The sequence below is a fragment of the Maniola hyperantus genome, chromosome Z, assembly GCF_902806685.2.
Source record: "Maniola hyperantus chromosome Z, iAphHyp1.2, whole genome shotgun sequence".
Lineage (NCBI taxonomy): Eukaryota > Metazoa > Arthropoda > Insecta > Lepidoptera > Nymphalidae > Maniola > Maniola hyperantus.
The window spans coordinates 4233213-5191779 of NC_048564.1; the positions used below are offsets into that span (position 1 = coordinate 4233213).

Genomic DNA, 958567 nt, shown 5'->3' on the forward strand with positions numbered 1-958567 from the left:
GGAATTTGATAGATACGGGTGTTTGACGGTTTTTAGGCCAGTCTCGCACTGACTCGAGACTTCTATGAATACAATATAGAAGTCATTGCCTGCAACCGAAATAATGTAAAGGAGTCATTAAAATAATCTGGTACCTTTGAAAAATGGCACGGCCCGCCATATTCCCACAGCGTCTTGTTGGCTGAGCTGGCCTACAGAGAGCTGGAGTAACGCCGTAGGGAGCGCTACTAGTACCGCGGCGACAGTAGTTACAACAGCGCTGGTTAGTCCGCCATAGCGAAACGCATCTCGAGGCGCGCGCCAGCTACTGCCGAAACTTAGAGCAACGGCCAACGTGCATAGGTGAGGCTGGATTGATCTCCAACTTAACACGTTCTGTAATCGTATTTTTTTAACTTATTTTTTATTCGGTGACATCAATGGTATTCCTAATACTGATAAGATACCTATCACCCAGTGGCGTGCAGCTCATAGAAGCATAAACGCACTGCTTACCCTCATTGTAAGAAATCAATGCTTACTTTTTCATTATAACCTGCCGTAAAATTATTAATTTGTGTTTTTGTGTTTTCTTTGGTTATTTATTAGTAAGTTGTTAGTATACTCAATTGTGTTAGTTTATCTTTTAGTGAAGTAGGTCGATTTAAATTAGTATGTAGTACAGTTTTTATTATAAGAATAGATATAGGTGTATGAATTGCGTTAAGGAAATATAGTAGTAAGTTATGTACATAGTATTAAGAGCGCCACCTCGCCAATAAACTAGCCCACCAGTTTGGCGAGATAGATATGTAGGAAACTCTGTATAATTAATATGAATAAATAAATAAATAAATAAATAAAAACAAGTTCATACCTAAATGCATACCCTGGCTTGAACTCCTGTGCACGCCAATGCTATCACCATCATAATTATCAACCGATAGACATGCATTTCTGGACATGGGTATCTTGTAGAATAGAATATATTTTATACGAGTAAATTTTTACAAGTGCTTTTGAATTGTCAAATAATCTAATTTAATTTACCACTGGTTCGGGATGCCTACACACGGCATTCTGAACCAAAGAACCTTCACCTGAAGCTTCAGTGACCTTGAGTCTGATAAACTCTAAAAATTTGGTGCAGAAGGGCAACAGGAAACCACTGCACTACGGAAAAGTGGTTTCGAAAGAAATCATCATGATCAACCCATCGCCGGCTCACTGCAAAGCACGGGTCTCCTCTCAAAGTGAAGAAGGGCTTGGCCATAGACTACCACGCTGGCCATGTGCGGATTGGTAGACTTCACACACCTTTGAGAACATTATGGAGAACTCTCAGGCATGCAGGTTTTCTCACGATGTTTCTATTCACCGTTAAAGCAAGTGATATTTAATTACTTAAAACGCACATAACTCCGAAAAGTTAGAGGTGCGTGCCCGGGATCGAACCCCCGACTTACGATTAGAATGCGGACGTCCTAACCACTAGGCTATCACAGCTATGATAAGAGACAAATGGTAATAATAAATGGGAATGTTTATATTACGAAATACTCGTATGAAATTTTCGTAGGTAGGCAGTTGTCTATATAAAAATATTTTAAAAAAGCTTACTAACCTTAAAACTGTTAAAAGTAAAACTGCTCATCCTTCCTTAAAACTTAGCCACACACGAATGTCACATAGCACTAAATCACAACTCGCATAGATTGATAAAGATGTGCATGGGACGTATGATCCGAACTCCGTGGCCGGCCCAGATATTTCAGAGATAACAAGATATCGGATGTATTGACGAGTCGATCTCTTAGATGGACTTACTTATCACGAACTAGCTGATGCCCGCGACTTCGTTCGCGTGAGTTTCGGTTTTTAAAAATCCCACGAGAACTCTTTGATTTTCCGGGATAAAAAGTAGCCTATGTCCTTCTCCGGGATGCATGCTATCTCTGTACCAAATTTTGACAAAATCGGTAAAAACGGATGGGCCGTGAAAAGTTAGCAGACAGACAGACACACACACTTTCGCATTTATAATAATATTAGTATGGATTATTTTGAGAATTACCAAATTCTTAGTTAGCTTGCCGAGATACGTACAAACACAATCACAATAGAATCTCACAATTATTGTCCAATCTCAAACAATAGCATGTACTAGTAAATAAAATATCATTAATTGGGCCCATTGAAAATATTCGCGCAAATTGTTTACTAACATACCTATCAAAACATCGTGAAGAAACCTGCATGCCTGAGAATTCTCCATAATGTTTTCAAAAGTGTGTCAATTCGCACTTGACCAGCGTGGTAGACTATAGTCAAAACCTACTCCATGAAAATTAAAGTGTTATTTCTTGTACCATGCTACCGAACATTTCGTGTGCGAGTCCGACTCCATCCCATCCCATTATTTCCATTAACAACAATAAGTCGCAACTGGAAAAAATCTGAAATATTTCACTGACTCTACACTAATTTTGAACTTCGACTAATTCGAGCCCGGGACCTGCCACTAACAAGATAGCGCTTACCACTGCGCCAAGGAGGTCGTCAATAGTATAGGAAATCACATAATAGTATAAGAAATAAAACAAAGGTTTTTTTGTTTTTGTAAGCTTTATTGAAAAATTTCTTACCTAGTTCGTAACCTACAATTTGTTTCATAGTATAGAAGACTAAAGTGCACCCAATATCATAGTAGCCAGGACATATAATTTCGTGTGAAATACGTTAAAATATTTTCATCATGTACGTCCATATTCGACACATAGATAGTTATCAGGAAAATACGCCAAATTAGTGTTTCAAATAATAATTGTACATTTTTCGATATCAATTTAATTGATTGTGTGAAAGTGAGTATGGACCATTATTGAGAAGGGAACGAGGAGAAATTTCTCAACAGTTACAATTATTTATTGAATACAACATCGATATTCTAATAAACCTGGTAACCTATTACCGTTTCAATAATTTCTCCAAATCATTCCGTCGTTAAAGGTATATTATTGCGTTACTGTTTTATTCAATCCTGTTTGCGAATGAATATGCAAAGCTGAATTTTTTCAATACTATATTTATTATAAATATAAATATATAACGGCTAAACTCGAATAATTTCGAACCCGTCCAGGGTTCTTTTTCAAGAAGTCGTGAGCCACGGGGCCTCGACACTCGGCACGTTGTAAAGGGGGCTGTCGGCTGAGTTTGGGGGATAGGTAGCTCCAGATCATTTACCGCCGGTTCCTGAAATCTCTTACGGTAGATCCATACATGCCGCCAGGTTCAACCCGCTCGCTGGCCGAACCCGGGGGTATGTGTGGATCCACCATTAACATAGTCTACGATGCCTGGCCTACGGTAATGGTGCTAGTGACGAAGATCTGCACGAGAGATGACCTGGACCCACCTTCAGCTCAACCTCAGGACTCCTTACTGCCGCTCCTTTGGTGCCGCGTCGTGAGGAAAGGCCGATTAAAAACCCCGGACGGATTCGAGTGAGTGAGTTTAGCCATCAAACATGTAATAGGTATATTTATAATGAATATCACTCTCGATAGTTTAAACACTCAAATTCCACATTTTCAGTGGAGACATTATTGATACACTTCGTGCGTATTTATTACTGAATGTAGTAACTGGCACGATATTAGACTATGCAGTCCATAGCTACAGGACACAACACCAATTTAAACTGTTCATGAAAAGCTGCACAAAAGCTTACAAAATCATAATAATCAAAATAAAGTAAATGTGTTTATTATTGTAAAACTAAATTCAATACTTTTACAAAATGAGTTTCCAAGACAAAAACCAGCACAAGTGCAAGTTTTTCATGAAAACATAAACAATCATAATAAACAAATATAGTAAACGTGTTTATCATCGTTAAACTAAATTTAATACTTTAACAAAAAGCAGGAAAAGTGTGAGTTCTGTATGAAAGTTTAAACAAATATAGCAAACATGATTTTCACTGTAAAACCAAATTTGATACTTTTACAAAATTAGTTTTAAAGACGAAAAAGCAGGACAAGTATAAGTTCTGTATGAAAGTTTAAACAATCAAAATAATCAAATATAGTAAACGTGTTTATCATCGTAAAACTAAATTTGATAATTTTACAAAATCAGTTCTCAAGACAAAAAATCAGGACAAGTGTGAGTTCTGTACGAAAGTTTAAACAATCATCATAATCAACTAGGTATAGTAAACGTGTTTATAATTGTAAAACTAACAATCTTTTACAAAATTAGTTCCCAAGACTATAAAAGCAGGACAAGTGCGAGTTTCTCTTAAGTTCAGATTTCCTAGGATAGCAGTGATGACGCATAACAATCACATGACAACGCTAGAGATAGAATACCTTTAGACACTGATGTACCTAATGGTGTCAAAATTGTTCCCTAAGATGCCATGCCATCATGTTTCATTGGACAACGTTTTAGGACATCATCTGACCCTTTAGAGCGGACTCTATGTCTATCCTAGGAAACTAATACTGACTAGTTACAACTAACAGTGTTCCGTTTTCCTAAACTCATAAGTTATAATACTTTTTGACTAGACCTTTTCAGAAGGTACAATAAGAACTAAAAAAAACGTTATCACTTATAACCATATAATAAATACTTAACTCAATAACTTATACTTAACTCAATAAGGTACGTAGTATTCTCTTAAACGATATATTAAATCATAAACACCTTTATATATTACAATGAAACAATAATAATTAAATTATAAATTATGACTGGGACCGATCTCACAACATCGACTATACGTTCTATTACTACTACATTAAATATGATATATGGTAATAATATGAAAACATTTACACATATAGTCGGATTAATTTGAATCCGCTTTGATGAATATTTGAATATTCGTATGAGATTTGTATATTGCACAACGTAATATAACATAAATATCAAAACTAGAAAACGAGTAGGAACATAATTCGGTAAAATATCTCCCAAGCGGGAGGAAGGAAAGAAATATACTTCTTTTACCGAACTGATAATAAGTACATTTACTATCAGTAAATTATATATGATATTATCAAGAATATAACCAATGTTTTAATAATGCGGTAGATGAAATCGGAATGTTCACTTTTCATATAATATATTGAAATAGTGGGAATGTAGCCTTAATATAATTTCAATATTTAAATAAAAACATTGATAATAATGATATAAATAATATATGGCATAAATTATATGGCATTTCGACAACGAACGCGGGGCTGAGCCAGGCAACCGCTTTCCACAGCGTTAGTGAAGAGAGCCGTAGTTTTTCCTATCACAAGACCTGCGTCCGATCCCGCGTCCGCCTTGCCAGCCGGTGAGAAAGCGGCCGACACGCGGACGCCCAGCGATATTAAATGTTCCACTAGATGCAGCGCTTCATACTAACAACACGTTCTGACGTACGTCGGCGCTCGCACTCCTGTCAATCGTATTCCGCTTTACGCAGCAGTCCATTCGAACAAATGAAACTTGCACGATAACTCTAAATTATCATTCACGTTATAATATTTGAGTAGGTATAGCTTTAGTACCAATAGTCTGGTCTAACTTATCGAAGAAACAGACTGCATCGAAAGCGAATTAGGTTCGATTAACAGGAGAGAGGTCAACGATGTTCGTTGGAGCATGTTGTTATTATGAAGCGCCACATCTAATGGAACATTAATATTGCTGCGGACGCCAAAGCCGCCCGCGACGTAACTCAAGCTTCGCTACCTTGCGGTTCCTGACCCGCGTCGCCTACTTCTCGTTCTCAGGTGACACGTCAATAGCGGAGCAGTATCTTATACATCGAGTTTATCTTAGGAGCACCTATGCACAAACTCGTCGAGTATCACCAATCTTTATTCTAAAAAAAATAATCTAATTTCACTTAAATCACTTATGCCAAACGTTTTAAACGTTTGTTTAATGCCAACCTATACTCTGAGACAGGCAAGTATTTTCCAAAATGTTTGAAAGCTCAAAGTTGCGACAAGATTCCGAAAGTAAAACAAAAAGCAAAACCGCTTACAAGTCAATAACAATGAGTGTCATTTTCAGGTAAATCTGAGTATTTTTTTAAAATCTGTTACGAGTATTGTTTTTAAAGATGCACGTATAATAATTATACTGTGGTATATCAAATATCGATCGATTAGAGCTCGTCTCAAGTGTAAGTGCACCCGAGCGCCACGACAAAACGTGCACGTCTATAAACAAAGGTTAATTGAAAATATAAATCACCCCCTGACAAGTGAATGAATGTGCATATTTGGCAGGCGCGCTTCACTTTAGGCTGCATCATCACCTATTCGGTGAGATTACAGCAAACGCATGTCTATTTAGTTAATAAAATGTACAATATATGGTTCACAATCCTGTGATCCGATAACTCACCGTGCCGCGTCACTATAAACCTCAACACCTCAGTATGTTTTTTTAAACTAAGGACCTAGCATCTCCCTCCTAATCATTTGCTTTTGGTTTCTCCAATTCAAAATACCGAATAACGGTTTAAATTTACTATATAATATAATAGATATTTATTAAAATGTAGACTTATATTACGGCGCAATTACGCCTACTTACATTTTTACTTAATTATTTTTAACAACGTATTTTTTTTGGTATATTGCGAGTGCACAGCTGTATGATCATTTAAAAATTGTATAAAGCATCAATTGACTCTACAGTACACTTAGTATACATTCATTTAAAAATATAATCACTGTAAAAAAATCTTTAAATATAAACGAAACAGCCAATGGATGGTTCGTAAATTTGTGATTCACCTTGCTATAATGGAACGGCTCTACGATACGATTGACAGCGGCCACCACAATTCGTGATATTACGAATCAATTACCGGATCCCGCTGGTGGGGCCAAACCATTATGGTTTGACAATTGTTGTGATTAGCTGAATTTAACGTATTTTTGGTGTAATTGTGCATTTTAGCCAGCAGTGCAAGAGTTTGGACCAACCAGTAATTGCGTTCATCAAACCACAGTGTGACAATTGATAGTAGAATAGCTGTTGCTATGAAGTATTTATAGTGTTTTGTCAATTCCGAGTAAATTCTTAAATTCGAGCATTTTAAAATGGATGTTTTGTGGAGTTCTGTTTAGAATTGTTATTTTTATGGTCGTCTATTCCAGACTATGAACTTTACGTTACGGTCATAACCACATTTATATACATCAACAACCGTTTAGATGTTAGAAATATTCAATTTACATAGTTGGTTCGTAAAAATTAAAAAAACAATAACAAAACGATTAAATTTTAACTACATTTATAGTTTTATAATCCTTTCTCCACGGACACTTCAAGAAAAGGTGGCGAGAACTATCTCGCCCTAATCAAACTTATCAAGTTAGCATACTAGAGTTCACCTAATACGGGAACAGTTCTTGCAATTCACGAAGGCGAGTGAACTTTACTTGTAGTTACGTCGTATACATGGACATTGCGTAAGTGTGCGTGCATATCGGACCGATCAGTCGCGAGATTTATTTTACCACTTACACCGATACGACTTAAACACAAGCATGAGCCACTCGCCCTCGTGAAATGCAAGAACTATACAAGTCGTCGCCGTGAGTAGTTGAACGCACACTTAAATTACAAATGGAAGGAGATTGGCAAGTTAGGGCTACGAAATCTCGGTTAGAGCGAACAATTATAAATATATCACACGAAAAAAGGACAAAATGAGCTAAAAAAATACTGATTATTCATTTTCATAAAATTTTGAAATAACGGACCCATCAATGAGGATGAAAGTTACGATTAAACGAAATTGGCTTGGTAGCGCATACTGTTGTCCATATTATGAGTGAGAAAGACAACGTACAAGATTTAATATACAATGCATAAGACGTCGGATGTTTTAAGAAAGGTGACAACTTTTCATTTTACTTGTTCGCTTTGACTGGGGCCCGTGGTTCTGATGGATTCGTCATTTTGTCCCAACCCCTGAAACTTGCCAATCTACTTTCCTAGCGATGTATGGGCCATGTCAAAACAGTAGCCATGCAAAACTTTGGAACTTAGTTGGATTAGACGGAAGAAAGAAGGTCGGTCGATTAAAAGGCGTGCGCGTGGCGACATACGCCGCAGCCGAGCGCAAACTCCTCGCCCGTTGGCGGATGCTGCACGTGCAATGGACACTCGTCCGAGGTGCCGGGCAGTTGTTCGCCCTTCGGACCTGTCCGACAAACAAGACAAACTTCAACACCTACCAATACTACTCTAGGTGCCGATTTCACCAACGTTGAGTGACGTTTAATCGATGAATAAATTGGGCGTAATAAATGTATTGTGCTGAAAACGTGCCAAAATATCAAATTTAATCTCGGATAAGATTTATTTTACGTTGGTGAAATCGGTCGTGTAATGCGTTTAAATAAGAATAGGAATAAATTTCCGCCATGTTGTAAATGACATTTTTCGTGATGAGATGTAGCACAAAACAACCACAAAACACTATGGTTTGTTAGTTTTGAGGGAACGGATAAGTTTACTCTACTATGTCAACTAAGACATACTGCTGAAATTGTTATCCATACCGGAGTCGAGTTATTCTTGTATAATGATTGTTTGGAAAGTAAATAGAATAGTTATCTAGTAGCGATTCTAAACAACTTAATAAAATAATAAATACCGGCAGGACATTGCGGCAGAAGATGTCTGGGTATGTTGGTGACGCGTTGGAAATCATCGTGGCAAGAGTTGCAGAAGTGTGACGTGCCGAAGCAGAAGAATACCGCTACCTGTCGACACGAAAACCATATTTTAGTGACAGGGACAGTAGGGCCGATTCTCTTGTACACAATCTCTAAACTAAACTAAATTAACAGGTCTAAATCAAGTGCTATCCTTTTCCGCAAGCAACATTATGAACGGGATAGCAATAGATTTAGACGTGCCATTTTAGTTTAGTTTAGAGATTGTGTACAACGGAATTAGCCACATTGTTGAATTTATAAATAAAGGTTCTTCTCTCTTTAAAAATTTATTTAATGTTGCAATTTTTCTATTTACAAAAAAACACTAGGCTTAAAATTTTTAACGAATCGACACCCAGTGTCATCATCATGATCAACCCATCGCCGGCTAACTACAGAGCACGGGTCTCCTCTCAGAGAGACAGGTTTTGGAAATAGTCTACCACGCTGGCCAAGTGCGGATTGGTAGACTTCATACACCTTTGAGAACATTATGGAGAACTCTCAGGCATGCAGGTTTCCTCACGATGTTTTCCTTCACCGTTAAAGCAAGTGATATTTAATTACTTAAAACCACATAAGTAACTCCGAAAAGTTAGAGGTGCGTATCCGGGATCGAACCCCCGACCTCCGATTAGAAGGCGAACGTCCTAACCACTAGGCTATCCGCTATCACAGCTTTTTACACCCAGTGTAGACATGAAAAATTATATTTTAAAACTAGCTTATGCTCGCGACTTCAACCGCGTGGACTACACAAATTTTAAACCCCTATTTCACCCCCTAGGGGTTGAATTTTCAAAAATCCTTTCTCAGCAGATGCCGACGTCATAATAGCTATCTGCATGCCAAATTTCAGCCTGATCGGTCCAGTAGTTTGAGCTGTGCGTTGATAGATCAGTCAGTCAATCCTTTTTAACCGACTTCAAAAAAAGGAGGAAGTTCTCAATTCGTCGGAATCTTTTTTTTTTATATATATTTAGATACTCACAGAGCAGCAGTATCGACACTTGTACTCCAAGAAGTCTGCTGCGTGCTTGGGGCAGACGCGCGCGCCCGCTACGTCGCTGCAGGCTCCACAAACTAGTTCTGTGGGCTCCCACCAACCGCTATTCTCCACTTCGCAACGCGCAAGCCCGCCGAAATACGCCTGCATTTATACGTCAAAAACATTATACATCAAAACTAAAGCAAATTAAAACGCGCAGTGAAATAAATGATCAGCGCCGTATCGTTTCAATTAGTTTCTTTAGGCCCTTCATACATTGCAATACTCGCAAGACGCTACCGCAGTCGCATGCCGGTAGAATACATGTTTGCTACTCGAGTTTCGTACAATATGCTTCTAAAAACAAAGAATTCTTCTTGAACTGTAATTTCAAACTGCTGATCCGCCGCTATTTTGCCGAGATTCGTAGGAAACACGACGTGGGGTGACGACAGGGTGGGTATCGCGACACTAGTAGCAGACGGGTAGGATACCGGTAGCGAAGTGTATGTGAGATACTCCGAGACTCACGTAGGATTCTAGTCGTCTGTTAGTATCGTAATGTAAGAAGGGCCTTATTGTCACGCTTTATACCTTTCCGCATTTATGGCAGACGTAATACGCATATCGCTCCATGGCATAGGCGGCGGGGTCCGCGAGCGAGCGTCCGCGCGTGCCGCCGGCCCCGAGCCCCTCGTACTCCAGCCGCATCAACGCCTTTCGTCGCACCTCATCGGACAGGCGCCGTATGGGAGCCAATAGCTCCTCTAGGGTCCAGTGTGTCATATCCTCCTGTGCCACCAATTTAATCCGTTACAATTTTCAATACTAATAAACACGACTAAAATGGTATAAAACTTATTTTATTCGGTCATATAGGTATGAGTGACAGAGACAACGCTCTACAAAGCCGAAAAATCATTTTAATGACTGATGTACATTACTTTCTGTACGTCGCGTCGTTTACATCAGCTTTGCGTAAGTGTGCGTGCGTGTCGGACTAATCAGAGTCGCCAGCAAGAGCTCGCAAAAACACACATTTAGTGTACCTTACTTATACCGATACGACTTAAACAGCTACAATACATAATACCCATAACCTTGCGTCACTGACCTTACAAATGGGACACTGTGCGAAGGAAAATGTTATTCGTGGTCCCACCCACTTGTTTGCCAAGACTTTCTTGCAGCAGTGTAGATGGAAGACATGCCCGCAACTTAGCTGAAAATAAGAATTCAAACTGACGAACTAAGGAATACCAATCCTATATTTAGATAAATATACTTTTAGCTGACGCCAATGTGTGATGGCATGGATGGATTAGTGTTATTAGGGTACCTACTTACCTACCAGTACGAGGCAGAAGATAATGTACATCAACCTTTAGAGTGAGATTTCAGCTTTGTAGAGCGTTGTCTCTGTCACTCATACCTGTGACGGTTTGTCGGTCTCAACGACAGAGACAATGCTCTACAAAACCGCTATCTCTTTCTAAAGGTCGATGTACATTATCTTCTGTAGCGTATTGTACAAAAATTGTATACAACCATTTACTTATTTACCAACTTCCTATCCTGTTGCTGCCCCGATATTTTTCTTTCGATACAAAGAAATGATCCTTACATAAAACTGAGTCAATCGACATTATTTTTTTTAAGTTAATTTCATTTATTGACAAAAAATTGACTATGCCAAATTGTTTTCACAAAAAAAGACCTAAAGTTTTGTTGTTTGTACAGTTAATTAAAAACTATTATAAAAATTATAAGCATTATATTATATTATTGGTTTGGTACCTGTATAGCGGGCGCCGCCTGCAGCGGGTCGGTGAAGCAGATCATGCACATATCGTCGGCATCCTGGCGCAGAGACTCGGCGCCCGCGCAGCCGAACAGGCACGGCAGGCACGAGCGCTCGCCGCGCACGCCGCCGCACGCGTGCCCGCACCCGAGCACGCGGCTGCACGCTTCTCTCCCGTGCTCCTGCGGGAAAATCACATTTGTTAACATCATTCCACCAGCAGGTATTAAAGAAAGATCGAAGAAAGAAACACAGATATAAATAGTATAGACTAATAATATTAATTAAAACATGCCTCCTGCGAACGTGTCATTACTCATTAGACGCCTGATATTGCTGATCGGCTCACACATTGTTTATGGCAAGTGACTGTACTCGCAGGCCCACTCACACCTCCTTGCCTATCCCCCCGCACAAGAATTTCTCGCCCTCTCGATCCCGCTGAACTCCGCCAGCACCTTCACATTATGTCTTCAAACTCTCATTACATACCTGACACTGCACATCGGCGTACACGTTCTATGGCGAGCAAGCCGGAGCTGAGCTTTGTCCTGAGCGCCGCAGAAGCAACACGTGCCCGCAAGCCCCGCCCGCTCCCCATTCCCCGCGCTGCCGACTCGCCAATACCTGCAGCTTCCGCGCCCTCGTTCCCAAGGAATTCCACCCGCGCCTTCACTTTATTAAAACCTCCACATGTCTCCTCGAACTCTCATTACATACCTGGCATTGTTGGTCAGCGCAGACATTGCCAATGGCGAGAAGGCCGGAGTTTCCACGGGCGCCGCAGAAGCGGCACGTGCCCGCCAGCCCCGCCCGCTCCCCGGCCCCCGCGCCCCCCGCGCTCCCCGTCGCGCCCGCACTAGCGGATGCCGCGCCCTCGATGCCGCGGAACTCCACTAGCGCCTTCAGTGTGCGCCGATCCACTAACAGCAATAACCAGAATAGTTTCGCTCGCCCGCATCCCTCGTGGATGTCGATTCGGATGGCGCTTTCTTCCTCTTTACATATCTGGACAAATCAAAAGTATTATTAGAGATTGCGTTTTTGACGTTTCGTTGTCAGATATAAAAGTAATGCGAGAGGGCATACAATTTTATTTTGTATATGACTAACAGATGTCAAAAACGCAATCTTTAGAAAACCATCGAATCAATCACGGATTTTTAGAAAACCTCGCCGATTTTCGAAAATTCCACTCGAGTGAAGCAGGGGAGGAACAGCTCATAATATTATGAAATCCTGTCATAAAATCTTATTATAGATGTTCTATTTCACGATGACTGCTCTGCCTTGGTTGTAGTAGTGAGTGCAGCGAATAATCGTTAACGCATTGTGTGCGTTACGTAAACCACGTTGCACTCGAAACTAAACGTCACGCACAGACAATGTGTACGTGTGCACTCACTCTCACAAAGATAGCCGGGTTTCGTGAAGTATCACGATCTGTACCTGTCGTTGATGGTTGCGGGCTGCTCTATTAAGATGCAGGATTGAGTCGCACGCGGAGCAGAGGGCCCCGCAAGAGCGACACTCGATGACCGCCAGCGTGGAGCCGTCGTCGTGGTTGGTGCAGTGTGGCCGCGCCTCCGCTGCTGAATCACGCCCGCGCGATTCGCGACCTTCATTTGACCGGTTCATACTGACAATAATACAAATTATCATTATTTTGCAATACTTGTTTCGCTGTAGCATGCTGCGGTCTACACCATCATGATCAACACATGACCAGCTCACCACTGAACATGGATCTCCTCTCAGAATAGCACTCTTCGCACGGTCTACCACGCTGCCAAAATGTAGATTGGCATACTTCACACACCTTTGAAAATACTTTCGAGAACTCTAAGTGCATGGAGGTTTCCACACGATGTTTTGCCTCACCGTTTAAGCAAGTGATAAGCACATTATGTCCGGGATTCAACTCCAGATCCCCCACTAGGACGCCGACGACTTAACCACTTTGGGTACTCTCCTATTTACCACATACAAAAAATATCTACCGTGGTCCTGATACTTAAATAGCTAAACAAAATTAACAATTGGCAGGCTTTACAGTATACTCACAGTTCAATATGATGGTGATCGCAGACGCAAAGCGAGGCCAGCGCGAGCCAAACAGTGGGCGAAGCGATGCAGCGCGCCGGGTGACGCTCGGCTTCTTCTATCTGCGCCACCGCACGCACGTATTGCGCTAACGCCGTCCGTGTGTCCAAGCCCCATGAGTCGGACACCTTATCCTGTATTTGCAAACAATGGTGTAAATTAGTTACGGAAACTATTCACGCATCACAGTAGTGTTATCCTTCTTCGCAGGGAACAATATGAACAGGATAGCCTACATTTAGATCTGTCAATTTAGTTGAGTTGAATTTTTTTGACGTAAGCCGTACCGCCAAGCAATTTAGCATTTCGCATGCTGCGTAGAAACTGGCCTGGGGTACGGGCCTTAATGAATCTGGTTACTTGGTTGGTACTGGTTAGATCGCAGTCAAGGGCTAACTTGTATAGAAATTAAAAAAAAACCAGAATCTTACCTCCGCCATATCAGTCAAAAGCCTGGCTACAAGGTGCGCATGTTTCTGAGTGGTCTCCCCGCGCATGAACCAGGCGGCGGGCGGCGCGGGCGTCACGCTGCCTCCCAGAGACACCGTGCCCGGGCTTGTGGCGCCCACTCCCTTCACCTTCACTTGCACGGTCATCGCCTTACCCACGTAACACACGAGGTGATCCAGCAACGTCACTCTAAAAAAATTCAATAGACCACATGCGGAGCGAACAACTAATATTAAATTATAAGTAATCTTCAAAAACATTATTATAAAGAGCTTCCGAGACGGTAAAGTGGCTTGACGTCAAGCACGTAGATTTGTTTGGCTTGATCAAGCTGCTTAACGACATCTTGATGCGCCCGTCAAACGGCTTGATCAAGCAAACGGCACTTTTCTCACATCGCGTCAAGCAAAAACATAAAATTGCATCAATGACGCACCAAGCACGTAAATGCTTGTCTCAAGCATCAAGCAAACTTTGTAAACGGTCAAAATGTTTGACTCGAGCAAAAATCTTCGTGCTTGACGTCAAGCCGCTTGACCGTATCGGCAGCTCTTTAGCCTTTTAAGAAAGTTGTGTCTTCTTACCGTGCTGTCATATCGCCGCCGTAGTTAAGAGCGGATAGCATTTTTTGCGGAGGCACCTCCGCAATCATTCGTCGAAGTAAGGAGATCACCTTCAAAAATAATGCAAATTATGTAAAGTAATGTGTGCGAGAGGGCACATAATATTATTTTGTATGTAACAGACAATGACAAAAGCCCAATCTCTAGTTGGCTCTATAATAGGTATCCGTCAATAATATTATAGTTTTAGAGCATGAATTTAGACCTAACGAATACCTAAATAATTATAATCAAAAATTGCGGACCGGCAGGAATCGAACCCGCGTCTCCTGGGATTGCGCCCGAATACCATTCCATTGAAATGAATACGATTGAAAGGCCGAAAGTGTCAAGTGGATTGGAATCTCATTGTTCGAGATTTTGTGACAGCGCTTACCGCTGTCGGTAAATGTTAGAGCGCCTGCAGTTTCTAATTATTTTTTGCTTTTAATCCTACTAATATTACAAATGTGTAAGTGTGGATATTTGGATGTTTATAACTCAATCACGCAAAAACGGCTGAACGGATTTGGATGAAATTTGGAATGGAGATAGATTATACCCTGGATTCACATAGGCTACTTTTATCCGAGAAATTCAAAGAGTTCCAGAGGGATTTTGAAAAATGTAAATCCACGCGGACGAAGTCGCGGGCATCCGCTAGTATCTACATAACTAGTTTATTTGTTTTGAGACACGTAAAGAGTATAAGAGCGTGATATAGCAGCGCATCAGGGATTCAGACAAAAACTTCGGACGAAAATGCGCGCTTTAAGACTAATACAGAGTCGAAGCGAATCGAAGAAGTTTAATAAACCTTTATGGTATACCTGTCTTTGAACTCGTTCACTGCCGGTGTGCAGCAACGCGAGCAAGTCAACCAGCAGCTCTGTTCGCTGCGCGAGATGTGCGCGTCCTACCGCGCTGCCGCTCAGCGCCAACAACTGTCGGAATAGAGTATTTCACACTAATGCGAGAAAATATTCATTTTCGGGTTTCTTCATTTACATTGTGCTTATAAGACCTACAAACATACTTGCCAAATTTCAGGAATCTAGGTCAACAGGAAGTACTCTATAGGTTTTCTTGATAGACACGACAGATAGGCGGAAAGACAAACAGGCAGACAGGATCCTATAAAGGTACCTTTATCCTTTTGAGGTACAGACCCCTAAAAATAAAATAAAACAAATTTAACTCACAAGCGAGAGCATCTCGAAGCAGTAGTTGTCCTGTAAGTGGTGAGTGAGCGGCGGGCGCGGCGGCTCGCCTTCGCATTCGTTCACCTCCGCGCACAACAACGTGGTCTCCCAGTCGTCACGCACGCGCGTCGCCTCGCAGCCAATCGCGCACACTATGTGAGACATCACCTGGACACATCGTTTCACAATGATAAAGTTTCACGATGTTAACATCATATTTCATCATCATGATCAAAATCTGCTCAATTCAAAGTCAACGTCAACAAGCAATGGTCTGAAAAGAAACCCACAATAACTCAGCCCGGTATCCTTTTTAGTATCACCATTTCACATTGACCAAACCAAAGCTAGTAAAGCAACTCATTCCTAAGCGTTCTCTTCATTCGTTTCTTTAATGAATAATAATGAATATTTATTGATAACAAAAATTGCTTTCATATGATCAACCCATCGAAGGCTCACTGCAGAGCACGGGTCTCCTCTGAGAGTGAGAAGGGTTTGGCCATAGTCTACACATAGGCCACACTGGCCATGTGCGGATTGGTAGACTTCACACACCTTTGAGAACATTATGAAGAACTCTCAAGCATGCATGTTTCCTCACGATGTTTTCCTTCACCGTTAAAGCAAGTGATATTTAATTATTTGAAATGCACATAACCCCAATAAGTTACAGGTACTGAACCCCGACCTCCGATTAGAAGGCGGACGTCCTAACCACTAGGCTATCACAGCTGTATATCATATTTAAAACAATGGAATTATTAAAATATAGATCAGAACTAATAAATGACGGAGAACTTAATTATTTAACTTTAAGTATTTTAACGCACAACGATTGCGGTCACACGAGTGTTACGTCACTTTACCAAGCCGAAACCGTTGCAATAGGTAAACGCGTCCCATCTTAGGCTGCATCATCACTTCCTATCAGGTGTGATTGTGGTCAAGCGTTTGCCTATAATGAATTAAAAAAAACACAAATCTTTCAATCGCTTAGGCTGCATTATCTTCTATCTGGTGTGATTGCGGCCAAGCGCAAGCTAATATATAATAGTTTAAATAAAAACCTGTTGCTGCAGCGAGGTAAGCTTGTGGCCGGCGAACAGAATGCCGACCACGTGTTCGCGCAGGTCGCTGTCGTCGCCAGCCGCCTCCTCCGCGGCCGCACCTTCGCCCGACTCGGTGCTGGAGTTGAGGTCCCACTCCAGCAGTTTTCCAAACACCTAACAACACAAGATCGTAAAGGTTGAGTGACGTCACACGCTGGAGTTCCACATGATACGTTATTGTTCTTGCAAGCGAACATTAAAAGTTCCATAACTTTTTCATTTGTTGAGATATTTTAATGATTCTTTCATATTTTTGTTATATTTATTCTTTAGGTCCCATTCCAGAAGTTTTCTAAATACCTAATAAGATAAAAGTCGTGTGACGTCACAAGCTGAAGCGCCGCGTGAAACATATTAATTATTCTTGCAAGCGCAACTTACGAGTTCCACAATTTTTTGTTTGTTGAGATATTTTGATGATTCTTTCATATTTTTGTTACATTTACTCAATGGTATTCAGATCCTATTCCAGCAGTTTGCCAAACACTTTTCAACTTCAGATAACAAGGCGCACGCGTGCGCCAAGTAATTCGTCAAAATATGCTCAATTCACAGTCAACGTCGACAAGCACTGGTCCGGAAAGAAACCCACACCAAACTCAGCCGGGTATCTTTTTTAGTATCAACATTTCACATTTACCATACCAAAGCTATTAAAGCAAACTCATTCCTAAGCGTTTTCTTTATCCGTTTCTTTAATGAATAATGAATGTTTTATTGATCACAAACATTGCTTACATATACATGGAATCCTGGCCCCTAAATAAGGAGACCCGTATCTTAGGGGCAACATCCCGTATATTAGACACCATATTATTAAAGAAAGAAAGAAAAGAAAGAAAACTTTTATTTGATCACAATACCTACTACAATAAACCTTAAAAGCTAATTAAGTTAATCTACATAATTAAACTAATAACAAAAAAATATAATAATAAAAAATAATACCTATATATATACAAGTACGTGTGACCAAATATAGGTCTCCCACTCAGCATCATGCTGCAGCAAGCTGCAGCGCTGGTTTTCAGTGGGAGCCTTAACAAGTGAAGTCACGGACGATTTACCTAGTACAGTATATTATAAAAATAAAATACGCAAACAACTAAACTAAGGTTTGAACAAGTAACTAAAAAAAAAAAAAGACAAACAATATAAGAAAACTAAGACCGTACATAAAAAAATAAAAAAATAAATAAAATAAATATGAGAAGAGGTATAACGGAATTATTATAAATGATGATTGTAAAAACAATAAGTGCAATATAATATGTGACATAAGTGCTGAAACGATAGGTGCTGATCCGAATAGTATGAAATGATTAAGTAATTAATTTTAACTTGTAATTTTTTGTTGTATAAGAAGATAAGTTTTTAATTTAGTTTTAAAAGTTCCAAGAGATATTGACGATTTTAACGGCGGTGGTAGATCGTTCCAGCACTTAGTAGCTGCAAATTTAAAGCTTCCCTTAAATGCCGCTGTTCTATGCCTTGGTGTAGATAGAAAGAGGTGGGAATTTCGTGTAACGCGTGCTGACTTATCACCAAACCACATTAGTTTCTTACGCAGGTATTCTGGAATTCCGTGTTTAAGTACCCCAAAAAGTAGCGTGGCAAGATGTAGCTTTCTACGTGCTTCCATCTTCAAGAGATTTACTTCGTTAATGTAAGGAGTGACATGTGAGCGTGGTGGAATATTGAAGCAAAACCTAGCACAGGCGTTTTGAACACGCTGAATAATCTTTTTAGTCCTACTAAGGAGACGAGGTCCATACACCGTGTCAGCATAATTTAACCTTGACAGAACAAGTGATTCGCACAAACGTATTCTTAGCTTTACACTAATATAGGGCCTCATTTTATAAAGCAACTTTAGGCGATATAAGCTATTACGGACAGCGTTAAGGATGTGAGTCTCGAAATGTAGTGTGGTGTCAAAAACTACTCCCAAATTTCGAGCTTCTCGTACCTTTTCAATTATATTATTATTAATTTTTATTATAGGATTGAGCGAGTTTATTTTAGCAACAACACTTTTGGAACCCAATACCATACATTGAGACTTACCAGGATTTAGTACTAAACAGTTCCTTTTTGACCACATATGTATTTGCTCTAAGTCGGAATTAAGTTTGGATTCAGCTGCCGCTGTGTCTATGTCACCAAAAGAGATGTACAGTTGTGTATCATCAGCATAAAGATGGTACAAGCAATGATTAATGCAATTTGTAATGTCAGCTGTATAAATTGCAAACAACAGGGGGCCAAGAATGGATCCTTGAGGAACTCCTCTGATCACAGGAGATAAATTTGAGACTGAGAGTGTGCTATCATTTTTAATTACTTCAACAAACTGCACTCTATCGCTTAGGTAGCTATCAAACCATTTTACAGTTGGGTTGTCGAATCCGTAATATGATAGCTTGGAAAGAAGAAGAGTTGTATTCAAAGAGTCAAAAGCTCTTGAGAAATCTAAAAGAACAAGCAACGTACCCATACCCTGATCTTGTGCCGTCAGGATGTCATCTACCACGGTTGCAAGAGCGGTAGTGGTGCTGTGTCCTTTTCTAAAGCCTGACTGGAAAGTTGGTATTATCTTATTTTCTTCCGCGTATTCTGTTAACTGCAGAGCCACGACCTTTTCTAAAATTTTTGAGATGCAGGGCAGGATACTGATTGGCCTCAAGTCTTTAAAACTAAGGGGATTATTACATTTTGGCAATGGTTTTATTCTAGCTACTTTCCACACATCAGGAAATGTAGACGTAGATAAGGATTTATTAACTATTGCAGTGATAACATGTAATGTCTGTGGTAAGGTTAGTAAGAGCATCTGAAGAGATATGTCATCTACACCCTGTGCATTTGACTTCAGATTCCGAATAATCTTGGCAACGGTAATCTCATCCACTGGTTTCAGCGTAAACTGACCATGTCCATACCGGTGATATTCAAAATAGGAAAGGTCCGACAACGCTACCGCCTTTTCGCCTGGTACATCGAGAAAGTGTTTATTAATCATATTGGGGTCATTTAACATGGCTGGCAGTTCTTTCGATTTTTTCTTGTCCGTTATCAAAGATGATTTTTTTAAATTTCGCCATAATAAAGTTGGAGAATCAATATAAGCATTGATGTAAGTTTCATGAAAGGCTTTCTTTTCAGATTCCAATGCGTGTTTAACTAGAAGCTTCATGTCTTTATAATATTTTTTATGAGATTCAATCCCAGTGGCCTTTGCCCGTTCGTGACTTTTATTCCTGAGTTTTATCATTAATTTTACAACGTCAGTAATCCATGGATGTTGTTCCTTCAGCATCAGTTTTTGTAAAGGTGCATGCAAATTAAATAAATCTAAAATTATTCTATTAAATTCTAGCACAATATCATTTACATTATTATTACTATTTACAAAATTCCACGATATGCTATTTAAGTCTTTGTTAAAATTATCGATATTTATATTTTTTAAGGGTCTAATAGTAATCCAGCGCGGTGAGACCTTATCCTTTTTTAAACTGAGGGTGGATGAAACTATCGCATGATTTCCAAGTTCTGGTATGTGAGTAACTTTAACATCATGTATACGAGAGTCCGTACAGATCACATCAATAAGTGTGCTGCTTTGATCTGTGAAGTGCGTTGGCTCAGTTACTAGCTGTGTTAGATTTGTACAGTGTAGGAATTCGTGAAACAATTTTGTCTTATTGTCATCTTTTTTTAATAAATTAATATTGAAATCGCCTAATAATATCACACAATCAGCGTTACTAAACGAAGTAACTGATTGTGTAATAGCGTCAAAGAATTCATTAACGTCAAGCCACGGGGGCCTGTAGGCAGTTCCAATAATTAAACGACGTTTATTGACGGTTGTTCCTAGCCACATTTGTTCAACGTTGCTTGAAATAGGATGCTGATAAGCTCGCACACTCACACCTTGTCGAATATAAAAGCCCACTCCACCGCCTCTACCTCCGCGTACACTTTCAGGTCGTGGTATATGCCGTAATCTGTAACCAGGTACGACAGGTGCCCGGTCGTCCTGCCCCTTCCGAAGCCATGTTTCATTTATAGCTAAAATATCTATATCTAGACTGTCCAGAGCCGCCACAAACTCGTCATGTCGTGTTCCTAACGATCCAGCATTAAAAAGTCCAACCTTAAAGTATTTTTTATTGTCTTTGCCTGTGCTGGTAAAGAGTTATCTCTACGTTAAAATTCAATAAGTAATCTTTTAACATAAAAATTAGATAGGCTGCATCTGCTGGAACACTACACAATTGAAGAAAACAACTGTTACGGCTCGTTATGATAATTATTATGGAGCAACTTAATACTATGTTCGATATTTTTATAAAACAACGAACTAAAGTGCAACATGGCATGGCATAAAATATGTAAATTATCATTAAACATTCTCTAGTAAACAACTTAGTCAGGGTTAACAAACAAATTAGCAGGTATATTTTTTTAAATAAATTTGCTCTATGTTGTAGAGTATCAACATTAATTTTTTGCTGCCCTCTTAGCTTTTCAGAAAATATTATTATCAAACAAGACAAAACACAATAACTAAACCTAACTTGAATGCGGCAAAATAGTAGGATGCAATTAAACTCTATGCTCACTAGCATTTCCAACGCTGCTAGAGCCAAAAACACGTGCCAGGTCGTCGACAGATCGGATAGTATGGACTGGTTTACCTTCTCCTTGTCGAGTATATATTCGACCTCTTTTTGTCCAGGTAAATTTCCATTGTAAGCTTCTAGCTGCTTCACGTGCGGAATAGAAGAGTTTCCTATTTGTAGAGGTTAGGCGTTCGTTGACGTAGAATCGCCGTGGCGTGGCGTCAGCGCCAATGTCGGCTGAGGTAGCTCCCCGCCGCACTCTAGCGCTCTGTAGAAACTCGTCCCGCAACTGGCGTCTTGACAATCGCACTACAAGACGACGACTCCTTTTGGTCTCGCCTTTGTTTAACTCGAAGTTTTTGCCAACTCTTTCAGCGAATACAACATCTTCCTGTTTAAGTGCGAGGCCTAACTTTGTCGCCAAAACCATGACAGTCTGTGTAGAGTTTTCGCCTGCCACCTCTGGCAGATTGGAGATCTCTATATCCGACTGTAAAATGTCCTGTTCCCGGTCGTTATTATCTAGTTTTAGCTGGGCGATAGTCTGCTCCAACAAGCTTATTTTAGAGGAGGAGTCCGATTCCTTTAGGCCCTCGAGCGCACCTATTCTTTTTTCCAGGCCGTCGATTCTTTCATTCGATCCGGAAAGTAGACAGCGCAACTCAGAAATTTCTTGACGAAGGCCTTTAAATTCATGTCTGACTTCACGCAGTTCATCTCGAAATAAACGAATTTCTAGTCCCAATTCCACGCTGAATGATTGGGTTGTGTCGTGTGCCGAGTCGTTTAGATTCTGGTTGCCAGGGCTCATGGAGGCCGTAGGCTCTGGATCTTGGCTACCAACATTGCCCGCAGTCATAGTGGTCGTTTCTAACTGAGAGGGCATATTATAACTGGTGGCTATACCCTTCACAGGTGTAGCCGTATTACCCATTTTTGGCAACTTGCATTTGCACTCTGGACACATCCAATCTAATGGCGTTTCCGCGTCTTCTGAAATAGCGACGCATCCTTTATGGTAGATTGCAGAGCAGCCGCAAGCAATGGCAGCGACACCTACCGGTGAAAGGAATTTCCCGCAGGCCCGACACTTAGCCATGTTGAACCTTGTATTGATTAGGACAACGTATTGTGAACGTAGTTTAGGCAATCGACGATAGGTGGCTCACTTAGTAGTTTACGGAAATTCTAGTAGATGGGGCTAAAAGCAAAATTGTTTAGTCGACCTGCGCGTACAACTATTTGACGAGTCGATTTAACTACAGTAGTACCTACCCTCTTCTTGTTTTTATTTACACTCGGTGAACAGATTTAATCGAAGATTTAAGCTACTTTTAGGCCATTACCAGTCTTCAAAACACAGTCACTGCTAGACTATGGTCCTAGGTTTGCTAACAACACAGTGACACACTAGAAAACACAAGATTTTATATTACATCGATTAAAACACGTAAGAGATGCAACTGTTGCTGTCACGTCCGTGACGACCACGTATTACATGTATTCATAATGCTTTAGATCCGTACCTGTGAGGTGAGGAGTCTAAAGACCCTCAGAGTGTCTCTCTCAGCGAGCACGTGTAGCGGATGCGCCTCGGTAGAGTCAGGGGCGGCAGCAGGAGCCCCCAGCACGCGCACCTGTCGCACGCGCACCGCTGGCTCCGGCCCGCGCAACTCGCAGCGCACGCGAACCGACGAACCGGAGGATCCTGTACCCACATGTAACTTATCATAAACAATTTCATTAAAAGCGAAATACTCCCCTCACACACACACACTGATTAATCACGTAATCTCAGAAACTATAAAGTATACAAACTTAAAATTTGGAAGATAGGTTATTTCTAAGGCGTAAGTATTACTTGAGAAAATATTTTGTAGCAAATTAAATTAAATTACTTGACGATTCTAAAGCACTTGAAAAGTTTACTTGACTAAAAATATATTCCATTCTTTATAAAAATTCTTAAGCCGCCTAAAAATGGGGGTTGGAAGGTAATAGAAAAGTCCTATGTTTTTGAAACAGTACATTCTAAAACAGATTTTTTTTATTATTTTTTATTCATAATAGTTTTTGATTTATCGTGCAAAATGTCGAAAAAAATACGACAGTAGTACGGAACCCTCGGTGCTCGAGTCCGACTCGCACTTCGCCGTTTTTTTTCACTCGCGGAATTTCATCTTTGAAAACAAGTCGGCAAAATGATTCAGAATTAAAACGAACTTACTTGGTAGAGTGTAGCAGACCCATGCAGCCACCTTAGAATCCACTTCAATATCTTGCATATGAGACATGTCGCTTGTTCCTCCGCTATACAAAAACGACATCAGCAGCGTCTTATTCTGAAAAAGAATACCAGATACATTGGCATAGGCAGTAAAGATTAAGATTATTTAGATCATATTTAATATATTTCTACGGTTTTACTCACGTATCCAGTCAACGTTAGCCCGACTAGTTTCGAACCCATCCGGGGTCCTTCATCAGGGTCAGTTCAGGCTAACGTCGACTGGATACGTAAGTGTAGCCGTGGAAATATATTATATATAATGGAAATCAATCACGATAGTTTGAACGCTAAAATTATTTAGATCAATTTAAGTATTGGGTTTACAACTAAAACTAAAATAAAATAAAATAAAAAACTAATGCCTCCCTTCAAGCAGTTCGATCTAATACGCACCCATCAATGATCGACTAAATGATAAATAGACTTTAAACAAGATGGATTTTTATTGCACTTATCGATCGAATACAATTATTATAATTTTTTAGTAGTTTATCATCATTTTAGGATCAAATTAAGACAATTTTCAAAAAAGAGTAAAGTATCGATCCATTTAGTGGTTGGTACAAACTGAGGCAGCGGGAGTGTGAATGCTCAAGACCGTTTTTTCAAATTAGAGAAGGAAGAATAATTAGTTTTTGATCGCGCAAAACTAATCGTTGCATATTCATATACTGACCCCAGTGTCTCTCGTGTTATCGACATGTATGCACAGGACATGTGGCTTGTCACGATGAGAGGGTCCTGCGTATGATAGTTGAATCCATTTGGCGCGGTTGCGGTCTTCGTCGCCCGACTCCCAGAACGTCTCCGTGCTGCCGTCCGTCAATGCGCCGGCCATGCCCGGTCGCGATGACACGCTCACCTCACACCACCCGGTCACGTCCGGACAACTCCAGACAAAATTTTGTTGCTGGAAGCCCAAAATTTTCTGTTAGGCCCTAGGGCTCACCGGCAGAGCCGAGAGGCAGTGACTTTTTTAAATTTTTCGATAAGAATTGTAACGTGGCCTAATTATGTCAAATAGTACATTATCGTACGCGGCAGATATTAATGTATAATGCATCGATCTTTAGAAAGAGATAGCGATTTTGTAGAGCATTGTCTCTGTCGTTGAGACCGACAAAACGTCACATACTACTGTACTATTCAGGTCGTAAATAAAGCAATAGGGATGATGCCTAACTAGTCAAATCAGCAACTTTTTATCAAACGTGAAAAAGCTCGCATAAGGGAGCTGTATGAAATACATAGATGTGTCATCAAACATTTTGATGTACTTTTAGTGAAATTGATAAAAACTTAAACTAACATCGAATGTGGATTTTACGAATATTGGACGACCCTCTATATAATAATTACTAATAAATAATTTATTTTTGACATAGGCATCATTCCAAATTCTATTATTGTCCTGTTGGAATGTACTGGCGTTTGTACAGAAAAGAGCCGATTGAAGTTTTGGTCTTTTAATAATGAAGCATTTTCCGAGAAAGCGGGAGACAAAGACATTATGTCTTAGGGACTTCCAAAAGTACATAAAATCGGTGGTGTTACCTACCTTGTTGATGTAACTGTGATAGCTCTCATGAAGAGCACCAAGCACACCCTCGTCATAGGCGCCGTCCTCAGCGTGCGACAGGATTTTGCTTATTACGCTGAATACTTGCGATCTGAAAATACATAGTGTGATTGAATCGTTGTACACGGATCTTTAAACTAAAATGAGGGCCTAAATTTGCTATCTCTTTCAAATTCAAATTTAATATGTGTATTTCGTTTTATCATATTTCCTGGCACACTGGTAATTATCAATTACCACTGTGTATCCACACATGGCTAGCGTGATAGACTATGGCCAAACCCTTCTCACTCTGAGAGGAGACCCGTGTTCTGTAGCGAGCCGGCGATGGGTTGATCTTAGATGATCATGTGTATATTCCAACCTGTGTAGGAACGCCCGATCATGTGGTGAATAATGCAGCGCCCAACATCGTACAGCCTGAAGCGCTGCAGCGCTGGCGGGCGGCAACGACGGGGCCAGTGCGCTGACCGAGCCGAGGAAGGCGTGGAAGGCGGCCCGTGAGCCCCGCGCCGCGCGCCCCCCGGGGCAAATCGCGGCCGCTGACGCCGTCGGAATCACCGCACCGCGGTTCCATTCGACGACTGCATTCTATTACAATATACATATTTGTACAGTACTACTCAAATCTAGACTATTTCAAATATTTTTAGCTGACGCCCGCAACTTCATTCAGGTTTTTAAATATTGTCATGCAAAAATCACATCGATCCGTTGCTCCTTGAAGGACAACAAATGCCATTCCCATTTATAATATGGGTAAGTGACTCAAATAAAATTTTACAAGTAAGTATTTTGGAATAATCAAATGCGTGTCTAACACTGGTTCAAACTGCCTTTCCTACCGAGAAGAACCTACAAGAAACTTGGCAACTTTTCAAAGATTCGATTTAGAATACCATAAAAGTAATGGCAGTCCCGCGTATTGCTGGAGCGAGCTGCGATCGAATCGACTCGACGTTCGAATCGTCAAATCGACGTTCTTTTATCATTTTAAATGATCTTCGGTTGTGTTGTGTAATATAATTTCTTGAGGAGCATACTTTTAATAGATTTTTAAACTTATGTAAAGGCAAGCCTTGATTGCAGAATTTAGTTATAAAAGATTACACTCGTACCATCCCAAATGTAACTAAGAATATTTAGTCTGACAAAAATGATGTCATTCTAAATATATCGGGAGGCATCTGTCTACGTCTAAAGAAAAGGCAGCCAGTATACTAATTTGCCAGTTAGCTAAATAAACTTATGTATTAGAAAATAACTCTAGTTTCCGTTCCCGTACATTCGTGGTTTATTTTATTTAAAGTATTTTTGAACCACATCCAACTCAGAATAGCTCGAACTTGTAGATATATGCAATTGGCGATCTCATATAGAAATCGTACCTTGTAGTACATAAGTAGGTACTCTTTAGTAAGTAAACAGTAATGAATTACCTCTTTATTATCTTCTATGACTAAAGGCGGTGGTACGATCCGCGCATACTTGTCAAGAGCATTGCAGAACCACCACATGACGTCATGAACACTCGTCGGTTGAGTGGTCGAACGAAGCATCCAGTTTAACGACTGAAAGGAACTTTGCTATATAGACAAGGCCACTTAAAAAAAAAACTTGTTAATTTCAACTAGCTCTTAAATATAATAATTTTAGGTAAATATAATATTCAAGGATCTATTGGAACAGACTAAATTATTAAGAGATACATTGGAGATATCTAAAATTCTTATGGGTTTCTTTTCAGACCAGTTAAGTCAAATTATTGCATGTACAAAACTCTACACATACTGAACTCTTAGTTACATTAACTTAGTTAAGTGCCTTATCTCACTAGGACACCAGTGGTATAGGTAGGACACCAGAACAAAATCGCTCTATGGAGGGTATCTCACCTTGCGCCATCACTTGTGTCCTAGTGAGATAGTGCGTTAAGAAGTTTACCTCGAAAGCGTACTGTCTGACGGTATTAATTCTAACAGCCGCGTCGATTTTCTGTCTGCAGGCGGGTAGATCTCTCTTTCCGAGGATGAAGGTAAAGACAGTGCTCTGCATGAGCGATTGAGGGTCCACATGAGGCGCTTCAAACGCCGACACCGAGCACCCTTCGTTCTCAAACACACCCACCAGTTTTTGAAGAGCTGCGCTTGGTTGAACTAGTAATGACGATCCAGCTCCTATTGCAATGGACAAATAAGCTTTTACAAATCACTTATGAAATTTTCCACCGGCTCGGCCTGGCTTTCCTACCGAGTAGAACCACTTGCCTGTTGCATAGACACGGGGATGACGGAGCATTTATTTTTTTATTCAGATACAAGTTAGCCATTGACTGCAATCTCACCTGATGGTAAGTGACGATGCAGTCTAAAGTGGGAGCGGGCTAACCTGGAAGGAGTATGGCAATTTTTATTAATCCCATACACCTTTGGTTTCTACACGGCATCGTACCGGAACGCTAAACCGCTTGGCGGCACGGCTTTGCCGGTAGGGTGGTAACTAGCCACGGCCGAGGCCTCCCAGCAGACCATAACGCTTAATTAACCCGCCCATTGATATTCGGGGATATTCAAAGAATGAACTCAACGTCACCACGATCAACCTATCGCGGGCTCACTACTGAGAACGGCAGGCCGATTGCCGTAAACTGACATGTGACATCGCAATAGAAATATCCTTAAGAATCGTGATCGTTACAGTTGATAAATTTGCTATCGCGGACGACTAATGCACTATATCGCATTTGGTCATTATCGACATTTTGATGACGTATTGGTAGCACCATAGGGGTGCAACTCTAGAACATTAAAAAATCGCAAATTGAAAATCGCTTGTGGTGCCATCTAAGCGCGAGCACGGCTAAACAAATAGAGAACAGTTTACAAAAGACGTCAATAGATGGCGGGCACATTGGTGTAATTTTAATGACATTAATAAATTATAACCAAATTTTCATGTTTTCGTGTGCTGTAGTAAATATTTATATTTCTGTTAAATTTATCTGACCCTGCTTTAATAACAGGACTCTGTAGTCTGTATTTCCTTTCACCACCTCGATAACTATATTCTAAGGATTGATTTAGTGACTCGATTCATGCCTGAACGATTGACCACGGCTACGGATTACGGACTTGTTCTTGCTTTGTGAAATGATTTTTCTGTGAATATATTTGTGCAGAAAAATGCCACGGAGATCTCGATGTGTGTCTGGATGTGACTAATTCGGTAAGTATAAAATCAGCTTACTCGTAATCTAACTCAAAATTACTTCAATGAGTCAAACTCTATGCACCATTAAGGCACCATTAGCACATTAGGTATTTTATCATGATACTAGGTATATAGTTCCTGCGATTTCGTCCGCTCGAAAAAACTATTTTAGAAATCCCGTGAGAAGTCCAATTTTCCGGGATAAATGTGGCCTACAAGTTACAACCGTCTGATGCAAGCTATCTCTGTACCAAACAGATGATGATCACCACTTTGTCTACGTGGATTTAGGGTTTTTGGGAATCCCATGGGAACTGTTTGAGTTTTTCGTGACAAAAGAAGCCTATGTCCTTACCTGGATGCAAGTTATCTCTGTACTAACTTTCATCATAAACGGTTACACAAATTTACTGTAAAAAGCTAGCATACAGACAGGTTGACACACTTTTGCATTTATCATATTGCTATGGATTATTAACTACTAATTCTGTAAATTTTTTGTTTTGTAATTAAGTGTACTTACAACATTTGTTTTGAACTTTATTGACTAAGTTATTTTTATATTATAGGTATCAGCTATCAACTAATTAAGTACAATAAGTAAGTATAGACTAATGCATATTTTATGTTATTACTTTTTCAGACGTTTGCATGGCTTTCCAAAACCTGGCTACTCCTCTCTTTGAAACCATTTAAACAATGAAAAGAGATAGTAGGACAACATTTAGAAAGCAAGACTGATAATGAAATAATATATGAAGATCGTTGAAATACACCAGTTGTGGTAGTAATATAAGTTATGAAAAGTAAATAACCAAAAATTTTGGATTTGAGCGTTACCTATTTCACAATCTCGTGGGTCTTGAATTTGGGTATGTATTTTATGTACCTAGTTACGAATTTATGAAAATAAAATATTTTACAAACCCTTAAAACCTTTTTATTTCTATAGTGTTTTATAATTTAGTATCTTAAAGAGTCAGTCTTGTAATATATATTTTTAAACATGTTTTAAACAAACGTTAATGGAATTATTGATGTTTTTTTAAAACATGTTCAAAAATATAAAATATTCTAGTAAAGTACATTTAAATAGCATTTAAATTTTCGCGCTCTCGCACGCCTAGCGCGCTTTTAGTGCCCTCTAGATGTGAGCACACGCGTAACTTTGAAAAAGAAATCTAGAGTCGCACATCTATCTCTAGTATATAGTAGATAATCTATGGGTAGCACGGACCTATTTATAACCCGACTAAATCGAATATCTATGGTAATCACTTGGTAATCTAGCAATTTACATGGACATAACAGTCTCCTAAATTTGGCTACGTTACTTATTACAAATAAGTAGTTAGTCTGTGGTAACTATTTAGAACCCCAGACCACAAAGTACAATTTTTTGTTGTTTTTCCTTAGTTTACGCGTTTGTTTTTTGTGATTAATTCTGCAACTTTGCTTGCTCCTCGGACTCCGGAGACTTAGTTTTTCTCACTGAACTTATACGCAAATGCCTGGGCACTGATTTGCCTAAGTATTGGGACCCTTATTGACGGACTGTGGCTGCTTGGAAGTTAGAACTCGTAAGTTAACAAACGTTATCATTCAATACAAGTAAAGGCTCTCATGCGGGTTTCCTCACGATCTTCCTTTTCCTTCACAGCTAAGCAAGTGATATTTAGTTGTTACAATGGTATTAAACTCTGACAAGTTAGAGGAGTTTTAACAGCGTTTCATAAAGTACCTATTATACAAATTGAGTCCATTGCTACTGGTGGTTATGACTTCATAGTAAGTACCTCCACACTACAAGTGCTTTCTCGAGTATGTTTCCTTATGTATCTAGAGCTGCCTAAAACGTTGCTCTTCATATGAAAGTTTGGATGTTTCTTACTCCTTCGCACCACAAATATTTAAAGAAACAATTTGGATTAGCTAAATTAGTAACAAAGATACCATATACACTGATTCTAAAGTCTTCGCAGACAACGTCATACCTAAACAGAAGCTGGTAGTGCCTAGTGGTATAGATTAAGCAACACAGTCAGTGGTCACTTACTCAGTTATCATAATTTTTTTTCAGGCAATGGTGATACAGTGCTGCATTCATTTCTTCATCCTGACAAAGATATGGATTGGGATATGTTGTGAACTCGAGCTCTTGGACCCCGTGCAGAGACAAATAAAATAATGAACGGTGCCAGATTAGATTTATAAGAAGCAGATGGTGATATAATTAAAATGTCTGAATCTAATCTACTTTAACAAAAGAATACATAAAAAATCATCAAACTGTTGTTTTATTATAAGAAGCAGATGGTGATATAATTAAAATGTCTGAATCTAATCTACTTTAATAAAAGAATACATAAAAAAATCATCAAACTGTTGTTTTATTTGCCTAAATAATTTAAATTCCAAAGTAATTTCCAAAGCTAAATCAATTAAATCAGAAAATGATTTGACTTTTGGACATTACTTTGGGGAATAATTTTAGAAGTTCCCCGAAGAGCCTAGTGGTTAGGATGTCCACCTCTGAATAATTGAAGGTTGGGGGTTCAATTCTAGGTACGCATCTCTAAGAGTTATGTGCGTTTTAAACAATTAATTATACTTAACTTGATTTAGCGGTGAAGGAAACATCATGAGGAAATCTGCATGCCTGAGAGTTCTCCATATTGTTCTCAAAGGAGTCAAAGGTATACTATTATGTTCAGCTTGTCGCTGGCTCACTATAGAGTATGGTTCTCTTGAGTGTGAGAAGAGTTTTGGCCATAGTCTACCATGCTGGCCAAATGCGGATTGGTAGACTTCACTTCACACACCTTTGATAACATTTTGGAGAACTCTCAGGCATGCAGGTTTCCACACAATGTTTTCCATCACCGTTAAAGCAATGATATTTAATTATTTAGTTAAAATGCACATAACTGTTCTCCAAGAAGTTATAGGTGCGTGTAAAAAGTACTCTGTGATTCTCGTTTCTCAGTGTTAGTATACCTCTATATTTAATGTACTCTGTGCATCAAACCTACTAATGAAAGAGTCATCACATATTCTTTTAAAAGTACTTATGAGACTTACATTAATCTAAAAATACTTTTATAATGGGGCCGATTCTCTTGTACACAATCTCTAAACTAAACTAAATTAACAGGTCTAAATCTAGTGCCATCCTTTTCCGCAAGCAACATTATGAAAGGGATAGCAATAGATTTAGGCGTGACATTTTAGTTTAGTTTAGAGATTGTGTACAATGGAATTAGCCACACTATTATACTAGCTTCTAAAATTAATAATTGATTTCTTATCTAGCAGAAGAATTACTATAGCCTTTTTTAATCCCTTTCATAACTTTATTTTAATTAATATGAGTAGTAAAACGATTTGCGGATAGCTTATGTCACTGATAAAAACACCTCTCGAGTTGTTTCAATGAAAACCTCATTTGACGTAACATTTGTCGAGGTTCTTATATGACATCAAACTTCAAAACGCGTCCGCAATAGCATTTTTCATACAATAAATTTTATCGATAGTGTAAATGAACTGTCAAAACATTTTTTTGTCCACATCTATCCTTTGTGGACTGTCTCACCGCACCGTGATAGGAAAACCATATTTTGACATTGATGCTGTCATTAAATGATAGATGCAGTCGATTCGCAATCGGCCTGCTGGTCTCGGGAGAATCAGAATGGGACGGGTTTTGCCACCGCGACCAGACAAGTGTGAATTGGTAGAGTTTATACACCTTTGATTACATTATAGAAATCTTTCAGGCATGCAGGTTTCCTTACGATGTTTTCCTTCACAATTAAAGCATATAATATTCAAATAATTATAATGTAGCATAAAAATAGTAAAGATGGAACGAGACGGAGTTAAAGTTAAGGGGTATTACCAGATAGAGTGTCCTGTTCGTCGGCTTCGACGCTAGTGGACGGTGGTCTAGCCGCATGGGCCAGGTCTCGAGCACCCGCCTGCCCCATAGACACGGAGCGCGGCACTCGTGACCATTGCCCGCCCATTGTGCCTACTGTTGAAGGCCCTTCGCCCTAAGAAAGTCATAAATTGTAACAATATAGTAAGTGTTAGGCAAATTTAAAAGTTTTAAAACATGTTTGAAAATAAGCCGATAGAAACGAATATTACCAATTGTGCAGCTGGCATCGGACGACCCAAGGAATGATACCTCGCGGTCGCGTCGCTAACAGTCTTGGGCGCGGCGCCCAAAGCCGCCATACATTGAAAGGGTGGTGCCGGCTGCCACACGCTACCCGGCGGCGTGGGCGGACTACGACCACTAAGCTCGTGCCAGCAAGAAGTGCTTGACGGTTCTGTTATAAAACAATAAGCTCATACATTAATTTACAAGAAATAATGTTTTTAATTAATTTGAACTGGCATGGCGGTTATTTTGAAATTTTTATTATTTGTTGGTATAGCGGCTATAGAAATACACACTCCAGCTCTTTACCTATTACGATTCATGAGATACAAGTTGCGCAAAATTATCGAACGGGCGCTCTCCCACGATTCGGCCCATATAACCAAAAGGTTGGTGGGGCTATGGTAGGTGGAAGGTTGTCTCTAGTTCATATGATACAACCCGCTGATAGCCCAACAGACAGACAATTTATTGTGTACAACAGAATTAGCTACATTATATTTTTAAAACATTGAATTGACTATATTGTTGGTCTTCACTGGTATTCGATTGCAAATGATGAAGCCCCAGGATCGATTCCCGGGTCGTGTCAAAAATAATTATGTATCTTGCTTATGACTTGTACGTTGCGCGTAGGCAACAGCAATTGATATTGATGGCTGATTAATCAATCAATTTTCGCGCCATTCAAAAATAAGATTTCTGCGCAAGTATATCAGCGTAGTTTAAAAAATAGTTGTACAATGGTACCGATTCCGTTGTCTTTCTCTAAACTAAATTAAGAGTATCTGCATCCTTTTCTTTTTAACAATGCTAAAAAGCTTTACATTTAAAGACTCTAAATTTTAGTGCACGCTACAAATTTAAACAGTGGGCTTGCGACTGTGCGCTAAAATCACGGGTTTTACCATCTAAAAATTGAATTTAATACTGTCAAACTGGGTCTGTCCTTTTCATATTACATTAGTAAGAAGAGGATGCGAATACTCTAAAATTAGGTTGTTTTCAGAATCAGTACCAGTATCAATATTTTTCTGTGTACTCACCGGAATTAGTCAAAGGCGCGAGGTCAAGCAGAAAGACGGCGTTATCTCGCAAGGACACGTGGTCGACTTCGGTAATAACACGTTCCACGACCGGCGCTCGCTCAGGTTCTACACTAGGCCTCTTCTTCAACCTCGAACTAGCCTTCAGTGCGCGCTCCCGGCACTTCTCGCAGTAAATGTACCACAATTGGTACGCTGATAATGTAGCTCGAATTTTCACACCGATAAGGTCTGCGTTGGTTTGGGGGTCAAAATTGAGACGATATAAATAAAAACACAAAATGCTCAGCGATTTAAACCACTAATATAATATTATACAGATAGTACAAATTAACAACTGCAAAAATTATAGATTTCATAATAAAAATTTAAAAACATGATTTCACACAATAGCTAAAGAACAAAACACACTTAGGATAAACATTGATATATTATAAATATATATTATACTTCTAAATAATTTTAAATACAGATCAAAAATTGCAAACCGGCAGGAATTGAACCCGCGTCTCCTGGGATCCAGGAGAAGTGAAGGTAAAACACTATAAACATTATAAAATATTCAATATATTTTATATATAAACTGGGTGTAATTAGAATGCTAGCAAAAACGAAGACAGATGATGAGGGTTGCTTAGACTGGTAAGTCCGTACGCTTCCAAGGCCTTCGCGTGAGTCCACGTCCGGGTGACGTTAGAAATGGGGGACCTCGTCTTCGCCGGCGAAGACGCTGTGATATGGTTGATTTAGTGTGTTGTCCTACAAAATAGGGTGCATTATTGGCCATGATTTAATCGTCGGGGTCATTAAGGACGTACTTAGGGCGCCTTTTATTAAGGCCTCGCTACCCTCGTTTTACAACAGAACCTTAAAATGTACAGTGTACACGTACCTTGAGCGAGCTGCCCACACTCCGATCCGAGTCCATCACTGGACGGCACGGGGTCTGCCTGCTTGTATAAGCCTCCACGGTCGTAGCCGCGGGTCGTAGTGGTGCGGCAGCCGGGGTGTTTCTTACGCATGTGCAGCGCCAGTGGAGGCATCACTCTTTCGCCGGCACACAGCTCACATTTCACTTTATACCATACAAACAGTGATATGATAGTAGATGATACCCCCAACTGTATCAGCATAGATATAGGTTTTGTAAAAATACCGTGGGATCTCTTTGATTTTCTGGGATCACAGGGATTCAGGCTATCTATGTACAGTACGTGGCAGAAAAAAATGTAGGTACTTCGACCTTTAGAAGGAGATAGCAGATTTGTAGAACATTGTTTCTGTCATTGAGACCTCATATTTTGATGAGTGACAGAGACAACGCTCTACACAGCCGAAATGTCATTCTAAAAGCCTATGTACATTACTTTCTGCCGCGTACTGTACCTTTACTAGATTGCAAACAAAACAACTCGTTTTTACTTACACCTTAATATCCAGTGTCATAGAAAGGGGTTCGAAGATTTAATATATATAACGCGAACTCGCCATCCTCGCATATACTTCTACAGTTTCTAGAGGATGGCGGTCTGTGTATTTTAATGTACTCAACTGAAATTTCTGTAATCAATAAATTTTAAAAAAAATGGAGCGTGGCCTATGGGGATTTCGGAACAATTAAAAATGTCGGTCGGGCCATAGGCCAATAATCTTGGAACCCCTTTGGAAGCTAAAAAGAACACGATTTGTTTTAAATAGCTCTTCTCTCTCTCATACTATTTTATTTACTTCAATGACTATCCTGCGACATGCCATTAGAGTTTCTGTTCTAGCCGTTCATCTAAATCAAACTCTCGTCATCTTGTTTTTTGAAAAGTATTCATGGAAACAAAGCAAAAGAATCCTAATTCGACGGTCACACTGACTATATGCCATTAGAGAGTTCCAGTGTCCACCTCACACTTCCATCATCAGGTTAATAGTACCATAATTTATCTATTGTCATCTAACCACACATCATTGTAAAATTTAAAAATTGAAAAAAAAAAACAAAAAAATGCAGCAGAAAAATCTTACCGGAGTACTTATTAGATGTAATGGCCTTTTTTGTTTCATCATTTTCATTTTTCTCGATTGCACCTTTCTTAAATCTGAAAAACAATTTGATGAATATAAATTATAAAACAACGATATGGAGATTCAAGAGCCATACGATATGGATGGCCCGCCTTATTAAGAGGTTCCGAGACGGTCAAACGGCTTGACGTCGAGCAGGTAGATTTGTTTTGCTTGATCAAGATGCTTGATGCGCCCGTTAAGCAGAAAGAGACACTTTTCTCATTTGGTACGTGATCGCCGTACTTACAGGTAATCCAGAGGTGGTCAAACAAAGTGATTTTTATCAAAATACAAAGGCGATTTTATTTTCCGTAGTTCGGTATAGCGAAATGAGTAATAATAAAAATTCTTTAGCGCTCCATTGTTCGCTACTATAATTTTCACTTTTGCCGCATAACAAAGCGTCGTCGTCCGCCATGTCTGACAGATGACGAGCGAATGATAGGCTTGATCAAGCCGAGGCGAACGTCGTGTCAAGCAAAAATTATAAAACCGCATCAAGCACGCGTCAAGCACGTAAAGCATCAAGCAGACATTGTAAACGGTCAAAATGCTTGCCTCAAGCACACTACGTGCTTGACGTCAAGCCGCTTGATCGTCTCGGAACCTTTTACAAGGCAAAATTTTGTTCCAAAGTCAATAATAGTAGACTTCTGAGTTGAACCCGTTATCCGTAACGTTAACCGTCTGTCATGCAACTCGACCTTAGTAAGTTGTAGGGTAGTTTTTCTATAACGCATTCCGCGTTATAAAGAGAGCCCCTACATGCAAAACCTCAGGTCAATCTCATTCTAGGCATAAAGTAGAATGAGACATCGTTTAAGCGTTGTTTTTTTTAAAGAATATTAGCAAAGTTGAATGTCTACTATTCCCCTTTTCTCTCCAACTAAGCGCCAGGCTTGTGCTAGGAGTAGGTATGACAATAGTGCAACGGGCGGGGTTTGAACCATCGACCTTTCAGTTTTCTGTCCACTCCTTTACCGGTTGAGCTATTGAGGCTTTTTATTTTACTAAGTTTCTCCTTGGAATAGTAATAGGCTATAGATATAATATGTATCGTACTTGTCAGTAGCCGTACTGAGTTGGTCTGCTTCATTAAGGGCATCCCACAGCGCGACAAGAGCCCGCAAAGCGGGTGGAAGCACGTTCACCACTGAAGGAGACGGACCTATGGCAAAGAAATCCATTACTATATTCCTGTTACGAAGAATCATCATACATTCGGTATGGCACAATCAAGTGTCCTATATAATTGAACTTAATCAATGACAGAGTGAACTAGAGTGAGGGAACTCTCGGTTTGAATCTGAATATGACAAAATGAATGGCTATTTTGACGTAAAATTATAGAAAAACTAACTTATGCTCGCGACTTCGTCCGCGTGGACTACAAAAATTTCAAACCCCTATTTCACCCCTTTAGGGGTTGAATTTTCAAAAATCCTTTCTAAGCGGATGTCTACGTCATAATAGCTATCTGCATGCCAAAGTTGTGCGTTTATAGATCAGTCAGTCAGTCACCTTTTCCTTTTATTATAGAAAAAATTTACTACATTAGGGCTACCTGTCAATATATTGTTATCGCAAAGTAAATGAGATACAAACCTGAGTCAGGAGCGTGAGAAGCGTCTTCCTCGCGAATAGGCAGGTTTATATCAGACTTCCGCGCACGACTAGTGCTTGCCTCCATGCCTGATCGCGTTAACGTTTCTAGGGTCGACGGGTGAATGTGATGATATTGGCCTGCAAAAAAAGCCGTTACGTGACCCGATAAAAGCGAATCAGTCAGTACTCCTGCTCACTCATATGGGCAACAATACGCCGGCCAGTCTAATACTCATTAGATAACGACTAGCCGTAGAAGCTTCCGCCGTATTTCGGCACAGAGTTTAAAACTTATTGACTTTGAAATTAGATTTTAGAGTACGAGCCTCGGTGCAGCTTAGATATCGTGGTGTAAAAGTCATTAATTAGTAATGCCCAAATTTTTTAACATTTTTTGTGGGAGTTTTAACTTTATACCCACGATATTATTTGTTAAATATGTGATGTCTTCTATATACCTACTACCTAATACGTACTAGACAAGTCATCTAGAACAAAAAAATTGCGGGCTGCAGCACATTTCTGATTATAACTCGATGGCAATATCATACTTATGCAAAATTATGTGTCAAATTTTGCGAGGAGATGTTAATGCTCCAGAACTTCATAACCAACTGTGTCGCATACGTGTCCCTGAATCCAACAGTAATCTTCGTCCACGAAAAAATAAACTTTTCGTGGTCCCACATCATCGCACTATTGCTAGATCTATGTCACCTATACCCCGTTCATTAGCATCATTCAACGCGCTTTTGGACAATAATGCTCAATGGGACCCATTTAATGATGGGTCTATAATACTGGTTCGGGAGTTACTGAAGTACGCTGAGAGCATTGCATGAATATGTCATTCAATGTTCTCAGCGTACATATTCAAAATTCTTTGATCTTTTATCGTTTTGTATTTTATGTCTTTTTTCTTGTACCTTTATTTGTATTTAAATTTATTATTAATCATCTAGTTAGTGTAAGTGGCACTGCCGTTCTAATTAGATATAAAATAAATAAATAAATAAATAAATAAATACTAATTTAAAAAAAAACATAGACTAGCTCAAGCCCGCGACTATGCCCGCGTGGAGTACACAAATTTAAAACCCCTATTTCACCCCCTTAGGGGTTGAATCTTTAAAAATCCTTTCTTAAACGGATGCCTACGTCATGTTAGCTATCTGCATGCCAAATTTCAGCCCAATCCGTCCACTAGTTTGAGCTGTGCATTGATAGATCAGTCAGTCAGTCAATCATCTTTTCCTTGTATATATTTAAGATTTTAGCTTGGAGAGCGTTGTCTTGTCACTCATACCTATGTGCTGTTTTGTCAGTCTCAACAATAGAGACAATGTTCTACGAAACAAATCTCTTTCTTAACGTCGTTGTACGTTATTTTCTGCCGCGTACTGTACCTCATTCGTCAGGTTATATGGTTTATCAAACACGCTATATATTTTGTTCGCAGTCACTTCGTGATGAACCTTATTTCAGCATTCAAACAAAATATACGTCATGGTGATAACAATATCACATACCCGCATTGGAGACCTCCACCGAATGTCGTAGAGGGCGTGGTGGAGCCACATTGTGAGAGGGTCTGGTAACAACTGGAGCTCCAGCTTTCGGCAACGTCGGGTGGAACTTTAGGAAGGTTGCACATGCGATGGCATCGTGCACAATTCCTGATAAAACAAAACAGTTGTTTAATCCTAGCCTAGTGGATAAGCGGTAATAGCCTAGTGGTTAAGACGTTTGCATTCTTTTCAGAGGTTGGAGATTCAACCCCGGGTACGCGTCTTCATGTTCTCAAAGGTGTGTGAAGTCTGCCGATCCGCATCGGGCCAGCGTGACAGACTATGGCCTCAACCCTCATCACTCTGAGAGGAGGCTACGAGCTCAGTAGTGAGCCGGTAAAGGGTTGATCATGACAATGATAGGATGTTTATAGGAGATAGCCTGGAGCGGTGTCGCACGTATAACAGATCCGAAAAGTTTGGTACGTGCCGGGGTCGAACCCTCTACCTCTCGAACAGGAGGCCGACGTCTTAACCATTAGGCTATCACCGCTCTTTATTTCACTCTATTTAACAATCATCAAGAATCTTTTTTTTGGCACAGCCAAACTCATTATGTGATACAGACCTTCATGCCAAAGTAAGGCCGCGAACACGGCACGCATGCACTCGGCCTGCGCGGGACTCAGGGCGTGCTTGCGCGGCACTGTTGACCGCGCGGGCAAGGCCGGCGGGGAAATACTGCGTCGGCTGCGAGAACGCACTAAGCGCTCTCGAGAACACCGTTTTGGGCTTTCCTTCTCCTCCTATAATAAATAGATTTCATGTCAAATACTTGGTTACCATTAAAATTCATACTACACCCTGTATAACAAAAACTTTGCGTTATTGTCATAGTATCTCAACACAATCCAATATCAATAACCATTTGCCTCATTTTGTAGTTTTAGTGATTTAGTATTTTTCAAACCCGCAATGAATATTGTGCAAAACTCGGGTCAATAACACACCTACAACGCGGCAACGACTCCGAGTGGCCTTACGCAACGGTTGTTTACCTCTAACCTCACTCAGATGTTTTATTTGCAATATATCGTGAGCTTTTACAAAATATAGGTTTTTTATAGTTTTGCGAGTTTTTCTTTTGTGGAATCATATCAGTAATTATCAGCACTGTCACTTGTCTTCGTTTTTGCCAGCGTTCTGATTACACCCTGTATTGTATTGTATAAAACGGGTACACACGCCACGTTTAATTTGGTCGAGTCTGTCAAGAAAACCTATAGGGTACTTCCCGTTGACCTAGAATCATGAAACTTGGTAGGTAGGTATGTCTCATAGCAAAAGTAAAGGAGTAAATCCAAAAACCGCGAATTCTACTCGCAATTGGGTATTTGACTACATCAAAAATAAACTATTTCTTAGTGATTATTAAATAGAGGGTCTTCCAAAATACGTAAAATCCACTTCCTTTGTTGGTTTTAAGTGTGACAACCATTTTAAATTATCAATAAGCTAAGAAAAGCACGTCAAATGATTGTGAAGTCACACACCGGTATTTCATAGAATCTCGCATAGGTACTAAGCGCGCGTTTTGACGTTTGATAAAAAGTTACTGATTTGACTAGTTGTCAAATACCGTATTGGTCAAGTTTTTACTATCTCACGATACATCACACTCAACAGGGGGGGAGGGGGGGGGGGGGGGGGGCTACTCAGTAATGTAACACAGTACCCTATATACACTGTAGTCTGTGACAGTACCTTTGGTGCATCAAAACGTGAATTAGCCGAATTATCCCTGTCCATATTCTCCGGCGATGTTTGCGTGCCCGTTTGCGCCATTCGACTTGGTTTTACGTTTCCATCGCGTATTTCCAAAATTTCAGTCTGAAAACAATCATAACACTTTATTGCATACTTGTTACTGACAAAAGTTACAAAGTAACAATGGTATAGTCCGTACAAAATGACTTTTCATGCGCCATTGTAACTCTATGGGTCAACTGTCATGTCAAAAGTACGGTTCACATTAAAAATGAGGACTGAAATCGTACTTTATCTACTTAATTTAATTCATTTTAAAGATTTCTCTTGTTACCTGTTCTAAATATTCGAAACGTACAGAACTGTAGTACAGTACGCCGCCGAAAGTAATGTACATCGGCCTTTAGAATGGCAATTCGGCTTTGTAGATCGCTGTCTCTATCACTAATTACCTATATGACGTTTTGTCGGTCTCAACGACCGAGACAGTGCTCCACAAATCTGCTATCTGCTTCTAAAGGTCGATGTGCATTACTTTCGGCCGCGTACTGTACGGCATGATGAATTGCTGTGTGTGATATCGTATTTGATGTCACACACCCACTGACCCATTACAATCATAGTGCGTCCCGTTCATCTCCATAAAAATTTGTCGATGAGACTCATATAAGTGGCAGTACTGTGTAGTATTTTTGAAAGACCAATACCTCATGTACATTTTCATCGTCCCGAGCATTGTCACTGGATCTGCGTTTCACTGGAGACCACCAATCATCGCTGTTGCCATTGCTTCGTCGAGGCGCGCGTCTATCAACATAACAGGTACTAAAGTAAATAATATGACAGTATATTACAAAGGATTCAAATACAAGATCAATAGGGTAGATGCCTCAATTTGATTTTACTCATCTAAATATTATATAAAAGGAAAAGGTGACTGACTGACTGACTGACTGACTGATCTATCAACGCACAGCTCAAACTACTGGACGTATCGGGCTGAAATTTGGCATGCAGATAGCTATTATGACGTAGGCTTCCGCTAAGAAAGGATTTTTGAAAATTCAAACCCTAAGGGGGTGAAATAGGGGTTTGAAATTTGTGTAGTCCACGCGTACAAAGTTGCGAGCATAAGCTAGTTATGTTATATACGCCACCACTAACATACATAATACAACATCAAGAGCAGAAGTATATGGCGGGTTAATTATAGCCCGTAATCTTACAGTGAACTACAACAGGCTCTAGACAGCAAGAACAATAAATAAAAAGAATCCCTATGTGGCAGTGAGAAAGTTTTCTTTTTATATATCGGTCAGAAAAGTTTATTTTTGAAGGCAAGAAGAAGCATAGCTACGTAGAAAAACGTTTATTAATTCGAAGTTATTATACGATTTATTCATGAAAAAATTGCGTGGTAGCAATGTTCACAAATATGACTATTGAGTTTTTTGCCTGATTTTCTCAATAGAATCTGCTCTTCAAACCCGTGGTAGTCCTGACAAATCATAAGAGCCACAATTTGGCTTACGTGAAATAATATATTTTGAAAGTAGTGAGAACAGTTCGCTATCTCTTTTGCACTTCCTTAAACGGTGTTGACGTTATGCACGCATCTCTTTTCTGTCATTAGACACTCTTACCACCAGCTTTAAAAGATCTTAGAATAATAAAATTAACTTATATTAAATTAATTAATATTAGATAACTTAGCTATATATTGATCAAAATAATGATCAGAATTGAGTCATCTACTCTATTAGCAGGGTCGGAGAATTTTCAAACCTAGGTGTAGGCACTGAGTTGGATTCATTACGCAACAGACGTCCTCTTTTGCTTGGCTCGCCGAACAGGTATGGACTAGAGCTACTGTCACTCTGAAATATAAATAACCAATTTGTATTTTTTAACCTATATCTGATTTTTGAATACGTGTGAACTCAAATATAACAACATAAATGAATGTTCTATTTTCACAAACAAAGAGCACAATATTTTGCTTCCGGAATCATTAGATATTATGTTCGACGTTAACATTGTTCTATGAAAAGGTAACGATTCATATACATTATACGTATCATAAAAACACGATGCAGACGCGCACAATATAGAGGTATATAAATAAAACGTCAACAGTCGAAAACAATTTAATTTCAGATGAATTACTCCATTTTAATGATTACAAAGGACAATAATAGTTACCTCGTTGGAGAGATCACACTGTATGGAAAAAGGGAATCGCCGATCATCTGAGCTCAAATCTATAAGAAAAGAAATTTTGTGTATCAAACAAACCGACTCTCATAATTTTACTTTTTAGGAGAAGTATATGAGTTATGTTATATTAACCGTTGCTTGCAGCATCAGCCTCATCGTCCGTCCAAGGAGGTAGCTCAGTTAATTGCGCTTCATTGTATCCACTCCATGATGGCGCGAACTCTTCCTGCAGAGGAAACAAGTTGTTGTGCAAACATTATACTTTTGTGATTCCAAAACCACGTCACTCGCGACCAACAAGCATTTCATAAATTATTGTTGGATGCCTTGGTGCTTTCATTAAAAATTATGCTAAGCTTAGCTTCCTCCGTCGCTACTACCTGCGCATCGTCATCGTCCACGGGCACCAGCAGCGTGCGGTCCAGATGTCCGTGAAACTGCAGACACCACGCGACTGCCGCGCTGCCTTCTGTGTAAGTATGTGCCGACTCAGCACTTAACCGCACCCAAGTGCCGTCTTTGTTCACCAGCTGTGATAAATATTAGTTTGTTAATCTTATTGGCCGTAGCCTCACGGTACAGTTAGTTGGTTCCGCTACTGCTTCTTCTAGATGACACCGCTACTGCCTTTTTTCTTTTTTAGTGGGTTAGTTTATTAGTTTTGAAAAAAATACACTTGAATGAATTTTCGTAGTCTTTTTCTACGGCAATGCGATATCGAGGATAACAAATCACAAACGAGAAAACCTGGATTTGATTCAATCAGTATAAGATCGGGTATTTCGCTAGTAGGGAGGAACCATTAGCTGTGATTAAAATATCGTCGAATGGGCAAAGGAAAATCAGTGTCTATTCGGCGATAGCAGGGTCAAGTCAATTAGGGTCTGCTATACAAGCTCTTTCTCTGAAATTTTATGTTCAAGTATCAGACATATGTAATACGGTCAGTAAGAATTTATATTCGTAGTTTAGTGCAAGTCTAATATTTGGGAAGTCTCTTAATGATATCGACATTAGCAAACTTGATGTTATTGTGTTGAAAACGCAGTTGACTCGAGTCCACGTTACTTGACAATTATATTGTTAACATAGTGCCTATTAAAATTTCTCATCAATAATCCAGTTTAGTTTTTATACTTTGCGTCAGTGTAAGTCTGCCTGTAATGTCACATCAAATCCATACTAACCCATATCCAAGACATACACATCAAAACAGACGATGTTGCTCGTGGATTCGCTGTATCTAATTCCGTTGTGTTCTACGTTCATCACGACATGGAGAATACACTGACGGTGATCACAACATAAATTGGAAGCTTTCGTAGCATAATTTTTAAGTGATTGCAGGCATCAAAGCCCTAAAGCACGAAAACATTGGACACTTGGTAATACATAGCCAATCCGTCCTCTGGTTCAGTTCATTCGTTTCTCTGTATTTCTAACGATACAACAAAATGCATCCAACATCAAATTTGAGTTAAAGTCTAATTCAAATTCTGAAAGTTCAGGAGTCGAAATGGCAGTGCCTTTTTGACACATCGGCCAGTGACCAACACAAAACTCAATCTATCGAATGTACTAAACAAATCGAATCACAATCTAAAATATAAACAAAAAGCCAATCAATTACAATGAATTTTTCTACACAACTTTATGGAGTACAAAAATGTTGTTACAGTTCATGATGATTATACATCACATGATGTTACAATTTTGTTGATTCATACTACAAGTACATATCAAATGTGCCATTTAATGTGCTGTTATTTGAAAATTGCGGCTCACCTAATGGATATTATAAGCACGAGGCACACATCTACGGGACAAGCTTTATGGAAGACTAAGACTAAGACAGAACAGTACCTCTTCGACCACAGCAATGTAAGCTCCGGAGGGCACACGTCCTAGTTCCTCGGCTTGCAGGCTGGGACTTGTCCGCAGTCGCAAGCCCGCGCTGTCCTCCATTGCGAAGCGTCGCAATCGGTATGGAGCAGTAGCGCCAATCCACTTTTCTGCTGCCCAATCATCGTTTCCACTCTCCACTACTTCCAATTTCAACTCCTGAAAAAACAATAAGTTTTGTTAAACTTTGTTATTTACATATAGCGGGATGTTTTATAGATTTATACAAAACCTTAGTCATACCCCAGGAGATCTAATGTTCTGGTACACGAGAAGAACTTGATTCAGCGTTTGACTCATTACTATTTCGGGTTTGCATAGTTTTCATCTTAAATCCACTTCACTTTTGCACGAAAGCCCCTCGAATGTGGACTGTTTCGCCGATTTTTTGCGGCTTCGCGCGTTTTTATTATCAATAAGTCCCGTAACAAAGGAGCCACGGATTTTCTTAACTTCAAAATACATATTCATGGAAGTCAAAATATTGGACATTATAATAATAAAATTACCTGTGAAACGAGAACGTCATCCAATGTACATCGGAAAATGTAAGAGCCGGAACCGCGAGGGACCCACACGGCTATGTAAGAACCATCGCGTTGGGCGTCGACTATGATGCGCTCGGCGGGTATTCGACCGCTTCCCATCAAACTTTCTAAAGTCACAAGAGTTTGACCCCAGGCTCTACTTGCAAAACGCAGTTCTTCAAACGAATAGTTTTCAAATTGCTGTTAATAAAAAAAAATGGTTAAAATTTTACAATTTTTGTAATTTTTGTTATTTCGCGATTTTGTTCGCGTGGTAAATCCACTTTGTTTGGGTTTGTAAGTATTCCATTTGAATTTCTAAACATCTTTTCGTATTGGGATCCATGTTGTAGAGAGAGAAAGTGATATATGTATATTGTATAATATACATAATGTCAAATTTCTGGACCAAGAGATTTAAGCTGTAGGTACGTTGATAATACATCAGTCCGTATACAATTATTTATTAAACTGTTCGAAAGGGGCAGTCATCAATAGTTTAAATATTGTATTTCCGTCGAAATTGGCAACATTTTTACACTAAAATAAAATTCGCCCCACTTCGCGGCTCTAGATTCTAGCTATTTGGTGCGGTGGCAAATCCTCGGGTCTCCATCACGTGACATTCATTCTGTCAGACATTCTGTGGCTATTGTCAAAGATTAACATCGCATAGCGCGGCATGCGCATTCGCAACGCGCATTTTATTAATGATTATATAAATTACTGTATTTTTGTTGGTGAAAAATTTTATTGCGACGGAAAATATAAACTCAGTTGGTACCAAACACTGGGAATAATTTTACTTTAAAAAAAATCCTGCAATATTTATCAAGAAAAGCAATAAAAGAGTTATAACAAAATATGTTACCAAGATTTTACGATTTGGAGTTTATCTAAAGTAGAACTCTACATAATTAAATATTATGCAACCGTTTCATAAACTACTATGTATTATGTAGTCGTTATCTTGGGTGCCCCTCATTATAATCAAGATTTAACTTTTCAACTCCATAAAATATGTTATATCGTCCAGAGGCAAACACCTGCAGTAGCGAAATTATTAAGAGAGGAGCTCGATGGCCTCAGTGATGTCATGGCCATAGGGGTCAGTCAATTTAAGTCTATTGTTGATTAGTAACAAACGCACTTAGGGTACGTTAGTCAATGATATTAAAAATATATAGATACGACAGTAAAAACGATGTGAGAAACGCATTGATATAATGGCGTATATGGTTATAAACTTATAATATAACAGAGTCGATATGATTAAATGCGACACCTATATACATATACATATTAATATAGGCCATATGCTTCACGATGGTTTTAATGATGATGGATGAATTTTATGAAAAACAAATAAGTTCCGACTTCTCGTTTTGCAAATATACTCTTATTTTTTATTCCTACTACGAACGCACTCGTACATTCAACAAATTCAAAAAACGGGTGAAAAAGAATGTACCTATAGTACGTGACAGGTCAAAGTCAAATAATTTATTCAAAATAGGTAAAAAAATTACACTTTTTAATGGTCGGTTGTTCTAGTTGGATTTGTAAAATGACATAGTGGTTATAATTTTACGCGAACTTAAAACTAAAGCTACGAAGGTTCCAAACGCGCTCGGGTCTGAGAAGAGCCCACAACAAACTCAGCCGGGTATTTTTTTACTGTCATCACTTTACAAAATCACTTAAACTTATTAGAACTATTTATAGATGTTAAGCAACTCATTCCCAAGCTTTCTTATCATTTAAATAATCCTTTAGGTACATTGTAATAGGATTTTTCAATAAGTTTACGTTTTATGAAAACTTTTAACGTATTGAGAGACATCTCCAATATGTTTTCTGGAAGCAAATTATAAAAACGTATAGAATTACAAACAAATGAATTGCTAACTTTACTTAGCTTAGAGGCGGGCATTACAATTTTATTTTTATTTCTAGTATTTACATTGATCGAGATGGCATACCCCGAATGTCATGTCGACCTGTCGCAAACTATACTTAAATCTTGAAATATTATGAACTCTTATGAATTGAATGTAAAAAGTTACAAAATTATTCTTGTTTATTAAGGAGACCCTTTTTGGCTTTAGGAGTTAACACGTAATAAAGGTGTCACGTCAAAGTATAAGTCATTAAGCTAATAATATTTTGTTTATATATTTTTAAATTTTTCTCGCTTGGTGTAAAATACCCCATTCAGAATCACGATCAAGATGCGCGCGGCTGTACCGCTACAAAAAGTCGCCGTGGGTGATTTTCCTAAGGTAGAATTGCACCAGTTTCTAGTACATGATATTTATCTAACCTGCATCATTGTAATGGCATGGAAGCAATTGTTATCCTCCACGGTGGGCTGATACGAGATATGGGCGAGGCTGTTGAGGCGGTCATCCGACCGTCGATCGCACGCCCGCGAGTTGCTGCCTGGTAATCTCTGTACGACGACCTATGCGACAATAAAAATAAAATCAGTAAACAAAAAAAATGTCCTCATAATATTTTTAATATTTATCTACTCTCATATTTTAAAATTCAAATTGTAAAATCAAAATGTGTCACATATTGACTTACTTTATTCACTACAATACTTTAACTTTACTATAAAAAAACCATTATAACACTATTTTGATTTGAAAAGATTGCAAAATAATGTTATAAAATATTTTTGTTGCATTACGATACAGTTTAGAATTTTCACGGCTCTGGACTGGGCTTTCAAATCATGTCGGGAAATCCGCGCGTTGCCCTTGGCCGTTTACGAGACGTATCTGCGTATGTCATTGTCAGTGGTTATTTTGGTTTTTCGCAATTTGTAAACTAATACGACAAAGTAGGCTTATGGCATTCAAATTGAGCCCCTAGCAGTATCATCTTCACAAGCTTACATAAAAATCTTTACTTGAAAGTGTCCAGTTTACGAAATTAGTCAAAATAATGAGTTTGACGTGAACTACTCACAAATTACTCATGTCACAAATAAGTTGCGTCAGTCACTACGCACGGGGAGCTTACCGATACCTTAGAGTCTAAGGTATCGGTAGAGTCTAAGCTCCCCGTGCGTAGCCGGGGCGGGTCAACTAAAGTGATCAAATAATTTTGGGAAAAGGTGACTTACTTGACTTTGAAAGTTCTAAAAAGTAAGTTAGGTAGGTACTTTTCAGAAGGCTCAAGATCGCATTGCCTGGAAAGCGATAAGAAACCTAACATATTATGTAACAACCTTCAACAAAGAAAGAATATATACAATATACTCCAAATCACTAACGGATGTAATTACTGCGAGCAATCGTGATATTTTTGATTGTTTTAATGATGACATGTTAAATACATTTACACCGAGCTAAGGCCAAAATAGTTCTACAAAATTAATGATATTAACATATTATTCACACTGCCGACTGAGAGCTAATTGTCAGGAATTCTCACTGGGCGAAAATTACATTAACAAGGAAAAATGATGGAATTTTTATACTAGTAATTGGAAGTTCTTAGGCATCAGGAGGCAATTAGTCCATTTTGCCGTTTTGCAGGATAAGCCTCTGAATGTGAGGATGAAGCTAAGCGTCAATATTCAGATGAGGTGGTAGTTGGTACGCAAACAGGGTGACAATAAACTACGTTCAAAAGGCGTATACTGAATATAGAGCCAAAACATATTACCTTAATTTCATCATCATCATCATCATCTCATCTCCGGCTCCCTACTGAGCCCAGGTCTCTCCAAATAGGAGGCTGACACGTCTTGACCGTTATACTATCGCAGTTTCTGTTAAATTAATAAAAAGTAGATTACCTTTACTTTAAGAGCTGGCGAAGTGACCAACTCGCCATATTGATCGCGTACAAGGATCGGTAAACTCAGTCGTGCACCAGGTCTTGCAGGTAGCACCGGGGCTTTAATCTCACAGCGAGCAGGCTCCACCCGGGAAGCTGGCGCCAACCACCTGGCCAGCCGACCTCCAGCTGAACTGCGCTCCGCTCCGGACACAAAGTCAGAGAGGAATTGCCGCTCCGTTGATATGCACCTGTTGTAAGATATTTCTTGGTTTAGTAAAATGATTAGAAATAAATCAGTATAAGTTTTAATAGCCAAACCAGTGGTAGATGCATTTGACGATTTAAAAGTACCTACTTGTAAAAGTTTAATTGAATAAAAAATATTTCTATTTCTATAAGTCATAGGTCATAATAAAATTAAATTGAGATAGTATAACGACCTTTACCGAGCAGGTTAATGGATGAAACGTATTTATATATGCAATTTAATATGTCAATAAATATATTGCATATGGGTTGCCTAAAAAATTTTAGTCCAGGATGATTAATTAATAATAAAAAAAATATTTTTAAATCATTTCACAAATTCCATACTAATCGAAAGTATGAAGCCCATAGAATATGCAAACGTTTGGTTAAGGAAATAATTGTTTATTTTCATTTAACTCTTATTCATTAACGCGGTGTAAGTTACTAGTATCGATTTACCTGTTTATACCTGCCTACCCGGCGAAAAAAATAACGTTTGCATATTCTATGGGCTTCTTACTTTCAATTGACATGGAATTTGTCAATTAAACAAACCGGTGAAATGATTTAAAAAAACATTTTTTTAAAATTATTAATTACTCATATACTGGACTGAAATTTTTTAGGCAACCCATATGCAATATATTTATTGACATATTAAATTGAATATAAAATACGTTTCATCCATTAACCAGCTCGGTGAAGGTCGTTCTATAGCGGGATCTTAGACCAAGAGCTGGGAAACCTCTTTTCTAAATGAATCGCAAGCGAGCGAGCGGTGGACACAAGTGGCACGAGTCTAGTTCTGTGTAAATCTTTGTAAGAGCAGTGGATTTTGAAATGTCGACGACGATATTCTAAAGGGGTGTACAGAATATCTATTTAACTATAAGGTAGATAATATAGCAGATGGGTTTACCATCCAAGTGATTTAAGGTGTACGAAATATTTATCTAGCATATAGCAGGATTACCATCCACGTGATTTTCGCATGACTAAACTATACATAAGTGTTCTATTACGTTACGTTACGTTAACGCGTAGAATACCGATTTTCGGTGTATATGGCAGTGGCTAAAGCTCTTTCAGATTAGCGAGCTTACGTAGTCCCTTCATGCTCCTGCACGCAGGACTTCGCGCCGCCCATTTAGTCGAAGCAGTTGCTTCAAACACGCGGGTCCTGCGTACATAACTGTGAATGGACTGCCGACTGCATCGTCATATACCTTCTATCTGCTACTGATATATTACACCTGATACGTGAGATCGCCGTCAATATACCTAATTAATCTCTATATATAAAAATGTATCGCTGAATGTGTTGCTGATCGCAAACCTCGAGAACAGCTGAACCGATTTCGCTAATTCTTTTTTATAATATTTCTTGAAGTACGAGGATGGTTCTTACGGAGAGAATTTTTTAAAAATCGCCTGAAAAATAATCGACTGTTGTCTAACAGACAGACCAGACCAGAAAATATAAAAAGCTTGTTCGGGGGGCTCCACTACTATATGGTCTATGGTCACTGAGTACATGATCTTGATTATTATATTAGTTCCAAGGGTGATCCGCAATATGGCGAGGTTTTTTATTTTTCTGGACAGGTTTTACATACATTTAATCAGCATGGTAATAAATGAAGTTAAATGGTGGAAGTATGACTAAGTTCGATATGTCTGCGCGAGTCCTTAGAAGAACCTGCAATACTATGTAAAACGATAAGCTAATCCCTTTATCTGTACAAGTTATTACATTAGTGGGGACTGGGGATTGCATTTGCGCAAGTAGAGTAGAGCTGAGAGCAGTAAGGTAGAAGCGCCATGGCCGCCACTACAATTCAAAGTGAGCTTGTTACCTACGACCTTTAAAACTGACGATAGCTTTTACAGCGGGAATGTTGTTAAAATGTTGTTGGGAATTAGATGCATCGATAATTTTGATATATTTCGAAATTTAGGAGATTTTTAAAGTTACACATTTTACAGAGCAACTGCGAGTTTATTAATATTCCACGAATTCAACTATATATCGTTACTTTTAAACAACTATGAAATAAACATATTTGTCATCAGTAATAGTTAGTATTAGCGTGTAGGAGTTAAACTTTGTTGAGTAATTATTTCGGAGAATGGATTATGCGAACTAAGTAGGTAGCTACTGCTGATATTGTATAGGTATTAGGTACTAACAAATAAGTTGAACAAAACACAAAATTATCATCGTCACACACAGCTACACAGAAATACTATTTTTGACTTTCAATGTAATCTTAAGATTTCGGAAATCAAATGGTTGCCCTAAACTTAAAAACCTTAGTCTACAGGGACAAAGTTGCGTGCATCAGCTCAAACCTCTTTCCAAATAATTAAGTTTTCATAACCAACGGGTACAACGGAGCCCTATTAATGCCACACTACTGTCTGTCTGTCTGTCGGTCTCTAGCTCGTAGACGAAATGAGTTACAAACCTGAAGTTTTGGTATTTGGAGTAGAAGAACATTAACACTAAACCAAATATTAAATTAGAAATTCAATGAAATTATTTCTCAACCATTAAAACAATTTTTTACCTAGCATGTAGTATCATTGTCCAGAATTTATTAGTAGAGTACGAATAATTTTTTTATTCTGATTATCTTAAAAAACCGGCCAAGTGGGAATCAGGCTCGCGCAATGAGGTTTCCGTACTACAGTCGTATTTTTTCGACATTTTGCACGATAATTCAAAAACTATGATGCATAAAAATAAATAAAAATCTGTTTTAGAATGTACAGGTGAAGACCTTTCATATGATATAGTCACTCACTTCGAAAGTTGAAAATACTAATTATTAGTTCATGACCACAATTTTTTTTGTGATCTAACCCTAAATTCACGGTTTTCAGATTTTTCCTTAAATGTCAGCTATAAGATCTACCTACCTGCCAAATATCATGATTCTAGGTCAACGGGAAGTACCCTGTAGGTTTCTTGACAGACAGACAGACAGACAGACAGATAGACAGACAGACAGACAGACAGACAGACAGACAGACAGACAGATCCTATAAGGGTTCCGTTTTTCCTTGTGAGGTACGGAACCCTAAAAATAAGGAAATGGTTTTTATTTCTTTAGTAAGTCAGTCAGTTGTTAGGTCTAGACCATTTTTGTGACGGGGTCTATCTCAAAAACTAAACTACTTAGGAATATGAAGTAAAAGTATATTATTTACCATATACTGTATTTATATGACAAATACTTAAAACAACAATTCATGAAGTAGATTGTAAGATATTATCAAAACAAACGAGCATTTTGTAGGGTTTCCTTTCACGTTTTGTTAAGCTGTCTATCTCGGAATCGAAAAATATCTTACACCCAAAATATGTTGTTCATAATTATGTACGGAACCCTAAAATAACAAGGTTCGACTCGCACTTGGCCGGTTTTTATTTATACACATAGTAAGAGTTAACCATAAATTCCCAATTGTGATTTTATTTTAATTATATGATTCAGATAAATAAATAGTCGTTATAAACTTGCAACGCTTATATTTTATTTAATAAGTTATACCTCTACCGAGAATTGCTCATTTTAGCTAAGCACATACCTAAGTCATTTACCAATACAAACAATAATTAGATGAATGATAGGCGCGTGTTGATGGCAATTCGTGCATCGCTGCGAATGATACTAATTGAATCTCATCATCGATATCGATAATTGACGCATGCTTAATAAATTGCATCACTAGTGTGAAAGAGCATTCTGTGGAGGCGGAGGCAGGAGGCAGGAGTCGGTACTCGGTCGTCAGTAGTCAGTCGTCAGTAGTCACACTCGGAACTGGCCTAGCGGAGTGCTACCGACTGCGCGTTTGCATTCCGCTGATACTTACAGCACGCCAGTCAGTGCATGACACTCGTAACTCGCGGTTGTTTGCGCATAAGCGCGGTCATGTCGCGATTTCCAGTCTTTCTCGCGCTTTGCGCAATTTGTGCTTTCGCTACCGCCGAAAATGAAGATGTCTGCGACAAAAGTTATTGTATGTGCATACCGGCTAAACACCCTTCTCAGATCACCGTCAACTGCAGCGTCCCTAAGGACCAGGTAGGTGCCAAGTTCGATTCTGAACAAACTGCATAACTATCACACATTATACCTACTTTATAGGTTCTTTCATTAATTTTTAATCCATATTTCGAATTTGTGTTAAAAGTTTTTATAATGAAACAGAATGATAATTTACTTAAATCATCACCTACTGACTTTTAATGCAACGACGTTGCCGTAACTATTTTCATTATTTTAATTTGGGTTAAATTTCTTTAATGCCTATCTAGTAGAGAAGAGATGTAGAATTTACAGAGTGCTTATTGTACTTATAATGTATATTTATAAGCTGTTCAAATATTTTGGAAAGACCAACAAGATTAGGACCGGTCTTTGTTACACCGACTTAAATTACTTAATACTTAGGTAGGTCTGTACAATATGGTTGGTGCTTATTACTGTTTACAAATAAGACTAAAGCTACTTGATCTCATCAATTTTATCTAATACACATCAACATACAAAAATTTAACCATCTATACATTATATTAAAAAGTTTTGAAAGGAAAGTGATAGTCTACAATAAAGCTCACTAAAAATCATCATCGTCATCACCATCATCATTGCATGCTCTCTTCGAAACAAAGTTTGGCAGTCATCATACGAAAAGCTTCTCTATCTAAATATAATTAAAATATTCTTACATTCTTACCGAACAAAAGTTTAATGTTATACCTATATAATCAAACATACCTAGTTTAGAATTCCAAGCGTTGTTTGATTACATAATAATATAAAGAATAACCGACTATTAGTACGAGTCTATACCTACTTTGAAAAAATAAATAAAAGCTTTTATCCAAGTTATGATTAAAACGTCAGGATCAGTACATAAAAATAAACAAAGCGAAACTACCTGACGTCGATCCCTTATTATGTGTGAGCTCAGCGAAGAAGCTTATAAAGAGGCCGTAATTTCCTCCTGCGAGCGACAGTTCACGAACCCGACACCGAGTCCAACAAGTGGCCGGCCGCCGGCGGGACACAAGCAAGCGTGCACGCCGACATGCGTACGTTGCGTCTCCACACGACTCCTGCCTGTCAACTCCCGGTCCGGCACACATGCATCCGACTACATCTTACGAGAAGTTGAACAGCTGTCTGATGCTCCTAATTCTTACTTGTGGCTTTTAATTAACAACTGCCGAGAGCCGCTGAGTGTGTCTAGAATGTAGATGTTACCTGAGCGAATTTTACAAGTTGGGGACATTAGACATAAGTACATTTAAACGTTTGCGGGACTGGAACAATGTCATCGTTTTCTGTATGAAACTTATCAGAAAGAATGGCAAGATCTATTTTGATATGTACAAAATCTAATTTAGAATCACTGTCTATTGTTATTACAAACTATAATTTTAAGGATTTTTACAATCAATCTCTCCCACTATATCAAATATCGGACGAATTCAAAGTTTAATAACTAAAATCATTGAAGTACCTACAAAATGCTAAAAATGCTTAATTCTGCAGTTAACTTTATTTAAAAAATAATAATTATAAAGCTACTTGAAATGTGTAGATACGAAATCATTAGCTCAAGTTAATGGACTGATTAGAAAATTAACTGTACAAAGTTAAATTACCTAACGAGTTACGCAGATACCTACCTACTTGAAATTAAAATAGGTTTCCAAATAATCATCTTTTTTTTAACTATCTCATTACGAACGTCAATTACCTACTGTGCCATTTAATGAATTGGAATCATTGTCTTTCGCATTAGTGGAAATTTGAAGCCTTTGTAAGAATTTTTTTCGAACTTGAATCAAGCACAGCTTTGTTAACGAATTTATTAATGTACTACATTCACCGGCAGGTCAAAACTATTTGCCCCAAATATTCTATTGCTGTCTGGTACTAGGTTGTCCTGCTCGCACAGTTCGTTAGAAAGGAACAGCACGAGTCGTTATACGGACGGCTTTGAATAGAGCGCAAGCTATTTGCAGCGCCAGCGCACTCGCGAAATTGACTATTTTCTTTGCCTCTCCTTGTATGTTTTAAATATTATAAGGTCGGGGAAAAAGTTTCCTCGTATTCCAATTGCAAATTCACAAAACTATTTTCAAAATTTAATTATGATTATACTATTCAATGACTAAAAAAAGCAATGCGACAAACCAAGCGATGGATAGAGCTTACATGTGAGCGGTGACAACAAACCTTCGGAGTTCAGGTAACGTCGGTCGAGTTGATGTAAAGTACAGTGGTAACAGCAGAATTACAACAAATACAATTATCAGTTTGTTTTGACTATCTTGTGGATAGAGACTGTGCTGTGCATGATTACTTTGGAATTGTGCCCTAAAATCGCAACTAGTTTTGTAAAAGTTTTCTTTTGATGTTAACCTTAAGCTAATGAAGGCGAAACGGGTAGAAATACAAGGCAACAAAAGTCATAAACATGGTTTGATGGATGCATAACATTTCCCAGTAAAACTCTCTCATTTTTAGGGTTTCGTACCTCAAAAGGAAAAACGGAACCCTTATAGGATCACTTTGGTGTCTGTCTGTCTGTCTGTCGGTCTGTCAAGAAATCTACAGGGTACTTCCCGTTGACCTAGAATCATGAAATTTAGCAGGTAGGTAGATCTTATAGCTGACATTCGGGGAAAAATCTGAAAACCGTGAATTTTGTGGTTACAACACACAAAAATAAAATTGTGGTCACGAACTAATAATTAGTATTTTCAATTTTCGAAGTAAGAAGTGGGCTATCATATGAAAGGTCTTCACCTGTGCATTCTAAACCAATTTTTTATTTATTTTTATGCTTTATAGTTTTTGAATGATCGTGCAAAATGTCGAAAAAATACGACTGTAGTACGAAACCCTCGTTGCGCGAGCCTGAATCGCTCTTGGCCGGTTTTTTTAAGGCCCCATCTTTTTTGTTATTAACTCAGACCGAATGCCAACACTCATATTCACGGACTCGAAAACAGGATAAATGTACGGAAATTCATTTCTTTAAATATTTACTAGGCAATTATTTTGAAGAGCATCCTAGCAGATTCACTTGTGAATCGAACGCTTTATGTAAAAGTTTATTAGAATAAAAAAGACTCTTCTATTCCATTGAAAACTTTTTATCATATCAAAAGCAGCCAGATTCAAAAAGCACCTGCAAAAAAAAATATATACGAACAGACTTTTCGGAGTTATAATTATTAAGACTTTACAAAGCATAAATGCGTACTTATTTTGAGAAGATAATAAGCGTGTAAAGGACAATTATTGGCTATTTTATTATTTTAACTAAAAGTTAATTCATAAGAAGTTATATTTACATAATAAAACAAAAATAATATCAAGAAAACAAGTGATTTGTCTCGTACTACAAGATTTAATACAGTGCCTACGGTTCATACTAAACTAATACATACTAGGTAATCTCGAACACATTTTAGTGACAGTATAAGTAGGTACGCGTCAACGACCGTTTCCGAGTGATGCGCACTCAGCGTGTTCATTTGTGCAATCAGCACTACAATACATATATCTGGATACCTATAATTTTATGTAATCATGGTATAATGCATAAAAAATGACTTTTCACACACCATTTTAACTTTTTGTGTCAAATTTCATGTCAAAGATTAAAGGTGAAACATACTTTTGACATGACAGTTGACCCAAAGAGTTAAAATGGCGCATGAAAGTCATTTTGTACGGACTATATGCAGTTTTTATCAGTGACTACAAGCCGACGCTTGACGGCGATCTTACTGATGAAGATGTAATTTTAAATGGGGCCACAGTTGACTCTAACAAGAAACAAACCCAGACCTCCCACTTACAAGGTCACCGACTTAAAACTTTTTCAACGTATACTGGTGTAAAGATTTAGATTTAAATGGTGCCCTTGTAATGAGGAGCTAGTAGGTACATTGTCAAACAGCGCAGCAGTGATAAGTGATAATTTAATCTATAAATAGGTATCGGAATCAGAGGCTCGTTAAATTAATTAGGCTACTTCTACGAAACATAAATGGTATAGGTACGTTGTAATCCATTACGCCCACATCTAAGTTTTAACCCGAAGAACCCAGAGACTCTTACCTGATCCACTATCCACCTACTGGTAATTTTCTCCCATAATAATAATAATCAATTAGTGTAAGGAATATGATATTCACTACTGATCCTGGAGCTATCGATCATACTTATTTATATTATTGTAAAATCCATAGTCGTTGCTAAACTGAAATATAAAACATCCGCATGTGTCAAGTTATCATTGTAATTCGATTGATCGTTTATGGATTATCTTTTATTGATTCAAAATGCGTGAATCGTTCACGAGCGGTCGGTTTGATTTACGCCTCTGTGGCACACAAACAAAGCCGGAAACTAATTGTCTTTGTAATATATCCCTGAGTCCCGGCAGTCTATTGTCTAGCAAATTGCAGAGCATCATCTGTGTACAATGTTCACGGATGCATTGAGTAGTACTGAAGTGACGAGTGTGCAAAGATGAACTTTGTTGGAAACCTGTGTAGTATAACCGATTTGATAATAATTAACTATGGAGATCTGCTTTATATCGATATGAAGCAGACAGCGGGGTCACTATGGACAAGAGAAGCACAAAACAGACTCATATGGAAAAACCTGGAGGAGGCCAGACGCTGATCGGAAAGTAACTAAAGTGCGAGTAAATTATGTAATTGTTAAATGTAAATTCAGCAACAAAGGCTTTATGTATTTATTTAACTAAGGAGATAGAAGTTTCAAGAAGTTAGCCTTTTGGACTCAGCAAGAGTTCGTCACTGGTTTACAAGTTTTACAAATATTCCGTTGAAGCTTAGAGCTCGCTTATATGAAGTTACTAACGGTTGCCCGCAACTTCATCCTGGTACAATTTGTTCCTGAAATGTAGTACTATTATGCATAAAATAAATAAAAATCTGTTTCGGAATGTACAGGTAAAGCCCTTTCATATGATACCACACTTGGTATATTAATCTTACTTTGAAAGTTAAAAATACTTATTACTATTGTTCATGAAACCATTAATTTTTTTGTGACGGTTTTCGGATTTTTCCCCTTACGTGTGCTAAAAGACCTACATACCCGCCAAATGGCATGATTTTAGGTCAACGGGAAGTACCCTACAGGTTTCAGACATACAGACAGCCAACGAAGTGATCCTATAAGGGCTCCTTTTTTCCTTTTGAGGTACGGAACCCTAAAAATATAATAATAAGCATCGTGCATCGCACTCGTATGCAGCGGATTGGCCGTGCGGGCGGGAGCAACGAACAAACCATAAAAAAACCGTAATGAGAGATCACTTCCTGCGGCCGTAGCGAACCAACGCAACTGCGATACCTTAATATACGACCTAAATAACGGTCATAATTTAACGATAACTATGAATTTAGAAAATTTGCTTGAATTTATTATTTAATAGCTGATGCCCGCGACTTCGTTCGCGTGGATTTAGATTTTCGATAATGTAGAAACTCTTTGATTTTCCGGGATAAAAAGTAGCCTATGTCGCTCTTCAGGTCTTGGAGAGTGACATAGGCTACTTTTTATATACCCATGCAAAAATCACGGCGATTCGTTGCTCCGTTGCGACGTGATTGAAAGACAAACCAACAAACCAATAAACAAACAAACTGACACACTTTCGCAATTATACTATGGATAGTGTTATGGGTAGTGATTTTCTTAAATCACAAACTAACTTATGTTCGCGACTTCGTCCGCGTGGACTACACAAATTTCAAACCCCTATTTCACCCCCTTAGGGGTTGAATTTTCAAAAATAATTTCATAGCGGGTGCCTACGTCATAATAGCTATGTGCATGCCAAATTTCAGCCTCATTTGTCCAGTAGTTTGAGCAATGCGTTGATAGCTCAGTCAGTCAGTTAGTAAGTCAGTCAGTCACCGTTTTCTTTTATATATTTTAATATAGATAAGTATTTGTAACAAGCGTGAACCTAAAGTTAGTATTTGTATTATTTTATATTTTGTGCTGAAAGTGAAAAAGCTACTACCAGAAATTATTAGGACTTTAATTAATCTTCCTTCTTCAAGGAAGAGTAAAAAACTTTGGTTAAAATTCAAAACTACGAAAAAGAAGACTTATTTTCTTCTGATTTGCTTAAGGAATGAATGATATTGTAGTTTCACTTTAATTATACAATTTTGATAAAAACCACGACTTTAGACTCAATTCAGCAGAGTTTGGGACAGTTTTGCTTGAAAATGAGTTCAAATTAGCATTCAGTGATCGAAATCATGGACTTTGGACCCAATTTGAGTACAGTTTTAGGCCCTTTTGCTTGGATATTAGTTCAGATGTGTATTCAATGGGTGAAAAATATCCGTATTAAAAACAAGAAGTATTTTGGTCAGAATAATTGTACTTAGACCATTTTGTTTGCCATTTCACTCTTTTATCATAACAATGATTATGATGGTTAATTTTGTTTGTCCGTAATACGATTACGTTATCAGGATTATATAAATCGAAAATCGAAATACTATCAGCATAATACTCGAGAAAGATAATGTGTATCCCTCCCTGTTCAAATGCTCATGTGTCATTCAGTGACAGCTTCTGCAACTTCCTCCACGCCTTCGTAGGTATAATGCCCGGCAAACAACTTGGACCTGAAACAGCGTAGAGGGAGAAAGTTGGCGAATCCTGGAAGCGAAAGGCGACCTATCAACCAATACCGTGCACTTGCGCCGATTGATCAACCAATCGCGTGCACCCGCCATTTGCCAGCCAATCGCGTCAATACTCAAGTTGTTTGCAGGGCATTGTACTAACATTATTATATATTATTAGATTAGATGATGCCTGTTTACACTTACACTTACACGTGTTTATGTTTTTTTTAAACCCCGTAAGAATTTTTATAAAAAAATATCCTATATCTGTCTCCGGGATGCAAGCTTTTATAAAAATCGGGAATTCTACAAGAACTCTTTGATTTTATGGCATATAAGCTAACTCTGTACCCACCCAGATCGGACAAACGAGACGCTAGCATGCAGACACACTTTCGCATTTATAATATTAGTATAGATTTTATGAGTGGAGATAGCAGGAGATATCAAATGGTGCCTGTTAGCATTTAAAAGGGTAAAATGATCAGCTTTTGAGAGTGTGAATGTTAAACGGAGTGTCACATATTGTATGGATCTGATGATTACGTCAGAACTTTCTCCCTCATTTTTGAGACTCGTGTTGCTTTCTTATTGCTGTACTTAGTACAATACGAATATATTTTAATCATATTACTGATGAGGGCAGTAAAATTCTAGTGTTAGGTACGAGTATGCTTAGACGTTGGTTTAGATCGTCAACTGCGCTTTAGAGGATCGTTAACTTTTACCGGAAAATAAAAAGATTTTTCTCATAATATAACTAAAGCTGTTACGTAAGTCACCACGGGGATATATGTCAAAACAAATATAAATTATCGATAGTTATTGATATGGCAATTAAAACTACAGTCCTTACAAAACGAGAACTCACGCGCCCTTTTTGTTCTTTGTTTAACTGTCTATAAGGACTAAATTCGTACTTTTGACATGACAGAAAAAGTTAAAATGGCGCGTGAGAAGTTAAAATTTATGCATTTGTATTTAATTTATTCATGTAGACTGTTGCGATCAATGTTCATTAAACAAGTTTTTTACATCCAATTTATCGTTTTTGCGTACCTATTTGCTTAGCGATTCGAACTCAAAACCTGTTACGAAACATTAATTTAATTTTCAAGTAATTGAATTCATCGCCAGATTATATATGCATGATACTTCTGACACATTTCAATGTCTAATAATACAGCTACAAATTATATAAGATATCACATGGACCATATTTTGTATTCATATGATAGAATCGTAGAAAAGTTTTAGACAAATTGGCCAGTATATTTTGATGATTTAAAAATCTAAATAATAAAATTTTAAATAAAGCGTGCCGTAGCTTAGTGATCAGAGCGTCGATCGCGATCTCAGGAGACGCGGGGTCGATTCCTGCCGGTCCGCAATTATTGATATGTATTTAAATATATTTAGAAATTTACTTGAAGTGTAGGTAAAACAGTATACAAAATTATAAAAATATAAACAACATATCCATACTAATATTACAAATGTAAGTTAGTCTAACATAATTGTAGACTAAATACGTTAGAAGAACGAAGTTTTATGTTGAGCCTGTGTCAAGGCAGGTTATTATAATCAAGCATTGCGAGTGAGACACTTGTCCTCAGCAATTAGCTCACACACGGTGAGCTATTGTCTCGTTACAGACCAGCATCATTTAGAATATGTATGCATGTGGGACGCCGCAATTGCGCTGCCAGCACTCGAGTTACGCGTGCCTCACAACTAGGCGGCAATGGCTCATTTATACCTAATCATTCCAAAACAACCACGATAATAATTCTAAATATAAGCGACATTAACTAGATAAATACAATCATCTGAATTTAATGCATTGAACTCTACTAATACCTACTGGACCTGCGACTGATACAGTATTTGCCTCGGTGGGGCGCTTCGAATTAGCCTAAAAAAATAACTGTCATTATGGAACACCTCCTCCAACGTATTTATTGAAAACAGGATTGCAATAAACTATAAGTTAAATTAATATATGCTATATTAATGCAAAATTTTACTCCATTGGGTGTAATATCTGTATAAATAAATATAAAGTCCTGACTGCCGGACAGCCTAAACTGCTGGTCCAAGATACATGAAATTTGGAAAGTGAAATTTAGTAAAAAGTAGGTATCCACTAAGAAAGGATTTTTCGAAATTCCACCCCTAAGTGGGTTAAATGTGGGTTTGACATTTATGTAGTCCACGCGGACGAAGTCACCAGCATAAACTAGTCAATGTATAGGATTCGATCACGCCCATGTATTGTTTCAATTGAATTATGTCCCAGCTTAAGAAAATCTCCGGGCATTGTATGCGCCGATTCTTCCGTAACCATTTTCAAATGTGGCATTTATGGCAAATCAGATCAAGGTTCTGTAGTACTTAACTGTATTTCAGATGTAGGTTGAAATTGTTGCCAAATGTAAGTCCGAAGATACTACACAGTTATAAAACGGGTTTATAAACAGGTTATATTTCCTAAGAGCATTATAGTTATCCTATAAATGGTAATCACTATAAGCTAACCTGATTCCTAATTTTACATACATTTAATTGAAAATTTTATAAAATTCGTAATGAAAATAAAATTGCGAAATCTTGTACAATCAATGATAAATTGGCTTCGGAATTACAAGAAACAGAGGCGACAAGAGCAGGTAGGTATATCGTGATTATCAGTTGTTCCATAAAAGGCCAACACAGCTCGAACGTTATTGCAAAACGTAACTTCTCAAACCCGATTCTGACTCAGAAAATAATACGCAACTCAATACACATGAACTTAAAACTTCTCATATAAAGAGAACATATTATTTGACTTAAGTTAATTTTCCTTGAGGATTATAATGTTTGCTCGCAGAAAACCTGTTCGGTGAAGATTGCGCAAAGCGGGCATTTGTACATAATAGGTTGAGTACTAGAACATAAAGGATTATAATAGGCGTGCGATAAAATATAATCCTACCTATATTAAAAGAAAGCTCTAAATAGTCGGGTGAACGATTTGGGTCTGCGTGAGTCTATTTTTATTCTGGATCACATACGAAAGCGGACGTGTCAATAGATTCTATTCTTTTTGTAGTTCATATAAGTGTTTCTTTTTCCAAAAATAATCAGAAAATGTTACAGTGAATATATTACATAAGATGTAATCTCGTATTCAAGCATTTTTAACACTAACAAGGTACTTCAAGCTTATTAAATATTAATGAGTCCGTGTATGATATAAATATCTGTGGCAATGCTTATAAATTTGAACGCTTCGATAACAAATATAGAGCGCAAATAAGAAAGGAGTATTTATCAGGAGTAACAAAATAAACTGATAGCACACAAGCTGAAGCGAGTAATTGTGTTTCTTTTGTCACAGTGGCTAGTGGTTTGAATAAACAATAGATGAAAGTGGTTGGAATACACTCTCACTTTTTGGGTTCATGTTTTCAAATATAAAGACAAACCAGTAAGCGAGTAGATGTTCTATTGATATGTTCCACTTTTTCCAGTGCGGGCTTAATTTAATCAATAGCCCGTATGCGATGATCTCCCTTAAGTTTTGTTAGTAACTATGAGAATGCAAATCAATTGAATATTAACACACCAAAATAATTTAAACGCTACTTTCATAAAACTATGTATCTTAAAATTTGTCTTTGATGAATCTATTATGAATAATAATATTTAGCAAAATTGGAAGTATAGCCAAAGTGAACTAATTTTGCACGCAAGTAGGTTAGACATACGATTGCTATATTTGTTTACCTACTCATTTTTAGCAAAATAAAGACAATATTAAACTGTGGTAATAAACAAATAAACGCATTTTACGTTGCTGATAACAAAACATCTAATAATATGCGCTTAGATATAACGTTAGTCATTCCTTTAACAAAAACATTAGCGATAACCGAGCAAACTCAGACACGTACTCATTATGAAGTAGTTTGATGAGTAATAGGTACTTATAACATTACTCAAAGAAAAGCAACATAATTAAGCTTTATACAACAGAGAGCGGAACAAAATATTTAGCCACAGCATCTGTATTATCAGTTGACGATATTAAAGACTAAATACATAAATTACACTTCAGAGTTCAAATATTTAAGATTATACTTAAAAGTAATATTTTAGAGAATTCAATTGATTTGGTGTTTTTGTTTGTTTTAGGAACTTAACCTCTTCGAGGATGACATCCCGACTAACACAGATACTCTGATTATATCTGATGCTCAGGCTGTCACAATAGAAGAGAGCGCGCTAAATAAACTAAGGGACATCCGATATATTCATCTTACTCGCAACGACTTGGTCACAATGAAAAGCTTGGCAGCCGTAAATCTAAACATCGTTAACCTTTACTTGGACATCGATAGGTGTGGGACTGTGGATATTGAACCAAAGGCCTTTAACAAAATTAAAGGTAATTTTTTTAATAATACATACTTATAAGTTCAATGTATTTCCCAGTGGTAGTCAAAAATTAACAGATTTCCGGATTTTTTTTATATAATCAACAAAATTATAGTAATTATTGTCATCGAGAGTTATTTTATGACTACTTCTCGGGAAAAGTCTTTAAAGCTAGCGAATGACCTGTATTATTTGAACGTAATGTAATATCTCACAAAGTGGGCGCTTGTTCCTTTAGTCATTAGTCAGTAGAGCGAGCCAAGCCGCTCGTCGCGAGCTACCATTTAAGCGAAGCGGAGCGGAGATGTGATCAGTCAGTAAGAATCTGATTGGTCTACTAAACACACCTCCACCTTTGCTTTGGTTAATACTTATACTTAGCCAAGTTTTTAGCAAACGTCGTAACGATGAGACGTACCACGATCTTTGTGAATGTAACATTATGATGCATATTTTAGACATTAATATCACATGTTTTTCATTGCGAATTCAATAGAGATTTGAGTGTAAGTTTTTTAGTCAGTATACCTACTCTTTACTGGAAATATGCTTTTGTCTGTATGGTATTTATAAATCACCTGTACATATCGACAGGTTAACTTCGACGGGATTTCGACTGAACTCAACTAATTCACGCTCATATTTCTGACAATATGATTGGTAGGTTTAACAGTTTGACCCTGATATTGTGTTGCTGCCTGTGCGTGATCGCTTTGCGAAGGTAGTCTTTGAAAAAGCTTGTCAATGCAATCATGTTCAAATAACTAATAGCACATAATATGCTTGAATAGAGATATGCACAGTCATAATAAATTAGACCGTATGAGTTTTAAATTAGTATGCTTACTGAGCGCCCTATGGTTTTACCGTGCAATATAATCTATAAGAATCTACAGAAGCTAGTCATTTTCATATTGCCGACTTCCTTACCTACAGGAACTCACGTGACTTGCATGCGTTACGACTTACTAAATAATATTTCGAAAATCATTAATATTGGCAACTAGTCATTAAGCTATGCGAATTACTTCCTATTACATAACAATCATATATTTTGATATTTGAATACATGTATTTTTATTTTACCTATCGGAGTATGTAAAAAGTGTTATGAATTACAAAAAATGCAACAAAATATTGAAAAGTTAGAAAGCTTTATCGTTTAGATTGACGTCGCGCGTCGTATCAAGTATACTTCTGCCTACTTACCTACTAGATAATATTATGTATTTCGAAATCCAGTGATGATTGCAACCAGCCAATAGCCAATGCAAATCACTGTATGTTACATACGGAACATAGTATATTTTAGATGTTTGAACATCTTTATTTTTACCTATTTAAATATGTAAAATGTTGGGTTTTGAATTTTTTTTTTAAAATTCAGACAGTGAACTTGACCATATTAAAATTAAATTATATACATTTTACTAGATTTCTACTAAAATATAAATTAAACTAATAAAATAATAATTCAATTCAATTCAATTCAACATCCTTTATTGCATTTATTTTACCTTTAATTTTACATAAATTATTATTTACAAAGCTTGGAAAGAGTCATATAGCAACAAAATATTGAAAAGTAAGAGGGCTATAGTTTGGATTGACGTCTTGCGTCGTATCAAGTAGTGTTTGACTTTGAAACTTACAACCGCATGGTCTGCGGGGATTACAAGGTATAGAGGGATATATTGAACACTGGTAAAGCGTAGAGCAAGGCAGCAGCAACTGTAGTGCTAACCGGTTTAAAGTTAGTGGCACCGTTCGCGTTGTTACCGGATGAGGACGATTATCGAGTTGTTTCTTTATTTTTACTTTTAATACTGAGATTTCACCTTTGAAATTATAAGCAAAGTGTTAAAATATCTTCATTTTTTATATTAAAGTTGTATTAATATCATGATTTTAAACCAAATAATTAAATCGGGTTATTCCGGGGAAATATATAAAAAAAACCAGTCCTACGTACGTCACCTACATATTTTTATACAAATAAGTGGTCCTGAAATACACAGATCAGTTAATAACGAGTAAATTTAAGGCAAGGCATAAGAGAGATTCAGTCGTCTGAGAGACTGCGGACCAGTCCGAGCGGTTTTATAGTATCTAGCACATAGACTGCCTTGCCGGAAAGAATGACCTATTTAAACACAAGATTCCAAAGACATTTAAATGTTTGTAACCTTGTTGTATGCATGAGTGTACACTGTACAGCTATAAAAAATAAACCTATACAAAATACGTACCTACGATAATAACTGCCATAATGTTGCGTAATAACTTGGTTCCATCTAGCCTTATTGTGTACAAACATATTATATATTATAATCACAAAACATTAGCAGATGCATTTGACGATTCAAAAGTACCTACCTACTTGTAAAAGTTTAATTGAATAAAAAATATTTTGATTTGATTTGATTAGATTTATGATATATTTATGACTAACAAAGCGGTAATAGCCTAGTGGTGATGACGTTGGCCTTATTCGGGGTTCGGTTCCGGGCAAGTACTTCTAACGTGTTAAACAAATATAAATATTATCCCTTACTTTAACGGCGAAGGAAAACATCGTGAGGACATCTGTGTGCCTGACAGTTCTCAAAAGATATGTGAAGATCATCTGCAGTAGGCCAGCCTAAGGGACTGCAGTAAAAACCTTTTTCCGAGACAATCCAAGAGATCTGCGCTCGGTGGTGAGCCGACGATGGGTTGAGAAAATGGTGATAATAACTATTATGTACGCTACTTAAAAATAAATATGAAATAAATCAGAATCTAAACTAATCTTATCATTAAATAATATAGTCATCAATCAAATGTCACTTAACTAGATTTAATCACTGATTAAAAAGTTTTATGTGACAGACATTAACAAATCGTTTCTTAATCCCACGTTAAACCCGAATCATTTAATTTTATTAGTCGTATCATCATATGTAGAAAATTTTAATTTATTATTAGAATAGATCACTTATTTTGAGAAAATAGCCCAAATTCCATGGAAAAAACTCAGCATAGCGTAAATAGAAAGAAGGTTACGAATTCAATTAGATTCTCCAAAATACGAATTTTATTTTGTACTAGCTGTTGCCTGCGGCTTTGTGGGCGTCCCGCGGAAACTGTCTTTTCCAAAAATTCTTTAATGCGAACCATGCCCTGACTATTACAAACACAACAAAAAATTATTGTTAATTCCCGCATTTATATAGCTTATAGTGATCATCAATCGTTTAAAGTTTTATGACAAACGTGATGCATCGTCCTCGCCTTGCCGCGTCTCTCCGAACATGTGGATCGAAGCTGTGCAGTGACGCACAATGAAAATACCATTGTACATTACTAACAAAAAACCTCTCACACATTAAATTACGCTTACTTTTCATTCCCATTCATGAAAAAATAGCTCTTGGACTTTGAGCAGAGCTTCTTTCGGAAATCTCTTAATTTTCGGTAGCGATTATTATTATTTACAAAAAATATTACTCTCTTGTACCTGCCTTGTTCAAAACAAATTTTCTTAACAACATTCCAAAAGCTTAGATAGATTAAAATGTTTTCTTCCCCTATTTTTTTGTATGATCAAACTTTTATACCTTTAACTTTCCCCTTTGTTTAACTTGTTTATAACGTTAATGTCGTGCAAATATGCATATTACATAATATTTACGGGATAGTGATCAAAATGTTTGGAAAACCTACAAATGCCTTATACATAGCTATAACATAGAAAACTTTAATGAAATTTAGCTTCAGCTGTCAATTACTGTTACAAAGCAAAGGCCTTTTATAGCCTCATTGGCACCTCTTAGTCAATTAGTACAATCAATTAGTACCGCTGAAGACGCTCAGTGGGCGGTATCTAAGTGTTGTTACTTGTAAAGTTGAAACTGAAAGAAACAAAAGCCTTAGTAATTGCACTCTCCGAAGCTGCGGAGTTTAATCATTTCATTTCAGACAATCCTTTCATTAACTCTATTCAAGTATTTAGTTTCAATAAAAACAAAAACAGTTAAATCTCGTTGCATTCACAATAATTGAGCGTTCTTTGCCTCAATTCGATTGATATAAACCTGTCTCCATTTATTAAAATAATCAGGAAAAGTACAACTACGTTCTAAAATCTAAATACTACAGAGATGCAGCTAAAAAGCGTCCCCACCTTCTATCAAAAAGAAATAATGGAACTGATGAATATTTCATGTACATTCATATCTTAAAATCCTAATTATTATTTCAAAAAGAGTGACTTAAAGACATATTTCATTCACGTACGTCTTTAATATATAAAAAAAAACAGGTTGGTTATAACTTATAAGGTTATACCTACATTATTAATAATTAATATTTTGTTGACAAAATGCATTATATATTTTTCCATTAAAGTGACACTGCAAATTGCAACCTAGCTTTGCCACTCTGGGTTCTAGCTATTTGATCCTTTACCGTACTGGGGCTGTACATTACCAACGTTATACAATATATTATATTATGTATATTACTAGCTGCCCCGGCTGTCCGCGAGATTTGCAATCAGCAACACATTCAGCGATTTGTTTTTATATATAGAGATTATCTGTCATTTCTGTAGTGACTAGAGCATTTTCTAGCCTGTACGAGGCACATATTATGTACGATGTCTTGCAGGATTTCAATAAATATCAATTTATTATTTTCAGTACTAAATACTGTACAGAATTTGATCCCACCAAATTTAAAACTGCCAATTCTAAAATCAGCATAAAAATTTACGAAAAACCTTTTACCTACAATATTAATAAAAGCTTACGATAAAAATGTTCCTAAGATTTTAGGATTGGATTTTAAGACATGAGTGGACTGATGATTTAGATAAGTAGTGTATGAAACTGCACAGGTCCGCGACAGGTTGAAATGGCAATCGGGGTATGAGGCTGCACACCCACACGTCACGAGTTAACGCGGGGGCTGTGCGGGTGTGCGATGCGTTCCCACCCCGATTGTTATTTCAACCTGTCGCGTACTATAGTTATTAAACACTCATGTCTTATTATTCAGTTCCTCGTCTGCGAATCGTATTTTAAACTCACATTTGTGTTTTAGGGGCTATCCCTATTATGCACAGGTCACACAAAAATACTATTACCTCTTTATACTTGTAACAATACCATGAATGTGGCGTCATTTTCATAACATTGCTATGATATCGATAGCGAAAAGCTGTACACCACTTATGTATGATATTGGCGACTTTATACAGGGTGGCCGGAGATGTGACGTCTAAAAGAAAAAATTGAATACCTTATATTAAGGGGTATCCAATAATATCCAATAGGCGCCATTTTTTAATTTTTTTTCAAGTCTTGAAGTTTTGTAACTAGTGGGCTCGAACAATAATTTTAAACTTTCGATAAAATTTTAGTCATGTTCCCTAATGCCTAGGTAAACCGTTATTTTTTAGGCAATAGGTGAACTTATGGTTACTAATTACCACGAAAAAAAAATGACCAAAAACGTTCTACAGAAAAAGAAAAAAAGAAAAACCACTGACAGATGAAAATTATGAAAAAAATCATTAAAAAATTCATATCTCCTAAACTATTCAAAATCGCTGAACATACATAGGGGTGATTTGGATACCCCTTTATATAAGGTATTCAATTTTTTCTTTTAGACGTCACATCTCCGGTCACCATGTATAAACGTTTTACGGGACATCACTATATTTAGCAGGTATATGGCACCATACGCGGTGAAGGGCGCTTGGTTTTATACCAGTAAGTGGTATCGCTACAGCGGTCACTATCCATTACGCACTTACTCGATTCCACTCATATGCATAGTTATAATTGAATGTCCACTATACCTATTTTATGTTAAAATAGCTTTATGGAGGCATAAAGTTTCATATAGTTAATTTATGTTATATGGTTTACTTTAAAGCCTATAATAATTATAGAGAACGTTCATAAATCTAATTGCGAATTATTTCAATATGAAACAAAAGGATAAAGTACCGTAGCTCAACTAACTAAGCTACTTATTAACTAAAATATTGCATCGCAACCATTAGGTCACCAAATTAAATATAATTAATTAAATATACTAAGTGATGCGCCTGCGACTTCATCCGCATGGATCTAGAGTATAGAAAAATAAATAGCCTATATCCATCCTCGGCAGGCAAGCCATTATCTGTACTGTACCAGTCAAAATCGGTTTAAACGGGAGGACCTTAGATGAATAGAAAAATTCATCTGAGGGGAGCACGGTGAAAAGCTAGTAGACAGACACACTTTCGCATTCGTAGGTATGGACTTATAACTATGAAGCTGAAGGCTGACATCTATTGAGCGTATTTTAATTTTGCTTAGACTGAACTTTCAGTTAAAACGAGACAGATTTATATTAGCGATATAACGCTGTTCGGTTTAATTCCTACATCTATGGGTCTTACAGCTGCACTCAGAGTCGCTTAATCTTTACTTAAGGCGTTTATTAGTATGGATAAGAAAAACCTTAAGTAATAAATACCTTAAGTAACGTTTCAGCGACTCTGAGTGCGGCTGTTAGTCTTAAGTCTGAGCAAAGACAAAACTTGCTCTATAGGTCTCAACCTGAGTCCTTCACCAAAGAGGTTTGAGTTGAGTTGAATCTAATTTTAATTAACTTGTTCCTTCAGAAGATAAATAGTGTCTTCATTTGAAATGATATTTATCTACTACATAATATATACTCAACAGAAACCTTTACAACGCGTTTAAAAATGTATGGTGGAATAGGTAACCGTGACGATTCACTACTATCTCAATGTAGAGAGCCAGTCACAACTTCTGGGCAAATAGTAGCCGTAGCAGGCGTTCAAATACAAATCGCTATCTAAAAATATACGCTTCCCCGACTCGGTATTCGTGTTTTACAGGATAATGACTCATGGTGCAGCCCGACCGTGCGTTGTACAAAAACGTGAATGTGTCGTAGACAATAGAGACGTGTGTATTATGTTAGCAGTACGGTTAAATAACACGTGTTAAGTTTTTAAGTTAAACAATGGTGCTACTTCGGTTAACACAATATCTTCGAATCGGTGTTCTGTCACACTGTTCCTGACTAACTGACTGATCTATCAACGCAAAGCTCAAACTACTGGACGGATCGGGCTAGAACTTGGCATGCAAATAGCTATTATAACGTAGACATCCGCTTAGAAAGGATTTTTGAAAGTTCAACCGCTAAGAAGTATGGAATTAGTGTTTCTTACCTTAGCATGTGGTGTATCATTGTTCACAACTTATTGAGTAAAGTACGAATGCTTTTCATATTTTTATTCTTAAAAAAATTAAGAAATGGATGACCGTCAAATTTGTCAGTATTAGACCATTTTTGTGACGGGTCTGTCTCAAAATCTAAACTAGTTAGGGATATGAAATTTCGGTACATTATGAACCATAATTTGCATTTGAAGAAGAGCAAGAAATACTGAAAACAACAACACATAAAGTAGTTTGTAAGCTTTGACCAAAACAGACAAACATATTTGGGTTTTCTTTCACCGAGCTCGAAAATGAAATATTTTATACATCCAAATATATTATGTTGTTTGTAATTATGTTTGGAATCCACAATCAGCGAGGCCCGACTCGCACTTGGCCGGTTTTTCTAAATGCTAACCATTTTGATTCAATTTTTTTTTAATGATTTCAGGGCCATTATCTGTAGCGATACGAGACGCAAAAATGGTAACTTTGGGAGCGGAAGCGTTCTCGTGGCTCCTATCTGTGGAAATCGAAAACGTTAACAATTTGAGACTGGGAACCGCCGCGTTCAAGCTGGACTCGACCGCAGCTAATGTAGGAGAGCATGGACCAGGGATGTCGGTCAGTAAACTTTATGTCTTACAGTGTTTGTGGTTAGTTGTCTACCAAAAGCGGCGGCGAGCGAATTTATAACGCTAAGCGATTGTAGAGGTCATGAACTCTCATCAAATAATCACTAACTTTTCTCTAATAATCTAATAACTTTTTTTTAAATAGTGACAAAAATACTTTTTTTTTCAGATTCGCCTAAAAAACATTGAAAATACAGAATTTCCGGATCAGGTGTTTGGATCATCGGCAGCTTTGATCTCTTTAGAACAAGTGGCTATTGGAACCGTGCACGCTGGAGCCTTCTCAGCCAATACCTATAATATTGTTATGGCAATCAATTGCACCTTTGTTCGGATTAGAGGCGAATCTTTTGCTTCTAAATCCCTCATAAACAATTTGCACCTTACGGGTTGCCGAGTTAAATATCTCGAATCTAAAGCAATTCAATCCGCTATCGTGAAATTTGATATGACGAAATGCAGGTTAGTTTTACAAAGGCTTGTAACTATTATCATAATCATAATCAACTCCATACGCCGTGATTTCGATCGTGTTGCAAGAATTGGTTTAGTTCGTCGTGATCGTTTTCACCATTTCTAGAATTAAAAGCTTTTGCTAAAGCTTTTTCAAGACTATTTTTTAATTTATGTTTATTATTTTATTTGCAATTATGTTTCTTTTATTTATTCCAGATTCGAAAAAATAGAAAGCGGCGCAATTAATGCCACCGTTGTTGCAGTCGTTATAGTTGACAGTGTTTTTCATATATTTAACGAGAGAGGCTTTGAACTGTCTTCATGGAATAAACTTCAAATGGAACGAAATTCGTTTGACGAGCTGGCGCCCAATGCCATCGTCGCTCCAGGTGGATCTATTCATGAATTACTGTTTGTGGATAATGAAATAGAAAAAATTAATCCAGGTAGCGTTGGATTTATTGGTCAAGCATATTCTACTAACGCATATAACGTAATTTATAAAAGTAATTATTTCGGACAGCCGTGCCATTGTAATTTAACATCTTGGTTAGCTAAAGGACTAAACACTAGTTCAGCAGAAATTTTCGAAAATGAAAGTTACTGTACTGTTGATGAGTTTTTTGCTCGCTGTTTTAATGTTCCTGAACAGAATATGATTTTCAAAAAATTTTACAACAATGTGTGCAAAGACAATTTGAGTATTCAATGTGAAACATATAAAAGCAAAGGACTAGGTGCAACAACTGAAATAAAAAATCCAAGGTTCCCTCATAAGAAAGAAGACGACGAAGGAATAAGTGATAGAGATAAGAAGGTTATTGGTATAGTTATAGTAGCAGTTTTAGGATGCGTAATCATTGTAATGTTCATAAGTTTTATTAGATGGATGAGACACAGAGGTTACTGTGTTAACATAAAGAATTTTATATCTTCACATTCCTCTTGTGGCACCATTTGCGACCGACTGTGTATTTCCAGAGCTAACAACGGACTAGATAATGCTAGGTCTATTTCGCAATTATCTGTCAACGAATACTCAGAACGACATCGCTTGAATGAGCCCCGTGTTCAAGACATTATCCAGGAAACTGCTATACCCAACGCCTATAATGAAGACATCGTAGCGATGGAAAATAAAACAACCCAGACTTTGCCGGAAGAACTTACCAAAGAGTTGTTAGAAAATTTGAAAGAAAAGCTTGAGGACCCAGAAAATTACGTTGAGGCTCGCGAAATGATAGAACATTTGTATGAACTTATTAAAGTAGAAGAAAACTGTAACAATAACTCTCCAACACTGCTTTGCGTTGAAGAAAATATTTATGAGTTGCCTTTTCAAAATACAACTCCAAGAATTGGAAAGAATAAAAAGAAAATGATAAGCGTTGGGACCCGAACTCCATCTCTCGATAAATTGATGCCGTTATCGCCTTATAACAGGCAAACTGCACTAGCTCATGAATACTTTGAACCTAAAGATTTTGCTGTACATCTTTACGCCGAAATAGCCAATTGCGACAAAGAAAAGAGAACGTTTTTAGGTGCCATACCCGATGTAGTTGCAGAGCAAGCAATTCCAAGAGGTCCATATTTACGGGCTGTACGTGAGAAAATTAACTCCAGTGCTAGCTCTTCACCTTCATTTAAATCGTTAAATAGTTCGATCGCTAGTCCCCAGCATATATCTACAATAAATTCGAATAAATCTACAGCCTCAAACAATTCTGGAAAAATGATGAACAGGCCATTACCTGAAAAACCTGCTATTGATCCAGGAGAGGGAACATCATTTCGACATGGATGAATAAAGGCCGAGGACTATCGTACGGCGTTAGCTCGCAAGAAATGCGAAAAGCGCGAACGAGCTGCGGCATCAGCACTTCTGGTCTCCGACGATATGGATCTCGAATTTGATTTCTGTGTTACAGGATAAAGCCCCTCTCACGAAACGGTTACGCGCGACGTTTGCTTGACGTTATTTTGCTGTGATATTTATTTAGTTTGTTTAATTTTAGTTTTATTTAATTTTTTCATACATTTAAAATGTGGCATGCCAGGCACTGATATACCTAAGTTTTTCTTTGTAAACATGAAAAATAAATATTTATTTTTAAGTAAAATCAATGAACTAGATTTACGTTACATGAAAATGTTCGGCTTTATCTGTATGTACTTTAATTAATTGATGTTAAGATTTAAGAAATATCCTATCATTAAGAATCAAAGCCGCTACTCGCACAAATTAGTAGATATGGTAAGGTATGGTAGGTACCTAATTTTCAAAATTAAGGCATTTAGCGAAATTGTAAACATTTACACCACACATAAAATTTGTACCAAATTTTAGTTACCCAAATAATCTTAGTTATCATAAATACTATACCTATCATTAGCAGCAATTAAGCCACTACATTTTCAAATACTATCATACTATCGTCCCAGATCGTCCCCAAAGGTTAGTGAGTGATTATAGGATCGGTTTAGACATATTATAATAAAATATTTTTGTAAAAAAGATGTTTAATAAGTTTACAATAGGAACCGATTTAATAACAAAAAATTATATTGACAAATATTTACAAAACAATTATTATAACAAAATCTCAGAAGTGAAAAATACACTTATTTATTATATTGTGAAGGAGTTAGACTAGAATTCATAGTCAAGACAGGGGCTTCTTTAGAGGACGATTCAGACGCCATTGGGTCATACACAACCTTAATGCATTGAATAAAGGTTTAATATGACACATGCCGTTTGAATCGTCCTCTAAAGAAGCCCCACTTACGTTAATTACACTGGAATTCGTGGTCAAGATAAGGAGCTTGAAAACGTAAAGTGACTGTGGTACTTAAGACCTTTTCAAACTTTCGCCACCCTTCATAGCCTTCATCGATTCATACATGGATAAAATATTTTTTATTAAATATTCACTTAACAAGGCATTATGATAAAATATAGTAAAATATACGTAAGCTTTTAAAAACAATCTATTTGTGTATTCAATTTTAGCAGGAGTAGAAGATTAAAAATAAAGTTGATGAAAAAATAAAAAAAATATTAGATTTCCGATGATATTGTAATCTCAATTTATTAGTACTAATTGAAAAATGAAATAAAACATTACTATAATATTATATCAAACTATATTCAGTCTATAGTCAGTTCAGAATCAGTATAGTAACCAATTCGGGTTTAAAAATAAATGTTTAAACTATTGATGTTTATGAATTAAATGTTGAATGAGCTTTGAATTTTTTTATTTAAGAAATCTCCTCCTGATCCTCGTCTATTAATGCAATCACTAACACCATAAAAAATGGGTTTATCCAGTTTTTACAGATATAAAAAAATAACATGCTTATTCTGTAGGCCAACCCAAGTTGCGATAAACAGAAAAATCACAATGATTTTAAATATTTGTTATCGGCGGAATTTGTGATACTCTTGCTACTCCTGTCTATCTTAACACAACTATTAAATTAATTATTTTATTAATTTGTAATCTGTCGATAATTTATTTTATACTAGATGATGCCCGCGATTTCGTCGCGTGGATTTAGGTTTTTGAAAATCCCATGAAAACTTTTTAATTTTCCGTAATAAAAGTAGTCAATGTCCTTCCCCAGGATTCAAGCTAACTCTGTACCAAATTTCGTCAAATCGGTTGAACGGATGGGCCGTGAGAGGCGAGTAGACAGACAGACAGACAGACACACTTTCGCATTTATAATATTAGTATGGATTGGAGCCAAAACCTAAAGACGAAAGTCTTTAATGAGTGTGTCCTACCTGTGCTGACGTATGGCGCTGAAACGTGGACACTGACAGTTGGCCTTGTCCACAAGTTCAAAGTCGCTCAGCGGGCTATGGAGCGGGCTATGTTGGGTATCTCTGAGGGACAAAATCCGTAACGAGGAAATCTGTAGGAGATCCAGAGTGACCGACATAGCCCAACGAATTAGCCAGCTGAAGTGGCAGTGGGCAGGCCACGTCTGCCGCAGAACCGATGGCCGATGGGGCAGACGTGTTCTAAAGTGGAGACCGCGTATCAGAAAGCGCAGTGTGGGACGACCTCCAACCCGCTGGACTGACGACCTTAAGAAGATAGCGGGAAGTGGGTGGATGAGGAAGGCGGAGGATCGTGTGTGGTGGCGTGCTCTTGGGAAGGCCTATGTCCAGCAGTGGACGCAAACAGGCTGATTGATTGATTGATTGATAGATTGGAGCAACGTTTTTATTTAACTAAAAGACCCATTCAATTTTTGAGAAATAACAAACGTTGATAACTGAGCGAAAGATTAATTTATTGATTTCCGCCAGTAGATAACAGCAAGAGTTTATGTCAATCAATAGTGATTGCAGTCGTTAAATTATTGCTGTAATTTTTTTCTAGCAGTTGCCTCCGACTTCATTTGCGTACAATTTCAAATTTACCATGAGATTAAGAATTTTCCACAATAAAAGGCCTCACTAACCAATTTATTCACTTATCTCACCATAAGAGTTCCTTAATCACTAAATGGTACGAACGGTGGTTTGACCACTATGGCCAAATTCCATTTAGCATTCATATTACGCCTTTCATACAATCTTTCGACCCCCATTATACACTCTTTAGGTGCCTCCAAATTTGCAGTACCTGCAGTGCTGCGGCCGCGCTTAATAATAAAAATAATCTAAATATATAAAAGGAAAAGGTGACTGACTGACTGATCCCGATCCGTCCCGTAGTTTGAGCTGTGCGTTGATACGCACAGCTCAAACTACTGGACCGATCGGGCAGAAATTTGGCATTCAGATAGCTATTATGACGTAGGCAGCCGCTAAGAAAGGATTTTTGAAAATTCACCCCCTAAGGTGGTGAAATAGGGATTTTAAATTTGTGTAATCCACGCAGACGAAGTCGCGAGCATAAGCTAGTTATGAAAAAAAACCATACCGGAGATGAGCACAAAAAAAAACGGTCAAGTGCAAGTTGAACCTCGCTCTTTTAGGGACCCATACATAATTATGAACTCATATTTTGGGTGTATGAAATATTTCTTTTTGGAGCTAGAACATCGCAATAAACCGTGAAAAAGTAAAGTGTTTGCTTGTTTTGGTCGAAGCTTACAAACTATTTTATAAATCGTTGTTTTCAGTATTTGTTGTTTAAATACAGTAGGTATATGGTACATAATATACCCAAATTTCATATTTCTAACTACGTAGTTTAGTTTTTGAGATAGCCCTCGTCACAAAAATGGTCTAAAACTGTCAACTTTGACGACCCCCCTTTTCCTTTTTTTTGATAAAAAAATCCACCTTTTTTAAGTATGGGAGCCTCCCTGAAAAATATTGAATTTCTATTTCAATATTTGGTTTTGGGTTAACGTTCTACACAAAATATTAAAATTTCAGGTTTGTAACTCATTCCGCTAACGAGCTAGAGAGCTTTGACACGCGGACAAACAGACAGCAGAGTGACATTAATATGGCTCCGTTTTTACCCTCGTGTACAGAACCCTAAAATTATTTAATAAATAGACCCAGCCGGGAATCAATTCCCAGTTCTCCTGTTTAAAATACAATAGTACTGTGCTATGTTATCTGTATATATGCTGTGTTATCACTGTGCGTCGTAGAAAAGCTTATATTTAGCGCAGCTCTGCAGAGCATGCGATTTCATTCAAGCTACTGCTGGCTTGAATGCAACGAGGCGGTTGTGAAACGAGATTAAAGTAAACAAACAATTGCCGCCTCGGTCGGTAACATACAGATAGCACTCAGTGTTACTTTAAAGGAAACCTGCAAAGCATCCTTATTTAGTGTGTTGCTTCCTTTATACCTAAATAGCTAATGCCCGCGACTTCGTCCGCGTGGATTTAGGTTATTAAAAATCCCGTGAAAACTCGTTGATTTTCGGGATAAAAAGTAGTTTATGTTAGTCTCCGGCCTTTCGACTATCACTATGCCAAAAATCAAGTCGATTGGGTGCTTAGTTAGGGCTTGAAGGAAGGAAAAACAAACACAATTTTGCATTTATAATATTAGTATTTTAGTTTTTTTATCTATATAGACTATTGCTAGACTGCGATTACACCATCACAACAAGCAGTAGGAGATGATAGGTACAGCTGAAGGCCCGCCTGCCTAGAAGTCTATTTACTCTTCTTTTGAAGGTACCAATATTATAGCTAGCGGAGGAAACGGAAGCCGCAACATGTATGTTAAGACTAATTACAATAAACGTGTTTATTTTTGGTAAGTTTTACTTCAATGAGGGTATTCAATGAACATGAAACATTGTTTAAGGGATTTTAGCCATGTTTGACCGATTTGCGATTTGGCTGAAGAGGGTTTTTCAAGGTTTGGAGAGATTCGTGAATGGCTGCTCCTGTGCCCAACCTCAGTCCGCCAGTATTTTTATGTTTATTTTATTTTATTGAACCACCAACAGAATCATACAAAAAAAATACATTATTCAAATCCTAGTTGCCAAGTCATTATATAATTCAAATAATAGGTGGCTACCTCATGCAAATTCAAGCGGATAAGTCTTAACGTAAGAAACACAGAGGTAAGAAAAAACAAAAAAAGATTAAGGAATTATTTAATAATTCCTTTTAGGGTTCCGTACCTCAAAAGAAAAAACGGAACCCTTCTGTCAAGAAACCTACAGGCTACTTCCCGTTGACCTAGAATCATGTCATCAAATTTGGCAGGTAGGTAGATCTTATAGCTGACATTTGGGGAAAAATCTGAAAACCGTGAATTTAGGGTTAGATCACACAAAAAAAATTAAACTGTGGTCATGAACTAATAATTAGTATTTTCAACTTTCGAAGTGAGTGACTATATCAAGTGGGGAATCATATGAAAGGTCTTCACCTGTACATTCTAAAACAGATTTTTATTTATTTTTATGCATCATAGTTTTTGAATTATCGTGCAAAATGTCGAAAAAATACGACTGTAGTACGGAACCCTCATTGCGCGAGGTTGACCGGTTTTTTATTGTGATGTAACCACAAATTATAAGTTATCCAAGAGTAAATGTAGAGTTATTCTCGGATGACAGCAGCGTTGGTGAAATTTGGCCTAAGAGCGATCACGCACTGATCCGTGAAAATACAGGCAGATATGAAAAATATCTACGACATATTATGTCATAAGCTACCATACAAATAGTTCTATGACTACTTCGGAACGTATTTTCACGGATTCGGATCGTATGCAGTACGTACCGTTCTTACGCGCGTATAAAGAAACGTTCAACATCAACGACACATGTCAGCCAATCAGGATCGTTTCCTTCAGATGTCAACGTGCACGATATGAGAGCGCGCCAAAATAACGGCATTTAAATCGTCCGGATTTGCAGTTTCATACAATTATGTTTTCTAATGTGTATGATGTAAATAATGAATGAAAAATGCATGCATATACCTACTGTAGTTATTCTGAATATTCAAAACCTGGTAAGTAAAACAGATTCTTCGGAAAGTCTTAATCACCACACCTCCGGAGCAACGCAATAGTATAGAATAGATTTTTATTCAAATAAACTTTTACAAGTGCTTCAAAACCGTCAAAGAATTTACCACTGGTTTGGAATGCCATTCCAATTCCAATACCAAGAAGAACGATCAAGAAACCACAAGAATGTCAGCCAATCTTTGCTATTGTGTATAAAACATAGTGGTTTTAACAATTTTGGTGTTAGACCTGACGATTACTACCTGACTCAGTATGTAGATAACAATAAGATAGCCTCACTGCCTCCTCCTCTAAGTTCGCAAGTTTGGCGAGCTATCGGGCTAACACTAGAGGAGTACCTATAGTATTTACCGTAGATAGGTGTAACCGCGAGGCGAAGGTCGCGGGCCCACGCGCTGCGCAGCGATGAAGCGGTCAGCGGGTGAAGTCAGACTCCGATCTCAAAAGTCAAGTCAGACTCAGTCGCTTGCGCGGGAATCGAGGCAACGCATGCGTTCTGTACATAGCGCGTTATAGCAATTGCTCACCGCCGAATGCAATCACTTTATTTTCCGTTGCGTAGATTTTGTTTTTGTAAATAATAATAACTTTTGTTTGACAGGACTCGTACAGTAGTTACTATTTCCAAAGTGTGGTTTATATTGTTTAGATTGTTTTACTCCGGACGATACGTTCTCTTGCGAGGTTGGTACTAATATTTCCTATTTTATGATATTATTACAAATAAACGTAGGTATTGTGCCGGTAGAACTTGGCATGTAATCAAAGATTTGAAGCAGAACACGTGCCACTCGAAAACATTAACTTCCCCAATTCATTATGTTCCGTACACAATATCATATAACAAGTTTTGATGGAGACTGTAGAGTGTGGGGAAAATAGAGTTGTTCTAAAGGATGAATGTATAAACGTGTATTTATTACTATAATATTCTCCATACATGAATACGTTTAATGGCACCAGACAAATGTTTTGATATAGTCTAATCATATTTCATGTATATAATATATAAAAGGAAAAGCTGACTGACTGACTAGATCAGCTCAAACAAGTAGACGAATCGAGCGTTTGGTATGCAATATAATTATTGCTATTATGACGTTGGCATCCGCTAAGAAATGATTTTTCAAAATTCAATCCCCAAGGGGTCAAAAAAGGGGTATGAAATTTGTGTAGTTCACGCGGAAGAATACGCTAGTTTTAAATATAAGTGAACGAATTATATTATCTTTATTAACTGCCTAATTACTGAACAAGTTTGATTACTCAATATAGACAGACGATGCTGTGATTTCGTCCGTGTGGATTCAGGATTATTAAACGTCCCAACAGAACTTTTCAATTGGTCGGGTTAAAAGGTAGCCTATATCCGTATACAGATGCAAGATATCCTAAACTAAATAGATGATGCCCGCGACTTCCTCACCCACTTCCTGCTATTTTTTTAGGGTTCCGTACCGCAAAAGAAACAAAACACCCTAATATAATCACTTTTTTATCTGTCTGTTTGTCTGTCTCTTCATCTGTCCATCTGTCGTGTCAGTCAAGAAAACCTATAGGGTACTTCCCGTTGGCCTAAAATCATGGCCAGGTAGATAGGTCTTATAGCACACGTAAGTGGAAAAATCCGAAAACCGTGAATTTGTGGTTACATGATAAGTATTTTCAACTTTCAAAGTAAGATTACTATACCAAGTGGGATATCATATGAAAGGGCTTTACCTTTACATTCTAAAACAAATTTTTATTTATTTTTACGCATAATAGTCTTTGATGTATCGTGCAAAACTTCGAAAAAATAGACTGTAATACGAAACCCTCGGTGCGCGAGTCTGACCCGCACTTGGCCCGTTTTTTGAGATCATGTGTAGCAAGCTGGAATGTAGATGCAGTTACAAAATCTGCTAAACTGCACTATCACTTATTGTTTATATACCATCACATAGATTCCTTTTCTTTCAATATTCCTTTCAAAAAGAAGTAGCGAATTGTAGCGTAGGTACAATATATGCCGGTGCGACTAGATATTTATTTATGCAAGTCAGGTCAACAGCGCAACAAAAACATTTTCTTTTATAACAACATAAACTATGACCTAGCACATACTCGAAAATAGTTTCTTATCTATTTTAGATGCTACGCGAGACAGTAATTGCAAAAATTGTTTGTTAATATTGTTTTATATGCATGGTTTTTGATAGACATAAATAGATGCTCTCCCGAACGAATTTCAGCCATGGGGTCAACCTCAACGGAGACTATTAGATAGATACATTCAAAAGTCAATTTACCAAATCCATGAACACCGATATTCAAAACAAATCTATTGAGACACATAAAACGTGGAATTTTAGGTTTTCACTGAATATTGGCTGTTAAGATTAGGTTCCATGGTTCCATCGATCATTGAATATCTGTCAAAAGGCTTCTACGTTGGCTCAGTTCTACGAAATTCGAATGATTTTCAATTTCCAAATATCTACTACCTAAATACTGATTAGCCCTTTTGTATTATATCCTTACGTAGGTATACTGCTATGACTACATCATGCGCGCGCCTTCGTTCACGTGGACTGGTTGGTTAATTATTATTTTTTATCTAGGTCGAAAGTTCTTAAAGTTTTTCTTCTTAAAGTTGAAGGTTGTTTAAATTCCGTGGGATTTTGGCATTTTCCTGGATAAAAAGTATTAATAAATAAAAGTATTATGGTGGTCTCCAGGTTGCAAGTTTTTGCGGTGCGAAATCAGTTCTGCAGTTTAGGAACTGATATAAAAATTATTATAACATATTAAAACTAAAAATCGGACGTCTATCTCATTTGTCTCACATCTGCTGGACCACTTTGCAAAAGCGTAGGAACGTTGTGGACAGAAATTTCATTTTACTTTGTAACATATTAAAAATTAGTAATCTAAATATATAAAAGGAAAAGGTGACTGACTGACTGACTGATCTATCAACGCACAGCTCAAACTACTGGACGGATCGGGCTGAAATTTGGCATGCAGATAGCTATTATGACGTAGGCATGCACTAAGAAAGGGTTTTTGAAATATCACCCCCTAAGGGGGGTGAAATAGGGGTTTGAAATTTGTGTGGTCCACGCGGACGAAGTAGCGAGCATAAGCTAGTATGTCATATTAGAAAAGTACACGACACTTCCCATTAATTCTGCTATGCTTTGAGTAAAAGGTAAAGTAAAGTAATAGTGAAATATTCTATAAATTAATTAATATTGAAGAAGGAAGATAGTGTAATTACAGTTAGCTCTACTTCGTACCATCATTCGCGTTATTCATCGACAACAGGAAATATAAAAAGCAAATACCTATGCACTTCAAATGAAATGCGGATTTTTAATAAAATAATAAGACCTATTCATTGAATTTAAAGAATAAAATAAGACTAAATGAAAGCTTTTTACTAATACTGATGTAACATGTTTGCTTTAAAATTTGAATATATAATTTGAGTCTATAGTAAAACGGTAATAAGTTTCAATAACTGTGCTAGCTTTTCTTAATACAATGGCTATCATATACATATATTATAAAAGCCGGCCCGGATGACACTAATGGACTAAGAGCCCGTGAGGCCCAGACCTTCGTTATTTTATAAAAGCTGGTGAAAGTTTCTATGCGCATTGTCCCCAACACAGGGAGGAACGATTAGCGACTATGAAGTTTGGATCATGGTGGCCTTGACAGAATAATAGGTACGGGTAACAAAGACATATAAAACGTCATCGTCAAAGTTAATTTTTTTAATATTTTTTGCCATGCACCCTTAAATTTAATAAGTCACGACGACTACGTGCGTAACTGCGTTTGCACACGATGACTTCAATATAAATTACAGATTCTAGCGGTCGCCGTCGATTAAATCGCCGAGCGACTAGTCGACCGTGTGTAATGGGTCCTGAGTATTTTGTTTTGCCATCATAAAAATGAATCGTTCGTATTAGTTGGTGGTTATAAAGTTTTAAAAATTGGATCATGTTTTATTTTTTTGAACTTTATCTTGCTAGGCTACGGTTACTTATAAGATTTTACCGTATTCGAGACACTCGTTTACACGACGCGACGACAATTTCCATCTGGCTGCAGTTACGTTTCACAAGTACAACTGCATGTACCCTACGTGCACCAAATATGAGAGACAAGATTGTTCGTGTGAACGATACAACATGAACATATGATATTTAAGCGCCAATGCATGTCAAATTCGATAAAATCGAGCCGAGAGGCGTCCTTCTCGGTGTCAACTTCGGACGGTATACGGGCAAAATTACATTTCTCGAACACAGCATTTTCCTGCATAGACTCCATGTGAACAATTTAATATAATTTCTGCTGTCACAGCTCTATTCCATAAAAACTCGTGTACCGTACACGAGAAAAATATTGCCGTGTGAACGTAGCCTTATGTGAAATAAAATAAAATTTGAAATAACCGGGCGTAGATGGAAGGTGAAGTCCAATTCAAACATCATCGCGTCCCGCTGTCCACTGTTGCGAGCTGTAAGTGGCGGAAGCGACCAGTTACATACTAACTCAATTACTCGAAACTTTGTAGCTCAAAGCAACGAATGTTCAATCCTACCACAAATAACGGATAACTTTCAAAAATATGCATACCTACCTATGAATATTTTGGTCGATGGCAAAAAATAAATAAAACCCAATTTCATGCGTTCAGGCTATTCCCAGAATTCGTTTCACTACTAGTAAAAATGGACAGATATTTTTTCTAATTTAACTTCTAGTACATACATTTTTGTACTAGTAGCGAATCCTCATCAGCTGTCAATAAAAAAGTGAAAAATATCTCACCTAAATGTTCCGATTACAGTAAAGCACTTAATGTTTCCAATATGAGGAACTTAATTGGATCGTTTCAAAGTTTCTGAAACTAATGTATTTAATGTACATGAATGAGAAAATTTACCGGAAAATTGGACCGGTACATAGATAATCTTCTTAATATATTATAAATGGAAAAGGTGCCTGACTGACTGATTTATCAATGCACAGCTTAAACTACTGGACGGATAAGGCTGAAATGTGGCATGCAGATAGCTATTGATATGACTTAGACATCCGTTAAGAAGGTTTTTTGAAAATTAGGTTACTACTTACTAGTTTAAATGTTAGGGTTCTGAAAATTCAACCCCTGGGTGTAAAAAGGAAATTGAAATGTGTGGTAGTCTACGCGGACGAAGTCGCGGGCATAAGCCAGTATTATATAGTATGCAAGTAGGTTAACATTTAAATCAAAACTTAAAGTGCATATTTAAACTAATCTGTAAAACTAAGTACTAAGTTATAACCACTTGTATGCTCAGACCAATCAAATTGCTGATCCTGCGAGTTTTGAGTGAATAAACTTGGTTTGCTTTATGAACTTATTTCATTACGTGAGTCAGCAATAAAAGAAACTGGAAAAAGAAATAGCTACGTTTAATTCTGAATACTTTAGTTTTGCTTAATGCAGAATATTTCAGGTGGAACTAATTGCAACAAAAATAGTTCTTACGTAGTAAATGATAAGTAATAAGCTGTAAATCAACATACCTACTAATAAAAATATACATCCGTTGTGTTACGCAAAATGCGTTTTTATGTGCTTATTTGTCTGCCTCTTTAATCTCTTTGCGGATAACGCGGGCCTTAACTTCATTCTCGGGTCGAAACAAAAATAGTTATACTAAGCACGTGACAGATAGAGATGGCAAACGAGGTATGAGGCGGGGGAACGCCCCGCACACCCCCACGTCACCCGCGCTATTCCGCTCCGAGTACAGTGGCGAGTCAGTGTCCTTGGCCGAGTACTCGGTTGGTATAAGCACTTTAACGAGTGAATTTCGGCGCAATTTCTCAGGCATAGCACTGTCTCGGCCGAGTCACATTTTACTGTCTAGCTTCACTACTCGGTAGGTGTAATCTGCCCATTAGCGCGGGGTCTATGCGGGTATGCGGGGTGTCCCACCCCGATTGCCATCTCGACTTGCCGCGCACACTAGGTATTAGGTTTTACGGCCAAGTGACCAAGTCTTCAATCCTAGCCAGGAGTTAAGAAGTTGGCGGTGTTTCATCACTTGAAGGATTTCGTTGTTCCACTATAAGACACGGAACGCTTCTGTATTTGTTTAATTATTAATTACCTACGATTCTGTTAAAATAGAGCAGATACAAATAACGTGTCATCGCCGTAGGCGTAAAGTAAATAATGTCGAAATACGAGTTCGTTTGTGGCACTGGAAATAGATCTATTTACCTGGCTGTTTATATACAAGTTAAGGTTTAATGCAATACTGTTTTAATTGCAAACGTTTGTGGGCTAACTCAAAAGACGAAACGTTCAAATTGAAACCTAAATTGCATACCACTACTACACGAATATAATCACATTTAAAATATGAGTAGGTAAATAATATTTAAATGAAAATTAAGTACTCTCTACATGTTAGTACTAATGCTTTATTTTCAATGCATAAGGCATAATATATACAAGGTTAGTTTTAGTATACGTAAAAACCGAAACACGTGTCGTTTTTACGTAAAGAATATATATCCAAAATCTCAAAAATATTTAATGAAAATTTACGAAGTTATAAGCTTGTTGTGTTGAGTAGTAGTTCTCGCAATACATAGTCACCCTAAGCGTCCAGCTGTGAGCGAACGGGACGGTTGGCGTTGATCGTGCGCGCTCATGCTTGTGCGTCTCGAATCAGCTGATGCATGCGCTCGTTAATAGTAAAAAAAACATAGAATAGTAGAATATTATACGTACTTTTTAGAACCAACTATTTTAGGAAAACTCAATATAATCTAAAAAACCGGTCAAGTGCGAGTCGGATTCAAAGCGAAGGCTTCTGTACCATCTTACAAGAAATCTTAAACCAGTGTAGAAAAAATGTATCGCTCCAACCGCTGTACAACACTACAAGCCAATGACATGTGATTTAAGTAAACTAATTATTTGTTCGTATCAACTTTTTTTTTGTGATGTAACCACAAATTCATGGTTTTCGGATTTTTGTCTTGTCTTGTGCTATAATATTTTGCTACCTGCCGAATTCCATGATTTTAGGTCAAAGGGAAGTACCCTACAGGTTTTGATTCCCTCGAATTGACAAACAGACAGACAACAAAGTGATCCTATAGGGTTCCTTTATCCTTTTGAGGTACGGAACCCTAAAAATCTATAATCTATAATATAAAAATGAATCACTAAATGTGTTGCTCATCGCAAATCTCGAGAACCGCAGAACCGATTTCGCTAATTCTTTTTTTATAATACTCCTTGAAGTACGAGAATGGTTCTTACGGAGAGAAATTTTTAAAAATTTGAATCGACTGTTAGGCGGAACGAAGTTTGCCAGGGCAGCTAGTATCAGATAAAATCTCGATCTCACCTATGTAGATGACGCAATACTCGATAACGTCACTTTTTGATATAACGAAACCTTGAATATAGTGCTAATGGAGAAGCTATAAAATTTTAATACAAACACATTTTTAAACGGAAATTGAAATGTTTGAGGTATCAACTCTCAAGACACTGATTTGTAATACCTAATCTCTACAAATACAAAAAACACATTAATTTATTTTATTCAATGACAAATTAGGCATTGACTGCGACCTCACCTGGTGATAATGACGATGCAGGCAAATGGAAGGCAGCTAACTTGGTAGAAATATTGTAGTTTTAATCATATCCTAATCGATTTCAAAGTGAAACTGTACTGGAACGTTAAATCGCTCAGCGGTACGTATTTAAGACTTTGATGGCAGGGCCTAGCCTCGACTGAAGCCGGACCATAGGCCAGACCAGAAACAATTTAGAAATTATGAATTCCCGAAGAAGGAATCGATCTCAAGACTTTCCACTAATTAAAAGACCACAGCTAGTTCACACAGGTCGTCAAAAAACATTAACGAAAAACACATGAAAAAGAATCGGTTCGATTCTGAAGTCTTTCTCTAAACTTAATTTAGAGTATCTGCATACTTTTTCTTTGAACATTGCTAAATAGAACGGTAAATGAATTTTAAACTAACAATTGCCTTCAGAATCAATATCAATATACCTACATATATCTATGTATTTTACCAGCACTCAGAGTCGGCACACTCTTGATTGGTATAACTATAGATGGTACTTTCATAACTGAAATATACTATTATACAAACATTTCAAAAGCGCATAGACGGTTTTATGTTTCAAGCTCACGGCAACAATACAATCGCTTCAACTTACACTTAGGTTCTCGTAATTCCTACTTATCGGATATCGTCAACTGAGAAATAATGTCGTGATAACTATTTTCTAGAATAATAACAAAGACGTTTTATACTAAGTAGGTATAGGGAAGTAGTACAGTTTATCAAACAATCGTTGCCTGAGTAAATCATAGGCAGTTACGTTATTCCTATTTACACTTATGTTAACCTCAGGTATTATGTATATATGTATATACAAAAAGTGAACCGCTGAATGTGTTGCTGATCGCAAATCACGAGAACAGCTGAACCGATTTCGCTAATTCTTTTTTTATAATATTCCTTGAAGTACGAGGATGGTTCTTACGGAGAGAAAAATTTAAAAAAAATCCTGAAAAATAATCGACTGTTAGACGGTACGAAGTTCGCCGGGGCAGCTAGTTTCTTATATTAATTATTATTCACTTAAAGAATAATTACTTTTGAGAGGAAAATTATGTAGCAAAGGGCTACTGGTTCAACAATTTTATTACAATTAATAATCGAAATGTGTTACTATTAGGGAGGATTTATACCAAAACGTGCCGGGCACGGGCCGTGCCACGTTTGAAGCGCGGATGAGTCACGGATTCAAAACATTACGTACATTTTATATGAAGCAGCTTATTTTTCACCGTGCCGTGTCCGTGATGCCTCCGTATCTCGGACGTGGCTCGGACGTGCACGTTCATATTAAACTCGGTGTAATTTGAACGTGAGGCATGTACGGGGCTCAGAAAACTCGTACACAGCTCGTGCCCGGCACGGTCAAACATAAATCATCCTTTACTAATAGTTGTAGGTAGTAGAAATAGAAACATTCTTTTTTATTCAAATAAATTTTAAGTTTTGAGCGTTTTAATTAATTAAAATCACTTGCTTTTACGGTAAAGGAAAACATCATAAGGAAACCTGCATGTCTGAGAGTTTTCCGTAAGGTCTCAAAAGTGTGTGAAATCTTCCAATCCGTACTTGGCCGACGTGGTAGACTATACGTGGTAGACCAAAACCGAGAAGGGTTTTGGTGATTCTGGGTGAGCTCTGTAGTGAGCCGGCGATGGGTTAATCATGATGATGATGATTCTGCGTATTAATTTAATTAACCCTTGGCTCCGATTTATTTGTTTATGTTAATAAAAGCATGCCCCAATTGATATATTTTTCTCAATTAGTCAATTTCAAAGTGAAGCAATTATATTTCATAAAAGCTTTTTAATTGTGAGTCTGGTCAATTTTTATTACAGTCAAAATAAGATCTTAGTTATAAGTTATTTACAGGTTAATTAACCGCAATTAATTAAAAGTTACACAGAAAACTGATGATAATAAATAATCGGTTACTTTGATTTAGCGTTTGTGGACTACGAGAAATCCTTCGATTCTGTGGAAACTTGGGCTGTATTAAGGTCTTTACAGAGATACCGGCTGACCGACTACTAACATATCCAAGTACTGAAGTGCTTTTACGAAAGCGCTACCATGTTAGTCCAGAATCCAGATACAGGACCAGACTACCGAGCCAATCCAATTGCAGCGAGGAGAGAGGGGAACGTGATCTTCGTAGAGCCTAAATAAAACTGACTAGATTCCGAAACGGCGGTTCAAACCCCAACCTTTGTACTATTGTCGTACCTTCTTCTAGCGCAAGCTTCACGCTTAATTGGAGGGGAAAGAAAAACATTCGTCATAATTAACATGACTAGTATTCTTTATAAAATTAAAACTTTTAAAAAATCCTCAAAATTCTTTGCCGATGACATAGTCATTATTCCAGACACTCTGAAGACGTAAATGCAATGCTCAATAATCTTAGCAGAATTTCTGAACAAGTGTAAGAAGAAAATGCTTATGAGGCGGCTCAACAGAGAGGCGAAACAAGCGCCTTAGCACAGACAACTCAGGAGCGCACTATCGTAGGACAGAATTACTGTCTGTCTGTTTGAATGGACAACGATACTTTTTATCCCAGAAAATCAAAGAGTTCCCACGGGATTTTTAAAATCCAAATCCATGCGGACGAAATCGCTGGCATCATCTAGTTAAAAATATTTTAATAATGTATCATTTTAACATACCGGTGTTCTCCGTTTACACTGACGCTTAATTTATTTTACCGTTATTTTTTTGTGTTTGCTGACTGGAACATTTTAACCCACCTACTTTTTATGAATCCGTTTATAAGGTATCCACAATCCACATTTCAGATTTTCATTCAAACTTTTACTATTTAGAAACGAAATCTACATTGATCTCTCAAAATATATGAGCATTATACTTATATTATGGTAATACATTATGATAGGTATATGGAGCAGCACCTAATATTTCCATATTAACTACGTCTCGCTATAAAAATACGCTCTTAAAATAGAAAAATATATATATTCACACACGCTCCACAAGCTCTTTTGATATGAGCATGATATGAGTCACTTTTTGACACAGCAAAAAAAATATAGGTAGGTACAGCTATGTTCCATTATTCGATGATATGAGTCAAAATTTTTAAGAGTATTTAATTTTCATTCCTTAAAACTTACTTTTGATGTTCTACTTACTTTCACGAGACCGTTCGCCGAAAATAAAGATTAAGTTCGCACAAACGTGTATCCAGAAATATAATTACATCGGAGCGAACCATTCATGTCCAGACAGTAAAAATAAATCATTTACCAATTTCACGGGCAAAGCAATCTGCATTGCAAACATAAATCCAATACTATCTATCTTTAAAACTGAAGTAGCGGCCCGGCAAGTCGTAATTAGCATAGCCAGAAGACGCGTCAAGAGTGTTGTTGTCTTATTAAAACACATTCTTGCGTTATACATAAATATCAAGACCGTAATCTTGAAGGGTGCGGCCGGAGGTGAAGGAATGTCAATGTTAGTTTGGTTTAAAATGTGAAATAAACAATTAAACAAATAGGCTATGGAGCTAATTTTGTAGTTTTTACCTAGCTGTGCGTTATTCACGTGTAGATTGTGAATAGAATTCAATTTATCGAAAATATAATGTTTTTACATAAAAGGAGGCACATAAAAGGCCTCCACTAAAATTTACAGAAACTACCCAAGCAAAGCCGGGGCAACGACAGCTGGTTTGATAATATGAGAGATAACATTCACTGTTGGGCAAAATATAAATAGGCAAAAAGATATAGGGATTTATCAACCAAATCTCTACATAGTATAAAATAAAGTCGCTTCCCGCGTCTGTATGTATGTATGTATGAACGCGTAGATCTTTTAAACTACGCAACGGATTTTAATGCGGTTTTCACCAATAGATAGAGTGATTCAAGAGGAAGGTTTATACCTATAGTTTAATTCTCAAAAAATTAGAGATCCCTAGAGAAATTGAAGTAATGTGAATTAGGTCGGAAAAAAATCCTCTCATTTGAGAGTTTCCGAGGCAATGACACCTCAATGACACCACATTATTATCTACATTGCACCCATGCGAAGCCGGGGTGGGTCGCTAGTGATTGATAAAATTCAGATTCTAATTTCACAAACTCTATCCAGTATCTCTTGACCGCAATGTTAACGAAATATTTTTAACGAAATAGTGTACACCCCAATATCTACTAACTCTAGCCGAAAACTAAAAAAAGGGATATACGTTTAGTACATAAACTTCATCGACTATATCAATAGTCAATTCGGTATCTACGCCGCTAGCCTTGCTAATATCACATACTCGCCTCATTTAAGTCACTCGTGGGCCACCTAGCCTATCTGATAACGCAACCGATAAAGATATACCTATCTGACTCACAAACGTGCATTACTCTTTCAGTGTTACACGTCTCGCAATATTTATTTGTGCTCATCATTATAATTCAGAGAAATACACCTAGCCAAACACACTGTAGGTAAGTGATTTCGTTACGGTTTAAACAATAAAGTGATGTGTAAGTAAATAAAATGTGAGTTACTGAGAATTCATTGCTACACTTCAGTGAAATAAATTAGTAATTAGTACGTATCGTACACGACAGGTCGAAATTGCAATCAGGGAGGGAACAGCCCGCACACCCGCACATCCCCCGCGCTAACCCAGTGCGGGGAGCGCGGATGACGCCCCGATTGCCATCTCAACCTGTCGCCTAGTAAAGAATTTTTTAAGTCTTTGAAAATTTATATGTTGTCGTCGTCAACCCACACATGTCCACTGTTGGACATAGGTATCTTGTAGGCACTTCCACACGCCACGATTTTTCACCGCCTACTGGATACAACTCCAGTCCAGCTAGTGACGGGGTCTGTCAACGCTGCGTTTTTCGGCGACAGGCGTCCCGACCTTGAGGCCCTAACATCAATCAGTTTTTCGAATTATGTGTCGAATATTCCTTTCATTGTCATACACAAAACGGCACGGGGAATTTCTAACACTCTAAAGTTACGCAACCGCTTCGAGTGGTCGTGCAGTTGTCAACTGCTGGAACAGTTTACAACGACTTTTCGAGTCCCGAACGGTCCATGTAGCGCTCTTATTCACGTGCAGTGCAGTTTAGTACGTTCGGCAAGTTTTAATTAATCATTGCATCAAATAAGAGCCATTGGAAAACTAATTAAACGTGTCCCTACAATATATATTACCACAGCCTCGAAATAGTATTTCGTTAAACTGTGATATTACATTCTGATGGTAATATTGCGCTCAAAAGGAAATTCCGCGCTGCGCTCTGTCCTGAAATGTAAATTCATTTATTGCAATGCTAGTTTCAATATAACTGATGAAATGTTTAATACCTGGAACGGAAGTGGACACGTTAGTACGCACGGCGTGTCAAAGCGACGTTACCTTCAAACAGGCGGTATTCAGCATGTAAGCTCTATTGTTTAACTAAGGTTTCATCAGACTAATGGTATTACGGAAGCCTGAATTCAATATGTAACTAAGTAACTTTAAAGCACTAGTTGATGCCCGCTGCTTGAAGCATCAAGAGTACAATCTATTTGATATAAGAGTATTTTATCGACATTTTGCACGATAAATCAAAAACTACTTACTAGATCTCGTTCAAACCAATTTTCGGTGGAAGTTTGCATGGTAATGTACATCATATATTTTTTTTTAGTTTTATCATTCTCTTATTTTAGAAGTTACAGCCCCGCCCCCCTCCTGTAACTTCTTGACTCACATTTTACCACTTTGGAAGTGTCTCTCGCGCAAACTATTCCGTTTACAAAAAAATGATATTAGAAACCTCAATATCATTTTTGAAGACCTATTCATAGATACACCACACGTATGGGTTTGATGAAAAAAAATTTTGAGTTTCAGTTTCAAGTATGGGGAACCCAAAATTTTTTTTTTTTCGTGTAAAAATGTTAATGCGGTTCACAGAATACATCTACTAACCAAGTTTCAACAGTATAGCTCTTATAGTTTCGGAAAAATGTGGCTGTGACATACGGACGGACGGACAGACAGACAGACATGACGAATCTATAAGGGTTCCGTTTCTTCCCATTCGGCTACGGAACCCTAAAAATCACATCGATCCGTTGCGACGTGATAAACCAACACATCAACAAACAAACACACTTTCGCATTTATATATGTAGTAATAGCAATATACATACTTCTATTGACAGTACCTATGTTAGCTTGCTTATGCTCACGCCTAGTCCGCGTGGACTACATAAATTTCAACTCCTTAGGGGATGAATTTTCAAAAATCCTTTCTTAGCGGATACCTACGTCATAATAGCTACCTGCACATGCCTTTCAGCCTGATCCGTCCAGCAGTTTGAGCTGTGCGTTGATAGATCAGTCAGTTAGTCAGTCCGTCAATCAGTCAGTCACCTTTTCCTTTAATGTATTTAGATGATAGGAGAGTTGCTTCTTGACCAGGGAACTCCTCAATGGTTAACAGCACATACACAAAATGTTGTATACGCATTCAAAAATGATAACCTCCTCAAAGTGTCACCATGACATGGCTACTGCCTTAAGGTTGGCTCCTAACGAGGTAACTCCTCAACGGTTAGCAGAGAAGAATTGTTTTCTTCTTTTTAGAGCTTAATATTCTGCGGCGCCATGTAGAGTGCGTGTTCGCGTCTTCGTCATTGAAGCCGAGGCGTTTCATGTCCCTTTGGACATTTGTCATCCAGGTAGTTTGTGGTATTCCCCTACCCCTCTTTCTTGTAGCCATAGAAAGGCACTTCTTCACCACATAATCGTCGGGCCTACGCATTACGTGTCCGTACCATCTGAGCCTTAATTCTGATATTTTGTCGGTTATGGGTGCAATTTTAAAGCTTCCTCTTATATATTCATTTCGTACTTTGTCTTTGAGTGTTACTCCTCCCGCCCATTTCAGCATACGCATTTCAGTGGTGTGTGGTGTTCATGGGTCTTCTTAACTGCCCATTTAAATACATTTAAATAAAAGCTTGTTTTTCAAAATGTTTTTTACTGTAATTTTTTTTTCAGAGTACATCAAGGATTGCGATGGTGACATGAAATGGTGGGAATGCGTTGGGCGTCATGGTGGCACCTGTTGTTGGTGCTGCAGGCGGCTCTAGCGCAGCGCGCGGTGCCCACGGCTTGCGACGAGGACGTGTGCCGCTGCGACTCTTTCACCAGGCTGATATGCCATTGTACAGATACCGTTAAGGTAGGGACTTTAAAAAATCATCAAACTAGAAATTACTGTAACTTACAAAAGTTTACCGTTGAGCTTTTGAGCCTCAATGGGTCAAAGGTTAAGGAGCGGACTGAATTCCGAAAGGTCGGTGGTTCAAACCCCACCCGTTGCACTATTTTCATATCTACTCCTAGCACAAGCTTTACGCTTAGTTGGAGGGGAAAGGAGAATATTAGGCCTGATTAGCATGGCTAATATTCCTTGAAAAAAACCTATACTCTAAATATTAATTCGGTGGCAATTTGACGATGTCATTTTTATACATCAGCGAAGTTATTTGTATGAAAAACAGTGTGACCACCACCTGAAGTTCGATTTCACCCCAAATAAATTAGCTGTCAGAATTCCACGGAATGAAATTCTGTTTCGTAGTTCATTTTCGAGTGCCTTTTGCGCCCACGAAAGTTCGATAGCTTTGAGGATGCAATCTTGACTTAACGTTGAACATTTCTAAGTTTGTTTTTAGTTCATTTCAATTTTATTCATCTTGATGTGTCTAAAAGTACATACTTAATTTTGATTGTGAATTTTTCAAAAAATTCTTTCACAAAAAAGTTGTCCTTAGGAACTCAACAAAAAACCAGCCAAGTGCGAGTCTAGACTCGCGAACCTAGCGTTCCGTACTACAGACTAGTCGTATTTTTTCGACATTTTGCACTAAAAATCACTACAATCTCACCGGGTGGTAAGTGTGGTGATCATGCAGCCTAAGATTGGAGCGGGCCCTCCTGGAAGTATGGCAGTTTTCATTAAACCCTTACATACCCTTTGGTTTCCACACAGCATCGTATCTGAACGCTACATCGCTTGGCGGCACGGCTTTGCCGGTTTGGTGTTATGGCGGCAATAGAAATACACAGCCTGTGAAACTTTCATCTCTCTACTTATTCATACATATATACGGTTCACGAGATACAACGCGCTGACAACCAAATATACGGGACGGACGGACAGTGGAAACTTTTAGCTCCCTTCGGGTAAAAAATATATGTTTAAATCTAGAAATAAATGTTTGTCTTCTTGTCCGTTTGTTCGCGGATCGCGTTCATCCGGTTGTGTCGAACCCTCATACAGTAATTAACACTTGCGTTAAATTTTCCGATATGGTACCTAACCATCAACTTGAGTGGCGCGAGAGTCGTTCAAACAAAAGCGGCATTTTAGTAACGTATGCCGAGCTTTAAGCTAGTCTAAATACTTATATAAAAGGAAAAGGTGACTGACTAACTGACTGGCTGATCTATCAACGCGCAGCTCAAACTACTGGACGGATCGGGCTGAAGTTTGGCATGCAGATAGCTATTATGACGTAGGCATCCACTAAGAAGGGATTTTTGAAAATTCAACCCCTAAGGGAATGAAATAGGGGGTTGAAATTCATGTAGTCCACGCGGACAAAGTCGCGAGCATAAGCTAGTATAGTGTGAAACACGAAATCCGGGTGTTTGACTTTCCTCTTACCGACTTTATTTTATAAAGTCGGTAGTAAAGTAAAAAAATGTCAGCGATAGACATCTGTCGCGTTCTAACTTTAAGATTTACTCTTTAAGAAACGTAGGGAGAAGATGTGACAAGTGATTATTCATCACGTTTTTAATAGCAAATTGTTAACAGCGTGTTAGACAGACTGATTTTACTAATTACTTTACACTTGCATTTATCACCTGCACTTTTTTTTTAATTCATTCTAAGTACAGGTTTAGCCGCAATCATACCTGATAGAAAATGATGATGTGACCTAAGACCGTTTACCTAGAAGATGCCTATTCACTGTTGTTTTAAAGATACCGGGTGATTACGTAAAACGTTGCAGTAGCGACAGCAGTAGCAATTGCGACAGGTCATTTGCTGTCTCTCTTCTTCTTCTTCTTATTTTGCTTTGTGGCTATTGCTGTCTCTCTCTAACCGGACGTTTGACAGCAATGATCGCGAGATTTACGCCTGACGCAAGCCTGTCGCGAGATACGTAATCACCCCGCCGGTAGGTATATAATTGGTAAGAAACACATATGGTAGTATTCCAAACCTTAGTCATACTACTCAACTACTTGCTACTTAACAAAGTGTATTTGCCAATGTCAAATAGCGTATAATCTGAAAATGAATCGCTAAATGTGTTGCTGATCGCAAATCTCGAGAACAGCTGAACCGATTTCACTAACTCTGTTTCTTAATATTCCTTGAAGTATGGAGATGGTTCTTACGGAGAGAAAAATTTAAAAAATTTGAATCGACTGTTAGGCGGTACGAAGTTCCCCGCGGCAGCTAGTTAATTAATAAATGTAATAGAACATTTTTTGCCCACAGGAAATGACGCTAAGGCCTGAAGGATCATATCGCGTACCCTCCACGGCAACAGCTATCATAATTGAAAATTGTGAACGGGTGATATTCCTAACGGAAACAGCACGTAAGCTCACTCAATTGAGATCAGTGCAATTGAGAAACATTAGCAACGTTGTCATTAGCGAACGTGCCCTCGCGTGGTCGCCTTTCTCCACTGACAACGAAATGAATCCAGGATTAAGAATAGAAATTACCAATAGTACAGTGTATGAAATTTCCTCTCATGCGATTCAAGGGCGCGTAAACGATATACTTATAAGTGATAGCCATATATTAAGCCTGAGGCCCTTCGCCTTTTCTAGTCTCACCGGAGTTAAAAACATAGAACTTACCAATAATATATACAACAACGTAGAAATACAAGCATTCAAGAAGTTCACGACATCAAACTTCGTTCTGCGAGGCGGCATCGCCAGGATATTGCCAAGCCGATTCCTATCAGATGTAGAAGTTACTAACTTTTTTCGAATAGAAGGAGTTACGATTGATCAGTTATCAAGTTTAACATTTCTTGTCAGTTTACCAAAGAGAGTATTGATAGAAAATAATATAATTGATACATTAAATGCAGACAGTTTTCGTATAACTTCGAGGGGTCCTGTCACATTTAGAAATAATACTGTTACGACGGTTGGTAAAGGTGCATTTCTCGGCTTCACAGTGGACAAAGATACAATAGCATCAATGGGTCGACAGGAGCTTTTGATAGACAACAATACAATGACCACCGTATCGCCTACGTCGCTCTCCTATAATCAGTCTACGCTATCACTTCGCATCGATGGCTTGAATCTGAACGAGAGATGCACGTGTGAATTTGCAGAAGTTTGGCGTGAAATATTGAACTCGCAGGGAGGTATCATTAATTGCTGGTACGACCTTGAAGAGCACTTCGTGTCGATCCCGACATTTATAGACAGTCGTTGTGGTGCATTTAAGCAAACATTTTGGATTTTTGTGGTTGTGGGTATAGTGCTCGTGTTATTGATAGCTGGAATTGTGATATTTTTTATTGTGAAAAGGGAAAATGAAAAGAAGAAGAAGCTACAAATTGTGATGCCTGATGGGAAAACTTACAGAGAGACAGAATTCCACATAGTTGTAGAAAGAGCAGAGCTCCTGACCACTAATTTATGAGAGTTCAAAGTGAATTGTCTAACCTTCATGGATCTCTATGATCGGATTATCCGGTTGTCAGACTGTTCGAGGAAAATTTTGCGTAGATTGCGAATCGCTACCTCAAGTCGGGAATTATGATGTAAGGAATAAAAAGTGCCAAGTATATCTTAATGTCTATCAGTATTATGCGAAATGTTAAAGTTATAATATGTTATACCATTGTTCGTTTAAAATTGCTGATTAAATTATTTTGATATAATTGGAACATTTTTTTAATATATTGCAAGCGAATTGAATTTAAAATTTATATTTAATGAAATTAATATATATATTATTTATATTAATGAGTTTTAGCTTCGATTAATAATTACACATACAGATACGTAATGACATAAAAGATGTTAACATATTATCATCTAATAATAGTCCGATCGGTCGAAAACACTAGTCCCCGCTCCGCATCGTTTCAGTGGAAACGCACTCTTACTATAGACTTATAGAGCGATACTTACCATAATATTTACTGGTTTATGAAAATAATTGAATAAATAACTGATGATAACATCTGATTTAGCATTGACATTATGAACTTTCCTGCGAACGTGATATCTCAATCAATACTTACTTCTTACATAACAAGCGATCGCGAATGTATGTTTCATTTCTGTTTATTTAATATTCATATCCACTGCTAAAATAACCTGTCTGCCTGCTGCTAAAATAGCTTGCACGATGTCAACTGCTAAAATAACCTGCAAATCATCGAGCTGCATTCATGACCTTTAAAATATATCCCAAATTATTATAACTAAAAGCAAACTGCCTCTGAAAGTCTAAAGGGACTTTTTTCTATTTTGAATGTAAAAATTTAATCACTATACTGCGACTAAATGGCGCGTCATGTTATGAACGTGTGAATCTACTAAATTTGAAGTACTCTCGTAAAATCATTTTAGCATAATGAGTTTTCCTTTCCGAGCATACTAAAAGTTCTGCGCTTAGCGTTCATTTTTATAAATTAGTATTTACTTTTTGATAGGCACAGTTAGATTCTGGAACAGCAGATTTGGCATCAAGCGTCAAGTAATGTAATGTCTAGAGACAGGCTACAAAGAAAATGCGGCGTGGTTGCATACGATTAAAAAAGCGAATTTTCTTACAATGAGGTAAATGTAAGATGACAAAAGTATTGGTATTAAACCCAAACAGGAGATGTTCATTGAGCACGTATCAACGAGTGTTGAGATTACAACACAGTAGTTCCTTTATCCTAAAAAACATATTCTGAACCAAGCCGCACGCAAAGAATTTTTCAGTACCGAATTGGTGCGTATGATTTCATTTTCGTTTCTGTGGCGAATGCGAATTTAATTGACTATGGAAAGTACGCTGCGTGCGCCTCGGTTTGGCTGTAATTGGCAAGTATTATAATCAATCAGACCTAACTTTAAAAAGGCACAGTACAGGTTGGGCCAACGTGTTAGACGAAAGCGCTGGCGGTTTTTAGTCATTGAAGAAGGAACATTCGCAAACATATAAAAGAGTAACTACAAAAAGGTGTTATTACACGAAATTAAATTTTACCGAAGAGCTAAAAAAGTAAATGAAAGCTGTTTTTGTACAATTACTGTAATTGTAACTCTGGAATTGTAATTAATTTACCTTTGTAATGTATTTCCTTCCGTCAAAGGGTGCCTGGAAGAGATCGCTTTAGCGATTAAGATCCTTGTATGTTTTTTTCTAAGCTGTGATATTGTATAACCTGTGATAGCCTAGTGGTTAGGACGACCGCCTTCAAATCGGAGGTAGGAGGTTTGATCCCGGGCACACACCCTGTTGGTGAAATGGAACGCAGCCCATAATGTAAACGTTTTGACACTTCGCTCTGTTCTCTTTGATTTTATGTCTCCGCCGCGTATAATGTGTTTTTTGTAAAATCCTATTTAAATCAGATAATTAAACAAGTTTAACTAGTTCAAAACCCGACTTTAATTCAGACTTTCAGGTTATGGGCCGTCTCATACCTAATAACAACAAAAATGACAACAAATAATCATTTAACTTTGTGTGAAAAACTAAAAGGCCGGGAAAACTACTCCACGTGGAGCTTCTCTGTGAAGGCTTTGTTACAGTTAGAAGATCTCTGGGAATGCATCAATGATGTCAAGCCGGACCCAAAAAGGGACACAAAGGCAAGATCAAAACTCATTTTATTGATTGACCCCACTCTTTACGTGCATATTAGAGAGGCCGATACGGCCAAACAAGTATGGGACAACTTGTCACGGGCATTTGAAGATTCGGGTTTAACTAGGAAAGTAGGACTCCTGAAAGACCTTATTAATACAACTTTAGAAAATAGTTTAAACGTGGAAGACTATGTAAATAAGATCATGACCTCTGCTCATAAATTGAGAAATATTGGTTTTCAAGTTAATGATGAATGGCTCGGGACATTGATGTTGGCAGGGTTACCCGATGTATATAAACCTATGATAATGGGTATTGAAAGTTCCGGTGTAACAATTAGTGCAGATTTGATCAAAACTAAACTTTTACAGGAAATTAAATCATCTGACACTACCGCATTTTACACAAACAGCAAAAGTAACCCTCCGAAGCACCAACAGCAGTCAAAGCCGAAGGGACCTAGGTGTTTCCGGTGTAATAAGCATGGCCATCTGAGCAGAAACTGTTGGTTTAAGAAGAATAACTCTAATAATCATGATTCTAATAATGGATTTATCGCTGCTTTTTCAGCAACAACCCTAAATGATTCGCAGAGCTGGTACGTGGACTCTGGCGCCTCAATGCACATGACAATGCACCGAAGCTGGCTAGAAGATGAGATGCCTCCACCTGTTAAAAGTATAAGGATAGCTGACAATAAAGCATTGTCCGTAGAAAGCTGTGGCAACATCACAATCCCAGTATTCGATGCTGAAGGCCACTCGAGGAACATTCAGGTTAGAAACGTTATTTATGTACCAGAGCTCAAAACTAATTTAATATCAGTCAGTAAAACTATAAAAAATGGATGTAAAGTGGAGTTTGATGCATATGGTTGCAAAATATTAAACACAAAAGGTCAAAAGGTAGCAAACGCCACTTTAACAAATGACATGTATAGACTTAATACTGCTTACAAGGAAGGTCATGCCATGCCGGCTCTTGCAGAAAGTGATACCTATCTGTGGCACCAGCGTATGGGCCACCTAAACTTTACTGACATAAACAAAATACCTAACTGTACTACTGGTGTAAAATTGTCTCCGATAAAAGAAGATATAACTTGTATAAGTTGTTTAGAAGGGAAGCAGAGTAGGCAACCTTTTCCAAGTGAGGGCTCCCGGGCAACTGAGTTGCTAGAGCTCATCCATTCCGATGTATGTGGACCGATGCAAACAGCAACACTTGGAGGTGCGAGGTACTTTGTCACTTTTATAGATGATTTTTCACGTAAAGTATTTGTATATGTAATTAAAAGTAAAGCCGAAGTATTTGAAAAGTTTATTGAATTTAAGAACATGGTAGAAAATCAATTAGAAGGTAAAAGGATTAAAAAATTAAGGAGCGACAATGGCCTTGAATATAAAAATAACAATTTTGAAAATTATCTTAAAAAATATGGTATTTTGCACCAAACTAGCAACCCATACACTCCTCAACAGAATGGTTTGAGCGAAAGAATGAATAGAACTATTATTGAACGCGCCAAATGTATGATATTTAATGCTGAATTACAGAAAAACTATTGGGGTGAAGCTGTGGTTACAGCAGCACACATCATCAACCGTTCGCCAACCAGATCGCTCTCTTACATCACGCCTGAGGAGGTGTGGACTGGCAAGCAGCCAGATTTAAGTCACATGAGGATTTTTGGGTGCAAGGCCATGGTGCACATACCAAAAGAACGTCGCCAAAAGCTTGATGCTAAATCACGTGAGTTAATTTTTGTTGGATACAGCAACTGTGTAAAGGGCTACCGTTTTATAGACCCCCAGAGCAAACAGGCAATAACTAGTAGAGATGTTGTATTCCTGGAGTCCACTGTAAAAGGAAATAAAATTAATAATAAAGTAAATGATTTAGCAATAGAAAACAATACATTACAAAATAAAAATGTTAATTTATCAAAGGAAAAAGTAAATAAAAAGCAAGATACATCAAACTCACCATCAGATACTATTTATGTACCATTATTTGACGAAGATACAGAAGAAGAGAGAAGTCAGCCTGATGATAAAATTGATGAGTCAACGTCCTCACACCAAGATTCAAGTCAATCATCAGACTATACTAATCCTGATGATGAAACGTACATACCTGAAGAAAGTTTCAACACTCCTATACATGTGAACATTCGGTCTCGGCGAAATGTGGTACACAAGGAAGACACTATATCACCTCCTCCTTCTTCTTATATATGCATGAACAGTGAATCAGCAATGAGCATTTTAGACAGTGACCCACAATCCCTCACCGAAGCTCTACAAAGCAGTAATGCAGCGTTGTGGAAAGTAGCGATGAATGAAGAATATCAGTCATTGTTGAATAACAACACATGGATTCTTGTAGATTTACCTAAAAATAAAAAGGCTATACCTTGTAAATGGGTATTCAAGACCAAAACTGATGAGGAGGGCAAGGTATTCAGGTACAAAGCTAGACTTGTTGTGAAAGGCTACTGTCAAAAGAAAGGCATAGACTACCATGAAATCTATGCTCCAGTGGTACGCTACTCTTCAATGAGGTATGTCATTGGCTTGGCAGCTAAATATAGTTTAAAAATTTACCAAATGGACGCTGTCACTGCCTTTCTACAAGGAGACATAGAAGAAGAAATATACATGTCACAACCGCCATGTTTTGTGGAAGGCGACAAAGTCTGTTTATTACAGAAGTCAATATATGGCTTAAAGCAGGCGAGTAGACAATGGAATAAAAAATTAAATACAGCTCTCCTTGAAATAGGTATGTTTCGCTCTAAAGTTGATCCTTGTATATACTATAGAATAATTGATAAAGAAGATATGTTATTTATAACCGTTTATGTTGATGATTTACTTTATATATTTAACAAAGAAGATACAGCCTCTATGATAAAGAAAAAATTAAATGAAAAATTTCATATGAAGGACTTGGGCGTAGCGAAACGGTGCATCGGCTTTAGAATAAATCAAAACAATATTCAAAATGAAATATCATTGGATCAATCTCTATACATAGAAAGAATACTTAGTCGATTTAATATGAGTGATTGTAAATCTGCATACACACCTTGCGATGCCAATGTGCAACTAAAGAAAGCTGATAGTAGTGAAGAAATATTAAGGAATATTCCATATCAAGAAGTGATTGGATGTCTGTTGTATCTATCACAAGGAACCAGACCTGACATTGCTTATACAGTCAATATGTTAAGTAGATACAATAATAGCCCAACATCTCAACACTGGATTGCAGTCAAAAGAGTACTTAGATATTTAAAAGGAACTTTGAATACCAAACTTACCTTCAAAAAAAATGATTGCAACATTGTGGGCTACTGCGACGCAGACTGGGCTACTGATGTAGAAGACAGGAGATCATGTTCTGGATATGTATTTTTGTTTCAGGGTGCTGCAATAAGTTGGTGCTCTAAAAAACAGCCAACTATTGCTTTATCTAGTACAGAAGCTGAGTACATGTCATTGGCCACTGCTATACAGGAAGCTATTTGGTTAAAGCAGCTGGAAACAGATTTTTGGCCTCATCTTTCAGGTACACCTATCTCTGTTTACTGTGACAATCAAAGTGCCATTAGTATTTCAGGGAATGACGCATACCATACAAGAAGCAAGCACATTGATGTCCGCTACCACTTCATAAGAGAGAGGGTGACAAGCAAGCAGGTTTCCGTACTTTACAAGAGCACACAGGACATGGTGGCTGATGTTCTCACAAAGGGTCTGCACCGGCCTAAGCACCTACAATTCACCAAGGCAATGGGTCTGCGTTCAGAGGAGGGTGTTGGTGAAATGGAACGCAGCCCATAATGTAAACGTTTTGACACTTCGCTCTGTTCTCTTTGATTTTATGTCTCCGCCGCGTATAATGTGTTTTTTGTAAAATCCTATTTAAATCAGATAATTAAACAAGTTTAACTAGTTCAAAACCCGACTTTAATTCAGACTTTCACACCCCTAACTTTTTGGAGTTATGTGCGTTTAACTTGCTTTAATGGTGAAGGAAAACATCGTGAGGAAACCTGCATGCCTGAGAGTTCTCCATAATGTTCTCAAAGGTATGTGAAGTCTACCAATCCGGACACGGCCAGCGTGGTAGACTATGGCCAAAACCCTTCTCACTCTGAGAGGAGCCCCGTGTTCTGTAGTAAGCCGGCGATGAGTTGATCATGATGATGATGATGTTGTTGGTGCAATAAAAAATAAATAAAAAATTTAATTTAATTTTGTAATTGTAATTGTATGAAATCACAAACTTTGGACTTAATTTTAGCACAATTTAGGCTGTTTTGCTTGAAGTTCGAATTTATATTCGGTGGGCCCAAAAACTCCGGACATTTTTGAAGCTGCATATAAATTAAAAAAGAAACAAGGATTTTAGACTATAGATTTAAAGATAATCACACCGTTTTGTTTGCCAGCAATCAATTAATACTGTTGTTATTTTTAATGCACTCGGCATTAGCGCAACATGTTGGCTCAGCTTGTTACTAAAACACTAAACTCACCGGAGCAGAGGGTGTCCATCGAGAACGTTGTGGACAGCGGGTGGCGACGCGAGTTCGAGTCCTCGAGACAGTAGTAGTGCCTCTGTCTCATCGGCACAAGCTTCTTCTCCCGAACCCTCTGCGACACCGGAGACGCATCCTCCTCCACTGCCACCGTTTGTCGCCATGGCTTGCATTTGCACCTCCGCAACAGTCGCTATTAAATCAAAAAACAATAAATATCAATTTTTACAGTGATCCATAGTTAATCAGAGCAAGCCCCAAGCGATGTCGCATATAGAAGTCGCAGAGTCTGATGAAAAGAAAAGAGACAGCGAGTTGCAATGTGCTTTAAAATACAAAGATTTATATTATTTTTACACCGTAATAATTTTTTACTTTCGTCTTTTCCCATCTTAAAGTACAATACCTACATACATATTTGTTCGTGTTATTTTCGTGACAAAATTGTATAATTCATGTAATAACATTAAAGTTGTTTAATTCATGTAATAACTCGGAAATGAATATAAAAGGATCGAAAACGGTCTTCATAAGTTTAATTAAATTCAGTGTTACTAAACTGGTGTACAATGGATCAGTGTAACACCTGCGGGAATACATTCTAGTCACGACCCGTACGTATTGCCTGATCGCCGGTCATTATCGATTGATATCGAACCATGATTTATATATTTTATCTATTTAAATCATAGAAATACAAAGCTTAAGAATTGAAATAAGTGCTTCAAATGCGGCCTGAAAAACTGCGACAGTGTGCTTATTTCAAATTGGTCAGGTTGTTAAAATTTATTTTAGAATAAATATATTCGCTCTCATTAAAAAAACTCTTTTGAATCTTATTGTCAATGGCAAGAGGTCTTAAATATAAATATTTTACAATCGTTATTAAATTTTATGTTCGAGTGTTAAGGTTTATCTATATAGCGATTCAGCTAGTTTATTAATAAACATTAGCTTAACAAAGTGGTCATTTAAAATAAACAACTGCATTTAATAATAAAGTGACAGTTCAGGAAGTAATATAGCATCTAATAGACGCAGACTCTATTATGGAATGACGAACGCATAACAAGGTCTTGACATTAACATACTATACTTACATAATTATCATTTACATTGCAGACGACTCAAGAAATATAGTAATATGCTAGGTTCACAGCACGAAAACGCATCGTCAGAGATTTGAATGTCATTGAATGTCAAACTTGATAAGGAGCAGCTGGTCGATTCCGTAAAACATGCTTCAATCATTATTACAATCGCAATTGTTATGATTGGCTGAATTTATGGTATTCTTGTTGCAACAATGAATTGTAGCCAATAGTGGGCGAGCGTCAACCAATCAGAGGTGATTGCGATCGTGACATTGTAGCTGTCATTCTACCGCAATCACGCAGCAGTTTGTAAATTTTGATGTTAAGAAAATCGTTACGCGCAAATTAACATTATGTTATATCTAAAACGGCCCGTATAAATGGAATGAGAGAATTTAAACCAATCACTCAAATGCCACCTAACTACTTGTACACAGGTCATTTAGGTTATTGATAAAGTTGTAAACAAAGTAATTAGTTATTAAATCTTATTTCTATGGAATAATATTTTAATGGATAAACGAAATGACGACCGATTATAAAAATTGGAAAATTTTCCTTATGGTCCTCAGCTACCAAGACTTTTGTGTCAATTCCACAACAGTTTTTTGTGTTTGTAACAAGGGCGATCATTTTAAAAAGGAATCTATGTTATTCCAATTATATCCTTCAAATATAGGAATGGGAAACCTTGCAGTTTACAAACGAATCTATATAATTCAGGATTTTCATTTGAAGATTCATTTTTGCCAAAACATGCCTCAATTGGCCACGTGATTTATCCCTTGTGGGTAAAATTTTTGTGGACTATGTTTTTTTTGTGATGAGTCCAAACAGGACAGATGGGCCGGGTCATACATTTGATATGAAGGTGTGTTCACGTATTGTTTATCGTGTGTCAATTGTACGAGTGTAAATTTCCGCCTTATAATTGGCATACATTGAAGATGTATCTTAGTGATCAAGAGGTGGTATATATATAACTAAGGGAAAGGCACACGAGGCACCAAACAGTGCAAGCTCCATTTCTAGCATAATAAGCGTTTTCGTAACAACAAAAAAGCTGTATGCAATATTTTTGGGCCAAATGTGTTAAAAGTCAGGTATAGCTCGAAGATGTATCTTAAATTTATACCACGAGTGCGAGGCGCTATATGGAAATCGGAAGCTAAGAGGCGAGTGGTGCACGAAGCATCAAAATATATACGAGCTCCATTTACATTGTAGTGAGGATTGTAATTACCAATGCACATATCAGTTTCATGCAATATTTTTGGCCAAAATGTGACTGTACAACAAAGATCTTGAAATCCTGAAAACCATAAAGTGCGGATATTGGAGTACTTTGATCATATTATGTGACAAACACAACCTTTTTTATTCCATAATTGCACGCAAAAGACCACCTGGCCGAAGAAGTTCTTGGCAAAAGAATTTATGCCAATGGTATGGGAAGAATACCCACTCCTTTTTCCGCGCAGCAGCGTCCATGGTGCAGATAGCCCCTTTGGTTGTAAATCAAACGACGACAACACTATCTCACCGTTAGTAAGAGGCGGTATATCCAGGTCGGGAGCCAAGAGGCGAGCTGCGCACGAGGCTCCAAGGTGTACAAGTTCCATTTCCAGTGTAGCGAGTCCTAAACCGCATCCGACTCGTGCGCTCGCGAGCGACGCGTCCTCGTATCCAACGCACAAGCAGCGATATCCGAAGCGGCTTTCTTCGCTACAAAATAAAGTTATAAAAACATGTTCTTAATTATCTGTATAATTGAGGTGGACTTTCGAGTCGAGCGTCTGTCGCATCAGTGGCGCCACTACGTCAAGGACGCCGTGACAGAGCGGCAGATTGATTTACTGTGCAAATGTAGGGAACGCCACAGACAATCGACTTGAAAGTCCACCTTTAGTACGGTCTAGAACATTTCTACAAGATTGATAGATTTCATATATGGAAACACAAAAACTTCTACAACTTTTGGTGCCTCTCATATCGAAAGTTGGGATTGTATCGGCAACTTTAACATTTGACACTGAAGGTCTAAATAGTGATCGGTTGCTTTTATTGAACTATTGGTGCAAGTTTTTTAGACAGAACGACCTGACCTAGGCCAACCATTGCCTTTTATCTTGCTTTGGATAATCCACAGTAAAATCCTTGCTCGAAAATGAATTTTTATTTGCCAAAGATTCAGATTTACTCTGACGTTATTGTATATCGATGCTCGAAATCCATGTAGAGATGTGCAAACTCTGACTTGGTACTGAGCCCTTAGTGTAAGTTTTCAAATTAAAAACGTGATATAGGAGTTATGTTCCTCATAAAATTATGTGTATATATGTGTGTATACTTAACATAATATGATATATTAGTAGGCTAATCCAATTTGTCACGTAATCAAAGGTTCTTGAAAAATTACCCCAAGCCCTTTTACAATAATAATTATTACTATGTACATATATAACTATACATCTAGAGGCAAGATTTAATTGTGTGTTTACGGCTTACGGTTTCTGAGAAAGAAGACAGTGTCAGCTAGAGCCTCGAATGTTACTTTGTTATTTACTGAGAAACGTCAACATTGTTTACATCAATGTCTTTATTTGATAAACCATTTTATAATATTCAAACTTGTCGGGCATACTTCGAAGAAAAACTTGAGTTTTGGACGGCTTATAATAACTTCAATACAAGTCCGTACAAAATGAGCGCCTAGAAACGCCATTTTATCTCAATGTGTCAACTGTCAAGTCAAAAGTACGGTTCACCTTTAAAATAAGGACTGCAACCGTACTTTTGACATGCCAGTTGACACAAAGTTAGAAAGACGAGTGAGAACTTAAAATTCATGCATTATACTTATTACGACTTCGTTCACTTCAGAAAGTCATCGTAAGTAACCTAAGTAACAATGGAGCTTTAAAATACTTACTTATTAGACTTGTTATATTCGTTCAAATAGTCCGACGCGGTTTCCAGTGAGAATATAACCTCATTTCCGGGTATTAATAAGGCTTTTTGCGGCCAGTCCGAAGGGCTAAAAGAAAAATAAGAATTCAAATGATGTTTGATGTAAATTGTGGAAGTTTCTTCGGGTTGTGTTCCTTTATAGCTAAGATATACGATACGATGGTGCTATAAGAGGCAGATAAACGAATTTCGGTGGATTCACTGGGTGGCTATGCTATCATCATTATCATCCTCGACCGGTAGACTTCCACTGCTGGACATAGGTCTCTTGTAGGGACTTCCACACATCACGGTGTTGCGCCGCCTGAATCCAGCGGCTCCCTGCGACTCGTCTGATGTCGTCCGTCCACCTAGTGGGGGGTTTTCCAACACTACGCCTGCCAGTGCGAGGTAGCCACTCCAGCACCTTGGGACCCCAACGTCTATCGGCTATAATTACTCCAACGATAATCACATCAAGTCTATTTGCATGCTTGCTAATTTTTCACGGCTTAGAGTGCGGGGCGTTCCCACCCCCGATTGCACAGTGATAGTGGATTGGGATTTATCTGTAATTAATTTAGAAAATATTATGAATAAAATAGTCTTACTTAAAAAACTAGTAGGGTGCGTGGGTGCGCGGACCACTGAAGTGGTCCGCGAGCATGCAGCGTTGGTTTTTTTAAAATGTGGACTTTATTTGCCATACATTTTCTATGGAAAAATAAATTCCGCCATCTTGAATTTTTTTTCTATTCATCGAGTAGACCTTTGAATCCTGATCATCTTTTGCGAAAAAAGTGCTCTTCTATCTTTTATACTCTCCGAGATAGACACCGACGAAGTTTGTATGGCAGCCATCTTTTTTTCGCCATTTTGAATTTTTTTTCAGCTCATTGGCAATTGGATGACGTTTCGATTGACATTTGCTCGAGCACCTCCCACCTATCTTCAATACCTTAAGCGTGCTCTTCACCCGTCTCCGAAATCCTCAATCATCAGCTCTCTCCTTATTTTTCCTCCGAATGAATTTTTGTATTCTATACGAAACCATCAGTCTAAAAATTTTTTTCATACAAAAATGTTCAGGAGAGGTGATCAATGAGTGATTCAGTCAGTCAATCAGTGAATCAGCACGAACAGCTATTATATTAATTTGATAATTGATTTATTTTCGGAGTATTCATGGGGTGTTATGTATATTACAAAAACAAAAATTACTCACATATTGGACAACCTGGGTGTCACACTCACATACGTGCAGTTATAATGCATGCACGGTGCATCAGAAATTGCCTCGTCCAGATCCTCGGCCTCGGCGGACTCCGAGTTTAGCTGGACTAATCGCTGCAATGGTTCAAATAATTGATATAACTAACTTCTGTTACCTACATACACATCTATAATAATTCGTTTATAATACAATAATTATTGTACATAATACAATAATTATTGTATATGTAAACAATAATTAGTTAGGGATTTTTGGAAGGTTGTAATTGAACAGCTGCCGAACGAATCTGTGTAATTATATTTCTCTAAAAAATACTTTTTTTACTTTAATCCGTACGCTTTTGGTCCACTTGATACAAATCTGAACGCATTCCCAAGCAAAAACTGTGCTAAAACTGAGTCCAAAATTCACAATTTCAATCAAAACAGAACAACAACTTTGATAGAGTTTTGCAGAAGAATGAACTCATCTCTGGGAGTGGCATAAAACTATATTCTGTAGAAATCTTTCAGGGCAGGGAAGACCAGGCGGCCGGGGGTCATGACGACAGATTGAAATCGATTGATTGATTTGATGGTTGAATCGAGAAATCGGTGGACCGTCCTGGACGGGTACAATGTAGTGTTATTATTATAGCAAGCCAATATCTATCACTCCTAAAAAATTCGCTTACCAGCCAATTTTAAACCACGCAAGCTTTTTTACTTTACTACTATCTATCTATGGACGTGAATGACGTCGAAGCCATATCCATATTCACTATTATGAGTGCATCACACGTTGAAAATACTGAATTGAGAAGTGCATGCGTGGTGTGCATTGTATAGCAGTATGATACAAACTTGAATGATGAATACACAGACAATATACTCCCAGATGTGACCTTCCGCTTATAAGTTAACCTATTGTATTTCCAAGCATAATTCTACCCCAAATAAGTTAATTTTCATTGCTAAATGCATTATCATTGTTACAAAAACTGATCAATATTAACATACGTCCGGCGGTTACGAGTACTTACAAATCACTTGTAGATTTTTGTATGGAATAAAAAAATTGATTCCTTTACTACTACTTACTACTACTCCTTACGTAATAATATTAAGCCACGTTTCTTGCCGCCCAACTTTTTGCTCTTACATTATTTAATGGCATCAACATGAGAAAATTGTTTATGTCATAGAGTTCCACCATTTTCGGAAAATATTTTGAGTAAAACTATGTAGCTTCTGGTGCGGCATTTTTATTTATTTAGTAGCGCTTGGCTGCAATCAGACCTGGTGGCAAGTGATGATGCAGCCTAAGATGGAGCGCGTTTGCCTAGAACATGCCTATTCACTCTTCACTTTGAAGGTAAGATTCGCGGTCTTCGATTTAGTGTGCCATGTAAACATCATCCTAGTGTTGAATGAATGAGCAAATGGACGATCTCTACCTTATATACCTTACGGAAGGGCGGATCGGCCATGCGGGTGTCGTTAGGGCAGTGACACCGGTGCTTAGGTGCGCCCGCCACTGCGTAAATAGTTAAAGTATCCTCAGGCTGCGCAGTGATGCTGCGTGGATCCATTTCTAGTACCATCCAGGCCACTTGTGGAGGAAACAACACCCTAAAAGGTACCAAGGTATGCATTAGCAAAATTATGTAGTTTCTGTAGAAAAATAAAATAACCAACGACTTTCTAATACATTCGTACCTTTTATTGCTGACGGTCGCCTGTCTGTATGGGTGCTCGCTCTCTATCCAAGTGTAATAGTGGCTTGTCGTGGTATTGGTGATTTCCTCACTGCTCGGAATCATGAGGTTCATAGCCGCCACGTGGGGAAGGAGTTTGTGGACCAATTCCAGAAGGTAAATGACGCTCTAAAACAGAAGAATTTAGATTACATACTACATCGCATGCATCAACATGTATTTTACACAAGGAACAACAAGCTTTTTGCTATAATCTGCTGAACCGAAAAGATAGAGGTGCGTGCGCGGGATCAACCCCGAGAGCCCTTAATAAGTGGAATAGTCCGCGACAGGTCAAGATGGCAATCGGAAGATGAGGTTCCCGCACGTCACCCGCGTTTGCCCGCACCGGGTTAGCGCGGGGGCTGTGCGGGTGTGCGTGGCGTTCCCTCCCCAATTGCCATTTCAACCTGACGCTACTATATAGTACTACAGACTTATTAACAATTAATTTAGGCTACCACTACCTGCAATAACAATTTAAAATCATGCCTGATGAAGGTTTCCTCACGATGTTCTCATTCACCATTAAAGCAAGTGACGATTAATCGCTCACACGCTAACAAATTACTGTAGCTAATTCTCGTGTACACAATCTCTGAAATAAACTAAAATGACGGATCTAAATATATTGCTATCCCTTTCATAATGCTCCCTGCGGAAAAGGATAGGATGAAGACCTGTCAATTTAGTTTTGGATACTATATGCATCTTTCAGCAGGTCTGATTACAGCCAAGCGCTAGTCTATACATGAAAAAAACCAGGCTAATGACAATGGCGCTGATTCTGTTGTTTTTCGCTAAACTAAATTTAGAGTATCTGCATCCTCTTCTTTTTAATATTGCTAAAAAAGTACAGAACATGAATTTTACATTTAAAGACTTTAAATTTTAGTGCACGCTACAAATTTAAACGATACGTTCGCGACTGGCAGCTAAAGTCACGAGGTTTGACGGCTCTAAATTAAACCTAAAACTGTCAAACTAAGTCTGTCCTTTTCATATTATAGTAGTAAGAAGAGGATGCGAATGCTCTAAAATTTAATTCTGCTCGGAATCAGTACATTGTCTATTTTATTTGCCTCACCTTTGAGTCATGAAGGCCTTCCAAGTTAGCCAATGCAAATGGCAGCAGGGTGTTAAGCGCCGGCGCGGTTGCCAACGTAGGCGCTATGCGTCTCAAATCATCAATGGACAATCCTCTCAACGCCGAAAGCAACATGGCCGCCCGTTCCGCTACCAACGTCGCCACGGCCACGGCAGATTCGCGAATTGTTACGACATCGGTCTCGATGCGATCTTTGTTGTATATGTGCGAGTTGCAAGTACTGGACGCAGCTTCAAGCGACGCCGATGGGCTGTATGTTCTGTGCAGACATTGTAATCATTAAAAAAAAAATGCTGGTTAAAAAATTAACTGCAAAAAGATGTCGCTACTAGATGGCATAAACAGTCGCTTCAGTACTGAGTGAGCATACATATCACAAACTTCGTCACTGGCAGTAAACGGGTTGTAGCTTAGTGGTCAGAGCGTCGGGCGCGAACCCAGGAGACGTGGGTTCGATTCCTGCCGGTTCGCGATTTTTTAAATGTATTTAAAATTATCTTAAGAGTAGTAGATGATTATAATGATACCTGTAGTAAATAATGCACGGCAACTGTCCCCGAGCTAGAGTAGTGCCATTGAAGCTCAGAGAGCAGGACGAGAACTGGAAAGTGGTGCCGTCTGGTCCCGTAACTGCGGGAAGTCCGCATTCGCCACTGGCGGTCCGGGCACCTTCGCAACACACGCGCAGTGCGTACCGAGTGTCTTCCTATTATGAATTACTTACTATAAGCGACACTCAGAAAAAGTAGGTAATATTTAGAATAGAATAGAATAGAAATAGATTTATTGGTTGATCCAACACACGATAAACACAAACATTTACAAAAAAACTTTCCTTAAAAGCTAATCCAACAAACAGTGTGTGTCGTGCCAACGAAAAGGCCCGAACTCAGCTGAATGTTGTGGATACACAATGTAACCACAACGCTGGTATTCTGTTCGAGCCCAAACGAGGGAAGTCCTGGTTATTAGTATTACTTAAAATTAAACTAAAAATAAAATAATAAAAAAAGTGAAAATTCTGTTCTTTAGAATATATTTTTATTCAAGTAAACTTTTACAAGTGCTTTTGAATCGTCAAATAGTTTAATTTACAACTGGTTTGGAATGCAGTTCCTACTAAATATTAGAATGTTTTTAACTGGAATATCCTCCCAAAAAATGCGCGGGGACCACTGGTCACAACGCGTACAGGTTACCAAGAGAAACTAGTGGCAAAATAAATTATTTAAAGAGCGATTGCTATCGCAATAACGTGATTGATTCACAAATGTACTTAAAATGTACTTAAAAGAGTGTTTACATTAGTAAATTTGTCGTAAGTCAACCACGTAAGCTTCTTACGTAAGTAATACTTACATATGTAATCGCGGCCTAACTATCTATGGCTACACAAAATAACTAAATCAAAAGTAGCAAAATAAAGATACCTTGAGTAGGACGGGTCTACTGAACTTGATTTGGACCATATCTTGGTGGGCGTCTGAGTTGGAGAAACAGCCTTCTGCGGTTTCTTCTGACACCCAACATTTACTCGGACTCGCGTCGTCTGTAGTGGTCCGCATCTAACACAGAAACATTGACAACTCTGAACAATGAAAATCTATGTCTAAATATATAAAAGGAAAAGGTGACTGCCTGACTGACTGACAGACTGGTCTATCAACGCACAGCTCAAACTACTGGAGGGATCAGGCTGAAATTTGGCATGCAGATAGCTAATATGACACAGGCATCCTCTAAGAAAGGATTTTTACATAAAAATACATGTTTTTTTTTTTAAATGGAAGCCCGCATGTGTAAATTTTATTTCAACCACGCGTAAGCCCCTTCGCACACAATTTGTGTAGTCGTATCGACCTGCAGTGTTGCACAAACGAATAGTCGCGTAGACGTATCGTTTTGGATATCAGTTGAAATCATGGCGTCAACGGCACCAGACGTTTTGGATGTTGAGGATCTTACTTTCTCTTCAGAGGAAGAGAATTTTGTATTGGGACGCCACGACGCCGTGTGCGAAGGGGGTTAAAGATTACGCGCAGAGATTTTATTTGGTGTGGGTATGGGCGGTATTAACAAGAGCTGACACGTACAACAGTACATTCACAGATTACGTTTGTGTAGTGTCTATGAGCGACGCAAGACATTATGATCGCACTGCATACGCGTCATGAAAGTCTCTCTCGCACGCGGCCAAGCTTATAAGAGTACAGTTCTTGCAATTCACAAAGGAGTGCGAACTTTACTTGTGGTTACGTGGCATACACGGGCATTGCGTGAGTGTGCATGCATGGCGGACCAATCAGTCGCGAGCAAGCGCTTGCAAACGCACACTCACATTTACTGTACCTTACTTATACCGATACGATAATATTTGGCATATCATCGATTCATGTTCATACCGAGGCTTCCCGCACTCTAGTTCATTCTGGTTGTGTCAACTGCTTTGCACAATAACCGCATCCAAACTGCAATTTTGCAGTCTCGCGGGCTTAAAGAGTTATAAATTATATTTGTTACTATGAGGCGAACTTCGTACCGCCTAACAGTCGATTCAAATTTTTAAAAAAATTATCTCCGTAAGAACCATCCTCGTATTTCAAGGAATATTATAAAAAAAGAATTAGCGAAATCGGTTCAGCTGTTCTCGAGATTTGCGATCAGCAACACATTTAGCAATTAATTTTTATAAGTATATAGAGGTCGCGGCTCGCAGCGCGTCGAAAATAGCTTGGGCGCAATCCCGTTAAAATAAGGTAAATCGACTTTTGAACGTGCCAGCTCTTGTTTACCGACCTGTAAGACCAGCCATTTGAAATACATACATCGTACAACAATTCTAAGTTGTAGTCGTAATGTCCCGTGCCGGCGTAGACGCAGGCGCCGACGATCGCGACACCGGGCCGGTCGACAGTGAAGCAGATCGCGTCCGGGCTTCCGTTGCCCGTGCTCCAGGTGCGCGCCGAGTTTATGCGCATGAAGCGAGACGCTGTTACTATGTTTTTGATCGTCTTTGATACCATGTCTTCCTGTTAATGCATAGAAACGTTTTCAATGGGATTCCACAGGCAAAAAAGATCTCAGAGGGCGTCACAAGAGATCCGGCCAATGCAAGCTGTCAACTTCAATTTTTTAAATTATGGTGTTCAAGCTATCAAACGCCATTTAATTAAAAAATACATGTTGTAAAGCCGGTTCGCTTATGGCGCTGTCAGAATAAACTGGTAGTGTGGAAAACGGACAATGTTTTCAAATGTACGTTTTCAATATTCAATCTATCTATGATCTGTAGATAAATTACTCAAAGTTGTTATTAATTGTCAAAAATTGTATAGTCTAAGATATAACGACGTTGCTAAATATCTTAACTACCGATTACAGATAGCTGATTGAATATTGAAAACGGACGTGAACCAATATTTTTTGTTCGAAGCTTAAGCTAATAAGGCTTAAACTACCTTTTAGCGTAAATGCACCGGGCTCAATAGGTGAAGAAATGGCTGAAATCGGAAAGGTTAACGGTGTGAACCTACACTATTACAACTGTTCTATTTCATGAAGCCCACTCAGTGTAGTAATGAGTGATAAGATAAACTTTACCGCATATGACAATGTTAGGTGTGCACTCACACAAGCATAGCTAAACGGTCTTCGTGAAACAGAACATCTGTACCGGTAAGATGTTGTTTTTTTATTGAAAATATTACAATAAAACTTAAAGCTAGCCTTACCTAATTACTATACAAATTATGCCCGCGTGGGATAGTGCCAAAAATACTGGCTGCATTTCCACACTGGACATCCAGACTGATCCTTTGCGCGTTGAACTTGTTGACCGCTGAAAAGTATATTTTACAATTTGGAGTATACATACCCTGAACATTAAGGCACTGAAAGACATCTCGGCAATGATTCGAGCGGCTAACTTGCAGCAATAATCAGCCAGTCTCTCTTGCGTCTGCAATTCACCATGATCGTGCGCCGGCGCACATTGCCTTTGCGACAACTGTTGCTTGATCGGGTTCAGAACCACATCCAAGAGTCGCGGCACTACATCCAGTAAATGCCATTCTAAAAAGCTCAACTGTTCCTCGCTGTCCTGATTCTATTATAACAAAAACGTACACATTATTTTAAAGCTTTTTCGGACACGAAGCACGATAGCAGAAGGCAAACCTACAATCCATACTAATATTATTCCATACTAGATGAAACCTGCGACTTCGTCCACGTGGATTTAGGTGTATAAAAATCCCGTGGGATCTCTTTGATTTTCCGGGATAAATAGTAGCCTATGTTCTTCCCCGGGACGCAAGCTATATCTGTATCAAATTTCGTCAAAATTGGTTGAACGGATGGGCCGTGAAAGGCTAGCTAGACAGACAGACAGACACACTTTCGCATTTATAATATTAGTATGGATTCGAAATTGTTATATGCCTATTTGTACGATATTTGGTACAGAGATGGCTAGCATTCCGCGACGGGGCTATAAATTCTACTAAAGGCTAATCTTTGTTCAGGAAAATCGAGGAGTGACGTGATATTCAAAAAAGCTAAACCCAAGAGTTGCAAGCATGTAGTACGTTTAAGTTTTCTTCATCTTCCAGTTTCCAGACCTAGCGGTGTGAGGTCAAAGTTGCAAAATTAAGCAGTTATGATATTACTAGCTTATGCACACGACTTTGTCCGCGTGGACTACACAAATTTCAAACTCCTATTTTACTCCCTTAGTAGATGAATTTTCAAAATCCTTAACGCATGTCTATGTCATAATAGCCATCTGCATGCCAAATTTCAGCTCGATCCGTTTTAGCTGTGCATTGATAGATCAGTCAATCAGTCAGTCAGTCAGTCACCGTTTTTTTATATATTTATATGTGTAAAAATAGATATACCTTTTGGGAATCTTTTGCTCGTGGCGGAATTGGCGGTGGCTTCTGTACGTGCGACGATCGTGGTACCGTCGCCGATTTGCACGGTACATCTTTCGTCGTCTGCAATATAAATGTGCCCATAGTAAAAAAATCCATACCAATATTATCCATACATACATACAAATGAGAAAGTGTGTCTGTCTGTCTGTCTGTCTGTCCGTCTGTCTGTCTGATCGCCTTTCACGGCCTATCCGTTCAACCGATTTTGACCAAATTTGGCACAGCGATAGCAATTGCATCCCGGGACAGGACATAGGCAACTTTTCATCCCCGAAACTCAAAGAGTTCCCACGGGATTTTAAAAAACCTAAATCCACGCTGACGAAGTCGCGAGTATCATCTAGTTTATTTTTAAAAATATTTTAATATCATGACCGCCTAGAAACTATTCACCCAGAAATCATCAATAACAAATGAACCATTCAAAATCAGCACACAACCCACAACACACACAAATGCCTACACGCGAACACTGACGCACACTCAAACTCACATTCTCACTCACGCACACTTTCACTGACACTCACTGACTCTTACACTCACTCACACTCACACTCACACTCACACTCTCACTAACACTCACTGGCACTCACTGACACACACACTCTCACTAACACTCAATGGCACTCACTGACACTCACTGACTCATACACTCACACTTATCTTAGACATCAGAAGCTCAACTTAATAATTCTACTGTAACTTAATCAGAACACTAAATGATTATGATGGGGTACAATACCTTAGCCTCAGAACGACGGACCTCTTGCAGTGATGCGTGGCTCTGCGTCAGCGGCACTACGTACTGCAAGACGTCACGGAGACTCTGCGACTGACACATCGCCGAACAAGTTGCCGTCAACTCGCGAATCTGATTTGGAGCGACACTCCCATCCTATAAAATTTGTTTTAAAGGTGAACACCGTACTTTTGACATGACAGTTTTTTTTCTGAATAAAAAAAAACTATTTTGACGAAATTTGGTACAGAGATAGATTGCATTTTGGAGACGGACATTGGCTATTTTTGTCCAAATCAAAGAGTTCCAACGGGATTCTCAAAAGGCCTAAATCCACGTGGATAAACTCGCAGACATCATTTATTTTGTACAGAGATAGCTTGCATCTTAGAGGGCACATTTTATCCCGGAAAATCAAACAACTCCCACAAAGAGGTAAAGTTTGACAGTTTAGGTAATCTCCGAAGCTACTCATCTTATTCTGAAAATTCTTTCTCTGATAAAAAATGTGTTATAGGCTATAAATCATATATATGTATCCATACGTATATGTATACATTTCCATATGTACTAATATTATAAATGCGAAAGTGTGCCTCTCTGTCTGTATGTCTGTCTGTTTACCTGTCTGTCTGTCTGCTTGCTTTTCACGACCCAATAATTTAACCTATTTGGATCAAAATTTGTACAGAGTTAGCTTTCATGCCGGAGATGGACATAAGCTCCCTTTTATCCCGAAAAATCAAAGAGTTCCCACAGGATTCTGACAGGCCGATCCGTTTAACCGATTGACATGAAATTTGGTATAAAGGTAGCTTGCGTTTCGGAAATTGACATAGGCTACTCTTGATCCCGGAAAATCAAAGAGTTCAAATGGGATTTTTGAAAAACCTAAATCTACGCGACCGAATTTGCGGGCATCACCTAGTAATAAAATAAATTTAAGTAAGGAGTTTGTTTTCAACATCTTACTTACTTTAACGTTGTGCAGCATATAGCAGATATGATTCCATTTCAGTATCGGTGTCGGGAAAAACGCGTAAAAACAAGCGTTAAATGTTTCATGTGCTTCCTGTAATATAGAATGCGTCATCTCCAGAGCGAACTGTACGTAGCATACTCTATGCGTCTTACTACGCCGCTGCTTCCGGGGCAACATCGCGCACGTTGGAGTCTCCTCGGCCATCACACTTTGGACGAAATTTCGAACATCCGCTATGGACTCAAAGTAAGACATGTAATCAGGAGAGTTCCTCTTTTTTACACTCTGAGGATATACTTCCTTGATGTAGGATTTGACGAGTCTCAGCCCAGCTCTAATAATGTACACCAGTCTCTTCTGATGCTTCAGTATGGTGAGTTTCTGATAGTTTATTGGTATCTGTCCATTCGTGTCTAATATGATCTCTTTGAAGGTCCTCCAACTCCAATGCAACAGGCCGATAAGAGAGCGGAAGCACGACACTGTAACTTTCCTCGACAGATTCTTGCTCAGAACGACGACCGGCTCCGCTGGGTCCAAGTGCTTGATGGGCATCGGATGATCGGGCCCCATAATGTTGTACAATAGACAGGGAATTTGACCCGCATTTACATCAGTGCCGTTGTTCGACTTTTTGGAAGTTTTGAAATGGAAGCCTATATCATCGTTGATAACCATGGCATGTCCTGAAGATCCACAATCGGAGGAGGGCCCGTTGATAGTGGCAGATACAACATACCACTTATTCGTCTGCAAAGGTTTGCATTACTAAATCCACACGGCCAAAAACATTTATACGTCGGTATGGTTATATATCAAGAAAATATTTGTCTGTCTGCCTGTTCGTTACATTTCAATTAACTCACTAACTCTTCTTACAATGGAGTTGAAACTATACAGTTTTGTTGGGACTTGTTGAAAAGTATCGCCATAGTATCATCGACGTACAATAAGGTGACATACCGGACATTAGGAGTGCTACTGACTATAAATTTTTGAAAAAAATTGGCAGCTATATGGCGCTATTTTCACAACTAGAAAATTTAACTTTTCGGTTCGTTTTTTGGCATGGTAGTCGTATGTTTTAATTCACTTAATTACAATTTGTATACTTACCGCTATGGGTACTGGAGATTCAAACATCAGCGGGTATTTGTCTTTCGGGGCGCACTCGTAAAAAGTCTCATCAGTCTCAAAGAGCAACTCCCCATCCCCTTCTTGGTCTCCGCCTTCCAGGCCGATGTCGAATAGACGTATCTTCGCCGTGTAGTCGCCGCGACCTCCGTACAGGCCAACTCCACCTTTATTATTACAACAATATAATTTGTGTAAGACAAAACATTCTTAGCTACAAGGAAATTGGTGATGTAGATAGTCATTTAGTCTGATACATAAAACACAAAATGTTTCTATCTATGTCCGTTATAGAATTTGAAATCATGTGCCCCAAACCGGTTTAATTAGAAAGGCTAAATGATAAAAAGATGGTTTTAGAAAAAAATGCATTAGGCACATTCTTCTTAAGCGTATTAGCACAAGCCGGGTATCCGCAAATTTAGTATAACGCAAAATTTGCGTTGTGCTTTTTCATCAGGACATCTTTGCTTGAAAAAGATTAGAATTTATAACGTAAACATTTACACCACATATAGCATGCATGAGGCATTTTTTGTTTGGTGTGTGGAATGTGGCTTTATCATATACATAATCAGCTTCACAGAATTACTTACCAAGCAAAATATCGCTGTCGCACATAAATCGGATGGCTTCAACCGAATGTCCAGAATAACCCCAACCTCCGCCGTTGTGTTCAAAACGGTTCACGGTTAGGTAGTCTTCAACTACAGATACTATTGGTATAATGGCGTTATCACGCTTACATTCCACCAGCGATGGTCTATAAACAAATGTATCAGTGTAAGAATTAAGATCAATTTGAAAAAAGCAAAATGATTTCTGGTTGGATAAGTTTACAGTGTCAATGAGAAGCCTAGCGAGGTATAGTCCGTATAAAATGAGAACTCACTCGCCATTTTAACTCTATGTATAAACTGTCATGTCAAAAGTACGATTTTAGTCCTTAATTTAAAGATGAAGCGTACTTTTGACATGACAGTTAAATGGCGAGTGAGATCTCAAAACATTTTTTTTCGTATCATATAGCGCAGGTGGCAGGAGGGTGAGTTTGATGTAATTTTCTATTCCATTACAAGTTAACCCTTGGCTGCGTTCTGATCTGGTGGTAAGTGATGATACAGTCTAAGATGAAAGTGGGCTTACGTGGCAGTTTTATTAAACCCACGTCCGTTATCAGTTTATACATATACCGGAACGCCAAATCGCTTGGCGGCGGTTTTTCCGGTAGGGTGGTAACTATGCCCACGGCCCGAGCTTTCACCAGACAAGACCAGAGACAATTCGAAATTTGAAATCCACCAATCGTCCCTGCCGAGAATCGGAGTCGGGTCCTCCCGCTTATAAGACCACAGTGCTCAACACTGCGCCAGAGAGATTGTCAAAAAATCAAGGCTCTCAATGTCGCTGCACTCTTCCGCAACCCGCTACCTAGCGCACGAGCCGTCAAGCGGTAAACCTATAACAAAAACGTCTACTTACTTATGCTCGTGAGCGTACGTAAGTGAATCCAGGCATCCGAGCAGATGCAACGCCGCATGTATTCTCGTAACTTGGCAACCTGTTGTGCAAGGGATGGCTAATTCTTGGTTTAGAACCGACATATTTGACAGCGCTAGATTGTCCGCTGGCTGATCTTCCTTGTTAGAGACCCATTCAAAGTTTTCCAACTGTCTGAAATCCTCCAACCTCTTCATACACCCGTAGTTTGGATATTCGAATTCAACATCCGAGAACGCTTCGGGGTCATTGGAACAGCATCTCTGGAGTTTGTGTGAGTCGAACGCTAATATGTTGAAGCATTTCATGACTCGCATCTGTGGTTGATAACACCATAGTACGTCGTACAAGGGATCGAGACAGGCCAGTGTATTTACAAAGTCGACTTGTTCAGGACCCGTCCATGCGTTACAGGAACCATCGGATTTATTTATAGTAATGCACTTGAAAGTATGTTCTGGTCGATTTGGGAGAATCACTGTTAAACAAAAACATTTATAACGCGTAAAATTTTACTCCTCACGTACCATTTTAAATTTTTGTGTCAAATCTCGTGTCAAAATTTTTATACATACAAGTTCCACAAATTGCTATGTCTCATTAACATCGAAATGACGTCATTTTGACGTCAGCCGAAATAAAAATATATCATCAGGTCGAAACTTCAGTCTTGTGCTGACGTCACTAAAATGGTGGCCACGCGCATTAGCAATTTGCGGGACTTGTATCCATTCTTATATTATTTTCTGCCGCGTACTGTAAGCTCATTTCATACTAACCTATACTGTTAGCATTGGCGGTGATCGTCGAGCTAAAGAGCGTATCAGTGTTAATTAAAGCCTGCGAGACCTGTATAAAGGTCTGATCGCCTGAGGCAGACAACCATACAGCGCGGCATCCGTGCCGAGTACCGATTTTGGGTACGCGACCTGGCGTGGCGTACCACACCGGGCTACGGTCCGACCGCGGTTCCTCTTGACGTGGTCGACCAAGAGATCCTTTCTGTAAGAATAAAACACTTACTTATACTGATATTTTAATGTCTATTTTTAAAACCAAGCGTCTCGACTGACGTTTAAGATGGAGACCTAAAACACAGAATACTTGATAATACCTTAATGGTTACGACGCAATAACGTGCAATTTAGCTCGCACAGCATCATCATCCACCACCCATCATCACCCACCACCAACCCACTACTAAGCACGGGCCTCCTCTCAGACTGACAAGGGTTTTTTGCCATAGACGTTGGCTAAGTGTATAATAGCAGAATTCACACATCTTTGGGAACATTATGTCGAACTCTCAGGCATGTAGGTTCCCTAACAATGGTTTCCTTTAGCGTTAAGGCAACTGATATTAATTGCCTAAAACGCACATAACTCCGAAAAGCTAGAGGTGCGTGCCCAGGATCGAACCCCCAAAACCTCCGTATAGGAGGCCGACGTCTTGACCACTACGCTATCAGCGCTTTTATCAGCTCGCGCTACAGCCTATACTTTAACAAACACCTCTCTTTCTATTGCGTAATTCTTGTTTGTTATCTATCCCTCTCAGAAGAGATAAAAGATACGCGAGTGCCATCGAAGGGGTTTCTCGGATCTTACCTGATAATTCCCGAAAGTGTATATTTCGCCGTCTCTAGTGAGTACAGCGGAGTGGTTGCTGCCGGCGGCAATAGCCGAGGCCCGCGGCACGCGCACTCGCACCACGCGGTGATGAATCACAAGGTCGCCCGCACCCAGCGCGCCCCATTGATTCGACCCGAATGTGAATACCTCACCTACATTACAAACACATCACCAATGAACGACAAATCACAGAAGGCAAGCTTCTAACAATGGAGATCCACACTGCCAATTTATTCCGACAGGGGCGCATAAGCGAATCGGCCATAGGGGTAGTATCAACTGTGGAACCGGCTTTACTGACCTGTCAAACGCCATAATTTTAACATTTGACTGGAAAGACCTACAGTCTAAATACATAAAAGGAAAAGGTGACTGACTGACTGATCTATCAACGCACAGCTCAAACTACTGGACGGATCGGGCTGTTATTTGGCATGCAGATAGCTATTATGACGTGGGCATACGCTAAGAAAGGATTTTTGAAAATTTAACCCCTAAGGGGGTAAAATAGTGGTTTGAAATTTGTATAATCCACGCGGACGAAGTCGCGAGCATAGCTAGTGAACTTATAATAAAAGAAGTTATTAATAATACAACTTGACTAACCGAGTTCAGAGAGCAACATAGTGTGATGTAAGCCACACGCTACGGCGACTATCCGATGTCCTCCAGGCACAACGACGCGGGCTGGAGCCAAGCAGTTAACTTTCACTGCCTCCCGTTCTGAATCCGGTCCTGATCCCGCTGCCCCAGTTGCTCCCGGCCCTGATCCTGTGCCCCCTTCACTCTGACTCGGCTCTTTATTTTCTGGACACACCAAGAGATTTTTGAAATATACATTTTTTTAAATTCCATAATAAGTTAGCCCTTGACTGCGATGTCATCTGTAGTACTTACCTACCTAAGTGATGATGAAGGTAGAAGCGGACTAAATTGAAAAGCATATGAGTCTTTTTTAAATTAAACCCATACATACCCCTTATCAGTCTGTGCACGACATCGTACCGAAACGCTAAATCACACCACACTTTTACCGGTAAAGTGGTAACTAGCCACGGTTGTAGCCTCCCACCAGACCAGACCAGAGACAATTAAGAATTATAAATTCTTAATAAATAATGAAAGCTGGCGAACAGAACAAGATCCTCAGGAATTATTCTTTTTAGCCGGCTTCCAAAAAAGGGGACGCTTCTCAATCAGCTTTTTCTTTATGTATACCAATTTTGCAAGATTTCTGGACCGATTTTCAAAATTTTTATTTCAATTAATAGAGGGAAGTTCACGAGATAAATTCGTACAATAAAAACTTCTGGACCCAACTCTTTGATCTGCACTGCAAGCAGTTATGGAGATTCAGAAACTGTTTATGATGATCGATACAGTAGGTGTCGAGCAACGACTTCATGGTTGAACTCCAAATTCCACCTCCTCAACCTGATAATGAACGATACAGTACTCCTAAACTATAGGGATTCAGGATTTGTTAATCCATACTTCAAACTAATATTATAAATGCAATAGTGTGCCCTGTCTGCTAGCTTTTCAGGCCCAACAGTTTAACCAATGTTGATCAAATTTGATGAGGAGTTAGCTTACGTCCCGGGGACAGACAAAGACTATAGGACACTTTTCACCCCGGAAAATCAAAGAGTTCCCACGGTATTCTTAAAGGCCTATCCATTTAACTGATTTATATGGATACAAAGGTAACTTGCGGCCCATAAATTGACATAGGCAACTTTAATCCCAGAAAATCAGATTTTTCAGATTCAGACCACGGGATTTTTAAAAAAAAAATCCACGCGGACGAAGTCGCGGGCATCATCTAGTAGTGAAATAATATTGTAGATGCCAAACAGCTTTGGGGCGAAACACGCTTTACCATTACTGTACGTGGGTTGGTCGGGACGCGATGTATGAGCACCTGATGTCGAGGCCTCCGCGCATCTCCGGCAAACGCCGCAGATGGTACAGCCCGGGTCGCCTTCACCGCAACCACATCTCCTATTTAACAATCTGTACTATAATACAAGCTTATAAGGCCTGCTGTATATTTATCAGAAATTGTCGGTCAAAAAGAATACACTTCATTCATTTTTATCCGACGGCTGCGAAGCCCAGAAAGGAGGGTTATGTGTTTGACCTGTATTCTAAATGAATAGAAACAAATTCCAGATAGCGGAATTAATTTTTCCGTACAAAATATATAGGTGAAACTATGCAAGTGACACACTGGATACGGTTTCTTTTAAAATTTATTTTTATGGAAAAATTTCATTCTGACAAATGATTCGACGAGATATGGAGTAAGATGATGATTGAGGGTAGATGGATGAGGAGCACGACCATGGTATTAAAGATAGGTGGAGGCTGCTCAAACAAAAAGTACTGAATCCTCATGCAGGCAGTGAGCTGAAAATTGTGGATAAAAATAAAACCAAAATGGCGGATTCAAGAGAAAGTGTAAAAAATGGAAGAGTGGTTTACTGCTAGAAAATGATCAGGACCTGTCAATCTGCTTGGTGAGCAAAAAAATCAGGATAGCGAAACCTATTGTTCAATATAAAATATATGACGACAAAACTTTTAAAAATTATCTAATACTAGCTGTCCTGGCGAACTTCGTTCCGCCTAACAGTCGATTCAAATTTTTAAATTTTTCTCTCTGTAAGAACCATCCTCGTACTTCAAGGAATATTATAAAAAAAGAATTAGCGAAATCGGTTCAACTGTTCTCGATATTTGCGATGACCAATACATTTAGTGATTCATTTTTATATCTTCAGTGGTCCGCGCACCCACGCGCTCTACTAGCTTGTTACTTATTTGTACGTTAACGGTATACATACAAAATAATATAGGTAACGCGCGAGTCGCATTGCAATGCATACCGAGTATTATTTTTTATGGCTAATTTTGTCCTACACAATCTCTTAACTGATATGACAAGTCTGTACGTATTGCTCTACCTTTCATAATGCTCACTGCGGAAAAGTTTAGAACTAGAGTTAGACTTGTAATTAAGTTAGTTTAGAAATAGCGCACAACAGAATTATTTGTTTACAAATATTTTTGCTCACACAAAAACAGCATAACGTTACAAAATACAGAAGAAACTGTACAGTCTAAACTATCTCTTGATATCAACTAAAATTATAAAAAAACGCTATTTATATTAAAACTCACTCGCCAGGCAATCGGTTCGGCACTGTAGCGCAAAGGCAAGCGCCCGCAAAGCCTGTACATTCTCGGCACAGTACGCAAATTCTACAATACTCCATACTCCATGAGTGTACGCTGGCGCAGAGTCGCGCTTCTTCCTTGCCACCACTGTTACTGTTAGCGCTTGAACTTCTATAGTGCTCTGCAAACCAAAATATTATGTGTTGCAGACACCAACAGTTCACGACAGTTAGGGAACTTCGTACATTTGACGCAGGTAGCCCTAAGTAGCTTTAATTTTTCTTTGATTTTACGTTACCATGCCATAGCCTAACATTAAACATATCGTCGATTCTAAATCAAGCCGAGAGTTCCCTCACCATAGTTCACTCTGGCAGACACCCAATTATATTGGTACTAATTCGGTTCAAAAGTAATGCTATTTTTCTCTTATCGAGATCGATTTGAATTAAATTAATCGTAATTAAACTTAATCGCGATTAGTAAAATTAATCATTAATCGTTAAACTCATTGATATTTTTGACATAATATTAAGGCATTTATAAAACACGAAAAAAATTACATGGCTGAGCTAGCGTAATTGCGTGATGCACTATAATACACAGTCGCTATTCGTAGTCACTAACTACCTTCCAAAGCTACTACAAAGTATTAAATAAGTTTTATTTTTACAGGTACACGTCGTCTGTTGAACTCGAGCGAGCATTGCGCGTCTTTTTGGTCTTTCTTTTTATACTCACCCGACTTCAACAGAGCTGTACCTGTACAAACAAAAATTATTTAATACTTTGTAGTGACGTTAAGATCGGGTTTGAAAAGTTTTTTTAATTTTTTTTTATCATGTTTAATTTTTTTACTTTTTAGTGCTTTAGGAGTGCAGTATCAGAATATTAAGAGTTGGGACCTAGAGTCCAAAGATGTAGTATATGCTTAGTACCTACAAAATTTCTTCCCTATATTCCTAATTCCCCACAGTTTAGGTGGGCAGTAGTATCCTGCAGCATAAGGATTGAAGTGTTGGGACCTAAAGTTCAACGATGTAGTCTATGCTTGGCTCTTAAAATATCAATTCACAATCGAAACTTCCAAAATGTCCACAATTTAGGTGGGCAGCATCCCTGTAGCATCAGAGTTGAAGGGTTGGTACCAGATTTTTTATCCATCTAGCAAACTCCCTCTATCGTCTAAAAAAATATTGTTGTACTTTTACAACAATCATATATTTTAATTAACGATTAAAATTAAAAATCGTAATCATGAACACTTCGATTACGATTAATTAATTTTACTTTTTGCCAATATGGGTTCACAGCTAAATATCTTTTACAATAATCGTTATCAACACTCACTCTCTTTTGTGTAACCGAATTCTCTGCCACATTGTCCTTTGTTGTTGATTCCAAAAGTGTAAACTTCGCCGAAGTTTGTGAGCGCTACTGCATGGGCTTTTCCTAGCGCCACCTATGAAAAAACATTCATATAAGCCCCTCTTTCTGCTATAGACTGTGTGAAATATATCTGAACTGTATGGTTCTTCTAACTTCACGAGAGTTTGCGAGATATACCTACTCAGACTACATAGACAATAGTGCGGAGTTTGCGCGTCTTTGGGTTAAAACGAAACCTACACGCAGGCTACAAATCATGGATCATTTCCAGTCGATATAAGTAATGTTCAAGGCATATTTACCTGAATGATTCTCTCGTGCTTCAAATCGGTTACAAGCCCATTCTCATCGCAATGCTGAGTGTCTTTTCCAAACATGAGTAACTCGCCGGCACGAGTAACTAGAGCAGTCGATCCGTAGTTACATGCCGCGTATACAACGTGATGTTTCTCCGCCTACAAGTTACAGAAACCTCAGCTTAACAGCCAGTCAGATTATTTATTGATAGCATAGCTGAAGTAAAAGAAATATCTTGTCATCCAAATCCATACTAATATTATAAATGCGAAAGTGTGCCTGTATGTCTGTCTGCTAGACTTTCACGGCCCATCCGTTCAACCGATTTTGATGAAATTTGGTACAGCAATAGCTTGCATCCCGGGGAAGGACAAATGCTACTTTTTATCACGGAAAATCAAAGAGTTCCGACGGGATTTTCTAAACATAAATCTGCGCGGACAAAGTCGCGGGCATCAGCTAGTATTATATAAAAGCAAAAGTTCTGACTCACTCAATGACTGACTCATCAATATCCAACCCAAACTCTTGGAGCCACAGGCATAACGCATAACTGAGTAGGTTCCTGCGGTAGTGGAGCGGTGCGGGAGGGTTGTGATGACGTGACGCAAGAGCTCAGTGATTCGTCAATTAATTGTGACAACTGTCACCCTCCCGCACCGCTCCACTACCGCAGGAGCCTCCTCAGTTACATAAATAGAAAGCTGAATTTTTGCACAAAGCTTCCCTTTATAATTTAGACAAGGAATTAGGCCGAATTTTTCAAAATTCTCAGTGGAGGGTATCTGCAACCACATAATGATATTGGTCTACTGAACATATCTCCGCTCCACTGGCACTCCCTTAGGACTTATTCAATGCCAAGGTAACAAGATTCAGGAAATAATCTTATGAAAAATCCTTGAAATGTACAGTTTGGAAAAAGAGCCGCTTAACCTGAATTATTTAAATAACACCCATACACGGTGTACTAACGCAATGTCTTCTGCGTCTTTGTTCAGAAAATCGAAGCGAAAATCTAAAATGCTACATAGCAAATCGACTTCCATCTCCACAAATTAAGGCACAAATTCCTACCGAGAAAAAAACACGCTCGTAAGTTATCACTCGATTGTAGAAAATTTTATTTGTTCACTGTCTCACTCATATGGACAAAGTAGTAATCGAGAAAATGTTTCCTCTCATTCTACTCTGTCTCGCTCACACATATCGGCGACAATAAGTAGCAACCCAGCCAATGCGTTGCATTCTATCGCCTCGTCCGATCATTTCACTTATTACGAGGTCTCTATCCAAAACGTCCATTAAAAAGCTTGGTAACAAAACTGCAACAGAAGCTTTTACTACTTTTGACGATATTTACCTTAAGGATTTTCTTCGGTCGCGTAGGCTTTGGTGTCCGTCTATGCTTTATTGCATCACCGTCTTCCCCGCGTCTCGCGATACCAGTGAATAGTGCCGATCCATTTTCTAATACTAGGATAGCGTGAACACCTTCATGCCCTAACGCCACCTTTAACAAACCTCTCGTTCAACATTCAGCAAAAAACTAAATATATATAAGGAAAAGATGAGTGAAAGACTGACTCTCAATCTATCATCAATCTATAATCGCACAGCTCAAGCTACTGGACGGATCTGGCTGAAATTTGGCATGCAGATAGCTATTATGACGTAGACGTCTGCTTAGAAAAGATTTTTTAAATTCAATCCATGGGGGGGTCAAATTCTGAAATTTTAATTCAATCCATATTATTCAAGCCACTACTTATTCAATCCATAGGGGTTTGAAATTTGTGTAGTCCACGCGGACAAAGTACCGGGCAAAAGTTAGTTCATTACAATATGCCAGGGATTTTTCCTACAATTAGTTAAATTATTATTTATAAATTAACAGAAACAATAATAATGACAATGTTACGCAATTATTTGCATATCAAATCAAACACAAAATGATCGACTAATTAATTTAACCCTTCAGCTATTATAGTGAATTACAAAAAAAATAACACATTTTTACCAACCAATTTCCTTTATGCCTCCCTTAATTATTTGAGATTAGCAAAGTGCATTTTGCTGATTTGGCACTGCGAATAGCCATAAAACAAGAGAAGAAAAACTGCATCAGTTCTAAAATTGCTAAAATAAATTAAAATTTCAGTTTCGGAATTATTCTCCAAAAGCTGCCATTTGGTATGATATTGCTGTTCTAAGCAAAATGACAATTGTCCCCGTCGATTTGAGTGCCGCTAAAAGTACCATTCATACCAATTACCAACAAAAAGAAACAAAAGTAGGTATTTCATTTTACGAGCACCGTGAATTAGCACCCTTTATGGGAACAAAATTCGCAACAAACACAACTTCAGAGGGTAATTAATTAAAAAAGAAAATCGACAGATCAATAATACCTGCACAACTTTGCACTTCTTAGTATTGGACGCTTCGTTCTTGTTGAACAGCGTCTCCTTCATAAGAGTCCAGCGGCCGGTATGTGGCGAAGGCGCTTTATAGCCCAGGGTGGTACCTTTGCCAGTGTAATAGACCTAAAGAAGAAACCCTTCTTAAGTACATAAAAACATTTTTTTTAATTTATGGACTAGCGCTTGGCTGCAATCAGACATGCTGGCAAGTGATGATGCAGCCTAAGATGGAGCGCGCTTGCCTAGAACATGCCTTGACTCTTGCCAAGAACTCTTGACTTGATATCACAAAATTGCTGCAGTGATGCTGCATTGCACAAATTCTATTTTGAGTTTTCTCTTTGTTGTGTTTGTTTGATAAAGAGTAAATTAATTACTCTTCATCAAACAAACATCCCGGCACCGTAACATTAATAAAATCCTTTTCACGTAATAATGTCCAATTGGGATAGTGCCTATGTTAAAAATAAATTATTTCTTAGGAATTATTAAATAAAGGGTATTCCAAAATTCGTTAAATCCACGTCCACTGTTAGTTTTAAGCTTGCTAACAATTTTAAATAATTACGGATTTAACTAAAAAAGTACATCAACATTACGTCGAATGTTTGAGAGTGTTTTGACGTTTGATAAAAAGTCACTGATTTGACTAGTAGGAGTCATCGAATCCGTTTACCGTTTTTGATGAATACAGCTTGCATATCCTTCCTCCTTGCTTCTAGGGGTTGTCCTTCCCCAAGATGCAAGCTGTACCTGGCAAAAGGCTATTTTTGCAACGGAAAACGAAGAGTTCCCACGGAAATTTTGTTAAGCTTAAAAAATTCACTCCGAAGAAATCGATGGTATCATCTATTCAGTACAAAGATAGCTTGGCATCGCGGAAAGGAATATAGGCTACTTTTTAAATCAAAGAATTCTATATAAAAATTTCACATACTTTTCCTGATGATGTGATCAAAAGTCCAAAATCTTGTCCAGAGCTTATACCCAGCAGTGGGTCATCATCATTGTCATCAAGTTGCATTGCCACGGGGGCATCAAGGTCCACCATTCGCCTTGACAGACCGTCGTCGAATGGCGGCCGTCCGAGGACCAAGGTCCGGCGCCGAAGCAAATGCACGTGGAACTCTCGACGTGCGGTCAACGTCTGCCGACTGCCTGGCGTCCGTTCTACTGTGCTCGTCTCCACGTCATACATTTTTATTGCGAGATTGTCCTGTATAGTAGTTTTTTTTAAGTATAAAGTAAAAAATGGTTTTAGTTTATTTTTTGTACAGAACTTTGAACTTGTTGAGAGACAACTTGTCTTCTGGAAGCTTATTATAAAAACGTATGCAATTGAACTTACAAAGTTTGATAGCAGGATCGATCCAAGCTGATTGCTATCAGTGAATACGGCAGATTTGGGCTCGGTAGGTCCAGGATGTCCGGTATCCAAATGCAACACACGCTTTACTTCCAAAGTGTCTTTATCGACCTCGAGTACTTCGCTTTTTTTCCTTCCGATCCTTACATATAATTTATTCTGAAAAAAAATTATACTCAAAACTAATTTTTATTTAATTAATAAATATTTAATTTTTTGATTTAAAATATGAATATTATTATATTACTAATTTGCTGTTAGTACATAATAATATGCTATGGCCATCAGTAGGCCCAATAAAGAATTTTTTATCTATTGCAAATTAAAACCATCAATCAGCATACTTGAAATATCAAACTTTAATATGCGATTTTTTTACTGTCCTGCTTATTTTTTGTGTTTTTGTACTTAGGTTTTTTTAAAAATAAAAACAGTGAAAAATATACAGCAAATTTTTTTTTCGCAAATTGTAAATGTTTTTTTTAGCTATAAGATCTACGAAAGACCCTTGCCGATGCACAGTGTTTCATTTGACCAAAAAAAATTCCCTCTTCGGTTTTCAGTATTAATCGATTAAGGGATGCATTTTGAATGCACGAGTAGAACACCCACGTGTCAATTTCAAATACTTTTTTTTATAAAAAATATTGAAATTTGAGTGATATTTTCATGAAAAAAAATTAAAAATATTCCTGTAACTTAACTATCCAAGATATTTATTTCAGATAATTATAGGCTGATGAAACATCTTTGGGCGCATTTTTTTCAATTATTAATTTCGGAAAATTACCTCTGGATACAGAGTAATTTTTTTTTTTCAGATTTTCGTTTTTATTTTTTTTCTCCTTAAAAACTCAAAAGTGGGACTTGTGACTAGCACTGTAAGATAGCTCTTAATAAGGCCTATCACTGATAAAAAAACCACGTTCCACTATTGCGGCCCTTGGGAGGAATATATCATTTTATTCTAAGGTCAAATAATACAACATAGGGTTGTCGCTAAAGGTTAACTTCTTTTTGTATGAATAAATATTGATATGAATAAATAAGTTGTCGAGAAATAACGGGCAGTCTTCATCATCATAGGATGGATCATCATCATCATCATCATTGATAATATAAGTAGGTAAAATTAAATTTTTTCTTCAGATATTCTAGAGGAAACTTATGACGTTTGAAACTTAACATTAATTTGTAGGTTGAAAATGCTATCTCTACCTCAACTGACGTTACTGGACCTCTATATGCACAGTTTAACCGGTGATGTTGTAAATGCGTTCACTTACTTTATTCCTTCAAGACCTGGACCTTTTTATATGGAACAGCATTTAATTTGCCTCGGACCTTTTCTGATATAATATGATACTGAAATATGCACTATCAATGAAAAAGCACTAAAATATGCAATAACGCTATGAAAATAGCTTTTTATGCATTTGCATATGCAAACATGCAAATGCATATATTTCGATGTTTAGTAGTTAGGTTCTAAATGAGATAAAATATTGTAATATGGGAAAAATATAGTCCAAAAATAAAGCGAGTAAAGGTCAAATAGAGTGACAACCCTAACACAATTTTTTGAAGTGTAATTACTCCCAAAGGCCGCAATAGTGGAACGTGGGTTTTTTATCAGTGATAGGCCTTATTAAGAGCTATCTTTTAGTGCTAGTCACAAGTCCCACTTTTGAGTTTTTAAGGAGAAAAAAAATGAAAACGAAAATCTGAAAAAAATTAATTACTCGGTATCCAGAGCTGATATTCCAAAATTAAAAATTGGAAAACATGCGCCCAAAGATGTTTCATAAGCCTAAAATCATCGGAAATAAATATCTTGGATAGTTAAGTTTCAGGAATATTTTTAATTTTTTTTCATGAAAAGGTCACTCAAATTTTAATATTTTTTATAAAAAAAAGTATTTGAAATTGACACGTGGGTGTTCTACTCGTGCATTTAAAATGCATCCCTTAATCGATTTATACTGAAAACAGAAGAGGGAAATTTTTTTGGTCAAATGAAACACTGTGCGATGGCCTTACAATTCAAACGCGTATATGATTAACATTTCACTAATTATTATTGAAGAAAAAAATTTTACTCACTCGACAAAAGCCAAGCCAACCGTGGCGGTCGCTAGCAAAAAAGTCTGGGTTGTACAAGTAGACATGTTGCCTTATGGAACTACCATAACCAGAGCCGATTTTCAAGAGGCCTTTAGACGTATATACGTATAAAAAACAGCCGTCAGACACCAGAGATCGTACTACGAGTTCCCCTGAACCAATCGTTAACTGTGAGGGCAAGTCGACGGGGAAACTTGTTACGAGAGACTTATGTGGCACTCCAAAGTTCAGCCACAAGTTGCGAGATGGTGGACCCAGAATTACAGACTGGACGCTTCGTTGCAAAATGGTTAAATTTGTTGGTATCTAAAACAAAGTTTTCAACATTTAAGAGAAACATTAAAATGAATACAATATTCAAGGTAAGGACAAATTATAGAATGAGCAAAGCAGGAGAGTCTGGTATTTCAGAGAAGACTAACTTCTCCGATCGTGGGCAGTAACTTCCTTCTAGCTTAAATACTGTCATGCTAGCTTAAATACCTTACACCTCCAATCAACAGCATCTAGGTCTTTCTTAGAACCATAAATATGTATGAAATATTATTTATACCTGTACATTTTGTTCAGTCAGCGAGGGTGAGGCCATAATGAGTGATGTTACAGCACCAAGCACCAGTTCAGCTTCCCCACGGGCAACTGCTAATGCTATCAGACAGGAACTGCTAAGAGCCGTAAGCGCCGAAGGCGTTTCCAATCGGGCTGTAGGTCCGGTGCCGCCAGATATTTCCACTAGCATGATGTGTAAGTTTGTTATTATCTGTACAACAAAATAATTTGTGAAATATTAGACACTAGCTGGTCGATTACGGAAAGCTACATGAGTCATTGCTACAATCTCAACAATCGAACCCCAGGTAGAAGCGAAGCTATGTACATAAAATACACTGTCTATTGTACTATTGTTCTGTCTTGTACTCTATCTCGGTCACTCATATGGAAGTCCTTTTAATAGATAGATAATCATAACTTTCGCAATCGACAGTTGATTGCCAAAATTTTGATTATCACATTGCTACAACCTCAATTGGGCAGAATTGATGGTGTTCTTGCTACAATATTTCATTTTAGCCAATAGTGAGACATGAGAGTAACGGCGATTGTGTGTCGGCCATTCAAAGTGGTTGCGTCACATTGTTGCTGTCAAACAAGAGCAATCAACCTCCCTGCGCGATTGCGGGAGAATGACAGCTTGTAATAATGATTGATGCAGGTTTTCCGCAATCGAGGTGCTTATCAACATCCCGGTGATTATAGAGGGGACTCTATAATCACAGATGCCGTGTTTTGTAAATAGTATATGAATATAGGTACCTCACTAGGTTCATGTTCCAGGTCTTCAGGCGCATGCCCTTGTAGAACATCTAATAAGGCTTTAAGTGATTGTTCACAGAACTGGGCATCCGTAAACCTTGCCTGAGATATAAGCGCAAATACTGTGCGCAATCCAATGCCTGTAATCTGTAATTATAAACCAGCCTGTTTATCATATAGATATATAGATAAATACTTTATAACACACAAGATAGAGACATACATAATTACAAATAACTTAAAACTTCACATTAAAGGTGCAACATGAGAGAGACGGAACATGAATGTTATATTTAAAAACTCTAAATTAGTGCACGCCACAAATTTAAACAATAGGCTCGCGACTGGCAGCTAAAGTCACGATGTTTGACGGCTCTAAATTAAAACTGTCAAACTGTGTCTGTCCTATTCATATTATATTAGTAAGAAGAGGATGCAAAAACTCTAAAATTAAGTTGGGCTCAGAATCAGTACCAGTATTTACTATAAATTGGAAATATATAGATAGTGATGTAAGATAGTGGAGGCAAACAATAGATCGGAGACGGTCGCAGTGATTCAGGGATATCAAGGACCTGTATATATATATATAGATTTCTTTTTTAGCATATTATTCAAATTGATTATTTAATCTATTATCTGCTGTGACTAGGCCAGTCATGTTCCAAAGGAATCTTAAGAAAAAAAATACAAGAATTTTCTAGAAAATGAAAGTCATTACTAATTTTCTTTTAATAATGAACTTAATGTTATTCGTATTATACCAGGCGGTTCATTATTTCTGTGTAGTATTATGTGTTAGAGATTCGTAAAAAAAAATGAATGAATTAATTACCTTTGGTACTTTTGTTACAGTTAATTGTTGATTAGTATCTTCACAGTCACTATCATCAGATAAATCGAATGTTTCCGCTTGAAGTTGGCGGCAACGAGCTAAAATAGTTCTACGGACGGTAGCATACACAGCAAACTGTGAAGGATTCCCTAAAAGGGGTGGCGCATAACAAGTTGCCAGAGCGTTAGCTGCCTTCCATCTTTTAAGCCTTTCTTTTGGTTTTAGCTTCTTTGGCGGCTTCTTATCAGTTCTTCTGAAAAGAATAGGATTAGTTAGAATACTAAAATCCAGGATTAAAAAATCTATACTCCCATACACTAATAAAAAGGCAAAACATCCTATTTGTGTGTAATGAAGAAATTCTATCTGAAACGTGTGAAACGTAGAAGTGTTTAGCCATAGTCCACCACGTTAACCAAGATTGTCAGATTTCACACATTCGATTGCTTTGCAATTATTTGCTACCAAAAAAATAATTTTATTTTTGGAAATTTTGAAATTTTTTAGTGGAACCTTGATGAGATATCATTTATAAGATGAGCCAAACTTGTTGAATCAAATTCAGATTTCAATTTTTCTCCTCTCTCCTCCCCACTGACAAATTAGGGAGGGGAGAGTACCTTCCGAACCCTTAAAAATATCATAGTTTAGGGTTAGCTTATAATACTCTTTTTCTCTGGATGGATCCATTATCTTATAATGAGAGTGGTGTCAGGGGTGAGGGGTGAGGGAGCACCTCCGTCCCCCCTACTCATTCCTTCTCCACCCTCTCATGCCAAGGATACTTAATTTTAACTATTATTCTAACTACCTACCTAGTAGTCCCATTCCAACAAAGAGTTCGAAAATATTTTCGATAATTCTCTGGGTCCATACATTTTAACTCAGGAGTTATTATTTTTTCATCCATTGTGACTATATTTTGTTCGGTCGATTTATTCCTGAAAATAAACGGTAGAGCCGCAACTTGAAGTTAAAAAAATAAAATAAATACACTGCTCAAGAGAATTCGCAACTTTGAATATTTAAAAACTTTCGCTGGTGCAGACTAAAACAGTCAAAGATACATTTAATCTTTTAGGCATTTAAGCAGGCGATGAAACCCTAACAGTGACTTACTAGTAATTCTAATAAATATAAGTACCTGCACGAATCACAAAGTGTTATGAGTTCAGTGCCCTAACACTAATAAATCAATAAGTAATCAATAACTGTTGCACACGCATTATAATAGGAAGTATTTTAGCAGTCGCTACAGCAGCTATTTATTTTATTAAATTTATGAGAGTACCTAAAATAGTGAGGTTTGCTCCTACCGTCCAATTTAAATAATACGTTTATAACCAAGGTAGTTTTTTAACATTTGTTTTTATAAATTGAAAAATGAACGAATAACATTGAATACCTTAAACCTCTTCAAGCACATTATGACCTTTAGCTGTCTTTAGTCATTTCCTCGGAATTTTAAAATGTATTGTTATTAGCAGTAAAAGAAGTACTTGAACTAAAAACCGAAAACACCAGTACCGTAGCACTCATTACCTACATTTTTTGTACTTTCATATTGGTAACGTCAAAAAATCAATAACGAATGAGAACGAAATGGGACGAAAACTGCGAAAACCACAGACAATACGTTCTACGACGACAGATAAAGATTAGATTTTTTCTTTAGAAAGCTTCACACATTCCAACTCAAACTCCGGCACAACAATGTGGGCCCTACCACAGCCTCCTGCAAGACCATAAAGAAGCCTGTAGCTGTGGCCCAACTCAATATTTTTAGTGTTCCGTAACTAAAGGGCGCAGACGGACGGACAGCAGTCGCTTAGTAATAGGGTCCAGTCCTATTACTAAGCGTCTGCTGTCCATCCGTCTGTCTGTCAGAGGGCTGTATCTCATGAACCGTAATAACTACAGCTGCTCAAGGCTCTTTTGGCACTTGAATAAGATTGACGTCCAGTCCTATTACTAAGCGACAGCAGTCGCTTAGTAATAGGGTCCAGTCCTATTACTAAGCGTCTGCTGTCCATCCGTCTGTCTGTCAGAGGGCTGTATCTCATGAACCGTAATAACTACAGCTGCTCAAGGCTCTTTTGGCACTTGAATAAGATTGACGGGGGGGTGCTGTTAGAGATCTATGGCTTAGACTATTTTGGACTATTTCAACCAGAACAAAGGGGACAACGTTAGTTGCTATTTTCCCCACGCGCCAAAAGAGCCTTGTCGCACTGTACCTTGTTTTGTATACCAACATGTTTTATTTTTGTAATAATCATTCCATTATTAATATTGTAGGTATGCAGTATAGTAAATTAAATTACACTACCTATTTTAACCAGGCCCTGTCAACTGAGGGCCATAAAAGATGCATCAGTCCATTTCTTTCGCACTTTCTATTCCTCTTTCGAAATCCACAGGACTATCTCGCTCCACTCACACAGTATTAAAGGCACATGTACATACAGCACACTATGATATTTTTTGCTCAAATCTTATTGGTCGGTGATTAGATCCAATCGGCTTTCATTACATAGAATTTCGAAATAAAAACATGTCGGTTTTGAGAGATTTTATAACCTAACCTAAAAAACTCAATTTTTCTCCTTAATCCATTGCGAGAGTTTAAACCTTGAAGTGTGCTGCAGTTATAACAGGATATTCGTTTTATATTTCTATTTTCAGTTTTTTATGTTTTTGTTTTAATTGAGAGATATAGTGGATGTGCTCTTTAAACTTGCCTGCCTAATTTAGGCTTAGTAATAATTGTTAGTGTTTCTAAATACCTAGTATCCTTTTTATCTGATATGAGGCAGTGTAGTGTACCTAAGTGTAAAAGCACCCTACATTTACACGCCGTACTTTTTACCGACACAACTAGATGGAAAGCATGGTTGATTAACTGTACATATTTGCGTAAGTACTCCCTTAGGCAATTCAAAAATGTCAGGATTTGCGAATCCCATTTCTTACCTCGGTATATCGTAAATAATAGATTGACAAAAGATTCAATTCCCACGCTGAATTTGCATATTACACAGTCTTCTAAAAACCCTGGTATAGTACATTTTAAAATTGACAAATTTCTAGAGATATCCCCTTTACAGACTGGTAAACCCCTCGATGTTAACATAGTCGATATCCCATCGACTTCACAAACAGACAAACAAAGTAGGAATGAGCAAGCTTCTGTTATTTCAAGTCCTATAGATTTAGTAAATCCCTTGCCAAATATCCCGATTCCTTACAAACAGAAGTCACCAGATTTAATTCAGCACTCTATTTTAGAGCCAACAACTTCTATTACTCATTACTCTCAACCACTGAGTCATAAATATATCATATATATGATGTCCCACATTTACTCAAATGTTTCCACAATAATTTTCAGAAGAAGGACTTGCTCATCGGGAGTCAGCGTGCTCAGTGGGACTACATCGAGAAGCTGTTTGCTGTTGATGGTGTGGCAGGTGTTGGATGGTCTACCAAATTAACAGACAAGCATGTGAAACCAAATTGATATGACAAGTTGAAGGCAAGTAACTGAACATTTGTTTTGTAACAATAGCTTTGTGATAATGTCCTTGCCATGGAAAAAATCCAATAAAACTATGGTGCGCAGACCTTAGTTATTGGTACTAAAACTTCTTGTTTTCGTGGTGTCTATGTTATCACGTTTTTGAAAGCACTGTCTCTGAAACTATGGGTTGTAGACCTTGTTGTTGGTCAATTTTAAGTTTCAGCGTACAAAAATCTCATCACGTGATCACATAGACACCATAAAAACAAGAAGTACCAATAACCAGGGTCGGCGCCCAATAGTGGCGAAGATAATTATGAGCATACTAGGTGATGCCAGCGACTGCGTGGATTTTCATTTTTCAAAATCCCGCGGGAACTCTTTGATTTTCCGCGATAAAAAGCAGCCTATATGTTAATTCAGGGTATAATCTATCTCCATTCCAAATTTCATCCAAATCCGTTCAGCTGTTTTTGTGTGATTGAGTAACAAACATCCAAACATCCACACTTTCACATCCATACTAATATTATAAATGTGAAAGTGTATCTGTCTGTCTGTCTGCTAGCTTTTCACGGCTCAACCGTTCAACCGATTTGACGAAATTCGGTACAGAGATAGCTTGCATCCCGGGGAAGGACATAGGCTACTTTTTATCCCGGAAAATTGAAGAGTTTCCACAGGATTCTTAAACACCTAAATCCACGCGTACGAAGTCGCGGGCATCGGCTAGTTTATAATATTAACATTAGGATTAGGATAATTAGGTTTAGGATAGTATAATTATGAGCATAAAAGATAATTTTTTGAAAAAAAATTTGAATCCTAATGAATTTCCAAACTACTCATTTAAATTCTTTAATTATATTTTAAACCCAGTGTGGCTAATTCCTTTGTACACAATCTCTAAACTAAACTAAAATATCAAGTCTAAATCTATTGCTATCCCTTTCATAATGTTGCTTGCGGAAAAGGAAAGCACTAGATTTAGACCTGTTAATTTAGTTTAGTTTAGAGATTGTGTACTAGAGAATCGGCCCCAATGTCTACTTTAAATCTAAATTGCATTATCAAATTTAGTTTATTAACATAATTATCTATAAAAAAATAACCATGCATTACAGGTGAAACTTGCTGCGCAAGTCTTCAGCAGAGATGTGGCCCACAGCTTAAGAATACAGATGAACACTTATCGTCAATTACAACTGGAACATGGTTATTGTCTATTCTAAATAAAGTTTTTATATTTTGATAAATTTGATTGATTTTTTTTTGAAAAACTAAATTTCTTAATAAATTATTAGTAGGATTACCGATAAATACTGAAAATCGGTAATTAATAGCAAAACCGTTAAAATCTGTAAAAAGGACATCACTAAAAAGTTACGGTTTTCCTGCTGTCACGCCATCCCTAATTTACGACAATCCGGGCATATAATTGCTATATATTATATAAAGTTAGAAAGAGATGGTCCTGTGGATTCTCATAGTAAAAACCAATAAAATGTGAGACAGACGATCACTACAACAATGACAATTTGTTATATAAATTCCTTGCCTCCCACTTCCCCTTACTACTGAAACAAACATCGTCTATGGAGTTGGTGGTCTGTATCCTATATGTTATTGGTCTGTGATTTTAACTTTACAGTTGTTAACAATGGGTAAAACTGCTGGGAATAGAAAAACTAGCCAAGTGCGAGTCAGACTCGCACACGGCGGGTTCATTTCAAAGAAAAACAGTTAGGAAGAACAATGAAATAAGTAGGTAGCTCTTCTCCCTTAGAGCTACTTGTTTGCTTATATTGGCAGTACTGTCATTCTGTCAGTGTTAGTGAAGGTGTGGTAGTACTTAGAAATTATTTGGGTTAGTGCAAAGAATTTATTTGGATGTACCATTACTACGTTTAGTGTGTTTATGACTTATGAAGTTATGATGTTGGTATTGAATCCATGCATGATGCCTCCATGATGCAATCCCTTTGATCTATCTCTATGCTTTCATCCAATAATTAATAATCTGCAGTAGGTACGCGGAAGAAAGTAATGTACATCGGCAAGACATCGGCCTTTAGAATGACATTTCAGCTTTGTAGAGCGTTGTCTCTGTCACTCATACCTAAATGACGTTTTGTCGGTATCAACCACGTATCAACGACAGAGAGAATGCTCTACAAATCCGTTATCTCTTCTAAAGGTCGATGTACATTACTTTCTGCCGCACATTGTGAGTGCAATCCAGTCATACAATGCATTTTCGGCTTTGTATAAAAGTGCGGTCTCTTAAGGCTGGTAATACACATCAGGTTTTTCATCTGGTCCGGTTCGGCTACCTGAAGGCATTGGAGCCATAACATTTGTTTGATTGGTTAGAACGTAAAATTCACGTCCGGTCCGGTAACCTGATTGCTCATCCAAGCCGGAAGCTGCCGTCAGGCGTTTCAGGTTTATTGCCGATCCGGTTGCCTGAATTCGCAGTCCGCATACTTCACATCAGTGACGAAATAGATATCGAGTTTCTCCTTTCGGCTAGCCAGTTGTTTCTAGCGTTGGCTCTGAACGGACGTATCGTTAATTATCGTTAATCGGGAAATTTTTGATTTTCCGGGATCAAAATGCAAGCTATCTCTGAACCTCGGCATTAAAAAACGACTTTCGGCATTAGTACAGAGTCGTATATTAAAATTCTTCGGACACGTCTCCCGGCGTGAGAGTGACTCCATCGAACGTCTTGTCGTGCAGGGCAAGGTAGAGGGCACCAGAGGGCGAAGAAGGTCACCCATGCGATGGACCGACCAAATTAAGTCTGCTGTGGGTGGTCCTTTGCTCGAGTGTACCAGGCTGTCGGCCAGCAGGGAGAAGTGGCGAATGCTCGTGAGGCATATAACATCTGCCCTCAAAGACGTTGCTTCGTGATGACCACGACCACTCTGCCAAGAGTGATACGACGAAGAAGAAGAATCTCTGTACCTTTTATCAAAATCGGATGAAGGGATGGCCCGTGAAAAGCAAGCAGACAGACAGACACACTTTTGTATTTATAATATTAATATGGATATAGCTACCTACTTAAGTTCACAAATAATTATTAGTAACTAATAACTATAGCAATCTTTCGCAAGTCACGTTAGGTACCTTGAGGTTAAGGTTAAGTTTGGTTTCGATATTTCCCAGAATAGCCATCATTAATAGCTATATTATCATCATGATTCTTGGGTGTCTCAGTAATTTTGGACTTTAATATGGAAATGACTTTCAGTAAGTCTTGTCAAATTGATTGGGTGAATCGAATCCATTGAATCTGAATCCTCATTGAATCTAATAGCGACGTTTGTTCATCTTTTGCGTCAACACAAGTAGATAGATGCAATAAGTAACAATAACAATCACCTTTTCTTTTTGCTTCGTACGCATGCTCTCGGGATAATGCTGCGGAAAGACTGAGTTCAGAAAAAGTCTGACGCAAGAATTAGACTTCTATATCTAGTGTCTTTAGGTAGCCGGACCGGATCGGACCGGATGAAAATAACCTGACGTATATTGTCAGCCTAAAACGTAGTGATTATATACTCTTTGTTTTTAGTGTGGACTGTGGTGTAGTCACAGAGTAGGTACATTGAATATACGGGTGTAAAGCAGTCCGTATGTTTTTATCTTCAGCTGAATATGGGTTTTAACTTTTAACTTAGTTTAAATACTCTAAGGTTTTAACAAATTTTAACATCAATGTGTTTATTTGTAAATGTTTTAGTGAAAATAATAACTGTGACAATAATGTGTGCCGAACCTTTTATACCTGACTGAAATACGCATCTTTGAGTCACCACGGTTAGTTCAAATTGATGGCTGGTCTGAGGTTATTTGTTGTGCCATGTATAAATATATATCTACAACAATTTGTCATCGCAGCCGAAGCGATTATTTTAATTAAAATATCTTGTGTAAATGTACAAGTAAAATTTTATTCATTAACTCGCTCGTAATATGAGCTGTTTCGTTTCATCAATCCTAACCGATGATTTACGTAAACATAATAGGATGTCAGCAGTGCTTACTCCCCTGTTCTTTACTTGGCGTTGGTCTTTCGCTTTGTAAAGAAACGAACACACAATTTCTATTCAATGTTCTGAATAACAATAAAGGTGCATACCTTGCTTTTTTTTGTTATATTCTACTGCTTGCATGCTGCACAGTATTTTTGTTTATATAATAATTTATTATGTGTATAAGTTTATTTATGTTAAAGAAAAGTGTTGCATACTGGTATTGGTAAGCAGATATTTAATTAGTAAAGCATATACATTATATAATACTAATGCTAATATTTTTGATAATGAGTGGTTTTTGTAATTTATATAAGTGTTTCACTACGTTGAAACTGCTAACACATTATTTTCTTGTGTTAAATACACACTTATGTAAATATGTTCTGATTTTTATTGCCTGCCATGTGTTGAAATATATGCCTTGTGCACCACACTGTATATTGATAGTACTTTGTCAGAATCTTCACGCAAGTGTCAAAAACTATTGTACAAAGTTTCAACTCAATTGGATGAATAATGAGTAATTGCATGAGTAACAAACAAACACAACACATAAATTTTAGTGACATGGCATATATATATATATATATATATATAGAATAGAATATATTTTTATTCAAGTAGACTTATTACAAGTGCTTTTGAATTGTTAACTAGTATAGATGAGTGAACTTTCAATAGATGTATAATATTTACTTTACTTTAAAATAAACATTTAGCTATTGTTAAATTAGTTTGGTCATATGTTCATTCTTACAGATTTGACTTTGAAAAGAAGGTTGACTTGAATTAGATAATAATATTTCTTATAAATGTATTATATTATATAAACAGCCATACACTTACTTTTTTGTTGAATTATACCTGACTATACCTTGTTCACTTAGATGAGAATACAGTCCAAGCTAGGTCAATGTAAAATCAAAAATTGAGAACAAAAGTAAGGGACACCAAATACACATACTGCACAAGAGACTTTCTTGTATCGAAACTTTTTTAAGAACAAAGCAACTCAACCAATATAAAAAAATCTCAATAACACACTAGTGAATAATAGCAATGATTATGTGTTTTAGTGTTTAGCGTGTTGACTAGACACATAAATACAGCCGGGATAGATATTATTTATAATGATTATGTGCCTTATTGTGGTGAAATTAGAGCCACCTTATGAGGTGTGAGGGCCACACATATCATAAGGCCCTGTAGTATTAGAGAGAGTCAGCGTGAGTAATTTTCATTTTGCTCCCAATCTTAACGTGCCATATGCCTGTTATCTAAAACCAATAATGTTCGGTTTCTTACTTCCCTATTAGCTTGTTTCCCTAAACAAAGTATAGTTTCAGACCCGTCCATCCCTGGCATACTCAGATTACTCACAATAGCTTCAATTCTTAAATAATATTTGTATTTAATCACCTCCAACACTTTCATAGCCAGGTATAGCTAGCTAAAACTAAATTGAACCATAACAATGTCATGTTGGCTTTAATAGTAACATAATAATTTGAACTTGGAGACTATTCTGAACTCTTAAGTCTGCAGTGAGTCATGGATTGTTTTCCCACAATCTGAGATAGAACATTTTTTTAAACTACTAGCTGACCCGGCGAACTTCATACCGCCTAACAGTCAATTCATTTTTTATTTTTTTAATACTTACAATTTTACAGAATATTATTAAAAAGAATTAGCGAAATCGGTTCAGCTGTTCTCGAGATCTGTGATCAGCAACACATTTAGCAATTCATTTTTATATATAGAGATATACTTAATATAGGCTTGCGCTTAGGTGCAATTAACATTACTTAACGTTTGTGTTATTTTCATGAGTTAGACCTACATTGCTAAATAACAGCCAATTTACGAAAAAAAATTGATTTTACACATCAAATTGTATGTATGGAATACATAATATCTGGCAAAAAGAAACAAGTACTGTGTTGAGTTTATCTAGAAGATGCCTTTTCACTTTAAACAGACCCAGATAATAATTGGTGCCACGTTATTAAAGATCTTGTTAGATTTACTCAAAATTCTTAGTTGAGGTTCTTATACATTATATAGATAATCTCATTGTTCTAGTCCCATCATTTTGAGGGGTACATACAGTTGTATGGAACTCTTTTTTAAATTTTCCTAAATTATCACTCAAAGAATTTAACAGGTCTACTATTTATACAAGAATTCTTTGTTTTCTACATCAGGCTCATCACAAAGCCTCTGTGAAGAGGGCCAGTGATGGAGGTGGGAGCGCGTGCACTGGACGTATTGCCCCTCCTGCAAGAGAGGGTTGCTTCGCTCACTGGTGGCCGGGATCGACGTGGAGGGCCTATAATATGGTTCCCCGCAAACTCGAGACGTGATCGCGTCACGCCAGATGACTATCGTCGCTTGCTTCATTACTTAATTAGCATACCTAGGTAAGCAAATGTTTTTCAGCTAGCATCCCGATGCTAGTTCTTTTTGATGTTTTCCTTTTGGCACATTTGCCATGTTTGTCACCAAAATCCTCAGTGAGCTCCTATTAAACACTTGCTCACTAACATATTTGTACATCTATGGAATTAATTGATCACTGATAAGTCACATCAGGACTATGATTAGCTAGGCTGGTGTGGTCATGATTATACATTCATGATTTTAGAGTTCAAACTATCGTGAGTAAGTGAACTCCCATGATTGACTAAAATGCACAGATATACCAAAAATACCATAAACTTAATCAGTTACATACAACAATTACTTTTGTCAGAAATTTTGACAGATGTCAGAATTCACAACTGTTATCATCATCATCATCATAACACGTCGACCCGTCACCAGCCCATTACTGAGCACAGGATTCCTGCTGGCAAAGTGCAGTTTGGCAGACTTCATACATCTTTGAGAATATTATAAATTCCATAATATAGATAATGCTCCGGCATGCAGGTTATTTTTAATTATTCGTAGGCATATTTTTTATTATTTTTCCCATTCGTTTGTTCTATGTCGCAAGAACAAATGGAAATGTAAAAAATATGGAATTAAACACTTACATATTTTTTCAGTGATACTGTCAGATCCCATGGCTTTATAATTTTAATTGATATGAGAGGATCAGCATGGGCAGCAATAAAACCTATATTAAAAGTATTGCAAGAGCACTTCTCTTCATCCGTCCATCAGGCACTTGTAGTCAAGCCTGACAATTTCTGGCAGAAGCAGCGCACAACGATAGGAGCACATAAATATAAGTTTGAGGTATATAAAATTTATATAAATCCATAATAATATTTTTACATAACATCCTGCCCTAAAGCAACAAAAGCGTTCTAAAATATCTCACCAACAAAACACGTCACAGAAAAAATAGAAGAAAACAGTGAACAATGTTCATATAAACAACTGACCTGGCAGATAAACTGGAGGAAAGCAGTCTACGGTTCTCCACATTGATATGCAAGTTTTCGGATGTGTTCCATAGATTCTTCAGCAAATAGGGAATTCCTGTCTATGGAGGAATACATAGCACAGAGTACATAGTACCAATCTTTCACTCACAGTCGCACAACACAATGTCACTAGATGAATTACCGTGAAACAGAACTAAAAAAATAACAATTCCAAGACAATTGTCTACATAAACCACACAATTTAATAATGTATCATTAAATCAGTATGTATTATTTCAGACTACCATGATCAGCTTAGAAGCACTTCCCAAAGTGATAGATAGTTCTCAGCTGACACCAGATTTAGATGGCACCTTACAATATGATCATGCACAATGGATAGATCTGCGATTGGTTAGTCTCATTTTAAACATTTTAGTGCAGTGGCTAACTATAAAACAATAGGATAAAATTTAATTGTCTGCCCATCTGCTAGCTTTTCACGGGCCATCCATTTAACCGGTTTTGACGAAATTTGGGCATTATCTAGTTTTATGATAAAAAATGTTGACTTGATGATAACTGTGGACTACACAAATTTCAAACCCCTATTTCACCCCCTTAGGGGTTGAATTTCCAAAAATCATTTCTTATCGGATGCCTACGTCTTAATAGATATTTGCATGCCAAATTTCAGTCCGATTCATACAGTAGTTTGAGCTGTGTGTTGATGGATCAGTTAGTCATTCAGTCACCTTTTCCTTTTATATAAATTTAGATGAATGTGAACGAACTACAAAAAGTGGTGTTACTAACTTTTATAACTATTGTTGGTGTCTGTAATTTTTGTTACTATTGCAATAGGCCCTAGAAGAGTTGATGTGGCAAGCAGGGGAGTTGCTGGATCGATTGGACGATTTGCAAGAGGATGTGGCTCGGGCGGATTTTGCCGATGACGTAACGGGCGCGAGAAGGGCTATAGATGCGCATGCGGATATTAATAAGAGGCTTGGCAAAGTACCAGTGGATGAACTAGAAGCCCAGGGTAAGAAAACTCATTTTCATTTTTCCAGCTTCCCCTTTGTTATTTTGTTTTGTTGCTGAACAAAGCCCCTGCTTTTGCGCTTCGGATAGTAAGTATCTGATTCATAATGTCTGATAAGATATTTAAGATACTTCTATTTATACTCAATAAAAGCCTAAGCTGCTAGAAACCAGACGCTGAGTTGTTGAACAGAAGCGATCGCCAGGCGAAAGTAGCTGATGGGCTACTGGTGCAGTCATAATATTACATTTACATATTACTTCAATGTAAATGTTAAGAGCGGTATTAAAGCAACCGTGAAACGCTCCGAGACATCGCATTTTTAATTAATTACGTTTTAAATCTTACTTAACAAAACAGTTTCGCAATGTCATGCCATAAAAATTAACCTCGCCTTTATTAACTGATATAAAATATGATTTCCTTTGCATAGAAAGCCACGCGATGTTCATTAAAAAAATTAGAAAAAATGCCGTATTAAATCGTATGTCAAAAATTTACAAAGTACTCGTATTATATCGTGACTCCTTACGCCTGAGTGACTTGCAACCGGTAGAATGGTAAAAAGAATGGACTGGACCGAAGGCAGTAGCGCCTTGCATAAAATGCAAGAGCTATGTTTATATTTCTTTGATATTCTCAGTCAAGTTTAGCTCTTCTTTAAAATAGTGTATGTGCCTCGATTGCGTGAATAAAATTATCGTGTTTAATGTAGTCTCCGGTCTCCGTTCGCTGAGTGTTCAAATTTCAGTGCAATGTTGCAAACGATTGTTTGTTGGCGAGTCGACATGTGCTTTGATTGTTTGCGAGTTTCCGATTTTGGCCGTACGTTTTTTTTTGTTTTTATATTGGAACATTCATAAATCATAATAAGAAGTGGCGTCATGTTACAAAGTAGACAAAGTGAAAACTATAATTTTTCATGCGTTACGGAAGTGTTTTTTTAAAAATTTGATTGCAAAAATTTTAAGTCAGTATTTCGGAAGCTTTAGCCTCTGACAGACAGCTACTGACAGTAAAAAATTTCCATTTAAAAAAAAATTAACAGCTATCCTACTTTATTATACTTTTGTTATTCATAGTACTAAATATTATAAATGTGTATGTTGGTTTGTCCTTAAATAACGCCGCAATGGACCAACAGATCGAAGTGAAAGTTAAAGATATTTTAATTGCAAACTAAATAAATCTAATTACAATAACACCACAATATAAAGTTCGGGAGATAAGTTTTGGAGGGTATTTTCAATAATCTGGGGCGCCGTCACTCATCGAAGCGAGATAGCAAAAATGAAATAACGCGAGTCAGAGGGAGCGGGAAGTCCCGGCTTCGATTCCTGGCAGGTGGAATTTATAATTTCTAATCTGGTCTGGTGGGAGTATGAGTAGTTACCACCCCCAGCAAAGCAGTGCTGCCAAGCGATGTAACGTTCTGGTACGATGCTGCGTAAACACCGATAAGGGGTATGGGTTTAATAAAAACCGCTATATATATACTGCTAATCTTCCAAGTTTGCCCGCTTTCATCTCTCATTCTCAGTTACCACTAGGTGAGATCGCAGTCAAGGGCTAACTTGTATTGGTAAGAAAAAGGCATTATCGAGTGAGCTGTGTGAACTTATTGATATGTATTTTTATACATTTTATAATGGTGTTATTACCTACACTTCAAGTCAATTACTAAATAATTATAAATACATATCACAAATTTCGTCACTGGCAGTAAGCGAAACCGTGGCCAGGCGGTCAAGGCGTCGGGCGCGAACCCAGAAGATGCAGGTTCGAATCATGCCGGCTACGCAATTTATAATATTATGTATTTAAAATTATTTATTGATATGTCTCAGGTGAACGCGTAGTTCAAAGGCTGGAATCTGCCGCGGCGGCATGCGCGGAGGCAAGCGGCGGGGCAGCCACGGAAGCCGCGTTCCATTGCGGTTCGCCCGCCGCCTTGCGGGCGCAACTCTCGGCCGTCCGCTCGGCGCACGCACATGCCCACAAACTGTGGCAACACAAGAAGATGCAGCTCGACCAGTGCTTCCAGCTCAGGCTATTTGAACAGGATTGCGAAAAGGTATCGTTCAAATACAAATGCAATGAATTAAACCTTTTTTTAAAGAATACGTTTTCCTAGCTTATTCTCGCGTCCGTGTGGACTACAAAAATTTCAAACCCCTCCTGTATCCTCTTAGGGGTTCAATTTTCAAAAATATTTTCTTAGCGAATGTCTACGTCATAATAGCTATCTGCATGATAAATTTCAGCTCGATCCGTCCAGTAGTTTGAGCTGTACGTTGATGGATCAATCAGTCAGTCAGTCAGCTTTTCTTTTTATACATACAGAAGATGTAACGGGCACATACAACGATAGAATATAGGTGTCACTATTTTATTTAGAGTGGTGGTGATAGCCTAGTGGTTAAAAAAGACGTTGGCCTCCTATTCGGGAGGTAGGGGGTTTGATCTCGGGCACGCACCTCTACTTTTCGAAGAAATTAAATATCACTTGCTTTAAAGGCGAAAGAAAATCTTGTGAGGAAATCTTTATGCCTGACAGTTCCTCGTAATGTTCTCAAAGGTGTGTGAAATCTGCCAATACGCAGTTGGTCGGGCGTGGCGAGATTCGGACAGGAGATTCGTGTTTAGTAGTGGGCCGGCGATGGGTTGTTGATGATGATGATCTCCTTCTTCTAGTGCCATCCCCTACCGGAGGTTGGCAATCATTGAGGCTAACTGGCTCTTGTTCACCGCTACCCTAAACAGCGACCTTGTACTCATGTTAAACCACTGGTGAAGGTAAGAACCTTCGAGCCAAGATGTTCGTCTACGTACAGGTCTACGTCTGCCTTTTATCTTGCCTTGTATTATAAGCTGCTGCTGATGATGATAATTTTATTCCAAAAGATGTGTATGAATGTAAAGGTGCGTTCCGGCCAGGAATATTTACGATTCGACTTTGAACATGACATTATAATGGTACAGTAATGACTGGAGTTGCTTCTATAACTGTCGCTCACAATAGCAATGTTCGAAGATGTATCATTACTGATACAAATGTGCGCAATGTATCTAAAGCTCGGCTTGGCATACTCACCGATGTTCTGAGCTGCTACATTATAAGAGAAAGCTCCTGATTAGTACGCACCTGTACATTAGAACTAAAATCCTGTTAATGATTAAGATTACAAATGGGTATTTTAATCTAGATGCTGGAATGGATAGTGAATCATCGTACGGCATTCCTGGCAACTTACGTAGAGATCGGCCGATCATGCGCCGCAGCGAAACGCCTTCAGGAAGAGCATGCTCGGTAAATATACATTTATTTTCATTGTGTAAGAGTCAGTTCCCACTTGTCTGTTGTCGGGCACCGATTTTGATCAGATCGGATCATTTAGTGAGAAATCTCAAACATTGAATGAATTAATATTGAGGAAACTGTAAGGTACAGTAGGTTTATGCATTGAAAAGGAGTCTTTATACATTTTAATAAATACTTACTAGTAATAATATAATATTGGATTAATAAAATATAATTGGTTTTGATTATGAAAGGAAGTGGATGTAGTTGTAGTAGTGAAATCCAGATAGTTAAGAAACTGACAAGGTATACATTTTTTTTGTTAATGCAGAGTCAATTAAATCTTTACTGTTGCTAAAGGTATTTCCTTTTATTAATTTTAATTTACTTCTTCATACATTAGCTGGCAATGTTTCATTGATTGAAAATTTAGTATTAAATATTGTTTCCTACAAGTAGATTATATCTCTGTGTATAAATATGAATGTATCTCTGTCATTTGTTTGTTTGTCCATTATGCCTTCAGCATTCCCATAACATTCATCCGATTGTGATGAAACTATTCACTGACTATTTTTACATAGTAAATTGTCTTTGAATTGACCAGTAGAACTTCGCGATCGCATCACGGGCAATAAACGGTACGATCAAAGTACAATAGGTGGCGCGTTAGTCGTTTTTACAAAAAGATTTGCAACTCATACCAGACATTATAGCTAGTATGAAATAAAATCAAATGTTTTGGTTATTCCGTTCAAGACAATAAAACGAAACAAAGAAGAATTGAAGTTTAAATTCAAACATAAACATGTAGAAATTTTAAATTCGTTAATTGGTTTTCAATAATAAAATTCTTGTTCTTGAAACGTTGCAATACTGTACCAATTCGTAATCAAACGACAAAATTCCAATAAGATTTACCTACACTAATGCGCTTTCAACTGATTTTCAAATTGCATGTCAACGTGCTTTAGACGCATGCTCTATCTACCCAGACGTATGCCCGTGCTTATGCTGCAAGTTCGCTAACAATAGCGCATCCACCGTGTAGTACATGTAATATCGCACCTTTTGTATCTTCTCCCTCGTTTGTGACGCGCACGCAACACGCGAAATTTTAAATAAATAGGTAATTAATACTGTAATTAATGATTAATACGAAGACGCATGCGCCATTGCATGCATTGCTTCGGCAGGTTACATGGCGTATATATCTCCGCAACTTAAAACAAGTGGACAGCGCACCAGTGTAGTTAGGCAAAATACAGAAACTGTGAAAACGTCAAAATTCCTCAATTCACTATAGGTACATACCCCTTAACTGAGCCGGCTCGTGGGGTCGTGGGCTAGGGTACGAATTGCGAACTTAAAAAAGCTGTTGTCAAAAACCTTTAAGTCCTTGATTTTTATGTCAATTTGTACTCTCCCACAAACCGCGCCTTCCTTTTTTTAAATCTTTTCACGAGCCGTCTCAGTGAAACAATATATACGTATAGGTACTTACTGAATTGGATTTCACTGCCCTAATCTAAGAAACACTGAGCGTTTATAAACAATAGCGCTTAGAACTTTCCTGTTTAACACTGACCATCAATCAAAACACCTCTTGACTGACGTCAGCATGAGTCAGTAGACTCTGAACAATTGTTGTTTGCCAATGGTTTATTAAAGCTTATATACGAGTCCTGAATGCAAATATATATTACATAAGCAATTTGTGTACGCTTTGACAAAACCTTAAAAGTTAAAACCCACTCGGACGCCTTTGTTCCTGATATTATTCTATTCATTCAAGTAAATGAGTTAAGTTTTGCAGCCAAATGTCAGGGAGCGTTTGTTTACGAATTTGTCACGTGGAGGTTTATTTTCATGAGAAGCGAGCGAAATAGCATTCGGGTTATGTTACGTAATAGGGCGCCTCTATTTATTCAATAGCATTCCATTGCAACAAGAAATAACATTTCCTTGATAATAATTCATTACGTTAACTTAAAACTAAAGCTACCAGGATTCCAAACGCCCAGGTCTGAGAAAAGCCCACAAGTCACAACAAACTCAGCCGGGTATTGTAATTATTATCACCGTTTCACTCTATCACTTTAAACTTTTGTTAGAACTATCAAAGCTGTTAAAGCAACTCATCCCCAAGCTTTCTTATAATTTAAATAATCCTTTCCAATATAATGTTTCAATAAGCGTGCGTTTACAACTTTGAACTTGTTGAAAGAAATCTCCAATATGCATATGGGAGCTCACTTGTAGGAACGGCAAGCCAGGGCAAGTCAGCTTGTTTTCTATAAGTCGCACATATTAATAGAGACACATTTTATATTTACCAGGTTTGCAGCCGCTTGTACGGGCGGCGGACGACCGAGCGTAGCGCGTGTGACGGCCGCTGCACGTAGACTTGCGGATAAGAGGCACTACGCGGAACCACAGATAACAGCACTTGCGCATCGCCTCGAACGCGCCTACAAACAGCTTTCTGCAGGTTATTATTTTGTTTATTATAGAATTGAAATATTTTAAAGAGAAAACACTTTTTGTCTTTCGAAATATGCGTGCGGAAGTTCATTTTAACCGCTAGCGTGGAAAAGTCTGAAATTTGAACATGACGAACTATGGATGGCGTACCTAACTTTTTTCTTTCTATTAAAATGCCATATATTATTTTAATGAAATTAAATTTGAATCACCCGAAAAAAACTAGGTAATTAAAATTTTGTTGTACTCAATTCTTGTACTTTTGGTTTCTTTTCCTCGCTGTAGTTAGATGAAAAGTTTGCTCCAAAATTATTTACGCTCGTGGCTTTGAATTCCTCGTTACGCTCAAGATGCATGCTCAGTAACTAAAATCATGCAGTGAACGACAGAAAAATTATATGACAATTGTTAAAAAACCGCGTTTCTAACAATTGCTATTCAAAAATAGAGGCCACTAACATGCATTCGTTAAACACCTAACTTCTTGTTTGTACTGTGTGTAATGCCACTGCCATGATTGGCCGACTCAAAGTGACAGTTACGGAGTTCGGTACAATCGAATTGAAAGCACGATGTGCACCGCCCACCGATTAATTTTCCGAATAATTCTATGTTTTGTCGTTCACTATAATGCTTTTGTTCCAACTTTCGCTAATGTACCTGTATTGTTTATTGGTAGGTTTGGAGGAGCGTTCCGCTGTGCTGTCGCTGTCTGTAGTGTTCCACCACAAGGCGGAAGCGTACGCGAGCGCGGTGGGCGGCTGGGGCGCGCAGTGTGCCGTGGCGCTGCAGTTGGCGACGGGCGGGCCGGGCGCGCCGCCCTGCGCTGACCCACGCGCTCTCGAGCAACACGCGCAGAGGCACCGGCAGCTGTACGAACACATGTGCCAGGCGTATACTGAGGTGAGTTGACATTAGCATTAATAAATGGGAGCGAGATGGCAATCGGGGTATGAGATGAGCCGTGAAAGCCGCCCCCCCCCCCCGTTAGATCACTAACTATTTAATAATTATGAGTATGTAGGTAAAATACAATAATATCTCAATATTAGTCCGGATCCATTGGATATTGGTCATGGGTTCCAGACCTTAGAATATTCCTTTTCTTCAAACATGTAAAATTTTGCTATATTACGTATTTTATTTACAGGTCCATTCAACAAGTAAGAAACTGCTGTACCAACTTGACCATTTAGTGCAAGTTTGTCATCAGACAGATCCGGCAGACATGGTGAGTCCATTTTATTATATTAATTTATCTTACCATAAGTTTTTCAGAAGTTATAAGGCTCTGACATGGAGAGTTCGCTTTATCCGTCAATAAATATAATTAATGAGGCTTTATACATTATGTACGTGTGTGTAGACTTCTCGACAAGCTCTGATCCTCGAGCACTTACCTATATTATCACTACCATGGAAGAAATGGCTGAAATCAATACAATAAGGGGGCAGGGAGGTATCTACTAAGAAATTATTCATCTCTGCAGAATGAAGGCTCCGTAAGTTCCGCGGGAGGCAGCGGGGGCGACCCGGCCGCGGACTACAGCTCGGGCGCGAACCACGTGCTGGCTGTCATCCACCAGATCCTCGGCCATCACCGGGCGCTCGAGTCGCGCTATCACCAGGCGCGGCTCAAGCTGCACCAGCGACTCGCGCTGCTACTGTACAAGGAGGACTGTAGGCAGGTTGGTAGTAGATTTGTAACTAGAGCCCGACCACTGGAGGGCTAAAAGATATTTTTCATCTCACTTCAATAAAAAATCAAATCTGATATTGTTATTTCTTTTAAAAGACCATACGATCTTTGACAAATGACAATGTTGGTAAGACCTATCCACAGATTATAGATAGAATGAAATGGGACAAAAGTTGCCATTACTAGCTCCACAATTTTTTATTCTTTTTCAATATAAAAATTAATCCATCGTGTTATTTGTTTTAGGTGTTAGATTGGCTAGGAAACCATGGCGAGAAGTTCTTGATGAAAAACACAGGAATTGGAAAGAATCTCCACAAGGCTAGGACTTACCAGAAATCTCATGAACACTTCGAAAATGTTGCACAGGTATGTTGCGTTAAAATTCATTTGCACTCTCATCAAATATCTTTGTTTAAAGTAAAAGCTGCAATCCATACTAATATTATGAATGAGAAAGTTTGTCTGTCTGTCTGTCTGCTAGCCTTTCACGGCCCATCTGCTTAACCGATTTTGACGAAATTTGGTACAGAGATAGCATGAACACCGTGGAAGGAAATAGGCTACTTTTTATCCCGGAAAACCAAAGAGTTCCCACGGGATTAAAAAAAATCTAAATCCACGCGGATGAAGTCGCGGGCATTATCTAGTCTAGAATATTTATTTATTGATCTGCTCATTTTTTGCGCAATTGTAAAATAAAAACAATAAAAGACAAACCAAGCTTTTTTTTTGTAAATGGAAAAGTTTGATACCTATAGCATAGTATAAAGAGAGACACAGTAGTCTAACGCATTCTTTGATCTCCAGGCCAGTATGTAATATCATGTCCTGCCTCTGTGCCTATTGTGTTACGAATTAACTGCCAATGGCCTTTTCGGATGAAACACATAATACAGTATTATTAACTTTGTTCCCTGTTATCAGAATACATACACAAACGCCGAGAAGCTTCTAGCGGCAGCGGAAGAGTTGGCAAGATCTGGTGAATGCGACGCTGAGGAAGTATTAGGGGTGGCGCGGGAATTAGAAGCACACGTTGCCGCATTCGCAGCTAGGGGCGACCGACGAAGAAGACGACTAGATCTGGCTGTCTTGCTCTACACGCATGAAAAAGAGGTATTAGCTATTTCTTTATATTTTTTCGTAATGTTTCACAATCAAAACGGTAAATTAGACTTTTACCATTTAATTATCGCACTAGCGCGCAAACATTTAAGATGGGTTCCGAACAGAACAGCTGTTTTGAAGTCGTCATTTTTATCGAGATGCTTTATTGTATACAGTGTGTTTTTTCACTGGGACAGTATGGGGAAATCCCAAACCATAGGTGATACAAGGTAACTGTCTTAGGAACCATATTTTAGTCTTTTTTTGTAAAAACAATTTTGGCATAGTCAATTTTTTGTATATTCAGTACATATTCTATGTTTTTTATTATTTTGCTTCCTTTGTACAGTTACTACAATGGCTGGAGACGCTCCGAAGTGGCGGTGGTGGCACGAGCGGCGTGACTGATGAAAGCCCCGAAGCAGCGCGGAGAGCGCTCGAACAATGCGCGCAGCATCGCGTCGCTTCGCTCGACGCTTGTGCTGCTACCATTGCCCACGGCGAAGCGTTGCTGCAGGATCTAAGGTTAGTCAATCCTCTTATACTAGGTTCTTTTGTAAAGTTATTAAAATATCTGGAGATGCGCCGAAATGGCGGCGTTGTGTCTCCGTTGTAACTGATGAAAGCCTTGTAGGAGCACGGCGCTCGCTTGTTTCTGATCAGTGATCACATAACAATTTTGTTTGTAGTAAGTTGGCAATTTTTTGATTTTAAGTAACAGCAATGAGTTACGGAACATGTAAAAATTTTGTTTGTAGTAGGCAATTTTAGATTTTTGATAACGGCAATAAGTTTTGTTTTGTTACGGAACATGTAACAATTTCGTTTGTAGTTGGCAATTTTAGATTTTGGTTTCACGGCATTTTTATGTGTTCTGAAACAAAACAATACTCCTCGTATTGTTTTGTTTCGGAACACATAAAAACATTTTGTGTGTATAAGGTAATTTCATATTTTTGTTAGACTTTGTTTGTTTCTTTCTTTCGTAGTACGATTTCTTTTGTAGTAAGTAATTTTAGATCTTGCTTCACACAAAGGAGACTTTTTATTAAAGAACATTGATTGTGCAAGAACACTTGCAACTAAAACAAGTAAAATTAACCGTCGATACTTCGTAAAATAAATGCGTAGTTTATTAAAATGTATCTAGATTAGCAATGTCCTCTAACATCCGGTCGACGTTTTTTGCTTAAACGGAATGTTAAAATTAACACACTCCTTAAAATGTCAGACTTAATGATAGCCTGTGCAAAAATGTTGCGATTACTTCGGCCCAGTTGCACACCAGACAGTTAAAGTTTCATTACGGTTACCGTTAAACTTTGACCGTTCATAATAACGCAAATTTGTTAACTTTGGACCAACATTATATCTTCAACTTTAATTTACGCAATCCACGAGTCTTGTGCTGGAAGTTAACTAGAACAGTGCACCACTATCATTATATCAATCAACGCTATCAAAGGGAATCTTCTATATTATTATCCACAAAGAACTGCACCCCAGATTTTTGGATCATGTAGTATGAATACTGACTTGAGACACTATTTTGCTTTTTATTGGTGGTTAAAGTTTATCGGCAACTGTAACGTAACTATAACCGTCTGTCATACAACTGAACCTAATTATGCATAAATTTATTAGGTAGTGTATAAAGACTTGGACATTTATTCCGTCTAACGAAGTCGTTATAATATTTTATATTTATGTTTAATTCAACCTCATTTTCATTGGTCAATATTACAAAGGTTTATTTATTAAAGTAGCACAAAGAAGATCTACTTACGCATCGTTTGATTCTCAGCTTCGAATTGTAACCTAAAAATAACATGTCGCCGCAACAGGAAAAACTGTAACTAGTTTTTGCCTGCAGTTCCTTTTACGTGTGTCGTGTATAGCTAACTACAGCTGAATAAGACTGATTGATTTGCGATGTGAGGCAAAAAGTCTGCGGATCCGCACTTGGCCAGCGCTGCAGCGAGCGTGCACGCTCCCGGGCACGCACCTCTATCCTTTCGGAGTTATGTGCGTTTTAATTAATTAAATATCACTTGCTTTAACGGTGAAAGAAAACATCGTGAGGAAACCTGCATGCCTGAGAGTTCTCCATAATGTTCTCAAAGGTGTGTGAAGTCTACTAATCCGCACATGGCCAGCGTGGTAGACTATGGCCAAACCCTTCTCATTATGAGACGAGATCCGTGCTCAGTATTGAGCCAGTGATGGGTCAATTATGTTGATGATGGTGTATTCTTTAAAGGTAACACGAAAAAAGTTTTATCTTAAGGCGCAACGCGCACCGTTGCAACCGCCTTAGAGTTGAAGTGCAACGTTTGTTTTTGATAGGCCAAACCGATATACGACGCGTCCATTATGCACCGTCAGTCTCCTCTGCGTTTTAATTTCAACGTACTTTTGTAAAATCTAATTATATAAAAGGATAAGGTGACTGACTGACTGACTGACTGATCTATCAACGTACAGCTCAAACTACTGGACGGATCGGGCTAAAATTCGGCATGCAGATAGCTATTATGACGTAGGCATCCGCTTAGAAAGGGTTTTAGGAAAATCCAACCCGTAATGGGGTGAAATAGGGATTTGAAATTTGTGTAGTCCACGCGGACCAAGTCGCGAGAATAAGCTAGTTTTCCTATAAGTTGTTATCAAAAAGATGTTGGGCATCGGATCCACTTCACCCCGAAGGTATGCGTTGCGCTAAACTCTTACTAATGGTTTTAAATTTATTTCTCGGTTACTACTAGTAATGTATAGTCATTTGCTTGCGGTGTGCATTCAGCTCCTGTCCGACTTGTTTACCGTAAGAGGATAAGTGGCTCTACCAGTGGCGCCAGACTACAGGATGACTGGGAGTTTCATGCCCTTATCAAGCCATTCACTATGCGGGCTATTCTTCCAAGCTTTATTTTCGTCCTGAGCCCTTAGTATACGTTTTCAAGTTAAAAACTAGACAACCCGAGATAGGATTACGTTATTACTTACTTTATATATGGAGATGTCCAGCACGATGTCCCTTATTATGAGTATAAGACAGATTTACCTCAACGCTTATGTCAAGTTAGCTTACTAAAGGATTGAACTAAATTAGTACCGTAGTAGAGTCGTTAGTAGAGACGTGGTAAAGACGACCGCTTCTTATTCAGGAGGTCGGCGGTTCCGTTCTGGGCAGACGCCTCTAACTTTTCGGAGTTATATGTTTTTTAAGGAATTAAATATCACTTGTTCTAATACCTGAGAATTTACCACAATATTCTCAAAGATATGTGAAGTCTGCAAATTCACACTTGACCAGTGTTGCGGACTACGGCCTAAACCCTTCTTTTTCTGAGAGAAGACTTGTGCTAAGTAGCTGGCTGGCGAAAGGTTACTCATGATGATGATGATGACATTAATACTTGTAAGAAGCGGCAATTTCAAACAGAAATAGTTTTCTATTAGGTTATTAAAATTAGTAGGATACTGGACATCAAGCTAAGCTAATTATTAAAAAAAACTACGCGGGTTTTTTTTTTTGATAAAGTCTATTGCAGTTTTTACCATAGAAGTAAACCGATTTTCTACCAGGTTGCCAAGTTGCATTCGCCGCAATGCACTGCAAGTTGCTATGGCTTGTGAGTCGCGCAGTTTACCATCGGGTAAGACCACGGAGCGACGTACGTTTTCTCGCTCCAGCGCTACTTACGTGGTTACGCGCCAAGTAAATCGAATTGAATACTACGATCGATCTCTTCAAAATAAATAAACGATATGATTTTGTGGTGATTTAATATTTGAAACTGTAAGGTTGTGGTTTTATAGCAAATTCGGTTTAACCCTATTATTTACCTACTCTATGTGCATCCATAATACTAATTAATTAATTACTAAAGTTAGCCTTCAAACAATTAGAATAGTATGCAGGTTCAAGAAATACATTTAAATAAGTTTCTACTCACAGGTCTTTTAACATGAATTAAGTACAAGTCTTCTTTATAAAAACACTAGATGATTCCCGCTACGTCGTCTGCGTATGTTTCGGATTATAAAAATCCTGTGGGAATCTTTGATTTTCTGGGATAAAAGGTAGCCTACCATGGTAGGTCTCATATATTGATGCCCACGATTTCCTCGGCGTGGATTTTTTTTTCGGCAGGATTCTTTGATTTTCTGAAACAATCTCTCTCCTTGCCAAATTTCGTTAATATCGGTTAAACGGATGGGCCGTAAAAAGCTAGCAGAAAGACAGACACACTTTCGCATTTATAATAACATTAATGTGAATAAGTATAGATTAATATGGATGTATATGTACGGTATATGTACCTAGTCGTGTTCAAATATTTAGTTTTCGTATTGAATTGGGGTGAGGTCCCTAACGTTTGTAGGTGGTTTTGTTTCCATTGAAATTCCGTCTAGTACTTGATCACAAATGTTTGCAGCAAGGGTATGTTCTGAGAGCAATCTGGTAGGTTTTATTCTTCTTTTAAATGATATTGGGTTTATTTATTTATATAAAGTTTTCATGCCTTATTTGTTCCTCATATTTTTTGAAAAGAGGAATGAATAATGTTTTATTTTGCGATCCTAAAATGGTATTTTACTAACTCTTCAACATTTATAATACCCATTTTTTGTCAACGTTAGATCGCAATAATTTTGTATACAATCCGTACAAAATGACTCCTCGCGCGCCATTTTTACTATGGGTCAACTGTCATGTCAAAAGTACGGTTTACCCTTAGAGTAAGGACTAAAATCGCACTTTTGACATGAAATTTGACACAAAAAGTCAAAATGGCGCGTGAGGAGTTAAATTTTACGCGTTATACTTGGTACAACTTGAACAATACGAAGTTATATCATGTAAGTAGGCAATAAATTTAAATTTTTAATTATTGCTTCTTCCGTATTACCATTGAACTTAACTATCCTATTTCCTGCCACTATTACTAATGAGAATTATGCTAAATGCGAAAGTTTGAATCTTTGTTATACATACACACCAAATTTTTTTAACAGAATTGCATAAAAATTTATAATAAAATTAAAACTACTCAGACAACGTTTTGTAATCACCATCTCATTACTTTATAATATCCTGTAATAGTAAATAATAACTACGATATTTTTAGGGGAGACAGGATGCGCAGCGCAGCATAGAGCATAGAGTGCACCGAGGGTCTCTCGCGACACCTCCAATAGAGTACGCGTCGCTCGCTTCGCTCTCTATCTCTAAACAATTTTGAATTAATGACAAAGGTGTCCTTTTTTATTCTTGTAAGCTCTTCCTTCTTTAAAAATAATTTTTACTCGTGTATCCCGCGGGTCCACGAATTAAACGGACTATTGCTTACATGTCTACATCATAATAGCTATCTGTATGCCATCCGTCCAGTAGTTTGAGATGTGTGTTGATAGATTAGTCAGCCAGTCAGTCAGCTTTTCCTTTTATATATTTAGATTTTCGATTTTTTCGAAGTTGCGGAACTATCAAATTGCTCATAGCCAGTTCTTGTTAATATTTACACTTGTATTGAGTTTTATGCTCCCCTTCGGGTGCTTGTTAAAAGTTTGTCGACGTTATTCGTTCCATGACAATATGAGTCGAGTATGCTTCGTGTTTGTATTTTGGACAACTACTTTTATCTAATTAGCTTATGGTAGGTAGGTACTAAGGTAAAATGTTGAATGCTTAATCGATTTTAATGCGGCTAGCGTATAAATTGGAACCATTTTAAAATTAATACCGAAGTCTGAAAGGCGTGCATTATTTCCTAAATGGGATTTCATAATTTTTTTGTACTTTGGTTTTAAGCATGTTCCTAAGAACTGTCTTCTTATTGATTGATACAAAAGTGTGTCTGTCTGTCTGATAACTATTCACGGTCCATCCGCCTAACCAATTTTAACTAAATTTCATACGCGACAAGTTGCATCCCGGAAATGGACATAGGCTACGCAAATATCTTGATTAGGTGGTGACCGTATGCTATAAACTAAAAAAAAAACCGGCCAAGTGCAAGTCAGACTCGCCCACTGAGGGTTCCGTACTACAATCGTATTTTATCTACATTTTGTACGATAAATCAAAAACTATTATGTATAAAAAAAAAAAAAAAATCTGTTTTAAAATGTACAGGTAAAGCCCTTTCCCACCCTCCCCAATGATACCCCACTTGATATAGCAATCTTACTTTGGATGTCGAAAATAGCAATATTTGTTGGAAACACGTTTTAATTTTTTTTCTTATGATGTGACCACAAATTCGTGCAAACTGTGGAACCAACTCCCATCGGCGGTGTTCCCACTAGATTATAACATGGGGTTGTTCAAGGGGCGGACCAACAAATTCCTAAAAGGCCGGCAACGCATCGGCGGCTCCTCTGGTGCTGCAAATGTTCATGGGCGGCGGTAATCACTTAACATCAGGTGACCCGCCTGCTCGTTTGCTTGCTATATCTATTAAGATTTTTCCCCTAATGTCTGATATAACCCCTACCTACCTGCCAAATTTCATGATTCTACGTCAACGGGAAGTACCCTGTAGGTTTCTTGACAGACAACAAAGTGATCCTATAAGGGTTCCGTTTTCCTTTTGAGGTACGGAACCCTAAAAACCTACATTATTAATGATCATGCAAAGGCTAGAAATAACAGGGCAATTTTATAGCATACAACTAGATGATGTGAGATGCCAAAGTGGGATCACTTTGCCGGGAAGTCGACAACAATAGTTGATGGGTCTCGCGAGTGATTTAAATTGTCTCACAATCGCTTTTTCCGGTGATCGTCGGTTGGGGCGAGCGGCCTGAGATCTGTACGTCGTCTCCACCCCCACACTTTATTGATATTGTTCCATCGATATCAGTTTTCCACTAGATGCGGCGCTTCATAGTAACATGTTCCAACGAACATTTCCGCAGTCCTATCAAAAGCAATCCGCTTTGAACGCAGCCCGTTTGTAAAAATTAATCTTGCGCATCATGATCACCTATCGCTGGCCCACTACTGAGTACATATTATTATTCACGTTGTCATATGGTACCTTTAGTAGGTACCTATATAGTATAGTCTGTTCCAACTCATACCTAACGAGCTGATGCCCGCGACTTCGTCCGCGTGAATTTAGGAACTCTTTGATTTTCAATCTCCTGCTATTTAACAATACCCATGCAAAAATCACGTCGATCCGTTGCTCCGTCGCGATTTGATTGAAGGACAAACCAATAAACCAACAATAAAATACATTTTCGCATTTATAATGTGAGTAGTGATACCTATATACCTATAGTGTTCGTAGAAATCTAAAGCGGATTACGATTGACAGGAGTGTGGACTGCGGACACCGCTGTTCCGGCAGAATTGCCGCATCTATCGGAACATTTATATCGCTGTATCGTAGGTACCACTCGTCTCGAGCACCCACAAAATAAATATAGCTTGCGAATAAAGTTACATGTACTCTTGGGTACGAGAATTCTGCGTAAGTCAGACGTTATGAGTGCAATTGATTTCGTATTACAATATCCAAAATGCTTACAAACCAATTGAAACCTTCAAACTTCATCGTTATCCACACTAATATTATAAATGCGAAAGTGTGTCTGTCTGTCTGCTAGCCTTTCACGGCCCATCCGTACAACCGATTTTGACGAAATTTAGTACAGAGATAGCTTGCATGTCGAGGAAGGACATACGCTACTTTTTATCCTGGAAAACCTAAAAATACCTACGGGATTAAAAAAAAAACTAAATCCACGCGGACGAAGTCGTGGATATTATCTAGTAGATTATAAGGAAATCTCAACAAATTAATCAAAAGCCGGCAACACTTTGACCGTTCTTTTGATACTGCACATGTTCATAGGCGACGGTAACACTTCAACTACTCGTTCGCTCACTATTTAAATTAATAAAACTACTGTGTGGGTAATATAACTCATAGGGCAATTAATATATTTTGATATTGTGATATTAATAAGACATTCAAAAACCATGCAATTTAATATGCAGTATCAAACGCTTCTTACATTATGAAAGTAATTTTACCCTTTTCAGAATAAAAGTGTTAAAGCCTGTACGCAAGATAAATACGCAACCGTAACTTTCTCACGGTTATTTCGCTTCGGTATGATTGCGATTTTCGGATTATTATGCAAGGAGCTTAAAATCTATCGACTATTTTACGGTGTTTTCTTAAGCCACCCATTAAACCTATTATCCACAGAGAATGTTACCTTGACTTGAATATTCAAGTACCTAAACGGTTTAAGTGTAAAGTTTCTTAGGCCCTGTGACAAGACTAAATTAACGCGTCCACCTTGCTCTGTCATCAGACCTAGTCAATTCTTTATGAGTCCATGTGTCTATCAACTACTAGTCAGGACTTGTCCAAAGAATGGTTGGTCAACTCTCAATAGTTCTGACTTCCTGTCATAATTTAAATGGCAACAACTTTTTAAGACCAAATCAATGAGACTAAATCCGATTCATCTGCTGTAAGTTGTCAAAGAGTCGGCTACTTCACAGACTATCCTAATCCAAACCGACGTCCGTCCGTCCGCCCGTCCGTCCAATACACGTAAAACATGTTTTCGCAACATAAAATAGCAGACAATAAAGGTGCATATGGTAGCCATTCCCCTCCCAGCTCTTAATTGTGGAGAGCCCTTGGCCTACCCTCGCTTACGCCCCCCTGCATCATTCACCTTATTGAAAAGCATATTCGCTCTTTCCAACTTTTAATAACGAGACTATAACGACCGAGTCTGATCCCCTGAACTGCACGTGGATATAAAATTCGTTAGCCGAAATAAAATCAACAATTTGAACGCTAAGCATTATGTGCTTATGCTCTCGTACACTAATGTACTATATGACTATGATACCGTTTCTTGAAAATTTCTACTTTGTAATATTTATACAATAGGCTCTTTATTAAATGTATCAAGATGCAAATTAATGTTCCGATATCTATACTGTGGCGTTGTTAGTGTTGAACGACACAATGATGAGCTTGGATAATGAGTTTAAAAGTCAAGGATAATTTAGATATTTGGTACGTGAAGCGTATCAATAGCAATATGAATTACTTTACATATATGTATATCTGCGGAACAGTCCTGCAGGCCGATTGCGAATCGACTGCATCTATCATTTAATGACAGCATCAATGTCAAAATATGGTTTTCCTATCACGGTTCGGTGAGACAGTCCACAAAGGATAGATGTGGACAAAAAATGTTTTGACAGTTCATTTACACTATCGATAAAATTTATTGTATGAAAAATGCTATTGCGGACGCGTTTTGAAGTTTGATGTCATATAAGAACCTCGACAAATGTTACGTCAAATGAGGTTTTCATTGAAACAACTCGAGAGGTGTTTTTATCAGTGACATAAGCTATCCGCAAATCGTTTTACTACTCATATTAATTAAAATAAAGTTATGAAAGGGATTAAAAAAGGCTATAGTAATTCTTCTGCTAGATAAGAAATCAATTATTAATTTTAGAAGCTAGTATAATAGTATAAAAGTATTTTTAGATTAATGTAAGTCTCATAAGTACTTTTAAAAGAATATGTGATGACTCTTTCATTAGTAGGTTTGATGCACAGAGTACATTAAATATAGAGGTATACTAACACTGAGAAATGAGAATCACAGAGTACTTTTTACACGCACCTATAACTTCTTGGAGAACAGTTATGTGCATTTTAACTAAATAATTAAATATCATTGCTTTAACGGTGATGGAAAACATCGTGTGGAAACCTGCATGCCTGAGAGTTCTCCAAAATGTTATCAAAGGTGTGTGAAGTGAAGTCTACCAATCCGCATTTGGCCAGCATGGTAGACTATGGCCAAAACTCTTCTCACACTCAAGAGAACCGTACTCTATAGTGAGCCAGCGACAAGCTGAACATAATAGTATACCTTTGACTCCTTTGAGAACAATATGGAGAACTCTCAGGCATGCAGATTTCCTCATGATGTTTCCTTCACCGCTAAATCAAGTTAAGTATAATTAATTGTTTAAAACGCACATAACTCTTAGAGATGCGTACCTAGAATTGAACCCCCAACCTTCAATTATTCAGAGGTGGACATCCTAACCACTAGGCTCTTCGGGGAACTTCTAAAATTATTCCCCAAAGTAATGTCCAAAAGTCAAATCATTTCTGATTTAATTGATTTGGCTTTGGAAATTACTTTGGAATTTAAATTATTTAGGCAAATAAAACAACAGTTTGATGATTTTTTATGTATTCTTTATTAAAGTAAATTAGATTCTGACATTTTAATTATATCACCATCTGCTTCTTATAAATCTATTCTCTGGCACCGTTCATTATTTTATTTGTCTCTGCACGGGGTCCAAGAGCTCGAGTTCACAACATATCCCAATCCATATCTTTGTCAGGATGAAGAAATGAATGCAGCACTGTATCACCTTTGCCTGAAAAAAAATTATGATAACTGAGTAAGTGACCACTGACTGTGTTGCTTAATCTATACCACTAGGCACTATCTGTTTAGGTATGACGTTGTCTGCGAAGACTTTAGAATCAGTGTATATGGTATCTTTGTTACTAATTTAGCTAATCCAAATTGTTTCTTTAAATATTTGTGGTGCGAAGGAGTAAGAAACATCCAAACTTTCATATGAAGAGCAACGTTTTAGGCAGCTCTAGATACATAAGGAAACATACTCGAGAAAGCACTTGTAGTGTGGAGGTACTTACTATGAAGTCATAACCACCAGTAGCAATGGACTCAATTTGTATAATAGGTACTTTATGAAACGCTGTTAAAACTCCTCTAACTTTTCGGAGTTTAATACCATTGTAACAACTAAATATCACTTGCTTAGCTGTGAAGGAAAAGGAAGATCGTGAGGAAACCCGCATGAGAGCCTTTACTTGTATTGAATGATAACGTTTGTTAACTTACGAGTTTTAACTTCTACCACACCTCGTCACACAACAACTTCTCGAAGCAGCTACAGTCCGTCAATAAGGGTCCCAATACTTAGGCAAATCAGTGCCCAGGCATTTGCGTATAAGTTCAGTGAGAAAAACTAAGTCTCCGGAGTCCGAGGAGCAAGCAAAGTTGCAGAATTAATCACAAAAAACAAACGGGTAAACTATGGAAAAACAACAAAAAATTGTACTCTGTGGTCTGGGGTTCTAAATAGTTAGGTACCACAGACTAACTACTTATTTGTAATAAGTAACGTAGCCAAATTTAGGAGACTGTTATGTCCATGTAAATTGCTAGATTACCAAGTGATTACCATAGATATTCGATTTAGTCGGGTTATAATAGGTCCGTGCTACCAATACGTCATCAAAATGTCGATAATGACCAAATGCGATATAGTGCATTAGTCGTCCGCGATAGCAAATTTATCAACTGTAACGATCACGATTCTTAAGGATATTTCTATTGCGATGTCACATGTCAGTTTACGGCAATCGGCCTGCTGATCATTAATTAACTTTATCTTAGAATAGGTTTCTGTTTTTTGTTTACGGGGGAAATCTTCTAAAGATTCCCGACGTCCTGGGAAAGAGATCGGGTTTTTTAGGATTTCTAACTAGTAAAATCCCTCGGTGGCCACCCTCAGTGCTCCGAGATCTAGTCCATATTGAGAGGCTCCGAGATATATATCACTAATAAAATGCTATAAATTATTATTCCATTACACAGGGTCCTCTGCATTGCTCATTCACCAATTTCCCGCTAACTTCTTACGATCGTCAGTCACATCTAGTTTGATTAAAGTAAATAATATGCTTCAAGTTTTTAATTTAATTCACATGTTTGACTTATTGCACGCAATTAATTCGCTTTCTTTTCGAGAAAGGTAAAACTAATGTCTTATGTGAACTGTAATATTCTTCAACAATGGGTGCACTCCATGACGATTAGTTATGCGTTTACATGTGTTTCCCAGCCGCTATTGGCAACATATCGTGAATTACATGGAATTACTTCAAATTATTGATGCGGAACCATTGTCTTCAGTTGTATGTTATTGTCGTGCTACTATTAGATATGGAGAAAGCCCTCTTAAGTGCATTGTGATAGCAAAAGGCGTATGGGAATCGGAAGTCAGTCCGTAGATTACACCATCTTTCAAGGTCTCTACCTATTCATATTTATTCGTTCACACATTTTTGCTAGTATCTTTCACGACAATTCGCTTCTTCTCTAAAGCTAAACGGAATCTGTTGAGTTACTCTTCAAATCACTCTTTTTATAATATTATATTATTTAATAATATTGGCTCAGATGCACTATTGCAGCACGAATACAATTTTAGCCAATCACTACAAAATATTAAAATCATGCAGGCAGATATAAATTATTCAAAACTAGATGTTGCCCGCGACTTTGTGCGCGTGGATTTAGGTTTTTTGAAATCCCGTGGGAACTTCCGGGATAAAAAGTAGCATATGTCCTTCTCCGAGATATAAGCTAACTCTGTACCAAATTTCGTTAAAATCGGTTGGGCCGTAAAAGGCTAGCAAACAGACAGACAGACTCACTTTCGCATTTATAATATTAGTATGGATTATGTAAGTACCAAAAAATCATAATATGTATTTAGAACAATATTTTGAAACAGTAGAGTATTAAGGATTAAAATGGGGGAAAATATCAACAAAAGTTGGCGCATTCATCAAATTAATATTTCATGGTGGAGCATAATGTAATCCAATGTCTAGACAGGGCATTTGCAAAACACGACGAGTTTTAAGGACTGCTCATTACGGTAAAATTAAATCGATTAAAATTCGGAAAACACGTAATTATTTCGAAGCTCTATGATAAATACCTGGTTGATAGCTTCCATGAAACACCGTTATCAGGACCGCAATAATATTATGTAACTTTGTGCGTTTACAATTTTATATGAAAATACAAAACAGAGAAGCATTATATCCAACAGAGGAAGTCCACAGCCTGATAATGATGATGATAATTAAAATAAGACTTTTCTTTTATTCGCTGCGTTTAGAATAACTTAGCCGGTAGGCGTCGTTGTATCTCCGGAGTCTTAGAGATGTGTGAAGTAGTTCAGCATACATCTTCGAAAAGTTTGCCTATTTTGACGGAAAAATCTATGTTCTCAATCACGGCTTTTATGCGTAGGTTAGCGTGATTGACATTAAATTGCACATGATATTGTCGCATACTTTATTCTCGGCACGCGAATTCACTGTTCCCCTTAGAAAGTGCTCTGTTAAATAAACATTGTGGCGGTAAAAGATCAAGTTTCATGGAGTTAATACTTGATTGTAGTTTCGTGCTAATCGTAAAAATCTTTTAAAGCACCTCGCATTATTTTCCACGCTTAAATCACTTTTGAGTTGATTGGAATTCTTTGCAGCTGTGTGTATTTTTCCTACAAATTAATTTTTGGGATTAAATTTTAATCTTAAGGTACATTTTATGTTATTTGTTGTTTTAAGATACATATTATAATGGGAAGACACTGCTTCCTGAAACCCAGTTTTCATTACCTCAGGAGGCAGGGCATCACACTATGGCTTGTCAATAACTACGTGTTTGTTAAGATTACAAAGATTTACTGGGATACTAATCCAGTCCTAAATGGCTACATTTTACTAGAAGGAAAATCTTTTTGTGATCAAATTACCTTCGATTCAATCAACTTTAGAACCCGTTTTAACATTTCGCTCTTTATTTGTAGCGGCTCATTAATAACGGTGGACGGTAAAGTGCATGCTCCACCGACCACTGAACCGCACCTGCTAATGAATTGCTAGTCGCAACCGGCATTAATAGTCGCTAATTTGGTTCGTTCATTTGTCGATAATGTTGACTACCGCTATTGTTGTGCTATCGACCTTCGAAGAGGATGTGCTTTTTAAAAGTTTAAGATAATTTCGTTTTTATATGCTTCAACGTCATCATCATAAACTGATAAATGCTCACTGCTGGACATAGGTCTCTTGTAGGGACTTCCACACGCAACGGTCTTGCGCCGTTTGAATCCAGGGGCTCCCTGCGACTCGTTTGATGGCGTCGGTCCACCTAATGGAGGGTCTTCCAGTACTGCGTTTTCCGGTGCGAGGCTGCCATTCCAGCACCTCGGGACCCCAACGTCTATCTATTTTTTGAACTATGTGCCCGGCCCATTCCACGTCCAGCTTCCCAACCCGCTGAGCTACTCGTATATCGGTTACTCTAATTCTCCTAAGGATCTCTTCACAACTAACAAACAATAATTGTGGAATGCAAATAATGGAATCAGCACCCTTCAGCAGTGTTCCCACTAAATTTCAACATTCACTAAATTCCTGGAAAGCCGGCAATGCATTGACGCTTCCTCTGGTGCTGCAAATGTTCATGGGTGGCGGTAATCACTTAACATTAGGGGACTCGCGAGTCCCTCGCTTGCTCGTTTGCTCGCTATTTAAATACATGAAAAAACAATTGGTTTATCATAATCCTTTTTCGGAGTTATGTGCAAAATATCACTTGCTTTAACGGTGAGGAATACATCGTGACGAAACCTGCACACCTGAGAGTTCTCCATAATGTTCTTAAAGATGTATGAAGTCTGCTAATCCGCACTTGGCCAGCGTGGTAGACTATGGCCAAAACTCTTCTCATTCTGAGAGGAGACCCGTTCTCTGTAGTGAGCCGTTTTATTTGTTACAATTTTTTTTTTTAAATTCAGATACAAGTTAGTCCTTGACTGCAATCTCACCTGATGGTAAGTGATGATGCAGTCTAAGATGATAGCGGGCTAACCTGGAAGGGGTATGGCAGTTTTTATTAAACCCGTACCCCTTTGGTTTCTACACGGCATCGTACCGGAACGCTAAATCGCTTGGCGGCACGGCTTTGCCGGTAGGGTGGTAACTAGCCACGGCCGAAGCCTCCCACCAGACCAGACCAGAAATTTAGAAATTATAAAATTCCAAAACCCTGCCAGGAATCGAACCCGGGACCTCCCACTAATGAGACCACAGCGCTCACGACTGCGCTAGGGAGGTCGTCGGTGTCGTCGACGGCATATGGAAAATGCCGTCGCACGCCGAGCACATGTTTGTAGTATAAATTACATGTATAGTTGGATGTATATATGGCGTCCGCTCCAGACAATGCTGTCGCCGGTCGTGCGCTACTTCGATATCATAATATTTAACGTTATGTTTCCACGCGAGAGTGCTCTTTTCTCCCGCTAGAATAAAAAAAAAGAAAAAAACAAAAAGTCAACAAAGCCTCGCCTTGGCTACAGAAATATAACCCATCCCATCTTGTTATCAAACGCGCGTTGTGAACACAAATGCAAGTAAGTTTGTATATATGTAGTAGATAGGTACAATTTACGATACGGTACTGGGTGACTGACTGTCCAACAATCAATTTTAATCCCTTGCACGCCTGGACGCCTATAAAACCGGATATAAAGTATCCACTATGGATGCGTTTTAACGTCCCATAAAACCACAGAGCCCTAATTGTTGGGCAGCTCTTCGAAGACTACTGTTTGTCGCGAGCAACTTTTTATGGGCCGCATGCCATTAAAGTTTTATGCCCTGTTAATATACACTCTGAACTGTCTAACAAGCTTATCTATATTTTAAGCGGCTATTGACGACAAGTACAGTTATTGAAGGGACGTTTACGACATCGTTTACTGAATAAATTGCTTTTGTATTTCAACTATAGCCAGGCAGGCACACTGCTTCAAACAAAATTATTTTCAACGCAATAAGGGCTAAAAACCTTAAAAACGCGAATGAACAATTAAATTCTTACTAATGATGCGAATTATGTGAATAGTGCTGTACCACAATAATGGAGCCGCGGTAATTTTGAAAAATTGGACGTCTTAAGGTATGAATCCGAACCACGCTGCACGCAGCAGTGCTGCCGCAACAGTGCTGTCACCAGCTGTCACAGTGCTGTCGCGGCACTACTGGTCCCCATCCAATCTGTACCTGCATACAATAAATGTATATAAATTACTGAGTAACTGACTGACTTATATCTCAAGACATGAAATACTTAGAGACGTGAAATTTTTAGGGGTGTTCTTTGTAAAGAGTAGGTATCCACTAAGACAGGATTTTTCGAAATTTCACCACTAGGTGGGTTAAATGAGGAATGGAATATTGTATGAAAGTCTGTCATTTTTCAAGTTATTTGCATGAAAATTGGTATTTGGGTTTTCGGTCACATTAGTAAATAATAACGCAATATTTAAGTGCATTCACATTAAGCAAGTGCGTACGCTAAATACTTTACATAGAGAAACTGCGTAATTCCAACATGTTTAGAAACAAACTTTAATGAATCGTTAAGTAATTATTTCTCAAACGCTAACAAGAATCGAAAGATTGTTTGGCATTTTATAAGATGAGCTATTACTTCTTTCCTGTTTTCTCCGATGAATTATCATTTTTTTAAAGAATATTAGCCATGTTAAATAACTTATATTCCCCTTTCCTCTCCAACTAAGCGTCAGGCTTGTGCTAGGAGTAGGTACGACAATAGTGCAACGGGCGGGGTTTGAACCGTCGACCTTTCGGTTTTCAGTCCACTCCTTTACCGTTATTTAGAAAAGTGATGAGCCAAAGAGAATTCACTCATCTAAATATGTATGGTAAATATTAATTTTTTTTAATTTTTTTCTCTTCCATTAATATATTCTACGGCTGGATCCATATCTTGTCATTTGTCAACGACACCAATGGGGTGTCGTTTGCAATAATTATATTTTGGTAAAGTCCAAACTACACCGTGGCCATACACTGTGGCTGTGGTCCAGCATGCAGCAGTCGCGAGAGCGATGCATATCTCCCGGTTCCGATTGGCTGCCGACGCGTGTGGAATGCCGCGCTCCGACGACATTAGAAACCGTCCTCGCACGAAATATTCATCTCCTAATCGCGTTAATATACCAAATCCACCCAAATTCTATGCAACTAATTATGGTCATTCGGTTATTAAAAAAAACTAAACTTCTATAGATCTAAAATAAATTAATATCTACCATTATTTTCACAATGTTCTCTGAAGAAAAGTTTGGCACCGCCTTTTATTTCTTAGTTTAATTCAGTTTATCCGTCGTCCTGTTCACTGCTAGATATAGATATCTTGTAGAGACTTCCATTCGTCACGATCTTGCGGTGCTTGAATCCAGGAGCTCCCTGCGAATCGTTTGATTTTGCCTGCCTATAAGGCTGCCAACCAACGTTGCTTTCCAGTACAAGCACTGGTTACGTCTATTGTGTCCGAGGTTTTAAATTCCGAAGTAAAAATTGACGTTCGCATAGATTAATTATTGGTCTCGCTCCGCTCTACCGTTCGTATACGTAGAAACATGTCTGACGAGACGAGCCCTTTTTTTATTGAATGATTCACAGCGAGCGACACACATTAAAATTCTATACTTTCTGTTTAAACTGTTTCATTTTAATCTAACGAAATATTTATATTTCGTTGTTTTATACTTAACTTGCTAGTGCTGGCATGCGTAGCGATGCTACTTTTGTTTGTGGGACTCGCGCGCTACGTACGTTTTGCTGTATACGTACTATGTTAGAAATTTTCACGCAAGTGCTCAAAAAAAACTTTATGAAGTTTTAATCCACTGTGATGAACAATGCGCGAACGCATAAATACACTATATTATAGTATAAGTACAATATATTTACACTAGTTGACCAGCCCCGTCTTCGCCTGGATGGACTTACCTACTACAATGCGTATAAACCTTCCTCAGAAATGTACTGAATAATGATGAAACCCGTAGGCATTGAATTGCTTTGAGAAATCTAGGTACCATTTTTTTACCGAAATTGAACCTGTTACCAATAGGGAAGAACCCACACCGTCCATTTGATCGTTACTAATGAAGGACTTCCAATTAAAGAAAGTATTTTGTCACAAGTTGCAAGGCTTACCTTACAAATTACAATGGCGGGATATGGCGAATTTGTACCTTCCGTTTACGGCACCAGCGACATCCCTTTCAAAGATTTATTAACCTTTTCTTGGTTTTAATCAATTTTGATTACCTTGGTAAAGATAATTCTTCTTGGTTACCTAATCAAAAGGGTGTTGTATTTTTGCATTCTCTTGTATCCAAACAATAAATATTAGAAAGATGGCTGTAACTAGAGACAAAAGCACGTATTTCTTATATTTACCAACATAACTTTCTGAATAGTCAATTGTGTCTTGGTCGTATGCATAAAACAGTTTTTATTTATTACTCGTTTGCTTGGCCTCCCGGAAGCATCGCGTAAGAGAGCTCTAACCGACCGTAACATAACAGTAGGCGCATCGCAGTCTAGGTCACGGTTGAAGGCTAATTTTTTTATAAGTTATTATCAATAACTTTTTAACAAGCATTAACTTTCGCTAACTTTCCTTATTTTACCCGCTTAGGGGAGTCATTGCAAAAAAAAACGCGGAAAAACTCAATTTTATTTATAAAACACCAATTTCCATATTTGTTACTCTAAAGCTGCATCCCCTATTCAACCTCCTTAGGAAATGTGAATTAAAAAAATATACATTTTTTGCTTATCTACTTATAGAGTTTAACACGGGGTTAAGATGTGCGCAGTCCGACAGTATCAGTGTTAATTTCTTATGTAGATCATTTACAATATACTTTTTATGTTATTTTACGATAAGTGAACGAACTTTTCAACGTCGTACCTGATGAAATGATCATTTTTGTATAAAATGCTCAAGTATCATCGGCGGTCACACAGGCACAAGTCACCGGTGCAGTGTTTGCGATGGAGGTTCGTATATTAAACGTTACGACATCTTACATGTATTTGTGCAAATTGTAAGGAGTATCATGATTTAGTGTGTATTTACCGCAGTTGATGTGGCATGTAATTGAACGTATTGGCAAATAAGGTAACTTAGCAATAATGGCAACACTGTAATTATATACTTGGTTTCTAAACGTATAAATATTTTTGTTACCAAAGTATCGATGACCTGATTTTGAATACACATCTTCATATTCATCATGGACGTGATACGATATGTAGTATATACCTACTCGTACCTTTATTTAGGGCTTAACGAAACCTCTGTGTAAGGGAACTCTCGGTTTGATCCTGAATCGACGATATGTCAAATATTAGGCTATGGTCACATAAAATCAAAGAAAAATAGGGCACTTTAGGGCTACCTGCATCAAATGTACTAACATTGTACGTTTGATGCCTGCCAGTGAAGTCGAAGCCTCGACGTACATTTTGTTAAAAGTTCCCTAACTATCGTGAACTGTGATGAAGCTATAGCATATTTTCTAAACGGGAAAGAACTTACTTAAAACGTAATTAAGAACTGCCGGTGAAGAGATGGGACTATCTTAACCACTTGAATTCTCTGAGATTTCTTCAAATTTTTTGTAAATTTTAAAAGTTTGTTCTACACGCTGCCCGCCCCGCAGGACGCACACTTTTCTACCTAGGCCGTAGACTAAGGCTCGTGCTGAGAAGTGGTGATGCAGACTTGTCCCTAATCAATCTACCAGCCTTTTGCGTCCATTGCTGGGCATAGGCCACTTTTTAAATTTCTATCTCATTTGTATGATAGTTGTACTATCTCCGATAGTTTATTGTGAGTAGCGATTTTAGACCTTGTTTATTGTTATAACAGATCATCCGGAGAAACAGAGGCAGCGAGTACGGCGGCGGTGGAATCGACGCTAGAGCGGTTGCGTGGTACCCGCAGTGCACTCGAGGAGCTTTGGTCGGACCGCGAGCGTCGGCTCGAGCTTACTCTGCAGCTCCGCCATTTTGAAAGAGATGCGCTTGAGGTAAAGATAAACATAACCTTCTTCTTTTAGTACTGTCTCCTATCGGAGGTTAAAACCCCTTAGTGATCTTTGCACTTTGGACTCTGCTGCGTGATATGAGTATCAGGTACTTTTCTCGTACTTCTGGCGTAAGTTCTTCAGCCATGTTCTTAAATTTAAGTCAAAGTCAAAGTCAAATGATTTATTCAAAATAGGTAATAAATTACTCTTATTGATAGTCTGGTATGGTGTTAGATTTGTAAGATATAGTGGTGATAATTATAACGCAAACTTAAAACTAAAGCTACGAGGGTTCCAAACGCGCCCAGGTCTGAGAAGAGCCCACAACAAACTCAGCCGGGTATTCTTTTTATTATCACCACTTTACAAAATTATTGAAACTTATTAGAACTATCACAAAGTCGTTAAGCAACTCATTCCCAAGCTTGCTTATCATTTAAATAATCCTTTACATTGTAATAGGATTTTTCAATTAGTTTACGATATTATTGATAGTATTAACTTAAAATGCTGCAAAAATGACATCCCAAGCATGACTGATGTTTCACATTCGATTTGATTAAAGAGTTCTCATTAGAAAGAACCCGTTTACTCCATTAAAACTCTTCACCCAGCAGCGTAAGCAAGACCGGAGATTTTTGTATCGTTAAATTTTAAATGCAGAGTTTTCAGAATATCGTGCTTGGTACCACCTGTTGTACTTTTGGCGGTATTCTGTATAACATAGTCCGTAAAAGTTGGTAAAGCAGTACCACAGCGGAGTGTTCTCACAGTGGTAATGCTAGACTTGTATACATCGATAGTTATTACTTATTATCATAGAGTACTTTTGGCGGTATTCTGTATAACATAGTCCGTAAAAGTTGGTAAAGCAGTACCACAGCGGAGTGTTCTCATGGTGGTAATGCTAGACTTGTATACATCGATGGTTATTACTTATTATCATAGAGTACTTTTGGCGGTATTCTGTATAACATAGTCCGTAAAAGTTGGTAAAGCAGTACCACAGCGGAGTGTTCTCACGGTGGTAATGCTAGACTTGTATACATCGATGGTTATTACTTATTATCATAGAGTACTTTTGGCGGTATTCTGTATAACATAGTCCGTAAAAGTTGGTAAAGCAGTACCACAGCGGAGTGTTCTCACGGTGGTAATGCTAGACTTGTATACATCGATGGTTATTACTTATTATCATAGAGTACTTTTGGCGGTATTCTGTATAACATAGTCCGTAAACGTTGGTAAAGCAGTACCACAGCGGTGTGTTCTCACGGTGGTAATGCTAGACTTGTATACATCGATGGTTATTACTTATTATTTTAGAATAAAGTTACTATGTGGCAAGAATACTATATAGCAACATTTTTCTACGTGCAACTCCGTTATGTCATTGACACAGCTTGTTCAAGCGATATTTATAAGTTAAAATTGAATACTAATGTTAGTTTATCTTAGCTCAATACAGTTAAAACGACACCCAGGTCAATGTTAGCAAAATGTAACTGAAGTTGCGTATCAATTTTCATTGCACTTTCAAAAGGAGGAACTTGAGAACTGATCTTAGTAGACGTAAATGTTCTAAATGCGTGTTTACCTCAAATGACAGGCAGGGTGGCGGGAAATATCAAACGTATAGAAGTGTATAAGAGTATAATGCGTAAAATTTAACTCCTCATGCGCCATTTTAACTTTTTGTGACAAATTTCATGTCAAAAGTACGATTTTAGTGGTTATTTTAAACATGGCTTTTGGCATGACAGTTGACCCATAGAGTTAAAATGGCGCGTGAGGAGTCATTTTGTGCGGACTATACACGTACAACTCGCTCGCGTTTTTTACATAATTTGACGTGTCCGCTACCACGCTCGCGCTTTTGTTGTGAACACGCGCTTATTTTGTTAGCGTTTTTTACAATAGAAATCAAACAATGATATCGTGAAAATTTCGTGAGCTCCAGTGATATTGAAATGGCAGTTATGTTTACGCTTTACTAGCTTCAAACAATGAAATTCTTAATTTATTACTCTGCGCCTGTTTAAAGCTGATAAGAATTTAACTATTTTTGTGGAAAGCGAATATTTTGTCGAAATTTGCATTTTATTTAGATAGATAATGGTACTGATTCTGAGCACAACCTAATTTTAGAGTATTCGCATCCTCTTCTTACAAATGTAATACGCAAGGACATACGCAGTTTGACAGTTTTAAATTCAATTTTTAGATGGTAAAACCCGTGATTTTAGTGCACAGTCGCGAGCATACTGTTTAAATTTGTAGCGTGCACTAAAATTTAGAGTCTTTAAATGTAAAGTTCATGTTCTGTCCCTTTTTAGCATTGTTAAAAAGAAAAAGATGCAGATACTCTAAATTTAGTTAAGAGAAAGACAACGGATTCGGTGCCAATGAGGACTGTCCTTAAACTAAAACAAGTTTAAAATTGTTTGCCAGTAATTGCGTTCTTCGTAATTGAATGGCTCTTTCAATAATTACTGTGAAATGAAACACAAAGATGTCAATCAAATTACAAATTTTGAATATCAGTTAGTCATTGTTTGAAGTAGGTGTGTATTATTTGTAAATATATGGAATTGTATAAAACAAGTCATTATACGAAGCACGACAACGAGGGAAGAAACGTTACATCCACGCGCGCTTCGTAGTGAAGATGCTATTTTACCATTTCTCGTTTGACGGGATAAAGCCGTTAAATACATTTCAGGCTTTAAAATTAGTGTTTATTTATTATTGGTATAGCATAGCGCATAACAGAGTGGGCCCTGCGGTAGTGGATCGGAGAGGGAGGGTGAAAATCGTCACAAGTTGACGAATCACTGAGCTCTCACGTCACGTCATCACACCTCTCCTGTACCGCTCCACTATCGCAGGAACCTACTCAGTTATGCGTTATGCCTATAATATTGAGTGCGCTAGTTCGCAAGTAGATATCAAGGTAATATGTTATGTTGACAGGTATCATCGCGGCTTGAGCTATGGGGTGACGAACTACAGCGCACAGAACCGCCGCGCGATCCCCAGCAAGCTGAACAAGCGCTCGCTGCCCATAATGAAAGCGTCGCAAGAATGCAGCATGCAACTTTTCAGGTGAGTACCATTCAATAATGTACCTAAATACCCTGTCAACAAAATCCATTTTACATATTTGCAATAATGCCAATAAGTCTTAAATAATTGTCTTCTTTATAGACGTATTCCTCATTGCCCCTATGCCCATACCTAATGATAGGAGTTCTTGAAATAACTATGCGGCGGGTTCCCAGATCCTTCCGATTGTAAACAAATGTATGCCCATAGATATTTCCATCAGAGCCTGGCCATGCTTCTTGAAAAGGACAACTTGTTTGTTAGAGGTATTGTACCTCTTGGCTAATTCAGTAGTACAAAATATCTAAACTAAACTGAAATCATCATTAGATCATAATACTCTCTGTGGAAAAGAGTAGCACTAGATTCTGTACTACGGAATTAGCCACAATACCAGGCTAACAGAATTTTAACTTTTTACTTTGATTGAAGCTAAGGTATCTAACAAGATTATTCTTTGTATTAAAAGGTGGTCCAACAAGGACAGGAATTGGCAGCAGCTATTGCAGAAGCCTCAGATATTATGGCTTCAAGTTCGGACAGTTCGGAAGGTGCACCAACAGACGCGCAGGCTCGCGTGCAGTTACTACTCGAATTCTTACACGATAGACAACTAGATCTGGAGGAATTGGCCGAAGAGAGACGCGCGCGTTTTGAACAGTGCGTCCAACTTGGTAAGGACGGCTGCTCTCTGATCTGATCTCCATATATTATAGAAAGTGATAGGTAAATAGTCAAACAGTTACGAAATCAAATCCATACTTCCATACTAATATTATATATGCGAAAGTGTGTCTGTCTGTCTGTCTGTCTGCTAGCTTTTCACGGCTCAACCGTTCAACTGATTTTGACGAAATTTGGTACAGAGATAACTTGCATCCCGGGGAAGGACATAGGCTACTTTTTATCCCGGAAAATCAAGGAGTTCCCACGGGATTAAGAAAACCTATAAATCCACGCGGATGAAGTCGCGGGAATCATCTAGTTGGATATATTTCTTAAAATATTGTGCATTATATTCTTACAATATACTGGCAAAAGCGCTTTTGAGTTTGCTTATTCCAACATAAGTTTGGATAACAAGTTAAGATAAGTTTGGCGTCACGGTGTTTGACGTCATCTTCATTTTAATATGGGAAAAGTAGCTCTTGATTTAGCTTATTCAGATTATTTTTAAATCACTCTTTCAATAATTTAGCCTGTTTGCGTTAACTACTGAAAATAAATCTTCCCGAAAAGGCCGCTCCTTCCTCCGCTACATTTGAAAAGCGGAGGAAAGTCCTCTGCTTTTCAAATGTAGCGGGGAATAGAAGACTAGTCCCCTCTACATTTTTAATATCATTAGCCCGGCTTTTTAAATAAACGAATTAAACCTTTTCTGTCACCAATCTATTAAATATATAAAAAGAAAAGCTGGCTGACTGATTTATCAATGCACAACTCAAACCTCCGGACGGATTGGGCTGAAGAGCATGCAGATATCTAGTATGACGTACACATCCTTTAAGAAACGGGGTAAAATAGGAGTTTTAGAAATTTGTATAGTCTATTATATATAGTGTATCATATGTTTGTTATAGCGGATTTATATGTCAATAAATTTGTATTTGGATTCAACAGGTCAATTCCAAAAGGATGCGGCTCAAGTGGTGAGCTGGATCAGGAATGGTGAAGCGATGCTGTCCGCCTCATTCTCCATCCCGGGAACATTGCCCGAGGCAGAGCAGCTGAAGCGTGAGCACGACCAGTTCCAAGTGGCGGTGGAAAAGACTCACGCGAGTGCAGTACAGGTCAAATACAGGGCGGACGCTCTTCGTGCCGCTAACCATTATGATCCCCATACCATAAGGTGAGAACAATACTTTATTTGTTAGTAAAACATTTACAGTACGCGGCAGAAAATAATGTACATCGACCTTTAGATGAAGATAGCGGATTTGTAGAGCATTGTCTCTGTCGTTGAGACCGACAAAACGTCATATAGGTGTGAGTGACAGAGACAACGCTCTACAAAACCGAAATGTCATTTTACAAGGTGATTTTCACAAAATATACTATCCGTCTTTTAAGATTGAGCTGTACACAAATCTCCTGATCTTTTTTATGAGAAGAACGCTTTTAAATCTAATTTGATTTTGTGTATATAATTATTGAAATAGAGAATGAATCGTTGTGCAGAAAAAGCTAATTTCGCGCGGATCGTCTCTCTTTTCATATGCGCGTAGGCAATACGTACTTGTTAAACGAAAAAACTGCCTACAGAGTAATCCGCTACTCCTAGACAAGGTTTTGTATTGAAACATTTTGTATCTTACAGAGAAATATCCGAGGAAGTGACCGAAAGGTGGCAACGACTAGTAACATGCGCGGAGGAACGCCACAAACTGGTGACGGCATCCCTCAACTTCTACAAAACGGCAGAGCAGGTGTGCTCCGTCCTGGACTCCCTGGAGCGGGAGTACCGGCGTGATGAGGACTGGTGCGGGTCTACGACTGCGTCCGTCAACGCTGCGCCGGCCTCCGTCGCATCCTCCACTTCCAATATATCTGCTTCTTCTGCTGGCGACTCGGACGAGCATACGCAGAACTTGGATAAGGCGTCTCAGGTACGAGAAAATTTGTTATTAAGTTATCTATTCCTTTCTTTCTTCTATCTGGCCAAGTTACCGCACTTAAAAATTTCCGTCTATTTATTTTAATAAAAATCATCTTTATTGTCTTAACAAACATGTAGTTATTAAGTAGCTATAGTGTGAGGCCCTGCCTCCTGAGGTACGGAAAACTGGGTTTCAGGAAGCAGTATTGCGCGTGCAGTGGTCTGGGGCCTTGCAAATGTTGTGTTCTTGACTCTTTGATGTGGGAAGAATAGTTCTAATATATAACCTTGTTTTTCGACTGAATACAAGAACACCTAGAACTTGGTTAAAGCGTCTTTAAGGTGTGAACAAAAAAGTTCACCAAACATTTCAGCATGCCATAGTTTGAATAGAACTGGAGTGATAGATTTTTTGGGTTAAACTGATTACTTCGTCGATTGTTGAGCTGGGATGGAGTAGCAGCACCAAGATTTGTACTCATCATCATCATCATAATTAACCCATCGCCGGCTCACTACAGAGCACGGGTCTCCTCTCAGAGTGAGGATGGTTTTGGCCATAGTCTACCACACTGGCCAAGTCCGGATTGGCAGACTTCACACACCTTTGAGAACATTATGGAGAACTCTCAGGCATACAGGTTTCCTCACGATGTTTTCGTTCACCGTTAAAGCAAGTGATATTTTAATTACTTAAAAACGCACATAACTCCGAAAAGTTAGAGGTGCGTGCCCGGGATCGAACCCCCGACCTCCGATTGGAAGGCGGACGTCCTAACCACTAGGCTACTACAGATTTGTACTCACTGAAACCATAACATGTGGTGAGGTGGAATAAGCTTTATATCTGACTCGAATGTCTGTATAGTAGACCGGTATAGAATAAAAACCGGTCACGTGTGAGTCGAACTCGCAAACGAAGGGTTCCGCACCGTCGTACAAAAAATCTCAAACCAATATGATGACAAGTTAATGACGGACAGCGCCATCTTGATGTGATTTTGTATTTTTTTGTGATGTAACCACAAATTTATGGTTTTCGGATTTTTCCTTGCTATAAGACTTTACTATCTACCAAGCCTGAAAGGGAGACTCTCAGAAAAGGACCCCGTATGGGTTCGAAACTATTCCGGCTTACTTCGACGAACTACTTGAGTACAGCTGATATGGTATTAGCTGCTAAACAACGGGCGGGAGAAAACTAGCCGGTTTTCTTAACGGCAATGCTCCCATACCGCCCCATGAAAAAAAATCTAAGAAATGAAAAAAGCACAGATATGTCCAGATTTGCAACTAGCGTGGCCCCCTCAGTCCCTCTCGCTCAAGCAGATTTTCTTACTTGTGAAATGTCATTTCCTTCTACACTTCACGTTGTTTGCCAAATACTCACGTACAAATACATTTTGACAAACAATAAAAGTGGCCACAGTGATAAGGACAAAACATAATCATTTTGTCACGTTCTAACAAGAGCTTAAATGCATTTAGCTATCTCGCTCTAACAGTAAGTGTCACAATAGGGCTACTTCTAACAGTCCTTATTCTGAGGAAAAAAGGATGTCGAAAAAACTATTTCTCATTTGTTTGTCAGGTGGCAGCGTTAATAGTGAAGCACGGCGAGCAAAAGGAGGCTTTCCTGAAAGCTTGCACACTAGCACGACGTACGGCGGAGACGTTTCTCAAGTACGCGGCACGCTCGGCTCAAGTCCACGGCCAGACCGCCGCGGCAAGCAAGGCGCATCACGAACAAACGCGCGCCATCCTGGACACGCTGCTCGCGCAAGAGAACAAGGTGGGTTAATACTGAAATATATACTATATCCTACTAATATTATAAATGTGAAAATGTTGATGTTTAGATGTTTGTTACTCAATCACGCAAAAACGGCTGAACGGATTTGGATGAAATTTGGAATGGAGACAGATTATACCCTGGATTAACACATAGGCTACTTTTATCCCGGAAAATTAAAGAGGAAACAGGATTTTAAAAAACGTAAATACATGCGCACAAAGTCGCGGGCATTATCTAGTATAATATAATATTTACCACCGCATCGCAAGACGAGTTTCCATCTTTATGTCGTCGACATTTCATCAACACGCACGAAACGTTTTGCGTCATCATTCTTCATACGCATGGCTAAGGAGAATACTCTTCCACGATCTGTGTTTCCTACCAATTACAACCCGGGATCTTTAAAACAAGAGTGAATAGGCATCTTCTAGGTAAAGGTGTCCCATCTTAGGCGACATCGTCACTTTCCATCAGGTGTGATTGTGGTCGAGCGTTTATCTATAGTGAATAAAAAAATACTATAGTTGGGTCATTATGAACGTGCGCACGGGGTCATAAATATTTTTTATCAGACCTCTTGCTCGCACTTACAGGTTTTATGGAACTGGAACATAACATCCGATTAAAATCCGGGACCGACAGACGACAAGTGGGAACCGGCTGTTAATGTAAAAAATATCTTACTAGATACTGATATCATTAATCATAAGATACTGCTCATCTCTCAGTCATCAATAGAGTTTATTTTGTATATAGAAATAATTATAAAAAACTAATGTCATGGTTTCCAATAGTTATGCGAGAAAATCATTTATATATTAGGTTGAAAAGTGTAGAGCACTATTCCTAGACAATGCCGATAGTACAATAATGATTATATAAATCTATTTATATACTATCTCGTCTTCTATTGTTTTCCGGGTATATAATTTAAGAATAGCCCTGAATTACAATCCATAATAATACATTACACATAATAGTATTCACTGCACGGCAATACATTTACAAACAGCATTGGAATTTGATGTGATTGCAATCGGACATTGTGTGTTTACATCTGTATATACAGTTCGGATTGTCACGCGTAAATGTTTATGATATAAATTCTTTGCAACGTGCTGACTAACGTCCTGTCACAAAATATTGGTGGGAGTAAAACGTTGGGTGGTTGTTTGCTATTTCGGATAAACTCGGTGCTTAACTCGTGCGCTTGAATGAAAGTAGAGACAACGGCGTTGATGTTTTAATAGTAAAGCCGCTGATGATGCCGGTGCCACGGTTCCGCTCTGAGAAACATAAATCACACAGAAACGTGATGCTATCCCGTATAATAATTATTTTGTTTCAACCAGTAAATATGTTTTTTACATTTTTAAATAACTTTACTTTACGTTTACGTTAAAAATGGTGGTAGTTATTGTTAATTTTTTGTCGATACAGGACTGTCGACAAAGTGCAAAATATTTTAGAATTCATGTTTGTTATGATACTTGTGTTCAAAGTTTCGTGTTCAAAAAACCATGACTGACACTTTACTTTATGATGTATGCGTGAATACTAAGCATACAACTCCTGTTGCATCAAAGTTTGACTGCTACGTTGTGACAGTCGCAATCAGTTTCCGTTGACGAACACTCTTACTTGGCCAAAAAGTCCTTAGAAGTCGGCAATTCTGGTGCTGCAAAGTTCATGTGCGGCGGTAATCCTGACTCGCCTGCTCATTTGCTTGCTATTATTATTAAGAAAAATGTATCCAATTAAATCAATTACAATGATCCCAATGTGACTGTCACAACTTCCGTGCCAACCCTCAGGATGTAATATTAAATAGCTTTTGCCTTCCATAGGTCCTAGAACACTGGACAGTACGCAAGAAGCGTTTAGAGCAGTGCCAGCAGTTTGCACTATTCGAGCGGTCGGCTCGCGCTGCTGTCGAGTGGATTCGCGAAACGCAAGAGCGGTGCGGTGCTGCGGCGGCGGCTGCTGCGGGCGGTGTCGCGCGAGAGTCGCGTGAACGCGTGCGTTTGCTCGCGCAACTTGCCGACGGGCTTGTCGAAAAGGGCCATCCACATGCTGTACAGATCAAAGAATGGGTCGCAGCGGTTGACGCAAGGTACGTTGACGTCTTGCTGCCGAAATAAATAATATTCAATCTACCTGTACTCTGTTGATAAGTTACCTTGTTATTTGTCAAAAAAGACCATAGAACTTTTAACAAATAACAACGCTGCTAAGTAACTTATTGACAAATTACAAATAGCATTGGTTATTATTATTCATTTTGGCCGTTAGTTACTAAATGGTACTTTCCTTGATTATGGCTTTTCCTAGTGCCTAGTCAGCACAATGCACTTCACCAGTCTGAACTAACTTGAATGAGGCTCAAAAGAGATTGGTCCGTAAAGATAAGCCAAAGTGTAAAAATAAACTACATAATATATTACAACCTATTACATAACAACTTGTATGACAGAGACAAACACATACCTAGGAAAAATGATAGAAATCTAACATAATATACTAACATAAATTATAGCTTTTAAAAATATCAAGAGCTTGACTCCCTGTCACTTATTCTATATTATATATGTGACTAATTCATATTTCAGTCCGATCCTTGAACTATTGAAGCTGTTGTCGATATTTGACGCAATAGAAAATGAACTGGCCATATACCCATTACATTTTTAGTGGGTGCATATTGTCGGACGATGCCATCGTCTAACGCCCTGTTTCAATTATCAGTCTATCTGTAATCTGTCGATGTGAAATAACAGCGTTGTTCAGTAATTCAAGTTTTTCTTGACAAATATTTTGTTGGTCCAGATATGCGGAATTCAGCGGTTCCATGGAAGGCGGTGAGAGCGAGGCGGAGAGTGACTCAGGTGTCGCCGCTTCTTTAAGTTCCGTGCAAACGAGCGAAGCGGAGACGCGCGTCGAGGCGCCTCCCGCCGCGCACGCCGACGAGAAGCGACGCAGCGCGCGCCGGAAAGAGTGAGTACTATAAACATGCAATAAACTGTGTAAAATATTAACACCCCCCCGATCAAAGACGGCCTAAGCACGTCCTTAACGACCCCGAAGATCACATCATGACATTGTCGGTCATGATTCGGTCACACAACACACAAATTCAGCCTCTTTACAGCCTCGTCGGCTAAGACGAGGTCTGCGATTCTTAACGTCACCCGGATGTGGACTCGTGCCACGGCCTCGAGGGCGTACGGACTAATCAAGTCCAACCAACCCGTCCTATCGTAATCCTTAGCCGTGGTCCGAGCCTCACAGGAGGTGCCCTTAGGAGGATGTTGCCCCTGATCTCTCCAAACATTTCTTCGAGCCGTTTTCGCCGTTTGGACGCGATGACCCTAAAAATGCATTATCTTATATACAGAATAACAATTTAGTATTACTAGATAAAACCAATTGTGCATTGCCGGAATAAAGAGGACAATTTCATTGATACAGGTTCATAATGGCGGAGCTACTGCAGACGGAACGCGCGTACGTCAAAGATCTCGAGACGTGTATCACGTGCTACTTGCGAGAGATGCGTACAGATCCCGCATCGGTACCGCCTGCGCTTCAAGGAAAGGTGTGTTCATAGCTTTGTCACTTGTTCACGGGACACGGGATAAAATAATACTAGAAGGGTCTAATCAAAAACCAAAAAATGCAAAAAGTCTTTCTGAATGCGTTCCATTTTACGCACTATTTCAAATTATATTTTTACTTATTGGTTCAATTATATTGGAAAGGGTATTTGTAGTAGAAATATTAATATGCAAAAAGTATTTATGAATGCGTTCCAGTTTACGCACTATTTCAAATTATATTTTTACTTATTGGTTCAATTATATTGGAAAGGGTATTTGTAGTAGAAATATTAATATGCAAAAAGTATTTATGAATGCGTTCCAGTTTACGCACTATTTCAAATTATATTTTTACTTATTGGTTCAATTATATTGGAGAGGGCTATATGTAGTAGAAATATTAATATGCAAAAAGTATTTATGAATGCGTTCCAGTTTACGCACTATTTCAAATTATATTTTTACTTATTGGTTCCATTATATTGGAGAGGGTTATTTGTAGTAGAAATATTAATATGCAAAAAGTATTTATGAATGCGTTCCAGTTTACGCACTATTTCAAATTATATTTTTACTTATTGGTTCTATTATATTGGAAAGGGCTATTTGTAGTAGAAATATTAATATGCAAAAAGTATTTATGAATTCGTTCCAGTTTACGCACTATTCCAAATTATATTTTTACTTATTGGTTCAATTATATTGGAGAGGGCTATTTGTAGTAGAAATATTAAAATGCAAAAAGTCTTTATGAATGTGTTCCAGTTAACGCACTATTTCAATTATAATGTTGCTTTTTGGTTCAATTCAGATATTGGAAAGGGCTATCTGAAGTAGAAATATTAGCTTTGTAAAAAAAAATAATCATAAACTGATATTTTGTTGGTTATATTACCACAATAAGTCTAAAAGTATTTTAATTGTTTAGGAGGAGCTAATATTCGGCAACATAGAGGAGATACACCGGTTCCACGAGCGCGTGTTTCTACGCGAGCTGGACAAGTACGAGACGATGCCGGAGGATGTCGGCCATTGCTTCGTGACGTGGGCGCGAGAGTTCGACATGTACGTGTCGTACTGCCGCAACAAGCCCGACAGCAACGCTGCCGTCGTGCAACACGCCGGCGATTATTTTGACAGGTACGCCTACTTACACAAAAAAGACCTTCCTGATTTTTGCCTTTTTTATTAATTAACAAGTCTGCTTTGTGACAGCGAAAAATCACGAAGGTTTACATGTGTGTCATTCCGTCTACAGTACGCGGCAGAAAGTTATGTACAGTACGCGGCCGAAAGTAATGTACATCGAACTTTAGAAGGATATAGTATTCTGCAAAAATTGTGTATTTTGCTTATTTCCACAGTATTATGTCTTACGGAGTCTTGCTGTGGGGTAAAGCGGCAAATATTGGGAAAATATTCGTATTACAAAAAAGGGCAATACGTGCAATTTATAATTTAAAACCGCGCCCTACGAGAGATATTTAAGGAAATCGGTATTCTTACAGTAGCTTCCCAATATATTTACAATAATATAATTTTTGTACGACAAAACATTCACAGTTACAAAAAAAACACTGAAAGGTTAAACGGCGCTCTATTAATGTCGCTCTGCTATCTGTGTGTCTGTTCTCGTGTCTCGTGTTTCTAGCTCGTAGACGAAATGAGTTACAAATTTGAAATTTTGGTCGAGCTGTTCTGCGCAAACAAATGTCGCCGATGCAATTTATAAAAATACAAGCTCTAAGTAAGCTAGTTGCTTACAAGCACGAAGAAACTAATTATATTATTAATATGTTATTTTTGACAGGGTGCAACGCAAGAAGAAACTAGAACATCCTCTAGCAGCGTACCTAATAAAACCCGTGCAAAGGATAACAAAATATCAGCTTCTGTTGAAAGACCTACAAGCTTGCTGCGCCGAGGGGCAAGGAGAAATCAAGGTAAGATATGGAATACTATTATTTTAGGGTAGTACCACAGCCTAAAGAGCTGATATTTCAGGCAGTTGGTCGATGGAGACGTCTATTCGGTCGCAATAGCTAGCTAGCTAGATGGCTACTAATCTAATCAGCGATTTTCTATCAAACGTCAAAACGCTCGCTTAATGGAAGTTTGTTGAAATACATACATTTGACGTAAAGCCTGACCAGAAAAATAAAAAAAACCCGCTTTAGGGGCGCCACTTGTGCTTATTTCATTGCAACACTAAGTATAGTCATGTACTTGTAAATTGGTCTTGTAGTGTTAAAGAAAAAATATTTTTATTTATTCATTACTAGATGATGCCCGCGACTTCGTCCGCGTGGATTTCGGTTATTGAAAATCCCGCGAGAACTCTTTGATTTTCCGGGATAAAGAGTATGTCCTTCCCCGGGATGCAAGCTATCTCTGTACCAAATTTCATCAAAATCGGTTGAACGGATAGGCCGTGAAAAGCTAGCAGACAGACAGACAGACACACTTTCGCATTTATAATATTAGTATGGACTTAAAGAATTCATTATTTATCTTTGGAAAGAATAACTGTAATATAAATAATTAAGTATATTGTGAACCACTTTCCTTTCACAACTATGAATAGTTTTCGGCATTTTATAGCACAAATAACTCACAAAAGCAATACAATACAACGCTCATACATCAACACACTTTGACAGCAAACGACACGTCATGTCATTTAATGACATTTTAAAGTTGGTGTTCTCGGTTGAAGAAATTAGTTAAATTGATTTTCCGCAACGTGGCAAAGTTTTTTTATTTACTGGGACCGGCTTTAATTTGACATACTTTTTTGATTCAATCAATAATTAAAAATGTTAACAAACTTAAAAGTGGGCGTTGATTTTACGAATTTTGGAAGACTCTATGTAATAGAATAGAATATATTTTTATTCAAGTAAACTTTTACAAGTGCTTTTGAATCGTCAACTAGTTTAATTTACCACTGGTATTAATAATTACTAAGAAATAATTTATTTTTGATATACGCATCAGACCAATTCTAGGATGTCAGAAGCAGAAGTCAGCAGAACAACTTATTATCATTTTGCTTCGTAGTCGTTCTGATTATGTAGGTGTTAGGACCGTAATATTTGCTCGTCCGCAAGCATTAAGGACGTCGTGTGTTTGTATATATGTTATAGTAGTACGTGTCAGTTTTGTAGTAGTACCTATACGGTAGCTCATCGCCCAAAATTTTCAACATTTAATCTTATATAAGTTTGCATCTATGTCTCATGTCTACGAGTCTACACAGATCAAATTCAAATCAGAATGATGTCTTACAAAACATTGTCTCAGTCCTTTTGGCTGTTGACTTTGTGTTTTCAGGTTATACAATACTAGCTTATGCCCGCTTCTTCGTCCGCGTGGACTATACAAATTTAAAACCCTTATTTTACTCCGTTAGGGGTTGAATTTTCAAAAGTCATTTCTTAGCGGATGTCTACGTTAGCTATCTGCATGCCAAAAAATTCAGCCCGATCCGTCTAGTGGTTTGAGCTGTGCGTTGGTAGATCAGTCAGTCAGTAAGTCATTCAATCAGTCAGTCAGTCAGTCAGTCAGTGAGTCAGTCGGTCAGTCAGTCAGTTAGTCAGTCAGTCAAACAGTCGGTCAGCTTTCCCTTTTTTATATTTAGATAGACTAAATTAGTTGATGTTATTAATTTATCGTTAAAATTGTATCACATTACAACTCACCTTCAGTGATAAGACGTCGCGATTAGATAAAGACGCCGTATTGGAATTCCCCCTGTACGACGTATATCTAAAGCAAGAATGTGTAACATTTTTTCGTTGAAAATCTATTTATCTTGACTGTGTTCATTTGGAAGAATTATCAAAACAGGAGAAAACTCCTGGTAAGTGCCTTGGTAAATGCTATAGCAAAACTTATGTATACATACATGATTTTATGTGGTAGCAAAACTAATTTATTGGATACTATCAACATTTTATGCTTGTCACGAAATTAATCATTTTCGGCAAACAAGGCAGTTCATAAATGTCTATCAAAACAAATCTTAAAACTACAATTTTTTAAATTCATCGCTTTATAGGATCTAGACCTTTTTATGTATCCTCAAATTCGACTGATGAATTTCTATGTATACAGTTTACGTAGTCGATTTCGTGTTCACAAGAACAATAATATATTTGTGTTATTGTTTTATGTCGTATCACCTGTTATTTTAATAGGAACTATAGTAACAGCTTACGGAAACATTATTTTTCCTTTTTTTATTAGACTTACTGCCGTACCTGAGTACGGCAGTAAGTCTAATAAAAAAGTAACGATAAAGCGACTCTGAGTACGGCAGTTAACATTTAATGGTATGCAGTTAATTTACAGACTCAAAGTTATCAAACGAATTTTATCGACCGTTTTCGACGTAGATATTTGTTTAGACCTTAATCATAGTCAAGGATTTACCTGTAACCTTCAAAATGTGTTTTTGTGATAAGATCATAAAAACCAGCCAAGTGCGAGTCAGACTCGCGCACTGAGGGTTCCGTACTACAATCGTATTTTATCGACATTATGGAGATAAATCAAAAAAAAAAAACTGTTTTAGAATGTACAAGTAAAGCCCTTTCATATGATACTTGGTGTAGTAATCTCACTTTGAAAGTTGAAAATAGCAATATTTGTTCATGAACACCTTTTAATTTTTTTCTTATGGTGTTACCACAACTTCACGGTTTTAGATTTTTTCCCCTCATGTCTGCTATAAGACGTACCTCCCTGCCAAATTTCATGATTCTAGATAAACGGGAAGTATCCTATAGGTTTCTTGGCAGACAGGCAGACAGACATACAGATAGACAGGCAGACAGATAGACAACAAAGTGATCCTATAAGGGTTCCGTTTTTCCTTTTGAGGTAGGGAACCCTAAAAATTACGTACAATTGTTTTTTTAATAAAAACCTTCCTAGGTGATACTGCAAATAAGAGTATACATTTAATTGGTCATTTACTTTTATGTCTCCATAGCGTGCTTATGAGAGCTAAGATCCCTTTTCAAGTTTGGCGTCATTCCTTATCTTAAGTTGCACGAGGAACGAGATTCGTTTAAAATTAATCACAAAAATACTCGGAATATTGTGACTGCTACATATTGTATAATGCGTAAATTTTAACTCATCAAGCGCCATTTTAACTTTATGTGTCAAATTTCATGTCAAAAGTACTATTTTAGTCCTTATTTTTGACATGGCAGCTGACTTATAGACTTAAAATAGCGCGTGAGGAGTCATTTTGTACGGACTATAGTACTGAATATATGGGGATTTGAAACTGGACATCTTTTATTATTTGTTGTTATAGCGACAACAGAAATACACTCTGTGACTGACAGACAGACGGATGGGCAGCGGAGGCTTGGTAAGAAGGTTCCCGTTCGGTTACGGAACCTTAAAAACTAGGGAAAAAACTCGGTACACAATTTGGTACATTATTCTAATCAAAAGTCTTTTGTGTAGCGTTAATATATTTGGGCATAATTGCTTCATAAAAAGCAGCTGGTCAGTACAACGTTGTGTAAGCACGACACGCGACATAGGCCTATTAATTTACCTACGCCCACAACGTTGATGGCGCGCTCAATCCCATTTGCTTGCTCACCACAAAATCAATGGCGAAAAATTGACCCAAAGTATACATAAGTTCGTTTTTGTCTGCCGCATTGACTGGTCACTTATCTGCATTCTTAACGAGCTTTGGTGTTTTGTAATGTCACAAAACCATTACGGCATTATCGGCTGCAGAAGTCTGGTTCTCGTATGTACTTGCGTGCGGTAAACGCGATATGTGAAATAAAGTAAACTAGTCCACTGTTTGTTGTAAATTAATTGTAAATTAACGATTAGTGGCGACCAATATTTTCCTCATGAATCATTTTCGTGTATCACAGTCGCTCGGTGTTCATAGTAAGTGTAATATATTCCAGAAGTGTAGATCCATGTATATGTTTCGAGTAAAATTAAAAGTAAAAGACATGTTATGGTTGGTGTAGTCGAAAATTGTGTAATTTTGATAATGTTGAAGTATTTAAATAACTATCGCACAAATAAAATTGGACCTACTTCAAAAGATGGACTTGTATGTATATTATTTTTAGATCGCATTATTTTGTATGTCATTCTTTCATGAGAACAATTATTCACACGGCTATACTTTGGTATAAACATTTATATATATGCAAGATTCAAGAATTAAAATTGATAATAATTTGAGGATATTATATTGAGTAGAGTTGTTCTTAAAAAAATTGTCATCCTATGGCTTGAGTCCACTGATTAACCCGCGTGATAAGTATCCTAGACTAAAAACGATAACTCATGCTTGCATGCAACAAGTGATTCCAATCCAATCCTTCAGCCTGTTTGCGTCCACTGCTGGACATAGGCCTTTCCAAGAGCACGCCACCAAACACGGTCCTCAGCCTTCCTCATCCACCCGCTCCCCACCACCTTACCGTAATCGGGAATAGCAGGGCTGCCGGGAACTGGGGGCCTTTGTCTGTTGGCGCTGCTCATTAGAAGTAATGCCCATACTGACCACGCTGGGCAGGCGGGTTGGTCAGCGCAGGGCTGTAGGCCATTTCGCACCAGTGACGCTGCTGCCTGTCTCTGGTCTGTGTTATTTAAAGCCAAGCCATTTGGAATGGTTATCCCGCCATTCTTCGGTCGTCATATCCTCGTTCGCTGATTCGCAGGGGGCACCGCGTGCAGTTGAGGTTGACATTTGGGGTGTTAAGATGTTAGTGCACCCCCTTACCCTCCTTATCAAGTGATTACAATAAGAAAAACTCTCAAACCGAAACATGTTCTGAACTATTTGAGTTTCAATTAGTCAATCAGACTAAGTATACCTACCTATTTCGAAACTAGTCGGACTTACGCCAATTGAAACATGGAGTTAAGCCGCCTTTAGGTTTTCGTACCTCAAAAAGAAAAAAGGAAACCTTATAGGATCACTTTAAGTCTCTGTCTGTTCGTTGGGGCGTATGTCGTGTCTGTCAAGTAAAACGGGTACTTCCCGTTGCCCTAGAATCATGAAACTTGGCAGGTAGCATTCTTACAGCCCAAGTAAAGGAAAAAATCCGAAAGCCGTGAATTTGAAAAAAAATTGAATTATGTTCTGAATATAATTAGTTTACTAAATCACATAAAAATGGCGCTGTTGTCATTAACTTGCAGTGTTTGACATAAAAATTTTAAAATATCTTGTACAATGGTACGGCACCCTTAGTGTGCGAGTCCGGCTCGCACTTGACCGTTTTTAGGGTTCCGTACCTCAAAAGGAAAAACGGAACCCTTATAGGATCACTTTGTTGTCTGTCTGTCTGTCTGTCTGTCTGTCTTTCTGTCTTTCTGTCTGTCTGTCTGTCTTTCTGTCTGTCTGTCTGTCTGTCTGTCTGTCTGTCTGTCTGTCTGTCTGTCTGTCTGTCTGTCTGTCTGGCTGTCCGTCTGTCTGTCAAGAAACCTACAGGGTACTTCCCGTTGACCTAGAATTAGATCTTATAGCTGACATTGAAAACCGTGAATTAAGGGTTAGATCGCGTGTTGACTGCACGTAAAATTGTGCAAAAGTACTTATGAATACCACTCGCGATAGTTTAGTTTCAACGAGTAATTGATGAAGATTACATCATAATTTATCATTCACAGGACGGTCTGGAAGTTATGCTGTCGGTGCCAAAGAAAGCCAATGACGCAATGCATCTATCAAACTTAGAAGGATGTGATGTTCCTATGGACAGTCTCGGTGAAGTAGTGCTCCAGGATTCATTCCAAGTGTGGGACCTTCGCCAGATAATCAAGAAGTGTCGAGAGAGAAGAGTTTTCCTATTTGACCTGCACCTACTCCTCGCAAAGGAAGTCAAAGACACGCATGGAAAAGCGAAGTACATTTATAAGACCAAATTCATGGTGAGTATTAGAATAATATCCTTCATTAAAATAACCTTTTTGAAAACAAGGTTTTATTTAAGCCATGCACTAGAAGGAATGTATCAGGACATGAACAGATGGATATGGCATCCTCCCGGCTCCATCATGAGACCACCTCCGTGGTACTATGTTCTATAAATCTATACTACCTATTTCATTGTCATCGTTTGTCAAAAAAAATTGTCGCATCAGACATAGAGGCAGTTTTTGATTTGGTGTATACGTTTCAGACCTCCGAGTTGGGTGTGACAGAGCACATAGAAGGCGACGAGTGTAAATTCTCCGTGTGGACGGGCCGTGAGCCGATGGCTAGCGACTGCCGCATCGTGCTGAAAGCACCTTCACTTGACGTCAAACAGACCTGGGTGCGACGCCTCAGGGAAGTCATACAGGTAGGATTTTGTTGATCGCACATCTGCAGACTGGAATGGAGTATTTTTGACGACAACTTAATTTATACTTCAGCATAGCGGCGGCACCCGTCCTTAGAGTCAGGCATCGAGTATTTTGAGTCTCCTGCGTGTTTTGTTTCATCATATAAATTAAAACTGTATTCAATGTTGTATTAGTATTAATACTTACTATCAAAAACACCACTGCACGCTTTACACGCTTTATCTTATCACGGAATTTTTAATAATAGAAGGCTCACTCCGCAAATATGTTTAAATGAATAGCGACTCTAGTCACGACATAATAAAGTGCAATTCAGCTCAAACAGTGCTGCAGCTTAAAACCAAAACCCCTCTTTCTATTCCGCAAACTTCTATAATTTTTATTTTTACTAGCTTATTCCCGCGATTTCGTTCGCGTAGATAACATTAATTTAAAACACTTATTTTACGGCCCCTTTAGGGGTTGAAAAATCCTTTCTTAACGAACGTCTACCTCAACAGCTATCTAGATCCTAAATTTCAGCCCAATCCTTTCAGTATTTTGAGCATAGAGTTGCCTTATTTTGCAAGTGGATACGAAATGAAATACTTTTCGGTTAATAAATACGACGTTATAAAGTCAACAAAACTTTTACTGAGAATGAAACAAAGGAAACTCTTGAAATATTTCCGTACTTAACTTTCCGTTTTACATACATGCATGATCTCGAAGATTGCATTTGCGGAGTCGGTTTGACTTTTGAAGAACTTCTGCGTAAACCTATTGTTACAATGAAATTTCTGAGATTCAACTTTGTTGTTTGTAACGCAGCGGTCTATGAAGCTTTGGAGCTTCAATTTAATATATTTATAAGTTCTATAAAACAGGCTAAAAACGATAAAATATATACGCAAGCGATTATTTATTACTAGACCAGCTGATGCCCACGACTTCGTCCGCGTCTAATTAGGTTTTTAAAAATCCCGTGGGAAATCTTTAATTTTCCGGGATAAAAAGTAGCCTATGTCACTCTCCAGGTCTTTATCAATACCCATGCAAAAAATCATGCCAATCCGTTGCACCGTTGCGACGTGATTGAAGGACAAACCAACAAACAAACACAATTTCGCATTTATAATAAGGGTACTGATTCCACTACAAGCAAGCCCTTGACTGCGATCTTACCTGGTGGTAAGAGATGCAGTCTCAGATGGTAGCGGGCTAACTTGAAAGGGGTGTGGCAGTTTTATTACACCCATATACCCCTTATCGATTTCTATGCGGTATAGTATTTCTTGAGTGGTTTTGTAAACAAACAAATTTGCCGGATTTGGAGCGATGAAAATTCATCGGAGATTCATCACGTACCCTGTTCGGGTTCTACACCCCGAAAAAGACTGTCTGGTGTGTTTTTTTATTGAGCCCCATTTAAATGTGAAAATGTCACCCAAAATTAGGCCACCAGGATAACACCACCTGTAGCAGAGTCTTGGCGGCTATTTCGCTGCTATTATATTTCGTACATAATGTCATTATATGTCCTTTCAAATAAAATAATTATTGTGGCAATATCACTTTTAACAGGTTATTTTATTTCATTTCAAAGTTTAAGCGCTCTTGATGAAAGACCCTTTACAAATGATTGTGAAAACTGTAACAATGAATAATGTAATGATTATTGTTGACAGGAAACATACTTCAGTGGCGCCTTGCAGCAGCCGCCGCGTAGTCCCGCGCGAGCTCGCCCTGCCAGCTCGCAGCGGTCCAGCCGGTAACTATTTATTTTTTAAGTAACACTTCTATTCTCCCACTTGCTCGAAAATTGCTTTATTATTTTTAAAAAAGGCGATTCCTCCGTCCTACCGTCATACAGTTCGTACGTTCGTACGTCTAAAGATCGATGTTAATCACTATTGGCCGCGTACTGTAGTTTGACAGCTACAGTGTGATGATTGCGGTCACATGCGATGCTCTCTATTGGCTGAAATGCATTTTTGTAGCAAGAATATCGTAAATTCAGTTAATCGCAACAATTCAGATTGTAGCCATGATCGATACAGCAACCATTTCAACAACCGACAAGAAGATCATTTTAGATAAGTTACGTTTGCGTTACCTCCGTCCGTATTTAATGTCCGTTTAGTGCAAGATAACACGGTTCCCTGTTGTTATTGTGTTTAATAAAATCTGTATTTCATTGGTATACATCCGATTTTAGTCGCCGTTAGGTTGCACTTTTCTGCGCGAACAAGTTTTGCCAAAGGGACTTATAAAAGTTGTAGTACTTTGCAAAGACCTTGTTAAACTAAACAATAGTTATACAATTAAACAATAGTTATTGTATACAATGAATTCTTATTCATTGTATACAATAACTATTGTTTAATTTATATATAGTTATATATAGTGTATACTGTATATATAGTTTGTATTAGCTTAATTTGCTATAATCCGCTGAAACAGATCAAATGTGTTTGGCGCAACATGCAGCATGCGATATACACCGCCCGCTCTCTCACTGCGAAACATGCAGGAAAAGTCAGCTACCAAGCAAGCAATACGTACCATCACATGATGGTGGTACTTATTGCTTGCTTGGTGCACTACACAAATCTCAAAACACATTCAACGCTCGTTTCTCCTCGACACCGGATCATCCTCAAGATATGTCGGGGCGAAACGTGCGTCGAATGTGTTTTGAGATTATAGCAAACTAGCTTATGCTCGAGACTTCGTCCGCGTAGACTACACAAATTTCAAACCCCTATTTTACCCCCCTTAGGGGTTGAATTTTCAAAAATCCTTTCTTATCGGACGCCTACGTCATAATAGATAAATTGCCAAATTTCAGCCTGATCCGTCCAGTGGTTTGAGCTGTGCGTTGATAGATCAGTCAGTCAGTCAGTCACCTTTTCCTTTTATATATTTAGATTAAGCTTTTGGTTCATTGTATGTCATGGATTTCCGCAAAATAACGCCTGCTTCTATACAATCATTATTGTCTCAGGGACTTTGAAGATACGGATACAGAAAATCTGGATCGCAACTCCCTTGCGTCTTTCGGCAGCGGCAACACAACTGACTCCGATAAGGTGAGTGCTCATCAATATTTCAAGTAGAACTATTTTAATCACCAAAGGAAGGAGGAAACATTTTGTTCAGCATTGCCTAAGTATGAGACTGATTGACGTAAAGAAACGTGAGTGCTATTTTTTTTGTAAGAAGTTGAACAAAGACGTTTCGTGCGAACAGATTTGATTTCGAATTCATAAAGATGACAATGTTCGAGATTTCTCGCTCTTCTGTGCTAGGACGGTGAATGGGAAACAAGATTGTGAAGTTTTTGAGCACATTCTCTAAAGCCTGAAGACCTATAGGCACCTAGGGACCCTAAGGTGACAGGCGGTTAAGGCTACTTTACGGTTATGATGATACTTTTAACGTGAGTAAAAGCAAAATCGGTTTGTTAAATGTGTATAAATAGTGACTTGTGCGACCCACTTTGCTTATGTTTTGGTGATAAAAGGTTAACAGCATAGCATGCAACAGGTAAAGATTTCAAATCAAGAATTTTACCAGTATATAGGGTTGTAAGGTATAGTTTTGCATTTCACGAAGACGAGTGGCTCATGCTTGTGTTTAAGTCGTATCGGTATATGTAAGGTTATATGTGTGCGTTTGCGAGCGCTTGCTCGCGACTGGTTGAACGCAATGCTCATGTGAACGACGTAACCACAAATAAAGTTCACTCGCCTTCGTGAATTGCAAGAACTGTAAAAATTTAATCGAATAAAAGGTTTACTCATTCCTACTAATTAGTAGATTTATGGCAAGGCACGCGTCGTGTTAGTGTACTGACAACCGCAATACTAGACAGATCCAACATAATTTTGAGTAATAAACCAGCAATCTATTTTTTATTTAACTGCTAGTTGATGTCCTTGACTTCGTGGATTTCAAACCCCTATTTCACCCCCTTAGGGGTTGAATTTTCAAAAACCTTTCTTAGCGGATGCCTACGTCATAATCTGCATGCCAAATTTAGCCCGATCCGTCCAGTAGTTCGAGCTGTGCGTTGATAGATCAGTCAGTCAGTCAGTCAGTCACCTTTTCTTTTTATATATTTAGACTAATCCAAAGATCTGAAAAAGTATTAAGGTAGCAGGTGAATATATTGAGAAAGGAAAATGAATTTGTATTTCTATCTTCATTTCTTACTATTCAACGAACTTAAAAACGCTCCCTCGAATATTAAAAAAAGCTTTCAGTATAATCTATGAATGTCTAGGAGTGATTCGCGGATGTCTGCGTGCACCTTTTTTGTAGAGACTTCGTACCTATGATAGAGATTCCTAAAATAAAAATGCGCGTAAAAATAATAAACCGAGGTAACAATGTGATTTATTATGAACGTTGTTAGTGTATCCTAATCCAATTTTATCGTAATGGATAGTATTGCAGCGCAGCTGGGAATATTGCTACACCTAAGCTTATCACACACTAGAGGCGAACTGTGCAGGAGCCAAAGCGGCGCAACCAGCGCTTTATTCAGTTGAGAGTGCAAGTTTTAAGACAAAAACCGGCCAAGTGCGAGTCAGGCTCGCGCAATGAGGGTTCCGTACTACGGTCGTATTTTTTCGACATTTTGCATGATAATTCAAAAACTATGATACATAAAAATAAATAAAAATCTGTTTTAGAATGCACAGGTGAAGACCTTTCACATGATACCCCACTTGATATAGTTATCTTACTTAAAAAATTGAAAATACTGGTTATTAGTTCATGACCACAATTTAATTTTTTTTTGTTTGATGTAACCCACAAATTCACTGTTTTCAGATTTTTCTCCAAATGTCAGCTATAAGATCTACCTGCCTGCCAAATTTCATGATTCTAGGTCAACGGGAAGTACCCTGTAGGTTTCTTGACAAGCAGACGGACAGACGGACAGACAGACAACAAAGTGATCCTATAAGGGTTCCGTTTTTCCTTTTGAGGCACGAAACCCTAAAAAACCACACCGGAGTTGCGAGAATCACAATTTGGCCATTCATACTAAATAACAGATTTATGGCTCCAAGTGAATTGCATTTCTCGGGCGCTTCGGATGCGATCATTTTCAGCACTGCATAAAAAATATTTTCGGCAGTATTAAGATTTAGGAATTGGGGCATCACTACTAATGTTATCATCAGCTAGTCAATTATGACGACCTCCCTGGCGCAGTGGTAAGCGCTGTGGTCTTACTAGTAGGAGGTCCCGGGTTTGATTCCTGGCAGGGATTTGGAATTTCATAATTTCTAAATTTCTGGTCTGGTCTGGTGGGAGGCCTCGGCCGTGGCTAGTTACCACCCTACCAGCAAAGCCGTGCCGCCAAGCGATTTAGCGTTTTTAGCGAATTTCGCAAAAATATAACATTCAAAAAGAAAGTAATCAACCACGGCGAGACGCAGTAATTTTTGCCGACAGTCAACGAATCTTGGTTCCGCTCGAGAAACTAATCAGTCGCGCTATTCTTTGATCAGAACATAGTGCAGTTGGGAATTGTTTCCTTGGAACGTCTTGCTAGAGTTCATTTCATTTTATGAAAACACTAGCTGATGCCCGCGACTTCGTTCGCGTGGATTTAGAGTTTTAAATTCCCGTGGGAACTCTTTGATTTTCCGGGTAAAAAGTAGCCTATGTCACTCTCCAGGCTTTTAACTGTACCCATGCAAAAAATAACGTCGATCCGTTGCTCCGTTGCGACGTGATTGAAGGACAAACCTACAAACTCAATAGCTCTACCGGAAAAGGAGTGGACTGAAAACCTAAAGGTCGACGGTTCAAACCCCGCCCATTGCACTATTGTCGTACCTACTCCTAGTACAAGCCTGACGCTTAGTTGGAGAGGAAAGGGGAATTTAGTCATTTAACATGGCTAATATTCTTTAAAAAACCAACAAACCAATAAACCAACAAACAAACACACTTTCGCATTTATAATAAGGGTACTGATTAGCTTATGCTGCGACTTCCGCGTGGACTACACAAATTTTAAACCCCCATTTACACCCTTAGGGGTTGAATTTTCAAAAAGCCTTTCTTAGCGGATGCCTACGTCATAATAGCTATCTGCATGCCCAATTTCAGCCCTAACCGTCCAGTAGTTTGAGCTGTGCGTTGATAGATCAGTCAGTCAGTCTTTTCCATTTATATATATAGATATAGAAGTCTAGTCAATGACTGTCTAGTCTCCGTCCTGAGGGTTATTAAGTACAGAATTGCTTGCGGTAATCTGCACCGTCGACAGATGAAAATATGTTTAATAAATATTGAAATGTTCCTTTACTCGGTGACTTCGCAGCTTAGGCTTAAGGCACGGTCGAGTCGTTCGGCAGTTGCGATGTTGTTGAGTCACAGTTCACGACTGTTAGGAAACTTCTAACAAAACGTCGAGGCCTCGTCGTCACTGGCAGGCGTCAAATGTTAGTACATTCGACGCAAGTAGCCCTAAAGTAGCCCTATTTTTCGTCACCATAGCCTAATATTTGGCATATTGTCGATTCAGGATCATACCGAGGCTTCCCGCACTCTAGTTCATTCTGGTTGTGTCAACTGCACTGCACAATAACCACATCGAAACTGCAATTTTGCAGTCTCGCGGGCAAATTATATTATCTAAATATATAAAAGCGATATACCACTCACTCACTGACTGACTGACTAATCACGAAATCTCAGGAACTATAAAGCCTACAAACTTGAAATTTGGACGGCAGGTTCTTTCTAGGACGTAGGTGTCAGCTAAGAAACGGTTTTGAAAAAATCCCCCCTTAAGGGCGTGAAAGGGGGGGTCGAAGGTTGTATGAAAGTCCTACGTTTTTGAAGTTAGAGACGTGAAAATCGACATTTAGGATATTAGCTTTAAATAATAAAAATCTGTATTATTTAATTTGGGAAATTCCCCCTTAAGGATAGTAAAATAGGGGGGAAAAGTTTTTATAGAAAAGTTTTAACTATTGTTATTTTTACTTGAAATTTGAAACGTAGGTTATTTCTAGGGGGTAGGTATCAGATAAGAAAGGGTCTAACTAAATTCTCCCCCTAAGGGGTGAAATGGGTGTTGAAAAGTTATATCATGAAAATCCTATGTTTTTGATGTTAGAGATATGAAAATTGGCATTTAGGGATTCTAGTTCCGTGCCTTAAGGTGAGACTGAGTGAGTAGGTAAGTGAGGCCTTTTGCAGCGGGAAAATTTAAGATCTCATGAGAAACCAGAAATTTTACGCGGACGAAGTCGTGGGCAACTGCCAGTTTGTTATAAACAAAAAAAAGTGTAATATTATGAAAATAATAGCAATGCCCGACTTGCGATGCATTACGATTCACGTGTCCCCTATTTTACGTTGAAAGTCATGTCGGTATCATATTACAGAAACCGTCACGAAAGTGTCAACAACAACTGAACAACATTTCAATCAATCGGATGAATGACGTGCGAAGGCATACGTGACGTACAGACACATAGTCAAACATTTACTTTTGTAATATGTAAGATTTATATAATTAAAATATCTTGGTTTTTGTTTACAATGTACATTACTGGACAATTCGCATTGTTAAGTTATAGTTACTCCTTATCATTTTAGCGTTTTCTTGAATGTTCCTTTTGTGTTCTATAAATAATATGAAGTACTTGATACAATACATAATACTCATCGGTAGGAGGAAATCAACTGTATACTAGTATCATGAGGCATGATTTACTTACGCTTTACGTCGTATACGGTCCGAGCCGTGCTGCCCTAGGTAATCCATATAGTGACAAGACGCAACACATTGAGTGAGCTCACAAAAATAGCTAAATAGATTATTTCTTACTAGATGATGCCCGTGACTTAGTTCGCGTGGATTTGGGTTTTTAAAAATCCCGTGGGAACTCTTTGATTTCCCGGGATAAAAAGTAGCCTATGTCCTTCCCCGGGATGCAAGCTATATCTATACCGAGTTTCGTTAAAATCGGTTGAACGGATGGGCCGTGAAAAGCAAGCAGACAGACAGACAGACAGACAAACAGACATTCGCATTTAAAATATTAGTATGATCCAATCTAAATCTAAATCAGCCTGTGCTGTCCCACGTCTGGGCAAAGGCCTTCCTCCGATCCTTCCACAATTTTTTATTTCGTGCCTCTTCAGGCCACGTAACTGTAAATTTGTCTAATTCATCACGCCAACGTAGCCTCGGCCGACCACGCTGGCGTTGATGATTCTGGGGCGTCCAAAAAGAAGCAGATTTTGCCCATAACTCATCTGGCATACGGCACACATGACCTGCCCAGTCCCATTTGAGTAAAGTGTAGTATGGATGAATAATATTAAGATAAGTAGCAGTTTAGCGTTAGTAATAATTATTTAGGATGTATAAGATATTTTAGACTTTACAGTACATTGTCGCATTTGGTCAGGAATCCCTAGAAGGACAGTGTTCATAGTGATAAAAAAAAACCGACCAAGTGCGAGTCAGGCTCGCACAACGAGGGTTCCGTACTACAGTCGTATTTTTTCGATATTTTGCACGATAATTCAAAAACTATGATGGATAAAAATAAACAAAAATCTGTTTTAGAATGCACAGGTGAAGCCCTTTCATATGATACCCCACTTGATATAGTTATCTTACTTTAAAAATTGAAAATACTAGTTATTAGTTTACGACCACAATTTTTTTTTTTTGTGTGATGTTACCACAAACTCACGGTTATCAGATTTTTGGTCGGTCGGTCTGTAGGTTTCTTGACAGACCGACAGACAGACCGACAGACCGACAGACAGACCGACAGACCGACAGACCGACAGACAGATAGAGCTTATAGCTTATAGGATCACTTTGTTGTCTGTCTAGACAGACAACAAAGTGATCCTATAAGGGTTCCGTTTTTACTTTTGAAGGTACGGAACCCTAAAAATGGAAAAGCTCAGGGTGAAAATATGCACTTTATCTCTTTTGATTCTGTCGCAATGTGCCTTGGGCCGTAAGCTGCACTTCATTTAAACAAATTGTATTTTACGTTGTTGCACTGTTAGCTATCGGAATTATTATAGAACAGGTACACCACAGGTTTTCCCCGTAAGTATACGTACCCGTGAGTACATGTCAGTTATTGACGTAACTGGTATAGTCTATAGACTAGGTACATAGTATGTGTATAGGGATAACTATGAGTATTGTGAAATGTCTTCAGGGATATTATATACTTAATTGAATGTTCGACCTTACCCACTTGTGTAAGTCCTTTAATGAACTTAAAAAACGAGACTTTTAAGCGCACGTTTGTTAACATGACATTGGAGTTGACCTGAATCTGTCATTTACCTACTCGTAGTATTTTTATTTTTTTACATTGATACACATATAATATAATTCCTCTCACTCTACCAAGGGTCACTGGTAGAGATCTCTCATAGAGATAAGTGCTTCCCTGTCTACTTTTAATCTCTTTTTTCTCTTGATTGTACATGTTTTTTGATACAAATAAATACAAATAAATGTATAAAAATATTATATATATTACAAGTACGCTAGATTTGCTGCTGACAACGTGTTTTTGAAACGACTTGATTATTTATCGCCATTTCGTCGTTGATATATAGCAGTAGTGCTTGTAAGCGTACTCGGAAGTATATGTTAGTGATGAGACATCTGTCAACACAAAAAAAATTTGACGGTGTCACTTTTAGTACCCAGTACGCTTCGAATCGGCACAATAACATTATGCATCATCATCATCATCATTATCATCATCAACCGATACACATCAACTGATGGGCATAGGTCTCTTGTAGGGACTTCCACACGCCACGGTCTTGCGCCTCCGGAATCCAGCGGCTCCCTGCGACTCGCCTGATGTCGTCCGTCCTCCTAGTGGGGGAGGGGGTCTTCCAACGCTACGCCTTCCGGTGCGACGTCGCCATTCCAACATCTTGGGACCCCAATGTCTATCGGTTTTCCAAACTATGTGCCCTGCCCATTGCCACTTGAGCTTCGCAACCCGTTGAGCTATGTCGGTAACACTAGTTCCGGATCTCCTCATTACTGATTTGATTACGTAGAGAAACGTATCATTATGTTTAGTGGCGGCCAAACATTGATATTTACCAACCCCCTAATTTGAGGGATTTACGCAAGGCTAGTCTATTCAGTTTTGCCAGTCTGTTTCCCCTTTTAATTACTATTGTTAATTATTGTAATTTCCAATAACTGAATGGCTCCTAACCCTATCCAAGCCCCGCGCACACAGCGGTTTTTCCCAAATAACGCTTGCTTGTTATTATTACCCTGATTGCTGTCGGTAAACTAAGGTTTGGGTTAAATAAAACAGTCCTACAATTCGCCGCGTAGTATTGTTTTCAAACGTTAAAATCAAATTCATCATCATCATGATCAACCTATTGCCGCCGGCTCCCGGGTCTCCTCTCAGAGTGAGAAGGGTTTGGTCACACTGACCATGTGCGGATTCTCAGGAATGCAGGTTTCCTCACGATGTTTTCCTTCACCGTTAAAGCAAGTGATATTTAATTACGTAAAACACACATGACTCCGAAAAGTTAGAGGTGCGTGACCGAGATCGAACCCCCGACCTCCGATTAGAAGGCGGACGTCCTAACCACTAGGCTATCACAGCTTTGTAAACTGAAATTGAATGAATTGAATCTCCGAATGAAATCAGCTGTTGCCAGATTTATTTGATTTATGCCAGACTTCGTTGACATGGCAACCAAAAAATGCCATATTTTTGCTTTTTACATAAATTTGAGCCGCAATTTGTATAGTTAAGTTGAAAATGCACCTTAAGCGAAGGATCGATCCATTGACTTGCAAAGGTCAACTAAAGTTATAAACTAGTGTAGAGTTTCAAAAGAAATTAACCCTTGGGAACAAATACTTGAAGTTTATTAGGGAGAGGCATAAAAAGATTACATTTTGGTTGCCAAACTTTAGTACTTACTTGATAGTAATTATAAAAAACCGGCCAAGTGGGAATCAGACTCGGACACTGAGGGTTCCGTAGTACAATTGTATTTTATCGACATTTTGCACGATACATCGAAAACTACTTACTAGATCTCGTCCAAACCTATTTTCGGTGGAAGTTTTTCATGGTAGGTACCTACTGTACATCATATTTTTTTAGTTTTATCATTCCCTTATTTTAGCAGTTACAGACACACACATTTTACCACTTTGGAAGTGTCTCTCGCGCAAACTATTTAGTTTAGAAAAAAATGATATTAGAAACCTCAATATCATTTTTGAAGACCTATCCATAGGTATGCCACACGTATGGGTTTGATGAAAAAAAAATTGAGTTTCCACAAATCTGTTATATTCTTCTAAAGGTCGATGTACATTACTTTCGGCCGCGTTACTGTACGCATTGTGTGTATAACCATAAGTGTACAAAAACCTTGTTAGTAATAGTTACCAAACTCAAAGGTTCACAAAGGTGCCAATCCGCACGAGTGAGCTGACGATGGGTTGATCGTGATGATGATGAATTCCAAACTAATGCAGTGCGAAATTTAGAGTCGAGTGCAAATTGAAATTGAATAGGTAAACTTGAAGTTACGGACATCTATTACAACTATCCCTGTCAGTGGCGACTTAGAAACTTTAATGAAACCTGAACTCACAAGTTTGGACTTAAATTAAACATTAGTTAATTAAGAACAGTATCATGTTTGCTTCGTACGATATTAATAAAACATTTTGATTCAGTATAGATTCCGGAACTGCTACGATAACATAAAATAAACCCACAAAGAGCTCTCTAAACGTTGGGGGTTCAAAAAGCAATGACCGCTACTAAATAAGAGGTCGCATTACGTAACTATGCGGGTAAAAGGCATTTCGGCATAATAGGTAAAAGCACTGCATAGCCTAGGAAAAAGAAAAATTTGTTAAATCTATTACATTAATTTTTAATAACATTTATATTTTCTATCGATTCAAATGAACATTTTGCAATTTTTTTTGGGGTTCCGTACCTCAAAAATAAATAAAGGAAACCTTATATGATCACTTCGTTGTCTGCCTGTCTGTCATGTCTGTCAAGAAACCTATAGGGTACTTCCCGTAGAATTATGAAATTTGTCAAGTATTTGGTCTTACAGCACCAGTAAAGAAAAAATCCAAAAACCATAATTTGTGGTTATACTGGTTTGAGATTTCTTGTACGATAGTGCGGAACCTTTCGTGTGCGAGTCCGACTCTCACTTGACCGGTTTATTAAAGCCGAAATGGGTAGAATTGTCTGGTCTACCTATACTCTTCCTTTAATCATAAAACACCAATATTATAGACGGTCGTTTATTAATTATCTCGAATTTCCAACATTGACCTTGAAGCACGCTGCTTGTTTTGATTTATTGACCGCAACTCGACGTCGTCGCTCGCAGCAAGCCGCCGCGCCGCCCGCTGTAACATCAGTGCAAAAACATTGCAAGGCTAACGGATACAGAACGGATTAGACTTCCTTTCGCAGAGATTTAGAGCTATGTAAATTTGGTAATGTAGTGTAGCTCGATACGGAGGCTGCGTAATGAACAAGTCTTCGTCCGTAAGATAGCGAGCGATATCAGCGGGCGGCGTATTGCGCGGCAGTGGCGACAGCGCCGCGCGCCGCATCGGACGAGGCGGCTCGCGTGTCCGCCGCGACGGTCGCGATCGCGCCCGCGCACTGTCCGCCGCCTGCCGGCCGCAGCGCGGCGCCACGTGCACGTCGCGATGGCTACTACACCACCTCTACATTCCCCCGTGGCCGTATCGACGAAACAACATAAAAGCCGACGCAAAATATCACTGCCATGGTTCAGACAGAGCTCTGTGAGCGCTCCCCATTCCACACTATCACGTCAACACACCATTGACACTCCGGGCTCGTTCCACGCACGTCTCCTCAAGGGCAACCATCAACGCCAGGTGACCTATCGTCAGCCAATATTCTTGATACATCAGCTCCTTGACCTAGAGTCGGTGTTTTCCCGCGCTTGCTCTACGAACGAGCTGTACCTACTTCTGAGCATCTAATATTTTCGTTGCTATGTTAGTGTTTTATCGGGGAAATAAACAGCACCACATTTTGCTACACTTTGAGAGTTATAATTATTACAAAACATTGATGTAACGTACAGTTTTCGTGTATTTTTCGGCCGAACTTGGAATGGCGCATGCCGGTCCGCGCATCTGTTGTCGAGTTTATTGTAAATAAACAATGCGGCATCGTTAATATTGTTATGTATTTTGAAATAATAGGTTTTTCCTTATCATTTAGTTATATTATTACAGAATTATTATAGAATTGGTATTTCAATGTTATTAATTATTATGAACAAAACATTAACTAGGTATTATTTACTTTCCGATCCTCTCCCTTTGTTATTTAGGAATATAAAAATGTTAATGTTTACGCATTAGTGATTACTCCAAACAATGACCTGATGAGAATATGCTGTAAAATACTTTTGATAGAAAATCAATGATACATTGAAGTTTTGCGACATGTTTCTGAAGGATTCTGGAATTGTAATATATGGCTGCTGTAAAGCTCTCCTAATAACCGTTCTACTACTGTTTACTATTTTATAAGCCTCTATACTGCACTACTACTATACTATTTTACTCTACTATTCTAAAGAGGAAATAGTAGGTACCTATAAGTAGTACTATTTCCTCATAGAACTTGTCAAGCATGTAGTGTAACGAACATAGCCTACATACAACATAGGGACCTTAAAAAAAAAAAAAAAAAAAAAAAAAAAAAAAAAAAAAAAAAAAAAAAAAAAAAAAAAAAAAAAAAAAAAAAAAAAAAAAAAAAAATTGAAAAAAAAAAAAAAAAAAAAAAAAAAAAAAAAAAAATTATGTATATAATTTTTTTTTTATCAATGTAAGTCAGTCAGTCTAGTCGGTGCATGAGAAATTCGGTTTTTATTTAGGTTTCCATACGGCCGCCAGTCAATGTAGTCTATCGAGGAAAACTGTCTCTAGTCGGTTGGAGCCTGCGGACCAGACGGTCGCGGGAGTTAGAATCAAAATCAAACACTTGACATTAGTTTTCTCTACTGCGTTGGGCCACAGTTCGAACACTTATGTGAAAGAACAAATTCCCTTATCATTGCAAGGGGTGGTCCGCGAGGGCTGAGCAATTAACTGGTGGTCGACCATATGGCTTCTTGTGTGTGAGTGTAATGGAAGTGCGAGCACTTAACGTTCGTAGACTCTAACACGCTGACGAGGACCATAGTGGTAGACACCTATAATGAGTAGAGGCGAGGCGGGACATGCGCGCACTAAGGTGCGTGCAGCCTAGCGCTCGTGTGGTGGAAATATTTGTGGAAATGGGTGCTTGCATTAAGTGCTCTTATGGAGGAAGACATAGTCTTCAATTAAACAGGTCTGTGAAACTATAATGAGTAGAGGCGAGGCGGGACATGCGCGCACTAAGGTGCGTGCAGTCTAGCGCTCGTGTGGTGGAAATATTTGTGGAAATGGGTGCTTGCATTAAGTGTTCTTATAGAGGACATAGTCTTCATTTAAACAGGTCTGTGGAATTATAAAATAGTTGAATGATATGGAGGTGAGGTTGTCTAAGACGGTAGACGTGCTTGTCGGTGGCACTTTGCACTATGTCTATCGCTATTTTTTCCCTAAGGTGCAACTAGTTGAATGATATGGAGGTGAGGTTGTCTAAGACGGTAGACGTGCTTGTCGGTGACACCTTGCACTATGTCTATCGCTGTTTCACTAAAGGAGAATAATTGGAAGAAAGGAACGACCAAGCGGTCAATGTCCTAATGCCGAATCAGTGTTGCGCGTGTTGGGTCCGCTGCGCCATACATTGAATGCTACCACTAAGTGGAAAAAAGGGGTAAAATACAGGGATTTACTGGCATAGCCAGAGGTTATACACTTATGTAAATACAAAGTCTCAAAGCAGGGTGCTATAAAATGAACGCAAGAGCGGGCAGGCATGCACATGATCGTACGTGCTGTCTATTAGAACACCACTATGGTAGGTGGAAACATGGGAGCATGGCTCTATTGTAAACCAAGTTTGGAATATTATAACTTGAGAGCATAGCTCTTATTACTTACAAGCCAGTTTAAATAGATGGTGCAATTATAAATATTATCCAAATATCAATATTTCGTTGGAAAGCGCGTGCGGCATCGCTTCGACCCCATCGGTCGGAACGGTGTGTGTGCTCGCAAATGGTTACGTAATAACGTCCGGATTGTGGATTGAGTAATAACTCAACCGACGTTATAAAAATAGATAATATAATCTATCTAATTAAACTTATGTGCTGGACGACACATAAGATTTATACTCAAGTAAGAAAATTTGAGAATGGGACCACTTTAAGTACAAGGATACTTTTCTTATGTTATAGGGGCGATATTTCTAAAGTCTAAAAGCGATTCATGATTGATCTGGTAATGTGGCCGCTTAGGCGAGGTGAACCGCGCGTCCTTTAGGATACTCGGTAAATCCTTGCTTGAGCTGGCAGACGGAGTTGTACTCTGTGTTTACTTTCGATCTATTTGCTGGTATACGTTGGAGTGCGTTGGAAGATGATTATGCGAAGGAGAACCCTAGTGCCATTAATGGCGCCACTTGGCGCTTTGTGAATCCTTTGCTGAGCTGATTCTAGCATACTTTAATAACTACCGATCACAGAGGGCAGGTAATACTGCTGTTCTGTTTGTACTCTGACATTCGTTGGAATACTTAACCGCCTTATGGTGGTTAGTGAATACACGCATAATACATAAAGCAACTTTAGCGTTCGAGAGCACTTTAGCGAGAGAGGAACATAGCACTCTGGTGTTTGTGCATCCTACCTAAAGGAGAGCCTAGCGCCCAGTGCTTGTGAATCTTTTACTATAGTGATTTTTAGCGTACACAAATAAGTGATGACTTATCACTTGAGACCGAGCACTCTGAGTGCTAAATTACAAGGGTATGTGTGTAAAGGGACACGTTCCTTACCTATTGGGCTACGCATGTGTCTGAACATTGAATTGAATTGACTAGAGACACCAGATAGGTCTGTTGATCTCTATGTTACCCTAATATTGCTTGGAGCGTTGCATTCTTCTGATGGCTATTTATAAATAATACATAAAGCAACTTTAGCGTTCGAGAGCACTTTAGCGAGAGAGGAACATAGCACTCTGGTGTTTGTGCATCCTACCTAAAGGAGAGCCTAGCGCCCAGTGCTTGTGAATCTTTACTATAGTGATTTCTAGCGTACACAAATAAGTGATGACTTATCACTTGAGACCGAGCACTCTGAGTGCTAAATTACAAGGGTATGTGTGTAAAGGGACACGTTCCTTACCTATTGGGCTACGCATGTGTCTAAACATTGAATTGAATTGACTAGAGACACCAGATAGGTCTGTTGATCTCTATGTTACCCTAATATTGCTTGGAGCGTTGCATTCTTCTGATGGATATTTATAAATAATACATAAGCAACTTTAGCGTTCGAGAGCACTTAAGCGAAAGAGGACCATAGCACTCTGGTGTTTGTGCATCCTGCCTAAAGGAGAGCCTAGCGCCCCAGTGCTTGTGAATCTTTTGCTAGAGAGTGATTTCTAGCGTGAGTACTTTATCACTTACAAGTAAAATACAAAAACCCAACATTAGCGTTTGAAGACACCTATGCGAGAGACGACCATAGCGCTCTGGTGTTTGTGCATCCTGCCTAAAGGAGAGCCTAGCGCCCCAGTGCTTGTGAATCTTTTGCTAGAGTGATTTCTAGCATGGACTACTTTATCACTTACAAGTAAAAATAATAAAATGCAACATACCTTCACACAATGGATTGAGGTCAGGCCTGCGATTATAACTTGCTTCGGCGGTATCGTAGTGCAAGCCGCTCATCCTTGAGATCTCTAAGATCATTACACTCATTCACACACAAAGGATTGAGGTTAGGCCTGCGTTTATAGCTCGCTTCGGCGGTATCGTAGAGTAAGCCACTCATCCTTTAGATCTCTAAGAGATCGATATACCTACACCATACCACACTACACAAACCATTTACAGTGGAACACGCCACTATAAAGTATGCTTGCATGCGCCGTGCTATCTCATGAGAGGAACGCACCTCTCCTAACAGTATGCTTGCATACATTGCGCTATCCCTTGAATGATGACGCGTAGTGGGGGGGGGAGCTCGTGTTCGTTGGTATTTTATGTTCTTAATGTGATAGGATACCAAGGGAAGGCAGAAGCTCACCGTTGAAGGCGCGGCGGAGCTTTCAACCATCATTCACTCCTAACCCCTTTTACACGAACTGGAGTGAATGGTGCCATTACACAGGGCTTCTTCTTCCTACAGTAGGAGGAAGAGCTTACATTTAGGTTTACACACGTTGAGTATGGGTACTAATATTATTACACTTCTTTTAATACGTCTCAATTGCTGAACCCACATCTTAAACCCCAATGGTTTAAATTCTATACCCGAACACGGTAGACATTTGGTATTCAATACGCGAACAACTGAATGATCGACCAGACAACTCCTATACACGAACGCACGTTCCAAAATAATGTGTTAATTTCTATGCGTGAATACATACCTTCAAAGCCCGAACACCTACAGTCATTTGAGCATTCAATACGTGAATGCCCACTTCCTCAGCTCATACCCCGTAAGGTCCGTTAGGTCTGATGAACTCACTATTTCTGATACTCTAAACGTCCTTGGGTTATTGCGTTCACAACATGTTAAAAGGTTTCTACTGTTAGATGATACGCGTGCCACTAAAAGATATGAAATAGGAAGCGTATTCTTTAGGTAGATCAGTATATGAGGTAGGGTAAATTCATTAGGTAGGCCTCGGTAAAGTTACAGTAGGTACTGGGTATATTTTAAGCTTAATTTTATTTTACTACCAGCCGAAACCCCAGACGAGCCGGAAAGCCAAACTAAACGAAATGCCAAACCAACCTAAACGCCAATGCAACTGAAATGCTAAACTAGCCTACCTTCCAAACCACCAGCATAAGCGCAAAACCAGCCTAAACGTTGATCCATCCCAAAAGTTCCACATCAGTCTAAACGCCAATTCAGCCTAAATGCCAACGAAGCGCCAAACTAGCCTACCTTATAAATTACCAATGGTGATTCACCAGCATTAACGCTAAACCGCCTAAACGTCTATCCATCCAAAAACTCCACATCAGCCTAAACGCCAAATCAGTCTAAACGCCTATTCAACCTAAATGCTAAACTAGCCAACCTTCCAAACCACCAGTTTAATGCCAAACTAGTATAAACGTCGATACATCCAAAATCTCCACATTAGCCTAAACGCCAAATCATCCTAAACGTGAATCTAACTGAAATGCTCAGCTAGCCTTCCTTCCAAACCATCAGCATAAACGCCAAACCAGTCTAAACGTTGATCCATCCTAAAACATCCACATCAGCCTAAACGCCAATCCAACCGAAACGCTAAACTAGCTTACCTTCTAAACCACCGACTTACACGCCAAACCAGCCTAAACGTCGATCCATCCAAATCTACACATCAGCCTAATCGCCAATCCAACTGAAATGCTTAACTAGCCTACCTTTCAAAGCACCAGCATAAACGCCAAATCAGCCTAAACGTCCATCCATCCAAAAACCACATCAGCCCAAGCGCTATATCAGTTTCAATGCCTAATAGGCCTAAACGCCAAATAAGCCTAAGCGCCAAATTGGCTGCAAATCCAAACACCTACCTTATCAAACTACACATCATCTTCATTATACTATTAAGAGCATTATTATTATAGATACTAGAACCTAGTTCCCTTCCAAAACACCAGCATAATCGTCAAACCAGCCGTCAAAGGATATGATACCACAAAAATACGCGAAAAAAATAAAAAAAAATATCCTACATTTTGTTAAAGCTCACGATATATTGCAAATAAAACATCTGATTGTCGCTGGAGGTAATCGAACGTTGCGTAAGTATGCCATTCGGAATCAATGGCACGTCTTAGGTGGGGCATTGACACCAGTTTTGAACGCTATAATACATTGCGGGTTTGAAAAATACTAAGCCACTAAAACTACAAAATGAGGCAAATGGTTGTTGGTATTGCTTTGTGTTTAGATAGTATAACAATAACTAGTTTTTGCTAGCGTTCTGGTAACACCCCGTATACACGCGGACGAAGTTGCGAACATCATCTAGTAACTAGTTGATGTCCAACTTCGTCCGCGTGTCTTCGGTTATCAATTCCCGGGAAGCAAGCTGTCTAAAGTAAAACAAAATTGACAACCCAGATACCCTGTGCAGATGTGCATTGGCGGTGAGGGCGCCGGATAGGAATGTCCATTCATGCAGAAGTCTGCCCCTTTTTCATCTGGCAACGACACGAATAAATTTTGCAGAAAATGCGCCAGCCCTAAGAGCACTCACCTTGATCAATGGTCTGACTGCTCAGCACCAACAATTGGATGTTTTTAATATTAGTATACGTGAATTCAATAAACTATGTACATATGTGTAACTTCTGACTTGGTATGCGATTTGGCGTTGCTGTAAGCATACCGTGGATATTCTTTTTCTTTTTCTAAGTATATATAAAAACGAGTCGCTGAATGTGTTGCTAAGCGCAAATTTCGAGAACAGCTGAACCGATTTCGCTGAATCTTTTTTTATAATACTTATTTTATATGTTCTAACGCAGACAAAAATTTAAAAAATTGCGTGAAAAAGTCTACAACACTTTTCTATATTCCCATACAAAAGATTCATAATAATAATTAAAAGTCAATTTGAACTTTAATACCATATCATAAAGTTTAAGTGTTAGTGGAGGGGTTCATGGAAGGCAAAAGTCTAAAATAACACTTTTCTATTAAATAATCGACTGTTAGGCGGTACGAAGTTCGCCGGTTCAGATAGTTGTTTAATAAATCAATAAAATCGATAAATCTCTGTACTTCCCAAATTTCAAAATCGTTTTAACGAATGGGCCGTGAAAAGCTAGCAGACAGAAACGAAAGATTAGGCACACTTTCCCATTTATAAAATTAGTATGGATAAAATTACTAGTAGTTAGATTTAAACTAGCTGATGCCAGCGACTTGATCCGTGTGGATTTATATATTTAAAATTGAATGGGAACTCTTGAATTTTCCAAGTTAAAAAGTAGGCTATCTCACTTTCCAGATCTTTAACTATATCCATGCAATAAAATCTTGCCGATCAGTTGATCCTTTGCGGCTTGATTGAAGGACAAACGATCAAACAAACACACATTCGCATTTATGTATAATAATATTGTCGATCATTTGTGAACATTGTTAAAAGTTATAAATTAAATAATCGACATAACACCTTATCAGTAGGTACTAATTCTATGTCGATGCTTTATTTTAACTTTATCCATAATTGATTTAACTACAAGTTCTCGTAGATATTTTAATGGCGCAGTGGTAAGCGCTGTGGTCTTATTAGTGGGAGGTCCCAGGTTAGATTCCCGGCAGGGGTTTGGAATTTTAAAATTTCTAGTCTTGTCTGGTGGGAGGCCGTGCCGCCAAGTGATTTAGCGTTCCGGTACGATGCCGTGTAGAAACTAAAGTGGTATGGGTTTAATAAAAACTGCCCTACTCCTTCCAGCTTAGTCCGATTCCATCTTATATTGCATCATTACTTACCACCAGGTGAAATTGCAGTCAAGGGCTAGCTTGTATCTGAATTTAAAAAAATATATACAGATTCATCGTTTTCACGAATGAATTGAAATGTATAAAATATAAATTGATCCATATTAAACGGAATGGATATAAAACAATAGGTATAACTACTCGAGTCAAGTGCAATACGCAGTATCGGTATAACAATGTATAGATATGATGTTGCTATTTATGTCAGCAATCACAAGTACCTACTGATCTGCGAGCTTCCAACGTTTTCAACGAATCTTACAAATGGAAATATCTACTCAAGGTTCCTGGTAGTACTTATGATATTGTTGGAATTGATTTTATAGGTAAATCTATATATAAAAGTAAAAGCTGACTGACTGACTGATCTATCAACGCACAGCTCAAACCGGGCTAAAATTGCCATGCAGATAGCTATTATGACGTAGATTTTTTGAAAATACAACCCCTAAGAGCGATCGCGCACTCATCCGATCCGAATCCGTGAAAATACGTATATAAAAAATATCATATGTCATAAGCTTCTATACAAATAGTTTTATGACTACTTCGGAACGCATTTTCAAGGACTCGGATCGGATGAGTGCGTAGCCGCCGTAAGAGGGAAAAATAGGGGTTTGAAATTTGTGTAGTCCACGCGAACGAAGTTGCGAGGATAAGCTAGTTATTATTTAACTTTTTAAATAGCTTAAATGGTTTCAGAGTAGTAGCAAAATATGTCTTAGTAATTCCGATTACACAATAGCACATACTCATATCACAGAATATTAGATAAGTATACCTACGTACCTTTACAAATTATGTGATGCTACGGATTTCATCCTCATTAATTTACCTGCATCTCTGGAACGGTTCGGATTTCGTACGCTCTAGTGAGCATTATGATGCACCGCAGAATAAAGCTGGTTGCATACCTGTCCCAAGAGCCGTAAGAACCGAACGCAAAGCACTTACAATAATGCTTTCCCAACCATCGCGCCAGCCATTGTCAACGGAGACTAGTGAACTACACACGAATAGCACAGAATACTTAATAGTACCTTCTAGGGACAAAAAAATCACTCCGCAAAGACCTTTAAATAAATAGCGACTATTGTTACGACGTAAGAAAATGCATTTCAGATTAAATAGCGCTGTGGTAAATAAAAGCCTCTCTCAAGAGATTTCGCCCCTTCGACGAAATCCGCCGAATGGGCGCGCCCGCTGTTGATATCCCGAGAAACGTCTCGGGATACTTGTCCAAGTGAGTCCGACCTGCATAGTGCTAAAGTGTGTGCGCCAGCACAGGTGCATTCTCTTTTCCTACAATCTGATGGCAATGCAATGCGAGACGATCAGAGGCAGATCAGGCACAAAACCAATGACCTTAGGTGTTCTTCGAGGCACAGGCAGTGAGTGTCACACCGCCAGCTTATCGGGCTGCTTTTGAGAACTTCTTAATAAAAAAATCCAATATCTTTTATTATATTCATAGGTACATAATATATCATATATCATCCGCAGTCCTATAAGCTAGCCACTAAATTAACGAGGCAGTTAAAATGCAAAATACAAATTATGTCATCTGAGGACATCGCTTCAGATACCAACTCGTACTGTTACATAATTCGCATTTTTCAGTACCTACTCAGAATTGCGTTCAGTTCGGTTCTTATCATGTTTATCATGTTTTTTCTGAGTGTGCACTCAGCTTAAGCCAATATGGGTTATATTCGAATCGCTAGAGCCCGGTTACAGTTTTAAGGTGGTGCTTTATGTAAGCTAAAAGTTTGTAATATGATTCCTCTATTCTACGATTCTTCTTAAAATTTAACTACGAAAGTCGGCTTTTGATCTTGGAACTTGAAGTTATTTATCTAAGCAGTATGCACTTAACATACTATTGCACGAGATCATGACGTACTTATTGGAAAATGAACGATTCATTCATTCATTTATGGTATTCGTTTTCCCCGCCAATCACAATATTGAGGCCTTCAAAAGAAGAGTGCATAAGCATATTTTAGGCAAGACCTGAGGATACATCATCTGTCATCCTATCACGTAGCATCTACTATTTGTTATTAAGTTAAATAAGTAAGATGAAAAACGTTATACAATGAACCAAATGCTTAATTTGCTATAATCAGCTGAAACAACGGGTATTATAGTAAATTAAGCTTTTGGTTCATTGTATATCATGGACTTCCGTAAAGTAACGCCTGCTTCTATACAACATTGAAAAACGCAAAACGTGGGGCGCACTTCTTCTTCCTGCGTCGCTCCCTCAATTTTGAGGATCGTGGCTCCCTTTTGATATAATCTTTGCTACGATGTTTTTCTATTTTCCTCTGTTTCGCGCCGCGTGGATTGCATTGCAGAAAGGTGTGTCGACCGCCTCTTTTATTTGGTCTACCCAACGGATTGACGTGATTTTTGCATGGGTATAGATAAAGACCTGGAGAGTGCCATAAGCTACTTTTTATCCCGGAAAATCAAAGAGTTCCGACGGGATTTTTAAAAACCTAATTCCACACGGACGAAGTCTCGGGCATCAGCTAGTGTGTCATAATTAACATAACAAGCGATCCGAAATACCTGGCTTAACCACTTCAAAATTGTGAACCCACCACGCACCAGCTATCAATTCTAGTTTGCCACCGACATTTTATGCAGAAGACTAACTTTCAGCTTTTACAAGCACCTATTTAAAATTCCCCACGGGCTTTCGAGTCAATAGATGTAACCGGCATTCTATAATTTCCTATAATAGGATATATAGGATATGGCTGACATTATACAGTCCCGAGAATACGTGTGTTTAAAAGGGCAGAGTTCAAAATTATTTACAACCTCAAATATAGTAGTAATTATAGTAGATAGTAGAAAACTGTTGTTGCATGGTAGTTGCACTATTTTTTAATCACGGAATTAGGAGTTAGTATCTGAGCGTCATTCGTTGAAATGGCTTGTTATTGCAAAAGAAGGTATCAAATCGTACTCGTATCGTAATGTTATCACTATCAGCATACACGTCTGAATTGATCGATTGCCGTTATCACCTCCTAAATTATCAATATCGCTGGCCATTGTCAATACCAACTGATACAGCAAATATTTTTTGACAGTTTCGTTGGATTAACATATTTGCAAACTAGCTTATGTCCACGACCTTGACGCATGGACCACACAAATTTCAAACCCCCGTTTTACCTCTTTAGGAATTAAATTTTCAAAAAACCTTTCTTAGTGCGTATCTATTTCATAATGGATATCTGCATGTCAAATTTCAGCCGGATCCGTTCAGTAGTTTGAGCTTTGATAGATCAGACAATTAGCTTTTCCTTTTATTTATAAGTTGATGGCCAGGCTATGTACCAGAATTTGTCACCATCTGTTCTGCTCCGACTGACTTCACTCGATTAGAATTTTTAAGAATCGACTTACTAGAAGCATTATAAAATGGTTACGCCGCTAAAGTACAGGAATCCTTTATGGAGGCTTTCATAATGTTATGGGTCCGATTTTTTTTTACAATTTCTGTTTCTGATACGAATCGCTAAGGTTTGGAACGCCCTTCCTCCGTCCATATTTCCTGCCACGTATAACTTGGGTGCCTTCAAGGCATATAAGCATCTTGTAGGCAAGCGCGCTCCAACTTAGACCACATCATTGTCATCAAGCGCAAGCCTATCCTAAAATAAGACATCTAATTATCTGGTTAGAAGCATTACCGAAAAAAATATAAGGAGAATTCCTTTGATGGTTATTAATTCAGTCTTCTAACAGTTTGTGTAGTTACCAAACCAATACCATCACCACATCACTATATTCATAAGTGTAAATCCCCTGCCACGTTTGTAGTAAGCGTCTAATCTCGGAACCTAATTTAGGGACTTTCATTCGGGTTTCTCCAACAGATAGGCTGTTTTATGAGAAAGGTGGGGTATATCGTCCAAGATTAACTCACAATAACAATATAAGGACTGATTTTTGATCCTTACAGATTTTAATACATTTAAAGAATATTGGCAATTGAAAAAATCGACTCACGAGTAATATAATTTTAAGAAACACTCATACATTAGTCCTTAACTTACTCTTAAATTGCTCTTAAAATCCTTGTCCTTATTTATTAAAATGCGGGTCGTTAACATTAAAATACGGTCATTTTCTTATTCATGATTCTACTTATCATATTATAAATGCAAATTGTCCTTTAATCACGTCACATTTAGAAATTGGATAAATTGTTAGAAAATATTTTTAATTGGTTACCAGATAGATACGTGAAGGTCGATATTATTCGAAATTTTTAGACAGAGAAATACTTTCCATCTCTGTAAAAATTTACTCTTTTCTAATTCAGCAATATTGTGTTAAAATTTACAATATTGCATATAGAGTTTAAATAAAAATCGTTTCAATAATCGCCATGAAATATGGACATAGTATTATGCAATCTCTACCAATAGTGGATTATTTTTAAAACATATTTTAGATTTTTTTTAAATGCCACGGAACTTCTTTATTTTTCCGGGAGATATCTAATAAACCACACAGACGATTCGCTGTCAAAGGACGTCCCGTCGGCCGGTCAGCCAAATTTAGTTAAAAATTCGTCAAACATAAAATATTCACCGTATCCCAAATACTGTGGCCAGTTGAAATGCTGAATGAAAATATTAATTTTCACTACTAGTCGCACTAGACATCTGTACCTAAATATATAAAAGCAAAAGCTGACTAACTGACTGATCTTTGAACGCACAGCTCAAACTACTGGACAGATTGGGCTGAAATTTGCATGCAGATAGATATATTATGACGTATTGAAAGGATTTTTGAAAATTCAATCCCTAAAGGGGTAAAACAGGTGTTTGAAATTTGTGTAGCCTACGCGGATGAAGTCGCGGGCATAAGCTAGTCCAAATATTTAAAATAAAATTAATCCTGACTGACTGACTGGTCTATCAACGCACAGCTCAAACTACTGGACGTATCGGGCTGAAATTTGGTATGCAGATAGCTATTATGACTTTCGCTAAGGAAGGTTTTTCGAAAATTCAACTCCTAAGGGGGTAAAACAGTAATTTGAAATTTGTATAGTCCACGAGGAAGTAGTCGCGGGCAGAAGCTAGTTACCTATATTACAAATGCGAAAGTACCTATGTTTATTTGGCGGTTTGTCCTTCAGTCACCCCGCAACGGAACAAGGATTGATTTGCTTATTTGCATGGATAAAGTTCAACACCTGGAAAGTGACATAAGCTTCTTTTTTTCGGAAAATTAAAGAGTTTCCACAAAAATTTATAAATTTAAATTCATGCGGATGAAGTCAAGACGATTGCAAAGTCAACAGTACTGTGATGAAATGAATATGAAACCATAGCAAACATCTATTTAGTAATTTAGGTACAAACAAAACAGATGCATATGAAACTGAAATAAACAAAGAAGTTTTTGCATGTTATTTTAATGGATTGCTTAAGTAGTGGCTACACAGCGTAGCGGAAATAAACTATGCAACCTGGAGTTTTGTCAGTTTTGTTACAAAAATAGAAATAGATGCTAAGTAGGAACAATACTTAATACTGACTGCCGTAGCTAGGACATAGTTTGTTTTATGTTCATTTTATGTTTGGTTTGGTAAATAAACTATACCTACTGTGAATGATATCATCAATCATCAATCAATACTTATAATAAAACTGTAACAGGTCAAATTCTGTACATTGAAGATATTTTGAAAAAAAAATTTCGAGGGCACTCTATAATCGATACTGAACCCAAACCTGTAATTTTTTCATTTTTGTCTGTCTGTCTGTCTGTATCACGGCCGCGCATCACGCTGAAACTACTGAATGGATTCCAATGAAACTTGGTACGATTTGAGGTCATACTATGAGGAAGAATATAGGATACTTTTTATCCCGAAATTCAGCATGGTTCCCGTAGGAGAGGGGATGAAAGTTAAAATGTATACTGAGTTGTAATTCATTAACGCGTAGTCCGATTTCATTCATTCTTTTTTTGTTAGAAAGGGGATATTTTAAAGATTGTTTCGTAAATATGTCAAGGTTATCGGTTTTTAACCGACTGTCAAAAAGGAGGTGGTTCTTTTTTCTACATTGATTTTTTCGAGGTTTCTGGACCGATTTGCTAATTTTTTTTTAAAATCAACAAAGAAAGTTTTCGTGGTGGTCACATAAAAAATTCTGGATTCAACTCCTTAATCCTGATGCTGCAGGGTTACTGCCCGCCTGAGTTATCAAGATTCAGAAAGTGTTCATAGTGAATTCATATTGTAGGTACCAAGCAACGACTTTATTCTCAGACTTCAAGTCCCAACTCCTCAACCCTGATGATGTAGGGTACAGCACTCCTAAACTATAATTTTTCAGTAACTGCGGATGATGCAAAATTAATTTAGGTACCTACCAAGCATAGGCTACATCATTGAACTTCGGATCCTAACTCCTCAATCCTGATGCTGCAAAGTACTAAAGTCCTAAATCGTGGGGATTTTAGAATTACTGATAGTGAATTGATATTTTAGGTATCAAGCAACGGCTTCACGATGACACTCCCAGTCCGAAATACTCCACCCGAGCGAAGCCGGGGCGGGTCAGCTAGTTTTGAATAAATTGATTTATTTGTTTCCACACTAGCTTATTCCCGCGACTTAGTCCGCGTGTACTGCACAAATTTCAAACCCCAATTTTATTACATACACTTTGTCTCATAAGAGTCACCGTTTCTGAGATATTACGATTCAAATAGTTGAAAATGACGTTTTCTTCATAATTTGCAAAAGTACCCCGCATTTAAACATCACTGGAGCTATAATAAAAGAGAAAGTATTTGCATATTGGTCTGTTTATCTAGAACATACAACAAAAAATTTAGGAGAATATAAATAATCACACTAATATTATAAAAGCGAAAATTTGTTAAAACTTACTACTTAAAATTACGGAACGGATTTGGTTGGAATTTAAAATGGTGATAGATTATACCCTGGATTTATACATGGGCTATTTTTTATCGCGGAAAATAAAAGAGTTTCCACGGGATTTCGAAAAACCTATATCCACGAGATCGATGTCTCGGGCATCAGCTAGTAATTGTATAAAGCAAACACGCCCACATATACCTGCTCTTTTTTAAGGTCAGTTAGACGAATATTAGACTCCACCCTGAGCCTAGTATTCGTCTAATAGACCTTAGAAAAAGAGCATATATGTGGGCGTGTTTGCTTTATAAAATTACTAGCTGATGCCCGAGACATCCTTTCTTGGGATATAGGTTTTTTAAAATTCCGTGAGACCGCTTTAATTTTTCCGGGATAATCGTAGCCTATGTATTAATGCAGGGTGTAATCGATAGAACTGTGACGCAGTGTTTACACTAGTGCAGTTCTATCGTTTTTTTTGTTTACACATATTTCGCTGATATTTTATTAATATTGTTTTTGTCAACATTTCTGTATAATTACCTAAGTGATTAATAAATAACTTTCAACTTTAAATGTAACCTTGAATGTCTAACTTGTCTGGACTACTAGTAGAACGTTTTTGTTCTTAGCCTTTCTATCATTTAATTGAACGGCTACGTAGAACTCGCGGAGAGCGGCTCGGCTCGCTTTACTGCACAAATGATCCCACTGTATGTTATTACGTTCAAATGAAACATGTTCGTCGCCAAGTTAAGGTTTCATTTAAAAAGAAATATTGTCCCCTAATCCGGTATTCTCATTGTAGGTGGAATGTTATACCTATTACATTAAACTAGCTTACGCTCGCGACTTCGTCAGCGTGGACTACACAAATTTCAAACCCCTATTTCACCCCCTCTGGGGTTGAATTTTCAAAAATCCTTTCTTAGCGGATACCTACGTCATAGTAGCTATCTGCATGCTAAATTTCAGCCCGATCCGTCCGGTAGTTTGAGCTGTGCGTTGATAGATCAGTCAGTCAGTCAGTCACCTTTTCCTTTTATATATTTAGATGTCTTTGAATTGGAAACAATCATGAATCAACATTCGTATGTAATGTAAATGTAATCTGTTGTCGCAGGCGGGTGCAGACACATGGGTGGTGGCAGAGCACACGGCCAGCGGCGCCGGGGAGATCTCCGTGACCAAGGGGCAGCAGGTGGAAGTGCTGGAGGCTTGGGCCGCGCGGCCGGACTGGTGGCTGGTGCGCGTGCCCGGCGAGCCGCCGCAGGAAGGCGCCGTGCCCGCGACCGTGCTCAAACCGCAGCCCCAGCAGAAAACGTCGCCCTCAAGGCGACCCCTCAGCCAACCGTCCGATGATACTACAGGTATATGAATATTATCCTTCGCCATTACCCAAGAAAACACCTAAGTATAAACAATGGAAGTGTCTAGACGGCCGCAATCGGTCGTCTAATTAAAAAATATTATTCGGCCACAAGAGAAATTATTAGTTTTTAAAATTTGTTTGCTTGGTGTAAGCTGAAAAAGTTCAATTTTCAATAAGTGTCAATATGCTTTCGGTTACCGGAACACTCGTAACTTAGTACCTAGCCCTGAACGAAATCTTATCGCCGTCACTCTTGTCTTGTCGGTCCTACCCTAGAGTATATTTGTAAAGCATGAAGCCAGGAGTTTTCGGAAAAGGTCCTAAATAAAGCGTGCTTACGAGGCTGAGTGGAGCAAGCCGGCGACCTCCGTAGCGTAACGAACCCTAACGTAGTGAAGCGAACAGTATATTTAGTCGTTTCATTCTAATAAAGTGCGCGTTTCTTTAAAGAGGAAACACTAAAATCTTTACACTACTAAATGCTGTCCGCGACTTCGTCCGCGTGTATTTAGATTTCTAAAAAATAAACCTATCTTACATCCTATATCCGTCTCCGGGAGACAAGCTATCTCTTTATCAAATTGATGCTGCAACGTAATCGTCGTGGATTTAGGTATTTTACCAATATTGTGTCAAAATCGGTCAAACGAATGATCCTTTAAAAGCTAGCTGACGAACAGATTGACAACTTCGCATTTATAATAAAATTGGTATGGATTTACGGAACGAAAAAAGATTTATGTAGCTAATAACTTTAGTACAGAAGTAGGTAGGTATGTCTTTTGTAATAAAAAAACAACATAAAAGACAAACAATAATGACTAAATGAGTTTAAAAAAATCTCTTTGTTGACAACCCTGCGTATCGACAAAATGGTGTTCATGACTTAGGAACAGGAAACACTGCAAAGCAATATAGGCTCTCGTGGCCAGTCACAAAGTTCAATTTAGCTGGCGTTTGTGTATTATTTAGTTAATATAATAATTTATGTAACGCAAGTTATAATAATGTTGGCATTTAGTCGACATCAAAGAATTCACTTATTATACAGGGTGGCCGGGGATGTGACGTCTAAAAGAAAAATTTAAATACCTTATATTAAGGGGTATCCAAATCAGACATATGTATGATCAGCGATTTTTAGTAGTTTAGGAGATATGAATTTTTTAATGATTTTTTCATAATTTTCATCCATCTCTTTCTGTAGAACGTTTTTGGACATGTTTTTTTGTGGTAATTAGTAAACATAAACTCAACTATTGCCTCAAAAATTACAGTTTACCTAGGCATTATGAAACATGACTAAAATTTGATCGAAAGTTCAAAATTATTGTTCAAGCAGTAATCACAAAACTTCACGACTTGAAAAAAATGGCGCTAATGTTATCTGGTATTTTCAAAAACTTTTATGAACTTACCTCTTTAAAAATTATTTAAAAAACCCTTACCTCAATAGGGGTTTATTTGATGTAAATGATCTCCAAAGTAAATGAGTGACTTTTTAAATTCAAATATTTCACATAAAATTTTCTTCAAATTATGAAAAATTCACAAATAGTTAAAATGTACTTCACTAATTTAACAGTTTTTAGGGTTCTGTATCAGAAGGGTTCCAATGGGACCCTATTACTAAACCTCCGCTGTCCGTTCGTGCATCCGTCCGTCTGTCAGTCAGCTGGCTGTATATCTTGAACCGTAATAGGTAGAGACTTGAAATTTTCACGTACTATACGAGTTATTAATTAAAAACGTTTGCAAATACCATTGCTGGTACCTACCGATGGGCGTGCCTACTGCTCAGGTCAGCAGGGCGGTCGCTTGTAGTTCTCCCGCCCACTGATTTACCTGCCTTTTCTCTCGTAAACGCATCCTAGTGCACTTAAGGCACGCCTCTCGAGCAGGAACCGTGTTGCCATCGGGCGGATGCACAGTACGCAGCTAGCGTTCAGTGCGTAAGGTTTAAAGACTGATTTTGTATTAACATCTACACTTTTAAACACTTTTTGAAAGTTTTTTGAAATCATTATCAATTAAAAAGTGTTCATTTTTAAAATGTCATTGTCAAAGCATCATAAGTCGACAAATACCGAAAATGGTCATTACGAAGTCGAAGAGACAACGCCGGGTGGCAAAATGCATACAGTTACGACTCTCTTTGTCACTGGAGGTTTTGATGAGACTTGTGCCATAGAACAACGAACAGCATACCTTAAAATGGCAATGAGACTTTCGGCAAGTTTTCGTAAAGCCGGCGCGAAGTCTGGTACGTAAAAGTATTTCTTTTTATTACATTACTAGCTTACGCTCACGACTTCGTCTGGACTACACAAATTTCAAACCCCTATTTCACCCCTTAGGGGTTGAATTTTCAAGAATCCTTTCTCAGCAGATGCCTACGTCATGATAGCTATATCTACATGCCAAATTTCAGCCCGATCCGTCCAGTAGTTTCAACTGTGCGTTGATAGATGAGTCAGTCAGCCACCTTTTCCTTTTATATATTTAGATAATTACATTATTTAATTTTTTTTTAAAAAGCCTTTATTATTCATTATCTTAAACTAAGTGGTTTAAATTTTTTTTTAATTTCATTACTTAGGTAATAATAATAATAGTATAATATTTTTACAAGTGTTTCTTAGTGAATATCTAAAACTTCAATAGATTTATTTAGCGTACACAGTCATTTTCTTATTACAGTCTAGTTTATTATATTTATAAGTTATATTTTATATTAATTATATTATTGTATTTGTTATTTAAATGTGAACTTACCCTTAGTTCAAAATGATAAATAAATAAATGTATTTTGTTCGATAAATTGTGACATGTATGCAGGGTGAGTCAACATAAAGTGAACGTATGAAAAACTAAACACTGGAATATCAGTACAATAAAAAATATATTGAAGTAATAAAAATTAAGGACGGATATGGCCTTATTTTGATGACAAATATATAAAAAATAACACTGAAAAAAATAGTAGATTGTACAACAGATGCATAAAACGAGCCATTTTATTCGAGACGTTTAACTACCCGAGCCGAGGGCGAATGCAGATATTTAAGTCGAGGATAAAATGGGTTTTATGGCTGAGTTATACACGCTGCTTTTCACCTCAATTGCGAGGAAATGAAGCAAAAGTCAAAAATCAAATGATTTATACAAAATAGGTGGTAACATGTTACTCTTATTGATGGTCAAAATTGTTAGCTTTTTTAGATGATATAGTGGTGACAATTAATTACGTAAACTTAACACTAAAACTACGACGGTTCCAAACGCGCCCAAGTCTGGGAAGGGCCCACACCAAACTCAACCGGCACTAATACGCCACCGCGACCTGCATAGCATAAAAAGCAGTTTTAGTCCGCTTACAGCCAGCATAAAGAAGAACTTTACGAGCATGAGAAGTGTGAAAATCTATTTTTCGTAGACTTGTTCATTTTTTAAATTGATAGATTTTTTTGTTGAAATTTTTGCCGTTGCTACATTTTGACATTACCTGTTATTTAGAACTGCATTTTTCAACATACGCCACTGGGTAAAAAAATACGTTTTCACTTCTCATGCTTGTAAAGTTTTTGTCTCCGGTATTTTTAAAAATCGGAAATTTTCGTCGCTTTTAATTTTTTTGTAATTTACAAGTGATGCAGCCTAAGATATAATTATTCTTTCCTTTCACTTGTTTCCAGCATTTTCTTCCGTGATTCCACTAATAGTACCTAATTGTTCAGACTGCTTTTCAATAGCATCAACGGCAAGGTTCGTGAGTTCAGTATCACGACAAGCTCAGTGGATTCCAAAAATCCGTTTAGTACAAAAATATACAATTCAAACTTCTAATCTTTACTTATTAATTGTTCTAAGTTATAACTCACAAATTCTTTACCAAATATTATCAAACAAACTTATTTTGATAGCTAGAAAATCGTTGTCGGGTGCTTGATTTAAAAAGATTTCTTTGCTTTGTATTCTTCAGAAAGTGTCTTCAGATATGACACCAATTTTGTATAGCTTTCAATTTTTATGTTATTACTAGCTGCCCCGGCGAACTTCGTACCGCCTAACAGTCGATTTTTTTTCAGGAAATTTTCTAAATTTTTCTCTCCGTTAAGAACCATCCCCGTACTTCAAGGAATATTATTTTAAAAAAAGAATTAGCGAAATCGGTTCAGCTGTTCTCGAGATTTGCGATGAGCAACACATTTAGCGATTCATTTTTATATATAGAGATTATTTGCATTAAACTGGCGCTTCCAGCATAAAGTAAATAGTGTAGGAAGTTTACTTATTTTAGCCAATTCTTGAAAATATGTTAAAAACACGGCACCTGTAAAAGTCTGTCTGCTAACTTTGCACGACCCAACAGATTAACCGATTTTGATGAAATTAGCTTACATTCAATTTCATATTTTCATTGAATTGTAATAAAATATTTCCAAAATCTTTAATTTTTACCTTTTATACTACAGGATCATTCGTGTCTGTCTGTCTGTCCGTCTTTGCTCCGAATATACTGGACTGGTTAAAATGATATTTCTACACATAATTTCTGTGACAAGGGCAGGGCATGTACGGTAGCTACATAAATAAATTTTGAATATGGGGGTCACCTGTTTAAGAGTGCCTCCCTACCGAAACTGTTCATTAGATCTTCAATCTACACTGATAAATAAAATTGAAGTGTCAGTATGTAATTTCGAAATAACTACTTCAAATTAAGCTCATATGGTTATGTGAACTGTACCATATCTAAGTCACAAGTTTTAAATTTTTTATCTGTCTGTCTGTCTGTCTGTTTGTACGGGCTAATCTTCGGAACTGCTGAATTATTTTGACGGGACTTTCAGAGACAAGGATTAATCAAGGAGTAACGTAGGCAAATTTTTTAAACGCTTTTCAAAAAGGAGGAGTTGTGTTTTTCTACCTATACCTATACACCGAAATCTCCGAGATTTCTGAATCTAAGTATTACTTTATATTTTTTATGGAAATTTGAAGTCGGTTTATTCAAAGGAACTTATCACAGTACGTATCATCACTTAAATATTTGTTATTGATAAAAAAAATATTATTTGTGTTTCTTCATTTATATAGTGTAATAACACAGTACCAGTTTGATTCGCGTTTGTCTCATTCTGTTGCGGGCCACTGGCCAATGAAACGTGTGTGCGTCGGCTACCATATTTGAAATTGAATAGCAACTCGCACGGGTCTTGCACAATAATGTCGAAGCAGAGGGCCTGAGGCCTACACTATTTGTATAGTGTTACGGTTCACGAATCGGATTTTGATGGTGAAATTACTGTTGATGGATAAAAACCATGGTAAGTGTTTACCATCACTTTCAGAACCTATTTAAGAGTTCAATTATTAAAATACAGTAATGTTCATATTATATTAATAATACGGTTAGGTATATCATTAATATTCAATCCGATAGCGCTAATGTATGCGGAAGTTGAGAGATTAAAATTCATATTCGATAAATGATATAGTTCAAAAGCATTTCAAACGTTCTGCGACTAACTAGTGAGTTTTACACATCGACGTTATTGAACCACCAATTATTAACCAACAAACCAACAATCCAACAAAACAAAAAACCAACAAACAAACATACTTTCGCATTTGTAATATACCTACGTAGCAGCAGTCGGGACTAATACTTATAGTTATCGATCAATGAAAGAACTTTAGAAATCGGATGAGTAGTTTTGGAGATTACATCCTTAGTAAGTAACAACTGACAAACTTTACCTCTTTAGAATATTAGTGTAGATGACAAAAAGTTTAGACGCTTTTCCTGAAATTTCCTAATGATACAATCTAGCAACTTGCCTTTTACGCCAGTTTGGTTTGTAAAAGAAGCGTGGAACCTTTTCATCATCATCATCATCATTATCAACCCATCGCCGACTCACTAGAGAGCACGGGTCTCCTCTAAAATTAAGTAATAGTACACGCTAACACTGCTCTATCCCACACATTTTGTTTCTCAGAAAATAAGGAAAGTCTGGCGGCAGGCTCATAAAAAAATTCCGCAATCTATTTTGGACCTGCCTTTACACAAGTTTAAAAAATTTATTAAAAGTATGCTCCTGGAAAAAGCAGATTACACAATCGAAGATTATGTTATTTATAAAAGAGCGTGGGTTTGATCGGCAGCTCGTTCCAGCAAAAGGACTGCAATGACTTTTGTATATAGAAGAATATTAGCCACTAGCTTATGCTCGCGGCTTCGTCCGCGTGGACTGCACAAATTTCAAATCCCTCTTTCACCCCCTTAGGGGTCAAATTTTCGAAAATCCTTTCTTAGCGGATGCCTACGTCATAATAGCTATCTGCATGCCAAATTTCAGCCCGATCCTTCGAGTAGTTTGAGCTGTGCGTTGATAGATCAGTCAGTCAGTCAGTCAGTCACCTTTTCCTTTTATATATTTAAGAAGATGTTAAAATAAATAAATAAATAAATAAGCCTTTTATTAACTGAAAAAAATATAAATAGGTATACAGAATCTAATTTTTCTAGTAGCAAGGTACTCACACTTTTCATACTTAGTTGAAACAAAATTTATGTTCTATGCTTATTTCCTTATTTTTAAACTTTCAGTGATTTTACAACTAATGAAGATAAAGGATACACGATTATAGACAAGTTTTACCTCATTGTTACCTAGGAAGGTACATCAAAACATTAGAGAACTTTTGTAATCAATGAGATAAGTTGAACTTGTAACAATGTATTTAGATGACGTAAATTATTCTATTTTATATAGGAACATTAAATAATATTTGAATCTAGGACGACATATTAACGTTTTTAGAAAACAACTTAAATTATGCGATTATAGAATAATTTACATTTTCAACATAAAATCTTTTATTTACTTATTTCTAACACAATAGATAGGTACCTACCCATTTCATTTAAGCCTACTATATAAAAATTATTACATATCTAAACTATTTTTATACTTTCACAGATATTTTAAAAAGATTTGTACATTTATTTCAGTAAGTAAAGTAAGTAGGTATAACACAAATATTTGTATGATTATAATAACATTTTTCAGTGTAGATTCTATGTTTGGTACAATATTTCTTTTTGACAACTTCTTGATTAAATACTATATTAATTTAACACTTTGCAATATAAACTTAAGTTACTTTTTAAAAATATAAGTCAATTGTTGTTTTTCAGTCCGCCTCTAAGGCGTAAAGGCCTCCACTAGTTTATTGACTATATTGTTATAAAACTTTTAACTTTATTGTTATAAATTTTTCTTTATTCTTAATTGAAACTGGTGGGTTTTGGTCTAGCCCTCCCACGGTGACCAACCGGATTGAAGAAGATGTTAAATGATTAATATTCCCTTTTCCTCTCAAACTAAGCGTTAGGCTTGTGCTAGGAGTAGGTACGACAATAGTACAACGGGCGGGGTTTGAACCGTCGACCTTTCGGTTTTTTAGTCCACTCCTTTACCGGTTGAGCTATTGAGGCTCTATTGGCATAATATTGTATATCAAATTTTTAAAAAGAGATAAATTTAAATACAAACACAATAAGACACAAAATACAAAACTATAAAACGCGGAGAACATTGAATGAGCTGTTCATGCAATGCTCTCTGCGTACTTCAGTAACTCCCGAAACAAAGTTATCCACCCGTCATTAATGGATCCCATTGAGCATAATGATGTTTTGGCAATAATTATCTGACTCGTTTGTAGTGGTCTGACTTTGACAATAGGCCTCTCCATTAAATCTATGTGATAAAGTGATACCAACTTAAGATAAGCTGTACGTTCAAAGGTCCCTGTGCATTCCGGGTTTCAAGTTATTTGGACCTAATACTGAGGGTTGGACTTGATACCCATGAAATATTTACGGGACAATCTTTAAAGTTCCTCCTTCCTCACAAAAAAGAACGAATTAAATCTGACTGCGCGTCAATGAATTATAATTAAGTACACACTTTGACTTTCATCCCCTCTCCCAAGGGAACCATGCTGAATTTCGGGAAGGTATCCCGAAATTCAGCATGTTTAGTTTTAGCTCTTAGTTTGAACTCAAATCATGCTAAGTTTCATTTGAATTAATTAACTAGTTTTGGCGTGACGCGCGGCCAAGATACAGACAGAGAGAAAGACAAAAATGAAAAAAATTACAGTTTTGGCTGCAGTATCGATTATAGAGTTCCGCCAAAAAAAAATGCCAAATTCAATATACAGAAATGGACCAGTTACAGGTTTATTATAAGTGTATGGTTTGTACAATATCGTATTCAAATAAAGTTACCGTACTTATTGTAAATTTTAAATATCTTAAAAGTTTCGACTTCATATTCATTAGATACTTTGATTTCTCTCATTCAAAACTTCCACTTTTCGAAAAGTAGAACCATTGTCCCTTCTTGAGCTCTTAGCTCTTTTACCCTGCACTTTGATCGTACAGGTTTGTATTTCAATCGACCAATACACTGTCCTCCTATAAGATAAGGTCATGGCTTAATCCCGGCACGACTTTATGACGTAAACGTTCCGGAATTCAACCTTAACATTGCTTCAGATGAGCGTAGTATAGACAGTAATTTAAATATAACTTCGGATCTGTGCGAGTGCGGCCAGCGTGTCGCCGCCCTAGTCGAATCGGCCCCTTGTTAGCCAACCATGGGGAGTGGATTATGTGCTTATTCTGTTTAGCAGTCTGGTTGTTTGTGTGTTTGTTGTTTGATTGTCGGTGCCTACGTTCCCTCGTAATTGGAGGCTCCAATGCAAAAAGTGTTTATAATCCAGTCAAATTAGACATTCAAGGTTACATGAATTCGCACAGAGCTGAAAATTCGTAGTCGATCCGACATTTGCAAAAAATATATTCCAGGTCAAGGTTCACAAATATGGGTGTTTTGCGTTTTAAGTTTTATCATGAAAATATGTTAAACCAAAATGTAAATCTTGCAATTATTTATCTATTGGCCCCGTGTCATACCAGGGAGACAGCAATAAAAACCGGGAGCCGCAGCAGAAACTGCTGAAAACGGCAAGCGGCGCAAGTATGCCTCTCTCATCGAGAGTTACATTTTTGTTCCGTTTGCCGTGGAGGCCCTGGGGCCATCCATGGGTCTTAGTGCAAAAAAAATACGAGACATTTCACCGCGATTAATAGTTTCATCTGGTGAAAGAATGGCTGGCTTATTTTTTTTCGCAATCAGCCTGGCTGTCCAGTGCGGAAACGCAGCCAATATTCTTGTTAGATATTAATAATTAGATAAGGCTAGTTTTAAGTTTTATTGTAATACTAGCTTACACTGGACTTCATAAATTCCAACCCCCTACTTTACTCCCTTAGGGTTGAATTTTCAAAAATCCCTTATTAGCGTATGGTAGCGTATCCCATAATAGCTATCTGCATGGCAAATTTCAACTCAACCCGTACAGTAATTTCAGCTGTGCGTTGATAGATCAGTCAGTCAGTCACCTTTTCCCCTTTTATATATTTAGATATAAGGTCTAAGATATTAGGTAGGATATTGATTAATTTAATATAGTTTTCTCCAGCTACTTTTCGCTCATAATATATTTATTGTTGACAGAAGCGGCGTCGGAGCCCGGTGTGAGCGCCGCCAGCCCCGGCAAACATAAGAAGGGAATCATTCCGTAAGTGCACCTCTTTATTATATCCACCAGCAAACTAATACATTCATCAGAGATGACAATCGTTGCCTTTATAGGTTTTTAAGAGCTTACTGCGATTCGGCGTTTACTACGTTGTAAATAGTTTTCATTCAGTATTTGCACGCTGAAATGGCAGAATGATATTATGAATTGTATCTTTTTTTGTACCCATATTCGTGCCATTGAAACTATCTATTTTGCAGAGCTTTGATGGTATAAAAAACCGGCCAAGTGCGAGTCAGGCTCGCACAATGAGGGTTCCGTACTACAGTCGCATTTTTTCGACATTTTGCAGGATAATTAAAAAACTATGATGCATAAAAATAAATAAAAATCTGTTTAAGACTGCACAGGTGAAGACCTTTCATATGATACTCCACTTGATATAGTTATCTTACTTAGAAAATTCTAACTAATTAAGTCAACGGGAAGTACCCTGTAGGTTTCTTGACAGACAGACGGATAGACAGACAGACAGACAACAAAGTGATCCTATAAGGGTTCCGTTTTTCCTTTTGAGGTACGGAACCCTAAAAATAAATGGTATCTACAATTTTTAGGTCAAAATTATACCGCTGGGCGATATCTTATGTAACAGGGATTTTGAAGTACACACAACGCGTATCCATATACGGAGCTTAAATCGAGTAGATGTATAAATAATTAGTGTAAATATCTCGTCTGTGTTAGGCTCGTGTAAATCACCTTACATAATCCTAAATTTGTCTATTGGAGGCCTGAGCCCACTAAGTGGCATGGCCTACCTGACATATTTCCCCCTAACGTATAACGTCCGGCATTAACCATTTACGAATCAGTCGGATGCAAAAGGATTCGAATCGTGGAAGTGGCGGACGGTAGAATTAATTGACACAAAGGAGATATGTGTCGGCACAAATACGGCACGGTCCATAGCTCGATATTCAGTCTGCATGAAATGTTAGGGAAACAAATATTAGTGAAAGGCTCGAATCCGTATCAAACCCCAAAGGGTTTGGATGCGCATAGTGCACTTCTCTCTGCAACCTCTGAAACGTACTTATTCCTTATTGCAGAGATGTGTGACGCTTTTTTATTTATTACATAATGGTAGCGGGTTACAAGCTTTGATATTCTAGTGGCTAAAATGTTGGTCGTCTATTCCGTAGATAGGGGGTTCTATGTTCGATCCCGGGCACGCAGCTCTAACTTTTCGGATTTCTTCTTCTTCCTGCGTCGCGACCTCAATTTTGAGGATCGTGGCTCCCTTTTGATATAATCTTTGCTAAGATGTTTTTCCATTTTCCTCTGTTTCGCGCCGCGTGGATTGCATTGCAGATAGGTGTGTCGACCGCCTCTTTTATTTGGTCTACCCAACGTCTCGGGCTACGTCCGCGGGATTTTCGGATTTATGTGCGATTTAAAGCAGTTAAATATCACTTTAAAGCAAGCAAAGGAAAACATTGTGACGAAACCTGAAAGCCTAAGAGTTTGCCATCATTTTCTCAAAGGTGTGTGAAGTCTGCCATTCCGCACTTTACCGTGTGTGTCCGGAATCGAACCCGTAGCCACCCGAACTGGAGGCCGACGCATTTATCACTAAGCTATCACAACTTTTTCATAATGCAAATGCACCTGTCGTCTGTAAAGTTGGGAACCGATTTCGTTCTAGTTTTCACCAATAGATAGAAGTAACTCAGAGGTTTCTATATTCATAATATTGAGAGTCGGTCTGTGCGAAGCAAACAATAAGTCAGCCAGTTTATAATATAAAACACAGCTAAATTGTTTGTTTGCAAGAATACCCCAATGTCTTATGCTCTAATAAGTAATTGATGGAAAATTGGAGCACTTGAGGACTTGTCATTTTATTGTTTCATCCTGTCGTCGTCAATCAGGTATATCACAGCTCACAACGTATGGTAGGTCAGATGTTTGATAAGTGATAAAAGCGGAAAGGTCGTATTATGGTTCTTCTACGTTGCCAGATTATGACAAACAAGACCTGACGGTATAAAGTAACTTTTAATTTAAACTTTTAACATTTTCTAATGATAAAGAGAGCTAAGTAGGCTTGGAGTTTAATTTTAACACATTTTTTATTTGATCACGTAGATCAAATAAAAAATGTGTTAAAATTAGGAGACCCGAACCCGACAAAGCTCAACGGGTTTTGAAGCTGAAGTGGCAATGGGCGGGGGCACATAGTTCGAAGAACTGATCGACGTTGGGGTCCCAATGTGCTGGAATGAAAACCTCACACTAGAAAGCGCAACGTTGGCATGGTAAACCCTCCATTAGGTCGTCAGATGTCATCAAATAGGGAGGCGCTATACGCATTACGCAAGCGGTGTTCTTGTGGAAGGTCCCATAAGAAAGCTATGTCCAGCTGTGGACGTGTATCGGTTGACGACGACGACGACGACATTTTATAGCATTTTCTTGAAATCATCTTTAAACACGTCTGCCACTTAGTTTATAATTTACTAAAGTTGTAGCTACTCGTACACCAACTAATGCAAAATGTCGTTTCTAAACTCAACAGTTTGAGCTTTAGGTAGGACGTTAATATGTCATCATACATATTATAGTAGGTACGCGACAGGGTGGTAATCGGGAAGGGAACGCCTCGCACACTCGCACAGATCCTTTACCGGATTAGCGCGAGCCTCCTACCCTGATAGTCATCTCGACCTGTCGCTTACTATATGTGCCGATATAGTCAGACCAACAACTGTGTTTTAAATACAATTAGTACGCGACAGGATGGTAATCGAGAAGGGAACGCCTCGCACACTCGCATAGATCCTTTACCGGATTAGCGCGAGCCTTCTACCCTGATTGCTATCTCGACCTGTCGCGTACTATATGTGCCTATATAGTCAGACCAATAACTGTGTTTTAAATACAATTTGTGTGCCTTTTGTTACTAAGTAAATAAGTACGAGCATATTTTTCTATCGTGACTGGCTGAGATAGCTTAATAATTCTGGGTATATCGCTATTATGACGTAAGTACCCTCAACGAAAAGATTTTTGAAAATTCAACCTCTAAAAAGGTCAAATAGAAGTTTGAAATTGTATAGTCTATGCAGATGAAATCGAATTGGCATGCAGATAGCTTATTATGACGTAGACATCTGCCAAAGTAGGATTTTTGAAAATTTAATTCCTAAGGGGGTAAAATAGTGGTTTGGAGTAGTCCACGCGGACGAAGTCGCGGGCATGGTTATAAATGAAAAGAGCTTTAATAATAACATAAGTTGATTTCAGTGTACGTTTGAACGGAGTTTTCAATCGGCGGTTTTAATCCTTCCATTAGCTAAATCCTATTTGTTGTTGTTGTAATGCTTTCCCAGCCCAAGCAATTTTTTACTATTTGGAAATAAACTTTACCTGTATTTCACTTTGCTTAGAGAAAAATAAATAGTTTTGCTCGTCTTGGCGGGGGCACTGCCGAGCCCCCTAATGTGCCAGATTTTTTTTACTATTTCAATTTATAATAGGGTGGTTGGTCTTTGGTGAATTCCATAATGTTTTCTTGACTGAAGAATTTACCTTTATTTCGATTTGCTTAAAGAGAAATTAATATGCCGGAAAAGTTTTACTACTTCAATTTATAATAGGTTGGTTCGTCTTTGTTCAATTCCATAATGTTATAAGTGTTATTTTTTTATCTATATTGACCATTTGATGATACATTTTAAATTAACAAGTCTAAATCTAATGCTATCCTTTTCCACAAGAAGAATTATCGAAAAGGATAGCACTAAATTTACACCTGTCCATTTAATTTCGAGATTGTGTACAACAGATTTTCCACTATGTCCCGTATAAGTATTCAGTGTACAATTCGAACCGTGCCTGTGCCTTGTTTGAAGGGCTTCCGAGTCGCTCAAGCGGCTTGATGGCAAGCACGTAGTTGTGTGTTGTTTGTTTAAGGTGACGCAGTACGCTCGACTGAAACTGTTTGCTTTTCACTTGACATTGTATGAGAAAGGTGAGAGGCACGATGATTTTCACCAAAATCTAGAGTTTAGGAAAAGTATTTTTGAGAAAAAACTACTGAGTTTATGTTTGCAAAGTATAGTTATTTCCACTAATGAATAAATAAACTATGTCTAATGTTAAATTTCTTTAGAATTTTCATACCCCTAATCTTATTTGTTTACGCCCAAAGTTGACATAAATTTAGTGTTAAAATAGGAATCTTTTGAGGCTTGTAACTTTAAAATCAATATTTTTTTCATAGCTTCATATATCAATAAACCTAGATAATAACGAGATTAACCGATATAATATTTAGTTTTGAGCGTACAGTATCAAATAATATAGTAATTACCCTCCTACGTTTGTATGAAGAAAGCACCGCCCTGAGCTCCCTTAAGCAGCTTCATGCATCCGTCAAGCAGCTTTAGCAAGCAATAAGCACTTTCTCATTTCTCGAACACTGTCCGAACTACGTAAAAATGTAAAATCGCATTAATCACGGTCAAGCAATGCTTGACTCAAGCATCAAGCAAACATTGAAACATTGTCTCGGATCTTCACCCTTTTTTAATTATTTATTACTGTAAAAGAATATTAGCCAAGTTTATCGTGATGACTAATATTCCCCTTTCCCCTCCAACTAAGCGTAACGCTTGTACTAGGAAGGAGTGGGTATGACAATAGTGCAACGGATGGGGTTTGAACCGGCGACCTTTTGGATTTCAGTCCGCTCCATTAACCGTTGAGCTATCGAGGCTCTCAACTATGTTGTTGTATGAGTTTTGAATGGACAGGAATTTAATAAGTCTTTTCTTTGTATATAGGTGCCTACTGCCTAGTTACTTGCGAATAATTATTACTTTAGAATATAACATGATCGATTAATTTATCGTTGAATGTGGTTGCTTGTAATGGCCACTACTGATATGTCATCTTTTGTTGTATTTATATCCCTTACAATGATTGGTATTATTAGAACACATTTGAATCGCGTATTTCATTATATTATAGTACTTACTGTATATTTAATATCGCTGATTTACAAACGAAGAAGAAGTGCCTATTATTATGATTTATGCGCACAGAAGAGTTTTTCACTACCTCTCTTGTTTTGTACAAACACGATTGTTTTGTATAAAAATAAAATAAATAATGCTTACTGGCGGGTATGGTTTTATAAGGGCAATTCAGCCCCGAGTTGCAATAGGTTTCATTTTTCCTTTTACTAACTCAACCCGATTTAATAAAAGGAAAAATGTAACCTATTTCAACTCAAAAAAAAGTAGTAAGCTTAGCCTTTAATGTTACTAATACTTACTTATCGTTACAAAATGAGAGCGATTAGTTTTCATTGTCTATGTGTTTACAATAAATGTGTTTTAATGAGACGTAATGTTAAGTGTAATGACGTGAATTATTGTAATGGGATCGTGGTATCCGCTGTTCAGTGGATGCGTCACGTTCGGTTGCACTACGGTTTTGGCGATGGGCCCGACGCGCGGGCGTGCGCCTCGCGCCATGCCAGTGCGGAGCGCGCGCCCGCCGTCTGCGCGCCGCCGCCGGCCGCTCGGCTGCGCTCGCGCCCTCTTCGTTTGTCAATGTTTTGCGACACGTTTCCTGTCACCTACCTACCGAACGATAGATTACAAACTTATCGCCGTAATCTTGCCGATACTGCTAGTCCCTCCTCGTCCCGGTCTCGGTCGTCTACTATTTTACTTTACGGATTCGTGATAACACTGTTTGCTGTGACACTATTTGTATGACAGTTGTTTGTGAATTTAACGCAGTATTTATGCGAGTGTGATTCTGTGTGTGATGTGTCCCATGTTTCATGTGCGTAAGGATGTGGAGCCAAATTATATTCTCGAAGTGAGTTAATTGGTTATTTAACCCCCGTTTGCACTTTAATATTGAAGAGTACTCGGGAAAAGTCTTAAGATTGAATGAATAGTTAACTAATTAGAAAAGGTTAAATAATATAGGAATATAAAATAATTATATAAAACTAGCTTATGCACGCGACTTTGTCCGCATGGACTACAAAAAATCAAACCCCTATTTTACACCCTTAGGGTTGACTTTAAATATGAGATGAGCAAATGTTGCTAACTTTTTTTCGTTTTGTAATATATTGTGAGAACAAACAATTGTACTGATATTTTCTTTAAGTATCTTTAGTCAAACATACACATATGGTAGGTAAGTCCGTATAATCATGATTACATGTATCATAATCGTGATAGTAAGTTTTATATCAGTTTCGTGCCACTCATGTTTGATTTAGCGGGCTCCTCTTCGCACAGTAACAAAACGAATGGAAATTTAGATAAAAGATTTGGGCCTACGGTTGATAAACCTGTCATCCTTTTACCTACCAGCTTTTTGCTCCATCATCGGACCTTAAGAGAAGTTTCCCTGGCGCGCTCCTAAGCGTTCTGCATACAAACATAGTTTAGTTCTCATTTGAATATTATTTAATCAAACTCAATGAAACGGGCTTTCGAATGTATTTTGGTTAGTAATATTACTTTTTTGTCTTGTCTCATCTGCATAATATAGATTAATGTGCAGCATTTAGACGAGACAGACCAGACAAGCTTAAGTAAGTAAGTAAAAGTAAAGTAAAATATGCTTTATTGTACACCAAAAACCAAAACAATAGACATATAACAAAGATAGCATGTACAATAGGCGGCCTTATCGCTAAAATAGCGATCTCTTCCAGGCAACCTTAGGGTTGAGGATATTATAAAAATTAAAGAAAGCGGAAGGGGTGTACTAATTAAATAAAGTAAATATACATAATATACGTATGTATATATATATATATAAATAAAAATACAACAGTAAATAAGAGAGGAATAGACGACAGATAAGTGGAATAAAAAGTAAAAATAAATAAATAAACACATCAAATGGAGGATAAATAAAAGACCTTCAATTTCGTTTTGAAAATTGATAGTGATTGAGACTGTATGATATCCAAGGGGAGAGAATTCCATAGCAGTATAGCGGTAACAGTAAACAATTTAGCATAATAAGAAGAGGAGTGTGTAGGAACTTTCAGACGTAGATTATTTTAAGAACGAAGAGAAAAAGAGTGTATATCACATACGTACTCAAAGCGTTCTTTAAGATAAAAAGGAATGGAGGGATTGAACAGTATACAGGAAAGAAGATGAAGAATATGAGTATTCCTGCGAAGACGAATCGGGAGCCACTTGAGCTTACGGCGGTACTCGGAGACACTTAAGTGTGTTAAATACCTATGTGAATTTGTTTTTTTATTTAAATTTATATAATAAATAATAAAAAGCCACATACAAAACAGTGCCTCCGTTTAAGCGTTACCATACCATATATACAGGGTTACAGGAAAATAGGACACGATCCCGTTAAGGGGTTATAGTACAGGACATTAGCTATCAAACGACCCCTAGAGTGCTTATGCGAAAGTGTATCGTTTTCGAGTTATTCATTTTTTTATTTTTTCTTGGTAATTGCCACCTTAAAAATTAATAAAAAAAAAGGAACAATGTATTTCATCAGATTTTTTTTATTTCTTGCTAGTACATATCCTTGTTAATAATAAACAGTTATAAAACAAGAAAAATCTTCAAGCATTTTAAAATTACAGCCCAAAAACTGTACAAGTTTTCGATTTTTAAATTTAATTCTAAATAACTTTAACTAAGCAAATTTTCTGTAAAAAATACTATGGCACTTATTATAATACTAGCTGATGGTGGATTCACATTTTTCAAAATCCCGCGGGACTCTTTGATTTTCCGGGATAAAAAGTAGCCTATGTGTTAATCCAGGGTATAATCTATCTCCATTCCAAATTTCATCCAAATCCGTTCAGCTGTTTTTGCGTGATTGAGTAACAAACATCAATACTTTCACAGTTATAATATTAGTAGGATTGACTTTTATAGAGGGCTTAGAAGAAGAAGTTTATACACGCGCCGAACTTTCGGTCGCGTAACGCGTCGCGTAATGTGTCGCTTGCTATGCAAAATACATTGAATGTGTTCTAGCCGAAATAATCGCCCAACAGAAGGTCGGCGCTACGCCGAACGCATCAGATATTTAGTAGATGTGTCATAGGTAACTTAAAAAAATTGCGAGCTTATTGAACCTAACTTTCGGCGCCATACTTTCGGCAAGTGTGTCGCTACACTAATACAGAGTAACTGTGACTACTGAAAATATACAATAGTTCATATCGATCGTCGCCCTGAAAAAGTACACAACAGTAGCCTGTAAATAAATATTGTATATGGTTTATATGTGCGTCCGCTCGCTCAAGTTTACCTTCACGTTGGGGCTCGAGGAAATGTGGAAATTTAATGTATATTTAACAAAGGACTCTCCAACACCCGCTCCATACGAATGTAGTTTAATTTATTTGAGCAACCAAAGTCAATTTTTGTGGGCACGATTTAGAAACTAATGTTGATGTCTATATCTGATTTTCGTAAAAATGTTTAGTTTTAAAGAGCCTGTGTAACTTCAAAACAATTAACGGGAATCCAGAAAACCATGGACACAGATATTAGTTCCTAGCATGTATCTACAAAATTTCATTGAATTTTATCGGTTAATATTTAAATGAAAACCAAACTATGTTTATGTTTGTTTGGACTACGAGTCAATCCCTCTCGAACTTCGATAAAACTCGAGTCATTGAAAAGGGAAATCAAAATATTCTAGGTTCTTTGACACGTCAGCTCCCTTTTGCATTTATTCAACGCAATCTAGTGCTAGGTATTTGTAGTTACATATATGCTATTTAGCTTATGCCTGCGACTACGTCTGCGTGGACTACACAAATTTCAAACTCCTATTTTACCCCCTTAGGGGTTGAATTTTCAAAAATCCTTTCTTAGCGGATGCCTACGTCATTATAGCTATCTGCATGCCAAATTTCAGCCCGATCCGTCCAGTAAGTAGTTTGAGCTGTGCGTTGATAGATCAGTCAGTCACTCACAGTACAAGTCAAGTCACCTTTTGCTTTTACATATTTAGATTTTAAACCTAAGTTAACCAAGTTTATGACCGTTATTCTGAAACATACTGATAAGAATAAGCACTTACTAGTTATATTTATGGGGACAAGTATATTATAATACCTGAATAACAAATAGTTTTTGTACACATAATACAAATAAAATATGTACATTTATTTATGCCGGGCGGAAGATTACACCCCTGTCTGTGGCAGGGGAGACTTCATGGTTGTCGGGGCGACAACGTCGCTTTGTGCATTTCTACCAACAGTTGAACTGGTTTCAAAAAACTCCACTAATTAACTATTGTGCTATGGCGGTAACGTCACAGTTCACAACAGAGGAAACTTCTAACAATACATCGAGCCTTGACGTCAAATGTTAGTACATTTTAAACAAGTAGTCCTAAAGTAGCCCTGTTTTTGTTTGATTTTACGGCACCAATAGCCTAATATTTGACATATTATTGATTTAGGATCAAACCGAGATTCCCTCACTCTAGTTCACTCTGGCAACGTTATGTGTCCATTTAAAGAACCTCGCCAGTACCTCATAAGTACCAGTATGAAACTGCCCAGCAATTTATATTATTACCGTGCTTGGAATTGCTGCCGTGCTTACAGAAATGAGCCGATTGACTTTTGTGTTAATAATGAAAGAATTGCCGAGCAATCGAGATTAAATAGTAGATTGTACAACAAGGGCATAAATCGAACCATTTTATTCGAAACTTTGGCTCGGGTGGATATTAAAGTCGAGGATAAAATGGGTTTTTTGGCCGAGTTATACACTCTGCTTTTCACTTCGATGGCAAGGAAATGAAGCAAAAGTCAAAGAGTCAAAAGTCAAATTGATTTATTCAAAATAGGTAATATATTACTCTTATTGATAGTCAAAATTGTTAGATTTGTAAGTTGATATTATAGTGGTGATATTTAATTACATGAACTTAAAACTAAAGCCACGAGGGTTCCAAACGCGCCTAAGTCTGAGAAGAGCCCATAACGAACTCAGCCGGCACTAATACGCGACCGCGACCTGTTGGTGGAACTCCTATGATATTTCACCTCTTCTGGTTATTGTTTATGCCCTAGCCATACATCGATAGATCACCCATTCCGCAGGTACAATGTCCGAGGCCATCTAATAAGACGTCAGATATGTAGATCAATCACTGCGCTAGTTCAAGGTTCGACCCTTTAACGTGACACCAACTGTAGTTTACATGAATAAGGTACCAAGAGAGCATACGAGCATAGGAGGCTAGGCTCAGGCATTATATAAGTTTCCATACGCCACTTTATGCACGAGAGCATAAAAAGCAGTTTTAGTCCGCTCACAGCTAGCATAAAGAAGAAAGAACTTTACGAGCATGAGAAGTGAAAAATATTTTTAAATTGGTTGTATTGTATAGGTATATTATTTTCAAAAATATTATTGCGATATGAATGTATGAATGAGTAAGCTACGAGACCATAAAACCCCTTAAAGTTATATTTTTCACCTTTTTGATTTTCCGGGATGAAAAGAAGCCTAGTATCAAAAACGTCTTTGAAAGTTTTTAATATCGCCGACCGTGGCCTTCGCTTATCGTTAACAAGATAAACCATGCTAATTTTCATTGTTCCACATCACACATTTTAATACCTCTACCTGTAATGTAATGTACCTATATTACTGACAGTACAGTACAGCTGTTATACTCAATATTATTATAGTGGTTTGTTTGAATGTAATTTGTTATAGTCTATTTTTTTAATTCCAGAGACTAAAATGAGAGCTAGAAATGTCAAACTTAAAAATAATGATATTTTAACAAAAGTAGTTGTCCTCACGGTTCCATCCCGACCTGTCGCGGTATAGTACGCGACAGGTCGAGATGGAAATCTGAAATAAAATGCTATTTTATTCGAGTGTATTTCCCATTCGCTAAAATGCAAATCTAGTAGATGTCCACATTGCTTAGCGAATGCGTTTTGTTGAAGCGAAAACTCAATAGGACCAATTAATTTCACTACGCTTCTAGTTTGACCGATGCGAAGCTCTGGCGCTAATGAAGATCGACCCGGCGCAAGATTTAATTAAATCGGCATTCGAAATGTTATATTATTTGAAATGGAATATAGCTTATTTCACACTACGGGATATAAATTTTAATATAGTTTATATAATATAATATAACGGGATATATATTATAATTTATATGCTGTTGTTGTTGTCGTTGGGAACATCAATATTAATCGATGGGGACTTTTCTCAATTCATTGGTGTTCCCAACATTCGTACCAATTTTTAGCCCTATGCGAATTATTGTAACCTTAAATGTCTATTTTGACGTGACTATAATATTATTTATATCCCGTAGTGTGAAAGAGCTTAGGAGCTTTAGGTTTAACGAACCTCAAACAAGGAAGGCCTTCTACTACAGGCGCAGTTTATGCCGTTGGTGTTTCACACCAATTAAGTACTTTCTCTCAACATCTAGGTACATGTGTATATAAAAAATATCTTCGAACGAAGCATGTAGAGTAATTAATGATTAAATGAATTTACCTGTACGTGAAGTTCAATCATAATTACTCGAAGTGCTTCGTTCGAAGATATTAGCAACCCTCCCTCCCTTACATGGACAAGCCAGTCCCTAGTGAAACATATGTGGATAATTTTTCTGAACAGCTCAGCACTCTCCAAACTTAATGATGTAACCGTAGCAGGCCAAGGTAGAGCCGAGGGGTTGATTTTTTTGCCACATTCCTCTCAATCAAGTGCAGACGGCGGGTCCTATATGTGGAACTACATGTGTATATAAAAAATATTTTCGAACGTAACACTTCGAGTAATTATGATTGAACTTCACGTACAGGTAAGTTCATTTAATCATTAATTATATTTTTCTAAAGTCTCAATAGTTCAGCGGTTGAACGAATCGGTTGTATTAGTGGGAATGGGCCCGGTACCTCAGGGTTTTAATTGGTATGTAGAGGAACACAGCGAATCATCGCTATTTAAGCCTACTTATAATAAAACTGAAACTGGAATTTCTGTACGTGAAGTATATTTTGAAGAAGCATTATTATCGATAAAGAGCCCAAAACAGTATTTTTTTATAATCTGTCTGTCTACTCTGCACGCTGAAACTATAGATTGTATTTGATCGCAACGTGACATACTTAAAAATAGTAGCCCGGGTCAATATATAGGATAGTTTTTGATCCCAAAAACAATGTCCACATATTATAGGATAGCTTGTATCCCAAAAAACAATAGGAATCATTCGGAATATCGAATGATAGTTTTTCGATGTCAACAACACTGTCAAATCTTACTCGATTTTGACAATTCTGTCTTACCAGGTACCTATTGTGGCGATCAGTGTTATATCTGGTTATATCGTAGTAAAACGTAGACGTAATACGAAGACAAAATGTAGTATAATAAATACACTTTCTTTCCTGGCCTCTTAATAACTGGTTGATTCCGGTAAAAAAAATAGTGCTTAAATTCTTAGTGTAATTCAATTTTGGTTTCATTAGTCATTGAAAAAATTTCATGGAGAAGGTTATATATATATGAATTTTAATATAACATATTCATATGTATCTATGAAATTGGTACGCTCACCCAGACGGAGCCGTGGCAGATAAACTAGTGATTTAATAAATAAATCTCTTTATTCGCTAAAATATAAGGTTCACACTTCACTGTATTAATTTGGTCTCTAGCTCTTAAAAAAGCGAAAACTCTGTTATGGCAATGAGTGCCTTCTATATTACATTGGAGCTTGTTTGCATTTGCTAAATAGCGGTCCGTTCCTACTTGTCGTGTGTCGGGCCCGGATTTTAATCGGATGTTCCAGTGGCAGATCATTTTATATTATGAAGCTATTCACACTTCTCTGAAACTGATTTTGTATCAAAATGTTCTGCCACTAAAACCTCCGATAAAAATTCTGGTCCCACAGCCGACAAGTGGGAACGGGCTGTTAGATTAAAATAGCTAAGCAATAGACATGCAAAAATAAAGATAATATATTATGTGAGTCTACTTTGGGTACTGTCGCCTTGGTTTGTGCGAAAACTATGTTATGTTATACGTAAAGGTAGCAAAAATTTAGTAATTACTATGCTTGAGGGTTATACTATTTACTGTGACGATAACGAAACCTAGTTATAAAACAACGTAGGATGGCCTCGAAGCTATTAGAACCATGCTAAATAGTACATATATTATTCATTTATCGAATCCTTCAAAAAACTTGGTTTTTCTGACGATCCACACACGATCACTTCCATTAATTACCGGGGCTAGTGAAGCGCAGTACAAACATCCGAAATAGCCCTTTCGGGTGCGTTGGTAGTGTGTTTCAATTTCTTGATATAGGAATACTTGAATATACTCACGCTACATCCTTAAGATATTTGTGTTTCTAACTTTGAACTTTTATTCTGATAATAATTAGAACAGATTTGTATATTAAAAAATTTTCGCGTCCTCTACACCTCTGCTATAAGCAGTACAAACTAAGTTAATTACATGGATATGATATGATTATTCTTTGTTCACGCTTATTAAGGTGTTAAATAATTTTTGAAACTCCCGGCAAGCTGGGACGGTACCATAAAAATAGTTAGCATCGTTATACCATACCATGGGAGATATTGTTTAAAACTCCAATGTATAACAACCCTGCAAACAGCTGATCGCGCAAATGAACTCGTAAAAAACTTATGTGAACTCGAACATTAAGTTATTTATTCTAAACCGGTTTAGAGTTTTCAATAATAAAAAAATTCGAAAACAGGTAAACAATTTAAACATTTGCCTCAAACCTTTTTTTGACTATTTTACAAATCTTGGAGAGAGAATTTAATATTAAGACGGGTTCCTAGAGAGAGGAATTTAAAATTTATACGAGTTATGCAGTTAGTGTATGTCGTTACAGGCGTAATACTCGCGGTAGGCAAGGAGTTTAATGTACCTACTACTAGTAAGTATTGAAAATTACTCATGAAAACAAAATTATATAAGAGTCCAAACTCAACTATCATGCCACATGCCACTTACGCCAGTAGGGAGCTCCAGGGCCCACCTACACAATCAGGCTCATGTCAATGAATTTTATGAAAAATACTCATGAAAACAAAGCAAATGGGTCTAAATTCCACTGTACTGCCACGCCATCAGAGAGTTCGAATGTCTACCTCCCACCTCCTACTGGAAGAGGGTGGTCTGATGTCTGTCTAATGTCTACCGTTTCTATTCAAGCCACATGTTACTGCAAAATTTCAACGAAATATCAGTTACATGTCAGTTACCAATATCGACGGTATGAACAAGTCAATTTAGTAAATAAATCTTTTAAAAAGTTTTATTGACAGTGGACTAAAATTACATGATTTTCACCTATACTAGACCGCCAAAAAATCATTTAAGCAACCTTAAGGCACGGTAATGTTATCTATACTTAAGGCGCCGTCCTATTGTCATCGCACGCGCGATGATGCGATGCGATTTCATCGTGCGATGAAAGACAATATGAACGCATCGCATGATTGCGTGATCTTCAATAGGACATTCAGTAGAACACAGTTTGTTTGAACGCACGGACGCGCGATCATTTTCGTCGGACGCACGCATCATCGCACGAGCGATGACAAGAGGACGGCGCCTTAAGGAGTTCAACTATTATTTTTGGGCAACCTTGTCCTTCAATGCAGCCGCCTGAAAAATAAATCTTGTGCTTGTGCTATTTTATTTAAATATATTATGTTGCCAAAAATTAAACATTTAGGCTCCCTAATAAACATGTTTTGCTTTTACCAGATTAAATCTTTTTTGGTGACAAATTAAGCAAATAGCACTGAAGTGCTCAATCCATTACGTTTCATTCATGGATAGCTCGTTAAAATAAACCGAATAATCTATAAATGGATACTAATCCATAAATGGATTTGGCTACACTCAATTCGGATGTGTGCGTGAAGCTTTTGTTAGCCTTAACCACGATGTGTGAGGCTTAATTAGTATGCTAAAGTGGAGAAGACTGTAATATTTATAGTTCGAAACTCCGAATCTGATTGATTACAATCAATGGATGGAGATATATGATGGTCATGGCACTGTAAGTGTGTGTATATTGTATGTATGTTTGTATTTATGTATGTTCCACCGTAGCGCCTAAACTAATGAGCCGATTTTCATGAATGGGGGTGTCAATTGATTTGTTATTATAGTTCTGGTAGCATAGACCATATTGTATCATCATGATCAACTCATTATCGGCATACTACTGAGCCGGGTCTCCTGTCAGAGTGAGAAGCGCTTAGGCCATAGTCTGCCACGCTGGCCTAATGCGGATTGGCAGACCATATTGTATATCAACAACAAAAAATTCAAAAAAATGAGAGGCTGTGAATTTTTCTGCTATCATATCGAGTGGGATGTCGAATGAAGGAAGAGAAAATTCTTAGTTCATAAATATTATAGTTCCTACATTATTAATGTGTATATACCAACGATAGAACGATAATATCTCAGGATTTATTAAGTAAGAGTAGTCGGGTTTTAGCTTGAACTTTATCTTGTAAAGAAAGATTATATCGTGTGGCTCTTTTCTGTCATTCTACCCTTAGGTACTATCAGATTTTGCACCCTTAGGGGTTGAATTTTCAAAAATTCTTTCTTAGCGGATGTCTACGTCAAAATAGCTATCTGCATGCCAAATTTCAGCCCGATCCGTCCTGTAGTTTGAGCTGTGCGTTGATAGATTAGTCAGTCAGTCACCTTTTCCTTTTATATATTTGGATTAATTTCGAATCCAATATTTTCAGTTTTCACAAAGGATTGGAAATTGGTGACATTTAGATTTTTCTCTTTACTTGTGCCACAAGACTTCCCTTCATTCCAATTTTCAAGATTGTAGTTCAATTAGTATTCGGTAAATACCCCGGTTAAGTTTTGATGATAACACGACAATACGCTTAGCAGTAGTTTTAAGTTAAACTAGAATCATGAAACTCTTATCAAGCCGTTATAGCCTATTGGTTAAGACGTCGGCCTTTTAATCGGGAGGTTGGGGTTCGATCTCGGGCCAATAACTAGAACTTTTCGGAGATATGTGCCCTTTAAGCAATTAAATACATATCACTTGCTTTAACGAAGGAAAAACATAATGTTCTCATAGACTTGTGAAGTCTGCCAATCCGCACTTGACCAGCGTGGTTGACTATAGTCAAAACCCTTCTCATTCTGAGATGTGGCCTGTGCTCTGTAGTCAACCGGTGATGGATTGACCATGATAATGTTGATCACAGAACCTGTTTAGTTTAAACAACTTTAAACGATTCATTCAAGCCATTTTTGAAAAAAAGGGCACACAGAGACAGGCGGCACACAAATGGATATCAAAGTGATCCTAAATCCTTTTTCATTGTGAGGTAAAAACAGTCAAAAACCTAGACCTATATTAACCTTGACAAAGTCCTTTAAGAAATGATTGGTTTCAGAAGGCGGTGGATTCCGCGCCCGAGCAAGTCGCAAGCTAAAGGCGAGAAGTCACCCGCAGCCGCAGGGTCAAAGTCACCCGCAACCTCCGATAAACCATCCTTGAAGAAGGTGCCATCTGAAAAGAAACTTAAGGTTCGTCATCAATACATAGTATAAAAAAGCAAAGTGACTAACTTACTGACTCGTACACGCCCAGCCCAAACCTAGAAAATGAGATTTTACACAGAGGTTCTCTTTATAATGTAGTTAAAGAAAATAATTGATGTACGACGGGTCATCTAGGGTTCTACATACATTTATGTTACACAACGTGCAAATCGTGTTGCTATAGTCGCCGCAATTTCTCGCTGCACGCGGGGCAATACAACGTGTTTGGCGTAGTGCTACATCAATCACGCGCTATCGATATAACTAAAATAGTGAGGTAACGTATGCGCTTCGAAACAATTATAAGACGATCAAGAGATAACGGTTGCTTTTATTATTAATTTGTTAATGAGAGTAATTACGAAACAGTGAGTATGTGGATCGTAAATAGCGAATTATTTAATTACAATAATGTGGTAAAAAATTCCGAGTCATTATTCATTTCCTTTCATTTGTTCTTTGAAGTTTGAATAATCAACATCATGGAGACTTTTTTCCATAATAATATTAAATCTGTTAGTGTAAATATTCATCGATACATACAAAAAAATAAGACATGGACATAATATGTGTAGGTATGATATAATGTTTTTATTTTAATTTTGTAAACATTTACGATAATACATATATCGATACTTGTGTTGTGCGTCACTACGTACAGTGAGAGTGAGCGCCGAGTATGCTTCACTGTGCTCGCTCTGTTTATTGCCTCGCGTGCAGCGACAAATTGCGGCGACTATAATATGTTAAGTGTTCGCTGTCTTAGATATTTGTAAGTATATATATCTACTCTATCTTTGTTACGATGTATTTCAAAATAAATAACAGCTTCTCGATAAAATTGTTAAAAACTATATTAGTTATCATTTCTTCGCCTAAACGAATGGACCAAGTCTCGCAGTACCGGTGCCGAGTCAAACAGGCACAAATACTGGTCCAAGCCGGATAAGAATTACTCCATGAGAATCTGAGATACGGTGTTTTTAAAGACGTGAAGCAAGCTTTCGTTTAAGAAGTTATGTTACTAACCAATCTAACCATACATTGGTACTTGTAGGGAGTTAAATATCGTATATATCTTTTTATATCTTCGTCTAATAATAATAATTTATTTTCTTATCTTTTCTTATATTATCTTTTTCTACGTAAAGACGACCACGCTGACAAAAATTTGTGTTTCAACCAAATATTTTTCGCAAAATATAACGGTCAATGCAAATTTTTATTGCAGTTGACGGAATTTTTATGGACCTAGTGTAATAATGTATATAATATCTTAGCTCCCGTACGTTGAAATCGTGCGCGTGGACGATATCGAGAACAACGCTGTCGCTCTGGATGACGCCGAGGATGATGGGGCTGACGTCGAACTGCCGCCTCCCATGGAGCCTATACAGGTAAACCTTAAACTTCAACTTAATTACAGTCTTGACAAGTTTAGGTATTTTTTTAACACTAACATCTAGCTTTACAGGATTATTCCCAATGCGCTAGTGTAACATAACACGTCTTAAAAATCTTAAATCTAATGTAACATAAAAAATACCTATGAACCTTATCTAATTATTAATGAGTTATACAGCTCCGTGCTACATGTTCTATAGAGCCATACTTCAATGCTTAGTTTAAGTAAATCAATGTTTTTATTATTTTAGTTATGAATCATAAAAGAAATATTAATAAAAGATAAAAGATATTGCAAATAGTGATCTACGATCTAGTATTCCAGGACCTTCCGCAATGAGTCTGAATACCCCTTCTAGATTCTCGAATCGAATCGCGTTGTTTTGCCTTCGAATATTTATCATGAAACTGCGTCCATTTTCTCGAAGAGTCAAGTCACGCCGAGCTAAATCGAATCTATTCTTATTACCTATTTATTCAATGTGACTCGATCTATTTAAGACGACTTAATTATCAAGGATTGATCTGTTAGTTCTGCGCTCATTGCTTATACAGGTATATATTAATTAAAAAAACTGCTAATGTTTAGGACTGCTATAATCTATAGTCCTATTTCATAAGAAACTTTAATAATGGTTAAATTTTCAACTCAATCGCTCGGAAAGGATTTCTTTGATTTTGGAAATCTGCATGGAAATCTGTCCATTTTAACCGTTAACGTGAAAGTACTTTTGTATATCGAACGTCACGAACCACACTACGTTCACTAGATATAACTTGTACCCTGCCGTCATGTTCGCACCATTGCTTTGTTTGCTTTATTTTGCAGAATTTAAGGTTTGTTATTGCGAGATTTGCAATGGTGCCAACGTTACGTCAGGACAGGAGACACACATAAAGTGTGCGGTCGGTACGGTCTAAGGATGGTGATCTAACTTTTTTCTTTCTATAAAAAAATAGTTATCACTCATAGAAACGTTCAGAATTGCGATTATATTCTTCAACCACTCGTTTCGCTCATAGTTCAACCTTAGACTCCTTCGCTGGCTCAGAATTCAATACGCGCCAAAATAACAACTTTGCAGCCTTGCATAATAATTAACTATTACTGTTTTATTTTTTTTCCGTAGCTATAGAGTCATTAGTTATAGCCTTGGTGATATAAATTAGAAAAGGTAAAGTTTAAGCACTTAAAGAGCCTGTTTCACAACCACCAGATAAACATTATCAAACAAATAAATTTGACATTTTGACAGATTCCCAATACGTAAAAACTATCATAACGTCAAATTTATTCGTTAGATAAAGTTTATTATCTGAAGATTAGTATCTGGAGGTCGTGAAACAAGCTCTAACCCCCCGTTCCCACTTGTTATTTGCCGTTTGTCGTTTATTGCTTGATCTTCCAGTGGCAGTACATTTTGACACAAAATCGGTTTCTGACAAGTGAACAGCGTCATATAAAATGTTCAGCCACTGGAATATCCGACAAACGACAAGTCTGTCGTTTGTCGTTTAACGGGGGGTAAGTGCAGGTTTGTATGTAATTTACACTTGATACGCTAGTAACTAAATAATAGGTAACACGATCTTACTACGGCATAATTAATAGGTCCCTGATTACATGCAATACGATGACCGAAAAGGTATTCCGTTCAGTAGATAATAGTGTAACATATTACTGGTTTAGGTATACTCGTATCAGTGATTTAACTCTATAAGAACATCATTTTCTAATTGAATACAAACAGTAGTTATTATTTGCCAATCCTATACAATACAGTATTAGAAACTTTTTCAAACTTCAAAGGTCTTAGTCAAACATAGAGAAAAATATGAAAATTAAGGAATGTAAAAAATTATGCCACTGGTGAACCGATAAACATACAAAAATCAATACCCAAATTACACTAAACAATCATGATTTGTCAAATAAGGGTCCTTGTAGATAATAGTGAAGTGCTGGTGTTTTTCGTGCCATCTCGACGGTTGCCTTAAACTTAGATGTTAAACTTAAGTTTCCATTTTTAGCAAATCTGTTTTTTTTTTTAATTCGGTTCAATAGCAAAGGATATTCAAATGGCGTCCACGTTTCAAAATTTTAGCAACAGTTTATTTTTGTATGATCAAAAGGAACCGCAGATATTGATTTTTTTTAAATTCGGTCCAATAGTAAAAAAATACGTCATTTTTTTTAATTATCGTTTTCTTAATGTGTTATTTTATTATGATTAGCTATGTAAGACTATGGAGACAAGCAGACAATTTGAAACAAAAAACATTAGTCTAAGTCGATGACATCATACCTTTTACAGTTACTTACGTCACATAAGACAACTATTTAGATAAAACCCTCTCCATGATTTTTTACTGGTGATCAGCTGTTGCCAGTTGGTGAATTCTGTCGTCCATCTCGGAAAATCTTCGGCAGATCCTCACCAAAATATGGAATCATGAAATCAAAGACAGGATCTATCTTACGAGCATAGTAAAAAAGAATCTGATTTATTTTAAAGGTTGTCTAATGTTGTATTACTTTTGTGTGTGTGTGTTTCTTTTTTGTACACTGTCCAAAATTATGTCTCTATAGAAAACTAAAGACTAAAAAAAGAATCGATCAATATGGTTCAGCCAAAAAAAAAAAAAATTATCACTTTATTTTGGAAAACGGTTAAAAATAAAAAATGCTGCTCTGGTGTGTAATTAAGGAGAAAACATATACAGCAGTACACCATTTATCTTATCCTTACACAATATCATTCTTACAATGTGAGGAATTTGCGCCATCCAACGAACGGCGGCCGATGGCTTCTGGCTTTTCTAATATAAGATAAGGACAATCCACATATCTGCCAATAATTACTGAAGAACAAGGCATACCTACGTCAGTATACAGTTCACCGATTTTATCTAAATATATAAAAGGAAAAGGTGACCGACTGACTGATCTATCAACGCACAGCTCAAACTACTGCACGGATAGCTATTATAACGTAGGCATCTGCTAAGAAAGGATTTTTGAAAAGTCAACCCCTAAGGGGGTGAAATAGGAGTTTGAAATTTGTGTAGTCTACGCGGATGAAGTCGCGAGCATAAGCTAGTATTTTAAGTATTATTTGGGTTGAAATATCGACAAATAAAAACAAAAATTTATCGTGGTATGTACCAGTTTTATACATTAAAATATATGCTAGTATTATATAAATGCATTTATTTTAATGATGTGATAAGTTTCAGGTTAAGTGTTTATTACTATATTTGTCTTTTAACTGTAAAAATTATTACTTGGGTCAGGGTCGTGTGTAGTAATATAAAGCAGTGATACATTGTTTCATATTATATTCAAAAATTACGGAGAATCGTAAGAACATCTGTGGTTGTTATGAAACAAGTAATTTTTAAAAGTTTTCAACTAAACCGACTGCGGTTTGCACTGCATCACCTTTGTGTTTATGAAATAAGAGACGGGACTTTCATAATAAAATATGATTTACTTAGATATGTTTTAGTGGCACTCGCAAGGCTTAGACAAATATATTAATGCTAGAAACAAATGAAATCAGTCCACGCATGCTCCATGAAGGAATACAATTAAAACCAAACTATGAAAGCTTGAAAATCCTGATTAATCATACTCGGAAAAATTATATAGGCAACCTAAAATGATTTTCAAAGACATTTAATAAAACTCTATTTGCCATATTCCACTGACTTGCATTTTTTACTTTGAAATTCTTTAGTAACATTAGTAAGATTTAGACAAATCTATTGGTGAAAGATTCATTAAAATTGGTCCACGCGTTTAATTTCTACAATGCCAGAAAAAAACATTGACTGATATAATGAACCTTAAGTAGTGACATCAATGAGTTGAGAAATTCAGGGTAAATTGTTTATAAGCATTTTGGAGCGAGGTCGCGGACGTCTGGTAGCTTTCAATATTTGATAATACGAGTAATACGGTAAAACGTGCATAGTAATTAAATAACGGTAAAGGATTACTTTTACTCGCGGTAAATCTTATTTATATTGATTTAAAGACGTCATCATCATCATCATCATTAACCGATAGACGTCCCCTGCTGGACATAGGTCTCTTTTTTTAGGGACTTGTACTTCCACACACCACGGTCTTGCGCCACCTGAATCCAGCGGCTCCCTGCGATTCGTCTGATATTTGTAAGCGCTCCGTTTAAAGACGTGAGCACTTACAAATATTTCGCTTGAAATATCTGCTTGTCTATTTCATTGAGCACTGCAATAGGAGAATAAGTATTTAATATTGTAACAAGAATGTAGCGACTGTTCATATGTGTTGTAGTCACTGGCAATATGCTCCACAAATTGTTCACCCCGAAGGAAGCGTTCCGTTAGGCGAAGAAAAAGTCGCATTGAGCGCCCGATTGAACTCAATTACACACCATTCGTCCCTTGTGACTTTCATCGTTAAATCATGAAACGAAATTGTTTATTTGTCTCAAAATTCTAAAATATTTATTTCTGTAGCACTATTTTACATAGTACCTACATAGAAATTGGGACCATCCCAGTAAGTGACTATTATTAATCTTTAACCTTTAATGTGCGGTGATAAATCTGTCAGTCAGTCAGTCGTGCTTTTACTTTTATATATATCTACGCATACATATCTATATATATAGATATACAGATACGTATGCGTGGTTCAAACACGAACAATATTTGTATTACCACAGCAATACTAAACAAATACAGAATTCCGAACCAGTGGTAAATTGAACTATCCGACGATTCAAAAGCACTTGTAAAAGTTAAATTGAATAAAAATATATTCTATTCTATTCTAAATCTAAAGTAAGTTCTTTTTGAGGACTTTCACAAACATAAACGGAATCACGGGAAGCTCCAGCGATGTACTCTCTGTAGTCTAGTCTGGCGAACTCCTCAAAGCGGGTTCAGATTTAAATGTGTATCTTTAAATAAGCTGAAGGCTTTACGAGGAAGGACGGTTTAATATTGATACATATGCTTATATAAGCATTCATTCATCGTGTATTATTTTACCAAGCCACTCGGCAAATATATGTTATACACATGTTATACAAGATTAAATGACTAACAATAACGAAATTATTAATAAAGCTTTTAAGTACCTACTATACCTACAATTTTTCATTCAAGTTTCACAAGAAATTCTCCCAGATGATGCAGGTGATAAATGTTATAATAAAGTGATCCTAATTTTGTAGTTAAAATTGTCACGTAAATATAATTAAAATCGGCTAAGTGCGAGTTGGACTCGTACACGAAGGGTTCCGTAGGATCGCACAAGAAATAACACTTTTAAATTTCATGCCGGCAATTTTGAAAATTTTTATTTGTTGTTACAGCGACAATAGAAATACACATTCCGTGAAAATTTCAACTCTCTACTTATTTCGGTTCACGATATACAGCCCGCTATTAGACAGACGGACAGCGGAGGCATAGTTAGTAATAGGGTCCAATTGGCACCCTTCGGGCACGGAACCATAAGAACGGACATTTGTAAAGTATGATATGGTGAAATGAGGATATAAACATTAATATTCCTAAACATGCGAGCTAAACTCTAACCCTCTAACAAATAAACCTGGAATAGCGGTGGAATAGTTATACTCTGTTTTGTGTTTCTCTGTCATCAGTAATTTGACATTTGAAGGAAAGAGACAAAACAGAGTATAGCTATTCCACCGCCATTCCAGGTTTATCTGTTAGAGGGTAAGTGTATAATCAAAAGAACAGTGCAAAGTGCTGTAATTACATAGATGGAAGTTGTAGGTATAGGTGTCATGCACGCCTCACCGCAACTGAGCTCAAACACCCCATTCCATTCATTCCATTCATCCCTTGTGGTTGTGACATTTGTCAACTGCATAGCGACGAGAGTCGCGACTGAGGTTAATCGACTTTTGGATGCGCTACATACTCATACTAGAAGCAAATAGATAAGACTAACAGATTCAAAGAGACAAAGCGTGAGAGCAGTGTTGTGCATTCAGGTTTGATTAATTATAAATCTATCAACTGTACCTACTATCGTGCTGGTATAGAATAACATTGACTTTTCTTACCACTCCGACACTTTACATTATTTTTAAAATGAGCCAAGTTACGAAATGTCGTGGTCGGAAAATTTTACAATCCAGTAGAAGTCGCCAAACTCCAGTCACACATGCTCCATTTTTCTGATTACGCAACTTGATAATATACAGTCGTATTTAATGTAAACAAGCTTGCACAATACAGATAAATGGTTTTTCGTAGCTATAAATTACTATGATTTCCTGGCGCCACGTAAAAAAGATTTTCCCACTGAATTACATCTAACACGGACGTCTTGTTATCTGGGGAGTGGAGAATCCTCTCATCGATCGCTTAGACCTGATACACTGGCTTGTCTGTACGTGTCCGCATAAAATGGCCAGACTTCCAGATAGGCCAGCTGAGGTTGTATCCTTTGGCTACTCTCTCCTTCACGCTGATGTTCGGGTTCGGGGTACTTAGCCGTAACATCCACATAGCCAGACGCAGTTGCAGCGGACTGGTTGAGAGGCTGCACTGAGTGTAAGAAGCTATTCCTGGAGCATAACCTAGGACGGGCCGTTTTATCACTGAATAGTGGGTGACGTCTGTTCTGTGTCTGCTTTGTTCTTTCTATCATCATCATGATCACCCCATCTACTGAGCGCGGGTCTCCTCTCAGAATGAAAAGGGCTATAGGCTGCCACGCTGACCCAGTTTGGATTGGTAAACTTCACACACCTTTAAGAACATTATGGAGAATTCGCAAGCATGCAGATTTTCTCACGATGTTTTTGCCCGGGATCAAACCCCGACTTCCCAATAGAAGGCCGACGTCTTAATCACTAGGCTATCACCGCTCTGGTGATTATTACAGGTACTTTCATTATTTTCATGAGTACTTTTATTTTTAATAATGTACTATGTTTGTTTGCCCAAGGACCCGCAGGCGGTGCTCCAACAGACGCCGATCCCGGCAGCGTCGGCTGCCGCTCCAGTCGCGCGGGTAAGTGTACATTTGCCAACTGTCTTCCACCTATCACTCTTCTCGTCTATCATCTGTTACTTAATTCTCATGACTTATAATTCAAATAACTCTCATGCTCTCTTACCATAACTTGTAATTAACCTCGAGGGTGCATGTAGGTTCTTTGAACACCTAGGTGATACGTTGGTGATATTTTCAGAACTCATTGACTTTGGATTCCTTGGAAACTAACGGTGGCCCCGCCGATATCGCCGAAATTGAACAAATTGTGAAAGAAAAAATGGTTCGATTCATGTCAAAGCATGTGTGCACGATTTTCGTTCAGAGCTTACGTTTTTCATTATCTGATTGCTTTCGAAGTAGCACTTCGTTTATTACATTGGTGTTTTTTAATCTATTTCCCTCATTTCTCAACACGACTAAAAATATCGCCCCAGGCGTAAAGTGCAATGGAATGGAGTTAAATAGTAGATTGTACAACAAGGGCATAAAACAAACCATTTCATCTACCCTAGCCGAAGGCGAGGGCAGATATTTAAGTCGAGGATAAAATGGGTTTTATGACTGAGTCTTTTTTTCACTTCAATTGCGAGGAAATGAAACAATAATATTATTATAAGTACAAGTAGGTATGTCTAAATGAAATTCGAGCAATTTTGTAATGAGGTTGTTTATGTCTCCCGACCTATACAACCTCATAAGTGCAAATGGTTACTGGCACTATAGAAATGACTTAATTACAAATTTTTATTTTTGTCATCAGATAGATTCTTGTGTTGTTTATCTATAGACACTTTGTGCACAAGAGCATGAAAAGCAGTTTTAGTCCACTTACAACCAGCATTAAGAAGAATTTAACGTGCATGAAAAGTGAAAATATCATTTTACAACTCGATTCTCTGATTTAATGTTACTTCACATAGTAAATATAAAGCAAAGAACAGAACGAATGACTGGATTTGTAACGGCGGACACATCCATTTGTCTAAATATATAAAAGAAAAGCTGACTGACTGACTGATCAATCAACGCACAGCTCAATCTACTGGACGGATCGGGCTGAAATTTGGCATGCAGATACCTATTATGACGTAGACATCCGCTAAGAAACGATTTTTGAAAATTCAATCCTTAAGGGGTTGAAATTTGTGTAGTCCACGCGGATGAAGTCGCGGGCATAAGCTAGCTACCTATAAATAGACAAAATATTCTCTGAAAACAAAAAAAAGCCTGTCACATCGTCATTCAAAATGATTAAAAAAACTTTTCTGGCTGTTTTACCCGAGTGCCGCACTAAACTATGAGACAAATCACAAATAACATAGCTGTTATTATTGACTACTAGATGATACACGCAACTTACTTTTTCCGCGTGGATATAAGTTTAAAAAAATCAATAATTCGATTAATTGTGGCGTAAAAGAAAAAAAACTTTCACTTTTATTTATTAGGATTAGGATTAAACATAGTTAATACCTTAACGTAGCCTTACTAAGCAACATTTATCAAGATGCGGTTCATAGTTTGGCTTTGGTGCGGTTGAGTTACCGGAATCGATTGAGATCGATATTCGCCAGAGGTTATTAATGTCATGCTTTGTCATGTGTGTCAGTGCCACTTCAATGGTTACTCGACGCCACGTTAGGTATCTCGAATAATATTGCGGTTTCTTCCTGGTAACAATTTACCAGGAACCGCAATATTGTTATTGAATTCAGTTTGGCAACGTTTGTAAATAGGTATCGGTGACATCGTAAGATTTTGTCTTATAGAATACTTGTTTGTATTGATGCCAGCTATTGATTAATACAGGTTTTATGCGTAGCACCTATTTTCAAAAAAAAAAACTCGGACATGTAGAATAGCCAACTACATACTAAAATATTAAAACCCCTTTTGAGGGGTTTATTAGTACCTTTACATTCCCGTCTGACCTATTTTAAAAACAAGTAAAATATCAGGATAACATCGGGAAAATAGTACCTATGGAAATAGAGATAGGAATACCATCATTTTGTCATTAATTTATGAAACTTTACGCATATCCCACTAATTTAAGAGTTTTAATGCCACATCATGAAATTTCCTGCGCCGTAGACAAAAGATAAACTAAGAAAATTATTAAAGCAGAACCTTGCTTGAGGTTCATGAGACGGAAAATAAGTATTTTCCATGAAATATTGTATATATTTTTTATTTGTATTAAGCATTATTGTTAGTTATTTAATTATTTAACGACACGCTTGTATTTTTTTCGTTGTTAGTAATTTAGGAACCCAGCTTGCCATTTTGGTGTGTGTGTGTGTAAGTGGTGCGTGCGTGTGTGTGTGTGTGACTCCGAGTGCATGGAGATTTTGTGCCTTAGGCTCTTTTAGATTGCATGCCTTTTTAAAGATGCTTTTGTAGATTAGAGGTTTGTCGTAGTTTAGGCCATTACATAGACTTTTTTTACATTTAGGAAAAACCTCTGGCCTACAGATGAATTTAAACAAAACTGGAGGATGTTGTTTAATTATAAGTAGTTTTAGTAAATATATGAAATAAGGCGTTTTGAGACAATATTATTAGTCCAAGAAACACTCCACCCATCACAGGACTCCTCAACTCAGACTCGGACTCGGATACCTATTACTAACGTCTGATAGGGACTGCAATGATTGTGGTCACGAAATCCTAATTCACAGGACCCTTATTGTCTTTCGTCCGTTCAATATTCAAACTTCAATGTGTAATCTGTTTAATGTTGTTATATTTGTATGGTCAACAAACAACGCTGCTAAATAATTTACCTACAGTGTAATCCCTAGATTGATAGATTGAATCTTGGAATGATGTTATTTGTAAGTTCAAATAACAACGTTGGCACAGGTTGCTAAACAAAAGCTGGCACGTTCATAGTACTCACGTACAAACGCAATTTTATTATACAGCATGTTCTAGAATATTCATATTATTTTAACGGGGTTGTACCCAAGCTGTTTTCGTCGTGCTGCATGCCGCGACTTTTGAGATAAATATCGTTTCTACACTACAAATAGTATCTCTGTCATCATGATCGTATCATCATGATCAACCCATCGCTGGCCCACTATTGAGCACGGGTCTCTCAGAATGAGAAGGGTTAAGGCCGTAGTCAGCGTCGCTGACCCAGTGAAGACTGGTATACCTCTGAAACCATTATGGAATACTCAGGCGTGCCGGTTTCCTCAAAATATTTTCCTTCACCGTCAGCAAGTGATATTTAATTGCTGATGATCGAACCCCTGACCTCCTGAATGGAAGGCCGACGTCTTAACCACCAGGCTATCACCGCGTCAAAATCGTATATTTGTAAATGTAGATAATTTTATATCCTTCATAAAAAGATTACTTTTATCACTTTTTTTTTATTGTGATGCATAAATAGCAAAAAACATTATTTCACGTGATTCTCCTCTCTTAAGTTTTTGCTAGATCGAATTTTTTCAGAAAACATTTTCCAATTTCAAAATAAACAATTGTTGTTTGACGTATGGGTTTAAAAACAAAAAATCACGCTGTATTTCATAATCGTAGTAAAATCACAGTAAAACAAAACAATAACTTTCTCTCCTATAAGCTTCTCTTTAGTTCATAAGCTGGCTGCGTGCGAGAGAAATAGAGACTTTTCATGACACTTACGCCTATTTGTATATACTACACAAGCGCAGTGTGTGCATGCTTTTGTACGTGTCAGCTCTTGTTAATACGGTTATAAGTAACTTATCTTCAGTTTACAGATAAATAACATGTATATTTTATATTAAAAACGGACGGAAACGTGTCCGTGCATCAGACAGCAATCGTAATGAGTTACATATTAATTGCAAGACAGGATATTGTAATAGGTATGTTTCAAGCTCAGAGAGGTGAATTTGAGTTTTGAGTTATATGCGAAGCGTAAAGGCTCACCTTACTTAGCAAACTTTGACGGCGGACTTCTATGAAACTTAAGGTAAAGCGATCCCAGGCTTTGATATTGCATCTATTTGGAAGAGCTTGTAGAGGTATTGAAATGCAAACATTAGAATATTATAGCGGGGGCACACGATGTGTTGCGGCGGCGGTGCGGCGCCGCAACACATCGTGAACTTAAATGGTGATAGGCTCAAAGATTGTACTCAAAGCCCTGGTTTAACATAGGAGCAGCACGGGGGTGGCGCAGCAGGAGCGGCTCGAGGTGTGGAAGGTGAAGACGAAGAAGCCGCGGCTAGTGCTGATTGCGTCGAGGCCACTCTCAAAAAGCGGGAGTACGTTCTGAGGGAACTCTACGAGACAGAGGAAGTCTACGTTTCAGACTTGCGCCTCGTCTGCGATGGCTACATGAAGCACATGATGGTAGTAAAACTTTTCAATATTTTTTCCTCTCTCCCTCTTTATACCTTCCTCTCTTTCACTATCTGTTTCGCTTGCCGTTACAAAAGTTGCCGAATTTATAAATTTATAAACTTCTGCGATAGATATTACTGTTGATCAGAAAACTTTTTAAATAGGAAATCCAAAGATCTAAAGTCAAAATGTATTTATTTCATATAGGATAACTAGTGTCTCTTACGATACGTCTGTGACTCTAGCGCCTATTCAGAAAGCAGAACCTACTAAGAAGAGCCGGCAAGTAACTCAGCAGTTATTCTTTTCAAATCATATGAAGGAGATAGCCCGTGAACGGGCCCTCTTTTGTGGCGTCGTGTCAAAACTTAAATTAATTTTTAAAAAATGTGTTATTTTTTACGATTATAAGTTTTATTACGACTTTTCTTTCACTCTATTATTGAAAATATCCACAAGTAAAGTCAGAATTAATATATATATATATAATATATATAATATTATTAACGTAACTATTCCCGTCTTATGGGCAACTAATAGCTGAGCCGGATCGATCCCGGCTTAACAATAATTGACTGAAAGTTATTAGTAAAGTGATGCAGCGTTAGAAAGCGATGCGAACTCATCATAGTTGTTGTTTGTTGTTGTAACAATTTATCATTACTTAGTAACTAATAGTAGACTATATTAACTACATAAACCTATTACAGATTGTTAACGAAATGAATTGAATATCGTACCCTAGGGTACTCCTTAAACCAATGGAAAAGCCTTGAGAAATAATCGTATTTTTATAAAACACGTATAAGGGAGTCTTTTGTTTTCGTTTGTTTTGTAGGCTTTTTTTTTTAAGAATCTTAACGAATTTAAACATACTTTAATTCCTCTTTTTAATATACACGAAGATAGCACAGTTCACGACAACATGGAGCTTTGACGAACAAAACTTCGAGGCTTCACGTGTCAAATGTACGCCATGAAACGATTAGGTTGTTGTGTGACATGGGCCCTCGTGACAGCGTGGGAAAAAGTTTAAATTTTATTATTATACTAACTGACCCGGCGAACTTCGTATCGCCTAACAGTCGATTCTTTAATTTTTTTTAAATACTTTAATTTTTTCTCTCAGTACGAACCATCCTCGTACTTCAAGGAATATTATAAAAAATATAGTATATCCAATCCAATCCAATCCATCAGCCTGTTTGCGTCCACTGCTGGACATAGGCCTTTCCAAGAGCGCGCCACCAAACACGGTCCAAAACACTGGCGCTATTACCTCGCTGAACGGCAAGGCTCAACCGTTGAGCGAAATAAACACCAGCTCTTGGGTTACCAGACGCGTGGATCAGCTTTTGGGACACGACGTTTATAAAAACTTTCGTGTCCGATGACCATAAAAAAGAATTAGCGAAATCGGTTTAGTTGTTCTCGAGATTTGCGATCAGCAACACATTCAGCGATTCATTTTTATATATAGAGATTTGGTAATCTTCGATTTCACATCACCTCTAGTACTCAAATACCTAATATTAGATAGATGTCGATTCAGGATCGAACCGAGAGCTCCCTTGCTCTAGTTCACTCTAACGATAGTACAACGGGTGGGGCTGGAAGTTCGACTTGTCGGAATTTAACTTTCCCTATCCGCTCCTCGAGTTGTCTAAGTTTATATAATGAAGATATTGTGAATAATTCTATTGTATACAATCTCTAAGCTAAACTAAATTGATAGATCTAAAATCTAGTGCTATCCTTTTCTGGAGGAAACTTTATGAAAGTTATAGCAATATGTTTAGACTTGTCACTTTAGTAGTCACCTCAGACATCCAGATAGACAGACAGGCAGACAGACAAACAAAACGGTCAAACTTATAACACACTCATTTTGCGTTGGAATAAAATTCACAATAAATTTCCGAAAAAAAATAGCATATCATCTAATGCCACGCCGTATGTGTTCAGGATCTCAATGCTGATCCACCAGTGCCGGAAGGGCTCCGGGATCGACGGCTGAGGATGATATTCGGAAATATCGAGGCGATCTACGAATGGCATCGCGAGTGAGTATACTAACATTACTAAACTTTCTTAAACGATATATATTGCTATGTCGATGCAAAACATTTCAGACAATTTCATCGTTGATTTTAACGCATTGTCCGGTAACGATTAATTTTAAAAACCCAAATTGAATCTACCTCTTCTTGTTCCTTGCACAACGCTTGGCCTAGATACTATCAGAAACCTCGAGATCAGTGTTTCGTCAGACGATATTTATATGGCATAATACAATAAATGAAGATAAAACACCTGCAAAAAACACTTTTTAGCATGTGTGTTATCTTACTTACATACATGTACATAATTTAAACTGAAAATAAATGTTGGTGTTTATTTTTGGCAAATGAATGTAAAATGAAAATGTTTTACTTGTAAAATGAAATGGGATGTTTTACTTTTGCGCCTTTGATCTACGGTGGAATGGTTTATATTATAAAAACAAACATAATATTAATGAGTTATGTTTATCTTATTTGCAAAGCGAATATTTAATTGCATGCTATGCGATGGTAACTGTGGTTCTAGCAATCTCGTGCACTGATTTTGTGAGTGAATATAAAGTTGTGGCCACACAGATAGAGAATAGTGTTTGAAGTCTGTAATTTTAGCAATAGTATTCGCTTTGCATAGCGAACTTACAATCTACTTTCATGATCATACACGAAAGTGCTCGAGTGATCTGTTGAGCTTTTGAACGTTGATCGACGTTCAAATGCACAAACTGCCCGTGCCCGCTCTTATTTGCTGGTGACTTCATTCAAGAAGGGATTGACTGTCAGATGTACGATAAATGAACGTTCTGTGCAGCAAATTCGTACGCGAGGTGGAGTCCTGTATTGAGTCGCCGGAGAAGCTGGGCCCATTGTTCCGCGGCTTCTTGGAGCGCAAAATAAATATGTATGAGATCTACTGCCGCAACAAGCCCGTGTCCGAGTACATCGTATCAGAGCACGAACACTACTTCCAGGAGTTGCGCCAAAAGCTCGGCCACAAGCTGCAGGTACGTCGACTTATCGCTGCGTACTGTTATCTCCCAAAGCCATCGTGATCCAAACAAACATTAAACAAACGTTCCTCCCAGTGTTGGACGCAGAGAAACTTTCAGCTTTTATGAAATAACGAAGGTCTGGCACGCGCTGGCTCTCTCTCTGTAACGTAAACGTATATAGTCCATAGAAAATGACTAATGATGTCAAAAATACCTTCACCTCACCTTCACCTTTAAAATAAGGACTATAATCGTACTTTTGACATACAATTTGACACAAAAAGTTAAAATAGCGCGTGAGGAGTTAAATTTTACGCGTTAAATTTTGAAAAAAAAAATATCATATTCCTTCTAAGCATAAAAAACTTCATGTGTCACTTTTTGACTCACACAAAAATTAAAAGTGGTGTAAGTATACTTTTAAGTGGAATCTCGTTGAATTGGCGCTTAAAAATATAATGAGGATACTTAAACAGTTTTTTGAAAGAAGTTTACGAAATAATGAGCTCTAAAATAAGGATTTACGTGAGTTTTTGACCTTCCTCTCTAACTTTTAAACTACGGAATCAGTTTATCCATATTGTACTGTAGCGTATCACTAAAAATACGTTTCGACTGGTAAACTGGCAACATGTCCTATCTCAAATTTTGACGATTAGTACTCCGTAGTGTCACAATTCAAAACAGTCATCCAGTTTGGAACAAAAGTTTGAAAATTACACGTACACGCGTATCCAATCGCTATTTAACCGATGGAAACAAGTTTTTCGTTCGACCTTCCTTCGTCAAGTAGTCAAAATGGAAATAGCACTGATTGCCAGTTGATAGTCAATATTACAATATTTTTAACCGACTTCCAAAAAGGTGGTGGTTCTCAATTCGGTCCGTTTTGTTTTTACGGCGTTCCGAACCAGTGGTAAATTTAAACTACCTGACTATTCATAAACACTTGTAAAATGTTTACATGAATAAAAAACATTCTATTCTATTCTATTCGACTTTTTTTTTAATGTATGTACAAGTACATCGATTTTTTCCAGGTGTCTGGACCGATTTGCAAAATTTTTTTTAAACAACAGACGATGTTTCGTTGGTGGTCCCATAAAATCTTCTGGATCCAACTTCTCAATCCTGATGCTGCAGGGTTACTGCCCGCTTAAGTCATCAAGATTCACGAAGTGTTCATAGTGAATTGATGTTGTAGGGTACAGCACTCCTAAACTATAGTTACTCAGGAACTGCGGCATTTGTTTTAGCTCGGAGATCTTTTGATCAAGCCAATCCAGCGCATTCAAAAATACCACCTGCTGGTGAAGAAAATACTGACTTACTCCGAGAGTGCTAACGAGCCTGCCCACGTACTCACCGCACTCCGCGACGCCGTCCGGTGCACTTCTACTATTCCTAAGAACGCCAACAATATGATGGAGGTCGGACGTCTGCAGGGATTCACGGTAAGATTTAGTTTGAGACCTGAGTGCTCGCTCTAGACTAGCTTAGACTGGGTGGGGCGTGCAGCGTGCTTCCCTTGGCACATGTTTATATACAAATCCTGTATGTTTAGTATGAAATTTGAGATCGCATCAACGTTAATGGAATTCAAAACACAGTAATGTTAAAGTAAAATGGATCTAAAAATTTAAAGTTAAAAATTCAGAACCACTGATTGCATTTTCGCCAGATTTCCGCTTGCAGCGTAGGCTGAAGATGTACGGACAAATTTGACCTTTAAAGAAGACTATTAAGGTCCATTTTACTTTAACGCCGAAGTGTTCGAGGCATGAATTCTATTAACTTGGTGAGATGAAATATTTATATTATTAACCCTACTGAACGGCAGTGGCGTCCAGAAGACTCTCCTGCTGTATTGACTATACAATATACATTGCACTCCCCACTCAAACTCTAGTTTTACATTACCGCATTTTTTGTCGATTTTATCTGCTATATTAATATAGTTCATCTTTCACCATGTTTTTTATTTGCCCGTGCGAAACATATTTTTAATTGGTTGACAAAATTTATGTGCGATTTTGTAATTCCGGCGAAAGTTTCTTTAAAAATATTTACTGATCGAAAACAAAACATATTATTATTTTTGATTTCGAACTAAATGTTATGACTTTATTATGCTGCGAAATATTACCGGCTCCAGTGTGGGATCATCTTTATCAACTATATCGTAAACACTGCCTTGCGACTCCAAATTAAGCAAATTAGAACTTTGATTGCACTTTGAGTGCTAATCTGCTATTTAAAGTCAGTCTGCTAATCAAAAGATGTAATTATGTACGTATGCGAGTTCCTAACTTCCTTTATGCTTATCTTAGTTCTACTGAAATACCACAGCGGAATGGCGAATACTAACTGCTACAATTCTTTACTAATTATTTTATTTTAGTGATTGTCGAGGATCATAATTTTAAAAAAAGCTGATTTAATCTTTAGGCGATGCTTTTAAGATAACGAACCCTACGCATTTACATCTTTTTCTTTATTCTTCGTTTCCATCCAAAGAATTGGATTAAGTTTTGAAATATATGTATGTGCTATTTCGTGGCATCGTTGCTTCCAAACGGATGATTCTATTTTACTATAGTTTCTCCTAATTCATCACTGTATTCGACAGAACCCTACAGGGTAGCTGTTTTCTGATCAGAGGAACTCCACAATGATTTGTTGTGAGCCCATAGCTCAGCCTAGCTCAGTAGAGTTGACATTCCAAATTTCAAAAATGACCACAGGAATTTTATTGCTATAGCTTTTATTGCTATATAAAGCGGTTACGGGTTTCCTAAATTAAAATGGCGGCTAAATTGCGAAGAGATTTAATTTTTAAATTAAGTTTTGAACGTTTTTGCTCACCAACTCTGTTATTTTCAAACATGGCAAGGATTATGAAATATTTTTGTTACTTAGTCTGTTTGGGTTTAACGACACCCTGTTATTGATTTTAAATGCTTGTTTTCACTCAGTGTCTGTTTGGATACAGTACTGATCCTCAGTACTTCAGAGCAACCGTACTCTTTGTATTTCAGGGCAACATAGCCGCTCAAGGACAGTTCATGTTCCAAGAGCCGCTGGTGGTGTCGGACGCGAACTGCTCCAACGACAAGGGCAAGGAGCTACACGTCTTCTTGTTCCAGCAGTGTGTTATCTTCGCGGAGGCTGTCGGCAAGAAGACGCAGTTCACCAGTCCTACATACAACTATAAGGCCCACGTTCTGGTAAGTCACAATCCATTTTTTAGGGTTAAAATTTTGTAATCCGTTTGCAAGCTGTTAGAATGGCGATCTCTCATCGAAAAGCGCAGCGCTGACAGACTGCCACTAGGTTGATTATAGACTATATCATACGAGTAGCAGGGAGCCGCTGAATTAATTTACAATCACGATGAGTTTATGTCATGTTCACGACGCAGGTCTTCAAGAAGATTACGTAGAACTACCAGGCATGCAGGTTTTCTCGCTATATATTTAAATGTTTAAAACGCACATAACTCCGAAAAGTAGACTGCCGACATAGGAGCCTGAATTCTTAACCGTCACACGGGGATTATTTTTTTCAAATTACAGAATAGGCTTGCGCTTGACGCCAATCATGCTTTAAGGCATTCCGAACCAGTGGAAGATTCATTTGTCGATTCAAATGTACTTGTTAAAGTTTATTTAATAAAAAAATATTTTATTTTATTCTGTTTTATTACGGAAAGCAATGATGAAGTCAAATTTGGAGTGCGCTTGCCTAGAATATGCTTATCCACTCTTATTTTAAAGGTGCTTAATTTTCACGTGGCAAGAAACAAGAACGCCGGAACTATAGCCTAGTTTTTGCAGTTATTGTGCAATAATCTTGCTTCAGATAAATAAGATGGAGCTAGAAGAGGTGGAGGGCACTAATACGTTCATCATCCACACGGTTGATACCACCAAGCCGTCTAAGAGGCAGTCATTCCTGTGCCGCGCGGCCGAAGCTCGGCGCAATTACTGGATCTCGACTTTGTCTACTATTCTTAAGTCGCAGCAAGAATTTGGGGCCTTCCTCGAGAACCCCAGCCTCATCAAGCACCGTGAGGCTAACGCCACTGCGTAAGTACCGGACTTTAACTACTGCCATCGCTTCTATGAGTACTAACGCTGCGTACAAACCGATCCAAGGAGTGCCAATAATGGGTTTCAAATTTGATCCGTTACATAACTAACGAACGCTAAGGCGCGGTATCCACCAAAGCGGAGACAAGACAAAGTACGAAAATAATTTTAAAACAATTTCATGCAGGTCTTCCCTTACCTTCCCTACTTTTATTTTATTACTTTTTCAAAAAGCAAACATCTTTAATCAAAAAATGTGTTTATGATAATAATGAATGTCTACGTATGTAGGTCTACGGGTCTTACGGCCATGATGAATTTTTGTTCTGTGTTGCAATACAAATGCGAAAATTCTTGTTTTTATCAGAGTAATTTGAAAGAAAATGTTATACCTACTTAAACACTGTTTTAAGGTGTCTTGGCTATTTTTGAGTATACTGTACAAGACCTAGCCGAAGGCCCATATATATATTCTTGAAACTTCTCCTTTCCAGAATGTGTATTTCTATTGCCATATAACAACAAATAATGAAAACCAAGACGGCGAATTTAAAAATGGCTGCCATACAATTTTACGATGGTACCGAACCCTTTGTATGCGAATCCGACTGGCACTTGACCGGGTTTTTTCATTTCATCTATCGGTAATCTGATTGGTCCGTTGAACACAATCGTTCCGCTCCGCTTAAGTGGATAAGTCTAGAGAGCTGATGCATATACTTACATATTCGTACAAAACTACCATTAGAGAAAGATGTAGACCCATACATTTCACACACTGCTATCTGACAAATGTTTCAAATTTTTCCAGTTCACAGAAGATTTTTCCGATTTAATATCCGTGATCAGCTGTTTGCAGGGTTGTTACATTGGAATTTTAAACAATTTCATTAAGTACTCATATGATCTTCCACGAGTGTTACGCTATGAGACTCAAATTGTTTTTTAATACGTCTACACATCGGTCCTAACTCCTAAACTCAGTTTGCTCGGATCTTACGACATTAACTATAACACCTTGTTTTATTACATAATCCATTCTAATATTATAAATACGAAAGTGTGTCTGTCTGTCTGTCTGCTAGCCTTTCACGGCCCATCCGTTAAATCGATTTTGCCGTTTGGTACAGCGATAGCTTGTATCCCGGGGAAGACCATCGGCTACTTTTTATCCCGGAAAAATTAAAGAGTTCCCATGGGATTTTAAAAACTTAAATTCACGCAGATGAAGTCGCGGGCATCATCTAGTTTTATATTATTAATTATTTATTTTATTCTTCTCAATCGTTCACTCTTGACAGAGTTGTCGTGGCTATGAATTCTTCACTGCTGCTCGTGCGATCTCCCTCCAGCGACTTCTATTGGTGACATTATGTGCACACACGGAGACAAGTGTGCTTGTTGCAGAGCAGATTAAGTCCGTCCACCTAGTTGGGGAACGCCCACGCGGACGTGTGCCCTCCACTCGACCTTGTACCACGACGTGTTCGATGGTACCACTCTTCCTTGTAATGTGCCCAAAGAACTTGAGGATTCGCAATTGTAGAAGTGACGAAAGCCTCTGATTTATTTTTAGTTCTTTAAGGATGGAGACGTTTGTACGATGTGCGGTCCATTTTATTCTTAAGAGGCGTCTCCAGCACCACATTTCCAGAGCGTCAATCTTCCGCCGGTCAGTTTGTCTTAGGGTCCACGTCTTAGCCGCGTATAGAAAGATCGGAAAGACAAGACATTTCATAAGGCGAACTTTGGTACTTTTTGTAATTCTTTTGTCTCTCCAGATCTTCGATAACTTCTCGACGGCTGCTCTAGTTACGGCACAGCGTCTTTTGATTTCAGTCTCACAATTCCCGTTATTAGTGATAGTGGAACCAAGGTAGATGTAGTTAGGAACCACCTCACAGTTATTGATTTGAGTTATCTCAGGTCGGTTATTAGTTTTCCTATCGACTATCATAAACTTTGTTTTGGCACTATTGATTGCAAGTCCAAAATCAAGGCTAGCATCCTCAAGGCGTTTGAGGAATTCCCCTATATCCTTCTCAGATGATGCGAGAAGAGTTTTATCATCAGCGTTTCGAAGGTTTGTAATAACTTGTCCCCCTATTGAAACACCTTTCGTCCATTCATCGAGCACAATCCGCATTATATATTCAGTATAGATGTTAAAGAGTAGTGGTGATAGAATACAGCCCTGTCGAATTTATTTTATAAAACTATAAAAATTTATATGATTTTTAATTTACACTAGTTTAAGTACATATACTCGTACATGGGTGATAGTCGATTTTTTCATTGGCACTCACTGGACCGGCGGTGTTAAAGCAACGATACGTTGTTTTCGACAACCAAGTTTCATGCGTTTTATTTTAAATATATTATATTGAATAAGTTTTTCTTGTGCGGAGTGCCGGAATATAATATAATTATAAAAATATTTAAACCATTTGCTGACTATAATAGATGAGCAATATGGTTTTAGTCTCATCTCTTATGAAAATAACAAAGTTGTCATTCAATATTGGATGTTTTTCGTCCAAGTAATACATGACTATGATGTGAAACTTGTTTGCCGGGATAACTATTTATATGCTTCGAATTATACTAACTATATATTATTGTTCATATTAACTTTATCAAAACGGAAGCTATTTTTTCTACTAACTCAAAATATTTTGTAAATGCGATAAAGAAAAGACAAGATTCATTTCGGTGCTTTGCTTCTGTTGCTGATCGCAAATCTTGGGAACAGGCTGAACCGATTTCGCTAATTCTTTTTTCATAATATTCCTTGAAGTACGGGGATGGTTCTCACGGAGAGAAAAATTTTAAACATTAGAATCGACTGATAGGCGGTACGAAGTTCGCCGGGTCAGCTAGTTTATATAATATTTACACCATAGTGATAATTCTAATACCGGTATCTTGTGAAAATAATTGGCTTCGGTAAAGTCACCTTTGGTAGTTAATACTTAAACGAAATACATTATGAAAGCCATTATACACACAAAGAGTCATCATCATCATGATCAACCCATCGCCGGCTCACTACAGAGCACAGGTCTCCTCTCAGAGTGAGAAGGGTTTTGGCCATAGTCTGGCCATGTGCGGATTGGTAGACTTCACACGCCTTTGAGAACATTATGGAAAACTCTCAGGCATGCAGGTTTCTTCACGATGTTTTCCTTCACCATTAAAGCAAGTGATATTTAATTACTTGAAACGCACATAACTCGGAAAAGATAGGGGTGCGTGCCCCAGATCGATCCCCCGACCTCCGATTAGAAGGCAGACGTCCAAACCACTAGGCTATCACAGCAGCACACAAAGAGTACCTGAAACTAAATATTTTTTTGTTGTATGCATGCTGTTATAATGCCATATCTTTAATCATATTAAATATTTTTTATAGCAATCAATAAGGAGTTATTCCACAAGCGCACACTTCGACGCGAAACTAACGTTCATTTTACTCACATTATATTAATAAGTAATAATGAATATGTAACCACTAAAACGAAAACTACTATTGCAATAATATACTGCCAATTCGTGTCTCGTATTATCGGAAGTTAGTAAAATTATTATTAATAATCACGTAGTTAATCCCTTAGTGTTCAAGAAATCTTTGGAATTGATTCGTAGTTAGTTATATTATAATTATAATAATCTCGCTTTACATCGGATATTGGATGTAATTTTAGAGCTAATCGCAGCCGTCTTCTGCGATAACATCTGTGTCACACGTCAAGGAAGAGGGGGTTTTAACACGGCTAACACTATATTACATTAAACATATCAATTTTTATTCAAATAATCATATAGGCTACGAATAAAATGAAATCGACTACGCAGACATGACCACGTGGAGTGTCGATAGGGATAGTTTGAGTTTGTATCCCTATCGTAACATAATTGAGGGTATATTAAATTGAACAAACTATTGTAGATCAATGCGACAATGTTGCAGTTGCATGGGGGAATAATTTATTTAATTCTCATAAATAACAAATAAAATTTATTCATTTTTCGCACTTTTAATACATTGATGTAGTGTCGTAATAATACAATACTCAAAGTCTGCATAGTATTTAAATATCGATAGACGTAAGAACAATCGTTATTATTAATACTCATTCGGTTAGTGTTAAGATGAGAGACTGGAAACACGACCTGGGGTAATTGAAAAATGTATGCAAAATGTAAGAGTAATGGTGAGATTGAGTGTAGTTAGAGGACTCGAGCTTTGAGAGTACTCCCTAACATGTTATATAAGTAGTGTTGGCTTCTCATGGGTAACATTGATAAAATACACTTACAATTTCTTAGTATCTATTCAAAAAAAGTGAATAAAGTTCGTTCGTAGTTATATTCTTACATTTATGTAATCTTTAGTAAAGCATGCTAAATTGCAAATCCAGTAGGTGTAACTTATAATCGCGTATCTAGTATTTACTCTAGTATTAAACTAATTAGAGGACACATTTTACCCTACCATTTCACGACAAATAGTGACTAAGCGATCGTCCATTTAGTTACGTGTTGACACTATGATTTAGAGTATTAATTTTTAAATAAGCGGGGCCAATTTAATTTGTACAATTGCTTTTCATTTGCTAAGTATGATAGTTTAAGGTGGAAAGATGTTGGCGAAATGTTTAGGTATAATATGATAATTTTAAAACTAAGACGGTTAACGACTGAGTACACAAATGTGACAAAACTTTATAAGTAAATTACTTTTAAACTTATTAGTGACAGCATTTATTGGAAAAGTATTTGTGTATTCAGTATAAAGCTACGCTTTCGATGTTAGTAATGATGTAATACGTAAGTACTTAATTTAGAAAAGATCATTGCAAGAACTAGTAATTTAATTTACTACTATATCTTCTGAATTAAGAATACACATAAAGATTTTTTTTTAGTGTAGAAAGGAGAATAGCTTCATATATTTAATCAAAAAATAATTGAGAAACTGTCAATGGCACGTTCATCGAAAAATGACTTTCTTATAAAATTGGACAATTGAGACGGTAATAACTCGTAAGTCGTGATGTCTTCCACCAGGCAACAAAATATGTAATTTTTTAGTGCAAAATTAACGTAACTTATATTAATAAAAGCTTTTAAATGAACTGTTTCATATTTGATGATTTTTTATATCATCTAGAATGCCATTATTATAAGTTGTCCCGTGTTTTATTTGTATATATTTTTAAATTCATACGATTTTCAGTCTTTTTATAGCAGTAATTTAATAGAACTATTAATAATAGGTATAATATTATTTTATAATAATTATTATTTTTATACTATTCATTAAAAATAAGTTATTTCCAGTAGAGTTATCAAGTCTTTTTAATCATGAATAACGTTGTATATTATTTTAGTATTAGTATTGTTCCACTAGTGATGTAGAATATCATACATTGTTACAAATTACTGTCGAGGACGATTGTATTTTCAAAAATATATCTTTATCTCTCTGCTTAATAATTATTAATATTATAAAAGCTCTTGTATATATATATTATTATACCATATTTATAAAATGAGAACTTGTAAATAGAAATAATCCCTTTAAACAACACTGTACTACGTGTATGTTACACATATAACCAATAAATGTGAATAAAAATGCTTGTGGTTTCATGCTTTCTAGTCCCGCATGCTTATTTTATTACTTACTTTTAGTTTTATTTCAGTGAGACCAGCTTCGAGCCAAAGTAACACAATATAACGCCAAAACAATGCTAAAAAATAATGCTATTTTGACTTATTACTATTATAATATTTTATCACAGATTACCTTAACATGCCGTTCATTTCATTAAGTCAAGACATATATAGTAAATACTATATTACTGTAATTATTTTATCAGATAATTAATTTTTGCAGTCTTTTGACACTTAAATTATTTACTTATTCCGTGACCATAAAAAGTTAATTGATATACCATCCTTTGTAATTACGATGGATGAATACTATACTTGGTGACTCTTAAGTAGAAACTTGAATTTATGCTAATAAACTCAACATAAGTAAATATATATGAACCAGTTCAAACTCACTTTTTGCCCGAGTATGCCTGACTAGTTTCAGACTCATCTTAGGTCCCTATTCGTGGTCTGCTGGTCTGCTGAGTGCCGTGTCGAGTAGTCGGATATACTCCGGCAAAAAACAGAGTTTGAGCCGGCAAGGTGGATTTTCGAGTCGAGCCTCTGTCGCGTCAGTGACGCCGCCGCAGAGCGGCAGATTAATGTACTATTTAAATGTGGAGAACGATATTCGAGCGCAGCAGCACTAGACGCCGCGTCAGTGTCACTGCGCTGAATGACGTTATCTACATTTGCATAGTACTAATCTACCGCTCTGTCGCAGTTTCCCTGACGTGACAGCCACTCGACTCGAAAGTCTAGCTTTATACATGTATTTATAAAGATTATCACCATGATATTTTTAACGCTAAAACACAACATACCTGATAGGATGCTGGTCTACCTTAGTCCTGTTTAGTTCGTTTTTGTTTTTATTTAAATGTCCTATTCCCGTCCCGGTAGCACGGGTGAGGGGTGGTGCGGGCTCCGCAAGACTGAGAGCGTGCCGCCGTCCGTGGGCGGGCGGCTCGCACCCGAACTGCGCGGGCGCACGCAGCGCGCTCACGCTAAGGCCAACACCATCAACCTGCCCTCGAGCGCGAGGGACGACTCCAAGAAGGCCTCCGACGCGCCCCTCACCCCGACTTCGCCGCAACACCACAATGTGAGTTCCACTACCAACAGCTCTAACACACGCCGCTCGGTTCCACACCATGCGATACGTAAAGTTCACATAGCGTAAGCTTGCCGCTCTGTTATGTACGAATAGTTCTTGCAATTCACGAGCGCTCGTGAACTTATTGTTACGTCATGGACATGCATATTAGGTACGTGCCTGTAATGCGGTCAATCGCGAGCAAGCGCTTGAACACGCATACATACGACTTGAACATAATCATGAGCCAACGCGCACTCGTGAGTTTTATTACATTCAGTGCCACAAAAACTACAGTCGATTTTACTGTGCTCTGTGTTGATAGGTACAATGTAGAACAATAAAAATTAAAAGAATGGTAAGTATGTACAGTAGAAGCTTAAACTAGTGGGTAGGTTTCTTTATGCAAGAACTGTAGGTGGAACTGGAGTCACGACGCATCTGTCTCGTATTTATAGCTAGCGTATACTATACTATTTAAGTGATGCATGAAATATCAAACAGACCGACAGTAGAGTAATATTAATAGGGCTCCGTCTTACTGTTTGGGTACGGAACCCTAAAAACATACACTTTTTTATGAGATTATCCTCTTAAAGTTTTGCGAGAGAGAGTTTTACTCCAAAAGCGCAATGTGTGAATGTGTTGTACTTGCCAGCTTTTGATCAGACCGCTATACGCGTTGTTATTGTATTTAAATCATTGTTCTTAATATTATTCATTCGCATTAAAAGTGTCCCTATAATGTTCAACAAAATTATTTTTAAACTTAAACTAAATGTTTTTTCTTCGTACTCTAAAGCGTGAAGCAGTCGTTTGGGACGCGGCTTGCGAGTATCCCTCCGGTATATGTCCGCGACTTACGTCCGACAGTTCGCACAGTTCAGTATACTATATGTATTATCCAAATTCCCATAGTTTGTTTCCGCCTGAACACTCCATAGCATCATGCGACTGTACATACGTGGCTGTACGGAAATCTTGACGTCAGAGCGGTAGACTTATGTGACACGAACTGTATTCAGTCAATTCTAAACGTAATAGGTATAGCCTGTAGACAGTCCTTAACACAAAAATTGTGATTGCTACAGAAGGTGCAACTGTACAATTTAACTAATAATGGGAAAATAGTGCTCATTCGGTTCTACACAATCTCTCAACTAAATTCATCATCATCATCACCACCGCCACCATCATCTCAAATTGCCATTCCATCTCGTAAATTATCCTCAGAATGAGACAATTTAAGACATAGTCCGCTATCTGGCCAAGTGCGGATTGGCAAATTAAAAAACATTATTATAGAAAACTTGCAGGCATGCAGGTTTTCTTACGATGTTTCCTTCATCGTTGAGCAATTGATATTTAATTGATTAAAAGTCAGACGCCCTGACTGGTGGCCGAAATCGACTATCACCGGTTAAAATAAACTCAACTAAATTGACAGGTCTTCAAATAATGGTATCGTTTTCCGCAGGAGATCATTATGCAAGAGATTGAGCTATTTTTCAGTCTGTTATAGATTAGTTTAAAGATTGTGTACAAAGGAAGTTGCACCAGTCAATCAGAATTGAAATCTTCACGCCAGCTGCAGCTATCAAACTAGGGTGCTGGAGTACCAAATAGATATAATATAAACGACCTGGTGCTTACTACGATTAAATATTTGACTCAGACAAGTGCATGGTGTTGAAACGAGTGGGCTATAAACCTTGAGACGTATAGAGCAGAGCGTACTTTGAATTTGCTCAGATATAAGTTTCAGTAAAAACGAGGCAGATGTCAGCGATATAACGCTGTCTCGTTTTAACAGTGTCTTACGTCTGAGCAAAGTTAAGTTCGCTCTATAGATCTCAGCCTAAGTAGCCTTAAGGGCGCGTCCCCACTGAAGTGGATTGGACCGGAGATATGTTCATTAGATCAATTAGATTGTTGTTAGATATCGTTATATATTTTGCAATTGCCGTGTTTTGTCGAAGACACACGTCTCCACTCTATCCCGCTTCAGTGGAAACGTACTCTAAATTGACTCTATATACATATCTATTATCTATATCTACTCTAATTTGAATGTATGGTAACAGACTGTGGAGTTTACTCGAACACTAGTTAGAAGTTTACGCAAATTTTCCCGGTTTTGGAAGATAAATTCAAGGAAAAAAAGTACTATAACATGAAAGAAGCTCAGGCCCACGAACTACCATCACTGCAGTAGGTCTAAGAGCGACCATACATGGACAGCTTGAAGCAGTCACGATTGCAAAGCAAACTACCTAGTATACAACATTCCTTTTGTTGGTACTGATTATGATGGCAACTAAATTGTAGAGTATCCACATCTTTTTCTTACCAATGTAATCAGAAAAGGACAGACAAACTTATCTTAATTTAAAACTTTCAAACCTAAGGTCACTTTAGGTGCTAGTCTTGATCATAGTGTTTGTTGTTCAGCACCACTAAAATTGTAATTTGTTAATTTAAAATTGATTTCCCTCCTTTTCTAACAATATTAAAAAAATGCAGATACTCTTTTAGTTTAGAAAAAGACATAAGAATCGACTGCCTGTAAGTTGCACTGCTTAACAGCGATCACGTACTCATCCGATACGAATCCGTGAAAATACGGATATAAAAAATATCTACGACGTGTGTAAAAGCTACTATATAAAACAAAAAAGAACGTATTTTCACGGTTTCTGATCGGATGAGTGCGTAACCGCCGTTAGGAGTTGTTAATTCAAATGCAGTCGACTGCTTGAGCATCCGTGTACCAACAATCCGGCTGTCAAAGCTGTCCGTATATGGCCAGTCTAAGCAAATTAATTTAAGCAACTTATTTCGTAATGTATCTATCGACATCCTGCAATAAAAGGGTCTCATCACAAAAACTTAAACAAGGTTTATCACCTTAAATACGTAATGAAAATAAACGCATGCAGTCCTTAGTCCATAGACTGCATGCGTTTAACGCTTGTTTAAACCGCGCCTTAAGTTTTTGTGGTAAGCCAGTAAATATCTAATATCCGCTATCAAGTGCAGAGGATCATGCTCGTACTCACTGACCTCTACTAAAATACTACAAGTACGCTGGACATGCGATTCTCGACCTGTTTTTGAAGTGACTTGATTTCCGCTATTTTAGCGCTAATAGTAACAATAAACGTCACGTGAGCGCACTCAAGTAAGTGTTACTGATAAGACATCTATCGATATAGTATCAACACAGACACCTTTTGACACAAAGTGTCAATTTTAGTTCCCAGTACGCCCAGTGGGGCGCTTCAAATCAACATAAAAAATAACTTTCATTATGTATGGCACACTTTTTCCAGCGTACTTGTGTTTGTCAGTACAGTGGTCATACTTCATAAATGTTATCTGAGTCCAATACATAGGGATCAGTAGTTGAATGGATGGCGACTGTTATGTTGCCTTCAATATAAATCACAATAGACAACTTGAAGCCTATCTGTATAGAGTGCAACACATCTATAGAGTGGACAGTACCTTTATGACAATAACTCAACTCAACTTTGTTTTCATCATACCAATATCAATCGTATATGAAAAATTGTAAAGCTGAGTTTAAGTTGTTATCGAAAAGGCGCTTTTTAGAAAAGGGGATTAACAAACGTACTAACCTTTCTTTGAGACACTAATATAGATTAATCTATAACTCTATGGTACTAATTATTGTACACGGTAACTTACTTCAGGGTTTTTATTTATCTGCTTGCCTTTCTCATTATTTTCTAATTTCTTGCATCTACAAACTACATTGGCTATCTGCAGTTTTATTTAGAAATTGTCAAAAATTTTGAAAATTGATGCGAGAAGAAAAAAATGTTATAAGTACTTATTTAAAAAAAACGAAATATGAATATTGCATCTAATTTTATCACGAATATAGACTTTGCAGGCTTTGTTAATTTTATTTGCAACTTTTTGCTTTGTACATCTATAGACGTCCCATTTATAAAACTAACCAGAATCAAAATATCATATACGAAGTATTTAATGTAAGTACTGTAATTTTCGTAAATTTTGTTTCCCATATTTTCTTTTCTAATGTTAGGAACATAATATTATTGAAATATTTTTGTTGCTCCATTTCTTTTGCATGATTACTATGTTAACGCTTGTATATCTCTTTTGTTGTAGGTATGATATTCACGGGAATTTCTTTTTACTGTGACTCAGAGGTGTTCATTAATTTTAATAATTGTAAATAGTAATAAGGAAATACATAACTGAAACGATCGACGGTCAGATGACACAACTATCAGAGAAAAGACGGGTGAGCTTGCATGAGAGGCTTGTATTGTATCGTATGAGCATAATCTAAGCGTTGTGATCGGTGCGTGCGGCAGGGCTTACCGAAGCGCGCTTGGGGACTGAAGCTGCGGCGCGGCGGCAGCGGCGGCGCGGCTGAGCCCAGCGAGGGCGTGGTGACGGAGCTGCGCGCACCCGAGCTGGCCGAGCCCGCCGCCGACGTGGCGGTGGCGGCTGGCGCCTCGGCCACGCTGGCTTGCCGCGCGCTCGCCACGCGCGCCTCCGCCTCGTGGCGCAAGACGGCGCCCGAGACGCGCGCGCTGCGCCACGGCGGCCGCTTCGCCATAGCCTTCGCGCCCGACGGGCTCGCCACGCTCACCATCCACGCGTGCCGAGCCTCTGACGCCGGCGTCTACTGCTGCCTCGTCAGCAACGAGCTCGGTGGTGTGCAGAGCTCGGCGCGCCTGACAGTGGGCGCGGGCGGCGCGCCGGGCGTGCCCGCCGTGCGCGCGCATCCTGGCGGCGGCCTCGTGGTTCAGTGGGACGAGTCGGAAGCCGTGCACTTGGAGTACTGCCGAGTCGGCGAGGGAGAGTGGAGGCGGGCCACCGAGACGCCGGCTGCGGCGAACACGCTGGCGCTGGAAGAGTTGCCCGCGGGCACGTATAGCTTCCGTGTGGTGAGCGCTCGGAGCGGAGCGGCGGGGGCGGCGTCGGGCCCTGCCACGTGCGGCGGGGGTGGCACCTGGCAACGGGAACAGTTCGCCCGCCGGTACGCACTCGAGGAGGAGATCGGGCGCGGCAGGACCGCCCGTGTCCTGGCGGCTCGCGACACCGGCACGGGGCAGAGGGTTGCGCTGAAGCAGGTAGCGAGCGGGCGCGGCGCGGACGCGGTCCGCGAGTACCGCATCCTATCGGGCGGCGCGCACGGCGCGGTGGTGCGTGCGCTGGCTCTGTTTGCGGAGGTGCCTCGCGCGGGTGCGCACACGCTAGTGCTGGAGCTGGTGGGCGGCGGCGCGCTGCTGGACTGGGCCGCATCCGAGCCTGCGCTCTACACGGAGCGCACGGTCGCCACGCACACGCGCCACCTGCTCTCCGCCCTCGACTGGCTCCACTCCAACAACGTCGCGCATCTCGACGTGCGCGTGAGTACTGCATTATAACTATTGACATAAAGATTGTTCAATTTATGCGCAATGAACGCAAAAACTCTTTCGTATCGCCAGCCGGAAAACATCCTAGTCGAGCTGGGCGGTGCGCAGCCGCAGTTGAAGCTGGTGGACCTGGGCTCCGCCGTGGAGCTGGAGGGCGCGGGTGGGACGGGCGGCGCGCCGGAGGGCGCCACTGTGCTACCGCCTGCGCCCGCGCAGCTCGAGTTTGCGCCGCCCGAATGCGTCCTCGGCCGGCCGCCCGCGCCCGCTTGGGACGCCTGGGCCACTGGTGTCTTCCTTTACGTATTTCTCACCGGGGTAATTATTTTGAAGCTAATTTTGGCAGTTGTTACATTTGCCGAAGACCTAAATAATTATGTTAATACAAAATTCAAGAAGAAATTTTGAATGAACATCATCTAGTGGGGGTCAATATAAAATATGTTTCCAGCTGTCGCCGTTCCTGGACGAATCGATCGAGGAGACGACTGCGAACATCATCAAGTGCGACTACTGCTTCCCGCCGGAGCACTGGACGGGCGTGGACGAGCGCGCACAGAGCCTCATCCGACGCCTGCTGGAGCCCGCGCCCGCGCGCCGCCTCGCGCCCAGCGACGCGCTGCGGGACTCCTGGTTCCAAGAGGTAGGCGTCAGGAGACACTATGAACATCATCAATTAATGCGAGTACAGTGCTAGAGTTGCATGGATTAAAGAAAACGCAACGTAACGCCGACTAAAATCGAATGTACACCAATGAAATACAGACCAAATTGGTTGACGTTAAGATTTTAAACTCAAGAATAAAAGACACTCGTGCTCATAATTCGCGCAAAACATGCTGTGCCAATAGCGGACAGACGCGCGCTATGATTGGCTGAGATATTTTCGCGCCATTCACAAATTAGTTTTCTGGGCTTGTTCGGCGTGACTTATAAGTGTTTATACTGCCACAGAATACACAAAAGTACCTTATAATAATTAATACCTTTACAAAAGGATCCGTCCGCAAGACAAATAAGCAATCCAGCGCTGCGTCCCGCACTTTAATTGACGCCACTCTTTCTATCTTATTATCTTTATGTTTATCTTTTTCTCTCGTCATTCATAACAAAGAGACTTGCGCAAATGCCCTCAAGTGACGGCGCCGCTGTAGGTATATTTCTTGGAGTACGTGACCAGTCTGTTAATGCTTCCCGCTGGGACGCTGAGCGTGCGTGGTCGAGCACGCACAGAGCCTCATTCGCCTATTTGTAATCGTTGTTCGAGCGCTAAATCTGACGGTAAGGTTGTTTCCAGGCGAGTAACACGGCGCTGTCGGCGACTCAGCTGAAAACGTTCCTGGAGCGACGCCGGCCGTCGGGGCTCGGCAACGCGTTGCACTCGCTGCGGTCGCCCAACGACACCTGACGCGCACCCCTCGCCGACCGACCGCAAGGGGCATCTCATATTGCAAGTAACTCTGACTTCTAGACGCTGCCAGGGCAGCACGAGGGATTACCTCTGGAGAACCCATTTGGCTGTAAATCACTAAGTTCGAATCCGCGGCTATCCTTTTTAAGTTAATGCGAACTTGTGACCGTATTGTATTGTGACGAATGCCTCTGATGTATAAACTAAACATCTTCGATTACTAGCATTACTCGTAATGACATTTTATTATTATTTTATAACAATTTGGTTACAATTACACCATTTTTAATTACGTGACTTTAAAGGAGACGATTCAAAAATGTATGGAATTCAGGCCAGGATAGTGTACACTATAATGATATCAAAATATAGCTTTTTATTACATTAATTTTATCTTTATTTTTATTGTTAAATCCTTAGCGAGTATTTTTGTTAGTAAAGTTTGTAACCTGAGGCCCAGATTGGACCGTCTCCTTTCTGATATTTTACGTTTTACGGTTAAAGTGAATTAAATTATAATGGCCATTGCCAATGACAAAATTGTGTACCTAAATTAAACTGTTGATATTGAAAATACAAACGACGAGCAAAGTTCAGTTGTTAATCAATTCCAAGTATAACGTTAGCCGAATTGTAAAAGGGAGAACGTGTAAACTGAATTCTTTAAAGTCAGTGAACAACGGTAGAAGGCAAGCCAAGGAACTGTGACTTCTTCCCGAGCTATTCTTACGCTCATCATAGGGTTATGTTAAGCTTTAGTTTTATTAGCGTTCGTATTATAGTCATATGTGCCCACCTATCTGTTTCGTTAATATATGCGCGTTTTTGGAAATAGCAACTCGTCTTAGTATGCATGCTACTTTGAATTCTGTTTAATATTTTGAAATTTTATATGAGAAACTTAATGTTTTTGTACATGAAATGAAATTTTGAATATATAAAAAATAATACAACCCTAGGTTTTGTAGGTTGAAGGATGAATTGGAAAAAAATATTTGATTAAGGTACACATAAATTAGAAATTAATCGATTGTTTTGGTAAAAAGCGCTAAGTTTCTCTTATTCTTAAGTGTATTGCATAACTGCAGCAGAGTGTTGTTGCTTGCTATGTCTGCAGTTGGTAACTATAGTCTGATTTTTAGTTCCGCGGAACTCTGAGTTGCCATTTTACACATTAGGTGGGTTATTTGTATAAAAAAGGGTTATAGTCTGCACAAAATGAGAACTCACTCGCCATTTTAATTATATGTGTCAACTGTTATATCAAAAGTTCGGATCAACTATAAGCGCTTGATACACATGCCAGTAGCTCGCACTAGTAGCTAGCACAAAAGCATGCCAGCTACTAGCAAGAACGAGTATCATCGAGTATCATATGTATCGAGGTTCTGCCAGTAGCTCGCATGCCAGTATATGGCATACCAGTAGATCGCACGGCGTTTGATTTTTTCCCCTATAGGGGAAGTGGGACGGGGGACTCGCATGCCAGCTACAAGCACGCGAAACACGTCGTAACGTGTTTGCTAGTAACTCGCACATCGTACTACTACTAATCCAATTTCTCTCCATATTGTTTTCTTTTTTGTGTCTATTCATTGTTTTCAAAAGTTTCTTCACTAAGATAATCGCGAGTTATATTGTAACACTATTTATTTCTTCATAAATATTCATTTTGTGATCTTCAACTCGCACGTCACTGGCACGGTACGCAGCCTTTCTAGTAACTGGCATACCAGTTACAAGCATGTGTATCACACACCGACATTCTGCTAGTAGCTGGCATGCCAGCCTGCCAGCTACTAACATGCCATTGACTAGCATGTGTATCATGGGCATTATAATAAGGAGTAAAATCGTACTTTTGACATGACAGTTGACACATAAAGTTAAAATGGCGAGAGACAACTAAAAATTTATGCATTATACCAGCTGAAGTTCGATTTTGCGCCAAATTACCCTAAATCTCTTACAAAATTTTCTCCAAAATTACTTATTGTATCAACCTTGATATTCAATAAACTGTGTCACTTGAAATTAAAATAGTGCTCTATAAATCAACAATTTAAAACAAACTTATTTTTTTTATGAAAATCTTTTCTTTTAATCCTTAGAATCCATAGCATATTTTATTTTTCGTGGGAACAGTCAGATTTCCATGGAGCTAAAAATCAGACTATAGTATACCTCTATCGAAATTCGCTCAAACGTGTGTGATTTTGTGATGAAATCAACAAAACATTCGTACCGAGTTATAAGAGGACATTGCTAATTAAAAATATACAAGTCCATAAGGGGCCGATTGTAAGGAAAGTGTCTGTGATTTTGCTTAAAATAATGTTTCATGCTTATCCCTAATTTGTATCTTTTAAAAATACTATTAAAATGTATATAGACTTAAGTTTTAGCGAGCGTATAGTTATATCTTAATTTGTAACCAAATTGCAAATTTTTATGTGTTAGTGAATGTAACGTGAACTCTCGATATAAGTATCCGATAGCTCATAGCTAGTTATTAGTAAAATAGTTGAGTCAGCATTAGGACGCGACGTGTGCGTGCGTGCGCGAAATTCGTTTTAATTCGCAAGTGTTACTGTTTATACTACCTACAAAGAAAATTATAATCCATTAATGATATCGCATGCTTATTCCAATACTAATGCCATCTGTTTCAAAACGTGAAGCTTATGCAACCGCGCTAACACTGATAATATAGAAGTTAGAGAAAATATCCGCAAAATGGCGGTAGTCTAGATAGTCACCAAACTTATTTCCCTCGTCTCAGAGCTACACTGACCTTAAACAAAAAAGAACGTGTCATTAAGGACTAAACTTACGATTTTGAAGTGCAAATGTTTCATTTTATTAGTGTTCAAAGTCAAAAATTTTCTTTTTTTTCCTTCCTTTAGTGTAGTGTCGGTGTGATTTCGCAAAACAGTCATGACTCACGAAAGACGTCCTTAGAAAGAAATAAAATAGAATTCTCTGTAGGTTGTGTAGATAGTCCGATGGCATATTCACTAATAAACATTATTATCTCGAAAAAATGGCTTACTGAAGGGATTATTTTTATATGATAAAGTAATTTATATATGAATGTAAGTTGTATTGTAACAAACACTTTATTGAAATAATTTGTCTATCTCAGCTACATTATTTTAATTTTTTAACTGTTATCACTGTGATCTTTTAATATAATATCTACCTATATTATTATTCGAATTGAAACATTTTTATGTTTGCCGGTTATTATTAAACATTCAATTGAGTATCATTATTTTAAATAGTAATTTTATTATCGAAATATTTTAATACAATCAATTTATACCAATATCATTTTAAATGGTAATTTTATTATTGATACCAAGTATTTTTTATTAATACCAGTAATGATAAATTTCAAAACTGGACTGCTAATTTTTAAGTGAAAGAAAAAGTAGCGTTGTGAAGTTATTATTTTTATTAATATTTGCAAAAATCATCATAGTTTTTATATTGTATTTTATTCGCTTACAGTTGTACGACAAGGGCAATTTTTGCATGTAAATATGCCTAGTGTAGTTACGAGAACTTCATATTATGTTACTAGCGGCGGCGGGGCCTCGTCTGGAGTATAGTGCGCGCAAAACAAGTAGTCCAATCTAATGTTGCACGACGGCGGTTCGCGCAGTCATACGCCTCGTGTTCAGATTAGTCCACTTGTGTTGAACACAATATATCATTTTACTTTAAAATTTCATTGAGGCCTTAGCATATCTCCGCTGCCAAGCCAAAGCAGCAAAACCGCTTCAGCATGATTTTCCACCGAGTCAAGTGTCGGCATTAGACCAGGCGGTTTCGCTCCTGTTTCGCACGTCGTCGCCTAAAGACAAGTCACGAGTCATGACGAAACTTCAGCTGCTCTGGTTTCCCGGCGATGTGCTATAGGCGTATTAGGGTAGTTTTTTCTATTGTAATTTAACTAAGGAATAAATTTGATATTTATCCATTTTTAGTATTAGTAATCTGTTTACTTGTAAGTTTATTAATCAGTTAAAGTGTCGACATCAGTCCAAAGAAAAAAAGAGTAGTTAGCATTTTAGGTATAGCGCTTGATCAGCTCAGTATTTTAGAAATTTTAGTTTTATTTCTCCAAATTCTCAACGTTGTGATGAAATTATAGTAACTGATTAATAAATGATTGTATTCAAAGAAAAGTTGTTTAGTAATAGCAAAATCTGCATCTTACTTTATTTTGTTTGACTAGCTAGCAAACCGCCCGTCCGCCATCTGCTAGCAATATTCTTACTATAAAATTGTATTAGAACTGATGTAACTTTGAATTATAGTTTAATACATTATGAATAAATTTATGAAACCTTGTTTTATTTGGATACTCCTAACTTGCTTTTTAAAAATATGAGATCTTACATAATTATGTATAACGTGGCACATATACGCATATGCTTATGTGTACCTTTATTGGTAGTACTACGAGTATGTCAGACTCCTTCCCGTAAATTTCAACAACTGTACATTCAACTCTACCGGATAAACCCTGGATAAACGATGCTCGAACTATAACATTACCTATGCCAAACTTTTGGTAAAGGTATAAGATACATTATAGGATAATAGGTTAAACGGATGGGCCATAAACAACTAGATACACTTGAACTAGAAGATCGCATTTATAAAAAATACTAGCTGATGCCTGTGACTTCGTCCGCGTAAAATCAGGGTTTTTAAAAATCTCGTGGGATCTTTTTGATTTTGCGAGACAAAAGTAGCCTATGTCACTCTCCAAGACCATTCATATTTTTATATAAAGAGATAAATAAATAAATAAAATGTTTTATTTCGACCATCGAGGATCATATTATTGGTGTTAGTAATTACACGAAACTTAAACCTATTTGTTAGTAAAATATCTATAACTATTTAAATTAGGACAGGATCGATTTGCCAGCACGTGAATCATACAACAGTTACTCAAGTACTGGCAGTCGATCCTGTCAGAAAATATGCAGAAAATACCTTCAGGAGGCCATTGGAGCTGGACCGGACTCTACGCAACAAGGATGTGCACCGCGCCCGCATAGTAGTATAGAAACAGTCTACATGCGCCTCGGCGAACATCCCTGACGCGCTGCAGAATCTAGGCAGCCCCATCAGTATCCTGAATGCATTATTATATTGTACACGCAGGGCATTGTACTGCTTTTGCGTGTAATCGATCCACAGGCTGCTCGTGTAGAAGGATAAGATAGTAGAAGGAAGGTTTCATTTTTTTCACAGATCTGTCTTTCTTTCTTTTCATTTACTGACTTGACGTTACTCAAAGACACTTTTGTTGACAACCTATGATAATTTTTTTGATCTTCTGTCAAAATAAATGTCTGGATCTGGAAATCTGGAACCACTGGAACTATCAGCTCAAAACAAATAACCAAGTCGAAACAAGAAAACTTGTAAATACCTATACAAATTTCTAGTTTTCTGTTACGTAGGTGTAATTATTTCCACAGTAAGGGCGATAATATAATTAGCTTGTTTTCGCTTTTCGCAATCGACCAATAAGAGACAAGACCAACAAAATGTTTGTGTACAAGTTTATGGCCGGCATTGTCGGCCAAATCACTGGATGTGAGTACCTTCTTCATTATTTTTAACCGACTTCAAAAAAGGAGGAGGTTCTCAATTCGTCGGAATCTTTTTTAGGGTTCCGTACCTCAAAAGGAAAAACGGAACCCGAAAAAAAAAATTGTGGTCATGAACTAATAATTAGTATTTTCAATTTTCTAAGTAGGATAACTATATCAAGTGGCGTATCATATGAAAGGTCTTCACCTGTGCATTCTTAAACAGATTTTTATTTATTTTTATGTATCATAGTTTTTGAATTATCTTGCAAAATGTCGAAAAAATACGACTGTAGTACGGAACCCTCATTGCGCGAGCCTGACACGCACTTAGCCGGTTTTTTATCTATCTCTGTCCTTATTTATCACTAGATGCTTGCGACTTCGTACGTGTGAACTACAGTCTACACAAAACCCCTTTAGGGCTGAATTTTCAAAAAAAATTCTTAGCGGATGTCTACGCCATAACAGCTATCAGCATGCCAAATTGCAGCTTGATCCGTCCAGTAGTTTGAGCTGTGCATTAAATTATAGACCAGTCAGTCAACTTTTCCTTTTTATCTTTATTTAGATTATCATTATTATTAGCCAATATTCGCCACTATTGATGGTTAAAAGTCCCATTGTAAAGCCAAGGAGAGATTGCGTTTTTGACGTCTGTCAGTTACATATAAAACTAGCTGATGCCCGCGACTTCATCCGTGTGGATTTACGTTTTTCAAATCCCGTGGGAATCCTTTGATTTTCCGGGATCAAAAGTAGCCTATGTCTCTCCAGGTCTTTAGTTATAAACATGCAAAAAATCATGTAAATCGGTTGCTCGGTTGCGACGTGATTGAAGGACAAACCAACAAACAAACACACTTACGCATTTATAATATGGGTATTGATAATATTGTGTGCCACGTTGTGTGCACATTAACTTTGATATTTGTTATTGAAACGGCAAAAACGCAATCTCTCGTTGGCTCTGCATTGAAGCAGAACACTGGGAAAAAGTTTCGACTCGTGCTACCTCCATCGAGAGTTGAGGGGAGAGCGTATTAGTTCGTCCTCCCACAAACGCTTTCCGGAGATAGAAGCTTTTTTGTTTTGGAATTGAAACTTCCGAACTTTCTTAATTTCCGTACGGTTTTTTTTTTCACGGTTATCTACGACAGTTTTTGTAATAAGTTTTATATTCTTTCCAGCCCCGTTAAGATAACAAGAGTTACACTATGTATGTTGTTACACTATCCATTAACTACTATAGTACGCGACAGATCAAGATGGCTATCGGGGTGGGGACGCCTCGCACACCCGCACAACCCCTGCGCTAGCCCAGTCGGGATAGCACGGGTGATGTGCGCTTCGTCCCCCACCTCATACCCCGTTTGCCATCCGATCTGCCGCGTACTATAGATATGCCTTTTTTTATTCCGTTACAAGTTATAGCCCTTGACTGCGATCTTACCTGGTGGTGTGATGGAAGAGGGCTAACTTGGAAGGGGTAAGGTAGAGTTTAATTAAACCATACGTCCTTAGTAACTAATGACTACGTAACATTGTAAAGGGCATATATTGTTAAAACTAGCTAATGCTCGCGACTTCGTCCGCGTGGACTATACAAATTTTAAACCCCTATTTCACCGCCTTAGGGGTTGAATTTTCAAAAATCCTTTCTTAGCGGATGCCTACGTCTTAATAGCTATCTGCATGGCGAATTTCAGCCCGATCCGTCCAGTAGTTTGAGCTGTGCGTTGATAGATCAGTCAGTCACCTTTTCCTTTTATATATTTAGATTTAGGATTTTAAATAAATAAATAATATAAATTACTCTTTATTGGTTTTTATGCGGCATCGTACCGGAACGCCGTAGTCCGTGATTACTAGCCACGACTGAAGTCGCACCACACCAGACCAGAGATGATTTAGAAATTATGATATCGCCAAAAAAATCCGGGACATCACACTTATCAGATCACTCACTACGCCAGGGAATTTGTCAAAACATCTAGATATTGTACCTACACCACATATCCGCCGCTAACTTTTAATCAGCAATTTCGCGTCACCATAATATAGATGATATTAACACGCATAAGTACCATCTGGATACTCACTGTACTTTGCATGGCAGTGTGTATTTCCATGAAGCTATGAATCAGCTTGGTTATCCATTACTATCATGTATTTCAGCCGAAAGTGAAGCCCAATCTTTCGACCCTCACGAGCATCGAGTAGTGGAAAAACCTACTACGTTAGTACTATATTTTAATTTCTCATATTGCAAAATTTCAATCGTATTTACTCGTATGTAATATGTTATTTACTTATCTAATGTCAAGTTAAGTTTAAGGATTGTGAGCAGTTTAATGACCCAAATAAAAATAAAATAAAAAAAGCACACACATACCTAGTTTTCGAGCCGTGATGGCTTAAGACGTCCGCCTTCTACTTGGGAGATCTAGGATTCTATAATGGACATGCACCTCTAACTTTTTGGAGTTATGTGCGTTTTAAACTACTTATTAAATATCGCTTGCTTTAACGGTGAAAGAAAACATCGTGAGGCAACTTGCATGCCTGAGAGTTCTCCATAATGTTCTCAAAGGTGTGTGAGGTTTGCTAATCCGCACATGGCCAGAGATGCAGACTATGGCCTAAACCCTTCTCATTTTGGGAGGAGACCCATCCTCAGTAGTCGGCCGGTGACGGGGTGATCATGATGATGACAATTAGTGTCATTATGATGAAAATTATATTCAATACGAAATAGGCAGCCACGATGCAGGATTTCCTGCATAGTGTGGGAGTCATCAAACAATGTATAGTACGTACAAAATGACTTCTCACGCGCCATTTTAACTCTACGGGTCAACTGTCATGTCAAAAGTACGCTTCACCTTTAAAATAAGGACTAAAATCGTACTTTTGACATGAACTTGGATACATAATGTTAAAATGGCGCGTGAAAAGTCATTTTTTACGCATAATACATAAAGTGAAAAAGTTAGTTTTTTAGGTGAAAAAATATTTTTTCAATTAAGTAATTAACAAATCATTATAAGTACTTACCTACTTACTATCCTGTCGTCAGATACTCGGAAACGATGATTCACTTGCTAAAGGGCAGCATCGGAGCGGGTGTGCTAGCGATGTCGGACGCGGTATTACGCGTGGGCATCATATTGGGCATCGCCGGAGTCGCGCTCATCGCCAGCTTCGCCACTTATTGCATACATCTCCTCGTGAGTTCTCTTTACATTTCTTTTAACATCCCGTCGTCACACTCGGAAACGATGATTCACTTGCTAAAGGGCGATGTCGGACGCGATATCATATATATATAATATATATATATATATATATATATATATATATATATATATATATATATATATGTATATAGGTATATTGGCGTTTATTATAATTTAGTCCAAATCACATTTTCGCAGTTAGTCCAGTGTGTGGTTGGTCCAATTCGCAAAAGGTCCAATTCGTGAATGGTCCAATTCGTATATAGTCCAAAATTCATGATTCACGCGCGACTTCGTTCTTTGTCGATTAAAAAGTGTTATTTCTTGTACGATAGTATGGAGACCTCGTGTGCGAGTTCGACTCGCACTCGACTAGTTTTTTTCCTTTATCTTTGTAAATAATTAAAAACACCGGCAAAGTGTGAAATGAAATGAAAATGAAAATTTATTAATGACAACAATGTCGGTTTACAGCTTAGTGTCGGGAACCCTGAAGTAAGTTTGATAAACCTGTGTCTCAGGGTCCCCGCTCCTCCTCCTCAGTCTCAAACATAATAGTTGTGTTAACAAAAACTATAAATAAGTCTAAACAATTAGCATGCAATGTGTGGTGCGTGTATGGGTATGTGTTTGTGTGTGTGTATGAGTGTGTGTTGTGTGTGTTTCTTTACGTTGTTGATTTGATATAGCTTTATTTATTTATTTAAATTTGAAATTTTAGTAGATTTTCCGTATCAATATAGTTTATATTATTTAGAAAACTAGTTACTGTTTGTTTGCATTACGTCATACTCGCGCAGCTATCTGCCTCGCGCACCGAGGGCTTCGCCGTGTCGCGTTGGATTTTATACTTACGTTATCAATAATATCAGATTGCAGCCCAATACGAGTTGTGCAAACGAAATCGGCGTGGCTATATACAGTATCCCGAGTTGATGATGCTGGCAATCCGGGACGGGCCGCCATGCATGCGCTTCTCTGCGAAAGCGTACTACCATTTTGTTGAGACAACTCTTATACTGTGGCAGCTCGGTATCTGTACCATCTACTGTGTATTTGTTGCCGAGAACATTAAACAGGTGATTTTTTTGTAAATATGTAGGTACCTATAGGTAGATATTTTACGATTTGAGTAAGGACCTTATTATTATTGTAGAAGTATATAGCCGTGAAATGCTACGTGAAAAGCTGTGATAGCCTAGTGGTTAGGACGACCGCCTCATAATCGGAGGTCGGGGGTTCGATGATCGATCCCAGGCACACACCTCTAACTGTTCGTGGTTATGTGCGTTTTAAGTAATTAAATATCACTTGCTTTAACTGTGAAGGATAACATCGTGAGGAGACCTCCACGTGGACGAAGTCGCGGGCACAAGTTAGTTAGACCATAATTATTATGGCAGCTAAATCGTCGATGTGGCGTCCCACACAACTGTAAGAAGTCTAGAACGCGTGCCTTATTTGAATGTTCACTATACAGTTCCTTGTTGGGGAAAGTGGGCTAGAAACGGGACACTAAGGCAAATCTATACTTCTATACTAATATTATAAAGAGGTAATGTCGTTAAGTTTGTTTGTAGGGGGTAATCTCTGGAACTACTGAACCGATTTTGAAAATTCTTTCACCAATAGAAAGCTACATTATTCCTGAGTGACATAGGCTGTATTATATACACGCGGGCGAAGCCGCGGGGATCAGCTAGTAATTAATAAAACATAAGGTTGAAAGATTACAAATCATTTGTTTGTTTTATCAACCACATATCTTGTATTCTAGATCACCATTTTCTGACAAATTGGGAATAAGTACTTAGTACTAATAATAGCTGATTTTGCCAGCATTGGAAATCATCACGTTCTTCCAATTCTCAATCCGTACATTCATTGGCCCAATGACATTGCACCCAGAAATCGCTCTGTTTACTTAATACGTGTTAATTATAGTATAGTTGTAGCATGGGGTTATTCAAGGGGCGGACCAACAAATTCCTAAAAGGCCGGCAACGCATCGGCGCGGCGGTTCCTCTGGTGCTGCAAATGTTCATGGGCGGCGGTAATCACTTAACATCAGGTGACCCGCCTGCTCGTTTGCTCGCTATCTCTATTTAAAAAAACCTAGCTATACCATTACAAAACAAATTTAACTTACCGTAATATCCGCGTAAAAAATAATTTACTTGATTAATCTGCAGAAAATTATAGTATAAATACACCATAGAAACTTATTTTTTTGTATTTATTTTTTCTAAGCAGGCTCCATTGAAAATGTTTGTACAAACTACTCAATAAGAATCAAGTGCAGTGGGCAAAAGCAAGCGTAAATTCGAAACATGTCAGAGTGTCATGTCCCGATTATACCCCTATACCCGGTTTTGTAAATCTAGTAGGGGACTACTATAATACCATTGTTGAAAATGCTTTTTTTCTGAAGGTTTGCGATTTCTACGGCCAAGAGCTATCATTGCGATTGCACATCTGCTTCCTACTGGCGCCGCTGACGCTGATGGGTCTCGTCAAAGACCTGAAACTTTTGACGCCGTTCTCGTCCATTTCGAACATCCTCACTCTGCTCGGATTGATCCTTGTCTTTTTCTATTTGGTTGAAGACGACGTGACGTTAGAAGAAGAGAAGTTGAAACCGAAAGGCTTGATCGAAATTCCCGTTTTTGTCGGTATCACATTATTCGCACTGGAAGCAGTGGGAGTGGTTAGTATCCTACAGTATCATTTCCGATTTAATTTTATTTCTTTGCACATCTTCCATCGTTGTGTACCCAACAGACTATACTTAATCTCAGTTCTGTGGTCTGCTAACTCCACTATACATATATTTTTATTTGGATGGTAGGTACTTACTACTTACCTAGTTTTTGTTATGAGAAAAGTGACGCGTATATGCGTCTTCAGAATTGTATACGCCTCTTAATACAAGTGAATAGACGCGGTAATAAGCTCGTATAAGCGCGAGTTAAGTATTTCTTCGTTGGAATCCACATTGTTAGGTACTGACTGATCCATTGGTTTGAGCGAACGCGCCGGACTGAACGCATGAATGGCGTGCATTTTTGAAGCGCGAAATGTAGCGTGCGTGCAAAGTACGCTAAACTCGCTTTATTTCATACAAAATTCATACTTAAGCGCCATTCGTAAGTGAGTTGTGGCTTCTTTACATTTATTTATGAACTTTCTTAATACTTAGCTAGTCTATAATTACTTTGCTCTATTCAGTTTGCTTGTCACTTTTTAGATTTTGGCCTTAGAGTACAATATGGAGAAGCCCAAGCGATTTGTTGGGCTTTTCGGCTTGTTCAACGTAGGCATGGTAGTCATCACATCGCTGTACGTATTGATGGGAGTTGCCGGTTACCTCAAGTACGGGGACGACATCAAAGCTTCGATTACGCTGAACCTTCCTTACGATGAAAAGTGAGTAAACAAAAGATACTTACTAAAATTTGTTCGTTTAATCGAACTCGTATGAACATAGAAGTTACTAGCTGATTGTCCGCGACTTCGTAATACGCGTGGATTTAGGTTTTTATAATCCCGTGGGTACTCCCTGGTACAGGCAGTGATTCTTTTTTAAATGTTCTGAATACTAATGAAAACCATATTGAATTGCACAAAGACATTTAGGTACGTACCAATTTTTTTACCGGAATCAAACCGGTTACTAGGAAAATAGGGAAGAAATGAAAATGGATTGTATGGTATAGGCTATGTATTATGGTTAAGAGTTTACTTTTTACCAAGCTATTATACTGATCGCGATCGATTTGCTGTTACCCGTTGAGGAGTTCCGTCTTCCACTCCCGAAACTATTTGTCAAATCTGCACCAAACTTAGATGGCACTAACATGATAGTATAACGTTTGTATAAAAAAAAGAATTGTGAAAATTGTTACAAATTTGATGGAGTAAAATCGATAAAAAATTTGATCCCGTATCCCGAAGAATCTCTTTTTTTAGGGATAAAGACCCTATACGTTAACCCAGACTATCAACCACCACTGAACAAAATTTCATCAAAAATCCGTTCCGTCTGTTTTCGCGTGATGCGGGCATAGACAGACAGACAGACTAAAATTTAAAAAAAAAATGTTTTAGGGTCTATATCGATAATAATGTTTCCCCCGATTAAAATTTTCAAAATAGGTATATTGTATGTACAGAAATTGTCCTGTTATATTAGGTATACGTATAAATAGATACACAAAGCTTACTAGGATTGATTTCTTGCAGAAAGGCGCAGGCTGCAAAACTCATTATCGGCTTCGCAATCCTTTTATCATTTCCGCTGCAGAATTTTGTTGCATATACCATCATATGGCAAAAGATGAAAGGGTCTTTGGGCGAAAGCAAGAAGGCCCGTTTAGTCGACTACGCGCTGCGAATCTTCTTGGTTGTACTGCCGTGTGAGTTTTGGTGTAGTTATGTATAGTAGGGGAGCCCATAGATGCTAAATAGGGATTTACTCGAGCGTCGTGGGGACCTATTGGATTGTGAAGATTAGGTGCTAAAAAGAAAAAAAGGTTATATGATGTAACCACTTTCACTGGTGAGGAGAGCGCGTACAGGTTTTCAAAATTGTAAAAAAAAAAAATCATAGAGAAATACTCGAGCGCTTTAGATATTAATAGTATATAATGCGCCCCACGTGTTTTTTTATCGCAAAATTATTTATCTGCCGGTTTGCACTGTGGGGGTGATCGTACCAAGGTGTAGAAGGGGCGCTCCACCTTAGGCTGCATTATCACTTCCCGCGAGTCTAAAAATTAAAAAAAAAACAAAGAAGATATACCCAAAAATATTTATCGAGCGCGTCAGATATTGAGAAGGGATGTTAAGTGAATCATCAGTAGCTCCTATTAAAAAAACTGACGATTTGGACGCAACCAAAAGTCATGGCTGATTTTGAAACTTTGTGGCTCTCCCATTTCCTTATGTCACGCTCAAATTATCAGATCGATGAAATGCACACTTTTCTGCATCTAATTAACTTACCTTGTCTTAATCTGAGACTCTCGAGTAAATCCCAAAATCCCCACTTGGGCTCCCCTACCAGTAGATATATTACCTATGTAGGACAGATTTCTAATCTAGAAGTAGGTATATTTGGCGGCACTTTACAAATAACTAGGTATGTAGTTACAAGTTTAATTTCTGACTAGTAAATGTACATAACATAATGAGAGTCCGCCATAATGTGTTAAACCTAATGATAAGTGTCCACTAGCAATAAAACTTGCAGAAGTTGTCATTACAGAACTTGCTGAAGTTGACCTGCTGCAATTAATTGTTTACAGTGCAAAAAACTAACTTCTAAGTACAAGAAATTACGGATGTTACCTACTTGCTTACCTACTTAATTGCTTACGATATTTTGATGTTGAGTATTATTAAGGCGCAACGCACAACTACAGAGTCAAGTGGAGCCGAGACGCAGCATTTTTTTTTGACAGATAATATTTTAAGCCCGCAGAACGTTATAATTGAATAATAACGCCGGCAAAGCACGGAGGTGAATAAAATACGGAGAGGAATGAAGGTCTTTGAGTAGGTGCCCCGCTTTGAGTCCCCGCCACAAAGGCAGAGTAAACAAAGCTGACTTTGAGTTGCTATTAAAATAAAAAAGGCGCTGCACCTCGGGCTCTACTCTGTATAATTTAATTTTGCTTACCTGATTAATAAAAGCGAATGGTAGAAAACTTCTTGGAGAAACGCGTCAGCTACAGCTTTGGCGACGCTTTTGACGTATTGTTTTTTAAAGAATATTAGCTAAGTTTATCATACTGACTAATATTCTCCTTTCCCCTCCAATTAAGCGTAAAGCTTGTGGTAGGAGTAGGTACAACAAAACAACCGTGTATAACATGTCGTTTACGCATTACTGCGAGAATCAACTTGTCAGCTAAAGAAAAATTACTTGTATGCTTTGTGCTTTTAACGAAAACAAGTAATAATTATCATCATCTCAACCCATCGCCATCATTATCTCAACGCACTAGGTCCGCCCACTAATAAGCTCTCGGAATGAGAAGGATTTAGGTTATACACCTAAGTAGTACAGTACGCGGCTGAAAGTAATGTACATCGACTTTTATAAGGCGATTTTTAAAGCACTGTCTCTGTAATTGAGACCGACAAAACGTCATATAGGTATGAGTGACAGAGATAACGCTCTACAAATCTGAAATGTCATTCTAAAGGCCGATGTGCATTACTTTCGGTCGCGTACTGTACTTATATTTTTAACTTTTCAGGGGCGCTCGCGGTGTCAGTGCCGAAACTTGGCCCATTCATCGCTCTCTTCGGTGCGTTGTGTCTCTCGCTCCTGGCTATAATATTCCCTGGCATCATGGACGCATGTGTGTGGTACCCTGACAAATACGGCCTGTGCCGCTATCGACTACTGCGGGATGTGCTCATCGTCATAGCAGGCATAGCCTGCCTCCTCTCCGGCTGTTATACGAGTATTCTAGAAATTACTGCAGCCCACTAATAGTCAATAGTTTACCATAAGTTTACCGTGACTAGTTGCTAGAGCTCGTAATCTTGTCATTGTTTTATTGATTTAATAGGTGTATTTAAAAAATACTATCTGACAGTGCTTAATAAAAACATTGTTTTACTATTGTTTTATTTTTACTATTTATTTTATAATTCTACTCTCGACTAACTTTAAATATCGTTAGGTACTTATCGTAACTATTTACAGCATAAATTAATAATCAATCTATCCTAAGCTGTCGTTAAGTGATGGACTAAAATCCAGTGCGTGCCAGACCTTCGTTATTTTATAAAATCTAAAAGTTTCTCTGCCTATTGTCCTTAACACTGGGAAGAACGTTTGTTTGGATGTTTGTTTGGATCATGGTGGCTTTAGGAGATAACAGGTAATAAAGGTGTAAAAAGTAGTCATCAAAGTATGAAGTCTAATTTTTTTACATTACGTTCTAATTTTATTTCGGAGTATCCTTTATGAAGCCATCTCGCAAACATCTATTATTTATTACAAAAAGAAACGCAAGTTGGTTCAGAAATCTCAGAGAAATCTCAGAGAATTGAGAACTTCCCCCTTTTGAAGGTTCCGTACCTCAAAAGGAAAAAAGCTTAGAAAAAAGGAACCCTTATAGGATCACTTTGTTGTCTTTCTGTCTGTCTGTCTGTCTATCCATCGTGTCTGTAAAGAAAACCTATAGGGTACTTCCCGTTGACCTAGAATTATTATGAAATTTGGCAGGTAAATAGAGAGCAAACGAGCAGGATAATATTATTTTCAATTTTCAGAGTAAGATAACTATACCAAATGAGATATGATATGAAAGGGCTTGACCTGCATATTCATAAACAGCTTTTTATTTAATTTTATGCATAATAGTTTTCGTGCAACTTGTCGAAAAAATAACCGAGTACGGAACCCACGGTGTGCGAGTCTGACTCGCACTTGGCCGGGTGTTTTTGAAGTCGGTTGATTGAATTGTCGGTTGGAGTCGGTCAAGAGTCGGTCGGTTGAAAATAATTGTTGTAATTTTACCTACAACAATATTTTTTTATTAAAATATTACAATAAAACCTGAATAAAACAAAGCTAGCCTTATCTATACAAATCATACCCGCGTTGAATGGTGCCAAGAATACTGGCTACATTTCCGCGCTGGACAGCCAGGCTGATCTGATGCGCAAAAATGAGCCAGCCCTTCAACAATATCATATTTATTTATTCATAGGTATATTTTTAGACCCAATTTCACTAAACAAGGCGTCACTGGCGTCATTTTATAAAAATAACAGGACTACATAGATTACATAAGTAGTACTTAGAAATTCTTTGATAGATTATTAATTATTGGTCTCGCTCTATGCAGGACTATTATGTCAATATGGTAAACATTCCAAAGTAGGCTTAGCGAAAAAATTCTAAGCCTATGAAACATTCTGAGACTTCTGAGACATAGATCACGTTCTATCACGTCTATGAAATATTTTTGACAGACCATAAATCAAGCAAATTATTCATCCAAGCATCCAAGCCAAGCATTTGGGGAGGTTTTCAGATTTATTACAATATTTTGGAGATTTTTATCTCTCGTTAGAGCGTAGTACTATATTCCTCAATTCTCATGTTCTGATCACAAAAATTATTATTGATTTCTAAACCGATGATTGATATAAAATTTAAAATTAAAAGTTCATACTTTCCTATTTTATTAGATTCCTCACGGCTAGCGAACACTGAGCAGCACTAAGTACTTAGCTAGTAAAATGCAAGTTGCGGATCTGTAGTGAGTATCTGCTTACGAGTTGATAACAGTACCTAAAACATAGCGAGACCAATAATTAATCTATGACCTAAAATAATAACCAAGTATTGTGGACTATCGATATACTATATAATCGATGTGTTTAATAGTAAATTTGCATAATTACGGGTAAAACTCCCGTATTTATGCAAATTCACTCGATACCCTCCCAGCAACCGTATATATGACATCTAATGAGTGGAGGCCTACACCCAAAGATGGGTACCCAAAATATAAAAACAACCATATCTAAATAGTAATGTATTTTAATGTATTTTTTTTTGGAAATAAATGGCTTATTTATTTTATTTTAATGAGTGAAATGTCGATTTAATTAAACTATCTTTATAAGATAAATTAATAATTTCATATCATTTCTGACAATTCAAATCAGTTTTTAAAAATAACCTCACAGTTTCAATCAAAGGCTATCCTTTGATTGGGACGCGCGTCGCGCGTCGCGACCCGTGGTGCACTGTCTTAATTAACTGCTAGGCGCCAGCATGAGGTATGCGAAAAGTGCTGACGCCGCACAGGTCAGTGTTCGGTACACTGGTACAGCATGCACCTCTAACTAACCAGAGGTTTGAGTATTATCACTTGCTTTTGAAAATATTATATGCCTGAGGATTCTCTACAATCTTCTCACAGAAGTGTGTTGTTCCCCAATATCTGCACTTGGCCAACGTGGTAGACTCAGACTAAACCCCGTTTCAAACAGAGAAAACCCCTGCTCAGTAGTGGGTCAACGATGTGTTGAAATGTTGATGATGTCAATGATGAATGAAATATCTTAGTATCTTGTTTTTCGCAGCTATTCCCCCAACAGCATCGTTTTTAAGATCGGCATGTGTGAAAAAGCGTGCAGGTCTGGAGAACTTGAAGAAGCAAAACCGGCGACTTTTACTTCAACGCGGTCTCGCTACGTGTTAAGCCAAAATCGTTGCCGTAAGCGTAATAGATACATAAGGAAAACTTTGAGGCGCTCGAAGAATTCGAATTTGGCTGGAATCAAACACTTGTCCTCCTTACACGAGCACTGAGCACTGTTGTACTGTTGTGTTGTGCTTAGTGATGAGCTTTGGCTGTTGCTAAATCTTACCACTAAGGCAGGGAGGTCGCCATCATTTCCTCTATCTCAAGATTTTAATTTTATCATGGCGTGGACTCGATGTCGATTCTACGTACCTTACCTTACGGATTTAAGTTTAGTTTGCTATGAAAAATGTGAGTTAAAACTTATTTTATTTTAGGGATTTCGTATCGATGTTTAAATTATGAGATACCGATTACCTAATTAGGTTAAGGTAGAGATTAATTAATCTTTCGTTTAGATATATAATCAATTCTTCCTTGACTGACTTAAGAGGCGCACTATACGCGACTCATAGGATGTTATTACTGCGAAATGAAAATAAAATCATGATACCAGTATGTGTGTAATAAACAAACTTTTACAAAATTGTGCTTTTGGATCGTCGAAACAATTTACCATTGGTTCGTAATGTCGCGTCGCTTACGTGTTTCTCCGAGGTTTCAGTGATTTGTTTATAGTTAAGTTTTTCTTAATTGACTTTTAAGTCAGTTAAGGAAAACTGAGTACCTACCTATATACCTATTGATTTTGTGTGCTTGTTCAGAAGCCGCTGATAATATGCTGCCGCAGGCGCGCGCCCGGGCACCGCGATCACGATCTTCGCCAGAACGGTAATCATCACGTCACAGTTACTTTGTTAGGCCTTCATCATTATCATCATCAACCGATAGATGTCCACTGCTGGACATAGATCTCTTGTAGGGACTTCAACACGCTACGGTCTTGCGCCAGCTGAATCCAGCGGCTCCCTGCGACTCCAACGCACTTCAGTCTTCCAACAGTGGTATTCCAACGCTGCACTTTCGACTGCGAGTCATATACCTTCAATTATCTATTGAGAAAGTTTTAATTGCAGCGGATTTGCTCTGCAGAACTAAATTCGGCTGTGTTAGTACTTAGTTTAATATATTATATTGGGTATTTACTTCTAGCATATCTGACCCCCAAAGACCACGTCGCACGCGCAGCCCGTCCACTACTGGATTGCCAGCCACCGCCGTTTGTACCCCACCAGCAATCCTTTCACCGCTGCTCTAGTTAGTGATCTTATACAAATTTCTAGACCTAAGCAAATAATATACGGCCACGGACGCGACCGGTAGTATCGCAACAGCCGTTTCTTTCACAAAACCTAAGTGTTCTGTACAATCCAACGACATAAATAATAATCATAATACCTATACAGGTATGTATATTAATGTTGCACCATAACGGCAAATTATAAAGTACTTAGGTAATTATTTTATATGTTACTGAATGTGTCCCACAAATGCAAAAAAATCCCGCGCGAACTCTTTGATTTCCAAAAGTAGCCCAGAATTTAGATCCTTACCTGAAATGCAAGCTATCTCTGTACTAAATATCATAAACATCGGTTAAATGAATCGGCTTTCCCTTCAGAATGCCGTGGGTACTCTTTGATTTTGTGGGATAAAAGTAGCCTAAGTATGTCCATCCCCAGGATGTAAGCTATCGTTGTACTTTTCATCAAAATCATTTAAATGGGTGAGATGTGAAAAGCTAGCAGACAGACAGACAGACATGAGACACACACACTTTGACATATTTTTATAGTAATAAGTCTGTTTTTTATTATTATAATAAACAGGTACATTAGGTATATATTAACAAATATACTTACAAAACTGCAGTAACGCTCCCGGTGCCGTCGCATTGTACTCGCCTCGTCCCCCCTCCGCGCCGATGTACCTGATTCCTCTACCACCCAATCCTAAACTACTTAATGGCACCAAGACCAAGGTAAGTAGCTACCTTCTTATATTACTTACATACCTTCTTATAAGTATTTATACTTACCTATTTAACACCCTCCCTCCTTTGGTCAATAGGATTGGTTTTAGTAAGACAAAACTTTAAAGTCCTCGACCCATCCCCTCCGATTACAAAAGTTTGACTGGTAGAATTAATAAGCAGGGATTCTTTTGGGCAGAACGAAGATTTTGTGTCTACGTTATTAAGAAAGCCTGAAAAAAAATTTAAGTTCTAGACCCAGTTCAAGCCGAGTGTCTCCTTTTAACTTATTAAGAAATAAATAGATAAAGAAATCTATGAGCAATAAATCGAAGAAAGTCGTGCGATACGTGATGCAGACTATTTTGCGAAGAGTTCACAAGGTCGTGGCTATTGCCGCCATGCCTGCTGAAGAAGTCCCAGCCGTTATCTCCGTTAGCGCTGAAGACATTTCACCGCTTCAAGTTAGCGGTCCCGTATTCCACAGCGTTGCTTCCCAAACCAAACCAAAAAGCGATTTCAACAGGTAAGAAGATATTACAGTATAAAAGATACGGCAATTTGACAGAAAAACATAAGTTGCGCCTTATGCCACTGTATACTGAATTAAATAGTGCGTAAAGAGAAAGCTGGAATGACACGTCAAGTCAATATGGCGAGTCTTATCTCCACTTTTCTCATTTTTTTTATATCTAATTAGAACGGCAGTGCCACTTACACTAACTAGATGATTAATAATAAATTTAAATACAAATAAAGGTACAAGAAAAAAGACATAAAATACAAAACGATAAAAGATCAAAGAATTTTGAATATTTAGGTACGCTGAGAACATTGAATGACATATTCATGCAATGCTCTCAGCGTACTTCAGTAACTCCCGAACCAGTATTATAGACCCATCATTAAATGGGTCCCATTGAGCATTGTACAAAAGCGCGTTGAATGATGCTAATGAACGGGGTATAGGTGACATAGATCTAGCAACAGTGCGATGATGTGGGACCACGAAAAGTTTATTTTTTCGTGGACGAAGATTACTGTTGGATTCAGGGACACGTATGCGACACAGTTGGTCATGAAGTTCTGGAGCATTAACATCTCCTCGCAAAATTTGACACATAATTTTCAGTTGGTCGCAAATGCGTCTGACCTCCAGGGAGTTGAAACCTAAGCAACCTAACAGAAATTTGGTTGGGTATAGGAAAGGGTAATATCCATAGCAACGTTTATACAGGTATCTTAGGAAGGCCTTTTGTACTTTTTCTAATATAAGCCCGTACTTTGCCTCGTACGGATGCCAGACACAGGTGCTTGTTTCGAGCTTGCTTCGGACTAAGGCGTAATATAGTAATCGTATTACCAAAGGACTATGGAACTCCCGAGAGTTGCGTAGTACAAATCCTAATCTTCTTTATGCATAACCCCTTTTTGTTTCCGATTAATGTTCCTAGTGTATTAATAGCCACGGTTTTGAATCAGATATACTTAGTGAATCTGTAGATTCTTCAAGTATTTTTCATTTTCATATACTTAGGTTTGATATTTTTCAGGCCACCCGCAGCTGCAGTCACGGTTGATCTTTCAGATTCTAGTGGTATTATATTATTTTATAATTAATCTTTTTATAGACTATATATTTGAGAACATTGGGGAGAATGCTCAGGCATACAGGTTACCTCACGATGTTTTTCTTCACCGTTAAAGCTAAAGATAGGTATAATATATTATTTTAAAACGCACGTAATTCCGAAAAGGTAGAGACGGACGAGATCGCCCTGACCTACCGAATAGGAGTCGAACGTCTTAACCACTAAGTTAACACGGCCTGCCCAATAATTTTTCAAAATTAAATTACTTAGTTACTTATTTTTTAATTCGACTATAAGTTAGCAATATCATTTAGTGTTAAGCTGGTGGTAAGACGTGATGATGCATTTATAAGATACACGGCAGCTTTATTTAACATATTATTCAGATACCCCCAGTCGGTATCCACACGGCATCTTACCAGAATCTACTGAATCGCTTACCGATTTTGCCAGGTAACTATAGGCACGGCCGAAGCCAGACTGGACCAGAGCTAATTTAGAAATTTTCCAGGACTTCCTCTTCCAAGTTCGCCCCCTTAATATCTTAGACTGCATCATCAGTGTAATCGCAGTCAAGGGTTAACTTGTAATCGATATAAAAAACCGGCCAAGTGCGAGTCAGGCTTGCGCAATGAGGGTTCCGTACTACAGTCGTATTTTTTGACATTTTGCAGGATACTAAAACTATGATACATAAAAATAAATAAAAATCTGTTTTAGAATGCACAGGTGAAGACCTTTCATATGATACCCCACTTGATATAGTTGTCTTACTAAGAAAATTGAAAATACTAATTATTAGTTCATGACCACAATTTAATTTTTTTGTGTGATCTAACCCTAAATTCACGGTTTTCAGATTTTTCCCCAAATGTCAGCTATAAGATCTACCTACCTGCCAAATTTCATGATTCTAGGTCAACGAGAAGTACCTACCCTGTAGGTTTCTTGACCGACAGACAGACAGACAACAAAGTGATCCTTATAAGGGTTCCGTTTTTCCTTTTGAGGTACGGAACCCTAAAAAAGGCTGTGCAGTAATATATAAGTCAAAGATTCCGGGCAAGCACCTCTAATTTGCCGGAGTTCTGTGCGTTTCAAGGGTGAAGGAAAACATCGTGAGGAAACCTGCATGCCTGAGAGGTCTCAAAGGTGTGTGAAGTTTGCCTATTCGCACTTGGCCAGCGTGGTACTTAGTAGATTATAGCTAAAACCCTTCTCACTCTGAGAGCAGACCCGGGGGGTGATTACGTATCTCGCGACAGGCCTGCGACAAGCGTAAATCTCGCGATCATTGCTATTAAAGGTCCGGCTGAGAGAGACAGCAATATCCACAAAGCAAAATAAGAAGAGAGACAGCAAATGAACTGTCGGATTGCTAACTGCACCGTTTTACGTAATCAACCTGCCGTGCTTTGTAGTGAGCCGCCGATGCGATGGGTTGATCTTGATAATTTGTTTGTAGACGAATGTAGCGTGGAGTGTGGCGCGACGTGCAAGTGGGCCGGCGACGTGCGCGCGCTGCGGGAGTCGCACGTGCGCCTCGTGCTGCGGCAGCTGCGCCACATCGAGCACCTCGACCGCACTCTCCACCGCGCGCACGCCTCCCCACACGCGCATACTCAGAATGTGCCCCAGACCGCCTCCAGTGTGGCGCAGTCTGTTTGTTTGTAATCCAGTCTTGTTTTCGAATAAAAAATGCCCGTGGGAACTCATTGATTTTTTTATATCCATTGCACCCACAGATAAGGGAATATAATAGAGATATGCCATATGCGTCAAATTGTATTGAAACCTCTGTAGTCTGTCGCCAGTTTTTCCCCACCACTTGCTACAAATACACATGCAGTAATAGATGTGACGTCCCGTACACACCACGCACACCGATAGTACAGTGCAAAGCGGCACGAACAAATATACACTTTATCGCTTGCTACACTGCACTCAATTTCAAACACCGCACAGATGCACACAAACAAATATCAACCGTTGTCGATGTATTGAGCAAAAGCCATTAAATTTTACATATACACTAGTGATTGAATAAAAGTTAAAGTAATCGATTTTTATATTTGGGTTTTGACAATAACTACCTACTATGAAAAGTATTAGTTAACTAACTTTTGTATTAGTTAAAGTGACATTATTATGTACCTACCAAAAATAACACGATATAAAAATGCCTCAAATATAAAAAACGAGGTTCTTAATTCACCACCCTTTTTTTAGGGGAAGCTTCACACTAACTCACGCACACCACGACGTGCCACGGACGCTCCGTGCGCCCAGTTTGGCGGCAAACGGAGCGTCCGTGACACGTCGTGGTGTGCGTGAGCTGCGCTAGAGTGAGTCTTGCTTTTCATTGCGTAGCTGGGGCATAGGCACGTATAACTTTATTCAATTCAAGAAGCAATGTATGATTTATGAAAAAATCAATCGATGTGAGATTTTCAATAGCCTTTAGAGATTGTTTTTCTAAATATCATGATTTAATCATTTAAAACTCAATAATAGCTGTACTTACAGGTGATAAGAAACACCATTTGTCTTCAAGTTTATTGTATTGCTTCTATTTTTGCAGATCAGCACTGAACATCTCGGTATTTTGCTAAAATTTACGAGCACAAGCATGATGTACTCTGTGCATGCGACTAAGGAATATTGACGCCAGTAATCTCTTTTTAATCATACTTCGGCGACATCACACATACGTTCTTGCCACGTCCCCTTACTTCTCTAGTCCGTGATTGCACAAGGACCTAATAAGAATAACGTTATTTTATTTTTTAATTATAAATACTGAACAGTAATTTTTTTTTAATTCTGTTTTACAAACGTTACGCACAAATTCATAGCAACATGTGTAAAAAAAATCACATCTATACGTTTAACCGTTTAAGAGATATAAGAAATGGTTAAACGTCATCCCAGCAAAAAACTGTATATCTTCGAAGTGTTATGACGCACAAATTTAATTTTAGCACGCACATTTACCTCTTAAAACGCACTAATTCATGGTCCATTGGGAAAAAAAATGTGTAGCTGGGATGATGTATTCCCGGCAAAACGCGTTTTTTTCGAATATCTACTTATTGGTTGGACGCACAAATTTAAAACTTTCACGCACAATTACACGACGTTACGCACTAAAAATCTAACCAACTCAAATCCAGAAATTCAACATTATTTTGCTGGGATTACGCACACGTACCCTGCAGCATCAGTATCGAAGAGTTGAAACTTAGAGTTCAATAATGGTGTGAGTTTGGCATCTACAATATTATTTCACAATCAAGTGTCTGAATAGGTACCTATGGCTTAGGAATGTAGTATCCTGCAACATCAGGGTTGAAGGGTTGAATCATGAAGCGTACCGTATCAATTTGCCATCGACAGTTCCTAAATCAGCATCAGCATGTTTCAATTTCAAATCCAAAAGTGCAGTAGTTACCAGTCATCAGCATGGTTAAGTTGGGTTGGGTTGGGTCGACTATCCGAAAGTACTTGTTAAAGTTTATTCGAATAAAAAGATTTTTATTTTATTTATTTATTTATTATCGCCCCGATTGCCATCTCAACCTGTCGCAGACTATACGTTACATTGGAAACCCACTAGAATATACTTTTTTTCCTGAGAAAAAAGAATTCTGATAATATACGAAGTTCCGGGTAAGTGTTTAAAAAAATTGTGCCAAAAATGCTCAGTTTCGAAAACTTCGAGTCTTTTAGAGTAAGATTATAAAAATGGTGATCGCAAAAAAAACGCCAAGAAAGTAGTTCCTAAAAATATTTTTATTTTATACCGAGTTCAATCAACATTCCACGCACGCATGGACTTGAGATAAATAAACGATTGCAATAAGTAGGTATCAAAAAACATCTGGGACAGATGGCTAGGCTTACAGAACAATATATATGTCCTAAGTAACAAAGAAATTTGATTTGAGAAAACTTGTGTATAGTGAAAAACAAAAATAAAGTTTTAAAATAATCACTTACGCTCAGACTTCTTTATGTTAATATTATTTATTACACAATCAACGTTGGGTTATTCCGTTTATCCACTAAGGATATTCGGAAACGCGAGTTCATTTATCCCCCAGACTGGATAATCGGAATTTGTTAATTAATTTTCTTCCGATTTTCTCCCCCCGGTTTTGACTCTACATTTATAGGTAAGACAAAACTCAAATGGTTTCTATTTTATTATTTAAGTACCTTTATTTTGCGTTGTCGGATATCTTAATCATAATATGATGACAGAAATGTATTATTAATGCATTTAATTTCAACTTTATCAAGGGAATTGGTAAAATTTAAAATCAACAAAATTACTTTTATTGGATCCAGCACCGAAACGACATTTTTATTTTAACAAAAATCGTATTTAAGAATAAGTTTCATTTTATTTAGTTTTTTGGGATTATTATTTATTAATAATGTATAAAAATCGTATAACTATTTTTACTGTTAAACTGTACTGAACTGTAAAAAGTCTGAAGAATTGAAGTGAATTCCTACTATCCCCGTCTAGGGGAACAGATGAAATCGCGTTTTTGAGTATCAACCCCAAGAGGTATTTTTTTGGAGGGATAAACAGAATATTCCTCAACTTTTCTATGCATCTTAGTTTTAATGCATTCTATAAAGAAGTACAAACAAATGTAAACAATGTATAATTTAACAAGAATAATATAGACAGAGATCGAACCATGTAATTCATTCAAAGCGAGTTTCGCAAAAAAAACCTAAAGAACATGACGTAAATTATTAATTACTTCATTAGTTAAATAAAGACAATTCATTTTGTCATCTCTATTATAAGTCTATAATATTATAATTTACTATTTTATTATATTAATAATTCAGTTTATCTAAGTGAAATATAAAAATATGTAGACAATGGTGGTAATTAATTATACTCTAAACAAAATTGACAGATCTATAAGTAATGTTGTTCATTGAGACTATTTCTGCTGTACACAGCTAAATTGATAGCTGTCTAAATGTTTTGCTATCCTTTTCATAAGCTGTCAGCGGAAAAGGATAACACTAGATTTAGACCTGACAATTTAGTTAATAGACTGTGTGCTATAAAAGAATTAGTTAAAATGTACCCTCTAGAGAAAAGGATAGCGTCACCTTTAGACCTATAAACTTAGTTAGGTTTAGAGAATAATATCTAGTGGTTCTGTAGAGAAGTACGAAAACAACGGTCTCCGGTTGGCACTCGATCGATACGATTGTCATATTTCGCACCAGAGTTGATATTATTATGCAGTCCGAGTACAATAGGAGTCTAGACCATTTTCTTCTCATATGATCAGCAATCTGAATAGAGTATAAATGCCTTAGTTAGCGAGAAGACATGGAGACTGGAGTTGCCCACCAAATAGGTATTGAAATTTGATTTTGTAGAATCCCTCAATTCCGGGAACTGTGAACACGTAGTATTAGCTGTTTAACAACATTAATGGCTAAAACATTTCTAGATAATTATATTCCGATCACTGTATATAATATAGTATAATATATTATTATGTACATTTACACTGATATTATGCTTTATTAATTTTGTAAAGAAAAGCGTACTTTAGTTTTGGGTAACCAGTCCGAAAACGATGGATTATTTTAGTAGTCCACATTATATTAGTCCACAATGCAAACGATGGGCCTGTGTAAAGTGCATATAACTACACACATAGGTCTACCTTAAGTATTGTTGGGCAAGTCTATCGAAAAACTTCACGTATCATGGAGCATATGATGTATTCTATGTGCGTCTCGGCGCATGTGGCACACGTGAGCGTGTGCGGAGGAATTGCTGTTATATCGTAGAGTGGCGGATACCGCTAGTGGCGCACGCCAAACTCCACGGCGTCGTCGTCTGTGATGTCTCCGTGTCTCCAGAGGTTCAGCCGAGAGTTCTTCGCATGCTCTTGGGCCGAACGATACTCCGCAGCCAGTGCGATGAGCCGGTGGTCGCGGGTGCTCTCCATCAGTACCAAACCCTCCTTCACCAGATTCTGCCAACGGAGATACTGCTGTCAATTGATTTGTTAACAGACGCGCGCGAAGTATGAGAGCTTGTGAGAAACAGTCGAATGTAACGTCATATACATTTCACGTGATTTTTAGGGTTCCGTACCTCAAAAGGAAAAACGGAACCCTTATAGGATCACTTAGTTGTCTGTCTGTCTGTGTGTCAAGAAACCTACAGGGTACTTCCCGTTGACCTAGAATCATGAAATTTGGCAGGTAGGTAGATCTTATTGCTGACATTTGGGGAAAAATCTGAAAACCGTGAATATATGAATGAACCGTAGATCCCAAAAAAAAAATTAAATTGTGGCCATGAACTAATAATTAGTATTTTCAACTTTCGAAGTGAGTGACTATATTAAGTGGGGTATCATATGAAAGGTCTTCACCTGTACATTCTAAAACAGATTTATTTTTATTTTTATGCATCATAGTTTTTGAATTATCGTACAAAATGTCGAAAAAATACGACTGTAGTACGGAACCGTCATTGCGCGAGCCTGACTCGCACTTGGCCGGTTTTTTTAGTTTTATAGATAGTTTAAAATGGTTATTAAACTTAAAATTAAAACTAACAAAAGATGTGGATTTTACGATTATGGAAGACCATTTATTTAATAATAACTAGATGATGCCCGCGACTTCGTTTAATTAGGTTTCTTAAAATACAATGGGAACGCTTTGAATTTCCGGGCCAAAAATTAGTTTGGATATAGATAATTAATTAAAAAAACATTTTATATAAGACTAGCTGCCCCGGCGAACTTCGTACCGCCTAACCATCGATGTGCCTAACAGTCGATTCTTTTTCAGGATTTTTTTAAATTTTTCTGTCCGTAAGAACCATCTTCGTACTTCAAGGAATATTATAAAAAAAGAATTAGCAAAATCGGTTCAGCAACACATTTAACGATTCATTTTTATATACATACACTAGCTGATTCCTGAGACTTCGTCCGCGTGGATTTACGTTTTTTAAAATCCCGCGAAACTCTTTGATTTTTCGGGATTGTTGTCGTTGCTTGGTACCTACAATATGAATTCACTATGAACACTTCCTGAATCTTGATAACTCAGGCGGGCAGTAACCCTGCAGCATCAGGATTAAGGAGTTGAATCCAGAATTTTTTATGTGACCACGACGTAAACTTTTTTTGAAATTGCAAATCGGTCCAGAAACCTCGAAAAAATCAATGTAGAAAAAAGAACCACCTCCTTTTTGACAGTCGGTTAAAAACCGATGACCTTGAAATATTTACGGAACAATATTTAAAATATTCCCTTTCTAACAAAAAAAGAATGAATGAAATCGGACTACGCGTTAATGAATTACAACTCAGTATACATTTTAACTTTCGTCCCCTCTCCTACGGGAACCATGCTGAATTTCGGGATAAAAAGTATCCTATATTCTTCCTCATAGTATGACCTCAAATCGTACCAAGTTTCAATGGAATACATTCAGTAGTTTCAGCGTGATGCGCGGCCGTGATAGACAGACAGACAGACAGACAAAAATGAAAAAAATTACAGTTTTGGGTTCAGTATCGATTATAGAGTGCCCTCGAAAAAAAAATTTCAAAATATCTTCAATGTACAGAATTTGACCTGTTACAGTTTTATTATAAGTATTGATATAGATTTTTATAAGTATAGATTGGTAATGGTCAAAAAGCTGATCACAAAAGAAGAACAGTTGGAAACAGGACTTACCTTTCCGATGTCGGTATTATTGGCGGGATCGACGAGCGTGACCGCTGGCGGCGAGCCGCGGACTTCCACATTGAGCATCAGTTTCTTGTTCAATGTGTCCATAGAGAAGGCCCGCACGGCCTCGAGGCGATCGTCGGGGTCGCTCGCGAACTTGACGCAAACCAACGAGTACTCCGTCGAGTAAGCGGGGTCCACCTCAGTGCCCGCGGGGAGTTGCGCCAGTCGGGTTTGACTCAACACCTAAAACAATGGTGATATTAAAAAGAATAGTAATCGCAAAGTGAATTTGACGTCGGATCTCAGACATGTACCTCCATATTTATGATTTATTATTTATTTCCTGTTTCCTTTGTTAACTTACGTACACTCTTTTGCCCTCTCTCACTAGTTACAACATCCTCTGTAACATGGTTACGTGGCAGAGATCGCTTTAAAGCGATAAGGCCACCAAACTGTACTATTATTGTATTGTTTTATTTTGTTTCTTTTTATGGTGGTGTACAATAAAGCATATTTCATTCATTCATTCGTTTATTCATTCATTTTTTTAGAGTTATATGTGCATTTAAATACAACTTGCTTTAACGGTTAAGTGAAATATCGTTAGGAAACCAGTAGGGCGATTGTCTAAAACCTGCATCAATCATTATTACAATCTCAATTGTTCTGATTGGCTGAATTTGTGTGATTCTTGTTGCAACAATGCATTGTATCCAATAGTGAGCGAGCGTCAACCAATCAGAGGTGATTGCGATCGTGACAGTGTAGCTGTCATTCTCCCGCAATCGCGCAGCTGCATGATGACAGTTCTCAAGGTGTGCAAAGTCTGCCAATCAACACCTATATTTATATAACAAATTTTTCACACCACTCGCTCGACAAAGCCTTATTACAGACCTGTTATCTAAAGGTAAAGTGACACTCCTATGACTAAGACGGGTTGTACTGAAACTAATTACGCCAGGGATGTAATGTAATTCGGTATTTGACCCCAATTTTTTTATTACTTTATTATAAACTAGGATAAAAATAATGACGTAAACTGAAAAAACTAATTAAATCGATCAAATAACAAAAAAGTTATAAGAATTTAAAGAAAGAAGAAAGATTAGACCGAGATAGCGATATAGCATTTTGACGTCACGCCTTACTAATCCGTTCATACAAATTTAAAATGCCTGTAACTTTGTAAATCTTTGTTGGATTTTAATATTTTTTTCAGCGTACGTCATTATTTTTATCCTAGTTTATAATAAAGTAATAATATTTATCAAATTCAATTGTAGGTTTTTTCAGTTTACGTCATTATTTTTATTCTAGTTTATAATAAAGTAATAAAAAAATTGAAGTCAAAACCCAATTTTATAGCTTAATATTACTAACCTCCCGGTTGCCATAATCAATGTAGAATACATGGACCATTTTATTCTCAGCCAGTTTTTCAACTTTTGCTCTGTACCAATTGTCGTCAGCTGTGAAACGAGCAGCGCAAATTTGACCTTTCCTTGGGACATAGGAGCCTGGCAGGGGAGCATTGCTTTGGAATTCTTGGTGTATTTTCTCCATTAGTGTTACTAATTTAGTTCCCAGTTCTACGTTTTGAGCATAGAACGTGCCCTCAGGAGTTATTTCGGTAACTATAACTTTTTCGTATTTAACAATACGATCTTGAACTGGTGTATTTATCGCTGAGTCGACTTCTTTTTCCTTCTCAACAAAATCTTTCCAAATTCCAATACGGTTTTTGATAGCATTTTCTTCAGCGTTTTTTATCGCGCGAGCGAATTCCGATGTTTCGGCTGTATGGTGCATTGAAGCAAAACCATGCTCTATGAGTGCGATAGATAAGTTTTCGTTATCAATCCAAAGCCAGCCGATAAAGTTTCCAGCTTTGTCCATTTCTTCGATGGACACGATCACATCCCGCTGCAAACACTTTTCCTTGGTGAACTGCAGCGCGTCTTCGCCGAATGGTTCAGCTGGCTGCATGCCCCCGCCACCGATGGCCGGGCGAGCTCCTCGCGGACAGTTGATGCCGGCCAGCAGAAACGTGACCAGGGCCGAATCCTTTGGAATGTACAGTCTCATGCGCGATCCACTAGCGACAAACTCCACCACAGCTTCTGACTTTTGAGCTCTTTTCAAGAATGGGAAAAACTTTTTTGCCTTTGCAGCATCCCCACTGGTGTCCTGAATTCGATGTGTCGGTATGTCTTTTTTAGCATGGACTCCGAGGACAGCTTTTTGCGCCTTCAGTTCGGCTTCGAGCAATTTGTCATAGTGCGCACTTCTCTGGTCGTTATCATTCCTATACCTAACCACTGTTGCATAGCCTTTGCTCACTAGAGCTTCAGCCATGTTTCTGTAAAAGAAATAGTATAATCATCACACACTCACTCATTATATTATTTAGCTAGAAATTCAAAATCATATTCCTTAGACCAAACCATCACATTTGTCTGGTGGAAGACTAGGGTTGTGGCTAGTTACCACCCTACCGGTTAAACTGTGCCGCAAAGCAATTTAGTGTTTTAGTATGATGTTGTGTAGAAACCAATATGGGTTTAATACCCCTTCCAAATTAGCCCACTTGCAACTTAGACTGCATCATCACTTACCACCAGGTGAGATTGCTGTCAAGGGCTAATTTATAATTCAATTAAAAAAAAATTGCTTACACTCCAGCAGCCATCACTGTGCAACATATTTTTTCTGGAAAGTTATCCTTTGCAGGTTGGATGTAATCGACTATGACCAACACTTTTTTTCCAATCAGCCTCTTACGCAAGAACTCGCGGGCCTCAAACATCCACGCAATATCGTAGAGGGCTTTGAAGCCTTTGGGTCTTGGAGACTGTTTCACTTCTTCGTCAGGGCTGTTCCTACAAACATTATAAAAATTAGGAAATCATTCACAAAATCTTACCCTCTTAAAATTAATAAGATGATTTTTGTACTTAGGAGTACTTGCATAAGGACAGTTAAATAGATTTAGTTCATTTTAAAATGCTGTCACTTTTTGGCAAGAATTTAATGTTGCAGTAGCCAAAAAATGCCAGCATTAAATAATTAAATTAAATCAGTTTGTGACCTTGTGCAAGTGAGCCTGTGTTTTTACTACTAGCTGAACTGCTCCGGCTTTGCTCGGGTGGAGTTTAGAAAATTGAGGGTGAGGTGGAATTGAATTTTTCTCTCTGTAAGAACCTTCCTCGTACTTCAAAGAATATTATAAAAAAAGAATTAACGAAATCGGTTCAGCGGTTCTCGAGATTTGCGACGACCAACACATTTGGTGATTCATTTTTATATTATAGACCAGCTTATGCTCACAACTTCAGCCGCGTGAACGAGGAAAATCCCAAACACCTATTTTTCACCCTTAGGGCAGTTACGCACTCATCCGATCTGAGTCCATGAAAATACATTCTGAAATAGTCATAGAACTATTTATATGGTAGCTTATGACATATTATGACGAAGATATTTTTTACATCCGTATTTTCAGAGATTCGCATCGGATGAGTACGTGATCGCTCTTAGGGGTTGAATTTTCAAAAATCCTTTCTTAGCGGATGTCTCTACGCCATAATAGATATCTGTAAGTCAAATTTCAGCCCAATCCATCCAGTAGTTTGAGCTGCGCGTTGATAGATCTGTCAGTCATCTAAGACTAATCTATATAGATCATGTTTAAAATCCTCTTTTCACTACTCACTAGGCACAGTTGATACAACATTGTACAACATTGATGTTGTGTCTGAAAATATGTTGCTCAAAAATGTTTCAAATTTCAGTCTGCTCGCCAACATTTGAGCTACTGAGGATTGGACAGAACAACCTGAAGTGCCACAGAGTGAATAAAATTGTCCTCTTATACAAACAACCACTTCTCTAATAACCAGCATTTTGGATTTGAAGCTGCTATTTGTAGATGTAGTATGATTATTCCTTAATATTTCAATTTGTATAAATAGTTAACAGGTAAAATATTCTTACTTTTCCCGGGGTGGCCTGATACTGGCCAGGAATATTTTTTTCGTGGTGTTATTTGGTAGTTTAACAACTAGAGCATCTCCATTGACCACTTCCATAACAGTGGCAGTGAACTCTTTGTCCTTAGCGGCAATGACGGGTGCGTTGCTGACGTAGTTCGTCCATATGCGAAGTTTCGCTTCTTTAGCTGCCTTTTCCGCCGCCCTCAATGCTGATGCTCCTGTAGACACAATGATATAAAAAATTACACAAATCCATCTAGCAATATCAGTTATATAAAAAAAAATTTGCAAGGGATCAGCCTGGCTTTCCAGCGCGCAAATGCAGCCAGTATTCTTGGCACCATTCCACGCGGGCATGATTTGTATTTGTGTGATGATAAGGCTAGCATTACGTTTTAAAATATAAGGTGTCGTATTTAAAACTGCGACAAATAAATTGGGATTTGGGTGCTTCAAAAATAAATATGGGTTCCAACTCCCCCACCTCTCCCACCTTTTTTCAAGTCGGTTGAAAAGAAAGGCATAAATTATTGTGTCATAATGTACAACAAAATTGCAGTTTGGAAGTGGTTTCAATGTAATTGACATAACTGAATAAAAAATGTTGATCCTCTCCGATGACTGTGTCCAGTTTAAAATTTACATTGAACACTAGATCAGCTCACCAACTCCTAAAACCCTAAAGCTTATAAGCTGCTGTAAAAAACTAGGTATCACTATATCAGAGGAAAAAGGAAAGAAAACAATAATTTATATATGTATTATGTATATAGCAAGGATGAATGACAGCAACATACTACTTACCAGATTTCATGACAGCAAGAGACCAATCAACACATCTGGCAAATCCTTGTTTCACCAGTGCTTCAGCAATATTACCCTGGGGGTGGAGAATCGTCCCGACGAAATTATTGTTATTTACGGACTCCAGAATGACTTCAACATCCTTTTGCAATAATTTGGACTCCAGGAAGAAGCGTGCTTCTTCTGCATAGGGCTCTGATTCACCATCTTGTTTTATGGCAGGACACTATGGAAATAATCATTATATTTTCCATTTAGATATTCAAACTTATTAATCAAAACGGGCCAAGTGCGAGTCAGACTGGCACGATAAATCAAAACCTATTATGTATTATGTATAAAAATAAATAAAAATCTGTTTTCGAAGGTACATGTAAAGCCCTTTCATATGATACCCAAGTGTTAGGTATACCACCTAACACTTTTATCTATAAAACTGCAATGACTGCATGGATATGTCATTTAGTAAATTATTTTTTTCGTGATCCATTTTAATGAACTATTTTGTCTGCTATTTTCAAAAGAATAATATCCTAAAATAGAAAAGAAAAATCTCAGATAATATTACAATACTTTACAGTATTATTACCGCAGCACAAAAAAGTATCCGAAAAGATATTTTTTGAAAAGACTTCATGTATGAACTCAAACTGGTTATGCAGTTATTTACTTAGTGTTATTTTCGCCCACTTAGTAATTTTTTCACACCTTTAGTTTTTAATTCAGTCAATTAAGAAATTTTCATTACAAGATTAGATTAATTATTTCTCACTTTTATCAACTCATTTTACTTATTCCTTGTAGCCATAATTATCACCAGATAATATGTTAATTTATCGCAAACATAATTATTTGAACACCGCTCCCTTTTATATTAACCTATCCTATTAGCAGTCACCAACTTATTTGTTTTCCGCACAATTAATTATATCCCTTTATCATATATATACTAATATTATAAATGCGAAAGTGTGTGTCTGTCTGTCTGCTAGCTTTTCACGGCCCAACAGTTTAACCGATTTGGATGGAATTTGGTACAGAGTTAGCTTACATCACGAGGAAGGACATAGACTACTTTTTATCCTGGAAAATCAAAGAGTTCCCTTGGGATTTTTAATAACCTAAATCCACGCGGACGAAGTCGCGGGCATCATGTAGTTATATAATATATTTTATTAATTGCTCGCAATACTTACTCTAATTCCTGAAAGCATTAAAGTAATGGGCGTAAAGTCAGGCAACAAGCATAGTCTGACTGTTGAACCATCTCTCACATATTCAATTATAGCTTTTACTGCCTGTCCATTAAACTTGTTTACAAAGGCTTTTGGATTTTCCACTGTCCATTTGATGTCTCGTATGTGGCTCTAAAAAAAGTCAGTATGTTGGTAAAGACATAAAGAACAAAAATTAGTATGTGGGAAGAATCTATAAACTGACAAATAAATGAGACATTTACATGATCATTGTACATATACTTCACTGATTTACCAGCAACTCAATTTGAAGTATTACCTGAATCTCTGATCCCCAGACACCCTTCCCTTGCGACTTGGCCATTTCCTCAATCTCCACAAGTCTTCTTAGTTGAGGTATGTTCCGTCCGCCTTCTCGAACCTTAACCAAACCTTCCGCCAATAAAGCTTCAGTCATGTTTTCGTCTTTAGTGGGGTCTTTCCCTGCCCAAAGAGATCCATACTCTCTGGTTGCAGAATTGGGTGGTTTATCAGCCGTAAAAATTACTTCCTTGCCGACGAGTTTTTTTCTTAGAAATTCTCGCGCCTCCCAAGCAAATGGCTCATCTTTACTTTCGATATCGCTGCAACAATCAAATATGATTCAATTAATCTTTTATGATCCCATAATTTGTGAAAATTTATAATTTTGCTTTTTAAAATTTATAATTTTAAGTTGTTAATTTTTGTAGTTTATGTAAGTATGTTTATGTTAGTTTGTACTCGTATTTTAATTAGTGTAATTGGCTTTATGGCCGTTCTAATTAAATAATAAATAAATAATAATAATAATAATAATAATAACAAATCAATTTTATCATATATTATTTACACATTTTTCACATTCATTTGGATATTCTAGTAATACATAATTAAGACAAAATAAAAAACATTCGCTAGCCCTTTTCGCTGTTGCCACATTCCAAAACACAATATGATCAAATAGCTACCTAAATGTAATGCTCATCAACCATGATTCAGCTGTCGGTAAACCAGTCTGAGTTATAAAAAGTTAGACAAAAGATATAATTAACTAAAGTAGTATTAAAAATATCACACTCAAATGTAACTGAAGTTTCATAAAAACAAATTATGTATTGTTATGAAACTTCAATTCCCACTTGTCCCGTTCCCACTTGTTGTTTGTCAGGATGTTTCAGTGGCAGAACATTTTATGTGAATCTATTCACACTTGTTGGAAACCAATTTTGTATCAATATGTACTGCCACTAGAACATCAAGCGACAAACGACAAACCACTAGTGGGAACGGGGGGGTTAAGAAAGAACATTATTTACATAATCGTAACGTCAAAATTAAATTTGACACTGACAGTTTTAGCATTGAAAATCTGTAAATAATTTACTAACTATAGCCTGCGACTTCATCGAGGATAAATACATAACTTATAGCCTATGGCACTTTGAAATTGGATGAGTAGTTTCAGGTTTTTCGATTGGTAAACTTCAGAGAATAAATAAAAATCTGTTTTAGAATGTACATGTAAAGCCTTTTCAAATGATACCCCACTTGATATAGTAATCTTACTTTGAAAGTTGAAAATACTAATTATTTGTTCATGAACACATTTTAATTTTTTCTTGTGATTTAACCACAAATTCCGTTTTTTCCTTTACTTGTGCTATAAAACCTCCCTACCTGCCAAATTTCATGATTCTAGGTCAACGGGAAGTACCCTATAGGTTTTCTTGACAGACACGGCAGACGGACAGACTGACAATGAGGTGAGCATTTAAGGGTTCTTTTTTTCTTTTTGAGATTGAAATCATTCAGATAAAAAACTCAATCAGATATTCGCATTTTTTAGGGTGTACAGAACCCTAAAAAATGCGAATATCTAATTGATTTTTTTGCTTTTGTATCGCTACTTTTCTTATTCTACTTTTTTCATTTGTCAAGTGTGTAGACACTTGACAAATGAAAAAAGAGAAAATTTATAACTGGGACATTATGGGGAAATCAAAAATAATAGAAAATACAGGAAAACTGTCTTAGGACCTTTAAATCAATTTTTTGTGAAAACAATTTTGGCAGTCATTGGTAAAGCATAAGTTGTCCATAAAAATCAATGAAATTGATTAATTTTTTTTTAATGCAGTCCGACTCAGTTTCGTGTAAGGATTATTTCATTATATCGAAAGAATAAAGTCGGGACAGCAGAAAATGGTCAAATTTAAGTAAATATTTGCTCATACAATTGGAGGAACCTATGTTCTAAAATATCATAAAACGCTTTCACAAAACATACCTAAAGTTTCCTAAATCCGTTTCCCTGTATCTCCTATGGTTTTGGATGTCCTCATACTGACCCAGTTAAAAAAACACACTGTATAGTATACACACACAATATTAAAATATACCAAGTGACAGAAAAAACAATTTTTATATTTCAGCATTTATTAAGAGATGTAGTCTGGTTTTAGTTTTGAACTATATTTAGATCGGTCAATTTAGTTTAGTTTAGGAGATTGTGTATAAACAAATAAATATATTTTTTTGTTGATGTGCCTTATCATGCAATTAGTCGATGGAATATGAGCAGATTGGTTGGAGGACAGGTTGGCGTGATTGGAGACAACTTCCATGAGTCTCAGCTAATTATCCAGTAATCAAATGTATATTTTTTTTTAGTTTAAATTAAATTAAAGGTAAACCAAACAAAATTAAGTAATGTTTATGTCAAAGAATTTTTGGTTATAGAGGGATACCATCGCAGCTATAAAGAATTGAAATAGAGAAAGTTTGCCAATAAAATTGGCATATTTTTTATGCTTTAGCACTAGTCATACTATATAGTCTTATAGCCACTCCCAAACTCTTGAAAACGACACCCATAATGTAAAAATGTCATATTGAAGCAGCAGCCATCTTGGATTTCAAGAATAATACCATATTGATTCTCAGCCACCCTGATAAACCTTGAAAATGACACCTAGAGTGACGTCACACAGCTAACTATACTTTGTCACCCAAACCAAATGTGTATACAAAATTTCAGCTCAATCGGTTGAAGATATCTGCTTCAATACTGAGTTACAAAATTCCACCCGAACATACATAGGTAGGACAGTTACATATATTGCAAGTTAAATAAAAGTTTTTAAATTAAAAAAATATATCTTCACTACACCTGATTTCCCTATTATTTAAAATAGTATTTCCATCACTAAATATATCTGAAATCAGGTCCTATAGAAGATAAGTTTGGCTGTCTGTTTTCATCACTCATAATTTAACATAATGACTAATGAACCTATTTTCTACAGGACCCCTAAGAAGCAAACTAATGATATAAGTTCTTACCTTTGTATATAACCGAAAAGCCTTAGGAAATGGTGGCATGAAGCAAAACAAGCTAGGTTACAAAAATTGCATTAATAAATAATTCAAAACTAACTAGCTTAGTGGAATATACATGTTTAATTTGTACTACATATTGATTGGTATGGATTGAATTGAATTCCATTATCGTAATAATAATCTTAAAATGAAAGTGCCTAGTCGGGACTGCATTTCAAATAAGGGCCTGTTCCGATGGCAACATCTAGCTCTGTGCAGGACAGGTTATGGGATCCCGTTTAGTGATGGATCTGTTACAACACTGCACAGAATAGGATATTGCCATGCGAATGGGCCACAAGAAGAAAAGAACACACATGTTGGAAACATATCCCAAATAAAATTGTGTCCCACAATGCTATCAAATCAATCATGACACTGGCTATAAAGTTATAAGCACAGGCTATGACTTGCACAAAAAAATTGTCAGTGTAGAGGTCACTGAGGTCCAAAAGTGGCATTTTTTTTATTCATTAATTTAAAAAATGCCATTTTTGGACCTCAGTGACTTTCTACACTGACTCTCTGTATTTTCTGCAAGTTTCTAACTATAATTTTATTGTTTTTGTTTTAGCTAGAAAAAATCATAGTAACATCACTAAACCTTTAAGTTTAGGGAACACATACCTAGAGTTCGCAACAGGTCGAGATGGCCATTTTCTAGAGAGGTGACATCACATACTAATAATTGATAGGTATTGATTTTTGTTTTGGTACAAAACAAAATGAGAACAACTGAAGTCATATTTTTCAATACACAAAACTACAAGCAACAACAAAATTGATAAACATGGTCAATACAGACTTGTGCAACACTAAAACTATGGTGGGAATGTACAGGGCAACCCCACTGCACAAGTCACCTCATAGCCCGATTACCATGTTGATTGTCGACCTATGGCGAACAATAAGTTACTTAAGTAGAGTCAAAATCTGTTGTAATGACATTAAAGGGACCAAGATTATCAGGTCACAAAAGCTACTGGTTGTAATATAACCAGTGTTAAGTCTTTACACTACAAATAGCTGGGATTTATTTTTTTGTAATTATAACCAAAATGTCATTACAAATGATGTTGATTCAAACGGTTTTAACTGTATTTTAACTTGCTAAAAACAGCAAGGTAAGTAGTTTTCTTTTCTATTTCAAAAAGCTTTATCACTCAGCAATCAATATTTCAATAATACCTGCTGTATTATTGAAATATTTTGGATGAAAATTAGATATGTTCTCTCAAATTGAACTTGTGGAAGGGTACTGCACAGAAGCTAGATGTTTGTTGGAGATTTGTTAAACTACGAAATAAGTCTAAAATCATTATTGTATTTACTTTCAAATAGTCAAATAACCTAATATTACTTATAAGAAGTCTAAGTGTACAGCTGAAACTAGCATTAAAACAATTGGTGAGAGGCTATACTATTATATGACCTTACCTTTCACTTAAATTGTATAAAACAATATGAAATTGTAGATATATTGTTTTAGTAAACAAAATTTCGCTATTTTCGCAATATAAATGCGTATGAGTAGGTAAATATTAGGCCTATAAGTTATGTATAAGTGTATAAGTTATAAGACTCACTTGTTGGCAGTTCTTTGCCGAGCTAGTTTCGGCGCTGTGATGCCAGATAGAGCGATGACTTTTTCTGGTGGCGGACCGCCCTGAGGCTGCTTTCTTATCACCACCGTATCTCCTGAAAGCACCTGCAATAATTCAAAGACAACACAAACTTATATAGCAATCTTGTGCTATCAATATGTCGGGTAGGTACCTACCTAAGTTGATTAATCAATCCGACTCGTAATAAAATAAACGTATCTATTTAACTTCATGTAAAATCTATGCAGCATTCAACATTTTGATCACAATTCTGAGATGAAATTAAAATAATACTAATAAAAATCGATCATTGCTAAAAACGTAAACGCGGTGCCAACAGGGCAATGAGATGTACACGAGGTATCAGGCGAAAACCTGTTAAAATGGGTGGAAAAAGAATATTGTTTTACCTGCTTTACGATGCCTATTTTATATATCGGCGAGGAAACGGGTGGACCGCTCATTGTAACAAATTTTTAGGTAAAAGGTCGAGAGCTTATAAATTAATATCGAAAAGAACAATCAGCAAGGTTGGCACTTGACGAAACGTGGCGGACCACTAGCAATAAGTGTTACCAATATTAAAAATATATTAAAAAGCACTGGCCACACCATGGCTACACTATATTAATCTATGCTGTGTACATTCCATAGATAGCACAGGTACCTAATTATTCATCCAAGGTTTGAATATGGAATATTCTAAGCGTAGATAGAGTAATAAAGGTAGATGCAGGAACGTTTGCTTTCTCATTCGCACTAAAAAGAGAGCACAGATAAAGTTACTAATGTGATAAACAGAGACGCAGCTAACCTATTTTTTGTCCCTTATCGTGTAACTGGTTTTTTCAAGAATACATGCAACTTCCATACAAGAAGTTGCAAAACAAACTTTGAGAATTCGTGGCGTAATTGTATTTCTCATGAGTTATTTACTTGTTTTCACATAAAAAACGTTTAATACAAAATAATATTGTTGATCGGTTAATACAAATATTGACTACTAAACAATGGAAATAATTGTCGTATTATTCATCGTTACGTCGTGCTATCGCTATCTCATACGCGGTTACACAGTATTCCATCTACCTATTATTCTATCTACGATTCTAAGCCTTTGTTCTCTGGTGGTTCTCTGAGTTTGTTCTCCAACAGCGCCCCCCTGTCAATGTCATTCAAGTGCCAAGAGCTGAGGCCAAGAGAGCCTTGTTGCACTGTACCAGGTGCATTCTGGTGGTATAGTTTACAAGCATCAAATTTATAATTATTAATAAAACAAACATTGTGAACGACTGCGACATGGAATAACTATGATAGTGCCGCGTCTCCTGCACGTATTTTTTTCGAACATAAAATACTACTAAATATAAAAGTGCCAAGAGAGCCTTGTCGCAATGTGCACGTTATGTACGCACGGACCACGGTCGACTATTCACCCGGCAACTAGTCGACTAGAATCTGTAATTTCTATAGAAGTTGCCGTGTAATGTATCATTATGCGCACGGAGTTGTCGGTCGGCGACTAGTAAGTTGCTGCGTTGCTGCGCAGTGACAACTCGCAGGCAACGGCTATAAATAAACACGGGTCTTTATGGGAGCGTTCACAGAAGAGCAACTTTTTGTATATAGGCACCTGAATGGTAGATACATCCATAGACAAAATAGATAAATGTTACAACGTAGACTGACTAAAAAAGCTAGACCACAGTACTGTGTAACCGCGTCTGAGAAAGCGATAGCACGACGTAACTAACACGACAATTACCATTGTTTAGTAGTCAATATTTGTATTAACCGATCAACAATATTGGTATTAAACGTTTTTATGTGAAAACAAGTAAATAACTAATGAGAAATACAATGATGCTACGAATTCTCAAAGTTTGTTTTGCAATTAAAGTTATATTCCTTGAAAACATCGGTCACACGATAATAAGGGACAAAAATTAGGTTAGCTGCGTCTCTGTTTATCACATTAGTAACTTTATCTGTGCTCTCTTTTTAGTAGGTATGAATGAGAAAGCAAACGTTGCTTTGTTAGATTTTTTACTCTGTCTACGTGTTGCAAGGATACATACATCGATCATAGATTAATATAATATAACTATGTATATCACCGATGTATATGTACTCCATACATCGCACAAAAATGGTCTAGGCTTGTGTGCCAGGTTTATTTCAGGTTGTTACAATTATATCAAAAACAGGAAATCTTTTTCATATATTTTCAATACACATTAAATTCATTACTACTAAAATAAAACGAGTTACGAAACAGATTTTATGTGAGAGTTTGACGTTTTGTTTGACGTCATCAAACACAAGAGCACGGTGCAGTCACGAATCACGATCCACACTTTTACATTTTATAATATTACTAGCTGGGCCCGCGACGTCGTCGGCGTGGATTGACATTTTTTAAAATCCCGCGGTAACTCTTTGATTTTCCGCGATAAAAAGTAGCTTATGAGTTAATCCAGGGTATAATCTCTCTCCATTCCAAATTTTATCCAAATCTGTTCAGCCGTTATTGCGTGATTGAGTAACAAACATCCAAACATCCACACTTGGGTGATGGGATTAGGATATTAGGATTAGGATTATTAGGATACAAGGATTAGGATTAGGCAAATAAAAAATTCACATACTTCATGTGAAAAAAATCATCGTAATTTAGCAAGTAAATCTATCCCATTGTTTTAATTTCTTGTTTGCTTTTGTTATTTTATCAAATTTTGCACGTTTTAGGTCAAATGTTAGCATTAATTCTAACAATTGTGATTGTGTTTTCATTTTTTTCAGTGTAAGTAACACGGGAATATTTTTATTTCCCGTGTTACTACTTTCAACTGCAGTAGTAACACTGGTAATCAAATTACCCGTGTTACTACTGGTAGTACGATTGGTAGTAGGTACCACGGGCAATAAACGGATTTTAAGTGTTTGAATTTTTTGAAGTCGGTTTCTTTAGTTTTTTTTTTGGCGGCAGTCCTCGCTCACGTTGTTCCCCGTGTTCCCCTGGCCATCATTGACTGCTGTGCTAATAATTTATTTGCCACTGGTGAGTAACATTCATCGCTAAGAGAAAATTAAAAAAAAAAATTTAAAATTTAGAATGAAAAAGATATATCAGGTCAAAATCACTAATTGGTGACAAATTATATTTCCTTTAGTTGCCAGCCGTGTCTGTGAAGCATGATTTGTATTATATTATAGTATTTGCCAATGCCAATAGTCGTTATTGTATTTTTGAAACCGTGAAATTAATAGATTTGTACTGAAGACCAACTGAAGAACTTTACAATGGCTAATACGGACTTTAGAAAAGATGTGATGACAGTACGCCCTCGGAGCGTCTATACAGCCCATTCTTATAATCAGGTAGGTTCAACATGAATAAAAAAGGTGTTGTAAGCATTGCCTTATATATATAACTTCGTAAGGACAGGGCCATTGAACAAGCAAAATGGCACCGACTCATTGTTCCTAAAATGTTTATTTAGCACCAATGCAACCTCAGTGGCGTCTGGATTTCAAACGGGTCGTTCATTAGTATCTAAGAGGTGGCGCTGATTTATTTGGTTCCAAAACCGTGAAAAATTTTGTTTGCTTGGGCATACCTATCTTCTCATTTATATATCGATGGTTGTAAGTAATATCAACAAGCTATTTGAAAGTTTTTTATAAATATACCTTTTATAATATATTATACCTATAGGTACTTATATTTTTACATAAAACATTTTAAAAGGTAGATAAATTATAAACGAGGTTTATATATAGGCAGTAAAAACAAATAAGTACTTTGCCTAAGTACCTATATTTAGTTGGATCATAATAAGTACCTAGTTATTTATTTAGTTGCGACAAGATGATAATGACTGTAGGCGTTATTACTTATTAGGTTCCTACCCGAGGGGAATAGGGTCACACAGGGGTATAGAATGAGAGTGAGACCCACTATCTATAGTAGTTAGCACGGTTGTCGATACTTTGACATCCGCGGATGCGGATTCTTAGTTCACATCCGCGGATGCAGATGTCTGGATTAATGCGAATGTTCCACATTTGAGGATGCAGATGCGAATATCCGTAGCACGCTCGTTGGGTAAGCATTGTACACTTTTTGATAGGTCAGTGAGCGAAGGAAGATATCAACTAGAAACTAGGATATATTTCATTTTCAGGAGGAGTCAAGCTTATCCACTTTTCAAGACTACAGCAAGTTTCTTGAAGGCGGTCTAGGGCAAGCTGAACTAGTAGGTGCATCCGGCTGGCAGCCCCCGTGGAGGGCGCCCCTGCAACGTAAGGCCCACTTCTATCCTGGCGATGACATTTTCCATGCCGACACTTGGCGGGATTTGGAGGTTTGTACTTAAAATGATAATAATCAAACAGCACAATCATTTTTTAAATCCCGTGGGAACTCTTTGATTTTCGGGATAAGCTGTCTTTCTACCTTTCAAAATCATACAGACAGACAGACATACATCCATACTTTTGCACTGATAGTATTAGTATATAGGTACACAGAATATAGAGGTATATAGGAACACAGAATCTTCTATGTAAATATAAAAATGAATCGCCGAATTTTATATGTACGCGCATATCTTCCGAACGACTGCATCAAATTGGTTTATCTCTTTTTTGTTGTTTATAATAATTGTCAGGACAAGGTTTGTATGAAATTTTTTTTTTGGAAAATCAGTGGTAAAAGACGTTGCAACAGAGCAACAGATCGACGTGATTTTTTGCATAGGTAGGTATAGTTAGGTTTTTTTTTTAATTTATCTTGTCGCTTTGACAAGTGTCACCGCACCCCTGACAAGATGTCAGAGACTTTTTTAGACTTTTACTTAAATTCAATTTTACAATTTAATTTTTTAATATAATATTACAATTTACTTTATTTATTTTACCTAATTTACTGTTAGAAGTGTCATTTTTTGCAAGGTGAAAGGAACAGAACCATACAATTTCTGTCCATGTTAATTTTAGTATTCTTATAATAGAAAACAACATTGGGCCTTTATTATCTGGTTCTGTTCCTTTCAATGAAAATTCTCGCTATTTTTAAACAAAATGTCAAGAATATTTGCCGGCTTGCAGTGCTTTCTAGTTTTTTTTTTTTTTTTTTTTTTAATTCTGATACAAGTTAGCCCTTGACTGCAATCTCACCTGGTGGTAAGTGATGATGCAGTCTAAGATGATAGCGGGCTAACCTGGAAGGGGTATAGCAGTTTTTATTAAACCCATACCCCTTTGGTTTCTACACGGCATCGTACCGGAACGCTAAATCGCTTGACGGCACGGCTTTGTCGGTAAGGGTGGTAACTAGCCACGGCCGAAGCCTCCCACCAGACCAGACCAGAAATTTAGAAACTATAAAATTCCAAACCCCTGCCAGGAATCGAACCCGGGAACTCCCACTATTAAGACCACAGCGCTCACCACTGCGCCAGGGAGGTCGTCATATGGCGTATGGCGGGGATAGAGCCCCTGCACAGTTCTATTTGGATTTGCTGGTGTAGGTTCTCCCGTATTCGGCTGTGCTGCGGACAGTCGATGAGTAGATGTAAAATCGACTCACCGACACTGTCATCGGTATAGTTAGCTGGAGAGAGACACACTACTTTTTATCTCGGAAAATCAAAGAGTTCGCACGTGATTATTAAAAACCTAAATCCACGCGGATGAAGTCGCGACCATCAGCTAGGATATAATAGTATGCTTAGAAGGAATGGAAACATGCAAGAACTATTCTGAAGGTGTAAACTTAAAAGATACGTCACACCTTAGGAACCGTGGTGCTTACTAGTTTGCTACTTAGGCATGAACACGCTCTCGGTGCGTTTTATACGCAGAGATGACTTGTAAAGTGCTTTCGTCTAGAAATAAGGAGCTGTTTTTAAAATAATATACCTACCCTAGTGTTCTTACGTTTCATAATTTAGGGTTCCTAAAAATTCCACACCAAGGAATCCTAAAAACTGTGGATTCTGAGAAACCTATATTATTTTGTTCTGTCCGTTTTTAGGTACTACGTCACAACCATTTTATTAAGTTTTGCTTCATTTAAAAATTGTTTTTATTTATTTCGTAATCATTTTAATTACTCGTGAGTACTTAGAATGGGTACTATATCATAGCCACAATGATTGAGTAAGACCGTATTATCAACACAGATAGGTAAATGTACAATCATCTCTGATTGGTTAATGCTCGCTCACTATTGGCCACAATGCATTGTTGCAACAAGAATCGCACAAATTCAGCCAATCAGAACAATTGAGATTGTAATAATGATTGATGCAGGTTTTAGACAATCGCCCTACCGGAGAGTCTTGGCTCTCTGAGCAAGATTAAAGGTCACTTTTGCGGCCTATTGGGTTCGATAGGTAATTATAATTTGGTTCCTTTACCTTAGGTAACAGATGGGATTGGAGGCGCGGCCTACAATGTCTCCGTGACTCCCCATGGCACTATCTGCATGCGGCTGAGAGATCAAGTGAAGTTAGTATAGCCAAATATTGTTTACTAGCTGATGCCCGCGACTTCGTCCATCATCGTCATGATCAACCCATCGCGGCCTCACTACAGTGCACGGGTCTCCTTTTATAGTGAGAGGGGTTTTGGCCATAGTCTACCACGCTGGCCAAGTGCGGATTGTTAGACTTCACACACCTTCGAGAACATTATGGAGAATTCTCAGGCATGCCGGTTTCCTCACGATGTTTTCCTTCACCGTTAAAGCAAGTGATATTTTAATTACTTGAAAATGCACGTTGCTCCGAAAAGTTAAAGGTGCGTGCCCGGGATCGAACCCCCGACCTCTGATTGGAAGGCGACGTCCTAACCACTAGGCTACTGCCGCGTGGATATAGGTTTTAAAAATCTCGTAGGAACTCTTTGATTTTCCGGGATAAAAAGTAACATATGTAAATCTCCAGTCTTTAACTATACCTATGCAAAAAATTACGTCGATCCGTTGCTCCGTTGCGATGTGTTTGAAGGACTAACTAACAAACCCATAAACCAACAACACACACTCGCATTTATAATATAGTTAGGAACATAAAGAAGCAGCTCCCTGCGACTCGTTTGATGTCGCATGGAGCTGCTTCTTTATAATAATAAGCCATGCACTTCATTGTAATCACACTAAAATATAGTACTAAGTTAAGATGCAGCCTAACCTGGAGCGCGTCTACCTAGAAACTATGCCTTTTCACTCTTCTTTTGAAGGTGCAAATATTGTTGCTGGTGGGGAAAACGGAAGCTGAAAGGGCATTCCATAATCTAGCAGTGCGTTTTTGAAACAAGAAAGTGAATCTCTTCGTATGAGTAATCGCTTGGTAAATGTAAACTTGTGTCCAGGGTGGACATGACCATCGATGGAGCGGTGCGCCTGACCAACGCCAAGAACAACATAATCCTTGCGCTGTCGCGTTCTGGTGCTTCAGCAGCTCTGATCCATCCGAACGGAAGAGTTTACCAGTACGGCTCGCGCGTTGAGATACAGGCGCGCCATCAGCAGGGGAATAATAAGTAAGTACCTACCTTCCATGGAGCAGTAAAAGCCTAGTGATAAAATTAAAACATCGGCCTATTCTACTCGGAAGGTCGGGGATTCAATCCCGGCGACGTACCTCTAACTATTCAGAGTTATGTGAGTTTTAAGCAATCAAATATCACTTGCTTTAACGCTGAAGGAAAACATCGTTAGGAAACCTGCATGCCTGAGCTTTCTCGTTTTTCCATAATGTTCTCAAAACTGTGTGAAGTTTGCCAATCCGCACTGGGTCAGTGGGGCAGACTATGGCCTAAACCCTTCTCATTCTGGGAGGATCATGGTAATGATGATGACCTATCTATAGTACAGACAGGACGAGACAGCAATCGGGGTATGAGGCGGAGAGATGCCCTGCACACCCGCACGTCACCTGCGTTATCCCGCACCGACCTAGCCGGGGGCTGTGTGGCTATATGTGTTTATTTTCGACTACCGTAAACATATTATTATCGATATATTATATGAGTACATAATGTGACGCGTAAATTTTAATTAAATCGCGCCGAACGGCCGAAACTACGGAATAGGCATAAATTGGAGTGCACAAAGGTGTTGAAAAATTAAAACGTCACATGGTGCGAACATTTTAAATTGGCTATTTTCCGCGACGCAACACCCGATATTGCGTTGCAGTTAAGCGCGGCGGCGCGACGTTTTGTTAGGCTGGATGCCCATTGGTTCATTTTCAGCAACTGAAGCGGCTGATTTCAGCTCAGTTGTCCAAACCCAAACATGGTAGTTTTAAGCTTAACTGTGGAAAAGCTTGATCTTTTATGATGGGCGTAGAGGAGAGGCGAAAGAGCGATGTAGGTAGCAGGCGGAGTTTTTCACCAAAGTGAAGAGGATAAAGCGAAAGAAAAAAAACCGGTCAAGGACGCCGAGGGTTCCGTAGGTACTCGGGTATTTTTTTCGACATTTTGCATGATAAATCATAAACTAATATGCATAAAATAAATAAAAATCTGTTTTAGAATAAACAGGTGAAGACCTTTCATATGATACCCAACTTCGTATAGTTATCTTACATTGAAAATTGAAAATAAGTACTAATAATTTGTTCATAAACACACATATTTTTAATTTTTTTTGTGGTGTAATCTCAAATTTACGGTTTTCGGATTTTTTTCTTTACTTGTGATACCAACCTACCTGCCAAATTTCATGATTCTAGGTCAACGGCAAGTACCCTATAGATTTTCGTTACGGATACGACAGACGGTCAGACTGACAGACGGACAGACGAATGGACAGGCAGACAGACAACGAAGTGATCCTATAAGGGTTCCTTTTTCTTTTCGAGGTACGGAACCCTAAAAACGAGACTCCTCTCTTCTTTGGCCTACCGAGTTGAGCTAAGCGGAGCGGAGATGGCGGGAATAACGATATCCTATTTATAAATTTTGTAATTATTGGTAGTGTTTTTACTTTGAAGGAAATTTCTGGATAATCTATAATATAAAAATGAATCACCAAATGTGTTGCTCATCGCAAATCTCGAGAACCGCTGAACCGATTTCGCTAATTCTTTTTTATAATATTCCTTGAAGTACGAGGATGGTTCTTACAGAGAGAAAAATTTTAAAAATTTGAATTTACTGTTAGGCGGTACGAAGTTCGCCGGGCCAGCTAGTTTTAAATACATATCAAAAATTGCTCCGGGTGCGATACCCAGGGGAAACGCAAATTCGAATCCTGCCGCTACAGCAATATTTGGTTATTATAAATCGTATCGGATATTTACGAAACATCTCGTAACGTTTTGGTGGATACTGCGCCTTACAATTACGTACCTATTGTGTGAGTTCTAGTCGAATACTCTCATTGGTTTTCATTTAATGAAAAGTCAAAGGGATGGCGTGCCCGAGGGTGGCTTTGTGCTCTGGCGCTTTGTAATCATACGATATGAGTTCCTCGTCAGTGAGTTGCATTGTCGTTCGATATATTAACGCAATATACATTATACGTTGAGCTGCAAAGTTTTATTATACCTACCCTAATCAACTCGAATATGCGTAAGTGTCTCTGTCTGTCTGTTACCTTTTCAGAACCCATCTTTTTAACTATTTTAACGAAGGTACAGAGATAACATAAGTTTTCTGAATTGAACAGTTCGGAAGTTATTTTCTGAATAGTTCGGAAAACCTGTACTTACTATTCAACTATATAACCTATAATATGTTTTCAAGAAACATTCGAAATTCAATTCGAAAACTTAGGTTCGTTTGTGATTGGTTGGTCAACCCAAATCGGTTAACGGCCACTGACTTTTTGTCTTTGTAGTTTGTGTGGAACTACATAACAGAGAGAGCCCTATACTAACTTCTCTCCGTGGATAGAGTAATGTAATAAAGCGACTATTTTAAACATGAATTGAGTACTGTAATCAACAACGATGTTAAAAGGTACGCCAAGATGTGGTACAAGGGTGTGTCGTTCACCGCAGAGCAGTGCGCATTGGTGTACTTGGTGGACGCTGCTGGCACGCGCACCACCACGGACACCTTCCTTGACATGAGCCAGGACTTCACGCTCAACGTCTTCTACAAGTGAGTTAGATTGTCTTTTTGTTATACTATAGATCCTCCGACATTTTACTATATACGTCACGTTACGTTCATTATACATGGCGAACATACCTATTTCGTGCGTTCGAAAAAATGATAGGAATCAAATGAGTCGCAGGGAGCCACTGAATTCAGGCGGCGCAAGACTTTGTCGTGTGGAAGTCCCTACAGGAGATTTATGTACAGCAGCGGACGTCTATCGGTTGATAATGATAGTTCGTACTTGGTGATGAGTAAGAAAGAAGATGAGTAGTAGAGATAGCACTCTACAAATGTGACCTAAGTTGAGTTCGAACGGCTAGGTAGAATAAATGTTATGGAATGCTCTTCCTAAGGGTGTAAAACCGGGGTTTGAAATTTGTGTAATCCACGCGGATGAAGTCGCTGGCATAAATTAGTTAGCTGGCATAATAGGGATGTGAATGTTTTGTCTCTGGCTGGCGTCATGTAGATGATAGTCAATATACTTACCGGTTTTATGTAGAAAGCATATAATAAGTAAAGGAAGTCCTATCCTACCTATCTAAAAGTGTTTATTAATTCATATAAAACATGGACGGACAGCAGAGGCTTAGTAATAGAATCCCGTTGGCACACTACGGGTCAAAAGTCTGAATTATATGGAGGCCCTAAGTAAAACTGCCATCGAATGGCTAAACTTTGTACGAAGAATGAAATAATTTCACAATTGCCAGAGCGTTCGGCGCCTGGACGAGGCTACAAAGAGTTTTCATCGCCGCGAGTGTTTGCCCCGACTCTGAGCCATGCTCGCGTTCCAAGTGTTCCAACAGCTATTGTGTTCAACCGCTTCGTTTAAATGCAACATGAATTTGTGATTTTCATTTCCATACAGTTTTTACACCATGTTTAGATTTCAAATTAACATTCTTTCATAGTGGTGGCAGTTTTAAAATGTGGACAGAATTGAACGAATGGGATATACCTACTTAATTTTATTGTTTCTCATATAAGTTAGTATAGTTCTTGCATTTCACGAAGGCCACTGACTCATGTCGGTATACGTAAGGTACACTAAATGTGTGCGTTTGACAGCGCTTGCTCGCGACTGATTGGTCCGACATTCACGCACACTTACGCAATGACCATGTAAACGACGTTACCACAAGTAAAGTTCACTAGTCTTCGTGAATTGCAAGAACTGTCTATCTACCTACTACTTAAGGCTTAGTTGGAGGGGAAATGGAAATTAGTCAGCATAATAAACTTGGCTAATGTTCTTTAAAAAAGATTAAAGAAAGAAAAATATCAATTGTTGTTCTATGGAACAAATTAGGATAAAATTTGTCCATTTTGTCTTTGTTGGCAGACTTCACAGGCCTTTGAGAATATTATGGAAAACTGTCAGGCATGCAGGTTTCCTCACGATGTTTTCCTTCACCGTTAAAGCGGCTGTTTCCTTGTGGTCCTACTAATTTGTGCATCTAGGAGGATCACGAGGAAGCCTAATTCGTCGTGGTCCTACTACGAAGGTATTGACATTCTTTCCACGACTTCGTCCGCAAGGATTTAGGTTTCTAAAAATCCTGTGGGAATTCTTTGATATTTCCGGGATAAAAATAAACCTATGAATAAGCTAACTCCATAGATAAAGGAAGTCTATGGCTAACTCTATACAAAATTTTAAAATTTGGGCCGTGAAAAGCTAGCTGACAGACAGACACCTTTGTGTTCATAATATTAGGTAGTATCTATGGATTAAAAACTTCTCTTAACTATTTATTTAAATAAACACGATGTCATTAATTTTTAAGCGCGAAGGTACTTTTACACATACAAACATCAAGTTAAATCATGACAGTAGGACAACGAGGAACTGGGCTTCCCCGTGCTCCTACTAGTAGAACAAATTAGTAGGACCACAAGAAACAGCCGTTAAAGCAAGTGATATTAATTAATTACTTAATACTCACATAACTCCGAAAAGTTAAAGGTGCCCGGGATCGAACCCCATTCATTTCATTTCATTTCATAAAATTAGCATAATAATGAAGAAACCTACCCATTGTACGCAGTGAATCTCGTCACGGTCCGTCTTACGTGAACGAAGCCCTGACGCTGCTGCAGGCTGTCCAGTACTGGCTCACTGACGACGGCATCGATAACTGGATCATCAACAACGTCCGTGTCAGCCAGACATCTGATGGACTTGTCCGGTACTTTCTTTTTCTTTTTAGGTCCAACGTATAATATGGAAGTCCCTACAAGAGACCTATGTCCAGCAGTGGACGTCTATCGCTTGATTATGATGATGATGATGATAATGATGATGATATGAATATAGAAATTACCTATAACTTATAAGATGTACATAATATACGAAAAGCGAAGACACCTAACACAACTGAACTCTGGACGTTCGTATTAAAGAAGGTACAAAAAATGTCAAATCTGCCATTCAATCATGACGGCAGCTTTGTAGGGTACCTTGTTGGTCCCCTCATTTAGCAAACCGCGATGACGACACTTTGCTATACCTACCTAATAATATTCAAATTGTTCATAAACTGGTTAAATAGATTCAAAGAATTTCGTCAAAATGAATAAAAGTTCTTGGCCTATTTTAAAATAATAACCTCGTGGCCAACATTCAATACAACGCACAACACAATATTGCCGGTCGGTTTGTAGATTGGGGTGAATCTTGGCTATCCCCATTCAGCCCTCCCCACAAATTATCATTAGTCTCAGGGAAATTGCAATTGCTTATAAATATATTGCAAATAAAACATTTGACTGACGCTAGAGGTCAACGATCATTGCGTAAGTAGGCCACTCAGAGTTAATGCCGCGTCGTAGGTGGGGCATTGACCCTAGTTTTACACGATATACATTGCGGATTTGGAAAAAATAATATAAATAAAATGTTGCAAATGATGGCAAAAGGGGCACTGAGCTGCACAAGTTTACAAGTTAAACTAATAGTGCTTTTAATTTTGCACAGGCAATAGCGGATCTCAATTTTTTTAATTCTAGGATCAGTACCCTTATCATAAATGCGAAAGCGTGTTTGTTTGTTGGATTGTTGGTTTGTCTTTCAATCAAGTCGCAACGGTGCAACGCAATGACGTGATTTTTACATGGGTATAGATAAAGACCTGGAGAATGACACTACTTTTTATCCCGGAAAATCAAAGAGTTCCCACGGGATTTTTAAAAACCTAATTCCATGTTTCACCACGTTCCAATTTAACAGGTACTTTGATAGTACGAATAGTAAGTACCCAGGCGAAGGTTTTATAACAATTGTTTGGCAATACAGAATTTAAATTTTATGGCTGTAGGTACTTAGGACTCTTTTTGGTCAAGTGATCACGTTGGTCCTATTTTGGCAGTTAGGACATTAATTGATTCTAATCACATGTGATTGCCTAACTGGATGATGTTGGCTCACAATGACTTTGCTCATGGAAGAGGCCTTCTTTCAAACAAAATTTTCACGATTTACCGTGAGATATTCATCAGACTATTTATAGAAGACGTGATAATAATGTAGGTACCTAGTATTTTAATTTTATTTTATTGTCTAAGCTTGAACACAGCAATTTTTTTAATGTTTAATGTTTTATTTCTTTTGACACATGTTGTGACACCTATTTATAAGTTGTATATCAAATAATGTGTTTGTGTGTAAATCTAAATTTGTATAAATATAACAATTTTTGGTTGTCCTAATCCATACTAATATTATAAATGCGAAAGTGTGTCTGTCTGTCTGTCTGACTGCTAGTTTTTCATGGCTCAACCGTTCAACTGATTTTAACGAAATTTGGTACAGAGATTGCTTGAATCCCGGGGAAGGACATAGGCTACTTTTTATCCCGGAAAATTGAAGAGTTCCCACAGGTTTTTAAAAACCTAAATCCACGCGGACGAAGTCGGCGGGCATCATCTAGTAAAATATAAATATATATTTTTCCACGTTATCTATCAATAATCTATTTGGTCTTGTGAACATATTTCCACTCGGTTCCGCTTAAGTGTATCGGGCCTAATTGTTCGTTGGTGGTAGGGTCCATCGCTGCAGCCACAAGTACCAGCTCCGCACGAGCCCCAGCAATGGCTCGGCGTCTATCACCAGCCCCTTCTTGCACTGCACGGCCTCACTCGGACAGACTCAGCACCTGTTTGTGAGGTGAGTGACAAATATATTAGTAACATGTTAAATTTAAGCATTAAAAAAACGGGCCAAGTGAGAGTCAGACTCGCGCACCCAGTGTTCCGTACTCGGGTATATTTTTGCACCATAAATCAAAAACTGTGTCTGTCTGTCTGCTAGCTTTTCACGGCTCAACCGTTCAACTGATTTTGACGAAATTTGGTACAGAGATAGCTTAGGTACATAATTTTTATCCCGGAAAATTGAAGAGTTCCCACAGGATTTTTAAAAAGCTAAATCCACGCGGACGAAGTCGCGGGCATCATCTAGTAATAAATAAAAATCTGTTTTACAATTTGTACAGGTACCCTTTCATATGATACCCCACTTAGTATAGTTATCTTAGTTTGAAAATTGAAAATACTAATTATTTGTTCATGAACATATTTTTTTTTCCGTGATGTAACCACAAATTCGCGGTTTTCGGATTTAATCTTTTACTTGTGCTAAAAGACCTACCGACTAAGACTGCCAAATTTTATGACTCTCCAGAAGACTAGAAGTAGACCCATGCAGAATGATATAGATTGGATTAGATCGAAGCATCCAAAATAACGTAAATTAAAGGCAATGAAAGAACGAGCTAAAGTCGTAGTACCTCGTGGTAGTTCTCGCTTTGTTAGAACGCTACAATTGCCTTATTACTATCATAATTGGTTTGTTCTGTATCAGAAGTTGTTCCCAGCTTGTATGGATCAATTTATCAGTTTATTCTTGCTCCGAGTGTGTCTTAATTATGTTATTTTCTCCGAGGGAGGTCCCACTGTCTTGGCATTGGCGATCAAGTCATCAGAAATAACTTGTTTTATTCTATTTTGGTAAAAAAAATATCTACTGGTTTTTTTCAAAAGTAAATTTTGCTTTGCTAAAATTTTATGTTACTATAAGGTGCGATTGCGTGACAGGCCCCTGTCACTTTTACGGTTACCGTTAAACTTGGCGAAATCAAAATGGGTTGCACAAACCTCAACGAATTCCTTTTCTTAACATTGGGCTAAATCAAATGGACCTAGGTCTCATACCTACCTGGGTACTTTAGGTATTAGCAAAAACCACTAAATCATTTTTTTTGTCGCGTGCCCTATGTGATGTACATTGTACAGTAATGTGTTGCACCACAGAAATCGCCTTACCTTACTTACTCGTTAAAAAATATTTAAAGTTATGTAGTTTACACCCTTTCAGCTTACGAGTAGCTAAACCACTCGTAAAAGTGAGTATAGTGAACTCGTCACTCGTCAGTACAATGAACTTTGCGATCTCTGAGAGAAAACTTTGAATTCCACTCGCCATACTGCATTATAAATGAGGGTACCCATTGTTGGCAGGCGCGGAGAGAGGCGCATGCATTTTGATGGCAACTCCTTTATAGTCCGCAACGCAGGCCATTCAGCGGGCTTCGACGACAAGAACCAATTAAAGGTGTATTAATACCACAAACTACCTCTCTACGGCTGAGCTTACATTGGCTACTATAGCATCTTGCCCTTCTTGCAACCGTAGCGACTACCTATAGAAGAAGCTCAAACTTCTTCGCGGTGATTATGAAGAGCTTCTGTTTGGACTTCGGACACCCAAGACGCTCCTGAGCTGCTTGACAAGCCTAAGCTGCTAAAAGTGAGGGATCACCCTTGATAAAGTAGCCAATGCACGTTCAGCTTAATACTTTACGTCTAACGCAGAAAACTGACTATTATCGTTTCGATAGTAATTACTTTGACGCAAACGTCCCACGAGAAAACAATTCTTTAATAACGAGTAAAAAAAATTGTGCAAGTATGAGCGCAGAGTCCCACCGATCCGATCCAGCCTTTTTTAACGAATTTTCCTTTGTCATCAACAAATGAGTCAACGTCCGTTTATGTAGGTACCTGATTGTCAAACAACCACTCTGATTGACAATCAGCCACCGACACTCAGTAACAAAAGTGCTCACTGACTTACGACTGGAATCGGTGGTCAGCGTTAGACTTAATTTTTTCCACAATAACGACAATATTCTTGCCTTTGTGAAACTAATGTCGAATGTTGTACAGAACTCTGCAGGCCCTTGTATCTGCCACTTTATCGATTTACTTATTTAATGTTTTCATTTTGAATTTTGAGTAAAACTAATGCATCAAGTTCTTTTAAAGTCTGGGTAAATTGTTTTTTTACTTCAGTCTAAATACTTAAAAGGAAGGGTTAGTTAGTATAATAGTAATCGGTTATATAAAAGTTAACAAATATCATTTTTGATGTTATTAAAAATTTACTAATACAAACTACTTTAAAACTTCCTCCTGTTAAGTTATCTCTTGAAAGTATACTTTATGACTTACAAGAAAGCTTTTCGTATAAAGTTTTATTATTTTTTAATTAATCTATCATCATGTTTCATTATGGAATCTTTCTATAATCTAAGGATAAGTTAACTTTGGAACGTTATATGTCAAAAAAATCTTAAAACTATTAACTAATAACGTTGCTAAGTTACTTACTACCAACGGACATAGATTGATTGAATATTGAGGCAGAACGCATTTGATAATTAAATCAAATCAGGGCATTTCGATTCGATCCAATACGCATTGCAATAAGCTCAAGAAAATTGTTTGTGCAGGTATTCGTGCGTTACCTAATACGTCTATGGTTTCACGCATCGTTCATCCGATTGAGTTGTAACAGTTGTTGTTGATACTTGCGTTAAGGTTCTAACATACAGATACTGTATACACGGAAGAAAGTAATGTACATCAACCTTTAGAAGGAGATAGCAGATTTGTAGAGCATTGTCTCTGTCGTTGAGACCGTCTGCGACCACGTTCACTCTCTTTCAATCCGGTTCGCTCACTCTTTTGCAGTGGAAGCACTTCTATGAAATTCACCAACGCGAGCTCAACGAAGTCCGTACGGAGTTCGCTCCGCTCGCAGTGGAAGGCGGGCATAAACGTCATATAGGTTATGAGTGACAGAGACAACGCTCTGCAAAGCCGAAATGTCATTCTAAAGGCCGATGTACGTTACTTTCTGCCGCGTATTGTAGGTACATATCCTAATTCCTAACGTACAATAGTCACATCAAACGTACAAGTATACCATCCAGCTAGCTGCTGGTGATTTACGACAGAGTTAAAAAAAAATTACAGGTTGGTCTCTACAACAGACCTATGTCCAGCAGTGGACGTCTGCCAGTTGATGATGATGATGATAGGTTGGTAATAAAATAAAATAATTATGACCATTAACTAATTGGCTCAGTTGATAGCAATAATAACCGTTTACTGTTATTATAGACCAGAAAGTTTTTTTACTGCCAAGTTTTATATTTTGATCAACCACGCATAAGAAACATAATACCTACTTATAATAGTAAATAAGACTACAGTTGTATATTAAGTGTTATGTAATCTATGTCCCGTAACGTATCTATTCAATGGCTCATTGTAATTTCTTTCGTTTTTTAATGATTTTACTACTTAACAGTGCAATACCTAATCGTATTTACACTTCTATGTTGATGCCCTTTATATTTTTTATAATTGTACATATTATGAATGGTTGTATATAATATGAAAATTGGATCCATCTTGATGCTGAAAATATATCACATAAATTATTGCAAGGACTGACCACTCTATGGTCCGTGCAATAATAAGCCCGGCGCGGTGATTACGTAAAACGTTGCAGTAGCGACAGCAACGCGACAACAGTAGCAATGCGACAGTTCATTTGCTGCCTCTCTTCTTCTTCTTCTTCTTATTTTGCTTTGTGGCTATTGCTGTCTCTCTCTAGCCGCTGTTACGTTTGACAGCAATGATCGCGAGATTTACGCCTGTCGCGAGATACGTAATCACCCCTCGGATCTCTACTAATATAAGTAAGCTGGACTTGCCATTGCCGACCAGTTTTTGAAGCAATTCACCATTTTGACGCTAACAGCCAACAGTGAGCAGCATGTGAGTGTACTCGGAACTAACGATGAGACATCTATCAACACGTCATTTGACACAAAGTGTCAGTTTTAATTCCCGGTACGCTCGGTGCGGCGCTTCAGCACTAAAAGGCACTAAAAATAACTGTCATTATGTATATGGCACACCTTTTCCAGCCTACTTATGTCCATTTCAGTGAGTACAATAATTCGGAAAAGACCTCAATTTGCTTACGAATCTCTTATTGTTTAACAACACTGAATTAATAAGATTTCTATAGTGCTTAGGACGTTTATACTCATTCTCACTCAGTATAACAAACGGAGATCAATTATTGTGAAAGTTGTAAAAACCAATGAAAATATTTATCGTAAACTTGGCAGAAAATATTGTTACACATATATTTTGGAACCAATTGCTTGTCGCATTAGTTTTAATATTATAAAAAAACTTCAAGTATGAGAAGTATAAAATGTGTTATGAATTAATAAACATATTTTCTCGTATACCTACTTACTAGTTGTTTTTATGAATTCCTCTTCCCTCTATCTTTGATTCTTCTACTATATTCGTCGTGTAAAAATGAAGAACTTATTGATCAAATCATATACAGAAGAATCTACTTGAGCACCTAGCAGCACCTCAACGGGCAAACTGACGTTCACATATAACCTAGTGGTTAAGACGTCCGCCTTCTATTAAGAAGGTCAGGCGTTTGATTCCGGCCATGCACCTCTACCTTTTCGGAGTTATGTGCGTTTTTAGCAATTCATTTATATCACTTGCTTTAACGGTGAAGAAAAGCATCACGAGGAAATGCCTGAAAGTTCTCCATAATGTTCTCTAAGGTATGTGGAGTCTACCAATCTGCAAGTAGCACTACTTATAGCGTGGTGGGTTACGACCTAAGCTATAAACCCTTCTCATTCTGAGATAGGACTTGACTGTGTTCAGAAATGGGCCCGTGATATGTGGATCATGACGATAATGATATCCACTTTGTTCACCTGAGTGATCAAAGTGGAAAAAATATGATAAAAAGTAGTATTAGTAGGTAGTAGTGGTAAATAATATGCTACTGGTAATTTATGTACCTAAACGTCAATGTAAATGCCAGCAATGAAATGCAGGATTTCAATGTGCCGGTTTGTCTGGAAGCGCCTTGGGAGTTGGGGGACTATGCGGTAGCGAGCAGGCAGCGTAGCGGCGACTTGCCGGTTTGACGGTTGTTCACACAGGATAGCAGGCCGGGCATGCGGCGAGCACGGGGCACGCAGCGTTGCTTATCGATCGGCGCTCGGCACAGCGATTGCCGGTGGCGCCGCGGCGCGGGCACCGTATGCGACGCCGCCCGTCCCTCGTGGCTCGTGGTGCGCCAGCCGCCAGCTGTCAAATTCGTGTGACGTAACTGCTAGGGCGGCGCACACACGGTCGCCGCCAGCCGATCGCGTAGTACGTTCTCTGCGCAGAGCCGGCTCTAGCGCCATTGCAATCGTTGCCCGTCGTCCGCGGTCCAGTGCACTGTGAACCCACGCCGTTCTTCCGCGCGGCAGGTGAGGTTGGGGCCGGCGTGGCTCCGGTGGCTCGAGTCCGCCCGGAGCGGTATTGATCGCATCCCGTGCGACTGCTTCAATGTTTATAAACAGCCGGCCGCATCCATTCGTACCCTCCTGTTTTTGATACGTCTGCCCCACTGTCAACGATCCCCACAGCCGATCCTGAATCCACTGACCGCAACAGCATCTCGCGTAGGACTAAGACCACGTATGTATGCAGTTACGGACTTAATTTATTTCAGTACACATCGACTAGTTATCTACGCAGAATTTTCCGACGACTAACTAATGTGATTAAGACTTTACCTGCTACTAGGAAAAAATAGTAATATAGGTACATTACATACCTACCAGTTTCAATTCTAACCGGTAATAAAATAAGTGGTAGGTATTTTTACAATCTCGACTACTTAAAATGACACAGATACCTACCTACTTATTTTCCGATTAAAATGGTTTGACAATTTTATTATTTGCAGGAATTTCCTACAAATATGTATCTTATGAAACTAGTTTCTGTCTGCTTCAATTGTCTAATTAATAAGGTATTTTTGCACATTTCAAATAGGTAACATTTTTTGCTGACTCTACATTATGGTGACCGCACATGAGTCACTCACAAGTACATAGATATGTACCTAGGTACTTCTCCACAGTTGCATCGGTAAACCTGCAACGAATTGCGCAAGTTATCACCTAGTTTCAATCTAGCCATGGATGTAATACCTTTAATTAAATATGGTTTCCTCATAACGACTAGGTAACTAATGTGTGCGAACTAAATAATAAAAATATATATAGCTAAGTACGTGTACATAGTGTACCTATAGGCTATGCCCGTCACCAATGGGCAAGTTAGGTGGGTATCTCTATATATGCCAAGGCCGAGTAAATGATGATCACAACTTCGTTCATGTGGATTTCGATTTATTACGTGAGAACTCTTTGATTTTCTGAAACCAAAAGTAGCCTGTACTTCCTTGGGATATATCTGTAGGTACCAAATTTTATCAAACTCGGTTTAATGGATTAGCCATCCCATAGCCATAAGCTGTCAGACAGACAGACACACTTTCGCATTTAACATAGAAGATGGTTATTGTTTGTAAGAACCTAATGGACTACGAGCCAGCGCGTGCCAGACCTTCGTTATTTTATAAAAGCTGAAAGTTTCTCTGCATTATTATCCCCAACACTGGGAGGAACTTTTGTTTTAATGTGTATTTGGGTCATGGTTTTGGTGGGTCGGGGTTTTGGGAGATAACAAGTAATAAAGGTGTAAAAAACGTAAACGTTGGACGTAAGTCAATGTATACTTACGTGTAAGTCTAATTTTTTTAAATTTTACTTTCATACTTTGACGTAAGATTTTTATACCCTTATTATCTGTCATCTCCCAAAGCCATCATGATCCAAACAAACATCCAAAATGATCCAAACAAACTAACAAAAGTTTCTCCCAGTGTCGGGGTCAATAGGTACGCAGAGAAACTTTCAGCGTTTATAAAAAAACGAAGGTCTGGCACGCGCTGGCTCTCTGTGTTTAAAGATTCATTCCATAAATAAGGTTTGTGAAAATGAAATGTGTCAATGAAATGAAATAAAATAATTAATATTTATTTCACCTATTTATCACGATGGATGTTACAAAGATATCAGTTGTAGCTACCTATAAGGATTACTTAGTAAATTGTTGATGTACTCGTAAGATTACACACAGAAGGTCAACATTGATAAGCGATCGGTTAGATCACAAAACGCATCAAATAAATGTACGTGTACATTGTAATCCATACTAATATTATAAATGCGAAAGTGTGTATGTCTGTCCGTCTGTCTGTCTGTCTGTCTGCTAGCCTTTCTCGACCCATCCGTTCAACCGATTTTGACAAAATTTGGTACAGCGGCAGCTCGCATCCCCGGGAAGGACATAAGCTACTTTTTATTTCGGAAAATCGAAGAGTTTTCTCGGAAAAACCTAAATCCACGAGGATGAAGTCGCGGGCATCATCTAGTCTTATTATATTTTAAAAGCTGATCCGCCCGGCTTCGCTGAAACATAATCTTATATAGTCAATGTTACTTCTGGCAAAAGGAGCTTTATAATGGTGAAAGAATTATTAAAATCGGTTCAGTAGTTTCAGAGATGATCGACCCTGCGTGTGATAGTAAGGTAAGTATTTTTTTTTAAGAATATTAGCCATGTTAAATGACTAATTTCCCTCTTTCCTCTCCAATTAAGCGTTAAGCTTGTGCTAGAAGTAGGTACGACAATAGTGCAACGGGCGGGGTTTGAACTGTCAACCTTTCGGTTTTCAGTCCACTCCTTTACCCGTTAAGCTATTGAGGCTCCAAAACTTAAATCACTAACATCTATAAACTAGTTTTGTGTACTTAGATAGGTGTTTCAATGAGCGTATTAGGAAAGGTCAAGTTCACATCGTTGTAGGTGTGAATCGCGGCAAACAGTTCATTTTCTACGGCACTGCTAGTCACCTTGCTGTTTGAGACACTAGATTAGTTAATAGTTAAGCGTAGTCATCCTGTTTTGTCCAACACAACTCGACGGAAGTCTAAAGCTGGTAACATACTGATAGTACGCCTGACTAGACGCGTGTTAAAGCAAATCTAGTCATAGTGGTTTTGTAGTGTGTTTCTGGCTATGCAGGTCTTGCGTTTCTCAGTGAACATAATCTCATCATCATCATGATCAATCCATCGCCGGTTCATTACCTCTCAGAGTGAGAAGGGTTTTGGCCATAGTCTACCACGCTGGCCATGTGCGGATTGGTAGACTTCACACACCTTTGAGAACATTATGGAGAACTCTCAGACATGCAGGTTTCTTCACGATATTATCCGTCACCGTTAAAGCAAGTGATAAAACCACTAGAGGCTATCACAGCTAGAACATAATAATATAATCATATATAATTACATACATCTCGCTGTCGAGACCCTTGATCCATGGGGTCCTAGCGCTATAAGACTTTTTAAGGGAATAGCAAAAAGGTTAGTCGACATCACAGGAGACCGAAGAGCTGGCAGCTTCGGACAAAGAATTAGCCTAGCTATTCAAAGGGGGAACGTTGCCAGTATCTTCGGAATCTTGCCTAAAGAGACTCCTTTTAATAATATATTTTAGTTATAATATTATATTTTTTAAGGTTTTAGTTTTAGTTTAAATTTTTAAGATGTTCACTTTAAGATTAGTATCTTTTAGTTTGTATTTAACATTAGACATAGTTTATTAATTATTTAAAATTTTCATGCTAAATAAATTCAAATTATATTATAAATTCAATTAGAAATATAAATAATAAAATTACATACATGTTGTATGTACAACTAAAATATAATTTAGTACACTTTATCAAAATGTACCCAGAAAATATAATTTAATTAGAATGGACTCACCCTAAATAAGCCCCTATTTTGACTATAAATTCCAATCATAGTGTGACGCTATATCGGCTGATCGCAAAAGTTACCCAATAACAAATTTACTTATACATTTACCTACTTCTAGTTATTGGACACTTTGGGGAGTGAAGGAATGTATAAGTATAAGTATAAGTGTTCACTGAGATAATAGGCTTGATATATTCGGATAGCCGGGACTTTGCGGACTATGGAGTATGGACTATGACCCATCTCAATTCCGAAATAGTCCTCAGTAGTGGGCCGGTGATGCGGTTGGTCATGATGATGACGAGGATGATTCGGATTGCGAGTGGCATGTTAGAAGTATGCTTCTGGCTTATGTTATGTTTATTTTATAGATGAAAGTATATTAACAAGGTCTTCTATTTTGAGTAGCAAACTTTTTAGATTGGTCACTGTGTATAAAAAGGCACCAACACAAATCTTTCACACACAAGTTCAAGGTCGCTTAGCTTCTAGTGCATGACTATAAATACGCTGAATAAAAATAAGTAGGTAGGTACCTATACATTAATCTGAGATACAGTAGTAACAAAAATATAGGTAAGTATAGTTCGCGACATTTCGAGAGTACGAGGCGGTATGAGGTGGGGGATGCCCCGCACACCCGCACAGCGCGTGCATTCTCCCGCATCGGGTAAGCGCGGGGGCTGTGCGGGTGTGCTGGGCGTCCCAACCCCGATTGTCATCTCGACATGACATCCCGCGCTATCCCGCACCGGGGTGCGTGAAGTGTGGGCGCAATTGCATCTTGACCTGTCGCGAACTATACTTACCTGATGAATAAATTAATTTTTCACATCCAAGGTAGGTAGCCATACGGCTCTACAAGAACGTCGAGCGAGATAATTTTTAAACTGTTTCTTTTCGGATTTCGTTCTCATATAAAAATTACTTACTGAAATTATTTTTTATAGTGGTTTTGCATATTTTAAAGTTACTTATGCAAATTTTAATTAGCTACCTAACTGCAGTCAGAACCAGAGGATGGAGATGTTAAAGTTAAAACACAAACACGACAAACGCTCCGTTAGGCCATCCCAAGTCCCATAGAAATTATTAGTTATATTATTTAGATATGCATATTTATATTATCCGTGATTGCAAATTATATTATTATTGTCTACTTAGTCTGTTTTACGCATTTTTCTAGTAAGTACCACAACAGAAAAATCGATAAAAATGTAAAAACAGTTGCAAACTCGAGCAAATAAGAGCTAAATCTAAAGCTGGCAAGCACAAAGCATAACCAATAGGGCTCCAATGATAAAACATCTCTGTCACGACGAGGTTGCCGGCGTCTGCTCCGTTATGCATAGTTCAACCCAGAGAGGTTTCATTCACTAGAGGTGGTGATCTGCCGTTAAACGCCGCAATCTTTCGAGTCATAATTTTTGCCATTCAGTACGTTTAGTATAAGATTTTACGTCTCACTAAACGTTGCTAGAATTCGAGAGTCAAAGTAAAATGGACCTAAAGAGAAGTCAAAAAGTCAATACCTCTTGCCTTGCTCTTGCTAATCAAAAAGATTTTAATTTTGCCGCTTGGAGCGCTGGCTGTAGATAATTAGACAAACTTGAGCTGTAAAACAAGGTAGTTAAGATCCAGTTTACTATAACGCGGAAGTGTTTCGACACCTGAATACTATCAACGTTGGTGAGACATACAATTTCGTACTAAGCGTACTGATAATATTAAATTAAAACCTGCTGGTTGAATGCAGCGAAGCTTCATCAATCTTTGCTACAATCTAGATTTTTGTGATTGGCATAATTTATTGCTGCAACAATGCATGCCAGCCGATAGCGAGAGGCGGCGTCCTAATTGGGAGCGATCGTACGATGGCGCGATGCGTTTTTCATCTCACGATCAAAGTGGTCGTGCGATGACCTAACAGGTGTCCTAATAGATCGCGCGATGTCCATCGTGTGATGCCGTCGTTCGATGGCTGGCGCTCGCGCCACTTTAACGATGGCTCTTTACAGAGATGCACAGTTTTTGCTGTCGGGCAATATTGCTTTAAAAATTGCAAATGACATTGAAAAAAGGACCCGAATGCTGTGTGTCACTCCAAGTGTTGGCCCTTGCCCCTCTCGTCCCGCGCCCCTCGCGCGTCGACGCATCGCGTAGTAACCGATTAGGACACTCAAAAGAGATCTGTTGCTTTGATTACATGATCGCACGATCAAACGCATCGTACGATCGTTATTAAAGCATTCATGTGCTCGCACGATTACTTGCGAGGTTCAAATAGGACACTCTGATGAAATCTGTATGTTTGAACTCATCGCACGACGAGACCGCATCGTGTCATCGTGCGATCTTCGCCAATTAGGACAACGCCTCAAGTGTCGGTCAATTAGAGGCGATGGTTACAATTTGGCTGTCTGTTACTACGGTATTGGGAATCAGTACGGAGCCTACCGCCGTAGTTTAGACATTGGTCTCCTAGTTGGTGGGTCTGGGATTCGATCCCAGGCACACACTGGGATCGAATCACACACGGTCGATTTTTAACTAACTTTTCCAAATCACTTGCTTTAAAGGCGAAGGAAAACATCGTGTTGAAATCTGCATGCCTATTTAAATATAGTAGTTAAGTAGTAGTCTAAGTGTAGTTATCTAAATGTTCTCAGAGGTGTGTGAAGTCAGCCAAACCGCACTTGACCAGCGGGCAGACGTGGTAGACAGCGTAGCCATCTCATTCTGGGAGGAGAACCGTTCTCAGTAGTAAGCTGGCGATGGACTTATGATGATATGATTAGCTGAAATGACCATAAACTCAGCCAAACACAATACAAATGATTGTAATAATAATAAATAATTGATGCAACTTTTCTGCAATCGACCAGCTGGACTTTTTGTCAATAATAAATCTTCTATTACCTTTATGCTTGCCTTGAAGCAACGTACACCGATAGAGTGGAGTTGAACAGAGGCGTAAAGTAATTCTTGATAACAGCAGAAATTAAGATTTCCAGTCGCATTATGTGACCATGCTTTGTTTTCAGTAAGTATCAATTTTAATCGTAAGTCAAAGCACATAATTAACATAAATAATTAAAGTTGAATTTAAATTGTTATCCAAACAGTCATCTCCAGTTGTAGAAAAATAAATAACTAATATTTATGTTAACTAAAAATGGTTATTAGTTTCAAGTTTACGTCTTTGAGGCACTTTTTTGAATGAAGGCTCATCTATATGGCGCATAACTCAATGGTTCAACCACTGTCAACTGTGAGTCGAGAGCTTTGCGACCCGCTCGAGTGGCTTTCTCTATTTTTACCGTAATAAGGGTTGCAAAGACGTTGCATTTTCAATTCTGCAACATGCACTTCAAACTTTTTTATCTGAATACGGGAGGGAGTTTATGTATGTGTGTATGTTTGGTTGAAGGTTTCCTTAGAATACTGATTAGATTTTAACAAAATGACTTCACTTCACACACCCTTGAGAACATTATGGAGAACTCCCAGGCATGCAGGTTTCCTCACATGTTTTAATTCCTCGCTAAAGCGAGTGAGTAATACATACAATTTAATTTCGCACATAGATCCGATAAATTAGAGGTGCGTGCCCTCTAACTTTTTGGATTTATTGTGCGTTTTACTGTATTCTGAGGGTTTAAGATAGAGATTTAAGTTTCCTACGTTTAAGATGCATGTTTAGATATATGTATGTACTTATTATTATTATAATATCGATTATCCTAAATAAAAAACAAATGCCTAAATAAAAGAGATTTGTTTTTAAGCGATAGATTATTTTAATTTTTAGCAAATAACTACTTGTTTAAATTACTTGTAACTAGTTTGGAAAGAAACATAAATATGTTACTTTCCCAACTAAGAAATTCTCTGTTCAAGTTTGAATCAGCCAGTGTATTTATTCGAAATTTTAAATACGGATCCGAAAATTAAGCTCGCACAGGTAGTAGGTAGGTATCTGTTAATAGTTTTCTAACAAGCCCAATCTAGAATGGATATTTTAGAATTTCGTCTTTGTCCTGTGTAAATAAAATATTTTGGTAGTTTAAGCTGATTCCATGCCGATTCATTAAAAATATATTGCAGGTAACTGCAATTTTTTTACTCACATATTGCTGAATAGCTGAAAAGTAATAGACTTAAAACACATTCAGCCTTGGAAAAGTCGTCTTTGTTAAGTTGGATTATAGCTGTTATTATAAAGGTTTCATTCTCGTAGTAGACAGATATTTACACTTATGCTTTTTGAAAAAGTACCTAAGTGCTGAGTTTCTTACTCGTTCTCAGGTAATTCTGCTTTCCGAAGCGGTGGTATCTAAATGGTGAAATTACTTAAAGGAATATTATAAAAAAAGAATTAGCGAAATCGGTTCAGCTGCTCTCGAGATTTGCGATGAGCAACACATATTTTAGTGATTCATTTTTATATTATAGAAGATAAATAGAGCGCGGGGGGGGGGGGTATCTTTGGAAAGGTGTCTTACATTGTGAGTCGATGGTTCAATGGAATTAATAATATAAAAAAAAAAAAAAATCAATCACCTGCTGTAAATTGTTTAATAACATATAAGACTATACAAAAACTTGTTGTTTAATTCAAAATTCGAGTATACATGATATAGATGAATTATAATATAGTCCGTAAAAAAATACTGCTCACGCGCCATTTTAGCTCTATGGGTCAACTGTCATGAATGAGGACTATGGGTTGATCACATGTTGATCACGATGATGATGATACCAAAGATTACTATATATTATCTTTGTCTATATGAGGTAGCACTGAAGACGGAGATAAGTAGGTACCTCTACCTATATATGCAGCCGTGACACAAAATAAAATATTTAAAGCTAAACAAGGTCAAAGACTCGAAGCCCACTCCAGTAGGTATACTTGCTATTGTCGAAATTAATAATTTATTCAAAACAAATAATGCGTCGTAATGACGTCAGTTTTCTTATAGGTATTTAGTATGTATCTAATATAGGTAGGTATAGTAGGTACTTTAGTTTCCTTAAAAGATAAACAAATAGCAGAAACCGCTGAGAAACGTATACCTAAGCGACGTAATTTGGCCGTCGTCGCTTAGACCTTCTGTAGTTCAGGTTTTCCGTCGTACCTATATGTTTTCATTGTCAGAACGCGGTTTTTTTTTTGTATAATTATATCGGAATATAATATCGGAACAAACAAAATAATTTACGGACAAATGTTAACGTTTTTAGGGTTCCGTACCCGAAGGATGCTAACGGGACCCTATTACTTAAGTCTCCGCTCTCCGTCCGTCTGTCTGTCAGTAGGCTATAATCAATTTGCGGCGCGAATAGGATTTTATCAAATATAGGAACAAACAAAATTCTTTACGGGCAAATATTGATGTTTTTTTTTACCCGAAGCATGCCAACGGGACATCGCTGTTCGTTCGTCTGTCTTTCAGCGGGCTGTTACTCATGAATAGATAGTGATTTGAAATGTTCACTGTGCAGCTATAACAACAAATAATAAAAATCCAAGATGGCGAATGTCAAAATGCCTACCATGCAAAAAAAGATTTTGATGTAAGTAGGTACGTACTAGGTACATAGGTACATAGTGTTATAAACTATAATTATCAGATCTTGTTTTTCTTGTGCGATAGTACGGACCCCTTAGCTTGCGAGTCCGATTCGCACTTGGCCAGTTTTTTGCGAGAGATCCACAGTTCAAAATTTAAAAATACCTACTTGCATTATAAATTCAGCTTAATCGTTGAGACGGATTGGAAAGTCGTTTTATGTTGACCAGAAGAATCCGAGGCTTTGTTACTGTACTGTTGCACATAATAGATTAGCCACGACTTTAAAGTCGTTCTTTGACGTCTCTAGAACAGTTATTCTCGTTGGTTCAAAGAGTTAACTATTAATATTGTTGATAGTTAAAAAAAGGAAACGGTTGTCGAGCTATCTGGGCATTTAAAAGCTATACTTAATGTTTTTATTTTAGTTGGTAGTAGGTATTAGAAAGGTGAATTCCACTTTATATATTGCCAATGGTACTGATTCTGAGCACAACTTAATTTTAGAGTATTCGTATCCTCTTCTTACTAATGTAATATGAAAAGGACAGACGCAGTTTGACAGTTTTAAATTTAATTTTTAGATGGTATAACCCGTGATTTTAGCGCACAGTCGCGAACCTACTGTTTAAATTTGTAGCGTGCTAAAATTTAGAGTCTTTAAAAATGTAAAGTTCATGTTCTGTCCCTTTTTAGCATTGTTAAAAAGAAAAGGATGCAGATACTCTAAATTTAATTTAGAGAAAGACAACGGAATCGGTGCCAGTGTTTGTGTAGAGTTTAGTTAAAATTCCTAATTAACTATCTCTCTCTGCGTCGTATTCCTCACTGCCCTATTACTAAGCCTCTGCTCTTCATTTGTCTCTCAGCGAGCTGTATCTCATAAACCGTTAAACGTAGAGAATTGAAATTTTTCACCGATTGTGTATTTATATAGCCGCTATAACTACAAATAATAAATTTAAAAACCGGCCAAGTGCGAGTGCGATAATCTATTGACATTCACTGTCGCTGCTCGGCCACATGTCTCTAGTCATTGTAGGGAAATACCTACAAAGTGCAATAAGCACTGTAATAGCCTAGCGGTTAGGACGTCCGCCTTCTAATTGAAGGTCGGGGGTTCGATACCGGGCACGCACCTCTGACTTTCGGAGTTATGTGCGTTTTAAGTAATTAAATATCACTTGCTTTAACGGTGAAGGAAAACATCGTGAGGAAACCTGCATGTCTGAGAGTTCTCCATAATGTTCTCAAAGGTGTGTAAAGTCCACCAATCCGCACATGGACAGCGTGGTAGACTATGGCCAAAGACCGCACTCTGAGAGGAGAACCGTGCCCTGTAGTGAGCCGGCGCGGCGATGGGTTGATCTTGATGATGATGACCTACAAAGTACAAATCGAATGAAAATTTTATGCAATGACGATTTTGCGGTGTTGCTTTGACATCACGGCCGTGGTATAATTAGATCGTGCTAGAAATGCACCACTCCGCGTCCTTGTGGATGATGTCACACTACTCTACAACAAACAAAGATCGTATGTCCGACAATAGAGAGCCCTGCCCACGTCATCTGGGTGCGCCAAATCTACCCATCTACATTATACATTGTAACGTGATGAGCCCGATGATCAATATCAAGGGCGAGTTCTTTAATTAGTTCTACGTGGTTATAGTGGCTAAGGTTTCGGCCTCCTATTCAGGGGGTCTGGGTTTCACTTCCAGACACGCCACACCAGAGAAACTTTTGGGAGTAATGTGTGATTTAAGCAATTAAATAAGTTTAGTGCGAAACTTTCTTGTCTGAGAATTCTCAATGAGAACACAATCTCCTTAAAAGTGTTTAAAATCCGCGTATTTAACGCCCTAGGGGTTTGAATTTTACAAAAATTCCTTTCTTAGCGGATGTCTAGATACGTCATAGCTATCTTGCAGCCAAATCCGTCTATTAGTTTGAGCTGTGTACATATTCATAGATCAGTCAATCAGGCAGTCGCCTTTTCCTTTTATATATTTTATTTACATTATGGATTTAAAGTAAATTTTATTTTACACTTTATTATATTTTATTGTTTACTAGAGATTGCCCGCAACTTCGTTCGCGTGGATGTAGGTTTTTAAAAATCCCGTGGGAACTCTTTAATTCTCTATAAAAAGTTGTCTATGTCAATTTCCAGGATGTAAGCTAACTCTGTACCAAATTTCATCAAAATCCGTTAAACTGTTGGGTCGTGAAAAGCTAGCAGATAGACAGACAGATAGACACACTTTCGCATTTATAATATTAGTACTTATGGATCATAGTTTGTTTGAGCATCCATGAGCGTAGCGTAGTTGGGTATAATAAGCCGTTCGTATTCGTGATATTTTGGCACAACACCGTCCGCAGGTAATAACGAACGAGGCAGTAAAACTGAACCAACTGACCGAGGCGGCGGAAGTGACCTTTCAAATTGGGACAATCTTGGTCAAATTGGGTTGCATGCATCATTGTTCATTAAAATATATCACTGGACTCTAAGCTATTGATTTCCTATTCAAAATACGAATTGGCCTATTTTTTAAATATATGCGTACCTAAGTGTGTTTATTTGTCAGTTTGTCCTTCCTTCAATCACGCCGCAACGAAGCAACGGATCGACGTGATTTCCTGAGTAACGTAGGCCACTTTTTACCTCATCAAATTAAGAAAAGCTCCCATACCTAGTTCCATAATATTATAACATAGGTATGTGTCCACGAAAAATATACCTACGCCTAAACATTAAAAAATCCGTCGCTTCTCCGATTTCGAAACGTTATTTAGTCTCTTTTAATGTTTTTTGCAAGATTTAACTATTCAAGACAATGGAATTATTATTGAACTAGCTTATGCTCGCGACTTCGTCCGCGTGGACTAAACCAATTTCAAAACTCCAATTTCACCCCGTTAGGGGTTGAATTTTCAAAATTTCTTAGCAGATGGCTACGTCATAATAGCTATCTGGAACTGTTTGATTTTCTCGGAGAAAAAGTAGCTACTGTCACTCTCCAGATCTTGAATTATATCAATGCAAAAATGACGTTGATCCATTTCTTAGATGCAGTGGTATTGAAGTACAAACCGTTAAACCAACGAACAAACACACACATGTATAATAATAATCGGTGGAAAAAATTATAACGATTCACGAACTCTAAAAAAAATCATAAAATCGCGAATGTTTTGATAATCTACGAGGAAACTAATGCAATTTGGTTTATGTGAATCAAAAATAACATTGACCTTGTATCTACACATTAAAATGGAATGCGAATGCCTTGTACTAGATATGCGTGTTAACTACTTGTAAACAAAATTACCTAAATGATATCACGCCAACCATGTCAATTGTTAACAATCGCCTAATCATTTTAGAAATCCATTCATGGTGTTATTCGCTGTCGTTGTCGTCGCTTTCATTTCAACCGATCCACAGCTAGGTCTCATGTAGGGACTTCCACACGCCACGGTCTTCAGCCGCCTGAATCCAGCGGCTCCCTATGACTCCTTTAATGTCTTCTGTACGCCTTGTCTGCCAACGCTTCGGTTTCCGATGCATATGTCACCATTATAGAAACTTGGGACGCCAATGTCTATCGGTTTTTCGAATTATGTGCCCTGCTGATTGCCACTTCAGCTTCACAACACGTTTAGCTGTATCGCTTAATCAGATTCTCCTGCGGATCGTCTCATTTCAGATTTTATCACGTAGAGAAACTCCAAGTATACGAATCCAAGCGGAATCCAGGGCTGTTTGGAAAACTAATGACAAAATATTACGGTTGGATTTATAGCTGACTAGCCTGTGACTTCTTCTGCGTGCACTATACAAACCCTTAATAATCCCTTAGCAGTTGAATTTTCGAAAATCCTTCTTAGCGGATGTGTACGTCATAATAGCTATCCGCATACCAATTTTCAGCTCGATACATCCAGTAGTTTGAGCTGTGCGTTGATATGTAGATCAGTCAATCAGTCAGTCAGCTTTTTATTTTATATAGGTATGTATAGAAGAAATGTGATGTGGTTAATTATTACATAATATGCGGAATAGAGGTTTAAAAGAACTGCGTACTCCAATGGAAAAACTGACAATAAATAGATAGGAACTAACTCTACTTAACAAAAGCCTTATGCACGTCACTGTCTTTAGTAAATTTATTATAAAGGTACACTGAAATATTTCCAATGAATTACATTTTAAATGTAAGTACAGTTACCTACTTCGGAGATTTTTAGCATCAGATTGCTTCTTTTATAATATTGCAAAATGCAATGTCATGCAAATATTTAAACTGCAGCAACTAAAAGAAAGTTACAACGCCAGTTGGGTTAATAAAAAGCTTGTAAAAAATTCATTTGATATATTAAATTACAAAATATATAGGTAATAAGTACAACAAGATTGAGACAATCAGGCCTAGAATCCATACTAATATTAATATGAATGCGAAATTATGTCGGTCTGTCTATTTATCTGATACCTTTTCACAGTCCCATCCGCTAACCACTTAACCAATTTTGACAAAATTTAATAAAAGGATAGCTTGCTTCCCGGAGATGGACCTAACCCACCTAGGTTACTTTTTATCCCGGAAAACCAAAGAGCTCCCAAGGGATTTATAAATAACCGCGCGGATAAATTCGCGGGTATCATTTAGTAAATTGTAAATTATGTAAGTGAGATTTAAAATTTCAATACAGGAAAAAAAAACATTTTAGGCTAAGCACAGAAATATTTAAAGAAGAGAAGAGAATAGGATACTGTGGAGTGAAAGTAGGCTAAGATCAACTTTAGATTGTTCGGAAAATATAATCGATCTGTTGTTGTTTTGTTAGTTGTTATTTTTTACATTACAGACATGCATTCTATTTCTATTCGATTCTTTTACTCATGTTTACATTTTGAGGTGTACGGCAAGATGTTTTCTTAATTATTATGACTTGCTTCTGCCCGTGACTTCGTTCGTGTGACTACACAAACCTCTATTTTACTGCCTATGCAGTTTTCAAAAATCCTTTCTTAGCGGATGTCTACATCATACCTAATAGCTATCTGCGTGCCCAGCGCGATCCATCCAGTAGTAGTAGTAGTGAGTTGATAGATCAGACAATCAGTCGGGCTGAAATTTGGCATGCAGATAGCTATTATGACGTAGACATCCGCTAAGAAAGGATTTTTGAAAATTCAACCCCTAAAGGGGTGAAATGAGGGTTTGAACTTTGTGTAGTCCAAGCGGACGAAGTCGCGTGCATAAGTTAGTTACAGATAAATTCTTTGAAAATAGTTAATGAGCGACTTTTAAAAAATAAGTAAAAAAATTAAAGCTACTAGGCACTTCTTATACCGGAAAATCAAAGTTCAAAGAATCAATGCGGACGAGGTTGCGGGCATCATCTAGTACCTAGGTATGAAGCAATCAATGAAGCGAGGCTTTTTAATCACTGAATATAATAAAAGCAATAAAGATTTTTTAATACGAGCGAAGCTGTGTAGCACTATGAATTTTTAATAATATTATGTTTCCAATTAAGCCATAAGGTATAACGAAACAAAAAAAGTGCAACACGCTTTCGCCACAGTTCATGACAGTAGAGAATTGGGTATTTTCCTACTTTTGAATTTGATAAATATTAAATAATGACGTACGCTGAAAAAAAAAATTAAAATCCAACAAAGATTTACAAAGTTACAGGCTTTTTAATTTTGGAGTGGGAGGGTATTCTATCCCTTTCTCGCAAAACGAAAATTTGTATGAAACCGCACGAAGCTACTACGGCATAGGATCACTTTGTTGTCTGTCTGTCAAGAAACCTACAGGGTACTTCCCGTTGACTTAGAATCATGAAATTTGGCAGGAAGGTAGATCTTATAGCTGGACATTCGGGGAAAAATCTGAAAACTGTGAATTTGTGGATACATCACACAAAAAAAATTAAATTGTGGTCATGAACTAATAATTAGTATTTTCAATTTTCAAAGTTTTTTTTTTTTTTTTTTTTAATATTTCGTTCTACAATTTTTTTTTTAATTTTCTAAGTTAGATAACAATGTCAAGTGGGGTATCATATCATCACATCATTCACCTGTGCATTCTAAAACAGATTTTTATTTTTTTATGTATCATAGTTTTCGAATTTATCTTGCAAAATGTCGCAAAAAATACGACTGTAGTACGGAACTCTCATTGCGCGAGCCTGACTCGCACTTGGCCGGTTTTTACCTATAGTTCGCGAGTCGCGACAGGTCGAGATGACTATCGGGTCGTGCCCACCCCGTTTGCCATCTCAACCTGTCGCGTACTATACCTCCTAAAAAGTAGGTAGGTACCTTAGCACGTGACCAGGTATTTCACGGTAGGACTTAGGTCTAGTTTTGGGTAAATTCAGTCTACTTTCCGTTATGAGTTATGAAATTTATGTTACCTACTTGTTACTTAATTAGTAATATAAGTATTATTTATCCTAATTATATGGAACTGTTATCATTACCTATACCTACCGACATGCAACAAATAAAGCATTTTATTTCAAACTTTAATTCCGAATCCCAACCTTTCTTTATTTTTATTTACTTAACCATATTATTACAAACTGGGCATAAAAAGCTTATAAAAACTCCGCTACCCGTTTTGAATTTAACTGTTTATCTTCGAGAGGTACCACATAATAGAGCAGGAGGAACAACAGCACGTTTATCAGTTGCCACTAAGAATTTTAAAAGCTATTGTATAATGCATAAATTTTAAGTTTTCACGCGCCATTTTAACTTCTTGTGTCAACTGTCATATCAAAAGTACGATTTTAGCCCTTATTATAAAGGTGAATGGTGGAAAATGGTGCGTGAGTTCTCATTTTGGACGGACTATTAAATTTTCAAGCACTCTCTCTCTCTCTCTCTCTCTCTCTCTCTCTCTTTCTCTCACACACATCTTATATTTAAATTTTGGAAGGTTATTATTATTAATAATCATGACAAGATCGAATTTACGCTTATGAAAGAACAATTTTAAGTGTTCCGTAGCACAAAAGGAAAAAAGGAACTCTTATAGGATCACTTTGTTATCTGTTTGTCTCTGTCTGTCTGTCCGTCCGTCCGTACGCCGTCGGTCCATCTGTCAGCGGACTGTATCCTATAAACCGTAATAGGTGGAGAGTTGAAATTTTCACAATGTGTATTTCTTTTGCTGTTTTAACAACACATAATAAAAAAATCCAAAAGGTCGCCATGCAAATTAAATAAAATTAAAAAGTGCATAGTATTATTTCTCATACGATGTTACAGAATCCTTCATTTGCGAGTCCCACTGTTGACTGGGTGTTTTCACATTGGCGCTACTGCTATGTCTGTCAATAATATTTTAAGTCAGACAGACAAATCCGTAAAAAATATTATAAACTAGCTGACCCGGCGAACTTCGTACCGCCTAGCAGTCGATTTTTTAATTTATTTTAAACTTACTTTAAATTTTTCTCTCCGTAAGAACCATCTTCGTACTTCAAAGAATTTTATAAAAAATGAATTAGCGAAATCGGTTCAGCTGTTTTCGAGATTTGCGAACAGCAACACATTCAGCGATTTTTTAATATATAAAAGATGTGAAACTGTCTGTCTGCCTGTTATCTTTACTGTTTGATCGTTGATCAGATCTTGACGTACATAGAGTAAGAGACTTTTTATCTCGGAAAACAAAGAGTTCTCACGGGGTCTTAAGAACCTTTCTCCACAGGCATAAAGTTGCGGGCATAAGCTGTATGTCTGTCTACTAGCCTTTCACGGCCCATCCATAAAACCGATTTTGACGAAATTTGGTACAGAGATAGCTATCATCCCGGGGAAGAAGGGATTTTAAAAACCTACCCACGCAGACAAAGTCACAGGCATCTTCTAGTAATGAATATGTACACTCAGTAAAGGTAAATCCTGTCAGTACGATCGATCCTAAAATAATGAGATCTGCGTCTCTATTGTCTTCAACTCAATGGTTTACTTACGTAAGTGAATGCAACGCTGCATGGAAGCAAAGCTTATCGAATCGGAACATTTTCTATCTTTCCCACGTTTGTAAGAGCGACGGACTGAAATGGTAACTACGTCGTCCCGGATCAGATTGCAATCTTCACTTGGAGAGTGTGATTTTACCAACTTATGACCTACTAGATGATGCCCGCGACTTCATACGCGTGGATTTAGATTTTTTGAATCCCGTGGGAACTCTTCAACTTTCCGGGATAAAAAGTAGCATATGTCCTTCCCCAGGATATAAGCTAACTTTGTACCATATTTCATCAAAATCGGTTGAACGGATGGGCCGTGAAAAGCTAGCAGACAGACAGACACACTTTCGCATTTATAATATCAGTATGGATGAAATAGGTATAGGCACATACTCTTAGTAGGTAGGTACAGTACTCGGCCGAAAGTGTTGTACATCCACCTTTAGAAGCATATTTGTAGAGCACTGTCTCTGTCGTTGAGACTGACAAAACGTTATATATGTATGAGTGACAGAGACAACGCTCTACAAAGCCGAAATGTCATTCTAACGTATATCCTAGCACAGACTACGGTCTATTTATTACGGTCTCGGTTTTTATCTAGTGCTTTGTGCTTTGGCCTGCTATGCAATGGTTTGTTCATTAAATCGAAAAAAAAGGCCGATGTACATTACTTTCGGCTGCGTATGTACACTTCTTTATATTTGCCTCTATCTCGATACAGAAAGAGAAACATTAATTAAGGTTTCGTACCCGAAGGGTGCCAACGGGACTATAAGAATAAGCCTCCGCTGCTTATCTGTCTGTCCGTCCGTCCATCTGTCTGTCAGTGGCTACATCTCATGAACTGCAATAGGTAGAAAGTTGAAATTTTGACTGTGTATTTCTATTGCCGCTTTAATCCATACTAATATAAAGAGTTCCCACGGGATTACTAAAAACCTAAATCCACCCGGACGAAGTCGCGGGGCATCATCTAGTAAATAATAAAAACCAAGATGGCGGATTTCATCTAAATCTTAATTTAGGGACCAACCAACAAACGCTTACACAAGGAGCAAACGTGATTTGACAAATCGACACGGTCGGTGGTTTACGTTACATTCGTGGCACGTTTTTAACTTGAAAAGTTTCTCAGTAGTCTGCACGCTTTTCGTCAAACGTCAATTTTAATGAATCAACTATCTAAATACCAGATTATGCCCGCGGTTTCACCCGCGTGGTTGAGGTTTTTTAAAAATCCCATGGGAGCTGTTTGATTTTTCGGAAAAAAAAGTAGCCTATGTCCTTCCTCGGGAATCGGGATGCAAGCTATCCCTGTATCAAATTTCGTCAAAATCGGTTGAACCGATGGGCCGTGTAAAGCTAGCAGACAGACAGACAGACACACTTTCACATTTAAAGTATAGATAAATTAATAAAAGGAAAAGCTGACTGACTGACTGATCTATCAACGCACAGCTCAAACCACTAGATGGATCGAGTTGAAATTTGGCATGCAGATAGCTATTATGACGTAGGCGTCCGCTAAGAAAGGAGTTTTGAAAAATCAACCCATATGGGAGTTTGAAATTTGTGTATTCCACGCAGATGAAGGCACGAGTACTCCTACCTAACGAATACCTAAATAGCGTAGCGCTGAACCAGTTATCTCTATAGCGGATTGCGTTCTTGGTTCACGATTGTCATGAATACGTGATCGGGACTTCCTTTCCTCTATTGTCGATCGCCACATCGCTTGTGTCTGGCTGCAGCACAAACAAAACCGAAACTTCATTTCGGTTACCGCCAGGCTCCGACGTGCGACGCCTATTTAGGGTTCCGTACGTCTGAACGAAAAAATCGGCCAAGTGCGAGTCAGACTCGCGCACACGTACTACAATCGTATTTTCTCGACATTTTGTACATAAATCAAAAACTATTATGCCTAAAAATATTATTTATTTTTAGGCATGAGACCCGTGCTTAGTAGTGAGCTGCCGCCAGGCTTGATCATGATGCTGCACGTAACCAATGACTTCTATGTATACCTATGTATACTACCATAGAAGACATTGCACGTAATTACTAAATTGCCATTTAATATTTTTGCAACAGGGCCTTGAAATAGTTAATTTCGATTGTACTTTGTTCTAAATATTATATTATGCTGATGTTAATGTAACATTATATTAAGCGAATTCACTTCCACGTAGGTAAGAAGAATGCAATAATACAGGTCTAATTTCACCTTTTGTGTTTAATCATTTCGTAGAAATACTTACGAATGTTATTTAAATGAGGCAAATTACGTGATTGAGTTTGCATACTCATATTACGAGATTCGACTGAAAACCACGTCCAAAGCGCGCCTGGATTTCAATTTTCAGACACTTCAGTTAAATAGAAAATTCAAGTTCATCCGTATTCATTTTCAATGGGTTACGAAAGAGGCAGGACAGAATTGAGTCACAAAAACACATTTTGAGGGTTTATGTTACAAAGAAGAATCTTTATTTCACGATTGCCCAAAAAAGGAGTGTTTTCAAGGTGTAGCTATAGTACGCGACAGGTTGAGATGGTAATCGGGGTGTAAAGCGGGGGTTAGCGCCGCGCGTCAGCCGCGCTATCCCGCCCTAGACTCGCGCGGTGGCTGTGCGGGTGCGCGGGAAGTTCCCACCCGGATTGCCATCTCGACCTGGCGCATACTATATCTATGTGAGTTACTTTATTCCACCATAACTTTGGATGTATTGTTAGCATCCTTACGTCTCACATATTCATCCTTACATATCACTCACTAATCACTATAAATTTTGTAAAAAAAATTATATGGCGGCTGTATTGCGCAATTTTCAAATGTGAAAAAGTCTGAAAAGAAAAGAAAGAATCGAAAAGGAAGAATTCGTTTTTGGGAGAGCAGTCATGTTGTTTTTTTTTAATTTACGATTTGTTTTAAAGTCAATTATCAATACAGAAATCATTAAATCATTTCTGAAAATTCAGATAAATTTTTAACAATCGTCAATTTGAAATTTATGCCATTATGAAATTTTAATTTTTGATACTTCAATTCACAATCCAAAAAAAATCTTCTATTGGCAGTCCCCACTGACTGCTTATCTTTTGAATTTTATCCTAATTTCATCTTGTCATATTATGTTAAAGAGATTAACAACCTTTGACCTCTATATTAGCACTTAGCAGGCCCGTTGCGATCGTTACATTTTCATTCAGTAGGTCATCGTAGGGGCCTGACCTTTCCCTGCCGAAGGAATGCTATTATATTGCCATTGTATTTCTCACAAGTCCATGCTATATGCGAAAGGTGCCTTGCTCTCGTCCTGAAATTCTCAATCTTTTATACAACTTTAGGGTTCCCTACCCTAATGCTACCCGGGTGCTAATGGGCATCTGTGTCACTACTTACCTAATTGCTATTTGCTACTGTCGCACGTTGCAAATGCAACTAACGCCCAAAAAAATGCAGTAGCGCTACTGAATCGCTGCAAGAACCATGGGCAACCACTCTAAAATTTAAAGTTTATATTGAGCTTTGTTCCAGCAAGCAAATTTTTGATCGAAGGTATTAATGAATCCGTACCTAGTTGTCACTAAAAGACGAATTATATTTAGACTGCCGTCTACTCGGAAAATCCGTGCGAGATTTGTGTTGGCGCCAAATCATTCACGCCCCAACGCACGTCATCTTTTCAAGTCGCTACTCGTTACAAGTTTGCAAGATTCAGTACCTAGACGCCCAATACACGCTCTGCAAAGTGTTTAGTAGAAAATCCGTAAACTAGCTTAATGAGAAACTTTAAATCATGATATAGTGTGCAAATTAATTACTAGTTATTCATAATCACATTAAATTTTATCTATAGTATGTTTGCCGATGGGCGGACTGATGACTTCTTCGCCATAATGCGGAATAATTAATCATCATCACTGCTGACAAGGCGGTGCTCAAGTACCCACCGCATCCTAAAAACATGTTTGCTTGTGAGCCGGCGATGGGTTGACCATGATACGTAGTTGCAAAAGGCTCGAGACTCCTGTGATACGCCTCGAAAAAGTTTAAAAGTCGTTTGTGGAATTTTTTAGCCTTCATACACATAAATAAAATACTACTTATTTAAAAATGCTCGTTACAAAAATCTATTGATGATATGCATTCTGGCATAGTCTGCCAATCCGCACTTGCCCAGCTTGATTGACTATGGCCAAACCCTTCTCATTTTGAGAAGAGACCCATGCTCTGAGTAGTGAGCCGGCGATGGATTGATCATGATGATGATGACTCTTACCTCTGAAAGTATCAGAATATTGTGAAAATGTTGTATCTCAGCTTTAGCTGACTCATATTCATTGATAACTCTGAGTAGAACCAGATCTGCCATTCATCTATTTAAAGACAGTGAGCCTTAAAATAAAAGCACGTTTATTGGTGGGGCTTTGTGGCTACATGTAATATATGGTATGTCATAGCAATAGTTTATTAGCTTTAGTGTAGGTAATCATTCATCTAAGGTGTAGATATAGTCCTTACAAAATGACTCCTCACCCGCCATTTTAACTCTATGGGTCAACTGTCATGTCAAAAGATATAAAAAAACGACTTTATACTTTGATGTAAGATTTTTAAACCTTTATTACAAGGTTCTCCACATTTCAAAGACTAAGAAAATTCATACAGGATTCAAACAAGGAATCGAACCCACACTGTTTCACAAAAAACTACTTACATCATTGAATACAGGTTTTATTGTCGTTGAAATTGATGCCTTGGTTCCTATAACAAATTATTCTGCTTCTTACTGACCACTCCCAAAATAACACTAGGTACTTATGTATAAACTACCCATATTATAAATGCGAAAGTATGTTTGTTTGTTGGTTTGTCCTTCAATCACGTCGCAACGGAGCAACGGATTGATGAGATTTTTGCACAGGTATATTTGAAGACCTGGAGAAGGGTTTGGCCATAGTCAATCAAGCTGGGCAAGGGCGGATTGGCAGACTATGCCAGAATGCATATCATCAATAGATTTTTGTAACGAGCATTTTTAAATAAGTAGTATTTTATTTATGTGTATGAAGGCTAAAAAATTCCACAAACGACTTTCAAACTTTTTCGAGGCGTATCACAGGAGTCTCGAGCCTTTTTTAACTACGTATCATGGTCAACCCATCGCCGGCTCACTACAGAGCACGGGTCTCCTCTCAAAGTGAGAAGGGTTTTGGCCATAGTCTACCACGCTAGCCATGTGCAGATTGGTAGACTTCACACACCTTTGAGAACATTGTGAAGAACTCTCAGGCATGCAGGTTTCCTCACGATGTTTTCCTTCACCGTTAAAGCACGTGATATAATTTAATTACTTAAAACGCACATAACTCCAAAAAGTTAGAGGTGCGTGCCTGGGATCGAACCATCGATCTCCGATTAGAAGGCGGACGTCCTAACCTCTAGGCTATCACAGCTTAACTACGTATACTTATTATAGACTTGCGCTTGACTGCAGTCACACCAAACTGGTGATGATGCAAACAAATTAAGCCTATAAGCCTTAATTTGTTAGCCTGCCGTGCAGATGATTATAGGTACGATCTCCTGTTAGAGTGAGGAAGTAACAAGCATCTAGTTAGTAGGTAGGTGATGGGTAGGTAGCTGTGTATAGTTTGTGGTATAATAATTTATTTCACCTTGACAAAAGCATTGCTGGAACAATCTTTAAATGAATCAATGAAACGCATCCGTTGTATCGAAATAATTAAAAACAATACTTTTTGGTACACACCCGATCCTTTTGTTATTTCAATTATTAATTAATGCGTCTGAGTGTTTATTATAAATACCTACTTACCTACTTATGATTTAGATACTGTTATTCATAGTCAATATAAAGGCTTCTTGAGATTATGATTTAGATACTGTTATTCATAGCCAATAAAGGGGCTTCTTTAGATTATGATTTAGATTTTTTTTAGATTTATGATTTAGATACTGGTATTCATAGTAAATATAGGGGCTTCTTTAGGAGACCATTCAGGTTACGTGTGTCATGTTGCATATTTCATTCATGTTTTAGGTCCATCCATAAACTCAAGCAGAAAATTGAGCCATTAAAATTAATTAGATGTGCAAAGAGGTCAAGAATTCGATTCCTGTCGTCCGCTTCACCAAATTGAGACATAATTATGTATTTAGAACAAGTTAATTGGATCTTGTACCAATAAAAATTGTCCTGATAAAAAGATGAAGGCAAACTTCTAGTCTGACGGGACCAATCTTGAAAATGGCTGAACTAATTTTAAGATAGAGTTACGGCGGTTGCGCACTCATCCGATCCAAGTCCATGAAAATACGTTCCTTTTTGTTTTGTATTATGACATATGTCGTAGATCACCATCATCATGATCATCATCAACCGATAGACGTCCACGGGTGGACATAGGTCTCTTGTACCACACGCCACGGTCTATCGGATCTAAGCTATTGTCTATGACGGCAAACCGAAGGGTAATAACGGCATTTTGTAAACCTAAATCCATGCAAACTAAACCTAGTCCTACATGTTACGTATCTATGTATAGGTAATGGGATACGAACTATAAATTATAGATCTAGACTCTCAAACGCAAATGGCTAATCAACGTGACCCTAATTTTGGGCTGAAAATTGCTTTGTTACAGTTGCCTGTGCGATAGTAGATATACGAGTATAATTGTATTACAATTTAGGTATTTTAAAATTCCATAGGAACTCTTTGCTTTTCCGGGATAAAAAGTAGCCTATATCCTTCCCCGGGATGCAAGCTATCTCTGCATTAAATTTCGTCAAAATCGGTAGAACAGATGGGCCGCGAAAGGCTAACAGACAGACATACAGACTTTCGTATTTATAATACTAGTATGGATAGTCGGATGACATTTGCATTTGAAGTTGGAACTGCATCTAGTTTCTATAACACTAGTTCCTACATTAAGTCGAGACCTTGAGCTTTTAAAATACCTAGGTATCTTAGAATAAATGGTAAGGTCATAAGTGTATGCCATGTCGTATTTAGGCAAATTTCATGTAGTATTACCTCATTTTATATGACGAATGTGATCAATCAATAAGAGTAACCGCCGAGTTTTTTGCTGTGATAGTATCATCTTGTATGATGGTGGGTGCGGAACCCTTCATCTGTCAAGAATGTCGACGTCTGTCGTGTCTGTCAACAAACCTATAGGGTACTTCCCGTGACCCTAGAATTATGAAATTTGGCAGATAGGTAGGTATTATAGCACAAGTAAAGGGAAATATCTGAAAACCGTGAATTTATGGTTACATCACAAAAAAATTTAAAATATGTTCACAAACAATTAATTAGTATTTTCAACTTTCAAACAGATTTTTATTTATTTTTATGCATAAAAGTTTTTGAATTATCGTGGAAAATGTCGAAAAATATGACTATAGTACGGAACCCTCGATGCGTGAGTCTGACTCGCACTTGGCCGATTTTTTTCTCATACTAAACAAGTACAGATCGCTACTGCCACATGTTTACAGATTTACGTAACCGAAATCCATTGATTTTCTTTGCTGTCCATAGCCTCTATAAGATGCTATGTCATCGGCGTTATTTTACTATCTATATTATCATTTTAGGTATCTGAACTAACTTAAAAAATTATCTTTCAGATCTGGATAAAGTACGACAGAGAGATAAATTATCAAGAACATTAAGCGTGACAACAAAGAGGATCCCATGTGATTGGACAATGTAATCACGAGTAAATGTAAAAACCAGTATTGCGTTTAATGGGAGTTAAATAAGGGACGATAAAAGAGGCAGCCATGCTGTCCTACATGGTGCCAGTGGATGAGAAGCCTCCACCAGTGCCGGGGAAAGGCCGCCTCGCTTTGGAACTAGTCGCAAGCCCTGGAAGCCCAGAGTCCGCAGCCAGACGAACACGCACCAACATTTCCAAAGACTCCTCGACGAGCTCGTTCGCTAGTGACCTGACATTCTCCTCTTCAACGCCTACTGGAGCCCACGAGAAACCAAGACACAAGTTACTCAGCAACGGTAGCAAACACACTTCTTTAAAGAGGTACGTGTTGAATATTCACATTCTTATTATTTTGCTTTTCGGCTTTAGCAATCTCAAATCAGCAGCACTTCACCATATTGTCAGGGTAATATTGTCACGTAAATCTTACAGTTGGGACGAATCTCGATATTTTTGAATATTTTTTTAAAATATTTTGCTTATTCATTTTTCCTTTAAGATTGTATACGCCTTTCTTTAATAAGTAAATTAATACTTAATATGCCTACTTACAACACAACAAATAAATAAAATAAGTAAATGCCTATTGTATTGTTTGTAAAAATTGATCCGTAGAGATAATATCAACGTTACAGGAAAATAGTAATAGATACAGTAGTATTTTTCTAAATATATAAAACGAAAACTGTCTGACTGACTGACTGATCTATCAACGCACAGTTCAAACTACTGAACGGATCGGGCTGAAATTTGGCATGCAGATAGCTATTATGACGTAGACATTCGCTAAGAAAGGATTTTTGAAAAATTCAACCCCTATGGGGATAAAATAGGGGTTTGAAATTTGAGTGGTCCACGCGGACGAAGTCGCAGGCATAAGCTAGTTATTTAATAAATCGTTGAAACCCCTTGAGAATATAATGTCATTGCATTGTTAGTCAAACACTGGCAACGTTTTATCCAATGATTGTGCACTGCCTCTGGGGGACTCCTAATAACGCAGCGCAAACCTAACATTTCAACTGAAAATGAAATATTATAGGATGTTCCGCTACCATTGCTGCCGCGACATTGCTGCCTAGCTCGGAATGTAATGTCATATAAGCTTATAGAGATTGTATGGGGGACCAGTCATGGACCAGTAGTGTCACGACAGGATTGTGACAGCTGGTGACAGCACTGTTGCGGCAGCACTGCTGCGTGCAGCGTGGTTCGGAATCATACCTTTAGTCATGACTCATGAGACTCCTGTTAACATAGTGTCAACACAAAGACCATATTTTGGTGAAAATTTTGATTCCCGATACGCACAGTGGGGTGCAGCTTCAAATCGACACGAAAAATAACTGTCATTTTGTATGGCACTGGACACACCTTGTCTAGCGTACTTGTATACGTCCATATCAGCTGTGCCCTGATAGCTCAGGCTCTAATAAATTTTAATTCGTTCAAGTTCTACATACTTCTGTGATGCATGAAATTTAGTTAGAAAATGAGCTTACTAGAAAGAGATTTAAAGCTTGATTTCATTGGCTCCGTGCCAGTGCAGAGCTGCATACCTTACGTGGTTAATATGACGTAATTGGAGTAGGTATGTCAGGGACTCAATTAAGACAGTGGCCCAATTCCGAAAGTTGTTTAGATCTTCTGGTGCATCGCACAAGGCTTGTAGAAAAAGTAGTTTTAAGTTTGCGTAATAATTATCACCACTATATCTTGCAAATCTAACAACTGACAATCAAAAAGAGTGATTTAGTAGGTTCCTATTTTGAATAAATTATTTGGATTTTGAATTTTGAGTATCACGAATAGGGTCTTGGACTGTATTTAGTAATAAAATGACGTGATTTTTTGTATAGCGGCATTTTATGTGGTTAAAACCCATTATCAAAGAGAATAATTAAAAAAAACATAATTTTCATTTATTTTTGAAATAATTAATTACTAACGTCACGCTGTACCAAAAGCGATGAATGACGTCACAAGGCGTAAACGACAAACCTAGTGGAGGGTCTTCCAACGCTGCGTCTAGGTTTATTAAGTTCACGTAGAAAGAGGAAAAAATAACTTTCCTAGGATAAAACGTAACAACGTATCCTAGAATCAAAGAGTGATCTAAGGCCGAGATCTCTTTTTGCAAAGCCCTCCAATGCCTTCGAAAATCAAAATCGCCTGAGTCCAATAAAATGCAAGTTGTACTATTTTGAAATCACAGACAGACACATCAACTTTATTATAATATTATATATTACTAGCTTATGCTCGCGACTTCGTCCGCGTGGACTACACAAATTTCAAACCCCTATTTCACCCCTTTGGGGGTTGAATTTTCAAAAATCTATTCTTAACGGATGCTACGTCATAATAGTAGCTGCATGCCACAGCCCGATCCGTCCAGTAGTTTGAGCTGTGCGTTGATAAATCAGTCAATCAATCAGTCACCTTTCCTTTTATATATTTACATGAATAGAAGATTCCGGTGAATTGTAATCGGTAGATTATACATAAACCATCATTCAATAAGACAAATTTAACGTACCTACCTACCTATGATTCAAAAAATAGTGTCTATCTAGTACCTACCTAACGACTTCATAGTTTGTGAGGGGCTGATTAGAGCCAACAAACTGTAACATGCATTGTGAATGAGAGTTAAGCATTGAGGCTCCAGTGACTTATCTCTGGCCAGTCAAATGCGACTAAATTTTCTCAGTATCTATATACTAGGTCGCTCAAATAAATAGACCATGGAAAAGACATGGCTTTATGTAATTTTCTCCACGAAACTTGTCCCGTTGTCGGTGACAAAATCTAGAGCAGTTCACGCTGACTCAAGTCATCATTTACCGATGTTGTTACATTGTTGTTAGACAATAAACGGTAATGTTTGCTAATTGACGACGTCATTAGTCTATACAATTGGAAGTAGAAAGAATGGCCGTGGTTTGTGTTAACAGGTTTTAATGAATAGGTAGTAAAATAGAGCCATTTGATGCATTTTCCATGCAAGGCCCACAATCGAGCTCTACTTCAATGTGGATTCCAATATGTTTTCACCCTCGTAACTTTTTTACTTTATTTACGAGGAACGTTTTTATAAAACTACTAGCTTATGCTCGCGAGTTCGTCCGTGTGGACTACACAAATTTCAAACCCTTATTTCACCCCTTCAAAAATCCTTTCTTAGCAGATGCCTACGTCATAATAGCTATCAGCATGCATCGTAGCTTTAGCTTTAAGTTTGTAAGTAACACCATACCAGACCATCAATAAGAGTAATTTATTACCTATTTTGAATAAATCATTTGACTTTGACTTGACTTTGACTTTGACTTGCATCAGCCCGATCCGTTAAGTAGTTTGAGCTGTGCGTTGATAGATCAGTCAGTCTTTTCTTTTTATATATTAAGACGAGTGTTTTATTCTATTAGTCTAAAAAATCCTTGCGAAACTGGGATGAATCAGCTAGCTATTTAGATACATGATAAACGAGACTGAACAATCAAAACAAACGTGCGAGATTAAAACGTTTAATTAGCAGGGTGTCAATATCTGATAGCGACAGGTCAAAGCCCCTCTCACACATAGTTCTTGTTGTCCCATGCATTCGGAAGTCGGTGTGGAATCTTCGTAATCCAAGATGTATATATCTCTAGTTGGCAATCTGGCCTGGAAAATAACAACCAACATAAACATGGATGAAATAGGGTTGTAGTCCAAGACTGTAGTAATAAAATGATGTGATATTTTGTATAGCGGTGGTTTATGGGGCCTATAATTCATTAAAGAGAATAATTAAAAAAATTATGATTTTTATTTATTTTTAACATTAACGTCACGCTTACGGAAGGTGAATAATGACGTTATAATGCATAAACGACAAATATTCTCACATTTTTTAACATAAAAATAGAGTAGGTAATTTCTGCGGGAAAATATTTTTTATGTTAAAACATTGAAAAATATTAGTCGTTTACGCCTTGTGACGTCATTAATCACCCTCCGTACGGCGTGATGGTAATATATTATTAATTGTATTAAAAATAGCGAAAAAACAATTTTTTTAAAATTATGCTCTTTAATAATGAATTCTAGCCCCATACAGACCTCCCAAACCAACCTCTTTACAAAACATCACATCATTTTATTACTGCAGTTCAATGCCCAACCCCAAGAAGTTATAACTTATAACCATAAAAACATAACAATAAAAGAAGGTAAGATCATAGATGATGGTTATCTAACACGGAAACCACAAAGTTAGGTTGCTAACCTAACTTTGTGGTTTCGGTAACAGATGCTTCAACATCGCACGCTGTCCTTGGACTAGAACTCGGCTGTCCAAGGAATCGGTGGCCAGGTACAGTATCATAAGCTCCGTTGTGAGAAATGGCCGAATTTGAGTTGGGATACGCCAGAAAGCGAACCACATCTAGTGCCAATGGGAAAACGCTAAGTCGAAGATGCCTTAGCCTTAAAATGCTTTTTGCTTGTTTATGTAGATTAGTACCAACAATGGACAGATTTATTATTTAAAATGCAATAACATACATGCAAATTATAATATATTACAATAGGTAGGTACCTACATGCTACCAACTGAAATACTTGATTGTGATTGTGCAATATGCATTGTGGGCATAAAAGTCCGTAAGTGCTTTTTAATTGAATTAAAGCTTTTATTGCCTACCGCATGTTGCCCGATAACACAATACATAAATTCCAATTTAATAATGTAGGTATCTACTATAAATTAAACAGTCTTTACACAAAAAAGGCCTTTACACAAAAAAAACTTTATCAAGGCTTGAACGCGTGTTTATTTTAAACATGATAGGTATATATCCCTCCAAATCTGACACAACGTCTATCATTAGGTAGACATTTGGTCTAGAGTGAACTAGTGAAAAAAGTTTAACGAAAGTAGGTACCTAATACCTAATAGTATCTTTAAACATGAATGACTTGTGACTTATAGTAAGCGACAGGTCAAGATGACAATCGATGTGGTAACGCCCCGCACACCCGCACGTCACCCGCGCTAACCCGGTGCGGGATAGCGGGGGTGACGTGCAGGTGTGCGAGGCGTCCCGCTTGCCATCTTGACCTATCGCGCACTATACATATTTGAATGCCGTATTTTTTTTTTTCTTACTAGTATTCGAGACTAGGTTTAATTGGCATCTTCTGAACTATGTTCAATGAAAATAGCCATTTAGAGATCATCAGCTGTTTTGTTGTAAGAATTAGAAAGAGCAAGGTCACACATAAAACTAAACAAAGATTTCTATCTATCAAAATGGCGGCTGTCCAGTGATATAAATCGGTAAAGATTTATGGGAAGTAGTTAAACCGAGGCGTCGTAAACAAAGCGATGAATTAATTATTGTGAACTAACGACTGACCAAGGCTTTGCACGCATATTAAACTAGAAGCATACCTACCCAAAGTAACCTTAGGTATTAACAGATTTGATAAGAGCTATTTTACAAAATGTTCGATTTGCTTAGTCCAAAGCCGAAACGCAGACTTACAGGGTATAATTAGAACGCTAGCAAATACAGTGATTAAACATTATTATACTACGTAAACGCAATCCAATGCCAATAACTTATACCTACTTGTAGTTTTAGTGATTTACCTAATATTTTTCAAAACCGCAATGTATAGCGTGCAAAACAAGGGTTCAATGCCCCGCCTACGACGCGGCATTTACTCCGCGGAACTACGCATAACGCAACACTCGTTGACCTCTAGCTTCAGTCAGATATTTTATTTGCAATAAGTACATCGCGAACTTTTGAAAATACAGGTTAAACAGTCAGGGTACAGACAGACAGACGCGACGAAGGGAACTCGGTTTTATGGTATGTAGTGATTGAAATGTTGATAGTAAGTATTCTATTACGATGTCAAAGTCGCGGGCATCTGTTTATCAGTTGTCTTTGATAAAAATGATCACAAACTTGGCGGCGAGCCATCCGATAATGCCTGTTGATGTTACAGGCACCGGCTTCAATGATTTCTGTAATTCCGACTTTCCCATGACATGTGGCAAAATAGCGGCCGTCTCCTGACGAACCGCATCCGCCTCCCTTTGCGCTATTCTGTAAGAAATATAAAAATAACATAAGGTATAGCGTTTATAATTAGAACAATCAATACTCGATAGTATCTACGTCCACGCGTTGAAAAAGTTAACATTACAGGTATTGGCAGTTCTTAATATAGCTACAAGATGTTACGTAATGTCATCTCGGCTGAGGTTATAGGAGGATCGATGAGCCTCGTGGCGTGATACCCGTGGGAGATGTGAGGACTTAAAGAAATTGTTTAAAACTCTTATGTGACAACCCTGCAAAAACTTCTGTAAATTCAAAGGAACGTTTGAACCTTTGTCAAGTAGCAGAGACAACGAAAGAATCTATGACACTACTGCTATTTGATTTATCAAACATCGTCGAGTACATTAGTTCACTGTGACGCTATTAAGTATTGAAATAATTAAATACTTATGGATTGTTAGTTGAACTATCTCAATACTATTCTTTACTAGCTGATGCCCGCGACTTTGTTCGTGTGGATTTAGGTTTTTAAAAATCCCGATGGAACTCTTTCATTTTCCGGGATAAAAAGTAGCCTATGTCACTCTCCAGGTCACTATATCCATGCCAAAAATCACGTCAATCCGTTGCAACGTGATTGAAGGACAAACTAACAAACCAATAAACCAACAAACAAACACACTTTCGCATTTATAATATGGGTATTGATTGTTTAAAGTAACTAACTTTTTTCAAGCTGTTGAATTGGTAAAATATAAATAAGTACCTACAAAAATGTAGTAAGCGTCATAAAATAAAGTAACGTGAATTCAATTCTAGCTCCAGAAAGCTTTTAAGCAAGAATAAATATATACCTACTTAGTGTAGTGTAGTGAACTGAACTCTACCACAGAATATAAAATAGTACTAACGTAACTCTACATTGTAGTTGCTCTTATAATTCGGTAACCTTTGTTATGACTTATGAGTCGTGGTTAGTGATTAATTTAGGTCCCTACTTATTGAATCCACGCGCGAAATTTCGTCCACCAGATACATTCAAGGTTTATTTTGTAAATAAAATCCACTCAATTTTATGTGAATTTTATTAGTCATGGGCGAAGTTGCGTAGGTAGGCGGCTGTTGTAATAATTTGACATTGGTTTCGAGCGAAACTGCCTGCTTTATGTGATTATAATTTCCGCAGCACATTATTTATCTTCTCTGACGTAGCGGTTTTATGGTTTAGACCTATTAATACCCAAATAGGTACCAAAACTATAGGCGCTTTCGCACGCGCAGTCCACGCGTTTTTTATGGACTCACATCGATACTGCATTGCGAGTGTAAGGGTAAGTTAACCGCACTTTGGAAGCGAATTTGTAGGGAGTGAGGGCGGTCTAAAGTTTACAAAGTGGTTTGTTGCTTCTGACACGCTTTAACTTTTACATGAAAATGTCAACGTGTGCTAAGAAAAAAATCTGACTAGGACTTTAGGGCGGTTAAGCAATCACGCACTCATCCGATCCGCATCCGTGAAAATAAAGTTGCATGTGAAATTTACAAGCTATATATTTTTAATAAGCTGGACAGGCCGGACACCGTCTATTTTGGCCGCAAACGAAATCAAAAAGCCTGACGGTGTCCGGCTTTATCCGGATGCCTGGCAACGCTACTCGTAAATATATTACTTATTTCGTCCCCTTTCTCAGTTCGCACCCTACGTTCTACACCCCTACTTCTGACTCCGCAAATTCGCGCACTTTACTTGTATTGCCGCTCTATTAGGACGAATCACACCATTCGGAAACCAAAAAGCTCATGCGGACGTAAAGTAAACGCAAGTATGTAACAGCTAGTTCATGATAACAAGGTAAAGTAAAAGTACTGGCCAAGTGCGAGTTCGAGGCGATTAAAGAGTTCAATACTACTATACAATATAGCTGTGATAGCCTAGTTCGGACGTCCGCCTTCTAATCGGAGGTCGGAGGTTCGATCCCGGGCACGCACCTCTTACTTTTCGAATTTATGTGAGTTTTAATCAATTAAATATCACTTGCTTTAACGGTGAAGAAACACATCATGAGGAAACCTGCATGCCTGAGAGTTTTCCATAATGTTCTCAAAGGGTGTGTGAAGTCTACCAATCCGCAAATGGCCAGCGTGGTAGACTATGGCCAAAACCCTTCTCACTCTGAGAGGAGACCCGTGCTCTGTCGTGAGCCGGCGATGTGTTGATCATGATGGTGATGATGATGCAATATAAATTCAACCAATAAATAACAAGATATTTAGATATTATAGCAACATCAAGACAACAAAAAATAAGGCGCTAAAATATTTAGTAACGCCATAGAATTCGGCATCCAACCACTATACGTGTATTAAAGCTTGAACTTTATGGAACTTTACTTTTTTATTTACCTAATAATAATAAATAATTAAAATACAGAAGGATAAAAGTAAATCTAAGTTGGTATTGTTTTATATTATATTTAATGTCTGATTTAGTAGGTTTATTATTTTTTTTACGTTTAAGCCTTAGGGTCAAAGGTTAGCTTTTGAAAGATTTGTGATTGCATGTATTTTAATTATTGACTAGTGACACAAGATTTTTTTAATTTCCTGTGTTACTGCTTACTACTGGAGTAGTAGCAAAGATATGGATTGGTAGTAGGTACCACGGGCAATAAACGCCGGTGATAGTTTAGTGGTTACGTCAGTCTCTTGTTTGGGAGGTCCGGGATTCAAACTCGGCGTTTAGAACCTCTAACTTTTCATTGTTATATGCGTTTTAAGAAATACATATTACTTGCTTTAATGGTGAAGGAAAACATTGTGAGGAAACCTGTAGGTATGCCGATTGCCGGAGAGTTTTCCATAATGTTCTCAACTATGTGTGAAGTCTGCCAATCTGCACTGAGCTAGCATGACAGACAGGTGCTTTACAACCTTTTTGGAGACGCGACCCCCTTACAAGTTAAAAAATTCTGGCGGGAACGGAATAAAAGAGACTTGCTTTCTTTCATCTAGCAACCAGCTCCAACGCTCGGCCCATTGCATCTTGCAGTTTTCCACCTTCTTCCATTGCGCGCGCATTTGAAACGCCTCCGTGTTTGGATCATATCTTGTCACGGCCAACTCTTTCGCCATTACTAGTGACAACAAAATGAATAAGTCCAATTAACGTTGAGTATTAGGGCGTCTTCAAATCTGCCGCAAAGCGCAGCGTGGCTTTATAAATTTTATAAAATATAATTTCGATCGATGAATTGACGCGCGACCGTCTATAGATTGATAATGATGATGATGACGATGCCAAGAGTTTATAATAATATGACCAATGGAAATTTGTTCCGAGGTATTTCAATGAATAGTATATTTGATTGAATAGATCACCAGGGGATCCAACATCAGTTACGGCCAAGTGGGGCAAACACAACAAAGAATATTAAGCAGCTTCCGACCGATACGGAAATGCAATAAGTACAAAACTTTAGGCGCCGCGTGCACTACCTTATAAAATTAAAGTAGGTTGATTAGAAAGTATGCGATTAATAACAGTTGCACTTCGGATCGAGCTCACCTCTATGTATTTAGAAATCAATGTCTAATTGTTAAGGGTTTGGACGATACCATAAAATTAAAAAAAATCGCTCAAGTGAGAGCTGGACTCGCACAAGAAGGGTTTCGTATCATCGCACAAGATATAGCACTATTTGTACTTTTTTATTTATTTTTTAATCCGCAAGAAGAGTTAAAATGGCACGTGATAAGCACTATGGATTAAACTACCAAAATAAAATTGAAGTCAACAAGAAATACCTTTTATAAACAAGCTACACTTATAAAGTTGGTATATTTCCAAAAAAAACGTAGGTAGTTTAAATACACTTTGTATAATAATTCACTCTGAGCGTCTTTCTTACATGTCCCAAAAATCAAAGAAATAATCTGAAATAATATTCAAAACATGAACTTTTGCCAAAAATGTCACAAAATCTTCGTCATTTTGTGAGGCACTGACCTCTACTTATACAAGACGTAGGCACACTGGACCTGCGATTGCCGACCTGTTTTTTAAAGTGACTAGGTTTTCGCGGTTTTCGCAATTTGGCGCTGATACCAGGCATAGAGCATCATGCGAACGTGCTCGGAACTAAAATATGTTAGTGATGAGATATCTGTCACCAGAATATGTCAACGCGAAGACCATTTGACACAAAGTGACAATTTTAATTCCCGGTACGCTCGGCGCGGCGGGGCGCTTTGAATCGGTACAAAAAATAACTGTAATTTTGTATAGCACTTTAGTACTTAATAACTCTATTGGCACACCTTTTCAAGCGTGAATTATTATGTCCATCTCAGTGATTTGATGTCATTGACTTTGTCGATATTTTTAAGGAAAAAGGTGGTATAGGGTATACAGTGGTCACGTGAGTGGTCATAATATGAAGAGCTTTATTACTACCATAAGGACATATTATATCTACCTCGTCACCACTGCAACTGGTGGACATAGGTTTCAATTATTTCAATCAATGATTTCCACAAAACACAAGGGGGTTTCTCTGAGCTTTCTTATCAGACCCATAAGGTCAATAAGGCCACAAAACATCATTGGCAAAATCCAATACTTATTCGAAGACTTTCGTTGTCAGGCACTTAAGGGGGCTTTGGACGGCAATTAATAACCTACCTCGTCATCGTGATCAACGCATCGCCGGCTTGCTACATAGTACGGGTCTCCTCCTAGAATAAGAAGCGTTTTGGCCATAGTCTACCATGCTGGCTAAGTACGGATTTGCAGACTTCACACATCTTTGAGAACATTATGAAGAACTCTCAGGCATGCAGGTTTCCTCACGACGTTTGTGTAACTTCGAAATGACATCTTTTTGAAAATGAAGGGCATTTTCAAAGCAAGATGCATTTCGAAGTTAATGAGATATGGTTCCAGCGCAATAGCAATTTGCTCGACTTATAACGACAATAATATTTTGATGTCACGGGCTTGTACGTGCTTGTTCACTATAGTACCTATGTAGGAATACAATTTATTTTTACGCCACGCCGCGTCACTTCTTGAATAGTTCTTGTTCCGCCTCAAGTTTCAATACCGCCGCTACAGAAAAATTCTCACGGTGTCAATTCCTAGTAAGGTATCAAATTATTGTGTCTATTAAAATAATTTGGCGGTATCTAAGTAAGTAGAGGTGGGTATTACTTCTAAGTACCTATAGGTATTGGTAGGTATTAGAATTGCCTAATGGAAGTCCGCCTTCTAATCCAAGGTCGGGGGTTCGATCCCGGGCACTCACCAACTTTTCAGAGTTATATGCTTTTTTAGTAATTAAATAAGTATAACTTGCTTTAACGGTGAAAGATAACATCGTGAGGAAACCTGCTTGCCTGAGAGTTCTCCATAATGTTTTCAAAGGCGTGTGAAGTCTACCAATCCACACATGGCCAGACTATGGCCAAAACCCTTCTCACTGAGAGGAGACCCGTGCTCTGTAGTGAGCCGGGCGGCGATGGGTTGGTCATGATGATAGGTAAAGGATTATACGGAACTAGGTTTTCCACCATACAAAGGGAATACATATGACTACAGGCGTTGTATAATAAAAAGTAGCCTATGTATTAATTCTGGTTACCTATAATATTATATCTCCATTCCAAATTTCAGACAAATCTGTCCAGTAGTTTTTGCGTAAAAGAGTATCTAACACATATGTATAAACTTTCGACTTTATAATATTACTGTGATGTGATGTATACCTACTAAAGTGATGAAGGATTTAAAAAAAATCAGTGATTTGACTTACTTATAATTTTGTTCCGTTGCATTAAATAGGTATGATATCAACGACATAGTCAAACTACTCCATTTTTTTTAATGTGAAGCATGGAAATAGCGGAGAGGCGCGAGGGTCTTTTGTTGAGCATGGGGACCAAAACAAGAATAGGAAATATCAAATACCTAACATGAAACGTGAAAGTCGATTATGGCATTTATCAAAGCGTATGTAAGTGCCCTAAACGTGGCATTAAGGATCGATTAAGGTATACCTTTGAACTCTTGGCGTTTCGAACACGAACTTTGCTTTTATTATTATAATATAGGTACCCACCTAGTTGTAGTTTGTAGTTGCAAACCAGCAAACGTTTCTCGGTTAATTGAGTTTACATAATGCCACGTTGTTTGCTTTGGCTGTAGGTATGTATAAAATTAGTAACACAGAGATTTATATAAAAGCTATATTATCGTATATATAGGTAGCGTATTTCACGCGGGCAAGCTTTGTAAAGTAGGTGACATATTAGACAAGTAATACGTTTTATTTCAAACTAGCTGATGCCCGTGACTTCGTCCTTATGGATTTAGGTTTTTAAAGTACTGAGTAGAGAGTTAATTCGAAGTTAGTAATTTATTTGTATGACTAATACATGATTATCTTGCAGGGTATCGTTCGGGAGCTCCAAAGGGTCGATGGTAGAGACCCTCATCTACGAGAGTCCCCTACAGGAGGAGCCCGAGAGCAGCCCGCCTCCGAAGTTCCAAGAAACCGCATTCCCGTATACGCCCGTCGAAGACGAGTACGTTTTGTTCTTTATGAGTATGTTTTATTTATTTTCACTAATGCGAATTGGCGAATTCTCTTATGTTTTTGTGCTTTCATCAGGGGACTGAGATCAGCTTGCAACACGAATCACGAGCACTAATGGTGCGCTTACACGGGCAATGTTTTAAGCAATTGTTGCTCGGCAACGTATGGACCAATCTGGAGCAATTATTTCGCATAACTTTGCTGAAGTTTTCAGGTATTGCTGGGTATTGCAGTCAATTGATTCATGTGCTCGTGACGTCATAACCTGGAATTGCGGAATTTCAATTGCCCGTGTAGCGTACCTCAAGAGTTAGGCTGGGTCCATATTGATATTATTTTCGAGAAGGCATGTGTTACGTAAATTAAGGTCCAGTTCTATGACGAATTATTATTAGCAAAAATGTAAGAAGGATAGATTTATTTATTGTACCGAGAGAGAGATTGCAATGCACAAAAGATCACATTATATCGTTTTAAAAATAAATTATTATGGTACTTACTAATATTAAAAAACAATTCATGACGTTCTTGGAAATTGTAAGTTAATAAAAAAAACGGCCAAGTGCGAGTCAGGCTCGCGCAATGAGGGTTCCGTACTACAGTCGTATTTTTTCGAGATTTTGCACGATAATTCAAAAACTATGATGCATAAAAATAAATAAAAATCGGTTTTAGAATGTACAGGTGAAGACCTTTCATATTATGATACCCCACTTGATATAGTCACTCACTTTGAAAGTTGAAAATACTAATTATTAGTTTATGACCACAATTTAATTATTTTGTGTGATCTAACCCTAAATTCACGGTTTTCAGATTTTTCTAAAGTGATCCTATAAGGGTTCCGTTTTTCCTTTTGAGGTACGGAACCCTAAAAATACAGACAAATAAATTACCGTTTCCGATGAAAGCTATAAAAAAATTCTTGAAAATCTGAATATGTGAAGAATTTTTTTTATAAGCTTAGATTTTTTTTATTTTTTATATTAATAAATTGACTTGAAATCCGGAGCGGGATATCAAGAAATAGTTCTTGATATCCAGCACCGGATTTGCGTAGGGGCTGTGTCTGTGTGATTGTCGACCTGTCGCGAACTATAACCTTATAGCGTTATTATTTTATCAGATTACCTCTAACAATAATATGTTATTATCCGTGGCGACCAGGGGCGTGCAGGTCATAGAGGCATAAATGCACTGCTTACCCCAGTTGTAATAGCTCAATGCATATTTTTCAATATGACCTGCCAATAAACAGGTTCCTAGCTAACCAATGCCTACCCTGGCTTCAAACCTGTGCACGCCACTGGTGGCGACCCAATGTGGACCCAGCCTTAGGTTAGCTGTCTCCTAGTAAGTTCTAGATGTGGCATTCCCGAAAATTACTATTTATACTTTAAATGTTGATGCTTTTTGTTATTTTTTAGTATTCGCTTTTATTTTTAAAAGAATAGAGTAAGGGCCTGTTTCACAACTACCAGATAAACTTTATCTAACGAATAAATTTGACGTTATGACAGTTTTTGTATTGGGAATACATCAATATCTGAATAATTTATCTGGCGGTGGTGAAACATGCCCTTAGATGTATTTTGCAATATTATCTTAGTCTTCTTTTTATTAGGGTTCCGTACCTCAAAAGGAAAAAAGGAACCCTTATCTTATAGGATCACTTCGTTGTCTGTCTGTCTGTATGTCTGTTGCAATCTTCTGCCAGACACCCTTAAACTTGAACAATGTATTAAACTTTAAGGGTGTCTGGCAGGGGGTTGCCACCATACTAAGTGTTTGGCAATGCATGACGTATTCCGAAGAAAATATAAAAAAATTAGACTTTATACTTTACGTAAGATTTTTTACAGCTTTATTACCTGTTTTCTCCCAAAGCCACCATGATCCAAACTTCATAGTCACTGATCGTTCCTCCCTGTGTTGGGGACAATAGGCAGAGAAACTTTCAGCTTTTATAAAATAACGAAGGTCTGGCACGCGCTGGCTCTTAGGCTGAGATCTATAGAGCGTACTTTGACTTTGCTCAAACATTAGATTGAGTTAGAACGAGACAGATTTATGTGAGAGATATGTACCTGTCTAGTTTTAACTCTGTCTTAAGTCTAAGCAAAGTCAGAGTGCGCTCTAAAGATCTCACCCTTAGTCCATTAGTGTAGATTGTGAATATGGGTGTTTTTCTTTTCTATTTTAGTTTTTAATTTCTTTTCTAATGAAAGGGGTGACCTTATCCCCTCCTCTCTTCCTCTAAAATGTAGTCAGGCGATCGGTCACGAGGTCAGGCTTTGTTACGACGGGGAAATTAATCTTTTTTAGGTCTAATACAATGACTAGTTCGTGACTGTCGAGCTTAAATTTCCTTATTTCTCTTTAGACATAGATGAGACCCAGTGGCGTGCAGCTCATAGAAGCATAAACGCACTGCTTACCCTCATTGTAAGAAATCAATGCTTACTTTTTCATTATAACCTGCGGTAAAACAAGTTCATACCTAAATACATACCCTGGCTTGAATTCCTGTGCACGCCACTGATGAGACCACTGACGTAGGAGGAATGTAGTGGATGAGGTCATAGTTGATATTATGAAGCGAAAGACGTGTGTTTTTTTCTTGGTTTATTGGTTTGTTGGTTCATCCTTCAATCAATCAGAGATAGCTTGCGTTCCTCACAGGCAACTTTTTAGGGTTCCGTACCTCGAAAGGAAAATCGAAAACCTTATAGGATCACTTTGTTGTCTGTCTGTCTGTCTGTATGCCTGTCTGTCCTAATATAGTCCCTAATAAGATTAAGATAAGTATGGTAATTAAATGAGTGAGTAAGTTTACAATGGGAAAATTTGAAATCTGAAATTGAAGACGCGGGTAACCGCTAGTACCTATAGTGCGCGACAGGTTGAGATGGCAATTGGGGTATGAGGCGGGGACACCCCGCACACCCGCATGTCACCCGCGCTCGCCCGCACCGGGTTAGCGCGAGGGCTGTGCGGGTGTGCGGGGCGTCCCCATCCCGATTGCCATGTCGACCTGTTGCGTATACTATACTTAGTACCTAATACCTATATAAAGGAAAATTGATTTTCGATCTACTTACCTACTACCTACCCTACCTACCTAATTAATTGTTACACAAACAACGTTGCAAAGCCTTTATTGGGCAAGACTTTTTAAGTGAGGTTAGCGTAGTGCTGGAACACGTTATTGCCGTGTTACCACTTTTACGACTCCACAGTCCGCGATAGTAGAGGTCAGAGAGTGCGATATTACTAGAGGTAGTGGCGCCCCCTGAACAGTTTTAACAGTTATGGCGCCACGGCGGCGCCACGCGGCGTAATGACAATCAAAACTTCTGCAGGTCGATTCCGTAAAACCTGCATCAATCATTATTACAATCGCAATTGTTGTGACTGGCTGAATATATGCTGTTCTTGTTGCAACAATGCATAAATACGTCAATCATCATCATCAATCAATAGACGTCCACTGCTGGACATAGGTCTCTTGTAATACGTCAATGATAGTAGCCAATAGTGAGCGAGCGTCAACCAATCAGAGGTGATTGCAATTGTGACATTGTAGCTGTTATTCTACCCCAATCGAGCCCCCGTAGTTATTTAGGTTTTAGATGATGCCCGTGATACTGACGATGATGATGTAGATTTATTTTTATATAAAATCGCGTGGGAACTTTTTCTAATGTGTGGAAATAAAACCTAGACTGTCCGCCTCTACTATTTTCGTAACAAATAAAGACATCCGCACTCCGCAACCATGAGGATGAATTTTAATCCTATGCGGGAAAGGTAGCTTACCTCTGTACCTGATTTCATGAAAACCCGTTAAACGGATAGTCCGTGAAAAGATGACAGACAGACACACTTTTACATAATAGATAATATTAAGTAGTATTAGTATGGATTCTGATATCATTGGTGTCAAAGTCAAAATTTGCCTATTTAGAAATACGAAAGAAAGAAAATGCATTTATTTATTGTTGGTGTCACAGATAGAAACAAAGTACAAATGTAACATTTTCATCTGTGACACCACCCCAAATGGGTTTACAGCATAGAACAGCTCAGCATAATGTCTTGCATCATATGCGTTACATTTACTTATTGACTCTATGACTATGGCATTTAACTCAATGGTAGAGGTCAATTGTATACGGTCTTTTTCTGAGAGCTGGGCAAATCGTAATACCAGTCATAAAAGTAGCGGGTTTTTAGCGTCGCCGTAACTTTTTTAAAGTATATTACAAATGTCCAAATTTTAGTCATATTTTATTTATCAAACGACGTAACGCAACGGGTTGAACACTTCTGGCAGCTATTATAAACCAAGTTCATGGAACGCGCTGGCTTCCATTTACATTCACGATTTCGTACGAAAATACAAAATAATATAAGGTATATACCTAACTACCCACCAACCTAAGCAAAAAACGATAAATCTACCAATACACTTACCGTTTTACGTTTTCTGAATCAAACAATAGGTTCATTAATTGTGTATAGCAATGACTCTATAAAGGCCCAACATTCTAATAAAAAATTATCACTAATTCTTTATACAAACTTAAGTGCGCCTCTGGCTCTGCTGCAAACACGTTGACCGCAGTTACTTAACTGGTAGGTATTTATGTAATAACTTAACAAGTCATACTGTAACTTCTACTAGGTAGGTATACATAGAATTAGAGAAGATATCTTTTTAATTAATTTTCTAAAATAGCAAGTAGAAAGTAGGCACCAATTAAATAAAAAACAAAATTAAAAATGGCGATGAAGCACAGACAGAAGACGAACAGAATAGACGACACTATAACAGTAGTTCTATACCTTGTTATCCACGGAGCCCTAACAAAACCCACACGGAAAAATTAATGACGTAGGTTCTCTATGTACGTACGTTCTTTTATTTGCACACCAACCAGCGTTGCATTGGAGAATGTAGATAATATTTTAAATATTGAATATAATATTCACAAAGGGTTCGTTTTTAGAGTTCTATATCAAAAAACCGGCCAAGTGCGAATCAGGCTCGCGCAATGAGGGTTCCGTACTGCACCGTCTTATTTTTTTCGTCATTTTGCACGATAATTCAAAAACTATGATGCATAAAAATAAATAAAAATCTGTTTTAGAATGCACAGGTGAAGCCCTTTCATATAATACCCCACTTGATATAGTTATCTTACTACGAAATTGAAAATACTATATATTAGTTTATGACCACAATTTAATTTTTTTGTGTGATGTAACCACAAATTCACGGTTTTCAGATTTTTCCCCTAATACCAGCTATAAGACCCACCTACCTACCAAATTTCATGATTCTAGGTCAACGGGAAGTACCCTGTAGGTTTCTTGACAGACAGACGGACAGACAGACAACAAAGTGATCCTATAAGGGTTCCGTTTTTCCTTTTGAGGTACGGAACCCTAAAAAGGGCCCCGTATGTTGCGACTGCGACAGCTGCTTAGACATTTCAGTACCTATTAATACTGTAAAAAAAGTAAATACCCAGTATTAATTATCTAACTACCTAAATTTTGCCCAACCTTTTTGAAATGATTTCAAAAAACATTATTAACGCGACAGGTCGAAATGGCCGTCCCTTCATCCGTCTGTTAGTCGGTCTGTCTGTTGGTGGGCTGTATCTCGTGAGCCGTAATACCTAGGTAAAGAGTTGAAATTTCACAAAATGTGTATTTCTATTGCCGCTGTAATAACAAATAATAAAAATTTCAATTAGGCATTTAGCTGACATAAAAGTAAAAAAAAATAAGTGTTATTTCTTGTACGATTTTACGGAACCCCTCGAGTGCGAGTCCGACTCGTACTCGATCGATTTTTTTAAACGGCTATTAGGTAAGTAAATGAATATCATTTTGATGACCTCGCTAGCTGCGCGATGCGATTACTCATCGGTGAAGCAATTAGCAAGGTCAGGTTCTTTCCCGCACGCGCGCGCGGAAGATGACGTGAGAGTGCAGACACCTAAAATACAAGCTGGCGGAAATATCTGCGCACCTCGCTGGAATGCGCTTCGCCTCGCGCTTCCCTGCAGCTCGCCCGTTTTCGCCTATCCAGTACCGGTGCCAACGCGAGCGTGTTGCATGACGTCACTAAGCTAGGTTCCAGATATTTCCGCCGGCTTGTACTGCCTTGCGTATTTTGTGTAAGTGCCGTGATAGGGGAGTCGGGGGCTTGATCCCGTTCACTAACTTTTCGGAGTTAGGTAGGTAAGTACCTATTAGTGATGTCACGAATATTCACATTCGCATTCGCGGATAATCGCATATTTTTGCATATTCGCATTCCGCGAAATTACTGCGAATGTTTTGCGAATACAAAATAAATATTGTTGGAATAGTTGGTTGATAAAACAAAATCCATTAATTTCTAATGTTATTTAATGTAATAAAAAGTAATCGTAATCACATTATCAGTTTTCTCTTTATCATTTGGACCTACTTTCGTGGAACATGGAATCAACCATAATTTCGTGGAACGTGGAATGGAATGGAAGTTTTGAGAAAAAGCCATTTACCTAACTGAAAATTCGCGAATATCCATAATGTGACATTCGTTACATCACTAGTACCTACCTATGTGCGTTTTAAAGGTTTTAAGCAATTGAATACCTATGACTTGCTTTCATGGTGAGGCAAAACATCGCCAGAGATCCTACATATGCCTTACGAGTTTTTGCGGCTTTATTTAGGCTATTTTTTAATATAAGTGAGCCTCTGAAAAATAATTTAATTGAATTTATAATTCAATATTCGGTACCTACTGAGTCAACGTTCTACACCAAATAGGTACTTACAATAACAAGCTGGAGACACGTGAGCGTGACACGCGGACAGACAGACAGACAAACAGCAGAGTGGCATTAATAGGGTTCATCTAGTCATGTGTTTTGGGTACGGAACCCTAATTACCTGCCTAAGTAAATCAAAGTGAAAGTTTTTGTGTTATGCCCATGGATGTAAAAACTAGGTAATATTTCTTATTGTAACGACCAAGATTTTAATCAGCGACGAAAGCTCCGGTTCAAGGAACGTCCAAGATAGAGTACAGTGCGACAATGCTCTTTTGGCGCGTGGCGAAAATTGGAACTAGGTAACGTTGTCGTCAAGACGTGTCTCCTAATAGTCTAACATAGAGCGCACTCTGACTTAGCTCAGAGTTAAAACGAGACAGAACTATCTCTCACATAAATCTGTCTCGTTTTAACTCAATCTTAAGTCTGAGCAAAGTCATAGTGCGCTCTATAAATTTCAGCCTAAGCCTTTGTTCTCCAACAGCGCCCCCCTGTCAATGTCATTCAAGTGCCAAAAAAGTCTTGTCGCACTGTAAGAGTAGCATAATAGGTACTCTACTTGCTTTACTCTAACTCTCTATCTAGGTCTACTCTGTGCCTAGGTGATAGGTCTTGGACTCGTCTTGGAAATGCAAGATGTATTTAATTAAAGTGATTGAACACATAGATTCATCCAACCAAAATCAATCATTACGAGTTGTCTCTCAAAATCTAACTAGGTAGGTACCTACCAAACTGGGACTGGGCCGTAAAAAGCTAGCAGACAGACGGAGAGACAGACACTCGTAACACACAGAAAGTAATGTTCATCGATCTTTATAAGGAGATGGCAGATTTGTAGAGCGTTGTCCCTGTCGTTACGACCGACAAAACGTCATAGAAATGAGTGACAGAGACAACGCTCTACAAAGCCAAAATATCATCTAAAGGCCGATGTACATTACTTTTGGCCACGTACTGTACCTATAAGTACCTACTACAAGTAGGTATGGATGGTTAAGACTTTCGCAGGTAGGTACCTACCAAAAATGTACCTAACTAATGTTGGTTATTAGAGTTAAAATAATATATTCTTGTGTCACCAAATACCTACTTAATTCAAGAAAACCTAGTTCAATTCTTAGTACAGTAGGTAGGTAGGTACCTATCTATTAAATCTTTTGAAAACTCGGTAGGTATGTAAATGTAGACCGCATAGACGCGCTTAAAAAAAGAAAAGTAGATTTCGACTTAGTAGTTTGATTACTTGCCCAAATTTATCCAACATTAGGTACTTACAAAACATGGTTTCTTTAACTCTTGATAATATAGAGTAAAGGGTTTTATTATAATTCGTATTTATACAGAAATAGAGCGCTCATCATCGATTTATTCATATCAAAGTTACCCGATTAAAGTTATCGAGATACAGCGAGAATCGAGAATCGTGAATCGTGTTCGTGAATGGCAAGTACGTCACTAGGTTGGCACGAATACACGAAACGAATGTGCTCCGCCCGCTTCCATTCGCCACGGCCGCGCGCGACCGCTACTTCCGAGATCGATGTTGTGAACGCAGTGGAACTGTTCTCTGTTGTGAAGCGCCGAGTGAATCTAGCCCGTAAATTGGGCTTTTTGTTTTTAATTTGTACTGTAATTGCCTGTTACCTTTTTAAAAAGTGATTACCGATTACGTGTTTCAATGTGATCGCGGCGACTCTATATCGTGAATAATTTGTAAGGTATGTTATTTACTAATTCACTGTTCGCGTCATCCTTGTTATGCTGCGCACTGAATTGGCTAGCCGAATAAACATGTTATTTGATGAAAAACATTTATTTTTGGTAATGCCCCACCCATTATCGGCGGTGTAGAGACAATCTCAACGAAGCTGTGGCGACTTAACTTGACATGTTCGCGAAATTTATTGTGTCGAGAATTCGGTCAGGGTGACGTCACGAGGACTGAATTAAAAAACATAAAACTACTTTTATTTCTATCATGCAACTTGCGCCACAAGGTCAGGTCTGACCACGTACCGACTTATTAAAATCGGTAGGTAAATGTGCAACTTCTATTTATTTATATTATTATATCCACTATCACTGATCGTAAGTCGTAACCCAGGAACCGCCCTGTCATCATTGGTACGAAACAGTTGCTGAGCGGCATTTTTACTTATTTTCTGCTATGATTTTTGATTTCCTATTTCTTATCACTATTGAAGAGACGAATATTGTGTCATTCTTAATACCTTATCTTATAAACTCGATAATATGATTGCTTTGAACAATGATAGGTAGGTACTTATTTTCCATTTGAAAATATCGGATCCTACCTGTTTTGCTAAATATTAGAACAAATTCACATTTTTAATCGAGATATAAAATCTGTTTTACTGATTGGGGTATTATTATAGCTTTGTACCTATGTAAGTAATTCAATAAAAAAACATTATAAAAGGAAGAGCTGACTGACTGATTGACTGACTGAAATCATCATGATCATGCTGATAGCTATTATGACATAGACATCAGCTAAGAAAGGATTTTTGAAAATTAAACCCTAAGGGGGTAAAATATTAATAATTATTATACCTAATTGGTGTTTGAAATTTGAGTAGTCCACGCAAATTATATTATGTCGCTAGTTAGATATAATTATGTCATTATAGAAAAAATTTGGTATTTACTTACCTATTTGTTTAAAACAAGAGTTTTAGTACCATTATTATCACAGGTCCTGATCCATGATATGACCTCATTTTTTATAAGCAAGCGCTTATATATTTATTTACATAATATGTATAGACCATGTTCATATGTAGGCAGTCGTATAGAGCTGTAAAACTATCTGTAATTGATGTAGGTACATTAAGTACCTACATCAATTTCAGATCATACAATCAACTCTTTAAAGTTGCCTGATGTCATGAATTCATTATAAGAATGACCTTACATTTGGATATGTGTGGGTGTGATCTCTGCCTCGCAACTACATATGACAACTACAAGTTGTTCTTTCACTGAATAGCATTTTATGCACATATTCTATGCAAGTCAATGTACCTATAATATGTCTATGCATAAGAAGAACAAGTATTTAGAAAAACTCTCGATATTTTACTAGCTGATGCCCCCGACTTCGTCCGCGTAGAATTTGGTTTAATAAAAATCCCGTGGGAACTCTTTGATTTTCCGGGATAAAACGTAGCCTATGTGTTGGTCCAGGGTGTAATCTATCTTCATTCCAAATTTCATCCGAATCCGTTCAGCCGTTTTTGCGTGATTGAGTAACAAACATCCACACTTTCACATTTATTATATTAAATATTAGGATTTAAAAAACAAAAAAGAATTTAAAAGGTGAAGTACAAATAAATCTAGAGTTTGAGTAAGCTCTGGTATAAGTTTAAATGATATTATGTAAGATATTTCCCTCTTCAATTGTTTTGTCATAACCCTTCCTTAACCCCTATATCTCTTAAAAGTTAATTTTGTTGCATCTTGACTGCATTTTATTGTTGATATTTAAACTTTAAAGTCATGTGTCATCTTTGTTGTAAAGTTTTAATTGAAAATCATTGTTTTTTATATCTTTCACACCTACCAACTTATGTACAGTACGTTGCCGAAAGTAATGTACATCGGCCTTTAGAATGACATTTCGTCTTTGTAGAGCGTAGTCTCTGTCACTCATACCTATGTGACGTTTTGTCGGTCTCAATGACAGGGACAACAGTCTACAAATCTGCTATCTCATTCGAAAATATCGATGTACATTACTTTCGGCCGCGTACTGTAATACTTTTTGTTTACACATAAAAAGATTTGAAAGAATAATTAACAACAATTCGATGGACCAACAGACAACCAGCCAAGAAATAACTTGTCGTTGAACAAAATAAAACCACACTAAGTTTGCCTGTATAGTGTAGGTATAGCATTTGATATTAAGGATAATAAGGTGTGGGTGGCAAACAGTCATCTACTATGAAAAGAACAGGAGATGCTAAATTGCCTTCGAGTTAACACATGCATAATATGTGTTTTGCTTGCTAATGCGCCATGAATGCACGGCATGATTGCATAACTACGCAGAGCGATAATTTACTATCAATTGTTTGACAAGTAGTTCTGAATTATAAATTATGAAGATTAGGTTAGATATATGACTAAAATTAACAATCAAACTATCAATATTAATAGTTACCACAGTTACTTAGCAAGTTTTCTTTTTGACAAATACATTATGTTGGTAATGATCGAAATTACTTTAAAAAAACTAATTAATCTATCTGTAATCTTTCGATAAGTTATTCTACATAGTATGTCAAAAATTGTGTAGACTTTCCTGACTAACTTCTTATGGTCAAATTAAAGATATTATGCGTACAAAATAATTTTCACGCACCATTATAATTTTACGTGTCAGTTGTTATGTCAAAAGTAAAATTTTTTGGTTCTTATAGGTGTGTACTTTTGACATGAAATCATTTTGTACGGACTATGAATTCATTATTGAATTAACTTATCGACAGATTACACATTACTAATTATTAGTTTAGGCTATTAGGATATTGTATTGTTTGTTTATGATGCATTTTAACTGAGAAAACCAATGGCTTGGTAACTCACATAATCGTGCCACCAGCAACAAAAAAATACAAATATGGTGGTGCTCTTCTTAGTTGAAATGCATAGTAAGTAATGTTTATTATGAATATTAAAAAAAACTCGTAAATTTAACTCCTCACGCGCTATTTTAACTCTTTGTGTCAATTTTCATGTCAAAATTACGATTTTAGTATTTTATATTACTATTTTAAATTACTTATTTTAAAGGTAAACTGTACTTTTAATATGACAGTTGACTCATACAGTTAAAATGGCGCGTGAGGAGTCATTTTTTACGAACTATATCTCAATTTTGGCAAGCGAAAGTATTTTATTCTTGTTTTTTTTACTGATTGTTTAATATATTAAGTATGTACATTCTTATTTTACTGTTGATTTTTAGGGTTCCATACCTCAAAAGAAAAAACGGAACCCTTGTAGGATCACTTTGTTGTCTGTCTGTCTGCCTGTCTGTCAAGAAACTAGCTGATGCCCGCGGTTTCGTCCGCATGGATTTAGGTTTTTAAAAACCCGTGAGAACTTTTGATTTTCCAGGTCAAAAAGTAGCCTATTCGTAGTTGGCAGTAGCCCGTCCCCGAGATGCAAGATATTTCGGTACCTGTAAAAACATTTAAATGCATGATTCTTTAAAAACCCTGTAGGATAACCACGATTTAAAAATCCAATTCCATACAACATCAGGGCTGAAGAGTTGGGTCCTCGACAGACAGAGAGACTGTTAGACAGACGGACAGACATACAGACAAAAATTTTAAAAACATGTAATTCAGTTATGGCACAGTTCAAATAACCATATGAGCTTAATTTTAGCTAGTTATTTTGAATTTACAGACAGACACTTCAATTTTATTTATTAGTATAGATATGTACATAGATTTAATGGGTATGAGATGAATACAGCAGGAATACGACGCAGAGTGTACAACTTGTCTTTTTGTCGGTTTCAGTTCGGAGCGTTCCAAAGTCCGCGTGTCCTTCTACCAAGGGGTGCGGCCGCAGTGTCTGTCCCCGCCGCCGGTGCAGTCGGAGTCGCACATACTCTACGCAGATTTGCTCTCTGCAGCGGTCAACGTCGACATGGCAGACCACACTATGTATAATAGACAAATCAGGTATGTAAATCTATTAATTATTAGCTAGCTAGCTCTGAGCCATTTGTGCAAATTTTCAAGTTAGCACACATATGTAATTGAGTTGTCAAATCAAGACCGTCCATATCTTAGATGAATGATTAGGTCCATATGCAAATAATATCCAAAATCTATATTATATAAAAAAGGAAAAGGTGACTGACTGACTGACTGATCTATCAACGCACAGCTCAAACTACTGTGAGTAAAACTTACAGGTGAAATTGTAGCCTTATTTATGGCTATTCTGAACAAAAGTCGTGTACCACAAGCAATCAAACTATAGGCATGTTGTCCGTTGTTTTATAGTAATATTGACTTATCAATTCCCATCAACCAATCAACTCATATGTCAACCATCAACTCCATATCAACTCACATTATACTTGTTTGGTCTATTGCATACTACGTAAAGATCGTTGGTCCATATAAATTAACAGTATTACGCCTTGAGGCCTGTTTTCTTACTTGAAGACTTTACGCTCAGGGCTCACATATCAATTAAGCATTAAATATGCTTAATTGATATGTGACGCTGCAGCATAGCATAGCATGTACACAGTGTAATTTAAATCACAGCTAATGGTACTGAGCACAAATAATTTTTAGTGTTCGCATCCTCTTCTTACTAATGTAATCTGAAAAAAAAACAGACAGTTCGACAATGTTAAATTTAATTTAGAGCCAATGACATTCTAAGCAATCAAACCAAGTGATTTTAATTGCCAGTCGCGAGCCTATTGTTTAAATTTGTAATGTATAAGTCTTTAAATGTAAAATTCATATTCCATCCTTTATTGGCAATATTAAAAAGAAAAAATGCAGATACTCTAAATTGAATTTACAGAAAGACAACAGAATTGGTGCCATTGTGGATTTAAATTTGATTTAAAATAGGGCCTTTTGTGCCTCATAGTCATTGCTCATGTATAGGTATTGTTGTATGTACACATATACACAAATTGTGACCTCACTTCAGGCGACACAATAAAAACTGCATTTGTTGATTAAATTGTAAGGCTTTTCATAGAGTTGTAATAATGTAGCTTTATAGGCTAACGTATTGTGATGCAAGCTGGATATACCTAATTTTATATTTATCTAGAACCAACAATATTAATGTACTACATAGTTGAATTATTGGTTTACAATAAAACAAGAATATTTTGAGGCGAATTGTTGTAGCCTTTGCTTATAACATGATGTCCAGTGGCATGATTGGTTTTTTAGCTTGTGGAACGCGATTTTTGTTCGGTATAACCTTACTAAATCAATGCCTAGAACTAACATGGGATTCTGACAATTTTTGCTGATACCTACTCTTTTCCTGAAATTCTCTGAAATTGGCTTCAAAATTTTAAATCTAATCCATATATTGACTGGGGGAACTCTCCTACCGCGGAATGAAGTTAATATAGCGCTTTCTCTACCTAATCCCATACAAAGACAGAGAGCGTTCATTCAAATAAGTTAGTATAGCTATCTCTCTGTAACATACCCATACAAAATGATAGAGCCAAACAGAGAAAGTGCTATATTAACTTCATCCGAATATAGGGTACTTATAGTGGATTAGTCAATCCACTGGCAAAACCATTTTTTTGGCTTTAGAATGGTTTAGATTCAATCAATCGTAACGCGCACGCCTCTAGCCTCCATTATAATGGTAACTGACTTATTACGTATTCTGAAATGTATAATGATGGTCATACTCTATTCTAGTACTGAGAGCGGATGGGATAACCCATTTCGTCCAGACGGCGACCTGAGCCGCGAGGCGGATGAGATTGTTTCCCTGATTAAGGGCGGGAAGCCCATCACGCCGACGCCGCCTATCACAAATCAGATACCGATTTGTGACGAACAGGAGGAAAAAGTGCATGCAAACAATGTTAATGTGAGTATCACATTTTTTTGTTTAAATATTTGCAATTTGAAAATGATTAATCCTGATTAATCAGTACTATAGTCCGTACAAAATGACTCTTCACAGGCCATTTTAAGTCTATTGGTCAACTGTCGTGTCAAAAGTACGGTTCACCTTTAAAATAAGGACTAAAATCGTTACTTTTGATCGAACCTCTGTCCCGGATCGAACCCCCAACGCGCCGACATCTTAACCACTAGGCTATAACCGCTTTTTGCCAGATCTAGATATTGATGGGCTATTTATCATTAGTTTGTATTATCGGCTCCGCAGGCTAGTCCTCCAGCCACGCCACAGACGAAGGTGGTGAGCCCGGTGCAGCAGAAAACCGCCAACGGCACAAAGAACGGCACGGCGGTGCCAGAGGTGCGCGTCGGACCGGTCGAGGTGCAGCGCTCGCCGCCGCAGGAGCCGCTGCAGCCCGAACATGTCACCATCAAGAAGAAGCAGAAGTGCAAGTGCTGTGTCATCCAGTAACGCCCCGGCCCCACCGCTCAGCCAGTACACACTATGCTTTCCATTATCTAGCATACTCCCAATATGGTGTTTACTCGGTGCTATATCATTTCCCAATCGTTTCCATCACAAGAAGTACCTAAAAGTCATGTTCAAATTACTTATATCTCCGGAAAGCCTATGTGTTCAAACGTTTTAAAAATTTTCAAATTATTATCGCATTACAATAAAAATTACTGTTTTCTGGCCTGTACTTTTGCGTACTTCGATATTTATAAGCGTGTTTTTTATTATTCACAGTTGCATTTTTAATGTAACGGTTTTTGTTTTATCTGTTATTACTTTGTTTTATAAGTATTCGTAACAGTTATACTATTTGCGATAGGGTACAAAGTTTTATTATTCAACTAGTCTGGTGAGATGAGACGGTTTTAGATTATGATTGTTCGAGCTGTAAAGATACAAAAGCCCACCACTTAATTTGATTTTATTATTAATTCCTATAATTTTTAAAGAGAATCTCAGCAAGATTACAACAGTATAATATTAAAGAAATCTAAAAATAAAAAGATATAATTTATTGAAAAGATTTAAAACTAATATTGCATTTTATTAATGTGACTAAAATCAGATCACTTTATCATAAAAAAAACAAATGTGAGGTGTTAAAATATCATAATAATTTTGAAGATGATAATTTATTTTAAAACTGTTACTGAGTTAGATAATGTTTAAATACATAATTTTAAATGTATATTTTTATATGTTTATTTATAAAAAAAGTATTATAATCTTTAAAATATAATAATTTACCTAGAACTTAGAAATATATCAGCGACAGTAATAGAATTTTCACTTGTGTGTATGTATGCTTACAGTGTCGTATTTCAAACTTTCTGGATATTGTCAGCTGCTGTGAAGGTTGTACTGAGATATAAGAGCAGTAATGATCTCGTATATTTGATTTTATTATATCATTAAATATAGGACCCTGTGGTGTTGGATTTAAGACTGCTTACTCAATATAATATTTTGTAGCCCCTCTCTATAGTATTTGAAAGTACCCCCTTTCAAAACGAAATTAATTGCTACACTTTTCGAAAGTACATACTATAATAAATTGTATGCCCATTTCTTAGCTGCAAGCTTGCGTCCAATAATATGGTTATGTACATAATATTGCTAAGATTTGGTGTTACTTCACTGGCCAATATATGCTATATATTATGTATAAATCAACTTATACTGTATGTATGATATAATAATATCTTCACATATTTCTGTTATCAAAACTCGGTGGCCAAGTAGGGTGCTTGTAGACTTAACAAGTGGTTAGTGACAAAATTATTTATTACCAAATTATTACTTAGTTGTTCCTGAAGTCACCTCGAAAACTTGCGTGACAGCTACCTTTCCTATTGTTTTTAAGAAATAGACTAAACCAAACTTAATTGGGCTCATACATTTAGTCAACAAATGTAACAATAGTGTTATATTAGAGGATATTATATAGATAGGGAAGTACTTGGAATGGTGTGCTGGAGAAAACCGGGGTCGATTTCGTAAAGATAAAAAAAATATTGTAAAAATTGTAACAAGATTAGGTTGATCCTTTATATCAATGTTTCCTCAGTTAGATAGGTGAATAGAAAGGTAATACATATTTAAGACAGTTTATTATTCAGGTTATTTGTTATATGTGGTTATTTTAAAAATAAATTATTTTCATTCTTTAGATACCATTTTTAGATGTAAGCGTCAGTGAAATTAAGGCAGTCCGTCGGTAATTGAATATTTAAAAAGAAATTGTCTGTAATAGGTATTTAAAGTAATCTTTGTAAGAGTTGTCAGGTGCAAAGACATGCAATAATTTTGTCTGTAGACGGAGCATCGCTTTATAGAACTTTCTTTTTAATAATAATAATCAGCGCTTTGATGCGATGTTACTGAAAGCTGAAAAAGTCAACGCCACAAGTTTGCATTAACAATGTTTAAAATAACTTAGGCAGATATATGAGACAAGCGATGACCTCGAATATTTTTGTGTAATTGTTGCAGTGGGTGATCTTATAATGGTAGTGTAGTTAGTTTTATAATTTATAATGCCTTGTGGTGGCGATTATACATATTTAAGAACAAAAAAGAATCCATATATTGTACACCCTGGCAGTCGACTATAGTAGATAAAATGCACCTAGGGATTAAGTCCTACAAAATAGTGGCTGTCCTTGAAGTTTCATATGTATTCTATTACAAAGTTATTAGTCCGGTGATTTACCAAACATGCTATTTTTTTGCTATACTGAAAACATCACCAGATTTTCGATTGGGGAACTGTTTTAGTTTTGTCTCATTTTGTGTTAAGCATGATTGCAGCTTGTTAGATTGATTGTTATTTTGATTTTATCATTTTACGTTGATATTGTTTTATTTAAGTGCATCTATGTGGGCACAAAAGATTCGGGCATAATAATTTATATATTCAGTGATTATAAAAATATTTATTATTATTATTATTATTGTATATTATGAGACAGTGGGAGCAATGTCATTTTACAGGTGCCATTTCAAAGTGAATATATTATTTTCTTTTAAAACTGGTGCTTTTTTCTGCTTTTAGTACATTAGTTATGAAGGAATGAAGGGCCCAAACATTTTTTTATAATTATTCGCAGCAAGGCTTTTTATTATATTAGTGTTTCCATATCTATTAAGTACCGATAATTTTATAAAGTACTTTTGATTTAAGGATATTATAATGTTATTTTTAAAAATGATTGACTCATATTCACGTAGGTGTAAGTTGAACCGATGGCAGCTATATAACGAGATTCGTCCGGACTGCATAAAGGTGGAAGTTAGTTCAGTGAAACAAGAAATAAAAAGCGGCCATGATTCGATTCGCATTCAAAGCGTGTCTAGTTGAGAATCCGCGGCCATAGAGCGAACAAAGTTGACGTGAAATGCCATAATGCTTCCCTTGGTAACAACAGTTAATGTGCGTACTGAGATTTAACGTATTACTGTCGACTGGCGTTAAATATAATAGGTTCCTTGATAATGTTTTTTATTTTCTAATAAAATACTGTCATTAAGGATCAATATATTATTATTATTATAAAAAAGTGAAAATTCGACGGCTTGCTTCATTGAAAGAATATCTAAGTTAAAGTTTTACTTCACGACATTAGACCTAATGTTAATTATTATATTCTTGTTTCCAATATTTTACAGTGTATTAGATGAATAATAGAAAACTGAATCTAAAATGACATTATATTTGTATAAAATATTTACTTTCTATTATTATTACTGTCAATCAATGAATATGTACAAATCGATTACATTGTAATTATTTATATTAAATCTTTAAATACGAATTGGTTCTTTATTTTCATTTTAATATTTATAACTTTAATATTTAACCAAGCACTGCTTATGCTGTTGTCTTGTCACCACTATATAATGCGTATAAAAGACTTATCCCGTGATAAAAAGTAGCTTATGTCCTTAAGGCCCCGAGATGTAAGCTAACTCTGTAACAAATTTCATCAAAATCGGTTGAACTGTTGGGTCATGAAAAGCTAGCAGAGAGACAGACAGACTTTCGCATTTATAATATTAGTATGGATCATATCCAAGCAGAGTGGAGCTGAAAACATTGAATAGACCAACCTAAAATATTTTAACTTATTAGTCAAAAGTAGTCAAATGAAAATATTACAATAAAACTTAAAGCTAGCCTTATCTAATTACTATATAAATCATGACCGCGTGGAATGGTGCCAAGAATACTGGCTGCATTTCCGCGCTGGACAGCCAGGCTGATCCGTTGCGCAAAAAATGAGCCAGCCCTTCTGTCACCAGATGAGGCTATTAATCACGGTCAAAAGTAAAAAAAACTTGTAGGACAGTAGGACGATGGTACTATCCATGGTCAAATGGTTAATAATCTAATTGGTCTGCTGTTCACATCCGCTGCAGCCACCCTTAATGTGAAATTGGGTATTTGACTCTTGACTTGATTATATAAACTAGGATAAAAATAATGACGTAAACTGAAGAAACTAATTAAATCGATCAAATAACAAAAAAGTTATAAGCATTTAAATATTTCTGATTAGACAGAGATAGCGATACAGCAGTTTGACGTCACACCTACTAATGCCATAGTAGCTTCGTGCGGTTTCATACAAATTTTCGTTTTGCGAGAAAGGGATAGAAGACTCCAAAATTAAAATGTCTGTAACTTTGTAAATCTTTGTTGGATTTTAATATTTTTTTTCAGTGTACGCCATTATATTTATCCTAGTTTATAATAAAGTAATAATATTTATCAAATTCAAAAGTAGGTAAATACCCAATTATGTTTTGAGGTTAGTATCGATTCTATTTTTTCTAATATGTAGGTATATGAAATAAATATAAAAAGATTATTTAAAAATAAAAGTCTCATGTGGAATTAGATGTATTTTTATAAAATTACATTCTGATAGTTTAAATACTAAAGTATAGATAAATACAATAATTTGATATGAATTTATAGCACAATAACTTTACCAGCGAGAATATTAATAATAGAATAGGCCTAGTTTTTACAAAATAAGGGAATTGAAATTTTTATCTACAACCCACGCTCACTTAAGCGCATATTGGTAGACTTCAGGCACCTTTGACAACATTTTAGAGAACTCTCTCAGGCTTGCTGTTTCCTCACGATGTCACCGTTAAAGCAAGCTATATTGAATTATAAGTATGAAAACAGATTGTTACGGCGGCCGTGCGGTTGACACTGCGGGCCGCGACGCGCGCGGCTTGCAGTCCCAACCGTGACGCGTAGCGAGCCGACTCCCTGTGAAAAAGGACCCCGGATGGGTTCGAAACTAGTCTGGCTGACTAAATACGTATAATAGCCGTAACAATTTATATTCATCACTCACGATAGTTTAAACGTAATTACTTAAAACGCACATAATTAAAAAAAGTTAGAACCCTGACTTCCCCAATTTGAGGCCGAAGTCTTAACCACTCACCGCTACAAATTATTCAAGTACGGTGCCGATTCTGAGCGTAAGTAAATTTAAGAGTATTCGCATCCTCCTCTTACTAATGTGATAAGAAAAGGACAGACAAACCTAATTTAATTTAGAGCTGTCAAATCCTATGACTTAAGTTGCCAGTCGCGCCTATTGTTTAATTTTGTAGCATGCACTAAAATTTAGAGTCTTAAAATCTAAAATTCATTTTCTGTCTTTTTTTAGCAGTATAAAAAAGAAAAAAAAGATTCGGACGAATTGAGAACCTCCTCCTTTTTTTGAAGTCGGTTAAAAAGAGGCTGATACTCTAAATTTAGTTTGGAGAAAGACAACAGAATCGACGTCAATATTAATATAACACATAAATTTTAATGTAAAGCAATCTTATTATTACATTTCTAAGGTCTTAAATCTTAATTATATTACGCTATGAAATATGTTGCTTACGATACTAATATAATTTGTAGAAGTAAAAATAAATGAAAAATAGTAAAAATCTTTGTAAAAGAGTCTTAGATAATTCGATAGTTTATTTTATTGGGAAATATAATAATATAGAGTATGTTCTTATTACATTAATGGTCTGATGGCTTAAAATTTGAATGTTCGCATAAATCGTAAAATTAAATGACTCAATGTGAATATCGGTTGTACACAATCTCTAACATAAACTAAATAGTATAAATAAATATGTATGACGTAGTTTTAACAAGATTTATTGTAAAGAGAGTTTTTACTTTACCTACTTTGTCCCATCAGGTCCCATCAGGCCCCTATTACAAAGCCTCCGCCGTCTGTCTGAACCGTAATTGGCAATAGAGAATTGAAATTTTTATAGAATCTGTCTTTTTATTTTTGCTGTAACAACAAATAAAAACCTGAACCAAAAAAATTGACCAATTTTTTTAATTACAAACTTATTAAAACGAAGTTCAAATTACATAACGCACACATACAAATTCACTCTGCCATGACAGTGAACGTCACCGTCGTAAGCTACAGTGTTTAACCAATCAGGGTTGTTCATTCCGTTGTGTGACGTTAGTCTAAATTATATGAAAGCGCGCAGAATGGCGGCGTTTAAATCTTCGGAATCTGTGCAGCTTTAAATAATTATTTTTCAAGTAATTATTATATGACGCGTAAAATTTAACTGCTCACGAGCTATTTTAACTTTTTGTGTCAAATTTCATATCAAAAATACGATTTTGGTCTTTATTTTAAAGATGAATCGTACTTTTGACATGACAGTTGACCCATAGAGTTAAAATGGCGCATGAGGAGTCATTTTGTATGTAGACAATAATTGAATTATAAAATGCATGCACCTGCCCTATTGATAAGGCTAAAGTAATATCATATTTAGTCTTTTCCGCAGGAAACATTATGAATACTGATTTACTTTAGAGTTTGTGTACAATAGAATTAGCACCAACGTCAAAATAAAATCCCAAAATTAAATTACGTCGTCCACCTCTGTTCATTATGAACCGAGGTGGACGACGCGGTGGATTTAAAAATAAAATTGAGAAAAGTAGGTAGGTATGCAGTATAAAAAGTTAGTGTACAGGAATGGCGTACATTTTAGAAAGAGACAGAGAAAATAGATGACGATCGGACGGATAGGTTATGTGTAAGGCCCGATATCCACCATACCTATCATATTAATTAATTAGATATATCATGAAAAAAGTATAACAATTATTTGAATAGTCTGCTGAACACACCTGCAGCCATCTTAATTCTGGTGGATATCGGACCTAATATTGGGATTTGGGGCTACGAAAGTAGAACAGTCTGCATTATAGACGATTTTATGCGTAGATAGACTAGGCGACATTTAAGGGTGCCTTCCACTGTAGCGCAGCGGAGCGGAGATGTGTTCAGTCGACCAATCCGATTTTTGATAGATGACATTATAATTTTTTCTATTAAGAATCTGATTGGTTTGCTAAACACCACATCTGCTCTTGAGGATACCGGCCCTAAGGGTACCTGTCCACAAATGCAATAGAAGTATTGGCGGTACTTTTAAGTCATTTCTAGTAAATTAAAACTACCTGACTATTCATAAGCACTTGTAAAAAGTTTACATGAATAAAAAACATTCTATTCTATTCTATTTACAGTTGTTCTACTTTCGCGTCACAAATCAAAATAAAAGAAAATATTGTTAGTATGAATCACTTATTAGTAGTAAGACTTAAATACAAAAAAAACACAGGAACAAACTAACTGCTTTATAAACTAATGTACATCCATACTAATATAAAATATACTAAACCTAATTTTTTTTAAATTAAACATCGTCAAAACTATGAACTAGATATTTCTACGGCTTTGTTTAGTATTAATGACACATCCATCGGTGGAAAACTTTGCAGCAACTTCACGTTTGACGCGAAATCGCCGCTTAACAGGTTTTTTCTTACTAATCTGCAAGAAAAACGAAATTTTAAGTACAAAGCTTTGGGTGTCGAAAACGCATCCGATTAATTATTTATTATTCTCAAACTGATCCTGTAAGGTTTTTGAGGTTCAGTCACTTCAGCCGCGATGTCGTCTCATATTACAATACTGACATTTCGATAGCATTCCTAATAATAAAATTAATTTTGTATTTTATTTTGTACTTACAATATCATGGCACAGCAAATGTAAATAAGGAAATTGAAGCGTTGCGGGTCTGCGAACAGCGAGTCCCAGATCCTTTCTACATCCGGCAATGAGAACTCTTGCGACAACAATAAGGTCAACCATCTGAAAAATGATTACATGCCAATGGCGTTGATTATGATGTTTTTCCTTAAACTAAATTCTGCATCTTTTTCTTTTTAATATTGCTAAAAAGGACCGAAAATGTATTTAAAATTTATAGACTCAGTGCACTTTACTCGTACTTTACACAATATAGGCTCCACGACTGGCACCTAAAGTCACGAGTTTTGGCGGTTCCAAATTAAATTAAGTTTGTCTGTTCTTACCAATGCAATAAGAAAACTTATTACATTGGTAAGAACGATGCGATAACTTAAACCGACAGACAGACAGATAACAAAGTGATCCTATAAGGGTTCCGTTTTTCCTTTTGAGGTACGGAACCCAAAAAACCATTAGATGTTTGGGTCCCAAGTTGCTGGTGGTACCAAGTCGTTTTATTATTATTATTATTAATTATTAAGCCTTTATTTTCCTTATCAATTAATATTTTTTACAGTTTCTGAATCTATTATAATACCTATTCTAATTATATTTGTTAGTATGTTAAACAGTGATAATATGTTGATGTGTATGTGAGTGTGTGTGTGTGAGCGTGTGTGTGAGCATGTGTGTGCGTGTATAAGCGAAGCGTATTGTATAAATGTGTGCGTGTGTATTTATGATTGTAGGTGTTTGTAGTTGTGTTTATTTGTGTTAGTAAATTAGTAGTTATTTACATATTAATTTAATTTTTTGCACATTTTCGTCTTTGTAAGTATATTTACATGTTTTTGATAAGGATCCCTCATTGGGTATAGGCCTCCTCCAGTTGGTGCCAAGTCGTTATTGCCATGTTATTGGCACTCACCTAAAACTGTAGTACTGTGGCCTCAACTCTTGCTTTTCCAGCTGCTCTGATACTTCGGGACCGTTTTTCTTCACACACTCGCACAACTTCGTCATCATATAGTTAATGCCGCTCTCGGTTTCATCTAATGTGCGTATGAAGAAATCCCGAATTTCGGCCATCAGGTTCGTGAAGCAAAAGAAACAGTCTGCTTCTGCGAATTCTGCAAAATAAAAAGACTTTTTTTAAAGAAAATCTTGCTTAAATAATAAATTCATAGTAACTATAGCTGACTCTCGCGATTTCATCGGCGTGGATTTTAGTGTCTAAAAATCCCGCGGGAACTTGAGCTGAGTTAAATATCTTGTAAAATTAATTATTATAAAAAAGATGTACATCTTAAAACCTAGACAGGATTGAAATTTGCTAAATGGAAAAATTTCAGTTTGAATGTAGTTATTGTGCAGTTGACTGCGCGCCGCAGTTCTCGAGCATCCGCGCTACCTTGACATTTAGTTTCTTACCCCGGTATTCCTTATTGGAGTCAGATGCGAAGGTGTGGTAGATAGGTCCGATGATCTCGTTCATGCCCTGGACATAGCCCTGGCCGGGGTTGAGCTTGGCGTAGAGGAATAACATCCGTTCTACGACTTCCCAGTGCGCTTCACAGCCCTCGTTCAGTGGCGTGTAGTCACCACACGTTAAACTATCAGACCGACGGATTTCATTGCTCAGCTGTAACCAAAAAATCGTCCCCACTTATGGCACTAAAAAGTGGACACTGACAAAGACCTCAGGGAGTTATGAAGAGGGCTGTCTTAGAAGTTTCTCTGAACAATAAGATTCAAAACGAAGAGATCCGTAGGAGAACCAAGGCCACAACAAGGACAGAGCCAGAAAGTTGAGTTGAGTTGAAGTAGAGACAGCGAACAAGTAAACTTAGGGTGAGGCGCTCTCCAGCAAGATGGACGGATGATAAATATATAACCAGTGCAAAATTCCATTGTTCTAGCCTCTAGGTCAAAGAGATGTATCTACCCTATAGATTTTAATTCCATTGACGAGTCTTGACAGGCAGACAGGCAGACGAACAGACAGACCCGTGCTCTGTAGTGAGCCGGCGATGGGTTTATCATAATGATGATGAATAAATAATAATGTCTGCCCCATTAGTCAAGTGACTAGAATATTCCCTAGCAGATCATCAGGTCATGCGTCCTGGGTAGGTCAAGAAAAGATATTGGGTTTTCCTGTCAAGAAATTCGCAGTCGCAATAATATGGAGTTGGAAAATTAGTGGTATTATATAATGCAATAGAAAGTGCACATATACGTTTTTTTAAGTTGATAGAAGAATGTTAAATGATACTTAAGTGGAAGTAAAACGGTTACCTTAGCAACACCAAGGCCTCTTCTCTCCAACGTGGAATATTCTAGAACTGACTGCTCAACCCGCTTATGTAGGCGCTTCACGCCATTGCTGTTCACAATCTGAAAAGAAATTTTTACAGTTATCATTAATAGAAAAAGAATGATTTATTTTTCAAATAAACTTTTTCGACATTGTCAAAACTGTCCCACATTATAGGGCTGCTGAAAGAAATATCTTCAGTAGAGTAAAAAACGCAACAGGTCATAACCCGATTCCCATCTCGACCTGTCGCGTACTATATCGCATACTATCGCGTACTATAAGTTGTCTTTTGTGCACTACTTTTCTTTTTATACAGTTTTAAACTAGCTTAAGCTCGCTACGTCGTCCGCGTGGACTACACAAGTTTCAAACCCCTATTTCACCCCCTTAGGGGTTGAATTCTCAAAAATCCTTTCTTAGTGGATGCCTACGTCATAATAGCTATCTGCATGCCAAATTTCAGCCTGATCCGTTCAGTCGTTTGAGCTGTGCGTTAATAGATCAGCCAACCTTTTCATTTTATATATTTACATTAGTACATTGAATAATTAAAATCACTACTAATATTATAAATGTGTATGTGTGTGTGTTTGTCTCCACTTTTTAAAATACAATTGTAAGAGATTTGCCGATCTGAAGTTTTATAATATCTTTGATTTATTAACATAAAGACTTACTTCAGGACAAGGGAATTCCGTGGCAGATTGAAAGAAAGAGATATCAGGGCACAGTCTCCTTACATCTTTGTCTATTTGTAATAGAACTTCGTTGTCTTTAAAGTATGTGCTCCAAGAACTGTCTGGACTTATGTTTAATGGATGATCAGCCGGCCCACCTGGCGATACTATAATCTCATCTGCAAAAACAACGACAAAAACATAGGGTAATAGCTTGATGTTTCTTAATAAATAAAAACTGTTGTGTGCCGCTCACACACAATAGAAGTGAAACCTTCAACACTATGAGATGTCCCGGGCATCATCTAGTTAATTATGATATTGTTAAGTACCAAGTTTTAAAATTATTTTTCACTTCTCATGCTTGTAAAGTTCTTTTTTATGCGTGGGTGTAGGACGACGCGACGTAGGGAGTGGACCAAAATTGCTTTAAAAGTCTCTTGTGTTACTATGCACTTCGTGTAATTTATTTTTGTAAGCCATAGTTGGTGTCGCGTTAAAAGGTCTCCGACTTTGATCTTGTGCAGTAGATGCATATTTGGCGTGTCGTTAAAAGGTCTCTGATCTTGTACCTACACAGTGGCTGATTTGCAGTGGATGACACTAGAGATTTATGGTAACTAAAGTATAAATTAATATGAAGCACTATATGTATTCTATCTCATTATCCTGCAGACTAAATGTATATAGTCCGCGACTGGTTGAGATGGCAATGGGGGTAAGAGGTATAGGTAGACGCCCAGCCCAGCACACCCGCACGTCACCCGCGCTCACGTCGTGTTGGTCTCTTTTTAGGGTTGCTTTTTTTGGGTTCCGTATCTCAAAAGGAAAAACGGTACACTTATAGGATCACTTTGTTGTCTGTCTGTATGTCTGTCAAGAAACCTACAGGGTACTTCCCGTTGACCTAGAATCATGAAATTTGGCAGGTAGGTAGATCTCATAGCAGACATGCGGGGAAAAATCTCAAAACCGTGAATTTAGGGTACAACTGTACTACGGAACCCTCAGTGCGCGAGCCTGACTCGCACTGGGCCGGTTTTTTAGTTATTGATTCTACTTACTAATAAATTGTCGATAAAGTTGACGTTTCTTAAGTAAGGTGCTCTGCCAAGCATCTTTTTCATGAGGCATGTAATGGAGTAAGATTTTCCACACCAGTGACCGCAATCCTTTTTCTTCCGGCACACCTAATACATAAATTAAAGATTTTGTATTAGAGAACATGTATTATACATTAAACACATAAATTATCATGCATTAAAGATTTAAATTATATATTCGTAATATTATATTAAAACGAGATTGCCCACTTTCTTAGTTCATGTTATGTATGTCATGTTTAGTAGTTCAAAGTTCATGTTTAGAGCATTAATAAAGTCAAGGCTACTTTTGACTGACACTGCAGCATAAAATTTGTCATTTAAATGAACTTTTAGTGTGATCTTTCAAGTTTTCTAAATATATAAAAGTGAATGTATTTATGTTTGTTCCTTATACTTTCCCATATCATTAATCAGCCCCCTGATTGTGTAAGAATAACCATTTCATGGCTATCGCAATCGTCAAGAATTCTGCCCTTTGATTGGCTGTGAAAAAATGTAAACAGCGAATCAACCAATCAAAGGGCAGAATTTCTTGACGATTGCGATAGCCATGAAATGGTTATTCTTACACAATTAGGGGGCTGATTGCAATGAAACTTTGTTTAGTTGATATCGGGATAGCCTAGTGGTTAAGATGTTGGTCTTCTCGGGGTTCAATACCAGGAATGAACCTCCAACTTTTTGGAGACATGTGTGTCTTAAGCAAATAAATACCACTTACTTTAACAATGAAGGGAAACATCGTTAAGAAACCATGCCTGAGAGTTCTCTATAATGTTCTCGAAGGTATGTGAAGTCAACCTGCACTTGAGGAGAACAATTCTTAGTAGTGAATCTGCGATGGGTTATTGATGGTGATGATGACTGTCTATGTGCAATAGGTGGTCTGTGAATAGCATTGCAACGCATGCCAGGCATTAACTAGTACTCTATATTATTCATTCAAGGGCAACAAGACACTAATTTGTACTTATTTAAACATTTTATTGACATCACTACTGCACTGCTGTGCTATAATTACAAAGCTGTTAACTACGAAAAATATTTTTTAAGCTATCTCCAAAAAACATGGGAATTTTCAAAAACTAATGTTCCTAAAAAAGTATGCTACATAGTTTTTTTAGTTAATTTTTGGTTTGGTCGTAGTAGTAAACTTTTTAATATATCAGTTTTTGTTAAATCCCATATTTTTGGCTCATGAACTTTTTTCACAGTTACTTTTTAACCGACTTCAAAAAAAGGAGGAGGTTCTCAATTCGTCGGAATCTTTTTTATTTTTTTTTATTTTTTATGTATGTTCCCCGATAACTCAAAAACGCCTAGATTTGAAATTTTGAAAATTATTTTTTTGTTTGAAAGGGTATACTTCAAAGTTGGTCCCATTTCAATTTGGTGAAGATCTGATGAACATCTTCGAAGATAGATACTGGAACTCCTCAACGGATAAGAGTAAATTGCTCGCGATCAGTGTAATAGCTTAGTAAACAGTAGACTTTTAACCAGTCATAGCATAATTCCATGGGGCCACTAAAAATTGTGAAATAAAAATTTTTTACAAAAAAAATAAAAACCGACTTCGTTACACAAACACTAAAAATTGAAAAATAATTTAATTTATTACCGAATATATTATGTATACAAGAGTTAATATAGTTCCATAATAATATTTTTTGGGGTCGGTGCCAATGAGGTGCCATTGTGGAGTCCCATAAAAATATGAAGTCTAGACGATTCGCGCAGCTAAAGCTAATTGGCACCGGCACCAAAAAGTATTATTATGGAACTATATCAACTCTTGTATACATAATATATTCGGTAATAAATTAAATTATTTTTCAATTTTTAGTGTTTGTGTAACGAAGTCGGTTTTTATTTTTTTGTAATTAGATATAGGTACGCAGTATAGCAGTCTTATAAGTGGGAGGACTGGGGCTTGATTCCTGAGAAGGATTTGGGTATTTATGATTGTCTGGTTTAGTGGGAGGTTATGTTTTTCTAGTCAATGTATTAAAAAAAACATAGAATATTACCATTAAATGCCAACTTCTGTAGTTGTTCTATATTAATTACATCTTTTTCAAGGAGATCTTCGAAAGCTTTGATTCTGCAAAGATTTTAATTTTTATTAGAAAGTATATTAAAAGTAAACAATTTATATTATAACTACATATTATACTGCTATGAAGTGTCATAGCTCATCAGTCTACACTTAGCTGTTTAAAGTTTTGATTAATAACTAGTTGTTAAGAGTTTCTTAAAATATTTCCTGTGACTTATTATTACTTAAGGCCCATCCATAGTCCATTAGAATTATGTAGATAGGGCAAGTAAGCAAAATAACTATTAAATATTTTGATCTACTCTACTATCCATATCAATTAGTTATCCTAAAAATATATGAAACTAGCTGATGCCCGCGACTTCGTACGCGTGGGTTTAGGTTTTTAAAAATCCTGTGGGAATTCTTAAATTTTCCGGGATAAAAAGTAGCCAATGTTCTTCCCCGGGTTGCAAGCTATCTCTGTACCAAATTTCGTCAAAATCGGTAGAACGGTTCAGCCGTGAAAAACTAGCAGACAGACAGACAGTCAGAGAGACAGACACATTTTCGCATTTATAATATTAGTATGGATTGTGGATGTCTCTGCTGCCTTTTCACGAAACGCTAATTAGGTACATATTTACTTTATTTTGACGAGAGGTATTTTGCAACCTGGGGACCAACAAGCTCTTTTTGGCCTAGAAAATCAAAGAGTTCTCAAGGGATTTTTAAAAACTTAATTCAAAACTAAGTCGCGGGCATACAACATCCTAAAAGGAAAACTAACATGTCAACACTCAACTGAAACCACTGGGTTTAGAAGTTTGAGATTTTGAATATAAGATCACTAGAAAGCATTTTAAAAATTGCACCCGAGATGCTGCCCGAGTTAGCTCGTGTCGTTTGTCAGGGGGTGTATTTATTTATCATTCATACCTGGCTTTGTGGAGACTCATTCTTCTACGTTGCTTCGAGAAGTAGATTGGTTTTAAAAACCACTGACGAATAAGAGATAAAAATTTAAGTAAATCCAGTGTTGGGCCTTACCAGGCAAATACATAAGTAAAAAGAAAACAAATTAAATTAAATTATTAGAAAAACAACCGAACCCAACGATCAGAAAAAAGGCCGAATACTATTACGACATGGCTATTTTGGCACTTGACTTGAATGACATTGACAGGGGGGCGTAGTTGTTGAACAAAGTCTGCCAGCAAATAAAATCTCCTCAATTTTACAGAATATTATATTGAAAATACCAATGTTGAAAATCGAGTGCTTTATCTCATTTTAACTGAATAAGAAACTGGGAAAGCCGTCTCTGTTTCCAAATGCGAGATAGAATAATAACAACCATTTATAGGCTATGGACTTGCAACTTATCATGTTTTCCTGCTCAAATAGTTACTATATTTACCATTTAGATGCAAACACATTAATTATGCTGTATATATTATCAGGATATAATAAATTATCGTGATGTTATGTACATATGGAATGGCTCTAATATTTATCAAAAACAGTGAATTTCAGATTTTATACTTAGCAACACCGCATAAAAGGGGACATCGTGACACTTCACAAGATGGCGGCGTTAGTTCCGATTTTGCCCACGCGCCAAAGAGCCTTGTCGCATAGGCCACAGAGTATTTAAACTGACCATGACACTAATCTTACTCTATGGGCCGAACCACTGGACCACAGAAGACAAACCCCGCCTCTATACGTCTTTTTAACTGGTTTTACTGCTCTGGATTTTAGCGTTTTTTCTCTTCTTCTGGCTTTACTTACATAGATTAGCCATGTCATGTTTGTTTTATATTAAAGTTTAAAGTTAAGAAAACTATCATGAAACTATAGATAAAATTGGAATAATCTTTCTTCCCGAATATCTTGTAATAATATTCATATTTTTTATTTATTTAGCTTAAATAGTTTGAATTCGGAACTCTACCGAATTGCGCTTAACAACACAGCACGGCTATCCATATCAGATTTTTACAGCGCTGCGAGCGCTGTAAACGCCATTCGGAGTAAAAGTTTTAAAAGTTAGGTTTTTTGTCTTCATATTATAAGGCGCGAATTGACTGTTCGTTTTACTTACTAGATAAAATGAGTTCAAGTGAGGATAGTTTGGAATTGCACACCTCCTAATTTGAGAGAGGTAAGTATAATTTATACTATTTTAAATAATTTACTAGTTTAATTTTTTTAGAAAAGCACTATACATGCCTCGACCGGGAGTGCCTTTCTGGCCCCGTGTTATAGACGTCCTCGCTAAGGCTCGGCCGTCTAACTCACACTGGACCAGAAAACGCTTACTTCCCGGTCTCGTGCAGTATAATGTTCTATATCCATATATTTATTATTAATAACTAGATGATGCCCGCGATTTCGTCCGCGTGGATTTATGTTTTCAAAAATCCCGTAGAAACTCTTTGATTTTCCGAGATAAAAACTAGCGTATGTCCTTCCCCGGGATGCAAGCTATCTCTGTACCAAGTTTCGTTAAAATCGGTTGAACGGATGAGCCGTGAAAAGCTAGCGGGCAGACAGACATACAGACAGACACATTTTCGCATTTATAAAAGTACTAGAGGATGCCCGTGACTTCGTCCGGGTGGATTTAGGTTTATAAAAATCCCGTGGGAACTCTTTGATTTTTCGGGATAAAAAGTAGCCTATGTCCTTCCCCGGGATGCAAGCTATCGCTGTACCAAGTTTCGTCAAAATCGGTTGAACGGATGGGCTGTGAAAGGCTAGCAGACAGACAGACTGACAGACACACTTTCGCATTTATAATATTAATTAAAGTTATTAAGTATGGATTGGAATGGATGTAAATGCGAAAGTGTGTCTGTTTGTCTACTTAGCTTTTCACGGCCGAACAGTTTAAGCGATTTTGATGAAAGGTTCTGTACATCGGTGGTTCTGACCCAGGGACGGACATAGGCTTCTTTTTATCCCGGAAAAATCAAAGAGGTTACACGGGATTCAAGACGCATCCTTTAGCTGATTTACTTATATATGACATTTGGTTCAGACTAGAGGTAGCTTGCGCGTCCCGGAAATTGAAATGGGCAAGTTTTTACCCCGGAAAATCAATGTTTCCCACGGGTTTTCGAAAAAATTTAAATATCCTCGCGGACGCGGACAAAGGCGCAGGCATCATCTAGTAAAAAATATATATTTTAAATGAAAATTAATGTATATAATATATTAAACAAAAGTAAGTATAATATCTCCGATGTAAAATAATATATTCAGAATTAATATCATACTAGTGTTCATAGATTGCCTTTTCTTAAATCCATAAGTTACATGGAAGTAATCAGTCAAAGCAAGTAGCGCACATAGTAGGCTCAGGATGATACCTCCGATAATAAAGGAAGCCTCCAGGAATTTATCAGAGTCTACTTGTAAGCCAGCTTCTAAGAGAAGGCCTAATGTCACAATGGCATATCCTCCGCATGTTCCTAGTATTATAAAATTATCGATCCGCGTCAAATCTGTGCTCTCAGAATTTAAAAAGCAACCCATAACCCAAATTGACAAAATGATACATCTTATTACCATTTGTGCAATTTTATAAGACATGATTGGACATAATTTAGTACCTAATAAAAATATTTTAAATGAAGTAGTTATAATACGTATCAGGTAGGTACCTATACCACTACACTCGGCTTCAATCAGCTTTAATGGCTTTAAATACTTAATTCAATTATGAATATTATATAAAACGGTATAAAATTACAAAGATATTATTATTATATTATTATTGTAAAAATAACAGCTTAATAACAGTCTCAAAAGCGTCAAAAAGTAGGTACAGTACGCGGCCGAAAGTAATATACATCAACCTTTAGAAGGAGATAGCAGATTTGTAGAGCTTTGTCTTAGTCGTTGAGGCCGACAAAACGTCATATAGATATGAGTGACAGAGACAACGCTCTACAAAGCCGAAATGTCATTCTAAATGCCGATGTACATTACTTTCTGCCGCGTACTGTATAATGCGTACAAAATGAGTTCTCATGCGCCATTTTAACTTTATGTGTCAACTGTCATGTCAAAAAGGTTTTAGTCTTAGATGAATGATTCTGGATGGATACTAAGCTCCAAATGCGTGTCAATCATTTATGTGTGCGTGCGTCATCTTGTCACTGTGTGCACCCATCTACGGTTGGGACGACGAATTTTTTAAGGATATCGATATTACAGCTAAATTAATTCTCTATGTTAAGATGACATATGAATATTTTTAATAAATATTGCATCAAACCCCAATGTTTTGTCTACTTAAGGGGGCACTCTGACAGTAAGTTACAGGCTCGACCTTCACCGATAGAGCGACGTTGCCAGACTTATATGAGCTATTGCTTTTACACGAATGGAGGTTCCCTGAAAAAGACGGAGATAACAATACCTCTTTGACACAGATGTACAAGAGCGGCAACACGTTATGGTTACCTCTATGTATACTATCTCTATGGGTACAGGGGATCACACCCACGCTGTCATACTTATATAGTATATAGTTTTAATGAGCCCGTATCTACTGCGTTTGTCGATTGGAATTTTATGTATTGAAGAACATGGCTTCAGTTGCGTGTTCGTCACGTGTAAAAATAAAATCCATACTTATTATAAATGCGAGTGTGTCTGTCTGTCTTTCTGTCTGATTATTGATGAAATTTGAAACAAAGTTAGCTTACTATCTCTACTACTCTCTCTTTTAGTCCTTACTTTTTAAGTGAATCATACTTTTGACATGACAGTTGACACAGAGTTTTTTTAATGAAAATATTACAATAAAAGTTAAAGCTAGCCTTATCTAATTAGGTACTATACAAATCATGCCCGCGTGGAATGGTGCCAAGAATACTGGCTGCATTTCCGCGCTGGACAGCCAGGCTGATCATTTTAACACAGAGTTAAAATGTCGTGTGAGAACTCATTTTGTACAGACTATACCGATGTACATTGTCCAAAGCAAAGACTATGCAGTGACGTGTTCTAACTCTATGGGATAATATTATGATTGGTTTTTTAATGGTTTTTTAAAAAGCTTTGTTAGAAATGTATTTTGCCCATTTAATTTTCATCGTTTTTAGTAGTTTTACATTTAAATGTATCATCAGCAGCGTGAGTAACAACAGTGAGAAGATCTTCGATTACTGTTCTCACCCAGACTGCTCTTTAAAAAATCAACATACTATGTGTGTAGCTAAGAACAAGCACAGTCCACGACTGTTTGCTTCAGGTATGACTAATTGGATGAAATATCAAATACTTCAGCTACATAATCGACACAGAGACAATATAGCCATGGGGCTAGAAGCAGGTCAGCCACCTGCTGCTAATATGCGTAAGATGTATTGGGATTACGAACTTGAGGAAATGGCTGAAACCTGGGCGCGGCAATGTCAAAAACGGCACGATGAATGCAGAAACACAATACGGTTTAATGTTATACAAAATATGGATGTGCGACCCGTAGTGCCACGAGTCACAGAGGCTCAAATCTTAGCCGATACTGTGGGTGCATGGTTTTCGGGGTCTAGAACCTTGCCACCTGAATATGTTTGGTCTTTCAAGCCGACCAATTGTAGCGCCCCAGGTGGCTGCAATGCACATTGGTACTCGGCAGCAGCGTGGGCTTCGACATGGCGAATAGGATGCTCGCAGGCATTATGTACGGTGAGACAGAGTTCTTGCATCTTATTCCGTAAAAGACGAACTTTGCAAGCTCCTGTTGGAAATTCTACAGATACAATTACGCGAACTACTACGAAGGAAAACATACTGCGCCGAACTAAGTACATGACTACTGCTAGATCAACGCGTCTTGAACACTTTGGGACAACGGTGAAAAGAGGCGATGGCGAATCTCCGTTGTATCGAGGAATGTCGGATTTGGTAGATCGAGAGAAAAAGGCGAAGGGGCCAAATATAATGGCCTACATATTTTGCAACTACGGGCCTGCGGGAAATATTGACGGGTTTCCAATATATGAACCCGGCGTCACTTGCAGCAACTGTCCTTATGGCACCTTGTGCGGAGTTGGAACTCATAGAGCATTATGTTCACTTGTAGGGGATCCTGATAATAAAGAGTAACTGGAAAATTAAATATTTTTTTAATTTTTGATTGTTTAATTCCTTCGTTCACGATTACGACAGCATAACGCCAGAGGCCGTAGCACAGGATCGTGGTGTGGTTCTGTTCTCCAAAAAAACCGACCAAGTGCGAGTCAGGCTCGCGCAACGAGGGTTCCGTACTACAGTCGTATTTTTTCGACATTTTGCACGATAATTCAAAAACTATGATGCATAAAAATAAATAAAAATCTTTTTTGAAATGCACAGGTGAAGCCCTTTCATATGATACCCCACTTGATATGGGCTTACTTACCCCACTTACTTCGAAATGGAAAATACTAATTTTAGTTCATGACCACAATTAAATTTTGTTTTGTGTGATGTAACCACAAATTCACGGTTTTCAGATTTTTTCCCTAATGTCTGCCATAATACCTACCTACCTGCCAAATTTCATGATTCTAGGTCAACGGGAAGTACCCTGTAGGTTTCTTGACAGACCGACAGACAGACAGACAGGCAGACAACAAATTAGTGATCCTATAAGGGTTCTGTTTTTCCTTTTGAGCTACGGAACCCTAAAAAGGCCGATAACACAAGTTCCCTTGTAGGTTGGACGACTCCAGCTTCCATTTTTAGGGTTCCGTACCCAAAGGGTAAAATGTGACCTTATTACTAAGACTCTGGTGTCCGTCCGTCTGTTTGTCCGTGTGTCTATCCGTCTGTCACCAGGCTGTATCTCATAAACCGTGATAGTTAGACAGTTGAAATTTTCACAGTTGTCACAAGTTGCCGCTTTAACAACAAATATGAGCCTCAATAGCTCAACCGGTATAGGAGTGGACTGAAAACCGAAAGGTCGACGACGGTTCAAACCCCGCCCGTTGCACTATTGTCGTAACTACTCCTAGCACAAGCCTGACGCTTAATTGGAGAGGAAAGGGGAATATTAGTCATCTATTATGGCTAATATTCTTTATAAAAAAAATACTAAAAGCAGAATAAAATAAATATTTAAGGGAGCTCCCATACAACAAACGTGATTTTTTTGCTCGTTTTATAGACGGAACCTTTCATGCGCGAGGAGTTAAATTTTACGCGTTATAGGTACTTTGAAAACTACGTGGACAAAGTAGCTGGCCTCAGCTTTTAAAATTATACTTTTGTTGGACCTCATTTGAAATTATAGACTGAATAGACCTCTATGGAATAGACTGTGACCACTGTGACATTAAAAAAAATGTTATCAAGGGATAAGTCATTGTCATAGTTACGTGAACCAAAATCAAAGAAAATTATGGACTATTTTACAGACAACCAAGAAACATTATTTATTTTATGAAAATTATATAATATTTCTATTTTTAATATTTTAAATACTTACCTAAACATGTTATCTGCTGCAAAAGTGCGTATTCATGGCATGCAAGATGAAAATTGGGTGATTAAGGACAAAATCAACCAATACCGTGGATTGATAAAACTTTATGGTAACCAATAATATCTAGATTGTGATAGCCTAGTGGTTAGGACGTCCGCCTTCCAATCGGAGGTCGGGGGCTCGATCGCAGGCACGCACTTCTAACTATATACACGTTTTAAATAATAATTTAATATCACTTGCCTTAACGGTGAAGGAAAACATTGTTAGGAAACCTGCATGCCTGAGAGTCCTCCATAATGTTCTCAAAGGTGTGTGAAGTCTACCAATCCGCACATGGCCAGCTTGGTAGACTATGCTCAAACCCTTCTCACTTTGAGAGGGGACCCGTGCTCTGCAGTGAGCCGGCGATGGGTTGATCACGATGATTAGATTTTGCTCGCATCTTCGTCCGCGATAAATATAATTAGGTAATTTATAGCCTACTAGCTGAAACCCCCGACTTCATCAGTGTGGATTAAGATTATCTAAAAATCACGTGGGAACTCATTGATTTGCCGGAATAAAAACCAAACTAAGAACTAACTAAGACTATGTTCATCCTTGGCGTGTTAACTAACTCTGTAGTCTGTGCGAAATTTCATCAAAATCGGTTAATCAGATGGGGCCTGAAGAGCTAGCAGACAGACAGACACACTTTCGCATTTATAATATTGGTATGGATAGCAATATTAGTATAGATAATGTAGCTGGAGTATTTTTAATCCCAGAGACTAAAATCTGGATAAACGTCTGTGAAAATGACAGAGAAATATCAAACTTAAAATTAATTTTACCAGCTTTATTCATCCAAGTACCAGCTTAACAAAAACAGTGTTGTCCTCATGGTCCCGGTTCAGATTGAAATCAAATATTTTGTGCATAGCAAGTAAAATAAAAATATGAAATGTGTAATTACGAGATTAAAAAGTAGCAATAAGTAATTACGTCATGCCATTTAAAAACTTAAAGAATAATTAGTACCTAAGTAACAAAAAATACAAAAAAAAAACCTAATGAATTTTTCAGTAGTAGTTATGTAAAACTTATAAATTATATTTTGCTGTTTCATACACACCTACAAATATTTATCGCTAAGTATCGATTGCACCACATCACTAATACAACGGTTACAACGACAGCTATTCATATAATATTAATGGAAGCAGGCTTTAGCGGAGGATGCATTAAAAAATCGATATCACTCTGTAACAGCGGTGATAGTCTAGTGGTTAAATACTTTAGGTCTCATTCGGGGGTCCAGGGGTATCCCGGGCAGTGGGCACGCATCTCTAACTCTCGGATGTGTGTTTATAAATAATTAAAGCAATTAAATTTCGGTTCATGGTTAAAGCAAGGTGTATCCCACAAAATTTCTCCAAGGGCACTTGGGTTTCCACTCGCTCAAAACCCGAAGAGACTGCGACCAAATTGGTACAATTTGCAAGATTCTTAGGGGTGTGATTGACTGCTCTGAACTACACAACAAGCTCTGCTGCGTTTATGCACCCTCTAATTACAGCTATCTCCGCCACCGCTCCAAATTTTTCGTAAGTCCGTTTAGTCGCACGGTAGCGCGTTCCAGGTCACCCATACCGCGCACTTTGGCTGCGCTCAACGCACTGCTGAAGGAGTCCCCTCGCTGTGACATATTTGCTGACAAATGGGCTGACCTCATGGGTCAGATCTTGCACTTTTGTGAAAATTTATAATTTTGCTTTTTAAAATTTATAATTTTAAGTTGTTAATTTTTGTAAGTATGTTTATGTTAGTTTGTACTCGTATTTTAATTAGTGTAATTGGCTTTATGGCCGTTCTGATTAAATAATAAATAAATAATAATAATAATAATAATAATAATCACTTGCTTTAACCATGAAGGAAAACATCATACCTGCATACCTGAAGGAGTCCCCTCGCTGTGACATATTTGCTGACAAATGGGCTGACCTCATAGGTCAGATCTTGCACTTTTGTGAAAATTTATAATTTTGCTTTTTAAAATTTATAATTTTATCAATTTTTGTAAGTATGTTTATGTTAGTTTGTACTCGTAGTTTAGTTAGTGTAATTGGCTTTATGGCCCTTCTAATTAAATAATAAATAAATAATAAATAATAATAATAAATGCCTAAAGGTTCTCCATAATATTCCCAAGGTGTGTGAAGTCTGCCAATCCGCACTTTTAGTAGACCGTACTATGACCAAACCCTTCTTATTTTAAAAGGAGACCCATGCTCAGTGAGCTGGGAATGGGTTGGTGTTAGATGATGATAATGGTGATGATTGGTTTAGAAAGGGACCGGAAAATCCATGACGGCGATTTGGCAAAGCAGAAGAAACGTTATTCCCGTGACATTCGCCAATTGCGGAAAGACATAACCAACAAACGCGAAGAATTGGAAGTGGCAGTATATGGCGACAAGCAGTTCCTTCGTAACGCCTTCCAAGAACACAGGCGCCTGCAGCTCACTTACATGAATAGCCAGGCTAATGTAATATAACCTTTTTTCTATTAAAATATGGCAGAAATAGATGACTTTAACAATAAGTTCAAAGTAAAAAAAAAACGTTTTAATGTAAAAGTTATTAATGTCGGCCTACTAGTCAGAGGTCTTCAATAATTAAATATAGGTTTATCACTTGCCTTAACGGTGAAGGAAAACATCGTGAGGAAACCTACACGTCTGACAGTTTTCCGTAATGTTCTCAAAGGTGTTGAAGTCTGCCAATCTGCATTTGGCCAGCGTGGTAGACTATGGTCAAACCCTTCTGATTCTGAGAGGAGACCCGTGCACATTAGTGAGCCAGCGATGGGTTGATGGTGATGATGTGTGCCCATCATGAAGCTCTCATCATTGTATTTTTTGGAAAGCACTCATGAGAACAAAGCAAATAAGTGGAGATTTTACTGGGCCTTAGATTCTATTAGGCCATCAGGGAGTTCCAATGTTTACCTTCCACCTCCATCAGCAAAAACGCTCAATGGTACCCTAATCATCTATTGTAATTCAAACCACACGTGTTTGCAAAATTTTAACTCAATCGGATAATAGTTGGAAGTAGCTGAAAAGTTAGTTATACCATTTCGACAGAAACCACGAACAAGTCCAACTAATAAAAACCTATTTTAGCGTTTAACTTTTAATCATCGTGAAACTAGTCGGGCTTACGTTGACTAAGCTCTTGAAAGTACATCCAGGAACTTCTTTATGTAAGTATTTACAGAGCTTTTGAAAATTTGCTTCTGAAACTTCAAAATTTTCCGACTCCGTATTTTCATAGTTAGTCTGGGTGAGTAAAAGTTCCAATGTCTTGTGTATAAGACTATTCAATTTATACATCTACATCGGACAAAATTTAGGTATGAGCATTGAGCATGCATTTTTAGTCAGAAATATCCTGTGGGAACCATCAACCACCACCACTAGACCGCTGGATCAGATTGGTCCTTACATTAGTAATTTTTATTTTAGAAAGTACTGGAAAGTATTGATCAAGAAAATTTCAATAAAAGAAAGAAGCTGGATAGAATCAGATACACGAAAAAGAAGAAAATGGAACAATTTCGTCAAGTTCAGGTAAAATTAAAGCTACCAATAACCTAATTTAACGGATTAATGGATTTCTGCTATCCAATTTAATTTTAATTGAGAAATTTAGTACATTACATACGTAGATACATATTAATTATTTTTGACACAAAAGTTTATTGAAAACATACACAATACACGTCATACTATCCCTATAGTACGCGACAGGCCGATATAGCAATCGGGGAGGACACGCCCCGCACAGCCCCCGCGCTAACCCGGTGCGGGCAAGCGTGGGTGACGTGCAGTTGTGCGGGGCGTCCCCCCGCCTCATACCCCGATTGCCAACTCAACCTGTCGTGGACTACACGTACTGAAGTATTTTTTAGAAAACTGTGTATAATATTTACAATATTCATAGAAATTGGAAGCATAGCTGAGTGACTCTAAGTTTTCTTATGAAACCTACAGTAATAATTAGCTACTATGTTTTGTTTTTATTAAGTTTACTTTAACATTATTTTGTATCCCTACTTCAACAATAAAAATCAGTTCGATTTTCTTATGGTGGACTAATTTTACTGCTCGCCATAATATCTACGATTTTGCCTCCTATGTCATAATAATTTTCAGTTTTAAGTTGTTAGAATCTAGATAGAAAGTACCTAATTATTTCTATAGCACCTTGTCGAGTTATTTCGCCCACTATACACCTACCACACTGTATAAATAGAGATTTATACAGTGTGGTGACAAGTTATTTTGAGCGTAAATCAATACCTACTGCAATAATATCAGCCATCTTCAGATGCGTCATTTACACCAACTTACCTATACCTACTTACGTCATCGTTCAAATGAGCTTCAAAAAAGGTTAACAAATAATGTTGCTTCATCGTCAAATAAGTATTTGTTTACTCTCTTTTTCAAATAATAGTGTCCCGCACTCATAATTACCCTAATAAATAAGTCGCTCCATTTGAAAAATGCCCTGACTTTTATAGTCGACACATAGGTGCAATCAACAAAATCCTTGACAATTAAGTACATTAAAGTTACGGATAAGTATGTCAAGACTAGACCCATAAGAAAATGTAATACAATATAAACAATAATGCTCAATGGGATCCATTCAATAACGGATGTATAACTTTGATTCACGAGTTACTAAAGTACGCGGAGAGCATTGCAGGAAGTCATTCAATGGTCTCAGTGTACATTCAAAATCCTTGAATGTTTTATCGTTTTGAATTTTTTATCTTTTTGTGTTTGTCTTTAAATTTATCATAGATCATCTAGTTAGTGTAAGTAGCACTGCCGTTCCAATTACATGTAAAATCCATACTAATATTATAAATGCGAAAGTGTGTCTGTCTGTCTGTCTGCTAGCTTTTCACGGCTCAATCGTTCAACTGATTTTGACGAAATTTGGTACAGAGATCGCTAACATCCCGGGGAAGGACATAGGCTACTTTTATCCCGGAAAATTGAAGAGTTCCCACAGGATTTTTAAAAAGCTTAATCCACGCGGACGAAGTCGCGGGCATCATCTAGTTTAATATAATTTCTGCTGTCACTGCTCTATTCCATAAAAACTCGTGAACGGTATACGGGAAAAATATTGCCGTGTGAACGTAGCCTTATGTGAAATATATAAAATGAAAAGGTGACTGGCTGACTGATCTATCAACGCACAGCTCAAACTACTGGACGGATCGGGCTGAAATTTGGAATGCAGATAGCTATTATGACGTAGGCATCCGCTAAGAAAGGATTTTTGAAAATTCAACCCCTAAGGGGTTGAAATAGCGGTTTGAAATTTGTGTAGTCCACGCGAACGAAGTCCCGAGCATACTCTAGTATGAAATAAAATTAAATGTGAAATAACCGGGTGTAGGTGGAATGTGTGGATCGCGTCCCACTGTCCACTGGTGCGAGCTGTAAGTGGCGGAAGCGACCAGTTGCATGTTAACTCAATTACTCGAAACTTTGTAGCTCAAAGCAACGAATGTTCAATCCTACCACAAATAACGGATAACTTTCAAAAATATGCATACCTATAAATTTTTTGGTCGATGGCAAAAAATAAATAAAACCCAAGTTCATGCGTTCAGGCTATTCCCAGAACTACTATACAAGTTTTCACTACTAGTAAAAATGGACAGGTATTTTTTCTAGATTAAATTCTAGTACATAAATTTTTGTACTAGCAGCGAATCCTCATCAGCTGTCAATAAAAAAGTGAAAAATATCTCACCTAAATGTTCCGATTACAGTAAAGCATTTAATGCTAATAACATGATGAGGAACTTAATTGGATCGTTTCAAAGTTTCTGAAACGAATATATTTAACATGAATGAGAAAATTTACTCTTAATCCACTTACCTATTAAACATTTTCCAAGAAATCAAGTTCCATTTTAAAAAGGAATTTTCTTTGTTGCGTTAGTCTTAGCTCTTAAGACGATTGTAGCAGGAATCTTGCATTATAAATTTACAATGTAACTACTTTAACTTTTGCATGGTTCTTGATGAAAGAAACCTTACATTTTCAAGGACTATTTGTAATTGTTACGCAAAACATTTCTTTTGACCGAAAAATTTATAAGCTCCAGCTTCCCACGGGTAGCTTATTACAATTTTCGTACTATAGGACCTAATTCTTTTAAATTAAAATATAGCTTATGTCACTCAGGAATAATGTAGCTTTCTACTGGCCATCGATATAGTAATATATAAGTCTATGCTACTGGCAAAAGAATTTTTAAACTCAGTTCAGTAGTTCCAGAGATTACCCCCTACAAACAAACTTACAATCTTTACCAATTATAATATTAGTATAAATAGTACAGATAAATTAAATTGGACCGGTACATAGATAATCTTCTTAATCATTACCCTTATTATAAATGCGAAAGTGTGTTTGTTTGTTGGTTTGTTGGTTTATTGGTTTGTTGGACTGTTGGTTTGTTGGTTAGTTGGTTTGTCCTTCAATCACGTCGCACGGATTGGTGTGACTTTTCGCATGGATATAGATAAAGACCTGAAGAGTGACATTGGCTACTTTTCATCCCGGAAAATCAAAGAGTTCCCACGAGATTTTTAAAAACCTAATTCCACGCGGATGAAGTCGCGGGCATCAGCTAGTAAATAAATAACATTATATCCATGTAACGTTCATATTGAACGGCAAAATTGGTTCTCAGTTGAATATTTACTTATCAAACTCAATTAAATTTTGTAAACATGCTCTATTTACCTCCGTCGTGATTTTCGAGATTTTTGTAAAAATGTGCAGTTTGAAAGTTACACGGGTTCAAAGTTGTATCTACATACAAAACTTTGAGCCGTTAGTTAGAATTTTAAAACCACAATTTTTTACGGAAATTTAGCAAACTGCAGATTAATACCTATATCCGTTTTAGGACGTATCTACCATTGAGTTTGATTTAGTTAGTTTTCAAACGTGAACTTTTGTGTAGAGAGCGCTAGGGAGAGCATAGTTGGGCAATTTCTCCTAAGCGTCTGATGTTCGACATTTTGACCATACAACCATTGTAAAAAAATTCACATAGCTCGAATGACTTCAATTCTGTTTCAGTATTCGCCTGTAAGAGTTAATCTTTAAAATTATTCTATAGAAAAAATAAATTACAGCTTCAAACAGCAGAACTTCATGATCGTGTTATATATGAAATCGGAGGAAAGCTGCCCGCCGAGAAAAAGGAACAGGCTGTCGCTAATTATGTCCAGCGCGCCAATATTAAAAAGAACGCAGCTTTAGCTATAAAAGTCATGTATAAGAAAATTCTGGATATTTTGAAGAAGGTTAAGTTGCCTCATTATGACATTGAATTTATTGACTACTAGCTGTCCTGGCGAACTTCGTTCCGCCTAACAGTCGATTCAAATTTTTTGAATTTTTCTCTCCGTAAGAACCATCCTCGTACTTCAAGGAATATTATAAAAAAAAGAATTAGCGAAATCGGTTCAGTTGTTCTCGAGATTTGCGATGAGCAACATATTAAGTGATTCATTTTTATATTATAGATTATATTTTACTACATGATGTTTGTGACTTCGTCCGCGTAGATTTAGGTTTTTAAGTAACTCATGGGAACTTTTTGATTTTCCAGGTCAAAATTAGGCTACTTATGTCCCTCCCTAGACTCCCAGGAAGGATCTTGGTATCTGCGTACCGAATTTGGTACAGAGGGAGCTTGCATCGTAGGAGAGGACAAAGGCTACTTTTCATTCCGGAAAATCAAAGAGTTCTCACGGAATTTTTAAAAGCCTAAATAAATCTACGCTGAGAAGTTGCCGGCATCATCTATTTATTACAGAAATAGCTCGAGTATCCCGGAGATGGAGGAAGGCTACTTGGTATCCCGGAAAATCAAGACGTTCCTATTTGATTTAAAAAAATCATAACTTACGCGGATGAACCCGTGGACATCATCTAGTAAACTATCAAAATTCATATCAACAGCTTGAAATCCTAGAATAATTAGGGCTGTCTCTCAACATCAATGCTTGAAATTGAATGAAATGACAACCCTGAACAAGCAATAAGCCCTTTCAAAAGGTTTCTGGGTGCAATATACGAACAAGCTTCTTGTTTTTTAGGACTCTTCCTACTTCACAGTAGTTTTGGAGGCTCTAAAACTAGATTGTCGTGCACAAGGCAAGTGTTTGATGGGGGCGACTGAAATGGGTCAGTTAGCTATGGAGTACTTGGATGATAGGAAATTCGAATTCAACAAATTGGAGAAAGAGATTAAATTGAACATGAAAGAGAGGGAAAGGACTTTAAAGCTCGTTCGAAGAGAAGTAGCTTTTTTGACGGATTCATTTCCAAACCTTATAAGAAAAGAGGTACGTGACGTTTTCTCTCTACACTCATCATCGTCATTATCATCTTCAACTGATACTGATATCAAATGGACGAACAAGAATAATACGGATGAATGGCCATAGGTCCACTTGTAGGCACTGTCACATGCCACGGTCTTGAGCCACCTAAACTTTAATTAGTCTTAGTACTTAGTATTACAAAAATATTTTTTAGTACTTGGTACAAAATTGAACTTCGGGCACGCTTGCTGATACAACCATGCATTACCATGCCAAAACCGAATGTTAAACGCAAGAGGGATTTTTTCCAACTTTTGCCTCGTTTACTAGCCACATTCATAATTATTATTATGGCGATATTTTTCCCTTATACCGCAATATGCATTTTATCGAATTAGAACATTTACAGTGAATATTGTATTGAAAACATCGATATAAACGACAAGATATGGTCAAACGAACAAAATTTTTTACGGTGTTGGAACCAAATGAATCAGCGCGACCTCTTAGATACTAATGAACGAACCGTTTGAAATCCAGAGTCGAGACGTCACTGAGGTTGCATTAGTGCTTATATTTCACCACTGAGTCGGTGCCATTTTGTTTGTTCCATAGCCCTGTCCATACGAAGTAATGTATAAGTCAATGATTAAAAACTTAATTGTTCACACAACCAGTGCGGTAAAATGCCGTGTTTCTAGAATATAATTGTAAAATGAAATTTTACAGGAAGCAACTAATCTGGACGACTTATACGAGGACGAGGACGCTGCCAGTCAACACTCTGTGCATTTTGAACTTGAAGAAGTGATGGAGATTTGCAAACGCCTACAGAAGGCAACGCTTGTGTCTTCCTTTGATAAAATCCTTCCCAGGTTTCCTATTCCCTATTTTATTAATCCTTCTCTCTTCCAGGTTACAATATATAATTATTGTCATAATGTTTCATCATCATCGAGGCCTTCTTCGAAACGAAGTTTGGAGGTCATCATACGAAAAGTTTCTCTATATAAAGCCGCCTCCTTTAACTTTGGGTGACTAGCTCTGTCCACCCTCTTATAATATCCAACCATTTGCGTCTTTGGCGGCCTGGAACGCTTTTGGCTTCAATTCTTCCTTCCAAAACTAATTTTTGAAATGAGAATTGTGTTCCTCTTTGTAAACGACCAAAGAAAGCTTCCTTCGTATGATCGTGGACATGAGTGTGTCTTAGTGGACCATTTCCAATACCTTCGTGTTAAACGATAACCTAATACTACATACTCTAACGTTGATTGAGATCGTTTTAGTAGTCTAGTAGAATTGGGATGGAGCCTATGTCAAAAAGAAATTATATTTCTTAGTAATTATTAAATAGAAGGCTTTCCAAAATTGCTAAAATCCACATCCACTGTGTTTTAAGTTTGTTAACTATTTGAATTATCGATTTAACTAAAAAAGTACGTATTTGACTTAATCATCATCATCATGCTCAACCCATCGCCGGCTCACTACAGAGCACGGGGCTCCTCTCAGAGTGAGAAGGGTTTTGGCCATAGTCTACCACGTTTTCCAAGTGCGAATTGGCAGACTTCACACACCTTTGAGAACATTATGGAAAACTGTCAGGCATGCAGGTTTCCTCACGATGTTATCCTTCACCGTTAAAGCAAGTGATATTTTAATTACTTAAAAACGCACATAGCTCCGAAAAGTTAGAGATGCATGCCCGGGATCGAACCCCCGACCTCCGATTATAAGGCGGACGTCCTAACCACTAGGCTACCACTGTTATTTGACTTAATATCTATACCTAATTACTTTTATTTATGACGTCACATCTAAGTTTCATACAATCTCCGAGCGCTTTGACGTTTGATACAAAGTTGCTCTTTTGACTAGGTACTATGCTGCACCATCGCTATTACACGTGGGCGAAGCGAAGGTTTAGCTATTCATGAATATGTAACAATAGCCTTTGACGAAGCCCTATAGTTATTAATAGCGGTGATAGCCTAGTGTTTATGACTCTAGCCTCCCATTTGGGGGAGTCTAGGGTTCGATACGTTAACGTTTCGGAGATAAGTGCGTGTTAAGCAATTAAATATTAAATGACATAATATTATGCGCTAATAATATATTAATGGCAGTAAAAATAAAAGCATTTTTAGTAGTAATCTATACCAATGAATAAAATTGAAGTGTCTGTCTGTAATATTGAAACAACTACCTCATGTTAGGCTCATATGGTTATTTGAACTGTACCATAACTGAATCAAACGTTTTTAAAAAAATTTGGCTGTCTGTCTATCTGTCTGTTTGAACGGGCTAATCTTCGGAACGGCTGAACCTATTGACGGGACTTTTACGAACAAGTAGAGAATTAACCAAGGAGTAACATAGGCTACTTTTTTAACCAACTTTCAAAAAAGAAGGAGTTGTGTTTTTCTACTTATACACACCGAAATCTCCAAGATTTCTGAACCGATTTGCGTAATTTTTTTTAAATCGTTAGAAAAACTTTGCGACATTGTACCATAAAAAATTTAAATTCCAACTCCTCAATCCTGATGCTGTACGGGACCTGACCACCAAAACTGATGGAATTTAGAAAATGTCTGTTATAAATTGATATTGGAGGTACCTAATACCTACCAAGTAAAGACTATCGTTAAACTCAAGGACCTAATTCCTCAACTCTGATGCTGTAAGGAATGGAATCCTAAATCGTGGTGATTCCACTGGATTTTTCATCATCATTCCAGGGGAAGAATCATCCATTTTTTTTATTATTCAGATACAAGTTAGCCCTTGACTGCAATCTCACCTGGTGGTAAGTGATGATGCAGTCTAAGATGATAGCGGGCTAACCTGGAAGGGGTATGGCAATTTTTATTAAACCCATACCCCTTTGGTTTCTACACGGCATCGTACCGGAACGCTAAATCGCTTGGCGGCACGGCTTTGCCGGTAGGGTGGTAACTAGCCACGACCGAAGCCTCCCACCAGACCAGACCAGAAATTTAGAAATTATAAAATTCCAAACCCCTGCCAGGAATCGAACCCGAGACCTCCCACTATTAAGACCACAGCGCTCACCACTGCGCCAGGGAGGTCGTTTAAATGGTTTTTTCGTAATTTGGTACAGAGATACCTTGCATCCTAGGGACGGGCTACTACGGATAGGCTATTTTTCATCCTGGAAAATAAAAAGTTCCCGCGGAATTTTTAAAAACCTAAATCCACGTGGGTGAAGCCACGGGCATCAGCTAGTAAGCAATATAGATGTTTAAATAAATAAATAAATTATGGTAGGTATTCACTAATATTTTTTTTTACCAGGTTGAAAGAGCAAAGGTATCAGACAGAACGTTTGATGATGCAACTGACTCTCAATAGCATGAAGAGGGATGCCCTTCTGGAGGACCGGAAGCATGCGATATTGATGCTAGATTCGTTGAAGAATGTTGGACAGGAAAGTACTGCACAGTAAGTCATCATCCTCAGCCCATCAATGTCTTGCAGGTGACTTTTCCTACTGCCTACGGTTCAGGCATGCCTTAAGATTAGTGTCCACAGGCAGATCGGGTCGGGCCACATTGCAACGGAAAAATCGCGCGGTGGGACGGGGCGCGACGGATTTCGTTAACGGTTTGCTCGCCGAGCGTATTTTTCCGTCACTGCCCAGCCTTCGTGCTTCAGTGGGCAAAAGGTAACGTCAACGAAAAGGGGACTGACTGACTCACTGATCTATCAACGCACAGCTCAAACTACTGGACAGATCAGGTTGAAATTTTGCATGCAGATAGCTATCATGACGTAGGCATTCCGCTAAGAAAGGATTTTTCTCTAGGAACTCAACCCCTAAGGGGGTGAAGTAGGGGTTATGAGTTTGTGTTGTCCACGCGGACGAAGTCGCGAGCATAAGCTAGTAAATAATAAAATGTGAAAGTTATGATGTTTGTTACTCCTCCACGCCACAATGACTGACCCGATTTATCTTTTTGAAATGGGGATAGGTTTTTACTTTAGTTAACACGGAGGAATTGCGGACGCAGCACGTAAAAATTTTTACAAAAAAAATAAAAACCGACTTCGTTACACAAACACTAAAAATTGAAAAATAATTTAATTTATTACCGAATATATTATGTATACAAGAGTTAATATAGTTCCATAATAATACTTTTTGGTGCCGGTGCCAATTAGCTTTAGCTGCGCGAATCGTCTAGACTTCATATTTTTATGGGACTCCACCATGGCACCTCATTGGCACCGACCCCAAAAAATATTATTATGGAACTATAATATTAACTCTTGTATACATAATATATTCGGTAATAAATTAAATTATTTTTCAATTTTTAGTGTTTGTGTAACGAAGTCGGTTTTTATTTTTTTTGTAAAAATTTTTTATTTCACAATTTTTAGTGGCCCCATGGAATTATGCTATGACTGGTTCTAAAAGTCTACTGTTTACTAAGCTATTACACTGATCGCGAGCAATTTACTCTTATCCGTTGAGGAGTTCCAGTATCTATCTTCGAAGATGTTCATCAGATCTTCACCAAATTGAAATGGGACCAACTTTGAAGTATACCCTTTCAAACAAAAAAAGAATTTTCAAAATCGGTCTAGGCGTTTTCGAGTAATCGGGGAACATACATAAAAAAAAAAAAAAAAAAAGATTCCGACGAATTGAGAACCTCCTCCTTTTTTTGAAGTCGGTTAAAAAAGATCGCCGCACCCTTGCGGCCCGACCCTTCTCTAGTGGGCGCCTCTTTTGAGTATGCTTACTGACGAACGGCAGTTTGTTGACGACATGCTAGTGGCTGTCGTCGCGTATCGGCGGCTGTCGTTGACAAAATGTTACTCTTCTGTAACACTAGTAATTTAGGTGTTTATGGCGTAGGTGCTCATGAAACAATGGAACAAGAACTATTTATTTAACGTGGCAATACGAAATTACAAATCCTTTGACAAAGGGATACCTAGTCAGGATGTTCGCGCCGTGTCCTCCTTCAATACAAATACAAACAGCAAATTTAATTACCCAGTTCAATCTAACTAGACTCATTCACAGTGCATCGGAGCATTTATGAAACTGTTTTAGTCACTCGGAAAGAGGAAATTGCGACCTACCTAGTGTTGCGCGGCATTTGCATGAAGTTGAGTGCTATGCAATCTATTTATACGAGTAAGCTTTTGCCACGTAATATAATTTATAGCTTATCGTACTCAAATATATAATTAGGGTTCCGTACCTTAAAAGGAAAAACGGAACCCTTATAGGATCACTTTGTTGTCTGTCTGTCTGTCTGTCAAGAAACCTACAGGGTACTTCCCGTTGACCTAGAATCATGAAATTTGGCAGGTAGGTACATCTTATAGCTGATATTTGGGGAAAAATCTGAAACCATAGGGTTAGATCACACAAAAAAAATTAAATTGTGGTCATGAACTAATAATTAGTATTTTCAACTTTCGAAGTGAGATAATTTTATCAAGTGGGGTATCATATGAATGGTCTTCACTTGTGTATTCTAAAACAGATTTTTATTTATTTTTACGCATCATAGTTTTGAATTATCGTGCAAAATGACGAAAAAATACGACTGTAGTACGGAACCCTCATTGCAAAAAAAAAATATTAGCCAAGTTAATTGCTCACTAATATTCGCCTTTCCCCTCCAATTAAGCGTAAAGCTTGTGCTAGGAGTAGGTACGACAATAGTGCAAGGGGTGGGATTTGACCTTTCGGTTTTCAGTCCGCCCCTTTAACCGTTCAGCTATCGAGGCTCTAAATATAATCTATCTATAATCTAATCTATAATAATCTAGTAATATGTCTATCAGTGAAAGAATTTTCAGAATCAGATCATTAGTTCCGGTGATTACTCCCTGCATACAATATACCTAAGTAACAAAATGTCTTTACTTATAATAATATCAGCAATAGTAAAGATAAACGGATAAAACACCTGATTCACATACTCGAACTATTGATATACACCTTAAATCGCAGTGTCTTACAACTTGAGATTTTGGTATGTACCTACTTCCGTTTTCTATAAAAATTTACTCCCACTTGAAAGCGTTTTCAACAATTCCACTCCAGCGACGGTGCATAATGTATAAGTTTAAATATTAAATCTAGCTGCGGTCTCGAGCGCTGCCTGGATACCTACGACCTGTAAGTGCGAGCGAAATAGACAGATAACTCGACGACTCAGTTTAAAATGCATCGACTATAGTGGGGGTCTGCCAACGCTGCAATTTCCGGTGCGAGGTCACCATTCCTGCACCTTGGAATCTCAACGCCCATTTGTTCTACAAACTATGACAAATTGCTACTTCAGCTTCGTAACACGTTGAGCTGTTGATCTTTTATTTTGGTTTTTCTACGGATTTTCCCATTTCTGATTTTTGATCTCTTTCTTGATAGAGAAACTATCAATTGACGACGGCAACGATGACACAATATCAATAAATTATAATTATAGTTACTTATACAAACATCAGTCATAGATATCATGATTTTATATTAACCGCCTGAACCTTGTTTTTAAAAGGATTATGTTGGCCTTTATTTCAGCCAATAATATAAGAATAGAATATTTTAATACCGTCTGTTATACGCTGATGACTGCTCCCTTTCTTCCGACTGGTTATATTATTTTGTCACACAAAGCAATATGACCGTCCCGTTCCCATTCACTTTATTGCGAAGATATTTTATCAACATCCCCTTAGTGTATTAGGCAATAAAGGAAAAGTGAACTATACAACAATCTTTATTACGTAAAATACCTGTATAATTTATTACTTTTATTTTTTCACCGCGATTAATAGCCTCATCTGGTGACAGAAGGGCTGGCTCATTTTTTGCGCAACGGATCAGCCTGGCTGTCCAGCGCGGAAATGCAGCCAGTATTCTTGGCACCATTCCACGCGGTCATGATTTATATAGTAATTAGATAAGGCTAGCTTTAAGTTTTATTGTAATATTAAAAAAAAACTTTATCTTTGCAAAAAAAAAAAAAAAAAATTTTACTGAGTGATAATAATTCATACTAATATAGTAAATGCGACGCTATGTCTGTCTGTCTGCACTAGCTTTTTACAGCTCATTTGTTTAATCGATTCTGGTGAGATTTGGTATAGTAGATAGCTTGTATGCCGGAGACTTTTTATCCTAGAAAATCAGAGTATTTATTTTTTACCTATTCTACTCACTCTACAACCTCTCGCACTGTCAAGTATCACTGATATAGAGGTCTCTCTAATAGATAAGTCCACTTTTAATCTATTTTTTCTCTTTAATGTAAATGTTTTTGGTACAAATATAATTTAGTTAAATTTAAGTGTCCACGGGATTTTCAAATATCTATACCCATGCGGATGAAGTTGCGGGCATCAACCTAGTAATCTCATAATTGTTACTATATTGTCTACTTTCTACGGCGTACTACTACTATTAGGAGTAATGAGTGATTCGAACCCAAAGCAGGTAAGTACGACCGCACATAACCTTTATGGTAACTCATTCCTCACATAATACTAAAGTTTTGTAATTGTTTAATGTACACTACAGTCTACAACAATGTAATCTCAAAGTTTTGCAACCAGTGAATTGAATGTCCATTTCAATGCTGATGTTATCGAGCAAATAATCTTTAAATGAAATAAGCTTTGCCCCTGCGTAGTGCTTATGCCCATGTCTTTGTCCTGCACCGTTTCGAAAAGTTGTGCATCAAACATCAAACATCAACAGTCGTCAGTTCGTTCAGTGTCACTCGACCTTCGTTTCGCTAATTTTTTTTTAATTTATCAAAATATGGAATGTTGTACAAGTCTACTTTTGAATAACTGTTATTTATAGAAACACTATATAATAGATAATATTATGAGATTAAGTTCCTTATATTTTATTCAAAAATGGGGATCGTTACAATTTGTTAATAAAATAGTATAAAGTAAAATAGCTACAGTACGCGCGGCGAGAGTTTGGCTTTGACCGTTATTGCGCAGAAATCAGAAATTGGGTATCAACGGGCAATTAGTGGGGTGCGGGGCGGGTGTGTAGGCGCACGCGGTGCTCTGATTGGCGCTCCACTGCTCCAGTCGTTCCCTGCCTCTCGCATCGATACGACGTACCGCGCACTCGTGTTGTACAATCACGTTCACAAGTGAATTGCTATTTTCGTTAATTGTTTATTGTTGTCGATTGTTATTATTTGTTGAGTTTGTTTGTTTAAGTTTGTCAGTTAAGTTTTTTTTGTTAAATATTAAAAAGTGATTTGAAAATGCGTAAAAAAAACATTGTTTTATAAAGGCAAGCACGGAAAATGATATATGACGTGAATTGCTTTTTAAAGAAAGAAGCTGACGAATGTGTCGATTCATTGAAGCAAATTCGAAGTCAGATTGAGGAAGTTGCTTCTTTACTCAGTCAGTCGGAGAATAACCAAACTATACAGACTATGCAGGTAATGAAAACGGAAACTGTTTCTAAATTAAATTGTGTAGTCAGTAAATTAGCTAAAATTCAAAAACGGACATCGGAGGCCACTAAGACTTCAATTGGAACTGTAAAAAATATCGCAAATCAAGCCAAGAGTTCCGATTTGCTAATTACTTTCAGAACACCTGGAAAAAAACGTCCCAGAGCTAAACCAGTTACGAATATTGATAATTTTGACCAAGGTATTATAAAAAGATGTATACACAATTTTCACAAGACGAATAATGAACTTCCCACCATTGGGAAACTAAAAAAGAAACTTGAGGAAGATATAAACTTTAAAGGGTCAGAAACAAGTCTTCGTGTAATTATAAAGGAGTTAGGATTTCGCTGGAAAAAAACAGAAAACAACCGTAAATTACTAATAGAAACATCGAATATCCGATTACAACGCATTGAATATTTAAGTAAAATAAGAAAATATCGACAAGAAGGAAGACCCATTGTTTACACAGATGAATCCTACGTAGATTCATCGCACTCAACAACCAAAGCCTGGAGCGATGGCCCTACGGAAGGACTAAAAAAACCCATTTCTAAAGGACAACGAGTCGTGATAGTCCACGCAGGATCTGAAGCTGGGTTTATACCAAATGCTTTATTAACTTTTAAGTACGTCAAGAGTGACCATGTAGTTGATTTACTTACCGAGCAATTTATAATTCGCGTCGATGATAATTCCGAAGACGATGATTCTGATGATGGTTATGAAGATGATGATGGTGACAACTGCAACCGAGGAAGCCCTGAACCCGGACCCTCAACAAGCAAAAGACGTTGCACAATTTCGTGTCGCGGCAGCACCACTGGACCATGCGGTGATTTCATAGAAGGCGTTAAACCTTTAACTGATTCAGAATCTGAATAGCACTGCTGCTAAGACTTTTTTTTAATGTTAACTTTTGTATTTAATAATTATTTTAAGTTTTCTTTTGTTTGTATGTACCAATTTTACATGTATCTTGGAATAAATAATTTTATTAAAAAACAATTATTTAGAATTTTCATCGCTGTCTCTGTAAACTTTAAAAGGAAATAAACATTTTATATAAGTAAAATAACTATCAATAGTTTTAATAAATGAAGAAGTTTATCTATTTCGTATTATTTTCTAGCATTATTACCACTGTACATGAATTTTGACCCACTCAAATATCCAACCTGGTACATAAAAAAGGAAAAGTATTGTGTGCGTGACAGTACCCATGCGCAGTAATCCCCTCCACCCGAAGGTCAAAGCCAAACTCTCGCCGCGCGATCTGTACCTAGTACCTACAGATGTATAGTACGCGGCCAAAAGTAATGTACAGCGACCTTTAGAAGGAGACAGCAGATTTGTAGAGCGTTGTCCCTGTCGTTGAGTCCGACAAAACGTCATATAGGTATGAGTGACAGCCGAAATGTCATTCTAGAGGGCGATGTATGTCGGTACATTACTTTCGACCGCGTACTGTACCCGTAGTATAAGATTTTACGTCTCACCAAACGTTGCTAGAATTCGAGAGTCGAAACACAATAACATCAAAGTAAAATGGACCTAAAGAGCCTTGAGTTGAAGTCAAATATTCAATGCCACTGATTTTAATTTCGCAATGTTTCCGCTTGGAGCGCTGGCTGTAGAAGTGTAGACAAACTTGAAAACAAGGCTATTAAGATCCAGTTTACTGTAACGCGGAAGTATTTCGACTCTCGAATTTGGTTTGGTTTGGTGAGACGTAAAATCTTATACGGTACTGTAGTCGGTTGGCTACGATCACCACATCCACTCGGCCTCGTAGGCTCGCTTCATTCGTCGTCAGCTTATGGTTTTGCGCTCTACAAAAACAAGCTTTCAAAAAAAATACGACAGACAAGACTACGTGGAGTGGGGGTGATCAGATTTCGTCTTTTTTCTTAGATTTCCGTACGTCCTAGTGAAAAAACTTTGCAAGCAGTGATCACTGCTGTTTTTCACATCAATATACCTACATATTTGTACATTTTTGTCTGGCCAGTTGCAGCTGCTGCTGTTCAAATAATAATAATGTTGCAATATTGCAAAAGTTTGTTAAATTACTTCAATACAATCAAAAGCCCTTTGAATGATAACAAATAACAATGTAGTGTGTGACGGTTGGACGCGCAAAACTTTGTGCAGCATGTTGATTCCACGGAATAATAATTCGATGGAAAAACCAATAATGTAGCCCAGGACCTAGTGGGTCAGACGATTCTGGATGAAACATTGCTGAGGGTTGTAACTTCTTCTATTAATCACATAATGGTGGGAGTTTTTGTAGGATAACAATGCGGTGGGCATCCAGAACTTTCCAAATATTTGAGAATGAGATTTCAACTCTTAACGGTTATTTTGTCATGACAACCTTTAGTAAATAAATTTTTTGTATGCATGCTGTGGCATGCATGTGCCTATAATAGGCTTCTCATTTTGTGAATGTATTTTAAATAGTTAAAATTGTTTTTGTGACTGTTTTTGTGAATGACTAAGCTGTTGGGAAACCCAATAAAGAAAATAAAATAAATAAAAACATAGGTACCTACTTACTTATATTATATTTTACTAGCAGTTGCAGTTGGCTTCGTCCGCGTAAGCTTTTTTGGTTTTTTTATTATTTCATTTTTTTAAAAAGAATATTAGCCATGTTAAATGACTAATATTCCCCTTTCCTCTCCAACTAAGCGTCAGGTTTGTGCTAGGAGTAGGTACGACAATAGTGCAACGGGCGGGGTTTGAACCGTCGTCAACCTTTCGGTTTTCAGTCCACTCCTTTAAGGGTTGAGCTATTGAGGCTCTAATTTTTTTAATGAGATTAGATATTTTACTGCTGCAAAAGGCCTCACTTACCTAAACACTCAGTCTCACCTTAAAGTACGGAACCCAGGATACCTAAATGCCGATTTTCATATCTCTAACTTCAAAAACATAAGACTTTTAAATAACCTTGCAAATTTCAAGTTAGCAATAATTAAAACTTTCCCTTACAAATTTTCTTCCTCTATTTTACCACCCTTAAAGGGGGATTTTCTATAACAAATTATACAGGTTTGTATTATTTAAAGCTTGTAAACCTAACACCGATTTTCATACCTGTAACTTCAGAAAAATAGAACTTTCATATGACCTTTCAACCCCCACGTTACCCTTTAAGTGGTAGATTTTTGTAAAAAATAAAATCGCAGTTGACACCTACAATCTAGAGAGAAACTATCTTCCAAACTTTAAGTTAACAATAACAATCATTAAAATCTTCCCATACAAACTTTACTACTACTACTCAAAATTTCCCACCAGATCCTAATAGTCATTGATCGTATGAAACGCAATAATTTAATTCAATGAAGCAGGAACAATATTGGTTGACAACATTGTTCCATTTCCACCTTTTTTAAATATTATTATTTAGATAACAAGTTAGCCCTTGACTGTAATCTCACGTGGTAGGTAAGTGATGATGCATTCTAAGATGGTTGCGGGTTAACCTGGAAGGGGCAGTGTTTATTAAACCCATACCATTTATTAATTTTTTTTTTAAAATTTTTCTCTCCGTAAGAACCATCCTCGTACTTCAAGGAATATTATAAAAAAAGAATTAGCGAAATAGGTTCAGCTGTTCTCGAGATTTGCGATCAACAACACATTCAGCGATTCATCCATACTCCATACTAATATTATAAATGTGAAAGTGTGTCTGTCTGTCTGCTAGCTTTTCACGGCGCAACCGTTCAACCGATTTTGATGAAATTTGGTACAAAGATAGCTTACATCCTGGGAAAGGACATAAGCTACTTTATATCCCGGGAAATTGAATAGTTCCCACAGGATTTTTAAAAAGCTAAATTCAGGCGGACGTAGTCGCGGGCATCATCTAGTTTTTATATATAGAGAAGATTGAACATTTGAAAAGAGCAATCGCTGAGTTTCTTGCTGGACTTGTAAAAGTTTATGTGAATAAAAATCTATTCAGCTACTTATTCAATGCCGCCTACATTTAGTGTTCCGGTACGATGGCGCGTAGAACTGCCATACGCCTTACAGATTAGCTCGCTTCCATTTTGGATTGCATCATCACTTAGCACCAGCTGAGATCACAATCTTTCTCTTCAATCAAAACAAGTTAACTTTTTAATCAAGAAAAAAAAAGTTTCAGGTATGTTTTGACCTAAACTGATTTTTTTGTTTATGCTAGACACATTCAAGAGAAGAAACAACTCAGGGCAGCACTCGCGGCAGAGAAAAGAGAGGAGCGGGAGTTAACGCAAGCGCTAGATGATAAAGGCCGGCTCATTATCGAGATGAAAACCTCCTTGCAGCAGATAGACCAACTACTGTCTTGTGTTGGTAAGAAATTAAAAAAAAAATTAAACACATAGGTACTAATCCACGCTTATGGTTCTTGCTCGAATGAAAAGAACACAAAGTCATAAATGTAAACAGGCATTTTAGTATGGAAACTATACATATTATGGCAGACACACATGAAACAGCATTCCAATGCGGCTCTGATGTATAATGACATAGGTCGCGTTGTTGTGTATCATAGGAATCACAAAATTGAAAAAGTTTCCGTATATGAAAATGCATAGTAAAATAGTGTCCTGTCTGACTTGTCATTGATGTCGAGTCCTTTCACACGGCGGCGTCCAGATTTTTTCAGGATCCCGAACAGTATGCTATTATATTATATGCTAGCGAGTAAACGCTAGCATACAAACACATTCGCCATCAAACGGGATCCTGCAGAAAACGGGATCCTGCAAAAAACTGAATGCTGTGTGAAAGGGGGGTTACTGATTCTGCCTGCTTCATTTTATTAGTATAATTTACATTGGGTGTGATATAGGGAACATAAAAAAACCTACTTTTTATTTTTTATTTTTTATTGTTCAACATGATCTAAATCAATCGTGAGCTCATGTAAAAAGATAGCAGGCGCGTCTATTATTTCTTGATGTCGACCCCAAGATAAATAATATACCAAACAATATACGCCAACAGTATGGCGGCCGTTTATGCATGAATCTACAATAAGTAATAAATAAAATTTAAGTTTTAACTGTTTCAACGGGCTAATCTTCAGAACGGAACTTATTTCGGACGGACTTACACAGACAAGTAGAGGATTAACCAAGGACTAACATAGACTCCTCCACTACATACTGATCGCAAAGCCCAATGCAAATAGGAATGTTAGCAGGATTTGGAAGCAAGCGGCATCGCGTCAGTTTAGTCGTTACTTTTTCTAACCGACTTAGTAGGCCGGTTTCTAAATCACCACGATTTAGCAGAGAAGATGCTTATTCACTCTTGACTTGATGGTACCGATAATGAAATTGGAGGGGAAAACTGATGCCAGAAGGGCATTCCATATTGCGGTTCGAATTACATACGAAGAAGCAAATCGCTTCTTTCGTGTCCGCGGAATTTCATCTCAGTTTATTGTATTTAAGGTTCATTTCATTTCATTCTATCGAAAAATAACATCGGGATAGCAAAAGTGAATTAAAATTTAAGTACCTACTTACTTAAGTAAATTTGAAGTTTTGGGAATATGCCCGTTTACCTTTTATGTTTTACCTTTATTATAGTGCAATGCATTTTGGTAAATATTCCAACATCGGTTTCAGGAATTCAGCTTTGTTGAGCTTTATGGAAGAGCTTAAAATATGTAGCTTAATGTTTGTAGTTCAAATTCTAAATACCTTTTAAAGGTATTTTGACTTATATTAATTCCATCCATCCATTCCATTTTGTGATTAATGCTTGTTTTGTGGAATTTTGGTGTATTTTGCTACATACGAAATATGAGTTATGATTGACTGCGACTGCGTGCGGCTTCACTTCTATGGAGTTTTAGGAAAATCTGAAAATATTTTCCTTTGTCTTACCTTATGTCCTTACTTTATAAAAGGAACATCTGAGCAATTTCAGCTTTCTAGGTCCAAGGGGTTGTGCTTCAACGTTGTCAAGTCAGTCAGTGAGCGGGTCAAGACTTCATTATAATTTTTTTTATTGTTTATTATTAATCTTATAGATACTTGTCATTATTTTTGGTTATTCAGTGGCATAAAAACCACAGTCGGTTTGACTGCGCTTACTGTACAGAACAAATGAATAATACTTTATAACAAACTAATATTATATATTACTAGCTGATGCCCGCGACTTCGTCCGCGTTGATTTAGGTTTTTAAAAATCCTGTGGAAGCTCTTTGATTTTCCGTGATACAAAATAGGCTTATGTCACTATCCAGGTCTGTAACTATATCCATGCAAAAAATCACGTCGATCTGTTGCTTGTGACTGAAGGACAAACCAACAAACAAAGACATTTGCATTTATAATACGGGCAATATTATGGGTTATGCCTGTTAGAATCTACCTTATTAAACATTCCTCGTGAATTGTTCTGAATACAGTGAAACTAGTAGGTATTGAATTGCACTGAGGAATTTGAAAATCGGTTCAAATTTGATATTGAATTGTGGAGTAAATCGATAAATGCTCTTACCCGTTGAGGAGCTCCATCCTCTATTTCCAAAAGTATTCATCAAATCTTCAACAAATTTACATGGTATCTACTAACCTGACAGTACTTTGTAAAGAAAAAAGAATTGTGGAAATCGGTTCAGATTTCACGAAGTTAAGGTGACGCAGGACGCTCGACCAAAATTGGCAGCGCACGTGGGTAACATGTTTGCTTTTCACTTGACATTGTATGAGAAAGTTGAGAGGCACGATGATTTTCACTGAAATCAAGCGCGCGAAAAGGGTTTAGGAAAAGTATTTTTGAGAAAAAACTGCTGAATTTATGTTTGCAAAGTAAAGTTATTTCAACTAATGAATAAATAAACAACGTCTAATGATAAATTGTTTTAGAATTTTCATATCCCTAATCTTATTTATTTACGCCCAAAGTTGTCATTAATTAAGTGTTAAAATAGGAATCTTTTGAGCCTCGTAACTTTTAAATCAATATTTTTTTCAATATTTTATATATCAATAAACCTAGATAATGACGAGATAAATCGATATAATTCTTAGTTTTGTGCGTACAATATCGAATATTGTTGTATTTTCCCTCCTACGTTTGTATGGAGAAAGCACCGAACTGAGCTACCTTAAGGAGTAAAATCAATAAAAAAATAGATCCCGTATCCCAAAAAAAACCTAACATTTTTCGGGATAAAAACTATCCTATATGTTAATCCGGGGTATTAGCTATCATTGTACCAAATTTCTTTTAAATCTGTTCTGTAGTCTTCGTGATGTGCGCACATACAGACAGACTGACAAACAAAAATTCAAACAAAAAAATTGTTTTGGGGTCTTTATCGATAATAATAATATTGTTTCCTCAGATTAAAATTTTCAGAAATATATTTAATGTACAGAAGAAAAGTTACAGTTTTATTATAAGTATAGAAATATTATAATTAACAAAATCTATATAAATATATAAAATTCAAAGTCCTGACTGACTGACTGACAGACTGACTGACATATAATATATCAACGCACAGCCTAAACCGCTGGTCCTAAAGACATGACATTTTTAGGGTCTATTCTTTGTAAAGAGTAGTACTTAATATAATTATATTATAACAAAACTTATAACATAATATAATTTGAATTTATGTTGCTACTTAAAAAGTGATATTCACTTGTGAGTGGTAATTATGGTATTTTTTTTAATTTGCACTTGTTTGAATTTTAATAATGAATTTTGTATCAGGTGCACCTAATGTGACCAGACCTCTGAAGGATGCCCCATCAGCTATAGAGTATGCGATCGAGGACGTGATCCAACCAGTACCTGAACTTGAAGATGACTGTGAGTATATAATATTGTTATTTTTGTTGTCCCATACCTCAAAAGGAAAAAACCGACCAAGTGCGAGTGAGACTTGCGCACCGAGAGTTCCGTACTACAGGACCCTAAAAAGAAACCCTTATAGGATCACTCCGTTGTCTGTTTGTCAGTCTGTCTGTGTGTCCGTCTGGTGTGTCCATGGACGAGGATAGATGCGTCGCCCACCATGGTAAAGATTTCGTTGCTATAATGGCAATAATCACACTTCACACTTAATATTATTGGCGAAGGTTTGTATGATTTGTAAACTTCACAAATCTTTGAGAAAATTATGGAGAATTCTCAGGCATGCAGGCTTCCTCACGATGTTTTCCTTCACTGTTAAAGCAAGTGATATTTTATTACTTAAAACGCACATAACTCCGAAAAGTTAGAGGTGCGTGCCCGGGATCGAACTCTAGGCTAACTAGGCTATCACAGCACTTCTCAAGTAATCTCCCATTTTGCGCTCACAGTAGATTTACTGGGAAAACATTATTTTCCAGTTGACAAACTACTCTCGACCGCACGTCAAAAGATCACCATGCTCGTACAAGCGGTGTCTAAGATGGAGGTGACTGCAGAAGTTCGCACTGGCGCTCGCCTTTTCTATCACAACATACTGGCGAGGTTCATGCGAGATAACTACAAAGACGAAGTTATAGCGGAAGGAGGTACGAACACTTTTGCTGTTGGCATCACGTAACAAAAACCCTAGGGGCAACAATGAGCGATCTGTTGATGGATCCTACACTTTCCAACATCGCAAAATGTATACAAGCCGCTGAAGTCAAAATAACTTTCCTATGTCCGTGTTTCCTAACACTTAGGTAAAACTTGAGTAACTTCAAGGTAAGAGTAAATAGGTATTTTTTAGGCAAACGCGTTCCTAGACTGTAGTCTAGGAACGTAGAACGAAGTAATGTATTACTGCTTTCCATGAGCCAGTTGTCCGACCGCCTACAATACGGTATTTGACAACTAAGTAGTCAAATCAGTAACTATTTATCAAACGTCAAAACTCGCACTTAGTACGCGATATTCTATGAAATACTAGAATGTGACGTCACATCGTAATGGCGTACTTTTTTAGTTTAATCGATAATTTCAAATGGTTATTACACTTAAAACCAACAAAGGACCTGGTTTTTACGTATTTTGGAAGACCTTCTATTAATTAATGATCACTGAGAAATAATTTATTTTTGATGTGGTCAATTAATACCCAATTAGTCAGAAACGAGTTGAGCTAAAAACTAGAAAAAAGTTGGCCAGCAACGAGAAGTGAGCATCTAGTTATGATAGTTTTGTCGCTAGGCTATAGTGTGCGAGAGTGACGAGCGACTAATTATCCGACACACTTGCATATTAATTAACCCGTGCAACTGCGCGTTTTTAATCCCCAAGAAATAATCGCTGAGCGAGTTTTTTTAATATCTAGTGTCACTGCGACAAATCAGCGTAGAGAGCGTTCTGGCCAACTCTAGATCAACTATAATATAGGCATTTATATCTTTATTGACGCGGAATCACACATCGATTATACGTTTCTTGAGTGAGAAAATAGTCGATAGTTAATCGCTTTCGCATTGGCGGTGGGACAAGGACAAGTGCCTTAAGTGTGAGCATTCAGAGAGCTCTATTATAGATCTCAGGCCTCAGATGGGGATGAGCTAATCTTGATAGAGCAAATAACTGCTGCTGTGAATCAAATCAATCTAAAAATAACTGAGCAATTTCAATATTTTAAAAGATCAGGAAAATATATGGTATTACTCGTACGTAATACGCGTATACACCGTAAGAAAATACTTGTAAAGACTCGGCCAACAATAGAAAATGAAATTGTAAAATGAAAATAAAATCTTATTCAATATTTGCAATACTGTAATAGAAACCGCAGCATTTTAACAATTTTACTGACCTTCCAATATCGGGGTAATGCCAGCGAAACGTACACAAAAATACATAATATGTTATTTTTCTTTAACAGGATTGATAGAATTCGAAATGGAAGATCCCAATGTGCCAAGCCATGCAATCGTCAAGCTAAGAAGCAAACAGCTCGTAGACGCACAAGTTAGTGAATTCGACGTGCCAGACGTGCCTGCCAAGAAGTAACCTGATGAGACAAATGTATCTAAAAGCCCGCCTTCTACTGGAACTGAGACAGTTTACGAGGTATCTACCCCAGTAACAGCAAGGGAGTGACGTAAGGTGCGGGCGGAGTGAAGGTTCACGTATGTAACGGTTAAACGTTCCTTACTCCGTGAAAGCGCAATGCATACTCATTGAGCCCAGTGCACTATCATAATCATCATCGTCAAGCGATAGAGATTCACTACTGGACACAGGTCTCTTGTAGGGACCATACGCCACGGTCTTGCGCTTCCAGCGGCTTCCTATGCCTCGTTTGATGTGGATGGTGTTAGTGGAATAGTCTTCCGACACTGCGCTTTCCGCAATATATTTTAATAGCATCCAACTTCTGCGTTCGTAAGTTGCATGTATGCATTGCGTTCATAATGTACCAAGAAACCTTTACCAGCCGCAGTCTTGCAACGCGCAGCTACCTCACAGACTGTCTGAGTACAGTTGGCCCTCTATCTAGTATCTACTACGTACCAGATACCGCATAAATCTTACCGAATTGAATAAGTAAAGTGATAGAATCATTAATATGTTCTATACTCAGTGTATGTGCCATTAATTATTCGGTAAGATTTTCATCCTGTAAAAAATGTGCACTGTTAATATCGCGTGAACGGGGTCCTATTGTGTTTGCACCTTGAGTTCAAAGGCCATTATAGTCGGTGGCGTTACAAAAATAACTGCGATCTTAAATTTGTGCAGTGGTCGAATTATTATCTATCTATTTGATTGTATAAAGTTAGACGTGACGCGGTGGCGGTGTCTATTCCGCCGCGGAATTCCTTCATCATCCAGCTTTCGCTTTGCATGCTGAAAATTAGTAGATGCTTATACATAGACATGTCTGTGCATAAGCACCTAATATATCCACTCGTCAGCCATCCATAGCATAGGTCTTCTTATCTGACACCAACTGTTAGCATAACCTACTACCTCTATGGCATAACCATATATCGTAGCTCATCCGTAGGCCGTAGCTCCGTAGAAGGAATGCGTAGTCGGGAATGTTATTATTGTTTAGTTGCGTTGAGCGACTGCCTGGGGATCGCAGATATTTTTTTATGATTAGGTACATATTTTGAAATAATAAAATAATTCAAATATAGCTGCTGTTTTATTTTCTTCCTTTTCTTGACGCTATGTCTGGTAGAACGGCTAGACCAAACGGCAAACCAAAAAATTAATCTTAAAAGCCTGTATTTTTTAAAAGGACCAATGTTCTTTAAAAAAAAATAGTACAGTCATTCGGTGCTTGAAAAGGTCCTTTCCAGGTAGCCCTATCTGGAAAGTTTTCCTGGAATTTTGAAAATACACACACTCACAAAGACTCTACACAAAGCTCTGTGTAGAGTTTAATAAACCACCACTTCGACGAATCAATTTATGTAGCAATTATCTCTCAATCGTCATTGTACTGGCAACAGTATGGGAAATCCTGATTCCTGCAATTGTAATAAAGGGAATGTTTGCACTTTATGCACGAACAATTTTCGCAATCATTGCTTTCAATTGTGTAATTCATCATCATCATTGTCAACCGATTCACGTATACGGCTGGACATAGGTCTCATGTAGGGACTTCCACAATCCACATGCCACCGTCTTGCACCACTTTAATCCCTGTGACTCGTATGATGTTGGCTGTCCATCTATGTCCACGTTGGTGGTCTTCCAACGCTGTGCTTTCCGGTGCGAGGTTGCAATTCTAAATATAAAAAATAGACAATAGCAGTACCCGGCATGCGTCGCAATGCTACGTAAAGTAAAACAAGCTGGCCAAGTGTGACGTGGCACGGACTTACAACATCACGTACATTGCAGTTTATGTTTCACCGTGTGACGTCCGTGATGCGTCCGTGCACGTGCGTATGTAGACTAAGTAGTACCTACTTACCTACTGACACTTGTGTTGAACAGACGTTCACCTAAACTGATTCCATGAAATTTTAGGTTCTAAGTGTTCAAAAACGTTTTATTAGACATGCAAAATTATTGTACGTCCACTAGTTTCTGCGTTATCAAGGGGTCAAAAATAGTAAAAAATTCACAAAAAAGGAGAAAACAATTTTCTCCTCTTTTGCGTCCCTTTAACGATTAAAGTTACGAGAAAACTGTCATAAACCAATAGGTTCTTATTAAATTCTCTGCAATACAGTCTTTGGATATATGTTGATAGGACTTATAGTTTACAAAATCTGCTCACATTTATTTTAAACTTTTTTCAAAAAGACGCACGTTTTCGCTCGCTGCCCCGCGCATGAATTTCAGTAGTGAAACTTATGAATATATCATCATCATCAGCCCATCGCCAGCTCACTACTGAGACATTTCTCCTCTCAGAATAAAAAGGGTTTGGCGATAGTCTCCCACGCTGGCCAAGTACGAATTGACAGGTTTTACATACCTTTGAGAACATTATGGGGAACTCTCAGGCATGCAAGTTTCCTCACGATGTTTGCCTTCACCTTAAAAGTTAAAACATACATAGCTCGGAAAAGTTGAGGTGCGTGCCCGATATCGAACCCCCGACTCCCCAACAGAAGACCAACGTCTTTACCACACTGTCACCGCTTTGTGGTGTAAACTGTAAATGTGTAAAGGGATTCAAGAATTTATTAAACCGGTCAGGTCTAGTGATTATATTATTATATTCATATTGCAGAAAACTACTCCGCAGTTACCGAGTTCAATACATGGAAGCCCTGACATCCTACATTCACATCGATCGTTGCTCAATCACGACGTGATTAAACGACAAACACACTTTCGCATTTATAATATGAGTAGTATTTTTTTTTTTAATATTCTTACCGTATCAGGTTTCATCGTACCCGTAGTTTACTCTGGTACCAGAGAATAGATCGCTATTGAATGACCGTGACAATGTAACGATCGGAATCACTTTGATTATTGTCTCTCTCGTTATTGGCTAAAATATTGCTAAAATGATGGTTGAACTAAAATACTCTTGGATGAATCTCTATGAAAATACTATAAATTCAGCCAACCACATATTATAAGACCAAATAAACAATTTCTATCTTATGAATTATGATTGAAAAAGAAATTTCCGCTGCTAAAAAATATCTAAGATTTTGTTGTTTTGTCGGGAAAGCGCGATGTTGGTATTTGAAGAACATTTTACGATTGGAAGAATGGAAACAAATTGTATTGCTTTTTATTATCTAAATATACGTAGGTATAAAAGGAAAAGGTGACTGACTGACTGAATGACTGACTGATTGACTGATCTATCAACGCACAGCTCAAACTATTGGACGTACCGGGCTGAAATTTGTCATGCCGATAACTATTATGACGTAGGCATCCGCTAAGAAAGGATTCTTGAGAATTAAACCCCTAAGAGGGTGAAATAGGGGTTTGAAATTTGTGTAGTCTACGCGGACGAAGTCGCAAGCATAAGCTAGTTTTCGATTAGGGAATTATATTTCACTTCCTATGTTATAATAATTGTAAACAAAATTAAACAAATATACATATACAAATAAACTATTGAATGTTAAATAGATTTGAAATATAATAAAATGTCGTAACTATTCGCATTGTTATCTTCAACAATTTTCTGATAAGGATTGGTATCATACAAATAATAATTATGTATTTATCAGTGTCTCCGACGATAAACACTCGTAATTTATTTATTTAAAATGTAGTAAAATTATAATAACAATTGTGTCGTATGGTAGGAATCTGATGTAATTTTTTTTTAACGCTGGGAATTGCGTTTACGCATCCCCCCTCCTGAGAGCCAGCCAGCTAACCAGCCAGCCAACCAACTGGAGGGAAGGTATGTGGGACTCGCCAGCCGAGAGGCGACCGGAATACCCACTAAAACCCAGCGGCATTTCTGCACGTCGCCTAGCGACTGGGTCACGGGAACGCCGCAGCAAACCACCGCGACCCAGTCAGCGACATCCACCGAGGCGGACCCTCCACCGGGGCCCCCGCTCACGAGGTCCCCCACCACACGTCCGAGGCGCACTAACGATGTGCGCCTCCCCCCCCCCGGGGACCCAACGGGCAACAACGCGATCCCGCGCACGTCGCCCGCGTCCCATCCTCCGCCTCGTCCACTGTGCCCTCTGCTAGTCGGAGAAACCTCTCCCTGCCAGGTCATTAGCCATGGCTAACAATATCCCCGAAGAGAGATTATTAGCCATGTTACCGGAGTGCACCGGCCCGAATACTGCTCTTCCCCTCGGATGCCCGATGCATCCAAAAGGGACCAGCAGCACCCAGGCACACTGGGAGGTTACCTGGCTGGCACCCCAGGAATCTGATGTAATAAATTAACCCTATTATTTTTGTAAGTAGGTACCTACCTACCTACAAGACAGATAACAAAACCTTTAGGCGATAGGAGTTGGTAAACTGTTTTTAATATAGAACAAAATATTTTTACTATCCAATCCAACAAGTAGGTACACTGTACCAAGAAAACCTAATGGAAAAATGTTTTATTACACATTAACGTAACATTTGTGTGAAGATCATCGCCTATGATAGAAGCGATAAAAATACGATATAGATAAGTAGGTATATTATCACTGATTATCTCAAGGAGCTAGATATTGTTTGAACGTTGATAAGTGCTGAAATCATCAAAAGTTATATTGAAGCTATTAATATTGTTTCTGTAAAATATTTTTTTTTAAATAAAGTGTTTGTTGAAGTTCTCATATAGGATGACAAGTACCTAGACTTGCCTAGTATAAAATTATATGGTCTTTAGTCATAAGTTTTCCGATAATAGTGTGTTATCGCCACATATTTTCCTTCACTGTGATTAAACGATTTATTCAGGTGTGACGTCGGAGAGCGCAGCTGATATTTTTGAATAACCATGTGTAATTTATTGATGTGAATTGTGGCCTATATTGTGAAAAGTGATACTGTGAGGTTAATCTAGATATAGGAAAATTATGGAAAGATTTAAGAAATTAAAAAAGGAAAAGCCTGGAAAAAGTTCTCTTAAGGATAAGACACCTTTATTCATTACAGATGTGAAAAGTATTAAAGAAAATATTAAAATAAAAGAAATTCTGAGAACTGTTAAAATGAATAGCAGTATGCGTCTGAAGGCGCCTCCGGGCAGCAAAGTCATAAATAATAAGGACTTTAATGACGATGACTGCTTTGAAGGCTCTTCAAGTAACCCACATTCTTCTGAATTATTGAGTGCTACAAATCCAGATGTTGTAGTTTCTAGTGCACAACAAAAAGAAAATGAAATAGATAGTGATAGTAATACTAGAAAATCTACCCAAGAAAGTGATAACGAAAACGAAATTATTGTAGTTGTTGAAAACAAAGACAGTACTTGCAACGAAATTGAAGAACCGGTTTCTATAGAACAATCAAGTGATTCCTCTCTAAAGAACAGCGATATTAGCCAGAAAGATTTAATTAATGTTAATACTGATAATGTTCTACCTAATGGAAAAACTAATGACAATTCCCGAGACAGAAAGTTATCCTTAGACCATACCATGTTATTGCGACTGGAAGGTCTATCGCAATCAGAATTAGATTTGCATTCAATAGGGAAGTCTCCCCTTGAGCGAAAATCCTCCTTTTTTAGGAAAACAATGGACAGTTTCGTAAGGAATACCACTGAAATGTTCAAAAAGCAGAATAAATCTTTGCAGCGTCGAGTTTCAATGTCTGTTTCTCTGCAATCCTTGAACGATAAGTCTTTGACGTCAAATGATTATCGAGAAATTCCAATCCAACAAGTAAGTTATCTGTTATTTTAGTATTTATTATTTTATTAAATATTTCTAGATGACGCCCGTGACTTAGTGCGCGTGAATTTAGGTTTTTAAAAATCCCGTTGTAGCCATATAATTTCATGAGATCAAAAAAGCGTGTGTCACTTTCCAGGTCTTTAACTACATTCATACAAAAATCACTTCGATCTGTAACTGTTATGTTGAGATTGAAGGACAAACAAACAAACAAAAATATTTATGACATTACTAGTGATTTCCTTAGCATAGAAATCTAATCATCGCAAGTATATAGATACTTTAGATTTTTATTTCTAGATCAAGGCTAATTAAACATAATATGTTTAAGTAGGTACCTAAGTGTTTGGTATAGTATTGATAACACTAATTACCAGGTTAGGTAAGTAGGTATATTTTAAGCCTCTTCTTTTTCTCCAATCATTGGAACCTCTCAAATACTCATCAATTTAGATAAAAACATTAACTAACAAAAAATAAACAATTATCTTTATAGCAGTGATAGCATAGTGATTAAGACGTCAGTCTCTTATTCGGGAGGTCGGGGGTTCGATCCCGGGTACGCACCTCTTACTTTTCGGAGCTATATGCGTTTTTATGAATTTGAACATCACTTAATTACCGTAGGAAAACTAAAAAGGAAAATTAAAAAGCTCCGACGGAATTTAAAAAAAGAACTACGCGGACGAAGACGCGGGCATCATCTACATAGTTTCAAGTACATAAAAGTAGGTTGAGTTTTTTTCAACTTTATTAGTTCTAGATAGTTATAAAGCAGATATGTTTTCTTTGTATGAAACTGGTTATAAAACACTGGTTTCGCTGGCGTCCGAAGCCTTGTATCGCATTGTATTGAAACAGTTTACAAAAATGTGGCCTAAACAAATAGTTTTTCAACTGCTGGTACGTTCAACCTTGACATACACAATAATTATGATGATAATGTCTCATTATAAGTAACTAGCTGACGCCCGCGACTTTGTACGCGTGGATTTAGGTTTTTAAAAATCCTGTGGGAACTCTTTGATTTTCCGGGATAAAAAGTAGCCTATGTCCCTTTCCAGGTCTTAAACTATCCCAATGCAAAAAAACCACGTCAATCCGTTGCTCCGTTGCGACGTGATTGAGAACAAACCAATAAACAAACACTTTCACATTTTTATAATAGGGATTGTGATAATGCAGTCTAAGCTGTTACCTGTAGTCTGTAGTATATAGAAGAAAAAGAACTCAAGATCCATACTTAAGGAAGTTGTTCTTCATAACACAAAGTACATAACCTACGCTAGAAAAGCTTTTGATGTAGGCAAGTAACTAAAAAATCCCCTTCACTCTAGTCTAAGTAAACGTTAAGCTTGCGCTACGAGTAGGTAGAACCATAGTCTAACGTAGCTAAATTAAATTTAAACTACCTGACTTCAGCCCGGCATATTGTGTTGAATTGCTTCGTTATCTAGAAAAAAGAGCACAAAATTGGGCCTTTTTTGATCGAAAAATACAAATCTTTGAGCCCGTGTAACTTTAAACTAAGTAAGTATTTTTAGAGGAATCTAAAAAACCACAGTCACAAATATTAGTTTCTTGAATGTGTCAAAATTCATAGACTTTGGTTGCTAAATATTCAAATGAGAATCAACCTACGATTGTATGGAGTACCTAAGTGACGGAGAGATCCCTGTTGATATTAATGCGAGCCGTGATAGTCTAGTGGTAAATACGACGGCCTTTTCTTCAGGAGGTCGAGGGTTTGACTCCGGGCGGAGTTACATGCGTTAATTATCACTTGCTTTAACAGTGAAAGAAAACACCGTGAAAAAACCTTCATGCCGGAGAGTTCTCCATTATGTTCTCAATGATACATGAAGTCTGACAATCCGCACTTGACCAGCATGGTGATGGTCAAAACCTTCTCATTTCGAGAGGAGACCCGTGCTCAGTAGTAAATGGGACGATGATGATGATGAAAAGTAATAAATGCTGATAACTTTTGATTCATTTATTCAAAGGTCAACGACGCTTCAGACGGCAGCAGAACAGACCTGCTAACACCAACTCCGATTGCTCGAAGCAATTCCAGCCTGTCAAGTATAGCGCCACGTCAGTCCTCAGAGCAGAGCCTCGCTGACAGCTACGCGGGAAGCCAGCCGACTCTTCATCCGTCCAGTTCAACCATGGAGAACCTCCATTCTTGTAGTGTTCATAGTAAGTATAAGACTAATACGACGCTCTGCTATTTGAAGAACGAATCCTACCTTCGTACATGAAACCACCAGGTTATTTATTTATGTATTCAAGTACCTAGATTGTTTGAACTCGAGGACCCAACTCCTCAGCCCTGATTCTGTAAGGAATTGCATTCGTGAATCGTAGTGATCCCACGGGATTTTTAAAGAATCATGCGTTTAAATGTTTTTACGAAATTTGGTACTGCATCCATGCATCATCTACTATGGACACTTGGACAGTCTCCTTTTTGGAAAATCAAAAGATCCACGGGAATTTTAAAAACGAAAATCGACGCGGGCGAAGCCGTGGGGATCAGCTAGTACAAACTATGGATCGCCTCCATAAGCCGAGGCTGTTACCCATGTCCGTCAGTCGCGTCTGATATAATAATTCATTTCCGCCTTAAAGTGAAGGTTAGTTATTTTAAAACTTAAACTCTAGCTACAATATTTGGGAGCAGCATCAAAATCAGATTTCCTGTTTCTGCAAAAGTACTATTGAAAGAATTCAAATACCTAACTATCATAAACCTTTTGAAAAGACCTAATTATTTGAATGCTTCGACTACGGTTTCTGCAAAACTACTATTGAAAGAATTTAAATAGGAATACCTATCATGAACCTTGTGAAAAGAACTTGATAAATGCTTCAATAAAAACTCTATATCGATGGATGAATGAAAAACACCCTGAAGAATCTGCCAATTACGTGTGTAAAAACATCAATCCAAAACTTATCTGCAACTTACCTTTGAATTCATTGAAATAACGTTAGCAAAATGGAAATTTATTTTGCCGGCAACTAAAATTGTAAGCGGCAACTAATAGCTTTTGTCCTATTAAAATAAACTGGTAGCGCAATAAGCTGGTTTTTGCGACTAATTAAATAAATAAGCAGCTTAAATTAAGCTTCATAAAATATAGAAACGTGAAATACGTAAAATATAGAAGATTGGGAAATAACCGAGGTAAGAAGTATAATAAAAAACAAATGGATGTATTAGGTGTGGTCGCATACGTTCTGACTTGGCGACTAATGTTGTTCTTCTATGGCAACTATTTGCACCTAAATTACAATCTATTTAATAATGTTCCGTGTGAAAAAATGTAGCTTAATAGATTTAGACCATCAAAAATATAGTATTTTTATAGTGTTATGTTAAACTATAATTGAGGAGCTGGCGAACAAAACGGTGTAGTTTGATACTAAATAGTGACTAAGATACTTTTTCTTTAATAAGTACTTCTTTTTTTTCACTGAATACAAATCTGAACTTAATTTCAAGCAACTATGCCTAAAACTGTGCTAAAATTGAGAACAAAATTCATGTTTTCAATCAAAACGGTAATAACCAAAGTATAATTGCAGTAAAATTTCAACAGCTTTCATTCAGTGTTTGCTCCTCCCGTAAAACTTTTTTTAATTTAATTTTATTTTATTTTTATTTTCGTTCAAGTACACCGTCTTGCACGCCAGCTATTTTATTATTTTCTTGTTATTTAAACAGGCTTGAATGAAGACTATGTAAAAGAGGCCATGCTGAACTCTCGTGCCATATCCATGAGCTCTGGTTTGGATTCAACGTTTGGCAATCCACGCAAAAAATCATCCCGTTCCAATAGGTAAATCATTCTTTACATTTGGGACGAATTAGGGGAGTAATTTTTATACACCTTTGTTACCTGTTATCTACCAAAGCCACGATGATCCAAACTTCATAGTCGCTGATCGCTCCTACCTGTTGGGCAAAAACACAGAGATTTTTTTTCGCTCTTATAAAATAACGAAGGGTCTGGCCGTCACGGGTCTTGGTTTCTATCCATGAGGGAGCGATGGCAGGCTAGATATAGCATAATATATAAAAATAAATGTATCTTTGATTGTTAAATATACCTACAGTTGTTTTTGAAACTTGGAGAATATTTCTAATATAGTACCTATACCATCAACGTACAAAGGTGGCATGCGAATCGTCTTTACAGAGAGTGATCACAATAGATTGGTGGGTCACGACAATTTTGGTAACCATCACGGATATGGCTTTTGTGGGTTTCAAGGTAGAGGGCAAGTCTCTGAAGCCAAATATGTAACTTTGTCAGCGCTGAGTGGTTGCCATAAAAATTATGATATCAGATATGGATATGGCTGGTGATAGTATAAAAAGTTAGTACTAGTTGTGCTCATGAAAACTATGTAAAGACTGATAAAGATTCGGTCCCGTTTTGGAGCTATTCCAAAGTACATGCAAAAATAAAGATTAGAGTAATGACTGGTGCTTATATAGGAAGTAAGTGCAAGCTTTACCCATGCAAATTATGTAAAAAACTTAAATAAACTCTGGTTGCGTTATGGAGTAATGCCGGTTCAAAAAATATGCTTATATGTATGGAGCCCAAAAAAGTAGTTGAATGGATATGGCTGTTGATGGTGTAATAAGTAAGCACTATCGTATATATTATAAACTACGTAAAGGTTGATCTAAGATTTGGTTGTATTTTGGAGCTATGTTCGTTCAAACATATTGCTAAAATAAAAATAATGAGGAATATGGTTGCTGATGGTATAGATAGTAAGTACTAGCTTCACACAAAATATTGTGGAAAATATAATCAGAAATTCGGTTGCGTTTTGTAAAATGGCAAAAAATATGCTTATATGGAGTAACGAAAAATTTTGATGAATGTAGCTACCGATAGTGTAAAAAATAATCATTAGTTGTATTTATGTCAGTTTTGTAAAAGCTAATCAATTCTAATAATTCAGGTAGCTAATAATTCGGTTGTGTTTTGGAGTAACGCCCATTCATACACATTGTTAAAATAAAAATGATAAAAGAGATAGCTGCTAATGGTAGAGAAAGTAAAAACAAGCTTTACAAATACAAATTGTGTAAAAAGTTAAAAACTGATCAAAAATTCAGTTGCATTTAGGAACAGCGTCGGTTCAAAAAATATTTCCAAAATAAAAACGATAAGCTGTTTATTCATGGTATTGAAAGTGAGTACAAGCTCTACATATTATACGAATTACCTATGTAAAAAAGACCAAAAACTTTGTTGCGTTATGGAGAAATGTCGGTTCAGAAATATGCTTATATGGAGCCCAAATAAGAAGTTGAATTAATGTGACAGTTGATTGTGTAAAAAGAAATCGCGTAAAACGCGACCGAATTGGACCGAATCTTGATCAGTCCTTTCATAGTTCTCAAGAGCACAACTAGTACTTACTTGTTATACTATCACCAGCCATATCCATATCTGATATCATAATACTTATGGCGACCACTCAACGCAGGCAGAGTCACATATTTGACTTCAGAGAGTTGCCCTCTATCATTTTGAATCCAAAAAATGCCATATCCGTGATGGTGAGCAAAATTGTCGGACCCGCCGGTCTATAATAATTGTAACGCACGCCGGGCAATAGCTGCTAGTTCTGTAAATAACTTGATCCCGACTAATATTATAAAGGCGAAAGTTTGTATGTGTGTGTGTGTGTGTGTATGTTTGTTACTCCTTCACGCAAAAACTACTGGACGGATTTGGCTAAAATTTGGAATGGAGATAGATTATACCCTGGATTAACACATAGGCTACTTTTTATCCCGGAAAATAAAAGAGTTCTCGGGGAATTTTGAAAAACGTAAATCCACGCGGACGAATTCGCGGGCATCAGCTAGTTATAACATAACACTTTCATACCATTTGGATTGGACGTAACGTATTCAACTCGAAAAAATTGCATTTATAATTGAAAAGTTAAAATTTTCCCCGATTCTCTACAATATTTTTACGTTATAATCCGCTTGTCTAGAACCATTATTACTTTCAGAAAAAAAAAACTGATTCTGAATAGAGTAGTACTGAATAATGTAGTGCCGCGTGTCTATGTTTATATATAAACAAATACGGTTGTGTATTAATAGGTATCATGTTTCAGGGTAACTTGGGTGGCAAGCGAAGGCTTAACAAACTACTTACGACGCGTCATTCAGGATGAAAAGATTAAAGAGTTGCAGTCTTGCCAATCCAATCAAGATTTCTCGTGTATACCAGAGCACGAACATTATAATCGCAAGCCGAACACGAAGGGCAGAAGGTTGTCTTACCAGCGAGCCGTTTCGGGGGAAGACCCAGTGGTACCAACAAAATATCCTGATTCAACAATGAGGAGAAAACACCCAGAGATGCATGAGGTTAGTTTAATGTTAATTTGATCTCCATACTAATATTATCAATCCGAAAGTGTGTCTGTCTGTCTGTATGTCTGTCTGTCTGCTAGACTTTCACGGCCCAACCGTTTAACCGATTTTGATGAAATTTGGTACAGAGATAGCTTGCATCCCGGGGAAGGACATAGGATGCAAGCTTTCTCTGTACCAAATAGTTGATGCCCGGATGTTAAGGTGGATTTAGGTTTTGATTTTGATTTGATGAACTCCTTGATTTTCCAGGACAAAAAGTAGCCTCTCTCCATCCACGGGATCGAAGCTATCTTTGTACTACATTTCGCCAAAATCAGCCGCGGAAATCTTGCAGACAGACATTCACATCTTCTCAGTTATTATAAATATTAGTATGGATTTCTGTATTATTATTAGTCAAAATCGTTGTATGCTACAAACATGTTCCGAATATTTTGCAGATGAACTTTTACCATGATTTGAAAAAGCTAAAAAGCTCGTAGTCGAGGTCTTGAAACTAATTTTCAGAGTTACGATACCATAATGAGCAGAGATTGTATGAAAATTTCATTGAAACTTTCCCATTACAGAAAGGCTAGGCTACACATGTAACGAAAAAGCCTGTGATGATGGTGATGTGTATGTCATTAATTTACTATCAACCGATAGACGTCCACTGCTGGACATAAGTCTCTTGTATGGAGTTCCATATCACAGTCTTACGCTGCCTGAATCCAGCTGCTCCCTGCGACTCGTTTGATGTCGTCTGTCCACCTTCCGACGCTACGCTTTCCGGTGCAAGGTCGCCATTCTAGCACCTTGGGATCCCAGCGTCGCTCTGCCCATTACCACTTCAGTTTCGCAACCCAATGAGCTATGTCGCTTACCCCGGTGCTCCTACGAATTTCCTCATTTCTGATTTGAGTTGAGCACGTAGAGAAACGCCAAGCATAGCTCTCTCCATCGCCCACTGAGTGGCTCAGAGCTTTCTTATGAGTTCCAAAGTTAGCGACTATGTCTCGAATCCATATGTCAATCGCTGCCAACATGCGCTGGTCAAAGATTTTAGTCTTCAAGCACTGATGAATTTTGGATGAAAAAACATTTAGAAGCTTTCCAAATGCAGTCCAGCCGAATTGTATTCGGGTGTTAATATTTTTGTCGAAATTGGACCTTTTGTTCGCGACAGTTGACCTGGCATGAGGTGAGTCGTGCAGGAGGGATGCGCCGCACATCCGCGCTGTCATAGTTTTAGTGTTGCACGAGTCCGTATCGACCGCGTTTACGCGATTTCACGTTTGCTTGTAGTTTTGTGTATTGAAAAAAAAATAAAAAAATTACTGTTTGTCACGTGTAAAAAACGAACAAGTAATCCATTCTCAAACACGTGAACTACCCAGAAACGTATTAGTATATTGTAGTATTGAATGAAAAAATAATTGTTATAAATACATTGGATAGGTCTGTGTTGTACACTGGAATATCGAAAAGAAGTCTATGTGCAGAATAAAATCCGATTTAAAATTTGTAGGACCACATGAACAATAAAATAACTTTCACAATTCAAATGAAGTGTTTGTACTTATGTTACTGTAAGTTCCTTTGATTTCGATTGTGGTGAATAGAATATTAATTAATAAAAAATGTGGTAGGTACTAATTTTACTCCCATTTTGTTGCGTACCTACCAAGAAAATTATCGATATCGATTACCCGATATGTGATGTCACATCACTAGAAAATTGCCCTCTCGACCTGCCGCGAACAATATCTAGCCGTCTAAAATTTCGATACAGAGCTCTCAACGATTACTGGATGGGATGGCACATTAGAATTGGACGTAATTTTGCTCATATTCATTTGCTTGTGATACGCTTGCTGAATATTGCTCCAACCACTATGATACAAAGAACTTAAGTGTCCAGTGACACTAACATATGAAAGAGGTGGTAGACAGGTTCCTTACTAGACTTATCAATTGAAAAGGAAAATGGTAAAAATAGTATCATAACTCTATGAAAAAAAAAAGTTTGAAAAACCTTTAAAGAAGCATGTTGTTGATAATATATCCGAATAGCATATTCATCTATAGCAGGAAAGTACTAAAGCTAATGTAAAGTTGTAAGTAAAGCTAATGCAAAATGTAAATCTGATATTATCAAAAACATACAAAGAGAATTTAGCATACACAGTAATAGAATCTTCGCAAGTAGGTACTTTTCTAGCTATCTCTCCATGTAGCTCTATGCAACGTACTCTATATTATGCACTACGCAAGACGAATTGAGATGGATCGTTCCGAACAAAAATTTTTGCGGGATGCAACTTGCTTTTTTGTTTTATAAATGGATGACCAGTGTTATGCTAACTTTGATAGCTTTATGGAATACGATTTTCGTCGGCTCGACTTGTATTTTAGTTTTTATAAGATAATCCCTATCCTGATACATTAACCATTTAAAATTGAGACATTTCTTCAGGCTGTACATATGACATGATAACACAGGATTACCGGGTGCTTCTTAAACTTGGGTATTTCAATTTAAAATCTTAAATGGTGACGGTATCATGCGTAAAATCAATTAAATAAATAAATAAATAAATCAATTATTGTTTCACCAAAATTTACAGCAAAGAGTCTAAAATAAGTTGTACACTCGTGTTATAGGCATCAGTGCTCTCCACTTACACACTAGAATATAAAAAACAATAGAGGAAATTTATGAAAAATATTATTCGAAACTAAAACATTTATGACATTAAGTTACAATATGAAGTTTAATATATATCTACATATATACAAACTAGATGACCTCTCTGGGAGTACAATTAGCACCTATATAGGCCACCGCACAGTTTTCTAATACTTAAAATCTTTTTTTCTTTCTTCTTCCTTTCTAATGCAACGCAAAAAGCCTCGTAGTCATAACCTATTGAACCACGAATCTTTGATTTGAAGTCAACTTTGTTTATAGACAAATCGCGTGCCGCACGCAAATGTGCCCCACCGGACTCGCACCCTTTCTTAAATTCATATCAAACCTGTTACAGCGGAAAACCGTGTTCAAGTTGTTTCATACTAGCGTATACTTAAACCATGGTTTACTTCCTTTCTGAACTTTGATTACGTCCCTGGTGTGGTGGTATGCGGCACTTAGGAAATTTATAATTTCTAAATTGGTTTTATAAGACTTGGCTTGGTTTGGTCGTCGCTTGGCGGCAAAGCCGTGGCACCAAGCAGTTTAAAGCGTGTAGAAATCAATTCACGGGACGTTCTTCATTTTTAACCGACTTCAAAAAAGGAGGAGGTTCTCAATTCATCGGAATCTTTTTATTTTTTTTTATTTTTTATTTTTTATGTTTACCCGAATACCCGAAGACGCCTGGACCGATTTTAAAAATTCTTTTTTTGTTTGAAAGGGTATACTTCGAAGATAGATAATGGAACTCCTCAACGGATAAGAGTAAATTGCTCGCGATCAGTGTAATAGCTTAGTAAACAGTAGATTTTTAACCAGGCATAGCATATTTTAATACCATGGGGCCACTAAAAATTGTGAAATAATTTTTTTTGACAAAAAAAATAAAAACTGACTTCGACACACAAACACTAAAAATTGAAAAATAATTTAATTTATTACCGAATATATTATGTATACAAGAGTTGATATAGTTCCATAATAATATTTTGTGGGGTCGGTGCCAATGAGGTGCCATTGTGGAGTCTCATAAAAATTCGAAGTCGATTCGCGCAGCTGAAGCTAATTGGCACCGGCACCAAAAAATATTATTATGGAACTATATCAACTCTTGTATGCATAATATATTCGGTAATAAATTAAATTATTTTTCAATTTTTAGTGTTTGTGTATCGAAGTCGTTTTTTATTTTTTTTGTCAATATTAAGTTAAATAAATTCATACGTGCACGCAATTGGGTATTTGCTTGTGTCAAAATCAATTATTTCTCAGTGATTATTAAATAGAGGGTCTTTCAAAATATGTAAAATCCACGCCCTTTGTTAGTTTTAAGTGTAATAACCGTTTTAAACTATATCGATTAAACTAAAAATGCACGTCAAATGATTGTGACGTCACATTTCAGTATTTCATAATAGCTCGCATAGGTACTAAGCGCGCGTTTTGACGTTTGATAAAAAATTACTGATTTGATTAGTTGCCAAATACCGAATTTTAATCAATATTTAGTCTTTTAAACTATAAATTGTTTGACTTTTTATTCCACTGTTGATCAATAAATATTCATTTTTAGCCCACTTTCATCTTAAACTGCATCTTCATTCACCATCTGATGAGATCGCAGCCAAGAGATAAATTTTATTTGAATTAGAAATAAACTCCATACGAGTAATCCAACATTCAACTATGCCAATAACTGCGGATAAAGTAGAAAATCTCATTTTGTAAAGATGAGATCATAAAGTTACGCGTGTTTATTTCTTATCGCACCAAACCTAATTTGTGTGGTTTACTACAGTGATGGACCAAGGGTGGGGTGGACGGGGCGATCTGCCTCGGGCCTCGGGTCTAGGGGGCTTCCAAACCTTGAAAAGTTCTTGAACGAGATCCCAAATAAGTATGTTCAGTAGGCAAATAAGAGCCAGGCCTCTAACAATGAGGTTTAAATAGTAAAAACTTTATGAATATCGTATGAAAGGAAGGGTCTCTTCTGTAGTAAGAAAAACTTTCACGCTGGTTTATTTAAAAACTTGATATTTTCCAGTAACTACGCTTTCATTTTGAGCGATCATCGTCGTTTTAATAAAATTAAAGAAAAAGTTCTAAGCATGAGCGAAGCGAGTGTGAAAATTTCATGGTTATTAAACTGATTTCTGTTGGTTTTCGAATCGGATTTTGACGACATCTCTGGCGCATGGTCTTATAAGTGGGAGGTCCCCGAGGTCCCGGGTTGAAAAAAATAACATATTTTGAGAAAGAAACCGTCATTCATACAACCAGTAAAATAGAATAAAATAAGCCTGAAAAAAAATAAAGGTACCTTTGTACTTATTTGATTGTGTCGTTGAAAATATTACAATAAAACCTAAAGCTAGCTCAAAGTAAGTTGGTAAAATCATACAAGTAGGTATGTACGTTCATATATACAGCTACTTGCTATTTGATGACAACAAGTTGACTAATTGAAATTATGTTTTATAATCTAAATATATAAAAGGAAAGAGTGACTGACTGATTGACTGACTGACTGACTGATCTATCAACGCACAGGAAGGATTTTTAAAAATTCAGCCCCTAAGGGGGTGAAATAGGGATTTGAAATTCGTATAGTCCACGCGGACGAAGTCGCGAGCACAAGCTCGTTTATAATAAAAAAGATGATGCCCGCGACTTCGTCCGCGTGGATTTAGGTTTTTAAAAATCCCGTGGGACCTCTTTGATTTTCCGGGTTAAAAAGTAAAAAGCCTATGTCCTTCCCCGGGATGCAAGCTATATCCGTACCAAATTTTGTCAAAATTGGTTGAACGGATTGGCCGCGAAAGTCTAGCAGACAGACAGATAGACACACTTGCGCATTTATAATATTAGTATGGATATGCATGCCAAACAGCGCGATCCATCCAGTAGTTTGAGCTTTGCGTTGATTTATCTGTCAGTCAGTCACCTTTTCATCATTTTATATATTTAGATTTCTTAAAACTCGAAAAAGTAAGAGATGCGTGCCCGATTCCCCTAATAGGAGGCCTGAATCTTAACCACTAGGCTATCACCGCTTCTGAGTAGGCACATTACTAGGTACACTTATATTAATTCACCCACTCTATTGAATTAAAAACATTATAAACCACCTGTGTAAATTTAGAACCAAACGATCTTTGAAAAGATTACACATTTATATAATCCACATTTTTCTTTCTTTTCCAATTATAATACGAGGATGAATTGATAATAAAAAAAGCTTCACCAAGCGCACCTGTAACTGACAACCGTACTGTATTTGAATATTTTATAATCTTACTCGTATGGAAGTTGTTGGTGCACTATAAATAAATTTCAAAACTCATTATCGGCTCACTACTTGCCACGGGTCTACTCTCAGAATGCGAAGGGATTAGGTCACAGTCCACCACGCTGGCCGAATGCGTATTGCGAGATTTAACACACCGGTTTCCACACGATTTTAATAATACCTATATATTATAAAGTAGCTGCCCTGGCGAACTTCGTTCCGCCTAACAGTCGATTTAATTTTTTTAAATTTTTTTCTCCGTAAGAACCATCCTCGTACTTCAAGGAATATTATAAAAAAGAATTAGCGAAATCAGTTCAGCTGTTCTCGAGATTTGCGATGAGCAACACATTTAGTGATTCATTTTTATATTATAGAGATATAGTTTACAATATTATGATAAAACGAACTCTGAAAAATTAAAGGTGCATGCCTGGGATCGATGCCCTGACCTCCCAGTGAAGGACGACGTTTTAACCATTAGGTCAGTCGGACTTCGATGAAATATTAAATTCTATATCGATGAGCTCGAACGCAACTCCGATTCAGTCCCTCAAATTGCTATTGCGCTGGAACCATGTCTCATTAACATCGAAATGACGTCATTTTGACGTCAGCTGAAATAAAAATACACAACCAGCTCGAAACTTCAGTCTAGTGCTGACGTCACTAAAATGGCGGCCACGCGCATTAGCAATTTGCGGGACTTCTATCTATTATATGTTTAGATGTGACTTCTAGATTATTATTTAATATTTGAAAACATTATAATAATTTTACAATTTGCTATCGATTTAATTTTTTTCTGTGTTAAAATAAAAAATTGCGCTTGCACCTCTGTTTATTTAGTATTATATCTTTCTCTCAAATTGAAAACTAAAATTCGTCTAACCAGGTATTTACCCTGTCAATTAGTCGAGCAAACCAACTAAAACCCTAACCTAAAACCAATTCTATCAAACCAGTGCTATCAAACTCTTAAAATAAATGTGATTGTCGTAAAGTGATTAAGACCCTGCCCGATGGACGCTGGAATCACCGCACCTAACCCTACAATATGAAATCCTAAAAAGCACTATTCGTAAGTATATATTTACCTATGTTGGATAGTAAGATTTAACAAAGTCTATTATTTCAGTGCATAATTAATTTGCTTTCAGTTCGACAGGCAAATTAATACATAATGATTGTTTTCTGGAATAACGAACAAATTGAAAACATGCAATTAAAATTAATTTTCGACTTTACGCTACCCAGAAATATAAATTGTTAAATGTTCCGGACGCGCGCTTTTATAAAGTGAAATGTATTTCACATGCGTGAAATTCATTTCTCAACTATAACCTCACTTTTATAAAGGTTGTAGATTTTAATAATGGAGCTTTATAAATTTTTGACGGATTTCAGGGTTCTATGTAAATAATTTCGCGATGTCGTGTATATCACGACATGGTAACCATGTGAATTTTGCGTAAACGAATAGAGTGGGTGAATTAATATAAGTGTACCTAGTAATGTGCCTACTCAGAAGCGGTGATAGCCTAGTGGTTAAGATTCAGGCCTCCTATTAGGGGGATCGGGCACGCACCTCATACTTTTTCGAGTTAAATGCGTTTTAAGAAATCTAAATATATAAAGATATAAAGGGAGAAGGTGTCTGATTGACTAAATCAACGCAAAGCTCAAACTAGTGGATGGATAGCGCTGAAATTTTGCATGCATATATCTAATATGACGTAGACTTTTTAAATTACTTATAGTCTAGCGCTTGCCTGCAATCAGATCTGCTGGGAAGAGATGATGCAGCCTAAAAGGGAGCGTGCTTGCCTGGAAGATACCTTTTCACTCTTGACTCCAAGCTACGAAAAATAATATTATGTAAATTATCGATACATATGACTAATTATTTATTGTAAAGTAAATACTGACAACATACTAGGATTGACAGTATATGGCTGGATTTAAAATACAGTTGTCTATAGAAATTATGTGAAATAATATGTAAATCATCAATATATTATGGCATTAATTAATGTAGTAAAAATAGGTAACCCGTCAATACATGTTGCAAATAATATTATTTAAGTAAATTAATAATAATGTCAACAATCTCAATGTTGGTACAATGGTACCTACCATTACCATAATGTCATGTGATGTCGAGGTCCGGCTGTTTTGCGATGGGAAGATATAAAAGTAGTTACCTCGACAGAGGAGCCACAGCAAAGAGTATATAATCACTACGTTTTAAGCCACAGTATTTTATCATAATTCATTCTGGAGTTAGTTCGATTCTTGTGTCAACTACAGTGACAGCTTTATTGTTACAATTGAATGGTGAAGTTCTGCAGCCCAGAGCAAACGAGGCCGGCGGTTTATCTAAAGCTAAGTATTCTTATGTTTTATCGTAATTGTTGTAATGTAATCACTTGCCTATTCTATCTTACTTGTTATAACCATGTACCAAATATGTTTTAGATATTATGTAATGTTGTAATGCTTTTAAAAGATGTGTGTTGTGTAGTTTGTTTGCACACTTCTATACCACAAAACAGCTTTGGAAACGGGTGGTAGATTCATTTTAATATAAATAGACCTATGCTGAGAAATACAACAAAATACAGATAGGTCTATAAAGATTAAAGTATTAAAGATCTTACAATAAATGATTAATTATTATTCGACTTGGTTGGCTTTACTTCTGTTTTTATTAACTACCCTCTTTTGTTATTCATTGAGATAAAAGTAAACATTAGGTGATTAGCTTCTAAATATTATAGAAGCCAGGTTAGATGATTAGGATTCTAACTTTAACATAATACAGCGGATGCTTTGCTTGATTTTTAATTACTTAATATTTTGGCCATACCTGACAAAAATCACAACTACCTACATTTCAAATAATTTTGATAGATGATAACTTTTATTAGTCATCATTAGATTTTATTAATCATCAGTATTAAAGCCCACTGTTTAACTTTTTATAAATCTCACACGGGCATAAGCTAGTTAAACATCACTTGCTTTATCGGTGAAGGAAAACATCGCGAGGAAACCTGCATGCCAGAGAGTTCTCCATAATGATCTCAAAGGTGTGTAAAGTCTGGCTAGTGTAGTGGGCTATGACCTAAACCTGTTCTCATTCTGAGGGAAGCCCCGTCCTCAGTAGTGTACCGGGGATAGATGATGATGATGATGATGATGATGATGATGATGATGATGATGATGATGATGATGATGAATATACCCTAAATGAACATAAACATTAAAACAAATAAAACAAAATATTGTCTATGTCACTGCCAAACAATAGAGTTTGGGTGTAGATCCGCCTATCATCGCATCCATCAGTCTACATGATCGCAATCTATTGCCATGAAGTAGGTACAAATCTCCTCTCTGTACAAGAAGAGTTTATGTCACAATCCGCACCGCTGGCATGTTTTCATAGCTTATTCCCACGAAGCAAAAGAATAACTTGGACATAAAACTTTACTCTATTAAATAAAACGGCAGTCGGGTGGCTTCACAAGTAAAAAACCAAAAGTTGTAACAGCCGATGGCGTAAACAAAGGACAATGGGACGAGTTTAATTTAATTTAATTTATTTATTGGCATCCAAAACAGATTACAATAATAATTTTATTGTAACCTAATTCCATAATACAAAGTTTCGTCCTTATTGTAATCCTAAATAGTTGCACAGCAGTTGCAGCAGTTGGCCGGCATGTCCAATAAAAACCACTAGCTCATGAAATGAAAGCTTAAATCACACGCTTCAATTTTTATTATGGGCGAAACGCTGTAAACCACCGGAGAAAGGAAATATCACCCCTGCAAGTACACAAAAACGTGAAGTTGTTACTAGTATTCGTTGTAATTATAAGTAGTCAAGTTATAGTGCACTTAATAAAAAATGCAGCACAGCTTGAACTTCGCCATTATTGATTAAATCAAACGTACTATTATAAATTTATAATTAATAACTATTTAAGTAATCTGTAAAACAAAATTGTAATCCTATTTGGCCTTATTTTCAGTCTGTTATTATGTAAAATTATTTTGTATGTATCGCTGTTGATTGCAAATAAACGAATAAAAAAAATAAAAAAAAAATCACTAAAAAATCGTCACATAAAATATAACTTTATGATATTATGTCTTCGACTGTATATACCCGGTGGTTTCATGAGATAAACTACTTTATTGTGTTACGGAAACTGTAGGTTAGTTTATTGTTTACAGAAATAAACTAACATGCACATCAAAACTCTATTTTGTTATCAGGCTTGGGTCCATACAAAATGCCCATCGTCCTTTTCTAATGAAGCACTAGAATATACTGATTATATATTAACAAAGGTTTGGTTTGGCAATTTTTATTTTGTGTTTTATGGTAGGTACTAAATAACTTTTAGTTCATTAATCAACCTTCATATTTAGATTTCAAAAGGTTCTGTTTGAACTAGCTTATGCCCGCAACTTCATCTGCGTGGAGTGCACAAATTTCAAACCTCTATTTTTACGGGTTGAATTTTCAAAAACCCTTCCTTAGCGAATGTCTACGTGATATAACTATCTGCATGCCAAAATTCAGCCCGAGCCATCCCGTCCTTTTCCTTTGATATATTTAGATATTAGTCCTTATAAAATGACTCCTCACGCGCCAATTTAACTCTATGGGTCAACTGTCATGAGAGTAACTAAAATCGTACGTTCGACATGAAATTAGACACAAAAAGTTAAAATGACGCGTGATAATTTAAATTTTAATTTTAGATATCCGTGGGAGAAAAAAGATCCGTATTCGTATCCGTTAGTTTTTTGGTGGATCTTTTACCTTATATATTTTCAATACATGGATGAAATTAATTGTATTTGTTACTAATAATACTATTAAACAATTTTTTTTTATTTCTAAAGATCAAAATATTTGGCATGGTTTAGTGAGTTAACATACTAATAATAATAGAGCTAGTGCGTAAACTACCATACAAATACTTCAATGTATTTTCACGGACTTTAATCGGATGCAGTGCGTAATGCCGAACCAGTGGTATATTAAACTAGTTAACGATGCAAAAGAACTTGTAATAAGTCAACTTGAATAAATAAATTCTATTCTATTATATTCTAATCGCCCTAAGATTACAGCTAATTTTGCTAGTATTGTATAAACTCAATGATATTCTAAACTCACAATTCATACTAATATTATAAATGCGAAAGTGTGTCTGTCTGTCTGCTAGCTTTTCACGGCCCCACAGTTTAACCGATTTTGATGAAATTTGGCACATAGTTAGCTTAGATTACGGGGAAGGACATAGGCTACTTTTTATCCCGAAAAATTAAAGAGTTGCCACGGGTTTTCAGAAATCTTAATCCACGCGGACAAAGTCGCGGGCATTATCTAGTAAGAAATTATTTTCTAAACTATGTATGGTAATGTGTATGTGTATATGTCTATCGACATCAGTGTTTTGTGTAGGTATACTCTGTAATCTTTTTACATTAGGCCGCGATTACACTTGTAAGCTTTGCACTATAAAGCAGCTCTATAAGTCTTTTACTTATTAAATGATAATGGAGGGTATACCTACTGCTAAAACAATAAATGTCACTCAACCCAAGAAAGACTTATTGGTTTTTAGCAGTATATCTTTGTTAGGCAGTAGCAATAGCTTATAGAAGTTACCGTTAGCTGGCATTTTGGTAATTAAGTGTAAATGAGCTTATAACTTACGGAAGTTATATCTATAAAATCTTATGTAAGTAGTTTGTACTGTAAGTTCATTTAAGTGTAAATGCACCATAAGTTACGTAAATGTTATAGAAGCAACTTACAGGTGTAACAGCGGCCTTACAATGCAAATATGGCGTCAGTTAGAGGTGGCGGTAGGATGCGCAGATTTTCGGCGCAGGCTTTAGGGTATAAAAGAAGGGGATGTCAACCCTCGGCACTAGTTGAAGTCATATCGCGTGCGCGACTGTAAGCCTTAAGGTAAATAAATGCCCTCCGTGCGGCGTTGTGTTAACTTAAATTTTGATTTTTTTAAAATCTATTACTAATAGGCACTTTAAAATGCAGTTTTATCTTCTGATTTACTTAATAGTAATTTTTATGTATTTGTTAATATTTTTTATTTCGTCACAAATACAGTTTTATTTTTCCGTAATGCGAACAAAGTATCTTCTCCGATACCTACTTGAAACTTTTGTTGTAAAGTGTAAAGTGCTTGAACTTCGACTACGGACGCCAGATAAGTACAATATTTCCTTTAAGGTTGCTTTTGTGTTTTTGCTTAGTCAAGTACTTAATAAGAATGCGATTTGCCCATCTCAGCTTGCGATTTCTAATTTTTTGTCATATTTATAAAGCTATCAGCGAAATGTTTTCAAAAATACTTAGTTAAATATATTTTATAATAATTATTATATTATGTGCTCTAAAGAAGACAAGTAGTGTATTTACTTAAATGCCGTTAAAGAAAATTATTCTGAAACATATCGTTGAGGAGGAAATTAAAGTTATTATTACTTCAAATTCTCTGGACTAGTGATTTAAGTGTGATTGATAAGTAAGTCCTTATTCAGTTTTAATATTAACGATGTGTTTTTAATTAATTAAGAATAATAATATTTATTATCTTATGAAAATATTTACATAGCTTACAATAGTTTAGGTCTAATCATAAATTCGTAAGTTGAATTTTACCGTACACCAGTGTAGCTTATGTCGACGGTGTCGAAATAAGTTACATGCCACATCGGTATAGTAATATTATTATAATCTAGTCTATTTAAAAACTAAGAAAAACAACTAAGTAGCCTATTATAAACTGACAAACATCGGACTAAAAGTAGGGTATTTTAAAATTAATTAATGTTGGTACTAGGTGCCAAATCGCTATGGCTAAAATTATAAATAAATGTAGGTAGGTAAGTTAAAAGTGCGTAGATATAGACGATATGATACGATATGCGAAGAGCGTAAGGCGCAGCTGATTTAAACTAGGTACTGATATTTTAAATTTAGAAACAGGTGATTAGTTTAATTTAAATACAATGTTTGAGTTTAGTAATGTATTTTATTAATTATGCTGCTAGGGTGCGACTTGTTTATTAGTAATTATCATTATAGAGCAAGTTCCTGATAGAGCCAGACCTGCCTTTTTCTGAGTAACAAAATGTTTGGGATAGAATTAATTAATTATATCCCAAACATTTTGTTGATTAATTATAAAAATTAAGTCTCAGACTAAGTAAGATTAAGAGATTTTTTTGCCTGCTTCTGGGTCTAGCGGGAATAACGAACCACGGAACGTGTCTGGTTGTATTAATAATTAACTATTAACTATTAACAGTATACAAACACTACACTATTGCACACATTTTGTTTCTCAGAAAATAAGACACATCTGGCACTATTGGGATCTTGGTCTATTAGCAAGCCATTAGGGTTATTTAGTTTGTATTATTAGTGTTTTTAAGTTTAAATTTATTCTTTAATTAATAAAACGAATCTAAACAATTGAACATAAAAATTACAGATCGAAAATATCATCTAAACCACCGCAACGAGGCAGGGTGCCCAGATTTAAATTAATTTATATTTCTGTGATTTACTACGTCGCGAAGCTGGTTAATATTCATTGCATAAAATTGTATTTAATTAATAATTAAGTATGATATAATATTTTATTTGTATCATTGTTACTTGAGAGAATCTAGTATATTATTGTATAAATGGATGTTAACTATGAAATATAGAATTAGGAATGATTAGTATGTTAAAAAGCTTTTTTTTTTTCTATTCATTATAGGCAAACGCTTGACCGCAATCACACCTGATGGAAAGTGATGATGCGGCCTAAGATGGGACGCGTTTACGTTTTTTTTTTTAATTTTTTTTTTAAGCTATGATAGCTTAGTGGTTACGACATCCACCTCATATTCGGGAGGTTGGGGGTTCGATCCCACTCGGTTTATCGGTAAAGGAAAACAGCGTGAGGAAACCTGCATGCCTTAGAGATCTCTAAGGTGAGTGAACTCTACCAATCCGCTCTTGGCCAGCGTGGTAGACTATAGCCAAACCCTTCACACTTTGAGAGGTGACCCGTGCTCTGCAGTGAGTCGACTATGGATTGAGCATGGTGATTATTTTAAATAAACAACCTTAAAGAGTCAATGTATAGCATTGAATAGTAATTAATTTTATTATTAGTGAGTATCACACGAGTTGTATTTTTATATATCGTAATAAATATTTATTATATTATTAATCGTTTTTTTTCACCTGAAAGATTAAAATAAATTATCTATTATTGTGATATACTCAACCAGTTTTTAAACCGTTTTAACAAATTGTCTGATGTTTTTAATATTTAACGCGGCTGCAAATAAATAGTAATTCGGGTGCTTGAAATATTAACTAAGTATGGCTTACAATAATATTAGTTTGCCGACTAATGCTCGGCGCCTGAAAAATAGAAACATAGTAACTTGTTAAAAATAATTGTGGGTATCTTTTAAATTATATATCTGGCGTCGAAAATTATTTATCAGCAACTGAATTAATTTACGGTGGGGAGAGTTCGGGGGGCATTGGGTAATGTGAGGGGAGATGGGGTAGTTGTGGAGGGAGGTTGGGGATATGGGAGATATGAGACGGAAGGATGGTAGGGGGAGGTGGGGAGTAATGGGGTATATGTGCGGATCTCCAACGTCATCTCTCCTACCTGCGAGGTAGGAGGAAGTGGGGATAGAGGGGTTGATGTGGGGTAAAGTGGAGTAAAGAGAGTGGTAAAGAGGTGGGAGATGGGGAGGTGGGGTCAGATGGGAGGGAAGGTCAGGTGAGTTGGGAGGGAGGTGAGAAATGACAGGGGTAGGTAGGGTAGATAAGGGGGAAGGTTGGTTGAGCGTGGGTGATGGTGTAGATGAGGAGGGAGGTGGAGGGAGATGGGAGAGGCGGGTAGTTAGCGTAAATGCAAGTGGAGGTGTGGGATATGAGGGTGGGGGTGGAGGAAGGTGGGAGTGGAGGAAGGTGGGGGTAATAAAAAGGGAGGTTAGGGGTGGGGGTGAGATAGTGCAGATGAGCGGGGAGGTGGGGGGAATAGGTAACCTGAGAGGGGATGTAAGGGGAGGTGGAGGTGATGGAGGAAGTTAGGTGGAGATGTGGAAGATGGTAAGAGATGCGATAGATGTGAGGGGAGGTGGGGGGGATGGAGGAAGTTAAGGGGAGGGGGGAAGATGGCAAGAGATACGATAGATGTGAGGGGAGGTAGAGGAGATGAGATAAATGAAGGAGCAGGTTGGAGGTAACCCTGGGTGGGAGAGATGGGGTTGATATGGGGGGCAATGGGATAGATGTGGGGGAGATGAAGTGAGGTGGGGGAGAGGGGATAGAGATGTGTGTATGTATGTATGTATGTGTATTCTTTATAGCACCACAAAACACAATGAGATGGTAGAATAAATGAGGGAATAATGGGAAAATACCTCAAAATCACTATGTTTAAATTAAGTTAGATATAGAAGCCAATAGAAGCTAAGTGATATTCAAACAAAAAATCATTATTTTATTTTACATACAATTATCTCTAAATATCTATATACCTTCTTCGGTTTGGAAACTTAAAAATTTACATATATTATTTATTATTAATCAATGACCCATAACTAACTAATGAAGAAAAAGCCTATGAGCTATGGCATAGTTCACCCTTTAACAAAAGGCATCTAATTTAGTACCTACAAGTGAATCGCGAGCTAGTAGCATTCCAGCTATTCATAACTACCTTGGATTGTTTGTTGCATTCTTGGACGAATTAACCACTCGTACAAGATTGCATTCAAAGAAAGACCAAGCCCGACACTGCCGCCTCGTTTACGTCATGACCTCACCACCCTGATTTATTCACTCGTAGGTTATTTACAACATTTACATTGAACTTACTAGGCAAATCTAGATAAGAATTTTAAGTTCGGTTGAATATTGCATATCCTACATAACGAAAATTATTTATAATATTATAATGAATATAATATTATTTTATACATATTTCTTTGGGCAGGTCTAGACAGCCGTACAGCGGTAGTGTACCTACCGACTTTTTAAGAGGTAGTAAAATACCAATGAAATCAACATCAAGACATCAACGGGCTCGCAGTGAGAGTCCGAGCAAGCGCGCTGCTCTTTCGCCACTTGGCAGTCGCGCTGACGTAAGTCAATAGCTGACTTTACACTACATGCTCTATCAGTCTGTCAAAAAATATTTGACACTCACAGACTTGCAGAATGGAAAGCACTAGTGATTGCGTGAGCAGGCACGCTTTCTCGCTTGAAAGAGCATTTATTGTAAGGGCAGCTAATGCATGTGTGTCAATGAGGAGGTTTCTAGGCAACGTTCGAGAAAACTTTCATAGGTAGCACTGAATATATTACCACCACTAAAGACGAAAAATAATACCTATATCTATATCATATATGCTTTAAATTTAAATCGGATGCTAAATTAATTAATGACTTCTATTATAGTTCACAGATTTTGTGGGCAAGAAACGTAAGGAAAATATGCAGTGCACGCTAGCTCTTACTCTTCATCTATGTCATTGATTGACACGACCTAAACATTAAAGCATAGATCATAAAGATATAGGTATTATTTTTCCTCTTTCGTGGCGACCTATGCGAAATATTCAAGAGACATCTATGAAAATTTTATTGAAGCTGTCCCTGAAACTTCCTCATTAGAAAAGGAGTTGCATGAACCTTGTGCACGGCTCTTGCGGGTCGTCCCTTCGTATACAATTACCAAAAGCACTACTTACGTAGTACTTTCCGAAGCATGGTCAGTTTCGTGAATGTCTGTTAAATTTTAATTTTGTCTTTTTAAATTTTAAAAATCCTATACCGACATGTTAGCCCTTTCTGTGATTTCACCTGGTGGTAAATGAAGATGCAGTTTTAGACGGTAGCGGGAGCCACCTGGAAGGCAAGATTAACACAATAGTAAAAATACTTTTCCCTAATGAAGTCTCGAATAAAATGCCTTTGGCATTCTGGAGTTGTGTAAATGCAATTTAGCACTATGCACATAAGTATTAGCAGCACTAATGCTATTAGGCTAGATCGTAGTTCAAGTGAGTAGCTCATTGGTACTCAGAATAAGAATAAAAAAGTCAACTTTCCAAATGTTACTTTCCAAACTTATAAAGTTAAAGTCGGGCGAACGTAACGCTTCTTAACCGACTTCCAAATAGTAGGTGGTTCTCAATTTGGCCGTTCGTTTTTATTATTTTTATGTATGTACATCGATTATTTTGAGTTTTCTGGACCTATTTGCAAATGTATTTTTTAATCAACACGGGATGTTTCTGGATCTGAAGTCCAATGATATAGTCTATGCTTGGTACCTACAATATTAATTCACTATGAAAACATCGTAAATCTTGATAACTTAGGCAGGCAGTACCCTTCCAGCATCAGGATAAAGGAGTTGGAACCAGAAATTTTTATGAGACCACCTCGTAAACTTCTAGTGTTAATTAAAAAGATTTTCAAATTGGTCAAGAAACCTCGTAAAAATCGGTGTAGGTATAGGTATACAATAAAAAACGGCCCGAATTGAGAACCATCTCCTTTTTGGAAGTGGGCTTAAAAAGAACTGATACCATAAGTTTATAAAAAAATCACAGTACTTATCTGGTCAAATATGGAATATCACCATTAGCAATGGGAAATATACTGCGAGTTGCCTGCAAAATATTATTTAAATCTTTTTTTTGGGTAGCAGAAAACAGGAAATTACTGTGATATGGATGGATATCTTGTTCTCACTCTATTATCACTATAACTCTTATAGATATTCGATGTCAAGCTTCTGTGTTTACTTTTGTTATATAATATGTATGTGTTTATGCCTGTTTACGTGAATTGTCTAATTATAAATATGAGTATTATGCGTACAAAATGATTTCTCACGTGCCATTTTGACTTTATGTGTCAATTGTCATGTCAAAAGTATGATTTTAGTGAACCGTACTTTGACATGACAGTTGACCCATAGACTTAAATTGGTGCGTGAGAAGTCACTTAGTACGGACTTTATCTGTTTTCAATTTCTACGGACCGTTCTAGGTTCTCCAAGGTTGTCCGATTGGTATTTGTGACGGCAACTGTGGCTTCCTCGAAACTTTGTTTTTGACACATTCATGCTTAATCCTACCTTATTGCTGCGCTCGTTTACTCTATTAACTATTTCTTGTAGGTCTTGCTAAGTGGAGACTATTAAGACAGTATCGTCAGAATATCCTAAATTATTAATCACTTGCATAATAACAATAACTTCAAATGCAATATCTTCTAGAACATCTTTGACAACGTCTTCCAAGTACAAATTAAATAGTAGGGGTGATAGAATACATCCTTGTCGCACGCTTCTTCAAACTTAACGGAGTCTGTTTCTTCACCGTCTACACTGATTGGTTGTTTAAGTTTGCTCCCAATACACGTTCATGATGATACGTATGCCCTTGGTGATGTCTGTACCCATAAGAAATTTCATATGTATCTCGTGTTGAACACGGTTAAAGGCTTTTTCGTAATCGATAAAGCACAAGAACACGTCTTGTTGCATATCTCTGCATTTCTGAACTAGTACATTGAGCACAAACTGTGCCTCCCTTGTTCCCATATCCGCACGAAATCCAAATTGGTTGTGACTTAGTTCATTCACAATATTTGTTAGCTTGCGGGTGTTGTCACTACACATATCTCGTATGTATCGTTCCCAATGACATTTCTTAGTTGTAGCGTCCAGAATAATGTTTCCCTGATTATCTTCTAAAAGTGAGTGATGGCGCTTTTTATGAATACCTTTAACTTTTTTATGGAGACTAAACAAATTATGCTTCTTCATAAGAGTTTTAATGTTCTCGCAACTCTATTCGTTCCACACATTCCGAGCCCAGCACGATTGACACCGTATTCTCTTATCCAAGGCTGATATTTATCTATACTTGTAGACCTATAGAGTCACCGCTCTTCTATTAGTTCCATAATTTTTTCAGCCATCCAAATTTCTTTTTTGATAATCTTCGTTGCTTGTAATATAGTTTTTTATATCTGAAACTTTCTCTTTGAGACTATCCCAAATTTCTTCCTATTTTCACCAACTTGCTGTCTTTTTTCGATTGCTCATTTGTTAATCTGTGTACGTACTTGTCCTTTGTTCAAATTTTTTAATTTACTTATTGGTGTTGCGTGTTTTATGCCTGTAGTATTTTAATTTACACGCTAAGTTGATGATTACAGGACTGTGGTCAAATCCTATATCTGAACCTGGGTAGGTTTTAGCTATATCAATGCAGTAGTTATGTATGATGGTCTTATGTATGACACTTTCTGATGGTCGCTTGCTGAATTTGCAATACAATAATGCAATTATGCGAGGGTTCAAAACGCGCCCAGGTCTGAGAAGAGCCCACAACAAACTCAGCCGGGTATTCTTTTTTACTATCGCCACTTTACAAAATCACTTATATTTATTAGAACCATCGAACCTATTTGGCAACTCATTCCCAAGCTTTCTTATCATTTAAATAATCCTTTACGTTGTAACAGAATTTTAATTCTGGGAGCTTATTATAAAAACGTACACAATTACCAATAAATAAATTGATAACTTTACTCAGCCTAGAAAATTTTCAACGTTACGTACTATAAGCAGTGTAAGCTGGTGATGTCCAGGTGTACAGCCTTATTGGTGGCATTAACAACCATTACATTGAACTTACTATGCAAATATAGATACGAATTTTAAGTTCGGTTCAGTAGGTAAGTAGATACCTATTGTATATCCTACATCCCAAAGGAAACATATTTGTGTCGTTGCGTATCGTGACGCACCAGAAGCATGGTTTCATACATTAGTATGGTAAGAGACATATTATAGTGGCGTGTCGTAATGCTTTGTGTCGCATCTCTCTCTAACCACACTAAATGCATGAAACTAGCGCGTCACGACACGCAAATGTGTTTCCTGCCCAACGTTATACGATAACAATTTTGCAATAATTCATATGAACATTTTTGTTGAGCAGGTCTAAATCGTAGCGTAGCGTCTACCAGGCTACCAGACCAGCTTTTCTAAGCGGTAAAACTACCAATATGAAAATATCCTTAACTAGGCAACGTGCCCGCAGTGAAAGCCCGAGGAGGCGCACCGCGATTTCACCAATTGTTGTCAGCCGCCCCGATGTAAGTCCATCCCAATGTTTACATCCATCATTGGTGATCGCATTTTGAGAGATGACTCGCAATTTAAGGAGGCGGATATCGCTTTTTCCAATACTGAAAATTCGTGTAGACGCGACCTCTATTGACAACATCAACATTGCGATCGATAAGACCGATTTTGTAAAACGTCTTTTAGTATTTTGCGACCATATATTGCGTCACTGCGGGTCGTCCGTTCGTATGCGATTACCATAAGTACTACTTTATCTTCTGTGAATTATGTCTGTTATCTGTTATATTTTTTTTTAATGTAAAAACATTACGCAATATTAAAAATACATTTTCGTAATGAGTACCAAAAATCTATAAGTAATGACAACATTTGTAAGGGATTACATACTAATTGAATGGACTCGTTTGATTGCCATGAGTATTTTTGATTAACGTGCAAGGGAAAGTCTTGAATAATAGCGTCGTCCCAAACTTTGATACAAATGCAATTTAGTTCTACATAAGTATTTTGTCAGCACTGATAAATATGATAAATAAGCCGGTTTTGTTAATAAAAAATTAGGGTATCTACTTGTATGGTCAAATGTAGAATATTTGTCATGGGCAAATAATACAACTTGCAAAGGGAGGAATTCTCCGATTTGCCTGCAAAATATTAATTAAATTAAGAATTTAGGTATATAAGCAGGACAGGAAACCACTACGATATTGATATTATGTTCTCACTACTACTATAGTTAGTGTAGTATAATGTTGTAGTATCAGCTAATCGTGAACTGTACTAGGTACTATAACCTTTAGATGTTCGATGTCAAGTTTTTTATGTTGACTTATCTTAGGTTATAATTAACGATTTATGTGTATGCCTGTTTATATGTCTAATTATAAAATATAAGCATCTGTTTTCAATTTCTGCAGACTGATGTATAGGTACCTATATATTTTTGGGTCGACCGTCCTTATGGGTTAACTAGGCGACGGCACACGGGCACACTGAGGAGTGATAGGGATGTTTCAATAACGCCATATTCTATCGCTGACCTGTATCTCAATTAGTCTGGGGTAGCCTTCAAAGTTTGAGAAATAGCATAATATGCCCAAATATGTTCAATGAGTAAAGGCCAGCTTGTAGTTGAAGGCTGTAAACCTAAAAAAATTCGCGCTCGCTTCACTTGCGCTTCCACTAGTCCACGATGAATTTTTGTTTTCTTTTCGTTTTGAAATGGTTTATTCTGCAACTTATATAAATAATATCTGACGTTATTCTGTATCCGTATGCTTATTTCTTCTTTGCCTTCAGTAAGCTCTGTTCCTGAAAATTAAACAAAATTGCAATCTCTTAGCTCGCTCTTTTGTTCTGTGATTATGTTTTTATTCGTATCCAAACCAACTACCTAAACTTTAAGTTAGCTTTTAATATAAAAATATAAAATACTAGCAGTTGCCCGCGACTTCGACCCGCGAATTTCTGGTTTCTCATGAGATCTGAAATTTTCCCGCTGCAAAAGGCCTCACTTACCTACTCACTCAGTCTCACCTTAAGGCCCTTAACCCAGAATACCTAAATGCCAATTTTCTACCTACCTGCCAAATTTCATGATTGTAGGTCAACGGGAAGTACCCTGTAGGTTTCTTGACAGACACACGGACATACAGACAGACAGACAGACAGATAGACAGACAACAAAGTGATCCAATAAGTTCCGTTTTTCCTTTTGAGGTACGGAACCCTAAAAAACCTGAACTGCCAACATGCTATCAAAAACAGAGGCAAGCAAAACATAAAACAAGAAGCCCGGTATACAGCCTTTGTTTGTTGAAAACGGGATAGAAAAATTACGAAATTTTTCATCATCATCATGATCAACGCATCACCGGCTCATTATAAAGCACGGGTTTTGGTCATAGTCTACCACACTGGCCAAATGCGGATTTGTAGACTTCAAACACCTTTGAAAACATTATGGAGAACTCTCAGATATGCAGATTTCCTCACGATGTTGTCCTTCGCCGTTAAAGCCAGTGATATTTAATTACTTAAACGCACATAACTGCGAAAAGTTAGAGGTTTTTTATTCTCTTCCAGAGGCTGTTAACTATTGAGTAAACAACGTGTATACAAATATATCAAGCGTGAATTATTGTCATAAACTATATAATATATAATATAATAATATATAATATAATATTATATATATATTTAGTCGTAAAGACACATTATTTTTCTTTCAAAGTATGATACAACACATATTTTATAACAAAACTAGCTGACCTGCCCCGGCTTCGCTCGGGTGGAGTTTAGAAAATTGAGGGGGAGGTTGAATTAAATTTTTCTCTCCGTAAGAACCATCCTCGTACTTCAAGGAATATTATATAAAAAGAATTAGCGAAATTTGTTCAGCTGTTCTCGAGATTTGCGATGAGCAACACATTTAGTGATTCATTTTTATACTTATAGAAGATAGAGTAATTTCTGCTGGAAAATATTTTCTAGGTTAAAAATTTTAAAAATATTTGTCGTTGGACGTCACATTGTGTGTGACGTCATTATCCGTCCAGAATCCTATTCCTAGACTAGGTACCTGTCACAATTTTACACAAACAACATTATCCAAATGTGGTGATATCCTAGTTTGTGGTTAAGACGCCGCGCCGGTCTCATAGTCGGCGGGCCGGGGTTCAATTCTGGGCACGATCTCTAACTTTTCGGTACTATTTTTTTTTCTGTTGTTTAAAAAAGAACATTAGCCATGTTAAATGACTAATATTCCCCTTTTCCCTCTCCAACTAAGCGTGAAGCTTGTGCTAGGAGTAGGTACGACAATAGTGCAACGGGCGGGGTTTGAACCGTCAACCTTTCGGTTTTCAGTCCATTCCTTTACCAGTTGAGCTATTGAGGCTCTAAATGCTCTAAAACTATGTGCGTCTTAAGCAAGTAAGTATCACTTGCTTTAGCAATCAAGGAAAACATCGTGAGGAATAGAATACTTATGTTTTTTTTTCTACTAAACTTTTACAAATGCTTGCCTGAATGCCTGAATACCTGCATGCCTAAGTGTTCTCCACAATATTCTCAAAGGTGTGTGAAGATCTAAACCCTTCTAATTGTGAGGGAAGACCTTTCGCAGCAGTGAGCTGGCTATAGGTTGACGATGATGATTATTATAGTATTCAAATCAAGCAATAGATAGAGTAATTTTTATTTTAAATTAGATGATGCCCGTGACTTCGTCCGTGTAAATTTTGTTTGCAAAAATCCCGTGGGAACACTTCCATTTTCTAGGATAAAAAGTAGCCTATTTTCTTCCCCGGGATGTATACTATCTCTGTACCAAATTTTGACAAAATACGGTATTTGACAGCTAGTCAAATCAGTAACTTTTTATCAAACGTCAAAACGCGCGCTTAGTATGCGAGATTCTATGAAATGTGTGTGACGTCACAATCATTTGACGTGCTTTTTTTAGTTTAATCGATAATTTAAAATGGTTCTTACACTTAAAACCAACAAAGGACGCGGATTTTACGTATTTTGGAAGACCCTCTATTTAATAATCACTGAGAAATAATTTCTTTTTGATGTAGTCAAATACCCAATTGGCTGAACGGATGGGCCGTAAAAGGCTAGCACACAGACAGACAGACACATTGTCACATTTATAATATAAGTATGGATTGATACTTAAAAAACTACACATTTTCATTGTAATGAAGCCAAATATCAGGTACCAAAAGCGTAAGGAAAAGGCCAAGAAAAGGTCAGTCCTGTAAAGCGTTCAAAAGGTTAATGTCTTATGAATGAAGAGGGTTAAAAACAAGCCCAGCTCTACTGTGCAAAACTTGTTTTATATTTATTGTTAATCTACTGTATTAAAGGAAAAACTAACTGACCGACATAGCGCATAGCTCAAGCCGCTGAGTCTAGGAACTTGAAATTATGCATGTAGGTCCTCTTCATAGAGGTAGTTGTATTCAATTATCTAAGGTCCTCTTAGATAATTGAATACAACTGCCTACTATTTCGCTAACTCAATGTCTAACACTGAATGATAGCCTCCGAGCTCATTTGACATTTATTTTTAATTCTTTAAAGGTTTTCTACGAAAAATTATTCTTTTAACATCGCGATGAAGCATGCCATGTAGAATCAACCAATGTCAAATGAGCTCGGTGGCTAGCCATCATTCAGTGTTATCAGTAATAGAATCACCCCACAGACCTCCAATGCTGGTGGCATTGAAAGGAATTTCACTCAAAGGTATTGAAAATAAAATTTTATTTTCTTCTCAATATCATAATAATATTAACTAAAATAAGTAAATACTAGTTGCAGGAAAAAGCTAGTAGGTATTATTTAACAGATTTTTTTAAAAAGAATATTAGCCATGCTAAAGTGCGTTGATAGATCAGCCAGTCAATCAGTCAGTCAGTGAGTCACCTTTCCTTTTATTTATATAGATTACTAGATGATGCCCACGACTTCGTCCGCGTGGATTTAGGTTTTTGAAAATCCCGTGGAAACTCTTTAATTTTCCGGGATAAAAATTATTCTATGTCCTTTCCAGGGATGCAAGCTATCTCTGTACCAAATTTCGTCAAAATCGGCTGAACGGATGGGCTAGAAAGGCTAGCAGACTTATCTATCAACGCACTGCTCATATTACTGGACGGATCGGGCTGTAAGGCATGCAGATAGCTATCATGACGTAAACATCCGCTAAGAAAGGATTTTTGAAAATTCAAACCCTAAGGGGATGAAAAAGGGGTTTAAAATTGTGTAGTCCATGCGGACGAAGTCGCGAGCATAAGCTAGGATAGAATAAACAATTAAATAAACCGAATTCTTAGATTTATAATATTTAAAATAATTTTAAATACATATCAAAAATTATATAGAAATTCCTTGAAGTGTAGGTAAAACACTATAAAAATAATAAAAATATTATAATATTTGTTTCTGATTCGTTTAAATATAATTAGGTAACGTTTAGAAAATTCTGAAAATCATATTACAGATATTTAAATGTGCGCCCACACTACTTGATAAGTCAGGTAACCTTTGGATGCTATCGGCAGTGCCCCTATATTAGCAGCTATAAAGGTAGTAATAAAATATATGGTATGTTCACACGAAACTAAGATTGTAACCCTAAAGCCATTTTATATTTGTGGATGGCTGCGATTACTTAGACACAATATAAGGACAATAAGTATAATAATATTCATTTACACTGGATAACTTTCTCTAGAAAAGATATTATTTTAAAACATGAAACTGGGGTATACTTCTTACTTCAGACAACTGGTCATCATACAACTCATAATTCCTAATCGGTAGACCATGTTTCTTTTAAATTACTTAAAGTATGCAGTTTTGTTCACTGGTGACTTAGTATAGTAGCTGATAAGAAATAGTAGATTACTGCACGAGACCGGGAAGTACGTGTTTTCTAGGTCGAGTGTGAGTTAGATGGCCGAGCCTTGGCGAGGACGTCTATAACACGAGGCCAGAAAGGCGCTCCCATCGAGACATGTATAGTGCTTTTCTAAAAAATGAAACACTTACTTACCTAAATGATTAAAAAAACCTATATATTTTGCTAATTCGGCCTACGCTCTCAAAACAGGTGTGCAATCAAATTCCATACTATCCTTACTTGAATTCATTTTGTCTGGTGGGTAGGTAGTACTTTTTAATAAATAATAATTTAAATCGAACCTGAATCGAACAGTCAATTCGCGCCTTTTAATATGAAGACAAAAATCTAACTTTTTAATTTTTTATTCCGAATGACGCTAAAAGCGCTCGCAGAGCTGTAAAAATTTCGATAAGGATAATTATGGTCCTGTGTTGTGAGTGCTTAAAGCGCTATTCGGTAGAGTTCCACATTCAAACTATTTAAGCTGCGGAAAAAAAATCTATATATAAAAATAAATAGCTGAATGTGTTGCAAATCTCGAGAACAACTGAACCGATTTCGCTAATTTTTTCTTTCTTCGAAAAAAATTTAAAAAATTGCTTGAAAAAGTCTAAAAACAACACTTTTCTATATTCCCATACAAGAGATGCGTAATAATACTTAAGAGTCTTAGTATTAAAAAAATAAAGAATCAACTGGTTACTCGGTACGAAGTTCGCGGGGTCAGCTAGAAATGAATATTAATACAAGATATTCAGGAAGAAAGATTATTCCAAATTCAAACTTATGATATGAATGAAATGAAATTTTATACTTAATTTTCTTGAGAGTTGTAATCCCGGACAGTTCCGAGATGATTAAATTTTATGCAATGTGCACATTTCGTATCACACATCGTAAAACAGCCCATTTTGAGTATGATATTTAAAGCTACTTATAAACAGAATAGGTAACTAGGTAGTACAAAATTAATTCGTTTGGTAGCGGGCAGGGTCAGGTTAAGTTAAAAAAACCGGCCAAGTGCGAGTCAAGCTCGCGCACTGAGGGTTCCGTATACTACAGTGGTATTTTTTGACAATTTGCACGATAATTCAAAAACTATGATGCATAAAAATAAATAAAATCTGTTTTAGAATGCACAGGTAAAGCCCTTTCATATGATACCCCACTTGATATAGTTATCTTACTTCGAAAATTGAAAATACTAATTATTAGTTCATGGCCACAATTTTTTTTGTGTGATCTAACCCTAAATTCACGGTTTTTAGATTTTTCCCCGAATGTCTGCTATAAAACCTACCTACCTGCCAAATTTCATGATTCTAGGTTAACGGGAAGTACCCTGTAACTATCTTGACTGACAGACAGACAGACAGACAACAGAGTGATCCTATGAGGGTTCTATTTTTCCTTTTGAGGTACGGAACCCTAAAAAACCAGTTCATTTGATGAATGTGCTTTTATTTTTTATTGCTATATTTTTCATGAAACTCCCGTTTCAAAATTCCCCCGAAATATTGGAAAATTGCTAGATAGGTTTCCCGCTAGGCGGAGATTTGATTTAAAAAAGTATCGTGAACGGTGAAAGCCTTTTTGTTAACGTCCTTTTTTAACTAAACAAAAAAACTAACATTTTTGGATGAATAGACCAAAGAACTTGCATGTACTACTACGTAGATAGACCTCTACGGGATTTTGTTTAATCATTCATTCAAGGTTTATTTAGTGACTTTTGACGTTTCCTTTCTATTTATTTTGCTATTTTCTAACCATAGATTAATTACATGGTCTCGCTCCGCTCTACTTTCTAACTATAAAAAAGCTGAAGACAACCCGTTTGATGATTAGGTATTTTCATTTCTGTTTCTATTCCTTGAGTATTAAAATAAGTACTACCTACTTTTGCTCGGAATGCTATCTCATTTAAATTTGAACCAATATTAGTTTTCCCGTTGCAATGAGAACGTCAAACGCTCTTTCATTACTCTATTCCTACTTCTCATCTAAATTAATTCCATAAAATCTATTCATAAAATGATTACATTTTACCTTTGCAATTTATACTTTAATGACAATAATTATAACATTAATTTGTACACGAATAATTTTAATAATAATTTAATGGCATTCCAGTTGCATAAAATTATGATCATTAAATGATTGGGCTCGATGAGAAAACAAACAAGCAGACACACTTTTGCATTTAGCTTATGCTTAAATTTTATTATTGGAATGGTACGTAATAGCTTAATAAATTGATAATTTAGTAGCATCGACATTGAATCGAATCAGTAGAAATCAGGGGGCACGGCAGTGCCCCCGCCAAGACGAGTCAAACTAAAGGACGGGGCACTACGTACCTTTTCTCGAAGCGTTTCGTCGTATTTTCGAGCAGTCATAGCTTTGGTCTGGATGACGCTATTATTATTTCTTCTACCTCATTGACTTGTTATAGTAGTAGTAGTATATCATATCACTGTTCTACCTCGTTAATCAGAAGTACTCTGACAAAAGCTGTTTATAACAAAATGTTTTCGAAAACAAAAATAACGATCGTCTTTATTTTAGTTCATTTGATAGGCCGTAGGTATTGTGCGCGACAGGTCGAGGTGGCAATCGGGGTGTGAGGCGAGTCTTGCAGGGGGACGCCCCACACACCTGCACAACTAACCTTGCACCTCTATTGCCATTCTCATTCTTCATTTGTCTATATCGTCTGGGCCTCCCAACAGAAGAACATTGACGAATACTATAATTTTTCAAGTAAGTATTCTTTCAATTACTTATTACTAAATTGAATATGAACCGACTTTCCGCTCACTATGCTACTTGCGAGTTTCCGTGTTGTTCAGCAGGATAGACATTTTAAAATAAATAAATACATTTTTGAAGTACTTTCAGAACAATGCAATTCAGTGTGCTAGTTGATGCCTACGAGTTTTTGCGAAAATATAAAATCCTTAATTTCTCCAAATAAAAGTATCCCTAAATCTCAAGTTATCTCTCTTTGTGGTTAAGCCATGAAAAGGTGATAGACATATTGACTTACTTTTGCATTTATAATAATACTAGCTGATGTCCGCGACTTCGTCCGCGTGGAATTAGGTTTTTTAAAAATCCCGTGGGAACTCTTTGATTTTCCGGGATAAAAAGTAACCTATGTCACTCTCTATACCCATGCAAAAAATCACGTCAATCCGTTGCACCGTTGCGACATGATTGAAGGACAAACCAACAAACCAACAAACCAACAAACCAACAAACAAACACACTTTTGCATTTATAATAAGGGTACTGATTTCTTCGGACTTAGGTCTCATATGTTAGTGAATGCATAGTATTTATGTATCTTCGATATCTCGGTTGTTCTATGAAATGATATTTCCTCGAAGTAAAAGTAAAGTAAGTCCGTTTTCAAAATGCAAAGATACCTTTACATCAAATTACTAACATTAAGTTTATATCAGCCAACGACTGATCTGATTATGATAAAAATTGATTGGGTTCGATGAGAAAATAAACAGTCAGACACACTTTTGCATTAAGCTTATGCTTAAATTTTATTATTGGAATGGTACGTAATAGCTTAATAAATTGACAATTTAGTAGCATCGACATTGAATCGAATCAGTTGAAGAAATTGTAAAGGTATAAGATTAGATTAAGGTAGGTACTCGTAAGAACCTCATCACCAACAACAACCGTTAGACGTCGACTGCTGGACATAGGTCTCTTATAGAGACTTTCACACAAGACGGTCTTGCTCCGCCTGAATCCAGCGGCTTCCTGCGACTCGTCTGGTGTCGTCCGTCCCCCTAGTGGGTGGTCTTCCAACGCTGCGCCTTCCAGTGCGAGGTCGCCATTCCAGCACATTGGGACCCCAACGTCTATCAGTTACGTCTAACAAAATGTTTTCGAAAACAAAAATAACGATCGTCTTTATTTTAGTTCATTTGATAGGCCGTAGGTATTGTTCGCGACAGGTCGACGTGGCAATCGGGGTGTGAGGCGAGTCTTGCAGGGGGGACGCCCCACACACCTGCACGACTAACCTCGTACCCCGATTACCATGTTGACCTGTCGCGAACATAGATGTCAATAGGTAGGCTGACAAAGATGTCAGTAGGTACAGCCAATAGTCATTCAATAGTCATTATAATTTAGACCTGTATTAAAACGGAACCCATTTTCAGACGCACGTCGAGGTAGCGAATTTCTTGGCGAACTACAGCCGCCATGGAGTACCTGCGATCCAAGGGTTCGAAGTGGCCGGAGTCCCTGAAGACGCATTTGTCTATATCCTCTGGGCCTCCCAACAGAAGAACATTGATCAATATTATAATTTTTCAAGTAAGTTCAATTACTTATTACTAAATTGAATATGAACCGACTTTCCGCTCACTATGCTACTTGCGAGTCCGTGTTGTTCAGCGGGATAGACATTTTTAAATAAATACATTTTTTATTTTATTCGTTTATTTGCAATCACCAGCGATACATACAATATAATTTTACATAATAACAGACTTAAAATAAGGCCAAATAAGATTACAATTTTGTTTTACAGATTACTTAAATAGTTAATAATTATAAAATTATAACAGTACGTTTGAGAGACCAAATAATTTAAGCAATTACAATACATTTTTGAACTAGTTTCAGAACAATGCAATTCAGTGTGCTAGCTGATGCCTACGAGTTTTTCCGAAAATACTTTGTAAAATTCTTAACTTCTCCAAATAAAAGTATCCCTAAATCTCAAGTTATGTCTCTTTGTGGTTAAGCCATGAAAAGGTGATAGACATATTGACTTACTTTTGCATTTATAATAATATTTCTACGGACTTAGGTCTCAAATGTTAGTGCATGCATAGTACCTAGTTAGATACTTATTTATATTTTTCTATTTACTTGTACGTGAAATTTATGTATCTTCGATATCTCGGTTGTTCTATGAAGTGATATTTCCTCGAAGTAAAAGTAAAGCAAGTCCGTCTCCAAAATGCAAAGATACCTTTGCATCAAATTACTAACATCAAGTTTATATCAGCCAACGACTGATCTGATTTTGATAAAAATTGATTGGGCTCGATGTGAAAACAAATAGTCAGACACACTTTTGCATTAAGCTTATGCTTAAATTTTATTATTGGAATAGTACGTAATAGCTTAATAAATTGTCAATTTAGTAGCATCGACATTGAATCGAATCAGTTGAAGAAATTGTAAAGGTATAAGATTAGATTAAGGTAGGTACTCGTAAGAACCTCATCACCAACAACAACCGTTAGACGTCGACTGCTGGACATAGGTCTCTTATAGAGACTTTCACACAAGACGGTCTTGCTCCGCCTGAATCCAGCGGCTTCCTGCGACTCGTCTGGTGTCGTCCGTCCCCCTAGTGGGTGGTCTTCCAACGCTGCGCCTTCCAGTGCGAGGTCGCCATTCCAGCACCTTGGGACCCCAACGTCTATCAGTTTCCCGAACTATGTATGGGACTACGTAATAGAGAGAACCCTATACTAACTTTGTCTCCGTGGATAGAATACAGCTATCGACTATTTTGACGATGATGATAATGATGATTATACAAATGGCAAAGACAACAAACTCAGTAAGCGTTAACCATTTTGAGTCAGCAACTAATCACAAACGAAACTGTAGTAAAACAGAAACTCCTTTCATTTTTGGCATAAAGAAAACTAGATGTAATAATTGTCATTAAACTTAAGTGCCTTAGTGTACACGATTTCCAAAGTTACCGTGGGAGCCGCTCTATTCAAATTGCTTGCTCCCTATGATTCACTGAAAAAACTGTCACTGAGTGCCAGGATTTACGAAGAACGTACCTACTTACCGAATGACGTTCGGCCCGTTCCCTAATTGGTTTTTATACATCGCAGTAATACAGTCATCCTCATTAGTATCATTTATGTAATCGCACAGCTCTAATTAGTTATTTAAAGGTATTTTTAAGATCATCATCGTCATCATTCTCAACCGATAAACGTCTCCTGCCGCCTGAATGCAGCGGCCCCCTGCGACTCGTTTGATGTCGTCTGTAGTCTATCCACCCTATGGCCGAAATTATGTGCCCTGCCCATTATGTAAATATTATTAGTATTTACTTCTCTAATCAAGAGCTACATTTCTATTCTGGTTGCTGTGGAGGCCCTGGGGGAACGGACTCAGGGCTAAAAAACTCTTACGAGACGTCTCATCGCGATTTAATAAATAGAAGTGCTGGCACAATTTTTCGCAAACGATCTGCCTGGCTATTCAGCATGGGAATGCAGCCAGTATTCTTGGCACCATTTCACGCCGCGCCGGTGGGATTCCTATTTAGATAAGGCTAGCTTTAGTTTTATTACAACATTTTCGTCAGAAAAAAAGTAAATATTAAATGTAAATATTTTCAACATTTCTTTCGGGTATCGAATTATTATGGCACAGTTCTGATGTAATTTTTGTCTTTGAGATAATAAAAGAAGTCTATTACTAAGTAAAAAGCGATTCTCTTTAATACTTAATAAACATCCAATCTGATGGAAGTTCTTAATTCACGAAGAGCTATATACAAGTATTTATTTTAATCGCGCAGCTATTACAAGTTGAAAACGGGGAATGCCTGAAATATCAATATCGCTAAAGTACTTTAAGTAATTTCAAAATATTAAATTTACATTAAAAAAAAATTGCAGTGAAAAATGATCTTCGAAACAGTACATAGATACCTAGGCTTTGAAAAGCTAGCAGATAGATAGACAGACAGACCAGTTTCGTATTTATAATGTTAAGTATGGACTTGCTTATTTTCATGATTTTGTCCACATGGATTTATATTTGTTAAAAACCCCATTATAATTACTTAATATAGGTTAGTTACTTAAGAAATTTGCGCTCCTAAATCTTTAGGTCGGTCTGAAATCGGTTTAGCATGTGCATTGTGTATCAGTCACGGATTAAGATATTATTTTATGATGAGAATTATTTATAAATTATATAATTAAAATCAATTTTAAAGCACTTCTTACGTCTTCTATTCTAGATTGTACACGGAGAAAACGCTAATTAGTATCGAGTTGTCAATTAGGAAATTTATTTAATCTTGCATTTTCACTTAATAATAATCTTGAACTGACGCCCATAACTTTTGTTTGCTGCAGCATAATATATTACCTATGTCGTACCAAGTCAAGTGTACTTAATGTCTTCTGACGTATAGATAAGAGCACTCTAATTAACATTATCGATTGCGATTTGCGACCTAAGGTGAAACAAGTGGATCATCAAAGCTGATCAAAGGCTTACTTAGTTGCAACCAGAGATAAGTAATTACAAGTATATAGATTGCTAACAATATACGAAGCTCGCGTAATAAATACATTACAGTCCAGGACTAAAAGAAAGCAATCACTTTAACCACCGGCGAAGTAACATTGGAAGGCCGAGGCTAAGCCGGGGACTTCTGCCGGGATTTTAAAAGGACGAGGTGCCAGCCGAGTCCTTTTTAAACTAAACGAGGTCGGCAATTGCTATTTCAGCCGAGACTTATTTAGTACTTTAGTCCCATTTGCGAGGAAACAATAAAAACACACCAATTCGAACGTGATGAACGCTAAAAAAAATTAAAATATTAAAAAAGATAAAAATAAATTAATAAGAAAAAATAAAAAAAACAAATTAAAAACAAAATAACTAGTAAAACAATAATTAATAAAACATAAAATAAAACTTATGTAAAAATAAAATAAAAAAGATAGTTGAAAATACTAATAATTTGCATAAACACATTTTTACTTTTTTTGTGATGTAATCACAAATTCACGGTTTCCGGATTTTTCCCTTTACGTGTGCTATAATACCTAACTACTTGCCAAATTTCATTATTCTAGGTCAACGGGAAGTACCCTGTCACAGACAGGAACTGACCTTACTTGACAGACACGACAGACAGACAGACGGACAGATATACAGACAGACAGACAGACAGACAGACAACAAAGTGATCCTGTTAGGGTTCCTTTTTTTTTGAGGTATGGAACCCTAAAAAGACCGTATTCAGTGGCAATATTTTCAAGAGACTGTAGGCGTCTATTGCTTGAGACGACTAGTTTTAATTATTAGAGGAATTGAGATGTATCAAAGTAATGATTATGAAATAAGTAGTGCTTATACGTGCAAGCAAAGTCTCAAGCAAATAAATTTATCAGTAGGTCTCAATATTTTTCCAATAACGTTCAATATTATAATTTTTAATTTGAAAGGTTGCCTCTCAAGATAAAGCTGTTCTATTTATGAATGCCAAAATAATTTGTGTACACTTGCCGCTCCGCTAAAACACCGGCCAAGTGCGAGTCGAGTTTAGGATCAGTACATTATTAGATTTTAGTCACAGCTTACAAATTACTTCATCAATCGTTGTTTTCAGTATTTGTTGTTTAAATAAAATATATGGTACAAAATATACTGAAACTAGCTTAAGCCCGCGACTTCATCCGCGTAGACTACCCTCTTTACCCCTTCAGGGGTTGAATTTTTTAAAATCATTTCTTAGCGGAGATTTATGTCATAATAACTATCTGCATGCCAAATTTCAGCCCGATCCGTCTAACAGTTTGACCTGTGTTTGTGCTGTGCTGTGATATATCAGTCAGTCAGTCAGTTTTTTCTTTTATATATTATTTAAATTTAATATTTTTAATAAAGTAGTTTAGTTTTGAGATAGACTTTGAAAGATTTTTTCCGGCGTTTTTTTCATGGGAAACCCCCTGAAAAATAATTTAATTGAATTCCTAATTCAATATTCGACTTTGGGTCAACGTTTTAAACCAAATACCTATATTTCCTACCTAGAGACCAGTGACACGCGGACTGACAGACAGACCGACCGCAGAGTGATATTAATATACGGTGAAACGGAGCCCCCGTTTCACCCTTTGGGCACGGAATCCTAAAAATTGATATTTTCTACGCCGCGATAGTAGGCTACCTACTATTTACTTACACCGAGTTTTAAATTAATTGGCTGCAAGCTTTTCACGGCATAAAATGTTGCTTTGCTAATTTACATAAATCACTTAAGTTTTCGTTCGAAACGGTAGAGTTCCTGACATAATTATAGTCTAGTCATTTGGTAGTTTTGCCTGGAAAGTTTTCCGGGTGTTTTGATACGATGTGCTCTTTCCGAATTTTCATTTTGCCACCTTGTATCTTTGCCGTTTGCACCACCTTCTTGGAAAAATTGCGCCCAAAAACAGTTTTTTTGACATAACTTATTTTCGACTCATTTTACGGTTAACTGCGCCACTCACTCTACCTCATGGTGGTGTGGAAATGAGTTATAAGTTGTTTCTAGTTTAATTTAATACAAAACCATTTTCATCGTAAAATGAGTCGGAAAGAAGTTGTCATCAAAAAACTGTTTTTGGGCGCCATTTTTCCAAGATGGCGGTGCGAGCGGCAAAGATATGAGGCGGCAAAATACAAATTCTGAAAGAGTACGTCGAAATCTATGAAATCACCAATTTTAAAAACTCCCGGAAATCTTTCCAGGTACTAATAGGTTAAACTTCTGTTCCGTATCACGACGTTAAAGACAGAACAAACTAAACACTTAGGTACTTGTATAATATATACCAATTTTATTATGAAACTATTAGAGTATATTTAAGCTGTAATTTTGCAGTTTTAGGAACTTATTACTGATGTAGTTGTTAAATAAGTGTATGTACTTACCTACTTAATATTTTCATGGTAGTAGCCCGAAAGAGAACTAAATTTATTTTTGAATCTTTTAGCAGACAGTATAAATAAAAATAAAAATAAAGTTCCTCATAGGAAAGGAGCTGTTCAAGTATAAATGGTTCAAGACTAAAATGTGCATACCTACTTACATATTTTATTATAAGTGTAATTACTTTAATTTTACTTTATGATAAACCTTCATTGATTTCTTAGTGAAAATATTCTGAATTATGATGAAAACACATTGACTTGCTATAACAATCTAAACTATAGCAAGGGTAGGTCAATATGAAACCCACATTAAAATTTACGTAGTTTAAAAGCTATGAGAGAATACAGATAGGTATACAAACAAACACGAACTGCAATTGTTTTTTAACTAGGTATAATGCTTTCGCTTGACTGCAGTCACACCAAACACTAGCTGATGATGTAGGTACCCAAGGTGGAGTGCACTACTTGCCTAGATAGCTGTTTCTTTTGAAAATATATAATATTATGATGATAGGTATTCAAGAAAATAAAATTGCTAGTATGGCAATAATAGTATAGCAATAATAGTATACAACCTATATAAATCAACCTAGATAATATTTTCCTCACGACGCGACGATTTAACGACGCAACAAATAATTGTAGGATCATAAAATTAAAGGAAACCTTAATGAATGGCGGGACAGCATCACCAACATATTTTCAAGTGAGGACTGGAACTGTTTTATTAAACTCATAAAGAAAAATAGTGTTCAGATAGTTACGGTTAATTCTGTTTCCTCTAGGTGCTTAATTTATGAATCCTAGGGCGTAGCATAATATTGTAAACGTGAAAGTTTGGATATTCTTTAGTGAGCATCAGATGGCTGGACCATGAGCGAATTTGGAAGTTTAAGGCATTCCAAGATTTAGTACCTTTTTGCTACTATTTGGTACCTAGCATCAAATAATTGGTACCTCGCAGGGGGTAGTATTACGGTGAAAGTTGCAAGCGATTACTCCTCACGTCACAATGACTGCACTGATTAGACTGAAACAAAGAATTTGCTCCGCGGATGTCCACGGAATTTTTGAAACACCTATGTCCACGCGAACAAAGTCGTAGGTATGATCTAGTAGTCGGTATCTGCAAAGGAGATCCCATAGGCAGTGGCGTGCAGGTCATAGAGGCATAAATGCACTGCTTACCCCAGTTGTAATGGCTCAATGCATATTTTTCATTATGACCTGCCAGTAAATAGGTTCCTACCTAACTAATGCTTACCCTGGCTTCAAACACTGTGCACGCCACTGCCCATAGGGTAGCTAGTTTTGCAAGGTCTGCCGGAGGCGCTAAAGCTGCAAGAATCGCTGGAGGCGCATGTAAGGATACCGAAAATACGAAACCAAATTTTACTGAGACGAACATAGACTTCATTTTACTTTACCTTGGCAAAATAGAAGTTCTGTCAATTTACACGTCGCTCTTCTACTAGTATGCGTCCAAGCCTCAACTATTCATGATCATGGTACAATTAGGCTGTACAAAATATCTATATCTATACTAACAAAATTGAATTGAAGTGTCTGTCAATAATGTCGAAATAACTACCTCAAATTAAGCTCATATGGTTATTTGAACTGTAACATAACTGAATCACACGTTATTAAATTTTTTGTCTGTCTATCTGTTTGAACGGGCTAAACTTCGGAACGGCTGAACCTATTTTGACGGGACTTTCACAAGCAAGTTGAGAATTAACCAGGGAGTAAAAAAAGTAGCCTATGTTAGGCTACTTTTTTAACCGAATTTTAAAAAAGGGGGAAGTATGTTTTTCTACATATGAACACCGAAATCTCCGAGATTTCTGAACCGATTTGAGTAATTTTAATTTTAATCGATAGAGAAACATTGCAACAGTGTCCCATAAAAAATTTGGATTCCAACTTCTGAATCCTGATGCTGTACGGAATTGCTGTACCTGACCACAAAAATTGACGGGATGGATGGATTGGAAACTGTCGGTTATAAATTGATATTGGAGGTACCTTCCAAATAAAGACTTTTTGAATTCGAGGACCTAATTCCTCAGCCCTGATGATGTAAGGAATTGCATTCTTAAATCGTGGTGATCCCACGGGATTTTTATCTAAAATAAATTGATAGGTCTGAACTGAAGTATTGCTGTCCTTTTTCACAGCGAACTTTGTGAAAGGGGCAGTACTACATTATAGATTTCCCATTTTATTTAGAGAATTGGCATTATTGAACAGGCTATGATCGCTTTTTATTGTTACAGCTTTACCACTGCATGAGCGAGCGAGGCAAGCCGTCATCCGGGAACTGATTTACACCGAAGCTGAACATATCAACCATCTCACGGTGATGTTAGAGGTTAGTGCCTTTCTTTTTTGCTCACTCTATCATCTTCATTATCAATCGATAGAGCGGCACCCTGCGAATCGTTTGATGACGTCTGTCCACCTAGTAGGGGGTCTTCTCACTCTGTGCTTTCCGGTGAGGGGTCACCATTCTATTACCTTGGGACACCGACGTCTATCGGTTTTTGGAACTATGTGTCCTGCCCATTGGCCACTTCAGCTTTGCAACCTTTTGAGCTATGTTAATTACTCTGTTTCTCTTTACGGATCTCCTCATTTCTGATTTAGTTATGTAGAGAAACTACAAGCTCACCTTTTTTCATCGCCCGCTGAGTGACTCTAAGCTTTCTTATGAGGCCCATATTTATCGACCATCAAAATCGGCCAAACTGTTGGGCCGTGAAAAGCTAGCAGACAGACAGAAAGACAGGCAGACAGACACACTTTTGGATTTTTATAATATTAGTATGTATAAAATCTCTATATATAAAAATGAATCGCTGAATGTGTTGCTGATCGCAAATCTCAAGATCAGCTGAACTGATTTCGCTAATTCTTTTTTTATAATATTCCTTGAAGTACGAGGATGGTTCTTATGGAGAGAAAAATTTAAAAAATTGGCGGTACGAAGTTCGCCGGGCAGCTAGTTTACAATAAAAAATTTGGCCACGGAGTCTTAGTGGTAAAAAATATTTAAAAAAATGCGACATTTCGCCGAGATTAATAGTCTCATCTGGTGACAGAAGGGCTGGCTCATTTTATGCGCCACGGCTTGGCTGTACCGCGCGGAAATACAGCCAGTATTCTTGGCACCACTACACTCGGGTATGATAATGTATAGTAATTAGATAAAGGCTAACTTTTATTGTAATATTTTTACTTAAAAAAAGATATATTTATTAGAAACAAAAAAATTAGAAATGAATATTTAATACAAGTATCAAAACTTTATTCATAGTCGCACTATATCCAAGAGCGTAAGTTTGCGAATTTGCTCTTAAATAACAAGCAATGATAAATACTAGGTTGCGCTTACCTAGAAGATTCCTATTCACTCTTGCCTTGTAGTTATCTACTATTTAGGTTATAGGTTTCGCCACTTTAGGTTTGCACGTTTGCGGAGTTTCCCGAACAATTTCGGTTTTGCTGTCCCTGTCAAAGGGACTGTGGAAGCTAGATTGAGAAAAGTTTACGAGTGTCAAATTACATATTTCTCGCGCAAATATTCACTTGGCGGTGGCGGTGGCTGTTTAATAAGAAAAGTACCGTCGAAAGTGGGTCAGATTTAACGGAGTTATGGAGTAACACAACGCTAAAACTTGCATCCCCTATCCTACAGGACCTTAATTGTTTTTCGGTATACAAAATATTCTAGCTGTTAATCCAATAAAATCCTTGAAAATGTAATCCATAATATCTATAAAACATGCATGCAGTCACACACTCCCACTTACCTTACACACACGCGCACACACATACACACACACACACAAGCACATACACACAAGCATACATACACACTGTTGTAATTTTATTTATTCTAATTCTATTCTGTTAAAATTGTTTTCATTATAATTTTGAGTAATCTCTTGTGGCCTTCTGTTAAAAACGCTGTTGATTACTTTCAAATAAACAAAATAAAATTGTGTAGGTAACTCTTTTCGAAATCGGTTTTAAAAGGTAGATAATAACACAGTGTGTGACTCAAAACATATAGGAAGTAAATAAATCTATATACTTTGTTACCTCAACAGCTGTAGTAAGATCTCAGCTGATATAACACGCAAAAGGGTGATTCGTAAAAGTTTCGCCGAAGGTTAATCCCACAAAATATCGAGGGCACGAGGTAACCTCAATGATGAATGAAGGGCGGCCAGGCTAACTTGCAATATATCTTCCTGCTTGTTATGCCATTAGCACATTGAACTACTGAATGAATCAAAACTTACTTAGAAACTAATTAGGACGTCGTTTCTTTACGGACCTCTATTCATACCTACGAGTATATATTGTCAATAAGTGGGTATTGCGCGTGTCCAGTGGCCCCACTAAACCCCAGTTCGAGTCAATCGGACATCAGACAGAGGTAGAACTGTGCTCTTATCGGGCGTCGCTTCTTTACGGACCTCTATTCATACCTACGAGTATATACTGTCAATAAGTTTGTATTGCGCGTGTCTAGTGGCCCCACTAAACCCCAGTTCGAGTCAATCGGACATCGGACAGAGGTAGCACTGTGCTCTTATCGGGCGTTGCTTCTTTACGAACCTCTATTCATACCTACAAGTATATACCGTCAATAAGTGGGTATTGCGCGTGTCCAGTGGCCCCACTAAACCCCAGTTCGAGTCAATCGGACATCGGACAGATGCAGTAGTACTATGCTCTTATCGGGCGTTGCTTCTTTACGGACTTCTATTCATACCTACGAGTGTATACTGGCAATAAGCGGGTATTTCCTGCTTCTCAACATTGTGCTGAGAAAGGCAAATCAGTCATACTTTGAAATCGAAATTGTGGAAATTGCAACAACTACAACTTCTAATAATTATTTCACTATGGGACTAACTAATTGGAATTTCTCAACAATCTGTGAAGTGCTAATTTCTCAAGCACGCGTCTAATGTCTACGTTATAGAGGGAACCTACATACATGTAATAGTTTTAAACATTTAGATCATTGATGTCGAAACAACCCTTTTCTATGGTCTAGATCCACCGGCTTAGACTATACGCTACCTCTCAGTCTGTTCCAGAACTGTTTGTACTGTTTTGTACGTAAAACCTTAAAAAAGCTTTATTCACGTTTTTTTCAATATTAAGATACTTAGGTACAATGTTTGTGTCCAATCTTAAAAATGTAATTCTTGTAACTCGTTGTTAATATGCAATTACTAGCCTACATACCAAATTTCAGTATTCTAGTACGTTTTCATGATCATCAGTAAGTCATAAAATCGACGTATTTCAGATATCAATAAATCTGAATCCACGAAAGCTAGATAATTGTTATCGGGCAATAACCAACATTAATTTAGATTAAATTGATCACTCCATTTATATTAATTCTTTTGTCCTACAAACCAAATGAATGAACATGGTTCAACCAATTTTAGCTATCGCACATGAGCATAGCATATCGACATCGTACGCAAAGAAATAGAGTTTGTTTTAATTAGTAGACTGTTTGTAGTTAATCGTTATTAAGTACGAAAGCCCCTGAACGGCGCGACAAGTATTAATGCCTTGCATCGCGCGTTCACAAAGTGTTCACGGATTTTTGCACCGTGATTCGTTCGTAATGGAGAGCGGGCATAACAATCTAATCGGCAAGTTTTATTATTGCTAAAGTTTCCCCAGTCTTTCCAACTACAGCTTGGTAGTTTGAAAGACTAATAGTACGACAGAGATGTGAAACTAAACGTAATTTCTTGATGAGGTACCTATTCTTTGAGTACCTTTTCCCGCGGGTTTTTCCGCGTGGAAAGTAGGTTATTTGAAGATCTTGTTGGATCCTTTCTTGGTAGGGTCTACTTTATAGGGAGGATCTACAAGCAAAATCTCAAAGATTTTAGAATCTAATCCCAGCAGTTTGATCTTTACAAATTTTGACAATGAGCTAGTTTCTCATTTTATAGACTTGTTTGTCTGATTTTCAGACTTTACCTACTTGTGTCTTTCAAACCTAAGATTTACTAAGTGAATTATGTTTAAAGACCAAAATTAACGATTATCACAGAACAGGTTACCCTTTAACCACGAAGACTTGGTAGCTTGTTTGAAATGAAATGAAATGAAATGAGCTTAAAAGTATTTTTTTTCTATTTAGGTAGTCAACGCATTCAAAGATAAAAACAATAGCTGTATTTAGAAATCGGTACCTACAGGTCATAGCTAAAAAATACTGATAAGGTCTAACCTGAATGATAAGCACATCGATAATCATAGACATCATTTTATTCACTGAAATAGACATATTACAAGTACATACGCTAAAAGGGTGCTTGCGCAATAATCCGTGAAATCACGGATTCCGTAAATATACGAATCGAATGAGTATTTGTATGACAGCCACTTCGAAAAATCACGGATACGAACCAAATACGGATGAGTGCACAAAAACCCAAAGGGAAGTGCGTACAAAATGACAATTTAGAGCGGTTACGCACTCATCCGATCCGAGTCCATGAAAATACGGATATACAAAACTCGGATTGAACTCGGATATTGCTTACGCATCAATCCAATCTCTGATCGAAATCCCAGCTATTTAGTGGACATCTTTGACATATTATCTACGTCATATGTCCGATTTGAATCCGAGGCACATCCGAGATATTTTCACGACTGTCAAAGAGAACTCGGATGACTGAAGTCGGAGCTAGTGCGTAAGCTACCATACAAATAGTTCTCTGAATACTTCGCAAAGTATTTGATTCGGATCATATGCAGTGCGTAATCGCCCTTAAAGCGCCCCACCAAGCGTACCTTCTCCTGAAAATAAGAATAAATAAATAGAATGCATAAATAAATACTCATAATAATAAAATTTAACTTTGTGACTAGAACGTCTTCTAAAGTCAATTCCAGCTTACGTTTGATCAAAGAGGGCAACTCGCATCCAACTAACTAAATGCCTTAACTCCTAGAATATAAAATATTTAAACAAGCAGTTTATAAAAGTTCTTTTGACTTGAGCTTAGTCTAATATTTTCCTGCGCTAAAAGGAAAATATAAAAAAGAAATTTTAGCTGGATATATTTAGTTTTCATACCAGAATATAGACTGTTTATCTTCCACCAAAGTGATCACTCCGCGAATTACTTACTGCCTTGAATGGTAAATGTAGTTTTTAAGGTGATTTGATAGACCCAGCCGCGATAATTCAAATTTTAGTTAGTTTTTCGAAAATAGTAGACTACTCATACATCAAAAGCTTATAGTACGTAATGCGTTTTGCGGGCATAACACTTATGCATTTACATGTTTTTCCATAAAAACTTTGGTTAAAAATACTCATTTACTTCATATTTGTTCCTAAAGGATAATTTTCTGAATTTTAACAGATTTGCACAAATATGAAGTAAATGAGTATTTTTAACCAAAGTTCTTATGGAAAAACATGTAAATGCATAAGTTTTATGCCCGCAAAACGCACTACCATACGCTTTCGATGTATGAGTAGTCTACTATTTACGAAAAACTAACTAAAATTTGAATTTTCGCGGCTGGGTCTATCAAATCACCTTAACAAAATAAACTTCGATAGTCAGGCATTTTTTTGGTTTTAACAGGTTGAGGAACATGACAATTGTTCGAAACAGTTGTTTTGTGGTATGTATTCTCTGGTATTGTTAAGTCTTATGCAAACTTAGAAAATTACTTAAATGAAATCGATTTGTTGTTGAGAAGTTCTACCGGTGCTGAATAAAATAGAAAAGTTTTTATTTAGGTACATGATATTTTACAAGTGCTTTCAAATAATCAATCAAGACACGCGGCAGCGTGTCAAAAGCCAAGTTCTTATTCAATTTACCGCTGTAGGCTTGCAATTTAACAATGCCTTCCTGCAGTTTGGACTGAAAAAACACTCCACTCTTCTAAAACCAACCTATGCCTATAATTACGGCGGCAATAATAAAAAAAATTACCATGTAATGGGAGATCGGATGTTATGGTAAATTGGGAGTCGAATTTTTTATGGTTCACACCACCCTCATCATTGAAATTTATGCCTTATAATGTCTTAACAAGGACTTTATATATTTTTTTTTATATAATTATTTTCTTAACAACGGCTTATTGTAAAAATATTAGGTTAGGTCTAGTCTAGTAGTAGAATAGTCGATTATCCACGGAAAAGTATGAAGTGATTTGGCTCCTCGTTTCTAACTCAAACCGCTAGAATGTGGAACGCCCTTAAATAACCTTTTATTTATTACTTATTTGGGACCATAGCGCACAGTACAAAACACAACAACACCAGACAAACGTACATAAACATAACAAATCAAAAAACATAACAAAAAACAAAGCATGAAGACAAAAAAAAAGATTACAAATACTTAACTAATAGGTACGTACGGCTTTCCATGCATTTCAACCGAGAAAACCACCGTACTTACTTAGCTCCGATAGTGTACGACGTACACTATCTATCGTACGTGTTACGAGGCGGCGATTTTCGCAGCCGAATTGCATGGAATTACAGTAAAATTAATCTAAAATAGAATAAAATAAATGTCTGACATAAACCCGAATTCGTGTCTGTGGCGCAAAACTGTCCCAAAAAAGGGGAATTGCCTCAGCGTAATGCTGTAGTAGTGTATAGCCCTTCCAGCATCAATATTCTCCTCCAATTTTAATATGGGTAGCTTCAAGTCAAGAGTGAATAACTGCACTTGCTTAGAATATCCAAGCGCACTCTCTGATTCCAGCCAAGCGCAAGAATGAATTGAAAAAAATCAAAATGTGTAAAATAATTTAGAAAGAGCTTGTCGCCAAATGAAACATCATTGCATACTTTGGTAAAACACGATTTATAGGGCGTAGTTTAAGATTTTAAAAAAAAACATTATTTTAAATAGCGTGCTTAGGGATTTTTTACGGGATGAACACACAGTTATAAATTTATTACTATGCGAGCTACTATAAAAAAGACGGTCACTGAAACAGGTAAAAAGATAAAAGAGAAGAAATGTAAGATAATATTATGCTACAGAAACAGCACGCGACTTCAATATGGTTGTTTTTCAGGGTTCCGTAGTAAACAAGGAACCCTTTTTTTTTCTTATTAGAATAATCAAATCGGTTATTAATTCAACCAATACATACTTATTAATATCCAGACAAAATTAATTAATAAGGCCAAATTCTAATAGGGTGACGCACTGGCATGGTATTGCGTAATGTGTATCAAGGGACACGGTAGTGCCCCCGCCAAGACGAGGCAAACTAAAAGATATATATCACACGAACGATTTTAAGCTATTTTTGACCTCCTGATAACGCAGAAACTATTGAACCTCAACAGTATTGTTTTGCATATGTAATAAAACGTTTTTGAACATTTAGAATCTAAAAGTTTAGGTAAACGGCTGCTCCACACAGGTGTCAACCTACTACCATAACACAACTACTATCTCAGAAGTAAAACAAAAATAATATATGCATAAGCCCTTCAAGCCATCGCGTTGCGTCGGCGAGTCGGAGGACCGTCAGAAAGAAGTAGCTAATGATTTAGGGGTTGCCCAAATCGACGACACTTGGATTACAATAATACTGCAGAGCCTATGCATATTATTATTGTTTCACTTTTTAGAGGGAATAGGTACAAGACGTGACCTGTATCCCGCGCAAGTTTAATTTAAGAGGACATCTCAATAGTTGTATCTACCTATACCAAATCGAAGTTAAATTGTTCACAGGTGTTCATGGCAGCGGCACATGCGTTACAAGACCAGAAAAAAATGTTGAACATCGATACAGAAAAATTGTTTTTAAATCTTCCCGATGTTCTAAACGCCAGCCTCTACTTTTGGTCCATCGCTTTAATGCCTATGATTAAAAATGCCGTCACGAATAAAAAACCGTAAGTAACTGATGATGATTTTATGACAACTTAATTTACCAAAACTTTCTAAAGGAGTATTTCACTTTTCTAATAAAAAGTATTTGTCACGTACCTATAAGTCCGCGACAGGTTGAGATAGCAATCGGGGTATAAGGCTTATGGACACCCCACACACCCACACTCGCCGCGGGAGATGTGAGGATGTGCGGGGCGTTCCTTCCCCGATTGTCATCTCGATCGGTCGCATACTACATAGTTGCCGTGCGTCTACCACGTGGATCATGCCGAGAAAATCAGCATAAATTCTCGGCTATTGCTTTTAAAAACCATAATCTAAATAGCATTTTGGAAATATTTATCTATTTATTAAAAATTCTATTAGTAGTTTGTTTTATTTGTTCTCTCAATCGGACAAGTAGGTATATAAAAATAAATTTATTTTCAGTTTCAATACGGAATTAATGAGAATTGGATTTATGAACTTCCGTGAAATAATGGGTCCGTATGAAAGGTTTATTGTTGAGCAAAACAAACTCCTCGAGTACTACCGTTCCAAGCAAAACGATCCTGAGTTTTCTTTATATCTCTCCTGGTGCTACCACCAAAAAGAAAGCAGAAGGTAAGTGAGGCAATTTTCGGAATGGCTAAACAGCTAAACACATCATCGATAAAATATACCTACCCGTTACCAGTTCACAGTCGAAGTAATATTATTATATGTATCGACTATCGTAACGTGTTCTATCTCAATTTTATGAATTTGTTTCCTGCAGCTAAATAGTTATTGTTTACGTTTGCCAATGTAGGTGAAGTCTCGCTAGTGTGCGTGTTTTTCAAATTTTTACTTCCAAGCCATCTTGAACTGTGACACTGCGGTGTACGAAATATTGCAAAATTAAATCACCCAAAATTTGAGATAGGACATTATGCCATAGACATAGGTTGCACTTTATGCCTGTAACAAAATAACAATTATATAATTTTATATCGCAAATTGATTTGTTATCACTCTAACTGTAATGTTGTAATTTTGCACGAGCAATGCGATCAGAACGCTCCACAATCAACGACCACTGCCACCCGCCAAAGCGTTATAAGCCTTAAGTAGGTATATAATAATCATTAAAGGTACAACTTAGACCGAGACTGCCCTCCTTGAGCAACAACTTTTGATAAACACAGCTGCTTCGCAATGTGATCGCGTGCAAGTAGAGTATGTTACATTGCTCTTTTGTGTTAAATATATTGTCTTCATTTTAACCTGTTTTATCTAAAAACAAGTTGGAATATATTATTACCTAGGATATTCTATGTTGTAATGAGCAAAAAACTATGTAAAATCAAGAAAAGATCGATGAAAAATTTCAACGTTACAGAACTCAGAATTATGTAGGTACTAGGTACTGATTTCTGGTTTGAGTTTTCTTCATTATGCAGTAGGTATGGATCTTACACCCTGTACAGGTACAATATCTATTAGCCTAAAAGCTTGGGAATGAATCACTTCAGTTATGCTATAAATGTACTAGCTGATGCCCGTGACTTCGTCCGCGTGGATTTTGGTTTAATAAATCCTGTGGGAACTCTTTGATTTTCCCGGATCCCAGGTATGTAGGTACCCTATGTCACTCTCCCGATCTTTAACTATATATCCATGCAAAAAATCACGTCAATCCGTTGCTCGTCACTGAAGGACCAACAAACATACTTTTGCATTTATAATATGGGTAGTGATAATGGACAAAATATGAGTATGTTTATACCTATTAGAATCTACCTACTTACAAACATTCCTCGTGAAATGTTCTGAATACAATGGAATCCGTAGGTATTGAATAGCAACAAAAAAATTTAGGCATGAACCATTTTTTTACCATTTTTAAAATGTCGCGTGAGAGCTCACTTTGTACGCATTATAACGTCATAATAATGTGCTGTAGCCTGTACAATGCGTACAAAATGAGATCTCACTCGCCTTTTTAACTTTATGTGTCAACTTTCATGTTAAAAGTATTTAGTCCTTATTTTAAAGACGAACCTAGATGAACCGTACTTTGTACATGACAGTTGATTCATAGAGTTAAAATGGCGCGTGAGAATTTAGAGAAGAGGAAGACAATTTTGTACGGACTATAACTAACTTTGATTTTCATCCTGTATTGAATTTTCAACCTATAAGTCCCGCAAATTGCTATTGCGCTAGAACCTTGTCTCATTAACATCAGCGTGACGTCAGCCAAAATTAAAATATACCGTCGAAAAATATTTTTGAATCCTCCTTCTCTTTTGCAAAATAATTGTCTACTTTAATAATAATCTCACGGGCACGACTATTAATTATTTTCCTACTCATATATATAACCCAAAAAGGAAACAACAACTAGAACAAATAAAACAAAAAACTTAACAACAATAACAAACAAAAACAAAGTAAAATGTGTGAATTTGCAATTTTTCAAAACACGATACTCGTACTCTACCGACAGCTTTGTCAACGGTACTGATTGCTCGACTAAAACGTCACTAAAATGGCGGCTACGCGCATTAGCAATTTGCGGGTCTTATATACTTAAATGTAATTATTACTTTCAGACTCCAACTAACGGACTTTTTGGTGAAGCCAATGCAGAGACTGATGAAGTATACTTTAATTTTACAAAGGATTATAGAACATACTTTGGACAGTCCAGAACGAGCTACACTACAGCTAATGGTAACGTATATTAATAATATAAGCAAATCTTAGTGTAAAGAAACCCGGCTGCACCGAATTTTGTAGAATTAAAAAATAAAATACAAACCCATTTAGGCTGCAAGCGGCGCCAAACAATTTTAGATAGATACCATATACTTAGATAGAGAAAAACATTACCCTCCAAATGATGCAGTTGGCTAAAAAACGGAATATGTATTCGATTGCTCCTTTTCTTTCTGAAGCAACTAATAGGTAAAGGTACAATATAATTTTATCATCTACACTTTACACGCATGCAATCCGTAATGTGATCGTAGGTTTCCTAATATTTATAATCGGGTATTTTTAAATTAAGAGTGAATAGGCATCTTATAGGCAAGCGTATCCCCCATCTTAGGTCACATCATCACTTTCTATCAGATGTGAATGTGTCTAAGATTATACAATTAATTTGAAAAAATAAGCGTAAATGTTTATAATATATAATACCTAAGTGAAAATGCGGAAATCTCACAATAGTGATCTCTTCAAGTTTTATTTACTTTGAAGTAAATAGAAATAAGGTTAAAATTATTGGTATTTAATGTTCAAACAATATGCGCAGGAGCCTCAAAAGGACTCGTAATATTATTAGGGTGGATATTCCAACGTGTAAACCTGAGCACCACTCTACTCCGTAGGTATGCGTCAAACCTAAGATATAGCTATAGTTCATGACAGATTGAGACGACAATCGGGGCATGAGGTGGGGGACGCCCCGCACACCCGCACGTCACCCATGCTCGCCCGCACCGGGCTAGCGCGGGGGCTTTGCGGGTGTGCGGGGCGTTCCCTCCCCGATTGCTATTTCAACCTGCCTCGTACTTATACCTATCGTATCTATCGTAGAAACTAGCAATTTAGCTCGGTCAATTTTTTCGGTGAATATTGCATTTAAGTAATACTAGCTTATGCCCGCGACTTCGTCCGCGTGGACTGTACAAATTTCAAACCCCTATTTTACCCCCTTAGAGGTTGAATTTTCAAAAATCCTTTCTTAGCGGATGTCTACGTCATAACAGCTATCTGCATACCAAATGTCAACCCGCTCTGTCCAGTAGTTTGAGCTATGCGTTGATAGATCAGTCAGTCAGGCAGTCAGTCAGTCACCTTTTCCTTTCAAAGTATACTAGCTCATGCTCGTGACTTCGTCCGCGTGGACTACACAAACTTCAAACCCCTATTTCACCCCCTTAGGGGTTGAATTTTCAAAAATCCTTTCTTAGCGGATGTCTACGTCATAATAGCTATCTGCATGCCAAATTTCAGCCCGATCCATCCAGTAGTTTGAGCTGTGCGTTGATAGATCAGTCAGTCAGTCAGTCAGTCAGTCCAGTCACCTTTTCCTTTTATATATTTAGATTTAGATAAGATTAGATAAGATTTAGATTTTATGTAAGTACGATTATGTTGTTTGTCACCTGATTATCTAAACTTCTTTACCCCAAAAGCTCAGTTTATCCGCGATTATTATTAATATCAAAATAGCCAACACCTTACTCTAAATTTTAGACGAGGCAGCATATAAAATTTAAACCTCTCTTACTTACAAGTCTCCTTGATATCCGAAGATGCGGGTATCAAGTAGCGTATCAAGTGCAGGTACGGCGCGCAGCGGATTGATCAACCTTCATTAACTTATTTCTTATAATAGGGGAGCCCAAGAGGCTAAATAGGGATTTACTCGAGCGTCGTGGGGACCTAATGGATTGTGAAGATTCGGTGCTAAAAAAAAGGTTATATATTATGATGTAAGCCCTTTCACTGTTAGGGAGAACGCGTACAGGTTTTCAAAAATGTAAAAATATATATATTCGCAAAGAAATACTCGAGCACTTTAGATGTAAACAGTATATAATGCGCCCCAGGTGTTTTTCTATCACAAAAATATTAATCTGCATGGTGGGTGGGGGTGGCCGTGCGAAGGTGTAGAAGGGGGCGCTCCATCTTAGGCTGCATTATCACTTCCCACCAGGTCTAATTGCAGCCAAGCGCGAGTCTATCAATTTAAAAAAAAGATAAGAAAAAGATAATAGACCCAAAAATAGTTATTGAGTGCGTCAGATATTGAAAAGGGATGTTAAGTGAATCCTCAAGTAATTCCTATTAAAAAAAACTGACGATTTGGACGCAACCAAAAGTCATGGCCAATTTTTGAAACTTTGTGACTTTCCCATTTCAGATCAATGAAATGCACACTTTTCTGCATCTAATTAACTTACCTTGTCTTAATCCGACGCGCTCGATTAAATCCCAAAATCCCCTCTTGGGCTCCCCTACCATTAAGTATAGTACTTCGACATATTTTACGTCAATTATGTATTTAAGGTTAAGAAGATAATTAATTCATAGGTACTTACTTTGTTACAGGAAAACGCCGCAAAAAACTACGTGAAGAACGTGAATCGCACTGTTCGACAGCGAGAGGAAATTGAAAAACTGAATAAGTTACAATCAACACTGGAATCTTATGAATGTGTAAGTAACCGGTCAAGTGCAAGTTAGACTCGCGCACGAAGGGTTCCGTACCATTATCTATGAGAACGACAAAAAAATCATGTCTATTGTATGGGAGCCCAACTAAAATATTTGTTTTATTTCAATTTAATTATTTATTTTTAAAGTTAATATAATAAATAACTAAATATTCTGTGAATATTTCAAGCGGTCTATATTATGTTGTCGTTATCAATATCGAGCAAAAACGAGCAAAAAACCACGTTTGTTGTATGGGAGCCCCCTTAAGTATTTATTCTATTCTGTTTTTAGTATTTACTTATTGTTATATAGCGGCAGCAGAAATACATCATCTGTGAAATTTCAACTGTATAACTATCACAGTTCATGAGAGACAACCTGGTGACAGACAGACAGATGGACGGTCAGCGCGGAGTCTTAGTAGTAATGTTCCATTTTACCCTTTGGATACGGAACCCTAAAAATGCGCGTTGATGTCTTTTAGTAGGTAATAAGAAGTTTAAAATTTATACTATTACAAAAATCTTTTTTGTTTTAGGATCTCAAGGATGACGAGCTAGAACGGCAGTTCAAATCGTTTTCGTCAATAAACTTAAAAGTCCCCATGCTCTACTGCCGCCCGTACCATAGCCGATGCTTCATTCACGAAGGTAACTTCAGGATACGGGATGGAGCTAAGGAGGCAAGATTAATTAAAAATAGATATTATAGTCTAATTAACTTACACTACACTTCAATACACTTACTATTCTGCTTAGCGTCATGTTTGGATGCATGCACACACTGTCCTTTGTGTTTATTTTTGGGTATTAATATAATATGTATGTTAAAAAATAGGTACGGTACACATGTTGCCATTATAATATTAATTTTGCTGCTAAACTGCTGAAAACCGTAATATACATAAAATCGAAACTTATAATGTGTAAATAACACCTAAGTAAGAGCCTGCGAATTAATTTTTCTCCACAATGGATTTACTAGCATGCTTTTGCGAATGATCTGTTTCTCTTTTTATTTTATTTTAATGACTTGTCTATAATATTATTGTCTCTTTGATATTGAGATAGTTGATGAAAGAACAATATATAATACGTTCTGTATTTGTATTATAAATAAATTATTAAAGACGTTTTCTTTTAGACCGATGCCCGAGTAATTTTGTTAACTGATATGCTTCTGGTGTGCAATAGGGTGACGAAAAATACGCGTCACTCTAAACTCATAAGGTAAATTATTCAGACTTTATACCAACTTCATTAATGTTATTCTTATAACGTAAGTAAAGCGCAGCGCGACGTAATGGTATTTTTTTTAATTATAGGCCTAAATATATGATAGATAAGCTGGTGCAGATTCCTAAATTTGTCGGCAGGAATAATGATCTTTCAGGAATCGGGTATATAGTTATGGACGACCTAGGATCTGCGTCCACAAGTTTTATACTCACAGAGTCGCCAAAGGACCCTGATCCTCAAAAAACATTAAGAGTAAGTATATTTCCTTTAAGTATAAAAATCTGTAGTAATCAAAGACCCAGATAGGGCAAAGTACGGATAGATGCCCCACTTTTTGAAAAGCGTTCTAAGTAATTTAAAAAATATGAATTTAATTTGAATGATTCCTATAGCAAGTTTAATCTTTCATGTAGCGTTACGACTACGTTTTGTTGACCTGACAATTATTACTGGTTTTGAAGAAAATTGGTTTTTGCAGACACATTTTTTGGGGATAGATGCCTTTTTGAAGGTATAGATGTCCTGCCATGGAAATGGAAAGGAGGACAGATGCCCTATCGTATAAAATAAGTAAAATATTTAATATTAAAATGTTCATTTTTATCTAAAATAAACACAAAACAGAGATTAACACCTAGGTGTGTGTCACACGCATAAGCGAAACGCATTTGATCTGCATGATGACCTGCGGGGACAATAATTAATGTGTGTGGTACCTAAGCTACCTATTTGAACTATTACTTCTTTGTTGCGATTTAGATAGGCTTTTTGAAAGTGTGGCGTCTATCCCACTGTGGCATCTATCCCACTGTGGCATCTATCCGTACTTTACCATAACTAATCCAATATTTTATGTACTTATTAGTTGATGGTATTTTAGTACCGAGTTCAAAAACATTTATATCTCTATCTTCACAGATTTGGGAAAATAAAGTAAAAGAAGCTAGATTGACGTATGAAATGATGATATGGTCTGCTCGAAATCACTACAAGGAAATGACTAATGCCGAGTTGCAGCAAATGGTGGAACACCTCCAAATCCGGGTAAGTTTTATATCTACCTGTAGTACCAGTACATGAAAGGTCGACATGGCAATTGGGGTATGAGGCGGGTGGATCCTCCGCACACCCGCACTGGGCTAGTGCGGGGGCTGTGTGGGTATGCGGGGCATCCCCAACCCGATTGCCGTCTCGGCCTGTCGCATACTAAATGTTAACCTATATTTCAACAAGCAGGAAGATTAAAACTCAATAAAGCCTTTATGTTAAGTCTTATCAACTTGGTGGGGATATGCTAACGTTGTGCTTTCTGTTGCGAGTTCACCATTTTAGCACTTAGGGATCCCAACATCTATTAACTATCCAAACTATGTGATATGGCCAGTGCCATTTCAGCTTCCTTTTGAGCTACGTAATTTATTCTACGGTTATGTAATTAATGGAAACAAGCCACGATGCAGCGACTACTCGGCTTTTAGAATCATCATCATGATCAACCCATCACCAGCTCACTACAGAGCACGGGTTTCCTCTCAGAGTGAGAAGGGTTTTGGCCATAGTCTACCACGCTGGCCATGTGCGGATTGGTAGACTTCACACACCTTTCAGAACATTATGGAGAACTCTCAGGCATGCAGGTTTCCTCACGATGTTTTCCTTCACCGTTAAAGCAAGTGATATTTAATTAATGAAAAAGCACATAACTCCGAAAAGTCAGAGGTGCGTGCCCGGGATCGGACCCCCGGCCTCCGATTAGAAGGCGGACGTCCCTTAGAGATTTTAGAATATTAAACGCTAATCAAAATCAAACTGCCGATGTTTGTAAGGATTGTCGTTTTGTGTGTTGTAAGGCACGTTCGAACGCCGACCAAGCGGCTATCGAGCACGAGGCCCGCGAGCGCGTGGCAGCTATGGTCCAAGAGAGCAAGGCCGCGCCAAACTTCAAGCCCGCAGAGTTTGGCTTTGAAGGTACTTTTATCTTTGTTGTACACTGCCTCGTCGAGCTAGTTGCTATTTTTAAGATCATCAGGTCTCGGGTTCGAGTCAAGGATCGCATGTAGTCCCGTTGTCCCCGTTAACGGGGATATCGGGATTTGAATTAAATTTTTAAAAATTTATCCCGTTGTCCCCGTTGTCTCTCCCGTTTAACGGGGAGATCGGTATTTAAATAAAATTATTGAAAATCTATCCCGTTGTCCCCGTTCTCTATTCCCCTTCAACGGGGACTGCGGTAATTTAATAAAATCAAAGGTCAGGCTGCTGGCTAGTGCCGGGCTCAGGCGCCGCGCGACCGGGCGACCAGGAGCTCGTCTCCCCGCCGCGCTCTAATATTGTAAACTGGTCAATTGAAAAGAGCAACCGCCGAGTTTCTTGCTGGTTCTTCTCGGTAGGAATGGTATTCCACCAACCAGTGGTAAATTAAACTAGTTTAAACTATTCAAAAGCACTTGTAATAAGTCTACTTGAATAAAATATATTCTATTCTATTATATTCTAAACATCTGATAATAAGTTAAAGTAAAATAGCTTGTCGAGTTTTATGCGGAACGGTCGCGGGACCCCTTGAATTTTTATTAAGTAAACCTTTATCGGTATATAATGGGAAGGGATCACGGCCCTCAGCAATGAGGAATACGGCAGAGAGCGGAGAGTACATTAATATCTACTTTCTTTCAGTGATTATTGGAGTGAGCGCTCGAGCGCCGGGATCGCGTCAACGCAGTCGTGAATTCCAGCGCAAAATGGAAATATCAAGACCACCTAGTCCTACAACAACAATAAACATAATGGATTTATTGAAAGCAGCAAAGTAAGTTATACCTAAACTTTAGTACTTAGGGACTCGATCCTTTTTTTTGTTGGGCACAGTTGTCACCTGTGCCCAACAAACCTCTGTGATAGTAATTTATTGCGAATATTACGATTTTTTTTTTAGTTTTCTGTTTTAAATTTAGTAGGTATTGAAGGTGTGATTTTCGAAGGCGCAAATTATGAAACATAACCTTTCAGTGTGGTTTTACAGTGGCGCTTTCACTAGCACGGTTGGTAAGCGTCGCGGGCTTTGCGTTTCTTGGATCGTTACATAGTTTAACAAACACGCGCGGATGGCCCGGCCGTTTCGAGCGGGTCATCCGCGCGTTTACCAACACAGACAGTAAAGTGTCACTGCAAAACCACACTCATACGTAAGTATGATTTCTTTTGTTGTTTTGTCCCTGATACGCGTCTGACAAGTCCACCTTGATTCTTTGTCCGAGATAGTAACCCACGACCTAATAGCATGACTACTGGCACTGCCGCGCTGGCTTCACTCAGTTCTCACCTTGTTGTCACGCGTGCGAAAATCACTGATGTTGCTTACGACTACCTTGATTGCCTCGCTCAGACGTCACCTCTACCAGCAGGGTAATTCACAGGTAAGCTCAGTGCTTAACGTTTATTAATGATAGCCACCGAGCTCATATTTTGACACTGGTTGGTTCGAAATAGGTGTTTCACTGAGTAATATTAAAATATTTTTGCGTAGGAAACCATCATTGGATTAAAAATAAATGTCACACGAGCTGGGTGGCTATCATTGAGTGTCAGACACTGTGTTAGACACTGAGTTAGCGAATTAGTAGGCAGACTGGTGTTCCGATAGCAGTATATTAATAGATAATTAAATCAGTTCGCTTATATCGAGTGTCGGGGATATGCTAACGTTCAATGTCTACATCATTACAATGATTTACAGAAATATGTTGGAACCTGAGGAAAAACCAAGACCCATTAGAAGCACACACCACCAAAGAACAGCTGTAAACTTGGCACCTCTAGTGATCCCTCCATCACATGAAAGTACGTACGGATATTGAAATTTAGCCCTTTTATTTTTCGCAGCTAAAATCGTTGCTTATTACCATTAGGGAAAAAGAAGCTTCAAGAAAATGGTTGCTATAAAATGTTTGGCTATTATTAAAGACTACCTTACGCTCGCGACTTCGACCAAGTTGACTACACAAATTTCAAACTACTATTTGACCCCCTTAGGTGTTGAATTTTCAAAAATTCTTTCTTAGCGGATGCCTAAGTTACAATAGCTATTTTCAGCCCGATCCGTTCAGTAGTTTGAGATGTGCGTTGATAGATCAGTCAGTCAGTCCTTTTCCTTTATATTCGTTTGGTTTATAGATCAAAATATCCAGTCTAATTAATGTATGCTACAATAGATAGTGCTACTAAGTCAGGCTTTTGTATTTTAATTTACCTCCTGACAACCCTAAAAAGCCTAGTTCGGACTATATACATTAGTATTTTAGTCAAGTAGCGAGTAATTCAGTAGTCTACCAATCCGCACATGGCCAGCGTGGTAGACTATGGCTAAAACCCTTCTCTCTGAGAGGAGACCCGTGCTCTTTAGTGAGCCGGCGATGGGTTGATCATTATGATGATCTAGTGGGACACTTATTACTGGTTCAGTATGCCCTTCTTCCTCAGCGGGCGATGGAGATAGCTATGCTTGGAGTTTCTCTACGTGATCAAATCAGAAATGAGGAGATCCGTAGGAGAACTAGAGTAACCGACATAGCATGGACATAGCTCAACGGGTTGCGAAGCTGAAGTGGCAATGGGCAGGGCACACAGTTCGTACAACCGATAGACGTTGGGGTCCCAAGGTGCTGGAATGGCGACCTCGCACCTGAAGACGCAGCGTTGGAAGACCCCCCCCCTAGGTGGACGGACGACATCAGACGAGTCGCTGGATTCAGGCGGCGCAAGACTGTGGCGTGTGGAAGTCCCTACAAGAGACCTATGTCCAGCAGTGGACGTCTATTGGTTGATGATGATGGTGATGATGATGATGCCCTTCTTTGCAGCAACGCCGTCAATCACCGTGCACTTGAGCGATAGTGGCGACACTGAAACCAAGTCAGCAACGACTCCACTTACACCGGTGACGGTACGTACCTAAACACCTGAGGTTTTGAACAGTTTAATAATTGTTACCTATTTTAGCGTTTAAACTATCGTGAGTGATTTCCATTGTATATAATATCTGTCACCGGCTGTACTAACGTATTTAGTCGACGTTAGCCCGACTAGTTTCGAACCCATCCGGGGTCCTTTTTCAAAGGAGTCAATTCGCGCACGCGTCGCGGTTGAGACTGCGAGCTGCGCGTGCGGCGTGCCGACTGCCGCTGCCCGTTGTGAGGGTGGCTGTAAGGGGGGGAGGGTTTGTCGACTAAATACGTGACATACAATACAGCCGGTGACAGATATTATTGTTACCTACTTGTTACTAGCAACCCGCTCCGGCTGCGCATGGGTAGCTTGAGAGTATTTCACTATACATTGCTTTCGTGTAACTTTAACAGCTATTTAAGCAGCGCACGCCATGGCAGGTCTCAGATGGGACGATTTTTAGGGTTCCGTACCTCAAAAGGAAAAACTGAACCCTTATAGGATCACTTTGTTGTCTGTTAAGCGGCCAAGTGCGAGTCAGGCTCGCGCAACGAGGGTTCCGTACTTACAGGCGTATTTTTTCGACATTTTGCACGATAATTCAAAAACTATAATGCATAAAAATCTGTTTTAGAATGCACAGGTGAAGCCCTTTCATAATATAATACCCCATTTGATATAGTTATCTTACTTCGAAAATTGAAAATACTAATTTTTATTTCATGACCACAATTTTTTTTTTGTGTGATGTAACCACAAATTCCCGGTTTTCAGATTTTTACCCTAATGTCTGCTATAAGACCTACCTATCTGCCAAATTTCATGATTCTAGGTCAACAGGAAGTACCCTGTAGGTTTCTTGACTGACCGACAGACAGACAGACAGACAGACAGATAGACAGACGGACAGACAGACAGACAACAAAGTGATCTTCTAAGGGTTCCGTTTTTCCTTTTGAGGTACGGAACCCTAAAAAGGAAAAGCTGCCTGATTGACTGACAGAGTGTCTGACTGACTGACTTACTGACTGACTGACTGATCTATCAACGCACAGCTTAAACGGACGGATCGGGCTGAAATTTGGCATGCAGGTAACCTATTACTACGTAGACATCCGCTAAGAAAGGATTTTTGAAAATTCAACCCCTAAGGGGATAAAATAGAGGTTCGAAATATCTGCAGTCCACGCGTTGAAAGAAAGAAAGAAGAAAGAAAGAAAACTAGTTTATTCATCTTATGCCTAAGGTACAAACAAACTTTAAATTAATGGTAAGTAGATAGTAGTTAGTAGATAATAAGAAGTATTTAATAATTAATTTAAAATGAGTTCTTGCACCCACTTGGCACAGGATGAAATGGCCACAGCTCAGCATTAATGCTGCAGGTTTTAGAGCGCTGGTATTTTGCCAGGACCAAAAAGAGTGACATGCACGAGCTTAACAGTCTTCGCCAACATCTGTGATTGATAGGATGAGTTCGATTAAACGGAGCTAAAAAAAACAAAGTTCAAAAAAATATATTGTTGAACAGAAGTTATATTCGTAGCCCCAACCGTCCACGTCGGCATCGCTTTCGCGCGGCATGGATATTCCTCAGCAAGAAACACTACGGGTGCAGACGCGGAACAACGTGGCAACGCAATGCAGCTTACCCGACCTCACTGTCGAGCCTTGTACACCAAAATCTAATTCAAGGTAAGGACATATTTTAAGACTAACCGAAAGTTCCAAAGTACTTTAATAAAGCAAGATCCCAGGACTGCCAGATATGTTTAAATTGGCCGCTCCGCACAAGCTAGCAGATAAGGATAAGTTAAAAGTATCTAATTATATAAAAGGAAAAGGTGACTAACTGACTGACTGACTGATCTATCAACGCACAGCTCAAACTACTAGACGGATCGGTAAATTTGCTATGCAGATAGCTATTATAGGCATCCGCTAAGAAAGGATTTTTGAAAATTCAACACATAAACGGGTGAAATAGGGGTTTGAAATTTGTGTAGTCCACGCGGACGAAGTCGCGAGCATAAGCTAGTACACTATAATATTACTCCATCCGGCACATTTTGTTTCTCAGCAAATAAGGAACGTCTAACGATCCTAGAATCTGGGATCATAACGGAAAAAGGTTACAGCGATCACGCACTCATCCGATCCGAATCCGTGAAAATACGAATGTAAAAAATATCTACGACATAATGCCATAAGGTGCCATAAAAATAGCTCGTAAAACAAAAAGGAACGTATTTTTACAGACTCGCGGACCGGATGAGTGCGTGATCGATCTTAGAGCTCGATTGAAGTGTCATTATTGTACTCACCTTCCTACTCGGAATCCGGAATCAAGTACGTTGGCCGTCCACTTTGGAGTTCGGAAGCTCAGTGGTTCGGACCTTACTCGCATATTAATAGGCTACTTGACTCATATCTAATTTCGTCCAATAAATCATTATTTATTATAGTATTTTGCTTAAGACAACGAAATATATCAATAACAATTATTAAAAACGCAGGATGGATATATAAATCCAATTTTAAAAATACAGTTTTTATTTTTATTTGAAACGCAGAAAACGCTGTCAGCCATGATGTGACGTCCATTAAATATGTAAACAAAGAAATGTCATCCCTATGTCACGCGGGGACTAACGTAGTATCCATATATATAAAATTTAGAGTCCTGACTAACTCATATATCAACGCACAGCCTAAACATCTAAACAGCTGGTCCTAGATACATGAAATTTGGTGGGTGTGTTCTTTGTAGGTAAAGAGAAGGTATCCACTAGGAAAGGATTTTTTGAAATTCCACCCCTGAGTGGGTTAAATGGAGGTTTGAAATTTATGAAGTCCACGCGGGCGAAGTCACGTGCATAAGCTAGTTTTTATATATTTCTAAAAACTCATAGTAAACGTAAAAAAATATCGTTTTCTCTTTATAAATTGAATAAGTTATTAAGTAAGACTTACAACAAAGTGATCTTTGCAAAAATAAATTTGGGTTGAAGTCGTTAGTCATATAGGATCCCTTTAAGCAAGTCTTCGCGTGTTACGTATATTTATTTCACTGGGCACTCTAATCCACAACTTTCCTGTGGTCTTTATCGATGCGTTTTTTACATTCTCGGATGATACAATAACGAAAATTACTATATTTTTCATGTACACTAGTATAGAAGTCATGTTTATTAAACTTTGGGAGGTTATGCTGTTGTTTACAAATGCATGACGTCAGAGCACAGATAATCTATCGGCCAAACATGGCCGACAGTGTTTTCACCTGTCTAAGAAAAATATATTTTTAAATGAAAGTTTTACGGTTTTTAGGGCGCAAAAAAATATAGTGTTAATTTTTTTGATATAATAGCACAAATATTAACCATTTAAGACCAACTTTAAAAAAGTGTCAAGTAGCCTATTTCAATTTGATAGGTACGGAATTTCGGATTAACGCTGACAAACATAATACAGGGTGTAAGGGACATGCTAACGAAAACTTTATGAACAAGTAAATCACAAATACCTACCATTTATCTCGTAAATGATGTGTTAACGATGTAATAAATTGAAATGATGTTACTTTTGAGCATGCAATGTATGCGAACAATGCGTTCATAACGCTCCACCTAGTATTCGACAATTCGAGATGTCAACTACGTAGTCAACTATTTACCAGTACCTAGTAATAGTACTCGTAATAGTTGACTATGTTGTGTGTTGGTTCCGTACCCGTAGAGTGAAGCTGTGATAGCCTAGTCCGCCTTCTAATCGGAGGTTGGAGGTTCCATCCCGGGCACGCACCTCTAACTTTTCGGAGTTATGTGCGTTTTAAATAATTAAATATTACTTGCTTTAACGGTGAAGGAAAACATCGTGAGGAAACCTGCATGCTTGAGAGTTCTCCATGATGTTCTCAAAGGTGTGTGAAGTCTACCAATCCGCACATGGCCAGCGTGGTAGACTATGGCCAAAACCCTTCTCACTCTGAGAGGAAACCCGTGCTCTGTAGTGAGCCGGCGATGGGTTGATCATGATGATCATGATGATGACCCGTAGAGTGCCAACGAGACCCAATTACTACTCGTAATAGTCTTCGATGTCCGTTTGTCCATCCGTTCGCCTGTCTAAGAGAGGGATGTACATTATAGGTAGAGAGTGGAAATTTTCACAGAATGTATATTGCCTATTGCCGCTTTAACAACAAATAATAAAAATATCAAAATGGTCGCCATGCAAATTAAAAAAGACCGGTCAAGTACGAGTCAGACTCGTTCGCATTCCGTAATCCCTACCATTGTATACCTAAGTCCCGCAAATTGCTAAAGTGCGTGGCCGCCATTTTAGTGACGTCGGCACTAGACTGAAGTTTCGAGCTGATGGTATATTTTTACTTAAATATACGTCAAAATGAGGACGAATGATGAGCCCGACTCTCATTTGGCCGGTTTTTTAACTTAGATCTTTTCCCATTTAAAAAGCATCGTAAACTATAATAAATTGAAAATTTATAGCCCGTCGCAATCATCCGCATCACAGAAGTTGTACCAATTACACCAGGAGCAGCTGCTACGTAATCATCTCGAGGCGACGCAGGCGCAACAATACGTGTCGCCTGATCACCGTGGTTCCAGTTATCCACCTCCCAGTCCTACTAGGTGCGTATGACCTATCTATAGGTACTTTAGTTTCCTCCTTCTTCTTCTTTCTTCTTTGTTCTCTTGTTTATCCATTGTTGGATTGGATATAAGCCTTCTGCGCACGTTATTCTTCTCGGTGTTAGGCGAGTCTCCTTCAAGTTTTCCCTGCAAGCTTGGTGATGTCATCAGACCAACGAGATGGTTGTCTTCCAACGTTTCTTCTTCCGGTAGGTGGTCTCCATTTCAGCAGCAAACAAGTCCATCGGTTATCTGTGGTCCTACAGACATGCCCGCCTATCTCCATTTCGACCGGGACTCTTTCAAAACAATATCAGTTATTTTCCTTAGTTTGCTTAAAAGATAAACAAATCGCAAAAACCTCGGAGAAACGCGTTAGCGACAAAATTTTCCTGGCGCTTTAGACCTTCTGGAGTTAGGATTTTTACTCGTATCATAATTTGTATTAGGAACCTACTAGATTATTAATATAAATTGGGGGTGGGGCAAGGGGAGAGCCCTCAGCCCTTTCGAATAGCTAAATAAAGGATGCTGAGTTCACTTATGGAATCATAACCTGTCACCATGAATTTTAAATTTTTTTAACATGCATACATCAGTACCTCAGTACCTTTATTATTAATGCGAAAGTGTGTTTGTTTGTTGGTTTATCGGTTTGTTGGTTTGTCCTTCAATCACGTTAGAACGGTGTAACGGATTAACGTGATTTTTTGCACGGGTATAGATTAATAGTAGTATAATATGGAGAGAGTAATCTTTATCTCAGAAAATCAAAGGCTTCTCACGGGATTTTAAAAAACCTAATTTCATGCGGAAGAAGTACGTAATATTTTAGAAGACAAAAATTTATAGTTCATGCACTACCTATTTGAATAATAAGTAATATGGCTTTTCTTTTGATTTCAGGGGGTCTTTAAAACGTAGCCTTGCGTTTTCCTACTCCGTCAAAGGAAATCCGCCACTCACTAAAATGCATCATGTAGGCAGCCAGTCTCCTATACCAATGGACGATGCACCATCCACTAGCCAGCAAGCATCGGTAAGACATATCTTTACTTAATCCACCGAACACTATATAACCAAGTGATATAAATCACTTAAAACGCATCTACGTGCGTTTTAATTAAAGTTTAAAAAAAAGTTAGAGATCAAGGCTAGTGGTCCACTAGGATACGGCAAATAAGGTTGGTTATACTTAGAAATTACATCTGCAGTCTCAAACACCGAGAATTGAGACAGCGCACAGCGTACCACTGATTTCTAACAAGTTAAAAAAAATATGGATCAGTCTTCAGATTTAAAAGAATATTTATTTATTTATTTAAGTTAATTATGCAACGTAAATAATAACACTATGCGAATACTGCGGCTGATTCGCATAGCGTTATTAGATATGCTAGCTTATGGGCTCTGTCTACTAAGGTACGCTTACACGGGCAATTGAAATTCCGCAATTCCTGGCAATTATGTCGGCACGACCACATGAGACTACAATACCCAGTAATACTTGAAAATTTCAAGTTAAGGGAGATAATTGCTCCAGATTGCTCCACTTATTGCTCCAGAGCCCAGATTAAAAAATTGCTCATGTAAGGGCAATGCGAGTGCGAGTCGCACCTATAAATATTCCTGAGGTGTTAAGTAAAAGCTGTTAACAATGCTTTTAGGCCTGTTTCGTGGTTTGACGACATTATCATAATGAACATATTTTCTTAAAATAAAAATGTTTTTCTAATATACTTATTATATATTTTTAATCAAGTATCCATAATGTACAGGCAGTGGTAGACTAAGAATGAGGTGGAAAGGGTAGGTCATGTACATAAGAGCCTCCAAAGTTTGAGAAATCCCTGATTGTCAATTTGACTAATATCGAATTTTAAATCATGCCAAAATATATAGAGTGCCTAGGATAGAGCCACAACTGACTTATTGGAGGCCCCTAAAATCTTTTTATAAAATTATCCCTATCTGTAAAATTTAAGAAAAATTCGCGCTCTATTCGCTCGCTGTTATATTCATTAATGGGTTGATATTTCCGCTTTTGAACGAACCTACGTAGAATTTATAGAATATACTTATAAGGAACTGTAATTCACTCGCAAAATTCAGTAAGTTTCTGAATAATAATTTCATGTTGGTTTTCATTCTGACTTTATTTATTTTATAAGCTCACTTAGAACTTTGTTCAATGAAAGCAAATTCAAAGAAAAAATTCTCGCTTGCTTCGCTCCCGATATTATTCTGCGTCTGTTCACTTTCCTTATTCTCGCTAGTACAGGAACCCCTGCCCAAGATACATAAAAAGGGCCATAAAAGAAATCGGAGGTCTCATTCAGTGATGCCGGCTCTTCTCAGTAAAACCTGCTTTCCGAACCAGTGGTAGATTCTTGATTTGACTTATTATGTGGCATATTCTAGAATATATCAAACGGTTTTTCAACATCAATGTGACATGAATGTTGTCCTATATGAAATAAAATTAATTCTATTTCATTTGGATGCTGCCCCGAGCCTCCAACGGTCTTAGTTTGCCGCTGCCTAAGTTGGTACACATAATATTTTATAGTTGGCTGTTGGTTGTTAAAGTTACAAATTAAAACAGCAACCTATAAATTAATATTTTCCTGGTTATTTTTTTAGACTGATACAGGCAGCAACCTAAAACCCACATCGAGCTCAGAAAAAAGTGACAAAAAATCAGGATCAACCAGGTAATAATACAGATTATCTCTTTTAAACACGAAATAAAAATTAGTATTACTTAGTAGAATTATTGCACAAGTCACATTTACAAGTGTCTGTATCATCACTCTGTCTGTCCACTGAGAATGTTATTTAGCATTAGAGAGCCATTTCTCACAAAATGTTTTTCTAGCAACAAAGTTAATAGGATTAAGATTCTGTATACAGACGTTAACTGTAGCCACCGGCAAAATAACAGCGACTAAATAATTCTATCTGAAGTATTTTTAAACCACCTGCATCTGATGAAAACTGCATCAAATATTTTTTAGCCTAAATATTTAGTGAATACCTACTAGTACTACCAAAAGCCAAGATCTTAACCAAATGTCTTGGCAAGAGGTTTGTTCACAAAAAGATGTAAATATAATGGCGGGCATGTTAGTTCATAAATTATTACATGGTATTGATGAACACAACGCAAAAAATGACAAACAGAAATCGACCGTTAAAACCTGGATATCATAATATGGTGTAGTGAAATCAATTTAAAAACAGGATATACTTCACAAAAAATCTCTTGATATTATAGATACACATATATAACAAAAATATACAATACAGAAATGTTTATAATAGAATTCTTAAATCTTTAAAGAGAGAATTATTAAATTAAATTCAGTGAAAGTAAAGCTAAGTAATTTAAAAAAATACTTGGCAGGTGATTAAAGAAATATGCAACAAAAAAGCGCTAAATGTAATGAATGATTATTTATTTACCATAGAGAAAATACCAACTATATCATTAGTTGTGGTAAACAGCTTAATTACCTTAGTAAAATTGGGAAGTGCAGCCAGTTGGGATAATATACCAACTAATGTTTTGAAACGTTTCAAGATCTACTATATCTCTCTTTTGTTTGTGTAACCGGAGTTTTGAAACAGGAAAATTTTCAGCGGGATTAATAAAATGATAATTCCCTTACACAAAACAAGTGATAAACCCCAACCAACTAATTATAGGCCGATTTCTTTACGGCCAGTTTTATCTTAAGTCCTTGAGAAGATTAAACAAGTTTAAAAATGGTCAAGGTTAAACTATTTAGGCATAATTTTTTTCAAGTAATCAGTTTGGGTTTAGAGAAGGTCGGTCTACTGAAAACGCAGTGCGTACTGAAGGTGCAGTAATTAGTTAACTTACTTCTAAAACAATAACCGAATAGGACAGTGGTAAAAAATGTATGGGACTGTTTATTGACCTGCAAAAGGCTTTTGACACGGTTTCAGTACCGATTTTGTTATCACGGTTACAAAATATTGGAATATGGGGTGTTGCTCTTGAATGGTTTAAGAATTATTTGTACGTAAGAGTATATGAATATACCATTTCTACTGTCTATTCACCTCACCTAACCTGAGGGACACCTCAAGGGAGCATACTAGGGCCAACCCTATTACTGCTCTACATCGATGAGCTTTGTGAAACAAAATTGTCTGGGACCGAAATAGTTATGTTTGCTGATAACACCGTGCTATTTTTTTGTGGGAAAACATGGGAAAAATAAACAAACAGCTGAAAGTCACAAAAGTCAAAAAAGCTGAAAGTGTACAATAGTTACAACCTGGCCAGAAAACAATTTGTTTACATTAAATGTAGAAAAACATAAATCTTGGTACCTATGTGTTTCAGTAAAACTAAAGTCTCATTTCTCATTATAAAATTTAAAGTAACTATCCACACATATCCATCTAACAGAGAAGCTAACATAAACAATAATGTAGGATTTCCATGTAAGCAGTTGAGTAGAGTTGAAAATATAAAATATACATGTGTCAGAAAGTCATTTACCTGCCGTTGCCTACAAAGATACCGTCTAACAATGATTCCACTAATTCCTACAACTTCTGCAAGACGAAATGTATGTCCCATCCCATTTGTAAGAAGCTATTACTCTCGTAAGCAATATTCATTTCTGGCGCCGCATCTTAGTTACTCAAAACCTACCTACCTATTTTTAAAGTTACTCAAAAATTGAGTAACTTTAAAAATAGGTTAATTTTAGAAGGGATAAACAAGCTTAATTACCAAGCTATAAAACCCTTGGTAATGAGTTCTGTATGCATTCTCTACAAATACACACACAACACACACGCACACACGCATTTTTTCATGCATGTTCTTGTACTTAAGTATTGTTTAATTGGTTTATTTTCATTTTCATGGTTTAGTTTAGTTTCATTTCTTTTCTGTCAATAAGTAACCTAGGTTAACGGAAGACACTGACTCCCAAGACTTAAGTACAACTGTAACTAATTGGCATAAATAGATTTATTCTTTATTCTTTATTGTTTATACCTATTTACTTCTTCAACTTTTTAGTTCATTCTTCAGCTCGGGCGGATGGCATTACAAACGGGATGGATGACGCAAAAAGCGCTGGCGCTTCAGGAATTTGGCAGAGTAAGAATATTAATAGCATCAAGCATACCCAAATCGACTCCTTCATTGTAGGTATAGAGTGACGTAAATTTTACTTTTAATCTTTGTTTTCCAGTTATTACAAAAGGGATACAAGTGAAGATAGACAATCCGAACCTAGCACTAGCTCGGTAGAGAGCCCTGTGCGGAGCCGCAAAGACGAAGCTACCAGTGTGCGCATAGATGAAAGCCGAAGTGCCAGTTCAAGCTATATAGAAAGCCCTGCAACTAGTTTTAGAGACGAAAGCACCGATCTGAGTTTTAGAGATAAAAGTATCAGCCTGAGTCACAGTCCTGGCACTAGCTTTAGAGATGAAAGTTTTGGGCATAGTTACGAAAAGGACAGTCCTACTTCTGGTGGAAAAACTGAAAGCTCTGGAACTGGTCAAAAAGTAGATAGCTTACTGAGGGATCAAAATGACAAAAAACAAGATTCCGTGAATAAAGATAAGCAGATTTATCGAGTCAAGAATCCTGACCCGTTTCTGGAAGACATTGAGCTAATATCAGTTAAACAAACCGACAAACGGGATAAACATTTAACCCATCAAAAATATATTTCACGTTCTAGTCATAATATTGGCCAGCTACAGAAAATAATTAAAGAAGAAAGCGGTACTGTGAGTGATAGAAATGATAGCTCAAAGGTTACATCTGTAGCACCTGGTGAAATTTTCAAAGAAGAAAGTGTTGAATGCAGCTCAAGTTACAAGAAAGTCACGTATAAAAGATTGAGTGCCACCCAAGAAGATACACATCCTGGTTGTCATTATAAAATACAATATGACAGCAGTAGCTCTAGTCTGGCCTCAGAAGAACCAGAACTTATTGAAGAAGACAGCACTTCTTCCACCAGCGTTGAATGACAAATGCGGTGGTACCAGAGATTCAGAAGCCGGACTAGTAAAGTCCGATGGGACTGGGCCTATAAATGGTGCAAGTAAACTACCTACATACGTACGTATTTACTAATAAAGTCAGGAATTTTTAAAAGAAGACTCAGTTGTGATGTAATTCAGTGGAACGACCGAGGAGTAGCTAAGTATATAATACACTCTTGCGATGATTTACGCACATTAATAGATGAACAATCAAAAATATTAACTTAGTAGTATCATTATCAAGAATTCAAATATGAGGAACAGGAAATTCAGGCCGTAGCTGTAAAGGTCAAAACAACAAAATACGAATTTTCAGTAGTAGCTATATATAGTCCCCCAAAGCATTCAATTTCAAAAGAATATTATGTGAACTTCCTCGAGAAAATTGGAACTAGATTTATTATTCATCATTGAAAAGAGAAGGCAAAGAAAAAAGTGGCATCATTCGAGATTTCCACTTGATAAAAGGGTGCTGAATTACTTGACTAAGGCCCTAAGGAAACAAATCAAAAACTTTAATGATATCTCAACCTACAGTTATCTCCAAAGCCTCACGAGTGAAAGGAGCACCGACTATTCACTTTGGAAAGCAACTAGGAATTTAAAAAGACCATGCATGCATACTCCTCCAATCAGAGAAGAAAATGGAATGTGGGCAAGAAATAGTGCGCAAAAAGCTAAAAGATTTGCAGAATATCTCGAAAAAATATTTCAACCAAATGAAGGAGAGTACATTGATTTCACTACGATGGAAACAAATCAAGAAAACTCTCCCATTAAACTAGCAATGCCTAAGGAAATGCTCAATATGATTAATAAACTAAACCTTAAAAAAACTCCAGGATATGATCTTATCACTACAGAAATCCTGCGAAATTTTCCCAAAAAAAGGAATCGTAAAATTAATGACGCTGATTAATGCAGCATTTAGAATAAAGCACGTCCCTGACTTGTGGAAAGTTGCAGAAGTAGTTATTATTACCAAACCAGGCAAACCACCAAATGAGGTTACATCATACAGACCATTTCTCTGCTACCAATTATCTCAAAACTTTTTGAAAAGCTGCTGTTCAGCAGATTTAAACCTATATTAGAAAAATCTGATTCCTGACCATCAGTTCGGATTCAGGAAAAAGCACTCGACAATCGATCAAGTACACAGAATAACAAATGTAATTGAAAGAACACTAGAAGAAAAGAAAATTTGTTCAACCGTATTTCTTGATGTAGCACAAGCCTTTGATAAAGTCTGGCATGAGGGTCTTGTTCACAAACTTAAAGTATTGCTTCCTCAACCATTTGCAAACATACTAGAATCATATATATCTGATAGAGTATTTCGAGTGAGGCAAGAGGAAGCTTACTCCAAACTCAAGGAGATCAAAGCTGGAGTACCTCAAGGAAGCGTTCTAGGACCTGTCTTATATCTTCTGTACACGTGTGATCTTCCACAAACCGATCACAATACTATCGCTACTTTTGCCGATGATACTGCTATCATAGCTGTGGGTAATACTCACCAGGAGGCATCGGGAAAAGTTCAAATAGCTTTAAATGAACTACATAAATGGACGAAAAAATTGAGAATAAGACTTAACGATTCTAAGTCTACCCATATTGATTTTACTAATAAAATACCAAAATATTATCCAATTTATATTGACCAACAAAAGATACCCCATGCTAACACGGCAAAATATCTTGGAATGACTCTTGACAGTAAGCTACGCTGGAAAGCAAGAAGCATGACAAGAAGAAAAAAGAAGGGCTAGAGATACGGTACAAAAAACTGTACTGGCTCATAGGCAGAAACTCATCGCTGTCAACTCAAAATAAGATACTCTTATACAAACAAGTCCTGATGCCAGTGTGGACTTATGGTATCCAGTTGTGGAGCTGTACCAGAAAAAGCAATACACAAATAATTCAGCGATTCCAAAATAAAGTGCTTAGGGGTATCATCAATGCACCCTGGTACGTCAGAAATGAAGATATTCATCGCGATCTTCAAATGGGCTTCGTGGACACAGCTATTAGCAAACACGCTAAATCCCACGAATGCAGGCTCCATCAACATGTTAACGTCGAGGCTATCCAGCTCCTCGACAACACATACCTAATACGTAGACTTAAAAGGACTAAGCCTTTTGAGCTAGTATAGTTATAGTGAAAGTGTAGTGCTAGTGCAATTCAAAGAACACACGAACAAAGTGACATAGTCCTAGTGCATTTTAAAGAACACAAGAACAAAGTGTCTTCTAATAATGACTCATAACTATAAACTAAGATAAGTCAATGGACCGATTCTTAGGTATAAGTATGTTTATAAGTTTAGGTTAATATAATATTACTCATTAGCCTTTCTCATAGGCTAGATTGTAATGACAGTAAAGTAGGTACTGTTCTCAGCACTTTATGATATTATTTAAAAAAAACTTAGTAGTTACCTACTCATTGTAAACACTGTACATACCTACCAGCTTTAAAAATAACATTTCTGATGTAGTATGTAGATAAATAATAAATACCTAGGACCTAGGTAGGTATCTAATAATATAGGTAATAATGTATAAATTTAAAAAAAAGTTAAAAAAATCAAGACACATAGACAAAATACTTTAACAATACTTAAAAAGAAGAAGCAAATACCTAAATAATTATATTTACATCTCTCTGTAGTTACATTAGGTGCTTAACATAATATTGAATGTTTAAATAAAGTGATACTATAAATTTTAGCTTTACAAAGTAGTTTATTAGATTGTTTCGATGGTTTGTTTAATAGTTAGGCTGGCCACCCGGCTTCTATTTAAGCGATCAGATCGTTTTTGAAGTAATTTCATGTCTATGATAGATAAGCTTCTAGTAGGCAATAAGCCAACAACAAAGGCGAACTAGCCAATTTGGCTAGTTCTGTTGCCCACAGTTTCTAAACTAAACTAAAACGACATGTATAGTATAGGATCCCGCTATAGAACGACCTTCACCGAGCTGGTTAATGGATGAACCGTATTTTATATTCAACTAGCTGATGCCCGCGACTTCGTACGCGTGGATTTAGGTTTTTAAAAATCCAGTGGGAACTCTCAAATTTTCCGGGATAAAAAGTATCCTATGTCCTTCCCCGGATTGCAAGCTACCTCTGTACCAAATTTCGTCAAAATCGGTTAAACGGTTGAGCCGTGAAAAGCTAGCAGACAGACAGACAGACAGACACACTTTCGCATTTATAATATTAGTATGGATTTAATATGTTAATAAATCTATTGCATATGGGTTGCCTAAAAAATTTCAGTCAAGGATGATTAATTAATAATAAAAAAATTTTTTTTTTTAATCATTTCGCAAACTCCATACCAGTCGAAAGTATGAAGCCCATAGAATATGCAAACGTTAGGTTAATGAAATAATGTTTATTTTCATTTAACTTTTATTCATTAACGCGGTGCAAGTTACTAATCGATTTACCTGTTTATTCCCTACCCGGGGAAAAAAATAACGTTTGCATATTCTATGGGCTTTTTACTTTCGATTGATGGAATTTGTCTTATTTTACAAATTGTGTTCTTACAACAAAATAAGCCACAACGTGAACTAATTATTACATTAGGCAATTTATTCTTCTAAATGTAGAGGATGTTATAAGTGTGTTTTAATAAAGAAGTACCTACATGAATACTATGTATGTTCAATAACTCCGTAGGTATATTAAAATACATAGTACATTTTTTAATCTAAGTGTATCTACCAATATTAATATCGCTGAAAAAGATTTTTATTTGTAATTTAGTAATTAGTAAATTAATAAAAATAGGAAAATTCTGTCAATGTAATAATAATAATAATAATATATGCCGTGTGGCACCGGCAGAGGAGAATGCTGCCACCCCTTCTCATCCCGTGGGTGTCGTAAGAGGCGACTAAGGGAAACGGGGAAATGATTATCATCATTCAAGTTCCCCTAAATCTGGCGTGCTGGCCATAGAAACAGTCTCCTCGGGGACCTGAGTGGACCCCGAGTGATGTAACCACCACTCACCCCCCCCCTTTTTTAATGGACATATCAACATAAGGAATGAGCGAATAGGGCTGCTACCTGGGGGTCGCCAGGGCGCACCTGGAGCTGGCGCTGGGCGTAGCAGTATACGGGCCGCCAGTATCACCACCAGTCGACCGGCACCGCCACCTAACCGGTCGACAAAGCCATCATCCCCACCAGAGGGCTTGGCTCCGACAGGGCGCACTAGGGTCCAATCTTCGGCGCCCGTCGCTGGTGGTGTACGCCGCATGAGATGGACTTCTCACATGAACGAGAATGTCATGCGTGCGTACTACAGGGCGCTGTCGCCCTGTAGTACGGGGAAGTAGGGGAAACCGGACGGACTGGCTACCGAGCGGCAATGTACCGCGAGTTCCTGCTGCTCGAGCCGAACTTAACTGTCACGGAACAAAACCTGGCAGATCGGACTCGGTACATTCAGCGTTCTAACATCTTCAACGTTCTAACATCTTTAACAGCCATGTTAAATATATTTGCACAAAAGTGCTAAATATATCCAAATTAAACTGGGGACTGAGGTCGGAGATCATCAGAATGATCTACGTCTCGGTAATAGAGCCCATAGTACTCTATGCAGCAAGCGTCTGAGCTACAGCCGCGCAAAAGTTGACCATTCAGAAGCACCTCAATGCCGTGCAAAGAGGGTTTGCTCAAAAAATCATAAAATCATATAGAACAGTGTCACTTCCCGCGGCTCTAGCCCTGGCCAGGCTAATTCCTCTAGATCTAAGGGTGCAAGAAGCAGCAAGACTGTATAGAGCTAAGAGGGGAAAACAACAAGATGTGTTAGGAGACAGATGGGTAGAGACAAAGAATTGTTTTTGGACGCTCTCCACCCTGCGCAAGAGATAGGCATCAACTACACTAAACTAAACGACATAACGGATCCCTCTGTTGGGAGGAGCGACCGGGAAAGGCTGCAAATATTCACGAATGGTAGCAAGATCGGTGGCAAGGTCGGTGCACCTCTGGTGTACTGGAGAGATGGTATAGAAACTGGAAAAAAGAAATTCCTCTTGGAGTCGTACTGCTCAGTATACCAGGCCGAAATGTATGCGCTGTACCGAGCCACAGATGTCGCTATCAAATGTAAAGATAAGCAGATAATGATAACAGACTCAAAATCATCTTTGGAGACTATACAAAATTTAAAATCTTATGATCCATTGGCGTTCGAAATTGGACAAAATCTGAAAAAATTGAAAAATGAACAAAAAATTATTAGACTCTTCTGGATAAGGGCTCACGTCGGAGTGGAGGGCAACGAAAGAGCAGACCAGTTAGTAAAGGAAGCACTAACGAAAAAGACGGCCCTGACTACGACGCGTGTCCTATATCCTTTATCAGAAGACATATTAGACATGAATCCGTGAAGATTTGTCAAAATAGATATAAAACTACTGAAAAGGCTGCAGTCACCAAGTCGTTCTTCCCAGCAGTGGAAGGAGCCAATGCTATCTTGCGCAAGTTAACACTGACACCAGTTCTAGTCCAAGTGTTCAGTGGGCATGGCGGGTTTTCAGAGTACCTGCACAGGTTCAGGTGTAAGGAAGGTCCTGGCTGTGTCTACGATGACAGTGTCGGTGAGTCGATTTTACATCTACTCATCGACTGTCCGCAACACAGCAGAATACGGGAGGACCTACACCAGCAAATCCAAATAGAACTGTGCAGGGGCTCTATCTCCGCCATATTGGAAAGCACTGCAAGCCGGCAAATATTCTTGGCATTTTGCTTGAAAATAGCGAGAATAGTCATTGAAAGGAACAGAACCAGATAATAAAGGCCCAATGTTGTTTACTATTATAAGAATACAAAAATTAACATGGACAAAAATTGTATGGTTCTGTTCCTTTCAACTTGCATAAAATGATACTTCTGACATGGCACTGGAAAAAGCCATATATTAAGAGAAGAAGAAGAAAATGATACTTCTGTCAATAAATTAGCTATAATAAATTATAAGAAATAAAATTAAGTAAATTATAACAAATTATATAAATTAAAATTGTAATTCCGAAATTAAATAAAGTCCGAAAATGTCTCTGACATCTTGTCAGGGGTTTTACTTGTCATAGCGACAATAAAAAAAAAACATCTTCAACGCTACCGAGCTCGAACGATTGCGACGTGAGGCTGTTCCAGAAGTGTCAGCACCAACCACAGAGCAAATCGTCTCCCAGGCGGCGCCCGTCCGCGAGGAGACCATTACCATCTCACAAGATTTGTGGACCTGTGGAGGAAGACACCGAAGAAACCTGAAGAAAGTCTCCCTGGATATAGAGCGAATGAGAAGGATTCTAGAAGAGGCGATTTCTGAAATCCGGAGCGCTCCTCTAGAGAATCGTCCGCGGCTCTCCCGACTCACGTTAAATTTAGCGACGCGGGATGTCATTGAGGCCATAAACAAAATGCTGCCTCAACATCTGGAAAGCAGCACTGGCCTGAGTCATACGGCTTCTATCCTCTTCGGCGCGGCGCTTGCCGTGCATCGATTTATTCCGGTGGTGGACCGGGCACAGTAGGGTGTTTTTGGTGGACATCACCATTCCGTATGACGAGAACCTCGTGAGAGCTGATACGGAGAAAAAGCGCAAGTAAGTATCTCGATCTGGTTCACGAGGTTCCGACATGTGGCATGTGGAGTCCACTGAAATCATCCCAATCGTCATATCTGCGAATGGGTTGATCCCAGTCAGCCTCGCTCACCATCTGAGGCGACTGGGGTTCCGAGGCAGTTCGCTCGCAGCCAGGATGCAAAAAGCTGTCTTGCTGGACTCGACCAGGATAGTCCGCCGATTTCTTCACCTGTCGCCCTGACCCCCGGCCGTTTGGTCTCCCCTGCCGGGGTGTAATCCTCCGCCCGGTACAAATATGTGTGTATGTAATGTTTATGTAGGTTTATTTATTTTTATGTAACTAAGTATATTATATCTCTTTTGGTTTTTATATGTATCTATTTTGTACACGGGCGTGAGAGTAGATGTATATCCATAATAATAATAAATACACTTTATTTGTACAACCACAAGAAGGATTACATTAAAGAATAAAAAACACAGACAGAAGGAAGATACAAAAGGCGGCCTTATCGCTAATTAGCGATCTCTACCAGGCAACCTTAAAGATTGGAAAATATGATGAAAATTAGACTGCAGGTGGTGTGTTATATACTAATATACATACATTCAAATAACTGATACATACTAATACATAAACCACTAATACATGTATTAAATAATATGTATAATACCAATATAATAATAAAATAGACAAATATATACTCTATAATGATACTTAAGGAGAAACTAAAATACAAATACCTAATTGTCGTCTTCAATATGTGAGATAATAATTATTCTTCACTGCATTTTTAAAGATGTCTAGTGACTTAGATTTCCGTATGGTCAATGGTAGTGCATTCCAAAGTTCAACAGCTCGCACAGTAAACGAGTTGCCATAGAACTTCGTTTTGTGACTCGGCGTTTTTAATATTAAGGTTCGGCAGGGTCTTATGTCGGTTTGCACTCCAAGAAAACGAAACTTCTCCTTGAGGTAAGGGGGAGTTTTAACTGATATAGCACACAGTACAGAAGAGAAAGTACATGCAAATCCCGGAGACGGCCAATAGGGAGCCAATCAAGAAGATAGGCAATCCGAACCTAGCACTAGCTCGGTAGAGAGCCCTGTGCGGAGCCGCAGAGATGAAGCTACCAGTGTGCGCATATATGAAAGCCGAAGCGCCAGTTCAAGCTATATAGAAAGCCCTGCAACTAGTTTTAGAGACAAAAGCACCGATCTGAGTTTTAGAGATAAAAGTATCAGCCTGAGTCACAGTTCTGGCACTAGCTTTAGAGATGAAAGTTTTGGGCATAGTTACGAAAAGGATAGTCCTACTTCTGGTGGAAAAACTGAAAGCTCTGGAACTGGTCAAAAAGTAGATAGCTTACTGAGGGATCAAAATGACAAAAAACAAGATTCCGTGAATAAAGATAAGCAGATTTATCGAGTCAAGAGTCCTGACCCGTTTCTGGAAGACATTAAGCTAATATCAGTTAAACAAACCGACAAACGGGATAAACATTTAACCCATCAAAAATATATTTCACGTTCTAGTCATAATATTGGACAGCTACAGAAAATAATTAAAGAAGAAAGCGGTACTGTGAGTGATAGAAATGGTAGCTCAAAGGTTACATCTATAGCACCTGGTGTAATTTTCAGAGAAGAAAGTGTTGAATGCAGCTCAAGTTACAAGAAAGTCACGTATAAAAGATTGAGTGCCACCCAAGAAGATACACATCCTGGTTGTCATTATAAAATACAATATGACAGCACTAGCTCTAGTCTGGCCTCAGAAGAACCAGAACCTATTGAAGAAGACAGCACTTCTTCCACCAGTGTTGAATGACAAATGCGGTGGTACCAGAGATTCAGAAGCCGGACTAGGAAATTCCGATGGGACTGGGCCTATAAATGGTGCAAGTAAACTACCTACCCTACATACGTACGTATTTACTAATAAAGTCAGGAATTTTTAAAAGAAGACTAAGTTGTGATGTAATTCAGTGGAACGACCGAGGAGTAGCTAAGTATATAATACACTCTTGCGATGATTTACGCACATTAATAGATGAACAAACAAAAATATTATCTTAGTAGGTAGTTAAGAAAGTCAAGTAAAGTAAGAATGAGTATACTCACTCATTCTTTTTCCAGTTTTTACAAAAGGGATACAAGTGAATATAGACTATCAAACGAGATAAACATTTGACCCATCGAACATATATTTCACGTTCTAGTCATAATATTGGCCAGCTACAGAAAATAATTAAAGAAGAAAGCGGTACTGTAAGTGATAAAAATGATAGCTCAAAGGATACATCTATAGCACCTGGTGTAATTTTCAGAAAAGAAAGTGTTGAATGCAGCTCAAGTAACAAGAAAGTCAAGTATAAAAGATTGAGTGCCACCCAAGAAGATACACATCCTGGTTGTAGTTATATACAATATGATGACAACACTAGCTCTAGTCTGGCCTCAGAAGAACCAGAACCTATTGAAGAAGACAGCACGTCTTCCACCAGTGTTGAATGACAAATGCGGTGGTACCAGAGATTCAGAAGCCGGACTAGGAAAGTGCGATGGGACTGGGCCTATAAATGGTGCAAGTAAACTACCTACGTACGTACGTATATAGTAATGAAGTCACGAATTTTTAAAAGAAGACTAAGTTGTGATGTAATTCAGTGGAACGACCGGGGAGTAGCTAAGTATACACTCTTGCGATGATTTACGCACATTAATAGATGAACAAACAAAAATATTATCTTAGTAGTTAAGAAAGTCAAGTAAAGTAAGAATGAGTATACTCATTCTTTTTCCAGTTATTACAAAAGGGATACAAGTGAAGATAGACAATCAAACGGGAGAAACATTTGACCCATCGAACATATATTTCACGTTCTAGTTATAATATTGGCCAGCTACAGAAAATAATTAAAGAAGAAAGCGGTACTGTAAGTGATAAAAATGATAGCTCAAAGGTTACATCTATAGCACCTGGTGTAATTTTCAGAGAAGAAAGTGTTGAATGCAGCTCAAGTTACAAGAAAGTCAAGTATAAAAGATTGAGTGCCACCCAAGAAGATACACATCCTGGTTGTAGTTATATACAATATGATGACAACACTAGCTCTAGTCTGGCCTCAGAAGAACCAGAACCTATTGAAGATGACAGCACTTCTTCCACCAGTGTTGAATGACAAATGCGATGGTACCAGAGATTTTAAAGCCGGACTAGGAAAGTACGATGGGACTGGGCCTATAAATGGTGCAAGTAAACTACCTACGTACGTACGTATTTACTAAAGAAGTCACGAGTTTTTAAAAGAAGACTAAGTTGTGATGTAATTCAGTGGAACGACCGGGGAGTAGCTAAGTATATAACACACTCTTGCGATGATTTACGCACATTAATAGATGAACAAACAAAAATATTATCTTAGTAGTTAAGAAAGTCAAGTAAAGTAAGAATGAGTATACTCATTCTTTTTCCAGTTATTACAAAAGGGATACAAGTGAAGATAGACAATCAAACGGGAGAAACATTTGACCCATCGAACATATATTTCACGTTCTAGTTATAATATTGGCCAGCTACAGAAAATAATTAAAGAAGAAAGCGGTACTGTAAGTGATAAAAATGATAGCTCAAAGGTTACATCTATAGCACCTGGTGTAATTTTCAGAGAAGAAAGTGTTGAATGCAGCTCAAGTTACAAGAAAGTCAAGTATAAAAGATTGAGTGCCACCCAAGAAGATACACATCCTGGTTGTAGTTATATACAATATGATGACAACACTAGCTCTAGTCTGGCCTCAGAAGAACCAGAACCTATTGAAGATGACAGCACTTCTTCCACCAGTGTTGAATGACAAATGCGATGGTACCAGAGATTTTAAAGCCGGACTAGGAAAGTACGATGGGACTGGGCCTATAAATGGTGCAAGTAAACTACCTACGTACGTACGTATTTACTAAAGAAGTCACGAGTTTTTAAAAGAAGACTAAGTTGTGATGTAATTCAGTGGAACGACCGGGGAGTAGCTAAGTATATAACACACTCTTGCGATGATTTACGCACATTAATAGATGAGCAAACAAAAATATTATCTTAGTAGTTAAGAAAGTCAAGTAAAGTAAGAATGAGTATACCTACTCATTCTTTTTCCAGTTATTACAAAAGGGATACAAGTGAAGATAGACAATCAAACGGGAGAAACAGAATGACAAATGCGATGGTACCAGAGATTTAACAGCCGGACTAGGAAAGTGCGATGGGACGGCCTATAAATGGTGCAAGTAAACTACCTACGTACTTGTGGATGTTTACCAACTATTTGTCCCTGAACCCATACCTTCCCCTTCTTTAACATACAATTATCATTGATTTCTAATAACACCTTTATCTTTACAATTTCTGTTATAATAATTAGCATAAGTTACTTGTCTTTTTAATAAATTTTCTGTTACATTTGGTACAATTTGTGGTTTTAACAACTCATTACAAATAGGTTACTTAGTCCTAGTTCTTCGATTCATTAATAACTGAGAGGGTGAAGCATCACCCTACAGCATACAGGAAGGGGCGTGTTTCTATACTCTAACAATGCCTCAGATATGTCTTTTTTATCATCAAACATTTTTTAAGCATACCTATTCTTTGCAGTCTGCACACTCTTTTCAGCTAAACCATTTGATTTAGGATATAATGGACTAGGTACCTACTAGTTATTATTTCAAATTTCCATTCTTTTGAAAATTGAATCATTTCTTGTGATGAAAAAGGCATATTATCCGCTATTAAAATTTTTGGAATACCATGAGTTATAAAAATTTTAATGATTGAATTACCTAAAGTGTATGAAGTTTTATTGTTAATCTGACATATTTCTATCCGCTTAGAATAGTAATCCGCCAAAATTAAATATGTTTTATTTCTTAGTTCACACAGATCAACACCTACTTTATTAAAAGGAAGGTTTGATAGGTATCTCATGGCAAATCATTGGCTCTTTTTGTTCATTACCTACTCATATACCTAAGACATATTTAACAGCTTTTTATGTAATTTTCTAAGTCTGCATTAATTCCATACCAATAAAATAATTCTCTAGCTCGAGATTTTGTTTTATTTATTCCTAAATGTTATTCATGTATAAAAGTAAAACTCCAAACAATGAAATTATCATTGTTTGGAGTTTTAGTTCAGACGGTAGGTATAATTTTATTAATCTATTATTGAAAAAGATCAAATCATCTTCTATGAACAGATCAGACCTTATATTAGGTATAGTAAAATTGTAATTCTTTTGATAAGTGCTGTTTATTTGGCCACCCATCGACAGTAATTCTTTTTAAATTAACTAAATTATTATCATTATAAGTGCAGACTTTGTACTTATTCAACAATGCAGTAGGAATTTCCAAGTATTTGGATACACTGTGAACAACTTCATTTATAAAGTAGTCATGTTTATCATTTATTTATTTTATTTCCACACAAAAGGAAAAAACACTTACAATATTGGTTTCTTCGTGCTCGTAAGCGCTTGGAGGCTTGTCTGAACACTGCACATTCCTCTGTAGATAATACTTAGTCTAATATTCTAGGTAGGTATGTGTAACTATTATGAACGTTGAATTTTCAAAAATCCTTTCTTAGCGGATGCCTACGTCATAATAGCTATCTGCATACCAAATTTCAGCCCAATCCGTCCAGTAGTTCGAGCTGTGCGTTGATAGATCAGTCAGTCAGTCAGTCACCTTTTCCTTTTATATATATTTAGATTCATAATCTTTGAAGCATGAACACCAGAACTAGTAAATGATATGGGTCCTCTAGTGGCAGCATTTCGGTTGTTAGTCCGGTTAACCGAACTCATGCAACTTTTTAGTAGCAGTAGGTAGTTCGGTTGGTACGAAGCAAAAACTGTCATTCGTGTCATGTCATTCAAAAACGCCTTCCAGGTTAGTCCTCATGCATCTTAGATTGCACCATCACTTACCACCAGGCGAGATTGCAATCAAGGTCTAACTTGTATCTGAATAAAAAAATAAAAAATGCACCGAACTATTGATACCTTTTAGTGGCAAAAGTTCGGTTACCCGGACTAACAACCGATAATTACCTGCCTGCCACTAAAAGGTATCAATAGTTCGGTGCTCCGTACCTACCGAACTACTGCCACAAAAAAGTTGCATTAGAATAGAATAGAATATGTTTTTATTCATGTAAACTTTTTACAAGTGCTTATGAATATAGTCATAATATAATAGTCAGGTAGTTTTAATTTACCACTGGTTCGGAATTCCGTTCCTACCGAGAAGAACTAGCAAGAAACTCGGCGGTTGCTCTTTTTAATTTTTCAATTTACAATGTTATTGTACCGTACTATACAAGCCATTGCAGCCCCGTGCATTGCTGGAGCGAGTCAAATCCAAGCTTTTTTATCATTTAGGTACATAGTCTGCGACTGTATAATATGTTTTAAACACATTTTTTAAACTTGTGTAAAGGCAAGTCTAAAATTGCTTGTGGAATTTTATTATAAAATATTACACTCATTCCCACAAATGACTTTCCCACCTTCCAGAGGCGGAGCGCAGGAGTAGCGAGCTTATTTCCATTTCTAGTTTGCCTATCGTGAAAATCACAGATTTTTTTGTAACTGTGAATGTTTTGTCGTACAATTACATTAGTTCGGTTAAACCGATTAACAACCAAACTACTGCCACTAGAGGATATTGGTTCACTTTCGCACGTTAGTCATAAGGCAAGGTAGTCGAAATTCTACAGACCCGTACGATGCGATTTGCCTCCTCGTTTCGAATACGAACCGCAAGGATAACATGGAACGCCCTTCCGACGTCAGATTGCTCCTCCAAATTTTTACAATGGCTACTTATCTTCAAGTCAAGAGTGAACAGGTAGGTATCTTCTAGGCAAGCGCGCTCCATCTTAGGCTGCATCATCACTGCCAGTCGCTATAGTCTATAAATTAAATAAACTCTATAGTTAGGTTCTATTAGACGCTTTCGGTTTCGTAAATAAATAAGTATTTACCTAGGTTTAAAATTTAATCATTTTAATAAGTAGTTATCTACTAACTAGGAGTACCTATATATTTTATTGAGATGGCAATCGGAGAGGAAACGCCCCGCACTAACGCACAGCCCCCGCGCTAGCCTGGTGCGGGTGTGCGGGACGTCCCTCCGCCTCACATCCTGATTGCCATCTCGAACTGTCGCGGACTATACATAATAATAATACCTACTAACTAATACGTGAAGAAGCGACACTACTCTCACCGCCAGGACACGGACAGGCCAGTGTTCCAGGAGTGTCGGAGGTGTGATTAATGATTATAATATAGGCAGCTATATTATGAATACAGGCAGTTATATAAATAAGTATATTTATTAAACTACATATTATTTACAGATTTGAAGTTCTTCTACCAGATTTACAACAATAGCCTGTCGGAGAAATACGAAATACTCTATTTTTTCTATCCTTTGCATACACCGCGCCGGGTTCGGCCCACAAACCTCTTTTCAGACAAGGCACCCATAAGATTATAACGAGAGTGGTCAAGATTACTCCATATATCATGATTTAATTTCTCTTTGATCCAATAACCTGCAAATCAATAAAGATACCAATAAATTATACTCGGTTATAGTACGCGATAGGTCGAGATGGCAATCGGAGTATGAGGCGGAAGGACGCCCCGCACAGCTCCCACGCTCTCCCGCACCAGGTTAGCGCGGAGGTTGTGCGGGAGTACGCGGCGTTCCCACCCCGATTGCCATCTCGACCTGTCGCGTACTATACCTACGGTCTAGTACGTTGTCTGTCTGTCAAGGCCCTTTTTCTCAGGAACGCGTAAGGTATCAAGTCAAAATTAATATACTTACTTAAATAGGTATATAGTGATAAAATTGAAGTGTCTATCTGTAATTTCGAAATAACTACCTTATATTGAGCTCATATGGTTATTTGAACTGTACCATAGCTGAAACAAACGTTTTTAAATTTTTTGTCTGTCTGTCTGTTTGAATGGGCAAATCTCCGGAATTGCTGAATCTATTTTGACGGGACTTTCACAGACAGACAATAAGTAACACAGACATCCGTTAAGGATTTTTGAAAATTCAACTCCTAAAGAGGTAAAACAGCTGATCGCCAGGGCAGCTAGTATTACTATAAAATGAAATACCCATCAAACGTATCCTGTCTCAATGGACACCCCTTGTTTCAATCAGGGTCTCTTGCTAACTAAATATTAATGCATGTTTCTTTTAGGGTTTCGTAATTTAAGCCATTGCTACCTATTAATTTATTGCTCCGAAAATTGTTAATTTTGTTTTGGTATTTTGTGTCAGAATCAAGTCAGCTTGTCAACAATAACGTAAAATCAAAGAGTATTGATAGGTATAATGTATAAATTATAATCTATTATATAATATATTAGTAATCACTACTTTTTACGTAAAATGACGGGTGATCTTTATGGTAGGTACCTACTAACCAGTAGGTTAACCCATAATATTATTATGGGTGTAGATAAAGTCTTGTATGCAACTGTTGATAATTAGGTATTAAATAAAACACTCAAGTCATACTGTAAGATAAACCGACTTTCGTGTTTTAATGCCCCTCTTTATACAACTATAAATAACTATTGTTTATAATCATGACATATTGTATCACATAAAAGTTGTGTTTTGAAGGCATGAAATAAAAGAATAATAATAACCAAAAGCACCCAGTTTTATTCTCACTCACTATTAGAAGCATAACACTTAAAATACAATAATTTGGTCCCATTTAGAAACAGGCTAAGTAAAAAAACTTGCATAAACTAATTGTGTACATAATTAATAATTTATTCTGAATCCATACATCCCACTTTATTTAGCAATAAATTAACAATAATTTAAACACACTTTAGAGATCCTATGATATCACATAGAATTTATTATAAATTTATGAAATTAGATTTCAAATTTTAAACATGTATAAACATAACAGTATAAAATAGCATAGTTAGGGCCTGTTTCATAACCTCCAGATAAACTTTATCTAAAGAATTTTGTCGTTATAACAGTTTTAGTATGGAGAATCTGTCAAAATGTCAAAATTATGCGTTAGATAAAGTATATCTGGCGATGGTGAAACAGGCCCTAAGTATAATTGGATGTAAAAAGGGTTCAACCTACATAGAGTTAATAGATAAAATTTAACTTTATTATTAAAAATTAACTTTCAATCGACAGGTTGAATCATGGTTGAATCCTTTTTGCGTAAATACGTCAATTTCAAATAAACGGAAATGGGAATGTATTTTATAAAGTCATGTATCCACTAAGGTACTAAGCGAAGGGTAGCGAAGAAAAATGCTAAAGTTTTATTGTTGCAATAGCCGTAACAAAAAAATAGTATAAAAATATAAAGTAAATTTGATATTTTATATTTTGTACGATATCTTACTCTAAAAGTAGACTTTGAACTACGCGAGCGATACACTTGCACACGGATTTGTATATAAATTTATGTAGAAAATTTGAGGTGGGCACAAAAACAAAATATAGGTATAGCAAAATCCAAACTGGGTTAAAACCACAAAAGATGTTCACACCCTCCATACTGACTCTCATTTTCTTTAAAGAAACGCCCTATAATATTCCATTTTATTCCACCATTTCATTCAACGAGGCAATAGCGCCTAGTGAATTGGGCACTATGCCCATTAATGACCACTTATTTTTAGAAGTAAGTTAGTTAAGCAAATATCTTTTTAATACATATTGTTAAAAGCTGTGTGTAAAAAACTGTAAATAAAAACCTTGAAGAAATCGTTCAGTAGTTAAAATGTTGTAATAACTCTGGAATTCATATTCAAGATATGGGTTTCTTAAGGGGACCATTCAGACGTTTTGTGTCATAGTCACCCTTAATGCATTCATCATCATCATCATCATCATCATCAACCAATAGACGTCCACTGCTGGACATAGGTCTCTTGTAGGGACTTCCACACGCCACGATCTTGTGCCGCCTGGATCCAGCGGCTCCCTGCGACTCGTCTGAAGTCGTCCGTCCACCTAGTGGTGGGTCTTCCGACACCGCGTCTTCCGGTTAATGCATTACATGCATACAAATAATGGTAATATATGACATGAGGAAAGACACCCCGCGGACGTAGCCCGATACGTTGGTGGAGACCAAATAAAAGAAGCGGTCGACACGCCTATCTGCGATGCAATCGTCGCGGCAAGAAACAGATGAAAATGGAAAAACATCGTAGCAAAGATTGGATATAAGGGGATCCACGATTTTCAAACTTGAGGAAGCGTCGCAGGAAGAAGATGACATGTCATCTGGATGGTCGTCTAAAGAAGCCCCTATCTGACTATGTATTCCAGTGTTAAACATAAATTTACGCATTTCTTGACCGGTACTTCTAATTGTTGTACGTGGAAGCGGACACGTTGCCGCCGTGGCCTGTCCAGTTGGTGTGAACGAATTCACCCGGCTTTGACATCAGTTCGTAAGTGTGTGCTCCGAAATAGTCTCTTTGAGCCTGCAAAACAAAAGGTTTGTGGCTAATTCCGTTGTAAAATTCTAAAAAAAAACCGGCCAAGTGCGTGGCGGGCCATACTCAGTGTAGGGTTCCGTAGTCACAAAAACAGATATAACTCTTTAACTTGTGAACCCTACTAAGCCATGATAGTTTTCCTTTCAAATTGATTATATATACTACTGCTGTGAAATATTTCATGTTTTGGAATCTACAGGTGAAGCCCTTTCGTATGATACTTCTTACTTTGAAAATTGAAAATACTAATCATTTGTTCATAAACACATTTTAATTTTTTTTAACGATGTAACAACAAATTCACTGTTTTCGGATTTATTCCTTTACTTGTACTATAAAACCTACCTACCTGATAAATTTCATGATTCTAGGTCCACGGGAAGTTCCCGATAGGTTTTCTTGACAGGCACGACAGAGAGACAGACAACGAAGTGAACCTATAAAGGTTCATTTTTTCTTTTGACGGAACCCTAAAAACATGAAGTGTTTACCTGCACCTCTAACTTTTCGGAATTATGTGCGTTTTAATTAATTAAATATCACTTGCTTTAACGGTGAAGGAAAACATCGTGAGGAAACCTGCGTGCCTGAGAGTTCTCCATAATGTTCTCAAAGGTGTGTGAAGTCTACCAATCCGCACATGGCCAGCATGGAAGACTATAGCCAAAACCCTTCTCACTCTGAGAGGAGCTCTGCTCTGTAGTGAGCCGGTGATGGGTTGATCATGATGATGATGATTTACCTGCAACAAGTTGGCCGGCAGCACATCATTCCTGTATCCGTCGTAGAAGGCCAGCGCGGAGCTGAAGGCCGGCGAAGGCACTCCGAGCAAAGCGGCCTGGGCCACCACTTGTCGCAGCGACATTTGACACTCCTTCATGTGCTCGAAGAAGTACGGGTCCAGAAGGAGGTTAACCAAATCAGGGTTCTTTGTAAACGCGTCCTGGATAAATAAGTTAATAAGCCTTCATTCAGAAATATCTACGTTTAACTTTTACAATTGGGTATTTTCCTACTTTTTAATTTGATAAATATTATTACTTTATTATAAACTAAGATGAAAATAATGACGTACGCTGAAAAAAATATTAAAATCCAACAAAGATTTACAAAGTTACAGGCATTTTAATTTTGGAGTGCGACAGTCTTCTATCCTTTTCTCGCAAAACGAAAATTTGTATGAAATCGCACGAAGCTGCTATGGCATTAGTAAGGTGTGACGTCAAAATGCTATATCGCTATCTCTGCCTAATCAGAAATATTTAAATGCTTATAACTTTTTTGTTATTTGATCGATTTAGTTAGTTTTTTCAGTTAACGTCGTTTCAGTTAATTTTTATCCTAGTTTATAATAAAGAAATAAAAAAATTGGAGTCAAGATCATAATTAGCTGATGCCCACGACTTCATCTGCGTGGATTTAGGTTTTTGAAAATCCCGTGGGAACTCTTTAATTTTCCGGGATGGGACAAAAAGTAGCCTATGTCACTCCCCTGTCTTTGACTATACCCATGCAAAAAATCACATCGATCCGTTGCTTAAAAAATTAAAGAATTCCCACAAGATTTTTGAAAAACCTAAGTCCACGCGGACGAAGTCGCGGGCTTCTCTTTTTATAAAAATGAATCGCTAAATGTGTTGCTGATCGCAAATCTCGAGAACAGCTGAACCGATTTCGCTAATTCTTTTTTTATAATATTCCTTGAAGTACGAGGTTGGTTCTTACGGAGAGAAAAATTGTAAGTATTAAAAAAAAAAAGAATTAGGCGGTACGAAGTTCGCCGGGTCAGCTAGTAGTAAATAAATTACCTTGATGTTCCCGAGAAAAGCACTTCGGATGATGCATCCTCCTCGCCACATTAGCGCAATGCTCCCGTAGTTCAATGTCCAATTGTTAACCTATACAAAAATATAGTCACATGTATAAAATCGGTCAAGTGCGAGTCGGACTCGCGCACGAAGGGCTCCTTATCATTGTACAAGAAATCTAAATATATAAAAGAAAAAGGTGACTGACTGACTGACTGATCTATCAACGCACAGCTCAAACTACTGTTCGGATCGGGCTGAAATTTGGCATGCAGATAGCTATGAGGTAGGCATTCACTAAGAAAGGATTTTTGAAAATTCGACCCCTAAGGTGGTGGAAATAGGGGTTTGAAATTTGTGTAGTCCACGCGGACGAAGTCGCGGGAATAAACTAGTCTAAAACTAATTTAACAAAAAATTATCGCTCCAACAACAGTTGTACAATACTCCAATTCAATGACGGACAGCGCCATCTAGGATGTGATTTAGAAGATTATTTGGTCATGAACAATAACTTTATTTTTTGTGATGTAGCCACTAAATTCACGGTTTTCGGGTTTTTCTTTATTTGTGCTATATGACGTAGCTATATGCAAAATTCCATGATTGTAGGTCGATGGGAAGTACCCTATAGGTTTTAATTCCTCCAAATTGACAGACAGACAAAAAAGTGATCTTATAAGGGTTCCTTTTTCCCTTTTGAGATAAGGAACCCTAAAAAACAAAATCGATTTATTAAATACTAGCGACCCGTCCCGGCTTTGCACCAGAGAGGAACTATTCTACTATACATTGTCTTCTTAAGCGCTGATAGTATAATGGTCAAGATGTTGGCCTTCTATTCGGGAGGTTGCTCGATTCCACGCAAGCGCAATTAAATAGCGCTCGCTTTCACGGTGAAGAAAGAAAGAAAGAAAATGCATTTATTTGTTGTTGGTGTCACAGATAAAAACATAAATGTAACATTTTCATCTGTGACACACATAACATGCAGGCCGCTGATTTTCCGGGTGAAAGGAAAACATCGTGAGGATATGCATGCCTGAGAGTTCTCCATAATGTCCTGAAAGGTGTGAAGTCTGCCAATCCGCACCTGTCCAGTGGACTGGTGGACTATGGCTAAATCCTTCTCATTCTGAGGGAATGTCCGTCCTCAGTAGTGCGCCGCCATTGACCTGATGATGATGAAGTAAAATTGCACAATTACCTTAGCAGCTTCTCTCATCATCATAAACCCTTGAGCGTAGGAGATGAGCTTGCTAGCAAAAAGTGCTTTACGCAAATGTTCGAGGAACTCCTTTTTGTCACCAGCAAACTTGAGCGAAGATCCTGGCAAGACCTTACTGGCGACCAGTCGTTCCTCTATACAAAAAAAATTTGACCTTCAAAACTGCTTCTCTTGGGATATTGACGTGAGTCTACTATGATTACTACTACAATAGCCGGCAGAAAATATTGTACGTCGACCTTTAGAATGGGATTCCAGCGTCGTGAAGCATTGTCTCTGTCACTCATACCTATGTAACGTTTTGTCGGTCTCAACGACAGAGACAACGCTCTACGAAACCGCTATCTCTTTCCAAAGGTCGATGTATAATATTTCCTGCCGGGTACTGTACTACGCCTCAATAGCTCAACAGTTGGGGGAGCGGACTGAAATTCAAAATGTCAGCGGTCCAAATCCCGCCCGTTGCACTATTGCCGTACACACTTGTAGCACAAGCTTTTAGCTTAATTGGAGAAGAAAGGGGAGTTCATGATTAACATGGCTAGTAGTAGTAGTAGATTCCATTAAATTTAACAATGAAGTAAAACATCCAATCTGCACTGAGCCCGTGTAGACTATGCCCTTCTCATTCTGAGAGGACACCTGTTCTCAGGACAAGACTGGCGATAGGTTGATTATCGCCGTGACATAAGCAAAAATGTAATCTAGAGAGTAATAATATAATATAGTGTAGCAAGAGAGATCTATTAGATTATTATTAGACCTGTCAATTTAGTGTAGTACAGAGAATTTAATACAACAGAATTAGCAATAATGGCGTCGATTCTAATTCTTCTAAAACTTAGAGTAGATTCGGCATTTTTTCTTTTTGATATTGCTAAAAATGACGGAAAAGAATTTTAAATTAAAGATTCTAAATTTTAGCACTACTCTACAAATTTAAACACTGTGCCCTACTGGCGCCTAAAGTCACAAGGTTTGACAGTTTTAAATTAAATTGTCTGTCTTTTTCTTTTTACACTGGTAAGAAAAAGATGTGAATAGTTTAAAATTAAGTTGCAATCAGAATCAGTAGCAATGTCTAGATTTTAAGTTACAAGAGCTTGTTACCCTTTAATGCGGACAAGCAGCGAGCAAAGACAGCTTCTCCGATGAGAGTTAGGGGGACTCCGTACTCCAAAGCAGTAATACCAGTCCACTTTCCAGTGCCCTTCTGTCCGGCAGTGTCCCGAATCTTGGGCAGGAGGTATTCACCTATGACAACAATACAAAATGTCAGTGGCCCTTACTAATAGGTTTAAAGTAAACTACGATCTCGCCTAGTGGTAAATGATGATGCAATCTAACAGCCCTTTCACACGGCGTCCAGTTTTTTGCAGGATCCCGTTTTGGCGAATGTGTTTGTATGCTAGCGTTCACACGAGCATCCCGCACGCGAGATGCTCGCTAGCATATAAACACATTCGTCATCAACCAGGATCCTGCAGACAACAGGATCCTGAAAAAACTGAACTGCCGTGTGAAAGGGGCGTAAGTTGGAAGGGGGCTAATTTGGAACAGGTGTTGTAATTTATTAAACCCATACCCATACCACAAAGTAAGGATAGTATATAGAGCAATCGTGTGGTAAGAGAGCGACCCGAAACAGTTCCTTTTATTTCCAGGACCTGTATGGCAGTCGTTGTGGTTGTCATTTACCACGAGATCAAAGGCGTCGGTAGTACGTTTTTCCTATACCTAGCATTCCTATACCATGTAGAAACTAAACTAAATATTTTAACTGTCATGTCAAAAGTACGATTTAGTACGGTAAACCCACTTGATACATAGAGCAAATATGGTGGGTTCTTTCTCATTTACGCATCTAAATATATAAAAGGAAAAGATGACTGACTGACTGACTGATCTATCAACGCATAGCTCAAACTACTGGACGGATCTAAGTATGGATATAGATGTTTAAAACTTCGTAAAAAAGAGTAAAGAGACTTACCATCCGTGTCCTTGAACTTCAAAATGTCACGCGTGATCTCAATTAGGAAGGAATTTAGGATCCCTTTGTTCCACTCATCAAACACCCGAGCAATTTCGTCCTGTTTCATGCCTGAAAACACGCACTTTTTAAAATTCGGGGTTGTCTAACGGGTGGAATTCATAATAAAATCAATCTATCTATTTGTTACTTAGCTACGCTTTAATTTTTTAAAATTTGTATGGCCTTTTATGACAATAACAATGAAGCTAAGTAACTTTCTTCTTCTTTTTATTATTTGGGGCTATGCAGGTTCTTGAGTTGCCTTGAAGTGATACACTTCAACCATTTCCGATCAATAGCCACCATTTTTTATAGTCAACACTTATGGCCGCCACATACAGCAGCACTTTTCTGATTAGAATTAGAGTAGCTTCCTCAGGGTGTACGATGTGTTTCTCTATGTGGATACTATGTTATAGCAGGTTATGTGCTATTGCTGTGCGGAGTTTCGACAAACTTCTGGAGTTCGCTAAGTACTTTACTTTAGTGTTCTCACCGAGTATATCCTTCATTACATGGTAAGCCTCGCATATGACCTGCATGTCACCGTACTCAATACCGTTGTGTACCATCTTGACGAAATGCCCAGCACCACCGTCGCCCACCCAATCGCAGCACGGCTCCCCGTCAACTTTAGCGCTTATGGCCTGAAATGGATATTCATTTTAGAACCAATGCAGACAATTCTCAACCTTTAAGTTACGAGTTTCCATCCTTATGTCGTCGACATTCCATCTACACGCACGAAACGTTTTGCGTCATCATTCCTCATCCAAGGTTTGGAATACTCTTCCGCGATATGTGTTTACCAATTACAACCCGGGTATCTTTAAAACAAGAGTGAATAGGCATCTTCTAGGTAAACGCGTCCCATCTTAGGCCACATCATCCCTTTCCATCAGGTGTGATTGTGGTCAAGCGTATACCTAGAATGAATAAAAAATAAAAATAAAAAGTGTGGACGTGAGAAGCGGTGATAACCTGCTGGAGACTTCGACCTTCTATTTTGGAGTTCAATTCCGGGCACGCACCTCTAACTTTTCAGAGTTATTTGCATTCCAAGCAATTAAATATCACTTGCTTTAACTGTGAAGGAAAACATGGTGAGGAAACCTGCATGCCGCTAAGTAGAACGTAATAATGTCATTCATAAGTTTTTATATTATTTTATTCATAGCCCTTGACTGTAATCAAACTCACTTAATGGTAAGTGATGATGCTGTCTAAGATGGTACCGGGCTAACTTGGAAGGGGTATGGCAGTTTTTATTAAATGCCCTTTTGGTTTCTAAACGACATCGTACCGTAACGCTAAATCGCTTGCGGCTCTGCGGTATGCCGTTAACAAAACAAAAGGAGTAAAGAAAGCATAATTTACGTCTTTGAATGTATTATAAGTCGCAATACTATTATCAACTGTTAATAATACACAATGCATAGTCGACTTAAATATTCATGAAATGTATGAGAATGGTGTGTTTAGCAGCGCGATTTTTTGTTCATTATTATCATCAACATATTGCAGACACCCTACTGAGCACTGGTCATCTCACAAAATGAGAAGGGAGAAATTTACTTCCTTTCTCTTTTGAGAAAATTATGGAGAACTCTCAGGATTCTCAGAGAATTCGCACGATGTTTTCCTTTACTGTTAAAACAAATGATATTTATTTGCTTAAAACCTGCATAACTCTGAAAGTTACAGGTGTTTACTAAAGATCAAACCCTGGACCTTCATAATAGAAGGCATATGTTTTGAACCCTAAACTCTCACTGTCCTTATTTCGTTGATAAAATATAAAGGTCATACTGCGTAAAGTAACACCGACATAAAATGTAATCAATCGTTGAATAAATCACACGCTAGGCCATATGGGCCGACCTCGTCTTAACCTCGCGAGGTCAAGTCAGGCAGTCTAGATAGTAGATAACGTTAATCAAAATAGCACATAAATAAATTATAGACATTGATTTTTTAAACATTGAATTCAAACTATTTATGCATGTATTTGAACACGCATAAACAGTTTGAATTCAAATGCTTATTAATGTAAAGGTGAGCTGTGGATAATATGTCTGCCTTCCATTAGGGTGGTCGGGGGTTCGGAGTTGTTCCGTACTTTTGATGTATTTATAATCATAGCACAAACCAGCGTCTTTTCCAAATTCGTAGACTTATTTTTATTACAAAGCGGGAGCGCGTTCCCGGATCCGGTAAGTGACTGCATTTCACAAACCCTGATCGTCCACTAGCTTTTATTCTTAACAGGAGTTATGCGCGTTTTAAGCAATCAAACAGAAAGCTATAGTAACCATATCATTAGCTATATAGCTTTGTGTTTGAAGTCATAATAATCCATAATTGACACATTTATCTGTACGCTGAAACACTGTAGGTACAAAGTGCAAACCAGTCTTTAAATAGGGCACTAGGCCAGTGGAAATTAATATTCATTTTTACACAAGTGCAAAGCTTTACTTTCAATACAATATTATAAATGTACCTACTTATTCATTCATCTAACTTGGAAGTTGGAACACATGTTTCTAATATTGAATAGAGCACACTAATATACCTATCGTTTAATTGAATATGAAGCCAGACCTTTCCTTTCATAATAATCAACCCATCTCCGGATCACTCAGTAGATCTGTGCTCGGTAGCACAGATCTCCGTGGATGAAGGGTTTGGTCACAATCCACCACACTGGCCAAGTGTGGATTGGCACACTTCATATATTTTTGAGAGAGAACACTCACAAGCATACAGGTTCCCTCAGAAAGTTTCCTTTTATTGTTAAAGTAAGTGATAATCAATTGCTTAAAACTCCGAAAAGTTTGACGTGCTTGCCTGGGATCAAACCCCCTAATAGAAAGCTGATGACTTAATCAATAGGCTATCAATGCTATTAATTTTGTTCAGTGGAGCAAATAGAATAGAATAGAATATGTTTAGAATAGAATATGTTTTTTATTCATGTAAACTTTTTACAAGTGCTTATAGAATAGTCAGGTAGTTTTAATTTACCACTGGTTCGGAATGCCGTTCCTACCGAGAAGAACCAGCAAGAAACTCGGCGGTTACTCTTTTTAATTTTTCAATTTACAATGTTATTATACCGCACTATACAAGCCGTTGCAGCCCCGTGCATTGCTGGAGCAAGTCAAATCCAAGCTTTTTTATCGTTTACATAGTCTGCAACAGTATAATATGCTTTTTTAGGAGCATACTTTTAACACATTTTTTAAATTTGTGTAAAGGCAAGTCTAAAATTGCTTGTGGAATTTTATTATAAAATATTACACTCCTTCCCACAAATGACTTTCCCACCTTCGAGCGCAGGAGTAGCGAGCTTATTTCGGTTTCTAGTTTGCCTATCGTGAAAAAACTTAAAATACCTGGAAAATGGGTTTGACATATGGCCATGCTTTTACATGGCCTCCAGGCATCAGTGAAGGACCATGCCGAGCTCCATCCTCTCCACCACTTACCTGCAAAAAATCAGTTTAGCGGGTAATCAAATCATAAAAAAAAACAGAAACAGGCTGAATTGAAAACCACCTCCTTTTTGGAAGTCTGTTAAAAATATGCAACAGGTGGCATTTGAATCTATGTTTAAGATTTTAATCTGCTACTAAATGGCCGCTAAGCCTGCAGAATTTTTGTAAGTACTTATGTAAAAAATATTTTAGTAGATAAATCTAGTATCCAAACCAGGCGAGGTTATAAAAACAACAAGTGACATTTTCCAGTGTTGCAGGTTTCTAAAAATTCACTATCAGCTTTTGTTCAGACAGTATCAGACAGACTCTATAAATGAATAAACAATGTTAAATGTACTTACACCCATGCCCATATAAAGTACTCCGGTTGGTGCCAGCACTTTACACCAAGTCTCAGTATCAGCGTACTGTGAGTTACCACCATCGATAATTATGTCTCCACTTTCTAACTGTGGCGCCAACTTTTTCACATATTCATCAACTGCTGAACCAGCTGCAAATAAAGTTAAAATACTGAACCAATTGATGCCCGCTACTTTATTCGGACTTACACATTGGGATAAGGACATATTAGGCCAATGTATCGTAGTCACGTTATAATTTCATCACAGTATTCTAGGTGGTTTTATTAGTTTTTGGAGTTTTGGTGATTGAGAAGTACAAAGGGAAAGTAAAAGTAGTGTCATTTATGTAAGTACTGGTAAACTCATAAGCCGCAAACCGCATCGGGAATGCAAATGACATCCTAGACACAGGTTATCTAGTTGGGAGTCAGATCCTCCACCCACGCAAATGGCCAAGTTGTAAAGAGTTTTCTGGTTTAGTTATAGTTTTAAAATATTTGTGCGGGTTTGTCCCTTTATGTTCATGCATACCTACTAATAAAATAAAAATCTTACCTTTAACAAGTAACATAATTTTTCTTGGTTTCTTAAGTTTTGATATCATATCTTCTAACGATTTTGCGCCAATAACTTTCGTCCCCTTTGCTTCATTTGCAAGAAATTGATCTACCTACAAGTATTTAATATGTTCATTTCCTAGTCTTACTGCATTGTATTTCATACAATAACTCTTACCACTCAAGTTTTAAAAATTTACCTTTTCCACTGTTCTATTAAATGCACATACAACAAATCCTTTTGAGTCCATATTAAGGATCAAATTTTGACCCATCACAGCCAAGCCAATCAAGGCAATATCAGCTTTGGATCTAAAAAATTAAGCATTTTCTTATAATTATTTGAAATCTAAGCATATAAAAGGAAAAGGTGACTGACTAATCTATCAAAGCACAGCTCTAACTACTAGACGGATCGGGCTGAAATTTGGCATGCAGTCAGCTATTATGACGAAGGCATCCATCGCAGGCTAAGAAAGGATTTTTTAAAACCCCTAAGGGGGTGAAAGACGGTTTGAAATTTGTGTAGTCCACTCTGACTAAGTCACGAGCATAAGCTAGTTAAGCATGTATAAAATGTGAGTACACTTAGTAAAAGCTGCTATAATGCGTCCTAACTAGAATAGAAATGACTTTATTACTAATATACTATTATTGATTTTGTCATGTAATGAACCAGAATAATTATAATGTTATAAATAGGTATCATTAACTATTTTGAAGAGTGCTAATTTTAAATGAATAATGGGGCCGATTCTCTAGTACACAATCTCTAAACTAAACAAAATTAACAGGTCTAAATCTAATGCTTTCCTTTTCCGCAAGCAACATTATGAAAGGGATAGCAATAGATTTAGACGTGATATTTTAGTTTAGTTTAGAGATTGTGTACAAAGGAATTAGCCACAATAATAACTTTACTAAGTTTTAATAAGTAATTCAAACTGTAATCAATAAGAAATTGGTTCTAATAATTATATGAAGTGTCACTAAATGTACACCCTTTACTATGTTTACACTTAACAGCAAAACTTGTACATTAACCTTCAAGTAACCTTGTAATCAAGTAGCCATTCAATGAAGTTACCTACATTATGGCAATAATTTTTTAATCAGTTTATCACACATATTTTCACAAAAAATTCTACTTCCTCAAAAAAAGGTTGAGTAAAAGTCAAAATTCCACCCAACTTAAAATACAAAATTAAAGTTCATTAAAAAAATATTCTATTGCGTTTTAAACTTTTATAAAGATTGGTTTAAGAGTGTAAAAGAAAGAAATACAATATTTGAATTATCACTAAAACTCAAACTTTGTGCTCATGCTCACTCAGCACATGCATTCATAAAATATCTACACATCACGCGCGGTTTTAAACTAATTTATTAGATAGTAACTTACTCTGCCATATTAGTGAGAACAAAATATAAACGCCGGCGGGGTTGTTATCCTTCCAACCTGTCTCTTTAGCTAAAAGTTTATAATCAAAAAAATATGAAAGTTAGGTATGCACCCAAAGCTAGTTAAATAGAAAGAGCACAGAACACTATTACTCCTACCAAGAGGCGAGAAAGAGTATGTAACTGCACTGCACTCTGCAGCAGCAATCTGCACATAGAGATAGTATTTTTTTTTTTTTTTTTTTTAATTTATTTTACGGCCCTGGATAACAGTCCTTTAAGGCCTTTCAAAAATTTACAAATTCTAAAAATACAAAATTGCTTATAACTAAATATTATTCTAAAAATACAAAATTGCTTATAACTAATTAGTCTAACGTTTTTACACTTTATTTATAGTATTATTTATATAATTAAAAATAGACTTAAAATATGACGTTTTACACAACAAGTCCTTTACATGGCGGGGAAAATCAATTTTTTGTTTTTGTTCCATATTTATAGTGTTTAGATCACTGGCTAATATAAGTCTTTGTATGCCAAAAGCTGGACATTTGAGTATCATATGATTAACATCAGCCTCCTCATAATCACAATAGTTGCATTTTTTACTGTTTAGTATTTTTATTTTATTCAGGTGTGTTGGCACCAGACAGTGACCAAATCTCAGTCTATTCATTAATGATGTAAATTTTCTAGATTCACACTTTGTTTTGAAATACCATGGTTGTATTGGTATTTCCTTTTGAATTTCCGCATACCATTTTCCTTTATTTTTATTAGTCACATCCCACACTTCACTCCACAATTTCTTTTGTCTTATTTTAATTGTATTGCATAAATCCGTAAATGGCACTTTGATGCTACTTGAACAATCTTCATAAAAATTACTTCTTCTTGTAGCAGAATCAACCACTTCATTTCCTGTTATGCCTCTGTGGGAGGGTACCCAAACAAATTCTATATTAATTCCCCTTTGTTTTAAATTAAGTAGTACATTTTTAATTTGGAAAATAATATAAACTAATTTATAATTACTAAAATTAAAATTATTTATAGCTAGAAGAACACTTTTCGAGTCTGTTATTAAAACATAGTTATTAATTTTAAACATTAATTCTTCTTTGATATATTCCAATGCCTTGAACAGGGCAACGCATTCAGCAGTAAACACACTGCAGTCAGAGTTTAATTTATATGATCTACATTTTTTTAACTGTGAATCATAGAAAGCAGAACTTACAAAGTTCTCATTTTTAGAACCATCCGAATATATCCTATAATGATTTTTACAATTTTCTTCAATGAACAAGAGGAAGTCTAAATTGGATTTAATATCAGTGATGTGTATTCTATTTCCGAGGTTTATTACATCATAGTGGCAATCATACATAGGCCAAACGTCATTCACATTTATCTTACTAGCAATACTATGCATATAAGTCATAATCATTGACATAGTAGGTCCTTTACCGGAAAGAAGTGCTTCCGCTGTAGGTTGTAGAGTTTCAATTGATGCTTCAGTAACTTTTAATAAATCCTGTGGAAGTAATAATTTGTTTACCAAGTTGGAGTTAGCGAATAGTTGCTTCAAACAAAACTTTTCAGCCAAATAAACACGTCTCACCGGCAAAGGAGGGATACATGTTTCTACTTCCATTGAATTAATAGGTGTAGACCGCATTGCTCCACTTATTATTCTCAAACCTATATTTTGAATGACATCCAATTTTTTCAACAACGATGGATTAGTTTGCATATACGCAAGACAGCTATAATCAAAATGACTTCTAACCATACTATTGTACAACAAAGTCAGAACTTTGGGATCTGAACCCCAAAATGTACCAGCTAAACATCTAATAAGATTAATGCTTTTTAATGCATTTTTACAAATGTAGTTAATGTGAGCATCGAATTTTAGTTTTGTATCAAAAATTACTCCTAAGAACTTCTTATTTCTTACAATTGGAACATCTAAGTTATTATATTTAATGTTTACATCTACTGGTCCACCAAATACCATGCATGAACTTTTAGAGGTATTAATACTTAATTTTAAAGTGTTTTGGTAATAATTTTGCACCTGAGTCAATGCTGAATTAACATTATTTACAGCTATTTCTACATTTTTATTTACACTATATAATAACAAGTCATCTGCAAATTGTAAAATTTTAACATCCTTTGTTGTTACATATTTCTCAATTTGAGAGGTATATAAATTGTATAAAATTGGAGATAATGATGCACCTTGCATAAGGCCTTTACTTGTTGAGTTAGGTCCATGAAGTATATTATTATACTTAACATAAAACTTTCTGTTATTTAAAAAATTTGATAGCCATTTTAACATTTTTCCAGGAATGCCAATTTCATGAAGAGAAGTAATAATCTGGTTTAAATCAACATTATCATAAGCACCTTCTATATCCAAAAATACACATACTGCAGCATCTTTTGATAACTTACAGCTTCTTAAATCCGATACAAATGATGTCAAACTCTCATTAGCACTTCTCCCTTTTCGGAAACCGTATTGGAATGTTGGTAATAATTTATTTTTTTCTGTAAAATAATCTAATCTCAGTTTTAGCATTTGTTCAAATAATTTTCCTATGCATGATGTTAGTGATATTGGTCTGTATGAATTACAATCAGATGAAGATTTATCAGGTTTTAAAATCGGTACTATACATTGGATCTTCCAACTCTCTGGAACACATTGATTATCCCATAGCCTATTAAATATATCAAGTAAAGCTAATTGACCTAATTTATGCAATTTTTTAATCATTATATATGGAATGTTATCTAAGCCGGGTGTAGAGTTTTTTCTTGATTTAAGTGCTATATTAAATTCTGCAAAAGTGAAAGGCTTTAAAAGTAACATATGCTTGTCAGAATCATTATTAAATTCGAAAACAGAGGTATTTAACGTTGTGTTATTGTTATCATGTTTAAATTTTGAAATAAAATCGGGAATCCATACATCATTTTTATGCTGTGGTGGGTTTTTAATACGTTTAAACATTTTCATATAATTCCATACTCGAGTAATAGGAGTATATCTATTGAATGTTGAACATAACTTGTACCAACTATTTTTCTTAGCATCCTTAATTATTAATTTTTTTTGTGCATCCAATTGTTTATAATTAATGTAATTTTCCATCAACCCATTTCTTTTATATAACTGTAAAGCTTCTCTCGAATTTTTAACAGCAACTTCACAGTTTTCATCCCACCAAGGAGCAGGAGTTTTAAAAAGTCTAGGACCTTCAATTTTTACATAAGGAACGAATTCTTTTCTAAGAGTATTTAAAACTTCACAGAACTTATCATAAGACTGTGAAGGATCTTTTTCATCAAAAGTTATACCTTTAAAGTATTCCTCTGATTTTGCATAATATTTGGTCCAATCTGCTTTATGAAATAGAAATTTCTCTACTTTGTCATTGACAGAATATTTAGATGGAACTAGGCTTAATTTTGTAAATGTTGGATAGTGGTAACTACCCAAAGGATCGTCACCCACTGACCATTCACATAGAGGTGCTAGTACGGGACTCACCCCTGTCACATCAATAGCAGAGCTATTTGCATTAGGTCTTTGTACTGTAGTAGATACACCTGTGTTTAACAGGCATAGGTCATGTTCATCAAAAATTTCAAACAATGTTTTGCCTCTTGAATTTGTACAACTGCACCCAAAAGCAATATGATGCGCGTTAAAATCTCCTGAGACTATACAAGGTTTTGGTAAGCTAGCAATAATATTTTTAAGTTTATTAATTCTACAATAATTGTTATTTTTAGGTGGACAATAAACACATAGAATCGACACGGAACCAATATTAGTTTCTAGAGAAATTGCTATGGACTGGACATCTTGATAAAATTGTGTTGGCAATATTTTATATTTTAATGTATTTTTTAATAAAATGCCTACTCCACCATGTTCATTATTTGCATTTTTTCCTACAAAATTATATCCTGAAAATCTAATAGGATTACTTGTATTTTTTTGCCAGGTCTCATTTAATAGCAAAATATCAATATTATGTTGTTCCAAAAATGTTTTAACCAAGGGTTTCTTATTGTTAATACTTTGGATATTATGCTGCACAATAGTTAGGTGAGAATCCATTATATTTTATTTAAATGTTCTAAAAATGTTTCTTTGATTTGATTAGTAGTCTTAATATTATTAGAGTTCCCTATTGTAACCAAAGTGTTTACTATGGCTCCTAAAAGCTTAGAGTTATTTACAATATCATTGTGTGAAATTTCTGTCTTTGTCTGTGTAGTTTGCTTAGGCTGTGAGTATGTAGTTTGGCTTTTTTGATATGTCTGAGGGCTCTGAGGCTTTGGGAGTGGAGGGAAACTCGCACTACTTATTTGAACTACTTTTGAGTAGGTTTCTTTTTTGTTCCTCTCCATTCTCGCTGCCTTTACAGGACACGTTTTTGATATTGCAAGATGCGCACCCCCACAATTGCTGCACTTCAGTGTATCTGTCGTGCAGTCCTTGTAATGGTGCTCACCAGCGCACCGTGAGCATATTTGCTGATTTTTACAAATTTTCCCATAATGGTTAAATTTCATACATTTAAAACATTGCATTAAAGGAGGAACATAAGTGAAAACTTTGTATCTCCAGTTGTCCAAATAAATGTACTGCGGTAGACTAGTACCGCTGAAAATTACACTGATAGTGGACAGAGGAATTAGCTCCTCTCCCACTTTTTTCAAAAATCTCTTTACACCTATTACTTCACTTTCCGAGGAGAGTTTATTGAATAGTTCCTGATTGCTAGATTCTTTTGGAATGAACCTAACCACCCCTACCCTTTCCACAGAGGACGCCGGGATGAACGCTCGAAGTTTATAAACTGAAAGGCACTCGTGCTTCAAAAAGTCATTAGCCGCTGTCGCTTGTTTGAAGACAAGCATAATTTTAGTAGCGTTTATGCGCCTACTTTCACTTACACCTTTTACTTGTTTAAAATATTTGGATACCACTAGGGGATTTTTGTTTCCTAGTTTGATATCTTCTGTGCTTTCTACGTATACAGGGAATTCTGAATTGGTACTAGTATCGCCGTACGCCCGGCGATACCCTGGTTTTATAAATGGTTTGTATTTTGCACCATCACTTTCAGAGGGTTTCTCCTTTTGCATTTTCTTCCTCTTTTTGCCCGCTGCTGGTTCCAAATCACCGCCGTCACTATCTGACGGCATTGTACCACAGTTTAACGAAAACTATTTACAAAATAATGTACTATTTACACTCAAAAACTATATTTTTAACAATTTTCAATTAAAAAGCGCGCTTCGCGTTTCCCGCCAAAAACGCAAGTCCTATTATCTAGAGATAGTATCTGCATTTGTAACCAAAGAGCACAGACCAATAACATATAGGATACAGACCACTAACTCCATAGACGATGTTTGTTTCAGTAGTAAAAATCTAAGGGGAAGTGGGAGGCAAAGAATTTATATAACAAATTGTCATTGTTATAGTGATCGTCTGTCTCACATTTTATTTTTACTATGAGAATCCACAGGACCATCTCTTTCTAACTTTATATAATAACTAGGTAGTTAACTAAATAAAATAGGTAATTAACTACCTAGAGGTGGGTAACCAGGTTCTTTCTTCAGGGGTTTTGATATATGTTTTACGTAAATATATTTAAAACAGGGGTTTTGGGATATTATGATTTACGTAAATATAGGTATTATATTATTTTATTGAGTAATTAGGTAGTCTTAGATGTTATTAAAGAATTTACAGCAGGGGATTGAGTTTTTTTATACCAATAATTCCATTGAACCATCGACACACAACGTTTGCGTTTGACCCCTTTCTAAAGTAACCTACCCGTAGCTACTGTTTCAATTCAGTTGGTGATTCTTTTTGCCCCCTCTGCACTAGTTAACTAGTTATATACAAATAGGTACATTTTTCATAAAAATCGGTGGCCCAGGAAACGTTAATAAGTTAATAAAGCATCCATGGCATCCATGTAATCCGAGATGTTATCTATAAATTGTGTCAAAAGTTTGTCAAATGCCACATCTCTATGACATATCCTCTTTATCTATTATTATCAATGGACAAAACTCTCGATTCCGGAAAATCTGCATCAATTATTATTTCAATCACAAATATTGCAATAATTGTTGTGATTGGCTGAATTTATGATATTTTTGCTGCAACAACGAGCCATCAGCCAACCAGAGGTGATTGCGATGGACATTGCGTCACAATGCAGTTTTTATTAATCGAGCCCCAAGATTCTAGAAATTTCCTCATTGGTCAGTGTTAGGTTTGTTTTCGTCTGTTATGTTAAAAGTAGTAGTAAAAAAGCAACCTTTTGATTGGCTAATTTGTGGGCAAGTAGAACAATTCAGTAGTTATAGCCAATAGTAAATAGTGTTTTAAAACGTTCTTTAACTATATGAATCAACGAAAACAGATTTTCTTTTGAAGGTCACCTTCAAAGGTGCTGTGCGTGAGACGCGAGTGCTGTTCTGCCATTTGCTCTGCTAAATTTTGGTGCCGGCGTTTGAATTTTAGATTTTCTCCGAAATCCTAACCCAATTGGAACTTGTAAGTATAATTATTTAATTTTAAAACGTATTATATTGCACGTAAACGTATTATAGTGTTTAATACGTGCAATATAATACGTTATGGTGTTACAAGAAGCACGCGGAAGGAAATAGATAGGTTAGGGCCTACGCAACGGTACCTAACTTACCTTCCAAATTACGTTTCTGAGCACCCAATTTCCTTCTGCGTGGATTCTGTGCTGGTTTCACTGAATCAGTGAATCAAAATTCTTATTTAGGTATTGCCTGCGACTTCTTCCATGTAGTTGCAAGTTTAAGAAAATCCGTTAATCGTTTTGTTTTCCTAAGATAGCGTAAGTACCTGGTTAGTGGAATTTCACCTTTCAATTTGACAGTGAGATAGATTATAATAACTTAGACAATTTGGATTACAGTTCTAGCAGCCCAATGATAATACATATGTAACTAGCTTATGCTCGCGACTTCGCGTGACTACACAAATTTCAAACCCCTATTTCACTCCCTTAGGGGTTGAATTTTCAAAAATCCTTTCTTAGCGGATGCCTACGTCATAATAGCTATCTGCATGCCAAATTTCACCCCGATCTGCCAGTAGTTTGAGCTGTGCGTTGAAAGTTCAGTCAATCAGTCACCTTTTCCTTATATTTTCATATTTAGAAAAAGAAATAGAAATGTTACATGTGTATCTAAAAGCTGTATCTAAGTTAAAATGAAGACTTAGAACTATGGTTCACATTTCTATTTCTTTTACTCTCATGCGTTTTTACCATCAGTCCTACTCAAACACCAACTTATATAATATTATAATATAACTTGTTTGTGACATAAATGTGTCATTAAGGGAGCCTGCGTCTTCTGCGAATCTACTTTTATTTTAGACTAGCTTATGCTTGCGACTTCGTCCACGTGGACTACACAAATTTCAAACCCCTATTTCAACTTATTAGTTGAATTTTCAAAAATCCTTTCTTAGCGGATGCCTACGTTATAATAGCTATCTGCATGCCAAATTTCAGCCCAATCCGTCCAGTAGTTTGAGCTGTACGTTGATAGATCAGTCAGTCAGTCACCTTTTCCTTTTATCTACTTTTATTTTAGAATACTTATTTTGTACTAAGACCCAGCATTGGTTGCAATATGTTGTATGTTGCTCATAATATGCCAGAAACCCTATTCAAACGCTAACAATTGCAGTTTTATACCCTACTAAAATGTTTTATGGTTTTTACCCACTCTATTAAAATGTTAAGTATAATGCGTAAAAATTTGTTCTCTCACACCATTTTACCTTTTTGTAAAAGTACTATTTTAGTCTTTATTTTAAAGGTGAACCGTACTTTTGACATGAGAGTTGACCCATAGTGTTAAAATAGCGCATGAGAAGTCATTTTGGACAGACTATAAAGTTTTACACCTCATGCTTGCGTTGTATGTTCAACATAATCCCACAGAATCCTTAAAAAACCTAATCCACATAGATAAAGTTGCAAGCCTCATCGATTTGGTACAAAACTAACTTGTCTCCTGAAAAATGGATAGATATCCTATATCTGTATCCCAGAAAAATTTAAGATTTCCCATAGAAAACAAAATCTAAATCCACGAGGTTAAAGTCTATTATAATCTCTATATATAAAAATGAATTGCTGAATGTGTTGCTGATCGCAAATCTCGAGGACAGCTGAACCGATTTCAATTTTTATTTTTTTTTAAATTAAATAAAAATCCTGAAAAAGAATCGACTGTTAGGCGGTACGAAGTTCGCCGGGCCAGCTAGTTATATATACTTTTGTATTGTGTATAACCTCTTTAATTTAATAACACGTCTTTTTTAGGATTGGCTTGTAAACATGGGCCGTAAATTCATCGTTGGCGGTAACTGGAAGATGAATGGGGATAAGAACCAGATAAACGAAATTGTCAACAATTTGAAGAAGGGACCCCTGGACCCCAATGCAGAGGTGAGTATCAGAGCTTTATAAAGCTAATGTCACGTCACATGCTTATAGAGTGGAGTGAGCTAAGGGACAACCACACAGCTTTCATCATCGTTGTCATTGTCAACCGATAGACATCCAATGGATATAGGTCTCATCTTGGGACTACCACATGCGACAATCCTGCATCTGAATCTAGCGACCTGGACGTTTGATGTTGTCTGTCCGTCTAGTAGGTGTTCTGTTTTCTGGCGTGAGGTCGCTATTCTAGCACTTTGGGATCCCAATGTCTATCTGTTTTTGAATATCCAATTAGTTGGTTTCGAATCCCTGAATCAAAGTCAAATAATTTTAATAGTTCAAATTAAATTACATCGTAATTGTAATCAATAGCAAATTCTGCCCATTGATTGGATGTGAAAAATGCAAAAGCAAAATATGTGAACAGCGAATTCAACCAATCAAGAGGCAGAATTTTTTGTTGATTACGATTACGACGAATACGTTTTTCTTAAACAGTCAAGGGGTCTGCACTAATTTCTAGTGTATGTTGTATAGGTTGTAATTGGAGTGCCTGCCATCTACCTGGCCTATGTGAAAACCATTGTCCCTGATTCCATTGGTGTAGCAGCTCAAAACTGCTGGAAGGCGCCCAAAGGAGCTTTTACAGGTACTATTTTATGCCGCCCTGGAGGGGATACCTATGTCTCATACCATCGTTGCACGTCATCAGAAAACACAATGTAATAAAATAATTATGATTACAAATATAAAATTATAAAGACTAGCTGCCCCGGCGAACTTCGTACCGCCTAGCAGTCGATTCTTTTTCAGGAATTTTTTAAAAATTTTCTCTCCATAAGAACCATCCCCGTACTTCAAGGAATATTATGAAAAAACAATTAGCGAAATCGGTGCAGCTGTTCTCGAGATTTGCGATCAGCAACACATTCAGTGATTCATTTTTATATATTGAGATTAACACATACAATCCCAAATCCCAAATAGAGTCCATCAAATGGAAGGCTACCATCGAAAGATGTCGGCCTTCTATTCGGGAGGTCTTCCTCTACTTTTCGGAGTTGTGTGCTTTTAAGCAATTAAATATCACTTGCTTTAATGGTGAAGGAAAACATCGTGAGGAAACCTGCATCCCTGAGAGTTCTCCATGATGTTCTCAAAGACATGTGAAGTCTGCCAATCGGCACTGCTGATGTAGCGGATTCAAAATGAGTCCACCACGCTGGCAGTAAGTTTAAGGCTATAGCCTAAACCTTTCTCATTTTGTGTGATCTGTGCTCGTCAGTGCGCCGGCGATGGGTTGACCATGGTGATGATTATGAATCTAATTTCAGGTGAAATTTCCCCTGCAATGATCAAAGATGTTGGTGCTGGTTGGGTTATTTTGGGACACTCTGAAAGGAGGACAATCTTTGGTGAAAAAGATGACTTAGTAGCTGAAAAGGTAAGCTGAACATAAACACTGTCATAGATTATTGTCTTATATATTTATCATAAAAGTTGTGATAGCCTGGTGGTTAGGACGTCTGTCCTGGTAGTTAGAGCCTCCGATTAAAAAATCGGAGGTTGGGGAATCGATCCCAGGCATGCACGCAGGTCGAGTTCTCCATAATGTTCTCAAAGGTGTGTGAAGAACAAATCCGCACATGGCCAGCGTGATAGACTATGGCCAAAACCCTTCTCACTCTGAGAGGAGACCCGTTCTCTGTAGTGAGCCGGTAATGGGTTGATCATGATGATGATGATATTTATCATTAAATATAAAAAGTCTCAAATACAATGTATTCTGTTTAGGTTGCACATGCCCTTGAATGCGGATTAAAGGTCATTGCCTGTATCGGAGAGAGTCTTGAAGAGAGGGAAGCCGGGAAAACCGAAGAGGTTGTCTTCAGACAGACTAAGGCTCTTTTGCCAGCCATTGGCAACAACTGGGCCAACGTTGTGTTGGCGTACGAGCCTGTATGGGCCATAGGCACTGGCAAAACTGCCTCACCGCAACAGGTAATTTGTTATTTTATCAACCAGAGTAATCGTAAATATGTTTCAAAGATATGCTAAACTAAATGATGCCCGCGACTTCGTCCGCGTGCATTTAGGTTTTTTAAAATCCAATGGGAACTCTGATTTTCCAGGATCAAAAGTAGCCTATGTCCTTAGGCCCCGGGATGCAAGGTATCTCTACCAAATTTCATCAAAATCGGTCAAACAGATGGGCCGTGAAAAGCTAGCAGACAGACAGACACACTTTCGCATTTATAATATTAGTATGAATGAAAGCTTGAGCAATATTAAAAGATGCGTCTCAGTTTTTTTTAAAATTTATTTATCACTATTTATTTTTATGCTCGCGACGTGTGGACTACAAAAATTTGAACCCCCCTATTTCACTCTCTTAGGGGTTGAATTTTCAAAAATCCTTTCTCAGCGGATGCCTACGTCATAATTCTGATAAATTGGCTTGTTAATTACTTGCATAATATTGTTTTGATATTTGATTTAATCACAATAAAGATTTAATTCAATTTAATTCAATAATTGGGGCCGATTCTCTTGTACACAATCTCTAAACTAAACTAAATTAACAGGTCTAAATCTGGTGCTATCCTTTCCCGCAAGGAACAATATGAAAGGGATAGCAATAGATTTAGACGTGCCATTTTAGTTTAGTTTAGAGATTGTGTACAACGGAATTAGCCACAATAGCTACCTGCTTGCCGAATTTCAGCCCGATCCGTCCAATAGTCTGAACTGTGCGTTGATAGATCAGTCAGTCACCTTTTCCTTTTATATATTTAGATTATTTATTTATACACAGAATAGGAGATCAAAGTCTTTCCACTAGGCTGTCACGAGTTCTTACTTCGTTTTTACTTGAAACCTGTAGCAAAATACTTTGTCCTTTAGGCCCAGGATGTCCACGCGTCCCTCCGAAGCTGGTTATCTTCCCACGCCTCCGCGGACGTCGCACAGTCTGTGCGCATCCAATATGGCGGCTCAGTGACGGCTTCCAATGCAAAGGAGCTCGCCGCTTGTCCGGACATCGACGGCTTTCTGGTCGGTGGAGCTAGTCTTAAACCAGAGTTTATCGATATTGTGAACGCTACTCAATGAATAAAATATCATGTACACAGGTTTAGTTAAAATGTTTAAAATTTGCTGAGTGCTGTAAAAGATGTGGCCTATGTAGCGTTCGCCATATTGTCTTTTGCAGACACTAAGCGTCGATTCTGTTTTTCTACGTTTCTAGGTAAAATATGAACCTCTCTAGTAATAATATAATAGTAATTTTGTCTTGCATGTTCCATCGCTAATAAATATGCAAACACCGTAAGCAACTTTAACTAAATCAACGAAATCACTATTCTCTCTCTATGGAGAGAAGTTTGTATAGGGCTCTGTTACATAATGTCAAAAACAAAAACTCAGTGAGACGTTAACCATTTTATATTGCATTGCATTTTATATCCAAATCCATTCAGCCGTTTTTGCATCATTGAGTAACAATCGCATTACCAATCGATGAAAACATGAAAATCAACTCCGAACTTACATTAGCTACACTTGTTTGATTAGTTTTTAGATTGGTATCAAATGTCTTATCAATTATTTTGTGAACTTGTTATCAAATCATTGCTGTTAATTTTAATCAGTTAGTTACATTTAAAATTCTTTCGACATTTTTAAAACCGGCGTACATGCAAAATAGCTAACATGCAAAATTCCAAAATAATAATAGCGATTAAGTTATTTACGATTAATTTTTTTTTAAGAATATTAGCCAAGGTAATTGCTGACTAATATTCCCCTTTCCCCTCCAATTAAGCGTAAAGCTTGTGCTAGGGGTAGGTACGACAATAGTGCAACGGGTGGGGTTTGAATCGGTGACTTTCGGTTTTCAGTTCGCTCATTTAACCGTTGAGCTATCGAGGCTTCGTATACCTTAAATTAAAATCGGTAAGATTGTATGAAAATTGAAAAATCACTTTAAGTGAAACCTGTGAAATACCTGTGACTTAAAAAATTCACTACATGAAAATAATTTCAAATTAGTTAGACCGTACCTAAAGATGATTTTACTTAGTATTGTGGTAAAAAAAATTGTTAATTCTTCATCTGTGGCATATTTATATTTTGTCTATAGCTAGTATATAGTACATAATCTATGGTCTATAGCCTGGGCTCAAAAAGACTGGAGCTCAGAGCCGTATAGCCAGTTGAAGAAAAAACAAATTGTCCATGGACAAATGTCATTCTTTTTCTTAAAAAAACTTGGTTTTGCTTGTTTTTTCGCTTGTTTATACAAAAATTGCCAAATAAATCAGAAAAATTAGAAAGGATAAAGAAACATTAGTTTCAATAAAGTTAAGTTTTTGAAAAAATTGTGAACAGTGATTGATTTCAAGTCAATAATAAACAAATATTATTTGTTAGTTTGTTATTTTTGCATGTGGGCTGTGATTTAAATAATGTCTTCATCGGATTCTGACGATGGCTTTTATAGCAATGTAAATGTATTTAAAAACATTAGACTCGCTCGAGAGCAATTACGAAAAGACCTGGAATGCGAAGAGGGTTCAACGAATAATACCGGGAAAAGTCATGAATGCAGCGGTACTGTAGAAAATGATGTAACTGTGACAAAAATTGCGGAAAATTTACGAAGTAACACTGCTAATGATTCGCTTGTTGATTCAGTGGAGGATGATTTGATTTTGGACGAAATAATTGCAAAAAATTCGAAGCCCGCTCGAGGAAGAGGCCGAGGTCGGGGCAGGAAAAAGAAAGAAACCACTGTAGAGCCTCCAAAACCCCCTGCAGTTAGTAACACAAGAGGTAGAGGCAGAGGTAGAGGTGAAAAAAGAGGTAGGGCATCGAAAAACAATGTCACAGACACTGAAATAAGTAATGCATTAGACACGATTGAATCATTAAATGGCACAAGTAATAGGCGGAATGGAAGGAACAGTTCAACATCACAAGTAGATAATTCAATGATTGCAAATATACTAAACGGATTAACAGGTAGGAGTAGAGGTAGAAAAAGGAGAGCAACTTATTCACCAAACAGTTCCGTTGAAGAGGTATTAGACGGTTTACAAACTGGTAATGTTACTAAAAGGGGTCGGAGTACTCCATCACGACGATGTAGAGGAAGGGGCAATCAATGGCAATCAATCATGAATATGGTGTTACCAAGTATTATGACTTCGAGTTACCCTATATATAGTGTCGGTAATACCGATGAATATTACGATAAATCTGCTGATGTACCATTATTTAGTAAGCCTACCAGTGATCTTCCAACCAAAGTAACGGACGATGTAGTCATGTTAGATAACGAAGAAACAGATGCAGAGGACAATGAACCGTTATCCGTGAAAGTCATATGGAAAAGTCTGGATATCTTTAAATTCACGATACGAAAGTACCAAAAGTTAACGCAAATATTTGATCATTTTTCGCAAATGGAAAACGTTGGTAAAGACAAGTTACTGTTCACGTACAACAATAAAATTTTAACTTGTAATGATACACCCGCGTCAATAGATTATAATATCGCCAAGTTCATAGATGGAGGAGTCGTTAGTCAAAGTATAAAAAACATAGTTCACGAAAAGACTACAATTAACGGAATCCAGATTAAGTTTCAATGTCAAAATAGTAAAAAGCCTGTAGAAATAACGATTGGAAAAGATGATAAAGTATCGTTAGCAATGACACAATGCGCTGAACGCTTGGAGCTTCCATTGAATAAGCTAAAGTTTGAATTTGATGGTGACATTGTTGTAGGTAAGACTATTCCCCACCCACCCATCGCTGGCTCACTTCAGAGCACGGGTCTCCTCTCAGACTGGCCATGTGCGGATTGGTAGACTATTTTACATATATGTATATATTTTTAAAATCTAAATTTTAATTTTTAAAATCGGTTCAGTAGTTCCAGAGATTACCCCCTACAAACAAACTTAACGACATTACCTCTTTATATAATAAAGTATAAATATGGATATTATTATTAGAATTACATGTTTTAATTTAGTTGTGTATTGTATTTTGTCAATTTATTTGTAATAATTAATTATTATTGATTATAATTATTGTAATCTTATTTAAAACTAGTATTTTGCTCGCTGCTCGAGCTGCTAAAGCAGCTCTCGAAGTCTATAATGGCCATTTTGAACAATTTTAAAAAAGTCATACATTTTCTATGAAAAAATAAATTCCGCCATTTTGAATTTTTTTTCAAGTCATCGAATAGACCTTTGGATCCTGATCATCTCTTGCCAAGAAACCACTCTTCCATCTGTCATACCCTCCGAGATGGACGCCGATGAAATTTGTATGGCGGCCATCTTTTTTTCGGAATTTAAAAAAAAAAAACAAATTTTTGGCAATTGGATGAGGTTTCGAATGACATTTGGTCGAGCACCTCCCACCTATCTTCAATACCTCGAGCGTGCCCTTCACCCGTCTCCGAAATCCTCAATCATCAGCTCCCTCCATATGTTGCCCTAAAGGAATCTTTGTCTTCTATATGAAACCACAAGTGAAAAAAAAAAGTTTCATACAAAATTTTACAGGAGGGAATTTTTTGAAAATCTCGGCCGCCATCTTGTTTTTCAAATTTTTTTCACTTTTTCTAAAAACCGTTTACTAATATCTTCAATTGTTGCAAGTTGTAACAAAATCGGTTGGAAAACAAAAAAGTTACAAAAGTCAGGTCGGCCGCCATCTTGTTTTTCTGAAATGTCATAATTTTTCCCTAGTCGAATCCCACTTCTGAACATATCTCCCATACATTATTATATCATTTTCTGTCTCTTTCTAGGAGAACAATTATGTCAATCAGTGAGTGAGTGAGTGGTAATTGAGCTATATATAGTATAATAACTAGTATTTTGCTCGCTGCTCGAGCTGCTAAAGCAGCTCTCGAGGTCTATAATGGCCATTTTGAACAATTTTAAAAAAGTCATACATTTTGTATTAAAAAAAAAAATCCGCCATTTTGAATTTTTTTTCCACCCATCGAGTAGACCTTCGGATCCTGATAATCTCTTGCCAAGAAACCACTCTTCCATCTTTCATACCCTCCGAGATGGACGCGGATGAAATTTGTATGGCGGCCATCTTTTTTTCGGAATTTTGAATTTTTTTTTAAATTTTTGGCAATTGGATGAGGTTTCGAATGACATTTGGTCGAGCACCTCCCACCTATCTTCAATACCTTGAGCGTGCCCTTCACCCGTCTCCGAAATCCTCAATCATCAGCTCTCTCCATATGTTGCCCTAAAGGAATCTTTGTTTTCTATATGAAACCGTGATTGAAAAAAAAAAGTTTCATACAAAATTTTACAGGAGGAAATTTTTTGAAAATCTCGGCCGCCATCTTGTTTTTCCAATTTTTTTTACATTTTCTAAAAATCGTTTACTAACATCTACAAGAGCTGCAAGTTTAAACAAAATCGGTTGGAAAACAAAAAAAGTTACAAAAGTCACGTCGGCCGCCATCTTGTTTTTCTGAAATGTCATAATTTTTCCCTACTCGAATCCCACTTCTGAACATATCTCCCATACATTATTATATCATTTTCTGTCTCTTTCTAGGAGAACAATTATGTCAATGAGTCAGTCAGTGAGTGAGTGAGTGAGTGGTAATTGAGCTATATATAGTATAATAACTAGTATTTTGCTCGCTGCTCGAGCTGCTAAAGCAGCTCTCGAGGTCTATAATGGCCATTTTGAACAATTTAAAAAAAGTTTTAAATTTTGTATGAAAAAATAAATTCCGCCATTTTGAATTTTTTTTCCACCCATCGAGTAGACCTTGGGATCCTGATCATCTCTTGCCAAGAAACCACTCTTCCATCTTTCATACCCTCCGAGATGGACGCCGATGAAATTTGTATGGCGGCCATCTTTTTTTCACAATTTTGAATTTTTTTTCAAATTTTTGGCAATTGGATGAGGTTTCGAATGACATTTGGTCGAGCACCTCCCACCTATCTTCAATACCTTGAGCGTGCCCTTCACCCGTCTCCGAAATCCTCAATCATCAGCTCCCTCCATGTGTTGCCCTAAAGGAATCTTTGTCTTCTATACGAAAGTATTAGTGAAAAAAAAAAGTTTCATACAAAATTTTACAGGAGGAAATTTTTTGAAAATCTCGGCCGCCATCTTGTTTTTCCAATTTTTTACACTTTTTCTAAAAATCGTTTGCTAATGTCTAAAATAACTGCAAGTTTAAACAAAATCGGTTGGAAAACAAAAAAGATACAAAAGTCAGGTCGGCCGCCATCTTGTTTTTCTGAAATGTCATAATTTTTCCCTACTCGAATCCCACTTCTGAACATATCTCCCATACATTATTATATCATTTTCTATCTCTTTCTAGGAGAACAATTATGTCAATGAGTCAGTCAGTCAGTGGTAATTGAGCTATATATAGTATAACTAGTATTTTGCTCGCTGCTCGAGCTGCTAAAGCAGCTCTCGAGGTCTATAATGGCCATTTTGAACAATTTAAAAAAAGTTTTAAATTTTGTATGAAAAAATAAATTCCGCCATTTTGAATTTTTTTTCCATCCATCGAGTAGACCTTTGGACCCTGATCATCTCTTGCCAAGAAACCACTCTTCCATCTTTCATACCCTCCGAGATGGACGCCGATGAAATTTGTATGGCGGCCATCTTTTTTTCACAATTTTTAATTTTTTTTCAAATTTTTGGCAATTGGATGAGGTTTCGAATGACATTTGGTCGAGCACCTCCCACCTATCTTCAATACCTCAAGCGTGCCCTTCAACCGTCTCCGAAATCCTCAATCATCAGCTCCCTCCATACGTTCCCCTAAAGAAATCTTTGTCTTCTATATGAAACCATTAGTGAAAAAAAAAAGTTTCATACAAAATTTTACAAGGGGAAATTTTTTGAAAATCTCGGCCGCCATCTTGTTTTTTCAATTTTTTTCACTTTTTCTAAAAATTGTTTGCTAATATCTTCAATAGTTGCAAGTTGTAACAAAATCGGTTGGAAAACAAAAAAGATACAAAAGTCAGGTCGGCCGCCATCTTGTTTTTCTGAAATGTCATAATTTTTCCCTAGTCGAATCCCACTTCTGAACATATCTCCCATACATTATTATATCATTTTCTATCTCTTTCTAGGAGAACAATTATGTCAATGAGTCAGTCAGTGAGTGAGTGGTAATTGAGCTATATATAGTATAACTAGTATTTTGCTCGCTGCTCGAGCTGCTAAAGCAGCTCTCGAGGTCTATAATGGCCATTTTGAACAATTTTAAAAAAGTCATACATTTTCTATGAAAAAATAAATTCCGCCATTTTGAATTTTTTTTCAAGTCATCAAATAGACCTTCGGATCCTGATCATCTCTTGCCAAGAAACCACTCTTCCATCTTTCGTACCCTCCGAGATGGACGCCGATGAAATTTGTATGGCGGCCATCTTTTTTTCACAATTTTGAATTTTTTTTCAAATTTTTGGCAATTGGATGAGGTTTCGAATGACATTTGGTCGAGCACCTCCCACCTATCTTCGATACCTCAAGCGTGCCCTTCACCCGTCTCCGAAATCCTCAATCATCAGCTCCCTCCATATGTTGCCCTAAAGGAATCTTTGTCTTCTATATGAAACCACAAGTGAAAAAAAAAAGTTTCATACAAAATTTTACAGGAGGGAATTTTTTGAAAATCTCGGCCGCCATCTTGTTTTTCAAATTTTTTTCACTTTTTCTAAAAACCGTTTACTAATATCTTCAATTGTTGCAAGTTGTAACAAAATCGGTTGGAAAACAAAAAAGTTACAAAAGTCAGGTCGGCCGCCATCTTGTTTTTCTGAAATGTCATAATTTTTCCCTAGTCGAATCCCACTTCTGAACATATCTCCCATACATTATTATATCATTTTCTATCTCTTTCTAGGAGAACAATTATGTCAATCAGTGAGTGAGTGGTAATTGAGCTATATATAGTATAACTAGTATTTTGCTCGCTGCTCGAGCTGCTAAAGCAGCTCTCGAGGTCTATAATGGCCATTTTGAATAATAAAAAATTTTGTATGAAAAAAAAAAATCCGCCATTTTGAATTTTTTTTCAATCCATCGAGTAGACCTTCGGATCCTGATCATGTCTTGCCAAGAAACCACTCTTCCATCTTTCATACCCTCCGAGATGGACGCTGATGAAATTTGTATGGCGGCCATCTTTTTTTCGGAATTTTAAATTTTTTTTCAAATTTTTGGCAATTGGACGAGGTTTCGAATGACATTTGGTCGAGCACCTCCCACCTATCTTCAATACCTTGAGCGTGCCCTTCACCCGTCTCCGAAATCCTCAATCATCAGCTCCGTCCATATGTTGCCCTAAAGAAATCTTTGTCTTCTATATGAAACCATAAGTGAAAAAAAAAAGTTTCATACAAAATTTTACAGGAGGAAATTTTTTGAAAATCTCGGCCGCCATCTTGTTTTTCCAATTTTTTTCACTTTTTCTAAAAATCGTTTACTAACATCTTCAATTGTTGCAAGTTGTAACAAAATCGGTTGGAAAACAAAAAAGTTACAAAAGTCAGGTCGGCCGCCATCTTGTTTTTCTGAAATGTCATAATTTTTCCCTAGTCGAATTCCACTTCTGAACATATCTCCCATACATTATTATATCATTTTCTATCTCTTTCTAGGAGAACAATTATGTCAATCAGTGAGTGAGTGGTAATTGAGCTATATATAGTATAACTAGTATTTTGCTCGCTGCTCGAGCTGCTAAAGCAGCTCTCGAGGTCTATAATCGCCATTTTGAATAATAAAAAAATTTGTATGAAAAAATAAATTCCGCCATTTAGAATTTTTTTTCAAGTCATCGAATAGACCTTTGGATCCTGATCATCTTTTGCCAAGAAACCACTCTTCCATCTTTCATACCCTCCGAGATGGACGCTGATGAAATTTGTATGGCGGCCATCTTTTTTTTGGAATTTTGAATTTTTTTTCAATTTTTTGGCAATTGGATGGGGTTTCGAATGACATTTGCTCGAGCACCTCCCACCTATCTTCAATACCTCGAGCGTGCCCTTCACCCGTCTCCGAAATCCTCAATCATCAGCTCCCTCCATATGTTGCCCTAAAGGAATCTTTGTCTTCTGTACGAAAGTATTGGTGAAAAAAAAAAGTTTCATACAAAATTTTACAGGAGGAAATTTTTTGAAAATCTCGGCCGCCATCTTGTTTTTCCAATTTTTTTCACTTTTTCTAAACATCGTTTGCTAATGTCTAAAATAACTGCAAGTTGTAACAAAGTCGGTTGAAAAACAAAAAAGTTACAAAAGTCACGTCGGCCGCCATCTTGTTTTTCTGAAATGTCATAATTTTTCCCTACTCGAATCCCACTTCTGAACATATCACCCATACATTATTATATCATTTTCTGTCTCTTTCTAGGAGAAGAATTATGTCAATGAGTGAGTCGGCGGAAAAAATAAATTCCGCCATTTTGAATTTTTTTTCAAGTCATCAAATAGACCTTTAGATCTTGATCATCTTTTGCCAAGAAACCACTCTTCCATCTTTCATACCCTCCGAGATGGACTCGGATGAAATTTGTATGGCGGCCATCTTTTTTTCGGAATTTTGAATTTTTTTTTAAATTTTTGGCAATTGGATGAGGTTTCGAATGACATTTGGTCGAGCACCTCCCACCTATCTTCGATACCTTAAGCGTGCCCTTCACCCGTCTCCAAAATCCTCAATCATCAGCTCCCTCCATATGTTGCCCTAAAGGAATCTTTGCCTTCTATACGAAAGTATTAGTGAAAAAAAAAAGTTTCATACAAAATTTTACAGGAGCAAATTTTTTTAATATCTCGGCCGCCATCTTGTTTTTCGTATTTTTTTCACTTTTTCTAAAAATCGTTTGATAACATCTAAAATTACTGCAAGTTTAAACAAAATCGGTTGGAAAACAAAAAAGTTACAAAAGTCAGGTCGGCCGCCATCTTGTTTTTCTGAAATGTCATAATTTTTCCCTACTCGAATCCCACTCCTGAACATATCTCCCATACATTATTATATCATTTTCTGTCTCTTTCTAGGAGAACAATTATGTCAATGAGTCAGTCAGTGAGTCAGTGAGTGGTAATTGAGCTATATATAGTATAACTAGTATTTTGCTCGCTGCTCGAGCTGCTAAAGCAGCTCTCGAGGTCTATAATGGCCATTTTGAATAAAAAAAATTTGTATGAAAAAAAAAATTCCGCCATTTTGAATTTTTTTTCCATCCATCGAGTAGACCTTCGGACCCTGATCATCTCTTGCCAAGAAACCGTTCTTCCATCATTCGTAGCCTCCGAGATGGACGCTGATGAAATTTGTATGGCGGCCATCTTTTTTTCGGAATTTTGAATTTTTTTCCAAATTTTTGGCAATTGGATGAGGTTTCGAATGACATTCGGTCGAGCACCTCCCACCTATCTTCAATACCCTAAGCGTGCCCTTCACCCGTCTCCGAAATCCTCAATCATCAGCTCCCTCCATATGTTGCCCTAAAGGAATCTTTGTCTTCTATATGAAACCGTGATTGAAAAAAAAAAGTTTCATACAAAATTTTACAGGAGGAAATTTTTTGAAAATCTCGGCCGCCATCTTGTTTTTCCAATTTTTTACACTTTTTCTAAAAATCGTTTGCTAATATCTAAAATAACTGCAAGTTTAAACAAAATCGGTTGGAAAACAAAAAAGTTACAAAAGTCAGGTCGGCCGCCATCTTGTTTTTCTGAAATGTCATAATTTTTCCCTACTCGAATCCCACTTCTGAACATATCTCCCATACATTATTATATCATTTTCTATCTCTTTCTAGGAGAACAATTATGTCAATCAGTGAGTGAGTGGTAATTGAGCTATATATAGTATATAACTAGTATTTTGCTCGCTGCTCGAGCTGCTAAAGCAGCTCTCGAGGTCTATAATGGCCATTTTGAATAATAAAAATTTTTGTATGAAAAAATAAATTCCGCCATTTTGAATTTTTTTTCAAATCATCGAATAGACCTTTGGATCCTGATCATCTTTTGCCAAGAAACCACTCTTCCATCTGTCATACCCTCCGAGATGGACGCCGATGAAATTTGTATGGCGGCCATCTTTTTTTTGGAATTTTGAATTTTTTTTCAAATTTTTGGCAATTGGATCGGGTTTCGAATGACATTTGGTCGAGCACCTCCCACCTATCTTCAATACCCTAAGCGTGCCCTTCACCCGTCTCCGAAATCCTCAATCATCAGCTCCCTCCATATGTTGCCCTAAAGGAATCATTGTCTTCTATATGAAACCATAAGTGAAAAAAAAAAGTTTCATACAAAATTTTACAGGAGGAAATTTTTTGAAAATCTCGGCCGCCATCTTGTTTTTCCAATTTTTTTTACTTTTTCTAAAAATCGTTTACTAATATCTTCAATTGTTGCAAGTTTAAACGAAATCGGTTGGAAAACAAAAAAGTTACAAAAGTCAGGTCGGCCGCCATCTTGTTTTTCTGAAATGTCATAATTTTTCCCTACTCGAATCCCACTTCTGAACATATCTCCCATACATTATTATATCATTTTCTATCTCTTTCTAGGAGAACAATTATGTCAATCAGTGAGTGAGTGGTAATTGAGCTATATATAGTATAACTAGTATTTTGCTCGCTGCTCGAGCTGCTAAAGCAGCTCTCGAGGTCTATAATGGCCATTTTGAACAATTTAAAAAAAGTTTTAAATTTTGTATGAAAAAATAAATTCCGCCATTTTGAATTTTTTTTCCATCCATCGAGTAGACCTTCGGACCCTGATCATCTGTTGCTAAGAAACCATTCTTCCATCTTTCATGCCCTCCGAGCTGGACGCGGATGAAATTTGTATGGCGGCCATCTTTTTTTCGGAATTTTGAATTTTTTTTCAAATTTTTGGCAATTGGATGAGGTTTCGAATGACATTTGGTCGAGCACCTCCCACCTATCTTCGATACCTCAAGCGTGCCCTTCACCCGTCTCCGAAATCCTCAATCATCAGCTCCCTCCATATGTTGCCCTAAAGGAATCTTTGTCTTCTATATGAAACCACAAGTGAAAAAAAAAAGTTTCATACAAAATTTTACAGGAGGAAATTTTTTGAAAATCTCGGCCGCCATCTTGTTTTTCCTATTTTTTTCACATTTTCTAAAAATCGTTTACTAATATCTGCAATATCTGCAAGTTTAAACAAAATCGGTTGGAAAACAAAAAAGTTACAAAAGTCAGGTCGGCCGCCATCTTGTTTTTCTGAAATGTCATAATTTTTCCCTAGTCGAATCCCACTTCTGAACATATCTCCCATACATTATTATATCATTTTCTATCTCTTTCTAGGAGAACAATTATGTCAATCAGTGAGTGAGTGGTAATTGAGCTATATATAGTATAATATATAGGTAGGTAGCAATTATATGCCCGGATTGTCGTAAATTAGGGATGGCGTGACAGCAGGAAAACCGTAACTTTTTAGTGATGTCCTTTTTACAGATTTTAACGGTTTTGCTATTAATTACCGATTCTCAGTATTTATCGGTAATAATAATTATCCTACTAATAATTTATTAAGGAATTTAGTTTTTCAAAAAAAATCAATCAAATTTATCAAAATATAAAAACTTTATTTAGAATAGACAATAACCATGTTCCAGTTGTAGTTGACGATAAGTGTTCATCTGTATTCTTAAGCTGTGGGCCACATCCCTGCTGAAGACTTGCGCAGCAAGTTTCACCTGTAATGCATAGTTATTTTTTTTATAGATAATTATGTTAATAAACTAAATTTGATAATGCAATTTAGATTTAAAGTAGACATTGGGCTTAAAGTATAATCAAAGAATTTAAATGAGTAGTTTGGAAATTCATTAGGATTCAAATTTTTGTTCAAAACATTATCTTTTATGCTCATAATTATACTATCCTAAACCTAATTATCCTAATCCTAATCTTAATAATATTATAAACTAGCCGATGGCCGCGACTTCGTACGCGTGGATTTAGGTTTTTAAGAATCCTGTGGAAACTCTTCAATTTTCCGGGATAAAAAGTAGCCTATGTCCTTTCCCGGGATGCAAGCTATCTCTGTACCAAATTTCGTCAAAATCGGTTGAACGGTTGAGCCGTGAAAAGCTAGCAGACAGACAGACAGACAGACAGACAGACACACTTTCACATATATAATATTAGTATGGATGTGAAAGTGTGGATGTTTGGATGTTTGTTACTCAATCACACAAAAACAGCAGAACGGATTTGGATGAAATTTGGAATGGAGATAGATTATACCCTGAATGAACACATAGGCTGCTTTTTATCCTGGAAAATCAAAGAGTTCCCGCGGGATTTTGAAAAATGTAAATCCACGCAGTCGCTGGCATCACCTAGTATTCTCATAATTATCTTCAACACTATTGGGCGCCGACCCTGGTTATTGGTACTTCTTGTTTTTATGGTGTCTATGTGATCACGTGATGAGATTTTTGTAAGCTGAAACTTAAAATAGACCAACAACAGGGTCTACAACCCATAGTTTCAGAGACAGTGCTTTCAAAAACGTGATCACATAGAATCCACGAAAACAAGAAGTTTTAGTACCAATAAAACTAAGGTCTGCGCACCGTAGTTTTATTGGATTTTTTCCATGGCAAGGACATTATCACAAAGCTATTGTTACAAAGCAAATGTTCAGTTACTTGCCTTCAACTTGTCATATCAATTTGGTTTCACATGCTTGTCTGTTAATTTGGTAGACCATCCAACACCTGCCACACCATCAACTACCTATTATTCTATCTACGATTCAACTTTATTGTGATAGATTCCCAGCCAAAGTGTATTTGCGCAATTAAGCCTTACAAGAGTTCGGGGTTAGCTTCGAATTAAATAATATTAGATCTCGAATTAATTTTGGAAATGGGTGCACTACTGAGCACGAGTCTTCTCACAGAGTGAGAAGGATTCACCACACTGGCCAAGTGCGGATTGGGTATGCCATTAGGTTTTGGATTAAAACAACTTATTAAAAATATGCATATTATATTATATTATAAAAGATAAGGTACATGTGCACAGTTATCTATTGAATTTTTTTATAAGTGAAACGACTAACTTTATTTCTAGAAATAAGTAAGTAGGTACATAGATTTAGTTACGAGTATTTTGATGGTTTATAGGCAGTAGGTCAAACTTACAAAAACTGATATCTGGCAGAAATTACTTTGATTTTAAGAAACTAAAGTCACTCAGTGTTCAGATGTTCAGATGCTATCAAATGTACCCAAGGTACCTTATATAATATATATTTGTCATAGTTTTCACAAATATACTTATAGTTATTTATACACAGGTAGGTACTTATAGAAGATGGGATATTAATATTATGGTGAATAAAACTAGGAAAAGACTATTTATACGTTTTAGATTTTTTTTTTTAATTTTCTGCCAGGTATCTACTGTCTAGGAACGCATAATAGTAATAATTCTTAATTGCATAGATAGTAAATCTATGCCATTAGCGATACCTAGTGTTCTTTTGCGTAAACTAATTTTATTGAAAAGGTTCACAATATGAAATATAAATTAAAATATATAAGCTCCCTCACTTAAGACAAGGGGTAAATATTATAATATCATACATAGGTAGGTAGTCATTTTGACTCATTCAGTTTCATCTTATCAAATCGTAGCTTATATTTATTTACAACTTAATTTAACTCTTAAAACTAGTATCATAAAGCTAATTAACGAAAGTTTAATTTATATAGTTATGAATAATAAATTAATGAATTTGGGTCGTGGCACATCGAGATTCGAGAGCGAAATGAATGGATAATAATAATATCGGCTGTTATATACAATACCTACCTACCTTAGAGACTGAGGGAAGATTTCTTATATTAGGTACAATAAATAAACAATAATTCGGTACATTCTTGATGAATAGAGGTAATTAAGAGCCTCAATAGCTCAACGGGTAAAAGAGTGGACTGAAAACCGAAAGGTCGACGGTTCAAACCCCGCCCGTTGCACTATTGTCGTACCTACTCCTAGCACAAGCTGGACGCTTATTTGGAGAGGAAAGGGGAATATTAGTTAACATGGCTAATATTCTTTAAAAAAAAATACTTGAGTATTAGATAAACATACTTATTATATAAATATGTTACTACTGGTAACTGGGTAGGTACCTAGTTAATTTCTTTGACATTGCAGCAAGATTATAGACTCAATGAGTAAACGGATGGTTCCAGATATCCTCTAAAACAGCCCTTTTCAAGGAATTCCTTCAAGGAATTCCTTGAAAAGGGCTGTTCTGTATATGTATTCATACATTGAATTACTGGCCAACCTGTACAACTGTTGAATTTGCAAGTATAACATTAATAATTGCTATTATATCAATGTATTTATGTTTAGCTAACCAACTTAGATGTATTTACTAGTGAAATCTGTCCAACTGTCTCTACGGTTAAAGGAAATTTATTTCGAGAATACGATGCGGTGAAATCGTGGTATGAATGATATTTAAAGGAATTATTTACAAAGACAAGAATAATGCATCCGAATTAACAAAGGGAAAACGTTTCCGCCACGTTGTGACGTCTTAACTAGAAAATATACAGTTTGATTCAATATATTATTTTTAACTAAGACGTCACAACATCGCGGAAATGTTTTCCCATTGTTAATTCGGACGCATTATAAGTACTTAGGTAACTTAGTACGGATTTATATAGCAAATTGAGCGATAAGCTGCAGCTTATGCGATAAGCTGCTATGTTCTGGGTCATTACGTGGATTCGATATAGGTTTATATATAAAGAAATAGTAAAGTTTTAGCGTTTAAACTACCGTGAGTGATTTCCATTCTAAATAATATCTGTCCACGGCTGTACTCACGTGTTTAGTCGACGTTAGCCCGACTAGTTTCGAACCCATACGGGGTCCTTTTTCAAGGGAGTCCGTTCGCGCACGTGCCGCGGTTTTGACTGACTCCCTTGAAAAAGGACCCCGTATGGGTTCGAAACTAGTCGGGCTAACGTCGACTAAACACGTGAGTACAGCCGTGGACAGATATTATTTTGAAATAGTAAAGTCATATAAGGAAACGATGGATGAGCTATAAGACAGTAACAAAACTATTCTTTAGGCTCTTGTGATGAAATTTTCAATTAAATCTCAAACGTTTGCATTTATCCAAATTGATCCCAATAATACTTACATATTTACTTTGAGTAAGTATTACATATAGTACGCGAGAGGTCGAGATGGCAACCGGGGTGGAGACACCCCGCACATCAGCACAGCCCCCGCGCTAACCTGGTGCGGGATCGTACGGGTGACATGCGGGTGTGCGGGTCGTCCCTCCACCTCATACCCCGATGGCCATCTCGACCGGTCGCGTAATTATAACAACAATACCTGCTTAATTACTTTGTAAGTTTAGGTATTAATTGAAAAGCTATCAAAAAGTATCAAACTTTTACTTCTAGCAACTAAAATCTTGGCTTCATTTACCCAAATTTTATAGTTAAAGAAAACCACCATACTTAAATATAAAAATTGGGTAAAAAAGAAATCTCAAAAGTATAAGTTACATAATATTATCACAAAGATCTCTCTTCTCAGTTGAAACCTAGGTTTGACACAATATGTTGTATAGGTACTTACTAATGATAGCAGTAAGTGCAGAATCCACATAACAATTGAACAAAGACTTAAAACTAAATGGATTGAAGATATGCGTTGCGCTCATGTGTTAGGTTGTAAGCCTTTGGGCTTGATCATCATCGAGGCTCGTTTGAGCGTGTAGTCCCAGCCTCGCCAGCGGAACCAGACGATGCCTGTGAAATAACGAATTCTATATTTAAAATACTTCAAGAAGGTACCTATATAACACTATAGATAGTTCAATCCACGAAGACGCGCCCCACTATTTTTCGTGCGGGGAAACCACGGGTGCGGAGAGTGATCTTTACCTAATTTATCGTCTTGTGCGTGTGCCCAAATCACTGATCGGTGCGTTAGGACTTACGATAGAACTCACACTCTAACAGTACACAACACATTTGCATTGTAACCCCTTGGGACAAAGAGTGGGGCGCGTCATCATGGATTGAACTGTCTATAATACCGCACACAAACGGAAACGTCAAGTGCGTAAACCAGCCCAGAGTGAAGAAACATTAATCAAAAAACGCATTTAAAATACATTCGGGATTTATTAATTAACATTTCGTATACCTACTTAATATTTTTTTAAAGTATTTATATATCACTTGCTTTAACGGTGAAGGAAAACATCGTGAGGAAACCTGCATGCCTGAGAGTTCTCCATAATGTTCTCAAATGTGTGTGAAGTGTACCAATCCGCACATGGCCAGACTATGGCCAAAACCCTTCTCACTCTGAGAGGAGACCCGTGTTCTGTAGTGAGACGGCGATAGGTTGATCATGATGATGATTGATGATACTTAATATAAATCTTTGTAAGATTGCATAGGAAATCGCTAAAAATTACCTTGTCTCGCTGTTAGGTCTTGTGGGTCATGCAGGTAGAGACCGTTAAGGCCGCGTCCACACGATTTCCACCACCAGCCGCCTTTCAGCATGGACGCGCAGTTGAGTGAAGATCGGTCATTGTCTCTGCAAATGTAAGAAAGAAAAGTTTATTTCAAACTAGCTGCCCCGCCGAACTTCATACCGCCTAACAGTTGATTCTTTTTAAGGAATATTTTTAAATTTTTCTCTCCGTAAGAACCATCCTCGTACTTCAAGGAATATAATGAAAAAGAATTAGCGAAATCGGTTCAGCTGTTCTCGAGATTTGCGATCAGCAACACATTCAGCGATTCATTTTTATTTAAAGAATAGAAGATAACAAAATATGACTCATACACGTATCATTGAATTGACTCGTATACACTTCGTAAATTAAATTATTATAAGTAGGATATAAAATAAAGTTAGGTATATGAACTACTGCTCTTTGGTTTGGCTTTCAAACCAGTTGAAACCTCTAAGTATCGGTTCACATGGTAAATAACACTACCTACATGTGATTAACACTCAGGATTCTGTGTAGGAACTGGCTCGTACCCGGCGTGGAGAAGCGTAGAGTTGTGCGTCTTATGCGCATGACTTCAAAAAGTCAGTCTATTCTGACGTCAACAAACATCCCAGGGGCTCGATAACGTTAAAATTCCTAGCATTTCGATTCAGACCTAGCACATATAGGTATAATAATAATATAGGTTAGGTCTTCTGGGATAGATAAACCGCAGTCATGCGCGATGCATAACAAGTAACAAGCATAATACGTAACATTGAAAGACATTTAACATCAATAGATAATATTATACAATTCGATATATGGTTATCTGATATTGCATTAGACAACGCCGCCTAGAAATGGTCTAAAGCCTTAGGGGAATTGCACAATCGTCTAGCGGGGCCTTATTGAAAAGGGCATAGAAGGATTAAGCTCATTTCACACTACGAGATACAAATTATATAATAGACCGGTCAATATTGGCGTTCCCAAAATTCGTACCAATTATTACTTTAAGGCCACACGTTGGTACAAACAGCAGCAGAAATAGATTAACAAGTCACACTAATACATCAATGTGTGAGTGTGTAGTATTATCGACGACGTAATTCTAAACACACGCACATATACCTGGATCAAGTTATGTGATATGTAAATCCGTCGCGCTTGCGCACATTGAAGGATGGGATGGCAGAGAATTGTATATAATTATTAATTTAATTTAATATTTATAAGTGTTAAGTGTAATATTTGAAAGTGTAAAGAATTAAGGAATCGAAGTATATTTCAATACTCGGTGCGTGCTCTACAGATAACTGAACTACAATGCTCCAATGTCAATCTCCGCGCGTTGAAATATATACCTTATTTCAATTCAATAAATATTAAATTCAATTGACTCATTCATTATGAACATTAAACTACCCTCTCCTAATCTATAATTAATATTAACGGTTACTTTCTCTTGCACTCTCGCAGGGGTTTTTCATTGTAACTCATGGAAAACCTGCGGCATGTTCTGGTGCCATAGACTGTTTTAATCTACTACCTAGTCAATCTACGGCCAAAACTTCAAATCAACATAAATGATCGAAGAATAAAGGTGCGAGGAGGAGAATCAGAAAGAGTCTAGACACTGCTTTATACCGGATTCTTCAAAAACGGGCCGCCGATGTTCGTCCGGAATTTTTCACGACATTCTACATTTTATTGCATCAATTATACTTTCATTTATCGGAAAATGGGTTGTTACAAGAGATGGGCTAAGTTATTTTGGTTACCTGTTATAAGTGGAGAAGGGACTGTTATTTGACCCGTACCAAGGGTCGTTTAGAGAATCGCCGGCATTTCCTTCATAGCCCTCTATCTCCAGCTTGTAGTATTCCGCTTCCGAGTATATCTTGAAGTGCGAATACTGCGCGTACCTGCAAGTGCATTCCATGAAAATGTTAATATTTTTCTTGTTTAAGGGTGCCTGTCAACTTGAGCTGTGATGTATGTAGTCAACCAATAAGATTTTTGAGAGATGATGGGATTATTTAATCACGTCATATTTTAATAATCTGATTGGTCTGCCGTATCAATTCTGCTCCATCTGACCTACTTAATTTCATATTACATTGGCAAGTTACAATATCAATCTGTAAAAGGGACGTATGCCCTAGTGCATATTAATAGATTGAGCTGGTTAAGCAAGGTTGACCTGAGTCGGTGACTGGAAGACTGACCGACTTTCTAGGTTTTTTCGTTTCCTCCGTGCCTCAGCGAGCACGTTAAGCTTTCAGTCCAATTTATAATAAATAATATTATGATGCCCGCGACTTCGTCCGCGTGGATTTAGGTTTTTAAAAATCCCATGGGAACTTTTTGATTTTCCGGGATAAAAAGTCTATGTCCTTCCCCGGGATGCCTGCTACCTCTGTACCAAATTTTGTCAAAATCCATTGCACGGATGGGCCGTGAAAGGCTAGCAGTCAGACAGACACACTTTCGCATTTTTATAGTATTAGTAGGTATGGATAACACTTATGATATCTAATAGCCGTCTAACTTAAGAGTTTTAATCGAGTCGTGTGCGGAAGGATCTGGAAACCCATCCGCAGTATCGTCCCAAGAAAACCCCTACAGTTAGATAGGTATAATAATCGCAGAAAAAGATAAATCTAAATTTTAATTATTCATTCGAAATTCTCTCCTGAGTTCAGTTTGCTCAAACATGATTTCGTGGAATACATTTTATTATTTATTTGCATGATTTTAAGTACTTAGGTAGTAGGTACATAGTAGGTACGATGTTACGGTCTTAACAGATTGGATCAGGATTCAGGATACGCCCAAAAATATAATAAATAATTTGCCAAGTATCTAATCTATCTAGTAAGTACCTAAGTAAGTAAACCTTTTAATATGGTGAAATAGTTATTTATTTTTGTAATACTTATTTGTAAGTTCTATAAAATAGGTGATCTTTTCTAATACTTAGATTTCAATCTTTTTTGCCACCGTTAAACTTTCTAGGAAAGCACTCCTGGCTTTCCTTTGGAGAAGCCAGGAGTGCTTTCCTAGAAAACTCTTTGGGTAAGAAAACTCACCTTTTGTTACCGTCAAAGTCTTCCAGCTCTACCCTGAGCATGTAATCATCATTGTTTGTCAGCATGTAAATGTTTTCATTGCCCAACCAGAACTCTTTACTGGGATCGCCAAATCCATTTTTATAATCACCCCAATCCCGATTGAAATTTTCTGCTGGGACACCATAATCGTCGCGTCGGTGGATTACCTAAAAATAACGAAATAACCTGTTAAGTAAGGTGACTGGATTGGAAATCTTTTTATTGTTTGCCCTTTGTTATTAAAGATACCCTGAATAATTTATATTAATTATCTACGCTTACTTATCTACCTACTGGTTTAGTAAGCTAATAGGCTGTCGGTCTGTATTATTTAATTCTGAAGTTATATATAAGTATATAATTTAGGCCTATGATTGATTGAAGATTTAAGTATATTAATATTTTTAAAAATTACAAAAGAGTACAAGTTTATTTTGCCGTTTTATTCTTTTCTTTCACCGCTATTTGAATGTCGGTCCGAGTGCAAGACTGACTGACCTCCAGTATCTACGTGTATTATGTAGATATGTTTACCGATTCAGGTAGAATGTAATTATTGGAACATTCACCTTATAAAATATTATAATCATGAGACTTTGATCGTTTATAACCTTGTTTAATTAAGAGCATTTTTTGTTTTTTGTAGCTGTATCGAACTTAAAAATCTGTGAATTTTTTCAAAGAATTCTCATTTTTTTGCTTAGCTTAGAACATTTAATTTGTGCTTTATGCGAAAATTCATCGACGTCATTCGACTATACGCCATTAATGATAATAATATATGTATGTTTTTTTAATTACCGACCATAAAAATTCTACTTGGTCAGACATGTTTACCTATGCAGTTTAAAAAAATTTAAATCGAATGTCCTAAAGTATCCTAATACAGAAAATCGCAATAATGATTGGTCAAAATATTGTATAAATAAGTATAGGTATTTAAATAGTACGCGACAGGTCGAAATAGCAATCGGGGTATGAGGGAAGGGGAGGACCCACACACCCGCACGTCACCCGCACCGAGTTAGCGCGGGGGCTGTGCGCCGTGCGGGTATGCGAGGCGTTCCCACCCCGATTGCCATCGCTACTATATACCACAACTATATAATATAACAATACTTACCCTATCAGTTCTTCGGACTATAAAACTTGTGGCGAAAATTTACCTAATTTCATCAACATCTTCATAATCAACCCATCACCGGCTTTCTACCGAGCACGGTTCTCCTCTCAAAATGAGAAGAGTTTAGGCCATAATAGTACGCCACGCTGCCAAGTGCGGATTAACAGACTTCACACACCTTTGAAAACATTATGGAGAACTCTCAAGTATGCAGGTTTCCTCACGATGTTTTCCTTCATCGTTAAAGCAATTTACCTGATTCAATGAGGGATTTTTCTTGATTATTATCTTTATGTATTAAGAGTAACAGTCTTACCGTCCATCCACCTTCCGAAACAGTCTGTTCACAGTACACCTTTAGGAACCAGTACGTAGTGCCCCGTATTTGCAGGTAGTAGACGCCAGATTCGCGCATACCCGCGTTTAAAAGGTCCACGCACGAGAAACCCTGAAATTATAAAACGATGCGTTGTAGACATTGCTCCACCGACTATAATACGCGACAGGTAAAGATGGCAATCCGGGTGGGGACATCTCGTCTTTTATCCCGGTTGCCATCTGGATCTGTCGCGTACAATACTAATTATTATCGTTCTCTATGGCAGTGCTTCCCAAAGTAAATCATTCCGCGGCGATTAGAAACAAATACTTTACGGGGCTTCATGTAACCATGAAAGCAAATGAATAAATAAATCTAAATCTAATCTAAATGAATCTAAATCTACTTTTAGTATTTTCTATCATTAGAACATTTTTTTGATAATAGAATAAAATGGAATGAATTACTTTTGAAAATCTGCCTTATAATTCGCATACTTAATACATAATATTCATAAGTAGATTCCGCAAGTTTTCGCAAAGTTTTGATATTTAGGCTAAAATCGCAACGCCCTTGCGCCTTGCCTTTATTTATTTGTAACTTATTTACATGCTCGTTGTTACATTGGGAAAAACAAGTGTAAGGAAGTAAAATACATCTTCATCGTTTCACATATAATTTACATAATTTTTCGCATCTTTTCCTACTCATAAATAATTTTGTTCCATCGTAAACCACTCGTATAGTAAGTTTTAGTTGATTTGTTCTTATCATTGACCTACTATTTTGATGATTATGACGATGAGAAAACGACTGTTTTAACCATCATCTTCCGACGTCATTACCATAACCACATGGCAAAATTTCTCAAAGTTATTTATATTAATTTAATGCGGTACCGGGTACGACATCGACACATCATTAATATTTCTATAGTATCTATTGGCAGCGCAGTCACATTAAATAGATAATTTATTTGTCTTTCTATTAAAAATTATCTATTGGGCATTATTTCTTTTTGGTTTTGTCTTTTGTTGCGAGTTGCGCAACATCTCACGCAACTGACGCAAAAAGCTTTTGCACGGAAAAATCTTCATAGCATAACTGTTACGTAGGTGTGTACCGTAATCTTTCTAGTGCGAGCATTGACGTAGTAGGTATGCTAAAGCAACGAAGGTTCCGAATACGCCCAGGTCTGAGAAGCGCCCACAAAACTCAGTTGTGACTGAGGCTCCTACACCTAAGCGAAAGTAAGTACACCACATTTTGGTTTCACCAACAAAATTTATGGCTCGACAAAAGTCTCATGAAGAGGCGTAGGTTAGGTTAAGGCATCAGCCTGAATAATCCCATATTGAAATCTGGGGTTAGTGGAACCGCCGAAGGGAGTTTGTTTCACAGTTTGCATAATATGCGTGACAAAAAAGACCTGGGTTTTGAGTTGAGCATTACAGAAGTAACAAAAAACAGACATACCTACTTTCTAGTTGATGATAGGTATTACTACCTACTTAGGTATTGATGATCATACTTTTAGTCACTCTATTATAGGTCTGTATTTACAGGTTTCAATTTGTACACCCCTAGATGCAGCACTAGGTACAACCTAGTCACGAATTGCCAATTTCTCAACCTACATACCTAAGTATCTATTACCATATTATAGTAGCCCTATTTATTAAAATTGCTATATTTCACATAAGACTGCTATTATTTGCGATGTACCTATATTATTATTTGTTACCGTGTTACGTAAAATGGAAGGTACCTAAGTTCCTAGGTACTGAGATACTTTGTTGCATTACTATAATAATACTAGCTTATGCTCGCGTTTTCTTCCGCGTGGACTACATAAATTTCAAACCCCTATTAACGGCGATTAGGCACTGCACGTCCGCCATCCGAGTTCTATCCGTCATCCGTGAGAATACCAGCGATTATCTACGACATATGTCATAAGCTCCCATACAAAACACAAAAGGAACGTATTTTCACGGACTCGGATCGGATAATTGCATTACCGCCGAGGGATAAAATTTCAAAATTCCTTTCTTAGTGGATACCTACTTTTTAGAAGGAACACACTTTCCTTTCATATATCTAAGACCAGCGGTTTAGGCTGTGCGTTGATATATAAGTAAGTCAGTCAACTCAGGACTTTGAATTTTATATATACAGATTATACCTACTAACTACCTATTTTACTTTATGTTGGGGGAATGCAAAAATTATTCTGGAATAAAATTATTTACTTGCATATCCAAGTAGGTAAATAATTTCGTATCGTGTCTGTCAAGAAAACCTATAGGGTACATCCCGTTGACCTAGAATCATATAATTTGGCCGGTAGGTACTTAGGTCTTATAGCACAAGTAAAGGAATAAATCCGAAAAAACGTAAATTCTTGGTTACCTACATCACAGAAAAAAAATGTGTAGCAAATAATTAGTAATTTCAATATTCAAAGTAAGATAACTATACCAAGTGAGATATCATATGAAAAGGCTTTGCTTGTACATTCTAAAACAGATTTATATTTATTTTTATGCGTAGTAGTATTTGCTTTATCGTCCAAAATGTCAAATGCCCGAGTACGGAACCCTCGGTACGCGAGTCTGACTCGCACTTGGCCGGTTTTTTGTTTTTGAATGTTTTTACTAGAGAGGTAGCTATCCTGAAATTCCGCCGTTTTACTCAGCTTTTATTAAAACGTTTGGGACAGACAATGAGATGGTTTCGTAAGCCTTCAAGCCCTTATTAAGTGACTATAATGTCAGCTTTTTTTTAAAGTACGGAACACTAATAATGTGCTACGGCGCCATGAAATGAAAAACTATTTACCTAAATCAAAGAATTATAATTACTTCTATTTGAATTTTCTCATTCTAACAACTAACAATTGTACTTTTTCAGTATTACCTACGAGTATTTAAATCGACCTTGAAGCTACACATAATGATAATGTTTTGCGATAAAAATTCTTAAAAATGTTAATCTTATGAATAAATAATATGATCATTACTTAGACAGCTTATAGTAATTGTAGATGATGCTTTGGTGTATAATACCGAAAGAAACACGCAATGCTCTTTATTTTTGTTGTTTTTGTTTAGGTTCCAACATATCACGATTAACCTACTTATTGCCAACTAATCCTTATATAGCGTAGAAATATAAATAAGTATATACCTACCATGTACAGCTATTGATTAACACACTTGTTCATAACTGAATTGAAAATTAATATCTACTGAATACTAAATTTATTATATGTTTCGAGGGAAATAATTGGGTTGGTTTGGTTGGTTGTGATTACAGAAAACTTAATTAAATACTACGCTATATGGTGCAAAATTCGATCTCAATCTCTTTTTTTCACGTAAGTAGGCACCTATAGAGTAGGTATACCTAACTAGGTCTTTAGTATCCTACATAAAATATTAAAACAACAGTAAAAGGACCATCCCTACCTACTCTGTGCTAATATTATAAATATTATTTTGATGAAATTTGGTACATCTCTTGCATCTTCTATCTCGGGGAACGACGTAGCTCTACTTTTGATTACAAAAAATTAAGTTCCCAAGTGGTTTTTAAAAAACATAAATAAATAGACATGAATGAAGTAGCCAACATCAATTACTTGAATTTTTAAAAAGGACACTTTTATTCCAGACAATCAAAGAGTTTCTGGGGATTTTTAAAAACCTAAATTCACGCGGATAAAGTCGTGGACATCATCTGGTTTATAATAATTTTCTTTTTCTTTTCCTGCATTGTGCTATACCTACTTGTTTTTTTTTGTTCCGTACCTCAAGTCAATTCGTTGTCTATCTGTCTCTTTTCTGTCTGTTTGTCTGTCATGTCTATCAAGAAAACGGAATCGAAACTTATTGGGTACTTCGCGTTGACCTAAAATCATAAATTTTGGCAAGTAATTAGGGTAGGTCGTATAGCACAAGTGAAAGAAAAAATTCGAAAACCATAAATTTGTGGTTAATAATACATCGCAAAATATTATAAAATGGGTTCATCAACAAATAATCTAATAAATTACTTAAATCGCATGTAGGTATATGGCGCGTGTTGCACATAAAAATGTTATATCTTATACGATGATACGGAACCCTTCATGTGCGAGTCCGAGTCGCACTTGACCGGTTTTCTAAATCTATAAATATATAAAAGGAAAAGGTGACTGACTGACTGATCTATCATCGCACAGCTCAAACTACTGGACCGATTGGGCTGAAATTTGGCATGCAGATAGCTATTTTGACGTAGGCATCCGCTAAGAAAGGATTTTTGAAAACTAATACCATAAAGGAGTGAAATAGGGGTTTGAAATTTGTGTAGTCCACGCGGACGAAGTCGCGAGCATAAGCTAGTTCAAGTATATAAGTAATCCGATACAACCGGTTCGCTGTACCTACCTACCTAAATATTATGTTAAAACAATACAAATTCTGTAATCATTGGTAATTAGGTACTCTGTGGGAGCAGCGGGTTTTTGCGCGCCAACAATGTCGCGGAAAGCGCTGCTAAGGTATACTTATTGAGCATGAACCAGATTTACGTAACGATATCAACTTTCCTTGCGCGGAACGCCTCGAGTCCCATTTTCAATTACTTGTACCTGTACGCTTAGTATAAGATTTTAGGTCTCACCAACGTTGCTAGAATTCGAGAGTCGAAACACTATAACGTCAAAGTAAAATAGACCTGAAGAGCCTGGAATTGAAGTCAAAAATTCAATGCCACTGATTTTAATTTCGCAATGTTTCCGCTTGGAGCGCTGGTTGTAGATGTGTAGACAAACTTGAGCTTTCAAACAAGGTAGTTAAGATCCAGTTTACTATAGCGCGGAAGTGTTTCGACACTCGAATACTATCAACGTTGGTGAGACATAAAATCTCGTACTGAACGTAGGTAGGTACAGAATTGAAATCGCTCTGGCATAGCCAACTCTGCTTGAGCGAATGATGTACCTAACTACTGAACTTCGGGAGTCCAAAATCCAAGTCGGTAAAATAGAAAACTTATTGTTAATTTTTCCCGTCATACTAATTTTGAACAATGCTAGAGAATGTAGAGAAGATCTGTTTTTAATTTGTGGGAACTGTTGATTGAACAGACAAAAACTATGTTTCAAATCTTAACTGATTACTCATTTAAAATAATAATTGTTTTACTAACTTAGATATTTAAAGTCTATTGTAATTATTACATAGGTATTTTGTGTTATTAAAGAGCTATTTTGATCTTACTTTGTGATGTAAGCATATTTAACTTCCCGAGCTGAATATTGAATAATGGTAAAGCTGACTTGAATATTTATTATTCCCAAATAATAAAACTTGAAGGTAGCCTAATGTAATTACCATACAAATCATGCCCATGTGGAATATCGAATATAATATGTAATAGCACTATTTCGACACGTAAATTTTTTATATGGGCCGATTAAAAATATCATTTTTTTATTTATCAATGTGTCAGTTTAATTAAAATAGTGTAATTTTAGGTAATTTGTTCGTCAATATGCGAATTGCGAAATAATGTAAACGACACGAACGCAATCAGCTTTGTATAAGTAGGTACGTTAAGGAGATCAACGCTTGTTCTTAGAGTGCCAAGTAAAATTACGTGAAAACCAGTTATTACTGTAACATTGTCTGCGCCACTTGCCACTTACCCCTTGATTGGAGTGTAATTGTATTCGCTGTTCGACATTTTAACGTTATAAAATATTTCTTGTTTTTACGTAATTTGTTTTTATTTTGTAAAATAACTAAAGCAATATTATCTGGTGGCAGGCTAGGTACCACTCTACCGGCAAATCCAAGCCACCAAGCGTTCCGGCCGTGTAGAAACCAAAGGGGCATGGGTTTAATAAAAACTGACCATACCCCTTCCAGGTTAGTCCGCTTTCATCTTAGACGGCATCATTACTTATCACCAGGTGACATTGCAGTCAAGGGCTAACTTGTAGGTATCTGAATAAAAAAAATATCAGTAAAGTTATTTTTCAAAGGAATTTATTTTATTATTTTTCAACAAAATAAATATTATTGTTTGATCTTATATCCTTGGGTATTATGTTTTAAACTGCAAGTTTGGCAATGATCAGTTTGTGCGAGCATGCTAGCAAGAAATCATCAAATAGACAGCAGCAGTTATGTACGAGTATGAAGCCCGCATAAGTGATAATGTAGTCGATGGAAAGCGCTGTTCAGTAAATAGTTACGTATAGTACGCGACAGGTCGAGATGACAATCATGGAGGGAATGCTCCGCACGCTCACACAGTCCACGCGCTAACCCAGTGCGGTCGAGCGCGGGTGACGTGCGAATGTGCGGAGCGTCTCCCTGCCTCATACCCCGATTGCCATCTCGACCTGTCGCGGACTATAGGTGCAGGTAGATTTTGGTGTCTATGAACTCATACTTTTAAATCCGAAATGAAACTCATGGTTACTTAATTAAGATACAATATTCTGATAAACTGTTCGTAAATAAACCTACTCGTCAATAGTGTCTAAAATACCCGCTCATAAATCTTGATATTTCCAACTGATATGTACCTGTACTGTACCTATGAAGTTATTAATTATAATTGCAACAATTCTCTACGTATGAATATTCAAATGGTAAAATGTGGTCATTTACATGTTCCAATTTGTTAATGGTCTGTTTGAGAGCGAGAATATTTGATAAATCATAAAGTGTAACGAAGTACTTAGGTAATTCTATATTTTGAGTCTAATTATACACTCGTACCTTTTAATACTGGATAGTGGTCGAAGGATGTGGTTAAGTGAATGGATATCTTTGGACAGACTATTGCGTCGAGTTCCTTATTGCTAAACCAGGAGACTTAAATGGCGCTGTTTCGAGTAGATTATGTAGGTACCTATGTACATTTTAGCAGCTATTCGATAAACTGGAAACGGCATTGATTAAAATTCCAATGAACATAACTCTATTTCGTAGAAATCAATTTAAGTTAAAGCTTACATCGAATCAGATTTATCGAAGTTTTACATATTCGTAGGAGGCTTCAAATTCAACCTATTCATGTACCTACATAAGATTAAAGTTATTTGAATTGCACATGTTAAATTTAATGCATAATGTTATTAGTTAGATATAACTTACTATATAAAGCGATCTAGTTGAATACTCAAATGGAATTTTAGAATTTATTCAGTGAACGTGAAGTTTCTAAACATTTCAATCGTAAATATTTATTGATAAATTCCTGTAAAATTCATTATAAATAAACATGCGACATAAATTGATAATATTTAAGTAAAACATATAATTATAATATAAATTACATTAATAAAATTGCATAGCCATTACAGATCACGTAAAACTGTTTTTTATAGTTATAATTTTGTCATTACTATTACTTCGCTCAGCCACACGCAACCTAATATTATAATAGGTAAATAAATAAATACACAAATCGACATTTAAAAAATAGAAATTTTTTGATGGAAAGTTAAGCATAACAATATAGAAAAACTCACTTTAACGTCCTTGTAGTTAGCGACGATTTCTGAAGCGAAGGTGTTGTTACCGATGATGGGCTTGTTCTTGACGCTGGGGAAGATGATGCCACCTTTGCGGCTCGTTGGACGCGGACTTGTGGGACCCGAACTGTTGCCGAGGCTGGCCATACTCGCCGGGGTCACAGTCACAGTTGCACTCGTCGGACTTGCGCTGGAGTTGCTCGGAATGGTCGGGCTGTATGCGATATCACTATTAGATTTCGTAAATGTAGGTATATCACCATAATACTCTATAGACATATTATACTCTATACTAAAACATAATGTAACATTCGCAATGCAAAAATATATGCAGCAAACACGCATAAGAAATATTCGCAAAATGCAATTTGTATACAAAAATATTTCACCTGTTGTTTATTATGTATGATGGAGGAGTTGTCATTGGTACCGTACTAGTAGTCGGGTCAGTGGAGAGCTCATCTACTCTGTATCTATTTGGCGCGTACTCCACCAGCCTGTCGATAGTAGGATCCAGCAGCAGCTCAGCAGGCACAGGCCGCTGGGCTAATGTAGCTACATCATCTTCCTGTTTCTTGAGGCGTTTTTCGACCATATCGAGGTTTTCAATGATAAGATTTGTTTTCAGACGTAGGTCGCTATGGATTTGACCAATAGCACGCTCTTGTCGTTGTGTTTGGGTTAAGAGTTCATCTGATTTTGGAACCAAATCATCAACGGAGCTCTTTGTTCCGACTACCACATCCCACACTTCATCCATTTTCTCCGAAACACTCATCATGGGAATAATTTTATTGACTAAAGTATCAATTTTGCTGGATTTCTGTAGTGGAGAATGTGTACTCGTAACGGTACGGTTTTTAAAAATATTGTTAACATTTATAGAAGCGGCTTCGGGTTCCACAATAGCAGCGTGGACGTCAGCCATCATGTATAGCACTTTTCCCAAATTTTCAGAGACGAGATTTATGTGAAATTGTAATTTGCGGTCTACTGTTGACATAGAAGTACGTAGTTGATCAACTTCCTTCGTGATCTCTGTTATAACTTCTGAGTTAAGGCTTTTAGCTATTTCGATTACGTTGAGATTGATCGGTTTCTTTTCACTTGCTTCTGCATTAATATCATCAATAGGCAAAAAGTTATTATCTATCTGGGTTTTTAATCCTACTAGTTTTGAATCAATATCTGAAACTTTTTGATCCAAAGACTCTAGTTTTTTATCGAGCATTTGAGCATTATTAATTTTGTTATCATTCTTTTTGGTATTCACATTTTCCGTTGCACTCTGTTCATCGCCTTGAGTAATGTGACTGAAAAGTTTAAAATCTAAGTTACCAAGTTTGGATATAATTGCATCAGTTTTATGTATATTGTCATTAACTCTTGAATCTAGTGCCTCTACTCTTCTCATGAGATGCTCTACAGCTTTGTCAAGATTTTCAATTCTTTGCAGTTTAGTTTCCAAGGTACTGACGATGACTTCAAATACATTAAAAATGTATTGTTCTCTGAAACAACAAAAAACGAATTAATTATTAGCTACATACCATCTTAATTCGTTTAAAATACCTATAAGTATTTTATTTAAATATTTTCAAGGGCATGGGTTGTTATTTTGAGAGTGATCAATAAGGCGAAAACTTATTTGGAGGAGTTTTAGAAGTAATTATCCTTACTATCGAAATTAATGCTGCGAATATTTGTATAATTAAGTTAGCTGCACCGAAATAATCTTTGAGCAAGATAAATCTTGATATCATTGATATAAGTTATTTTTAGTCGGACAATGGGGCCGATTCTCTTGTACACAATCTCTAAACTAAACTAAATTAACAGGTCTAAATCTAGTGCCATCCTTTTCCGCAAGCAACATTATGAAAGGGATAGCAATAGATTTAGGCGTGACATTTTAGTTTAGTTTAGAAATTGTGTACAGTGGAATTAGCCACATTGTTTATTTGCAAGTCAACATTTTTGTTCAGGTCATTGGATAACTTCCTTTTTACCTTTTGCAGGGTATTATAAAATTATTTTGTCACCTGTTCTTACTCGTGAACTGTTCGTTTAGTAAACATGTATCTAGAAGGTTCAGCCCGTTCGCTGTTACGCAAATCGCCTTTGAAATTATGGGCACTGTCCGTAAAGTGGAGTGGCTTGAAATCATTTATTTTACTGAACCAACCGCTCACTGCAGCATGCCCATACCTACCAATTATATCTATAGATTATCAACATTTCTTCTCAGCAACGAGATACGTGCACTCTAGTCGCATAGCAGGTGGTAAATAAGTTATTTGACCGTTTTGCAACCGCAAACCTATTTCTGCACAGAATGCGATGAAAATGTATTCAAATACCAGCTATCAGGCTACCTACGGGCTATTACTTCTAAGTTTTAAACATAAGCCAGTTTCGTATATTTTAGCGTTATTAGTAGTGGGTACCTAACTCTTTACTTTGTTTAATTAGCATATTAACATACTGTTACTATTGGTGGTTACTCAAAAGTTACCCTTTGCGTTAAGTCATATCTTATAATGAAAATTACACTGTAGCTATTTCCACGACAAAGTGACTGTAATGATGCCCGAATTTCGGCCACAGCGACTAATCTCCATAGAGATTATTATATTCATATTATTATTATTATATACATATACATACATAGGTACATATAATATATAATCCCGCCAACTGTGCGGGAGATATAATATTATTATAATGCAAAAGTGTGAGACTATACATAATACATAAACAATTCCAAGGCTAGTCATCAATAAAAATTAGTAGTAAATACTTCTGAAATTCAAGTATTGTCTATTAATCTTTTTAGGGTTCCTTACACGAAGGGTGCCAATGGGACCGTATCATTCTGATAGTGGCTGTATGTCACGAACAGTAATAGATAGAGAGTTGAAATTTTCAGTGTGTATTTCTATTCACGCTATAACAACAAATAAAAAAAAATGGTGAATTTCGAAGAGGTCACCATGCAAATTAAAAAAAATGAAAAGCAATTACTTTTCCTTTTTTTTTTGTACTATCGCACGGGACCCTTCGTGTGACCCCTATATGACAAAATATATAGCTCAATTACCACTGACTGACTGACTGACTCATTGACATAATTGTTCTCCTAGAAAGAGACAGAAAACGATACAATGATGTATATGGGAGATATGTTCGGGTGCGGAATACGAGTAGGGAAAAATTATGTCATTTCGGAAAAACAAGATGGCGGCCGTCTATATTTTTTAAACTTGTTTTCAACCGCACGCAATTTACCGGTTTTTAATTTGTTATTATAAGTTCTAAATTTAGTATTTCTCCTAGGCTTATTTGTAAGTTCTCTTTCTTTTTGGTGTTATAAGTAGAATAGTACTTAGATATTATTATTTTGTTATGGAATGTAGCATAATATATCTCCTGGTAAAGAAGATATTAGGTAGCCCATTGTACTATATCGGTTGCAGCGGCGACGGTGCGGGCGCGTGGCAGCGATTCTGTTCGTGCGTTAACGATTCGAATGTGGCTCAGGGTCTCGGTGTTGTATAGCCATCACTGTGATTGCGACCGCGCAATCCAAGCCAGTCTTTGTTATCCATCGTTTGTTAAGATATACTTAAGTATTTCTCCTAAATCATACACCTACTTACTGGATACCACATCTAATGAGCAACAGTTATTAATTAGTATATACATAGTTCTGGGTGCCACGTTCACTGTAATGTAATAACTTGGATTTCAGCTAAGTAGCATTAAAGTAGTTAACAAAGACAATTAAGTAAGCAACCACAGTTGTTCTATAACGAGCAACTTATAATTAATAAGTCATAATTATTGATAATAGAGTCTCTTCTAAGACTTTTTTGTCGACTGTATTCGGTCAGGAAGTACCTATTAGTGAACTTTGATCCAACTTTTTCTGGAACAAATTCTAGAAAAGTTCAGCTTTAACTTTTATCGAATTAAAGATTACCCGTTGGCATGTTCTTAGACTTAGATGCTATCTCGGTTATGAACACGGATAATTGTTACAGGGTTTTATTGAAAGGTGCGGGTGTCCGTACAGAACTTGGAGGATCTTGCGCAAGTAACGAATAGGTAGTTGCCTAATGAAAACTAGAACACAGAAATTATCCTGCCAGTGTATAAATTAATATATTTTAATCATTTTGCGGTAGTAACAAATCTGCAAGAACCGGATGCTGATTGTGCCTCAAACAGAGAAGTTATTTACTCGAAAAATGCAAAATTTATTACCTATCATATCGTAGACTGCATCGTCACTTATCAAAAAGTGAGATTTCATCAAGGGCTAACTTGTAATATAATAAAATAAAAACACCATGCTCAAACAATCGTTGGCCCACTACTGAGGAAGGGTCTCCATCAAAATGATAAGGGTTTAGGTCATAGTCTGCCACGCTGGGCCAGTGCGGATTGGCAGACTTCAAACACCTTTGAGAACATTATTGAGAACTCTCAGGCATGCAGGTTTCCTCTCATTGCAATGAAAAATTCATGATATTGTATAATATTTCGTATACAATATGAATTTTGGATTATATGAAACATATACTTAGTATAATCGTACGTATATATCGCGTATTTTTCAGCAAGCTCTATTTGCACCAAGACCCACCTCAATGTGTGAGAGTTCTAAGAGATTGTTCAAGTTTGATTTAATACAAAAGAAATTTGAAATTTTATATAGGCCATTTACGTATAAATATAGATTTGTTAATTGCATAAATAGAACAGATCTAATGAAATTTATCACTTTACCGGGTGACCCGCCTCTTGGCTCGAGTGAAATTTTATAGATTTTTATTTATCACTAGCTTATGCTCGCGACTTCGTCCGCGTGGACTGAAGGGGTTGAACTTTCTCAAATCCTTTCTTAGCGGGTGCTTACGTCATAATAGCTATCTGCATGCCAAATTTCAGCTCGATCCGTCCAGTAGTTTGAGCTGTGCGTTGATAGATCAGTCAGTCAGTCACCTTTTCCCTTTATATATTTAGAGACTTCTGTAAATTTGAAACATTTTCTTCTCAATCTGTTAATTTGTTGTAGATACCATTCGTTACACGGGCATGATTTATACCAACTGAACTTAGGTACAAATAAGTTTAATGTCAAAAAGTTGTACAATTTACATAATAATAACAATATTGTAGGCTTGTTCATTGTGCAACTCCTTAGTTATTTATTTAATCCAATTAGTTTAACATTCACAAGTTACGTTAATTTTAAAGGGAGTTAATTACATTTTTTTCCATCGGTTCTTTTTTAAACGGCCACCCGGTTACGTAAGATAATTATGTTGTGACTTGTGATATGAATTAAAAAATATATCAATTGAAATTTTTTCTTGAAAGGTTATTCAAAAAATGAGAAGCCCGCTGACATTTTGTGATGACGCAATAAATGTTAATATCACTTTGTGGCTTCAACCATTACCAAGTGAAAATTTCATACGTTTTTCTTTCATCTATATATTTATAAGGAAAATCTGACTGACTGATCTATCGACATGGCATGCAGATAGCTACTTATTACGACAGACATCCGCTAAGAAAATTTTTAAAAATTCAACCTCTAAAGTAGGGATATGCAATTTGTGTAGTCCAAGTCGCGAGCATAAGCTAGTTAATGTTATATTTTATTTTGAGCGTCGTTAGCGTGGACGTACGGCATCAAACGAGTCACAGGGAGCCGCTGAATTCAGGCGGCACAAGATCGTGCCGTGTGGAAGGCCGTACAATAGACCTATGTCCAGCAGTGTAAATCTATTGGTTGATGATGATGACTTATTTAGGAGCTTTTGGATAGTGTATTTTTGTAGTATCGATGATGGTGAAGCCTTATTAAACCATAAATGATTTCTGGAAGGTATGTAAATGTTAATATACAAGTACACATATTATATTTTTATAATACGTATCAATATATTACATCCTTAAAAATTTTAGAAGTAATTTTATTATAGTAAAAATAGAACATAACAACTTAAAATTAGTTTTAGGTAAAATAGGACATAATACTGCACTTAGTTTTGCCATTTGTTTTGATTAATTTCCCAGACTCGTATCTGTTTTATAATCAAGATGGAAAGTTGGACTTGCGTAGGGCTGCCTTAATTAGACACGTAGCCGTTTATCTGTTGATTACATAAATAAACAAATTAATTCAAGGCTTCACATGCGTAACAAAACACCGATTGCCAACCAATTCGACGTTTTCCAAGAAATTTCGATAAATGTCAGTAGAAAAAGACCCGCAATGCGTAGCGATTTCTAACTTTAGAGGTAAATTAAATAGCTAATTACAATTGAATAGTCTTAGGAAACTTTGCGATACGTGTTGTACAATATATTACAACTGACTGGTGCTTGATTGAATTTTAATATAGCTTTTGGAGAAGTACCCATAGGTGCTCCCCAGCGCTATCCATACAAACGTAGTTCGATTCTCAATTCAATTTTAACCCATCAAACTTAATGAAATTTTATAGACACGCTCTATAATCAAATATCAGTTATCTGTGACTTTTAAATAAACTATCATTTTCTTAAAAACGTGTAAGTTTAAAGTTAAACTAGCTGAAAGATTTGTACCTACATGTAAATCTTTGAGTCCGTGCAGCTTTAAAACTGCACACTTTTTTATAAAATCTGGAATCCCACAGACACAGATAGGTAGGTACTTCTTCTTCTTCTTCCTTACCTTATCCCACGCTACGTGGGGTCGGCACAACATGTCTTCTTCTTCCACTCATTCCTGTCATTCGTCAACGTATTATCCACTTCTTTTTCACGCATATCCTCTTTCACGCAATCCATCCACCTCCTCTTTCTCCTTCCTCTCCTCTTTTTTCCTTCCACATGCATACTTAACATTCTTCTAGTGACATGGCTTTCTTCCCTCCGCATTATATGTCCATACCATGCCAGCCTATTACCCCTCATCTTTTCTACCACTGGCGCTACTTTCAAACTACCCCTTATATATTCATTTCTTATCTTATCCATCCTTGTCACACCACACATCCATCTCAACATTCGCATTTCAGTCGCATGTACTCGCCTTTCATCCGTCCCTTTTACCGCCCAACATTCTGAACCATACAAACACAGATAGGTACCTATTTATATTTTTAGAATGTGTCTTTAAAATTTCATAAAGTTTGATTGGTTTTTATTTAAATTAAAAGCAAACTATATTTGTATGGAAAGCGCTGGGGAGGGCGTTAGGGTTACTTTTCTTAACAACAGAATTAAGTTCATTTTGACTTTTAAGAAAAATTAAGAAAGTTGTACACTTAAATTACGTGAATGTGTCTCATATTTCTCAGCTTCATGTCAAGGGTCATTAACCGCGAACGATCTTTGTGTAAAAATAAAAAGATGTAAAACTGTATCTTATGTGATTCATTCAAGTGATAGTATGTAGAGTCGGTGGTAATATTTCTTATGCAACAGATACATAAAAACAATGGGCGTGGAAGTAATATAATGTAGTAGTCTATTTAATATATAAAACCACGTTTTTGTCCTGTTTGCCATGGAGAACTTGGTGCCATGGAGTCTAGAGTTTAAAACTGTTTACGGGACATACTATCACGGTGAAAGGAGAATGACAGATCCTGACCCACCAATTTACACACATTGTAAATTAATGATAATCATCCTGGTATTAAATAACCACTTAAATATTAAAAATTGTGATTTTAAACTTGCGGATGTTTTTATTAGATTCACAATTATAAGTAAATTGCATATAACCTAGAAATCTTTATGTGACTTAATCTTAGATTAAATGAAAAACCGCAAATTCTAGAGGTGTTAAATCCTATGTTTAGCTGTTATCAGTGATAAAACAGCAACAAAATGCTGCATAAAGCATACGTGTAAACGACTTTTATATAATAAAATGGGTTACGGTTCTATAGAAATTCTGGCATTGTCCTTTTTACCACGGTTCATAACTTCATCTAGTGACAGAAGAGCTGCCTCATTCTTAACGGAAAGGCTTTAAAGCTAGCCTTATCTAATTACTTAAGTAAAACTTAGGTTTTACTGTAACATTTTCAATAAAAAAAAGAAAATAATATTATTAATTAAGATTGATATAATTAAGATTAATATATTTAATATCTTTAGTACATTAGAGTTAATTAAGATTGAATATAATATAATATTATAGTAACCAACAGGCTCTTCGACTAAACACTATCAAAGCGAAATGTAAAATATCGGGTCATAGAGATTGCTGTCTCGGTTGTAAACAAATATTGGCTTGTAATACCGGTTTTCTAAATTTTTTCAACAGGTATGTATATTAGGTGGTGGAATGGCGAACAGATAAAATCTGACAGATTTTATAAAAACTATATCCAGTTATAAAGACGAACTATTATTATAAGAGTGCAGTGGTTTGATCCCGGGCACGCACCTCTAACCCTTCGGAGTTATAGTCCGTACAAAATGAGTCCTCACGCGCCATTTTATCTCTACGGGTCAACTATCGTGTCAAAAGTATGAGCCACCTTTTAAATAAGGACTAAAATCGTTAAAATGGCGCGTGAAAAGTTAAATTTTACACGTTTTAAGCAATTAAATAAATTTGATTTAACGGCAGGAAAACATCGTGAGGAAACTTGCCTGCCTGAGAATCTTCTCAAAGATGTATGAAGTCTGTCAATCCGCAGCCAACGTGGTGGATTATGGCTGCAAACCATTTTCTTTCAGAGAAGAGACCTGTGTTCAGTATTTGATGTTGATGATAATTATAGCATTTAAACTCTTTAGAGCTTAATTTTTACCTTTAAAGTACCTACACAAAAATCATTGAAATCACCGCCCGCGCCGTTTAATTTTAACGTGGGTGAGGCTTGAGGTATCGATGTTTGGGTTGCCGCCAGTGGCGTGCACAGTGTTTGAAGCCAGGGTAGGCATTAGTTAGGTAGAAACCTGTTTACTGGCAGGTCATAATGAAAAATATGCATTGAGCTATTACAACTGGGGTAAGCAGTGCATTTATGCCTCTATGACCTGCACGCCACTGGTTGCCGCGTGCCTTTTCGATGGTATCGTATCATTTTGATTGACACCAAGTGCCGGCGCGTCTACCACAGCGCCCGGGGAAAGGCGTTTATGTAACGTATCATTAATGAAAATGATTTAAAACTAAGCTGCAATCAATCTCCATACTTTACCAATATTATAAATGGGAAAGCGTGTCTGCTTGTCTGCTAGCTTTTCACGGCCTATTTGTTTAACCGATTTGATCAAATAGGTATGGTACAGAATTAACTCCTTTTTATCCCAGAAAATCAAAGATGTCCCACGCGTGATTCTTAAAACCCCATCAAATTTTTATGAGAGCTTACATGAAACTAACATAGGCTACTTTTTATTACGGAAAATCAATCCCACGGGGTTTTTATAAACCTAAATCCACACGGACGAAGTCTCGGGCATTATCTAATTAGTTCTATAAAGGTCAGCTACAGGCAGGACATTGAAGAATCAGAATGTGAACAAAACTGTTAAATAAATCGTGAATTTACCACAAGAAAAGAGAACTAGCACCGAAATCCATTGGTAAAAAGTAGACTAGAATGCTGCAATATTACCGGTGTAATGTTTTGGTAACAATTTCAGTACTCAGTTGCCAATGAACGCGATTCTCCTTATCTTAGTTTTGTAAATTGTACAAGACATGTTCACCGAGCGTTGCAGACCCAACGTGTTCTATTAATTTTATTAACGCTGACAATTTCATAAGAGAGGCGACCTTGGCGGAGGCCTCTTTGAAATCAACTTAGGTGTTAAGGTGCATTTCGGATGTATACTTGCGACTGAAGTTAACGTTTTTAATGCATACTTTTAACTTGCATGACAGGCCGTTAAAGTTACGGTTACCGTTAAACGTTGACACCAAAAAAGAGCAAGCACGAGTAAACTAATCATTAAGGTTAAAAAGAGTTTAAACTAAAAATCTCGGTAGGTATATTAGAAAGTTTTTGGTTTTTTTCTATCGAAGAAATTGTGCCGATTGTTTTTGTATATGAATTTAGATTAAAGTCCCAAAAGCACATACTCAAATATCAAAGTTATTGTACGTATATATTTCAAGACTTTAATAGCCTCATCTGGTGGCAGAACGGCCAGCTCAAAGTTTTATTGTAACATTTTCAATTAAAAAAATATAAAAAGTAGGTCTTCCAAAGGTCGTACAATTTTCAATATGGGGCTTTAAGCGACTGGTCTTAGCAATCAACAGGTACCTTAATCCAGTGAGTGGATGTACAAGAGACCACAATGGGGAGTTGAGCGCCTATCATTGGCATCAGCATTATCAATCAGTTACTTAATGTTTATTATCTTCCAGCGGCCTTACAGCCATATCTAAATAGGAGGTAATTTACCATAGAACAAAGAACCTGTGATAGAATGCTTGGCGTGATCGACAATACAGTTATTGCTAGAAACTGCGTGAGAATTGCAAAAGCTTTATGTTTATTATTTTATATTGAGCTTAATTGTGGTATATCTTAAGTAGATTTTTTTATTAACTCCTGTGATATGTCCGAAGATCTTCGCAAATAATCTGCGTTTTTAAGTCATAAAAATCATAATGAGAATAACTGAGAAAGTAATAATAAAACAAAACAACCATATGAAATCGTTAATTTTAATATAAACAGGCCCTTAAGTACACATGGCTTATGTATACATTTTTCATAAATATTTGATGATTTGACAAATTTTACTTTAAGGTCAATAAGATGAAAATCCTACTAATGTTTTTTCCAAAAAAAATTGCAGCATAAGTAAGATTATTACCTTTAATACCTCAGATATTATAATATCTTTAGTACATTAGAGTTAAACGCGCTCGGAGTGAGTGTCTTACCTAGATACGGTTTGTAATTGACTAAGTACCTACCTAGTAATTATATAAAAATCTTCAAATGAACTAATAACAAAATAATTTATGTATAAAATTAAAGATGATACCTACGATTACATCCGCGTTAATTTAAGTTATTTAAAAATCTCGTGGGAATTCTTTGATTTTTCCGGGATAAAAACTACTTAGCTTAGGTCCAAATCGTTATATTATAATAACTAGCTTATGCCCGTGACTTCGTCCGCTTGGACGACACTAATTTTGAAAACCCCTATTTTACCCCCTTAGGGGTTGAATTTTCAAAAATCCTTTCTACGTCGTAATAGCTATCTGCATGCCCAGCCCGATCCATCCAGTAGTTTGAGCTGTGCGTGGATAGATCAGTCAGTCAGTCAGTCAGTCAGCTGCCTTTCCGTTTTCTATATTTAGATAAGCAAGTAATATAGATATATTATTACTACCCATGCAAAGAATCACATCGCTGTCCGCTGCGACATTAAAGGTGAAACAAACAAACAAACTTTAGTATTATCTAAATAATATGCATGTGCATTATTTTGCAATATAAAAGGAAAAGGTGACTGTCTGACTGGTCTATCAACGCACAGCTCAAACTACTGGACGGAACGGGCTGAAAGGCGTGCAGATAGCTATTATGACATAGACAATAGACATCCGCTAAGACTTTTATTAAGACCGAAAATTCTATCCCTGAAGGGGTAGAATAGGCGTTTGAAATTTGTAGCTTTATAAAAATAAACTCATTAGTATTATTATAAGTAACAAGTTCGATTTCATTTAAAAAAATTATACCATTTATCAATGCAATTGACTACGGGTTTCATTTTACGAGGAAGGTTTAAGAGTATTGAAATAAGCACAATTCATATTTCTCTTTGGCCCTCCGAAGCAAAGCCGCGTTGGGTCAACTAGTATTTCACATTTTCAAACTTTGCCTATATCTATTGCAATACTAATTAGTCTCAATTAATTCGAGGACTAGAATTTTGATTACACAATGTGGATTTTAAGTTTAGGTTCTTATTTATACATACCTTGAAGAAATTAGCATTCTGATTTCGGACCCATAGCATAAATAATGTTTTGCAACTGCAATTCCTTTTGAACATATTATACAGATCTATTACATTTTCCGAATAAATATGAATTAAATCAACTAGGTGGGCAATTATTTATAATGTACTTACTTAATCGGTATTCGTTTAGGTGTTATTATTATTGGGTTTTATCCGCTTTCCACTAGATTTCAGCTGTCTTAAAATCAAATTAACCTCACTAAAAACTATAACACGTACAAATATTTTTTGGTTGATATACCTACTTATAAATTATTATTTATATTTATTTTTATTGTTATTAATTTTATGTTTATCTAATCGATTCAACTTCTGTGCAATGAAAATAACACTTTTTTTTAAATTTCTATATTTAATTTTATTAGAATTGTTTTCACTCATAAAAATTTGCTGTAATGTATATTGTCTGGATTTGCAACGTCTTTTTCAATTTTTTTGCACTTGATGCTGCTATGTCAGATAATTTCTGATGATACGTATAAAAAGACTTGCTCTTACGCACAGCTCAAACCACTGGGATAAAACGTTTGTGAATTATATACTTTACATCGATTGTGCGTTTATTGAGCGAGAATATACCTAAAGTACTACTTCCCCGTCAGCGATGGAACAAGTATTAACATTAAAAATATAATAAAACGGAGGTGGTTATTAATAAAAGTTTTTTGTCTTTATCTCGTCTCGTTATTAGTTACATAGCGATAACTAAAACTGATTGCATTGTCTTAGACCGCCTTTGTCTGTTTCTCTACTGATAAGTGATGCTGCTTATCAAGGTTAAATGGCCGTTTTACATGCTTATGCACTGCAGGAAATATTCGTAAATAACAAGTTATATTATATATTAATAGAATCTTACATTTTATAAAATTTTCTCAAGTGAAAAGCATCTAGGTACTTGTCTTAAGATTTACATACATATTTTTCGTAATAAAATCTAAGAGTATGAGTCACTATAGGTGTTATGACTTATAATACACATTTTTTGTTATTTTATAACCTCGAACAATAAAATTTATGTTTCCTCTACTTAACCTACGAATTATTATTTAATTCATTTTATTAATACCATTAAGTATACTTTATTTTTAAGCTAAAAATTTGAACTAGATAATATAATCGATAGCATATTTAAATTGAATCCGTTACCAGCTAACATGTCTAATTTTATTAATCACTACCCTTACTATAAATGCAAAGGTGTGTTTGTTTGTTGGTTTGTAGGTTTTTCCTTCAATCACGTCGCAACGGTGCAACGGATAAATGTGATTTTTTGTATAGGTATACCTAGATAAAAACCTGGAGAGTGACATAGGCTACTTATTATCCCGGAAAACCAAAGAGATATAACAATTTGTGGTTGTCTGTTCCGCACTTGGCCAGCGTGGTAGACTACGGCCAAACCCCTTTTCATTCTGAGAGAAGACCCGTGCGCTGTAGTGAACCGGCGCTGGGTTGATCATGATCTTAGAGCCTCAATAGCTCAACCGGTAAAGGAGTGGACTGAAAACCGAAAGGCCGACGGTTCAAACTCCGCCCGTTGCACTATTGTCGTACCTACTCCTAGCACAAGCCTGACGCTTAGTTGGAGAGGAAAGGGGAATATTAGTCATTTAACATGGCTAATATTCTTTAAAAAAAAATGTCATAACATGAAAAGACAAGATACAATAATTAAGTAATAGGAGTAATGTGTGAACAATTTCGTGTGAACGAGGTCTAATTATGTTATGTCTTACGTAGCATGTACACTGCAAGAGTGGGCTTGGCCATGCTTGTAAACAAATAGATGGTGTCTACCTACCTGTTGAAGTAGTTTACTGCCTTCCAAATCAGTACCCTTATTATAAATGCGAAAGTGTGTTTGTTTGTTGGTTTTTTAGTTTATTGGTTTGCTGGTTTGTCCTTCAATCACGTCGCAACAGTGGAACGGATTGACGTGATTTTTTTCATGGGTAAAGTGGGTCACCTGGAGAGTGATATAGGCTACTTTTTATCCCGAAAAGTTAAAGAGTTCACACGGAATTTTCAAAAACATAATTCCACGCGGACAAAGTCGCGGGCATCAGCTAGTACTTAATATTACTGCACACCAGCGAATGCGGTAATGAAATATCTCTACTGGTCCAAAATACCAGAACTGACAAAATACTTGTATAAAATATGTACCTAATACAAGCTGATGCCCGCGACTTCGTACGCGTGGATTTAGGTTTTAAAAATCCCGTGGGAACTCTTTTATTTTTCCGGGATAAAAAGTAGCCTATGTCACTCTCCAGGTCTTAAACTATACCCATGCAAAAATCACGTCGATCCGTTGCTCCGTTGCGACGTGATTGAAGGACAATACCAACAAACAAACACACTTTCGCATTCATAATAGGGGTAGTGATGTTGTGCATTTTTATACAAGTTATAAAAATAATTTTCCGTTGGCCTTTTCTTCATTTTATTTGGCTCGTTAATTCGGCCGGTCCAAATTATATTGTACTTTCATCCGTAACAATAAAAAAACAGCCACAATTCAAAGAAAAAAAAAACATCCGTCAATTTAGGAAAAGTAAACTTTAACCTACAGAGAAAAACCGCTCAAGACTGAGTCGGACTCGCACGTGAAGGATTCCGTACGATCGCGTAAAGAAATAACATTTTTAACTTCTTTTTGTGACGTAACCACAAATTCTGGGTTTTCGGATTTTTCCCTTTAGATACTTGTGATGTAAGACATTGCCACCTACAAAATTTCATGATTCTAGTTCAATGGGAAGTACCCTAGTTTTGATTCCCTTGACGGGTCTTGACAGACGCGAAGACAGACAAAGAAGTGATCAAATACTTAAGGACTCCTTTTTTAATGTACCTCAGTACAGAACCCTAAAAATAAGCCAAAACCAATTGATTCATATTTAGTTAAAGCATTTAAAATTCATGGAAAATTGGTTGTAACACCTTTTTACTTCTGAAAAAAAAGACTTGTTTTTGCCAAGTAACCTAGAAACAGTTTCTTATCTGGCGATATCTTATTTCCATTTATTTCAAAATCAAAAAGACCATCAAGCGTTAGAAATGTTTCCCAATTGCAGTAGCCTGTAGTTTTGTGAAGCTAATTGGCTCTCTAGATCAATTGTGTACTCAGTTTGATTGATTAACTCGTTCGAACTGCGAAATATTCACTTTTCGAGGACCAGCTAGTGGTCTACTGATATGTAATTATGAGGCAATTACTATCACTTAATCTGTAATCACGTTAGCCTTTGTATAATATTTAGAGTACGTGTTTGATAGGTTGGACTTGGCAATAACAACTTGCAGTGTACCAACAACTTTTACTGTTTAGTAGTTTTAATATTAGAAATGCAAGTCTGTCTGTCTTTATCAATGCCCTTTTCAAAACCTATCCGTTTTACCGATTTTAACGAAATTAGGTACTAAGATAGCTAGCACCTGGAGACGAACATAAAAGCTATTTTTTATCCCGAAAATTCAAAGAATTGCCACTGGATTTTTAAAAAACCTCCATCCACGTCGAAGAAATCGCTGGCATTATCCGTTATTCATAAATGCTGAACCATAAAACTATTCCGTAAAAATAACCGTAATAAGTAGGTAGGGACATTAATTTTGTCTAATAAGCACATTTGAGTTAAAAATTGATCGTAAACATAACGTGTACAGAAAAATATATAGAACAAATACCTTAGAAAAAGAAAATAAGTTTGTAAGAGATTTATTTCCTAAATATTATAAAACTAATTTGTTCAACCAAGTACAGAGTGGACGGAAGTTTAGCGGAGGTCAATGCGAACTGTGTTTATAGACCGTTTATCAACACTGTGCCTGCGCAAGGTCTCTAATATAGTTACTACTTAATCGGAGGTTGGGGGTCCAATCCCGGGCACGCACCTCTAACTTTTCGAAGTTATGTGCGTTTTTAAGTAATTAAAATATCACTTGCTTTAAGGGTAAAGGAAAACATCGTGAGGAAACCTGCATGCCTGAGAGTTCTCCATAATGTTCTCAAAGGTGTGTGAAGTCTGCCAATCCGCACCTGGCCAGCGTGGTAGACTATGTTCAAAACCCTTCTTACTTTGAGAGGAGACCCGTGCTCTGTAGTGAGCCGGCGATAGGTTGATCATGATGATGATGATGACTACTTATTCTTATTATAACTCGCCTGCTGATCATAGCCTGCGGCCTCAGCCTTCCTGGTCCAGCCTCTTCCCGCCACTCCCTTTATCTATCAGTCCATCGTAACGGAGAGTGCCCGTATCCCGTGGACGAAGTCGCGTGCAAAAGCTACTATGTATGTAATATCAGAGCGAACAGCGAAGCGTGCCGGGTTTACTTCTATTATAAATATCATACAGCTTTACAATCTGAATTAAGACAGACATCCATTTATGCAATTGCTGTTTTTCGAAACATCCGTTTCAATATGTACAATCTAACTTAACTACCTAGTTAACTACCTAATTAAGACTATAAGAATTGCATCCGGAATGGTCCAAACTTTTTTTGGAATTCATTCTCTTTCACTTTCTGCCAATATAATATACAGTATTTCTTTGTCTCTCAATAAGTTACCGATCTGTCACGGCCACGTCTCATATTCGCGTCCCACATTTCTACATCCAATAATTGGTTGCCACCACAGAACTAAGAATAGGTATAAAAGTGGCAAAGGAATATGAGTATTTATAATTTTTGTGATATTGATTTTTACGACCTATATACTTCAAGGAAATTTCTAAATAATCTTAATCTAAATATATAAAAGGAAAAGGTCACTGACTGACTGACTGATCTATCAACGCACGTCGCACAGCTCAAACTACTGGATGGATCGTGCTGAAAATTCGACCCTTAAGGGGGTGAAATAGGGGTTTGAAATTTGTGTAGTCCACGCGGACAAAGTCGCGAGCATAAGCTATTTTTAAATAGATATTATGTCAAAAATTACCAGGCTCCGGGCGCGATATGCTGTCTAGTACGCTTCAAATCCTCCTGGTTCCGCAATTTTTGATAAATATTAAAAATTATTTAGAGATTGAGTATGGGGCACCTTAGATGTCGAATAAGACATTTCATTCAAATCAATTTTGTTAAAGTTTAAATGAATAAAAAATATTTTGATTTTGATTTTAAAACATACCGGTACGCGTTATTATTTAAACAGATTTATTTGCTAATGGTTACAAAAACTGTAACTCTGTTAAATAAGTCTGTTTTGTTGCTTTGTATGCTAGGGATATTTGGATAATATAGACGTACTTCATTATTTCTGTGCGTGTAAAAAGGCAAAAATAGAACCATGATGCATTTATCATCAGCACTCGCCAATTTAGCAACTGCATCGCGTTTTGACGACTTTCTGCGTTCGATCACTAATTATATTGAAATTATTAATAAACTTGACTTGATCACTGCGACTGAACTCTGGAGATTGTGAGTGTAGTGGATCGTTCAATCGCGACATCGAGCTTCCGACAAGCAATTAATTCGCCGATCGCTGATATTACAAGAAACATTTCTGCTATGGCACTTAAAGATAGCAGATAACACATCTATCACCTTATTTAGAATTCTATGGTCGCCACACTATGCTGTTCAAATATAGACCTAACACACAGTTTTCAACTATGATGTAACAGTCATAGTAACTATAGTTCAGTACCACGTGTGTATTATAAACTTTGGAGGTGAATTTTCGTCAATGTTGTGTAATTACAGCGTACACAAATTCGTTAGCAATATATCAACAAACTACAGTACGCGGCCGAAAGTAATGTACATCGACCTTTAGAAGGAGATAGCAGATTTGTAGAGCACTGTCTCTGTCGTTGAGACCAACAATACGTCGTATAGGTATGAGTGACAGAGACAACGCTTTACAAGCCGAAATGTCATTCTAAAGGCCGATGTACATTACTTTCTGCCGCGTCCTGTACATTGCTGTACATTGTTTTTTTCATGTTGTCTGAGTTTACGTAGCCTGTAGGGGTTAATATTGAGAATTATTATTAAAATGCCTACTTAAAACTATAATATATTGTCATTAAAAGAGTAATTGAAATGATTTACCTATACCTACTAATAATCTCATACAGAGGTAATAGTTAATTTGTATGTAGGTGGTAATCTCTGGAAATAATATCCGATTCTAAAAATATTGTGGATACTAATAGATATCTATGTTAAGCTTATTTCACACAACGATATATAAATTTTATTATAGTCCGGTCAATATTAGTTTTCCCATTTGTACAAATTTTTGGAGCTAAAAATATAATTTATGTACCGTAGTGTGATAGCTTTATCCTCGAGAGACTATAAATAATTATATCACGAGGAAGAAATCACGGGCAAAAAAACTAGTTTTACGTATACTCGTACTTAGATACTTGTTAGATAGGCAGGACCTGGCCTTAATTTCACCATCATCAGTGACACCACAGTCCATTATTTACCTCAAAGTACATAGGTACCTACGTTAGTTGCGCGTACGCATATCGAGTGAATGCTACCAACGACGTAGGTACGTGCCCGATACCAACGTAAGAAAAAATTATACCAGACTGACTCTCTATCACTTACCCCCGTTTTACTATATTCTAATAAAGATAACATTATCAAAATTGGTTCAGTTTTGCGGACTTATGGACTAGCATCGACAAAAAAAATCATCCCCTATCTCTTAGCTGCACCTTATTGTTTTTTGGGATAAAATAATAGAGATTTTATAATAAATCAAAATTAACGATACTTTATATCACTATTTATTATAAAACAGTCTCCCCGCCAAATTTGTCTGTTCGCGTTAATCTCAGAAACTACAGTTTAAATGTATAATTTATAAAGGTTAAGTGGAAATTACCCACCTATATAATGATATATTGAAAAGTTCAGAAATATGTAATAAAGAAAATTATTATTAAAAATTAAGCTGTAAATCTGTGGATACTTTGGTTATCAATGTGAAACCAGTGCGTGTCGCTAGTTATAAAATAAATTGTAATCCTATGATTTTTAATTTTCCTGTTAGCATGTCTCTTAATTAATCATTTTAGGCGTAGAACTTTATAATTATCGAAACATTGATAAATAAATAAGACATTAATAATAATGGATAACCGAATGTTAAAAATGTATTTATTTACCTACTAAAATGGATTAAAAAATATTATATTACTTAGGCCGTGGATACACCTGTTGGTAGCTTACATGATTAACTGACGACAAATTTACCAATGTAAATACTCTTACAAGAACATTTACCTTAGTAATTTTGTTGTCAATTAATTACGTAAGCTACTTACCTACGTGAGTAAAACTTACAGCTGTAATCGTGGCCTTACTTCAGTGCTTCAGAGATGCTGTAGACTAATGTTCAATTCAATTAATTGAATAAAAACCTACCAAACTCAATATGCGGACCACTTTCTAGAAACTAATAATATCTGTTTTTGTGGTTTGCTAGATTTTTGAACTATGTTTCTATAGAGCGCGTTACGAATAAACTCCTCTTATGAAACAAATGTATGATATATTTTAGTGCCTCATTCTCATACTTTGCATATTGTTGTTCCGGCACCGCTCATCTCATCAGATGAAATCCTATTAATCAATTTTATGAGTATTGTAACCAAAGCGCGTTATTTCAAGCCAAACCTGATTAATAATAGATATCGTTTTAGATTATAATGTTTTGTTCGAGAATTGGTATCCGTTGTCATTAATTTGTATTAAGGTAGGCAGGCTCTATAATATGTATTACATAGATATGGCTATGTTTTGGACGTGTTTTTCCAAATCGAAAAATTATCTAAGTAATAAGTATAGAAGAAATCTATAGAACATAAAACATTTTGATGTTTTTATGGGTACTTATTGTTTATTGTTTTTTACTTTACTATATACTTTACTATTTACTTTACTACTTTTTAGGGTTCCGTACCTCAAAAGGAAAAACGGAAACCTTATAGGATCACTTTGTTGTCTGTCTGTCAAGAAATCTACAGGATACTAAGTAATGCCCGCAACTTCGTATGCGTGTATTTAGATTTATAAAAATCCCGTGGGAACTCTTTTATTTTCTGAAAATGTAGCCTATGTCACTCTCCAAGTCTTTATCCATACCCACGCAAAAAAACACGTCAATCCGTTGCACAGTTGCGACGTGATTGAAGGACAAACCAATAAACCAACAAATAAACACACTTTCGCATTTATAATAAGGGTATTTTCGGTATAAAAAGTAGCCTATGTCACTCTCCAAGTCTTTATCTATACCCACGCGAAACATCACGTTAATCCGTTGCACCGTTGCGACGTGATTGAAGGACAAACCAACAAATCAATAAACCAACAAACCAGCAAACAAACACACTTTCGCATTTATAATAAGGGTACTGACAGATCATAAAATAGTTACTTATCTTATAATTTATTCTGTAATACGCATTAATATTATCTTTAAAAGGAAATATTGCACACACAAGAATCAATAAAAATATTTGTACCGGTTAGGTGAATGAATTTCAATAATTCTCGTATCTGTAGATAATACTATTCACTTTATTCTAAGAGGTATGTTCCCCTTTAAAATTCTTAAAGCTTTTAAGGTGTCGCGGAAAGTTAATATGGAGAATCAAAGGCATCCTTGCCTTATTTAAAACCGTGCAGATGGGAAACTTGGTCATATCTAAACATTTTGCATTCACTGAAACCATAATCGGTCATACGGAACGTTATTATTATTTCAGTTTACATTTTTCTGCTACACTATTGACGTACCATATACTTTATGTTATATCGTATTTTTAGGATTCTGTAGTAAACAAAGAACCCTTATAGTTTCGCCATGTCCGTCCGTCTGTCCGTCCGTCCTCGGTTAATCTCAGTGACTATTATTAGTAGCTAACTATAGATGCTATAGACGTTTTGTAGACACTATAAAGCTATTTAGGTAGCTATACTTACGTACAGTTTTAGCTAAGTGGAATGGATTGACAAACTGAAATTATAAAAATTTAGCGCATACATAATTTGAGTATTTTACAAAATAATTTTTTTACCAAAATTTCATGTCTAAAATGTTTCATTAGCCCTTTCAATATAGGATATCGTAAACGACATTTATATGTACCATACCGTATCATCATCATCATGATCAACCCATCACCGGCTCACTACAGAGCACAGGTCTTCTCTCAGAGTGAGAAGGGTTTTGGCCATAGTCTACCACGCTGGCCAAGTGCGGATTGGCAGACTTCACACACCTTTGGGAACATTATGGAGAACTCTCGGGCATGCAAGTTTCCTCACGATGTTTTCCTTCACCGTTAAAGCAAGTGATATTTTAATTACTTAAAAACGCACATAACTCCGAAAAGTTAGAGGTGCGTGCCCGGGATCGAACCCCCGACCTCCGATTGGAAGGCGGACGTCCTAACCACTAGGCTACCACAGCTTATTATACTATATATAGTACCGTATATATAAGTATATAAATCAATCAATAAAAACAGCAGTGATTGGATTTTTACAAATATAAAATTTGAAATAATGTGTTCAATATTAATTTATTTACTCTTATGATATATGCTAATATTTTTTTTAATTAAAGGTATACCTACATACCTGTTAATGTTATTGTAACTAGGTCACAATATCCTTCACATTATCACACATAGAAAATAAATTTTAATGAACCAAATACATAATTATCTGATATGTTAATTAAAAGAAATATGTACTTTTTAAACAAAATTAGCATTAACGAATTGGTAAAGCGCATTAATGTTGGAAGGGCACCCTGTAAAGCGCTACGAGCAATGAACGCTTCATTATAATATTCTAAGGGCTAACCGATTTTTCAATTGTCAAATATTTGTGATTTTGACATTGACTTACATATTACTTCGTATGGACACTGGACAGGGCTACTGAACAAACAAAATGGCACCGACTCAGTGGTGCTTTAGCACCAATGCAACCTCAGTGACGTCTGGATTTCAAACGGGCCGTTCATTATTATCTAAGAGGTGGCGCTGATTTATTTGGTTCCAAAACCGTGAAAAAATTTGTTCGCTTGACCATATCTTGTCATTTATATCGATGGGTTTTGAGAGGACTCTGAGAGACTTTGGGTTTTGGGATTGAAATCAACCTATTTATTACGAAGTTTGTTTGGTGATTGAAAAATCAGCCCTAAATATAGTAAACTATCATCGATGTAAACTATAGACCCTTTGACTAAGTAAGAGCTGATGACCGGAGAGTTAATAAGTATTTATGTTTTGACAGTTTTTGTACTTATATGAAAGCACTGAAATTAGCATATGTAAGTACGCTGGAAGAAATGTGTCATACAAAGTGACAGTTAGTTCATGTGCCGATTCAAAGTGCCCCATCGAGCGTACCAGGAACTAAAATTGACTCTTGGTGTCAAATAGTCTTCATGTTGATACTATGTTGACATATATCTCATCATTAACATTTAGTTCCAGGTACGCTCACAGCTGCTATCGGAGCCAAAGTGGCGAAAATCAAATTGCTTCACAAGCACCTCTCAGATTTTTTTATTTTCGCTAAATCGCTTAGCGGCACGGCTTTGCCGGTAGGGTCGTAACTAGCCACGGCCGAAGCCTCCCACTATGCGCAGTGGTGAGCACTGTGGTCTTAGAAGTGGGGGGTCTCGGGTTTGCGAATATAGGAACTTATACCAGACCAGACCAAAAATTTAGAAATAATAAAAATCCAAATCCCTGCCAGGAATCGAACCCGGGACCTCCCACTAATAGGACCACAGCGCTTACCACTGCGCCAGGGAGGTCGTCATCGCAGGTCCAGCGTACTAATATTAGTAGAGATCAGTGGAAATTTGTCTTAATTTCTTCGTTAAAGATTATTTGGCGCTTAAAAATTGGCCATAAGTGAAAATAAATTATGTGACGAATTACATAATGCTTTTCGGTAAAAAGTTCAACGGCCCATTTTAAAAGAAAACCAGTTCCTTAACCTGATCTTTGAACAAGTATACAAAATCAACAAGATGATAGTTGGTGCTCAATAAGTTAAATAAGAACTAAGTATATCTCTATAATATATAAAAATGAATCACTGAATGTGTTGCGGATCGCAAATCTCGAGAACAGCAGAACCGATTTCGCTAATTCTTTTTTTATAATATTCCTTAAAGTATGAGGATGGTTCTTACGGTGAGAAAAATTTAAAAATAATCCTGCAAAAGAATCGACTGTTAGACGGTACGAAGTTCGCCGAGGCAGCTAGTATACGTATAATATTATTATTACAGTTAACGTAATTTTATATTAATTGTGGCCAGCTTGACTAATCTAAACTTGTTGTGAGGTAATGTTTTCATAATAATCGTCAGAACAGACTTCTATGCATACGATTTGTATGCAAATATCCAAATAAGTTTTTACGTTTGCTAGCCATATAATTATAATGCTGCTCAAATTTGTACTGACAATAGAATTATTTAATTACGTAATAAAAAGCAGTAATACCTAAGTCTAGTGAAATGAAGCATCAAAATATGCTCGTGAAACTTCGAGTGAAGTACAAATAATAATAAAAAATGCTGTAAGCAGCATCGAGCACGCGTATAAGTTACCTACCGGAGAGCAGAGGTCACATCAACGCTAAGCTCTGTTGACATCATTAGTATTTCTCCAACGTGCCTGATGCGGGCTACTCTTATTAAGGACTTAATATGCATTTTCAGTACGAAAAGGCTCTTTTCAAAAGGATAATTTTTAATGACCTCCCTTTTCTTCTTTTTCTTTTATTCAAATACAAGTTATATAATGTTTAATACAAGTTAGCCCTTGTCTGCAATCTCACCTGGTGATGATGCAGTCTAAGATGGAAGCGGGCTAACCTGGAAGGGGTATGACAGTTTTTTTTATTAAACCCACACCCCTTTGGTTTCTACACGGCATCGTAACGGAACGCTAAATCGCTTGACAGCACGGCTTTGCTGGTAGGGTGGTAACTAGCCACGACCGAAGCCTCCCACTATGCGCAGTGGTGAGCACTGTGGTCTTAGAAGTGGGGGGTCTCGGGTTTGCGAATATAGGAACTTATAATTTCTAAATTATCTATGGTCTGGTCTGGTGGAAGGCCACGACATAGACTAGTTACTGCCCTACCGGTAAAGCCGTTCTGCCTAGCGCTTAAGCGTTCTGGTACGATGCTGTGTAGAAACCGATATTGATTTAATATTTTCAAGTTAGCCCACGGGCTGACTTGTAATGGAATAATAATAAAAAGAAGTATGGAAAAGCGTACGTCAACGCTTCTTGTAGGTCTCGTAGTTAAGTATGTGTAGTATACGATCACCTTTTGTTGTTTAGAAATCTCTTCTGTTTATCTAAATATCTATCTATCTCTTTGACAAACGTAGCGTTAAATGCGACGCGAGTAATGAAATAGCTTTGATTTATTGCGGGCGTTACAAGTCTTGGCTATGACGAATGGTTACTTGAGGATTGTGCATTAGCATAGTTCATTAAAGTGCTTGCGACTGATTAGCAGTAAATGGGAGCAATTGCGTTGACATGACATGCCGCGCCTGCCATATCAAATATGACCACTGCGAGCATGCGAGGCCCCACAAAAGTGATCAAGATGTCTTAGTTTAGTTTTAATTATGATTACCGAATACCCGACGTGTGCCACTACGCTAAAAAAGAATATAATATAGACAGATAAACACAGCCTGGATAAACAAGCTGAAGTACCTACATATTAAATTTTAAAAAGTTATGATAGCAGTTGAATAGGTACTTTCATACAATTAGTATATGAAGGTTTTAAAATAAAGGAAATAATCTAACAAATCGTGCCAATAATACTGGCTGTATTTCCGCGCTGGACAGCCAGGCTGATCCGTTGCACAAAAAATGACCCAGCATTTCTGTCACCATATGAGGCTATTAATTGCGGTGAAATGTCTCGTAAAAATTTTTTTGCGCTAAAACTCCGTGGGCTCAGGATCTCCACGGCAAACGGAACAAAAATGTAGAATATATAAGATTAAAGTGATTATGGTAAACGACTAAATTTTAAAGTATTTGTAATACTTAAATACTTAGGTAGGTAGATGCCAACAATAATAAAAAACTTGAACCAAATTCCTATTTGAGAACTGGTGGTAGGGGTATGGTATTTGTACACACTCATTAATTGACTTAAGCCACTAAAGGAAAATCGGAGCAATTTAGATAATTTAACCAGAAATAATCAAACTGTGACACGACTCTGGACTTCGAAGACTATACAAATGGCGATGATTAGTAAAACTTGTATCCGAAGCAAACCTCAATATTATAAATCCAAAAGTGTGTCTGTCTGTCTGCTAGCTTTTCACAGCCCAACAGTTTAATCAATGTTGATGAAATTTGGTACAGAGTTAGCTTACATCCCGGGGAAGGACATAGGCTACCCTATTTTTTATCTCAGAAAATCAAAGAATTCTCACGGGATTTTTAAAATACCTAAATCCACGCGGACGAAGTCTTGTCTAGTGTTTAATAAATTATAACATTCATTGTATGTGTTTAATACAAAAATTACTGTGAAAATTTCTATACCTGTACCTGAACTTCTACCTATGTATTCTGACTTCTGAGCGTAGGTTTAGGCACTGTCTACTAGATAGTTTAGGTTGATAGATCAGTGAGCCGATTGGGACCAGTCTTTTTATCTATAGAAGCGAATGTGTAATGAGCTGTAAATAATTATTACGTACAGTATGCAAATGCGGTAAAATGACAATCATTGATAATGAAGTAACAAGCGTTTTTCACTCGGTGAAAGTGTGAAGTTTACCTACTCAAGGAAACTCCCAGTATTGTACAATATAACGCTGCTCTCGCGTTTCGATACTAAATACTTAACAAGAACTACAATAATTACAATTGTAAGGAGATTAATTAATAACGTTACTAAATATAATAATAATATATCACTAAAATGATGCTAGAATTATTAAAGATTTGAGTTACGATGGTAATATGCAATATACAACATTATGATCTTACAATAAATGAAATATTATGTGACCCAAATTAAATTAAAGCTGATAAGTCGCTATGTAATTCACATATTACGAACGTTATTAAATTTCAGCATAGATGATTTATTTATATTTCGGATCTAGTTATAGTACTCATACTTAGTTATATTTATTGCCAGATGATAAGTAGGATTATGTAAATAGGTATGTATTTGGAAAGTTAATTTTAAATTAAGAAACCTTGATGAATATAGCTTGAAATTAAAATTTTTAAGACATTTTAAAATCCCTTATGCTTTTTGTAAACGCATTCTCTTGACTCACGTAACATGTACATATTATGTTACAAAATTTTCACCAGTGAACGACAAAGTAATAGAGGAAGAGCCAGCGCGTACCAGACCTTCGTTATTTTATAAAAGCTGATGGTTTCTCTGCGTATTGTCCCCAACACAGTAAGGAACGATCAGCGACTATGAAGTTTGCATTATAGTAGCTTTGGGAGATAACAGGTAACAAAGGAGTAAAAAATCTTAGGTCAAAGTATACAATCTAATTTTGTTATATTGTCTTCGGAATATTATTAAAAATCCTGTCATGCATTGTCAGACACTTATTGCTGTGGCAACTCCCTGCTAGACGCCGTTAAAGTTTGAAAGTTCAAGGGTGCCTGATAGTCCAGCAGCCAGCGCCTGTTTTTTTTTATAAGAGGCTGAATCTTCGTGAGTAGCTTCAGTTCAACAAGACGCCCAAGTATTGTTCTGTGAAAAGTCTCCATAGAGGTAGCTATTTTAGTGCGCAGGTACACAACATGTCGATTCGGTGGGGTGTCGAAATTGTTTCAATAACAGTTGGTACTTTTTTGTAACTAGGTATACTTATTGAGAAAATTGGATGGTAAACTCGGAAAAACAACTAGAACTGTCTTCCTTGACCGCATATGCAGAAAATGACCCTGCACGACGCACGCTGCCTGTTATCTCGAATGAGATAACTTAAAATTACATCTGCTATTGTTTAAGATTTTCACAGAACAAGGGCGGAAGGTACCTACAAATCTGTGATTAAATGCAAGTTAGCGAACGATACCAGAACCGTTAATTGCATTGTTATAATATTTACTCGCAAGGTACGCTGATAACATAGAGTACACTAAACAATTTTTCTCACCAAATTCTTATATTAGTGTTCAGGAATTGCTTTATTATATGTAATATTAACATTTTTAAATGTATTATGATTTTCACATCATAGTATTGACCTTGAACTACAATGATTAACTTCTCAAGATAAAAAATATGCGCACTCATTAAGAACGGTTTTTTAGATTTAAAACATTTCAGATCATATCAAGTATCATTTCTGTATAAAAATGGTTAGTATATAAAATGTGTTTAGCTATTCATGTTTTATTTATTTGACTAATTTATAGTTTTTTTTCCTATAACTCGGTCATGTATGTTGAATTAATTTTGAGTACAAAACTTGAACAACCTAAAAAATAACCTAAATTGTAAATTGAACCTTGGACGAAAGGGGCAACGCTCCGACCATCTTGGGAAGGTACATTGCCTCGCTGCGCTGGTCTTGATGAGGTTTTAAATTTAATTTAATTTATTTTTAGGTTAAATTTATTTTATATAATACAAATTATCTAGAAATTATTTTTTTGTTTTTATATACCTATCTAGTTACCTAAATATCGTTATATTTACGAACCATAGTCATTAGGTATATTATTGGCCATAATCTATAAAAAAGCAAGATAAATTTTGTATAATATTTGGATAATACTACCTATTTGTATAATATTTGGAAATAAAAGCCGGAAATTAAAGAAAAATCTCCAAATAAACATGAAACCGGTTTATATTGAATCTATGCCGCCCATGCAATATTGTTGGCGTAGGCCTGCCCCATGTGACTGCCACTTGTCGCTAAATATTATATTATGCGTACCTACTTTGATCACTTAGAAGTTATTGAGACATTTATTACATTATTTCACGTTTAATAAGCCTTAGGTAACTATTTATGAATAATGAGCTTTAAAATAAAGTTAGTTTTAACTCACGTCAATCTAATAAACTATCAAAGTAGGTACATTATAGGTACGTAATAAAACCAGTTGGTTAATAAATAAACAAATGCGCGCATTGGGCACAACGGGGGCAAGCACAGATTGATTGACATCAATATACAGATTATGTGTGTACAATTGTTAGATAGGGAGCCGATGGCAAAAATAGCTCGCATAACAGAAACTGAATTAGGCCGCGATTACACCTGTTAGTTTTCCTTCTAGTTGTAGTTACTACATCCACGGCCATCTACATAAAGTTTTTCCTACTCCAACATTTAAATGTTAAACTAAAATCTAAGACTGGCAATACCATTGTAAAAGACAGTCGCAAACATTAACAGTCAGACAAACACAGTTAAATAAAATTTCATTTACCTATGCCAGTGCAACATAGTGCGGCATTGTAGTATGCCACAGGGTTTTGTTGCTATTTTTCTTTGATTTCACGTCACCATAGCTTAATATTTGACATATCATTGGTTCAGGATCAAACCGAGAGTTCTCTCAATGTAATTCACTCTGACAATGTTATCTCGGCATAAAATAGACTACCGCATTCTGCTTAAGGTTGCAAATATAATGTTTTCAATGTGTAGCATGCTGCTTTGTCGCATGTTGCTGCTCTGGCGTAGAAATAATATGAAATTGTCACTGACTCCCCAACTATGTAAGTACGCGTACCAACACAGGCACGATTAAATTTATTCAGTTGTTCTGATTTAATGATCAGTGTGTGGCACAGCACTCCGAAAATAGAAAGATTAGAGACAGCGGCTGACCACCTTGTTACAGTTTACGAGTAACAGCAGCCTCGAAACTCGATGACGAATGACACTGTTTTACATTCGTTATTATTTCATAATGATAAACATAGCACCTTCAAAGCCAACAAAAAAATTGAGATGTAGTTATCACTCTTTATGTCTGTATCTTTTAAAAGTCGCTGAAATAATTTATAAAAAAAATTGGCACTTTCAAAGAGAGACCCTGAAAAATAAACTCAACAATACCAGTCTTGTTAAATTTCAAGATATCGAGTCGTTATGACACAAAATTAAATTTATATTTTTAAACATATTAATTAATAATATCTATATGGCAGACTTCATTAGTTTTACATAAAGAATACCTAGTTCTATTTAAAAAATTATAGAATGTACTTTGAAAGCCTTATTAGCTTTCAAAGTACATTCTATTATTTTTTTGCAATTCCCAAGGCAATCAATACAAGTTGTATTGAATATTAAAATAGCATACTTAAAATGCAAACAAATTAGTAGATTTAATTAAGAGCGGATGTTATATTACAGAATGAATAACCTTAGGTGAAAGTAATATTTCAGGTATTTTAATAGGTATAATAAAATATTATACAGCTAAGAATCACAAATACATAATAATTTGTGTTAAAAAGGGTGAGAATAATAATGGAGTGTGAAAAAACTGTACATAATATGTAGCTATAGATAACTTCATAATAACATAACCGAAATGTAATCTTGCAAGTGGGCTCTATAGAGTTCGTTAAAAAAAAGTCCAATCAGTGCACTCTGTGTGTTTTTACATCACTGTAATATTATATTCTTCCATATTGATAATCTATCTATAATCTGTGGATAGGATAAGCTATAAGTCCCGCAAATTGCTAATACGCGTGGCTGCCATTTTAGTGACGTCAGTACTAGACTGAAGTTTCGAGCTGATGGTATATTTTTACTTACGTCAAATGGTGTCAAAATGACGTTATTTTGATGTAAATGAGACATGGTTCCTGCGCAATAGCAATTTGCAGGACTTAGGTATACAACGTTGTTATTGTTTTGAAAAGACCATACAATTTTTGATAAACTACAACATAAGTTAGATTCTTATAGATTAATTTTTGGGGTTCCAAAAAGTAGGGAAAAATAAAACAACTATACTAAGTGGGTTATCATATGAAAGGGCTCTAACTCCACACTCTAAAACAGATTCTTGTTTATTTTTATACATAATAGTTTTTGATTTATCGTGCAAAATGTTTAAAAATACGGAACCCTCGGTTCGCGAGTCTAACGGTTTTTTCCATAAATGACTTTCAGGAAACAGAACAGTTACCAACAAATTGCAATGCAATTTGTAAAAGTCACTTAATAACGGTTATTACATTAATAACTGATTAATAATGACTTATTTGTCATCGATGAACAAGTGAATACATCAAGCAGATAATACCGACAGCGTAACAATTAGGTTCTTTTCCCACCGCATCCGATCCGAATCCGAAAATAAATTGATTGAACGAAACCAGAAAACTCGGATCGAATCCGAATTGTAGATTTTATACTGCGCCCGTTTTAATGGATGTTGTTTGCATATTCTTGATCCACCACCGTTCTCAGATCAGACTCAGCGTTCATACAAGTAATAAGTACTTATTCTGATTAATTTATTCCGGGACATTGTTCCGAATTTAAGATATTCTCGACATTGGTAAACGAAATTCGGATCTACTGCGCGTACCGTAAATAAATAATACGGCTACTTCGGTTTTACTTTATTATAAACTAGGATAAAAATAATGACGTAAACTGAAAAAACTAATTAAATCGATCAAATAATAAAAAAATTATAAGCATTTAAATATTTCTGATTAGACAGAGATAGCAATATAGAATTATGACGTCATTTTGACAAATGCCATAGTAGCTTCGTGCGGTTTCATACAAATTTTCGTTTTGCGAGAAAGGGATAGAACACCCTCCCACTCCAAAATTAAAATGCCTGTAACTTTGTAAATCTTTGTTGGATTTTAATATTTTTTTCAGCGTACGTCATTATTTTCATCTTAGTTTATAATAAAGTAATAATATTTATCAAATTCAAAATTGATAAATAAATTGGATGCAGTGCGTACACACCCTTGCAATTTGTGCTAACCATAGCGCAAAAACACAACAATGTCGATCAGACGCAGAAAACTTTTTAATATCGTTACGGTCAATTATTTTTACCGCTTGTAAACTACTTATTAGTGTTAATAGAACGATAAGATATGAACAGGTAGGAGGTAAGTATTGTGGATTTAATTTGTATTTACTCTAGGATATCTACATTTATTTTTGCAGCAGGATGTCTAGATTAAAATCAACAAGCGATACCCGAGTAAACATTATTTGGCCCATGCTACATTTATATATATCACCTATGTATCTACAAATACAGTGTTCACTACCGCTCGTATTCCGGCAGGTGTTTTAGAACCTAAAATACTGTATTAATTTAAGTGTTTCGATTGTAAGTAAGATACCATCGACTTCATTCCCGAGAAATTGAGAAAAAGGAAATGCGGTTAGCACTGTCGGTTCAGCACTAAGCACGGATCTCCTCCAGAATGAGAATGGTTTAGGCCATAGTTCACCACGCTGTAGAGTGCGGATTGACGGGCTTCAAACATGATCAAAAATAATGCAAACATCCATTATTACAAACATTCATTATTGGCTGAGCGGGGCATTGGTCGCTGTACTAGGAGTAACCTGTGCAATGTGCATCATCTATTTGGTACAGAGATAGCTTGCATCCAGGGGGCAGACACAGGCTACTTTTTATCCGGGCAAAACAAACTTCCCACGGGATTATTCAAAACCTAAATCCACGCGGATGAAGTCGCGGCGGGCATCATAATCTAGTATTAGATTAAGTTATAATTTTATTGTCTATTGTCATTAAGATAGTTGCTATGGCAATGACCATCGAGAGAAAGTTTTACGCACAATAATGGGAACTCATTACATTCATCTAGAGAAATCGTCATCTCGTCGCTTGTGGAACTTCGCACCTAATAAGTATGCAAAGCATATTTTTAATTTCGAACAAGTTCTGTTCATACACGGGACACACTCACAGGTTATAATTATAGAATTAGGATCTACTCTGATGGTTTGCATTTGGAATGTACCTAATTTTATTGCATGAATTTGCAGTCCGCACACAGTCAGCGTGGAGTTCTAGTTTGATCAGTTGATCACACAGTAGATCAATCCGTCTGTCTAAAACCTTAAAAGTATGATGGTAACTTGTACATGTTAATTTTTTTATCGGTTGATGACTAGTGATACGAATCCGCATCCGTATAATACGAGTCGGTGCCATTTTGTTTGTTCAAAAGCCCTGTCCATACAAAGTAATATATAGGTCAATGTATAAACCATATTTAGATACAATCTAACCTCATTTAAGTAGGTACTTAACTACTTAACAGTGACATGCTTTTTTCTAAGGCTAATTGACACGTCTCGTCTGTGGGAATGCATACATCGCATCGTAACAAGAAGTTATTTCCTTGTAATGTAACGTAAACAACGTAAATCAGAGAGATGCGCCACCACTAGATTAAGCAAAAAGATACGCCCAAAGAACACCGAGTCTTCTTTGTTAATCAGTAAATTAGACCTATTTTTACTCTTTATCTAAATAATTTTATAAAAGGAAAAGGTCAAACTACTGGACGGATCAGGCAGAAAAATAGCATTCAGATATATTTTATATTATGACGTAGGCATCCGCTAAGAAAGGATTTTTCAAAATTCAACCCTTAAGGGGGTGAAATTTGAAAAATGAAAGTCGCGAGCATAAGCTAGTCATAATATAAAGCAATTGATTTAGAACTGAAAAACTTGAAGTCTATGCGTGGTCATAATATTAGTATTACGCATATAATAATATTTAGGTACATATTTTTACATAATTATTTTAAAACGGCAATAATATTCGTTTTATTCTTATGAACTTTCTAAAATGCGTAAAGAAGTTAAATAACAATAACAACGGACATAAAAAAAAAAAAAAAAAAAAAATTTTATTTACCTATTTAATAAACTTTTACAAGTATTTTTGAATCTTCAGCTGCATCTACCACTGGTTTGGAATGCCTTTCCTACTAAGAAGAACCAGCAAGAAACTCGGCGGTTGCTCTTTGCAAAGATTTGATATGTAACAATACAGGGCAGAAATGCTTCCTCAAAATAATGTGTTTTTAGTTCTTTCCGACTGATTTTAAATAACTGCATGAAAGTTTAAGAGATCTAGAAGCACTCACATACTAAGTAATAAGGAAGTATTTATATGTAATACCAAACGAAAAATGCAGATTTTCCTATAGATGGAGAAAGAATTGATCGATGATATGATGCAATCCGCTGGAACAATACACTGTTGCTCTGTTTCCGTGAAACATATAATAATTTTTCCTAGTATTATGTGATTTTCGGATAACGATGTTGTCAAAGAGTTTTTATAGTGGATAAAATTACAGTCATTGTTAGCTACTGATACACTTAAAAGATATAGGTAGGTATGTAGTAAAAATGTATAGACTCAGGCATAGAAGATAATCTAGTTATAAATAGTAAACAATGTCTTAAGTAATTAGAATTTCTCTGTTTACTTATTCGTTTATTATAATCTTTTAAGTAGATTTCAGTGTATTTTATTTTTATTTATTTTTATTTTTCATGTATCGAAATTGTAGATACATAGTAGTGATAACTTAAGTTCCATTGGAAATTTTTAACTTTTGTTTAGAATATTTCAGAAGAAAACAAATTCAATAAAAGGCTTACTTCAAAAAATGTATAGAATAAAATCTGTCCGAAGCAGGAAAACTGCTAGTAAGTAGGTATTCATATTATAAATAGGACGTAAGTATATTTTTAATTTACCAACGGATCATGAAGTTTCAAAAAATTACGCGATTTATAGAAGTGACTATAGAAACTGGAATAATTTAACCGTTAGAATTATCTTACACAGCGTTGAATCTAATCTATAATTCTAGCAACGAAAGTATGTTACTTTCCTTTTCACCTCATTGATTATAACAGCTATTATGAATGGCCTCCTGCAAGTCATTCAGAACGCAATGTCGCAATCGTATTATATGTATATTCTTCACTGCATAAAATATGCGTAGATCGACGAAGCGACCTAAAGGTCGAGATCGGTCATACCTCAACGTTTAAATATTGTATTTACTCGTAGTTAATAGCTAATTCAGCCACTCGGCCAGTACTCATGATACACTATGAACTATGATGAACTAAGTAACAAATATAAGAATATCGATGTCATCGTGACAAAACAATCGCTGGCCTATACCTACTACTGAGCACGAGTCTCCTCTCAGAATGAGAAGAGTTTAGCCATAATATGCCAGCGTGGCCCAGTGTGAGAACTATCAGGCATGCAAGTTTCCTCATGATGTTTTCCTTCACCGTTAAATCAATTTAATTTAAAACATCTTTATTGCTTAATACTACTACGAAGAAGCAAATGATATTTGCTTCTTCGTCATAGTATATTGCTTAAAACGCAGAAAAGTTAGAGTTGCGTGCCCGGCATCGATCTTTCCGACCTCCCTTCGAAGAAGGCCGAAGTCCTATATTATGTGAATTATTAATGTGTCATTTCAATTTATTGCCTTCAAGGCAAGGCAAAATATTATTTTTCTATCTGTCATTGCATCTGGGTGGCAGAGGACCTCAATATTTGGAAGAATTATTGTTCGTGTCCCTATTAGCCGTGGTAGCCTAGTGATTGATTGACGTCCACTTGCAGTAATAGATACGACGCGTGTAAAGTTTCATATCATAGAGCAACTTTACACGCGTTAAACTCTAATGTACCTACTACCCGATTTTACATAACTTTATATTTTAATGTAAATAACGGGTACAAACCACGATTAATTTGATGTTTTTATTTGTCGATATTTCAACCCGATTGCCTGGGTCGTGGTCACGTTGGGACCACGACCCGTTATTTACATTAAAATATGACGTTAAACAACGAAATAATGCCTCTTTATAGTTTTAATAATAATTAAAGTAGCCATTTGAACAAACCATTTTTGGCATATAACATAAATGCGGACTACTTAACTTTGTACGGCCGGCCACATTAACCCATATACAATATAAAATTTATGTATGTGTTAATTAATTAATTAAAATCAAATTGAAATTAAAATTAATGTGTTTGTTAAATTCGTTTGTTTGTGACCTAAGTGACATAAGTGGAAACTTTGCACTAGCTAGGTACTTTGTTTGTAGTTATTGTTGACACTTGCGTGAAGGTTGCTTCATAAGTATTTACCTACCATCAACGAATAAATGATACGCGAGTCACATTGTAACGCATGCCAAGCGTCAATTATAAGGCATACAATAAAACTTGATATGTAATATTTTAAACTTTTTCAAGTCTAAATCATCAACGCTTATGTTACAATAACCGAACAACTCTACAGAATATAACTACTGAGAGGTTTTATGATTACCCTTATTTATCGTACAATATATTAATATTATTACCGTCAAAAGTGGCGTATTAAAATGTTCCACATAATAATTTTGATCATTGAACTACGTACGAGTAGGTACATGGACCACTTCAGCATTCGGTATCAACTGCTTGAGCGATTCACAACTGCACAACCACTCTACGCAGTCATGACTGCTTATAATGATCACAACTGCTGGAACGGCTGCTGCCTCGTATTAGACAACGAAAAAAGATTGTAGTTCGCTGTACAGTCGCAGCTTCTAGCAGTCAGTACCTATCGACTGCTTCAAGCTACCCATATATGTCCTCTCATAGTCCCTCACCTGAGTCCACCTTGGATAATGTTTAACTACGCTATGCCGGAATCGATTTCAACAAACATGTCAATTGGTTTTGTTGTGATAGTTTACGTATCATATTTTAAGGCGAGTTAAGTCAGCCGGAGAGAAAAACAACGCCAGCATAGTTAGATTATTATTTTTCATTGGCAATTTATTCTATCCAGTAATGTTTTCCAATTAGGTGTGAAATTTTAGAACATGCAACTACTGTTTGAGTTATTCGTAGTATGGGTGGCAAAAAGCTCCCTAACGGCGGCATTCATCCGATCCAAGTCCGTTAAAAAATACGTTCCTTTTTGTTTTGAATGGGAGCTTATGACATATGTCGTAAATAATCGCTGGTATTGTCACGGATGACGAGTAGAACTCGGATGACGGAAGTACAGTGCGTAATCGCTCTAATGAATGTATATTGAAAGTACGAACGAGTTGAATAAAATGCCGTATTTATATATATCCGATCGATTCACTGGTTAATCAAATTAAATTACGTGTAAGTAATTCTTGTTCCTTAAATGTCTGTTTTTGTTCACATAATATAAGGTCAATACTTGTTAAAACTAGCTTTTTATCGCAATTTTGTTCGCGTCGCGTTGGTTTTATAAAGGTAGGTAATATGGCTAATCCTGTTGTACAAAATCCCTAATCTAAAGTAAAATGACATGTCTTAATGCATTCCATATTATGTCCCTGCGGAAAAGTATATCTATACATTTAGACCTGATATTTTTACATAAGTACATATTTTCGCTTCATTCTTTTCTTTCTCGTTGCCTTTTGTTAACTATATTTAATATATAGCTAAATATATAGTTAACAAAAAGGCAAAAACATTCTGGATTTCATAATATCAGTGTGGACCAGTGTGGATATTTATTAATGCATATTTCATAATGCTTGAGTACCTGACCTTGAAACAGTCTTCTTGTGCTAAAAAGCCCCGTTGACAAATTGAATGTTATTAAAGAGAAATGGTTTTGTTATCATTTACAAATAGAAGCTGACAATCGCGCAAGACCGCGGCTGGTTTCAGCCGGTAACCGGCCGCGTTATGTAATCGTGCGTTATCAAAACAGTTGTCAATGTCGTTGTGAAATGTGAGGGTCCAGTACACATTGGCTCAATGCGTTTGGCAAGACGTGTCGGCCAATGTATAAACGCTGTTTCCGAACTCCGCCTCCGTCAATTAAAATTAACTTTACCAAAGCATAAAGATGTTTAAGCACCTCAGCAATAATGGTGTAAAAATACGAATTTGTCAGCCAACAAAAACTATATTTTATATAGGTATATGTCTTTCTCTTAAAAAAAACAATTAAAATTTGTAGTGTAATTCTCTACCAAAAAAAACCACTTGCATTTATTTCGTATTTCTATTGGCAGTAAATGCGCCTAAAGCGCTAAAATGCTATCCAAAAATATTTGGTGGTTCATGTATTATCGTTTACAAACAAAATCGCAAACGTTGTAACGTTGTTAACTTTTTTAGACTTGGCCTAAACGTTTCCTAAAAGTAATGTAGCCACTAGCGGAAATTTAAAGCTTTTTCTTTAGATTCGCACTTGGCTGGACTTATTATTACTTACATAAGAAGTACCTACAAGAAGAGGCAAGAAATGAAGTCAGAGGTTTGGCAGCTTGCTTGTGCTTTTAACGCCAATTACAATCAATCGCTACAATTATTACAAGTAATAAAATGTTCAAGGTTAAATTGAATGAATTCTTTATCGCAGTTATACAATTGTATCAAGAATATTATAGACCTCGAAGTTTATGAAGTGAATGCATTCATGTGGCTTAATATGTAAGTAAAGCAGTTGTCCGACCGCCGACGATTAGCGAGAAACGAGTTGAGCAAAGAACTAGAAATTATTTGGCAAGCAACGAGAAGCGAGTGTGCAGATGGGACAGTTTTGTTGCTGGTTTATAAAAGTGTGTAAATGCGCGTAGTGCGCAAATTTTGCGAGTATTTAGCCCTCAAGAGATTATCACTCGAGTTTTTTTGATAGCTCTTGTCCTTACGAGAATTTAGCGGAGATAGAGTTCTCACCGGGCAGTGTGCAAATAAACTTAAATCTTTTATTGACATGGAATCTTACATCGCTTGCTTGAGCAGCGTTTGCTTGAGCGAGAAAATAGTCGATAGCTAAATAATTATTGCTTCCTCGTCGGTGGTGGGACAACTGTCTTAAGGTGTTTTTTTTAAATGAAAAAATATTTATTTAACAAAACAGTTTTGACAAATTTAAACATTTTCTAATGGTACCCACACTAGGTAGTCTTGTGTTATTTTGAGATAGTGAATTACATGTTAAGTTTGTATAATAGATTAAACTAGACATAATTTTTTTTGTAGAATTAATAGATTACGAGCGCCGCAAAGTCCATTCCTACTTATGTATCGGAATAAAAAAAACTGTTGTCAAACGAGTAACGCAATAACCTACTGGACCTACGTTACATCTCGCCACATCTCGCATATCGCACAGATTATAATTATTACATCATGAATACGTTAAAAGTTAACCAGAATCGTCAATACGGTAAAACACGTTAATGAAAATCGACACCGTTCGATTGTTTATGCATAATATCTTCTTCCCTATCTAATCGGCATATTTTGTATCTAATCTGGTTTCATTTTGTTACTAGGAAAATCGCCCGTGATTTTTATGGGTGGATTTACGTATTTAAAATACATATACATATATAAATACGTATTTAAATGTGAATGAGTTATGCCGGCATTGAAACCTTTCTAGTTCCTTGTGTAGTGATCCAAATAACCGAAGAAGTTTTTGTAGTTATGTCCGTTTTAAGCAATTAAATATCACTTGCTTTAACGGTGAAGGAAAACATCGTGGGAAAACATGCATACATGTGAGTTCAAAGACACGTAAAGTCTGCTAAAATTGGCACTTGATCAGCGTTGCGGATTCCGGCCTAAACCTTTCTCAATCTGAGAGGAGACCCGTACTCAGTAGTGGGCCAGCGATGGGTTGGTCATGATGATGGTGATGATGATGAATGTCAGAGTGAACTGCGGTAATCATAGAAGAAGATAATATAGGTAGTATATATACCCGACGTCAACCTTACCAATTGTATTTGTAGATCGTGCAGGCAAGACTTTTACCTGCATTTTTGGAATCACGACACGAGTGACGTCGTAGTTTATCGATGGACTCGACCGCCAGATTTCAAAAGGTCACGAGGTTACAAGTTACACTCAAGTGACCTTCCGCGCGCTCTATACAACATACAATCGCGGAAGAATCACCTTTAAACGAATGAAAATTGTATTCATACTAATAAATGCAAAAGAGTGTCTGTCCGTCTGTCTGTCTAGCGGTTGCCTTTTCATAACTCATTAGCATAATTAATAATTTTGACTACTATTGGTCCAAAAAATCACAGGATTGCCACAGGATTTTTAAAAACTCGAAATCCACGCAGATCTATTATTATTTAATAAAATAAACTTTAACCTCTACTTTCCAATCTACACTTTGTGTGTAAATTAATAAAAGAATATAATATAATGTGCAAATCATTTGGCCATTTATTCCTAAGAAAGTAGGTATGGTATATACTCTTAAAAAGAAACGATAAGCAAAAACATTCTCAGGTACGATTTCATTACAATATTCGTGATGTTTAATGCCCAAAATATTTTCATCAAGTCACGGTTTCAGACATATAGCTAAGGCTTATAGGCTAGGAACGTTATAAATTTTTCACGAGAGCACCTGTTCTTTAATTACGACGCGCGTATTTATCTGAAACACTGCAAATTATGTTTTCTTGGAACGTAGTTGAAGCCTATTTATCAATTTGCTATTCGCTCGACACCAATTCTCTATTTGGAATCTTTGAAGTACGAGTTACAAGAGGTCCATACAAATCATATTTTATTAATCGCGTATTATCATTGAATTTAAAATTTATTTTGTCTCGTTTTGGTATGTTGTTGAAGCCTAAAAAGTGCTGCAAATATCATATAGATAAGTCAGAATTGAGGGCGGACGTCTTGGTACAGAAATCTTATATATAAAACTAGATGATGCCCGCGGCTACACCCTCGTGGGTTTAGTTTTTTTAGATCCCGTAGGAACACTTTGATTTCCGTGAAAAAAAGTAACCCTGGGATGCAAGCTAAATTGGTTTTTTTTTTTAATAGATATAGCGAGCAAACGTGCAGGCGGGTCACCTGATGTTAAGTGATTACCGCCGCCCATAAACATTTGCAGCACCAGAGGAGCCGCCGATGCGTTGCCGGCCTTTTAGGAATTTGTTGGTCCGCCCCTTGAATAACCCCATGTTAAGCTAAATTGGTTAAACGGGTGGGCTTAGAAATGCTGTAGGTCACTTTAATTTTCCGGCAAAATGAAGTCTATATCTGTTCCCGGGATGCAAGCTATCTCTGTACTAAATTTCGTCAAAATTCAAACGGGTGGGTCTTTAAAAATATAGTCGGACTTTTCTACTTTTCCAGGAAAAGTAGCCTATGTCCATCCATCCTCTGGATGCTGCAAGCTATCTCTGTAATATATATCGACAAAATCGGTAAAACGGATGGTCTAGCAGACAGACAGAGAGATATTATGCTTTATAGTGATATAAAAGACGTTTGTCTGTCTGTTCGTTGACTATGTGTATTGCTCATTAGATTGTCAAAACTTTAAACATTTTTTGTTGCGATTTGCGGGAAAATTTCTGTTATGGTACTGTCAACATATAATGTGACGCGTAATTCGCATTACAATACATACCGGAAATTGGCATTTGGATAACTACAACTAATAATATTTTCTATTAAAAAAACTTTTAGAATGCAGGGATTCAATCAATTAAGTTTATCTATAAACAGTTCATAATTCAGAGCATCGAGAGAGCAATAGGTGGTCGGTAAATCGATTATACATAGGTTGGAATTATTATTACTAACTCCTAGTAAGTCTATGTAAGATATTTGTCGAGCGTAAATAGCGCTATCGTAAATTATAATCGATCATTATTATAGAAACGTTACAGCGGCTTATTAATATATCTGAATCGAATCAGATAGGTGCGGCCGTGAGAAAGTAAAGGTGTTAAGTATATTTTTTACAGCAAGGAAAAATGATACCTACTGTTTAACCAATTTAATTCATTTTTATCTAATTACTGTCTTTTGTAAACGTTGTTGATTTCCACAATGAAGTTACGAAAAAAGAAGCCGATCCGTGATTTGTGTACTTACCTATAGGTACGATTATTACCTAGATACCTATAAGATATTTTTGAATCTTTGAATGCAGTTTTTATTTAAAATCAATGGCATTGCTCTCTATAGGTATTATATACAGGGTGTAACCAGTGGCGTGCACAGTGTTTGAAGCCAGGGTAGGCATTAGTTAGGTAGGAATCTGTTTACTGACAGGTCATAATGAAAAATATGCATTGGGCTATTACAACTGGGGTAAGCAGTGCATTTATGCCTCTATGACCTGCACGCCACTGGGTGTAACCAGAACGCTAGCACAAACTTAGCGTTATTGTTATACGACCTAAATACAATCCAATACCAACAGTAACCATTTACCTCATTTTGTAGTTTTAGTGATTTAGTATTTTTCAAACCCGCAATGTATAGCGTGAAAAACTTTGGTCAATGCCCAGACATGGCATTTTCTCCGAGTGACCTACTTACGCAACGTTCGTTCACCTCTAGCGTAAGTCAGAATGTAGGTTTTTTTTAATATTTCTTTGCGTTTTTTTGTGATATCATATCTGTAGTCAACAATACTATCACCTGTCTTCGTTTTTACTAGCGTTCTGGTTACAGCCTGTATAGTACGCAACAGGTAGAAATGGCAATCGGGGTGGGGACGCCCCGCACACTCGCACAGCCCACGCACTAACCCGGTGCGGGATAGCGCTGGTAACGTGCAGGTGTGCAGGGCGTCCTCCCGATTGAAAATCTCGACCTGTCACGAACTATAGGTACATAGACTTCCAAACTTCTGACCCTCGTAGACTGTATCGTATCGTTACATATCTTATTTGTTAATGGCAGAGTTTTTCATTAATATTTATTTGATTATATTATTATTGAAGTCAATCGATTAGTTTTAAAATACCATCATCGGAAACTACAATAGTGCCAATGAACCAATTAATATTATTAATGGAATTCATTCGATATGCGGTGATTACAAAACATCATTTTAATCAAATAAATTTACATTATTTTGTTTGTGTCAGGATTTTAAAATTAGCGCTATGCCACTTATGATCTATACTAAACTAGCTGCCCCGGCGAACTTCGTACCACCTAACAGTCGATTCTTTTTCAGGATTTTTTCTACTTCAAGGAATTCTGCTGAAGCTGTTCTCAAGATTTACGATCAGCAACACATTCAGCGATTCATTTTTATATATAGAGATATATATGTATATACTGGACCTAATCTATCATTACTGGATTTCTAAACCCAATAAGTACAGGTAAATTATGTAATACATAATAATATTGTTAAGAGGTCTAACGTTTGCAAGTTTGAGTGTAGGAGTTAATCTTTGAAACTAAACCTCCGATTTCAAAAGTTCTTTGACTAATAGCTACATCTACATACATCTATACAGCTACAAAATCCACGAGTGAGGCTATAAATTATCTAGGTAAATATCACAGGCAAAGGCTAGTTTATAATAAAATTACAAAATATACAAAAAATATCTCATCTATATAAAACTTGACACCTTAATAGTAATTCAAGAAAGTTAAAAATAATATATATTTTAATTACATCTACCTGATAGGTACTTTAATAGGTATTTTTTCGATCAGCTTAGTGGATTCTATACTAACTACTTACATTATTTATTTATTTAACTAATTTTAATTATTTATTTATTTAACTAATCAGTATTATATTAGACTTATATACATCATACGCTAAATACACTAATCAACGATTAAATTTTTCAAGTGGGTGGGATATATTTGAGTAGCGATCAAAAAATGGTCACCCACATTCACAAGTATAAAATATACTTATCCTTGGTTTAAATTATATTAAAATGTTACTGCAGCTCGATGCTGGCACACTATTACGAAGGCAGTTACTGCCGAGAAAAAAAATCCGGTCTTGTAATTAAGTTCAATACGCTCGCCGCTCGTTCATTGGAAATATTATTAGGTCTTCCGTCTTAAGGCTGAAACACACAATGCACGACACGGCAGTGACTCCATCACATTTCTTAAGGTACAAGTCCGAAATGGGCTACATACTTCAAACTGCAAGCGACACCACTGGTTTTAAGAGATTGTATGGGGACCAGTAGTGCCGCGACAGCATTGTGACAGCTGGTGACAGCACTGTTGCGGCAGCGCTGCTGCGTGCAGCGTGGTACGGAATCATACCTTATGCAGTCTACGGCCGCGGCTGCAGGTCGTTCTCGAAATCAATTTCATACAGATTCATAGAAACCAGTGATGTTGCTTGCAGTTTGCAGTCTGCAGCCCATCTTGGACTTTAGGGCAAATCCACGTTATACCGTTCCGTGCCCATACCGTGTCCGTGTAGGCCGCTCTAGTCATTCATGTTACAATATGTTTCACAAGTCAATAGAATACCCTTAGCCACGCCGCAACATGCCGAGCCCAGACTTGGCCCTGTGTAACATGAATATTCATACAACAAGCCGTAATTAAAAATTAAAAAGACACGACTGCCCCGCAAAAATAGGAACTAAAGAGTAGAAAAATCATATTTAAAAATGGCGCCATACAGACATTGATTTTTTTTATCTATAGTCAGTGTCACTTGGGATGATGTAAGTAATCATTCCTCTAGCTTATATACTAAAATCGATATCATATCGAAAAAATTATTAGTAACGTAAAAAGTTTGTATGGAGAAACGTAAGAAGGACAACGTTAAACCGGCTTATCTTTTTAATATTAAATGGTCTTCCTTGAAGATCCCGTAGCGCGTAGCTCGTAGCGCGTAGCCCACAGGATTTTATTATTTCCATACCCTGCTCGACTTTACTGGAAGAAAGTGTACGTATACAGGTAAGTGTCCATTTTTATTTAGGTTTTTATTGACAAAAAATTCAATTGGCTTGATATTCGCGAATAATCTACGCAAATAAACGAAAAGTTTATAAGTATTATTCTTACTTTTGTTTTCGCTAGCATTAATAACGATATTGCCTGTAATGACCTTCGTCTTCTATTCGGAAGGTCGGAAGTCCGATCCCGGGTTTATCTAACAGCTAACTGAACGTTATCTAACTAAAAGTAATTTAACTGATTACTTTTAATTGCTCACTCACACAAATTAATCAATCCGTATAAACAGCCGTGGGTTGAGATCTCGGGCAGCCTTTCACGCAGCACGGATTTGCCCAATCCCAAATTATTATGACATTGGATATTATGGCAACGAACCAGCTGTCTACCGATAACAGGCGTCACGCCTGGTCTGACCCTGCCATAACCATGAGCCAGAGAAGTAGGAATCGAACTCGTAGCTTTAATTTTAAATTTACGTAACTTAGAATTATCTCCATTACATTTCTTACAAATTCCACAATTCCCACGGGATTTTAAAAACTTAATTCCACGCGTACGAATTCGCGGGCATCAGCTAGTTCCTGATAAATTCCTAAATGTACTTATAGCATCAGGGGGCACCGCAGTGCCCCCGCCAAGACGAGCCAAACTAAAGGACGGGGCACTACGTACCTTTTCTCGAAGTAACATTATTTAACCTCAACTACAATCTCTTACACTCTACAAGGGATAGTGATATTAATTTACCCAGCGTACCTGTATAGCTTGTATAGCCTGTAAGCAGTGATAGCCTAGTGGTTAGGACGACCGCCTTCTAATCGGAGGTCGGGGGTTCGATCTTGGGCACGCACCTCTAACTTTTCGGAGTTATGTGCGTTTTAAGTAATTAAATATCACTTGCTTTAACAGTGAAGAAAAACATCATGAGGAAACCTGCATGCCTGAGAGTTCTCCATAATGTTCTCAAAGGTGTCTAAAGTCTACCAATCCGCAATGGGCCAGCGTGATAGACTTTGGCCAAAACCCTTCTCACTCGTGCTCTGTAGTGACCCGGCGATGGGCTGATCATGATGATGATGAGGCGGGGGGCCACCCCGCACACCCGCACGTCACTCGCACTAACCGGTACCAGGTTAGCGCGGGGACTGTGCGGGTGTGCGGGGCGTCCCCACCCCGATTGCTATCTCGACCTGTCGTGAACAATACGTAAAAACAATTACGTGTAATTATCTACTACATTAATGTAGTAGATAATTACACGTAAAATTGTGTGAAATAAAAACGTAATCACCTACAGATTTAAATCGATATAAACCTTATAAGACGTAAGACGCGCAGGATGTACCGAATATGTATCGGCAAAACACACGAACACCATGTTTAAGAGCAACTCTAACATCGATTGACTTGTTTGTCCACTTCAAGGTCAAATGGCTATGATGGGCCATCTCATCTTCCCATATTTGGAATCTTGAAATTGATTCTAGTGTTGGTAGGTAATGCACAACTTACAATCTGCTTAGTATACCTATAAAAACAGGCACTTTTATATCATCATCATTATCATCATCATCATCATTATCAGCATCCTCATCATCATCATCATCAACCGAAAGACGTCCACTGCTGGACATAGGTCTCTTATAGGGACGTCACGCCACGGTTTTGCGCCGCCTGAATCCAGCGGCTCCCTGCGACTCGTCTGATTACCTAGTGGGGGGTCTTCCAACACTGCGTCTCCCGGTGCGAGGTCGCCATTCCAGCACCTTGGGACCCCAACTTCATGTGCCCTGCCCATTGCTACTTCAGCTTCGCAACCTGTTGAGCTATGTCGGTTACTCTAGTTCTCCTACGGATCTCCTCATTTCTGATTTAATCACGTAGAGAAACTCCAAGCATAGCTCTCTCCATCGCCCGCTGAGTGACTCTGAGCCTTCTTATGCGACCCATAGTTAGCGACGTCTTGAATCCATATGCCATCACCGGCAACACGCAGACTTTGTTCGAGACTTTGGTTTTCAAGCACTGAGGAATTTTGGACAAGAAGACATCTTAAAGCTTCCTGAACGCTGCCCATGCCAGTTGGATTTTGGGACACTTATATAATATATAAAAATAAAATAAAATAAATTATGATAATAAACCTAATACATGCATAGGTCATAAAGTTGAATATTATCAACTGCGTAAAATGTGCATACTAAGTTAACTGAAAGAATCGCCTTTAGAGTTTTTTGTGTCTTAGTTGGGTAAGCTATTTGTTTACAAATTTTCATTTAAAATAAACGCAAAAAAAATATTTGAACTGTATAAATAGTTGTTTATTTTCTATTAGGTACCTACGATTTCTAATGTCATTTTACTTATTTATATTGAATTACGTAATTTGTCCAAATAATTTCGTCTTTGAAACAATCAAGTTTTTTTAAATAAAATATTTGTACAGTAAGGTTATGGTTATAATATTCGACCTTTCATAGGTAATTCAAATGTATGAATTAGTGTGTTTCTAAGAGTTTTATTGTTGTCTTGGTTGTGACAAGGTCGACTTAATCGCGGTGTTCGAACAACCTACTGTTCAAATAACCTACTAAGTATTTAGGTACTTCCGTTACGGACCGCTGTCTACAAGTTTGTTTTTCTGTGAGATAATATTTCTATAATATTATCATTATCTTAAGCAGTGTAAAAATAAATTTACGGAAAACTTGACTTGACTACTCTGTCAGCAATTGACGTCATATATTGTTATAATAATCACCAACCCCAAATGATTTTATCCCATACTTTGCATGCTGTAACTAAGGACTACAATATTTTTTAAATCGATATAGGTATACCAAACCTACTACATTAAAATTTATATTATATCATGCGCCTCACACTTCACCATAGTAAGTATAAATTATCACAAATAGGTATGTAGATGCAAAAAAGCAATACCTACATCGTGAAAAATTTTGAAAAGGGAAAAAATCAAGAAATATTTTCAGTAATGATAGCCTATAGATACTACCTTATTCTGTTGTTTACGCCTGCATTTATTCCTGTAACTATTTTAATTAATGTAAAACATATATAACTAATGAGAAGTTCAAATCTAAATATATAAAAGGAAAAGGTGACTGATTGACTGACTGTCCGACTCATCTATCAGCGCACAGCTGAAACTACTGGATGGATTGGGCTGAAATTTGGCATGCATATAGCTATTATGACGTAGTCACAGAAGGGATTTTTGAAAAAACGGGTTGTATTATAATACTAAGGGCGTAAAATAGGGGGGTTGAAATTTATGTAGTCCACGCAGACAAAGTCGCGAGCATAAGCTAGTTATATATAAGGTGTAAATGTAAGGCTCGTGTTACTAAAATAGCATAATTAGAGCCGGACGTAGTTATTGTTTTACTTGTAATAAGTACCTATAAATTATAATTTGTGAATGTTGTCCATACTTGACTGTGCAGCCTTATCAAGGGCAAATTCCCTCAACTGATAAGCGGTCAGCGTCTCCAACTCCTAGGGCCGGATACGTAACTTAGTTACAAGTTTTAAGAAAATAATGTGCTTAAGGTCAAGTCAAGTTTCCTAGGATATTGGTATCGTCCCATAGCGGCCGTTATCCTAAGAAACAAAACCCTTAACACGAATGTTCTGATTATAATCATATTATATAATAAAATTAAATACAATCACATTGTTGTAAGTGGCTGAACTTATGTTATACTTTCTGTAGCTATATACGCATTCTAGCAATGATGAGAAAATGTCAGTCGATCAGAGATGATTTATGTGTGTAATAATATTAAAAATTCGAATAGATGATAATTTATCTACAGGAAAAGGTGATTTATCAACGGTCAGCTCAAAGTACTAGATGGATCGGGCTAAGACATACAGATAGCTATTATGACATAGACATCCGTTAAGAAAGGAATTTTGAAAATACAATCCCTAAGGGGGTAAAACAGAGGTTTGAAATTAGTGACGAAGTCGCAGGCATTGTTAACATAAGTCTAATCTGGGCCCGAAACGTTCTAATTCAATTATAGTTAAGAAATTCCTAGCTATAAAATTGTTTAAAGTATATTGCAAAATCAGTTCAATATAATTTTCACGGATATAATACAATTTAATCAAAGAAGCATAACTGAATAGTCGAGTTTTCTCAAGGTTGTCTTCAAATAGCAATGTTCATGACCCATTTCATCAATTAAGTTAGATACATAACTGATGTATTCTACTTTTAAGGTGTAAACTATTATTATCTAATTAACGCATAATCAACACTTATATCAGCATAATGAGTATGAAAAATGCCGTGAATTGTTCCAGTGTTTTTGAGGTGTAATTATAGATCTCTATCTATACAAATAACTGATGATGTTAAATTATGGCTGTTAGACTTGGGCTCTCTTGCAGAAAAACTTGCAGAAGGTTAGAACTTGTCAAAGAGGAATGGAAAGAAGTATGTACTGATTCAAGAGAGCGAACAACATAAAGGATTCCACTGTACTTACTCGAAACAAAAAAGGTTGATATGGCGGTGGACAGGGAAATATCTTGCGAAGCCATCATCAAATTAAACTTTGGTGGTCAGACGGAGAAAACTGTCATTTCAATTTGCCTGGGCTGATCTTCGAACGGCTGATTTCGTAATCAGGTTCAAAAAACTATGGCAGTAGGGTGATTCTCTAACTCAGTTTCTAACGCACGGCACGGAGCTCATTTTTAATCCGTTGAAGGTTTTGTACGAAAAAATATTTTAATATCACCCAGTGAAGCAGCAATGTAGAACTAACCAACCTCGGTGGCTATCATTTAGTGTTAGACACTGAGTTAGAGAATCACCTAGCTGGAGTGATCTAGGCACTTAATAAATACACCTATGTTTCAGAAAAACAAAGAGTTTCTACGAGAAAATACACACCCCGAAAATCGTCTGTCTGAAAAATTTTACTGTCACAAATAGTATGTACTTATTAGTACATTACCTGAATAAAGAATTCTTCAAAATAAGGAAACCTTGGTACATCATATTATTTAATACATTCATAGCAAAGAATCGAAATCGGTATCGGACGGGTCAAGGGTAAAATCCATTATTGTGTTACAGAACACAATATGCAATATTTTCAAAACTTAATAGGCTAATTCATAAGCGTTTTTAAAAATACACCTATCCGACTTGGTTGTATCGAAATAGCAGGTAAATATTCCTCGTGGATCTTCTCCGAAGAACATTGAACCTTGTGGGGGCGTCTGCCTATTAAGTTTGATATTCTTGAAATGCCCAAACCAGAAAATAAAATAAATTGATGAACAGAATAATTAATAGTACGCATATGAAATTTTTGTGCAAAATTTTTTGTTTTATAAAATCCACTAGCTGATCTCCCCTAGCTTCGCTCGGGTGAAATTTTATATACCTATATATATATATTATACATAACATAATATAGCCTATGTTACTACTGGATATAATAGCTTTCTTATGGGCAATGGATTCAGTAATTTCATACTTTATCGATTACAAACAAACAAATCTTTCCGCGTTATAATATTAGTACAAATAAAAAATGGTGTACTTATTTGGAGTTTGCACTCTATACAAACGGAATTTGAGTCATATTTGAATATTAAACAATCAAAACAAATTTTTAGTCATGGTCAACAAAATATTATTAAAGCATAATTTGTGAGATTTCCGTAAAAATATATAGTTTCAGAGTTACATGTGCTCAATAATTTCAAACAAATATCATTTATAATACGATTATAATTACACGAGCCCAAAGATTTTCAATACAAATCTTTCAGCTCTTTTAACTCTACAACTACCTTCATTATAGAAATCTGGCAAACCACAGACATAAAGGTTGATATTAATTTATAAGAAGTGTCTACAAAATTTCACTGAGTTTGTTTAGATATTCAAATAGGAATCAAACTTCGTTTGTGTGAAGCACGCTCCATATAACACTCCTCTGAAATCCAGCTAGAAGTTAGCTTAACATGCTTTTTTTTTCCTGTATTTCCATGTATCAAGTTATGGTGTGTAAGTTTTTCCTATAGAACCAACGAATTTTAGTTGTGATTCAAAACAATGTTTAAGACCTTGTCTAAACGTTGATAAATTGAGTCGTCGAAGATTATACTTGGATTATACCTACTTTTATTATTCTTTGTCATTAATAAAAATCCGCGCAACACATTGACAGTTTTGTTGCGACTAATTTAATGGAAATTATTAATGAATCGATGTATACAGACAGGTGACGCAAGTTTTATAAATATGATCGCTGCGAGTCAACACTGGCCACTGGCAAATTTGTTTCAAATATTTAACCACGGTGGTATACCAACGACCAATATCCGCTAATAAATTCACAGTATCATGTCACCGTTTCAAACCAGCAGCGCGCTAACCACCTCCTATAAGATATTAAGTACAAATCGCATTGCTCAATACAGATTTTATCTGTCAGACTGTAACGAGCGACGGCTTTTATTTATATTTAATCGCTATGAACAAGTTTATCAACCAAAATTTCAAGAAAATCTCGATCTTATTGATAGATATTTGAAATTTATTTTACAGCGGTTTATTAGCTTAATTTGAAGTGTCTGTGATAATAATTTAAAGGAGCTTACTCTTAGCGCGCTCCAAGCAAACGTAGTTTTGCTCTTATTTAAATAATCAAACCACACTTTATAAAATTTTATAGATATCTAAGTCCCGTAAATTGCTAATGCGGAAATTAATTTATTTAAGTTTTAATTTAATATTGTTTTTAATTTAAATTTATTTAACAGAATAATAATTGTTTATCCCTTTTTAAATCTACCAATTTATAATAAATGACCATTTGGACGGCGTATATTTTTTGTAAATATAAATTTTTTAGTGATAAGTTTTTCTGTATGTTTTATAGACTAGAGATAGAGTTTATAACATTACCTTTAATAAATATAACTTTATTTAATCATAAAGCTCAAAAAAAATTAAAGTGGTTGAATATCAAAAAATATAATATTGGTACCTACTATTCGAAATATAATCATGCCATAAAACCCATACATTTTATTATAATTTGCTAATTCTTATATAAAATAAAATATTTATTGGATCATTAAATGTAACGGTGAAAACTTCTAATATCAGCAATAAAGATGCGTTCAATGATCTTACAGAATAAAGAAGCCGATGATGGATCTAGTCAAACTTGTTATACTGTACACAATGTCAACTCTATACCTACTATAATATTAGCGGTCTATATTATTATAATAGTCTGTTTTATATAAAATAAACATACCGCAGTACTCAGAGTCGCTAATCGTTACTTAACATTGAGTTAAAACGAGACAGATTTATGTGAGAGATATAGCTCTGTCTCGTTTTAACTAAACTTAAGTAACAATTAAGCGACTCTGAGTACGGCTGTTACTACGATTTTATATACCTACTTATTATGATTGAAATTAGTATTTAACCATAGTCTGCGACAGGTTGAGATGGCATCGGGGTGGAGACGCCCGCACAGCCGAACCTAGTGCGGAATAGCGCAGGTGACATGCGGGTGTACGGTACGTCCCCGCGCCTTATTCCCCGATTGCTATCTTAACCTGTCGCGTACTTATACTTTGGCAAAAAATTTGCATGTCAGGGTTTCCTGACTTGATATTTTGGCTTAACTCTGTATTGTAAACATCTTGGCATCCCATATCCAAATAAATAAATCATTTCATTTCATTTCTAAACGCGCTTGTGTACCTATTCAGATTGTAAAAGTTCAGATAATCTGCTGTTTGAAGGTTGCATGTTATGAAATTAAATCCTCGCCAAGCTTTTTGTTAGTCGCCTATCGATCAAATTGTAGCTACACAACTAATTATATTATTATTGCGTGTTTGAGATAGGCTATCACAAGTTTCATTTATTTAAAACTAGGTTATGCTCGCGACTTCGTCCGCGTGGACTACACAAATTTCAAACCCCTATTTCACCTTCTGAATTTCAAAAATCCTTTCCCAGCGGATGCCGAAGTCATAAGAGGTATCTGCATGCAAAATTTCAGCCCGATCCGTCCAGTGGTTTGAGCTGTGCGTTGATAGATGTGTCAGTCAGCTATTCCTTTTATATAGGTACTTTTATCATGAACTAGTTTTTAAATGTAACTAGAAACTGTAGGTTTATTATTTTCTTTCCGCTGCTGAAATCATAACACCTCTACATAGATATGGATTCAATATCCTATTCCACGATTGTGTGTGAATCCGATTATAACTTCTAAGTGAATAATGCGATTTTTCACCATGATTTAGAACATTTTACAAAGAATGTTACTCGTATACATAACTCATTTACTTTATTTATAGGATAAGTCTGTTCAGGCCCAGTCATGCAAAGCCAGGGCAATTCAGCTAGTATTATATAAAAACATAATAGGTATGTTGCAAGTTTTTATTCATCCAATTATTCACGTTAATTATGTATTTAGTACCATTTCATTAAGTAATTATAACATTTTGCGCGGATACTTATATCCTTGTACTAATAAACCCCAGGCGTCTTTGTAATAATACATAACTGATTTATATTTTCCCACATCCTTCACGGTAAAAGTATTTCTAAACATTAAAGGTTTTGCCACACAGAGCGCGATACAGCGAGGCACATATGTCGGAAATGCACGGGAAGCCTTGTTTTCTTCTCATAGCTATTCAGCGCAGGATCTATCAGTGTTATTCAGGAACGTTTCATCAGTACCCTTATTATAAATGCGTTTGTCTTTCAATCACGTCGCAACGGTGCAACGGATTTTCATTTCGCATGGGTGTAGATAAAGACCTGGAGAGTGACTTAGGCTACTTTTTATCCCAGGAAATTAAAGAGTTCCTACGGGATTTAAAAACACTTACTGACGCATATGCAGTGGCGTGCACAGGGTTTGAAGCCAGGGTAGGCACTGGCAGGTCATTATGTAAAATATGCATTGAGCTATTCAACTGGGGTAAGCAGTGCATTTATGCCTCTATGACCTGCACGCCACTGCGCATATGGGATATTAATCGGTCGAATTGTAGAATTCAGCAAACATAACGAGTAACCATTATGAAAACGGAACCGTTTTAATATTACAGTCGCTGAAATGAACATTTTATACAAGTACCAACTTGTATTACATATCACGCTGGAACAGATTTGTCATACAAAAATATTTTTTCGCTTCACCGAATGTACCGCGTGTTAAAATGGTCTTCATGTGACACTGCGTTCCATCACGAACACTTTAGTTCTGAATATCAACACTCACTGCTGCTATCAGCACCACAATGGCGAAAGTCAAGTTGCTTCAAAACAGATCAGCATTCGCAGGTCCAGCGTGCTTGTTTTAGTAGAGATCAGTGATATACAGCGGATTAACATTTAGCCGGATTGCCATTGCGATACGTTCAACAATACTGAGTGCTAAAATGGCTAACTGTTATGTAATACAGCGAATTCCACAATTGACTGCGATAGAATAGAATAGTATATCGATACTTATATATTGAACTGTCAGCGCCGACATTCAGCGTAAAGACAACCTGCTGAGATTACACTGAACGCGAGCATTCTCCATTTGCAACACGATTTGTATGTAAATCTAATAGGTGCAATAATTACAAAAATATAAGGAACTGTATGAAGCACGCCACATCACAGCTCGCGTGACTACGGGTAAGTTCCGTTTTTAAAAGAGCGGCTCTAGTCGCGTGCTTGGCAGGATGTTTTCATACATCATCGTTATCGTCACCGTCAACCAATAGACGTCCACTGCCGGGTATAGGTCTGTTATAAGTAAGGACTACCACACTGCGTGAATCCAGCGCCTCCCTTCGACTCGTTCAATATCGTCTCTCTACCTAATGACGCCTGCCAACACTGCGCTTTCAATCCAAAGTCACCATTCCAAGGAATCCCAATGTCAATGGTTTTACAAAATCATATCACTATTCACTTTAGCTTTGCAACCCGTTGGTCTATATCAATAAATTTAGTTCTTTTACAGGTGTCTTAATTTCCGGATTGATCACGTAGAATTCGAAGCATAGGTAGTATCTCTTCACTGAGTGACTCTAAGTTTCCTTTGTGAGGCTCCTATATTTCCTTGAGTTTAAGGAAATTTTTTGCACCGCCTGGTACACTTTGTATGTGTTTAGGGCTTTATAACAAACAAACAAGTATAACAAACGTAACCTGTATGCATTGCGCAAGTAATGAATTTATACTTATTATGCAGTTGAAATCGATACGAACTCTTTATATAGGTTAAGCAGCTTCATACTTTTGGATGGGTAGGTATATAGAAGATAAGTACGATTTGATTTTACAAATGATATCATAAATGGTGATTTGAGAGGGGTTCCTAATGAGCCACGGTAGTTTTATGGACAAAGTCAAGCGCGCTATGTGAAAGTTAATTGATTACCTGCCATCGTCCGCGTCGCCGCAAGAACAATAATGCCTTTAGAATAACCACATAACAATATCTATCAATTAGTTATAATAGACAAGGATCAGGTTGATATTTCCTTGAACCTAAGTATAGTGTGATACTGTCAAACATATAATATTATTATGTTCTGATTTAAGACCAGTCTGAAAGTTTTCCGAGGAACTTTGCCCGCATTTAATGTCAATCCGTCTAACACATTCAAATTCAAAATTTCCTCATCAAAAACCTTTCTTCTACAAATTATGGGGAAAACAACATTAATATCCGCTTATACACGAATACGCTTTATTTGTACCACCACAAGAAGGAATAAAAGAACAAAAAATTGGACAATAGAATATCTACTTTTTGAACCGGGTGGTAGTCTTGACGTATTATCTAAGTGACGCAAGTTGTGCCATCCTAAATTAAATCATTTGATGTCAAGCGAATATGAAGCGAATACACTGATAGACACATATTCGCTATACACCAAAGCAGACGGTCATTATATCCATTAGATAATAGGTAGCAATTCTTTCAGTTGTATTGTATCGTGGTTCAGTAAAATATTATACACAGAAATAGTATCTGCTTATACCAACCTAAGGAAGTGCAAAATGTTCTGCTGAGCACAACAATTTAACCCACTATCCCACTACTAATCTATACCCCCGACTGCAACCAGCAGGTTATATTTTAGTGGAAAATAACAGCAGTGAGCAGCCATATTATATTACCATAGTAGGCTTCCGCCCTACAATCGGGTTACATTGCGTAAACCTTGCTTAAATCAAAGGCTGACTTGAAATGGGCGTTTAGTTCGATTGCATACGTAGGTACAGGTACCCAGAACAATCATCTATTGATATATGCAGTTCACTTACTCTTACTACTTTAGAATAAGACGAGCATCCCCATATCATTTGAAACTAGCCGCGTGGATTTAGGTTTTCAATATTCCGTGGGAACTTTTGATTTTCCAGGACAAAAAGTAGCCTGTCCGTGTAGCCCGTCCCCGGGATGCATGGTATCTCTGTACCAAATTTCGTAAAAATATTTAAACGCATAATTCTTAAAATCCCGTGGGATCATCACAATTTAAGAATGCATTTCCTTACAGCATCAGTGCTGAGGAGTTGGGTATACTCGAGTTCAAAAAGCCTTTACTTGGTAGGTACCTCCAATATCAATTTATAACGGACAGTTTCTAAATCCCATCAATTTTTGTGGTAAGGTCCCTTACAGCATCAGAATTGAGGAGTTGGAATCCAAATTTTTATGGGACAATGTCGCAAAGACAAATGTGTTAATTTAATTTTTTTTAATTTAATTAATCACAATTACATATTAAATTTGTTAATAGTGAAAGCCATCATCATGATCAACCCATACAAATTAACCGTACTGACACCATCTTACACCTAAGACCTAACTACATTGTACATATTCATGCGAAACCGGGCGGGTGGCTAGTTATAGTTATCTAACACACATCGCATGTACCTACCAAACTAAACGTTCACATAATCTTCACGATTTAGGCGACCATAATTCTATATACACATTAGCTTTAATTACATATACCTAAGTCGTTATTTAATATAAATTACGTCGAAAGGTTAACAAGAATTCTCTATTTAGATACTTATACTAGCGGTGAGTTGGTCGCTAATGTCGATTGATATATAAATATATCTAAGTACAATCAATTACCCACATCCTTGTCGCGGCCGGCGTCCTTGTTACAGATACGTATTGTAAAATACAAGTAAGTAAGTACCTGATGCGGGCGACACCATATCATGCCCAGACTCTCTTCCTGTACCAGTGTAGATCGACATTGACATTTAAACGAAAGAGACAAAACATAACTTATTCAATGCGTGCGAGGGTGATGCCACTATTCGAAAAGGCCGCTTGCACTAAATTGTCGTTTTATTACCTATCTGATGTAAAGAGTTTTGAGCCATACATTCGCAGACCTACGAATACTAGCTTAGCGTCCTTGGCCGATCGAACGTCCCTTCGAAATAATCGTTAACTCTATAATAATATTTATGTCCTTTATAATGAACTCTACATTGCTACTTGCTAGGCTTTTCAATATTTTTGTCGAAGTGCAAGGTAAAGATTAATCATCATCATCATCAACCGATCGACGTCCCCAGCTGGACATAGTTCTCTTGTAGGGACTTCCACACGCCACGGTCTTGCGCCGCCTGAATCCAGCGGCTTTACTTTAGCTTCGCAACACATTGAGCTATGTCGGTTACTCTAGTTCTCTTACGGGTCTCCCCATTTCTGATTTGATCACGTAGAGAAACCTCAAGCATAGCTCTCTCCATCGCCCGCTGAGTGACTCTGAACTTTCTTATGAGGCCCATACTTAGCGACCATGTCTCGGATCCATATGTCATCACTGACAACATACCTACACTATTTGAAAGCTTAGATTTTCAAGCACTGAGGAATTTTGGACAAGACATCTCGATGCTTCCTGAACGCTGCCCAGCCGAGTTGAATAAAGGTAATCCAAGGTAAAGATTAACATTAGATAAATATTTCTAAAAGTTGTTTTATTTGTAGGTTTCTAATACCGCACTACTAGAATATTGAAGGCCGTTTGAGCTCCCGTTTTCTACGCTTGCTGTAATATTGGTACCTTCAAAAGAAGCGGCAATAGGCACCTAGGCAGCCGTGCTCCACCTAACTGCATCATCTCCTACGGTTGGTTGTGATTGTAGTAAAGTTTATAAGTTTAAAAAAACCGGTCAAGTGCGAGTTGGCCTTGCACATAAAGGATTCCGTACCATACTACTTTTTAATTATTTTTTACATGGTAGACATTTGAAATTTTTATTATTTGTTGATATAGCGCCAATAGAAATAATTACATACCTACTTGATGAAAATTTCAACTCTCTACCTATTACGGTTCATGAGATGTAGCCCTCCGACAGACAAACGGACGACGGACTGACGGATAGGCGGACGGAATGACAGCAGAGGCTTAGTAATAAGTCTAACATTTAATTCCCAAAATACATCAAAATAGATACTTAATATATATTATATAGTAGTGTTTTAGTTATACTTATAAGTTAGCTTAGTTTAACCTACCTAAAGTACCTATGTAATAACTAATAAGCAACTAATTACATTATAATAATATGATATCGTTCGCGGTCTGGTCTCAGGTTTCGTAAAGAGGTTAGTAGGTACTTGCAGGTAGTTCCAATCTCTAGGTACTAGGTAGGTAATCTATATGCAGTACGCTGCAGAAAGTAATGTACATCGACCTTTAGAAGGAGATAGCAGATTTGTAGAGCGTTATCGCTGTCGTTGAGACCGACAAAACGTCATATAGGTATGAGTGAGACAACGCTCTACAAAGCCGAAATGTACATCTAAAGGCCGATGTACATTACTTTCTGCCGCGTATTGTGCGTGCCTGTGTAAGTAGGTAGAGTTACTTAGTGGCCACTAAATGTCCACCCGCATTAGTACCACTACCTGCCTAAACAGCAGTAATGTTTAAAAATATATACCTGTGTACTTATTCATCATTATCATGATCAATACGTTGCCGGCCCACTACTGAGAAGGCCTTAGGCTATAGTCTACCACTCTGGTTCAGGGCAGATAGCAGATAGACAGACTTCACACATCTTTGAAAACTTTATCAGTGAGTTCCTCACGATGTTTTTCATCACTGTTAAACAAGCGATATTTTAATTGCGTTTTGCTGATAACTATACTGACATGATAATACTGAAATGGAGTGGGTGAGTCGAGGGGTGCTTATATCAGAACTAGCTTACGCTCGTGACTTCTTCCGGGAAGACGCAAATTTAAAACCCCTATTTCACCCCCCAGGGGTTGAATTTTCAAAAATCATTTCTTATCTTATTTGCATGTCAAATTTCAGCCCGATCCATCCAGTAGTTTGACCTGTGCGTTGATAGATCAGTCAGTCAGTTAGTCACCCTTTCCTTTTATATATTTAGATAATATTAAACAATTGTTCAAAACGATCATAACTCAGAAAAAGTTAGAGGTGCGTGCCCAGGATCGAACTCCGGGCACCCAGACTAAGACTACGACGTTATCACCGCTTGTTTTTTGATTAGGACCTCTTTTTCGAATGACCTTGCATATTACTGACCGATACAAGCTAAGATTGTTATAGGCAATAGTATTTAGCATTTTGTGGCGCAGCAACAATAACAACTCGTGACCTTGATCTCGTTTAGAGCACACTGCGACTAGCCATAGCACACCTGTCGTTTTTCAGACACTTCACGAATTGCTTCTGGCTGATAAAAAATGAATTTTAAATGTTTAAATGAAATGAATTCTTTGCCTTGCATTCGATCTGTCCCTAAATTAGATATTAAGTATGTAGTAATTTAAAATGTCTGATGTTAGAATTCGGTTGACTAAGGTCAGGAAATTTAACCAAATTTCACGAACTGAATCTTTCTTCGACGTCTTTTCTGAGCAGATATTGCATTGACTTATAATTCAATTGGCACATTGTTATAGGCAAAATATCTCTTGTTAGATTTGTCCACAGACTTATATAGGCATTTAAAGATGGCAAGTGGTAAGAAAAACAAAATGTAACTAGTACCTGCTTAACTTGTAAAAAACACCCACGCAGAATATTATTAACATAGAGAAGTTTCTTCCAAGCGCGGCAGACTTATTTGATTCTTATCTAAATATATAAAAGGAAAAGGTGACTGACTGATCTATCAACGCACGCACAGTATGTAGATAGCTATTATGACGTAGGCATCCACTAAGAATGGATTTTTGAAAATTCAACCCCTAAGGAGGTGAAATAGGGGTTTCAAATTTGTGCAGTCCACGCGGACGAAGTCGCGAGAATAAGCTAGTTTTAATATAATATTGATCAACCTAAAGTCCTAAAAAAACATCCTGTTTTTTATAATGACATAAAATCGTTTGGTAGTCATATTTTTGGACGCCTAAGTACCTATAAGTAAAGGAAGTGAACGTGGCCGTGACTCTGTTTCCCTTTCATGTTTACGGCTAGTGTTTGTATAATATTTCACATGGAGATTTTATAAAAATAAAACCGATTAAAAATAAATTATACCTACCTACCTACATAATATTTTTTTTAATAGAGATAGCGAGCAAACGAGCGGGCGGGTCACTGATGTTAAGTGATTACCGCCGCCCATGAACATTTGCAGCCAGAGGAACCGCCGATGCGTTGCCGGCCTTTTAGGAATCTGTTGGTCCTCCCCTTGAATAACCCCATGTTGTAATCTAGTGGGAACACCGCCGATGGGAGTTGGTTCCACAGTTTGCATGTGCGTGGAAAGAAGGATCTGGCACAGCGGACGGTCGAAGTGCACCAGACACCCAGGTGGTGAGGGTGGAATTCCTCACGCTGGCGCGCGGTGTGGTTGTAGAAAAATGATAATATACACACATATATACATAACGTACTCCGTATATCCTATATACATACAGGCATACAGTATAATGCTGAGCTGGAACCCTTTTTCGGGTTGTGCCTTACATGACATTTTGTTCCAGCGCTTCTTTTGCTTGAAGCGCGTTGGGCTTGCGCTCACTCTCAGGTGGAAGAAGCGCCGGAATAACCAGCTCTTAGTTATAAGATGTGATGTGTGGCACAGTTTGGTAAACAAACGTCTTTTCTTTCTTTCTTTTCTTCTATAGTTGTATTTTATGTCCCGTGTGAGTAGGTACCTACTTCAAAATATGATTGGCTACGCAGGGCCGGCTTAAGCATATTTGGCGCCGGGGTTCGAAAGTCAGCCTGCGCCCCCCAGAGGTCTGTGCGCATAGTGGCCAGGCGCGGTCGCAGTTCAAGTTTCTGTGAGGTCTTGGCTTATGGTACAGTTCCTTGGGTCAACTTTAATAAATAATATCCAGAGTTAGTAGCTAGAGCTAGTCATCATTGAATTTAATGTGAATGTTTTAAAGAAATCACACTTTACTACACTTTCCTAAATACAATAGTAGATACCAGTTCGATTACGTTACTAAGAGTTCTGTGGCTGTGAGGCTGAGACAGTATAAAGAATTTTACAACAGTGAGGAAAAATGGAAAGCGGAGAGATGCTCGCGGTATGTGGCAAGGAAATCAGCTCGTGATTACACACAACACGCAATTTTAATTATCTTACCCGATTGGTGATAATATTTTAACACGATTTATTACAACTCATGAAAAACAACATAGTAAGTAATGGATAACAGAACTGGTACTGTAATCCATATCCATACTTACTAATATTATAAACTAGATATTGCCCGTGACTTCATCCGCGGAAACTGTCTTTTTCGTGGATTTTCCAAAAATAAAATTACGTATACAAATCTTGTCCTGACAATTATAAACACAACAAAAAAGAATTGACCAATTTGCTGCAGTCGTTCGGAAGTTATGCGCTTAGGTACATACATTTCGGTGGTTCATTTTTATTTATATACTAGATGAGAAAATGTGTCTGTCTGTCTGACTAATTTAACCGAATTTTTCATTTTTAAGCTTGCATCCCAGGGACGAACATAGGTTACTTTTCGTCCCGGAAAATCAAAGAGTTCCCACGGGATTTTTAAAAGCCTAAATATACAGTAATGTGCATCGACCTTTAGAAGGAGATAGCAGATTTGTAGAGCGTTGTCCCTATTGTTGAGACCGACAAAACGTCATGTAGGTATGAGTGGCAGAGACAATGCTCTACAAAGCCGAGATGTCATTCTAAAGGCCGATGTACATCACTTTCGGCCGCGTACTGTAGGTGGACGAAATTGCAGGCATCTTCTATGTGGTACAGTGTCTTAGGGACTACTTTTTATGCCGGAAAATCAAAGAGTTCCCACGGGATTAAGAGAAAACTAAAAACATGCAGACAAAGTCGCAGAAATCATGCTATTAGGTTGTTTAAGAGAGCGGAACACTTGTTTCGTTGACTACCTTATCAGAAATGTAGAAGTAGTTGTACTTGACGAGTTTATTCACAAAAGCTTAATCTCTACAGCTTATTGAACGACTTGATATATGAAACTATTACAAAAGTAATTTAATGTTGTACATTTACCTACAGCAAATAGCCTAGTGGTTAAAGACTTAGGCCTCTTGTTCGAAAGGTTCGAGATTCGATCCCGGGCACACACCTCTAAATTTCGAGTTAGGTATACGTGCGATTTAAGCTATTAATCACTGGTTTCAACGGTAAAGGAAAACATTGGGAGGAAACCTGCATGCCTCGAATTCTCTTGGTCTCAAAAGTGTGTGAAGTCTGTGAATCCGCACCTAGCAAGCCTAGTGGACGATGGCCTAAGCCCTCCTCATTCGTGTTCAGTACAGTCAACGATAAGTTATAATAAGTTAATGTTTAGGACGTCCGCCTCCTAATCGGGGGTTCGATCTCGGGCACGCACCTCTAACTTTTCGGAGTTATGTGCATTTTAACTTTTAAGTAATTAAAAATCACTTGCATTACATTGAATCACTTGCATTGGTGAAGGAAAACATCGTGAGGAAACCTGCATGCCTGAGAGTTCTCCATAATATTCTTAAAGGTGTGTGAAGTCTGCTAATCCGCACTTGCGAGCGAGGTATAGACTATGGTTAAAACCCTTCTCACGCTGAGAGGAGACTCGTGCTCTGTAGTGAGCCGGCGATGGATTGATCATGACGATGATGACATTCAACGATGGGTTGAGAATTGAGATGATGATGATGAAAATGACCTACAGCAGACTTTGTGTAAGTACTGTCAGGCTATCTCGGAAAACATTTTTGAAATGAGGAACGTTAATTAAAATCGGCAAGACAAGTTTTCACTTTCAGTTTACTTAAGATGTATTTGGGTGGGAATTCAGAAAACATTTCGACAGTTTTGAAGGTTATTAGTTTCTCCTTTTAAAAACAATACGTAAACCTTTAAAGTATTTTTTTTAATGAACAATATAAAGAAATTAATAATTAAATAACAACTCAGCAACGTTAACAAGGTAAAGTTCAAAATGCGCTCCAAATCTATTAGAAAGACAATAATGCGAAGATGGTTTTAGACGAGAGAAAAAAGAATTACGGTAATTTTTTTTAGCGTAGTCTATCCACTAGTATAATATAAAAAGAGTTTGTTGGGTAGGTAGTATTTTGAAAAGTAGGGGTTTAGTTTCTCAATATTATTTTGTTTTGAACCGGTCTATGGAGTTATTAGGCCCTTTATTTGTATAGGAGTAAATAATCTTTAAAAAGTTGTGATAGCCTAGTGGCACAGAGTAGGCTAGTGGTTAGGACGTCCGCCTTCTAATCGGAGGTCGGGGGATCGACCCCGGGCACGCACCTCTACCTTTTCGGAGTTATGTGCGTTTTAATTAATTAAATATCACTTGCTTTAACGGTGAAGGAAAACATCGTGAGGAAACCTGCACGCCTGAGAGTTCTCCATAATGTTCTCAAAGGTGTGTGAAGTCCACCAATCCGCACGTGATCAGCGTGGTAGACTATGGCTAAAACCCTTCTCACTCTGAGAGGAGACCCGTGCTCTGTAGTGAGCCGGTGAAGGGTTGATCATGATGATGATGATGAAATAATTAGTAACTCAATAAAAATCGATTGCCTTAAATAATTTTGTAATTAAAAGGGAAGCAAAAAATAATATCTACTTACACATAAATCATATCTAGTGCAGATTAAAAAATTATTACGGCCAAAGTGAACGGTCCACATCTACGCGCCACGGCCTATACGTTTCTTACGTATACGATATAGCCAATTTATATAAGTCACTTCGATTTATATCGTTTACAGCCTCATAATGTAGGTATTATTTAAGTAGACTAGTTAATGCTCCATACATATAAGGTAAGTATAAGCACCTAAGTCGTGTAGCAGATAATATTATTATAATCTTTGAGCAGATCTGAATTTTTACCCGACTACGGCAAAGCCAAAAGGAAGGGTTATGATTTTAGAAGTCTATGTATGTATATATGTGTGTATCTATGTGTGTTCCATCGTACAACCTAAACTACTGAGCCGATTTTGATGAATGAGATGTCAATCGATTATGGAGAACTAAATCAGTATTCAAGATGTTACATCCCAAAAAGTGGGGATCTCTGTTTTTTTTTTGTAATTGTATCGAGTGAGATATTAAATGAAAGAGGAAAAAATCTGAGTTCCTCATTATAAATAGCACAATATTAAAATACACCAATCAACAGAAAAACAATTTTACTACATTCAACTAGCGCTATCTATTGGAAGACCTACATGTTTAAGATAAATTTTATAACGAACATCATTTTGTGCATTTTCGTTTAAAAATAAATTAAATCAACAGCTTTATAGCTCACACATTTTAAATTTGCTGATGCCCGCGACTTTGTCCGCGTGGATTTAGGTTTTTAATAATCCTGTAGTGGACTCTTTGATTTTCCGGAATAAAAAGTAGCCTACTTATATCTGTTTCCTGGATGCAAGCTATCTCTGTAGCCCACGAATTCGTCCACGTGGATTTAGGTTTTTAAAAATCTCGCGGGAAATGTTTGATATTATGGCACAAAAAAATTGCCTATATCCGTCCATAGGATGCAAGCTATCTCTGTACCAAATTTCGTCAAAATCGGTTGAACGAATGGGTCGTGAATAGCTAGCAGACAGACCGACAGATACACTTTCGTATTTAGAATATTAAGTACCTACTAGATGATGCCCGCGACTTGGTCCGGGTGGATTTAAGTTTTTAAAAATCCCGTGGGAACCCTTTAATTTTCCGAGATCAAAAGTAGCCTATGTCCTTCCCCGGCTGCAAGCTATCTCCGTACCAAATTTAATCAAAATCGTTAAATGGATGGGCCGTAAAAAGCTAGCAAGCAGACAGAAGGACAGACAGACAAACAGAAGGATGGACAGACAGACATATAAACTTTCGCATTTATAATATTAGTATGGAAGCATGGATGGATGGATGGATGTTAAGTTACAGGGCGAAAATTCCTCTTTCCTAACTAAACGGATAACTTGTATGAGTAGATAGGTACGACAACTTTTATACTGCAATCGTGCGACAAGTGCTCAGCTTCTCGACCGTTAAGCTATTGAGGTATTGCATTTTTTAGAAGTATGCATTACAAAAATCCCAAAATTATGCATACCTACCTAGTCCATTTTTATCGCTTAGCTTATTGATTTGCTTTAACTCCGGCTGGCTCTTAGTACTTGTTCTGTATGTCATAGAGTTAATATATTCTCGAATATGAAGTAATAGGTATGCGATATTACGACGAACATTTGATAAATAAAACTTAAGCTAAGTTGAACAGATGCGAATGTTTACAAAACCTTCGGTCCTTTGTGGTTTTATGTCGAAACAGTGACAAAGTTCCATTCAAAACTTTGGTAAATACTCGTATTTCATACTCTCCAAATAAAAAACATACGAATACCTAGATCAGAATAAAATTACAATAAAATTGGGGAAAATGTAATATCTGAACCCCTTTGGGACTAGCAACTCGACTAGCAGTGGAACGAAATATTCACTTAGAACATCGTCAACTAATGTAGGTAGCTATATGATGAGGCTGATACAAGCTAGTTAATGAGTTAATGTAGAAGTAAAGCCTTAATAGTTGGTGGCTGACTGACCTGTTTCTCACAGAGGAACGGGAGGATATAGTGAAGTTCCTCTGGGGCAAGCGAGGAGTGCTCGAGGGCGCCGGCGCAGGCGCGGGCGGCGAAGTTCTCGGCAGGCGCGTTCCCGCCGCCGCCGCGCCCGCGGCCAGCAGCACCACCAACCACCACCTGTACATCACGGGACGGGCACGAACGCGACACGACCTGTTGTCACGCTAGCGAATTGCCGACTCGCCGCAAGATACACGCTCTCGACCACCTTCACTTTTGTTGTGCCTCGCGCTGCAACGCCAGCGGCGGCCGCGCGCCCCTCTACGATGAAAGCGAAGGCTTTCACCACTACACTACTCGCCCGCACTCGGCCGACGGACTTCTGTGCCAATCCTTACACCAGATAAAATCCTTTCATAACAAACTTCCTACGGAGTTTTCCTGATTGGATTACTTTACAACTAGGTATACTGAATATGCTCTGAACCACAATAAAACAGAGGTCTGAATGCCTCAACTAATAATTTGAATCTGATCTCAGTTTGTTTGAGTCAACCGCCTTGGCGCAGTGTTTACAAGCGCGAACGAGTTTTATTTTGGTTCTTAATGATATAGCGTAGATGATATTATTCCTTATTGGTTACATTATTCAAATAAGGTGACTAACAACTTATACGTACATATATTTAAAAACAGTATTTACAATTCGATACGACAGCTTTGATAGCTCAGTGGTTAAGACGTCCGCCGCCTAGTCTGCGGGTCCGGGGTTCGATCACTGTGTTCGAGTTGTGCTTTTTCTTACTTTAACGGTGAAGGAATGCCCGAGAGTTCTCTATAATGTTCTCAAAGGTGTGTGAAGTCTACCAATCCGCACCTGGCCAGCGTAGTAGACTATGGCCAAAACCCTTTTCACTCTGAGAGGAGAGCCGTGCTCTTTATTGAGCCGGCGATGGGTTGATCATGATGATGATGTATATATTATATTGTATGTACTTATTAGTGTATGTTTATATATATGTAGTTACACTGCGACTCCCCGTCTTACAGTTCTGTCTGGAAGAGATCACTGTAGTGATAAGGTCGCCGTTTGTTTTTAAGTATATCCTGTATTTTTTATTCTTTTTATAGTACTAAGCAATAAAGATATTTAAATAAGTAAATAAATTAATATAAGCAGGTACCTAAACTCATCTCATTCTGAGAGGAAACCCGTACTCAGTAATGGGCAGGTGATAGGTTGATCATGATATTGATGACGACGAAACAGGCAGCGAACTCTCAATTATTTTGTAAAAACATTTCTTACCAAAGATAAAGTTGAATACTAAAACTAGACTGCAATCGTCTCAATAAACGCTAAAATATTATAGAAAAATATTTTTTCTGTCGCTTGTTATATTTTAATGATGTAGTATATTTATTACTCTTTCATTTGACACCCCACTCGATGCGGTAGCAAATTTTTTTAAAACCCCCACTTTTATGGGTGCAACATCCGCCATATTGATTTTGTCATTTAAAATGTAGCCATGTCACCCGACTGACTATAATAACAAATCGATTGACACCTCATTCATCAAAATCGGCTCAGTAGATTAGGCGCCACGGTGGAACACACAAATACAAACCTACATAGATTGCTAAAATCATAAACCTTCCTTTTGCTGATCTTAAACATTTTGACAACTTTAAATTAATTTAGAAAATAATAAAAAGATTTTGATGGTATTTATAATATCTTTATTTATAAAGAAGATAACAAGTTGGTGACAGTGAGTCACCACTTACATTTATTACTTACATAATATCACATAGAATTTAGGGAACATAATCAACATAATAAAAATAAAATAATACGATCGTTACACTTTTGAACGTTACAATTTGGAAAAGATAAACAAAATAATATGATCCTTACAATTTAGAAAACATGAACAAAATAATATCTCGACTCTAGTATCATAAGGTCGGATGTGGATTTTTGCTACTTTTCAGGAGAGCCAAAACAAAAATGCTAGGGAAATCGGGTCATAATTTCTTAACTACTAGAGATACAATTTCAGTTGTTTTTGTAATATTTAACACTTAACTGTATTACTTTTAAGGTGCAGAAACTACGCAGGTATAAGGATTTACTGTTAGTCAAATCCGGCATTGCCACTTTTGTAATAAAAAAAATACTTTCTGCTTTCTTGAAAATTCCATTGCTTCTGTTTCGTCTGTTCTTTTTAACAGATACTTATTTAAACTGTTTTTTTCGTGTTTTAGTTAAGTTTTTTTATTTTTACACTTTCACTTTTATTAGTTTTTAATTAATAAATTAATTTATACTACATTTATATTTAAATTAACATAATCTAAAGCTTCCTATAATTAGGTATGTTTCGTTAGAATCACTATCATCACATATTGTAGGTGCCTTATAATTTCTGCTCTCGATTAATATCAAATTCGGTCGATTATAAGACGGGTAAAGTAGAAGGGTTGAAGTGGTTGATTAGGTACTCTAATTTTTTAAGGCTACGTTAAAAACTAGGGCAATAAATTTTTGGGCAAAAAATAAAGCCTGTGGTAGCACATTGTGGCCTTATTTTTGGTGGGGCTACCACTTTACAGAGGCCGTATTGTGCAGCCTCTGTAGCAATTTTTTTGTAATATTTTTCATTCTCTGTTGGTTAGCATGTAGGAGCTATTGTACATCCCGCAGGCGCAGAGGATGATGATCCGGCTGCATCGTCCGATTCTGTCCGATTGCTTTGGGTGCCGTTTAGTGGCACTTGTAGGTTGGAGTTTATAACCAGATTGGGGCTTATAACTTGCCGATTGGGTTCTTCTTTCAGTCTCAAGGCGACTTGAATAACATTGGTCCAGCTATTGCCTTTCAAAAGTTTGTCCTTAATTGGATTTTCACCAATGATTGGGGGGGTCATCATCCTCAGGTAAGGTGTCAATATCATTGAATATGGTATCAATATAATCATCCCCAAAGGAACCTTCCTGTTCCGTAGAGTTTGGACTAGGTTCTTGGATGTCTTCCGTTTTTGTTAATGAACCATACGCAATGACTAGCGGCCCTGCAAGGTGTTCTTGTGCAGGCACTTGCCACGACGAAAGATCAGCTTGTCCCACATCGTCTATTGTAGGTGTCCCAATGCTCCAGTCTTCGCAGTAGTCATCTGATACTGGTTCCAAGTAAAGCCTGGGCGTACTCGAAGACGGTATGAGGACACCTTCCCCTTCTTCTTCTCCGTCTTCTAATAAAGCGTCAGTCTCAGTCTGGGAACCCGCCACAACCCTTGAGTTCAACGCGACAGGTTCTGTATATTTATTTGACTCAACTGCCGACTTGCGTTTCTTAAAAATGCAGTTTTTATTAAAAAAACATATGCATATTAAAAAAACTGATGATTTGAACTGTGATTCATAAAAAACACAATAAATGCACGGTTTTTTGCTTAGTGGGGTTTTATTATAATATATGTTTAGATTTCCATGGTGTGATTTTCGTGGTCCTAAAAGATTTTCTAGTCTACATTTTCAAAATGCCTTCAGCTTTATTCTGGCTCTTTACTTTTTTCCCGCAGTTTAGTCCAAAATTTTGGTGAAATAGGATGGATCTCTTACCTATTAATCACATCAACTTTAATGTAGTCACAAACAAAAAGCTTTATTTCAACTTACTTCCATGAATTTTATTGCAAAATTATTTATATTACAAGGCAAAAAGTCTTAAATGATTCACAGTCCAAATATTAATACAAAAAATTCGAAGCATAACATCTGTTGTGATTTTACCTAACAAAATTATTACATATTTTAGAAGCAGAAGTGCGTAGCTGCAGTACCAGCTAGTATTACAAATAAACTTATTTCGTAGCATAATGGTCGAACTCAAAATACATCTATAATTTTTCTCCATTGCTTTGGTGCATACATACGCAAGTCAAAAAATATAATTATGGTTCTCCAAATTTTTAGAATGTGTTCAGATACGACATTATGCATGTATTTATCTTTGCAACGAAAAGAGATATAAATACTGGTGTCAGCTTGGCAGAAAGAGCCCGAAATGCTCATTACCTTTATGTAAAAAAGTGAGTTTGGTCGGAAGTACACATCCGACCTTATGATACTAGAGTCGAGATATGATCCCTATACTTTTGAACGTTACAGTTTAGAAAAAATAATCAACCTAAAATAATATGATTGTTACACTTTTGTGCGTTACAATTTAGAAAACATACAAAATAATATGAACCTTACACTTTTGAACGTTACAATTTAGTAAAGATAAACAAAATAATATTATTATGATCCTTACACATTTGAACGTTACAATTTAGAAAAAATAATCAACCTAAAATAATATGATTGTTACACTTTTGTGCGTTACAATTTAGAAAAATAGTAAAACTGTAACAGGTCCAATTCTGTACATTGAAGATTTAAAAAAAATTAGAAAAAATAATCAACCTAAAATAACATGATTGTTACACTTTTGAATGTTACAATTTAGAACACATAAACAAAATAATATGATCCACATTTGAACGTTACAATTTAGGAAAAATAATCAAACCTTTTGAACGTTACAATTTAGAAAAAATAATCAAACCTTATAATAATTTATGAACTTTAGGATTTAGGATCCAAGTTCTCTTTTTGGAATCATGCCCACTTCTAGACCCTAGTCCTGCGGAAATAGCGCTTGCCTGACGGCAATCGACTCATAGAGACTACATGATCGAAGAACTCTTCACTCTCCGGCAGATTAGGAATCACCATAACATCATCGCCCACCTAAATGGAAGTGAAAACAAACAATAAACATTTATATTTATATAAAATCAGTCCCTACGTCTCCGAGGCTATGACCGGCTCGGACAGAATCGGACGGTGCTCTTCTTTTCACACAGACCTCCGGCGCGCGTACGGTTGGAACTGGCCGGAGCGACCAAGCTTTGTTTCACATAGACCGGCTGGAAGAGCACTGTACTGAAAGAGTACGCAAACGGAGCTGTTCGGCTGCGCGAGAGCGGAAGAGCGCGTCATCAGAAATCATCAGCCGGTAGGCTCCTTTTATTTTTTCACACTAACCGCGTAAAGTTTGCGCTCCGGCATTCTCAATAACAAAAGTGGTGATATGTAAAAATAAACCTTATTTCAACTATCCAACACTCTATTTTAATCGCTATCAAAATCTGCTCTCCAGTCCGAGCCGGTCTGTGTGAACGGACACTAAGACGTTGTAGGTGGACGGACGAAGTTGTAGATGTGTTGTATATTATGGAGGGTGAGAATATCTACCGCAATATAGTGGTCTGGAGGATGTAAATTTATTGGAAGCAAGTATGTAAAGTTTTTTTGTGTCATGGTGAATAACATTCTTGACAATTTACTTTCATTGGTAATAATGTATGTACAAGCTTAGAGGATATTTTGTAAGATTTATTAAATAAAATTGCACAAAAAATGAATGTTCATGCAAATTAAAAGAAACCTTGTTAAGATTTAAAAAAACTCTTTTCCAATAGGTTCAACGGAAACCGAATTCATTAGTATCTAGTTGGGTAAATCAATCTGATTTATGTTCAGTTACCTACTTATGTCCTTTTTATGTCGTCAAAACTAGTAACAACGGAAAAGTATACAGGCTGTCCTAAAATTAAATACTAAGTAAGTACCGTTGGGACGTGATTGAAGGTCAAACCAATAAACCAACAAACAAACACACTTTTGCATTTATAATATGGGTACTGATTAATAACTAGCTGATGCCCGCGACTTCATACGCGTCGATTTAGGTTTTTTAAAATCCCGTGGGAACTCTTTGATTTTCCGGGATGAAAAGTAGCCTATGTCCCTCTCCAGGTCTTAAACTATACCCATGCAAAAAATCACGTCGATCCGTTGCTTCGTTGCGACGTGATTGAAGGACAAACCAACAAATACACTTTCACATTTATAATAGGGGTAGTTATCACCTGTATATAAAGCATAATAAATATTTGCATAACATACTATAAAACAGAGCTAAATATGTCTACATGGACTATTAACAAATGTACCGACTTCCTGTCAATATTTGTTACATAATAATAATTAATACATTAGTAACCACATTACTTGTTGATAATGTATATGAGAGTAGATAAAATAATGATAAAATAAATACTGTCATATACCCCATATTGGGACCCCAACGTCTATCGGTTGTACGAACTATGTGCCCTGCCCATTGCTACTTCAGCTTCACAACCCGTTGAGCTATGTCGGTTACTGTAGTTCTCATAAGGATCTCCTCATTTCTGATTTGATCACGTAAATAAACTCCAAGCATAGCTCTCTCCATCGCCCGCTGAGTGACTCTGAGCTTTCTTATGAGGCCCATAGTTAGCGACCATGTCTCGGATCCATATGTCATCACTGTCAACACGCACTGTTCGAAGACTTAGGTCTTTTCAAGCACTGAGGAATTTTGGACAAGAAGACATCTCGAAGCTTCCTGAACGCTGCCCAACCGAGTTGGATTCGGCGGTTGACCTCTTTCTCGAAATTGGACCTACCCAACTGGATTGTGTGTCCTAGGTATATATACTCGTCTACAATTTCGAGTGCAGAGCTTTCAACGATTACTGGGTGGGGTCGGACATAAGCATTGGACATGATTTTCGTCTTACTCATGTTCATTTGTAGGCCCACCTGCTGAGAAGCTCTGCTAAGGTCATTGACCATTGTAGTGAGGTCTTCCAGAGTCTCTGCAATAACGACTATGTCATCGGCAAATCGAAGGTGAGTGATGTACTCGCCGTTGATGTTAATGCCAAGTCCGTTCCAATCCAGAAGCTTAAAGATGTCCTCCAGTCACCTTTTTATTTCAAATATTAAGATAATATTATAAAATATTTTTTTTCCATTACGATACGATAGTTTTGACCTTTTACCGGCTTTGGATTCTGGACTTTCGACCCATGTCGGGAAACCCGCGCGTGGCCCTTGGCCGTTTACGAGACGTCTGTGGCTATTTTTTCTATTAAAATGAATCGCTGAATGTATTGCTAAGCGCAAATCTCGAGAACAGCAGAACCGATTTCGCTAAAACTTTTAATAACTAATCAACTACTTTTGTTACTCATTTATTGCTAGGTCCTAAATGAAGTGAATAATTTTACTTCAATCTTTTTTCCTGCAATACTTTGACAAAACATGTTTCCAAGATATTATGGTTTGTAATTTAAGATAATATGAATTTAGATAAAGTAATGTATGAAACTCTACATAATTAGGTATTAAAACACTCGAGTGATACTATTAAAAAATCGCCTGCGGCTCGTATTTTAAACTCACACTCATGTTTTAATACCACCCATTATGCAACAGTTTCATAAACTACTATTTTGCAATCAAATATAGATTAAACTTGTGTAGACTTACTTATGGGCTTATGAAAGACTAGTGTGAAACTATTCTGGGTTACTTGGATTAGAATTGGAGGCAAATTCTGTATAATAATAATTAGTACATAATGATTTTAAAGTCACCGGCCAAACCGGCAAAAAATTAATCTTCTTACCTTCCAATCTGCAGGTGTTGCTACTGGCTCCCTATCAGACAGCTGCAAAGAATCTACCACACGCAGGATCTCACTGAAACAAATAATTATCTATTTGTATCATTTATTGCATAAAAGTTTAGTGGTTAGGACGTCCGCCTTCCAATCGGAGGTCAGGGGTTCGATCCGGGGCACGCACCTCTAACTTTTCAGAGATATGTGCGTTTTTTAAGCAATTATCACTTGTTTTGACGGTGAAGAAAAACATTGTGACGAAACCTGACAGTTCTCTATAATGCTCTCAAAGGTGTGTGAAGTCTGTTAATCTGCACTTGACCAGCGTGACAGACTATGGCCAAACCCTTCTCATTTTGAGAGGAGATCTATGCTCAGTAGTGAGCTGGCAATAGGTAGATCATGATATCAAAAAATGTGGAGTGAACGTTCACCAGTCTAAGAAATACATCAAAGACCGTCACAGTGCCTCGGACAAGTGGTTATTGCATTCAAGATACACAACTGATCCTTGCTTGTTGTTCCTAAAGATTAATACAGCACACCATACGCTATTATGTCACATCTTCAGAGCCTCAATAGCTCAATTCAATTCAATTTTATTTTATGGCGCGCGGCTGCACCAAACGGGCGCAATTTACTTCGCCAATGTCGTGTGGACCTCAATAACTCAAAGGAGTGGACTGAAAACCGAAAGGTCGACGGTTCAAACCCCGCCCGTTGCACTATTGTCGTACCTACTCCTAGCACAAGCCTGACGCTTAGTTGGAGAGGAAAGGGGAATATTACTCATTTAACATGGCTAATATTTAAAAAAAAAATCTAACGCTTTTAGCACACTAATGCCTTCACACTCGTTTTTCCTTACGCTATAGACATGCAGGAGGTAATCGTTTTGCTACCGCGTGTGAATGCATCGGTCTGCTAACGTCCAGTTTCTTAAGTTACTTAGCAATGTTGCTAGTTGACAAAAATAGTATGGTTTTTTTTGCCAAGTGACTTATCGACAGATTAAAGAGATTGAATATTGAAACTGGTTAGAAAGGCACAGGGAAGCCTTAATTTAAGATTCATTACACACATGAAATTGCGGCCAGTTGTAGCAGGGTACATCAAAGACAGTCTGTATTTCTTCTTTGGGTCTACAATGAAGACTGCACGTGCAGTTACAGGTATCCCAGAAGAGTCCAGTTCATCTTTGTCGATCATGCCCAGCCTGTAGGCAATAACCCTTGTCTTGTCTTCTATTATTGGATACGGAAATTTATCTAGCAGCGAGACACCTGTAACAACACACAATCATAAAATATTAATTAAAAAACTGTAACTATGCCTACTATTTGAAATTTAGTATGGGCAATGACAATAGCATGACACCATTACGAACACAGATATGTCCACATATGTATAGACATATTTATTTACAATACTTGAGTCATCATAACCTCACTTCACGTTGTTTGCCAAAATCTCACGTAGGTACAAATACATTTTGGCAAACAAAAAAAGTGGCCACAGTGATAAGGACAAAACATAATCATTTTGTCACATTCTAATAAGAGCTTAAATGCATTTAGCTATCTCGCTCGAACAGTAAGTGTCACAATAGGGCTACTTCTAATAGTCCTTGTTCTGAGATTACAAAACTTAATTAAATCAGTTCAGATATCCTTGTCAAAGGGCTTTAACATGGTCATCATGAAATTAATATTGTGAAGCAACAACTTAAATTTCACTTTCAATTTCTTGCTTACCTGCAATAAATTGTACATCCTTAGCCCATGCGAAATGAGAGGCAACAGTGTCGCACGATAGTGCAATGACTTTAACATTGCGCTTTTCAAATTCAGGCATCAGCTGGACTAGCTTTGCAAGCTCAGTTGTACATACTGGAGTGAAGTCTGAAGGGTGGGAGAAGAGAATACCCCATCTGAAGCAATGTATGAGACTTAACTTATTAATATGTTTGGATTAGTAAATCAAACACTTGAGTTCACCATTAGAATATGTATTCACTGAGGAGTGCCAACATGATCTGATTGTCATACACTTTTCGCAACCTACCCACTTACATTAACTTTATTCATACAACAAAGTAAGAAGTAGGTACCTACTCTAAATACAAACTTTGATACTTTTCACAGTCCCTACTGTATACATAACATTTATCTACTACCAAAATATTATAATTTAACAATTTTATGCTGGTTTTGTTCAGTGGTGTTAAACATTAGAGTGACTAGACTGGCAGAATGGCACAGACACCGGGGCAAGGTGGGCCCAGGAGGGACCACAAGGGAAACAAAAGGATGCTCACATTTATTACTTACTAGCTGCCCCGGCGAACTTCGTACCGCCTAACAGTCGATTCTTTCTCAGGATTTTTTAAAAAATTCTCTCCATAAGAACCATGCCTGTACTTCAAGGAATGTTATGAAAAAGGAATTAGCGAAATCGGTCCAGCTGTTTTCGAGATTTGCAATCAGCAACATTTACACAATTTAGAAAAAATACTATTAGTTCTGTCTTCAATTATTTCAATTTACTTATTAAAGTGCATCACAAATTAAAACAAAAACATTGCAAGATTTAAATGTGTATGCAGTTACGCACAACACATTTGATTGTTTTTACTACAAAATCTATGTTAACGTTTGTATCATGTAATGTATGTGTATGAGGTTGTTAGTAAATTTATTATTGTAAAGTAACAGTTTCGTCATAACTAATTAGATATTGATTTATGATAAACTAGTGACCTACCCCAGCTTTGCACATGTAGCTTATTACAATTTTTGTAGGGATCTCTAACTTTTTTAAAATTAAATACAGCCTTAATCACTTAGGAATAATGTATCTTTCTACTGGTGAAAGAATTTTCAAAATCAGTTCACTAGTTTCAAAGATTACCCCCTACAAACAAACACAAACTTTACCTCTTTTATAATATTAATATTAATCTCACTTAATAATGACTTTAATTCAAGATTAAATTAATTCTCATCATGAAACTTTTATACCTACCTACCTACTATCCATTATTTCAGTTATTATCAACGGAAAAATGAGCTGTTTGTACACCTCTAGGTCACAGATGTGTAAATAGGATTAATAGTGTCATTAATTCATATAGTAAGTATTTGGAAATGAAACATGTTCAAATGCAATACAGAAATATTGTATAGAATGTTCTATTTGGTACAATTAAACAGAAAAATGGTTAGCTCTGATAACACAGTGTACTTAAGGCTTTTATTATTGCATTCTTTAGATTCATCACAATAGTAATTTATGTGCTGCAAATTAAAAGACTGTTTGCATTAATTAGGAGGTATATTAACAATGCTAATACATGTGGACATAGGTTATAATCGAATGCAAGGCATATTATTAAAATGTAGGTAGATACATGAACAATGCAACGGACACAACATGTGGTCATAGGTTATAATCAAATACATTGTTTCTAATATCTTTCATTATCAACTAAAAAATATAATATTTGCTTACGAGTCACCAAGCCATTCGAAAAAATCGATTTCCCCTTCTGTAGTTTTTGCTGTAAAGTTAGGAAAGACTTCTCCAAGGAGCAACATTTTGAATAGGGGAAGCGAAGTTAGAATCACAGGCCGGAATGTTAAGAAAAATACTTATACGGTATATTTTGACGACAATGGCCGAAAAACTGAAACAATAGGAATGTTTGGGTATATCCCAAGAGAGTATAAATGGTATGTCTTTGAAAATAAATGAAAGAAATCAAGAAACTTCCAATTTCCACCTTCTTATTTCAAAAGCACCGAACGAAAGAGTTTTTACAGATGACAAAATAATATGGCGGATGTGATCATAGAGTAAAACGCGGATACGGATGCGAATGGGATGCGAATTATTGCAGAACGTGTAAGGAATGAAACAGTAGTCACGGGTAACATTGTAAACGTGTGAAACATACGGCTCAATGGAGTCTGCTGGGCTGACAATAGTTATATAAAATGGTATTAAAATTATAAAAAAATCAATCACTTCCAAAAACTAATTTTGAATACTACAAAACTTGGACGATCTAACCTAAGGACGCGCCTCGCATGATTATTCCCCTCTGTCAATAGTAATGGATTTTTAATCCACTGCGTTTATAAACACTGTTTGCGGAATCGATTTTGTCATTGTCAGAATCGTTTTCGATGTGTGACGACGTCTTACACGCTGGGTGAAAAATGCCTGTTTGTGCCGTTAGTGAGTGCAAGAACAAATCAAACACATCAAATTTACAAAAAGATGGAATTTCATTTCATAAGTATTTTTGGTGTAATAAACGCTTTCTATAAATAAAATTACATAAATTATTATAATAAAATAACAATCGAGCACTTTACCGATTCAGTAATTGAGTACGTAATAATTCGGTAGAAACGAGTCACACTTCTCACGAGACTATATTTTGTTTTTTCTAAACAATTGCAACCCTCGTTATATACAAATTAGGTTAAAATTTGAATACGCGTGAACAGCATGAAATTACGTAGTAGTAAAAATAACACTAGTCTCGTGGGAAGTGCGGTATACTAAAGACGGAGAGCCAGCGCCCAAAAAACTGTTTGAATTTACTAAGGCTAATTTTTTGCGCATACTGACCAGCTCTGTCCCCATATTCTGCTGACTAACCATTACAACTTTTATTTATATGCAATATACAAGTTATATAACAATTTTCAGCCTTAGTAAATTCATTTTATTACCTCGCAGGTACGACACCTTTGATAGCGCACCTGAGTCACTGTTCTCAGGTTCACTTGACTGACCGCAGTATGTTTGTGTACGCAACCATTCTAATGAACTATAAAAAAATTAGCCTTAGTAAATTCAAACAGTATTTTGGGCCCTGGCTCTCCGTCTATAGTATACCGCACTCCCCACGAGACTATTGTGTTATTTTTACCAAATTTTTCAGTATTAGATTTAATTGCATAGGACATAAGGTTCGATTTTTAAGAATCATGTGATAGTGATTGCGGTTCGATTATCGATATCGATGAAAACATTTTCTTTATTATTAACGACTAAATTACCGTCTTCAAGTCAAGTAAAGAATAGTTATTATTAATTACCACAATTTTTTCGCTACCTATACTTGTAATAAAACTGGTCGATTTCTGTGATTTCACGTACTTAATACATTTAAAAAATATTAAAGCAACGCAATTTTAGTGATAGGCGAGAAACGGGGTAGGGTGTCTCTGAACTGGGTAATTTGTAGCTTAAAGGTGTACCTTTCTCAAGGATGAGGATTAGGTAATAATTTATCATAATCGTTTTATTTTTACAGATTTCGATATTTTTACAGAGAGAATCGCCAAGAATATACATAACATTAACCTAATGGTAAATAATGACGTGTTAAAAATAGAAGAGGCCACCGTGTGTGTTTACTAATTTATTTTCATAGTATCATATCTGTCTTATGGAATTTTGCTGTGGGGTAAAAGCGGCAGGTATTGAGAAAATTTTTGCATTGCTAATTTGTAAGGGCAATACGTGTAATATTTAATAACTTACATTTAATTTTTTTGGACAAAGAGTACACCATATTGGAATTACCATGTAAACCCAATGTGCAATAAATAAATGATTGATTGGAAAGAAAAAAACATTTTATTGATTGATATACCTACTAATTATGTTTGGTAGGTTTTTGCGCGGTCAGGTTTATTTTGTATTATATAATAATATAAGTCATTAATAAGCACATTTTCACTATCGAAATTTTAAATGAAAATTTCGTTATATAAAAAAATACAAAAGATTAAAAATGATATAAAATAAGTAAAAAAGTATGTGCATATTTTTTAAATAAATATTTTTCTTATTTTTACGTTGCATTATTAGTTTTTGGGATAATTACCTATTAAGTGAGGTGAATGTATGCAAGAATACGCTACGCTGACCAAACACTGGTTTTAAGTAATTAAATACGAGTAATAAATTCTTACTTCTACTTTTGTTTCTGAAAAACTATCGATATATTTTAAAATATCGATACGGTAGCATCGCAAATCAATTTGACTGTCTTACACTCGTAATGTCTTTGTATGTTGATGTATATAACTTATTAGTGTGCGTAAAATGTAGTAGTGTTGAAGATTTAGATATGTGTGTGTTAATAATGACACAAAACTTTGTTGAGTGAGTGTGTCAAGTTGTCTATGTAGTGTTTCCTCGTCCCGCACCAAAAGTGACAGAAATTTTTATTCGTAATATTAGGCGCGTTACAAGTCCATAGGTTAGATCGTCCAAGCTACAAAAGCTTTACAAACGCGTTCCTTCTTTGTTTAGGTATTTTTAGAATAAGAAAGACAAGCTCAAATCCATACTAATATTATAAATGCGAAAGTGTGTCTGTCTGTCTGCTAGCTTTTCACGGCCTATCCGGACCGGCCTAACTGATTTTTATGAAATTTGGTGCAATCCCGGGGAAAGACATAGGCTACTTTTTATTCCTACGTTTTTAAAAACCTAAATCCAAGCGGACGAAGTGGCGGGTCATCATCTAGTATATTATAATGTAAAAAAATTCAAAATAAAATAAAAACCGACTTCAATAACTACAATGATTTTTTTTACGATTCGACGTAAAAATCGAACTGCTGTTCTCTGTGTGAACCATAGAGATATAGAGAGTTGCCCTAAATTATCTATGTTTTTAGCACAGTCAAATCTTGTCAATGGCGTCACCAGCGTTGCCAGAAAATAGGTACCTACTAAATGTACCTACGCTATTCATACTTTTTGGATCATGTTCTGTTCGTGCCGTATCTTCAGTCTTATTTTCGTCCCTTTTCAGAGACTTAGGTACTACATGACAAAACAGCTCTAAGTTAGGTGGCGCAGCAATGTCTTATTGTATCTTTATAAAGCTTTTCGTACTTTTGTCGCCTTTACACCTTACACTTTCCAAGGTCTTGTTCGTACTTCATACTTGGTAGGATTCATAGAGTAGGATGTGGTAGGATTTACCGCACATCATCTGGCAACGCTGGGCGTCACCGTCACGTCAAGTCAAGCAAGGATTCTGCCCGTTGCTACTTTACTTGAAATTTGTAGTTTTCGACTATATTTCGGTTAATTGCAGTACAATTTAAAGCTTTATTTTATTTCAGTGTGATATAACGTAAGTAAATTCTTGGTTAATAAGTAATTACTATGAATTTATTGATAAGTACTAAATTACTTCCTTGCATGGGTTTTTCGACCCGACAAGATGGACGTCAGTAGTATTGTGACGTGATTATATAAAATAACATATTAAAAGAACGTGTAGACATATATTTTGTGCTAACAGTAGTTTAAAGTTTTATATATTTTATTAAATTTGATGAAAATACAATTAATTGATGGGTATTATATTTTGGGCTGAGAACGATTGCGATGGAAACCTGCCTATAACGGCATCGAAATGATCTGCAATTCTGCAGTTACGTTGGTGACTACTGACTAAGCATATTAGGTTGCGCGCGTGTACATTTATAATTTTGGGATTGTGTATAATATTAAACTGAAGATGTAAAGAAACCCACATTGGTCTATTTACATGACATATAATAGGGTCATTGTCCCCTTTTTCTAAGTATTCTAATCTGTGCAGCTAATGTACTAGATGTTAGTATTATCTTTACGTTCTTGGTTTGCTTTGCGAGTTTCGATTTTATTTAGCTTTTGAAAATCCCTGGCATAATAATAATTTTATTTCCATTTCTAAACACAAAGTATTTTGGACATTTTAATTTTATTATTTTGCATAATCATGTAGCGGAAACTATCAGAGCTTTTAATGGCATGATATGAGACTAGCTTATGCTCGCGACTTCATCCTCATGTACTACACAAATTTCAAACCCCAATTTAATCCCCTTAGGAGTTGAATTTTCGAAAATCCTTAGTATATGTAATAATAGATATCTGCAGGCCAAATTTTGGTTTGAACTGTGTGTTGATAGATTAGTAAGTCAGTCAGCTATTCCTTTTATATATTTAGATAAAAGTGCATTGTTGAAATTCTGAACTGATTAGTAGAATGTGTGTACTTGTTGTTGTAGTAGACATAAACATTGCTAATACTGATGCTGATACAGATGCGAATTATAATATACTAGCTGATGCCTGCGACTTTGTCCATGTGGATGTAGGTTTTTAAAAATCCTGTCCCACTCTTAGATTTTCCGGGATAAAATGTAACCTATGTCACTCTCCAGATCTTTAACTATAAAAAAATAAAATTAAAATAGCCTTTATTCTCTGATCTAGTGCTGGTGTTACCAATTTGCAGAATACTCATGTAAAAATTAAAATAGAATAACTAGCTGATGCCCGCAACTTTTGGATGGGAACTCTTTGATTTCCCAGGATAAAAAGTAGCCTATGTCCTTACCAGCTATTTCTGTGCAAATTTTGTCAAAAATATTAAAGTATTAACTGTGAAAAAATAAGAGCAACAGATAGGTAACATATCCTTATGTTATTTTAAGCTTTACATAGTTGATTTCGATACTATCTAGTCATAATAATATGATATGTATGTAGACCTTATATGTTGCAGTGACCCTAAGATCAGTTAGCCCACCCTTAGAAATCTGTCTGCTTAGCGACTTTATTTACATTTGTAGTCTTGCAAGTAAAGTTATAAAATTTTCTTTTCTAAATACAAAACATCTTTTCAGATAGCAAAACATCTGGACAGAGTGCTATGAAAACTGAGTTTCAGGACGACGAAAAGGGGAAAGAGTAATAAACACCTTAAAAAAGAAGTTAAAGCATAAAAAATTACAAGATGCAGACTATAAAATGTGTTGTGGTTGGTGACGGAGCGGTGGGCAAGACTTGCCTGCTGATCAGTTATACAACCAATAAGTTCCCCTCTGAGTATGTGCCCACCGTGTTTGACAACTATGCTGTAACTGTCATGATTGGAGGTGAACCATACACCCTGGGTCTCTTTGATACTGCAGGTTTGTAAAAAGTCTTATTTATTTTGGTAAATAGACTACATTAAAAAGATGGATGGACACAAACAAATATAAGTTATGTGAGCCCTTCTCTTTTGGTCTCATAAATTGCATTTAGTGAAAGTATGGTCATTTAGTAAACATCTGAATTTTTTATTTTAGCCACTGGTTTGCCTTTTTTGTCTAATCTGTCCTTATTTTACGAGTTCTTCTACTATTTAGTCAAGTACTAGGAAACTTCTGAACAGCATGAACTTCTCCATTGTTGATTGAATTTTCACAAGAAAATCGTCACAAAAAAATAACTTTTTATATCGTACATACCCGGTGGTGGTGGTGGTGGTTTGGTGTAGTTTATAACTTTTAAACTACACTAAACCACCACCACCATGTTAGTTGATTGCTTATAAATTATAAGCAATCAACTAACATACATTAGAACTTTGGTTATCAGGCCAGAGTCCATACAAAAATGCCCATGGTCCTTTTTCCCCAGAATTATTTATCAGTTTTCAAAAACAATATGACTTATGCAAAGTAGACAATCTGAAGCAGTATTCAAATAAAAATTTTGTTAATGACAGCTAATTATTGTTATCAGGTCAGGAAGATTACGACAGGCTGAGACCCCTAAGTTATCCACAAACCGATGTTTTCCTTGTATGCTTCAGTGTGGTGAGCCCCAGTTCATTTGAGAATGTTAAGGAAAAGGTAATGTATTATTCTGATTAATTAGCTAAATAACTTTATACACAAACACTAATACTATGTGTATATATACTGTACACTAGGCAAAGCAAGTGCAAGGACAAGCCTGCCCCTAATCAGTTTCTACACAGCATCACGCTGGAATATTATGAGTACAATCTGAAAAAGGTCTCATCATATTTGCGCTTTGTGTCAACTGTCATGTCAAAAATACATTTTACCCATGGATTTATACTAAGCCCAATTGAGTACTTAAAGATATCACCAAATGAAAAATAGACTATTCCATTGTGTTAAAAGTTGTTTTCCTATGACATAATCAACTAGAGAAAGTGTGCCGAGCGAGAGCTATAGACTAGAGAGTGGTATCTCACTCGTACAGTTGCTATAACAAAAAAACAAATTGTGTTGGTAGCCTTGAACCATTCATACTTAGTTCATATTCAATGAGCTTATAGTATTTAGCTTTCATTTAATAGTCTTGTTCGGGACTTTTTGATTTGTATTTAATTTAACCCCAAATGTAACATCAACCTACCTAATAATCTGTGGATCAATCATAACTAAACATGTGGTGGCACATCTTTGCCAATAGGGTGGTTACTTGTTCCCTGACCAGACAGCTTTATTTTATAGAAACTGATGTATCAAAATTCAATTACTATTTCCAGTGGGTACCGGAAATCACTCATCATCAACAAAAGACACCATTTCTGTTGGTGGGCACGCAGATAGATTTACGAGATGATCCCGCCACCATGGAGAAGTTAGCAAAGATAAAGCAGAAGCCAGTCTCACTGGAGCAAGGGGAGAAACTTGCAAAGGAGTTGAAAGCTGTCAAATATGTGGAATGCTCAGCTCTTACTCAGGTGAGTTTGTACAGCATCCATTTAATGTGTAACTTAAAATAACACTACACTACAGTTAAAAAAATGTTGTTAGGCAGATAATTTTATAGTGTTTTGTTTTTTCTATTCACACCTACAACATTTGAGTGATGGACGTGCGGTCAAATTTTATGCAGCCTTGCAGCATTTGTATTCATCCATACTATTATTATAAATGCGAAAGTGTGTCTGTCTGTCCGTCTGTCTGTCTGTCTGTCTGTTTGTCTGCTAGCTTTTAACGGCCCATCCTTTAACCGATTTCAATGAAATTTCGTACAGAGATAGCTTGCATCTCAGGGAAGGACATAGGCTACTTTTGATCCCAATTAAAGAGTTCCCACAGGATTTGAAAACCTAAATCTACGCGGATGCAGTTTCGGGCATCATCTAGTTATTCATAATATCATAGTAATATTCATATTATAATAGATAGTTTTAGCCACTTATACTTATATGCAAAATAAGTAGTCCAATAAGAACACTGGTGTATTTTTAAAAACAGATCTCCGCCGGGCATTTTAATGCTTACTGCCATACTCTGAGTCGCTTAATTGTTACTTAAGTTTAGTTAAAATGAGACAGCTATCTCTCACATAAATCTGTCTCGCTTTAACTCAATCTTAAGTAACGATTAGCGACTCTGAGTACGGCAGTTAGTGTAGGACCTACTCAAGTCACCATGTAGCAACTCGGATTGGACACTACTGGTTTTGTGCACACTGTACTCTTTGCATTCCTAGTAGGATTTTTCTTTTCCTACTCAGTAGAAATTACTATTTTGTAATCTCATCAATTTAACTTAGTATTGTAACATTTAATCTGTCATCAAAACATCAGCCTCACAAGTCAGAATGGTTGTGCTTTCAGAAAGGGCTGAAGAACGTGTTTGACGAAGCTATCTTAGCAGCTTTGGAACCTCCAGAGCCAGTCAAAAGAAGGAAATGTGTTCTGTTGTAATGTAATGCAACATCTCCCCAATCATGGCACACTGCCGAGCGATTGTGAAATCCATATAAACTACCATTTGTAACATTCATCTTCTTTTTATAATCATTACTATTAAATATGCCATATATTGAATAACAAGCCAGACTGTAAAGTAGTCTTGGGCGAAATAATATTATTTAGACTTTGAAAAAAAGCATCCCAGCATGCTCCCCAGAGCTTTCCTTATAAACATAGTTTGTCTCATATTTGAATATTAACCATTCAAGCGAAATCTGCAAGTCTGTAGTTGTCTGTAGTTTGCAAGATTTCCATGAAAAAAAATGTGCATTTTCAAAATTACACTTTCATTTTCAGACAAAAGTTTCATTGAGTTTGATTGGTTTGGTTGGATTCAAATACGAGCCAAACTGCTTATGGTTGGAGCTTGTTACGAATAAGTTCCTCTTGATAAAATGAAATATTTATTTGGAATAAGTATATTATGTAACATTTAAAGACATCCAGCATGTAGTATTGTACAAGTTATAATATCAAAAGTGGCAAAATCTGTTCTTTTTTCTTTTAATGAAGTGACAACATTTAAAAAAATAACTATGTTTGATATTATGATTTATCTAGATTAAAAATTGAATGAAATTAAAAACAATATTTTATAATACACATATATCATAGGTCTAGATTTTCTTTGCTGTATATACTTTTAAAATGTAATATATCATACAAAACAATAACGAATTAATAGCATATATTGTTTTCAAAGTTGTTATGGTCCAACTTATATTTTGCAATAAGTTTACTAACACAACAAGCATTTACTACGTAAAAGTTTACATGTTGAAACAAGTAAACAATTTGATAGTATTAGACTTGGAATGGGTTGTTGCTATTTTTGATATTATATAAATCAGTTATTAATAACAATTTTACAAGTCATTTGTACCTATGATTAACATTATATAAAACCATTTTGTACTTCATGATATAATACATCAAAGTTGATAGTTTGTAAATTATTATTAACCATAATTATATAATTACAACATGGTTAATATGCTTTTAAAAAGAAGAGAATGTGTAACTTTATGTACTAATAATATTTTCTGTCTACTTATAACTTACTTTATTATGAATATTCTTAAGAGGCAAATAAGTAAAAAATATCTGTAGTAATTTACTGAATAAAAATGCAATTTCCATTGAATGCTTTAGTCGCCGGAACAATATTTTCTAACTTATAACTGCTTTGCATTTCAATTGAGAAGACTTTTGGCGAAGAACTTCGTAAATTGCATAATTATAAAACTTTTACCACCAGCAATAAAATTGTTCTTTTGATTAAAAATTTTCTGTTTTTATTTTTTAAAGAAAATCAATGAAATTACAAGTTATAATATCAAAAGTGGCAAAATCTTTCTTTGTTTTTTCTTTTTATGAAGTGACAACATTTTATAAAAAATAACTATGTTCGATATTATGATTTATCTAGATTAAAAATTGAATTAAAGTAAAAACAATATTTTATAATACACATAATATCATAGGTCTAGATTTTTGACTGTATATACTTTTAAAATGTAATATATCATACAAAACAATTATGAATTAATAGCAAGCATATTGTTTTCAAAGTTGTTATGGTCCAACTTATATTTTGCAATAAGTTTACTAACACAACAAGCATTTACTGTGTAAAAGTTTACATTATGTGGTTGAAAGAATTGAACAATTTGATAGTATTAGACTTGGAACGGGTTGTTGCTATTTTTGATATTATATAAATCTGTTATTAATAACAATTTTAAAAGTCATTTGTACCTATGATTAGCATTATATAAAACCATTTTGTACTGCATGATATAATATATTGAAGTTGATAGTTTATAAATTATTATTAACCATGATTATACTATTACAACATGGTTAGTATGCTTTTAATAAGAAGGTAATGTATAACTTTATTTACTAATATTTTCTGTCTGCATACTTATATATAACTAACTACATTATGAATATTTTTTAAGAGGCAAATGAGTTAAAAAGTCTACAGTAATTTACTGAGCAAAAATGCAATCCCCAGTTGAATGATTTAGTCGCCGGATCAATATTTTCTAACTTATAACTGCTTTGCATTTCAATTGAGAAGACTATTGGCGAAGAACTTCGTAAATTGCATTATTATAAAACTTTTCCCACCTGCAATGTAATTGTTCTTTTGACTAACGAAACACAAGAGTATGTACATAATTTTTATCTAATAATCTTGGCCAAAGTAGGTATTATTTTTCTGTGGGCATCTACTACATTACTAAATTTTTCGCCTCTTAATAAAAAGTTGTAATTAATGTATTTTAGTTTTATCGCAGGAATAATATGTTGTTTCGCGTGTTTTTTTTGTTTAGATTATACTAATTTTATCAAAATATATTTTGTAATTAAGGATACACCTTACTGTAAACATGTAACATTAATATGATTGTGAGGTTAACTATACAGAGTATTATTATAGTGTGAATATTAGTCTTGAAAATTTGTGAAAGTAGCATTTTTATTATTCTAATGGCATTGATTCTGATGTCTTTCTTAAACTAAATTTAGAGTACATATTATATTAAATATCTTTTCTTTTTATTACTGTAGGCAAAGGACAGAAGGCTAATGCTAAATTAACAACTTATATTTTAATGCTACCCTAGAAATTTGAAGACCATCCTCAACGATCCCTCAGACTAGCTGGAATTGCAAGATTAGGCAGTTTCACATAAGGTTTCTGTCCTTTCTTTATTACATTGCCAAGAAAAAGATACAAATACTCTAAAATTTCGTTTGACATTCAAATCAGCATCAATATAATGCAATGTGAATTTTGACTGAATTAAAAGTATTCATTCCATGGAATATCTTTGCAGTTTCATGTATGCAGTGCTGTGTCGATTGTAACAATGAAGTATTTATATTACGCAGGGTGATGTATGTGTCTCGATTTTTTATACTCTGTATATGCTGCTGCCTCGACACAAAGTAACGCACAGCGAACAATACAGCGAACTTTGACTTGGCTCAGACATAAGAGATAGTTAAAACGAGGCAGCGTTATATCATCATCATGATGATCAACCCATCGCCGACTCACTACAGAATATGGGTCACCTCTCAGAATGAGAAGGGTTTGACCATAGTCTACCACGCTTGCCATGTGGGGATTGGTAGACTTCACACACCTTTGAGAACATTATGGAGAACTCTCAGGCATGCAGCTTTCCTCACGATGTTTTCCTTCGTCGTTAAAGCAATAATAAAGTGATATTATTAATTAAAACACACATAACGAAACCACTAGGTTATCTATCACAGCTTCTATCCTACTAGCTTAATCGTGCTTTATTTTACAGGAATTTCCGATCCAACCAGTATTGGCATAAGATTACATATCCTATTTGTCGCGGGTGTGCGATTCATCTAATAGCGTTCTATAGCTGGCAAAAATCTGTCTCGTTTTAACTGAATCTTAAGTCTGAGCAAGGTTAAAGTACGCTCTTTAGATACGCCTCTAAAACCTGGCTCCTCTATAGATAAGACTTAATATAAAGCCCAATGAAATATTGTGCACACTTGTGGGACACTCAATAATTGCATGACAGTAATTAATAGTCATTTGGGCTGATTTTGTTGTATTCAAAAGTTTAGATTACATATTATTTATTATCTTAAACTTATTTAAATTAACAAGTACTATAATTTTTTGTATGGAATGTTGTATTCTTTTAACACCACACAGTTAGGCCTGTTAATTTAATTAACCGGATTTAGCCCTGATGCACAATTTATTTTGTAATAAAAAATATATATTCAACAGTTAAAAAAAACAGTTATACATACTGCAACCAAATTGTAAAGAAAATCAAGATTATTTTTCTTGTTGCAGTTATCGTAGAAGTTATTTATTAAACATTTATTTAACAAAAACTTGTTCTCCCATATAAAAGAAGCTACCCGAACAGCTATTTACTATCCCACACAGAATAAGTTCACAAATCCATTGGAATATCAGAGAATGGCTGATACGCTTCTATAAGCGTCACAATACGGTCTTGGTAAACTGGTCGCACTGGCCAGCTTCAGACTTCAGTTCCTTCTTAACCACTAGGGAGAGGGCACCTGGGACCTATTAGGACTTATTTAGCTTCCCATAACGTGTTTTTCTCGAAGTCCAGTCTCTGGACCTAAATCTCGAGACTGCCCAAGAAGCCCTGTTCCGGCTGTCCCCCCCTGGAAGACGAGTGCATATTTTATTAATCAAATGGTTAATGTATTTAATTATATTCTTGTCTATAATAGGGCCATGGTTTCACCATTATGTATCAGCATATATTATTCTTCCAGTGGTAGGGCATTATCGCATTTTTTATCCAAAAGCTAATAAAAATCGTTGAGCCCAACGATTTTTATACTATGTAAAGTATATTATTTACTCAAAGTTTCCTGTTATGTCAAATGCAGTGCATTTCTTGCTGGGCATCAGTTATCTAAAATCGATTTTGTCATTTCCCCGCGCGTTTGAGATGAGTATGAAGCAATTTTTACAAATGACCTTGGTTTCAGTATTCCATTTTTTAAACCAATGATATTCGCATTCCAATCAAACGGTCTCATGTACATTCTATTTACGGCAGATTTTTCGAACGCCAAATAAACATAAATGAAATAAAGGGGTGGCCATAATAAAGTGTGTCATGAGCAATATAAGCCGTAGCTTACTACTGGGTTGTAGGGTTACTAGTAAGTGACGACTTACTAGTAACCCTCAACAGTTATTACCTTGGTTATTACCGATGGATGTTAAATAAAATGATAATGTGACATAACTCTAAGAAGTAAGTGCTTATATTATAATAATTAATGGGAGTGACCATACAACCTTTCACGACTTATAAAATTACTAGATGATGCCCGCGACTTCGTCCGCGTGGATTTAGGTCTTTAAAAATCCTGTGGGAACTCTTTGATTTTCCGGAATAAGTTAATACATAAATAAAAATATTTTTTATTCAATTAAACTTTTATAAGTACTTTTGAATCGTCAAATGCATCTACCACTGGTTCGGAATTCCTTTCCTACCGAGAAGAACCAGCAAGAAACTCGGTAGTTGCTCTTTTAAAGATTTGATGTACAATATTATGCCATACTTATATAAAGAAGTAATTGCAGTCCCGCGCATTGCTGAATCGAGCTGCAGGTCAAATCCACGCTCTTTTATCATTTACATTATCTTTTTGTGTAATATGTTTTTTTCAGGAGCATAATTTTAATAGATTTTTTAACTTGTGTAAAGGCATGTCCAAAATAGTTTGCGGAATTTTGTTATAAAAAGTGATACCCATTCCCACAAATGACTTTTGAACTTTCTTGAGTCGGAGGGTAGAAGTCGCAAGCTTATTACGGTTTCTAGTAATATATAAACTAAATAAAATATGCATATGGGTTAAAAGTTCAGTTTTAAAGATTTGTATGTATGTCTTGAGACTGTGTAACTTTGAAACGGAATATCTTAATTTTCGTGCTTTGTGTCAGTAAGAATTCACTGCATCAGATATATTATTAGTAATGTTTTAATAAAATATGGTGAGTGCATGCTTATTAACATTAAAACATGTTCATAAATATCAATTTTCAAAAAAAGATGTTACTCGTATTATAATGCGTACAAAATAAGATCTCACTCGCCATTTTAACTGTGTCAGCTCACTTGTCAAAAGTGTGATTTTAGACCTTATTTTAAAGGTGAACCAGTTGACAGATAGAGCGACAGTATATACAGTAGCCGGCAAGAAATATTGTACATCGACCTTTGGAAAGACATTTCGTCTTGGTAGAGCGTTGTCTCTATCACTAACGTTTTGTCGGTCCTAACGACAGAGACAACGCTCTACGAAATTGCTGTCTGTTTATAAAGGTTGATGTACAGTATTTATTGCCGGCTACTGTATATAGTGGACAAAATGGCGAGTCAGTTCTCATTCTCTATGGACTATATTTTGTTTGATTTTCATTTTCTTACTTTGTGTCAGTAACTAGATTTAGGTGTATTATATTAAATTAATAAATTTTAGATCAAACCTTGTCTTTTATTTATTTGAAAATAATAATACTCCCTGCATTTTAGCGTTTAAACTATCATGAATACCCCCTGCACTAACCACCTTGGACATGTATTTTTTTTAAATCGAGCTCAAGTAATGTGAAACCCATTGACCCGTTGGTGCGTGGTTTGTGCTTATTGAAGTCAGTTTATATATTTTTTTTAATTTTGACATGATGGCTGACCCATAAAGATGCCTGAGTTAAATGCAGCGTGAGAAGTCATTTTTACGGACTATACTTAAAATTACCCTGAACCCCAAAACTACGATAGTTAATCAAGGACAATAGATACGCGTGAGGAGTCATTTTGTTACGCATTATGTCAATAATTTGCAGTCATATTGCAATTTTACAATGTTTTTAAAAGATAGCTGCCAGTTGTTATCTTTGTGACAGTGTGCATAGATTTTGATATGATAGGTTCGCGATTTCGCGATGTTGTCTTGTTCTTCATGGTAGGTGCTATTTTGTCAATTTTGACGTAATGATTTTATAAGCGATTTTAATATTCAACACCCTTTTTATATTTAACAATTTGCAGTTACTTTATTTTCTAAAAATTCATTTCTTCATTCTTCTTCATAGTATGAAAATTTCAAGTTGATAATGGACGACTGTTATAAGATAAATGTCGGTTAGTATTTGCCAAGTTTACCTAACTAATTTTAAAAAACGGGCTTTTATGGGGCTCTATGTGTTTATGAAAAATGTTCATAGAATGAGATTTTAACATCGACTATAAAGTTGCTTACCACCCTTAGATTGAATGTCGTTTGTACAACATAAAACTATAAGCTACCTAGATATAGGTATATTGTATTCATAAAAGCTTGAACCTTAGTGAAATTTTGATTTACTGGATGTCAAAAAAAGTAAAGAATACTGGTCGGGACTATACTTAAGTACTTATGATGATGATTGATGATCGATGATGCTTATGTACTAGATAAATAAGAGTAGCTGATGACTGCAACTTTTTCCGCGTGCAATTAGGTTTTAAAAACCCCGTAGGAGTTTCAGCGGTTGAGCTTGGCTAATAAGATAACAGACATACTCATATTTTTAGGGTTCTGTACCTCAAAAGGAAAAAAGGAACTCTTATAGAATCACCTCATCTGTCTGTCTGTTTGCCATGTCTGTCAATTCAAGGGAATTAAAACCTATAGGGTGCTTTTTGTTGACCTAGAATCATGAAATTTGGCAAGAAGCAAATGTCTTATAAATCCGAAAACCATGAATTTGTAAATACATCACAAAAAAATTGTGTTCACGACCAAATAATATGTTTACTAAATCACATTATAGATGGCGCTGTCCGTCGTTAACTTGCAATGTTGTACAGCTGTTGGAGCGATAAATGTTTACAATACTGGTCTGAGATTTCTTGTACGATGGTACGGAACCCTTCGTGTGCGAGACTCGCACTTGACTGATTTTTAATACTAGTATGGATCTTTGTGATGGAATTTTCAGATAAACGTCACAGGAGTTCCAGCAGCCTCGCTGGATGCTTGGATAATGTTCGTTCTGAAAAAAAATTGGATATTAGGGGTGCGTTATGATAAATCTGTTTACTTAAAATAAATCAATCAAATCAATTATTACCGCATGAAAGATCATTACTTACCTACTTGAGAACTGCTCGGCAAAGGCTAATTTTTAAAATAATGTTCGCAGTTGTTTGCTAAGACAAGGTTTGTATGCAAATTTTATTTGGAAAATCCTCTACAAAATGTTGCATCCGTCAGAAGCCGGGGCGGGTCGCTAGTATTGTATAAAAAATGTTTGTCAGACAGACAAACATTTCAACTGTTCGTTACCTATGCGTTCGCGTTTCATTAAATTGAGTTAAAACTTTGTACAAGTATTGTTAGCGCTTGCCTGAAGGTTTCCGAATTGATACCATGCAAAATATGTGGCGTGCGAGTCGCATTGCGACGCATACCAGTCATTATCAAGTGTCACTTTTTTAATACGCCCTTGCAGACACACTTCAAGTACAAAGCTATGTATACATATTATTATATTTATGTAAGGTAAATGCAGCTATCCGCGACCGATCGATCGAAATCTGCAGGTATTCCCGACCCATTATTTTAATTTGCATTTTTTGAATTTCTAGAAGTTTTAAACTAAAGATTTTAAAGCCATTATGCGCGTTTATTCATTAAATATCACATTTATTCATAAAATATTAAACACTAGATGATGCCCGCGACTTCGTCCGCGTGGATTTAGGTTTTTAAAAATCGCGTGGGAACTTTTTGATTTTTCGGGATAACAAGTAGCCTTCCCCGGGATGCAATCTATCGCTGTACCAAATTTCGTCAAAATCGGTTGAACGGATGGGCCGTGAAAGGCTAGCAGACAGACAGACAGACAGACGAACAGACAGACACACTTTCGCATTTGTAATATTAGTTTGGATAACATACCTAATGCCAAGTTATGATGCAGTCTAAGATGGAGCGCACTTGCCTAGAAGATGTCTAAGATAGAGCGCACTTGCCTAGAAGACTCACTCTTGACTTAAAGGAACTTTGGAGGGAAAAACTATTTATATGTTAATGGTTTTAATTAACAAATTAAGAAATTTTAATTTTTGATATTAGTTAGGTACAATTAATTTGAAAATTCGAAAAAGTATTATTTCATAGTTTTAAGTTTTCACTTCTGTCGGCAACTGTGATCTACCAATCCTTTAGTACAATCTGACTTGCCAATTCATAATTGTCGTTTATAATAACCAGGTTCAATACCGGAAGTTGATGACCAGTTTGCATTAGCTGAAGCTCGATGCGACGATTTAAGAGAAAAAATTGATTTAGTTAAAATGCTTAAGAAAAAAAAGAAATTAAAGAAACGCAGGTACCGCGCGCAACACATCTTAATTTCATATCAATTTTTTTTATATATCAATATGAATTATACGCCTTGACTTTCTTCTCAGCATGACAACGATTGCAGAACCAACTTTGATGTGCAGCGCCACTGAAAATTATCCACTTATATCTGTTAGCACACAGCCTAAGAAAAGTAAGTTTTCTAATTATACATACCTACCTGTATACATACATGGCTACATTTTTGCATAGTCTGTACCTACAGTTGAAGCGCGTTAGACGCAACTAGTCTATGAAGAGAAATATTATTTACTTATATTTGTATAATTCGTCAAAATAAATTTTCTTGAACAAACAACTTCGGACAGTACCTACCTACCACCGAATACAATATCCAAGGAAATAATTTGGCGACCATGGTATTTCACGCTGGGTTTCGGAACACCTTCTTGCCACGGAGTTAGAAATCATCTTAGTTTAATGCTTCTTACCTTGTGCCAAGCTCAAGTTCGCTCAAGCACGAGTGCAGTCATTTAGCGATGCCTCTGCCAAACAACCACTTGCTGCATTCGATTTGGTAGATAGCAGCGCTTGAAAACTCAATCTCTGATTAAGTAGTATGAGTTTCTTTATGATACATTCGGATTTGATTAATAAAATAAAATCCCAATTAACCTAAACTTGATGTCAAAAACCTTGCTAACTATTGCACTTTAGAAACTGAAGGCAAAGTGAAGAGTTGATTCAAGCTTCACTGTGATTAGACCATTTTTTTTTGTGTATTGTTTCGGATTGACTATGCTGCGTAGGCCCTACTGGCCGCTACAGCGTCACCGGGGGGGTTAGCGAGCGCGAAGCTCCGCCTGGGGGTGAGCCCTAGGGCTCGAAGAAATAATTCGAGAGGTCGGAAGGCAACGTCCTCCTAAGGGCGCCTCCTGTGAGGCTCGGACCACGGCTTAGGATGACGTTGGGATGGGTGGAGTTGTTGGACTACTGGTTAGTCCGTACGCCCCCGAGGCCGTGGCGTGAGTCCACGTCCGGGTGACGTTAGAAATCGGGGACCTCGTCTTCGCCGGCGAAGACGCTGATTAGACCATGAGTGAATAACCCATAAAACTCAATATTTTTTGCGTTCCGTTGCACTTTCTAACGAGAACCAACTTTCCTTCCACCTATCACAAGCTTCCACGTGTTGTTGTTTACATCGTTTGTTTGTTGGGCAACGCTTATTTTGCATATTTCTTTTCATGCAAAATTTCTTTAGATCAACTTTAAAAAATAAGTTGCACGTTTAAATTCACTTCCGCATGAAGCAAAATAGCCTTTGTTATAAGTTGTAACTTTGCACACTCTGTCAATGTTTGTAAAATATTTGGCAGGTTTCCTTTACAACCGTACTTCATTCGGGTTTCCTTTACAACCGTGTTTACTATTGGCTACTCTTAGTACCATCGTTGACAAAGCAAAAAGTCGATAAGTACGACTACTTCAGTTGAATCCCTAGTTAATGAAAAAGTTTTGTTAATACCTACAGTCCGCGATGCATGAGACAGGGGGATGCCCCGCACACCCACAAATCACCTGCGCTCGCCTGCACCGGGTTAGCGCGGGTGTGCGGGGCGTTCCCTCCCTGATTGCAATCTCAAACTGTCGCGTACTATAGGTATTATGCAAGAAATAATTCTGACGGACCTGACTCGAGCAGGCTTTATAGACCATAGTAATGCTCGACCTTATAGACACACTTTGTAATACGACTTTGATCATCCTGTGATGATCCAAGTCGTTTTAAGTATAATCCGATCAAGTCCGCGTTAAGTGGAAGCGATTGGAGATGAAGCGAGTAGAGCGGCGGCGTGTAGAGCAACTTGACTAGCGGCGGCGAGTAATGCACAGTCATATTATGGCCAAGAATCGGCTGGTTCCTCTCGCGTTGCACTATGAGCTGCTAAAACGTTCACAGTTAAAAAAAAAACAACCGTATGTTGAAGCTGTGTTTAAGATGACCAAAAAGAAGCGGTGCCTTGGTGCTACTCCACTCCGTCTGTTGGCGTTACACCAAGAGTCGAAGAAAATGTTTAATTAAGTACTGCTAGAAGAAAACGATGTTAGCGCTTTTGGTTACAGAGTTGACTCAGCAAGCAGCGAGGTTAGGACGTATCGAGGTGCCGCAAAATAGCAACCCCAAGCGCGGTTACCTCGATCCAGATCTGCTCGAACAGCATCAGATGTTGAACCGAGTTAATAACCACAAATACAACGCTCATAAATCCACGAGACAACCCAAGGCAAGTTTCTTCATCATCATCATCACTATCAACCCATCGCCGACTCTCTACACAAAACATGGGACTCCTTTCAGAATGAGAGGCTTAGCCATAGTCCGCCGTAGCTTACCACGCTGGCCAAATGCGGATTGGTAGACTTTACAAACCTTTGAGAATAGTATGGAGAACTTTTCCTTCACCGTTAAAGCAACTCATCATCATCATCAACCTGTGTCCACTGCTGGACATAAGTTGTCCCATACCCGCTCGAATCCAGCGGTTCCCTGCGACTCGTCTAATGTTGTTCATCCACATCTTACAACGCTGCGCCTTCCGGTGCAAGGTCACTATTCGAGCACCCTGGGACCCAAATATGTCTATAGGTTTTCCGAACTATGTGCCCGGTCCATTGCAACTTCAGCTTCGCAACCCGCTAAGCTATGTCGGTTACTCTAGTATGTGCTCTAGTTCTCCTACGGATTTCCTCATTTCTGATTTGATCACGCAGAAACTCCAACCATAGGTCTCTCCAAGCATAGCTGAGTGAGTGTAAGTATATTTTAATTGCTTGAAACGCACATAACTTCGAAAACGCTATGCGTTTAAAATATGTATTAATGGATACTTAAAAAAAGTAATCTATACCTAATTAATCTTAATATTTTAATAATACAGACGAAAGCGAATCGTGCGATTCCAGAAAACGTGCCGCAACCACGATCGCATCTACGTAGATCTCGTGCTGACGGCGATAGTAAGTAAATGTGACTTTCTGATTAGTCTTTATAACGATTTGATAGTTACTTAGTGACGCAGTGGCGTTTGGGCAATCACATTTTATAAATTGACTGCAGTATGTTCTAGAGACTTCATCCTCGACTAGTTATCACCTTACCGGCAAAGTCATGTAGTTCCAGTATTTGGCTCGGATGCAGTGAGTAAAGAGCCTTAAGAGAGAACTTAATCAACACTATAAACTAGTATGATTCGATATATCTCGCGAAAATTATACAATTTAAATACATCATTTTATAGATAACTAGCTCATGTCCGGGACTTCGTCGCGTGGAATACACAAATTTCAAATCCTGATTTTACCCCCTTAGGGGATGAATTTTCAAAAATACTTTTTTAGCAGATGTCTACATCATAATAGCTAGCTGCATGCCAAATTTCAGCCCAATCCGTTGAGTGATTTGAGCTGTGCGTTGATAGATTAGTCAATTTCTTTTTCAATGTGTAGCCATGTGCGGAAAAAGTGTTCAAATAAGCATGAAGAATATGCCTCAAGAAGTTGCATGCGGAGACGACGAGCTATCGGACCACACCGAGGAAGATGTATTCATATGTGCCCATGATATATGTGCACAGTTAGTACCTATTGAATAATTATTGTTTTTTTAACCAACTTCAAACTTCATAGCTTCATCATCATCAGCATCATGATCAACCCATCGCCGGCTCACTACAGAACACGGGTCTCCTCTCAGAGTGAGAAGGGTTTTGGCCTTAGCTGGCCACGCTGGCCATGTGCGGATTGGTAGACTTTACACACCTTTGAGAACATTATGGAGAACTCGAAGGTATGCAAGTTTCCTCACGATGTTTTCCTTCACCGTTAAAGCAAGCGATATTTAATTAATTAAAACGCACATAACTCCAAAGTTAGAGGTACATAACAGGGATTGAACCCCCGACCTCCGATTAGAAGGTGAACGTCCTAACCACTAGGCTATCATAGTTTTGGGGGTAAATTGCATATTATGCATACATTTTGGAAAAGTACTTGCCGTATTTGCTCCATGTGTCATATCAAAAGTACGATTTTAGTCCTTAATCTTAGGGTAAACCATACTTAGATGTGACAGTTGACACAGAGCAAATATGGCGAGACCTTTCTCAAAATGTATGCACTATAGTAGATTTTTAGCCACCTGAACTAGAGTAGGTAGCCTGGCAGATCCAATAGGTATGCGAAGATACACAAAAACCGCCCACTTTCTCACCTTTCGTAGTTTCACCCATTCCAAGCAAACGAGCAGGCGGGTCACCTGACGTTAAGTGATTACCGCCGCCGATGAACATTTGCAGCACCAGAGGAACCGCCGAGGCGTTGCCGGCCTTTTAGGAATTCGTTGGTCCACCCCTTGAATAACCCCATGTTGTATTGCACCAGAAAGTTTAATATTCCTACATAAACAATAGCTGTACCTACTATCGTTCGTATTATTTTAGGCCAAAGATCAACCACTCCAGAAGGCACGTTGAATCGCGCCAACAAAGTAAGCAAATATCAGGAAATCGGCGCAGGCACGTTCCAAAAGAACCTAGTACAGAAACAAGTAAGTACATAATATGCTCGTCATGATTCTATGTACTTAGTCTTACTGTAAACAGTCATTATCATACAGGGTGTAACCAGAAAACTAAGCATTATTGTTATACTATCTAAACTCAATCCACTACCGATAACCATTTGCCTCATTTTGTAGTTTTACTGATTTAGTATTTTTTAAACCCGCAATGTATAGCGTTCAAAACTTGGGCTATTGCCCCACCTACGACGTGGCATTGACTTCGAATTCGAACTTGCAATATATCGTGAACTTTTACAAAATATAGTAGGATAGTTTTTTATTTTTTGTCGCTTTTTTTGTGATATCATATCAGTAGGTATTCATGAGTACTATCACCTGCCTTCGTTTTTGCTAGAACGTAGGCCTTTTCATCTGAAAAAACTTTATATATATTATATTTTTGTATAGTTAGGATAATGTTGTAACATCTGCCTTCATAGCTTCACCTCAACGTTGGCCAGAGGATACTCAGGAACGGTGGCATGGGTCGCGCTTGCCATTGAATCGGCAACGTCACGGCAATCAACAACATAGCCATATTATTGGTAAAAACAATCGCTTAAGCTTTACTTTTTAGGGTTCCGTACCTCAAAAGGAAAAAGGAACCCTTATAGCATCACTTCGTTGTCTGTCTGTCTGTCAGTCTGTCAAGGAACCTAGAGGATACTTTCCGTTGACCTAGAATCATGAAATTTGGTAGGATTTTTTCCCTTACCTGTAAGGGGAAAAATCTGAAAACCGTGAATTTGTGGTTACATCACGAAAAATAAAATGTGTTCATGAACAAATCCATACTCATCCATACTAATATTATAAATGCCAAAGTGTGTCTGTCTGTCTGCTAGCTTTTCACGGCTCAACCGTTCAACCGATTTTGACGAAATTTGGTACAGAGGTAGCTTGCAACCCGGGGAAGGACATAGACTACTTTTTATCCCGGAAAATTTAAGAGTTCCCACAGGATTTTTAAAAACCTAAACCCACGCGTACGAAGTCGCGGGCATCAGCTAGTAATTATATATATAAAGTAATGTATATGACTTCTTGTTAATTAGATAACAATACAAACGAAATAGAAAGCAGGCCAGTTGTGGAGCTATTCAATAAAAGTTCCGTACCCTGGTCGCGTCAAGAAAATAATAACATAGAAACGAAAAATCACAAAGGTGGGTAGTTTTTTGTTATTCGATTACAAGTTGGCGCATGCCTTTCTTGCCTTCACCTTCTAAGATCGAGTGGGCAAATCTGGAACAAGTATAGGTAAGATTGTACTTTATAGGGTTCCGTACCTCAAAAGAAAAAAGGAACCCTTATAGGATCACTTTGTTGTCTGTCTGTCTGTGTGTCTGTCCGTCTGTCCGTCGTGTCTGTCAAGAAAACCTAAAGGATACTTCCCGCTGACCTAGTATCATGAAATTTGGAAAATAGGTAGGTCTTATAGCACAAGTAAAGGAATAAATCCGAAAACCGTGAATTTGTGGTTACATCACAAAACAAAACTAAAAGGCTCACGAACTTTTTCGTGTGCGAGTCGGACTTGCATTTGGTCGGTTTTAGCATACTCTTAACCAGTTTCTATGCAATTTTTTTTAATTTATGACCTAGCGCTTGCTGCAATCAAACCCACTCGCAAGTGATGATGCAGCCTAAAAGATGAGGCGCGCTTGTTATCGTCCCAGAATCCATTGCCTCTAAGGTTTTGTTGGCAGAGTGGTCACTAGCCAGTAGCCACGGCCGGACCTTTCCCCCAGACCGGACCCTAAACCTACGGGTAAACGGACCCGGAACTTTCCTGCGCTGATGAGCTTACTTATCAAGCAAGCTGTTTAGTAATTACCTCCAAATTTGGACAACTAGTTCACCACAGCAATTTGACTTAATTTGGATTTGAGTCAACACGTGTAACGTGATTCTGACTTTCTTAGATTAATTACTAGTATATGCCTTCGTAGCTCACTGCTCTGCGGCGTGCCAGGAAGATACGAACAATATTATGATACCTTCGGAAGACGTAATGATAAAACCTAGAAAAAAGGTTAGTTCAGTTTATCCATACTAATTCATAATCAGTATAAATACAAATGAATGGCAGAAATGTACCTACGTATGCTCATAACTTCCGAACGACTGCACCAAATTGGATAGGTAATTCTTTTTTTATGTTCGTTACTGTCAGGACAAGATTCGTATAAATTTTTATTTTGAAAATCCAAAGAAAAGACAGTTCCCACGGGACGCGGACGATGTCATGGGCAACAGCTAGTACTATATAAATGCGAAAGTGTGTCAAACAGTCAAAGGCTGTTTTTCAAGTGAACCTTCTTAATTGACGCGCACGGTTCCGTTTTTCCGCAAAATCTGTGAACTATAGAACTAGTTACTTCCTTCTTTTGCAAAATAATTGACTACTTGAATAATAATCTCACGGGCACGACTATTAATTATTTTCATACTCATATTTAACCCAAAAAGGAAACAGCATCCAAAACAAATTAACAAAAAACTTAACAACAATAACAAACAAAAACGAAACACTACCTATTTAGGTGAATCGACGTGTAAAGTACCAAAGTCGGCGGTACGAGTTGCCGACAGTTTCATCGCAAATGAAACAGGCCGGTATGCGCTACTATTACGGAGACACCAACCGCGCCAACATACCGTTCGTCGTCAGCAAGAGTACGGCGCCCTCGCATAACGTTGGTGTGAATATTCAACAGGTAATGTTATTTCTTACATTATCCTTATTTTATACCTTATCCTAGCTGGTATAGCCTAGTGGTTAGGAAGTCCGCCTTCTAATCGGAGGTCGGGGCTCGATCCTGTCCACGCACTTCTAACTTTTCGGAGTTATGTGCGTTTTTATTAATTAAATATCACGTGCTTTAACGGTGAAGGAAAACATCGTGTGGAAACCTACATGCCTGAAAGTTCTCCATAATGTTCTCAAAGGTGTGTGAAGTCTACCAATCCGCACATGGCTAGCGTGGTAGACTATGGCCAAAACCCTTCTCACTCTGAAGGGAGATCTGTAGTGAGCTGGTGATGGGTTGATCATGATGATGATGATGATACCATATCCGCGGAAATAAGTTAGTACAGTAGCCGGCAGGAAATATTGTACATCGACCTTTAGAAAGAGGTTTCGGCTTCGTAGAGCGTTGTCTCTGTCACTCATACCTAGGGTTGCCAGGCGTCCGGATAAAGCTGGATAGGTAGGCTTTTTGATTGCGTGTCCGGCCAAAATAAATAGTGTCCGGCTTGTCCGGCTTTTGTTAGGCTTTTTACATTTCGCAAACGAGCGTGGCCGAGCGCAGGCAAGTCGACTGTCGGTCGCTCTCGTAGGCGTCAGTGCCGCCCGACAACAAGATTTATGTAATAATAATAAAAGCTTGATTTTACATGCAATTTTTTGTCGTACCTATTAATACTAAGACACAAAATCCTCAATAATGTAAGGTGTCCGGCCTTTTTACCCAAATGTCCGGCCAAACTGGCTGGTCTGTGCGGCTATTAGGTTTGGCGACCTGGCAACCCTACTCATACCTATGTGACGTTTTGTCGGTCTCAACGACAACAGAGACAACTCTCTATATCAACTCGTTTCTATATCATATCAGTAGTCATAATATCTCATTTCTTTACCAGGTTTTGAATGGTTTAAAAATGCAACAGCCCCTCTCGGGGATCCCACTCACCATTGCGCATCACATGGGTCAGTGTGAAGATATATTCAATTCTATTTGTATGTGTAATGTTGCAGCTAAGTTCTCTTGTAATTTTTTCTACACAGGTCTGCGCCACATCCCTACGTATGGTGCAAGGAATTCTACAGGAGTAAGTTACAAGTTCATTTGTGTTTTTAAATATTTTATATTAGCTGATGCTCATAGGAACTTTTAAATTTTGCGGGATAAAACGTTCCTATCTCTAGAATCTGTCTGTCTCTAGAATGCAAGTTATCTCTGTACCAAATATACGGTACAGTAGCCGGAAAGAAATATTATTGTAGGTACATCGACCTTTAGAACGAGATTTCGCCTTCGTAGAGCGTTGTCTCTGTCACTTATATTGTGACTTTTAGTCGGCCTCAATGACAGAGACAACGTTCTTTGAAACCGCTATCTCTTTGTAAAGGCCGATGTACAATATTTCCTGTCGGCTACTATACCGACGCCAATATCTCGTTTCTATATATCTCGTAAAAGAACTCTTTGATTTTCTGGGACAAAAAACTGTTTGTGTCAGTCCCCGTGATGCAAGCTATCTTTGTACCAAACGTTAAAATCTGTTAAACGGATGTTCAACTCCCTAAATCCTTAATCTCTGCCTCGGGAACCGTCTTAGTTAAATGGTACACCAATAACTTAATGATTTCCACTAGCAACCGGTACTACACAATAGTGAGATCAACGTGATCAAACTAGGCCACCGGATGGTTAAGCTGCCCTCCTACAAGTGCATGTCCTACAACCGTCTTCTAACCTTGTATCGCGAGGGGGAGGGAATCGTGCCGCGTTTCCTGAACGCTGTCAGCCGTCCTCATTATTTCTACACTTCCATGTATGAGTGAGTATGTCTTACGCAATTAGCTAACTGAATGCCTAAGTGCCGGTTCCCACTTGTCATCTGTCGGGCCCGGATTTTAATATTACATTTTATGCAAAGCTATTCACATTTGTCTGAAACTGATTTTGTGTCGGCGCCGACGAGAAATCATATAAAATGTTCTGCCACTGCAACATCCGATTAAAATCCAGGCCCGACAGCCGACAAGTGGGAACGGGCTGTAAGGGTGTTCGCTCATGTTCCTACAACTCTTTTTAGTAGTAATGCCCGTTTAACAGACCAATCTGATTATTGATAGTTGACCTGATAACTTTATCATGTTATCTTTCAATAATCTATCGATGTCGTCGAGGGCACTTTTCCGCTACCACGTACAGACCTAACTATGCTTTACGCAGCGTGTATGCGTTGCATTCATACGCCCTTTAAGTTTTAAGTTTGGGGTTTATTACCCCTAACTAAAAGCTAAGTTTCCTAATTTAGTAGTACCACCACCTAGCTAATGCAATAAAACGTCGACTATGTATAAAAACAAAATGGCCCTACTTAGCGTCTTTTAATACGGTGTCATACCTAACTTCGATGTCAAAAAATCACTAGCGGTGATGTCACATGACGCCAGTGGTGTACACAGGTATTTTCACCAGGGAAGGCATAAGGCACCAGGCATATATAAAATAGGAAAGTAAATTTCAATAATATTCAAAAATAAAATATTTGTTTAGGGTAGGCAGTGCTTTTACGCGTGTGTGGAGGTCACACCAGTGCATCAGGCTACCCTAGACAACCAGTTTCCCAGTAGGTGAATTACCTGAAACTGAATAGTATCTCAGTAGTGTTTGACGTTTTAAATGTTGATAAAGGTCTATAGAAATGGGTCCACTTTAACCCCTCTCTTCACTGATGCACTCATAGCGTGGCGTTGCCAGCCCCAACTTACTACAAAAAATCATTAATTAAATTATTAATTATTCCATGAGATTCTTTATAGATACGCACCCACACTTATGCGATGTAAGGGAGAACAGTAATAATATAAATTACTAGTTTATGCTCACGACTTTATCCGTGTGGACTACACAAATTTCAAACCCCTATTTCACACCCTTATGGATTGAATTTTCAAAAATCCTTTTTTAACTGATTCCTACGTCATAATAGCTATGTGCATTTAAAATTTCAGCCCGATCCGTTCAGCAGTTTGAGCTGTGCGTTGATAGATCAGTCAGTCAGTCAGTCAGTCACCTTTTCCTTTTATAATATATTTAGATTAGATGACTTCATCCGCGTGGATTGAAATATTCGAACTCTATGATTTTCTGAAATAAAAAGTAGTTTATGCACATCTTCTGGATACAAGCTATCTCTGTACCAAATGCCCATGAAAAAGTAACAGACAAACACAGACGAAAAGATAGACATCGCATTTAAAATTATTCTAGTATAGATTAACCAAACATCTTAACCTCATTTTAGAATTTAAAAAACTTATGAATTTTAATAAAATACGATTTATTTTCGTTGCAGATAGCAACGCAACGCGTACTTTTTACGACACCAAAATGTACCAGCATTCAATATGAAAAATAATTTTAAAAAAGGAACCCACTTATTATTGTCAAAAAAACATGTAACTATCTAGTATAATTCCAAAATAAAAAAGCATGGAAATAACTATGCAGAAATCTATATATTATCTTTTTGTTTATCCTTACATCGCATAAGCACTCTATTTGAATTCTATAACAGGCAAATCTTCTTGAAGTCTGGCTACCTGCGCAGCTTCATTTTAACTTGCTGTTTTAAAAGACAAATGATTGCGCAGATTTGTCACTTGAAACCTAGAAATACAACGCGTAAAACCAAATCTTCGCCAATATCAGCTATTCAAATTTAGCTGGCTTGGAAGGTAAACAAGTCGGTGCACGTTATTACTGCTTTGCCTATATTTATTAAGTGAAATTTCAAATTTAAAAACATCTAAAATGCCAGTAAAGCGAGTCGAGTGACTTATTACGGCGGTTACGCACTCATCCGATCCAAATCCTTGAAAATACGTTCCTTTTTGTTTTTTATGGTAGCTTGTGACATTATATCGTAGATAATCGCTGGTATTCTCACGGATGATGGATAGAACTAGGATGACGGAAGTTCAGTGCGTAATGGCCGTTAGTGTTCTAAGGCTGTAAGCTTATTACTTGTTTGCATTGCATTGCAAGACATTTGTTAACTCACGCAACTCAAATGCATCAGTCTTTAGTGAAGAGAAAAGCTCTTACGTTACAAAAGATGAGAATAAATAAACCAGCATTTTTATTCTTTACAACAAAGTGATTTTACACTACGATATTTTCACGCGCAGTTGAAATTTGCGTTTGCTCTGCGTGTATATAGAAGTCCGGTCTGTTTAACTTTACATACCTACCTGCACTCGCAATTATTTTCAGTTTGTAAAGCGCTGCATGTCACAGAGTCCTTATACTGTGCTAATGTGCTGGATGGAAAGAAAATTTACCAATGAATTCATAGCGTAAAGTAAATCATCTAGATTATAGACGCATAATGACAAAAATGACAAAATCAAAATGTTTGGAAATATCTCAAACTCAATATTTAGTGTTAGGTAGAAGGTATGTAATATTATGTACTTAAATATTATGGACTAAGAGCCAGCGCATGCCAGACCTTCGGTCCCCAACGTATACATACATTACATAGACTTATTTGGATGTTTGTTTGGATCATGGTAGTTTTGGGAGATAACAGGTAATAAACGTGTACAAAATCTGACGTCAAAGTTTAGAGTCTATCTTTTTAAATAATATATTCTTCATGATAATATTAGAAATCACGTCGTGCATTGCCAGACACTTGGTATCATGGCAACCCCCTTCCAGACACCCTTGAAGTTTTAAAGTTTTTCAACTACTGATTTTGTATGTCAATTAGCCTGGCAACTAAACGCGAAGATTTCGATGCAGCCACCTCCAAGGGATGTGGTGGAAGCCAAGAGGCGAAGCAAAATCTTGCTGAATATGCAAACTTGTACCGGGAATACGAACGCATAGAAAAAAGCCTTAATGAAAACTACGACCCTACCCTGGAAATGCGGAAAAAGGAGTTAGCAACTCAACTTACTGCGCGCGAAGATTATATACGAAAGGTTAGTTGACATTTAAAAAATGTTTAAATAAATAAACAGTTAAAATATAGGAATTTTTAAGCGTGCACAGAATAGGAGGCTGTAACACATGAGTAAAGATTCCTAGATGTAGTCTTAACCATTGTAAGGGTTTTTGCGTACAAAAGATAATACAGCGGTACAGCCCATCCTTTTTATTTAAGCAACTAAATTTCAGCAATGATACTATAGTAAGTATAGATGTATTACGTTCATATCACACCCAAAATCCATTCTCAAAGATAAGTAGTTATGACAGAAGATAGGTAGGTAGGTACAAAACGCACAAAAGTAGAAGAGATATTTGGAAGTACCTATTAGTTATTTGGGTGAGTGATATGCCCACTCAAATAACTTGTGTCAATGGAAACAAATAATCCATTCGAGGGCAGTTTGCCAGGACCACGATCTTCAGCAATGAAGGAACGATCGGAGAGAGAGAGATTAGTTATTTGTGGTTAGTTTTAAGTCTTACCTTTAGATGTATAATTATGTTTCTTTACATTGCAGGTTGTCCAAGAATATAAACCTGGTTCTGACACGGAGCCGATACTCCGTGCCTCTGCCTCCACGGCTGACGATGCATACCGACGCTCTACTTTCAAACTCAATTCGAATGACCCCAAATAGCCCCTTCGTCTTTCTTTTACAATATTACATGTTCTTTCTTTCTTTTGCAATATTATCTCTTCTTTACAATATTACCTGGTGAAAAACCGAAATTTAATGTTCGTTTAGTTAAAATAACACGATATTTTGTTAAATTTACTGTACACTTAATTACTTGAAAAATATTAATTTGAAAAATATTTTACGAACTTTTTAATCCTACATATTGAACACCAACAAAAGTTCGGTGGATGATTTTGAAAGATTTAAAATCGACAAAAATAAAAAATATGGAGTCTATATTGCCAAAGATCCTAAGGGACAATGGATAGGATATCAGCATGTACTTTTTCTAAGAACATAATATAATGTATAATTATTATTTCTTTAAATTGTAAATTCTTAATGTGGTCTTAATTATTTTTACGTAATTTGCGAATATCAATATTGAGACATGATTTATTTCAACTAGGCCTAGCTTAGTAAGGAAACTTAGTCTGTTATGTTGTATTTTATATAATATAATGTGCTCTATATAGCATGTCAATGACTCATTATTGAGATTATGTCAATTATTCTAGTAAAATCACTATTGTAGGGTTCCTTCGGCGTATAATATCATTCAGGTTATGGTTTGCGAGTATGGTTTATGTACATAAATGATTTTAACTAACGTCGAAGTTTCATTTTTATTTTAATAATAGTCTTTTAAATAATAATGGCACATTATATAATAAATTAATTACAGTTATCATCTACATTTTTAAGCGTTAAGACATGATAATATACATTTAAACATGCATTTTCTGTTAGGCTCGTCCAGATCCTAGTTTAGTGGCGTCGTATATGGTCGGTAGGTATAAGATTTTGATACCAAATAAATCCTAAGAAAAGCATGCTCAGGTAGGTATGTTTTAATATTCGTACTATTTCTAGCTATAGACCGCTAAAAAATTCGTTCAATGGATAGCAGCTTTAGGCAAACGTCGTGAATTGTGTAGTATATAAGTAGGTAGATAAACAAATGAAATAGATATCACCTTGTAATAAATACCTTATAATATGATCATGTATCAGAGTTCCGTGCTAAACTAAAGTGGCTGCCAGTATCTCGGCGGAGGGAGATGCACGCTTTGTCGCTCCTATATCGTATTCTGTACTACCCTCAAACACCATCATACTTAAAAGAACGGTTTTCCTATCTTGGTGAGAACCATCAGTTCTCCCTCCGCTCCAGCACCGACAATAAGCTTATGACTCCACACAGCCGCACGGTATACTATGGTAACTCTTTCACCACTAACAGTGTCAAGCTCTGGAATTCTCTCCCAGCTGAAATACGTCAGGCGAAATCCTTAAACACCTTCAAAAATCGTTTGAAGAACTATTATTTATCTATGTAAACAGAATTATGTAGTATATTATAGAGATATGTATATGGGTATATATAATTATATTTATTTGTGTATTATTTGAATGTACTGTGTATGTAGTCTAATTTATAATAATAACTAGGGCCATTTTCGGCTGCCGCACCAACCCGTGCTTTCGTGATTCCTTTCGTCAAAGGTTGCCTGGAAGAGATCGCTTTAGCGATAAGGCCGCCTTTGCATGCTACATCTATTAGAATAAGATCCTGTATTGTGTTTTTTCAATGTTTACTTTGTGTTGTGTGCAATAAAGTGTATACAAACAAACAAACAAACCTTCTTGAAAGTTCCTAGTGATCTAGACGAGGCTAATAAGTTAGTCTTAGTTGAAATACTCCTTATACTAGACATTTAATCGACAAATGGCCGAAATCAATAATTCATCTATTTGTAGTCTGTTGATAAATTACTTTAATTATAAATTGTATAACCGTTTTTGACAAATATGAAATAACAAAATTGCTAAATCTAAAAAACTTATAAACAGATTACAGATAGATTGATTATTAATTTTTGTCGATAGGTAACATTAATGGGAATTAATTTAACATCAAATAAACAAACATTATATTTACACAAATATAGCAAATTTAACAATAACTAGGTAGTACCAATTTATCGATTTACATCTATATTCAAAGGAAGATTAGGTACAATTATTTTCTAAATAATTGATAATTGATATTCACAATAATTCACTCATATTACAAGAATGATCACTCTCAAAAATTGATTAAAGTTGTTAAATATTTAGATGATTAGTGATAGGCTTCTTTTGATGATTAGGTACAGTTTGTTCCTATTAGATGATGTGTTCTTTTTGTGATATAATAAAAGTTATTTAGTGTTATTTAACATGAAAATTAATTTGCCTTACCTATTTATGACGTGAGTGATTAAAACACGGTTATTTTATAAAATTAAGTAAATAGTGTAATTTGTGTAGCACAATTTTATCTCGAATTAAATAACAATAAATTCACTGTCTAGATTGGAAATGTAGACAATCATAACTCTAAAAAATATAAAGGATACATAAACCAATGACCGACGACTTCTTAAATTGGTCGCGAAAAGCCAAAAACAGAAGCGTCGCCGCATGCCAAAACTTTTTGCAGTAGGTACGCCGTACGATAAGTGGGGTGACGAACGCCGGATTTATGTACCTATTAGATTCCCTTGAATCGTATGTATCGGCGAATATGGATTACGGATCCGTCAACAAAGTAGACTCCACGAATCTACAAACTTCTTTAAAAATTGTTTGTGACGGTTGTCGCACCGCGCTAAGCTCGTAGCGGAAACATCATGGACTGGCAGTTACGTTATTTTGATATTTTGATGCTATATAGTCCATTGTGGCGTAAAGACGTGGAAATGCTGCTCGTGTAATTGTTTCTCTTTGTATCACAATAATTTAAATCCTTTGTGGTACACGAGCACTGATCCTTGAGACTTACCGACATATTTTCATAGCTACTGCGTGACGTTCGCAATCACCTCTCATGAGGTGACACTCACTCTCTATTAGTTAAAACGTACAGTTGCAGTACCATCCATCCATACAAATATTATAAATGCGAAAGTGTGTCTATCTGACTGTCTGCTAGCTTTTCACGGCCCAACCGTTCAACCAATTTTGATGAAATTTGGTACAGAGTCAGCTTGAGCAGAAAATTGAACAGTTCTCACGGGATCCAAGTAAACCTAAATTCACGTAGACGAAGTCGCGGGCATCCTCTAGTAATACCATAAATTCAGCTAACCACAACTATTGAAATTGCAGCAATATCAATATAAGTGAGCCAATGTATTCTTTTATGACGTAACCGGACAAATTAATCCACGCACTTACCTAAAATCGGTGACGTAGGATACCAGCTTTATACTTTTTTATTGATAAGTAGATATATGGATTCGATTCTAAGCTCTGAATAAGCATTAGTTTCGGGAGTCGGTCGAAGAAGGCATTTCACCGTCGATTTTGTGATGGGCGTGGGCATAAGCGTCGGCGAGGGCGGGCCAGGCGTCCGGCGCGCCCGACCACTCGGAGGTGCTCACTTCTGCCGGGCGCTCTGCGCTCTCCGTCTTCGTACACTCCAGGGACAATGGCTTTGGTGTTTCAATCCTGTGAGTATAAAGGTATCATTGAGGTGACTACATAAGTAACTGCTTACTCGACAAGCAATTGCCTTATCATGTTTGTTTTTACCTGTTTTCACTCGTAAAATGCTGAGGATTGTGGAGTCGACATAAAGTCATAGCTATTTATTGATATTAAAACTTTATGATACGTGATAAACCTTTACAGGAGGTTAAAAATTTAACGTTTTATATGCATTAAAGAGCTAGGCTTTCTCATTGGTCCTTTTCCACTAGAACTAACATGAGCAAAGAAGATCTCTTTATTCGTTGGTTACAGACATGACGTCTGTAATCTCTAGTTTGGTGAATATTAAAACTAATCATGAAATGGAAATCGCGTATTTTTCTGCAGATTGGAAATGGTAATTGAAATTTTTAAGGGTTCCGTACCTCAAAAGGTAAAAGGAACTTCGTTATCTGTCTGTCTGTCTGTAGTGTCTGTCAAGAAACCTATAGGGTACTTCCCGGTGACCCAGAATCATGAAATTTGGCAGGTAGTTAGGTCTTATAGCACACGGGAAAATCTGGAAACCGTGAATTTGTGGTTACATCACAAATGTGTTCATAAATTATTAGTATTTTCAACTTTTAAAGTTAGATTACTATACCAAGTGGGGTGTCATATGAAAGGACTTTACCTGGACATTCTAAAACAGATTTCCATATATTTTTATGTATAGTTTTGAATTATCGTACAAAATGACGAAAAATACGACTGTAGTATGGAACCCTCGGTGCGGGAGTCTGACTCCCACTTGGCTGGGTTTGTTGTTTTAATATATTGATTGTGGGCTGTTGGATTTACTCGTAGATAGAAAATACCTCACGCGTTCGGGCGACTGCATGGTGTCATTCGTGCTGGATATCTCGAGGTCCTCTGCGTAGCTCAGATGCAACTTGTCTCCATCATTGCGATGCTCTTTTTCTAAAAATAAAATAATTCGTTTGTGTCATCGGCATATAAACAAGTTTATGTACTGTTACTTCTCGATTAGATATTTCAAATCAGCATATTGTGTTCTGTAAATAAATAAATTCAACAATAATTTCCGAATTTCTAAAATAAAAGATTTTTGCTGGGTTTTATCAGATACGAGAGTAAGTATTCCTAGATTTAAAACTATTACAAGGCTGATCGCCTTATAAATACATTTATTATGACTAAACTATAAGCAAGTACAAAAAAAAAGAAAATTCACTGGAAAAGGTATGAAAAAAACCAGTGGTTATCAAAAAATACCGCATCCACATTCCACACGTGTACCTACCTACATCCAAAAAAATGGGAAAGTAGTTTGTTTTTGGTTTTTGTTTGGTGGGATGTTATATATCCGAAAAAGTGTGGGTCTTAAAAAAAATTTTTGCTATTGTATCGAGTGGGATATCAAAATATGAAAGAGGAAAAAATATGGAGTTCATTAATATAAATATACTATTAGCGACAGAAACCCATTTTTACTACAATATTTCAGCGTGTTTTCAACTTTATTAATTATCAAGACGCTATGTCTTGACTCTACTCAACTCCACAGGTGTACGTTGCGCTTAAGGGAAAAGAATGTGAATTATCTTAGAGTCTAGTTTAAAAATAACCAATTTATTCGAAAATTCCGTACTACCATCTATGTTGATCGCCGCTTCGGGCCACCCAAGGGAGTCTCCCTCCACATCGACTGGCTCGTCTTCCGCGTCGTATGTGCGGGACTCCCGCGACCGATCCTCGCGCCTCTCATCATCCAGGTCATAGCCCAGCATGCTTTCAACAGTGTGATGTCGCTTGCGAGTGCGGAGCTTTAGCCGCCTTTGCCGGTTTGCGCGTATGCGTTGGTATGTCTGGATGATAAAATTATATTCTAAACAATGAAAAGTTATAAGCCCAAGATTCCAATCAGTAACTTCGTCCATTATTGAATTGGAAATTGTATTATTAAATTATTAAAACCATTTTTCAAGTGTCCGTGACCTTTGCGTGTAAAACCAAACTTTATTATCAATATATAACAACTCCTACGGCTTGAATGAGGCGCTTTCTTTGGAGTATGCAACGTCTAGTCAAATAAGCGAGCGTGTAGAGCTTAGATGGCTTATTCCATTTATCCGCCCTATACTATACTCACAAACATGTGTCTATCCACCCCGGACTGGAAAATAATATACCAATTTGCCGTCCGCAAATTATAGACGGATACAGGGTTCCCAATATAAATCCAAGAGTGGCTATTTTAGTGTGGAAAAATGGAATAAGAACCTATATCTATAATCTATACTGTACGAGTATGAACATATCACGAGCTTATAGGATATTAACAAAAATGCAAATACTTTTTAATTCCTGTATTCGCGAGAGACCTATTATTGGATATACTACTTGACCCATGATTGTTAGAATAATTTAGTAGGTATATTACCTACAGATTTACTTAGTAGTTTGTATCTTCTGAAAAGATCCTATGGTCTAAAGCCCCTGATATATTTGAGATGAGCGGTGCACCCACCGGCCCGCCTACGGCCTAACATTCAACAAGAGCGGGCACTACGACCACTTACCTCCCAACGGGCATCTTCATCCTGGTGGTGCAGGGAATGTGACGGAGCGGACGCGTCGCGTGGAATAGCCGTCAAGCTGTATAGATGCTGTAACTCTTGCAGGAAGTGTGCCTGTGCCACCCCCGGCCCGAGTCGAGCGCCGCACACCCCACATGAGGACTTCCGTTCGCCGTCGGCTGGACGTATACGGACTAATATTGGTTTCATAATCAAGAAATTTGTAATACCTGTGTATAGTAGTGTGCTGATTATACTGTAGATACCACGTAGGCATTATAATTCCCTCTTGTATGTATGTTGTCATTTATTACGAATAAGAAAAGAATAGAAAACTTTTCCGTCTAAGTATATTAGATTAAGTACAGATTTACCCAGTTCACGTATCTACGTTATTTTAAAAATTAACCTATGACCTAATGAATGACTGTTACCATCAGCCCAATTTCCATTTATGATACGGGAGGGACCACGGTTAAACAAATAACGTTTCAACGTTCAAGGCGTTTCGTACTAAAACCTTTTACTGTTTCTATTAATAATTATTTAGACAAAAATTGTATTCAAGACAGTAAGTACATATTACTTTAATCTACGGCAGGTTGTATGTCAGGCACATGTTATCATGTGTTTTTTACTAAAATGTGGAAGGGGTATGCCATATGGCATTTTTATTTTACCCTGATCAATTTGTACGCTGCATCGTATCGGAATGCTAAATCATATTATGACAGTACGGCTTTGCCTATAGGGTAGTATTTAGTAACTAGTTACGTACGGCCGAAGCCTCTCAACAGAAAACGATTTGTTTGCATATAATTGCCCGCCGGCTCACTATTCAGATGGGTCCAGGCTACTTAGTGCGGATTGACTTTAAAACCTACGTGAAAACAATTCATGAGAGTCGGTACAAGCTGTAGCAGCGGGTGGGTCCTCGTCCTTGCATGGTCGTGGCGAGGCGGATGCGGCCGAACCAGGCGAGCTCGTGTCGTCCCGCACAGTGTAGCTGTGGCGGTATAGAGGCGGAGTGCTGTTGTCATCGCGGACGTTCTGAAGCAAAGGGTCACAACTGTTAGCGGCGTTGCTTTGCCAAGAGTTGAATTTAAAAGAATTACAGGCAGATGTAAAATGGCGGCAAGAAAAGCCGGAGCTATTGATTTGAAGCAGGAAAAGTTGGAATTTATAATTATGTCTTGAAGAAGTTAATAGTTTAGAACTAAGATTGAAGTTTATTGAGCATTGTCTAAATAGAATAAAGTCAGTTCCTATAAGTTGAGATTTTTATTACAACTGAAGGCGTGAATTTACGGCTGTGTTCACAACACGGCTGCACATGACGCAAATGAGGCTGTGTCTTCCATATTTACTAACTAGCTTATGCTCGCAACTTCGTCCGCGTGGACTACACAAATTTCAAACCCCTATTTCAGCCCTTTCGGGGTTGAATTTTCAAAAATCCTTTCTTAGCGGATGTCTTCGTTATAATAGCTATCTGCATGCCAAATTTCAGTTCGATCCAACCAGTAGTTTGAACTGTACGTTGATAGATCAGTAAGTCAGTCACCTTTTCCTTTTATGATGCATAAAAATAAATAAAAATCTGTTTTAGAATGTACAGGTGAAGACCTTTCATATGATTCCCCACTTGATATAGTTATCAGCTTACTTGGAAAATGGAAAATACTAATTATTAGTTTATGAGCACAATTTAATTTTTTGTGTATGATGTAACCATGATGTAACCACAAATTCACGGTTTTCAGATTTTTCCCTGAATGTCATAAGACCTACCTACCCGCCAAATTTCATGATTCTAGGTCAACCGGAAGTACCCTGTAGGTTTTTTGTTTGTTGACAGACCGACAGACAGACAGACAGACAGACAGACAGACAGACAGACAGACAACAAAGTGATCCTACGAGGGTTCCGTTTTTCCTTTTGAAGTACGGAACCCTAAAAAAGGTAAAAAACATTCATAGCATCGACCTAGAATAGTGTCCACTCTCCGATCGCCATGTCGGAGAAATAATACCTACATAAAAAAAGCTAAAAATACTTTAGATGGTTTTATTTACCCTTAAAGCTTGACCAACGCTTTGTCCAAGTGCATACTGCTCGCCAAGGTGCCTGGCAAAGGCTTTGCCAGGATACAGGGGATGGAAAGCGCCCCCAATCGGACGAAAGGCGCCGCAGCCGAAACTTTGCAGGGCAGGATGCAGAAACTGCGGTGCCATGTGATGAAGGAAACCCTCCATGATGACCGCAGCCCTCTAAAATGACACACAACGTTAATTTTTAGCCCTTAGGAATATTCATTTTTTTCGCTCAGCGTTAAATAAACATTAAAAATAGTGTTTAAGACATTTTTTATTTTATTTTTATTTTATTCGTTTTTTGCAATCAACTGCGATATATACAATATAATTTTATATAATAACAGACTGAAAATAAGGCCAAATAGGATTACAATTTTTTACAGATTACTTAAATAGATATTAATTATAAATTTATAACAGTACCTTTGATAATTTAAACAAGCTTTACAATAATATAATAATATGAAACTATAAAAGTCAATTAACTAGTAAAAATACCTAGTATGATATCACTTATATATGATATGATTCACAACATATGTATGTGTGTGTGTATGTGTGAGTGTATGTGTGAGTTAGTCATATATGTTTCACAACATATGTCACTAAGCCAAGTAGATAATACTATAATAAGAATAACTGCTTGATTTGGTCAGGGCTCCAGAGTGAGGAACCTCCTCACAATGCGTGCCGTCTCAAGAACCACTGCCTTCTGTATCTTACCCTTGATCCAACAATTAAGCGATAGTTTCTTAAGATGTTGGTCGAAACTATTCGCAATAAGACCATAGACTGATACAACTATCGGTACAATAATCGTTGAGTCAACACAGTCCACATGGCGGTAATCTCGTGAGCCAGGTCCAAGTATTTTGATACTTTTTCCTTTTCTGCTTTCTCTAGGTTATAAAATGAAAATATTAATATTGAAATGTTACACTAATTGTTCAATGATTTAATAAATTGTAGTTGGCAGAAATGGCCGCTTATATCGGTGAATCACAATAAATTTAAATACATTTATTCAATGAATGCATTAAAATATAGACAAATTAGGATGGGCGCAATTTCGCCTGAGCCTCTCTGGCAACCATAGAAAGAAAACGCTCAAACTTTGATATGACAATAGAAATGCTCAATATTTTCCGTTCGGACCGCGCCTGAGCCGCCCTTGGGCATCTAGATGGAAGCTAGCTGCTAAAACAGAACAGCTGTTGAATCTGAGCTGAGTAATCATCTTTCAAAAAGAGATAATCGCTTAAGCGATAAGATAATAATTAAACATTTAATTTCTTATCAACCGAATTTTGGTCAATCTCCACCGTGATTAGCCATTGCCCATTTGCGTGGAATTTATTACAGTGCAACAAGGCTATATTAGCGCGTAGCGAAAATCAGAACTAACGTTGCCGACAAGTGTCCCCTTTGTTCTTGTTTGAATATGCTAAACCTTTGTTCTCCAACAGCACCCCCCTGCCAATGTCATTCAAGTGCCAAGAGAGCCTTGTAGCACTGTATGCGTATACAAGGGTTCCGCAGAAACTTTCTATCTCTATTCCCTCACATAGCTCGATGGTACGGCAATCTAACATGACCGGAGACACGTCTATACGTGCTCTTCGAGGCACGGGACGGAGCTTAAACACCGCTAACTTCCTAACTCCGGGTTAGTACACGTACTAAGAATTCATTTATATAACAACCCTATATCTAACTATTTCAGGCCAAACCCAGAATTTGAACCCAGGACCTCGTCATCCTCAGCCAAACGTTCTAACCGCTTGACCAACGAGGCATTTTTTTTCAATCGCTTAGGCTTGACGTGTTGGAGATAGAGGTCATTATATCCATCGAAATAATTTATTATAAATGTATTGGTGACAGAATGGCTGGCTCATTTTTTGCGCAAAGGATCAGCGTGACTGTCGCGCACCTTTCCATGCAGGCATGATTTGTACATTAATTAGTAACACCATCTTTAAGTTTTATGGTAACATTTTCAATACCTATTATTATTGTAAAAAAAATCATAATTTCGCTCTAATTTGCTGCCAATGTGTATCGACCCTAACAGTCAATGGTCATGAAGCTTTATAAAAAAGAAAAACTGTTCGCTAACAGTTAAAAAAAAACTATTTTCTAAAGTAGTGGTCTTTTAAAGTGGTTTTAAAAACAAACAAAAAAAGATTTACAACCTCTAAAGAATAAAACCACAGGAATAGTTATAAGTGTTTATTTTGAAAACAGTCGTATTACATGTTTGTCGGGCACATTTGGGCCAGCAGCGCCGGACGCGCCGATGCACGAGGGTTTCCTCGTTGTAACAATAAACTGCCTGTGATACTCACATAATTTGTGATGTTGACCAGCGGGTCTTGGAGTTGCATAATATTTAATTTTAGATCAATATTAAGCTAGAAAGTCATCTTTACTGAACCTTTACAATATTTACTCGTAGATATATAAAAGGAAAAGTTTTTTTTAAACTTAATTTTTTACCCCCTTAGGGGTTGAATTTTCGAAAATCCTTCCTTAGTGAATGTATTCCCCGTAATAGCTATCTGCATGTTCTAATAATGTGATGAACTATTGACGTTAAAGTGTCTAGGTTAGATGGTTGGCGAAAGTGCCGCTATGAGGGGTGATGTGGATGTTACATAGGTATGGGTAGGTTAGGTCTATCTGGTTGCGTTAATTTGATGGTTTTCCATGTATGATACGTGAGAGTTACGATGATTGTAATTGAGAACTAATTGTAAAGAACATTGATTAAAGTAATCACTGATTAATTATTACATTCTGATATCGGCTAAGGATTAACAATAGCTATATGTCATCCTCCTCCTCGTACAGCTCGATCCGTAGGTAACGTTGTAGTTCGAGCTGTGTTGATAGATCAGTCAGCTAGTCAGTCAGTCAGCTTTTCCTTTTATAATATATTAGATACTATTGTTACCAAGTTTAAAGATTATTTTACATTTTATTCTGCATAAAATTATCAGGTACATACATAGGTATGTACCTGATAATTTTATGCAGTCAATCTCAGTTTTCAATTTTTTTAAAAAGGCACGAGAAATTTATGGTAACTAAAGTATGAAATAAAAGGAAACACTGTATAATACATTCAATCTCATTCTCTCGCAACCTATAAATCCTATAGATGTTTGTGTTTGTTTCTTTTTAGTGTCACTTTTTCGCTTCATCGAGTTTCAACTTTCAAGTCCCAACGGTAGATCCTAAAAGAGGTTTTCATTTCCATCGGAAAATGAAATTTGCTCTTTTACATTAATACGAAAACGAATTTAAGATTTTTGCTGCAAGTATAGATGCCTAATCTAATGAAATGCCTGATGAAATTGTAATACTATTTTTGTATGTACACTTATAGCAAGTTAAATCCACTATTAATTAGTGGTCATTGCCGATAGCCCTCTCACCGTCCGGTCCACGATTTAGCACATAGGTATTAGTTGAAATGGCTACGTTGTAATCAATCGTGACGCAAACAATGATCTCCTTTGACTGGGCTCGGCCCTGTGTCGGAGCTAGCCTTTGCAAACACTCGAACCAACATGTCTGACGCTTTCATTTGTTTTGTAGCGTAGCGTATTTAGTATAGGAATGGTTTAGTGAATGCATTAGTCATAGAGTTATGAACCACATCACATCACTGGCATTAGTAATTTTAATTCAAAGTGAATTGACAAAATCGTGGAAATATAAATAAACGTCAATGTGTTTAAATTTCTTATTTACAATTCATATCTGTCTAATATAATATAACGTCATGGTTTTAGTAGATGTTTTATTGGTGTAGACATAAAACTTATAATAGGTAGGTATATATACTTACTAGCCCAAATATCAATTTTTACAAATGTAACTTGAAAAATGATAGGTTGCCTATAATATATTCTCTTAGGGATGGAGTTACCAATAGTAGGTATAATCCTTTCTTAGAGAGCGAGCGCACATAACTCCGAAAAGTTAGAGGTGCGTGTCCAGAATCGAACCCCTGACCTCCGATTAGAAGTCAGTCGCCGGTCAGTACAGTACGCGGCAGAAAATAATGTACATCGACTTTTAATATAGGATTTCGGCTTTGTCACTGTCACTCATACCTATGTGACATTTTGTCGGTCTCAACGACAGAGACACTGCTCTACAGACCCGCTATCTCTTTCTAGCAATTAAAGGTACAATTTTATTCTTTTAATGTGAAACGAACTATATTGACCCTTTGATTCTTTGGAATTAATTAAGTTGCTAAACAAATATTCTATATCTGCTTAGCCGGATCTTATCTTACTTTAAATTAATTGTCATAACATTTTGAGGAGATACGTAAGTACTGATGACTACTAAGTAATCTAACTCTGTATAAACATTATGTTCTAAGAATTAGGTAGTGCGCAGTGGCGTGCACAGGGTTTGAAGCCAGTTTGAAGTAAGAGCCTGTTTACTGGCAGGTCATTATGAAAAATATGCACTGAGCTATTCAACTGGGGTAAGCAGTGCATTTATGCCTCTATGACCTGCACGCCACTGGTAGTGCGTCATTCCTGATGACACTCGGGCCTCGGCATTTTATTGGAAGCATCGATATACGAATTTGGGAATTTGGTTATAAAGTAAACTATAGTCCATGTCTGCGACTTTGCGTGAATTTGGTTCTTTGGGAATTCCAAAGGATTTTCTTCCAAACTAACTTTTGCAATTTTTATTGCTTTTTATAATATTTTTATTTAAATTCTGGAACAAGTTTAAGTATAATGCCAATAATACTGTACATTGTAGGGCCAAGCTGATTTTGTACCTAACCAGTAAAGCAATCTTAGCCTGATAGGTCGAGACTTGAGTGTGACGTTTACCGCATTTCAGATTGATAGGTGTTATGCAAATGACCACTCACGGGTGCTGTTGATCCCAATACAAGATCGGCCAGACCTTTGATACAATTAGCATTTGTATAATAAAACTGCTAGTCTAGTGGCTAGCTTATTCATCAGCGGATCATGAGGTCCCGGTTCAAGTCCCGGGTCGGGCCAAAAACAGTATTTCATTTTTTAGGGTGTCGTACCTCAAAAGGAAAAGGGAACCCTTACGGTAATAACGGCTGTAAAGTGTATGGGAAATTGTTAAGTATTCTATGATACGGATACAACAAAGAAAGGGGCGACAAAAAGACTTAGAATGCATCCCGTTTGGGTTAAATTATTTTTTCTTAAAATGCGCTCGCTTCGCTTGCACTGTAACTGCGTGGTAGTAGCTGAGCAACAAGCTATTTTGATTTCCACTTTCTAGAAATAACAAAACAAATTATTAGACCATAAATTTTTATGGAGATTCAAAAATCCAAATAAAAATTTCATATTGCCAGAGGGGCACCAAAGTTGAATCTCGTACCGTTGACAAAACTAGCCCGGGCCCCGCTTAAGTATAACAGCATAGCAATACAAAATTATGAAACGAATGAGTATTGATAAAAACTCATCGCGTCTATCATGAGTACCGCGGATTACTACCACTCGATCTTCACATTCGTCTTATATTATTTATTATTTTATTTCGAAATTGTATCAAGGGACGCCATTTCAATCATTGGCCTAGGGCGCCGAATTAGTTCGGGCCGCCGCTGGTTACATTTCCGTGCTTCGTACAACCTGATTGCTCTCCGGTCATGTCGGTTTGTCACCCCATCGGACTAGAAGAGTGACGGAATAGACAATGCATTTGTTTGCGTACACAGTACACACTCTTCGTTAAATTTGATCGCCGTGGTCGAAATTCAGTCAACATCATCATCATCATCATGAACTGATAGACTTCCACTGCTGGACATACATAGGTCTCTTGTAGGGACTTCCACAAGCCACGGTCTTGCGCCACCTGGATCCAGTGGCTCCCTGCGACTCGTCTGATGTCGTCCGTCCACCTAGTGGGGGGTCTTCCAACACTGCGTCTTCCGGTGCGAAGTCGCCATTCCAGCATCTTGGAACCCCAACGTCTATCGGTTTTACGGACTATGTGCCCTGCCCATCGCAACTTCAGCTTCGCAACCCGTTGAGCTATGTCGGTTACTCTTGTTCTCCTACGGATCTCCTTATTTCTGATTTGATCACGTAGAGAAACTCCAAGGTCTCTCGATCGCCCGAAATTCAGTCAAAAGAACATTAATTGCCTATATCATTCCAAATGAGAACTGAACTACATACTACATCAGTCTTACTGATATGAAGATTCGCTAGAACCAAGTACTTATTAAATTGGCTGATCTAGTTGAAGACTAAAGATGTCATTTCCTTGTTATTTGATCTTTTATTAGACATACTCGTAAATCTGAATACTTGAAGATCCTTGGGCTTAATAGTATGAAGCTCTCCAAACTCTTATTGAGAAGCCATTTGTAGTCATGGCCGTTTATATTATGATAGAAGGTAAACGGAAACAAACCTGAGGATTGTATTACATTTCTCAATCATCTTTAAAAATTAATCATCATCATCATCATTCATCATCAACCCATCGCTGGCTCACTACAGAGCGTGGGTCTCCTTTCAGAGTGAAAAAGGTTTGACCATAGTCTACCTTGGCCATGTGCGGATTGGTAAACTTCACACACCTATGAGAACATTATGGAGAACTCTCAGTCATGCGGGCTTCCTCACGATGTTTTCCTTCACCGTTAAAGCAAGTGATATTTAATTGCTTAAAACACACAACTCCGAGAAGTTAGTGCCCGGGAATAAATGGATTTAGAAAAATAATACATGGAAGGTAAATTCGATAAAGAAACCCCTAAATTCATAAGAATTGTGCTAACCAGGAAGGAGGTAGGTATGACAGTTTTTATTAAACCTTTGGGTTCTACGCGGTATCGTATCGGAATGCTAAATTTCTTGGTAGCACTATTTTTCAAAGCCTCCCACCAGTTTCTAGATCCAACGGCTTCATCTGTAGGTACGTTGATATGACATCGTCGTACTGGTCAATCAGTTTCTCCTCTTGTTTATAAAGTATACATCGATGATAAGTAGATATATTATATATCAGCTGGCTAGTGGTTAGGACGTCCGCCTTCTAATCGGAGGTCGGAGGTTCGATCCCGGGCACGCATCAACTTTTCGGACTTATGTGCGTTTTAATTAATAAAATATCACTTGCTTTAACGGTGAAGGAAAACATCGTGAGGAAACCTGCATGCCTGAGAGTTCTCCATAATGTTCTCAAAGGTGTGTGAAGTCTACCAACTCACACATGGCCAGCGTGGTAGGCTATGGCCAAACCCTTCTCAATCTGAGAGGAGACCCATGCTCTGTAGTGAGCCGGTGATGGGTTGATCTCATGTTGATGATGATATTATGTATCTACATAGATTGTTTGGGATCGCTTCTTCAATAGTACAAGTACTATTCCAGTGAGCAGATGGCGCTTGTTACAAACAGCCATCATTTCTACTGCCGTTACGTGCAAACCCAAACAATCGGGAAAAGAATAGTATGGCCGCCGGGCAATAAATATACCTACTAACGTAAACTTTATGAAATGATACATTTGGTGCACTCGCCTTCATACATTTTCGTTTGTCTATTATTAAACAACGCACAACGGTGAGCCCTATAGTATGAAGCTAAGGCATCAGTATGGATTGAATTAATAACTATTGGCGTAAAACTTCTTTAGGCGCAACTTGAGAGTTATATATTTTTTCGGGCGTAGGTAACGTTCGCGTATTTATAAAATGACTGCCAAGTAGAACAGCTGTTTTGCAAACAACATTTTGCACTTATGATGATATAGGTCTCCCGACATATACAATGACATAACAAAATTGCTTGAATTTCATTTTATACTAAAAAAAATTACGAGACATTTCATATTAATAGCCTCATCTGGTGACAGAAGGGCTGGCTCATTTTTTGCGCAACGGATCAGCCTGGCTGTCCAGCGTGGAAATGCAGCCAGTATTCTTGGCAACATTCCACGCGGGCATGATTTGTATAGTAATTAGATAAGGCTAGCTTTAAGTTTTATTGTAATATTTTTATACATGTATATTTATAATATTATTATTTTTTCAGTTCCTCGCAATCGAAATGAAAAACAAAGAGTGTAAACTTGGTCATAAAACCCATTTTATACCCTTGTTCAATCTACTATTGTCATTGTTGATTAATTTTCAAAAATGGAATACCTAGGCATCACGCTTTTGCTTCAACCGCGCGTAAAATGAATGTTAAACTCGTATTTTTTTTCATCACGATGTTTATTTTTAAAATACTGGTAAGACAGAAATTTGGCTTATGGTTTGGGGGTAAATTGATTCTAAAGGTTATAATACCAACCATTGGTTTACTGTGTCACCTAAAGGTGAACCTTACAACACATGCTATACATTCTTCTACAATCCGTATTCCTTTGATAATTAATACCTATACTGTAGTATGTATGGTTTGAATCTGAAAATATTTTAACATCTTATATTTATTTTTCATCTTACTAATTAGTTAACATCTCTAAAAGCAGAGAAGTATTTTATCACGACAGTCAAACCAATATTCTATCAAACACTATAAAGGCCCAAACGCATAATTGCGCTGCGCTGACCAACGCAATGCGGTGCAACGTGGCGTGGCAAATATATTATGAGTAGGTAAGGAGCAAGTTGCACTTCGACATGTAAATAAGAGACGCTGTGCGATGCGGCGTGGCAAATATAGGTTATATGAGTTTGGGTGGTATGGGGTAAGGCACACTTGAGCGACGCGGCAGGCAATTACACGCCGAATCGCGGTACGCAGCGCGGCGCAAATGTGTTTTAAATGTCATGTTTTTAGATAAAAAATTGGGCATGCAGAACTCAAGACCATTACCAATAAGATCGATGCCAATATTTTCCCAATTGTGTACCTACACTTGCAGTAATAATAACTTATCTCGTGATTGGCCAATAAGTGGGCAATAAAAACGGGCCTGTAGCGGTTGAAAGAAATACTGCTGGGCCTGATTTATGCGTGATAGGAATGCGCCCCTTTTTCAATAAGTTTCCGATAAGAATCATTGCTTAGAGCCGCGGAACGGAAGCCCGAGCATGCAATTAGATCTTTTTTTTAAGTGCTTTTGGTTTGACGCCATACAATAGTATTCATACGAAAGCCAAAAAGGAATTTCTGAAGGCATTTCCACATTAAATTTAGACTTTACATCATATTTTTCTACTTAATTTAAACTATTTTTAGTTTTGTATAAAATTTCACTGCCATTTTCAGTGAATTAAGCAAACACTCAATATGAGCGCATGTTTCGTCAAATACTTACAATACTTACACAATTAAATTCAAGCCAACTGATGAAACACAAAAAGAATAAGAGTCAAAAATTTGGTCATAATAAATTTGGTCATAAAAATTTGTTCAATAATTCAAAACATAACGTAATTTTTGTTATAAAAAATATATAATTATTATTAACATAACTGTATGTAATACTGCAATGATAGTTTTACGATCCATAATTTTATCAAAAATAATAACTCAAACAACGTTAAAAACTTGAAACAATCAAACTTGCTTTCCAACTTTTGTGAATAAATAAAAAATGTTCATTATCATTTATCAAATGTCAGTAAAAATGTACTGTGTAGTTACTTAATGTACTTAACACAATTTGAATATACTTAAATCAACCTCCACAGTATTTATTCGTATAAACACAAGGTTTAAAAATAGTCACATATTTATTAATTTGAGAGAAAAACAAAATAAAAAAAAATATTATTAAAAAGAGATTAAAAATTAAACTTAGAAGCAAAAAATATTTTTCACGGTTCCGCACCTTAATTTTCAACCATTTAACTTTTACCTAACAGTAACAATAACTTCGTTTATTAACGTTTCATCGTCTAACAGACATTTTTAAAATTCGCATTGCAAATATTTTTTAAGTCATTACCATTTAATCACTTTATCATTGTCAGAGTGAACTATCATTGTGCAACGGCGATGATAGTTACTATAGTCGGCGCTCAAACCTCTGAAAACAATAGTACGAGTATAACGAAATTGTTATGGCATATCTAACTACCTACATTCTACCGTTATTATTAAAACTACTGATGCGAATAAGAAAGGCGTACACCTAATTTAGTCAAAATATTCATTGAGTTACCAAAAATTTTATATTTCTTTGTTATTGCACTTTTATTAGCTTAAAAATAAGTAACTCGTATAAGTGTAAACTCTAATAACGTCTTTGGAACATTTATCCAACTAAAATAAAATTAAAATATCTGTAAATTTAACGTTTTATTTTAAAAAAAAAATTCATAAAAGTTTATTTAGCTCACAGAAAACCCAAGAAGAAGAAAATGCTGCAGTATTTAATGCAGCACTAATTTTTAGGCTGGATTTTCAGGCAAATTAGGCTTTAAACAGCGTTGTCACAGTTAAAACTTCAAATCCTTGTAAATAATTTCAAATATTTTGTGACAGATTTTGTGTCATCCGCAAAACGTAATAAAAATAATCACTTATCTCTAAAAACTTCAAATATTATATTTTCGAGAAGACTCACCTTTCACAGGTACACTGAACTACGCGATATCGATTTTCCTCACTTTTCAGCACGTCGTTTAGACGTGAAACTACGCGGTCGACTGCCGGGCGGCCGCGGCTGGGCGGGCTCCACCGCGACACGCCCCGTACCACAGCAAAAAAAATAAACATCGACTAAACTTATTAGATTTCTACGAAAAACTTCCATTCCGCTCATGTACATACAATTTATATCTCATTAAGTGCAGGATTGATTAACGCACGGCGTTACTTCTGATACTTTTAGGGAAGTGCGCACTGGTACGTATGTAGATGTATTTGACGGCTTTCAAAAGTACTTAGTTTGAATTTTTATTTGAATTAAAAAATCTATAATATTCTATTGTATATATTTAAATGAAAGTAAATTTCCTTATGGAAAATATTAAAACTACTATAGGTACAACATGGGTAAAACGCATATAATTTAACTCCTCACGCGCCAATTTTAACTTTTTGTGTCAATTTTCATGTCAAAAGTACGATTTCATAGTCATTATTTTAAAGGTGAAACGTACTTTTGACATAACAGTTGACCCATAAAGTTAAAATACCGCATGACTACTCATTTTTTATGGACTATATACTGACAAACTTTAACATTTTGAGAGACACTAAAAATGGTCTAAGTATTGAACTTTCTTTAGTTAAATATTATTTGGCAAAAGAAATATCCCGATTCATCATCATCACGACCAACCCACTGCCAGCCCACTACTGAGCATTGGTCGCCTCTCAGAATGAGAATGGTAGGCCATAGTCTGCGACGTTGACCCAGTGCTACTAGATATTATATCCTGTTTATTATTTATCTTAGTCATTTTTTGCATTTTACCGTAGTAATTTTTTTTTATAATATCTAAATTTTGACTATTTTGGGTTGGAACGCTTTAAAAAATTATGCTAAGCTATAGTAAAATATACTTAGTAAAGTCTCTGATAGTGATAACCATATCTGAGGATTACCAACAAAACTTACATTAATTGAAAAACATAACTAAATCGAAATACTATATGTCTCTTCATGATTATAAAATACCATTCATACATAGTTGAAAACAAAAGCGCGATACAATGACAATTCTTTTTTTTCGACGGTCAGAAAAAATACTATTAAAAATTTTTTATCAGTTGGTACTGGGCGGAGCGTGTAGACCACTCCCTGGCGCAGATGTATCGTACGTAAAGAGAAAACAAATTGATCCGCTGAGGATTTGCATTTTTTAGCTTTATGGGATATTGGCAGAGAGATGTCATAGTAAGGAGCGGCAAATGGCAACGTCACAAAAGATCACTCACCTTGATTACAAAGATTTATCACAAAGGTCCCGCAAATTGCTATTGCGCTGGAACCATGTCTCATTAACATCGCAATGACGTCATTTTGCCGTCAGCTCGAAACTTTAGTCTAGTGCTGACGTCACTTAAATGGCGGCCACGCGCATTAGCAATTTGCAGGACTTATACGAGTCATGACCGCTTACTATGCCCATAGTTATAAGAAAGCTATAAGAAAGCTCAGAGTTACTCAGCGAGCAATGGAGAGAGCTTTAAGGAGATCCGTAGGGTATCTAGAGTAACCTCAAAAAACCGATAGACATTGCGATCCTAAGGTGATAGAATAGCGACTTCGCACCGGAAAGCGCAGCATTGGAAGACCCCTCACAGAAAAACGTCATCAAACAAGTTGCAGGGAGCCCCTGGATCCAGGCGGTGTAAGATTGTGGTGTGTGTGGTGTTTGTAGGGACAAAAGATCTTTGTCCAACAGTGGACCTCTATTGGTTGATAATGATAATGAATAATGATGATCATACTAGAGGCACCATTGTGTTAAACACAGTAACAGTATACCGATTAATACATAGTTTTAGCACTTGCTTAGATTACTTTTATATCCTTCATTATTGTAACATTAATATTATATTATTTTTATATTATAATTACATATATTATGAGGTTCTTTAGATAAAATTCATACAAAGGCGATAGTAATAGAAGTCCAAAGAAAACCTTTGAATTAGAAAGTAAAGTGAGCGACAGGTCGAGATGACAGTCAGGGTCAGTCGGACCGGAGGGTTGCCCCGCTGTCACCCGCACGTCACCTGCGCTATCCCGCACCGAGTTAGTGCGGGGGCTGTGTTGGCGGGCGGGGCGTCCCCACTCCGATTGCCATCTCTTGGATTTATTAACAAATATTTACTAACATAATTAAGTTAACAAAACATATTTTAATCATTAATGAAACCTGTCGCGTGCTATAGCTACATGTTTCATTAATGATTAAAATATGTTTTTGTTAACTTAATTATGTTAGTAAATATTTGTTAATAAGTCCAACTAAACAGATAGCACACACCTACTCGTATCACAACACAGTTACTACATTTACACAGTACCTATAGTATTTTGTAAAGAGTTATAAATATTTGGATAACGATACTACACCAGTTGCTACGAGAATGCTACGCGTGCGCTACGAACTGTTTATTATTTGATCAACACAACTTGCAGTCCTTTTCGATGTCTTTCATTTCATCATCACCATCTACCGACAGACGTCCACAGCTGGACATAGGTGTCTTGTAGGAACTTCCACACGCCACGGTCTTACGCCGCTTGAATCCTGCGGCGCAAATAATTTACTATTCGTCAATTTTTTTTAACTTTGGAAGGTATAATAATAAAAGACAATTAAATACATTAAATAAACTTAAAACCGAATAAAAATAAAAAATAAATTAAATTTATAAAATACTAGCTGATGCCCGCGACTTCATACGCGTGGATTTAGGTTTTTTAAAAATCCCGTGCGACCTTATCAATATTCCGGGATGAAAAGTAGCGTATGTCCTTCCCCCGGGATATAAGACACACTTTCGCATTTATAATATTAGTATGGATATGGATTAAATGTATAGATAGATAACAGGTGTTCCATTAATTTTTCTTACCCACAGGCCCATTTTTCTTAACAGGTTGGCCCAATGGATGGCCAAGTTTAGTCATTGGTGTAAATATATGCGCCAGTTCTTTATTTCTCTATTTTGAATTACTAATCCCACTTGATTCATACTACATATTATTATGATATGTATCAAATCGGAAGATGCCGTGTGAATCTTGGTTTCTTTTAAACTTCGAAAATTGCATTTTGCATCAATCGGCTCGTGAAGCACAAATAAACAAACGAAATACCTAGGTATTGCAAATTTTATAATTGTAGAGAAAAGTATACAATTTACTCTCTCCTGTTATTGTACGCATTTATTGGTATCTCTTATATTATAGGTATCTCTACTTTCGCACTGAGTTTGAATTTGGAAGACAATGATCCAAAACTTACAGCAAAGTTAAAAAAAAATGTTACAAGTTTTCCCATATCTTTTTAGAATGAGTTGTATGCAAAAAATAAGTTTTAGTTGACTACGTACATTTTCCTCACAAGTTTTCATCATGTATAAAAGCAGCATAAGTATAAACTAAAATGAGGTAGTAAAAAAAATTCTTGCGGTACAAAACTTTCCGGTTGTTGATAAAATTGCCATTAGTTTACACCGTCACAGCACAACAACGTAATCATTTATTGCATGCTCTCGAGCCAGGGGCAATAAAAATGAGAAATTATTTTTAATAATATTAGGTACCGGGGCAGGGCGCGGGGTCCGTGACACCACAATATTTGGCGACGCTCATACCGACCCCTATTACCGGGAATTCCTCACTGGCAAGTAGTGGGTAATAATAATAATCCCTTGACTCGCTTTATGACCTCGCCGCAGTTTTATGTGAGAATAAACCATAATCTTATGAGATGTTTATACTATATGTACGAGAAAAGCGATCTTGAAATGATTTAGGATTCTAATTATCAGTACCTACCCTTATTATAAATGTTTGTTGGTTTGTGCTTCAATCACGTCGTAACGGTGCAACGGATTGTAGTGATTTTTTGCATGGGTATAGATAAAGATCTGAAGAGTGACATAGGCTATTTTTTATCCTGGAAAATCAAAGAGTTCCTACGGGATTTTTATAAACCAGGCGGACGAAGTAAGGGCCATCAGCTAGTGATTTCATAAAGGTAAAGATTGTGTGGGACCTTATGCTGGGCTTTTTTAAATTTATGACGAGCTTTGACTGCTATTCTATGGTGTGGTAATTGAGGATGCAGATAGTATCTGGTGGGAGGCTACGGTCGTGGCTAGTTGCCACCTTCCAGCAAGACCGTGCAAGCGATTTAGCGTTCCGGTACGATGCCGTGTAGAAACTGATAAGGAATATGGGTTTAATAAAATTGCCATGCTCTTTCCATGTTAGTCAGTTTGCATCATATACTACGCCATCACTTACCAGTAGGTGAGATTACAGCCAAGAAAGGAATAAAAAATAAAAATAAAAGCGGGTTGATCTGTTAGGATTAGAATAATAGTCGTAAATGGTAATAATCGGTTTCTCTGCATTACCGGCAGAATGAGCTACGGGGAAAGCTAATTCAGAATGATATTTTGGAAAGTATGAATTTCTAAATACCTGCCATATAAGTATAAGGTCTCTTACCGTACAAACTTACCTTTTTAAATAGATTTTTTTAAAGAAATTATTACCGCTACAGTTTTTAGCAACTACTTAGCATGGCTATGGAACTCTTCTGTCAACTTAATCTAAATATATAAAGTGAAAAGGTGACTGACTGACTGACTGACAGACTGGCTGACTGATCTATCAACGCACAGCTCAAACTACTGGACGTATCGTGCTGAAATTTCACATGCAGATAGCTATTATGACGTAGACATCCGTTCAGGAAGGATTTTTAAAAATTCAAACCCTAACGCGGTAAAATAGGGGTTTCAAATTCGTGTAGTCCACGCGGACGAAGTCGCGGGCATAAGCTAGATATAGAGATAAGATAGGAGATATAGAGCTACGTCAGCTAAGTTTAATTAATAATTCGGAATACAATATAACTAATCATATACCTGTATTAAGTAATAGGATAATCTGCTTGGTTACAAATTAACTGTAATAATTATTATCGTCTATTATGTTAAGTTAACTAACATTCTACATATAATACAAACCACACACTGATCACATCAGATGCATTAATTGAAAGCGTGTGTAGCCTAAGCAGCCAATCATTGTGAGATAATAATTACGGCTACCGAGAAATCTATTACAGCTAGAGTGAGCGTGGCATGTGTTTGTGGTCACTTCAAAGGTCTATTTATAACGACCCGTGATGGGATGTCACCACATAACGTAATTTCGGGTGAAGGACATATTTTCCGAGTGAAGGGCAAAAAGTTGCGCCAGTCATGAGTCTCGGTATCCGACGCGATTATAATGTTATAAGTACCATTTGTCATGTTTTACAATCACGTCAATTCTTTGTCAATCACAGAGAGATAATATGTTTGCGATTACCGTGAAATCTGAAATCTATTAGATCTCGAGTGAGCGTGGCTCGTGTTTGTGGTCACTTCAGAGGTCTATTTATAACGACTCGTGATGGGATGTCACCACATAACGTAATTTCGGGCGAAGGACATATTTTCTGAGGGAAGGACAAAAAGGTACGCCAGTCATGAGGCTCGGTATGCGACGCGATTATGAAACACCATTTGTCAAGTTTTTATTGGGCACCCTAAAGAGAAGTCCATTGTTGTTTGCCCGCGCTCGCGCCCGCGCACCCTGCAACCCTTGTCTGTGTGACGTACACTCATAATTTTTATAACTTGTTACCATTTCGAACATATATTCAAAGGATGAGGTTAGCGAGTGATTTGTTTAATTAAATTCCATCGCAACTGGTGAGCGCTCAAGTTCGGCTATCTCGAAAATAGGTTTAAATAAATAAAATAAATAAAAGCTTTATTTTGATTCCTTACATTAATTCTTAATTCTATGACACTATTTGAACTATGCTTAAAAACATTTTGCTTAAAATGCTTAAATCTAGTTTATTTTTATAATCCTATTTGTGTCGTTATTTTTCCTTATAATAAAACATGATTGTTACTTATTTTTGTGTAGGTATATATTTTGTTTATATATGTAAGGACCGCCCGTGGCGGTGTTAGCCTCCTCCATTCCTCTCCATATGCATCTATGTCTAGCTAGAATACTCCATATTGTCTTACTTGCAATGTTTGCGATGTCATTCATCATCCCACCTTTTTAATGGTCTTGGAAAAATGGGTAACAGCATACAAACTTTGATCAAGCACATTATTTTAATAGATTACTGTTAACGCGAAGGTTGATAGCAGTGATAGATAGCAGGTTAAACGTCGGACTCCTAATCAGAGGGTCGGAGGTTCGATTCTAGGCACACACCTCACACAACTTTTCGCAATTATGACCCCTTTAAGCAATTAAATATCACTTAGTTCGGTAAAAGAAAATATCGTAAGGAAACCTGCATGTCTGAGAGTTCTCCATAAAGTTGGTAATCCACACTTGGCCATCGTGGTGGACTATCCTTCTCATTCTGAGAGGAGACACATGCTCAGTAGTAAGCCGGTGCGCGATAGATTGAGATTGAGGTAGAGGTTTTGAATGCGCTGCCGCTTAGGGAAAACGAAAGGGTCAGTTTTGGAAGTGAATCAGTTTATTCTAAGGGGGTATTAGGTGCCTTTAGAATCATCTATGATGTTGTTTGTTGGGTTTTTGGTTTGTCCTTTAATCACGTCGCAACAGAGCAACGGATCAACGTGATTTTTTGCATTGGTATAGGTAAAAACCTGGAGAGTGAAATACTTAGGCTACTTTTATCCCAGAAATTGAAAGAGTTCCCACGGGATTAAAAAAACTAAATCCACGCAAAATAAGTCGTGGGCATCAGCTCTAGTACTTAATACTTTCAAATTATTGATTTTATTATAACTACTTACAATAAAAATATAGATCAAAACCTGTAAAATTCAAACAAACCTATACAGTTGTATCAGTCTTTCAAAACAAAATTATCTTGATATTAATCAGAAGTAGCACCCAATATTAAAACGGAGCGCATACCAGGAGTGGCGGTTTGATTCTGTCCGTGCAGCCATATTTGCCACATCGGTAGTCAAAGAGCTCTAGGAGCCAAATCACTTTAATATCTGCTGCACCCCAACATGAAAGGTTTGTTATAGTTCCCCTGTAATCTCTATGTAACCATGTATGTTTATAAGTGTTTTAATACACGCTTTTTTACTTTTTAGGGTTCCGTACCTCAAAAGGAAAAACGGAACCCTTATAGGATCACTTTGTTGTCTGTCTGTCAAGAAACCTACAGGGTACTTCCCGTTGACCTACAATCATGAAATTTGGCAGGTAGATCTTATAGCTGACATTTGGGAAAAAATCTGAAAAACGTGAATTTAGGGTTAGATCACACAAAAAAAAATTAATTGTGGTTATGAACTAATAATTAGTATTTTCAATTTTCGAAGTAAGTAACTATATCAAGTGGGGTATCATATGAAAGGTCTTCACCTGTGCATTCTAAAACAGATTTTTATTTATTTTTATGCACCATACTTTTTGAATTATCGTGCCAAATGTCGAAAAAATACGACTGTAGTACGGACCGCGCCTGACTCGCACTTGGCCGGTTTTTTTATATCAAAATAAGTGTACATGCTACGTCTACTAAATCAAAGGTAGGTAGATATTTATTTCTTATAACTAATATAAGTATATGTTTCTATTAATTACTGATGCCTGTGACTTCATTCGCAAGGATTTAGTTTTTAAAAAATCCTGTGGGAACTCTTTGATTTGCCGGTAAGAAAAGTAGGTATTTTAAGTCCATCTTTACGATAAAAAATTAGGTAAGTACTATGTGCCAAGTGCGTTCAGTGCTCCATCGAGCGCACTACCGAATACGGCCCTCTATTTTCTTCATAAACCAGATTTTCGTCCTGTTCTCAGGTCCAGGTCAAGTCAGGTCAGTCCAGCGAGCTCTTCATCCTACACTGCGCTTACCGGTACGTGACTTCCACTCCACAATATGCCTACCCTATCAGTCGTTGGTTCTTCGGCGACATGACCTGCTCACTATTATTTCAGCTTGCTTTCTTTTCTGTCATATTCGTCACTTTTGTCTTCCGTGAATATCTTCTTAACCAAATAGTGAAGGTGCTATGACGGGTTGTGACAACGTATTTAATCGATTGTGATAAACCCTTCTTTTTGGAGGCACAAATTTGGCCTTTATCTTTGTTCAGTGTCTTGTACAGTGGAGATGTTAAACTGTCAATCTGAGTTATAACTACTTAAGTAACATCTAATAAAAACCTTTAAGTTGATATAGTATACTCGTATTCGAGGCATTTGCTGAAATATCTGAGTGCCCCAAAAACCCCCACCAATATGTCACAAATGTGAGGGTCACAACCCTCAGCAAGAATGAAATGATGCAGAGAGAGGTTCTAATAACTGAACAAGTACTTGGTATCTAATAAAAATTTAAACGTTTCTTCTCTTTGAATTACCATAAAGCAGAGAAATATTCCCGTCTGGGAGATTTTCATGCAAAGCTATGCTCTTAATTCGATAAGCCGACACACGTAATAAAGGCAGAGCAGCAAAATGGTTGAAGAGGAAAAGAGAAACGGTGTGGGCGTGGCGTCAGCAAGGCGTTTATTTTTCTCTTTGGCTCCGCCCAGTGGAAAATTTTCCCGGACCCGCCCTCGCGCCATTTAAACGCTTCATCCAAAAAAACCTGTTCTGAGCTAATCCTGCTGCAGACTCGTTTTGACGAAGCATCCGCTAGCTGTAACCTTAACTATGTTTCAAATTCAAATTCAAATTGCATTTTATGCAATTTTTTAGGTATACATGTTTGTAAATTTTATTGTTCATTTCTTTAAATCGAAAATTAAAAATTATTTCAAAATTTCTTTTTTTCGGATACTTGGGAACCAACGATCACTTTTATCTTTGTAGCAGATGACGATGAATTTTGAAATTAGGTATTTGTCAACTTTTAGAGAGAGAAAAATGAAGAAGCCTGTATTAAAACAATTTAAAAACTGATATTATAATAATTTTAAGCATATTAATAGTGAAAAATAAAGATTACTAGGAAATTTTAAATCTTGCCTGCGACATCGGTCAGTACTTACTTCGGTCGATACTTAGACTACATGATAAAATAGACAGAGCCCCAATGAATAGAAGTTGGTCACGCTTGCAAAATCTTTCTTTCCGTTTGCCTTTACTACTTACACTGGAATTCATAGTCAAGGTATGGTATGCAATGCAAGACAGACAGATGCCTGCGTCACAAGTGCCTACGCCGTAGCGTAAGTACGTTCATTCATCACAAAATCTGCTCTACCCTGCACTGCTTGGAACTACGTTGCTGCGTGACTGCCTTTATGGCAACAAGGTACGGGACTGCTACAATTACACTAGCCCATCGGAAACACGTCACTCATCTCGGCTCTGTTTTAACAACTGGGAGTGATCTGCCTAGGTTTTGTGAAGCGTTTAAATCCTGGAGTAATAAACTTAACGACATATTTGCACAATGGAAATAAAAGCAATTAGTAAAATAACCATTACTAAAAGATTTAGAATGCTTATTTTTGTCTGTTATTTTTTTTAGTAAACCTCCTTGGCTTAGTATAGTTTGTGATCGAAATAACCTAAAACAATCTACTAAAGAAAAAGTCTTCTTTTTCTTTGGTATGTACTCAGTCTAATTTTTTGCTTTAGTCTAAACTTTGACCACACGCTGAAATGTGGGTACAAATGAGCACACACATCCATCACCCAATCGAACACCGATCAAGCGGCGGCTTTGCCGGCTTGCGGTGAGACAGCTCAATTCCACCGACGGCTACGTCCCAACTCCCACTGCCCACAGCTGCTACCGTCTACAATATTTAGAGTATGATATTCAAATGGCATCTTTGTATGAATGCGTTGCTCTTTTTGTCCGTGTTTTTAAAAGAATATAATATTAGCCAGGTAAATGTTGTTTGTAACATGCACGCGACTTCGTCCGCGTAGATTTAGGTTCTTAAAAATCCGGTAGGAACTCTTTTGCTTACACATTCTCCAGTTCTTTAACATGCAAAAAATTACGTCGCTCCTTTGCTTCGATGTGACGTTATTGAAGGACACACCAACAAACAAATACACCTTCGTAATTATAATATGGGTAGTGATCCCAGTTATTTTCTCAACGCACTCCTCACGACCTGGATGCCCAGTATTCTACCATCTACTGTTACTCTAGGTCATTTTTGCCGCAGACCCATTCGTAGCTGGAAACGCTTTGGAAGCTCCTCTGGTGCCCGAGATATTCATGAACAGTAAGTATTTATTACCAGCATACTTGGAACTAGTTTTTTTTAGGTTCTGTATTCGAAGGATGCTAACGGAAACAATAATAAAAAACCAAGATGGCGAATTTCAAATGGCCGCCCGTCAAATCTTAAAAAATTCAAAAGTACATAATGTTATGACTTGCATGATGGTACGGAACCCTTCGTGTGCGAGTCCAACTCACACTTGATCAGTATTTGTTATAAAACAATATGAGCGTCGTAATTGCAAAAAAATGTTACATTTCTTATTTCATTCTTTGGGTTCTTCGAAATTGATATTTCAACCCCTAAACTAGTATAATCATGTTAGGGATTTTACTGTCAACATGTGATATGTAAATTCTTCTGTAAAAGGTTCGGAAAACGCTCATATTTATATTATCGTTGTTATTTATTTTCTCCGGTGAAGGGTAAAATATAGCCGTATGGAAATGTGGGATTTGCCGGGCTCGGTACTGTTTGACAAGATGACAGTTATAGAAGCGGGTGGCGAAGGGTTATGAAAATGTATTGCACATTGCGTAGACCGAAGCGATCGTTCAGTATACGGAAGCCATCATTCTGCTAACAGAATTGATCAAGTGGTCAGTTCAGATATTTTTGTACTTATAACTTTTTTCTTCCACCATCTTATTTTGCCCATGATATTCTAAGGGAAATTATTTTGCTGACTACAAAAACTTAAGCGCCGACTAATATTTGTACCTAATAAAACAAACCGACAGTGTTTTTTTTACAAATAAATTAAATAAGCATAAAATATAGGAACTGCAGAATAATAGAGGCATCAAATATTGTAAATAAGCAAATAGAAATATTGTGTCAGGTCGTATAAATAATGACTTGGAGACTTATATAATATTATTTTACAAATACTAATTGCTGGCATATAAAAAGTCACTTTCGGGCAGTGTTTCTTGAGCAGCGTTTATGAAGAACAACTTTATTAATAGTCTTACATTCAATTTTTATAATTTAGCTTCTATATGTATGAGCCACCATATTATTCAAAGACTCGAGGTGCGAATGTCCCGTTAACTTGTTTATTGCGATCTCGCTTTTTATGTTATCATGCGTTCCGATCACTAAAATGGCGCAAACGACTTGTTTTATGATAAACAACAATAAAAACAATGCGACATTTTACTTCTCTAAATCAAATCGAGCTGGTACTTAGAAAGGGTTTTATTTAAAAAAAAAACTATGTAAAGTACCAGCAGTTCCTTTTTTTGGTAAAATATAACTGCACTTGAAATACTTACAGGAGGATCCAAACTTAACATCAAAATTATTTTTTTCATAGACGCTTATGATAAGTCCAGACTCTACCGTACCTTTTCGGAAAATAGATTCTACTACGAAGAACATGCGATGTAATTTTATGTAATATTTTGAATGTGCAATTGTGTTTGTTTGGTGGCCATATTTTTTACCAGTTATGGTGGTGGACGCAACTTTTACCAATCCTACTTATAATAATAATTACAGACTAATTAACCTCGATTTGGCAATGATCTATGTTGGTTTCAACTTTTAGCACATTATAGATCGAACATTTGATATAGGTTAGGTACCTTAAATCATTATTTATTTTAGACTAGCTGATACCCACGATTTCGTTCGCGTGGATTTATAAACTCTTTGATTTCCTGGGATAAAAAGTTACTCTCCGTCCTATCAATTATCTCTATGCGAAATATCAAATCGACTTGTTATTTAATTAGGGCATGAAGGAATGATAAACAAACAAACACACTTTTGCATTTATAACATTAGTATAGATAGTATAGAAGTATTTTTTTTTTTTTTTTTTTTTTTTAATAGATATAGCGAGCAAACGAGCAGGCGGGTCACCTGATGTTAAGTGATTACCGCCGCCCATGAACATTTGCAGCACCAGAGGAGCCGCCGATGCGTTGCCGGCCTTTTAGGAATTTGTTGGTCCGCCCCTTGAATAACCCCATGTTATAATCTAGTGGGAACACCGCCGATGGGAGTTGGTTCCACAGTTTGCACGTGCGTGGAAAGAAGGATCTGGCGCAACGGACGGTCGAAGTGCACCAGACACCCAGATGGTGAGGGTGGAATTCCTTACGGTGGCGCGCGGTGCGGTTGTAGAAAAAAGAGGGTGGAATGAGGTCAAAAAGCTCTTCAGAGCACTCCCCATTATACAGGCGATAGAACACGCATAGAGAGCTAACGTCTCTGCGGTGCTCCAGGCTTTCCAACGAGCCGGTAAGTTTGGGATCGTCCACAAGTCGAACAGCCCGCCTTTGGATCCGATCAAATGGAAGGAGTTGGTACTGGGGTGCTCCAGCCCAAAGGTGGGAGCAGTACTCCATGTGAGGGCGGACTTGCGCCTTATAGAGTAGGAGCCTATGCTCAGGCGCGAAGTACCGCTTTGCTCTGTTGAGCACCCCAAGCTTTTTGGAGGCTAATTTGGCCTTGCTTTCCAAATGATCGCGGAATTGAACCTCGCTCGAAATGTGGACTCCAAGGATCCCAATGCTGTTGGAAGGTGTGAGGGGAGTGCTCTGAAAGAGAAGAGGTAATGTAAAAGTATCTAGATAATATTAGTTTAGATGTAATACTTAGGTGACTAAATATAGCAAAACAACCTTATTAAGTGCCTATATAAAAATAATATAGAAACGCTAAAATTGTAGAGCAAACCATTAAATACATTTTAAGGAATTGTATTTGGCGAATGCAATATCAAGGAAAGAATGCAAGAGCCGCTGCGGGAGGCTGAATAGTTTTCTTTGTTCGCTCGCGTGTGTAATCGTATGCACGCTCTTATGAAACATTTAGGCGCAATGCACAGCTGCAAAGTGGAGTGAAGCTGAACCGCAACGTCTTTATTGATAATAACTTAAACTCAGCTTAATTTACCTTAACATAGATTGAAAATTGTTTTATGAAAACAACGCTGAGTAGATTGATAGTAGGTAGGACGTGTGAACTGGAATCAAGTTGAGTCTCTGTTTGAGATGCTATCACTACCTACTCATATTATAAATGCGAAAGTGTATCTGTTTGTTGTTTGTCCTTCAATCATGCGCAATGGAACAATCGAATCGAAGTGATTTTTTTCATGGTATATAGTTAAAGACCTGGAAAGTGACATAGGTTTCTTGTTATCTTTGAAAATCAAAAAGTTTCCATGGAACTTTAAAAGCTTAAATACACGCGGACGAAGACGCGAGTAGCTTAGTCTATTCCTCATTAGCTAGTACCGTAATAAATAATGTTGATTTTGAGTTGTTGTCAAAAAGTACGCTGCACTTCGGCTTCACTTTACTCTGTAGGTGTGTGTTGAGCCTAAGCAAAAAAAAACGTATACGTCCCAACAAACATGGTCAATTGTCCTCAAAGGCTCCAAATGGATATAAAGTACCAATAATCTAATATATTACATTACGTAGGGATTATGAGATGTAAGTAATAATTCCTACATAATGTATTATAAATATTATTGGTAACATAAGTATTTTTTTAAATGATTTTAAAAATCAAATTATGGTGAGATATTATTACATCATGTAAAAAGCCTCAAGGATCTGAAAAATGCATTCTTACTTAATATATCACTAACGACATCAACACTCCTCGTGTGGTGTCCAACGTCATCTGATAAGGTTTAATATCGACAATGATATATGCTTAAAAATTTGCAAAGCGAAGGAAAATCAACTGTAGCACCCTGAAAACAAAGTATGATCTGCGTATACCCCCCGCATATTTACACACGTATGAATTGCACATTTACTTGCGAGGGTGCGAAAACTTGTTGTTATCGCGAACAGGCCAATTTCACCAAATGGATACTAAGTTCTAACTCGCCTATCTCCTTTATGTCGTGTGAAGGTGGCTTTCTTTTAAAATATCGACACACGGCATATCGGGAGTTAGGCGATGTGTGAGTGCAAACAAGCAATTTAGAAAGGATTTGCTTTACGGCCGGGTTAAGTCGATCGTACAAGGTGGGATCAATTGGTAACTTTAAACATTATCTACATTTACGGATACGAGCTTTTATGGGTATACCTAATATGATTGATGTTAGGAACTGAGACATGAATTTAGAAATTACTTAGTTACTATTACAGAACTTAGCGCAGACCCTCCACTAGGTGGAGGATGACATTAACCGAGTCGCAGCGAGCCGCTGGATTCAGGAGGCGCAAGACCGTGGTATGTGGAAGTCCCTACATGAGAGTGGACGTCTGTAATCTGTTTGTTGACGATGATGATTATCATGATAACTACAAACTTCTGATTGTTGACTAAATTGAAAAAAATACGAAATAAAAGGAGAAAAATCAAATAATATTGTTGACAACGAAGATGTTTTACTAATAAGAATCAAACCCGTGACTTCCTATAGCATTACCTAGTGCGCAGTTGATGTAATGCCAAAGGCGATCCGTCGGTTAGAACTGGATATTCAGTTGAGAAACATAAAGATTTACTGCTGGAAAAATTACCTCCAATAGAACATCAATCTTTCTCTAACCAATCTGCTCATAGACCATAGTCCACTGACAGATTGCATAATAAAGCATAATGAAAAAAAATCATCAAAACTCGCCAATAAAACTTAAAACTGGGAACACACAGTATCGCAATTAGGCGTAGCAGCGATATTCAATATCGCTTAATCAGCTTTATTGAATGTCATGACCGTTTGGCCGTCGATCGGGTGTCGAGGGTGAGTTCGCGCCTCAGTGGCTGCCCTTTGAGGGCAAACCATGCGAGAAGTCATCCACTTATCGTCAGCGCGATCTCGAACCGACGTTTTTCCCGTTTTTCCCCATCTTTTCGCCTCGGCGATTATACTCCAAACGTTACATAATTGAATCAGCCGACTCGGCCCGCCAAACTGTTATTAATTAATAACGACATACGTTAAGATGCATTAACGTAAGCTATGTATCACGGTTCATCATCATCATGATCAATCCATCGCCGGCTCACTACAGAGTACGGGTCTCAAGCTGTACAAAAGGATAGAAGCTGTACAAAGCTGTAATTACCTCGTCAGAACCACCTCAAGCATTAGGAAATAAAATAAAAACACCACGGGGTGAGGATGAGAGCTAAAGGAAAACGATTCAAACGGTCGTTTCACGCCAGCTGTAATTCAGTATAAAATTCAAAGCGTTTGAATGGTTTTAAAGCTACTTAGATAGATTCTAACTAAAAAGTTGAGAGGATGTAAACGCTGTCTTTATTTTAGTATTTCATAATATAAAAGCTATCGTAAAATTTGTGCCTACTTACGATTAGAGCAGTACATACTTTATAAACTAAATATTGTTCTCCATATCTATAGAGTGGTTTAAGTTGATATATTTGACAACTCCGTGGCACAGTGGTAAGCGCTGTGGTTTTATAAGTGGAAGGTCCTGGATTTCATTCCCGGCAGTTGCAAATTGAAAATTCATCATTTCTAATTTGTCTCTAGTCTGGTCTGGTGTGGTTAGTTACCATACTACCGGCAAAACCATGCCGCCAAGCGATTTAGCATTCCGGTATGGTACCAATGTAGTAACCGATGAAGAGTAGGTATGGGTTTAATTTTATTTTTATTTTATTTTATTTATTTAATTAACTAACGGCTACTTACACTAATACATTTAAAAAAAAAAAACTTAATTCTGAAAATATTACTTACTAAATTTAGTCGCCAATTATAAGTAAATACAACATTTACAAACATATTATGTGACAAAATAAAAATACAAATATCAATACGATTACAGATAATACTTCCTACTCAAGACTTCCAATAGGCAAAGGTCAATGACAGAGCTGTGGTGGTTAAGAGTTTTACATAATCTTGAGACAGGAGAATTGGCGCCAATGACAGTTCTACGCAACGGTGGACAAAGTTGTGTAATGGGTTTACGTGGATATGGGTTTAATAAAACTATCATAATTATTATTCCTTCCAAGTTAGCCCGCTTCTATCTTAGACTGCATCATCATCATCTAACTCGTACCACCAGATGAGATCACAGTGAAGAGCTAAATGGTAATACAATTATTAAAAATTCAACGTATACAACTGAATTTATTAATTTATGACATTTGGGAATTCATTTCCACATATAATTAGTCTACAGCGCAAGTAGAGGCTGTGGCAGAGCTCGGGACGTCCGGCGCGTGAAACCAACACTTGTGAGTTTTTCGAAATTACAAAAATGTTTCACGAGTGCGTCCTTATCTAGAAGGCAACAATGTTAAACAATGGCGTGGCTGGTACCGATGCTTGTGAATCCGTTCACAAACAGTGCGATAAAACAGAACAAGCGCAAAAAATAATATCCACTAGCAGTATGTCACTTATATCAACCACAGCGACATTCCGAACAACATGTCCTGAAAATATAATACAGGAAATTATGTTTGTCTATCTGCCGCAACTAATTGCGTAGTGGGTGCCATGGCGTCCGGTGCAGTTTGCGGTGAACTAGCAGGCTAGCCTACGCAACGTTTTGTCGGTGTTTTTGCTGCAGCTGTCGATAGGGTTACTACAGTTACATTTACAGAACTAGAGTTTAGATTGAACAATTGCTTCGATTTTTATTTTTTATTTTTATCGGTTCAGCTGTTTCAAGATTTGCGATGACCAACACATTAAGTGATTCATTTTTATATTATAGATTTAGAATATACTTAAAATAATTAATCTTTTTTGTATCAGTAACATGAAGTCGACTATAATGCAGGTAGGATAAATTTGTGAGCGAAGTTTACAAACGTTTGGGATGAAGATCTGAATGAAAAAAGTGAAAAGTACGAACATGGTGACTAATGGGCAGTTTACACCTACTGAGTTGTGAAGCGAGACAGTCAAATGTCACTCGACTGAGACAGTGCTGTGGCTGAGAAATTGCGGCGAAATTGCACTCGTTAAAGTGTTTATACCAACCGAGTACTCGGCCGAGGACAATGACTCGCCACTGTACTCGGTAGGTGTAATCTGTCCATAAATGCCAGTGGAGTCTTGGCTAGAAGCTTCACTTCTATTAGGTATCTCACGAGTGTTGAGTCACGACTCACGATACTTCACTGCGTTTATTTTTCTACACATTCTCAGTTGTTGCTTAGTAGTGAAGCTGAATCTAATTTGAGATAGAAAATCAGATTTTATGCTCTCCTGGATTTCTGGTGAGTTAACAACCCTAGTTGTCGGCCATATCCGCGTGGAATGTGGACAGCCGTCGCTAACCACGGCGCCCGCGTTCGCGTCGTACAGTTGTCCTATGAATTCATTTGGACCCTAAAACAAAGGGCACATAGACCGATGTGCGACAAAGCTCTAATGTGTCACGATTACTGCTGACTGTACTGAATATGGATGTACAGCTAATTTTGATTCGTATATAGCAATGCGTGAGCATATAGTACAAATGCCAAAATATTGAAATATATTTTTAAAAGAGCAGCTGCCGATTTTCTCGCTTGTTAAATTCAAAAGTACCCTTAGTTTATATATTTCAAAATTTTCAAATACGTGCGAGCATTTGGTAGGTGGACAAAAATGAATTTAAATTTGTTCGAATTTTTCATATTTTACTGGTCTTCGTGTTATTTTTTCAAAACATACTCGTAATGTTGTCATAAGGCGACTGATGCGAATTAATAGCAAAATAATTCATCAGTAATATGCAAAAATTTGCATAAAATATCGACAAGTTTGGAACTATGCCGGCTAGTGCCTGGTCCGGCGGTTGTGACGTGTTTTGCGCCGGTGACACGTGACGGCGTAATTAGTGCGTGACCGCCGCCCGCCGCCCGTCCGCCCGCCCTCACGTCCACACATCGCGACGTGTTTACAACGCCCGCATCGTCATTTTAGTTCTACAACATCTGCTTCTAAAATTAATGTTTTATAAAATTAAATAAAACGTGTTTATTGTAACTTATTTTGTAAGCGGTGACAGTCAAGACGACTGCCTCCTACTGTATTCGGAGGTCCGGGTAATATCCTGGGCACGCACCTCTAACTTTTTGGAGTTATGTGCGTTTTAAGCAATTAAATATCACTTGCTTTAACGGCAAAGGAAAACATGGTGAGGAAACCTGCATGCCTGAGAGTTCTCCGCAATATTCTGCTACTTGCTATTGTATTACAATTTGTACTTTTATTTAACAATTTTTCATACCAACATTTTTATCCTTAGCTTTATGCATCAGCAAGGCCTTAAAATTTTGTCATTCTAAGAGGAGACCCGTGCCGTGAACCGGTAGTTGATCATGATGATGATCCTAACTTTGAAAAAATGCTCACATAATCAATCATACTCGTAGTAGTACCCGTTCTCAGTAGTGGGCCGGCAACGGGTTGCTAATGACGATGATTGTAACTTTAAAAAATGTTCATTGTATCGAGAATGAAAAATCTGTCTACAATTCTAAAAAGTACTTCTTACCGTAAAGGTATCAGATGCGCCTCGCACAATCAATCTGTGGTAAATTATATAAAAAATACATTTCAAGCTTGAGCAGGCGGCGAGATGGTTTCTTTATTAGTTTTCCCGAAGGCAGCCGCGCTCGCGGGGGACGTGTGAAAAAATCTTGGGATTAAGCCCCGTTTATCGAGCTCGGAGGCGGACTTATTGCTGTAATACAATCTCTGTTATGTCGCGCTTGGATTATCCGTATCAGCGTGTTTTACGCGGAAATGTGTTTCGTTGATACGTCTACTGTGTGCGTTAATATGACGTGTAAAATGTATGTGTTGTTGTTGAGTGTTGTGAAGTTTTGTGAAATCCAAAAATGTATCATCAAGTAAATAATAATATTAACTATCTGTACCCGGCATACGTTGCAATGCCACGTAAACTCAAAAAACCGGCCAAATGCGAGTCAGACTCGCGCACCAAGGGTTCCGTACCACAGAAGAAGTAAAGCAGTAATAATCACTTTTCTTAACAAACCGCAACAAAAATAACATTTTCATCTACATAGGCGTAAAAGTACACAAACATACAATATTAGTACCTATGATTTTTTTTTTAACTCGCACATGTCATAATTACCTATATAGTTTGAATTATAAAGTATGATACTTTAAATGTGGTAAGTCTGCGATTGTCTACCCAAATAGCGCGGCAAATCCTTGCAAATTGAAAGGGCCATTATCGAGTGTAAGCAATTTGTACGCAGCTGGTGCGTAGCATACCGTAGCTTGAGGTTGTGGAAAATGGAGATCGACAAAATGGACGAAAATTTTAAACTTTTGTTGAGTACATTACATTTTTATTTCACTTGGTTGTAAACAGAATTCTTTTTTTAGGGTTCCGTACCTCAAAAGGAAAAAAGGAACCCTTATAGGATCACTTCGTTGTCTGTCTGTCTATCTGTACCTAATGATGACTGCCATCTCAACCTGTCGCGGACTATAGGTATTTAGGGCATAGGAAACGTTGAAGTGGAAACGCATTACGCACCTTAGCTGTATGTATCAGAAACGTTGAGCAAATACATTTCGTGCAAATGGATTGGACGTCGATACCAACCTGATCTGCTGATCTATCCTAACAAAGTTCAACTGAGGATCAATAATTATTAAGACAGTTTATGTATCGGAAATTTGTTCATAAGCGAAGATTATTTTTGGAGTTTGTAAAAATATCTGAATTATGTTATAAGGTATAAAGCGTATCTGTTTGTTTATCACTTCTTTAAGCTTCAATAGCTTTTGCTGATTTTTAGGTACGGCACCAAATCAGTGGAGCTTGACACGAACTTAAGAAGGTACCTACTTACTATTTAAATCTGCAAAACAAAGGATACCTTTCTAGACATAGTCACGAACAAACCTGCTTGACTGTTAGTACTGTCTATAGTTTGGTAATTTATGTTGTTTGTACCAAAACATTCAGTCCCGTTTGATTATAAAACGAACACTTATCACAGATAAGTTTGTGAAACTTATATTTTTCATTTTCACATAACATTAGTCAGAGCGCACGCCAGCTGAAGTCGTTAGGGTGCGAATCTCGTAAATAAGTGAGATGTTGACGAGCGATCCGCGAGAAGAATTGAAAATAGGGTATGCTGGTATTCACTTAGCTAGTAGTTATGAAAAACTATTTTTTTTAACAAAAAATTTGACTTCTTTTTGTGGAAGTGATTGTTGTATAGAAGCAGCAGCTCCGCTCCGATACCTGAGCATCCTCAGGAGATTGCACAATTGCAAAGTGAATAATTTGGGACCCGCGAAAAACAGTTGTACCTACAAACAAAAATTTATATGTTTTTTAAAATTTAAAGTGGTTTTCTAAATAAATTTTTGAATTAATCTATGAAATCAATTCTGTTCACCAGTTAATTAATGTATAACAACTAAAACAAGCAGATTCTCTTAATGGTGTTTGCAAAGTTATGAAGGCGGAGAGAAAATTTAAGTTCACGAAAACCCATAGTGTGGCAGCGGTGCCGATTAGCAACATCTGTCATGAGCTCGCAAAATGATTATTTATTAAATTAGGCGATGAGTGGCGATGGCTTTAGATATTAAAATAAATATGAATGTCAATTTTTTAAAAAGAAATACATACGCGTACAAATCTCCTCACGCGCTATTTTAACTTTTTGTGTCAAATATATAAAGAGTACGATTTTAGTCCTTATTTTAAAGCTGAACCGCACTTTTAACATAACAGTTGACCCATAGAGCTAAAATGGTGCGTGAAGAGTCATTTTGTACGGACTACACGATTTTTCGAAACAACTGCCATACAGTTAATTAATTAATAAACTAAAAAGGTGGTTAGAGGATGCAGCCCCATGCATTATTGGACCCCCGTAATACAGAATTGAGTAGAACTATGATGTCACCAAAGTAGTCATTATAAATCCTTCTACGCTACTTCTAAATATTCTCATCTCTGGCACCATGATTTAATTAATAGGCAAGCGACAAAGTTCGTTTACTAACATTTGTAGCAGCCGCGTCACCAGAGCAGAACGCGTGGGCGGCCCGCGGCTGCACCTGTCAGAATATTAGATCGGCGGCATTAATCTGTCACCGCAACTGCCCGGCTCAGCGTTGCCAGAAGGGTACGAAATGTATTATATTCCTACTTTTTGGGTCATGTTCGTACCTTCGTATCTTTGGTCTTATTTTTTTACCATCTTCAAAGAGACATACACTGAAATTGATATTCAAGATAGGGGTTTCTTTAGAGGCCGATTCAAACAAAGAAGCCGCTATCTTGACTATGAATTCCGGCGTTAATTACTACTTTTGTCACTTGTGACTTTTCATCACCTCAAAAAATTGACAAAACAATTCCAACTTTATATATGAAGGCATCTGCCTTTAGAAGATGATGATGATTAACCGAATAAGTCAGGATTACAACATTTAAGATATAACCGAGCCTTCGTGGGGGAACTAATGATACGCTTGCACTACGAGAGACAACATGAACCATTCTGAACTTTTGGGTCATGACACCAACGCTTCCGATGACTAGACAACGCTACTAACCCTACATAAGTCACCTCCACTTCCCCCCTTATAGCGACTCCCAGACCGATTAGCTACTAATTCAGCTAGTCTACTCAACCGACTAACCTCAACCTACAAGAACCACATTAGGTAACAATAACAATAGTTCTAAAACTTACAGTACAACACATAGTGTCTACTGAGAACTCCCATTGGCAAGAGCCAGAACAAGAATGCCTCGATACGCATTGCGCAATGTTTAACGAGCAAAGTGTTAACAACTAAGATACGGTGCTGCGGACATATACATAGTTTCAAATTCAGCAATTAACTGGTTTATTTTTTTTATAAGTCGCAACTGCGTCGTACCTTTTCAAAAGCTTTTCGTATCTTTTTAGAATTACATTCGTAGGATTTGTCACATAGCATCTGACAAAGCCCCAGCTGCCAGTGCCGCTTTTGCTAGACAAACAATCAAAAAGCCCATTCTGGAGCAAAGTCGTGGTTTACCATCAGTTTCATACCCGATCTCCGGTCGTAGACTAACATCCGGCGCTTGCACGTTGATTTTCATGTGACGCAAGGGTAAAGCTCGCACTCAGAGTAGTTTATCGATTTTCAGTTTAATGGCACCTATTCTGTACTAAAAAGTGATGTAGGTGGACAAAAAATATAATATGGCCAAAATGAGTAAAATTTAGAAATCGAGGAAAAGGTTCTTTTGTAGACTAGGTACCTACTATGGAAAAATTATATCATATTTTTTTTTTTTTAAGATTTTTTTAAAAATGCCCATAAGTAAATTCTTTAACCTTAATAAAGATGTTATTTGTATTAAGATTAAACAGTTAATTAAGATTAAATTATAAATCAAAACAATTTTATATTTACGATATCGAAGCGTGTGGTAGCCTAGTGGTTAAGACTTCGGCCTCCTATTCAAGGGGTGCGATCTCAGGCATGAACTTCTAGCTTTTCCGAGTTATATGCGTACTAAGCTTCACTTGCTTTAACGATAAAGAAAAAAATCATGAGGTAACTCGCATGCCTAATAATTCTCCACAATATTCTCGAAGGTGTGCGCTGTCTGTCAATCCGCACTTGACCAGCATGGTGGACTATGGCTTAAATTCTTCCCATCCTGAGAGGAGACCCGTGCTCAGAAGTACGCCAGCGGTGGGTAGGATCAAGGATTTCGAAATCAGTTTAGCTTATTATTAGTTGGTAGAGATCATTTAAATGAAACACTGAATAAAAAGATTGTTCCCATCGCTATATGAGGGGGTTTCATGCTCCCATATTTCCAACTTATCTAATATTTCTACTTTTATTGGCTATGACGGTTACAAAGAGAAGAATTTTGCAAACGGCCTTATAAAACTCGTAACGCGCAATATAAGATCTCTTTGTTATTTTGTGGGGTCGAAACTTATTCATCCCGCAAATCCGCTCATGTATGAACCAAATCCCGCCCGGTCACCGCTGATTGCATTGTCATGTCTAGTGGACGATATCAGAAGAACTAATTTTAAACCTTTCATATATGACGGTAAAAGCTATATTAGAGTGCCCAATTTGGCGAGTCACCGGAACCCACGTCGTATCGGTTTGTAAAACAAGCGAGCCAACGTGATTGGAATGTTTTATTTGGCCCTTAGAACATATGATGCCGGTATGATGTATGTTTCTCTTTTGACGTGAAATTTATCGAAAATGTATTCGATAATAGTATAATCATAACGTTTAAGAGTTTTGGTCATATTTATGATATGTTACAAGTACGTAATAACTAATTGAAATGTAGATTATGATTTGAGATTAAACTTTGACAATATCCAATTAGTGATTTAGTATTACTATTAGGATTCAATAGAACCATTGTGTGTTTAGTTTAGTATCTAAGGAACGTCCGTAATATACTGCTTCAATTGTTAAGTATAATTAGGTAGGTATACACATAGGCCTTTAATATGCCCTTAATTAATTAGTAGATTATAGTCCAAATAACTAATATCTGCATTAATTAACCTTGTCTGAAGTTTACTTGATTAAAAGCAAACCACCGTGAAACCACCAAACAACGACTGGCTCATATTTTGACAGAAGTTGAGTATCTGCATTCTTATAGGTAATGCGGCTAGCCTCCTTGGGATTTTGCTTCATTATACATATTATATGATTTTATTGGGGGGTTCATATGGATCCAATAACTTACATATTTAAAGTTTTGCTCACATTTTTGAGTAAAATTACTATACTATAAAAGTTAGTTGAGATATTTGAAAGTTGTTTTTGAATAGGGTGAACATCACCTTCAAATAAAATCACATTTATTTTATTCAAATAGAATTTAAACCAAATTCTTCTGAACCCTTTATTGTATTAAGGTGATCATGATAATTAATATCAATCAACTTCTAAAGCTGATAAGGAAGGTTCTATTTTTCTATATTCCCTATTTTTTCTGAAATTTCTGATCCGAATAGCACAGAACAATTTTTTTTTCAATGATTAAGTTCTATTATTTGTATGGTGAATGCTTAAAAGACCAACAATAGTTTGCCCTTGGCTGACTTAACCCGCCTTATACATCTAAGGGTTTATTATAAAAGAAAACAAAAAAAACAAAATTTTAGGAGTTTTAGAATTCCGGAACATGCTAAATGAAGAAGAGTTTTTATGTGAGGGTCATTGAGGTTTTACTGTTTCACCATATTATACGAGTAGATAAGTTATACATACAAATCTGAATATCGGGATTTATTTATGGCTTTGGAGGGAGAGGATCAGCGGGCAAACATTTAAATTAATGTAATAAAGAGGCGTGAAATGCACGGCTTTCGTGGATCAGGGGATTATGCGCTTCGTAGCGCCCTGCGTAGCGGTTGGCATGCTACGATGGCGTAGCGCTCTTGTAGCTTGTACAAATTATACTATTATACAGACCCACTAATATGAACTTACGCACTACGTAATGTCGACTCTCTGGCACCGTGCAAACATTCTATCAAAATTTTCCTGATTACTTATATAATTCGGTGCAATCACTAATTACGTAATCAGCCGAATAGCCGCTGGTCAATAAGTAATCGGATAGGCATCGGCAAATTACGCCGTCGCCATAAATCGAGCCCGCGCCGAGCTTAGCGCACTAAGCCGACCGCTTGATAATGGGGTTAACACGTCCACGCCTCTGAAACGAGACTTTGCTTTGTTAATAGCCTGTTACTACTATTTTGTACGTGTAGTTTTATGAATGTTTAAAATTTCTACGCGAACTGATTAGCACGTCGGCCTCTTAGTCAGTGGGTTCGGGGTTATTTCCTGGGCACGCATCTCTAATTTTATTAAACTCTTTAACAGTGAAGGAAAACAACACGAAGAAACCTGCACGTTAGAAAGTTCTCAAAGGCGTTTGAAGTTTGCCAATCCACACTTGGCCAGCGTGGTAGACTATGGCCACAAACCCTTCCCATTCGGAGAGGAAACCCTGCTGAGTGAGCTAGTGATGGGTTGATCATGATGATAATAAACATTTGCACAACCAATATAAAGCTGCATAGACAACCACACAGGCGCAGTAATAAACGCGATGTCTTGGGGTTCAACCATACAATCATAGTTTTTTAAGTAGTAAGGTGAAATTCATTAAGTTGAAGTAATTCACGCTCTATTTGGCATCATATAAGTAAATATGTGGTTTATGAGTTCAACTCTCATAAACCAGATGGTTAATATTAATTGTTATTAATGTTACGCAACTCATAACTCTAAAAACCGGCCAAGTGCGAGTCAGGCTCGCGCAACGAGGGTTCCGTAATTCAGTCGTAATTTTTAGACATTTTGCACGATAATTAAAAAACTGTGATGCGTATAAATAAATAAAAATCAGTTATAGAATGCACAGGTGAAGCCCTTTCATATGATGCCCCACTTGATAGACAAGTTATCTTACTTCGAAAATTGAAAAAACTAATTATTAATTTATGACCACAATTTTTTTTTTGTGTGATGTAACCACAAATTCACGGTTTTCAGATATTTCCCCTAATGCCTGCTATAAGACCCACCTTCCTGCCAAATTTCATGATTCTAGGTCAACGGGAAGTACCCTGTAGGTTTCTTGACAGACAGACTCTACTCGCGTGATATTTAAAAATCCGAATTTTTTGAATAAAAAGTTGCTTTCCAGGTCTCCAGGTCAATCCGTTGCTCCCGGTTCGATTTCGAGAGAGAGAGGTCACACTGCGAGTAATTGAACGCCAAACCAACAAACAAACACAATTTCACATTTATAATACGATATGTTCAGTGATTATGATCACCGGATCGGTTAACAAATGCTACTTTTCCGCATGGGATTACATTTGTTTAATATTAGTTCGTAAACCATTATAACAGGTAGCAGATGTCGCGGCGGCGTGACGAGAAGAGTTCCATTATTGTGTAAGTTTGACGACGTGACGAGCTTCCCTCACGCGCTGTGAAAAGCCGACTACTTCTTATCGGATGCTTTTCACACTTTTTGCCTTTTTGGTCATGGACAGTTTGGCATCGAAACACTTGTGTACTGTACTGAGTAGTCATTATTTTTTCCCGTCACTAGCTTGTAAAAAGGCTAATTTATTGCCAACTACTTCCTATCTACTTAATTTAAAGATGCGTTAGCACACTTTTCAGTTATGGATAGTTTGGCATGGAAACACTTGTATACTTTATAATCATTATTTTGTCTTGTCACTGACTTGTAAAATGCTTTCGCTAGCGTCGAAAACTTATTCGAAATTGAAGTAAAAAACTTTGAATGCGAACGATGATATTAAAATATCTTAAAGTTATAGATAATCAGAATCAACTAATAATAATTCAGAAGATAGAGCGTTTGTACCGAACTGCCGCAACGAGCTGCCGGTCGGATTACGTCTGTCAACGCACCTGTATTCACAACAAACGGCCCTAATTAGTCACACTTAAGCCATCGGGCCGCGAGCGAAAATATTTACTTGCATCGCAAGCGTTAAGTTATTGCTCTATAATCTGATAAACAGAGATCACTCGCTCGAAAATTGTATTATCGACGCTCTAAAGCGTTCACAAGTCGCCGCTTTACGAGGGCAGGCGCCAGGGGCCCGGGCATGCAAACATAAAAATTCTCTATCGGGACTAATAGGAGCGAAACAAATAAAAGGATACGTAAATAGAAGCGTTGGATAAATTCCAGTGGGGCTCGAGTGCGCGTAAATCCGCGCGATTTGTATCTGTGACAGGGAGTGCGGGTCCCCCGGGCCCCCCGCCCTTCGCTGCCCCCACTTTAACAATTAATTTGACAGATAATATTTCTACCGCAAACACAATAAGTGGACCCGCTGCAGGTCTGGATTCTTTTCATGTCGTCTATTCTTTATACTATTATTGCGGGGATTTATAACAACCGTAGCTAAGTTATAAGCAAGGATAGAACAGATTAGTATGATAAAAATAATCATCATCATCATCACGATAAACCTATCGCCAGCCCACTACTGAGCACAGGTTTACTCTCAGACTAAAAAAGGTTTGGGCCATAGTCTCCCACGATAGCCTAATGCGGATTGGCAGGCTTCACGCAACTTTGAAAACATTATAGAGGACTCTTATATCTAGTTTTCCTCACGACGCGACGTTTTCCTTCACAGTTACAACAAGCGATATTTAATTCTCTAAAATCTTAAAACGCACATTACATACTTCGAAAAGATATAGGGGCCCGGAATCAAACCCTTTATCTCCCAAAAAGTAGGCCTGCGTAAACACTAGGCTATCACCACTTTACGGTAATACCTTCACAAGAATGTAATCTGCAGGATAAACTCTAGATGCACTGATCCCATCCTTTCGTCATTGATCACAAAATCCTAACCACTCGGCCGTGTATTAAGTATCAAGTATGCAAATGATATTAAATTAGAAACGCTTAATACCAACTGTGCCGCGCGGTTCCTGTAAAGAGGTGCAATTACACCAATCAAAATGAAATTTCGCCGCACTAATTGCGCCCGACGTGTTTTATGAGTACGATTCCTAATCCCGGGACAGGCTGACATTTGCGAGGGCAAACATCCGCTTTACCCCATCGCTGAACGAGTCTTGTGATATTAGAGTAATGACAAATCATTGTGATAGAATGATGACTGTTTTATTAGTTATCTAATCTATAATTATACTATTATATAAAGAGGTAATGTCGTTAAGTTTGTTTGTACGGGGTAATCTTTGGTACTACTGAACCGATTTTAAAAATTCTTTCACCAGTAGAAAGCTACATTATTCCTGAGTAACATAGGCTATACGGGATCTTTAAAAACCTAAATCCACGCGGGCGAAGCCGCGGGGATCAGCTAGTAATTAATAAAAGGCACTACTGTAAGGAGCGGTATTAGCGTAGTGGTTGAGACGTCAGCCTTCTATTGGGGAGGGCGGGAGTTCAATCTTTTCTTTGCGGGACTTTGAATTATATATATATGGATAATCACACGAGTTCCATTAACACCCAAAATTCACCACTTTAATCTTTGAGCCAGTGGTGATAGCTTAAGTTAAAACGTCAGCCTCCTATTCAGAGGGTCAGGAATTCGCTTCTGGGTTCGCACCTCCAACTTTCGGAGTTATGTGCTTTAAAAAAAAAACTTGCTCTAACGGTGAAATAAAAAAACATCGTGACTGTAACCTGCATGCCTGAGAGTCTTCATGATGTTCTCAAAGGTGTGTGAAGTCTGACTGATTGGCACTTGGCCAGCGTAGTGGAGTACGGTCTGAGCTCGTCTCATTTTGAAGAGAGACCAGTGCTCAGTAGAGGGCTGGCGATGGGTTGCTGATAATGAATCTTTGGGCCAAAGGTAAGCGTAAGTAAATGTTGGTATGCAAATCTAAATAAAAGTACAAATTGTCACTACCAATTTACCAAGTAAATCTCCCAAACGCAATCAGGATCGTAAATCCACATAAGCAATGGGTATCAATAGCTAAGTCAACCGCGCACCTGCGACCACATGCCCCCCACGGCCCACGGCAAACTAATCGACACTATAGTCGAAGGGTAGTGTAACGTTTTATTTTGTTAAAATTTTGTACGTACCTATGTGTAGTAAATAAAATATTAGATATAATAAATAAGATAGGTGTTAGCTAATAAATATTGAAAGCCATAATTATAATTCTAAATTTAAATGGGATAAATAAGCGGAATATGTAAGCAATTATGTAAAACTAGCTGATTCCCGCGATTTCGTATGCGGGGATTTAGGTTTTAGAAATCCCGTGGGAACTCTTTGATTTTCCGAGATAAAAAGTAGCCTATGTCACTCTCCAGGTCTTAAACTATACCCATGCAAAAAATCACGTCAATCCGTTGCTCCTTGCGACGTAATTCAAGGACAAACCATCAAACCAATAAACCAACAAACAAACAAACACACTTTCGCATTTATAATAGGGGTAGTGATTAATGGAATAGTGTGTTGCTCAACAATGCAATTCAGCCAATACTGATAGAGTGTTGGCCAAACAGAGGTAATTGCGATCATCACACTGCAGGTCTGTCTATGGTCATAGGTCTGTAGAACTCCATGTTTATATTACTGAAATTTTGGATAAATCAACCGATATATGGGGCTGAACAATGATGTCGAAATCCTTGACCATTTGCTCTAATGGGGCTGAGTATAGCATATTGCCCATTTTTACTAGTTCTTGCTATGAAATTCAGGTGTGTAATTCTCTACCCACAGCCAACCGTATCCCATTCGCTACAAATAGGTATTTCAGAAAAGGCAAAATAGCCCGAATAAAATACTTGAATCCCTTTGAAAATTGCGATCCATTCGCAAAGCGAAGCAATTTAAAAACCAAAAGAGAATCGTATCATCGCGTTTTTCTTAAAGGAGTCTGCAACAAACTGCGTTAAAATGATTTAACTCCCCTTAGATAGCGCTACCGTAGGATCCTATTGAGAGCCACTGGCCCCGGGCCGCCAGCTAATAAACGCTTATCAACGCGCTCATTATCACACCCTTAACATCGCTTTAATGTCTTGCTCTTGAACAAAACATATTTAATCACATTTTTTCTCCGGCGAGAACTTTTTAAATTTCATAAATTCCTCGCGGACCGAGGGAAAGTGCCGCGCCGTCGTACGAGTGAGCGGATAACAACTTGATTATCATCGTGCACAAATTATAAAAGGGCGCTCCAACTTTACAGGGTTTAATATTATATTCTATAATTTTTTAAGGCGAGTTTATTTGTAGCGCGCACCAAACAAACGTAGTTTGGCTCTCATTCGAATATTAACTCTAGGACACACGATGACAAGTATGCTACACTTTTTTTTTTAACGCTGGGTAATGCGTTTACGCATCCCCCCCTCATGGAAGCCAGCCAGCTAACAAACCAGCCAACCAACTGGAGGGAAGGTATGTGGGATCGCCGGCCGAGAGGCGACCGGAATACCCACTAAAACCCAGCGGCATTCCTGCACGTCGTCGCATGGCGACTGGGTCACGGGAACGCCGAAGCAAACCACCGCGACCCAGTCAGCGACATCCGCCAAGGCACCGAATATTAACCCTAGGACACACGATGACATGTATGCTACACTGAGCAGACTTCTCTGAACTATACAAATACTGAAAACACCATCGACTCTGACATCAGCAGAAAAACTTCATCAATCGTTATTATAATCTCAATTGTTGTAATTGACTGAATTTATAGAGTTCTTGATGTAACCATTAGTGGTTACATCAAGTGATTAGTTCGGGGGGCATTGTAACCAATAGTGAACAAGCGTCAACCAATCAGAGGTGATTGCGATCGTGACATTGTAGCTGTCATTCCACCGCAATCGAGCCCCTGGGTAGTCTTCAGTCGGACTAATGTATAAGTGAGTCATCGCCGGTTTCTTTACAATTAGGAACGCACGCCTTCGTATGGGAAAGCGGCTTTTCTGCAGTACACCACCCTGATCTTTTAAGCCAAACTTCACCAGCTCTCGACACTAAATTATAATACAACGTCGTAAATTTACCAAACTATCCGTGCCTGACGTGCGCTACTTAAAGGTCTTTTGAACATTGTGTTAATAAAGCTAAATTGCTTTTTGGGGAATCCTTATGTTTTCTATGATATTAGATAAAGGACGCAGACCATATTATAAAATATGTGAAAGTGTGTTTTTGTTGGTTTGCCCTTCAATCACGACACAACGGAGCAACGGATCGATTTGATTTTTGGAATTGAAGTATGTCTTTCTCTAAAATATACCTACCGCAGTTTCTCTTAGTTTAAGTTTTCGCCTCAGTAACCTTTTCAAAATAATTCTAGCTCTATAGATGGTCATATTATTTAAAATTTGATAGGAAATCTTTTTAGTAGGTATAAAATTTCAGTAAATAGGTACCTACCTAATGAAAGTGAAATAGTAAAATTATCAACTTATGAAGTCAACAAGAAAAGCTCGTCTGTAGAATCTCTTTAACAGAATTTGTTAAAAAGGCAGAGCTACAAAAACGAATGCCCCAGGTGCTTACATGTGTTGATACTAGGATTTGTGAAGTATTCTTTTGAGCTCATCTCCCCCTATGTTTAAACTCAAAATTAAGAGGATGCCAGCAAACAGTATCGTTACTGCGGGGAAAAAAATAAAAGGGTGTCGGCGGCAAAGTATCTACTTGTTACCCGTTACACTCGAAGCAACGGCGAAATAACGGAATTGAATATTAAATGAAATAATTTATGCCATATTTATCATTTTGCAAATGAACAGGCTCACCTTAATGAAAACGTTTTATCAAAAAGTTTTTTAAACGCGAAGTCAAAAGATAAACTTGTATAAATTACAATACATTTTATGTTATTTGGAAACGAGAGGATTCAAATAAATTTCAAACTTGAAATACCTATACCTACGCTGTTAAGGGATTTTGTGCAACTACAATATAGAGTTTCCAACAGGGTCGGTTTCAGAAAATTAAATTTTTTAACGCTTAAGTTTTTTCACCGATATAGGTATACCAACCCATACGATTTAGCTTTATACATAAATAAATATGATATAAAAAGGTACCACTACCACCACATAGAAACTAATTCACACGGGTTACGAGTAGTTGATCAATTATCCCTTACGAATGACCATCTTAGATTTCATCGCAACTTACCATGCGATGTAATCGTAGCCAAGCAATAACTTGTAACCAAAACTGTTGCAGTTTGAGCGCAACATGAAGCAGCGTAGGCTGTGTTCACCACATAGAGCAAGATCCCAGGACCGTCAGACAGACGTTACTTAGGTATTTTCTGAGAAACAAAATGTGTGGGATAGAGTAGTTTTAGTATGTATCTTTTGACGTGTATGTTTACACATATATGCTAACTAGTGCCAATAGCCTGATGGTTAAATATATCAGCTGCTAAAGTGAGTAGGCAATGTTTTTACACACCTTTAGAGCTGAAATCTTTAAATTGGAACGCAAGGCAGCACAAGTTACCAAATACATGCATATTTTAAAATAGATAGATACGAACACTATTTTATCCTACACATTTTGTTGCTCAAAAAATAAGTAACGTCTGGCAGTCCTGGAATCTTGGACCAATAGATGGATGATATGTGTTCACGTTACCACAGCAGTCGTAAATCAAGTAGGATCAAGAACGGGCTATCAGTGACGCAAACCTGCGTCAACAGCGTCCGATGACACGTCACCGCATAATGAATTGCTGTTTACATGCACCTACCTATGTTACGTTTTTTATTTGCATTTAAAACCTCAGCTGCTTTTTCTTTTATTACATAGAAGAAACGCGTATATCGACGAGGCGACTTATGAAACGGCATTAGAAAAATGTTATGAACTAAGTAACTATTCTATTTGAATAATACTACTAATATAATAATAGGTGCCTGTAATAAAAGTGTTTCTGAAGCCAAAGTGGATTTTTTCAATGTTTATTCAACGTTTTTTCAACGTTGAGGTAAAATCATAGTAGATGTGGTATGATATCGTGATTTGACATCTCCATCAAAAGCAAATAATCTTGGGTATCTCATAACGACCTCCCTGGCATAGTGGTGAGCACTGTCGTCTTATAAATTAAGGCGTTTAGCGCTTAGGCGTTAGCTGTCAAGCTATGGTTTACCAATCTACATGCAAAGCCGTGCCACCAAGCGATTTAGCGTTCCGGTACGATGCCACATAGAAACCAATCGGGGGTATGGATCTCATGAAGATTTACCTCAACTCCTTCCAACCCTACCATACCCCTTCCAAGCCGCTTCCATCTTCAACTACATCATTACCTGTTGAGAACACATTCAAAGGCTAACTTGTATCGTTATAAAAAAAACGCTTTTAATAAGGAATACTAACCATTTTTAACATGAAAACTTCACTCGTAGCACTTATTCTGATTCTAGTAATCTTATCTTTAGAGCTTTTAAAAAAAATTAAATCATTATAGTACTTGAGTGGCATATTCGTAAAAAACGTCTACGCGGTTGCTACGCCGCATTTTATACCGACGGATCAGTGATTAGGCGCAAACTTGATTCGGTTGGACGGCGGGAAAAGAGTCTAGACCGATTTTAGGGTCAAATATGCCGGGACCGTGGTGGATGGGATCCGGTTTAACGAAGATCGATTTTCATTAGTTTTCCGGAACATATAAATTTTATATTATTTAGAGACTAAGTTATTAACCGACTTCAAAAAAAGGAGGAGGTTCTCAATTCGTCGGTATCTTTTTTTTTAGAAGACTATCGTTTCGTTAGTAGACAAATTTTAACGTTGGTACAGACACATTTAGGGTATATTTTTATGTAGAAAAATCAAAGAGTATAATAAACCTACTCTTGTAACGAAAAGTCACCGGCATCAGAGTTTTTATATATCAGAAGGAAATTGTAATTATATTAAAAGTTACTGTCAGGTATTTTTTACTTTACTACATACTTTTGATGGCGTTTTTAATAAAGGTCAAACTGAAAACATTATTTGGTCAAATAGATTAGAAAATTAAATAAAACATCAGGCAGGTAAAAGTGCGGGCAGGGGGATCTTCGTTAAGGTTTAATTAAATCGTCCTCAACGGCCTCTCGCGTTTTAATTCCACCGTTATTAACGCTGTTAAAAAGTGAGCACCCGGAACATTGGAGGATATAGAGAGGCATTTGTTAGAATAAAAGTTTGTTTCATTCGTAATGCAGTAGGCATAGTTATAATCCAAAGTGAAAAATAATAATCAAGAAATTAACATGTACACAGAGAAAAGGCATGGTTTATTATCGACTACCGTGTAAAATCTGAAATAAGTATTATTTACTTACTAAGACACATAAATGTGTCGGCGGCCGGCGCTAGCAACCAACACGTACGGCGTATACCTAGATATTGAAGTTTCATATCTGCGACAAAAAGTATCTGTATATTGATTACGTTATATTTTCTAAATTTACACAAATCAATAGCTAAACCGGTAAAGGAGTGGACTGAAAACCGAAAGGTCGCCGGTTCAAACCCCACCCGTTGCACTATTGTCGTACCTACTCCTAGCACAAGCCTGACGCTTAAATGGAGAGGAAAGGGGAATATTAGTCATTTAACATGGCTAATATTCTTTAAAAAAACGTATTTATGTTTTAGGCAATTTTCTGACCGCCGAATAGCGAGAGCGAGGTTGAGCTAAAACTAGAAACGAGTTGGCGAGCAACGAGAAGTGAGTGTGTAGTTGGGATAATTTTGTCGCTGGGCTATGAGCGGCTAATGTGAGTGTAACTCGTGATTATTCGCGCCGGTTGCTCGAGTTATATTAATAAATCGTTGCGCAATCTGCACAAGCTTTTTGGCCGACAATAGAGCGTCGCCGAGCGAGTTTTTTCCTTTGATAGCTATTGTCATGCGACAAACTACTTAGTGAACAGAAAGTTCTCGCCAACAGTTAGCGATCATCTGTTAATATATTTATTTATATCTTTTATTGACACGGAAACATACACCAATAATTATAATTTGTACGTTTCTCGAGCGAGAAAATAGCCGATAGCTATTTTCTCGCTAAGTATACCGACTAAGTAAGTCGCTTCCTCGTCAGCGCCTTACACTGGTTTTGTCATGGTTTTATATACTTAAATTGAATAATCAAATCATTAATTTGATGTACGTAGAACCTGCGCTACGCGGAGCGACCAACTCCTGAACACAGAATATTCACATAAAATTGAAGCGACTCTATGCATGTCTAGTGACAGCGCAGACGAGTGGCCGCAGTGTTTCCGCAGAGTAACACTCGCGATAAGACGGCGCTCATCGTTCTCATCTCCCCTCACCCCTCATGAGCCTACTGCATCCCAACTGTTTGGATTTTAATATTACACTTAAGTGTTGTTTCTAAAGACGTCCCCGGTTAAGTACCTACTAATTTGTCCAAACTTGAAACGGTTCTACCATTTTGTACCTTTCCTTTAGGCTTTACTTTCGGAAAATGATTTCATTACCGGTCTTGAAGAGAAACTATGGGACATTGTTTGTAATCAAAGTCAAAGCCATTTTCTCAAAATAGGTATACCTACCATTGTACTACCTACACTTTTTGATTATCAATTGTAATACGTAAGATAATTATTATAATTACATAGGTAAAATAAAAATTAATGGCCTGCGTAGACGAAGAGCTATTGTCCGCAGCGGACAAAAATAGTTGATTAAGAATTGCATCGCACAATGCACACGATGGACTTTATAGCGCGTCGAAACATCGTAAGTAGTAAAAATGAAGGACTTTTGTCCTCCGCGTCAAAGCTTCTTCAGTCGGATAAATGGTATTGGAGCGTGTAAAGGGCAAACAAACAAATAAAGATACATTCATTTTTAATAGATTTACTTAGATCATAAATTACTCATAATATTGTGAGTTATGACTAAACCAAGAGTCGAACCTAGAAAGTAAATCGAGGAAACTTACGACGCGTTTTTTTTCCACGAATAGGTAATAACAGTATGTTAACGTTAAAAAGAGATATTTATAGTAATATCATTTATTTTACATACAATATGACAAAGGATGTAATAAATAATATTATTAAAAGTATACCTTTTGTTCATAAACCAAGCTAAACCATTGTTCAATTTTGCACAAAACAATAATATGTTGTGTTACGCGTTTATTCCACATTCTTATTTTTAAACACCATTAATTTGGCGCGCTTTCAATATGTCAGTTTGAATGTCATTTTGACATAAATATCTTAGCTATGACGTTTTATGGCTCCACTACACGCTGGCCAACACGTTTACCTTGAGCATTCGGCCAAAATAACTATTTAACAGCTGTTTTTATAATATTGAGAACGGAGTTCGCTGACCCCGACAAACGGCCGATTATCTTAAAATCGGTCGTTTTAAAAGTTGGCGAACTCCACCCTATTGTCTAACGAATCGTTGACTCATAGGTGACTCCATATTTTGTGAAATTTGACACTCTTGTGGTACAAAATGATTACTCAGCATTTTGTCATGAACAGCTTTAGCGAGAAATAAATACTAATACTGCTAGCGGCCTACTGGACACTGCGAAAAGTACATACTATGTAAAATGAATCGGTTAACCAACTTGTGAACACTGTTTGCACAGCCCTAGATACGGGAAAAAGGGAACAAACACATCAACCGGAGCTGAAAATGAAGGTTTGGAATGGGACGATGACTTTTTTACGGAAACAGATTGGAAGGAAGTGAAAGCGAAAAGCAAGCGGCGACGCCGCAAGGAGAAGAAGGATAAAGAAATCGAAGGAAGCTCTGAAATGGCAAAACCACCGAAGGAGAAAGAGAAAAAGAAGAAGAAAGAGATAACAGAAAAGATGACGAGGAATTTGGAAAAACCACAGATACCGATACGGAGAGATAAAAGTAACACGGGTAGAAAGCCTCCGGTGGCCAAGCCCGAAGCTCTGCTAGTGGAGGTGAAAGACCGTGACTATGCCAGCGTGCTAAAGGAGGTTAAATCGGGATTAGCAAGCGCACAAGTCGTATTCTCCAAGGTGAGGAAAACGAGAAAAGGCGACATACTTCTTGAGCTAGAGAAGGGGCAAGAGGAAGGAGTTTCACAAATAAAAGAGAAAGTGCGGGGAAACTGCCCAAGTTTAACTTTGAGAGCACTCAAAGAGTCAGCGGAAGTTATAATAAGGGGACTAGACCTTACAGTAGAAAAAGAGGAAGTAGAAGAAGTTCTGAAACAAAAAGTAAAGGACTTTCGAATTAAGAGTTTCTGGGAAAATAGCTATGGTAACAAGACAGCGGTTGTAGAGCTACCGAAGAATGAAGCCCAAAAACTGGTTGACGAAAAGAAAATAAAAATAGGATGGATGAGAGTGCCAGTTGGCCTCATGGTGAAAAAGAAGAGATGTTACAGGTGTCTCGAGTACGGGCATATCTCAACTGGATGTCCAGGCCAGGATCGGAGCAAAAAATGCTATAACTGTGGCGATGAGGGACACAAGGCCAGAGACTGTGTGAAGGAGGCCTCATGTGCTATTTGCAAGGATAAAGGCCAGGACAGCACAAAACATAGAATGGGCTCCAAGACCTGCCCGTCCTGGAATGTAAAGGCACCCGGCAGAAGAATCGTAGATTCAAAAAACGCGGTATAGGAGCAGGAAATGGAGCGGTAGGATCGCATATCAAGGTCTTACAAATAAACCTAGATAGAACGCGAGCCGCCCACGACCTGCTCGAAGTAACGGCAAAACATCGTGAAATAGATATAGCTATTGTAGCGGAACCAAACAGGAAGATAGTTCAAGCCCGAGAATGGGTAACGGACCGGAGAGGCGATGCAACTATAGTTGTGTACAATAAGCGGACCCAAATAAAGGAAGTTGCTCGGGGAGATGGTTTCACTGCGGTAAAACTCTCAGGGCTCACTTTATATAGTTGCTACTTCTCACCAAACTACAGCTTTGAAGAGTTTGAGCACGATGTAAACGAGCTTTTCGAAAGTATCATGTCACAACGTGGTGACATCCTAGTAGCCGGAGACTTTAACGCGGCGTCAAAAGTCTGGTCAAGTAAGGCAGAAAATGCTAGAGGTCGGCGTATCATGGAAATGCTTGCTAGTGCGGATTTGGTAACGGTAAACGTGGGGGTTACCCCGACATTCCAAAGAGGCGCAAAGAATTCCACGCCAGACATAACATTTGCAAGTTCAGGTCTGGCGCAGAGAATTACTGAATGGCAGGTCCTGGACGAGGATAGCCTTAGTGGTCACCGGTACATAAAATTCCACATTTCCCAAGATGCATGGAAACCGCCAATGCAGCAGCAGGCAGGATGGAGACTGGATAAGTTAGACCAGAAGATACTGGAGAGCGTCCTTAAGGGAAAAGAAAATGAGATCAGCACACCTGAGGAGCTAGTGTTGGAGACCACGAAGGCTTGCGACAGAGCAATGCCAAAAAAGGGGCTGCCTAGGAAGGCGCCTGTTTACTGGTGGAATGCGACGGTAAAGCAAAAGAGGGATGAATGCACTAGAAGCCGTAGAATATACACTCGGGAAAGACGGAAAAAGGGTAAGGAATGTTCGATGGAGAATTGCACTGGCGCAGAAAGTGTTCAACGGCTGAAAGAAGAGTATAAGACGGCGAAAACGGCACTCCAACTTGCCATTACAAAGTCAAAGGCAGAGAAGTGGAAAGTGCTTTGCGACGAAGTAGACCAGGATACGTGGGGACTGGGATACAGAATCGTCACAAAAAAACTGCGACAAAACCCACCTTGTTTGGATATGGACCTCATAAAATCTGTGGTCAGAGTCTTATTCCCGTCTCATAGAAACTTCGGCCGGATTATGGCAAATGCCTCCGAAATGGTGGAAATAACGGATGAAGAAATAAGGAAGGCAGCTGAAGGGCTTAAGCCAAAAAAGGCCCCAGGTCCCGATCTTTTGTGTCCGGAGATAGTTAAATTAGCAGTGCAGACTATACCCGAGAAAATCAAACAGGTAATGCAAATGTCCTTTGCCTCAGGAACATTTCCGGCAGCCTGGAAGATAGCGAGTCTGGTCTTACTTAAGAAAGCCCAAAAACCAGCAGATGACCCAACAGGATACAGGCCAGTCTGCCTGCTTGCCTGTTATGGCAAGCTGATGGAGAGACTCCTTCTCAACAGGATCGAACAACTACTGCCAGACCACGGCAGCCTCTCCGATCATCAATATGGCTTTAGACAGGGTCGGTCGACGCTGATGGCTGTAAGGAGAGTTACGGAAACCGCCATGAAAGCAAGGCAAGGCACAAAGAAAACCAGAAAGCTATGTGCCCTGATCTGCCTTGACGTGAGAAACGCTTTCAACTCAGCTTCGTGGACGGAGATTCTTTTAGAAATACGGAAGAGAGGTTTCCCAGGTTACATTCAAAACCTGCTTAGTAGCTACCTGGAGAACCGATTTATAGTAGTGAAAGATAGTAAGGGTTTGGAGGAGAGGATTCAAGTAAGTAGTGGAGTTCCACAAGGATCCATACTTGGCCCAACTCTGTGGAATATTCTATATGATGGCGTTTTTTAAGCTAAAGCAGGAAGAAGGTACAGAACTGGTAGGGTTTGCCGATGATTTGGCTCTTGTAGTCGTAGCCAAAACTGAAGCTACCCTCATGACACGGGCAAACACAGCACTTGACCGAATAAACACCTGGATGCAAGAAAGGCAGCTCGCCCTAGCGCCAGAAAAAACGGAAGCAATAGTGTTCAGTGGAAGGCGAAGGCTAGATCCTATTAATTTTTGGATTCAAGGTGCTAGAGTGACACCAAAAGAGCACGTTAAATATTTGGGAATATGGCTTGACAAGAGTCTTAAATACAAAAAACATATAGAAGAGGTAGCCAATAAAGCCCAGAAGCTGACAGAGGCACTATACAGACTTATGCCTACAAAAGGAGGGCCTAGAGCGAGCAAGAGGAGGGTGTTGGCATCAGTGGCCCACTCCATTATTCTTTACGGGGCACCAATATTCAGTGAAGCTATGAAGGTGGAACTGTATAGAAAGAAATTAGAAGGAGTCCAAAGGCGACTTGCTATAGGTATTTGTGGAGCATATCGAACAGTTTCCACTGAAGCCGTGCTAGTGATAGCCGGGCTTGTGCCTATTGCAAAACTGGTAAAAGAACGTGCTAAGCTGTTCGATAGCAAGGAGAAAACACTTTTAGAAGTGCGAGAAGATACCTTGAAGGAGTGGGTAAAGGAATGGTCGGGAGCAGGCAAAGGGACCTGGACCAGAGAACTCATTACCGACTTGAAAAAATGGCACACGAGGAAGCATGGGGAAGTAGACCGCTGGCTGACACAAGCACTCAGCGGCCACGGGGTGTTCAACACCTACCTCTTCGCAATAGGGAAAGCGCCTACTGAAAATTGCTACTTTTGCGGAGAGGAAGACACCCCGAGACACGCGATTTTTGAGTGTCCCGCGTGCGCGGATCTTAGAGAAGCAGCACAGGGAGCAAGCGACAGTGTCAACGCCCAAAATCTGGTAGCCCGTATGGTGTCAAGCGAAAATGAGTGGCACAGATACGGTCAGATGCTGAGAGCCATAATGTTGAGAAGGGAGGATAGAGAAAAACAAGAAAAAAAGGAGAGAGAGCAACCAGAGGGTCAGCACGAAGTAATGTTACACGGTTCCGTGCTGATCTCGCAGAGGGGGAGGTCTTTTTAGTCCGTGCGAGTCGGACACACCCTGTCGATAGACAGAAGTCCATTAGGGATTTTTCCTCCTCCTAGAGAAAAAAAAAAAAAAAAAAAAAAAAGCCCTAGATACGGAAAATAATACCTACGCGCTATCTAGCTAACATTTTCGCCTAGCTTTGTCACAACGTGTATCAGGCTCTTTAGGCATAGATACAATAGATTACATACTCTATGGAATTACAGTTGTAGTTTGACAGCTACAGTGTCAATCTTTTCGATTGGCTGATACCGCTGGCACTCTATCACTATTGGCTAAAATGTTATGTTGTAGGAAGAATAGTTCAAATTCTGACCACTCAGACAATCACAACAATTGAGATTGTAGAAAGATAACCACAACTTTCAAGGAAGTCTTTTTGTCGAGTTTGACGTCTGTGCTTTGGTTCTGGAAAGTGGAATTCTGTATCATCAAGTATCAGTGGATGTAGCGGTGTTATGTCGATGCAATATGTACTGTGTTATGCACAATACCCAAGTAATCTCTCTTATTGCAAGTGGACATGCAATCATCCGTGATATTTTCTACTTTAATAACCTAATTACGGACAAACATCGCTTGTACTTTGTGTGTGACGTGAAAAATGTGCAATGGGCTCACAAATTTCTTTAATTGAACAACGCAGTTTCTAAGACTCGGATATCAACAATGGCATTACCAGAAAGGGTAGCACAGATTTACTATACGTATGGCCTCTTCTGTTCGTCGTACCCCTATTTAGCTATTACATTAGCACTTTCAGTTGTTCTACTGTGTTGGTGAGTAGCCCTCTTCTATTTCACTTGTGATTTGTATGTGTTATTTATGTACTAAGTACGACATTAAATTACGATTATTATTTATAGTCAGATCATCAGCAGGATTTTGAGCTAACCCTCAACATTTATGGATACCTACTGAAAACTAATGAAAAGTATTAATATTCAATATATTGTATTCAGTTTCATAATATTGCAGTTCAGTTCAAATAGAGGGCAAAAATACAGTTATGGCCATTTTTTAAAATTCATTAGGTTGAATTGTAACTTTTACCATAAAAAACTATAATTAACACATTATAAAAAATACGAGAACAAGCTAGGCTAAATTTATCATATTTAATTACTGGTAGTGCATAAAAAATTAATTCTGTATCCAAAATACTGGTAATAATCTAATAATACATATAATACCCCAGTGTCCTTACGTTTGGACACTGAAAGTGCCACAAAGCTAGTTTTGCACTTCAACAAAACAACAACAAAATCCTATTGTTATTTTAAGGTTTAAGTTACGCAGATACAGATAAACAAATTTTGTTACAGCTTCCCACTGTTAAATGTGCCTCTACCAGGAAACATACCAACGGTAGTAAACATGCATCTAAATAATCCCCAAATAAATCCTGATTGTAATGTGAAAAACTGTCTGATAACAGGTATGGATTTATTTCATCACCATCACCATTCCAACCCAATGCTGGCTCACTACCGAGCACAGGCTCTGCTGAGAATAAGAAAGGCTTAGGCCATAGTTCCCCATGCTGGCCAAGTGCATATTAACAGGCTTCACAAACCTTTGAGAACATTATGGAGAACTCTCAGGCATACAGGTTTCCTCATAATGATAACTCTGAGGTGCTTGCCCAAGATTAAACCCAGAACCCTTTCAGTCTGAGTCCTATGTCTTAGGCTATTATTGCTTATGTTAAATTTATTTCAAATTGCCTTAATTACAACTGTATTAAGATTATTTTTGAAGCAACAGTATTTTTATTTATTTCTTCTTAACTGATGTTTGAAAAAACTATTATCTATAAACTAAACTATATATATTTCATACATTATTATCAGTAAACATCAATTTACTGAAACAACTCATTAATTGAAAAAAATCATCAAGTGCAGTTTACAACAATTGAGGAGTGTAAATAAAGTAAACCATAGGAACTTCATTTTATAGCAAAAACCTTGTTTACAGATTCACCATTTCAATTAGACTTATTACACAATGAAACACAAAAACTTCCATATGTTTGGGTGAAAGACAAACCATTGCTTTATATTCATCAAATAATAATAAGAATTGGTAAGTTTAATTTTATATTATTACAAGCTTATGCTTGCGACTTCGTCCATGTAGACTTCAAAAATTTCAAACTCCTATTTTAACCCCTTAGGGGTTGAATTTTCAAACATCCTTTCTTAGCAGATGTTAATGTCATAATAGCTATCTGCATGCCAAATTTCAGCCCGATCAATTTTGTAGTTTGAGCTATGCGTTGATAGATCAGTCAGTTAGTTACCTTTTTCTTTAATATTCAGATTAGTTTTTCCTCAAAATTCTTTCTTGGTGAGAATCTACACTATTCAGAAAACCTATATACAAAGTTCTAACAAACTTCCACTATAACTGTTGGAACCTACTCAGTTATGTGTGTTGCCTTTAATTTGTTACTAAGTACCTGTTTTAAATATAGTTTTTTTTTCAAGGTGTATCTCCATGGAATAACAACCTCAAAATGTGGGATGCTTTTCGAGCACCTCTGCAAGAAGTCTTTAGATTGTTGGAAACCATTCGGAATCATGAAGATAATGTAACGTAAGTTATAAACATTGTTATATAGCAAGACATAGATGTACAATAAGCAGCCAAAAGTAATGTACATTGGCCTTTAAGATGACGTTTCGGCTTTGTAGAGCGTTGTCTCGGTCACTCGTACCTATACGACGTTATGTCGGTATCAACGAGGGGCAACGCTCTACAAATCTGCCACCTAAAGGTCCGATGTACATTACGTTCGGCCTCATACTGTATTTGTTTATATTGATTAACTAACCTCTCCTTATATTGAAATTTTATCTTTGGAATGCTAGTTGTTTTTAGTAAAATAAAACAAATCTCAAATTTACAATAAGTATTAGTAAATTAGATTTCTTAATGCTCATATTAAGCGCTACACAACTTGTCCATGTGCAGCACATTCCTCAATGAATAAATGTTTATCTCCAAGTACAAACACATTCTGCAGACTTTGGACATGATGTATTATATGTATTATATTATGGTGATGTGGTATTTATGTATTATATGATGGATGATGATGTGTAATGTAAGAATGATTCTAGTGAATGAATGTTTATCATTAAAATTGTGCAACAGCGAATATCCAAATGTTAATAAATATGAAGGTAATTTAAAACAGCTTTGCAAATGCGAATATGTATCTGTAAGTCCTTAAGTATGGGTTGCCTGGAAGAGATCACATTATTGATATTTGTCTTTTTAAATGTACCCTGTATTCTACTCTCTTTAATTTTGTTAACAATAAAGTTTAAATTAAATTAAAATAAATATGCTTTTACATTATATTATATTATATAACAGTTATACTACAATGGGATCCTGTTTAAAAATGAACTGCAGGTTTTTAACCAATATCAAGTTTGGCTTGCGATCTTACATAATGGACTTGGAAAGTGATGTGAAGTCTAAAATCGTAACATTTTAACTTGGAAACCGCATTGTACTATCATAAATAACAAAACCTATTCATTATTTTACCTACTGAACTGTAACAGCTATTACCAGCTAGATGTTTCCTACCCTAACAGCTGATTTACAAGCATAATATAATTGCATAATATAATAACCGACATAGATTATGACTACGGTAATTTAATAAGCAAATATTTTTATGTTTCTTGATAACTCATAATTAATGAAGATAAGACTGTTCCGTCTATACAATAGGTAGGTGTCAAGTTCATTTAAGGCTATTGAACTGTGATCTAACTAAAAAACCAAGTACAGGAATTATATACCACTAAAACCAGCAGAATTTAGCTCTACGGCTATTATATATCTATGTACAGCTCATGCAAAATTAACAAAATATAGTCAACTTTTAATATTAGTAAATATATTTTGAATTTAATTTAAAAAAATTAAACTAACATTTTCTTCAAGGTTACGCTGACTGAATATAGTAGGTACCTATTGAGAATGAATTTATATTGAGCCTTGAATGACTTATCCTAAAGATGGTTTCCCAAAATTCATTCATGCTAGATACATTACAAAACAAACTTCATTTGCTTGCGGCAAAGCTTAGTTTTGCTTGTCGGCTGTCGCAACACGCAACTTATTGAAATTGTTTCCTTTATGTTTTTCCCCTTTGAGCCTTGAACATAAGGCATAAAGATTACACATTGTTGACAGAAAGAAAACCTTATTGCAACACTGTTATCAAATAGAGGGCATGAAGCGACGGGACAGCAAGGCGAGTGTGGAGCGAGTGTTGCCAGAATACAGCTGCCTCCTTCTGTCACCAGCGAACCTCTGGCAACAAAATCTGCAATCATTTTCTTTAGATGCCAACATAGTCAACACCATTTTCAACTACCAGGTTAGTTTTTCACTCATAAGCCACAGATTATATAAAATACAAATCCATTCATAATTAATGATGATTTTTCTTATTGATGCATTCTAGAGATATGATCTTTATAATATAACTAGCTTATGCTCGCGACTTCGTCCGCGTAGACTACACAAATTTCAAACCACTATTTCACCCCCTTAGGCGTTGAATTTTCAAAAATCCTTTCTTAGCGGATACCTACGTTATAGCTATCTGCATTCTGCATACCAAACAGCCCAATCCGTCTAGTAGTTTGAGCTGTGTCTTGATAGATTAGTCAGTCAATCACCTTTTCCTGTTATATATTTAGATCAATAATATTATAATTTGCATATAATAAGTTTGTTGTCTACATGAAAACTTATATATTTTTACATATTTATGCAGAATCTCCAAAAAGGCAAAGTGTCAATAGCGGAAATGGCGTTCGGTATGCATCTGCGTGACACGGGAATCAAACGATATCCGCTGCGGGCCCGACCAAGAGTCTTACAATATGCTGTCACAATATTTTACCGACATGCGGATCAAAGGTAACTATAGTAGTATTAGTAGTATTTTTTTATTATACTGATCTGGTTGGCTGAATTAAATAAATATTGTTATTTCAGATATATAAACTCACTTTCCAAAAAGTTAAGGGAGATTTACCCGCTATATCAAGATTCGCCCCAAGCACACTCCGAAGAAATGACACTGGTTTATTACCCTGGTCAGTTCAATTACCATGAGCTGGTACCGCTAATGATTGCCTTTGTTGGATTATTCCTCTACGTTTACTTCTCTGTGCGTAAAATTGAATTCATTAAATCCAAACTTGGACTCGCCGCATCCGCTGTGCTGACTGTAGCTGGTAGTCTATCAATGTCTATGGGACTATGCTTTTACTTTGGATTCTCCTTAAGCTTACAAGGAAAAGAAATATTTCCTTACCTGGTGATCATTGTTGGTTTAGAGAATGTCCTCGTTCTTACGAAAAGCGTAACGTCCACCGATTCCAGACTCGACGTCAAAATTCGACTCGCTCAAGGCCTAAGCAAAGAGGGCTGGTCGATTACCAAAAATTTGCTCACAGAAATCACTATCCTTACAGTCGGCCTCTTTACATTCGTTCCTTTTATTCAGGAGTCCTCAATATTTATGATCGTGAGTCTCATTTCGGACTTCTTCATACAGATGACGTTTTTCGCGACGATATTGGGTATAGACGTGAGACGAATGGAATTCTTTCCCGATCAAAATTCTAAATTGCATTTGAAAGACTATTTCAACGCGAACAATGCGTTTAACTGGCAATTTAGCAAGGGATATATGGACGATACAAATATTTCACCACAAAGAATGACAAAATCGAAATCACATCCGAGACTGAATGGCTTGGCTCAAAATAGTCCCACGGATGTCGTAGCCAAAAGAAACTCTAGTCCCGGAGGACAAGAACAGAGAGTTCCGAAACGAATACGACTTGTTAATATGTGGGCAAGGACAAGGTTCTTTCAGAGAGCTTTCATGCTATGGAGACTTGTTTGGATATCTATGATCGTATATAACTCTGGCGTGGTGGATTACTTTATTGCAACCGTGGAAAAATCGGACAGTAATCCAGACCATCGTTCGAGTAACAACAAGACGAGTGAATGGAAACAATCAATGAATATGAATTACAATAGCAGTGCGCGACAGCCGTTAGTGTTTTCGCCCTTATTGGAAACTACGACAGATAAAACAGTTGTCGAGGCAAATGATACCATTTTCTTGAAACATTCTCCACATTACAGAACATCTTCGAGGTAAGCTATGACTTTTTAATGGTTTTAACTTTACTATACTCATATTTTAATCCTCAATAGTTCAACGGTTAAGGAGCGGCTGAATTCCGAAAGGTCCGGTTCCGGTTCAAACCATTGCATTATTGTCGTACCCACTCCTAGCACAAGCTTTTCGCTTAGTTGGAGGGGATCAAGCACATATTTAATATGACGAGTAGCATATATTGTGCTGTTTTTGGTTGAATGAATTCGTCAATATCGCATCCAGAGAAAACTTTTTTTATACTTTAAAATTTAATTATAAAGCATTTCGTAAATCTCAGTCGAGGCGCAAATATTTTTCGGTCGCAAATTTACAAGACCGATTTGTTATCCATACTAATATTATAAAATATGCGAAAGTGTGTCTGTCTGCTAGCTTTTCACGGCCCACCAGTTCAATCTATTTTGATGAAATTTGGTACAGAGTTAGCTTACATCCCGGGGAAGGACATAGACTTTATCCCAGAAAATTAATGAGTTCCTGCGGGATTTTTGAAAAACCTAAATCCACGCGGACGAAGTCGCGGGCATCATCTAGTATAATCATACACATGGGTTTTTAATTAAAGATAGAGATGAAGAAGGTATAGATATATAAAAAAGTATATTTACAATCACAAAACTAAATGGAAACACAATGTAGGCAAATGTAATTAAAATGCTGGAGGCGGGCAGCCCTATCGCATGTTTACGTACCGCGCTGCTGTAGGTATTTATTTCAAAGATACGGCCGAGTTACAATACTGTATGATAATATTACCGTGGCATTCCCATTAATTGGGCGAGATGCGATCTGACACCGGTCGCCGGCGTCGCGCGCCGACATATATTTAGATTTCCTAAATAATGTCTTATCAAGAGATCACCTGTGTCCTGTAAGCATGTTATCTATACATTCAAAACTAGGTGATTCATCAATTCCATGACTGAATTGCCTAACCTTTGTAATAGATTTGTACAATTAAGTACCCTAGCAACTTAACATAAATCAAGTATGTAACCTCTACCCTGTTCACGAATGTAGTATATAAACCGGTATTACTAGAACGTATTACTTTTTATCTTAATTATGTCATGTTCTCCGTATCTGTTATGTATGTTTGTCAGTATGATTCATTGCTTTTCCATCGGCTTTAACTAAATTTTTTTTTAAAGAAATTAAAATATGACTGTTTGTTGGTTGATTTTTACACCTCAACAACAGCACAGATATATAGACATCCTGCATCCTGGATACAGACAAGATACTTTTTAATCCAGATTACTATAAATAACTATTACATAATACTGGGACAAAATCTATGTAGTTTTTCGCTAATATTAGCTACCTTAATAGAATATTTAGCCAGCGAAGCATAAATAAATGATCGATAGTGACATTTTTTAAGTAAATAAAAAATATAAGTACTTAATATTATTCACGAGAGCGCAGTCGCGTGCGGAGGATAAGTATTATTGAATAATTAAATAATAATTATAGCAATTATATTCCAAGTGCCTACCTAGTGCTCGATGCGCTTAGATAATTATATCTATAAAAAGAAATAGTAAAATTATTAATCACTCTATAAATATGTTCGCTTGCGTAATTCTTTGTTTGACTCAATTGAACCGCGTTTCTACATTCATGTTACATCCGGACCATGGTAAAATACATTTTTATCACTCACAGATAATTACTTATCTAGGGCAATGATTTAAAAGAGTCCTTTCCGAAAATAGTTATACAAATATTAATAATATCATTGTTGTGTGTGATATAGAGATAACTTGCTTTTCCTTTGGCTCATATGCGTATGTAGTTGATAAATACGTTACACAGTTTAAATAACAACCCTTTTTTTATTAATACAAGTTATATCAAATCACAAGAAGACGCGCGAGACTTCGTCTTTATGAAATCCCGTGGGAACTCTTTGATTTCCGGGACGTAAAGTAACCTATGTCATTTTACCAGATCTTTAACTTTATGTATTCAAAATATCATGTTGATGACAAGTGACAAGCCAACAAATAAAAGGTTTTGTAATACTAATATGAATTTCTCAAATAAGTGGTATATTATTAAAAAAGGAAAGGAGATGTTTCAAATAGTGACACATACATGTACGCTTCCTTAAAAAAATTAGAAAAATCCCTTTATCCTATTTTTGAAATTGCAGATTGTCGCCGTACCATTGGTCTTCGATTCTCTCGCAATACAACGAGTCAGTAGCTGGGCGTTACGTGGTGGTGCTTCCTCCAGTGTTAGTTAGCCATCGCATAGGGCCGGAGCTAGCGACGGGGTTACGTCATCCCGATGAAAGGGACCCGCCCCCGTTGCGCTGGCAAGCCCTGGCAGCGGCCCTGGATCCGATTGATATTTTACCTGGTTCGTCGTGACTTTACTTCTTTTATTTATTTGAAATTAAATGGAATATTTATAAAAAAATATGTCAAGTGCGAGTCGAACTCACACACGAAGGGTTTCGTACCATCCTATGAGAAATAACATTTTATTTATTAATTTACTACTATAATAAATACTTACTATTATTCTTACTACTACTACTACTACTATACTTAATTCTTTACTTATTACTATACTTCATTTATTGATAAGAAAATGCTATTTAACTTGAAATAAATCGATTTTAAAGTGTGTAAATCTAATCATTATGCGGAAAATTAATAGGCTATTATTCTCACTTTATATAACACTAGATGATGCCCGCGAATTTATCCGTGTAGATTTAGCTTTTTTTTAAATACTATTTGAATTCTTTGATTTTCCGATATAAAAAGTAGCCTTTTTCAATCTCGGGCATGCAAGCTCTCTATACCAAATTTGATGGGTTATACAGATGGGCCTTTAAGAATTCTGGGGGCACTCTTCACTTTTCCGGGACTAAAAGTCCTTCCCCTGAATGCAAACTATCTCTGTACCCGTAAAAATCGGTCAAACCGTAAAAAGCTTGCAGACAGATACACGCATTTATAATATTATAAGGGATACCAATTTTTTGCTTCCAGAATTCGACTTGATCGACACCAAAACACAGGCGCACCAATGGGGCAAAGGGCCAGAGCTTCCAATATACCCCACCACCCCCATGGAAATATTGCTTCTTGCCATCCTCTGTACCATCAGCATTGCTGTCATCGGTTATATGATGGTGGTGCTTTATAGGTAAGTTTTATTTCTACTTTTTCGACTTCATGAACTAGCAATTTGCATCTCTACATGTAGTCGATAATCGTTATTGAATTGTTCAAGAGATGCAATAGTCCCGTATTGTATTGCATTGTATCGATTCTGACCTCATGTAAACAGTCTCAAACAAAATTGAGGTCAAAGTTCGTGATTTCAATCATACAATTACAGAATAGTCTCAACAGTTTTCATTCAGTTTTTTACGTCTTGAATATTAGAAACTAGCTTATGCTCGCAACTTAGTCCGCGTGGACTACATAAATTCCAAACTCTCATTTAACCCACTTAGGGGTGGAATTTCGAAAAATCCTTTCTTAATGGATACCTTCTCTTTACAAAAACACACCCTCCAAATTAAATGCTTAGGACCAGCGGTTTAAGCTGTGTTACTGTTGATTTATAAGTCAGTCAGTCAGGACTTTGAATTTTATATGTATATACACGTATCGAAATTAATATAGTAACATCTAACACAGGTGCATTTGCTCAAAACACTACGCGGAATGGCGCGCCTCGTGGAATGAAGACATCGAATACAAGAAGATTATAGCTAATCAGCCGGCTGTCCAGGTAAGCTTTTTACTATCAAACTCATATTTGTATAATGCAGCCGTACCTTTAGTGATGGCAGGTCAGAATCAAGAAGTGTAATGCAATTTGGCGTTTGGTCCCAAAGTTCTGTCTCTGTCTGTCTTTAGTCTATTCTGACCTTGTGTTTATTCTATTTTTATGTTTATATTATTTCTTTTCAGTTGGTTATGGAAGCTGTACCTTTAGTAGTGGCAGGTCACAGTCAAGAAGTGGAATGCCTGGTTACAGATGGTGAGAAGATCGTCAGTTCTTGCCTTCAAGGTAACATCAAAGTATGGGACTCGCTCAACGGAGAAATCATCACGAACATTGACCGAAGCGCGTAAGTATGCTGATTTAACCCGAAGGCCGCGATTACATCTGTAAGTTTTACTCACGTGAGAAGCTTAAGTAATAAGGAATATGCGTGTGGTTTAAATTTACTTGATTTTGTCCTCCCCGAATCTTTATTGTCTTGACATTAAATCGTAACCATTATTTTTTTATTTTGTTCCTTTTTAAATTGAATAAATTGATGTTAAGTTCTGTTTAGATTTTTCGGTTCATGGTTGCAACAGAATTTTATATTGATTTGTTCCTAGCCTCCAGCTTAGCATCATCACTTGCCAGCAAGTCTAATTGCAGCAAAGCGCTAGTCTATAAATTAAAAAAGCCTAAATATAACTACTTTTTCAGGTACTTCAAATTGCAAATGGAATTATGTGAAAAAGTCGCCCCCAGAAGAAATTCCACTACTGAACAACAAATCACAATAGAATGTAAGTTATATTACATCCTAAATGTCAGTAACTAACACTCAGTATATCAGAATATTATTAAAGAGAATGTGTTTTATTCCAGCATGTAACTGCCCAGATTTAGCAGCTCAACCTATATACGATGTAAGTTATTATACCAAGAGATCTTTGAAATCCTTCGAACTTCTAACTAATTTAATTCTAATCTTATCTAAACAAACTATTAAAATTAAATAGATTATAATATTTATTAATTGCAAATGTATTTATACATTTAGGATATTTAAAAAATCATAAAATGGCAAATTACAATCTGTCATGCAATAACACGCAATTTTTTTGCTTACCTATGTCTAGAGTTTTAAGACATCAATTAATTTGTTCACATCCTTATGCAGAATGTCCCGAGACTTCGAAGAGGACTAAGCAGCCATCTCAGAAATCTGCGGTTTCTACCCAACAACAGAGATTCATCATATCTCTCACCAGTGGAAAACACCAAATATCAGTTTGCAAAGGCCTACAGGTAAATATATTACTACCGTCTTATATTGTTTAATCCATACTAATATTATAAATGTGAAAGCGTGTGTCTGTCTGTCTGCTAACTTTTCACGGCCCATCCTTTCAACCGATTTGGACGAAATTTGGAACAGAGATAGCTTGCATCTCGGGGAAGGACATAGGCTACTTTTTGTCCTGGAAATTTAAAGAGTTCTCACGGGATTTTTAAAAACCTAAATCCACGCAGACAAAGTCGTGAGCATCATTTAGTCTTATTTTAGCGCCAAATATTTTCGCAATAAAAATCATTTCAAAACTTCTGATAAGAAATCTGATGAATCTGAAGATGTCGCTTCCGTGTTTCTAAGATGCCATGTTACCATGTGAGTAGAGACCTGTGAAATAAGTACCTAAGTAAAGTGTTTTGTATAAAGTGGTCTCCGTTTCATTGGCCCGGCATACCTAACCTATATATCAAAATCATCGTGGTATAGAAATGGGACTACCCAACTCCCAAGTACCTCAATGACAAGGCATTGGATGGGGGAACCATGTATGTACGGTACCCCTTGACGTAATAACAAACTCAATATTGTGGGATATTATGATTCATGACAAACAAAAATAAAATTGAGATAAATGTATTGAATTTGTTATAAAATCAAAATTACTATGTTATTGCGAATAACCATGTGAATTAAAAAAATATGTTTTCTTACAGAGACCTCTATTACACTGACCAAAGTGACATGTATGAAGTGAACGAAAGAACAAATACAGACTTAATTAATTTAAATGTAGGCAAACAAGATTTAAGTCCAAGTATTGTGAAGGACAATACGAGTGATATAAGTACAATATCAGTGAACAGTTGTGACAATTCTCTAGGTAGCTTGAGAAATAGAGGCGGCAGTAGGATAAGTGTTAGAACTAACTGTGATATGGAGAGTGCGGCGAATTCCAACTGGCGGGCGAGAGCCATGAGTGAATCTCCGGTGTGGTGTATGGACTTTTGTAACAACCTCATCGTTTTGGGCTGTTCCGATGGTAGATTGGAGTTTTGGGAGGCCAGTACTGGAAAATTAATAGTGAGTTCTATAAATTTAATATTATTATCTATAATATAAAAATAAATCACTAAATGTGTTGGTCATCGCAAATCTCGAGAACGGCTAAACCGATTTCGCTAATTCTTTTTTTACAATATTCCTTGAAGTACGAGGATGGTTCTTACGGAGAGAAAAATTTAAAAAATTTGAATCGACTGTGAGGCGGAACGAAGTTCGCCAGGGCAGCTAGTTCTATAATAATATTTTGTAATCATAGTTTTGAATATTTGGCACTGTAAAGCCATTTTTGAAAGTTGAAAAAATAGTAATCATGAATAGAAAGAGTATCGGGAAACAAAACCCTGTCCAGAACATAATTTGTGATGAATCACAATGGTTTACATTACAAGGTTGTCTGTTGGTATTTTTGCTTTCTAATAAAATTTATCATCTGTCAAAAGTGGCTTCTCAAATTCGTTCTACAGTAAGTTAGCTCTTGACTATAATGTCAACTGGTGTTAAAGGTGGTGTTGAGAATGTAAGGAAACCTGCGAGCTTGACAGTTCTCCATGATGTTCTTAAAAATCTATGAAGTCTGTCAATCAGCAATTGGCTGACGTGGTGAACCAGAGCCTAAACTCTTCTCATTCTGAGAGGACACCCAAACCCGGTAGTTTGTCTGCGATAGGTTGAGGTGATGATGATGATGATGAAAGACTACAATACTCACCACAGATATCATCATCATCATCATGATCAACCCATAGCCGGCTCACTACAGAACATGGGTCTCCTCTCAGAGTGAGAAGGGTTTTGGCCATGGTCTACCACGCTGGTCATGTGCGGATTGGTAGACTTCACACATCTTTGAGAACATTATAGAAAACTCTCAGGCATGCAGGTTTCCTCACGATGTTTTCCTTCACCGTTTAAGCAAGTGATATTTAATTAATTAAAACGCACATAACTCCGAAAAGTTAGTAGTGCGTGCCCGGGATCGAACCCCCGACCTCCGATTAGAAGGCGGACGTCCTTACCACTAGGCTATCACACCACAGATATGAGTATGTCTAATCAAGTTTATCTCTTAACTCTGCTCTTCTGTTTACAGTGTGTCTGGTGGTTCTCCGAGAGGCATTCGAGCGGTAAGGGCGTGACACACGTGCGCGCTCTGTCGGGCGCGCGGAAAGTGTGCGCTGCGTCCCTCTCCGGCCATCTCACTCTACTGAGGCTGGATGCATACAATGCGAGATCTGGTGCGCACGTCGACTGGCGGTTTAGCACAGCGCATCGACGAAGTAATTAAATCAACTTTTTTTTGTTTTTTAGAAAGAATAGCCAAGTTAATTGCTGACTAATATTCCCCTTTCCCCTCCAACTAAGCGTAAAACTTGTGCTAGGAGTAGGTACGACAATAGTGCAACGGATGGGATTTGAACCGGCCACCTTTCGGTTTTCAGTCCGCTCCTTTAACCGTTGAGCTATCGAGGCTATGAATTTTTCTCATTAGCTTTTCATCATGGTTGATGCCTTGTTTGCTGTCACTCAGAATCCTAAAGTGGTTGTGTAACTTTTTAAGTAAAGTGACATGACATAATATGTGTTGCTATTAGCACGATATACTTACAGTTTACTGATGCAAAACTGTAGATTGAATCTATTAAAGTAGACAAAAAGTCGTGATTTGACAATTCTTGTGATTTTTAACTTGATCAGGTATGTTAATCTAGGATCAAATTATTGCATATCACAATCCTAAAATAGGTTTTAGAAGTGTGGTACTTGTTGTTAAATTTAAATGTTTCCTTGACAGCACACAAACGGACTGGTTCAGCGGAGTCATTAGGAAGCGCATACGGCATGGAAGAACACAGAGGGCGAATGAGCTTCTCATACGATGCGGATAGTGACAGTGACGAGGTAGTATGCGTTCCTACCGCGCACTGCAGACCGCATCAGCAACCAATCACGGAGATGCATTGTGACGGCGGCCGCATTCTTACTGGAGGACAAGATCATGTACTGAAGGTGTTCTCGAGTGCAGAACTAACGCCGCTGTTCACTCTCCATGGTCACTGCGGGCCCATCACTAGTTGTTTCATCGACCACGCTACACCTACAATAGCAGGTAGTGGCTCACAAGATGGTTTACTTTGCGTCTGGGACTTACATACAGGTGCATGCGTATACAGCATGCAAGCGCATGACGGCGCGGTAACATCACTAGCATATACCGCTTCTTATGTTGTATCAGCAGGCGCTGACGAACGATTATGCATCTGGGACCGCTTCCAAGGCCACATGCTCAACTCTATACACATCGGTCTCAACTACATGAGTCGAATGCTTCCTTTAACGCATACTCTCTTGGTGATAGGCGATAGAAGCGGTTTAACTACGTACGATTTAAGTAGCGGTGACGTCATCCGACGAGTGCTTTTCGGACAAACCGACGGCTGTATATTCGTGCGGCAAATATTACCGTTAAAAGACGCTATAGTATGCGATTATGCGAACCAACTTCGCATAGTGCGGTTCCCTCTCGTGTCGAAGTTCGATATGAAGAACGAATAACATCATATATCAATAGGCTTCTAAGGGATATAACTATTCAGTCATTACGGATTTTGCAACGCGACGTTATGCTAATTTAGATGATTTGAAAATTCAGTAGTGCGAATTCGTTTATATACAAATCTTAAAACTAAATTGACAGCTTTAATAGTAGTGCTATCTTATCCCGCGTGGAATATTGTAAAAGAGACAACGCTACTTTAATGCACATTCAAGAGGTTTATGTACAAACGAGTTAGCACCATTTTTAACTCATTGCAATTTGGATCCTAAAATGCTATGCATTTCTTTCTATAAAACGCTTCTCAAATTAATATCACGTAGGATATCACAATATTAAGTTAAATACACATGGCACTCCCTTTTAGTTAAATTATTTCTTAGTTAACTATTTAATTTATTATTAATTTCTTGTCCAATAATTTCTAAAATTATTTATTTAATATCACATTTTATAATACTTAAGTGTTTTTATATCTCAAGTTGTTTAATATATTTATCATTATATACATAACTATTTATCATTTAATTAGTGTCTCGTATGTTTTTTATTTAGTTAGTTAGTTATTAGTAGTAGATTAGTAATTTATCAAATATAATTAAAGCGCCCTATGACAATTTCTACCTCCGTTATTATAAATGCTGAGAATATTATTTTGAATGATGAATTATATAATCATTTTTAGAATATTCTTTTTAGAAATGATTTACAACAAACGTCGCGCGCTATACAGCTGAATGTTATATTCATAAAAGGCCTAGTATTAAATATATTAAATATATTATAATTCTGAGCCCTAAGTAACATGTCAAACGTGACATGAGGTTGGTATAAATCTCTCACTTATTCCCGGTATCCACTTAAGTCGAGTGGAGCGAAGATTTCTTCAACAAACCAATCAGAAAAATTATTACGCCATCTATCAAAATCTGATTTGTTGCGATTTAACATCTCCATATTAATTTGGCAGACATGTGTCACGTTTTGCTAGTTGGAAACTTGGTGTACAGAGCTTAGTTCTAATCTTATTGCTATAAAATGTCGATGTAAAGTTCAGTTTGCTAACCCACAGCCCACGAGGCACTGCCTTAAAGTTATATTTTAATGGCTATGGAAAAGGTAAGGAAATGTGTGAAATAAGCAAACTGTTTCTCAGAATTTATTTACACACGCTTCTGGAAAAAACTAAAGGGTAATTTATTAGGTAAGGTTGATCCTTTACACCTGACTAAGATTAAGTATACCTGCAGAGTTCGGGCTCCAGTCACTTAATAACAATGGGCGAAACTTTTGTATTACACGTTTTCTATAAAAGGTCTATCGAGTCAGGTATAAGGCAAAATGGTATATTTCGGTTATACCTGTACAGACCCTTCAACTTGAAAATCATTTATTTTGGCGCATATTCTGGTTATTGCTCATCAATATAGATCACTTTATTATTTTATCAATACTCTGATTGGTCCGCTAAACTCGTCTCCGCTCTGCTTTAGTGGCCAGGGACTCTAATCTAATACAGTACATACTACAGTGCATTAGGCTTATTGAGTCAATGTTATACTGGCTTATTCACATTGAATGTAAATAGGACTAATGGAGCCTTTTTAGTAAGATTTATTTGTCTAGTCCGAATAAAATGCCTACTCATAGGCGGCTCTCTCATTTCAATTTATCAAATAGAAACGTTAGACTTCTTGAGTGTCTTATCAAAACTTTTATCGAAAAAATTTACAATATTAGTAATGTACTTACAGAATATACGAGTAGGTATACGGTGTGTTTTTTTTAACTGGGACAGTATCGGGGAATCCAAAACCATATAGGAGCTACAGGGAAACTGTCTTAGGAAACTTCAGCTTTTTTTTTTGTGAAAACAATTTTGGCATAGTAAATGTTTTGGTTAAGCGTGAGTTGTCCATAAAAATCAATGAAACTCACTTAATTTTTTTTAATGCCGCTTGACTGTTTCATGTAAGAATAATTTCATTGTATCGAGAGAAAAAAAATGGGACACCAGAAGTTTAGGATTTCTCCATACTGTCCCTGTTTAAAAAAAACACACTGTATGTTATATTTTCACAATTTAAAAATATAAATAATATGTATAGAACTGTGTAAATATATTAATTAGGTAACATTTTTATAAAATTCTTTGGTAGATTTGTAAAACTTGTGTAGACTGTACGTACCGTAATTTATTAAACTAGCATATAGGTGATATTTTAAATGGATTGTACTATGGAAGCTAAGTAATCATTAATTTAGTTAAAATTTACATTTATTTTATTTATATTATGTCTTCTTCTTTCTCAGCCCCAATGATATTCTGTAGTGAGATGAAAAGTTGTGTTTCACATGGCTGCAAATTTATTTGCGCTTGAGCCTTTGAACTCCTCGCTACGCTGAGGATTATATTTTTGAACCACTCGCTTCGCTTGGGGTTCAACCTTATAATCCTTCGCTGGCTCGGAATTCAGTACAAACTCTCGCGACAAAATAACAACTTTGCAGCCTTGCATAACAAATAACTATTTCTTCAACCTGTTCAGTGACCTTGACTAACAAATAATAAATTTCATTGATATAATAGATAGGTATGGTTTTGAAAAGTGAAAGTTGGTCTATAAGTAAACGATGATAGTTTTGAGAATACATTATCAATTCTGTTTTATTAATCGTTTGCTCTACTGACACATAAGCGTTAAATAATGTGAATCCTAATATCCTAATATCATAAATATTATAAATGTGAAAGTGTGGATGTTTAGATGTTTGGATGTTTGTTACTCAATCACGCAAAAACGGCTGAATGGATTTGAATGAAATTTGGAATGAAGATAGACTATACCCTGGATTAACACATAGGCTACTTTTTATCCCGGAAAATCAAAGAGTTCCCGCGGGATTTTGAAAAATGTAATTCCACGCGGACGAAGTCGCGGGCATCAGCTAGTGCAAATATAATTATTGTATCCAAGGCAAGCTTCTTCTAAACCTTTTAGTTCGTACCTCACTGACAGGTAGGTGTGAGTAATACCTATGTTATTATGTACCTGTAATGCGTACCTGATTTAAGGTTCACAAAGGTAACATATCTAACGGTTAATTTTAAATCGTCGATTACTGTCGAGTTTTGAGAAAATGGAATTTCGTAGCGAGACATGAACAGCTTAATTTTTTTTTATTGGTGCAATAGTGTTACTATTACTTATCCTGTTATACTACTTACTTATCCTGTGTTATATTTAAGTAAAAGAAAAAGCTATTGTTCAAAACCATATTTTATAAATACTCCTTATGGTAATTTTCAGTTGTCCTTAACATACTAAAATATAGTTAGTATAGTATATCAAATACAAAAAACAAACAGTAAGTTGTGATAAGTATCATCAAGTGATGACACTTATCACAACACATATTATACTACAATTTTCTATTCACATTCCTTTTGTCCATCGACATTATAAAATATGTTAGTGTGTGCCTTTGGACCAGCAAAATTAATTTAGTATTTATTTAAAATGCATATAATAAGAAGGTATCTATCCATATAACTCAATGTATGTATATTTTTCACAACTCATAATTTTTATCATCACAAGATAGTGTTTTGTTTGTATCTTTATCTATTTACTATTTAGCTATTACTTATATTTTATAAGGTATATAAATACTTAAAATAATATAATATTGATGGATTTAAGAAATATAAGTAGAGTGAGGCATCATAATTATCCAATGGAAGTATACTGTTTTGTCTTTATTTGATTTGTTTTACAATTAAATGGATCTTTTGAAATATTTATTTTGTTGTTGTGTTGTAATTTGTATTTTTATAACTGTATAATTTTACAACGTAACATTAGTTGTTGGGATTTTATATAAGTAACACAATATTTATTTTGATACTTCATGTAAAATACTTAAGGTTGTATTTAAGATGATAGGTATAGTTACAGTGCGACAAGTTTCTCTTGGTACTTGAATGAAATTGACAGGGGGGCGCTGTTGGATAACAGAAGCTTAGAATATTTAAACAAGAACAAAGGGGACACTTGACGGCAACGTTAGTTCCGATTTTCGCCACGCGCCAAGATAGCCTTGTCGCACTGTATAATTTGTGGGCAATATCTAAGTGTCATTAAAGCTGATACACAATCTGCGACATTTAAATTGTTTATGTAGTAGTTAAATTGTTTGTGTTTCGACTGTCCACAAATAAATTAATGCTATCCTTCTCTGTACGGAACATCGTAAGAAAGATAGCACTATATTTAGACGGGTAGGTCTCACTATTTCCATTACCCATTGCAATTGTAATATTAAGACTGTACGTTCGTTTTTTTCAAATCAGTCTCACTGTACCCATTGACTAATGAAACGACGAATGGAAATAGTGGGACTCATGTCTCAGTATTCCCATTTGAAGTATTAAAACGCCTGATAAAAATCAAAATCTACGATATCTTACAGAAAATAGCCACAACAAGACATAATGAAACAATATATAGTGGTCAGACCGATAAAGAATATATAATATTGAGTCGAGAATATTATTGAAATTCTAAAACAAGCGTTTTCTTGGTCGCAAATAGTCGCGGTATAAAAACGCAACGGGAATAGTGATACAAGTAGTATCAGTATTACAGTCAATGGGAATAGTGAGAGACCCACCGATTCAGACCTGTCAATTTAGTTCAAAGACTGTACAATTTAGTAGCACCAAATTGCTATTAAACACAATATTTCGTGGAATGTGTGTCTGCTTCGTCCTTTACAATAATCAATCTAAGCTTACAGATTCTGTATTATAAAATGTTGTGATGTATCTACCATTAAAATATGTGCCTCCGCCCTCTATATTATAACTGTTTAAAAACTAACTTTAATTTGTGGACAGGACTCTACTTGTTTTGTAATAGCTATTCTGGAACTATGAAGACGCGGCCGAAAGTGATGAACATCGGCCTTTAGAATGATATTTCATATTTGTAGAGCGTTTTTTCTGTCACTCATACCCATATGACGCTTTGTCGGTCTTAACGACCGAGACAGTGCTCTACAAATCTGCCGTCTCCTTCTAAAGATCGATGTTCATCACTTTTGGCCACGTACTGTAATTGTTATGTGCCTTGTATAAAAACTTTTACACAGCTCACATTTTGACTCATCACATTATCAAATATCCAAAGAATTTTTTTACTTTGACTTTTACTTAAGTAAAATATATTTGCAAATATCCTTTTAAACCTGAAGCAAGGAACAAACTTACCAAAACGGGACAAGACGCGCGTCGGATAAAAATTCCGTGCTCACTTTCGTTCTTGTAAAATTCGCTAGATTTGTTACTAGCCTGAAGTAATTTTTTTTTAATTGGACAACTAAAACAACATTTCCTTATTTTAGAATATAAAATATAAGATGAACTTGTGTAGTGTATTTTTACAATGAATTATTATTTATTGATTTTTTAAAGGCAGACTAGGGAGTATTATCCGCGGAAGACAAATGTTCCTCATCTTTTACTACGGTTTTTCACCTTAGTCCATCGCATACATTATGCGATGCAGCTGCGCGATTGCGGGAGAATGACAGCTACAATGTCACGATCGCAATCATCTCTGATTGGTTAACGCTCGTTCACTATTGGCTACAATGCATTGTACAACAAGAATCGCACAAATTCAGCCAATCAGAACAATTGAGATTGTAATAATGATTGATGCAGGTTTTAGACAATCGCCCAGCAGTTCTCAGTGATCCATTTTTGTCCTCCACGAACAATAGTCTCTAGTCTGTGCAGGCCATACGAATGATTGTGAAAATGTGAACAGCTATCAAGACAGCCCCTTTTCTATTTCTGTAAATTGTACCTATCTATTCATATGTGGAAGTTATGAATAAATGTTTTGTTGAAACTGCCTTTTTATGTTCTGGTCATCATCATCATCATTATCAACCAATAGACGCCCACTGCTGCACATAGGACTCTTGTAGGGAATTCCACACGCCACGGTCTTGCGCCGCCTGAATCCAGCAGCTCCCTGCGACTCGTCTGATGTCGTCCGTCCACCTGTTGTCAGGCTCTACCTTATTTTAAATTAATTTTAAAAATGCCCGGGTTAAAAGTTAATTGGAGTCAAAAAGCGTTAAAATGTATTTGTTTGTCAAGATCTCACGTACAAAATACCATCTTGACAAACAAAAATTGGCCACGGTGATAAGGACAAAAATGATTATTCGTCACGTTCTAATATAGAGCAATGCATTTAGCTATCTCGCTCTAACACTAATAGTGACAATAGGGCTACTTCTACAGGTATTTATTCTTAGCCTTAATATAATCACAGTATAAGGAAAATAACAGACCAGTAGTCCGACGGCCGACGCCTTTGATCTCGTGGTAAATGCCGACAGCGTCGTGACCATTGATGTTGGAATCCCCCTCTACTTTTCTATGGTCGTGACAATGTCTGGAGGCTAGGGTTGTCACTAGTAAACAATATGTTCTTATTTTGTTTATTTCAGATGAATATTGTTGCAGTCAGACAGAAATTAAAAAAAATACTGTTTTGAGTTCTGAATCAATAATAAAGCTTCCTCCGATTAATCACCCATAATCCGAAAATGTGTTTGTTTGTTGGTTTGTCCTTCAATCATGCCGTAACGGATCATATAAACATCATGAAAATAAGAAGTTTGAGTAGGTACAAACAATTTAGGTCTGATACTTATGAGCTTTCAAAAATCTGATCACATGATCAAACATAAACTACGAAATCAAGTCTTCCCCCACTGCCACCATCGCCACCGCTGCTGCCACCGCCGACAACTTAGCATTGCTGTGGCGATGACGGTAGTGGTGCTGGCAGTTTCAACTAACTATATCCACGCGGATCGCAGTACTTCAATGAATAAAAATCATGACGACGACAATCCTTCAATTTATGTCCCGGAATTACTATGGCCGTCCCCGGACCAGGGTCCCCCGCACGATGTCTTCGTCATACCTCTGATAGTGGAAATAATAAATGATCATATTTGTCAATGGTCAAAAAAGCTAGAATCCAGGGCCGTAAAGCCAGCTAAAAAAACACATTTACGTAGTGGTTACATACTCTTTGGTGATCTCCGGATTACTGGTCTGTGGTCTGTGGTGATGGATGTGGCTGCTATTTTGATGTTTATTTTGTAATTTTTAGATATTTTATTACAAAAAATGTATTAAAAAGAGTTTAAGATTACTGGAAAAATCTCAATGTTTATTTTATCTCAGGACATGTTGATAACACGAAAACTGGGTGTGTTGGAACTACAGTGAAAATTATGTTTTATAAGTTCTTTAATGACATTAATGTATTTAATTTCACAATAAACAATTTAGATTTACGCACGCATATCATTTATCGGTAAGTTCATTATAATTTTCTTATGCCAGCTGCGAAATAAAATCAGTTATCGCACTTTAGTCTAACAAAAGAGCATGGCGTAGTGAAATAGACCTAACTAAAATGGCGACTTGTTCGAAAACAGCTGATATTTCAGATAACCAATAAACATGGCATAAAATGTAGTTATACTTGAACTTTACATTTTCGACTTAGAAGTACAGCAGAACTATTAAATATGTCAGCATTTAGCAACCCTTTTTAAAAACATTTGTGTATAAAAAGTCTAGTATTTGCCTATTTGCCAAACTGAATAGCAAGGAATTTCTTTGTAATTTATTTCAATTAAATGAATCATGATACATTCTACTGTTCCTATAACTTATTACTTGAATATGAACAATAAACTGTATTTACATTGCATCTAAAAACATTGTGTATAATAATATATTAATATATACTGAATCTGGTCTGCTCCATAGCACTCTCCTAACAGTCCTAATAAAAATATACTATTAAATTTATACTATTTAACATGTCATAGCCAAAGTATATAATTAATTTACCGACACTGATATGTACTGTACTTAGTATTTAACCAATTTTCTTTTTTCCATGTACAACAGCACAACTTCTCAACTGATAAATGAGATTTCCTGCGTGCCTTTGAGTGAGTAAAATATTTTATTTACTGTTATCTTAAGAAAGTGAAGGAAGACACAGCCGGAAGGCCCAAAAAAACTATTACTTTATAATTACTTTATTAAAATAAAATTAAAACTAATTTACAATACTAAATTTTGGATTTAATGCTACTCTATGTAACCAAAGAATCAGAATGAATTTTGGGCGTTTACAATGATTAAGGAAAACTCAAATTTGGGTCGCAATGTCGCAATAGCTGACGCTGCTACTTGTGTCTTCAGCAATATCGTAGAGTCAGCGCTTCACCTAAGGCTATGCAATATAGAGTCAGCGCTTCACCTAGAGCTATGCGATATAATTAGAATAAAAACAGTAAATCTAGTACCTACTAGGCCAATAAAGCAAAAAAAAATTGAGTCACTCTCATTTATTCTCACTTGAGCACTGCATGCAATAAAATAATCAGTCAAAATTTAGACTTGATGTGCTCAACATTTAACGTTATAAAAATTGTGTTTTCTGTTACAGTTTCTATTAGTATTACAATCTATTTTATTGATGTGTTTTGTGTATTGCTTTAACTGTGCACTTTTAATTCTGTTGTATAAAGCACAATCTTAATATATTATGATTTCAGAAATTATATATTAAAATTTAAATGTCATTCACTTAATTAAGGAACTGCATTCCGAATTCCGTAAATTAAATTATTCGATAATTCAAAAGCACTTGTAAAAGTTTACTTGATCAAAAATTATATGTTCTATTCTATTCTATTCTAATACAAAGAAGGAGCTCGCTATGTATAAGTTATTGATAACTCCCTTCTTAGACAGCTAGACAAAATATTAATTAATCTCTGCTATGTTGTCTGACCTACAACTGATGTTACAAGTTCAAGCCTCCATTATTTGTTTCGTTATTGACACAAGTTATGTTTTAACATTGCTAGTTAGATAAGTGTATATATAATTAATTACAAGTTTTATTCTTTTTTATTTTGTCCATGAACACCCAGTCCATGAGCAGCAGAGCTGGTTCGATTGGCTATCAGCCACCACAGTCAGGACAACTTGCCCCAAATGAAAGTAATGATGTGACAAATGCAGAAAATGTGGAGAGACAAAAAGATTTCTGCAGGGATTATATATGGGGGGCATGTACCAAGGGAAACCAGTGCAAGTTCCGTCATGAGTTAGAGTTCGAGGTTATGAAAAAGACTTTAAAGTTCTGCCACGATTATCAAAATTCGACTGGATGTGCGCGTGAACACTGTACATATCTGCACGCGAGTAAGGAGGAGCAGAGTTTGTTCACAGCGACAGGACAACTGCCGCAGTGTTTAGTGCAGCGTCACGCCAATATGTCTGCAGGGGCTGCTGAAACTATTCCCCAAATAGCGTTATATATACAAGAGAGTCTAGCGGGAGCGCATCAACCGCCGCCGCCGCCACCGCCGGCTTCTGCTTCTGTGCACGCGACCATTGCTCCGCCGCCCACCTACGCCTCGGTGTATCCACGGCCTCCCGTCGCGTCTGTCGCGTCGGTAGCTCCGTGTCCGGCACCTGTGATGCCTGTCCAGCAGCTACCTCCACCTCCGCCTCCACCTACAGTACCATCTACTTATGTTAGACAACAGGCACCTGTATTTACAGGTAATTTTTCAACCTTTTGTTATGTAATGAATTTTTCTATAGTCTTGGCCAAAAGTATTATGCACCTCAACTTTTAATACATTTTTGATATTAAAGGTAAAAAAATTAAAGCATCATCATCTAAATATATAAAAGAAAAAGGTGACTGACTGACTGACTGATCTATCAATGCACAGCTCAAACTACCAGACGGATGAAGGATGTCCACGCGGAGAAAGTCGCGAGCATAAGCTAGTTTAAAATATCCTTAAAGTATGTGGCAGAAAATAATGTACATCAGCCTTTAGAATGACATTTCGGCTTTATAGAGCATTGTCTCTGTCACTCATACCTTTATGACTTTTTGTCGGTCTCAACGACAGAGACAATGCTCTACAAATCTGCTATCTCCTTCTAAAGGTCGATGTACATTCTGCCGCGTACTGTACAGAATAAGGTCCACATTTTGGTCATGGTTCCATGTAATATATTTTAATATGTTCGTCTTATATATAAATAACGTGATATAAAGAATACTGCTTATTTTTACAAAAAATAAAAAATAAAATATATTCTTTTGCAGCAGCACCTCCACCCGCCCAAGTATTTGCAATGCCACAGGCACCTCCACCAATGGTACCCATGTAAGTAAATAATACATTCATTGGTACAGATATCTTTTTAAAGCTATTGTTGAGGAAGAAAATTGTAAAAAAACTGCAGTTTCTTGATGGCTTCTAAGTAGACTCTTCTTTCTAAACGAGTGGTAGTTACTAATCACTCAAACATACAGGCTTAATTTTGTTTTCATTTATAGACTAGCACTTGGCTGCAATCAGGCCTGGTGACAAGTGATGATGCAGCCTAAGATGGAGCGCGCTTGCCTAGAAGATGCCTATTCACTCTTTCTAATCAATATTTTACTACCTTACCTACCTACCTACCTATTATTATAAGTTGCAATAGACTAGTGGTTAACGTTGGACTAGCGGCGGTCTCCTCTCCTATGCAGAGAGTAGAGGTTCGATCCTGGGCATGTATCTCTATGTACATTGTACATGTTTAAGCACTTTAATTTCACTTGCTGTAATGGCGAAGGAAATCATAGACAGAGAACTGCATGCCTGAGAGTTCTTCATAACGTTCTCAAAGGTGAGTGAAGTCTGCTAACACACAATTGACCAGCGCGGCGTGGTGGACAGTATTGGGCCGGATGGGGTTGATGATGATGGCTGTCATTATTATTTCAGGTACGATGCTAGTAAGCCACCTCCACCTATAATGCCGACACATGTTCAACTGAAAAGTGAGCCAAAGAAAAGACAAGCTTCAAATGAAGATCTAAATGGTAAGGTTATCTTATTTTATGCAGCATGCCAAGCCAAACTTCGATGTGATCACTACAATAAGTGCAATCCTTTAAGCGGCGTCTTACGTGAGCGATCTTGACGTAAACGTGAAGCGACACGTCTAACAAGTATATACCTATTGAAGTTCGCTTTGTATCGCCTACGTAAGACGTCGCCTAAGGGAGAGTTAAAACGAGACAGAGCTATATCTCTCACATAAATCTATCTCGTTTCAACTCAATCTTAAGTCTGAGCAAAGACAAAGTGCGATCTATAGATCTCAGCCTAAGATTGAATTATATTTTTGACTGTTGGCGAAAATAAACAGTTTTTGCTACTAGAAATCTTCCAAAGAAGACTAACTGCGTGTGATAGCAATTGAATAATCTTACATACTACAGATAAATGCTCAGCGATATAGAAAGAAAAAGTTTTAAGAGCATTCGTAGCATAAGCGATTTTAGAACATAGATTAATTTTTATTTTAACAATCTACTGCTTAGAATAAATTACATTACTTACATTGTTGGCGTATTCCTTTTTTCATAAAAATCAAATTGATGGCTTCAACTTTCTGTGTGTTTCTAATCGGAGTGGAAGGGGGGGGGGGGGGGGATTACATAATCAATAATTCAGAAAATTTCAAAGAACGTCCTCGATATACACCAATATTGTTGCATACTGTCAATACCCAAACATTTACAGACTATACTTTCAATCCCTTATCGAGGACACATTGACGGCATTGACCGTACTGACCGTGAAGCATATTTTTACTATTTGTGGTCAATACCGTCAATATAATCTTCGATACGGATCGAAATATTGCATATCGCAAGACAATATTATTGCTAGTGTGCCCGCCAATTGCAATTTGGTTTTGAGCATAATCAAACCTAAAGCAATTTATTATTGTACTAGCTTATTCCCGCGACTTCGCGGCGTGAACTACACAAATCTTGAACCCCTATTTTACCCCCCCAGGGGTTACATTTTTAAAAATCCTTTCTTAGCGGATGCCTATGTCATAATAACTATCTGCATGCAAAATTTCAGCCCGATCCGTGAAGTAGTTCGAGTTGAGCGTTGATAGATCTGTCAGTCAGTTAGCTTTTCCTTTTATATGTATAGATTATAATATTCACTGCTTTTTTGTATTGAAGTTTTGTTTACAAGCACATTTAAAAGTTTTCATAATTATTGTGTACTCTCACGAGACGAAGACCGGTTCTTAAGCTTGCGCGGAGACATAGGTCTAACACGTAAAAGATTCATGAGAAAATTGATCGTTTTTTTATTATATCGATTACACGACTGCCCAAAGAAAGCAGTGTAATGTTTTCAGGATTCATGTATGTATGTGAGCTTTTAGGGTTCTGTACCTCAAAAGGAAAAAGGAGCCCTTATAGAATCACATTGTTGTCTGTCTGTCTGTCCATCGTGTCTGTCAAGAAAACCTATAGGGTACTTCCCTTTGACCTAAAATCATGAAATTTTGTAGATAGGTAGGTCTTATAGCACAAGTAAAGGAATAAATCCGAAAGCCGTGAATTTGTGGTTATATCACAAAAAAATGTGTTGGTGCTGTTGTCATTATCTTGCAGTGTTGCACATAAAAAATGCTAAAATATCTTGTACGATAGTACGGAGCCCTTCATGTGCAAGTCTGACTCGCAAATGGCCGGTTTTTTTATTACACCGTAACTTCAAAATGCCTGAACAGATTTGTACGCGTGTCGTATCGCTAGATTCCTTACATCATCCCCAGTGACACTTGCTATAAATTGTTTGAAAAAAAAACAAAATGGCTATACGGTATTTTCAAATGTGAAACATTTTACTTTTTAGTTCGTTTTTCGCAGGGCAGTCGTGTTTACAATTTTTTTAATAACGACTTATTTTTAATAGTTTTTAAATATAATATTATATATGTTATTAATGTGTAATAAACATACTCGTCTATGGCTTTGCGATTATCTATTTTGTTCTCAGCTCGACCAACCAAAGTTAGGAAATCCGAAGAGGCCAAAAACGCAGACGCCCTCTGTGAACAGTGTGTACAAAAGGAGCTAAGGTTTGAATTCCCTACGATATATTTTCACAATTTATATCGCTTTTATGGTAACTTGTATGTATCTATAATGTACCCAGTGAATTATTGTCTTATTTTTGTGCAACGCATATCACTGGTAATCGCAGGTATTATAATCGAATATTTTAAATGCGATTTATAAAGTAGTTTTCTTATTATTTTCAACTTACTATATTTTATTATAGCATGAGGGGTATTTTTATTGATTAGAAATTCAGACAAGTCATTGAGACTTTCTTAAAGCCCTATAATCCTGTGGAGTGACGATATGATATTGTATTCAATAGATATAGATATAAATTTATTTTTAATAATAATTATTCTCATATTTCCCATTCCATATTTTTATAAAGTCTACAATTTATCTGGATAATAATTGCGCAAACAAAAATGTGTACATTTTAAGCATCATACGTTTTTCAATCGAATAATAAATTACAAAATTATTTATTAATAACATCTAATATTTTTTGGTAAATTGCTATTTACTAGAAAATATTATTCTAACATAAGATCACGTTGGGTTGCGAAATTCAATTATTTTATGTAAAAATTGCAACCGCTCGCGAATGTGTATGAATGAGTTCTGGCTTCTTCAAGTTGAACAACGAACATTATAATGTGTCCGAACTAACAAAAGGGAAAATTTCCGTCATGTTGTGACGACTTAGCTAGAAGTATATTTTGTTTCAATATATTTTTAAGGGATTTCTTTGGAGGATTTGGTTGGTTGGTTGGAGTTGGAGAAATTTTCAATAATTTTTTTAGGAATCCATTGAAAATATAATATTAAACCAAAATATATTTCTAGCGTCACAACATGGTGGAAGCTTTTTCTTTTTGTTACTTCAGGACACATATATTATAAAAGCTGATTGTGACATAGACAACACATTTTAGACTACAAAATAGTAGGAAATTACCCACAACGCTGGGCAGGGTGTAAATGGAAGTAGATTTTTTGTCTTCAAACCTAAGCAATCCGTTAAAATATGATTATATACTAATCATTTTTATTTTGGGCGTTTACGTAAAATGCGTTTTCTTTTGCCTTCGCTCATTTAATTTTGAACAGCCTTTTAAGTTAATTGTATTTTGTGAGATAGTCAAAGACATTTCCATCTGTCCAAGAAGACACCCGGCTTGGCGTAGTGGGAACTAAACCTAATCATTAAAAAACTAGTCAAATGCGAGCCGGACTCTCACACGAAGGGTTCCGTACCATCGTACAAGAAATAACACTTTATTTTTTTCAATTTTCATAGCGGCCATTTTGAAATTTTTAGTATTTGTTGTTACAATAGCGCCAATAAAAATTCTGTTTCACGAGCTACAGCATGCAGACAGACAGACGGACGGATGGACAGCGGAATCTTAGTAATAGGGTCCCGTTGACACCCTTTGGTACGGAACCCTAAAAAGTAACGATATATTGAAACTTTGGCCGTCAAATACTTGGACGATCTAACCTATGGACTTGTAACGCGCCTAATATTACAAATAAAAATTTCTGTCACTTTTGGTGCGGGACGAGGAAACACTACATAGACAACTTGACACACTCACTTAACAAAGTTTTGTGTCATTATTAACACACACATATCTAAATCTTCAACACTACTACATTTTACGCACACTAATAAGTTATATACATCAACATACAAAGACATTACGAGTGTAAGACAGTCAAATTGATTTGCGATGCTACCGTATCGATATTTTAAAATATATCGATAGTTTTTCAGAAACAAAAGTAGAAGTAAGAATTTATTACTCGTATTTAATTACTTAAAACCAGTGTTTGGTCAGCGTAGCGTATTCTTGCATACATTCACCTCACTTAATAGATAATTATCCCAAAAACTAATAATGCAACGTAAAAATAAGAAAAATATTTATTTAAAAAATATGCACATACTTTTTTACTTATTTTATATCATTTTTAATCTTTTGTATTTTTTTATATAACGAAATTTTCATTTAAAATTTCGATAGTGAAAATGTACTTATTAATGACCTTGGACGATCTAACCTAGGTTAGATCGTCCAAGTTAATGACTTATATTATTATATAATACAAAATAAACCTGACCGCGCAAAAGCCTACCAAACATAATTAGTAGGTATATCAATCAATAAAATGTTTTTTCTTTCCAATCAATCATTTATTTATTGCACATTGGGTTTACATGGTAATTCCAATATGGTGTACTCTTTGTCCAAGAAAATTAAATGTAAGTTATTAAATATTACACGTATTGCCCTTACAAATTAGCAATGCAAAAATTTTCTCAATACCTGCCGCTTTTACCCCACAGCAAAATTCCATAAGACAGATATGATACTATGAAAATAAATTAGTAAACACACACGGTGGCCTCTTCTATTTTTAACACGTCATTATTTACCATTAGGTTAATGTTATGTATATTCTTGGCGATTCTCTCTGTAAAAATATCGAAATCTGTAAAAATAAAACGATTATGATAAATTATTACCTAATCCTCATCCTTGAGAAAGGTACACCTTTTAGCTACATATTACCCAGTTCAGAGACACCCTACCCCGTTTCGCGCCTATCACTAAAATTGCGTTGCTTTAATATTTTTTTAAATGTATTAAGTACGTGAAATCACAGAAATCGACCAGTTTTATTACAAGTATAGGTAGCGAAAAAATTGTGGTAATTAATAATAACTATTCTTTACTTGACTTGAAGACGGTAATTTAGTCGTTAATAATAAAGAAAATGTTTTCATCGATATCGATAATCGAACCGCAATCACTATCACATGATTCTTAAAAATCGAACCTTATGTCCTATGCAATTAAATCTAATACTGAAAATTTTTGTAAAAATAACACTATAGTCTCGTGGGGAGTGCGGTATACTATAGACGGAGAGCCAGGACCCAAAATACTGTTTGAATTTACTAAGGCTAATTTTTTTATAGTTCATTAGAATGGTTGCGTACACAAACATACTGCGGTTAGTCAAGTGAACCTGAGAACAGTGACTCAGGTGCGCTATCAAAGGTGTCGTACCTGCGAGGTAATAAAATGAATTTACTAAGGCTGAAAATTGTTATATAACTTGTATATTGCATATAAATAAAAGTTGTAATGGTTAGTCAGCAGAATATGGGGACAGAGCTGGTCAGTATGCGCAAAAAATTAGCCTTAGTAAATTCAAACAGTTTTTTGGGCGCTGGCTCTCCGTCTATAGTATACCGCACTTCCCACGAGACTAGTGTTATTTTTACTACTACGTAATTTCATGCTGTTCACGCGTATTCAAATTTTAACCTAATTTGTATATATCGAGGGTTGCAATTGTTTAGAAAAAACAAAATATAGTCTCGTGAGGAGTGTGACTCGTTTCTACCGAATTATTACGTACTCAATTACTGAATCGGTAAAGTTCTCGATTGTTATTTTATTATAATAATTTATGTAATTTAATTTATAGAAAGCGTTTATTACACCAAAAATACTTACTTATGAAATGAAATTCCATCTTTTTGTAAATTTGATGTGTTTGATTTGTTCTTGCACTCACTAACGGCACAAACAGGCATTTTTCACCCAGCGTGTAAGACGTCGTCACACATCGAAAACGATTCTGACAATGACAAAATCGATTCCGCAAACAGTGTTTATAAACGCAGTGGATTAAAAATCCATTACTATTGACAGAGGGGAATAATCATGCGAGGCGCGTCCTTAGGTTAGATCGTCCAAGGTCAAATAACAGCAACTTTATTTAAATCAAATTTTAAACTGAATAGTAACTGAGATTTATGTGATACACCAAATAAATATCCAATAAAATTGATTATAATTGCCTTATTTTAGGATTGAGGCGATTAGGAAAGACTTGGATGCTGGTTATGAAGAAGAAGAGTATGAGACCTTGATGTATAAAAAGAAATTTGATGAGTACCAGAATCTGAAAGAAATATTAAAATCATTGATCAGCACAGATCTTTTCCAGAGATTCTTTGAAGAAAATGTAGAGGTAAAAGTTTTGTCCTTATTAGTGATATTTAAGCAGTTTGATGTAAGAGGCCCTGAATTCTATTTTACTCATCATTTAAAGGCTGGGACATACAATACTCGACGGAAACGTATCAGACTCGGTTCTAAGTTGTGTTACATGGAACTGCATGAAAGTGTTTCATCTGAATACTCCCACCGACGCGCTTTGCAGTCATTAATCATACATGACATAAGTAAGCGTTGATTGTGACGTCCTGCCTTGCATTTACTATCGTGCTTTTCTGGGTCCAAGCCTTTAATCCAATGCCAATTTTGAGTAAAAAAACTTGTTGAAGTCAATGCAGTGTTGACAAGTTAATGCACTGTGTAAACACACAGCAAGTCGGTTTCTGCTAATTTTTCTATAGTGGTACTCACCTAGCCGTGTAGCATGTAAGGGCGGGTCCAGATATGTATCACTTGCCCGATCCGATCACCTATCCGAATAGCCGACGCGTATCATGATCGCATATGTGGACGGGTGATGATACGCGTAGGGCGATCTCGATACGCGATCGTGTCGGGTTTTGTCCGATCATCAAAGGTGATACAGATACGCGGTCATTACTATACGGAAGAATATAGAGATCATGTGAAGATACGGATACGGAGCAAATCGAGGCGTCCACAACTTGTACGGGGCTTGATACATGATACGCTGATACGGATACGGTGATCGGATCGGGCAAGTGGTACATTTATGGACCCGCCTTAACGTATCTGATACTGTATCAAGTGAGTACGTACGTAGGAACGAGCCCGCTGCGCACGTGGGCAACGCGTAGCTCGTAGCTGGATACGCGCTGACCGTGGACGAGCCGTACCCACTTGCAGGTTGATACAGTATCAGATACGTTACATACTACACGGCTAGTGAGTACCCTGCTTATTGGAATGAAACTTCACCAATTCATTTCTTGCAGAATGACTTCTACAAGTTTCATTGCGAGTGTACACTTTGCTTAACATCAAAACTAGTTTCGTGTGAATGGATTGAATGTTATAAATTTTAAAGTTTATGCAAATATATCTTTCTTGCAGAGAATACCTCAAAATCAATTCCATAACATATTCAGCCAAGCACCATTTTCTGCAGTAAGTATTTTTGAATATCACTTTTCTGATATGAAAAGTATTTATTTCCATTTCATGTTCTAATTATGGTTCTATTTGTAGGGAGTTTCAACAGTTCCTAATCAATTCCTGTTACAATTGATGGACTATGTGATGACAGATGCAAGGAATGTTGATTTGGTAAGTAAAATAGAGATCTTTTTACCTCAATTACCTTATTTTTTAGTGTTTTTGAATTAACACAATATGATCCCGAATGCATAGCTCACAATTCCCATAGTCCATAGTTGACCATCAACTATTTAGTGAGAAGGATAGGATAGCCCTGAAGATCTGTGCCCCTTCCCTGCAAATAATAATTTGAATTAAGCCTCATAAGGCTATTACACGGATTAATAGTTACATAGACATGGTTTTACAGAACCGCTTGGCTCTCTCATGAACAATAAATAAAATAAACGTTTTATTGTTGAAAAAATTAAGTTCCACTTTTGTATTATACAATTTGATCTAATGAAAACTTAGTGTTTTAACTGTCACAATAAAAATTACAGCTAGCCTAACCAAATTACTGTAGAAAATCATGCCCACTGTACAATCATCATCAAACACTTATCTCAGATGTAAATTCGATAAATGTTCCCGTAAGATAATTTAGTGTTTCATTTATAAATCAATTATTTTATTATTTGTTTCAGACTCCATCAGCCTCGCTGCGCATAGATGAATCACTTATTCAGGCATTGTCTTCGTTGCCTAGGAAAGCAAACCCTGTAAAAATTATATATAATGCCGGAACTACTCATAATAATAATAATAATACTAATCATACTAATGCACCTCCTGAGGTTTTGCAGACGTTTATGGACATTTTGCGGCAATGTAAGTAACAAATGTTATTTCTATAATTTTCTCGAATACAGTTGTAGGTACTGCCTAATTTTCAAATAAAAAACTAATTGATAGGCAAAAAAACCGGCGAAGTGCGAGTCAGGCTCGCGCAATGAGGGTTTCGTACTACAGTCGTATTTTTTCGACATTTTGCACGATAATTCAAAAACTATGATGCATAAAAATAAAGAAAAATCTGTTTTAGAATGTACAGGTGAAGACCTTTTATATGATACCCCACTTGATATAGTCACTCACTTCGAAAGTTGAAAATACTAATTATTAGTTCATGACCACAATTTAATTTTTTTTGTGTGATTTAACCGTTTTTGATTTCGCAGTTTTTAGATTTTTCCCCAAATGTCAGCTATAAGACCTACCTGCCAAATTTCATGATTCTAGGTCAACGGGAAGTACCCTGTATGTTTCTTGACAGATAGACAGACAACAAAGTGATCCTATAAGGGTTCCGTTTTTCCTTTTGAGGTACGGAACCCTAAAAATTGGCTTTGATAATATCAAATACATCCAAATAATTCCAAGTAAGAGGAAGATGGCAGATGAATAGCTTTTAAATTGATTTTCGGGAATTTTTATCTCTCCTGTCGTTATGCCTAACCATAGTTATATTGAAATCTTTTTAGTCAACTCATCCGACAAATCACCACCTTCAGAACCTAGCCGCGATTTTAACAAGAGCCCAAGCACAAGCAATAATACAACAAATGGCTCCCACCAATACTCGAACAGGCAACAAGATATACCCATGACAGTGAGCTCAAGTAGATTTCCACCACCACCGGGACCTGGTATGCATGGGATTGCGACGTCTACAGTATATGCGCCTCAGGTAGCGCCCGCACCTCAGCCTTACCAGCCCTATCAGCCAATGCCGCCGGCAGGGCTTTACTATCCACCACCATTCGCTGCACCTCCCACAGGTATGTTACTCTTATTAAGTGTTTCAAAATGTTAATATATCAGTATCAGACTGATAGAGAGTAAAGACAAAATTTTAAATTCTTAACCTCTAGCACAGCCGCAACAAAATATCTCCATCTTCAGTAAAAAAGAGCAACCGCCGAGTTTCTTGCTGGTTCTTCTCAGTGGGAACAGCGTTTCGAACCAGTGGTAAATTATTATGACGATTCAAAAGCACTTGTAAAAGTTTATTTAAATAAAAATACATAATATATTCTACTTTATTCTAAACCTTGATTCCATGTATATTTAGTCAAGGGTTATCACATTATAGTGTATCTAATATCGGTATCTAATGATGTGAGAGGAAGGTATATATAAACATACCAGCCCCCCAATTGTGTAAGAATAACCATTTCATGGCTATCGCAATCGTCAAGAATTCTGCCCTTTGATTGGCTGTGATAAAATGTAAACAGCGAATCAACCAATCAAATGGCAGAATTTCTTGACGATTGCGATAGCCATGAAATGGTTATTCTTACACAATTGGGGGGCTGAAGTGAAGTTAAATATTAACCACGACGCACAGCGGCTTATCGAGAGTTTTGCCTTTCATAATAACCTTACTGCAATATGAACTTGATGAGGGCACAATTGCTATTGAAACCACTCAATCAGAAATGCGACCTAAACACAAAAGCATTTAATAGTCGAATGAGTCAGTGGTTGAACACAAACTCCTTAAGAATCATCAAATACTCGCTTTTATACCAATCGATTCAAGATGGTGATGCAACACATCACGTGACTTCTGTCAGCGATAATTAATTATTATAAGTGCGCTAACATATATGTATTTACACTCCGCAATATTCATTGGGCTGCACATCTCGGGTGTTCGCGCTATATATATTTCGTGTTTTACACAACCTTTCGGTACAATTTATTCTCATGTTACAAAAATTAAGATTTCCAATCGCGACTTTTACACTATTTATTTATCAGGTATGCAAATGGCTCCAGAAACCCAGGCGATGAGAGCGCATGTTCCCGTAACGATGGCGCCTGCGCCCCCGCCGCCCGCACCCCTCGCGCCCGCTGCGCCGCCCGTTGTACCGCCCATGTACCAACCTAGTCACTACGCGATAGGACGCTACCCGCCGCCCTACTATCCGCGACATCAGTAGCACAACGGTAAGCTTCTTCTGATCTTCTATAAATAATACAACCTCACTCGTGGCCACCTCGCCTCCGCTCTTAGGTCCTTTTCACAATACTTACAGTGCGACATCGCGTCGTATAATTTTATGACAACGCATCGTAGGACTTCGCATGGGAATCCCATTGAGGTGTGACGTCGCACCACATGTATTGTGGAAGGGCCCTTACACCAGCCTCATATCTACGCAATAAGACGCTTCTTGCCGCGTGCCGCCCTACTACCCGCAATAATAGTAGTGCGGTAAGCTTACTCTAGCTTATTCATCAGTACCCTTATTGTGAATGCGAAAGTGTGTTTGTTTGTTGGTTTATTGGTTTATCCTTCAATCACGTCGCACCGGTGCAACGGATTGACGTGATTTTTTGCATGGGTATAGATAAAGACCTGGAGAGTGGCATAGGCTACTTTTTATCCCGGAAAATCAATGAGTTTCCACGGGATTTTTAAAAAACCTAATTTTACGCCGATGAAGTCGCGGGCATCAGCTAGTCTATAAATAATAACACCCTTTCTCGCCCGCACGCCGCGTCACTCGCTTCCCCGCCTATACATCAGTAACAGTACGGTAAACTTATTCTTAACCTATTTATCTTCAATGAGTAATATCAGCTTCCCTCGCTCGCAAATCCTGTGCCCTAGTAGTAGTAATGGTACACCATAAAGAGATCCATACTAATATTATAATCGCGAAAGTGTTTCTGTGTGCTAGCTTTTCACGGCCTATTCATTAAAATGATTTTGAAGAAATTTACAGATACATCTGTTAATTGGCATCTGTTAAAGGCGGTCCAGGTGCAAAATAGCGATTCATGACAGGTCATAGATTAGGGAATTCACAAGCCGGGCTGAAATCTGTACTTACCCGACTTCGGCAAAACCAAAAGGAAGTGTTATGTTTTAGCAGTCTAGGTATGTATTTGTGGAAAGCGCAGTCATAACCTCGTGTTCAAATTTGACTTGTTTTGCGCGTATTATAAACTTTTTCAAAATTATTGTTTTCACTGGATTGTATAAAATTAGTTCTGTGTGTAAATTGTTAAATGACAGTTTTTTTGTTCCAGCTAAAGCACCTCTGCTCACCGTATTTTAATCATAGTTTTAAAAGAGACATTGAAGTGGAAATAGATTACTAAATCAGCATATTACTGTAGTGAATTTTTAAGATTAATTCTGACTATATTTATCTGATTTTGACCAAACTTTTGACGATAATGTGAAATTCATTAAATAAATAGTAACCACATATTGTAAATTGACTCAAAATAAAATAAATAAGACAATATCAACTCATTGTAAGTGAAAAGTGAATATAATTGTAAGGACTTGCAAGATGCCTCACTGCATACCTCCCGGTCGCGACTTAGCTCACTACCTCGATGTTATCTCCATGTACCGCGTAAAACAAATATAATATAATACATACGCACGCACATACATGAGGGATAACTTACTGCAAAACATCGTGAGCTACTTGAAGGTTTATCAAGTAAAGGAAATGTTATTTATTGTACACCATAGTAAATAAAAGAAGTAAACCAAGATGCCTTGGCATGTGCGTGAGTATGTATTCATAGCCTGTACAAAATGACACCTCACGCGCCATCTTAACTCTATGAGTCAACTGTCATGTCAAAAGTACGGTTCACCTTTGAAATAAGGACTAAAATCGTACTTTTCACATGAAATTTGACACATAAAGTTAAAATAGCGCGTGAGGAGTTAAATTTTACGCGTAGTATTATATATACATCGTTGAATTAAACGTATCACGTGCAATTCTGAACAAAAATCATGTTCTATGAAGCTATCAAACTTAATATTACCACTTAATACCATTTACCGTTTTTTTATTTATTTACCATGAATTCATAAGTAATAGTATGTTGCAGCCAGCAAGAATTTTGTTTGGAATGGCCAATTCAGTGTGTAGAAGTAGATTTGTATACATTTATTTTACATGGCGGTGACTTCGAGGTGGCGGTCTAAACCGCGACCGCGAGGTATCGCAGTGAGGCATCTTGGACATGCCGTTACCCTTATTTTTTTATATAAGTAAGAGAAGAATTCAAGTATTGTACATAAATCATATAAGTATGTAGTATCATCGTGAGTGATATTCTTTGTAAATATAAATGTATGACGACTGAATTTACGTGTTTGTCGGAGTATGTCCGACTAGTTTCAAACCTGTCCAGGGTAGCGCAGAGGCCCATTGAAAAAGGGTCCTGGTCGAGTTCGAAACTGGTCGGGCATGCTCCGACAAAGGGATGATTTATGCCAACACGTGGCGGGCAAGGGCTGTGCCACGCACGAGTCACGGATTCAAAACATCACAAACATTTTATATGAAGCAGTCTGCTTCACCGTGCCCTGTCCGTGAACGGACACCATACGGTGAAGCATAACGGCACGGCACGGCTCGTGCCCGCCACCTGTTGGTACAAATCATCCCAAACACGTGAGTATAGCCGTCATAGATTTATATTTATAATGTAACATCATAGCTATTAGCATTATTAATTTTAAGGTTATGCAGTTTTAAGTGCAAAAAGTTTAATGCCTGTATTCCTTTTACGCATGACGTCGGTAACACGGAGAATACAAAGGTAATTCAGGCCTAAATTAAAATAAGTTAATAAGTCTAAGGTGTATGTTTTCTTAATGGGTGCTACTGTTGAATTAACTATGCGCCAAGTAGAAAGAATTTCTATATAAAGGCTAAAGCGACAGTCAAAAGAACATACAATTATCCAACATCTAGTCACACAGTGAGGTGCGAGACGCGAGAAAGAGCCTGCCCGAATGATATACGCATCTATACCATGTAAAATGGTTTTTCTTACGCTTTGTATCGGAATGTATGGAGATAATGTAATCAATTTATTTTTATATAAAACATTGTGCGCTGGGAAGTCACTCGTCGCGATCTCGTGCTTCAAAATATTCAACGTTTATTCGCTGTCGCTTTCTAATAATATCTCTCTCACATTGGTAGAATTATCTTTAATAGTTTTACATTATAAAAGAAAGAATTAATTGTTTGTCTGGGAGTCAACACAAAAATAAACTGCGAAATATTTTTTTACTTGTTTATTACGCAAGTTGTCCAAAATTTGTCTAGTAGAAGGCTTCGGCAGTGGCTAGTTAAAAAAATTGCTATCCCGAATTTAAAACTTATACGTAGTACAACCATGCAAACGCTGCGATTTGTCGCGCGTCCTTGCTTACTTTCAATGATTGAAACTCCTTCTATTTGGCATACAAGATCTACATAAGAACCATTATTAGTAGTTCCTTAACATTGTAATATTCTAATGTAGTAGGGGTCGTATGATGTAAATAACGAATTTAGTACCTGGAACTGTTACATGTTACTTAGATAACTTGCATTTAGTAAAAATTAGAGCAGGTTTAAATTAAGGCAGTAACTGGCAAACGGATTGTCTAGCTGTTGGATTGTTACTTCCAAGGGTTTTATCACATTGGTGTTTTGCGAGCATGTTCCCTGTGAGACTATTTATGTACCACACATACAGTACACAGCAGAAAGTAATGTACATCGACCCTTAGAAGGAGATAGCAGATTTGTAGAGCTTTGTCTCTTGTCGTTGAGACTGACAAAACGTCATATAGGTATGAGTAATGTACATCGGCCTTTAGAATGACATTTCGGCTTTGTAGAGCGTTGCCTCTGTCACACTATATGATGTTTTGTCGGTCTCAACGACAGGGAAAACGCTCTACAAATCTGCTATCTCCTTCTAAATGACGATGTACAGTACTTTCTGCAGCGTACTTTAACAGTTTGATTAGACCCTTATTACAATCAACGATACTCATAGAACCATTTACCGCCGCCCTACTTATAATTTACGATCCGGTGTGCTAAAGGAGGCGCAAAAAGTGTTTAAGTGTGTTTGTTAAACTTGACGGAGTGGAACGTTGATGTGGTCCCAGGCCTATCAGATGAATTTTTTTTGATAGATGATGTGATAATTTAATGCGTCAGCTATCAAATTATATTCTGATTGGTATGTTAAACACATCTCCGCTCCGCTCTTCAGTGGAAAGGCACCCTAAATGAGGAAACTAGTAATACCTGCGCTGTCATCAGGACGTCGTTACTATTACTTTCTTAATCTAAACCTGCATTTAAGAACAGTAGCTTTGGGTCTTAAAAAGTGTGATACCATCCATGATAATTGTATAGAAGGCTAAGGAATAATGTTAGGACAAAACTGTAATTTAAATTTTTTTTTAATCTGTTTTTTGTGCAATGATCCATTAGCTTAATATGTCATCGCTGCGCATGCAAATTCTGCTATGTGGAAAATAAGACGTTTTCAGAAGAAACTATTGAAATTGAAATATTTCTTTACTTTACTTGTGAGTCAAAATTATAGCTACAAATATTATCTCTTGAACAAGCACACGCTAAAGATTTTGTATGTACAAATGCACCTTTAAACTGAACAAAATAGATCAAAAACAAAAATTCAAAAAAATCACTTGGCGGATTTTGCATGTGCAGCGATGATGTACTATCAGTATAGTGCGCGCGAAACATGTATATAGTCCAATCAGAAATTGCAACATGACGGTTTGCGCAAATCAAGGCCAAGCCAGACTGTTGTAAACTTAAACCCTCCACATCGGTCTACATCGGCGGTTTATAACAGTGTAAACACTTGTTTGCAACAATAATTCGTGGTAAACACTGTTGTAAAACGCCGGTGGAGACCAATGGGGAGGATTTGTTTACAACAGTCTGGCTGGAGTTTCATAGAGTAGACTAGGATTAAATACAAACAAAAACAAGCCTGTCTGAGATGTATTGTTCTGCAATGTGTAGTCATACGCTTCGCGTTCAGATTGGACTAGGTACTTGTTTTGCACGCACTTTGTTACAGTGCCCGGCAAACAACTTGAGCATTGACCTGATCGGCTGGCAAATGGCGGGTGAACGCGATTGGTTGATTAGTCGGCGCGAGTGCACGCGATTGGTTGATACGTCTGCTTTAGCTTCCCGGATTCAACTTTCTCCTACTACACTGGTCCAGGTCCAAGTTGTGTGACGGGCGCTATACTGACACAACAGAATTCAGAATAGGTATAGAACTGCTGAAGCAATGTGGCCTTGTCACCGTGTAGATCACCAGTGAGCATCGTTATTTTAAAAACCATCATATTTGTATAGTTGTATATACGCAGCCGATACCATTTCTATTGCCTTATTTAGAATTCTGTGACGCGCCAATTTTCCATGCTGGTAATAAATAAGTATGGCTTGACATTTAGTTGAGTTTAGTATTAAGTTTATGGTTCTAGAAAAATTCAGCTTATATATTTTTCGGAAAGATACAATAATTAAAGACCTTAGGCTTAGGCACTCCCAAAGACCATAGGTAGGTGAGGAACAAATCTAGGAAAACCTCACATGAAATTCCTTTTAGATTATTCCGTATAAAATCTCGAGCACGCGATGTTTCTCAGACCTTCTGATTTTTACTATAATATGATGTAATATAATGTTAACTAATTGTTTAACTAAATAATAATGAAATTGTAGGTGACATTTTCACATTGATTAATTTTGTAACTTTAAGCCGTTTATGAGGTCTTTTTATATACCTACCTGACTTTAAAACATGAAATAAATTAATTTATTATTTGATTAGTTTTAAACTGTAAATATTGTGGCTAATTCCGTTGTACACAATCTCTAAACTAAACTAAAATAGCACGTCTAAATATATTGCTATCCCTTTCATAATGTTGCTTGCGGAAAAGGATAGCATTAGATTTAGACCTATTAATTTAGTTTAGTTTAGAGATTGTGTATAAGAGAATCGGCCCCATTGATTCGATATCCAGTTTTTATCACTATTAATTTCTGGACATGCCTCTTTTATATAATACAGTACCTAAACCATAAGTATAGAGTATCATGGACTATTTGTTGCAATATTCAGATTTTTCAGACAAACAAAAAATAAAGTATTCTTAAAAAATTACAATTGTTTTATTAAACTACCCTACTATTCAATAGGTCAAGCTATTATTTTTATATATTTATTATAAGAAAAAAAATTATAATGCAATCAATAACCTTATCGAATAAAGTGCGTTCAGAGCATATTATACCCATACCCTGTCCGTAGAATGAAGTTCATATAGCTCTACTCTCTCTACCCAATCCTATACAAAAATTTCGCTGGTAAGTTGGTATAATAGCGCTCTTTCTATGACGTACCCATACAAAATATGATACGAGCCAAAAAGAGAAGCTATATTAATTTCATCCCACGGATATGGTAGGTATAGCAAGTACTTTCTGATTCCATCAGAGCTTTTCATGAGATACATAGATGCATGAATATTTGTACTGTCGATTGAGTAAAAAAGCTAGATTAAAGTACTGTGTAACCGCGTATGAGATAGCGATAGCACGACGTAACGATGAATAACACGACAATTATTACCATTGTTTAGTAGTCAATATTATTTTGTATTAACCGATCAACATTTATTTGTATTAAACGTTTTTATGTGAAAACAAGTAAATAATTAATGAGAAATACAATGACGCCACGAATTCTCAAAGTCTGTTTTGCAACTAAAATGGTATTCCTTGTATGTATTCTTGAAAAAATCGGTTACACGATAAGCGACGAAAAATAGGTTGGCTGCGTCTCTGTTTATCACATTAGTAACTTTATCTGTGCTCTCTTTTTAGTGTGAATGAGAAAGCAAACGTTCCTTTATCTAGCTTTATTACTCTATCTATGTCACATCTACGTATATATACAGGGAACAGGGAATCCAGATCAGGATTTCAAATATAAATGAAAGTTAGTTGGTTAGTAGGGTTAGTACGACATAATCGTTCATTCATTCCCTGTAATAGGTACTCTTTGCATCATAGAGCTTTGCATTCATCCAAGGCTCATATATAAACGAAAGTTTCGAGTACACTAAATCAAGCTAAACTAAATCTAAAGGCTCCCCCACACAGCCGCGTTATTATCGGTCGATAATATCGCATGCGTTATTGCGATATCTGTTTTCAGTACATTTTGTATTAGGATGGTCATGTAGTTACACACTGCTGCGATGATACGTCCTACTTCCATTGCGGCGTTATTATCGCAGCAGTGTGTAAAAATGTACTGAAAACAGATATCGCAATAGCGCATGCGATATTATCGACCCATAATGACGCGGCTGTGTGGGGGAGCCTTAATCTTGGATGAATAAATATTTAAATAATAATGAGCTTCTAATCCACAAAATATTTTTATTTTTGACAGTGACATTAATTTTCGGGTTGCTCTATATGAAACATTTTAAGTTTTAAAATATTTAATTTTGACTTTTTTCGGTCGTACCAGTTTGCTAGTCGTTTGCCAGTACCTTAAAGTATTAACATCTCTAGCTAGACTAGTATAACTATAGTGATCTGTGATTTAAACTGACTAAGCTTGCATGAAAATTTTTCTATTTCATTTGTGCAGTCCGTTCACACCAAGGTTCACACCAAAGAATTTCTAAGTACTAGGTACCTACTTCGTAGGTCGATGGTCACTGCTCAGTGCTCAGTGCTCACTGTTGTGCTCACCATAGAGTAGTCACAGAGTACATTGGTAATTGGTATAGAGTAGTATTATATTTGTGCCCTTGTGATTGTGCCTTTATTGTGCTCACTGCAGGTTGTATTTTGTGCCATTTTTGTGCTCACCACCTCACCACCACAGCTCTCGATAAAGGCCTTGTGCTACAGTTCAAGCAAATCCGAGTCCAGGGACGCTTTGGTAAGTGAAATTACAATTTTGTATGCTGAAATCGTAAATGCTATCAATATCAATATTATTCGTAACGTTTCTTATCGCATAACATGTGCAGGTAAATTATTTACTTATTCGAACACTACTTTATCTAGTTCTGTGTTTTATTATGTAGTGCGTGGTAAATATGTGAAGAAGACGCTGCAAGAGGTCTCCCTTTTCCCAGATACCTTCTGCATAATGGTGAAAGAGCCTAATTTCAGAGACAACAGATTTGTCTCGCAAATTCTTAGGTCAGCTGTTATGAAACGCACGACTGTAGATTGTAGAAGCACGACTTTTGTGTAAAATAGGAACCAAGGAACCTTGTTCCTTGGTTCCTATTATACACAAAAGTAGTTTAAATCAAACGAATTTAAATTTATCTGCAGATTACAGATAAGATTGATTATTGATAATAATTGAGATTAGTAAGCCAGTGGTGCTTATTCCTTTGTACACAATCTTTTAACTAATTTTAAGGGGTCTAAAAATATTGCTATCCTTTACTGCAGACAACATTGTATAAAGGATAATAGCATTAGATGTAGACCTTATAATCAATCTGTAGTTTGTTAAGTTACTTAGCAATATTGCTATTTGCCAAAAATTATAGTCTTCTTTAGATAACAACATTCCTAAGTAATTTATCAATCTATTGATTACAAGCTTTTTCCTGCAGGCTGCAACTTTATCTGTGAGATGTAATTTATATCCTGTAGGCTATAGAAATCTATCAGTAAAAGAATGTTCTGAATCTGTTTATTAATTCCAGAGGTTACCACCTTCATTCGAACTTTGCCTCTTTATAATATTAGTGTAGCCTGTCAACGAATAGATTGACTATGAATTTTGACTGTTAGTTAAGGGAAAACATAGTGCCAAACAAGCACTTAACCAGCGTGGTAGACCATAGCGTTGTTTTTCTGAGAAGAGACCCATGCTCAATAGTGAGATGGCAATGGGATGATGATGATGATGTTTTGCCAAACAGGTGCATACTATATTCGCATTGTAGCTATAATTTTGATGGTAAGCGGCCCCTCCCACCTCTGGACACGTTGTGACAGTCAACTTGTAGTTTTTCTGTAACCAGAGTCACATTACATTACATACAAATACCCTTGAACCCTTACCCTTGTACCCTTATTCTTTGTTTATAAAGTTAACATGGATCATTAAAATATAGATAGACCTGGGCGCGTTTGGAACCCTTGTATCTTTAGTTTTAAGTTTGCGTAATAAAAAAAAAAAAAAAAAAAAAAAAAATAATTATCACCACTATATCTTAGAAATCGTTTCATCAAATTCGTAATCAAAATGAGTTATTTATTACCTATTTTGAATAAATCATTTGTCTTTGACTTTGACATATAACCTAATTAAACTTTATATCATGTTGTTATAATTGAGATAACAACAAGCAATAGTAAAACTACATCTTCTAAAATTAGTAGTGTAAAATTGTGACTAATTGTTCTACAATCTCATACTCCATTAAATTGACAGGTCTAAAAATATATTACTGTCTGTTTCATAATGCTCCCTGTAGAAAAGAATAGCATTAGATTAAGACCTGTCAAATTAGTTCATTTATGTATAACAGAATTAACACATTGGGCCTGATTCTCTTGTGCACAATCTCTAAACTAAACTAAATTAACACGTCTAAATCTAGTGCTATCCTTTTCGGCAAGCAACATTATGACAGGGCTAACAATAGATTTAGACGTGTCATTTTAGTTTAGTTTAGAAATTGTGTACAAGAGAATCTGCCCCAATATCTTTTTTTCTAAAAATCCTATTTCTATTTTCCTGCCCTAAATGTTTCTAAATAGTCACAAATCTAAATATATGAAACGAAAAGGCGACTGACTGACTGACTGATCTATCAACGCACAGCTGCTAACTACTGGACGGATCAGGCTGGGCATGCTGATGGCTATTATGACGTAGACATCCGCTAAGGGTTTTTGAAAATTCATCTCCTAAGGGGTTAAAATAGGGATTCAAAATTTGTGTAGTCCACACGGATGAAGTCACGGCCATAAAGTAGTTAAGTAATAACAAGGTACAACAGGTCCTTTTTTGTATGGAACTGTCCTGCACTTATTTATTTTGTGACATACTCTTTAATCTTGAGCCTGATATCAAATTACTAAAGAGACAAATAGACACTCTTTATTTCAAGTAAAGTTGAAATTTTTGCTACTTTATATTTTGTCAAAAATAAATGTAGTATTTATTATGTATAGACTGAACAGGTTTTATTTCCTTTTTTCAGGCAAGATGATTGGTGTGTTTCTAACCCTGCTGGGTTGGAATGGACTGAGTCCAGTTCCATATATGGCCTACCTAATAGGAACAACGGAACCAGCTTTGAGACTGCTCATATCAATTCTGCTGGGCTATCCACTGGGATTTTTTTATAATCACTATATAAAAAATAAATACCCAAGTTATAGAAATCTTTTTTTCATCATCACTGGCTTGGATATTGCCATTTATAATTTTGGATGGTCTCTCTACCACAACCTTATTCCAGGGATAGTAATTTACCTGTCAACAAAATTATTGGGCCCTACAAAATTAAATGCAATTTTCACGCTCATTTTCAATATGACTTACCTATTAGCTGGGTATATAACGACTGAATCAGAAGATTACGATATAACATGGACTATGCCCCAGTGTGTCCTCACACTTAAACTTATAGCTCTGTCTTTTGATTTATGGGATGGACAAAACATAAAGGAAGAGCCGCTACCACTTGATGGTTATCAGCAATTGCCTCTAAAATCTTCACCATCATTGGAAGAGCTGATTGGCTTCATATATTTTCCGGCCTGTTTTCTTGTGGGGCCTATTTTTTCATACAGAAGATACCTAGACTTCATCGGAGACAAATTCCCTGTTAGTGCAGAACATGAAGTAATAAAAAGAGCAGCCCTTAAACGACTTATGCTAGGCTTGGGCTACCTGTTTGCATTTCAAGTTGGAAGTAAGTATGTTTTATTCTTTAACAACTTTTTTCTCTATGCTAGGGATGTGAAATTGTTATGCAACGTTGATCCAAGGCTGCAACAGGATGGGCGATTGAATGTTGTCTTTATTTACTTAGAGTCTTGGACACACATTAAGCTGTCTGCCCCAGTTATTTTATAACTTAAATCTGTTAAAATTGTTCAACCTAAGCGTTGAAATAATTGTCAAGTTCGAGTCGAAAAAACCCCTATCACACAACACAACCTTCAGCAGTAAGGAATAAGAGACGGATATTTAATTCGCTTTAAATTTTCTGTGTCCTTTTTCCTGTTTTTTTTTCCTTAACATAAGCAATTTCCTATCATAATCCGCAAAAATTAATTCACTTTTAATTATCTTTCAGCATATGTATTCAGTATGAAGTATATGCTGTCTGATGAGTTTTGGGAGACCTCAATAATTTACCGTCACGTCTACTGTGGTATGTGGGCACACTTCGCATTGTACAAATACATTTCGTGTTGGCTGCTTACTGAAGGTAATTAGATAATATTTGTTTTTTAGTATTAGTAACCATAATCAGGATTTTCACAGTTCAAAATCATAAATTAGATTTCAATAATTTCTTTACAGCGTAATTAGTATGCCTTATTTGTTAATTCCTGAACAGTTCCTTCCTTATTAGTTCCTAAACAGCTTTTTTTTACAAAAGAATATTAGCCATGTTAAATGACTAATATTCTTTAGGTACGACAATAGTGCAACGGGCGGGGTTTGAACCGTCGACCTTTCGGTTTTCAGTCCACTCCTTTACCGGTTGAGCTATTGAGGCTCTAGCTTGTATTGCATGTGTATCTCTCTCATCTTGGTTAACCAGTCAATCCTTATTAATATGAGGCGTTTGTACAGACGGACGCTTACAAGGTTTCTCCCTATAATATACTTGTAGACCCCCAATAAAAATTGTTCATTAACCATTATACATTATATTATACATTTTACGCTTGTTGCAGCCTCATGCATTCGTTTCGGCCTCTCCTATAATGGCATTGTGAAGACTGGAAAAAATGAGGCAGTGTCAAAGTGGGACGGCTGTAACAACATTAAGTTAATGAGGTTTGAGTGTGCGACAAAGTTTCAGCATTATATTGACAGCTTCAATTGCAACACTAATAATTTTGCTGCTAAATACATTTACAAACGGCTCAAATTTTTAGGAAACCGTAATTTGAGCCAATTATTCACTTTGTTATTTTTGGCCCTCTGGCACGGCACTAGATCTGGCTATTATATGACATTTTTTAATGAGTTCTTAATAATTTATATGGAAAAAGATATTGAAAATATTTTGTCGAAAACTGAAATTTATCATACTCTCTGGAATTCGAAAGCCAAGTATGTGATGTATGCGTTACTCAAGGTATATACTATCGTGTTCATGGGTTGGAGTTTAGGTCCCTTTGACCTCAAAGTTTACACGAAATGGTTTCCACTTTACGCCAGCCTCTATTTCTCCGGGTTTATAATATTTTTGCCATGGGGATTTGCATATAAACCACTTGTGGTGAAGTTAATTAAAAAGTATACACAACCCCAGTGAGGTTAGTATGAATAGGGTCAAATGCGGCTATTAGATTATGATTAGGTGGTTAAACCGGGTTTGAATTCATTTAATATTTAAATAGAATCTATCCTTAGCTACCTAACCTAGTTATGTTCTAACCAATGTGGTTCACCAACACTGCTCACAATATAATTTGAGAAATGTTTAAAATATTTTTTATTAAGGTTTAATTTCAAAACCAAACAATGTGGCTAATTCCATTGTACACAACCTCTAAACTAAACTAAAATGGCACGTCTAAATCTATTGCTATCCCTTTCATAATGTTGCTTGCGGAAAAGGATGGCACTAAATTTAGACCTGTTAATTAAGTTTAGTTTAGAGATTGTGTACAAGAGAATCGGCCCCAATGCAGCTTTATATTTTACACAATTTCTAAAATGATGAAATAAATTTATCAATCCTATCTGTAATCTCTTGATCTTCAATAAAAAGGTACAGATCTCTATTAAAAAGTCAAATCGCAGCGGGCTTACGCAATTTTTTAAAGTTATCTTAGTTGTATATAAAAATAGTACAGTATAGTACATAGCACATGAATTTTATAACACTAAGTTGAAAACAGATTTAATTACTTTGGGTTCTAAATGTATCTTGCCCTATAGCTCTCCTAAAACATGTCCATAGTATAAAATAAACTTAATGAAATTCTCTTACATTATAAATGGTAGTTTACTTAATTGATACTGATAAATGACATGAACTAATATTTTCATTATAAGGGCCAGCACAGATAATATTGACGGGGTGGTCCCGCGAAATTTGCTGATTTTACTTAAAGCCAGAGGGCGAAATAACAATGTGATTTAAAGTTATGTCAAGATTAATTATTATTATTATTGAACAAATTAAAATAGTATAGAATGATTACTAATGGCTTAGAGTATACAGCCAGTAATTTATTTAACCTGTGTAAATAGTTATAGTTGTCTGTATTGAAATTGAGTCAAAATCAAGTATTTGACTATCTCAAAAATAAATTATTTTTCGGTGATTATTAAATAGAGGGTTTTTCAAAATACGTAAGATCCACGTCCTTTATTAGTTTAATATTTGATAACCATTTTAAATTATCGATTAAAGTAAAAAAAGGACGTCAAATGATTCACGACGTGACGTCACATACCTTTATTTCATACAATCTGGCATATTAGGTGCGCGTTTTGACGTTTGATTAAAAGTAACTGATTTGACTAGTCAAATACCGGATTAAATATATTTTAGTTATAGTTGTCTAAATTGAAGTTGAGAAAAAATCTAAATTTACCCATGCTTGGGTTTATTGCGGAGTCTATGAGCCACTTTATATAAAACTGACGGGTTTGTATGGCAGTGCCTCGCGGTTGTTCGGCCGAGGCAACTTGTTCCCTGATAAACCTGAGCATGACCCGAGTATCTGGCTCGTGAAAATGCCGCGCGTGCCCATAAGTCCTGTAATTATTTATCAAGATTAATTATTATTATTCTTGTTGGACAAATTACAATCAATTATGTAGAATCATTTTATTGTAGTTGGTATTTTATTGTGGTAGATGCATCTGACGATTCAAAAATACTTGTAAAAGTTTAATTGAATAAAAAATATTTTTATTTATTTATTTATAACTATATTAATATTATGTGTGGTTTAGAGTAGACAGCTATTAATTTATTTACCTTGTGTAAACAGTTATAGCTGTCTAAATTGAAATCGAGTAAAAATCTAAATTTACCTATGCGTAGGTTTATTGTGGAGTCGGGGTAAATGAGCATGTTCATATAAAACTGACGGGTTTGTGTGGATAGAAGTGCCTCGTGGTTGTTCAGCTTAGGCAACTTGTTCCTCGATAAACTTGAACATGACCCCAGCACCTGGCTCGTGAAAATACGCGCCCATTAACGGCGATTACGCACTGCACTTCCGTCATCCGAGTTCTATCCGTCATCCGTAAGAATACCAGCCTTATACCAGCGATTACCTACGACGTATTTGTCATAAGCTCCCATATAAAACAAAAAGGAAGGTATTTTCACGGACTCGAATCGGATGAGTGCGTAACCGCCGTTAGTCCTAGAAAATATTTATTATTTTAGATAATCATGTTTTCCTTATTTCTTAAATCTTAATTTGGGTTACAAATATAATGTCACTAACACACAATAGATGTACTAGATTCTTTAAATTTACTATAGTAATAGCGACCGCTCACGACTGCTGCCGCGGGAATTTTGAAAAATCCTTCCTTATTCCTTATGTACATTATAAAGGGAACCTGTGTGCAATATTTCAGCTTTCTAGGTCCAAGGTTTTTGACTAGGAGTTGAATCAGTCAGTGAGTGAATCAGGATTTTTCTTTAATACATTTAGAAATCTATATCTACTAATATTGTAAAGATTTGAAAATTTGTTAGTTTGTGAAAAATGAGCTGATAAAAGTGGGTTTTGTTTTCTTATAAATCTATTAAGTACACATCCTTAAATACACAGTCTTATCTAATCTAATAAATAAAATTTCAAGTGACTGAATTAAAAACTAAAGTGTGTGATAAGAAATACTAAGTTGATGAAAGCGATACTAAGTAAATAACTGCGTAACCGGTTTGAGTTAATACCCAAAGGAAGTGTTCTTTTGAAGTGAAGGATACTTTTTCGAGCTGCAGTAATAATATTGTTAGATACTGTAATACGTTCAGGGAGAATGACTCCCGCAACTTACCGTAAATTCCGTCCGTATACCGTTTCAGTGACACGGCATACCTAGTGCTATTTAAAATTACCAATGACTTTACATCAGGTATTACGCCTGGCATTTTAAAAATCTAATATAAGGTCAGTATCACAATGAAATGATATAGCATTACAAACCGTTTAAGAACACTTTGCATTTGGTTTCTTTCGCGTTTAGGTATTTTTGCCGATAGGAGATTTGCGTCGTGTTTTGGACTAGTTGTTTGGTTTTAGTTTTCTCTTTCGTTGATTCTCTGCTTTTTGCTTGGAATTTGGTTTGTTTCGCGTTTAGGTATTTTTGTCGATATTTTTGGCTGTTTTATAATAGCTAAAGAAACTGTGAATGTTAATGGAGAACTTGAAGAACATACTGTGGTCCCCATTGCCTTTGCCATTGCCATTGTTGACGGTGCCTGTTTATTTAGAGCATTTTCTTATTTAATGTACGGAACACAAGACAATGCCATAGAGGTGCGAACACAAATTGTCAGATATGTGGTGAATGACTGGCCCAAGTTTTTCAAGTTTGGACTTTGTGAGTTGATAGCAGCAGGATCGATATTTCCATTTCGGTTTGAAGTTTACCGAAATGGTCGCTTATACACAGAGTCCGGGTCTAATGGCTGTTCAGAAAGGCGATTACGATTTAGCCAAGATCCGTTCAATGGACATTTTGACGCCTATCTTCCTATTCTTGCGAAAAAAAATACTCAGCGTCGTATGGAGGTATCTGTGGAAGAGCATGATCGTTTGCCTGACACGTCGTGTTCAGTACTCGGTGCAATAAGACGGTCCTAAGGAAGTATCTGTTGTAGAGCGCAATCCTTTCGCACTCATCAGTTCGCCATCATTAGTTCGCGAAATAGATCAGGGTTGCAAGGTGGTGCCTGTTTTAGAGCGTGATTATTTGCCTGTTACATATTTAGTACACAGTGAAACTTTACCCAATAAATCTGCGCCGTCATCACTTATTAAAGAAAGGAAAATGAAACGTAGGACTAGAGTAAAGTAATTTCGCCGAAGTATTAAAAAATACAAAATTAATAGTGTAGGATGAAATTACGATGGCACATGAGGGTGGCGTTGAGGCTTTAAACAGGTCTCTTCAGGATATAAGTGGAAATAAAAGCTAATGGGTGGTGTAACGGTTTTGCTGGCCGGAAACTTTAGGCAGACTCTACCAGTAGTGCCGATAGGGACCAGAGGCGATGAAGTTAAGGCGTGCCTTAAAAGATCTACTTTATGGCCTCAGATTTACATCCTCAAGCTCACGTAAAATATGAGGGTACACTTTGGAGAGGAAGAGTCTGTTGGTAGATTTGCAGATCTCCTACTTGAAATCGGCAACGGTGATTTTCCAACATTAGATGGAATGATAACGATCCCGAAAAATTTGTGCACAGTTGTAAGTACGGTTCAGGAGTTAATTAAAAAAAAAACCGATATTGCTCATATTCATGATACGCCTATGGAATGGTTGTGTGAACGTGCCATACTTACGCGAAAAAACGATCAAGATACGCTACTGACGTCTTTGGAGGGAGAAAAAAATAAAATAAGTATTATTCGACAGACACGGCGGTTGCATCGACGATGCTACTAATTATCCTGTCGAATTTTTGAATTCGCTGAAACCACCGGGTCTGCCATACCACAGGCTTACTCTACGTGTGGGCACTCCTCTTATGTTGTTGAGAAATTTGGAACCACCTAAAGTGTGCAACGGGACCAGACTGAAAGTCAAGGCCTTACATCGCAATATAGTGGAAGCCACAATTTTAACTGGGTGTGCGAAAGGGGAGACTGTATTTGTACCACGAATCCTTTTAATTCCGAACGATCTTCCCTTTGAATTTAAACGATACTGTTTTCCCTCAAAGTCTGTTTTGCAATGACTATAAACAAGTCTCAAGGACAGACTTTAAAATTGTCACAAAAATAGAATTTAAGTATTTCACTTGATCGAAACAAGAAACCGAAATTTGCATTTTCAAACACCGTTTTCTATATTTTGTATTCGCCCTCAAGTGTTTGCACACTACAGTATTTCAGTAATTCAGTTTTCTTGAAACCTATAATTTAATTTTATTTTCACTCGTTTAAATACTACCCAAATAGAAAGATAAAGAAATAACAATAAGCAAATAGAATAGAAAGATATAACCATAGTAAATAAATAGAAGGAATAATAACCAGTTATTAAATCAGTAATAATCAGTTTTTTTTCATGGAAATTAGTAGATAAATAGTTAATTGTTCATTGTTTCAAACTTCGTTAACAAGTTAGCAAGAATGAAATACATCTATTGTGTCAATAACATTATAATAAATGAACAATAATTAATGATTAAACGAACTTACCTGTACGTGAAGTTCTATCATAATTATACGAAGTGCTACGTCCGAAGTTTAGATGATTGCGATGTTTCCGCAACATTCTGGGTTATCAGGGCGGGCGGGTGTTACTGATTCTTCGGACGTAGCACTTCGTATAATTATGATAGAACTTCACGTACAGGTAAGTTCGTTTAATCATTAATTATACTCGTGCTACGTCCTCGAATCAGTAACGTCTAGATATTATTGAACACAATGTAGATGTTGAGAGTACGTGGAGGGAACGTCGCAATAAAAATAATATGAATGATGTAGGAAACTTTTGCTCATTCATTACAGTAACAAAAGAGTATTACGTACAAAGAGTAATCGTCTTCAAAAATTGCAATATTATTTATAAATGTCATTAATTTTAATCAAAGCGAACATATCGTTCTTACTAAGGCCAAGTTATCTAGGCTACTAAGGTAAACTACCTTAGTAGCCTAGATAATTAATAACGAGTTATTGACTACCGGCCTGTTGTAAAACTTGGCAAAGGTAGTGGAACTGCCGCTACACCCAGCGGTCTATCTTATTATATCTAGATTGACCCCAAGCTTGAACGCCATAGATGTTGAGGCGTGTCGGGTGCTGTGGGAAGAAAACATGAAAACGTCAATTCCACTATCTTTCCAGGTGGACTTAATCCACTGGCTTAGCGTTTGAGGTGAACACAATAGTCGGTCAGACTTTCGTAAGTTTTTGGTTCTGGCCATGTATATAATACCTAAGCGTTTTTGCAGGGCATATTTCTGAGAGTTCCTTGAAGGAAGGCAGGTAGTTACAAAATAGGTTTGTTATGTACCCACTTTGGACGTTTTAATAAATTCCATGATTTTTATAATTTATTGATCATTTGAAATAATTACTTTGTCAATTTTAACTTTAGACAGCGTTCGCACTGTGTGCTGTCACAAGAGCAAATAAAGTCATGCATTTCTTTGAAAGCTGTTCTACAGGGTCATACTTTCAATAGGAGACAAAGAATCTAACTGATTTGAACTATGTTTGTTTACCACGTGGATATTATGTGGTGGTCTTAGCTTGTAAGTAAACACTTTTACAAAATCTTGTAATCCTATCGTCCTGTGATATATTTCCAATTACTTATTAGATAGAGAGCAACTCTGTGACTATTGATAGTTCTATATTGATCACCAATATTAATTATCTTAATGAGGAACTCTATGACGATTGGAATGGATGGATCGTAAATGTTTAAACAATATAATCTATACAAAAGGTATAGGTACCAACGTTTGAGGCAAATGTTGTGTTTTATTATTAGAGTGTTAGTCGACCATGAAACCATCATGATTGATGATGATCAGGTAGGAATGGAAAGGATGGGCACACGTCGCTATAGCAATACGGTCCGGACAATACCCCGGCAACCCAAGGCAATGTTTGCTGGGACAAGGTATTAGAACATCGTTAAAATTTAACTTTACGTCTGATTTGAGCAGATGCATAAATGATGGGTACCATGGTTGATTGGGTCAATAAGTAACAACCATTATACCTACAGCTTTGTCTGTGCTATGCAAAGTTTTTAGTATAACAGCGCTAGGAATAAATACATAAATTAAAGCTTGGGACCAGTCTAATGTGAAAGCGTCGATTTCAAAAGCATCAGGGTCCCTATGCTATGCCATGAGACGAATTTATCACATTTAGTATTTATTCGGGTAGCAAATAAATCAATTTGTGGGACTGGAAAAATTTCCCATCAATTTTTGATAGCCAGAGTTCGTTAACTCCCATTCAAACATCATGATGTGATTGACGAGATTCCCGATCAGCAATAATGTTATCTAACGACTTATAGTTAATATATAAAGCTACTATAATAATCATCTGAGACTCACACTACTGCCATATGTCTTTAGTGACGTTGTTCGTGCGTTGTTCATGTGAGGGTATTTAACGCCGCCTATGCGATTAATCTAGCTCACTGCAGTTGTGTTTAAGTAATCTCTGAAAGTCGTAAAAACATTTTGCAAATAGCTTTAGGGCAAAGTACGCAGTTAAAAGTTCGAGATGAATGATATATGTAGTTGCCCCTCACTATAAGACCAGCGACCACTTAGCGGTTTGACCATCCCGTTTTTGAGGCATCAGACCAGACATAGCTCCTCTAATACATAGCTGTCGCTTCTACGTAGTAGTACTTGCAAATTCTTTGGTCGCTTCTGATTCTATGAACTGAATTGTCAATGACATTCAGAGCCACCAATTTAAATTAGTAAGGGTTGTGACATTGTCATAAATGCTTCATAGTTGTCGCAGGTTATATTGGTTTCGTACTGTAACCATCCGTATTCTATGGCCTGCATTCAGAGACAAATAAACCTAATAATTTGGCAAATTTCCGTATTTTGCAGCGTTTTAAGCGTAGCATAGGTTATGATATTATAAATTGCCATTTATGATAAGTATAACCTAAATAATTGCAAGACTTTGAAGGTATCCTGCATTCTGTTACTTTTTACTCATTATTTCCTCATTAATAATGAAGCCCAGCGCCCTTAGTAAATTTTTAATGGCCTCAATATTTTGCATACAGTCTTCGTAAGTATAACCAACGAAGTATAGCTTATGTATCTATAAGTATACTTATAGATGATACAAAACCACATGAATGTAGAAACTTTACAATAGGTTTCATCAGTTTAGTAAACATTTATGGCGCCGTAGGGTAGGTATACAGATACCGAATGGCAGGACTGGTCTATCAAGTTTCATTTGATAGCCGTTTATCTAAGATAAGATGGTATTAAATCAAAGTCAATTAAGACTTATAAAACTGGGCGAGGCGTCCAGCGTAACGTATCAGATGTACTGGCGGTGGGTCTACTTGGGCCACTGCGTGTAGCCTTGCGACAGGTTCTCACGGGACAGCACGTTCTGCGGGGCAGGTGGCTGGTGGCTGCGAGTCGCGGCCCTCGTGATGTTGAAGCTTTTGGGCTTCTTGGGAATTTCGGGTTTAAGTCCGAGCTAGATTTTGAAACAGCCATCGACCATCAGAGCAAACTGTTCTGATGGTCATCTGATGGTCTCCGGAAGGTTGCTACCAGAAAAGAATTTTGCCATTCTTAGTAGGCAAAAGCTAGTCCTTTAAATCCCTCTTAACCAAATATAAAGTGCGAAGTTACGCCGTGCTTCCGATTCGGAATGTCGAACTTTGCATAAGATTCGACTAAGTCCCATAAGACCTCTAGTCAAATCGTTGTTCTCGGTGGCACATAGCTGATCCGATATTACTTTTCCGAGCAAGAAAATACCAGCTGTTATCTGCTTTTGACGTGCCTCAATGGCCTTGTCCATTTGACCTGATCAGGAACTGTGGCCTTAAACTTGGGATTAAGCTTTGGTGCAGCCATATTTATACAGTTCCTCGGAACCAAGAATTTCTTCAAAAGTTCCTTGTGAACATCCTTATTTGAACCGGATGTTGCTACATGGATAAATCTAGGCGCGACTTCCTTAATAATGTCAGGCCCATATCGGGTCTGTACCCAGTATATCAAGATTATGGTGTTAGCAGCGTCCTCATCACGAACACTCGATGCAATCGGTTCTCCCGACACGTTATCGGGTATGATAGAGAAGCTAATATAATTGTGGTCTACAAAGACGGCAAGATAGTCCTAAGGACTACTCTTTTTACATTCAATTGCGACGATATAGTCCCTCAGACTACTCTGATGCATTTTGTTACACCCTAGAATTCCCCCAAGGGTTTAAAGTAGAACGAGTGTGGCGAAATAGTCCCGCAGACAACTCTGATATACTCTTTAAGTTTATCTGTTATCATTATAATTGCGGGTAGATATTGCGGGTACAAATGCGGCAAGATAATCCTAATGACTACTCTGATGCAATTTGTAAAAATAAAGCTATTTCACAGTCGTTAACATTCAAATGCGGCGAGATAGTCCCACAGACTACTCTGATGCATTTTAAAGAGTTAGGTATTTACGGCCAATAGTTCAAATGCGGCGAGATAGTCCCGCAGACTACTCTGATGCACTTTATAGAGTTTATGCAATTTACGGCTAATAGTTCAAATGCGGCGAGATAGTCCCGCAGACTACTCTGATGCACTTTACAGCCAATAGTTCAAATGCGGCGAGATAGTCCCGCAGACTACTCTGATGCACTTTAAAAAGTTGGCAATTTACGGCTAATAGTTAAAATGCGGCGAGATAGTCCCTCAGACTACTCTGATGCAGTTTAAAGCCAATAGTTCAAATGCGGTGAGATAGTCCCGCAGACGGCAGACTACTCTGATGCACTTCAAAGAGTTAGGCTAAAATGCAGCGAGATAGTCCCGCAGACTACTCTGATGCACTTTAAAGAGCTAGGTTCAAATGCGGCGAGATAGTCCCGCAGACTACTCTGGTGCATAGACCGTAGCGTATCATTTGAAGGTTTAAACTAGAACGAATGTGGCGAAAGAGTCTCGCAGACAATTCTGATACATTCGTAAGTTTTTTCTTTTATCATTATAATTGCGGGTAGGTAGGTACTTACCATCAACAATTTCTTTTGGCGTGGCTGGCCTCGATGAATTTGACGATGAATCCGAAGATTGGCTCGATGATGATGGAGAACTTAATCGTGAAAGTTTCACTTCCTTTTCTTAATTTATTCACTATTAATTCCAAACTACTTTTGTTTACACGTTTCGGCATAGTTACTATAATTATTAAATTATTAAATTATAAGCCTACTGCGTGCGAGATACTGAACAAGTGAAGTGGTTGAGCACTAAAATGCGAATGAAAAGCGGCGGTGCGACGGCCGTGAGGCGAGTGAGGTCGTCCAATCGGGGGGTAATAATAAAAAAAAAATAAAAAAAAAAAAACTCTAAACTACAGTGCTGAAGTGGTGACTCCTTATGCGTACTACATTGTGTTCAATAATATCTAGACGTTACTGATTCGAGGACGTAGCACGAGTATAATTGGTTTGTTGGTTAAATAAACATATTAGTTATCATCATTCAAGTTCTATCATGATTTTAATCAAGTTTACCTATCGTTTTTGTTATTATTTTAAAATTTTATGTCATCTTGTTTATCAGAATTAAATTTCTTATTGTACAAGTGCCGCAAATTGCTAAAGCGCGTGGCCGCCATTTTAGTGACGTCAGCACTAGACTGAAGTTTCGAGCTGATGGTATATTTTTATATCGGCTGACGTCAAAATGACGTCATTTCGATGTTAATGAGACATGGTTCCAGCGCAATAGCAATTTGCGGGACTTATATTACTAAATACCTAATGTATTACGCTTTCAGTACATGTCCATCCGATATACTTTTTAAGGCTTGAATACACACAATGCGCCACGGAAACGTGTTCAATACGGTACTTATCCGGTAGGAAATAATGTACATCGAACTTTAGAAAAAGATTTCTGCTTTGTCTGTCGTGTAGAACGTTGTCTCTGTCACTCATGTGACATTTCGTCGATCTCAACGCTATACGAAACTGTTATCATCTCTTTCTAAAGTTTGATGTGGAATATAATATCCTGGTACAGGGTACTGTACTGTATGAAAGGAATCACATTGCCGAGACCAATTTAGCTCCACGGTTACCTTAGCGCTCTAAAGTGTGACGGTTAATTGTTTTACAAGTAGTACATGTGTCTTGCCGTGCGTGTCTTAAAAGTTCGGTTTTCGTCGCATACAATACTCGAAAAGTTACTATACGCCATGTCTTATAAAATGTTACGTCTATTCTGTAAGTATAAGTAAGGTAAATAGTAATTATGATATAGTTATGTGTAGTACATGAGCATAATAATATGTGTGAAGTAAACAAAATACCTAATTAAAAGAGAGCTGTGATGGACAGTCTTAAGATTTAAGAAAATAAGTTGATTATGCACTATGATTTCAAAATTTTGTTGTAATTTGAATAGTGTTTTAATATGGAATAAAATGTTAAATAAATCAATTTTTTATAAATATTATCTCTTGTAGTTTATATTATACCTACTACAAACTGTACCTATTATCGTGACATCCTTTGGAGTCCCGCTTAAGCTTATTTCACACTACGGGATATAAATTATATTATATTCCGGTCAATATAGACATTCAAGGTTACAATAATTCGTATAGGAATAAAAATTGTGTGTTGTATGTGTCGGTATAGCTACCTAGTAATAAAATAAATATATCCGTACATGATCCGTACCCTGAGTAGTAGAGTTACCTACTAAATGTTGCCAGTGTTTTCACATCAGTTACATGAAATAATAATATCATCATCATGATCAGCCCATCTCCGGCTCACTACAGAGCACGGGTATTCTCTCACAGTGGGAAGGGTTTTGGCCATAGTCAACCACGCTGTCCAAGTGCGGATCTCACACACTTTTGAGAACATTATGGAGAACTCTCGGGCATGCAGGTTTACTCACGATGTTTTTCTTTACTGTTAAAGCAAGTGATATTTAATTACTTAAAACACACATAAAGACATGTTGTGCCGACCCCACGTAGCGTGGGATAAGGTAAGGAAGAAGAAGAAATCTAGTGCTATATCTATATCTAGTTTAGAGATTGTGTACAAGAGAATCGGCCCCAATGGTTAATTATTTCAAATATTTTCATCAAACCATCGATTCACAATTTTATTTTTGATACGTTTAGCTAAAGTTACCCGTTGCCACTGTAGAAAGCATAATATAATAATTTGTTCTGTAGTCAGCAATAGTGATCTGTGGGTCCAGCCCACAGATATGTCCAGATATGCAACTAGCGTGGCCTCCTCAGTCCCTCTCGCTCAACCAGAGTTACTTACTTGTGAAATGTTATTCGGTCTATTTTACGTTCGCTTCGGCTATTGTAGCCTAGTATACTGCAACCCACCATTGCACAATAACCTCAAAAACAAAAAACAACAAAACGAATCAATTATTTATTTACAATACTTGAGTCAACATGACCTCACTTTACGTTGTTTGCCAAAACCTCACGTTCAAATACATTTTGGCAAACAAAAAAAAAGTGGCCACGGTGATAAGGACAAAACATAATCATTTTGTCACGTTCTAATAAGAGCTTAAATCGTAGATAGAATAATAGGTAGATGTAAGTACTGTGTAACCGTGTATGAGATAGCGATAGCACGACGTAACGATGAATACGACGACAATTATTACCATTGTTTAGTAGTTAATATTTGTATTAACCGATCAACAATATTTGTATAAAACGTTTTTTATGTGAAAACAAGTAAATAACTCATGAGAAATACAATTACGCTACGAATTCTCAAAGTTTGTTTTGCAACTTCTTGTATGTATTCTTGAAAAAACCAGTTACACGATAAGGGACAAAAAATAGGTTAGCTCTCTCTTTATCACACACGTCTCTGTTTATCACATTAGTAACTTTATCTGTGCTCTCTTTTTAGTGCGGATGAGAAGCAAACGTTCCTGCATCTACCTTTATTACTCTATCTACGGCTTAATAAATGCATTTAGCTATCTCGCTCCAACAGTAAGTGTCATAATAGGGCTACTTCTAATAGTCCTTATTCTGAGGTCCAGCCGTATCACAGACTAATAACATAATAGAAAACCGTTTCAGTTGCTAACGGAATTCTGAAAACTTGCTGAACATGCTGAAAACCTACGCGGAAACTCTGAATTCTAAAAGTGGATTGTTATAATTTAAATAAAAAGTAATAGTATACTTATTGCACTAAACTAGAAATAATATGGAGGTCGATCCGAATGAAGTGGCCGAGCTAGAGAGTAAAATTATCAATCACGAAGCTTATGGTAAACCGTAAGTACCTACCTAGTTAAATATTGCTAACTTGTTCTTTCTTTGTTTCGATACAGTTAAAAATTTTAATATATCCATTATTTATGTGATTTAACAGTATATCTGTTTCAAAATTCTCTAGTTAAGCCGTATGTAAAGTCCACTATCGATGCCACGCCACAGGTCTCCAGTGTTTCGTGGCAGTTTTAAATATCTTGCCTCTGTGCTTGCCACGAAATGCTGGAACGCATCCCCCCACCCGTAAAGTTGGGTCCAAATTTGCTTTCAAAAAATTATATCGAGATCATTTACTCAAAATTCAAAAGTCAGTAAGATAGTTGGGGCATACCGAAAAACATAACATACCCACATCTAAAAAAAAAAAAATTTCTTTTACTAAGCCATCAGATATTTACAGTAGGAGGACAGTCAGCTGATTTCGGCTTCGTGGAGTGTTAGCCGTGTCGCATGGAGTCCGGTATCGATTAGGAGCTGTTAAAACAATTATGATTTGTTTTATTTTTTATTCTCTTTTTATTTTTTATTCTTTTTTTTCTTTTTATTCTCTTTTTATTTTTTATTCTTTGTATAAAATACAATTTTTAGGGGTTCCATACCTCAAAACCATACCATACCACAGCAGTGGTAGCCTAGTGGTTAGGACGTCCGCCTTCCAATCGGAGGTCGGGGGTTCGATCCCGGGCACGCACCTCTAACTTTTCAGAGTTATGTGCGTTTTTAAGTAACTAATTAAAATATCATTTGCTTTAACGGCGAAGGAAAACATCGTGAGGAAACCTGCATGCCTGAGAGTTCTCCATAATGTTCTCAAAGGTGTGTGAAGTCTGCCAATCCGCACTTGGCCAGCGTGGTAGACTATGGCCAAAACCCTTCTCACTCTGAGAGGAGACCCGTGCTCAGTAGTGAGCCGGCGATGGGTTGATCATGATGATGATACCTCAAAAGAAAAAAGTAGCCCATATAGGATCAATTTGTTATATTCTGTCTAGTGTCTGTATGTCTGTCAAGAAACCTATAGGGTACTTTCCGTTGACCTAGAACCATGAAATTTTTGCATTTGCAACTCGCTCTTGAACCTTTTAAAAATAAATTATTAAATAAACTTAATAAACATTGTAGATAATTCCGCGTGACTAGCTTCGTAAAGATTTCCCTTTTTAGGGTTCCGTACCTCAAAAGTAAAAACGGAACCCTTATAGGATCACTTTGTTGTCTGTCTGTCTGTCCGTCCGTCCGACCGTTTGTCTGTCTGCCTGTCTGTCTGACGTGACCGCACCCCGTCGCACTTGAACAACGAGTAATGACTGACAATGACAAAACGTCACACTGATAGGTAGTTTGCGACAGAAATAGCGCTCTACGAGCCGACTGTCTCTTTCTAGGGGTCGATGTTCATCATTTTCTCCTGCGTACTGTAGGTACAAATAGTTACAGAACAAAATTTCAATTGTTTTATTTTTAGTTTTAATTTTAAAGCAGGACTTCCCTCGTTTGGGCTTGAACCGAATAACAGCGTTGTGGTTAAATTATGTATCCACAACATTTAGCTGAGTTCGGGCCTTTTCGTTGGCACAACACATTTTTGACACTATTAGTTAGTTTAGATTTTAAGGCAAGATTTTTGTAGTTAAATTGTGTTTAACATGTGTTGGATCAACAAATAAATATATTTCTATTCTATTCGATTCTAAAATATCTTAAGTAGTAGGTAACCACTTTAGCATGTTGGTACCTAAATTTTAATTTTGTTACAGTTACAAATGGTCTCCTAGAGACTTCGAACTTGGAACGAGCTTGGGGCGTGGAATGTTTGGACACGTTCACGTTGCACGTGAGAAAAAGACTGGGTATCTAGTGGCAATTAAAGCCTTGTTTAAATCACAAATTGTTAAGTCCAAATGTGAGCATCAAGTTATGAGGGAAATTGAAATACAGTCGCATTTAAAGTGAGTTAGATTGTTTAAACTTCTTACTGTAGTTATAGGTATTTTTTTTTTTATTCACATAAAAGTTAGCCCTTGACTGCAATCTCACCTGGTGGTAAGTGATGATGCAGTCTAAGATGATAGCGGGCTAACCTGGAAGGGGTATGGCAGTTTTTAGTAAACCCATACCCCTTTGGTTTCTACTCGGCATCGTACCGGAACGCTAAATCGCTTGGCGGCACGGCTTTGCCGGTAGGGTGGTAACTAGTCACGGCCGAAGCCTCCCACCAGACCAGACCAGAAATTTAGAAATTATAAAATTCCAAACCCCTGCCAGGAATCGAACCCGGGACCTCCCACTAATAAGACCACAGCGCTCACCACTGCGCCAGGGAGGTCGTCAAAAGGTATAGTTCAATTCTTTTTGGTGGCTGAGAATGAGAAGCAAGCTTGCGAGAGCTAGTCATTTCACACACTGAATCTGTTAACTGCGAAAAAAGAAATTATCACTAAAAACCAGCCAAGTGCGAGTCGGGCTGCGCACCGAGGGTTTCGTACTACAGTCGTATTTTCTCGACATTTTGCACGATAATTCAAAAACTATGATGCATAAAAATAAATAAAAATCTGTTTTAGGATGCACAGATAAAGCCCTTTCATATGATACCCCACTCGACATAGTTATTTTACTTCGAAAATTGAAAATTCCAATTATTAGTTCATGACCACAATTTAATTTTTTGTGTGTGGTGTAACCCTAATTTCACGGTTTTCAGATTTTTACCCTTATGTCTGCTATAAGACCTACCCACCTGCCAAATTTCATGATTCTAAGTCAATGGGAAGTACCCCGTAGGTTTCTTGACACACCGATAGACAGACAAACAACAAAGTGATCCTATAAGGGTTCCGTTTTTCATTTTGAGGTACGGAACCCTAAAAACGTTGCGTTGCGTATGCCCAAGCTAAAAACACGGTTCTTTTATAAAATATTCGTTTTTGAAAATTCCCATGTTTTTTGGCAATAACTCAAAAACGGTTTTTGCAGCAGCTTTCAAGTTAAAAGACAGCACGTTGTTTGACCCAACATAGGAAACTAACTACAAAACTAGGCCGCTTGTCCCTTGTAACCTATGTAACCTAACTATCTAACTTGTTGTATAGGCATCCAAATATACTACGACTGTTTACATGGTTTCATGATGAGAAACGGATATATCTTGTACTGGAGTATGCTGCAGGTGAAGAACTTTATAAACATTTGGCTAGCGCCCCCATGGGACGGTTTCCAGAAAGCAGGGCTGCTAGATATATTTATCAGGTATTATTATTAAGCTAAGCATCTTACGCTGATGTGTGCATCTATATCAGAAATGCTTCGAGTTTTCCAAATGTTTGTTCCATTGTATTATAAGAACATATAAATGGGTGTTAAAACTGTACTGTAACTGTATGATTGCTAAACTTCGTTTCGAAAAAGGCACGCGCTGATGATGATGTAGCCTATATTGTTATTATTGAGTGAGAAGTATGGCAATTCCAGATCGCAGATGCAGTAGATTACTGTCATCAACGCCATGTGATGCACAGAGATATAAAGCCGGAGAATATCTTAGTGGCACTGAATGGTGACCTCAAACTTGCAGACTTTGGGTGGTCAGTGCATGCCCCATCAGAAAGGTAAAGATAATAGAAAATCATGTTGAATTGCCTAGCATCCGTTGGCTTATAATTGTGTATGCTTAACGTTTATACAATAAGCTCAGGCATTAAATTTTTCACTGTGCTCTTATATGAAGTTTGTTATATACCTACCTACTGTTGGAAAAAATTGAAAGATGAAAATAAAAAGCTTTTTTATTATTATTTCGTTTATAGGCGCAAGACTATGTGTGGTACACTAGACTATCTCCCTCCAGAAATGATCAAAAAAGAGATGTACAATATCTCCGTAGACCATTGGTGTATTGGTGTACTGTTGTATGAGTTCCTAGTGGGAAAACCACCTTTCGAGAGTGAGGACCAGGAAAAAACGTTCGCAAGGATCCTATCTTTAGATGTAATCTACCCTAGTTATGTGCCTAGCGGGGCGAAAGATCTCCTATCCAAGGTATTTAATAATTTTTCCTCAGTACTATTAATCCTTATTAGTATATTTTTATGACCCAAGTGGTAATAGAATTTTGAAATATCATTACAGATTACACATTAGGTACAGAGACATGCTATCAAAACATGATTGTGCACTGAGACGCCAAAAACGAGCCTGTTGAGATAGCGCTAAAAGGGAGTGTGTCCTTCTTTATTAGGGTGACAACACGATTTAATAATGTAAGACATTTGACGGATTGTATGGAGGAGAGGATGAATCATCATGATAACCCATCGCCGGCTCACTACTTAGCACGGGTCTCTTCTCAGAATGAGAAAGGTTTAGGCCATAGTCTGCCACGCTGACCCAGTTCACACACCTCACACACCATTGAGAACACCATTGAGAACACTATGGAGAACTTTCAGACATGCAGGTTTCCCCACTATGTTTTCCTGTATCGTTAAAGCTAGTGATATTTAATTGCTTAAATCGCACACAACTCCGAAAAGTTAGAGATGCGTGCCCGAGATCGAACCACCGACCTCCTGAATAGACGGCCGACGTCTTAACTACTAGGCTATCACCGCTCTTTCGAGAGGATGAATACAATTGGTTATCAATAATTTTGTACATGGACTTAGAAGCTACGTCCATGCACGTATATTAATTTTGTTCTTTGGTTTTACTTAAAAACTGTACTACTTATCAGGAATTTCTAGAGTACAGGATCTATCCCCATAACAATAACGGGCGATCTTCTTCTTCTTTGTCGTATCACTCTTGGCAGAGCGGTCGTGGTCATCACGAAGCAACGTCTTTGAGGGCAGATGTTATATGCCTCACGAGCATTCGCCATTTCTCCCTGCTGGCTGACAGCCTGGTACACTCGTGCAAAGGACCGCCCACAGCAGACTTAATTTGGTCGGTCCATCGCATGGGTGACCTTCCTCGCCCTCTGGTGCCCTCCATACGGGCGGTACATAAAAATAAAAGACAGAACAAAGTTTTGTATTTTTTTAACACGTTTTTATCAGCTCACTTTTATAGTTTGTTTATTTGCTTGACAAGAAACTCAGCAGTTGCGTTTTTTTAATAGACTGGGATCTTGGACCACCTGTCTTACAGCAAACACTTTAAAACTAATCAAAATATTTTTGTTTTCAGCTTCTTAAGAAAAATGATCGCTTGTCGCTAGATGGTGTGAAAAGCCATTACTGGGTGCAACAATTTCAGAATGTATAAAATGATGTGTTTTTGTTTTATCTGGATGTTTTTACAAATGAGAATGTCTTAGTTTGCAATAATTACCTCCTGATTTTTACTCAAAAATAAAGTTTTAAGTGATTTCTGTTCTAAAATCGAATCTTATCAGTTTTTTATTTCATACTAGATGATGCCTGCGATTTCGTCCGCGTGGATTTAGGTTTTAAAAATCCTGTGGGAACTCTTCAATTTTCCGGGATAAAAAGTAGCCTATGTCCTTCCCCGGGATGTAAGCTATCTCTATACCAAATTTCGTCAAAATCGGTTGAACGGTTGAGCCGTGAAAAGCTAGCAGACAGACACACTTTCGCATTTATAATATTAGTAATGGATTAAATTTTTGTAATGTAATTTTTTCATTCTTTTTTTTCATTAGTTTGCATCTCGATAAATCCTGAAAATATCACCCCTATCAATTTATCTAACATAACAACAGAAGCTGCTAGTGGGCATAACGACAGTACACGCGTTCCATATGAGTGCGGACTGACTGTGACTCGTATAACAACAGTGACTGTGTCTTCTTCATTCTTATGAATTCCTGGTACTTTTTGGGCGAATTCATACAAACTTGTAGCTTTTGACCATAAAGTATTCCGATATCGAACCCAGGACCTCGTACTTAAGACCACTGCGCCAGGGAGGCCGTGGCCGCGTAGTGCACGATTTCTCTTATAGTTTCGTCCAGTCCGTCTTCATATTTCTCAAGTCTGCTTTAAAAGTTTAAACATTCTGGATATTTTGTCGTGATCCGATCATGTTCTGTCTGTAGTGTGCTAGTGTGCGGGAGGCGGTGGGAACTAACATCTGCAACCAATCCGCACCTCTTCTTCATATTGATCCGATACCGCCCAGGCCTTCAATTTTCAGTTTACTTCAATCAATATTTTGCTAAATATGAAACGTAGGTAGGTACACAATACGATGCCTACCTACTAAATTGTATTAGCTTAACCTAAAAAGATGGCGATTAGCGTATTGGCGGCGAAATATGAAATGCAAAATTTAAATGCATTTTCATTGCACTTATTTATCGAATAGTAGTTTATTATCACTTTAGGATTAGGATCAAATTAAGACAAGACACTTTTCAAAAAACGCTAAAACAATTTGATGTAATTAAAAATATTAAAAAAAATTAATGCACCTGCTACATTATGTAGACTTGTGAAGAGTTTCTTGAACCTTAGATTACATACACCTTACAAGTACGTATAGGTACAGTACGCGGCAGAAAATAATGTACATCGGCCTTTAGAATTATATTTCGGCTTTGTGGAGCGTAGTCTCTGTCACTCATACCTATGACATTTTGTCGGTCTCAACGACAGCGACAATACGTACTCTACAAATCCGCTATCTCCTTCTAAAGGTCGATGTACATTATTTTCTGCAGCGTACTGTATGTAGTTGTTACAGGCATAACGCATAGGTACATCTACCTAACTGAATAGGTTCCTGCGGTAGTGGAACTGGAACTGGTGGAGTGGAGTGATGACGTAACGCGAGAGCTGCTAAAGAATCTTTAAGTAGCTATTAATACCTATTATTACTTTTTACATCCATGGTTTCGTCAACTTGTGACAACTGTCACCCCTCTACGCTTCTGCGCTAAGCCCATAGTTTAGCGCAGAAGCCTCCTTTCTCAGTTTAGTTCTAAACCTGTATGTACTTATGTTATGCTAGGGGCATTCCCCTTGGGAACATAGACACCTGGAATGTGCAATCTAATCAATTCCAAGTTCGAATAGATTTTTAGAACTAAAAAACCGGCCAAGTGCAAGTCAGACTCGCGCACCGAGGGTTCCGTACTTGGACATTTTTTGAACGATAAATCAAAAGAGTCTCAATAGCTCAACCGGCAAAGGAGTGGACTGAAAACCGAAAGGTCGACGGTTCAAACCCCGCCCGTTGCACTATTGTCGTACCTACTCCTAGCACAAGCCTGACGCTTAATTGGAGAGGAAAGAAAATAAAAAAGAACTATTAGGTATGCATAAACATAAATAAAAGTCTTTAATCTTATTTTATAATGTACTAGCTGATCCCCGCGGCTTCGCCCGCGTAGATTTAGGTTTTTAAAGATCCCGTATAGCCTATGTCACTCAGGAATAATGTAGCTTTCTACTGGTGAAAGAATTTTTAAAATCGGTTCAGTAGTTCTAAAGATTACCCCCTACAAACAAACTTAACGACATTACCTCTTTATATAATATAAAGATAAAGATCCCGTATAGCCTATGTCACTCAGGAATAATGTAGCTTTCTACTGGTGAAAGAATTTTTAAAATCGGTTCAGTAGTTCTAAAGATTACCCCCTACAAACAAACTTAACGACATTACCTCTTTATATAATACAACGGGCCGTGCAGCAGAAATCGTAATATTTTAATTTCGCCATAACTTCAAAACCAAACGTCCAATTTTAATCATTCAAAGACCAAATATTATCTCCATAAACTGTTCTTAGTGATGAAATCATTTATTTTGATAAGGATTAATAGCATGAGTAAAATAAACGCGTTTAAATGGAGTCCAAAAAAAATTCAAGATTTTTAAATAAAAAAATGGTTGCTGTGCCTCACTCGACATAGATGGGTATAGTGTGTCGCGGACTTTTTTGTAGATATTTATAAGATCTACAATTAATTAGACCATTTTATGGTTCTATCTTTTATAGTTTAGGCAGCGTACGCAAAATAAGTAACTTTTCTGGTTGATTTTTTACACCTTGTGTCCGAAAAACCCAAATATCTTACGGAACCCTATTTTTTTCCAAAATAAAATATAGCCTATGTTACTCGTGGATAATGTAGCTTTCGAATGGTGAAAGAATTTTTAAAATCGGTCCAGTAGTTTTTGAGCCTATTCAGTACAAACAAACAAACAAACAAACAAAGTTTTCCTCTTTATAATATTAGTGTAGACAGGTAAAGCCCTTTCATATTATGATACCCCACTTGGTATAGTTATCTTACTTTGAAAATTGGAAACACCAATTATTTGTTCATGAACACATATTAATTTTTTTTTGTGATGTAACCACAAATTAATGGTTTTCGGATTTTTTCCTTACTTGTTTCCTTTTTTCCTGTGATCGATGTAAGTATAAGACCTACCTACCTGTCAAATTTCATGATTCTATCTCAAAAGAAAGTACCCTATAGGTTTTCTTGACAGACACGACAGACGCACAGACAGATAAACAGACAACGAAGTGATACTATAAGAGTTCCTTTTTTATTGAGGTACGGAACCCTAAAAATACTTAAAAGTTACGTAGGTAATAAAAAAAAATCATTTAATGATTTAATTTATTAATGACCTTAGGTATTTGCCTCTGAAAATATCCACTTACATACTGTGCCTTCCAACCCACAGTCGCTCGGAATAATAATATAGGTAAGGTACATACAATTTGATTTTATCATTTATCAGGTTTTACCTCAAGTGTGTGTTTCCACCGAAACAGACGGAGCGAGAACGTCTGATTTTACCTAATTAGTCAGATATAATTATAATTACACATACTTAATTGAAAAAGAAAAAAATAATCTTAAATTAATGGCATAACACAAACTCATAACTGAATACGTCCCTGCAGTAGTAAAGCCTCAAGTAAAGCGGTGGGGAGGGGTGTGCAGACCGTTCACTGTAACTTGTCCCCTGCCGTCATGTTGGCACCACTGCTTTGTTTGCTTTATTCCTTAGAACTTAGGGTTTAATATCGTGTGATTTGCAATGGTGCCAACATAACGTCAGGGGAAAATTTATAGTAAACGGTCTGTAGTGACGAGAGCTCAACGATTCGTCAACTTGTGACAACCGTCACCCCTCCCGCACCTCTCCACTACCGCAGCAGCCTACTCAGTTATGCGCTATAAAAGGCGTAAAATTTAACTCCTCATGCGCTATTTTAACTTTTTGTGTCACATTTCATGTCATAAGTACGATTTTAGTCCTTATTTTAATGGTAAGCCATACTTTTGACATGACAGTTGACCCATAGAGTTAAAATGGCACGTGAGGTATCATTTTATACGGACTATACCTATAACTTCATCAATATTAACCCTTATTGGTCTGTTGAACACATCTATTATAATATGCTACGCTTCAATGAGATAAGTAGTTAAAATATGAATTTGATGTATTACATATATTGTACCTACATACCTACTACCTATTAATAAATAAAATTTAATAATTATTAAATACTAGCTTATGCTCGCAATTTCGTCTGCGTGGACTACACAAACTTCAAACCTCTATTTCACCCATGTTTCACCCCCTTAGGGATTGAATTTTCGAAAATCCTTTCTTAGCAGATGCCTACGTCATAATAACTAGCTGCATGCCAAATTTCAGCCGGATCCGTCCAGTAGTTTGAGCAGTGCGTTGATAGATCAGTCAGTCAGTCACCTTTTCCTTTTATATATTTAGAAATATTAAGTATACATATTGAGGTTCTATACAATTTAATGATACTTTTTATTCAATTATTATTTTATTCTATACCTACTTACCTACTATAATTATCATAATTCTATACAATTTGGTACCTACTTTAATATGTACTAACTATTAATAAATACTCCAATAGTAGGTAATTATATTTACATAAACTACTTAAGTTGTAAGTATTGAGGTTATATACAGTTAAATGACCAATCCGCATATGGCCAGCGTGGTAGACTATTGCCAAAACCCTTCTCACTCTGAGAGGAGACCCGTCCTCTGTAGTGAGCCGGCGATGGGTTGATCATGATGATGATACAGTTAAATGACTAGGTAGTTTTTTAAATGCAAAATAAAAGATAAAATAATATGTTAAGTAGCTACCTACCTACGACACAAAAATATTATAGTAGGTACTGACGTACCTACGACTAATAATAAATGCATTTTCAGAGTAAGCCTAAAAGCGTATGAAGAACCGCCCGGGCCATGATGAAGTATTACCTAGGTATAATCCGTAGAAAATTACAATTAAAATTAAAAGTCAGAGTACCTATAGGGTATATCGCGTAAAATTTAACTCCTCACACGCCATTTAAACTTTTTCTATCAAATTTCTTGTCAAAAGTACAATTTTAGTACTTATTTTAAAGGCGATCCGTATTTTTGACATGACAGTTGACATAAACAATGGCACGTGAGGAGTCATTTTTTACGGACTATATAACCTCACTATAACTTTTAAGGTATGATTCCGAACCACGCTGCACGCAACAGCGCTGCCGCAACAGTGCTGTCACCAGCAGTCACAGTCCTGTCACGGCACTCAATGTCGCGGCAGCAATGTTCCGCTACATTGCTGCCTAACTCGGAATGTAATGTCATATAAGCTTATAGAGATTGTATGGGGATCAGTAGTGCCGCGACAGGACTGTGACAGCTGGTGACAGCACTGTTGCGGCAGCGCTGCTGCGTGCAGCGTGGTTCGGAATCATACCTTTATGCTTACATAACTAAATAAAGACCGGGTCACATTATTAACAAGTCATAGGTATATCTATAGAAATAATAACAATACTGGTTGGTATTTGGAACTGTGGATAAACAAAATAACTAGCCACGGTCCTAATAAAGGCTGAAACAAACAAAACGCGCGACGGCAGCGCATGCATTATAAAAGGATATCAATTACATAAACAATAAAAGCGTTCCAAAATACATTTTATCTCAGCTCTTCCTTCTCGATCATGGTCGTGGAGCCCGTAGACAACCGTGGGTCCTCTGGGACCCATATTTTGGCATGCATCTTCCCTCCAGCAGGCCGCTCTCCTCGCCGTGACCAAGATAATGAATGAGCTTGAAAGTTGCTCCCTGGAATAAAATCAAACTTTAAATTTACTTATAAATATTACACAATTCTCAGACCTGGGCGCGTGTAAACGACTGGGAGGGTATAAACGACACCTATCACTCAATCAAAAAATCAATATGCGAAGACGTATTTTAAAAACAATAAGTACTTAGGTATCTTCTTTCTTCTAAATATATAAAAGGAAAAGGTGACTGAGTGACTGATCTATCAACGCACAGCTCAAACTACTGGACGGATCGGGCTGAAATTTGGCATGCAGATAGCTATTATGACGTAGGCATCCGCTATGAAAGGATTTTTGAAACTCAACACCTAAGGGGGTAAAACAGGGGCTTGAAGTCGCGGGAATAAACTAGTTATTTTTATATTCATATTATATCCGAAATCCAATCCGCGGGACTCCAAGCATTTACCTACCTCTGGTACGAGCATGTACGAGTGAAAATAAAAGGATAGGTATTATTATCATTTCCTACTGAGTTAGGTATAGTCCGCGACAGGTCGAGATGGCAATCGGGCTATGAGCCGGGGGCCGCACGTCACCCACGCTCATCCGCACCGGGTTAGCGACGGGGCTGTGCGGGGCGTTCCCTCCCCGATTGCCATTTCGGCCTGTCGCGAGGTACGAATGCAGTAATTTTTTCTGGTTCTCCAATTTTTTTTGTGGTTTACGTTATCATTGATGAAGACTTCATCATGATCAACCCATCGCCGGCCCACTACGGCACGGGACTCCTCTCAGAGTGAGGAGGGTTTTGGCCATAGTCTACCACGCTGGCCATGTGACTTCACAAACCTTTGAGAACATTATGGAGAACTCTCAGGCATGCAAGTTTCCTCACGATGTTTTCCTTCACCGTTAAAGCAAGTGATAATTAATTACTTAAAACGCACATAACTCCGAAAAATTAAAGTGCGTGCCCGGGATCGAACCCCCGACCTCCGATTAGAAGGCGGACGTCCTAACCATTAGGCTATCACAGCTTGATGAAATATCTATAAATCTATATCTATGAAGACTTACTTACAATCACTTACGAGTCAGTGGCTAATAGGGTTAAAATCATGTTAAAATCTACACATAGAACGTTATTAATTAAATTCACTCATTGCACCCTTGCTTAAAGCGAGCGTAAACTTGAGTATATTATTTATCCGCAATTATTCAGAAGATAGTACAATCCCCGGGGGCTAACTAAACTTCGCGAATGTGGTAAAATTGGGGTGGCATAGTACGAGGGACGCGCACGTGTGCACTGTTACAACCCTTGGCCTTAGTTTACACCGAACGATAGGGCTGACCTGTGCCACTCGATTATTTTGTGATAATATCCATTTTTATAACAGTTTATGGGGACACGGTGCCTGAATAGAAAGTTTATTAACTCATTAATACGTTTAAAATAAGAGTATTTTCTCGCAGATGCACCTTTATAAGAATATATAAAAGGAAAAGGTGACTGACTGATTGACTGATCTATCAACGCAGCGCTCAAACTACTGGACGGATCGGGCTGAAATTTGGCATACAGATAGCTATTACGACGTAGGGATCCGCTAAGGATTTTTGAAAATTCAACCCATTAGAGGGTGAAATAGGGGTAAGAAATTTGTGTAGTCCACGCGAACAAAGTCGCAAGCATAAGCTAGTTAAATAAAAGTCGAGATGGCAATCGGGACATGAAGAGGGGGGACGCCCCGGAAAGCCGCACGTCACCCGCGCTCGCTCGCACCGGGTTAGCGCGGGGGCTGTGCGGATGTGCGGGGCGCTCCCTCCCCGATTGCCATCTCGACCTGTCGCGTACCTACTATACATCTACAGTGATAAGACAAGTATTATCAAAACTCAGAAGCTCAAGATAACTTTAAAAATCGGTTTCTCCTTTACCGCACTCAAAAATCGATAAATAGATAATTATACTCTATTATTTCCCCGGTTGTAACAGAATATACAATAGGTAATAATTACATTTCAGTGGGACATATTACTTCCGGTAATTTGACCACTTGTCATTAATATGTAGGTACAGAATAGTTCACTTTGGTACAGATCTTTTAGTGCTACGTTTAAACACCTGTGATTATTGTTCGGATATTTTATTTAGAAGTATTAAATAATTCACATACACATAGGTTCAACATAGGGATATTTTAGGTTTACTTAATATATCCACGATAGTTTTTTCCAGCATACTTCGCCAAGGCACCTAGTTCTTCCTCGATCCTCATTATTTGATTGTACTTGCCGACCCGCTCCCCTCGAACTGGACCACCGCACTTCACCTGTCCAGCTGACAGGCCTACCACCAGGTCTGCTATAAACAAATCATCTGTATCGCCCCATCTATCACATACACATACGCCAAATCCATTCGATTGCAACAATTTATACGACTCTATCAATTCAGTGAGGGTACCAGATTGATTTAGTCTTAACGCGATGGCGTTTCCTGCTTTCTTTTCCACGGCTAATCCAACTCTGCGCACGTTAGTCTGGGTTAAATCGTTACCGAGTATTTGATTTGTTGTGCGCGCTGTCAAGGTGGACCAAGCCGCCCAGTCGTCAAAATCAAAAGCATCTTCTATTGAACATACTGGATACTCTTTCATATTGTCCAAATATATTTCCGCGAGCTTGTCAGAGGACATGTAGTTCTGAGGATTCGAATTAGGATTTTTAAATTCTAAATCATAGCCTCCATCTTTAAATAGGTCTGTAGCGGACGCATTAATAGAGATTTCAGCCTTGCCAATATACCCACATTGTTTTATTGCATCCGTTAGTAGCATAAGGGCATCTCTGTGACTTTCCAGTGGTATCGACATTCCACCTGTGTGGCTGACAAAAGAAGTTTGGGCACCATATTTCGCTGAGACACTGTTTTTGACGTAGTGATAAATTTCACTCCCTATACGCATTGCGTTTGCAAAATTAGAGGCTCCTGTGGGCATAATCATATATTCTTGAAACGGTAACCCATTACTGCTAAGGACACCGCCCACTATAACTGTAATATGAGGTACTGGTAGTATAATGCTGGCCACACCAGCTAAGTCGGAAATATGTCTATAGAGAGGCATCCCTTTTTTGGCTGCTCCTGCTTTAGCTACTACCAAAGAGACGCACATAATAGCGTTTGCGCCCAATCTTGATTTATTTTCAGTACCGTCCAGAGCTATCATGAATTGGTCGATCTCTTTTTGCATAGTCACTTCGAGATTTTGCTTGATCAGTTCCGGACCAATGATGGTGTTTATATTTTTGACGGCGTTGTTTACACCTTTGCCAGCGAATTCCGAAGGCTTGTTGTCACGCAGCTGAACTGCTTCTGCGATCTTCTTTACATCCGTTGACGGGACTCCGACTCGAAATAGACCAAGTTCAGTTACCATATCCACCTCGACTGTTGGTATGCCGGTTGTATCTAATATTTGTCTAGCCAATAAGATTTTTATAGGCATTTTATGCTTTGTTAAATAAACTAAATACACTCAAAACTTTTAAAAGGAAATTAGTCGATTTAATATGTCAAACGATGCTAAAAATAAATAGATAAGAACTTGAGTGTGAGTGAACTGATACTATAATGCGTACAAAATGAGATCTCACTCGCCATTTTAATATTATGTGTCAACTGACATATCAAAAGTGCGATTTTAGCCCTTGTTTTTAAGATGAACCGTACTATTGACATGACAGTTTTCTAAATATATTATATACTTTTCTATTGTATTTAAGTAGTGTTAAAATATTGAGATAATAAAAATGGCGAGTGAGTTCTCATTTCGGATGGACTATATAAGATCATTTACAATATCATTTAAGAAAAGAACATCAAATATTTAAAAAATAAAAATGACTAAAAAAGTTTTATAAAAAAAACATACTTTTTAAATAACTGCATTTTTAATGCAATATAAAATGCACTATATTTTTATATAGCTAGTTTCAACGCGAATTGTTTTACGTGCAACGATAACATAATAGCAAACAAAGTGTTGAAGTGGTCGCACAGGGGTTGCGCACTTCGCACGTGCACGATAATCTTTATGTAAATCCTACATTAGGTACATTTCGATAAGGTGTTTTCATTAATTGAAAAAAAGATTACTGCACAACCCCCTGTCAGGACTGCGGTCTTTTATGGCCTTTGTATGGTATCATACCTATTCATTGTTCATAATATTTAATAGATGCAGTTAATGCAGGCAGTGCTTTAGATCATTATGCTTAAAAAAATAGCCAATTTAATTGATTACCTAGTATGAACTTTGAGGAAATATTATACAGTAGGTATACACATGGAAAGAACATGACATAATAATTTAGTGACTACTAAAGGTACCTGTAGTACGCGACAGGTCGAGATAGAAATCAGGGTATGAGGCGGGGGGACGCCCCGCACACCCGCACTTCACCCGCGCTCGCCCGCACTTGGTTAGCGCGGGGGCTGTGCGGATGTGCGGGGCGTTCCCTCCCCGATTGCTATTTCAACCTGTCGCTTGAAAACTGTACTTTTAACAAAACTAAGGACTCGGGTTTAGTAGAACGCGTAGGTACCGTACCATTCACATTTCACATACAAGTTCGTTGAAGCATATTGTCGCGAGGGAATTGCTATCTATCCCGGCAGGAATTCATTTATTTATTTATTTTATTTATTTACACTTTATTGCACACAACACAAAGTAAACATTGAAAAAACACAATACAGGATCTTAATCTAATAGCTGTAGCATGCAAAGGCGGCCTAAAGCGATCTCTTCCAGGCAACCTTTGACAAAAGGAATCACGAAAGCACGGGTTGGTGCGGCAGCCGAAAATGGCCCTAGGTATATTATATTATTATAAATTAGACTACATACACAGTACATTCTAATAATACACAAATATATATAAATAAATATACCTATATACATATATCTATAATATACTACATAATTCTGTTTACATAGATAAATAATAGTTCTTCAAACGATTTTTGAAGGTGTTTAAGGATTTCGCCTGACGTATTTCAGCTGGGAGTTTGACACTGTTAATGGTGAAAGAGTTACCATAGTATACCGTGCAGCTGTGTTGAGTCATAAGCTTATTGTCGGTGCTGGAGCGGAGGGAGAACTGATTGTTCTCACCAAGATAGGAAAATCGTTCATCTAAGTTTGACTGAAGCTTTTTACCGATTTAAGTAAATTATTTTCCACTTATAATTTATTACTCATCCGTACTTAATAAGTAGGTTAAATTTAAAGTTTCCATTGTCACGCAGCCGCTTAAACTAAGTGTTCATAATAATAGTGTACTTATTACAATTCCCGTATTAACTAAGAGAGGGAGTGAAGCTTAATGGTTTTCTAATACACTCCGCCTCCCTGTTTACAGAGCGGACTCTCAATTTGCTATGGTGTGATTCGCAAATGCAATACAGCTGACACCCTTGTTTATATTTCTGTCAACGCACTTAACTAATTTTTTAGTTGTTGTAATATTTTACAGAGACGCCGAGCGTCTATATATATCGTCTATATGTAGCGTCAATATAGCGTTCGTGAACTATGGTAGTGTTCTGGAATGATGCTGCGTAGAATCAGAATCAGATTATGATATTAAACTGCCCTATGCTTCTTCCAGGTTAGGTTCCATCTTTAGATTGCATCGTCACTAATTATATCTACACTCCGCGCGGACTACACAAATTTCAAATTCACGTAGGGTTTGAATTTTCTAAAATCCTTTCTTAGCGGATTTCTACGTCATAATAGCTATCTGCATGCCAAATTTCAGCCCAATCAGTCCAGTGGTTTGAGCGTAGGTAGGTAGGTAGGTATAACTTTGTCCGAATTCGGGCACCCAATGCATTTACTACGCTGACCATCGCAATGGAATAGGTACAAGCTAACAATGAAGCCAAACAAAATTCTCCGAAGAGACCCCGTTCCTTTACACACTGAATTTCATAGGCCATCGGATTCGGGCTTCATAAGGTAACAACCTCCACGTGAGCTGATTGCAGTCAAACATTTTACATGATTACCTAAGAGAGATAATTTTTATGCAAGTAAATTGCGCAAGATGATAATAATAGGTACATAACTCAACTGCTGAACCGATTTTGACCAAATACAACAGAGATAGTCTGGAGTCATTGCATCCTTTAAAATCTTGATTTACAATACATCGATATTAATGTAATGCGACCTAAAAGTGGGTTTAGATTTATAACTTCGTCGCAGATATAACTCCTATAAGCTAGTATTACCAATAAAATTCCTACCTTGCAAATTCAAAAGCTATGAACAGGAGAACAAACTTTACCACAGATCATAACAGCTGTCCTTTAAGTAAGTACAGTGTTTTTAAGAGGCCTAATGCCAACATTTCTCACATGTATGATGTAGGTAATCCTAAAACATACCTGTTATCAGTGACGCATCATTAAATGGTGGGAGAGAATGGTTCAATTAATGACAATTGTTTCCGCACGGTGTTCCCTATGGCCCTATGGGATGCAATCGTCACGCGATGGCTCGTGGGAAAGCTGTGGGGATGACACCTGGATGGACCGCCGATAATACGATAAGGATTATTCATTATCATATAATAATACTAGTAGATAGGTACATCATACATACTGGGTACATCCATATTAATATTATAATGCGAAAGCGTCTCTCTGCTAGCTTTCCACGGCCCAAATCTGATACAGAGAAGCGTGCGTCCCGGGGACGGATACGGGATAGGCTAATATATAACAGAAGATGCCTATTCACTAATGATGGTATGTACCTGTTATCTCCATTAAAAGATGCCTATTCACTGTTGCCTTGGAAATATTCAGCATGTATTTAGATTTTGCGTTGCAGGAAACACGGATGCAGAAAGAACAAAAATCTTAGAAAAACGTTTCGTACAAAAAAGTAAAAGTAAAAAAATAGGAACCTACAATAGTGGAGATTGTATCAACGTATAGGTACATCAGACATCATAATCGAGCAAATTACATCGATCACCGCAAGGTGCACAAACAAATCGATATGCGAACGAGGGTCGCAGCCTGGCACTAGCTGACCCAATAGTTGCTGCAAACAATATCATTATTTAAGTTAGATATTTTATTAGTTTAACCTGTTTAACTAGCTTATGCCCGCGACTTCATCCGCGTGGACTACACAAATTTCAAACCCACATTTCACCCCCTTCATCATGATCAACCCATCGCCGGCTCACGACAGAGCACGGGTCTCCTCTCAGAGTGAGAAGGGTTTTGGGCATAGTCTACCACGCTGGCCAAATGTGGATTGGCAGACTTCACACACCTTTGATAACACTATGGAGAACTCTCAGGCATGCAGATTTCCTCACGATGTTTCCTTCACCATTGATGCAAGTGATATTTAATTACTTAAAATGCACTCCGAAAAGTTAGAGGTGCGTGCCCGGGATCGAACCCCCGACCTCCGACACCCCTCTTTAGAGGTTGAATTTTCAAAATACTTTCTTAGCGGATGTGTAGGTACGTATATCATCATAATACATAGCTATCTGCATGCCATTTTTCAGCCCGATCCTTCTAGTAGTTTGAGCTGTGTGTGATAGATCAGTCAGTCAGCCAGTCGGTCAGGCATTCAAGACTTCGTCTGCGTGAACTACACAAATTTCAAACCCCTATTTCACCACCGTAGGGGTTGAATTTTCAAAAATTCTTTCTTAGCGGATGCCTACGTCATAATAGCTATCTGCATGCCAAATCCGTTCAGTAGTTTGAGTTGCGCGTTGCCGCGCGTTGTTGCGCGTCTTACGCGATGCCTATTGGGCTCGTCCTGGGAATGTACTCTTTTTACACCATTTAAAAATCGCCATGCTACGAAAATTTCATTTTCTCATATGCTCGACAACTTAAATTTTTAAAAACTTCTAGGATTACAAAAATATAGGTACAATTTATATCTCTAAATTATTCTTATGTAAATATTTATCCCTTATAAATTGCGACTACATTTAGTAAGTAATACTTATGTCTAAAATAATTTTTAATGTATTAGTGTTAGTAGCCGGCCGTAAGTGAACCTAATTAATATAAATAAAATAAAATCCCATAGAACTACATTGTAGTTCAGAGATTCTACGTAAGTACATATTATTATGACCTAAACATTGGACGCGTAATACTTTCTCGCAATCTATATCGTTGCTGAGTTGTTATAACAATTATTTGATACGGTATGCTAAACTCATGAGAAACAATGTAAAATGTAAATACAACACAGGAAGTGTTATGTGTACATAGTATGCGACAGCTCGATATGGCAAGCGGGGTGGGGATGTCCCGCACACCCTCACAGCCCCCGTGCTATCCCGGTGCGGGATAGCACGGGTGTGCGAGGCATCACCCGGCCTCATACCTCGATTGCTATCTCGACTTCTTCCTGCCCGTAGTTTAGCTTTAGACACAAAAGCTATGATGTTGACTACATAATTATGGAAAGTAGCTACGCGCTACGCGACTACGGAGCCGGGCTACGGAGGATGGCAGTGATTTCGCACCTAAAGGCGGTTACGGACTACATCCGACTTCCGTCATCCGATTTCTCTCCGTCATCCGAGTTTCCACTTTTGAAGAGACCGAAGTAGCCGTAGTACTGTTTATACGGACGCTTACGTATTACTTCGGATTCAGAGTGCGTAATCAATACCCGAATTCGGTCCGAGATTTTTATATCCGCATCTTCACGGATTCGGATCGGATGAGTGCGTAATCTCTATTGCTATGCGAAATCCCGGATGAAAGCGAGTACGCAACGAACTCGAACACGAAGGTGGGTTTGAAATATCGAATAAGTAGATACTAGAATAATATAATCTACTATAGTGTGATCTACTTAAGTATGAGGAATGATGACGCAAACCGTTTTTTGCATAATATACTCGTAGAATCAATATCGACGACCTATGGATGGAAAATCGGTCGACGTCTTGCGGTAGGGTGGTAAATAAATAGGCGCCGAGTTTCTTGCTGGTTCTTCTCGGTAAGAAAGGCTTACTGAACCAGTGGTAGATGAATTGACGATTCAAAAGTAGGTACTTGTAAATGTGTAATATAATAAAAATATTTTTATTTATTTAATAAATGAAGCGGGACAAGATTGAAAAGCTCCTGGGCGCACTCTCCGTAATATTATTATATATTATATCCTATAATATTTTAATCAGAAGTGTAAGTATACCGTTCTGTTTGCCAACTTCTCATTATTAATCTAACAAATGATGAGAGATGAATGTAACTTGTAATTTAAGACTAGCACCTACCTCGTACAATGATTTTCTTTTGTTCATGGCTTAATTTCTGGCTGTTCGTGACTCCGGATAACATAGTGTCTGGCGCGTTTCTATCCACGCGTACCTATGGTTGAATAAGTAATTATAATTTTATTCATTCTAATACTAGCTGATATCCACGACTTCGTCTGCGTACATTAGAGTATTGTAAAATCCCGTGGAAACTTTGATTTTCAGGGATAAAAAGAAACTTATCTCACTTAAGTCTTTAACTATATAATGAATAGATATATTCAAGCAGTAGTTTTCACCCGTAGGTATGTATAAATAAATTTTGTATCTAAATAACCATCAGCCGATTTGTGTACCACTCATACCGGACATGATAATTTTGTTAAAAAAGGCCATAAAGGTTACATTCAAACTCAAATATTCGATGAGGCAAAATCAAAAATGCCAAAAGGCTAAGGCCGTCTGTTGGTGATTGGTATTGATTCTACCAACAGTATCTTACCAGTTCTCCAAGGAAGCCTATATATCCGATGGCAAGTTTCAGCGTGTCCACTTTAGAGAGCCGTTTCTCGTAGGGCAGGGTCGGGATGTGAGCACGGAGGCCTTCGAAGGCGTCGTTGATAGACTGCATGCGGCGGCGCTCGCGCAGGTTGGCCGCTTGCCGCTGCTGTATCTGCTGTTGAGGGCAGCGCAGACGTCGCTTGTGGTGTCGCCGATATTCCGATCTTATAAACAACTCATAATTAAAAAAAACCGGTCAAGTGCAAGTCGGACTCGCACACGAACGGTTCCGTACAATAAATAACGCTTTTTAATGTAGCTACAGAATATTGCTATACCTACATCCAATCTGTTCAGGCATTTAGAAGTTATGATGGAAAAAAACCACAAAAATACCTACGTATATGAACCTTGAAAACACTACACTCCTGTTTTCGGCAGTCTTTTAAGAGGTTTAGCCCGATAGATACACCGAATGCAAAACTTTTCAGGTTATTTGAAAATTCAACTCTCGAATCGCTGAATCTTGGTTCCCAATGGTTCCCATATTTATTTTGTCCCATATGTATTAATTTTGAAAAAAATCTTTTAACGAGACCTCGAGGTCTGTCCTGCGTTTATAATTTTATGATAATAGGTAGTAGATAGGTAGAAAATTTTTATAGGATTTTTAAATGGTTATTTAGCTATCTACCTAATAAATACACAACAAACAACAAAAAAGAAGTAATTATTTTAGATTAGGTAGTAGGTATTTTAGCATTTTTCCTAACCATTAAATGGGGAAACCACCCATCAAAGATTTCACGGTGATATTTTCGCCATAGTAAAGCAAAACGTAATTTGTCTGTCTATGTAACTAATGGTTTGTATGTTCCCCATATTTTCATGGCTAAACTACCTCTGAAGACGGACATTGCAAATGTTTCCGCGAAAAAAATAATCCCACAAAAACAGACAAATCGCAATGGTCAGATTACATAAGATTTTTTCTAGATACCTCAATTATATTAATTTTCTCTTATTTATTTATAATATACATGAGTATGAATATACATGAGTAAATTGCAAATAAATAACAGAAAATATATCATGTGAAAAATGTTTACAAAAAATACAGTAACAGAAACAACAAAAAATAAAATAACAAAAACCACAGAAATAAAATAGCTAAAACTTACAAAAATGATTATTACTGTATTTCGCAGAGCAAACATAGGTACCTTTTTTTGGAAGATGACTAAAAGCTAGGAAAAGAATTCTGTAATTTAAAGGAAAACTTTACCTTTTCCTTGGCGTAGAAAGGTTTTCCTGGTCGCTAGCGTACAAGCTGCCGTCGGACATCGACGAGTCATCATACAAGAACATGTTATCAGAACTTCCAGGTGACCCGCCGAAATTGAGCGCTACAGAACTGTTGGTCTCCAGCGAAGTACAGTGACTGTCATTGGTATCCATGTTAAAGAATCACACTAAATTGACAATTTACAACAACTGTAGGCTGACAGTGTTTTATAAATGTTACTTTACTTTTTTACACCATCTCTATGAGTTATAGTGTCAGTAATTATTGCTCGCTCCACCACTGTGTTGATGGAGGGACACTCTGTAACGTATTGAAGCTCAGAGTACTGAAAAGGGCCGAGGTGCGGACAATAAGACCCGCCTACACTTCACGCCGCCCACTCACGGTGCCCACTGTAAAGAGGTCTCCACCTCTACGCCAGTTTATGGCTTCCATCGATCTAGTGCTACAACACAGTGCTGAATATGAAAAGCGTTGGAGTTCTTTTGTAAATGGCTAACATGTTTTGTAAAGCTTTTCGTGAACGTCATTTGTTTACGAAATCTGGTTATATGGTTTTACCCTTTAGCTACTGAGGTTAAAAAACTGATTATGACAATTGTTTCAGCATAAAGAAATTTAAGTTAGGTACCTACGTAGTTACACAAAAAATATCGGGCACCACAGAAAATTTCCGTACGTTTTTTCCTTGCAAAATCTGTGAACTATAGCTACATAGAAGTGCGCGCACTGCGGAATTAATTCCGCACCGGATTTTGATAGATAAAAATTCAAACTTGCGGATTTTTAAACGCACCGCAATTCACCGCACCGTGGTGAGCTCTAGCTCTTATTGTACACATAATACTTATATTTTGAACTGTTTTGTGATAGATAGTAAATCAGATTTAAGTAGTTATAATAGGTAAGTGATTTAATACAATAGGTACCTTAGTCCCACTTTTTGAAATCTCAGATTTAATTGGAAAATTGCAATTTTAGCCTTTTAGTTTTGTGATTAGGATGTTTTTACGTTTATTTCTACCTATCTACGTAGGTACCTACTCTTCTAATATACTTCCTAACATTGTTTTTTTTTGAGAAAAAGTGTAGATGCTACTCGTGCTCTAAGTATTTATTTTCTACGAACAGTTTTTATTTTAAATAATATCTGTCCCGGCTGTACTCACGTGTGTAGTCGACGATAGCCCGACTAGTTTCGAACCCATACGGGGTCCTTTTTCAAGGGAGTCCGTTCGCGCACGCGCCGCGGTTTTGACTGCGGGACGCACGTGCCGCTGCCCGTAGCGCCCGTTGTGAGGGTGGCTGGGGTGGGGGGGACAGCTGCCGATCGTCTCCCGACAGTTCCTGCTGTTCTTCATCACTGGAACCGTCACCGAAATCCAGGCACGCGGAGCTAATGGTGTCCCGTCCCACGACTGATACGGGCGCTACGGGCAGCGGCACGTGCGTCCCGCAGTCAAAACCGCGGCGCGTGCGCGAACGGACTCGCTTGAAAAAGGACCCCGTATGGGTTCGAAACTAGTCGGGCTAACGTCGACTACACACGTGAATAAAGCCGGGACAGATAGTATTTAGAATGGAAATCACTCACGGTAGTTTAAATGCTAAAATAGTTTTTATTTTCTTTATCTTTTTCTATCTAATACTTTCGTCTCATTGACCGCTCTTTAAACACCACCCATATTATGAACACTACCCATATTATAAATGCGAGTCTTTGTTGGTTTTACCTGTTTTTTGTTTGTAAGTTGGGTTTGTAGTTAAAGACTTGGAGAGTGAAACAGGCTTCTTTTTAACCCGGAAAATCAAAGAGTTCCCACGGATTTTTTAAAAAAACGGACAATGGCGCGGGTATCAGCTATCAACTAGTTTTATAATAAAACGTTAAGCTGAAATATTCGGGAATCTACCACCGTGATACGAAGAACCAATCCAAACTAAAAAGTCTAAAGCAGCAGGTAAAGTACATATGCTTAGTAGGTAAGCGACATGTCGAGATGGCAATCGGAATGGGGACGTCCCCGCACAGCCCACGCGCTAGCCCGTTATGGGCGAGCGCGGGTGACGTGCGGATGAGCGGGGCGTCCCCCCGCCTCATATTCCGATTGCGATCTCAACCTGTCGCGTACTATACCTAATTAACTATAAATGATAAAAATGCCCTCCCAACCGAATTTCGGTTTATTTGATCGGATGGAGATTAGCCATCTGTGCGGGAGGTAACTATTATAGTGCACAAGGGTGTACCCAAACACAGGTGCACTCTCTGTTTCCTCACTCTCATAGCCCGATGGGACGCCAAGCCGACACGACCAGAGAGGCACAGGACCAATGGCTTTGTAAGTCGTGCTCTCTGAGGCGCTCGTCTTCTTCCCAAACTCACTTCCCACTTCCCAACTCGTGGCTACTTTTGAGATTTTCTTGACAGAAAACCCAATACATAAATATTTTTGGGCCGACCTAGTAATCACACCAAGGAGCTCGTCATCCGCAGTCAAACATGATAACCAGCTGCTCAATTGCGATAGAATGACAGCCACAATGTTACGATCGCAATCACCTCTGATTGGTTGACGCTCGCTCACTATTGGCTACAATGCATTGTTGCAACAAGAAAAGCACAAATTCAGCCAATCACAAAGATTGAGATTGTAATAATGATTCAGGTTTTACGAAATCTACCTACAGTAGACAAATGAGACAGCTGCAGTAGGTACCTATAAGTAGAAGAATAGCTATAAAAACGTAGGTACATTCGGGTAGGTAAGTAGAACAAATATCTACAACTTTGATAAAACTATTTTACGAGGTAGGTAGGTACTAGGTAACGTAGCTATAAAGCAAAAATGTATTAAACTAGTTTATTTGCTATGAGTTTAGTAACTTACACTTGCACCTAACTACCTGACTGAATAGCACTGAAAATCTGTAATCATAATGTCGTTTCCTGGATATCTACTTTGTTTAAACGTTATTTTGTTTTAGTAAGTGTTTAAAAGCCTATTTTCATTGGTAAACTACCTTTGCTTACCAAATGCCTTTTGTAAAGAGGGATGTAAGAATCAAGCGAAAGTCGTCCTAGCTAAAAAGCAACCTTGAACCTGTGCAGTGGGTAATTTCTCAATCTATTTGGTGGTAACTCGTGCTAGCCTAGTGATTAAGACGTCCGCCTCATATTCGGGAGGTTGGGGCTTCGATCCCGGGCACGCACCTCCAACTTTTCGGGATATGTGCGTTTTAAGCAATTAAATATCACTTGCTTTAATGGTTGAGGAAAACATCGTGAGGAAACATGTATGCCTAGTTCTCCATAATGTTCTAATAGGGGTCTGAAGTCTGCCAATCCGCACTTGGCCAGCGTGGTGGACTATGGCCAAAACCCTTCTCATACTAAGAGGATATTCGTACTCTGTAGTGAGAAGGCAATAGGTTGATCATTGCGCATCGATGCGCTGTTGTTTTATATAAGTAGACTGAGACCGACGGCAAGCGACAGCGACACTGTTGCTGCAACAGGGTTGAGTGTCGTCTGTTGCTGTGGTAGGTATGATTCAACAGCTCGCGTCACCACAGCCATTTGTTGAATCCGATGTCCGTATCGTTGCGGCACGATGACCAATCGACAGGGACGCAGCGGCAGTGTCTCATACCTACTCGGATTATAGCTTCATAAAAAGTCGTAGAAAATATGTATAATAGGTTCCTATTATATCCTAGAAGCGTCGTTTGCTGTCGGCGGCACTACAAGGAAAATACATAATGATGCGCAAACAAAACCCTTTTGCAGCCCTTGACTTGAGCTCTTTTTAGCTAACTTATTCTTTTAACTATGAAGTAAGATAAAGAAAAGTTGATGAACCTAAGAGCTATAGAGCTGGATTCAAAATGCTAAATCTTATTGATGTTTCCAATCTAGTTATCGAGTGGCCACGGAGGAAAGAACTAAACTACCACGTTATGCATTTGATCAAGACCTTAAACCGTAAGTTTTAGCAAGAAACTCAGAATTATTATTCACAGTACAAGTTACTACCATTTACCTCTGTCTGTCAAACAAGGTCACCCTGGTATCTTTGAAGAAACAGACTCTAATTAGCTATTTGTGACGTATCGCTAATGCTATAGCCTATAGTATACAAAGTGTAATAACCAAAGTAAGTCTTATAAGTACTAAGTGTACCTAATTCATTACTGTATGTGAGTTGTATACTATACTTAATTAATTATGATAGGCAGTATAGATAGGCGCGCCTCTTCACGGCACTTATCTCCTATGAGACAGAGATGGTAAAGAAATAAACGTATACGCGATAGGAAGAGCGAGGCGTTCATTAAATTTAACACCACAGCGCTGTGCTAGCTAAATTGCACTTTACTGTGTCTAACCAGAGTCGCAATTTGTTTAAACGTCTTACCAGAGTCTTCCGTGCCCGTAAGCTACTATTAAGGTTGCGTTTCCATTGACGCAGAGCTGGGCGGAGTGCAGAGCAGTGAAAAGTGGTAAGTATTTCCACTGAAGTGGAGCGGGGCAGAGTGCAGCTGAGCTGAACAAACTAGAGGTGTATTGAGCCGAGTTCCGATCAGTCTAACTTGAATAACCTTACCCGCCGCACGGCTCCGTCCCGCTTCCCTCCGGATCGTGCCCTCAGCTCAGCACCACAGCCTGCTGGACTTCGTTCCGTCCGGTTCAAGGCCGACCGGTTCACATATTTTATTTGAAGGTCTGCTCCGCTCTACTTCCACAGTTTTCACTGATGTGGAGTGGGGATTTTGAGCACTGTGATTGATCAATTCAGGGTCCGCTTCGCTCCACTCCGCCCAGCTTTGCGTCAGTGGAAATGCAACCTAAGTATTTTGTGAGATACTTATAAAGTCTTGACATTTTTTTAATCAGCTTTAGAACCTTTATTAACTTCATTTTTATTATTCCAGGGCAATTGTTGGATCTTATAGCTATGATATGGCGAAAGGAAAATTTATATTGCCTGACACAAATAGCTCGACAACGACCGATATCAACTTAACTGATATAATTTTTAGCGAACCATCAAGCACGTCTACTGTCGACGATGTCTACAGAAAACACGTGAGAGTAACTCAATCAAAATCATTCAATTGGTTACGCTCTAGGTTATCAAAGAATTCAACAAATCAGAACCTTACATTATTCAAGAGGTAAAATTTCAAATTTTACAACTACCCAATCGGCAGTAACTAAAATAAATAAGAAAGTTTAAATTGTCATAGTTGTAGGTAAATTTAAATGATACTACAAAGGTCATGATGCAATAAATTACTTACTTTTATTTGACAAATTATGTTTTATTTTGGATTAAGCTTACATATAAATGGGTAACACCAAATAGACAAGCCATGAGAGTAATCAAAAATATTGCACGAAAATACCTGAAACAATGAAAATATTATTTAATTATTGGTCACTTTAGCATTTAAAGGACCTTTCCTCATAGTTACAGCAAATTGTTATAGGGAAGATTTTTTTTACTATCTAGATGATGCCTGTAGCTTCACCCACATAGATTTAGGTTCTTTAAAAATCCTGTGGGAACTCTTATTTGCCGGGACAAAAAGTAGCCTGTGTGCGAAAAATTTAGACTAAATCCGTTAAGCAAATGGGCCTTTAAAAATCGTGTTGGAGCTCTTTGATACTCTGGAACAAAAAGTGGCTTATGTCCGTACCCAGGCTCCAAGCTAGCTCTGTATCAAATTTCGTAAAATTGCTTAAATGGATGGACTGTGAAAAGCTACACAGACCGACAGACACACACTTTCACATTTAAAATATTTGTAATAATTTGTGCGGTTATCCTATCTTTGGATTTGTTATGCATATTACAGAGGCAGTTTAACTTACCAACTGAATTTAGATCGCCGCAGTAACCTTATTATACTTTCTGTTTGCCGTCTAGTATTGGCAAAGTCCCCAGAATTGTCTATGACGAAATGTGAATTGGCAACCTTTTGCTCCAAAGGCATCTGACAATTTATCCTCTTCATAGCAACTTTTTCTGTAAAGTCACTCCGTTTGCAAAGTCGTTCAAGTTGTTGATAGTCTTCACTAAAACAAAAATATTCACTTATTAGATGATGCCCGGGACTTCACCCGCATTCAGTTTTTAGAAAGTCCTGTGGAAACTCTTTAATTTTCTGGGATAGATAGTAGCCTTTCGGGATACAAGTATATAGTAAGTATCTCTATATATTTGTATATAGAGATATTTGGATAAGAGTTTATTTGGTACCCGCATTCAGTTTTTAGAAAGTCCTGTGGAAACTCTTTAATTTTCTGGGATAGATAGAAGCCTTTCGGGATACAAGTATATAGTAAGTATCTCTATTAGTTGTATATAGAGATATTTGGATAAGAGTATATTTGGTACCCGCATTCAGTTTTTAGAGTCCTGTGAAAACTCTTTAATTTTCTGAGATAGATAGTAGCCTTTCGGGATACAAGTATATAGTAAGTATCTCTATATACTTGTATATAGGGATATTTGGATAAAAGTATATTTGGTACCAAATAGATGTATTTAAGTACTAAATAGATGACGCTCGCGAACTGGTTCCATATGGGTTTGGAATTTTTTCTTTAATCCTGTGGCAACCATTTTAATTTTGTTGAATAAAAGTTGCCTATGTCCATCCCTAGCATGCAAGCTATCTTTGTTCCAAATTGCATTGAAATCAGTTAAACAGATGGGCCACGAATATATAGCAGACAGTCAGACACACTTTCCCATTCCATATTATAGTATGGAGTAGTACACAACAACACCACCAAGTATGTGGTGGTGTTGTTCAGTGGTGGCGTTGACAAACATGCTGGTCCGTATTCAGCATGCCAGGGTTGATTTGGGCTTTAGTCCTAACATCTAAATAAATATAAAAGGTGACTGACTGATCTATCAGCGCACAGCTTAAACTGGACGGATCAGGCTGAAATTTGGCATGCAGATAGCTATTATGATGTAGGCATCCGGTAAGAAAGGATTTTTGAAAATTCAACCCTTAAGGAGGTGAAATAGGGGTTTGAAATTTGTATAATCCACGCCGACGAAATCGCGAGCATAATCTAGTATTATATGAATTTAAAAACTTACCATACTACAGTAATAATTTTGTGCATGAAATTGAGCATCTTTCCAGTTTCAAAGAGCAATGGCACTTCCATGACTATGTATTTGTGGCCCGAAAAAAAGTATTTCACAGCCATTTTCATCATGGCGGTTTGAATTTTTGGGTGTGTGATAGCATTGAGCTTCCTTCGCTTTTCTATATCATTGAAGATAAGTTCTCCTAACTTTAATCTGTTAACTCTTCCATCAGAGTAAAGAACCTCTTCACCAAAGTAGTTCCTTAACTCTTTCCATGCTTTAGTACCAGGCTCCAAAACTGAAAAAAATATAAAAATACATAGGTATATACAAACATAGAATCATATTAAATGTGTTCATAGAATTTCTTTAATGGCCAGTATGAGTGTAGGTATAGTTATTATTTTTATTAATGGTTTAGACTATACTATATGGTGATCTACAATACAAAAACATTATTGATGATTGATTCAAGTACTAATCCTTGTAGTTTTTGGAAAATAATGATGTATAGCATGTAACAAAGTAGGAACCTTGTCAAGTTGCCAGACTTCATAATAATTGAAACACATAGTATGGTTTGAATTTCTAACTTATCCTTTGTCCTTGTCCTTATATCCATACATAGTTAGATAATATGAGCAGTTAAAAAGGAATATTTATAAATTATATTCACCTTGCCTAGCCACCTCATCCGCATCTATTACAGCGACGCCGTTGTCCCGAAATATTGAAAGGACGGTGCTCTTTCCAGTTGCAAGACCTCCAGTTAGACCGACAATAAACATTTTTCTCTCACATGCATTAAAAATGCCTAAACAAAATGGTCTAAGAATTACGACTGAACACCTAGACTTAACAGACTTAACCTACGTGAGGGTACAGCTAATTAAACACTAATAACTTATATTTTATTAACTCCATTGCAGAGTTTTAAATAGGGAAATTATAAGTATTTATTGTTTATTTAATTTATTGACAAGCAATATTATTTTTACAAAATTGTTGATCACCGACACCGACCGATCAAAAAAACATCGATTTTGAGTTTGACACACGTTCGACATTGACTTCTATTTGACAGATAACTCTAGTTTCTACGCTATTTCCTATAAGATCTCCTTGGAACAAAATATTATTTCTGGACGATAAAGCGTCTTCTTCACGGTATTTCATACTGTCTCTTGTACTTTCTCGTTGGACAAGGTGCTGAAGGCTGAATCAGTACCATATCAGTACCTACTATTGTTTTTCACTTCATAGGGATAATTTTACCTCAGTGCACAATCGTTGGTATTGATACGAGGTGTGTTTAATCTGTGGTTTTCAGATTTTTTTCAATAATAATCTGTAGATTGTCACTTTTTTTGTCGGTGGTTTTTCAATAAGACTTAAGACTATGGTGGTTTTTCATCAATCTGTGATCAATACATAAATGACTTATGACATAAATAAATAGATTGTGCATAAATTTATAAATTTATTGTTTCTTACAAAATTCATTGTATCCTTGAACTAATTTGGTATTATTAAACACAAAGCAACGCGGTTCGTGTGTTACCTTACAAATGATTTCAATAACTCTAAATTATATCGTGATAAAAATCCTTTGTATAAATTCACTAAGTCATTTCTCATGAAAGTTTTTTTACGTTACTGGGCCAAAGTCAAGAATGTGTAGACAAGGGATAATCTGTATATAGAATTTTAAGACGTAGAAGCAATAATTATTAGGGAGATAGTGTAAATATGGCACACTACAGGCGCGATATTACGTATAGCGCGCTGGATAATGAGTTGACTCCGCCACTCGCCAGATCTGCGGAAAACACTAATACTCCGACGATGATTACTCTGGACCAGGAGCACGACGATACAACCAATGTTATCATACACAAAGTACCTCAAACTAAAGGTAAGCTACTCTCGAAATTACTATATTCCCTATTCAATCTTTGTTCCAAAATATTGTTTTGATCGAAACGCAAAATCATAACAAAGAAGATAATATAAATTAAACGCAATTTTCTTAAGATAATGAAATGAATAACTGGTTAAATAGTGTATGCATTAGTCAATTATTTGTAATCAATTTAAAAATTGCAACTTCTTTGTGTACTAATTAGTACTTAAGTATTTGCAGATTATTGTTTTTGTTTATGATTTTTTTATTTCAAGACTACTCTGTTATGACATTCATCACAAAGGCACTTATGTGATTGCACAATTTGTAATAAATTTGCATAATTTAAATGTTTGTGTATTCCCAAATATAAAGATAAATAAACTACCTATAGACTACATATAGTATATAAGCACTGTTCATGTTTTTACTCAGCAAATTGATGTTTTATTACATTGATTTTAATATTATGCCTAGTACTTGTCCCACTTCAGCTTGTTAAAGGGCTCAAGTTTTATCATTATTATCCCAAAAGAAATCTCTACTATTAAATGAATAATAGAAAAAGGCTCACAACCCTCAATGCAATGAGGAATAAATACAATGCAAGTAGATCTATATAAAATATTACTTATATCAAAAAACAGTCACTTAGCTCATGGAACATTCTTGTCTTAAAATATGTTTCAGTATCTGGCCACGAGAGAAATAATATCAATCTCAGTATTTTAATAATTTTAATATTTCATTGTTTCAGGAGGATGGACACACATAAAAGATCTCGACTCATTTTTTACAAGAATGTATAGATATTATGTTAGGGGTGGTTTCTATCCTATGATTATGTCGGACTTCTTTTACTTATTACAGTTTATTTTCATTGTGTGGTTCTCAACATTTTTAATATACTGTGTAGACTATCCAAGGTTATTTAGAAATGATCCTAAAGCAAATAGAAGTGAAAAACTTAGTTTGAATGATGTAATTTTTCCTACATCTGTATGTGTAAGCTACATATCTTGGACTTGGTAAGATTTAATACATTATAAAACTATTATTATATTTTATGAGAAAATATCACATTTTAAAGTATAGATTTATCTTATTTAAACTATATTTAGTAAATCTGTTCCTCTATCCTAATCTATTGGTTTTGTATTTAGACTATGGTATAGTTACAACCTGTTTTGTGTGCCTTTATAATAAAATAAAAATAAAATTAAATAAGTCTGGGTGGATTTTGATTCATAAAAATCTTGTGGAAACTCTTTGATTTTCCAGGATTAAAAGAAAAACGGATGGACAGTGAAAGGCTAGCAGACAGACAGACACTTTGACATTTGTAATATTAGTATATGGATATAGATATTATGTTTACATTGTAGCAAGTTTTTGTTATAAAAAGTTCACACTGAATACATAATAATCTTGTAGTATATTATATATTTTTTTAATTGCAGGTGGTGTCTCATCACACTCTGTTCCATAATTTGGTTAATGAGACTAGCCATATCATTTTATCATTTATTTTATGCATATGACACAAAGTTATTTTATAATAATGCTTTAAAAATTAAAGAGGTATGTTCAATATTATTTAATCAAATGTTTTTTTTGTACCTTGTATTTCAAAATGTTATTATCAGGTATATTTTTAACAGAGTGATTTAGCGTGGATCGACTGGTCTACAATACAGGAAAGAGTAAGGGAAGCCCAGGCAGAACATCACATGTGTGTCCACAAACAAGAAATCAATGAATTAGATATTTATCATCGAATACTCAGGTATTTATTAACAAGCTGTTTGCAATTTTGTATAATATATTTTCGCTTAAGCAATATATTTTGTGAAATATTCTTTTAGTCTATACAATAAGTTTTTTGTACAGGAAAAATTTGTTTAATGTTAAACATCACTGAGAAAATTATCTAAATATATAAAAGGAAAAGGTAACTGCCTGACTGGCTGACTGATCTATCAACCCACAGCTCAAACTACTGGACGGATCGGGCTGAAATTTGGCATGCAGATAGCTATTATGACGTAGGCATCCGCTAAGAAAGGATTTTTGAAAATTCAACCCCTAAAGGGGTGAAATAGGGGTTTGAAATTTGTGTAGTCCACGGGACGAAGTCGCGAGCATAAGGTAGTTATACATAAGAGTCAATAGGCACCTAGATAAGTGCGCTCCACCTTAGGCTTTATCATCACCTACTAAAATGTTGCAATTTGGTGTGATTGCGGTCAAGAGCATGCCTATTTAGTTAAAAATAAAACTATTGAACCAAACCATGTTAATAATAAGTGTGGGTTTTGATTATTTGAAAGCACCAAGGTTGTGTTATTAATTATTTTGATCTACTTTTCTGCAAAGCTGCGTTATCTAATACAAGAATGTAAATAATATGAGATATCAACAGCTCTTTTGGTGAATTCTGTAGTATTATCTCAAAAAAAACCATTGTAGGTAGGTACTTATCGTAATTCATAATCAACCATTTATATAACTGCTAATTGTGTTATTATTCAGTTATTGGTTAGTCATTCGTAAATAATGTGATACTGTTTTGCTTCTTAAAGATTTATCAGATTATATCAATTGCAATACAAATGATATGATAACTAATTCAAATAAGGTCAATTGTGTGAGGCGCAATTGCTGAATTTTAAATTAGTTATGACGATGATCCAATTTCATAACAGTAACTCGCGTATAATCTGATAATATCTCATAGATATTTTATATAATGAATACACATTCCTAATTATATATATATGTAAAATTCTAGATATTTCATATGTGCAGATTTATAATATTTCCTTATAAAATCTAGAATTTATTTTTCTATCAAATGTTTAAAAATGGTCCTTCCCTACTACTATGTGATACTGTAATAGAAATGTGCCAAATTCTAAAATTGCTATCTTTTTTTTAGGTTTAACAATTACATGGTGGCGATGGTCAATAAGAATTTACTGCCTTTGCAAATACAAGTGCCTTGTATTGGAGATTTTCATTATCTTTCGAGGGGATTGAAGTGGAACTTGGAGTTTCTGTTATTTTGTAAGTGCTTTTTACCGTTTTCGTTGCAATTTCTCTACCTTTTTCTAAACTGCATTTCCTGTATACCCAGCGTATATAATACAGAGTTAACTCACACTTATTATCATTCGATATCATACCAAATATCGCCGATTTCGATCGAATGTGTAGCATTCATGTGCGACGGTGTCTCTATGTAAATCGCTTGCTTTTTCGTGTTGCATTCAGCAGGCTTGTTACCTCTAATACTTGAGAGTTCTGCATGATTTTCTCTTTTAATTTTTTCTGTTTTCTGTCTGAGCATGGTGGACTATGGTTTAAACTCTTGAAAAAGCACCCGTGCTGACTAGTGCGCCGGTGATGAGTTAATGATAAAACTTATTAAAAAATTATCACCATAATTATTATCATAATTATTGTTTTACTTGTAGATAGTCCATGGAGTCCGTGGGAGAATTGCTGGCAACTCCGTACGGCGTATAAGGACCACTCAAAGCGCATGCTACTCGCCAAACAGATGGAAAGACAAATTGTACTATTGGCGTTGATCAACATTGTTCTGGCGCCGCTGATTCAGGCCTGGCAGATACTGTACTTCTTCTTCAACTATGCTGAGGTTTGTTATAATGTGTATCTTATTTACTAGGTAATTTAGGGTTTTTTAAAAATTCTTCGGGAAAATCTTCATATTACGGTATTAAAACTATCCTTAGTCTTCTGGATCCAAGCTATCTCTGTGCCAAACTTCGACAGATTCAGCAGTTGAGTTGAGAAAACACAGAAACTCTTTACTATACCATACTAATATTATAAATACGAAAGTTTCTGTTACCTTTTCACAGCCCATCCGTTCAATGTAGAATAGTCTCTCCGTGATAGTTAGAGCCCGGTGAGGGTGATCAAGGGCTACGAAAAGTTTATTCGTTCGTTCTATACGACACAGTTGGTCATGAAGGTCTGAAGCATCGACGTCTCCTCGGAAAATTCGGCACATAATTTTCAGTTGGTTGCAAGACCGCCTGACCTCCAAGGAGTTGAAACCTAAGCAATCTAAAGAGCTTCCGAGACGGTCAAGCGCCTTGACGTCAAGCACGTATATTTTTGCTTGAGCCAAGCATTTTGACCGTTTACAATGTATGCTTGATGCTTGAATCATGTATTTACATGCTTGACGGTGATTGATGCGATCTTATATTAATTTTGCTTGACGTGACATTTGAGATATGAGAAAAGTGCCATTTGCTTGATCAAGCTGCATGATGCGACCGTCAAGCAGATTAATTAAGGAAAACAAAACTACCTGCTTGACGACAAGCCGCTTGACCGTCTTGGAAGCCCTTAAGAATAGTTTTATATTTTTATTACAGTTAGTAAAACGTTCGCCGGGATCGTTAGGACTGCGTACTTGGTCGCTATACGCGCGGGTGACGCTGCGGCATTTCAACGAGCTAGAGCACGAACTTCAGGACAGACTCAACCGCGCCCACAAGCCCGCTACCAAGTATTTGGCCAGCTTCAGTTCGCCCATCACCACTGTTATTGCCAAGTAAGCTTAATACAATAAAGAGCCTCAATAGCTCAAAGGGTAAAGGAGTGGACTGAAAACCGAAAGGTCGACGGTTCAAATCGGGCCCTTGCACTATTGTCGTACCTACTCCTAGCACAAGCATTAGTCATTTAACATGGCTATTAATTTAAAAAAAAAAAACTATTAAAGAACTAGATGCTGCCAGCAATTTCACCCGCGTGGATTTAAGTTTTTTAAGTTTTGTGGAAACTTTAATTTGTGGGATAAGAGTAGTCCATGACCCTTCAAATCTAATTATTCAAAAAATCACGTCAATTCATTGCTGTGTTGAATAAAGGACAAACCAACAAATACACACTTTCACATTGATTTTTAGAAATCTACATCCAGCGCACGAAGGATCTGGCATCATCTAGTACATATTTAATAAATAAGCTTCCATTTCTACTTTATAATCTGCTGTTTTTGCGTGCATTAAACGGATTTAACCAGAATGAGATGGCAATAGCAATTTTGCAAATCATCTTGTGGCAACTTAGTCAGTAACTTAGTATGATGTAGGTACATTTTTTTACTACAGTGTTGGATTATGTTTCTACAGAAATAAATACCTGTCAATCACACTATTTTGTCTTTCAATGTGTTCTCAGCCATTGCTATAATAAGAATCGGGATTGATGCCAAATTGTTTTTTTATAGAAAAGTAAAATACAAAACTGGTTCATATTGCATAAGAATGATGAGGCGGATTTAGATCAATGTCATTTCCGCTTTGTCATCTTTAGTTTCGAAAGTAAAATTTAACAAGATCGATTCGTGATTCGGACTAGCACCAATGGCGATTGAATCCTTATTTTTTTCGCGTATGCCTAAACCAGCGTAATACGTGCAGAAAAATGCTAATACGTAGTCAAGGGCAAACTTGTATCTGAATAAATAAATAAATGCCTTTAGACTGTGTCGTCACTTACTGGGTGAGATTGCATTCAAGGGCTCACTTGTCAATATTACCCATATTATTTTAAAGGTCTAAGTGTGTTTGTTTATTGGTTTGTTACTTTGTTGGTTTGTCTGTCAATTACGTCGCAACGGAGCAATGATCGACGTCATTTTTTGCATGGTTATAGTCGAAGTCGTGGAAAGTGACATAGGCTACTTTTTATCCCAGAAAATCAAAGAGCTTCCGTGGTATTTTTGAAAACCTAAATCTACACGGACGAAGTCATAAGCATCAGCTAGTTATATAATAAAAATAACCAATACTGTATGTACTTTGTTACAGAAACATTGTGTTCTTATCGGCGAGCGTGCTAGGCGTGCTCGTGGTGCTGTCGGTGTACGATGAAGACGTGCTCACGGTCGAGCACGTGCTCACTATCATCACGATACTGGGCTGCGTGCTAGCTGGGGCAAGGTATTATTGCTTATCGTCACATACTAGCCTCGTCATTTCTATACCCTGTTCTTTATTCTTGTTTGTCTAAGGTCTGAGTTTACGTTAATGGCCTGCGCAGACGAGGGTCTATTGTCGGCGGAGGACAAAAGTGGTTTACTAAGGACTACATCGCACAACACACGATGAACTGATAGTTCAGTTCTTCGTGTGCGAGTCTGACTCGCAATTCACGGTTTATTTTTAATAGGTCTTGGACCGTAGTAATAAAATGACGTGATTTTTTGTATAGCGGTAGTTTATATTCAAGAGAATAATTTAAAAAAAATCATTATTTTTATTCAGTATTTTTATCAGTTAATAATGAAGCAATTTCCGCGCAAGTGTGAGAAAATATAATTATATAGGTATCGTTCCTTGCTACAATTTGTAGACCTACAACCAAGTGTATGTGTATGTGGTATACATATAAATAACTAAATATTTTTAAATACATATCAAAAATGGCGGAATCCGCAGGATTCCAACCTGCGTCTACTTGGGAATCGCGCCCGGATGCCTTCACCGCTAAAGCGAACGAACAGCTTTGCTGCCAGTGTCGAAATTTGAGATACTGATATTATTATTATGTCAAATTTCGGTATCTTCAGTACTGAGAGAACATACATATTGTGTACATGTCTCAGTACTTGAAGCAACTGTTTCCTTGAAGTTTAGGTAACAAACACTATCATAAAAATTATAATTATAAATCACCGTTGTATTCTTATATTTGTTTTTTTTTTGCAGGGCTCTAATCGGGGAAGAGGAGAGGCTAGGGGGCGCGTGCACGGGCCCGGCGCGCGGGGAAGAGCTGCTCGTGCAGGTGCTAGGTCACGTGCACTACCTGCCAGCCGCTTGGAGAGGCCGCGCGCATACCAAGGACGTCGCCGCACACTTTCAACATCTGTTCCAGTTTCGAGCGGTTAGATACATTTCATTTTCCTTCAACTACCCACTTTTGAGTCTCAGTATGAGAAGGGCTGTGATAACCTAGTGGTTAAGACGTCCGCGTTCTAATAGTAGGTGGAGGGTTCGATCCCGGGCACGCACCTCTAACTTTTCGGAGTTAGGTGCGTTTTAAGTAATTACATATCACTTGCATTAATGGTGAACTAAAACATCGTGAGGAAACCTGCATGCCTGAGAGTTTTCCATAATGTTCTCAAGGGTGTGTGAAGTCTACCAATCCGCACATGGCCAGCGTGGTAGACTATGGCCAAAACCCTTCTCACTCTGAGAGGAGACCCGTGCTCTGCAGAAGAGCCGGCGTTAGATTGATCATGAGAAGGGCATAGGATATACTTCACGCAACTTTGAGAACATTGTAATCAACATTATAGAAACTAGCTTATTCTCGAGACTTAGTCCGCATGGACTATACAAATTTCAAACTACTATTTTACCCCCTTAGAGGTCGAATTTTCAAAAACTCTTTCTTAGCGGATGTCTACGTCATAATAACTACCTGCATGCCAAATTTCAGCCTGATCTGTCCAATAGTTTGAGCTGTGCGTTGATAGATCAATCAGTCAGCTTTTCCTTTTATATATTTAGACTATGCAGTGATTAGATAAGATTAGATAATATAAGTTTTTCTCTTCACAGATATACATACTATATGAGCTGCTAAGTCCGTTGCTATGTCCGATAGTGCTCCTCTCTATACGCACGCGTGCTCTGGACATTGTAGACTTCTACAGAAACTTCACTGTCACCGTTCTTGGCATTGGGGATGTATGCTCATTCGCTCAGGTATATTTTTATTTCTGCTATCTTCATCTCTCTACATTGTTTTTTTCATTGCTTTTGTTGGTGGCCCCTTCCCATTATTCATATAATGGTAGGGGCTCTCAGATCCTTCCGCATAAACTGCATAAATTTAATGAATACATTTCTTGGAAAATATAATATTGATGGTCAGAATTCGTATAGTATAATTTTCTTAGATTGATTGAAAGATAAACTAGCAGCTTACTTCTCGGAGAAACTCGTAAGTGACGCGTTATTCACGTGCGCGAGTGTTCACGTATATTATATAAAGGTTTAACAATGTTTGTTCGTGGTAAGAACGTCTTAAACGCCGCGTAGATCGCGTCGCTTACGTGTTTCAGCGAGAAGCGATTCTACCTTTTAAGCTAAAGAAAAATAAAATATATTAAAATGTTTACACCAATTTGAAATTGTGGCAAATTAATTTATTAATGCTAGATATTATTATTTGTAGCTCGATATTCGACGTCATGGACACCCCGATTGGCAGACTCCTGGAAAATGTGGAGATAAAGGTGAGAACTAAGCTAAACTGCGGCATTCCGCATGGGATGCGGCCTTTTGTGCCGAATGCACGTGACTTATGTATGAAATTGTATTTATGAGGGTAGCACTAGCTGCATACGTATACGTTGTGGGGGCTAGAAAACTACGTGCATTCTAAAACTAGTGGATACCCGGCGTGTGCTACTACGCTAAAAAATCAATCTTCGCATTATCGCCTTTATACTGAAACCGGTTTGGGGCACATCGGTTGAATAGTTTCAAAGTCTATGATAGATAGAAATATCTTTTGTGTTTTATATCTATTCTGAATCGTAGCCAAGTAAACTGAACTGGATTTCCACTACATATAGTATAATCCTTCCTCTAAAGTACCTGTAGTCTTTCCTACGCGTCTCTAGAAGTTTTTCTTCAATAAATAATCATGTGGCCCCCAGGATCCAATACGCAATACAACCAAGGCGAAGGTGGCAAGACTGAACTATCCCTAGTGGCCTTCTCGTGCCGCCACCCCGGCTGGATGCCCGCCGAGCCCACGCAGCGACACTTCCTACGATCCCTGCGCCAGAGCATGCACCACGCGATACCCAACCAGAACGGCCTGGTAAGTGATCTGAAGGTGGCAAACCGAGCTATCCTGGTGGCGTTCCTGTGCGAGAATAATATGCTTCATGCGATACCCAACCAGAATGGCCTGGTAAGTGATCTGAAAGTGGCAGAGCTATGAAAATGAAAATGAAAAAATCTTTATTATTCTCTTTACATTGTCTTAAAAGTAAAGAACGGTAACAACTGCTTTAGTTAGAAACTGTGTTACAGTTGTTAACGCCCACCTCCAGATTGAGAAATTAGGTACAAAAGAAATAATAAAAGGGAAAAAGCACAATGTTAAAAAATCAATGAAAATTATGTTAGATTAATATATATGTGTGTGTGTGTGTTTAGGTGTGTGTGTTTTTTGTGTATAAGATGTGTGCATGAGTTACGATGTCTTCCGTGTCACTATAAGGAAGTGCCTTGGTGCATGCTATCTCTGGCAATGCTACAGAAAAGGTTCTAGATAGCAAAGCCATACCTGTGAGGAAATGTCTGGACAATCTGGCACACAATAACTCAAGTAGATCGAGAAGACGAAGAGCGTCTAATAAATCGAATCTAATTTGTAAAAATGTATTTGATTTTTCTTTATCATGCTCGTACAAAATAATTCTTTAGACTTGTCAAATATACTGTGTACCTTGTATAAGGTATTATATCAAATGCATTATATAGTAAATTCTATTTCAGAATAAAACTATGCTGGGCTCCTACATTCAACAGAGTATATTTGGCACAAACACACCTCTACCAGCAGTGTTGTCTTATTACCAGCAACAACGCCAGCATTACAGGCTTCCCGTAAGTAGAATAGATAAAATAGTAGATTAATCGACATAGGTGTACCGTGTAATGCAATTTCTTACATTACGGGCGCTGGGACAAATCCCAAGCATAACGAGAAATTTCAGAGTAGTTCTCGAGCGTAGCGAGGGTGTTGCATCTAGAATCCTGAATGAAGCGAGTTTGGTTTAAGAGGTCCCAATAACGAACACAGCATTGCTTCTGCGTTGAAAATTTCACTTTTCACACCTCACACCTTTAAAATAAAGGCTAATATAAGTAATTGATTACAATGACACCACAATATAACGTTTCGGAGATAAGATTTTGGAGGGAATTTTCAATAATCATTGCTCTCTGGAAGTCTCGAAGCATGATGCTTCGCGGGCTCTGGCGAGTGAAAGGGATGTCATCACTCATCGAAGAGAGACGGCAATATTTGAATGAACACCTATACAAAACACCCTACCCCTAGATGATACCCGCAACTTCGGCTGCGTAGATTTAAAGAAAAAAGTAGTATTTATACATAGAAAGTCACTCTCCACGTCATAAAGTTTATGTGAACTTTTTACAGGAAATGGACGAAATGAGTGACGAGGAGGAAGAGGGGGTTTCCAGGAGTTCCGTAGGGTTGGCGGGGGCCGGCAGCGCCCTAGGAGCCAGCGTTATGGGGCTCGAGGCGCCCCCTGAGTTGCCAGACGAGGCGCGCGACATGTCTGTCAGTACTCTGCATCTATACGACTTGCATCTCTCGCAGGTAATATTACAGTGTTTAAATCTGGTCTATGTTTAAAAGCAGGGATTCAGTGGGGTCTGTGGAGGTCGCCTGGGTCCTAACGAGCCAGCTTATAGGCGTTCGAGGCGCCTCCTAAGTTGCCACACGAAGTGCGCTAGATGGCTGTCTGTTTAGATCTTGTGTATGTTAAGGAGTGAATCACCAAGTAGAAGCTGAAATTTAATGCGTTTTGGGGGTCGCCAACAACCGATGGGCTCAAGATTCCCCCTGAGTTGCACCATCTTGTCCTGTAACGTCTAATATTGCCAGACAAAACTCGCGTACTGTCCGCGACTTGTCTGTTAGTACTTTGCATTGCAGTGCTTAGATCTTGTCTGTTAAGAAAGGAAGGGGAAGCAGGAGTTCAATGGGTTTTGGGGTCGGCAATGTTCATAGGACCAACGTTACCGAGTTCGAGGCGTTCAGAGTTCTCTTCACAGACTCTGCACATAACTCCGAAAACTTAGAGGTGCGTAGAGGTAAATCTTGCGTTTCTGTTCCCAATTCCAGGCGCATACGCAGAATGTGTCAGCGTGTTGTACGAACAACTGTAGCGAGCGGAACCGCGGCGAGACCCGATGGGAGAGCGGCGAGAGCACGCCTTTGCTCCACCGCCCATAACAGTGGCTAGCCACGCCCCGACCCGGTCCCGAGTGGGTGTAGCTTCTATGTGATCTTATACTGTCCCTTTTCTGCACAGACTGATGAATCACCGTCTTAAGGGCTTCCGATACGGTCAATCGCCTTGACGTCAAGTATGTAGTTTTGCTTTGCTTGATCAAGCTGCTTGACGGTCGCATCAAGCAGTTTGATGTGACCGTCAAGCAACTAGATCAAGCAAACGGCACTTGCTTCTCATATTTTGAACAGTCAGAACGCTGCGTCAGGCAAAAATATAAAATCGCATCAATCACCGTCAAGCACGTAATGACTCAAGCGTCAAGTAAACATTGTAAACGGTCAAATGTTTGACGTTAAGCTGCTTGACCGTCTCGGGAGCCTATTAGGGCCTAGTTTAACATACAGGCGATTAGCAAGAATGTTTCCAGTGAGACGATTCGTTAGGCTCTCTTCGTATCTATCGATATTATACACGGTTCGTCTTGTACATCACGTCAATGTCAATCGTGATTCGACTCTCATTTGAATAGTCAATCATTCAAATTTTGTGAAATTTTGTAGTAATGTTCTAGGAACTATCTGTGTCTGTGGTTTTCCAGATATCCTTTAAAATATTCAGGTTCAACGTTACAAGGTCTCAAGTATTTACATACGAATCTTTAAGCCCGTAACTTTAAAACTAGCTATTTTTACGGAAATCTGCAAACCACAGTCATAGATATTAGTTTCTAGAATAAGTCTACAAAATTATATCCAGTTTTTGTATGGTGCGTAGTAATCTCGCTGCTTCACTGTGACAATGATGCTACATTCTCACAATATCACTCTCTCACTCGCACTCACGTTTGGATTATAGGCCGTCTCATTCACACGCAGCGAACTGCGCATGCGTCGCAAGTTCGTTCACAAATCGACTCGCTGCAAACACGCTGGCTAATCACCATTATGATAAGTCCCTTTTTATAAAAACCAAACCAACTACAAACTTCCGATACCTATAAATATCAGCTGCACTTATTTTATATTATATCAGTCTTGTAGAGCCAGTGGATGTTTAACATCTCACTTTCCCTTGTCATCATATAAAAAAATACTAATTTAAAATAAGTATCGTTAAAAAAACTTCGGAGGTTTGCACGGTTAATTTGTTACGATTCTAGTTCTTACAATCTACTAGCGTGCGTGCACTTTGTGCTTATGGTTATATCGTATACATGGACATTGCTTGAGTGTGCGTGCCTGTCGGACCAATCAGTCGCGAGCAAACGCTCACAAACGCACACATCTACTTTACTTATGCCGATACGACTTAAACACAAGCGTAAGCCACGCGCTCTCGTGAAATGCAAGAACTATAATAATATGTTATTAGACCTAAGTGTCTTTGCATACCGCGACATTTTCACGTGCGACTTTTAAACGAAAAAGTCGCCAAGTGCAAATACACAATACCCAGTAAATTCCTATTTCACATATTATGTATAATTGTTTTGAGAATCAAGTGGACTATTTTTCGAAGGGCGCGGTGACACGGCAACATTTTGTATTTTGTACGACTTAAAATTGTATTTAGTGTGAATGCAGCCTTAGGATGTTACCACATCCAATCGATAGTACAATTAGTTCTTGCGATCAAATCCACCTGCTCGATATTTATCAATTAATGATAGAATTGATCGATTTGTTGATCGATCAGTCAAGCTATGAATGGATCGGATCGAACGATCATTAGGAACAATCGATCGATAGTGAATCATTGGTACTCATTCTGAAGTACACCTAAATTTTCCCGGATAAGTATTCTCGGATTCTTCTTACTAATGTTATATGAAAAGGACAGACACAATTTTAAATTTAATTAAGAGCTGTCAAACCTCGTGAATTTAGCTGCCTTTCGCGAGTCTATTGTTTAAATTTGTATCGTGCATTAAAATTTAGAGTCTTTAAATGTAAAATGCATGTTCCGTCCTTTTTTAGCAATATTAAAAAGAAAAAGATACAGATACCCTAACTTTTACAGATTAGTTTAGAGAAAGATAAGAGAATCGACGCCATTGTTTTATCTACCAGTATCGGTCAAACGATCAAAGGTATTACGTCAACCGATCCACGCTAATCGATGACATTAATCAACTTCAACCGAATGGATGTGATAGTAGCCTTAAAATTCTTAGTGTGCAATCCTAAAAATTCTGTGTACAATTATTATTTTAGCATAGACGACGACATAGTTTTTTTTACAAATTGACTATAAATAATTTTATTCAAAGGTTCAAGAACGGTCGATCGATAGTGAATCGATTGTTTTATCTACCAATATCCCTCAATCGGTCAAAAAGGTTTATATCAACTGATTCGCGCTGATCGACTAAGTATATCAATCAACTTCAACGACAACATTGTTTTTTACAAATTACTATAAATGATGTTGTTCAAAGGTTCAGGAACGGTCGATCGATAGTGAATCGATTGTTTTATCTACCAGTATCCGTCGATCGGTCAAAGGTTTATATCAACTGATTCGCGCTGATCGACTATATCAATCAACTTCAACGACGACATTGTTTTTTACAAATTACTATAAATGATTTTATTCAAAGGTTCAGGAACGGTCGATCGATAGTGAATCGATTGTTTTATCTACCAATATCCGTCGATCGGTCAAAGGTTTATATCAACTGATTCGCGCTGATCGACTATATCAATCAACTTCAACGACGACATTTTTTTTTTACAAATTGACTATGAGTGGTTTTTTTAAGAATATTGTATACCAATGAGCAATAAACGTTCTGGATGGGCCAAGTCCACATCCATCACCTTTAAATTAGGACAATTTATTCAGACAATTACATAAATAATTTTGACTTTTGGCCTTATTAATATTTCGAAGTTTATTGTAAGTGATAAAATCTACTAGATATTATTTTTACCCAAATACGAAACAATGTAAAATTATATACAAAATTGTTTTCACACAATATGCTTAATGATTTCGTAAGATATTTTGCACTAAATTAGTGTGTATGTATATCAAAATCTGGAAGTGCTATTGTAAGCAAGAAAGCCCTGCGTTACCTTTTTGGCAAACGCTGTAACGTAACACGTCCGTTGCGAATGTTGCGTTAAAATACAATGGGAATGTTGACAACAAATCAAATTAGAAACTATCAAACGTCAATGGGAACTGACATGTGACTTTGAAATGTGACGTTTTTTTGTAGTTTCATCTATGATGTAAAACGGGTTTAAACTTAAAATTAACACAGAAATGGCGTGGATTTTTATGTATTTTGGATGGATTTGGGTTTTACGCTTAAAATTAAAATAATTTATTCATGACATGGGCAACATCCGTACTGTAAACAGTTGCCATAAATTATATTTGCAAGCAGCGCGTAACGTGTATGTATCTAAAGCCAAATATTCGAACGCACACTAATAAATAAGATTTAATGTAGACTCAATTTTAGTAATTAGGGTCCAGTTGCATGACAGGCGGTTAAAGTTTCGTTACGGCTACCGTTAAACTTTTACAGTCAGTAAAAAGTAAAGTGGCTTGCCCAAGTTACGATTAAGTAAAAAAAAATTGCCCAAAGTTAATAAATTGTGCAACCCATTTTCATTTCATTGACTGTTGAGTTTAACCGTAATCATAACTTAAAAATCACCATGTAACCGGATCTAAATTAGTTGACATGACGCTATTCTATGAATACTTCTATCTATGGGTTAGTTGCAATTCTATGGGAACCAATATCACTTTTATTTTGCTCAAACTTTTTAAGTCTATTTAAAAAAAAAAAAAACTTTTTTTTAAAACTTGTATGAGGATAAAGTAAATTGCTAAAACTAGTGATTTTTTAAAAGTGATTTCAATCATAATAGTCGTATGCGTTTGTCTCTTAAAATATTAAAAATAATGTTTACAAAATTAAGAAATCATCACAAAACATTGTGCATCACAATACTCAAGCTGATGTAGAGGCATGCGGCCTCTTCTAAGACTGGCAGCTGTAAAGAAGACATTTCACATCGCAGCTGCCACTTAGAACGGAAATTTGAATACGGAGCGATTCGAAAATCCTGCGGCCCTGGGCGAAATCCAGGGGCCACATTCGCTCCTCAGATACCAAGACCGACACATCACTGTCGAGCACCGAGCTCCAGCTTTCTTGATTTCGTCTGGTCGGAGACAACCAGTTTGTGTTTTAAATTAATTGTGTTTATCCGGAATTATATCTTGTAAATATGTGAGCAGCCGTTTCATTCATACTCCGTGCTACCACACTACCTAGAGTATTAATAATAAATAATTACGAAGCAGTCTTGTACCTGCTATTTTTATTTTTTTGTGCATAAAAATAATATGTAATAGATCGTATAGTAGTAGCAGTTATTTGCGTTTTCGCTTTTGTTAAATTTTAAGTCGAAATTGTAATTAAGTCAAGTTAAAATACGGAAATAAGTGGGGAATTTTTATTGCTTCTTATTAGAAAACTGTTAGGTAAAAGATGCCTACAGAAAATTCATACTGACGTCAAATATTCTTCTCTACTTTACAATATATTAACATATAAGTAGTTTATTAAAGCAAAATGCGACATTTAAATAAATAGGTGACATGCATAATTAAAAGCAAGTTTTTACACGCGATACAGTTTTAGCATTTTTTATTTAAATTGATTCTATTAAACACTAACGATGTGCTAAATTAAAATATCAATGTGTAAAATATAGTTTAGAAAAACATATTTAAATAATTTATAATGATAATAAAGAGGAAGATATTATTTATGATGTTCGAAATAGAGAGGTAGGTATCTGGCCTTTATAATATAATGTAAATAGCGGGTAAGTACGTTCCACGGGTAATACGATGATTTTAAATGATTGATATTTCGACCCAGTTGCATGAGTCGTGGTCATGATGGGACTCACACCAACATCTCCAAAATCTTTGTATTAATCGTGGTAAGTACCCCCTATTTACATTATTATTATGTCGTCTAACTACGAAATAAGCATCATATATGGCTTTTGTTTATGATTAAATGAATCTGCAAAACATGCACATACTGTTTTAATGTGACATAATCTGTGATACGAATTTATGTGAGATATTTTGTGCATTACAAAGGCAAGTAATTTTCTCAACAAAATTTTTGAGGTACAAATTTGCAAATATGTGTAACCGATAAATGTAGTGTTTCATGTCATCAACATATTATATTTTTAAAGAATTTTGATGGGCGAATTGTAATTCTATACTATATTTTTATATACAGTCTTTTTACGACAGTAGAATCTGTATAGAAGTAGAGCAAATTCTTAAAAATCTTGTGGTCCACAATTGTTGGAATAATATAAAAGCTATTGTTCTCATTTGTGCCCTGAACTGTAATGTTGATTTTCTACCATTAGGTACTCAACCGAGCATACGAGCCTATCCCGCCTATCCCTCTGCGGATTAATTTAACAAAGCTACTCTAAGCATCTAGAGTAGCTTTATTAATTAGTAAAAGGTTAAATGTTAAAAGTAGCACCTCTAGTCGGATGATCGAACATAAAGTCTTGAGGTCTAACTGAAGACATGACTTTGAATCGGAAAAATCACAATTAGCCGAGCCAAGTGGGAATGTGGTGGAACCCATCCATCTACAATTACTACCAGATTACAGGACACGAACGACAACTGATCGCTCAACTGGCCACGTTTGCACACATATACCTAAACCTATGTTTCTTAGCATGAAATGTAGAAAAAAGTTTACAAAAACACATATTGCGGCATTTTAACGTCTATATGAAACCAATTTGAATAATTATTTTTCGGGCCGTTTTGAAGCACTTATTGCCAATACAGCAAATGAGTCTTCTGAAGACACCAGCTGACTTTGAGCTAGAAAAGATTTCCGACTCCCAACGCTTTTCAAAAATTATATCCAATAATAATTATACCTAATACATACTATAAAATGACGCGCTATCATCGTGTACTGAATAATTATAGTCTCGTCCCCCCTGCAAGTGATTTTTGTGCAAATAAATTAGTGTGCAACTGTACTCCTTTTTGGTTGAGCATTTAATGTTTTCTAGGTACGTCTATTATTATAAATTTCTAATTTAATTTCCTCTGATTTCAAAGTTAACCCACCACTGCAGCTTAATGAAGAAAACTAGTCGCTTCTCTGTTGTATAAGATTAGATTAGATATTTAAAGGAATTGATGATGTTCTCATATTCACAAAGTATCGTAGGCTAATATAGTGACACAAAGAGGTTTTTATGGTTATGTCATTGGTGTTTTACGGCCAAAATTAATTATCAGTCTATCTGTAAGTTACTTAACAACGTTGTTGTGAGATCTGTGTTTGCATATCGCAGTCATACGTCTCGGAACAGATTGGACTACTTTATATTGGGCGCACTATACTTTGTACGGAACTAAATCATTAGTTATAAATGTTTGTTGCATTTGTGCTCTGTATAATGTGATTATTATGTATAACATTTATACATTATATCGAATTGGTCATTGTATATTTTGTGACACAGATTATACATGTTAAGAATATTAACCAGACAATGTAAAAAGTTAAGATTTCCTATGATTTACTACATCTCTCCTCGTTAATAAGATAGCAACAGGTTTAGGAGGTCATGTATACATTAATATGTTGCACATTAAATGCTCTTCGATATAATAATTTATTTAGACATAAAGCGATCAACCTTGCAGACTGCAAATTGCAGCCTCGCTTTACAGAGATCTCTGTGGCGTATACAAAAATGTCTAAAATAAATAAATAAATAAACCCAGTATCTTTTATTTTTATTTTGCAAAACTAAACTGTCTACGCATGTTTTTTTGATTTATCCTTAGGTTTTATTATTGAAGATGTAGTTTAGATAAATCGTACTATCCTACGAAATGATATAATATATTGTACTCAACTTTCGATCGAAACGCTCTTGGAGGTTCAATTTAGTTAGTAGATTGGTCTTGCTAAATTAAGCTAGATTTTCTATGCCAGGAATTATAATGCGTCCGAATTAACGAAAAGGTTTACCGCCATGTAAGGTCTTAGCTAGAAATATAATTGGATTTTTCGAATAATTTTGTAGGCAAATTGTCAATTACTTTGGTAAAACAAAATCCAATAACAATTCTATTGAGAATATATTTAAAATACTCGCATATTGAATGAAAATGTATTTCTAGCTAAAATGTCACAACATGGTCTAAAACTTCTTTTTTTGTTAGTTCGGACGCATTAATATAAACTTCCTTGAACTCAAAATTCGGTCATTTATAATACCTAAACTAAAAATACGGTCTATGTTTATAGAAAGGAATATTTTTAATTCACGAAAAAATAATTATCCTTTGTAAAAAAGTTTATAATTACTTGATTTAAAAAATATGCATTAGTATGAATTAGCATATTTCATTATTCGTTTGCTGTATTTTAAGTTTCAAAGGTCACAAGTTTTTTCGGAGCCTCAAGCATGGTTGAAAAAACATCTTTAGTAGTTTTGTGGATATGTTCGCACCTACTCCCTTTCGTGCTTCGCACGTATAAAAAGGCTCACTTAACGATTAAATCTGTGTGAAGTTTGTCATGTCTTGTCAACGACACAACTGATGTGTCGTGGGTGTTGTTTACAAATATTTTCTGGTAACAACACCATCGCTTCATCATCATCATGATCAACCCATCACCGGCTCACTACAGAGCGCGGGTCTCCTCTCAGAGTGAGAAGGGTTTTTGGCCATAGTCTACCACGCTGGCCATGTGCGGATTGGTAGACTTCACACACCTTTGAGAACATTATGGAGAACTCTCAGGCATGCAGGTTTCCTCACGATGTTTTCCTTCACCGTTAAAGCAAATGATATTTAATTAATTAAAACGCACACAACTCCGAAAAGTTAGAGGTGCGTGCCCGGGATCGAACCCCCGACCTCCGATTAGAAGGCGGATTATTCGCACACACCATCGCTTAATATTATCGTTTTTAAACTTAATCCTCACCTAATAAACCCTCAGTTATCGCCGGTGCTGTCGTTATAATAATATAATTATTTTTTATTGTAAACGACACCCCAGGTAGTGTCGTTGATAAGACCTGAAGTTTGTAACAAAAATAAAGAATATTTTGTTTTGTAATAAAAATAAAGAATTTGACACATACTTTGCTGTAAGGGGAATGCTACATTACAAAGTATAGTCCGTACGAAATGACTTCCTACGCGCCACTTTAACTCTATGGTTTAACTGTCATGTCAAAAGTACGGTTCAACTTTAAAATAAGAACTAAAGACTTTCGACACAAAATTTGACACAAAAAGTTAAAATAGCGCGTGAGAAGTTATTTTTTACGCATTGTAATAAAATATTAAACTTATTGCAAAGAAAGAGTGAACACGGATTTTATGTTATAATGCTAGGTTAACTTTTTATTTATTTACAAACTGCAATATGTAATATAAAACGTACATAATAACGTACGTACGTAAACATAATAATATAAAACGGTGTATCTAAAAAAAATATATCGATACGCAACTAATTCGTCATAATTACGAATTTCTGTTTGGAATTATTGTTATGTTGTTCTTGATTTCTGACAGTATTTGCCAGATACTAGTGATTATATTTATATATATATGTATATATATATATATATATATATATATCTGTGTCTTATCCACGTAAAGTATATTAACAAAATAAGATTCTCTACTTTATTTGTTTGCTTTTGTTTTTAAATATAATGTGACTAATATTTTAGAAATATAACTATAGATTCCTTAAAAAGGTAGAATGTAGTATATAGTGTAAATAATAATTTTCTGCTACATTATTTTGTATGCCACACTATACCTATTTATTTTAAAACTTTATCTTGGTACTGATTTATTTTTCTTGTTGAGTATACGACATCATAGGTTCGCAAAGTCCGCGGCATTTTATAAATTCAAACCTTTTGGTCTGATTTGTCAAGGATCCTTGTATTTTTTCCTTGCAAATCAAAGTTACTGTCACCTGTATATAAACTATTACTTGCCAACGTTGTTATTTTACAAAAATTGTAGGCATTTTTGACAAATAATAACACTAAGTTGTGCTAAGTTAATTTAATATTATTTATTTTATTTTTATTTTGTTTATTTGAAAGTAATCAACAGCGTAAATACATTATTATTATTTAAATTTAAATCTAGGTATAACAGAAGGATATTATGATATATTCATTTGCAATTTGCAAGGATCGTTGTCAAAACGGATGAAAGGTTTTAATTATTGATAAAATAAGACGAAATCAATAAAATAAAAATGCAATAAAATCAGCTACCGGTAGCAATAAAATATTTGCATTTGCGTTAGTTATTTATTTATATTATTAAAAAATCGCGAAAAAATTAACACATTTTTGAAAATCAAAATATATAAAAGGAAAAGGTGACTGACTGATCTATCAACGCACAGCTCAAACTAATTGACGGATCGGGCTGAATTTTGGCATGCATATAGCTATTATGACGTAGGCATCTGCTAAGAAAGTATTTTTGAAAATTCAACCCCTAAGGGGGTGAAATAATAATTTCTCTGACAATGTGTTACGTACGTAGTTAGTTCTCACGAAAATATCGACTCTGCTAAACAAAGTAACGTATCGTAAACATTTAAACTTGAATGAATGATGTTTTAGGGTGAATGTTGTTCCTATCTATGTATTATGTATTGTGAAGCGAATACACTGTCCAATATATCAATAAATTTGAACCATTAAGACTCTTCCTCGGGTAGTTCTCAAAGTACTCAAAAGACCCACAAAAACACGCACACCTATTAAAGCCTGAAAAATAATTATCACAACAACTCATTAGTTTGTTATTAGTTATTGGGGCCGATTCTCTAGTACACAATCTCTAAACTAAACTAAATTAACAGGTCTAAGTCTAGTGCTTTCCTTTTCCGCAAGCAACATTATGAAAGGGATAGCAATAGATTTAGACGTGATATTTTAGTTTAGTTTAAAGATTGTGTACAAAGGAATTAGCCACATTGTCAATCTAAGATAGTTATGTTCATGGATATGTACAATGTACATACTATAATAATATTAGTATCCCTCAACTCCCTTCACTCTTTTTCAAAAGTTTCCTACCTACACAATTATTTTAGAGAGAGAGCCAGCGCGTGCCAGACCTTCGTTATTTTATAAAAGCTGAAAGTTTCTCTGCGTATTGTCCCCAACACAGGGGACTCTACACTACTAACTACTAACGAAGTTCTGGCACGCGCTGGCTCTTAGTCCATTTTTGGATGTTATAAATATTAAGTGTTGTGATGTAGTTGCATGTTAATTTTGTTTATAAACTTCGAAATAAGCGTCAGTTAGACGCGTATTGTTATACGGCCTTTTCTGCGAATCAGTGGAAATATGATAATAATATAAATACGTACTAGTGCAATGTGATTCATTTATTGATTGTATCCTATAAGTATTTATGTACTAGCTAATTCCCGGCATGCGTTCTAATGCAACTTGCGCGCCATCTATTGTAAACCTTCCCGGAAGTACCAATGGCATGTGTACAAAGTCTCATCGCGATTGGATGAATGTTATAGGAACGCATAAGGGACATTATATAGTTTAATTTCTTACATATTTTATTATATTACGATTATATATAGGTGTAAGTATATCTATCAAAAGTAAACTGTAACGAGAGTATCCGAACACATCATAAACAATCGCATCTATAGTCCGTATAAAATGAGAACTCACTCGCCATTTCAACTCTGTGTCAACTGTTATGTCAAAAGTACGGCTCACCTTTAAAATGTGGACTTTCGGAAAAGGAAATTGTACTATTGACATGACAGTTGACACATAAAGTTAAAATGGCAAGTGAGTTCTCATTTTGTACATATTATACACGTGCATGGTATCTATCATGCATGACGTTCGTCTGCATTGTCTCTTCCCTGGCAGAGATTCTAATGCGATCGTGACTCGTGTATGATAAAGTTCTATGCCGTTCTATCGATAGATGGACTTTATTAATTGTGAATATTTTTAGTTTGAATATACATACTTAGGTACCACCAATCTTATGTCCGGATTCAATATTTAATCTACCTTTAATCTGTCGCTACGTTACGTAGCAACGTCAATCTTTGTGAAAAACGGTATGGTATGTGTTTTGAAAAATAACAACGTTGCTAAGTAACTTGCCGACAGATTAGAGATAGATTACATATTGAAACCGTATATTAATGAATCTTCTGTTTATCTTTACAATAAATGTAGCATGATATTCCTAAAAATAATTTTATTAATGTGTTTTGAACATACTTGTTTGCCGATTCTTTTCGTCGATACTTGTTTGTGATAGTAGATTGCGAAGGCCCAATTAATAAATTTCTTTACCTCTTTAATAGGGAACAATAAGATGAACCTACATATTTTTTTCTAAATAATGATTTAATTAGCATTGAGTTTTATCTAGAATTAACAAATATAAACAATAAGAATAAAGTATTAGTAATACAAAATTTTCTAGATATGTAAACTACAGTCTTTACTATTTATGCTTTTGCAAAAACCGGCATAAATTATAGAGTCAACGAGATATTGCGTTTTTGACTTCTGGCAGTTACATACAAAATAATTTTGTGTGGCCTCCCGCACACATTATTTTGATATCTGACTGTCGAAACGTCAAAAACGCAATCTTTCATTGGCTCTACATTAGTGCATAATGCGCCCAGTACACGTTGAATCTATTCGTCAGCGTGCCGGTCGAAATGTAATTTATTTATTTTATTTAAACACCTTTATTTCTAACTACAATTTTACAAGGAATAAATTTACAGGATACACTTAAAAACATAGGGCGACCGTATCACTAAACGATGTTTCGAAATCCTTTTGGCTATGTAATTAAAACCACACAACACGCAAGTGTAGTCCATACAAAATGAGTTTTTTAACACTATGTGTCAACTTTTATGTTAAAAGTACGGTTCACCTTTAAAATAAGGACTTTTGACATGACAGTTGACACATAGAGTTAAAATGGTGCGTGAAAACTCATTTTGTACGCATTACACACTGATTACACGAATGTTCGCATTATATGTATTATCTATAACATTTACCTACGCCAAGTCGTTCCTACACGTTCCCGAGTAGGTATATTCACCGAGCGCGTATACAAGGGGCATTAGATGTAAATCTAATAATTTTATCTCATTTAGTAAGTAAAGTATCCTTCTTATCAAAATATTTAGTAAAAAAAAAAATTAACTTCTCTAAAAATGAATAACTCACTTTTACGGATATAGTATCGCTATTATAAATCATACCTAATAATACCTATAAGATGGCGTTAAATAGCCTAAAATTAAATATTTTTGTCTACTTATTCGAATTGCATGCGTAGATCGATGTGTAATATTATATTAATCCTCTTATAACCTTAATAATATGCATGCAGCGAATAATAAAACATAGAAGCATTCTTTACTGCGTCACGAAAACAATCGTGGTGGGCGGTGCATATATTCTACCGAACTCGTCTTCGGCTCGATTGTGACTCCGTAACTGTCACTTTGAGTGGGTCAATCACGGCAGCTGCCTGTGTGACATTGACATGACACAAAATATGAACCAATCAAGATTCTCCCTCTTGAGATTTACGCTTATTACGTGTTTAAGAGACGTGAGTTTTAACCTCTATTTTCGAATGACAATTGTTAGAAATGCGTCTACTATGTTTTATCATTCGCTGGTTTTATGATATCTTATATGTAAAATGAAGGCTTTTATTTTCTTAATGTAAAAAAAAGGCTTTATGACATGTCAAACTTAAAAGGTTGACTAAAAATGTGTTCAACTTAGTTTTAGTCTGTCTTTTTTACATCAGCTAGTGTGTTGTATATTTTGTACAAAGCAATTAGTTTGTTACATATCTAGTTACTATCTAGACATGATTTGGTAGCAAACTATTATGTAATCAAATAGCTACCTACTAAAATATTATTTTTCATATAGTTTTGACAAAAATCATATAGGTCCGTGACAATATAGTGCATACACAATAAAATATGATTTATATTACGCCAGGGCCAATTGTCAACATATTGGTTCACTACACAAAAAGTCATAATATTTAAATTATTTTAAACTGTAGTTGGCGTAAAATGAATCCATCCTAAGTAGTTACGATAAAATATTGCCTATATAATATGCTGTCCTTAAATGTAGTTTCTCGATAAGTTACTGGCAACGTTGTTATTTGTCGTAAATTGTACGCTTTTTTAAAGATAACAATGTTGTTGAGTTAGGCCCGATATCCACCTAAGTGGAGCGGAGAGGAGATATGTACAGTAGGCGGTAAACCAATCTGATTTTAAAAAATGACGTAATAATTTTTTCACGTCATCTATTTTGAATCTGATCGGTCGATTGAATGCATCATCTCTCTTCTCCGCTTAGGTGGATACCGGGCATAACTTGTCGACAGATTACAGATAGATGGGTTACCAATTTTGGCCTTAGACACAATGGCTGTCAATCTGAAACTATAATATAGTAATTGTGTGTAATATTCTTATTTATAATTCCAATTAGATTCTCGAGTTGCATGACCTATAGATCTACTTGTTGATTCTATTTCTGAATCTGCAATATTTTGTTAGATATTTTTTGATTGGGGCTTGCTAGAGTTGAGAATTCTCAACTCGGACATCTATTAACCAAATTTGTAAATATTTAGTTCAATTCATGTAGTATTAGTAATCGTATATGTACCTATAAGTGTATTGTGATATCATATAATATTTTTGTCTACATAGCTCTAAGGTAGTTTATTTTTCAAAATGGATGTCAGTTGTAGATTTCATTATTATTTGATACGAGGGAATGTCAATTTTCTAAAATTCACTATCAATAGCTACATTAATAAATGCAATAAAACATTTAACTACAAAACTGGGTTTTATTTATTCACTTACAAGGTCCATTTATAGTAATTATCTGAAGATCCTTGAAGCTCGACTTCACAGTTTTTCCACAATGGGTTTCTTCGCAGCAAGCCTACCGCCGCGTTTTCCAAAAGTAAAAGTAGGTAGGTAACTACTACAGTTCAGTAAAACTCTTAGGGCGGTTACGCACTCATCCGATCTGAGTCCGTGAAAATACGTTACGAAGTAATCATAGAACTATTTGTATGGTAGCTTATGGCATGACGTAGATATTTTTTATATCCGTATTTACACGGATTCGGATCGGATGAGTGCGTGATCGCTCTTTGACATGATGGGGCCCTTCTCATGACATCCTTCCTACGTTTTTTCTCATATTTCCTTAATGCAAGTGCTTAAAAAAAAAAAAAAAAAAAAAACGCACATAACTCTGAAAAGTTAGAGATGAATCGAATCCTGGACCTCTTGAATAAGTTGACTACTAGACTATCACCGCTTCTCTTGGGTCTCAAGTTTAGGGTACGTGAAGTTTGCCAAACTGCACTTGGCCAGCATGGTGGCCTAAGTGCCTCCTCATTCTATGAGTAGGAGACCCGTGCTTGTATGAAGCTTGCAGAATTATGTAACAGGTAGGTACGTAATTTGAGGACTTGAAAAAATGATACGAAATAATAAATCTTAACAGCTGTCCCAATATTATTTAAAATAATAAAGAAAACGCTATCAAAATCAAATGTCGATTCACAGTTGATTAGATAGGCTTTCCTACCTATCATCTAGAATTTCATCAAAGAAATGTTTTCATTTATAAGTAGGTACCTATACTTATTTATTATACCTAATTTGTATGATGATATCTATCTTAATGAAGAAGATTCAAACTTGTCGAGCTCGATGTAGAATGGTATGTCCTTGACTTTTGATGCATTTAGGTAGGTCATTCGAATGATCGCTTTTGGGAATCTGTGTCGAAATAAGATATTAGTGACACTAGGCACTTATATCACAGCTATTCGCTATTTTTATGAACCAACTAATCGAGTTTAGGTACGGTATAATAATAAATCATTGATATACCGTTTGTGAATGAATATTTTATTAAGTTTTTCAGGGAAGAATCACAATTTCCAGGTAAACTTTATCTAACTGAATTTGACGTTATGAGAGTTTCTATATTGGAAATCTATTAAAATTACTATTCGTTAGATAAAATAATCTAGCAATTGTGACAGTCATAAATGTAACTACGAGTAACCTTTTTATTATCAGACTGCGCCAGGGGGATAAATATATATCTATAGTACGCGACAGGTCGAGATGGCAATCGGGGAAGGAACGCCCCGCTCAACCGCACAGCCCTCTTGCTAACCCTAACAACAACCAAAACAAATCTAAAGACACTCATTCGTTAAAATCTATCAAACCCTTTTTTGATACATTTGATACATATGATATGTGAATAATATAATGACGCACAATGTTCATACATACACTCGGAAAACGTTACCCTGCCTTTTGGTGCAGTCGGGGAATAAATAAGATGCGGACAAAAAAAGGTAGGTACCTAAAACATAAAAGATGGTGATTCATCAATTGATTACAAGAATAACATGAGGAAAATAAAGAAATATTTGACGCCGAAAATACAAAAATATTTTTTACGGATTAAGTTAAAATAAGTACCTACAAGGTTACAACTTACATTAATAAAAGCTCTTGTCGACTAATAATCTCTTAGGGGTTTTCACAGATTCGAAAAGGTTGGAGGAAGTCGCTATTTGTCTATCTACATATATCTATCTTGTAAACTACTGGTACTGAACCAATTTCAATATTTGGGTGGATTTCCCAACAGCAAAATTTACACGGCCTGGATGAAATCGGTACTAAGTCTATAAGGTTACTATGCAGTTCTATTTTTTTTGTAGATAGAAGAGCTAGTTAGCAACGCGAGGCGATAAATATTTCTTGATTAGGAATGCAGTTTAGGAAATAACTTTGATTAAAAGTCTTTAGGTGTCTAATAAGTAATGTTGTACCTGCAGGTTGTAGGTACTTAGAACTCTAGCGCGATGACAGGTGATAGTACCGATGATTACTGATAAAATAGGTACTACAAAAATACGCGACTGTTTTTATGATGCCAGTATTTTGTATACTTATATAGGTATAATGTTCGCAATGTATTGCAAATAAAACATCTGACTGACGCTAGGGGCAGAGTGAACGAGAGTAAGTTAGCTTCGGCTTGACCTGAATCGACATTCTGGCAAATATCTAACACTAGGGTTGAACCATAGCTAAAAATATTGTAATTACTTAGGTAATCGAATTGAAAAAGATGTCATTTTCTCTCCGCACCGTATCACCCATTGCTGAAAGTCCTTTCCAAACATTTCCAAATCAATTTGTAGGAGTTTTCTTAGGCTACTAATGAGTCGAATAAGACTATATTACAATAAAAAGTTAAAGCTAGCATTATGTAATTACTATACAAATCATGCCCGCGTGGAATAGTGCCAAGAATACTGGCCGTATTTCCGCGCTGGACAGCCAGGCGTTAAAAATGAGCCTAAGTTCTAATTACAACCTGTACATCATACGCCTATTAGTATTAATAGGCTTATGATGTACCTAGTATTATGTATAAGTGAGTAAGGTACATTAATTAAGGATATTACAATCTATACAAATTACATATTCTCGAAGACATTACTTAGTCGCTCACAATAATTATAAAACAATGTGCTAAGCGATTGAAACTACTTTTAATTAGTTCATTAGAAATTAGAATGCAGGATAGAATTCAATGATAATTATATTTAATTGAGTATCTAAGGCCAAGGGTAGAATAAATACTTTTAAGATTACAAACCTAATGGCCCAAGATTTCATAGCAAATTTTCACGAAAACAAAGCAGACAGACAGACAGTAGACACACGTGCGTATTTTTAATATTAGTATGCAAGTATGGATAATTCTTCTTTCTTTTTTTAACAAAGTAAATTGGATTGTATGTTAAAGGTGCTACGAATCCAAGTAAGTACCTTGGTGAAGTTTTGTGTCACGCGATGATCACGCGTTGATGTCTTTTGTATGAGAGTTGCTTAAACTGCGGTTTTGTGATATTATTTTTGCTCCTCAATGCTTGAAGGCTAGTTTATAAATAATGCTGGATTATGCATGTACTTGCAGCAGATTGATTAAGACATAGAATGACATATAATATAATCTGCTGGGGTCAAAGCTGGCGCAAGTAGAGCAGTGGGCCACGGGCGTCGCTACGGATGTATTGTATTCTGATTCTGTCATATAATACGATATTATCGTATGCAGTCACCTTCGCCATTAGAAAAATGTATACAAAAATAAAATGTTACTTACATAATAATTGATGATACAAGTAATAAAACGCTCAATAAACTGGCTAAGGCTCTTATGAATTAGGAACGTCCATTTTAATAATTAAAATTAAGAACTATTTGTTTTACCTATTTTTTTTACAGTAAGTTTGATAAATACCTATCCCTCATCATAATTTTTCCAAGGAAAGAAAGAATTCAATCAAAAAATCATTTTCTGCCCGTACCTACCTCATAGACTTATTACCTAGTATAAGTAAGTAAATCATGCTTGAATTTCTACTTTAAACGTCGAAACAAACAAAAGGTTATTCAAACAGAATTTGTAACTAAGTATTATGAAAGAGTTTTATAGTATTATATTAACACAACGGAGCCATTGATATGATATCACATGCAAATATGAAACTATTGAAACAATTATACTATACCATTGAGTATAATGTCATAGGTACCTATTTCAAGAATCGGAATGCCACAGCATAGCGGATGTTTGATAAAAAATGTTCTATGATAAGTATTGTGCCATTGGATTCCAAATAACAAAACAGTTTTATCGATCGATGAGGTAAGTATATATAGGGGTCGTGAAAGAATCCACGAGGATTCTAAGCCTTGGAAGTTGAGCCAATGTAAAGAAGATTTGGAACAGCTATTTTGTGTTATAACTGTTTTAAGAAGATATTGACTTGCACTCTAGTTTTTTATTAACTATTGTGTCTCTTCAAGTGGATTTGCTGGGAATGTTATTTACTGATGCCAACCTCATGTCTATTACACCAACTAAGCTGATTATGGGCAATCCAAATTGATGCTTAAGTATTTTGGTATAAAAACTCTGTGTAGACACTACACATGGCCAGCGGTATCCGAATCCCATTTAGTGAGCCGCAACACCAACATGAGCTATACGCGTTTTGAATTTCTAGCAGAATTCATTAGAACTAGACGATCATTGAGTAGAGTAGTCCAGGATCTGAAAAAGATGTGGTGGTGCCAGTGGCTGCGAGGGTGAGTCGGTGGTGGAGAGCGGTGCGGGCGGGCGGGCGGAGCGCAGCGCGGCGCGATGTGGGCGCGCGGCTATAAGTAAGAGGCACGCGCGCCGCGGCGAGGTTAGTCGCCGTTCGGCAGTGCGTCGCCAGCGGTGTTACACCCCGTCTTAACCCCGGTGCGTCCCGACTCCCTCCGCAATCAGCGGTCCCCACACGCACTCGCCTTTCTCACACGACCGGCGATCCTCGCTTGCACAACCTAGTTCAAAACCGAAAGGTCGCCGCTATTGGCATTTAAACGCTCTTTGACATTAACGTTGCATTTAAATGTGCGATGCAGCTTCCTCGTTGAGCTTCACTGTCGCAACTGTGTGTCGTTTGGGAAAGGCGCGTGTGCTGACGTGAGGTTTCTGTTGCAGCCAGCAGCCAGAGTGAACAGGCCCGTGCGCTCCGCATACGCACTCCGCACGCAAGGCGCGCCACAGCTCTCATAGCTGACTCTCGCACTCGCCATGGACCCCAGGATAGCGCTGTGAGTACCTAGTTATAGTGCAACGATACTTTGCTAATATTTTAAAATATACGAAGTTACCATTTATAAGTAGCACATGTGTATAATTTTTGAGATTAGTGAAATTATTTATTCTAATGAATGCATTAAATAATCGGCATAATTATGTGACCATTTCGTAATATCATGCCGTAATTTTAGCACGATAACTTTCTAATAGGTAATAATTATGCTAAAAAAGCCAAATCAAAACCAGTCAGCGCGTATTGTCACTTTCATCGAATGTTTGCATAGGTGAATCGCGTGTACAGCTTTACGTAACCCGAAGTGCTGCCCACCGGGATACGAGGCATCTCATATGGGCGATACGGTGAAAATAATATGATCTGATTTCTCGTGTGGAAATCAGGTGTCGGTTGCCCAACGACAGGCAACTGACATCACGAATGAGGGCGCGTGTTTCTCAATGAAGGCTGCGAAATATTGCTTTTAAAATATGCACGACTAGGCGCACATTGTCTCAGCCCCTACCGCCCAGGCACGCTGTCGTGCCTAGGAAGCTCGAGAAAACAGGGTGATATTCTATTTACGGGTATCAGGGACGAATAGCCATCTATTGTTATTAAATAAATGTTTGAGTAACCACAAATCTGCGGCTTTATGCTAACGTTGTTTTATGCTTTCTTTCAAGGGAAGTTCCTCCATAGTAACTCCCTACTTATCTATGTAATTTTCCAGTAGAGTGGCTAGGTACTGTTTTTGACCTAAATACGTTGGCTTCACCTAATACAACACAGTCCGCAAAAATATATATTTTGTACTTAATTCCATAAACAATATTACTAATCTAGGTATTTATAATAATTGACAAATTGTATCAAAAACTACGGGGCGGAATATGGTGAATGGCGGTAAGCAATTCATTCGTCATCCTCGATTGATATTGTCACGAGTATTATAGTCCATACAAAATGAGAACTCACTCGCCATTTTAACTCTATGTGTCAACTGTCATGTCAAAAGTACGATTTTAGTCCTTATTTTAGAAGTGAACCATACTTTTGATATGACAGTTGACACATAGAGTTAAAATCGTGAGTGACTTCTCATTTCGTATGCATTATACTTCTATATTTGTATAAATTACCTAATTATCTAATAAATATGTAATCTATTTAATTAAATTTATTCCGGCAAAGAAGCTCAGAAATGCGATATAAAATAAAATACTAAATAATATTAAAATTATTTTTACTTAGACATTTATGCATAAAAAAATTAAAATTATGTTAATATTTATTGAGAGGCATAAAAGTAGAATCTATGACAGCTATTCGGTAATAGTGATCTAACCAACTATTGTCAAAACTCTCCAATACGGCTTTGCGAAACATGACTGTGCTAATAGGAGGTTCGGGTACCCAAACAAGATTCACACAGTTTAATATCGATTATGTAAAGGTTTTACGTTTTTATCATTTCTTAACTTTACAAAATATTTCATACTAGCTGATGCCCGCGACTTCGTCCACGTGGATTTAGGATGATAAAAATCCCATTGGAATTCTTTGATTTTCAGGGATAAAAGTAGCCTATGTCACTCTTCAGTCTCCAGGGTCTTTTTAACTATATCCATACAAAATAATCACGTCGATCCATTGCACCCCTCGCGCCTCTCAGTCTTTACCTGCCTTCTCCACTCCTGTCCCGTTAGCAAGTCACAGTTGAAATCCAATTTTTCATGGAACAATGCCGCAAAGTTTCTCTATCAATTAAAAAAGAAATTACGCAAATCGGTTCAGTAATCTCGGAGATTTCGGTGTACTTAGGTACATAGGTAGAAAAACACAACTCCTCCTTTTTTTAAAGTCAGGTAAAAATAGGTTCAGCTGTTCCGAAGCCCATTCAAACAGATAGACAGACAGACAGACAGACAAAAATTTTAAAAACGTGTGATTTAGCTATGGTAGGTACAGTTCAAATAACAATATGAGCTTAATATGAGGTTGATATTTCGAAATTACAGACAGACACTTCAATTTTATTTATTAGTATAGAAGTAGTACATTATCTAATATATTGAAGCCCCTTCGGCTTCGTAGTACGTTTAAAAATAATTAATTATTATTTTTAAACGAACATTTTCCGGTACAGTTCTCGCTATGAGATTAGTATGCATAGACTGAATTTAAGTTCCGGCGTGGATATTATCAATCGGAAACTTTACGATTGACGATAGCCCATACCAACCTTGAACTTTAAAATTCAAAAACCGGTCAGTTGCGATTCAGACTCGCACATGAAAGGTTCCGTAGCCATCGTACAAACCATCTACTTTTAACTTTTTTTATTTTGAATAAGCGGCCATTTTGAAATTCGCTAAGTTGGATTTTTATTATTTGCTTTTATACCGGCTATAGCACACTGTGAAAATTTTAACTCTCCACCTATTAGGGTTCATTAGATACACAAGCAGCGGAGACTTAGTGATAAGGTTCTATGGCACCCTTTCAGTACGGAACTCTAGATCATCTGTTACATTAATATTTTAGGACTTAAGTGACTACCTAAGTTACTAAGTTTAATAGACCAATTTTATTGAAATTCTATTTTTAAACTGAACGTTGAATACTTTTCGCAACAAGAAAACGGGTATAAAACTATTTCTTTTGAATGATTTGCCGATTTCAAGCCCATTTTGTACTAGCTATATATTAATTATCTACTTCAATTTATAAAAGGAAAAGCTGACTGCCTGCCTGATCTATCAGCACAGAACTACTGGACAGATCGGGCTAAGGCATGTAGATAGCTATTATGACGTAGACAGTCTCGAAGAAAGAATTTTGAAAATTCAAACCCTAAGGAGGTAAAATAGGGGTTTGAAATTTGTGTAGTCCACGCGGACGAAGTCGCGGGCATAAGCTGGTTTATCACGAAAGCAAGCTAACCTATCCATATATCAAATTTGATAAGGTTCTTTAAATCGGCATTGTTCATATAATTAATTATGTATAACATTGCATCAATGTCATTTTGTTTACTTAAGCACCCATGCTGCGTGAGATTTTTTTTACAAATACCTAACTATGATTGCGTTTTAAATGAATTTTAATGAGCACAATAATTTAAGCTAATTAAGAATAATTGGCACTTGAATACAACTATTGTATTACCAAACGGAAGTAGAGATTTCGTGATAATTTATACAATATCTAAATTCTAAATAGGCAGAATTGGTATAGTTATAAGTTACTTGATGACTTGCGATATCATTCACGTAGATTCAGGCTTTTTAAGGATACCCTTAGAATCTCTCAAAATCGATTTCTTAAACTACTTACAAACAACTCTGGAACTACATACAAAATACAGCGCGGAAATGCAGCCAGTATTCTTGGCACCATTCCACGCGGGCTTGAATTGTACAGTATTTAGATAAGGCTAGCTTTAAGTTTTATTGTACCTAATAAAAAAGTGACATTTCATTGTTAAAAATGCACATAAATCCGAAAAGTTAGAACTGCTTACCTGGGATCGTCCACCTTCCGTATAGAAGGCTGACGTCTTAGCTACTAGGCTACCACTGCTTTATAAAAGTATGGATAGAAAACTTCAAAGTGGATTTCAATGCGGTTTTCACCATAATTAAAAACAAATCACGAGAAACACATAATACTAAACATTCACATTCAACGCGGAAGAAGTTGCGGCCAGCAGGTAGTCTGAGATAATAAGCGATTTACACTTGCGACCACATGTCGTCATTGTATTGTTTCACTTTCGCTGTTAAAAGAAAACTCACTTTTAACATTTTGTCATCGCTTGTACGCGATTCTGAATCTCTTTTTGAATACAAATATGTACCTACATATCGGAATTTCTCCGATACAGATTCGGGCGTACGTAACTCTAAGAGGTGAAAAGAAAGTTGTAATAGATAGTTTTACCACGTTTACTAGTAAGCGGGTACATAACCGCATTTAACAGTAATCGCACGAATCTAACAATAAATAGTTGACGATAACAATTAACATTTCTCGCACCGTGAAAGTCGTTTTCAAGATGTCAATATTTACTTACCTACTTGGATTAATTGTTTCAAGTAATTGTATAACTTGCCATGACAGCCTAGTGGTTAAGACGTCGAGGTTGTGATTCGATTCCGGTCTCTAACTTTTCATAGTATTTTAATAAAGAATAAAACTTATTTTCACGGTAGAGAAAAACACTGTGAAGAAACCTGCATGCCTTCTCATTAAAGAGAGAAGGCCTGTGCCCAGCTGTGGACTGGCGATAGGTTAATCATGATGATGACGATGAATTTTATAATGTTTAACTCTAGTATTAGTCAGTTTAATTATAATTATACCATCAAAAAAATGAAGGTTGTTTTATGACTATACTTACTTGTTCGGTAATAATACGTAAAAATATTAATTTATAAAACACAGAAATTTCCTTTGCGGAAATTGAGGCAGGTACTTAAATGCCGACTTCATTTCCTGTTCAATATTTAGAACTTTATTTTGTCTTAAATATTTTAATTACCAACGCGAACTCATACTAATTACTTACAAATACAATATTTTAAATTTGAATGAATGATGGTATCAAGTATGTACATGTTCGTGCGAAAATGTGTCTGTCTGTTGTTTTCACAGCTCATCCGTACAACCGATTTTGACGAAATTTAGTACAAACATAACTTGTGTCTCAAGAATGGATGTAGGCTACTTTTGTCCCAGAAAATTAAAAAAAAAGGGGTCCCACGGGATTTTGAAAAAATCTGAACCCCCGTAGGTGAAGACGTGGGAATCATCTAGTTTGTACGGGGATAGCTCGCATTCTGGAGACGGAATAGACTATTTTTAATCTCGAAAATTGAAAGAGTTCCACTGGATTTTAGAAACCTAAATCCACGCGGACAAAGTCTCGGAACATCATCTAGTTAATAAATAAAAAAGTCATTTATCACTACCCATATTATAAATGAGAAAGTATGTTTGTTCGTTGGTTTGTTAGTTTGTCCTTCAATCACATCGCAACGGAGCAACGGATCGACGTTATTTTTTGCACGGGTATAGTTAAAGACCTGGAGAGTGACATAGGCTACTTTGATTTTTTTAAAACCTAAATCCACGCCTACGAAGTCGCGGGCATCAGCTAGTTGTGTATAAGTTATAGCTCTAGGATGTACTTAAGTTGTAAACATAAGTTTCTAATAATTGTAAGTTTCTAATAATGATCGACATTCTGTGAAGCACTCACATTGTAAATATATGTAGCTATTGAATTAATCGTATTAGGCCAAACCACATGCCGTAACGGTTTCTTGGATACATAATTTTAAGTCAAACATTTGAAAAGCGATATAATTGTCAACTGCCATTTGCTTGCGGATATCCCCCGGCTGCGCGAGTTTCCCCGGGTACACCGGTGTTGCAAGTCTCCTCATAGAGCCGGACCGGTCTCGTCCGCTCTCGCATCATCGCATCTCGTCTTCATCTGACCTTCACTTTCGCTTTTAACACGTACATGAATAGGCGGACGTGAAAAACTCCTGCCGTCTACCCATTAACGATGCTAAGCTGTTAGAAATGTGTTTTATGACTTCAGTGTACATAATATTATCTAATATCGTTATCCTAATCAAAATATATGTCCTATATAGATACTAGCTGATGCGCCCCAAGTACTCTCGAGTGAAATTTTTTGAAACCGATGAGAGCATGGAATTTCCCAAAATCCTGAAACGTATTTCTTTATTTTCGTCCGAAAGTCGAAATATCAACCAATGCTCATGTAGGTATACAGCTTAAAAAAATGACGAGCTTTCATGCTTTCATCATCTAATTAAGGGATGGAATTTCCAAAACTCATTTCTTACCTTCCTTTCCACTCTGTTGAACCTCGATCAGTATGGTCGTCTAGTGGAAGGCTTAGGCCGAAGCTAGTTACCACCCTACCGGCAAAACCGCGCTGTCAAGCGATTTAGCGTTCCGGTACGATGCCGTGTAGAAACCAAAGGGCAGGGGGTTTATTAAAAACAGTCATACCCCTTCCAGGTTAGTCTGCTTCCATCTTAGACTGTGAGATTGCAGTCAAGGGCTAACTTGTATCTGAATAAAAAAAGACCTAAGCCCTTTATGGGCACAATGATGATGATTCTTGACTGTCACATGACATGATTCAGGAGGTCAGACGCATTTTCGATCAACTGAAAATTATGTGTCAAATTTTGCGAGGAGATGTTAATGCTCCAGAACTTCATGACCAACTGTGTCGCATACGTGTCCCTGAATCCAATAGTAATCTTCGTCCACGAAAAAATAAACTTTTCGTGGTCCCACATCATCGCACTGTTGCTAGATCTATGTCACCTATACCCCGTTCATTAGCATCGTTCAACGCGCTTTTGGACAATAATGCTCAATGGGACCCATTTAATGATGGGTCTATAATACTGGTTCGGGAGTAACTGAAGTACGCTGAGAGCATTACATGAATATGTCATTCAATGTTCTCAGCGTACATATTCAAAATCCTTTGATCTTTTATCGTTTTGAGTTTTTTTTTTTTTTTCTATATATTTTATCGTTTTGTATTTTATGTCTTTTTTCTTGTACCTTTATTTGTATTTAAATTTATTATTAATCATCTAGTTAGTGTAAGTGGCACTGCCGTTCGAATTAGATATAAAATAAATAAATAATAATAATGATTTTCCTGTTAATGTAAAGTATAAACCGGTATGCGGCTAAATTAATTTAAAAAATAATTTAATCGAGAAGATCGATTCAAATTCCGATTTCCGACACAGTGGGGTTATTTCAAACATCGCAATCATTTCAAAAGCTAAGTTGCGTGTGCGCTGCGTCATATAAAATTATCTTGCAAACAAACAGTTGCGAAACTGCAATTGTCTAATGTCTAGTGGGATCGTAGACTTTAGACGTTAGAGGCTTCATCATCCCATCCGCAGACGCCGCAGCCTTCCTTCCCACTAGCGCTTTCGCCTCCAAACATGAAGTCATCACAATAGTATGGCATCCGTTATTGAACAGACTGACTAATTACGTAACTATTTATTGACAATAGTTCTACTATTTTGCTGCATTGTAATTTAAGAGTAGAACTTTAACATGGAAAGTTTTTGATTATTCTTAGTATCAGTCAGTATATATATCAACCCATTTGTGTTCACTGCTGGACCTATTTAACCAACCTTCCCGAGAGCGCACCATCACACTCGGTTCTCGTTCCACTTCCTTAAGTATACTAGAACCTAATGCACTTTTAATAGGATTATTTTTCTTTGAAAAGTTCCACTGTAGAGATAGAGTATAAACTCTACTCAAGACAAAACCAGCCAATTGCAATTCAGACTCATGTACCAAGAGTTCCGTACTCGGGTATTTTTTCGACATTTTGCACAATAAATCAAAACTAAGTAATAAGCAAAAAAATATAGTAATCACGTTGTATTAGGACAACGCCTTAAAAGACGCTGAGTGATTATCCAGGTTCTATTTTTAAATTAAGAAGCTATTTATAATTTTCACGTCTCGTAATTTGCTTGAGCTCCACTTAATTTTTAATTAAGACCTGATTAAGGCGCATTTTCTAAATTGATTAATTTACTTGTTATTGTCGTTGAATTCTTATACATGAGTCACTGCCATAACCAAGTACGTTCAAAATAGTGTTCGGTATTGCCCAGTGAATAATGAGTAGGTATAGTGTAGTGCGGGTGGTTTGATTCTTTGCACTTTCTACATCTAGTGGAGCGATATGTCAAGGGCAGCCGGTGGCGGCGACAGCGCGGCAGGTCACGACCCATCAGCACCCGCTAATCCTTCCACGGTTACGCAACTACCGAAACACGTTGACTCCACTACAGCTCGATTATTATGACCTATTCACCAATCAACACGACTAGCATCATCGAACCTGTTTTGAAGCCACCGCTCCGCCGCCGACAAATGTTTTTCGCAACTCAATAGCTTCAACGCGCTCAGGCTTGTAGCGCTAAATTATTGCAGGATTTTCTTCACACGTGCACCTTTACTTACACGTTATAAAACTAAATAAAATCGTAGCGTAATTTAGCAGTATCGAATTCATCGATGTCGAGCTAAGAATGCTAGGTTATACCTTCGATTACTTATTTCCTGGTTTGACAAAAAACTAAACTTGTATAGATTTTCTTGAAAATAAACTCGTTGGCAATCGGTGCACGGTTTTAATTTTCTGTCGGATTAAATGTGGCCTTGAGATAGATGCTTCTTAAACTGATGATAATGATGCAAGCTTTGAGGCTAACACTAACGATAAATATTTCGACACTAATTTGTAGGTTACCAATAAAACTAATGAGGCAATGATACTTCAATAAAGGACAAAATTAATGATTTCTTGTCATGCATATGTGTCCGTTAGTAGGCAATTTATATGTCAAGTAGCAAGAAACTGGAAACTACCTAATGGTATTCAATCTGAATGACCTTCCGCAAGCTCAGAATACCTACGGAGTTCTTTATTTGGCAAATTCCTAAACTTGATATTTTATTAAATTACAAATCTTGTTTTAGAAGCGGTTTGAACAGTTTCTAATGTGGTCGACGGATATCTACAAAACTAAAATTATTTTTAAATACATGTTTATGGAAATTTGAAGCTGGAGTACTTATTTCAAATATTGGTCAAATAATAATTTAAATCGTTTTGATAACGTGTTATGTAGAGTAGGTAATAATTTTGTATTCGCACATCTTATAAATATAAAATTAGACGCGTAGTAATCCGGTGCAGGCAACATAATCTTTGCGCAAGTAAACTAAATATTATATCATAATCTTTCGTCAGATAAAGCATCGCCTGCTGTGAGCAAACGAAGACGTATTATAATAATACTGACATTGGGCTACGTTTGTTGCAACAGCGGCAATAAGTAGGTCCGGGTTCACTCCCGATAAGGTGGATGAGAACATAATGTTTTGTGCGTCCTCATCTTATAAGAATCAATTTCGGCATCGACCAGTTTCACTTTCCAGCCGACGACCTTTTGAGGAATGTGCGGTGAGATAACAGATGAATAAAACATTATGTATGTATATATTGTTTCGTTACAACTCACTTGTTCTCTCCACTGCATTCCTTCAACTATCAGTAATCGACAAATAAAAATCTTCTTTAAAGTTTAAACAGGAACTTCGAAAGGTTGGCTACATTTCAGTGAATTCATATTTCTTGCAATACCTTGTGCTTTTGGAGACCGAAAGCTCAGCTACGCGCGTGAGTGGAACAGTTCTTTGACCTTGGCTCTTTCTACGTCCATGGTCTGCGATAGTTGTTACGCAATAATTATTGCTCTCAAGGATTTTAATCTACTGTTTTTGGATTATATTTAAATTATACGAGAATATTATTTAATGATGCGATAAAATTTCATTACATCTATTGAAATACATATATTATATTACATTTAAATACTTTTTTCACATCCATCAAGCATACTAAGTATGTTTTAAAACAAAATCGTTAGGGAAATTTTCTCTCTTTTTCCATTGAGAATCATCACATGAACTTATCGTTAGTCCACTACTGAGCACGAGTCTCCTCTCAGTATGAAAAGTTATGGCCATAGTCCATAAGCCAAGGATTAGCAGATTTCACCCACCTTTGGGAACTTCTATCTTTCGGAGCTATGCGCTATGTTTTAGGTAATGAAATATCACTTGCTTTAGCGGTGAAAGAAAATATACGTAATAATCCGATTTTTTTTTGATTAGAATCTCGGATTGACGACCTCCCTGGCGCAGTGGTAAGCGCTGTGGTCTTATTAATGGGAGGTCCCGGGTTCGATACCTGGCAGGGATTAGGAATTTTATAATTTCTAAATTTCTAGTCTGGTCTGGTGGGAGGCTTCGGCCGTGGCTAGTTACCACCTTACCGGCAAAGCCGTGCCGCCAAGCGATTTAGCGTTCCGGTACGATGCCGTGTAGAAACCAAAGGCGAATGGGTTTACTAAAAACTGCCATACCCCTTCCAAGTTAGCCCGCTTCGATCTTAGACTGCATCGTCACTTAACACCAGGTGAGTTTGCAGTCAAGGGCTAACTTGTATCTGAATAAAAAAAAACGATTAATTAAGATAATGACATTATAAATACTATCCGTCCCGGCTTACTCACGTGTGTAGTCGACGTTAGCCCGACTAGTTTCTAACCCATCCGGGGTCCTTTTTCAAGGGAGGGAAACTAGTCGGGCTAACGTCGACTACACACGTGAGTAAGCCGGGACGGATAGTATTTATAATGGAAATCACTCACGGTAGTTTAAACGCTAAGATAATGACATACTTAATAATACATATGTTCAAAGAATCTTATGCGTTTACCGAGACATGTCATGTTCTATGAGGTTTAACAGAGGTGCGGCGTATTGCCGCGGCACTTACGCATGAACAGTTCCTGTTTACGAAACATGTTTCATGTTGGCATTGTGGTAAAAGTTGAATTTCTGCTCGAGGAAGCGTAAGTGTTTGTTAAGAAGGCGAAGCTTACCTTGGAATGCCTATCTTGTGGTTTCAGTCGCCACAGGGTTTCAGGAAAATCATCGAAATTTCCAAGAAAATTGTCTTGGAAAATTGAACTTGAATGTAGGTAATGTTGAGGACAAGAAAAAGAAAACCTAGCCTGGTATGTTTTACGATACGATGTTTCACGCATATTGTTAGAATCGTCATCATCATCATTATCAAAGAGTATACGTCCACTGCTTTGGTAGTTGGGACCCTCTGTTCCCCTGCGAATATCCTAATTTCTGATTTTATCGAGAAACTCCAAGTACAGCTTTCTCTACTCCCCGCCATCGATTTTCAGAACGTCTTCCGTCAATTACAATAGTTTTCGAACAGTTTTAACCGGTTTTTATGTAGACATATGCCGTCAGCCTCGAAAGTCTCGTCTCAGCGTATTCTTCGTTTCACAATCTGTAGATAAGGCATCCTCATGTTACGTAGAACGTAGGTAGGTGTAAGTATTTTAATTCTAGCATATTGCCAACTGTAAATTGTAGAAGCTGTGATAGCCTAGTGGTTAAGACGTCCACCTTCCAATCGATAGTTGGGGGTTCGATCCCGGCCACGCACCTCTAACTTTTCGGAGTTATGTGCGTTTTAAGTAATTAAAATATCACTTGCTCTAATGGTAAAGGAAAACTAAAAATTCTTCTTGTTATCCTTATTTGTTATACCTACCTAATTATTTCTCTTTACGTCATATGTTTCTCACTGTTTAGAATGGTGATCTCCCCCAATAATCTCTGGTCAGTCTTTCTGAAGAAAGCAATTTTTAAGAAAAATAAACAGTTACAAAAGTGCATGAAAGCATTGTTGTTACTGTGATTTATTTTAAAAACTGATTAATTTGCATGAAATCTGTTTTTATTTCCTTATATAAATAAATGAGTTAAACATTCATTTAGCGTCTTGCCAGTAATATTTTCGTGTCAGGCGTGGACGCGCAGTGCGTGCTGTGGGTACTCACTGGGTGTTGAGATTCTGCGCACACGCAAGTTCGATGCGACGTGCGACATTATTAAGCCTTAAGCAGACAGAAAGCGCGATAGTAGCGATGCATGGAGTCAGCGGAGACGGCCGGCCCGTCCACAAAGGCGAACTGGGCGACGACAGTCTAGGGCGCATGAATTTGGGGGCGGGCGGCATGGCGAGCGTATGGGACAGATTTGTCAGTGCGAGTTGACTTGTAAGTCTCTTCTGTGTAGCGCTAACAATAGAAAATTTATTTTTTTTTAATTTCTTTCTATCAACGCCAATACATTATATCTACCACCTTTCTGATTTCTTTCATTTTAAAAAATTCACTTTCCAAAAATTTACTTGAACATGCTCGCGCCGGCACTGGACACTGACCACCTGACGGAGCGCTACGGCAGCAGCATGCGAACTTCATATACTTATAAATTCGCGTGACGCTGCCGTCACGCGTTGTGTTTGTCCAGGGCTTTACCCTGTTAAATACGTTTCCCGACGCTGTTGCTTCATGACTGGCGCCTTTATATTTAATGGTTATTAATCATCTGGGTGACTGAACTTGTCGGGCTGACGCAAAATTCCTTGATAAGTACTTAATAAATATAAAATGATCATTTTTATTTCAAACTAAATAGTAACTAACTAATACTCGGTATGTGTTTCAATGCAACTAGTGCGCCGCCTGTCGTACGTTGATAACACGGGGTCTATCAGAAACCCGCGTGTGCCGACATGGACCGTCGTCGGTACATATTACGCGGACACATAGTTAACATTAATTTTATTACACACGCAAGCATTAATTTTATATATTATAAGACCTCAAATCGTTGTATTCGGTGGCACCGCTGATAGAGAAAGCAGATTATACGAGTTGCAGGCTCACTACACAAATCAGCTACAATTAAAAAATAACATTTACTATATTTATTTTTATTATTTATGTACCAAAATTGTAGTTACAAAGTAATAATAAATTAAGTTACATTGGAAATGCTTATCTCTAAACAGAGATTTCTTTCAGCTTCCCATTCAAGGTTCCTATACTCATGCTCGGAATATAAAGAAAGTATTACGTAGAGTAAGAGTAGTATCACGGTTTCTCTCTTTTATGCAACTCATTCCTCCTTTAGAGGTGAGTTTTTGTACGAATTATTTTCTTAATAAAAGTCCACACCCTAACCTGTTCACCAAATTTTAAGTCTTTGAACTTGAAATTTGATTCTGATTGACGAGGCCACCTAAAGCCATTAGTACTTACAGGCATTATGGCCTGAGATAGGTATCTTAAGTGGATGACGTATTTTGCATTTATATTAAGTATATCTTACAGATTAGGACGCAGGTTGTTTATTTAGAATAAATTAAAATGATATTCGATGCGGCTAAATGGAACTTGTACAAATTTTAAACGAAATAAACGATTAAAGAAATGAAACAAAACATCCGTTTTATCGTGTTGCAAAATCGGTTGAAGACGCTAAAAACAGAATGTCAACATTTTTACGTAAATCATGTTGCGTGAACCAGCATCTAAATAATTAAAAATTGGTTTTCCGCTGCTTAATCAAATCACTACTTACTAATATTACAAAATAGGCCAAAGTGTGTTTGTTTATTGATTTTCAATCACACCGCAAGAGAACAACCAATCAATTTAATTTTAATCTAATTTAAACAATTTTATTGTTAACAAAATTACAGAGAGTAAGAATACTGGATACAATTAAAAACAAGTGGCGACTTAATCACTAAAGTGATCTCTTCCGGTCAACCCATACTTAAGAACTTATATAGAACTGTAGACGAACGCAATGCAATGGGATTTTTGCGCAAGGGATAGCCTGGAGTATGACTTCGACTACCTTTTATCCGGAAAATTGCAGAATTTAGGACCATGGGATTTAAAAGTTGAAAACCTAAATTCACGCGGATGAAGTTGCGGGCAATATCTTTTTTTTTTTTTGATATTTCAAAGCTTTCTGCAATCAGTTATTGGATGGACTTTTATCAGATTTTTATGAGTGCATTCAAGGTTGAGAGAAGGTCACTCCATCAAGAAACTCTTCTCATAATGCTTTCGCTGGCTTTAGTGTGTACTTGACAGTTCTTCTACTGTGACTCTTTTCAGCCTACTAACTCTGCTGCATGTGGTAAGTGACACTGCCAGACTATTTGCATGGACTTCAAGACTGGCCTTATGTTTCTTTGCATTAATATTTATTTCTTCTTTAATTGTGGGCATTGCAAGATATTCGTGTATTTCTGTTGTTTTGGTAAACCACGGGGCATTGAGTATTGTGCGAAAGACTGTATTTTGATATCGCTGTAGTATTTCTATTTATGTTAGAGTTGCTGGCTGTGCCCCACAACTCCAAACCATATGTCCATACAGGTTACTAGGAATAATAGGAAGCCCTTATATATGAGTACTTTGTTATTGAGTGATAGTCTAGAGTGTCTGCCAAGTAACCACATTAGCGATCTAGTGCGAATACGCAGCTCTTCTCTCTTTTTTTTAATATGTGTTTGCCATGTTTGCCTTCTATCAAGATGCATACCAAGGTACTTGGCAACATTACCAAGTGGCAGAGTCTCGTTACCAAGTTTCACCTGTGGGCAATCTTCGGGTCTAAGCGCAAAGGTTCAATATTTAGTATCTAAATAATTTGCACGGCTGTAGAGTGACTAAGCTTTCATATTTCGAAGGTAAGTTTAGGTAGGTAGGACCTTATTTTGATCGGTAAATACCTCCGAGACGTAGCTGCAATGTAAATTATGTACGACTAGATAGGCACAAGGTTGCCAACTCATAATTCTATTCTTTACTTGCTAGCTGAAGGTACTTAAGCTATATAGCAGAGTATATTGAACATACTTACTTAGTATGATATCACTATCATAGTTTAACAATATTTTTGAACAATAATTTACTTATTTTACCTTATGGCACTTTTACCCTGGGGCCATGGAATATAAGTTCTAGTTTTTTTTACGAAACATTTCACGGCGATTAATAGCCTCATCTGGTGACAGAATGGCTGGCTCATTTTTTGTGCAACGGATCAGCCTGGCTGTCCAGCGCAGAAATGCAGCCTGTATTCTTGGCACCATTCCACGCGGACATGATTTGTACAGTAATTAGAGATAAGAGCTTATGCTCGCGACTTTATCCGCGTGGCCTACACAAATTTCAAACCCCTACTTCACCCCCCTAGGGGTTGGATTTTCAAAAATCCTTTCTTAGCGGATGCCTACGCCATATAGCTATCTGCATCATGCAGACTGCATGGCAAATTTCAGTCCGATCCGTCCAGCAGTTTGACCTGCGCGTTGATAGATCAGTCAGTCCTTTTCCTTTTTTTTTTTTTTTTTTTTTTTATTTATTTAGATTATCAATTTAAAAAAACTTATGGTTTATTTTATTAACATAAAATAGTTTATGTAATTAGAAAAGGCAGTTGTGCTTGACTCTTATTACTTCTATTGTTGTAAGCACGCTGTAACGTGTAATTACGTGTAACAATCGTAGTGTTAGATTGCAATCATGTATTTACATTGTTCGAACGTACCTACATTGTTTGTTTCAGACATTTTTAAGGAATCGACACACTTATTTTCAATACCTACATCGTGGATATAATCTGTGTGAAAAGTTGTTAGGTATGAGTTTATTATTAGCCGCTTCATTTCCTGAAAAATTATTCGTAAATGCCTTATCAGCAATTATAAAGTATAACTTAACAAATACGTAAATACTTATACATAAGTATCAATATATTCCAGTGTCAATAGTATTCAACGAGCGCTTTTTATATCTTTTTTAATGGACAGGTAAAGAAATTATGCGCAAATATGCAAAAGAGTTCTCGAAACGACTTTAAAAGCAGTAAAATTTATGGATTAGGAGTGTTTTTGTATTTAGAAATCAATGTGTCAAGGTCTCATCTTTATCTCTACGATTTTATTTCATTTTCAAGGAGTCTTTTTGTTTGAATTACGTAATTTTTTTATTAAAACTTTAAAGTTTTTCCTATTTAACAAGTCAATTAAGTAATGAGTCTATTTTTTGTATCTACAGAATACATAATGAGTAGAATTGGAAAATACATTTAATTATAAGTAGATGATGGCCGCGCCTTCCTCCTTAAAAATCTCGTGGGAACTCTTGGATTTTCCGGGGTAAAATGTAGTCTATGTCTTTTTTCGGAATGCAAGCTATCTCTGACTAGACTTACGTACAGATCGGTTAAACAAATGGTCCGTGAAAAGCTAGCAGATAAACAGACAGACAGACCACACTTTCGCATTTATAATATTACTAGCTGACCCGCCTCGGCTTCGCTCGGGTAGAGTTTAAAAACTTGAGATGTAGGTTCAATTTCCAAAAATCCTGGAATCCATATTTCTTCATTTGTTACCGAAAACCCAAATACAAATTTTCACGCAAATAACTTGAAAAATGACGGACTTTCATACAAACTTTCATCCCCTATTTAACCCCCTTGGTAGTAGAATTTCCAAAAATCGTGAAATACGTATTTATTTATTTTTAACCGAAAGCTTAAATACCAATTTTCATCAAGGTAACTTCAAAAATGACGGACTTTCATACAAACTTCCATCCCCCATTTAACCCACTTAGGGGAAGAATTTCAAAAAATCCTTTCTTAGTGGATACCTACTCGTTACAAAGAACACATCCTCAAAATTCCATGTTTCTAGGACCAGCGGTTTAGGCTGTGCGTTGATATATATGTCAGTCAGTCAGTCAGGACTTTGAATTTTATATATGTATATAGATTTTTATTGTGCCTATGGACATGGATATCGATTATTATAATTCAAATAAGTAGGTAAACTTTAGTTGTCCAAACTCTTTGGAATTTGTGTGCTACGTCAAGATCGAGTTAGCTGAAGAACAAATGCGTAACCCATATTGGTTTTTAGGGTTCCATACCCTAAGGGTCAAAACTAACTAACAACTGGGTGCCCTTTTACTAAGCCTCCGCTGTCCGTCTGTCTGTCTGTCAGCGGGCTGTACCTACTGTCATGCACTGTAATAAGTAGAGAGTTGAAATTATCAGTGTGTTTTTCTATTGCCATTATAACAGCAAAAAATAAAAAACGAAGAAGGCGTACTTCAAAATAGTCGCAATGCAAATTAAAAAATACGTAACTACAGTATATCTTGTAAAAGATACGGAACTCTTCGACTGCAAGTCCGACTCGCAGTTGACCGGTTTTTTGTTAATGAAGTACAGTTTTGCACTAATTAGTAGCTAAGTATGGCATTAGGGTTCAAATCACGAGCAACGACGTGTTAATTGCAACGTGACCAAAATGCTACTAAGTATAGTACGCAACAGGTCGAGATGGCAATCGGGGTGAGGACGCGCCGCACACCCGCACAGCCCCCGCGCTAACCCGGTGTGAGTTAGCGTGGGTGACGTGAGGGTGAGCGGGGTGACCCCCCGCCTCATACCCCGATTGCCATGTCGAGCTGTCGCGTAGTATAGGTATGCCTAGGGTTGATGAACCATGATACCGTAAGGCGTGACGAGACCTGGTGAATTATCGTCGGTCCATCACTTTTATTAATGAGACATCCAACGTGACTACTGATTTTTTACTAAGTATATCTTATTGACAAAGAATTTGCTTAAAATTAATTGTTAGGGTTGCGTACCCGAAGAGTGCCCACGGGACCCTAGCTATTATTAAAACTCCACTGTCCGTCCGCCTACTGAGTCTACTGAGTCCGTAAAGAGACAGTAGCAAATTTGTATTTGAAGTCACCGTCAGTATTTCTATTCGCCCTCAAGTTTTCGCACATTTCAGTACATATTATAATTTAAATTAATTTTTACTAGTTTAATTACATGTCTTTTTAAAATGGTTGTGACGCAGTGACGCACAACCGGACTGGACGAAATCACAAGGGTTCTTTGTTTCACTACGGGACCCTAAAAAGGAATTCTTATGGACTGGACTGGACTACACTGCTCGCGATTTTTCCCCGTTATATCCACCGGCTCTCTGCGACTCGCTTGATGGCATTCATCCACCAAGTGAAGGATCACCAAGATTATTCTTTCAGGTGCTTGTCGCCGTTCCAACACCTTGGGACCCGAACGTTTATCGATTCTTCGAACTATGTGCCCTGTGCATTGCCATTTCAGCATTACTCTACAACTTTCAATAGGTTTAAGTACTTATACGTTGGCAATTTCGCTTTAACTCCGCTTTCAAAATTGTTACGTGTGTGCAATTAATAAGTGAGTAGATATAACGGTCTATTTGTAAAAATCAAATGCAATTTCTTAGGAAACTACTATCTATATGCATTCGTCTGTTTCACACATATGGACAACTGAAAGAGACAAAAACACCGGCAATTGGCTACGCTTACATATTTGCCCCCGTACATTCACCGGTGACCTCGGATCACGAGCTATATGACAAACCAGACCTTGTCTTACGATACAGATTTACAATACCTACATTTACTGTCGCCAATGCACTCCACGTTTTTATCACGTGAATAGATGATGCAGGAAGTACTTATGCTCACCATATACAGTCGGCGTGAGGTAAAATGAGCCCTGGACGGGATGTGTGTGTACTGGCCACGGGTACCCTACTTTCCTATAGCGCGAGGAGCTTAGGTTGAATGACGAAACAATAACGTGCTGGCACAGGCTACGTAGGTACTCCCGCTGTCGTGCCTAGCTCTATGCTACCAATAAATTACGCACTGCGCAGGTTCAAGGTCTGCTGGTAAGCTGACTCCAAAAATATCCATTGAGTTTCTATTTTAATTTGAACCTGAGGCGGTCCAAACTATAAAGCAAAGGACGATGCACTTTTTGCAATTTTTTCGACTGACACAAGACTATACCTTATCTTATTTTACAATACATAATTAATTGCTTGTAAAGTAGCTGTTGTTACTTTACTGCTATTAATTAAAACTATTAAGTAGACTTTTACCACCCATGAATAAAAACATTACTGCATACAAAGCCGTGCGGGAATATCCGTATTCGCACTAGTGCGGGAATAAAATGCCCACCACACGACACGGCTGTCTCAGAGCCGCCATCTTTATTTATGTGTTGTTTTTTAATAGTGCCAAATAGTTACTACGATAAAATATTAAAAAAAGCTGTTTCTTACTAACGAATCCATTATTTTAAGTTTTCAAGAATGGAATTTCGCGCACGTTTGTTATTTGTTAGTTATTTTAAATCTTAAATGCCAAGGTCATTTGATGAAACCACAGGTATAGTCCGTACAAAATGAGTTCTCACGCGCCATTTGAACTTTATGCACGTCAACTGCCAAAAGTACAGTTCACCTTTAAAATAAGGACTAAAGTTGTACTTTTGATGACAGTAGACACATAAAGTTGAAATGGCGCGTGAAAACTCATTTTGTAGGTACGCATTATTGATGTTGAACTTATTTGACTTATCCAGTTTTTTACTGTTTTACTCACATATGTACCACCTATTGTAAAACGTTGTATGATACAAGTGTCACAGTGTGCATTGAAAATTACACTCTCGGCGCTATTTAATACGAGACGGTAATTGAAATTTGCGCCCCGACTCTTATTTTCATTATGCCGCACTTGTAACATAGATAATAATAGGTACCTACGTCCACTCTTCTGATTTAATTTTTTCCATTACAATAATGGAACATAGTCAATAGTCTTCATAACATGCTTCTATCTTGATAATAATCGAGTAGATAGAAGAAGCTGTGATAGCCTAGCGGTTAGGACGTCCGCCTTGTAATCGGAGGTTGGGGGTTCGATCCCGGGCACGCATCTCTAACTTTTCAGAGTTATGTGCGTTTTAAGTAATTGAACATCACTTGCTTTAACAGTGAAGGAAAACATCGCAAGGAAACCTGCATGGCTGAAAATTCAACACGTGCTCTGTAGTCAGCCGGCGATGGGTTGATCATGATGATGATGAGATAGAATATAGGTACCACTGGAACCGAGTCACTTGAGATTTGAGAATTCAACGAGCCTTTGTTATTATGATAAATACGTGTAGTTAGTTTTGAAGTAAATTATAGAATATTTTATTTGCACGCTCAGTGATTAAAATAGGATCTTGACCTTTAGAAACTCTCTCAATACCTTTTTTTTTTGGCCAATCGGCTTTTCCAAAGGATAGTCACCATATACGCTTGGCCCATGACTCTATAGTTAGATTTACATACTTAAATCGTCCACTTTCCTATTGGCCGACTCTTATCTACTTTTTTAAATGAAGTTTTTTACAGCTTTCTAACATTAAACCATAAGTCACGGTAACTATAATTGCAGACAACAATTTCTATACCAAGCTCAGAACATTGAAAGCGGAAGTTACTAGCCGATAGAAAATATTTATCACTGCGTGTTATTTAATTACACAAGAAAATTTAAAACTGAATATAAAATTCGTTTGAATTATTCGTTTATACTTAAGTTTGTTTATAAAACGAATGAGTGAACACAAAATGGGTTCAACGTAACGGTTACGATAATTATCTTCGACCACGACAAGTTATAAAAACTGCACTCCATTGTTAACCATTTTAAGTAAAACTGGGAATGGAAATAAGGCAATTGTACAATACGGAATATCTGATTTATTTATTACAAAAGTGTCGAATTATATCTTTATGGTTAACAAAATAATTATGTGATTTATAAATACTTATCAAAACTAATGAACTGTTTCGTTCTGGCTTCGTTCGGGTTGTGTTTCTGAAAATCCTTTGTCTACGTTACAGAGAAAACCTATAGGTTATGCAAAATCAAAGGTGTGTGAAGTCTACCAATCCTCACACGGCCGGCGTGATAGAATATGGCCAAAACCCTTCTCACTCTGAAAGAAGACCCGTGCTCTACAGAGTGAACCGGCGGCGATGGGCATGGAGACATGCAAAATCTAAAGTTTCTAGATCCTGCGGTAGAAACTGTACATGGATATAATATTTACTAGCTGATGCCCGCGACTTCGTCCGCGTGGATTTAGATTTTCAAAAATCCCGTGGCAACTCTTTGATTTTCGGAAATAAAAAGTAGTCTATGTCACTCTCCAAGAAAAACATGCCTATCCGTTGTTCCGTTGCGACGTGATTGAAGGTCAAACCAACAAAACTAACAAACAAACACACTTTTATAATATGGGTAGTGATTATCAGCCTCCTTTCTATGTAAGACAATACCAACTGCACCAGTCTTGATGAAACATGGAGATAACTTATATCCTAGAGATGAACGACGGACATGGATACATTTTATCTCGAAAAATCAAAAATTTCCAGGGCCTTACCATATTTCTATCGTCGCCAAAGCACAAAGCCAGCAGTTTCCCTCAAAGTACGGAAATATCATTCACACATTCATCACAATGTACCTACCTAGTAGGTATATGGATGGGTATGTTTCCGTTTTGTGATAGTGAACCTAGATTGTTAATTATTTAACCGTTATATTCTTATAATTCCGGATATGTAGTGTGATAGCAATCTAGAGTTGGTGTTCACAATAGTCACTTGTGTTTTATATTAATTAAAATATACCTACAGACTACAAAGCAATATCACAGAGGAATATTTTATTCTTTCTATGAGGTCTATGTTATTACGTGTATATGGTGCTGCGCACTTATTTACCTAACGCAATATAATAACAGACATCTATTTCGATATCTACATCCATGTTAATATTAATATTATAGGTAATAGTGGAAACTATAAATATTATCAAATATAAACTTGAAGATGTGAAGCAGTATTCAGCACACGCTGCTTACGTAAGCCTAATATCCGGATAGATTAAAATGTAGATACCTTCGTGTATCCGGGTTTCTCTGAGGCACATTTTTATGTTTTGTCGTCAACTAAGTATGATAAAATCGTTAAGGTTGTACCATGCACTTGTAAGGAACTCGTTTAACTTCCAAAGACAATCACGCCACAGCCACAGTGGATAAAATATATAAAAGGACCCCGAATAAAGAGACACGGGGCGTTGCGCGGCGCGTCTTGCGGTTTATCAATTCACGAAGAAGTGGGTGGTAGCGCTTCCAGCAATACTCGCAGTGGTGCCTGCAACGGCACAAAAATAACCTCGCACCACAAACATCCCATAATGTCTAATATATAACTACACTAAATCTGAATAACTGCACTAGATCGCCTGCTACATGCGTGCGGCTGTGACCACCGCATGTTCCACTGCGAGAAAACCTGTATATTAAATTCTGCATGAATGATCTCATATATCAGCATAAAATTCATAATGTTATGCTACGCACAACGCGGCGCGCGAACGCCCCGTGTCTCCCTGACTGAGGCCTAGCTCTTATTATTTACCTGTTATGGCGTGATTATCCAAATACCGAATTTAGGTAGTAAAGGAACAAAAAAAATTATTTCTTTTATTTTTTAAAAGATCAAGTAGGTAGGTATTTTTTTAATGCAAAGAAGGCAATTCTTACTGATGAAAATAACACGGGATTAAAAGAGCAAGTAGTAAATTTGATGGAATAAGAATAGAAGTCGATTATACATTTTATACTTGAAAAAGAAGTCTCTGGCGTCTGCACTATTTAGAAAATGAACGTGTATTGGCGAACGCGCGAAAACGAGAGTGAAACCGTTGTAATAATATTATGACGGTGATATCTGCTGATGAGATGCAGCCAATGATTTCTACTAACATAAGTACGCTGGACTTGCGATTGCCGACCTGTTTTTGAAACAACTTTGTTTTCACAATTTTGGCACTGATAGCAGCAATGTGCGGCATGGCGGCATGTTAGCCTACTCGGAACTAAGTAATCTTCTATAATATAAAAATGAATCACTGTGTTGCTGATCGCAAATCTCGAGAACAGCTGAACCGATTTCGCTAATTCTTTTATTATAATATTCCTTGAAGTAGGTACGAGGATGGTTCTTACAGAGAGAAAAAAGAATTAACTGTTAGGCGGAACGAAGTTCGCCAGGGCAGCTAGTAATAAGATATTGTGAAAATTAAGTGTTAAAATTGAGTGAGAAAATTGACATTGTGTCAAAAAAGTTTTTGTAATACTTGACTCGAAGATTCAATTTTAATTCCCGGTAAGCTCGGTGAGGTGATTTGAATGGACACAATGGACACCAAAAATAACTGTCATTTTGTATGGCACAACCTAAGGACACAGCATTTCACATAATGCACATTGCACTGGATGTAGCTATATAATGATTTAATATAGTACTTATCTACGTTCAAATTTTTCGGAATACTAATAACGTACGTACAATTGTGTTAATTACAATTTGACCAGGCATTTGATGAAATTTTACCAGGCACCAATGTTTAATTTTAATTTTTAAAATAACTTTATTGTTAATAGATTTACAGAGAGTAAGAATACAGGATACACTTAAAAAACAAAGGGCGACCTTATCACTAAAGTGATCTCTTCCAGGCAACCCACCCTCAATGTTATTTCGGTGACAGTCTTTTAGTATCATAAAATGACTCGAACGCTTTAAGCTCCACTTCCACATAACATGTACTTACATTTAAATAAAAGTAAAACCTAACTACATAGTATATGCTAAATCACGGATACACGTATATTGTTGAGTCAGCGAGGACGTCGACTCGAGACCGCTGTACCTACCTATAATATACATATAAGTGCAAACTTATGGTGCAACTAAACATGTCAAGTGAAATCTGCAAATATATTATACTTACTACAATAATTACTATACTGAAGATAAAATTTACTAACTTTTTTACACATCATGTGAAATGTGCTTTTAAATCAGATTGTGATATCAGACTAGATGTTGCGCCTACGACTTCATTCGAGTGGATTTAAGTTTACAAAAATCCCGAGGGAACTCTTCGATTTTCCAGGACAAAAAACTTATGTCCGTCCCCGGGATACAAGCTATTTTTGTACCAAATTTCGTCAAAATTGGTTGAACTGGTGGGAAGATATTATGTCTATCTTATATAGTAATATTATAAATGCGAAAGTTTGTCAAATATCGTATTTATAGTACTACTAATAGCTTGTGCTCATTGATGTTGGAATCCCCCTGTGCTCGCTACTTCATCCGCGTGGACTACACAAATTTCAAACCCCTATTTCACCCCATTAGGGGTTGAATTTTCAAAAATCCTTTCTTAGCGGATGCCTACGTGTACGTCATAATAGCTATCTGCATGCCAAATTTCAGCCCGATCGGTCCAGTAGTTTGAGCTGTGCTTCTTGGAATTTTGCTTCGGTAAAAGTACTTGCCTTTTTTAAAATTTCGTAGCTACATTTGAAACTATACCTAGTACGAAACTGCAGCTTAAAAAAAATATTAAAAAAACTATAATTAACAGCACAGGTGAACATTCCATGTCATCGAATTAATCAAGTACTTATAGTGGAATTTTTACATTAAAAGTTATGGACTAAGAGCCAGCGCGTGTCAGACCTTCGTTATTTTTGAAAAGCTGAAAGTTTTTTGTCCCAAACACTGGCAACCCCCTGCCAGGGGTTGCTACAACTCTAAGTGTCTGGCAATGCATGACGTGATTTCAAGTACTATTCCGAAGAAAATATAAAAAATAAGACTTTATACTTTGACGTAATATTGTTTACACCTATATTACTTATTATCTCCCAAAGCCACAATGACCCAAATAAACATCCAAACAAAGGTTCCTCCCAGTTTTGTGGAGAATACGCAGAGAAACTTTCAAACTTTTATAACATAACAAAGGTCTGGCACGCGCTGGCTCTCTTTCTATTATGTACCTTTTTAAAAAGATATAGGTACCGAAGTCTCATAAGTCTCTATAAATAGTCGTTTTCCGGGCTTCCATTTTAAGCTTGCAGTGAAGATACTTATACTTTTATTAATTGCAGGTAATAAACAAAGAATTTATGTCTACTAATAGCAGATTCCCGATACTTGGCTATTTATATTACGACTTTCTTAACTTATACCTACTGTTCAATATTGTCTGCGTGGTATCTTTTATAACTGCCTTTCATGTAACGCTATAAATTATTTTTTTATTAGTTTTTAAACCGGATCTAGTAACCTTTCAGAATAATATTTTAGGATGTTTGTAAAAATCATAAAATAGGTAACTAGTACTTATTTTTCGATTTTTAATATTTCCGCAAAATAATCGTAAGATAATTTAGATCATAGTCACCTTCCGCGGTGAGGACTACCAATCATCATTATAGTAATATTATATTATGAGCTATAAAAAGATAATGTGTTTAGTGTGGGAACGTGTGCAGCCCTTGACCAACTCCCTGGCCCGAGACTTCACTCCCACGGAACACAATTGAGGTTTTCTTGAGGTTTTGTTTTTAAAATAAATTCGTCATCAACCTTTGACGAACAAAGGCCAAGTGTCTGAGCAATAAAACTTGCAGAAGTTAGCTCTGGCTTTAGCACTTGCTTTACGCAAACTATAGAAGCAAGTCAGCTAAAACTTTCAGAAATAGACATTGATATTATGACAATCCTAGCCGACTTCTGCAAGTGTTATTGCTAGTGGAAGCTAAAGTTGCTATTAGATAGGAAGCTGATGGCCGATAGAATTAAAACTCACTTCTAGTATATAATAATTTATAAACAATAATCCATACTAATATTATAAATGCGAAAGTTGGTCTGTCTGTCTGTCTGTCTGCTAGCTTTTCATGGCCCAACAGTTCAACCGATTTTAATGAAATTTGGTACAGAGTTAGCTTACATCCCGGAAAAAGACAGGCTACTGTTTATCCCTGAAATTTAAAGAGTTCCAGCAGGATTTTATTCTTAACCTAAATCCACGCGCACGAAGTCGCGGGTATAATCTAGTACATACTATTTCCTAATATAAGGCTACTAACCTTAAACGTGGATCAGAAGGGCTGGCTCAGTTTTTCTCAAAGGATCAGCCTGGCTATCCAACGCGGAAATTCCAGACTTCCATAATAAAACTCGTCACCAGATCCAGTGTTATTTTGTTAAAATTAGGGAGTAGATCTCTGGGAGCAGGTGATTCATTATCTTTTTTGACTTATTGGTATATACCTGTATCAAAATGTCAAGGATTTGACGTCTGAGAAATGGTTTTTATGTATATCGGCTAAAATAAACGTAGTGACTAAATACCAGAATTAAGCGAATCGTTTAGCACAGCTTTGACTTTTTATATTAATAAGCTATTATTTTTCAAAAAAAAAAAAAACGTTTGCATCACTTGACCTTGCCACCTTGCTTACCCCGTACGCAAGTTTCAAAAGTGTATTGCTTATCAATCTCAATCAATGATCAAGACGTTTCCACCAGCAAGTTTACTTGCAGAAGTTGACTCTCTGACAGTGTTCAGGTAGGTACACAGTGCAAAAAGCTGATCTCTGCCAGAAATTGTTGAAGTTTCGTGTCCATCGTAATGGCCACCAATTCCCTAGCTATAGAACCTGTTCTTATGTTTTATGTGACAATACCAAATGTCAACTTTGCATACGATTTAACAGTTTTAGTATTCGTTTAAAGGTTATTTCGTTGAAAATTTCGTAAGTCGCAGCATCTTCATTTCGGTATACCTACTTATATTCTTTAAGAGAATTTATTGCTTCATTTCCTTCACTTCTTCTGTTTTATATGCATAATAATAATATGTTGGCCAAGAGTAAAAGAATTACCTACCTATAAGTCTACTCTAACTTTATAGGAATAGTTGATATGCAAGTTATCGACCACTACCAAAGTACTGATTCTATTAGACGGAGTTGGTATTTATTTATTAACGATTCTTTATTTTTTTCAATAAGTAATTACATTTTTAAATTTTTCTCTCCGTAAGAACCATCCTCGTATTTCAAGGAATATTACAAAAATGAATTAGCGAAATCGGTTCAGCTGTTCTCGAGATTTGCGATCAGCAACACATTTAGCGATTCATTTTTATATATAGAAAAAGTTACGATTAAGTATAATAGTTTTTGTTTTCTTTCTAAGTACAATTCCTCTTTTAGTATTCAATGTTAAATAAATATTACCCTGAATATATTGAATTCAAATTACTTTAGACGCTTACTATTGTCCTCTGTTCAATGCTACGATTTGTTTAAAAAATTTCATATCTAAAATCGGCCTTTTCATGGTCGACAGCGCTTATAACAATGACATTACTAAGTACCAAGGTACCAGTAACTATAAATAGGGTTTAAGTTACATAGAGTACACAAACCATGGTGATTAAAGTATAAAAAAGCGTTTTACCATACTGCAGACCTAGCTACAGACGGTCTAAAGCACCCGGGCCAAATTGCGTTGCTTACCTACGCGTTTTTGCGAGGTTTCTGCAATTTTTTATCTTAAACTAAAGTACTAAGTATATGTGTCTACCGCAACAAATTAAAATACGTACTGCAAATAACTTTAACGAACAAATATATTGATGTGATATAAGTAAAGTACTTAATTGATTTTGTAGCAAGCGTAGGTATAAATTCAGCAAATTACACAATTGCAATTATCACAGTGTGATAATCACAACTTCCTTGCTGGCCCTCCAGATTCGCCACTGCTCTCAGCAGATGTTAGCGGTTGATTTTAATTAGCAAAATAATTTGTGTTTCAGTTTACAAAATGCTCATGGAGTGCGTTTTGTAAACTCAGCAAAAAGATGTAGAAATTAGAACGTGGGACTAATTATTATTTGCGCTACAAGAATGAAGTTTAAAGTTTGCTCGTGAACACTTTGCATAGTTTTAGTATTACAAATTAGGTAAATAACTATGCTGTTTGCTTTATTTGTATCTAGTTAATAAACTTCGTCACTCATAAAACTCACCCGACCGTTATTTCTCTATGCCTGAAGACTAAAGTCTTTAACCAGTGTGTCTTTCCCTTCTTCACATATTATATGGTGCTGTAACGTAGACACTGACAAACGGTATCGTCCACAAATTCAAAGTTACTCTGCGGGTATGGTGAAGGCTATCTTAGGATTTTCCCTGAGGGATAAGATCCAAAACGCGGAAAATTAAGATCACGAACACTAGTGTGCAGACCATGCCTGTCATAGTGACGATGGCCGTTGGAGCCGAAAAGTGGAGAGCGTGTGTAAGCAAAGGTACCGCGGGAGCCTTCCAGCACGAGAGACCGACAGTTTAGACGCTGGTGGGATGTGGCTGGATGAGGAAGGCTGATGAGTGATTGGGTGTGGTGGCACTCGTTAGGGAACGCCTATTTCTAACTGTGGATGTCCAGAGGCTGATGATGATGACGATGATGTTCATCAATGTTGTTAGAAGGATTTGGAATGTAAAATATCCTACTTCATAATATAAAGTTTTCGACATTAAACTAAATTAAGAATTTGTACAAACTTTTCTTAGATTTTTTATTAGGCTGTTTCGAGTTGTTCGAGTTTTACACTAATTTTTCCTCACAACATAGAGATACAACCTCACAACGAAATTTCAACTCTTAGGTGTCAAAATATGTCATGTCGTGGTCAAGTCATTAAACTTAACAAAGACCTTACAAAGACCCTTCAAAGATAAATAAAAATAAAATGTTTAAAATTGCCTCTTGGAGTTTATGTGGACATCTTTTGGAGAAAAACTTATTGAATGATAAAAAAGAAATAAAAGCTATTATTCAACATGTGAAATTTTCAGTTAATCTACCCCTTCGGAGTGGACATCAACGAACTTTTCCGTTGACTCCGTCAAGATTTCAATGGCACAAATTCAAAGATATGTTCCACTTCTACGCGATAGTTGGTTTAATCCCTGTCGGTGCTATCATATTTTACTCAAACGTTTACATTGGCCCCGCTACTCTGTGTGAAATTCCACCCCATTACTGTCCGAAACATTGGGAGTTCCACCGACACCCAATAACTAGGTTCATAGCGCGTTACGTTCACAACAATCCTCAACAGGAGTATGAGAAATTCCTACATTACATTGACGAGGAACAGCAAAAAGTTAAATTACGAGCTCTAGAAAAGGCTGTGCTTAAAAAAATGTCCGAGAGACACGATTACCAGGCATATTATTATAGACCTGTGTACAATAAATATGTTCGGATCAATAAGATGGTTGGCGAAAAGTTGTTTAACCAAATGGGTGATGATTACAATGATGACGAAGAATGAGGAAGTTTTACAAAATGAAATATGTGAGGTTCACAGAAGAAAATACTTCGACAGAATGAGACGTATGCAGAGTACCTTGCATGATTGGGATAATAATTGTAGGGTTTATCTTATACTAATATTATAAAAAGGTAAAGTTTGTAAGTTTGTTCGTAGGAAGTAATCTCTGGAACTATTGAACCGGTTTTGATAATTCTTTCACCTGTAGAAAGCAACATTATTGCAAAGTGACAGGCTTTATTTCAAAAAATTAGAGATTCCTACGAAAATTGTAATTAGCTACCCGTGCAAAACCGGGGCGGGTATTATAAAATTGATACAAAGTTTAAAAAATATTTTACATATTATTGTACTGACTCTAAGTTTCCAATTTCAACAAATGGCACGAGAAAATCTGATATAATGACTGACTGACTGATCTATTATGCACAGGCCAATCTACTAGACGGATTGGACTGAAATTTGGCATGCAGATAGCCATTATGACGTAGACATCCGCTAAGAAAGGATTTTTTTAAACTCAAGCCCTAAGGGGTTAAATAGAGGTTTCAAATTTGTGTCGTCCACGCGGATGAAGTCGCGTTACGTACCTATATACTAGTTAAAGTATGAAATAATACGAAACACCACGAAACACTTTATAATGTAGATTTTATATGCAAGCTAAATCCAATAGGTCTGTCCTATAGGTCTGTTTATCCTTTTGATTTTGTAGTGTCGGTTTTTCGTTTCAGTGAGTTTTCACTTTAAAACCTAGCTATAATTACAAATATACGAAAGGCTTTAAAACATATTATTTTTATTTTGATTTGAGTTGCGACCCAACATAATATTCACATTATTACGAAACTAAATAAAATGTTTCTCAAAGTTTTGTCACAATTCGAAATCTGCGTAGTAGCTTTAGTATAATATATTGAGGTTATGATCTTATAACCAATACAAGTTTGTTGCCGCAATAAATTTGATTTCCTCGCTTTCTTCTCTTTCATTTCTGATATCATGCAAGGTTGTCGAGTGTAATTATTACGTTAGTACCAGGTTAGCGCACGAACCGAACGTTTAACAAAACTGTTTAAGTCAAACGAAAAATATGTAGCAACTCAGTAATGTATAGGCACACGCCGCCAGAGCCGGTGGAAAACATTACCTAAATAAGACTGTGTCTAGGTATTTGTATACGAGATATACGAGTTTATATGAGTTTGTATGGAGCAAGACGCTGCCGCGTTACGTGCGTCGCGTCGCGCAGTGCAGCGCAAATGCGCTTCTGGTTGAGGCTTGGGTTGAGGATATATTCCACAGAGGACATTTTCTTAGCATTTTCAGGCTTAAGAAAATATTTTCAGACATGTTCAGATAGGCTAGTGATCATAAGGACCAGGAATAGCATGTGACATAATATGTATGATAATAATATTATATACCTACCACAGACTTGACTTGAACCCTCATATCGTCGAATTGTTACGAGCGAGTATCAGACTAATAAGCTGGCTAAGCAATGTCGATCTAAGTGTTACAATTTGACATTTAGGTACCTTCCTTTGTACTTCGTCGATCCTAGTCTAGGTCCTAGTATCAAGCCCCCGATTAAACCGTCAAATCTAAGAGTTGAAATCCATATCCATCCATACTTAATATTATAAATGCGAAAGTGTGTCTGTCTGTCTGTCTGTCTGTCTGGTAGCTTTTCACGGCCCAACTATTCAACCAATTTTGATGAAATTTGGTACAGAGTTAGGTTATATCCCGGGGAAGAACATAGGCTACTTTTCATCCCGGAAAATTGATGAGTTCCTACGGGATTTTTAAAAACCTAAATCCAACCTAAAGTCGCGGGCATCAGCTAGTAAATATATATGTGTAAATAGTCTCCCTTTGTAGAGGTCGTATACGGAAAGATTTGGATCCCACTGCAGCAATTATCACTATCCTAAGAAAACTCCAACCATTATATTATCGTTAATAGAAAGGGTCTGGACGCTCAGCAATGAGGAAAATGATGTAGAAAAAGAGGAAGACTTGACTATAGCATTTAAACTAAGCAAAAGAATTTTCAATCCCAGTGACCTTTTACTATATTTATGGCCATTTGATACATAGTTTACGTACTGAGTGGGTAGGTATATCAATAGGTCAACGAAGCGGTGGCAAATTATAGTAGAGCGTTGATCGTTTCTGTAGACATTAGGTTTCTGAACATCGGAAGATTGTACTTGACATCTATATAGGTCTTCTTATAGTGGTCCAGTGAGTAGTTAAAATGGATACGCTCACATAGCCTTGCGTTCAGTGCGACCTTACATCTAGTGAAATTGAACCGGTACTTATTGTATACCGGTCTAGCTGCACTCGTAAACGGAATTATTGAGGCTGTAAGTCATTTTCAATATCAAGCCATACTAAGTGAATATCTTGGCTCACTGACAATATTAGGAAAAGTATTTTAATGAATTGGATGAACGCGTATATTCCTCATTATCGAAAGCATTAATTATGCATTTATAAATACCAATAAATTGCTCACTAGCGTCATCCTTCGAAAGGCTTCCGGGCTGTGAAGTGAGGCCTGCAAGAAATTATACGGAAATACTTGTCTTCCGATTAAAATAATTGGCTCGTGGACAAAGTGATATGATGAATCACTGTGCCTTTATCAAGCAAAACTCCACTGGCAGTGAATAACTAGATTTTGGATAGAAGCAGGCGTTATTTTGCGGACGTCGTGCGTGATATACAAAGAACCACAAGCTTAATTCGCCACTTGATGCGCCAATACAGACAAATCTGAATGGTACAATGTGCAGCATGCGATATGCACCACCCACCCTCCTACTACTAAAGAATTAGGAAAAGCAAGCAATATACTCTACCAACACAACACTACACAAATCTTCAATAATGTGGTTCCTCGTAAATGACTAGATTGGTTAAAGAGACATGTGTTAAGTATAATAGCTTTAGTTAACGTAAGAAAGAAGAACTGTACGTCGCGTGTGGTGACTATTTCTAGCCCGAAGCACACTCGGCGTGAGAGCGAATCAGCAGCGAAAGTGATTATAATGCTATTACCCCATCGATTAGCGCTTATGGAATCGGAGTGTATAGCGTAATACTCGCGCCCACGTTCTGATTTGTTACAATTTCTCACGAGTATATTATACATTTGGTACTGAGGTAATTTAAGTTTTTCCTATCAGTAAATTTTCACACAAGCATAGAAAATCTTTGCATACAAATTCTACATCTAATAAATAAGTGATAGAGATTATGTTAAGCGACGTTTGTTACAAATTAATGTCGTCTGAAACAAAGTGAACTATCTGAAATCACAGTGACAATGCCTATGAGTCAGTTTCTTGTAACCTAGGTATGGTATGCGTGCACTGGTTTCGGTGGCTCAGCAGCCAGCTGTCTGTGATGACTCAGTTTGAATTGTAAGAAACCCAAACCAAATTTCGTAACCGAATGTATCTTGATTTATAACAATGTGTCTTTCTTTGTTGTAGATGTTTCCTGCTTTGCACTGTCTACGTGAAATGTAGTGAAGTAGACATTATTACGGAACCACGTCCGGGAGAGGAATATGTTTTAGTAAGTTCCGGTCAACAGACACCTATAAGGAACTTTGAAACATCACACAAAATACCTGAAAAACATCCAAATCACCGTTTAACAAAACCAGAAGATGGTGATAGAGTGTTTAAGAAGCTACACAGTGGTAAAGCGAAACATCCATCCGAAGGTATAGTTTCCATTGAGGAAGATAAGAAGGCTTTATCAAAAAAAGCTCAGAAGATTAAAACTACAGAATCAATAGAAGTTGATATACCAATATCAAAAATTGAAGATATCAAAATAAAAGAAAATATTAAGGATGTAGATATTAATCCTAAAATGGCTGTTGCTTTAGAAGCCTTTTCAGAATCAGGGAAACTGAGCAGTAATGACGGAACAACTACTCAAAAACCAGTATTGACTACGTCAGCACCAGCGTCTTCAAAAGCCTACGACTATATCCCTATAAATTTTGACACCATTGATGATATCAATAGTGGGTTACTCTCATCCAATGTTAAGCTGGAAACCGCTGGATCTGAGCAAAAACAACATTCAAGAATTCAAGTGAAGAAAGGACCGAACGGTCAAGATTACGAATACGAATACATTTATTATTATTACGACGAAGATGAGGATCCTAAAAAAGATACTAAAGGTAAAGTTGCATCTGTTACTGGTGCACCTGTTCTCAATTCACATGATGGACCACAGAAAGTTGAAAATGAAAATCAGATAGCAAAGGAAACTCGACCTAAAAGCAAATACAGTACAATTGATAGATCCAGTGCAACCACAACAGCAATTCCTGAAGTCCACAATGAAGTCAATCCAACTCCATCAAGAGGACGTTCTCGGGGCCGTAATGTTACACCTGCACCTGTTGAAGAGGAATCGCGTGAAGAAAGGTAAGTCTTTAAATGAAAAGTCTACCAATAGCTTAATAATTGTACTTAAGTATATGTAGCTGAACCTTAATGATGCCTTAGGGGAATTAGTGTTGGAGGTAGCTGTAGTAGTATTGGCTGTAGTAGAGCATTATTTTGGTTACTATCAGATACTTACTCAAGGTCCTTCGCTTATTGACACTCGAGTCCATGTGGAATCACTGCTCAACGAAGAAAGCTCTCGGAAAAGGAAAAGAAGTGTACGTACAATACAATAATTTTTCTTATCAGGCTACCGTCGAGCACACGGTTTCCTCCACGTGGTCGCAACTTCGTGGGTTCTAGTTCCACTACTCGCACTCCTGAGGTATCCTCCGAAACAATAAGGCATCGTGGTCGCTCTCAGGTTGACAATGTTGCGGATGAGTCAATAGGTCAAACAAGAAGTAGAACTCGAGCTCACATCAGGTATACTCATTGAAATAATATATCTCTTCTTATAACTCCTAGTATTCCTTACTATTTCTTCCTTCATGTTAAAAGGTATGGGTAAATGCTTTATTTAATATTAGAATCTATTAAGTTTGGTGTTCCTTAGCGTGGTAGCATAAGGATGTCACAGCTATCCTTCTTAAAACTTACTTCTTAAAACAGTCTGTCTAAAACTTATATACTACGCTATTTAACGAAAAATCTGTATGTCTCTTATTGATTCTCTTAGCATCAAGATTTACTACATTTACAACATAATATTCAGTAATTGCATATTTCCAGCTTTATTTAATTTTTAAATAACTCTACCGATAAAAATCTTTTTTTCTTCCGGTGGGAGGTCTTGGAGTGGTGCAAGGAGGCGAAATGATTCAAATTTTTACCCTAATAAGGGTAATATTTATCAAAACAGGCTGTTGTACTATACAAAAATTCATGCTAATATTTGAAATCTATAATATAAAAATGAATCACTAAATGTGTTGCTCATCGCAAATCTCGAGAACCGCTGAACCGATTTCACTAATTATTTTTTTATAATATTCCTTGAAGTACAAGGATGGTTCTTATGGAGAGAAAATTTTAATTCAACCTCCCCCTCAATTTTCTAAACTCCACCCGAGCGAAGCCGGGGCGTGTCAGCTACTTTATTATAAATATAGTTTTGAAACTATAGAGATATGTATATCTGTCTGTTTGTAACTTTTTTCACAACCTCACCACTAAAACAATCTTGATGTTTAGAAAGTTTTTAGAAACAGGCTATGGTATCACGGGAAAGATGTGAATAGTAGATATTATCAAACGTTGACGAAGCGAGACAACAGCTGTAGTTGTAGGTAACAATATGCATATGTATAGGAGTAAATCAACGGTTTAATGTTTCAGACGCCCAAGCTCCGAACTTGTGGATCTTGATAGTTTCAAGACACATTCAGGTGGCATTCCTGCACAATATAAAGAACCGCCGACGAGGTACTCAGCTGAAAGTAAAACTACAACTGAATCTGTGGAATCAACCCCTGTTAATGAACCATCTCACACCAAAGAATCACAACGAGAAGGTCACAGTCTGTCGAGTAGAATCAGGTTCCAAGAAATTTTAGATGATTCTAAATTGCCACCGGGCTACAAGCAAACAACGACGACTGATCAAGAAACAACTGAATACACAACGATGACAGCAATGGAAAAGGTCGCCCTAGATTTATATGCCTATTTGGCTGGAGAAAATCTAAATAACGAAATAAGTCCATCTAGCGAATTAAGCCTCGATGCGTCGACTGCAGTAGATGAAGATGCATGGACTACTGAAGTAGTCAGCACGACCGAAGAAGAGACGACACCGACTACGACCACCACAACCACTACTACGACGACGACGACAACCACAACCACGCCAGCCCCCACCACCACAACTACAGCCGCACCCACTCGCCCTTCAAGGTTCAAGGGTCGCCCTGGTGCCCGGTCTCGCGCTCCTGCTTCCACGAGTGCGGCCACCGAAGTACCACAGGAGACCTCTACAAGAGTACGAGGTAAACAAAACGCCACCTAACAAAACTAATTTACTTTAAACGGCCAAATATTTTACCTTAGTTTAAAACTGAAATTCTTTTTCTTAGAGCGATCACGCACACATCCGATACGAATCCGTGAAAATTCGGATGTAAAAAATATCTACGTCATATGTCACAAGCTACAATACAAATAGTTCTACGACTACTTCGGAACGTATTTTCAAGGACTCTGATCGGATGAGTGCGTTACCGCCCTTCCCATTTGAACGGGTTCGGGAAATGTGAATGTTTTGTTTCTGAAATGGTTCCGTTCAAACGTAAATATTTTGTAGGTATATGGCGTATCAGTTTTCTGAATGCGCACATAACAAGACTGATGTTTTTCTCTTATTCATGTACTAATCATATTTATGATTGCAATATGAAAGCGAATTTTTTACTATTCTTTCTTGCTGCTCTGCGATTTTTATGCGAAGTTATAAAGTAGTTCAGCCAGTTGCAAAAGGGTATCGGAATGTCATTCTACCACTTTACCTACTGCCCGTTTATATTTTATGCAGGCAGTAGGTGCTGGCAATGGTGCGTCCACATTAAGGTGATCGATTGTATTGAGACACCTGTGTATTTTTACACTCCGAATGAAATAATTACATTCGTGTTATTAAAACATAGATCCATAATTATCACTTACAGCATATTACTATTTAATGAATATTCAAGTTGTAGGTACTTGCGGATTTACCCGCATCGTTTCACACGTTGTATGTTACTCAGAATTTAATAACACGAATGTGTCTGTGTTTAATAAATACAGGAACAGCAGCCGGCAAGAAATATTGTACATCGACCTTTAGAATGAGATTTCGACTTTGTAGAGCGTTGTTTCTATCACCTGTGTGACGTTGTGTCGGTCTCGACGACAAAGACAACGCTCTACGAAACCGCTATCTCTTTCTAAAGGTTGATTTACAATATTTTCGGCTACGTACTTTACTAAAGTACTTACTCCGTTTATTGTCAAATTCAAGTTTTTCAGTTAAATTCCGAAAATCAATCCTAATAAAAATATATAATGTGTTGGCTCCATAACTTTTGATATTGAGTCCATTGCAAAATGTATAGATTTAGTAAGTGGGCATTTGTTGGCAGGTCGATTTGGTAAGCCAAACGGGGTCCGGAAAACAACCGCCGCCGCAGCCGCCGCCGCGGTCGAAACCTCTACGTCAGCCGCACCTGTAGAAAAACCAGCACAGGCTAAGGTTAGCATTGACTTGTTATTACTTATTAACTTCGTGTTTTTATCCTATAAGCGATTTTTCTTAATATTATAAAGCGACATGCCTGAGCGATATTTTGCAATGCGAATTTATAATTATTGATTATTTTTTACTATTATTTAGCTCTCCTGAATTAAGCGTGTATAACATTCGTTCACACAAGCACCTAAATCGTATAATAATGCTCTATTGTTTTATTTTTAGCTCCACATATAATATAACAGGTAGAATCTATGTGTTTACAGCTACCTACCTAGATTATGTTGTGGCGCGAAACGTGAACAGCATTTTTAGTTTTAAGGATTTATTTTTCACTACTGAATCATTATAGTTTATAAAACATATTATTTGATTCAAAGTGCTAACTAAGCCTGTTTACCTAGCTATTATGTTGTTAGTAGCAAAATAATTGCAACTTTCAGTTAAGAGTTAGGTAGGTAGTTATTTTTGAAATAGAAGGATTTTTTATTCAAATAAAGTTTAAGAAGTACTTTTGAAGTTCGGAATGCATTTGCTACCGAGAAGAGCCAGAAAGAAAACCTGGCGGTTCCTTTTTTCAAAGCTTTCATTTACATTATACCATGAATATACCTAAAAGTAATTGCAGTCTTGCGCTTTGTTGAAGCGAGCTGCGAGTCAAATCCACGCTCTTTTATTATTTACATAATATTAGTTACATATTACACAATCGAAGATTATAATCTTCGATTGTATAAAATGCTTTTTTCAGGAGCATACTTTTAGTCAATTTTATAAGCTTGTGTAAACGTGTGTTCGATTTAAGTAATGATTTTGGAGTCACTGAATACTTGATCGATTGACCAGGTAACTGAGAGCAGTGGACCTATCCTATCTATGACAGTGATATTTATTTGTTTCGTTTTATATTGTTAGCAGGCATTCGGGCGTCGCGGTCTATTCGCTGGTCGGACTCGCCCCAGTACCAGTGCCCCAGTTCAAGATGCACCCAACACGAATGCTCCCGCTGAAGGATCCACTCCCAGGTTAATTTGTTTGTTATAATTTAGATAACGGGTACATGAATGAATGAATGAATGAATGAATATTTACCAGAATTATTACATTTTGACTTAAATGAAGTCCTGGCCCCTAAACTAAACATGCCACGATTAATTTGACTGTTTTATTTTTGTCGATATTTCGACCCAATTGTAAGGGACGAGGTCACGACGGAACTACATACGGGAGTACATCGGAGTGAGCTCCACAATACACCTAGATTATAGCGCGAAGCGATTGGAATTCGCAAATACCAGAATTTAAATCGAGAGGACGGCTTTAAGCTGGTAAGTATCCAGTGGTAACAGGACAGCATCGTACGACATCCAAAGTTAATAGTGTATTTTGCCGGACAGCTCGTGAATTGCCAGCGAGAAGAACAAGAAAGAGGGTAGTTCGCTACTGTCCATGATACCTCGAATTTCATCACTCGCAGCACTGCAGTCTCGTCATGACTTCGACTCTCGCAATTGGGTCGACAAATAAAACAATCAAATTAATCGATGTAATAATGTGGCTAATTCCTTTGTACACAATCTCTAAACTAAACTAAAATATCACGTCTAAATCTATTGCTATCCCTTTCATAATGTTGCTTGCGGAAAAGGAAAGCACTAGATTTAGACCTGTTAATTTAGTTTAGTTTAGAGATTGTGTACTAGAGAATCGGCCCCATTATGTCGTTAAACCAAGAAATACGCCTAAAATTATTAATTTGTCTGTTGCTAAAGAAGTTTATTCAAAGGATCGCCGTTCCCCGTGCGTTGTTCCCTTTTTTTTAATTTATTTATTCATAATAATTTTACAAAGTTTCCTACATATCTATCTCGCCAAACTGGTGGGCCAGTTTGTTGGCGAGGTGGCGCTCTTAATACTAAGTACATAACTTACTACTATATTTCCTTAACGCTATTCATACACCTATATCTATTCTTATAATAAAAACTGTTCTACATACTAATTTAAACCTACCTACTTCACTAAAAGATAAACTAACACAATTGAGTATACTAACAACTTACTAATAAATAACCAAAGAAAACACAAAAACACAAATAAATAATTAAGAAGCATGATAGTCAGTTAGAGAGTCCCTAAGTAAGTGTTTCTTTAACCTCTTCTTAAGGACTCCCTCACTGAGCCTATCGATATCCTCCCCAGCCCAACCGATTGCATTAAATATTTTAGGAACTAAATATGCGCTTATTCTTCTACCGTAGTAGTTATACATTTTTGGCTCTACAAATCTCACCTTCCTATTTTTCCTAACATTATCCCTCATTTTAACCTTTTTTTTTTAATTTAAACCTGAACAAACGGTTTATTATTTCATTAAAAAATAGAGTGTATGTTTATGTACTTATACCTATTTATGTATAGTTGAATTGCGATTCCCTGCGGTTCTTTAAATTCTTACGCATGGGTTGTCTGGAAGAGATCATCCTGTATCCTGTGTTTTTATTCTTTGCAATATTATGGTTAGCAATATAATGTTTTTAAAAAACATATTGTTGGTCCGCGGTTGACAAAAGTAAAAAATTATGAGTTATCTATATGGTAATTAAAGGAAATTATTTTTGTACAGGCCCCGACTCCGTCCAGGCCAGAGAAGAATTGCTACCACAACAACTGTAGCTCCCTCGTCTGCTGAAGCAGGAGAAACCGCTGCTCCAGTTACAAACCCGTCGTCCGGTGAAGTCATCGAAACAACGTCTATTCCTTCTAGAACAATCGGGTAAGTACCTATCTATGCATATTTTTTAACGAAATAGTTAATAATCCATACTAATATTATAAATGCGAAAGTGTGTCTGTCTGTCTGCTAGCTTTTCACGGCTCAACCATTCAACCGATTTTGACGAAATTTGGTACAGAGATAGCTTGCATCCCGGGGAAGGACATAGCTGGCTATCTTTTTATGCCGGAAAAACAAAGAGTTCCCACGGGATTTTTAAAAACTAAATCCACGCGGACGAAGTCGCGGGCATTCTCTAGTACTATATAATACGATAATAGTTAATAGTTTCATACCGAAGTAGGTGATGATGCAGTCTAAGATGGAGCGCGCTTGCTTATATACTGCTATATATACCTACTAGCTTATGCTCGCGTCTTCATCCGCATGGACTACACAAATTTCAAACCCCTATTTCACCCCCTTAGGGGTTGAATTTTCAAAAATACTTTCTTACCGGATGCCTACGTCATAATAGCTATCTGCATGCCAAATTTCTGCCCGATCCGTCCGGTAGTTTGAGCTGTGCGTTGATGTATCAGCCAGTTAGTCAGTATATTAAGATATTGAATCTATTTTATGTTAAACTAAATAATATGAATACCTTTGTATTACAGTACTGTAATACAAAGGTATTCATGTTATTATTCACTAAACATCCATCTATATATAAATATATAATGTCATAAATAAGAATATATTTTTGTCAACCGTACCATATTCCGTGGCTATGACGTAATAGGTATTGTAATTATCGCAAACTGCATTCTCTCGGTAGTCGTGTAGTATACGCTACGCGGTGTTGCCATGCTATCTATAACGAAATAGATAGCATGGCAACACCGCGCATCACAACTCACAATGTACGCTAACAATTTTTTTTTAATTATTGTAGTTTTTAGGGAACTCCATTTAATTTTTTTGGTATCTGTAGTAATACTATAGAAAGATATCAAAGAGGTACTTTTTATCATATTTGCAGCCGTAAACCTGGTTCAAGGCCGGTAGCTCTAAGACCAGGGCCGAGGTTGAACATCAGGCCCAGTGCTCGCTTGAGACCTGGCTTGACCAGTGCAGCACCCACCGAAGCTGCCTCTGAGGCACCAGTCGGTGAGACTCCCGGACCCGAGGCACCAGCTACCGAATCTGATGCTGAGGTATGTATCTAATAGATACATAATCTAGGTACCTATCTTATAACTTTATTTTATTTAAAAAGGCCATCGGAAAGCGCAGCGTTGGAAACTAGGTAATATCGGTATGGTATGTACCAACCAACGTTGGCAAAAGTTAATCATGGTTAACGATTGAAATTAAATTAATTTTAATCGTTAATCACGATTAAATATATATGATTCAAATATCATATTGTTGTAAAAGTAGGTACAACAATCATTTTTAACCGACTTTCAAAAAGGGAGGAGGTTCGCGTGTTTTTTTGTGTTTTTTAGGGTTCCGCACCTCAAAAGGAAAACGAAACGCTTATAGGATCACTTTTTTGTCTGTCTGTCGAGAAACCTACAGGGTACTTCCCGCTGACCTAGAACCATGTAATTTAGCAGGTAGGTAGGTCTTATAGCAGACATTAGGGAAAAAAATCTGAAAACCGTGAACTAGTAGTCGCCCAAAAAAATTGAAATTGTGGTCATGAACTAAAAATTAATAAGTATTTTCAATTTTCGAAGTAAGGTAACTATATCAAGTGGGTATCATATGAAAGGGCTTCACCTGTGCATTATAAAACAGATTTTGTTTATTTTTACTTATGCGTCACAGTTTTTGAATTATCGTGCAAAATGTCGAAAAAATACGAATGTAGTACGGAACCCTCGTTGCGCGAGTCTGACTCGCACTTGGCCGGTTTTTTTTCTATGTATGTAGGTACACCGATGTACTAAACGGACACACAATAGTGAGCTAGTGACTAAACATAGCGTCTGTGCATTATAGTGTATCACGCAATTACGCTAGCTCAGCCTTGTATTTTTTTTGTTTTAAAAATACTTACCTTAATCCGTCGAAATATTAATCAAAGTAACGATTAGTGATTAATTTAATTAATCGTGATTACGATTAATATATTAATCGCGATTAAGTTTAATCACGATTACTTTAATCTGATTATAATTAATCAAATTAACTAATCGATTAATTCCAACACTGCTACCTACCTAGTGAAAGAGCAAATGATTTCCAATATAAGTATACCTACTAAACCATCTACACAATACAAGTCTCTGATAGTTGAAAGTGAACCAAGGGCAGCTACTTTTAATTTAATATTCCAAATTAAATCATACGATCGAACTGTGTCGAAGAATGTTGTTATTTCAGAATAAAATAAATATCGAAATATTGTTGAATACGTGGAATTTAATTTATCCATATCTATACTAATATTATAAATGCGAAAGTGTGTCTGTCTGTCTATCTGTCTGATAGCTTTCACGGCTCAACTGTTTAACCGATTTTTTTATACAAAACTAGCTTACATCCCGGGGAAAAGCATAGGCTACTTTTTATCCCGGAAAAGTCAAGGGATTTAAAAAAAACCTAAATCCACGTGGACGAAGTCGCAGTCATCATCTAGTTAGATATAATTAAAAATAGCATGTGCAAAACTGTGATAGATATAGGATCATCAGCATCACCAACCCATCACCGACAGCACGGGTCTCCTCGTAGAATGAGAAGGGTTAGGCCACAGTCCACCATGCGTCCACCAGTCTAAGTGCGGATTGGTAGATTTTCCGCACCCACGAAAACTTTGTGGAGAACACTCAGGCATGCAGGTTTCCTCCCGATGTTTCCTTCACCGTTAGAGCAAGTGATATTTAACTGGTTAAAAATGCACATAGCTCCGAAAAGTTAGTGTTGCGTGCCCAGGATCAAACCCCCGAGACCCCGAATAAGGAGGCTGGTAGGCTACATCAAGCATTACCGCTTTTGGACCTATTACTCACCCTCCCCCCACTTTCCCCCTTTCAATGATTTGGATTGTAAGCAATCGCAAAAATTTCTGTATCCACTTTTTTGGGAATATTTTACTTTTGGAAACCTTAGAGAGAGTCAAAGAAATTATTGTGGTATCTCACAGGCATCAGCACCAACCGCTGCGCCTGAGCAGCCCCGCGGAGTATTGAAGCTCCGCAATCGGCTGCAAGTGTCACCTTCGCCGAGACCTCGTGTCGCCGTCACGCCGCCAGCACGCCGCCCCAATCCTCTACTGAAGAAGAGACTGCCTTCTACTGAGGTAAGATTTTTGTTCCCTCTAGAAAGTTTTTTTTATTACCTACGTGATAGGCTTGCACTTGACGACAATCATGCATAAAAACCGGCCAAGTGCTATTTGTACGATAAATCAAAAACTATGTACTATACATAAAATTGAATAAAAATCTGTTTTAAAATGTACAATTAATGCCCTTTCATATGGATACCCCATTTGATATAGCTATCTTACTTTGAAAATTGAAAATACTAATTATTTGTTCATGTACACATTTTTTTGTGATATAACCACAAATTTACAGTTTTCGGATTTTTTTCCTTTACTTGTGCTATAAGACTTACCTACCTGCCAAATATTAGATGTGTAGTTTTTTTTGTAATTTTGAATAATAAAAAATAAAAAAAACAATTTATTAAGCTTTAAGGGTGTTTGGCAGGGGGCTTGCTACGACACTTAGTTTTTGGCAATGCATGACGTGATTTCTAATACTATTTTGAAGAAAATATAAAAAAAATTACACTTTACTTTTTGACGTAAGAAATTTTACACCTTTGTTACCTGTTATCTCCCAAAGTCAGCATAATCCAAACTTTATAGACGCTGATTGTCCCTCCCTGTGTTGGAGAGAAACCTTCCGCTTTTATGAAATAACGAAGGTGGTCCCTCCCGCGCTCTCTGTCTCTCTCTCTCTATTATTGTTTCGCGTGTAGGTATATATAAATACACATAACTTTTTCAAACAAGATTGTGGTTGTTAAAATCTTATTCAGTGCTAATTTGCGTTGGAGTTGCACTTGGAGTTTTCCTAGCCGTTGTTCTTGGCTTGGTGTTCAATATGATACATTCAACAACAATTTTACTCTACCAACTTCATTTTGTGTATTCCAAGGGCTCGGCTCGGTACCTCTCCTATTTGGTATCAGTCACTCTATCACTAAATCAAGGTGTTCTTTTTATTTTAGGCTACGACAGAAGCGGCGAAAAAGTCAACAGAGTCGTCAGAAGAAAGTACCAGTGCTGAAAAAAGCGAGGCAGAGGTCGAAACGGAGGCCGCGCCCGCGGAAACGACGGCCGCTCCACCCTTGCGAGGTCTGGACGCGCTCATCGCGCGGAGACGCGCCGCCGGCATCGGTGGCCGGCCAGTGCGCCCGGCCAGGGGAGCGAGATCCCCTTAACAACCTCAACCCCTTCCGTTACCTAAATTGACATTACGACACTACTTTATATTTCAAACCCTCCTGTCCCGGAGAGCACGTGAAGCGCCGTCCTACGTCTGATCTTGCTCCGGTCGTACAGGATTGCCATCCTATCGGACTATTAGAGTTAGGAGTACAAAACACCACAGACAGTGCTTGCGCACACACTTGTGCTCTGTACTTAGTATCTGGGCAGTTGGCTGATCTCTGTTTAAATATGCTCCCATGGCTGAATTTCGATCAGGAAAACATAATACTTACAATAACATACGTGTTTTCGAAATTATCATGATCGATATCGCCATACTAATGAAGTGTCATAGTGTAAATTTAGCGTTTTTTTATGACAGCGCTCACCGAGGGGACATATCTTTTATCTATCTATCTACATACTTAATATTAAAATTCTGTACCTACCTAGGTACTCATATTTTCTACGGTTTAAGTTGTTTAAGGATTCTGTAGGAATTCTTCAAATTTCAAAATGCTTTTCCTTTTTGATTTCTCGGTGATTTCTCGGTGAAATATTAGCGTTCGTCACATTAGTCAAATTATTCCCCAAACTGCCTAGAGATTCCTCTAATTCTCAGTCCTTTTATAATTACTAGTTGTATGGTACATTATATGTAGTTAGACTTATAGTTTCTTAATATTAAACTGTTTTGTAGTGTCCTCGACACCTAACCATTTTTATAAAGAATTTTTCAATAAGTAAGTACTTATCTAATTTTAAATATTTGCATTATGTACATAGTAGAAGTAAATTTTGTTACAAGTATTCAGGGTTCGATTTGGAAAAGAGCCAATCGCTTGGCAAATATAAACTTACAAACCAAATTACTAACCATCGAAATCCATTATAGATTATAGTGGACATATCATCGCCAAAGTACGCCCATAAGACTAGGGACGCTATAAAACTTTGATAAGAATGCTTTTCATTTACGTGATAAAGCGAAAACCGAATTTTCATCTTTGAGCGTCGACTAGTTCCTTATATCATAGTGAATAAGGGTATTGACACACATGCTCATTTAAAAATATGCCTATTAGCATGCTTAAAATTAGCCTGCTCTTCAATTCTACACATTTGCTTTTACTAGGCATGTTGGTTATATAAATAATCAACACCAGCAATCAGCATGCTCACAAGACCTGTTTAGAAGCGCTCGGAGCATCTTCCACCATCCACCCTTCCACACGCGCCTCAGGTAGCATGCTCGAAAATCAAACGACTTAAACAGTCGTTTTTGATACTCGAACTAAGCATGCTAATCAATGTCTGATTGCAGCCAAGCGCTAGTCTATAAATTAAAAAAAATATGTTTCGACACATGCTACTAAATAGCAATTGCTCAATAATAGCATGCTTTTCTGCTACTAATGAGCATGTGTGTCAGTACTTTAATGATAGTAATGACGATCTGATGACCAACATCGGTGCTATTACCCTTCACCAGGCAGCTCGAAATCTACTTATTCCATAATATAAAAATGAATCACTAAATATGTTGCTCATCGCAAATCTCGAGAGCAGCTGAACCGATTTCGCTAATTCTTTTTTAATAATATTCCTTGAAGTACGAGGATGGTTATTACGGAGAGAAAAATTTAAAAAAATTGAATCGACTGTTAGGCGGAACGAAGTTCGCCAGAGCAGCTAGTTTATGATAAATAAGTATAACTTTAAAAATTCAGGAACAAACAATATGCTATTAGTATTTTACGCCATGAACCAAATCACTCATGCATGTTGCTTAGAAATTGTACCTTATTTCAGAGTAGTAATTAGTACCACTTTTTACAATTTGCATGCCATACACCTACTGAAATTCGGTAGATGTTTGAAATCGTATTTTAATTGATTGACTCGATAGTAATGTTTTGAAATATTTACGATTTATTATATACTCAATTATCTTTATTTATTAAGTGGTCAAAATGTTGTAGGGCTTAAGTAAGAATGTTGTTATTGAATCGTTCCAACAATCATCGATTTAACTAGAAACGTCTGCTGAAGCACTGATAGTTAGTGCCATCGTGATATGTTTTGTATCTTTCGTAAGTGTGATAATAAAATAAATAATAAGATAACGTTAGTAGTTGTTTTTTTCTATCCTAAATTACCCCGTGGAATTGACAAAATCCTAAATTTACTCAGAAAAGTTCACGGGCATCATCTATTTGGTACAGAGACGGCTTGCATCCTGGTTACGTATACGAACTGTATAGGTAGAGGCTACCTTTTATCACGGCAAATCAAAGAGTTCCCTCAGAATTAAAAACCGGCCAAGTGCGAGTCAGGCTCGCGCAACGAGGGTTCCGTACTACAGTCGTATTTTTTCGACATTTTGCACGATAATTCAAAAAATATGATGCATAAAAATAAATAACAATCTGTTTTATAATGCACAGGTGAAGCCCTTTCATATGATACCTACCCCACTTGATATAGTTATCTAAATACGACTGAACGGCATTCCGAACCAGTGGTAAATTAAAACTACCTGACTATTCATAAGTACTTGTAAAAAGTTTACATGAATAAAAAACATTCTATTCTATTATATAGTAGTACGGAACCCTCAGTGCATGAGTCTGACTCGCACTTGGTCGGTTTTTTTTTTCCGATCCGAGTCTGAAAATACGGATATAAAAAAATCAGACCGAACTCGGATATTGCTTACGCACTAATCCGATCTCGGATCAATTCAAAGCTATGTATTCAAGTGACATATTGGCATATTTACGTCCGTCATTCCTACGCAGAGTTTACAGAGCGAGAGCCAGCGCGTGCCAGACCTGAAGCTAAAAGTTTCTCTGCGTATTGTCCCCAACATAGGGATTCCTCCTCCCAGTATTGCGGACAATACGCAGAGAAACTTTCAGCTTTTATAAAATAAGGAGGCTCTCTCTCTATAAGTATTACTTATGAAAATCATCAACATCGTATCATAACTGCCATATTATGCTGTCGCGTATAACAATCGGGGTATGAGGCGAGGGAACACTCCGCACACCCGCACGCCACCGTGCGGGAGTGCGGGGCGTTCTCTCCCCGATTGCCACCTCGACCTGTCGCGAACTATAAGTACATACTAATGTTTAACTATTGTTTTGCATTTTTGAGTTAAAATAAAAAAAAAAACCCATAAAAATTAAAATTATTTATTAAAATTACTTATACATAATTTACAAATAGTAGATAAAGAAAATCATTTCTGATTATTCGGAACTAACGAGTTTATACTTTCGTAACTAATCAACGAGTTTGTTTCGGGAACTAACTACTTATCTGATGGAAATCGATATAATATCTCTATTTAAAACGGAAGGGTTTGGACTGATATCGGATTGTGGGAGGGAAGGGATAGTGTTTTCGACTCAGTTGCCACCCCGCCGGAATGTCCTGCCGGTCCTCGCCGGAGGAGTGGTGTCATTCTGTTCTTCAGGTTCTGCTTCCTGGACAGACCGAGACGACGCTGCAAAGATTCGATATATTTTAATTTGTAAGTCACTAACTTTTGCCTACAACTTTATCCGCAAAATGCGGATGAAGTCGTGGGTAAAAATTATCCTAATCCATTTATTAATTATTTAGGTACTTATACCTAACGCTTTCTCATTTTTAAAAATGTACCAAAATACCAACCATCTTAGCGCTTGATTTCGACTGCCCCGCCATGGAATGAAAGGTTTTGGCCTCTACCTCGCTGGCCAAGTGCGGATTGGACTACTCTAGATTTACTCCTTTACATAAGTAAATTCTTCTTCTAGAGTCGACGGTCACCCCAAAAACGGGCAGCCCAAAAAGCCGCAACCGCGATAGTCGGTCGGTAGCCTCGTGTAGCTCCTCGTTCGTGCAGGTTGTCGCGCAGGGTGCCCTGCGTGCCCGATGTCCACGATGGTCTGTCTCGGATGACTGCAGATACACTCCGTATCATGTCCAGAGATGAAGCCCCACCTCGCTAAGTTTGCCCTAGACTTCCCCACCCCTGCTTTGAGGCCGGTTGAGCGACTTCCAGATAGGCCAGCTAAGGTTGTATCCTTCGACTAGTCTCTCCTTCATGCTGATGTTCGGGTTTGAGGTACTTTGCCTTCAGTAGGTAAATTTAAATACGTACGTCTTCCAAAGCGTCCTCTGCTGGGCTTAGATGGCGCCGGCGCTGGAGCTTCCTCAGCCTTTGTCTCCCGCGTCGCAGTGTTGAAACGCTTTTTGCCTACAAATAGACGAGTAGATATATTAATAAAAAAAATACGTAAGTAAATAGCACTCAACCCATTTCGCCGCCGTATTATATAGTAGGTATTTCTGATCGCTCATAATAATGTGTGTGTGTGTGGGTACATTAGAGCCTTTTCAAGAGACAGCATGGTTTACGACTTTCTTTCTTTCTTCGCTCTGGGCTGGTTTCCGCACTTAAACGTTTCCGTCTGTTGTGCGTGATGGTTTATGACATGATTATCCGAAAAATTCTGAGTTTTAGTGTGGTTTTAGTCATGACTGGCTTATGCTCGCGACTTCGTCCGCATGGACTACACAAAAGGAAACGCCCATTCTTGGCCAAAATTCATTCATCAATGTTATGAATACTAAACAAAACTTAAGTATTTAATGACTGTAATATTGCTCGTACAGGTTTGTGCGTAACACTCTGCTGTAATTAAAAGACACTCAACTAATTACGCTCGTAATGACAATCTTAGCAATGTAGGTATTGCAATAATTCTTACTGAGAAAGCAAATAAACTAAAAGGTTTATAAAAGTTCCTCCGAGTTCTATGTCCAAAATAATGCTTGTTTCTTGATCTGTGATCTCAGATTAATTTCATTGATGGATGTACTTTGGCCGAAAATCCTTTATCGAATGGGCGTTTTCCTTTCAAACCCCTACTTCACCCCCTTAGGGGTTGAATTTTCAAAAATCCTTTCTTAGCGGATGCATACGTCATAATAGATATCTGCATGCCGAATTTCAGCCCGATATGTCCATTAGATTGAGCTGTGCGTTCATAGATGAGTCAGTCGCCTTTTCCTTTTATATAGGTATTTAAAAAATAAATAGTGGTTTTTGGAATTAGAAAATCTCTTACTGAAATTTGCCTTGACTGGAGCTTCTGTTTGCGTCTCTGTCTGTTGTTGCGCCACCGATGAAGAGCCACCTTTAGCTGCAAACAATTTTTTTTTAAACTTTCCACGTACAGGGAGTAACCAGAACGCTGGCAAAAACGAAGACAGGTGATAGTACTGATGATCAGATGTATGATACCATAAAAAAAACGCCAAAAACATATCCTATATTTCGTAAAATTTCACGATATATTGCAAAAAAAACATCTGACTGACGCTAGAGGTCAACGAACGTTCCGTATGTAGGCCACTCGGAGTCAACGCCGCATCGTAGTTGGGGCATTGAACCAAGTTTTGCACGCTATAGGTATATTGCTGGTTTGAAAAATACTAAAACTACAAAACGATGCAAATGGTTATTGGTATTGGATTGTGTTTAGATAGTATAACAATTATATAAAAATGTTCCCAATTTTCATAAACGAATCTTCTTTGGTTATAAGCAAATCATTAGCCATGACCTAGGTGGTCACGGGTAGTTAGATACAATTTATGGCTACTATTATTGAGCAAAAGTACTTAATGTTATTGAGTAAAACTAGGCAAGCATTTATAGTTGCATGACAGAAGTAAAAAATTGCGTAGGTAAAACTTTCGAACTAGGTACGAGGTCGGAGGTGTAATGCATTTTTTATTTAAAAAAAAAATTGTAGACATGTACCCACCCACTGATGAATCGACCAATCTAAAGATTTTTCTATTCTCATTCAATTAACGCGATAGGTAGAAACTGCAATCGGGGAGGGAACACCCCGCACACCCATACAGTCCCCGTGATAACCCGGTGCGAGCGCGTGTGGACGTGCGGCTGTGCGGAGCGTCCCCCCGCCTCATACTGGCTGGCCTGGCTGCCACGCTGGTCAATTCGGATCGATAGACTTCACATACATTTTGAGAACATTAAGATCATTGTAATGACGCTTTTTGAATTTGACGCTTGCCAGTGCCGTCGACGCCTCGGCGTCTTTTAGAAGCTTCCTAAACGTCGTGAACTCTGTCGCGGGTCTCGTCAATAAAATTCACTTCTTTATAAAAGGTTATGTAGAATTCAATTACCTCCGACAGCTTGTGCTCGCCTTCTTTTTAGCGCTTCTAACAAGTCAGTGTTGCTTCTAAAAGGTCGTACAGGGAGTCCTCCTAACTTCTTGCCTTCTGTAGAGGATGGAGCCGCTTCAGTGGAAGGCTCCTGCGCTTCTTCTGCGGGGTAATCGCCCTCGTCTTCGTATTCTGCCTCATCCTGAAATTATTTGATAGATCATGCGTTATTTCAGATATTATCTAGTGAGAGGTGTCTGGTCAGTCGAAACGCACACCTTATAGTATAGAGAGAGAAACAGCACGTGCCAGACCTTCGTTATTTTTATAAAAGCTGAAAATTTCTATGCGTATTGTCCCCAACATAGGCAGGAACGATCAGGGACTATTTGAAGTTTGGATCATGGTGGCTTTGGGAAATAAAAGGTAATAAAAGTGTAAAAATCTTACGTCAAAGTACCTATAAAGTCTACTCTTTTTATATTTTCATTGAAATAGTATTAGAAATCACGTCATGCATTGCCAGACACTTATTGTTGTGGCAATCCCCTGCCAGACACCCTTAAAGTTAAAGTTTAGGCTTGGCACGCGCTGGCTCTTAGTCCAGTATTTCCTTGTTCACAGTTCCTTGACTTTATGCAAGTAAAGAATAACCAGAGATGATATTAGGATACCTACTTACTTGTAATTTTTCTTTAGTTTATGAGCTTCTACTAGGGTATGAACCCTATGAAGTGAAGTGTACTCAAACAAAGCACGTGAATTAGAATATGATACAGGTGAAGTCGTAAACAATGAATAGTGTGACAATAAAAATGGCCGAAAGGTTGAGCAGACCTTCAAATATTAAAAAGTTATTATTGTTCGTGTCTTTATTTCGCGCTGACGTCACAAGCCGCAAGAGGTTGCAGTCATATTACATTCCAACGGCGGTCGCAATAATTCCATTAAGAACCAGTTCAGTCAATAGTGTATTAAATACGTAGAAATACCACCGAGGAAAGGGAACCCATGTTGAGGTCGCTCCGAGGTAACTCGTCCATCGGACGCCATTCACAGTTCACACCTACCTTGAACTAAATGATTGCTAGTGACATCTCGTAAAAACCTTTTCAAAAGGTCCTGAAATGCTAAAGTATGGGAATCACTTCCTACACAAGTGATACCTACTTAGGACCAGCGTACGGCGGAATCGCGTCTTTTGATAACTATGAACCTAGCTAGCTAAACACAGTGTTTCTCTTCACCGAAAGCAAGTGATATTTTAATTGCTTAAAACGCACGCTTGAATTAGAGGTGCACGCCCAGAATCGAACCCCAGACCCCCCTTAACACCGCTTAATATTTTTGATATATTTTCTTACCGGTGCTGGCGTAGTTGTAGTGGTCTTTTGTTTTCCCGCCAAGCCCCGCTTGAGAAGTGCTCCTCTGTTGGAGACAGCGCGCGGCTCTGCATCATCCTGTGGCCGCGCTGTCGCTTGCCACGCCAAGCACGCGAATAGTACGATTCTGGAAACATTGAACCGAAAATTAATGAGTATCTATGTGAAATAATCTTCATTAACTCCACTCTCCACCCGCCTACTACTGAGCACGGATCTCCTCTCAGAACGCATGCACAGTGCACACACAGGCCAGCCTACGGATTGACAAAATTCATACACTGCGAGTATGATGAATTATTATTAAGAACTCGCTCAGGTATTAGGTTCCTTAAGGCGATTACGCACTCATCCAATCCGAGTCCGTGAAATTACGTTCCTTTTTGTTTTGTATGGGAGCTTATGACATATGTCGTAGATAATCGCTGGTATCCTCACGGATAACGGATAGAAGTCGGATGTCGGAAGTGCAGTGCGTAATCGCCGTTACGATGTTTCCCTTCACCTAAAGCAAGTGATATAATTTATTACTTTAGTAATACACCTACTCGTAAGTTTGAAAAGCCAGTGGTCAAATCTGGGATCAAAACCTGGACCGAATAGGAGGTCTAAGTCTTAACCTAGGTAGTAGTAGGTACCTATAGTACGCGACAGGTCGAGAATAAACTACAGCTTTCTAGTACTAAGTAGTCTCTGAGATAAGCCGTGGATAGACAAACGGACAGACAGACTCATACAAAATCATACAGACAAAATCATAAGGATTCCTTGTTCAATACGGAACCCTAAAAATTGAGTGCTAACTGCTGCCTGTGCGGATTTTAGTCAGTTTCAACTTTTGTTACGTTAACGTTAACGTTAGTATTTTCTTTTTTCCGACTTTTTTGTATAATGCGTTAAAAGTTAAAACCACTTCTCACGCGCAACGCTGTGTGCCAAATTTTATGTCAAAAGTATGATTTTAGTCCTTATTTTAAATGTACTTTTGACATGACAGTTGACCCATAGATTTAAAATGGCGCATGAAAAGTTATTTTGTACGGACTATCTACCTACTTTGTATATCTATTAAAATGCACTATTAACACTTCTTGCTTAAAAAAAGTTTAATAATAATGTATTTAGGTATATGGACGACGTCTTCAGGATTGTATCTGTAGGGAAGTGAATGGAAGAGGCTAATGTCTGTCAAATGTGGGCTGAATAGAAAGTAAAAGTGAATCTTGCACATATAAAGTAGATAAGTACTTACCTAGCTATTCTATCGAAATGAATAGTGTTAATTTCTTCATTTTGTGTCGTCTAATTGGGTAGGTAGGTACTTAGTAATAATTAGTATTATTTACAAAATGTAAAGTTGTAGGTAGGTATACGATTTTACACGTCCATGGTTATATAAGAACAACGTCAAAATCTTGTTATTAGGGTTCCCTTAAAAAGGAACCTTTATAGGATCACTAAGTTGTCTAAGACCCGTCAAGGTAATCAAAACCTACCTATAGGTTGCTATAGGTTACCTACTTCCCGTTGACTAAGGGTCTGTTTCACAATCGCCAGATAAACTTTATCTATCGGATAATTATGATATTTTGACAGATTTTCCATACAAAAACTGTCATAACGTCAAATTTACTCGTTAGATAAAGTTTATCTGGAGATTGTGAAAAAGACCCTTAGAATCATGAAATTTGGCAGTAGCAATATCATAGAGCACAAGTAAAGAAAGTAGGTACCTACCTAAAGGATTTGTGGCTACATCACAAAAACATTAAGTATTATTTCTTGCACGATGGTACGGAACACTATGTGTGCAAGTCCGAATCACACTTGACCGGTTTTTTTATTCAATGCACGTATTGAAGCCTGAAAGATAAACCTGATCAGCTTTTTGCAAGCGTGTCCTTGTACATCCGACCTTTTCATGCACACGATTAAACAACTATGTATAGGATTTTATGCAATTCAACGATATTTAAAATGACATCTTTGATGATATTGTAATATTATCAAATAACAGCTGTAAAATATAAATAACTAGCTTATGCCCGCGACTTCTTCCGCGTGGACTACACTAATTTGAACCCCTATTTAACCCCCATAAGGGATGAATTTTCTAAAATCCTTTCTTAGCGGATGTCTACGTTATAATAGCTATCTGCATGCCAAATTTCAGCTCGATCAGTTCAGTTTGAGTAATGTGTTGATAGATCAGCCAGTCAGTCAGTCACCTTTTCCTTTTATATATTTAGATATATTAAAATAATCCAAGAAAGTTATTTAGGTATATCAATTTATTCGTATTTCGTATATAAATTATTTTAAGGTCAAGGATCAGTTAGAAGAATTTTAGCATTATAATTAAATTAAATAGCCTGATAGTCCCCGCCTTCCCCTGCCGGTCGTGCAACTCGAAATATTATACCTACTTCCTGGTCGAGTCTTTCTACGACTGATGTGTGCTAAATAGCTGCATACTTTAAATGTCAAATAGTACGAGTTACGAGGCTAGGTGAATGTCGTATGGAGGTGGATTGGTATGTCGACTCTTCGCTCCTCGTATGGGACACCGCCTCATGACGGCTAAAGGCCAACGCGTTGCTATATCGATAGTTGAGTAACAGGTCTCCTCGCAGGGTCGGATCTCATTGAGTTGCTTCCGCATCCGCTTCCGATTATATTACCACAGCCTCCCTTAACTTTCTTTATTTTATGTAACATTGCCCGACTTCTTTTTACTACTTGTACCTAAGGCACATATACACCTGTGAATCTTCTTAGTGAAATGCCATGTAGTGAACACCGCATTGAAACTCTCCAAAAAGTTTAGAATAAATGAATGCGCGTATTATCTAAAGTTTAGACCATTTGCAAGCATGCTGAAGCTATCCAACTTATGAATAAATACTGATTATTTTACTCGAATTAAGTATTAAGTATTTAAGCTTCGTCACATAACTATAATAGGTGTCTCATTAGTCACTTATGTTATAAATGCGAAAGTGTGTTTGTTTGCTGTTTTGACCTCCAATTTATTAGTACACCGCACGGAGCAACGTATCAACCTGATTTTGGTATGGATATACCAATTAGCAACCTAGTTAAAGACCTAATAGGCTAGTACTTTTATAATAAAAAACATTAACTCATCTATCTTAGTAAGTATCTATCTATTCTATTTATTGCATTCTTCAACAGATTTATTTGAGACAGCTTGTACGCCTCCTTTAATATTCATCGTAAGTTTGGAAATCATGATATTGTTGATTCGAGTCACGATGGAAAAAGTGCAACTTTCTATGTTTGTTACCATTTGTAACTTGTATTCTTTATACTCTATGGTGTAGTGTGTCGAACGTGTAATGACAACTTAAAATTCGAGTCAAGGTCAGTCGAGCAAAAACCAGAAATGGTAAGAATTGGGGCGACCTCGCGAGCGCGGTGCAATGCGGCAGCCAAATCGGCAATCGCTGCACTAGCCCTGAGGCCCTACAGTAGGTAAGTAACAGTACCTAGTGTAACTTTTGTGCGTAAATCTATTACTTAGTACACAGATGTCAAATCATCACGTTTTCCCGTTACACACAATATAATGTCAACTTGAAGGTTAGGTACATTCAGGACTTTGAGCCTCTATACCTATTTCTCTTACATTTAACAGATAAAAATTAAATGAATAGAAGTGGTTCCATAAAACCGTGGGCCCGAGCTGAATAAGGAACATACGAATAGGTTTATAGGTATTTCGTGGAGACCATAACGTTACTATAACCAGATGTGTAGATATACCCTATATTTGTTTAAAGTAAAAGTAAATATTTCTGTAGAACCTTGTTTTTATCAGTGCTTTATTCTATAAGAAATCGTATGGCGGTCCAAAGTCCATGTAGGAAATATTGTTTGAATAATAATTAATTAAATAGGTAGTTCGTATCAGTTTTTTTATAAGTGATTAAACATTTAAAAAAATAAAATAGGTAAGTTTGGTATACCAAACGACTTTCGTAGTTAGTATAATTTCAAATTCTTAGGTAGGTACCTTTCTTTAGAGAAAAAATTGAATTTTTTGAAAAAAACATTTCAACTGTAAAATTATAATACTTACTCAAGTAAGCTCTATTATTTTCTAAACGATTATTCGGGCCCAACTTCATCCGTCTCTTTTTATTCGTTTCAGCCCAAATGCGTAATGACCAAGCTCAGATAGCATTGTTTTATGTGTCTAAAAGGTACTTACAAGCATATTATAAAAAAAAACTGTGGTTTCAAAAGAACTCAAATTGAGGTTCCATAGATGAAGCACAATAGATAGGTAGCTCTGTTATCAGATATATTGGGACATCCGTGTCAAGTATTTGCGCGAGCCTTCCCACAGTGTTGCGGTTGTGCGAAATATGTTATAGAAATAGTGAGAACAGAATGCATAATAGGTACCTAGCCTACCTACTTACTACTCATAAGCTGATGATAGCAGATCAGTTGCAGGAGAATTTTATTGCGTATATTGTTGTGTACCTACCCATTTATATTATGCAACGCGCAACACGAGCGATGCGAAACTCAAAAACTGTGAATGTTTTAGTCCCTCAACATTATCCATAAATGTCGATAGTCTGTGACGCAAGAGATATTTTATTACAAATGTCTATGTCTAGGTTTGCAATAGCAGCGTTGAGTAATGCTACCTAGGTGTTTTGAGCGCATCTTCAAACAGTCACAGCTTTTTCGTTAGGTAGGTAGGTAGGTACCTACTACCTACATGCATTTGCATAAGTCCTATAAAATATGCTTGTTAGGTTTGTTTCCTATCTTGTAACAGATAACCAATTAAAAATATCCTGTAGGTAAGTACTTACCTACTAGTAAAATATGACTTCCATGTACCAAATTAGCTAATTAGATCCGCAGTTTTAACAGGATATTACTTTTAAGTGTTTTTCTTTTAGGCAACGATCACTGAATAAATTGTTGTTTGTTAGACTGCAAGTCCTCTAAAACTTACAAGAGGTGAACTGTAGTGAATTTTAATACATAATCTTTATTAATTGAGGCCAACAACTGGAAGTAGTTGCATTCATTGCCTACTGCTAGTTACCTATCTAACTACCTAGCTTTTGGTCGATAAAGGTACCAAGCCTACTAATAAAATATTTCCTCAGACTATAAATACTAAAGGACAGACAGAAAATAATAATGAAGTATAGTCCGCGACAAGTTAAAATAGCAATCGGGGTATGAGGGGGGGGGGGGGGGCACACCGGCACGTCACCCGCGCTCGAGTTAGCACGGGGGCGGGTGTACAGGGCGTTCCCTCCCCGATTACCATCTCGACCTGTCGCGTGCTATAGGTACCTAAGTAGAAAGTAGGTACTAATTTGGTGTACTATTTAAAATGAATTAATGATACATAAATTAATTTTCATTCCATCAGATTTCAGTCTTTAAATAATTAATAGGTAAATTTAGGTAGTCATTAACACTATATTAATAATGATTGCATTATTCCGAAAGTCAAAATACTATATTAGACATTTTAATTAGCACAAAAAATTCATAGTACATTAAATTGCAATTCCAATTATCTAATGACCGGTATGTTTCGCCTGTTTTACTCGTTCCTACCTACTTAAAAATTTAAGGAGTAGGTACAATTTACCTTATTTCTAATGAGGTAGATATTGTTATTTTGAAACAATTTACAGTAAATGGCGTCACGACCACGTGAAGCCATACTGGACCAATACCTACCTGAATGTTTCAGCAATGCTAAGCGAATTGCTAAAATTTTCAGGTATTGCTCCAGATCGATCATTACGTGTTACAGCCCATTCACACGGCGTCCAGTTTTTTGCAGGATCCCGTTTGATGGCGCATGTGTTTATATGCTAGCGAGCATCGCACATGCGGTATGCTCGTGTGAACGCTAGCATACAAACACATTCGCCATCAAACGGGATCCTGCAAAAAACTGTACTGCCGTGTGAAATGGGCGTTAGCCAGCAACAATGCTGCTTAAAAATTGGCCATCTAAGCGCACCATAAAAGAGCACTTTACTTGAAAGAATGAAGACCTATATTCCAAAATCAAAATCAACAAATATATTACTCATAACTTTACAAAGTGAAGGAATTATGTATCATCAAAAAGATTTCTTTTTATTTCCCAACACTCGAAGATAATAATCTCTGTTGCGTTCGATCTAAACAATTTAAAAGGCGTAGTACTTTCGAACAAATCAAGCCCGTTTACATAAGCTGCGTTCGTGAACTCGGATAAACTCCGTCTCTTTACTTAAAACTTTTATTGGCTGCAGTTTGAATAGAAAAATAATGAAAAATAAAGTGAAACTATCATAAGATAAGCATAATTAATAAAAGATAAGACGCTATGCTTTTTGCTTGGCAATCTTGTGAGGAAATAGCGTCAAGCAACGTGTTGTTTGGGCACTATGCCCAGCTAGGTGATTCGCTAACTCAGTGTCTAACACTAAATGATAGCCACCGAGGTTGGTTTTTCTTACATTGCTGCTTCCCTAGGTGATATTAAAAAAAAATTCATAGAAAACCTTCAACGGATTAAATACGGAACCCTAAAAATGAGCTCGGTGGCTATCATTCAGTGTTAGAAACTGAGTTTAGAGAATCACCCCGCAGGAATGACCACGGTGCACGGCGTATATTTTCTAGTTTCGTAGTAAAAAAGGAATTGTTATGACTATCTGCCCGTCCCCGTCTCAGCTTAGAGACTAGATATTAGAAACCTATATGTAATTTGGAAGCCGAACAGACCAGCTAGTTTATCCGGATATTTGTGTCAAAAGGCCGGACAACCTTAATTTTTTAGTTTTAGTAGTTATAACACGAAAAAGTAAAACAAGGCAAGTAAATCATTTACAACTTAATTTTTTTTTTTTACTTTTATTTTTTAATATACAACTTAATTAAATGAATCAGCCTTTTTTCAATAATAATCATTCATTAATACTACCTATTGCAATTTGCAATGGAAAACAAAACTAAACGAGACTCTAATGAACGAACCAGTCTTATTTTGATCACTCCCCCTGGCGCAGTGGTGAGCGCTGTGGTCTTAATAGTGGGAGCTCCCGGGTTCGATTCCTGGCAGGGGTTTGGAATTTTATAATTTCTAAATTTCTGGTCTGGTCTGGTGGGAGGCTTCGGCCGTGGCTAGTTACCACCCTACCGGCAAAGCCGTGCCGCCAAGCGATTTAGCGTTCCGGTACGATGCCGTGTAGAAACCAAAGGGGTATGGGTTTAATAAAAACTGCCATACCCCTTCCAGGTTAGCCCGCTATCATCTTAGACTGCATCATCACTTACCACCAGGTGAGATTACAGTCAAGGGCTAACTTGTATCTGAATAAAAAATAAATAAAAAAACTCTTTACTTTACTTAGGGTACTATTATTGCAATATGTAAAAAATTGTCAAATTCAAAAAGCCGTACAGGCCGGAGTCCGACCCCGCCTGACCGGCTTTTAAATTCCGTCTTATTTGGCCGTACATGCAAACAAAAAGCCTGACTGTGGCCGGCTTTATCCGAACACATGGCAACGTTAAAATCAAACAGACAAAGCAGGCCAGCCTGCAGGCAATCAGGCATCAGAGCAATCAGGCCATTGAACAAAGTGAGTGCTCTTAGGGTTGGTCTAATGTCTGCTATAAGACCTACCTATCTGCCAAATTTCATAATTCTAGGTCAACAGGAAGTACCCTGTAGGTTTTTTGACAGACAGACAGACAGAGAGATAACAAAGATCCTATAAGGATTCCGTTTTTCCTTTTGAGGTACGAAACCCTAAAAATGTTAGAATGTTACATCAACAACTAGGTGTTAATTATATTATTTTACTGCACGCATACCACGTACGACATAATGGCCTAAGAGCCAGCGCGTGCCAGACCTTCCTTTATAAAAGCGGAAAGTTTATCTGTTTATTGTCCTCAACACTGGGAGGAACGTTTGTTTGGATGTTTGTTTGGATCATGATGGCTTTGGGAGATAACAGGTAATAAAGATGTAAAAATCTTACATCAAAGTATAGAGTCTAATTTTATATTTTCTTCAGACTCAATTAACTAACAGTATTAGAGATCACGTCATGCATTGCCAGACACTTAGCATCGTTTAAGGGTGTCTGGCGGGGGTTCCCACGACACCAAGTATTTGGCAAGGCATGACGTGATGACTTCGGAAAAAATATAAAAAAATTAGACTTTATTGTTTGAGGTAAGATATTTTTACACCTTTATTACCTGTTATGTCCCAAAGCCATGATCCAAACAAACATACAAACAAACGTTTCTGCCAGTGTTGGGGACAAAACGCAGAGAAACTTTCAACTTTTATAAAATAACGAAGGTCTGGCACGCGCTGGCTCTCTCCCTATAATATTAAAGTAAAATTTCAACAAATTGCTAGACAGATACGTAGATATTATACCTACATATGATGTGCATTATTATCAAAGTGCAATTTCCAGAAATTATTTTTTGACGATTGTTGAATATTTTATAGGTACGAGTAGGTTGACGCATTTTTTGGAAAATATATAAATAATATATAATATAATAATATAATATTATATATAATATAGATTAGTAGGTATGCCTATGCAATGTGCATTTTATAAGAACCAACGTCTTACGCGAAATTAGGCAGGTATACGTATAAAAATATGCACAACTAGCTTATTTCTGCGATTTGGTCCACGTGGACTACACCTCTGTTTTTCTCCCTAGGGGTTGAATTTTAAAAAAGTCCGTCCAGTAGTTTGAGCTGTGGTTGATAGATCAGTCAGTCAGTCAGCTTTTTGTTTTATATATGCACCAACAAACCCTATTTACCAACCCTATTATGTAACCCTTGTATTCTCTAATACCAATGAATACCCAGTATAAACTGGGTTCTAATGTAAATAATAAAACCTAACACCTAAAAGGAGCTGAACCACATCAAATCGCAGTTTGAGCGATTGTTTTCAGGATGTGTTTGAAGAGACGGTTGTAAATTAAACAACCAAACATGACCTATAGGTCCTATAGTACCTATACCTATAGTACCTATATAGGTAATTAATCTTTTAATGCACTGGTCCTTCTAAATCTCATATCCACGATTATTCATCCTATTTAAAATTTGCTTATCGTAGGTCAGAAGCCTTAACTTTCGATGTGGGAGGCATTCATCAACCGGTTAGTAGTTTCGCTCAATTAATTTGAAAATTAATTGGTTTGGTACACTAGGTCGGCCCATCATAGTCTTTTATAAATGAGGTTTATAAGTCACGCATTATGAAACGAACCTAGGTAGATTCAGAAACATTTTTAAATTATTGCATTAGAATTAGGTTCGTGACTACTCTTACATTATTCAACGTGCTTGATCTTAAAAGTCACTGGTATAGGAAGGTTAACAGGAAAAATAGTTGCTAAGTTTTTTAACGAAGTAGAAGGTAACCCACGTAAGTCATGAATGAATAGGTATGTAAAAAAGTTTCATCCAGAAAACAAAGTCAAGTAGGTAGGCATTTAATAACTATGTATTTATATTTTTAATTTTACCATACCGTGTCTCGCCACAAAGTCGAAGTCCTGAACAATGAGCCGTAAGTTAACGGTCACCTACAGTTATTTAAGCCCTTATAGTATATTCAAGACTAGTCATTAGAAAGGTACAATACTACACACAGACGTGTTAACACATCGATTGTACCTATACGCTCCTCTGAGTACACGTTTACATGATATTGTTGCCTATAGTAAGCAGACCTTCGTTTGCATACCTCTCACTAGTTTTAACAACTATAAAACTTTTTTTATCAATTGCTTCGCTAAGCGGTAGAGCCCATGAAACTCAGTATGCTAATATTGAAACCACTTAGTTAATAAAAGCTAATAATTATTATAGTCCTGCCTACTCATATATTCTCAACTTCCTATGTTTTCTCCTAAATATAATAAACAAATTATGATATCGCAAATGCAGTCGCAAAGCTGAAGTATGAAGTACCCACTAAAAACATGTCGAACAGTTAAGTATGGGATAGGTGCAAAGTAAATATGATATGATAGCACTCACAGGGGTAGTATCCTCATGTTTGTATTGTCGGCCGAGGATGTTGCAAGAAGCACTCGGGTCGGTTCCTTTCTCTGTGGAGCGACTGCGAGCAGGTCCACAACAGTCGGAGGCCACACTTGATCTGCCGTTCCAACAGCGACACCTTCGATACACTCCGCCGCTTGAGTCGGTGCAGTGTCCGCCCGCGCCGCCCCGACACCACTAGCCTGCTTTATATTCGGAGTAGCGCACATATCGTGACGCATGCCGACCATTGCTCGCATACATATTATCACTATTGAACTTCTTGCTCCAAATCAAAAGAGGATTCTCCGTCACTCGCTCCATACAAACGTAGTTTGAGAGTTAATGAAATTTTGGTTTTTGGAAAAAGGGACCAGATCTCTATAAAAATGTCTAGTTTTAAAGTACCTAGGCTGGTGATAAGTTGTAATGAACGATGGTAATGATGCAGGTAATGGATAACACCTCTACCAAAAGGTAGAAATTAAGATAGATCGATCTAATGGAGAGCTGAATAGACAGGGTTTCATAACTCCAGAGAAAAAAGGAACCCTTGCCTATAGGATCACTACGTTGTCTGTATATAGTGTCTTTCGAGACCCCGACAAGAAATAGGTATTTCATTGACTCAAAACATGATGTTCATAACTATGCACGGAACCCTAAAAGAGAGGGGGCCAACTCGCACTTGAATTAATTTTTTTTCAAAGAATATTAGCCATGCTTACCATGCCTGCATCTGTAAAAGCCCCCAAAAGGTCAGATTTAAAAAAAACATGCCTATAATGTACGACAATTATAACGCAACGGGTGTGGTTTGAAACGGTGACCTTTATGAATTCAATCCGCTCCTCAACCGTTGAGCTATTGAGGCTCATTATTGTGTCTGTCTGTGTGCACGCTTCACGCTAAAACTACTGAACGGGTTCAAACGCCATTCTGAATGATTCAGAGTTCAGACTTGAATCCTAGTCTGTCTGTATCCAGTGATGCAAGTATCATAACTCTATGTCTGTATCGATGACTCCCTCTGCTTCGTGCCGCTCGACCACAGAGCACAGACTGACACGAATCACGATGCGCTGGCCATGTCCCTAAACGTATTATGACAGAAGTTATCCAAAAGCGGAATTAAGTTAAAATAAAAATATATATTTATGACCGGTGTAAATCACGGTGTAAATTCATCCAAAACGAGACAGAGCTATATCTCTCGTCTCTCACATCTCTATGCATAAATCTGTCTCGTTAGAATTAGGCGGTTAGAATAAGGAATATTCAAACAAGAACAAAGGGGACACTTGACGGCAACGTTAGTTCCGATTTTCGCCACGTATGTACAAGTACGAAGTCGTACTTAGAAATTCTTTGTGCACAAGACTTTTGATGGAAAAACCATAGACCATAAAATATAATAGAGGCACAGAGGACCACAGACCAATAACATCAGAGGACCATCCAAGTATAATATCCAATAATTTATTTTATCTACGTTCTGACAGTGTTAGTGTTATAATGTTGGTATTGAAGCATGCAATTCAGGCACACATTTTCGGCTTTGTATGAAGGTCCGTTACGTAGGTATAGTCTATGATCGTCTTTCTTCTGTCTTTTATTTCTGGTCGGTGGATCCGGTCTTTTCTCCTTGCTCATGGCCACCTCATGGCCCCAACTTCAAAAGTTCAATTTTTTTGTGCTTCTAAAATGCGTCTTGTTGTAGTTTTTATGTTATATATTATATCCATAAGTTACGGTGAAAAAGTAATTAAATATGCCGCAATTATTTATAGACACGGGGATAGGACGCCAGTGAATCCTTACCCCACCGATCCTTGGAAGAATGAATCGCTATGGCCTGTTAAATTCGGGGAGCTTACGAATATAGGCAAAAGACAACATTACGCACTCGGCCGATGGCTTAGAAAACGGTACTCGGTAAGGAAATAAGTTTACTATAGTATTTATTCATTTTTCAAAGGTAGAAAATTTCGTCCCGTACCTACCTACCTACAGTATTAATTTTAATATCATACCTACTAATGGTAACTGTAATAGGTAAATGTTATAAATAATTTACAAGCTGGGGGTATTACTTTAAGACTGCAGTGGATGCCCTCGCACATCGGACTCACGGGAAACTAGAGGGCTGATGATTTGCACTGAGCACTGACTGAAGTACAGCTACTGATGTAGAAATTAAACCAAACTATTCTGTGATTTCGGGCAATATACCGCCCAGGTTGCCGAGGGAATGCGAACCTCCTCGTGTGGTTTTGTGAGGCGAGGTTAACAAGTTGTTCTGGCTCTAAGTTAGTTATGGCTTAAGTTTCATAAACAGTTGAATAAAGATTTAACCAGTCTGTCTTCTATCGTAGTTGTCTACAGTAATTATTTTATTTTGCTTTTACAAGCCTAACTGATCTAAAATTGCTTATTTACAGAATTTAATTTCTGAACAATTTGATCCTACAGAGGTATATGTTAGATCAACAGATGTTGACCGCACTCTTATGTCAGCTCAAGCCAATTTGGCAGGTAAGATAACTTATAATACCTTACATCATTAGATATATTTTTTTGATAAACTTCTCAGTTAGTTTATCAATCAAACCAAGTACAGTGCAGCATAAGATTACACCATTTTAAAATATTATTTCCAATAAACTTGAAAAATTATATTACCCTCACAACTTGGCGTCCTGTAAATACCAATGTTAATAAAAAGAATACCTGGCTCAGTTTGTTGTATTTCTTCTCAGACCAGGGGTTTGTTTTAAGTTTACCTAATTAATTATTATTACAATTTCATCAATTATCTTACAAGTTTAACAATTGACAGTCAAAAAAGTGTACAATGGCACCTATTCTTTTTAACTTATTCAATTTTTAGGCATGTATCCACCATCTGGCAATGCAATATGGGACTTAAATTTATTATGGCAACCAATTCCTGTACACACAAGACCTGAAAGAGATGATGAAGTCTTAGCAATGATTAGAAAATGTGTCCCTTACGATAAAGAAAAGGCAAAATATATGCGCTCAGTGGCCTACAAGAAAAGGCTTAGTAAATATCAAGGACTTATGGAGTAAGTTATTACGAAAATTAATTATTATTTACTGTAATTAGGACTTGCACATTTTATGTTCTGTATTTTATTGATGTATTTTACTGATGAATAATAATAATTTGCTTTACTACAAATAAATCAAACCAAGCCAAGCAGATACATCTATAGCTCAGTTTCAGAAAGTTCATAGAATAATGCATTGGCAACATAATATATTTATTGTAGGTATACATCTTATAACATAGTGTAACTTTGAACCGGTATTTTTTTAGTTACCTAACTGCATATACTGGCATGAAAGTTAAGGATTATTTGGATATCAATGACATTTATAATGTACTCTATATTGAAAATCTTTATAACTTCACACTTCCGAAATGGACTCAATCAGTGTATCCTGACAAAATGAAAGAGCCATCCTGTTACAGGTAATCAGAAAATGCATTTATATCCCTAGCAAAACTAAGGTCGAGTAGCTGAATGCAGTAAAAAAACGAACTCTTATAGGTTTCTTACCTGCTCTGCTGCACCCCCTTAGCATTAATGGTGGTCTGTGTTGTGTTATAGGAGTATAATATAGTTGTGTACAATTTGTATGTACCAAAGGTTTTTTTAAGTGTTGTCATGAAGGAGTGTTAAAAAATTTACATTTAAACACAATGGGGTTGATTGTCTTGTACACAATCTCTAAACTAAACTAAATTAACAGTTCTAAATCTAGTGCTATCCTTTTCCGCAAGCAACATTATGAAAGGGACATGCCATTTTAGTTTAGTTTAGAGACTGTGTACAACGGAATTAGCCACAATATTTCAAAGCTCAATTCAATAAATAGTCATAAGAAATTTTATTAAAATGTCTTCAAATTTAAAATGACTAAAAACTAAATAATATTTTCTAGTTTTGTCACGGCGACCGCAACTCCCTTAATGGCGCGACTATTGGCTGGTCCGCTACTTAAAGAAATAGTTGGCAAAATGAATACCATTATAACAAAGAAGAAACCAAATCCCTTGAAACTATCAATATACAGTGGTCATGATTTTACAATTGCCAATGTACTGTGTTCTATTGGGGTGTATGACGGAAACTGCCCAGTTTATACGTCCACAATCATTTTTGAACTACTTCAAGGTAAATATGAAAAAAATAATGAATGATGATCAAGGTTAATCTGTCTGAACACAATGTGGTTTTAAGGTATGGGAATGTCCCATACCCTAAAACCACATCATGTTATGAAACATAAAAACAAGTAAAATCTCAAGTTTTTGGAACCAGTTGTTCAAACCACTTGCTCCAAAAACTTGTGATTTTTTGATATGTCAGAATACAGATAACTAGCTTATGCTCGCGACTTCCGCGTGGGCTATACAAATTACAAACCCTATTTTACATCCTTAGGGGCTGAATTTTCCAAAATCTTTTCTTAGGGGATGTCTACATCATAATGTGTATCTGCATGTCAAATTTCAGCCCGATCCGTCCAGTATAGTTTGCGCTGTGCGTTGATAGATCAGTCAGTCGGCCAGCCAGCTTTTTCTTTTAAACTAAGAAACTAAGAATATATATTATTGGTACAGGTTCTGATGGCAACAAATTTTTGAATTCACATCTGTTTCTAACCAATGTAATAAGGAAAGGACAGATAAACTTAATTTAAAACTATCAACCTCATGACTTTAGGTGCCAGTCTTGAGTATCGTGTTTAAATTACTAGAGTAGCATTAAAATTTCGACGCTTTAATTTAAAAATCATTTTCCATCCTTTTTCAACAATATTAAAAATAAAATGATGCACAGGTATACACTAAATTTAGTTTAGAGAAAGACTTTAAAATCGACGCCTGCAATATTGTAATAAAATATTTCGTTTTCAGACAATAACACTACAGGCTATTTTATACGAATGTTATATAGAAACTCTACAGAAATTGTTGAACCACACATTCTTGATATACCCCATTGTGGACAATTATGCCCTATTGAAAAATTTATGAAGTTGTATGACAATCTTATAACTGTTGATTGGCATTACGAGTGTATGAAACAGGTAAATATTATATGTTTCTAATAAAATGAAGGAAAAAATGACTCCTTTCGACGTCTTCCTCAAGGTCGGCACCCGTACGCAGTAGAAATTCCACAGGCACATACAAAGTGATTTGCCTCCTCGTTTCTAATTCGATTTTATTCATACTACCAGGGATATGGAAAGCCCTTCCGACATCAGTTTTCCCATCAACTTTTAATACCTATATAGTATACCTAATAATAACCTTCCAAGCAAGAGTGAATAGGCATCTTCTAGGCAAGCGCATAACATCTTAGGCTGCCAGCATGGTCGTCATCAATTGCCAGCAGGTCTGATTGCAGCCAGGCATTAGTCTATAAAAAAACGTGAATTTGAAAACTTACTCTCGGGCTTCTGACCCAATATAAAATTAGTATTGTGATGGTTACTCTATTTATTGAACAGTTTGTGTAGTGCACAGTTAAATAATATTATCTACTGAGATACACAAATGACCTGCAGAAAGTAATAAAATTAAGAATCAATGAAATTCATGATTCTAGTTAACTGAATTTAGATTTTTATAAAGCGCGACAATCACACAAGAAAAGTACCTATGATAAAAATAATTTAAATCTGTAAAATATTCTAATAATCCTTTATATTATATATTGTATTTATATTATATTGTTCTATTGTATGTAAATTTATTAGCTACTAGCTATTTAATAGATAACACAATCTAGGTAGTAGTTAACTTAGTAGCATCTATCTGTTTGAAAGTGCTAATCTCAGAAATTGCTGAACAGATCTTATTCTTTTTTTCATCAATACTTACTTACCAATATTTTCAACAATTCTTGCTTCCTGAAAAGGGTACAGTTTGATTTGTTTGCAAGAAAGACGCCTCGCGCCTTGGCTATGCCGGTGTGTGCTGCGTCTAGTACTTCTTATGCTGTCCTTGTGAAGCTAGCTAGGAACAGCAGAAAAAATATTTGAATAGGTACTTCGTTTTATTTTGTTCTATATTACAGACATCACCGATGATTGGAGCTGTTTCCTTTTTGGCGTTAATTATATTTATATATGTAATACATCAAATTTATATCGCAAGAGTTGAAATGCGACGGTAAGTTTGTTATTCATAAAATTATTTCTATAATTAATATTTTTACTCTAATTCTCCTCATTTCTGATTTGATCATGTAGAGAAACTCCAAGCATAGGTCTAGAGAAACCAACATAGATCAACGGGTTGTGAAGTGAAGTGGCAATGGCCAGGGCACACATAGTTCGACTAACCGATAGACTTTCAAGGTGCTAGAATGGTGACCTCGCACCGGATAGCGCAGCGTTGGAAAACCCCCCACTAGGTGGACAGACGACATCAAACGAGTCGCAGGGGGCCGCTGGATGCAGGCGGGGCAGGACCGTGGGGTGTGGAAGTTCCTACAAGAGACCTATGTCCAGCAGTGGACGTCTATCGGTTGATAGTGTGAAATCTGTGTGAAATCTTAAATTTATGTTTAAATAAAATGTTTTGTTTCAGGGTTCAGTTAGCCTATACTAGAGTTCATAAACCTAAGGCCATTCAAGAGACGAGTATCGAACCCTGAGTACTTTAAACTATTGTAACAATTTTGTCATTTATACTTGCACGCTTTTTATTTATGTTTTAATTTGGAGTCTGCATTTGTAATTTTTTAATGTAAAGGTATATGCTGACCAGGAGCATTCACCTATAATGTAACAGCTTGGATTCGCGCACTGCGCACTTTTGTAATGAATGAACAACAACTTACAATGTCGCTGTAGTGAGAGAGCAATTGTTCCTCCGATCATTACCGTGCCATGGTAATATAATGCTCAAAATCGACTTCCAAATTGCTACACAATGTAAATGCTCCTGTGGAGTGATCCGCTAACTTGATGATAACCATCCAGTTCATTTGATATTGGTCGATTCCACATTGCTACTTCACTGAGTGATATTAAATTTTTTTTTTATAGAGAATCTTCAAGAGATTAAAAATAAATGTCAAATGAGCTCGGTGGCTATCATTCAGTGATGATTCATCCCGCTGGTCAGTACGCACCCTTAGGCTGTGTCCCTATTAGGAGAACAGTGAGCGGCTATAGTATTTTTATCTCACAAAGCGACGCGCGCTTTACTTGTAACCAAGTGTACAATACGCATGTGTGCGCGAAGACTAGTAGCGTTATCACCATACAGCGAGACCAATAATTAATCTATGGTTAGCACATACATCTTAACAATAAATATTAATTACAAGAAAAGAAATAATTACATTCGAATAGTGTTCGATCTACCACAATTTATTATTTTTGGAGATAACCCAGTCAGCATTACTATCACACCAAATAACAAAAAAGAGAAAATAAATTACATTAGAATACTGCTCGATCTATCACCATTGATTATTTATTTTTGGTGATGATAATATAAACCCAATCTGCATAACTATCACACCAAATAGTAAAAAAGAGAAAAGAAATTACATTAGAATAGTATAACTAATATAATATAATATAACTGTTTGGTTCCAGTTTGCCTATACAGTGCGTAATGTACGCGGTTTGTGGCGTTTCGCTTGCCAACTTATTTAGTGAGCGGCTGATTCGCAGCGAACGATGCGCGCGACTGATATGTAAACCGTTTTACTTCCCTGCTAAGAGTTCGCCAGATCGCCGCCCGCAAACGTGACATTGAGTTAGCGACCGATACGCCGCCGCTCACAGTCAGCCAGCGGACACAACCTGCGGGAGCGGGCGCGTGGAAATGAAATGTAGAAAATATATAATTGAATCATCTTATGAATTAATGAGACTGATTAAAGTGTAATGTCATTTTGTTAAATACGTAACTTTTAGCGTTTAAACGTTTAGCGTTTTAGCGATTTCCATTATATATAGTATATTTCTACGGCTATACTCACGGGTCCAGTCGACGTTAGTCTACTAGTCGGGCTAAAGTCGACTGGATCCGTGAGTATAGCCGTATATATATATATAACGTAACTTTTAAGCGAAAAAATGTAATATTATAGAAATGTCTTTAATATTTAAGGAAAGGAGGAATAATATGGGTAATATTTTAGTGTGTAACATCCAATAGCAGTCCGTTATGACTGTTTATTATGCAGTATGGTATTTAATCCAGGGACGTATACGTCTACAATGTGCCCTAGCAGGGCTAAGTGATCGCCCAGAATTTCTGGAATATTTGCACAAAATCTATACTTATAATAAAACTGTAACTGGACGATTTCTGTACATTAAATATATTTTGTCTGTCTGCTAACTTTTCACGAGCCACAAGCTTTACCAATTTTGACGAAATTTCATACATCCAATTTTTTTTATCAAAAATCAATTTATTCGTTGAAATATGTATGTATGTAAGGTGTTGGTACAATTTTTATGTCACACTATTTCATTTCATGTAAGGCGTCGTTTATAAGTTTAGGTTAATATAATATTGCTTATTAGCCTCTCTCATAGGCTAGATTGTAATGCTAGTAAAGTACTAGTGTCAGTACTTTACGACAAAAAATAATAATGTGAGGCGTACAAATTTTAACGTTAAAACTATAATACAATTGCGTCGACCTAAAATACGCTTCTGGTTTCTCTTGAGAATGGAAATTTTCTCGCTGCAAAAGGGTTCACTTACCTTCTCACAATAAATAAATTAACTCTTTAAAGAAAAATTTAATGAAAAAATTTAAAGTAGTTAGATTCACCCCATTTTTTAAAATTTACCCAATATGCTTAAAGCAGACAGATGCACTCTGCAAAATGACATTCCCAAGTTTCGAATATCGAGCCTTATTGGAAAACATAAAAATTCCAAAAAAAAAACAACTCTTTAAAAACACCCCATTTTTTAAATTTCTCTAGCAGACAGATGCACTCTGCAAAATGACATTCCCAAGTTATGGTCTAAGATCCCGATATAAGACGATGTTCACCGAGCTGGTTAATGGATGAAACTTATTTTATATTCAATTTAATGTCAATAAATATATTGCATATGGGTTGCCTAAAAAAATTCAGTCCAGTATATTATGATTAATTAATAATTTTTTTTAAATCATTTTCCGGTTTGTTTAATTGACAAAATTCCATACCAATCGAAATTAAAATTAACTCTTTAAAGAAAATATAAAAGCAAAAATTCAAAAGAAATAAACCAACTTTTTAAAGATAAATTACCCAATTTTTAAAATTTCCTTAATATTTTTAAAGCAGACAGATGCACTCTGCTAAATGACATTCCCAAGTTACGAATATCGAGCCTTATTGGAAAACATGAAAAACCATACTTATGAAAAAATTCAAAATAATAAAATTAACTCTTTAAAGAATATCACCCCATTTTTTTAATTTTCCCTAATATGCTTAAAGCAGACAGATGCACTCTGCAAAATGACATTTCCAAGTTACGAATATCGAGCCTTATTGGAAAACATGAAAGACCATACTTTGACTGAGAAAATTTTAGCTTCTGTAAAAGATAAAATATACAAGCATGCCTAAATTACCTGCCTTTGAAGATAATCTGGGTCCTATAGAATTAAATTAACTTTTTAAAGATAAATTACCCCATTTTTAAAATTTCCTTAATATTTTAAAGCAGACGGATGCACTCTGCAGAATGACATTCCCAAGTTTCGAATATCGAGCCTTATTGGAAAACATGAAAAACCATACTTTTCAAAAAATTCAAAATAAATAAATTAATTCTTTAAAGAAAAATCACCCCTTTTTAAAATTTCCCTAATATGCTTGAAGCAGACAGATGCACTGTGCTAAATGATATTCCCAAGTTACGAATATCGAGCCTTATTGGAAAACATGAAAGACCATACTTTTGAAAAATTCAAAATAAATAAATTAACTCTTTAAAGAAACTCACCCCATTTTTTAAAATTTCCCTAATATGCTTAAAGCAGACAGATGCACTCTGCAAAATGACATTCCCAAGTTACGAATATCGAGCCTTATTGGAAAACATGAAAGACCATACTTTGACTGAGAAAATTTTAGCTTCTGTAAAAGATAAAATATACAAGCATGCCTAAATTACCTGCCTTTGAAGATAATCTGGGTCCTATAGAATTATACTAGCAGATGCCCGTGACTTTGTCCGCGTCAAATTTCTGGTTTCTCTTGAGATTAGAAATTTTCTTGCTGCTAAAGGGCTCACAATAAATAAATTAACTCTTTAAAGAAAAAATAAAAGCAAAAATTCAAAATAAATAAATTAACTTTTTAAAGATAAATTACCCCATTTTTAAAATTTCCTTAATATTTTAAAGCAGACGGATGCACTCTGCAGAATGACATTCCCAAGTTTCGAATATCGAGCCTTATTGGAAAACTTGAAAGACCATACTTTTCAAAAAAATCAAAATAAATAAATTAACTCTTTAAAGAAAAATCACCTCTTTTTAAAATTTCCCTAATATGCTTGAAGCAGACAGATGCACTCTGCAGAATGACATTCCCAAGTTTCGAATATCGAGCCTTATTGGAAAACATGAAAGACCAAACTTTGTCTGAGAAAATTTTAGCTTCTGTAAAAGATAAAATATGCAAGCATGCCTAAATTACCTGCCTTTGAAGATGATCTGAGTCCTATATAATTATACTAGCAGATGCCTGTGACTTCGTCCGCGTCAAATTTCTGGTTTCTCTTGAGATTCGAAATTTTCTCGCTGCAAAAGGGCTAACTTACTTACAATAAATAAATTAACTATTTAAAGATAAATTACCCCATTTTTAAAATGTCCTTAATATTTTTTTAAGGAGACGGATACACTCTGCAGAATGACATTCCCAAGTTTCGAATATCGAGGCTTATTGGAAAACATGAAAGACCATACTTTTGAAAAAAAAAACAAAATAAATAAATTAACTCTTTAAAGAAAAACCACCCCATTTTTTTAAATTTGTCTAATATGCTTAAAGCAGACAGATGCACTCTGCAAAATAACATTCCCAAGTTACGAATATCGAGCCTTATTGGAAAACATGAAAGACCATACTTTGACTGAGAAAATTTTAGCTTCTGTTAAAGATAAAATATACAAGCATGCCTAAATTACCTGCATTTGAACATAATCTGGGTCCCATATAATTATACTAGCAGATGCCCGTGACTTCGTCCGCGTAAGATTTCTGGTTTTTCTATTTCTAAATCGAGATCGACGTGATTTTTTGCATGGAGTTAAAGACCTGGAGAGTGAGATAGGCTACTTTTATACCGGAAAATCAAACGGGAGTTCCCACGGAATTTTAAAAACTTGAATCTACGCATACGAAGTCGCGGGGATCAGCTAATATGTATAATTATATAGGACCCAGATTATCTTCAAAGGTAGGTTATTTAGGCATGCTTGTATATTTTATCTTTTACAGCTTGTATTTTTTATTAGAAAGTCTAGTCTTTCTTAGTAGAATATTCAATAATTTTATTTACTTTTTGCTCTGAACTTCTATTCTACTAAAAAAAGTACTCAATTTTGTAAGCTTTTGTCTACAAGCTGGAATCCAAAAGTAGTTCTTTTTGAACTTTGCTTGGCTCACTAAATATAATTAACACAGGCAGATTTTTTAGTATTCTTCTCTTTTTGGATTCTTCTCCCTCGGCGTCTGTGATCTGGTCACTCCTGATGTACTAGGTACGTCATATATAGGTGGTGGAGGTCGAATAATTGAACAAAGACAATTATTGTCTTTGCTGTTCCCACTACAAACGGTTTTTTCTTAAGTGCGAATGCATTAGCCTTCTTCTTTTTTATTAGAAAGTCTAGTCTTTTTTCAATAATTTTATTTACAAGCTTTTGTCTACAAGCTGGAATCCAAAACTAGAAAGTTCAATAATTACTTTTAGATTCCAGCTTATAGCTTCCAGATTAGCTAATAGTTAATTAAGTAATAATTTTGTGCGCATACTTATTCAAGAAATACCAGGCGGTCACTTAGCCCTGGGGCACATTTTATAATGGATAAGTGTATAATGGATAAGAAATACTCTGGGGAACGGCATACGGGAATGAAACGTAGCTTAGAAAATACGGCGAAACAAAAAACTGACTTTTTATTAGTAAGTAGTAACACACAGAGGAATACTAATCTTATACTCACTATCAACCATTTAACTAAAAGCTTTTATTTAACTTGCAATGTATGTAACTATGTCCGATCTGTTTGTTCGGGTGGAATTTTGCAACTCAATTTTAAAGCAGATATCTTCAACCGATTGAGCTGAAATTTTGTCACGTTTAGTTTGGATGACAATGCATGGCTAGCCAAATAGCAAACAACCAAACATTAAATAGCTAGGCTGTCCCCATTGGACGCCGTCCTATTGGATTTGCCATCCACGACTAATCGTGACGGTTTTTTATCGTTTTACAACTGTCGTGCTAGTTGTTCTATTGTCGTTGCAATCTGTCGTCACAGCAAAAGAAGAAGTTAATCTTGCCGTCCTGTATTATGTGAATACCTCCATTGAAATCATCCATACTTCCATACTAATCCATACTAATATTATAAATGCGAAAGTGTGTCTGTCTGTCTGCTAGCTTTTCACGGCTCAACCGTCCAACCGATTTCATCGAAATTTGGTACAGAGATAGTTTGCATCCCGGGGAAGGACATAGGCTACTTTTTATCCCAGAAAATTAAAGAGTTCCTACAGATTTTCAAAACGAAGTCGCGGGTATCATCTAGTTTGAAATAATTTTCGCCCATCATTGTTTTTTGAATTTGTATAAAATTTTACTGCCTTATGAGGCTTATGTAAATAGTTTTGTTGACTATGCCAAAAATATATTCTATGATGTTAAAATAATAAATAAATTGCATGTGCACCTTCTAATTTGTAAGTTTTTTTGTTATTAGTTGATCCCAGTTAGTCTAGTGATATCGGCCTGTTATTCAGGGGATCGGAGGTTCATTTCCGGGCATCTACCTGTAACTTTAGGAGTTATGTGCGTTTCAAGCAATTACATATCAGTTGCTTTGATGGTGAAATAAAACATGAGGAAACCTGCATGCCTGAGAGTTCTTCATAATGTTGTCAAAGGTGTGTGAAGTCTGCCAATGCACACTTGGCCAGTGGGGTGGACTATGGCCTACACCCTTCTTATTCTGAGAGGAGACCCGAGGAGATCGCATTCTGATAGACAGTGGAATTCGTGCTATCTAAATCTATGAGTAGGATAGAGGAGGATTGTAGGTATTGTAAGGCTCTGCTCTTACAGCAGGCATGAGGCGATTTTAGAGATTCTAAAATTGCCTCTGCCGTGAATCAAACCCGAGAAATGTCGCTAACGACCACTGCGCTACGGATGCTACTCAAAAATCAGAAGATACGATCCTCACGTTAAAGATTTAAGGTTTAAAAATCCCTCGGGAAGTATGATTATCCGCGAGAAATAAAGTAGCCCGTCACTCTTCATGCAAAAATCAGTTGCTCTGTTGCGGCGTGATTGAAGAAAAAACACACTTTCGAATTCATTTTTAAATGCGCTGCACGGTATGGATCTTCTTGAATCGACGATAATGTCAACGTGATGTCAACTATGATGGGTGACGTGAAATCAAAGAAAAACTTAGTATAGTAGTACATCCAAATTCTTTGGAAAAACTATAATAAGCTGTGATAATAAGTCTATGACAATAGGCTATTCTATTCGTGGGATAGGTACCTATACTTTGTCTTAATTTAAGTAATAAACCTAAATGCGCTGCGCCCTAAACCATCAAACATTATTGACATCATAAGTTTGTGGGGGGTTCCGGGTTCGACCCCCGGGCCCCGGCAGCTATACAACATATTAATCTATGCACTGATGCTGATGTCAGGCTTATTCGCTGAACCATCGATATGCATCGATAATCGATATTGTATAAGAATAGTCCTGTTCATGATGTCTATGGTTAATCAAAAAGCATTTTCATTTTTCATT

The 958567-nt window shown here is 37.1% G+C and overlaps 36 protein-coding genes and 3 long non-coding RNA genes across 77 annotated transcripts; 25 read left to right on the plus strand and 14 right to left on the minus strand.

The window, feature by feature from the left end:
• Window positions 1–2593: 2593 nt before the first annotated feature.
• On the minus strand, window positions 2594–139150 carry hiw (MYC binding protein highwire). 8 transcript variants are annotated; one of them, XM_069509001.1, is made up of 74 exons: window positions 139011–139150; window positions 138421–138546; window positions 137606–137855; window positions 136771–136917; window positions 136010–136216; window positions 135436–135762; window positions 133315–133491; window positions 132904–133182; window positions 131955–132089; window positions 130907–131056; window positions 129549–129701; window positions 129208–129319; window positions 127861–128038; window positions 126557–126678; window positions 125281–125481; window positions 124651–124826; window positions 123822–124044; window positions 123025–123520; window positions 122139–122305; window positions 121525–121709; window positions 120403–121158; window positions 119430–119582; window positions 118649–118747; window positions 117625–117855; window positions 116576–116779; window positions 115181–115315; window positions 114278–114456; window positions 113730–114009; window positions 112605–112771; window positions 112343–112517; window positions 110899–111020; window positions 109657–109761; window positions 108268–108449; window positions 105628–105823; window positions 49310–49541; window positions 47822–47962; window positions 45481–45699; window positions 44933–45130; window positions 43450–43599; window positions 43202–43295; window positions 43055–43113; window positions 42638–42729; window positions 41560–41677; window positions 40850–40975; window positions 39714–39891; window positions 39107–39253; window positions 37578–37715; window positions 37035–37140; window positions 35931–36004; window positions 34807–34989; window positions 33915–34145; window positions 32853–33037; window positions 32602–32755; window positions 27435–27667; window positions 26930–27061; window positions 25855–26081; window positions 25470–25581; window positions 24588–24821; window positions 23849–23963; window positions 23148–23329; window positions 16949–17104; window positions 15879–16046; window positions 15507–15620; window positions 14659–14747; window positions 14056–14263; window positions 13586–13758; window positions 12971–13160; window positions 12242–12529; window positions 11518–11703; window positions 10835–10942; window positions 10315–10512; window positions 9724–9882; window positions 8669–8777; window positions 2594–8212 (listed from the first exon to the last, which is right to left on the minus strand). In XM_069509001.1, exons 2-74 carry the CDS (start codon window positions 138513–138515, stop codon window positions 8091–8093), a joined length of 13092 nt encoding a protein of 4363 aa, XP_069365102.1. In that variant the 5' UTR covers window positions 138516–138546; window positions 139011–139150; the 3' UTR covers window positions 2594–8090. The 8 variants fall into 8 exon arrangements, with proteins under 8 accessions (XP_069365102.1, XP_069365106.1, XP_069365105.1 ...); XM_069509005.1 differs by having other exon boundaries at window positions 126599–126678; window positions 137606–137858; XM_069509004.1 differs by having other exon boundaries at window positions 41560–41659; window positions 112352–112517; window positions 137606–137858.
• On the minus strand, window positions 17828–22963 carry LOC138404490 (uncharacterized). The gene has a single exon (XM_069508602.1). It carries the CDS (start codon window positions 22718–22720, stop codon window positions 21605–21607), a length of 1116 nt encoding a protein of 371 aa, XP_069364703.1. The 5' UTR covers window positions 22721–22963; the 3' UTR covers window positions 17828–21604.
• LOC117995303 (uncharacterized) lies at window positions 53350–76265 on the plus strand. Of its 3 annotated transcripts, none has more exons than XM_034983300.2 (5): window positions 53350–53633; window positions 64445–64697; window positions 72374–72546; window positions 72727–73019; window positions 73230–76265. In XM_034983300.2, the coding sequence occupies exons 1-5, from the start codon at window positions 53439–53441 to the stop codon at window positions 74818–74820; spliced, it is 2505 nt and encodes an 834-aa protein (XP_034839191.1). In that variant the 5' UTR covers window positions 53350–53438; the 3' UTR covers window positions 74821–76265. The 3 variants fall into 3 exon arrangements, with proteins under 3 accessions (XP_034839191.1, XP_069365154.1, XP_069365153.1); XM_069509052.1 differs by lacking the exon at window positions 53350–53633 and adding an exon at window positions 63723–63737; XM_069509053.1 differs by lacking the exon at window positions 64445–64697.
• LOC117995299 (uncharacterized) lies at window positions 80946–99152 on the plus strand. 5 transcript variants are annotated; one of them, XM_034983289.2, is made up of 3 exons: window positions 80946–81183; window positions 95213–95396; window positions 97734–99152. In XM_034983289.2, exons 2-3 carry the CDS (start codon window positions 95244–95246, stop codon window positions 98907–98909), a joined length of 1329 nt encoding a protein of 442 aa, XP_034839180.1. In that variant the 5' UTR covers window positions 80946–81183; window positions 95213–95243; the 3' UTR covers window positions 98910–99152. The 5 variants fall into 5 exon arrangements, with proteins under 5 accessions (XP_034839180.1, XP_069365192.1, XP_034839181.1 ...); XM_069509091.1 differs by lacking the exon at window positions 80946–81183 and adding an exon at window positions 92485–92642; XM_034983290.2 differs by lacking the exon at window positions 80946–81183 and adding an exon at window positions 92541–92638.
• LOC138404587 (uncharacterized) lies at window positions 102387–103194 on the minus strand. Its single transcript, XR_011238480.1, has 2 exons — window positions 103068–103194; window positions 102387–102941 (listed from the first exon to the last, which is right to left on the minus strand). It is a non-coding gene; the product is annotated as an uncharacterized lncRNA (long non-coding RNA).
• An 814-nt stretch (window positions 139151–139964) lies between the features above and the next one.
• LOC138404583 (uncharacterized) lies at window positions 139965–142381 on the plus strand. Of its 2 annotated transcripts, XR_011238476.1 has the most exons (3): window positions 139965–140521; window positions 140997–141140; window positions 142250–142381. It is a non-coding gene; the product is annotated as an uncharacterized lncRNA (long non-coding RNA). The 2 variants fall into 2 exon arrangements; XR_011238475.1 differs by lacking the exon at window positions 139965–140521 and having other exon boundaries at window positions 140541–141140.
• A 2375-nt stretch (window positions 142382–144756) lies between these two features.
• Window positions 144757–290679, plus strand: trio (trio Rho guanine nucleotide exchange factor). Of its 6 annotated transcripts, XM_069509009.1 has the most exons (47): window positions 144779–144795; window positions 144830–144953; window positions 147379–147594; window positions 148225–148417; window positions 148849–148962; window positions 149413–149593; window positions 151441–151667; window positions 152800–152903; window positions 155234–155385; window positions 156058–156281; window positions 156529–156609; window positions 156869–157066; window positions 157324–157446; window positions 158005–158196; window positions 158537–158712; window positions 177871–178030; window positions 181004–181135; window positions 181605–181809; window positions 182756–182984; window positions 183453–183741; window positions 185323–185523; window positions 187377–187642; window positions 188356–188523; window positions 188998–189124; window positions 190054–190265; window positions 190936–191068; window positions 196800–197060; window positions 197312–197473; window positions 199145–199227; window positions 200464–200548; window positions 226247–226493; window positions 236095–236158; window positions 252666–252798; window positions 254094–254210; window positions 261200–261265; window positions 261447–261530; window positions 265409–265603; window positions 267560–267657; window positions 268466–268658; window positions 269903–270100; window positions 271685–271873; window positions 272508–272734; window positions 279302–279503; window positions 283865–284908; window positions 284990–285232; window positions 285366–285557; window positions 286212–290679. In XM_069509009.1, the coding sequence occupies exons 3-47, from the start codon at window positions 147413–147415 to the stop codon at window positions 286320–286322; spliced, it is 8463 nt and encodes a 2820-aa protein (XP_069365110.1). In that variant the 5' UTR covers window positions 144779–144795; window positions 144830–144953; window positions 147379–147412; the 3' UTR covers window positions 286323–290679. The 6 variants fall into 6 exon arrangements, with proteins under 6 accessions (XP_069365109.1, XP_069365112.1, XP_069365113.1 ...); XM_069509008.1 differs by having other exon boundaries at window positions 144757–144953; XM_069509011.1 differs by having other exon boundaries at window positions 144757–144953; window positions 252669–252798.
• Window positions 290680–291889: 1210 nt separating this feature from the next.
• On the plus strand, window positions 291890–301705 carry LOC117995681 (proton-coupled amino acid transporter-like protein CG1139). Its single transcript, XM_034983671.2, has 8 exons — window positions 291890–291947; window positions 294122–294182; window positions 295023–295173; window positions 296055–296261; window positions 297614–297889; window positions 298430–298608; window positions 299425–299597; window positions 301446–301705. Exons 1-8 carry the CDS (start codon window positions 291899–291901, stop codon window positions 301682–301684), a joined length of 1335 nt encoding a protein of 444 aa, XP_034839562.1. The 5' UTR covers window positions 291890–291898; the 3' UTR covers window positions 301685–301705.
• A 9994-nt stretch (window positions 301706–311699) lies between these two features.
• On the minus strand, window positions 311700–327244 carry Tudor-SN (Staphylococcal nuclease domain-containing protein 1). The gene is made up of 10 exons (XM_034983285.2): window positions 327089–327244; window positions 326661–326782; window positions 321995–322298; window positions 321676–321846; window positions 320480–320705; window positions 319677–319893; window positions 318359–318562; window positions 317064–318042; window positions 315681–315920; window positions 311700–313951 (listed from the first exon to the last, which is right to left on the minus strand). The coding sequence occupies exons 1-10, from the start codon at window positions 327140–327142 to the stop codon at window positions 313778–313780; spliced, it is 2691 nt and encodes an 896-aa protein (XP_034839176.1). The 5' UTR covers window positions 327143–327244; the 3' UTR covers window positions 311700–313777.
• A 2488-nt stretch (window positions 327245–329732) lies between these two features.
• Window positions 329733–345351, plus strand: fest (wurstfest). The gene is made up of 8 exons (XM_034983293.2): window positions 329733–330059; window positions 330866–331045; window positions 333109–333194; window positions 334059–334229; window positions 336657–336800; window positions 338852–338992; window positions 340849–340971; window positions 342324–345351. Exons 1-8 carry the CDS (start codon window positions 329982–329984, stop codon window positions 342424–342426), a joined length of 1026 nt encoding a protein of 341 aa, XP_034839184.1. The 5' UTR covers window positions 329733–329981; the 3' UTR covers window positions 342427–345351.
• Window positions 345352–346358: 1007 nt separating this feature from the next.
• LOC117995301 (uncharacterized) lies at window positions 346359–399068 on the plus strand. 2 transcript variants are annotated; one of them, XM_069509100.1, is made up of 6 exons: window positions 346359–346673; window positions 371146–371558; window positions 383750–383884; window positions 396299–396463; window positions 398204–398378; window positions 398661–399068. In XM_069509100.1, exons 2-6 carry the CDS (start codon window positions 371302–371304, stop codon window positions 398883–398885), a joined length of 957 nt encoding a protein of 318 aa, XP_069365201.1. In that variant the 5' UTR covers window positions 346359–346673; window positions 371146–371301; the 3' UTR covers window positions 398886–399068. The 2 variants fall into 2 exon arrangements, with proteins under 2 accessions (XP_069365201.1, XP_034839186.1); XM_034983295.2 differs by having other exon boundaries at window positions 346369–346673; window positions 398682–399068.
• Window positions 374754–380443, minus strand: LOC117995302 (uncharacterized). The gene is made up of 3 exons (XM_069509111.1): window positions 380283–380443; window positions 377204–377332; window positions 374754–374906 (listed from the first exon to the last, which is right to left on the minus strand). The coding sequence occupies exons 1-3, from the start codon at window positions 380432–380434 to the stop codon at window positions 374816–374818; spliced, it is 372 nt and encodes a 123-aa protein (XP_069365212.1). The 5' UTR covers window positions 380435–380443; the 3' UTR covers window positions 374754–374815.
• A 7002-nt stretch (window positions 399069–406070) lies between the features above and the next one.
• Window positions 406071–413812, minus strand: LOC117995392 (TBC1 domain family member 13). The gene is made up of 9 exons (XM_034983406.2): window positions 413621–413812; window positions 412674–412747; window positions 410602–410727; window positions 409538–409716; window positions 408839–408937; window positions 407972–408182; window positions 407469–407670; window positions 406538–406660; window positions 406071–406336 (listed from the first exon to the last, which is right to left on the minus strand). Exons 1-9 carry the CDS (start codon window positions 413638–413640, stop codon window positions 406216–406218), a joined length of 1155 nt encoding a protein of 384 aa, XP_034839297.1. The 5' UTR covers window positions 413641–413812; the 3' UTR covers window positions 406071–406215.
• Window positions 413813–417748: 3936 nt separating this feature from the next.
• LOC117995411 (venom allergen 5-like) lies at window positions 417749–418807 on the plus strand. Its single transcript, XM_034983430.1, has one exon. The coding sequence runs from the start codon at window positions 417767–417769 to the stop codon at window positions 418805–418807; it is 1041 nt and encodes a 346-aa protein (XP_034839321.1). The 5' UTR covers window positions 417749–417766.
• A 1368-nt stretch (window positions 418808–420175) lies between these two features.
• LOC117995445 (chromosome partition protein Smc) lies at window positions 420176–448024 on the plus strand. Of its 2 annotated transcripts, XM_034983460.2 has the most exons (11): window positions 420176–420279; window positions 422505–422704; window positions 423686–423790; window positions 427400–427570; window positions 428369–428617; window positions 429326–429471; window positions 431918–432064; window positions 441287–441438; window positions 444832–444930; window positions 445455–445622; window positions 446942–448024. In XM_034983460.2, the coding sequence occupies exons 1-11, from the start codon at window positions 420180–420182 to the stop codon at window positions 447067–447069; spliced, it is 1665 nt and encodes a 554-aa protein (XP_034839351.1). In that variant the 5' UTR covers window positions 420176–420179; the 3' UTR covers window positions 447070–448024. The 2 variants fall into 2 exon arrangements, with proteins under 2 accessions (XP_034839351.1, XP_034839352.1); XM_034983461.2 differs by lacking the exon at window positions 422505–422704 and having other exon boundaries at window positions 420220–420279.
• A 3694-nt stretch (window positions 448025–451718) lies between these two features.
• Window positions 451719–538451, plus strand: LOC117995685 (uncharacterized). 2 transcript variants are annotated; one of them, XM_069509024.1, is made up of 24 exons: window positions 451719–452855; window positions 454874–455069; window positions 456601–456715; window positions 459033–459288; window positions 489128–489284; window positions 496955–497049; window positions 504464–504627; window positions 505055–505228; window positions 507202–507322; window positions 509714–509821; window positions 510360–510503; window positions 510965–511050; window positions 511146–511311; window positions 511978–512103; window positions 512910–513027; window positions 513736–513868; window positions 514796–514899; window positions 515919–516001; window positions 517550–517698; window positions 520518–520661; window positions 521568–521700; window positions 523305–523375; window positions 525727–525807; window positions 525902–538451. In XM_069509024.1, exons 1-23 carry the CDS (start codon window positions 452043–452045, stop codon window positions 525770–525772), a joined length of 3702 nt encoding a protein of 1233 aa, XP_069365125.1. In that variant the 5' UTR covers window positions 451719–452042; the 3' UTR covers window positions 525773–525807; window positions 525902–538451. The 2 variants fall into 2 exon arrangements, with proteins under 2 accessions (XP_069365125.1, XP_069365126.1); XM_069509025.1 differs by lacking the exons at window positions 515919–516001; window positions 517550–517698; window positions 520518–520661; ... (2 more) ...; window positions 525727–525807; window positions 525902–538451 and adding an exon at window positions 514321–514475 and having other exon boundaries at window positions 514796–514822.
• LOC138404544 (uncharacterized) lies at window positions 531564–533086 on the plus strand. Its single transcript, XM_069508806.1, has 3 exons — window positions 531564–532045; window positions 532156–532349; window positions 532950–533086. The coding sequence occupies exons 1-3, from the start codon at window positions 531564–531566 to the stop codon at window positions 533084–533086; spliced, it is 813 nt and encodes a 270-aa protein (XP_069364907.1).
• A 3636-nt stretch (window positions 538452–542087) lies between the features above and the next one.
• On the minus strand, window positions 542088–554998 carry Pgd (phosphogluconate dehydrogenase). Its single transcript, XM_034983857.2, has 12 exons — window positions 554811–554998; window positions 553609–553720; window positions 553407–553521; window positions 552849–553000; window positions 552403–552495; window positions 549501–549651; window positions 548963–549073; window positions 548080–548223; window positions 546949–547103; window positions 545742–545831; window positions 544676–544876; window positions 542088–543918 (listed from the first exon to the last, which is right to left on the minus strand). Exons 1-12 carry the CDS (start codon window positions 554816–554818, stop codon window positions 543799–543801), a joined length of 1452 nt encoding a protein of 483 aa, XP_034839748.1. The 5' UTR covers window positions 554819–554998; the 3' UTR covers window positions 542088–543798.
• Window positions 554999–561291: 6293 nt separating this feature from the next.
• On the plus strand, window positions 561292–567180 carry LOC117995843 (triosephosphate isomerase). The gene is made up of 6 exons (XM_069508753.1): window positions 561292–561428; window positions 563248–563373; window positions 563908–564019; window positions 564705–564814; window positions 565165–565371; window positions 566275–567180. Exons 2-6 carry the CDS (start codon window positions 563263–563265, stop codon window positions 566479–566481), a joined length of 747 nt encoding a protein of 248 aa, XP_069364854.1. The 5' UTR covers window positions 561292–561428; window positions 563248–563262; the 3' UTR covers window positions 566482–567180.
• Window positions 567181–567326: 146 nt separating this feature from the next.
• Window positions 567327–569606, plus strand: LOC117995686 (DNA repair protein Rad60-like). The gene has a single exon (XM_069508751.1). It carries the CDS (start codon window positions 567837–567839, stop codon window positions 569241–569243), a length of 1407 nt encoding a protein of 468 aa, XP_069364852.1. The 5' UTR covers window positions 567327–567836; the 3' UTR covers window positions 569244–569606.
• Window positions 569607–576603: 6997 nt separating this feature from the next.
• On the plus strand, window positions 576604–578077 carry LOC138404588 (uncharacterized). The gene is made up of 2 exons (XR_011238481.1): window positions 576604–577012; window positions 577769–578077. It is a non-coding gene; the product is annotated as an uncharacterized lncRNA (long non-coding RNA).
• A 3336-nt stretch (window positions 578078–581413) lies between these two features.
• LOC117995594 (angiopoietin-related protein 2) lies at window positions 581414–660597 on the minus strand. Of its 2 annotated transcripts, none has more exons than XM_034983577.2 (8): window positions 660112–660597; window positions 595462–596583; window positions 595070–595286; window positions 587533–587664; window positions 586073–586260; window positions 584762–584905; window positions 582951–583075; window positions 581414–582273 (listed from the first exon to the last, which is right to left on the minus strand). In XM_034983577.2, exons 1-8 carry the CDS (start codon window positions 660273–660275, stop codon window positions 582182–582184), a joined length of 2184 nt encoding a protein of 727 aa, XP_034839468.1. In that variant the 5' UTR covers window positions 660276–660597; the 3' UTR covers window positions 581414–582181. The 2 variants fall into 2 exon arrangements, with proteins under 2 accessions (XP_034839468.1, XP_069365162.1); XM_069509061.1 differs by lacking the exon at window positions 660112–660597 and adding an exon at window positions 607205–607588.
• Window positions 660598–662461: 1864 nt separating this feature from the next.
• Window positions 662462–671472, minus strand: Prx6a (Peroxiredoxin 6a). Its single transcript, XM_069509103.1, has 5 exons — window positions 671171–671472; window positions 669415–669590; window positions 668742–668943; window positions 667667–667739; window positions 662462–664893 (listed from the first exon to the last, which is right to left on the minus strand). The coding sequence occupies exons 1-5, from the start codon at window positions 671254–671256 to the stop codon at window positions 664774–664776; spliced, it is 657 nt and encodes a 218-aa protein (XP_069365204.1). The 5' UTR covers window positions 671257–671472; the 3' UTR covers window positions 662462–664773.
• A 3218-nt stretch (window positions 671473–674690) lies between these two features.
• Window positions 674691–684019, plus strand: Cdc42 (Cell division cycle 42). 2 transcript variants are annotated; one of them, XM_034983422.2, is made up of 5 exons: window positions 674691–674831; window positions 676378–676665; window positions 677264–677373; window positions 678042–678239; window positions 679125–684019. In XM_034983422.2, exons 2-5 carry the CDS (start codon window positions 676488–676490, stop codon window positions 679212–679214), a joined length of 576 nt encoding a protein of 191 aa, XP_034839313.1. In that variant the 5' UTR covers window positions 674691–674831; window positions 676378–676487; the 3' UTR covers window positions 679215–684019. The 2 variants fall into 2 exon arrangements, with proteins under 2 accessions (XP_034839313.1, XP_069364645.1); XM_069508544.1 differs by having other exon boundaries at window positions 674734–674835.
• Window positions 684020–685932: 1913 nt separating this feature from the next.
• Window positions 685933–701346, plus strand: LOC117995401 (uncharacterized). The gene is made up of 17 exons (XM_069508807.1): window positions 685933–685978; window positions 686818–686895; window positions 688095–688212; window positions 688295–688380; window positions 690315–690475; window positions 691130–691208; window positions 691698–691824; window positions 692690–692796; window positions 693252–693356; window positions 693867–693977; window positions 694764–694846; window positions 695358–695531; window positions 696460–696526; window positions 696605–696648; window positions 697196–697380; window positions 700330–700543; window positions 701072–701346. Exons 1-17 carry the CDS (start codon window positions 685951–685953, stop codon window positions 701189–701191), a joined length of 1887 nt encoding a protein of 628 aa, XP_069364908.1. The 5' UTR covers window positions 685933–685950; the 3' UTR covers window positions 701192–701346.
• On the minus strand, window positions 701137–720086 carry tey (teyrha-meyrha). 6 transcript variants are annotated; one of them, XM_069509096.1, is made up of 9 exons: window positions 719962–720086; window positions 719341–719421; window positions 709366–709560; window positions 708174–708339; window positions 707293–707468; window positions 706362–706578; window positions 705568–705670; window positions 704456–704728; window positions 701137–701266 (listed from the first exon to the last, which is right to left on the minus strand). In XM_069509096.1, the coding sequence occupies exons 2-8, from the start codon at window positions 719341–719343 to the stop codon at window positions 704542–704544; spliced, it is 1047 nt and encodes a 348-aa protein (XP_069365197.1). In that variant the 5' UTR covers window positions 719344–719421; window positions 719962–720086; the 3' UTR covers window positions 701137–701266; window positions 704456–704541. The 6 variants fall into 6 exon arrangements, with proteins under 6 accessions (XP_069365197.1, XP_034839335.1, XP_069365196.1 ...); XM_034983444.2 differs by lacking the exon at window positions 701137–701266 and adding an exon at window positions 701853–702224 and having other exon boundaries at window positions 702877–704728; window positions 706365–706578; XM_069509095.1 differs by lacking the exon at window positions 701137–701266 and adding an exon at window positions 701853–702224 and having other exon boundaries at window positions 702877–704728.
• A 35644-nt stretch (window positions 720087–755730) lies between these two features.
• LOC138404545 (uncharacterized protein PF3D7_1120000-like) lies at window positions 755731–757462 on the plus strand. The gene is made up of 2 exons (XM_069508808.1): window positions 755731–755759; window positions 756448–757462. Exons 1-2 carry the CDS (start codon window positions 755731–755733, stop codon window positions 757460–757462), a joined length of 1044 nt encoding a protein of 347 aa, XP_069364909.1.
• A 3450-nt stretch (window positions 757463–760912) lies between these two features.
• Window positions 760913–777755, plus strand: SCAP (SREBP cleavage activating protein). The gene is made up of 17 exons (XM_034983925.2): window positions 760913–761307; window positions 761854–761966; window positions 762509–762616; window positions 763021–763129; window positions 764750–764936; window positions 765339–765484; window positions 765563–766741; window positions 768925–769133; window positions 769775–769931; window positions 770432–770525; window positions 770708–770868; window positions 771222–771304; window positions 771387–771427; window positions 771682–771809; window positions 772509–772875; window positions 773948–774134; window positions 774650–777755. Exons 1-17 carry the CDS (start codon window positions 761198–761200, stop codon window positions 775408–775410), a joined length of 4140 nt encoding a protein of 1379 aa, XP_034839816.1. The 5' UTR covers window positions 760913–761197; the 3' UTR covers window positions 775411–777755.
• Window positions 777756–782563: 4808 nt separating this feature from the next.
• On the plus strand, window positions 782564–817197 carry LOC117995908 (uncharacterized). 4 transcript variants are annotated; one of them, XR_011238470.1, is made up of 14 exons: window positions 782564–782820; window positions 783426–783469; window positions 784463–785099; window positions 785662–785722; window positions 786329–786426; window positions 788420–788501; window positions 792375–792537; window positions 793599–793652; window positions 793734–793811; window positions 794330–794513; window positions 795167–795463; window positions 796452–796640; window positions 797730–798901; window positions 817188–817197. XR_011238470.1 is itself a non-coding variant. In XM_069509071.1 (13 exons), the coding sequence occupies exons 3-12, from the start codon at window positions 784466–784468 to the stop codon at window positions 796631–796633; spliced, it is 1833 nt and encodes a 610-aa protein (XP_069365172.1). In that variant the 5' UTR covers window positions 782564–782820; window positions 783426–783469; window positions 784463–784465; the 3' UTR covers window positions 796634–796640; window positions 797730–802359. The 4 variants fall into 4 exon arrangements, 3 of the variants coding, with proteins under 3 accessions (XP_069365172.1, XP_069365174.1, XP_069365173.1); XM_069509071.1 differs by lacking the exon at window positions 817188–817197 and having other exon boundaries at window positions 797730–802359; XM_069509073.1 differs by lacking the exon at window positions 817188–817197 and having other exon boundaries at window positions 785665–785722; window positions 797730–802359.
• On the plus strand, window positions 804295–809287 carry nes (lysophosphatidylcholine acyltransferase 3 protein nessy). Of its 3 annotated transcripts, none has more exons than XM_069509085.1 (4): window positions 804295–804483; window positions 806781–807492; window positions 807880–808014; window positions 808490–809287. In XM_069509085.1, exons 2-4 carry the CDS (start codon window positions 806781–806783, stop codon window positions 809074–809076), a joined length of 1434 nt encoding a protein of 477 aa, XP_069365186.1. In that variant the 5' UTR covers window positions 804295–804483; the 3' UTR covers window positions 809077–809287. The 3 variants fall into 3 exon arrangements, with proteins under 3 accessions (XP_069365186.1, XP_069365187.1, XP_069365185.1); XM_069509086.1 differs by lacking the exon at window positions 804295–804483 and adding an exon at window positions 804739–804745 and having other exon boundaries at window positions 806776–807492; XM_069509084.1 differs by lacking the exon at window positions 804295–804483 and adding an exon at window positions 805446–805485 and having other exon boundaries at window positions 806776–807492.
• Window positions 817198–821646: 4449 nt separating the features above from the next.
• LOC117995688 (aurora kinase B-like) lies at window positions 821647–827378 on the plus strand. Of its 2 annotated transcripts, XR_011238471.1 has the most exons (8): window positions 821647–821709; window positions 821800–822000; window positions 823755–823946; window positions 825090–825246; window positions 825469–825605; window positions 825804–826035; window positions 826105–826256; window positions 827185–827378. XR_011238471.1 is itself a non-coding variant. In XM_034983678.2 (7 exons), exons 2-7 carry the CDS (start codon window positions 821930–821932, stop codon window positions 827260–827262), a joined length of 867 nt encoding a protein of 288 aa, XP_034839569.1. In that variant the 5' UTR covers window positions 821690–821709; window positions 821800–821929; the 3' UTR covers window positions 827263–827378. The 2 variants fall into 2 exon arrangements, 1 of the variants encoding a protein (XP_034839569.1); XM_034983678.2 differs by lacking the exon at window positions 826105–826256 and having other exon boundaries at window positions 821690–821709.
• Window positions 827379–832798: 5420 nt separating this feature from the next.
• On the minus strand, window positions 832799–844485 carry LOC117995910 (pancreas transcription factor 1 subunit alpha-like). The gene is made up of 4 exons (XM_069508573.1): window positions 844186–844485; window positions 842902–843124; window positions 842418–842511; window positions 832799–833112 (listed from the first exon to the last, which is right to left on the minus strand). The coding sequence occupies exons 1-4, from the start codon at window positions 844356–844358 to the stop codon at window positions 832964–832966; spliced, it is 639 nt and encodes a 212-aa protein (XP_069364674.1). The 5' UTR covers window positions 844359–844485; the 3' UTR covers window positions 832799–832963.
• On the minus strand, window positions 835230–836593 carry LOC138404481 (enolase-like). Its single transcript, XM_069508572.1, has one exon. It carries the CDS (start codon window positions 836573–836575, stop codon window positions 835271–835273), a length of 1305 nt encoding a protein of 434 aa, XP_069364673.1. The 5' UTR covers window positions 836576–836593; the 3' UTR covers window positions 835230–835270.
• Window positions 844486–849487: 5002 nt separating the features above from the next.
• On the minus strand, window positions 849488–852362 carry Dpck (Dephospho-CoA kinase). The gene is made up of 4 exons (XM_034983407.2): window positions 852001–852362; window positions 851331–851622; window positions 850085–850288; window positions 849488–849615 (listed from the first exon to the last, which is right to left on the minus strand). The coding sequence occupies exons 1-4, from the start codon at window positions 852110–852112 to the stop codon at window positions 849525–849527; spliced, it is 699 nt and encodes a 232-aa protein (XP_034839298.1). The 5' UTR covers window positions 852113–852362; the 3' UTR covers window positions 849488–849524.
• Window positions 852363–852764: 402 nt separating this feature from the next.
• Atg9 (autophagy-related protein 9) lies at window positions 852765–869362 on the plus strand. Its single transcript, XM_034983853.2, has 15 exons — window positions 852765–853239; window positions 853985–854255; window positions 854688–854808; window positions 854889–855013; window positions 856166–856293; window positions 856704–856888; window positions 857640–857818; window positions 859083–859214; window positions 859983–860157; window positions 860841–860987; window positions 861460–861520; window positions 861947–862113; window positions 862797–862907; window positions 863467–863649; window positions 864178–869362. Exons 1-15 carry the CDS (start codon window positions 853074–853076, stop codon window positions 864286–864288), a joined length of 2262 nt encoding a protein of 753 aa, XP_034839744.1. The 5' UTR covers window positions 852765–853073; the 3' UTR covers window positions 864289–869362.
• A 13411-nt stretch (window positions 869363–882773) lies between these two features.
• Window positions 882774–928929, plus strand: LOC117995834 (proteoglycan 4-like). Of its 4 annotated transcripts, none has more exons than XM_034983852.2 (11): window positions 882774–882825; window positions 883069–883181; window positions 915423–916379; window positions 916650–916826; window positions 917739–918388; window positions 919520–919629; window positions 920542–920651; window positions 922253–922402; window positions 923385–923559; window positions 925500–925655; window positions 926597–928929. In XM_034983852.2, the coding sequence occupies exons 2-11, from the start codon at window positions 883162–883164 to the stop codon at window positions 926807–926809; spliced, it is 2718 nt and encodes a 905-aa protein (XP_034839743.1). In that variant the 5' UTR covers window positions 882774–882825; window positions 883069–883161; the 3' UTR covers window positions 926810–928929. The 4 variants fall into 4 exon arrangements, with proteins under 4 accessions (XP_034839743.1, XP_069365150.1, XP_069365151.1 ...); XM_069509049.1 differs by having other exon boundaries at window positions 920545–920651; XM_069509048.1 differs by having other exon boundaries at window positions 882802–882926.
• Window positions 911323–911918, plus strand: LOC117995837 (NADH dehydrogenase [ubiquinone] 1 beta subcomplex subunit 5, mitochondrial-like). The gene has a single exon (XM_034983855.2). The coding sequence runs from the start codon at window positions 911323–911325 to the stop codon at window positions 911908–911910; it is 588 nt and encodes a 195-aa protein (XP_034839746.1). The 3' UTR covers window positions 911911–911918.
• Window positions 928930–929982: 1053 nt separating the features above from the next.
• On the minus strand, window positions 929983–944674 carry LOC117995836 (uncharacterized). Its single transcript, XM_034983854.2, has 6 exons — window positions 944478–944674; window positions 934361–934505; window positions 933018–933198; window positions 931925–931999; window positions 930955–931050; window positions 929983–930312 (listed from the first exon to the last, which is right to left on the minus strand). Exons 1-6 carry the CDS (start codon window positions 944492–944494, stop codon window positions 930215–930217), a joined length of 612 nt encoding a protein of 203 aa, XP_034839745.1. The 5' UTR covers window positions 944495–944674; the 3' UTR covers window positions 929983–930214.
• A 1436-nt stretch (window positions 944675–946110) lies between these two features.
• LOC117995689 (prostatic acid phosphatase-like) lies at window positions 946111–951885 on the plus strand. The gene is made up of 8 exons (XM_034983679.2): window positions 946111–946415; window positions 946922–947015; window positions 947371–947569; window positions 947824–947979; window positions 948453–948685; window positions 949432–949604; window positions 950600–950694; window positions 951115–951885. Exons 1-8 carry the CDS (start codon window positions 946143–946145, stop codon window positions 951179–951181), a joined length of 1290 nt encoding a protein of 429 aa, XP_034839570.2. The 5' UTR covers window positions 946111–946142; the 3' UTR covers window positions 951182–951885.
• The last annotated feature ends 6682 nt before the right edge of the window (window positions 951886–958567 follow it).

Excerpts from the sequence above, each read along its gene's own strand:
- LOC117995299 (XM_034983289.2), top strand. The coding sequence starts at position 95,244 with ATGGTGGGAATGCGTTGGGCGTCATGGTGGCACCTGTTGTTGGTGCTG. Across the intron at positions 95,397-97,733 it reads ATTGTACAGATACCGTTAAG|GAAATGACGCTAAGGCCTGA; the intron begins GTAGGGACTTTA and ends TTTTGCCCACAG.
- Cdc42 (XM_034983422.2), top strand. The coding sequence starts at position 676,488 with ATGCAGACTATAAAATGTGTTGTGGTTGGTGACGGAGCGGTGGGCAAG. Across the intron at positions 676,666-677,263 it reads GGGTCTCTTTGATACTGCAG|GTCAGGAAGATTACGACAGG; the intron begins GTTTGTAAAAAG and ends TATTGTTATCAG. Across the intron at positions 678,240-679,124 it reads AATGCTCAGCTCTTACTCAG|AAAGGGCTGAAGAACGTGTT; the intron begins GTGAGTTTGTAC and ends TTGTGCTTTCAG.
- LOC117995836 (XM_034983854.2), bottom strand. Across the intron at positions 933,199-934,360 it reads CTACAACTACGCCAGCACCG|GATGAGGCAGAATACGAAGA; the intron begins GTAAGAAAATAT and ends AAATAATTTCAG. Across the intron at positions 932,000-933,017 it reads GCGAGCACAAGCTGTCGGAG|CTAAAGGTGGCTCTTCATCG; the intron begins GTAATTGAATTC and ends AATTGTTTGCAG.
- hiw (XM_069509000.1), bottom strand. The coding sequence starts at position 138,515 with ATGGATGAAAAAATAATAACTCCTGAGTTAAAATGTATGGACCCAGAG. Across the intron at positions 43,296-43,449 it reads TGGACGATGACGATGCGCAG|GAAGAGTTCGCGCCATCATG; the intron begins GTAGTAGCGACG and ends TTTCCTCTGCAG. Across the intron at positions 24,822-25,469 it reads ATCACAGTTACATCAACAAG|CAACAAAATTTTGTCTGGAG; the intron begins GTAGGTAACACC and ends TTGGGCTTCCAG.
- LOC117995685 (XM_069509024.1), top strand. The coding sequence starts at position 452,043 with ATGGAAAGATTTAAGAAATTAAAAAAGGAAAAGCCTGGAAAAAGTTCT. Across the intron at positions 511,312-511,977 it reads ATCCTCAAAAAACATTAAGA|ATTTGGGAAAATAAAGTAAA; the intron begins GTAAGTATATTT and ends CTATCTTCACAG. Across the intron at positions 523,376-525,726 it reads AAAAAATCAGGATCAACCAG|TTCATTCTTCAGCTCGGGCG; the intron begins GTAATAATACAG and ends TCAACTTTTTAG.
- Prx6a (XM_069509103.1), bottom strand. The coding sequence starts at position 671,256 with ATGTTGCTCCTTGGAGAAGTCTTTCCTAACTTTACAGCAAAAACTACA. Across the intron at positions 669,591-671,170 it reads TTCGAATGGCTTGGTGACTC|ATGGGGTATTCTCTTCTCCC; the intron begins GTAAGCAAATAT and ends ACATTGCTTCAG. Across the intron at positions 667,740-668,741 it reads ACAACTGGCCGCAATTTCAT|TGAGATCCTGCGTGTGGTAG; the intron begins GTGTGTAATGAA and ends TATTTGTTTCAG.
- LOC117995301 (XM_069509100.1), top strand. The coding sequence starts at position 371,302 with ATGCTGTCCTACATGGTGCCAGTGGATGAGAAGCCTCCACCAGTGCCG. Across the intron at positions 383,885-396,298 it reads TATACGCCCGTCGAAGACGA|TTCGGAGCGTTCCAAAGTCC; the intron begins GTACGTTTTGTT and ends TGTCGGTTTCAG. Across the intron at positions 396,464-398,203 it reads ATGTATAATAGACAAATCAG|TACTGAGAGCGGATGGGATA; the intron begins GTATGTAAATCT and ends ACTCTATTCTAG.
- LOC117995686 (XM_069508751.1), top strand. The coding sequence starts at position 567,837 with ATGTCTTCATCGGATTCTGACGATGGCTTTTATAGCAATGTAAATGTA.
- LOC117995837 (XM_034983855.2), top strand. The coding sequence starts at position 911,323 with ATGTTTAAAATTGCCTCTTGGAGTTTATGTGGACATCTTTTGGAGAAA.
- LOC117995302 (XM_069509111.1), bottom strand. The coding sequence starts at position 380,434 with ATGGCGAAAGAGTTGGCCGTGACAAGATATGATCCAAACACGGAGGCG. Across the intron at positions 377,333-380,282 it reads AAGCAAGTCTCTTTTATTCC|GGAGGCGGATGCGGTTCGTC; the intron begins GTTCCCGCCAGA and ends AATAGCGCAAAG. Across the intron at positions 374,907-377,203 it reads ATCGGATGGCTCGCCGCCAA|GCCAGATTGCCAACTAGAGA; the intron begins GTTTGTGATCAT and ends GTTATTTTCCAG.
- LOC117995843 (XM_069508753.1), top strand. The coding sequence starts at position 563,263 with ATGGGCCGTAAATTCATCGTTGGCGGTAACTGGAAGATGAATGGGGAT. Across the intron at positions 564,815-565,164 it reads ATGACTTAGTAGCTGAAAAG|GTTGCACATGCCCTTGAATG; the intron begins GTAAGCTGAACA and ends TATTCTGTTTAG. Across the intron at positions 565,372-566,274 it reads AAACTGCCTCACCGCAACAG|GCCCAGGATGTCCACGCGTC; the intron begins GTAATTTGTTAT and ends TTTGTCCTTTAG.
- LOC117995303 (XM_034983300.2), top strand. The coding sequence starts at position 53,439 with ATGACACTCGTAACTCGCGGTTGTTTGCGCATAAGCGCGGTCATGTCG. Across the intron at positions 53,634-64,444 it reads GCAGCGTCCCTAAGGACCAG|GAACTTAACCTCTTCGAGGA; the intron begins GTAGGTGCCAAG and ends TGTTTGTTTTAG. Across the intron at positions 73,020-73,229 it reads TTTGATATGACGAAATGCAG|ATTCGAAAAAATAGAAAGCG; the intron begins GTTAGTTTTACA and ends TATTTATTCCAG.
- LOC117995910 (XM_069508573.1), bottom strand. The coding sequence starts at position 844,358 with ATGGATACCAATGACAGTCACTGTACTTCGCTGGAGACCAACAGTTCT. Across the intron at positions 842,512-842,901 it reads TAGGCTTCCTTGGAGAACTG|GTACGCGTGGATAGAAACGC; the intron begins GTAAGATACTGT and ends ATTCAACCATAG. Across the intron at positions 833,113-842,417 it reads AAAGAAAATCATTGTACGAG|GGAGCAACTTTCAAGCTCAT; the intron begins GTAGGTGCTAGT and ends ATTTTATTCCAG.
- tey (XM_069509096.1), bottom strand. Across the intron at positions 708,340-709,365 it reads GCGTTGGTCAAGCTTTAAGG|AACGTCCGCGATGACAACAG; the intron begins GTAAATAAAACC and ends CCTTTGCTTCAG. Across the intron at positions 706,579-707,292 it reads ATGAAGATGCCCGTTGGGAG|ACATACCAACGCATACGCGC; the intron begins GTAAGTGGTCGT and ends TTTATCATCCAG.
- LOC117995688 (XM_034983678.2), top strand. The coding sequence starts at position 821,930 with ATGGAGGTCGATCCGAATGAAGTGGCCGAGCTAGAGAGTAAAATTATC. Across the intron at positions 822,001-823,754 it reads CACGAAGCTTATGGTAAACC|TTACAAATGGTCTCCTAGAG; the intron begins GTAAGTACCTAC and ends ATTTTGTTACAG. Across the intron at positions 823,947-825,089 it reads GAAATACAGTCGCATTTAAA|GCATCCAAATATACTACGAC; the intron begins GTGAGTTAGATT and ends CTTGTTGTATAG.
- LOC138404544 (XM_069508806.1), top strand. The coding sequence starts at position 531,564 with ATGGGTAGAGACAAAGAATTGTTTTTGGACGCTCTCCACCCTGCGCAA. Across the intron at positions 532,046-532,155 it reads GGCAACGAAAGAGCAGACCA|ATATAAAACTACTGAAAAGG; the intron begins GTTAGTAAAGGA and ends TTGTCAAAATAG. Across the intron at positions 532,350-532,949 it reads TGTCTACGATGACAGTGTCG|GCGGCGCCCGTCCGCGAGGA; the intron begins GTGAGTCGATTT and ends ATCGTCTCCCAG.
- LOC117995401 (XM_069508807.1), top strand. The coding sequence starts at position 685,951 with ATGGACGACTGTTATAAGATAAATGTCG. Across the intron at positions 696,527-696,604 it reads CACCATTGCGCATCACATGG|GTCTGCGCCACATCCCTACG; the intron begins GTCAGTGTGAAG and ends TTTTCTACACAG. Across the intron at positions 700,544-701,071 it reads GCGAAGATTATATACGAAAG|GTTGTCCAAGAATATAAACC; the intron begins GTTAGTTGACAT and ends TTTACATTGCAG.
- LOC117995689 (XM_034983679.2), top strand. The coding sequence starts at position 946,143 with ATGGCCCCAACTTCAAAAGTTCAATTTTTTTGTGCTTCTAAAATGCGT. Across the intron at positions 946,416-946,921 it reads GGCTTAGAAAACGGTACTCG|AATTTAATTTCTGAACAATT; the intron begins GTAAGGAAATAA and ends GCTTATTTACAG. Across the intron at positions 948,686-949,431 it reads CATTTTTGAACTACTTCAAG|ACAATAACACTACAGGCTAT; the intron begins GTAAATATGAAA and ends TTTCGTTTTCAG.
- Pgd (XM_034983857.2), bottom strand. Across the intron at positions 547,104-548,079 it reads CTGCTTGTCCGCATTAAAGG|AGGAACGACTGGTCGCCAGT; the intron begins GTAACAAGCTCT and ends TTTTTTGTATAG. Across the intron at positions 545,832-546,948 it reads TGATGAGAGAAGCTGCTAAG|GTTAACAATTGGACATTGAA; the intron begins GTAATTGTGCAA and ends ATTTTTGTATAG.
- nes (XM_069509084.1), top strand. The coding sequence starts at position 805,458 with ATGATGATGATGATGTTTTGCCAAACAG. Across the intron at positions 807,493-807,879 it reads GTTTGCATTTCAAGTTGGAA|CATATGTATTCAGTATGAAG; the intron begins GTAAGTATGTTT and ends ATTATCTTTCAG. Across the intron at positions 808,015-808,489 it reads GTGTTGGCTGCTTACTGAAG|CCTCATGCATTCGTTTCGGC; the intron begins GTAATTAGATAA and ends CGCTTGTTGCAG.
- Atg9 (XM_034983853.2), top strand. The coding sequence starts at position 853,074 with ATGGCACACTACAGGCGCGATATTACGTATAGCGCGCTGGATAATGAG. Across the intron at positions 859,215-859,982 it reads TGCGTGCTAGCTGGGGCAAG|GGCTCTAATCGGGGAAGAGG; the intron begins GTATTATTGCTT and ends TTTTTTTTGCAG. Across the intron at positions 863,650-864,177 it reads ACGACTTGCATCTCTCGCAG|GCGCATACGCAGAATGTGTC; the intron begins GTAATATTACAG and ends TCCCAATTCCAG.
- Tudor-SN (XM_034983285.2), bottom strand. The coding sequence starts at position 327,142 with ATGAGCGGTCCACCCGTTTCCTCGCCGATATATAAAATAGGCATCGTA. Across the intron at positions 318,563-319,676 it reads ATCAGGCCACCCCGGGAAAA|GAACAGCCCTGACGAAGAAG; the intron begins GTAAGAATATTT and ends TAATGTTTGTAG. Across the intron at positions 315,921-317,063 it reads TTGATTATGGCAACCGGGAG|GTGTTGAGTCAAACCCGACT; the intron begins GTTAGTAATATT and ends CCATTGTTTTAG.
- fest (XM_034983293.2), top strand. The coding sequence starts at position 329,982 with ATGGCTAATACGGACTTTAGAAAAGATGTGATGACAGTACGCCCTCGG. Across the intron at positions 331,046-333,108 it reads ACACTTGGCGGGATTTGGAG|GTAACAGATGGGATTGGAGG; the intron begins GTTTGTACTTAA and ends CCTTTACCTTAG. Across the intron at positions 340,972-342,323 it reads ACTCAGCACCTGTTTGTGAG|GCGCGGAGAGAGGCGCATGC; the intron begins GTGAGTGACAAA and ends CATTGTTGGCAG.
- LOC117995594 (XM_034983577.2), bottom strand. The coding sequence starts at position 660,275 with ATGTACAGGTGGTGGTTGGTGGTGCTGCTGGCCGCGGGCGCGGCGGCG. Across the intron at positions 587,665-595,069 it reads CTAACTACAAGGACGTTAAA|GGTTTCTCGTGCGTGGACCT; the intron begins GTGAGTTTTTCT and ends TTATAATTTCAG. Across the intron at positions 586,261-587,532 it reads TTTCGGAAGGTGGATGGACG|GTAATCCACCGACGCGACGA; the intron begins GTAAGACTGTTA and ends CGTTATTTTTAG.
- LOC117995445 (XM_034983460.2), top strand. The coding sequence starts at position 420,180 with ATGTTATCTGCTGCAAAAGTGCGTATTCATGGCATGCAAGATGAAAAT. Across the intron at positions 422,705-423,685 it reads ACATGAATAGCCAGGCTAAT|AAAGTACTGGAAAGTATTGA; the intron begins GTAATATAACCT and ends TTTTTATTTTAG. Across the intron at positions 427,571-428,368 it reads TTCTGGATATTTTGAAGAAG|GACTCTTCCTACTTCACAGT; the intron begins GTTAAGTTGCCT and ends CTTGTTTTTTAG.
- LOC117995908 (XM_069509071.1), top strand. The coding sequence starts at position 784,466 with ATGAGCAGCAGAGCTGGTTCGATTGGCTATCAGCCACCACAGTCAGGA. Across the intron at positions 788,502-792,374 it reads TGTGTACAAAAGGAGCTAAG|GATTGAGGCGATTAGGAAAG; the intron begins GTTTGAATTCCC and ends GCCTTATTTTAG. Across the intron at positions 793,812-794,329 it reads ATGCAAGGAATGTTGATTTG|ACTCCATCAGCCTCGCTGCG; the intron begins GTAAGTAAAATA and ends TATTTGTTTCAG.
- LOC117995681 (XM_034983671.2), top strand. The coding sequence starts at position 291,899 with ATGTTTGTGTACAAGTTTATGGCCGGCATTGTCGGCCAAATCACTGGA. Across the intron at positions 291,948-294,121 it reads TGTCGGCCAAATCACTGGAT|CCGAAAGTGAAGCCCAATCT; the intron begins GTGAGTACCTTC and ends CATGTATTTCAG. Across the intron at positions 295,174-296,054 it reads CTTATTGCATACATCTCCTC|ATTGCAGCCCAATACGAGTT; the intron begins GTGAGTTCTCTT and ends CAATAATATCAG.
- SCAP (XM_034983925.2), top strand. The coding sequence starts at position 761,198 with ATGGCATTACCAGAAAGGGTAGCACAGATTTACTATACGTATGGCCTC. Across the intron at positions 769,932-770,431 it reads ATGATGGTGGTGCTTTATAG|GTGCATTTGCTCAAAACACT; the intron begins GTAAGTTTTATT and ends CATCTAACACAG. Across the intron at positions 770,869-771,221 it reads ACGAACATTGACCGAAGCGC|GTACTTCAAATTGCAAATGG; the intron begins GTAAGTATGCTG and ends CTACTTTTTCAG.
- LOC117995834 (XM_034983852.2), top strand. The coding sequence starts at position 883,162 with ATGGACCCCAGGATAGCGCT. Across the intron at positions 916,380-916,649 it reads GAGGAATCGCGTGAAGAAAG|GCTACCGTCGAGCACACGGT; the intron begins GTAAGTCTTTAA and ends TTTTCTTATCAG. Across the intron at positions 918,389-919,519 it reads GACCTCTACAAGAGTACGAG|GTCGATTTGGTAAGCCAAAC; the intron begins GTAAACAAAACG and ends ATTTGTTGGCAG.
- trio (XM_069509008.1), top strand. The coding sequence starts at position 147,413 with ATGGAGGTGGGAGCGCGTGCACTGGACGTATTGCCCCTCCTGCAAGAG. Across the intron at positions 158,713-177,870 it reads GCGTTGCTGCAGGATCTAAG|ATCATCCGGAGAAACAGAGG; the intron begins GTTAGTCAATCC and ends TTGTTATAACAG. Across the intron at positions 285,233-285,365 it reads TTTACGTATTTCTCACCGGG|CTGTCGCCGTTCCTGGACGA; the intron begins GTAATTATTTTG and ends ATATGTTTCCAG.
- Dpck (XM_034983407.2), bottom strand. The coding sequence starts at position 852,112 with ATGTTTATTGTCGGTCTAACTGGAGGTCTTGCAACTGGAAAGAGCACC. Across the intron at positions 851,623-852,000 it reads GGATGAGGTGGCTAGGCAAG|TTTTGGAGCCTGGTACTAAA; the intron begins GTGAATATAATT and ends TATTTTTTTCAG. Across the intron at positions 849,616-850,084 it reads CGGCGATCTAAATTCAGTTG|GTATTTTCGTGCAATATTTT; the intron begins GTAAGTTAAACT and ends TCATTGTTTCAG.
- LOC138404490 (XM_069508602.1), bottom strand. The coding sequence starts at position 22,720 with ATGGCTAAGTGTCGGGCCTGCGGGAAATTCCTTTCACCGGTAGGTGTC.
- LOC138404545 (XM_069508808.1), top strand. The coding sequence starts at position 755,731 with ATGACTAAACCAAGAGTCGAACCTAGAAA. Across the intron at positions 755,760-756,447 it reads CCAAGAGTCGAACCTAGAAA|CCCTAGATACGGGAAAAAGG; the intron begins GTAAATCGAGGA and ends CTGTTTGCACAG.
- LOC138404481 (XM_069508572.1), bottom strand. The coding sequence starts at position 836,575 with ATGCCTATAAAAATCTTATTGGCTAGACAAATATTAGATACAACCGGC.
- LOC117995411 (XM_034983430.1), top strand. The coding sequence starts at position 417,767 with ATGTATTTTGCCCATTTAATTTTCATCGTTTTTAGTAGTTTTACATTT.
- LOC117995392 (XM_034983406.2), bottom strand. The coding sequence starts at position 413,640 with ATGAGTCTCCACAAAGCCAG. Across the intron at positions 409,717-410,601 it reads ACTTTATCGACAATTTATTA|ATGAGATTATAGTATCGCCA; the intron begins GTAAGTAGAATC and ends TTGTTTTTGCAG. Across the intron at positions 406,337-406,537 it reads ATTTGCTGTGCCATGATATT|ATTAGTAAGAAAAAACCTGT; the intron begins GTAAGTACAAAA and ends TTTTTCTTGCAG.